Below are 1153433 nucleotides of genomic sequence, written 5' to 3'. Positions count from 1 at the left end.
CAATTCCAGATGGATCATAGATCTAAATGTGAAAATAAATCAATAAAGCTTCTGGAAGAAAATGTAGAGAATACCTTCATGACTCAACATTAGGCAAAAATTTCTAAAGTAGGACACAAAAAGCATCAATCATAAATAAGCTTATTCAGCTTAGTAAGTTGAACTACATTAAAATTAAGAAATGTTTGTTCACCAAAATATACTATTAGGGGATAAAAGGCAAGCCTCAGAATGATGTAAGATATTTGCAATATATAAATCTGACTAAGGGCTCATGAACAGAATATGCAAAGAACTCTTTACAAACCAATAAGAAGCAAAGAACTCTTTACAAACCAATAAGAAGCAAGACAACCCAACAGAAAAATTGGGAGAGAAATGTGAATAAAATATTTTACGAAAGAGGATACACGAATTACCAAAAAACATCGAAAAGGTGCTTGACCTCGGTGATCACCAGGAAAATGCATATCAAGCCATAAACACCTATCTAAAATGGTTAAACTTTAAAAGACTGACATTACCATGTGTTGGAGAGTATGAAAAGCAAATGAAAATTTTTATTCATTGTTGGTGGGAGTGTAAATTGGTACATCTATTTTGAAAACATATTTAGTTACTACATATAAATTTAAAAGTAACTCATACCCTCTGACCAGGCATATACTCAGAATAGTTATGTACATTTATTCAACAAAAGACATCATAGCAACACTATTTGCAACAGCCCCAAACTGGAAACAACCCAAATGTCCATTAACATAGATAATTAAATTGGGTCATAGTCATACTAGGGAACATTGTAATTGCAATTATACACAACAATATGGATGAAACTTCCAAACACAATTTTGGTTTTTAATTTTTATTTTCATTTTGATTTTGTTTTATTTTGCATTTTATATATTATCCAGTTTCACATTCTCACGGAATCAGCAATGACAATAGCCACCTAGTCTCCCAAGTCTGAAATGGCGAGACAGTCATAGCTGCGAGTGTTGGTAAAGCACTGATATGCTCACAAAACAAAAAACATTGCACCAATGCCAAACAATTTTGAGTGAAAGGATTCAGACACAAATAGGTACATACTGTTTAAGTCTACTTATATAAAGTTCAAAAAGAAACGAAACCTGGCTGGACACAGTGGCTCACACCTGTAATCCCTGCACTTTGGGAGGCCGAGGGGAGCGATCACCTGAGGTTGGGAGTTCAAGACCAGCCTGACCAACATGGAGAAACCCCGTCTCTACTAGAAACACAAACTTAGCTGGGCATGGTGGTGCATGCCTGTAATCCCAGCTACTCAGGAGGCTGAGGCAGGAGAATTGCTTGAACCTGGGAGGCAGAGGTTGCGGTGAGCTGAGATCGCACCATTGCACTCCAGCCTAGGCAACAAGAGCGAAACTCCATCCAAAAAAAAAAAAAAAAAAAAAAGGAAAAAACCCACTTATGGACTTATGGTGATAGAAATCAGAATAATGTTTATCCCTTTGGGTGTGGGTGACAGTCGGGGGAATAAGGAGGATGGGGAGAGTGTTCAGAGTGTTCTGTCTGTTGATCTGGTTGGTATGTTTGGTTGTTTGGTTTGTGAACATTGATTAAGTTGTGTATTTTGATATGTATGTTATTCCTCATTAATGAATGACTTCATGTATAATCATGGAAAGGGCATGTGTGATTTAGCATGAGGGGAGGGTGAGGGTGTGGGGAACACCATGGGTGGCACAGGATCTGAATATTTGCCCTACATCTTTGTCTGGCTGCAGGATTTTGGCCATTTGTGCTGGTCTTGGACTCTTGGACTGGATCATGGGTCTCAATACCATGGAGCTTCATAGGTCTGTGGACCTCCTGAAACTGTAGGGAAAAGCCTGTGTGCATGTGCATTTTTCTGGGGAGAGGGCCAGAGCTCTTCTTCTTTTTTTTTTTTAAAGTAGATTTTATTTTTTTAGAACAGTCTTAGGTTCACAGCAAAATTGGGCAGAAGGCACAGAGATCTTTCACGTAACCCCTGCTTCACACATGCATAGCCTCCCGCATGATCAGCATCCTCTCCCAGAGTGGAGCATTTGTTATGATGAAGTTACACTGACATCATTATCACCCAAAGGCCGTAGTGCATGTTAGGGCTCACTCTTGGTGTTGCCCATTCTATGGGTTTGGACATGTGTAATGACATGTATCCACCATTACAGTAGACAGAGTAGTTTTAGTGCTCCCTAAAATCCTCTGACCTCCACCTATTCATCCCTCCCTCCCTGTAACCCCTGGCAACCACTGATTTTTTTTCACTGCCTTCGTAGTTTTGCCTCTTCTGGGTTCATATTGTTGGAATCATATCATATGTAACCTTTTCAGATTGGCTTCTTGCACTAAGCAATTTGCCTTTGAGGAATCTCCATGTCTTTGGTGGCTTGATCGTTCATTTCTTTTTAGTGCTGAATAATATGCCATTGTCCGGATATACCCCAGTTTATTTTTCCATTTACCTACTGAAAGTCATCTTGATTGAGTCCAGGTTTTGGCGATGATGAAGAAAGTTGCTATAAACATCCATGTACAGGCTTTTGTGTGGACATAAGTTTTCAGCTCATTTGGGTAAATACCAAGGAGTGTGATTGCTGGATCCTATGGTAAGAGTATGTTTACTTTCGTGGGAAACGGAAAGGCTTCCAAAGTGGCTGCATTCTTTTGCATTCCAACCAGCGAAGAATGCGAGTTCTTGCTCCACATCCCTGCCAGCATTTGGTGTTGTCAGTGCAGAATTTTTTACTAAATTATTTAAGGTGTCTGGAACCGAAAGAGTTTAAGAGCTACTCAACAGGTGACCTCCAAAGTGCCTACAGCTCTGCCTGCCACAATTTTCCCGGCCATCTGGTGGAGGGCATATTTTACACTGGGTAGCACTGGGTTGAAGGTCAGCATGGAGTTAAAATAGTCTGTGGCAGACAGTGAGGGTGGTAAGTGGGGTGTTGGAAGGAAGGAAAAATGGGACCACTCCTGTGTCTGCAATTGCTAGGTTATGGCATCAGGGACACAAAGAGAGGCAAACTGTTCTGGCACAAAACTTTTACAACTAGGATTTCTTTTTCCTGACTCCATCTCCCCTTGCAAGAGGAATTTAGAATGAATTTCATTTAGAATGAAATGAGTGAGAGGAGCAGAGGCGTCATGCCCTGTCCTCAGAGAGGTGCCCTGGGCATCAACCTTTCCCATCCTGGGTATTGCTGGCTCGTTAGCAAGAGAGAACCATCCCGGTGAGTGAATGGAACATTTTGGATCTCACTTGAAAGGCCTGCCTAGCTCAACAAACAGACGCTCCCTCCTTGCAAGAGGAATTTCCAGTTTCTGTCATGTACAGCTTTGGGGGCACCATGAAGTTGTCACAATGGATCAATTCATCCATGAGCAATAGAGACAGCAAGGCTGCATCCTAAAAGGGCATCTTTTCTCTTAAGAAACAGGGCACACTAACCATTAATATCAGGAAGAATGAGAAGCAAGTTGCTGAGGCCAGGACTTAGCCTGAGGATTGGCAGAAACCTTTCCTTCTGCATGGGACATGAAGTGATGTGATTTTTTGGTGGTGAGAATCTTGTCATAGATGATGGATAAATACATTTTATTAATACAGATTCATGGCACCGTTTTAGAAGGTTTCATTTTTGCATGGTTAATGTGGTAATTTCTAAATGAAACAGGTTCACAGGGCTGTGTCAGGGAGGTGCAGCCCACTTTTTGCAGTGAGTGAGTTGGGGGAGGTGACCCACTCTGTCCACAGAGGCATCTGGCTGTGGCCACGGTGACCCCTCTCTGCTGGGTAATCCTTCAGACTCTTCTCCTTCTCAGTACTGCAAAGGGCTTTTTATTGAGTTTTATAAGGAGAAAAAAGGTTGTGGAGGGTTTGAGCCCACCCCTCCCTAAGCCCCCTTAATAACTGGGTGAACTTGAGCACATTGGTGAAGTCCTCTCCACCTCGACTTCCTCATCTGTAAAATGATCCAGGATGGGCCAGGCGCAGTGGCTCACGCCTGTAATCCCTGCACTTTGGGAGGCTGAGGTAGGTGGATCACCTGAGGTCAGGAGTTGGAGACCAGCCTGAGGAAGAAACACAGAGAAACACCGTCTCTACTAAAAATACAAAATTAGCTGGGCATGGTGGCTCATGCCTGTAATCCTGGCTACTTGGGAGGCTGAGGCAGGAGAATCGCTTTAACCCAGGAGGCAGAGATTGCGGTGAGCCGAGATTGCACCATTGCACTCAAGCCGCAACAAGAGCGAAACTCTGTCTCAAAAAAAAAAAAAAAAAAAAAAGGCGGAGCTTGCAGTGAGCCGAGATTGCGCCACTGCACTCCAGCCTGGGCAACAGAGCAAGACTCTGTCTCAAAAAAAAAAAAAAAAAAAAAGGATCCGGGATGATCCGGCAGCACAGAGCTGTGTGAGGCTTCACTGGGGCCCTGTGGTAAATGGCAGAATAGAACAAGAACCTTGATAGCAAGGGCTGTGTGAGCCCAGGAGGGAGTGCGCCCTTTCTATAGGGAAATCTGCAAAGACTTAAAGGACAAGACATTTGATATGAATTTTGAAGGATAAACAGATTTTGATGGAAGAAAACAGAGAGAAGGAACCCAGGCAGAAGGAAAAGTCTTGCTAAGAGATGTGGAAATGTGAGGACACATTGGCTATTTCGGAATTGGGGAACTGCCCGGTGCAGCCAGAGCTGAGGATGTGGAAGGATGCAGCGGGAGGTGGGAATGTCAAAGGCAGATCACAGGGAGCATCTGTTTGTTGAGCTAGGCAGGCATTTCAAGTGAGGTCCAAAATGTTCCATTCACTCACCGGGATGGTTCTCTCTTGCTAACGAGCCAGCAATACCCAGGATGGGACAGGTTGATGCCCAGGGCACCTCTCTGAGGACAGGGCATGACACCTCTGCTCCTCTCACTCATTTCATTCTAAAGCCAAAGCAAAGGCTAAATTAAACTGTGAAGGTAAATATACACAGAGAAAACCACCAAGTTAAAAACATAAGGGGGTGGGATTGAGTTGTTAATCATATCACAGCATTTAAAAAAGAATAGACTGAGTTTTCCAATGAAATGATGACTCCAGCATATAAATTAATCTTTTGTATAGGAAAGAATGAAAGTCATTAAATGTCATTGTCTTATTTTAAAAGCAGCAATATCCTGCCTGATTGCAAGTGCTTAGAGGAGGATGATTAAACAGAATCCTTATCTTCGCTGTTGCAAGGAGAAAATTGGAGAAAAGTTATCCAATTATGGATGATAAGCAGAGAAAAAAATCTGAGAAGAGGCAAACTTGGGGTGGCAGATTGTACAAGAACACGTTCCCCTTGGTTCTGTGATGTATGATGTATTCATGATGTATGCATCCGGAAACATACTCAGTCACAAAAGTTGCAGCAGCATTTCCACAAGCTGCTGAACGCCGAGTATTTGTGAGTTCTTTCTTTTTCTTTCATGTTTTTCCTCCCAAGTTCCTATTTTGGTAGATAACTGCTATTTTGTTATATATCCTTATAGAGTAAAGGAATGATTTTCAAGCTAGCCATGGGAATATGAGCACATTATCCACTGTGCCTGAAACAGTCTCCTTATCTGTAGGCTGGATCAGTCACCTCCTAACAGGCATTATTGGTGAGCTTGGGGCAGACAGGGCCAAATGACATCAGGTACACCAGGGCTTCCTGCCCTCACACTATTGATCTTCTGGGCTGTTCATAGTAGAATGTTTAAGCAGCATCCTTGGTCTACCCACACACCCCTGTTTCTCCTGCCCAGTTGTGACAACCCAAAATGTCTTCAGACATTGTCAAATATCCCCTTAGGACAAAAATCATCCCTGGTTGGGAATCACTGGAATAGTGAGAACATCTGGCTTTGCACTTAGCAGAGTCCACACTCAATCAATAGTAACTATGATTCTTACCCTTGTTAGTGTCATCAGAATCTTCTAACAGCTGCTTTTAATCCTAATGTTGTCGCTAAATGTACCCAATGCATAATGATTTAGGAATTACCCTCAGATTTCTTTCATTTTTTTTAAAAACCATGTCAAAGTATTAATTTCTAACTTGGATAATTATGATCCTGTCAAAATAAGATTTTTTTTTCCTCCAAAGGAATAAATGTTTTTCCTAAATTTTAAATTAAAATTTTGGATTGTATATTTTCCCAGTGAAGAAAATGACAGGGCAAGCGTCATCTCAGAAGTGAACATCACGCACCACACCTAGTACGATAAAGACTTACAGAGCAATTACCATATAAAAGGCATCATGTTGTGTGGCACCGTTCTATGAGGATATGTATTTTATTAGGTGCAATCATATGAACGCATGCTGCAAATAACTATAAGCTCTATTAGATGGACATGAAAATGTGATGAAGGCCATATAGGTACATCCAACAAAGATAGGGACAGAGCCACTTCTCCAAATATTACATTTATCTAACGAGTTGGGATTCTATATCCTGGAGGAAAAAGGAATTTAAAAACAATTACCATTCCACTTAGATAATTTCCATTTCCCTTAGGCAAGTGTTTTTTTTCTTTTTCCTTTTTTTTTTTTTTTTTTGTAGGATCTTGCTCTGTTGTCTAGGCTGGAGTGCAGTGGTGCAATCATAGATCATTGCAGCCTTGATCTCCTGGGCTCAAGTGATCTTCCCACTTCAGCCTCCCACGTAGCTGGGACAACAGGTGTGCACCACCACACCCAGCTAATTAGAACAAATTTTTTTTAGAGAGGGGGGTCTCACTATGTTGCCCAGGTCTCATCAAACTCCTGGACTCAAGTGATCCTCCCGCCTTGGTGTCTGGTCTCATCAAACTCCTGGACTCAAGTGATCCTCCCGGATTGGCCTCCCAAAGTGCTAGGTTTACAGGTGTGAGCCACTGTGCCCAGCCACTTAGACAAGACTTTTATATCACCAAAGGAGAGGTTAGGGGAGGAGGAAACAGAGTTTCATCACAGTCAGTCCATGCTGACCATGGCCCCGTTTGGGCCAACATAGAGAAAGCATCTGGATGAGTTTCCCAGGGATGCCCCAACCAATGACCAGAAACTTGCTGACTTAAAACAGCAGAAATGTATTTTCTCAGTCTAGTGGCCAGAAGTTTGAAATCAAGGTGTCAGCAGGGCTGCACTCCCTTCAAAGCCTCCAGGAGGGGATCCTTCCTTGCCTCTTCCAGCCTCTGGTGGCTCCAGGCATCCAGGCTCATGGCTGCATCTGTGCCTCCGTCTTCTCATGAGCTTCTCCCTGTGTCTCTGTGTCTTCTCCTTTTCCCGTCTCTTACATCGGATTTAGGGTCCACCCTCATCTTGGATGATCTCACCTCAAGTTCCTTACCTTAATTACATCTGTGAAGACCTTTATTCCAAATAAGGTCACATTCTGACATCCCAGGTGGACATATCTTCTGGGGGACACATTTCAATTTACAATTCACTACAGCAAACTTTTCCCAGGTGGAGCTTTTGAAGATGAAGCTGGGTGGCAGATCACCAATAATAACAAATCGTCAAACAGTAACTCTCAGCGAATGGAGGAGGTCTTTCTCCCCTCCCCAAGTCTTCAGATTTCCCCTGAGAACTGAGGGCCCACAGGTGAAACAAGTGAAGAATAGGCAAGCACTTCACACCCTTCCTTTGGTTTATCTCTTCATGAACCTTTAACCGTGAACAAGGAACCCTTTTTTTTGTATTATACTTTAAGTTCTGGGGTACATGTGCACAACGTGCAGGTTTGTTACATATGTCATGTTGGTGTGCTGCACCCATTAACTCGTCATTTATGTTAGGTATTTCTCCTAATGCTATCCCTCCCCTCTCCCCCCACCCCATGACAGGCCTTGGTGTGTGATGTTCCCCACCCTGTGTCCGAGTGTTCTCATTGTTCAATTCCCATCTATGAGTGAGAACATGCAGTGTTTGGTTTTTGGTCCTTGCAATAGTTTGCTCAGAATGATGGTTTCCAGCTTCATCCATGTCCCTGCAAAGGACATGAGCTCATCCTTTTTTATGGCTGCATAGTATTTTATGGTGTATATGTGCCACTTTTTCTTAATCCAGTCTATCATTGATGGACATTTGGGTTGGTTCCAAATCTTTGCTATTGTGAATAGTGCCTCAATAAACATATGTGTGCATGTGTCTTTATAGCAACATGATTTATAATCCTTTGGGTATATATCCAGTAATGGGATGGCTGGGTCAAATGGTATCTTCAGTTCTAGATCCTTGAGGAATCGCCACACTGTCTTCCACAGTGGTTGAACTAGTTTACAGTCCCAGCAAGTGTAAAAGTGTTCCTATTTCTCCACATCCTCTCCAGCACCTGTTGTTCCCTGACTTTTTAATGATTGCCATTCTAACTGGGGTGAGATGGTGTCTCATTGTGGTTTTCATTTGCATTTCTCTGATGGCCAGTGATGATGAGCCTTTTTCCATGTGTCTGTTGGCTGCATAAATGTCTTCTTTTGAGAAGTGTCTGTTCATATCCTTTGCCCACTTTTTGATGGGGTTGTTTGATTTTTTTCTTGTAAATTTGCTTATGTTCTTTATAGATTCTAGATATTAGCCCTTTGTCAGATGCGTAGATTGGAAAAATTTTCTCCCATTCTGTAGGTTGCCTGTTCACTCTGATGGTAGTTTCTTTTGCCAAACAGAAGCTCTTTAGTTTAATTAGATCCCATTTGTCTATTTTGGCTTTTGTTGCCATTGCTTTTGGTGTTTTAGTCATGAAGTCCTTGCCCATGCTTATGTCCTGAATGGTATTGCCTAGGTTTTCTTCTAGGGTTTTTATGGTTTTAGGTCTAACATTTAAGTCTCTAATCCATCTTGAATTAATTTTTGTATAAGGTGTAAGGAAGGGATCCAGATTTAGCTTTCTACATATGGCTAGCGAGTTTTCCCAGCACCATTATTAAATAGGGAATCCTTTCCCCATTTCTTGTTTTTATCAGGTTTGTCAAAGATCAGATGGTTGTAGATGTGTGGTGTTATTCCTGAGGCCTCTGTTCTGTTCCATTGGTCTATATCTCTATTTTGGTACCAGTACCATGCTGTTTTGGTTACTGTAGCTTTGTAGTATAGTTTGAAGTCAGCTAGTGTGATGCCTCCAGCTTTGTTCTTTTGGCTTAGGATTGTCTTGGCAATGCAGGCTCTTTTTTGGTTCCATATGAACTTTAAAGTAGTTTTTTCCAATTCTGTGAAGAAAGTCATTGGTAGCTTGATGGGGATGGCATTGAATCTATAAATTACCTTGGGCAGTATGGCCATTTTCACGATATTGATTCTTCCTATCCATGAGCATGGAATGTTCTTCCATTTGTTTGTATCCTCTTTTATTTTGTTGAGCAGTGGTTTGTAGTTCTCCTTGAAGAGGTCCTTCACATCCCTTGTAAGTTGGATTCCTAGGTATTTTATTCTCTTTGAAGCAATTGTGAATGGGAGTTCACTCATGATTTGGCTCTCTGTTTGTCAAGGAACCCTTACCTGTTGGTTCCAGCTCCATTAGAAATGTCAGCAGAGTGCCCTGCTGTTCCCAGGCCCTGCTGTGCCAAGGCAGGCTAGAGAGAAAACATTCTTCTTGAAATTCAAGCACTTCTAAATTTACTAATGGTGGCTAATGAACTAATCAAGATGGAAACTTTAAAAATAAACAGTTAACCTTGAAACTAGAAATATAAACAGAACTTGCGGTTTTGTTTTCCCCTGCTTTGAATGTTTAATGTTTGATCTGTGGCAGTGGAGGCCTCCTCCTAAGCACTTCTATCTTTGTGGGTGGCTCTTTATTGGAAATTCTCTGTTTTCTGCATGAGGTCCCCTTCCAAGTAAGATAATTTTTAGCACTGTATAAATTAAATTTAAATGGAACTCTTCCCTTTTAGCCAAAAGCTTTCAATTGCTCTTCAGTTATAAACTGGACATCACTGTTTCACCCATACCCCTTCTTCCTGCCTTCATCCATCCATCCATCTGTCCATCATCCATCCATCTATCCATCCAACCGTCCTCCCATCGTGTCTCCTCCCTTCCTTCAACTACTGTCCATCATATCTCCTCCCTTCTATCATCTATCCATCCCTCTGTCCATGTATCCAAGTTTGCTCCCTGCTATCCCTCCCTTCTCTTCTCTCTTCCCTTTCACCCTACTTTCCCTTTCCCCTCCCTTTATCCAACTCTCCATCTATCCATGTTTGCTCCCTTCCATCCATCCCTTTATCCATCCATTCCTTCCTCCCTCCCTTCATCCAATCACCTATTCATCCATGTTTCCTCTCTCCTTCACTCCTTTCTTCTGTCCAGCCATCCATTCATTCGTGTTTCTTTCCTTCCATCAATCTATCCATTCATCCATTCATATAATACAAAAATTTAAGAGTCCCCTACTGTATGTCAGGCATGGTTCTAGGAGGCTCTGAGGATACAGTGGCAAAAAAAGCAGACAAGCAGGGGCAGGCCCAGGTTTTTGTGACCCAAAGCTTATGCAGTTTGAGGGAACCCTCTTTAAAAGAATAAAATCACAAATACAAACTGCTGAGGCTTTCCTGCTGCCTTGGAGTGGGCCTATGTAAGTGAGGAGCCCTAAAACATACACTTCATTGACTTCTTGGCAAATCTTCCTTTCAGGTGTGGCCCCTTCTCTCTCGGAGCTCATGTTCTTGTGCCACTGATGAGGGCTGGGGCTCTCTGCCAGGCAGGAATTGGGGTAAAACTGGTTTGACTCCCTGATATGGTTTGGCTGTGTCCCCACCCAAATCTCACCTTGGATTGTAATAATCCCCACATGTCGGGGTGGGACCAGGTGGAGATAATCACGGGGGTGGTTCTCCCCATGCTGTTCTCATCATAGTGAGTGAGTTCTCACAAGATCTGATGGTTTTATAAGAGGCTTTTCCGCTTTGCTCGGCACTTCTCCTTCCTGCTGCCATGTGAAGACAGATGTGTTGGCTTCCCTTTCCACCATGATTGTAAGTTTCCTGAGGCCTTCCCAGCCACGCTGAACTGTGAGTCAATTAAACCTCAAAAGTAGGCAAGCTGACAGTGCAGCCTTCAGTCTGTGGCCAAAGGGCCAAGAGCCCCTGGCAAATCACTGGTGTAAGTCTAAGAGTCCAAAAGCTGAAGAACTTGGAGTCTGGTGTTCAAGGGCAGGAAGCAACCAGCATGGGAGAAAGGTGAAGGCCAGAAGACTCAGCAAGTCTCCTCATTCCACTTTCTTCTGCCTACCTTATTCTAGCCACTCTGGCAGCTGATTAGATGGTGCCCCCTCAAATTGAGGGTGGGTCTACCTCTCCCAGTCCACTGACTCAAATGTTAATCTCTTTCGGCAACACCCTCACAGATACACCCAGGAACAATACTTTGCATCCTTCAATCCAATCAAGTTGACACAATATTAATCATTATACTCCCAATGATCATAGCCTATGGGAATCTGGAGTCTCCCCTTCAAGCCCCCTTCTTCGTGCCACCATTCAAATCCGCATAAGATGTTTCAGTTTTTTCCCCATCACCTGTACACATAGTTTCACCCCCTTCATTGGTTTCCATCAAAGATCTATTTGCACCAGCACTTTATGAGTATGGTGACTTTACTGAAGCGTCTAAAACTTCTACATTGTGCTTTACGCAGCTTTTGGCCACTTCCCCACCTCTCCCAATTCCTCCTCTTGTTTTCCTGCTCCTTCAGCCCTCCCTCTAGAGGGCAGCTTCATGTCCCTCAGGCCTCTGGGATCTTTGTTTCTTTTCCAAGTGAATCTGTCAATTAATTTTTTCTCATCGAGATGGGAGTCCCTTTGAAATTCACACGCCAGCTGCAGAAGAATGTTTTGTCCATCTCTTTACACTGGGTTAATATTAAGATAATTCTGCTGGGGTGAGACTTGGCCAAGAAAGACGAGCTCTGTTTTGGGCACATCTTAGCTTTCCCATCCGTAAGAATGGGAGCAACACAGGTGAAAGTGTGGGATGAATACACTGTGGTATGTGAGGTCTCTTGGGGAGTCCACGGCGGGTTAGCCTCACAAGCAATAAAAGGCCACTCATTTCTGATGTTTCTCTTACCTCCGTGCCCAGCAAGCTGACGCTTCTTAGACTCACCTTCTGCCCTCCCTGAAACTAATTCTCCGATCGCCTGCTCTTTTTCCAGTCAGGATATTTAGAAGGGTCTGATTCAGGCCAGGAGCAGTGGCTCACACCTGTAATCCCAGCACTCTGGGAGGCCGAGGTGGGAGGATTACTTGAGGCTAGGAGTTCAAGACCAGCCTGGCCAACATGGCAAAAATCCCACCTCTACTAAAACTACAAAAATTAGCCAGGTGTGGTGGCACACATCTGTAATCCCAACTACTCGGGTGGCTGAGGCATGAGAGTCACTTGAACCTGGGAGGCAGAGATTGCAGAGCCTACATAGCACCACTGCACTCCAGCCTGGGTGATAGAGTGAGACTCTGTCTCAAAAAAAAAAAAAAAAAAAGTTAAATAGAATTTAAAAAAGAGGCTGGGCACAGTGGCTCATGCCTGTAATCCTAGCACTTCGGGAGGCCGAGGTGGGTGAATCACCTGAAGTCAGGAGTTTGAGACCAGCCTGGCCAACATGGTGAAACCCTGTCTCTACTAAACTAAAAATACAAAAATTAGCTGGTGTGAGCCTGTATTCTCTACTACTAAGGAGGCTGAGACAGGAGAATCGCTTGAACCTGGGAGGCACAGGTTGCAGTGAGCCGAGCCGAGATCGTGCCACTGCACTCCAGCCTGGGTGACAGAGCGAGACTCTGTCTCAAATAAATAAATAAATAAATAAACAAAAATTAAAAAAAAAGAAAGGGTCTGATTCATCTGTGCTCCATTTTGCTTGTGTTTATTTTGTTTTGTTTTTGCCATTGTGCTGGTATCTTCCAACTCTGCCGGGGCAGGACTGTTCTTTGTTTGAAACACGCCGTCATCCCAGGGCCATGTAGCAATGTCTGTGTGGCATTATATAAATAACAGCAGAAATAACCATCAAAACTTGGCTCCTAAATAGCACTTTTCATCATCAAAGTGCTTTGAAAATATGGACTAATTAATACACAAGACAGAAGGTCACAGTCAATAAGTCTATTTTGAGCAAAGCAGCCATGATGCTTCAGGGTGGGAACCCTTGGTGAGTGTGCAGATGCTGTTCAGTTGGCCTGGCCCAGTGGCTGCTTGATGGGCTCTGGGAGTTCATGGGAGTCTGTGGGAGCAAGCCCTGATGGCCACTGGGCAAATCCAGTGACTCTGTCCACCACATCCCAGATGGGAACCCTATAATTGTCTGCTTTGATTGCCAGGGCAGGATATTTTTTTCATCCCCTGCAGCAAAAATTTGGAGGTCCCAAATGGAACCCAAGGAATGGAGCAAATGTGAGTGGTTCCAGATTGCCACCAAACCATACAAGCCAGTCTGAAACTCACCCAAGAGGCAGCTCCCCTGACCACACTCCCCGGTGGGCCCAGCTGGAGGAGACCTATTTCTTTTTACCTTGATTTACCTGCCATGGTCATGATCTTGCTGACTTGCCATCTAGAATGAGCTCAGATATCTTCCAGTTGCCTTGAATGGCAATTACAGAATGGCAGGTGTGTGGCCTTGGAGCCTAAGACGGAAACTCACCATGAGCATCTCTTCTTTCCAGCCAGGGTGGGGATGGAGGGCTGATGGTCCCATGGCCAGATGTGAGGGGAGGGCCTTGAGCCTCACTGTGGCAACTGAGCTTCTCCTTCTGTAACTAATTCAGTATTCTTGTAATCTGGACTTTTTATTTTTCTTTTGAGACTAGGTCTCACTCTGTGGCCCAGGCTAGAGTGCAGTGGCATGATCATAGCTCACTGCAGCCTTGACCTCGCCAGGCTCAGATGGTCCTCCCAGCTTAGCCTCCTGAGTAGCTGGGACTACAGGCACACCACCACAACCGGCTGATTTTTCTGTTTTTAATAGAGATAGGGTTTTTTCATGTTGCCCAAGCTGGTCTGGAACTCCTGGGCTCAAGTGATCTGTTCACCTCAGCCTCCCAAAGTGCTGGGATTATAGGTGTGCACCACCATGCCCAGCCTGGACTTTTAAGTATAACTTTATTACAAAATTTTAAAAAAGTACCCAGAATGCAATGTTGTAAAAAGCCCCCGATCTCCTATTGATGCTAATTTCTAGGCATTTGCTGTGCTCCCATACACAAGTCAAGACCTGAAAAGAACCATTAAAATATTTAGAAAGATTCAATGTCATTCAACATCAGAGGCCTTCAAATCTAACTGTATGTGGTAGCCTCTCCAAGAGCTACAACCTGCATTTTAAAGAAAGTATTTCTCTGCAAAGACTTACGAGCTAGATAAAAATCTGTGCAGTTTTGATACTGAGGTTATCACCGATATTGCAAATCTGCCTTTCTCAGGTCTTGCTCTTGCACACACCACACTGCAGCGAAACACAGTTATGAACATGGCTCTGTCTGCCTGGACTGTTCTGTGGTCAAATCCCTCTCTCAGCACCCAGCCAAAGTCCACATCCGTGAGAAAGGCTTCCCCAATCTCTGCAGTCAGATGTCCCTGTGGCACCCTCTGACTCCCCAGATTTGCTCCCCACCAATCCCGGCACTTGCCTCTGCCCCCAAGAATGGGGTAATTTACACTCACTCGCTGGCTCTTTCTGGAGTGGAAGCTTCTTGAGGGCCGAGGCTGGTCTCCCTCATGCCACAGCCCCTCACATAGGAAGGCCCAGGACGGACACAGGCATTGTGGACCGCGCTGTCCTCTGCCCAGCTTCTGCCTCCGCTTGTGCTCACCCACCCAGCTGGTGGCTCAGATGCCTGGGGCCATTTTGTCTCACAGGTCCAGAGGGTGAGCTATTGTTTCCATGACAACCCCTTCCCACGTGGGTATTTGAGGTCACATCTGCACAAAGGCCCGAGCAAGCCTGCAACATTGACATATATGCTTTCTGCATCTGTGACATTGCCCAGTGTTATTGCTATAACATCCCAAAGTTTATCTGCTGGTGCCCCAGCTAAAGCCACTTCTGCTGTTTTCTGACCTCTAAATGCAATTTTAGAGGGTCTTTTTATAACAATTTATTGTGCCTCTCTTTCTAGAATATGAAAGTGTGGCCCTTTAAATATATCTTTTATTTTAAAAATGTTTTTAAGGGATCAGAAAAGTAAACATAGGTTGACACCTCCCTGTCTTATAAGGTGAGTAAATGGAATAGAATTCTACCTTCTAAATAATGGTTCTGGGTTTTTGCAGGGATCACCTACTAATATGTGGAGCTGTAATGGAACAGGGCTCTCTACTGTTGCTGAAGGAAGCCTCAGTTTCCCCTTTACATCACGTCAGTCCTGTCCCCACCTCTGCCAGCCTCTCACCTACTTACCAAGGGTGTGCTCTCATTCCTTTTCATCTTCGCCTATCTGAGTGTTGCAGTGAGTATCTGCATACCTTTGGAAGTGTATTTACATAAAACAAACACGTCCTTAAATTGAGGTTGCCGTGTTCAGCTTTAAACATTTCTTTTTAACGTCAATGCATGATGTTTTCTACTCCTTGACTGTAGGTTTGGGCTTACCAATTTCTGTGTATGGTTTTCTTCAAAAGGGGAAAATTCATGGCTGTGTTTATACATTTAGACGATGGCTTTCAAAAGGATATAAATTATGCAAATCTCTTAAAAGTCCTCTGATCTGAAAGTCAACTTGAGTTCCTACCCATTACTCATCTCCTATCTCCCCATGATCCCTGCTCCAGTGAGCAGCCCTGGCCCCCCTCTCTCTTTGAACATGTCAAGCTTGTTCCTCCCTCCGGGGCTCTTTTCCCCCACTTGGTTCTCAGAACACGGCTTGGCATCAAGTAGATATTCAGGAGCTATTTGCTAAGTGAAAAGTAAATTTCACAGATTTTGGAGAAGTGTCTTGGGGTACAGAAAAGCAAATGTGCTCAGAAGTCCAAGACCTGGGTTCAAGTCCTGGCCCCAGCTCTTCCTAGTAAAGTGCTCAGACAAATTGCTCCCTCTCAGAGAGTGCCAGCTTTCCCCCTCTGAAGAGCAAGAATGATGGTATCTAGTTCCCAGGCCTGACGTGAAGAGTGATGAAATCAGTGGGGCAGTATGAGTGTTGAGGAATTGGCAAAATGCTGTGCAGAGGGGAGGCATTGTCACTCTCCTATAATTGGGTCCTATGTCAAGAGCCATAGGAAGATCTTTGGAGAAAATTATAGGCCCTTGCCAAGCAGTTTATGTTTCATCTTAGCTTTTCTGTTTTTTTTTGTTTGTTTTTTGTTTTTTTGACGGAGTTTCACTCTTGTTGCCCAGGCTGGAGTGCAGTGGCATGATCTCAGCTCACCGCAACCTCTGCCTCCCAGGTTCAGGCGATTCTCCTGCCTCAGCCTCCCAAGTAGCTGAGATTACAGGCATGCGCCACCACGCCCGGCTAATTTTGTATTTTTAGTAGAGACGGAGTTTCTCCATGTTATTCAGGCTGTTCTTGAACTCCCAACCTCAGGTGATCTGCCTGCCTTGGCCTCCCAAAATGCAGGGATTACAGGTGTGAGCCACCACACCTGGCCTCATCTTAGTTTTTCTAAAAAAAAAAGGTGCCAGAATGAAAAATGCCACTCCTTGATCTTCACTGTATAGTCAAGTTGGATTGGTTGAGGACAGAAAGTGTTTATTGTATGGCTATAGGAAGTGGCCTTGGAGACTGCACCCATAGGAGGGGCAGGGGCAGCGGTAGGGACAGGGGTGAAGTCACTCAGCTTCTCTGTGTGGCCTGGCCAGCCTCGGGCAACTTGTCAGCTCCATCCAGCCTCCACCGAGTGACACTTACTTTGTGCCGGGCACTGTGCCGGGCACTGTGCTGGGCACAGAGAGGTCAGCCTAACCCTGGCCTCGGCAGGGTCTCAATGAGGGAGACACACAGAAGCAGGTACCCCACACCTGGTACCAAGTACTTAGTCTGTTTTGCACTGCCATAACAGAATGCCAGAGACTGGGTAATTTACACAGGGTTTTATTTACTCACAGTTCTGGAGGCTGAAAGTCCACTATCAAGGTACCAGATCTAGTCAGGAGAGGAGAGATGCTGTGTCCTCACCGCGGGAGGCTGTGTGAAGCCTCTTTTATAGGAGCCTCCATCCTATTGATGAGGGGAGGAGCTCTCAGTGACTTAATCAACTCTTAAAGGCCCCACCTCTTAATACGACCACATTGGCCGCACCTGAGGTTTGGAGGGGTCACATTCAAACCATGGTAGGTTGGAAAGGAGCCAGCATACCTCTCTTTGTCATATCTGCTGACATCTGTCCCATTGTCCATATCAGTGCCCTACAGGCTGTTAAAAATGTTGAATGTCACACTGCACACAGGTAATGGCACCAGCACATCATGCATTCCAGTAGTGGTAGGTCCTCAGTGGCATGAGGCAGGCATGCTAGGCACAGGGACCAAAATGTGTACATAGGATGGAGTGGGGCGGCCTCCTGAGGACAGCACAGCATAGCGGGGGATGAAAATATATATACCAATGACCGTCAGCCAGTGAGAAACATGGGAAGGGTCATAATAAAAATGTAAATTACTGGCCGGGCACAGTGGCTTATGCCTGTAATCCCAGCACTTTGGGAGGCTGAGGCGGGCAGATCACGAGGTCAGGAGATCGAGACCATCCTGGCTAACACGGTGAAACCCCATCTCTACAAAAAATACAAAAAATTAGCTGGGCATGGTGGCGGGCGCGTGTAGTCCCAGCTACTTGGGAGGCTGAGGCAGGAGAATTGCTTGAATCTGGGAGGCGGAGGTTGCGGCGAGCTGAGATCATGCCATTGCGCTCCAGCCTGGGCAACAGAGAGAGACTCCGTCTCAAAAAGAAAAAAAATAGTAAATTACTGCCCATTCATCTATCCACCCATCTGTCTGTTCATCCATTCATATGTCCGTCTGGCAAACATGAACTGAGTATCTACTGTGTGCCGGGCACCATGTCCAATGTTGACCCCAGAGAAACAAGACTCCATTCCCATCCCTGAGGCTCAATGGAGATAGTTGTTTGTGTGATCTTGATGAAATTCGACATCAGCTTCAAAGTCAGAGGAAACTGTGCCTGCTGGTAAGTGTGTTAAGTGGGGATCAAGGAAGGCTTTGGGGCATCAGTCTCTTTGAGAAGGGCCTCGAAAGACGAAGATGGGCAGGATCCAGGTGGTGGAAGATGGTGAGGGAGGAATGGCAAGCCAGGCTGGGAGGAGGGTGTGTGTGAACGAAGGCAGGAAGGTGGGACCCCATAGAGAGGTTTGGGATTGGAGGGGACTTAGGCTGGCCTGGAGAGCAGGGTCTTAGGGTCCCCATGGAGGAAGAGTGGGAATAATAGCTGACCCCCAAGTAGAGCTTGCCACGTGCCCAACCTTTTGTATCTACTACTACGCTTAACCCGCACTCCAGCCCTATGAGGAGCAGCCATTTACCCCTCCTTTGCCTTCACAGTGAGGACACTCAGGCATACCTACCCAAGGTCAAACAGCTGGTGCGATCCCAGTGGCTCTGGGATGGTAATATGGTTTGGCTCTGTGTCTCCATCCAAATCTCACCTTAAATTGTAATAATCCCCATGTGTTGCAGGAGGGATGAGTGGGAGATAAATGCATCATGGAGGTGGTTTCCCCCATACTGTTCTTGTGGTAGTCTCATGAGATCTGATGGTTTTCTAAGGGGTTTCCCCTTTCGCTTGGTCTCTCATTCTCTCTTTCCTGATGCCGTGTAAGACGTGAGGCCTCATGTAATCCTTCTGCCATGATTGTGAGGCCTCCCCAGCCACGTGGAACTGTGAGTTCATTAGATCTCTTTTTCTTTATAAATTATGCAGTCTCAGTTATGTCTTGATCAGCAGCATGACAGTGGACTAATACAGATGCAAACCCAGATTTGTCTGGGCCTGCTTGCTCCTCTCAACCAGTCTGGGACAGCCCCAGGTGTAGGCCCTCAACAGGTGTTTTCCAAGGCTCCTTCACTGATGACCACCATAGAAACAGTCGTTTGTCATCTCCCTTGGGATGCACTTGGCTTTGGGGTCCCTCTGAGCTCTTGGACCACCCCCAGACACAGCTGAGCATTTCTTCACTGCAGAGCGAGCACGCCAACCCTAGACTGCAAAGCTCAGCCCCTCTCTGAGCCATGTCTCCCCTCTCAGCCCCTCACTCCCCCCTCTCAGAGAACACACCACTCTTCAAAAGAATTCTTTCTCCTTGTTACCTTCACTCCAAGGTTATCTGCTCAAGTATGTACCGAGTAAATGAAGTTGTTTGGCTTATGGATACAAATAGATACTGCTTTTTTGACTTGCAAAATGAATTCCACCATGACTGGCTCAAACTTAAGTATGCTAATGCTCAATGAACCAGTTGTCTATTTATTTCTGTTTATGCCTGCAGACCCATTAGCAACTTTTTCTTGTTTTCTTTTAGAATATTAAACGGTTCCAACATATTCTAAAAATTAGTTGATTAGCTTGTTAGGGCACATTTTAACTGCTAGCTCCGCTGAACCAAAGGAGAAAATGAAGGTAATTTTGTTTGCAAGGAATGTATGATTCGGAGCTGACTGTTGAAAGATGTGCCACGTCAACGTAATGAGGGAGCGTAATATCTTAGTTTGCATCAATATGGAAATAACCGTGCGCTTTGACAGACCTGATGCTGAAGGCATTACCAGCCTGCTCATTATGCATTCCAGCTCTGATTATGAAAAATAGTGTGTTTTCCTTTAAAGAGGAATCTGCATTATCAATCAAACCAAACCAATTATTTCAGAAAGGGATCACAGTGAAATAGACATGGGGGCTTTTCAACTAGAACAGCGCCGGATAGGCAGGCAGATCTTAGGGGGTGTGATATTTTTATTTCGTGACAGTTGTTAGTATTAATTAGGAACACTAACGAAGTATTTTGTGCAGTGGCACCCAGACAACCTGCTTTCCCTGCTATCGTCTGGATCTTTATTATTTTGTTTTAATGAGCCCTGTCTTCAATAATATCAATGCACTTCTAATGATACCTCTCATGCAGCCTGATGATTCCAATGTTCTTCTCACAGGGTTGTCATATCAGGGAAACATGGAAAGGAAGGGAGGTGAGAAGAGACAATAGGAAAACCGTAGGCTGTGACAGGAAAAAATGAAACAGAGGTATGAAAACAAAACGATGCTCACTGCAACATAAAGTGTTTCTTTTCATTTTGTGTGTGTGTGTGTGTGTGTCAGCGGGGGTGAGTGGGTGTGCAGTGTATCTGCGTGTGGCATGTTGGATTGAAGATTACGCACTTCTTATTTTTATTCTGACCTTGCATATGGGTGAGGGAAAAGTCCAGGAGCCAGGATGGCGGCTCAGTGATGGCTCACTTTGCATTGCTGTTCCCCTCCGCTGTTCCACTGACTGTGAACTCTGTCAGAGGGGACAGGTCTTGTTTATCTTTAGAGGCATCCCTGGTGGGTTACCCTCAGGACCTGATGCACAGTTGGCATTCAGAAACTGTTTGCTGAATGACTGAAAGAAAGAGAGTTCTCCTCTTAGTTTGAAACCTATAGCTAGATGTACTTGGAGAGCATACAAAGACATGCATTTTCTTGAACAAAACACAATAAAAAACTAATAAGAGGTACGGGGGACATTGAACAAGTATGCAGGAATTGGACTGGCCTGGACACACTCACCTGGTGGCCTCAGCCACGTTGCATCATTTTTCCAAACTCCATTTCCTGTAGAATGAGCGGAGGTGTGAATTAGTGATGACATACCGAAGGTATCTGGCACGTGGATGGCATTCCTTCCTGGCAGGTCATCGCTCAGTAAATATTTGTTGAATGAGTGAATTGGGGAAAGAATGGAGAGAAGATCTTGGTGATCTTCCTCTTGAATTCCCATAATTGTTAGGGTCGTGTTGTTGCAGGAACTTCTGGGTGGTCTTGGTGGCAGGGCTGGGGAGGGGATACATCCCCCAAAACGCTCCAAGATGGATCCCAGAGAAAGCTCAGTCCGAGCACCCTCTCTGCATCCAAACCCTAGTGCCTCCCCCTCCTGGGGATTCCCTGCCTGTTGCTCCTCCTTCTAGCCACTCTGAGCCCCATCCTGGCATTGAGTGGGTTTCTAGCTGTGGGTCAGGTGGCAGTGCCCCTCAAACACAGCCTTGCTTCTACCCTGAGTAGGTCATGGTGGAGTTGGGATTCCCTACTCCCAGGGTGCAGCTGCTGGGACACAGGCCAGGGCAGCCCTGGAAGCTCTAGGGGGTGAACCAGGGGTCTGGATCCCAGCCACCCTGGGGAAAAAGGCAAGGGCTTGTTTGGGGAGAGCTGGTGCTGAGAGCTTGAACCCTGATGGCCTTACACAAGGCCTTCTGCAGGCCCCTGGGCCATAGCCCAATTTCCTATACTTGTTCATGCTTTCACAAACGCATTTGTTCATACAATCTGCACAGAATGCAGCAAGTAAGGCTTGAGTTCTGCCCTCCAAGGACTTGCAGTCTAGCGGGAGAAATAAGACAAACTCTATAATCTAAGTTAGAAATGATCGGGCCGGGTGCGGTGGCTTATACCTGTGATCCCAGCACTTTTGGGAGGCTGAGGTGGGCAGATCACCTGAGGTCAGGAGTTTGAGACCAGTGTGGCCAACATGGTGAAGCCCCGTCTCTACTAAAAATACAAAAATTAGCCGGGAGTGGTGGCAGGTGCCTGTAATTCCAGCTACTCGGGAGGCTGAGGCAGGAGAATCGCTTGAACCTAGGAGGCAGAGGTTGCAGTGAGCCAAGATCGTGCACCATTGCACTCCGGCCTAGGCGACAAGAGCAAAATTTTGTTTAGAAAAAAAAAAAAATTTAGAAATGATCAGTGCACTACACAGCACTGCTCCAGTGCCACATGGGTTCTGAACATGGAGGGATCACAGGCAGCTGGGGGGAAATCTGAGAGGGCTTCTTGGAAGAAGTGGCATTTTATTTATTTGACAACAGCATTTCTCGAGCACACCTCTTGCAGCTCCCTACTTCCTGCAAGCCTGGGGCTACCAGGTCTCTGCTCTTATGGAGCTTATGAAATAGCAGAGGTGAGGTGCAGAGGCAGACAATGAGCGAGGCAACAAGTACCTGGAAGTGACACTGTGCAGAGAGCAATAAGTGCAGGGAAGGCAAGTGTCCTGGGCTTTGACAAATGTGTAGGGCCCGGTCCCTGGAGAAGAGGAGGCCGGGGCACCCCCAGCAGAGTATAATGAGGGAAAAGGCAGGGAGGGGTGCAGGGGAGGGAAAGAGAGAGAATCCTGGGAGGGGGAGTACGTTTGGAGTGAGCTTGGATGCCAGGCTCAGGAATCACCCAGTGAGCAGGGGGGAGCCAGAGCAGGCTATGGAGCAAGGGAGTGGCATGATGAGAACCAGCTGTGCCTTAGGAAGCACAGCTGAGCAGCAGTTGTAGGGTGAGGCTGGAGGTGGAGAGACACAACAGGAGGGTCCTGTGATGAGGGGGTGACCACTGGGAGTGTGTGGGGTCATCTGAATGGGGAGGACAGGGATCTTACAGAGGGTTAAGGACCAGACAAATGACGCAGTGTCCAGGAGGTGAGAAGGGGGTCAGGGTACAGGTGCAGAAACAGAGTGTGGAGATGCAGACAGCTAAAGATGGAGCATTTTAGCAACAGGACTGTGGCTGCCCTTCGGCAGCATCTTTCCCATTCTGATCTTACCCAGGTTCAGGTACCCCAGGATGGACAGGCCAGGAATGGGAGGCAGGCACTTCTCAATGGGCCTCTGTAGGAGCCAGGCCCTGAGGCATGGTTTTTCAGCACCTGCCCCCTCCGTGGCCACATCTGCACTGTGCCTGGAATGAGTGGGTTTTTGGTAGGGTTGCCAGATTCAGCAAATAAAAATACAGAATGCCCAGTAAAATTTGAACTTCAGAAAAACAATAAAAGATTTTATAGTGTAAGTATGACCCATGCAATATTTAGGATATATTTAGACTAAAAAATTATTCATTGTTTATCTGAAATTAAAATTTAACTGGAGGTCCTGTATTTCATATTGTAACTCCACTTTTTTTTTTTTTTTTTGAGACAGGGTCTCACTCTCTTGCCCAGACAGGAGTGCAGTGGCATGATCTCAGCTCACTGCAACCTCTGCCTCCCAGGCCCAAGCGATTCTCCTGCCTCAGCCTCCCGAGTAGCTGGGATTACAGGCGTGCACCATTACCGCCTAGCTAATTTTTGTATTTTTGGTAGAGACAGGGTTTCACCATGTTGGCTGGGCTGGTCTTGAACTCCTGACCTCAAATGATCCACCTGCCTCGGCCTCCCAAAATGCTGGGATTACAGGTGTGAGCCACCGCGCCCAGCCTGCAACTCTACTCTTTGGTACAACCTATATGCCAGCCATGTCCTAAGAAATAATATTTCTGTCCATGTGTGCGTGTGTGTGTGTGTATAGGAGAGAGAACTAATCTGTACTAGTTTTTGGAATAGATACAACAAAAAAATCAGAATGAGTCAGCTTTGAAGCTGTCTTGTCAAATGGACACTGAGCTGCTTTCCTCATGTTAAGCCTGACTGGCCTGGGGAGCCCCACGCCTCGGACGGTGCATTCTGCTTAGAGGACCATACTGCTGTCGGATAACCAAATCGACCTTCACCTCCTACCCTGAACTCCGCCGCCATCTCGCTCCAAAACTTGCCTGGAGTCAGTTGTGGGGAGCACAAGGGTGGGATCGGACCAGACCAGCAAGTGCTGAGTTTTTACTGGGAACCCCACTAAGCTGTGATGTAAATTCCTCAATGGAGGGGGGAGATTTGTTTTTTCATTGATACATAATATTTGCACATATTTAGGGGTGCATGTGTTATTTTTACATGCATTGAATGTGGAATGATAAGTCAGGGTATTTAGGGTATCCATCACCTCAAGTATTTATCATTTCTATATGCTGGGAACATTTCAAGTTCTCTGTTCTGTCTGTTTTGAAATATATAATCCTGGTATGCTATTGAACATTAGAACTGATTCCTTCTATCTAACTGTATTTTTGTATCTATTACCCAACCTTTTTTCATCCTCTCCCCACTTCTTAGCCCTTGGCAACCACTATTCTACCGTCTACCTCCATACGATCCATGTGTTTTTTTTTTTTCTCTTTCTTTCTTTTTTCCTCCCACATATAAGTGAGAACGTGCAGTATTTGTCTTTCTGTGCCTGGCTTTTTTCACTTAGCATAATGGCCTCCAGCTCCATCCATAGTTGCTACAAATGACAAGATTTCATTATTTTCGTGGCTGAATACTATTCCTTTCTGTATCTAGACCACATTTTCTTTATCCATTCATCCCTTGATGGACACTTAGGTTGATTCCATATTTTTGCTATGGTGAATTGTGCTGTATGGGAGCACAGGTATCCTTTGATATACCGGCCTTTTTTCCCACTTGAATAAATACCCAGTAGTGGGATTGCTGGCTTACATGGTAGTCCTATTTTTAGTTTTTGAGACACCTCCATACAGTTTTCCATAGTGACTGTACTAATTGACATTCTCTCTAACAGTGTATTAAGAGTTCCCTTTTCTCTGCATCCTCACCAGCGTCCCTGTTAGTTTTGGTCTTTTTAAATAGCCATTCTGGCTGGGGTGAGATGATATCTCATTGTGGTATTGAGTTGCATTTCCCTGATGATTAGTGGTGATGAGCGTTTTTTCATACAGCTGTTGGCCATTTGTATGTCTTCTTTTGAGAAATGCCTATTCATGTCTTTTGCCCACTTTTTTTTTTTTTTTTTTTTGAGTCAGAATCTTGCTCTGTCACCCAGGCTGGAGTGCAGTGGTGTGATCTCGGCTCACTGCAAGCTCTGCCTCCCAGGTGCATGCCTTTCTCCTGCCTCATCCTCCCCAGCAGCTGGGACTACAGGCACACGCCGCCACACCCAGCTAATTTGTATTTTTAGTAGAGATGGGGTTTCACCATGTCAGCCAGGATGGTCTCAATCTCCTGACCTTGTGATCCGCCTGCCTTGGCTTCCCAAAGTGCTGGGCTTATAGGCATGAGCCACTGCACCCGGCCTTTTGCCCACTTTTTAATAGGGTCATTGGGTTTTTTACTGCTGAGTTGTTTGAGTTCCTTGTGTATTCTGGGAATTATTCCCTGTCAGATGCAGCCACTGCTTTCTCCCACTCACAGGTTGTCTCTTCACTCTGTTGATGGTTTCCTTTCCTGTGCAGAAGCCTCTTACCTTAGTATAGTCCATTTGTCTATTTTTTGTTTTCGTTGCCCGTGCGTTTGAGATATTAGCCATAAAATCTTTGTCTAGACTAAGGTCCTGAAGTGTTTTCCGTATGTTTTCTTCTAGTAGTTTTATAGTTTCAGGTCTTATGCTTAAGTGTTTGATCCATCTTGAGTTGATTTTTGTATATGGCGAGAGATAGTGGTCCAGTTTCATTCTTCTGCATACGGATATCCAGTTTTGGGGTGGGGGGGATTTCTCTTAAAAGAAAGGTGGGGCTGGGCATGGTAGCTCATGCCTGTAATCCTAGCACTTTGGGAGGCCAAGGTGGAAGGGTTACTTGAAGCCAGGGGTTTGAGAGCAGACTATGCACAGAGCGAGACTTTGTCTTTGTAAAAAAATTTAAAAAATTATAATAGCTGGTCATGATGACATGTGCCTGTAGTCCCAGCTACTAGGAAGGCTGAAGCAGGAAGATCACTTGAACCCAGGAGTTGGTGGCTGCAGTGAACTATGATCATGGCACTGCACTCCAGCCTGGGTGACAGAGAGCAAGACCCTTTCTTTAAAAAGAGAGAGGGAGGCTGGGCACAGTGGCTCACACCTGTATTCCCAGCACCTTGGGAGGCTGAGCCTGGCAGATCACCTGAGGTCAGGAGTTTGAGACCAACCTGGCCAACATGGCGAAACGTCATCTCTACTAAAAGTACAAAAATTAGCCGGGTGTGGTGGTACACGCCTGTAATCCCAGTTACTCGGGAGGCTGAGGCAGGAGAATCACTTGAGGTGGAGGTTGCCATGAGCCCAGATAGTGCCATTGCACTCCAGCCTGGGTGACAGAGTGAGACTCTGTCTCAAAAAATAAAAAAATAAAAAGAGAAGAGAGAGAGAAAGGTGGATTGGCATGGTGATTTCCTTCCTCAAAATTCAAAAGGGCAACATGCTCAGTCTGGCTCTGGATGAACCAGGAATGATCTTAGTCCAGGGAGTGAGGTGGGGCAGGAAGAAGGTAGATTTCAGAGCCAGCCAGACCTGGTGTGAGTCCCCTGATTCTACTTCATGACTTGACAACTTTGGGGCAAGTGCTTGACTTCTGTGGGTCTCAGTTTCCACATCTCTAACGGTAATAGCACATGGAGGTAGGCATATAGCTCATTGCAGCCACTCAATTGATGCAGAGCACCTGCTCTGTGCAAGTGCTGCTTTAAGTGCTTTGCACGTATTAACTCATCTAATTCTCACAATAATCCTATGGCTGTGATTATACCCATTTTGCAGATGAGGAAACTAAAGGAGAGGTGTTAGTTCTCTTTCCCCTTGTGAATTATGATCTGGTAGCAGGCACTGACACATATACTAATCCCTGTGGATGGGCAGGGGACGGCAGCTAGGGGATGGTCAGTGGCATCAAAAGTCTATGAAAGGCACTGGGAGAAAGAGAGGTGGGATTCACTTAGATTAGGGATGGGTGGGAAGGCTTCTTGGTGGTGGTGGGTCTTCACAGGGCCTTGAAGGTCCAAAAGACTGTTACTGGGTGGAGAGCTGAGGAGGGTGTTTCAGACAGAGCATAAGCAATGGCTGGGGGCAGGAGGACAAGGGCGTGTGGAAGGAGCAGCTGTCCTGCTGAGCTACAGCTGGGTGCAGGCTGTGTATGCGTGTTTGTGTGTGTGTGTTTGTGTGTGCATGTATATAATTTTTGTGTGTGTATGTATATATGTATGTATGTGCAAATGTTTGTGTATGCATGTGTGTTTATACGTGTGTGTATATATGTGTGTGTGTGTGTGTGTGTGTGTGTGTGTGTTGTTGTGGGGGATGGAAGAGGTTGAAAGCGGAGCCAAGTCCTTTGAGTTTTATTCTGTGGAAAGTGGTATATCTCCTGGGTGCAGGCTCTGAACCTAACCTGCTTTTTTAACTCTCCATTATTGGATCTGTCCATCTTGTTAATAAGATGTTTTAATGCCAGCAAAAGTGTGCCCTTTCCGATCACGATGGACCGCTGAACTTGACATTTAATGGAAAACAGAGCCCAGGCCTGAGAGACGGTGAGTGAGACGGGCACATGTTCTCACAGAGGCTGTTCTGTGGCTGTGTGGACAGGGCTGGCCTGTTTCAGGACGGTGTCAGGGCTCGACTGAGCCTGTCGGTGGAGACAGCCCCATTGCTGCACAGCAGCACGGGAGCGTGCTGAGGAGATTCTGGCATCTCCCATAGTTTGCTGATATGTCACCCCTGCTGGGAAGTTTAAGGGACGTGTCTAGAAGTGGCTGTAACAGAAGATGAAACATGCCTGGTGTCCTGAAGGGTGCCTGTGAAGTGCTGTGGGGGAGGGAAGTCATGTCCCTCTGGGGTCTGAGGGAAAGGCCGCATGGAGCAGGTGGCCCCAGAGCTGCCTCTTAGGGTGGGGCAACCATTCTAGAAGGTGGAAGCAGCTTGAGCAAGATTCATTGGCCAAATGGGGTGGCCGTCAGCCAGTGGAGAGCATGGCCCCCATGAGACAAGTGTCCAAAGGGGAGAAGGGAGAGGGTTGGTAAAGGGGGAGAGCTGGGAGGCTCCTGGGGAAGGGGGCTTGTCTAGGGGAGGGGAATGCAGGTGTGATCCAGGACAGAAGGCTTTTTATCACAGCCACTCCAAGGTCAGGATTTCTCAGCGGCCTCTGAGGACCCTGGGAAAAGGGAGGAGCAAGCAGGTGGGCCAGGGGGCTCAGGCTGCAAGCAACAGAAGCTCATTGTCGACCTAAGCACAAGGGGAGTGATTGGAAAAGCATCTGGGTGCAGTGGGAAGCCTGGAGACCTGGCTTGGCAATAGGCGGAAATCATGGAAGCTGGTTGAGGGGAAGGGGGGGCACTGCGATGGAAGCAGACCTGTGGGAGTAGCCTCGTGGCAGGAACGCTGGGATCTGGATCCATTCCTGGATGCCTGGCTCCCAGCTCAAGCTCTGCACTCAGTGAGGGCTCAGCCTAAGAGCCCTTGGCTTGGCGAAGGCAGGCTCCTGCCTACAATCCCACAGGTAAAGTAATTTCCCACAGGGAGACTGGAATGCTCTTTGGAAGGCAAATGGGGGCTGGTTGGCCTTAAAGCACCAGAGTTCATTATACATCTATCTGGAGGGAGAGCCTGAGGCCCACACCCAAAAAACTGGGCTGGCAGGTGATGCAATCTCAGTTGTTTTGGGAGTTCTGCCCCCTTCCTAGATTCCCCAAGGGAGATTTCTGTTTTTAAAACGTGGCTTTCTGTTTTTAAAACAGTCCTAATTACCCAAGAAAACTTTACAGTGAATGTGCTAGTTGTCCCAGTCAATGTCAGGATGATGGACACATGGATGCTGGACTTTCTGCTTCTCCATCTGACACCTGTTGCCTGTCAGGCTTCCTTTGTTCTGGTGCATCATAAACCACACTTCTTCATTAATCTCAATTCTACATGTGGCATGCAACAGCCTTTCTTTGCTGCAGATCTACAGAACTCAGAGTAAAGAGCCAAAAAATTATTCAGTTAATTTGATTGACATAGACATCTACTGTGAGCCACTAACACCAGAACCAGGGTGTGGCACAGATCTTAAGAGCTGGATCTTAAGTGTCTTACAGAAGGACCCCCTGAGCTCAGCAGATTTCCCAGAACATGGCCAAGTGTTTACTCCTGTGTAGACTGAATTTCTGCAAGGGAGATTCACTCTGGATATGGAGATAGAGATGGGATCCAGGGTTAGAGTCTGCAGGGAAATACTTCAACCTGCATTGAGTCTGTGATTTTGGCAATATCTGATGTGGTGAGAAGAGTCGTAGATGACTATTCTACGGCCTTAATTTCATTGCCAAGGGGGTGAGCATCTCTAAATGTGCCTTTTTTTCTTTTCTAAATGAATTCTTCACTTATGGTCATATGTGATAAGTGACAAAACAATACACCAATGTTTTATGCAGAAAGTTCCTTTTTTGTTTTTTGTTTTGGTAACATTCCAGTTACCAAGAATACAACCAGCAGGGACAGGTTTTCCTCCACCTTGAAGGGTGACCCTCAGAGTCCACATGCTCCCACTGGCTGTTGGTTTGGGGCTCTGGGCAGGGCTGCCAGGCACCCACTACACTACAGGAAGCTTACATCCTGGTAGCACCAGGCCCATAATGCTCAGGAGGGAACTGTTCCTAAGCCCTCTAAGGCAGGAGCAGATACAGGACAAAGTTTCAGCGGGTTTTAACAAGAATCTCCCAGCATCAGCCACGATTCCACCAGGAATACATGTGCTTCGTGAGAACTGCAATAAAAGCTGGGAAAATATGACAAGTTATGATAGACAGAGCCATACAAAAATGACAAGCCATGTGACAAGATGGTATTTTGGGGTTGGGGAGAGAGTTAGAAATAATTACAGCGTTCCCACCCCTCTCGCCGCGCCACTGGGGGCTTGTGTGTGTAGATCGAAGAGAAGGGGGAATCGTTTGACTCTAATTTCAAGCCTTGTTCCTGTAATGGTTCCTTGTGGAATGCTGTTAAATAATGATAATTATTACAGAGCCCTGTGCTTTGAGCCACTCTTGTCAACTGCAGCTGCGTCCTGCAGGGTTTGCTACTTCCCTCTGAGACTGGTTTGTGAGGCTGATCTAAGATGTTTGCAGATTATTTCTTCTTAAATTTTCTAATGATCATTTGGGTAGGAGTCATGAGATGAACACAGATATCTTGAGTTTGGCCTTGTAGGTCCAACATTTCATGGTCATGGAAAGGTAGGTGTGCATGGATTAATACACAACGCAGCCCTCAGTGGTGTGACCTGTGAAAATGTTATCCACTCCTTCAACCCGTCAACTTCACTCCATTCAAATGCTTATGATTTTACCATGAGTTAAACTCTGCTCTGTGCCAGGATGGAGTGGTGAATCTGACATACGTTCCCCCTCTGGAAGTTCATGTAAAAGAAAACTACTGGGTGTAATACTGTGGAAGGCATGATAATAAAGGCACGCACACTGGGCTTAGGCGCAGGAGGGTGGATTGCCAAGTCAACCTGGAGTGACAGGCGTTTGTTTAAAGGGAGAGGACGCTGGAGCTGGGACCTGAAGGCTATGTAGGAGTTAGACATGAAATCTGTTCCAGGCAGGAGGGTTTTATGAGTCACAACGTGGAGGCACATAAGCAAATTGCATGTTTAGTGAGGGATTAGGGGGACAAGATGGCTGAAAGAAGGCAAGACCCTATTTTAATTCTAAAACAATTGTTTTTCTGATTATAGCGATAATGTTTAAAGACAATTAGGGTAAAAATCTTAGTTGGCCTATATTTTCTCTTCATGCCTCTCCTCTCCCCTACCTCCTTCTTTGGATGTACTTCTTTCTATTTGTTTCTCTCTCCTTCCCTCTTTCTGCAGAAGCAGGATGAAGTTGAATGTATAGTTTATATCCTTGCATCACTAATTACATTATGAACATTTCCCATTTCCTATATATACTCTTTTTTCTCTCTCTCTCTCTTTTTTTTTTTTTTTTTTTGAGACAGAGTCTCACTCTGTCACCCAGGCTGGAGTGTAATGGCATGATCTTGGCTCACTGCAACCTCTACCTCCCAGGCCCAAGCAATCTTCCCGCCTCAGCCTCCTGAGTAGCTGGGACTACAGGCTTGTGCCACCATGCCCAGCTAATTTTTGTGTTTTTAGTAGAGACAGGGTTCCGCCATGCTGCCCAGGCTGGTCTTGAACTCCTGATCTCAAGTGATCCACCCTCCTTGGCCTCCCAAAGTGCTGGGATGAGAGGCATGAGCCACCCCACCAGGCCCATATGTATTATTTTAAATGACTTTTAAAATTTCACCTTATGGATATGCCAGAATTTTCTAAACTATTTCTATATTGTTGTGCATTTTGTTTGTTTTCAGTTTTTTGCCTCATAAATAACACTGTGGTGAACACTAAAATAAAAACTTCTGCCCCCATTTCTGATGATTTCCTTGAGATAAATCCCTAGAAATCTAGAAATGAAATTAAAGGGTATGAATATTCCTAAGTTTCTTGATACATGTTGTCAGTTGATTTATTTTAAAAAAACAGCTTATACTTAGAAAAAAGAAAAGCCCATCTCTTTAACTTCCAGGTAAAGATGGCAGATTGAACACACTAATTTTGTTCCTCTACCCCCTACTTCAGTAAGGAGATTTTTTTTTGAAAGGCATAAACTTTCAAGAACATGAGAGGAGAACAGCAGCACAGTCTGGGAGTCTGAGCAACAGATGGACGAGTGGTAACTGCTTTAGCAGATTTGGGAAGGCTGAATCCCCAGCTGGTGGTTGAGAAAATGGAAAATCAACTCCATGTACGCAGCTGAATCCTCAAAACACGCAGGAGTGGGTGGCACCAGGTGAGTCTCGGGGACACCGAGGGTTGTTTCAGAAACAGTGAAGTCCCTGGTTCTGCTTCCTTGCTCTGTTGGCTGGGCCAGAGGTGGTTCCCCTCACCCCGTGCCTTGCATAAGTTTGCACATTTTTCTCTGGAGAAGGTGAAGTTGGGCAACGCTGCAGTGGGACATCAGGTGCAGCAGAGGATCGGATAAGGACTTCGGACCCCCAATGGGCTAAGGGAGCCTACGTAGAGTGGCTGCTGGTACCCCCAGTTCTCTCCCCCTAGACCCTTGGAATGCTGATACCCAAGCTGGGCCTCCAGGCTGGGGACTTAAGAAATCTTCCTTATGGAGGTTGTCCTGCACAAGAGCAAAGACTGTGAAGAGATGAATGTGCAGGTTTTTAGACGAACGTGTATAGGGAAGTTCATAGTAGTCATCCCCTACTCACATACTTGGAGTTTCTAAACTGATTCCGAATTCTTCACATTTAAACATGAGAAAATGACCAAAGATTGCCAGACATCTAAAGAAAACATCTAACATGAAAGAAAGATACCAAAGCAAACTATGAGAGGACCTTGAGCACTACCCACCAGACACTACACATTAAAGTCAATTTGAGAGGACTTATAGGTATAAATGTGAAAGGTATAATAATAAAACTCCTAGCAGGAAACATAGGAGAATATTGTCATGACATTGAGGTAGGCAAATATTTCTTAAACTGGACAAAAAAAGCACTAATTATAAAATTAAAAATTAATTAAAATTCATTAAAATTTAGAATTTCTGTTCCTCAAAGGACACCATTTAGAGAATGAAAAAGTAAGCCACAGAGTGAAACTAGATATTTTCAATTTATACATTAGGCAAAGGGCTTCTATCCAGATTATACAAAGAACTCCTATAAATCAATACAAACCAGCCAATAAGAAAAGACTGCTTGAAGATGAAACATCTGCTAGAAATGACAGACCCAAAATAAGAATTGGAGGATAAAGTTGAAGAATCGCTTGAAAATTGAACAAAAAGACCAAGGGATGGAAAACAAAACGACTGGGAAATTAGTGGACCAGTTCAGAAAGTAGGAAGAGAGAAAATAGAAAGGAGAAAATAATAAGTGAAATAATTCAAGAAAAATTTACCAAACGAAAAGGTACAGTTTCAGGTTGAAGAGGTTCATGAATTCACAATGAATCAGAATAGAGCCATATAATGAAATTTCAAGGCCCTGAGGACAAACAGGCAATGTTATAAACTTCCAGAAAAGAAATAAAACACAACATAATACAAGAGAACTGTCATATCAAAGGATCAGGTGTCACACTGGCTTTGGAATTCTCAGCCTGGAGGCAACCCTGGAAGCTAAAAGACAATGAACAACGTTTTCAAAATATGGAAGGAAAATTATTTTCTTTTCTTTTTTTTTTTTTCAAGACAGAGTCTTGCTCTGCCACCAGGCTGGAGTGCAGTGGTGCAATCTCAGCTCACTGTAACCTCTGCCTCCTGGTTTCAAGCTATTCCCCTGCCTCAGCCTCCCACGTAGCTTGGACTACAGGTGCATATCACCACGCCTGGCTAATTTTTTGTATTTTAGTAGAGACAGGGTTTCACCATGTTGGCCAGGATGGTCTCGATCTCCTGACCTCGTGATCCAACTGCCTTGACCTCCCAAAGTGCTGGGATTACAGGCTTGAGCCACCACGCCTGGCCTGGAAGGAAATTGATTTTCAATCTTGAATTCTACCCAGTCTATCAATCAAATCTGAGGGTAGAATAAACATTTCCAGACTTCAAAAAGTCTCAAAAAGCCCAGGTGCAGTGGCTCACACCTGAAATCCCAGCACTTTGGGAGGCAGAGACAGGTGGATCACTTGAGGCCAGGAGTTTGAGGCCAGCCTGGGCAACATGGCAAAACCCCATCTCTACTAAAAATACAAAAATTAGCTGGGCATGGTGGTGCATGCCTGTAATTCCAGCTACTTCGGAGGCCGAGGCGTGAGAATCTCTTGAGCCAGGGAGGTGGAGGTTGCAGTGAGCTGAGATCACACCATTGCACTCCAGCCTGGGCGAAAGAGGGAAATTCTGTCTCAAAAGGAAAAAGAAAGTCTCAAAAAATTTATATCCCATGTACTCACTTCTCAGGAAGCTTCTGTAGTTTATATTTTACCAGAATAACAAAGTAAACACAGAGAAAGGCATAGGTAACAAGAAACTGGAGAAGCAACAGAGAGACACAAACTGATGACTGTGACCAAAAGTATAATGCTGGTAAAATCTGGAAAGTCAAAATTACCAAAGAAGCTAATAAGCAGGAATGAGGAATTGCTGCAAAACAAAAACAGACCATTTTCTTTTTCTTGTAATTGCATCCCTACAAGGCTCGCAAGCCAAGTTCCCACTGCTCTGGTGGCTGCACTCTGGGTATGGAGATAGAAATGGGATCCCAGGTTGGAGTCTGCAGGAAAATACTTCAACCTGCATTGGGTCTGTGATTTTGGCAATATCTGATGTGGTGAGAAGAGTGACAGATGACCATTCTATAGCCTTCATTTGATTGTCAAGGAGGTCAGCATCTCTAAATGTGCCTTTTTTTCCTCTTGTAAATGAATTCTTCACTTATGGTCCTATGTGATAAGTGACAACATAATACACCAATGTTTTATGTAGAAAGTTGCTTTTTTTTTTTTTTTTTTTGAGTGAGAATCTCACTCTGTTGCCCAGCCTGGAGTGCAGTGTCACAATCACCACTCACTGCAGTCTTGAGCTTCTGGGCTCAAGTGATCCTCCCACCTCAGCCTCCCAAAGTCCTGAAATTACAGGTGTGAGCCACCACTCCCAGCAACATTACGGGTCCAGTTGGGGAAATGGTTGTGCTATGTCCTATCCACGTGAAGGGATATTATGCACTTGTTAAAAATAGGTTTACTGCGAGTTTGTATCAAGATTTAAAAAATGCTTACAGTGTGTTGGTGAATAAAAAAATGACAGGGCACACTGCTGCATTACTGTGTGACAGCAATCACACGAAAGAAGTAATCTATGCAGAGGACGAGAAACTTCTTTGAAGAAGCAGTGAACATTCACCAGCTGTTTCGGGGTGGACTATAGACGAGCTCCCTACCCCCATTCTTTCTGCTTCCCCAATTTTTTAAAATGAGAAAGTGACTGCTTTTATGATGGAGATCAATATTAGCAGTAAGAAATGAGTGTATGTTAATTATCCCGTGTTCCGTAAAAATGCTTGGACTGCTGACAAGCTTCTCCAGAGCTGCCTCGATTCCCCGGCCCAGTTCTGCCTTCAGATACCAGTTGTGCAGACATATTTGGGAGCAGACGTTGGCTCCTTCTTTTGCTTCTCTTCTCTACTCAGACATCAAACAATCAGCATTGTGTGGAGCACATTATTGTTCTTAATGAGGCAACAGGCCCTATGTGATGGGACTCTGAGCACTGGGAGTGCTTTTTTTCTTTTTAGATCTAAAAAATACTCTTGAGAAGTGCAGCAAGTGAATTGGGTGGTGGGAACTGGGCAGCCTGAAGATTCTTGCATCCTGTAAAAAAGAACCAAACCTCAAATTGCAACTTGCTTATGTGTTTGTTTAAAAACCAGACCAGGTTAGTGTGCCAGGCGCACGGATTCTCTCTCTGCCGGTAGAAGTGTGAATTCGCACAGCCTTTCTAGAGGACAATCTGGCAACGCTCAAGAAAAGCCTTATGGTTCTGTACATCCTTTGAGGGAGCAATTCTACAAATAGGGATTTGTTCTAAGGATATAATTCTGTATGTTTGTAAAAATAGAGTTGTAAAGTCCATCATAGCAGAGCTTATAATAATGAACAGTCGGAAACAATAGTAAGAGGTTGGTTCCATAAATTATGATACATTTATGTAATGGCGTATTATATTTTGGAGAAGATGCAATAAAAAAGAAGCTAGTCAAAATATATTGTTGTATGAAAAAAGCTGGCTATCACGTGGAACATAATAGCATGAACCATTCTGTATTGAAAGTATATATTTGCTAATTAAAAATGATGGAAAATTATACACATTTATTCTCCAAACACTGACCGAGGATCTACAATTTGCCAGACCCCCTACGTGGCTAGTGCCAAGATAAAGAACACATCCCCCACCCTCGGGGGGTCAGGGTGGGTTGGTTTCATCACATAATCAAAGAAGTGTGGTTGGCAGCTTTGGTGTGGCCTGGCAAAGGGGCCCCCTATGTAGGCTTTTGTGGGGCAATGGGGGAGCCTCAGTTGGGAACAGAGGAAAGTTTTTTATTTCCATAGATTTTGGGGGAACAGGTGGTATTTGCTTACATGAGTAGGTTCTTTACTCATGGTGATTTTGGTACGCCCATCTCCCGAGCAGAATACACTGAACCCAACTTGTAGTCATTTATCCCTCACCCCATTCTCATCCATTCCCCCTGAGTCTCCAAAGTCCATTGTGTCATTCTTACGCCTTTGCATCCTCATAGCTTTGCTCCCACTTATGAGTGAGAACATATGATGTTTGGTTTTCAATTCCTAAGTTACTTCACTTAGAAAAATAGTCTAGAGAAAGCAAATTCTACGGAAGTGGAAGCAGTGAGGAGCTGTATCTAACACTGAGAAAGGGGAAAAGGCTTCGTGTTGGAATGTGAAACCCAGGTCCCCCAGACTTCCTGAGGGGTGACAGGCCCTCTGGGTAGTGGGGGACGTGGCGTACCTGAGGAGACCAGATTAAGCCCCAAGCACAGAAACAGAGGAGCTGCTCTCTTCCCTGGGCCCACAAGATGTACTATGGAGGCCGACTTGGTCTGGAGGCCAAATGCCCTTTCTAGGAATGTTCTAGATAACGCTAGGCCTCTAGGGCCCTTGGAGAATCTAGGAAGGGGGCAGAACTCCCCAAACAACTGAGATTGCATCACCTGCCAGCCCAGTGCATGAAGGTCTCTGACAAGGTTAAATTTCACACAGAGAGAAAAAACATTGTGACATTTCTCAAGATTTTGTTACTGTAGCTTAAAATTTACCACTTACACTTGGTTTTCAGATGTCTTTCTTGATCTAAGGAAGTAATTCAAATAGCGACCTGAGTCAAAATGCATTGGTGTTTAAATGTTAGTAGCTTTGCAAGATTCATTTCCAAAGAGGGAACAGTTCACACTTCCAGCAGTTTTCCTGTACCCCAACCAGCACTGTGTGTTATTAACCTTTTTTTTAAATTTTTTAATTTTTGAGACGGAGTCTCGCTCTGTCGCCCAGGCTGGAGTGCAGTGGCGCAATCTCGGCTCACTGCAAGCTCCGCCTCCCGGGTTCATGCCATTCTCCTGCCTCAGCCTCTCTGGTAGCTGGGACTACAGGTGCCCGCCACCACGCCCGGCTAATTTTTTGTATTTTTAGTAGAGACGGGGTTTCAGCGTGGTCTCGATCTCCTGACCTCGTGATCCGCCCGCCTCGGCCTCCCAAAGTGCTGGGATTACAAGCGTGAGCCACCGCGCCCGGCCAAACATTTTTGTTTTTTTGACTCTATGCTGGGTTAAACACTCATTATGTTAATGTGCATTTCCCTGGCTACTGACAAGCTTGAGTGTCTTCTCATGTATTTATTGTTCATGTGCACCTTTTTCCTGTGGCTTTTTTGCTTGTTATAATTGCAGGTGATTTGCCTTTGCGTTCCTGGGACGCCTTTCTCAATCATTCCATTTGGAAGTAGGTGTTTGGTACCTTTGTGCCTGTAATTAGCTAGGATCCCTCTTGCAAACTGATTTTGTTTGGCTTTGTATTATGGGACGTTCATGAGTATGTTCACTCCCTGCTTCCTTCCCCAAAGATGGGAAGGTGCTGCGTCATGAGGAGGTGCTTATCTGCATCTTCCACCAGACTGGACTTCATGATAGCTGGGATCAGGACCCCTTTGACTTTGTGCTTATCCTTCCACTATTTACCCAAGTACTTTGAATTGAGGTCTCAGAGTGTTCCCACACACATTATTTATTAATCCTAAGTTTTTTTTTTTGTACTTTACAGTGGAGAAATTTGGCAGATAGAACCTTAACCAAGTGGCTGGAGCTAAAGTCACCAATAGGCAGATGCACTAATGTAACTGAGGACCCGGTGTCACTTGGGTTGCTATGGTTCTGCCCAAAATGCATGGCCTCAATCCAATGACTAATCCAACAAACTCAATTGAGGAACATGCTACAAAGCAACTGGCCTATGCTCTTCAAAGCTGCCAGTGTCAGGAAAGGCAGAGAAGCTTCAGATCTGGTCCCCATAAAACAGAAACTAGAGCCATGACAGTTGATGCAATATGTGCTTGCCGGGTGGATCCAGAGTCAGAAAAACATTGCTTTACAGATGTTCCTGGGACAACTGGGAGTTTGTGTAATGACTGCATGATAATAGTATGGTGTCAAGGTTAAATTTCCTGAATTTGATCATTATACTGTGGCTACATAAGAGAATGTCTTTGTTCTCATGAAATTAATGCTGAAGTATTTAGGGGTGATAGGTCATGATTCTGCAACTTATTCTCAATTAGTTCAGCCAAAAAAAAAATCCATTGTACACACATGAGAAAGACAGAGAGAGGTGGTGAGAGGGGGAAGAGGAAGCAAATGTGGTTAAAGGTTAACAATTGATGAATGTAAGTGAAAGGTATATGAGTGGTTATCACACTTTTTAAAAAGTAAGTTTGGCATTTTCTAAAACAAAATGTAATTTCTTGTGTTGGGCAAGAGGATCGAGAGCTCTCAAGTCATATAAATTGAGTGCCTTTTCTGGAGTGGCCCAGGTTGGAGATTTAGCACCTGCCAGAGCATTGCATTCATGATATTAATGGTGGCTTATAGCAACTTCCCTTTGTGTCAACTTTCGTGAATTTTGTAGATAAAGACAGTTGAGAATGCGTTCTGGCACTTCTTTGTATCATCTCATACACTCTCAACCCAGTATCAACTTATCCCAAACCAAATTCAACCACAAGACTGTTGCTGCTGCTTAAAGAGAAGTAAACACTTGGCCATGCTCTGAGAAATCTCCTGAGCTCAGGGGGTCCTTCTGTAAGACACTTAAGATCCAGCTCTTAAGATCTGTGCCACACCCTGGTTCTGGTGTTAGTGGCTCACAGTATATGTCTATGTCAATCAAATTAACTGAATAATTTTTTGGCTCTTTACTCTGAGTTCTGTAGATCTGCAGCAAAGAAAGGCTTTTGCATGCCACATGTAGAATTGAGATTAATGAAAGAAGTGTGGTTTATGATGCATCAGAACAAAGGAAGCCTGACAGGCAACAGGTGTCAGATGGAGAAGCAGAAAGTCCAGCATCCATGTGTCCATCATCCTGACACTGACTGGGACAAATAGCACATTCACTGTAAAGTTTTCTTGAGTTATTAGGACTGTTTTAAAAACAGAAAGACTGTATCTACATTAGCACTTTAACGACACTGTAGCAGAAAACAGAATTAATTTAAGATGGTTTTGCCTTCTGGTCAGGATAGTTGCAGATACTGGGCTGGGGAAGAGGGCAGGCAGCAATGGAGCCAATCAGTGGCGACAGGACTGCTCACAGAGCATTGAGAAGGAAGCCTCTGGGAAGAGGATTCAGAAGCAGAGAAGGAGAGGACCTGAGGTAACAGTGAGAGCCATGGAAGGTTGTAGGGAGGGAGCATTCTCCTGGAGCTGGAAAACTGGCCAGCCTGGGTACCCAGGACTCCATTGCTGCAAGTCCCTGCACTGAGCTCAGCTCAGTGGGCGTTCTAGGTCCCACAGTGCTGAGGAAGAAACGTGGAGTATTTTTACAGGGAAAAAAAGGATGAGCAGGAAGGAAGCACTGGAAATAGGAGCCTGGATAAATGGTGCTGGTCATGGAATTCCTGTCTGGAGAAGAGCTGAGTGGGAGGTTTTGTAAATAAATTAAGCCTATGGCCAAGACTCTTTTAGATGTGGGAGAACAAAGGCAAACACTTCAGGGTCCCTGCCCCTAAGGGAAGAGAGACGGGGACATAAACGAAGTTCTCCTGCAGTCAAGGGCAGACCTGATTGGTGGCTCCAACTGTGGGTTTCACAGTCTAGTATGATCAGAACACACAATTTTGGGCACTGACATAGAGTTGCTAACTTTTTATTTATTCAAACTGAGAAGACATTTAAAAAGTCAAACTCACCTACTATCACCATTTTTTTAAGAAACCGGGGCTTTCCACCACCAGGAAAGCTGGAAGCCCTGATTTTCAGAACAGAGGACAGGGCTGAATATGTTTAGTTCAGTGGGAGTGCACTTCCTTATTTTCTTTTTTTGTTCAAACCAATGCAAACTTCCTCTGTTGTGGCAGACACTCCAGCAGCGTGGCCACCTCGGCTCAGAGCCCTGGAGCCCGCAGCTTCAATGGAACAATTAACCTGAGGGCTGCAGGACGCTCGCCTGTTAGCTGTGCTGTTGCCCTCTGGAGAGCCCTGGCCTTCTAATTAATGGAACAGGGATGGCTTTACTGTGCGCTAACAAAGGGACTTAGGTGATTGGAGGCAGGTGACTTCTGGACTTAATGCAGTGATTTGATTTGATTTGTGACCTTTACTCCCCATTTTAAGCAGAAGAATGAACGCCTATAATTGTGTACTGTGTTATTTCTTCTTCTGTATTTAACCTTCAATATTACCTCCAGGCGAATGCCTGCTCTTCCCTGGGCCCCAGGAGACGGCTACCTTGTTTACTCATTTCATCCTCAATCCTCCCCTCCCTTCCCAAGCTGACATTTTCAGCTAAACTGGAAAAAGGGAAAAAAGCGTAGATAAATTGTTAAGATTCTCTATTTCTTGATTCTGAGCTGAAGAACTTCCTTCTGGTTTCAGAAGAAGCAGAGCTACCTGACTGGAATTATTTCACAAATCTGGCCCCATTTAATTTAGGCAAATATTAGGGGCACATTGGTGTCAGGCCCCCATCCCCACTGCACCCTTCTCCAGCCAGGCTGTCGAGGAGCTGGCTCAGATCAAGGGCGGGCAACGCGGGGCTGAGATCAGTGTTCTGCTTGCCAATGGCGGGGCCCAATACTGGCTGCTGAGATTTGAGGTTTTCTCTGGCAGCTTCTGAGAATATTCACCGGACTCTTAAGAGAGCCAGGATTTCTTTCTCCCTCTGAATGTGCAAGAATGTGCAAGAAGCAGCCTGTTGCTCTGAATGCTGTAGTCAGTGGTCTTATAACCAGGAGTGAACCAGCTATAGGACGGAGCTAATGGTAAAGATGGTAGAAAGACAGACGGGCAGACTCTGGACTTGGAGACTTTGGTGACATCATTGGGCCGCCTGGTCAACCATCCCTGACACCCAATCCACCTGGAGTTTGGTGCCCTGTGAGTCAATGACTTCCTTCTGCTGAAGTCAGTTTATGCTGGGGTTTTGCTTCCTTAGCCACAGCCTCCTAACTGATACCACACCCACTTTTACTCTTTCCCCCTTGTTTAACTTGAATAGGCATGCTTTCTTCTGCTTCTCATGAATTCCTCCACCACCTCTACCCTGCTCCTCTGGGGACTTGTGAATGTGTATGTGTGTGTGCACGCACACACACAGAACTGTTGAAATAAGTTGGTTAATGAATTGTCCTTTTTCCTTCCTGAGTCTCCCAATTTCTTCCTGTGTCCTACTCAGGTTGTCTGAGCTCCACATCCTCCAAGACCGAGTTGAAATGTTACCTTCCTGAAGAGCCTTCCTGATTCCTAAGGGGATTGCTCACCTCTCGTTTATGCCTCCACTATGCATTGATTACGGATGGGGGAGCAGCCAGGAGGCTTCTAAGGGGTCAGTATTAGGATATGGTTTTAGCTGTGTATGAAAAAGACCTAATACCATGGCTTAACTGAGGTATCTATCACTTATGTGAAAGTCTGAGCAGGAATGTGGGTTGGCACCACAAAACCATCAGAGCACAAGCTCCTTCTCTCTTGTGGCTCCACAATCCCTAAGGTATTGCTCTTTCGTGCGTGGTGCAACATGGGTGGCCACCATGTAGGGGAGGGAGCATGGGGGGAAAGGGAGGACACACCCCTTCCCTTTAAAGACACAGCCTTACTTCTGCTCTCATCCCATTGGCTAGAAGTTAATAAAATAGCCTCAGCTAGCTGCAAAGGAGTCTGGGAAATGTAGTCTTGATATTCAGTAATTGTGTGTCCAGGAAGAGTTTGATTACAGTGGAAGGAGGAGGGATTAGATACAGGGGGACCAGTCTCTGTAAGCATCAATGGTATCAATCACAGATGCTTCTTTTTTATTTATTTATTTATTTATTTAATTTATTTTTATTTTTATTTTTTATTATTATACTTTAGGTTTTAGGGTACATGTGCACAATGTGCAGGTTTGTTACATATGTATCCATGTGCCATGTTGTTTTGCTGCATCCATTAACTCGTCATTTAGCATTAGGTATATCTCCTAATGCTGTTCCTCCCCCTTCCCCCCACCCCACAACAGTCCTCGGAGTGTGATGTTCCCCTTCCTGTGTCCATGAGTTCTCATTGTTCAATTCCCACCTATAAGTGAGAACATGCGGTGTTTGGTTTTTTGTCCTTGCGATAGTTTACTGAGAATGATGTTTTCCAGTTTCATCCATGTCCCTACAAAGGACATGAACTCATCATTTTTTATGGCTGCATAGTATTCCATGGTGTATATATGCCACATTTTCTTAATCCAGTCTATCGTTGTTGGACATTTGGGTTGGTTCCAACTCTTTGCTATTGAATCACAGATGCTTCTTAAGGTAGGCTTCCACATATGACTCCTTACCCAACAGGTAAAATGTAACTTAGTTCCATTCTCACCAAAGGAGAAAGCCAGTGGAGCAGAAAATTCCTTGCTGGTGCCAGCCCAGTGAGAGATGCTGCACCAGGCACAGGCAAGGTACAAAGCAACCTGAGGCCACACCCTCTAGCCTGGGACCCCTGGGCAACAGCTACCTGGAGTTGGCCTCTCAGGACACCAAATTCTGAAACTAAAATAGTGCATGGCACAGTGCTATTTACTGTGAATGAGGAATTTCTTTCATTATCTACATTTTATGTAATCTAATATGACTCCACTCCCCACACGACACTTGACTGGTTTGGTGAATCACAGAACAGAGCAGAAATGAAAATATGCACTACAGCAGCATGAGAAATGTCCTGTTGGCAGCAAAACCTGAACGAGAACTTTCAGCTGCATTTTGAATGGGTCTTTGTCACCATACCCACACAGAACACCACACTCCTTAGCGCTGATGCTCCCCAGTTTGGGGTGTCAAAAATTTGCTGAAGGAAAGACAGTGCCAAATAAGCTGTAATATTCTGCTCAGTACATGCAATAAGTTGCTTATTTCAACCAAAAAGAAAAGCTATGTTATTCTTATGAATTTAAAAAAAAGAATTTCTTCTACTCCTCTGACTGTTAAACAAATATTTGAAAGGTGTTGTTTTGAAGGGGAGTGGCCAATCACTAAGAGCCTGCTCCCAGGTCAACCACAGTCTTTACTGCGTCTCTTGCTAGACACAGGCATTGCATTGTTTGTGAATAATTCCCTCTCCCCTGAGTGAACTCCAAGACCCTTGAGGTCAAGAATGTGCCTTCGGTCTCAATGTCCCCAAATACTGGGAGCTATACGTGAAGCCCTAAGAGTGCTGCCTTTGTGGTGACCTCTCATCTGTGGCTTTTCTTTGCCAGCTTCATCCTGTAGGCGAGATGAATGAGGCGCCCACTGTTCTCATTGGCAGCACTGCAATTGTATTTCCCAGACCGCACTGGTAGAAGGTGAGTATTAGGATCTGGATGAAGATTCTGCAGTTAAGTCAGTGGGAGAATCTTTGCCTTCAACACTCATCTTTTGGAAATTCACATTTACAGCGCACATTTGAATCCCAGAGTCTCTGAAAAGGCCTGCTGTAAATAAATAATTTGATTTAACTTTGTTCAGTCCAGTGTGTCCCAAACTTACATAAGCACACTTTTTTGGAAGTATATTTTATTTTCTTTAAAAAGTTATTCTTGTGACATATTTCGAGCGCTCAGGAAAGGCTAGAGGATAGCATGGTAAGTATTCTGGGGTTTATCACCTGCTGTGTTCAGTCTTGACATCTGGTCATATTATAACAGATTAAAAAAAATCAACCTGCTTTTTTTAACTTAACTCTTAGTGAGGTTGTAAGGAGGCTACAGTGGGAAATGCTGGCCTGCTAAGCGTGCTCCCTCATCAGGCTTGATCCCATATGCAGGCTCCACACCACCGCTAATCAGCCCTCCTAAATTAGCATTCGCATGGCAATGCCCTCTTTCCTCACAACACTTTCCCTGGCTCCCCAGTGCTCCCCAAGGAAAGCCTCCACCTCTTTTCCAGAGGCCTCATTTTCGGACCTTGACATGCATCGTCTGAGCCTCAGGGTCTTTCTAGTGGGGAGCACATGCTGTTGCTCAGAAGCCCACGGTTCATAGCATTTGCTCTGCCTCACTTAGGCCTTCTCTCTTGCCTCTAGTTAGAGTTCGCCTTTTAAGGCCCTGCTCAAATGTCCCTTCCCTCATGATCCTTTACTGGTTCACCTCAGCCTCTGCCGTTCTAGAGGCTGACCTATATCGTGCCTCTGTAGACACCTGTCGCTTCTGGGAGTTTTTAGTCACTCTTGTATTCAAGCTCTTTGAGGACAGGGACTCTGTTTCCTACAACTTTGCATTCTGTAGCTCTTGGCACAGCGTGCGGCCTTCGTAGATGGTGGTTGAGCATGTGAATGAATGAATGAAGGATGAGGGAATGAATGGATACAACATGCAATGTCTTTGGATGATCTTGAGAGCTGGGATTGGAGAGTGTGGTGAAAGAAAAACCTGGAATGACCACAAAAGTCGTGTTTCATGAAGATTTGGCCCTGTCAGGGAGTTTAGTCTGGGAAACTGAAGGAATGCTGGCCCTTACAGCGAGACCACCAGCAGGCATGAGCAGGGGCACAAGGCCAATTCTGGACTTGTTGGCGTGAAGTGACTATGGACAACTCCCAGAAGTGAAGATGAGCACTGCCTCTACCAGTGAGGACCCAGGTGACCAGATTAGGGTTATAAAAGGAGATTTGGAGTTGCTCAAAAAGTTAAGCATAGGCCAGGCGCAGTGGCTCACGCCTGTAATCCCAGCACTTTGGGAGGCCGAGGCAGATGGATCACGAGGTCAGGAGATCGAGACCATCCTGGCTAACATGGTGAAACCCCTGTCTCTACTAAAAATACAAAAAATTAGCCGGGGGTGGTGGCGAGCTACTCGGGAGGCTGAGGCAGGAGAATGCAGGGAGGCGGAGTTTGCAGTGAGCCACGATCATAGTACTGTACTTCAGCCTGGGCAAAAGAGCAAGACTCTGTCTCAAAAAAAAAAAAAAAGTTAAGCATAGAATTGATTCTGCAATTCCACTCCTAGGTGTATACCCAAAGGACTGAAAACAGGTATTCAAACAAAAACTTGTACACTCATGTTCACAGCAACACTTCACAATCAGCAAAAGGAGGAAACAACCCAAATGTCCATTAGGTGACAAATGGATAAACAAATCATGATCTATCCATACAATGGAATATCATTCAGCCATGAAAGTTTGAAGTTCTGACACATGCTACAATGTGGATGAACCTTGAGGATATTATGATGAGTGAAAGAAGCCAGACACAAAGATCATACATTGTATGCTCCACTGATGTGAACTGTCCAGAATAGGTAAATCCATAGAGACAATAAGGAGATTAATGGTTACCAGGGGCTGGGGAGAAGGAGCGGGAAGAGTGACTGCCTGATGGTTATAGGGTCTCCTTTGGGGAAGAAGAAAATGTTCTAGAACTTGATAGAGGTGGTGGGCACACAAAATTGGGAATGAACTAAATGTCATTGAATTGTATACTTTAAAATTATTCCTTTTATATTATGTGAATTTCATCTTAATAAAGAAACTTAAAAAGGAGGGGGGATTTGGGAATCCCCAGCCTGGGGAAAATGATAGCCTCTATCAAGAAACCATTGGAAGAGAAGTGCCCAAGGATCTGGAAGCGGCAGGGGAGTTAGAATGAAAAGAACAGAAGCAATCTGAGAAGTAGAAGGAGGACCTGAGGCTCCAGCAGTGGGGGAGGGAGGTATAAGTGGGGAGCATGTGGCCAGCAGCGCTTGGTGTGGGAGAGCAGTTGGAGAATGAAGAGCTGTAGGAAATGTCACTGGGCTTAATTATTTAATGCTTCTTTACTGAGCACCTGCTATATGCCAGGCTGTCTACTGGTGACTGGGATTTCAGCAAAGTTCCAGGATACAAAATTAATATATAGGTTGGGTGTGGTGGCTCACACCTGTTAACCTAGCATCTTGGGAGGCTGAGGCAGGTGGATCACTTGAGGTCAGGAGTTTGAGACCAGCCTGGCCAATATAGTGAAACCCCTTCTCTACTAAAAATACAAAAATTAGTCAGGTGTGGTAGCACGTGCCTGTAATCCCAGCTACTAGGGAGGCTGAGGCAGGAGAATTGCTTGAACCTGGGAGGTGGAGGTTGTAGTAAGCGAAGATCACACCACTGTACTCCAGCCTGGGTGACAGAGCGAGACTCTGTCTCAAAAACAAACAAACAAAATAATAATGCACAAACATCAGTAGCATTTCTATACATCAACAACATCCAAGTTGAGAGCCAATCAAGAACACAATCCCATTCACAATACCACAAAAAGAATAAAATACCTAGGAATACAGCTAGCCAGGGAGGTGAAATATCTCTACAACGAGAATTTCAAAACACTTCTCAAAGAAATTGGAGATGGCAAACAAATGGAAAAGCCTTCCATGTCATGGATAGGAAGAATCAATATTGTTAGAATGGTCATACTGCCCAAAGCAATTTACAGATTCAGTGCTATTTGTATCAAACTATCAATGACATGCTTCACAGAATTAGAAAAAAAAACTATTCTAAAATTCATATGGAATCAAAAAAGAGCTTGAATAGCCAAGGCAATCCTAAGCAAAAGGAACAAAGCTGGAGGCATCACATTACTTGACTTCAAACTATACTACAAGTCTATAGTAACCAAAACAGCATGGTACTGGTACAAAAACAGATACATACATATATATAGACCAATGGAACAGAATAGAGAGCCTGAAATAATACTGTACACCTACAACCATCTGATCTTTGACAAAGTCTATAAAAACAAGCAATAGGGAAAGGACTCCCTATTCAATAAATGGTGCTGGGATAACTGGGTAGCCATACACAGAAGAGTGAAACTGGATGCCTTCCTTGTACCATATGTGAAAAGCAACTCAAGATGGATTAAAGACTTAAATGTAAAGCCTAAAACTATAAAAACCCCAGAAGATAACCTAGGAAGTACCATTCTGGACACAGGACTTGGCCAAGGTTTCATGACAAAGATGCCAAAACTAGTTGCAACCGAAACAAAAATTGACAAATGGGACCTAATTAAACTAAAGAGCTTCTGCACAGCAAAAAGAAACTATCAACAAAGTAAACATACAACCTACAGAATGGGAGAAAATATTTGTAACTATGCATCTGACAAAGGTCTAATATCTAGAACCTACAAGGAACTTAAACAAATTAACAAGCAGAAAACAACCCCATTAAAAAGTGGGCAAAGGACACAAACAGATACTTTTCAAAAGAAGACATACATGCAGCCAACAAGCATATGAAAAAAAAGCTCAATATCACTGATCATTAGAGAAATGCAGCTCAAAACCACAGTGAGATATCATCTCACATTAGTCAGAATGGCTATTATGAAAAAGTCAAAAAATAACAGATATTGCTGAGGTTGAAGAGAAAAGGGAACACTTATACACTGTTGGTGGAAGTGAAAATTAATTCAACCACTGTGGAAAGTAGAGCGGCGATTCCTCAAAGAGCTGAAAACAGAACTACCATTTGATTCAGCAATCCCATTATTGGGTATATATTCAAAGGACTATAAACCATTCTACCATAAAGACACATGCAAGTGTATGTTCATTTCAGCACTATTCACAACAGCAAAGACATGGAATCAACCTAAATGCCCATCAGTGGTGCACTGGATAAAGAAAATGTGGTACATATACACCTTGGAATATACACAGCCATAAAGGAGAACAAAACCATATCCTTTGCAGCCACATGAACGGAGGCCATTACACTAAGTGAACTAATACAAGAACAGAAAACCAAACACCTCATGTTCTCACTTACAAGTGGGAGCAAAATATTGAGTACATACACACGGACACAGAGAGGGGAACAACAGACACCAGGGAGGGTGGGAAGAGCGTGAGGATCAAAAAATGACCTATCAGGTACTATGTTTATTACCTGGGGGATGAAATAATCTGTACACTGACCCCTATGACACAATTTACCTATGTAACAAACCTGCACATGTATCCCTGAACCTAAAACACAAGTGAAAAATAAAAACGAAAAAAGAAAAAGTGGCTTCCTGAAAGCCAGGGTGCCAGGAGTGAAGCCAGGTCATAGGCACTTCAGATGGAGACTTACAGAGAGGAGATGGAAGTGCCAGATGCAGAGGGACAAGAGACGGGAGGTGGCATTGAGCAGGGCCACAGGATCCAGTGAGAATGTTCATGTTAAGATGGTGGGCTCAGGGCTGGGCATGGTGACCCACATCTGTAATCCCAGCACTTTGGGAGGCTGAGGTGGGAGGATTGCTGGAAGCCAAGAGTGCAAGACCGGCGTGTGCCACATAGTAAGACCTTATCCATCTCTACAAGATAAATATATAAAAAACTAGCCAGGTATGTTGGTGGACACCTGTAGTCCCAGATGCTCTGGAGGCTGAGGTGAGAGGATCGGTTTGAATCTGCAGTGAGCTGTGACTGTATCACTGTACTCCACCCTGGGCAAAATAGGGAGACCTCATCCCTTAAAAAAAAAAAAAAAGGGAAAAAAAAAGATGGTGGGTTCAGAGGACCATTTAACACAGAGGGGAAATATTTCCAGAGGGGGAGGAGTGTGAAGAAACTAGACGGGGAAGGGTTAATTCTGAGAAGTGTACCTTGAACAGCCACTGAACCCCAACGACGATGTGCCAGTGGGCTTCATGCATTTTGTGCTGCCACAACAGAATACCAGAGACACAGTGTTTTATGACAAAGAGAAATTTATTTGTCACAGTTGTAGAGGCTGGGAAATCCAATGCCAAGGTGCCAGCATTGCAAGGGAATTCTTGCTGCATCATCCCATGGCAGAAGGTGAGAGGGTAAGAGAGAGGGCAAGAGGGGCTTGAACTTGCTTTGATAATGAACCTACTCCCACTATAACGACATTATTCAATATGAACCAAACACCTCCCATTGGGCCCCACTTCCCAACACTATTGCATTGAGGATGAAGTTTTTAACACATAAACCTTGGGGAATACATGCAAACCACAGCAGGGGGTTACTATTTTGGGTGAGGTCCAAAGGTGGCCAATCACGGCTTTATTGGTTTCTGGTCCTTGTGGGAGGTGGCCCTGAAGGATGTTGAATATCAAATGCTTTAAACTGCTCAAACCCCCTTTTGGGTATCCCATTCCTGACTGCCAATCACGCCTTCTTTCCCTAAATTATCTAACCGAGGGGCAGCTGGCAATTCCTAACCATTCCTATCAGATCACTGAGGCCCAAATTAAGCCCAAAGGTTTGAAGAATGTCACGATAGTTTTGATGTCTCCCTGCTACCACTCTGCTGGCCAACAAGCGTTGGCATATGTGACTCCATTCTGTCCAAAACTAATTCAGTGCTTAAGAACGCGAGCACTTTCCAAAGACCATCTGTTTACTCTTCTGCTTAAGGAACTCCACTCTCCCCCAGCCTCCTAGGATTGAATTCAATAAATCCTGACATGGAGGGATGTTTTTTTGGCGGGTCTAGAAATTGAATGTTTTCCAAATGGTACATTATTGATATTAAAACCGATTTGTGCATCACCAGCCATCAAAGAAATGTACTAAATAATATCTCCAGGAATGAAAAGGAAATTGAAAAGCCTGTCCACGGGCATTTATCAGCAAAAACACCAGCCTCAACTGTAAAATTCAGCAAGTGAGAAATCTACAGACTCCTACAAACAAAGGAAAGCTACTCCGATATATTCAGACTTAAACCCACTTCCAACCTACTTAGAAACACCTGACATAAAATAAACTTTCTCGCGCAGCCCTGGCTCTTCTCCCTGCTCCAGACTGCAGCCACCATGAGGAAGACTTAGGAGTGAGAGATTTTGGGTTCGAATCCTGATTCCCACCTGCCTCCACACCCAGGGAAGCTATGTGTGATCTTGCACAAGTTATGCAAACTCTCCCAAACCTCAATTTCCTCATTAGTTACAATACCTTTCTTATGAGATTGGGTGACTAGTAAATGACACGGCACATAGTAGGTCTGTAGATCTTTCTTTCATTTCCTTTTCCAGCTATGGCTCTGTGCTCCACAGCATATGAGTGGGTGCTGAGCAGCATGTTAGAGCCAGTGCGGTATCAGTTCATCCTGCTTGACGGGTTGGCTTGCTTGCTGCCTGTTTGCTGACTCAAAGAATGTAATTTCCTAACGCAGAACACGAAAGAGAGTAGTGGATATTTAATCAACGTTTTGTTGAATGTGTAAGGATCACATACAATATAATTCCGTGAGTAACTTAAGTAAAGCAGTGACATAAATATTTAAAGACTTGTTGAGAATGCAGCTGTAAATCTGTATTGATTGCTACCGCATGTTTTACAGAACGTTTGAAATTTCTGTAGATTATCACAATGAAGGACAGCACTCCCCGTGATTTGAAGGCAGGTAGTTTCCACTGGTCACGGGAGTGGAGTCATTTGTCTTGCATCAGTGGAGTTTCCAGGCTGGTCTGGGGGCTTTTGGGGATCTTTCAGGGATGGATGACCACAGCGAATTTCTTCTCAATTTTCTACTATTATTTAAATCCCAAGACAGTGATATTCATGCCAGAGTCACCAATGTACCTCACATATTTGCCTTAAAATTTATCTTTAGAATATATTTGTGACAAGTGTTTTAGGACCCATAATTTTTTTTTTTTTTTTTAAATATCATGTTCATTCTAATGTGTGACAGTTCAGTTTTAACCAGCTGGAGCAACCAGCTCTGTCACCTGGCCTGACTATGAAATAGAGCTTCCAGGGTCTTCCCTGTGCATAGGTGTGAATTTCCAGTAAATGTGTCACTGTGAAAAAGACAGTGGCTCTACAATGGCCTTTTCCCCTGAATTTAGGTGTGTAAACCAAATCACACAACCCACACGCTGTGCCCAATTAAAGGCTAGGCAAGTTCAAGTGCATCTGCTTGGCACCCATTCCCATAATATATTATTAGTCCAATGATAATGCTGTCTTGTGATTTTTTTAGAGCTTGTGAATTTTAAGTGTATATTGTCTGACTTACATTTGATAAAACACAAAGGCAGTTGAAAAAATAAAACCATATGTCATCTAAAGAAAAACAGAGAAGTATATCTTCATAGTCATGGGTGAAGCCAAGCTATCTTAAAGGAGGTATGAGTGTGAGGATACAAACAGGTAAAGACTAATACACATGGATACACACTCATACATACTATTCACGAAGAAAAGGTTGCCGAATTTCACTTTGTTAAAATTAAGCACTTCTGCTCATCAAAATACACTGAGAGAGTGAAAAGGCAAACCAAAGACTGGAGAAGATATTTACAACACATGCGTCTGACAAAGGACTTGTATCCAGAACATATGAGGAGCTTGTACAAGCCAATAAGGAAGAGAAAACTCAACAAACACATAGGGAAAAGACTTGAGCAGGCACTTCACACACAAAAAAGATATTCGAGTGGCAAATAACTATGTGGAGATATGGTCAGCTTCATTACTATCAGGAAATGTAAATTATAATTATAATAAGACACCACTGCACAATGTCTAGGATGGCTAAAAAAAAGACTTAAAACTAAGTGGTGGGGAGGAAGTGGGGCAACAAGAACTCTCATGGATTGCCGGTGAGAGAGTCCATTGTATAACTTCTTTGGAAACCTGTTTGGCAGTATTGATTGAAGCTGAGCAAACATATCCCTTAGAACCCAGCAGTTAGATTACTTGGTATATGTCCAAGAGATAAAAGTACATATACCCCCAGGTGAATGTACAAAAATATTCATACTGGCCTTAATTAAAAACTAGAAACAATCCAAGTGTCATCAAGAGTAGAATGGAGAAATCCACTGTGGTGTATTCATGGAATGGAACCCCACAGGAAAAAAAAAGAATAAACTACTACTACACTCAACAACATGGATGACTCTCACAGACACAGGAAGAATGGAAAAAGCCAGACACAAAAGAGAATACACCGTGTGTTAATTTATAAGATGCTTAAGAATAGGCAAAACTCATCTATAAAAAAGAGGTTATAATAGTGATCATGCTTGTCTCTGTGTGTGTGTGTGAACTGTGACTAGTGAGGTGGCATGTGAGAATGTTCTCATTGCGAACATCCTATTTCCTGATCAGCGTGATGGTTATTTGCAAAGAGAGCATATATACGTAAAAATCTATTAAAAGAACACTTAAGATTTGTACACTTCATTATATGAATGTAAGAGTGTAATAAAAATGGAGAAAGAACGAGAGCCAGTAGTGTGTTGCTAAATAGTTAACAACCAACTCTCTAGGGAAAAACCTCCACCCTGTTTTCTACTATTTCTAATTTCTATGGCATACATACTCTCACCATGGCCAATTTCAAGTTATAGTTGATGAAGAAAAGGTGTGCAAAATTCCTGAAAATTTAACATTCAGCTTTCATGAAGTGTTTCACACTGGTTCACGGAACACCACTGGTGAAAACAATGATTATGCTTGTGATAGCTCAGATTAGATCTAAAACTGACCTACTTCTCTTTTAAGTTTTTGAAACCAGTTAGGTGAGAGGACATCTTAAGGTAGTCATGTAGGCTGCTTAAAAGTAAAACTACTTAACCTGTTTGAATCAAGATTCTCTTAATATTAAAGAATCAAAAATATAGAAATACATGGATTACTGATGCTGATATTGAATTTTCATCCATAACTCCTGGCTTTATTTTTTATGTGATTATTATAAAGCTTTGCCATTTTCATTTTATAAGGAAATGCTATAAACATTACATTTATAAAATATCTATTTCCTATATTGAGGTATGAAGTACTCAAGACTGTATGACATAAAACATAACTTTTACAAAAGGGAATATGTTTTGAGGTGTAATTTGGAATTTCTGAGAGGAGATCAGGAATGGCTGGATCCAGGGGTTCAACTAATGTCAGAGTTCTATCACTTTTTCAATCTCTCAGCCTGTTTGCCTCTAGCTGTTTGTATTCCAAGCAAGTTCTTTACATGTGGTGAGTGGCAAGTAGTAGCCATGTGTATTAGTCCTTTCTCACATTGCTATAAAGAAATACCTGAGACTGAGTAATTTATAAAGGAAAGAGCTTTAATTAGCTCAGTGTTCCACAGGCCATAGAGGAAGCATGATGCTACCATCTGCTCAGCTTCTGGGGAGGTCTCAAGAAACTTACAATCAGGCAGAAGGTGAAGGGGAAGCAAGCACGTCTTACATGGCAGGAGCAGGAGCAAGAGGAGGTGGGAGGAGCTGCACACTTACAAGCAACCAGATCTTATGAGAACTCACTATCACAACGACAGCACCAAGGGGGATGGTATTAAACCATGAGGAACCACCTTCATGATCCAATCACTTCCCACCAGGCCCCATCTCCAACACTGGGAATTACAACGCGACATGAGATTTGGGCGGGGACCCAGATCCAAACCATGTCATCATGCTTACGTTATCCTTACAGCTTCTAATCCCAAAGAGAGGGAGAAAGTTTGGGAAAGACCCTAATTGGCCTGACTTAGATCAAGCGTCCATCTTAGAACCAACCAGCATGGCTGGGGTACAGGGTTCTCTTACGTGGTTGGAGTGCACCCATTCAGGTCTGGGTACCAGCCTTGGAATCACATAGATTGTGCAGGCTAGCTATGGAATGACAGAAAGGTGGCCCTGCATGGCGAGTGGCGATGGGCAGACAAAGGCTTCACACTGCACAGTCTGTAAATTTCATTCAAATAAAAGACATTTGGAAGGGGGAACTCACAGGCAGAGAGGAAGAAAAATTCAAGGCACCGGGAAGAACCCATGTGAATAGAGACACAGAAGGGAAAGAAGTTGAAGGACAATGTGAGGGGCCTGCATTTCAGGGACGTGGAGGCAGAAGGTGGAACAGAAGCCGCATCAGACTGGGCAGGGCACTGCATCCGTCCCCAGTCCTGACAGATCAGTGCTGGGCAGGTCTTGGCTTGCCTGATCTTATCAATGCAGGCCCTGGGTGCAGGATGAGTCTGATGTGACTTCAGAAGCCATGTGGACAGAGGGAAAGGAAGTGCAGAACTCCAGCCGTGTGACCCGGCAACCTCTCTGCAGCTCTGATTCTTCACCTGTAGAATGAGAGCTAACATGTCTACCTTGCAGTGTTCTTGAAACGATTAGAGGTCATTTACACATTTTAGCCATATGACTGCACAAGTTACCCAAACTTCTCTGAGGCTCATCTTCTGAATCTACAGAACAGGACCCACCTGATACGATTGTTGTAAAGGTTAAGTGAGAAAAGCCATGTAAACCACAGGGAATGATGCTCGGGACACTGCGTGCACACAATACCTGGTGCTGGCAGTGATTATTATTATTTCCATCCAGAAGTGATCACGCCCGCTTGTGAGGCCGCCAGCACCTTCAGCCTCTCCTCTGGCAGTTACCTTTCCACCTTGTGGGAGAGGTCCGTGTCTGACCTTCTATGCCAGGCTCTCAGAGACCACAGCTTCCTACCCACATGGCGCTTTGCATGCGGCAAGTGCCCTGCAAATTTGAGCTGAAGAATGAACAAATGGAAACTCATTCTGGTGAAGAGTAAAGCATGCTGGATGTGGCGGCTCACACCTGTAATCCCAGCATTTTGAGAGTCCGAGGTGGGAGGATCACTTGAGCGCAAAAGTTCAAGACCAGCCTGGGTAACAAAGTGAGACTCTGTCTCTACATAAAAAAAAACAAAAAAACAAAACAAACAAAAAAACAAAAAGATGCAACTAGCTAGGTATAGTAGCGTATGCCTGTAGTCCCAACTACTCGAGAGGCTGAGGAGGGAGAATTGCTTTAGCCTGGGAGGTCGAGGCTGCAGTGAGCTGTGATTGCACCACTGCACTCCTACCTGGGCAACAGAGTGAGACCCTGTCTCAAAAAAGAAAAAAAAAACTAGTAAATCGTGAGCAAGATTTAAATGTATTAAATGGATAAACCTCAAAAAAAAATGTAATTGCAGTGAAAAAATAAAGTCAGAGAATGAGGAATATCCCATGATATCACTTATGTAAATTTTTAAAGGCACGAAATGCTTTCTGTAGATGAATAGGACTATAAAATTATTACCTGAGATGTGAAGATGAGCACAATCCATGAGAAAGCCTCCTTTGGGTAGGTGGGAGGGGCATGTGGAAGGCTTGAAGGTCAAGGGAGTTTACCTTTATCTGGATTGTTCTAATATTTTTTTAAAGGACAATTGGTTCATATGGGTTGTATCATCTTGAAAGACAATAAACATGGGTAAAAAACTGGGTGCAAATATAACAAAATGTTAGTAGTGGTTAATTCTGGGTGCTGGAAATATGGGTTGTAATTATTTTTCCTTTTTTAACATTTACATTCAGTTTTTCTATTATTAAATTTATTATAAATTTAATTAAAGTAAATTATATCTTATTAGCCAAATAAGTAGTAGGAGGCACATTATGCAAATTCAAGGTACAAATGATTAGACATGGGAGGATCTGATCCTTTTGCCATCCCACCCTGGCCACCCAGATCCTCTCCCTACGGTCAGCAACTGTTACAAGTGTCTGAAGAATTTTTTCAGAGATAGAGAGTAGGTTTATACATGTGTATTTTTTGTACAAATGGTAGCATTCTATAAACACTTTTCAGTAACTTATTCTTTTAAACTTGACAGAACTTCTTGAAGTCAGTTCTATCTCTCTCTCTCTCGACTCTTCACTTCAAAAAAAGGTTGGACAGTATTCCATTTTATGAATATAAATTCTTTATGATATAATTTTTTAGCTGGTTCTCTATAGATGGACATTGAGTTTGCTTCAAATTGTTGGCTATTACAGTGTTTCAACAAATACCATTGTTGATACGTCTTTTTGCATGTTTGTGAATAAATCTGTAGGATAAATTATCATGGACAAAACTGCTAAGTCAAGGGTTATGTACATTTACATTTTGGGTTGTATCACCAAATTATTTTCCATAGAGACTATTCCAATCTATACCCCACCCTCAATGTCAGAAAACTATGTTCATTATTAAAGAACACAGGTGCATTAGGTGCAAAAGAGCTTCCATTTAAAAAATTAAAACATAACAACAAAATTTTCTGTACGTTTATATATAATAAATCTTCAAGTCAACCATTAGTTTTGAGTCTCAGAAATTGCAGAGACCTGTAAGAATTTTGCATATCTGTTTTTAGAATTGGCAAGCATCAACAAGCAAAAGAGAAAACATCTTTTCAGTAAGTATTACAGCTGATAATAAATTTTGCTTTTGTTGGGCTTCAGAACACAATAAGTACCTGCACTGCTGAAATTTAAAATATTTTAAAATCACTTTATGCGGCATAACATAAAAATCCTATAGCCTACCCGATCTCTGTTTACTTTAAAAATCATTCCCCCTCTTATAATTGCCTTGCTTAATATACTGTATATTTTAACTATCCAATTTACAGCATTTGGGAAGACCTAAAATATCAGCATGCATCAGAACATTAACAACCTATTTAGCAGTATTTTTTTAACCAAAAGCCTAGAGGATACATTTATCAAATAGGTATTACACATGTGATTTCCTCAAAGTGTGTGTTTCTGCTCCATTTCAAACATTCCCATCGTCTAAACTGATGCATTTTAATTTTAATTAGTCTTAGATTCCAGGAGAGTCATCTTAATGTATAAGATGACCTTGGCAGTTGACCAGCAATAAACAATGAGCCCAGCTTTTCTCCGAGTGAGGCTGACAGCCACACAATGGCCTCTGGGGACTCAGCTCCAGAGAACTTTGATGTACCCAACCTAGGCAATAAAACTTCCTGCTGACATTTTCTTCAAAAGTACTTTTTTCCTTTTCTTTTTCCTTTACGATGGAAAAGGATGTAAGTAAAAGGAGAAAACAACTGTGGCAGAGAGAACTTTTCACTTGGAATGGATGTCAAAATCCCAGCCAGTTATTTTGTGGATATTGACAAACTGATTATGAAGTGTTTATGGAGAGGCAAAAAACTCAGAATAGCCACCACCAGGTTGAAGGAGAACAAAATGAGAGGACTGACACTACCCGACTTCAAGACTTATTCTAGAGCTACAAGTAATCAAGACAGTGTGGTATTGATGACAGAAGAGACAAATAGATCAACGGAACAGAATAGAGAGCCCAGAAATAGACCCACATGAATATAGCCAGCTGGTCTTTGACGAAGAAGCAAAGGCAATGCGATGGTTGAAAGAGAGTCTTTTCAACAAATGGTGCTGGAACAACTGGACATCCACATGCAAAAATAGAGAAAAAAGAATCTAGGCCGGATGCGGTGGCTCACACCTGTAATCCCAGCACTTTGGGCGGTCAAGGCGGGTGGATCACCTGAGGTCAGGAGTTTGAGACCAGCCTGGCCAATATGGTGAAACCCCATCTCTACTAAAAATACAAAAATTAGCCGGATGTGGTGGCACGCGCATGTAGTCCCACCTACTCGGGAGGCTGAGGCAGGAGAATCGCTTGAACCTGCCAGGCAGAGGTTGCAGTGAGCGGAGATTGCACCACTGCACTGCATCCTGGGCAACAGAGCAAGACTCCCTCTCAAAAGAAACAAACAAACAATCAAACAAAATCTAGACACTTGCAATGGATGCAACCAGCTATTAGATGTCAGGGGAGGAGACTTTGCAGGAGACGCCAGAGCAGGGCTACTGAGGGGAGTGAGGACTTCTTTCCTGAAATCCAAGAATAAGAAATCCTGCTAACTGGGAAGGTCAGCACTGCCTGCAAAGGTTCCTGAGACGCTGGAATTCTACAGTATTTTTTGCCCTCCGACTAGACTACCTCTGCTGCCTCCTCCTTACTGTGCCCTGGGGGGCTGCAAAACAATCAAAAGGTATCAATTACACCCAACCAGGGGCTTCTGCTCCAAGCAAATAAGAGGGCAAAGTAAATACTCATTGTCTTTGTCCAGGCTTATCTAAACAGGCTCGTTAATGGTTGCTTCCAAAAAATATATTTTGCCTCTTTGAGGAGAGGAAAATCAATAACAGTACTAGGTTTATGTGAAGGTCAGTGGGTTCGGCACTTAGCATCTCTTATCCTTAGGTTTTAAAGGAAGCTATGAAGGAGCATTATTTCTGACAATCCTGCATGGGAAATGTCTTGACTGAGATTCTTGGACTTAATAAAAGATTTATGGTGGAAATTCTGCAAGTAATATCTTGTTAGAATAAGTTCTGTGCTAACCTCAAGTGACAAGTGATTGCTCAAACTTGTTCCCTGGGCTCCTGGGCCTTCTCTTTAATCTTTTATTAGCTCTGTTCTCCAAACTTGAAATACAACGGATGGCAATTGTTTGGGTCCATTATCTTTGATATGAGTGTCTCTTCTGTATTCGAATATCTGTTTTCTTTTTCTGAATTACAAATGAAGTAAATGTCACCATTTGATGGTAATGGATGGCATTTAAATACACACTGAATGTCGCATTGCTTAAAAGTCAAGACCCTTGTAAGCAATATTAAGTGATAGGCAGAGAGTGTTTTCTGGGATAGAGAAGACAGGGGAAGAGTTCACAGCTCTGATGGGGAACACAGGGAAAATCCATTGTCCCAAGATCTTGATACTTAGAAACTGAAAATGAAGAAAACACAAGTGTGTGTGTATGGTGTGTGTATGTGCATATATATACACATAGATATGTGTGTGTGTGTGTATATATATATTTCTGTGTTATATTCATTTAACCTTAATTACCTCCTCACAGGCCCTACATAACTGTATTTGGAGAAGGGCCTGCAAGAGTGTGTGTGTGTGTGTGTGTATGTACACATATATGTACATATACAAGTATATACATATACACACATATACATATGTGTATATATATATACACACACATACACACTTCTGTGCTATAGCCATTATATTATTAATATAATTCAGAGAGAAATACTTGCCAAAATTATTTTACAATCTGGTGATTAGGGTGGGTGATCCTGGCTATCTACTGTTATGGACTAATTTGTCTCCTCCCAAACTTATAGGTTGAAGCCCTAACCCGCAACGTGACTGTATTTGGAGCTAGGGCCTGTAGGAGGGAATTAAGGTTAAAGGAGGCCGTAAGGGTCCTTATAAAAAGAAGCGACACCAGGAGTGCGCACACAGAGTAAAGGTCACGAAGGCGTAATGATAAGGCGCCATCTGCAAGCCAAGGAGAGAGGCCCCAGGTGAAACTAACCTGCCAGCACCTTGATCTTGGACTTCCAGCCTCTGAAACCATGGGAAATTACATTTCTGTTGTTTAAGCCCCTGAGTCTGGCATTTTCTGATGGCAGCCCTACCTGATGAATACATCTACTCGTTAGCCAGCCCTAGTTCCTTTCCTCTGCTGGCAGAATCTACATCCTATCCCAGATGGAAAACACTGGTGACTTGCTGTCCCAGCCTCCCTTGCCACTCAGGCTGGGCATGTGATCCAGTCCCAGCCAGTGAGACATAAATGGAAGTCTCCTGGGGCTTCCGGAAAAGATGAGAGAGAGAGGTGTCTGAGAAGAACCAGTCACCCTCTTGTTGCGTATGAATTTTATCACATGAGGAAGTGAAGCTGGAGCTGCCACAGTTGTCTTAAGACCCTTTGAGAGGCCAAGAGCAGCGCAAGGGAGGGGTCTTAGAGCCTCAAGGCAGTGCAGCTGCTGAACCAGCCCTGGAAACTGCTTACCCCTGCACTCCTTGGTATGTGAGAAAAATAAAACCCCATGTTTGAGCCACTTTTACTTGAATATGCATTGCTTGGGCTGAAAATGTATTAAATGATCCAATGTTTTGTTTTTGTTTTTTAAAGGAAGTCTATTGAAAATCTGTCATTCCACATGATACCATACCAGACAGACAAGTATCACATTCTAGAGAATTCTGGTTAACCCAGACCATTAGAAAGTTGAGAATAGAGGTTTTTCCATGTTGACACAATCTTTTGACTGTTAGCAATTATGACTGTGTGCAATTCTGATATAAGTGCATGGATTGATAAGACTGTCCAGTTTTTCCAATATTTCTTCTAAAAATCAGCAGAATTTCCCCCTCTTCTTCATTTCCACTATGAGCATCCCAATCCATCATCTTGCTTCTGGCCAGTCCCCCATTGCATTCCTCGCAGTCTAGGCATACTCACTTGTTTATCTTTTACTTTAAAAACTTTCTTTTCTTTTAAAAAACACTTTTTTAGTATTTTTTATTCAAAAATTTTTTATTTTAAATTTTCGTGGATATATAGTAGGTGTATCTATTTATGGGGTATATGAGATGTTTTGATACTACTTAAAAAAATTTCAAGTCTAAGTAACACATACGCATAACTTGACAAGAAAGTTGTGCAGAGGGGCTCACAATGGGTCCCTTGGCTCACCAGTCCCTCCTCACACAGGTAAGCATTTTAACCATTAAATATATATGCTCTCACCGTCCTCTCCCCATATATAATTACACCCCTAATCATTATCTTTAGATTTTTAAATAGTTTGTGCCAATACAAATATACTTAATTATCTATAGTTTGGCAGTTTCTTAAAAAGTTAAACAAATTTACCATGTGACCCAGTAATTCTACTACCACATATATCTACCCAAGACAAACAAAAATATACATTCGCACAAGGACTTGTATGGGAATGTTCACGGCAGCATTTATTCATGATAACTAAAACGTGGAAACAACCCAAGTGCCCATCAGCTGATGAATAGATAAAATGTGGCGTATCCGTACGAAGATATTATTCACCAGTTAAAAGGCATGAAGTACCAACACATGCTACAACATGGATGAGTGCTGGAAACATTATGCTCCATGAAAGAAGCCAGACACAAAAGACCACATATTGTATAATTCCATGTATGTGAAATGTCCAGAAAAGGCAACTCTGTAGAGACAGAAATCAAGGTTGCCAAAAACTGGGACTGGGAACAGGGAGTAACTGCAAACAGGCAGGAAGGATCTTTCTGAGGTGATGGAAAAGTTCTAAAACTGGATCGTAGTGATGATTGCACAGCCTTGTAAATTTACTCATAATCATTGAATTGAACATTTAAAGAGTGAATTTCATGGTGTGTAAATTATACCTTGATAAGGCTTTAAAATATTTTTTAAAAATCACATTGTTCTCTATCTTCTGTTCTATCAACTAGAGACAGTACTCTTTACTTCCTCCTTTCTGAGGTTAATGTGCCCAGCCTTCCTGGCCCCTATGTTATCTCTGTTCACTTTTCAATGGAGCCTTGCTCTGTCACCCAGTCTGGAGTGCAGTGGTGCGATCTGAGCTCACTGCAACCTCTGCCTCCTGGGTTCAAGCAATTCTTCTGTCTCAGGCTCCTGAGTAGCTGGGACAACAGGCGCACGCCACCACGCCCGGCTAATTTTTATATTTTTAGTAGAGACGGGGTTTCACCATATTGTTCAGGCTGACCTCGAACTCCTGACCTCAGGTGATCCACCCATGTCGGCCTCCCAAAGTGCTGCGATTACAGGCATGAGCCACCACGCCCGGCCCCTTTTCAATTTCTGTAAGTTGTATGCAGTCGGTCCTCAAGGTGGTTGATAAGTTCTTAGAAACTGTAACTGTGAGTGAAACAACATATAACAAACCAATTTTACCACAGGCTAATTGACATAAACAACAGTTAAGTTCCTATGGCATATTTCTGGTCACAAAAACATCATCAAACTTCTAAACAATGACCAAAACAATTCTAATAAACATTAAAATAAATGTCAGCTCTACATATAATTATTAACATACATTAATTAAGAAAGATTGATAAAAACAAGATAATTATGTACCCAATTTTTGGTGAATCAGGGAGTGACAGCTGTCATAGTGGTGGTGGGTTAAATCAAGGAATAAATGTTTACAAAGTGAAAATGGTAAGGAACACGATCTACCACCACGCAGTTCAAAAACAACCCCTACTAAATGTGGCAGGCTCGCCAAGGGCTTTCGTACCATCCTGCTGCATCATCTAAGGTTGGACATTTGTATGATCACCATCTGCTTGATGAATTTTTATTTTATAATCATTTGTATTTATACACTCATTCATTTCACAAGCTGCTTATTCCAGTTCAGGGTCGCAGGTATCAGAGCCTCTCCCAGCAGCTCAAGGCGCAAGGCAGGAACCTACCCTGGACAAGATGCCATCTAACACAAGACTCACTCACACACACCCACACTCACTCACACGGGGCAATGTAGACCCACTAATCCACCTAACTGCACAGCTTTGGGATGTGGGAAGAAACTGGAGTACCTCGAGGAAACCCAGGTGGACACAGGGAGAAGGTGCAAACTTCACCCAGATGGTGGCCGCTGCTGGGAATCAATTGTTTTCTTTTTGTCAACGTTATAGCAAAACATCATCAAATGAAATGACATTCAAGGACCTGCTATATTTACTTTTACTTTGCAAAGAATGCTAACATTTTATTCTGCTTTATCTACAAATAAATTCTATGGACCTAAAAGCAATAAGCAGCATTTACACAAACGTGATTTTGCAAGTATTTTTTCACGGAAGAACCAAGTCTTGTGCTGCGACTCTGTTTTCTTTCCGATGGTTCCAATGTCACTTTTCCTGGACCACTCAAAAGAGGACGTTCAAATGGATTATCCATTTTTGCATTCTGTCAATCACTTAAAATCATGTCACATTTTATTTTTATTCATATTTGAACAATGCCTTTCTTATGCAGTTGTACCCTTTCTCTGCTCCTGGATTAAAAAAAATAATAACCTTTCTATTTTAGAAGAGTTTTAGATTTACAGAAAAACCGTGAAGATAGTACAGAGAGTTCCCTTATGCCTCACACTCAGTTTCTACTATTATTAACATTTGACATGAGTATAGTACATTTGTCACCATTTATGAACTGATGTTGATAAATTATTAGCTAAACTCCCTACTTTATCGAGTTTTTTCTGTTTTAAGGTAGCATCCTTTTTCTGATTCCATTTTGGAAGCCACATTACACTGAAGCTGTCATGACTCCTTAGCCTCCTCTTGGCCGTGACAGTTTCTCAGGCTTTCTTTGTTTTGATTACCAGGACAGTTTTGAGGTGAGCTGGTCAGGTTTGTTGTGGGGCACTTCTCTATTGGAATTTGCCTGATGCTTTTTAATCTTTTTTGCTGTAAAATGAAACACATATACCAAAAAACAAACTAAATATATGACCTAATTAACTAATTATTATTTTCTTTTTTGAGAAGGAGTCTCACCCTGTCGCCCAGGCTGGAGTGCAGTGGTGCGATCTCGGCTCACTGCAACCTCCGCCTCCCAGGTTAAAGCTATTCTTCTGCCTCAGCCTCCCGAGTAGCTGGGATACAGGCACGTGTCTCTATGCCCAGCTAATTTTTGTATTTTTAGTAGAGATGGGGTTTCTCCAGGTTGGCCAGGCTGTTCTCAAACTCCTGATCTCGGATTATCCGGCCACCTTGGCCTCCCAAAGTGCTGGGATTACAGGCATGAGCCACTGCGCGTGGCCGACCTAATTAATTTTTATAACGTGAACACCCTTGTAACCACCTCCCAGGTCAAGAAATAGAACTTTGTCACACCACAGAAGCCTCTCCAATAGACCTTATTTCTTTTAGTCTAAAAGACCAGAGACTGGATAGTAGAGATGCCTATTGCTACTGGACGAGGGTGATGTTATGAGCTTAATTGTGTCCTCTAAAAATTTATATGTTGAAGTCATAACCCTCAGTACATCAGAATATGACTATAATTGGAGAGCGGGTCTTAAAAGAGGGAATTAAGTTAAAATGAGGTAATATCAATGAGCCCTCATCCAATATGACTGGTGTCTTTAGAAGAGGATGAAATGCAGATAGACACACAGAGTGAAACCCATATGAAGACATGGGGAGAGGACAGTCAGGTACAAGCCAAGGAGAGAGGCCTTAGAGGAAACCACCCCTGCTGACACCTGGATCTCAGACTTCCAGCCTCCAGAACTGTGAGTAAATAAATTTATTTTGTTTAAGCCACCTAGTCTATGGTGCTTTGTTATGACAGTCAGAGCAGGTAAATAGTTGGTCATTGTTTGTAGGTCTTTTCAGCAGACTGAGCTAGGAAATACATACGCAAACAAACACACACATTTATATGAAGATAAACGATCTCATGAACTCATGTTGCTATTTTGTTGTTCCTGATGTTAAAGAGGATACAATACTTTAAATAATATACAAAGTAAGACAGAAGAAATAAAATCAAGTATATCAGTCATTATATTAAATACGAGGGGACTAAACTTTACCATTAAAAACAGACTTTGTCAGCCAGGCACGGTGACTCATGCCTGTAATTCCAGCACTTTAGGAGGTCAAGGTGGGCGGATTTGAGGCCAGGAGTTCAAGGCCAGCCTGACCAACATGGTGAAACCCTGTCTCTACTAAAAATACAAAAATTAGCCAGGCATGGTGGTGGGTGCCTGTAATCCCAGTTACTCGGGAGGCTGAGGTAGGAGAATCACTTGAACCTGGGAGGAGGAGGTTGCAGTGAGCCAAGACTGCACCACTGCACTCCAGCCTGGGCGACAAAGCTAGACTCTGTCTCAAAAAGACAAAAAAACAAAAAACAACAGAGGTTATCATATTTGGCATTAAAAACCAAGTCGGTTAAATATAATTTATGCATATTTGAAGATAAGTGATAGAAAAAGCTTGAAAGTAATGGATTAGTAGTGATACTAAACAAAAGCAACCGAAGGAAAGCCGGAATGTCAAAATCAGACATAGTGAAATTTGAAGTAGAAACACTAAAAAAATTAATAGAGAAAGTATGCAATGAAAGATCATAATTTATGAGTAATTATAACCATCCTAAATCTATATGCACCAAGTAATATAGTAACATATCTAAAAAATATTTGAATTGCAAGTAGAGCCTAATAAAAATACAATTATAGTGAAAGATTTGGGTACGTTTCTCCTTTTCTCTCAGAATTGAACTGATCTAGTAGAAAAAAATAAGGATATAGAAGAATAAAACCATGATAAGAAACTTGATTTAATAAAAGTGTATAGAAACTTATGCAACTCAAAGAGATGATACACATTTCTTTCTATATCTATAGAATATTTGCAGAACTTGATTGAAGTTGGTCACAAAAAAACCACATTAGAAACAACAAAATAACAAAACAAATGAGCAATAAAAGAGTTTTAACTTATAAGAAATTAAGCAATACCACTCCCAATTAGCTGTTGGAGTAAAGAAATCAAAGAGAAATTATATGCCACTAAATAACCATGAAAAGGAGAATATTTATACCAAAACCTATGGGGCACAGAGAATTCTGTATTTAAAAAATATTTTAGAGCCTTAAATGCCTTCTATATTAAAAATAATAAAATGGTAAGAGTATTAAATATTCATCTTAAGAAACTAGAAGACAACAAAATAAACAAAAAGAAATGAAGAAAAAAAATTAATAAAGATAAAAAGTGAAAATAAAATAGCAAAAACTGGTAGAAAGACTGGATAAATCCAGCTATTTGCTGAAAATACCAATGAAATAAACAAATCTTATGTTACCCTACGATAAAATGAAGCAAAATATGTATCCATAGGAATGACAATGGAGCATAACTTCAGATAAATAAATTTTAAGTGTTACAAATATTATAACAGAACAGCACATGCAACTCTATGGCAACAGATACAAACACAAAAGGAAATGGGTTTCCGAGTAAAATACAACTTACTAAAACTTACTGAAGAAGAAATGAAAAATTGAAAGGACTATTTACCACAAAAGAGTTTGAAAAAATTTTAAAGATCTATCATTGAAAAAGTTTCCCCTAATATCTCAGAGGCAGAATTTCATCACATGCCTACCCCTGACTGATCCAGTAGCAAAGAGAATGGATGAATAGTTTAGACTAATTAATAGTTAATCTTCTGAACTGTCTGCCTGAAGTACATTGCCATCTTATTTTCAAGAAAATTGGGGTTTGTTAGCAAAGTGAGTGGGAAGTCATAGTTGTAGTGCAAGCAGCGAACCGTGTCTGCAATTCTAAACGTCTCCGTCACAGCAGTGCACTTAAGAAACATGCCCATACTGATTACCAGGGAATCAAGAATTAAGCTGTCTCAAGATCTTCATGTTACACCAGAGATGTGTTGATTCCTTACATTTCCAAAGGTATCTTTATTTGCCCTCACATTTCACTGACAGTTTGGCTATGCATGGACTTCTTGGCTCCAAAACAATTTCTAAGAAATTTAAGACCTTGTTCCACCATCATCCAGCATTTAGTGTGTCTGAGTTCAGTCTGACTCTCAAGGTTAACCAGGTAAAATGCTTTTTTCCTCTCTGGAACAGTGTGGAATTTCCTCTATACCTCTAGAGTTCTGAAATGTCACCAAAAATATCTAGGTGTGGACCTTCTTTCACTCGTCCCCTGAGCACTGTTTCACCTTTATTTACTCTCTTTCCTCTGCTTCTGGAATGCTAACTAAATGAATATTTTACCTTTTGGGTCTATCATACTTATTTCTTTTTTTCTGATTTTCTGTTTGTCTCAGCCATAAATTATGTAAGTTTTCCTTGGCTAGATCTTGCAGACCAAGGGTCTGTAAACTACAGCCCAATGGGGCACATCTGGCCCACTGCCTATTTTTGTATGACCCTTGAGTTAATAATGGATTTTAAATGGTTGACTCTCTCCTGCCATCCATGTTTCTCTCCTGGCCACGTGAAGATGTGCTTGCCTCCCCTTTGCCTTCTGCCATGATTGTAAGTTTCCTGAGGCCTCTCCAGCCATGCCTCCTGTACAGCCTGCAGAGCTGTGAGTCAATTAAACCTATTTTCTTTATAAACTTAAAAGAAAAGTTGAAAAAAATAAAAGAAATAATAATGCTTCATGGCAGGTGAAAATTAGAGGGAATTCAAATTTCATAATTCATATGTAAAGTTTTGTTGAAACACAAGCCATGCCCATTTATTTACATATTGTCTATGTTGGCTCCAAAGGCAAAGTTGAGTAGCTGTCCAGAGACTGTATGACCCACAAAGCCTAAAGTATTAACTATCTGGTCCTTTACAGAAAAAGTTTGCTGATCCCTATTCCAGCCTATCCGTCTGGGGTTTAGCCATGCTCATTGTATTATTCAGGTGGTCCACTGAATTTTTTTTGCATAATAATTTTTTTTTGAGACAGGGTCTCACTCTGATGCCCAGGCTGGAGTGCAGTGGCATGCTCATGTTGCACTGTAGACTTGACCTTCTGGGCTCAAGTGATCCTCCCACCCCAGTCTCCCTAGTAGCTGTGACTACAGGTGTGAACTGCTACGCCTGGCTAATTTTTGTATTTTTTGTAGAGATGGGGTTTTGCAATGTTGCCCAGGCTGGGCCTCAGCCTCCCAAAGTGCTGGGATTACAGGTGTAAGCCACCACACCTAGCCCATAATATTTTTAATTTCTGAAAGTTTCTGTATTTTGGCTATTATTTTATCAGATGGATCATTTTGTTATGAGTTTAATATTCATTTTTATTTAAAGTAAGCTTTCTGCACAAATACTAAAAACGACATAAATTATAATTATAAAACTCAATAAATTTTCAAAAAGTGAACATATCCATAGAGTGGTTTCTTTCACTCAACATTATGTTTGTGAATTTCACCCATGTTGTTGTATGTAGCAATCATTTTTTCATCTGCCATCCATTGGTTGATCAGGCCAAAAGTTATGTATTCCATAGGAATACATCGTAATTTATTTAATAGTTCTACTACCAAAGTTGTTTTCAGGTTTTGGCTTTTAAAAGTAGCATGGCTATAAACATTCTTGTACATATTTTAAGGAACATATTGCACACATTTCCATTAAGTAGTAGATTGTTGAGCTATAGAATGTGCATATATTCAGACAGAGTAGATACTGTCAAATTCCCACCAGCAATGTATGAGAGATTCAGTTGCTCCATATCTTCACTAGCACTTGGTAGTATCAGTCTTTTTAATTTGAGTCATTCTGGTGGCTATGTATTAGTATTTCATAGTGGTTTTAATTTGCATTCCCCTAATGCCCAAGGAGTTTAGAAATTTTCCATATATTTTTGGCCAGTTAGATAGCTTATTTTGTGAAGTGCCTGCTCAAGTCTCTTGCCAAGTTTTCTATTGGATTCTGTATCTTTCTCTTATTGGTATAGGAATTCTTTATATATTTTGGAAGTGAGTCCCTTGTCAATCCTCGTGGCTTGCCTTTTTTATACTTTTAATGATGTTTTGTGACGACTGGAAGTTATTAATTTTTAGTGGTTTAACTTACCAACTTTTTCCCATAATGGTTAGTGCTTTTTATCTTATGCATAAGATTATCTCTGCTGACTTCAAAGCCATGAAGATATTATCCTTTGTTTATTTTCTAAAAGCTTTATTGTTTGCCCTTTCACAAGTTGACCTTCAATTCACCTAAGATTGATTTTTGTTAATGGAGTGAGGTAGTGGTTATGATGCAGTTTTCCCACATGGATATTCAATTGACTCAGTTTTATTCCTTGAAAGGATCATCTTTTTCCATTGTACTGATGTGTCTCCTTGGTCATAAATTTAGTGATGGTATGTGTGTGGATCTGTTTCTGGATTCAGTGTTTTGTTGCATTGCTCTATCTGCCTATCATTGCACCGATACGACATGCCTTGATTGCTGTAGCTTTGTAATGAATGTTGATATCTGGTAATGTAAGTCCTCCAGTCTTATTCTTCTTTAAGATTGTCTTGGTGACTTTTGGCATTTATCATTTCCTTATACATTTTAGAATCAACTTGCCAGTTTGCACACACATTTAAAAAGACTTCTGAATTTTGATTGGAATTGCATTGAACTTAAAATTCAATTTTGGAACAATTTATATCTTCATAATATTGACTCTTCAAATTCATAAATTTGCTATATACCATCATTTGTTTAGGTCTTCCTCCTTTCCTCCCTCCCTTCTTTTGTTCCTTCCTTTCTTCTTTCCTTTGTTCCTTTAAGTCTTTAATTTCCATGAAAGTTTTGCCAGTTTTTGTGTGTATAGATTTTGCAACATCTCTTGTTAGCTTTATTCCTAGATAATTTGTTTATGGATGCCATCATAAATGATAGCATTTAAAAATTTAATTTCTATGTGTGTGTTGCTGGTGCAATCAATTTCTGCATATTAAGCATATATCCAATGACCTTAAATTCACTTCGCTGAATATTCTTTCCAATTTTCTAATATTTGAACACATGTTCAACTAATGGTAGTTTTGTTTTTTCTTCCTTTATCCTTAAACTTTTATTTTTTGCCTTATTATAGTGATTAAGACCTTCAGTACAATGTTGAATCAAAGTTATAGTAGGCAATCTTGTCTCATTCCCAGTGTCCTGGAAGAATGTTTCCAATAAATTATGATGTTCACTAAATTGTATTTTTCTGCTTTTTGTTTGATGCTCTTAGTTTAAAGTTCTCTACTATTTCTATTATGAATGGGCATTGAATTTTATTAAATGCTTTTTCTGCATCTATTGAGATGATTATATAATTTAATAATGTAGTGCATTATTTTGATTGAATTTAAAATGTTAAACCAACTTTGCATTCTTAGAATAAACCCTACTTAATAATGATGTCTTATCCTTGTTATCTATCACTGAATTTTATTTGCTTATATTTGTTTAGGCCTTTTGTGCCTATGTTCATGAAGGAGATTAAACTGTAATTTTCCTTTCTTACTAACTGCAGATTCTAACATAGCCTATTTTATGCCAATGTTTCTCACAGAGAGAAAACTGCTAGTTTATAAACCCCAAGTATTAGAATCTGGATATGCTTTTTGGGGAAAGCCCCCTACACAACTTTGGCAAACCGGCTTGCATGTGTGTTTGAGCCTACCCACATCTTTTGCATTTCAGTAAATGGTGTCACCATCCATTGGCTGATCAGGCCAAAAACTTAGTATTCACCATGAATTCCTCTCTTTCCCTCACACCTTGCATCCAATGTATTAGCAATTCCTTTTGGCAGTAGCTGCACACATATTCACAACTCAAACCATTTCATGCATCTTCACTGCTTTTCCTTTGCCCCACTATGGTCTTCATCTGCCTGGATTACTGTCATTGTCTCCTAAACCATCTCCCTACTTCTACTCTTGTCTTCTTCCCCTGTAATTCATCCTATGCTCAGAAACTGGAGAGATCTTTTAAAACTCTATGTCTAACCGTGTCACTTCTCTGCTTTTATCCATCCACTGGCTTCCTATTTCAACTTGCAGGGTTGCAAATATGATCTGGCCCTTGTCTACCTTATGAACGTCATTTCCTACTCCTTTCCCTATTATTACTAGGATTCAACCACTTAAGTACTCTGTCAGATTATCAGGTATTATTTTCTTTATAGGAGTTATGCACATAAAACGATATTTATTTTTTCCTTACTTATGTTTTCCCACATTCCCCATACTCTTTGAGAGTTGAACATTCACTGACAGCCATACCCCAGCACTTAGGACAGTATCTAATCATAGAAGATGCTGGATATGTGTTTGTTGACTACCTGCTTTGTTTAATCATCAATCCAGTCTCATCTGTAGCTGATCTTCTAGAGTTTCCTCTAATTATCTGCTCGGCTGCAGACTCTATTTCTTGTTTTCCAGGACTGGTTTTGTTTTTTGTTTCTTTGTTTTTCTTTAAAAATATCTCCTTTTTTGTCATTTCAATGGGAACTTGTAAGGGAGGAGAGACAGGAGCGTGTGCTTAGCATGACATTGATTTAGATGGCATCAGTCCTCACAATTGTATGATTTTTCTTTAGTAATATTTAATGTATTCATTAATTTCCCCAGTTATTGAGAGTCTGCTCTGAACCAGGCACTGGACTAGGCACTTGGGACAAATTAGTGAACAAAACAGACAATTCTTATCCTTGGAGCTTATAATCTAGCTGGGAAGACACAACATAACCACGAGCGAAATTACATCATATGTCAGAAGGGGATAGGTCATATGGAAAAAAGGAAAATTAGAGCAGCTGAAGAGGTTTGGAGGTGGCAGTGGTGGTGTGGAAGAAGGTTGTAGTGTTCATTGGGGGCTAGGGTCAGGGAAAGTGAAATTTGAGCAAAGACTTGGAGCAGGAGAGAGAGCTAACCAAGCTGGTGTCTGGGGGAAGAGTATCCAGGCAGAGGGAATACTAAAGTCTAAGGTGGGAGCACGGCTTGGGTGTTTGAGGAACAGCAAGAAGGCTGATGTGGCTGGCACAGAGGGAGTGAGGGAAAGAAACAGAAGAGAAGAGGTTAAAGAGGTAGAGGGGGATAGCTCACCTAGGGCTGTATTTGCCATTGTAAGGGCTTCAGCTGACAATGAGTGAAATGATAGCCATTAGAGAGTTTTGAGCAGAGGGCTGATATGATCTGACTTATTTTGTGAGAGTATTTCTCTGGGTGCTATGTTGGGAGTAGACTATGGGGGACAAAGGTGGAAACAGGGAGATCTGTTTGGAGGCTGTGTTCCTAGCAATAGATGATGGTGACTTTAAACAGGGCAATGACAGTGGTGGTCAGATGGCATTAGATTCTGGACATGTATATTTTTAATATCTTACAATATGTTTATGAACCTTTTGAAATACAGAGGAGGTAGTCTTTAAAAAATTGTCTTTTCTCTTGAAAATAGGTTGTATTTTTCTGACTGTTTTGTTTGTTGAGTAATCTTGGATCGTATCTTTTTTTTTTTTTTTTTTTGAGACAGAGTCTGGCTCTGTTGCCTAGGCTGGAGTGCAGTGGCACGATCTTGGCTCACTGCAACATCTGCCTCCCTGGTTCAAGCGATTCTCCTGCCTTAGCCTCCCAAGTAGCTGGGATTACAGGTGCACACCACCACACCTGGCTAATTTTTGTATTTTTAGTAGAGACAGCATTTCACCATGTTGGCCAGGCTGGTCTTGAACTCCTGACCTCAGGTGATCTACCCACCTCGGCCTCCCAAAGTGCCAGGATCACAGGTGTGAGCCACCACTCCCGGCTGGATTGTATTTTGACATTGAGAATGTTATCTTGTGAAGACACTGGGTTTTGTTATATCCCTTTGAAGGGTGATTTTCTTTCTTTCTTTTTTTGTTTAAACAGGCACTTAACTTGGCTGGAGACAAAGTACAAACTCTGTTTTCTCTGTGGTAGGGGCAACTCAAGTATCAGTTCAGCCTTTCAGCCTTAGCTGGACCTCTTGGAATCTGTCCTTCTCATACACGGTGTAGTGTCAGCCGGGGATTTGGGTTGTGTTTATACCCAGCATTTGGGGCTCCACTTTTGTAGTTCTCTCCTTTCCAACATTTCTCCCCTCATTTCTTATCAGATATGACTGCCTTGAATTCTCTCCTCTGATCCTTTAAATCAGAAAGGCCAAGCGTTTTCTATTGGACTTTTAACTGCTCAACATAGTTAAAATATTTGAGCCTTCACCTGGATAACATTCACAAAAGATGGAGAAACTCATCGACTATCATTCCCTTCTCCCAAGTGTTCACTCCTCTTCAGAATGGGCCTTCTCTGGGTTGCTTTCCAGTGCCTTTAGGTAGTCATATTTTTATATTTTGTTTCTGCATAAGAGTCTGTTTGAATGGAGTTACTCAGAAATGATCAGAATTTGATATATTTTGAAATTAGAATGTGGGGTTTGAGAGAAATATAATTTTACTCCAAGAAATTTGACCTGGAAATTTGTAAAGATAGAGTTAGTACCAATTGATTTGGAGAAGACCGGGAGTGGTACAAATGTATTTGGGGGAAAAAAATCAGAAGTTCAGTTGTGGACATGTTGAGTTTGAGAGGTTTGCTGAGTAGGATATTGGATATTTAAGTATTGAGTTTAGGGGATACATATAGGCTAGAGACATGCATATTTTTGGAATTGTCAGCATATACATTTTACTTAAGTTCATGAGGCTGGGTGAGATTATTGAGATAGTGAGCGTGGACACAGAGTTGAAGACCAATGACTGACCACTGGGGCACTTCAAAATTAAGTTGGGCGAAGAAGAAAAACCAGCAAAAGTCCAAGAAGCAGCAGTTAGCATGGAGGGAGAGGCTGGATGCAGTGGCTCACACCTGTAAGCACTTTGGGAGGCTAAGGTAGGAGGATCTCTTGAGGCCAGGAGTTTGAGACCAGCCTGGGCAACACAGTGAGACCCTGTCTCTACAAAATTTTTTCAAAAATTAAAAAGAAAGAAATCTTATAAAAAAAAATGAGAGAAACCCAGAGAGAATGTGAAGAAAATGTATCAAGGAGAAGGAAATGCTGCCAATAGGTCAATTATGATGTGATCCGGGAACTGATTTAGCAGCATGGAGGTCTTTGGTAATCTTGATGAGAGCAGTTTTTGTTTTGTTTTGTTTCGTTTTGGTTTTTGTTTTTAAGACAGATCTCATTCTGTTGCCCAGGCTGGAGTGCAGTGGCACAATCTCAGCTCACTGCAACCTCTGCCACCTGGATCCAAGAGATTCTTCTGCCTCAGCCTCCCGAGTAGCTGGGATTACAGGCACCAGGCATCACGCTCAGCTAATTTTTATATTTTTAGTAGAGACAGGGTCTTACCATGTTGGCCAGGCTGGTCTTGAACTCCTAACCTCAAGTTATCTGCCAGCCCTGGCCTCCCAAAGTTCTGCGATTACAGGCATGAGCCACCATGCCCAGCCGAGAGCAGTTTTAATGGAGCGATGGGGGTGAAAATCTGACTGGAGTGGGTTTGGGAGGGAATGGGGAGTTAGGATTGGTGTACTGCAGGATTTATTTAGAAGTGATTCATCAGCAAATGTGGTGTAAGGATAAGGACCAGGACATTATGAAGGCAGGGCTCGGAAGAACATGATGTTTAGAATCATGAAGGATGGAAGGGAAGCTAGAAAGACTCCCAGGGAAATCTCACTGGGCTGTAAGGATCTTGAAATGTGGCACAGCCTGTGTGGTGGGATGAGGAAGTGAGAAGGGCAGGAGGAGGTAAGGCGACTATCGCTGGAGAGTGGTGCCTTGATGTATTTCCACAGTGGAGCAGTTCTGTGTGATGATGAGGCCCAGGATGAGCCATGGGAGTGGGTGGCAGTGAAGGAGCTAGGAGGCTTGAGTTAGATGAGCATGCATGCTGATCTAACTGGGAAGGTCTGCAGTGGAGAGAAAGATGGGATCACAGGATCTAGCTGTCAGCTCTTGATGAATACGGGGAAGCAATTGGGAGATGGGAAGATGTCAGTGTGGAGATGAGATAGACATGATATGACTGGATGATAAAAGCCTCATGAGAAAGGGGGGTTCCATGGAGGTAAAGGAGTGATGGTTTTGAGGTGTTACCCTAACCATCCCCGTGCCTACAGTGCTGACATGGGGAACAAACATTCTCGAGAGATTAGGGCTTTGGGAGAAAGCAAGGCTGCAGCAGCTTTATTACTGTTAAAAACACCAGGGGGATGATTTCTGCTCTCATTCAAACCTTCAATAAAATTAGTCAATAGCAAATTGAGCTGTAGCAAATAGAGCTGTTGTTGCTTGGCATTCTGTGCTCATAATGTGTTTGCAAATTGCTTGTATAGAGTTTTCTTCTACTTAACTTTTCAGGGTTAGTGGTAAGCCAACGAGCAAACGTGTTCCCTCCACAAAGCCTTCTCTTCACTTCCCATTCAAAGAATTACGACATCCCGCCCGCCCCACTTTTGCCCTGTCTCCCCTAGCGCTCAGCTCCCTTCAGGATGAAGTCCTCCTTCGCAGTCAGGTCTTGGCTTAATGCCACCTTGGAGATAGACCTTTCCTGATCTATCCTGGTCCTGGAGGAGTCTGCTCCTCTCCTCCCAGACCTGGTCTTCTTTCTTTCAGCACACTCTTCTTTTCTTCGTGGAACTTACTGCAGCATATAATTTATTTATGTGGTTCCCTTTTAAACAATCTACTTCTCTCATTATAATATAATTTCCCTAGGAGCAGGGTCATGTTCATTACTGTATTTCTAGTACCTATCATAGTGCTTGGCATGTAGCAGACATTTAATAAATTAGTACCTCCAATTTACAAATGACAAAACTGAGACTCAGAGAAAGTAGTGAGCTTAGATCCCAGCCCAGTTCATCCAACCTTCCTATGTCAGTAATTCCTCTTTGGATTGGGAAATGGCTTATTCTCTGTCTTAATTTGTGATGGTGGATTAAAGATGGCTACACATTCTTTATCACGTCCTCTATTGAGAGGTGATGCTTATTTTCCTACTCATCAAATCTGGGCTGGTCCTAAGACTGAGTTGACCAAGAAGATGCTGCAGAAGCAAAGTTGTGCGAGTCCCAGGCTTGGCCTTGAAGAGGACTTTGGCTTCCCCCTCTTGGTACACTTATTGTTGGGATCCCTGAACTGCCTTTTGAGACTATCTTTCTGGAGAAACCACATGGCAATACCACATAGAGAGGCCCTGAGACCACATGGAGAGGGAGAGAGGCCCAGCTGTCCTGGCATTTCAGTAGAACCCCCAGATGACTCCAGACCTGGGTGCCAATCAACTGCAACTACAAGAGAGATTGCAAGTGAGACTAGCAGAAGAATCACCCAGGTGAGCCCTTTTATTTCACAGAACCATGAGTTACATGAAAATAATTGTTGTTTTAAGCATGGTGAAAACTCGGGTGAGGCAGGAAAGCCCCCTGGGGCAAAAAACGCAATGAGGTGCTCACTCTCAGGGCTGACCCTGGGAGTGAGTGCCCCCTTAAACTGCTCTAGGGCACCCACTTGCTTCACCCTAGTCCTGGGACCTGGTTTTCAGCTGCTATGTTTTGGGTTTTTTTGCTCAGCTATGATAGATAATGGAAAGACTCACGGTGCCTGGCACCGAGTAGATACTCAGTGACCCACACTGAGCAATTAAGATGAATGATCACAACTCCCAAGTGACGTTCTTTTCACCGGAATACCTGGCCCTGCAATATTTTGTATCCAAACTTTCTTCAATACATTATCCTATAGATTTCCCACATCTTTCCTTATAGTTCTGAACTCTTGTCATTTTCTCTACTTCAGCAAACATTTACTGAGCATTTACTTTGGGCTCAGTGCTCTGGGATGTATATGGGGTCAGGGGAGACACAAAATGAGTAGGATGTGGATCCTGCACCTCCAAGGAACTGACCACTGACAGACGCAGCCTGCTGTGCACAGATGAGACAGCAGAGGTGGGAGCCAAGCACCGTGGGAGATCTGGGTGGCAGAAAGGGCTGGAGGTTATTGTACTGGAACTGGGGGGACTGGAGGAATCTGTGGAGGAGCACACTTGTGCTGAGTGTAGAGATGAAGGGAGTTTTGACCAGCAACCGTGACAGGGCAAAGCTGGGTGCCATGGATCACACCTGTAATCCCAATACTTTGGGAGGCGGAGGCAGGAGGATGTTTGAGCCCAGGAGTTTGAGACCAGCCTGGGCAACACAGTGAGACCCTGTCTCTACAAAAAACAACAGCAAAAAAACCCCACAAAACACTATGAGAGGGCAGAACAGAGAGGACAACAGCTCAGGCGCAATTGCTCTGCTCACTTCGACCTTTTGGTTTTGTGTTCTCCCCCTTTTATCCTCTTCCCCCAATCTTCTGGAAGAATCAAGTGAAAAGGGTGTCTACGTAGATCTCTCCACCTCCTACCTAAACAGCCTTACTCCGTGGGCTCCTGCCTTTCTGAGCAGCGCAGTGATGTTTTCCTGGTTAACGGCTAGTCTCCTACCACCATCCAGCTTTATGGTCTTTTAACAAAATGATCTAAAAAGACTTGATCCATTGCTCCTGATCTGTAGATATTCTCTAAAGCCTGACTCATTCAAAGTAAATTTGGGGAAAGCTCACCTGAGTTGACGATATGGTTTGGCTGTGTCCCCACCCAAATCTCACCTTGCATTGTAATAATCTCCGCGTGTCAAGGGCAGGGTCAGGTGGAGAAAATTGAATCATGAGGGCAGTTTACCCCATACTGTTGTCATGGTAGTAAATAAGTCTCATGAGTTCTGATGGTTCTAAAAATGAGAGATCCCCTGCACAAGCCCTCTTGCCTGCCGCCATGTAAGATGTCTCTTTGCTCTTCCTTCGTCTTCTGCCATGATAGTGAGGCCTCCCCAGCCATGTGGAACTGTGAGTCCATTAAATCTCTTCCCTTTATAAATTACCAGTCTCGGGTATGTCTTTAGTAGCTGCGTAAGAACAGACTAACACAGTTGGTGAAATGCCTGTGTTGAGAACCATGTTCGAAGTTCCTTGCACAACCAGGTTTCCCCATTCTCAAGAAGGGAGGACCGGCAGACCTTCAGGCTGGACCTATTTTAACTTAATTCTCTATAATTGGTAGATGGGTTGTCTGCAGAAAAGGATGACTAGGCATTTTCAAATGGAATGATCTTCTCTGTAGGTTAAACATTTACCTTCTGCTTTGCAAACACAGTTAATTTGCTGGGTGAACTCCCTTCCCTCATGCGGAGTGTGGAGGTAGATTCCTCTCTGAATTTCTAGTGAGTGCAGTCCAAGTGCTGGAGGGTGAGGGTGAGAAGTTGGTTTAGAATCTGGTGGAGGGGACAACTGATCCCAGCCAGCAAAGGCGATGGGAAACGGGCAGAACCTGTAGCCCAGCTCATCTCTGTGGTCACCTGCATGGCACCAGGAAAACAGGTGAGTAAAGCCCTTTCAAACCTTTAGAGCCCATTGGGGATATCAAGGTGCCCTAGGAAAGAATCCCCACATTCTGGGGCACATGGTTTCAGGCTCACTGAAAATCCCATGGACAATAAATGTCAATATGAACATATAAATTATGCTTTTTAATTTTTAGGTTTACATGACTCTCCTTTTATACTTAAATGTCTAACTGAATTTCGCCATGAAGAATTCATCGAAGGCTCAGTGGACTCACCAGCCCTCCTCATTTGTGGAACTGGGAGAAGGTTCCATGGCATTCTCATCCTTCCAGCCTCTCTTCCCTTGATTAGGGATTGCAAACTGACTGCCTTCGGGACCCAGGCAGGTGTCCTAAATAAATGAGCTCAGTGGAGGGTGGGCTTGTGGCCAACTGAGGCCCTCAGCCCCCAGACAAGGGAAACGTGACTTGCAGATCCTTGCCCATGGGAAACAGGCCCAGTGTACTGGTGGCCAGATCTTGTGATTTTAGTAACACAAGATAGATTTTCCCTTGAAATCAGCAGAAAAACACTGACAGATGAAACAAATGTGTCTGTGGTTGCTGCTGGGCTGCCAGGTTGGGGGAGGGAGCTGGGGTCTGGATTCGAGTCCTCTCAAGCCTCTGGCTGTGGGATGTTGGCCAAGTCACATCCTTTCCTGGGCTTATTCTCTTCATCTGGAGAGTCGTGACTCTGGGAGATTCCATCTCTAAGAGGTTGTTTCATTTCAGGACTCTGAACCCCAGTATGCAGTGTGACATATACTCTACCAGGAGGTCAAAAATTGATGTTGAATTAATGAAAGAAGGAATTATTCATGTGGACTTTTTTGCAAAGACAATTAACCTGGGAAGAAAGTCTCAGACAAGCCCTTCCTTTTTCTGAGCAAATTCTTTATTGTTTTCTAAATTTTCCTTTGGTGCTCTTTGTCCCCTAGACTTTGGCTTCGTTATTTCCATTAAACCCCAGCTTTTGGAAAAGCAGACCCTCAGACTCCACAGCGGAGCTCCGGAATGCTGCCCCAGGTTGGGCTGGATGCACTTTCTTTGCCAAAGCTTCTGTGGTGGTCCTGATGCACTCCCATGGTCAAAGGTCACCCACCTGAAGACCTGCACCCTTCCACATCCGCTGAGCATGAATCTCTGTGAGAGCGGGACTCCACTGAAGCAGAAATCCAGAGCCAAGAAGGACACAGGGTTTCCAGGGATGGCATTAGCCCAGGGCCCTGTTCATTGTTTTGTGAATGTGGAAACCAAAGCCAGAAGGACAGGTGACTTGCTCAGGGGTATCCAGTCCAGGAGATCACATGGCACCTGTACCTTCTTACAGAATCCTCAACCTGTGCAAAGGAAGTCAGCCCTGGTCGGGTAGGATTCTAAAGATGTTATAGATTAAGCTTGGTTTTCCCTGGTATCCATGGAATTGCAGAATTTTTAGACTGAAGGGACCTCAGGAAGAAGGACAACTGAGAAAAAGGAGTCACCTATCCTGTACCACCTACCCACTGAGAGCTTTATTTCACTTAATCTTCAGATTAAAGGAAGCATTATTATTTCATGTTTTCAGTGAGAGAATGAAGGCTCAGGTGATGAAGGTAAATTCCCGAAGATCTTATAACGAGTAAGTTGGAGAGCTAGGACTCAAACTCACAATCTTCTGGCTTCAAGTCACCATTCCCTGAGAGGAATCTAGAGACAGTCTATCTACCAGGTTCATTTTCTTCATTTGCTGGGTGAACAAACGTGGCCTGCAGAGCTCAGTGGCTTCACCAAGGTCAAGAGTGAGTGAATGCCATGGCTGGGGCTGCACTGGTCCATGTGTTTTCCATGCCAGAGGGTGGCCTCCTGGAGTTCTTTGGTGATGCCTCTAGCTCTGGGTGACACCAGGCTGGCGGAGGCAGATCCGATGGACCAGGGATGGAGACCCTCATGCCACTGCTCCCTCTTCATGGCATCCAGAGCTCCAGGAGTCCCTTTGGGTCAGACTAAGCCACAGTCATCTTCCAGAAGGAGCCACTGGGGTGGCCATCAAAGGCTTGGGACACACAAACTTGGGGCAGTGGTCCAGGAGTAGAGGCCTCCAGTCTTAGGACCTTCCCCTCCTCATGGCCCCTGGGCCTCTCTTCTTACCTTGGGGTGCTGGCTTTTCCTTTGATGGTTAGACCTGTGGTCCAGGGACTTCACTCAGGGCCACCCCAAGGGAGGAGCGATGAGGGTGACCCAGTTCCTTATTGCCGGCCTCTCCACCCTCCACCGTCTGCCTTGCTCCGTAACATTTCTGTGAGCTTCCAGCACACACCAGCAGCCAGCCCATCTTCTGATTAGTTTCAGCCTGGTAAGTCCTTCCTGCCGCTGAACCACCTGTCTCCCGAGAGGACCTACAGCCAACGCCTCCCACACCAGATGGCCACCCCCTCCTGCCCCTCCGTAGTGTTCCAGCCAAGGCCAGGCCCGGCATGGACAGAAGAGGACCTGAGGGGCTGCGGCCAAGGTCAAAGTGGCCATCTGGACACAGGTATCAGCAGTGTGGAGGGGCTGCCCCAGAAATGGCTTTAGTGGGGGAGATGTTTCTCAGGCGTTCAGCTCGTGGTTTTCTATTGGTCTCCCTTCAAAATTTCCCCAGCAGGTAGGCAGAGCAACTGATGGATGCCTTCAGCAGCACCGCCTCGGTCAGGGTGGGTCTTCCCTCAGTAACCACTGCGGGCAAATAATCCCATTTCTTTTTCAGCGAGAAGCTTGAGCACCGGGGACCCCTGACTGCTTATTCAAGGCCTATGAGGCGTGATGCTGAAGTCCACAGTCAGCAAACTTCCTGTTCACCCCACAGCTCCTCTTCCCCAGATTCTACCCGCCCCCATCTTGAGTTCTGAATATTTTCCAGTGCCATCATACCTAAAGACTTCCTTTTAGCTATTCGATTTGCCCTCCCATGGTGAGTCAGTCAAATTCAAATGTGGGGCTACGTTATTGTACCGAAATGTTTACAAAATAGAAAACTGAAGAGGAAACTATACTTTGTTTTCTGAACAGTTTGAAACCTAAACAGACTTTTTTTCAATTCTCTTATTTTTCCGTGTGTACATAAGAAGGCCATAGAGATGGCCTTGCAGGAAGCTTTAGACCAGACCCTCTCCCTTCAGATCGTATTGATAGGTTATATATTCTGAATTTTTTTCTTAAAAAAACAAAAAGCCAGAAAACCCCACTGCATTCTGTGTTTCTAAGCCAGCACGACCCATTTCTTATTCTAAGCAAGTGAACAAACATTTGTCTTCAAGGCCAAGATGTCAGTGTTAAAAAAGTGTTTTAGAAAAGAAAACGCAAACCCGTAACTCCAAGCCTGGGCAAGGACAGCTACATGCATTAGCTAATGCACAATTGCAGACTATTTATTCCCTGCTTTGTTGTTATGCTTTTATTCCCCCCAAAAGGAGCTCCAAGTGAAATATTAATAATATTACTGGTGTAATATTATTACACATTATTACCCCCACAATGGTAGCTTCAGAAGGGCATCTTTGTTTTCATTCCAATGTGACCTACATTGGATTCATTTTTTCAAAATGGCACCAGAAATGTCTTATCCATTTCCTCAGTAACTGGTGAAATGGAGCAAATAAGACTGATTATTTTCTTCTATTGAGAGATACATTTGAGTAAAGCAATTTTGTGCCTATGGGGGGATGGTGGGGGTAATTGGCATAAGTGAATTAAATGTTGGACTTGCAGTTCTATTGGACTTCAGACAAACATCTATGCTGATTGAACACTGATTTGCTGGCATTCCTCAAATCACAGTTCTGCCATCTCAGCATCCCAACTCTTGCAATCTTTTCCATGTGCTTCTTTATGGATGGGCAAATCACCTGACCGTAGCTGCCTGGAACCAAGCTGGCATTGCAGTTTTGCCATTCTTATTCAGTGTCATCTGATGCCTGCCGTCACTTGCCAGCCTCATTTACACATTGCCAATTCTAGGGGGGAAAATCAAATCTAATTTGAGCACCATTTTATCTGCTTATTTTACCCACAGATGTGAGTCCATTTTTCTGTAGATTATATAAGTATTTAAGCTTTCATTCCAACTGTTTGTCAGCACTTACTACAACAGACAACCAACTAGACAACTCCCACAGTGCCAGAAATACCTTTGCGTGAACCTTATTATCAAAAATAGAATGCAATCAAGACCAGTGGAGGTTACAGTAAAGTCACCAAAAATGACTCAAATGTCCCTCTGAGCTAGCTCCTATGTTCTGAAAATATGTGGTGGGTGGAACGAGTCTTTTATGTTCCCAGATTTGGCTCCTCCAAGTGAAATATTAATATTATTACTACTGTTGCATTTGGCAATATGAAGAAGCTTCCAGTAATAAGCTGAACAGACAAAGACATCTGTATTCATTGCAGGTTTTCAGAACCACAATTTATGTGGTAATGTAGGTGTGAGTCCCTGGGCACATAAGTTGATCAGGGAGTTACTGAAACCCTTGAGGATAACTCATTGACGCATAGGAAGAATCACTGGGGAAAGTGAATAAAGTGCTATGTCAGCAAAACGTTGCTCCTATGAATCAGGACTCAGTTACTCTTTTTGGCTGGATGATCTCAGATGCAAATGACTTACTGTGGGTATCCACGAGGTCAATGGGTAGAAATATGGCATTTCGTAGGTGCAAAGAGTATGTCTCTGAGTGCATGCAATTTTAGTCTGATGAATGCCTATGGTTTTCTGGTGGGCTTTGTGAAGTGGGTTGCCTTGTGGTATCGGAGCTTACACTCCCCAAGGATTTCAATAACTTCCTGATCACTGGAAGCTTCTTCATGTTGTCAAATGCAACAGTAGTAGTATTATTAATATTTCATTTGGAAGAGCCAAAATTGGGAACAAAGAAGGCTCATTCCACCCACCACACACTTTCAAAACATGTGAGCTAGCTCAGAGGGACATTTGGGTAATTTTTGGTGACTTTACAGTAACCTCCACTGGTCTTGATTGCATTCTATTTTTGATAATGAGGTCCGTGCAAAGGTATTTCTGGCACTGTGGGGGTTGTCTAGTTGGTTGTCTGTTGCAGTAAGTGCTGACAGACAGAAAGATGGGAAAGTGATGATTGTAGTGGCCTTATTTGGAGGGAGACCAAGCGGAAGACTGATTAAAGACCGGCAGAGAGAGGAGCAGTGTGGGCGCAGCCCCTGCCCAATGGGCTTTGGTGGCGTAGAGCCATGAGAAGGTCCTCCCACCTCACCCTGCCACAATAGTGACCTTTAGGAAATTTAAGCTGGCCTGAACCCCATGCCCCCCGCTTGCCACATCCAAAAGGTAAGTACATAAGCTGAAGTTTGTGGTTCAGGTCTAAAACAGAGGCAGAAACAGTGGGGGTGGGTGGGGGAGAAGGTGAGGGATGAGTTTAAAACCTGAAGGGCTCTAGAAGGAGAGGGTTCTGGTGTGCAGAGGGCATGCAGGGGAACAGGACTGCCACCTCTCCACTCTTCATAACCCCAGGAAGCCTGGAAAATGGAGGCTCTTTGGGTAGAACCATCCTGGGTTGTCTTCATCCTCTTTACAATGTAAGTCACCAGGACGAATGAGGCAAAAAACCTCTGTGCTCCTCAGATGAAGCTTCTATCTTCTGATGGCATTGTTATTCTCATCTATGGATGAGGTGTCCGGGTGAGGGAATTTCTTCTGGATAAGAAGACATCTGTCTTTTAGGGTCATTCGGGGTTTGTGCAGAGGTAATCCACTAAACAGAACTCTGGGGTCAGGAATGGTTTCCCTCCCATGAAATGCTTAAATCTTGAGGTTCGCTAGCTCCTGATGGCTGGCTCCTTCCAACTCCCTGGCTCCCAGACCTGCTACTGGAGCTCTGGAGGACTGCACTGTCTCTCTACAGCAAGGGTTGGCAATCTTCTTCTGGAAAGGGCCAGATAGCAAATATTTTCAGCTTCGCGGGCCAATGTCGGTAGCATCTACTCAAATCTGCTGTTATTGTGTGAAAGTGGCCACAGACAATACATGAACGAGTGGACAGAGGGCAGTAGTTTGCTGACTTCTGGTCCAGGTGATGTTGGTTGGTCAATTGGGTCAGGCAATAAATCCTCCATTTGTTTAACAGATGTTTACTATTCATCTGCTAGGTACCAGACACACTTCTAGGTGTTTGGGATATATCAGAGAACAACACAGATGAAGGTCCCTACAGCTCTGCACTCTTGTAGCTTACATTTTAGTTGGGGGGATGGACAGGCTTATGTGGTGATTACCTGCTATGCATCTATTCTCCATCCTTCTCCACCCTGCTTCAGAGATGCTCATGCCCTTTGTGGCCCATATGGATAGCATCTTCCCATTGGGTCCATCCTTCAACATCATGCCCCCAGCGTTTTCCCATTGGGTCCAGCCAATGAGAGGCACAGACGGGCATTTTTATTTCTCCTTCTTATCGAATACTCAGTCCATTGTACCAATTTAAATGTATATCAGTATATTAATACTATAGCTACATACATACTGTGTTTCTAAGCAGCATAGTTGTTCTCAAGAGACTCTATTGGAGGCCTGAGGAGCTGAATGCTTGAGCATGGAGTTGTTCTGACTTGGGTGTTAAAGTTACTTTACTTCTTGGAGCTTCCATTTTCTCACCTGTGAAATGAAAATCATAGTAAAACCGCCAACCTCATAGGGTTGCCATGAGGATTAAGTGTAATAACACAGGGAATGTACAGGACACAGTACTTGTCCTGTAGCCTGACTCATAGAAGAGCCTCAATGAGTGGTAGTGATAATCAGTATGTGACACATGGTATAGTGTAGGTCATGTTGGTGAGTTACATTCATTATTGTGCCTACTGTTAACACATCCTTTTGCATTATGAGTACAGTAGGCCCAAGGGCAGCTGCAAGAAAAGAGATTCAGTTGGCTTTGGTGCAAATGTGTCTTGTATTGATCCCTAAAGGGGCCGTTAGAAAAATCTGACTCCCCTTCCTGAGAAAAATCCCAAGCAGATTCCCACAGCCCACCAATCCTGAGACAACTCCTCTCATCTTGAGTCCTCTTTTTAACTGCTGCGTGGGTGCCAGACCAAGGACCATTTTTGTGGTGGATAGTGTCATCTGCTCTATGTGGAAGGAGAAATGGCACAAGTGAGAATAGATACATGGATTTCTACACACTGGTCAATGACCTTGGCAACTGGTTGGGACTGGAAGAAAAAAGACAGAAAAATAAGAGACAAGAAAGGCTGGTGCGGACAAGTGTGAGCGGGCAGAGTGCTGAAGATTTTTGAATCACATATTAATGCCCACCAGAAAAATGTATTGTAGATAAAGAACTGGAAAACAAGGTAGACAAATGACTTGGCTAGTTGACATTAACCACACTTCATCATTGGCCACCCAGAAGCAACAGTATAGGTGCATAAATAGAGGGGCCATGGTGGCAGAAGTGGAGGCTATGCATGAGCTCAACAGCATGGACTCGACTTAACAAGATCATTCTAGCTATTGCTTCCCCTGAATGTCCAGCCTGCAGCCACAGAGACCCACATGGAACCTCTGGTATGGCACTACTTCTAGAAGAGACCAGACACTTGGAGGCAAGTCGGCTTCTTTGGGCCCTGGCATTCTGGAATGGCCAATGGTTCATCCTCAAAGGGAGACATTATTCCAGGTATGGGCTGCCTTTATTGTCCACAGAACCTCAGCCAGCACTGTTGTCTGATGGCTTATAGAAGGCCTGGTCCACAGGCCTGAAATCCCACCCACCATAGCATTCAACCAAGGGACCTGCCTCTTAGGGAGTGGGGTGTGGGAGTGAGCTTGTGGCTTATATTACATACTGCACCATCCGGGAGCAGCCAGGCTCAGTGAATGCTGGGACAGCCTTCTAGAGGCACAGCTGTAGTGCCAGCTCAAGGGAAACCCTCTGGAAGGATGGATGCCAGACTTCAGCACAGAGTATGCACATTCAGAGACCTGTAGGTGGCTGGTCCTGTCTCTCCAGTAGGAAGAATCCGTGGTTCCAGGAACTGATGAGTAGAAGCAGTCATGGCTCTATTTACTATCACGCCCAATGACTGACTGGGGGACTTTGTGTTTCCTGCCCCCACCCCTCTGGGTTCTCTTTAAAAAAAAGTTGCAACCTGACAAACACTACCCCAGTCAGGTGATCAAGGTTAACAGCAATAGTGAAAAGTGATACGGAGAGCATGCGCCCTTGAATGATGCGATGCGAGGGGCACTTTACCTCCCCAAAACACATAACCCCAGTCTAGTCAGGAGAAGAACACCAGGCAAATGTCAATACAGGGGCATCATACAACATCCCTGACAGTGCTCCTCAAAACCCTCAAGGTCATCAGAAACAAGGAAAGCGTAAGAAACTGTCACAACCAAGAGAGATGGTGACATCTCATCAAAGGAGATGTAACGACCAAATGTGGTGTCCTGGATGGGCTCCTAGGACCAAAAAAGGACATTAGGGGGAAACTGCAGAAATCTGAACAATTGTTTATCACTCTGCACTTACCTGTATTCTAATTTAGTTATCATGTAACAATGAATGAATTATTATTTAGTTAATTGTGTATCAACATTGGTGTATTCAGATGTTGATAATAGAGGACACTGGGTGTGGGGTGTATGGAAAATATGCATTTTCTTCACAATTGTTCTGTAAATCTAAAACTGTGCTACAATTAAAAGTTTATTTAAAAAAAAAAATTTCCTTGTCCCCAAAGGAACAATGGTCTTCTAAGGGTCTCATTGAAGTAGAAGCTTTAGTGCTATGCCCCGGGAGCAGTGTTCTTAGCTGGGGAATTGCCCTACGGGCAGGAGTCCCCCACTGCAAGGGATTTGCTTTCCTTTCCTTCTTTTTGAAGATGCTTGGGAAATGTGGTGCCATAGTGTAGGCATCCCGTGCTCTGGATCCTCTGCTGCCCTTACTTTCCCTTTCCAGCCAACAGAGGTCAGAGGACACGGGGCCTCCAGCCAGAGCTTGGGATCCAGCAGAACTGGTTTCATCAACATCTGTGCTGGTCACCTGTGCTATGGGAGCCACAAGGCTTTCTTTTCTTTTCTTCTTCTTCTTTTTTTTTTTTAAATTGAGGTGGAGTCTCACTCTATCATCCAGGCTGGAGTGCAGTGGCGAGATCTCGGCTCAACCTCTGCCTCCCAGGTTCTAGCGATTCTTCTGCCTCAGCCTTCCAAGTTGCTGGGATTACAGGTGCACGCCACAATGCCCGGCTCATTTTTTTGTATTTTTAGTAGAGACGGGGTTTCACCATGTTGGCCAGGATGGTCTTGAACTCCAGATCTCATGATCTGCCCACCTCGGCCTCCCAAAGTGCTGGGATTGAGCCACTGCGCCCGGCCGTGGACTGGCTGTTTTCTAATCTTGCTGTATAACATTGTTCTGGGATATCTTGATTAGTTCCATTATTGCCTGTTTCTCACTTTCCCACTCCTTTTTCCTTTTTGGTTTTAACACTTTTTGTGTGGCTGAAATTACATCCTTGATGCATTTGCTTTCGAGTTCTTGGTCATGAAGTCTTCGCCTAAGCCAATATCTAGTAGGGTTTTTCCAATGTTATCTTCTAGAATTTTTCTGGTTTCAAGCCTTAGATTTAAGTCTTTGATCCATCTTGAGTTGATTTTTGTATAAGGTGAGAGATGAGGATCCAGTTTCATTCTTCCGCATGTGACTAGCCATTTATCCCAGCACCATTTGTTGAATAGGGTGTCCTTTCCCCACTTTATGTTTTTGTTTGTCTTGTCGAAGATCAGTTAACTGTATTTGGCTTTATTTCTGGGTTATCTATTCTGTTCCATTGGTTTATATGCCCATTTTTATACCAGTACCATGATGTTTTGGTGACTAAGGCCTTATAGTATAGTTTGAAGTCGGATAGTATAATGCCTCCAGATTTGTTCTTTTTGCTTAGTCTTGCTTTGGCTATGTGGGCTCTTTTTTGGTTCTATATGAATTTTAGGATTGTTTTTTCTAGTTCTGTGAAGAATGCTGGTGGTATTTTGATGAGAACTGCATTGAATTTGTAGATTGCCTTTGACAGTATGGTCATTTTCACAGTAGATTGTCTTCGACAGTGTGGTCATTTTCACAGCATTGATTCTACCCGTTCATGAGCATGAGATGTGTTTCCATTTGTTTGTGTCGTCTATGATTTCTTACAACAGTATTTTGTAATTTTGCGTGTAGAGGCCTTTCACCTTCTTCCTTAAGTGTATTCCTAAGTATTTTATTTTATTTTTTTGCAGCTATTGTAAAAGGGGTTGAGTTCTTGTTTTGATTCTCAGCTTGGTCACTGTTGGTGTGTAGCAGAGCTACTGATTTGTGTACATTAATTCTGTATCCTGCAACTTTGCTGAAATCATTTACCAGTTCTAGGAGCTTTTTGGAACAAAGATAAATAGAAGAGACTTAATTAAACTAAAAAGCTTCTGCACAGCAAAAGAAATAATCATGAGGGTAAACAGACAACCCACAGAGTGGGAGAAAATCTTCACAATCTATACATGCAACAAAGAAGTAATTTGCAGAATCTACAAGGAACTCAAACAAATCAGTAAGAAAAAAAACCAAACAATCTCATCAAAAAGTGAGCTAAGGACATGAATACACAATTCTCAAAAGAAGATATATAAATGGCCAAAAAACATGTAAAAATGCTCAACATCACTCATGGTCAGGGAAATGCAAATCGAAACCACAGTGAGATACCACCTTACTCCTGCAAGAATGGCCATAATAATAAAAAAAAAAATAGATGTTGGCTTGGATGTAGTGAAAAAAGAACACTTCTACACTGCTGGTGGTAATGTAAACTTGTACAACCACTGTGGAGAACAGTGTGGAGATTCCTTAAAGAACTAAAAGTAGATCTACCATTTGATCCAGCAATCCCACTACTGGGTATCTACCCAGAGGAAAAGAAGTCATTATACGAAAAAGATACTTGCACACACATTTTTATAGCAGCACAATTTGCAATTGCAAAAATATAGAAACAGCCCAAATGCCCATCAATCAACAAGTGGATGAAAAAACAGTGAGATTATATATATATATAATATATATAATATATATAAATATAAAAAATATAAAATATATATATATATATATAAAATGGTATACTCAGCCATAAAAAGGAATGAATTAATGGTATTCGCAGCAACCTGAATGGAATTGGAGACTATCATTCTAAGTGAAGTAACTCAGGAATGAAAAACCAAACATCATATGTTCTCACTCATAAGTGGGAGCTAAGCTATGAGGATGCAAAGGCATAAGGATGATACAGTGGTCTCTGGGGACTTGGAGGGAAGGGTGGGAGGGAGTGAGAGATAAAAGACTACAAATTGGATTCAATGTATACTGCTTAGGTGATGGGTTGACCAAAATCTCAGCTATCACCACTAAAGAACTTACTTATATAACCGAATACAACCTGTTCCCCAAAAACCTATAGAAATAAAAATAATTTTTAAAAAGAACTTATTTATGTAACCAAACACCACCTGTTACCCCAAAACCTATTAAAAATTTTTAAAAATTACATCCTTGAGTAACTTTCTCAAAAAGATGTATTAGAAATACATTCTCTTTGTCTTGTATTTGTGAAAATGAGGAAGTTCATCAAACTCTCCAATTATCCCTTTGGAGTGTGCTGTTTCCAGCCGAGACCCTGATCAATGCACTGGGTTCAAAATGATAAACCTGCAAGATTCTGAAGATCTTGCTTTGCTGACCTCTAGTATCCATTTGGTTATTGATAAGTCTGATGCCGATTCAGTTTCCTTCTAGGTAATTTCTTTCTCTCTGGAAGCCATTAGGATTTTTTTAATGAATTCTTGCTGCTATGAAATTTTATAAATATATGTTATATCAGTTAGGAATACCTTTTTAGCGTTAAGTTAAAAAAAAAACCACCAAAAATACTCAATTAACAACGGCTTAAGCAATATTTGTAAGAAGTAGGTGGTCCCAGATTAGACGCATCACTTCAGTGGTATCATCAAAGGCTCAGGCCCTTTCTGTCTGTCCTGCCTTATGAAGGATGTGGAAGGAACAAAATCTTGTCATCCTTGGCTTGTTGCCTCGTGGTTGAAAGACAGCTCCCACATCATATCCTTGCCCCAGTGCAGAGAATGTCACTTCTCTTTATGAGGCTCAGAGTTCTGTTGTGAAAGAACAGCTCCTTATTACACATCTCTTGAACATTTCATTGGCCAGAACCTGGCTACATGTTGACTCCTAGACACTCATTGGTAGAAGAGAATGGAATTTATTAGTATTGGTTAAGATCAGTTATAGTTGATTCCCTGGGGCTGAGAGGGGTGTGCCATTCCTGATGTCATAAGATCTCTGCCTGCTACCTAAGCTCCAAATGTGGAGAACTGCTAGCAGGAAAAAAGAGAAATTCTTTTGGGGTAGTCTATGGAGAATATCCACTTGGTATGTCTAGCCGTGGTCTTTTTCACTATCATGCTTTTAATTTGAAGTCTCACTTCTTTTTGCTCTAGGAATTTTTTCCCTCATTATTTCTTTGGTAACTTCATCCTTTCTGCTTTTTCTAGTCTCTCTTTCTAGAATATTTTAAAAGGAATATTGGATCTCTGGGATCAACCCTTTTTATTTATTAACTTTTCTCTTGAATATTCTATTTCTCTGCCCTTTTTCCTCTTTATTTCACAAGATTTTCTTGGAGCCATCTTCTATCCCTTGTCTTTTTATTCTATTTTTATTTCATTTATTATTTTATTTCAGATCTATTTTGGTTATATATCTATAATTCTTGTTCTTTTTAAAAAATCTTATCTTTTTCTTATTCTAAAGAAACACTATAATCTCAAATCTCTTGGAGGATATTAGAGGGTGTTTTAAAAAACTCCTTGTCTATTTCTTCAGTTATCTCTGTTTCTTGCAGAGTCATTTTTGCTGATGTTGTTGTTTATTTATCTTTCTCTTTCGTAGTGCAGAGTCTCCTCTCACGTCTGGTATATTTAAAGATAAGAAAATGCAAATGCCTACTTGGGGGCCTGAGGCACATTTAGGGCTTGTTGACCTGAAGGTTCAGCATTCACTGGGGTGCAGGGGACCGAGCGCCAGCTTCCAGGATGGGTTGGTCCCATGCACCAAGTGAGGAGGCCTCTGTTCTGGGCCAAGAGTGCTGTCATTAGCTGCCTTGGTTCACCCTAGAGTTTTACATAGATTTATTTAGAGAAGAACTCTAGATTTTCCTCCTAGGTAATGATGCCTGGCTGACCACAGATCGGCCTGCACAGAAAGGGATGTGTGAGTGTGTATGGGCTGGACCATTCAGAATAGAGGCTTTCCAGAATAGAGGCTTTTAACAAATGCCCAACTTCTCACAACTGCCCACTGGAGATCTGCAGTTTTCAAGTCTGCAGACTCTGGGGACACTTCTGGGCAGACTGACCTCTTCTGTGCACACCTCCTGTCTAGGGTCCACCTGCCTTTGCTCTGTTTCAGCAGCCAGGACTCCCCCATCACCTTTACATCATCTGGAAATGGGTTTAAATCATGTATTCTCTGATGGTTTCCTTTGGTTTTTTCTTTGGTGTGGGCTCCTACATTTAAAAAATCCCTTTTCCTTCACTTTTATTTTAATGGAGTCTCAGGAGAAAGGAGACAAATGTTAGGAAGCAGTCTGCAATCTTGACCTGGAGGGCTAATGTCGAGGTTTTCTTTTAAATTGATTCATTACTCGTTTTTAATTAAAAAAAATTTTTTTTTTGAGATAAGGTTGTGCTCTGTCACCCAGGCTGGAGTGCAGTGGCATGATCACGGCTCATTGCAGCTTCAGTCTCTTTGGCTCAAGAGCTCCTCCCACTTCAGCCTCCTGAGTAGCTGGGACTACAGGTCCATGCCTTCATTTGGCTGATTTTAAAAAGTTTTTTTGTGGAGATGGGAGTCTTACCACGTTGCCCAGTCCAGTCTCAAACTCCGGGGTTGAGGTGATCCTCCTGCCCTGGCCTCCCAAAGTGTTGGGATTACAGTTGTGAGCCACCACATCCAGCAAACCTTAATTTTTTATTGTAAAATACACCATAAACTTGATCATGTTAATCATTTTAAGTGTATAGTTTAGTAGCATTAAGTGCATTCCCACTGTGTGCAACCAATCTCCAGAGCTCTTTTTATTTTACAAAACTTCAGCTCTATGCCTATTAATTAACAACTCCCTGCTCGCTGCCCCCCTCAGCCCCTGGCAACCATCATTCTACTTTCTATCTATAGGAATTTACAACTTTTAAGTACCTCATGTAAGTGAAACCATACGGCATTTGCCTTTTTGTGGCTGGCTTATTTGAGAGCATATGGTCCTAAGGTTCATATATGTCGCAGCATGGGTCAGAACGTCCTTCCTTTTAAAGGCTGAATAATATTCCATTGTGTGAATAAACCACATTTTGTTCATCCACTTATCCATGGAGGGAAGCTTGAGGTGCTTCCACCTTCTGGCTATCGTGGGTAATGCTGCTACGAATGTGGATGCCAGTATTTTTGAGTTTTAAAAGGCCTGTATCATAGGAGACCCCCAGCCACTAAACCCAAAGCAGATGTATTTGTACGTAAATTTCCCATCGCACTGGAATTAAGATGCTATAGTCACATTGTCATCCACAAAATACTCCCGTGTTTAGAGTTTTACTTGACACACTTCCTCTGGGTCCATTATCATAACCAATGAGGTAGTTAGAGTAGATAGCGTTATTTTTGCATCGCAGTGAAAAACTTCGAGCTACAAAGAGGTTAAGTGACTTGCCTAAGCTAATAAGTAGAACAACTAAAAGTACTGAATAATTTTATCTGCCTGAAAGACATTGCTGAACGCGTTTGTTTACATCAACTCTATTGTGGGCTGACTATGGAGACAGGGCCATAGAATGATGATCTCTAATCTAGTAAATTTAATGCAACTTCTCCTAACAGATAAGCCAGGTTGACATGGTAAATGTTATGTGAAAAAGAGAAATCTGTCTGAAGCTTTGCCAGCCAAGATAAGACAGAATAGCAGATAGGATTTAACTATTAAAATTACAGAGATTTGTTCCTCTTTATTTTTCATGGAGGGAATCGAGGTAAATGTTCTTGGGTTGTTGGCAGTATTTCTTCCATTCGTGTATTCCTTCTAAACATGAACATTATGTTGTTTATTCATCTGTTAATGACAGCTGATTATCAAACCATAAATATACATGTTGGGTCTAATGGTTTGTGAATGTTAAGCATCAGACAGTAATATCGTGGGTATTTAGAGAAGAACACTACAGCTACATCCCAATCACTATCTAGCTTGTCAGTTTCCTGTAGAATTATCTGATTCTTTGTGCTGTCAGCTGAATCATGTGTTAGGCAGAAAGCAGATTTTTTTCCCATTATTGCTATTTTTTCCTCCTCATCAGTAAACAGATTTTTTTAAAAAAAAAAAAAAAGAAAGAAAGAAACACAATTCTCTGGTGTAATCGAGGCTCCAGATATCACCTTTTCTCTATTACTTGTGGAAAACAGCAAATCTGATTACTTGAGGCTTTTCGTGTTCAGATCATTTCAGGAACATCAGCAAATACATATTCACTCAGTATTTCTGTACCATATATTGGAGAAAGTAACAGATATGAAGATACTAAAGTTCAAATTAAAGGGCTTTCATCCTGCTGCCCTAAAGTCCCTTGGTACTTATTTAAAATGTTTTAAAAAATCTGGCCACTAGTGGTTTACTCTCTGCACAGCAAGATGCATGTATTTATTTCCTAAGCAATGAGGCAGAGAAGCCTGGTGTTCAGGCTTTGACAGCATGCTAATGTGTGCTGGGGAAAGACACACTGGTCCCCAGGGTGCAACGAGGAGCCTCTGAGAACTTTTCTTAAAAGGTCTTCATTCTTCCACTCACCCAGCAAACAGTGGTTAAGCATTTACTAGTGCAGGTGTGCACTCAGCCTTGGGCAAATAGGAAGTTTCTGCTTCGTGGTTCTCAAAGCCAGAGGAATGGGGGCGACACGGCAGAGCAGAAAGGGCATGGTCAGAATCCCAGCCCACTTACCTGCAAAGGGCATGGCCTTAACCTCCCCAAGCCTTCCCCTGGGGCAGGGATCGTAATACCCACCCCAAAGAGTGGGGAGGATGAACTGATTGGCCTATAGCTGGTGCACGGCACAGAGCTGCAGCCTTCTGGGACACTCCTGGCTTATTTCCATTTCTTTCACTGCCCTTCACTTGTTCCAACCCGGTTTCCATTCCAGACACTCCACCAGCAGCGCTTTCTTATCCTCCTCCATTCTTGGCGCTGCGTTAGACCCTACCACCTTCAAACTCTTGCCTTCTCTCCGCACACTCACCGCCCTGCTCTCTCTCTCTCTCTCTGATCTCTTCTTCTCTGGAGACTTTGTTTTCTTTCCTTCTCTCTCTCTTCTCTCCTGAATAGTGGATTTTCACGAAGTCTCTGCTCATTCATCTCTTTGTAATATTGCTCCTTTAACACAAACCATATTTTCAAGTCCTTCTTATTCTTTAGACAGCACTAATGTCATATTTCTGGCTTCAGCTATCATCCTTACTCTGATGACTCCAAAATTTCTATCTCTGTATTTTCATAGCCAAACTTCTAGCTTCACTTTTCAACCAAATACCCAACCTGTGTGTTCACTTTCAACTCGAAATCTCTAAAGCTGTACATAACATCTTTGCCCCAAATGAACTCCCCTATTAGATTTTTCATTTTTTTACTCTCTGTCAGTAGCACTATTTTCTCAATTATCCACAAAGGAAATATTAGAGTCAAATTTATTTATTTTTCTTTTCTTTAGCTGCTTTATCATTTACTAAAACTATTTTTCTTTTTAGGAAATTAATTAATTAATTTTGTTTGTTTGTTTTTAGAGACAGAATCTTACTATATTGCCCAGGCTGTAGTGCAGTAGCTAGTCACAGGCCAGATCAGAGTGCATAGTGCACTGCGGCCTCCAACTCCTGGCCTCAAGTGATCCTCCCACCTCAGCCTCCCAAGTAGCTAGAACTACAGACGTGCACCACAGCACCCAGATAAAACCATGTTTCCTCTTTCAAAACATTTATGAGCAGAAAAGCATTAGATTAAGTCACAAAAGACAACAAAAAAATTTTTTAAGCTCCTTAAAGAAATAGAAGAGCTGGGCGCAGTGGCTCACACCTAGCACTTTGGGAGGCTGAGGTGGTTGGATCACCTGAGGTCAGGAGTTCGAGACCAGCCTGGCCAACATGGTGAAACCCTGTCTCTAGTGAAAACAAAAATTAGCCGGGTGTGGTGGTGGGCACCTGTAATCCCAGCTACTTGGGAGGCTCAGGCAGGAAGAATTGCTTGAACCCAGGAGGCGGAGGCTGCAGTGAGCCGAGATCATGCCACTGCACTCCAGCCTGGGTGATAGAGCGAGACTCTGTCTCAAAAAAAAAAAAAAAAAAAAGAAACCTATAAATATATAAAGTGGCATATACAGTATGGTCCCAACTTTGTTGTAGTTGTATTGTTTGTTTGTGTCTCTATTTCTCATCTACCAATATCGTCTATCTACATATGTGCATAAGATAGACTGAGTGTTCAGAAAATGTCTCTCACTAATGGAATTATAAATGAATTTTGCTTTCTTTTTTATGCTCCTTTTTCCTTTTTTTCTGGACTTTTGATACCCAGGATAGGGTTCATTTTAAGTCTTGGTTTATGACACACACTCAGCATTGGTTCCTTTATCCCCCCTTTTGTTTACTTATTTGTATGTTTATTGATGACTGCAGTGGGCATCATGCCCACCCTCCAACCCAAGCCCTGGAACAATGACACTGGCTTACATTTCCAGCACACTCGCCTTCATTTCCTAGGTCCTAGCAAGGTCTAAGGTATTACACTGGTCGACACCTCATGTCCATGAGTTAGTATGTCAGGCTCCTTATGCTGATTGATTGGACATAAAATAGTATTTCAGCGGGGCACAATGGCTTATGCCTGTAATCCCAGGACTTTGGGAGGCCGAGGTGGGTGGATCACTTGAGGTCAGGAGTTTGAGACCAGCCTGGCCAACATGGCGAAACCCCGTCTCTACAAAAAATACAAAAATTAGCTAGGTGTGGTGGTGGGCGCCTGGAATCCCAGCTACCTGGGAGGCTGAGGCAGGAGAATCGCTTGAGTCCAGAAGGCGGAGGTTGCAGTGAGCCGAGATTGCACCACTGCACTCCAGCCTGGGTGACAGAGTGAGACCCTGTCTCAAAAAAAAAAAAAAAAAAAAAAAAGGCATTTCATTGTGGTCTTGATTTGCATTTCTTTAGTACTAACAAAATTGAACATCTCTTTTTATATGTACAGGGTATGTCTTTTTCCTCATCTGTGAACTTATAGGCTTATGTCTTTTTCATCTTTCATCTAGGTTGTTTGCTTTTATCATATTGATTTGTAGAAATAAGACAAAAATGCCCACTAACACCACTGATATTCAACATTGTCCTGGAGGACCTAGTCAAAAAATAAAAAAGACATGAAAAATAAATAAAAGACATTGCAATCTGAAAGGAAGAAATATATGATTGTCATCATTTGCAGATAAAATTACTAAGTATAAAGGAAACCCCAAATAAGCTACAAATTGTTAGAATTAAAGGAGTCTTTAGCAAGGTGGCTGGATATGAAATCAATAGATGAATGCCAGTGGCATTTCTATACGCCAGCAATAAATAGTTACAAACTGTAATATTAGGAAGATCACTTATAATAGTAAAAAGATACTACACAATACCTATAATTAAACCTTAAAAAGATATGCAAGTCCAAAACTTAAAAGTATCAAATTCTTCGCAACACACTGAGGAGACCTAGATAAATAATTTTCATGCTCAAACTCATCATTACGGTAATATAAAATAAAACAACCATGTGATACCAATTTTAATTTATGCGATTAAAAAAGATTGATAGCACCATATTAGTCAGTGTTCTCCAGAAAAACAGAACCAATGGGATATATATATATATATATATATATAAATATAAATATATATAAATATATAGAAAGTGATTTATAATGAGGGATTGGTTCACAGACTGGCAAGTCCCATGGTTTGCTGTCTGCAAGCTGGAGGCCCAGGAAAGCTGGTGGTGTTGTATCAGCCCAAGCCTTAAAGGCTGAGAACTCGGGGAGCCAATGGTCTGAATCTGAAGGCCTGAGAACCAGGAACACGGATGTCTAAGGGCAGGAGAAGATGGATGTTCCAGCTGTAGTAGAGAGAGAAAATTTACCCTTTCTCTGCCTTTTCATTCTATTCAGGCCTTCAATGAGTTGGGTGATGCCCTCCCATTTGGTGAGAGGGGGTCTTCTTTATTCAGTCCACTGATTCACATGCTAATCTCATCTGGAAACACCCTCACAGATGCACCCAGAAATAGTGTTTTACCAGCTATCTGGGCATTCCTTAGCCCTGTTGAGTTGACACATAAAATTAGCCATCACAAACACTAAGTAGTGGGAAAGATATAGTGTAACAGGCAGTATCACACATTTTAGGTGTGAGTTCAAATTGGCACAGCTTTTTTGGAGAGAGATCTGGCAGCACTAATACAATTTTTAAATGTTTATACCCTTGGACACAGCAATTTTACTTTTGAAAATTTCCCTTTAGACACATATGCATAAGAGTACAAAGACTTTTGTACAACAATTTTCGTCACATTGTAATTTGAAACACTCCGTCTACCAGTAGATGACTAGCTAAATAAGTTGCTATAGATGTGATATACAATGAAATACAGTATCAATCACTCATATGAAATGAGATAAAGTACACATGCTGAGATGAAAATGTACCAAAGGCATTTGATTAAGGAAAGATGAGTGTCGGTATCCCTGGATGCAGAGCCTGAGGCAAGGATTTGGATGCAGGTAGTTTATTTGGGAAGAATCCCAGCAATCAGGTGTGAGGAAGTAACAAGAATGAGGGGAGGAGCAAAGGGAGTATGATCTTCACATAGTGTGGCAAGGGGCTTGCTTCAGTTGGGACCTCCTGAGAAGTGTAAGGAAGGGTTCCAGCATTGTCCCTTGTCCCCTGATTGAAGGACAGGAGACAGAAGGTGAAAAGATGGACAGCCTGTGCAATGGGAGTTGTAGCTCACACAGAACTACCCACTCCAGTTGTGGCTGAAATCAGAGGCAGTCCAGGGAATGTGACGTGGGGCATTAGAGGAGTTTGCTACAGACCGATTCAATTTAGGTAGAAGAGGATGTCTGCATACATCCCTAGAGGTATGTATGAAAAGTCATCTTCTTATTTTTTTCCTTTTTTTGAGATGGAGTTTCACTCTTGTTGCCCAGGTTAGAGTGCAGTGGCACGATCTTGGCTCAGTGCAACCTCCGTCTCCCGGTTTAAAGTGATTCTCCTGCCTCAGCCTCCCGAGTAGCTGGGATTACAGGCATCCGCCACCACAGCCACCAAGCCTGGCTAATTTTTGTATTTTTAGGAGAGACAGGGTTTCAACATGTTGGCCAGGCTGGTCTTGAACTCCTGACCTCGTGATCCACCTGCCTCGGCCTCCCAAAGTGCTGGGATTACAGGTGCGAGCCCAGCCGAGAAGCCCTCTTAAGCTGTGACCGGATGAACTGCTGCCCTCCATTCCCTCCATCAAGGAAACATAATGATGCCTGCATAGAAAGCTTGGGATAAGTAGGTTACTCTTTGTCTTCTCAAACATTAGGGAGCCTCAGAATCACCTGTAGGTCTTGTTAGAACATGAATTGCTGGTCTCTGCTTCCAGGTGTTCTGATTCAATTGGTCTGAAGCAGGCTGGAGAATTTGCATTTCTAATAAGTTGTCAGGTGATGCTAATGCTGCTGGTCTAGAGATCATGTACTGAGAACCACTTGTCTAGAACATCTGTGTATTTTTCCCAGCCATTGCCCAGAGCCTGCTGTGTTAGTTCCCAAACCTGTTCATGTCATCTTCACTTGTTATTATAGTCAGGTAATTTAATTAAATATTGCATGAGCTAATGAGATACAAATAGACAAAGAATTGTGTCTATACAATACGAGTTGAATGTTACTGAAAAGACTCAATATAGATGAGTCATTGAAAACTTGCAAAATGTCACAAAAATCAAAAATTGAAAATTTATAAGAATCTAGAAGATTATTCACAGATTACTCATAAATATCTTTAGTTCTTGCTCCATATGAAGTACCTACAATAAGGAATGAATGCCAATATATTATGGTGTGATCCATGTAAAAAATACACCTGAAATGCCCTCGAGTATCAAAGAAGAGACCTTATACCCATATTAGATTACTGTCAAATACATATACATTTATTTGTTTTAATTTAACAAGAAAGTTTAAGGTGTTTATGATTTTTTTCTGATTTCCTGCTTAGTTGACTATTTTGATCAACTGACCTGTCCTTATCTAATTGAATGAGAACTTCCATGGCCTCCAATTTTGAACCTTTCTGTTCTAAAGCAGGTTTCTCCCCAGGCACGAAGCTGAAAACTAGGAATTCCGATGAGGATCCTTCAATGTCCCAAATAGTTTCTTATTATTTTAAAAAATGTCAATTCTATGTTTTCTACATTTTTCAGAATTGCTGCCTATCTACCTGGGTCATTACTCTGCTCACAAGTACACATTGAATAAAATCGAAATCCTCGGCATTCAGGGCTGTCTCTGAAATGATTGACATCTGTCACTTGCTCCCCCTAATTTTTCACCTCTCTTCATTTACCCTGTACCACACATAAAATATCATTTCTTGACTATGCATTTGTGTTTTTTTTCATGAGTTCTTTCCTCTCCTCCTGTCTAGAGAACTCCTATTTATCCTTCAAAACCCAGCCCAAATGTCTCATCTCTGAGAAGCCTTCCCAACTCCCTCTTTTGTTCTAATAGCTCTTTGTTGTACATGGTTCTTGATACTACTTGTCAGAATGCTTTGGAGTTTTTTGCTTTGGTTTCAGTGGAAGCTGTAGCATCTTAGCTTTCAATATCTAGGACATTTGTAATATTTTCCCATCTTACTTTATCACTTTACCCGAACTGTGCTCCAGTCCTGACAGTCTAGTCCTGAGTAGAGGCTCAGGAATATTTGTTGAGAAATATTAATGAGTAAACGAATAAATAAATAGACTCTCATTACATCTGACGTATTTGATATTTCTTATTCAAGCATCTGTAGACATAAAAACCCACCGTAATTTAAATGACAACTTAAGTATAATATATGTTGACTTGAATCACTCATATCATTCACTCTTTTAGTGCTTAGCAATTTCTTCTTGTATCCATAAATAAAGTCCATTCCTGTTTTAAAGCCTGTTTGAAAAAAAACAGAGTGAAACTCAAATTGTTGAGAAGATAAGTAGCTTTATTAAATATGACAGCTTCAGCATTTTACAGATTCACCAGCGAAACTTCTCAACTGAGAGAGTGTGATGCTGCTCAGGTTCTTTGGCTATAAACTAGGGGCAATAACAGCTCTGACACCTCAGGGCCATGGTATTTAGTGAGATAGTTTATGTAAGGTGTCTGAATGCAGCATGGACCCAACAAATACCAGTGGATTTAACTGCCTAATTTTTGTTAAACTGAGCACAAAAACAGAGACCAAATAGCAGCAGAGGTTGGAGCTAACCATGTGCAATCCCCTAAGACCCAGCGATTCCACTTCTGACTGTACATCCAATAGAAAAGCTCACAAAGATGCATCTGAAGACCTGCCAAGGATGTTGACAGCTTCAGTACATGTAATAGTCCCAAACTAGAAACAATCCGAATAGCAGCATTAGAATGAAGAAACACATTGTGTTACATTCACACAACGGAACACCATACAGCAATAAAAACAAATGAAGGACTCAGTGTGGAACAACACGGATGAATCTCATAAGCACAACACAAAAGAAAGGAGTCATATGCAAAAGAGTACATATATCTTTAATTGATATAAATCTTAGCAACAAGTGAACTAATCTGCTGATAGAAATTGTGAGTGGGAACAGAGACTGGGAGAGAGTCTGAGAGGCCTTCTTGGATGCTGCAATATTCTAGATCTTGAGCTAGGGATGGTTATCTGGAGGTCCTCAGTTTTTAAAACTTCATAAGGCTATTTATGAACGGTGTGCCTTTCTTTACGGATGTCACATTTCAATAAACAGCTTAATTAAAATGAGAAAAGACAAGCAGGTTGGATGTTTGGGAAGAGGGACTAGCAAACGTAAAGGCAAGGAATTCCTGGTGTTTGAACATATGGCAGAGATGTAGAGGAGCAATAAGGAGGATGCTTCAAAAACAGATCCTTAAGTCAATGTGTATCTAAGGATAAAAAACAAAGCCTGTGATAGTAATGGCTTCTTTTCTTTTCTGGATTACATGACAAAAATGCTTGTCATCTGATGAGATAAAAGGATAGCCATCTGGAAAAGTAAATAGTCTATAAACTTTACACTGTACATTAGGACAAATTCTAAATGAATCAAAGATGTATATGTAAAATAGAAAACCATTAATGTATTAGAAGATAAATGGGAGAGTCCCTTTTTAATCTTGGAATAGAGAAGGCCTTTCTGACTATGACACAAAAGCAAGAACCCATAGAAAATGGATAATTTGACTACACAATTATAAAAGCCTTCCGTTTGGTGAAACAACCACAACCACATCACACAAAAAAAGCAAAAAAGAAAACATAAAAAGCAAAGCCAAAAGAAAAATGAAAACAGGACAGGTAAATTGTAATTTAATCATGGTAAGAGGACTAAACTTCTGTCTTAGTCCCTATAATGGAATACCAAAGACTGTGTACTTTATAATAGAAATTTATTTTGCTCACAGTTCTCAAGGTTGGGAAGTCCAGGATCAAGGAGCTGCATCTGATGAGGGCATTCTTGCTGTGTCATAATATGGCAGAAATCATCATGTAGTGAAAGAATGTGCAGGAGAGGGTAAGAGAAGGCTGAACTTGCTTTTATAACAAATTCACTCTTGAGATAATGAACTCACTCCCACGATAATGGCATTACTCCATTTATGAGGGCAGAGCCCCCTCATGACCTAATTACCTCATAAAAGTCACCCTCTCAACATTGTTACATTAGGGATTAGGTTTCTAACACATGAACTTGGGAGGACACATTCAAACCATAGCACCTTATGTTAAGAGCTTCTAGGAACAGATAAGAAAAAAAACAAAAAAAGATAGGAAAACAGATAAAGCTTATGAACAGATAGTTTACAGAAAAAGAAATACAAATTGCTCTTAAACATATGAAAAAATGCTTAACCTCATTCACAATATGAGAAATGCAAATAAAAACAGACTTTATTTTTCAACTAATCGATTGGAAGAGAAACATGCTTGATAACACTCTTTTGGTGGGCCTCTGGGAAACAGGCATGTTTATATATTGCTGTTGGGTGTGCACATTGGAGCAACCCTTCTGGAGGCTATTTGACAACACCTATTAAAATTAGAAAAGTATATCCCTTTGGCCTTGAATTCTAGTTCTGAGATTTGTCTTACAGATCTACTGGTCCACCTGCAATACCAGGTTATTCACTTCAGCATGGTAATCACAAGAGTAGAGACAATCCAAGACCATCAACAGATGGCTAGTTAAGCAGATGAGGCATCCATACAATGGGATACCATGTTAAAAGAAAGAAGCTCTCTATTAAGGACAATGGAATTCCATGTATAAAGGAGGAAGACCTCTAAATAAGAAAAGATCTGTAAGATACACAATCATGCAGAACAAGGCAAAGGAGAAGAGTGCATATAACATGTGAAGGTATGTGTGGGGATAACCAAATAATCTATATGAATAGTTGCTTGATCTGCATAAAGAAGCCTAGAAGAATACATTAAGAATATAAAAACAGAGTTACCTGTGCGTGGAAATGGAGGTGGGTGGAAATTGAGAGAGGAAGGGATGGCTGGGAAGAAGACTTTTTCCTGGTTACCTTTTCATGCTAAAAAATGTTGATCTTTGTGAATATATTAGCTATTCAAATAATTTAAAACACATCTTAGCTTGTGCTGGGTCTAGTTCTAATTAGAATGCCCTGGCTTCTTCTTAAGCTAGTGATTTGGCAAGGTAGAGTAGAGAGAATTTCTGTTTTGGGGGTTTTCAGTCTTTTCATTAGTAAAAGAGCAAATGGAAGTTATGTACGAATCCAAGATTTGTGCTTTCTTTCAATGGCTTTTAGTGAAATAAAAGGATTGAAATAGGTTGCCTAACATATTTAGAGGCTCATCTTAGAGGACAGGGTTTTGTAAGGCTAGAACTTGGCAAGTGGGCACAACCAATGGGAAGCAGTTCTGGGTTCCCCATTTGTAGCTTCACAGGCGGAGACAAGAGCTGACAAATCAGAGGGAGCTAGCTGAGGGTTTGGCAAAAAACAATTTAGCAAACTCCAATTTTACCCAACTACCTGGATATTTCAAATAAAAGTAGCTTTTAGGTAAAAATGATTCTGGACAATTAATGTGATTCCTTATTTTATGTTGTGTGACTCAACAGAGAAGGATGATTCATAATCCATGGCCCAGCCCGTGTCCAAATCCCATCGACCCTCTCATGGGGGCACGAGCTGTGTGGTGTTTATTCATTCAACATGCAGTTTCTGAGTGAAGAACTGAATAAAAGCAGCAGATCACCTCTATAATTCCAGCACTTTTGGGAGGCCGAAGCAGGAGGATCGCTCGAGCCCAGGAGTTCAAGACCAACCTGGGCAACACAGTGAGACCCCCTTCTCTACAAAAAATTTTTTTAAAAAAATTAGCTGGACGAAGCTGGGCGCAGTGGCTCACGCCTGTAATCCCAGCACTTTGAGAGGCTGAGGCAGGCGGATCACAAGGTTGGGAGATCAAGACCATCCTGGCTAACACGGTGAAACCCCGTCTCTACTAAAAATACAAAAAAAAAAAAAAAATTAGCCGGGTGTAGTGGTGGGCGCCTGTAGTCCCAGCTACTTGGGAGGCTGAGGCAGGAGAATGGCGTGAACCCGGGAGGTGGAGCTTAGGGTGAGCCGAGATCGCGCCACTGCACTCTAGCCTGGGCAACAGTGCGAGACTCCATCTTGAAAAATAAATAAATAATAAATAAATAAATAAATAAATAAAATTAGCTGGACATGGTGGTGTGTGCCTGTGGTCTCAGCTACACGGGAGGCTGAGATGGGAGGATCGCTTGAGACCAGGAGGTTGAGGCTGCAGCAAGCCAAGATTATGCCACTGCACTCTAGCCTGGGCGACAGAGTGAGAACCTGTCTCAAAAAAAAAAGGAAAGGAAGCAATTCTCTGTGTCTCTATCATTTGGCCAGACCTCGAAGCATACAGCCAGCAGGGTGAAAAGGAAATTAACATGCGAGGTGCACAGATGCGTGGCTGGTGGACCCAGGGTGGTGAGTGGCTCTCCATTAATTAAAGAGAACGTGAGGTGAAGTCGTTGTCTACAAGTTACAGACTTTGAGAAATTGTCTCAATAAAGGAGAACTTCATTTGGCCTTCGGTGAGAGCCAATCAATAAATTAGTTGGCTGAGGGTAGAGACATGCGGGGAGAAGCAGGATCTATGTAAAACCAGGGGGGCAGTGAAGAGTCAAAAGGGCAGGCAGCGAAGCAAAGGTAAAAAAAATTAATAAAATAAAAAGCTGCTCCAGCCCCAGCTTGCATTCCCTGTGATGCATAAACCAGGTGATCTTTGTTAGCCTTGGGCGAGGCAGAGAAGGTGAGAAGTGGGGGCCGATTGTCATAGGACTGTGGCCATCTATTTCCCCTGTGACCATCTCCATTAGGACAGGATAGAGGTGAGGTCAATCAGAAAGCCACCTTCACAGGGAAGACGTCCCCGCCCCGTGTAAATGCGCTGTGAGCTGCTGTTAGTGACTCTAATGTGGTTCTGAGAGGCGTCCTCGCCCAGCCCCAGAGCTGCAGACTCAGGCAGGGCCCGGGGTGCTGAGCTGAGGGGCGTTCCATCACCTGGACAGGGAAGGCAGACGGCCCTGGGCTCCCAGCTGGCCTTGTAAAACTTGAGTCATGGTGACAGAATTCCTTCCATCATCGTTTATGCTGCACCTTCCTGGCTGCGTTACTGTTATTTAGCATCCTGCTGTCATCCATAAAGCACCTCGCTGCCATTTGTTCTTTATTTCTTACTCTCCTGAGGTTTGCTGTTCGCATTCCCTGTCTGGAGCAGAGAGGTGGGGGGTGGGGGTAGAGAGAGAGAGGAGAGAGACAGAGAGAGAGAGAGAGAGAGATTAAAGAACTCTGTTCCAGGTTGCCACCTGCCTGCCCCTCGGCCCCCAGGGCCTGGCCTTCCCTCTGAAGGCCCTGCCCACCCTTGATGGTGGCACCTGCCAGGTGAGTGTGGCAGGGCTGGAAATATGAGGCCTGGCATCTGGCCCTCTGCCCTGCTGTTCTGCTTTATAACCATGGGCAAATCTTTCTGTCTTTTCTGTGTAGCCTGAGCTGTAAAATGGACAAATGATGGTGGTCCCCTTTTCTTCCTCGCAGTGATGCCATGCCGGATCTTAAGTTTTTCCCTAATGTAATAAATCTCAGAGACCAAATAGGATCATCAAAAAGAAAACCCACTGAGTTCCCAAGAAAGGCATGGCTCTTCACGCCCCTGTTCATGTGTGTTCTTGCCATGAAAGGCCGTCATCTGTGCAGGCATCCCCATGGCTCTCCCGTCCACCTCCTGAGTTCATCGCATATCAGGTCCTTCCTTTGCTAGAAACCCTCGATGGCCTATATCTCATGCAGAGTCAAAGCCAATCTTCCGAATGGCCTGGGCACTCCACGGTGGCCCCTGCCCTTAACTGACAGCCTGGCTCCTCTCCCCTCCTCCCTGCTCTGCCCAGCCATGCCAGCCACTTTGCTGCCCTCGTGCACACAGCTGGGCCACACCCACGATACCTGGCACTTTCTGTTTCCCAAAGCTATCCTTCCTGACTCTTTCCTTTAATGTCACCTTCTCAGGAAAGGCGTCCCTGACCAGGCTGGGAACCCCCCAGAGCGGGGACTTTGCTGCTTTGTTTCCTGCTGTATTTATAGTACCTTTCTCAGTGCCGAGACAATAAACATTTGCTGAATAAATAAGTTATATCTCCCTTTTAGCAAGCAATTAATAATAGTAATACACTTGGTATGACAGTTTCCAAAGCACTTCGAATGCAAATCCCACAACATTCATATATTGCAGGCACATTTGCCAGTCACAAACTTGGATATGTAAAGATGGTCACTTTATGTACCCTGGGAGTTAACTTGTTTCCAGACCCCCAATTCTACCCATCTTGCCAATACAAGGAAACTGAGTAAACCCAGGCTGATTCCAGGTATGATTCCCCAGCTGGTCTACCTCAGCTTGTGTTGGCTGGACTGGGCAGAGAATGAACCTTGCCCTATAGCAGCTTTTGGGGGTGTTTGGCCTGGGAAGGACGATGCCTGGCTCACAGCCCACCCACAGCCCTGCTGTGTGCACCAGCCAGTGACACCCAGCTGTATTAGTCCATTTTCATGCTGCTGATGAAGACATACCCAAGACTGGGCAATTTGCAAAAGAAAGAGGTTTAATTGGACTTACAGTTCCATATGGCTGGGGAAGCCTCGCAATCATGGTGGGAGGCAAGGAGGAGCAAGTCAATGTCTTAATTGGATGGCAGCAGGCAAAGAGTGAGTTTGTGTAGGGAAACTCCTGTTTTTAAAACCATCAGATTGCATGATGCCCATTCACTATCATGAAAACAGCACAGGAAGGGCCTGCTCCCATAATTCAATCACTTCCCACCAGGTCCCTTTCATAACACATGTGAATTCAAGATGAGATTTGGGTGGGGACACAGCCAAACCATATCATTTCACCCCTGGCCTCTTCCAAATCTCATGTCCTCACATTTCAAAACCAATCATGACATCCCAACAGTCCCCTAAAATCTTAACTCATTTCAACATTAACTCAAAAGTCCACAATCCAAAGCCTCATCTGAGACAAGGCAAGTCTCTTCTGCCTATGAGCCTGTAAAATCAAAAGCAACTTAGTTACTTCCTAGATACAATGGGGGTACAGGCATTGGGTAAATATAGCCATTCCAAATGTGAGAAATTGGCCAAAACGAAGGAGCTACAGGCCCCCACGCAAGTCCAAAATCCAGTAGGGCAGTCAAATCTTAAAGCTCCAAAATGATCTCCTTTGACTCCATGTCTCATATCCAGGTCACACTGATGCAAGAGGTGAGTTCCCATGGTCTTGGACAGCTCCACCACTGTGGCTTTGCAGGGTACAGCCTCCCTCCTGGCTGCCTTCACGGACTGGCATTGAGTGTCTGTGGCTTTTCCAGGAACACGGTGCAAGCTGTCAGTGGATCTGCCATTCTGGGGTCTGGAGGATGGTGGCCCTCTTCTCACAGCTACACCAGGCAGTTCCCCAGCAGGGACACTGTGTGGGGGATCTGACCCCACATTTTCCTTCCACACTGCCCTAGCAGAGGTTCTCCATGGGGGCCTCACCCCTGCAGCAAACTTCTGCCTGGGCATCCAGGCATTTTCATCCAGCCTCTGAAATCTAGGCGGAGGTTCCCAAACCCCGATTCTTGACTTCTGTGCACTTGCATGCTCAATACCATGTGGAAGCTGCCAAGGCTTGGGGCTTCCACCCTCTGAAGGAACAGCCTGAGCTGTACGTTGGCCCCTTTTAGTCATGGCTGGTGCAGCTGGGGCACAGGGCATCAAGTCCCTAGACTGCACACAGCAGAGGGACCCTGGGCCCAGCCCATGAAACCATTTCTTCCTCCTGGGCCTCTGGGCTTGTGATGGGAGAGGCTGCCACACGTCTCTGACATGCCCTGGAGACATTTTCCCCATTGTCTTGGGGATTAACATTTGGCTCCTTATTACTTACGCAGATTTTTGCAGTTGGCTTGAATTTCTCCTCAGAAAATGAAATGTTCTTTTCTATTGCATTGTCAGGTTGGAAATTTTCTGAACTTTTATTCGCTCCTTCCCTTATAAAAGTGAATACCTTTAACAGCACCCAAGTCACCTCTTGAATGCTTTGCTGCTTAGACATTTCTTCTGCCAGATACCCTAAATCATCTCTTTCAAGTTCGAAGCTCCACAAATCTCTAGGGCAAGGGCAAAATGCCATCATTCTCTTTGCTGAAACATAGTGAGTCACCCTTGCACCAGTTCCCAACAAGTTCCAAACCACATTTTCCTGTCTTCTTCTGAGCTCTCCAAACTGTTCCAACCTCTGCCCGTTACCCAGTTCCAAGTCACTTCCACATTTTCGGGTATGTTTTCAGCAGGGCGCCACTCTACTGGTACCAATTTACAGTATTAGTCCATTTTCACACTGCTGATAAAGACGTACCCAAGACTGGGCAATTTACAAAAGAAAGAGGTTTAATTGGACTTACAGTTCCACATGACTGGGAAGGCCTCACAATCATGGTGGAAGGCAAGGAGGAGCAAGCCAATATCTTACATGGATGACAGCAGGCAAAGAGAAACTTTGTGCAGGGTAACTCCCATTTTTAAAACCATAAGACCTCATGAGACTAATTCACTATCACGAACAGCGCAGGAAAGACCCACTCCCATAATTCAATCATCTCCCACTGGATCCCTCCCACAACACATGGGAATTCAAGATGAGATATGGGTGGGGACGCAGCCCAACCATATCATTATCCTGGCTCCTTGGCGACCTTTTGCTTTCCACACACACACAGGGGATTTCTTTAGGCCTGAGGAAGCAGCTTCTTCCCTTCTGCCCACAGCTGCACTCAGCATCACTCTTCCAATTCTCTTCAAGGCTCTTTCCTATCAGAGTTCCACTGGGGATCAGTTCTGGATTCACTAATTTTGGGTTTCCAAATCCATCAGGAGAATCTCAGATGCTACCCTGAGGGTTGGAGAGAGAAGAGGACCCCCACCAGCGGGTAAATCCCAGCTCCCCACTCCTCACTTTCTCTAGCCTGCCCTGCTCTGGCACGCATCCTCCCATACGCTGTGTTCCCGCCCCAGTCCACCAGGTTTTAGTTTTGAGAGCCAAGTTTTTAGAAATTTCAAAGCCCTTTCTTTCTCAAGCTCTTGCTGCTTACAAACCAAAGGCAAGGCTGGCTGTCAAACAATGGCCCAGGCATGGACTTTCAAAAGTCTATTTTTAAATTGTAAGGGGAAAAACAGGAACCAACCAGAAGGGAAAATGTGTTGAATAATATTTCAAAACATCATGTGCATACACATTCACTGCTGATTTACAGCTTATCAAAACATTTCTACCTACATAAGAGCATGAGATAGGCCGGGTGCGGTGGCTCATGCCTGTAATCCTAGCACTTTGGGAGGCTGAGGTGGGTGGATCACTTGAGGTCAGGAGTTCAAGCCCAGCCTGGCCAACATGGCAAAACTCTGCCTTTACTAAAAATACAAAAACTAGCCTGGCATGGTGGTGCGTGCCTGTAATCCCACCTACTTAGGGGACTGAGGCAGCAGAATTGCTTGAACCTGGGAGGCAGAAGTTTCAGTGAGCTGAAATCGTGCCATTGCACCCCAGCCTGGGCGACAAGAGCGAAATTTTGTCTCAAACAAACAAACAAAAAAGCATGAGATCTGTATGGTACTGGTGTAGAGACAAACGGGGCCTCCAAGGTCATACCAGGCAAAAAGGGCACTTCCATCCTAAAACTCCAGTCTTCTGGTTCCAAAATTTGTTGTTGTTTTTAAATGATCTGTCACGCTGATTAGCCTAGAGACTGTATTTGATTGAGTCCTTGTGTCTTATACTTAACAAATGTGGGAAGTGTGAGTTGAGTAGATGAATTCCTACCCCAGAATGCAGCTCATTTGAGGGATTTATTATTAGACTCACTTTAAAAAAAATCTCTTTGTCCATTGCTCTTTGTCTTTTTTCCCTTATCCTGATGCCTGTTCCTCTTTCCATCTGTTGGTAGTATATCTCAATGGATTTTTTTTTTGTACATTTCCTTGCCCAATACGAGACTAGTAGGCATTTTATAATACTTTGAAGTATAAAATTCTTATTAATTTATCTTTTTATTAAATACAAAACAGACAATAAATTGCTGTTTCAAACAAGGAAATATTTTACAAACAAATAAAAATCAGAAGATCTGTTGGTCCCCAAAGTGGATTTTCAAAGCTGCTAAAAATATACAATCATTTAATTCTTCTGTAGAGGGCTACCTCTTTTTAGGATAAATAAATGATATGTGTTTCTGTATACAGGGATTTTAAAGACATGTTTCCTTTTTTTTTTTTTTTTTTTTCTGAGATGGAGTCTCACTCTGTTGCCCGGGCTGGAGTGCAATGGTGTGATCTTGGCTCACTGCAACCTCTACCTTCCAGGTTCAAAAGATTCTCCTGCCTCAGTCTCCTGAGTAGCAGGGATTACAGGTGTCCACTACCACACCTGGCTAATTTTTGTATTTTTAGTAGAGACAGTGTTTCATCATGTTTGCCAGGCTGGCCTCGATCTCCTGACCTCAAGTGATCCTTCCACCTTGGCCTCCCAAATTGCTGGGATTACAGGTGTGAGCCACCACACATGGCCGATGTTTCTGTTTTCTTTTTTTTTTTTTTTTCCTCTTTTTGCTGAGCGAATTTTATTGACTACTGTCAACCCTTATTCTGCTCACCAGGCTGTCTTTTGGTGAGAGGTTGGGTTAGGGGTTCCTTTTAATTGCCTGAAAAGTCTTACTGTATTTCTCTGGTTATTAAATACACATTTTTATTCTGGTAGTTGCATGCTTAACACATTTGAAAGGTTTCAAAATTTGGTTTTCCAACAGATGCTGTAATCTGTATTTCTAATGTTAGGAATAGTGACAAATTATGGCCAACTTTAACAGTTGATTGTGCAGTAAAAGTACAAACACTGACAAATACGGCATCAAGAGTCTATGTTTGTTTTCTTAGTTTTCTTGCTACTTTCTCCATCCTTTTAATCCATTTAGTCATTGGTGAATTTATTCATCAAACAAACACTTATTGGGCAGCTACTATATCCCAGGGGATGCCTAGACACCTGGTGGGTGCTGGGATGCAGAGTCTTTAGCAGGTGGGGTGTCTGTCCTCAAGGAACTAGACACAGCGGATCAGAGAGTCAGGGAAGGCTTCCCCAAGAAGATGACCTTTGAGGTGGGCTTTAAAGGAGATGATCAAGTGAGCGAGGGCTAAGGGCGACAACCTTCTGCCAATTTCCAGAAATCATTCCCCAGTGTTACTGCATGATTCTGTGCGGTTTTGCTACTCCGTGCTCACACCTTATAGATCCTTTCTTTGTGAAACGCTCCTCAGATGACATAATTAAAATCTGTTCTCTGTCTCCTGCCACACCCCTGACTGATTTGAGGGAGGTGTTTGGTTGTTGTTCCAGGCTCCAAGGCAAGATCAGAAATTGTGTCTTTGTGTCTGTGGGAGACAGGGATTGTGGAGGGATCCTCTGGGTCTCCCTGGATGGAATGGGACAGAACCAAATGCTGGAGGTGGAGGAGAAGACCCCAGGGGTGAGAAGCAGAGGAAAGAGAATAAGGTCCTCCAGGGTCCTCCAGCGTGGGTCTCAACTGCAAGTGACTCTGAGGGAAGGCCACCTCATTCTCCTGAGCTCTCTGTGTATATTAACCAGCTAATAGTAAAGTTGTTTGACAACAGATTCTTCTACCCCATTGAGAACACAGCACTGCTTTTTTTTTCTCAAAACGACAAAAATAATTGAAAACAAACAAATGTTCAATCGGGGACACGTTTATATTTGTTCAGTGAAATATTATCTAGTTATTGAAAATGATAACTATAAAGATAATGGTGGACATGGAAAATATTTTAATCGATCTATATGTTAAAAAAATGAATACAAATGTTCTGTATGCTATAATAACAGCGATGCAAAAGTAAATGCACACTGATAAGAACTAGAAAGGAATATGTAAAAAAAAAAATTCAGGATTAACAATGTTTGTATTCGTTAAGATAATGCAGGTAGTTGTAAAAGAAAAACTCTGAAATCCCAGTAGCTTAACATACTAGAAGTGAAGTTTTGCTCATAACAAGTCCAGTACCAATATAAAGGACCTAGGCTCCTTCCAGCTCATGGCTACCCCTCCTCCAGGGCCTCACAATCGCGTTCATTCAGTGGGTGAATAAAGAGCTATGCCCTAGCCCTCTTGGGCCCGAAGGTGTCCATCTTTATTTTCACTCACATTTGATTGGTCTAATGAGTCACATGGTCCCATCTTGATGCAAAGAGAGCTGGGAAATGTAGTCCTGGCTGGGCCACAGCATCCTTATAACAATTCCATATACAGAAGGGAACACAGTAAGTTAGCATACTTGAGTGCTTTAATGCTTTAGTATTTAGTCATCTGTTTCTGCCCCAGTGATATTTTTTCTTTATTTTAAGTTTTTCTCCTTTAGATTTGTTAGATATATTTTTTTAATAGAGAAAATTAAAAGACTCGTGTATTATTTTATTTCAGGAAGTGAGATGGGGCGTACAAACTCAGGAAACTGAGATGACTGGGGAATAGAAATGCTGGTAGGCAAAGCAAAAGCAGAAATTAAAGTGCATATCTTACCCAGTGCACATCAGACTCAGTGTTTCCTCCCATTTCCAACCTTTTGCTGGACTATTAGTTATTATGGACTGAATTGTGCCACCCACCAAATTCATATGTTGAACCCCCCTTCTCCACAGTCTGGCTGTATTTGAAGATAGAGCCTTTAAGGAGTAATTAAAGTTAAATGAGGTCACAGGGCGAGGCCCTACTCCAATAGGACTGGTGTCCTTGCAAGAAGAGGAGGAAACACCAGGGATGAGTGTGCCCAGAGGAAAGACCACGTGGTGACACTCAGTAGGCAGCCAGACATCTGCAAGCCAAGGAGAGAGGCCTCAGCAGAAACCAAACCTGCCAACATCTTGATCTTGGACTTCCAGCCTCCAGAATTGTGAAAAAGTAAATTTCTGTTGTTTAAGACAGTCTGTGGCATTTTGTTATGGCAGCCCTAGAAAACTAACACATTACCCCTCCCTCTACCAACTTTTTATCAAGACTGCCCCTAAAGCTCAGATAGTGTGCCACCTCCTCTGGGAAGCCCTCCTCTTACTCTAGCTGCATTGAATGTCTCTCCCTTGGACTGTCTCAGTGTTCTGATGTTATTCCGTCCACAGTCCACACTGCTTGGGAAACTTGCCTGTAATCCCATCTCCTTATCTTGAACATGAGTTCCACAGCATGAGGGACCATATCTTGTACTTCATGCACCTAGAACAGTGTCTGGCACAGAATGAGTGCTCAATAAACAAATGGCTAGCAAAGGAATGAAGGAATGACTTTTGTTGTTGTTATTGTTTTTTTCTCCTTGTGACACAGCGAGACTCACTCTGTCACCCAGGCTGGAGTGCAATGGCACGATCTTGGCTCACTGCAACCTCAACTTCCTGGGTTCAAGTGATTCTCCTGCCTCAGCCTCCCGAATAGCTGGAATTACAAGTGTAAGCCATCATGCCTGCCTAATTTTTGTATTTTTATTAGAGATGGGTTTTTGCCATGTTGGCCAGGCAGGTCTTGAACTCCTGACCTCAGGTGATCTGCCCGCTGTGGCCTCCAAAAGTGCTGGGATTGTAGGCGTGAGCCACTGTGCCCGACCAGGAACAAATATTTCTAAACGAACTACCCTAGAACCAGTGGATAATATTTTGACTGACCAAAGCTGCCCCAAGGCAGTCTTTGAACCATGTAGCGAAGAGTCAGAGATGCTTCTCTCCAAGTGCTGTCTGGGGAGACATGATCTGTGTTTGACTATGCAGAGCATAACAATACAGAGTGGCAATTCTGAATAAGTCGAATGAGAAAGAGGATCTCCCTCCTTAGTACAGTGCATAATCTGAGACAGGATCAGAGGCTTGCAGGCATTGGAAATCTATTTTTTCTTCTGTACTTTTTGATATTGAGTCTATAGTGACCTTCTTGTCTGAACTAAAAACATTTACTACAATAATAAACACCCAAGTATTTCCTCTTTCTGGAAGGTGCTGTACCCTCCTCCCTACTCTATCAGGTAGGCTACTTAAAATTCTTTCTTTCAAGCTTCTCTTTAAGTTCCTTCTGCTCCATAAATCCCAACCTGCCCACTGCAGCCTCAAGAGCAGAGCTCTCACTGTTGATTTCTGGACCATGAATCATACTTTCCTCTTAAAGGCGCCATAGGATGGTTGAGGTGGAGGTGATATCAGCAAAAAAGGTGGAGCAAGGACCTCCAAAAATCATCTCTTCCATAGAAACGATGAGATCATCGGCAAAAATGGTCAGAATCAACGTGTGCTGAAGTTAACCAAACTTGCAGCAATCTGGAGAGCATTTATTCAAGAAAAACAGCCGTATCTTTGTATGAAATGCAAGCTTTATGGCAATCTAATTGGCCTTATTACCATTGCCCACTCTTGAGCTCTGTAGTAGTAACCTTGAAAACCCATAGTCTGCAATCATGGCGAAAACCAGTGGCCTGGCAGACACTGGAAAGGGAAGAACAGAGCTGAAGCTCCTTCAAAGCCTCATTTCCAGAGAATTGCCACTATCTGACTTGTTAGTGGTTTCTGGAAGACCCCACACACAAGGCTGTCTTTATTTGATCTGACTGGTAGCTCCTCCAGTGTGAACAGCTTTTTTCCCCCAGGGACAGTTGTCTAAAACAATTAGGCAATTGTTTAACATTGCAGCTTCCCAAGATGGTAGATAACAGTTTGGGGAAACTGTATACAAACCTAAAAGCTTAAAAGGAAAAGCTAGGAAATGAAATGTCCATAGGGGTCTTTGAAAGGCTTTGACATAGTCTTGGGAATCTAGAAGGCCAGGCACATGTTTAGGACTGTGCACATGCTCCTGTTCAGGAAGGACCTGAGAAGGCCCTATGCTCTCTGCTTTGGCTAATTTTGAGACTCTGCATAAGCAGGAAGTGAAGGCCAAGATTGATTTTTAAACTGCCTGGCTAAGTGTTGAAATAATACCCCCAACATGCACACAAAACTCCTCAGCAAAGACTAGGAAACCTATTGGTAATAGACATTTAAGGAAATTTCTGCCCAATCACTGGCTGACCACTGAGCAAACTAAACAAAGACTTCAATGGCCACACACAACAAAGAATAAGACTTTACAGAAGTAGTTCAGAAAAGTCACCAAGAAAACAACCACAGCAACAACAAACCCTGCAGAGAGAGAATAATTTGATTTCCAGAATTGCCACATTATATTATTTTAAATGTCCAGTTTTCAGCAGCAGCAACAACAACAAAAAACACAAGACTTGCAAATAAACAAGAAAGCATTGTTGATACACAGTGGGAAAGAAAACCCAGTCAATAGAAATTATCCCCAAGGGAGTCCAGACATTGGTTTACTTATTTAAAATATTCAAATAGCTAAAGGAAACCTTGTATAAAAAATTAAAGTATTAGAATGATGTTTCACCAAAAATAGAATATCAAAAGAGATAGAAATTATGAGAATGGACCAAATAGAAAATCCAAATTGAAAAGCACAATTACTGAAATAAAAAATTTATCAGAGAGGCTTAACAACAGATTTGAGCATGTCAATAAGAGAATTTTCCAGTCCAAGGACAAAGAGAGAGAGGAAACAACAACAACAACAACAAAGAAGTGAACAGCCTTGAGATCTGTGGGATTCCATGAAGCATACCAACATATGCATACTGTGAATGCCAGAAGGAGAGGAGAGAGAGGATGGGGCAAAAAAAATATTTAAAAAAGTAATCACCCCAAACTTCCCTAATTTGATGAAAAACATCACTCTATATATTCAAGAAGCTCAACAAACATCAAGTAAACTGAAAAGAGATTCACACCTAAATATATCATACTCAAACTGTTAAAAGCCAAAGACAAAGAGGAAATCTTAAAAGCATCCAGAAAGAGGCTACTCATCACATACACAGGATTCTCAACAAGATTGATCAGAAACCATGGGAGCTAGGAGTCAGTGAGTGACATATTCAAAATGCTAAAAGAAAAGACTGTCAAACAAGAATTATATCCAGCAAAATTATCCTTCAAAATGAAGAAGATGTAAAAATATTTCCAGATAAACAAAAATAAGGAGATTTTGTTGCTAGCAGATCTGGCTGAGAAAAAATACTAAAGGGAATCCTTAAGGTTGAAATGAAAGAATTTAGATAAGAATGAAGAAATAAAGAGCACCAGTAAAGGTAACTACATAGGTAAATATAAAAGGCAATATTAATGTATTTTTGTTTGTAATTCTTCCTTTCTTCATGCTTATAAATTTGTGTTAACTGACATATGGTGTATAAAAAATGTAATTTGTATGCCAATAACAGCACAAAGAATGGGAGGAGAAAATAATTCTATATAAGAGCATAGTTTTTAGATAATATTTAACTTAAGTTGGTTTAGGATGTTAATGGTAATCCTTAAGGCAAGTACTAAGAAAATAACTTTAAGAAGTGGGGGCAAGGCTGGGCATGGTGGCTCATGCCACTAATCCTAGCACTTTGGGAAGCTGAGGCAGGCAGATCACCTGAGGTCAGGAGTTTGAGACCAGCCTGGCCAACATGGTGAAACCCTATCTCTACTAAAAATAAAAATTAGCTGGGTGTGGTGGCACACGCCTGTAATCCCAGCTATTTGGGAGGCTGAGGCAGGAGAATCGCTTGAACCTGGGAGACGGAGGTTGCAGTGAGCCGAGATCACGCCATTGCACTCTAGCCTGGGTGACAGAGCAAGACTCTGTCTCAAAAAAACAACAACAAAAAAGGAGGGGCAAAAGAAATGATAATAAAATTAAAATAACATATGAGAAAATAATTACCACGAAAAAGCAGCAATGGAGGAATACAGAAATACAAAAAGACATAAGACGTATAAAGTAAATAGAAAAATGGCAGACAAAAATCTTATCAGTAATTATATCAAATGGAATGGATTAAACACTCCAACTAAAGGACAAATATTGGCAGATGGGTAAAAAATGATTCAACTATATGCTGTCTACAAGAGGTACATTTTAGATTCAAAGACACAAATAGGTTGAAAGTGAAGGGATAGGAAAAGATATAGCAGGCAAACAGTAATCAGAAAAGAGCTAGAGTGATTAAACTAATATCAGACAAAATAGACTTTAAGAAAAAAATCATTACTAGAGACAAAGGAAGACATTTTATAATGATTAAAGAGTCAACATATCAAGAAGATTTAACAATGATAAACACATGTGCACCTAACATAGAGTTTTAAAGTGCATGACACAAAAACTGACAGAAATGAAGGCAGAAATAGACAATTCAGCAATAATAGTTGTAGACTTCAATACCTTAATTTCAATAATAGATAGACAACCAGGAAGAAGATAAACAAGGAAATAGAAGATATGTGCAATGCTATTAACTAAGTAGGCCTAAAAGTAATCTATAGCACAATCTGCCTAACAGCAGAATACATATTCTTTTTAAGTGCAAATGGAACATTCTTCAGGATAGACCATATGTTAAGCCATAAAACAAATCCAAATTCACTTACAAGGGTTGATATCATACAAAGTATGTTCTCCAACCAAATAGAATGAAATTAGAAATCAATAACAGAAGGAAATTTGGGAAAATCACTGATTTGAGGAAATTAAACAACACACTCCTAAATAACCAATGAGTCAAAGCAGAAATCACAAGGGAAATTAGAACATCCTTTGAATCAATGAAAATGAAAACACAGCATACCAAAACACATGAGATGTAGCAAAAATAGTGATTGGAGGGAAATTTATAGTTCTAAATAGCCATATTTTAAAAAGCAAGATCTGAGTTGAAAAACTAAACTGCTGTCTTAAGAAACTAGAAAAGTAAAGCAACTAACTTCAAAGCTAGCAGAGGAGGAAATAAATAAAATAGAGAATAGAAAAACAACAGAGAAAATCAACAAAAACCAACAAGCTAAGAAAATTGACAAACCTTTAGACTGACCAGGAAAAAGAGAGAAGATTCATGTTACTAAAATCATTACTAAAATCAAATTTCTGAAATGAAAGAGGGAACATTACTACCAAGTAAAAAAGATGATGAAATAATACTAGGAACAACTGCATACCAACAAATTAGAAAACCTAGATGAGATGAACAAATTCCTCTAAAGATCAAAAGTACCAAAAGTACCTACACTGACTTAAGGAGAAATAGGAAATCTAAATAGGAGTAAAGAGATTAAATTAGTAATCAACAAACTTCCCACACAGAAATGCCCAGGACCAAATGACTTCACTGCTAAATTCTACCAAACCTTAAAGAAGAATGAACACCAGTCCTTCACTTAGTCTTCCAAGCATAGAAGAGGAGGGATCACTTTCCAACTCATTTAAGAGCCAGCGTTACTCAGATATCTGTAACCAGATAAAGATATTACAAGAAAAAACTACAGACCAACATTCCTTATGAATATAGACGCAAAAACCCTCAACAAAATACTAGTAAACCAAATCCAGCAACATATGAAAATGATTATATGCCATGACCTAGTGGGATTTATCCTAAGGACGCAAGGTTGGGTCAACATGGAAATCAATGTCATATACCATATGAATGGAATAAAGGAAAAAACCCACCTGATCATCTCAATAGACTCAGAAAGACCCTATGTCCAATTCCTCTCTGCCACTTGCTAGCTTTGTTGCGTTGAACAAATGCCTTGACGTCTTTGAGCCTTAGTTTCTTCAATGGTTAAGGATTAAATCAGTTAATATAACTAGCATCAATATATGCTAATGTTTCTTATTGGCAAACATGAGAGATTATGATGTAATAGGTCAGGAGTGGGCCCAGGTACATGCATGTACACTTAATTAACAGGTTTCAATTGAAAAGAAAATATATGTGTTAATCTTTCGAGTTTACAAAGACACATATGTTCAAAATTCTCTTCTGAGTGGTGCATGGTTTCAGACAGTTTCTGAGGCATGTGTTTTCTTTACGTGCCCACTGGTTTTGTGCTATAGGGTACCCCTGGGACATACATGCCTGGATTGAGACTCATCATATGTGAAACATCCTGGCCACAGTAGATGGTCAATAAATTGTAGTTCCCCCTTTCTTTTCTTGATACATTTTTTGTGGCTCTATGCATTTGACATGTTTATCTCATTATAAACTGGGTGCTTTGTCTACTGAGCTCACTTATATACCCCTTTGAAGGAGAGACCTATGTCTTCTGCTCCTTTTGTGCTTACCACAGAGTCATACGCATAGTAGTTGTGTAAATTTGCTTTTTAAAAATATGTTGTTGAGAATATAAGAGAATTGATAAGCTAAGTGAAACAATTCATTTTGATTTTAAGTTGTAAAGTCATTTGGAAGTGTTATTATCTAGCAGCAGTGTGCTGGATTCACTAGCTAGACTACACTAGTCTAGTCTTCCTAGTGGCACTTAATTTACACAATGGTAGCACCATGGAGTACAGAGTTACATTTAATATTATAGCACTGAGCACATAGTAGATGCTTAACAAACAACTGTTGGATTCACAGAGGAGTGGCAAAATATGGGCTCATTTTTATTGGTGAGAGAACAAAGAAAAGCACAGAAGCTGTTTAAGACATGAAAGATGTTAGTGTCAGGGTAAGCAATGTGTTCTTACCTGTACCAAATGTGCAAAGCAGATTTTTGGAGACAAAAACAAAAGGTTATGTTGAAGGCAATCAATTTTGCTTAATTTTAACATGGCCACATTTATGCCAAGTGATTAGTGTTTTCTCATTAGCTTAGCAACTGTAGTATGGCTAACATATTTGGCAAATGCTGATTTTAGAAGTCAGATGTTGTGCCAACCTTGCAAAATGATCTAGATATAGTTTTTAAACCACCCGACCACTTCACAATTGTTTAAATGGGTCATAATAGCTTTTCATCAAAAGAAATATATTTTCTTGATGGAAAGGAATTTATTTGAAGTATTGAAGATAATGCTGAATATTAGGAAAAAATGAACACATTTGAAAGGCAACGATATTGGATATTAAAGAAAAATCACTCCCTCAAGGAATCTGCCACCATGGTTTCCACAAGGCCAAAAATATACGAGGTCCTGAGTGCGCTGCCCTCTCAGGCAACACAGAAGATGCACCATGGGGTTGTGGGGGAAACGAAGATTTTGTACTTCTCACTCTGAAGTTCATTTTTATTTTGACTGCTTTTCATATCAATTAGAGGCTCTTTGTTAAAATGATTGCGTAATTTTCACAGAACTATGCTCTCCCCTCAAGGGAGGCTTCTGCATACCATCTTTTTAAAGTGTGGCAGAGAGAAATGTAAATGCCCAAGAGATACAAGCAAGGCTTCTGGCTGAGAGAAGGGGGATAAACTCCTTGTTCAAATACCCGACACAGAGATTGCGGGGAACTAAAGCTTCCTTTGCTTTGGAACTCATCTCTGTGCTCGGTTCCTGTCTTGTGATAAGGTTACAGTGAATGGGGCTGGCATCCTTCAAGGTTACTGTTCCAGAAAATATTTGCAAATAATTTGATGTGCTGTCAGTTAGTAGGCTGCAGTGAATTCTTATAATTCAACATACTAATGTGGTTTTTTAATGCCTTAAGCTATAAATAAGTTGGATATGCAAAAGTTTCTGTAATGTTTATTTAATAACAATATTTAAAAAATAAATCTTGATTATTCCATCGCGCTTCAATGGAAATCTTCCACTCCGACGGTTGGTTGTCTGTGACCTCAGGCGGTTCCTTCCTTCCTTTGTCTCATTTGATATCACTAAAGAAACACGCTTGTTTTTCTTTTCAGGCTTTGGGAAGCAGCACTCTGATGCCTCTGCTTACATGCTCCTCATCCAAGTCTTTGCTTGTTAAATGACTGAACTCAATTCAATTTGAATAATCCCAGTGGGATGGCGCCTCTTTGGGTGTGGGGCCCTGGGAAGATGAAGCGGGCACCCCTGGATTTAGGAAGCCTGTACGCCAGTTGGAGCCCCAGGCTCCATATCACAAAATCAGTGTGCCTCGACTGTATGAGAACACAGAAGGGAATATTGATCAGTGTGTGGAGGCCGTGGCCCTGAGTGGCGCCTGCAAAGACATATGTATATATATAGTTACCAGGTGGACCGCAGAAGCCAGGGTTGCAGTCAGAATGCACCAAGATGGGAGGTATCAAGGGTGAATCTCATAATGGCAAGACAAATTGTAGTGCCGATGTTTCTACTGATAATTTTCTGGAATGAGGTCATTTAAACTATGGATCAGCCGAGGGTATGCTTTGACCCCGGGTGTGCCTCACGGGAGACCTCCAGGAGCTTCTGGAAGTTGCGTTCAGCCAAGAGCCCTGGGGCTGGGGTCAGAAGGTAGCAGGATCCCAGGGAACTAAAGAGCAGCTGTCCGGGTGGGGGCGCCCTTCCGGGGGCCCGTGCTGCTGCTGATTGTAAAGAAGCGCCTGACAGTGCGAAGACACGGCAGAGTGCATCCTGTGTAACCGGCGCATGCGCGCCCAGAGGCGCCGCCCACGCTCCTCAAGGTTAGAGCGAGAATGCAGAGGGTGGGTAGGTAGGAGGTGGGGAACAATTTTGTGGCTTCATGATGCCCCCTGGGCTGTCCCCAGTGCCAGGGCAGGCCCAGCCTTTGGGGAATGTGTGCAGAGGAGGCCTGTAAGCGGGCGACAGCTGGAGACCAAGCTAGTGAGCATCTACCTCCCCGTCTGGAGGCAAGCTTCTCAAGGTGCTGTGTCAATTTTTATTAAAAAATGGCTTTATTGAGATACAGTTCACACACCATACAATTCGCCCATTTAAAGTGTTCGGTGACTTAAGTTTAATGATGTTAGTATATTCGCAGAGTTGTGCATGGACCGCCGTAATTAATTTTAGAACATTTTCCTTACCCCTGAAAGAACTTTATATCCTTTATCTATCCTCCTCCTCCCCTCCCATCCCCGCAATTCCCCCATCCCGCCATCCTCCCCAGCCCTAGGCAACCACTAATCTACTTCCTATCTCTATAGATTTGCCAGTTCTGGACACTTCATATAATGGAATCATACAATATGTGGTCTTTTGTGACTGGCTTATTTCACTCAGGATAATGTTTTCTAGGTTTTTTCATGTTGTCACTAGACTATATAGCTCCCTATCACCAGGAGCCATGGCTTTCTTGCTTACTCTATTTCTACAATACCTACTGTGTGTATTGTAGAAATAGAGTAAGCAAGAAAGCCATGTAGTACCTACACACAGTAGGTACTACAAAATATGTGTACAATGAAACAATCCATAAATTGTAGTAGCTGAGGGCAGCCATGGCCCTGGGTGTGCCCTGTGAAGACGTGAGTTCCTTCCCAGCCCCCTCAGCTGCCAGCTGCCAGATGACCTTGGCTTGCCAGATGACCTTGGGCTCAGATCGTTTCTCATTTTAGTTCTCATCTGTACCACCAGGCAAATGGTCTCTTGTTCATGGAGACTTGAATGACTCAGACATTGCAGATGAGTTTTGTAGGTCTTCATGTAGTACCTAAATTTGGGGAAATATTGTTAACAGAGCAGTTAAGAGAATACAGAATGCTTTCAGCTTCTGGGGCAGAGCAAGTTTAGCAATAGTCAATTGCTCAGCAAGACAGACAACAATTTTATGAAGACTTTTTTTGTCCTCCCCACCCTCAATTAAAATATGCAGGTAAAGTAAAGGTTAAATCAGGCTTGGAAATGTTTTTGTTGCCTTTTGAACATACACAATTGTTTGGGAAAATGTACTCATTATGGTTATACTCTACTTAGTAGAAATATATGATTTCTTTTTATATTTTAAATAAGTAGACTGACTTTTTTTTCTCAGGCGAAGTCATAATTGTATTTATTTTAAATTTATATCCTGTCTGCTTCAAAAAAGAATTTGAGGCAGCCAGGAAAATCATAAGCTATAAAATGAGCAAGCTCCATTTTCTACTAATAAAATAAAAGTTAGGATCTCATCAGTGAAACAACTTCTCTTTGTGCTGTACTGTGTGCAAATATTTGGATTACTAAAGTGAATTTATGAAGCAATTACTTTTAATGCTATAAGAGGAAATTAAGTACTCATTGATTCTTGATTTATAAGCTAGAGCTAAAGATCATGAAAAAGCAAATATAACTTAATTAAACGTCCCTCGGCTTTGCTACTATTGAGGTCTTCACTCATAAAGTTAGTAAAACAAACCATTCCTAGAACATAAATGTATATTGGTTCTTCCAGTTGGGAAGGCAAATAATTTACTGGTTAAATATATTCAGCAAAGTTAACCCAAGTGAGAGATTTTCCCAGTGTCCTCTGGGGCTTGAAGAGATAAAAGCTATTGTAGTTTTAAGGAAACCATTGTCCTGGGAATGATAGGTAGTAACTTGCTGTGAAAAAGAGTAAACAAAAGGGTGTCTCTTTTTTTTTATTAGAAAATATATTTTAATATGCCCACAGAATAGACTATAGATCTGTGAAAGAAATAGAGCTTTATAGTCTATTCATTGGCTATACACTTGTGGTTATTCATTGCTGACAGTGAACACATTAACCTGGGATAATTTAATTGAATCTTCTGGTAATGTTGCTATTTTTCTACCCTGAAGTGTAAATGATTTTTAAAAATTAGGTTCTAAAATGTAACACTTCAAGTGATGTATACAGCAAATCAAGGAGCCAGTGTGAGCTCCCCTTTGTGTTCCATGAGTTATTGATTAGAAAAGCAAGAATAAAGGAAAGAAAAAATAAAAGAATGAAAAAACACAGCAGCAAAAGATTGCCAAGTAGGGCCGGGAGTGGTGGCTTACGCCTGTAATACCAGCACTTTGGGAGGCCGAGGCAGGTGGATCATCTGAGGTCAGGAGTTCGAGACCAGCCTGGCCAACATGGCAAAACCCCATCTCTACTAAAAATGCGAAAGTTGGCTGGGCGTGGTGGCACGTGCCTGTAATCCCAGCTACTCAGGAGGCTGAGGCAGGAGAATCACTTGAACCCGGAAGGTGGAGGTTGCAGTGAGTGGACATTGTGCTATTGCACTCCAGCCTGGGTGACAAGAGCAAATCTCTGTCTCAAAGAAGAAAAAAAAGAGTGCCAAGTAGAAACAAGACCCATTGGACCAGGAGCACTCGCTGTAAGGAAACTCCACTTACATCACACTTTCCTGCCCTCGTTTGTTCTCCAGGCATCCACTGATTCAAAGTTTAGGTTTCCTGTCCAGTTGAGTAATAAGAGGATTTATTCAAATAAATTATAAATAAGCATGAATAGGAAGGGTTCAAAGTTTCTCATAGAAAATAAAGGTTTTGAGAAATTCTCTTCTTCGTCATTAGGATAGACTGGAATCTTGTCTTCAATGGCACATCAAGATGGTGTTAGGAGTGACATAGCAAGAGCAATGAGAGAGAGAACTGGAATTTTAGATTCCAGCCAGGAAATATTATGATAATGGTTATGAAAAATGTAACATGCTGACTTCAAGAAGATGACATCACCACCAGCAGGGCCTGAATATTAAGGGCATTTTTTTAGGAAGTACTGATGGGCGGTCAGGATTTCTCTTGGGTTGGCCTTAGGCAACCAGGTTCAATTAGGCAAACATCTTTGCCTATTTGCAAGTTGAGGTTAAAGGCATTCTGCAGTCGTGGAGATAATTTTTCTCCCTGTCCTTCCTGTGAATAAGTCCATGATTTTGGCCTCCTTGGTGCTATGTTCCAATCATAGGTACCCTTGGGCCCAGATCTGCATGCTGGGTGTGGCGGTGTACTAGGAATACAAAAAAATCAAGGTAAAAAGATGCATTCGTTTCAGAGAGCTGCCATAACAAAGTACCACAGACTGGGGGGCTTAAACAACAGAAATTTATTTCCTACAATTTTGAAGGCTAGACATCTAAGATCAAGGTGTTTGCAGGGTTGATTCCTTCTGAGACCTCTCTTCTTGGCTTGTAGATTGCCGTCTTCTCCCGGTGTCTGCACGTGACTCTCCCGCTGTGTGTGTCTGTGCCCTAATTTTCCCCTCTTATAAGGACAGCAGTCATACTGCATTAGGGTCCACCCTAATGACCTCATTTTAACTTAATTCCCTCTTTAAAGACCTGACATCCAAGTACAGCCATATTCTGAGGTACTGCGGTTAGGGCTTCAACATAGGAATTTGGTAGTGAGGAGGGGAACATAATTTAGCCCATTAATAGAAGAAAAAACCGAGGTGGACATACATATTTGAGTCAATTATCAAGAAACGAAATGAGCAAGTTGTCTTTCTTATAATATGTGTTTTGTCCATTTGTGACTGTGGTGTGCTGCTACATGCTGGCCAACCAGCTCTCTGAGAAACAAGAAACCTGATTTGTAGTGTTTGCTGACTTCCAGGGTGTAAATATTCCCAACACGGCCTATTTCAACCTCCAAGATGGCTTCATTGACTGTGGAGTTGGGGAGACATGTGCACAGTCAGCCCTCGTGAGCAGGTGTGAGCCGCCTCCAGAACTCCACTGATGTGAGTGATAAAGAACAGAAAAGTAAAGGGGAAGAAACTGAAACTCAATTTTGGTAATTTTAAAGCTATTCCTATAAAGCTTGATAATGGGAGGAGGTGCAGAAATGTTGATTAAAAGAAATTATCTGTAATTTTGTCATTTTGCTCCTATTTCACCATTCTTTTTTTTCAGGCAACCATTGATAGTAATTATTTGCCTGTTAAAAGTGAAAATTTTACAGAAGTGAGGACAATGGGGACTTGGTAAAAGGATATAATGATATAAAAAAAGTTAAAAGAGCCCCTGTTCCCAGTAATGTGGCGGACAAGTAACCCTGAAACACATACATGCACATGTGTGCACACACATGCACACACATGCACACACACACACACATCTCTTTTCAAAGTGTCAATGAGCTGGGAAATGAGTATAGAATGTTCAGAGGCCAACAAGAAATGATGCACTGAAGTAGGTCGGTTTTTCCAGCCTACTTTGCTGAACAGGGTAACCTTGAACTTTGATTTTCATAATTCCATGGGAACAGGAGACAAGGCTCAAGATCTACCCAAGGATGGAGTGTAAAAGGGGAACCCCTGCTGGTACTTGAAAGCAGTAGTTGTTTCTTCACTGGGGTGATTTTGCCTCCCGGGGACATTTGGCAATGCCTGGAGACATTTTTGATTGTCATGACTGGAAAGGTGCTGCTGGCATCTAGTGGGTAGACATCAAAGATGCTGCTAAACACCCTACACTGCATGAGACAACTTCCTACAATGAATTATCTGGCTCACAATGTCAGTCATAATGAGGTTGAGAAACTTCGCTCTAAAAGGTTACATTGCCAATGTAAGAGTGAACTAGAAATTAAACCACCTTTCTCTCATCTCCCAAAATGCAAGCAAATGTATTGTTGAACCAGCACCATGGTTCAACAATATATTTACTTGCATTTTGGGAGATTAGATGCTTGCATTTGGGGGTAGTGTGCCTCTGTGGGAACTCATAAGTGCAGGCTGCCCCCATGCAGATTTGCAGCCAAATTCATTCTAACTGAGGCAATAATTCATTCATCTCAGGTGAATTTAAAATGGTTCCAGGCTGGTTATCTTCCCAGGTGCTTGGCAGAAGCAAACCGCCTCTATCCTCCCTGTGAAAATCCACCTTCAACTTAGATCTCAAATAACCTACACTTACACAGTTCCAAAAAATATATACACATAATAAAAAACACAAGAAAACATCTTGTATAATCAAGAGTGAAGGCCAACAGAAAAAGAGAGAAGAATCAGTCCCCTAAAGACTTTTGTTGTTGAAATTACCAGATAAAGAATATAAGAATAGTTAATATGCTTAAAGGAATAAAATGAATAAGAATAAGAGGTTATAGATCATGACTGAGCAGATTTGAAAAATAAATAATACAATTAAAAAATCAAAAACAGTATGATTAATATTAAAAACTCAATGGAAAGCAATTAGACACAGCTGCTGAGAGTCAATAAACTCAAGGATAGGTCTAAACACTTTCCCACAGTGAAGCACAGATAAATTAAGATATGGAAAAGAAGAAAGAGTGATAAAGTGATGTGAAGAAAGGAATGAGAAGGTCCAACATATCTGTCCAAACAGAGTTTTGTAAAGAGAAGAGAGAAAATGGCACAGAGGTAATGTTTGAAGAAACAATGACCAGTCATTTCCCAGAACTCATGACAGATGCCAATCCACAGATTAAGTCCAGTGAATCCCAAACAAGATAGATAGATAAAAGGAAGCCCTAAACTTAGACCCACCACAGTGAAACTGAGCAACACCAGGAACAGAGACTATCTCAAAAACTATCCCAGAGGGAACTAAATTACCCTCTTGTCTTCAAAAGAATAATTAGGCTGAACACTGACTTCCCAACAGCAACAGCAAAAACCCAAACAGAGTGGAATGACATCCTCACTATACTAGGTGAAAATAACTATCAACCTAGAATAATTTACCAACTGAAGTATCTTTTGAGAAAACTGAGACACTTTGCTAGCAGTAGACCTCTAACTAAACGAAGTTCTAAAATATGGACTTTAGGCCAAAGGGATGTGGTCCAGATGGGTGGAATCCATGAGATCTTACCTTGAGATGCAGGAGGAAACAGAGGGAGGAGAATATGTGCAGCTAAACAGACATGACTTGTGTAAAACAATATTAAGAATTCCATTGGTTAAAGATAAATAAGAACATTTATAAAATAGCACCAATATCTGGAGGAAGTGATTAAAGTCTCCTAAGGTCTTATATAAAAAACAACAGATTTTCAAAAGAAAAGGTGCTTCTATCACCTTCCACACTAATAACACTCTCAGGAATCAGAGGGATTTATGTAAATGCCTTAACTCCTTCTCCTTCTAAGCCCTTTGTGGGTGGACCTGATGCTTGTTAATCCTCTGTCTCCATCATTGGCACCTAGCTCAGCACATTGCACATAGACGGTGGTCGACATATGCTATTGCGTTCAGTTGAGCTTACATCAAATAAGCTGTAATTATCAGTAGGGCTACTGTACTTAGAAGTTAAAGAGACATATTCATTTTTCACTGAATACTTTAACTCAGGTTTTTCATGGCAAAGCATAAAATAGTGTTGTTCTTATCTTTGGGGGCTGTCTTGGTTTGGGTTCCCCCAGAAGGAGACCCTGAGACAAAGATTCGAGGCCTATGTAGCTTTGTTTGGGAGGTGATTCCAGGATATGCTGGCAGTGGCATGGGGAAGTGAGATAGGACAGGACGAAAGCCAAAGAGGGATGAATTAATGAGGACAGTGACTGGTGAGCTGCATCCCCCTGGGACCTTTAGCAGAAAGTGAAGAAATGCCTGCGTTAACCCAGCCATGGGCTCCCGTATCACTGGATGAAGCTGCTTTCTGGGCATCCCTCTTTAAAATGTTTGGCTTTTCCTGTCCATAGCCCATCCCCTTCCTGGCCAGAGATGAAGCTTGCAGGGAGAACATTGCAGCATTTGCAGCAAGCCTCCTTTGGCTTCTAGAGGTGAAAGTTGGGGAATGGGGGACCATGGGCAGGACACAGCCTCTGCTATAGCACTAGAGGCTTGAAATCAACCTTTTGGAAAGAAAACATGAGTGCAGGCAGGAGTGGTGGAAATTAACTTTAAGGAAATAAGATAAAAAGGGCCCTTAGACAATAAAAGGGGTTGGAACTAAAGGGGCAACATCAAGAAGTATAATGGTCTCAGTGGCAGTAATTGGGCAGAGGTTCATGGACACATAGATAGGACAGTGATGGCTGTGACAGTAATTGGGGCTTTTCTGAACACAGGGGTGGGGAATTAGGAGACAGGGCATCACAAGCATGAGCACTCACACATGGCAAGGGTAAAAAGGTCAACAATGAGCCTGAGAGTTACCAGGAAAAAATGTTAGCTGCTCATGCAGGGCAGGAGTGAACAGAGATAGTTTAGACATATCATTCATGAGGGTGAATCAATGGATGTGGTTTCATTTCTAAATGACACAAATAGATAAATATATTGAAACACACTATATAGGCTGGGCAAAGATAAGACAAGCAGAATGAAAAAAAAGAGAAATGAAGCAAGCTGTAGCATGACTATCAAATAAAGGAGATTCCAAGGAAAAAGGCATCGAATGAAGCAACTACCTTATGAAGGTAGTGCACGGACATTTGTTGGTTGCTTTTCCAGAAGCGATTCCCTCAATAGTATCCTGATTCCCCTTTGAGAGGTTACCATTCTCCCATTATTAGCCATGTGTTTTGGGGTGGGAAGAAACTCTTTTTAGCTTTTGGATGGGGGCCCCAAAACAGTATATACAGACACCCAAAAAGACAGAGTAGAAAGAGAAAGAAAAATGAAGTTCTTGGTAGCATTATTTGGGGCTGCTGGATCAAGCCTAATCTAAAGCTTATTTTGTTAGTTACAAGAACTAGTAAATTCTATTATTGTTTCAACAAGTTCTCTTTTTTCATCTTTTATTTTAGGTTCAGGAGCTGCATGTACAGATTCATTACAGGGGAAAATTGTGTGTTTCTGGGGTTTGGTGTACAAACCCTGGTAGTGAGCGTACTACTGGATAGGTAGTTTTTTGACTTTCACCCCTTCCCACCCTCCACTCTCAAGAAGGCCGTGGTGTCTGTCGTTCCCATAATGTGTTCATGTGTACTCAGTATTTAGAACATGTTGTATTTGGTTTTCTGTTCCTACATTAATTTGCTTAGGATAGAGGCATCCAGCTGCATCCATGTTGCTGCAAAGGACATGATTTTGTTCTTTTCTATGGCTGCAAAGTATTCCATGGTGTAGATGTACCACATTTTCTTTATCCAATCCACTGTTGATAGGCATCTAGGTTGATTCCATGTCTTTCCTATGAAGAATAGTGCTGTGATGAACATATGCATGCATGTGTTTTTGGTAGGATGATTTATATTCCTTTGGGTACATACCCAGTAATGGGATTGCTGGGTCGAGTGGTAGATCTATTTTAAGTTCTTTGAGCAATCTCCAAACTGCTTTCCAAAGTGGCTGAACTAATTTATATCCCCACCAGCAGTGTATAAGCATTCGCTTTTCTTGTTTTTGTTTTTTGAGACTGGATCTCACTGTTGTCCAGCCTGGAGTGCGCTGGTGCAAACAGGGCTCACTGCAACGTTAACCTCCTGGGTTCAAGTAATCCTCCTGCCTTGGCCTCTTAAGTAGCTGGCACCATGGATGCATGCCATTATGCTGGCTAATTTTTAAATGTTTTGTAGGAACAGAGATTTGCCATGTTGACCAGGCTGGTCTTGAACTCCTGGGCTCAAGCGATCCTCATGCCTTGGCCTCCCAAAGTCCTAGGATTACAGGCATGAGCCACTATGCCCGGCCTGACTTTTTAATAATAGCTATTTTGACTGGTGCCCAGTGGTATCTCATTGTGGTTTTGATTTGTATTTCTCTAGTGATTTGTGATGTTGAGTATTTTTTCATATGCTTGTTTGCCATCTGTATGTCGTCTTTTGGGAAGTGTCTGTTCATGTCCTTTGCCCATTTTTTAATGGGGTTGTTTTTTGCTTGTTGATTTGTGTAAGTTCTTTATAGATTCTGAATATCTGACCTTTGTCAGACGCATAATTTGCAAATATTTTCTCCCATTCTGTAGTGCCTGTTTACTCTGTCACTAGTTTTCTTTTTCCTGTGCTGAAGCTCTCTAGCTTAATTAGGTCCCACTTGTCTATTTTTGTTTTTGTGGCATTTGCTTTTGGAGACTTCATTATGAAAACTTAGCCAAGGTCTATGTCCAGAATGGTATGTCCTAGGTTTTTCTCTAGGATTTTTATAGTTTTAGTTCTTAAATTTAAGTCTTTTATTCATCTGGAGTTGATTTTTGTATATGTTGAAATGAAGGGGTCCCATTTCAATCTTATGCATGTGACTAGCCAGTTATCCCAGCACCATTTATCGAAAAGGGAGTGCTTTCCCTATTGCTTATTATTGTTGACTTTGTCAAAGATCAGATGGTTGTAGGTGTATGGTATTATTTCGGGTTCTCTATTCTGTTCCATTGGTCTATGTGTCTGTTTTTGTACCAGTATCATGATGTTTTCGTTACTGTAGCCTTGTAATATAGTTTGAAGCCAGATTTGTTCTTTTTGCTTAGAATTTCCTTGGCTATTCAGGCTTTTTGGGTTTCATATAAAGTTTAGAATAGTTGTTTTTTGAATTCTGTGAAAATGACAATGGTAGTTTGATAGGCATAGCATTGAATCTATAAATTGCTATGGCCATTTTAATAATATTGATTCTTCCTATCCATGAGCATAGAATGTTTTCCCATTTGTTTGTGTCATCTCTGATTTCTTTCAGCAGTGTTTCAGAATTCTCACTGTAGGGATGTTTCACCTCCCTGGTTAGCCGTATTCCTAGGTATTTTATTCTTTTTTGTGGCTATTGTGAATGGGATTGCATTCTTGATTTGGCTCTCAGCTTGAAGGTTATTGGTGTATAGAAATGCTATTGATTTTGTACCTTGATTTTGTATCCTGAAACTTTACTGAAGTTTCTTATCAGTTCTAGGAGCCTTTGGGCAGAGACTATAGGGTTTTCTAGGTATAGAATCATATTGCCTGTGAAGAGAGAGTTTGACTGACTCTCTTCCTATGTGGATACCTTTTATTTCTTTTCTTTTTTTTTTTTTTTTTTTTTGACTGATTGTTGTGCCTGGGACTTCCAGTACAATGTTGAATAAGAGTGGTGAGAGTGAGCATGCTTATTTTGTTCCGTTTCTCAGGAGAATTGCTTCCATTCCAGGTTTTGCCCTTTCAGTATGATGTTGGCTGTGGGTTTGTCATAGATGGCTCTTATTATTTTGAGGTATGTTCCTTTGCTGCTTAGTCCATTGAGGGCTTTTTAATCATGAAGAGATGTTGAGTTTTATCAAAAACCTTTTCTGCATCTATTGAAATAATCATGTAGTTTTTGTTTTTGTTCTGTTTATGTGATGAATCCATGTATTCATTTGCATATGCTGAACCAATCTTGCATCCCAAGAATAAAGCCTACTGGATTGTGGTGGATTAGCCTTTTGATATGCTGCTGGATTTGATTTGCTAATATTTTGTTGATGATTTTTGCATCTATGTTCATCAGGGATACTGGCCTGAAGTTTTCTTTTTTCATTTTGTCTCTGCCAGGTTTTGATATCAGAATGATGCTGGCCTCATAGAATGAGTTAGGGAAGAATCCCTCCTCCTCAATTTTTTGTAATAATTTCAGTAGAATTGGTACTAGCTCTTTATACATCTGGTAGAATTTGGCTGTGAATACATCTGTTCCAGGGCTTTTTTTGGTTGGGAAGTTTTTTAAATTACCAATTCAATTTTGGAAATTGACATTGGTCTAGACATTCAGGACTTCAGTTTCTTCCTGGTTCAGTTTTGGGAGGTTGTGTGTTTCTAGGGATTTATCCATTTCTTCTAGGTTTTCTAGTTTATGTGCATAAGAGGTGTTCATAATAGTTTCTGAGGATTTTTCATATTTCTGTGGGATTGATGTCACCTTGTCATTTCTGATTGTGTTTATTAGGATCTTCTCTCTTTTTCTTTATTAATCTAGCTAGTGGTCTATCCATCTTATTATTCTTTCAAAAAACCAACTTTTGGGTTCTTTGAATTTTTGTGTAAATTTTCATGACTCAATTTTTTTCAGTTCAGCTCTTATTTGGGTTATTTTTTCTTCTGCTAGCTTTGGGGTTGGTTTGCTCTTGTTTTTCTAGTTCCTCTAGGTGTGATGTTAGGTCATTAATTTGAGATCTTTCTAACATCTTGATACATGCATTTAGCACTATAAGCTTTCCTCTTAACATTACTTTAGTGGTGTCTCAGAGATTCTGATACGTTGGGTCTTTGTTTTCATTAATTTCAAAGATTTTTTTTATTTCTGTCTTAATTTCATTCTTTACCCAGAAGTCATTCAGGAGTAGGCTGTTTAATTTCCATGTAATTGTATGGTTTTGAGAGATCTTCTTGGTATTGATTTCTATTTTTATTGTGCTGTGGTCTGACAGTGTAGTTGATATAACTTCATTTTTTAAAAATTTGTTTAGAATTGCTTTATGGCTGAGCATGTGGCTGATCTTAGAGTATGTTCCATGTGTAGTTGAGAAGAATGAATATTTTGTTGTTGCTGAGTGGAGTAGTCTATAGATGTTGGTTAGGTCTATTTGGTCAAGTGTCAAGTTTGGGTCTCAAATATCTTTGTTAATTTTCTGCCTCAACGATCTGTCTAACACTGTCAGTGGGGTGTTGAGGTCTCCTACTGTTATTGTGTGGTTATCTAAGTCTCTTCATAGGTCTCTAAGAACTTTTTTTTTTAGATGGAGTCTTGCTCTTGTTGCCCAGGCTGGAGTGCAATGGCGTGATCTCGGCTCACCGCAACCTCCACCTCTTGGGTTTAAGCGATTCTCCTGCCTCAGCCTCCCAAGTAGCTGAGATTATAGGTGTGTACCACTATGCATAGCTAATTTTTTTGTATTTTTAGTAGAGATGGGGCTTCACCATGTTGGCCAGGCTGGTCTCGAACTACTGACCTCAGGTGATCCACCTGCCTCAGCCTCCAAAGTGCTGGGATTATAGGTGTGAGCCACCATGCCTGGCCTAGAACTTTTTAAAATGAATCTGGGTCTTCCAGTGTTGGAGGCATATATATTTAGGATATTTAAGTCTTTTTGTTTAAGAAGACTTCTTGTTTGTCATTATGTAATACCCTTTTTTGTCCTTTTTGATCATTGTTGATTTGAAGTCTGTTTCATCTGAAATAAGAAAGTAACCCTTGCTCTGTTTTGTTTTCTGTTTGTTTGATAGATTTTTTTCATCCCTTTACTTTGAGACTATAGGTGTCATTGAATGTGAGATGGATCTCTTGAAGACAACATACAGTTAGGGCTTGCTTCTTTATCCAACTTGTCACTCCGTGTCTTTTAAGTGTGACATTTAGCTCATTTACATTCAAGGTTAATATTGATATGTGAGGATTTGATCCTGTCATCCTGTTGTTAGCTGGTTGTTATGTAGACTTGATTATATAGTGTTTTATAGTGTCAGTAGGCTATGGTACTTAAGTGTGTTTTTGTAATGGCAGGTACTGGTCATTCATTTCCATGTTTAACACTTCCTAAGTACCTCTTGTAAGGCAAGTCTGGTGGTAACAAATTCCCTTAGTGTTCGCTTGTCTAAAAAGGATTTTATTTCTCCTCCACTTATGAAGCTCAGTTTGACTGGACCTGACATGCTTGGTTGGAATTTCTTTGCTTTAAGGGTGCTGAATATAGGCCCTTAATCTCTTCTGACTTGCAAGGTTCCTGCTGAAAGGTTCACTGTTAGCCTGATGGGGTTCCCTCTGTATGTGACTTGCCCCTTCTCTCTAGCTGCCTTTAAGATGTCTTGGGGATGTTTGTCTGGTATAGTATTTCACAAGGGTTCTCTGAATTTCCTGAATTTACATGTCAACCTCTCTCATGAGGTTGGGGCAATTTTCATGGACAATATCCTCAAATATGTTTTCCAAGTTGCTTGTTCTCTCTGTATCTCTTTCAAGAATGCCAGTGATTCATAGGTTTAGTCTCTTTATATAATCTCATATTTCTTGGAGTTTCTGTTCATTTTTAAAAATTCTTTTTCTTTATTTTTGTCTGCCTGCATTGATTCTAAGGAGCAGATTTTGAGCTCTGAGATTCTTTCCTCAGCTTGGTCTATTCTGTTATTAATGCTTCCAACTGCATTCTGAAATTCCTGCAGTGAATTTTTCATTTTCGGAAGTTCAGTTTGGTTCTTTCTTAAAATGGCTATGTCATCTTTCAAATCTTGGACCGTTTTACTGTGTTCCTTGGATTGGGGTTCAACCTTCTTCTATATGTTGATGAGCTTCCTTACCATCTAGATTTTGAACTCTATGTCTGCCATTTCAGTCTGGTTAAAAACCATTGATGGGGAGCTAGTGCAGTCATTTGGAGGTAAGAAGACACTCTGGCTTTTAGAGTTGCCAGAGTTCTTGCACTGGCTCTTTCTCATCTGTGTAGGCTGATGTTCCTTTAATCTTTGAAGTTGCTATCTTTTGGTTGGGGCTTTTTGCTTTTATATCCTCTGATGCCCTTGAAGGTTTTGCTGTGGTATAAGTGGGGTTTAGTCAATTGGCTTTGTTTCTGGATGCTCTCAGAGGGCCAAGGCTCAACTCAGCACTCCTGGGCTATGTGTTCCAACCTTGGGGTGCTAGGCCTATGCCTATAGCTTTGTTCTCTGGCCCCTTTAGGTTAAGCACCTGCTGTACTGGAGGGACTCAGTTGTTCCCAGTCCACTAGCAACAACGCTCAGATAGGGGCTGTTGGAAAAAGCACTCCAGCAGGACATCAGCAGACCCCCATGGATGTGTGTGCTGGTTGGAATAGTGGTGGTGGTGGGGGTCCATGCACATGTGTGCCAATGAGGCAAGGGGCTGTAAGGGAAGGCTGCAAGTGAGTGCACACTGGTGGGGGAAGGCTGTGAGCAGGTGCACACTGGCAGGAGTCTGTCTGCAAAAGCATCTCAATGGTTAGGTGGAGTCCGCTGGTAAAAGAGCTGTGGCAGTGACTGCTGGCAAGCTGAGGCTGCACTGCAAGTAGGTGCAGCCAGGCAGGAACCCTCGAAGAGGCTGGCAGACAGAGGGATGCTCAGATCAGACTGTTTTTTTCCCCATGGGCAAGACAACCTTGCTCTGTCCAGGTGTGGCAGCCAACAAAGGCTAGAGCTGCTTAGAGGAGTATGGTGGACCTTGTGGGGGTGGGCTCCCATAGCTGTGCTCCACTGCAGTCATTCCTCCACCTCTGGGCTCTGTGCAGGCTGGAGTTCTCTCTCTGCCAACTCTCCAGAGTTCTGTCTCTGCCAACACTCCAAGCAAATGTCTGTGGTGGTTGTGGGGGTCTCCCACAGCTAGGATCCTGGAGGTCCATGGAAAGAGTTCGCCACTCCACGTGTATATCACTCATCCCTTCCTTAGCAGCTGCTCAGATCCAGGAATGAGTCTTGGTGCTTGGTCATCCTGTGTAGGGTTCCTAGCTTTCTCCGCTTTTAGCCCAGCATGTGTGTCCTCTCTCTGTCCATGCTCAATGCTTTCTTTCTGAAGATCTGTTCAGATTGTGCTGTTTTACTTGATGGTCTGGTCTCTTTCAGTGGGAGAGGCTCTTCCTGGCTGTGTCTAGTCAGCCATGCTGGCTCTCTCTCAAAAAGTGTGAGTTGAGTTTTTTGTCACTTGCAAGGTAAGGGTTTTTTCTGACACAAAGGGCTGCATAGCTAAGATAAAATTGTCATAATCTTTATTAACTAAATAATAAATTTCATTGAAATACATAAAGCAAATTCTCTAGAAATTCAGGACAAAACAAATAGAAATAAAGTTGTAATGAAAGACTTTAAATTCCTCTTTAGTGACCAAATAGGAAACAAACCAGTATGGGAAAATCTGAATAATATAATTAACAGGATAGATCTAATTGATATTATATATACAGCACACCTTTAACAGTGCCAGTGGTAATGGTACATGTACACAGTTTTACAATTAAACCATAATAAAAACTTACTGTGCTCTCTAAAGAAGAAAAAACTATGACAGTCTCTGACAAACACTCAGTCTTGGAGCTAATAACAAAAGTAGAAAAGTAATAAATCCTCGAAACCCTGCAAATCAAACCAAAACCTTCCTGTGTGATATATTTTTTGAATAAAAAAGTAAATAAAACTTGTAACTCTAGATAACATATCTAGAAATAGCTACAATAAAAATATGACTTCAAAACCTTTGAGATATAGCAAAAGTTGGACTTCAAGGACATTTTCCATTAAGCACTTTATTAAACAAAAAAGGGAGGAAAACATTATCCAAGCAAGCAATTCAAGTAATGAAAAGAAACTGTATTTTCTGCTCAGTTTTGCTGTGACACTAAAACTGTGCTCAAAAATGTATTTTTTAAAAAGTAATTCATAAATTTTAGGAATGAAGAAGTAAATGACAGATAAATTAGAAATTAATAAATTAGAAAATGATATAATTAATAAACACAAGATACAGTACTTTGTGGGAAAAATTAATGTCATGTATGAATCTACCAACTAGATTAGTCAAGAACTAAGAGAGAAAGCCCAAATATACAAAACTAGGATTCACACAGGGAAACTAAGCATAGATATTGATAAATGGGAAGGATTCTAAGGTAGTATTTTGTTTAATTTCCTGCTAATCAACTTGAATATAAAAATGAAATAAATGACTTTCAAGAAAAATACGTAAGACTATAACCAACTGAAAGATAATTAGAAAATCCAAATAGGCTCTTAGCCAAGGAAAGGGCTGAGGAAGTTGTTACAGAAATCTTAAACTGCAAAGTTCTAAAACCCAGAGAGCTTCAGGGACAAATCACCCAAACCTTCAAGGAACAGATAATTCCTGTGCTTCATTAGCTCTTCCAGAGCAGAGAAATAAGGAAATCTTCTAAAATCTTGTTAGAAAGCCAGAAATTGTAAAGAGAGCATGGAAAAAGCTAACCAGCCCACTGACAGACAATGAGTAGGCTGATGTCAATACTCATGTAAAAATCAGAATCTCCTATTAAAATGTAGAACATTCATACGGATATTTAGTATATTTGTATCTTACATATGTCTTATTTAATATGAAATATTAAAGAAATAATGGCCAAAAGAAGTTCTTAGTAAAGATGAGTAAAGATGGTTTAATATAGAGAACTCTGTTCATGTATTTTATCATATACTCTCACTAGATTCCAAACTCATTTAATAAATTTCAATATCTGTTCCTTATTTCTAAAAACCCCATAGCAAAATAGAAATAAATGGATACTTCTTAGATAAAATTTTATGTGTTTGTATGGTGTGTGTGTTCATTACATGACACGAAACAATACCAATATTCTGCTTCATGATAAAACACTAGAGGTAATGCCCATTAAAGTCAATAAAAAACAAGAGTAATCATTGCTATTCTTACACCTTGATAGTTATCACCAAATTCCTGTGCAACAAGGTTTTAGCAATTTATACTCCCATTAACTGAAGATGAAAGTGCCTGTTAATCCACACTCTTGCCTATGTTATGTTTTATCACCCTTTTAAGTCTTTGCCAATTTGATATAGGAAAATATTTACAGTAGTTTTAATTATCATTTCTTTAAGCATTTGTGAGCTGAATTTTTAGGTTTAAAAGCCATTTATACTTTTGTAACTAACCTATTTCAGTCTTTTGCCTATTTTTCTGTTTGATATTCCTTGTTTGAAATTGTCATATTTGTAAATTAATAATATTAACCCTTTGTCATATATCTTACAATTTTTTCCAGTTTATAGTTTGTCTTTAATCTTATTTATGGTGTCTTTTGTCATGAATAAACTTAAATGTTTTTATATAATAAAAATTTCAACCTTATCTCTTAATAGTTTTTTGGCCTTGGTATTTATATTGAGAAGGGCTCTATTCTAAGAACATGAAACTATTCCCCACTGCTTTATACTAACAGTTCTACGGTTATAGTTACAATTTAACATTGAACCGTTGGATACACCTGCAATTTATTAAGGTGTAAGGATTGAGGTAGAGTTACAAATGACTAGCAAAATTTCCCATGTCATCCATTGATGAGTGATTCATCTTCTCCCATTGATTTTAGGCATCATTCTTCAATACTATTTTCTTTTCTAACCTCAGGTTTGCATGTATACATTTTATTCCGTTTCACTCATCTGATTATCGCTCTTACCAGGACAGGCTGTTTGCCAGGGCAAGTGCTTCACCATTATTCTTCTATTTTGGAATTTTTCTTATTATTCTCTGAAGTTAGTTCTTCCCGATAAGCTCTAGAATTATTCTGTGAAGTTCCAAAAAATGTTCCGTTGACATCTGACTGAGACTATTGAATTCTAGTTTGATTTAGAATGAAATATTGAATATTTCCCCTAAGATAAAATATGTTTCTCTATTTAAAAAATAATTTCTATGCTCTTCAGTGGAGTTTTACAATTTTATTTATGTGCATCTTATGTGCTCTTCATCTACTTTATTCTTAGGTGTATTGTATTTTTGGTACTATAGTGGATTTCCCATTATATTTCTTTTCTTTTTTTTTTTTTTTTTTTGAGATGGAGTTTCGCTCTTGTTGCCCAGGCTGGAGTGCAATAGCATGATCTCAGCTCACTGCAGCCTCCACCTCCTGGGTTCCTGGGTTCAAGCAAATCTCCTGCCTCAGCCTCCCAAGTAGCTGGAATTACAGGTATGCGCCACCACACCTGGCTGATTTTGTATTTTTAGTAGAGATGGGGTTTCTCCATGTTGGTCAGGCTGGTCTCGAGCTCCCAACCTCAGGTGATCCACCCACCTCAGCTTCCCAAAGTGCTGGGATTACAGGCATGAGCACTGCACCTGGCCTTATATTTCTTTAAATCATATTTTTAAGAGGTTATTGACTATATAAGTTATATATATATTAATTTTAAATTAGAACCCTTAGTAAGCTGTATTATTCTTTCTATTAAGTTTTTAGTTGATGTGAGTCACAATCATATCTGAAAATAATTATTTTTGCCTCCCCCTTTCTAGCATTTGTAAATGTTATTTATTTCCCTTGTCTAATAGTAATGACCAACAATTACAAAAGAATGTTAAATGATAATAGATTACATTTGCTGAGCACTCGTTATATGCCAGATATTGTACTAAACTCTTTATACTAATTAACTCATTTGATTCTCAGAAAAACCTAAAAAAGTTAACATTATTATTCTCATTTCTTAGATAAGAAAATTAAAGTATAGAAATATAAGGCAATGTACCCATATTTTCACAGCTGATAAGTGGTAGAGCTAGAATTTGAACCAACACAATTCCATCCTTTGCAGAGTCATGCTTTAAGATCTACCAGTTTGTCTGTGTCTATCTGTATAATATCTGGCCTTTATAAGTTTGTCTATCATGTGCCCAGATGTGGATTTCTTTGTATTTTTTCTGCTTGCAATTCACTGAGTTTTTTATATTTTTTGAGTTGCTATTTTGTTCTGGTTTTTCTTGTCAAATTTTGAAAATTTTTAGTCAATATTTTTTCAAATGTATTTTGGATCACTTTATTCTTTTGCGGGACTCTAAATACATGTATGTTAGACTGCTTAATGCTGTCCCACAGGCCACTGGGACTCTGTTGATTTATTCCCAATCTTTTTTTCCCTCTGTGCTTTAGTTTAGATGATTTCTGTTGACCTGTCTTCAAATTCACTAATTCTTTCTTCTGTTATATCCAATCAATTGGTATCCCATTCCATGACTTTTGAATTACAGCTATTATAATTTCCCAGATCTAGAACTTTCATTTGATTCTTTTTTAATGGTTTCTATGTCTTTTCTGAAACTTTCTGTATCTTCACTCATTTTATTAATATTTTCCTGTAGACCATTTAATACATTTATCATAATTATTTTAAAATCCTCACCTGCTAATTCTAATATCTAAATTATTTGAGGTTCTGTTTCTATTGATTGCTCTCTTGATCATCTTATTTCTTTACTTGTCGAATTATTTTTGATTGTATACTAATACTGTAAATATGTTAATATGGTATATAGAATATGGATTCTTTCCTTTTTTTGGAAGAATGATGCTTTTTCTTGCAGCAGGCAGTTAAATTACTGACAGATCACCTTGAACTTATGGATATTTGGTTTTGCACTTTCTTATGGCAGTTCTATTTCAGCATTTTCTTAATCTTAGATTGAATCCCTCTTGAGACAGTTTTTACTCCTAAGGTGTGGCCCTTCAGAGGTTTCAATGGGTCGCCCAGGGTGTTTACCAAATCCATCTAACTTGGTAACATGTGAACTCTGAATTCTGTTTCCCCTATGGTGAAGAGTAGCCATGTTCAGAGTATGGCGAAACTCTGCTCGGCTCTTTCAGACTTCTGGATGATATTGTTTTCCTACTAGAATCTTTGGGGTCTCACTTGCACATGTACTGTTTTGGGGTTAGCCAAAGAGTTGGGGTAAATTTATATATAGATTTTGAGATTTCCTTCTCTGTGGCTCTCTCCTTTTAAGGATAAACTCCTCAATTTTTACACTCTCTGTTGTCCCAAACTCTGTTTTCTTGCTTCTCAGTCCAAGAACCCTGAAGCTTTCTCCTTGAGTCTAGTTGCCCTGAGCCAAGTAGACTAAGGAGAGCCTGCAAGGGAAAATCCATATAAATGTGGAATCTGCCTGTTCTTCTACTGTTCTCCAGGCCTTTAAACCTTTTAAAAATGACTTTATCCAAACTTTATCATTTCATTTTTTTTTCAATTGAGACAGAGTCTTCCTCTGTTGCCAAGGCTGGAGTGCATTGGCATGTTCATAGCTCACTGCAGCCTCCACCTCATGGGATCAAGTGATCCTCCCACCTCAGCCTCCCAAGTAGCTGGGACTACAGCTGCATGCCACCATGCCCAGCTAATTTTTGTGTTTTTTGTAGAGACAGGGTTTCACCATGTTGCCCAGGCTGGTCTCAAACTCCTGGGCTCAAACGATCTGCCCACCTCGGCCTCCTAAAGCTCTGGGATTACAAGTGTGAGCCACTGCTCCTGGCCTATATTTCTTTTTGAGGGAGAATTAGTCTGATATACATTACCTGATCAATGTAAGGCACTCCATCGTTGTAAGAACTGTACCCCTCACCTGTGCACAAAACTCTGAGGCCATGCTTTAAAAAGTTTAATTATGACCACTGTAATACTTTTTACATTAAACCAGTACACAAATACACACATCATACACTAAGACCACTCACTACTTGGTAGTATACCAATTTTATGAAAAATAACTCTATTTTCTCCTTCCTTCCTTCCTTCCTTCCTTCTTTCCTTCCTTCCTTCCTTCCTTCCTTCCTTCCTTCCTTCCTTCCTTCCTTTCCTTCCTTCCTTTCCTTCCTTCTTCCTTTCTTTCTTTCTTCCTTTCTTGGTCTCATTCTGTCTCCTAGGTTGGAGTGTAGGGGCGTGATCAAAGCTCACTGCAGCCTCAACCTCCCTGGCTCAGGTGGTCTTCCCACCTCAGCCTCTCAAGTAGCTGAGACTACAGGCATGTGCCACCACACCAGGCTAGTTTCTGTATTTTTTGTAGAAATGGGGTTTTGCCATGTTGTCCAGGCTGGAATAACTGTATTTTCTAAAAATATCATAGTAAATAGAGTAGCCTTGTTTTACATGTATGTAAATCTTCCTTAATGTTTCGCTTCTTCCAAGATAGCTTGATTCTCTTGTTTGCTTCTGCATTCAATCTATTGTAGTATCACATGTCATGTAGCCTTTGAAAATTCTGCTATACACTTGTAAAAGAATGACGTCGAAAAAGACAAATAACATCTTTGTATTGTTATAAAATTATCAGAACTTCCAGGGTTCCCTCAAAACATGCTTTGAGAATTACTGCTCAAAGCCATTATTATCAATATTGTTCACATAGGCTATAAAACATAGTTTAAAAAATTATAATATTTACTTATTAAATGCCAACTTTGTGCCTACTTGGTCTTAGAGTCTCTATTTAACTTTTCAGAGCAATCCTTCACGGTAGGTGTTATTGCCTCCTGCCCACCTCCACCCTCCCCGTGGCCCCTGCTCCCCCAACACTTTAGAGGAGGTGAGCAAACTGAGAAAGACAGACTCAGGTTTTTTCCCAAGGTCACACCCTAGTAGATAATGGTAGATAATTGGGTTGAATTCAAATCCAAGACTGTCTGACTTCAAAGCTCAAACTCTTTCCATCGTCCTTGTCTCTCAACAAAGTTCCCCTCATTAAAAACACTCTATGATGGAGAATAAAATGGCAGCCATTTCTTTGATCTCCTCACTGAGTGATCTGCTTAAATGCAACATGCCATTATGGTTCTTTGAGTGGCCAGGAGCTAAACTGACCTAAGCCCTTCCCTGTCCACTATCCCTACAGGACACTCAAAGCTCCTCCATGTGCCTCGCTGCCATTAATTCTGATAAATAGCTCAGAATATGCTTTCAGCATATTGTATCACACACTTTGGCATAAGGACAATTATTCTGTAATAAATGAAAGGATCACATCCTCTGGTGAAGAATAAGCAGCAATGTAGATCAATTCCTTAAAAAGATTTTCTCTTTATTACTGTCAAGGGGTTAGATCTAGGATAGTGTAGCATACAGATAATAAAGGTGAAATACAGGATACTTTACAGATAACTACTATCCACTTTCTTTTTTCTGACAGTTATGGAGGGAAAGGAAAACCATAGATGTCTGATAAGACCCAGAGACATCCTTTCATTATATGTCTTAAGAGAGAGGAACAAGTGAGAGTAGCATAGAAAGAGACATAGGGAAAAAAATTAGAAGGATAAGGAAAAAATCTGAGCACTTCTTTATTATATGGGTAGTTTCTGATTACTGCACATCTGTGGACAATATTTGAGATTTATTTCTTCTTCTGGGGATTCCTTGCTGGGCTAAAGTTGATGTCTGGAGCTATGTATAGCTTCTGTGAAAGGATCCCTTGGCAAATTAAATTCCACGGTTTTGTCTTCATTCATAATGCATACTTTATACATCTCCGCAAATAACCATTGGAATTTAAACTAGAGAGTGACAAAATAGACCTGGCTCTGGGTCTACACAAAATTGGAATATTTGACTATTCTGAAGTCATCCCTGATCACTTTCCCTTTAATATTAGACTAATCTTTTCCCATTGAAATGGTTCTTTTTCACATTTAGAATTATCAACAGTGAAGAATGAAAACAAAGATGCTGTAGCACAATTTCTCAAAATAAGTTTCTATGCTAACATCAGCCATATGAAAATACAGAGACAACCACCATAAAAAGTTAAAAGAGAAAGGAAAAAGGAATAAAACAAACTACTCCCCACTTCCTCCCCACACTGACCTAGCCTTGAGGATACAGTAAAAGTTCTATATGAGTGGCTGCAGTAACTGTGGGCACAGATTCAATTTTTCAATATAATTATTTCAAGTTCTAACCTTAAGGTTCCTATAAACACAATTCCAAATCTTAAAGTACTCCAAAGGTCTTCACCCGCATTAAGCAGGAGAACTAAGGCATCCTTCACTACGGAGATCCGTAATTCAGAATTATGTCACGCTACAAAATGGAAGCTAGGATTCAACCTGCTGATAACTGATGAATTTACCAACGTTGCAGTCTGTTTGGAGAGCTGTGAATTGTCTAGATTCACTTTAAGCTCAGGTTAAAAACTTGCTCTTTTTCTGTATTTGTTTGTAAATGATTAGTATACTGTTTAAAAAAAGAAAAGCAGGATATGGATGACAAAGAAATCATGAAACAGAGGGCATGGGTATCAACATTATAAAAACATAAACAGAATAAATAGAAAAAGGGGAACAATTATTCATAATCGCAATATTTTAATACTACCATTTGTAGCATTTTAATTTTCTCTTCTGATTTTTTTTTTTTTGAGACAGGGTCTCACCCTGTTGCCCAGGCTGGAGTGCGGTGGCATGATCACGGCTCACTGCTACCTCAACTCCCAGGCTCAGGTGATCCTCTCTTCTTAGCCTCCTGAGTAGCTGGGACTACAGGTGTGCACCACCATTCCTGGCTAATTTTTGTATTTTGTGTAGAGATGGGGTTTCATCATGTTGCCCAAGCTGGTCTTGAACTCCTGAGCTTAAGCAATCTTCCTGCCTCGACCTCTGAAAGTGCTGGGATTACAGGCATGAGCCACTGTGCCTGGACCAGATCATTTTTCTCATATATATGTGTGTGTTTGTGTGTGTGTGTGTGTGTGTGTATGTAGGCACTCTCTTTCCTTATAAAAGTCATATTCATAATTTGTCTCTTGTTTTTTGAAATCTAACATCATACATAACAAGTATTTACAAAGTTTCTGTGTAATCTTAACAATCTCTCTAATGGATATACCATGATCACTTTTGTATGACTATAAATGTGTGTTGTGCCTCAATTTTGTGTATATATTTGTGTATAGAATATCTTCATGCATACTGCTTTTTCCTTTTGCTTCCTCTCTCCTGTTTTCTTTTGTCCTAATCAACACCATTATTCCCCTCCCTGACACACGGAACAATTCTAAAAAGTTTTCCTTTGGGAGGCTGAGGGGGCGGATCATGAGGTCAAGAGATTGAGATCATCCTGGTCAACATGGTGAAACCCCATCTCTGCTAAAAATACAAAAATTAGCTGGGCTTGGTGGCATGCTCCTCTAGTCCCAGCCACTTGGCAGGCTGAGGCAGAAGAATTGCTTGAACCTGGGAGGTGGAGGTTGCAGTGAGCTGAGATTGTGCCACTGCACGCCAGCTTGGCGATGGAGTGAGACTCCGCCTCAAAAAATTTTTTTTAATGTATTTTTGTGTGTGTTCCTGCAAAATATGTATTCTTGTTTTGTATATATGCGTTTTTATCTTACATAAACATATCTCATTCTGTTTCTTACTTTCTTCACATAGCTAAAGGGATATCTATGTCATTGCTTCTAACTGCAGTAAACATTCCATGACCTGCCATGTAAACTATCCATTTTCCCAGTGCTGGGATTCCAGATTTCCTCCAGCTCCTCACCACAACAAATAACCATGTCTAAAATTCACCAGTAAAGGCATCTAGACCTAGAGGTGTGTTTTTTTTGTGGGAGAATTTTTAATTACAAATTCATTTTTAAAAATCGATAAAGAGCTGTGCAGATTTTCTAATTTTTTATGACAGTATTGTTAGTTTGTATCTTTCAAGGGTTTGTTGATTTTATCTGAATTTTCACAATTATTGACTGAAAGTTGTTCATAGTATTTCCCTATTACTCTTTTAGTATCTGTAGGATCCGTAGTGATGTTCTCTCTTTTGTTCCTTATATTGATCGTGTGTGCTTTATCTCTTTTTACTTGATCAATCTAGACAGAGTTTTATCATTTTATTGATATTTCCAAAGAACCAATTTTTGTTTTATTGATTTATTTCCACTGTTTGTTTTTCATTTCATTGATTTCCATTTATATCTTTATTATTTTCTTCTTTCTATTTATTTTAGGTTTAATTTGATATTCTTTTTACATACTCTTAAAGGGGAAGCTTAGATCTTAAAGATTAGACCATTATTCTTTTCTAAAACAAGCATTTAAAGCTATAACTTTTCCTCCAAACACTGCTTTAATGTCAACCCAGAACATTATGTTACATTTCCATTATCAGTCAGTTTGAAATATTTTCTCATTTCTTCTGTGATTATTTCTTTGTGCTATGGATTATTTTAAAGTGCATTGTTTAATTTCAGAATGTTTGAGTATTCTAAAGACACCATTTGTATTGATTTCTAATATAGTTCTGTAGTGGTCAGATAGCATACTATGTATAATTTCAAATTTAGCAAGATTTGCTTTCGTGAATGTCCTTTGTATAATTAAAAAAGTATTTTGCAGTTGTTGGGTGAGGTTTGTTTTAAATACCCATTAACTTATATTTGTTCATAGTGCTATTTTCTATTTGTCTGATTTTTGTCTCCTAGTCCATCAATTACTGAGGGTAGAGTATTGAAATAATTACCTGTACTTCTTTTTTTTCTTCTCCTTATAATGATTTTACTTTTCAATATGTTCTTGTGTTTGTGGTGATTGGGTGGAAATGCATTTAGGATTGTTATGTCTTCTTGATTAATGGACTCATTTATCACTTAAAATCTTCCTTTTTATTGTAATATTTCTTATCTTTATTTCTTTGATGTTAATAGAGCCACACCAGTTTTCCTGTAATTTATAATATATAGTTAGATTATGGGATAACTTTTTCTGTTTACTTAATTTTTAAAAAAATTTTTAAATTAAAATACTTAAATAAATACATAATAATTATACATTAATATCCCTACATACTCCATGAATATAATAATCATGCATAAATATGTATAATTAAGCATACATATTTATATATTTGTACACATATACATTTATATATACATATAATTATATGTATAATTAAGTATACATATTTATACATACATATTTATACACATACATATTTATATATACATATATTTATACATACATATGTATAATTCATTATACATATGTATCTATAATTATTACATTTTATTTATGGTGTACATAGGGATATTTTGATATATAAAATGTGTAGTGTTCATATTAGAGTAATTAGCATATCCGTGACCTCAAACATTTATCATTTCTTTGTGTTGGGAAACATTCAGATTCTTCTCTTTTATATATTTGAAATTATGTAATAAACTATCGTGAACTATGACCATCCCACAGTGCTATAGACACTAGAACTTATTCCTCCTATCTAGCTGTAGTTTTATAAAAATTATGGAATGTTTCACAGATGTGTTCTCTATCTGTTTACTTTTTACCTACCAATGCCTTTACAGCCTTTATATTTAAAGTGAAGCTCTTGTAAAGAACAAATAGCTCAGTCCTGCCGAGGTTTTTAGTCCAATGGAATTAGGCCAAGGTGAGTCAGCTCAGAATAGAGAATGCAGTACACCAAGATGGGTCTGGGAAACTACTGGGAAAGTGGAATTATTTTAGTAACCAAAAAGGTGTCATCTTAATTTGCAATGAAGAACATTTTAAATCCAACTATCCAGATGGCTTTAATTTACTAAACTATTTCTTAACCTCTAGTATCATGTTTACTTAACAGTGCTGATCCAAGGATATGTTACAGGCATTGGGTGAAGAAGTCACTTAATTTCAACCTCTTGGGGGGAAAACAAGCAAAAAATAAAATCGGAAATTTTTTATTGTTTCTTTTTAGAACTCCGCCTGTTATTAAAGATGTGCTCATTGGATAATTAAGTACTCTAGTGATAGTCAGGACTGTTAAGATGCTGAAACAGAAAGACAACATTTCATTATTTTCCAATAACCTGTAGTCTTTAGGCTGTGGAGCTCCTAAGATCAATATTTTTATCTCTGTAAGGGCAGTGTACATTCATTTTGTTACACATCTAGCATTTCCAAAGAGGTCACTGTTTCACACAAATAGAGTCGCCTAGTACTCTGTTATTATAATGAATCCCCTCCAAGAGACATAAAATACTTAGAAAATTGCAAACTCCTGTTTTAACCAGCATGATTTCCAGCAGTTCTAATAAATGTTTTTTTAAAGGAAAAAAAAATCACCCTGACAACAAACAGTTGCTTTTATCATCCCTGCCATCAAATAGTAAAGATCTGACAGCTCTTCAGGTAATCAGTTTTCATGAATTCCTAATAACAGTTAGAAAACCAAGTAGGTCTCCCAGCCTCAGCAACTCAACAGTTGTGTGTAGGCTATAATTTTAAAAAATAGTTAGTCATCTCATCAGACGAGTCCTGAGATCATACTGTTAACTTTTATACAAGAAATATGGCTTGTTATACAAGAAATATGGCTTGTTATACAAACAATGTGTACTATCCTGTGGCATACCTAATAGGACAATTAGGGTTTATCACAGAATTTGTGTATATCAGCATTTTCAATTTCACCTCAGGATTTAGTTTTCAAGTCCTCAACCTAATGTGGAAATATGATTTTAAAATTTGACATTGCAGCAGGGCAGACTGCCCTTTTTGAAAGAGTTTGCTAAATGATTAGAAGAATATGAATCTTAAATCTGGGCTTCAGGAAACATTGGATTATAAATTAAAGTGCTGTTTATAAAACCCTTCCCAAATTGTGCTAAAGTTTTTTAAGTGAAATAGGTTCTCTGACATGCTGTATTTGAAATCGGATGGAGGAAGATTTTGTCATTGTTGTTGTCTTCCAACTATATATCTGCATGCCACTGATTTTTATTCACTCTGCTCTCTGAATTTGAACAATGAAAAGGTCGTATTAATGCACCACTTGCTAGAACAATGGCCGAGGTCCCTCTTGGCAGCTGAAAATCTAGATCATGAATCTTGATGGAGAAAGATGTCAGTCCATAAATATGTAAGATGTCCTTAAGCCGAGAGATCTATCATTTTGGCCTTATTTGTCAGATACAGAGAAGCAGAGCCATTCTCCCGGGACCCTGGAGCTCCCAGCCAAAGCTCCCTTCTGCAAAGAAGACGTTCACATGAAGCCTGCCTGAGGACTGCTTACTTCCTGGTTATTTTGCTAAAAGAATGTCCGGCAAAAGTAAAAGACAAAGAGGAATTATTTAAACTGTTCAAGGGGAAAATCCCAGCAATCAATACCGCCTACAACCCTAATCTCTTCGAATGGGTTAGACTAAGAAATGTGGGAAGGAGATCGATTTTGATATGTTTTTAGTTTAGGAGCAAACCACACTTTAATTCTACTGTGTAGAATTTCACCTCTTGCTGTTAGTTATGAATACAAATTAGAGGTCAGAACTGAAAATTTGGTCTTGGAATAACTTCCTCATTTGTCCAGTGTAATGCCTGCCTCTCAAAAATTTAAGCATTATGAAATAACATGTATGAAATGTGTGGCATGAATTTTTAAAGCTCACCTTGTATGAAAATGATTATAGATAATACCAAATAACTACAATTTATGGTTCTTAGGGAAAACAGGAGGGATCAAATTATTCATGAAGTCAGATTTAACATGGTTATCAATGGGCTATAGGAGACTAACCGACAGGTAAAAACGCTACCTATCAACACCAAGTAGCTAATGTGAACTTAAGTTCCTTTATATGCTGTATACCTCCAGTAATTGGGCCTGTCTTCTAAACTCTAAAATGGCAAGGCTGTGAGAATATACGGTGCCCGTAACTTAGTTATATTTAGGAAAATGATACTCTTTTCCATCATTTGCATTTGTGAATGTGTAGAGGAAGAGTTACCAAGGAGGTGAAGTTAGATTGAAAGAAATCTCCTCAAAAATTAAATTGGAAAGAAAAAAATGCAAAAATTTTAAACAGATAAGTAAATCATCTATATTTGGAGGAATGATCGTATCTATTTGCCTTTCATTAATAAATGTTGGATATAACAATTGGAATTTAAACAAACTTTCAGCAATTTTTTTTTGTCTGTTGATTTCATAGTCTTCAGGTTTTATTGGATGGGCACTGAAGTTCTATAGTTCAGTGTTCTCCTGAGGCAGGGATTTTTTAAGAACATCCCTGACAAGTAGTTATCCAAATTCCACTGAACCTGAACCTTCCATGTGGCCAGCACTCCTATCTCTCACGAGGCAGGTTGTACAACTCTTACTGTTTAAAAGGTCTTCCTTGTTTTGCAGGGAATCCCCCTCTCCATAACATCATTCCTCAATGCTGACCACATTCTTTTTAATGACAGAGAACAGCTTTTCACAGGGTGACCCTTTAACCCCGGGAGAGGAGTTCCTGAGCCTTCAGAACCTGGCCTCTCCAGGCTAAATAGCTATTTCACACCCTTCCCCTTAGAAAGCAGAGTAAAGTGAGCAATGATGGCTCTTAACTTTGTTTGGGTCATTGTTCCCTTGGAATATCAGACCCCAGCTAGGAACCCTCTTCCCTTCCTAATGAAAGTGTGCATATGCACATGCCCTTAAAAATGTACAATAATTTCGGGGATTGCAGAGTAGTAGGTTGAGAGCCATAGGGGCTCCTGGGGAAACTCGGGTCATCTTGGGGCATCAAAGGCTGCTGATCAGCACGGGGCTCCTAGATATAAGAGAGGAGTGGTCGGCTGGGTAGCAAAGAATGGGATTTGTTTTTGTTTTGATCCTTTTGTTTTATTTATTTCCTTTTTTTTTTTGAGATAGAGTCTCACTCTGTCACCCAGACTAGAGAGCAGCGGCATGATCTTGGCTCACTGCAACCTCTACCTCCTGGATTCAAGCAATTCTCCTGACCCAGCCTCCTGAGTAGCTGGGATTACAGGCACATGTCACTACGCCCAGCTAGTTTTTATTTATTTATTTATTTATTTTTAGGAGAGATGGGGTTTCACCATGTTGGCCAGGGTGGTCTGAAACTCCTGACCTCAGGTGATCCACCAACCTTGGCCTCCCAAAGTGCTGGGATTACAGGTGTGGGTCACCCTACCCAGCCCGTTTTGATTCTTTTAAATCAAGCAATTGACACCATGGTGTTTTGTTTGAAAAACTGAAAGCGGACAAATTTTGGTTAACTAAGGACTGTGGATTTGCTGAGGATTTTATGAAGTCGTGTGCACTTTAGTGTCCCCTTTTCCTGGGAGGCACCAGCATGGCTGGCCTCACATACTAACCTGGCAGGAGACCCCAGTGACCAGCAGCTCTCTCCCTTCCTCTAACCACCCTGAGCTGTTACATGGTACTCATCACTGGACGAGCCATCAACCTCTCATCACTATAGCACGTTAGACTTTAGAATTAGCTGTAATAATACTGGAGCCTACAATAACCAGTGAAGAAGCAATAATTTTTAAAAATTTTTAATTTTGGGGAGTATATAGTAGGTGTATATATTTATGGGGTACATGAGATCTCTTGATACAGGCATACAATGCATACTAATCACATCACGGTAAATGAGGTATCCATCACCTCAAGCATTTATTTCTTTGTGTTACAAACATTTCAATTATATTCTTTTAGCTATTTTAAAATGTACAATAAATTTTGATTGACTGTAATCACCCTGTTGTGCTATCAAATACTAGATCTTATTTATCGTATCTAACTATATTTTTGTACCCATGATCCATCCCCCCACTCCCCCGCTTTCCCTTCCCAGCCTCTGATACCCATCATTCTTCTGTCATTTCCTTGAGCTTAATTGTTTTAATTTTTAGCTCCCATAAATAAGTGAGAATATGTGAAGTCTGTCTTTCTGTGCCTGGCTTATTTCACTTAATATATTGTCCTCCAGTTCCATCCATTGCTGTTGCAAATGATAGAATCTCATTCTTTTTTATGGCTGAATAGTACTCCATTGTGTATAGGTAGCACCTTTTCTTTATCCATTTGTTGATGGACACTTAGGTTGCTTCCAAATCTTGGCTATTATGGATAGTGCTGCAAAAAACATAGGAGTGCAGATATCACTTTAATATGCTGATTTCCTTTCTTTGAATATACATCTAGCAGAGAGATTGTTGGATCATATGGTAGCTCTATGTTTTGTTTTCTGAGGAACCTCCATTCTGTTCTCCATAGTGGTTACAGTAATTTACATTCCTGTGAACATTGAACAAGAGTTCCCTTTTCTCCGCATTCTCACCAGCATTCGTTATTGCTTGTCTTTTGAATAGAAGCTATTTTAACTGGAGTAAGATGATATCTCATTACAGTTTTGATTTTAATTTCGCCAATGATCAGTGATGTTCAGCACCTCTCCACACATCTATTTGCCATCGGTATGTCCTCTTTTGAGAAATATCTATTCAACTGTTTTGCCTAGTTTTGAATTCTATTATTGCATTTTTTCCTATTAAGTTGTTTGGGCTCCTTATATATTCTGATTATTAATCCCTTGTCAGCTAGTTTGCACATCTTTTCTCCTATTCAATTCTCTATTCACAGAATAGGAGAATGATGTGATACCATTTGTCCATTCTGCTTTGGTTGTCTGTGCTTTTGAGGTATTACTCCATAAGTTTTTGCCCAGACCAATGTCTTGGAGAGTTTCTCAAATGTTTTCTTGTAGTAGTTTCATAGTTTGAGGTCTTAGATTTAAGTCTTTAATCCATTTTGATTTGATTTTTATATTTGGTGAGAGATAGGGGTCTAGTTTCATTCTTCTGCATATGAATATCCAGTTTCCCCAGCACCATTTATTTAAGAGACTGTCATTTCCTTGGTGTATGTTCTTGGAAACTTCATTGAAAATGAGTTCACTGCGGATGTATGGATTTATTTCTGGGTTCTTTATTCTGTTCCATTGGTCTATGTGACTGCCTTTTTTGCCAGCACCATGATTTGGTCACTGTAACTCTGTGATATAGTTTGAAGTCAGGTAGTGTGATTCCTCCAGTTTTGTTCTTCTTGCTCAGAGTGGCTCTGGCTACTCTGGGTCTTTTGTGGTTTCATATAAATTTTAGGATTATTTTTTCTATATCTGTGAAGAATGCCATTGGTATTTTGATAGAGATTGCATTGAATCTGTAGATTGCTTTTACTAGTATAGACATTTTAACAATATTGATTCTTTCAATCCATGAACGTGAAATGTCTTTCATTTTTTGTGTCCCCTTCAATTTCTTGCATCAATGTTTTATAGTTTTCATTCTAGAGATCTTCCACTTCTTTGGTTAATTCCCAGGTATTTTATTATATTTGTAGCTATTGTAAATGGGATTACTTTCTTGATTTCTTTTTCAGATTGTTCACTGTTGGCATATAGAAATGCTACTGGTTTTTGTATGTTGATTTTGTATCCTGCAACTTTACTAAATTTGTTTATTAGTTCTAGTAGTGTTTTTTTTTTTTTTTTTGGTGGAGTCTTTAGGTTTTTCCAAATATAGGATTATATTATCTGCAAACAAAAGTAATTTGACTTCTTCCTTTCCAATTGGATGCCCTTTATTTCTTTCTCTTGTCTGATTGTTCTAGCTAGGACCTCCAGGACTATGTTGAATTACAATGGTGAAAGTGGGGATCCTTGGCTTATTCCAGATCTTAGAGGAAAGGCTTTCAGTTTTTCCTCATTCAGTATGATATTAGCAGTGGGTCTGTCATATGTGGCTCTTATTGTGTTTCAGCATGTTTCTTCTATACCCAGTTTGTTGAGGGTTTTATCATGAAGTGATGTTGAATTTTATCAAATGCTTTTTTAGGATCAACCAAAATGATCACATGGTTTTTGTCTTTCATTCTGTTGATATGATGTGTCACATTGATTAATTTGTGTATATTGAACCATCCTTACATCCCTTGGATAAATCTCACTCGATCATGATGAATGATCTTTTTAATGTATTGTTGAATTCAGTTTGTTGTTGAGGATTTTTGCATCAATATTCATCAGGTATAAATAGTCACACCTTTGTTGGTTTTGGTATCAGGGTAATACTGGCCTCATAGAATGACTTTGGACGTATTCTGTCCTCTATTTTTTTTGGAACAGTTAGAGTAAGATTGGTATTAGTTCTCCTTTAAATTTTTGGTAAAATTCAGCAGCCAAGCCTTCAGGTTCTGGGCTTTTCTTTTCTGAGGGGCATTTTATTATGTCTATCTCATTACTTGTTATTGTTCTTTTCAGGGTTTAGATTTCTTCATGGTTCAACCTTGGTAGGTTGTATACTTCTAGGAATTTCCATTTCTTCTAGGGTTTCCAATTTATTGGCATATAGTTGCTCATAGTAATCTCTAATGATCCTTTTTGAATTTCTGCAATATTAGTTATAATGTCTCCTTTTTTATCTCTGATTTTATTTATTTGAGTTCTCTTTCTTTTTCCTTAGCCTGGCTAAAGGTTGGTTGATACTATCTTTTCAAAAACCAACTTTTCATTTCATTGACCATTTGTATTTTTTTGTTTCAAGTTAATTTATTTCTTCTCTGATCTTTATTTTTGTTTTCTTCTACTAATTTTGAGTTTGGTTTGTTCTTGTTTTTCTAGTCCTTTAGGGTGCATCATTAGGTTGCTTATTTGAAGTTTCTCTTTTTTTTTTTTTTTTTTTTTTTTTTTGGTGTAGGCATTTATAGGTTAAAACTTCCCTGTTAGTATTGCTTTCACTGTATCCCATAGATTTTGGAATTTTGTGTTTTCATTATCATTTTTTTCAAGAAAATTTTAAATTTCCTTCTTAATTGCTTCATTGATTCACTGGTTATTCCAGAGCATGTTGTTTAATTTTCATGTTTCTGTGTAGTTTCCAAAGTTCCTCTTGTTATTGACTTAAAGTTTTATTCCATTGTGGTCAGGGCAGTTACTTGATATGATTTTAATTTTTCTGAATTTTTAAAGACTTGTTTTGTGACCTAACATGTGGTCTGTCCTTGATAATAATCCATGTGCTAAAGAGAAGAACGTATATTCTGTAGCCATTGGCTGACATAGTCTGTTCATATCTATTAGGTCCATTTGGTCTATAGCACAGATTAAGTCTGACGTTTCTTTGTTGATTTTCTGTCTGGATGACCTGTCCAATGATGAAAGTGGGGTACTAATAATATTCACTTTATGTATCAGGGTGTGCCTGTGTCAGATACATATGTATTTACAATTATTATATCCTCTTGCTTAATTGAATCCTTTATCATTATATAATGACCTTATTTGTCTCTTCTTATAGTTTTTGTCTTGAAACCTTTTTTGTCTGTTATATAGTTACTCCTGCTCTTTTTTCGGTTTCCATTGGCATGGAATATCTTTTACCATCTCCTTTTTTCCAGTCCATTTGTGTCTTTATAGGTGAAATGTGTTTCTTGTAGGCAACAGATTGTTGGGTTTTGTTTGTATAAATTCATTCAGCTACTCTATGTCTTTTGATTGGAGAGTTTAGTCCATTTACATTCATTATAATTATTGATAAGGAAGGACTCAATGCTGCCATTTTGTTATTTGTATTCTGGTTGTTTTGTAGTCTTCCCTCCCTTCCTTCCTGTCTTACTTTTCTTGAAGGTGATTTTTTTTTTCTGGTGGTATGTTTTAATTGCTTGCTTTTTATTTTTGTGCATCTGCTGCAGGCTTTTTGATTTGCGGTTACCAAGAGGCTTGCATATAACATTTGATAACATATTATTTTATTTTATTTCATTTATTATTATTATTATTTGAGACGGGGTCTTGCTCTGTCACCCAGGTGACATGATGCCACATCATGGTGACATGATGCCCTGTTGCCCAGGTGAGATGGTGAAGTGGCACCATCTTGACTCACTGCAACCTCTGCCTCCTGGGTTCAAGTGATTCTCATGCCTCAGTCTCCTGAGTAGCTGGGACTACAGATGTGTGCCCCCACAACTAGCTAATTTTTGTATTTTTAGTACAGATGGGGTTTCATTATGTTGGCCATGCTGGTCTCCAACTTCTGGCCTCAAGCAATCCACCTGCCTTGGCCTCCCAAAGTGCTGGGATTACAGGTATGAGCCATCACTCTTGGCATGATAACCTATTATTTTAAACTGATGACAACAGTGATTACAAATACAAACAAACAAACGAGCAAAGAGAAAACTAATATAACTTTGCAATTTAACTTCATCTCCTTGCTTTTTAACTTTTTGTTGTTTCTGGTTATATCTTATTATATGATATCTTCAGGAGTTGTTGCAGTTATCATTTTTTATAGTTTCATCTTTTAGTATTTCTACTCAAGATACGAGTATTTTACACACCATAATTACAATGTTATAATATTCTGTGTCTGTGTACTTACTATTACCAGTGAGTTTTGTACCTTTGGATGATTTCTTATTGCTTGTTGACATCCTTTTCTTTCAGAATGAAGAACTCCCTTTAGAATATCTTATAGGACAGTTCTGATGTTGATGAAATCCCTTAGCTTTCATTTATCTGGGAAAGTCTTCATTTCGCCTTCTTTTTGAAGGATATGTTTGCTGAATATACTATTCTAGAATAAAAATTTTTGTTTTTCCTTTAGTGCTTTAAATATGTTGTGTCACTCTTTCTTGGCTGGTAAGGCATCCAATGAGAAGTCTACTGCCAGACATATGGAGATCCTTTGTATGTTATTTGTTTCTTTTCTCTTGCTGCTTTTAGGAACCTTTCTTTATACTTGACCTTTGGTAGTTTGATTAGTAAATGCTTGATGTAGTCTTATTTAGGTTAAATCTGCTTGGTGTTCTATAACCTTCTTGTACTTGAGTATTGATATGTTTCTGTAGGTTTTGGAAGTTCTCTGTTATTATCTCTTTGAATAAATTTTCTACCCTGATCTTTTTCTCTCTCTGCTTCTTCTTTAAGGCCAATAACTTTTAGATTTGCCCTTTTGAGGCTATTTTCTAGATCTTGTAGGTGTGCTTCATTCTTTTTTATTCTTTTTTCTTTTATCTCCTCTGACTGTGTATTTTTAAATAGCTTGTCTTCAAGCTCACTAATTCTTTCTTCTGCTTGATGAATTCTACTATTAAGAGACTTTGATGTATTCTTCAGTATGTCAATTGCATTTTTCAGCTCCAGAATTTCTGCTTGATTCTTTTTAATTATTTCAATCTCTTTGTTAAACTTATCTGATAGAATGCTCAATTTCTTCTCTGCCTTATCTTGAATTTCGTTGAGCTCCCTCAGAACAGCTATTTTGAATTCTCTGTCTGAAAGGTCAATATCTCTGTCTCTTAGGATTGGTCCCTTATTTAGTTTGTTTGGTGTGGTCACGTTTTCCTGGATGGTCTTGATGTTTGTGGATGTTCATCAGTATCTGGGCATTGAAGAGTTAAGTATTTATTATCGTCTTCACAGTCTGGGTTTGTTTGTACCCATCTTTCTTGGGAAGGCTTTCCCAACCAGTAATGGTGTGGCTCTTGCAGACTTATAGAGGTACCACCTTGGTGGTCTTGGGTAAGATCTGGGAGAATTCCCTGGATTACTGGGCAGAGACTCTTGTTCTCTTCCCTTACTTCCCCTTATGTCTCTCAGCACAGAAAGGGAAAAGAAGTCTCTCTCTCTCTGTGCTGAGCTTCCTGGAGCTGGGGAAGGAGTGACACAAGCATCCCCGTGGCTAACACTGCTGGGAAGGCACTGGGTCAGACCTGAAGCCAGCACAGCACTGGGTCTTGCCCAAGGCCTTGGGTGACTACTGCCTGGCTATTGCATATGTTCACTTGAGGCCCAAGGGCTTTACAGTCAGCAGGTAGTGAACCCTGCCAGGCTTGTGTTCTTCACTTAATTGTGGCAAGTTCCCCCTACCCTGGGCAGATCCAGAGTTGCCATCCAGAAGCTATGGCCTGGAATTGAGGACCTTAGGAATCTACTTGGTGCTCTATTCTACTGTGGCTGAGCTGGCACCCAAGCTGCAAGACAGTGTACTTCCCACTCTTCCCTCTTTTTTCCTTAAGCAGGAGGAATCTCTCCCTGTGGCCACTGCAGCTTGGGATGTGCTGAATCACACCTGAAGTCAGCATGGCCCAATGCCTGTCCAACACTGCCTGGCAACCACTGATGTTTATTCAAGGCCCAAGGGCTTTTTAGTCATCAGATGATAACTCCTGCCAGGACTGAGTCCTTCTCTTCAAGGAAGCAAGTTCCCTTCTGGCCCAGGGTGTGTCTAGAAATGTCATTTGGGAGCTAGGACCTGGAATGGGGACCTCAGGACTTTGCCTGGTGCCCTATTCTACTGTGGTTAAACTGATATTCAAGTTGTAAGACAAACTCCTCCTTACTCTCCCCTCTTCTTTCCTGAAATGGAAGGTGGGAGTCTCTCCCAGAGCTGTGAGCTGCACTGCCTGAGGTTGGGGGAGGGATGACCCAAGGACTCCCCTGTCCACCCCAGCTGGTGTCTCACTAGGTTGTGTACACTCCAAGTCCACTGGCTCCAGCCCAGCACAGCACCAGAACTTGCCCAGAAATTGTAATCCCTGTGGCTTAGACTGCCTTTCAAATTTATTTAGAACCCCGTAATACTTTAGCCCACAGTGGTGGGGCTAGCCGGAACTCAGGTTCCTGACAACTTGGAGATGTGATTCTCTTCTGGATAGGGCTGGTCTTAATGCTCCCTCCAAGACTACAGCTGATTTCTTCTCTGTGTTGCTTTCTGCTGTTACAGGGCAGCACTAAGTTCCAACACAAAGTACCACAGTCACTGTGCTCTCCCTTCACCAAGCACATAGATTCTCTCTCCATGCCATGCGGCCACTGCTGCTGTAGAGGGATGGGAGAGGGGTGGTGCTGGCAATTCAAGACGGTCTTTTCCTCCCTCTTCAGTGCTACTTTCCTTAATATGATGTTAAACCCGGGTTCTATGATTCCTCATCTGAGTTTTTGTTCTTTTGAAGGTATTTTCTTGTGTAAATAGTTGTTCAATTTGGTGTTCCTGCTAGATGGGACAATTGCTGGAAGGTTCTATTCAGCCATCTTTCTCTGAGTCCTCAAAGGAGCAATTTTATTCTTGTTTTTCATAAATGAGTAAACCAAGACTCTGAGAAGACAAATGACTTGGCCAGGGCCACAGAGATGGGTGTGTCTAGGACCCAGCAGGCTGGACTCCCTGCTACCCTCCCCAGCACCCGTTCATCCACACAGAGCTATCAACTTAGTGAGCTGAATTATAATCTCATTAAAATAGAATGAGAAGTATCAGGACTCCTGGCCTTTCCAAATCTCACTTGTCTAAGGCAGTGACTTTGCCCTACAGAAGGGTTTGAAGACCTGGGAGCCAATTCTTTACTGATGGTTCCAGAGGAACCAGAGTTGACCAGAGGGGAGAAGCAGCCCTTGCCAGGGGGAAGTAATCGTGAAAGGAACTGATCCTGTCCACTGTGGGCAGAGGTAGTTTGCTGCATCCAGCTTTGGGGAGTAGATTTCCTTCTCTGAGACTTTGTTCAAGGTCTAAGCATCTAAAATCCTGCCTCTGGGTGATTTGAACCCTGAACCTTAGGGCCAGATAACATCTAACAAAAAACAGACTTCTTGAGAAATCATATCTTGCTCCTGGTCCCACCCCAAAACTGTGAGGACACCAGCCAGTTCCAGAGAGCTCTGCAGAGAAAAACCCGCTACAGGGGATGCGTGTGGCTGGTGCCCAGCTGTGTGTAGCTAATCTCTGCTTCCAGTTGCCTGATGCCAGTGTCTGCGCTACTCCAGCAATGCCTACTCTGTATTTATGTTCCTCACTTTCCTTTCCGACCTTGAAAATGCCTGGAAACGATTTCTTCTGTTGCTGCTGTTTGGAGCCTCAGCGGTGAAGTTTATTCACAGCAAGGCGGGAGCTGGCCACTCAGGGTTTGTGCTGCAGGGCTTTCTGGCAAAGAAATCACCCCACTACCTGAGACAGAAAAAGAGAGAGAGCCCTTTCAGGCTGGCCAGAGAATGACCAGGAACGGCCCCTGTGTGCTTTCTTCCAGGTCTCCACACAGCTGGAAGCCACACAACCTGGATGACTGAGCTGAGTGTGTGAGTTGGGGGGCAGGGGAGGGGGTGGTCAGAGAAACTGAGACAATTGGGACACATTGGGGAGGCTCTGAGGGGACACCCCATTTTGTCTGTTATGAGCTTGCCCTGGCCTTACCCCTCACACAATGCTGGGCATTTTGGACACTGAGGTGGGATGACCAACAAGAAAATGAGGCAAATTCTTCTCTCAAAATCTGTCAGTGAGATACTCAGAGCATTTGGGGAAAATTAATAAAAAAACTAGCACTTGAAGACAATGTAGCTATTTTGCTCTTTTTGAGCTTCCTGGAATTTTTACTTTACGTGTTTGGGGGAAGTTTCTTCAAGAAGAATCTGGAAGATAACAAATGTCCAGGCTTGAATAGGCCTGCGTTATTTTCATGAATCTTCAGAAAGGCACGGTTTGGAGGACCCAGCTGGGTTCAAGATGGGTACAGTGCAAGACCCTGCTCACTGCCGGCATGTGGCCTCAGCACATTGCACATGACACTATGTGCCACCCTCGGGGAAGCCACACATGGTACTCTCTCTTGTTCTTCTCTCGTACAGATGTCAGCTGAGGCCATGACTCAGGACTAGTTATAGACAGGGCTCAGATGCGAGACTGCACAAGACAAAGCCAACTTTCAACTGGCCGTACTGCCTAACCTGTGCATAGAGCAAGTAAGATGGGAATATTAATGACAGATGGTCTTCCCCTGCTCATGGGGTTCTGTGACAACTGGAGAAGTAGCTGAGTATAATGTGTGAAGCTACTAAGATGATTTTAGGTTGCACAGAGATGAGCCCTAGCTACTGATGGACTCATACAGCGGGGAAAGTTACTCCCTCTTCGATCCCCTTCAAATAATTCTGACTCCAGCCAGTACCAAAGTCCCAGTTGGGTGTTAGCCTTTGACACCCATCTAATGCCATCCTCTGGCTCAGAACCTTCTGCAAAGGACAGCATCAAGCTAGCTGTTTATAACATTGTCTTGTGCCCACTGTATTTGTTTTTATAGATTTTTTTTCTTATTTTGGTCAGGGAATACTTATTTTCCATTTACAGAGTGACATGAAACTTAAAAATCAATGTATTGTTTTATGAAGTATAATCAATTGAAAGAAAAAGATTAATTAATTAATTGGATAGGTGGTGCACAAAATTCACGAAGGTTTGGAAAACACCGACACAAGACTGACAGTGCAGACTTGGTGCCGAACCCTGGCTCTGCCATTTCCTAATGATATAGTCTTGTACAGGCCATTTAATAATTGGTAATTACATGAGGTAAGAGATATGGGAATTCTCCTTGATCTGTAAGATAATAGTCAATGATTCTTTATTGTTACTTAATGTTATCGAATCATTATATTAAATAGAAAGTACCAAGTCTCAGTCACACTTGAGTTTTCCTTGTTGCTATGACCACTATGCGTAGACAGGGCATATGCAGAGAACCACCAGCACCCAGACACTGAAGGATCAGGCTCAGGGAGGAGTTTTGGATGGAGACCAGAGCAGAGGGGGAAAGGCTGCCCTGGGGCAGGAATTTCAGAGCTATCATCACACCAATAGCTTCCTGATGGTGTCATAAAGACAACTGGTTGTCAGCAGGGCCGGGGCACAAGCTGCTGGTCTTCCACCACCAAGGAGGGGATGAAACCATCACCACAGTCAACACAGTGAACATAAACACTTCCTCCCGACCCTCACTGCCCTCCTCATCCCCAGACAGATCTGCTTTCTGTCATGATAGATGAATATACACTTCGTGAAATTTTGTATAAACAGATGCACCCAGTATGTACTTTTTGTCTTGCTGCTTTCACTCAAAATAGTTATTTTGAGATTCATCTATGTTGCTGTATCAGTAGATCATTCCATTGTAGCACTGATTCCATCACACAGATATACCACAATTTGTTTATACATCCACCTGTTGATGGATATTTGTATTTTTGTCTAGCTTTTGGTTATTACAAGCAAAGCTGCTATAAACATTCGTGTACAGTCTTTTTATGACCATAGGCTTTCATTTCTTATGAATCAATACTACAAATGTAATGGCTGGGTCATATGGTAGATCTGTGTTTCACTTTTTAAGGAACTGACAGGCCAGGTGCGGTGGCTCACGCCTGTAATCCTAGCACTTTGGGACGCCAAGGTGGGTGGATCACGAGGTCAGGAGTTGAAGACCAGCCTGGCCAAGATGGTGAAACTCTGTCTTTACTAAAAGTACGAAAATTAGCTGGGTGTGGTGGCAGGCACCTGTAAACCCAGCTACTCAGGAGGCTGAGGCAGGAGAATCACTTGAACCTGAGGGGCGGAGGTTGCAGTGAGCCAAGATCATGCCACTGCTCTCCAGTCTGGGAGACAGAGTGAGACTCCATCTCAAAAAAAAAAAAAAAGAAAAAGAAAAAGAAAAAAAACTGACAAAATGTTTTCAAAAGTAGTTGTATCATCTTACATCCCAACTAATGGCATGTGAGGATTCATTCCAGTGCCTCCAAATCCTCACCAGCCTTTGGTATGGTCAGTCTGTTTCACTTTAGCCATTCTAATGATGCATAGTGACATCACATTGTGGTTTTACTCTATCTTTCCCTAACTGAGTAACGTTAAGCACTTTTTCTGTGCTTCTTGTCATAGTATATCTTCTTTGGTAAAGTGTCTGTTTAAATATTTTTCCCATTTTTAAATTGGGTTGTGTTTCCTCTTATTATTCAGTTATAAAAGTTCTCTCTATATTCTAGGAACTAGTTCTTTGTCAGATAAATTTTTTACAAATATTTTCTTCCAGTCTGTGACTTGCCTTTTTAGTTTCAAAACAGTGTCTTTTGAGGAAGAAAAATGTTTTATTTTAATTTTATTTTACTGTTATTTTATCTTATTAAATAAATGAGATGGGGGTCTTGCTATGTTGGCCAGGTTGTTCTTGAATTTCTGGCCTCAAATCATCCACCCACATCGGCTTCTCGAAGTGCTAGGATTATAGGTGTGAGCCACCCCAGCTGGCCAAAAAATTTTAAATTTTAATGAAGTCAGTGTACTAATTTTTTTTATTTTATAGCTTGTGCTTTTCAAAATTTATTTTTGTTGTATTGAAGACATCTTTGCTATACATATGTCATTAGGATTTTCACCTATGTTTTCTGTGGAAGTTTTATAATTTTTTTACCTCTTACATCTAGGCAAATGATCCATTTCATGTTAATTCTTGTATATGCTGTGAGGTAAAGGTTGAGGTTTTTTTGTTTTTTTTTTTTTTGCATATGGAAATTCATTTATTCCAACACCTTTTACTGAAAAGACTGTCTCTTTCCCACTAAGCTGGCTTGGCACTCTGGGTGAAAACAAAATTGACCATCTGTGTATGGGTTGATTTCTGGACTCTATTCTGTTCCATTGATCTCTGTGTCTATCTTCACGGCAATATCACACTGTCTTGATTACTGTGGCTTTTTAATAAGTCTTGTAATCAGACAGTGTAGTGTAGACCCTCCAACTCTGTTCTTTTTCAAAGTCGCTTTGAGTATTCTGGGTTCCTTGCATTTTCATATAAATTTTGGAGTCAGCTTTCTGGTTCCACCTTGCCTTCCTGCATGATGAGAGGTCGAGGCATTTTCTGGTTGGGCATCTCAGGAAGGTGGTGAGTACAGCCCCTCTACTGTGTAAAACAACAGGCAGGGGAAGATCACTTGTGTCTGTTTCTCTCTCTCTTTCCCTATACCCTTTCCCCCTCACTTGTGTAATTACTCAAGGAATACTTCTGGCAATTAAAATTCTTGTTATATAATCATAGTCTATGTCAAGCATGTCTTCATGGTTGAATCTCTTTCTCTCATCTAGACGCCAGCAATCAGGATTTGCAGTACAGATGAAGACTGGAACACTTATTTTAATGGGCTAGAAGACTTCCTGGCATGTTTTGAGTAAATTGTGCTACTGTCATGCAGAACTGGATTAATGTCTATCTTATAAATAAGACCCACATGGTATCACTCTGTTTGCAAAGTGTAGTAGCCAGTGTCACTGGTTATATCTCCGTCTGCTGTGTTAGGAAGCATTCTTGTCCTGTTTTATTTTTCCCTCAGAAGTATAGAAAAAGGACCTCATGCCAGGTGTGGTGGCTCATGCCTGTAATCCCAGCACTTTGGGAGGCCGAGGCGGGTGGATCACGAGGTCAGGAGATCAAGACCATCCTGGCTAACACGGTGAAACCCTGTCTCTACTAAAAATACAAAAAAATTAGCTGAGCGTGGTGGTGGGCATCTGTAGTCCCAGCTACTTGGGAGGCTGAGGCAGGAAAATGGCGTGAACCCAGGAGGTGGAGCTTGCAGTGAGCCACTGCACTCCATCCAGCCTGGGTGACAGAGCGAGACTCCGTCTCAAAAAAAAAAAAAAAAAAAAAAGAAAAAGAAAAAGAAAAAGGACCTGGGTCCAAGAAAGATTTGCCTCATAGCCTGGAGCTGATGAACATAGAATCCAACCCCACCAGCCATTCCAGGACACAGAACGGGACAAGGACGAGAGGTATGAGGTGTGTAAAGGACAATAATAGCCAGTAAATGGCCCTAAGAGTGAGTGTCACATTAATCTTTTTTTTTTTTTTTTTTTTTTTTGTGAGACGCAGTCTTGCTCTGTCACCCAGGCTGGAGTGCAGTGGTGCCACCTCAGCTCACTGCAACCTCCGCCTCCCAGGTTCAAGCAATTCTACCGCCTCAGCCTCCTGAGTAGCTGGGATTACAAGTACCCGCTACCACGCCCAGCTAATTTTTGTATTTTTAGTAGAGACGGGGTTTTGCCATGTTGGCCAGGCTGGTCTCGAACTCCTGACCTCAAGTGATCCACCCACCTCGGTCTCCTACGGTACTGGGATTACAGGTGTGAGCCACCATGCTCAGCCTACATTAAATTTTGTATCCTAGGTGCCTTATGCTCTTCACCCTAATATAAGGTGGATAAGTACAGTTGGCAGCAGGATGTTGAAAAAACTGCATTGCATCTCAGTCCTTAAGAACTCTCATTTTCAACCTAGGGTCATGCATTCCCTACATTCTTAAGCATTGACTTAAAAAGTTATCTTGGCCTTCCTATGCTACTCTCATCCCCAAAGAAAACTAAAGAATAATAATAATTTTTAAAAACCTTCATTTCCTGAATTGAGGTCACGTAGTGGGTTTTAATAATTTATTTTTTCATAAATGAAACTTTTCTTTTGTGGGGTACCTACACTGTGCCAGGCACTGGACCATGATGGGGGGACGTGGCCTTACAAAGAGAGGGATAAGCTCATAAATCATTAAAGTCAAAAGGAAGCTGGAAGATGCTCTGTGAGAAGGGCAGGGAGAGACCACGTGGTGCTGCAGGGAGGGCATCATGGAAGAGGAGGCATTTGAGCTGGGTCAGAAGGTCATTAGCCATAAATCTTTAACAATCTGTTGTGGCAAACAATGACAATCCCACCACATCACTGGCAGGGAGCACTTTATAGGGGCCAGGCAGGCACCGAGTGCATATCCTCACAAGTGGTGTTTGTATATTGTGTCTGTATTGCCTACGTCTACTGCCCCCATTTCACAGGTAAGAAAGCCAAGAATTAGGGAGAGGCTCATAACTTGGCCGAGGTCATACAGCTAATAAGTTTAAGAGTCAAGATCTGAACCAAGGCAGTCTCGTTGCATAGCCCAAATATTAGCAGAGAAAAATCTCTTCTTTAAGTCAAATGGACTCATGTTAAACATCAAGTGGAAATATTTCAGAGACTTCAGGATAGGTTTTTTTTTTTTGTCTAGAATGTTCAATATTTAAGTTTAAGAGTGTTGAGAAGGCACAGCTCAGCATGTACTTCTTATCGAAAGTGTGTGCCTTGGCGATTATGAAGCCTCTGCCCGCACACAGGCGTGGCGAGGACAGCCGCGCGGCCCTTCTGCCCTCACAGGCATTCAGGAAGCTAAATAAGACTTCACTGGCTACAATAACACCCGTCAGTTATCTGTGCTGTAGTGTAAACAACGAAATTCTTATTATGTACTCAGAATCCACAAAGCCATTGCCATAGCAACTCTGTTTTCATGTCATATCTTTAATGAATAGGTAATGAAAGAAATTCTACATTTACAACTTCATTACCAGTTTTTTTTTTTAAGAAGACACACACACACACACAGACACACACACACACGCGCACACACACACACCCCTATCTGTAATTTTGCATTATGGGCGTTGTCATGTTTTAGCACATGGTGACCGTCACAGAAGAATTTTCAAGGCTGTCATTTTGGATCGAATGAATGGAACGAAGACAAAAAAAATATTGCCAAACCCGACCCACCATGCCAAAGACTCTGCTAGTTTCACTTTTTGTCTCTTTATGATTTTAATAATTTTGGCTCAAAATAACTCTCCATCCTTAGAAACAAGCAAGCATGTTTGCAGTGAGCCGAGATCGCGCCACTGCACTCCAGCCTGGGGGACAGAGCGAGACTCCATCTCAAAAAAAAAAAAAAAAAAAAAGAAAGAAACAAGCAAGCAGGTTTGGAAGTGGAGAAGGGAAGTTTAAAACCAACTGCTGGTCTCCTTCAGGCTTTCTGACCTGTCTTTTTTTTTTTTTAAGTTAAAAATGATTGTCTTCCTTAAGACTTTCTTATCACAAGGAGGTTGATGAGATAGGGATCTGATTTGCTGTTTAAGGATTGCTCTAATGTAACATAAAAGATCGTCTAATCATGGCATCTAATTGCTGAGAGGAATAAATTCTTGTAACATCAGTGCAAGTGTCTTAAAAAGAACTTTTATAAGAATTATTAACAAAGTACTATGTAGCCTCCATCCTGACAGTATGATCAAAATGTGTGCACAGGTCTAAGAGGACAGCAGGAGAGCCATAGGGCTACAGGGAAGAAGGAAGAGGCTTTGATGCTCTCCCAACACACCCCCATACACACGTGTGCACACACACATCCATGTACACACATGCACACACACAAGTGTATGGACATGTACACACACACACATGCACACGCATATGCAAACATGCATGTACACACACATGCACATATGCACATGTATGGACACATGCACATATGCACACATATGCATGTACACATGCACATTTTTGCGCACATGGACGTATGCACAGATATGCATGTACACACATGTACATACAGTACATGTGCACACCATCACCAGCTTCTGGAATATTCCCCTGTAGACTGTGTGTTGCTGCTGCCCACTCCCCTCTTCACCCCGTGCTGTTGATGGCACATTTGGGTGGGGTAAAAGCAATCAGCTGCAGTTTGATCTGCACAGGAGGAAAAAGTAAAACCTTACCCCTCTTCTGCCAATCAGTCCTGTCTCCCCATTTCTGCCCTGGTCAAGTTCTCGATTGCTTGGAAAATGCCGCACGTTTTCCTGCATAGTTATTTGTCATCATGCCACTAAGCAGTGAAATCCAGTAGCTTGTTGGGCAGCAGATCCTCAGTCATGAGATCCCATCATTTGGGGTTTGTGATATTCTCAACAGTGACCAGGTGGAAGCTCACCGTGGTCCATTCCTGGAGAGAGTGTGCTAAGAAAACTCAGAGGAAAAGGAAGATAGGAGAGAAGACATGTAAATTACTTTCAAGTGCCCTTGGAAGAAAAGGCTTATTTGTCTATACAACATGTCTATTCATTAAAGTCCTTTCTTTAAGAGCTTTGGACAGGGGATTTTTTTTCAATGTAACTCTAAGTGCTTGAAAATAATAAAGCTGCATTTCTCTAATAATCCTGTGTAGATGAGAGGCTGTATGCTACAATGGAGGAAAATATTGCTGGGGCTTCCTTACTAACTTGCTATGTGGTCTTGGGATATTCACTTCTCTGAACATGGTTTCATTTTCTATACCAGGAGTCCCAGATGACTGGGCCGTGGACCAGTACTGGTCTGTGGCCTGTTAGGAACTGTGCTGCACAGCAGGAGGTGAGCAGTGGGCAAGCGAGCATTACCGCCTGAGCTCCATCTCCTGTCAGCTCATCAGGCATTAGATTCTCATAAGAGTGTGAACCCTATCACGAACTGCACATGTGAGGGATCTAGGTTGCAAGCTTCTTATGAGAATCTAACGCCTGATGATCTGAGGTGGAAAAGATTCACCTGAAAACCAAAACCATCATATCCTGGCACCCCTTGCTGTGGAAAAATTGAATTCCATGAAACTGGTCCGTGTTGCCAAAAAGATTGGGGGCTGCAGTTCTCTGCATGGAAATGGGTAGGACGAGATGACCTCTGAGCTCCTTCCAGCTTTACTGTTTTATGAATGCACAGCTTTTCACTGAAACACAGCCTACGGCCCCACCTCATCAGGCAGAAGCACAGATGGCCTGAGAGGGAAGCATCTGGGCTCACGTGAATGCTGCCACTGGAAGTGTCTTCAAGACTTCTGACTTGACTTCAGCCCTGTTTGTCATCTCTGTCCATGGCATCCTTGGTGTACTCAAGGTTCATCTCTCCAGAGGGTGGTCTCTGGTCAGGTCCCAGCTTCAGCTTCCTGGAGGATGCTGGCCTATGTCTTTGAGGTGCCCTTGATATGAACTTGTGTGAGCTCCATTGCCAGGATTCTACATCAGCCTACCTCTAACACACCCTCTGACTCTGGAGCTCAGCCAGCCAGCCAGCCATTTTTGTGTGACATGGTAACAAACACAGGAATGCAGCTGAGCACCGACTGTGCAGGGTGGGGCTGGCACAGGGCCATGGCACTGGGTTTGGAGTCAGAGCTTCTGGATTTGGGGTCTGGCTGTGTGATCCTGGGCACATTGCTCCCAGCTTGAGTCTGCAAGTGAGAACACGAATGTCCCACCCCCCCAAAATCTCATGGGGGCCAGGGCCACATCTGAGAACTACCCAAGATAATATGGAGGAATTGATTTATAAACTGTAGCATGCAATAAAAAAGTGGAAGCTTATGCTTCCAGGAAAACCAGAGGAGACACGATGACCTCCCTGGAAGGCTACCCAGCCTCTAGAAGCCACTTCCAAGCCGACAGACCCTTCAGCACGTACAATAGTCGCATTAGGCAGTGGTTCTGTTCTGCCGTGCGTCTCTGCACTGTTTTTCCTACAGAGTAGCCTTTGCTGCCTCTGACGGCAGATGCCACTCTTCCTGTCCCTTCTAGCTGCCCACAGCACCTGGTGGGACAAAGGACTCTCTATCACTGTATATACACCAGCATCATTTAATAACGAACAATTACAGACAAAGTGGTTTTTCCCTAAAGAACAAAAAGCCCTTTTGACTAATACATTTATTTCTGGAACTCACTCCTAAGGACACAATCTGAAATAGATAAAAAGTGTTGCATGTAGAGATGTTCACTGCTAAGTTATTTTTCAGAGGAAAAGGTCTTAATTAAGTTAAATATCCACAATAGGAAAAGGGTTAAATAGATTTTAGTGTCTCAACTACGTAAACTGTCTTAGTCTGTTTGGACAGCTATAACAAAATACCGTATATTGGATGGCTGACAAACAACAGAAATTTATTTCTCATAGCTCTGGAGGCTGGAAGTCTGAGGTCAGGATGTCAGCATGGCCAGGTTCTGGTGAGGGTCTTCTTCTGGGTTGCAGAATGCTGACTTCTTGCTGTGTCCTTACATGGTAGAATGGGGGGCAAGAGAGCTCTCAGGAGTCCCATTTATAAGGGCACTATTCTCAATCATAAGGGCTTCACCCTCATGACCTGATCACCTCCCGAAGACCCCATCGCCTAATACCATCACTTTGGGGGTTAGGAGTTCAACATAAGAACTTTAGGGGATACCCACATCCAGACTTTAGCATAGACTACAATCCAGCCCTTGGAAAAGATATTTGAAAGAGTGGAAGTGGTTCAGCATCACATTTAGCGAGAAAAAAAAGAACAGAGTATAAAATCGTATATGCACCATTCATTCGTTTATTCAACAAATATTTCTTGAGTACCTACCACGTACCAGGCATTCTCACAGGCCCAGGAAATGGAGTTGTGCCCATGGCAGGTGTGCTCCAAGCTCGGGTGGGATGCAGCCATCAGTGGGAGAGTGGGAATTGGGGTAGACCGGCTATAAGCAAGCAAATGAGTCAGCAGGAGAAATGGCTGGTGGTGCAAAAGCTCCGCAGAGGTGATGGTGGAGAGCAGCCCCCGCTGTGGAGACAGCCTCCGTGGAGTGACCTTTACGCTGAGGTCGGATTTGCCAGATGGGAACACCTGTGGGAATGCCAGTGGGAGGAGCACTCCAGGCAGAGGGAGGAGCTGGAGCAGATGTCCTGGGGTGGGGACAAGGGGTGCTCGCTCCAGGAGGAGACAGGGGGCAGTGTGGCTCCTGTCCAGGGGGCGGCGGGACAGGAGTGAGGCGGGTGGGAAGGAGAGCAGGGGCCAGATTCTGAGGTCTGATGGAAGGGGAAGGACAGAGGGGGCTGAGACTTAGACGGAAATGAAGGAAGATGCAGCAGTGAGCTGGGTGCTGGGCAGCCAGGAGAGGAGGGAGGCACGAGGATAGGAGTACTGGCCTCCTCAACATGGGGACGAGGGACTGGTACCTCCTGACAGCAAATCAGGAGCCTGGCTGGAGCAGGCCAGGAAACAGAGGCAGTGGCTGGAGTCAGTTCCATCAAAGAGTCCTGTGGATGAGGGGAGTGGAGAAAAGGGGTGATGCCTAAAGAGGGCCGTGGGCTCTAGGGGGGCCTTTGCCCCCAAATGAAGATCTAGGGTGGCCTTTTTCTGCTGTTGGGAGTGAAAGGGAGACGTGGATTATTCAAGAGGCAGGAGGAGGAACAAGTTCCTGAGAAAGCAAGAGAGGACAGAATCCAGAGAGCAGTGGGGTGACGGTGCTCCTCTGGGAGAAAGGTGCTCCCTCCGCAGGCCACACAAGGACACAGAGGGTGTGGGGCTGGAGCCGCTGGGCTGGGGACATTGGTCATGGGAGACAAGAGTGTTTCTCAGATCACTTCTGTTGTCCCACTGAGGTATGAGTACAGGTGAGACGGGAGAGCTCATGCGGGCCTGTACGTGGGTGTGGGGACAGGGGCAGGAAGATGATTTCAGTAGGGAGGAGAGGTCATGGGCAGGAAAGTGCTGGGTGCCCACTAAGATTCATGGCTGGGAGTTTAAAGTTGCCCTTGCCCAGCATGAATGTGAATTTCTAGATAACTAGAATGTGATAACTACATAACCAGGACACAGGATGACCGCATACTGCATACCGTGTGTATACATAAAACCAAACTTGGGCCGGGCGCGGTGGCTCACGCTTGTAATCCCAGCACTCTGGGAGGCCGAGGCGGGCAGATCACGAGGTCAGGAGATCGAGACCACGGTGAAACCCCGTCTCTACTAAAAAATACAAAAAAATTTAGCCGGGCTTGGTGGTGGGCGCCTGTAGTCCCAGCTACTCGGAGAGGCTGAGGCAGGAGAATAGCGTGAACCCGGGAGGCAGAGCTTGCAGTGAGCCGAGATCGCGCCACTGCACTCCAGCCTGGGTGACAGAGCGAGACTCCGTCTCAGAAAACAAAAAAAACAAAAAAAAAAAAACAAAAAAAAAACAAAAAAAACACCAAACTTTAAGAAATGGAGGGGAGATATACCAAAATACTCCCGGAGGGGGGGTGGTTTTGAAGTGGCAGTACCATAGGTGATATATTTTTCTGTCCTTTCAATATTATATGTCTTCCAAATGTCCTGTATTGAGCTTTTATCATAGTGGAAAAATTAATTATAGCTTTTTAAAAGAAAAAATACGGAAGCAAAGGCGAGCGTAGACACAACTCCCTATATATCAGATATTTTTATCTGCCAGGATTTCTCAGTGATACTCCAGCAATGTATTCAAATCAGCTGGAAAGTATTTCCAATTAGCTTTTTTAAAGATAAACTTTTAATTTTGTATACTTTGCAAGGAAAAGAAAAGTTGCAAACATGGTGCAGAGAGTTTCTGTACACTGCTCACCCAGTTTCCCCTATTGTCAACATCTCACAGAAATGCGTTCCGTTAGTCAGAATTAAGAAATTATCCTTAGTCCATTACTATGAACCAAGTCACAGACTTTAATTGGATTTTGCCGGTTTTCCTACTAATAATCTTTTTTTCTTCCAGGATCCAATCTGATATACCACACTGCATTCAGCCGATTAGCTCTAAAAGATTCCTTGGCCCATATGCAAGAATTGTTTATTTTTTAATCTATCTCAGAGGGTTACTGTGAGAAGTAACTGAAATAATCCACAGGGAAAAGCTTTGTAAACCATAAAATGCTACATGACATTGGATGAGGTTGATGATGGGTTAGACTCGTGGGCTGAAATTGAAGGAAAAAGAGGCTAATATAAAAACTTTCATTTGTATATCATCATGTACTATCATCATGTACTTCTTAAAATGCTTGAGGCTCTCGTCTACTAATAAAAAGCTATCACTTATTAAGTGCTTGCTGTACACATCAGGCACCGTGTTAAATGGGCTTACCTCTATTAGTCTCCTAGGACTGCTACACCAAAGTGCCACAAACTGGGTGCCTTAAACCAACAGGCATGTATTATTTCACATTCTGGGGCCAGAAGTGCAAAACGGAGGTGTCAGCAGGGTTGGTTCGTTCTTGGAGGCCCTGAGGGAGACTGTATTCCGTGCCTCTTCCTAGCTTCTCGTGGTTGCCAGCAGTCCCTGGCATTCCGTGGACTGTGGAAGCTTCATCCAATCCTTCCTCTCTCATCACATGGTGTTGTCCCTGTGTGTGTTTGTGTGTTTCTGTATCTGTGTCAAAGTTTCCCACTTCTTATAAAGACACCAGTCCTTAGCATGCCCTAATCCAGTATGACCTCATCTTAACTTGATTATACCTATTAAGACCTTATTGCCAAAAAAGGTCACATTCACACGTTTTGAGTAGAATGGATTTTGGGGGGAACACTCTTCAACCCACTATGTGTTCCAGTTTATTAACTCATTTACTGTGGCTCATCAACCTTATGAGGTGATACTTTTATCATTCCCAATTTACAGACAGAAAAACTAAGGCCTAGGGCCGGGCATGGTGGGTCATGCCTGTAATCCCAGCACTTTGGGAGGCTGAGGTGGGTGGATCACTTGAGGTCAGGAGTTCAAGACCAGCCTGGCCAACATGGCAAAACCCCATCTCTACTAAAAATATAAAAATTAGCCAGATGTGGTGCTGGGTGCCTGTAATCCCAGCTACTTGGGAGGCTGAGGTAGGAGAATCGCTTGAACCCAGGAGGTGGAGGTTGCAGTGAGCCGAGATTGTGCCAATGCACTCCAGCCTGGGAGACAGATCAAGACCCTGTCTCCAAAAAAAAAAAAACAAAAAAAAAAACTCTGGCCTCTCAAGCTCCATCTTCTTCTTTTTTGTTCTTTTTTTTTTTTTTTTTTTTGAGATGGAGTCTCGCTCTGTTGCCCAGGCTGGAGTGCAGTGGCGCAATCTCGGCTCACTGCAAGCTCCGCCTCCCGGGTTCACGCCATTCTCCTGCCTCAGCCTCTCTGAGTAGCTGGGACTACAGGCGCCCGCCACCACGCCCGGCTAATATTTTTGTATTTTTAGTAGAGATGGGGTTTCACCGTGGTCTCGATCTCCTGACCTCGTGATCCGCCCACCTCGGCCTCCCAAAGTGCTGGGATTACAAGCGTGAGCCACCGCACCCAGCCTCTTTATTGTTCCTTTTTTGAGATGGACTCGTCAAGGCTGAAGTGCAGTGGTGTGATCACAGCTCACTGCAATCTCCTCCTCCTGGGTTCAAGTGATTCTCCTGCCTCAGCCTCCCTGGTAGCTGGGATTACCGGCACGCACCACCACGCCTGGCTAATTTTTTGTATTTTTAGTAGAGACAGGGTCAGGGCTGATGGGGACTATTCTGGGGCTTGACCAGGTAAAGAGCCATGTTAGCCAGGATGGTCTCAATCTCCTGACCTCGTGATCCGCCTGCCTCGGCCTCCCAAAGTGCTGGGATTACAGGCGTGAACCACCGCGCTCAGCCACGCTCCATCTTCTTCACCACTTTCCCAGTGTTTTCCAAACTGGGATTCAAGGATGTGTCTTGGAACTCCTCCACGTCTCAACAATAATTTTAAAATCTTGTTCTTTCATTCTGACAATACTCTTCTAAAAATCGTTGTCAGCATATTGTGGAACCTTTCCCTGTAACCAAATATTGCCGTGTGACATCCTTGTAACGTGGCTAGAATTGTGTTGATTTCTGGGTAAATCACAAGCAAAGAGTGGAGGACTGTCCATGTAAAGAATGCATTTCACAAGAAACCCCAAATGACGCCAAGGAATGCCGGACAAACACAGGATTCTGGGAGTTAAACTGGGAAAAGCTGCTGTGGTTGAGAAGGGTGAGGACCGGGTCTCACCATGAGACACGCAAGAGCACACACTCACGGAACTCCAGGGATGTGAACGGGACCAGCGGGCACGAGAGTCACATTGCGAGAGGATGTTTTAGTTCTGGCACAGCATTATCTGTTACATTAAATTCCTGCTTTTAATTGAGCTTTTATAGGTTTTATGGCTTTCTATTGAATCTTTACGTTTCTCTTGGTTTTTATAGATATATGAGAACTATCAGCATAAGGAAGTTATACCTAATTTATAGTTTGCACATATTTGAGTAATACTATTATAAGAAGAATTAAACTCAACACCTCATGAGGATTTGTTCTAATTGGAGAAAAACTACCTTCTGCTCTCTTGCCTTTGGATTTCACTCCTGCGAGCAGCCAGCAGAGTGGGGTGTGCTGTCACCCTGCATTGGAGTGGGGCAGAGTGGGGCACCTTGTCTCAGAGAAGGCAAGCCACTTCCCAGGTATTGTCACAGGGGTGGTTCATGGAAGAATGGAAGAGCTAAGAAGACCCACCAGCCGGTCAAGACTCCAAGCTGTAACGCACAGAGAATGCAACTCAAACTGCCGTCAAACTTAAAGGGAATCTATTGGTGCATGTTACTCAACAGGTCGGGGTGAAACTTATTTTAGGCTGCTTTTGATCTGGGGTCCAGGTCTGTGACCAGGACCTGGCTGATCTCTTCCTTTTCTCTTCTGCTCTGTCGCTCACAGGTGAGGACTCTGAGGTTAACTCCCCGAGGGTCCTCAGAGGCAGCTGGCAGCTCCCAGGACTTTGTGCTTCTCCTTTCAGGTCTAAGGGGACAGAACAGCCTAGAGGAAGCCCACGAGTGTCCTGTTGGCACCAATTGGGCCCCATTCTCAGAGGGATCCCTGGATCTAGGGAAGAGGTGAGGTAGTCAACTTAATTCTAGGTTATGTGCTCACCCTAGAGTTAGGGGCTGCAGCCAGAAGTTCATAGACTGGGCATGGCAGAGGTGGCATTCCCCAGAAGGGAGGAATCTTCCCCTAGAAGGGTGAAGTTCCTGGGCACAGAGTAAATAGGTGATGGACACGAAACAACAGATGGCTAGACTAAGCCCAGTGGCTTCGATGGCAAGCTCTCCCCTGAATTTTCATCCCAACTCACCACTTTCCTCACCAAGTGACCTTGAACAAGTTGCTTAACCTCTCAGTTTCTCAAATGGGGTCATGATAATAATATCTACATCATAAGGGTTTTTTTGGTAAACATTAAATGAGATAACACATTTAAAGTGATTAGCCCAGCATCTGGGACATAGAAGTCCTTGCCAAATGTTAGCTCTTATTAATAGTAGCTTTTAATTTGATCTCCAAACAGAAGCAAATAATGAAGAAAGTGATGTCCAGGGTCAGGGCTGATGGGGACTATTCTGGGGCTTGACCAGGTAAGGAGCCTGTACTTGTTTGGGATAAATATCCCTGGCCCATCCCTCAGTCACAAAACCTCTTAGAAATGGGATTAGTGGGCTGGATGTTGTGATGCACACCTGTAATTCCAGCACTTTGGGAGGCCGAGGTGGGAGGATCACTTGAGCTGAGGAGTTCGAGACCAGCCTGGGCAACACGACAAATTCTCATCTCTACCAAAAATTGAAAAAATAAACCAGGCGTGATGATGGCACACATCTGTGGTCCCAGCTACCTGGGAGGCTGAGGCAGGAGGATTGCTTGAGCCCAGGAGATTAAGGCTACAGTCAGTGAGCTGTGATCACGCCATGTGTATGTGTGCACACGTGTGTGTGTGTGTGCACTCACACGTGTATAGGAGATCTGGAAGATCCTCTGACCAAGCTCAGTTTTGGAGCCATGCAGGGAAGAGGAAACAAAAGGTCAGGGTGGCCCAGGAGGACGAGGGCCCATGAACCGTGACACCTGCCAGAGGCTGAGACACAGCTTAGGGTCCCCCAAGCCTCACCCTTCCCCTTCCCAATGAGGCTGTGCCCTTGCCACTGCTGACTTTGGTTTGAGAACCAGGAGGACCCCAGGTGTGTGACACTCCCTGAAATCGAACTGCATGGAAATAATGTGTAATTTCTCTCCATACATGGTAGAAACCTGTGTACAAGAAGGCAGAAGAATGGCAGGAATTCCTCTATTTTCCCTGCAACTCTGGCAGGACCCAGCTGTGCCATGCAGGAAATGAGGCAAAAAAGAAAAGCCAAAAACCGAAAACAAATACAAGCAAACAAACAAACAAATGAGGAAATAAAAGCTTTGCTGTGCCTGGTGCACCTGCTTCTGCTCCATGGAGCCATGCACCCTCATCGAGTTCTTGGCCAGTGCCTTGGAACTCATTTGAGGGGTGTACATGTGTGTATGTGTATGGGGTGTCTTCTTGCTGTTCTTTAATCTACCTGCCACACTGCCATGGAAGTGTAAGCATCGTGTGTGCATGTGTGTGTGTGTGTGTGTGTGTGTGTGTGTGCCCAGCTAGGATCTGTCCCCTCCTTCCCTGTCTGGTACCAAAACAATAAACAGCCTGCACATGAGCATCGGGCAGCAGTAGCGGTGGTGTCCTCAGGCCAGGGGCACAAAGAGGAACAGAGTCCATGGATGCTCGAACTCCCTCCAATTGATCAGAAATTTACAAAGGAGATTTAGATGCTCCAACGTTCTTTTTTTTTTCCCCGACAGGGTCTTGCTCTGTCTCCCAGGCTGGAGTGCAGTGGTATGATCTTGGCTCACTGCAACCTCCAACTACCAGGTTTAAGCTATTCTCGTGCCTCAGCCTCCCAAGTAGCTGGGATTACAGGTGCGTACCACCACATTTGGCTAATTTTTGGCATTTTTAGTAGAGACAGAGTTTCACCACCTTGGCCAGGTTGGTCTCAAACTTCTGGCCTCAAGTGATCCACTTGCCTCAGCCTCCCAAAGTGCTGGGATTACAAGCATGAGGTACCTCACCTGGCCAAGATGCCCCCACATTCTTTTCAAAGTTTTGGTTTTCTAGATAAGGTTCTAATTCAAGTCCCCCATGATGAAAATTTAATTAAAAACCATAAAAAAAATGCAAGGAGTTAATCAGTGAGGGTGCCATTGGTGTGAGCACATTGTCTCTCTTAGAATGGCAGAGTCTCTCTCTGACGTGCAGTCTGAGGATTTGTGGCATGAAGGACTGACAATCATTTTTGAAGATGAAACTGCAAAAAAAAATGTATAGTGATGCCTTCTCAGAACCATCTGATTCATAACCAGGATGAAAATGGAAGGATAGAATTAATGATACACGCCAAGATTTATGTACAGGGGTGTTTATCACTGTGTATTCACAGTGCCCCAAATTTGGAAACTGTCTAACTTCCTAAAATAGGGACATGATTAAATCATGTCACTTTCACATGCTGGACTTGCATGTAGTTATTAAAAATCAAAACTCTCAGATTGCCTAACAGAGAGAGGCTCTGCCATTTTCAAAGAAAAGGACGTACTCACATGCACCCACCCTCATTGATTTGCTCCCCACATTCGCTTTTTACAGTTTTTATTTAAATGTTCAAAAATATTTAACAACAAGAAATACCTATCATTCAATGCTCAGCTTAAGAAAGCAGAATTCAAAACTCTATATATTGCATGATCCCAATTTAGTGTTAAAAGTACAAAGAAAAAAAAGACTGGGAGAAAATCCTCCCATATGGTAACAATGAAAACGATGTCTTCACCACTGAGTCATGGGATTGGTGGTGTATTTTATTTTCTTCTCTACATTTTCTTTACCAACCTTTTGCAAATGAATATATATTCCATTTTTTCTTAGAAAGCAATTTTAAGGACTTTTAAAATCACAGGAAATAACATTGGGACACATCAAGGCCTCAGTACACATTGCCAGTAGATTAAAAGCCTGGACAGTTATCTTGAGAATCCTCACTGAGTTGCAAGAAAATAAAAAGACCAAACCTTCCCTATACTAAAAAAATCTTTCCTCCACTCTACTTCTCCCTGATGATTCCAAACTCTTGCCTTCCTCCTTCCTTTGCCATCCAGCCTGCTTGAGTTTTCTCTGCGCCATCTCACTGTGCACCTCCATTCGTCTCCTCAGCTCCATGGACACTGGCTATCTTTAGATTACTGGCCACCTCCTGATATTTAAATCCAGAAGCCCAGACTAATTGCTATCTGTCTTAATCACCTCAGGCTGCCATACAGGATAGCACGGACTGGCTTAAATGACAGACATTTATTTTCTCATCATTCTGAAGGCTGGAAGATGATCTTGAGTTTGGTTTCTGGTGAGGGCTCTCTTCCTGGCTTGCAGACAGCCACCTTCTTGCTGTGTCTTCACATGGCCCTTCCTCTGTGCATGAACACTCTTGGTGTCTGTTCTTCTTCCTATAAGGGCAGCAGTCCACTGGATTTGGGCCCCATCCCTAGGACCGCATTTGACCTTAAAGGCCCTATCTCCAAATACAGTCACATTGGCGGTGGGAGCTTCAGCATATGGGCTTGAAGGGACACAATTCAGTCCATAGCCCTGCTCCTGCCTTATTGACAACTCTATGTCCACCAGCTCCCATTCAGCTTCCAGGCACCATGCTCCTCTGGTTCTATGCCTGCCTCTCTGGTATTTCTTCTCTAGCCCACTGGTACACCTTTTTAACTTGTCTCTTAAATGTTCGGGCTCCCAGGACTCTCCTTTGCTTGCCTTACCCGAGTGATCTCATCCATCTCCAGCGACCTGTGTGCTGATGGTGCCCAAATCTCCACCTGTCACCCTCAACTCCCCACCTGGGACTTCTTTTTGCGGACACCATTCGTTCTTAACTGGGGGTGATTCTACCTCCCAAGGGACATTTGTCAATGTCTGGTTATTTCTGGTCATCACAAAAGGGATTGAGGAATGGTCCTGGCATTCATTGGTTGATGCTACACATCCCACAGTACCAAGACAGACCCACAGTGCACAATTACCCAGCTCCAAAAACCAGTAGTGCTGAGGCTGGGAATCCCTGGCTATGTCTTGACTAAAGGTGTCCCCATTTCCTCTGCCTCCCAAGCAAGCCCCATCCTCCTCTTTTGTCCCCCCACACCTGGATTATTCAAAGAGATCCCCAGCCCCCCACCCTTTACACCCATGGCTGTGGCTGAGGCCGTCTTCAGGTCTGCCTGCCACTTGCCTCTGCCACTCCTGACCGTTGGTCACTGCGTCAGAGCTTCCTTTCTACAATGTACATGTGACCATTTTGCTCCTCCCACTTTAGATGCCTGTTGGCTTCAGGACATCATTTCTGACCACATCCCAGCATGCAGCCTGGGCTCCTAGAAGGAGCCTCTCATCACACCCTGGACATGCCACATCACGTGTGACCTGCCCTAAAGATGCTATATCACGTGCCACCTCTGGCCCACCTGTTGCCTCTAGGCCTGGTGTGCCCTCCCCTTTTACTTCACTTGACGAGGTTCAACTGATCTCAAAGGCCCACTTAAAACATCGTGTCCTCAGTGGAGCTCCTCATCTGCCTGGACAGGTGGTCAGACCATCTTCCTGACACAGCCCTACTTCCCGTCTGTTACACATGTGAACGTGGATTGTCCACCTCCCTGGGAAGGCTGGTACTGGGAGCTCTGGAAGGCAGGGGCCAACTCTCCAAGACTCAGATGTCCCACAGTGGGGTTCTGCTCATAACAGACACTTAACGAAGGCCTGTTGAAGGACCGCCTGCTCAGGCAACCCCAGCAGACAGGTTCCAGCTCTCCATGTGTGTGTACCAACTTATGCAGAGTCAAATGCCCAGGGGAAAGCGGCAACCCAGAGACACATGCAAACATGTGGGAAGTCGGACATACCGTGATGTGCGGTCTCAGGAAAACGCAGGTGATGTCGGCAAATTCTTTGGGCTCAGGGATCTTTTCTTCCATTATTTTCTTCCTCCAGAAATTTTTTTTAAAAAAATACCTAAAAATAGGCCAGGCACGGTGGCTCACGCCTGTAATCCCAGAACTTTGGGAGGCCGAAGGTGGGTGGATCACAAGGTCAGGAGATCGAGACTATCCTGGTTAACACGGTGAAACCCCATCTCTACTAAAAATACAAAAAATTAGCCGGGCGTGGTGGCGGGCACCTGTAGTCCCAGCTACTCGGGAGGCTGAGGCGGAAGAATGGTGTGAACCCGGGAGGTGGAGCTTGCAGTGAACCGAGATCATGCCACTGCACTCCAGCCTGGGTGACAGAGTGAGACACCGTCTCAAAAAATTAAATAAATAAATAATAATAAAAATATACATCAGAAAGAAAAAAATTATCACAATCCTGCACTTGGAATATAAAGTAAAAAGCGGTATTCTTGCCTTTTCAATTTCTTTAATTTCACACCTGAGGGAGAACCACCACCAACAGTTTGAAGCATATCCTTCTTCTTCTGAAAGGATATGAAAAAATAGGCACATATACTTTAGTAAAAATATATAAATAAAATAGGGGTATGTTATGTGTATTGTTCTGCAAATAGCTTTTATCCCTTAAAAAGTTATCTTTTCCCCAGTATGTATAGCTTTTCTTCGTTGTTTTTGACAGTTGCATAATATTTCATTATGTGGATGTACTGTTATGCTTTTGTGATACTACGGACTTTTGCAATGTAAACTAATATGTTTACATCTAGCACTCATACATGATTTTGAAGGAACCATATTCCCAATAAAGAGCTATCGGCCTAGATTATTGGCTAAGTCAAGGAAAGTATTAAAATGCACTCACTTGCAAAAGATGCTTTATAATTGAAAATAAAACCTTCTCTCCCTCCCCTACCTTTTTAAAGCCCGTGTACTGCCTATTGGAGATTACTGTGATATTTTTACATTTATCATGAAGTTTCTTCTGCAGAGAACCTGTTGAAGAGGAGGCAAGTCTCATGCATTTCTGTCCTCCCTCTTCTCCTTCCCACCTTCCTTTCCACTCATTCTCGGCCAAGGAAACCTAAGCAGAAATCTGCCTTCAGTAGCCCACAGAACAGGTCATCTCAACACATTTGAGGAGACTTGGTGGCTGGCCTAGTGAATTGTTTGGGAATTTTTGATTTATGAGTTCCTGACATAGACATATATATCAATAAATTATCAAACAAGCAAGAAGTACTCAGGATTGTTTGCTTGCAGGTATATTTGTTTATAAACAATTAGATTCAACACAACTACGGAAGAATATTTTCATCCTATTCTAGCGAATGCAACAATGAAGTTTTGTGGATGGAGAAGTTCTTGCTCCATATAAAAATACAAAAGTTCAGGCCAGGCACAGTGGCCCATGCCTGTAATCCTAGCACTTTGGGAGGCCTAGGCAGGAGGATCACTTAAGGTCAGGAGTTCAAGACCAGCCTGGCCAGCATGGCAAAACCCCGTCTCTACTAAAAATGCAAAAATTAGCCGGGAATGGTGGTGTGCGCCTGTAATCTCAGAGACCAACCTACTCAGGAGGCTGAGGCAGGAGAATGATGTGAACCCATGAGGCTGAGGTTGCAGTGAGCTGAGACTGCACCACTGCACTCCACCCCGGCAACAGAGTGAGACTCTGTCTCAAAGACAAAACAGAACAAAACAGAAAAAAAGCTCAGTGCATCACAGCAATATGTTCTTCTGAACAGGATTCCTGGGTTTGTATTGTTTATGAAAATAATCTGCTGCTCTCAGTTCACTTGTAAAGTTGACTGACCAGTGGCCATGAGAAAAATATTTACATACAGAATTTCAAGACTTCCTTTTTTTTTTTTTTTTTTTTTTGAGACGGAGTCTTTCTCTGTCCCCCAGGCTGGAGTGCAGTGGCGCAATACAAAAATTTAGCCGGGCGTGTTGGCGGGCGCCTGTAGTCCCAGCTACTCGGGACTACAGGCGCCCGCCAACACGCCCGGCTAATTTTTTGTATTTTTAGTAGAGACGGGGTTTCACCGTGTTAGCCAGGATGGTCTCGATCTCCTGAACTCGTGATCCGCCCGCCTCGGCCTCCCAAAGTCCTGGGATTACAGGCTTGAGCCACCGCGCCCGGCCAAGACTGAGTTTCTTTTGTGGAAGATAAGTGGGTGTTGTTGAATATCAGAGACCAAAAACAACAGATGAATTACACGGCACATACAATCGAGATGGTAAATATCCAAGGAATTGGGATTATGTGGTGAAACCTAAAGGATCTTCTGGCCAATCTCTTCCTCTCACCTCCATGGTCTTCGTAATAGAACTTGGTAATTTAAACAACATGCATTTTGATTATGAGTAGTTTGAAAACTAAGTGACTACAAGTCAGAACCTTTCAATCAGAAGTGAGATCACGTAGGGTTAGGCTGTCTTTAAGACATCAGGGAATAGCATGAGATCTTTCCTGATTCCAAGGGCATACCTGTTATTTTAGAGTTTATTTAGGGATTTCTTAGAACTGGAAGGGCTCTTGGAGTCACCCGGTCTCAATGCCTCTGGCGTCAGAAGACCACAGCCTACCGGTAGGATATCTTCTCATTACTCATGGTGGCAGACATAGAGGCCAGAAGAGCAGAGCAGCTGGACATCTACGGGGGACACCTTAGAAATGAAAGACCCACAGAAAGGCTGAGATTTAAACTCTGCTGGAACCTCTGGATGATTGCTAATGTTTGCACGTGCATAGAGACCCCAAAAAGCCTAGCCAAAAAATAGGCAGAAACTAGCGGGCAGGGCCCACCTTGAAAGACAGACTGGTCCTGGTGAAATGTGCTGTGTCTTTGCATATGTGTGTTCCAGACCTACTCAGAGCTTGGGCAGCAGTAAGCAGAAGCCTAACTGGCTTGAGGCATCGGAGGGAAGAACTTGAACTTGGCAGGGCAACTGAAAGTTTAGAGGACCACAAAGAAGAGTCCCAGAATCTGAATGCAAACTGTGTCTAATTGCTGATTCCTGGGCTATGCAAGCATATTCTTCAAACACTTGGCAGGTGGGTGCAAGGGCACTAGGCACTGTTGTAGTTCATGTACTGCCATTAATTTACTGTCTCACCTTGTTGATGGGGCAGGCAGCAGCCAGGTCTGCAGCTCCTTCAGCTCCTGCCAGGTCCCCTTCAGCTTCTCTGATGTCTGAGCCAGTTTATGTCTAAATGCAGAAGCAACAAACAGACATAAACTGTTTAACCATCTCCCATAATTACATAAGGTCAAATCCCAATTAAATTGCATATTCTGTATCACCTAGTGGTTCTTGCTGTTGCTGTTGTTCTTAAATCACACTCTGACCAATATACCATTCAAACAGTTAGCATAAGAAAGCTGGAGTGACTATAGTAACGTCATATGAAATAAACATTAAGTCAAAGAGAATTGCTAGAGATCAAGATGGATAATTCATAATGGCAATGGGGTTATATGGTAGGAAGATAAATCAGTTATAAATGTAGGTCTGTGTAATAACAGGGTTGCAAAATACATGAACAAAATGGACAAAATTAAAAGGATAAATACAAAAAAATCTACAATTATAGTTGGAAATTTCAATACTCATTTCATTATTGATTTCAAAAAATCAGTAAATATATGGAAGACTTGATCAACATTATCAACCAATTGGACTTAGTTGAGATTTATTCCATCCAATAAGAGCAGAATACACATTATTTTCAATGACACATGGAACATTAAAATAAACCATATGCTGGGCCATTAAACAAGTCTCAGTACATTTTAAAAGATTGAAACAATACATGTGTTCTCTGACGACAACAGAATTAAACTAGCAATCAGCAACAGACTGTATCTCTGGAATGCCTCCAAGTATGTGGAAATTAAACAAACACTTCTAAATAACATATAGATAATGAAATTTCAGAAGAAAGTAGAACTTTTTTTTGAATTGAATAAAAATGAAAACACAATTTGTCACAATTTATGATAGGCAGCTAAAGAAGTGCTTAGAGGGAAATGAATAGCCATAAATGCTTGTATTAGAAAAGAAAAAAGTTCTCAAATCAATAATCTGAGTTTCCACCTTTAAAAGCTAGAAATAGAAGAGCAAATTAAACCCAAAGTAAATAGAAAGAAGGAAATAATAAAAAGCAAAATTCCGTGAAATAGAAAACAAAAATCAGAGAGAAAATAACTGAAACCAAAAGGCTTTTCTTTGAAAAGTCAATAAATTCAATAAAGTTCTACTTAGAAAGACAGAAAGCAGAATGTGCCAATATTATGAATGAGAGAAGAGACAGGAATACAACAATTCTACAGGCATTAGGGAAACAATTAGGAGTTATTATGAAAAACTCAGTGCAATGCATGTGATAACTTAGACAAAATATACAAATTTGTTTTTTGGAGTGCAGTGGTGTAATCTCAGCTCACTGCAACCTCCAACTCGTGGGCTCAAGCAATTCTCCCACCTCAGCCTCCCGAGTAGCTGGGATTACAAGCGTGCACCACCACATCTGTCTAATTTTGTTGTATTTTTAGTAGGGACGGAGTTTCACCATGTTGGCCAGGCTGGTCTCAAACTCCTGACCTCAAGTGATCTGCCCCCTTCAGCCTCCCAAATTGTGGGATTATGGGCATGAGCCACCACATCCAGCCTACAAGTTTCTTGAAAGACAATATTATCAAAATAAACTCATTAAGAAATAAAAATATCAATAGTCCTATATTAATATAAAGATGAATTCTCAATTAAATCACTACTGCAATGAAAATTCTAGATATTAATGACTTCAGTGGTGACTTGTATCAAATATTTAAGAAAGAAATAATACCAATTCTATAAAAAATTTTTCAGAAAATAGAGAAAGAGGAAACATTCCCAACTTATTTTATGAGTCCAGTATCACTCTAATATAAATAAAGACATCAGGAGAGAAAAAGGAATCTATGAACCAATATCATGCATGAACACAAGCAAAAATCCTTAACAAAATATAGATGACCGTTGAGCAACATGGGTTTGAACTGTACAGGTCCACTTACCTGTGATTTTCTTTTGCCTCTGCCACCCCTGGGTCAGCAAGGCCAACCCCTTCTCTATTTTCTCCTCCTCAGCCCACTCAACATAGAAATGATAAGGATGAAGACCTTTATGATGAGCTGCTTCCATTTAATGAATAGTAAATATATTTTCTTTGTTATGTTATCTTAATAACATTTTATTTTGTCTGGCTTACATATAACATACAAAATATGGGTTAATTGACTATGTTATAGTAAGGCTTCTGGTCAAGAGTAGGCTATTGAGTTTTGGAGGAATCAAAAGTTATATGAAGTTTTTAACTGCCTGGGGGTCAGCACCCCTAAGCTGTGCATTGTTTAGGGGTAAACACTATTATAAAATCAAATACAGTGTAAGAAAATGCATGTACCAGGAATGCAAGGTTGGTTTATTGTTAGAAAATTAATCACTAAAAATTACAATATTAATGGAATAAGGAGAAAACCAGATGGTTATCTCAACAGAAGCAGAAAAGGCAGATAAAACTTGTTCCTGAAAACTCTCTGCAAACCAGAGGTAAAATAGTGAACATTTTCCTCTCTAGGATTAGAAATAGGTCAAGGATGTCCACTCTCACCAATTCAGCTGTGTACTAGAAATACTAAAGTATGCAATAGGATAACAAAAAAGTCATACAGATTAGAAAGGAAGACATAAAACCGTCTTTATTCTCAGAAAGCATGGTTATATACACAAAAATCTTAAGGAATCTCCATAAAGCACTAGAACTAATCAATGAGTTTAGCAAGATCCCAAAATACAAGGTTAGTATACAAAAGTCAATGACATTTGTATGTACTGGCAATGAACAACTGAAAAATGTAATTTTAAAATACCATTTATAGAAACATCAAAAATATGAAGTATTAACAAAATATGTACAAGACCTGAACACTACAAAATATTGTTAAGTTTTAAAATATAATGAAAAGAAGAGCTGTAACATGCACAGGGACTGGAAGACTCAATATTGTGAAGATACTAAGTTTTCCTAAAATTGATCTCTAGATTCAAGGTAATTCTGATCAAACTCTCAATAGGCCTTTTTTATAGAAATTGACAAGCTGATTCTAAAATTTATATGAAAATTCAAAGGACCTAGATTGGCCAAAACAATTTTTTAAATAAGAACAAAATTGGAGGACTCAAACTACTGGATCCAAGGCTTACTATTATAGAGTCGCAGTAATAAAATAGTGTGATGTTGGCATAAGGATAGACATATAGACCAAGACTCATTTATGTAGTTAATTGTTTTCCATAAAGGGACCAAGGTAACTCAATGTGAAATTTTGTTTTTTTTTTTTTTGACAGAGTCTTACTCTGTTGCCCAGGCTGGAGTGCAGTGGCATGATCTCAGCTCACTGCAACCTCTGCCTCCTGGGTTCAAGCGATTCTGCTGCCTTGGACTCCTGAGTAGCTGGGATTACAGAAGTGTACCACCACAAATGGCTTTTTTTTTTTTTTTTTTAATTTTAAGTAGAGATGGGTTTTCAACATGTAGGCTAGACTGGTCTTGAACTCCTGATGTCAAATGATCCGCCTACTTCGGCCTCCCAAAGTCCTGGGATTACAGGCATGAGCCACAGCGCCCGGCCTGAAATTTTGGTCTTTTGAATAACTGGTACTGGAACAATTCACTAGCCATACAGAAAAAATAAACTCAAACTCTTACCTCCCACCATACATAAAAATTAATTTAAAATAGATTGTAGACCTAACTATATGAGCTTAAAACTAGAAAAGTTCTGTATGTCAGCATGAGAGGAAAACTTTGTGACCATCAGCTAAAAAAGATTTCTTAGAACACAAAAAAATTAAAAACTTCTGCTCTTCAACAGAGTTATGAAAATGAATAGGTGAGCCACAGTCTGAGAGAATACATCTATTTATAAAACACATATCTGACAAAGAGCTGGTGTCCAGGATATAGAAAGAACTCTTACAACTAAACAAGCCAAAATTAAGGCAACCCATTTTTTTAAAAAAGAGCAAAAGGTTTGAACAGACACTTCACAAAAGGAGGTCTACAAATGACCAAGAAGCAAATGAAAAAATGCTCACAGAAACAAATCAAAACCTTAGTGAGAGGCCATTAATCAACCATTTGAGCATCAAAACAACACACTGACGATATCCACTAGTATTGGTGAGGATAGAGCAAGTGGAACTCTAATATATTGCTGGTGAAAATACAAAATGGTACAGCCACTTTGTAAACCAGTTTGAGAGTTTTATTGAAGTTAAACATATACTTGCCATATGAGTCTTACAATACTCTTTCTAGATATCTACCTAAGAGAAATGAAATATGTCTACACAAAGACTTGTACATGAACATTCACAGCAGCATTCTTCATAATAGCCCAAAACTAGAAACAACCCAAGTGTCTACCATAGGGTTAAGGGATAAACACATTGTGGTTTATCCATTCAGTGTGGAATATTACTCAGTAATGAAAAGGAACAAACTATGGATACAGAAAACAACATGGATACATCTCAAAAACATCATGCTAAATGAAAGAAAACAGGCACAGAAGACTGCATGATGAGTATTCCATTTATAAGATTATACGAAAGGCAAACTATAATAGTGACAAAAGTAGGTGGCTAGGGGCCAGGGTTAGGGGAGAGGATTGGCTGCATCAGAGCATGAGAGGACTTTGGAGTGATGAAGTGTTCTACATCACAATTGGGTGGAGCTTATGCAACTGTGTACCTGTGCCCAAACTCACAGAACCTAAGATGGGTGAATTTTATTGCATACAAATTATACCTTTTTTGTGCCTCCCAAAGGCAAGAATAATTTCTGGACAAATAAGGACTTAGGCAGGATATTTACAAAAAAAATTATTCATTCTTCCTTGTTGTACATACACAGCCTATCACCTGGAAAGGGATAGGTAGATTTTTGCTTAAGATCAGAAGACATGGGTCAGATTCTGTTAATCCCACCATGACTTTGGGATGTCAGAGGGGCTTTTCCCCAGGATCTCCCATAATCATGTGTAGCATTGGTGACTGCTCTTTCCTTTCTCTTACCAACAGCTGTAACCCATATAAACCATGGCTTAGATTGGATTGTCTGTAACACAAAGGATCAATGCTAGGGGGGAAGGATACCCCATTCTCCATGATGTGATGATTTCTCATTGCATATCTGTATCGAAACATCTCATGTACCCCATAAATATACACACCTACTATGTACCCACAAATCTTAAAAATTAAAAAATAAATAAACCATAGGAGGCTTAGAATGAGTTGCATACCTGCATCTTTTCCTTTTTGTCTCGCATGACACCTTCAGGCAAGACCAATCCAATGAGACTATTTTATTTTAACAGTGTACAGCGAGACATTTGAACTTCCTGTGGTACCCAGTTCCCTTTCCATCCGTCATCATCATCTACAAGTTCCTCCTTATCTAATCCAAATTCCTAATGCTTCCATCTTCTCTCATTCTCTTCTCTTTTACTTCCTACAAGGTCAATGAAGCAAAGCTCATAACCATTTGTAAAACAACCTTTTCTACCCTTGAGGAGAATCATTAAATCATACTCCATTCTTGCACACTGAGATAAATACCCCTCATGTTTGTGAGTTTCCTACTTCCCTATATTTCTCCCCAGAGACAGGCTCCTGGGGCCTCTGGATGGGAGCACGCTGTAGGAAAAGGCATTGTTTGCCAGGAGCTTAGAATCTGGTGTTCTAGAAAGTGGAAAATAGATTCAACTTATGTTTCTACTACTTATTCATTGATAATCTTGGGGCAAGTGGCCTCCGAGTCTCAGTCTCTCTATCTGATTATTGGGTGTCCTATATTTACAAGAAGTGCTGACGATGAACAGATGCTCACTAATTCCCTCCCCAATCCCTGCTCTCCAATCCAGAAACCTGCTGACTCTCCCTATCCCTTGGAAAGTATCCCCTGGAGAATGCTATGATGGAATTCTACTTATCTGGATGATTAAGATATTGCTTAGACACTGTATTTTTGAAAATTAATGAAGCAAGGTAATAATACCTAGTACTGATATAGTTTTTGGTCTGTTATCTTAATTATGCTTTATGAAGCTACTATAAAACTGTTAAGTAAGATTACTGAAAATTAATTAATATTTATTATACTCTTGGAGGCAAAGTAGAGCCTTTATCAATCAGGTATGGTGAACTAAAGAAAATTCTTCCTGAATTTGCAGGATACAGTGGCACTGAGGCTGTTGACTTGCAGCTAAATTAACCCTCAGTTCTAGCCAATACTGCTGAAATCAGCAGGCATCCTCAAATGAGAAACCTGGCAAGAACTAAAGACTAAGAAGAAATAACTCAGAATTCACTCAGGACCCGTAATCCATTGGAAAGTACAGTACTTCAGAAAATGCCTGCAAAATGACAGTAACTGTCGTTTTCCCTTTTATTTCCCTTTCTTTTAGCTTTGTCACCGGCTTCCTAATTTGTTGGCTGCCCATTAGTACAAATCCATTCTTTCAGGGGAAAGGAGAGGAGGGGGTGGTCAGTGGCAAGGAGGGAATGACAGATGGGAAAAATGCTGGACTCAGAGTAGCTCTGACTTAGCAAACTTTTATGTTGTGCTGCAGCCATGCTCTGTTTGCCTGTCCCTGTTTTAAACTGGGTGGCTTGGCGGTATCTGTAATCTGGTGACTTAATAAATGAACAGAGACTTCTCAAAAGAAGACATACACATGGACAACAAGCCTATGAAAAAACGCTCAATATCACTAATTAATTAGAGAAATGCAAATCAAAACCACCATGAGATATCACCTCACACCCGTCAGAATGGCTATTACTAAAAAGTCAGAAAATAACAGACGTTGAAGAGGTTGCAGAGAAAAGGGAATGCTTATACGCTGCTGGTGGGAATGAAAATTAGTTCAGCCACTGTGGAAGTGATTTGGAGATTTCTCAAAGAACTTAAAATAGAACTATCAGTTGACCCAGCAATCCCATTCCTGGGTATATACCCAAAGGAATATAAATCATTCTACAAAAAAGACACATGCACTTATATATTCATCATAGCACTATTCACAATAGAAAAGACATGGAATCAGCCTAGATGTGCATCAACGGTTGACTGGATAAAGAAAATGTGGCACATATACGCCATGGAATACTATGCAGCCATAAAAAAGAATAAAATCCTGTCTGTCCTTTGCAGCAACGTGGATGCAGCTGGAGGCCATTATCCTAAACAAATTAACGCAAGAGTAGAAAACCAAATACTGCATGTTCTCACTTACAAGTGAGAGCTAACCACTAAGTACGCATGGACACAAAGCGGGGAACAATAGACATCAGGGACTACTTGAGGGTGGGGTGTGGGAGGAGAGTAAGGTCAAAAAACTCCCTATCGGGGCTGGATGTGGTGGCTCACACCTGTAATCCCAGCACTTTGGGCCGCCGAGGCTGGCAGATCCCCGAAAATCAGGAGTTCAAAACTAGCCTGGCCAACATGGTGAAACCCTGTCTCTACTAAAAATACAAAAATGAGCTGGGCGTGGTGGTGGGCGCCTGTAGTTTCAGCCACTCAGGAGGCAGAGGCATAAGAATCGCTTGCATCCAGGAAGCAGAGGTTGCAGTGAGCCGAGATTGCGCCACTGCACTCCAGCCTGGGAGACAGAGCAAGACTCCATCTCAAAAAAAAAAAAAAAGAAAAAAAAACTACCTATTGAGTACTATGCTCACTACCTCGGTGACAAAATCATTTGTACACAAAACACCTATGACATGAAATTTACTCGTGTAACAAACCTGCACACACACCCTCGAACCTAGAATAAAAGTTGAAAAAGGAAAGAAAAACTGTTTAGTGTGATAATTGTATTGGGCTACTTTTTTAAAAAGTCCTTATTTTTTAGAGATACATGTGGACATTCATGTAGGTGAAACCATATGATATCTGGAATTTTATTTAAAAGACTCCAGAAAAGATAAGCAGAACTAAAATTAACGAATGGAGACTAGAAGAAAGAAGAATGACAGAGTGCTAATAATGGCAGATGCTAGAAGATGCTAGAAGAAGGCTATGAGACGGTTTATGACACTGTTCTCTCTGCTTCTGTGTATGTTTGAAAATTTTCACCGTAAAAAGTAAAATAAAAAAATAAGTGAGTAATCATAGTTGGTGTCTGTACATGCTTTAATTTACACTATCTTATAGAGATGGCTTTGATGAAGCATAAATGTGCTTTACACATGGCCTCTCCCTTACGTATCATCGCAGATGTTCTATTTGAGTTTATTTCAGAACTGGCTTACATGTGATTCTCTAATGGAATATCTTGACCAATGCAGGGAGAGAGAGGTGGGTTACTACTTTATATCTAAAAGCCTACCCTAGGCCCTGAATAGGTGTGTGTGTGTGTGTGTGTGTGTGTACTCACATGCACACATAAGTCATATATAAATATTTACATAGTACCATATGTACAAAGCATATTTCTAGGGTTTGTTAGGAGGTTGGGACTTAACGACAGTGTGTTGTAGGGGAAGGAATCTGACAGTGAGTAGAACAGCCGTGAGGGTGAATCTTGGCTCTAATGCTTACTAGGTATATCATGTTGGGAAATTATTGTGAACTCTTAAAACCTCAGTTTCCTCGTCTTTAAAATGAAAACAATAACAATAACAATAATAGTCATTCCATCTATCTCTCCAGTCTCACACTTTACTGTGTCTTGCAAGTACACAAACCGTGTACTTGAAAGTACTTTGTAAACTGAAATCCTGCCCAAGGCTAGCTATTGCTTCTAGATTTTCTGGTAACGTGAATTATCCAAATTCTCAGACTGAAATTGAATGTAACACAGTCTAAATAAAAAAAAATTATTTAATGATTTTAAAAGACATAAATTCCATGCTTTCCCACAATGAGTTAGCACTTCACACCATTAGCATAGCTATTATCAAAACACCCAAGCCGGCATGGTGGTTCATGCCTGTAATCTCAACACTTTGGGAGGCTGCAGTGAAAGGATCACTTGAGCCCTGGACAACATGGCGAAATCCTGTCTCTACAAAAACTTAAAAAAAAACTTAGCCAAGCAGGGTGGTGCACACTTATAGTCCTACTACTCAGGAAACTGAGGCAGGACGATTGTTTGAACCCAGGAGGTTGAGGCTGCAGTGAGCCATGATCATGCTACTGCACTCCAGCCTGGACAACAGAATGAGACACTGTCTTAAAAACAAAACAAAACAAAACAGCAACAACAACAACAACAACAACAGAAACCAGGGCCAGGCACAGTGGCTCATGCCTGTAGTCCCAGCATTTTGGGAGGCCAAGGTAAGGGGATCACTTGAGCCCAGGAGTTCAAGACCAGCCTGGGTAACATGGTAAAATCTTGTTCCTACAAAAAATACAAAAATTAGCCGGGCATGGTGGTGTGCACCTGCAGTCCCAGCTACTCCAGAGGCTGAGGTGGGAGGATTGCTTGAGCTCAGGAGGCCGAGGCCGCAGTGACCCACGATCATGCCACTGCACTCCAGCTTGAGTGTGACACAGAGAAAGAGAGACCCTGTCTCAAAAAATAAAACAACAACAACAACAACACAATAACACCCCCAGGAAACAACAAGGGTTGGCAAGCACGTGGTGAACCGGGACCCTGCGCATTGCTGCTGGGAATGTCGAATGGGGCAGCTGCAAAGTGGAATAGAGGTTACCAGGGGCTGGGGTGGGGGAGGGACAGATGCTTTTTGATGTGTCAGAGTTTCTGTTCGGGATGATGACAGATTCTGGATATGGATACTGGTGCTGGCTGCATAACAATGTGAATGTACTTAATGCCACTGAACGGTGCACATAAAAACGCTTTAAATGGAATATGTTTCAAATGTTTTACCAGAATAAAAAAAAATTTCCAAGCTTTTCTTCCTGTCCTAGCTACTTTGAAATTACTGTCTTTTTGAATATCAAATTTCAAAGTCACCCAGCTCAAAAGGCACAGTAGAAAACTGGTTGACAAACTCACTTTGGAGGGGAGGAATCCAGGTTCTTGTCTTATGTTCCCCACTTACCGGCAGTGTGACCTTGGTCATGTCACCTCCTCCTTTCCCGAAAGAGGGTGTTAAATGGTTTTGTCCAGTGAGTTGCTCAGTTGTGGTTACTCTGACTTTAAAGCCTAACTATGAATTTGAGTTTTTTTATCTATGTCCCCTGCATAATATGACATACCCCCATTCCATACCTTTTTAGAAAGGGTTGTTTTTATGTTTGGTTTTGTGGGGGCGGTGGGAGTTCTGCATCGTGTTGTGTTGTGTTGTCCCTCACTTTGCATGGCATGGTCACACCCTGATTGTGACTAGGGTTCTTTTCACCCTTCACTTTTATTGACTATTGAAGTTTCTCAGTTAATTGCGTATTTTGCATGTGCGTCAATCAAAATACAACCCTTCACCTGTGCCATATTTTCAGACGATCCTCAGACCTGTCTGGTTTTCTTCTGAGAAATATGTAATTCACTGGCCACCCCATGCCATGGTTGTGTTACCCTCGTCTCCTCTCCTACCAGAATGTCCCATCTGCCTTAACCGGGACCTTCTCCACAACAGATCCCTATTCGCCCCTGGTAAAGGAACATTTTCTCATTTCTTGGTACCCTTTCCTGCATTTCTTCCACTGTCCTGGAACTAAACACCGTTCCAATGCTGTGACTGCGTGACGTGCACTCAGCCTTTCCTCCCTTTTGCTAGCTAGCCAAGCTGTTACTCTGCCTCCACCTGCCTCTGCTCAAGCACTTTCCCCTTGCGTATCTAAGTAAGAAGTTGGGAACTTAATGTTTCTGTTTTCTTCTTTTCCTAATGATACTGTAGCATGAAAATCATCTAATTCCAAAGAAAACTTCTGAATTTCATGATGGTTCTTCTCTACTGTTGGGCAAACCTCACAGTCTTGTCATCATCTTGGCATTTAATCATGTCGGCTTCACTGTCCCGCAAGGCGATTCCAGTCTCTGCCTTGCCTTTCATTGGCTGTGGTCTCTGGCAGCCTTCATGGTGCGGTGGGTTTGAACATGGTGGTCTGCCGCTGTCTAGACAGGGAGGCGGTTCAGCACAGTGGCTCGAAATGCGTCTCCAAGCCCTATGTTCATGTTGGACACTACATCGACCTCTTGCCAGAGGGTCATTAGCTCTGTGAACTTGGGCAGGTCACTCAACTTTCATGTTTCCTGGTCTGTAACATGAAAGGTCTTTACAGTGTCTAACTCACTGCAGGAACTGCCACGCTAATGCACCGTGGCACTTACCACATGTGGACATCATTCAGGGTCTGGACTATGGGGTTCACCTGGGCAGGACCTTGCCTTCCCTGCCTTGTCACCACCATGTCACTGGGCCCAGCACCCTGGCTGCTGGTTAAAGTCATGTATGAATGGAAGCAGGCCGGAGGATCAGGACAGAGGATGCTTTATGTTACCCCACGTGCCCTGGGAGATGCCAGCACAAACTCTCAGGTCTTCTCCATATGACCACTCTCCTGCCTGTGGCTGGCTGGGCTCCTCACCCTTGTGCCAACACTAGAACACAGGCACCCTCCCTTTCCAACCTCCTCCCTTTGGTCCAGGCACATTCTTCAGAGTCAGAGACTTCTCACATTTCTTCTCAACTTGGATGCCCTCATACTTTTCTCTTGCCTCATACGGAAAAAAAACGCGCCTTGTCCTGCCTAAACTCCACCCCCATCCCCTGTCCAGGCTCACAAAGTACTTAACTTTCCTTTCACCTTTCCTGTACCCCTCGGCCTCTCTCCAGGAAAGGCAATCTGTGATCTGCCTGCCTTTGCTTACATTTTTTGGGAACCACGTCAGCCCTTGTGATGAAAGCTCAGTGCATTGTTATAATCTGATATTAATAACACTGAGCTACCAGTCTTGGAGGGAAGCATTTTCCCATTTAAAAACATGTCTTAGCTGCTGCCTTTCCTGAGGTACTGGAGTGCAGGCTCTTGTCCCAGGCAGCCTGGGTTTGAATCCACCTCTCCTACTTCCTAGCTGGGTAACCATGGGTAAGTACTTAACCTCTCTGTGCCTCATCTGTGCAATGGGGATAATAAAAGCTTCAACATCTCACAGAGTTGTCCTGAGGATTAAATGACATAATGCTTGCAAAAAACTTAGCACTTTGAAAGTACTAATGTTTATGGTACATATGTTTGTTATCATCCCACTTACAAGTGGCCATCCTTTCCATGTTTTCTTGTTTCTGCCTTTTGCTTGGCCCAGTCGCCTGGAAATCCCAAGGAGAAGTTGTCTAGGGTAGAGCTCCTTTCCCGCTCCTGGCCTGGTCTTGTCCATATTCCTCCTCCCCGTCCCGCCATTGCTGCCCTGGTGTCTCTTAGGTGCTGGACACACTGGGTGACTGGGAGTTAGGAAACACCTGCTCCAGCATCAATGGGAGGCGAGGCAATTCCGTTAAGATGCACACTTTTTGTTTCTGTACCTCCAACAACTACTACCTTCAGTTTCTCCACAAACACTTACTGGTTGTTTCCCGTGGGTCTGGCACAGGGCAGGGGCTGGTGAGGCAGACCCTCTCCTGACCCTTGGCAGTGGGTGGTGGTGGCAGATACACAAACAGGGCCTCAGAGACCAATATGGGAGAGCAATGGCAGGGCCATGTGCAAGGGTCAGGCACGTGACCACCCTGGGCAGAGGAGGAGAAGCAGCAGCCACAGGGGACCCTGAAGGAAGCAGTGCCAAGGCAGATTCAGAGATGAGGAGGGTGGGCCAGACAGGGGAAGGGGGTGGCACATTCCAGGCAGAGGGGACAACTCGAGCTAAAGAATTCTCTGTATGAGGCAAGAGAAAAGTATGAGGGCATCCAAGTTGGGAAGAAATGTGAGAAGTCTCTGACTATGAAGAATGTGCCCAATCCGAAGGGAGGAGATTGGAAAGGGAGGGTCTCTATGTTCTAGTGTGGGCACAAGGGTGAGGAGGCCAGCCAGCCACAGGAAGGAGAGTGGTCACAGGGAGAAGTCCTGAGGGTTGCCGCTGGAATCTCCCAGGGCACATGGGGTAACGTAAAGCATCCTCAGGCTGGAAATGATCTGAGGTGAGCCAGAAGCAAAAGCAGCTGAGCATTATTAGAGAGTAATGGGACGAGTGCAGAATGGCATGAGGCAGGCAGAAGTTGATCGAATACCAGCTCTATTGTGGATGAAAACCTGCTGGAAAACATAGCTTGACCCTCAGCCAACAGCCCCAAAGAAAACTTACCTCCCCATGCTGCAGGCCTCTTCCTTGCGGGTGGCACCTTCCTTGGGAGAGGAACCTGCCTCAGTGGGTGCCCTTCCGTCCTTCCCTGTGTGTGGGTAGCACAGAGCTCAATCCTTCCCCCTGCCATCCAGCGTGTGGCTATTTAGACACTGGCAATTCTCGCCTGCTGTTTTCAACCCTGGCTACCAGAATCTTGGCTGCAGCAGCCCACTGCTGTGTATTAGGCAAATGTAGATAACGCTAGTTGGACTAATTTAAGATTCAGAATGGCATGAAGAAAACCAAAGGATGCATTTAGGTATCTTCAAGGCATCTCAGATTCATGACCCTTCCCTGTGACCAGGTCCCCTTTCCACATGGCTTGTGTCAGTAAATTGGTGCAACGGCCACCCATCTGCACAAGCAAAGAACTTCAGAGCCATCCTTGACATTTCCACTCCCATCCATCCACTACTAAGCTCTGCCTATCCAGCCCCTAAATGTCTCCCCAGTCCATCTACATCGTCTTGCCAACCCCAAATCCAAGCTGCCATCATCCACCATTTCATTCTTGGACTCCTAAGAAAACCTCCCAACTAGGCTGCCCACCTCCAATCTTGAACTCTGTCAACACATTCTCCAGCCAAAGCCTGGGGGATTGTTTTCAAAATGGAAATCCGATCATGTCTCCACCCACCACCCGTCCCTTCTCTGGCTTCCCATGGTGTTTAGGATAAAGATCTGAATGCTCACCGGGACTGGTGGGGCTTGTGTGATTCCCCGCCCCCCACCTCCCCACAGCCACTCGGTCCCACCCAGCCTTCCCTACCCCTCACGCTCCCCGGACTCCTCCTGGGTCTTTGCACATCTTCTACCTGGGATGTTCTGCGCTCACTTCAGGCCTCTGAAGCATCCTCCAGAACTCAGCTCACATGAAACCCCCTCAGGGCAGCCTTCCCTGCCCTCAAGCCTAGGTAGAGTTCTGGGTTAGAAGTTCTTAGAGCTCCCTATTCCTTTTGGGATAACGAGGGGTAAGAGCCCTTACCACGATTTGTTGCCCTTTAGTTTCTGCAATCATTCTCTCTTTCACAAGACCACGAGTTCCCTTAGGAGTGTTTTGGCTCAGTCTTATCTCTCCATGGCCTATGATAGTAGTAGAAATGCAATATAAATTAATGAATTCTTATATTATTAATTTAGAAGCCATCAGCAGAGTCCCACCAATGGGCTCTTGCGGTGTGGAATTGTATGCCAAATTCCTATAAAAATTTAAAGCTTTTTTTAACTAAAATTTGGGGAGAAATGTCATAATGAGAGGCACAGGGGGGCTACATTTTGCATATATTTGCAGAAGTGGAGATATATGTAAAATGACATTCTCTGGAAAAACTCCCAGACTATTAATATTAACCCAAGGTTAATACTAAAAGCCAGTTCCTCAGGGAGTTGTACTGAACTGTAAAGAAATGCACCAGGGTGTGACATTGCATCAGAGAGGCTGAGCTTTTCATGACTTTGGGAGAGGGAACAGCAACTTCCCAAGCAGGAAAGAGTAAGACAGACAATGTGTTTTCAGCAACTGCTCTAGCAAATTCATTTTCGCTTATAAGATGGTGCAATACCGACACGGAATTCATCATATCTGTCATTAGGGTGTTAATGAGAAAACATCACACACATATCACCTGAGAGCTGCAATTGAAAGAATCACTGTATCACTGGAAGAAGCTAGAAATGGAGTAATCAACATCAACAAAATCTATTGTTCCCAGGTTGCAAAATTGAGGGATTATTTCTACTGCAAGTCAGAATGAAACCTGTTTGCATTTGTCAGCAAAATGATCACATTTTACACCATTAACATTTGGCAAGACAGAGCACCATCCATTAGCTAATCTGCAGATGCCCCAACCCCAGATTCAGGAAAACAAAGAGCAGCACAGAGCTGTCTTCTCTGCACCAAGCCAAAGCGATGAGCTAAACCTGCATCTTGCTTACAACTCAGGTAAGGTGGGTGAAACGGAATGGTTCATTAAAACAATTCAGGAGCTGGTGGCTGCTGGAAAAGATGTCACTAGGATGCATTGAATGTCAGGAGGTACTCAGGCAGGGACCGCTGGCACATTAAGAGATGCATGGGGTTGCCAGGAAAGGCCTAAGACATAGCAGTAAATAAAATAAACACCCCTCATTAAATTATGGTCCTCAGGATGGCGAACTGGTGTTCACGTGTTTGGCTCTAACGTCCTCTCTTGAGCTTCCAGTGCTGACTGCCATGCTGGGACCCATGCCATGGAGAGTAAAGGGAGGAGTGGGACCCTGTCCATTCTTCTCTGTCTTGGCTTTCTCCTGGGGATGTGGCCTGAGTCCTCTAGTTTCAATCCTTGGCAGAATCCAGGAAATGGCTTTCCCAGCATAACCTGTTCTCAACTCCCAGCTCTCCTTCCTGGCTTAAAACTAGTTAGTCTGGGACCAAGAATTCACAGGTACCACCCAACCCCTGGCCACTGGACATTCTCCCCAGAGCAACCCGCCTTCACAAGATGCTGCAAAACAAAACTCGTCTGTATGGGAACAGACGTAGCTCAGCAATGAGCAGCGAAGCCCCGAGAGCCTAGAGGCTGCTCCTAACCACGCGCTGGACATGATCCGACATATCCACCTATGGTGGCAAGATTAAACACCAGCAATTGGCCCCCAAATTTGTCTTGAAAGATGGGTTTCTGGAGTTTTATAAATATGAATCCAATAAAATATTTCAAAGTATAAACACTATAAGATGTATTCAGAGAGAACCGTAATTCAGAATTTGTCCTGGCACATAATAGGTGCTCAAGCATTTATTGAATGAATGAATGAGTGAATCATGACCCCAAGAACAGACATGCCACCACGGAGTCAAGTGAGGTACCCCATCTTCATACTAAACGTGTCTTTCTTGGCAGAAATGTGGCAAAGACAAGTCTACACCAAGCAAATAAATATAGGGCTTTGGGGGCAGAGCTGCCACAAATATCTGTTTTATGCATAAGATTAGCGATCATGGAAACTGAGAACCAACAACATAAACTTCCCTTCGTCAGCCAATGGGACCTTTTAATACATATTAGTGGACAGCTTCCAACAGTGAGAGTGAGGCCAATGCCAAACCGGAACCTTCCACCCCAGAAGACCACACTAATGCGTTCTGTCAGTGCGACAGCGGAGCTACGATGAGCCGCCAGAGTGACCTGAGCTCTAGATGACAGCAATGCTATTTTGCATTTCTGTAATGCTTCGGAAATGTACTCCTCGCCACTATTTCACTTGCACACACAGTATCTCTGGGACGAGAGTGGGGCAGATACCGTCCTATGTTGTAAAGGTGGGAAACTGAAGCTCCAAGAAGCTATATGGTTTGCCTTCGGCAGGCTAGGGCACAGGGTGAGTGGGACAGGAGCCCCATACTTGCTGTCAGCTCCATCTAAACCCAGCCGGACATCCAGTTCCGCCACCACACCAAATTCTTCCCGCCTCTGGCCACTTGTTTGTGCCGTTCCTTCTGCTTAGAAAGGGACACTTCCCCACCTTCACCTTCATCCTCCTGTTCTCTAGGCAGAGCCCTTCACGCTGTACTTCACATCTCAGCTTAGACAGATGTTTCACAGAGCCCTCCCCAGGTCACCCCATCCAAATATGTCACACTATCCATGTCCTTCTCAGAGCTTTTCACAGTGTGCAATTACATATTTATCTCTCTGTGTATTTTTCTGTGTCTGTCCATCTCAGTAGCCTTAAACTGCATGAGGGCAGAGACCTTTTCTGGGGTGTTCCATGCTGTCACCTAGTTCATTGTCCCCACCCACCTGGGCCTGTGATGAAGCTCTGGCTCTAAGCCCCAAACCCAGCCTTCCGGCCTCTGCAAACTCCAGCTCGCCACCGCCAGCTGGTCCCCAGAGGGGGCGCTAGAGAGAGACCGGGCAGGCGGCAGGAGGAGCCAGGAGACATTTTTCCTTTCCTTTTGTTGGCTCTTCCTGCTGGAGTTTCCCCAGCAATGTTTTTGCTTTTTCCCTAATTGTTTCTAGGGTTTTTTTCTTTTCTTTTCGTTTCGTTTCTTCTCTTTTCTTTTCGTTTCTCTTCTCTTCTTTTCTTTTCACATTTCTAGAAGTTCTCATTGTGCTCCCTCAGGGCTCAGAGGTCTGAGTCTCGTCTCTGTGGGGTCTCTCCTCCAAGGGTCCAGGTTATGTAATAACAATATAGTATAGTAGAGAATAAAAATGGTATAGCACACAACACAACAATCAGGTGCTGTAGAATCATCTCAACGTTTCCCAACCCTGGCTGGATGGCGGCTGCTTCTTGACAGTTATGTTCCTTAACTTTTTCTGTTCCCCAATGTTTGTTTAAGCAGTTTCTGGCATTACATTCTTTCTATTAAAAAAAAATCGTTCTGTTTCCCCAACAGGACCCCTGCTGATACAATCACCGTATCCACTGTGGTCATGGTTAACACTGACTGTTTATTAAACTCCACTGCAAGTATTTCACACAAATTCATCCAACTCTCCCAACCCTGTGAGGCAGGTACAGCTATTACCCTCAAAAGAAATGAAGGAACAGAGAGATTCAGTAAGTTGCCTAAGACTTCACAGCTACTGAATAGCAAAGCCGGGACACTTCTGAATGAATCCATGTGTCACCCAACGGAGGAAGGAGCCCTTTTGCGTGGCGTAGAAGCTGCGTGGACAAGTGTGCGGCACAGTGGTGTGCAAGGGCCTTTCCCTGAGTCCTTTTCAAGGGCTTAGAAGCTCTTCAGTGTGCTTGGGTCTCCAATCTCGAGATTTCTCAGGGCACTCTTTGGCTGCTTCTCAGAGGTACGCTTTTCCCTGCATCTCAGCACAGCCTCTACCTTCAGCCCATGGGTTCATCACCCAGCACAAAAAGAGGATGAAGGTCTGGGAGGACCACAGGCCATGGCCTGGGAAGGCCTCAGGCTGACACCACGGTGATGTGGGTGTCCATCCCATAACCCCCCATGCTGTTATCTTTGGCTTCACAAGACCCCGAGGAGCCACCAGGAAAGATGCCTACTGGGGATGTGATTTAGAGAGACGAAGCTTCAACACGTTGGCGAATGCCTAACCCTCAAGTGGAGCTATGATTTTGGAGGAACGGTTATTAGAACTGACGTGAGGTGCTCTGTCTGAGGGTGCTCTGGAATCGAAGAGGCTTTGCTCTACTCTGCAAGATAATGACTTCAATTCACTCACATGGATGTTTAATTTTATAACATTGCTATTGGGCCCAGAAAAAAACTCCCTCCAGAGCCTGTTATTAACATCCCAAAAATGGAAAGCATAATCTCAGAACAAAGAGCTAGAATAATATTTTGCCAGGGTTTTATTTTTGCATCGTGAGGGAACTCTATGCCGTTATTCCCTTTTTTTCCTTTTCTGCCTTTTCATTTGGAGTTGAGTGCACTAGAACGAAAATGCCTCAGCCACAAAGGCAACTAGCCTGCACAAGGGGGAAGAGAGTGGGAGGCTTCATTCCGTCACAACCTTGAGTTCAGTGATTATGCCCTTGGTAAAGAGGGGATGTTGGACACCTGCAGAGGTTAGGCCTGTCTCCAAGGAGACCCCTGCCTCCTGCACCTTGCCTGGTTGCTCCTGTGTGGTTTGGACCCTGGATTGCCCCCCATCCATTTTACCTCTTGCATCTGCAGGCTCAGAATTTAGCATCTCTCGATTACTCCCTCAGATAATCAGCCCTCTTAACACACTGCATTCTAGGCCATCGCTGGGTGAGTGCTTTAACCAAACCTCCCCATTCTCCGGACCTTCAGGCTGGCAAATGGTTTTGGACTCGGTTCATCAGCCCTCAGCCTGAGAATTTGGATCAGGCCTATACCTGGGCCTGGATAGCCTGGCTCAAACATCATCCTGAAGATGGAGGAAATAACAGTGGCTTTCCTCTTACCGAATTCCCTCGTTATCTGCGTTGAATCAGTGCCAGCATAACCCAGGCACATTGATTTGCAGATCTTCATGGATTCGTGCTTGGGCTTCCTATGCCACGCCTTGCTCTGTGAGTGTGAGGGTCTGGTGTTCTCTCTAGAAGCCATGGCCCCTTGGAGCAAGGCAGGGGGACTTGATACATCACTCACCTGAAGCAACCCGGGCCAGGCAGTTGTTTAGAAGCGATTAAATAAAACATGATTTTACTCGTAAGTGATTATAATAAAGTGGTTTATAAAATACATGTATTTATTTACTGGTACAGAAAGTCTCATTTGGAGATTTATTCAGAAACATGTTTTAAAACTATAATCCAGAAATGCAATTTAAATTTTAAACAAATACACTAAACGGTGCAATTCGAACAATGCGATGATGTAGTAACCTGGATGTGGAAGACTTTCCTTGGATGCAGAGGCCAGGAGAAAGAACAGGGCTGACCCAGCCAGGAGCCAACGCACTAATGCAGATGCTTGTTTTAATTACCCCTTCTGCGTTCTATACGATATGTTAGGTGCTGAGTTAGACAGTCCCCTCCGGAGAACTCCCCTCCCTCCTCGTCAGCCTCCTCCCACCTCCCACTCTCCCCTCCCCACTGCCTCCTCCACACACACTTCAAGCTTTATTTCACCCACTTAATGCACTCTGCTCTGTGCTCAGGTACTTAAAATCTCCCATTACTATCACTGTGGCTCTTTTACGGCTTTTTTTATTTGCTCTATCATTTCACAGTCCAGTTGTTCTTTTTGGTCAGGTGGACTATAAAATACTCTGATAACAAGTTCACACTAGGAGCCGATGGCGGCCTCAATCTGTAATGACCACAGACCCTTCTGTCACTGGTGTGTCCCAAATCAACACATTCACCATGCTGCCCACCCTGTTCCTACCCCAAGAACAGATTGTCCTTACTCTTCTGATGGCTGCTCTGAGAAGATCTCCTTTCATGCTCACGATTTTTCTTTTAAATAATCAAGCCTTTTTCACCCTTGCTCCTTAATTACCTGTCTTCTCTGAGAGTATTTTAATCTATTGCTATGTATTTAATATTATTTCTCTCTACATTAGCGTCCTTAAATATGAAATAAAATCGGTCTCTGCGGAAAGTCTTCTTTGGTGTGCTACCTTCCTCTGTATCTTCAGGGTGCACCTTTACAGGCTCCGTACCCAGAGGGGAAGGACACTGGCTGAGGGTGTCATCTCTTCAGTCAAACTGCCTGTGGGCTCATCCCATGCTACCACTCAGCTCTTCTGTGACTTTGAGCCTGTCTGAGCCATTTCATCTGTGATATGGGAATAATAACAGTTCCTCCCCACTCCCTCAGGAGTTATCCTGAGGATAAAATGAGATATTGGCTCTTCTTATGTGGGTTAGAGTGGGGTGCTTCTCTCCCTGAGGAGAGGAGAAGATCTCGTACAAAAGCATGGTGACTTTCCCGTTCAGTTTGTCCCAATCTCAAGAAAGAATTGCCCAGCCAGAGTTCAAAGCCCACCATTGCTGCTGCCTGCTCTGAGACCAAACCTGCAGGAGCCAAAGCCAGCTGGCCCTGAGCAGTCAGCTTCTGCAGAAGGCAAGGTGGGCATTTGATGTGGCTTGGCTGTGTCCCCACCCAAATCTCATCTTGAATTGTAGCTCCCATGACTCCCACGTGTTGTGAGGGACCCAGTGGAAGGTAATTGAATCATGGGGCCGGTTTCCCCCATACTCTTCTTGTGGCAGTGAATAAGTCTCACAAGATCTAATGGTTTTATAAGGGGAAATCCCTTTGACTTGGCTCTCATTCTCTCTTGTTTGCCGCCATGTTAAGATGTGCCTATTGCTTTCTGCCATGATTGTGAGGCTTCCCCAGCCACATGTAACTGTGAGCCCATTAAACTGTTTTTATTTATAAATTACCCAGTCTTGGGTATGTCTTTATCAGCAGTGTGAGAACAGACTTTAGTCTGCTAAATTAGTAAGCATTGCTTACCAATTCAGATCCAAGACAACTTTTAGGCTTGCATCAACCCCATAACGATTCAATTTTTCCCTTCAGTCTATTGATCCAAATTCCTCAGAGTTTATTTTCCACAAACATATTCATGGCTTATAATATCATTGATTAGAACTTGGTATCAACTGGGCCAAATTCAAGAGTACTAGCTTTGCTATTTTGAAAAATAATAATTTACTACATATTAACTGTATGCCAGGCTAAGTGCAAGGTGCTCAACAAGTATTGTTAACCCGTAAAGCCCTTTGATGTGGGCATAATTTTCACTCACTGTATAGATAAGAAAACTGAGGCTGAGAGAGGCTAAAAGTCCTTAAGTTCATGCAGGTAGAAAGTAAGTGGCAAACGGGATGCAAGTCCAGGCTTGCTGGCTGCTACTCTGAGATACTAACCCCCAATCTGCTGTCTGGGAGAGGACTGCGTCTTGCAGGCTCCACCTGGTCCCACGTGGGCTCCAGTAGGCTGGCCTCTCACTTCCCACAGCCTCCTGGGGTCCTGGTGCCCGACCATCTCAGGTCAGAATGCACCATTAGATTAGGGCAAAGTGTTGACAGGTCCAGAACATCAGCTCCATGGGTGAAGAATGGAGAATTTATTCCCTGCAATCGTTCTTCACATTGAACTCCTGCCATGCTGATGACCAGCTGGCGTATAATAAGGCAGTATCTAATGACAGCAGTTCATTCATATCTCATAAATCTTCTTTCACATAAAACTTGAGAACTTTTTCCTCTCAATTTGTCCAGCTAAAAATAATAATCCAAAATTTAAATTCTTCTCTCTTCCATCTTTTTTCTCTCCAAGGTATTTTATCCTCTTCTGAATAGAAAGCACCTTGAAAATAAGATAAACGAATGAATTCGTCTGGAGAACATGAGATCCACTTATTATCCCAGATAACTATATTTATTTATAATGTTATAATGTACCCGCATCCATTTCTAAAGATTATTTCAGATGACTTATAGTAACAAATATACAGGAACCAAGATCATTAAGACACAAACAAAAACTTAAAGACCACAGATATGGAAGGGAAAGTATGATATTCAGCCAAGTGAGATCCTCAGGTAAACGCAATGTCCAGCGGAGATAAATTATCGTCGTAGTAATCATTGCGTCTGCCAGTTGTTACCACATACTCTGTTCCAGTTGCTTCATAGACACTATTTCATTAAAGCCTCCTGACCCACCTGCAGGTAGGTATTATTGTCCCTGGTTTCGAGATGGAGTAGCATTCCAGTGGTTATGATAGTTTGCCAAATGCCCCAGCTTCCGCAGGTCCCCAGCAATTCTGTCAGCCTGTGAGATCAGCTTATTCAAGCGACGCAAAACTCTATCCCCCAGCCTTCTTGCCCCACCTACATCTCAGGAAGCTTCTCTCTCCAGACTTTGCCTCTTAGACCATTGGCTCCTGTCCTGCCCCTGTTCTTTGAGGCTAACGCATCCCCTCAGATCCCTTGCTTGTCTTCTCCCCACCCCTCTGGCCTTGCTATTTTCCAGCCCATCACTCTTCCTGGACTAGCCTAATCCAAAGATCCTTTGGCCACAGGGCAGCTCTGCCTCCCACCTCCCTCTCTGAGCAGTGCTACCTCCCAGCACTCAGGCCACCCTCCTGTTGGCCCCCATTGGCTTCCACTCAGACCACCCTCCTGTTGGCTCCTGAGCAGGCCTTGATCTACTCCTTAACCCACTGTCTGGCCATCTCCTGCCAAACTATTCTCTTTTCTTCATGGGCACCTGCTCTGCACAGTTGCCCCTGAACGATTTGTTTATTGTAAGGGCCCAATAAATAGTGTATTGAATGGGTAAATCACTAGGTGATAGAAAGATAATGGACAACTGGCAGAAGCCACGGGCACATCAGACACCCAAGATCACAGCCCCGTAAGTGCAGAACCTGTCAGTCAGTCACCAAAGCTTGGGATCTTGGCACACCGTGACTCCTTGGGCTGTTCTGTGACCACAAACATGTCAGAACACTGAAAATATAGTACAGTTTCAGGTCACCATCCAGCTTAGATTCCATGAGGATGGCGCCTCCTGGAGTTGTGCAATGCTACAATCCTGTCCTTCCTCTACCATCTCCACATTTAGCAAAGGCTCCTTAGCAGCAGAAAAATCTAGTCACTGTGATTCCAGAAGGCTGGATACACCCTAGTGCCTACAACAAGGATGCACCTTGCTTAGGCACTGCCAGCCCATCCTTGATGGAAGGCCATAGTGCTTAGATCAGAACCAAACTTGACTCCCTTCACAAGCTGTGGCAGCTGTCTCTACCCTGGAGAGCAATGATGGACTATTCCATGGGAGTCACCCTTGGCTTCCTTATAATGCCCATTCAATAGATTGTTTTGATGGAAACATCACAAATTCATTTTGTGAAAAGCCAATGATATTTGCACCTAGGAATTCAATAATAGGACATGAAACTCTGGGAAAGAAATAATTAAATTGTCCATCCAGCGTGGAGTTAAAATTGTCATAAACATTGATCCTTCATTGCAGGGAATGGAAATAATAAACAGTTGCTGAAATTGCAGAGCTGCAGAGATTTCATTCTCTAATTGTCAGAAAGCATTAAACATCAACTATTTATTTTGCAGCAAAGGAAGCAAAAACAGACTTCAGTGCATCCCTTCACCAGAGGTTGTCCCTAATTGTCATGCATAGATTGCAACAGAGGTTACTGAGAAAAATTGTTTGCATTTATTAATCAAAAGGAGTCAAAGGCACACAAAGATATCATCAAGGCTCCCTTGTGCTAGGGGGAGGCTGACAACTAACATTCCTGATGAAGTGTTTGCAGAGTGTTTGCAATCTGTTCAAAGCCTTTTCCTTTGCAGGTGCAAACCTTTCTATCTGAAACATCAAAGAAACAATTGAAAATTAAACAGAGTAAACACCGCGATACAGGTTTCAATCTTCCATTTTTTAAGACAATGGGAGAGGTATAATTAATTTCAAAGCAATATTTGTGTTCTTTTCAAAACTCATTTGTGTACATTAGCATTTCATTAGTTGTGTATTAAGCACTGTTGCTCCTTTCCCCCTTTTTTTGCTCCTTTTGTTTTGTAAAAATTAGAAAGTTGAACTACTCCTGAGATGCCTTTTACTCCAAAGCATCCATGCATAGATAATTATCTTGCTCAGCCTGTTTGATCAGTAGAATAAGTCAGAACTGCTTGGGTAAAGTCAGGCAGCAGAAAATAGATTAAGTGAGAAAGAATTCCTTTCTGGTGATGGTTAAGACCTTCAGAAGCAAATGCTCCACTAAATTTTGCTAGTGAATAGTGTATTTTAATATACTCATTGTAGGCACTTTTTAATATGTTAATTTTCTTTAATTGCTTCTCTCCATCCCCACTCCATTTAGCTTTAAACCCATCTTTACTCAAGATAAATTAAATAAAAATACAGCCAGCATATGCTATTTTGTGTCACAACTGAATGTTAGAAGCATGATTTTTATATTTTGTTTATGAAATCGTATCTGGTTTTTGGACATTATATTCAACTGGCCAGATTTCCTGCATTATCTGAGTTAGACACTAATAACTTTCTCCCTTAAGATATATTAATTTTATGCATCCTGGACAGGAGATTGACTTTCTCAAGCAGTATACAAGGTCACTCATGTTCGTAAAAATATAACCCCTTTTGTATTACACAAAATGGCACAATTTAACATGAATTCTCTAGTCAGTAATAGTTTTTTAGCAAATAAGAGTAGTGCCGAATGTTCTCACTTGTAAGTGGCAGCTAAATGGTGAGAACTCATGGACACATAGAGGGAACAACACAGGCTTCGGCCTTGTGGAGGGTGGAGGGTGGGACGAGGGAGAGGATCAGGAAAAATAACTAATGAGTACTAGGCTTAATATCTGAGTGATGAAATAACCTGTACAACAAACCCCCATGACACAAGTTTACCTATGTAACAAACCTGCACTTGTACCCCTAAACTTAAAATAAAAATTAAAGAAGAATAGGCCAGGTGCAGTGGCTCACACCTGTAATCCCAGCACTTTGGGAGGCCGAGGTGGGTGGATCACTTGAGGTCAGGAATATGAGACCAGCCTGGCCAACATTAAATCCAATTTAGCCCCATCTCTACTAAAAATGCAAAAAATTAGGTGTGTGGTAGCACGCACCTGTAGTCCCAGCTGCTTGGGAAGCCAAGGCAGGAGAATCGCTTGAACCCAGAACGTAGAGGTTGCAGTGACCCAAGATCACGCCACTGCACTCCAGCCTGGGCAACAGAGTGAGACTCTGTCTCAAAAATAAATAAATAAATAAATAAATAAATAAATAATAATTAAAAAAAGGAGAATAATGCTGGAGATTTTGATTGAAAACATTTATTAAGAGATAAGTCATTCCCTTAATTTGTCCATTATTCAAGTATAATATACATAATTATTCTATTGGCATTTAAAATTCTTAATTTATGTAACTCCAATGGGTGGGGAATATTTGCTAGAGAAAACTCAGCATAGGAGACTGACTGAACCTTGCCTTGATGATGGGCTGCCTCTGCCCCTCCTCCTGGGAGAGCTGTATTGGATGCTCTCTCTGTGCACAGCAGATGCCACAGGGCAGATTGTGACCCACCATCTATCTGATCTGATCAATGCGAACTCCACAAGTATTTATTGAGTGCCCACTCTGTGTCCAGCATCAGCCTAGTAACAAGCTATGATACCGTGGGATTCCACAGCATTGAAATATGCCCTTGAAAGTCAACCCCCTTTCCTGGTGTAGCACTTCCTTCCAAAACTAAGACTGTTTGAACAATGATTTATTTTTAAATTGCCCTTGACCATTACAGAATGTTTTAGAAGCCCTGTAACAGGAAGGCCATAAATATTTTATTTAGGTGACTTTAAAGCAATGGTACAGGATTGCTATTGTGTCCCCTACTCGGCACTAAAAATGGTAGGAGGAATTAAGATTGCAAATCACTCTACCATGTGTTATGAAACTAAGAACCATCAAAATAGCCCATAGAGTGCCTGGTGTAGGTAGTCACAGCCTCGGAGAGACACAGCTGAGCACATGCACTCCTTGACATCCTCTCTTGCATTTGGAGATGCGTTGTTATCATCGTTCTGACTGTGCACCTCCTCTGCTGGGTCTCCAGTATGGGTGTCCCAAAAAAACAATAGCAGGATTAGCTGGCAACTGGGTAAATTTGTAGTTTAACCTTGTAACCAAGGGGAAAAGAAGACAGACTTAAGGAATGATGAGTCCACCTTGTCTTTCTTTTCAATCTGATCAGTTTCTTTTGGTTGAAAATGCTAATTAAACCCAAAAGGGAATAAGTCAAGGTGTTTCAGTCCTCAAGCCAAAGTGAGAAGTTTCTGGCTTCTCTACCTTCTGGGGATGATCAATGAGTATGAGGATTTTTCCTTTTATAACCAGAAGCAAGGTTTGAGTTTTCCCAAGCGTGGTATGAAAACACTGTCTATTTTTCCATTACCCCTGCTCTTCCTGTGTGATCTCAAATGTCAAGTCCCACATTGAGAAAATCAGCAAAGGCACCCAAGAGTCTTTAAAAAAAAAGAAAAAAAGCTCACTGTATCATCCTATTATAACTTCTGGCCATGGACAATGTTAACTTCTCAGATAAGGGAAAGCCAGAGTTCTACAAAATCTCAGAAAAACCTAAAAGGAAAATCTTCAGAAGAGTAATTTTCAGTGCCTGTGGGCTCTCTTCAGGTGTGTCAACTCCATGTCACTTGTGATTCCTATGCCGGCTCCAGGAATGCAGGGCTGCTTAGAGCGTCATCTACTATCATGGTGAAACATCTGACGAGGTCACCTGGAAGTGCACCAGTTTAAAACTGTCAGCCTCTCTCAAGCAAGTAGTCGTTAAAGAACACACTGAAGTTCCCAGTAATTTACTTGTTCAAGATGTCCTGGAGGTTGTATTTTGATGCTGGAGACAGTAGGCAGAGAAGACAATTCTGCAGCTGAAGGAGGCCTGCTCTCTGGAGGGCTCACAGCTGGAAGATATTTACATCCTGGGAGGCTTTCCAGATAATAGAGGGTACGTGCTTCATGTGCCCAGTCATGAAGGTTAAGCCTAGGGTAGCTTTGTTTATTTGCGAGGTCAATAATTTCAATGACTTCTTTTCAAAGACTTCCTTCAGAGAGGAGAGAAATAGTTCTGCTCAGATGTGGAATTACAGTGTCTCCAGTGAGAAATGCCACGTTCTTCTTTTGAGAGCCTAAGGCCACTTACTGATCAAGAAATACAAATTTCATTTTACATGGAGCACAGTGATTTGAACTGTGATGAAAACCCAAAGTGTGTAGCCTCCCCAAACTTCCTATGGTTAGGGAGACTTGAAAACTATTAAATTCTGGGGAGATTAAAATTTTCTATTCTGGTCAAACTGAAAGAACACAGGATTATTTTATTCCTTTTTCACAGTTCCATAGTGACTTGCTGTGTGACCAAAGGAGAAAGCATTCACTCATTCATTTATTTTATAGGAAATATTTTAGTAAATATGTACTGTGTGGCAAGTCCTGAGCTAATTTCTAGAAGTAAGGATGAAAATGCGTGGTTCTCCTTCCACGGGGCCTACACGTAGTGGGGAGATGAACTTGAAACAATCGAGAAGATCATTCTATGACAACAAGCATCAGCTGAGTTTCAGTCAAGGCCTGGGAGTGCCGAGCACTGGAGACACAAGGGGACAAGAGAGGCCATTTCTGGCTTCCTGGGTCACAGGCATCCATTGTGGGACAAGGACATGAAACAAAGGATTACATAGTTACTTAGTGATGATGTGGCCAGTGCCATGAGCCTATGGAATAGGGCAATGACCCACGTGCTGGGAGCCGAGGGAAGTGACATCCAGTGCCAGCAAAAACAAGGCCATCAGAAAAAGAAACAGGTTCAAGAATTATATCTGTGACACTTTTTAAAAAAGCATCAAACTGGTTATTGTGTGAGAAACCAGAACTTATTGAACGGCTGTACACAGATTGTGTAGTTGAATATTGCCTTTGTGTTTCATCACATTTCACAGAGAGGAGCGGTCACCGCTTCAGTGCTTTTGTTACGAAGTCTCACACTGGTTCTGGGCTGGTCCTAGGCAGGACTTGTTAATTGTTTATCTTGTCCACCCTGCACTAGACTATATACTCCAGAGAGTGAAGGTCTGCTTTGTTTTATTCACAACTAGGTCCCCAGCCCAGAACAGTGCCTGCATACAGTAGGCACCCAAAATGATTTGTTTAATAAAAAGCGAGTTCAACAGGAACCTAAATAACTACCACAACTATCACGGAAATCTCTGCCACCTGGGGAAGGTACAGCACATACACATACATGCCCTGAGACAGAAGAAAAGGTGCTCAGAGGTATTTTAGCTCTAAGTTTCAGCTTGGAGCCAGTTGTCTAATATAAGGCTTTCAATGACTCTGCAATGCAGATGTTGGTATTCCCATTTTGCAGAAGAGAAAACTGAGGCTCACAGGGACTGAGTGAGTTGCCTCGGGTCACACAGGGAACAGGAGAAACAGGCACTGGCCCAGGGGTACTGGTTGGTTACAGCCCAAGTCCAATTCTGACTTGGGACACAGTACCCAGGTATTTGATCGAACATGATTCTGACTTTTTCTGTATAGGTGTTTTTTGGGTGAGGTTAACATTTTAACTGGTGGACTTTGAGTAAAGCCGATTGCCCTCCATAATGTGGGTGGGCCTCGTCCAATCAGTTGAAGGCCCGAATAGCACGAAGACTGAACCCCTCTGAGCAAGAAGGAATTTTGCTGGCTAAATGGCCTCAGGACTCAACTGCAAGTCTTCCCTGCCTAACCTGTCAGATTTTGAACTCTCTTTTGGTTCTGTTTCTCTAGAAAACCCTGACTAATATAATTTCTGACAGAAAATACGATTTAAATACCAGCTGATAGGACTTCAAAGTCTATATTCTTACCACTGGGCCATGGTGCTTCCCAGATAAAAAAGCAAAAAACAGGCATGTTAGGAAAAGAGATATAAAGACGTGTAGAGGCTCAAATAAGGAGTGCATTGGTCAGTCTCTTGCTGTAGTGGCTCAGCCCTTTGATGGCCCCACTAAGCTGGGTCAAGTTCCAAACAACGGAATTTCTGGGCCAGCTGAGGCTGACAGTGACAAGAGAGGGACGATTTCTGGCAGAGGTGCAAGTGGATAAAAAGATCTTGCCCAAATCTTGTGTGTTGTAAAACTCCAAATTACAAATTGATGAGATCTGACATCAAGATATCCCATGATTTCCTACTCCATCTTAGGACCCTAATATTCAGATAAAGCCTGATCCCTAGACAGGCATAAAAGGGCTTTGATAAAATTGTTGTCACTCAATGAGCCTGTGACAATATGGGTAAAAATGTTGAGAAGTTTGGAAAATTTAACCCAATTAGTAGCTTAGGCTCTTAATGTGTTATTATGTCCAAAAATGCTTTCAAATTGCCACGTTTTTAGTAGAAAAATGAAAAACAGGGATATTTTATTAAATATTTATCTCATTAATAAACACAAAATAATCATTGCTTTTTATTTTGAATTAACTTTTCCATTTGGGTTCAATGCACATTTCAAAGAAAAGACATAATCTTTTCTCTTGATGTGAGGGGACTTAATTACAAAAGTACAATTGGACTTCTTCTCTGTATGAAAGTGAAGCAAATGAAATTGCTTCCCCCCCCGCCAATGGTTGTTGCTATGAAGACACACAATTGAATATGACAGTTTTCTGCTACCCAAGAATTGTTTTTGGATGAAGTTTGGGGATTATATGCAATTATAGAACAGTAAATTTCCTATGACCATTCATGTTCAAGGACTTATTTTAAAAATAAAATGAAAGCCTAACTACAGAATAAATGGAACCATGATAACAAATGTCCTTTACACCTCTGTTATATTGGTATAACAAAGATAAAGATAGAGTTGTAGCAGAAATCAGTACAGTATAAGCTAATTCCGTCCATGGGAAAACCATGTCCACACAGCATGACATCTTTTTATATCTCCTTTTCTATGCCCTAAATATTCACTGTTCTTCCTCTATATGTAGTTCTTTCTTCTTTACTATATGGCCAGATACCGTGATAGCTGAAGAATATGGCGTCGGGCCGATTGGAACCAGCAGCCCCCAGGGTTGAATGGATGCTGTTGCCTCCTCGCCCACTCCCCTGGTTCCTGGCAGTTAGATCTGCAGATGGTTTCCCCTAACAAGATCCAAGGCTCAGGAACGTTGCCTGAAGCCTTGCAGACTGCACTGTACAGTGGTTAGGGGGTGGGGTGGGAGGGAGAGGGGGACGAAATTCACCCAGCTTGCAGCGCCTCACTTTCCAAACTGCCCCGCTAGAGGTAGGGTATGTGCAGCCCCCATTTCCTGGCCTCTAGGACCCGCCTTGCAGCTCCTTGCCTCCACTGACCCCATGGTACTAAGGGTCCTTCCTGGTTCCCAGCCCTAGAGCCTTTTGCACCTGGGTTGAACTCTGGATTCCTGCAGCTCCTGAGCCACTGCACCCTTTCCCCCAGTCACTTTGGTTGGCCCAGGGTCTTTCATCTGGCTTCTCAGTTTTCCCTACGTTGTTGCAGTTTGTTCCTCCCACTAGGATGGAAGGAAGCCCCGCCCATTTGCCTCATCTAGCTCTTACTAAACTCCTTCCACAGGGTTTGCATCCTGTCCTAATCCTCCCTGGGGCTTATAGTCAGATATTCTGGGCAACAATGACTGCTGCCCACCAGACGTCTGATTTGTCTCTGCTGGTTCCCGTCACCCCGGCCAGATACTCAAAGCTCCCAGAATCTGAGCTGGGGTGGTTGCCCCCGAGCCATGTTGTTTGGGGTTGCCAGAAGGTTCTCTTTAAGAATCATCTCTCTCCCCCTGTGATGACTGGGCTCCTTGGACCGGGCTTCCAGCTCATTCAAGGAAGCCAGTGCGCCTCCAGCCGATCTGGTATGCTGTCCCATCTCTGACAAGTGTCCCTTGAGAAATATTTCAGGAAATAATTTTTTTGATCACTACAGGCAATGATCAAAGAAAAAACTAATTCCACGGTGTTTGTTACAGCATCAGTGAAGGAAGTCAAGAATATAGTCTCAGAAGGAGTATAAAGTATGCAATAAAGGCCGATGCATAATTAATGAAGAGCATGTCTCTAAGATAGTGCTCTTCAAAACCAAGCACACGACGTGTAATTATTCCTCACATCATCACAGGGAGTGGGCAGATGCTAGTTGCCTCTTATAAATAAGGAAATGGGAGAAAAGCCAGACTCTCTTTCCAAAGGAAACCACCACTAGAAAGTAGAATGAATAATTCTGAAACTCAGTTGTGATGCAGTTAAAATGTCAATATAAATTCCATTTCAAATTTTCACTAATCTGAAATAATCACTGGGCATGTCTGTTTTACAATTATGGTGCCAAGAATCCCAGTGCTGCCCCAAATTCGAACCAGTTTATGAGTTATGACTTGAGTTATGACGAGAAAACCACTCCAATTTCTTCCAAATGGCAACATGGCCCAGTAGGTAAGAAAGAGCGGAGAACCAGTGACCTGTTATTTCTGTTCCAATCCCACCTCTGCCACTACTTATCTCACACAGCTTCTTTGAAAGAGCTAAGTTAGCAGATAGATAGATTGATAATTGTCAATGTGTGGAGGTTGCAGTGAGCCGAGATCGCGCCATTTCATTCCAGCCTGGGTGACAGAGCGAGACTCTGTCTCAAATAATAATAATAATAATAATAATAATAATTGCCAGTGTGTTATATATATGCCTGGCATATGCTGAGCACTATATAAATCGTGCTTTTACTCTTACATTATATTCACATTTCATTTTCACCCTAAAGTGGAATGAGTTGCCCATGTTGATTACCCTTGTTATTGATTGCAATTGATTCAAAAGGTGTTTTTCTTTTTTTTTTTTTTTAAATCAAATGTATCCTCAAAGTTAGGTAAGTCGAATATACGTAACAGAGTGGTTAAACAAGTTCTAAAAGCAATGGGATATTCTGAAAGGGTCACAGACTCAAATGTCTCCACACAGGTAATAGGAATGTGGTAAGTGGCCTGGTATAAGACAACAGGAAAAAAAAATTTTTAAGAAATATTGGCTAAAAAAGCCACCTTTAGGTGACATGCAGTGGGTGTTAGTTCATGATGAGTTTGTTCTAATATATTTATTGAAACATTTTTAGTATCTTTATCAAGTCACTGCTTCTCTCTCACACTCACAAAAAATTTTAAATAATAAACACACTAAATTGCATTCTATGTGAAGGCTTTTTTTCATTTCGATATTTCAAAGGGGCCTAAAACTGATTCTAGGTTGCAGGTGAGTTTATGGAATCAATCCCCTTACGTTTCAATGATTCTAGTAATTCCAGTAACTCCTCAGCCTGCAATTGGTGAGATGTATTTGTGCCTATCTATGTAAATCTAATTTGTGTTCTTGGGAATTTTAGTTTTCATTTGTTCTCTTTTCTCAATTAGAGTGGAAATTTCTCAAGTCTAAGAACGATAGTTCTACACAGCTTAATAATCAAACATATCTATTAAGTGCCTAATTGTATCCAATGCTGCTCTAGGCAGATAGGAAGAGATTTCAAAGCTCAGCCTTGCCTCTCATGCTTGTAGTCTTGGGGAAGCTCACAATCCCTGAAATGCCCCATTGTGCGTCACCATGTCTATCGACCGGTGCTCTGTCGAACAGTGCTTTGCATCCATTGTTTCATTCAGTCCTACAAAAGCCCTATAAGGCCGTTCTATTGCTATCCCCATTTTACAGATGGAAAACAAAGCAGAGAAAGACTTAAACTGTGACAAAGCTGCTAAATGTAGACTTAGGATAGTAACCATGCTGTGTCCCCTGTGGTCTGCCCTCCACGATCACACTGTGTGCAGTAGACCTTCTGTGGCTGCAGCACTCCCAGAATTCTTGCCCAGACTTCCTCTCTCCTAACACAGATACTTTTTGCCATGCTAGTTTTTGAATACGTGTAGTAATAATAGAAGGGTAGGGCTAACTGGGCTTTGGAACCTAATTCTTCCTCCTGTCCTTAAACCCTAGATATAGTAGGATTTTTTTTTTTTAATCTCAACTCTATAGCATTGGGAAGAAAAAGAAATGTTAGTGGTTTCCTGAGTAAAGGAAAGCAGACAGGAGAGGTTTTATGAAAAAACAAGATTAGAGGATATCATGGCAGACGGAGACACTTCCGAGAAACCTACAGATTGAGTAGACACAAAAATAAGTAAGCCCATCAGACATTGGAATAGCACAGTTTATAAGTTTGACCTAATCATTCTAACATAGAATTTTCTAAACCAAAATAGGGAATAGATATTCTCTTCAAACATTCATAAAGTATTCACAAAAACAAAACGTGAATTATGCAGAAAATAAAAATCTCAATAAAGTCCCCAAACCAGAAATCTCAGTGGCCACCCTTGCTGTCTGTACTATGTTAAAATTTAAAATTAGCAGTAAGGGGTAGGAAAAGAAAATCTTTGGAAATGGGAGCAAAAATGCAGTCTTTTAATTTGTTCTATATTAGTTGTGATTGTTATTTAGAAATAAGTGAGAAGTGCCAAGTGTACAAATACGTGTATATGCATACATGTAGCAAAGATGTAAAGACATGCAATTTAACTAGAGAGTTGGTGGAGATGGAAATAACAGAATGGATGTTTAGAAGCAAAACCAACAGAATTAGGGAGTAGAGCTGACTGGCCCTCATCCACCGCCACTGCCTGGGCTCCAGTGTTGCCTTATCTGAGCCAGACAGACAAGGTCTTGCTCACCAGTGTGTCGGTGCCTAGCATAGACCCACACCCAAGCCAAGGGATGGATGTATTTTTGGTGAAAATCTGTATTTAGGCTTGTCCATTCAGCATGGGATCCTGCCCAATGAGGCCATTGAAATTTAGTTACAGTCCTTTCCCATCTCCAGCAAATACTATGCCTGGCCAAGCTTTGAGAGATAATGACCATCTTATATTAATGTATACTCTGCCGTTGGTGAAGCTCTTCAGTGTAAGTTACCGAGCTTTGATCCTGAAGACAAGATTATTATTCCCATTTTTCAGATGCCAAAACTGGGGCCCAGCTTATCAGAGCTAAGACTTGGATTCACTACTCGAAATGGAAATTAAAGAGTCTATGCAACTAAGTAAATAAGCTAACATTTACTGAGTGTCTACTATATGCTAAACACTATGCTAGGTGCTTTTAAAAAGTCACTATTATCTTATTTTATCCTCAGAAGAACTTTGCAAGGACATTTATAATCTATATCTATTTTCTTTTTTTTTTTTTTTGACAGTTTCGCTCTTGTTGCCCAGGCTAGAGTACAATGGCACGATCTCAGCTCACTGTAACCTCCGCCTCCCAGGTTCAAGCAATTCTCCTGCCTCAGCCTCCCAAGTAGCTGGGATTATAGGCATGTGCCACCACGCCCGGCTACTTTTGTATTTTTTGTAGAGACGGGGTTTCTCCATGTTGGTCAGGCTGGTCTCGAACTCCTGACCTCAGGTGGTCCGCCTGCCTCGGCCTCCCAAAGTGCTGGGATTACAGGCATGAGCCACCGCGCCCGGCCCTAATCTATATCTGTTTTCTATACCAGTTGGGAAACAGATGGGAATCTGCTCAAGGTCATATGGCCAAGAAGTTGAGGAGCCAGGATTTGAAGCCAGGTCATGGGTCAAGGCTCATCCTCTTTTCCCAAGGTGGACCACCCCTCATTTGACCCAGGGCTTCAACTTAACCATCATCGGAGTATTGACAAGTAAAACATTTCCATGCAATTTAATTCTGACCTAGATCTTTCCTAGAAGGAGGATGCTGCTTCTGTCATTTGAAAGTGATACTTTATGAAACTAACTAAGCTAAGGAACTGTTTGAAAAAGCAAAATGCTATTGATTGCTTAATAGCTGCTGCATAAATCACCCTGGGACACAAATCATCCACTGCTCTTCAAAGAACAGGAGCCCGATATCTGCAAGAAACTGAACAAATGACCACACAATGCATATTAGGATTCAGTAGGAAAGACCCACAATAAAGACGGTTTATAAATATTTCATAGGCTTGATAGTTATTTGTTCTAGAGTTCTAGTTTTTATAACCATCATAATCAGTTATTTTTAAGAGAATATCCAGAAGAGAATCTTAAATTCTGATAGGTAACTACAATAATATTATAAAAGCACAAATCATGTGGGTTCACTTTATGTGAAGTATAGTCTAAAATACATCAATTTATTGATTTAAGAAATAGGTCTGGAGACAGAAGCAATTCTTGGAAACCTCCAGACAGCAAAATAAATAGCTCTAATTATGCGTGTAACACCCACTCTGTGTTTGCCACAAATTTTACAGCTATAAATTTAAAAGCTACTTAGTGCTCCATAGTTTAAGTGTTCTGATATTGAGATCAATGTCTACCTATCCAAGAAAATTGCCCCGAAGGGGTAAACTCCACTCTCCCATTCTTCAGAGGGAAATGATAATATTGAGGAATTTATTTGAGGACATAGAATAGGTTGATAAGTGGGTGCATTTGTTCATTCTCTTACTCATTCACAAGTTCAAGGAGCATTTTTGGAATAGCTACTAGGTACCTGTAGGTTAACTGTTTTGAGGAAGGAGATGAGGTGTAGGCAAGCTAGAGGTAGTATAATCTATTGATTAGTATCCCTTTAAAAAACTTTATTTTGGTACAATCCATATACAATAAACTGCACATGGTTTAAAGTGTATAATTTGATCAATTTTGCTATATGTGTACACTGGTGAATTTATCATCACAATCAAGATAAGGAATACATCCCCATCCCCAAAGCTCTCCTCCTGCCACTTCATAATCCTTCTCTCCTGCCTCTCTTGGCACACCCTCCACCCCAGTTCCCCAGGCAACCCCTGATCTATTTCTGTCATTATAGATTAGTGTATATTTTGCAGTATTTCATATAATTCGAATCACACTATACATACTTTTGTCTGGCTTCTTTGACTCAGCATTATTATCTTAAGATTCATCCACATTGTTGCATGTATCAACAGTTTATCGCTTTTATTTCTGAGTAGTATTCCATCGTGAGACTATACCACACTGCCCTGAGCTGAAATTCCATAGTCTCCCACTGTTCCTTCCAAGCCCCAGTAGATTCAGAAAAAACCGAACACACATCTCAATTTGTTGTCTGCCTTTGGTCATTTTCTAGCATCATTCTGAAATGATTATTTTTGACCATTTTATCTAGTTTTATGTTGCTTTTTTGGAGAGAAGATTGCTGTCGTTTTTTTATCTATCCCATCAGTGCTCAAGTCTCCATGTATTCAGGATAAATTAGAAGCATGGTTCCCGGATGGAAGAATAACGGGCAGAGCCAGCCCAGCAGCGGCCATGTGGGTGATCGTGCTGGACCTCGCCTGGGGACGGGAAGGTGCAACACAGTTCAGAGGAAGAATCAGCAGCACGCAGGCACTTGGGTGAGATATCGAGCAGACATTCCTTAAAGACCCACCTGTAAAATATCCGACTGGTGATTTTAAACTAGGTTTTCGCTGTGCCTTTTCTTAACCCACTGATAGGAGGACAGCGATGCCAACCAGCACTTGTGATGCAACAGACTTTATTTTCAAGTGAACAGCTCAAATCCAGCATCGTTGAAAATCTGAAGTGTTCCGTGTTCCACGTTCCCTGCCAAGTAAAGGCATCGCATTAAAAAAAAATCAACATTTTCAGAAAGTCTTTTTAGTTTTCTCATTAGGACAAAGATTTCTGAAAAGACAGAGGCAAGCTTCTTTAGACATCACATAAAGCAAAGCACGCTCCAGGGATAACTGCAAAAACGAACTAGGGGAAACTGCAGCCAAATGAAATGCGACAAGCAACTGTCATATTCCAAATGGTCAATCAAAAGCTGGAACAATGTGAATGCAGCAGAAGTCTATTATGAGGAAAATAATCATCTCAGGACAAGGGACACTTAATGATTTGCAGATTTAAGTACAAAATAAATATCCAACCATGTCCAGCGGGTAACTTTTCAAGTTCTAACCATTTTGTGTGGCTGAGAGTATTACCTGCAATAGTGGGGGCCCTTTTAAAGTGAAAGGAGAAACAAATAATTCATCTTCATTTAAATTTCAGTACAATTGCAGAATACACTCATCTGCTAGAAATGTGAATGATACACTGAGGATATCTTTTTTACATTCCAGAGTATCTCACTGTTTGGGCAGAATGGTTCTCTTACTGGAATTGTTCACAAAGCAACCTATTATATGGTGAGAGGTACCCTCCGGGCACCATTGAAATTAATATGAAAGGAAAAATCAAGAATGCCAAGTGCAGTGCATAAAACGCAGGTAGGTGGTGGGAGACAGATAAGCAGCCTAGGAGGTGTAAGTTGCAGAATCTGAAGCTGCAGAAAGATGTGTTATACAATTTACATTACAGCCAGTCATGATTTTAGAATGGGTAATGAAAAGCTCATATAGTTAAGTATTGAGTCCATAAAAAAACACAAAAAGCTTTGCAGCACAAGGGAACTAAATGATGGGTAAATAGACAAAGAAGGTAATCAGGGAGCGGGAGGAGAAGGCCGGACTTGCTTTCGCAAAATTCATCTGGTTTTGGCAACTCCACCTGCACATGGCACATGGCAATGTCTCTACAGTTAAATTATTTGCCAAGAAGGATTTGTCAACCTTGGCACCACTGACATTTTGGGTCAGATAAGCCTTTGTGGTGCGCCTGTGCTGTGCGCTGTAGGATGTTCGGCAGCACTCCTGGCCTCCACCCTCTGGACGCCAGTAGCCCATCCTCCCTCCGTTGTGACAACCAGAAAGGTCTCTAGACATTGCCAAACGTCTCCTGGAAGCAAAATTGTAATTCAACAGTTTCTTCACTTGAAGACATGTACAAAGAAAGCCAGGTGTATTTTCTAAATGAGAGAGAGAGACAGAGAGAGAAAGAGAGAGAGAGAGAGGGAGGCACATTTATACTTCCTATGAACCATTGAAGCAGCAGGGATGGGCTCATGGTCACTAGTCATCAGAGGTATGGAGGAGCCATTTGATTCCTCCCCAGTAAGTTACTCTTTCCAATTACATGCCAGCTGTGTGGTTATTGCTGTAAGTTAAACTAGTTTCTGCTGTGTTTTTTCCCAACCTTGAAATAGAATTCTACTATCAACTCCATGAAGGCAGGGATAATGTCTTATCTGCCTGTTCACCTCTGTATCTGTAACACCTAGCCTGGTTCCTGGTCTACAGCAATCACTCAACACATACTTCTTGAATGAATGAATGAGGACAGAAACGCCCATTTACAAGCAAATAGGTTAGAATATCAGTTCCTTAACAACAGGTCCTTTTCTTATTTCTGTGCCACAAACAGCTCTGTGATTGGTGCATATTGGGGGTTAAATAGATGTTTGAGGAACTCACCTGGAAATGTGAGGTCTCCACCTATGTTGTCTGGACAACAAAGCCCATCTGGTTGAGTCCAGGGCAGATATGCTTCTGGGGTCTTTTGTTCTAACATGTAGAGCATGGGCTGGTGACCACACTCACTCTTAGGGCTGTGTCCTTGCATAACAGAGAGACAATAAATATTCCACCATGAAGACCCAAATTAAGACCACTTGTGCAGCAAGATGCCAATACATGCTTTGCAAAAAGACATTGTCACCTTATCTGACAGGTGAGGATGCAGATTTTGTCCCTCAGCATCGAGGTCCTGTTACTAGAGAATGACTGAAGTGCCACAACGGCCACCCATATGCAAGGCGTGGCATTATCGGCCATGTTGCAGTCTAGGCAAAGGCTGCAATGAAATCATCTGAGGCATCACGGAGTTATCCTCATCTTAAATGGCATTATCTCTCCAATTGAAACTCGAACAACTCATCTAAAATGAAAAATCAAAAATATGCCAAGAAGCAGAGCTGGAGGAATGATGATGTGGCTCTTTGGGGAAGCGCTGAGATTCTCTCTAAGAACAGAGGGCCCGGTGAGTGGCACGCTGGGATCTGCATTCAGCTGCCGGAATGACAGTGCCCAGAAGCTACTATGAATGGTAATGACAGGCAATAAAATACCCTTTTAAAAATCCAGCAGAAGATAAAGTCAGTAGATTGTAACAATGCTGCAAAAACCAACCGTTAGCAGATTAGCACAGGCACAGCAAGAAAAGAAAACTAAAAATTATTCAATCAGACCAAATGCTTGCAGGGAAACTAGGCCAAGAAAGCAATCAAAATCAAATAGAAGCAAGGTGTGTTTATATAATTCAGCAGTTCCAAAAATTGAGAAATGCATTGCAAAGATATTTCAAGGGTTTCCAGTCTTCGTTTAAGGGGAAAAAATTAATGAAACCTTCATTAACATGAAGAAAGAATAACACAATTCTCTATTCCCTCCCTCAATCCAACCAGTGTTACTAGGAGATGTCATATTTCCTGTGAGAATTCCAGGACGCAATCATAAAATACAACACACATTTATATAATTTATGCTAAGTTTGGTTATATGGCATATGTGGCAGACCTCTTGAATTAATTGCATTAAATGTTTTCAGTTATAGAAAGAAGATTCATGACTCACAGAGGCCATAAATGAAGCATGGCATACAGGTAGTAATTACCTTGAATTGCATTCTTGAGTCTTTGAAGATAAATTAACCAACAATGAGAATTTGATAGCTAATGCTGCAATTAGTTACAGGTATAGTGCAGTGACCTATATAACTTACTATTTTTAAAAATCTAAAATTTACACAGGTTAATAGCATAAAAGATTCTTCACTGTTACTCATGGCAGAAATGCAGTTCTATAAAGGCACTACAGTGGCCTTCTTATAATAATTGCTTAACTCTTCGTAAAGAGGTAGAATTACTCATGGTAATTCTTTGGCTATGAATAGGAAAGGCTGAGATTAAGCTAGCTTTCACTGAGCAGTGCTATGTCCCACGCACCTGGACAAATGACGCCTCATTCAGCAGTTCAAAAAATTGAGAAATGCGTTGCAAATCTCTTGGTTCCATGTGGTTAGATACCCTCCCATTCCACGAATAAGGGAATGGCAGGGTGGGGTGAGGGGGAAGCAATGGTGCTGTGGCTTTCTCAAGGCCACTTGTATCTACCCTTCAGCTCACTCTGATCACTGGGCAAAGGTTGGATTGTGTGTGAATGAGATGCCTGCCAAAGCATTCCTGGTGAGTTAAGAGGTAGGGCCAGTCTACTGGATATGTGCTTTTGCTGCCAAGCATCCCTTCTTCTGGGGAACGAGCTCTCCCTCAGTCCCTAATAGTCTTGCTGGGCCCATGAGGTTTGAGTGGAGCTGACCTCTGAGCCCAGGAAGAAACATATGACCTCGGCTGGCCACTCAGAACACAAGATGAGGCCAGGTCGATCTGAGAACGTATTCCCTGGGTTCTCAAGCTCAAAGGAGCACACAGACCCGAGCTACAGCAGTCACATTGTTCTATGTGGGGTACCTCTGCCTGAGAAAGACCAACACGGGAACATGGGAAATGGAGAGACACAATGATATCAACATCATTTTAATTGTACCCTGAAGCCAACTCCATCTGAAAAAAAATTTAATTAAACTCTATACACTATTCCTATTTTATAAGTTTTTCCCTAATGTCCCCTTTCTGCTCCAGGACCCCATCCAGAATACCACATTTAGTCATCAGGCATCCTTAGACCTCTCTGGGCTGTGACAGTTGTTCAGACTTTCCTTGCTTTCATTGACCTTGACAGTTTTGAAAGGTGATGGTCAGGTATTTCGTCGAATGTCCCTTGATTCTGGTTTGTCTGATCCTTTTCTCATGGTTAGACTGGGGTTATGGGTCTTGGAGAGGCAGAGCAACCACAGAGATTAAGTGCAATTCTCATCCCACATGATATCAAAGGTACAGGATTTATCATCGCTGCTGTGAATGCCCTTCGGTAACAGACCCCCAGGGACACACTATAGGTAGACAAGCTGGGTTTCTTTCTCCTCGCAGTGAGGGAGAACACACACCATGGGGAGCTGTAGGGTGTCTCAGTGGGAGGATGTTAGAAAGAATCTATTATAGGATTTTGGCTTTGGTTGGGTGATTTGGGGGTGGGTCTAAAGAAGCGGAGGTTTCTTCTAGGTTGTATGCTGTCAGAAAGCAGGGCAATTATATGATTGGGTATCTCAATAAATCTTGTCTATCAGGAGGCGAAACTGGGGCAAGCTCCCCCTCCCCCACAATCATCAAAATGTTATTGGAAAACCGATACCAAAATAGGAGATCACTGCTCTGTACCTTACAGAATCAAACATAATTACATCATCTTGTTAGATTCACTAAAATTACTGAACTGATAAGGTTTTCTGCAACAAACACAAAGTCAGGATGTTGTGTGGGTAATTAGCGTTGCCTTCTGGTAAATGAGCATCCTTCTTTTGGCCTGGCTTTTCCCCCTGCAGGCTGGCACAACCCTGTTGAGCAGCCTACACAAAGAACTACTGTCTAAGGATGGATGGAAATCCTGTTAATCTTAGTGCAACCTGGACATTTTATATCCATTAAATAGGAATTTGGAGTTTGAACTAGCTGCTTCTTTTTATGTTTTTTTTCTTATTTCTGTTCCAAGGATGGATATAGTAAATCCTCTAGCCAAAGGCATGCTGATCCTTATCTATATCAACCTACCTATATATAGATGGATATAGCTATCAAAATCTTATCTATAGGGAGGGGGAGACCAGCACAAGGAAAAAGCTAGAATTGGTAAAGAGGTAGCAGTCACTTATTTTGGCTGATAGACGGGGTGTTTGGTATTTTCTGGGTGGCATAATGACCTTGTTATTGTCTGCACTTAGACAAAATTATAGAGTAGCCTTGCTTTGTCTCATTTTATCAGTCTCAGAATAACTCTGAGTTTGGTATTATATGAGATCGTGTCTAATTGGAAAACTGTGTGATCTATCTGAGAGCCAGACCAGCTTTGGAATGTCAGTTTTTTCTGTCTCAATGCTAACGCTGATCACCTTTCTTTGCCAAATTCTTTCACATAGAGGTACTTTTCTGTCTCTTTCTATTCTCTAGTCTTTGGAAGAAAGTGATAAAGTGTAGCTGACGTTTAAGGGGTGGGGAGTTACGCTCCACCTCCTTGAGGGGTAAGCCCTGAAACTGCAAATCTCTTTTTTGCTTAGGCTGGTTTGAGTTGGGGTTTGGGGAACCCCAAACAGTTCTGATGCCTGTTCTCAGGCCTCAGTGTCCCCCTTGCTGGACGTCTGCCTTTGTCAGGGTCTGGCCTCCTATCTGGAATTCTGGTTCCTGCAGCCCATACCCTTCTCTCTGGATCTGTCTCTGCTGAGATATTGTGAGATCCAGCCTCATTATGAGGAGCGCCTGGACTGGCTTTTCCTCCTCCTTCTGGTCACCTGGCTCTGTCCTCTGTTACCTGGAGTGACTCCCTGCCCTGCACTGCTCCCCTGGCTCCAGGTGAGTGGGGCCCCAGAAGTAGGGTTTCCACTGGGAAGGGTCAGTCCCATGACTACGCTGTTGAATGAATGACCTCAGGATGCATCCTCTTGAAAGCACAGAGACCTGGGACAGAAATGAAAGCAGGGTGGACTCAGGGTCGGAGAGGTGGGAACACCTCAGTGGCCATTTCTGTGCCTGGCTTCCATGAAGATGCAGGTGGATTTCCAAACTCCAGAAAATGAGTGGTACCTTGTAAGCCATCACTCTCCTCCTTCATGAATCAAGTCAACTCCCACTTTTATCTCTCCAAGTGCTCTTGAGCCTCAGGGCACCAGGGGGAGGTTCAAATGACTGCTGCTCGGGTGGACTGCAAGGTGCCCCCTCTTGGCCTCAAGCCAGACAGATGTCAGCTGAAGTGGATGAAAGGTGGCTAGTGTCATGGTTAGGAATAGGTGTGAAGTCCCTCAGACCAAGGTCTGAGTCCTGCCTTTACCAATGGTGAGTGTGGACTGTGCACATTACTTAACCTTGCCAATATCTAAAGTCCTCATCTGTAAAATGGAGATAAAATTAGGATGAAACATCTAAAATTATTATTCTTCAACTATTTTAAATGACAAAAGCATCAATGTCATGTATCAGCCTAACTAGTAGCCTCCACCCCATGGACCTGCTGTTGGGAAGATGAGGAGAGAGGCTGGTGCTGGTATCCATTCGTCCATGCCAAGCCCTTAACATGCGTTAGCCACTGGGGCAGCTGTGCTTATTTTAGTTCTGCTTATTAATGAAAAATTTATTACAAAGTTACCAAGGAGATTTCTTTAAAAACAGATTAAGGAAGATGACACATCCAGACCAATGAATTGGATTCTCAGTTTTTTTCCAGGTATCATGTTGTAGGGGGGTGTCCTGTATCAATTAAGAACCTGGCCGGGCGCGGTGGCTCACGCCTGTAATCCCAGCACTTTGGGAGGCTGAGGCGGGTGGATCACAAAGTCAGGAGATCGAGACCATCCTGGCTAACACAGTGAAACCCCGTCTCTACTAAAAATACAAAAAATTAGCCAGGCGTGGTGGTGGGTGCCTGTAGTCCCAGCTACTCGGGAGGCTGAGGCAGGAGAATGGTGTGAACCCAGGAGGCAGAGCTTGCAGTGAGCCAAGATTGCACCACTGCACTCCAGCCTGGGCGACAGAGCGAGACTCCATCTCAAAAAAAAAAAAAAAAAAAAAAAAAGAACCTGTTGGGGGTCCATCCTATGTATCAACTAAGAACCAAATGTGCTTCTGGGATGCTGAGGTGTCCACCACACTCCAGGCAAGGACTAAGTCCGAAAATTTGGCCTGAACAGAAAATCAAGTACTACTCAATGTGTCTGACTAGAAACAATAAAATACCATACTAATGGGAGAAGAATATCTAGCAAATGAAGGAAGCAGCAGCATTCTGGCTCCGAGCTGGGATGATCTAAAGAAAATAGGTTGCTCTTTAAAAAAAAACCCCAAGGAAAAAAAATAGAAGCTTTTGTTCTGCACTAGAAAAGATAGAGTTCTTTCACTTCAGCAGTCAGTTGCTGTACACCACAAGCATCCTTCTGTGTAGGAAAATCAATAAAGACAATAAATAAATGGCAATCCCATTGAGGGCTGCTTACTAAGTGATTAAATGTTTCAAACCCCAAATACTTGCATGCTTCAGGGATACAAATCTGAATGAACATATGTAAATGGAATTAATGCTCAAATAATTTTCTAGTTACTTAGCACAAATGTGCAATTATTAATACTGCCATAATTTATGTTTGAATATTTATCCTCGTCTTCCTAAGCATAAAACCTTTAATCTACTTTTCTGATATAATTTGAAAATAGACGTGGGAATCTTTTTAATCACCGTAGGCTTTTTGTGGAGGGGGCAAAGGAGACCAAAGAAAGTCTTTCAGGGACACTTGTTCTAAGGTGAGGCTGGACAATGTCAGATGTCTCTACTTCCCCCTGAGAAAGGGGAGCATATAGTCTTTCAAAATCTATGATGAAGTTGGTGCTAGGATATCAGATTTAGATTCCACTTTTTGTTACAAGGACCCTGTATTAGGCTGTTCTTGTACTGCTCTGAAGAAATACCTGAAGCTGGTAATTTATAAGAGAAGAAGTTTCATTGGCTTATGGTTCTGCAGCCTGTATAGGAAGCATAGTGGCATCTCTTCTGAGGAGGCCTCAGGAGGCTTCCAATCATGGCAGAAGGCAAAGGGGAAGTAGATACATCACATAGCGAGAACAAGAGCAAGAGAGAAAGAGTGGGGGCAGAGGTGCCACACAGTTTTGAATGACCCGGTTTCATGAGAACTTACTCACTATGATGAGAACAGCACCAAAGGGAAGGTGCTAAACCATTCATGAGAAATCTGTCCCCATGATTTAGTCACCTCCCACCAGGCCTCATCTCCAACACTGGGGATTAGGATTTAACATGAGATTTGGGTGGGGACAGATATGCAAACTACATCAGACCCTGACTGTACAAATAAGCATTTTTACAGCTTTTTTTTTTTTAATATATAAGAAAAGTCCTTTGAGTTAGGCTGAGGGACCTGGGGGAGGACAGAGCACAGAAATGACCAGAATCTTTCCACACATTAGCACCGAGGAGCCCAGATGTTGTTTTCTGTTAGCTCTGGAGCTCCCTTGGTGCACACAGGGTGGGCGCTCAGGCCTACCTTCTCCCTGCACCCTGCCTGGCTCCAGCAGGGTTCATGTCCAGTTTGTCACTACAGGCTGTAACTGCATCACCTTGGCTTGAAATTATTGTCTTTTAGATGCTTCCCAACTGTTTTCTAAACTTTGATGCAGCACAGAAATGCCTTCATGTCCAATGTCTTCACCTCTGCTCCCTTCCCCTCCCTGCCACGCACATGGAAGGGAAGCAAAGCAGTTGCTCTGAAAGATCGTGAAGATGGGAAATAGCCTCTTCCACCTGCATCCGTCTAGCGAGAAAGGAGGCTTGGGTTTGAATTCCAGCTCTGTCCCTCATTCATTAGTGACCCTGGAGAAAGTTCTTCTCTTTGAATCTCAGTTTTATCATCTGTTAAAGAGGAGAGAGGAAAGGTGGGGGGAATGGAGGTACAGAATGGGGGAGGGAGAGGAGGAAAGAAGAAGGAAAGGTGGGAAAGTTGAAAGAAAGGAGAGGGGAGAAGTGGAGGGGGGATGGGAAGGAGGGAGGAGGAAGAGTCACCTGGGTAGTCTCCAAAGGTTCCTTCCAAACTTGAGATTCTATGTCTAGGAAATTCCCTGATCCTTCAATCCTCGTTTGCTAAGCCTTCTAACTTCTCAGAGGCCCTGCCAGCCTCCTCCCACCCACTCACTGGCTGCATCAGGATCACAGTCATTCTGTCCCAGAAAGCCTAACAAGTTAGAATTCGAATGCAGAATTTTCACTGTCTATGAGCCTCCAAAGTCCCTGGTACCTGGGAATTGGAGGAGGAGATCTGGGTTTGAGCACCAATGGCGTAAGTGTATTTCTGTGTCCAGTGAAAATTAAACAATATGGTATCAGGAAATGTAGATATTGATTTTAATAATGGATAATGGAGATCCAAGCAGGAATAGAAATACTATTCAAAGTTCATTCAGTTATAAAAAGTAAATAACACAGTCACCTATGTTAAACTCTTATTCATATGTCACTGCCATGCAGAATCATGATATCCTGAAATATATGCTCAATTGTTTAAAATTTTAAAAATGTGTTTATTATTTATATTGAATGAGGCATGTCATTCACTTCACTAAAAAAAAAAGCAAAGTGTAAAAGCATGTACAATGAAGTCTTCCTCTTACCCTATCCCTCAGCCATCCAGTCCTCTCCAGAGGTAAACAATGTCACCAGTTTCTTAAGTGTCCTTGTTTATAAAAGCAAACATATAGATTCTTCTTCTTACCTTTTACATACATAATGACCCACTATAAATTGTGTACATTTCATATCATTTACAAAAAAAAAAAATCAAGTGGTCACATGGGCTTAGCCCTCATAATTGTCTGCTTATTAACTTTAACAAACTTGGGCATGTTTAGATTACCACTGATGCATTATTTGCATAATAACCACATATACAGAGCTCACAACATGCTAAGCATTGTTCTAAAATATTTGTAAGTATTAATTTGCTTGATGCTCTTCTACCCCACAATCTGACCAATGGATCTATTAAAGGTATCTGAAAGGAAGACTCAGTTTATCTAAACTGGTAGTTCTCAAGGGGAGCTGTGCCACCCCGGGGGGCACCTTGTAAATTTGCAGTGGTATCTTCTGGTTGTTACAGTGATTGGTGGACACCGCTGTCAGTTAGTGAACAGGTCTGGGAATAGATGGGACAATCCCACATGGCAAAGCATTATCCTGTCTTCAGCACAGCTTTTAAATGTCCTATTGCACATTCAGGTAGGTAAAAAATCCACTTGTGATGATCCAATCCCAGTACCTAACGCTGGTCAATATCTAAGCACAAATATTCCTTGCGTGGTTTTCATATACACCACTGACATTTTCAGGAAGGCAACAATGATGTAAATTGAGGGCAGATATATTTTGTTTCACTGGGCACTTTCTCACAAGTTCTTCACCATTCCAGAATATCATGTTGCTAACAGCAATTCTTCCTGTGGGATGTGAATCATCAAGGCAACCAACACACCTGCATCAGAGCCAACCGTGTCCCTGCTGACTCATTGGTCTACATCAAGAAGTGTGGGTTCACTTTTTTTTCTCTACCCAGGATTTGAAAACAAGAGACTTAGAGGTGAGTGTCAGGATATGCTTTCAAACACCAGGAACACTCTTTCCATTCAACAGACCATGACCAAAATAAGAATCACCCAAGAACTGCGGGACGTGCGTGGCTGTCACCTGAGGATGCACAGTGTAGCTTGCATTTTTCCTGTGAATGCCTCACCTCCCCTTTCTGGGCAAGTGGGAGCCTGGGACTTGGTCTAGGTAGGACTTGTAGATGTGGGAGGGGCAGGTCTTCTAAAATCTATATCCTGGCAGAGGTTGGCCTAGGGAGAAAGAAACAGCCCAGATGTCCAGAGCAGGCCAATGGGAAGAATGGAAGAAGAAGGAACAAGACCGTAGACTCAGGAAGCAGAGCCAGGAAAGATTCCTAGAGAAAGTGAGGGCAGAGAGACCTCTGTGATAACCTGCAGGGATGCCAAGGAATAAGAAGAAGCTTAAAGGATCCTGCGTCTCCCTCCTGGAACCAGCCTACGGTAACAACCAACCGAAAGGGAGGCAGATGGCCATTTGCAATAACTCCCAAAGCCAGGGTTAAAGACTTCACAATCTGGTTTTGCAGACATGATGATGATTCAATTATCCTCCTCTACTTGGGCCACACTACTGCTTAAATTTGATAAGGCAATTAAGACCAAGGAAATGAACTTTTAACATAAAAAGACTTAGATGGAATGTTAATTAACTCTTTAGGGATTTAAGACTGATCAGTGTAACCTGAAAACAGTGGATTAGTTTCCTTTGGTGTAAGACTGAAGATGAAGTTAGCTTCCCCTTTTCCTGTTGGTGGGAAGGACAGGAGGTGGAGAGAACCTGTGGAATGGGGAAGGTTCGGGGGCCAGAGGCATTTAAGGCACAACCGCACCCCGGCTCTCCACCTGAAGGATGCCTTCTTACCCGGTGAGTCTCAGCTTAAATGACAGCATCATTGGAAATACTCACACTCTCAAGGAAATTTACTAAAACAGAATGCCCATGAAACTTAAGGTAGACAGTCAGATGATAAAACATAAGAATAACACAAAAAGGGGGATGGGAAATTAAGGAAAGAAATTGAGGGCAAAATAAACCCCAAGGCAGAAATAATGAATCCATTATTAACAATAAGAAAAACAATTGGCTTTGCAGAAAACTGAGTCAGAGACATAAGGAAGAGATTTGTGAAAGTTGAGAGAATGCAAAAAGAAACAAGAATAGTGACAGGTAAGGAGGGCATGCCACAGAGATTAATATACAAACACCAATGTCCTGGAACAGACAACACGCCGAAAGGTGCAGAAAGGCAGATTTAAAGGATAATGGGAAAAACTCTCCTGAGGCGAAAAAATGGAATCTTCCCATCAAACAGACTCACCAAATTCAATGAAATCATGATCAACAATAGGAAGACATATCTTGGGGAATCTACTGAACTTTAGAAATAAAGAAAGCTGCACTAATTGAAGACAGGACAAGTCTCTTCAAACGGTAAAAATTAAGCTCAGCTCAACCATATTTAATGTCAACAGATATTTATAGATTTTGGGAAACAGATAAGTGGCCCAAGACTTTTGCTATGCAGTTAAATTAGCGTTCATACATAACAACAACACAAAGACATTCACAAATGTGCAAGGACTAAAGAGAGATATTGTCCTTATATGTGAATCAGCACATCTGCTAAATAAACTCTGATGAACTCAGAGAAGATATAGACTAGGAACACCAATGTCTAAAAGGATTTGAGGTAAATATCAAATCCACATCGATAAAGCTAACTAACTGTGGTGATTATGTTATTAACAGAATGTAAGTTTATGCATGCAAAAAATAAAACATTTTACGGGAAACATTAAAAATATTTATAAAACTTGCTATTATAAAGTGAACATAAATGTTTTATATAAAAATTAAAATATAATAAGAAAAGACTGGGATAAAAGATAAATACTAAATAAAACTATCAGAAAATACCAATTAAACTTAGGAGGAAAGAGAGGGAACCAAGAAAAATAAATGCAGGAGTCCTAATTTCCTCACACTGTTCCATATCCTAAATTCATAAAAGGAGAGAGAGTTAAGCATATTGTTTAAAGTTGTAAAGGTAGCCATTAGTTAGAAATTAAAACAGATTAAATATATTCCATATGCCCCCAGGACAATAAACAATCAAAAACATATAGTGAAAGAAAGAACACAAAGGGAAAACCAAGGAAGCAAAAAACCCCGAAAACATTAAATAAGATTAAAACATTGAAATGAAACATAGCTATTATAAAAATAAATGCAAATGTGATAAAAGTTAAGTTCTATTTTTAAAAAAAGAATTTACATTTGGGATTGGTAACTAAATCCAGCTATATGCTGTAAAAGACAAACTTAGAAAGTAAAAGGATGGCCAAAGCTACACCAGGCAGCAAATGGAAAGTAGTAGGGTTTATAAAGCAGTGTTAATATTAAACAGAGTTGAATTTAAGGAGAAAAGTATGATAATGCTGAGGTACAAAACTCACTATGAAAATGCATGTTTGCTTGATCTTTATACGCCAAACAATATAACATCAAAATAGATAAAGTGAAAATTGCAGGAAATAAAAAGATAAACTGTTTGAAACAAGACAGTAATGGGAGAATTTAGCATATCTTTTTTAGTCACTACTGGCCTCTATAGACTAAAAATAAGTAAGTAAAAAACCTCACAGGAGTCAACTAACATAATTAACAACAATTTCTTTTCAAGTGTTCATGTGTTTTGTAGAAGTTGAGTAATAAACAAAACTAGTAAATTCTAAGAAAACATAAATGGTTCAGATTTTCTGACCACAGCACAATAAAATTAAAACTAATAACAAAGGAGGAAAAAACCCTCCCCTATTAATAAATGTGCAAGCATCTTCTAAACTACTCTCAGGCCAAAGAATTCAAAACCGCAAATAAAGATAATGACAACAAAAACAACGCGTATTAGATACTAAAGCTGTACTCAGAGGAAAACCCAGTTTTAAATTCTTTCACTACGAATCATTAGAGAGTGAAACTAAATGAATTAGGCACCCAAATCAAGTATTTAGAAAAATATCAAATAAACACAAACAGCAAAGGTAAGGAATGAATAAACATGAATGCAGATATAAATAAATTAGCAAACAAAAATGCCAGAATAAAACCAAGAGCAGTTCTTTAAGAGAAAAGAAAAAAAAACCCACAGTAAAATATACTACTTGCTAGACGAATCAAGAAAAACGCGAGAAAGCACAAAAATGCAACACTAAAAGTGAGAATAGAAAAATAACCATAGATACAATGGGAGCTAAAGGAACTCAAAACGATATTTTGTACAACTCTAGCTAATACATTTGAAAATGTAGATGAAAGGCAGGCTGTATAAGCCTGGTTTTCCAGCGTCCCTTGCTGAGGAGACATCTGCAGAGGTAAGGAGTTGGCTTTTGGGGAAATGCCCGCATTCCTGAAAAACAAACACCACCACACTCTCAGGGTGCTGCAGGCTTCTTGCAATCAAGAGGCAAAAGCCAGCCGACTCCGATAAATGACACGGCTGAGCCATGGACGGAACCATAACACACTTCTACCCGGTATTCTTGTGGTTGGAGAGAAGAAACTTTTCGTTTGAATCTCTATGACCCAAGTTTTCTGTTATTGCAACAGAGTATATTTCTAACTGGAGGTGTACCTTTTTACCACAATAAAGCCAGCACCTTGCATTCATTTCAAAAATGTCTCTCTGGCTAGTTTCGTCTCTCATTTGCTGGAAATGTTGGAAAATGCAAGCCAATGATAGAACCAAAGGAGAAACAGAAAAAGGAGAAGGCAGATTATTGTTATTTAACATAACTGATAATCAGAGCACCCAAATGAATTAACTGAAAACTCTTACTAAAAAATATAACTTCAAGTGACTGGCTACATAATTAATATTAAAAAATAAATAGATTTACTATATAAAATAATCACTAATTAGAATATATAGTAGGAGAAAAGATCCTGCTTATAACAGCCACAAATTGATAAAATAACTAAGAACATGTTTGGAAAAACAGGACTCAAACCTGTAAAAATTTACTTATTCTTAAAAGGCAATGCTTAATATTATGAGTTCTCACCATATGAATTATAAATTCAGTAAATCTTAACAAAAAGAAAGCTAGTGGAAATATTAAGTAAACCAAGATGAAAATAATGAAGAATAATGTTAAGTGGAGCAAAAATACTTGACTTTCTTTTTTTTTTTTTTTTTTGAGACAGAGTGTCACTTTGTCACCCAGGCTGGAGTGCAGTGGTGTAATCTCTACTCACTGTAACCTCTGCCCCCCGAGTTCAGGAAATTCTCCTGCCTCAGCCTCCTGAGTAGCTGGGCACACGCCACCACACCCAGCTAATTTTTGTATTTTTAGTAGAGACAAGGTTTCACCATGTTTTCCAGGCTGATCTTGAACTCCTGACCTCGAGATCTGCTCGCCTCGGCCTCCCAAAGTGCTGGGATTACAGGCATGAGACACCGCACACAGCCTTGATCTTCTTAGAGAAGCAATCTACTAAGAAGATAAAATAGTTGTGTTTTTATGTCTAAAATTGTGCAATACAAAAACTGTTAGAAAAGTCAAAGCAATACTAACAAAATAAATAGTGAGATAATTTAATACAACTCTCTCAGAAATTGACCCATAAATGAAGACACAAAGAATCTGAATAATATAATAAACAATTCTAACTTAATAGATATATGCAGAAGTGTATGGCCAAAAAACAGAAAACAGGCGTTCTATTCAAAACCACGAAACCTTTCAAAATGTTTATATATTATGTCACAAAGAAATCTCAGTTTCTAAAGGTAAAAACCATAAATGTCACTATCTCTGACTATAATTCAATTAAACTAGAAATTAATGACTCTAAAACCTTGAACATTAAAAAATTCTCCTCTAGATAACACTCAAGTTAAAAATAAAGTACAAATTAAATTATAGAACATTTAGAAACTGAAAAAATCAAAGTACAACAAATCAAAGTTCTTGAGTTACAGCCAAAATAGTATTTTAATAGAGGAAAATTTATTTCCTTAAGCTCATTTTTTAGAAAACAAAGAAGACTAAAATTAAATGACTAAGCATTTAACTCTAGAAGTTAGAAAAAGAAAGAACAATAACATCAAATAGAAGGCTAATTCATTTATAGCTCGTCTCAAGAATAAAACTAGAAATTACTGACATAGACAGCAAAAAGGCAAACTTGGTAGATAAAATCAATAGCTGGTTTTTCAAAATAGCTGATAAAACAGACCCAATCTCTTGGCAGTTCTAACCAAGGAGAAAATGGAGAAAACACACTTAATAGAAAATAAATATAAAATATAGGCAAAGTCATTAAAAAACCATACAAGGAGAATAATTACACACTTTCTTCTAAGAAGATGTTTTAAGTCTTATAAATTTTATAAGATTTTTAGTAAATCTTGTAAATTTTGTTAAAAGAAATTTAACGCACTATAAGAGGACTATATTGTGGCAGCGGTCCTTGCCTGCACATGAGTGAGCTTGACTTTGCTTAGAAGCTCTCTTCATTCCACTGTCACATCAACAAAGATTTTTATACCAGTAGCAAGACAAGCGGTTGAAATTTTTACTTAAATTTAGACCTGCTGCGCTCACATAAAATATCTTCAAAACTGAGCATAACATAAGGAAACATTGAAGGGAGTGGTGCCGTGTGTTCAGGGCTAGCTCAGAAGCCCAAGAAGCTGAGGTCCTCTGCCTCACTGCAGAGACTGGAAGAGACACCTCAGGGTGGAGAAAGGAACCCATCTTTGGTTGTCTCCTGGAAGAGTTCACTGAATTGCTGGAAAATTTTAGCCATGAAAATAACGTAGTTGACAAAGCCAAGGACAGTAAACTGTTTTAAAAGAGAACTGGAAAAGAACACCCCAGGAGCAACAAACGCACCAAGCACCCAGATCTTGTTTGCTAATCTCATCCTCCAGTGAAAGGAACCAACTCTTCTTGGAGAAATGACTGATTCTAGGACTGGGGCAAGAGACACACAAAATGAGCCTGGAGCTTCTTTTAGGGACAGAAAGTAAACAAGTGCTCAAAAACAAGCCCCCCACAATGACGGGGACTGTCAGAGGGTCCCAGGAATCAAGTGAAAGAGCTCCCAAGGGTGGAAAATGGAGCAATATAAGCAATAAAATAAAGTAGTATTGGAAATATAAAATAAATATCTATGAGTCCATGCTGATAATGAATAGATTAGAGTAGATTAATAAATGGAGGAGTATAGACAGATCTCCTTGCAGAATATTTCCAAATAATTTATGTGGATACTCTGTTCTCAAACAGGAGACACATAACTCCCCATTCCTTAGGTGCTGGCTAAAAATAGTGACTTCCTTCCAAAGTGTGGAGTACGGAAAAGGGGAAAAGAGTAGCTTTACAGCAGGGAAACCTCACAAGCACTATCCCAGCCGGGTCAACAGGGCCAACATGCACGACCATAAATCCTATGCACGACACACTTTTGAGATGATGCGATGAGACTGGCCCTCTACCTCTGTGGTCTCCCTCCCAAGAACTCATAACCCCAGTCTTATGAAAAAAACCTAAAGATAAGTTTCAATAGAGCAGCATCCTGCAAAATGCATGACCTCAAAACTGTCAACGTCATTCAACAAAAACAAGACCATCTGAGAAACTGCCACAGCCAAGAGGGGCCTAAGGACCCACGAAGACTAAATGTGATGTGGGATCTTGGATGGGATCCTGGAGCAGAAAAAGGACATTAAGTAAAAACTAAAAGAATTTGGCTGGATGCAGTGGCTCACGCCTGTAATCCTAGGACTTTGGGAGGCAGAGGCGAGTGGATCACAAAGTCAGGAGTTTGAGACCAGCCTGACAAACATGGTGAAACCCCGTCTCTATTAAAAATACAAAAATTAGCTGGGTGTGGTGGCACACGCTTGTAATCCCAGCTACTCAGGAGGCTGAGGCAGGAGAATCGCTTGAACCCGGGAGGCGGAGGTTACAGTGAGCTCGGATCACACCACTGCACTCCAGCCTGAGCGACAGAGAGAGACTCCATCTCAAAAAAAAAAAAAAAACAAAATCTAAATAAACTGTTGCTCTGGTTTGAATGTGTTCTCCAAAGTTCATGTGATGGAAGCAATCCCCAAGGCAACAGTGTTGAGAGGTGGGACCTTTAAGAGGTGATTAAGTCATGAGGGTTCTGCCATCAATGGATTAACGTCTTTATCATGGGTGTAGGTTCTTTATCACTCCTCATGCACTCTGAAGCCACACGATGCCTTCTGTCACCAGAAGGCCCTTGTCAGATGCAGCCCCTCAATCGTGGACTTCCCAGTCTTCAGAACCCTGAGCCAAATAAACTATTGAATATAAATTACCCAGTCTCAGATATTCTTTTATAGCAACACAAAACAAATGAAGACAACTCTGTTCTTTAGCTAATGATAATGTATCAATATCAGTTCATTAATTATAACAAATGTATTATACTAGTGTAACATGTTAATAAGAGAAGAAACTGGAAGCAGGGTATATGGGAACTCTCCATTTTTTGGTAAATCTAAACTGTACTAAAAAATAAAGTCTTGAGCTGGGCATGGTGGATCACGCTTGGTAATCCCAGCACTTTGGGAGGCTGAGGTGGGCGGGTCACTTGAGGTCAGGAGTTTGAGACCAGCCTGGCCAACATGGTGAAACCCCGTCTCTACTAAAAAAATACAAAAATTAGCCAGGGTGGTGGCTGGTGCCTGTAATCTCAGCTACTCAGGAGGCTGAGACAGGAGAATTGCTTGAACCCAGAAGGCAGAGGTTGCTGTGAGCCGGGATCACGCCACTGCACTCCAGCCTGGGCAACAGAGTGAGACTCTGTCTCAAAAAAAAAAAAACAAAAAAAAAAACTTAAAAAAATACAGTAAGTGGTGGTGGTAAGATGTGGACAATGTACCTTGACTCCTTAGCCTGCACTCTCAACAAGTAAATAATTTTCTAGGAAAATAAACATTATCACTGTTTTCTCAACTAAAGAAATAACCTAAATAGAGCAAGAAGCCTAGATCAATGTAACAGGTAGGTAGAATTGTGTACCCGCATTGCCCTCCCTCCCTGAAAGGTTAACAGTCCCAGATGGCTTCTGCCAGTAGGGAGAACTGCCAGTAGGTCAGAATACACTGTCCAGAAAAAGACTCAAGTATATATAGAAATTTATTGTATGATAACAATGGCATTTTAAATCAATGGGTAAAAGATGGATAACTAAGATGGTTAGCCGTTGGGAAAACATGAAGTTAGATCCCTATCACACTGTTTACACTGAAATAGATTGTAGATGCTTCAAAGATTTAAATGTAACAATCTAAAACTACGAAAGCACTAGAAGAAGACATGAGTGACTTATGCAACGTTGGCATAGGGAAGGCTTTTCTGATCTAGTGAGAAAGCTAAAAATCACACAAAACTAGATAATGAGGCTCCCTAGAAATTAAAGATGTTTGCACAATAAAAAATATGATAAAGTCACAAGATAAAGAATAAGCTGGGGAAAATATTTGTCACACATATAGGATAAAAATTCATGTCCTTCGTAAAAACGAAGACCATGTGAAAAATCTCAAGATAAACTTGAACAGAAAGTGATAGAAGGGGCAGTAGGTAAAGTCCTTCTAGATTGCCACTGGGCAATGCTTTTTCACATATCAAATGTGCACACTCCAGCCTAGACAGTCCAGTTCTAGAAACCTATTCTCCAGAAACATTCACAAAAAGTGTAATGTTGGTTATAATTTTTAAAATCTGAAAAAATCCAGATGTACATTAATAGGATATTGGTTAACTAAATTGTGGTATGTACATACAATGGAATACTCTGCAACTATTAAAAACAAAAAAAGTAAATCTATGTGTGTGGACATGGAATTGTTTAAGATAATTATTTAAGTGGAAAAACTTTACGAAGCAACGTGATCGCATTTTTGTCAAATAATTAGAATATGTATATTTGTAGAAATGCAGAAAAGGACCTTGAAAGATTATATATCAAATATATATCAATCTGTTATAAGGATGATTTCTGAGAAGAGGAAAAAGAAAGTGGAATTATGAGAGGTATCTCTATTTTATTTCTTACGTTCATATATAGTTCGAATGTTTTTACAGTTTGCATTACACCATCGAGAAAAATAACAATTCAAGTTCAGAAATAACAATTGTTAAGGTTATTTTCTCACTTCCATATTCATCATTATTAGCAAAATAAAATTTTCCAGAATAAAAAAAGGCAACCAACTTGACTGATGTGCCAGCTGAACGAGTTCAGGGTCACGGGCGGTCTCCATTTTCAGTCCAAGTGTGAGTTCATTCAGAAAGGACTTCCAAACACGGGATTTAGAGAAAAGCCCCAGGGAAAACCATCGCAAACTCCCCCACAACTTTCTTCCTAGCCCTTCACTCTTCTAACAGGCTGAGGGTGGCATTAGCCAGGAACAATGAGTGGTGAATAAATGGCTTTGGACAGGAAGTTGCCACTCCAATAGGAAACTTGGCAGCCAAACTGAAGCGATGGAAGCTTTGTGAAGTGAAGAAAGCCCACCAGCTGTGGAACAGTATGGGTCGCTGTGGTGTAGTGAAAAAGCACTGGATTTGGGATCATAAAATTGGGGTCGGGGATCCATCCTCCTTGATGATTGAATCTGACACTCAGATAAGGACTTTGAGCCTCACTTTCCTCATCTGAAAAGTGGATTCGTGGTATCTATCTCACATGGCTATGGTGAAGATTCAGTGTAAATATGTATATGGAATGCTTTGTAAATAGTAAGACAGTATACACACGCAAGTGGTCACTCTACCACTTGTGGCATGTGTTAGCTAGCAGAAGTCAGTGGTGGGACCATCAATTTCAGCTCATGATGACCATGCACATCCACAGGGCTAGGGTTGCCAGAGAGGATACAAGATCCCCAGAGAAACTTGAATTTTAAATAAGTAATGATTTTTTTTAGTATGTCCCATGCTAACTGAGCATAGCCAGCATTTAGTTTTAACTATTTCTTATTGCTCTCTCCTTGCTCTCTCCTCATTTCAAATAAATTAGATACATCTTCTCCACTACTTTGAAAGCCCCAGGGGAGTACAGATCATAGCATATATATCTTGGATGCTCCAGATGCCTGAACACTGTGATGCACAGAACAAGTACTAAATAAACAATAACGAGAGCAATGCGTTAGTCATTAGCACTAATACCTTCAGAGTTTGAATACACATCCTAGTATCCATGGGGCCCTGTCTCTCATCTGACTACTGCACAAATGTGACTCTGCTGGTGCTCAGGAGTTCAGGTACTGGCCTTAACTGGGGGAGTTAAGGAAAGAAGGTCTCCAAGACTTAGCATGATGCAGACCTGCTTGCTCCTACACCAACGCAGTAACTCTGGGATGTGACTGAATCTCCCAGAACTTGTCTTAAAATATTAAAATCCCTCCTATACTTTGAGTCCTGCTTTATGGTTGTGATTCACCATGAGATAAATAGAAATTTTTAGACTTCATTTATGTAAAAAGAAGAAAGAGAATTTATGCCTTTAAAACACAGAAAGGAACTCAAGTTTGGCTGGGTTTGGGGCTACCGGATTTTGAAAAGAAGGCAGCATTTCCTAAACACTGGTCCCTGTCATTCTTTCTTACTTGGCTCTTTCTTGCTAAACTTTTCAATGAGTACTTGGAGCTGCCGCGAATGTCCCTGGGTTAAAAGAACATATTAAATCAGTATTTGGTAAGAAGGAAGGTAAAATCCCCAAAATATAGGAGTCAGTCTACCCGTGGACAAGATGACAATCTAGCTGCACTGTACGTAATCAATGGTGTGTTTTTTTGGGGAAAGATACAAAGCTTTCTCTGGAATTCTTTGATAAAATATACACTTGAACCACAAAAAAGGAAATGTGACAAGGAAATACTTTGCATATTGAGTTGTGGCCATGGTTATGTAGGAGTGTACACCATTTCCAATTAAACAAAGAAATAGGCAGCAGAAAACACTTTAAAAAGGAAAACCACGGAGTCTCTTTCAAAGAAGAGTGGAATTTTCACTCTACCTTATTCATTAAAGTTAGAAACTGCCATCCCTTTAATGAGCAGCCTGAGGGTGGAGAAATTGTCTTGAATAGCTATATTCCAGGGAGCACTTGGCATCATCACTGAAACATAGTGTGGGATTGCAATTGTGTGGGGTTTTTTTCCCAGTGAATAGGAAGCGATCAAAGATAACATTGCCTGAGAAAGAATTAAAATAGTGTAACATTGCATCAAGTTATAGCCAATGCCAATCATTATATGGATGAATGAACAAGATCCTTTAAATAATGGTATAGACGTGCTGTGGCATTCAAAATATAATGACCAACTTAGGGGGGGGGGTTCAAAGAAAAACGCAAAAGCATGTGCCCACTCATCTGGCCAGAACAGTGAAGTATAAGCATGTCTCTTTAAATAGATCTGCAAGCCATATCCTTCATTTACATCATCTATAAAACACTGGACTATAGGAAGTAAATTAATTCACAAAGACTGCCACAGAAATTTTACATTAGCAAGGCGAAATGCTATCTATGACGAGACTAGGAAAATTAGAGGCACAATCAGAAAAAATAAAGTAAAAAGGACTTATATAATTACATGTGATCACCTTTCCCTCTGTGAAAGGACAGGAAAGGAAAGTGCAATGCAGGAATTGAATTCATCATTGTGTAGATGAGAGCTCCTGGCATATAATGCTAGACAGAGCTATTTACTGGAAAAAGTGTTGGTTTATTTACATGCTAAACAGCATCACCTTCTAGCTTCAGAGGACTGACAAATAACAGCATAGCAAGGAAGAGAAAGAAAAGGCAATCTTCCCTACTCCAGAGAGAATTGGAACAGGATGGACACATATTGTCACCAATCCAAACATCTTGACCCCATCACTAGAAAATGGAATCCCCAGCTTCTCCAAATATCTCCAAAGAGATCATCTTTGCTTTTTTGGTTACAAGAATGATAACAAGGAAACTCGACTCTGCATCCAATAGGAGGGATGAAAGCAGGGAAAAGAAAATCGGCACCCTACTTGGTCAAGGAAATCCCCATAGCACAACTCTTTCAAAAGATGGAAAAAATAAAATTTAATCTGTGACAGAGGATGCAGAAATGAGTCCAAATGCACCTCCTTGTGCACTTAACCAAAATAATAATAATAATTCGATCTAATGAACAAAGAAAGACTGGCTGATGAATGAACTGAATTGTTTTAATACAGTAAATAGGAGAACTGAATAAAGAGATCAAAGGAGGCCAGAGTGCAATGCACCCACAATTGCAATTGCTCCCCAGGGAGTGACAAGAAGAAAATTGGAAGATTTTGCTCCAAGAGATACAGCCACTGGTTCTAATCTAGTTGTCTATGCTAATCAAGGCACAGCCTTTGAGCTTCCTCCAAAAAGATTTCACTTTTTGATTTAGAAAATAATGCTTGAACTTGCAGTTGGTATTTATAAATTCTGACAGATACCAGGAGGGGACATGAAAGCACTGTGTGGGAAAACAAATAAAATACCCAGGATATCGTTCTAGCCTTTCCCATTCTTAGTTATGAAAGCTTTGGCAAATAATTTTATCTCTGGGCAACCACTTCTAAATTTTATGCATTTACCTTGTCCTAAATATTTGTATTTAACAATAATTACAACACCAACAAATATTTTTTTCTTAAACACAAACAAAAAAACTAGACAGAAGATTTACATAACAACCTGTATTGACAGAATATCCACAGTTTTCATTTCTTATTAGATGTTTATTGAGTGAGATGAAGTCTTTAAGATTATCTGGGTAACATTTACTTATATTACTTAAAATTTGTTAATGAGACTATAAATAGTTGCTTGGACAGAAATGAAAAATAAATGTTTGCATGATTCAGTTTGAATTTTGGTTGAGACGAATTTTGGTTGAGGGACAGGGATGGTGAAAAGCTCACAGGGGAGCACACTGGAAAGGGTGGTGATGCGAATGCCAGGTAAGGAAAGAGGGAGGTGGTTCACCGCCTAGAATTGGTCATGTTTCCTTTGCAGATTCCAGTATATTGAGGGCTCAGTCAGCAGCTCTGCAGAGGGTGGACATTTACCAAGGATGCGCCCCAGGAGGAAATAAGCCCCACCCATCCCACCTGGCAGCTGACCCGGGCTGCATGTAGGCCAGGGAGCAGAGTCATTACCCAGCAGCCATTATGCCATTATCCAGCTGCCATTGCCTCGTAGTAATTACCCAGCAGCCATTGCCCTGCAACCATTACCCAGCAATCATTGCCCTGCAGCCATTGCCCTGCAGCTATTACCCAGTGGCTATTACTCAGCCGCCATTCCCTGGCACCATTACCTGCTGTCATTATCCACCAGCCATTTTGTGTGGGTCTCCAGCGACCCAGTGTGGAGCTGCTGCCACTGTGCCCAAGTTGCTCTGTTGCAGGAGAAGCTGGCTGCAGTCTCCCTTCCTGACCCAGAAATCCTTTATAGCCATAAGGCCCAGCACAGGGGCCTGGGCCATGCTCCTGGAGGGAGCCAGGTCATTTGCAGGAGGGATCCTTGACTTGGGGGACGACAGGAGGCCAACAGAAAGTGTCCTTTCATGGTGGATGAAGGATGAGGCTGATAAAAGTCTGACCACCTGGGCAGTTATTCAAGGCCCAATCTGGAAGAAGCCTAAGGGAATTCTGGAATCCCTCTGGAGTTCTAAAGGGATTCAGAGACTGTTTTATTTACCACAATACATCTTACTTCTGGGGCCGGACGACTACTTTTCGACACTGAGTTGAGTGAGACAAACTGCCTAAGAGGATGGGTTAACTATAAGATTCTGCTTTGGCCAAATAGGTGTGCCCTGGGCTTTCCAACCCCCATCTCTCTGCTGGCCCACCTCTGCTCTTCCTCCCTCCTCAAACATCATCTCTCATCGCCCCCACCACCGCACCCCACCCCACAGTGCTGTCTTACCTATCATGCAAGCCAAAAGCTTTATGGGATTGTGCTCTGTGGTGGAGGAAGAGGACTTGGAAGAGTGTGTCACTCAATTGTACCCCAGCCCAGAGCTCTGTCACTCTCACTTGGGTAGGACCAGAACCAGGGATTGGTCACCCTGGTATCAAAGGTGTCCACTTCTGAGGCTTGGATTGAAGCAGGGTCCCAGAGCAGCAGGGGACCTCATCCACACAGCAGCTAGAAAGGAAGGAGAGGGGCATGGTACATATCACAGGGTTTTTCTGACTCCGTGGGGGGTAGAATTAGAGGAATCTGCTTTGTGACTGTCATTGTGGCTATTTTCTGCCCAGGCTGTGTGGCCTGGGAAACGTGGATAACTGAAGCTGCCCTGGCACGGCAGAGCTTGGACGTTTGACAGACAAGCACTGGCAAAGAGACCGCGGGCTTTGGGAGCACATTTTGTAAACAGACCTCTGTTTGTGAAAGTGCTTGTGGAAGGTCTTACATTCGGCTTCCTGCGTACAATGAGTGATTTAGGTTTCAGAACCCTGGACCAATCCAAGGCACCATACACTCCCAAAGGCTCAGTAGGTCTCTCCTTCTCACTGGATTCATCAGTGGCTTGTTGAGTTTTGTTCTGGCTAAAGTGTTCATATAAATGAAGTCACCAGGCATGTTCTGAAGTGGTAGAAAGATTCCTGTGAAGAAATCAACAGAAACTGGATTTGTTCCTGTTAATGAAATTTCAAAATCCACACCAGATCTACGTACAAATCGTGGACTTGAACTATGTCCTACAACGGCATAAAAAGAGGAAAGGTTTTAGGTAGAAATATGGCACTTCCGTGCTGGATATAGAATTTCATCTCGGAAGCCTTAAAGTTACAAGCTTATCACAATATTTTCAGTGTTGACTGATTATGCAAATAAAATGGTGAATTTATTGCTTCATTTCTGAAAGGAACTATTTTACGTCATTTATACAACCTTAGGTAAGGTCAATTTTGTGTGTGTGTTTTATGTCTTTGGGAGAAGGCATTTCTAATGAAAATGAAATTCACAAGGAGAACTCCATAAGCCCAGGTTCCAAGAAGCCCAGCGTATGGGCTATGGCTTTAAAATAGCGTGCTTGACAGTGTTTTTCAGGTTTGATTACATCCTGTGATCTGCATTGTTGATCTTCAAATAGACAGAAAAAGTGGAGAGGCATGTTGGAATTTCAGCATAAACTCCACAGTGTAGTGAAGAAAGACTGTTAATATACAGACTTATTATTTTCATAATGCAAATTATAGAAGTTAAAGTTTGAGAAAATCCTTTTGGCTAGTGGGGATATTTGCAAAGGTTTGAGAGGAGCAGTATGAGCTAATTAAAAGAAAAAAAATAAAGGTTGAGAAGCTCCCTAAATATTAGATATTTTATCTACTAAAAAAGGAACTTAGGTAAAGAAAATAATCATATAAAAGAACAAAATATGATACCAACTGATGGAAACTTAACTCATATCTGATATAAAAACTCCTTACCAACATTGTGTTAGAAAACTTCTGATAGACCGTGGTACCCAAGATTTCCAAACTAAGGAACTAAGTTAATGAAATTCACCTTTTCATCCCTATTTTTAGACCAAAATAAACTTAAATTTAAATTTGAAAGCAGACAGGTATTCAGAACCTTAAGACTGCGATTTTATTCTGAATAATTGCCTTTTATTTTCAATGCCTATTGTGTCTTTACTGCACCTCATGTCACAATTTAATCTCTCTTTAAACTTAATTTAATGCCCAATTTAATCTCAATATGACAGCTAATAATTAAGAGACCTCATGTTGTGTAGCTTAATGTTTGGTTATGTTGGTCATGTATACATGTCATGTGCGATATTGTTTCATACCATGCAATTTAATGAACAGCATCACTTGATATGTTTATTTCTGAAGAACAAGAAACCAAGCCACCATCTTTTGAGAATCAAAACATAGGTTTTCATGGTAATGTTACGAACAACAGATTTTACATGTAACAGAGGTCTACTTTTAGTATTTGTACAATACATGTACAACTGTACAAATCTCTACATTATGTGTACCTTACATGTACAAATCTGAATACTATATGCATAAATCCGAAATGGTCATTTTGTAATTACGAGTTACTTACTTGGATTAATAATTTTTGTCAGTAGTTTTCCGCCCTCTTCCCCTTTTTACTGTTGGCTAAATCTTTCAGAGTAATTCTTCCTTGGGAGCCCTAGTTGCAAAACAGATCAGGATGGCTCTGCTGTGAGCCAAGTGTTTGTGCGGCCAGAGATGGAGGTGCAGGCACTGCAGGTGGCCTTCTAGGTTCACTCTCAATGGCCTTTAAGCCCTTTCATGCAGCCCCTAGTATTTCTGGAGCACAGTGTGGAAACTGTTGGCCAATGTAATGTCCTATATGTGTAGAGGGCTTCCATATATATTACAGCACTTCATTCTCACAACATTGTCCAGTGTCGTTCGATTTTACAGATGAGAAGACAGGGACTCAGGTCCATTTTCCCACAGCCATGTGGGATCAGTGGTTAGATATAAGACTTAAACCCAGAGCTTCTGACTACTGTTTTTCCCTTTATTTCATAGTCTATGACAATAGAAAATATGCTCAGAGAGTCTCCGAAGGAGCTTGAGTAGAGAGATAGGATTTTGGCAAAGCATGAGTGTTTCTTAATGTTGTCCTACTTTAGCAGACATGACTGATGGTATCACATCATTTGGGTCATGTTCCTGTGCTTTGCCCAGATTACCAACTGCAGAGTGTTGTGAGATGTGTGTAAGCCCTGGCCTGCCAGCTGTAAGCCTAATCCTTTCTCTCCCACTTGAAAGCATGTTGCAGTACAGAGTATGAAGGTGATGTTATTATCTTAATCTATTTTTATTTATGAACAGTTTACAAATTTCAGGACTTTAATTATTAGTGGAAACAATTGGTTTTCATCATCCTAGTTGAGAGGCTTTCTGTATAAAGAAGTAGAATTGGTGATCAGCATTTTGTGAAATAATATTAGAATCAAAAATTACCTTGGCAGAAGAAGAGAAGACCCAACAGGAGCCAATGAAAAAAGGGAAGTTAAGAAAGAAAAACAGGCCAGGCATGGTGGCTCATGCCTGTAATCCCAGCACTTTGGGAGGCTGAAGAAGGTGGATCACTTGAGGTCAAGAGTTTCAGACCAGCCTGACCAACATGGGAAAACCCTCTCTCTACTAAAAATGCCAAAAATTAACCAGGTGTGGTGGTGCATGCCTGTAATCCCAGCTACTTGGGAGGCTGAGGCATGAGAATCGCTTAAACCTGGGAGTTGGAGGTTGCAGTAAGCTGAGATCTCGCCACTGTACTCAGCCTGGGCAACAGAGTGAGGCCCTATCTCAAGAAAAGGAAGGAAGGAAGGAAGAAAGGAAGAAAGGGAGGGAGGGAAGGAAGAGACAAAGAAGGAAAGAAGCGAGCAAGCAAGACTGCCTGGGTATAAGATGAGAAGCGTTTGAAAGAAAGAAAAGAAGAAAGATTGCCTGGATATAAGATGAGAAGTGTTTGACATAACTGGAATTAACACAGCAACCAGAATCATAGCGTTTAACACCAGTTAGTGATTTAGCACTTAATTTTGCACCTGGGAAATACGTTCAATTGAGCATTCATTCAATGTTCACCAAATGAGTGTTCCCAGTTCTACGCTCCCTTTTCTTCTGAGTATTTAGAAGGATCCTGGAGTGGACGAAAAAGGAGCCACAGCTTAAGACCTTTGAGAAGAAAGTAGAAAGGGAATGTTATGAGTCTGTGGAAAAGAAAACAGAGGTTTCAGTTGTACCATTTTGAGGAGAAAAATGACTAATGATGGGTTTGAAATCATCCTTTCTCAGTCTTTTAAAGGGTAAGACAAGGCATTTACATGAGATGCACAAGAGAATTTTCTGATGTTGAGAGTGGCAAACAAACTAAGATAAGAGAGCAAGTGAAGCTAAGAAGAGAAAATTTTCATGTATCTAAACAATTGAAGTGTGTTCTTGAAGGTAAGGGTATGGATCAATAATCCCCATTGGAACTCACAGAAGGTTTTGACTCCTATGACCATCACAATACAAGATAATTTTTTTTTCCTTTTTCTTTTCTTCCAACTTTTATTTTAGGTTCAGGGGATACCTGTACATGTTTGTTACATGGGTACATTGCATGTTGCAGGGGTTTGGTGTGTAGCTTATTTCATCACCCAGGGAATCAGCATAGTACCTGAGAGGTAGTTTTTCCTTCCTCACCCTCCTCCCACCCTCCATCCTCAAGTAGGCCCTGGTGTCTGTTGTTCCCTCTTTGTGTCCATGTGTATTCAGTGTTTAGCTCCCACTTGTAAGTGAGAACATGTGGTACTTGATTTTCTGTTCCTGTGCTAATTAATTCACTTAGGATAATGGCCTCCAGCTCCATCCGTGTTGCTGCAAAGGACATGATCTCGTTCTTTTTTTTATGGTTGCATGGTAGAATACAAGAGAATATTTAGCAAAGGAATTGTAGACATGCAGAAGTAATAATGCCCCATGAAATGTTAATAAACATTGTGGGAAACTCGAGTGTGTTCAAATTATTTGGGGGAAGTAGTAGGTTCATGAAAGGTATACAGATATCTTCAGGGCAGGACTTCTCAGAGCCCTGGATATTCTAAGATACCGTGTAAAGCTCCCAGCACAAAGAACCAGAAGTATTTTACAAACCTAGTTAAATAAAGAACTTTCCCCACCTCTTCATACCTCACAGAACACTAGAGCTCTGGGGAACACATTTTGGGAAATGCTGATATATAGGACTGTTCTTAAGCAGGGATGCATTGTAAGAAAGTTGGCAAATTTCTCCTAGTTAACAAGAAAATGTAGTATGCCTGAGCCGATCTTAGTAATTGCACTGTAGTCCTTCCCTCCCCGTCTCCAAATCACACAGAACAAGAGTTGTATGGTACATACTCAGTCCCACTGTTTTTGCTCACCCAGTGCCACCTAGGAATTCCCACTTCGTTTCATCTGTTTGGCTTCCTCACTTAGAATGTCCTTTGCCAAGCACCTGTTAGACACAATCAGAGCACAGAGCTGCAGCCAGGGAAGGAAGAAACTGAAGGATCCTGTATTAGCTTGCTTTCACGCTGCTGATAAAGACATATCGGAGACTGGTCAATTTACAAAAGAAAGAGGTTTATTGGACTTACAGTTCCGCATGGCTTGGGAGGCTTCACAATCGGGGTGGAAGGCAAGGAGAAGCAAGTCACATCTTATGTGGATGGCAGCAGGCAGAGAGAGAGGCTGTGCAGGGAAACTCCCCTTTTTAAAACCATCAGATCTCATAAGACTTATTTGCTGTCACGAGAACAGTATGGGAAAGACCTATCCTCACGATTCAATTACCTCCTACCGGGTCCCTCCCACAACACATGGGAATTCAAGATGATATTTGGGTGGGGACACAGCCAAACCATATCAGATCCCATGTTTAAGAAGTTCCCAGTTCAGCATACAGCCTTGACCTGAAGCCTTCTCGATGTTTCCCTGCACTGACTCTTCTGAACCTGTATATACTATGCCTACGTCTCTCATAACTCTTTCAGTATTCTGTTTTTGTTCAATAGCTATTTTATTTATTTATTTGAGGCACAGTCTCTCTCTGTGGCCCAGGCTGGAGTGCAGCGGCATGATCTGGGCTCACTACAACATCCCCCTCCCAGGCTCAAGTGATTCTCCAGCCTCAGCCTGTAGAGTGAGTAGCTGGGACTACAGGCACTCGCCACCACACCTGGCTAATGTTCGTATTTTCAGTGGAGACAGGTTTCACCATGTTGCCCAGGCTGGTCTCGAACTCCTGGTCTCAAGTGATCCACCAGCTTCAGCCTCCCAAAGTGCTGGGATTACAGGCATGAGCCACCACACATGGCCTCAACAGTTATTCTTAAATGGACATTTATTGAATGCGTGCTCCATGCCAGGCACTGTGCTGACTGCTATAGGGGCAAGGAAAGGAGTCTTTCCTTCAGAGCAGTTCGCGTTGAGGGTAAAAAAGGGTAACAAAGGTATTGTTGACTGTTAGCACAAGTCTAAAGTTCCTCTGATTTAGGAGGAAATGTAAAGGTTTTCCGCTCATTTTAGACATACGGGTGTACAGACACACGCCCCGCAATGCTATGGCTCCCTTTGTCTTGCCTCTCCAGCCTCCAGTCCGGCACAGGAAACGAAAGCCTCTTTCCTGATTAAGCTTCAAATTCATATTCTTTTGTACATAGAAATGGGACCATGCCTATGGTGCCCTGAACCTATTTTTAAAATAAGTGATTTGGAGAGGTAGGAAATTTAATAATAATATTGTCCAATATTACATTTTTTTCTTTATAATCTCTTGGGCTTACCCTTTATTTCTTAATTGTTTTTCTTCTTCCATATTTATTTTTTCCATTTGAAGCCAAATAACACAAAATGAAATGAAAGTGGAAATATTTGAAAGAAAACAATTCTTCAGTATTACCCCTTGGAATTTTGCCTTATGAAAATATTTTTAAAGCTATTACTCATGTTGAAGATTTAGCATTCATTAATATATGTATTTTGTGCAAAATCAGCAAACTCCACATTTGCAGTTTGGCTGTTATACACACAAATTAATGAATGTACTTAAATGAATTTGATTAATATGCAGCAGTTTAAAATCCACTTTGTATTATTAGCACAGAAATTTTCCTCATTGAATGCTGCTGAATCAGAATACTGTGTTTGCTTGGGAAGGCTGTCACACACACGCACACACCACAAATAATGTAAAGCTAAGATTTTCATAATTATCATAATTGCCTCATTAAGATTTTAGCAAACTGCCCCAACCACAAGAGATTCTCCATGCATGGAATTTTCCATCTTTTGCCTGCATCCAAGTTATACATGCAGTGCCAGTGCCATAGAGTGTTAAATGGAAACCCCACCTCTGCATTTTATTATCAAATTTTGCAAACTACAAACAGCTTGAGTGTTGTATAAATTTATAGTTGTACTTGCATATTTGTGACAGTGGTTTTCAGCATGCAACTTTTATCTAAGAGCTTTTACTTGGAACCGCACAGAGCAATTCCAAAACCTCAAAACTAAAGGAAAATAAAATTGAAGTGCCTTTACAACTGAGTGATTTATACATTAAAGTATTTATTTTAAAACAAGATTAAAAATACTGCACTCCTAGAAGCATTCTCTCCCGGTAGAAGCACTCAGATGGAAAATTTCATCTATTTCAAGCTGATTTTGTGCCTGAATGACTCTCACATATTTTCCTAAAATCTAGTCATGTCAAATGATTTATTCTACTTTGACAATTCTGTACAAGTAGCCAGGAAGATTCAAGTATTGAAGTGTTAGAAGGTAGTTGGCCAATTAGATGCTTGACTATGTTTTGATTTTTTATGCTTACACATACTTATTCTTTTCTTACCTTCCCATCTCCAACTCAGGAGTACCTTGTTCTAGATGAGGATTTTTGCATATTTCTGTCCTAGAAGTATTTAGTCAAATTTGAGCAACAGAATGTATTTTAGATCAAAATCCCAATAAAGATGAAGTGAGAAAATTCATTTCTCATAGTTTAAGAGGTAATAGAAGGAGCCCAGGTATGGCATATACAGAATGCACACATGCATTTTTTGTTTGTTTTTCTGAGATGAAGTCTCCTTCTGTCACCCTGGCTGGGGTGCACTGGCATGATCTCAGCTCACTGCAACCCCCACCTCCTGGGTTCAAGCAATTCTCCTGCCTCAGCCTCCCAAGTAGCTGGGATTACAGGCATGAAGCACCATGCCCAGCTAATTTTTTGTATTTTTAATAGAGACGGGGTTTCATCATGTTGGCCAGGCTGGTCTTGAACTCCTGACCTCAAATCCGCCTGCCTCAGCCTTCTAAAGTGCTGGGATTACAGGCGTGAGCCAATGTGCCCAGACTGCACACGTTTTTTTTTTTTTGGTTTTTTTTTTTTTTGAGACGGAGTTTAGCTCTGTGGCCCAGGCTGGAGTGCAGTGGCGCGGGCACACATATTTTTAATGTCCCTTCCTGATATCATTACTTACCACCCCCACACCCTTGCCACAGTCCAATGCCATCTGTGCCCCTGCTATGCTGCCTAGTAATGGGGATGCCCTGCATCTTATTAAAGGTGACTGACCCACCACTGAACTACGGGATTGCAACACAGAAATTCATTTTTTAATTAGATAATTGATGTTCTCCAGATTCTTCTCTTTCTTGCCATACAGTTTTTTTTAACTTCAATTATTTTTGTCACTTACTCACCATCTTCTGTGGCAAATACATTCGTTTTTAAAGACTAATTTTATTTAATTAATTAATTTATTCGTTTTTGAGATGGAGTTTCACTTTGTCACTCAGGCTGGAGTGCAGTGGTGCGATCTCAGCTCACTGCAAACTCCGCTTCCTGGGTTCAAGCGATTCTCCTGCCTCAGCCTCCCGAGTAGCTGGAATTACAAGCATGCACCAACACACCTGGCTAATTTTTGTATTTTTAGTAGAGATGGGGTTTCGCCATGTTGGCCAGGCTGGTCTTGAATTCCTGATCTCAGGTGATCCACCCACCTCGGCCTCTCAAAGTGCTGGGATTACAGGCATGAGCCACCACGCCTGGCCTGAAAAACTAAGTTTAAAGAAAACAAGCAGAGTGTAATGTTCTTGAGAAACAATTACAAGGCAGAAGAGTTAGTGGAAGTCTATTCCTTGGATAGGTTTATGTCATGATCAAGAAAAAAAGGATTAAGAATATGGTAAGGGTCTCAATTTATATCTCAAGTAGTATGTGAGAAACCTAAAAAGTAAATTCAAACTTTGAAATTTGCAATTTTCTTTGCTATAGGAAAAAGAATTTACTATAGGTAACAACAGTAATGGCTGGTGAATTTTTTCTAGGGGTAGACTCTCAACAATGTTGATGCCACTCAACAAATCCAAAGAACCATCGTTATTTGTCTCTAAACAGCAGGACCAAAACCAAAGAAACATTCTAGACTAGGTACTTACCTTGACCCATTCACACTGTGGAATAATTCCTTAAGTGAAGGAGTGTGAAGCTTCCTGTGGCAGCATCAGGCAATCCACAGAGAGAAAGAGTGATGGCCAGTTGAGCTCTGTCCAAAGAATCATGTAGCTCTGTGATGACAGAAAATTGACTAAGCATAAGTCTCAAGCTTATTCCCTTAGAATCCTCCACCTGGAATATAGGAGTCTTCAAGAAAACATTCTTTCTTGCTACCCTGAAGCATGACATCCAGGGGGTGGAAAGAAATAATTTGTCCATACCATTCATCAAATGCAGTTGTGGCCCCTATATCTTACCTAAAAACTATTTTTATTTTTCACAGTTTTAAGATAGAGGCATAGCTTGTCGTATTGTGCATCATTTGATTGTGCTTTGCAGGTGCTGCGTTCTCTACAGAAGGAAGTTCTGTGGCAATGTTGTGTCAAGCAAGTCCATTTTTTCCAACAGCATGTGCTCACTTTGTGTCTCTGTGTCACGTTTTGATCATTCTCACACTATTTCAGGCTTTTTCATTATCATTATATGTGTTACTGTGATCTGGGGTGAGTGATCTTTGATGTCGCAATTGTCATTGTATTGTTTTGGGGTGCCACAAATCGCAGCTATACAAGATGGGAAACTTAACGGATAAATATTGTGTGTCTTCTGACTGCTCCACTCACTGGCCATTCCCCTGTATCTCTTCTTCTCCTTGGGCCTTCCCTGGAGACACAGCAGTATTGAAATTAGGCCAATTAATAACCATAGAGTGGCCTCTAAGTATTCAAGGGAAAGGAAAAGTCACACATCTCTCACTTTAAATCAAAAGCTAGAAATGATTAAGCTTAGTCGGGAAATACATCTCAAAAGCCAAGATAGGCTGAAAGCTGGGCCTCTTGTGCCAAACAGGTAGCCAAGTTGTGAATGCAAAGAAAAAGGTCTTAAAGGAATTTGAAAGTGCTACTCCAGTGAACATATAAATGATAAGAAAGCAAAACAGCCTTATTGCTGATATAGAGAAGGTGTTAGTGGTCTGGGTAGAAGATCAAACCAGCTACAACATTCCCTCAAGCCAAAGCCTAATCCAGAGCAAGGCCCTAGCTCTCTTCCATTCTGTGAAGGCTGAGAGAGGTGAGGAGGCTGCAGAAGAAAAGTTTCAACCTAACAGAGGTTGGCTCATGAGGTTTGAGAAAAGAAGTCATCTCCATAACATAAAAGTGCAAGGTGAAGCAGAAAGTGCTGATGGAGAAGCTACAGCAAGTTATCCAGAAGATCTAGTTAAGACCGTTGATGAAGGTGGCTGTGCTAAACAATGGATTTTCAATGTAGATGAAACAGTCTTCTATTGGAAGAAGATGGCATCTAGGACTTTCATTGCCAGATAAGTCAATGCCTGGCTTCAAAGCTTCCAAGGACAGGCTGATTCTCTTGTTGGAGGCGAATTTTGTCAACTTTAAGTTGAGGCCAAGGCTCACTCACCATTCTGAAAATCCTAAGACTCATAAGAATTATGCTAAATCTACTCTGCCTGTGCTCTGTACATGGAACAACAAAGCCTGGATGACAGCACGTCTGTTTACAGCATGGTTTACTGAATATTTTAAACCCACTGTTGAGACCTACTTCTCAGAAAAAAGAGATTTCTTTCAAAATATTATCACTCATTTACAATGTACCTGCTCACTCAGCAGCCCTGAAGGAGATGTACAAGGAGATGAATGTTGTTTTCAAACCTGCTAACACGATATTCATTCTGCAGCCCATGGATCAAAATGTAATTTTGACTTTCAACTCTTATTATTTAAAAAATATATTTTGTAAGGCTATAGCTTCCACAGATAATGATTCCTCTGATGGATCTGGGCAAAGTAAATTGAAAGCCTTCTGGACAAAACTCACCATTCTAGAAGCCATTAAGAAAATTCATGATTAATGGGAGGTCAGAATATCAACATTAACAGGAGTTTGGAAGAAGTGGATTCCAATCCCCATGGTTGACTTTGAGGGGTTTAAGATTTCAGTGGAGGAAGTAACTGCAAATGTCCTGGAAACAGCAAGGGAACTAGAATTAGAAGTGGAGCCTGAAAGTGTGAGTGAATTGCTGCAATCTCATGATACAACTTGAATAGATGAGGAGTTGCTTCTTATGGATGAGCAAAGAAAGTGGTTTTTGAAAAGGAATCTATTCCTGGTGAAGATGCTGTGAACATTTTTGAAATGACAACAAAGGATTTAGAACAAACGTAGTTGATAAGTCAGTGGCAGGGTTTGAGAGGATTCACTCCACTTTTGAAAGGAGTTCTACTGTAGGATCCAGGACTCAGCCTGGTAGTTCAGTGTCTAGTCCCATAGTGCTATTGGTGCCATCCCAGAGCCAGTCACTGGGCTAGTGGGCAGCTTGGCCCAAGTGCTGCCATTGCTGTTCCCTCTGCTTCTTTCCACCACTGTCACATTCAGGTAACACTAATTAAGGCTTTTCCTGTCTCCTTTCACGTATTAGAAAGCTTGACCCAGCCCTCAGTTGTATGAAGAAAGCCAAACTCTGGTCCCCAGCTGCACATAGGATGCTCCTGTCTAGGTCACTCTACAGGAATAAAATCTTCACCACCCCTGCCTGCTGCAGTGCCCCACTCTTTCTGCTTTGTAGCTCTTTTTCTGATCCCTAGGGATGTTTAGCTCATTTTTTTTTTTAGCATAGCCATCCTTTTAAATTTACATATTTCACATGTAATTTAATTTGTAAAATACATATGAAGTATTTATTGACTGCTGTAACCATAAAAAGGAGTGAGATCATGTCCTTTGCAGGGACATGGATGAAACTGGAAGCCATCATCCTCAGCAAACTAACACAGGAACAGAAAACCAGACACCGCATGTTCTCACTCATAAGTGGGAGTTGAACAATGAGAACACATGGACACAGGGAAGGGAACATCACACACTAGGGCCTGTTGGGGGTTGGGGGGCGAGGGGAGAGAACTTAGAGGGTCAATAGGTGCAGCAAACCACCATGGCACATGTATACCTATGTAACAAACCTTCACATTCTGCACAGGTATATTGGAATTTAAAGTAAAATGAAAATATTTAAATAAATGAAAGAAAAAAATGAAACATTGACCATATTTTGTCATTGCTGTGTTTGGAGCAGAGGGTAGAAATTTCAAGCACCACCTTGACCACAAGACCGCCATACGTAGGATGTATGTTGAATATTTCGTATTTCACAAAACAGTGTGTCTCAGGTTTTCACCATGTTTTTGTTGAAGAGATAATGTAGTGAGCCGTTAGATATTTCCATTACTATCAGCGATTTGCTTTCTGCATCCCCAGGGATGTCATTTTCTCCAACAAATAATACCCTTTTGGCAAAGGCTTGGCTGGTTGAAAATTATAAGAGAACGTTTCATTGTATTGCACCTTAACGTGGTTGTTCTAAAAATTCATCTCAGAATTTGCTATTTCAGGAAGCTTGCTCAGCTCCTCTGTGTTTTTCTGTAGTCCATCAATTCCATAAATTGGCTAGGCGTTACTCAAAGATGATTGTTAAGGTCAGGAGCGGGGAGGAACAGAACACTAGGAGTTACATTTTAAAAGGTGGCATAAGCCCCTGGTTTAGTCATGTACTTCAAGAGTGTGGGAAATAGCTGTTCACAGTTAACACCAGAAGTGCTCATTAAACTGATTTTCTGTTGGGAATGATTCCTCCAAAATGTCTCAGGCTATCAAGTAGCTAAAATTCGATCAGGATTATGACACCCACTAAGTTACAACTTATAAGAAATGATACTTGAAATGAAGGCTTTGCAGGCAAATTAAAATAGTAATAATTTCAGTTAATGTAATGATATCTTTTTTAAAAAATCCCTTAATATCATTCAGCCAAAATTACATATTTGGAAAAAATGAGCTTCTAAAGAAGATTCTCTAATTGTATGTAATATGCCTGCAGGCATATTGCGGGTGTAATTCAGATGCCTAGACACAAGGAAGAGGGCTCTGATGAGAATATTGTGTCGTAGAACTACATTTTAGTCACAAACAGCCATAATGTACAACTATTTCCCAGAAAAAGGAAGCCGGGACTATGTGACAGCTTTCATGGTTAACTCTGGAATCCTGGGGTATAGCCTGGAGATCCTATTTCCACGTGTGCAGACTTTTAGGTAAGCCCCCAAACCTTTCAGATCAAACTTTGACATGTAACATCTCAGTATTTTGTAAGTGATAGCGCTTATTTTCCCGAACTTCAATTGCATCTTGAGTTTCCTTTATTTAGTTTACGCCAGTGTGGTCTTTTCTCAAACGGCTCATTTTGGCTCCTGTCTCATCCACAGACTAACAAAGCCCTACATTCATTTCTTGAGGTAAAAGAACAACTTAGACGAAGCATGAATTGTTTTTACTATTTACAAGTAGTAATAACTTCTTAAATGTCATTTTAAAAAATGTTACATTATTGAGCTACACCTTGTTTTATATCAGTCTATCCATTAATATTTTCTACATTTATCATACTCAAAAACCATAGGATCTTGCATAGAATTTCATAAAACGTGATCTTGACATATGACTAAAAATAAAAACTTCAGGACACTCTATTCTGAGTTGTGGTCTAACTCAGGTGAGTCCATTTGAAATGGAATTTTTTTGTTTCATGCTCAGGCCAGATTCACAGCCCAGGTTGGTGAAGGCTCCTATAAAAGTAGCCTTCATGGTGGCTCTCACTTCCCTGGGCCATCCAACACATCGAACCGTTAGCTGCTAACAACCCATGTTCCCCTCCTTTCCCCAAGTCCTGTGCTTTCTTTTCTTGCCTTTACTGACTTGGAGGTCAGAGGCCATCATCTCTAGCATGTTGGTTTTATTTCTTCTGTGAAGAAAAACTCCATCTGGCCACACTGTGGTGACCCTGGCTTTCTCAATTGCCTTTGGCCTCATGATGGTGTCCTTGTTCTTCAACAAGGCTGATTTCCTTTCTACCTTCCTGTGTTCCCTTTCTACTGGGCTCAATTCAGTCCACTGGGGCAACAGACAATGGATTCCTCTGTTACTCCTGGTGGCTTCTGGGGTAGTCATGGCCTCCAAATAGGCCTCCTGATGGGAGAGTATGAGCCCACCTTCCAGCCTCCCTACTCGGCCTGCAGTCTATTCATGCCTGTCTCCCAAACCCTTGGGGCTGCCCTTATAGACACTTTTCAGTTGCGTCTCCACCCCACAGAAGCACAGCTGTGGGTGTTGGCTGCCATTTGGCCAGGGTCAGCACTAGCTTAGACTCAATACATTCAAGCAAGAGCCCAGAGATGAGAGAGCAAAAGGGAATACAACAGTGGCTTCTCTGGCCGAGGTCAAAATTCCCTCCAACTGTTTCCAGATACTTGAAAAGAGACTGGAGTGTTCAGGACAAGCTCAAGGCTCACGTGTTTCCAGAAGATGAGAAGGAAGGCCCATTCTTAACTTCAGGGCAGATGTTGTAAGAAGGTCTCCTGGGCAAGGTGCCTCCAAAACAGAAAAGGCCCTCAGCTGTTGTTTGTTTCCTAGAAGAGTCCACTAACTACGGGACAGTCCCAGCTACTGGGAAGAGATACCCAACTCTTGCAGGCATGGCTAATGCCAGATGAGGCCTGAAGATCAAGCTGTGTTTTTGTGATGACAATGGAAGACTTAGGCTAAAGAGAAGCATGAGGTGAAGCTGGGAATGGGCACATACTATCTTGTGTGACCTCTTGGCATTTCCTGATACCAGAGATTTATTTTTCTGCTTGCCAAACTGGCATTATTTATGAAAGAGAGATGCACAGTGTAATCTTTTTCCCTTCCCAGGAGAAAGAATCTACGTAGGTATCTGTTTAATCTGTCTAACTTTTTGTTTATCAACCTGTGCATGCATCTTTCCATTCACAATGGGGAAGGGAAAAAAGACACATTTATTTGGTGTCACAGAAAGTCCCTCGGACCAGGCCTCTGAAGTTCTAGGATTTCGGGTTGACAGTCATGAGACAGTGCTCCTCAGTTCTCAAATGTTTTCCTCCTCAAAAAATTATTTCCTCCCAGCTTTGTCGGGAGGAGAAGATCAGAAAAGGGATGTGCAAGTTCTCAGAAAAGAAACCTACAGGCTGGGCAAGTTGGCTCATGCCTGTAATCCCAGCACTTTAGGAGGCCAAGGTGGGCAGATCACTTGAGGTGAGGAGTTTGAGATTAGCTTAGCCAACAGGGTGAAACCCTGTCTCTACTAAAAATACAAAAATTAGTGAGGCATAGTGGCATGCACCTGTAATCCCAGCTACTTGGGAGGCTGAGGCAGAAGAATCGCTTGAACCCAGAAGGCGGAGGTTGCAGTGAACCAAGATTGTGCCACTGCACTCCAGCCTGGGCTACAGAGTGAAACTCTGTCTCAAATCAAAGTCTACAGACATTTCAGAAAATTCTAGTGGGCTAGGAATCGGGGCTTAAAAATGAAGACACTGGTCATGCTGTCATGGACACCAACACTGTTAACCATTAAGAGGTCAAGACACAGTCCCCAAAGATATAATATTATTATGACCATCTTATTTTAATAACTTTAAGTCTATCTCTACGCTGCTGCAGGGTTGTTTATTTCCAGGCAATGGTCCACATGTTTCTTTCCCCTTTACCCCTGCCTAATTTCTTCTTACATCTTCCTCTTCCTGCGAAACAGTAGTGCTTGGGGAAAATAAGGGACTGTGAGTACTGGGTAGTACATCAGAGTTGATGAGCAAAGACAGAATCCACTCTTGTCCTCAACAACCCTTTGTCTTTCTAAAATTCACAGGTGAAGTCCTTAGGCTGTGACTTTCTGTTTCAAGAAAATGCTAGGACAGGGATGGAGCCAGCCTACTCAGTGTACACATCAAGAAGATAATGATATGAGCTCTTAGAGGATGATATAGTTTAGCCGTGTCCCCACCCAAATCTCATCTTGAATTTTAACTCCCACAATTCCCACGTGTTGTGGCAGGAACCTGGTGGGAGGTGATTAAATCATGGGGGCGAGTCTTTTCCATGCTATTCTTGTGATAGTGAAGAAGTCTTACGAAAGCTGATGGTTTTACAATGGGGAGTTTCCCTGCACAAGCTCTCTCTTCTCTTGTCTGCCGCCACGTGAGACGTGCCTTTCACCTTCCTCCTTGATTGAGAGGCCTCCCCAGCCACGTGGAACTATGACTCCATTAAGTGTCTTTCTTTTGTAAATTGCCCAGTCTCGGGTATGCCTTTATCAGCAGTGTGAAAACGAACTAATACAGAGGAACACTCACTGTAAATAAAAGGCAGCTTTTTAGAAAATAAATTTCTGAGCATTTTAGAAAATAAGTTGGGAAAGTTCACTAAGATTTCTCTGCCTCTAACTCATTGTATAATTTATTATTATTTATTTGGGTCCTCTTCACTGAATGGTGAGCAAAAGTGGTACTTTTTAATTCTTTTTGGCAATAAGTCCATACAGGAAAAAAAAAAGTTCCTATGCATTCTAACCTAGGTAGTCTCACACAGTGTCTTTTAATGTGAAAGAAAATGAAGAATTATTATAGAAGTGCACCCAAAAATGTTAATGCAAAATGAGCAGAGCCGTCTTGTTTCTGCTAGTGGTGCAATATTTTCTCACGGTTATGTTTTTGAAACATGAATCTGTGATAGTTTAAGAGCGAATACATAATTTAATACTGCCCAAGGCCAACATTAGTGAAAGCAGATGTTTGTGAAAGATGCGTGTCTTTATTAGAGGGCCGTGCTGCCCTAATTCGGTCCAATTCACTACGCCCCTCCCCATCCCCCTTGCGGTGCTCAGGTCATCCCACTCCTCTGCATGGATGGAGACTGAGAATGCCTCCCTTCAAGGCATACCAGGAGGGTGGCTCTGCAAGCTGCCCATTGCACACATGACAATCAAACTGCCCAACATGGAGAGGGCGGTCTTCTTTGAGGGCTGTCTTATATATCCCACCGTTGACAAGTCGTTGAATCCGCGAATCTCCTAAGTGGAGTCCCTCGGAAGTCTATGGATTCTCCTTAATATTTAAATCCTCTGCACCATCCCAGCCAAATGGTTAAACTCCTTCCATGATGGGAAATTTCTAGAGCCACATATTTACTCTGTGACCACATAATTCCCACGAGGAAGCAGCTTGAGGGTGGCGGCTGAGAGCATGATTGCAGCTTTTGAGTCATGGTGCTCTGGAACCCCAGCCCTGTCCATCCCAGTGGTATGACCTTAAGCTGGTTCATTTAACTTCTCTGCATCTGTTTTCTCACGACATTTATCTCATGGGCTTGTTTTGAGGATCCAGTGATATAATGGGTATAACCCTTTAACACAGTGTCTGGCATGTCTGAAGGGCTAAATCAGTGGAAGCCATTATTTTAACTGAATTTTTAGTCAATGTCCTCACTGGGATTTCTACCCTTTGATTCTGGTTCTGGGCCCCAGAACCAGCTGGCTGCACAGGCAAACCTAATCTCTCTTCTACATGACTGTCCCTCAGATGTTTGAAAATATGTATCATTTTAACCTCTTTTTCCTCCATCCTTTGGACTGTCTGTTGCAATCATCCCTCAGTACCTTCATTTCTCCAAGAGTCCAGGGTTTCCTTTCCTCCCTGGACTTTTGCACACACTGTTTTCTCTTGGCCTGGGCTTCTTCCTCATCATTTCCATCCCCACTTTTGCTGGGTTAAATCCAACTTACCCTTCAGGTCTCAACTAAGAGGCCCCTTCTGCCTGGAAGCCTTCCCTGATCCCCTAAACCTGGGTTAGACACCCTTGTTTGTGCTTCTGCCCCTGTAACTCTTCTCATCTCAATGTTATCATCACTTATTTATTCTCCACCAGATTATAAACTCCATAGGGACAGAAACTGGGTCAGCGTTGCTCATGGCTAAACCCCCAATGCCTACCATAGGGTTTCACCCACAATGGGTGCTCAATAAATATTTATTGAATTTTTAAAAAAGACATATTTATTCATCCTGCCCATTGATAAAAGCATGTGTCTATTGACCATAGTGGAGTTTCCATTTGATACTTTTTTTTTGTTTTTTTGAGAAAGGGTCTCACTCTGACACACAAGCTAGGGTGCAGTGGTGTGATCATGGCTCACTGCAGCCTTGACCTCTTGGGCTCAAGCAATCCTCCCACTTCAGCCTCCCAAGTAGCTGGGACTCCAGGCATGTGCCACCACACCTGGCTAATTTTTGTATTTTTTTTTTGTAGAGATGAGGCTTCCCTATGTTGCCCACGCTGGTCTCAAACTCCTGAGCTCAAGCATTCTGCCCACTTCAGCCTCCCAAAGTGCTGGGATTACAGGTGTGTACCACCACTCCTGGCTTCATTTGATACATTTAAATTCATAATTTTCGGTGGTTGGGAGTCAGAAAATAGTATTTGGATTTGACCAAAGCCTGTACCTCTCCAAAATTCCAATAAAATAAAACATGAAGAGTCATTCACAAAAGTGTCGTTTGAGTTGGCAGCTCACTTACTTATAAGCTGATGGAGGATATTTTCCATAGTGATGATAAACACAGCGACTTCCTTGAGCAAAACTCAAAAGAGTTGATTCTCTCCTTTTAGCTGCAATGAGATATTTTCATTCTCGGCCTCTTTCCTCTTCCTCCAAAAACATGATAGAGCTCATATCTCAAGTGCTTGCTCAGTTAATGCCTGGCATTCTGGATTCTTCTTTCTTTAATGAAGGCGGGGGAATCTCTGCTCTTATATATGTATCAGCAATATATGCAGAGTATATACCCTTAGTTGTGGCAAAATGAATTTTTGAAAATTGTATTCGAATTCATTACTTTTATAACAATAACTACCTACTTTGCTCTTTTCATGAATTGTAAAATAAATTTTTAGATCATTGTTTAAAGAAAGATGTGCCAATCACCTCACATAAAAGAATGTTTCTGGCAACTTGAAATGGTAGTTATTTACAACAAATAGACAGTAAAGACTTTATAATAAGGGCTCTGCGAGTAACAAAATGTTTCAGCTGGAATAATCATGTCAAGAAGAGGGCAGGTGGGCAGATGATTTTTCTTGAATCAAATTCCACCTACACCAGCCGGAGTCTGAATGCAGGAGTGGCTGAGATTCTCAGCCAGGAAGACAGAGTTGTCCAGAGACAATCGGAGCTGCGGACAACTGAAAACATCTCTGCTCATTTCCTTGATGGTCGAAAGCACACAGGGGAGGCGTTGATCTTTGCTAGCTGCACCCAAACACATTCTGTAAGAGGAAGATGAATTAAACTCAGCAGAAACTGACTTGCTCCCACAGCTGCAGAAAGAGCCGGGAGGATTTTGATGTGGGACTGACGGTGGCTGCTATGTGGGCAAGTGGAGATTTGCACCCAGAGGCCATCAGAGGCTGGACTTCAGGCCAGGCCTGACCCCCGCAAGCCCAGCAGCTGGTGACACCTTGATGACTCTGTACTAGGGACTAAGTGGCTAGAGAAGGAGATGTAGAAACCAATTCAAGACTCCTTTTTGACAATGACTTTGCACTTCAAGGTGTTAAGCCAGTCTGCATGATTCTCTCTGTCTTTGTACAGCATCAGTGAAGTCAAGCTGTCCAAACCCACATCAGTGTCTTGTCATGCATTTCATTCCTTGCAAGTCTGCACAAAATTTGAGATCTGCAGTATGTTCTGCCAATATTTTCTTTCCTTTTTTCCTCCAAAAGCCTTTTTTTTTTCAGGTTGTGTATGTGTATGTTTTAAAGCTAAAAGACATCTGTCAAAAACTGTTTCATTTAAAGTAGTTTTTGTGTTTGTCTTTTCATGGAGAGGAAGATGCTTTATTTTACTTGACCGTTTGTCTTTATTCATCTGGCAAAGACCAGGCTGTCCCCTCCACCCCCAGTGATTTAGAACAGAGGCAAAATTAATATCAGGGCCTTTGTTTAACAGCAACGACTACATCTGCCATTAGACAACTTTTACTTCCTCTCTGAGTAGCAGAGAAACTGTCTTTCCTCAAGCAAAATGTCAAATGAACACCTTCCTTAAATAAGAACATGAATTTGACCTTTACCGGATGTCTTTATTCTTTAACATTCTTTAAAGATACACACTTGAAAAAGTTAGTACTTGTGATACCCAGCACGGATGCCTATTGTCTGTTGTTTCCAAGCTGCCAGAGGCTTTCTGATGTGAATAAAATGACTATTTCCGTCATAATGGAACACAATTATTTATTCCACCTAGCAGAGTAGAGGAAATGATTGTAAAACTGAAAACACAGAATGGTTTGTTTCTACCACCAGCTTCCCACAAAAGCAGAAATCTTACTTCCTAAGTAGAACCAGACCCTCACTCCATTCTTTGCCCAGCAGAAAAATTACATGGCTTTTAGCTTTAATGGCCTTTTAGGCTTGTCGCCAGCAGAAGTTCCAAAAAAACTTTTCTGGTCCCAATTTGCCCTCTCAGCCCCGTTCTTTTGTAAGCAGGGAGGAGATGGCTGGAGAACGGCCAAAGCCTGGAGGCCAAAAAACCACGCCACAAAATTGGGAGGAGAGGAAGAGGAGCCCCAAGGCCACCGTGCCTCCGACTGCGGCTGGCGGGCACGGCCTCACTGCCATACCCTCAGTGCGCCTGTTATCAACGTCGCAGGGTTCACAGTCACCTTTGAGGTGGGGCTGGAAGGCGCCTGGGTGGAGTGTGTCCCTAGATGTGGTCCGGGCTCTCTGTCATCATCACGCTACCTTCTCATCTGTTTCTGTCTTCAGCAAACCAACAGGGCTTTTTTCTCTTTAAAGATTTGGGTTTTTATCTTCACATTTCACTTCCCAAGGCCTGAGCTGACTTTGAAGCAGAGAACACTTTTCTTATTCTTCGTAGGTATCTCCAAGCTATAAAGATTTCAGGAGGAGAATTTCAGAATATTTCAGCCAAGGGTGCGGAGAAATTGGAGAGCAGTGTCCACCCTTGCCTGGCAACATGTTTCCTCTCCTTTAGCTCAGTTGCTTCACACTTATGATAATGAGGAGACGGATCCGTCATCTCTGTGATAACGACATCGTGCTCTTTCCTCCAGATGCTGCCTTTCCCCTTGATTCTCTCCTTTCCTGCATTCATTCAACTGTTCATGGGCTGCTGAGGTTGAATGCAATTCAGTATTTGGCTTCAAGAACTGAAAGTCACCCAGAGAGATCTGAGGGTGGGACACCGGACAGGAATGGCCATCCTGCTTTGTCTCCAGTGGTGAGTGCCACCAGGAAGGCTCCAGAGGGACAACCTCCCTTCCAAGGATGGGAGGGTGGCTTCCGGCTGTGAGGAGCAGGCCTTGAAAGATCCCTGGTCTGAGATGTGCAGAGGCAGGGGGCAGACATTCCAATTTGAGTACAGGAAGCACAAAGAATCATTTTCTCTCTGCTTCCCCCAGTCAGATCAGTCCCTGGGGGAGCTGCAAAAAGTCTTAGCGACGACGGTGGCTGCGCTCCAGGCATTGGCTTCCCTGCAGCCATCCAGGTTAAAACATTTTTTTTTAAGCTGAAGCAAATAGATAAAAATAAAATAAAAGCTTAAAATGATCTGGATTTTAAAAAATATATATTTAAGGCTGGGCACGGTGTCTCATGCCTGGAATTCCAGCACTTTGGGAAGCAGGTGGATTATCTGAGGTTGGGAGTTCAAGACCAGCCTGGCCAACATGGTGAAATCCCTTCTGTACAAAAATACAAAAAATTAGCACAGCCTGGTGGCGGGCACCTGTAGTCCCAGCTACTCAGGAGGCTGAGGCAGAAGAACCACTTGAACCTGGGAGCTGGAGGTTGCAGTGAGCTGAGATCGCACCACTGCACTCCAGCCTGGGTGACAGAGCAAGACTCTGTCTCAAAAAAAATAAAAATAATAAATAAATATTTAAAACAAAGAGAGGACTGCTCTGTATTAACTTGCCTCACTAGGCGGGGTTCTAAACCATGCCTAGATGCTCTCTGGGCCCCATCTTGGAGTTGCTGGAATGTTCTTTTGTGTGTGGGGGAGATTCTCAGACACAACAGGCTGGCTAAATCACTGCTGGCCTCTGGAGATGGAGCTTGGGTGACTGTGATCAAAATAAAAGATGATTCCTGAGAAACAGAAACCTGCAAATGCCGTGACAAACTTATACCTCGGGTTTCTTATGAACACATCTGAACCTGTGACTGGAATGTTCTCACAGTTATTTAAGTTCCCCGAGTACGGTCAGTTTTCCTCCTCACCGTATCATTATTGTTGAAATGTAAGAAAAAGAAAACTGAGAAATGATATCCTTCCAAATAAGTGTCAGAGAGCCAAAAAATGTAATCATCCAAGTACAAACATTTCCAAACCTCTCAGATATAAGACAACACAGTTAAATCATTTTTATTATAGGCATAAAATAAAAATTATAAAATATTAAATGTTTATGAGTATGGACAATGCTTGTTAACAATTTCCAGTGTAGATGGAATGACTTAGCCATCAAAATTATCTCATAATGATTTCCATGATACATTAAGTTCACTCAGTTTCACCCTCAGGCATTGAGTGGCAAAAGACAATAGTATCTTTATCATATTTGAAATATCAGATCTACATTCAAAGAATGTTTCCACTGAGGCATTTCCCTTCTCTGTTTCCTAGTCTCTCAATGGTGCACAGCAAGACAGCAAGACAGTTCAATCCCTTGGGGAGGTGGGTGTGAGCAGAGGGCTCCGTTCCATCTCATGTCCCCTGGGGCAGCTACACCCCGCAAGTTCTGTCTCCAGCCAAACTTAAGAAGGGAGGGGTCAGGAAAAGGCATCATTTTCTGTGGAAAGTGTTGGAAGGTGGCAAAAGCCATTCTGCTGCAAGGGCCCTTCATCCAGGCTTTGTAGTGTGGGGGTCACAGCTGGACCCACACATTTGTGTTATATCTGAGCCCAATGACAACTTTCATTTGGGCAGGCCAGGTGGGGCAGAGGAAGTGACTACATCTCTCAGGCCCCATCGGAGGCTCCCTTAAACTACACCCCCAATTTTCTGAGACTATGCAGCCCCCAGAAAGTCCACTTAAGTTAAAATATCTTACTAAGCCAGTATAGACTGGCAAAGAGGTTGATAGAAATTCAATGCAAAAGCCCACAGGTAGGGTTGAATAAGGTAGACATCTGTGCGGGGGATGGAACTGGCAGAGCTACAAGGGCCCAGAGCAGGGATGTGGCACCCAACTGGAGTGAGGTGGGTGTTCACACTCAGGGAAAGGCGGCTGCCCAGTGCAGGATGTTGGAATGGGTAAAGAAGGATATCTTCATGGGGTGGGGGGTGCAGACAGGTTGATGAGGGCTGTCAGGGCCTGTGTGTATGAGGAGGGCATTCACACTGGGCTCTGATTAAATAAATACTTAAGGTTAAGGATAATGGGAGCCAGGTTTCTTGTTGCCAGAGAAAGGAGTTGCAATTATCAAAAAGAAGAAAGCTGAAATCTTGTGAGCACTGGTGTGAACACATGGTTTTCAATGTATTTAGAAAGAGAAATAAATGTCAATGTCAATGTGTGTATGTGTGTGTACATATATTTCCTAGTTCCATCCACCAAAAGAACCTGGAAGCAGGGACATTCCAATAGCATTGAGCACACCCAGCACCTAGATATTGGTTTCTAAATTCCATTCTTGCTGAAAGAAACCTGGGCTCCCTGAAGAGATGGCTGCTTTCATGGCTGGCACAGAGAAAGAACAAAATGAGCTTGGAATTTCTTGTTGTGCTCAAAACTAAGAAAGTACTTAAGAAATTATGGGATTATTCCAAAAAGACACAGGACCCAGGTTGAAGGGGCTCTCATTGCCAAATCTAGGACAATTTGAGGGTCAAACTAAATCATCATTTTAGTAATGGATTATAACCCATTGGATAAAATAGGAAACCATGAGTCCACATTGATATAAATAAATGAATAAATTGAAAGTATGATGAGGTAGGATGTTTACCTAGTCTCAAATTACCTCCCTACAAAATACTTATTAATTACAAAGAGGAAAAAAACAAAAACAAATAGAAAAATTAATTACAAATAGAAAAAAAGGTCTAGCAGATTTCACCTTAATTAAGTGATCAAAGTGAGCAAAATAAGTAAAGAGACAAATTGAGATTTTGTGCCTCCTGAGAGGAAGCAGCCTCATGTCTGTGGCATTCCTGCCACAGATACACACCATGAATCTAATCTTGAGGAGATATGAAACCCAAATTGAGGAAAATTCTGCAAAATAACTAGCCTGTAAACTTTAAAATGTGAAGGTCATCATAGGAAAGGAAAAACTGGGGAGATTAAAGAGAAATGGCAACTATTATATGTGACTCTGAACTGGGTCCTTTTACTATAAAGGTCATTATCAGGACAATTAGAAAAACTTGAGTGTCGTCTGGGTGTCAGAAAACAGTGTTATATCAGTGTTAATTTCCTGAGTGTATGGTTGAATTTTATTTACATAGAATACCCTTGTCTGTAGAAATACACAATACATACTAAATATTCATATTGGCAACTGTCTTTGGTTCCTAAAAATAGTTATTTGCACCATACTTGCAATTTTTTCATACATTTAAGATTTTTTAAAAAGTAGTTAATAATTACTTGTCTCTTCAATAGACATTGACTCTCCTTGTAAAATCGGCCATGGCCAGCCTCATTAGGTTTTGCACAATCTGACATTCTGAAATACACACATTGATGAGGAGATGGAGTTTGGGAACATTAAAAATAGCTGACTATACAGACAATTCCATTTTTGTTCTTATTACTACAAATAGATTCTTCATTTTCTTTGTTAATCACATTTTCTGTTTTTCAGGGACCTCTACATTGCAGTTTTCAGCTAATGGTTATGTCCAAATGAATGCATCTATCTTACTGAACATGATTCTTCAGTAGATGCAGCAACATGACTTCTTGAAAGATTATATCCTAACGATGCAAATTATTTAATTATATCATTTCAAAATGAGTCTTTCACTTTGATTTATATAAATTCCAGTATATGTTCTCCTAATTCATGAAACTTATATACTTGAGCCTTTGAGCCTGATACGCCCAGTAGGTAAAAACCTTTTGGCAAGCAAATTTGCCATATATTTACTTCCTTCTTGACCTAAATCTTCATTTCTCTTAAAACCATCTCTTATCTCTTCAAGGAAGCCTTTGAGTCAACCCTTCCTTGGAATTTTCCCACATTTCTATTCTGTTATGTAATCATTTTGTAACCCTATAAGAAAATAAACAGTGTTTTTGTATGAGTCATCAACAAAGTAACATCTTTTTTATATGGAACAATTGTTTTTAATTCCCTGGTATGTTTGCATTATTTCTCAGTACATTGTATGCACTCATTTTATGTTGTTGGCAAACAACAGCTTTTAATGCTAATAATTTTATTCTATTAAAGACTTTTAATACTTATACATATAAATGATCATATTATGCACATATTTCTGCATCTTGCTTTTAAAACTCAACCACATGGATATCCCTCCCAAACTAGTGTAACTTTAATTTATTTTAAAGTGCTGCTTAATATTTTATAATGTGGATGTACAAGTTTCTCAGTCATTCTGCTACTGACAGGGGATAATTTCCTTAAAATTTTTTTCCCTAAACACTGCACAAATAAACACCCTTTTGTATATGTCTTTATGTCCTGCTTTTATTTCAGTAGGTTAGATTCACAGCATTGGGTGATACATGCATGTTCACTTTTGATCAATGTTTCCAGGTAGAATTTTTAAAGGGCTGTAACAATTTACAATGTATATATATTCTTTTATGCTCCTCCCTAAAAATGCCAGGTATTAATATGGAGTTTTTTAAACTTGTTTCTAGTCAGCTGCCTGTAAAGTGATTCATTTGTTAAGTAAGAGAAGCTTACTGAAAATCTTCTGCCTACCAGGCACTGTTGCTGGCACTGAGGATGTGAGAGTGAGTCAAGCTGGTCAAGTCCCCACACTGGCAGAGCTCACATCCCAGGAGGGAGTCAGATGATAAACTCATAAATATTTGGTAAGTCAGAGAGAATATTAAGAAAAGGGAATAGGGAATGAGAGGTATGGAGCAGGCAGTGCTATTTAAGTTAGGGTGCTCAGGAAAGATGTCTCAGAGGTGACATCTGAGCAGAGACCTGGAGCACGTGTGGGAACGTGTCACGCGGAGGAGGCTATGAGGCTGGTACCGGTGTGGGGTGCAGGAGGAACAGGAAGAGAGCTAGTGCGGCTGGAGGGGAACTTCCGGCAGTGCAGAGGCAGAGGCAGTACCACTGCTGCCCAGTCGGTGGCGCACTGCCAGGGGTCCCACAGGCCCCACGAGCACCAGCTGAGAAGACGGAACTGGAGGGAAACTTCTGGCAGTGCCGAGTCAGAGGCAGTACCAAGACTGCCCACTGGGGGCGCACTGCCGCGGGGGTCGGGGGGAGGGGGTCCCACAGGCTCCACGTGTTCCAGCTGAGAAGACCTCTTCCTCCTGGGGCCAGGAAGAAGAATCCCTTTCTGCTCCAGTTTCTCTCCCGCGTCTCCACTGCAAAACTGGCACCGAACTCTACGTTGGCTGCATGACAAGTAATTGTTTCCAAAATTACCATTTGTCTGTTGACTCTGTATAGAGCCCAATTTGTCTTCTAAAAGTTTGAAAACTTTATCTAGCCATGTATCTCTCTATTATTTTAAAATCTATAACTTCTAGGTTTCTAGTGGTGAAGACCTCTTGAGCCCCTAGATGGTATGTGTAGACCCATGGGTTTTATGGAAATGTTTCCAGTTTTGGTTTTTTTGCATTCACGTCTTTAGTCTATGTAGATCATATTTTTTAATGCAATATGAGATAGAGATCCAATTCTCTTTTCTTTCAGGCAGCCATTGCGCTGCCACTGTTTATTAAATAATCCATCTTTTTTCCACTGAGATGAATCTTTGTCATATATTATATTTTTGTATTTGCCAAGATCTATTTTTGAGTTCTGTCTTCGGTTCCACTGATCTGTTTGTCTATTCCTAGCTGATACCACAGTGACTTGATGGCAGGGCTTTATGCACGATCTGTTCTTTTGTAAGGCAAGTGTACTCACTGTTCTTTTCCATAACTTTCTCAGCTGTTCTGGGGGCATTTATTCTTCCATATAAGCTTTAATGTCATTCCATTCAACTAAAAAAAAGCTAATTGAGATTTTAATCAAAATTAGATTCCTTTTCTATATTAATTTGGGAGAATTGACATTTTATGATATTGTCTTCTAATCCAAGAAGAATATTTGTTCAGACCTCCTTTTAGATCATTCAGTAAGTCTTTGGTTTTCTTCTTTTAGATACTGCACTTTTTTGTTTAATTCATTTTTAAGTATCTGTAGCTTTTGTTACTATTGCAAATCAAATCTATTTTCCAGTTTCTTCTTCCAGGTGCTGTGTCAGTGTCCTGGCAGGAAACACATGGTGCACTCGAGTCGGGTACTGAGGAGAGTTTAAATATCGAGTACTGATTAAGGTGCGGGCATGAATAAGGGAAGTCAACAAGGAGAAGAGAAGCATCCCAGGGCGCCAACACCGTGGGGCAAGGTTTTCCACGGTAGGACCTGGAAAAAACGCTGTCACTGAGGCTATCAATGTAGTAGAGGACGTCTGGCGAGGAGCTTAGCCTTTGATAGAGGAGCCAGCCTTTGCCAATTCTCGGTCCAGCAGAAAGGAAGACACCCCAATGTCATCCTCCTCCTGCCCACCACACTCCTGACAATGCTTCCCATAAGGTGAACCCAGCTGTGAGCCTTGTATTAAGCCACGTTAGGTGTTAAAGCATTAATTCTAGTAACAAAAAACCCAAATCCCTTGGGTCTTCTCAGTATCCAACTGTGTAATTTTTTAAAATAGGTAATTCTATCTCTTCTTTTCCAATGTTTGTATCTATTATTTCATTTTCGTGTTGTATTAGTTTGCTAGGGTTGCTATAACAAAATATCACAAACCAAGTGGCTTAAACAGCAGAAATTTATCATCTTACATTTCTGGGGCTAGAAGTCCAAGGTCAAGGTATCATCAGAGTTGGGTTCTTCTGAGGGCTCTGGGGGAACTTCTGTTCCACACCTCTCTCCTAGGTTCTGGTGGTTTGCTGGCCATCCATCACCCTGCAGAGAACAGGGTGATACCTGGCTTGTAAAAGCATCACCCCGCTCTGTCTTCATGGTGTTCTTCCTGTGTGTGTTTTGTGTCTATTGGAGTGGGCCATTTGCATGTTTTCTTCAGAGAAATGTCTACTTACATCTTTGCTCATTTTTAAATTGGGTTCTTCTTATTATTGTTACTGAATTGTATGAGTTCCTTATGTATTTTGAATATTAATCCCTTATCAGACAGATGGTTTGCAAATATTTTCTCCAAATCTTCGTTTTGCTGATTGTTACTATGCTGTGCCAAAACTTTTTAGTTAGATGTAGGTCCACTTGTTTATTCTTGCTTTTGTTGCCTGTGCTCTTGGTGTCATAGCCCAAAAATCATTGCCAAGATCCATGTCAAGGAGCTTTACCCTATGTTTTCTTCTAGGAGTTTTAGGGTTTCAGGTTTTACCTTTAAATCTTTAATCCATTTTGAGTTGATTTTTGGGTATTGTGCAATGCAAGGGTTGAATTTCACTATTTTGCATGTGGATCCTCAGTTTTCCCAGAACTGTTTATTGAAGAACCAGTCCTCTCCCCATGGTGTGTTCTTGGCACCCTTGTAGAAGATCCGGTGACTGTATATGCATGGGTTTATTTCTGAGCTCTCTATTCTGTGTCATAGGTTTATAGACTGAAGTGTTCTCTTCATTATTGTCTAAGTAGTTTGCTATTCCCATTATAATTTTCTGTTTGACCCAAAGATTAGGTGGAATTGTGGTTCTTAATTAAGATTTTTGGTTGAATTATTTAATTATAATTTAAAATTTGTTGACATAATAATGTGGCCTTCAAGTGTCAGCTTTTTTATTTCATTAAGATGTTTTAATGTGACCAGGTGGACCTGAGTGATTTTTGTCCATGATTCATGTACACAGGGGGGGAATGTGTACTCTCTATTTGAGATATGTAAAGCTCAATGTATGTCAGTGAAGTCAAGTTTATTGATGGTATTAGTGAATCCCTTTACATCCTTACCTTATATCTAGTAGATCTATCTCCTTTTGTGTTGATATTTTTAAAATTAAGTTTTACTTGCATTTTAACAGTTTCAGCTTAAGGTATTTAAACACAGATTTATGACTATTACCTCTTCTACATAAATTTTGTGTTTATAATTACACACTGTAACTCATTATTCTATTTAGCTCTATAAACCTAAAATTTCATTTTGTGACATTAATATTGCCGTGCCAACTTTCTTTTTATATGCTTTTATCTGTTAGCTCTTTGATTACTCGTATTTTCAACCTTTTCATAAAAGTTGTCTTTTATTTCTCATAAATGGCATGGAGCTGGGTTTTGATTTTTTTTTTTTTTTGCTCTGTCGCTTAGGCTGGAGTGCAGTGGCAGGATCTCATCTCACTGCAAGCTCCACCTCCCGGATTCACGCCATTTCCTGCCTCAGCCTCCCGAGCAGCTGGGACCACAGACGCCCGCCACCATGCCCGGCCAATATTTTGTATTTTTTTAGTAGAGACGGGGTTTCACCTTGTTAGCCAGATGGTCTCGATCTCCTGATCTTGTGATCCGCCCTCCTCAGCCTCCCAAAGTGCTGGGATTATAGGCGTGAGCCACCGTGCCTGGCCTGGGTTTTGATTTTTAACTTAATCTGATTCTCTGTCTTTTAATCGATCATTCAACATTTTATATTTAGTGTAAAAACTGATATTCTTGATTCTGATTCTTCTGTATCCATGTTTATTTTTCATTTTTGTTTCCTCTTTTTCCCTTTTTTAATTTTTTTATTTAGTGAAGTTGCTATTGCTTCATTTTCCTCTAGATAATGAAGAACTTCTACCAAACATTTCTATTCAATTAATAGTCATTGCCCTTTCCCCAGAACTCTTAATCATAAACATATTAATATTTCTGAGTTATTATTTGAAATCAAGATACCAAGACTATTTCCCTAACCAGGATACACTCTTTCCCCTCTTTTACTTTAGCTCAGTAAGGTGAAATCATTTTAAAAATGTTCTTGGTTATTCTTGAAATTTTGTTAAAATTTAGGGTTGATTTATTAAGGGAAAAAATCAACAAACACAAAAACTAAAAAGGAAATTGGGATTGTGGTGAAAATTTCATTAAATAGGTTTTGAGGAGTAGTTGCATTTTTACATTGACTTTCCTGATCTGAAAACATTATCTGTCTCTATCTATTCAGATATAATATAATAGCCTTCCGTAAAGCTTTGTCAGTACTTTTCATACCAAAGTTATGCATTTATCAGATTAATTCCCCAAATTTTGTACTTTTAATTGCTCTTGTGAATGGCATCTCTGTTTCCTTTATATTTTCTAGCTGGTTATTCATTTTATAAAGGGAAGCAGTTGAATTTTGTGTATTTATCTCATATCTATTTAGAAAATAGTCAGCATACTAAACTTTAAAATTGATTATAATATTCAGTTGATTCTTTTAGGTTTTCTGGATAGATGGTCATATAATCTGTTATTAATGATGATTTCCAGCATTTCTATCTTTAACTTTTTTTCTTGTCCTATTGCACTAGCTATACCTCCAGCATGGTGTACCATAATAGTATTTAGAGGAGGCATTCTTGTCTCATTCCTAACTTCATTCCAAATATCTCTAGTGCAATACTATTGTATATTAATTTGTTGTGTTCCAAGATATACTCTATATTATTTTAACAAAATTGTTGTTTTGTGGCTATTTTCTAAAAGCTCTTCCTTTTTTGAAAAGCCAGAATAACCCTGAAATTTCACGTCTTTTTTTTTTTTTTTTTTTTTTTGAGACAGAGTCTTGCTCTGTCCCCCAGGCTGGAGTGCAATAGTGTGATCTTGGCTCAGTGTAGCCTCCACCTCCTGGGCTCAAGTGATTCTCCTGCCTCAACCTCCCAAGTAGCTGGAATTACAGATGCCTGCCACCACACCCAGCTAAGTTTTGTATTTTTAGTAGAGACAGGGTTTCACCATGTTGGCCAGGCTGGTCTCAAACTCCTGACCTCAGGTGATCTGCCCGCCTCGGCCTCCCAAAGTGCTGGGATTCCAGGCGTGAGCCACCTCACCCAGCTGGAAATTTCATAGAAAGTCTTGATGTCCCTCGAGATGATCACATAAGATTTTCTTCCTTAATCTTTTGATTTAATAATTTGCATTAATGAGGTTCCTAAGCGTAAATGATCTTTGCATTCTTAACCTATCTTATATCCTGTTGTAACTGAATTGCTAGTATTTCATTTTGGATGTTTGCATTTTTGTTCATGAGTGACAGTGACCTACAGTTTCCCTATCTTAAGCTGTCTGGGCCAGGCGTGGTGGCTCATGCTTGTAATCTGAGCACTTTGGGAGTCTGAGGCGGGAGGGTCACTTGAGTCCAGGAGTTTGAACCAGCCTGCACAACATAGAGAGGCCCCATCTCTACAAAAAATATAAATAAATTAGCCAGGCATGGTGGAATATGCCTGTAGTTCCAGCTACTTGAGAGTTTGAAGTGGGAGGATCACTTGAGCCTGGGAGGTTGAGGCTGCAGTGAGCTATGATCACGTGCCAAAAAAAAACATAACATAAAATGTGTCTGAAAGAAACTTTGATTGTGTTTTTTGGAAAAAATAAATACATCTTCATTCTATTGAAAAGTGTCAGTCCTGCTAATAAGTTCTCCTTGAAAGGAAAGGATTTTGTGCCAACAGGTCTGGGAAACCTATTCCTCTGTTAGAGCTTCACAATACGGCATGTACAAAGGCTCTGAAAATTCCTGCAGGGAAGAGGCCCATTTTTTCAACCCAGCTTTGTTTAACTTAGCTTTTCCCAAACTAATTGGAGCATAGAACACTTCTTTTTTATTTTTTGTAGTTTATCTATTGAAACATCCTATGGGATATTTTTAAAAAGATATCAGTTTTGGAAACACTCTTTATTTTATTTTATTGAGATGGAGTCTTGCTCTGTCGCCCAAGCTGGAGTGCAATGGTGCAATCTCGGCTCACTGCAACTTCCACCTCCCAGGTTCAAGCAATTCTCCTGCCTCAGCCTCCCAAGTAGCTGGGATTGCAGGCGTGTGCCACCACATCCAGCCAATTTTCATATTTTTGGTAGAGACGGGGTTTTACCAGGTTGGCCAGGCTGGTCTTGAACTCTTGATCGCAGGTGATCCACCAGCCTTAGCCTCTCAAAGTGCTCGGATTACAGGTGTGAGCCACCACACCCGGCCGGAAATGCTCTTTAAATGCAAAATTGTTTCTTGCAAATTATTTACAATAGCAAAGAGTAGGAAATGACCTTAACAAAAAGGGAATGTTTAGTTAAATTATAGCAGAATGGACCATTATGCAGTCATAAGCTGATGTGTACAAATATTTCATAAAGGCATGAAAATGCACCTATTTTAATGTTAAGTGAAAAACTCAGATAAAAATATACTATGTGATCACACCCACATTAAAACCAAACAAACAACAGAGAAAAATAATTAGAAATAAATTCACCAAGGTATCAAAATTATTTTGGATTTTTTTTTCTTTAATTTTCTTCTTTCTACATTTTTTTTTCAGCATACATTGCTTTCATATTTTGGGGAGAATTGGTTTTGTTTGTTTTTTAGGGGGATGGAGTCTCACTCTGTCTCCCAGGCTGGAGTGCAGTGCTGCGATCTTGGCTCACTACAATTTCCGCCTCCCGGGTTCAAGCCATTCTCGTGCCTCAGCCTCCCAAGTAGCTGGAGTCACAGGTGTGTGCCACAACGCCAGGCAAATGTTTGTATTTTTAGTAGAGATGGGGTTTCACCATGTTGGCCTGGCTGGTCTTGACCTCCTGATCTCAAGTGCAGATGTGAGAATTGTAATGCCAAAATAATAGGAACCTCACATTTTCACCCAAAGGGACCATGGGGGTTGGTGTTTGTTGAAGAGGAAGGAATGGCAGAAGGCGGAGGTGCTGGGGCCTCTACCTAATATTCTTTCCTGCCTGGTCCTGCGGAAGGGCCCATGCTGTGGATTGCAGTATGAGGGGCCTCTCCTACAGCCCAGCACCAGGTTCTTAGCAGCACAGGCTGCTGCAACACATATGTTACCCCCTCCATCCTATTCCCTTCCTAGTCCACCCTCTCACTCTCTAGGCATGGCTCCTTCACATTTGACCATAGGCTTCTCCGAGGATGAGGATCGTGTCTGATGGACTTCCGAGTCCCTCTGGCCATTAGCACAGGACTTTACGCATGACACATATCAACATACCCTAAAATAACATAAGTCATGTCATTCTCTTTAGATCCTCCTGTATCAACCCTGCTCAGCATAGAGGAGCTGGGGAAGCAGCGAGATCCCATTGCTCCAGGAAGGACAACAAGCCCCAGAGGGACAGTCAGCGCTCTAGGTCACTGTGGCCACTCACGTTCTCCTCATCTAAATCCTGCTTCTCTATTCTTCAACCTTGATCCCCCTCACCCTCAAAGTAGGGATTTTCTATTCTTCATAATGGGATTTTAATTGGTTACATATGACTATTACCCAAATTCAGAGTAACAATGATATTTCGCATATTGGACAATCATCCAGGCACATCTTTTCTCATTACAGGGGCAGAGAATTGGTATTTGTAATGACAGCTCCAACTCTTGACATATTTATTAATGGTATCCTGGTTCTAACTAATTGCACAAAAGTTTACACAATTCTTGACCTCTTCAACACAGAGAACATTTTGTTATGCAATTTTTGAAGGCTAAAGGTTCAGAATCTCCTGTAAGGGTTGAATCCACATCAAACAAGGTCAAGAGCTCATTTATCAAGGAGTAATCTCTTTCCTACCTCCACATTTCACATGTGCAATGCGGAATCTTTCTGGCCACTTCATTACTTTCTATTATTTTTATATTATCTGTCAAATAAGACAAAGCCTAGCTTTCCTAGTATATTAACCTATTTTGATGAGCAATAACTTCTTAATACTGAGAATGGTGTGATCGTTATCACTTTTATGGATGGAACTCTTCCTGTGTGCCAGGCACCAGTTATGTGCTGCACGCACCTCACTGCAGTTTATCCTCATTACCCCCAGCCCCCAACCCCGGGTGGTGGGTTCTGCTATTACAGATGAGCAAACCAAGGCTCAGGGAGGTTACGTCACTGCACAAGGTGACACACCCAGTGCATCTGTGGCAGTCTAGGATTCGGACGCAGGTCTAACTTTTTCCAAAGTCAATTCATTTGTAACTGCTACATGGAAAAATTGGAATTGGCCTATGAAATTGACAATGCTCATTCAGTACAACGAATATAGAAAGAAAATTCCAATCCGTGAACCCCCAGGCAGCACTTAATAAGCACCAGGCACTGTTGTAAGCACTTGTCAAATAGGAACTCGTTACGATCTCAGAATGACCCTATGAGGTAGAAACTATGATGATTTCCAGTTTATAGGTGAAGCAGTTACAGCACCGATAGGTTAGATAAGTTGCCCAAGGCCATGGCCCTGTCAGCAGCAGGGCAGAGTTTGGAGCCCAGGAAGTCCAGCCATAGATCTAGGGAAGATGCCGACCCTCTATTCCCATCTGAGAACAGCAGAAGCTTGGGACTCTCTCCTGGCTGTCGGTCATCTCCATTAAAACCAACAAATCCGGCCAGGCGCGGTGGCTCACGCCTGTAATCCCAGCACTTTGGGAGGCCGAGGCGGGTGGATCACGAGGTCAGGAGATTGAGACCATGCTGGCTAACACGGTGAAACCCCGTCTCTACTAAAAATACAAAAAATTAGCTGGGCGTGGTGGCGGGCGCCTGTAGTCCCAGCTACTCGGAGAGGCTGAGGCAGGAGAATGGCGTGAACCCAGGAGGCGGAGCTTGCAGTGAGCTGGGATCGCGCCACTGCACTCCAGCCTGGGCGACAGAGCGAGACTCCGTCTCAAAAAAAAAAAAAAAAAAAAAACAACAAATCCAACGTTTCCTCCACCATTCGCAGCATGGAGAGGTTTGGGGGTTCTCTTCGGAAATCAGCAGGCAATGTTTGTTCTGGATCTTTCACTTGAATACGTATCTTCAACCCCCTTCGGGGGAAAAAAAACAGTGGAGAAAATCTGGTTCTTGAGTCAGTATTTGTGAAATCTGCATGTTCCCTTGGTATAAACTGGGCTTTGGATGGACTTTTTGGTTTAATCAAATGTCTACTTCCTGGGCTGAGTGTGTGTGCGTGCGCTTGCACGCATGTGCATGCGTGTGTGTGTGTGTGTGTGTGTGTTGCGTAAAAAGACCTTCCTTCAGATTTTCCTGAATCCAGCAAATAATACGATGGTGGAAATGAGAAAGTTTTGTATTTCACATCCTCACATTCTGGGCCACCAGCTGCCTTAGAACCGCATTGGCGACACTGGTGACGTACTGTTTTCCTTAGAGATTTTTAGCATCAGAAGAGTGCCTCAAGTTCACATTTTCCAAAAGCTTCCATCCTCCTCATAACCATTATTTGGCTTCAAATTACCTCAGTCAATAAAATTACTATCGTTGGTTCGCACCTTTCAGAAAATGTGTGTGCATTAAACACTTTGGCAATATTTATTTATTCTGCCATCTGTCCCACTATCTACACATTCTCAACAGTCTGGCCTAGAAAGCGCCCAAAATCACCTGAGCATCGTAAAATTAGTTCATGGCTGTCAGAGAAACGCGTGGAGAACACAGCTGCTGCCCTGCTGCCTGATTTAATGAGGTTCCGAAAGTATGTGGACAAGGATGCTTTCCCTTAGTTACCATGGAAACAGGACAGGGTGCTTAGAGCAGGTGTCAGCAGCATCGAAATCAAGATGAATCAGCTGATGGCTCGTCATCTGGGGGAGGCGCTGACCGAGCCCCGGTGGCTCCAGAACTCACACAATCGCACCTTCCTAATCCTTTCTTCCGAGGAACTGGAGAACAGAGATCCAAACTCCTTCCAGACTTTCTTCTGAACATATTGTGTTGCCATATAAACTCTGAGCCTAGAAGGACTTATACATTAAGGATTTCAAAATTAGAAATGCGGAGTACTTCTGTTCTTTCAGATCCTAATTAATTGGTGATCTGTTGTTTTACCAAAAAAGAAAGAAACAATACGGGATCCATCCCCGTACCACCATCCCCTCCTCCAACCTGGGTTTATCTGATTTTATTCAAAGCCAAACTTGCCTCCGGGAGAAACTTTCTGTTGTAATGAACAGAATGGGATAGCTGATGTTTCTGGTGAAACTTCCCATTTGGAGAGTCAGGGGCTTTTTACGCAAACCTGGTTTTCATCCTAAATTATGGTGTCAGAAGTGAAACAGCATAATTTATAAACTTGAATGTTAGACCTGTGAGTGACTTCTCAGACTCCACATCACTTGGAAAGAATAGAAAACTTAAAAAAAAATTTTTTGAAACAAGGTCTGGCTCTGTCACCCAGGCTGGAGTGCAGTGATGCGATCATAGCTCACTGCAGCCTTGACCTCCCAGGCTCCAGTGATCCTCCCATCTCAGCCTTCTGAGTAGCTGGGCTGGGACCACAGGTGCATGCCACAACAACTGGCTAATTTTTGTGTATTTGGTAGAGATGGGGTTTCGTCATGTTGCCCAGGCTGGTCTCGAACTCCTGAGCTCAAGCAATCCACCTACCTTGGCTTCCCAGTGTTGGGATTACAGGTGTGAGCCATCGTGCCTGGCCAGAAAACTTTGATATAAAAAATAAAAGCTCTCAACAGTTCATTTTACTAATGGTTCCATGATATGGAATCTTTTCAAGTGAAAAGTTAAGAATGGAGAGTGGGGCTAACTGAAATATTACTGGAGAAATAAGAAAAAGTTCTATTCTTCAGAAAGTTCCAATTTGACACCAGGAACTTAAAGCAAAATGACCTTTGGTAAATATAGATCTCTCCAACTTTTGCAAAGCAAAAGAATCTTTAACTTTCTGGCTTCATCGTCTTAAGCTTTTTCAGGGTCAAACAGAATTCATTAGCCAATTAGCTCAGAGAAAATAAGGTGGCATATATGCTATTTCATGTAGAAAAAGAGCAAAGTGCTCAATTTTTCTGCTTTTCAGCTGAACTGACAGATATTCTTTGTTCTCTGGGAATGTGATGATTTAGGCCAAAATTCTGCTTCCTGAGTAATTCAGATAATTGCCACAACTCCACACTTTGCTTGAGTCTAAGAGCTGTGACTTCAAAAGGCAGGTGATCAAATTAGAATCATGTTTTGATGACCTTTGTTTTAAGCTCTTTTTTGAAGGAAAGGGATAGATATTTACTGCTTAATTAAACATGTTGATGTATTTTGAAATCACAGATGAACCACACAGACACTGAGCATTATTAGTGTAATATTAAGTGTTGGGCAGTGGACCATGAGTTTGATATACCAGACTTTGTTCTGTAGGAATCATCCAATCAGACGTTTTTGTCAAGCAGATGTTACAGTTTAGATGTTCAAGGAGACAAAGCTTTCCTCCTGGCCCTCAGGAGCCATGTGCACAAGTGATGCTTGTTACGTGGCTCTGTAGTTGTCAGTCTGTGTCACGTCACTCAGTGCCACCGTCCCATGCTGTAAACAGAAGAGAGAAGTCTGAGAGCTAGAATTATATTAGGTGTATCTTGGGGTCTTATTGACATGGGAGCATCTAACAAGTGCACATGGAACTTTACTACTAAAAACAAATTTAATTAAAAGATTTGAAAGCAAAGCCACTGCTGCTAGACTTGGCCCCTGTAATAGAAAGTGGGCTTCACTTTGATATCACAATGTGATTGTTTACCCACTTTGTGGACATGTTATCAAGCCCTTGGGTAATGCTACCAACTTAGAGCAGCTTCTCCTGCCCACGTGGTTTGAGCTGTTTGCCTGGCAGGGTCCATAATTTAGCCTGAGCCACCTGCATGCCTCGTCCCAAGTGACCAAAATGCAGGTTTGCTGCCTGGGGTGGACGTATGCCCCTGTAGCTGCAGAGCAGTTGGGAGTCATGTGGTCCTGGCAGGTTGAGCCTTCAGAGCGGTGATAGGCCCATAGTCCGGGAAAGAGGTGATGCAGCTTGAATAAAGAGATATTTTGCAAGTAGAGTCAACAGCTGGTGGGTGACTGGGTGTGGGGATGAGGGAGAGGAAGCACACACAGCTCAAGGCATCTGGCTGGGGGCCCTGAAAATAGACAGATTTCTTTTCCTGGAAACAGCCTGAGAGCCCAGCTGGCCTGCAGACCCTTCTTTCACATGACGTTTATGCTTAAATCCAGGCTATAAACAGATCAAAGTGGAGCGACCCTGGTGGAAGCAGGGAGGGATGCCCAGGTCTTGCCCCCAGCTTCCTCCTCTCCTGCTGTGGGTACCCCTGAGCACCTCCAGAGAAGCTGCATGTAGGGCCCCGATCTTGAGGGCGGATGTCACAGGAGAACCTTGAAGAGCACCGGCTCAGAAACTTGGCTTCTCCTGCAGGGCACTGGGCAGGTGGCTTAGACTCTACCGGGGCTCTTTGGCCTCAGTCTGTAAGCTAGTGATGAGGATGGCTGGGCACCCTGGCTGCGAGCATGCCAAGAGATAAGGACAGTGTATTAGCCCCTTTTCACGCTGCTGATAACGACATACCCAAGACTGGGTAATTTATAAAGAAAAAGAGGTTGAATGGACTCACAGTTCCACAAGGCCTCACATTCATGGCAGAAGACAAAAGACACGTCTCACATGGCAGCAGGCAAGAGAGAATGAGAGACCAAGCGAAAGGGGTTTCCCCTTATGAAACCGTCAGATCTTGTGAGAATTACTCACTACCATGAGAACAGTATGGAGGAACCACCCCCATGATTCCATTAACTCCCACTGGGTCCCTCCCACAACACGTGGGAATTATGGGAGCTACAATTCAAGATGAGATTTGGGTGGAGATACAGCCAGACCATATCAGACAGAGTGCCCAGCTGAGTGAGGACACGGTGAGCACTGCCTACTTGCTGTTGGGAGGACTCCTGCTCTTGCATCTTACAGACCAGGAGCCTGCCCAGGGCACAGAGGCATCCATGTAGAGACAGCACTGGAATCAAGCTGCCCAGAGTCCTTGCATATTCTCACTCAGTGGTCGGCAAGCTTTTCTGCAACACGTATTTCTGTAGTACATATCTGAGGCTTTGGGGACCATATGGTCTCTATCCCCACAAGTCTATTGCAGCTTGGAGAGAAAGGAGCCACAGACAACATGGAGGTAAATGGGCATGGCTCAGCCAACACAGCTCTGCAGGAACAGGGGGTGGGTGGCCCTCTGTGGGCCCCTGTTCTGAATTGCCATGAATAAACCACAGCATCTTTGGTAACTGAGTTCTGAGATGCCCGACTGTCCACAGCTGGGGCTAATTCGGCTGTGTGCCACAACTCAGGCTTTCTTGGTCATGTGAGTGCCTCTCGCCTCTGGGATGTCCAGTCCATGCTGTGTCCTCCTGACACCTCCCCAGGGCTGCTTACATAGCATGTGGCAGAGCCAGGAGGTGATCACTCTTTAACCACTGTGCTAAGTCAGAGGTCAGCTCTTCATCGCCGGCCAGTCCCTCCCCAAGGCTCCAGACCCTGTCTCATCCCACCTTCTGGACTTGCTCCAGGGGCCATCTCTGCTTTCTCCTGGGCCATCAGCCTCACCCTTCCTACTGGCCCCTTCCCATCAACAGTTAACACAGGCAAGGCCACTGCCCAGTTAGCATCTTCAAAACATTCTGGATCCCTCTTCTGTCTCCCTTCCTCCCTTTTCTTCTTCCTCTCTCCTCTCTTCTCCCCTCTCCCTCTCTCTCTCCTCTCTCACCTCCTCTGTCTCACTCTTGTTCTCTCTCACACACTCTCCTCCCTTTGCAGCCGAGCTTCATGTAAGCATCACCAGCATCCAGGGGCTCTGTTTCCTCACCTCCCACTCACTCAGCCCACGGCAATCTGCCTTCTGCCCTCGTCGCCCCCCAGAAACCTCCCTTAGCTTGCCAGTGACCTCCAATGGGCTGTTTCGGTCTCTATCTCGCCACATTATTGACTTTAAATAAATGTTTGTATAAAATAAATGAATAAAGGGATAAACCAATAAATGAACATATGAAATCTTACAAGAAAAACTCCACTCATTTCCCACCACTCTAACCAGCTTAGCTCTGGAGAGCCCCAAATCAGCACACCCCAATATCACGGCTTCTCCAGCTGAGGTCCTGGGAATCTCATATCCCATCCTCACCCCATCCAGATCCACTGAGTAAGGGTCTCTGGGCATGGGTCTGGGACCTGCACTGTGAACAGATACTTGAGATGAAGCTTAGGCACATTACAGTTGGAGGGCCACTGCCTCACATCTGCTCTTCTGTGAATTTTTCTGATCCAGCAATCTCTTCATAATCAATTAGATTGAAAACAACGAGTAGGGATTCTGCCTTTAAAAACATCCACAGAAACAAAGGGAAAATAAGTGTTCTCTTTGGCATGTAATAGTGCTCGGGGTCTGATGGGTCCTCGGTTTGCTCATGACACTTACCTTTCCCACCAAGGCTGTTACTAAAGGTTGCTAGCACGGGACAACACATGGGGCACTCCAGCCCAGGGACGTATGCTCTGATCAGCTTCCGCTGAGATCTTGGAGACAGTGATCTGTTTTCTCTGCTTCCAATTTTTGGAACAAGAAAGTCTTATTTAGCAGGCAGAACTGCTTCTCAGAAAAATGCAAATGAGAGAACCCTTCCCCCCTTATGTGGAATGTTCAGTCGCTCTCAGTCCTTGTGATTAATAACTCGAGTCCTTTCTGTTTGTATGTTAGCTTCCATTTATACAACACTGCATGGACTTTAGTGCATTTGACTCGAACGACAATCACAGAGAGGTGGGTGGGGCATTCACCGCATCGTTATTTCCACAGATACCCAGTGGGTGCCTGTTATGTGCCCAGCACCAGCCCCGGGTGCCATGGGAACACTGAAGAGAGACTGACATGGATGCTGCCGCCCTCGGTTATCTCCCAGGCCGCTGGAGGAGACAAGCCATGGACACAGCCACTAGCCCCACCTACAAAGTGCCGAGTGCCTGCGGACTAGATCGTAAGTTCCTTGAAACCAAGAACAGAGATGACCACTCATATCCTCTGTGCCATGCACAGGGCCTGGTGGGAGTCAATTTTCACTAAACCTGGTCAAATGAAGGAGACCAGTCAAGTGCTTCAGAAATTCAGAGTTGGTTTGGGATGAATGGGGTCACTTCCTGATAGGGTGCACCCGTGGATTCGGGGCTTCCTGAAGGAGGGGACATTTGGACCCAGCAGCTCTCCCCAGCCTGTAGAGCTTCACATGATCTCTCAAGCTCAAACCTTTACAGATTAAATGTAAATTTGTGGTGTCCTTGGAAAGTCAAGTTTATTTCTTAGAACATCAACCTGCATGCCTTACACCTTGTACTTGAAGGAAACGTTTTCTCCACCCCAAAGGCCCATTTTCATTCAGTATTCTTAGTATGAATTAAAAGAGTTTTCTTTTTGTTTTTACTTTATTTTATGATTAAAAATGTAATACAGTATCATTACAAATAATTTGGAAAGTAGAAAAAGGTTTGAACAATTAGGAAAAAAAGTCAACTGTAATCCCATTACCCAGAGGTTGTTCTGATTATTATTTTTGGCATATATCCTTATAGTATGCTTATATGTTGTATTTTTAACATTGATAAGCCCATATTAAATACACAGTTTAGAGTTATTTTCCACTGTCATTAAAAACTCTTAAAAACTTAAAGAAAAAACACTACAGAATGTGACAGTGTTTTCACTAGAACTTAAATTTTCATTATGTTTGACATTTGGATGGTTCTAATTTAATGTTAATTAAATTAGTAGGAAATGTTGTCTATATTTTGGGTTATTTGCTTAGAATGGATTCCTCAAAAGAGAATTAGGGAACCAGTAGAAATGAACATTTAGGATCTTAGATCCATATTACCAAATTGCTTTCTAGAAAGTGTGCCCCAGTGTGCACTGCCCCACTGGGTTTGAGAGTGCTTGCAACACTTCAGCTTCCCAGCTCTTCCAGTTACACACCACTGCAGAACAAACTAGCACCAAACCAAAAAGACTTCGAGGAACAGTCATTTTATTCTCTTACAATGTTATGGGTCAGGGATTCAGGCAGGGCTCGGCCGGTCAGTTCTTCTGCCCTACATGGCATTGACTGAGGTTTCTTGGTGGTGTTGAGTCAGCCGCTGGTCAGAGGGTCCCAGCTGGCCTCCCCACATGCCTGCAGTCTGGCAGGGATGTCTGAAAGGCCAGGCTCATAACTCCCTTCCCCTGCTCATGTGCTCTCAGGGCCTCATCACAAGGTCTCTCCCACCGGGCAGTCAGACTCTGGGTGCCACCCAGTGAGCCAGGGCTCCCAGAGACGGGAAGTGGAACCTGCCAGTCTCTTAAGGCACAGCGTCACTTCCACTGTATTCTGTTGGTCGAAGCCCCACAGAGCTCACCAAGGTTCAAGGGAGGGGGCCGAGACCTTGTTTCTTAGGAGTGTCAAAGAATTTATGGTCACCTGTGATTCACCACATCAGCATTGAATATTATCATGAGAAACATTTATTTGTTTGCTAATTCGAAAGCTAAGACATGATAAACTAGTGTCGCTTTCATCTGAATTTATTCATTCCACTCTTCAACTTTTACATATATTTTCTTAGCCATTTAAATTTCCCCACTTGTGAGTTTTTTGGTCCTGCCCTTTGGGTCTTTTCCAGCTCTGCCACTTACAACTATGAGATGTCAGACAGGTTACCGGAACTTTCTGCATCCTCACTGCTTCCTCTATAGCATGAGGGTAATGATCTTACCCCTCTGCAAACCTTCAAGGGTTGCTGTGAAGCTCAAATGAGACAGAAAATGTAAAGGGCGTATTCAACACCATGCCTGACCCATGACAAATGCTCAGTACCCACTATTGTTAATAGTGTCATCTGTTCGGAGTCTTGTCATAGCACTCAGGTGCCAGGTTGGTGGAAGCACGTGTGGAGAGGACGCAGGGTTCCTGGGTGGCAGGAGAAGGAAAAGCAGAACATCCTCTGTGAGCCACTTGGTGCCAGTTTAAGCCACAATTCCCTGGCACCTCTGCCCAAGGGCAGGGAGCTGCTGGCTTGTGAGTGGGCACAATGCCATCCTATGAGATGGGAATGAGAACAGGCAGCCAGGGGATCATGTATGTCCTGCTGTATTTGTTAAACAAACCGCTCCCAGCCGGAGAGCACTAAAACAGCTGTCAATCCTGGTCTTACAAGCCCGTGGTAATAGGAGACGTGCAATCATTAATCTAGCTCTGGGAAGAATTACCTTTCCAACTTTTTTTTTAAAAAGAAACAGTACAGCACAGCCCACATATACAGACAGAGGTGGGCATCGAAGTTGATTTATGTCTCATCCATCAAACTGAAATAAATGTTATTGCATGGAAATGAAACCAACACTCAGACTAAGGTAGTAAATTCCCTTGCTGAACCCTGACTGAGGGGTGCTCCCATTTGTCACTTCCCCCTCTTGTCTGAAGGTGACACTACACCCTGCCACCAGCAGCGTCAGTGCCTTTAGTGGCTCTTCCTCCCAATGAGTGATAATGGGTTGTGTATGGCCAGCCACTTGCTTTCTTCCTGATTCCTCTCAACACCTGGTCACAGCTGGCAGCCTCTTCCAGTGACATCTTGGACCATAAGTGGATCAAGACGCAGCCTTGTCAGGCCCCACATCTCAGGATGCTCCAGGTGTGTGATGGGCCTGGACAAAGAACAAGCAGGTGCCAGATGTGGCAGGGAGGGAAGGCATGCACTCTCCCAGCACCTAAAAACCATGTGACTTGGGCTTCCTGGGCCTCAGTTTCTATATCTGCTAAATGGGGACACAAATGCCCACCTTGCCTACTTCACAAGAAGGTGAAACCACGCAAAACAGAGGCCTTAGGACTCCGTGAGATGCAATCATAACCCAGGCAAACGTTATGCATTCTTTCTGTAGTGTTCTTTTAAAGAGGTTTTCACGTCTAATACATATTTTAACAGGTTTGGAAGGGCTTAATAAATATTATTTTCCACTTCCCAGAGCAGAAAACTGAGGCGTGTTGAGAGTAACTGACTCTTGAAGGTCATGGAGTGGAATCCCGGTCTCCTGGTTCTCAGCAGTTCCCACTTGACCACACTGTCCACCAAGCGGAAGGAGAATACGGGGCCTGAATATCTCTCCAGGGCTTTGTTTTCACGTCAGTTTACATCGGTAGGTCAGTTCCAGCTGTGCCTCGGTGAGCTGGGACTCCATTTGTACTACTGTAGGCTTCTCACCTGAAGAAGCCCTTCAAAGTCCATGCTTCATCTTTTTCAGTCTGTAGAGCTCTGGATCGGGAGGCTGGGTCATTTGCAGAGGCTCAGACTGGGAGTATGGCGTGAGTCCTGGAATGGCAGAAGCCCTACAGCACAGACGCCAGATCTGTCCATCGGCAGAACTGGGTTTTACTGGCTGAGGAACTGAACCTCTCCAAATCTCAATTTCTTCACAAATGAAGGGGACTAAGTCATGCTGTGTGTGGCTTTGGGGCTCAAACCATTCTCTGTAAGTAAAGTATCGACCTAGTGCCTGGCTCCTACTTTTCTAAGATAACCATGTGTGACCTGGGCAGGTCCTCAGGCCCCGTAGGGTCCAGCCTCAGCAGAGTGTCACATCGGAAACTTTCAAGCAACAACAAATGACAGCAAGAATCTCTGTCTCTTTTGGAAGAATATCAGAGGCAATCCAGATTATAATACCTAGAAACATTTCTTTAAAAACCCCTATTCTTCCTTCTTTCCTTCATACCATCTCTTCCTTTCCTTTTTTTTTTTTTTTTTTTCTGTCACCCAGGCTGGAGTGCAGTGGCGTGATCTCGGCTCACTGCAACCTCCACCTCCCGGGTTCAAGCCATTCTTCTGCCTCAGCCTCTCGAGTAGCTGAGACTACAGGCACGTGCCACCATGCCCGTCTAATTGTTTTATTTTTAGTAGAGATGGGGTTTCACCATGTTAGCCAGGATGGTCTTGATCTCTTGACCTCATGATCCACCCGCCTCAGCCTCCCAAAGTGCTGGGATTACAGGCATGAGCCACCATGCCCAGTCTTCCTTTCCTTTCTTTCATTCCCTTTTTCTTTTTTCCCTAGGGATCTTGGAAATATCTCAAATATAAACCAGAATATCTTAAACTTGAGGATGTGTTGAGCAGATATGTGAATGCAATGCCAGTGATCCAGTAGATAAAATGAGAAAGCAGAGTCCATCCCTAGAACTTGGGAGAGGCCAGGCTGGCCTCTGAGGATGGTGAAAAGCAAGAGGGAGGTGACCGTTCACGTGGTCCAGTGCGCTCCACCCCAATATTCACTAACGGGAACACGGCTCCTCAGGTGCTGGGGAGGGAAATAATCTCAGAAGCACTGAACACTGCTCCTACTTTTCCAAGATAACCATGTGTGACCTGGGCAGGTCCTCAGGCCCCCTGGGGTCCAGCCTCAGCAGAGTGTCACATTGGAAATTTTCAAGCAACAACAAATGACACCAAGAATCTCAGTCTCCTTTGGAAGAATATCAGGGGCAATCCAGATTATAATACCTAGAAACATTTCTTTAAAAACCCCTTTTCCAAAAGAAAGAATTCCATCAAAAAGTGGACTAAGGACCTGAATAGAATAGCCAATAAACATACGAAAAAATGCTCAACATCATTAATGATCAGGGAAATGCAAATCAAAAACCACAATGTGATACCACCTTACTCCTGCAAGAATGGCCATCATTAAAAAAAAAAATAGATGTTGGCATGGATGTGGTGAACAGGAAACACTTCCACACTGCTGGTGGAAATGTAAACTAGTACAACCACTATGGAAAACAGTGTGGAGATTCCTTAAAGAACTAAGAGTAGATCTACCATTTCATCCAGCAATCCCACTACTGGGTGTCTACCCAGAGAAAAAGAAGTCACTATACGAAAAAGATACTTGCACACACATGTTTATAGCAGCATAATTTGCAATTACAAAAATATGGAACCAGCCCAAATGCCCATCAACCAACAAGTGGATAAAGAAAATGTGATAGATAGATAGATAGATGATAGATAGATAGATAGATAGATAGATACACACACACACACACACACACACATGCACATGGCATGGAATACTACTCAGCCATAAACAGGAATGAAATAATGGCATTTGCAGCAACCTGGATGGAGCTGGAGACCATTATTCTAAGTGAAGTAACTGGGGAATGAAAAACCAAACATCATATGTTCTCACTTACAAGTGAGGACATAAAGGCATAAGAATGATACTGGACTCTGGGGACTTGGAGAAAGGGTGGGAAGGAGGTGAGGGATAAAAGACTACACATTGGGTACCGTGTACACTGCTCAGGTGATGGCTGCACCAGAATCTCACAAATCACCACTAAAGAACTTGTCCATGTAATCAAACACCACCTAGTTCCCCAAAACTATTGAAATAATAAATCAATAAAACTATTTTGCCTTCCTTTTTTCTCTCCAGTTTTTACGCAATTGCTACAGGAGCCCTCAAACTCTAAATACTTCACTCTCAACAATCTGCCCCCAAGAGTCCCAGAAGCCCCAGCCCATGTGTCTTCTAAGTCTCTGCCCAGCTTCCCTCTTCTCCCTCACCTCTCCAACCCTGTGTCTCTCCACTGGGTCTTCCAGTGTTGGGCCTCAAAGTCTGGGAAGTATGTGGGGAAAGACAGAACTCTCCTCAGAGGACAGGAGAAGAGGAGATGGGCCAAGGAGAGATGGGGCCTGGGGGTGGCAGGTGACAGAGCAGGAATATCACACTTGAGTATCCCATTCCCATCCTCTGCTTGTGCATCAGCAAAGCTCCCTGAATGTGCTGGTCAGGAAAGCCAAGATGATGGAGCAGAAACAGGACTTGGTGTTCCCCTGGTACTCCTCTAATGTTCCCCTGGTATTTCCCTAGTATTTCTCTAGGGAACAGCAGGCAAGGGTCCTGTGTGCATAGCAGGGCTGCAGAGAGATCCCTGGGACTACATAGATAGACACAAATTCTTTTAAATCCCTTCCTTTTGGATAAAAGTACTAGGTGACTTTAAAATGATCTGTGTAACCAGGAATACATTTTGTAAATTTCCCTAAGACTTAGATACTAGGTTTCCATCCCAAAGACATTTTTATATCTCCCTGAATAGAGTTAAATCAAGTCTTATCATATTCCAGGCCATAAGGGAGCCTCTCATCTCCTGGACGACTCATCATCTCACCTGGTTCTATGCCATGTGCTTGACAACATCAGTGGCTTTCCAAACCATTGCCTTCGGCTTGGTTTTACTGCCTTGCATTGTTGCACTTCCTATCACTGAGCTTAGCTGCAAGAACAGAACAGTGGCTTGTAACGTCCCTGCACCTTCATTCGGTTTAATGGTCAATGAGCCTAGATACAAGGGATCCCTTCTGAAGGGCAGGAGGATATTATGGGCACTACTGAATATTTTTAGAGTGGGTGGGTTTTTTTGTTTTTTTGTTTTTTGGGTTTTCTTTGTTTGTTTTGTTTTGTTTTGTTTTTTTGGAATGCAGACTTTTTGATACAGGCTGAGCATCCCAAATCTGAAATCTGCAATGCTCCAAAATCTGAAACTTTTTGAGCACCGACATCACACTCAAAGGAAATGCTCACTGGAGCATTTTGGGTTTCAGATCTTAGGACTGGGGATGTTCAATCAATAAGTATAATGCAAATATTCCAAAATTGGAAAAAATTCAAATTCTAAAACTCTTCTGGTTCCAAGCATTTCAGAGAAGGAATATTCTGCTTGTACTAACTATGCCACATAAGTAACATTGTATATTAAGTGTGTGTGCACGTGTGTGTGTGAGAGTAGGTGCGCATGTGTGTATATGTGGGCGTGTTTCAATTGGCTGGAAGAACAAGGTTGGGAAGGTGGCCTTTTAAGCTCACCAAGTTGCTGTTTTTTCACCAACAGAGTTACTACTAGCAGTGACATCTGCCATTGCTGGGGCACTTTGTTTTAAACTACTCGATCTGCATTACCTTATTTGATTTCCACAAAAGCCCTGAGGTCTTTCTGCTGATGTTCTCTTTTGCAGGAAGTTGTTGTGTTTAACATGGTGGCCTACAGAGGAGGAGGCTGTACCACACAGTCCAGGCAGATGTTCTCTCGAAAGTTCCAGGCAAGCTACCAACTTTTCCTGCCAGAAGGCATGTGGTACACTGTGGCTCTGCCATATCCCAGTCAGGCAGCTGCTGTGACCCTGAACTGTCCCTGGTCCTTCTGCCCTGTTTCTTCCCTGAAAATTGTGGGTTTTAAACTAGTTGCTGGCCTGTTACAGCCAGAAGTGACTTTAAGGTTCACTCAGCCCAAAGCCCAAGAGATCACATGACTTGCCCAAGGTCACAGTGAGGGTCAGTGACGAGGCTGGGACTGGACCCCCAGCCTCCTGGTTCCCATTGCCCTGGGGGTCTTCATGTCCTCAACACAGAGGGCACCTTTTCAAAGGAACTCATACGCACACCTCTGGAAATGCAAGCATCACCCTTTCCTAAGGGTCCCCATCTCTGCACTGGAGACATCGTGCTTTCTAAGAATGAGGCAGTTTTGTTTCAAGTACTGACTCTGGAGAGTGTGGGGGGTTTTTGTCCCCTCTCTGTATCTGTTCCCCCCCAAATCAGCCTGGCCAAGCTAACAGGAAACCTCGGCTTATAACGCCCTGTGCCCCTCCTGCCCCATGGAGCTCCAGGACAGTTCACCCCAGAGAGATGCAGGCTGTCTTCAGCTCCCAGGGCCTAGCTGTACACCTCCTGCCGCAGACGGCCTCATCCCTAGCAGGGCTGCACCCAGGAGGAAGAGGGGCAGCTGGGCCCCAGGGTTCTCTCATCCTGAACAGCTCTGTTTGGATGGCAGAAGAGCCATCGTGAGAGTGCCACAATCTCTTCTGGCTGGTATTTCTTAAACATCCTCACGTCTGTCCAGTTCCCCCCTCCCCAGCCTGGAAACCTGGAATCCTGCTGAGTGGTGTCTGGTCCCCACTTCTCCCCACGCCAGTCCGGCAGCTACAGGGCTCTTGCTAGCCATGCTCCTCCCCCGCTAACGGCCCATCCATTGCATCAGCCGCAAACCTGAAGGCTCCCCACACTCGGTGGGGTCTTTGCTCCTCCTTCCGCCTTGCCCCCGGCTGCTCCCTCTCACAGGCATGAGGGTTTCCTTCTGAAAGGCAGTGGTAGGATATTATTAGTACGAATACAGGAGTACCATGCCACCCTCATTGCTCAAGCCAGACTGGGCCTTCCTGGGACAGGCCGTGACATACTGTTCCTTGTGACTAGGACACTGTTCCTTCACTCTTCTTCACCCAGCCACAGCCAACGCACCGTAGGCAACAGCTCCTCCAGGAAGCCTACCTGACCACTCTCCTCCCATCCCTGCCCCAAGTTGTCCACATAGGGAACCCCTCCTTTGTGCTTTCCTTCATTCGGCAAACACCTGTTGGCTGTCTCCGGTGTGCTGGGCACCGGGGATGCAAAGGCACACGAGACATGGTCCCTGCCTGCAGGGAGCACACAGTCTACTGCCCAGGAGCCAGATATGGGAGAAAACAGGACGGTCCTGCTTCCAGAGCTTTCTGTGCCTGTGCTGTCTCCCTGTGTTGTTTTTTGAATCTCTCCCACTGTGCACTCGTGGCACCCTGGGGAGGGTCTTAGCCCTGTTTGTATCCTTACACTGAGCACCGTTTCTAGTATAAATTACCCTATGCCCTCTGTGAACGCACAAGGGCTGAATCAACAAATGGGCTTAGCTGTGGGTTCCCTGCAGGTTAGTGCCACCACTGTCCTCTTTAAGAGGTTGCTGCTGTCCCTGGCATGCATATGCGTTGAAAGAAGAAATCCCTTATTTCGAGTTCCCTGAGCAAATGCTCTGGGGAGAAACCAAGGGGGTCTGTCTTCTGAATAGTTGCCTGTTGAAATACATGCCTTCTGCTAGTGAGCACTTTTCTTGCAAACTTGAGTGTTAAGTTAGGCTCCTTCAAGACAAGAATTCCTGTGCAAGAGATTTGCGAAGGAAATTCTCCTGGGACACATGTGGGAGTGGGGGCAGGGAAAGGGAAGAAGCCACACCAGGGTGCAATTTTAGGAGAGCTCTTGGCCTCAGCCTGCTCCTGTGGGGAGACTGAAGTGTGAGTTACACCTCAGTCTTGAGGGTAGCACTGGGTATCATTGTCCTGCACCCAGTTATTGGCTCTGAGCCCCAGGGAAACACAATCTATCAGGCCTTTTGGGGGTTGATAGATTTGCCCTGGACACGTGGGCAAAGTGATTTTAGTAGCCCTTGAACAGGCCTCCAAAGGGGCCACAGGTACAGGGATGGGCAGGAGAGACAACAGCTGGGGGCCTGAGAGGGGTACAACAGTGTCCTCTACAGCTTGTGGGGACAAGAACAAAGAGCCCTGGGGGTGAGAGAGCCCCTTTTCCTATTTTTACTTCAGGGTCTGTGTTTAACTGACAAATAATCACTCAGCAGGAGCCTGGTCTGCAGCTGTGTCCTCCTGCTTGGATGATGCAAAATAATGCCCGGGGCATAGCCTAAAACCCAAAGGCGGGGCTCTTTTGTCCAGTGCTAAGAGAGACTCGACTCAGCTTCAAGGTCTTTGCTGAGATGAATGTTATTTATCATGCCGTATTGGGCGGGAGCAGACAGTAACCCTGTACCTCATCTTGAAGGACAGAGAAAGATCTTTCTCAAGATCAAAGCATGTCCCTCAGATGTCTGGCAAATGAGTGGAGATTATAAATAAGAAGGTAGCCGGCCAGGCACGGTGGCTCACGCCTGTAATCCCAGCACTTTGAGAGGCCGAGGCAGGTGGATCACCCAAGGTCAGGAGTTCTAGACCAGCCTGGCAAACATGGCAAAACCCCATCTCTACTAAAAATACAAAAAATTAGCCAGGTATATTGGCGTGTGCCTGTAATCCCAGCTACTCAAGAGGCTGAGGGAGGAGAATCCCTTGAACCTAGGAGCTGGAGGTTGCAATAAGCCGAGATCGCGCCATTGCACTCCAGCCTGGGTGAAAGAACAAGACTTGTCTCAAAAAACAAAACAAAACAAAAAAAAAAAAAAAAAAGAAGGTAGCCAAGAATGCCTCAGGAGCTGAGCGTGGAGAGATCAGAACATGTGTTCCGTCTTTGTCATGAGTTTGTTTCTAGAAAAAGATTATTGTTTAAAACAATTATTAAAAGCTATCATAGATGTCATGGCCAAAATATTTTTGTAGGACATACTGCCTACTGCCTCCAATTCTTAGGCGTAAATTTTTTTTTTTCAGAGGAATGAAAACTAATGTTAGAAAGAAGCACTTGGGGAATGATACCACTAAACTGATTTTATAAGTGTTTACAGCAGACGCTGCCTTGGTGGAAAGTTTGGAGGGGAAAAGGGAGCCTCCCAAGGTCTTTATGAAAGGTAGCAGCGCCCCCTGACACAGGGCAGAAGGGGAACCACAATTGAGAGCATCAAACTCAAGAGGAAAAAAGGGTGGCTGGAGAGGGTGAGGGGAGGCAGAGAATGCATGAAAAGATATTATTCCCACTACTGCTGATTACAGAGATCAACCAAATCCTCCCACGCCGGAAAGAATAAAGTACTCATTTTTTAGCAACCCAAGAACAGAAGAAGGGGATATTGGCGGAACCTCTTCATATTAAAGACCAATTAAGTTATTAGGCAATTTCAGAGAAGTTCCAACAGAACAGAGCCTTTCTCTTACATTGCAAAATGCCTCTGAGCCCTATATGAAATCACAAGATACAACACGGTTGTGTTACTCGTTACTTCTTTGGCTGTTACATTCACTTATTCCTCCAAAAAATATTTATCAAGTAACCTCCATCTGCAAGTCATGGGGGATGTGATGGACACAAAATCCTGCAGAAGAAAGAATCTGAGATCTGGTGTTAGAAAACCTCGAATGGAGTCACCACTTTGCTGCACACGTGATTTTTAACACGTCACTTAAATGCCAGTTTCTGGGCCTTAGTTTTGTCATCTGTAAAATGATGATCTGACACTGCTTCACAGAGTATGGGGAGAGTCTCTGTAAGTGCTAAAGTCCTTTATAAAGGTCAGTTGCTGTTATTTTTGTAAGTCTCCTAGCAGGATGGGGTGACTGCACTCCTGGTTTACCTACAACAGTCTCAGTTGCACCTGTTCTCCCAGCCCCTTTTCATCATTAAAGGAGTCCAAGTTTGGCAAATAACTGATATGATCCCCTACTGATAGGGTCATCTGTGTAGGAGAAAACCATGCAACAAGGACCAGAGTTCCAATTTTATCGTTCAGTTGCAGTGAATTTCCATATCTTACTGTCTGTTCATGGAAGTTTCTCGCTGCCTAACAATACTTTGCTCTTTTTGAAGGTGCAGCCAACTCGGCTGTGAAAATTCAACGTGTGCACAGAAATGGGTACTCTGCTGTGCATTTGCACAGAGGTTTCTCAAGAAAAGAAACAATTTGTGGAGCACCCGTCATGCATACAGAATTTGGGCGTAAGAAATGTTCTGCATAATGGTATTCTTCAATTCACAAACAGAAATGTTGTATTTCAAGGCAACAGTGTTGTGGGCCTTTACAATATGCACAAAGCACTACCCCAGTCCGGCAATAGCTGAAAACCCGGGGGATTTTGGTCTTACCAAGTAGAACTGGGCTGCTACATTGTGGCTGAATGTGAGACACTGGCCGTGGGTTGGATCTTGCGCTTCAAGAGCCCTGTTCCCAGAGCCCTGGGCTGTGTTTCTCAGTCTCACTCAGCTTCTGTTTCCTGACTCAGGGAGCAGGTATGATTCTTGTACCTGCCTCTTGGTACTGCTTTGAGGGTTACAAAGGCTAATGCATAGAGTATTTAACACAGCACTAGAGACATGCCGATTGTCCGTAATTTGTAGAAAGGCTTATCATTCTCAACTGTGCCGCTCCCAACAGAGCACTCTGCAATGGTTAACTTGAGGGGACCAACCCTTGCTATACCCTCTCTCCTTTGGCCTTGTTTCCAAATATTTGTAGGAGTTGTCCAGACCAAAGACTTTCAAATGTGGGCAGTAAGTTGCAACCCTGTCTGTATCAGTTAGCCATTGCCACAATGATGCTGGGTAACAAACTCCCCCACAAAACTTGGTGGCTTAAAACAACAAGGAAGCATTCTCAGCAATGTGTGGGGCAGCTGGCATCAACCAATCTAGGCTGAGCTCTACTCCAAACTGCTCTGGTTGGGGAAACTTTGGCAGCAGCTCTACCAGTACGTGGCTCTCCTCCTGCTCCTGCAACCAGGGGCCTCTCCAGGGCATGTGCTTCTGATGACAATAGGAGGAAGCACTCGAGGGCTCATGGAAACCCTCCAGGTCGCCTAAGGTGTAGGCTCAAAACCAGTCGCTGCCACTTCTGCCCAGATATCATTAACAAGAGCAGGTCATGTGGCCAAGTCCAAGGCGAAAGGACAGGAGCACTCCCTTAAAAGGGTCGTAGCAAGGGTGTGCTGGTAGAGAGGTGGGAAGAACTGGGGCCAGTAATTCAACCAACTGCACACTCTGTCTCATCTTTTGCAGAAAAGGGATAGAACAAATTTGGAGCACCTACTGTGGGCCAGGACTCATTTAAGCTTCAAGAAACCTAGGAAGCAGGCAACTTCCCGCCATCTTATAGATGGAGAGACTGAGGGTGAATATTGAATTGATTCACTTTTGCCACATAACAAAGCACTCCCAGAGTGTCCTAAGGTCTCCATTTCTTTTCACTCCCAATGCTATAGGTAAGCAGTTTGGGCTAGACGCAGATGGATGCCCTTCTGATTATCTCAGCGAGACACTACCCACTCATGGTCAGCTAGGAATCAAGTGGAGGCTGACTGGTCTCACCCACCTGTCCGGTAGTTGATGGCTATGGGCAACACGAATGGCTGGGCCGTGTGCTCTCACGAACCCAGCTTCCCAGGGCAGCAAGAGAGCCAGCCCCAGTGTGTGAACACTTTTTAAAGCCTTTGGTGGCTTGTTTGCTAAAGTCCCAGGAGCCACGTAAGACATAAGGCCAGTGCAGAGCCAGTGTGGGAGGGGACTATCCAAGGGGCAGATAGAGGAAGTTAAACAAATTATGGCCGTTTTTGTAATCTGCGACGAACTCGGTTCAAGGAACACACTAAATGCATGGCAGAGCTTCCCCTTTGATCTTCTGAGCTGACAGGCATGTGGAGAGCACAGCCTCATGTGTCCCTAATGTGTTCCAGACACACTTAGCACTTCCCACACAGCCATGTAAACTGCCCGGTCCTCACCGAACTTTCCACTCCGACTGATCTTGAGAGGCATATGTCTCAGGAGTTAAATAAAAATGAGCAAATAAATGTATTTACACAGCCTTTGGAAAAACAATGTAAATGTCTTAGAAGCAAAATTTATTTTCAGAGGAAGAAATCTTGTTTATGTGATTCTAGATTAATTCTCAGAAAGCGTTTTTATAACGGAAGCAGTGAATTCTATAGGACTCTGGCCTCATGTCCGCAGCAGTGCATCAGCTTCTCAAGGCATCACTGCGCTTGGTTTCCAAAGAAGCGCCAAGGAGTCACTGAGGGTGCCCAGGTCTTCGTAAGTGAGCTTTGACTCTGACTCTGTAGCTGTGTTTAAACAAAATCACCCATTTTGTATCATATATCTGGAAAAGGGCAAAATCATTTTCCAAATTGGAGAGGATGGAGAAGAGGGGAAATGTGTTTGGTGTTATTGCAATTAGTCACGCTTTGGAACATCCTGGGGAAAGTCGACTCTCGAGTTATTATTGACATAGTGAAGTGGAGGAGGTTAAAAAGAAGTCTGCAGGCCCCATTAATTAACCTCTCCATTATTTTTATTTCCCTGTGCATTTTTCTGATGGACAGAAGATCAAGGGGTCAAACCCTGTTAGAGCTGCAGGCATCCCGGCATTCACAAAGCCCAAGCCTCTTGCTTTCCAGAGTCAAGAGGAATTGTTGTCAGTCTTCACAATCACAGCAGGCTTTCAGGTGGGCACAGATCCTGGGCCCACAGCGTTTGTGAGGCAGGTCCCCTTCTCCACCGCATACTGTTTCTCCAAATGCTGCTCATACATTGCTAATCCTCCTCCAGGAAGCCTTCCTGGATGTATTTCTACTTCCTCTGTAACCCTCAGCCTTTCTTGGTGCCTCCTTATAGTGGATTCTGGGGTACTGTGCCCAGATCCCCTCTTTAGGACCAAAGCATACATTCCCCCAGCTACAGCCCTCACTGGCAATTGCATTTAGCCACAGGGAATAGCCCAGCCCAAGGTCATGGCTCTTGCAGAGGCAGCCTACGGCCAGTGACTGGCTGAAGCAGGGAGACCAAGCCCAGCCTACTTCCCTCCATTTGGGGACAATGCTGAAGGGCCACCCTGGCTTCGGAGCTCCCATCAGAGCAGCTGGGCCTCTGTTGTATCTGTTGTAGATCCACTTCTCCTTATGCCCAATCCTTACTGCCTTATGGGTCCATCTCTCAAGAAACCTACATGCAGCTCTTCACCTCAGAGTCTGTTCCAGGGAACTCATCCTGGGACACTCCTTCATGGCATCCCATGTCTCATTTTATGTTTGCTAACTGGGTTCTCTGACACTGGGCTCACCCCGATATATATATTTAAAAACCAGAATGGCTAAAAAGGAGGGAAACCGCAATTGTAAAGTTGCCCACAATTTCCTCCTTCGCTTTAGGTGGAGGTCAACTTTGTCTCTGGGGAAAGACTGTGCACCCGTCTATTAGAGGGTAGAAAGGACACTTCAGTGCCCTTGTGATCATCAGAGAAGACTCCAAGCCCACACTGGCATGGAGAGGATGAGGCCACAGTGCAATCGATCAAGCACTGTGTATTGATGCTCAAGGCTGTCTGTACCAGGCAAGGAGTTCCTTCTCAAATGAGATCACCCTGAAACTGATGGGAAACTAGTCATGAGGGAAATGTGGGTTTCTTTCCTCCTCTGAGCTGAATCCACTGAGGGTTGGAAGAATATGGTGAAAGCTGTCCCCTCGCTCCTGTGGGAACCTGGCCAGCCCTGTTGAGAGTAGTGTCTGGGCTGGACACCTAAGGAGAGGCAAAAGGGGATCCCACGAAGGCCACAACCAATGCACTCTAGATGTTGGTTCAAGAGGTGATTTAAAAATTGTCCTCAACTGCACTGTAAACCCTGACACTACCGCCAGATCCCCATGGCCATCAGCATGGTTTGGTCTTTGCTAAACTTTGTGGAATTAAGTTTAAGTGCCCGTGTTCACACTTGGGATGTATCAGGAGAGCTCTGGCAGCCTAGATCATGACTGTGGCATGAGGGAGTGGACACACATAGCTGAAGTGCTAAGATTCAGTTCAGCTGGGCTCACCGAGCCAGTACATTTCTTGGAGACTTTTGGAAACTCTTGGAGTGGGAGTGAGGGTTCTGACAAAAACAGACGTCCTGAGTTGCAGGACGGCCTGGGACTTGTTGGCTGGGTACTGAAAGGAAGCTGCATCCTGGAAACCTTGGGTCTATTGGACTCTGGTCAGTTGGGCTATTTCCTTGATTGAGTGCATAAGCTCCCTGCAAGCAGGAACCATGCTTCATTCCTTTCTTGGGTTGTCCACAGTGCCTGGTACAGTGTTTGTCCATTGTGGGGCCTGATGCAGTCTTCAATTTTGGACCCCAAACCTGTTAACAGAGAGCACAGTGATGCCTCAGAGAGAATGTGGCCTGGCAGGGTCCCAGAGCAAGTGAGTGGCTGGATCTCTAGCTCCCAAGGAGCGTGCAGTTTCCAGCCACCTCTTACTGCTCAGTAACAACGGGTGCCCTGAGTAGAACTAGAGTCAGCTTCAACCTCCTGGGAGGAAGGGTTTGGTGTGTTCCCTTCAACCAAGGATGCCCTGCTGAGCACCTAAGAGCTGGCAATTCCCAGCCCATGATCTCTGTAGTGGGCAGAGTTCTAAGATGGCCCTCAGTCTTGTGTAATTCCCTCTCATGTGTATATGATAGTACTCCTCTGATTATGTTACATGACCTGGCAAAGGGATTTTGCAGCTGTGATTAAGGTTACTAATCAGTTGACCCTAAGATGGGGATATTATCTGGATGGGTCTAACACAACCAGAAAGTTTTCTCTGGTTGGTGGTAGAAAGGGACATCAGCAAGAGTTAAGCAAAAAAACAAAAACAAAACAAAACAAAACACACTATTGTTGACTTTGAAGATGCAGGGAGCCAAATGTAAAAGCTGGATAGCGTCCTGTAGGAGTTGAGAACAAACTTCATCCAACAGTCAGTAAGGTCAGGGGGACCTCAGTTCTACAACCACAAGGAATTGAATTCTGCAACAACCTAGATAAGCTCAGAAGCTGGTTCTCCCCCCAGGGCCTCCAGCTAAGAGCCCAGCAGCTGGTACTTTGATTTCTCTTGTGAGATCCTAAGCAGAGCCCAGGTGAGCCCATGATTTCTGACCTATAGAATTGTGAGATAATAAATGGGTGTTGTTTTAAACCACTACAATTGTGAAAATTTGTTGCCTAGCAATAGAAGGCTGACATCGTCTTTGAAAGCTCTTCATAGAATGGAGCATGGACAAGGTTTGAATTCCTATTATACTTCTCCTTAGTTGCACATCCCCTGAGTCTCAGTTTTCTCATCTACTGAGTGACAGATATAACACCCACATCTCAGAGTTGTCCCAGTGACTGCAGTCTGAGGAGTTGGAGTTCAAGAACTTCCTTCCTCTCAAGGTGGCTGCTCTTGGGAGAGTCATTTACCCGCTCTGCACCTTAGTTGTCTCCTCTGTGAAATGGGTCACATTAATCATTATCTTATTATTGTTCTAAAGATTGCATCAAATGAGATCATGGATGCATAAGGCATGACACCAATGTTTGTTATTTACACCACCAGTCTGAGCACAAACCACAGACATCATACACCCAAGAACAGGCCATAAACATACACTTTCTGCAAGCCTATCATCAAGCACCACCATTTTTGTATAGTTCAGAGCCCTCTAATTAAGAAATGTATTTGGCCGGGCACGGTGGCTCACGCCTGTAATCCCAGCACTTTGGGAGGCTGAGGCGGGTGGATCACGAGGTCAGGAGATTGAGACCATCCTGGCTAACACAGTGAAACCCCGTCTCCACTAAAAATACAAAAAATTATCCGGGCGTGGTGGCGGGCGCCTGTAGTCCCAGCTACTCTGGAGGCTGAGGCAGGAGAATGGCGTGAGCCCGGGAGGCAGAGCTTGTAGTGAGCCGAGATTACGCCACTGCACTTCAGCCTGGGCGACAGAGCGAGACTCTGTCTCAAAAAAAAAAAAAAGAAATGTATTTAATGTTCAAGGAAAATTGCCTAGATGCCATGATAACTCTTTGAATAGTGTTGTCCGTTATGCAATATTTTATTTGGTCAAAAAATAAGACATCATGGAAGCTCAGAGGAGGTCCTGAGCTTTGAGCTCACTCTCAGGACTGAGCATGACTGGCTTGGTTATTTTGACAGGAAAGAAACTTCTCCAAACAACTCCAAGCACCAAAAAAGTTTTTGCTGTAAGAAGTTGTCAAATCATAAACCATGTTGTCATTCATCCTTTCACACAGATCTCCTCCTGCATTGTCCCACAAGGAAAGCTCCTGATTAAGATGTAGGGGCTGTAAATCAGGAGAAGGCGCCAGCGCATTCTGTGTGAGGGAGCCATATGGCTGGCTGCATTGACTGCTGGGGATGTGACCATCGCCCACTCATTGCACCATATCTGAGTGCCAGCATCCTCTACGGTGATTCATGGGTGCCCTGATCACAGGCCCCATGTTATCTAATAGATTTCTGAAGTTTTCCACCAAGGATTTTATTTTAAATGACAGTTATTTCTATTAATGGGTGGGCCCTGTCAGTTTCCTGACCCCGGTTGGGAAGGATGTCTTTCTGTTCAAATGGCAGTCATCATTTCTGTGAAGCCATGCATGTAAAGAAGCCAGCCAGAGCAAGGCACCTCGCACAGGGCTGTCACTCAAGTTGACATCTCCATGTTGGAGCATTTTTGCAAAGTTTTCTCCATGTGACCTGCAAGTTAAAGATCAGGGGGCTCCCTTCATCCAAGCCATCCATGTGCCAATCATCCTTACCTAAAAATGAAAGTTACAAATAAGCCAGAGCTGCTATTTATACCCTCCTGCCTGGCCCATCTTCCTCCTGTCAATCTTGGTCTTTCATTATGGATACATACGCAGCATCTCTTCTCCATCAAGATCACAGATTAGCTGCTCCCACTTCTCCACTGTTTGTTTTCCCCTTAGCTTTTGTGATGTTTTATAAAATAACCATGTTCTTCTGGCCTGCAGGGTTTTTTCTATTAATAGAAGATAATTTTTTTCCCTCTCCTCTGTCCTTCCTTTCTTTCTTCTCTCCCTTCTTTCTTCCTTCCTTCCCTCTCTTTTCTTCCTCCTTTCAATATTTCCTACCTTCCATTTTCCTTTGTCCATTTTACCTCTCTGTCCCTCCCTTCCTTCCTTCCTCCCTTCCTTTCTTCCTCCCTTCCTCCCTTCCTCCCTTCCTCCCTTCCTCCCTTCCTTTCTTCCTCCCTTCCTTTCTTCCTCCCTTCCTCCCTTCCTCCCTTCCTCCCTTCCTCCCTTCCTCCCTTCCTTCCTCCCTCCCTTCCTCCCTTCCTCCCTTCCTCCCTCCCTTCCTTCCTTCCTCCCTTCCTCCCTCCCTTCCTCCCTTCCTTCCTCCCTCCCTTCCTCCCTTCCTCCCTTCCTCCCTCCATTCCTTCCTTCCTCCCTCCCTTCCTTCCTTCCTCCCTTCCTCCCTCCCTTCCTTCCTTCCTCCCTTCCTTCCTTCCTTCCTTCCTCCCTTCCTCCCTCCCTTCCTGTCTTCCTCCCTTCCTTCCTCCCTTCCTTCCTTCCTTCCTCCCTTCCTTCCTCCCTTCCTTCCTTCCTTCCTCCCTTCCTCCCTCCCTTCCTTCCTTCCTTCCTTCCTCCCTTCCGCCCTTCCTCCCTCCCTTCCTTCCTTCCTCCCTTCCTTCCTTCCTTCCTCCCTTCCTTCCTTCTTTCCTCCCTTCCTCCCTCCCTTCCTTCCTTCCTCCCTTCCTTCCTCCCTTCTTCCTTCCTCCCTTCCTTCCTTCCTCCCTTCCTTCCTTCCTCCTTCCTCCCTTCCTTCCTTCCTCCCTTCCTTCCTTCCTTCCCTCTTCTGTGTCTTCCTCGTCCTCTTTCCCTTCCACTTCTTCTCGGTCCTCTTCCTTTTTCTTTGTCCCTCCTTTATTCCTCCCTTTTCCAGATATTTTCAAGCAGGAAGTTAGGAGACGGCCTGCCCTTGCCCAGCCCCTTCCTGTAGACCTGCTTGCTACCAGCCCCACGCAGAAGGCCCTGCCTCCCCACACATGCCCTCCCCGGCCTCTCGCCCAGCTGCCAGTCTGAACCCTGAGCCCAGCTGACGCCTTTCCACTTGCCGTTGACTGAGCCGTCCACTTCTGATGGATTCATTTCCCTGATAGGACTTTCTTTGCCTCTCCCCTCAGGTGGCCTTCCCCTCTCCACCTGGGGGCCTTTGCTTCAGCACCGCAGGGGATCTTTCCTAGCTCATCCAATAAAAGCCACCCTGCATAAATACCTTGTTTATTCACTCAACCAGTATTCACTGAGCACCTTCTACATGCCAGGCTCTGCAGAGGCGCTGCGGAGAGTCAGGCAGTCACAGATCCTACTCACAAGAAGCGTGATGTTTCCTAGGGAAAACAGACAGTAAGCAAATATCTACCCAGACTTATTTAATCACAACTGTGATGCGTGTCACAGAGGAAGACTCTGTCATCAATCATACACGTCCTTGTGTGCCCAGCTCCCCACATGGTCCCCTGGGGTGCCGATGGTCATTAGAGGTGCCTGTCCTTGAATAACGTACTCTGTGGGGTACATGGCGGGGGGAGGTTTAAGACCTCCACACCCTGGAGGTGAGTCTGCTGGCCTGGTGATTTATGGGACCCCTCCACTGTGCCCAGACATCTTCTGAGTGCTGATGTGGATGCCAGGAAACAAAATGGGAAAAGGTCCACTGTGCCCATGTGGTCCTTCCCGGGGAGCTCAGGCCTGTTTACCGGCCACGTCTGAAGTGTTTTGTACGTCTCAAGTGTGTTCTCAAGTGTTTTGTTCTGAAGTGAAGCCTGAATGCATTTTCTCAGCCTCCTCTTCCACACGGGGACCGCTGCTTGCCATCACATGCTCACCAGCCATTTGCACTCACATGGGGCAAAGCTTAACTATAGATTTTGATACACGAGCATGAGTACTGAGCTGTGAGAGCTCAGAGGTGCCTGTACAACTACAGAAAGGAGAAAAAGAAACGAGAGTTTTAAAAAAGCACAAGAGCAGCGGGAAGAGGAAAGAATTCATTTATTAACTTCATCAGCCTCACTTTTCTCATGTGCAAAATGGGGGTGCTGATTGTACAAGAGATGCTTCTAAAGCATTGCACATATCGTGTGCCAAACTAAATGCCAGTCTTCTTTCCCTGATATTTGCAGTTAGAAGTCCCGATGGAGAATGTGGCTGTAACTGTGGAAACTGTACAGAAAGCCTCAGCATTGGTCGGGGTGGGCTCTGGAGGTCCCCACTGCCAGGGAAATCTGTAAAAAGATCCTCAACATTCAAACAGGATGGAGAGAAGGTTGGGGGAGCATGCATACATTCCTTTTTCTACTTCATCCTCTACTCGGTGGCTGTCACAGTAAAAGGAGGTGCATGGGGGTAAACTGAGGAAGCTGGGCTGAACTGGAGAGGCTGGCCGCTCTTCAGGGGGGCGGGTTTACACTTTGCAAGCCAGCCTTGATGACTTCCACACAGATAATGGCAAACCAAGATGCACGACAACCATCTGGACTTTTCTGTGAGGGCTTTCTCCTCGTAACTTCAGAAATTTACTATCTGTGCAAAACTGAGCAGAGGCAGACATTACTAACCTAATTGATGATACGTCATCAGGAAATCACAATACTTTACCTGGAAGACTGGCCCAAAAAACTGAAGAGTTAAAAAAAAAAAGAAAAAGAAAAAGGAAAAAGAAAGCTACGATTAACTTTTAAACTCAAACAGCAACCAAAAGACAGACAATTAAATGGGGAAGCCATGCACAAATGTCACACACAGAGGAGGAGATCAAAGAAAACGCAATCTCTGATAAAGATCAAGAGGGACAACTCGGGTTTTTATAGCATCTGCCGACAAATGGCTCAAGTGGAAAAAACACACGGTAGCTTGATTTCTCAATATGCTGCAGAACGGCCTGTGATGCTACAGAGATCAAAGGCTAGCCTTGGAAACAAAATGCCACAAGAAATGGCACACTCTTTGTTTTTTTGTTATTATTTTGGGGGGCAATTTGTATTTCAGACCCATGACTCAAGGAGTGGGAAATTTATGAGCCAGTGTGGAGAGAGGTCGGTTAGCTGGCTGAGCGGCAAGAAATAAAAATTATGCACTTAGAAATTCATTCCATTCCTTCTCGGCTTACCCCTATGGAATAAAGAAGGGATAAAAGACCTTTGTAAATTACATGGCATCTCCATTAAACCTTCACAGGTCTGAGGCAACACTGTGTTTTTGGAGCGTGATACTGTGTAACTATGTGTGAACATACCAGCTGCTCCGTCATTGTCATCCCTGGCATTTTTTCCTCTCCTAATGTATCCCTATCCCCTGGATTTTCTCCCTCCAAGTTTCTCTTCAACATCATCTTTTTCATCATCTAAGTCTGATCTTCTTTGAATTGCCCATAGTGACATCTGTGTCCACAGCATTGAAAACCATCCATCTCCCTGATCTGTCCAAATGTGTAGACATTTGGCAGCAGGTAAATAAAATACCCAGAGGTGCAACTTCCTTGGTTTTCATCTGGAACTCTGGCATAATGTAGAGATATCTTGAATGAAAGCTAGCCTATATTCTTTTGATTTTCCACATGTGATTATCATTATATTATTATTTATTGTGACCTTTGTATAATTTACCAATCATCTAGGTAGCCATCAACAGGCATAATAATATGGTTAGTATTTGTACAAACAATTATCCTTCAAATATAAGTTAGTAGATGGATTACAAATGAATCCAAGAATATTTTGGCAAATATCCCTGGGAAGCTGTGTTGGGACTAAAGCCATGTAAAGCACAGGATTCTGGCTGGGGGATTGATGATGTGTTTGAAAAGCTTAATAAAACATTAAGATGGCTGATACTGTGGATTCCAGGAAGGCAGGTAGAGAAGTTTGATCACATACCAGGTGACACAGAGAATATAAATGAAATCCACCAGAAATATATTTAGTACATTTGCATCTCAACAATGGAAAATTACAACACAGAATAATGCTCTGATTTTTGTAGCATGTTAGAGGAACCTGAGAAAAATAAATGTGCCGTCTACTGTTGCGGATAATGTTCCCGACAGATGTGGTCTGTCTGGCAGGCAGCACAGAGCTGTCCTCTCCCTCTGCAATGCCAGAAGTGACCCCCGTGCAAATGTGCATTTCAGTCCAAGCTCATACAGTCTCAATCCTGAGTCTTTGGCTGTTTCAGAAATCTAGATCATTGCTGAATCTTTCTCAATGTGGCTTTAGTTAAAAAGAATTGTGTTCTTTTCTTAGTTACTTTTTTTTTTTTTTTTTTTTGAGACAGAGCCTCACTTTGTTACCCAGTCTGGAGTGCAGTGGCATGATCTCAGCTCACCGCAACCTCCGCCTCTTTGGCTCAAGCAATCCTCCCACCTCAGCCTCCTGAGTAGCTGGGACTATTCCACCATCACGCCAGGCTAATTTTTGTATTCGTTGTAGAGACAGGGTTTCACCATGTTGCCCAGGCTGGTCTCGATGTTAGACTCAAGTAATCCACCTGCCTTGGCCTCCCAAAGTGCTGGGATTACAGGCATGAGCCACCATGCCTGGCTCTTAATTACTTTTTATTACAGAAATTTTCAAGCATAAATTTTACTGAGTTTTGCTGAATTCTAAATTTATTTATAAGCACACCTTATTTTGTTGCACTATGCTTTATCGCCCTTTGGAGATATTACATATTTTTACCAATCAAAGGTCTTATGGCAATCCTGTGTTAAGTGAATCTATCAGTGCCATTTTCCAACAGCTTGTGCTCACTTTGTCACATTTTGGTAATTCTTGAAACTTTTTCATTATGATTATACCTGTTATAGCAATCTATGATTAGTGATCTTTGCTGTTATTATTGCAATTTTTAGGGGGCACTGTAAACCACACCTATATAAGAGAGTAAACTTAACAGAAAAATGTTGTGTGTGTTCTGACTACTCCACCAACCAGCTGTTCCCTTGTCTCTCTCCCTCTCCTTTGGCCTCCCTATTGTCTGAGACACAACAGTATTGAAATTAGGCCAATTAATAACCATACAGTAGCCTCTATGTTCAAATGAAAGGAAGAGCCAAATGTCTCTCACTTCAAATCAAAAGCTAGAAATGATTAAGCTTGGTCAGGAAATGCATGACAAAAGCAGAGACAGGCTGAAAGCTAGGCCTCTTACACCAAACAGGTAGCCAAGTTGTGAATGCAAAGGGAAAGTCCTTGAGGGAAGTAAAGTGCTACTCCAGTGACTACATGAATGATATGAAAGCAAAACAGCTTTATTGCTGAGATGGAGATGTTAGTGGTCTGAATAGAAGATCAAACCAGCCACAACATTCCCTTAATCCAAAGCCTAATACAGAGCAAGGCCCTAACTCTCTTCCATTCCGTGAAGGCTGAGAGAGGTGAGAAAGCTGCAAAAGAAAAATTTCAAGCTAGCAGATGTTGGTTCATGAGGTCTAAGGAAAGTTGTCTTAATAACATAAAAGTGCAAGATGAAGCAGCAAGTGCTGATGAGGAAGTTGCAGTAAGTTATCCGGAAGATCTAGCTAAGACCATTGATGAAGGTGGCGACGCTAAACAATAGATTTTCAGTGTAGATGAATTAGCCGTCTAGTGGAAGAAGATACCATCTAAGATTCCCATAGCTAGACAGAAGAAGTCAATGTCTGGCTTCAAACCTTCAAAGAACAGGCTGCTTTTCTTCTTAGGGGCTAATGTAGCTGGTGACTTTAAGTTGAAGCCAGTGCTCATTCACCACTCTGAAAATCCTAGGGCTCTTAAGAATTATCGGAAATTTACTCTACCTGTGCCCTATAAATGGAACAACAAAGCCTGGATGACAGCACATCTGTTTACAGCATGGTTTACTGAATATTTTAAGCCCACTGTTGAGACCTACTTCTCAGAAAAAAATATTCCTTTCAAAATCTTACTGTTCATTGACAATGATTCTGGCCACCCTAAAGCTCTGATGGAGATGCACAAGGAGATGAATGTTGTTTTCATTCCTGCTAACGCAACATCCATTCTGCAGCCCATGGATCAAAGAGTAATTTTAACTGTAAAGTCTTATGATTTGAGAAATACATTTCATAAGGCTATAGCTGCCATAGGTAGTGATTCTTCTGATGGATCTGGGCAAAGTAAATTGAAAACCTTCTAGAAAGGATTTACTATTGTGGATGCCATTAAAAAAATTGCAATTCATTGGAGGAAATAAAAATATCATCATTAACAGGAGTTTGGAAGAAGTTGATTCCAATTCTCGTGGATGACTCTGAGGGGTTCAAGACTTCAGTGTTGGAGATAACTGCAGATGTAGAGGAAATAGCAATCAAACTAGAATTAGAAGTGGAGCCTAAATCTGTGACTGAATTGCTGCAATTTCACGATAAACCTTGAATGGCTGAGGAGTTGTTTCTTATGCGTGAACAAAGAAAGTGGTTTCTTGAAATGGAATCTACTCCTGATAAAGATGCTGTGAAAGTTGTTGAAATGACAACAAAGGACTTAGAACATCCCATAAACTTAGTTGATAATGCAGTGGCAGGGCTTGAGGGATTAACTTCAATGCTGAAAAGATTCTAATGTGGGTAAAATGCTACCAAACAGCATCACATGCTACAGAGAAAACTTTTGTGAAAAGAAGAGTCAGTGGGGTGGCAAGCTTCATTGTTGTCCTATTTTAAGAAATTGCCACAGCCACCCCAACCTTCAACAAGCACCACCCACACTGAGGCAAGACTCTCCACCTGCAAAAAGATTGTGACTCATTGAAGGCTCAGATGATTGTTAGCACTTTTTAGTATTTTAAGTTAACGTATGTACCTTTTTAGAGAAAATACTATTGCATGTTTAACAGGCTCCAGTATAGTGTAAATATAACTTTTATATGCACTGAGAAACCAAGAAATTTGTGTGACTCACTTTATTGTGATATTTGTTTTATTGCAGTCATCAAAAACCAAATCCACAATATCTCTGAGATATGCCTATACCAAATTTATTTTAAATAAATTTTAGAGAATTCTATGCTATAAAAATAGAGACAGCAGAATAATGAACATCAGTGTACCCATCACTCAGTTTCAATATTTCATATTATACCAATCATAGAGCTGATTTCTTCTTTCTGTGTGTGGGTTTAAAAAAAAACCTGTGACATAAAATTTACCATCTTCACCATTTTTAAGTGTTACACTTCGGTAATGTTAAGCATATTCACGTATTGTAAAAGAGATCTTCAGAAGTTTTTCATCTTGCAAATCTGAAACTCTATACCCATTAAACAGTAACTCCTTATTCCCTCCCCTTGCCTGCCCCTAGCAAACACCATTAGACTTTCTGTTATTATGAATTTGACTCCTTTAGATACCTCATGCAAGTAGAATCTTACATATTTGTCTCTCTGTGACTGGCTTGTTTCACTTAGCATAGTGTCTTCAAGGTCTATCCATGTTGTAGCATGAGGCAGGATTTCCTTCCTTTTCAAGGCTGAATAATATTCCATCGTATGGGTAGGCCACCTTTTGTTAATTTATTCATCCCTGTGTGGATAGGTCACTTCCACCTCTTGGCTATTGTGAATAGCCTAGAACATGGGTGTCCAAATATCTCTTTGAGACCCTGATTTCAATTCTTTTGCATACATACACAGAGGTGGGATGGCTGGATTATATGGGAGTGCTAATTTTAATTCTTTGAGGAATGTCTGTACTGTTTTCCATAGGGTTTACATTATTTTACACTGTTGCATCCTACCAACAGTGCAAAGGGGTTCTAATTCTCATTCTTTTCTGGGTTTTTTGATAGTAGCCATCCAACAGGTATGAGGTTTGGATTTTCATTTATCCACTGATTAGGGATTGAGCATCTTTTCCTATGCTTCTTGGCCATTTTGCATATCTTTGAAGAAATATCTATTTAAGTCCTTTGCTTGCTTTTTAATTGTTATTTGATTTTTTGTTATTAAGTTGTGATTTCTTCTTCCTTAGAGATGTAAAGATTTTCTGTCTTGTTTTGCTTTTAACCATAAAAATTGAAAAAGAAAAAAATGACTAGATTGCTGTAATGGAGATCCAGATACTTATACAGAGCTGGTTTCTAATGTAAGCTAGATAGAATTAATGGGTGAATTTGAACTATCCATATAGTCAATGTAAATCATCATTCAGACAACAAACATTTCCTGACAACCTTCTCAGCCAGTCCTCCTGAAGGCATTGGGATATGAGTGTGGAAAAGGCAAGGCCTCTGCCTTCAAGGATCTCACAACAATTCAGAAAAAGAGGCAGGGATTTTTGTCTGATTTTTAAAAACCACCTTTATTGAGATATACTTCACATACTATACAATCCATCCACTTAAAATATGCAATGCAATAGGTTTCGTATATTACATTATTAATTTTTAAATTTATGGTAAAATATTAATAGCATAACATTTACCATTTTAACTATTTTTAAAGTGTTGTCTGATCTTTTAATCAAAGGATTGTTTCTCTGTGTCAGGGTGCCTGCTGCCTACTAGGCCTATGGAGTCTTCTAAGAGAAGCTTCCCTCTGCTGATGGGATGATGGCTGGATGTAGTCAGATGGCCACATCCGGACCCCACGACCCAATCTTGTCCTGCCTGCTTCATACAAAGCCATACACAGGTGCCCCAGCTAGGGGGAGCTGTGGAGCACAAGACTTCTGGGCGTGCACTCCAATGGCTGCTGGCCAGCAGTCTTCAAGGTGGTTGAGTTCTTCCTGCCGCATAGGCTTGGCAGTCAAGTGCTCCTCTTGGGTGGCTTGTGAGAAAAGGTAAATGCATTAGCCGTTATTCCTGGCTCGCTCGTTCCCTTCAGTTGAAGGATAAATACCAAAGGGAAGCTGGTGAGATATCTGAACATGCCCCTCCATCATTTAGTCACTAATCATCAATTACTTGTTTAAATTTAATAATTATTTGGGTTTTTGGCCAAATTACTCATTAACATGAATGAGTTTATTTGTTCGAGCATCGAAAAATCCCAAAAGGCACCTGGTGGAAAGCCTTCTTCCCACTCCTAACTCTTATCTGCCAACTCCCCATCCCTTTCAGCCGGGAACCAGGGTTATTAGATTTGTCTTTTGCTTTTATTACTTTTTCCTTTCAGACATCTTAAAGCATTTACAAGCCAATACAAATGTGTATTCTTCTCCTCTCTTCTTTTATCATAAATAGTACCATATTATATACATTCTTCTGCATCTTGCATTTTTCACTTAATATATTTGGAGAGATTTCATGCTACTTTTTTATTATCACAAATAACAAGAAATCAAGACTCCTGATGGGAAGAATTTTTGCAAAGTATTTAGTTAGTACCTGATAACTAACATGTGAGTTAATTACAATCAGTGTCTACAGAGTACACCGAAATTTACACCTAGGTAATTTACAGCCTAAATTACCTAGTCACTTAAATGGAAAGAGACCTCATTTCTACCTGAATTATCTAGGCAATTGTGGTTGATTAAAGTGGAACTAAAAATACATGAATCTTCCCCATTTCCCATTAGGGAAAAACTCTGGATCTTGGTCCCAACTTCTCTTCAAAATCAGCATAACTGGATTGTGGCTTGAATTGATTTGCCAATGTTTCAAATGTAAGGCAATGCTCAGAAAGATGAGAAATGGCTCAGTGGGAACCATTTTGTATTCTAGACCACCAATAGAACAATGAAGAGTAAATAAAGAGCCCCTGAAATGTGAAAACCATTTACCGGAATGCAAGGTTGTGGCAGATTTTGAATTAGTAGATCAGCTCCCCAAGAAAAACCACATCATTAATCAAAAATGAAAAAAAATTCTCCTTTCAAGAGTGATATATATTGTGAGAAACTGGACTCAACTTGAAAATTCATCTAGTCACTGTAGCTGGGCTATTCCTGAGCAAAGCTCTTGATGACCAGCCAGCCAGTGCCCAGGACACACCGTGAAGGTGAATGGAATTAATTGCATCTGAGGAAACAATGGGAGTACAGAGATGGGTTACTAAGGATTAAAAGGGACTAAATTTAATATACCTCAACTGATAATACTTTCCTTTTGACCTTACGTGGGAAAATAAAACAAGGTGAGAAAATGGGAAAATTGCATTTTGGTGAAAATATTTCATGTATAGCAGCAGTCCCCAACCTTTCTGGCGCTAGAGACCAGTTTTGTGGAAGACAACTTTTGCACAGGCTGGGGAGGGGGATGGTTTTTGGATAATCATAAAACTCACCATAAGGTAGAATCAGTGGGAGCCCTGTTTGCCTGCAACTAGATAGTCCCACCGGGGGTTGATGGGAGGCAGTGACAGATCATCAGGCATTAGATTCTCATAAGATGCATGCAGTCTAGATCCCTCACGTGCAGAGTTCACAATAGGGTTCATGCTCCCATGAGAATCTTACGTCACACTGATCTGACAGGAAGCGGAGCTCAGTGGGTAATGTGAGCAATATAGAGTGGCTGCAAATACAGTGGCTGTAAATACAAATGAAGCTTCGCTGGTTCACCCGCCACTCACCTCCTGCTGTGTGGCCAGTTCCTAACAGGCCAAGAACCTGTACTGGTCCATGGCCTGGGGGTTGGGGACCCCTGATATACAGGTCTCTGTGGTGACATTCACCATCACCCTGTTAAATCTTCCTCTCCTTATTAAATTATCATCCAAGTCAGTCCACCAGCTATCTCATCCCTCCCTCCTTCACTCATCGCATCTCAGCCCTCAATCCTTTTAAATTGGATACCCACTTTAGTGCTAGTGAAACAAACAGGCTGCACATAGTCGAGTGCCTCCTAGTCCAGCACAGACTCCACTCCCGAAGATGATGAATGGAATCTGCTACCTTGGCCTTCAGGCTCTGTCATGCTCAAGAATTCACAGAACTTTAATATTTTTCCCAGATGTCTCATAATTGTGCCAATTTAATCTTTTAAAAATAATCTATATTTTATTTCCTTAATCCCATTAACGGATTTATGACTTAACATTTCGTCAATAGCACAGACTCGTGGGGTTTTTGCCAGAGAAAGCAAGTTTAGTCACTGGAAGTTGTCTGTTGCAACATTTATTCTTAAACCTCAAGTAAGCAGGACTGGTGGAGAGATTTTGTGTGTGCCTGGGGAGGAATTCATTTGTGCCACTTGCCCCAAAGCCATGTCACAGCTCCAGCAAGGAGAACACAGGGGTTTGTGAGCACATTGTTTTTGGAGAAGGATAACGTGGCAGGAGTTTGTTATTTAATAACCAGTTGCCTTCTGAGCTGGAGAGTTAATCACTACCATTAAGTACTGATCACTCCAGGTGAGAAGATGAGAACAGTTCCACATTTGCAAAAGTTTGGAAGTCAAAAAGCTAATAGGCTAATGCCATCGAAATTTGTCAAGAATGCTGTTTTCCCTTCTGATTGCATTTGAGCTTCATTACCTTGCTTTTCCGTGAAGTTCTTTTTTTCTAAATGGAAATTAAAATAAAACAACTAGATCCCGGGGAACTGCCCCTTTTCAGATTTTATCTGTCTATCATATTTGAAATTTTTTACAATAAGCCCATATGATTTTTGTAATTAGAAAAAGCAATTGACATTCCTTAAAACAAAGAAAACTTTTGTTTTTTCATTCTTGTTTTTGTCTGGCTCAGCCTTCTGTGGCTCACAGAAGTAGCTCGAGGTTTAAGGATGTTTATTCAATTGTGATAAACAACAGTAGATTTTTGTTTGTGCTTTCTGACTCTATGAAAGACGAGATACATGAAGGCCGTTTCCAAGTAAGACAGCAAAATTAGAAGCAACAAAGAAGGTGGAGATGAAACGGTCATCATTTCTATTCTACTAAGCATTTGTCTTCAGTTTGTCTTTCAGTTCCCCAAAGCCATTCTGCACACTTTGCCAGGAATCAGCTTTGGCTTTAAAAGCCAGAGACATTAATACACGGAGTGGGAGTGGTGTGGCTCTATGACACTGCCACTCAACCTTGCTGGCAGTTTTAGTCACCCGGGGAGCTTTACAAAACACTGATATCTGTGTCCACCCCCAGAGATTCGGACGCCATCACTCTGGATGTGGGCCAGGTGATTCTATTGTGTAGTCAAAGTCAAGAACCTTCACTGGTCTCCTCCCCTTTCTACCCTCTGCTGCTGCCAAAGCCCTCCTTTTTAAAGTGTGGTCCAGGGACTCACAGCACCAGCAACACCTGGGAGCTTGATAGAAACGCAGAATTTCAGACTCCGGCCCATAACTTCTAAATCAGAATCTATATTTTAATAAGGTCCCCAGGTGTACTGTGTGCACATTAAACTTTAACCTTCATAGCTCTTGCCCGGACTCATCCAGTCTCCAGAGGGATCTTCTGTTCTCTATTCTCTCCCATTTCAAAGCAATCTCCATATTGAAGTGATCCAGAATAAGCCACTGCGGCATAAAAGTTATTTTGAGCTGAAGGCATTTGAGTTTCCAAAATCCCTTATCTACCTAAAAGAAGAGCCTCCACAAAACCCAAAAAACTAAATTGTCATAAATTCCCTCCCCAGGAGCAACTCTAATCCCTACTCCCTGTGAACCAAAAAGCATCTGAGACACGTATAAATTTGGTAACTTTATTTTGCCAAGGGTAAGTTCCCCCCCCCTTGACACAGCCCCAGGAGGTCCTGCAGATACATGCTCAAGATGGTTGGGGTACAGTTTGCTTTTATGCATGTTAGGGAGACATGAGACATCAATCAATACATGTAAGGTTTACATTGGTTTGATCTGGAAGGGTGGGACAACTCAAAAGGAGCAGGGCACTTCCGGGTCATAGGTAGATTTAAATATATTCTGATTGGCAATTGGTTGAAAAAGCTATTGTCAGTAGAAAGGAATATATGGGTTAAGATAAAGGGTTGTGGAGATCAAGGTTTTATTGTGCAGCCTCCAGGTAGCAGGCTTCAGGGAGAATAGATTGTAAATGTTTCTTATTAGACTTACAGTCCATATTGATGGTAATGCTGGAGGGGTATAGTTAAGCATGTTTGACCCTCAGTTCCCGTCATGGCCTGAACTGGGGGGCTGGGAGGCCTTTGAATTTTATTTTTGGTTTACATCCCAAACAAACTTCACAAAACCATCATATCTCTCATCTTTTCTCCCAAGAGCATATTTATTTTTCCAAAAAGACAATTGTTTTTCCATAAGTGACCCTTCTCCCCTTCGTCTAAGAAGTCATTTCTCCCAGAGGTGCCCCTTCCCCTGTTAAGATGATACATAAGCCCCAAATTCTAACTGCTTCCTTGGGTCACATTTCTCTGTGAACTCCCACACATACGTATGTAATTAAATCTGAGGGTTCTTTTCTCTCGCTATGTTGTCTTTTTTTTTTTTTCAGTTTAATTTTCAGGCCCTCAATAGAAAACCTAAGAGAGTAGAGGAAAAGAGTTCCCTCCCTAAAACTGTGCACATGATCACATCACATGCATGCTGATACGGACAGGAAGCAGAAGGGTGTTTCCCCGGCAAAGGCCCTGCCCCCAAGTCTGGAAACCACGGCCCTAAATGGGAACAGGCTTTCCTGTTTTCACGCTCAAATGTTGCCTTCTCCAAGACCACTCTGGCTCACCACACCCCTATCGTGTGTCCATATAAACCCCAAGCTCCATGAGCAGAAAAAAAGAAGAGCAGAAGAGCTGCAGGGCAGTGAGGCAGAGAAGGAGAGAGGAGAACGGCTGGAGATGGACTGGAAGATTATCTTCCCCCTGGAGTCCATCTCCTTTCCAGCTCCCCATCCATCCCGCTGAGAGCCACCTCCATTGCTCAATAAAATCACCACATTCACCATCCTCCAAGTCCGAGTGATCTCATTCTTCCTGGATGCCGGGCAAAGACCTAGGTACTAAGAAGGTAGGGTATAAAAGGCTGTCACCCTGACTCTCCACTGAGCTGGTTTAACACTTAGCCATTTGTCAACAGCAACTGCTAAGAGCATTAACTGTAACACACTCTAGATGCTACCATGGGGCCAGAGCCCAAAAGCGCTCACCCTGGCTCCTGCACCTGCCTGTCTGCGTGCTCCCTCTCCAGAAAAGGGTTTGAGCACACCACGGGCCAAGCAAATGAGCCACACCCCTATTGCAAGTCCTGCAAAGGGGTCAAGGAACTCTCTCGTTTCAATGCCTATAGGATAAATTATATAAACTCCTTAACATGGCAACAAGACCACTCAAAACTAGGCTCCAGCACACCTCTCTAGACATATGATGTGTTCCGGGCTCATTGAAACTTGGCCCGTCAGACATGTTCAAACCTAGACATTAAAGCCCTTTCATGAATCTGTGCCTTTGCACAGACCGTTCCCTCTCGTCTGTTTTTCTCTCTCTTCTCCCTTGGTGATCACTGACTCTTCAAGACCAGCTTTAATGTTGTCCCATCCAGTATAGCTTTCTCTATTTTCTTCTACAAAAGGGTTCCCAATGCCCCCAGTCTGTGACCCTAGCACCTAGCATAGTACCTAGTACATAGGAGGTACTAAAAAAAAAATGTATTTGAATAAATGGATGGATGGGTAGATGCACTAAAACCCTTGTTTCCCAAATCTCTTCATTTACAATATTCAAAAATATTTAAACGTTGGTTCTACCCTTAGTTCCAAACAAGAAGAACCTCTGTCCTAGGTTCTGAAATTCTGAGGGTTCTGCATATCACAAATACACACAATGAATGTTTTAAAAAATACACAGGGGCCGGGTGCAGTGGCTCACGCCTGTAATCCCAGCACTTTGGGAGGCTGAGGAGGGCGGATCACAAGGTCAGGAGATCGAGACCATCTTGGCTAACACGGTGAAACCCTGTCTCTACTAAAAATACAAAAAATAGCCAGGTGTGGTGGCGTGCGCCTGTAGTCCCAGCTACTCGGGAGGCTGAGGCAGGAGAATGACATGAACCCAGGAGGCGCAGCTTGCAGTGAACTGAGATCACACCACTGCACTCCAGCCTGGGCGACAGAGTGAGACCCCATCTCAAAAAAAAAAAAAAAAACATACACAGGTGAGCCAGGCACGGTGGCTCACACCTGTAATCCCAGCACTTTGGGATGCCTTTGGGATGCCGAGGTGGGCGAATCACAAGGTCAGGAGTTCAAAACCAACCTGGCCAATATGGTGAAACCCCATCTCTACTAAAAATACAAAAAATAGCCAGGTGTGGTGTCGTGTGCCTGTAGTCCCAGCTACTCGGGAGGCTGAGGCAGAAGAATCGCTTGAACTCGGGAGGCAGAGGTTGCAGTGAGCTGAGATCATGCCACTGCACTCCAGCCTGAGTGACAGAGCAAGAATCCATCTCAAAAAATACACAGGTGACTCTGTCCCATGGGATCTGACAGGTAATGCTGGCATAGTGCCACCTGCCACCTTAAACATTTACTCAGGTGACTAACATAGCTGAGGTCCCAGGGAAACACTTTTCTACATCTCTTGCTCTATTCCTTGAAACAAAAAGTAACTGAGCCTGAATGCCACAAAGGTTTGTGAGTTGTACCTGCACGTGTCAAAAACAGACACTGCTTCAGAATCAGGGAGGACCTGAGCAGTAGAAGTGCTTAGGTAAGATAAATCACTAATTAATTACCTTATCAACTCCATCTTCTGAGATCAGGCAAACAAAATAGACTCTCACATAATGAAGCATTTTTTCTCTGTGGTGCTGAGAGTCTATTTTCTTCTGTCTCTTCATATTCTAATTTGTGGCCCAGAAGTCCTGAAGAATTAGTGCATAATTTGCAACAGTTGCATCTAATACCTGAAGAATATTTTTCAACAGTTAAATAATTCATATTACTCTTAAATTTGCATGTATGTGGATCTAGCTGTGACATGCATGAAGCCTGGTACCGACTCCTACATGCACAACTAGATGGCCATTGAACACCGGAACTGGAAATAATCCTGTCATCATAAACTATTCAATAAGATAGAGCTAAATTTTCAAAACTCAATTAAAAATTTTATTTCTTAAAAATGTCTCATTTTTTATATTTGTTGATGCTGTTTTTTCTTTAATTTTAAAATTTAACATCTCTTAAAAGTAATATTTAAAAATATAAAAATAACATTTCTTGTGACATTTGCTTTTTATTTTATTTTTTCACATTTGCTTTTTAATACAAATATATTTAAATTGTTTTTTCTTAAAAGACAATTGCATTCTATTTTTGGTGTTTAAATGACCGAGAATAAATATAAGGCAAGATCATGACAGGAATAAAAATAGTAGAACTCAAAAAGAAAAAAACTAAAAAGAAAAAAATCCTATAATACATTCAAAGAAATGGCTTGCTTAAATTTTGTAAAACTGATATAATAAAAGTGAGAAGTCTTATACAAAAGCATGAGGCACATAAAATTTGCTAGTAAGACATTACAACTGCTACATTTAATAAAGTTTTAATTATGAATCAAGGCAAGATAAATGAGCAAGAAAATGATTCTCATCAAATTCACAACTTCAAGAGGTCGATGAAATCCCTGGAACCTCACATTCTTCAGTACATGAAGATTTAATTAGTGCTCAGAGCAATGAGAATGAAAAAGAGGATTGTTCATAACCAATTCACAACTCAGGAGTGCAACTCCGGCCTGCCCTTTAGAAGGGGAAAAAGAACTTCTAGAGACAGGTTTTCATATTTCAAAGTGAAACTTGAACTTTTTGATTATACGGGTTGCGTGATTCACACCAATTTTCCAGATGAGTTTTGGCCAAATAAGTTATTTTTGACCAGAAACATTTGGATTTTTAATTAAAATAACACAAAATGTCATTCACACACATAAAAAAAATACACATGCAAATACTAGAAATTTAAAAATAGGCCAAACCCCCAATAATATTCAACAATGATAAGTGCACAGCAGTTTAGAACATTGTTGTGATGTTCTGAAAAAAAAATTAGGGGTCCAATATGTAACCAAGAGTAATGATGCTTTTCACAGTATTAACAAGCACCATATTCACAGAAGCAGTAAAAGAATTCTAGGTTTAATAGAAGTAACTCCAATTTTTATGCTAGAATGGCCAAAAATGTAACATGAATAAAAGTAATAAAACAATCACTATCTAGGATGAATAATTCAAAATGAGATTACTAATTTAGTAGGTAACAGAGTGAGAGAATAAATCATACATAACACACAAAAGTAAGTAAATATTACTCAATGCAATTAGATGGTAACAGGGACAAAGATCATGTTGAACAACTAACATTTATGATATGTATTGTTGAAGAATAAAACAAGAACATATTACATTGTCTCCACACCTAGAAGTACAGGTTTTGATTTAAATGAGGAACTGGAAAGATAACTTGCAATTTTAGGAATTAAGTTAAAAGATTGTGAAGCTAAGTCTATGAAAATGGCAGGAACATACTTGGTAAAGGAAAAGGTGTATAGGCCAGAATTTTGGCCGAAAATTCAGCAGCATCCACCGTAAAGCCCATAGTGTAAATCTGTTGCTAGGACACGTGGTCTCAATTTGACCTGTGGTGATGCAACTTTCTGAACAATTAAGCAAGTCTGAAGGGTAGTTTCTGGACCCACCCAAAGAGGGAACATCTTCATGAAATATATATCCAATCTGACCTTACAAGCTCTTTCAGCATATGATGGGAATGCCAACTAAATGCTGTTCAAGGAATTAGATTTCATTTAAACAAGACAGGAGAAGAGTTAGGCAAAGTAACAGAAGATCTACAAAAAAAGTGCATGAATAGAAAATTAAATTTACTTCGAATTTGCACTATCTATAATCTTTTTGTATACATTGTTGCTTGCTCTCAATTATATTATCAGAAGCTTTCAAAAGAAAAAATAATTTAAGTGTGGCTACCTCATTTTTTAAATATCAAAATGAATTTTTTGAAATTTTAAAGAAAGAGCTTTGTAAATCAAAAGAAAATACATGGAAAATGTGTGACATTCCAATAAAATGTAAAGAAATTAGAACAAGGAAACAAAAATAATTGAGTCACTGTGAAGAAGAACTACATAAAAATAATTCCCAAATGAATTTTCCTTAGATAATTTTGGGGGTACTGTGGATCAAGGAAGAGTCTTAGTTGAGGAGGGATATGAAAAAATTGAGCAATTTACTGACATTTTCAGCTTTCTTCATAATATCCCAGCATTGAAAAATTTGAAAGAAGAAATTGAGAAATATTAAATCAATGTAGACACTGCTTTAAGAGACGGCTAAAATTGCTAAATACGTGATTATTGTATACACGACAAAATTATAATAATTTATAACATTTTCTGCAATAATTTATCATATGTGATTCTATTATAATATGTGAACGTGATATGTAAAATTCATGGTCTATTTTGGCATCTAAGTATTACTGGAAGAAGTTTATTGATGACTCTAGCAGCTACTGCTTCAAATTTGAAGTTAATAAAAAACTAAGAACTATGATAACTCAAGAAATGTTGTCTAATTTGGCATTATTCCATGTGACATGTAAATTATATGGAGATCTTTATTATAACAAGATAATTAGTGATTTTACTGAAATAAAAATGAGAAATATAAATTTTATGGAATAAGTATATAATTTATGAGTTATGCATCTCAGTTTTATTACCAATCCATCACCGAGCCATCAGTAAAATGCTTAAACATACACAATAATAATTAAATTTAGATATCTTTGAAATTCTGCCAACTTTCTGTCATGTCCAAACTACAAACATATTTTTACCATATTTAACACATTTGTTTTTAGCATACACTCATGTGCTGGGCCCCACCAATGTCAGGAGTTGGCCTTCTTGTACCCAGCGACAGACATTTCAAGCCAGGCTCATCCACTGTCGCTCCTGGAACTTTTGCAACACTTTCATTTCTCTTCACCCTTTGGTTTTAACTCAGCAGCCGAGAGGAAGTGGGGGTTAGGGGGGCACCATGCATTGTACTTCCCTGCAGACCCCCAGGGGCTGGGGCTGCTGAGGGGCTGCTCAGCACCTGCCCCGACTCCTCTGCTGCCCTCCTGCCTGCTGATGGCTCCTGCCAGAAGCCCCGTGTAGCAGGATGTTGTTGGGAGTATGGCCACCACCACCACCTACCTCCCATGTGGACCGCTTGTGTCACCCAAGAGGGCTTCCCTCGCTCCCCAGCCTCGGTTCAGTAATCCCAGGGACCCCATGCGTACCTCCAGAAGTGTAGCTGTGTGCTCCAAGCCCAGTGACTGACAGCTCCCCCGAATGCCATGGCTGCCGTGAGGGAGGAGTGGCTTCCCCAAGCTTCCCCAAGGTGGGCCCTGCAGCCAGCGTTCAGCCTTGGTGTCTTGCCCTGGCTCCCCACATCTACGGGTTTGGGACCTTCCCTTCTTATTGATTTTCTGTCACTGCTGTAACAGATTCCCACAGACTTACTGGCTTAAAACAACACAAATGTATCATCTCACAGTTCCAGAGGGTGGAAGTCCAAACCGGGTCTCCCTGAGCGAGGGTCATGGTGTTGGCAGGACTGCTTCCTTCTGGGGCCTCGAGGGTGCATCTGTGCTCTTGGCTTTTCAGGCTTCTAGAAACTGCTTCATTCCTTGGCAGTGGCCCCTCCCTGGATCTTCAAAACCAGCACTGGCAGGTTGAGTCATTCCCATGTCACCTGACGGTGGCTCTTTCCTGCCTCCCTCTTCTACTGACGGGGACCCCTCTGATGACTTTGGGAGCACCTAGATGATCCAGGAAACTCTCCCCATAGAACTCTGAGGGAACGGTTGGCAACCGTAATTCCATCTGCAACCTTCATTGTCCTGTGTCATAGCATATTCACAGGCTCTAGGGACTGGGTTGTGACATCTTCAAGGGGCCATTATTCCACCTCCCACACCTTCCCAACCCTGGCTGTGCTGGCCCTGACTGAGAGGAGGGGGCTTCCACTTCTGTCACCTGGCAAAGGAACCTCCACAGCCCAAGAATATTAACACTTACCGGGCGCCGGGCATGGGCCTTACGTGTTTTATGTAATTCAATCCTCCCAACAAACGTGTGAGGTAAGTAAAATAATTCCCACCACTGTACAGGTGAGGAAACGGAGACATGGAAGGACTTGGTAGCGAGACTAAGGCCCCATAGCTAGGAATGGACGATGCTGAGATTTAAGGCAAAACACGGATTCCTACAGATTGATTGCGGTGGCCGTTCATCAGGGAACGGATGTTTATTGCCCACCTCCTAGTGCCAGGCGTAGTGCCCAGCTGGGGACACAGAACAGGGAACAGCACCGATATGACCTCTGCTTCTCTGTAGGGAGGATTTCTCCCACACCGAGAACTCGGCTCTAGAATTGGATAGGGGCGAAGGTGATGGTGGGCCGAAAGGGAGGAGTGGGGACAGGCAAGCTTCTCCCACCCTGCAGTCTCCCTTCCTCCATTTCGTCCTGTGTATAGCAGCCAGGGTTGTTCTTAAACCCAGACCTGACAATTCTCCGCTGAAAAACCTTTCATGTCGCTCCACTGCTCTCACCAGAAAGACCACACTCAGGCCGAGCACAGTGGCTCCCCCCTGAAATCCCAGCACTTTGGGAGGTGGAGGCAAGAGGATTGCTTGAGCTCAGAAGTTCAAGACCACCCTGAGCAACACAATGAGATCTCATCTCAAAACTTTTTAAAAAATTAGCCAGGCATGGTGGTGCATGCTAGTAGTCCTAACTATGTGAGAGGATTGGTTAAGCCCAGAAGTTCAAGGCTGCAGTAAGCTCTGATGGCGCCACTGCACTCCAGCCTGGGCAACTGAGTGAGATCTGGTGTAAAAAAAACAAAAACAAAACAAAACAAAAAAGCCCTCTTAAACCTAGCTTACAAATCTTTAAACATGAGGCCTGCCCACCTCCCCAACCCATTCTCTCATCTTTCGAGACTCCTCTGCCCACACTCTATGCCCCAGCCATCCTGAAGCCCCTTTCTTCCACGTCTGGCCTCTAGGCCTTTGAACATGCTGTTTCCTCAACCAAGGCTGCCTTTCGTGCTTCCCCTACCTCTCACTGCCTTTGCCATCTCCTCCCTTACCTCCTACTCCCCATCAGGACTTGGCTCAGAGCCATTCCCACCTAACTCCTTCAATGGGTGGCAACCCGCTAGAGACTCCATTTTCCTATCCCACACTTGCCACTTCCTCGTCTTTGTTTGTGACCGGACTGCAAGTTCCTTGAGGTCAGGGGCTACCCGTCTAATTTGGTGTTGTACTGCCAGTGCCTGACACGGTGCCTGGCTTATGATGCTCAGAATATTTTTGTGGGTGGCTAGATGGATAAATGGATGGGTGCACGAATGGACAGACTGGTGCCTCAATTTTCCTGCCTCAACCTCTTAATCCACTGCTACATCAGAGCCAGCCCTGCACCCCAGCCTTCAACGTGAGCAGTTCCTCCTCTCTGTAGCTCCAGCCCCAGCCTGGACCTATCTTTCAGAGCCACAATACTAAGAGACAGTTCCTGAGTCTTGGATGACCACGTGAGTACCTCCACTTGGTAACTGTGGAGGAGCCATGGCACACCCATCTTTCATGGAGCTGGGGCCTGCCCACCTCCTCCCTGGGCCAGCCACACCGTGCCCCCAGTTCTTGAGTCCCTCTGGGTCCTTCCTGCTCCCCTGACTCCTGGATCATTCTGCCTGAAGGACAGTCAGGACAATGCAAAGTTCAGACATGCTCTTGCTGCATGGGATGGGCCCTGCATGTGTAAAGAGCTGTGTGTTTTTCTGTAGAGGACTCACAGCGTCTACACCGGACAGTTTCTGTTTGCACGACATTGAGTAAACTTCACATCCATCGGGGCAGTTACCCTTTGGGATTACTGATGAGGGGACTCCTTTTGAGATGCTCTCAAACAACTCCAAAAGATGCTCTGTCAGGGGCAGAGTGGTCCTATCTGACTTTTAGGGTTTATACATTTACTCTGAGAGTGAAACAACAGGACAAACATCATCTCACTGGCTTAAGAGGGCAAACAAAAAAGACCATTAGACAGATCATTCTTCCTGCCAGGGAGACAGCCCTATTAATACCTGTGACCACACAGGCAAGCAGAATAAGAGGATTTCTCCATAGCTGGAAATTTATTTTTCCAAGAATACTGAATAAATCCTGGCGGTGACTAACCAGCTAGGCTAAGACAAAAGGTCCTTTTCTTCCCAACTAATACACATGCTATTAGTCAGGACTCTGGGGAATGGGTGACAGAAACTTGCTACCAAAGAGCTCACACTGTGAGGAGGGGTGCATTAGTTCTCAAGCCTGGATGAGGAATGGACTGGGTCCTCACCAGCTCATAGAACTCTTGTCTCCTGTCTGGTTCTTCTTGTGGGTCCGTTGCTGTCATTCTTTCCTGTGAGGAAGAGGAAGGACGTATAACCATGAGTAGCTGTGTGCTTAAATCCTTGTAGTTCAGCAATCAGAGAGGAAAGGGGGCCTTATTCTCCCCGCCCAAGCTTTAAAAACACCCCAGAGAAGAATTTAGTGAGACTTAGCCTGAGCCCTAGGCCCATCCATGAACTGGAGCAAGGGAATGGGATGTCGTTACTGGCTCAGTTGGGTCTATCTCTCCAACTGGAAGGATGGGGTACAATGAGGGGCAGCCCTCAGCAGAAGCACAGGGTTGAAACCAGGCAGGAGGTTTTCCAGGAGGTCTCAGGTGCTCTTCTGCATGGACAAAACAGTAAATATCAGGCTGGGTGCAGTGGCTCAAGCCTGTAATTCCAGCACTTTGGGCAGTGGAGGCAGGAGGATTGCTTGAGCCCAGGAGTTGGAGACCAGCCTGGGAAACATGGCGAAACCCTCTCTCTACTAAAAATACAAAAAATTAGCCAGGCATGGTGGCGCACGCTTGTAATCCCAGCTGCTCAGAAGGCTTGAGGTGAGAGCATCACTTTAGCCTGGGAGGCAGAGGTTGCATTGAGCTGAGATTGCACCAGTGCACACCAGCCTGGGGTACAGAGTGAGACTCTGTCTCAAAAAAAGAACACACACAAAAAAATTGAATATAAGTATTCATTATTTTAAATCATAAAAAATAATTTAAAATGTGGAGTGAAAACATCACCCATAATCCTGTCATCTCCAAACAACTGTAATTAACACGATAGAGTATTTCCTCCAAGTCTTTTTTCTCCAGGCACATGTACGTGTTTAATATAGTCCTGCCATATTGTATAGACAATTTTGCATCCTGCTCTTTTTACTTAAAATTATAACAGAAGGATTTTCTCATGTTATTTCCTTTGACTCTGTTCCCTGCACAATTCACTTCCTTTCCTACTCAGCTCTTTGGCAGAAAAAGTTTGTAGATTGCACAAATAACTGGAAGGAGTACTGACTTTTTTTGGTTTCCAGGGGAATGTGAGCAAAGAGAGGAGAAAGAAAGATTAAAAAGGGCAGGTCTTGGTGACCCTCACAGGGCTGCTGAAATAAACAAATGTCATATTCTATGAGAGCATGCCTTGAAATGGCTATATTTATCAGCATTATAGTCATTAATCATTAAATTTATTTTTCCCCATTTTTTAAATAACTGAGTCCACTGGACAGCCTTGAACACTAGTGGAGGGGGGTGCTCTCCTGCCACAGCCCACTGCAGGGAAAGAGTAATTTCCCAGAGAACCTATGGATTTACTGTGGGTTGTGGGCGATAACAGGTTTTCTAAAAGCACTTTCTGCTACAGGTGAGGAGAGGATGCTGTTCTGAGAGCTGCTGATAATACGTGGATCCAAACCCACAGGCTTGAGCTGCTTAATTGAAATTCACATCAAAATGGAATTCTGGTTTAGCTCAACTTGACTACTATCGATGATGAAAATAAATCCCTGGGTCACACAAGGATAGTGATTGAGTAGAGCTTGTTTGCTGGCACAGGAATGACATTTCCACTGGAATTAAATTGTCGTCAGTTAACAGAACTGAATTTTCTGTCATTCTTTGACTTGAATTTTCTTTTTTCCCAAGATAATGTGGACAGGACCCAGGTATTTTCAATGACTCAGAAAAGAGTTCATTTGACTATGGGCTTACCCAGCTTTAAGCAGGCTCTGCTGTCCCTGAAGAACAGAGCCAAGGGAAGGTGGGGTACCTTGTCATCCCTCCTCCTCTCATTTTCCATCCTGTCTGTCCAGTACATAAACATTCTGTGGCTCTACCTCTAGAATCTCCTCTGCTACGCCCATGGCCAGATCACCCCATCTCATGCCTAGACTACTGTGGTCCCTTCAGCCATTATCCCCACAGGAGTGAGAGCAACCTTTCAAAAACCAAACCCTCCTGTGCCAATCCCCTGCTCACAGCCCTCAGTGGCTTCTTGTTGCCCTGACACCAAAACCCTCATTTGCAGCCCTGCTGATGGACTCCCTTTCTGACCCACCTCTACCTTTCCCCACATGCTGTGCCCTGGTCGCCCATGCCTCCTTCCTAGTTCTTGAAGCCCCCAAACAGGTTTCTGCCTGAGGGCCTTGGCACATGCTCATGCCTCTGTTTCCTCCCCAACTCATTACACAAAGGACTCCTGATTTTTCAGATATTGACTCAAAAATGCCTTCCTTGGTGAGGCTTCCCTGAATAGCTTCTGCTTTACTTCATTTCTGGCACACTCATTCTTGGAAAGAAGCTTGCCGTATTAGTCCGTTCTCACGCTGCTATAAATAACTGCCTGAGACTGGGTACTTTATAAAGAAAAGAGGCTTGATTCACAGTTCCTTATGGCTGGGAAGGCCTCAGGAAACTTACAATCGTGGTGAAAGAGGAAGCAAACACGTCCTTCTTCACAAGGCAGCAGGAAGGAAAAATGCAGCGGGAAGGGGGGCAAAGCCCCTCATAAAACCACCAGGTCTCAGGAGAATTCACTGACTACCATGAGAACAGCATGGTGGAACTGCCCCCACGGTCTAATCACCTCCCATGAAGCCCCTCACCCAACACGTGGGGATTACAATTTGGATTACAATTCAAGATGAGATTTTGGGTGGGGACACAGCCAAATCATGTCACTTGCTTTCTCATTCCTGCATTCCCATCTTCTTGCTCTGATTTGGTTTGGATTGGTGTCCCTGCCCAAATTTCATGTCGAATTGTAATTCCCATTGTTCGAGGAGGGTCATGATGGGAGGTGATTGGATCATGGGGGTGGATTTCCTCCTTGCTGTTCTCATGATAGTGAGTGAATTCTCGTGAGACCTGGTTGTTTAAAAGTGTGTGGCACCTTCCCTTTTGTTCTTTTCCTCCTTCTCTGGCCATGTAAGACATGCCTGCTTCCCCTTCACCTTCCACCATGATTGTAAGTTTCCTGAGGCCTCCCCAGCCATGCTTCCTGTACAGCCTGTGGAACTGTGAGGAAATTAAACCTCCTTGCTTTATAAATTACCTAGTCTCAGGTAGTACTTCAGCACAATGTGAAAATGGACTAATACAGTCTCCCCAATTTGAAGTAAGCTTCTTGAAAACAAGAATGTTGTTAGATCTTGGTCAACATGATTTAGAAAGTACCTGTTGGGTACTTAATAAATATTAGTTGAATAAAGGATTGAATGAACATGCAATTCTGAAAAGGCATGGTCTGTATTATTAGACATGGAAGAGGATATTTTGGAGTATCAGCTTCTCTCCAACCAATGGTTGCTTGGTTTTTACCACTAGTTTCTTGCACATTGGACTTGTCTTTAAGCCATGAAAGGATCCCTTTAACATTCATTAAAGTCAGACAAGTGAAAGTCTTATTTCTAGTATAGGAAAGCAAAAGCACAACTCTAACTAAAATGTCAAGTGCCCTAAGGTGTGAAAAATATTTAAAAACTCTCCATTTGCTCTTTTGTGGTAGTACCCTTTGTCAAAAGCTTTTCTCCAGTTTTATTCATGCCTGATAAATGCAAGAGGAGAGTTTTCCCAGAATACCATAAAATACACCCAGCTAGACAGGCCTATGAGATTTAAGTGGCTTCCTGCCTGTGCCAGTGCCTGGAGGGGTAAAGGAGAGGAAAGAAATCTTTGAGCTTGAAGACTGCTGGAGGGAAGAAAAGAGAAAACATAAACTTAGGTCCCAGAAGCTTCTGAGAGGGAAGGGATCAGACCCCAGACCCTTGTCACCAAGGGCCCACATTACTGAAGCCCTCTAGGTGGGCTGGCTGGTCCTGGTCAAAGTCCAATGACCAGAAAGGGTGCAAGCTTCTACTGGCCTTAGCCTCCCACTTCCAGTTACAGGCCCCATCCCTCTGACCATGGGTAGGGAAATGACCCATCCTGGCCCAGTCATAATCTTCCATCACCCTGACTACCATGATTGGCATAGGGATGGTCACATGACCCAACCAGGCCCATTAGAGTCCTTCCCTGGGACTTTCCTGCCTGGAGCTGGAAGGGAAGAGTCCTCTATCATGTCTAAAGAACTCAGCCCAGAGTGGCCTGAGATGGAGCACCCTGAAGAAAGCCCACTTGCTATCAGAGAGAGTGAAAAAACCAGCAGACACAGACAAAGGAGTCCCAGGGACATTTGTATTCACAGCAGAAGGTGTTGGTGCCCACTCCATAGCCCTGGTCCACCTGAGTTCTCTAGCAGCAGCAGCCAAGGGACAGCTTCCCTCCCATCTCAAGTCCCCACAAGTTTCCCCTCTGCCTGAGGCCTTTCTCCACCTTGTTCTGGCTCTGATGCAACCAGGCACACCCCAAACAGGGAGATTTAGGTTCCCAGGAACAACCCTCAGTCGGGGAAGGGAGTTGATTGACAAACACTCCCAGCCTCTCGTTCTAGTACCGAGAAGATTCTGAGGCTGATGTGATGGCTTCTCAGAGGGTCCCTGCCGGAAAGGCCCTGTTGCCCCTAGCATAACTCACCACTCAGGCACATCTTCCTGGGTAACTCATCCTCCCAGGCACATCCTCCTGGGCAACTCGCCCCTCGGGCACATCCTCCTGGGCAACACGCCCCTCAGGCACATCCTCCTGGGTAACTCCCCACTCGGGCATATCCTCCTGGGTATTCTCAATTTCCTATCCCACTTTTCCCCCACGTCCTTACAAGGACTTTCTGGAAACACCTTTTAAGTAAACTACCTGCACTCACCTACTTGTCTTGGAGTCAGCTTTTAGGGAACCCAAACTAATCAGGAATGGCCTGTCTGTGGGTCTTCCCTAAAGCCAGTTCAGTCTCTGCCTTTTTCCCCCCTAAGGTCGTGTGATTGAATTAAATCCTATCATTCTCAAACAAAGAATCATGAAACAGAGAAGGTGTGTAAGTCACTCAACCCTGGGATTTTGAGAGAAGTGGTCACTGGGGGATGTAGGGTGGTAGTCTCTCAACCTTATCTGAGCTCACACCTCCCAACCCATGGAAATAATTGAGGCCCAGACGCCATGAACTGGGCATATCCCTGTAGAAGGTAGGTAACTGTCTGTCCTCCCACCCAAAGGAGCCTGCAGTTGAGCAGAGTTTGGCTTCAGCCGCAGAGGCAGCAGTGAGAGGAGAAGGCTGAGCTCCACTCATACAAGGCCACAGTGACGCATGGTCTTCAGGGGTAAGCAGGGGCTCTCACCAGACCTCGGGGACGGGGTGGTTTTCCCAACTCAGCCAGCTGGAGGAAGCGAACCTGAGCGCCTTCCCATGGCAAGGCCAAGGGAGTGAGAAAGCCAAGGAACATGCTCAGAGAAATGGCCAGCAGCATCCCGCAGGGGTGGGGTGGAGTGGTGCCCTCAGGGAGGGCTGGCAGCCTGTATCCTAACTGCTGCATCATCCCTAAGAAGAACCATGACTTTCACCTCAGTGATGTCTAGCTGTAAAGCACTTTCACTCCCATAATTTAACTGTATCTTCTTAACCTTAAATTCTAGACTGCAAATTTTCTGCACGTTTCACAAAGGAGGAAGTTCAGGCTCTGGAAGGTGAGGTGGCTGCCAGCTCCACAGGGCCAGGGTGCATCCCTAAAAAGAGACAATTTCCCCGGTCTCAAGAGCATGGTCATGTCTTTCAAATGCACATACCTAACTTTGAGTTTGGTTCCTCCATTCTGCTGCGTGCATGCCTACAGATCCAAAATGGTGGCCAAGTGCACTGGATTTTATCATTTATTTGAGTGAACTTGACGGCTTACTTAGCTGCTTAAAAGTTTAGAGAGTGATTCAGTGGCATACACCTAAAGGCACCAATTTGTCATTTGTTCATTCAGACAATCAATAAATAAACCTCAGGAATTTACATGGATTAAGGGCCCAAAGTCTTCTTGAAGTGGTATTTTTCAGTGCTTATTTCACTTTGGGTTGCTAGGAGATAAATTGGTTTTTTAAAAAAGGCAATTTGCATAAAGACCAGGAAAGCATTTTAATAATGTCAATATATAGCCAAATGGACTAAAGTGCTAAAGTGACAATTTTTCACTAGATAATTAAGCCTCCAAATTTAAATGTTATAAAAGAGATATAGTTGTATTCCATGGAGATCTATTCCACTTAGTAGCTAATTATTTCTCAAGAACAACACTGAGTCATGTTGGACATCTTCTTGCTAATCTAATAATATTAACAAACTGGGAGATGGTCCTATCCTACCACACAATCAGAAATGCAAAACTGCTAGGATTTTAATTGCAGAATTGTGGGAAATTTATTCTTCTAATCACTAGCACAAATCTGACAATCTGTCCAGCAGCCAGGAACTAAATTGAAGTTTACTTTCCCTGATACATACGTTGTAAATTTCACTAATTTGAATGGGTGGAGAGGAAGAGTGTCTCAGTTCAGTAGTTCTACTATAACAAAATCTCCGAGACTGGGTAACTTATAAACAACAGAAATTTATTTCTCACAGTTCTGGAGGCTGGAAGTCCAAAATTAAGGTGCCTGCAAGTTCAATGTCTGGTAAGGGCATGGTCTGTGTTTTCAAGATGGAGCCTCCTGCTGTGTCCTCCTCCAGAGGGAATGAATGCTGTGTTTTTGCATAGCAGAAAGAGTGGAAGAACCAAAGATTCTTTTTGTTTTGAATGCTGGATGGATCCTCTTTTGTAAGGTATTAATCTCATTCATGAGGGCAGAGTCTTCACGACTTAAGCACCTCCTAAAGGCAGAACTTCTCCATAGTATCATACCGGCAATTGAATTTCAGCATGTGAATTGTAGAGGACACACTCAGACTCTAGCAAAGAGCTCATCTATTTTGGTTAAAAATAACGGCTGTAGTACTTATGTAATACTTTTAAAATGTTTTCCTTCAAGTCCAAATAGAATCTTGAGTCTGGCACAAAATAATTATATAAACGTTAGCCATTATTATTGTCTCAATATAGATACATAGACTTTAAAACAGCATGGTAGATCATTTGCAAAGAGTCTGCTCATTCTTCCCAGCCATGTACTCCAGCCTTTTCATCCTGTGACTTTACCGCTTCTCCCATCCAGACAGGCAGAAAAGATATCTCTCCCCACCCAACCCCCAAATCTGTCAGGCCTGTGACTTGCTTTGAACAACAGGTTGTGGAGGGAGTGACACTGTGGGAGCTTAGAGCAGGCCTCAGAGACTTCAAAGCTTCCACTCCTGTCCTCTTCGAGCTGCTGCCACTATGCAAAAAAAGTCCCAGCTGGCACTGTGGACATGAAAGACCACCTCGAGAGAGAGGCATGCCTGCCATGTTATGAGTCTATCTTGGACCCAACAACCCCAGGAAATCTACTAGACTAGGGGCCACCTGAAAGACTCCAGGCAAGACCAGCAGAATCACTGCCCAGCAGAGCCCAGCCAAAGCTGCTGACACACAAAACTGTCCACAAATAAAATGGATGTTATTTGAACCCACTAAGTTTTGGGGTGGCCTGTAATGCAGCAACAGATCACTGATACAAATGGGTTTTTAATAAATGTAGATAATTCAGAAATAAGAGTATAAAAAATCCTCATAATGCTACCCCTGATTTTAACAGCCATTAATATGCTGGTATTTTTCTTCCAAAGTTTTTCTTTACGTGTTTTACAAGGATAAAAACATTGATCTGAAATGCTTCTCCTACCTCCAGTTCATCTGTTGAAGCCCTTACCCACAAGATGACTATATTTGGAGACAGAACCTTTAGGGGGCTAATTAAAGTTAAATGACATCATAAGTGTGGGGCTCTAATCCAATGGGAGTAGTGTACTTGTAAGAAGAGGCAGAGACACCAGAGATTTCTCTCTCTCTCTCTGTCTCTCTCTCCTTCTCCTTGAATATGCAGAGGAAAGCCTCTGTAAGAATGCGGCAAGAAGATAGCTGTCTACAAGCCAAGGTGAGAGACCTCACCAGAAACCAACTGTGACTTCCAATGGGCAGAAATGTGAGAAAAGACATTTCTGTCACATACTTCATCCATCCTGTAGTATTTTGTTACAGCAGCCTGAGAGGACTAATACACATATTAACATTTTGAACATCTGCTGTTTCATGGACCCAGTGCAAATGTTTCTTCATGTCATAGATAGTCTTCAACATCATTTTAAACAATAGCTCAGATGAATGTCTCAACATGGGTCCATTAGAAAATACAACCTTAGGCAAGGATTAACCTGCTGATACTTTATTTGGGAGGTGCAAGCTCTGGGAAGAGACCTTGAGAAGAAATGAAAGAAAAGTACGAGGAAAAACACAAATGCTGTGTGATGAGTCACTGTGTTGACTGAGATCTCATGACAAACTGCACAAAGACATAGCAGGTCAGTCATCCCCTGGCTTAAGGTGTGTCCCGAGGGGCTGCGAGGAGGAGCTATACCAGAGGGAGAAAGTGGAGAGGATGTACCTGCCCAATTCCCTCCTGCCTCCCACTTCCAGCAGGTCAAGAGTCACCTCCAGAGGGAGTGTCTTGGGCTTAGAAGACAATACCCCAAAGTATGGCACGTTGGTGTGTTGAGTCCTTTGAACTGAAGAAGCTTGGGGAGGCCTCAGAAGCAAGGTTTCTTCAACCTTCTCCCCTTTCTCCCCTAAGGCCTGTCATAGAAAACAAAAATCCTCTCCCCCAAGGTGGATCAAAGAAACTAGAACTCTACCCCAAAGCTAGCCATAAAATGTGGGAAGGTCACTCTGATCTCTCTTTCCCCCTGAAAGCCCTCATGGGACAGGTGTCCTGCCCTATGTGTAGAAGGGAAGGAAAGTCTTACAGAGACAGAGAAAAGAATCCGAACAAACAGGGCTTTCTGGGTTCCCCCACACAACTCACCCAGTTTGTTACCCCTTTTGTGTACAGTCATGTTTCTCCACAACTATCCACTTCTTTCATCAGACTTTGCATCAAAATCCATCGTTTTCCCCAGGCTTTTGGGACTTCATTTCCTTGGGAAGGCTCCCATGTCGCATAAAACTTTCATTTAATGATTTGGATTCATTTCTGCTGTTAAGCTGTCTTTGTCAGTTTTACTTTCAGACCTAGTACGGAACCCTAGGAGGGTTTGGAAACTTCCCTGCCCTGCAGGAGCTAACTGTCCCATAGGACTGAGTTGTGTGGTCCAGTCCTTCGGGTTTGCACAGAAGCCCTGACTTGTGGTATTTTATCTAAGTTCAGTAATAGAGGGCAACCGTGTGCAGGTGGGACACAGAGCTCAAATGACAGTGAGACAGAGGCCATCTGGGGCATCTGACAAAGCACACAAGTTTGTATCCTATACACATGTAGATAGCATAATTTAGTCAGTCAAATGTTTCAGTCCTATTATTGTATACTTAGTTGGTTTCCAATGTATTATCTTTATAAATAAGGTTGGGATAGACATTTTTATAAGTTAACCCTTACTCTCATCTATGCTATTTCTTTAGTGTAAGTGCCTAGAAGTAAAATCACTGGGCCAAAGGTAATGAACAACCCAGATAGACACTATTATATATCTTTATATATCTTGTAGTTTTCAGGTCTTGTACATTTCTTGTTATATTTATACCTTAGTATTTTATTTTATCTTTTTGACTCTTGTGAATAGGATCTTATTCCAATAATATATTCCTTAATGGGTTGCCAGGGTGGCTCAGGCCTGTAATTTCAGCAGTGTGAGAGGTCAAGGTGGGCAGATCGCTTGAGCCCGGGAGTTCGAGACCAGCCTGGACAACATTGTGAAACCCCATCTCTACTAAAAATACAAAAAAAAAAAAAAAAATTAGCCAGGCATGGTGTCACACACTTGTAGTCCCAGCTACTCAGGATGCTGAGGGGGGAGGATTGCTTGAATCCAGGAGGCAGAGGTTGCACCACTGCACTCCAGTCTGGGCACCAAAGTGAGACCCTGTTAAAAAAAAAAAAAAAAGAAAAAAGGTTTGCCAGGCTATATGGTTTGGATTTGTGTTGCCACACAAATCTCATGTTGAATTGTAATCCCCAGTGTTGGAGGTGGGGCCTGGTGGGAGGTGATTGGAAAGGTGGTTTCTAATGGGCTAGCACCATCCCCCTAGTGCTGTTTTGTGATAGAGTCCTCTTAAGATCCACTTGTTTAAAAGTGTGTAGTGTCTCCCTCCTTTCTCTATTCTCCTGCACCTGCCATGTAGATGTGCCTACTTCTTCTTTGCCTTCCACCACAATTGTAAGTTTCCTGAGGCCTCCCCAGAAGCACAAGCCTATACAGCTCACAGAACTGTGAGCCAATTAAACCTCTTTTCTTTATAAATTACCCAGTTTCAGGTATTTCTTTACAGCAGTACAAGAACAAATACACTGGGTGTGGTGGTGTGCTCCTGTAGTCCCAGCTACTCAGAGGCTCAGGCAGGTGAGTGGCTTAAGCTCAGGAGTCCGGGGCCAGCCTGGGCAGCTTACCGAGACCCCATCTGGGTATAAAGGGGTTTTATGTTTTGTATTATCATGTTTTTATTTAATTTTTAAAGGTTATTAAATTTACACAGTTGAAATTTTTAAAGTTTAAAAAAATTGTAGAGTAAAAAGCCTCCCACCAATATTCTCACTCCTGGAAACAATCAATGCTATCAGTTTCTTACCTTAGAGACACTTTATACAGGCCAGCTGAGCGGCTCACGCCTGTAATCCCAACACTTTGGAGGCCAAGGTAGGCAGAGCACCTGAAGTCAGGAGTTCGAGACCAGCCAAGCCAATGTGGTGAACCCACATCTCTACTAAAAATACAAAAATTAGCCAGGCATGGTGGCATGCACCTGTCATCCCAGCTACTCGGGAGGCTGAGGCAAGAGAATTGCTTGAACCGGGAGGTAGAGGTTGCAGTAAGCCAAGATCACAGCAGCCTGTGCTACAAGGGCGAAGCTCTGTCTCAAAAAAAAAGGAGACACTTTATACACATGAAGCAGACACACACATATACACACATGTATCCTTCTTGTTATAACTATAACAAATAATAGTTCTTCTGTGCCTTGCTTTTGTTCATTTTGCAATGTATCTTGGAGACCATCCCATATTAGCCGTTAAGGATTCCTTTTTTGTTGTTTTTTAGCTAGATTCTCCATCTTAGTATGGATACCATAATCTATTTAATCATTCCACTGGTGACTGGCATTTAGAATGTTTCTAATCTTTTGCTATTTCAAAAACACAGCAGAAACTTTGTAAATATATCACTTCATGCACATGTGAGTGTATCTCTAGGGTAAACTCTTAGATGATGGATTAATGAGTCAAAGGGTACAGATATTTGTAATTTGGATGGAGCTCTCCATAGAGGTTGTACCAATTTACATTCCAAAAGGATTATATCCGAAAGAGTCCCTCACCCTCATCTCGGAGTGGTATTGACTTTCTCTATCTTTGCAAGTGTGATTGGTTAAAAGTATTTCAGTGTAGTTGTCATTTGATTTCACTTACTGTGAATATGCCTTAGTCCATTTTTGCATTGCTTTAAAGAAATAGCCGAGGCTAGGTAATTTATAAAGTCAAGAGATTGAATTGGCTCACAGTTTTGCAGGCTCTACAGGAAGCAGAGTGCTGGTATCTGCTTCTAGTGAAGACCTCAGGAAGCTTCCACTCATGGTGAGAGGTGAAAGGGGAAGCAATGCAGCATGTGGTGCAAGTGGGAGAAAGAGGGAGAGAAGCGGAAGGCCCCAGGCTCTTGTTTTTTTTGTTTTGTTTTGTTTTGTTTTAAGATGGAATCTTGATCTGTCACCCATGCTGGAGTGCTGTGGCCCAATCTCGGCTCACTGAAAACTCTGCCTCCCAGGTTCAAGCGATTCTCCTGCCTCAGCCTCCCGAGTAGCTGGGACTACAGGCACGTGCCACCACGCCCGGCTAATTTTTTGTATTTTTAGTAGAGATGGGGTTTCACCATGTTGGCCAGGATGGTCTCAAACTCCTGACCTCAAGTGACCCACACGCCTCGGCCTCCCAAAGTGCTGGGATTACAGGCATGAGCCACGGCACCCAACAACCAAATCTCACGGGAACTCACCGAACAAGAGGTCCCTCATCACCAAGGGCTGGCACTAAGCCATTCATGAGGGGTCTGCCCCATGATTGAAACACCTCCCATTCGGCCCCACCTCCAACATTGAGGGGTACCTTTCAACATGAGATATGGAGAGGAAAACATCAAACAATATCAGAATGATTTTCAGCATCTTCCCATACGTTTAAAAACCATCTCTATTTCTTTTTTCTGAGAACTACCCATTTATGTTCTTTGCCTATTTTCATGAGATTGTTTATTGTATAGATTTGTTTAAAACAGCAAACTCACTGGCTTCTCCTTTTCATTCTAATAGTTTGTCTGTTGACCCTCTTGGATTTTTCAGATGAAGAGTTTAACACCTGCAAATAATTACCACCTGTATCTTCTTTCTAACATTCTTATCTTTTTTCTGTGTTTGTATTTTTACATCGAATTTCCAGAAAAGCATTGAAAAATAGGGGTGATAGTGGCCACCCTTGTCTTATACCTGACTTTAAGGGAAAGGCTCCTAGCGTTTCAGTAACAAGTGTGATATTGGTTGATACACTGAAATGGGTACTCTTTACTGTTTTAAAGGAGTGTCTTTCTATTCCCAGTTTACTGAGATACCATTAGTGTTTTGTAAATTTGATTAGTATTAGGTATTGAGTTTTATTAAAATATTTCCAGAATAGATTGAAAGAATCATATATTATTTCTTTGCCTTATAATATGATAAATTATGTTAATAGATTTCCTAATCCTAAACTATCTTTGCATTTCTGGGATAGTGCAAGACTCAATTATCTAGTATTGTATTTATGATTTCTGCATCTCTTATGTAGAGTCATACGAAAAGTTACTGTATAACTTTCATTTGGTAAGAATTCACTATGACATTGGGCTATTATCAGAATAATATTGTCTGATGAAGAAAAATGATTCACTGTACGCTCATCTTTTGAAGTGATGTGGTTTGTAAAGTCTCGGTATCACAATTGGTTAGATTGTTCTTGTGCAATCTTCATCTTTGAGCGTCATTTTGCTTTTCCAAATCTGCATAATTAAGTTGCAGGGTCTCCTTTTTCACAACTACAATCACCTGTCTGCAAGGTGGCTGCAGGAAATCCACTTATTAGCATTATACGGCCTTGGACAAGTCTGTTAATGTCTCTTAGCCTCATTCTCTCACTTTTTTTTGTTTTAATTTGAGACAGGATCTTGCTCTGTCGCACAGGCTGGAGTGCAGTGACACCATCTCGGATCACTGCAGTCTCCACCTCCTGGGCTCAAGCAATTCTCCCACTTTATCCTGTAGCTAGGACTACAGGTGCATGGCACCACACCTAGCTAATGTTTTTTAAAAATTTTTTTTGTAGAGACAAGGTTTCACTGTGTTGCCCAGGCTGATCTCAAATTCCTGGCCCAGGTGATCCTCCCACCTCGGCCTCCCAAAGTGCTGGGATTACAGATGTGAACCACCATGCCTGGCCCTCCTTCCCTTTTATTTTAAAAAAAGGTGGGGGGCAGCTAATAATGGTACTATCTTCATGGTGGCAATATTTTGTAAAGATTAATAAAATTTTACAAAAGCCTTTAGCACAACATTATAGGGTAACAGCTCAAACTGCAGCAGATATTATTATTACTATTATTACTAGGCTAAAAGTGTTTCCTGAAAACCAGTCCCATCCAATGGAAGTCCATGTCAATAATGTACTGACTTAGTGAGTGCTGCTCAGTGCTCAGGTAGGATGATGCTTATGAAAATGCATTGGAAAAAAGCACTATATTGAAGTTAGCTAATAATGAGAATAATATTGTCTGATGAAGAAACGTGATTTACTTTGTGTTGATCTTTTGGATGGGTGTGGTTTACACAAACATCATGACACAATAGAGAGATTCTATATATTGATATATATATACATATTATGCAATCAGGAGTTATAAAAGGGCTCCAAAAGTTGTTCTGCTGCACAGTTTAAATGTTCCTCTTCGGTTGTGTTCACATGAGTAAAGTTCATGGGATATATTTTTTTCTCCACATGTGGCCCAAAGGTGAATCGTCTCACAACAGGCCCGGCCTGCACTGTACTATACCTGGTAACAGCACAGCCCAGTGATGAGGGTGGATCTGAGCTCCCTCCCTTCTACCCAGCTGTGAGGCCATGCACAAGTGATTATCTTTCTCTGTGTCTTAGATGATAATGACAGAAATCCATTTCATTTGGAATTTGAGAATGAAAAAGTGAGTTGCTAAAGGTAAAACATTTAAAATAGTGCCTGGCCTATCTGGGAAGCACTCAGTGAGCGTTTGATGTCATCTATGTTATTTTAATTACTGGACTCTCTTCTCAACTATCAACAGGAGGGAAGATCAGTTGGTGGATGGTGGAAGTTTAAATTCGATGTAGTCCCCAAATCCCCCAAAACCCTTGCCATTTGGCTCTGCCTTTAGTAACTGGGAGCCACCAAGGCCCAGAAGTGAGGGCCCCCAGGCTGAGTGGATTTGTCTTAAAGATCTTCCCGCAGTAGGAAGTCAACAGCTGGCAGGATCCACACACTATCCTCCTGGAGTGTCCTGTAGTACTCTAGAACTGTCTCAGCTTCACTATCTGTGTGTACACACGCTGGGAAACCGCACTGATCAATATCCTCGTGTCTGCCATGGTTCTCTCTACACTGAATTTACTTGAATCAATAGGAAATTAGTGTTCCTGTATTTTAGCAAATCTTAGTCTTAGCCTTGAAAGTGTAGCTATAATACACATGCATGTTCATGAAGCTGCCACATTAAAGGGAAATATCCCTCAGACTCAGAGGATCAATTAGCAGATGCGTTCATGACGAACTTGTTTACTCTGCTCTTGTCAACTTTTCTTTGTTGAAACTGACCTTCCCTGCTTGTATGAGAATCATTAGTGTCCAACAGGAAAGACAGGGCTTTCCGTTTCACAAATCTGTGGGTGTTCATTTCTGAGTAGGGCCCAGGCTCAACAATATTTTCACAGAGTGACAGTCGTAATCAAGTCCTAACAAATGATTGTCCTGCACAATAGAACTGCAAATAAAACTCTACATGTTGAATGTGCTTATTGTTCCTGCTTGTTTGCAAACATGTACACAGTGAGATCTTGATTATTTCAGAGCTTGGAAAAACAAAATTGTCTTCCAGTCTGTTTGAGCACTGGTTTATTTTTCTGGCTCCTGGAGAAATGCCCAACTTTTTTGGAAGAGTGTATCTTGTGCATCCTAAACCCTCCCACTGGGAGAAAACCTTCGGTAAAGACAGCAGGCATGAGGAAAGCGAGGCTGGGGGTGGCAAGTGGAGACCATCCCCATGAAGCCAGACGTGCGTTAGGCCACCAGGGCCACCAACCACAGCCTCTCTTTGATGAGCTTCCCGTGGATTCTGACCTCCGTGTAACGACTCCTCTCTAACTACATGCTCACAAATACAACATATTTTTTTCTTTGCTTGTATAGAGTGTAGCTACTTGAATTTTATGTTTAGATTTCCGTAGAAGATAGAGGAGAAGGCAGTGTTTTTCCTACTTTCTTACACAGTCACTCAACACAATGCTTCTGACACCAGATATGCCGGGTTTCCTCCCTGCACATCCAGCAATTCTCTAGCAGACACCAACTGAATAAAAAATCCTATCATTTCATTCAGTTTTGACACTATCCATCTAGAGATGGCATCAGATCCCTCAGCGCGAGGGCTCAGTCCTACAGCACTCCCATACGAGAGGCCAGTCCCAAGCCCCAGGTTGTGACCTATACTTCCAACCACCTGGCTATAAGTCAGGAGTCCCATAACCCCCCTTCCTCACATTTGATTACTTTGTTAGAACAGCTCACAGAATTCAGGGAACCCTTAAGCTCACCCATTTCTTATAAAGGATGCTACAAAGGCTACAGAACAACAGCTAGATGGAAGAGATGCATAGGGTGAGGTATGGAGGAAGGGGCACAGAGTTTCCATGACCTCTCAGGGGCAACACCCTCCAGGAACCTCCATGGGTTCAGCAACCTGGAAGCTCTCCAAACCCTGCCCATTTGGGTTTTTATGAAGGTTTCATTATGTAGGCACAATGGATTACATCACTGGCCGCTGGTGATGAAATCAACCTTCATCCTCTCCCTGCTCCACTGAGGGTGGGAGGTGGGGCTAAAAGTTCCAATCTTCCAATCACGGAGTTGATTCTTCTGGCAACCATCCCCCATCCTGGGGCTGCCCAAGGGCCCCAGGCACCAGTCATCTCATTAGTATGATGCTTGCCACTGTGGGGATTCCAAGGGTTTTAGGAGCTGTGTGCCAGGAACCAGGGGCAAAAACCAAATGTATATTTCTAATTATATGATAACATCACAAGATTCAAGAGGAAAGAAATCATCCCCAACTCCTGAGAAGTTGCCATACTCTGGAAAGAATAATGGAATTTGTAGACCTGGGCTTCTCTTCCTGCTTCTGCCACTTGCTATGTGACTTTAGACAACATGAGTAGCTTCTCTAGACCTCAGAGTCCCGTTAGGGTAATAAGTCTTCGGTGCTTGCCTTAAAGGATTGTTATGAAATTCAAACAGGCTAATACATTAGAAAATTCGTGGAAGGTGCAAAGCATCACACAGTGTAAGGCATTATCCTTTACAGAGGCATGTGAGGTTAGCTCCTATTAAATGCTCGATGAGGAAACAAAATACAATTTTAAAAATGAACAAATATGCAAAAGGGCAACTCTTGTATGCTTCCACTACAAATAGGCAAATTCATAAAGACAGAAAGTAGAAGAGAGTTTACCTGGGGAGGAGGGGAAGAGAGAACAGGGAATTCGTGTTTGATAGGCACAGAGTTTCCGTTGAGGATGATAGAAAGTTTCTGGAGATGGATGGTGGTGACGATTGCACAATAATGTGAATGTACTTAAGGTCACTGGATTATACACTTAAAAATGGTTGATTTTATGTTATGTAAATTTCACCTGAATTTTAAAAGAGAAAAGAACAGACGTGAGTCTTCCTAGTGGAGGTGACACAAGGGATGTTTTGGCAGAGGAACACGGAGTAGCCCAGGAGACTGGCAAGCACACTGGTCTCTCTGGAGCTGTAAGGAGTTGTCTGAGGCTAGAGTCACAAGCAACCTCTCTCCCAAGAGGTAGAAGGACCCAGCTGCCATCTGGATTATATTTTGGGGAAGAGGGACCACACCTTACTTTAGCCCAGAAGAACTTAAATTTTAAACTTCTGGTTTCTACAGTATAGTAGCCAACTGTCTTCTCGAATAAGTAGAGCAATGGATGATTTGCTAGATATATATTTAAATAAGCAAAGGTTGAAAGTAAAAGTATTTTTTAAATGTCCCAGCTAAGTGAAAACAAAAACAGAGCAGACGTAGTAAAATTAATACCAGAAAAAAACTGAATTCATAGTGAAAATCATTAAAAGAGACAACTGGGATCTTTTATACTGATGAAAAGTGTATGCTTGAGCTCTCATATACTCAGCAACACAGCTTCAAGATAGGGGGAGCCGCTGAAAGATCAGATGGGATTGAGAAGCCCACAGTAGAGTTTAGCACATCTCTCTCAGAAATTAATCAGGTATATTCATAAATGTTTCCTTCAAAAGAGCTCTCAAACCTACATTTTTAGAAATTTAAACACACAATTCTACATAAATATGGATCAAAGAAGAAATTGTGCTGACATTTTTGAAATATTAAAGAGTGAATGACAAAGTTCAAAATATCAAAATCTATGTTTTTGCAAAGCTATTACTTAGAGGCAAAGTCACAACATATGTTTGGGGAAAAAAAGGTTAAAATTGATAAAAACTGTCTGCACAAGTTAGAAAAAGAATAGCAGCATAATTGCAAAGAAAGCTGAATGAAGAAAAGTATAAAACTAGCAAGAAATAAACAGAATAAAAGAATAGACAGAATCCACAGAACCAACATTTGTTTTGTAAACTTAAATAGACAAACATCTGGCAAGATTGATTGAAGAAGATCTAGAAGGAGAAAAAGAGAAGTCGCAATAAAAACTATTAGGTATATAAAGGGGTAATATAACTATAGTCACAAATAAGATTTTAAAAATTAGAAGAATGCTTTGATGTAAAACAGTATTCTTTATGTCACAGGGTTTGAAAATTTAAGTGAAAATGAATAATTTTATAGAAATACACATTACAAATGGTGAATTTAGGAAATCAGAATGGATCTCTTAAATAAATGGAATCCGAATCAAAAGGTTTTCTCACACTGAAGGCCCTGACCCAGTCATCTTGACAGGTGAGCTTTACCAGGCCTGCAAATAATAAATAGGTTGTCCCTCCCTCATAAAAATCACCCCCCCACACCAAACTAAATAAATATTAATAAATGAAAAGTTCCCAACTTGTCTGAAGCTAGCATCACATTGATATCAAAATCAGACAAGAACATTCAGAAAAAGGAAAATCCTTGGCCAATCTTCACAACATCTGCCTAGCTAATCTCTCTGTTGCCATTCTTGCCCACTTAGTTTTTCTCCTCTTTGGGGCCCAGGGGATCTATTTAAAGTATAAGTCAGATACATCACTGACCTGCTCAGCTGCCCCTCCTGCTCAATATGTCCTGCCTTCCCTCTGTGCTCCCCCCCAACCACCTCTACTGAGTTCTGCCCTCTACTGCTGACTGTATGCCCCCCTTCCAGCTCCCCAAGCAGGCTGCGTACTCCTGCCTCAGGGCCTTTGCACTGGCTGTTCTGCTGATACTCACATGGCTCACTCCCACCTTTCTTGAGCCTCTGCTCAAATGCCCCCTTCTCAGAGCATCCTGCCCTGACCACTTTGTCTAAGATGGCAGTCACTCTCCACCTCCTTCCCCTGTTTACTTCTCTGCCTAGTAAATGTTTTTTGTCTCCCTAGTTATTGTCTCCCTGTCTAGAATGTAAACCCTACAAGGCAGGGATTTTTTCTATTTTATTCCCTGATGAATCCCAAAGTCCTGGAACCATGCCTGACGCATTGCTCATACTCCAAAGTGTTTGTTAGACAAAGAAATAAATCTCACTTATAAAGTCAGGTGTCAGGAATCTGATGAAGATATTAGCAATCTGAACCCAGAAATCATTTTAAAATACTAATAAAGCAGCAACATGACTAGGTAAGTATTTAACCTCAGGAATGCAAGGATGGTTTAACATGAGAAATGTGCTGATGTAACTGTGGTGGGCTGAACAAAGGCCCCTCAACATGTCTGTGAATATATTGCCTTATACAGCAAAAGGGACTTTGCCAATGTGATTGTTAAATATGTTGACAACTGGATGTTATCCCGGATTATCAAGATGGGCCCATAAAATCACAAAGATCCTTATAAGAGGAGAGAAGAAGGTCAGAGTCGGAGAAGGAGATGTAAGGCTAGAAACAGAGGTGAGGGGGTTAGAAGGAAAGGGAAGAGGAGGAAGAAGGAGGGAGAGAAAGAGATTCAAAGATAAAGCAAAACTGTTGGCTTTGAAAATGGAGGAAGGGACCATGAATTAAGGAATACCAGTGGCACATAGAGGCTGGAAAAGATGAGAAAATGGATTCTCTCCTAGAGCCTCCAGAGGAAACACAGCCTGGTTGATACCTTGATTTTAAGACTTTTGACCTACAGAACTATAAGATAATAAATATGTGTTGTTTATTATCTTATTGTTGTTTTAAGCCATTACATTTGTGGCAATTTGTTACAGCTGCAATTGGAAATTAACACAGCAATTTACCACATTAACAGATAAAAGAAAAGGAAATCATCTCAGTAGATGCTGAGAGAGCATTCAGCCACCTGCATGAGAAATCAGCACATAGGCCCTACAGTCCCACTGGCAAGGATCAAGCCAGCCATTCTTTATGGAGTGCTGTTTCAAGCACAGCTCAATATAACAGATATGGGACTCTGGATCCAGAAATTCCTGGCTGGGAATCTGGACTTAAAAAGCAGTTGTGCAAATTTGTAATCTCTCCTGTTAACTTGCCTCATCTGTAAAATGGGTTAAAAATATTACCTACTTCAGAAAGCCATTATGGGATGACATGAGATGCCCTTTGCAACATTGCTAGAATAGCTGGCACCTATGAACTGCCTGCCCCAAGAAGAGTGACCCAAACTTGGCTGAGCCCTGCAGGTGAACACATGCAATTTTAGGGGAGTGAGTGTTGACTTCACCATTGCTTAGAACTGCAAAGTGCTTACACTACCCAATGTTGTAGTCCATCTGTCTTCTGTATCCACTTCAGGTGCATGTTTGCACCAGAGGCTTGGACTTCACATCGAACTCTACTTGTGTCCACCATGTGAAGTCCATTCTTTGTCCCATCCATTGAGGTTCCTCCAAAGCCAAACCACTGTTACGAAGCCATATTTGGGTCTGCTCACCCAGTGCATAGAAAAAAAACACTCACATGGGCATTTGCAGCAAGAGAAAGTGAGGCATTTATTACGGGGTGCTGAGCAAAGAGAACCTTGCAAATAATGCTTAATACCCAAACTGCCCAACAGCTTACAAGCAAGAGTTTCTAATGGTAGGGGTACATTTCAGGAAAGTGGAAGTTATGGGGAAAGCCGTAAATCAATACATGGAGGTTTTATGTTGGTTTGGCCCAAAAAGGCAGGATATCTTGAAGTGGGCACCTGAAGGTCATAGGTGGATTCAGAGGTTCTTTGATTTGCAGTAGGTCAAGAAAGCAAGGCTTTGCCTAAAAACTGAGGGTCAGAGTAAAGGAGCCTTCAGCTCTGGCCTGGAGGACTTGCTCCAGGCCCCGCAGGAAGAAATTTAGAAGAAAGAATGGCAGTCAGGGTTTAGTCCTTAGTTCCCCCTTATCTAGATCCACATGAAAACGGTTGGCATTTTCCATTTGGTGGGGGGCCTGGATTTCCAAAAAACAACTCACGGGCATATGATAAGATGTTATCTTTTAGTTTCTGTAGGGATCCCAAACACTTTGTGACTCTGGCTCACTTGGGTGGCTATTGTTGAAGTTATTATTTCCTTCTTGTTTAGCGGGTTATTTATTTACTTTCTTAATTGCTGATTATAGAGCTAGCTAGGTGCCTGGAATTACCCTTGAAGGGACTCAAAATTTGTCCTTTATCTCCATGCCAGGGTTGAGGAGGGTGGGAGTGGCAGGCCCCTAAGAGGTGTCCCTGCTAGGTCTCACCACCTCCTCAGTCTGTGGGCCACCTGCAAATATGATTCTAGCCTCATGTCAGCAGGACACACAGGTTTCCTAAGTCTCCAGTGTGTGGTCGTTTGCCATGTTCTCTGGCCTGTCTTTGAAGACACTGTGCTGATATAATGCACATTTGTTGAGGTCGTAGTCTAGGCTGGCCCCTGCCCAGCTGTTATATGTAAGCTCACAACAACACTTCAGGGTAGCAGCAGTGGAGGAAACAGGATTGCAAAAACTGGGTTAGTTTTTTGGCGAGTGATAGTAACCCTGTCTGGGTGACGCTGAGACCAGCACTCCTCTTGCCTTTGCCTCTGAGCTTGTCTAGGCCTACAGGCAGCTCAGCAGCCAGCTCACTCTAATCTCTAGGAAGAGGATCCTTGGAAAAATTGTCCTTTAGGACCTTGACAAGGCCACCTCTCCCCAAACCAACAGAGCCCAGTGCCAATCATCCATTGCCAAGCCGGCCTAATTTTCATGCGAAGAAAATGAATTCAGAAAGTCCATTCCTAGCATTCTCAACATCTCTTCTGACTCTATATTTTGCTAATCAGTAGATTTTACTGATTTTTGCTTGGAGGTTTTTAGAGACCCAGCAGATTCACTATAGGAAATCAAATTCATTCAGCAAACAGGCAAGTCCTGCTTAATCATTGGCTAGGCTCAAAAATCATCTCAACAATAACTCAGTTTACCTGAGCTAAATTGCACCTTTTCTGGAAAAGAAATTTCTAACATTGAGCCGTCTTGAAAATTCCATACCATTGTTGGAACCCCCAATCCAAAAATTTATAATTGGTCCTGCTGATTAACCACTAACACATCAGCTAAATGTTATCTGATTTCAGATATCATTTCAACACTATTGACCATATCAACACTATTTTTCCGTAAATTGGAAATTTCCTCTGGAATCTCATCTTTCTTAACCATGACCTTGCCTGCCCCCTTCCATGCCCCCTGCCTTCTGCTACCTGAAGAGTCACTCACTGAAAGATGAAAAGGTACTCATTTTGGAATTTTCTTCTTAAAATAATAGGACAAAAACTTTTTTATTATAAAATATAACCACATTAAAGAAGATTTGGAAAATGGAAGAAGAAAAATAAAAACAACTATAACCCTTGTAAACTGCAACCACTAATTGTTTGTGGCAGAAGTCCACATTGTGGCCCTTAAGATGTTAAAACTGAAATCTGTCTCAGTGTGTAACTATGGAGATGCATGTCCTGGGCTCTCGGAACCCGCTGAGGACCAGCTGACACGTGTCAGACCACCACGCCTGCCCTGGGGGCAGCGTCCTGTTCTGTGTGTGCATGTGTGTGTGTGTTTCCTCTTCACTTTACTCTCTTTATTGATGCTCATTCCTTTCATTTTCCACTTTTGGTTTTGTTTTTCTGCATTTCCTGCCTTTGTAACAGGTGTCTTTCAGCATCATGTTCTTAGATTCCATGCATGCTGGAGGACCTGGATAAACAGCAAATGGAAATTGCCCATCTGCTTAGGGAAAGATGGAGCATATGAGCACCAAGGTTTACCCAATGCCAGGACCACACACCTTGCTGGAATTAGTAACATTTTCACTGCCTCAAACAACTGGCGAAAAAATCTGTGATGATATCTCTCCCTTAATATAATACCCTTTGTATTATATTTGTGCAAATACTACTTTGTGGCCCAATATTTCTGAATGGGCAATGGTCAGAGGCTTCAAAAGTGTAAATCCCTTTCTGAGTCTCAGTTTACCCATCCATAAATGTGAGGCCCTTCAGGTGGACCTTCCCTGGCTTGCGTGCCACCCCAGCCCTCCTCAATGGAAACTGTGCCTGTGAGACCCCCAATCCCCGGCTCAGCCCTGCCCTAGACTCCAGGATCCATGCTGTCCTGAGACAGGTGGGAATTAGAAAGCTTCAGACCCTCGTTTCAGGATTGGTCGTCTGATTCAGCGCTAACGTCTCTAACCCAGTTCGGGAAACTGGGCCTGGATCCAATTTATTTAGGCAGCAAACACAAATGAGTCCCTGCCCAGAGCAGAGGAGCTAGTCTACAGGATGTCGGGTAACTTATGACCTGTGTCATCTTCTTAATAAGATGAGCTGGGCCAATCCAATTACTTTCTCAGGAAGTCTGCATGAGAAAACTAAAATTTTGCAAGAGTTGGCTGTGGGGATGAATCACAAGTTGATGTAGAGGGGCCCAGGGAGGTTGTGCTGGCTCACGTGTAGGCTGAGGAAAGAGTAGAGACTGAGGAGCTGGGGAGGGAAGAGATCTGGGTGGGCAGATGCAAAGATAGGTGGAAAGATATCACTGGGTGGGGGTGATCACGTGGGTCTCCAACCTTTACCACCATTCCTGTGAGATCCATGCTGCTGGAATCCTGGACTCCTGAGCGTATTGTACTTCTGGTGGACCTTCCTTTACTTCAGCTAATGTGGATGAGTTTCTGTTTCTATTTGAATTACTTAAAATCAGAAAAAAGAGAGCCCTTGGATCTAGCCCTACATGCTACATTTGTGGAAAGTGAGGACTACCGCAGTCAAGTCACTTGCTCAGGACCCCCAGTGATACCCCAGGGTCCCAATCACAACCCTCTATGCAATGGCCTTTGAGTTACAGAGCTCAGGAGGACAACTGTCCCATCTTTAAGCTAAACACAAATCATTCTGTTTCTAAATATAACCCCCACGGAATGATCTGAAAGTCTCTTGGCATCTCATTAGTGTTTCAAGGGTACATGGAGCCCTGTCTATGAGAGAGCGCAAAGATTTGATTTTGCAAATGTGAGACGCTGAATACCGCGGCCCGTTTCTATCTGGATCCTACCTAGAACTGCACTAATCCCAAGAGCCTCACTGATGACCTTAGCAAGCAAGAGCAATTGCTAAAGAATACAGTGTATTTGCTGAGTCCAAAAGCAATTTTGTTTTAGCTTTCTCATTTGGCCAGAGGAGTTGGCATACATAAGTGTTGATTCAATTTGGCTCTCTGGTTGAAAGAGAAGATTCAGGAAAATTAAACATGTTTGTGAAATCTAAGCATACTTTATCTATAAATGCCCACATCCCAATATTTTTGGTTTAATTTTCAGTTAATCATAACAGCTAATATTTATGGTATGTTTACAATGTTCAAGGAACTTTTAATTAATAATCACATTTAATCTTCACAATAACGCTACAAGACAAGTATAGTATTAAAGAAACTATAATAATTATTATTTGGATGGGGACCTCCCTGTAACTTGCCCAAGAGGCATAGCCAGGAAGTGGCAATGCCAGGTTCCCATCTCAGAGGCCCATTCTCTCCCAACCTTTTAGCCATATAGCCCCAAAGAGGGTTAGCTAAGGAAAGAGATGATTGCTTGTTTGTTTGAGTTACAGACAGTGAAGATAATTCAGGAATTTGTAATTGCTCATCCCTGCTGGGGGATATTAGCTAGACATTAGCTGTAGCATGTGAATCATGACACTTGTTTCTGGCTGAGTTATTACCTATGCACAATGGTGCTTACCAGCTTGCCAGCTTGGTTTAGAAAATTTGGGGAAAGGATGGTGCACACTGCTTCCAGTTGCTTCCCACTGCTGATGGCTCAACCGGAGATCCAGGGCCCCCACCCACCCTTGATTGTTAGCAGGCAGTCCCTGGCTTCAGTTTTACATCAGTTGTGACCCTGGGACGATTTGGGGGAGGTTGATGTATCACAGCCCATGAACTCTTCAGACACTCTCTGGAAACACTGACCTGCTAACCAGTTGGAGGGAGTGGTAGACGCCTGGCAAGCCTCCACGCATTGTGCACTGGGGTCCTCGCCCTGAACAAGGTCCGGAGGCAGCACCTGCATGCGGGGTGTCTTCCTTTTCCTTGCTCTTGCTGCTCTGCCCAAAGACGCAGGACACACATCCAAGGACCGTCCCCATACCCCCAGCAGGGAGGTGAACAGATTTATAGCAAGATCCAGGGAGGTGTTGCAGGGGGAAAGGGGAGGCCATCCTGGACTCTGCCTCTATCTGCTGAGCAAGCCACCGACCCTCTCTGTGCCTCAGCTTCCTTGCCTGTCAAAAAGAAGGGGCAAGAGTGTCCTGGGGAGAAGGAGGGGGCTCAAATGTGACTTAGTGAGGCAGAGACGCTGCCTGGTTTATGCAGGATATGAGGCTGGCCTAGCACCCATCTCCTGGCAGGTACATACACAAGGCCTTCATTTTTCACCATGAAATTTGAAGTGAATATTGTCATTCTTGTGCTTAAAGACATAGGTGGGAAAGTGCTTTTCATCTATTAAAAAATTCTCAGTTCTCATCGCATCCCTCCACCACTCTGTATTCAAACCAGGGAGGATTTCATCACTCCCAAAGCCCCACTGGGCGCCTTCCGCCCTGTCTCGTGCTGCTCCCCTCTATCCATTCTTCAGGGGTCGGGCAAGCCCCATCTGATTCCCTCCACTGGGATTCATCTCTCCTACTCATGCTTCCCAGCAGCTGTATTACTCTGACTTGTGCTTGATTCATTCATTCATTCATCATTCATTCATTCATTCAACAGACACGCTGTGAGTGCCTGTTCTGTGTCCTAAAGACACAAATCAAAGATGGGACAGAGAAGAAATGGATGAAGTGAAGAAGGCAAAGGTGAAGGTATAGAATAAGTCTAGACACATTTCCAAACTCTCTCCACCCAGATTTTTAAAAATTCTCAGTGTTTATATTTCTATGCCATATAGAATTCTGTTCTCTTTTTTAAGAATTAACGTTTGTATCCTTTCTATGGAATCCTTGTTAAGAATACATCAAACACATGCAGTACAAATGAATACTTCGAGGACAGCCTGATGCTTACATGACACCTGGAGATTTCCAAGGGGACCTGTGTGGCTTGTGGTTCCGGTTCTGTCCTCTCCAGGGCCCGGGAAGGTTCCACCCAGCTGGACCCCACCCACGGGCCCACCTGGTGCCATGCATGGAGAGGTGAACGCAGCTCCCAAGGCCAAGCATGACAGAACTTGGCAGGAAGAGACTCGTACCATTTTTCAGGAGCGATGACCATCTACGGACAATGCCAACCAGCCTTCCTGTCCTAAGACTCCCATTTGTCCAATAAAACTACTTAAATAAAAGCACCACCCCTCTCCATGGCCCCGCTCCAGAAACTACAGGAAGGGATGGTTCCCCTACCAGATGGCGTCCACTTTGATTTCTCCAACTTCCAAGGACCCGTGTCCCCATCCCTGCACCAGAAACCTGGCAGGTGTCCGGGGGTGGGGTGGGCAGGGCAGAGGCCACAGGAAAGCCCTTGAGCTTCCCTCTGCACCTCTTAGTGGTCTCCCATCTGCTCTGCCCCTTGCCTGAGCCCATTTCCCCCACTGGTCCTTGCCCCCACCACCCAGTGCTTCTCTTCTCTAACCCAGCCCCCAGGGGAACTTGTTGACAAACCTTATACTGCACAGCGGTCACGAATAAGGCTATGCCATCATTCTCACCTCTAAAATGCTGGCATGCAATTGATGGCAAAATCTGGGGACAGGCTAAGCTGTTGCTAAAGCATGGCAGCCCTGGAGGCTGGTTTCTGGGGCAGGGCATGCGGCCATCTGCACAAACCTCGTGTACACAGTGCCAGGTGTCAAAAGGACAGCATATCCACGGTTCCCTTATGCAGCCCTAATATTGAAAATCAGAGCCACAACCTCCCCTCCCCACCCAACTCCTGCAGTCCGAGATGATCCACCCCCCTCCACCTGAACACAAGACCCTCTAGAGTGCAAAGTGCCCCATGTCACCGAGCAAAGAGTGAAAGGAGGCACTGGCTGGGCTCAGCGGGCAGGTCAGGCAAACTCCAAATGTCTGGCTCTTGTACTGCACTGTAAGAACTTGGGCCCTAGGGGATGAGGGGCCCATTCCGGTTCAGTCCAGGCCTCCCCCAGGACCTGAGAAGCTCAGAAAGTGCCTGCTGGTGAGCAATGAGCCTAGGATGAGGGTCTGTATGTCAGAGTTGATAAGTCGGGGAGGGGTCCTCAGGAAAAGAGACATGTTTCCCATAAAATGTGACCAGAGCCAGGAGAAAGAACTCTTGATGGCAGGGTTCCCCGACCAGTACCAGTTGGTGGCCTATTAGGAACCAGGCCACACGGCAGGACACCAGATGAGCAAGTGAAGCTTCATCTGTATTGACAGCCCCTTCCCATCACTTGCATTACCGCCTGAGCTCCCTGCCCCCATCAGATCAGCAGTGGCATTAGATTCTCATAGGGGCCCAAACCCTATCGTGAACTGTGCCTGCAAGGGACTAAGTTGCACGCTCCTTATGAGAATCTAGCCTGGGCACGTTGGCTCATGCCTGTAATCCCAGCACTTTGGGAGGCCGAGGTGGGAGGATCACTTAAGTCTAGGAGTTCAAGACCAGCCTAGGCAACATCGTGAGACCCCTGTCTCTACACATAAGGAAAAAAGGAGAACCAGGGGCAGTGGCTCATGCCTGCAATCCCAGCACTTTTGGAGGCCGAGGCGGGCAGATCATGAGGTCAAGAGATTGAGACCATCCTGGTCAACAAGGTGAAACCCCATCTTTACTAAAAATACAAAAATTAGCCAGGTGTGGTGACGCATGCCTGTAGTCCCAGCTACTCAGGAGGCTGAGGCAGAAGAATCGCTTGAACTCATGAGGCAGAGGTTGCAGTGAGCCAAGATCGTGCCACTGCACTCCATCCTGGAGACAGAGTGAGACTCTGTCTCAAAAAAAGAAATAGAGAATCTAATGCCTGATGATCTGTCACTGTCTCCTATTATCCCCAGAAGGGACTACTTAGTTGCAGGAAAATAACCTCAGGGCTCCCACCAATTCTACATGATGGTGAGTTGTATAATTATATCATTATACATTACACTGTAATCATAACAGAAATAAAGTGCACAATAAATGGAACATGCTTGAATCATCCCGAAACCATCCCCCCAGCCTTAGTCTGTGGAAAAATTGTCTTCCACAAAACTGGTCCCTGGTGCCCAAAAGGTTGGGGATGGCTGCTCTCTGGGACAGGAGAGAAGGATGCTAGTGGGCCCACCTTATCCCTCTTCTTCTCCTGTTATGCCCTCGACTCATTTTATTTTCCTTCCTAGACAGCCCATAAAGTCTATGAGGTCAGGACCATGTCCTCCCCGTTAATCTCCATACGCAGCATAGTGCAGCAATGTGGTCAGTTAATCTCCATACGCAGCATAGTGCAGCAATGTGGTAAGTGCTTCAGAAGTCTTTTGTTAGTGAAAACAAAAAAGAGTGAAGGAATGAATGAAGGAAACTTTCTGGGTCCAAGATGTTTTTATTTATTTATTTATTTTTGAGATGGAGTCTTGCTCTGTCACCCAGGCCGGAGTGTAGTGGTGCCATCTCAGCTCACTGCAACCTCCACCTTCTGGGTTCAAGCAATTCTCCTGCCTCAGCCTACCGAGTAGCTGGGATTACAGGCGTCCGCCACCACACCTGGCTAATTTTTACATTTTTAGTAGAGATGGGGCTTCACCATGTTGGCCAGGCTGGTCTCGAACTCCTGACCTCAGGTGATCTGCCTTCCTCAGCCTCCCAAAGGGCTGGGATTACAGGCATGAGCCACCATGCCCAGACAGATTTATGTATTTTTTAGATTCTAGTTACAGGGAATCTATTCACCTTTCATCTTATTTATTGAAACCAACTTTGTGGACTAAAATCAGTGATTCATTTAAGTCATTCATCTACCGAGCTTTTATTTAGCACCCACTCTGTACTTTTTTTATGCAGGAGTTTACCAGCCCAGAGGGAACTTTGTATCTGGAGACACTCTTAGACTGTTGGGCCGTGTTCTAAAAAATCAATTCCTGGAATCCCAGCAGTCATATAAGTAGAAAAAGGGAAATTGACAGTCCTTCTAATTAAGCACCCTTGTAGGATTTATTTTTTTCCTATAGTGAAATGTATTCAAGAAAGACAAGACATCAATAGATTCCTACGTTTTCAAACATCTCACCGAAAATCCAAACCCTAGACCACATCTTCCTGTCTGTCCAAACAAATAATTATACTTTGCGTATTAAAGTCTTATATCTTTGACCTATCCAGTGCACAAAAAACAGTTTAACCTTTAAACCAAGTCATGTACACCATTTTACTCCTAGAAAGTTGAATTTATGTTATTCCGTCAAATCAGTATCAACCTGACCTTTAAACACATCAGTGTTTCTTGGAAAAATATTATGGCTGGGATGGCTACCACGGTAAACAATATTAGCTGCTCCTACCCAGTGCTGAGCCGTGCTGTGCTGTAGCTTATCAAATCAGGGGGTGGAAGTCGGCAGGGACCAGAGCTCTTCTGACAAACTCTACAGGATATGAAGAACAACGTAAATGCACCAGAGTTGGCAGATATATTTCTATATTACTGTTCCGGAGATAACAGCTAAGGTGAATCATTTCCTACCACCTACCATTCCAAATTATTTCAAATTCTGAAGGGACTCTATTTATCTCATTGGTAGCTAGCAATTTACTTAGCTGAAGATCATTATATTTATGTGTCTGTGAAATCCTCACAATAATTACACATTTGAGCCGTCTCAGATGTGCTATACGTATTCTCATTAGTCATATACTTGCAAGGATATTATCACATTTTTTTGTAGCAACCTTCACAACGTACACATAAAGCGCCCAACTGGATGTGAACTTTGATTCTCATGGTTTTCCTAGGTGTCATATTTATCTAACAGCAGGATGCCTTCATTCACATGCAAATGCATACAGAAAGCTGGAAAATTGTCTTAATTTCTCTTTTCTCTAGATCACTTCGGTGCTGCAGCCCTGGAAGATATTGTATTGGGCAGCAGGGAGAGCAAACCTAGCTGAGATCTAAAATTACTTTAGGAGCTTACCAAAAAATTCCATAATGGGAAATATTTATAAGACAGCACACTTCCTTCCAAAGCGTAAAGTCATTGCAGGATAAGTGCAAGGCATTTGTAATTTCCAGTGCTGTCAAGCAAGTGTCCTCAGGTTGAATCCTGGACAATATTTGTGAGGCTGATTGGTTTATCTGAAAGGTCTATTTTGTCATTTTAAAGTCAGAGATTATGAAAGAGAACAGACTGCCTGGTGGTTTTGCCCATTTCTGCCCTCCCTGCGTTTATTTCAGAAGCTGTTGTTAGTATAGACATGGTGATTCTCAGAACATCTCTAACCTTGACAGCAAATATGAACAATTCTCCCTCCTGAGCAATGATCCCAAGAGAACATGGGGATTCATTCAGGTGCCAAAGAATATTGTAGAACCACTGAGCTCAGGACAGAGACACATCCTCATTTGCCATAGCGTCTCAGAACACATGTGTGCTCACTGGGTTTACACGTGACTCCCTGACTAGCTGGTAGGCCCTGGAAGCATAAGAACTCTATCTGCTCATGTCCACCTTTGCATCCCTAGCATCTAGTACAGTGCCCAGCTCATAGTCAGTGCTCAATAAATATTTACTGGATAAGCAAATGACTGAGGCAATGAGCTGAACTGCCTCCAAGCCATAAGCCTTTTCAAGGGGAGCTATAACCCCATCTCGCATTTGAACTGTCTGAGGCTAAGTCACATGACTTTCCCATAGAAGATTGAAGCCAGAGTGAGAATTCAAGTCTCCAGAACCAGCAGGTGCCATCACCTTCTTCCATGCATGAAATGATGGTTTAATGAGTACCTACTATGAACCCAAAGCTGTGCCAGGCATAGGAGCAGCTACAGTAAACAAGTCACACAGATCTGGCTCTCACAGAGCTTGGAGACTGATGAGGAAACAGGTTTAGCAAGAGCTCACAGGAAAGGATATTCCAGAGTGGGGAAAACAGTCACTGAACAAGGACACTGTTCACAATAAAGAGAAAGGAGGATGTGGTTCCTGTGAGCGTTGCTGTATATGAAACCACCCCAAAGCTTGGGTCTTAGAGGGGAGTTTGTGGGTGGTGGAAATATTCTATAGATTGGTTGTGATGATGGTGTCATGACTATACATTTGTCATGAAAACTCATCGAATGCTGAAAAGGGATGCATTTTACTAAATATAAATTGTACCTTAATAAACTGACTTTTAAAATTAAACAAAAAACTTTAAAGAATGAAAACAACAGTTGTCACTGATTATGCTCACAGATACTATGGGTCGGGAATCTGAGATAGACACCATGGAAAAACTTGTCTGTCCTCCACAAAGCCTGGGACCTCAGCTGGGAAGACCCATAAGCTGGAAATGACCAAGTGACTGAGGGCTGGAGGGACCAGGAACTCCCTACATGTCTGGTGTCTGGGCTGTGGGCTGGTGTGACTGGAAGACTAGACTGCTACCTGGAGCACCCCTATTTCAGCCTCCCCACTCAGCACATCCTTGCTGAGGGCCTACTGTGTGCCAGCACTAGGGATGCAGAAGTTAGTGCCATAGACAAATAGCTCCTTCCCTGTTGGAGTTGACAGTCTAGAGAGGGAAGGCAGACAGGAAACAACATTATACACAAGGATATTAATGGTATGTCAGAGGTAATACATGCATGGAATAAAAATTTTAAACAGGGGGGCCGGGCGTGGTGGCTAGTGCCTGTAATCCCAGCACTTTGGGAGGCTTAGGAGGGTGGATCACTTGAGGTCAGGAGTTTGAGACCAGCCTGGCCAACATGGTGAAACCCCACCTCTACTAAAAAAAAAAAAAAAAAAAAAAAAATAATTAGCTGGATGTGGTGGTGTGCACCTGTAATCCCACCTACTCAGGAGGCTTGAACCTGGGAGGCAGAGGTTGCAGTGAGCCGAGACGGCACCACTGCACTCCAGCATGAGCAACAGAGTGAGACTCCATCTCAGGAAACAAAAAAAAGAAAAGCAAACTTTTAAACAGGGGAAGGGGTTGGAGAGGTGGGAGAGGGAACATTCTCTGTGTGGAGTTATGTGGTTGGTTGGTGGCCCTATGTTTTATTTTGCCAATTCAATGGTGTGAAACGGAATCACATTATGGTTTTAATTGCCTGAGTTCAGTGTCTTCAGATGTGTGGCTGACACTGCTAGCTGGTCATCCAGCACAGTTCCTCTTTTTCTAAACTATATTTCCCAATCTCAACTGCATTCAGCTGTTGGCCCTGAATGGAGATCTAACCAACAGAATGTGAGTAGCAACCCGCTACCATCTCCAGGTCCAGCCCAGGAAAACCTCCCATGCGGGATCCTTCTTCCTCTTTTCTTTATCCAGCTGCTTAATTCCTACGTCAACTTCGGAATTGCCATATTGAAGATGGCAGAACCTCCAACAGCCAGGAACCCTGTGAGCTGTGAAGAGAGAACTTTGCCCCTCCCTTCACCAGCCTAGAATATTTGCCCTGTTTACATGAGCAAGAAAGAAACTTCTGTTGTGGGGACGCATGTTGCAGCAGCAACCCCATCCTAACTCACACCACGTGTTCATTGGTCATTTGGTTTCTCTCTTCTGAGAATGACCTGCTCAGACTCTTCACCAAATTTAGTATGGGGTCATATTCTTTCATTTGTCTATAGTGAGATAGGAGTTTGGCAGGACTGGTTTCACAAGACACAGGTCACAAAGACCCTGCTGATAAAACAGGAAGCCGTCAAGAGGCTGGACAAAACCTGCCAAAGCCAAGATGGTGATGAAAGCAACCCCTGGTTGCCTTACTGCTCATTATGCATTTATTATAATACATGAGCATACTAAAGGACACTCCCACCAGTGCCAGGACAGCTTACAAATGCCATGGCAATAGCTGGAAGTTATCCTAAATAGTCTGAAAGATTGGGGACCCCTCAGAGAATTCCCTGCCCCTTCCCGGAAAACTCATGAATAATCCACCCCTCATTTAGCATACGATCAAGAAATAAGCATAAAAATAGCCAACCAGCAGCCCTTGGGGCTGCTCTGCCTATGGAGTAGCCACGCTTTCATTCCTTTACTTCCTTAATAAACTTGCTTTCACTTTACTCTGGTGGCTCACTCTTGAATTTCTTCCTGCACGAAGCCAAGAACCCAGATGGCCTCCCAGGCTGAACCCCAATTTGGGGGTTCACAGTAGGAGTCCTGTAATCCTGCTGTTTTCCAAGTGTGATCTTTGGAGCAGAGCATAAACTGCACCTGAAATCTCGTCAGAAATGCAGACTCTCAGGCCCCACCCAAACCTGCTGAATGGAACCTGCGTTTGGAAAGATCTCCTGGCGATGCCCATGCCTATTGAAGTTGAAGAAGCTCGGTTCAAATGTTCTGAAATAATTCTTCCTCTTTTCTATGCGTTAAATTCATTTTCTGCCAGTCTGTAGCAACTTTTGCATTTTGGGGATCTATCTTTTCATGTACAGATTTTTTTTAAATTTTAACCTTGTAGTATTTGCCAATATTTTATGTTATGGTTTGTTTGCCCTCTTTGTCACTTAAGAAATCCTTCTCTTCCTGAGATCATACAGATATGATGCTATATTTTCTTCTAAAAGTTTTTAGTTTTTCTTTTCACAGATTGTTCTTTCATCTGGAATTTACATTTGTCTCTAATGTGCTATAACGCTCTCATTTTATTTTCTCATATTGATAATCAATTATCCCAATGTGGTTCATTGAATTATCCACCCATTCCCTCCTGACTGGTAGTGTCACTCAAGTCATAGGTGCTGTCTTATGTTTCCATGGATGTGTGGTTCTGGCCTCCCTATTTGAATTTTTCAATTGTGTAACCTGCCTTTTTTTCATTTAACCATATATTGTGAACACTTTTTGGCAACATTAGCTGTTCCTGTACAATGCAAATTTTAATGGCTGCCTAGTATTCTGCCATACTTTATTTTGTTAGTTATGTTGTTTTCAGTTTTACTCTATTGTAAATAACACTGGGGTTAATATCCTTCATGCAATCTTTACACACGTGCATATTGATTTCCTTAAGATAAATTCTTTGAGTGAAATTACCAAATAGGCATATTTTTAAAGTACTTGATAGATACTGCCAAATTGCCCTCCAGAAAAATTGTACCAATTTATATTCCCACCTGTTCCCTGCCACTTTCCTCAACATTTTAATACCTCAGCATTCAAATCCCTGCCAATTTCATAAGCTGAATAAATAAAAAGACATGCTATTGTTGTAATCCGTGTGTCTTTGATGACAACAGAAAGCAAATATATTTTAGATGTGTATTGGCCTTCTGTATTTACTTGTTTTAATGTGTGTGTGAGACTGTCCAGTTCTAAGCCCGTTTTTTTTCCATAGGTGCATGTATCTTTTTCTTATTGATGGATAAAGCTCTTTATATATGAAAAATTTAACTCTTGCCTAGGCTTATTGCAAACTTTTTTTGCAATTTGCACTTTGCCTTTTACTTTTGCATATGGCGTTTTTTTTTTCAATGAGCAGAAGCTTTAAATGTTGACAGGGTCAAATTTTGCAATGTTTTTCCTTAGTATTATGCTAAAAGAAAAATATAAGCCCTACCTCCAAATTATCCCTCTATGTTTTCTTTCTGTTCTTTTAGATTTTGTTTTAAATGTTTTACTGTTAAAAGGAAATTGTCCCTCAGGTCTCTGCTTGTGTTTTTTCTGATTTCTCCAGTCAGGTAAAATGCCTCTTGAATGCCAGATACCTGCTCTCATAGCACTTTGCACAATGGCAGTATTTTCTGCTTGTGTGATTCTTTGATTAATGTTTGTGTCCTACTATAGCGTGCGAGCCTCATGAAGGGGGCAGCACTGTCTCTTTTCCACTCCCTTTTCTTTTCTTTTCTTTTTTTCTTTTTCTTTTATTTTTTTTTTTTTGAGACAGAGTCTTGCTCTGTCACCAAGGCTGGAGTGCAGTGGCAATCTCGGCTCACTGCAACCTCCACCTCCTAGGTCCAAGCAATTCCACTGCCTCAGCCTCCCGAGTAGCTGGGACTACAGGCGCGCGCCACCAGGCCCGGCTAATTTTTGTATTTTTAGTAGAGATGGGATTTCACTATATTGGTCAGGCTGGTCTTGAACTCCTGATCTCAGGTGATCCACCCACCTTGGCCTCCCAAAGTGCTGGGATTACAGGCATGAGCCATCACACCCCAGCACCCATCAAAGTGCCAAGCACCTGTATCTGCTCTTGTGTTACCACTCAGGGAACCTGAGGCTTTCTGTTTCTTTGTATCAGCCCCCACCTGTTCTATTTAGCTCAGCTAATATACATATATACATATTTACATATGTATATATACACACATTACTATGTATATAGCTTTATAGCTACGCATTTGTATCCTATCCAGCCTTTTTGTGAGTTTGCAGCCAGAAGTCTGCCTTGGCTCATTGCCCAACTGTCCTCTTCTTACCTGCAGTAGCTCCCTTAGTAATCCCCCAGGCTTTATAAGCAGGTAAACATCATACCTAAAAGTAATCGACTATATCTTACTTTTACTAGTTACAAAGTGCATCTTTGATTTGTTTATCACATCCGCTAAAACTTCCAGAACATGTGGGGTTTTTTACAAACAAGAAAAAAAAAAACTATAGAAAACCAAAATAGAAGAAAATGGCTAGATTTCATTTGGGTTGTAATTTTTTTTTTCAATTACAAATTTTGAAAGATATCTGGATGGTCTCCTGATGTGCACACAAAGATAATTTCCATCATTCTTATATCAGTACTAAAGGCAGCCACCAGCCACCCCCACCAAAAGCCTGCTCTGGTCTCTTTGCACCACTGCAGGAGTCCAGCCTTCCAGCTGGAAGAAAAGTCCTGCCCCCTCTAGCCGAGAGACTGAGGGCAGAATAGTAGCAGAGTGTCATGTTGAGGTGCCCCCCGCAGCTGTCAGGAAAGCTAGGGTCAGTCCCAGCTCTGTTGCTGGGCTGGCATCCTGTCTTGGACAAGACTGTCCTCTAGGTCTCATTTCCCCACTTCCTAATGGAGGTGCCTGCCTCCCAGCTCCACAGCATAGGCTCCTGATACCATGGCCTTCAGCTAGTGCAGGTCCTGCCCACCCTCCAGACCTTGATCTCCAGGAAAGGTTATCTTTGCCAGAATAGGTGCAAGCCAAGCGATACTTAAACACTGACTCCCAAGCCTGCTGCAGTGACGCTGTTAAAGAGATAAGCCTTGGCCGGGCGCGATGGCTCACGCCTGTAATCCTAGCACTTTGCAAGGCCGAGGTGGGCGGATCACTAGGTCAGGAGATCGAGACCATCCTGGCTAACACGGTGAAACCCCATCTCTACTAAAAAAAAAAAAAAAAAATACAAAAAATCAGCCGGGCATGGTGGCAGGCGCCTGTAGTCCCAGCTACTTGGGAGGCTGAGGCAGGAGAATGGTGTGAGCCCGGGAGGTGGAGCTTGCAGTGAGCCGAGATCGCGCCACTGCACTCCAGCCTGGGTGAAAGTGCGACACTCCATCTCAAAAAAAAAAAAAAAAAAAAAAAAAGATACGCCTTGGAGAATATCCGTTATTTGTTGAGTTGCACCAAGACAGATCATGGAGAAAATAAACCCTAAAGCACTGTAAATCTGTCACAGAAACAGAGCACTGAAGGCAAGCAATGGCGGGAAAGAACCAAATCAACAGGAGACACCACCACCAAGTTCAGGGGAAGCAGAAACAAGGGTGCAAATCCTCCAAAGCCACGCAGGCGCCACCTCTGTAGGGCTCCATCCCTGGTCCCTGCCCCAGCACCACCACCCACGTTCCCCTCTCCTCATAGTAGAGGTCTCCACCACCGTGCCGTCTGCTCCTTGAGGACACGGACTATGCCTCATCATTTTGTGTCTCCAAGCACTTTTTGGATGCTCAGATGGTGAAGTAATTTGTTTTTTGTTTGTTTGTTTGTTTATTTTTGAGACAGAGTCTCGCTCTGTAGCCCATGCTGGAGTGCAGTGGTGCGGTCTTGGCTCACTGCAACCTCCGCCTCCCGGGTCCAGGTTCAAGCAATTCTCCTGCCTCAGCCTCCCAAGTATCCGGGATTACAGGCACACACCACCATGCCCCGCTAATTTTTGTATTTTTAGTAGAGATGGGGTTTCACCATGTTGGCCAGGCTGGTCTTGAGCTCCTTACCTCATGATCCACCTGCCTCAGCCTCCCAAAGTGCTGGGATTACAGGCGTGAGCCACCTCGCCCGACCATTTTTTTACTATTTATTTATAAATACATATATGTGTGTGCATATATATATACATCTATATATCACCTAGGCGCATATATCATTGTAAAAATTTTTCACATCATTAAATATTCTTGTACAATATGATTTATTAGTAGCTACGTAACGTTGCATCTTGTACCTAAGCATTTTCTATTTTGCCAGGTATTTAGCTTTGTTCTTTGAGCTGTTATAAGTAACTCTGTAACATGCATCTTTGCCCCTAAATCTTCGTCTGAGTATCTTGTCCGTCCCCTAGGATTTGTCCTTCTTGGGTCAAAAGCTATGAACATTTATAGGGCTGCTGATATATACTACTACATTCCTTCCAGAAATGTACAAGCGCTGTCTGAAGTTACCCATCTCAACAAATCCTTGTGAGCACTAGGTTTTTAAATTATAATAATAAAAATCTTTGCTCATTTTGTCGAGAGAAATGGAAACTCACTGTTGCTTTAATGGCCTTTTCTTTGATTACTAGTGAAGCTGAACACTTCCTCATTTGGCTACTGTCCATTTGTAATTTATCTTTTGTGAGTTTTCTGTTCATTCCTTCTTCCCTTCCTCTCTGTCTCCCTCTTTTCCTCTGACATTCAGTGAAGATGTGCTGAGCATTGATTTGTCAAACCATGGCAGACAGGGATCAGGAAGAGACAGTCAAGGACTCACGACACACCCCAGGCCAGAACACTAGCTGGAGCCAGTGACAGTTGCTGCCAGGAGGCAATCACAAGTCAATTTTTTTTAATTGTGGTAAAATGCACATAAGATAAAATGTATCATCTTAACTATTTTTAAATATATACTTCAGCAGTGTTAAGCTTATTTACATTGCTATGCAACCCATCTCCAGAACATTTTCATCTTGCAAAATTGAAAATCTGTACCCATTAAACCATAACTCCTCAGACTTCCCTCCCCCAGAACCTGGCAACCACCATTCCAGTTTCCATCTCTGTGAATTTGACTACTCTGGGAACCTCAATTAAGTAGAATCATATAGCATGTGTCTTTTTGTGGCTGGCCTATTTTATTTAATATAATATTCTCAAGATCTATCCATGTTGTAGCATGTGTCAGAATTCCCTTCCTTTTTTAAAGCTAAATAATATTCCATTGTATGGATAGACCACATTTTGTGTATTCATTCATCCATCAATGGACACTTATTTCTATGTTTTGGCTATAGTGAATTGTGTTGCTATGAAAATGGGTATACAGATACAGTATCCCCAAATATCTGCAAATATCTTCTGGGTATATATTCAAAATATTCTTTGGGGATATATACACTCCTGAGTATATAGAATAGCTATCTAAGGAATATTTTGGATATATACCCAGGAGCAGAATTGCTGAGTCATGTGGTAATTTGATTTTTCATTCTTTGAGGAGCCATCATGTGTTAAGCAGTTGCACCATTTTACATTCCCAGCAGCAGAGCACAGGGGCTCCAATTTCTCCACATCCTCACCAACACTTGGCATTTTCTGTTTTTTTTTTTTTAATAGTAGTCATCCTGACAGATGAGAGGTGATATCTCATTGTGCTTTTGATGTGCATGTCCCTAATGATTAGTGACATGTTTTCATGTGCTAGTGTGGTGTATATCTTCCCAGTGTGTAATTTTTGACATTGCCTTTCCCACTTATATTAGTCAGGGCTCTCCAGAGGGACAGAACTAATATGTATATATAAAATGGAGTTTATTAGGGAGAATTGACTCACGTGATCACCAAGAGAAGTCCCACGATAGGCCATCTGCAAACTGGGAAAGAGAAAAGCCAGCAGTAGCTCAGTTCAAGTCTGAAAGCCTCAAACCCAGGGAAGCCAACAGTGTAGCCTTCCATCTGTGGCCAAAGGCCCAAGAGCCCCCAGAGGCCACTGGTTCAAGACCCAGAGTCCAAAGGCCGAAGAACATGGAGTATGACGTGCAAGGGCAGGAGGAGTGGGAGGAAGCACTCATCATGGAAAAAGAAGGAAGCCAGAAGACCCAGCAAGCCAGATCATCCCAGCTTCCTCCACCTGCTTTGTTCCAGCTGCGCTGGCAGCAGATGGGATGCTGCCACCCACCTTGAGGGTGGGTCCTCCTCTCCCAGTCCACCGACTCAAATGCCAATCTCCTCTGGTAACATCCTCACAAACACATCAAGAAACAATACTCTACCAGCCATGTAGCCATCCTTTAATCCAATCAAGTTGACACCTAATATTAACCATCACAAGTCCACCCATTGTCAACTGGGCACCCATACACATGTTCTGAAATCATACTTAATCTCCACATAAAGACAATAATAAGGTCATAATTATGCCTAACATAATACAGCTATCCTTCATACAACCAGAAGCACACTAATCCTTAACCTAAATGCTATTACGTAAAGCAAACAACGCTTAAATGCTGATATGAAGTCAATAAATTTTATGTTACATAATAAAGGAAAAAGAAAAGAAATAAAATGAAGATTTTCCTTAGTACAGGTGTATACATGCACAAACATATTTTTAACAAAATAAGGAGGAAATACTCATGACAATTGCAGTCCTCATTTCTACAACTGGTCACGTGGTCATAGCAGTTATTGATGACTACCTTCTCCTACACATTCTGTACTCCCTTTGCCTTCAGCAAGTACCTTGGCTGATCATGATTTTTCACCTGGTAGAGTGATCCTTCATTCCTGAAAGTCTGGGTCATTTGTTCCTGCCTGGATTAGGTTGTAGTTTCCCATTGGCCTTAGCTTCCACGATCAGATGAGACGGGGTGCATTCAGGGTGGTATGGCCATAGAGCCACTGACCTTAATCACAGGGCATGGTAATACTAAGAGACGCCCTGAGGGATCTCATGTGTTCCACACATACTCTACCTTACCTTCACTGAGGAGTTGTAGTCTGATTTCATCTGGATAGTTCAGGTCAATCACCCCAACCAACACCATAACTGCCTTCTTAACCTGTTGGCTTAGAGGCAGGAGGAGCCCAGAGTGGCCAGGTGGCAGTCTTAACTTCCAGTTCAATGGAATCATTGTTGCATCTCCTAGTGGCAGCATTCCTCCCTCTGGAGCTAAGATCTCTAGGCTTGCAGAACATAATGTCACAGTAACAGGAAGCAAAAATTCTGCTAGTGGATCACTAGAGGTGATGGTGAGTGGTGCCACTTCCACTTTCACCCCTTGATTCCTGGACCTGTGAATCTTGGCTATGGGAGAAACAGTACCATGTATTGGAGGCTGATTCAGAGTATACCTAGCCTTCTGGAGAACTTTGCCCCAACCCTGCAAAGTATCATCACCTAGTTGGTGTTGTAAGGCCATTCCACTGTTCTATCAATCCAGCTGCTTCAGGATGGTGGAGAATATGGTAAGACTAGTGAATTCCATGAGCATGAGCCCACTGCTGCTCTGGCAGCTGATGGGATACTGCCAACCCACATTGAGGGTGGGTCCTCCTCTCCTAGTCCACTGACTCAAATGTCAATCTCCTCTGGCAACACCCTCCAAGACACACCCAGAAACAATCGTTTACCCGCCATCTAGGCATCCTTCAATCCAATCAAATTGACACCTCATATTAACCATCACACAACCATCAGATTTAGCACAGCAATACTGGGAGAGATTTGTCTTTCTTCGTTAGCTCATGACTGTTTAGTAATATCTGTAACATGAAACTGACTCGGAAATATCCCCAGGATTGACTGGTTTCAAAATGAAAAAAAAAAAAAAAAAAAAAAGCCTCCTGTTAGTCCCTGATCAACCAAATCCTGCACAGCCCCAAGACAGGAAGGTGTGAGGCCCTGTATGGGACCGATGGGTAGGACTGAAGAGACTCTGTAAGTGTGAGAAAGGCACTTTAGGTTCATTCTGGCTCTTCGAAGTCTCACTGTGAGTGTTGTATCAGCAAATATGTATCCAGGGATTTAATAACACATTAAAGAAAGGATTGGATATAAATTATTTTGAATGGCTCTCTATGCAGTTTGAATCTATAAATAATCAGTCCCTCTTTGCTTTGGCTCTGGAAAGAGGGCATGGGACATATTAACAGGGATCATCTTATCCTCACCTCAGGGTGGACACACGTGTGAGAGTTGGTGGGATTAACCCGTGTGGACAGGTTGGGAGGTTTTCTAAGATGTTGATATTTTTTCCCTCTTGATATCATCAATTCTCTATGTCTCTGCTTTCAGATTTATCTGCAGTAACTTTTTGATTCTAAGCTGGACAAACTCTGTAGTCCTGAATCCCTTCTCCCAGTTGTGAATTGTTACAGGCTCAGAAAGGCAAGTTAATCTTAGTGTTTGTGGAAGTAAAACACATTCTGGTTGTTGAATCTCTTGATCTCCTCCCAAGACCTCCCTGCCATTCACTATCCCCCTAAGAACTTCCCAAATGACAGTGAGAGACACCGATGCTCATGTGAATTTTGGCAAGATTCTCCTTTCCCTGAGCTGGGGGCAGGTGCAGCTCCACACGGGTTGAGTGTTGGGGGTAGTCAGAGACCAGAGAACAAAGTGGGGAAACCCAGGGGCAGGCTTCCTCATGTCCTGCAGTCCTGAGCCTGTTTGGGCTCTGAACCAGACCAAAGGATTTGATTCTCAACCCTGTCCTGCAAAACAGATCAGAGGGGCCCGAGGAAGAGTTGCAATGGATCATGACTGGTGGGGCTGGTCGTAGCCAGTTAGAGGTGCCATGCAGCACCTGAGGTCTCCATACACTCCCCACCAAGCTTGTTCTGGTGAGCTCATCTTCATTGGCAGTGGGGAATGACCCTTCCTCAAGATGATCAGATACTCATGAGATGTATAATTCTGCAGAAAAAAAAAGGCCTGAAAGCAGCAGCAGGAACAGAAACCATATGAATTTTAAAGGAGTGTTGTCCAGAGCACTTGGAGAAATGGCACAGAGGGTTTTGTGAGAGGGGGCTCGGGGGCAGAACCCAGGGAAAGTGACTGTCCTTTCTGCAAGCAAGCACAGCCATCTAAGAACAAGCCACCTTTTTGCATAAAGAGATAAGGAAGGGCACAAAGGCAGGCACAGATGTACAAAGGCAAGAGCCGTCAACACAGGAGCCATAACTGCGGAGGAGGCCAGGGTGACCTTGGCCTCTGGAGAACAAACACAAGCAAAACAAAGTTTCCAGGAGACATGCCAGACAATTTAGATAGCAATCTCTCCAGATCTGGCAAGGGCAACACCTCTTCCAGAAAGTCTGTGCTGACCCCTGCACCTCCCCAGTACTCCAGGTGGCCCCTGGCTCAGCCATCACTCAGCTTTTCTCAGAACATGCAGGCGATATGTGTGCATCCTAATCTCCCACCAGACATGAGCCCCTCCCGGGCAGGACTGCCTTATTCAGCCCTGGGTCTAAGCCCAGAGCCCAATTCCGGGCCCAGCACAAAGTAAATGTTCAATTAAACTTTGGTGACAGGAACTGAAAATAGTTTAGTTCCCCCACCAAATCCAAATGTTTTACTTTGTGGGTGTGCAGTGTGACATGGAAGGCCATTACAGGGTTTGAGTAGAGGATGGAGAGTTGCCCAAATTGAAGGTAAAAGGCAGATTTGATCCAAAGGTTATTTTGATGTTCTGGATCAGTTCATAGTTTAGTTTAAAAATGTTTGTTTCCATCTGGGGGTTGGCAGAATTGTGTGTAGTAAAACCTCAGTGACATGTTCTCTTTCAAAAGGAGAAATAAGAGGCAGACTGGAAGGTGAAACATGACACAGTTGTTATAAATAAACTAATTTTAACAACTTTATTGAGATGTAATTTACATAACGTAGATATAGAACCATAAATATGTCATAAGTGTTCAACTAGATGCAGCCTCACACAGACAGCAAGGAACAGAACTTTGCCAACACCCCAGAGGCCCAGCCCTGGACTCTTTGGTCTTGGCACCTGACCCCGTGCAGAGCCACTTTCGTGGCGAAGACTTTCTATGTATCTACCAGCCTATGTTTCTCCAACCGATGCCACCGCTGCTACAGGTGAAGGATTTCCTCAACCCTGAGCACGTTCCCTCCAGTCATGGGTTCTGTCAGAGTTGGTATAGTGGACACCGAGGTGTGCCGCCCAGACCGCCCCCTGCCATGAAGGAGGCATTACCCATCACCTGCTCTCATAGACACCTTCAGAGACCACGGCTGCAGAGAGCCACCTCACACAAGGTGCCTGCTGTGGTGCTGTGCTGTTTATAGAGCACGTTCATGCACATTATCTCATTTCCTTTCTTTGTCTGTGCATTCATTCATTTACTCCTCATCCAACAGACGTAGTGAATGCTTGCTCCATGCAGAAGTGAAGATGTAATGAAGAAAAAGAACTTTCCTTCCCCTGGAAAGCTCACAGTCAAGTGCACAAGGCTGATGTCAAACCAGAGAATTCTCCCAGGCGTTAAAGCAGTGATGGAGCAGACACCGAGGCCATGAAGTGGGGAGAAGGAGGGCAATCAGGGAGGGCTTCCTGGGGAGACGGGAACTCGGAACCAGCAGCTGGAAGCAATGGGATCCAGGGGAGCACTAAATCCAACACCGAACACCACAGTCGTCCTGTCAGTGCAAGAAACCTGCACACAAACCAAGCTACTCAGAGATTTCTATTGGTCTAACCCGGGATGGCAGGAAGTCAGAGACGTCTAATGGCCTTGCACTTCCCTCCAGCATGACCTCCTGGAGGCTCCTTCCCACTGGGGCCTGGGAAATAGAAGAGAGGAGACTGAAAAGGGAAGGAGGGAGTTTCCGGAGCGGGCTGGTGGGATCCCAAATGAAAGAATAACAGGATCTTGGAAAGCTGCCCCAGGTCCCACCTCAAGCACTGGATTAATTTAAATCCTTCTTTGCCACTTTCCAGAGTCAACAGGATTTGCTAAATTTTGTGTCTCCAGTAGGAGAAGAACCTTGAGAGAAAAAGATTTTTTAAATACATGTAAGTGATATGTTTTCACTAATCTGATTTTGGGGCATATTGACACTTGTAAAATATTTAAATGCTTAATTGTGTGGTCAGACACACTACTTCAGAACATATCTGGATAGAAGAACAATCACCATTAGATTATGCTTTTAGATGTTACAGAGATGAAAATATATCTTGGCTATTTATCAAATTAATCACTCTATAATCTAAAGACAAATGGGATTCCTAGGGCAGTATTCAGCCAGTAATTTAATACCTAAGATTTTCTGATCAATAAACCATTGGCCTGTTAGAATATTTAAGTCATGCTTAAAGTCATTCAGAAAAAAAAAAATCTATTAACTTAAGTTCTTGAAAGCATGCCTTTAATTTAAAGCATCGTTTTCTATTTAAGCATTGCATTTTACATTATTCTAAAACAATCCTGATCTTTTTTATCTTAATTTTAATAAAAAGAGTGAAACAAATATTTTGAATCAGAACTACGGCATAATGTATTGTCTTTTGTTCAACGAATATTTTGTTCAACAAATATACAAATAAACAATGCCATGGCATTGTACAACTCCAGGGGACACCATTCCTGTTTTATCCTCAAGAAACGTCCAGGTCTGCATGAGTCCTTGGGACACCAAGGGATAAAACAGAGCTCTGGGAGCTGCAGACGCCAGCACAGGGCACTGCAGAGCCCAGAGGAGGGTGTCAGTCTCACTGGTGGATTTGAGAAGGTGCCAGGTGGTAACACCTAGAATGTCAAAGCCACAAGAGACTCTTCAAAGATTATCCAAATGAGAGATTAAGAGACTTGTCCAGGCTAACCCAAGTGACTGTAAGACTAGAGTCACAATTTACTGCCTGTCCAAATTTAGCATGCTTACACTCATGGGTTAAAAATTATGCCATTTATTGGTGCCTTAAAAAAAACTATTAATAAAATGTATTTGAGACCATGTAATGGTAAGAAGCATTTGGCACTTGAAGGAAAAAAATGCAAGTGTGCTGTTGTAGAATTGTCTCCTATAAAAACATCTGGCTTTGTGTGCTTGTCGTGGAAGGAAGCAAAGCTTTAAAGGATTCCATTTGGAGTCACTGCATTAGCTGTGCCTACTTAATGCTAACAGTCTGCAAAGCAGCGCATGTTCTGTTGAAAATGATTTCCACCTCAGCACCCTGGACATGGAAGCATAGTTAACGTCCCACTATATCTTATTTGTTATTGTGGCCTCTGGTGTGGGCTTGTGGCTGCTGTGCAAAGTCTTCCTGGAATCATATTGCAGCGAACCTTCAGATAGGAGAATGGAAAAAAAAAAGAAGCTGCTTTTTAGAAGTTGCTTTCTTTTGGAATAAATGAGCATATCAGTCTCTAATAACACTGACCAGGAAAGGCTTCATTTGTCTTGACTTTTTTCTCCCGATAATGATAATTAGATTTCCGGACACAGAAAGGAAGTGTGGAATGGAGCATCGTTTTGGAGGAATCTTTTAGAAGTGCTTTTCGAGTTCGTGCATGAGTATGCAGCTGGTAAAGAAGATGCAGCGTTTGTCCACCATCTCTGTTTTCAGAATCATTATTCTAAAGAATTTTATAGAGCGAAAAGCTGGGGGATAAAAAGTAAGAGTAGTTAACTGTCTAGGGAGTGCCTGCTGCATCCCAGACATTGTCACAGATATCCCAAGTGATGCATGATCACAGGGGGATTTGTGGCTGTGGTAGGGGGGACAGAAGAGTTACTGAGCACTGATGATGCATGTGCCAGGCATGGAGTTTCATGCTTTATATCCACTACCTTATCTATTCCTCACAACAACCTCTTGAGGAAAATAGAAGTGTGAGCTCCATTTGACAGGCGAGCAAACTGAGGTTAAGAAAAGCTATTTCATTGCCCAGTCACATGACTTACACCCAGCCTGGAAGCTCTGTGGCCTCTCTGTAGTTCGGAATTTGTGCAGGGCAAATCGCAAGTAAGCCATCAGTCAGAGTCTGATATTTCAGCCTGATCTACATCATAACTGCTGTTAAGCTGGGCTGCAGAGACCAGCACTGGTCACTCACAAAAAAAGCACTGACTGTGTGGTGTGCAAGGAGCACCCCGTGATGGAGACGATCTGAAGTTCATACGAGATATTTTGAAAAAACAATTTGTAATCAGAAAAAACCCAGGTTCTGAGAAACCTGTTTCCTCATCTTTCTTGAAGAAATTGAGGTGACTTCAAATTTACCCAACGAATTACTTCATTTTAATGTCAGAATGCACGGGGGGAGGGCCTGAGGTGAAAGAAAAATCAGTGTAATTTCTTCTTTTTTCAAAATCACATATTACTTTGTTCATTATGAAATAATGAAGCATTATTTAATCCTATTATGAAATAAATGAGATTGAGTAAGTAGCACATCTGCATCATTTGGTGATATAAAGTCAGGAAATGTTTATCCCACTGACATTTAAAAATAGCAGCTCGATTTTTCTTAGTAATGAAATTGTAGGTGTTTTCATTACAAAAATATATTTCATAATAAATACAAATATGGCATTGTTAAATTAACTGCTAGGGATGAAGGCCTTCCCAGCTGGCCGGGTTTTGCAATGTAGATTCACTTCTTCAAAACCAAAGTCTATCCATCACCGTGATCAATATGAAAGAAAATCATCCCTGAATTTTTTTTTAAGTCACTGTGAGATACCAGGGTTAGGGCTGTGAGGCCCTATTCCAGTATGTACACCTGCCCTTTGGATGAATTTTTTTTTTAAGTCACTGTGAGATACTAGGGTTAGGTCTGTGAGGCCCTATTCCAGTATGTACACCTGCCCTCTTGTGGTATGCATCTGTATGATCACGTACTATGCATTTTTAAAACCATAAGAAATACAATATTCCAAGTGGCTGTCTATAAGCCAAGCCATAGGGCCTAGTCCTCAATTAGTTCTGATCCTTTACAACAAGTGTTTTCTAGACGCCTCCTCTGCTGGGCATTAAAAATCTCAATGTGCTCATATTTAATGACAGCTATACTGGAATGAAATTATTTCATTGGCATTTTATTATGTATTTTGTTTCAGCTACTAGGGGTGCATAACAAATTACCCCAGAACTTCATGGTGTAAAATGTCCATTCTATGAGTCAGGAATTCAGACAGGGGATGGATTATCTGGGGTCTCAGGAAGAAGGCTCAAAGTCTGGGGGCTGGATACACTTGAAGGCTTGTTTACTCCAGTGGTAGATGAGACTGACTATAGGTGGGGAGCCTCGGTTTTTCTCAGTGCATGTGGGCTGTTCATGTGGACTAGTCTGGGCTTCTTTAGAGCGCAGTGGCTGTCTTGCGAGGATGAATGTCCTGAGAGAGAGAATACTAGGCAGAAGCTCTATTCATTTTTATGACGCAGCCTCAGGAATTAGACATGGTCACCTCTGCCATATTCTACTGGACACAAAGGGCCAGTTCTTATTTAGTATGGGAGGTGACTGCCTCGGGACATGAATACAGGGAAGTGTGGATTATTCGGGCATCTGGAAGGCTGACTGCCATGCATGTCAATGGGAAACTAGTGTCTGTTAGGGGGATGGCACCCGGTCCTAATGCACTCTCCATCCAACTGCGGGCCAGTGTGGAGGGTTGACGTCCCCTCCCCTTCCCACTTCCACTGGAATGTCTCCAGGAAGATGATCAAGGCGAGAAGTCCTGATAGAGGAAATTACCCAAGGGAAGAGACCCAGTCTTCCAGGATGTAGCTCTGGAGTTAAAAAGGGAGGCCAGAGGCGGGGCTGTAGCACAGACGGGCGGGAGGGGGTCAGGCTCCAGGGAAGGGTGGGAATGGGACTTCTCCCTGTGCTCCTGTCTCAGGTTCCCTTCCCCATCCCCACTTCTGCCTGCTTTTTAAAAAAGTCCCATCAAGGACTTCTGGGAGAAATACGAATGACTAATAAACATTTTTGAGAAATCTTCAATCTCACCAGTAACCCTGGAAACAGACACTGAAGCAACAAATCAGGCACGCTGAAAGGATTTTATTAGGCAGCAAAGGTATGGTCAGAGTGCTTTCTCCAATGACTGCAACTGCATTTGATCAGAACATTGACTGCTGCCTATAATTATCTGAGTACTTTTCAAGTCTTAATTCAGATTTTTTTAAATGAATATTTTGACTCCTAAAAAATAGCTGGTATTTAGGAACACCAGCTGCTGACATTGTGGTCACTACTCACAAGCTATTTCAGGAGCCCGCCGTGTAGCCCCACGCCCTCAGGGTGGGCCTCGGCTGTATGACAGAGGAGAGCTCTGTCCTGATCTTGAACATTCTGTGTCATCGCCGGAATGAGAGAAAAGCACATTTTCTGAATGTGTTCTCTTAGAGGCAGGAATGATCAACCATAGGAGCCAGAGAAGGATGCAACTCATTCTCCTCGGGTTTTGAGGGATTTAATAAAATGGAGTGACCAGGGGCAGTGTTGGGATGTGTGAGGATCCAGAGAAGATGGATTGCACCTGGGTCTTGAATGACAGGTAAATAGGATTTTTTTCTAGGACCTTCTTTCTGGTGGGTAGGGGGAGAAGCATTCTAGGTACAGAGAACAGCATGGCCAAGGCCCAGCGATGTCAATGAGTGCTATATGCGTGGGAAGTGGCAGGTGCCCGGAACCCTGGTTGGTGACACAGAAAGTGAGTGTTTGGAAGCAAGTGGGGCCGCATGTGGGGGCTGGTACAGAGTGATTAGGGGCCATGCAGGGAGGATGAACTTGATCCACTGCTGGGGAGCCTGGCATGGTCTTTTAAGCAGGAACACCACGCAATCAGGTGTGTATTTTAGGAGAAGCCCTCCACGTGGTGGCGTGTGGAGGAGCAAGAGGATAGGACGGAAGACGGCAGCAGAAAGCTGGAAGTGAGGGGGATCTGGGGCAGTGTGTGGGAGTGGAAAGAAGGAAATGACGAAAGAGACTGTCCTCAGGCTGAATGGTAGGATGTGGGCAAGGGGCATCTATGAGGACTCCCAGGCTTGGGGCTTTGGTGATTACATAGATGGCAGTGTCTTTAAGCAGACAGAATGTGGACTCTGATGAGGAGAAGAGTGGTCTGGGGGAGAGCTGGCACTCACATTTGGACTAGCTGAGTTGATGTGTTCAGGAGATGTCCAGGGAACAAGTCCAGCAGAAACCAACCCTGGTTCTGCCTTGGGATATTTATCTGGTGAAATCCTCTTGGCTTGTCTGTGTGTCTTCTATCCACTGAGATGCACAGTCCTAAGGGAAGAGACTCTCCTTTGTCCCGCATCTCCTGTGCCTAGTACAGGGCCTGGCACCTTGGAAGGTTCAGTAGACTTAGCTGGATAAACGGCTCTCTACCTAAGGGACTGGCCCACAAAATGCGTTCAGGAAGAGGAAGCGAAGGGAAGGAAGAGGGTCAAGAGCGTAACTCTGAGCACCACCTTTTGAGGAATGCTTAGAAGAGAAGCCGGTAAAAGTGATGGGAAATAAGAGAAAGGAAAGAGCGGGAGAATGAGCCCAGCTGGTGTATCTGTCACCAGCTGCACGAGCTGCTCAGCTACAGTCCCTGGTCCACCTGGCAGTATGGGCTGAGCTGGGCCAGAACTAGTTCCCGTCCGCTTTTGTGCAGGATCCCCTCCCAGTGGACAGCCAGGTGAATAAGCTAGCTCATGTCTCTTGAGCCATTTTCTTACCAAAGATCAGAATTACTTGCACACTGGCCAGGTGTGGTGGCTCACCCCTGTAATCCCAGCACTTTGGGAGGCCAAGGCAGGTGGATCCTTTGAGGTCAGGAATTCAAGACCAGCCTGGCCAATATATGAAACCCCGTCTCTACTGAAAATACAAAAATTAGCTGGGCAGTAGTGTCATATGCCTGTAATCCCAGCTACTCTGGAGGCTGAGGCAGGAGAGAATCTCTTTAGCCTGGGAGGTAGAGGTTATGGTGAGCCGAGATTGTGCCACTGCACTCCAATCTGGGTGACAGAATGAGACCCTGTCTCAAAAAAAAAAAAAAAAAAGAATTATATGCATAGTTCACTTCATTGCCTCATCTTTCCACTTTGTCTCTCCAGAGGGAAAATTCCCTAAAGACTGTTAATTACCTGAAAGAATTCAATAGGTGGAAAGACCTGATGAGGGATGATTTTTTGTTAATGGCGGCATCTTTGGAAATCCATAGGGGTCAACATCTCTCCAGATGAAAGCTAAGAAATCCAGTCTGCTGATATTTGGTTGAATTTCTTGGGCAACAGCTGATTCGCTTGACATTGGACACCTCCCGTAATGCTCTTCGTTCTGAGTAATGGCATCTGCTAAATAATTAGCTAATTGTTTCACCAATCAATTTTTTAAAAACATTCCATTGTAAAACCAATATAGCAGGAGAAAATGTACAAAACAGAGGGAAAGCGATTTCCCCAAATCCTGCCCCCAGCACAAAGTTTCCGATAGCGATTGTGCACTTCCAGTGCCTCCCCATAAGCAGACGGCTTTTTAGTTGTAAACACCATGTACCTTGTATCCTGCTTTTTTCCCACTGAACATTATCTGATTCTTTTTTATGAGCAATGAAATTTGACACGAGGTGCTGCTCACATGATGTTTGGAAAAGACCGTTGTTGGAAGGATTGGTGAGTACTTTCTAAGCCCCATCGACTTCAGGGAATCAGGAAATTAAACTTTTTATTTATTGGTCTTTGACTTTCCCATAAATGGACACAGTTCTACGTTGTTTGACTGCATTGTAAAAGCAGACGCCTGGTGAACAAAGGCATGCCGATGAGTAATTAGGCATTAAGTGGGAGGCAGGGAGCACTTTATGGGGCCCTTAGTACCCACCTCGCTGCCTCTAGGGTTCAAGTCTACTCCTCAGCATTGGATACCTTTACTTTCTTGGATTAAAACAAAAAAAAATTACATTACATTTCCGGCTTTGTTTTGTTTTTGCCCAAATGTTTAAAAACAATGAGCTGACCTTTGCATATTCATTTAAGGGAGGGGATAAAGGATGTTTGTTACATACATGATTTTTTTAAAATCCTGTTGTCTGAATCTTATTAATCTTGCATAGTGCTTGAGTGACTGGGGACTTAAAATATAGAGAGTGTGATTCCTTCTGCAGAGCCAGCGGAAGCCAGGTCCCAACTTTGCAACATCTCTCTTTGCTGCCAAGCAGAGGAGGTGACCTGACCTCATTTACTTCCACACATTTGATGTCATTCTGGAGAGGGTATGTTGTTATGACAAGTTCCTCTGTGAGCCCACTGGGGTTGTTAGTCTTGGTCCGAGTACTAACGGGGGAGGGGAGCAATTTTTGCTTTGGGCACTTTTCCTTGTGAAATGCATCTCTTCATCTGCTTAGTCCAGAGCAAACTTCTTATCTTCTCTCCCTGTGATCACGGCTATTAAATAAATAACGAAAGGGAATCTATCTTCTCAGAAGAAAAACTGAAGCGTTCTTTTCTGCCTTGGTAAAACGTTATCATTTCTGCAGACACATCTTAGCTTGTGTGCTGCAGCTTTGTAGAACAAGATGATAGTTACTGCCTGCTAGAATGGATAGAGCACATTTTGTTAAAAAGCAGAAGGTTAAAAAATGCCCAGATCTGCAAACAATGGTTTAGTGGTTGGCTGTGTTCAAAACATCCACCAGTTCATTAGTGCAATACATCCTCACTGAGGGTAGAGAGAGTGAAGTACTGTGACAAGCTAAAGGTGAAACGATGGATAGTGAGCCCCTCTCCCCAAGGCATGTAGCTTGGGAGGAAGATGAAGCTGTACAAAGACGCCTAACACACAAGTAGGCTGTGCTCGGGGCTGTGAGGGAGCTCAGAGAAGGAGGTAACATTTCCTCCAGCTGGGGCCAGAATGGAAAGATGAGGTCTTCCCTTAAGCAAGGGAGGGAAAGGGATTAAGGCCACACCAGACCCACTGCCAACCTAACATTCCTTGGTTTTCTGAGAACTAGCAGAATCTACCAATAGTGCATGAGAAGTGTAACTAGGGGCTTGATTTTGTGAAGATTTAACAGCAAAGAGTCTTGCCAAGAAGCGGGCACCACCACGTTGCTCCATGCATTTAGGAGAAGGGATCCAGAAAGGGATCCTGCAGGCCTCACTGACTAGCCATTGGAATCTTCTAGGTAGCCAGACTCTTACCCTGCATCTAGCACTTTGAAAAACATTGTGTGTTCATTTTCTCATGTGATCCTTAATTGTACAAGGTAGGTCCTATCATTAGCCCCCAATATAAGGATATGAAAACAAAGAAGTAACTTGCCCAAGGTCACGAAGATAGCAAGTAACTGAGCTGGGCACCAAAGCTCTGCTCTCAACCAGTAGGCCAAGACCAGCCTTGACAACTGTCCACGGCAAAGGCATTTCAGAATGCTCTTTGCTAGTTCCCCTGCAACAGCACTCTGCATACCAGGCAGGGCGTCACGTGCTGGGGTACGAAGGTACAGCAGATGGGGGAAGTTCACCCTCTTTCTCTTGTCACCCAGCACTGCCATGCTCCTGGCCTGAGAACCCAGGAACATCGCAGTGTCCTCTCATGTCCTTGGGGCTCTGCCTGCTTTTTCACAGTTTCTCCTGTTCTCCACTCATTCCAGCCAGTGCCCAGTTAATGGTATAAATGAGCTTCTGGGATGGTGGGTTCCACTTCCAGCCCAGACTGGAACCCAGCCATCCAGGGCTCTTTCAACCTCTCTGCTTGGTGATCGGGCAGCCTGAATTTCTAGGACACTTCATTTTTTGTTTTTTGAGATAAGGTCAAGCTCTGTCATCCAGCCTGGAGTGCAGTGGCACAATCGTGGCTCACTGCATCTTCAACTTCCTGGGCTCAAGCAATCCTCCCACCTCAGCCTCCTGAGTAGCTGGGACTACAGGTGCACACTACCGCGTCTGGCTAATTTTTAAAATTTATTGTAGAGATGAGATCTCGTCGTGTTGCTCAGGCAGGTCTGGAACTCCTGGACTCAAGTGATCCACCCGTCCCGGCCTCCCAAAGTGCTGGGATTATAGGCGTGAGTCACCACATGTGGCCTTCAAATGTTTACAACTGTGTTTGCTGAATTATTTTTATTTTATTTATTTATTTTTTGAGACGGAGTCTTGCTCTGTTGCCCAGGCTGGAATGCAATGGCATGGTCTCGGCTCACTGCAAGCTCCGCCTCCCGGGTTCACACCATTCTCCTGCCTCAGCCTCCCAAGTAGCTGGTACTGCGGGTGCCTGCTACCACGCCAGGCTAATTTTTTTTTTTTTGTATTTTTAGTAGAGGCGGGATTTCACCCTGTTAGCCAGGATGGTCTCGATCTCCTGACCTCTTGATCCACCCGCCTCGGCCTCCCAAAGTGCTAGCATTACAGGCGTGAGCCACCATGCCCAGCCTTGCTGAACTATTTTGTATGGATGACTCATTACATGAATAACCAAATGAGATTCAATTTTGATACCTTCATAAAAGTTCCAAATGAGTTCACAAATATGAACTTTCTAAATCCATGTTCCAGTTCTGTAAATCTGCCCCACGCATTGTGACCCACCATCGTATCAGTGGCAGTCCCCGAACCCACTCAGGCCAATTCTCACTTTCTCCAGTCACGTCTCTCTCACTCTCAGTTCCCTGCCTCTGTACTTGCGTGTGGGTGAGCTAAGAACACTCAGCGTGAGATGTGTCCTCTTCGATGTTAAATGTATAATACGTTAATGTTGACTGGGCGTGCAATGTGGTAGAGTAGATTTCTAGAGCTTATTCATTGTACTTAAATGAACCCTTATACACACTGATTAATAACTCCCAATTTTCCCCTCCCCCAGGCCCCAAGTCACCTCCATTCCAGTCTTTGATTTTATGAATTTGACTGTTTTAAACATCTCAGATAAGTAGAATTATAGGCCTGGTGCAGTGGCTCATGCTGGTAATCCCAACATTTTGGGAGGCAGAGGCAGGCAAATTGCTTGAGCCCAGAAATTTGAGAACAGCATAGGCAACAATGGCAAGACCCCGTCTCTACAAAAAAATTAAAAAATGAAAATTAGTCTGGTGTGGTGGTAGACACCTGTGGTCTCCACTACCTGGGTGGCTGAGGTGGGAGGATCACCTGAGCCTGAGAAGTCAAGGCTGCAACGAGCCGTGATATCACCACTGCACTCCAGCCTGAGTGACAGGGTGAGACCCTGTCTCAAAACAAAACAAAAAAAAGTATAATTATGCACTGTGTGTTCTTATGTATCTGACATTTCACTTAACATAAGATCTTCAAAGTCTGTTCATATCACAGATTGCAGTTTCCTTCCTTTTTAAGACTAGATGAGATCCCATTGTATGTATGTACCACATTTTCTTTATCCATTCACCTGTTGACCAGATGTCCAGGTCAGTTTCACATCTTAGCCATTGTGAACAGTGCTGCAGTGAACAGAGGAGTGCACACATCTCTTTGAGATCCTGATTTCACATCTTTTAGATACATTTCCTCCAGTCCTACCAGCAGTTGTCAGCCCTGGCTGACCCTAGAATCACTTAGGGAGCTTTTCAAAAATGCTGAGGCTGGCCCCACCCCCAGGGACCTGACTCAGCTGGTCCAGTGGGACCCCTGTGGTGAGCTCCCCAGGAGATTTGCCAGGCAGTGGCCTCAAGAACCTTGCCCCCGTCCATCTCATGGCGCAGTCTCCTTGCTTTTCCCCACAAGAACGATTTCCACTTTGCATTCTTCATTTTCTCCTGCCCCCACTCCTGAGCTGCTGAGTTCTGTTGGAAAAATCCCACAGCAGGACCACAAACCCTCTACAAATTTAGACCACCCCCCTGCTGCTGGGCCCCCTCCAGCTTCCTCTTGGTGATGGCGTTCCCTTAAAATGACAATGACACAGGCTGCCCATCTTCCTACGGGTTTCATCTCAGGTGCCTCATTCTCAGCTGAAGACCTCTCTCCACCTCCCTCAGTCATTCCAGAGAAATTCCCCAACTGCCTCCCTCCCCACTCTCAAGTTTTTTTCATCTCTTCCCATCCACTTAAAACATGTGACAACCCCCTCCCCCACCCCGGTCCCCTACTGCCAGAGGTGGGTCTCCCTTCCAGGTGCAGGCCCTTCCCCGTGCTGCCCCTGCTCCCCTTCTCTCCTTCCCCATGCTCAGGCACCCTCAGCCTGGGCATTCCCGTTTCCTTCTTTGCCTCAGTCTGTAAGCACCACTCAGTCCTATGTTTTAAAAAAAAAAAATCCTAAAAAAGAAAGAGACAGAGAGAGAAGAGGGAAGAATTCAGAAGACGAAGCAGAGAGATGGCAGTGAGAGAAGGTCTCAGCTCAACGCTGAAGCTGGAGAGGGAAAAGAAACGGATTCCCCCTGGACCTCCAGAAGGAAAACCAGCCCTACACCTTGATTTTTGTCTGGTGAGACCCACTGTGGATTTCTGACCCCCAGAATTATCAGATAATAAATTTATGTTGTTGTAAACAAACAAAAAAAATTTGCTGACTATTTCTCCATCAAGCTATCACCACATCTTCTCCCTACGTGTCTAGTCCTGAGCTAAGCCACTGTGCCCAGCTGTCAGCTGGAGATTTCCCTCTGCCTCCCCTAGCACCTTGAACTGAGCTGGCCTGCAGCCACATTCACCTGCTACCCCAACCTGCTCCCTGTCCTGGGCCCGTGTGCAGGTTACTGCACTCCAGCAGGCACTGCATGAAGCCGAACGTCACCCATCAGCATCACTGAGACTTCCTGTTCCCAAATCTAAGGTGGAAATGCACCACACTCCTTCCGTCTGCTGAATAAACCCATCATCCCTCTCTATTACACTATTAATTCTTCATTTTACCTATCATTAGGCTTTCAGTAAATAAATAAATGAAGCCAAAATAATTACCTTTATCCATAAGTAATCAGAATGTGTTTAGTGCTTTAGTAAATAGTTTGTTTTCTAATTTTCCTTTAATTAGCAGAGAAAGAATTCAAATGAATTCCTTAACTGGCAGATAAAAAATTAGATTCAGCTTTTGGTCTTATACATATATCCAAATTTTAATGTACACAAGAAACACAATTCATAATTGTTCTGTGAGATAATATGTATCCAATACTAAACACATTTCTATATTTATCTTCTTGCTCTCGTCACAGCTTAATAAAATTATAATGATGACCTTTCAAAGTATCATTGCCTGATCCATGTTGACACAGCATCCCTAGCTCCAAATCTCGGGTATTGCAAGGGGCCTGCTGCATCTCACTGCCTGACAGTCTATGCTGGATGCACTACAGGCAGCATTGGGGTATGTTACCACTCATGCTTGTACTCCAGAAGCCAGCACAGTACTTAACACAGAGTTAGGGCTGTGATAAAAAAAGTTGTCACCGAATGATGAGTAAATACGTAAGGTCTTTGGGCATGTCTTACATTGTGTTCATACCAATACACATGATACTGTGGCTACATCACCTGCCCAAAGGGAATGGGGCAATAGAGCGGGGGCGGAGGTGTGTCATGAGGCTGAGGGTGGGAGCGGCTGGGGCCATATTAAGGAATGAGCTGTAAAACAACCCAGATTCAGTTGGCAAACATGATTGCTTTAACCCAGACTATCCTGGTTGATTGAAGATATCCAGCAGAGTCAAATCCTTTCTCTAAACATCTAGAATGTTACAAATATGAGGCATTGCTTTCAATACAAAATATTCTTTGAAGGAACAATAAGATTTCTCCTGTGGGATTATGTTGACACTTCTCAATCCTCTTTGGGAACTATAACGGCAGATGTTGGAGAGGGATTGGATACGCCACTCATGGCTGATACCGGTCATGGAATCTCAGACAAAGGCTATAAACAGCAGAAGAATGTTCAAAATGGCTTCAGTGATTCTCCTTTAGGCCAAAGGAATTAACAACCATGTGTTCTCAGCAGAGAAGGTGTAGTATTCCGCTATGGTCACTTATTGTCTTGTCAGTAGCTGTATGGAACGTGGATAATGAGTAAAGTTGTTCTTTCCGTTCAGAACTGGGATGGTCCCCTGCAGATGTTGCAGCCAGATCATTGCCCAAGTGGAGTAGAAATCATTGTTCTTGGACTGAACATTCTGATGCTAGCTCCTATTTGGCAGGAGGAGAGGAAGAAGGGAAGAAAATAGGATTTGTGTTCTTGTGCCTGTATTACCCAATTTGGGAACTTACAGATCTGTTTAATTTCTATTGGGAGAGAGAATAAAGCATTTGAGGTTATTTTGGTTACTCTCTGCGGAAATCACACGCTACACCTAACAGATTCAACAATTTCAAAGAGCCGTAGTCAAGCGCGTGAGTTACAATTTTATTCATTCCATTTATTCAGTGAGTCAGGCTCTGACAGGGGGTTGATTTGTTGTTTAATATTTGGGGGGATTATTTTGGTATAGCCATAACATGTTTACTTAAATACCGTGTGTTAAATGAGATGTTTTGGTTTGTTTTGATGGGTACTTATAAAGGCAATATACAGCATTTCACACTTAGCATTTTCCCATCCTCAACATGGTACCAGGATTAGCGCAATGACTGCCCTGTGTGTTTGGGAAGTGTCAGGTTTGTTTCACCCAGAGAAAGGCAGGACTAGAAGACAGGGTTACTGTCAAGGCACAGCTGAGCTGAAGGGGATCTTCCCAAAACACTGGGTCCCAGTGCCATGCTAGGACCAAAGACTGTGGGTGGCAGCAAAGAGCCCGAAGGAGAAAATTGATTCTTCTTGCTTGTTTTGTGGGTCTTAGGGTGTTACCATAACAGCATGGATTCTTCCCTGTACTCAACAGAACATATGGGAAGCCTATAGTTAGCTCATCATTTCAACCCTTCCTCCCCCACACCCATCTCTCCCCCCTCCCCCGGGAATCTTCAATATGGGACCAATTTTTCTGTAGGTGAAAAAAAAAAATTTTAATTGGGATGAAATGTCCTCTTCTCCTGAACTGTAGACCAGCTGTGATATGTCCTGAACTTTGATTGGAGTTGTAATTGACCACTAAACTGCAAAGTAGAAATTGTTCCTAGAAAGGCTGTAGAATTGCCATGGCAGGAGAAATGCCCTCACAACATCTGATTCCCCTGCCTGGCCACCCAAACAGAAATGGCTTTGGCCAAAGGCAGCCACAAGATACTCTAACAAAAAGAAGGCACAAGGCAACCTTTAAGTCATGGTCCTAAATGCTAAAGCAGACCAAATGAGAATGTACTTCTCTAAAAAGAAGCAGGCATTTAAAAGTTGGTTTCATATAGGAAATGATCACTTTGCCCTTCTTACCATCATGCCTGAGGGTCTTTACATCTGATTTTTGCAAATATAAATTAGATACTCAGTAGTTATGCAGATGCCTGCTACATGCACGAAAAGTGACTGAAGATTCCTAGTATGGGTCTAGAATGGGTACTAGACAGCCTCACTATGAAATGTTATTACCCTAGGGTGTTATTTTAGTGTCTAAGTCATCTCTCAAATGGCACAAGTCCAACTCTAATGCATTAAAACAGAAGAAATCTATAAACACCTTCATGTATTTGATTAGTAAGTTGCAGTTTCTTTAACTGGCTGTTTATTCCTCTGTTCAGAACAACACATGAAAACAAGGAAACAACAACAGAAAGTCACTGACATTGTGCCAAGTTATTAAAGACTTTTATTTTTGTAAAGTGGGCTGTTGTATTGGGGACATCTACACTAGAGTCCCCAGGACCTACCGCTCCATTCCTGTTCAGTATCCTTTTGTTTTTGACTCACTGGATTGAGAATTGTGAGGTGGTTGGACAGTGTTATCTCTTTTGTAGAAAACTATTAAGAAAGACTGGTTTTAAGGGGAAGTTATCTAATTTGCATTTCCATAGGTGGTAAATATACCCTTCCCACTCATTTATCTCTGTGTCCCTCCACATAATTGCAGATTTGGTTCGTATGTCTTTTGGGTAATTTTTTGAATTTCACTTCCCATAAATGGAATTATGTGTCACTCCTGTTAAAGACTGTTGGTGTTCGGGCAGAGAAAGGAGAGAGAGGCAGAAGGCTCTACAAGCGAGGATTTTGTGAGGACTCCCTGGGAGAAGAAAAGAAAATGCACCTGGTGGAGAACAAAGCTCCTACATGTCGAAGGTAAAGACAGAGCCTTGCAGAGAACTTACCACAGGCAGAGTTACAGCCGTGTAACCTGTGCGTCAGATATAAGCTTGAGAGTTATGCACATTGCAAGCCTCTGATGTCACAAACCTGCCTGTTAAACGGCATTCTGTTAAAACAGACCACAACAAAAACAGTATCTCTTTGAAACAGAGGACAGGAGAGAAGCTACCAAGTTTCCCTCAGAAAAAGGAATGAAAAATGGAAACTACGATGCTTACCAATTTAAGATATGTGAAATGTCATTTGATATTCTCTTTATTTGTGTCATTTTTTAAGATTTCATTTTAGTGAACATAAAATCCCTTAGTCGTATGTATTTCCTAAAGTGTGGGAGGGAGTTTGAGTCCTTATTTAATGTTGCTGCCAGGTGCAACATTAAATAATATTGACTTACATGTTAAGAAAGGTTTTTTTTTTTTTTTTTTTTTTTTTTTCTATTTCAAACCTTCTGTTTAGGCTGAGGAGAAAAACTTGGGTTTGGTGGTCATATGTCCAACACCTCTCTAATACTTACTAATTCCCTATTTCAACAAACTGAGACCAGGCCTCAGACAAGAGGGCTTTAGAAGGCAACAATGTCCAGCTGGAATTTAATCGCATTGGTTGGTTGGTTGATTGGTTGGTTGATTGGTTGGTTGGTTGGTTGGTTGATTGGTTGGTTGGTTGGTTGGTTGGTTGGTTGGTTGGTTTTTCCATTGTATTTACTTTTAGATTGCCTTCTATCTATGACAAGTGATCCCAATTTTCTAAGTAATGGAAGATAGACAGGATCAAATTGGGCACAGGTCAGGTTGGCTACAAATGTATTCACTGTTCCAGGGGTGCTGGCATGGAGGCAGTGAATTTGAGAAGAGGCAGGGTCCAGGGCATTTGACGAGGTTATTCATAGAGGTTCTCTGCCAGGGCTGTCCTCAGCACATTCTCTGTGCAAAGTGATGAACTAGATCCGTGTCAGTGACAAAGTAGATGAATTGAGAGTTATCACTTGGGTCATGAGGGCAGGGCAGTGTCCCAGAAAGGTGGCAGTAAACAGGCTGGGAGCCCCTACCCAGAAGAGGAGCTAGTGGCCACACCTGGGGCAGTCTGTTCTGCCTCTCACCCACCCTCATGCAGACAGTGTGAGAAGAACATATATACTGCTCACAGGTGAGCTATCAAGGATCCTCAAAAAGCAACTGTAATCCCAGCACATTGGGAGGCTAAGGTGGGCAGATCATTTGAGGTCAGGAGTTTGAGACCAGCCTGGCCAACATGGCAAAACTCCATCTCTACTAAAAATACAAAAATTAGGCCAGGCACGGTGGCTCACGCCTGTAATCCCAGCACTTTGGGAGGCCGAGGAGGGCGGATCACGAGGTCAGGAGATAGAGACCATCCTGGCTAACATAGTGAAACCCTGTCTCTACAAAAAATACAAAAAATTAGCCAGGCTTGGTGGCGGGTGCCTGTAATCCCAGCTACTTGGGAGGCTGAAGCAGGAGAATGGCATGAACCCCAGAGGTGGAGCTTGCAGTGAGCAGAGATCGCACCATTGCACTCCAGCCTGGGCAACAGAGTGAGACTCTGTCTCAAAAAAAAAAAAAAAAAATACAAAAATTAGCTGGGCATAGTGGCACGCACCTGTAATCCCAGATACTCAGGAGGCTGAGGCAGGAGAATTGCCTGAAAAGGCAGAGATTGCAGTGAGCCCAGATTGTGCCACTGCACTCCAGCCTGGGTGACAGAGTGAGACTTCACCTAAAAAACAAAACAAAACAAAAAAACAAACAAAAAAAACCAACATGGCCATAAAACCAAGTCACAAAATGTTTGCACCATGCAAGAAAGGCAACTAGACACAACAATACCCAAGGAAGCCAAGTGGGTGGAGAAAAATAACAAGCTATAGAAATAAGTAAAATCGTTATCAGGCAGAATCAAATATTACACCCACAAACAAAAGCCAAATAGAGACTTATAAATTAAAATGTTGTTTGGTTACAAGAAAACCTCAACAGATTGGCTAAATAACAGAATGGATCATTGAAGAGCCACTTAGTAAGCTGGAAGATGAAGTTCGGGATTTCTCCCAGAAACCTGTGCAACTAGATAAGTAGACAAAAAATATAAAGGAATGCTTGAGAGCTGAGGAAGATAGAGCCAGGTATTTAAGTAGCCATCTAAGACACATTCTCAAAGAAAATAGAGGAGAGAAAATAATCAGAGATATAACTGAAAAAAAATTCTATCGCTAAAAGAAAACTGAAAAAAAAAATACTGAAAGTGAAATACCCCACCTAATTCCCAAGTGTGCATATTATGTAAATGTCAGACATGATTAGCTAATTAAGAAACTAGATATAATCTAATTTTATAGCCAGCAACACACACACACACACACACACACACACACGTAAAACTGTGAAATCTGAATAAGGCTTGTGGATTGTACCAATATGAATTTCCTGGTTATGATATTTGTGGCACACAGAATTCTAAGATGACCTTCAATGAACCTCACTCTTGTATAATCCCCTGCCCTTGAGTGTGGCAGCACCTGTGAATATGATGCTGTATCAATCCCATGATTATGTTATGTTACATGGCAAAAGGGATTTTTCAGATGAATTAAGGTCTCAACTCAACGTTAAAATATAAAGGTTATCCTGGTTGGGTCAAGCCCAATCAGGTGATCCCCTTAAAAAGGGCACCAAACTCTTTCTGGTGAAAGAGATTGCAAAACGTGAGAGGCATTCCACTCGAGGTTTTCCATTGCTGGGACTGGAGATGGAGGGGGCCATGTAGGAAGGAGCTGAGAAGGCCCCTGGCTAACAGCAAATGAGGAAGCAGGAAATCTCAATCCTCCAACCACAAGGACCTGAACTGTGCCACAACCACACAAACATGAAAGAGAACCCCTGGCCTCTGATGAGAGTGCACCTCGATTTTAGCCTGTAAGACCTTGAACAGAAGACCTCACCACATGCACCCAGACTTCTGGCCTGCAGAGCTGTGTGTTAAATGGTGTTGTTATAAGCCACTAAATTTGTAGTCACTTGTTACACAGTGCTATAGTTTTAATATTTTCCCTCCAAAATTCATGTTAACACTTAATCTCCAATGTGACAGCATTGAGAGGTGGGACCTTTTAGAGGTGATTGGGTTATAAGGGCTCTGTTCTTATGAATGGACTCATCCATTCGTGGATTCATGGTTAATAGGTTGTCACGGAAGGGGGACTGGTGCCTTGATAATAAGAGAAAGAAAGACCTGAGAGAGCACACTGGCATGCCCAACCCCCTCTCCATGGGCTATCCTATTCACCCTGGGGACTCTTCAGAGAGTCCTCACCAGCAAGAAGGCCTTCACCAGATGCAGCCCCTTGGCTCTGGACTTCTCAGCCTCCATAACTGTAAGAAATAAATTTCTTTTCCTTATAAATTACACTTGTAGTTTATAATTTTAAATTATCATTCCAGATATCCTATCCTAAGCAACAGAAAATGGACTAATATGCACAGCAATAGAAAATGAATATTCTATTTTACCAGAGTTATGCCAGATATTAGCATTGGAGAAAACTGGGTAAAAAATAGGCAGAATCTTTCTGTAGAATTTTTTTGCAACTTTCTATGGCCCTATAATTATTCCCTCTAAAAAAAAATTATGTAAAAGGGAGACTGTGTATTCTTGTCAAATACATGTAAAACAGTGACAGAAATTGACTATGTGTTAAGCCTCAAGAACATTTAAAAATTTTCAGTAAGCAGAAATCATACAAATCTTAATCACTGACCACAATGCAGAAATTAATTAATAACATACTGACAATGAAAAATAACAACAAAAGAAAAAATCAAATACACTTCTTAATAACTATTGAATTAAGAAAGAAAACAGACCAGGAGCAGAGGCTCACACCGATAATCCCAGTATTTGAGGAGGCCCAGGTGGGAAGATCACCTGAGCTCAGGAGTTTGAGACCATCTGGGCAACATGGTGAAACCCTGTCTCCACAAAAAATACAATATAGCCAGCCGTGGTGGTGTGCACCTATAGTTCCAGCTACTTGGGAGGCTGATGGGGGAGGATCACTTGAACCCTGGAGGTCAAAGTTGCAGTGAGACATGATTATGCCACTGCACACCAGCCTGGGCAACAGAGTGAGACCCTATCTCAAGACCAACAAAACAAAATAAAACAAAAAATAAAAAGAAAGAAAACAACTGCAAGCTATTTACAAATGGACAATAACAAGAGCACCATGATGTGTCTATGTATAGTAGCATTCTGAGGGAGTAGCCTTAACTACATTTACAAGAAAACAGGAAAGACTGGAAATAATTGAGTTATGTTTTCACCTGGAGAAGCCAGAAAAGGAAAATCAAAATAAGCTCAAGAAAGGAATTAGTAAACATGAAAGCATACATTAACGAGATCAAAAGCAAACAACAGCAACAAAAATGTAGAGTTGGTAAACAGAGCAAAGGCATGTAAACATTCAAAATGTCAAAGGACAGGATGTGACTTTAAGAGCCTCAAAAAAGAGAAGTGTATTAAAACACCAACATTTTACAAATCCATGTAAAACAAATGGTTTCCTCTAAAAATAAAAAAGATCAAAATTAGAAAAAGAAAAAAAATGGAAGTACCATACAGACCAATCTCCATAAAAATAAATGGAAAAGACATGCCAAGATTTGCACCCGAAAACAGCCCCAGGTCCAGGAGCTTTCCTGGCAAATTCTATAGGTATTTGCAATTTATATAAGCGGTGTCAGAAGACAGAAAAGGAGAGAAAGCTGCCTTCAACTGAAAGCTAAAATAATAATTGCAGAAGTTTAAAAACTAAACGACTGCAAGTTAGATAATTGCATATCGAATTCTGAATGTATCGAAAGCATAATACCTCATAACAACTAGAGTTTGTCCCAAGAATGCTAGAATGGCTGAAGTTTAGAAAATCCATTGATATACCTTATTATATTAACAGATTAATATAGAAAAACATAAGATTATCTCAATAAAGACCAGAACATTATTTGCTATAATGTCACTCCAGACGTACAACCATAGCACAAACTCAGAATTATTTAATAAGCTCAAGCAAAGGAAGTCCTCAGCAAGACGTGAAATCCTGAAGCCATTAAATAAAAACTTCATTCATTTTACTGTGTTAAAATATGCAGGGCTTTTATATGATGTGTACCACACCAAAGCAAGATGTTAACAGTAGGGGAAACTGTGGAGATAAGCAGTAGAGTGGGTATACAGGAACTCTGAACTTTCCACTCAATTTTTCTGTAAACCTAAAACTGCTCTAAGAAATAAAGTTTATAAGCAAAGAGGAACAAAAAACAACAAATTAGATAAAACACTTGAAATACATTTGACACAGAAGAGGTTCCAAGATGGCTGAATAGGAACAGCTCCAGTCTGCAGCTCCCAACGTGAGTGACGCAGAAGATGGGTGATTTCTACATTTCCAACTGAGTTACTGGGTTCATCTCACTGGGGCTTGTCAGACAGTGGGTGCAGCCCACAGAGCAGGGTGGGGCATCGCCTCACCCAGGAAGCACAAGGGGTCAGGGAATTCCCTTTCCTAGCAAAGGGAAGCCATGACAGATGGTACCTGGAAAATCAGGACACTCCCACCATAATACTGCACTTTTCCAATGGCCTTAGGAAACAGCACACCAGGAGATTATATCCTGCTCCTGGCTCAGAGGGTCCCACACCCACAGAGCCTCGGTCACTGCTAGCACAGCAGTCTGAGATCGAACTGTGAGGCGGCAGCGAGGCTGGGGGAGGGGCGTCTGCCATTGCTGAGGCTTGAGTAGGTAAACAAAGCATCGGGAAGCTCAAACTGAGTGGAGCCCACCACAGCTCAAGGAGGCCAGCCTGCCTCTGTAGACTTCACCTCTGGGGGCAGGGCAGGGCATAGGCAAACAAAAGGCAGCAGAAACTTCTGCAGACTTAAACATCCCTGTCTGACAGCTTTGAAGAGAGTAGTGGTTCTCCCAGCATGGAGTTTGAGATCTGAGAACAGACAGACTGCCTCCTCAAGTGGGTCCCTGACCTGTGAGTAGCCTCACTGGGAGACACCTACCAGTAGTGGCTGACCGACATCTCATACAGCCGGGTGCCCCTCTGAGACGAAGCTTCCAGAGGAAGGATCAGGCAACAACATTTGCCGTTCTGCAATATTTGCTGTTCTGCAGCCTCCGCTGGTGATACCCAGGCAAACAGGGTCTGGAGTGGACCTCCAGCAAACTCCAACAGACCTGCAGCTGAGGGTCCTGACTGTTAGAAGGAAAACTAACAAACAGAAAGGACATCCACGACAAAACCCTATCTGTATGTCACCATCATCAAAGACCAAAGGTAGATAAAACCACAAAGATGGGGAGAAACCAGAGCAGAAAAGCTGAAAATTCTAAAAATCAAAGTGCCTCTTCTCCTCCAAAGGAACGCAGTTCCTCGGCAGCAATGGAACAAAGCTGGACGGAGAATGACTTTGACAAGTTGAGAGAAGAAGGCTTCAGACGATCAGTAATAAACTTCTCCGAGCTAAAGGAGGATGTTTGAACCCATCGCAAAGAAGCTAAAAACCTTGAAAAAAGATTAGATGAATGGATAACTAGATTTAATAAACAGAGTAGAGAAGTCCTTAAATGACCTGATGGAGCTGAAAACCATGGCACGAGAACTACATGACGCATGCACAAGCTTCAGTAGCCAATTCGATCAACTGGAAGAAAGGGTATCAGTGGTTGAAGACCAAATGAATGAAATGAAGCAAGAATAGAAGTTTAGAGAAAAAAGAGTAAAAAGAAATGGAAAAAGCCTCCAAGAAATATGGGACTATGTGAAAAGAACAAATCTACGTCTGATTGGTGTACCTGAAAGAGATGGGGAGAATGGAACCAACTTGGAAAACACTCTTCAGGATACTATCCATGAGAACTTCCCCAACCTAGCGAGGCAGGCCAACATTCAAATTCAGGAAATGCAGAGAACGCCACAAAGATACTCCTTGAGAAGAGCAACTCCAAGACATATAATTGTCAGATTCACGGAAGTCAAAATAAAGGAAAAAATGTTAAGGGCAGCCAGAGAGAAATGTCGGATTACCCACAAAGGGAAGCCCATCAGACTAACAGCTGATCTCTCAGCAGAAACTCTACAAGCCAGAAGAGAGTGGGGGGCCAATATTCAACATTCTTAAAGAATTTTCAACACAGAATTTCACATCCAGCCAAACTAAGCTTCATAAGTGAAGGAGAAATAAAATCCTTTACAGACAAACAAATGCTGAGAGATTTTGTCACCACCAGGCCTGCCTTACAAGAGCTCCTGAAGGAAGCACTAAACATGGAAAGAACAACCGGTACCAGCCACTGCAAAAACATGTCAAATTGTAAAGACCGTCAATGCTAGGAAGAAACCGCATCAACTAATGAGCAAACTAACCAGCAAACATCATAGTGACAGGATCAAATTCACACATAACAATATTAACTTTAAATGTAAATGGGCTAGCTGCTCCAATTAAAAGACACAGACTGGCAAACTGGATAAAGAGTCAAGACCCATCAGTGTGCTGTATTCAGGAGACCCATCTCATGTGCAGAGACGCACATAGGCTCAAAATAAACGGATGAAGGAAGATCTACCAAGCAAATGGAAAACAAAAAAAAAGCAGGGGTTGCAATCCTAGTCTCTGATAAAACAGACTTTAAACCAACAAAGATCAAAAGAGACAAAGAAGGCCATTACATAATGGTAAAGGGATCAATTTATCAAGAAGAGCTAACTATCCTAAATATATATGCACCCAATACAGATTCATAAAGCAAGTCCTTAGAGACCTACAAAAGGACTAAGACTCCCACACAATAATAAGGGCGACTTTAACACCCCACTATCAACATTAGACAGATCAAAGAGACAGAAAGTTAACAAGGATACCCAGGAATTGAACTCAGCTCTGCACCAAGCAGACCTAATAGACATCTACAGAACTCTCCACCCCAAATCAACAGAATATACATTCTTCTCAGCACCACATCACACTTACTCCAAAATTGACCACATAGTTGGAAGTAAAGCTCTCCTCAGCAAATGTAAAAGAACAGAAATTATAACAAACTGTCTCTCAGACCACAGTGCAATCAAACTAGAACTGAGGATTAAGAAACTCACTCAAAACTGCTCAACTACATGGAAACTGAACAACCTGCTCCTGAATGACTACTGGGTACATAACGAAATGAAGGCTGAAATAAAGATGTTCTTTGAAACCAGTGAGAACAAAGTCACATCATACCAGAATCTCTGGGACACATTTAAAGCAGTGTGTAGAGGGAAATTTATAGCACTAAATGCCCACAAGAGAAAGCAGGAAAGATCTGAAATCGATATCCTAACATCACAATTAAAAGAACTGGAGAAGCAAGAGCAAACACATTAAAAAGCTAGTAGAAGGGGCAAGAAATAACTAAGATCAGAGCAGAACTGAAGGAGATAGAGACAAAAAACCCTTCAAAAAAATCAATGACTCAAGGAGCTGGCTTTTTGAAAAGATCAACAAAATTGATAGACCACTAGCAAGACTAATAAAGAAGAAAAGAGAGAAGAATCCAATAGATGCATAAAAAATGATCAAGGGGATATCACCACCGATCCCACAGAAATACAAACTGCCATCAGAGAATACTACAAACACCTCTACACAAATAAACTAGAAAATCTAGAAGAAATGGATAAGCTCCTGGACACATACACCCTCCCAAGACTAAGCCAAGAAGAAGTTGAATCCCTGAATAGACCAGTAACAGGTTCTGAAATTGAGGCAATAATTAATAGCCTACCACCAAAAAAAGTCCAGGACCAGATGGATTCACAGCCGAATTCTACCAGAGGTACAAAGAGGAGCTGGTATCATTCCTTCTGAAACAATTCCAATCAATAGAAAAAGAGGGAATCCTCCCTAACTCATTTTATGAGGCCAACATCATCATGATACCAAAGCCTGGCAGAGACACAACAAAAAAAGAGAATTTTAGACCAATATCCCTGATGAACGTTCATGCAAAAATCCTCAATAAAATGCTGGCAAACCTAATCCAGCAGCACATCAAAAAGCCTATCCACCATGACCAATTTGGCTTCATCCCTGGGATGCAAGGCTGGTTCAACATATGCAAATCAATAAACGTAATCCATCATATAAACAGAACCAAAGACAAAAACCACATGATTATCTCAATAGATGCAGAAAAGGCCTTCAACAAAATTCAACAGCCCTTCATGCTGAAAGCTCTCAATAAACGAGGTATTGATGGGACATATCTCAAAATAATAAGAGCTATTTATGACAAACCCACAGCCCATATTATACTGAAAGGGCAAAAACTGGAAGCATTCCCTTTGAAAACTGGCACAAGACAGGGATGCCCTCTCTCACCACTCCTATTCAACATAGTGTTGGAAGTTCTGACCAGGGCAATCAGGCAGGAGAAAGACATAAAGGGTATTCAGTTAGGAAAAGAGGAAGTCAAATTGTCCCTGTTTGCAGATGACATGATTTTATATTTAGAAAACCCCATCGTCTCAGCCCCAAATCTCCTTAGGCTGATAAGCAACTTCAGCAAAATCTCAGGATACAAAATCAATGTGCAAAACTCCCAAGCATTCCTTTACACCAATAACAGACAAACAGTGAGCCAAATCATGACTGACCTCCCATTCACAATTGCTTCAAAGAGAATAAAATACCTAGGAATCCAACTTACAAGGTATTTGTGAAGGAACTCTTCAAGGAGAACTACAAACCACTGCTTAACGAAATAGAAGAGGACACTAACAAATGGAAGAACATTCCATGCTCATGGATAGGAAGAATCAATATCGTGAAAATGGCCATACTGCCCAAGGTAATTTATAGATTCAATGCCATCCCCATCAAGCTACCAATGACTTTCTTCACAGAATTGGAAAAAAACTACTTTAAAGTTCATATGGAACCAAAAAAGAGCCCACATTGCCAAGACAATCCTAAGCCAAAAGAAGAAAGCTGGAGGCATCATGCTACCTGACTTCGAACTATACTACAAGTAAGCAAAACAGCATGGTACTGGTACCAAAACAGAGATATAGACCAATGGAACAGAATAGAGCCCTCGGAAATAATACCACACATCTACAACCATCTGATCTTTGACAAACCTGACAAAAACAAGAAATGGGGAAAGGATTCCCTATTTAATAAATGGTGATAGGAAAACTGCCTAGCCATATGTAGAAAGCTGAAATTGGATCCCTTCCTTACACCTGATACAAAAATTAATTCAAGATGGATTAAAGACTTAAATATTAGACCTAAAACCATAAAAACCCTAGAAGAAAACCTAGGCAATACCATTCAGGCCATAGGCATGGGCAAGGACTTCATGACTAAAACACCAAAAGCAATGGCAACAAAAGCCAAAATTGACAAATGGGATCTAATCAAACTAAAGAGCTTCTGCACAACAAAAGAAACTACCATCAGAGTGAACAGGCAACCTACAAAATGGGAGAAAATTTTTACAATCTACCCATCTGACAAAGGGCTAATATCCAGATTCTACAAAGAGCTTAAAGAAATTTACAAGAAAAAAATCAAACAACCCCATCAAAAAGTGGGCAAAGGATATGAACAGACACTTCTCAAAGGAAGACATTTATGCAGCCAAAAGACACATGAAAAAATGCTCATCGTCACTGGCCATCAGAGAAATGCAAATAAAAACCATGATGAGATATCATCTCACACCAGTTAGAATGGTGATCATTAAAAAGTCAGGAAACAACAGGTGCCGGACAGGATGTGGAGAAATAGGAACATTTTTACACTGTTGGTGAGACTGTAAACTAGTTCAACCATTGTGGAAGATAGTGTGGCGATTTTCCTCAAGGATGTAGAACTAGAAATACCATTTGACCCAGCCATCCCATTACTGGGCATATACCCAAAGGATTATAAATCATGCTGCTGTAAAGACATATGCACACATATGTTTATTGCAGCACTATTCACAATAGCGAAGACTTGGAACCAACCCAAATGTCCATCAATGACAGACTAGATTAAGAAAATGTGGCACATATACACCATGGAATACTATGCAGCCATAAAAAAGGATGAGCTCATGTCCTTTGTAGGAACATGGATGAAGCTGGAAACCATCCTTCTGAGCAAACTATCACAAGGACAGAAAACCAAACACTGCATGTTCTCACTCATAGGTGGGAATTGAACAATGAGAACACATGGACACAGGGTGGGGAACATCACATGCCGGGGCCTGTCATGGGGTGGGGGGAGGGGGGAGGGATAGCATTAGGAGATATACCTAATATAAATGATGAGTTAACGGGTGCAGCACACCAACATGGCACATACATACATATGTAACGAACCTGCACATTATGCACATGTACCCTAGAACTTAAAGTATAATAATAGTAATAATAAAAATTTTAAAAAAAGAAATATATTGACACAAAGGCTTAACACCTTAATATAAAAAGAAATCAGGACCAAGCATGGTGGCTTATGCCTCTAATCCCAGCACAGGAGGACCGCTTGAGGCCAGGAGTTCGAGACCAGCCTGGGCAACATGGCTAGATCCCATCTCTACAAAAAAAAAATTTAAAAATTAGTTGAGTGTGGTGGCATGCTCCTGTAGTTCTCACTACATAGGAGAATCACTTGAGACTAAGAGTTTGAGGCTGCAGTGAGCTATGATGGCACCACTGCACTCCAGCCTGGGCAATAGAGCTAGATCCTGTCTCTTAAAAAGAAAAGAAAAAGAAAATGAGGATATATACTCTCTGTAATAATATTCCAATTGTACCAGAGGTCCTATCCAGTGCAATAAGATGGGAAAAATATAAATGTTGGAAATGACATAAAAGAATTATCACTTTTATGAATGATATAATTTTCCATTTAGAAAAATCCAGAAGAGAATCAACTGAAACATTATTAGAACTTTCTTTTTATTTTATAGAATATTTATTTATTTATTATTAGAAGTTTAGCTGGGTCGCCAAGTAGTAGATTCATATATAGAAATCAATAGCTTTCTCATGCATCTGCCAAAACCAATCTAAAAGTGCAATTAAAACATTCAAAATAGCCATAGAATATCAAAATAGCCAATAGAATATCAAAATATACAGGAATAAACATGGAAAAGAAACACATCAGACCCATGTGAGGAAAATTATAAACTTTACTGAAGGACATAAAGTAAATTCAAACAAAGGGGAAGATACAGTATAAAGGTGTTGGTTTTCCCATAAATTAAAAGCTAAATTTGGGGAAATGCCTATCACATTGGCAATGTTATTTTTGTTGTTGTTTGTTTACTTTACAAGCTTATTCTAAAATTCATGTACAGAAAAAAATTCAAGATAAACAAGAAAACGGTGGTATGGAATGATGGGGACTTTGCTCAGTCTATAGAAAGGAAATAGAGGAGGCCACTGCATGGGAAAAGATACTCAACTTCACTAACGATTAGAGAAATGCAAAATAAGAAAATAACAAGGTACCTTTTTTCCCCTTAAATATCCTTAAATATTTAAATGATAATGTGAGAGGGGATAAAACAGAACTTCACAGATACTGTTGGTAGGAGTTCAATTGGTCTTTTTCAAAGCCAATGCATTATTTCTCAACACTTTGTGCATTACTGTCAACCAAGCACTAACAAAGCAACTTTTCAGAGTCTGCCTACTCCAGAGGTGCAGGGAAACATGTATCCAGAGAGGCTGATCAAGCATGTTCATGTACTACTGTGTCTAACAGCGAAAACACTAGAAATGATTCAAATGTGTATTAAAATAATTATTTAAAACAGAGTGAATTTGTATTTGGGAATATAGGCAGCGATTTTTTAAAAATTCAGTCTATTCTTATAACACTGCAAGAATTCCAAGACACATTATTAAGTATCAAAAGAAAGCTGTAGAAGGCCAGGCGTGGTGGCTCATACCTGTAATCCCAGCACTTTGGGAGGCCGAGGTGGGAGGATCACTTGGGGCCAGGAATTCAAGACCAGCCTGGCCAAGAAGGTGAGACCTCATCTCTACTAAAAATACAAAAATTAGCCCAGCGTGGTGGTGCACACCTGTAATCCCAGCTACTGGGAAGGCTGAGGCAGAAGAATCGCTTGAACCCAGGAGGCAGAGGTTACAATGAGTCAAGAATGTGCCACTGCACTCCAGCCTGGGAGACAGAGACTCTGTCTGAAAACAAAACAAAACAAAAGTTGTAGAACATTTTGCAATGTGTAAAATAGTGATGTTGAAAATGTTATGTGTTATGCACATGTATATCATTGTAAATGCAGATTAAAAACAAGTAGTTAACTTACTTCTGACGACATACAGGATTGGAGATGTGGTGAAATCAAGGAGGACTTTTGTTTCCTCTGTATGGTTTGAAATTTCAGAATGAAAATGTGACCGTATATTAAGGATGTACTTTTTAAAACTCCCCAAAAGTAAATGTGGCCATCTGAAAAGTTTATTTACACATGCGTATGCCATCACATATTTATTTCACAAGGATTTGAAAGTTTTTTGACCTTATAAAAATCATAAAAGTACTTTAAAAATTAAATAGTAGTGTTGGATCAAAAAACATATACTTTTAGGATGTCCGATGAAATACCAGTATTACAAAATCCATCAAAAATCTTCTGGGAGGATTAGGACTCCAGTGAAGAAAAAACCTTTTTGTCAACAGTGAACCTTACTTTGGGCTTCTTTTTCAAATCCTCTGTATAGCTTCGCTCAGGAAGAAATGTAAAAGTGTTCCATATCTCTTTATAGCATCGTGGAAAGCGTCTGAAGCGTGAGACCACCACGGCTTCTTTATACACATATGATATTTGGTTATTTGAAAAGCCATCAAGACAAGATGGAACATAGTCACATGCCCAGAGATTAAAATTTCTTGAAACCTGTTGCCTCTTATCTGGAGAGATCTTCTTACGTCCCAGGCCCTGGAGAGAATTACAAGATTAGAAGGAAAATATTCAAGGTCACATAGTTCTTTTTTTTTTGAGACAGAGTCTTGCTCTGTCGCCCAGGCCAGAGTTAAGTGGCTCGATCTCAGCTCACTGCAACCTCTGCCTCCCGGGTTCAAGCAATTCTCATGCCTTAGCCTCCTGAGTAGCTGGAACTACAGGTGGACGCCACCACGCCTGGCTAAGTTTTTGTATTTTTAGTAGAGACGGGGTTTTGCCATGTTGCCCAGGTTGGTCTTGAACTCCTAAGCTCAGGCAATCTGCCCGCCTCAGCCTCCCAAAGTGCTAGGATTACACGCATGAGCCACTGTGCCCAGCCTCAGTCACATAGTTCTGAGGTCTTTTCTTAAATCAGTTACTTGACATGTATACGTTTAAATGCACACTATGATGACTGTCTCAAGGTTTCCTTTAACAACCTGTTGAAGTTTATGAATTGACACTCACAAAACCCTGGCAGGGTTCTGTTATTGTCCTCACAGTCTTCTGGTGCCACCAAGGGGCCTGGGCTTTTAGAGACATGGAAGGCAGAACCAGAGAGAATCCAGCCAGAAACAGACTGTTAGCCAGCCTCAACCCTAGGGACCCAGGTAGGTTCCCTTCACCCAACACCCCTGACCCTCCCTGCTCCCCAGCACTGAGCTGCCCCCCAGCACTCAGTGGGACCAACGATGACTCTTTCTCTGAAACGTCTGAGGAGGCCGAATTCTTTCCCAACCCTAAGGGCTCCCCTGAAGGACCCAGCACCTTTGGGTCCTGGCCCACAGGCTTCCTCATTCACTCTCAGCACCTTACGTGTGAACCCGGTAATTACTGTGTACTCAAAATTGTGCATTCTGTTCGTTCACAACTAGATGAAAACTAAGAAAGAAAACACTATACTGACATGAGTGACTGAGAGGAAATGGACATTACATTACATTACATAGACTTCACATCAGTAAAGTGAGGTTTCTATCATGGTCAGTGTCAGATTCGCAGCAGCAGATGCAAGCCACATTCCAATTAGAGTAATTTGAGGACAGTCTATAAAGGGACTGTCTACATACATGTGGGTATGTGTAGGGACACCCCAAGGGGCTGTGCAATGGCTCCAGGACTGAGAGGACTGGGGAGGAATGTACTCCACATAGATCAGCCCCCGGAACCAGAGTAGGGAGAAGAGGAGAGTGGCACTGGAGGGACAAGTGTATGATGCAGGGCACAATGTCCAAGTCGGCTTCTAAAGAATGACTTGAGGATACTCCAGCAAATTGAAAAACAAGTAAAAGAAAGGCATGATGAGAATAGGGGAAACAGCTTCAAGGAAAGTAACAAGTAAAATTTATGATGAAATCTAAATGCTTGCTAATAATGTGACTATGAAATGTATTGAATTGTACAAATTCACAAAATGGAAAGGAGGGAGGGAAACAGAAAGAAAAGAATCTGCAACTGAAATTCCAGGATTTCAACTTGATTAGGGAAATCAGGGCCACATCTTTGAGCTCTCAGCTGAAGTCCAGGAATGGCACCTACAGGGCTTGGGGGAATACAACCTGGCCACCAACACAGCAGCCCTGGAACAGGAAGTGAGTGAGATAAAGCATGCTGGAAGACTTACCTTATTCTTGGGGAAAAGCTATAGTTATTAATTTTTATACATAGAGTAATATAGTGTTAATATAATTATTAAATATTTATACTTCAGGGAAAGTACTCGTAGAATATCAATAGAAGAGTGAGCAAATAAATTCAATCAATCTAACAAAGTCAGGAGAGGAAGAAAAAAGAAAAATATAAGCATAATAAATAGGAAACATAAACGTGAGATGGCAGAAATAAAACCAAAAGCATAAATTGTCATAATAATGTGAATGGGCTAAATTCTCACATAAAGAAATAGATTCTTGGATTTTTTTTAAACTCTGCTGCATTCTATTTATAATAGAAGACAAATGCAAACCAAAATGACTACAAATTATGGAGACAAAGGAATGGGCCATAACATAAAGAACAAACATTAGCAAAAAGAGAGTAATAGTGACAATGCTAGTATCATAATGTAGATAGAATTTATGGCTAAAGGCATTAAAGCATATAAAGAGAAACACTTCATATTGATAAATGGCAAAAGCCACCATGAAAATAAAACAACAAAAATTTTTGATGCAGAAAGATATGGTATTAAATTATATAAGGCAAAAAAACTTTAAAAACTCAAGAATAATCTTAGAAGCAGAAATTGACAAATCAATACAAAAATTAAGACAAGGATACGAAAGATTTAAATAATTCACAGTCCTAAATTAATAAATATAAAGAACTTTGTAACCAACAGGGGGGAATATATATTATTTGTAAACAGCCACGACACACTTGTTAAAGTTAATCACACACAAGACAACAAAGATAATCTCATAATTCAAAAAGTGAGACTCTTAGATTATACTCTTTGAAATTTGCCATAACCCATAAAACTAGATATTAGCAATGAATAGATTATTTCTAAAATTTTTAACCATATAGATAATTCAAAACGTTCTTCCAATTTTTTTAGGAAAAGGAAAAATTAAAAATTAAATCATAGGCTATTTGAAAGGAAATAATAATGAGACCTTAATTGGAAAAACCTTTGGGATGTAGTCAAACCAATAATCTAAAGACTACTTATAGTTTTAATAAATTATTAACAAAAACAATTGCAAGTATGTGAACTAAACATTCAACTGAAAAAAAACTTTTAAAGGAACAACAAAATAAGGCTATTTTGAGAGATGTTATACCATACATTTGAAATGAATTAGATAAATTTTAGACAAATACGTATCAGCAAAATCTACCCAAGAAGAGATAGAAAGTTTGAATAGATTAATAATCAAGAAAGAAAGAAAAAGTAATAAAAAACTTACTCTAAAAAATATATCAAACCCAAGTTATTTCATAGGCAAATTCTGTCTAACCTTCATTAAACTGAAAATCCAAATGTTATATAAGCTATTCCAGAACAAAGAGAAAGTTGGAAAGCTTCCAAGGCTTTCTAGAAGACTATCATAACCTTGGCAAAATACAAGTGGTACAATCCTGTTTATATCATTAACAAATATACATTCATATATGTACATTTGTGTGTGAATTGGAAAAATTCTCAAATTTTACCCACAAAACCATTACTAGCAGTGAATCATCAAGGTCAGATTGTGGGGAAGGAAAATAAGGGTGTGAATTTATTTTTAATTTTATACAATTCTGTATCATTTCAGTTTTTTAAAGGACATATGTTGCTTTGGTTATTTAAAAAACAATATTAAGCACTCCATTTACAGAGGCAGCCAAAGTGGGTATTCTGGTTCTGTTTTCAACATTCTGCCAGAAGAAAACCAGATTTTGGGGGTTAAGGCACTTCTATTTAGTTAAGACATTGTAGTCTAGAAGAAAGAGGGATTTGGGGCAAGTTGTTTAACTTTACTGGATCTCAATTTGCTCATCTCTAAATTGAGATGATAAGTGTAATTAGCCTGTAGGATTGTTGTGAAGATTGAATACAATAATACGAGATGTTGGTATATGGCAGATGCTTTATAAATGGTGGGCCATTAATAACATCTTCATCATCATGGACTTTCAGGTTCCATGAGGATTTGCAGATATCGCTTGATACAGCTTTCTACCTAATAGGTTTCCCTGTGCTGTGCAGTCTGGTAGCGCCTAGCCACATGTAGCCATTGGGCACTTGAAATGTGAGTTGTCTACGTTGAGATGTTACATAAGTGTAAAACACAAACTGTATTTTAAAGACTTGGTTTGGAAGGAAGAATGTAAAATATCTCATTAATTTTTTATACTGATTACATGTTGAATGGACAATTTGGAGAATTATTGGGCTAAATAAATTATTTTTGTTTGCTTGAGACAGGATCTCACTCTGACACCCAGGCTGGAGTGCAGTGTTCGTGATCATAGCTCACAGCAGCCTTGAACTCCTGGGCTCAAGTGAACCTCCTGCCTCAATCTTCTGAGTAGCTGGGACAACAGGCATGCACCACTACACCTGGTTAATTTTTTAATGTTTTGTAGACACGGGGTCTTACTATGTAGCCCAGGCTGGTCTCAAGCTCCTGACCTCAAGTGATCCTCCCACCTCAGCCTCCCAAAGTGCTGGGATTTCAGGGGTGAGCCACTGCTCCCAGCCAATAAAATATATTATTAAAGTAAATTTCACTTGTTTCTTTGTACGTAATGTAACCACTAAAACATTTAAAATTATGCATACAGTTTACACTACATTTCTATCACATAGTGCTGTGTGCACCATCATTGTATCAGACTTCATTTTCTCCAGTGAAGGGGAACTCACCACCTGTAGAGAAAAGGCAACTCCAGTTACGAGGAAATCCTTCTTTGTATTATGTAAGCTCCTCCTCCTTCTGACCTTTCCTCGTGGATCCTAGCTCTGCCATCCAGAGACATGCATAGCAGTCCCTCCTTCCCATGGCAGATCCTCACAAGAAAGCTCGCAAAAGAGACAATTTATGGGAAGGCACTTGGAGAAGGATGAAGCACACATACACCTAGGCAGAACACTGGTGTAGATCTTGAAAGCAGCGTGGAATTCTGAGAGCTTTGAACATTTTTTTTTAATCTGTTATGAGTCTTAAGACCTCGCTTTGTTTTGACCTTGTTCCAGTTTTGAGGCCAGTCCTCTATCTTCAACACACCCCAGGAAATCAAGATCCCTTGTGTTGTTCCCTGTTTTATTAATAATTTGGAAAGAAATACTCACGGAGTCAAGGTAGCATCCAGAGTTCTCCAAACTGTGCCGATTGTCATGCACGGAGAACGGGAACTGGTTATTCACTGCTTGCTGGAAAAGTGGGATGGAAGAGAAAGGGCACACATTAGAACCCTGCATGCTTTCAGAACTGGGATCGGTTGATGTGGAAGGAAGATGGATGAGGCAAAGCGACCTCTAAGAAAGACAATGAAACCTGGCCCTGGAGATGGAGCAGACACAGGACGGGGAGGGTATCCTCGTGCTCATCAGCGCCGGGCTTTGAAACCCCACCCTATTTCCAGCTTCCTGAAAGTCATAAAAAATTCTCTTTCAAAATACCTTATTTGGATGCAAGGACGGAAAAGTGTACAGGCTCATGGAGCCAAAAACTGGGAAGGACTTTTGAGGCCATGTAGACCAACTCTGTCATCTGGCCAGTAAGGGCCCCAGGAGATGACAGCCCTAGCCCAAGGCCTCGGGGGGACCCTGGCAGGTATGAAATGGACCCTAGCTTCTCCTTTGTGCCACTGCAGGGCGTTGGAGTTGCTCAGGAATTGGCCAGGGAGGCAGGAGGTACGTGTTCATGAGCTGTGGGCTGGAAGGGGATGTTGCTTCTTGTTCATGGAGGAGCCTAACTTGATTGTCCATAGCAGGAAGTAGTTGCTGCTGGACAGCACCAGGGTATGGGGTGGGGATACTACCAACGCTTAGGGGTCCAAGGATAGTAAATGCGCAGTTTCTTACAAGGAATAATTTTTTGGCCCAACGTGCCAGCTGTGCTGCCCCTGGGAGGTGCACAGGAGCACATGGCTGTGGCCAGTGTTCAGGACTCACCTTTTCCCGGACTTTGTATATGGGCGGCAGCTTCACCTCCGCTTGCTGAGGCAAGTGTGGGCTCTGGGGCTCTTTTGATGTAGCACTGGTGATGGATTCTGGTGTCTTTTGCGTTAGCCCGATGTGAGGGAACTGGAAGAACAGCACACGCCTTGATTAAAACCAGACACATTTGAATCTACAAGCCAAGTATCAGGGCTTCCTTTGTTCAGTGATTAAAATGCAATTTGGGTGCTTTTGGCATGCAATGGAAATGGCATAATTTTTGTAATTTTCAAGTATTCTTTCCAAGACAAAAAACACTGTAATGGCCCAGAGCCATCACTGCCGGTTGTTTCAAGTTACAGAGGCCACCCCTGCTGAGCTGGAGCCTGGAAATGTTTCCATAGCCTGGTAAGGAGGGTGTGGTCCTCAGTCAGTGAGCAGACACATTCTGAGAAGACAGAAATGTGTTATTTGAGATCCTTCCTGTGGTCAGGGAGCTCCCAGTACTGAGGACCTAGGAGCCAACCCACGTTTATGGAGATGAGCCAACCTCCAGCAATGTAGGGTATGAGGTGGCCCTAAGACCATGGGAAGGGGAGGAACAGAGAGTCCCAAGTGATTCTCCACTGGAAATGTGGGATGGTAGAGGGGAGGTAACGTCTAGTAGGGAAAAAGAGGGGGTAGAAGAGTGTGAAGCAAGAAAAATGAGGACAGTGAGGATTATCTAGAATGTGTCCTTGCAATCTCCCAACAAAAGCCTGGGAAGGAAACACGACTGGGCAGAAGGGGGTAGTCCCAACAAGGGCCTCTGTTGACCCGGCTGGGAGCTCTGGACATTGGGTGGCCAGAGTTGGGGAGACGGGACCCAGTCTCTGTGCACCAAGCAATGAGGCATTGGATTTATTCCTGGGCTACCCCCAGAAGACGGCGTGACCCTAGGGAGGCAGCTCTCTTCAGCCAACAGATCTGTAGGTGTGGGCAGTGAGGGCCATGCTCCCAGCAGCCGGAGTGATGAGTCTTTCATTCCTGAAAGGGGATGTGGCTGGCTCTTATGGTGAGAGAAACTCACCCCAATATTATTTGAATGGCACCTCCTAAAAGCCACTCCAACAAAGTGAGCTCTGAAGCGGGACTCTCTAGGAGGAAATGAATGGAAATTAAAAAGATAAGACCCAATTCAATGAAAATTCCCATAAAGGGAGAAGGAAGCATAATGTGGTTGGATCAGAGGCTGGACATTCAGAGGTCCTGAGTCCAGCCCCAGCTCTCTCTCCTATCTCCTAGGTGAGCCTGATGAGAGAGACTAAACTTTCTCAAGCCTCGGTTTCCCTATCTGTAAAATGGGAATAAAAATACCTACCTGATATGGTAGATTTGATACAAAGAGGAAATGTACACACTCCAATAGTGTGAATAGTTTGCAAATGTTTTGGGCTGAATAGCAATCACATTTTCATTATCCATTAATCAATTGATGAACACTTACGTTGATTCTATGTCTTTGCTATTGTGAATAGTGCTGCAATAAACATGCAAGTGCAGGTATCCCTCAGATATATTGACTTGTTTTTTAGTAGATACTCAGTAGTAGCATTGCTGGATCATATGGTAATTTCTCTTTTTAGTGTTTTGAGAAATCTCCATACTATTTTCCATAGTGGCTCTACTAGTTTACATTTCCACCAAAAGTGTGTAAGAGTTCCCTTTTCTCCCCATCCTCGCCAACATCTGTTATTTTTTGTCTTTTTAGTAATAGCTATTCTGACTGGGATAAGATGATATCTCATTGTGGTTTTTATTTGCATTCCCCTGATGATTAGTGATGTTCATCATGTTTTCATAGGCCTGTTTCCCATTTGTATGTCTTCTTTTTAAAATTTTTTAAATTTTTTGTGTGTACATAGTAGCTGTATATATTTATGGGGTACGTAAGATATTTTGATACAGGCATACAGTGTGTAATGATCACGTCAGGGTAAATGGAGGATCCATCACCTCCAGCATTTATCATTTCTTTGTGTTACAAACAATCCAATTACACTTTTAGTTTAAAATGTACAATAGATTATTATTGACTGTAGTCACCCTGTTGTGCTATCAGCTACTAGATCTTATTCATTCTAACCATATTTTTGTACCATTTTCCATCCCCACTTCCCTCATCGCTACCTTTCCTAGCCTCTGATAACCATCATTCTACTCTCTCTGAGTTCAACTGTTTTAATATTCAGCTTCCACAAAGGAGTGAGAACATGTGAAAAGTTTGTCTTTCTGTGCCTGGCTGATTTTACTTAGCAACATGTCCTCCAGCTCCATTTACATTGTTGCAAATGACAGAATCTCACTCATTTTTATGGCTGAATAGTACTTCATTTTGTATGTGTACCACATTTCTTTATCCATTCATCTATTGATAGACATTTAGGTTGCTTCCAAATCTTGGCTATTGCCAATAGTGCTGTAACAAACATGGGAGTGCAGATATCTCCTCAGTATACTGATTTCCTTTCTTTTGGGTATATACCTAGCAGTGGGATTGCTGAATCACATGGTAGTTCTACTTTTAGTTTTTTGAGAAACCTCTATAATATTTTCCATAGTGCCTAATGTGGTTTGTCTCTAATATGGTTGTCCCCATGCAAATAATCTTGAATTAGAATACCCAAATGTCAGAAGAGGCGCCTGGTGGGAGGTGATTGGATCATGGGGGTGGATATCTCCCTTGCTGTTTTCATGATAGTGAGTGAGTTCTCATGAGATCTGATGGTTTAAAAGTGTGGCACATCCCCCTTTGCTCACTGTCTCTCCTGCCACCACGTAAGATGTGCCTTGCTTCCCTTTTGCCTTCCGCCATGATTGTAAGTTTCCTGAGGCCTCCCCAGCCATGCAGAACTGTGAATCAATTAAACCTCTTTTCTTTATAAATTACCAGTCTCAGGTAGTTCTTTATAGCAGTGTGAAAACAGACTAATACAGTGGCTGTACTAATGTATATTTCCACCAGCAGTGTACAGGTGTTCTCTTTTCTTGATATCCTCACCAGCATTTGTGATTGCCTGTCTTTAGGATAAAAGTCATTTTAACTGGGGTGAGATGATATCTCATTGTATCTTGGATTTCCATTTATCTGATGATCAATGATGTTGAGCACCTTTTCATATACCTGTTTGCCATTTGTATGTCTTCTTTTGAGAAATGTCTGTTCATGTCCTTTGCCCACTTTTTAATGGAATTACTTGGTTTTTTGGTTGTTGTTGTTGTTTACTGTTGAGTTGTTTGAGTTCCCTGTATATTCTGGATATTAGTCCCTGTCAGATGAATGGTTTGCAAATATTTTCTCCCATTCAACAGATTGTCTATTTATTCTTTTGATTGTTTCCTTTGCTGTGTGGAAGCTTTTTGATTTAAAATAGTTCCATTTGTCTATTTTCATTTTTGTTGTTTATGCTTTGGAGATCTTAGTCATAAATTTTTTGTCTAAACCAAGGTTCAGAAGAGTTTTCTCTAGGTTTTCTTCTAGTGTTTTTTACAGTTTCAGATCTTATATTTAAGTCTTCAATTCATTTTGAGTTGATTTTTTTATGTGGTGAGATTTAGGGGTCCAGTTTCATTCTTCCGCATGTGGCTATCCAATTCTTTCAGTGCCATTTATTGAACAGGGTGCTGCTTCCCTAAGTTCATATTGGCTTTGGCAAAGATCAGTTTTCTGGGTTCTCTATTCTGTTGCATTGGTTTGTGTGTTTAATTTTATACAAATGCCATGCTGTTTTGGTCACCATAGTCTTGTAATAAGTGATGCCTCCAGCTTTGTTTGTTTTGCTCAGGATTTCTTTGGTTATTCTGGCTCTTTTTTATTCCATATGATTTTTAAGATTGTTTTTTCTAATTCTGTGAAGAATGACATTGGTATTTTGATGGAGGTTGCATTGAACCTGTAGATTGCTTTAAGCAATATGGTCATTTTAATGATATGTCTTCCAACCCAGGAGCATGGGATATTTTTCCATTTGTTTGTGTCATCTTTAATTTCTTTCATCAGTTCTTTATAGTTTTTCTTATAGAGATATTTTACCTCCTTGGTTAAATTTATTCTTATATATTTTTGTAGCTATTATAAATGAAATTGCCTTCTTGATTTCCTTCTTAGCTAGATCATTGCTGATATATATAAAAGCTACTGCTTTTTGTATGTTGATTTTGTATCCTGCAACTTTACTGATATTTATCAAACCTAAATGGGGTTTTTTTTGGTAGAGTCTTTAGGTTTTTCTAGATATAATATCATATCATCGGCAAAAAGAGACAGTTTCACTTCTTCTTTTCCAATTTGGATGCCTTTTATTTCTTTCTCTTGACTGATTGCTCTGGCTAGGACTTCTAGTACTATGTTGAATAGGAATGGTGAAAGTGAGAATCCTTGTCTTGTTCCGGTTCTTAGAGCAAAGGCATTCAACTTTACTCCATTCAGTATGATGTTAGCTGTGGGTTGGCTGTATATGGTCTTTATTATTTTGAGTTATGTTCCTTCTATGCCTAGTTTGTTGAGAGTGCTTATCATAAAGGGATGTTGAATTTTATCAAATGCTTTTTCTGTGTCTACTGAGATAATCATATGGTTTTTGTCCTTCATTTTGTTGGTGTGATGTGTCATGTTTATTGATTTCTGTGTGTTGAAGCATCCTTGCGTCCCTGATATAAATCCCACTTGATCATGGTATATTTTCTTTTTGATGTGCTGTTGCATTTAGTTTGCTGGTATTTTGTTGAGAAATTCTGTATTTGTGTTCATCGAGGATATTGGCTGTAGTTTTCTCCCCACACCCACCCCACACCCCCCAGCCTTAAGTAGCTGTTTATTGGCAGTGTGCTGGAAAGGGTGATGGAGTTAGCATTCACAGACGACATCACACACCACTGTCACAAGGGAGGCAAGAGCACGGGCAAGCCAACCTGGAGCCCTGAGGAGGAGGCCCTCTCTTCAAGAGAGTGTGGGAGGGTGTGGGGCCTGCAGTGTTGGGGACAGCCTGGGAACACCTCCGCTTAGTAGGCGTGGTTAGAGATGAAGAGGGACTTGCTGGCAGCAGCCCCGGCCTGACTGCTCGGGCTGTACTTTCCTTGACAGGCCAGGCTGTTGGCCAGGGCTCGCTTGATGTACTCCTCCTGCGCAGCCTTCAGGTTCTCCTTCTTCCTGCCCCAGGCCTTCTGGGTAGAGGCTTGCAGGGCTCCGCCATAGGAGAAGGTCACAGGGGGCACTTGTTAATGGCATTCAGGTTGATGGATGCCTCCTCCTCACTCTGGCCTCCAGACAGGAAGGTGATCCCAGGGAAAGCGGGGGGCACTGTGCGGCACAGCGTTGTGACAGTCGCCATGGCAATTTCCTCGTGAGAAAATTTCTGGGTGCAGGCATGGCCTGGGGTGACCATGTTGGGGTTCAGCAAGGTGCCTTCCAGGTAGATATGTTGATCACTCAGAGCCTTGTAGACAGCAGTCAGCACCTTCTCGGTCACATACTGGCAGCGCTTCAAGTCATGGTGCCCATCAGGGAGGATCTCAGGCACCGCAACAGGCACAGTGCTATTCTGCTAGCAGATGCTGGCATAACGGGCCAGGACGTTGGCATTTTCCATGATGGCAAAGGCTGAGGGAGTGTGTTCCCCAATCTTCAGAACACAATGCCACTCGGCGAAGTTAGCTCCATCCTTCTTGTACTGGGCACAGCCCTCAGACAGCCCATACAACCCTTGGGTGGCTGGTCTCGCCATTTGTCCCTGCGAGGGGGACCACGCCCTTGTCTACCTTGATGCCCACAACACCGCCCTTGGTTATGATAACTTGGGGGAAGGGATGCCCATCATCCTTCTTCTGGTAGAGTGTCTGGTGGAAGAGAATGACGTCCCCAGTGCAGGGGTTCACGCAGTCGTCAGCTGTCAGCAGCAGCTGGCGGTAGAAGCGCCGGTCCTCTTCGGTGTTCTCGGTGCCAAGGGACTGCAGCTGCTTGGCAGTGCTCCCGTGGACTCATCTGCAGCCAGGATGCCCTTGCCCGGTGCCACGATGCGGTGGAACGATGTCAGACAGCTCCTTCTTCTGCTCCAGGGTCAATGCTGGATATTGGTAGGGCATGGTGCTGGTGGTGGCAAGTTCCAGTGCTTCAGAGGAAATTTCTTCCTTGGAAATCCAGATGGAGGCCCTTGGTTGTCAAGAGAAATAAATCTTTGGCCAGGGATCTCCTAAAATAACTGAGAGTCTGTGGATGAAGTGTGGGTGGGGCACCCCTGCATACCCCGTAGTTGTCTTGTTTTGTTGTGTCTATCTCTGGTTTTGGTATCAGTGTGATGCTAGTTGGCCTCATAGAATGAATTAGGGAGAATTCCCTCCTCTTTAATATTTTGAAATAGTTTCAAGACGATTGGTATTTGGGTTTTGTTTGGTAAAATTCAGCTGCGAATCCAACCAGTTCTGGACTTTTCTTTGTTGGGAGATTTTTTTTTTAAATTACTAATTCAGTCTCACTATTCAGTATTCCTCTGTTCAGATTTTCATTCCTTCCTGATTCAATCTTGGTAGGTTGCATGTTTTCAGGAATTTATTTATTTCCTCTGGGTTTCCCAGTTTGTCAGCATATAGTTGTTCACAGTAGTCTCCAATGATCTTTTATATTTCTGTGGTCTTACTTGTAATGTCTCCTCTTTCATTTCTGATTTTGTTTATTTGGGTCTTCTCTTTTGTGGCTAGTCTAGCAAGGAGTTTATCAATTTTGTTTTTCTTTTTTAAAGAATCGACTTTTAATTTCATTGATCCTTTGTATTTTCTTTTAGTCTCTATTTCATTTAGTTCTGGCTCTGGTCTTTATTATTTCTTTTCTTCTGCTAATGTTGGGTTTGGTTTATTTTTGCTTTTCTAGTTCCTTGGGGTGCATTGTTGATAGTTAATTTATGTAATCTTTCTACCATTTTTGATATAGGTATTTATTGCTATAAATTTTCCTCTGCTTGGCCGGGCACGGTGGCTTACTCCTGTAATCCCAGCACTTTGGGAGGCTGAGGCAGGTGGATCACCTGAGGTCAGGAGTTCAAGACCAGCCTGGCCAACATGGTGAAACCCCATCTCAACTGAAAATACAAAAGTTGCCAGGTGCAGTGGCTCATGCCTGTAATCCCAACACTTTGGGAGGCCGAGGCAGGTGGATCACGAGGTCAAGAAATCGACACCATCTTGGCCAATATGGTGAAACCCCGTCTCTACTAAAAATACAAAAATTAGCTGGGTGTGGTGGAGCACGCCTATAGTCCCAGCTACTCAGGAGGCTGAGTCAGGAGAATTGCTTGAACCCGGGAGGCGGAGGTTGCAGTGAGCAGAGATTGCACCACTGCACTCCAGCCTGGCAACAGAGTGAGACTCCATCTCAAAAATAAATAAATAAATAAATAAAATAAATACTAAAACTTAGCTGGGCATGGTGGCAGGCACCTGTAATCCCAGCTACTTGGGAGGCTGAGGCAGGAGTATCACGTGAACCTGGGAGGCAGAGGTTGCAGTGAGCCAAGATCATGCCATTGCACTCCAGCCTGGGCAACAAGAGCGAACTCTGTCTCAAAAAAAAAAAAAAAATCCCTCGCTTTTGCTGTATCACAAAGGTTTGGGTATGTAGAGTTTCCATTTTCATTTGTTTTTAAGAATTTTTTAAATTTTTATCTTTTTAAAATTTATTTAATTTTATTTTAAGTTCCAGGATACAAGTGCAGGACAGGCAGGCTTGTTACATAGGTAAACGTGTGCCATGGTGGTTTGCTGCACCTATCAACCCATCACCTAGGTATTAAGCCCCGCATGCATTAGCTATTTTTCCTGATGCTCTCCCTCTCCCACCCCCCATAACAGGCCCCAGTGTGTGTTGTTTCCTTCCCTGTGTCCATGTGTTCTCATTGTTCAGCTCCGATTTATAAGTGAGAACATGTTAGTGTTCGGTTTTCTGTTCCTGTGTTAGTTTGCTGAAGATAATGGCCTCCAGCTCCATCCAGGTCCCTGCAAAGGACATGATCTCATTCCTTTTTATGGCTGCATAATATTCCACGGTGTACATGTACATTTTCTTTATCCAGTCTATCATTGATGGACGTGTGGGTTGACTCCATGTCTTTACTATTGTGAATAGTGCTGCAAGAACATACACATGCATGTATCTTTATAATAGAATGATTTCTATTCCTTTGGGTATATACCCAGTAACAGAATTGCTGGATCAAATGGTATTTCTGGTTCTAGGTCTTTGAGGAATCACCCACTGTCTTCCACAATGGTTGAACTAATTTACATTCCCACCAACAGTATAAAAGCTTTCCTATTTCTCCATAGCCTCACTGGCATCTGTTGTTTCTTGACTTTTTAGTAATTGCCATTCTGACTGGCATCAGATGGTATCTCATTGTGGTTTTGATTTGCATTTCTCTAATGATCAGTGATGCTGAGCTTTTTTTCATATGTTTCTTGGCCGTATAAATGTCTTCTTTTGAGAAGTATCTGTTATGTCCTTTGCCCACTTTTTAATGGTTTTTTTTCTTGTAAATTTGTTTAAGTTCCTTGCAGATTCTGGTTATTAGACCTTTATCAGATGGACAGATTGCAAAAAATTTCTCTCATTCTGTAGGTTGCCTGTTCATTCTGCTGATAGTTTATTTTGCTGTGCAGAAGCTCTTTAGTTTAATTGGATACCATTTGTCAATTTTTGCTTTTGTTGCAATTGCTTTTGACATTTTAATCATGTAATATTTGTTTGCCCTTTCCTATGTCCTGAATGGTATTGCCTAGATTTTCTTCTAGGGTTTTTACAGTTTTGGGGTTTACATTTCAGTCTTTAATCCATCTTGAGTTAATTGTTGCATAAGGAAGGGGTCCAGTTTCAGTTTTCTGCATATTACTAGCCAATTCTCCCAGCACCATTTATTAAATAGGGAATCCTTTTCCCATTGCTTGTTTTTTTTCAGGTTTGTTGAAGATCAGGTGGTTGTAGATGTGCAGTCTTATTTCTGAGTTATCTTTTTTGTTCCATTGGTCTATGTGTCTGTTTTTGTACTAGTATCATGCTGTTTTGGTTACTCTAGCCTTGTAGTATAGTTTGAAGTCAGGTAGCATGATGCCTCCAGTTTTGTTCTGAGATTAGAGGGTTTTCTAGATATGGGATCATGTCATCTGCAAACAGAGTTTGACTTCCTCTCTTCCTATTTGAATACACTTCATTTCTTTCTCTTGCCTGACTGCCCTGTACAGAACTTCCAAATACTATGTTGAATAGGAATGGAGAGAAGGGGCATCCTTGTCTTGTGCTGGTTTTCAAGGGGAATGCTTCCAGCTTTTGCCCATCCAGTATGACATTCACTGTGGGTTCGTCATAAGTGGCTCTTATAATTTTGAGGTATGTTCCATCAGTACCTAGTGTATTGAGTTTTTAACATGAAGGGATGTTGAATTTTATTAAAGGTCTTTTCTGTGTCTATTGAGATAATCATGTGGTTTTGTCTTTAGTTCTGTTCATGTGATGAATTACATTTATTGATTTGCATACATTGAACCAGCCTTGCATCCTGGGGATGAAGCTGACTTGATCATGGTGGATAAGCTTTTTGATGTGCTGCTGGATTCAGTTTGCCAGTATTTTATTGAGCATGTTTGCATCAATGTTCATCATGGATATTGGCTTTAAGTTTTCTTTTTTTTTATTGTATCTCTGCCAGGTTTCGGTATCACAATGATTCTGGCCTCATAAAATGAGTTAGGAGGAAGTACCTCCTTTTCAATTGTTTGGAATAATTTCAGGAGAACTGATACCAGCTCTTTTTTGTACCTCTGGTAGCATTCAGCTGTAAATCCATCTAGTCCTGAGCTTTGTTTGGTTGGTAGGCTATTAATTACTGCCTCAATTTCAGAACTGTTATTGGTCTATTCAGGGATTCAACTTCTTCCTGATTTAGTGTTGGGAGAGTGTATGTGTCCAGGAATTTATCCTTTTCTTCTAGATTTTCTAGTTTATTTGCATAGAGGTGTTTATAATATCCTCTGATGGTTGATTATATTTCTGTGGGGTCAGTGGTCATATCCCCTTTATCATTTTTCATTGTGTCTATTTGATTCTTCTCTGTTTTCTTCTTTATTAGTCTAGCTAGCTAGTGGTCTACTTTATTAATTTTTTTCAAAAAAACCACCTCCTGGATTCATTTATTTTTTTGAAACGTTTTTTGTATCTCTATCTCCTTCAGTTTTGCTCTGATCTTGTTTATTTCTTGTCTTCTGCTAGCTTTGGGGTTCATTTGCTCTTAGTTCTCTAGTTCTTTTAGTTGTGATGTTAGGGTGTCAATTTGAGATCTTTCTAGCTTTTTGATGTGGGCATTTGGTGCTATAAATTTCCTTCTTAACACTGCTTTAGCTATGTCCCAGAGATTCTGGTACATTGTCTCTTTGTTCTCATTGATGTGAAATAACTACTTGATTTCTGCCTTAATTTCATTATCTTTCCAGGAGTCATTCAAGAGCAGATTGTTCAAATTCCACGTAGTTGTGTGGTTTTGGGTGAGTTTCTTAATATTGAGTTATAATTTGACTGCACTGTGGTCTGAAAGACAGTTTCTTATTATTTCAATTCTTTTGCATTTGCTGAGGAGTGTTTTACTTCCCGTCATCTGATCAGTTTTAGAGTAAATGCCATGTGGCACCAAGAAGAATGTATATTCTGTTGTTTTGGGGTGGAGACTTCTGTAGGTATCTATTAGGTCCCCTTGATCCAGAGCTGAGTTTGAGTCTTCAATATTCTTGTTAATTTTCTGTCTCAATGATCTAATATTGACAGTGGGGTGTTAAAGTCTCCCACTATTATTGTGTGGGAGTCTAAGTCTCTTTGTAGGTCTCTAAGAACTTGTTTTATGAATCTTAGTGCTCCTGTATTGGGTGTGTATATATTTAGGATAGCTCTTCTTGTTGAATTGATCCCTTTACCATTATTTAATGCCCTTCTTTGTCTTTTCTGATCTTTGTTGGTTTAAAGTCTGTTTTGTCCAGAAACTTGGATCACACCCCCTGTTTTTTTCTGATTTCCATTTGTTTGGTAAATTTTCCTTCATCCCTTTATTTTGAGGCTCTGTGTGTCTTTGCACATGAGATGGGTCTCTTGAATACAGCACAGCAATGGGTCTTGACTCTTTATCCAGCTTTCCATTCTGTGTCTTTTAATTGAGGCATTTAGCCCATTTACACTTAAGGTTAATGTTATCTATGAATATGACCCTGTCATCATGATGCTAGCTGGTTGTTTTTGCAGACTTGTTGATGTAATTGCTTCATAGTGTCATTTGTCTTTGTACTTCAGTGGCTGGTAATGGTTTTTCCTTTCCATATTTAGTGCTTCCTTCAGGAGCTCTTGCAAGGTAGGCCTGGTGGTGGTGAATTCCCTCAGCATTTGCTTGTCTGAAAAGGATTTTATTTTTCCTTCACTTATGAAGTTTAGTTTAGCCAGATATGAAATTCTGAGTTGGAATTTTTTTGCTTTAAGAATGTTGAGGCTGGGCACAGTGGCTTATGCCTGTAATCCCAGCACTTTGGAAGGCCAAGGTGGGCTGATCACCTGAGGTCAGGAGTTCAAGACCAGCCTGGTCAACATGGTGAAACTCTGTCTCTACTATAAATACAAAATTAGCTGGACGTGGTGTCAGGTGCCTGTAATCCCAGCTACTCAGGACGCTGAGGCAGGGGAATCAACTGAACCCAGGAGGTGGAGGTGGCAGTGAGCCAAGATTACACTATTGCACTCCAGCCTGGGTGACAACAGAGAGACTCTGTCTCAAAAAAAAAAAAAAAAAAAAGTTGAATATTGACCCCCAGTCTCTTCTGGCTTGTAGGGTTTCTGCTGAAAGATGTGCTCTTAGTCTGATGGGCTTCCATTTGTAAGTGACCTGGACTTTCTTTCTGGCTGCCCTTAACATTTTTTCCTTCATTTCCACATTGGAGAATCTGATGATTATGTGTCTTGGGGTTGATCTTCTTGTGGAATATCTTACTGGGGCTCTCTGGGCTTCCTGAATTTGTATGTTGACCTGTCTTTTTAGGTTGGGGAAGTTCTGGATGATATCCTGAAGTATGTTTTCCAACTTGGTTCTGTTCTCTCTGTCTCTTTCAAGTACCCCAATCAGTCATAGGCTCAGTCTTTTTACATAATCCCATATTTCTCAGAGGTTTTGTTCATTCCTTTTCATTCTTTTTTCTCTATTCTTGTCTGCCTGTCTTATTTCAGCAAGACAGTCTTCAAGCTCTGAAATTCTTTCCTCTTCTTGGTCTATTTAGTAATTGATACTTGTGGTTGCATTGTGACGTTTTCATGTTGAGTTTTTCAGTTCCATCAGGTCATTTATGTTCCTCTCTAAACTGGTTATTCTGATTAACAGCTCCTGTAATGTTTTGTCATGGTTCTTAGCTTCTTTGCGTTCAGTGAGAACATGCTCCTTTAGCTCAGTGAAGTCTGTTATTACTCACCTTCTGATGCCTACTTCTATGAATTCATCCATCTCAGCTTCTGCCCAGTTCTGTGCCCTTGCTGGAGAAGTGTTGCGATCATTTAGAAGAGAAAAGGCACTCTGACTTTTTGAGTTTTCAGCATTTTTTCATTAATTCTTTCTCATTTTTGTGAGTTTTTCTAGCTTCAATCTTTGAGGCTGCTGACCTTTGGATGGAATTTTTAATGGGGACTTTTTCGTTGATGCTATTGTTGTTGTTGCATTCTGTTTGTCTTTCCTTTAACAATCAGGACCATCCTCCATAGGACTGCTGCAGTTTGCTGGGGGCCTGTTCCAGACCCTATTCACCTGGGTCCATATGCTATGAAAAGAATGTATATTCTCCAGTTGTTTGATAGAATGAACTGTAAATGTCTGTTGGGTTCATTTGGCTTAAAGTTCAGTTTAAATCCAGTGTTTCTTTGTTGACTTTCTGTGTAGATTACCTGTCTAATGCTGGGAGTAGGGAATTGAAGACCTCCACTATTATTGCATTGCAGTCCGTCTCTTTGGATCTAATCATATTTGCCTTATGAATCTGTGTGCTCCAGTGTTGGATAGTCATATATTTAGAAGTGTTATATCCTCTTGCTGGATTGATCCATTTATCATTATATAATGACCTTCTTTGTATTTTTTTTTTTTTTTACTGTTCTTGACTTACAGACTGTTTTATCTAAGTACAGCTATCCCTGTGCACTTTCGTTTTCCATTTGCATGGAATATCTTTTTTTATTATTATACGTTAAGTTTTAGGGTACATGTGCACAACGTGCAGGTCAGTTACATATGTATACATGTGCCATGTTGGTGTGCTGCACCCAGTAACTTGTCATTTAACATTAGATATATCTCCAAATGCTATCCCTCCCCCATCCCCCCACCCCACAACAGGCCCTGGTGTGTGATGTTCCCCTTCCTGTGTCCATGTGTCCCCATTGTTCAATTCCCACCTATGAGTGAGAACATGCAATGTTTGGTTTTTTGTCCTTGTGATAGTTTGCTGAGAATGATGGTTTCCAGCTTCATCCATGTCCCTACAAACGACATGAACTCATCATTTTTATGGCAGCATAGTATTCCATGGCTTATATGTGCCACATTTTTTTTTTATCATGACTTTATTTTCAGTCTATCTCTATGTCTTTACTGGTAAAGTGAGTTTCTTGTAAGTAACATATAGTTGTATCATGTTTTTTTTTTAATTCCATTCAGCCAGCCATTCTATATCTTTTAAGTGGATAATTTAATGTTTATGTTCAAAGTTATTATTGATATGTGAGGCTTTGTTCCTATCATATTATTTAATTGTTTTCTTGTTTATATCTTCTTTCTTCCTTTCTTTTTATCTTACTGATTGTCATTGTGATTCGGTGGATTTCTGTAGTGGTGCAGTTTGAATCCTTCCTCTTGCTCCTTTGTGTGATTGTTTTACGAGTGAGTTTTATACTTTTGTATGTTTTCATGATGGTAAATATTGTCCTTTCACTTCCAGGGATCCCTTGAGCATTTCTGAAAAGGTCAATCCAGTGGTAAAAAAAAGTCCTTCTCTCAGCATTTGCTTGTCTGGGAAAGACTGTATTTCTCCTTCAGTTGTAAAGGAGAATTTTGCTGGAAATAGCATTCTTGACTGGCAGTTTTTTTCTTTCAGCATTTCGAATATACCATCCCTTTGTCTTATGACCTGTAAGGTTTCTGCTGAGAAACCTAATGTTAGTCTGATGGAGTTTCCTTTATTGATGACTAATGCTTTTCCCTTGCTTTTTTAAAAATTTGCTCTTTATCTTTGACTTTAGATAGTCTGACTATAATGTTTCATGGAGAAGACCTTTTTGTGTCATATCTGCTGGGGGACTGTTGAATTTCTTGTGCCAGAATGTCTAAATCTCTTTCTGGACTTAGGAAGTTTTTATCTATTATTGTGTTAAATAGGTTTTCTAATCCTTTCTTTGTCTCTTTTCTCTGGAGGACCCTCATAACTTAAATGTTTGATCACTTTATGTTATCCAAAATGTAACAAAGAGTTTGCTCATACTTTTCAATTCTTTTTTATTTATTTTTGTCTGACTGGATTATTTCAAAAAACCTGAGATCAAGTTCTGAGATTCTTCTGCCCAATCAAGTCTATTGTTGAGACTTTCAAATGTATTTTGTATTTCCTTCCATGAGTTCTTCAATTTCAGAATTTCTATTTGGTTCTTTCTTTATCTAAATATCTATCTCCTTGGCAAATTTCTCATTCATATCCTGAACTATCTATCTGACTTATTTGTATTATTTTTCAGAATTCTCTTGTATCTCACTGGGCTTCTTTAAAATGAATTTTTTTTCCTTTTTTATTTTGAGACAGAGTCTCACTCTATTGCCTAGGCTGAAGCACAGTGGTGCAATCTTGGCTCACTGCAACCTCCACCACCTGGACTCCATTGATCCTCCTGCCTCGGCCTCCCAAGTATCTGGGATTACAGGTAAGCACCATCATGCCCAGCTAATTTTTGTATTGTTAGTAGAGATGGGGTTTCACCATATTGGCCAGGCTGGTCTTGAACTCCTGACCTCAAGTAATCTGCCCACCTTGGCCTCCCAAAGTGCTGGGATTGTAGGCATGAGCCACTGCACCCAGCCCCTAAAATGAATATTTTCAATTCTTTATCTGGGATTTGGGAAGTTTATTTTTGATTAAGATCTATTGCTGGTGAATTATTTTGTCTCTTGGAAGTGTATTTCCTTGTAGTTATGCAAGCTCTATATGATTTCTTTGTCTGTAACCACAATTAGTGGTACCTGTGATTTCCTCAGTGGGTTAGGGTGTGGTTAAGAGTAGAGGCTGTGATGAAGTTGTGCTGGGGACCGGGATGCCAGGTAGGTCAGTCTTCAGGCCCAAGTGGTGGCAGCAGCTGGCTGAGCATGTCTATCTTTGTGCCTCAGAGTAGTATAAGCTGGCATCTGTTTTGGCAGTTTCTGGTGAGCCAATTCTTGGGCCTCCAGGTGGCTTGCTTGGATACCAGTAGTGGCAGCAGTGAACTAGGCAGGTGGGTGGGTTCTCAGGCCCCTAGGCAGCTGGTGTGGCATGGGTGATGGCAGTGGCAGTGGCAGGATGATTTTTTGGGTCCTGAGTGGTGTGCATTGATGTTGGCAGTGGTTGCGACGGGCTGGGCAGGCCAGTCTCTAGGACAGCAGGTGAGTGCTTGCACATAGGGGCCAGCTGAGATGGTAGTGGCCAGGAGTTTAGGCCCAATCTGAGTTCCCTGGGAGGAGTGTACTCAAGGTGGTGGATGGGCTGGGCAAGCCCAAGGATGCAAGGCTACCTGTTCTGTCATGGAAGAGGAGCAGGCACCAGCCATCGTGAGCTGGAGCAGGCCCCAGGTGGAGTGCTCGGCTGAGAGGTGGTAGCAGCTGTGCTGAGGCCCTGTCACTGGAGGGAGGGGTTGTCTTTGGTGGCCACAGCCTGGGCTGGTGCACGGGGAACACACATCCCTCTCATGCTCCAGTCCTGCCAGGGTTTGCCCTCCAACCTTGGCAGCAGTAGCCCATGCCTAGCTCGCCCTCCTTGGCTCTGGCTACAGGAACACCCCCCCAACCAAGCTGACAACTTAGTTCCAGTGTCAATTTGTGCCTCACTCACAACCCAGTCTCCTGGCAGTGCTCACTTTCCAGCACCAGCAGCTGCAGCTGCAGCCTGTGCCTCACTTGCTTCTTAGCCTCAACTGTGGAGGTGCTCTCAGCTCACGCCTCAGTCCCAGTAGCAACAGCCCAAGTTTCCATAATGCCTCAGTCCAGATGCTGCTGGGCCCCAGGACAGCGTGCAGTCTGCCAAAAGCTAGGTTTGAAAATGGCACCTTGCTATAGCAGCTTGGGTCTCAGAAGGGAACCCAGCACGACCTTCCTCCCTAGAGGAGTTCCATCCCGCAGTCTCCAGGAGACTCTCTATGTTAGTTTCAGGGATGGAAGGGTCAAGAAGTTCTCCAAGGCCAGAGTTACACATTTCTACAGTGGGCATGTGGGCTGCCGGAAGTCTCTCACTTACCCACTTACCCTTTCCCCATGTTGGGAAGTCACTTCTGGCTCCCAGCCGATCCCGGCCCGGCAGGCTGCCTTTTTCCCTTCTCTTTCCCCACGTACGGTGTTTCCTGTCACTTCTCTGTTGAATTCCAGCTTTCTCTCTTGGATAACATATTCGAAGTGTGACTGCCTGTACACTATTTTGGTTCTTCTAAGTGGGGGAGGTGGGCACGCAATGCTTCTAGTCAGCCATCTTGACGCCCCTCCCCTACCTTATTATTTTATGGTAGATTTGGTTGCTTTCTCCTCTGCTTCCTGTCACACCCCCCAACCCCAGATAACAACATTAACAACCAAGCACTCATATGATCACATACAAACACCTATACCTGTGAGAACACTTACACTGCTTTACAAAAATCAGATTATATCATACATACTGCTTTGCACCTTGCTTTCCTCTCTTAACAAGATATTCTAGAAATGTGTTCAAAGTCAACCTATATCTTTCTTATTCATTCTATCTTCTATTTTTAAAATATTTCCAAAGAAATATTTTTAGAGGTAAATATAAATAATACAAATGGCCTTCGGACTCCAAATCTTTTCCTTCACCCTTCCTCCAGTTTGACTGAGTCAACACTTCTCTCAGGGAAGCTGTGGAAAATCAGGCTGGGGGTTGGGGGGAGGCTGTTCTAACATCAAGAATGATGTCTCTCACCAGTTAAATGACAACTGACTTGATTTCATTTGTATTCAGCAAGTCTGTAAACTAAATCACTGTAAAAAAAATGGCTCTGGCATTTTAATTTCACTCTTTTAAAATATATATTTAATGGCTATAACATGATAGCTGCAAAATAAACCCTTCTGTTAGATATTGTAACCGTGAAATATGGCTTTTTAACTAGTTGGCAGTGAAATTTTTGCTGCATTCAATCACTCAATGACTGAAATATTAAATAGGAAGGGGCAAGCGTGTGGAAAAAGTCTTTCCTACCTGGCAATAGCTAGATTACAACCAGCAAGGTCAACTGCAAAATGACTGTCACCTCTAATGTGGCAATTACCGTCCTCCCAAATGGGCTGCTGCTGACTCAAAGCCAACAATTTAATTTTTCCCTCCTCGTCTACAAGTTACCTTGGGAAACTTCATGATCAGCACTATTCTTTTTATGCTCTTAGGTGCTGACAGCAGAAAGGATTTTTGCCAAAGGCTCAAGCCAAGCTTTGGGGAACAGTGCCTTTCTCCCTAAAACCCAGGGACTGGGCTGTTTCTGGGCTCTTGATAGAAGGATGAAATAAGATTTCTACCTATGAAATGTTGATTCTCACTTTCCCCCTTACTACAGAACTCAAGTTCTTCATTCAGAGCAGCCATGTGGTTGGTTAAAAAAAAAAAACAAACACATCCTCAGACTCCCTTGCAGCTAAACTGGCCATGTGACACAGTGAGATGGAAGCAGAGGTCTAGGAAGCAGGCTCCAGGGAAGGCAGGAAAGTATCGTTTTCCTGATAAAAAGGGGCAGACTTAGGTGACAGATGCCTTCCATCTTTTCATCCTTTGACCTTCCTCTTATTTTCCTGCCTGAGTTGTGGACTCACCCTTTGGAGCTGGAGTCACCCCACACTAAGGATGGCAAAACAGAATGCTGAAAAGGGAGCTGCTGATGACTCCCTTGAGCAGCTGTACTAGCCTGGGATGGCCAACTTCTAGCTTTCATTGTTACTTAAGAAATATAAATCCCTATTTGGTTAAGACACTGTAGTCACTTTAGTCAGCCTTTTATAAAATTCAGGCTAACAATTCTAACTGATACATAAGTAACAGCTAGAGGGAAAGTTGCTTAGTCTGACCGACTTACATTTTTCTCTTCATGGGAACTTAGCTTTATGGAGTTGACATTAGTTCCCATTTTACTTTGGCTGCCAGGGAACTCAGAGTCAAATGTGGTGCCCAAATATCTACCATATAATCCTAGAAATATACCTAATATTATATCTATGTTATATGTGTTCTCAGACTCAGCCTCTTCTCCTTCTAAACTTCTCTTTATAAAATTGTTTATAACTTTCTATTTGATTTATACTGTATTATTTTACTGTATACATTTTCCATGCTTTACATTTTTGTGGAATGAAACAAGGTATATGTTTGTGTGTATACACATATATGTACACATATATACAAAGTGTATATATGTTAAGCGGTTTCTATGTGCTCACTCATTGTACTGAGCACTTGTTAATGAATCATGAATCCCCCACCATGGTCTTCTACCCTTGGTACATTATGCTCCCATTTTACAGACAAAGAAACTGAGACTTAGAAAGACTAAGCTGCTTAGCCAAGGTTGTATCCAAGTGGGTAGATCAGTTTTTTTAAAGCCTTCAGACCCAAATTTGCTGAAGTTTTTTCTGTTTTTCTTTGAAACAACTTAAAATTTTAACAATTTTTTACCTATTGCTACCGTAAAAGAAGTCGACATCAGGTTTTTCTCTGATTATGTCTCTCATTGCGAGTCTACTGCTGTGATTTCCCCTTAACATTCTTTCTGTGAATGAATTGAAGAAATTAGAAATGGGAAAGTCTTGTCAGCCATGAAATATACATGTTTAAGTGCAAAGGAGAGAAGTGCTTGGCCAACAAGGCTAAGACCTCACACTTAGGAGTGACCCAAATGTTTCTTGAAGATGGTAGAAGGATGACAAATCCCACAGGCTCTGTAAGTGACATCAGAGGAGCAAGGGTTGGGGGCGAGCGTGAAGCTGGAAAGGGAAAGTTTTCAAGTGATGAAGATGAGTAAATGATGCATTCCTGGACTCTTCTCATTTCATAGGCTGGAGGGGCTAAAGGAATTGGATTGGGAAGCAACAAACAAGAATTTGTTTAGAGGTTTCTAGCACAATATAATTACTTCAACAAATATGTATTGAGTGCCTCCTATGCTCCAGATCCTGTTCTAGGCACTGGGGATACACCAGTGAATAAAATAGACAAAAATCCCAGCTCCATGGAGCTTATATTCTAGCAAGGGGAGAAAAATAACATAGGTAAGAGAATAAGTTCTGTAGTATGTTAGAAAATAGATGTTAAGGAAAAAAGAAAAAGTCGAGCAGGAATGACTGCTTAGTAGACATTCACAAGGTTCCAGTGTGCTGAGCATTTTACATGTATTATTTCATTCAATCTTCGCAAGAGTGTTAGGGGATTCCCATTTCACAGATGAAGAAACTGAGGTTGAGTAAAGTGAAGTGATTTGTCAAAGGTCATGCTTCAGTAATAGCAGAAGCAGGATCGGAACTCCTCAGACCGTTGACCACACCCACGTAGCATGAAAAAGGCACCAGGGGCCACCATCTTCCTTACCCATCTCCCATCCTTGTCTGAAGGTGGGTTGAAGCGTTGCCCTTTGGTCATTCTCTCCAGGAAGCTGAATGTGGCTGAGGTTGGCTCCCTCACCTCTCCATAAGCTCTACACATCTGGGAAGCTGCTTCCTAAACTTCATAAGTCCTACACGTCTGGGAAGCTGCTCCTCCTCCTTGTTCCTGATCTTTACTTCTCAGCCTCTTCCAGGATGGGAAGGTGCGGGTGCCCACTGTTGTCATGGAATGGGAACTCACCCATCACAATGGGCGAAGGAGTCTTCTAAGCCCTCTGAGGATTCTTGCCACTGGTTCCTTGCAGCTGTGACTCCCCAGGGTAAGAGGCAAAGAGCCACCAGGTCCCAGCTGAGGAAGCCCTGTGGTCAGCTCAGACAGGTGAGGACAAGATGATCTGGGGGTAATGGCAAACATTTTGTACCCTGTCAATTTTTGAACCAATAATGTTTGAGTTGAAAGTCCCCATGGCAACCATATGTTCCAACCTGTTAGTTTTCAGAGAAGTAAGTTGAATCCCAGGCTGGGGGTGACCTTGTCTGCATCAGTGGCGCTGCTGCACCCAGGACCCACGCTGCCTACCATCTCCTTCTGTGGCAGCCTCTGTGTCTCAGCTCAGACCCAACCTCAGGACTCACTCACAGCCACTCTTACCTGCCTGGCACAGCATTGAGACCATGAGGAGGTAACACTCATGAATAATTATTATATGCCAAGTGCTGTGCTAAACTAAACATTCACCTGTTTTTATTTTTTCTCCATGACAACCTTCAACATTTACAAATAGGAAACAAGGGACATACAGCAATGGATGGGATGCCACAAGTCCCAGCAAGGTCATGGGCCAGCTCCAGAGCTCATGAGCCTTGCCAAGGGCCACCTGGCCTCCCCAGGGCTGCAAAGGCTGCTTGTGAAATCTGGCGTTTCTCTCAGGGCCTGGACATACACGTCCTGCCTCCCTTCTACTCAGTAAGGTGTTTTCTACTTTTCTTTCTCTTTTTTTTAATTGTTGTGTCTTGCCAATTCTCTTGGCTGTTCCGTGTGAATATGAGAGTAAACACGTACAGGACAACCTGTCCAGCTGCTCTCTCCCTCAGAAATTGTGTCCTCCACCCTTTCCTCCCCCAGTCACCCCCCTGGGTTTTCCAAGGAGAGTTGCTGTAGTAGTGATACAGGACCTTATCCACTGCCAGCACTGAAGGGCCAGAGGTGGCCCTTAGATGTGATGCCAGAGATGCATAGGTCCTCTTGCACTGTGATGCCGAAAGCCACATGGTAAGGAGAGGAGGAAAAGGTGGTGGGCCGCCTCTTTTGGTGTTGCAGAGCTGCTGCACCAGGCAATCCTGTTGTGTGTGTAGTAAACCCTTCCAGGATTTCTGCTACCTGCTGACAAACTCGGTGCAACAGACACTGTTTTTCACCTTTACCAGGCATTGCCCACTGCTCTCCAAAGCCCAGGTGTAAAGAAATACTCCCAGCAGCAGCAGTGCAAGGGAGTCCTGTCGTCTCACAGCCTTGCCAAGATGCACTATATTGATTACCATCAAATTTGACTGGGACAGGAAACCCGAACTAACGGGGGCTTAAACACGATAGACATTTATTCTCTCTGTGTAATGAAGTCCAGAGGGAAGTAGTCCAGGCTCGATATGGCGGCTCTGCCGTTCAGGATTCTCAGAGATGAGGCTCCCTCCCACCTACCAACACTCACCAGCTCCGGGGGGCAGCTGTCATCTCGTGTCCCCAGATGGCATCTGCGTTCCAGGCAGCAGAATGCAGAAAGGGAATTAGAGGGGAAAGGGCGTGTTCCCTGGATCATATTGGGCCAACCCCAATTGGCTCAGCTGCTTCTTCCTAAGGAAGGTTCCCGGCAGCTGCCATACAACACTTCCTCTCGTGGGCCAGGACTTCAACCACATGGTCAGGCCTCACTGTAAAGGGGGCTGCAAAGTAGGCGTTGTCCTGCTGGGATGATTGCCCAGCCGAAAGTTTAGTCACCGTGGAGGAGACAGAGAAGCAAAATCAAAGGACAGCCTGAAGGTTCTGCCACCCCAGCGGGTGTTCTCTTATCTTTAATTTGATCACTTAATTCCCCAAATTCTAACAAGAATAAGCCTAACTTCATTCCAATTAGCCTGGCCAGGGCAGGGGGAGGGGTGCAGAAGAGGATGCATAGTGCTGTCTACTTCTCAGCATTGTGCTCACATAGCACCTTATAAATACTCTGCAAACTAATGTACTTTGCAAAACTAAGGAAGAACACATGAAAGGCACCTCAATGTTTACTAAGTAGTTTTATATTCATTGTTTTATATAACTTTCATGACAACCCTAAGACATGTGCTGGTTATCTGTCTTTTGTGTGTACCCCTCTCCCATTCATTCTCCATCCATTCCCTGTTCTGCAGCCTGGAGTCTAAGCTGTAAAGGTTATATCCCCTATTCCCCTATGCTTTGGCTCTTTTTGCTTTTTAATTTGTTGTTATTATTTTTTGAGACAGAGTTTCACTCTTGATGCCCAGGCTGGAGTGCAATGACACGGTCTTGGCTTACTGCAACCTCCACCTTCTGGGTTCAAGCGATTCTCCTGCCTCAGCCTCCCAAGTGGCTGGGATTACAGGCATCAACCCATACCTGGCTAATTTTTGTATTTTTAGTAGAGACAGGGTTTCACCATGTTGGCCAGGCTGGTCTCAAACTCCTGACCTCAGATGATGCACCCCCACCTCGGCCTCCCAAAGTGCTGGGATTACAGGCTTGAGCCACCGTGCCCAGCCCGTGCTTTGGCTGTGGTTGGATTCACCCCATAGGAAATAGCAGTGCGAATCAGAAGGGCAGAATGAGATAGACAGTGGTGTGCTCATAAATGGTTCACAACCAGCTCTCCAGAGGAAAAGCAGCCTAATTTGTAGTGGCATCTGCCAATTTCCATGCATAAATACTTCCACCATGGTGGATTTCAAGCTACTGACATCACTGAAGGTGGAATTGGGAAGAGATGTACATAACACATTGTGATACATCAGAGGTTCAAAGTACTGGCCGCCCAGGCTCTATCCCTACCATGCCAGAATTTGGAAGGGGCTGTGTTTGTCTATTTATGTCCATAGCTCCTGCCGGGCAGCCCCTTCCCCACAGCCACAGTTCTCCCCGTTCACAGTGCCCTCTCCCTACTCCTTTGGCCCAGGGATAGATAGGCTTCCTGCTGTTGCTGGTCCCAGGAAGCTGCACCATTCCTTGTCAGTTCCTGTAACCCTGCCCACATCTCTGAGAGGAGACCCTTCATTACAGTCTCTTCTGTCCCTGGTTTCACTGCAGGGATGCGGACTGAAACTGAAGCAGATGTTAGTAACTGTCGCACCTACAGACAAGGAAACTGAGCCTCCATGAAGTGAAGTGACTCACCCACAGTCACACAGCTAATATATGGCAGAGCCCACAGCAGAACCCAGACGTACTGAGGCCAAGTTCAATGCCAGCATAAAACAGGTTTTGTTTTAATGCACTTGCTTGACGCTGTTAAATTATTGAGCAGTGATTTTATAAGAGGATTCCTTTTAATTCCCTTTCCTTAACCTGCACAAAACAGAGCCTGCTGAAATGCCTAGCGCTTCAACAAGGTGAACTCTTGTAGGCCAGGGGCCAAATGATGGACATCATGTGCCACCAACACCACACAGATGAAGGTGGTGGGCCAGGGCAGAGTTCTGGTTCTCCTGCACCCTAAGATGAAAGCTAAAGTCAGAAAGGAGGGAGGAGGACAATGACGACATTTAAAACCTAAAAACAGTGGCCATTTCCAACTCAGTATTTCACACACATTCACTTTGTCTCCACCAATGGAGCAGAAAATCTCTTAGAACTGAAACTTCATTTTCAAATATATTTCGCATTTCCTCTGTATTTAGTCTTATGCTCTGTTAGACCAGGTTTATGACCGCTGGTGAAGGTATGTTCCAATTTTCCCCTTTTGAATGATTGTTTAAAATTCTAACAAATTTGTCCAAGAAAATCAAAGCTGAACAAAGAAACCTGGCCAGAAAAAATGAAATTCTACTTCTCTTCAGCTAGGATTTCTCAGCCACAGGTTGGAGTAGGGATGCTCATGGTGGCTGTTATTTTCAGAGGTTTAAATTACTGGGCTGTACTTTGTGACCCATCATTCTGAAACAAGTCCTGTAGCACTAAGGGTACTCAGACCACCAGGGCTGAGAACGCCCAAGGGTCAAGTTCGGTCCTGCCTCAAGCCTTTGTGCATGCTCGAACGTAGTGGTCCAAAACCGCCAGCTAGGGACTGTCTGCAAAGACAACACTGAGCCAATCACTCCTTTAACAAATATCACTGCACATTTGCCATGTGTCATAGCACTAAGGCAATCACCAAAAATCAGTTCTTTATAAATAGCAAATCACGAATTTAGCAATACATTCAATGACCAGTACCTCAAAACTATTGATTAACCAAAAATTATTTTCATTGGACTACCTACAACATTTACAGCAAATTGTTTTGTCCAGTGTATTTTTTGACATGACAGTTTTTGTGTACTTTGAATTTTAAGTCTTTTTTCTTCAAGGTAGTGCAGGGTAAATGCGCCTGTGTCTTCCATGCATTTCCAGGGCAGCACGCCACTCCTTGTTTTAACGATTTGCTGTCTTTTGCAGGAGAGGAAGGGGTAGAATTAGGGAGACTTTGCAGGAATGTTCTCACGTGCGTGTCTGCACATGCCTACCCACAAGTCCACCCACAAACACTCAGCTGCCACCTATGCAGGCATGTTACAGTTTGTCGGTCTACCAAATGAAAGATTCATTTTCATGTTTACGTCTGCAAATCCTGGACAATTAAACATGCATATGAGGAAGGCCAATCCATTTATATGTAAAATGTTGACCATCTAAGAAATACTCAGGTATCTTAACTATAAAGCACATTTTGGGCTCACCTTGTAAGGGTGAGTCTGGATTCTTTCTACAAATAACAACCAAATTGAAGTGACTCAGCTGCATTTATTTATTATGATACATGATACATATGGTACTAGTAGAAATTGTCATGAATATACAGCACATTTGTATGCTGCCGTCTTGAAAAGTATTCAGGCATCTATAACATAAAGCACGTTTTTTGTTACCCTATGTTGCAAACTATATGGAAAATCAACAGTATCTCTCTCGCTCATACTCAAGGGAACAATTCCTGGATCAAGACAAGAAAGACAAAACCAATTGAAAGATAAGAAGGATAAGTTGGCCCACTAGAACTCTTTCTTTTCTTTTTTTTTTTGAGATGGAGTTTCACTCTTGTTGCCCAGGCTGGAGTGCAATGGCGTGATCTCAGCTCACTGCAACCTCTGCCTCCCAGGTGCAAGCGAGTCTCCTATCTCAGCCTCCCAAATAGCTCAGATTACAGGCATGCACCACCACCACGCCTGGCTATTTTTTTTTTTTTTTTTGTATTTAGTAGAGACGGGGTTTCACCATGTTAGTCAGGCTGGTTTTGAACCCCTGACCTCAGGTGATCCACCCGCCTCGGCCTCCCAAAGTGCTGGGATTGCAAGCATGTGCCAACAGGCCTGGTTAGAACATCTATTAAATTGAAAGGTAGAAAATAACCATAATATTTACAAAACTTCTTGACTCTGCTGATGCTCATGACACCCCAAATTCAAATTTCACAAGACATTGTCATTGCAATGACTGAATTGTTGACATCCTTGCCAAAACAGGAATTGCTGTAACCTGTCCAAATCATTTCTAGAAAAGCTTTTGGTTAATTGATAACTTGGAGAATTGGTCACCCAAAGAAGTGCTGTGACCTAGGAAATTGTACTGGATACAGTGACAGGCACAGTAAATACAGTCACTGACCTCATGAAGCTGAGGTAAGGGAGATAGACATTATTGCACAAATAATTGGTATGACTGTGAGAGGTCCAGGGTGCTCCAGGAGCCTGTGACAGTGAATGAATGTGAAAGATGATGAAGAAATGAAGAATGACGTCAGCAAACCAAGGAAGATGGAGAGTGTCCCAGGCAGATGGACTGACTGCTGCAGCCCTGATGTTGGGAGGAGCTTGGCTCACTCAAGAACCCAAGAGGAGGCTGGGCGCGGTGGCTCACACCCATAATCCCAGCACTTTGGGAGGCGAGGCGGGCAGATCACAAGGTCAGGAGATCAAGACCCTCCTGGCCAACATGGTGAAACCCTGTCTCTGCTAAAAATGCCAAAATCAGCTGGGCCTGGTGGCGGGCACCTGTAATCTCAGCTACTTGGGGGGGCTGAGGCAGGAGAATCGCTTGAACCCGGGAGGCGGAGGTTGCAGTGAGCTGAGATCACACCACTGCACTCCAGCCTGGCGACAGAGCTAGACTCCATCTCAAAAGAAAAAAACAAAAAAGCACCTAAGAGGAGGCTGGAGGGGGGCTTTGATGCCACCGAGAAGGGCATGGGTGAGAGTCAGGCTGGAGGAAGGACCAGGGAGGCAGATCATTCAGGCATCCTGAGAAATGTGGACAGGCACCTTGCCCTCTGTGACCTGGACCAACTGACAATGTCAGTAGGAGGCAGAGATGCAGGGGATGGGCGACAACAACAACAAAATCAGTTGGGAGCTTTGGCCTTTTGAAAAAAGCACCTTAGAAATAAGACTCACGCTAAAATATAGCAGGTGTGTTGAGCATATTTGTTCTTTCTCTAAATTCCAAGAAAGGTGGAAATATTTAGTTGGATTTCTGTTTCTCCACTTGTTGGGAGTTTTATTCCTATTTCCACTTCTGTGTTTCAATGTTTGTTGAGGTTTACATGAAGACTTTATGCTATTGTTTTCACCCCCTGGAAAGACAGCTGCTTTTGTCCTCTTGAAATTTGAACGGGCTAGTCCTCCGAAAACACAGACTAAAAGACAGCAGTAATTACATGTGTGGTTCAAAATGAAGAGCACTAAAATGGAAAATGCCAGCCTCTAGAATCGTCAAGCAAAATGGCAAAATAAATATCTATTTTTCAGCTGAAGAGAAAATGAACAGTGTCTTAGAACATGACAGGAAGTTGATCTCTACCCCACACAGGGACAGAATTAGGGCAGGCAGGGTTCCTAAACGAAGAAGAGATCCGCAGCCCTTTTAAAAACCTCTCTTATCCTCTTATTTTGTACTATAAAACATAATGGAGATTTCATCAACTTGGCAGGAAATCGCAAGCTCATAAAAGAGCCTTGTTACAAAGATAATAATAAGACAAAGTCATAAAAGGCAGACTTGGGCTGAGTGCTGGCTTTAGGCTTCACTTTCTCCAACTCTACAGGGATCTAGGGTTCATCAACTCAGTTAATCGTGTGGATGGCCACCAATACAATGTGTCCTTTCTTGATCTTGCTCTTTGTTCACATTCCAGGGCATTTTTGCCAATGGGGTGTGCCTTGGAAAGGCGAACGGGAAATGTACAACACATTGAGCCTTACCATGTTGCCTTCTGCACACTCAGCTGAGTCAACGATACCGTAATGGAGAGCCGATAGGGCTGCCATCAAAGCCCGTCTAGACACTTCCCTTCACTCCAGGGATGACTGGCTGGTTCTTTGTGGCCATCAGCCTCCCCTCTGGCTTCAGTGCATCTTGTCACCAAAACATCAGCTGTCTTTTTCTTTTCCTACCCCTCTCATGTTTGCTTTTGCTGTAAGGTAAGGGAACCCTCCTGCGAGGACCTCCCTGCTCCAGTTGTGGACCTGGGACTAGCAGCTTCAATATCACCTGGGAATCTATTAGAAATGCAGGATCTCAGGCCCCAACCAGACCTACTAAATCACAATCTGTGCCTCAACAAGATCATCCAGGTGATTCATGCGCTCATTAAAGATTGAGAAGCGTCTCCTTATAGAATCGGGAGACGCACCTGGGCTGTGTCTATGTCAATACCACCTCACTTCTTCTAAGGGAAGGACAACGGATTGCCAGTGCCCCTTGGGTACATTTGACCTTGCACCTGCAGATAAGCACTGCAGCCTTTTCTCAACCTGCTACCTTCTATTGGACAGCGGTTACTGTACTGCTCAACTTTTAAAGATTCAGAAGCCAAAGTCAGGGACCAAAAGAGTGAGTTTGCATTGTGTTTACCTACAAGGTTTTCCCTAAGGCGCTCAAAACCCTTCTAGACTGTACCATACCCACCTTCCTGTGTGCCTGATATGCAAGTAGGGAAGTGGATAATGTTTTCCCCTGGAGGATCCTGAGACATGCTGTTTCTTTGCAGAGTTACATAAACATGTTGCAGTGTGGCTGTCTTAATGTTTAATTTAGATTGCTGCCCAATTGATTCAACTGTGGCTCAGGCACATGAGAGTAAACCAAATTCATGGTTTTGCCATGCCACGGTCCAGTCGTTTTGACTGTACAAGAACGACCACATAAGGGCTGTGCGCCTAATTAAACACTTAGTCAATAACCCACTCCCTCTGGACTGAGTCATTTGCTTTATCCATTGCGGAAACGAGATCAAGCTGGGCAGTGAATGTGGGTAATTCATGCAGGAAGAACACATTTAAGGTGAGGGTGGATTGATTGGAATTAGTTATTTCAGACAGCAGAGCAAGAGAGACTGAGAGAGAGAGACTGTGTGTGCGTGTACGTGTGCATTCCCTCCCCAAGTGATTCCAATATTCCTTTACAAACAGCAAGGCAAGGTCAAGTCCAGCCTCCAGGCGTGCAAGTACATGTGGGGACTATTTAGTGCCAGCATCCCAATGTGGAGGTGTTGATGCTACCGTGCTGGGCCCAGAGATCTGGGGACAGAGTCTGTCATTGGTATGCACACAGCTCACTACTGTATGATTTTTTTAAGTAATTTGATGCGTCTAATTGTTCTGCGGTGAGATAAGAACACTCCATTTTATCTGAAGTCACAAGACAGCTTATTGACCACACTGTCTTACTGGTACAGCACATAATAGCATTGTTAGGGGAAATGTCAGCGAAGTCACTGAAGGGTGGAAAAACATGAAATCAAATTTCTCACATGACAATAGCCCAAATATTCACTGGGCTCTTGCTTCCACCGAATGTGGCTGAGGCTTCTTTTCAGGCTGATTTGTTTCGCCACGGTACAGTGTCCATTCAGCCAACCCAACCAGCAGCCACACATTTTAGCAAGTCCTCCACGCTTCCTCCTCCCAGGAAGAGGTCTGCACACTCTTCCCTATGCTTTACCAGTCTCTTTGCAGAGAATTCATTTTCATAACATCCCGAGCGTCCTAAGACTTCATGTGTATTCTTTCATCAGCCATCTGCTAGGGGAGATGCATCCATAAGACATCTTCCTTCACTGGCATAATTAAAAGAGATTCTCTCCCTTCGAATGTTGTGTTACATTTATATTCAAAGTTATTTTGCTCTCTCTCTGCCCTTGCCCTCAAGGAATTGTGGGAATTCAAGTTAATAGGCTTTTAATGGTTCTGTGATAACTGTGATTATAAACTGTGAATCAGATCAGGGGGAGCATCCAAGTTCAGCTGCATCTCACGCAAAAAGACACCACCATTGCTTTTGATCCTCAGTGGAGATTTGGTTTTCAATGTTCAGACACCACCAGCCTTGGGAAAAAAAAAAGAAGAAGAAAGGTACCTCATTTGCTTTGCAATTGCTTTGATAACAATTTTAAAGCTTTTAACTACACATTCTCCTTTTGATATGTTAGTGGTATTTAGAAACATATCCTGTTGCTAAAAATTAAATTTCAAAGTCTACGATTGTATTTCCTGCTTCCTTTTTGAGGGGAAGATGCTAGGTTTATTTAAAACACATGCAACATGTTGGACACACACACACACACACACACACACACACACTGCCTTCAACCTTTCACCACCAAATATTTAGAAATAAATTTTTACTGTGTTCTCTGAACATATAATTACTGCTTTGAGGCTAGTTAATGAAAATATACTTTTCTTTGAAACATGTTGGCTTTACTAAATGAGCCTGTCCTTGTGAGTCCATAGATGAATCGATTGTGAGCCTCCTTAAAAAAAGAGGCATTCTGATCATTGTTGCCAGATGTCTCAAGAAAGCCTGCCAGGCTGGGGCTAGAAACGCAGCCTTAAAATAGTAGGCACGTAATTGTACCATCAGCCAATTAGGGCCCTGAGAGCAAATTAGCACTCACTCCCATTGGCCAGAATAGCTATGACTTTTGCGTGGCCGGCCCAGGGACATTCCGGCAAGCATCTCCTACTTTGGCCAATTGTTGCTGGCATCTGAAAAGGCCACAATAAATGATTGGCCCTCAATTTTAAAAAGCTGCTTTGCTGAAACACCTCAGCTCACTTCCCAGGAAAATCCTTATGGCCATTTCTAGAGACCAAGCCAGAGACAAATCTAGAGACAAATTAACCTGTGCAGTTGGAATACATAGTTCTGAATGGCAGGGCCCTTGCTAACACTGGCCTTTGGAGAGAAGGTCTTGCTGTCATGTAGGGAAGTCCTTACCTACAGGCCCTCCTTCAGGGATTGTCCAGTAGAAAACCCACGAGATCGAAAGCTGAGTAATTGAGTGACAGACGCACTGCCTTCTTGAATAAGCACTGTCTCAAATTGGAGACTGCATTCACCCCAATGTAAAGAGACATTTGAATGAGAAGCAGTGGGAAGGAATAGACACTGAAAGACCAGTTCGTCTGTAAAGAACAAAGAGCCGCTGTAGCAGGAAGTCTCACCTACAGAGGTTGGCTCTCACTTTAGGCACTGTTCACTGGAGCTGCCAGGCCTGGCATTAGGACAAAGAATTAAGAAATTACTATTGGCAGCAAAAAGTAATTAGATAGCAATGGCTCCCAAAAAGCCTTACAAATATCCATATCTTATGATCCAGCAATTCTACTCCTGAGAATTTACCCCAAGAAAATACCCAAGTATTTGCACAAAGATTTATCCCTAAGTATGCTCATTACAGCATTTGTTAGGGAAAAAAACGGAAACAATTTATAGTAGTCCTCCCCTTATCCGAGGGAGAGATGCTCCAAGACCCCAGTGGATGCCTAAAACCGCGCATGGTACAGACCATCCCAACATAGAATGATTCCACTTGTGAGTTTTCAACTTTTCAGTGGTGCAAAAGTGATACCCAGACAGTAGGCTCCTGGACTTACACGATGGTGTTCAACCTAAGATATGTTAAATTTACAATAAGTTTATCTAGATGTAACCCCATTGTAAGTCGAGGAACATCTGTTTATACTACTTTCTTTTCTATACATACATACTATACATTCTATACATACATATGATAAAGTTTAACTTATAAATTAGACATGGTAAGATATTAAAAACAGCTAATAATAAAATGGAACAACTATAACAATATACTATAGTAAAAATTACATGAATGTGTTTTTTCTCTCTGTCAAAATACTGTAATATTTTTGGACCACAATTGACCTTGAGTAACTAAAACTGCAGAATTTAAAAGAAAAGTAAATACATAAATAGAATAATCCTTTTTGTAAATATACATCCACATATTATGGGAAAACTGCAGATTACACAAATATTTTAGAATTATTTGTTTCTTTTTTCTTCATTGAGTGTTTTCCAAATTTCCGTAAGGAACATATTTGTATTGTGGTCAGAAACAAAATTTGACGAATATTTTTAAAAGAAGGTATGGCAAACCAAGTAATGTATGATCAATGTCTTGCAGCAATTCAAGACCCAGACAATTGGAAGGATGTATAAATTAAGCTACAAAACACAGAGAACTAGTGATGGTCTGCAAAGAATAGAGACGACCAGACTGGCTTACAGTCAAATCATAAATTTGCATGTGTTCCAAAAAAGTGTTCTACCGACAATCCTCCAAATTGTATCAGGTGCTTAAAATACCACAGTGCATAATAGGTGATCTCTACTCAAGGGTTCAAATCCTGACCGAGGAATGCATCCACATTTCCACAGAAGCACTGTCATTCCACCCTGTGGCAGGCAGAGAAGCTCTCCTGTCAGCTCCTATGGAATCCACTTTAATAAGACTTGCATTATGGAATGTGAAATCATAGAAAGCTTAAAGAGTGCTGAGACATGATGCTTGGCCTCACCCCAGACTCTTAAGAGGGAAGCCTTACAGTCAAACAATGAGTAATAATAAAGCTCCAAGTTCCAGTAAAATTCCTGATAAGATCTTTAAGCAGGAAGGCCATGACCAGCTAAAGTGTCTTTATGGGTTCCTCTAAACACAGTCGTGAAATTTTCAAAGCTTCCACCCTCAGGAATCACACTCAAAAGAAATAAATTGTGTGTGTGTGTGTGTGTTACATAGAAATCTTCTCCATTATTGAAAGTTTTTGTCACGATTTCTTTAGTACCCAGTGTTAATTTTTACAGTAAATAGACAGCCTGACAGATTCTTACCTAAGGGGTTAAGGCAGGTCCCAAGGGCACTGGCCAAGTGATCCAGACCAGGGTTGGGTCACAGGGGCCAGATCTGAATTTACAGGGCAGTCATGGGAGACTTGGAGGCAGGAGGAACTGGGTGCATGGATGCCATTTGGGGCTTGCCTCTCCCGCATCTAGCATCCCTGTTTTTCCAACAATAACTGTCTCTCCATCTCCCCTCACTGTCATTCCATATGGCTTAGGTGGAGTTGATTCTGCCCTTGCTCCAATACCAGCCAATCAGAGCAGCCCATTTCCCTGGCAGTAATGTTTGCTTCTGCCGTGGGTACATGACCCAAATCAGAGCGAATTAAACTCTGTTCTAGACTCTTATTTGGGCAGAGAATCTCAATCTTTCCTGACAGATTTGAATCTAAAAGCACATGGGCTGGCATTTCTGCTGCCACCTTCCCACGCCCATGCCTCGAGAATGAGGCCAACTCTTGGAGAAGGCTGTGGGAGGAGCTGAGGGGTCTTGGGTCCTGGCAACTTGAGCTGAACCTGCACCTGAACCCGGCAGTACCTCTGAACCTTTCTGCACATGAACCAATAAAGTTTCCTTCTTGCTGTTAAGAGGGAATGAAGATCGAGGGAGAAGCTAGGAAAGAAAGAAGACTTGGCCTCCCAGGCTGAGTGTGAGAGGATGCTATGGAGATGTGCCATACTGGACAAGTTTCTTTCCAGTGGGAAAGAGAGAGATGGGGCCACTGGAGGGTAGAGGGAAAGAAAAAAAATAGGCTCTGCTCTCCCGGGATCAGAGACTCCTACCAGAGTCCAGGCTAAAGCCTCCAAAGCCCGGGACCACATGCCTCTCCCTGACCCATGTTCCTGACCCATCCCCTGCTGTCCACCAATGCTGGGCGTGTCTCAATCCTCTACCACACGAAGCCTCTGCAAGACCGGGTCTCCTGGTATCTGCTGTCTCCAGGAGAGCAGGTGGGAAGCTGAGCCCCAATGTGGGTGGGGAGAGGAGAGGGGGAATTCCAACTCCCTGGTCCCTGTGGACCCTCCAACCTCAGCCCACCCACTTTGGGTTTCATGTCACCTGCAAAGCACCATCGTTTCTCCTGGGAAAGGACTTCTTTTGGAAAATCCCGGGGCCTTCACGACAGCCCCACCGCTCATCCTATAATTTCAGCTTTCCCCCCACCTGGCATAGACAGACCAGATGCACACCTCAGGGACCAAGCGACCCCTTCTTGTCCTGAGTGTAGTTTCCTTTTTGTTGACAAGACCAGCTCCTCTGTTACCCACAGGGCCCAGTCTTTCCCTTTAAGGTCTGACAGGCATGGTAAGGAAGTTATGAAAACTTTGAAAAAGCAAAAGGCAAAGGCCCCACCAATTCAATTTCATAGAATAAAATCGATAAGTTCCATATTCAGTATATTCCCTTAATCATCCCCATATCAGTATCATTCATATGCAATTGTTTATTTTTCTGTTGAAAATCAGCATTCTCATCTGGCAACTTTGTTGACCACGTTTTCTGGATTTCAGTGCACTTGGACGCTTCAGTCTGAAAAAATTGCTAACCTCTGTTTTAACCCAATCTCCAGTGCAGTAAAACAATTTTTAAAAAGCACATTCAGAATAATTTGTTATTATTATATAAGTCATACTTGAAAACAAAACTCACCTGAATGCTAATGCCTCACTATTTCTTTAGACAGCAGGAAAGTTTTCCAACACTTAGAAAGTAAACAGCAGGCCAGGCGCAGTGGCTCACGCCTGTAATCTCAGCATTTTGGGAGGCCGAGGTGGGCGGATCACATGAGGCCAGGAGCTCAAGACCAGCCTGGCCAACATGGCAAAACCCTGTCTCTACTAAAAATACAAAAATTAGCCAGGTGTAGTGGTGCACATCTGTAATCCCAGCTACTCGGGAGGCTGAGGCACAAGAATCATTTGAACCTGGGAAGTGGAAGTTGCAGTGAGCCGAGATCACGCCACTGCACTCCAGCCTAGGCAACAGGAGACTCAGAAAAGAAAGGAGGAAGGGAGGGAGGGAGGGAGGGAGGGAGGAAGGGAGGAGGGGAAGGAAGGAAAAGAAGGGAAGCAAGGGAAGGAAGGGAAAGAAAGAAGGAAAGAAAAAGGAGGGAAGGGAGGAAGGAAGGAACGAAGGAAGGAGGGAAGGAGGGAAGGAGGGAGGGAGGGAGGGAAGGAAGAAAGGAAGGGAGGAAGGGGAAGGAAGGAAAAGAAGGGAAGGAAGGGAAAGAAAGAAGGAAAAAAGAAGGAGAGAAGGAAAGAAAAGAAGGAAGGAGGGAAGGAAGGAAGGCAGGAAGGAAAAAAGAAAGAAAAGAGAGACAAAGAGAAAGACAGAAAGAAAGAAAAGAGAAAGACAGAAAGAAAGAAAAGTGAAAGAAAGAAGAGAAAGAAAAAGAAAGAAAGAAAGAAAAGAAGGAAGGAAGGAAGGAAGGAAAGAAAGAAAGAAGAGAATAAAAAAGAAAGAAAAGGAAAAGAAAAGAAAAGAAAAAAGCAAGTAAGCAGCCGAAGCCCTGGGAACCCATCGAGGAATGGCCCTGGAGGCAGAGTTACCCTCAGGTAAGAGCACAAGCTTTGGAGGTAGCCAGCCTGGTTTTGCACCCTAGCACTGCCGCTTATTAGACGTGCCATACTGGGCAAGTTATTTAACCTTTTCATGCATCAGCTTCTCATCTATAAATGATAGTGCCTACGTGGGAATGCAGTGGTAGTTGAAGAAAGGAGAAAAGGGCCTAGGACATCAGAAATGGGTAGGATTAGAGCTGGGGGTGCGGTACAGCTCGGAGGCTCTGGAAGTGAGTCCTGGAGTCAGGGCTTTGAGACATGAGAGGAGGCTATGGCAGAGGCACACGTTCTCTGTGCAAATCCAAGGAGCCCACCAGGAAGGCCCCGAATTCCCATTACTGGCATATCCACCGACTCTTGCAGGTCCTGACCTTGGAGGCTGCCTCTTGCTCTCATTTTCTTTTCTGCTCAGACACCTACAGCTGTGTTGGTAGCTGTCCTTCTACCGGCTTGGGAGTAGGGGAGCACAGCCAGGGGGCACGTAGCTGGGAATGAGGGTGAAGAGGGGTGCTATGAAGAAGGGGTCTCAAGTACTAAATTGAAGCCGAGAAGGCTCAAAGGCAAAGATGGATTCTCTACAGCTCTGATGGAAAGCCTTGCTCCAATCTGAATTCTGGTCTTCCAAGAAAAATCACAAGCAATGACAGGCTCTTTAATATGGGTTCCAGCCACAGGCCAGAGATCAAACGTCGCTGAACCAGTGTGAGGAAAAGAATGGCAGGCAGATGTCTTCTTTTTCCGCACACAGTCTGTGATCACCTCTCCACAAGGTCATCCCAGAACACCAAGGACAGTCCAGATACCTCCTGGCTCTCCTCAGTAATGGACAGAAGCAGTGGTGCAGATAATCGGCCCAAATGGCGGGTAATCCAAAAGCCATTTCTATTTGGCCTTGGGAGAAGCTTCTGTGCTCGTTCTGAGTGTGGGTGTGTGAGAGCCTCCCTGCCAGGTCCATGTGCACAGTGAGGCTGCTCTCAGGGAAGGTGTCCTCCTGCTGGCAGCAGGGGCCGTGGGTACTGGCAGGGAGCCGGCGATGGAGAGGGCAGTTCAGGAAGAAAAGGGTGCAGGTGGGCTCCATTTGGCCTCCTTCCTTGGTCCATTCTCATCTTCCTGGGTCCTGCGGACGCATGGCCTGGGCTTCTTTGCCCTCTGGCTTTCAAGCTGGTTTGCGCTATAAGAGATGGAGCAGAGAAAGGAGAGGAAGGCCAGGATCTTTCTTCCTGCTTCCTTCTGGCTCTGGCATCCAGTGCAGTCTTGCTCGTCATCTCCGCTTCCCTCTGCTTCTTCCCAGGCTCCCGTTCTCCCTGGGTTCCAGGAACACCATCTCCTTCCTCGTCCCTCCCGTCCCAGGGAAGGTAAGAGAACTTTCATTCAATAGAGAAAACACTGTTTTTTTAACCAAAGGAATGTGGGAGTGGGGACTGGGAGTGTATGTAGAAAGGAGGGGAGTTGATTATAGCTAAGTCCTTGTCTATCTAATTTACCGTGCCCAGAAGTAAAAAGATAATGTAAGAACAGACACATCAAAAAATAGCTGCCCAGAACTGAACAGAAGGACTTGAATAGATGTTTATACACCTAGGTTCATAGCAGCATCATTCACAGTAGCTACAGGCAGAAGAAAACTAAATGTCCATCGACAGATGAAGAGAAACAAAATGTTACATATAAAAACAATAGAATATTATTCAACCTTAAAAAGGAATGAAATTCTGTACCATGTGGATGAAGCTCAAGGACACTAGGCTAAGTGAAGTAAGCCAGTCTCAAAAGGACAAATATCGTATGATTCCACTTACATGAGACACCTAAAACAGGCAAATTTATAGCGACAAAAAGTAGAGTAGTGGTTACCAGGCCCTGGGGACAAAGGGGAATGGGGAGTTATTGGTTAATGGGGACAGAGTTTCTGTTTATGAAGATGAAGGCATTCTGGAGATGGATAGTGGTGATGATTGCATGACATCGTAGATGTACTTAATGTTAGTGAATTGAACACTTGAAATAGTCAAAGTGGTTTAAAAAATAGCTGTGTAAGAATACTATTTAAAGTTATGGTGACTGTCAGGATCAGCCGTGGAGAGGGGTTGTGAGTGCTTACCACCAGTAAGTGATACTCGGGGGCTGGAGGAATACTGCAAGAGAATGCTGCCTTTCACTGCAATCCTTTCAGTGCTATTTTACTTTAGAGGTACAGTTAACACTGATACGGTGCTTATGACGTGCCAGGCATGCTTTGCACACTTACATATATGCTCATTTAATCCTCCTATCAATGCCATGATGCGGTAGCGGTACCCGTGAGGATCTGCATTTTGCAGAAAAGGAAACGGAGATACTCACGCTGGTAAGGCCTCCATCTCGGGCAGGCTGCCCAGAGGCCCTGCTCTTAATCATCCTACTTTGCTGCCTCTTGTGCACATATATGACTGGGATGAAAGAAAAAAAATTAATTTTAAAAATATGCTGCAGTGAATATCCTTGTATACATATTTTATGAGACTGTATGAGGATATCAGACTCCTAAAAGTGAAATAACCTCAATTTTTACAACAGACAAAACATGGCATTCAATTCATCATGTGGATATAAAAACTATTAGGACACTGATATTGACATTATACTCATTTTTTTATGGAATTGAAGCACAGAAGCAAAAAGACTTTTCTTTGTATTCATGATTTTTAACAGGTCTCCTGGTTCTTCTAGCCCCTCTAATTTCCTCTCATCTCTCCTGTAACAACAATGATCAGAATGATACCTGAGGAATAAACCATAAGAAAAATGAGCATTGAGAGGGTAAATCAAGCTTCCTTTAGAAAGAGAGGAAAATAATTTTGCAGTTGCGAAACATGTTGAAATATTATTTTTACAGTGAAAACAGTTACATCACAAGTTTAAATTACATTTCCATTTGAAATGGAGTCGATTTGCACCACCTACTGGAATATACAGCTCCATATAATCAGAGGTTTAAAATTACAAAACCACTTTTAAGAATTCAGAGTTACATTTCTAGTTATCTTTAAGAGACCAGCTCCTTTGACATGTTGGAAATGCCAAACACTAATTTACTTCAGGGACTATTTTCTAAAACAAACTCTCTTCAGAAGCCAAATTTAATCATCTAGCTAAATTAACAAACTGTACAACTGCTTATGAAAATAAAATGATTAAGCCAAATACATCAACCAAACAGATACAAATGTAAATTAGAAGCAAAACTGAAATCAATATACATTATCAGTTGCTAAATCACTATTGAAAAACAGAATTCAAGCAGACAACTGGAAAATGACAGGAAACGTAAGGCAAACAGGATAATAAATAGAACATAACTCAACATTAATTTAAAAAGAACTCACCCAATGAAAATTTGATAGTTTACATCCAAAGTAATAATCTTTGTCATGGCTTAATTACAGCCTGAACATCAATATACAAAGTATTCATATTTAGGCTCTTTGGCATTTTAAAGGAAACCCCAACAAAAATTTTCATTTCTTTATGACAAACAACTCCAAGCAATAAATTTCTCAATATATAATAGCAACATTTATTATTATATAATTGACAAGAATTCATAGAAAAAAAATTACATCTACAGTATCTGCTACTCTAGATGAAATTGCTTTAGAATAGAAGCCTAAATATATTACATTTTAATTTCTTGAAACCTATTATAGCATTTCACTTATTTTATGGGTATTTTGTCTGAAAATTGATTTTATTTTTATATGTCAACTAAATTAGATGTCAACTAAATTAACTGAAGCATAAAATATGCTGGCAAGATATATTTACAAATACACACCACAAAATGCTGTGCAAGTAACAAGAACCTTATTTAAAGTCACAGGCACACAAAGACGTGGGCAGAGTGACCAACTGATCCACAGTCCTCCTTGTGGTTGCAAGTGATTTGTGTATGACAAGCCTGTTTTCAGTGACAAATGTCAGATGCAAGGTTGCTAGAGGGTTTGCCTTTCTCATTTTAGTTCACTGCTTGTGTGATTTCATTTCTAAAGTTCTCATCTACATTGGAAAGCTTGGATTGTTTCATTTCTACCAAGTAAGCAGGCAGGTACCTTTCTCCAGGTATCACCTCCATGGCTTATCTCACCAATTCCATGGGGATGGCTCCTACATATTTTAACTGCAGCCCCAATCTCTCCCTCTCTCCCTTTTTTTTTTTTTTTTTTTTTTGAGAGTGAGTCTCACTCTGTCGCCCAGGCCAGAGTGCAGTTGCGTCAATCTCAGCTCACTGCAACCTCTACATCCTGGGTTCAAGCGATTCTTCTGCCTCAGCCTCCCGAGTAGCTGGGATTACAGGCACCCGCCACCATACCCAGCTAATTTTCGTATTTTAGTAGAGATGGGGTTTCACCATGTTGGCCAGGCTGGTCTCGAACTCCTGATCTCAAGTGATCCACCCACCTCGACCTCCCAAAGTGCTGGGATTACAGGCGTGAGCCGCCATGCCCGGCCCCAACCTCTTTTCATAGCTTGGCAGTACATGCTCGTTTCTACTTGCTGCCCTCTCAGATGTCCCAAAGGCATCTCAAAATGCACATGTCCCAAAGCCAGCTCATGACCTCCCCAGACTTCAGTCCTCATCCTCTCAGTGTCCCCAGCTCATCCATCCCATTTGATATGATTTGGCTCTGTGTCCCCACCCAAATCTCATCTGGAATTGTAATCCCTACCTATCGAGGGAGGGACCTGGCAGAAGGTGATTGGATCATGGGGGCAGTTTCCCTCATGCTATTCTCGTGATAGTGAGTTCTCATGAGATCTGATGGTTTTTAAAGTGTGGCAGCCCCCACCCCCTCTCTCCTGCTGCCATGTAAGACATGCCTTGCTTCCCCTTTGCCTTCTGCCATGACTGTAAGTTTCCTGAGGCCTCCCTCACCATACAGAACCGTGAGTCAATTAAAACTCTTTTCTTTATAAATGACCCAGTCTCAGATAGTTATTTATAGCAGTGTGAAAACGGACTAATACATGGTTCATCCAACTAGATATGCCTGGTACCTACTTTCCTCCTCATTCCTAACCCAATCCATACCCAAAGCCCTGGCCATCTGACTTTCTACATCCCCCTGAAGCCTGTCTGCCTCACTCCATCTCCTCCTCTCCCCCACTATTCCAAAGAATTATCAGGTCTAACGGAATCAACCTAAATGCCCACCAATGACAGATCAGATTTAAAAATCTGGTACATATTCACCACGGAATACTATGCAGCCATAAAAATGGAATTAGCTCATGGCTTTTGTGGGAACACAGATGGAGCTAAAGGCAAATTATTATTCTTAGCAAATTAATGGAGGAACAGAAAACCAAATATTGCATGTTCTCACTTATAAGTGGGAGCTAAATGGGCCAGGTGCGGTGGCTCATGCCTGTAATCTCAGCACTTTGGGAGGCCGAGGCGGGCGGATCATGAGGTCAGGAGATCGAGACCATCCTGGCTAACAAGGTGAAACCCCGTCTCTACCAAAAATACAAACAAATTAGCTGGGCGTGGTGGCAGGTGCCTGTAGTCCCAGCTACTCAGGAGGCTGAGGCAGGAGAATGGCGTGAACCTGGGAGGCGGAGCTTGCAGTGAGCCGAGATGGCAACACTGCCCTCCAGCCTGGGCAACGGAGCGAGACTCCCTCTCAAACAAACAAAAAAAAAAAGTAGGAGCTAAATGATAAGAACTTATGAATACAATGAAGGAAACAGCAGAAAAGGTAACTATTGGGTACTGGGCTTAATACCTGGATGATAAAATAATCTGTACAACAAACCCAGTGACATGCATTAACCTGTGTAACAAATCTTTACATGTACCCTCAAACCTAAAAGTTAAAAAAAAAACAATACTGTTATCAGAAAACATTAATTCTTTAATATTATCAAATGTCTACTTAATATTTACATATTTCACATTGCTTTGAGTGTCTAATATTTTGCTTTTCTAAAAAAAAACAAAAAACAAACAAACAAACAAAAGGGAAAAAGAACAGGTTTAGCCTGGACTGATTTAGTAGTCTGGTCTAGCCTCATTGCCCCGATCATGTGACCCCTGGCTAAAAGCCTTTTACTGTGCATAGACCTAGTTTCTTAGTAAGGCCACAGAGGGGCCGGGCGCGGTGGCTCACGCCAGTAATCCCAGCACTTTGGGAGGCCGAGGTGGGCAGATCACGAGGTCAGGAGATCGAGACCATCCTGGCTAACACAGTGAAACCCCGTCTCTACTAAAAATACAAAAAAATTAGCCGGGCGTGGTGGCGGGTGCCTGTAGTCCCAGCTCCTCGGGAGGCTGAGGCAGGAGAATGGCGTGAACCCAGGAGGCGGAGCTTGCAGTGAGCCGAGATCGCGCCACTGCACTCCAGCCTGGGTGACAGAGAGACATCTGTCTCAAAAAAAAAAAAAAAAAAAAAAGTAAGGCCACAGAGGCCCTTCCTGATCTGGTGCCCACTGCCTGTCCAGCCCAACTCACACCTGAGCCCCATGTCCTCTTAGCTTTTCACACCTCACTCTGGCTGTGCTCTCCACTGCTGCTAGGACTTTGCCCCCAGTTTTCTCTCTGCCTGCAATTCTCTTCCCTTTTCTTCTTTGCAAAGTTACCTCCTCCTAACTTTCCTAAGTCAACTCAGAGTTGCAAATTTACATTTTGGGGGACACTTATTTGAAAGTCTGTGTGCCCCCACTAAACGGTTTTTACTCACCTTTGTGTTCCCAGCACCCAGCACATGACCTGCACATAGGAAATATGGAATGATTCACTCAGACCAGAGCCAGAGAGGTGCCTGCCCTGGGCTCCATGAGGCTGCAGTTCCACTCTGGCCCTCCTCTGACCACCACTTCCCACATAGGGTGAGAAGACAGGTGCACCTGGAGCTCCAGGGAACTGGCCCAAATGGCTCCAAGCCTGCTTTTAGGGCCTGTCCCCAAGAGGACTTGGCATACACACCCCAACCCAGAGGGGTGGCCAAGGGACAGCTGTTATAAAGGCAAGAGCATATAACATATTTAATAGCTTCCAAGGGGCAGCTGTTATGAAGGTGTATTTATCAAGGAAGGAGGCTAGAACAGATTTTCTTTAATAATGAGTTAGCTTAATCTACAAAAACTTCAACTATTTGGACATATGCTATTGAGACCTCCATGTGCAGTTTTCCAAAAGCCCTGCAAATGTTAGCACAGAGTTTTTGGCTTCACAAGTATCTGAGAATAAACTTTATATCAACACTTATATCGAGATGATTCCCTGTGTCCCTTCTGAAATCTGAGTTCAAAAGAGAACTGACTCTTAAAAAAGTCAATACGATTCCCCGGCCAGGCGCCGTGGCTCACGCCTGTAATCCCAGCACTTTGGGAGGCCGAGGTGGGCAGATCACGAGGTCAGGAGATCGAGACCATCCTGGCTAACACGGTGAAATCCCATCTCTACTAAAAATGCAAAAAAATCAGCCAGCATAGTGGCAGGCGCCTGTAATCCCAGCTACTTGGGAGGCTGAGGCAGGAGAATGGTGTGAACCTGGGAGGTGGAGCTTGCAGTGAGCCGAGATTGTGCCACTGCACTCCAGCCTGGGCAACAGAGCAAGACTCTGTCTCAAAAAAAAAAAAAGTCAATACGCTTCCCCAAACTCACTGATAATCATAATCAATAGGGGGGCTGAAAGAGAGCAGGGATAAAATATTGAAGCCATTCAGTAAAAAAAGCATGTTCCAAGATAATTATATGACACCAAAATTCTGAAAAAAAAACGTTATTTGGGTAGTGGGACCATGAATTTCCTTGCCTTTTCACATTTTACTAATTTGAGTTTTCCTTAATAAATATGCTTAAATTTGTAATGAGAATCTTATCCTTTTGAAAAATCAAGCTGCCATTCCATTTCACGTATAGAATATGAACATTTTGCCCGAGTCTGTCACCTTTGTTACCCCTCGTGTGAAAGCAGTGCTAGGAATTTTCTGTCTCTATATTTGCTTTGCTAGAGGCAGAAAGAGTGTATTTTCAGAGCACAGTGGAAAAGGAATATGGCTTAACTTCCATTTTATGTAGTGAGAGTCATGGACATACTTCATTTATAGGTTTGAACAATGTGGTGCCTGGCTGGTGGACCTGGAGTCCACTGGATTTTAGACAGCTACCTGCATTTTCCTTTATTACCCCTACTACCTAATTTCCATTAGGCCCACTTTGATTTCCTTTCAGTTTCCTAATTGGGGTCTGGAGTTTTTTTTAATAGCCATACTTCTAGAAATCCAGTTTTCTTTTTCCTTAGAAATAATAATTGTTTAGTTATTAAGCTAGAAAAAGCCCAAGGGTTTCTTTGAGAGCCCAATTGCCTACCTCCCCCACCCCAGATCCCCCATGGGGCCCCTTGCACCATGTGTTCTCGCTGCTAGGCTTGCCTGTCCCCCACTGCCATTCCCACCTGCACACTTAAGTGTTTTGCAGTCACCGTCCCACTGTCTGCCCAGGTTTCCAAGTCCCTCTCCAATGCCTCAGGCTTCACGACCCTTCCTGATCCTCTTCCACTGTCACCATTCCCAGCCCAGTGTTTGTCATACCTTGTAACCTCCACCACACCTTGTACCTTTCCTTTCCCAGTGGCCACATTCTGCCTTTCCTGAGTGAATACTTGCCCTGGTCCGCGTCCCACACCCAGAACTAGAGCACTGAACCCTGTAGGCCAGAAACCATGTTTTACTGATATGTTGAATGCAGCACTGAGCCGAGGACTCAATAATTAACTGTTGAATTGAACTAAATTAAGCATACCTTGTTTGGTCAATCTGACCATTTCTCTCAAAATTACTTAAAACTCTTTCTTGAGAAATGTCTTTTCCTAGCCAACCCAGCAGTCTGACTTAAGACAATGATTGACAGACAGAAGAACGTGGCCAGAAAAAAATGCAACATAGAGGATTAAATGAAACATAACTAGGGATGAGCTACTTTTGATAATAATCTGGAGCGGGGATGAAAGTAGGGAAGATGGACTTAGACTGCCCATGTGTTGATCGCTGTTGATGGTGGGTGATGGTGATAGGTCATGGGGGTTCCTTTTACTGTTCTCTCTACTTAGGTTTACATTGAAAACTTTTTGTGATGAAAAGATTTGAAGACGACAGGAGACGGAGAAGCACCAGCTGGTCTGCAGACTCCGAGGAGGTCCCAGGAAGAGGTATAAAGGAAGGAGTCTGAGACATGGGTCTTCCTCCCTGTGGGTACCATCCCTTCCTGTGGCAGCTCTCCTGTTCTCTAAGCACCTCGATCCCCCCAACCCCGGTCATTTATATGGACCTGGCACTCAGATCTTTCACCCGTATAATGCCACCCCAGGCTCTCCCTCTTAGGTAGTGCCCTATGTCCTAGGATATTCCCAGATGAGAATGGGACCCCTTAGGTAGAGCTGTGTGCTCTGCCTCACCTAATCCAGCTGGCAACCCCCATAGGTGTCATCCACTAAGATCTTCCGGGACAGGAAAGCCCTGTGATACCTCTTACATCACACCAAACAGAGCCCCACACCAAGAAAAGGGCTGCCCACACCTCACAGAGCCATGTTAGTGGACATTTCTCCGCTCTGCAAGCCTTCCTGCGCAGTGGAGGCCAGTGCAGACCATCCTCTGCCCAGAACAGCTGCATCCTAAATGACCCCTCAGAGAGCCCTCCGGATGGCCGCCTCTCCCACAGGTCCCTGCAATCACATAAAAAACACTCACTGCAGCCAAGATGCACAAAGCGCGGTACCGATTTCATCCTCAGGTTTTTCCAAAACAAATCATAAACCCACACCAATTATGTCCAATCAGTTTTATGGATAAAGAAGCCTGAGACTCTCCAACAGGAGAGCTTGAGTTTCCCTTCTCACTCTTGTGCTGGGTGTCCTTTTCCTGCCTCCAGACCATCACAAGGATACCTGTAATGTAGATGAGGCCAGTCCTTTTGCCCAATGTTGACAGATAAGAGGAAGATTCCAGGGAGAAATGCCACCGCAGCAAATGAATATGAATGATGCTTTTCCACTTTGTGCTTATAAAATGGCTTTTGTACCAGAATCTCAAAGCTCTCCAGAAAGCAAGGCTTTGAATTGGACTTTCATGAGTGGTGGGAGCTTCCCAAGTCATTTGTGATAAGAAAGAACAAAAGTCCAGGCACTTTTAAAATGCAATATTCTTGCCTTCTGGGTAGTAAACAAAGTGTGCAGATGGATAATGACATCTGTGGATTCTGGCTCCACTTCCTAGAGAGAAAAAAAACATGTAAATAAATATGTAAAAAATTGTCATATGTGGATGACACCCTTGGTTCATCCAGTAGTTACCATTCTGCCCAACATTCACGAGCAATGGATTCTATTACTGGGTCCCTTGTGACTGCATTACACTGAGAAAGTAAAATATGTTTCTCTTCAATGCCTGGGGGAAGATAAATGTTATAGAAATGTTTAGTAAAAAGATCCAGTCAGTGGCTTTGACACTTGATGCTTTTGCACTAAGCAATGCTGTCCTTTTGTTCTCTCCACTGGAAGCCTCCTTGTAAATGTTTAATAGCTAAATGATTCACCAGGGTCTGCAAAGGTCAGGCCCTTAACTGGAAAGGCAGAGAACTCACAAGCAGTCTCTATCAGATTGATTGGAAGGTTCATTTGAGAATTCTTTCCTTCTCATCCTTAGCTTAAGGTGCACATGCAGCATGAATAACTGCCCGGGCTCCAGCCACTGACATGCCTGAAGAGCAGACATTAGTGACTTTGAAACTCTTCCTAGGGTTCATTTAGGGTATTAATCAGCTTCAGAGGAAAACTCACGAAGACTCTAAGAACAATTCTGTTGCAAAAGTGATACCTAGCAGAGACAGTCTACCCTTGCAGTCACTTGCGTTATATCTCAAAAGTCAATGCTAAGAGTTTGCAAAAGAATTTGAGTTCATCGGGTGTCTAGAAAATAATAAATTCCTTCAAATGCAATCGAAATAGTTTCAATAACTTCAAATACACTGCCTGTTATGAATCTACAGAGCAGCAATTAAATAATTCAGTTAATGATTAAATGTCAGATAGCTATAACCAAGGGTGTCTTGCTATTACACTGAAAAATTGCATATTAAGATTTTGTTGGGGTGCAGAAAATGATTCCCCAAAATATAGTGCTTTGGCATGAGGAGTACTTTGAAAATTGGAAGGTTTTAGAAATAAATCTTAGACCCAAGCTCTCTTTCTGACTTTCCTTACCTCCTTGTTTCTCTGATCCTCTTTCTAAAAGCACCTGGAGGGACTGGACTGACTCTCTGGAATTTTCTTATCTAACAGAGCTTCTTTTCAAAAAAAAAAAAAAAAGGGCAATTGTCTTAAGACCCCCCCATCTTTAGGAATCTCATCAAATGACCAGGAAAGAAAAGAGACGGAGTTGTCACTATACCCAGATAGACTACTCATCTATTCTCGAGGGCAGGTCTGACAACCTTTGTGCAAGGTAACGTTTCACTCCTCACCTTCCCAACACCTCCCCCAGAGCTCAGAGGAACTTTTGTCATTTACTCCTACACACCTCATCCCTGCCTTCCCTATGAAGAGAGGGTAAACAGGCATCTGGACCCTGCTGGGTTATTGGCCATTACTCTTCTGCAATTCCCCATGGTATGCATATTAAAATAAACGCATGCCTTTTCTCCTGTTGCTCTGCCTTTTTCAGTTCATTTTCAGCAAATCTTCAGAGGGTGAAAGGGGAAGCTTTTCTTCTTTGTCCCTACATTTTGCATTGTCTTATACCTTGACATTTTTCTACTCTTGTCAAGTTAAACTGTAAAGCAAAATATAGATCACTAGCTAATTATTTGTGAGTTAAAAAGTAGCTAGCATTTGGTTTGGGGTACCACAGTGTGTCTAATATAGTCTTTTTAGAAGCAATGATCTATAAACATTTTTTATCATTCACCATTTCCGGTTGAGTAAAGTGACTCACAGTTGTAGTCCTACCTATTCAGGAGGCTGAGGCAGGAGGATCACTTAAGCCCAGGAAGGAGTTCAAGTCCAGCCTGGGCACTCTCTAAAAATATTTAAAAAAAATTCTGAACATGCAACCCCAATATATATTTATTTGTAAATGATATACTGTCACTAATACATTGAAATTAAACAAGTAGAAAACAATGTAACATTTTAATTTGAGTGCAAATTAGTTCTATTTTCATTAATAGTTTTTAAAAGAGCAAAATGGCTGAATAGGCTTCTTTTATTTTTGAGCATCTTTGTTGAAAACTTTGTGGCATAACAGTTTGAGGTCTCCTTCCAAGTCAAGTTTATTTTAAAATGTGGTTTTAATGGCTGTCATCACTTAAAATATCTCAAAAGATAAGCAAGCCTACTTGAAAAAATTACACGGTCTCAGGGTTTACTAAATCAAACTGCTCATTTCAGTTGTATGCAAAAATCATGCACAGGTTTTAACTGAAATTTAATTAGTTAAATTTCCATCTTCTTTGAAGTCCATCAGTCTTTTTCTTAACAAACCAATTAAACACTATCAAGGAATAACTCAGAGATTTTTAGTTAGTTGTTTTATATGCAATTTGTTTACTTGTACAAGAAGAAAGGTCAATAGACTGTTGTCATGGAACAAAATTAAGAAAAGGATGTGTAACAGATAGGAGAGAGAAAAACCTGCTGGCAGCCTGGGAATCGTGAATCTTGCAGGCATATTTTTGGGGTAAACAAATCAGTTGGCGGCTGATAAAGAGATCAGTCTGGGCGTTCTGGGTAGGGCAACTAGTATCAAAGAAAACAATTAAGTGTGGACAGATTTTTCGAACCCCCTGACGGTGTGGCTGAGGAGCACATGAGGCTTGCTGCCTCTGGACGAGCTCTGCTGGCTCTCTTCCCTTCGCACGCCTTAAGTAAGCCAGAACTGCGCCACTGTCCTCCTTAGAATTCCTCAATATATTTAAAACTCAACCTCTCCATTTGGAAGATTTCTAAAAGAGGTTAGGAATTTCAGTTTCTAAGATAAGTGTGCAGATATGAGTTTTTATAAGCAATATACATCATTTTTAGAGACAAAAATCACATAATGTTGGAAAGATTTCCAAACATCTACTTTCAAAAATGCTCTCCATAAGATTCTTTTGAAAACCAAATACTGGCCGGGCATGGTGGCTCATGCCTGTAATCCCAGCACTTTGGGAGGCTGAGGTGGGTAGATCACCTGAGGTCAGGAGTTCGAGACCAGCCTGGCCAACACGGTGAAACCCCGTCTCTACTAAAAATATAAAAAATTAGCCAGGCGTGGTGGCAGGCACCTGCAATCCCAGCTACTCAGGAGGCTGAGGCAGGAGAATTGCTTGAACCCAGGATGTAGGGGTTGCAGTGAGCCGAGATAGCGCCACTGCACTCCAGCCTGGGCAACAAGAGCAAAACTCTGTCTCAAAAAAACAAAAAACAAAAGAAACAAATACTTTCCCACTCGTTAAAACATCACCTTTGTTTTGAAGAAACAGATTGAGTCTGTTTGTTTTTGTGAAACTTTCTCCTGGGTATCATCCTAATGACAGCTACATGTCATCACAGATGAGAAAATGTAGAATACTCCTTATAAAAGAAAATATAGAAACCCATTTTCAAGCTTGACAGTTCTTTTGAATGCTTTACCACTGATGATTTGTGATCTCTGTGTGGTACAAGATTTTCAAGGTCACTCCTTGCTGTGGTCTGGATATATATACATCCCCACCAAACTCATGTTGAAATGTGATCTCATTGTGGTAGTGTTGGGGGTTGGGGCCTAATGGGAGGAGTTCAGGTTATGAGGGCTCTGTCCTCTTGGGTGGCTTGGTGCTGTTCTCATGGCAGTGAGTTCTTGCTCTGGCAAGACTGGATTAGTTCTCTCAGGAATTGGTTAGTTCCTGCAAGAGTGGGTTATTATAAAGTCAGAACGCCCACCTGGTTTTGCCTCTCTTCACGTGTCCATTTACCCATTGATCTTCTCTGCCATATTATGATGCAGCCTGAAACCTCTCACCAGAAGCTAGAGCCATGTGCTTGAACTTCCCAGCCTGCAGAACCATGAACTAAATCAACCTTTTTTAAAAATAAATTACCCAGTCTTAGGTATTCTGTTATCATGATGCAAAACAGACGAAGACATCCCTCATCACAAAACTCTGAAAAGATTCTGCGAAAGGCCTTGTTTTTTCACCAAATTGAGCCTTGTGAAGGGCATCCAACAGCCTATCCAAGCCACCATATATGCCGGTGGCAGACTGCATAATGGTCACAGATAACCAACATCCCTCCTTAGGGTCCAGTCTCCCCTGCTGCATGTATGCTTAGTTTGGCTATGTGATTTATTTGGCCAAAAAACGGTGAATGGCAGTGATGTTTGCCACTTCTGGCCAAAAGCTTTTGGAGCTAGTCTGCAATGCACCAATCTCTTTTTGTCTCTCTGCTACTGCAACTGGCAATGCTCCAGATTGAGGCTGCTTCATCAGATGGGACATACTTACGCTAAATATTTGGGACATTCTCATCCTAAAAATTTTTTTACTGTTTATCTGAAATTCAAATTTAACTTTGCATCCTGTTCTCTGGCTAACCCAGTTGTGAGCCACTGACACTTCAGGATCATTTGTTTTGTCAGCAGAACCCAATCTTATCTGACTAGCTCACCATGGCCCAAGGAAGGGCACCTGTGTCAATCTGTATATTACATATTAGTAAAGCTTAATTTTGCCCTTTTCATATTAAAAAAGAAAGTCTTCCTGCACCTCAGGGGATTGTCTTTGGAGACCACTGTCCAAAGGTGTAGTCTACAGGGCAAGGTTGTCAGAAACTTAACAATTGCACTAAAAATGTAGACTAATCAGCACTACCCCAGAGATACTAGATTCTGGAGGTGGCTGGAGGATCTGTTTGCTTAACAAGTTCCTCGGGTGACTATGAGATAACTTCAAATTCCACTGGCCTATGTCTATTATTTGACTTTTTAGAAAGCTAAGTAAGTAGGAGAGCTGGGTACTAGTCCTAACTTTGTATGATGTTCAACAAGTCAATCCTATTCTCCTTTCTGGACTGCATTGCTCTCATCTAAAGAGGCAAGAGATTGGCTCAGACAACCTCAAATCTTTCTTTCAGCTCTAAAAGTCCAGGATCAGGAGCCAGAAATTCAGAACCTTCTAAGGTCCAGAAAGTAAACAAATGAGGCTGGTTAGGGGTAAGACATTAGGTTGTGGAAGGGCCCAGGGCAAACTGAAAAGCATATTCCCCAAATGGTCCCTGTGTTTAGAAGGTTTTCAAGTTTGTCATGCTCTGCCAGTGGGGCTAGATAAGAACCATGAGTACCCTGGGCACTTGTACTTTTGGCAGGAGCCCCAACCACATTTGCCTTACTTACAATTGTTTTGCTGTAAAAGTTTTGGAAACTATACAAGTAACTACATGAATTTACAAATGACTGAGATTTCTCAGAAATCACTGCATGCTGGGAGGATTTTTGCTAACTGAGAAAGTCTAATCTACAAATTGTTATAGAATGGAACAAACTGAATGTCAATACTAACTTTAATAATTAATGACATTGACATTGCAGTATTTTGGAGCTACTTCATTAAACATTTTTAGCTTTGATTTTGCAGATTAAAAAAATATTTTGGAGCCAACAACATTGTTTTTATGTCTCAAACATTTTGATGAGCATTTTTAAAGCCTGTCAACCCCAGTCATTTCCCCTCCGTTGCCTAAGGGCTGAAACAGTTCTGTTGCCCGTGCTGTGCCTGGTGTCAATGATCAGACGGGACACCAGCCTTTGAGGAGCTCACAGTCAGGGAGGGAGGCAGATACAAACAGGTAATTTTTCTATAATGTGACAAGTGCAGGATAAAGCAATACAAGCAACTGGAACAAAGGAAGGAACCCTGAGGGGTAAGGAGGCGGAGGTGTCAGGAGAGAAGTCAGGTGAGGAAGGAAAAGGTATTTTAGGCAGAGGAAAGTACCAAGAAACGTGGAGCTATGGAACAAGTAGCTGGAGCAGCAGACAAGCACGCTGCTCATTCATTCAAGAAACACTCTTAATAGCTAGAGCATCAGGCACTGAAGAGGCCAGTAAACACGTGAGAGCCATGGGTAGTTACAAGAGCCAGGATAACTACACAGACAAGGCAGAGCAGGCCACGGATGATGGGATACATCCCAAGTGGGGCCCTGGGGCAGGAGGACAGAGATGGAGGAAACAGGTAGACACTGGTACAATATAAAAATGAAAATCAATTCGTGTCGGAAAACTTGAAATTCTATGAGTAATGACTTATCCTCCATGTTTTCCCACAAAATATTTCAACCTCCTATATTAAAAACAGTGACAATAACTTTTTAAAAAACACTACACCATGTAAAAGTGGGGTTTTTTTTCCCACTTATTTTTAACATTTTTCCTGACCACTATGAGCTCCAGCAGCATGTAAAAGTGTTTGACTAGGGAAAAAGAAAAAATTAATAAGCCCTTAGAGCAAGAGGCATATACAAATTTTATGTAACCAGATGTGCCCAATTGCTCCAGCCCCCAGGGATCATGCTCCTTTACTAACTAAATTACAGTACTGTAATCCTGGTCCTGTGTGTGGCTGCTGGAGACCCAGCCCCGACTCAGGCTTTCCTCCACAGTCAGTCCCAAGGTCCCTGGTCACCCTCAGAGCTCCCATTATCCTCTGTGTGCTACCAACCTCTTTTTCTGTGCTGACTTCCTGGTTCTGTTTCATTCTTTGTCTTTTCACGAGCTATTTCCAGCACATTTTCCCACTAAGCATCATCAACATGTGTCTAGGCACTCACTTGTCAAGACACATGCCAAATATTTGAATCCTGAGAAAAGAATCACTGCTATTTCTTTCTTACAAAGATAGAATTACACAATAAAACAACTGAATTTAAAGATTATCACAAGCTGAATTATGTATGTGTGTAAAAGCTTAACAAAATTACATATTATAATAATCAGAAATAAAAATAGGAAAAGAAAATATTAAAAAATAAATTTTAAATCACTTTATTTTACGGCTCAGAGATCTGTTTTTGTGGACACAGAGACAGAAATGGAGACGTTTTTAAAACTAAGATCATATTGCACATTGGCTTTTTTTTTTCTTTTTTTTTGAGACGGAGTCTCGCTCTGTTGCCCAGGCTGGAGTGCAGTGGCTCGATGTCGGCTCACTGCCAGCTCCACCTCCTGGGTTCACGCCATTCTCTCGCCTCAGGCTCCCGAGTAGCTGGGACTACAGGTGCCCGCCACCACACCCGGCTAATTTTGTTTTTGTATTTTTAGTAGAGACGGGGTTTCACCGTGTTAGCCATCTCCTGCTCGTGATCTCCTGACCTCGTGATCCACCCGCCTCGGCCTCCCAAAGTGCTGGGATTACAGGCGTGAGCCACTGCACTAGGCCGCACATTGGCTTTTTAAAATTTCACTTATCACTTAACATTATATGATATGCAATTTAAATGGTCTTAAATATTCTTGAAAAACAAGCTTATGGTTGCACAGGGTTTATTATGTACCAAAACCAGATTTGACTATCCTCCTCCTAGTGTTAGATATTATGTTCAACTTTTCACCATAAAAAACAATGCATAACTTGCAAAAACCAAAAAAGAATTATTGGCTGCAACATTCAAACAAAATGATAAAAAACAAAATCAATACATGTTGAAGTACATGTCTACAAAATACACTATTATATCAAATTCACTGTTAAATTTAATTCATTATTATTTTTTTAAGACGGAGTCTCACTATCGCCCAGGCTGGAGTGCAGTGTTGCCATCACAGCTCACTGTAACCTCTGCCTCCCAGGTTCAAGCGATTCTCCTGCCTCAGCCTCTCTAGTAGCTGGGATTACAGGCGCCTACCACCACACCTGGATAATTTTTGTATTTTTAGTAGAGATGGGGTTTCACCCTGTTGGTCAGGCTGGTCTCGACCTCCTGACCTCGGGCGATCTGCCCACCTCGGCCTCCCAAAGTGCAGGGATTACAGGTGTGAGCCACCGCGCCCGGCCTGTTAAATTTAATTCATAAAATTGTTTTGTTACATTTGAAAGCAATTTGTGAGTTGAATGCTTGCTCATCAGGAGCATTCCTGAAAACGGACAGGACAGTGAGTTATCAGAGCCAAACGTGAACTACAAGTTGAGACAGCCAAACTGCAAGAGCCAAGTTAATTTTAAAAAACACTTTCTGTATCTTACGGCACAACTAAACACTTTTACTACAAAACATGTATTGTATAACGGATGTGGCTGCGTTTGACAGTTTGAGATGACATTGAGGAGTGGGAAAGAGAGCCTGGACCTTCAAAGCTCGCAAACGGCCCGGGCTATTTCTCCACCTCCTCGCTACTCAAAGCGCTGGCATCGTTTCCTGGGAGCCTGTGAGAAATGCCGAGTCTCAGGCCCGGCCAGAGCGCCCGAATGGAAACCTAGGCGTTACGAGGCCCCAGGTGCAGCGTCTCACGGGTCCTGCACCACCTGGGACGCCCCGCAAGCAGCGGGCATGCTGGGCCCCCAGGAGCCTCCGAAAGCCACCCATTCCCTAAACGGGGAGGGCCTCGTTCGCGCGTCCCAGCGCCCTCCCCGGAAGCCCCGCCGCTCCCACACCCAGGATGGGGCCACATGGGCACTAAGAGGCGGGCAGGAGCGCCCAGTCTTGAGATGGCTGGCTCGCCTTTTCAGTCCGGGCCCTCGGGGTGCCCGTGTGAAAAGAGGTGACACTGAAGCCTGGGGAAGAAATGCTAACCTCTCACTAATTCACGTAACGGGAGCCGCCGGTAGCGCTGACGGCTGCACCTCCCCTCCCACGCGGAGACTACCTGCAGGATCGGACGACCCCCAGAACTGTTTGCCTACAAAGACATGCAGGAGGCGGAGCCTGAACGTCAGATACTGTGAGCGGCGTGCAGAGGGCGGAGCCTAGGAGTCAGATACCGCGAGAAGTAGTCTCCCGAAGAGGTTCGGACGAGCGCAGGCGCACTACAATTCCCGCCCTGGCCGCGAAGGTGGCACTCGCAGCGGGAGGCGGGGCCGGGCCTATGGGACAAAGATCGCGAGATTTAATGGCGAGTCACAGCTACTTCTTCCTGGCAAAGACCGGAAGTGCGGTCCGCGGAGCGTCTCTGGCGCTTACCCTGCTTTGGGCCCGGGTTGCTGTTGCTGCTCCTCCGCTCCTCCTTCGTATCGCCTGCCCTGGATCGAAGTGATGGGGGATGCCAAGGAGGCCGGAGCCGAGGGTCCGCCGGCCGGGGCCGCCGCTCGAGGAGGGCTCAGCCTCCTGTCCCAGGGAGAATCCGAGGAATCTTCTGCCCAGGTGAGTCCTCCGCGGAGGGGGACCTGCCAGGGATGCGGGAGCCGAGGACCCGCTCCACCGGGGAGGGATGCCACGGTTCCCGGCAGATTCTGGAGGCTTCTCCATGTTTCCCTGACACCCCCAAAACAGCGAATGGAAGTCCATGTTCCATTCGGCAGGTATTCGTATTAAAAGCAGTTCTGGTAGCTGACAGGTGAGTTAGATACGATCTCTGCTGTCAAGGAGGGTACATGTAAATATGTCGTTCCAAAACGTGGCACAGTTGTGCAAAGCAGGAGTGAAGAAACGGTGCCAGGTAGTGACTCGCCGAGAATGAGACCGAACTAATTCACAAAAGGTGTAAAATGTTTGCCATGCAGAAAAGGGACTGCGTGAAAGGTTAGAATATTGAACCCAGACACCGAACTTGCTTTGGGAGTGTGCAAGTGCAGGCTGTGAGGAACGAACCCCCAGTGCCTTGCTATGAAGTTAGAGACTCAAGAGTATTTGAACCATGCATGCATGCATGAACCGATGCATCCATTACTAAATATTTGCATTAAAACAGAAAGCCCAAATGTTCTACCAGACTATTTTATGAATGATGTGTTATTAAAATTAAAATACATCTTTGGCCGGGCGCGGTGGCTCACGCCTGTAATCCTAGCACTTTGGGAGCCCGAGGTGGGTGGATCACCTGAGGTCGGGAAGTTCGAGACCAACCTGGCCAACATGGCAAAACCCCATCTCTACTACGAATACAAAAATTAGCCGGACGTGGTAGTGCACGCCTGTAATTCCAGCTACTAGGGAGGCTGAGGCAGGAGAATGGCTTGAACCCCAGAAGCCGAGGTTGCAGTGAGCCATGATTGCTCCACTGCACTCCAGCCTGGGCAACAAAGCGAGACTACATTTCAAAAAAAAAAAAAGAAGAATCAAAATACATGTTTAATACTGAAAATAGGCTTTACTAAAGTTTGCATTTAGTTAACATGATACCATTGAGTCTCCTTGGTTTCTGCTTCTCCACTTTATATGAATAAATTTTAAAAGGTAGAGTGGGTGGTCCATTTTCTAGCTGATAACCATAACCATCATACTCCTTGATTCATCTTTTTTCTTTGAAGTCGTGTAAAAGAACTAAGTAAATGTTACCATTTATGCTCAAATTTGTTAAGTGCTGTTAGTAACGTGGTGGCATACATTCCTTGTGAAGCCTGGTGTGACAGGTTCTTATTTTCTTTTTATAAAGGTGAGATTTTTCATTCCTAGTAATTTTCATTAAAGTTTCACCCAATATGTTAATTAGGGATCAGCTTTATTTCTTGGAGGCAATGAAGTGAAGAGCCGAGCTGTGGTGAAATACTCTTCTGCCCCTCCTCGAACAGCATTTGCACGCCTTGAAGAGAAAACAGACTTGAAACTCCCACCTGCCAACTGGTTACGAGAGAGTGCCAAACTAGGGCCAGCAGGAACTACCATTCTTGGCAACAGCAAGAAAAGCAAGCCATTTTCAAGGTAAATATTAATCAGTGGCATTTTTACCTGCTCCTCCACCCTCACTTAAATCTCTTATTTGCTTTTAAATTCAGTTTGTAATGCCCATTAACTTGTCGAGATTTCTCTTCAGAGAAAGATCATATTTGATTTTCAAAGGCTTTTTATTCTGATAATAGATGATGTTACAAGATGTACATACAATATCAGTTGCATATGCTTCTTTCAAGTCTACATCATGTTATTAGCAAAGATAAGTTTTGACTGCCAAAGTTCAATCAGCCCTTTTATTTTAGCCAATTTGCATACCTTTTGAATATGTGAATACAACGGATCAGCTTGGTGCATGAGGAGGAAAACCTTGAACATTGCTTCATCTTTCCTGTGGAGTTTTTCATTAAATGGTGGCAGGTTGATCTGGAAAAGCCAGATTTAAAAACCCACCATGTTGGGTGACCTACACCTTGACTTTGACACCAGAACTGATGGTATTCAAAGTTGAGAGAGTAGCCTGAGGTCCTATAGAGAAAAATGTATTCATGTCCATATTGTAGGCCATTTAATGGGTGGGGTTCTCTTTTCTTCTTCCCCCTTCTCAGCAACTCAATCTAAAATATTTCCATGTAACTTGTAGCAAGAGGCACAAATACACTAATACTTTATGAGCTGGTGGTTTGGAAATTATCCTAAAGCCTCAGAAAATAAAAGTTATATTTGCAAAAATGCTGTTTGTTTGTAGCATCATTTATAGGAGCAAAAAGTTGGGAATAACCCAAATATCATTTTTTCAAAGAATGGCTTAATCAGTTATGATTTATCAACATAATTAAATGTTGTGAGGAAATTTGAATAATTATATTGACTCTATACAAATGCTGTGGCAAGTATTTCATATGCTTATCTCATTTAATTCTCACAACAACTCTTTGAGATAGGCGCTGTTAATTATATTGCACCTGAGAAAACGGAAGCTGAGAAGGGCTAAATAATTTGGCTCAGGCATACAGTAAATCACAAAGCATGCTTTGCCGTTAGGCAGTCCTTGGTAAGTGTCCTGACTCTGCCATTTAGTAGTTGGCATATGGTGATGTCGGGTACCTTTCAGGCTTGTAGACTATAGATGTGCTTCAGGTGGTACGTGGCATCAGTTGGCTGCTCAATTAACATTTTTTTTAATTTCCTTTTGTGGCTGAATTGGTGTCAGGTGCATTTTTTTCACGTATATTTTTTAAGAGGTATTGTATATCACTAGAAACACAATCTCAGAAAGTAAAATCTTGATAAATGTTTCTGTTTCTGTTTTTTCTTATCTCTCCACCTAAAAAGAATAAAGTTTTGAACTGACTGTTTTCCCTTGGAGACTTTGGGTTTTGTGATTACAAAAATAAAAAATAATTGTTTTTATTCTAAATATTTCCTACTGGATGCTTCTAATAATTATTACCATGTTTTATCAAATCTAAGATGCCATTGACTCTAAGACACACCATTATTTTAATACCACTAAGAAGAAAAAACTTGCCAACTGTGATGGTGATACACATCCTGGTTTCAGAGTTGTTAAAATGTGGAAAATGTGTATCCTAGAAGCAATGAGCTACAGTATTGTTATTAAGCTCTACTTGCATGATAATGAGCATGACCTTATAACCTGTGTCCTTTTTTCTCTTTGGTAGCTTTGGCATGGCATATGACTTTATTGATTCAGTGGGAAATGATGTGGATGTTGTCTCTGACTCTGAAGTAAGTGTTATTTGTCGCTTAATGTAATTTTGGGGGTGTTTTGTGATAGGTGTTTTATATCGTCCTGTGTTTTGCATGATATAAATGTGCAAGTCTTGAGAAATTAGTGATGAAATAAGATAAAACTTATCTGATTATTGAATATATTTTTTGTTGTTAAAGTATCATTGTTTACCACATTTTTATTTAAAGAGGAAGGAATAATCAATCCCCAAACACTGGCAGTGGTAATAATATACTGATGGTTATATTTTAATGATAGTAATTGAAACTGATTATAGCGTTTGGGATTATTCTGTATATGTTACCAGTTGAGTTACAAATGATATTTCTAGTAAAATCTGTTGATCTTTAATGGCTTTGATCTGATATGCTAAAAGCTTGGGTCAGCGTAACAGTGTGACGTATACATCCTTAACTTTAAGAAATCCTATCATGTAAAAATAAATGTTTGACCGTCACTAACATAGTGTGACTGATAAAGTGTACGTGATTCTGGTTTGAAAGCTCCGTCCTCTGTGTGTTTACATGTAGCTGTTTGTTTAAAGTTCTGTTTGTATAACCTTAAGGAAATGCGGTTTATTATGCTTTAAAATGAATGAAGCTAAAATTTAAAAGATGCCAAATCACACTAAAACAGTCTTTCTAAACTATTTTTTCTCTCAATTTTTTAAGAACATAAAAAAACTCCTGAAAATTCCCTACAGCAAGTCGCACGTGAGCATGGCAGTGCACCGCATAGGAAGGACTCTCTTACTAGATGAGCTAGATATTCAAGAACTGTTTATGAGGTCGTCTCAGGTAATGCTTTTGTGAAAAAATCCAACAAAACATTAACAGCTTAAGAGCACTAGAAATAGGATTTTGTTTCAGAGAATGGCCAAAGTGGAAATGTAGTTGAGTACTTCAACAATCGAGAAATTGAAAGTTTCACTGAAGACAGAAAAGCTTGAATGAAGAAAAAAGAAGAGAATGAGAATGGTGAAGAAAATTATTTTATTGATTCCCACAGCCAGATTCTTTCTTACAAGAAAAAAGATGAAGCCAATGAAGAAAGTTGTGAAAAAATCTGTGAAATTTAAGGGACTAGTTTAATATTTTTAAAAATCCTTTAATGTCTCCCGTAAACAGATTCTCATGAAACATGGCTACTGGAAAATGTGAAAAATATTAGAAGCTGTTCCTATGAATAAATACAGTCATGTGCCCATAATGACGTTTCAGTCAGCGATGGACTGCATAAACCGGTGGTCCCATAAGATTGTAATATACTGTATTTTTACTGTATTTTCAATGTTTAGATACACAAATATTTCAGTCACATGTACAGATTTGTAGCCTGGGAGCAATAGGCTATACCATATGACCTAGGTACGGAGTACGCTGTACCATCCAGGTTTCTATAAGTAACACTGTGATGTTCACACCAGGACAAAACCACCTAATGACGTGCTTCTCAGAATATATCCCCATTGTTAAATGACACATGGCTGTAGTTATTTGAATTAATTGATTCTCTTTAGCCTAGATTCTCAAATTGTATGTTGGTAAGGACTTTTTTTCCCACATGTTGAGAATGGATACTTTTGAAAAACATAATAACATTGTTGCAGTTTCTCAAGGACTACCCTCTATATCTACTTTTCTTGGGCTGGCAAGAAATAGTTCATGGTCAGTCTTTAAAGAATATTACTACAGTGCTTTGATAAAGAAAATTAAGTTATGGCAATTTAAATGACATTTAAAATAAGTGTTTTTTTCCTTTGAAAAGACCACCATTTAGTTCATCATGTGAGTATGAGCCTAGGTACTGGGATGTGACAGTGAACAAATGACAGGCCTTGCTTAGCAGTTCATTGTCTGGGGTTATAAACACATACACGGATCATTTCAATATAGTGTGCAAAGTGGGACCTACTCCAGCTGCTAAGGAACATGTTATAGAGAAGACTCACTTCTCCAAGCCTGGCTTAGGAGTAGGAAGACGGGTTTCCTTTAGGAAACAAAAAGCAAAGGTGATATGAATTGACCCAGAAAGATACGTTTTTAATGAGTATGTGTTTATGAAACTGTATTCAAAAAACAGGAGCCTTTTCTGTAAGCTAGTACTAGGTAACATTGTTTCGACTATGTGTGTTGTATTAATAATATGTATCTCATGTTATCCAGACTGGTGACTGGACATGGTTGAAAGAGTTTTATCAAAGACTAATTGATCAGAAGTGGCAGAGAAAGAAAAAGAGCAAAGAGCACTGGTATCAAAAGGCAATTCTTTCCAAGTTTTTATATTACAGGTACTTGGCTACTTATTTATCTCTAAATAGAAAAAGGGAATTCTGATCTAAAATTTAGTGTGAAGCTTATACAAGTAATAATTTAAGTTTTGCCCCGTGATACTGTTAACATTTGTTTCATATTTCTTCTTTACAAGATGTATGCTTAATTACAGATTGTAGTTTTTATAAACGGGTAGACCGTTGCATAAAGTTAACTTCAGTAACAGCGATCCTTTTTGATTTCTGATTTGGCCAGTATCAATGGTGATGGAGCCGCTCAGCCTGTCTCATCCACCGCAGAACAGCAGGAATCGTCTAGTTCAGATCAGACAAATGATTCGGAAGGGGCTTCATGGCCCGCTCCCTTCGAAATGCCTTCTTCAGTTTCTGAAGATCCCAGTGCTTCCAGTCAGGTTAGTACTTAAATGCTAATTCTAGAAACTCCCATAGGAAGACAAAGCCTTTTTTAACATCTCGTTAAAAAAAAAAAAAAAAGATGAACAGGACTAAGAAATATTCTGTCAGCTTATGGAATGGGGGAAAAAAGGCTTCTATCAATTTATGGAATGGGAGAAATACTTTTTAGTTTTTCACAATATAATTTACAAGAGCTATTATAAGTGGGTAGATCAGGTTTTTTTATTAAATCGAAATATTTTATAATAGTTAATATGTTTATTAATACTGATTATCTCCTTAAAGTGATGAGTATTATATAGAGATATAGTACATTTTAACTATAAATACTATAGTTATTTTTAACTATAAATACTATTTTAACTATAAATATCTGTTAATATTTGATAGACATTTCCTATCAAATATTGAGACTCAGAGGCCCATTTGTAATTTAAGTTCTAACCTTTTTACCATAACTTTTAGTCAGATTGTTAGGCCTAAAATCTCCCTTTAAGATTTTCCGGATAAAATTCCTGAAACTTAGTCCACATTCATGTTATAAAACTTTTAGAAAAGAGAATGGACTAGGTTGTCCATTTTATCTCTTACATCCTTGTTTCTTCTTAATGCTTGTTTATTTTTGTACTTACTGTATCTATCAAAGAATAAAATAAAACTATAGATATAAATTGTGGCATGTCTATTTTCAGGAAAATAGATTGATAAATAGATAATAAGATCTGTGACTTGATAAATTACGTCTTCCCTCTTGCTCTGTGTTCCCACATATTGAGCACTATTCAACCACATTGTTTCAATCTTCACAAATTACAGGGAGCAGATACATTTAACTCAATTTCAGTAGGTTTAAAATAGAGAAAGCATCTCATAAAACCCCATAATGAATTTAAATTTTTTTCATAAGTGAGAAAAATGTAAGGAAAAGGAAGTAATTAATATGCAAGTCACATAGTGGTAACAACCAAGAAGTAGGGAAGTTGTATGATTCAGAAGGGAGAAAAGACTACATAATACAAATACTGCCCTCCTATTACCCATGTCACCCATCTCCCAGTGTTATCCTGTCTTCACCTTGTTTAGGAATTACCGTGAAAACTCTTGGAGAAGACTTGGGAATCTGTAGACTTGCGTGTGGAGGAAGCAAACCGGCATTTATTGAATAGCTCTTATGCCATGTACTTTGATGTGTATGTTTGTACAAGTTTTTATTTTCATTCTTGGAGCTGCATATTGTACAAATAAGTAAACTAAAGCTCATCAAAAGATGTTTCACATGGTCATACAGCTGGCAGAACTCTCAGGCTAGAGCCTAAACCCAGATCTTTCTGCCTGCGGAGGCCTGTTCCCCCAGCAGTACTCCACTGCGTCCATGTACTCCACACACAGCAAGGCCCTGCTAACAGTCAGATCGTCGTAGTAGTGGTGTACCCCTAGGCACAGCTAGCCTGCCTTAAGAGTCTCTTACAGAGTACTTTTCTTATATTGCCTAAATTTCAGCTTTAGAGATTTGTTTATATTTGCAAGCTATCTCTGCACAAATTCTTGTTCCAAAAACTAAAACTGCTGGCTTGAGGCCTTTGTTAAGCAGTTATAGAGGTTAAATAGGTGACTGTGGGATGGTTTTAGAGCCAGACATTATTGAGAACATTGTAACCTAGAGCTCATACTCTGACTAAAGCAACTGCCTGGCAAACTGTGTTTTGAGAGTCAGTTCGTGAGTTGATAACTTATCTGCGTAAACAAATAATAAAATAAAAAAGAGTTCAAAGTTCTCTTAGGACTCCCGAGGGAGAGGACAAGGCACAATAGAAGTGCTAGAGAGCCACCTGTGCTTGTAGTCACACACGCTTCCCAGGCAGGTGCCAAGCCTACTGGCACACACAGATGACAAGTAAGACAGATGTTTGTGGAATAAGCAACACACGCATGCCTGTCTTGGGTTCTGTTGAGGCAATGACATTAAAAGCTTAAAGTAGTATTTCTTAATGGCAGTACTACTTTCCTAATGATTGGAAAATTGAGTGGTAGGCTGAGTTTACCCAGTGTCAAAGGGTCCAAGTGTATTCCAAAATGTATTCCAGGCCGGGCGCAGTGGCTTACGCCTGTAATCCCAGCACTTTGGGAGGCCGAGGTGGGTGGATCACTTGAGGCCAGGAGTTAGAGACCAGCCTGGCCAACATGGCAAAACCCCATCTCTATTTAAAAAAAAAAAAAAAAAAAAATTAGCCGGACATGGTGGCACACGCCTGTAATCCCAGCTACTCGGGAGGCTGAGGTAGGAGAATTGCTTGAACCCGGGAGGCGGAGGTTGCAGTGAGCTGAGATCGCATCACTGCACTCTGGCCTGGGCAACTCTGTCTTAAAAAAAAAAAAAAGTATTCCAGAGAATATCTTAAGAACAAAAAGTGTTCTGAGATTAAATACATTTGGGAAACATTGGTTTTTACAGAGGTAAAGTAGATTTTTCTATTGCAGGATTGCTTATTATATATTTATTGTTTTAATATCAATAAATATTGTTACTCCACAGAAGTGAGTATATGGTAAACATCATCTTTCAAACCTGACTCTGGAAAATTTTCATTCAGTTTCCCAGGAACTAGTGTTCTGTGAAACACTCATCAGGAAATGCTAAACTGGAGACTGTTAAGATAATGAGTATCTCAAACTGTGGCTGAGTAAGATTTCTTAGGGTTTCTTTTTTTTTTAAGAGACAGAGTCTCACCATGTTGTCCAGGCTGAATTCGAACTCCTGGGCTCAAGCAATCCTCCCCTGTCGACCTCCCAGATAGCTTGGACTACAAGCACATGCCATCGTGCCTGGCCAGTTTCTCAGGAATTTTTAAATTCAATATAGATGGAGTAGGCTGAAAGAGCAGTGGTAATCAGATGCACCAAAAAAGAGAAAAATGAAAAGCTTTGAAAGTTTAGAATAATCTTTAATCTATCTCACTTGAGTAAGATCTAAATGTGATTCGCTTCTTATAGTAGCTATGATCGTTAGCCAAAGCAAGCCACCCAATGAGGAGTGTTATTATTTGTATTGGCCTAATTCACAATGGTAGATTTGAAGTGTGTGCTTTGAATGTTTAGGTGATACTCTCAAAAGTGGGTCAATTTTAAGAAATGTTGACAGCAGAATCACTCCTTATCCTTGCACTTTTCACAGGGAAGTGAGCCTCTTCAACCCTCATACATAGTGGGGCATGTGGCCTCAGCCCCCAAAGAACAAAACCTGATTACTTTATTCAATGACGGGGAGCACAGTCAGGTATGCTTTCCATGGTGTCCAAGGTGACAGCAAATCCCCAGTCTACTTCGTCATTTCAAAACTAGTCTAAGTCGAAATTGATAGGGAAAAAATCCACTTGATCCTGAAATTGCTTTCTAAGCATCTTTGTGATCTTAGCTCTGGGGCCTGACTTTGTCTTCTTTGTCTCTTCCTTTTTCTAGTCTTTTTATGGATCATGGGGGGAAATTACAGATTGACTGTTTATTATAATCCTCCCTGTTTTAAATCACAGGGTCTTAAAAATGATTTTGTTCGGAATATTCTATGGACATTTGAAGATATCCATATGTTGGTCGGCTCCAACATGCCCATATTTGGAGGAGGCAGATACCCAGCAGTCAGCTTACGTCTCAGGTAAACCAACATCGTACCCCTCCTCAAGCTTATGGTATTTAAATTCCTCCTTTAGAATCAGTGTTCCATCAGACTGAGGTTGCAGTGAGCCAAGATCGTGCTACTGCACTCCAGCCTAGGTGAAAGAGCAAGACTCGTCTCAAAAAAGAAAGAAACAGTGTTCCATCTATTTGGGCATCTTCCTCTTTCTCTACGTTTTTTCACCTCCCTCCTTCCCCTGCCAGTTGAAATGGCCACATTAAGGAAGGAGCTACTGTCAGCAGATGCTGAAAGGCAGGCCTATAGCTGAGTCTTCATTCTAGACCTCATTGAATAGAGCCAGAGGTTTGTTGGACTGGCCTAGTCTTAGGTCTGAATCTACAACTTGTGAGAATATTCAAGAGAGTTTATTTAATTAGTTAGAGAGCTTCCTACTAACTACTTGTGAGCATTTTTCTTAATGCTCCACGTGTATTTGTTGACATTAGCCAATGTGAATTCTAACTTAAGCATGGTCTTGTATGGTATTCAGTCTTTCTTCAAGTTGTGTGTGAGGAGCAGGCAGTAGGCTCACAGTCCTTTCCTATCATATCGTCTTCTATTCTTACTGAAAACTTACCAATGTCAGAAGTACAAGCAAGCTTTTGGAAAGATGTTAAATATAGCACAACCACTGAGCTGCATGTGCATATCTTATCAGAAAAGAAAGCATAGATGGCATTTTCTATCTAGAGAGGACAGCTTAAAATACTTAAATGGTGAAATAACTTTCAGATGATTCATTAAGGAACATCTTAATTAAACCAAATAACACTAGAAATGTATATTTTTAGGGATAACAACAAACCAATTAATGTGCTAACTGGAATTGACTATTGGTTGGACAACTTGATATGCAATGTACCAGAGCTTGTGATGTGTTTTCATGTAAATGGAATTGTACAGGTAAGATACAGCGTAATTTTTCTGATCTCTCGAATGCAAATTGGTACAGAGAGTTCCTCACCAAAGTCTTTAGGCCCTAAAGTACTAAGGTGCATTTTTGCCAGGGAAGATAGCTGTGAATAAACTGAATTTGAGTGTACATTTAAGTTGGTGATAACAGAATTCTAGATGTTATAGAAGTATAATTTTACAGGCAATTTGGAGGAGGTTCATAAATATATGAAAACCTGCATTTGTAGCCATAGAACTCTAATTTTAATGCCAAGCACTCATTAATAATTAACTGAAAGTGTCTGTACAATGGAGGCGTTTCTTCGTTATGCAAATATCTACTCAGTACATGCGAAGTTTTAGGGAAAGATGTTGTAAAAATTGCATATGGTAGATAGCTTATATAGCAAATTCTTATTGAGCATATTCTGTTTAGAAGACACGTATCCCCATTATAAGTGTTGGGGGAAGCCAGGCTTGTTGGCTTGTTCCTGTAATCCCAAGATACTCAGGAGACTGAGGCAGGAGGATCACTTGAAGCCGAGAGTTCAAGACCAACCTGGGCAACATAGTGAGACCCTAATTGTAGAAAAAAACGCACACACTTAGTTGGGCATGGTGGTACGTGTCTGTAGTCCCAGCTACCTGGGGGGCTGAAGCAGGAGGATCACTTGAGCCCAGGAGTTTGAGGCTGCAGTGAGCTATGATCGTGCCACTGCACTCCAGTATGAGTGACAGAGCAAGACCCTGTCTCAAAAAAGTAAAAAATTGAGAATTTAAACAATAAACAATTGTTGAAGGAAAACAAAGAATAAGCTTGGTTGTTACTCAGAAAGAAATAATCTAATGGGAAATAATATGCAGAGAGAACAGTAGGAGGCAGATAAGAATTAGAAGTGTAATACACAGAAGTCTAGATCATCAGAGAAGGGGGTGAGCACTTCCATTCAGGTCTGGAGGAAAGACTTTGTGGAAGAAGGGGCATCTTAACTGAATCCTGAATGATAGCTAGTATCTCAAAAAATAAGAGCTGGATTTTAAAAGTCTAGTGTAAATACATGAAAGGATTGACAATAAATCCAGCTAGGGAATACAGGATTTATGTAGCAGAATAGCTGCAAGAAAGGTTGGAAAAGTCATGGTCAAATGATGGAGATCTTAAATGTTGAGCTAAGGAGTATGGACTTGGTTCAGTTGGTAATCTGGAATCAGAGAAGGCTTTGCATCTAGGAGGGGAAATTTGTTGTGTTAGAATATTAATTTAGAGACAGCATATAGGACAGACAAGGAGGACTTAGAGACAAGAAAACCGGAGGCGTTGTATCATTTTGCAGATAGTATAATGTACTTTCCACTAGAGAGGAACTATTAAGAATCAACAATGCTAAGAATAGATAGCATTTATTGAGTGCTTATTTTATCCAAGCACTTTGCTGAATGCTTTTAAATGCTTTACCTTATTTGATCTTCTTAGCTACCTCACATGCTGTTGTTCCTATTTGATGGAAAGAGAGACTGAGGATCAAGGAGCTCAAGTGAGTTGCCCAGGGTCACCTTAGCAGTGAGTGGCTGTGCCAGTCTTTGTGCCTCTCTCTGGCTGAGGACATGCTTTGAACCATTATATTCCAACCCATTGATTCTTAACCTGATTGTGCATCAGAATCACTTGTGGTCTCTGAAAAAATGCACTTGCTTGGGCCCCCAGTGTTCTAGTATCAGTAGGATGTGTACTTCTGCCTTTTCTGAAAGTCTGCTATATAATTCTGGTTTGCAGTCTTGATTGAAAACCACTGTTAGACCATCTCCCTAAATGGCAACATTTAGTGAGAGGCTGGGGTGGGAGTGGTGAGCAAGAGAAAAGAGAGAGGCAGATAAAGCGTTACAAAGGCGGAGGGGAAGAGGAGTCAAAGGAGATTCCAGGGTTTAGGGACTAGCATAATGGTGGTGCCATTTAGTGAGATAAGGATGTTGAATTGGTTTAGACAGGGAAGGTAATATGTTTTTGTCACGTGTTCAGTTTGAGGAAAGTATAAAAATGTCTAGTGAGCATTTTGAAGTTGCAGCCATTAGAGAAATAAATTGAAGCATCATTTGCCTAGATACTGTCAGATTTTGTCACCAGAGGAATCTATTAAAATCAGACATTGGAGCCTCTCCCCATAGGGGTAAAAATGGAAGGGCATTTAGAGAGAGAGGAGAACAAGAACAGCACAGATTAAAATATGGGAAAGGAGCATTTTAAGGAAGGAAATAACATTGGGGACTTCAGATGAACAAAGTGGGGTGAAAATCAACCTCAGATGATTGTGTTTGGTCTTACATTCCAGTTGATTTGAAGTTTCTAGTTTTAGAGTACTTCAGAAAATGTGGTAGGAGATGTTTAGGAAAGTGTGCACAGAAGACAAGAAAAATGCAAAGGCACTTTTTAAATAGTGGTAGTAATGTCCATGAAGCCTTTACTCTTAGTACCACCTCCATTCCCCCCTGCTCCATCCCTGTGAAGTAATAAAGTCCATAGATGAAGGGAAGAGAAGTGTCTACTGGAAAAGTGTCCTTAATGATTCTCTCTCCTTGACTCACTGACTCTAGTTTCTAGCAAAATAAAGGCCAGAAATACATGTGTTTTAAAATCTTGCTGGGTAAAGCCTACCTTCATTTACCGTCTTCCCAGTTGAAAACTATTAAAGTGGAGTAAAAGTATTCGGTATGATTTGTTCCATGTCAGAACAGAAATAAGATTCTGCCTAAATCTGAGGTTCTAAATCTGGTAGTGATTCTCCATTGAAATTACTCCAACAGTGAACTGCCCTTGCTGATGGGGTGGATGAGATTCCTTTGGGAGGCTGGAGCAGAAAAAAGATTAAAAACCACTGGTTTAAACACTTTCATGCTACACAGGTTTCTGTTTGCAGGACTTCTGCATTTGGTTGCTTTTTAAAAAGAAAGGTGTTGTTTCCTTGGGTTTTCTCTTAAACTGCTTTCCATCTGTCTGTGTTTTACAGAAATATGAAATGATAAAGACAGAAGAAATTCCCAATTTGGAAAATTCTAATTTTTCTACTAAAGTCATAAAAGACATTGCACAGAATATTTTATCATTTTTGAAATCTAATTGTACCAAAGAAGGACATACCTATTGGCTCTTTAAAGGTAAGCTATTAATACTTCTTGAGTGAACAGTAATTGATTTGGGTAACTGCTGTAAAATGAGGCTTATTTATTTTTCTTTACAGCAAGCGGCAGTGATATAGTGAAGCTCTATGACCTCACTACTCTTTGTGAAGAAACTGAAGACAAATACCAAAATCCATTCACAATGCCGGTGGCCATTCTCTTGTACAAGTGAGTGCTTTCAGAATTTAAGATGAAGAAGTAGCCTATTATATAAAGTTTTAAAGCATACAGCCACAGTATCCAAACCAAGGCTTTTAAATGCTTTTAGGTTTTCATAGTAGGGGGAGAAATACATATACACATTGTACCAAATATTACTCAGCTTTCTTATGCCACCATAGTATAAATGTTTTGGGGGTGGTGGGTAAAGTGTAAAGTTTAGTATTTTGTTGTTTCTTACAGCTCTTTGTTGGAAAGAAGCAGGAGCACGCCTAGACTTGAGTCTTGCAAACAATGATGAATGGGCAGTAAAGTTGATATAAACTCTTTTTTTAGGGTCGCTTGCAACATGATGGTGAAGAAGAATCAAAATAAGAAACACTATGGAACTATTAGAACATTGCTTCTTAATTGTCTGAAATTATTGGACAAAAGCAGGCATCCTCAAGTAAGATGAACATTTATGTATTCTCTAAAACAATTCTAGCATTCTAATAGGGAATTGTTACCTAGACAGTAAAGCCTCCTGATTCATATTCCGTAACTGCCCTATTCAGTGTGGTAGCCATTAGCACATGTGGCTGTTGATCACTTAAAATGTGCTTTGTCTGAATTGACATGTGCTGTAAGTGTAAAATACACACTGAATTTTGTAGATAGGGTGTCTGTACATATTACATGTTGAAATGCAATATTATATATATTGGATTAAATATATTTAAGTTGATTTCACAGATTCTACTTTTTAAATGTAGCTACTAGAAAATTTTAAATTTCTGTATGTGATTCATGTTACATTTCTCTTAGACAGCACTGCTCGATAAATTTAGAACTCATGTTATTCTCACAGTAGTGCCCTTAGTTCTTTGTTTTGTCGCTATTAGACCTTGTTACCACTTTGTTAATATAAATAGGGTTCACATTCCACACTTCAGGATATTAAAGCATCTCTTAAATAAAGGCCAGTAAAATTTGTTTTAAAGAGAAGGGGAAAAAGTATCTTTTAAAATATTCCCTCAGTCATGCTCCCCACAGTTTTACACCGTCCTTACCTTCGGTTGTCTGATTGACAACTTTATTTTTCACTGTAAGGCTAATTGTTGTATCCTGTTCAAATCACTAAAGGTATGTAAGATATGCAATTTTTCTTTGAAGAGCCAAAGTAATTTTAATTGTAGCCACATTTGATTTAGAGATAAAGATTATCCTAGAGCCCGAACTCAGAAATGTTTTTGAAGAAAAGTAATAAAACATTTTGTTTCTGACTGAAATACCTAATTGCTGACTGAGGTGGCAGTGTTCAGTGGAACTTGAGTGGTTTATGTGGATGTTAGAAAATGGTGTTAAGACTATTGTCTGTGATGAAGAACTGATAAATAATAGAATGAGATAAATGGTCATATATAAATGCTAATTTTAAGAGATACCAGAAGGGACTTTTCCCTTTTTAATGTAATGGTTTTTTTTTCTAGAACCATAGATCGTATAATAAATATTAGTTGCCTATTATAGAGAAACTTGAACTAATTTATAGTTTGTAAAGAAAAATTCTGGTTTCTCACTTGGCATAGGGTGGTATTAAATTTTTGTTAATATTTTAGTTATGATACCCTATACTCAAAAGCTTTTGTTTGTCTCCGGTGAAATTCAAGTGACACCTTTTAAGAGGGAAGGCTCAGGGTGGAGTAATTTCAGGAAACAGGAAATGCATCAGCTTATAAAGATTTTGCGGAGCATACCCAGAGTATCGGTAGCTTTAAACTGGGAACATTTCTGTGTGTTACAGTCTATATGGTGGAAGCAGCCTGTGTGTAGACCTCCTCCTAAAATTTGTTAGTGTGGTAGTAAAATTCACGTAATTTTTGATGACAGTAATTTACACATATTTCTCTCTTTTTCATAAGATTATTGCTTCCGCCAATTACATGCTTTCAGAACTTTTTCAACTGGATGAACCTAAAAAGGAAGAAAATTCAGAATCTCCTTTAAATGAGAATTCTGATGAAAGTTATAGTGAAGAGGAGGAAGAGATGCCCGACAGTGATGAAAATGGATCCTATAGCACCAGCTCTGATCCATCAGATGACAGCAAAGCAGTAGCTATAATCAAGTCTGTTGGAGAACTGTCAGTACCAGAAAAATACAAATCTATTCATCAAATCAGAGTAAGCCTTTAGAATTTATATTAAATTTTTATCAAGGAAACATAATTGTTAATCGAATATAGTTAGCCTTTCAAAAGATACCATTACTTCAATAAACCTTTCATGGTCCAGCATCTAGTAATCATTAGTTTTCTGAATTCTAAAAGTTGGTTTTATAATTGTTCCAGGGTAACTGACCCACATTATGCAAGCCTATAGTGGACAGATGTGTAAACCAGGTGTCTGTCTATTCTTATGTGAAGGATTTTCCTTTCCAGTGACCAGTGTGTAGTCATAGTTATGTCTCCTTACTAGGACACTTCTGTCCAGTTTCGGGGTTGCTGGGAAATGGCATATATAGATTGCTTGGTGAACATAGAGTAGAGAAGGGGGTGGCTCTTGGAGCTGTATATGGTGAGCTCTGGTACATTATCCCTGTGCTATATAGGACAGTACTTTTTTTGTGACTCTGGTGGTCGTGTCTGCCGTATTGGACATGTCTCTGCCCTGGAGAGGGCCAGACAGATTTCTCCCTGTGTGGATTGCACTGACTGTCCTTCTACCACCAGTGTATCTCCCAGGCAGTATATACCTTTCAACATACCATCTCCCTGTGGTTAGATCCAGGCCAGCCTTAAGAGTTCAGGCTGTTCCTTGAACTGAAATACAGTCGTATTTACAGATAATCTCTTAATTTAAGCACTGAGTGTAACTTTCGGATGGAAACTTTAAGCAGGTTTTTGAGGGGCTATGTCTGTCACCCTAAAACGTTGCCCATCTTTCTGACCTTCACTTGCCCCATTGGTTTGCCATGGCCATGCTAGGTTTTTTTTCTCTCGAAAGCATCAAGATTATGCTCATTGGAGGGCCTTTGTATTTGCTGTTGCTTCTGCTTGGAATGTACCTACCATAGGTCTGTTCATGGCTGCCTTTTTTAAGGTTTAAGTCTTGACTAAAATGTTGCCTCTTCAGGGAGTTGTTCCCTGACCACTCTGGCCAAAGCGTGCTCTACTTTTTTGTCCTTCAAGGAGCCTATCTGTTCCTGAAGTTCTTATTTTTATGTTTGTCTCGCCTCACTAGAACGTAAGCTCCCTGCAGGTACAGACACTCTATCTCCCATGTCTAGAACACATTATGGGTGCTCAGTAAATATTTGACTAAGTGACTGCAGAAAAAAGTCATTAACTGTCCATCTAAATTTTAGTTCACTTTCAACTTGAACTTCCACAGTGGAGTGAAAAAATGTTCTGGTTATAATCATTGATTGCAAAAGTTACATGTATATGGAAAACTGCATTGTAACACTAGGCCATGGACTTACGGGGCAATTAGGTGATAATTAAAGATGTAATGAGTTAGTGTCACTATTTTTCACAGATAGCACTTTCTGTTCAGTATCTGAAGCACTCAAAAAATGCCGTCTTAGTATTCATATAAACATGTCTTTAGTTAGCCTTTCCTTATCCTTATTGAATGACTTTTTGGTATGGACAGTCAGCGTGAGCTCCGGGGTCCCAGCTCCCCACTCACTCACCGTGTCCCCAGGCAAATTGCTAAACTGTCTGTGCTTGCTTCTCTTCTGTGCAATGAGAACAGTAATTCCAACCCCACGGGATTCAGCGAAATGAAATGCTTCACAGAAGCCCCTACACATAATATCCTTCGTAGTTGGAGGTTGCTAGCTGGTTTTGCTCCTTAATTAAGCAAATAAATTAAACAACGAGAATATTGGTGATACTTGTTATTTCTAAATTGGTGCTAATTGTTAATTGTGTTTTGCCCAGTGTCGGTGCTAATTATGAGTGGAGCTTGACCTATTAGATGATGTCTATATTTGTCTAAAACATTACGACCCTAGTTCTTGCTTTTTTGTCATAATAGAATTGTATTTAAAATTGTAAGTACTTAAAGCAACATATATGTTGTAAGATCTTTTTAAGCAAGATTTTTGTTGATAATGCTTACAGTAATTTAATCTTTAACAAAAACAATATGTTGACCTTAATACATTGGCAGTGTATTAATAATTTTACGTTTGTTCCTCAAGCCCAGTTGTGCATTTCCAGTTTGCCATGACACAGAAGAGCGCTGTAGACTTGTGCTTAGCTATGTTCTAGAGGTGAGTTTAAGTTTAGTCTTCACTTTTTCAGTAAAGTTTGTACTTGATATGCAAACTACACTTGTTTGTTGGTATCTAAATGTTATTCTGAATCGTGTTCTGCCGTGATTTTTTTTTCCTTAAGCATAAAGTGAAAATCAGATTCGTTTTTCCCAAATCTTCCAGGTCAAACATAGTTTTTAAAAGTCTGTTTGTGAGATGGGAATTTTCCTAAACGTATTCAGTAGTCCAGATACTGTCTTATATTCAGTTTTCAGTTGACCTGAAGTTAGGTATATAGTGAATGCTTCTCCTTTTTTTGAAGGGTTTAAAATCTGTCGATAGCAGCATCAAAAAAGAAAGCGACCTTCCAGCAGCTGACCCCAGCACTCCAATCCCGTTAAAATATGAAGACGAATCCACCAGAGGGGGTCCCGAGGGGCTAGAGAAGCAGATGGCCTTGTTTCTGGACAAAAGTAAGTTGAATTGATGTGCAAATAAGGCCTTCAATAGAATAATACACTGGTTCTTTATCAACAGCAGACTTATGTCAATTAAGGCATTCATTGAAAGGCATTGAGAAAAAGATATCCTGTGAACTGGAAGTAGGGGTAGTATTCTTTCATTTGAAATATAAAAAGGATAATTTTGATGTTTCATGGACATTTCTAATAAGAACATAAGGAACCTGCATTTTCCCGTTACCCACAGTGAGGAACTAATGCTTCAGCCTAGTGGAGTTCTCAGAAATTGCTGCTTCAGTAAAAGCACTGGATTGTGTAGGAGCCACAGACTTAGGAGCCAAACTGTCTAACTTCATATCTTGGCTTTGCTAGGGCAAGTTGTTCCACTTCTTTGAGTCACTTTTTATCTCTTTCAAAATGGAGACGATAATAATGGCTTCTTTAAAGGGTTGTTACAATGATTAAATGGTTAATATATGTAAAGTGCTCAGAACAGTGCACATAATAAGCACTATAGAAGTGTAGGCTGTTGTTACTGCACAGAACTTGAATAAGCTACAAATGTCACTTTTAAATTATCTAGTTTGTTCTTTAGGAATATAACATCATGAAGAATATATGGACTTTGAAGCAGAAGTTGTGAATTTCTTATTTTAACCTAAGTTATATTTCTTTTTCCAACCTTATTTCTTTCCCCCTTTTAAATCAGTTTTGTTTTGTTTTGTTTTGTTTTTTAAAAAAAAAAGTGTAGAAAGCCTGTATGTTTGAAATACGTCTGAATCACAGTGGAAGTGCTTTCTGGACCCTTCTTCTTTTCCTGAACAAACATGGTGGAGGTAGGAGAGGAATAGATTTATTTCCCCAGCATTTATGTAGTGCTGCTTGTATGCCAGGCTTCAGCCTACAGGCAGTAAGGAGATCACACCAGGACTTTTGCCATTCTTTTTTTCTGAAATGCCTTTTCTGTCTCCTTCTCCATCTCCCTTTTGAAAATCCTGCTCAAGCTCAGAATCTCCATGTTTCCCTCTGTTATCCATCAGAATTACTTGATTCTCTTACCACTTTGTCCTGTGAGCCTGCCTTATGTCAGAGTTGCTGCGTTAAATGGTTTTACACACACATGCACACACACAGTTGTGAACAAGAACTTTATCTTAATTTTAGTTTCTCACAATGCCTCTTACTCACAGATGATGCTTATATCAGCAGAGGAAAAAAATCCATACACAAATTAAACCATAATGAAGACTAAGTACCTTCCATCGCCTTGAAAGACTTATGTTCTAGCTGATTAAAAAATGAGGAACCCTCAGGCTGGGGGAAGGGGTGGGTGTTTTTGTTATTTGCGGAGCAAAATGTTCCACAGTATTTTGTTCTTTCTCTGTTAATTACACTTAACATATTTTGTTGTGGTTTATGTTATCAAGGATAGAGGCCATATAACTTCATGTCACAGTTTCCAGTGCCTGGCACAGTACTTGGCACAAAAATGATCATTTGTTGAGTAAAGAAGTTAGCGATGGGCTGGACTTTAAATAAAGAGTATTCCTGGTAGAGGAAATAGTAAACTAAGATGGGAGATAGGAAAAACAGGCATGTTCATAGGTGACAAGTAGTAACTTAACATTGGCTGACGGGTAGTAGGATGGACAAGTAGGAAGTGAGACTGAGAAACATGCAACTAGCTTAGGCTAAGCTAAGTGGGGAGAAGCCATTTTCATGTTTGAGGACAGGCTTTCACATTGATCTAAGCTGTGCTTTAGGAAGGTAAACTTTGACAGGTTGACGCATAGACTGGAAAAAGGAGACAGGTGTCACTCGTGAGGTTAGCTATGTCAGTGGCACTGGAAGAGAATGACAGAGTTGCCGATGTCAGGGAAGCAGAAGGACTTGGAACTCCCAAGTGAGAGTCACAGCCATTTCACTCCAGTGTATTTAAGCAGTAAAGCATAGTATTTACCAGTCTTGTCACAATAGCACCTAAGTCTAGAGTGTTTCTATCAAGAAACAGAAAATATTTTTTGTGCATGAGACTCATAGTCAAATGAAATGGGCTGTCTTTTTTTTTCTCTCCATGTCACAGTGGGCTCCCTTCAGAAGGGCAATTATTCCAGTCAATCTGGAATGATCCCTGGCTCTTGGCAACATAAAATGAAACTTCAGCTGATTCTCAAGTCATCGAAGGCCTATTATGTTTTGTCCGATGCTGCCATGAGTCTTCAGAAATATGGAAGAGCATTACGATACATTAAATTAGCTTTGCAAAGCCATGGTAAGCCACTATAAATGAATATGTTTAATAGGCACTGGGAAGAGAGAACAGAGAAGGCATCTGAATCACAGTGGAAGTTTACTCCTATTTCTCTTGTAAATCTTTATTTTAAAATGACTGTTTCCAATCCTGTGTGTGTTACCTTCTATTTTAGTTTCTGCTCAGTGGTTTAACATCTCTTTGCTTTGAAATACATGAAGCCGTAATATGTATTGTTGGACATAAACAGAATAGAAACAGTGCTACAAAGTGTTCAACTGGTAACACAGTTTCTTCATATTTCCTGTGATCATTAATTTTTTCTGCATTTGTGTTTTTTCTTCTTCCCGCCCTTTCTAAACAGATACTTATTGCTGCCTCTGCACCAATATGCTTTCCGAAGTGCTGCTGTTTCTCTCTCAATATTTGACACTTTGTGGTGATATCCAACTAATGCTGGCCCAGAATGCAAATAATAGAGCAGCACACCTTGAAGAGTTTCATTACCAAACAAAAGAAGACCAGGAGATCCTGCATAGCCTTCACAGAGAGTCCAGTTGCCAAGGTGTGCCACAGGCTTCGACCACGTGGTTCACAGTGGGACTGTGCAGTCTAGCTCATGCTTATTTGAGTATTCAGAAAAGGGACAGAAATATTACAGTTTTGATATTTGCTCTGTATTTGTTTATTTATTTTTTGAGATGGAGTTTCGCTCTTGTTGCCCAGGCTGGAGTGTAATGGTGCAATCTTGGCTCACTGAAACCTCTGCCTCCCAGGTTCAAGCGATTCTCCTGCCTCAGCCTCCCAAGTAGCTGGAATTACAGGCATGCCCAGCTAATTTTTTATTTTTAGTAGAGACGGGGTTTCTCCATGTTGGTCAGGCTGGTCTTGTACTCCTGGCCTCAAGTGATCGCCCACCTTGGCCTCCCAAGGTGCTGGGATTACAGGTGTGAGCCACCATGCCTGGCCTACTGTTTTATTCATTTCTTAATTTTAAAATTAAGCATGATCTTGTGTATTTGTATAAAATGGTTTTTAAGTATTTTGTAATTACTGTTCGTATAACTAGAACTAAATATAAAGTAAGATATGAAGATAGTTGTGTCAACTTTTTATTTTATTTTTGAGACACAGTCTCGCTCTGCCATCCAGGCTGGAGTGCAGTGGGGTGATCTTGGCCCACTGCAACCTCCACCTCCTGGGGTCAAGTGATCCTCCCATCTCAGTCTCCCAAGTAGCTAGGACTAGTACATGTGCCACCACACCTAGCTAATTTTTGTATTTTTGTTAGAGACAGCGTTTCACCATGTTGTCCCAGACTGGTCTCAAACTCCACAACTCAAGCGATCCTCCCACCTTGGCCTCCCAAAGTGCTGGGATTACAGGCATGAGCCACTGCGCCCAGCCTTGTGTCAGCTTTTTACACTCTTCTTTTCATGAGGTTCTTGTAGGTAACACTTGTAGTCAGCTAACAAAGCTGTGGGTTTCCTTTTGAAATGTGTAACAGTTGGTGAAGGTGGTTAATTACCTTCTGAATGATTCCTCAGGGCTGAAATAAAGTGATCATTGTTTTTAAAGTTAGTTCATAGCCAGCCGTCTTACTGAATATGTCACTCTTTGCAATTATCAGGCTTTAAAACTGGGAAATAGAATAATCTCATCCGCAGCAGCGATATCCCTCCCTCTTAACTTCAGCACAGTGTGTAAGCACAGTGTGTAAGCACGCTGCCATTAAGACAGTGAATGAAGTAAAAGATGAGTCTTCTGAAAGTGCTTCTGTAATGTCTCATGGGGTTGTTTTATTATGCTCTTAAATTGTTATACTGAATATTACTTGATGTTTGCCTCCCAAAGTTTTAGGCAATTCACAGCTGGAGGAGTATACTGGGGGAGAGGGGAAAATGTGTTATTTTCTAATATTTTTGCCCTTTCTTCCCCTCTCTCCGTCTTTCTCAAATAATCATTGTTTTATAGACGTAGTAGGAAAGTCCTTAGTGTATTTTTACCACTCCCATCATAGCAATTTCAGTTAAATACTTTTTACTCCAGTCCCCACTAGATGGCATTTTTAATCTTCGAGGGCTTCTGTAGCAGCCTCTTCAGTGACTTAAAGTTAATATTGGCACATTATTTCAAGAACTATTTCCATTAATTAAAAGTAACAACTTTACTTTGTATTAGTGGACAACTTTAGGTCTATCCTAATAAACAAGTGTACCTGGGAAAACCTGGATCACAGGAATTGTTTGATATTCCTAGGCAGGAAAATATTTTTATCCAACATTAATATCCCAAGAAATATAATTTTATAAGTAAATAGATCTTTATTATGAAACTTAAATATTGTTGTATTGATTGAATCTTAGTATATTTATACTATGTTGCATTTTTTATTACTTAGAATTTAGAATCTCAGGTTCATTTAGATACTGAGGAAGAAGGAATCACATGACTCGCATTGATGTATCCCTTTTTTCTTTTCAGGATTTGCATGGGCAACTGATTTGTCTACAGACTTAGAAAGTCAACTTTCTGTTAGTTGTAAATGTTATGAGGCTGCTAATGAAATCTTGCAATTTAGTGACTTGAAAAGCCAAAATCCAGAACACTATGTACAAGTATTGAAGAGAATGGGTAACATTAGAAATGAAATTGGTGTGTTTTACATGAATCAGGCTGCTGCGTTACAAAGTGAGAGAGTAGGTGAGTATCTCTTTAGATTCCTCTCTTTATTGCCTGTTCTCTTAGAAAATTATGCTAATTTTGTTTGAACAAAGAACTGTGGCACTTGATTTTATATCATAAAGAAGTGATGTCTTAGAGAACCTCTTATTATTCTTAAGAAATAGAATTAGGAACACATGATTTTCCCTTGGAGTTAATTATTTCAATGTTCTTCATTCCGACTTTTGTACTCAGTCCATCTGATCAATTCAGAAGCAAATGGGACATCCAGCCATGTGCCAGGCTCTGTGTTGGATATGTAACTGGCTAAAATATGGTCCTCTCTTCATGCTGGGAAGCTAGATAGGAACACAAAGCCTCAAAATGCTGTGGATGAGTACCGGTGAAGTATAATGGGAGACTGGGGAAAGAAGACATTTATGGAGGTTATAAGTTAGAAGGCTTTTGGGAAAGTGTCATTGAGCAGGGTGGTGCAGATGTGAGGAAAGGAGGGCGCTCCAGACCGAGGAGGCGGTGTGAGGAAGAAGCCAGGGATCTCAGAGGGTGCAAGTGTATGTTTAGAGGGAGCAAGAGGCCTGTGTGAGGAAGATGTGGGATAGTGGGTAAGTACGATGTGGGATGGTGTAGTAAGATGTGGGATGGTGTAGTAAGATGTGGGATGGTGAATCATTTGGGCCCATGTTGAATTTGAGTTCACTATGGAACGTGTATGTGAAAGGTATAATTTAGTAGTTGATTTGAAGTGTGCTAAGAGCTGTAGGGCTAGTGAGAAAGACTGATGACCATTCACATAAAGGTAATAGTTGAAGCCGTGAGAATAGATGAGAATGTAAAGGCTGGACACAGGGTGAGAACAGAAAGGGGCTGAGGTAGAACTGAGGTTAGCAGGTAAGCTGAACATCTGTGGGCCTTTGGTTTTGGTTTTGTTTTTTGTTGTTGTTGTTTTGTTTTTTTAGAGACAGGGTCTTACTGTGTTGCCCAGGCTAGAATGCAATGGCATAATCATGGCTTGCTGCAGCCTCGAACTCCTGGGCTCAAGCAATCCTCCCACCTCAGCCTCCAAAGCAGGTTTTTAAAATTTTTTTAGAGATAAGTCGTGCTATGTTGCCCAGGCTGGTCTCAGACTCCTGGCCTCAGGCAGTCCTCACACTTTGGCTTCCCAAAGTTCTAGGATTACAGGCATGAGCCATTGCACCCAGCCTGTGTGCCTGTTGATCTGTGAATAATGCTTGGCACTTAGGGATACAAATGTTGCCCCAAAAGAGTTCATTGCTAGTGGGAGAACCTGTGCATTTAAGGTGCATCTAGAGGGGGCAGTCAGTGAGGAAGCCTGGGAAGTGGTAGTCAGGAAGCTAGGGAAATTGGATACAACACAGGTTGTAATCTCTTCAAACTCCATGGGGAACATGCTTTTGGATCTTCACAAAATGGCATTTTGCTCAGATGTTTTTCTTTGCTTATTTTAATGTCATTTGGTTAATAGTGAAGAGGGTTATACTTAAGTGTTGTACAGTAGTCCCCACTTATCCCTGGAGGGTGCGTTCCCAGATCCCCAGTGGATGCCTGAAACTGAAGAGTTTTTCTGTGCTTTTTCCTATACATACATACCTGTGATGAAGTTTAATTTACAAATTAGGCACAGTAAGAGATTAACAGCATTTACAACAGTATGGCAGCATCATTGTTCTTGTGCTTTGGGGCATTATTAAGTCAAAATAAGGGTTACTTGTACAAAAGCACAGCGATATTGTAACAGTCATCTCATAACCCAGACAGCTACTAAGTGACTAATGGGCAGGCCGTGCGTACAGCGTGAATGTGCCGGACAAAGGGATGGTTCCCATCCTGGGTAAGGCGGAGCAGGATGGTGAGAGACTTCATCAAGCTATATTAGTCAGCTGGGGCTGCTGTAATGAAATATCATAGACGAGGTGACATAAACGAGAAATTTATTGTCTCATAGATCTGGAGACTGGAAGTTCAAGATCAAGGTGGCAGCAGGGTTGGATTCCTCTCATGCTTCTCCCTTGGCTTGCAGATAATCGCCTTGTCGCTGTGTCCACACAGGGCCTTCTCTCTGTGCATACCCCTGGAGTCCCTCCCTCTTTTTAAAAGGACACAAGTCATACTGGATTAGGACCCCGCTCATACAATCTCATTTAATCTTAATTACGTCTTTAAAGGACCTGTCCTAAATACAGTCACATTCTAAGGAACTAGGGGTTAGGGCTTCAACATATGAACTCTGAGGGACACATTTACCTTCATGTAACAGGCATGGTGAGAGCAATGGGCCGTGGTTGACTGCAGGTGACTGGCTCGCCACCACACTCCTGTCACTGCCATTCTCCTCTTATCAAGAGACAGTGCTAGAGTTTACACTGATGTCTGCTTACACAGTTGTTTTCTTTCTTTCTCTGTAAAGTGAGCAAATCTGTGTCTGCTGCCGAGCAACAGTTGTGGAAAAAAAGCTTTTCTTGTTTTGAAAAGGGAATTCACAACTTTGAGTCAATTGAGGATGCCACAAATGCCGCCCTTTTATTATGTAACACGGGAAGACTCATGCGAATTTGTGCACAGGCGCACTGTGGTGCAGGTGATGAATTTAAACGTGAATTTTCACCAGAAGAAGGCTTATATTATAATAAGGTAACACATTCGCTTACATGTTGGGCCTCACCCATTCATACCTGTCATTTATTTACATTTTGCCATTGTTTCACTAAAATACTACAAAACTAAAAATAATTAAACTCTGCTAATGGCACAAGACTAGACAGATCATGAAAACCCTTGGAACCTGGCCTAAGACTAGTAAGAATTGAGTATTGAAGATGTCATGTAGAATTGGAAGGGAAAAGATGATTCTGCAAATTGTTTGTACAACGAGCATGAATGTCAAATAGATTAAAGATTGACATGGAGAAAGTGAAACTGTAAAAGTATTAGAAGAAAATATAGGTAGAGGCTTATATGATAGGTTATGGAAGGACTTTCCCAGCATGGCACAGTAAGCAGAAATCCTGGGTTAAAGTTGAATAAACTCAAATGTGTAAAAATAATGTTCTAAAAATGCACAAATGTGTAAAAAATAGAGATCTAAAAATGCGCAACAGAAAGTGAAATTGAAAGCAAATCATAATCTAGGGAAAATACTTACAACAGATGAGGGGTTAGTACACTCTTGCTATATAAATATAAGAATCATTGAAAATAAACCACCCAAAGAGAAAAAAAGAGCAAATAACCTTGAACAGAAAATGTACACATTTTTTTAAAAAGTAAATGGCTAGTATGCATAAAAGAAAATTTTCAAAATTTATTTTTATTTTATTTTTTTATTTTTTTTAATTTTTATTTTTATTATTATACTTTAGGTTTTAGGGTACATGTGCACAATGTGCAGGTTTGTTACATATGTATCCATGTGCCATTTTGATTTCCTGCACCCATTAACTCGTCATTTAGCATTAGGTATATCTCCTAATGCTGTCCCTCCCCCCTCCCCCAACCCCACAACAGTCCCTGGAGTGTGATGTTCCCCTTCCTGTGTCCATGAGTTCTCATTGTTCAATTCCCACCTATGAGTGAGAACACGCGGTGTTTGGTTTTTTGTCCTTGCGATAGTTTACTGAGAATGATGTTTTCCAGTTTCATCCATGTCCCTGCAAAGGACATGAACTCATCATTTTTTATGGCTGCATAGTATTCCATGGGGTATATGTGCCACATTTTCTTAATCCAGTCTATTGTTGTTGGACATTTGGGTTGGTTCCAACTCTTTGCTATTGTGAATAGTGCCGCAATAAACATACGTGTGCATGTGTCTTTATAGCAGCATGATTTATAGTCCTTTGGGTATATACCCAGTAATGGGATGGCTGGGTCAGATGGTATTTCTAGTTCTAGATCCCTGAGGAATCGCCACACTGACTTCCACAATGGTTGAACTAGTTTACAGTCCCACCAACAGTGTAAAAGTGTTCCTATTTCTCCACATCCTCTCCAGCACCTGTCGTTTCCTGATTTTTTAATGATGGCCGTTCTAACTGGTGTGAGATGGTATCTCACTGTGGTTTTGATTTGCATTTCTCTGATGGCCAGTGATGATGAGCATTTCTTCATGTGTTTTTTGGCTGCATAAATGTCTTCTTTTGAGAAGTGTCTGTTCATGTCCTTCACCCACTTTTTGATGGGGTTGTTTGTTTTTTTCTTGTAAATTTGTTTGAGTTCATTGTAGATTCTGGATATTAGCCGTTTGTCAGATGAGTAGGTTGCAAAAATTTTCTCCCATTCTGTAGGTTGCCTGTTGACTCTGATGGTAGTTTCTTTTGCTGTGCAGAAGCTCTTTAGTTTAATTAGATCCCATTTGTCAATTTTGGCTTTTGTTGCCATTGCTTTTGGTGTTTTAGACATGAAGTCCTTGCCTACGCCTATGTCCTGAATGGTATTGCCTAGGTTTTCTTGTAGGATTTTAATGGTTTTAGGTCTAACATTTAAGTCTCTAATCCATCTTGAATTAATTTTTGTATAAGGTGTAAGGAAGGGATCCAGTTTCAGCTTTCTACATATGGCTAGCCAGTTTTCCCAGCACCATTTATTAAATAGGGAATCCTTTCCCCATTTCTTGTTTTTGTCAGGTTTGTCAAAGATCAGATAGTTGTAGATATGCGGCATCATTTCTGAGGGCTCTGTTCTGTTCCATTGATCTATGTCTCTGTTGTGGCACCAGTACCATGCTGTTTTGGTTACTGTAGCCTTGTAGTATAGTTTGAAGTCAGGTAGCATGATGCCTCCAGCTTTGTTCTTTTGGCTAGGATTGACTTGGCGATGCGGGCTCTTTTTTGGTTCCATATGAACTTTAAAGTAGTTTTTTCCAATTCTGTGAAGAAAGTCATTGGTAGCTTGATGGGGATGGCATTGAATCTATAAATTACCTTGGGCAGTATGGCCATTTTCACGATATTGATTCTTCCAACCCATGAGCATGGAATGTTCTTCCATTTGTTTGTATTTATTTATTTATCTTTTTTGAGGCAGAGTCTCACTCCATTGCCCAGGCTGGAGTGCAGTGGCACAATCTCGGCTCACTGCAACCTCTGCCTCGTGGATTCAAGTGATCCTCATGCTTTAGCCTCCTGAGTAGCTGAGACTACAGGCGTGTGCCAACACGCCTATCTCATTTTGGCAATATAATATTTTTAGTGGAGGTGAGGTTTCACCATGTTGGCCAGGCTGGTCTCAAACTCCTGGCCTCAAAATTGAGTTTTATTTATTAGATTGCCAAATTTTATGACAAATGATCACACCCACTGTTGGAGAGGGTACAAGGATATGAGCACTCATATAATGGAGTAATTGAAGCCATTTAAATGACGTTAGTGAAGAACGTTGGTGGCATAATAAATTTTTAAATGAGTGACCTTTTTTGATTTTCTTTTTTAAATTTATATATACACAGAAAAGAGTGAATAAATAAATACCAGAAGTGTAGAAATTATTGCTGAGTGGTTAAGTGTGGTTTTGTTTTTGGTTTCAATATAATGGCCATGTATTTGAGGATTGGGGTAACAAGGTAGGAGGAGATACTTCTTTTTACAGTAAAATTTGGCAAGTTTTTAATCTAATTTACTAGTTGTATAAACTGTAATTTTCATTTAGAAAGAAAAAACAAAGGAAACAAGTGCCTCCTCATCCTCAGCCTAGTCAGCAGCATGGACTGGCTTCTTGTAGCCTTGAGATGGGAACACAGAGTGGCCTTCAGTCTACTCAGAATAACTTTCTTCACTGAAATATTTTCATTGACTTAGTTTTTTCGTTTCTTCATAATATTGTCCCTTTATAAATTATCCCAAAATTAAATAACATCTGGGTAGTTGTGAAGTGTGTTTTATTTTAATGCAGTATTGGTATATGTTTAAGCTGAGTCAGAAATGTACACTGTTTTCTCCTTTGCAGGCTATTGATTACTATTTGAAAGCACTAAGGTCATTGGGAACACGAGACATACACGCAGCTGTTTGGGATTCAGTGAACTGGGAATTGTCCACCACTTACTTTACTATGGCAACTCTACAGCAAGATTATGCTCCGTTATCTAGAAAAGCTCAGGAGCAGGTGATAATATTTGCTGGATTATAAAATAAGTTCTCAATCTCATTCCCTTGTTTAACAAATATTTAGCATGTGTTGTCTTTTCCTTAATAAGCAGTATTTAAACGTTTTAAAAACTCCTACAGTCAGATTACGAGCTTATTTTTCTCCCCCCTCAAAAAAATAAACAGATTGAAAAAGAAGTCAGTGAGGCCATGATGAAGTCCCTGAAATACTGCGATGTGGATTCAGTGTCTGCTCGACAGCCCCTTTGTCAGTATCGAGCTGCAACCATCCATCACAGGCTGGCCTCCATGTACCACAGCTGTCTGAGGAATCAGGTATTGTCAGTCCAAGTTAAGTACAGTGCCACATCAGTTTAAAAGTGTTCTGGGTGCTTTTGTTTTTGTTTTTGTTTTTTTAACGTGGTCATATATATTTTAAATGCAATCTATGTTAATTAGCTACTTTAGAAAAACTTGTAGTATAGCTGTTTTTCCCTCTCACCTATGCCATATATTTTTTTCTACTCTACTTGATTGGGTCTTAGTTTGTGAACTTACCTGTTTGCCTGGGTGTATTACTTAGGTTTTTTTAAATGTAGGTAGGCTTTATTAGTAATGGTTCAGTGCCAGTTTTACAGTACTAGTCTCCCATCTTTTATTGTAAAATAGAGCATATATATGAAAATACAGGCTGGGCACAGTGGCTCACGCCTATAATCCCAGCACTTTGGGAGGCTGAGGCAGGCGGATCACCTGAGATCGGGAGTTCGAGACCAGCCTGACCAACGTGGAGAAACCCCGTCGCTACTAAAAATACAAAATTAGCCAGGGGTGGTGGCGCATGCCTGTAATCCCAGCTACTCAGGAGGCTGAGACAGGAGAATCGCTTGAACCCAAGAGGCAGAGGTTGCGGTAAGCCAAGATCGCACCATTGCACTCCAGCTTGGGCAACAAGAGCGAAACTCCGTCTCAAAAAAGAAAAAATACATGTGGAACATACGTACAGTTTACAGAATAAAAGGAAACCCCTGTGTCCCTTGTCTGGAGGTTGAGGAATGGAAGAATCCTCCAGAGGGCCCACGTGTGCCCCTCCCTGGTGTGTCTTCCTTGACGTCCACTCAGGTGAACTGCTGTCCTAAATTTTCTGCTGTGTCTGTGCCTTTTTTGTGCTGTGCCATTTAAACAATATGTCTACATTGTGCTCCATGTTGAGCATGGGAAAACGAATCCGCTGTTGGTGTTCTGTGGCTTACTGCCTGTCACTCAACATCATGTTTTTGAGATACATCTGTGTTGGCACATATAGCTGTTCATTTTCTCAGCTCAGTAGTCCTTAAATGACTATATCGTAGTTTGTTTATCTAGTCTGTGATTATTGAATTTTTGGGTTATTCCAGTTTGATGCTATTAGAAATAATCTAGTACCAACAGTATTGTACATGAATCCTGGTGCCCAAATGCCTGTATTTCTGAGAATAATCTGAGGCTGAGGATAAAGACGCTTCCTTCCGAGAGATTGCTTGGCTTCTGCTGCGATTCTTGGGCCTGTACTTTCTCGGTGATGTTTTTTGTTTGTTTTGTTGATTCTTCCCCCCTGTAAGGTAAGACTACTTACCTTACAGTCCCTTTGGCATGAGTTTACTTCTGGGTTGCCCTTATCCTGAAAAGTATCATCTTTTGAGATACAGCTTAAACTGGAGAAGTGTTTTTTTTTTTTTTTTGGAGACAGGGTCTTGCTCTGTTGCCCAGACTGGAGTGCAGTGGCACCATCCGAGCCCACTGCAACCTCCTCCCAGGCCTCCCCATTCTTTTGCATATAGATACCTAGTTGTTCCAGCACCATTTGCTGAAAAGACTACTCCTCTGCTGAATTGTCTTGGCACCCTCAAGCTTGCTTTTGCCCTCAGGATATTAGGCCATCTGGGCAAACCTGAATTTTGGTTGAGGACTTCCTAAGGCGAAGTGGAAAGAAATCTTTTCCAGTTCATGCCCGTAATCCCAGCACTTTGGGAGGCCGAGGCGGGCGGATCATTTGAGGTCAGGAATTTGAGACCAGCCTGGCCAACATGGCAAAACCCCATCTCTACGAAAAAATACAAAAATTAGCCAAGCAGTAGTGGTGGGTGCCTGCAATCCGAGCAATTCGGGAGGCTGAGGCAGGAGAATTGCTTGAGTTCAGGAGGTGGAGGTTGCAGTGAGCCAAGATTGCACCACTGCATCTCCAGCCTGGGCGACAGAGCGAGACCCTGTCTCAAAAAAAAAAAAAAAAAAAAAGGAAATAGATTAAAGACCTAAATATAAAAGCTAAAACTAGTAAGACCTAGTAAGACCCACGGTGGGGGAAAAAATAACTAAGAAGCACTTAGTGAAGCCTGAAGTAGTTACCGTGAAGGATGTGTTGCTTGTTTTGGTTTGGTTCTAGGTTGGTGATGAACACCTTAGGAAACAACACCGAGTGCTGGCAGATCTTCATTACAGCAAGGCCGCAAAGCTGTTTCAGCTGCTGAAAGATGCTCCCTGCGAACTGCTTAGAGTACAGCTAGAGAGAGTAGCATTTGCTGAATTTCAGATGACCAGTAAGTCTTACTTTTCATTTCTCAGATATGTATGCATTGGCTTAGTGCTGGATTGTCTTAGAGTAAGGCAAGCCTGTGAATCTAAATAATACTGTTTTCTTTTTAATTTGCCCCATAGTTAATGACTTTGGGTAGGGAGGAGGAGAAATCTCTACACTTTTTGAAGTGCTTTTTAAAACTTAGAGAAATGTATTAGATTATGTTCAGTGACTAGAAATATTGAGATATGGCCCATGACCCCTAATTTGGAAAAAAAATTGACAAATAAATTTAGACAGTTAAAGATTTCAATCAGCCAGGCACGGTGGCTCATGCCTGTAATATCAGCAATTTTTGAGGCTGAGGCGGGCAGATCACCTGAGGTCAGGAGTTCAAGACCAACCTGGCCAACATAGTGAAACCCTGTCTCTACTAAAAATACAAAAATTGGCCGTTTGTGGTGGTGCAGGCCTGTAGTCCCAGCTACTGAGGAGGTTGAGGTGGGAGAATCACTTGAACCCAGGAGGCGGAGGTTGCAGTGAGCCAAGATCGTGCCACTGCACTTCAGCCTGGGCGACAGAGCTAGACTGTGTCTCAAAAAAAAAAAAAAACAAAGATTTAAATCGGCATGAAAAATTTGGGAATGAAGAGGCAACAGTAAAGGAGTCGTGGGCCTTATTGAACCCTTTAAACATAGAACTGACCCTTGGATTGTGGTTCCAGAACAGACACTTCTATAGAGCCTGACCGAGGTAAAGATAAGTCGGGAGATAGAGAAGGGTGAAAGTGAGAATGCTTTCTTATGTTATTGTCCATGGCATGGAGTAAGCAGATACTTCAACCACTTAATAATTTTTTCTAAGTTCTCCCCCTCTCCCTCTTGCTCACCTGTTCTCTCCTGCAGAGGAGTCTTTTAAGAAATATCTCCTGTGTGGTAAAGAAAGAAGAAACAATTATTTGAAGTGCAGCAGTTCATTTAGATTTGCAGTCTGCTGTAAAATAAAGTTAATACTTTAAATCTGTATGACTTAGTTTACATAGGTATACAGTAGCCCCGGAAGGATGCATAAGAAACTGGTAACATTGTTCCCTTTGGGGAGGAAACCTGGAAAGCCAGGAGGAGGGGTTTCGCCGCATACCCATTTGGACCTTGTAAATTTGGGGAATGTATTAGTATTACCTATCTAAAACAGTTTCTAAAAATGGTTTATACTGAAATTAATTTTTTGCTGGCATATAATGCATGGCTAGATGTGTGGGACAGTCAGCAGAATTAACAGTAGCTCTTTATGTGGGGAAGCTTTGGGGAGAGTGATCTTCAATTTTCACTTGCACCTTTGAATATTCTGTCAAGTTTGAATTCCTTAGAATGATCAAGCATCTTTTTTGTTGTTGTTGGGGTTTTGTTTTGTTTTGTTTTTTGAGACAGAGTCTTCCTCTGTCGCCCAGGCTGGGGTGCAGTGGCATGGTCATGGCTCACTGCAACCTTGACCATCTGGGCTCTAGTGATCCTCAGCCTCCTGAGTAGCTGAGACCACAGGCGCTGATTTTTGAAAAATTTTTTGTAGAGACAGGGTCTCATTATGTTATAAGCCCAGGCTGGTCTCAAACTCCTGAGCTCAAGTGATACTCCTGCCTGAGCCTCCCAAAGTGCTGGAAGATCCTGGAACAAATTTGCTAAGATGATAAGTGTGTTTAATTCCCTCCTTTAAATGTTTTACTACTATGAGTACTTTAGAAAATAATGTAAATATTTTAGAGAGTTTTGTTAGCCAGGTTTGTGGGTTTTGTAAGCCATGTTAATAAATGCTCTAGGTTGTGACACCTTTTATTCTATCTTATTTTATCCAGTTTTTTTTTTTTCCTGGTACATATGATTCAGATCTCCCTTCCTAATGTCTATATTGTCTGGTCCTTGTCCCAACAACACTTTCATACATAAGCAATAGCTTGTCTTCCAGATGCTAAATCTATGCTGAAATCACATTTATCCATTGATTTTAAAGATAATAGATTGTTTAAAAAGTGTGGAATTATGCTTTAAAGGAAGAAGGCAACAGTTATTCTCTCCCCACCTGCAGAGTTGGGGAGTCCCCAAGACCACTTTCACTTCTCACACTAACTGCAAGTTTGTCCGCAGTCTCCAAGACCACCCTCAGGTTTGAGAATTTGCTAAAGGACTCACAGAACTCACTGAAAGGTGTTCTGCTTACAGCTACAATTTCTCACATTGAAAGGATGTACATTAAAATTAGCCAAGGGAAGAGGCTCGGGAGGCAGAGTCCTAAAGAGTTCTAAGTGCGGAGCTCCCAGTTCCTCTGCCACTGGAGTTACAGATAGTGCTAACTCACCCCGGCAGTGATGCATGACAGTTCTCACCAAGTGTATAAATCAATACATGTACAACTGGGGAAGCTCACCCAAGCCTTGGTGTCCAGAGTTTCCACTGGAACTTGGTCACATAGACATGGTTGACTGCCATGTGGCTGATCTTTGTCTCCAGTGCCTCCAGAGGTCCAGCTGTTACCCGGGGGCCCAAAGTCCCCACAGGAAATCCCATTGTTAGGCTATCCATTGTGACCCAAGGCCCCCCAGGTAAACAAAGGCATTCTTACCAGGCAGAACATTTCAAGGACTTAGTGATTACCTTCTGGGAGCCAAGGACAAAGACTAAACCTCTGTTTGTACAAGATTAATCCTCTACTGCACACCACCGCCCACAATGGAGTTCTAGGAGAACAGGAGCAAAGGTGTATTGTAGTACCTGATAGCTGTAGAAAAATTCTATTTAGAAGGCTCTAGAATAAAACAAAACCTTGTTCATCTGGTCTGACTTCCTGCCTTTGAACAGAGATGTAATAAACTATTTTACAGATAGGACAACTGATACTAAGTGCTTATGTGACTTGACCACACAACCGGTAAATTGTGAGGTGGGCCTCGAGCCCGAGACTCTTTTGCGCTGGTCCCTTTTCCTAAGGCTCCTGTTCTAAAAAAGTAGCCTGTCTTGACAAAACCAAATGGTGAGGCAGGGAAACAATGATTATTTATTGCTTTGTCCAGACTTAGTATTTTTGTTAAGGTAATATTATTAGACAGAAGTTGGATTTAGAAGATTTAAGATTCTCATTAGCTTCCTTTATAGCATTTTGAAAGTCTGAATTTTCATTAATACATTAACATTAGATGGGTTTCTAGATTTATATTAAAGAAATGAACATTTTGTATTTAACACTTTAGGTCAGAATAGCAATGTTGGAAAGTTGAAAACACTATCTGGGGCTCTTGATATAATGGTGAGAACCGAGCACGCATTCCAGCTTATCCAGAAGGAGCTTGTAGAAGAATTTGGCCAGGTAAATGGAGAAAATGACTGTCTTTGGTTTTTGTGTGTCTTAAGCTACATGGTGAATGTATGTAGTGGGCATATTATATGTGTGTGTGTATGTGTATGTTTTGTGTGTGTGTATATATACACACATGTACCTATGCACTAAAACATTTTAACAGTAATTTGTTATATTTGCCTGGTAGAATTATTCATCTCCTTTCTTCAATTTGCAAGTATTTTAAAATATTTTTTAAGAATATATCTCAACAAGACCATAGTCAGCAAATTATAAAGTCTCTTAAGTTTTTTTGTTGCTGTTGGTGGGAATTTGTTTTGTTTTATGTCTTAAAAGAAAAGGCCTGTGCCCTCTTTTCTAATTTCCACTAGACTGCCTGGGAGCAGCTGAATGGTGAATGGGCCTAAGCAGGCTCCTCAGGAAGGAATTTCTCGTTTTCTGGGCATTCCGGCATTCATATTACCTTCTGCTGTTGCTAAAAGCTTCCTGAAGCCCCCATGGTGCACCCACCTATTGCTCTCCTAGCCCTGCTCGGTCAAATCCTGTGTGGTACTGTACATTTCCGCGTTGTGTCTAATGTTGGAAAGTCAGGATTAATTTCTTCTACAAAAGTGCCTATTTGGGCCGAGACATTTTAATTATGTGTTTTAGTCTATCAAAATGATCATAGGTGTGCTTTTTGTTTGTTTTGTTTAGGGTTAAAAATCTATTGGATGAATGAAACTGCACTTCCATCACTTGATATGGTATGAAACTACAGTTGTTGGGTAGCTCAAGTAAAGTAACTTTTTGTTGTCTTTAGCCTAAGAGTAGTGACGCCGCTGCAGCTGCTGATGCTTCTCCTAGTCTCAATCGAGAAGAAGTGATGAAACTCCTCAGTATATTTGAGTCTCGGTTGTCATTTCTTCTCCTTCAGTCCATTAAACTGCTATCTTCAACTAAAAGGAAAACAAGGTAAATTAAGTGGTTATTTGTAGGAATTTCTTTCCCAGCACCCTACCTATAAAAATTTTCTCTACTAACATTATAAAGAAAAACTAGGGGCCAGGTGCGTTGGCTAAAACCTGTAATCCCAGCACTGGGAGGCCGAGGCAGGCAGATCACTTGAGTTCAGGAGTTCGAGACCAGCCTGGCCAACATGGTGAAACCCCATCTCTACCAAAAATACAAAAACTAACCGGTATGGTGGCAGGCGCCTGTTAATCCTAGCTACAGGGAAGGCTGAGGCACGAGAATCGCTTGAACCTAGGAGGTGGAGGTTGCAGCGAGCTGAGATCACACCACTGCACTGCAGCCTAGGTAACAGAGTGAGACTCCGTCTCAAAAAAAAAAAAAAAAAAAAAGAAAGAAAAAATAGGTTGTGTTCTGTCTTGTCTTCTATGTGGATAGTTCAGAATTTTAAGTGGCATTCCTTCTTGACTTGTTAAACTAGGTAAGAACCCTCTCCACGAAGCCTTCTATGTGTTGAAATTACAGAAAGAAAGAAATCTTGCTGCCTAAGGTCAAATACTCTGTTGTTAATGTTTTCCTTGAGGGAGATGAATAACCCTGGAATGAAGATCTGTGTTTCTAGTGATGCTTCTGAATGTTGTCATTAATGGAGAATCTGGACTGGAGTTTGATGCCCAGGGCCAAGTGTGCTGCAGAGTAGAGGACGGAACACAGAAGCAGGAGAGAAGAGCGCACACCTCCGCAGAAATGTTCTAATGGCCCCGGGTCATCTTGTTACGCTTAACATTCTTTTGCCAGAGTTTGTTATTTTGGCATTATTGATTTAATTTGAAATTTCAGTAGTAAATACTAGATCAGGAAAGTAATATAAGTGATATGCCTTCCTTGTTTTTAAATATAAGTGCAATCTGGCCATATTACAAAATTTGGAAAACAGAAAAGGAAATGAAAACCATTTATCCTAATATATCCATTGTTACCAGTTATCTTATGTATATTTTACCAATTTATAATCTTAGGGTACAGGTCATTTTTGTCTGTTTATTTTTTTATGTTATATACAGTAAAATGGACTCTTTGTGGTGTATACTTCTTCAAAGCTTGACAAATGCATATAGATGTGTGCCTGCCACCACAGTTATGACAGAAAACAGTTCAGTCACTCCAGGAATTCCCTCCTGCTGTCCCCTTTGCAGTCAACCTGCCCCTGCCCCCAATTCCTCAGGATCTCAGGGAGAAAGTTTTCAGTCTTTTACCATTAAGCCTCATATCAGCTGTGGGGCTTTGTAGAGGCCTTTATCAAGTTGAGGATGTTTTCTTCTATTCTGAATTTGCTAAGAGTGCTTTTATCATGAATGGATAGTGAATTTGTGTCCAATGCTTTTATTACATTTATTGAGATGACCACATGGTTTCCCTTGTTTAGCCTTGTTTAGTGGACTACATTGATTCCTCAAATGTTAAACCAACTTTGCATTCCTGGGATAAATCCCAGTGTGTTGTGATGAAGTATTCTTTTTATGTATTACTGGATTCAGTTTGCTGATATTTTGTTGATAATTTTTATGTCTGTGCATAGGGGATAGTGGTCTACAGCTCACTTTTCTTATAATGGGTTTGTCTGGTTTGGGTATCAGAACAGTGCTGGCCTCATAAAGTCTGTGGGTTCATGTTCCCTCCTCTGTTTTCTGAAAGAGATTGTATAGAATTAGTACTGTGTCTTCATTAAACATGTAGTAGAATTTACCAGTAAAACCTTCTTAACGTGGAGTTTACTTTGTTGGAAGTTTTTCAGCAGTGAGTTCAGTTTCTTCTCATGGATACAGTGTCTTTTTCTTGAAGAAACGAAGGTCCATCATCTAAATTGTCAAGTGTGTAGGTTCACAGTGTCCCTTATTATCCTTTTCATGTCTCAGGGGGTTTGTGATGATAGCCCTTCTTTTAGTCCTGTTATTGGTAATCCTTCTGTTTTTCTTGGTCATTCTAGCTAGAAGTTTTCGATTTTTTTTTTTCCAGTCTTTTGAAAGAACCAACTTTTGGCTTGATCGAACTGTTTTTTCCCCTCATTATTTCTCTCTTTTAAATGTCATCAATTTCTGCCGTTCATTTCCTTCCTTCTACTTGTTTTGGACTTAATTTGCTCATTTTCTAGTTTCTTAAGGTGGAAGCCTAGATTACTAATTTGAGACATTTTTCCTTTTTAATATAAGATTTGCTGCCAAAAATTTTTTTCTAAAGTACTGCTTTTGCTACATCTCATATATTTTTGTATATTTTCGTTTTCATTTGTTTCAAAATAATATTTGATGTCCTGAGACTTCTCCTTTGACCCATTTGTTATTTGAAGTGTGCTGTTTAGTTTCTAAATATTGGGACTTGTTAGCTATCTTTCGATATTGCTTGCTAGTTGAATTCTGTTATGTACTGAGACCATAACTGTGTGTGTTCTCTTCTTTCACGTTTGCGTGGATTTGTTTTATGGCCTAGAATATGGTTTATCTTGGCACATGTTCCATGTGTACTTGAAAAATCTGCATGTCCTGCTGTTTGGGGTAAAGCATTGTGTAAATGTCAGTTAGGTTAAGCGTGTTCATAGTATTGTTCAGGTCTTCTATATTCTCACTGAATTTCTGTCTACTGCTATCAATTTACCGAGCGAGGAGTGTTGAAGTCTCCAGCTACGCTTGTGGATTTATCTGTTTCTCCTCTCAGCACTGTCAGTTTTGTTTCATGTGTTTTTGAAGCTCCGTTAGGTACACACACGTAGGATTGTGGTATCTGGGAGAACTGACCTCCTTATTACTACAGATGTCCCTCTTTGATAATATAGCCACTCAACGTTCTTTGGGTTAATGTCTTTTTCTGTGTATGTCTTTTATATTAAAATTGGGTTTCCTATAGGTGGCAATAGTTGGGTCTTGCTTTTTATTTTTTATTTACTTATTTTTATGTTTAGTTTTTTTGAGACAAGGTCTCACTCTGTCACTCAGGCTGGAGTGCAGTGGCATGATCATAGTTCACTGCAGCCTCAACCTCCTGGGCTCAAGCAATCTCCCACCTCAGCCTCTCAGAATAGCTGGGACCATGGGTGTGCCCCACCACACCCAGCTAATTTTTAAATTTTTTGTAGAGATGGGGTCTTGCCATGTTGCCCAGGCTGGTCTCAAACTCCTGGGTCAAGCAGTCCACCTTCCCCAGACTCCCAAAGTGCTGGGATTACAAGTATGAGCCACTGCACCTGGCCCAAGGGTCTTGCTTTTTAAATCCAGTCTTACAATTGGTATCTCTAGACCATTCACATTTAATATGATTCTTTCTCTGCCTTCTGTTAATTATTTTCTGTGATTCCATTTTATTTCACTATTGATTTATGATGTGCCACTTTGTAATTATTTTGGCAGTTGGCCTAGGATTTTGCAGTACACATCGTTAATCTTTCATGAGAGGCCACCTTCAAGTAATATGATACTGCGTTACACGTACTGTAAAGACTTTCTAACAGTAGACTCCCAATTCCTTCCTCCCGTCTTTTGTACTGTTATTATATGTTTTACTTGTACGTATGTTATAAACACATAACACACAGCTACTAGTTTTTACCTTACACAGTTATCTTTAAGAGCAATGAAAGGGAACAGGAAATTTTATTTACCTTCATTTATTCCATTTCAGTACTCTTAACCTTTTTGTATAGGTTTCTGTCTAGCATCATACTCCTTCTGCCTGAAAAACTTTTAGCATTTAGCATTCGTAGGTGTGCTAGCAATGAATTCTATCTTTTCAATTGAGAGAGTTTTTATTCCTTTTTCAGTCTTGGAAGATCTTTGAGCAGAGTATAGAATTCTGGGTTAACAGTCCTTTTCATTCAGTACTTTAAAGATGTCACTCCATTGTCTCTGGCCTGCGTGTTTTCTGACCAGAAGCCAGCTGTGTTTCCTGCTTTTGTTCATCTGTTAGAAATGCATCTTCCTTGCCTGTAGGCGTCCCACCCCCCAGCAGTTTGACTGTGATAGGCTTGGGTGTGTCGGGATGGCTTTTACCCCTGGCTTCAGCATTTTTCTTTCTTCTGTTCCATTCTCTTTCCTCCTCTGTAGCCCGTTATACCTATGTTAGACTGTTTGATGTTGTTCCACAGCTCTTGGATATTCTGTTCTGGTTTTTTTGACACCTTTTTTTCCTTTCTGTGATTTTGTTTGGATAATTTCTGTTGAACTGTCTTCAAGTTCATGGATTCCTCACTTGGTTTTGTGTCATCTACAGTTGAACTTTTTGAAGGCATTCTTTGTCTCTGTTACAATGTTCCTCATTTCTAGCAATTGCCCTGGGTTCATTCTTCCAGTTCCAGCTCTCTGCCGAAATCACCAATCCGACCTTGTGTGGCATCCACCTTGTCCATTAGTGTCTTGAACATACTAATTATAGTCCTTTTAAATTCCCTATGAGATAGTTCCAACATCTGTGTCATAATTAGCTGGTTCTGTTGATTCTTTGTCTCTTGGAAGTATGTTGTTTTTTCCTTGCCTTCCATGTATCTCTTGTTTGTTGAAAATTGGACACCTTATGTATGATGGTAGAGACCAAGGGAAATAATTTTTTTTTTGCCTGGAATTTTTTGTACTTTCCCCCTGCTACGGCTTTAGTGTGGGAAGTGGAATCCATTTTTCTAGCCTGGAGTTGACCTGTGGTTGAGATTTTTTTATTGCGATGGTTACCTTCCATGTACCACAGGCTTCAAGTTTTCCTAGCAGTCCTCATGTGTAGGGTGGAGCAGATCTGCAGAAGATGATTCTTAGTGTCTTCTCTACCTTCAACTCTAGGTCTTTCTTTTGTTTTGCACCTTAGAGAGGGTCTGTCTTTACACTCTCACAGTTCTTCCAGCCGTATTCCACTGTCACTGGTCCTTCAGTGCCTTTTCGCCTGTTTGGGAGGGAGCAGGGAGTCAGCAAGGACTCCATAGTTGTTTAAGCCTCAGTCTAGGCAGACATTTGTGTCCCTGAGTCTCAGGAGTGTGGCCTTCCCACTGCTCCTGCACCCCCACCTAACCCTTTAGAGTGTTTTTTCTGTTCCCTTCCCCTCTCTTCACTGACTTTAACCAATGCCCTAAGGTTGACAGGGTTCATTGTCTTCCCCCACTCCCATTGAGGCTTTTGTTTCATAGAGGAGAAGGGTCCAGGTGGGGTTGCCAGTCCCTCCCATAGCAGTTGCTGTTACCCTGTCATAGGTCTGCACCAGGAGGGTCACTCTGTCAGGATTCTCACTGGTCTTTTATGTGGGCATTTGGTGAGGTCCTTGGAGAAAAGCCAGTAAGAAGATGTGAACCCCCTGACTCCACAGAGGCCCTACACTTTCTCACCAGCCTCACTGGGCCCCCACCAACTCATTCGCTATTTTAGCTAAATGCTTACTGGCATCTGGCTGCATCTGCCCTGGGTAAGGAAGGACTGTCCTTTCTCTCCCTGCATCAGCCTGTCCCTCCTTAGATTGCAGGCTAGTTGGCTGCCCCACCTCTCTCATGGATTTAAGAAGAGCCATGACCTTGTAGTTTGCCCTGCTTGAGCCAGAGACTTTTTCCAGTTCTGCACCATGAATAGAAACTTCTTTCAATAATTGCCTTTGGACTAAGTGCCATGGCTCACACCTGTGATCCCAGCTATTTGGGAGACTGAGGCAGGAGAATTACATGAACCCATGAGTTCAAGGCCACAGCAAGCTATGATGGCACCACTGCACTCCAGCCTGGGAGACAGAGCAAAACCCATCTTTTTAAAAAAAAGAGAAAAATTGCTTTTGAATAATTCTCTATAGTCTAAGGAGAGCTTTTATTTGGTTGTGTGTGTGTGTGTTTTTTTTTTTTTTTTGAGACAGAATCTCGCTCTGTCGCCCAGGCTGGAGTGCAGTGGCGCAGTCTCGGCTCACTGCAAGCTCCACCTTCTGGGTTCACGCCATTCTCCTGCCTCAGCCTCCCGAGTAGCTGGGACTACAGGCGTCTGCCACCACACCTGGCTAATTTTTTGTATTTTTAGTAGAGACGGGGTTTCACTGTGTGAGCCAGGATGGTCTCGATCTTCTGACCTCATGATCCGCCCGCCTCAGCCTCCCAAAGTGCTGGGATTACAGGTGTGAGCCACCGCGCCCGGCCTAATTTGGTTGTTAATCCACAGTGTCTGCACCATATCCTGGTTGTGGTACACAGCAGCGAGTGTTGATACACTCACTGTAATTTAGCAGAGACATCCATCTTTCTGAAGAGCCGTAAGGCAGAGCAGATAGTGCATATAGTAACAAGGCTTGGAAAGAATTCCTGCCTTTTTCTAACAGCAGTGGGTAAAGTTTTTAAATTTGTACTGGTTTCCACAAGATGGCAATATAAATATATGATACGTGAGAAAAAGTGATTCATTGATTTTTTACAAGTCAGTCATTTGAGTAATTGGTAATAGGTAATAGTTTCAGTTTTATCTTTTATAATTGTAACAGTCATATGTATGACCTAAGTAATTTTTATTTTAATGGAAGGTTTTCTAAGCTTCTGTTTATTTAGGTTATTAATATTCTGCTGAAAACTATTTTAATCTAAAGTTTTCATGCATGATGCATACAATCTTATTTAGCTAATTTATATTGATTTAAAGGTTTATTAGACTGTTAAATGTGATACTGTGTTAATAAAATAAACACTTTGACAAGTTTCAAAACAAAAATATTAATTACTAAGTCAGTGACTATTTCATTTTTCACTGATGTGCAAATGAAAACATCTAATTTTATTGTTAAGAGGAAAATATCCTCTGCCATAGGCTTAGTTGTTTCACAGTGAATACATGAACATTCTCTTTTGCACTATAGAAGGAAATCAGAATGAGACCTAAAAGAAAGAAAATGCAATCAGCCCTCTGTATCCAAGGATTCTTCATCCACAGATTCAACCAACCACCGATTGAAAATATTAAATAAATAAAAAATAATACAAATTTAAAAAGCAGTATAACAACTATTTATAATGGCATTGACATTGTATTAGGTATTATAAGTCATCTAGAGTTGATTTAAAGTATATAGGAAGATGTGCACAGCCTAAATGCAAGTACTACACCATTTTATATCAGGGACTCCAGCCTCCTCAGATTTTAGTTTCCTGGAGGGTCCTGGAACCAGTCCTCCACAGATACTGAGAGGCCATGTTAAATAAGTTTTTGTTTTATTTTTTGACTACTGCTTTTTCCACTTCATGCCCTCTGGCAAAAAAATAGACAAGGCTTAATAATTAAAATCTTAAGTTTATTAGATTCCTGTAGAATTAGAGCGAAAGATGCATTTTATTTGTTTAAAAAAAATTTTTGTTTTCATTTTCAGGTGATGCAGGCATTTCATCATCATATGACAACTGCATTGGCTTTGACCTGCTAGAAATTCTAGCAGTAGCAGTTTGTTAGGCCACAGGTTTTTTCTTTTTTCGTTTTGAATTTAGAATTTACTTTTCTACTGTATTTTAATATTCATTGCTTTCACAGATCCAGGCCTCTTGACATTTTGGTGGCTCTGGTGTTTAATGTAATGAAATACCATAAAAAGTAGAAGTAATCTCTGAAGATTCAGGGAGCTCTCTGCTGCAGTGCTAAGAACAGATCCTTTAGATTCATGGGTTGTTCCCATTAGATGTGTACATTTAATATTTGGTTAAGATTAGTAAAAAGGGAGATGAAAGAATGTAAGAAAAAGCCTGTGAGATGATGGAGCCCTCGGAATAGGGGTCATAGGTCAGTGAAACTGCTGATAAGAATGCATGAAGGAAGGCATGATTTGTAGAAATTGGAAGATGAAGATTTAAAATTCAGAGTTATGGTTAGGACAGATCAAAAGATTTTAAGTTTATGATCCCTGCAGCCATCATCTTTAGGCACCCAACTATTAATAAAATGGCAGTGTGATGTCATTGTCCACAAAGAATAATTCATCTTTCAAATGCCTTTTCTAATTGTTAAGTGCTAATGCCTTGATTACTGTCAGTAATTTAAATTTTCTGTAAGGTTACCAAAGGTTTTGTGACTTAACTCCCGCAAAACTAAAATATAGCCAATCTTAGGCCCAGATTACAGACAGGGAATGCATTTGGAACAGTCACTTTTGCTGTACTGTGGTTGTTGGGGGAAGGCAGGAGGAGATTTGCCTGATAAAATAAGTGGGAATTGGAGGGGAGAAATGTCTAAAGGCAGCGATGGGGATCCTGTGGAGGAGGAATGGAGCCAGGAATAAAAGGGGAATTCCTGGGGAAGGGAGCTCTGCACTGCTGGCTGCTCTCTGGCAGGCCTGACTGGCAAGCCCTTGGGTGAAGGGAGAAAATTTGTACCCCAAAGAGGTGAAAGAGCATAGCATTTGAAATTGGAAAACATGACATTTTGACCTTAATCCAAACTGTTAACTCTTCTGGGCCTTAGGTTTTACATCTGTAAATTAAAAATGCTAGTCCTTGCCTATGTGAGGGGACGGGATTATTGTAAGGCTCAGATGTGGTCATGGACACTGTAAAGAGTTGTGGGATTGTCACCTGTTATCTGGTTATGTGAGCCAGGGGTCTCCACCTGGACTCATTAAAAAATAAATAAATAAAAGATGCTAGATATGAACTGCCACGTAATTACTAGTCTTTTGCAGTAGTAACAAAAATAGAATTCACTGATGCATCATAAGGGGTAAATGTTTTCAGGACAAACTGTAAACTGAAATAGTTTTAAGGTAGAGTACTGTCTAGTACTCTTCAGCCGAGGGGCAGGCTTCACACAGAATTGCACTGACATTTTTAGAGTAAATTGAGATGCAGCAGGTCTTGTAGTTCTGGAATCCATGTTTAAATCCTAGGTAGTTCTAGCTCTAGAGATGGCCCAACAGTGGCTTTAGATGTGTGTTTGTGACACAGGAGGGTGCTTAGGCCGAGCTTGAGGAACACAGGAAATACTGCATAGCTCCTTCTGTGCCCTCACCCGGCTCCACTGCGTTTTCTTCATGGCCGTCCGTCCATCACTCTCTTGTTTACTGTGGTTTCCCCCAGTGCCTCCCCTCCCCTCCCCCAAACTCCTACCTCAATAGAATGCAAATTCCATAAGGCAGGGGCTTCTTTTTGCCTGTTTTGTTCTCTGTCAAGAGCAATTCCTAGTACATAATAGGCATTCAAATATTTATCAAAGGAATGAGTACTGGATTTCATTGATGTATTGAAATAAATGTGTAGAGACAGGCCCGTGAGCAATAGGTAAAAGAAGGCAGGTCTGAACCCAGCAGAAGAGGAACACCTGCTGCTCTGTGAAGAGTGACTGTTGGGCTGTCACTGCCCGGTTTTCTGGACCTCTGATTTGTTGGTAGGCATTGCTGGTCCCTTACCTGTCTCTTTTTCTTTTTTAACCCTAGCAATAACATCGAAGATGACACAGTTCTCAAAACCAACAAGCACATTTACTCCCAGCTTTTGAGAGCAACTGCAAATAAAACTGCGACTCTTCTGGAAAGAATCAACGTTATCGTCCACCTGCTGGGCCAGCTTGCCGCCGGCAGTGCAGCGAGCAGCAATGCCATTCAGTGACTGCACAGAGCCGTGTCCCAGACACACTGTCAGTGCCTTCAATACGGAGCCGGTTTGTTCATTCGGTGCTTTGTTTCATTAAATAATAGGGAAATATCCATTTAAAACAGGTATATCAGTGGAAACACAGAGTTATTTTAAGTGACAGACAAATTACTGTTGAGTTCTGTGGCTTCTTCACTTGAAGTGCTAACATCAGAATCAAACTTAAAGCTTCCACTATTTATTTCTTTGAGAAGTACACAGTACCTCAATATTAACAGACTTGCTGTGATACAGTTACACTTTCACATATTTTTGAAGTATGTCAAGCTACATGGGTCTAAGATATGATTATTTTGGATAAAATGTTACTTTGGTCAAGAGAACTTTTATCCAAATGACATTACAGGTTCAAGTGGGTTAAGGAGACTTCCTGTACATCTTCAGTGTTTCCTTTTAAATTGCCCAGAAAAAAGGTGTGTTCTTCATAAGCTTCAGTGCAGGATTTTTCAAAGACTAGCTGTTGTGCAATTTGCTGTATTTAATGCATGTTCTGAAAGGATTCACTTTTGACTTTATATGACAGTTGATCAAGAACAGGTACCACCCCTTTTTTTCATTTTAAACTTGAAACTGTGAATAAGGTAAGAAAACTATTTTGAATAAATAAGCTATTTATTTAAAATGTCTTTGTATTTTTCCAATTTCCATTCTTCACATTGAGTTTTGATTTGAACTCAGTCTAAAATTAATAAACTTTACAAAGCAAAGCTCAAAACATTAAAAGTAAAATTCTGCTGTCCACTAAATTCTCCCTAGAATATTTTACTTATTGCTGCTGCTACATGGCTCTTGTCCAGTTACACACAAACATCCCCTGTTCTTTGTAATGGCTATCGTGCACAAGGCTGTTTTCGTTCATAATTCATATTTTCAATTTCAAGACAGTGTAACAGATAAAACAGGCTCTTTCGAGGTGAGGTGAAGGTCTGGACTTCTGTGCATGACACCATTATGGGTAGGTCTGCTGCGTAGGCCTGGGGGCAGGTGTGCTGGAGATTCGGCCAGCTCGGTGCAGGCCCTCCACGGTGGCCAGACCCCCCTCCCACACCAGCCAGACCTCTGAAGGAATTCCAACTATACTAGAAAACTGTCTAGAAGACCTAGTTTTAAGCCGAATTTTTACAGAGCTATGATGTAAAAGAGACTTCTTTCTCTTTTATAGAGATTTTCAGGTGGTTTTCATTGGCTGAGATTTTTTTGTTTTGAGACAGGGTCTCACTGTCACCCAGGCTGGAGTGCAGTGGCAGTCTCGGCTTACTGCAACCTCTGCCTCCCAGGCTTAAGGGATCCTCCCACCTCAGCCTCCCAAGTAGCTGTGACTACAGGTGTGCACCACCACGCCTGGCTAATTTTTTGTATTTTTAGTAGAGACAGGGTTTTGCCGTGTTGCCCAAGCTGGTCTCGAACTCCTGAGCTCAAGGGATCCAACTGCCTCGGCCTCCCAAAGTGCTGGGATTATAGGCGTGAGCCACCACACCCAGCCCACTGACAGTGAGTTAACATCCATCATAGCTTAGCAAAATTCTCTCTTGCCATTTGTCCACTTAGCTGTTGTTTACTTAGTTTGCATTTTCCTTGGAACAGATTTGTATCGGTTTGCAAAAACTAATCACTGGAACATTTAAAGTTTTGCCTAAATTGTAAAGCAGTTGTACGAATTCAGCAATGTTTCATTTCAGGACCACTGTCATTCGGTTTCCCCTTGTAGCAAGTGTACACACATCATAAAACTGTCTTTGCCCTGCTAGATAAACCTAGAGACTTCTGTTGATTATAATCAAAGATTATATACCATCTTTTGGGTTAATGAATTCAAAAGGATGTTCCTACTTAGGTAGCAATGAGCTGGGATTAGGGATAAGAGAGATGCTTATCTTTCCTCCCAGCCCCTCTCCTTGGCTGAAACAACCTTTCAGTCAAGAGGAAAATTTGTTCTTAAGCAAGTAAGAATAAATTCTAGTTATCTTCCTTTGTCAAAGCAATAACATGAAAGTTCCTACAGGGGGGAATAAAGATCCTTATAAAATACATTTGTAATTTGCTGTTTTTAACTTAAAATTTCCTGAAGTACCTGTGTTTTAGCTATTCCTTTAGAAGAAGAAATTTGGTATTTGTGGCCTGATCATTGAGGCTACTGAATCCATTTCAGTTAATTTCGGATTTTGTTCACATCATTACAAATGACATTGGGTTTTTGTTTGGGTTAAGAGTTAATAGCCATATTATGTAAGAGTTAAAGGGATATAATGCCTATCCTAGATATAACTGATATTGGAGAAATAAAATTATCCAACTAGCTTCAAGAGTCTCCTTTTGGTAGTCTGGTCTTTAGAACCTAAGTAAACTGTCATATAAAGTGGTAGGAGAGAACACTAAATGAATTACAGTGAACCAGCAAAGCTGTTCTGTTCAGGGCCATTTGGGTTGCAGGCCTGTGTGTTCAAACAAGAGGGTGCAACTCACTGCAGGGCCCGAGACCACCACAGTGACACAGAGGAAGTGCAGAGGGCCCTGGGCTGGGATTTGGAGATGAGGACCCAGAGCTACCACTGGGTTTGACTTTTGGCAGGATACAAACAGATGAATTTTGGCTAATATGACTGGAAATGTGTACAGTAGTATCCATCCTGCCACGCTGACAGAGTTGTGAAGATCAAGAGAGAAATACACATGAAAACCTTTTGTACACTGTCTTTAGAGAAATGTCATTCTGACAGGGACTGTGGAGGGCAATTTATTTGAATCCCGTGACTTTCCCATTAAATCCCTCAGTAAAATCATCTCTGTGGCATCTCCTTCCTTGATAGCTTGACCCAGGGCTCTGGCCGCCCTTCCAACTCCCATCAATTAGATGGGCACGCAGTTGGGATGGGCGGAGCCCCACAGAGTAGAAAGCAGGCAAAGATCATTGGATGCTTAGTTTTTGTTTTTTTGTTTTTTTAAACCTTTTAGGTTATGAATTATGTTTTCCCTGAGCAATTGTTTTTAAATCAAGTATTTTAAAAGTTCAACTAAGACTTTTCCCATTGGGTTTTAACTTACAGTGCCATATTTTCTTCAGCTACTGAAAATCTGGTTTTCTTTGTAAACAATATCAGAATTTTTCTCTTAGTGAAGTCCTATGACTCTCCATTTCCTACTTTTTCTTATTACATGTTCAGTGTGGAGATATGGACATCACAAACATCAAACCACTTCTCTGAAATAAACTTTTTTGGAAATAAGCCATTAGCAGGAAGCCAGGAATTCTGTTGTTTGTCCTTGTCATTAACTACCTTCCAGTATGCATTGCCTTTGAAAAAGAAAATGGAGTTGTATGCATAGGAGTAATAAGCGGAATCTATATTTCTAAAAGGATGGTTTTGTGGTATTATTGCTGGAAAAACTTCAGTAATCTTCTTTGGATAAGAATTAAGTACTCGATTTCTGTTGACATCAAATGCAAATACCTGCAAAGCAAATAAGATAGACTGGTTCTTCTGAAAACTATTAATATTTTTTGGTTAATTTATAACAATGAGATAAGTAACTCAAGACTTTGTACCAAATTCTTTAGACTTGAACTTCTTAATTTTCCATTGTGCTCTGCCATTGCTATTTAGATCTGAAGTGAGTACACGTTTTTTGGGTTTTTTTTGGGCCCGGTCTCACTCTTGCCCAGGCTGGACTGGAGTGCAGTGGTGCAATCACAGCTCACTGCAGCCTCGACCTCCCAGGCTCAAGTGATCCTCTTGCCTCAGCCTCTTAGGCAGCTGGGAGCACAGGCACGTGCCACCACACCTGGATAATTTCTGTATTTTTTTTTAAGACCGAAACATGGGTTTCACACTGTTGCCCAGACTGGTCTCAAACTCCTGAGCTTAAGCGATCTGCCCACCTTGGTCACCCAAAGTGTGGGATTGCAGACATGCGCCACTGTGGCAGGCCAAGCACAGCCTTTAAATACGAACTTGGTCATCTGACGAATCTCTATTAGGGATGACAGAAGCATTGCTAGGCTGAAGAGCCTTCTACTTACAAGGGACTCCTTGAAGAAGTAAATTAACTTCTGTCTTCGGTCATAAAATGCCGTGTCTAGGGGACTTGGGATGCCAGGAAATCCTTCTGAAATCAATTTGGGATAGCTTTTTCCTTGTTCATCCTCTGTGAGGGCCTGATCCTTGTCACTGTCATATCTCCAGTATTGATTTCCTGAGAGCCAAACAAAATACGTTCATGTGGTTTATTACTATTAAATCACGTGACAAAGAGGACAATTTTCAATCTAGGTCTCAGCCAATCCTGTACAATGTGTTGCCATGATTCTAGGAGAAAGCGGGGCTTTTGGCATCTGAGTGAAGCCTCCACTCCGCCATTTCCCCGGGTCTTGAATTACTCCTACATTTAACCCAGGAAGTGCGTTATTCTTGGCCATCACTGCTGCAGTTGGAATGCTGGTTGCCTTTCACAGCAAAAGCAAACCCTGCCCCATGAACATCATCCTCCTGGCTCTCATCAAAAGCAAAAACAAAACAGCAAAAATCATGTCTTTTAGTATCTTAATGTTTTTTTCTTCTTCCTTTATAGTCTAAAGATGTTCCTTTTAATGTTAGTGGCCCAAGGATTGGAATCACTTTCCTATCCTAATCAATCTAAGCCCTCTTTTTACTGAAGAAATCATGATCCTTATGATTGGATTATACCTTGAGTGTTTCAGAGTCCTCTAGTCCCACCACCACACCCATCTTACAAACAAGGACACTGGAGTAGAGAGCTGAAGTGACTCGTCCACAGTCGGACAGCCTAGGCTGAGCCAGGAATGCAAGCCAGGACTCTCAAATGCCACTCCAGAGAGGCTCCCCACTGTCCTGTGAAATGGAACTTTGCTCCATTCTGTTTCAGAGTTCACATTCACATGCTCATTTTGTGCTCTAAATCAGTAGGTGCTTATTTTAGCCTCTTCTTGTTAGTTCCTAATCCTGAATATTCGGCATCTTGCCAACAGAATAGACTAAATCCACTTAGATACTTTGGTGTTCACAGCTCACAGAACACCCCAAGCAGTACGTTCCTTAGCAACCAAATATTTAATATACTTGGAAAAGTTCACCGTTGAGAACAATGTGACATATGTCCAGTTAGAGATGCAGTTCACTCTTAACAGGAATTTCTTTTAATCCAAAATATTCATAGCAAATTAAGATGTTTTTAAAGCTCCAAGAATAAAATACAGCTGTATTGTGGCAGTTACCCTATGATGACCTAAATCTATAATTAAGATTCTTTGAGTGTTGCCAACATAAATTCTGTTTGGGACTTCTTAAAACCCTGAAAGATGTGCTTCCAACTCTGAAAGACCTGCACTGTAAACATCAGCTGTAAGGCAATTTCTCTATGTAACTGAACTAATTCTTCCTTTGTGTGATATGAAGGAAAACTGAGGCCAAATTTATATACAGGATCCTTATGGTAAAATTTGCATATAAAGTTCATTCGGTTTGGCTCTCGCCTTGTTAAGTCTTTTTGAGCAATTTAAAGCCCTATGGTTATATTACCAGGATTCAGGCAGAGGGGCTACACAGCTTGTCTCTGGATAGGAAAGGGGAAGGGAAAAAGCAGTGACCACAGAGTCATGTTTATGATCGGACTCTGTGCTGTCTGGTTTTGCAAAGGCAGCGCGCCTCGTGCACCGGGTCCAGGGTACTGGATGAGACCGGGTGTGAGTAAGGAGCAGCGGCAGGAAGAGTCCCAGACCTGCCTTTCTTTGTGTGTTCCCCATGACCCCCCAGGCTCCACCACATCAGTTTCTGTCTTCCAGCAAAACACTGACCTTCCGTGTTGAGCAATTGCCATTGATGGCTCATGGCCTGCTCAGTGAAGTCCAGCCCCGACCCTGGCATTTGAGGCCCTCCGTGGTTGGGCCAACCCGCCTTTCTAGCCTGATCTCATCCCGGGTAAGTCTGTCGCCAGCTTTGATGGACCCCAGTCTCACAGCTCTGTGGCTTTTTCACTCCCAGCCCCTCGGCTTCGCTCCTGCTGCTTGTCTCTGACCACTTCCACGCCCTCATCCACTCTCCATTCTGGGTGCCTCTTTCTGGGCATCCCAGATCCCACCCATCCTTGAGTCTAGGCCAAGACCTGATTCCTGGGGGCGCCAGCACCCAATTCCAGGTGGCAGTGATCACCTTTTCTGCTTGATCTGCCCCTTAAAAATCACTTCTGTTGCTAGATGTCCAAGGTACTTTATTTTCCCATCAGAACCAGATTAAAACTCCTGCAGGGCAGGGCCCTTTCTTACAGTTTTTTGGCAGCCACCTTAGTACCTAGGAGAGTTCACTCACTCATTCGGTGACTTACCGCCTTCTTAAAAAGATCAGGGCCTGGGTGCAGTGGTTCACACCTGTAATCCCAACACTTTGAGAGGCCAAGGTGGGAAAACGGCTTGAAGCCAGGAGTTCAAGACTAGCCTGGGCAACATAGTGAGACCCCATCTCTAAAAAAAAAGAAAAAATTGTTTTAATTAAGCCAGGTGTAGTGGTGTGTGCCTGTGGTCCCAGCTACTCGGGAGGCTGAGGTGGCAACAGCACTTGAACCCAGGAGGTCAAGGCTGTATAGTAAGCCGTGATTGTGCACTCCAGCCTGGGTAACAGTGAAACTGTGTCTCAGAAACAAACAAACAAAAAAACGGAATAGAACCCAATCCTTGTGCCCTCAGAGCTTCCAGTCTGATGGAGCAGACAGAAATTAAAGCAAGTAATGACGAGAGCATTACAACAGATTCCTTGATAGGGGCTCAAGACATTCCTTCTGAGTGCATTCATTTAATAAGAGAAATAGAACCATCCATGAAGAATCTGTACCTTGAAAAAAATAACGTTCATCTCTTTTCCATGTCCAGATGTGAACAAAGGCATCTATGTTGTGTGTTGGGATTCCAGGCCAGCCAGTGAGGATTTGGATAGGGTCCCCATAGCGTGTCCTATTGTTGCGATTTTCATAAAGCCAGTACCAGCTGTTGCGGAAGAAATACGTGCTAAATCTCACCATCACCTCTCCATATTGGTTTCTCTCTTTGCGAATCCAGTCAAATGCAGTATCAAATGATCCCTCACAGGAGCCTTAAAAAAAAAAAAAAAAAGCTACTTTTCACATACATGGTGTAAAACTTACATTTTCATATGTGACTTGAATGAAGACAGTTGCAAAGCTGGGGCTTTCTATAAAAACACCTTAAAGCAAGACACCATGTAAGGCTGAAGTGGGGCCAGGTGCAGTGGCGCATGCCTGTAATCCTAGCACCTTGGGAGACCGAGGCAGGAGGATTGCTTGAGTTCAAGACCAGCCTGGGCAAAGGTGAAACCCAGTGTCTAAAAAAAAAAAAAAAAAATACAAAAAGTAGCCGGGCATGGTGGCACGTGCCTGTGGTCCCTTGGCACAGGTTACTTGGGAAGCTGACGTGGGAGGATTGCTTGAGCCTGAGAAGTTGAGGCTGCAGTGAGCTGAGATCAGTCCACTACACTCCAGCTTGGGCGATAGAGTGAGACCCTATCTTGAAAAAAAAAAAAGATTGAGGTGGTGAGCAGAGGGAGCTGGAGGTGCCAGGCTGCCTGCTACAGTCCTGGTTCATAGGCATATCCTGCCTTCATTCTTCACAGTGCCCCAGGCCACTCTCAGAAGCATCTCAGTTTGGTTGTGAAGTTATGTACGGTTGACCACCCTAAATATAGCTAGTGAATACCTCCCTTGACACCTTGATGGCAGTTTGACTTCATTAGAGGGAAGAAGTTTGATTCTGGGCTCATGTAAGAGTAAGATCTCCACTGGGGCAATTCCGTGTGTCCTGGCTGTTGTCTCCAAAGACAGTGCTGAGAACGGGCGGATGTGAGAACAGAAATGGGGTGGTCTCTGTTAGGGACTTTTTTTTTTTTTTTTTTTTTGAGACAGAGTCTTGCCGTCACCCAGGCTGGAGTGCAGTGGTGCAATCTTGGCTCACTGCAACCTCCACCTCATGGGTTCAACAGTTCTCCTGCCCCAGCCTCCCAAGTAGCTGGGATTATAGGCGTGTGCCACCATGCCCAGCTAATTTTTGTATTTATAGTAGAGAAAAGATTTCAACATGTTGGCCAGGCTGGTCTCGAACTTCTGACATCAAGGATCCACCCACCTTGGCTTCCCAAAGTGCTGGGATTACAGGCATGAGCCACTGTGCCTGGCCTAGGGACCTTTGAATGGAAAAGAGGAGGACAGCTTTCTTCCCTTGGGCCTCAGTACTAAATTACTAACCACTTTAATTAAATAATCAACCACTAGAACGTTTGGCCTGAACGATTTTAAATAGAGATTGGAGCTTATCCTGGCCAGGCTAAGCTGTTTTTTGGGATTGCAGTAAACTCCCAGGGCTTCCAGTGTGTGCGTCTCTGGTGGGATGCCACAGCACGGGTTGGGGGCCCGCTTGTGTTGAGAAAACCACCGCATTCACTGTCCTCCCAGGAAATGCATGTGGTGAGAGAGGACACAGGAGGGACTGGCTGTCGACTGGGCAAAACCACTTTTTAACTGAGAGAATGGCATCAGGGAGCTATAGGGCGGCTGCCCTTGGGTGACATGAGTTAAACAACGTTGCGCTCTTAGGCCCAGGTTCCCAGTGAGGAGTGAGTGGGGTCCTGCTGTGCTCTGGAATACAGTGTCCTCCGCTAGCTCAGGATGCCCTCCCCAGCAGTCTTACCATACAGCTTTTGAATCGCTTTCCTGTCTGACCAGTCCAACTCAAAGGCAGGCTCCTGGGGAATGTAATTTGGTTGCATTATGGATCCCGTCCTGTAGGTGTGAGGTAAGCCCAGGACATGGCCAATTTCATGGACAGCCACCTAGAAGGGGACACACACCATGGGCGCTGGGTGAAGCCTGGGCGATGGATCCCTGCGTAACAGACGCAGGCCTGTGCTTCGAGAGGAGCGGTGCTTGTGAAGAGGGGAGCACCGGTGAAACTGGGGAGCCATTCCACAGATTCACCTCCTCAGAGGATGTGGACACTACATGGGAAAAGCTTGGACTTTTTGGACGTCAGCCCATGAGCACTGCTGGTGTCTTATCAACATGAGCGGCTCAGGACCACTGACCTTGAGAAGACTGATGCCCATGTCACTGGTGGGAGGCGTGAAGTGCTCATCGTCGTCAAAGTGAATGTCACCTAGGCGCCAGGCGTGTGCAAACTCCTGCCCGCTCCCATCGAAGGCCCGCGGACAGCCCAGGTGCCGGCCTGGCGAGGGGGAGAAGGAGGTGGTCCCGGTGAAGGATGAGTGCCCCACAGACAGACTCCTCACCTAGGGGGTCCCCAGCCTCCAGGAACCGGCAGCTCATTCTGTCGGCAGACAGAGCGGCAGCTCCTGGGTAAAGTCCTCAGTGTGCGGAAGATGGAGACGGTTTGTTTATAAACTGTGTTTACAGTCCACAGACTGTCAGAGACCAGCAGGCACCAACTGCCTGGGAGCAGAGGGGAGGGGGGCTGGGTGAGAGCCGGGCTGGGGGCCTGGGAAGATGGTAAAAAGGCCTCACCCGGACAAGACTGGGGCCAGATCCTTGACTCTGCGGAGGTCGTGAAATACTGGAAGCCAGGTCCCTTAAAATTTGTCTTTTTCAGCCAACCGTGTCCCTGTACTTCTCACCCTGGGACATTAACCCAGTGAGACCAGAAGACAGCCCTGAGCACCCCCAGGTCACAGATGGGGCTGCAAAGTGGCTTGTCTGCTTGCTGCTTGTCTCTGACCACTTCCACGCCCTTATCCACTCTCCATTCTGGGTGTCTTTTTGTGGGTATCCCAGATCCCACCCATCAGGCCAAGACCTGATTCCCGGGGACGCCAGCACCCAATTCCAGGTGGCAGTGATCACCTCTTCTGCTTGATCTGCCCGTTAAAAATACTTCTGTTGCTAGATGTCCAAGGCATTTTGTCCCGCTTTTGTCCAATTGTACGGGGGAGGTGGTGGCACCTGTTCCTGGCCCCACCCTGTCCTGAGGTCCTGGCTGCTGCTCCCTAGGGAAGCTGGAGGCACAGGCAGGGGGCCCGAGTGGGACTTCGAGGAGCAGCCCGGGCAGCAGCCTGCGCCTAGGGCCGGCCGTAGTGTCCCCGTAGGCCACACCAGGCTCTCTGCAGGGTGACCATGATTCTGACAAGACGACCCTGACCGGAGGCTTCTGCCTGCCCCGCTGACAGGTGCCCCTGGGACAGGCCGGGAGGCCTTAGTCCCCCATTCTGCAGGTGGCCGAGGCGGGGGTGTGTGCGCCGGGGTCCCCGAGGAACTGGGGCCGGCAGGTCGGGAGCCCGGGGCACTCTTACCTCTCCCAAAACCCAGCTTGATGTCGACCGCGGCCCCGGGGGCGGCCAGGTCCTCGCGGAAGTCCAGCGGCGTCACCTCGCTCCACATCCTGAAGGCCAGCGCCACGATGCGCCGCTGCTCGGCCGCGGACAGTTGGCTGCTCAGGGCCTCTCCCAGCAGCCGCCAGCTCAGCGTCCTCTTGGAGAAGGCCTGGGCGGCTCCGCCGTCAGGGGAGCCCCGGGGCTGCCAACCCCGCCGGGACAGGGACAGCGGCGCCCGCGGGGAGCGCCTGGAGCGGGCTCTGGGGGGCAGGCCCGGGAGCGAAGGCAGAGCGGCGGGGGGCGGTGGGCGCGAGTCGGGGACCCCGCAGCGCGGCTGGTTCATGGTCGCCAAGGTGGCCGCGTCCAGCTCCCCGCTGGCCGGCAGCGCGTTCGCCCGCTGGAACCTTCGCACCGCCTCGGCCAGGGCGGCGCCTTTGGGGGTCTCCGGCGGCCCCTCGGGACTGGGCCCCCAGGCCGCCCGCACCCCCGACCAGCCGTATCTGGACAGGAACCGCTGTGGGAGAGAAAGGCACCCTAATCTGGGCCGCCTTGCTCGGGGCCCTCCCGGGCTGCCCTGCCCCAAAGTCTAGAGAGACAGAGACATGGGGATAGAGACAGAGACAGACAGAGACAGAGACAGATAGAAGCAGAAAGACAGACAGGGAGAAACAGATGAAAAAAGCAATAGAAATAGGAAGACAGAGAGACAGAGAGAGAGAGATACAGAGAGAGCGGCAGTGAGACACAGAGACAGGAGAGAGGTAGACAGGAGAGAAGGAGCGAGTCCTGGGCGCCTTCCTGAGTGCGGGCCCTGCATGGGCACCAGGCCGAGTCAGAGGCGCCCAAGGGCCCGAGGAGCAGGAGACCTGGGCAGCGGGGTGGGCGAGTGCCGGGAGGAGGTGAGAGGTCGCGGGGGAGGAAGACGCTCCCCCAGGCCATGCGGGGCAGGTCGTGCGGGACAGGTGGGGGATGCCAAGGAAGTCCAGGCGTGGCCACACCGCAGAGAAGGCCATGGGGAGGGATGTCCTGAGAGCTGGGAATTCGAACTGAAGGGCTTGGCAGTGGTTGGGTCTGAGGACCTGGGAGGCTTCCTCATGGCCGCACAGAGGGAGGGAGGTCGGCGGCCTCCAGGCGGCTGAGGGCCTGGCTACAGGGCGGCTCTCCTGTTCCCTGCCCTGGCCTCTGGGGCACCGTGGGAGCTGGGGATTGGACTTGACCCTGAGCATCAGCTCCAGGCCTATGGTGACCACAGGATCACGTGCCAGGGCAGGTGAAGGGGCCTTATGGGTCCACTCCCTGCCCCCCACCACGACTCTCTGGAGGAGGCGATCGCCTGCATTGGACCTCCTGGGTGCTTCACCACAGACTCCAGTGAAGTCCACGGATGCCACCCCAGACAGCTGTTAGGATCCTTGCTATTGCGGTGTTGGGGAACCTTGCAGGGCTGTCCCCTTCTCTACATCTAGAGATTGGCATGGTGAGCAGCCACAGAATACCTTCGGACAGTGCCTTGGCCACTACAGTATCACATGCTTGCCTTTGGAAAGGCACTTGGCATTTGAGTCTATTGTCTGCGCACTGACATTTCTTTCTCACTAGGGCTGACCTGTGGGGTTGTCGAATCAGGTTAAGCATCGATTCATGGTTGTTCCAATAGGAGCCACAGGAGCCACTCCTCCCTCCTAGCCCAGCCTGCCTGGCCCTTCTCTGCCCCTGCACAGCCGGCATCCTGGCCTGTGCCTGTGCGTCCGTGTGCATGTGCCTGTGCGCGCGCGTGCACGTGCCTGGGGGTGTTGCTGTTCTTCCAGCTTCCTCCTACCTGCGCAGCGTGGAGGTCGGCAATGGGCTTGGCCTGGCGCAGTGGGGATGGCTCCAGGTCCGAGCGGTCCCGGCTGTGGAAGAGGCTCTCAGGCTGGGTGGGCCAGGGAGCAGCCAGCCAGCAGAGCAGCAGTGTCGGACGGAAGATGGAGGCGGCGAGCATTGGCCTGGTCTGAACCCTTGCCCTCCCTGCCTGGCTTCGTCCCCGTCCCCGTCACCTCTCCTTAAGCAGCAGCACCTAAGGTGGCTTTTATAAGCTACCCAGGAGGGAGCACCCAGGTTTCCAAGCATTTCTCACCCAGCCCTGAAGTGTGCCCACTAGGAGGCCACGTGGCAGGCCCTGGGCGTGCTGCCTTTGAAGACCCCAGGCTCACCTTTCTTGTTGGTGTGAGAACTCCTTTCAGCCTCCAGAGTTTGCCATGTCCTCGGATAATTACACCCTCCAGTTGCCAGTGCCTGTGGGTTCCATTTCTATGGAGATATACTGTGGGCAAGTTTGCCACTAAATGAGCTGTGGAATTAACAGAGGCACGAGACTGCGCTCCTAACAACGTGCCCCGCAGAGCCGAGCCTGAGTTTAAAAACCCGACCGTTAGTTTGCTAACAGTTTGGGTCACTTTTTTTCTTGGTGAGCTGGGGTTTGGAGATTTTTAGTTTGTTTCTCAGACATTTTTTGTGTGGCTTTTCTTCTTTTTGTTTATCTTTATATAAAGGAGATCTTCTGAGCAGATAGTATAAATTGTAAAAGTACTGAGAATGAAGAAGACATTCTGTGATTCCGGTGGTGACATTTCAGTGAACATTCTTGCAGATACATATGCTCAGGTGCCTAGAGAAGTATTTGTGTGTGTCTCTCATTTTACATGAACTCTATTCTGTATTCCTTACAAGCCAGCACAACGTTACAGGCACTTTTCTGTTTCTGAATGTAAGTATTTATCGTTCTAGTTAATGACTGCACAGTGTCCCATTCTGTGGGTAAAGATTTTTATATGAGGATAAACTAGAATCACCTCAGCCCACTTACTTTCCGCTCATGGAGAAGCCTCAAGTTTCTCTGGGATCCCGAAGACAGAGCCTTCCCTGAACTGGGCTTTTATTTGAGCAGACATCCTCCCAAGAGTACAGACTGACTGGGTCACAGCCATCCATGGGAATATGGAGAATCATAGAAATACGGAGAGGCCAGGTGCAGTGGCTCAGACCCATAATCCCAGCGTTATGGGAGGCTGAGGCAGGAGGACTGAGGCCAGGAGTTTGAGACCAGCAAGGGCAACAAAATGAGACCTCATTTCTATAAAAAAAGTGTTTAAAAATTAGCTCGGCATCGGCCGGGCGTGGTGGCTCACACCTATAAACCCAACACTTTAGGAAACCAAGGTGGGTGGATTGCTTGAATCTAGGAGTTCAAGACCAGCAAGAGTTCAAGACCAGCCTGGGTAACATGGTGAAATCCCATCTCTAATAAAAATACAAAAATTAGCCAGGTGTAGTGGCATGCGTGCGGATAGTTCCAGCTACTTGGGGGAGCTGAGGCTGGAGGATCACTTGAGCCCAGGAGGTTAAGGCTGAAATGAGCTGAGATCACATCACTGCACAACAACTTGGATGACAGAATGAGACCCTGTTTCAAAAGGAAAAAAAAAGCGGATAGAGTGATGTGTGCCACTTGCAGGCCTGAACTCTAAGACCACCCTCGTATTCTCTGTGATTTCTCTTCCCTCAACTCCTGACCAGATGCAAAGCATCCAGCAGAAGTGGTTTGGATCCCTGAATCCCCTATGGAAGGCCACCCTCAAACCCTTGACTGCTCTGTGACAGGAGCAAGAAACACAACTGTATTATGTGGAGCCTAAGATTTGGGGTTGGTGGGTGCAGCAGTTAGACAACCCTAATACAGGCCACTAAATGCTTAGTCTGTCCCCAGAAGGACCCGTAACATGCTCCTCATTCCCTAAGACCTGTCTCCAGTAGAGACTACAGCTTGCCCTTCCCTCCCTGGTGAAGGCTGCACAGGTCAAGGAGCAGGATGGGTTTTCCTGTCCCTGATGGCTGCCTCCACTCAGGGAAGTGCCCTGCTCCTGTGAGCCTCATGACAGTTTTCTGGGTCACCTCCAGCCTTCCTAGTAGCTGTCCTCTCCCCAAGATGCATTCGCCCCTTTTCTTGCAGAGTTCTCCTGTATTCCAGGTCCTTTCGTTGGTTGTCCTGGCTGACCCTGGCATCCCTGTGAATGACTGGTACATTGCTCTGACCTCCCCCTCCATGACTGTGATCTGAAGATTCTCACCTCCACTCCAATCGAGTCACCCATGGCCTGGCCTCGCCTGGCCCAGCCCTGGCACCCCCTGGACTGCTGCGCCTCTGATCCCACAGGCATAGGCAGCCCCTGATGCCCACCGCTGGCTCTCCTCGGAGCTTCTCACCCTCTTATCCCTATCGCATGGCCCTCTGACCCCCAACTGCACCGAGGGTCCTGAGGGTCCTTCTGCCTCACCCACGTAAGTTGTCTTGGATCCTTGGTTTTTACCCTGTCCAGCTCAGATCCCACAGATGCCGACCAAGTGCTTGCCTGAGAGCCTCCTAAAACCCCTGCACTGGGGGCCGCACCCTGGGCGGATCTGGCTTTCTGTCTCCTCCATCTTGCTGAGCACTCGTTTGCTCATCCATTTCCTTTAAACTCAGGACTCCAGCCCCTTCCCCGTGGGCTCCTGCGCTGCACAGCAACCCCCACATCTCCCACATTCCTGAGTGTTTCCTCCTCTCTTCCTGGTGGGTCACACATAGCCCTGAGAGGCTGACTCTCAGGGGCAGGGGAACGGCAGGATAAGGGCAGAGTATGAGAAGGCAAAAGTAAGTAGAGGTTCAGGTTTGCTGCAGGAATTTCTACCCCAGTATCCAGAGGGCTTGCAGGAAATGAATTAAAGTTCTTTGGGCACTGTGATTTTGCAGATGAGAACTGAGAATTTTATGTCAAGGGTCTCCAAGAAGAGCAGGTGTGCACAGGCCTGTGTGGGGCTATCTGTTAGTTATTCATTCAGTCATCATGCAGCAAATACTTATTACTGTCCTAGAGACAGGGAATACAGAAATGAACATGACGAATTCATTCCCTACTGTATTAGTCAGGGTACTCTAGAGGGACAGAACTAATAGGGTAGATATAGTAAGTAGTATTAACTCACATGATCAAAGTCCCACAATAGGCCTTCTGCAAGCTGAGGAGCAAGGAAGCCAGTCTGAGTCCCAAAGCTGAATAACTTGGAGTCCGATGTTCGAGGGCAGGAAGCATCCAGCATGGGAGAAAGATGCAGGCTGGGAGGCTAAGCCAGTCTAGTCTTTTCACGTTTTTCTGCCTGCTTTATATTCTGGGAGCTGATTAGATGGTGCCCACCCAGATTAAGGGTGGGTCTACCTGTCCCAGCCCACTGACCCAAATGCTAATCTCCTTTGGCAACATGCTCACAGACACACCCAGGATCAATACTTTGCAACCTTCAATCCAATGAAGTGGACACTCAGTATTAACCATCACACCTACCCTCATGGAATGTAGATCCTAAGTAGGGAAGACAGACAATAAAAAAAAAAGAAATGGAGAATTCCAATAGTGACAGGTGCTAGGAATAGAATTAGGGAAAGTGAGTGTCTATGGGGAAGAGGGAATATTCAGGTGAGCAGGAAAGACCTCTTGTGCAGATGAAATCTGGGCAATAGCAGAAAGATCAGAGGGACTCAGTCACATGGGACCGGGGGTTCGGGAGTGGTGTACATTTTAGGCCAGGAAAGGGCAAGTGCACAGGCCCTGAGGCTGGGACTGGCTGAGCAAACCTACAATAGTAGGGAAGAAAGAACAGCCTGGCTGGACATGAGTGGGAGGAGTGAGCTGGGAGGGGAGGATGAAGAGGAGCAGGTGAAGGTCAGATGGGGAAGGACCCATAGGGCAAATGAGGAGTCTGGGTTCACTGTAAGTTCAGGTGGAACATTTTGAGTGGACAATGCCAGGACTGGCTACTTTTTAAAGAACCTCTGTGCATTTCTGAGGTTGGTGTACACTGTGTCTCCTGGGGTGAAACCCTCTGGCTATCGTCAACTCCTCTCTGTTTTTCTGACTGTGCCGCACCCTAGAACACTTTCCTGGGCTCTAGGACACAGGGCTTTCTGGGGAAGGCACTGTCCTACACTGTGACCCAGGGGATCCATTCCTCACTGGGCCCACACCAAATGCTGTGGGGGGAAAGGCGGGACCTGGGATGCTGGGAAGGGGTGCTCAGGAGGAGCTTGGGCACCCACCACAATCCTTGTTCTGCTTGAAGCCTGGCAGTTCTGTCCATTCCACCAGCTCTGGTCAAAGACTATGCTTCTGAAAGTCAAATCTGAAAACTTGCATGACAGCTCTCCCCAGTGGGGTAAGATGATTCCCCTTAGGGATTACTGTGGCTTAAATGTTTGTGTTCCCTCCACAGTTCATGTTGAAACTTAATCCCCAGTGCAACCGTATTAAGAGATGGGGCCTTGAGGAGGTGATTGAATCATAAGGCTCTACCCTTCTGCCCTTAGAAGCCAGGGTTCAGAGAGCATTCAGCCCTTTGCCCTTCTGCCATATGAGGACACAGTGTTCAAGGCACCATCTGGTAACAGAAACTGGGCCCTCGTCAGACACCAAGTCTTGCTCTTGGACTTGCCAGCCTCCAGAGCTGTGAAAAAAAAAAATTTATTATTTATAAATGACCCAGTCTCAGGTATTTTGGTATAGCATCACAAATGGACTAAGACAGGGATCATAGGCTTGAGGGCTTCATTACTGAAGGGTCTTGTTCCCTAAAGTTATTATTCTTTAAGAAACTTTATGGGTACGGTGGCCTCGTGCAGCTTGGGTGCTTGACTTGGGGAAGTATGTTCACCATATGGATGTTTGCTCTTCTTTCAGAGGATTCTTCTCTCGAATTATTACTAAGCTTTGGAATGTACTGGCTGCTTAAGGCTGAGAATGTTTGATTAACCAATTGCTCATTGCAGGTTAATTGGATTTCAAGGAAACCAATTGGATTTAGGAGGGAAAATGTCAGAGGAAGACACGTGACCTACAATAAAGACAACATGAGGGACAGGGGTTCCTGCACAAACTGGTTCCTGGTCTGTGCAGGCCACCTCCTGTTTCTGAGACTGGGCAAGGGTTTGGCTTGGAGCTTCTAGAATCTCTGTAAGCCATGAGATGCATAACCTAATTGTCAGTGGGAGAATTGAAGTTTTTTTCCCCTGAAACATTCATCATTTACAAAATGGAATTGCTTTTTTTTTTTTTTGAGATAGGGTCTCACTTTGTTACCCAGGCTGAGGTGCAGTGGCACAGTCACAGCTCAACTGCAGCCGTGACCTCTCTGGCTCAAGTGATCTTCCCACCTCAGCCTCCCGCAAGTAGCTGGGACTACAGGTGTGAGCCACCATGCCCAGCTAATTTTTGTATGTCTTTATAGAGATATGGTTTTGCTATGTTGTCCAGGCTAGTCTTGAACTCCTGGGCTCAAGCAATCTGCCCACCTCGGCCTCCCAAAGTGTTGGGATTACAGGCATGAGCCACTGCACCCAGCCTGGATTTGCATATTCTTAGTATAGTTGGACAATAATATTTGGAAACAGTCATTCCCACAGGAGATCTTTGAGCCTTATATTCAGCGAGGGGTCAGTTCTGACTCTGAAAGTGAACAGAGCTCAGGGGGCCCAGGTGCTGGGGAGTGATGCCATCAGCATCAGGGCAGTTATTTCCAGCTGCAGAGCGTGCCTGTGAGAGGGAAAGACTCTTCCCAGTGTCTGTCCTGATTCCCTTCTGTCCAGACTGCATTTTGGTCCCTTTTCATCCATGAATAAACCCTTTTTCCCGTCTCTGGGCCGGCATAGGACCCTCGGCCTCCCGGGGGAGAGCTGCTTGTGTTTTACACACGTGAGAGTCTGCATTTGGGGCTTGTTCCTCTCCCCAAAGGATGCACATGGAGGCTGCTCAGAGGTTGCAGGAGGGAGGCCCTGCTCACTACCCGCCTGCACTTCTCTGCCGAGGGACACCCAGGCCTCCTGGCCTCCGGATGAGAATTATGCTCATTGTTGCTGGCGGTATCCCTCAGAACGCTCCCAACTGGTTCTGCTCTGAGAGTGGGGCCCTCTGATGAGATGCCCTCAGTGTGCTGGTCAAACCCAGCTCTTCTCAGGGCAGCTGCCAGGGCAACAGCAATGATACCAGCGGAGAAGCTGAGATTTCCCAAGCACGATGGTAAATTCTGTATGTCAGTGTGACGGGGCCAAGGGATGGCCACAGACCTGGTAAAACACTGTTCCTGGGTGTGTCTGTGAGGGTGTTCTGCGAGAGATGAGCATTTAAATTAGTAAAGAAGAGCCAGCCTCACCAGCAGGCAGGAATCATCCAGTCCACTGAGGGCTCGAGGAGAACGAAAAGGCCGAGGAAAGGCAAATCCTCCCACTTCTGAGCTGGGACATTCATCTTCTCTGCCCCTTGAATCCTGTCCATGCAGGTTCCTGGGCCCTCAGACCCCGGGACTTACAGAAGCACTGCCTTCTCCCCAGGCCTTCTTCAGATGCAGACTGGAAGTCACACCACCAGCTCCCCGGCTCTCAGCCTCCAGGCTCAGGCTGAACTGCAAGCACTGGCTTTCCTGGGTCTCCAGCTTGCAGCCCACAGATGCTGGCCTCCTCGGCCTCCAGAATTATGTGAGCCAGTTCCCCTAAGAGCCCCCTAGTCTGTCTGTCTGTCTGTCTCTCTCTGTCTGTCCATCTATCCTATTGGTTCTGTTTCTCTGGAGAACCCTAATACATTGAGAGAACCCCAGAAGCAGACCAGACTCAGAGGGAGGAGGAAGCGGTCTAGCCTGGCTCAGAGATGGGATCTGGCTGGTTACGTGGGACTCCTTTCCCTCCCTGGAAATGCAATTTTTACGGGACTTGGGGGTGTTTGGGTGAGAGATGAGGAAAAAGTTAAGAACTCCCCAGGTCCAGAAATTTAGTCACATGACGAACACTCAGTAAAGTAACTCAGTAAGTCAGCTTGGTGACAGGCCCCATGAGTATGAATCATGCAGAATTTTCCAGGCAGATTAAAGCCCCTGTCGCCGAGGTTACACGGCAAAGCTCAACTCACTGCTGATGGACCCATCTGCTGGCCTCTCTCCCATCTGTACCACGTGGTCCCTGGCTCCCGTCACCCCTGATACTCCTGAAAAGCTGCCACTCATGTGCCGCCCCTGAGGGACTCATCAGGCTGAAAACAAGAACCAGCTCCTTCCATAACCGCACCCTGCCTGGGTCTCTCTGCTGGCTTGGGGAGGGGACACAGGTTACATGTCAGAGGGTCCAGAGGCTTAGAGGTGGACACAGTACCCTGGAGAAGGGTGTAGGAAGGAACCATCTCAGGCCCAGGACCAGTTCCTGTCCTGCTGCCGAAAGCGGGTTGACGCTGAGGAGTCTCTATCTCTACCCTGTCGTCAGAGCATCAGTTTCCCATCCGTTAAGAGAGTTTGAGCTGCTGCCTCCAGATGTGTTCACCACTGAGGAAAGTGCTGCTACAGCCCACTGGAGGTAGGGTCAATAGCTTAATGCCGGTGATTAACAAACAACGTGTAAAATGTTCTGAGAAATAAATAATATTGTTCATGATTTGCTGCTGGGGCTGAGATGAGAAGTTTATCTGGGAAAAGCATCACTGATCATAAAGGTGGGATTCTGATCATTACCCCCCACACCTAGGAGTCCTAGGCCTCTGCTAGGGGCTCAGGGAGCAGAGACAAGCACAGGTCCAGCTCTCAGGGGCCCACAAACACCCCGAGAAGAACAAGGTCTCAGAATGTCAGAGAAGTGGAGTGGCCACAGTTTGGAGCTGCGCATACACATGGACTGTGGGCAGTCAAGTCAGGCTGAGAAGGGGGCTTGGAGACCATGCTGAGGAACATGACCCCCATCCTGCAGTCCTGGGGAGCCCCAAGGTGAGGTGGACTCCAGCGTTCCCATGGGAACACTCTCTCATCTAACTCTCCCTCAGCCCTTGGTCAGCAAAGTTCAAATCTGCCTTCATCTCACTTAACCTTGTGTATGGCATTAAATTCCTCCAAGTCCAGTTCTTCTTGTCTCTGGAATGGAGGTAATAGGACCCACCTGATAGGGCTATTTTGAGGATTAAATGAGATGTTGAAGAGAAATGTTTAAGTCTCTCTTAATTCAGAGTGTTAAGTTTAGCCTAAAGCTGCCTCCTTACATGTTTTAAGTTCAGCCTAAAGAATTCTCCGTATACAGTGAACTGTAACCTAAATAGTTACGGCTGGTCTCGAAGTGATCCACCCACTTTGGCCTCTCAAAGTGCTGGGATTACAGGCATGAGCCACTGCACCCGGCCAGGATTTTCTTAAAAGGGCATTTTATTCAAACTCGGAAATGGTTTATCTTGATGTTTACTCTACCAATTCACTTGATTATTTTATCATTTAGATTTGATTGTAAAAGAAAAAATCTTAGTAATAGTGGCTTAAACAAGACAGAAGTCTTTTCCACTCAAGAAATCAAGAGTTGGGATAGTTTTTGTGCTCACAGTGTCATCTTGTTCTAGAAAACTTCCTTTCCCCAATGTCATCTCAGGGCCCAAGATGGCTACTGGAGCTCCAGCTCTTCTATCTGTATTCCAAGAAAAAGGAAGAATGATGTCAGGGGTGTGCATCTCACTACATCCCCTTGGCTACAACTTAATCACACTCTCATGCCTGCCTGCGAAGGAAGCTGGGAAATGTTGTTCTTATTCCAAATGGCCATGTACTTTGCTGAACATCAAGGATTCTTTTTCCAGAGTAATGAATATTGAGACCACCTCACTGACTCTATCCCTGTCATCTACTTCCTTAGAATTTTTAGTAAAATGATTCTTGCTAGTTTATTTTCTGAACACTTGTATACAACACAATGTTTTCATTACCTTCTATTCACAGGGAGGTTGTATTAACGCTTAACTCATTAAGTGAGTGACCACATGTAACTCATGAGTTAAAGCACATAAAACTTACAACAGTGTCTGAGAACATGTCCCATCAATGAGCTGTGGCTGGAAGGTCCAGAGGGAACATCTTCAGTTCTTACTGCTAGCCCCTCTGGGCCTGGGGGCCAGTTGCACTGTACTTTGGCTCTCAAATTCCTGTGTGATCCTTTATTCCTTCCCTGCATGAACTTCTTCAGCAACTCTCCTCAGTCCAGGAGCTGGAGGGGAAGGCACGTGAGAGCAGATGCAAAAAGGGAATGTAGGTCACACACCTACATTCTGTGTAGCAAAATTACACATTACACACAAAACTCTGTGCAGCACATCTGTTGAGTGTCTTCTCCCACCCCACCCTTCTGTCCCTTCTGATCCCCAGGAAGGACACAAGGAGGCTGGCCACCCAGCCTGCTGGGGCGTTACTCTGTCTGGAGCTGGCAGGGCGGGGGGTGCGACTCACTCACCGTCCTGGCCTACTCCCGCTCAGGGTGTCGTGTGAGACTCTGGCTTCGACCCGGCTTCCCACATTGACTCTGGGGAGGCACCTAGAAACTCAAAGCTGAACTTCCCCCAGCACATCAGGAACAGCTGGATCTGTTAAAAAGTAGGAATGAAGTTTGGGAACAGATTTCCAAGGCCTTTCTATGGGGCTTCACATTTGCACAAGAACCTTTTTTTTTTTTTTAAGATGGAGTTTTGCTCTTGTTGCCCAGGCTGGAGGGCAGTGGCACAATCTTAGTTCACTGCAACTTCCGCCTCCTGGGTTCAAGCAATTCTCCTGCCTCAGCCTCCCAAGTAGCTGGGATTAGAGGCACCCTCTACCACATCTGGCTAATTCTATATTTTTAGTAGAGACGGGGTTTCACCATGTTGGTCGGGCTGGTCTTGAACTCCTGATCTGCCCACCTCGGCCTCCCACAGTGCTGGGATTACAGGCGTGAGCCAACGTGCCCAGCCACATGAACCTCTTCTAAGTAAATACTGACCTCCCAGCCCCTCAGATCCCTGGGAGATCAGATGGTCTGTTTAATGCTGCACTTGTATCTTTGAAGGAAAGCCTTATGCTAGCTTCTGTTCACTCCCATCTAGCCACTGAGCCATAGAATGATTAACATAATTATTGTCCTTAACAGAAACTGCAGTCCCGTGGGAGGGTGAGCAGAAGAAATGACGTGTGACATCCCTGGGCTTCGCTTTCTTGAGCTGGGTAATTACAGATCTTACCTTCTGTCCCACCAATACCTTCAGAACCAGGGTTTCTCCACAGTCCCTTTCCAACTGGCTTTTGCCTACTCAGCCCTCATGTTCTCAGGAATCTCCAGCCCAACTGCCAAAGCAAGCCCAGGCTCCCGACTCACGCAATGGTCGAGGACACTGCACCTGCTGCTTTGCTCATCTCCCACCCCTGCACGAGCTCCCTGCCTTCCTGATCCCAAACAGAACCATCTTTAACCATGCCCTGGCCCACTCCATCTGAAACAAGGCTACACCAGAACTGCTGATAGCCTCACATCTTCTTCAAAAGGTGGCTTCGGGGTGTGTGGGGATGAAAGGACACACGTGTGGTGTTTACTAGCATGTAGACATTTAGTGAAGCTTTGTCCCTGATTCTGTCCCCCACCCCCTAAGGCTCTGAAAAGGAACCTATCTTCCCTGCCCTGCAACACGGTGTTGTTCCTCCTTCAACGTGTGCTTCTGAAGCCCACAGATCCCGCCCATGCTTGTCTGCCTACAGCTTGGACTTCTCCTCCTCCTTCCTCACTTCTGGGCTTGTCTTGCTTCTCCAGCCTCTTCACCATGCATGAGGGCGTTCCTGATCGCACTCCAGCTATGGGGGACCCCATTCCTGCAATCCAGCAGTTTCCAAACATGGGTGCACACTGGAGGCACCTGGAGAGCGTCTAACACCTGCTGCTTGGGCTTTATTCTAGAAACCAATTCAGGGGAATCTCTAGGGGTGGGGCCTGAGCAATTTCATTTTAGAAGCACATCACGTGGTTCTAATGTACAGCCAGGTTCTTAGTTCATGGGCTAATCTATTTCACTTTGGTACTATGGTGAAAACGTGTATGAAACAGTGCTTGCCCAATTATTTTCCTTAATATTCTGAGACAAGTGGTCACTTCATGGAACCATCACCATAATCCAGTTTTAGAACAGTTCTCAAAGAATTTCTGTATAAAGATTTGGAGAACAATTATCACTGAATTCTAACCTCTCAACTAGTGTGAATCTCACATGAGGCGGCTGATGAATTTCATTAGTCTAGGTCTAAGTGCTTATGCTCATCCATCCCTTTTAATTTTGTTCTGGTTCTGCCACTCACTAGCTATGCGACCCTGAGAAATCATTTCACTTCGAGTCTGTTTCCTCACCAGAAAAATGGAACGATAGGAATGTCCACTCCTCAGGGTTGTCATGAGGAATGGAGATCAGAGACGTGGAACCCAAATGCCTTTCAGCCAGATCTTTCAAGGAGACAGAGGCATGTGGGCAGAGCCTTCCCACCACCAGCCCACATGCTACTAAGAGACAAGTCTGGGTTTCAGTCAACTTAGCCTAAATTTCAAGCTGAGTTGGGAATGAAGTTTGGGAACTTTGCCAATGAACTGGGAATGAAGTTTGGGAACAGATTTCCAAAGGCTTTCTACAGGGCACTGCATTTGCACATGAACCTCTTCTCAGTGAATACTGACCTCTCCAGCCCCTCAGATTCCTGGGAGATCAGATGGTTTGACTGTCTAACGCTGCAGTTGCATCTTTGAGGGAAAGCAAGTCTCTCTATATTTGAACTACAATTGTTCATAGCTCACAAGCAGGAACTTCACGGTCCTTTTTATAGAATGAATAAACCTACTTCATATAGAGAAAATTTTCTGATTCATAGCAGGTTTGTGGGTTATCACAGGTGGGCATACCTGTCTCCTCCCTGAACACAGCTTTGCACTTGAAATGACGCATAGTAACCATACACTCAGTAACCACAGGTAGCCAGTGTGGTTTATTTGATTTCCTTCCTGCTGGGCACAGGAAGCTCTCACAGGGCTAGGGTTTAAGCTGGCTTCCACAGAGGGCGGTCACGTGCACGTGGGCCTGAGGCCAGCCCCAGGTCAGGTCCTGATCCCCGGTCCTCAGGTGCTTCCATTCAGGCTTGAGGCAGGAGTCTGTTGGCAGCAGCTCCCGAGAGGCCTTGCCCATGCCCGGCTCCATCCAGAGCCAGCCCAGCCCAGGAAGGCTGCATGGGGCAAGCACTAGGTGGCTGACTCAGCAGCAGCCATGGGGCTGGAGAGCCTTCCTGATGCCAGTGGCCAGGGCTTGTGGTGTGGGGCTCTCTGCAGTGCAGCTTACAGGAAGGCCCTGGGCGGCCAGCGCGCGAGCTGTAGTGGGGCCGATGGCTGCAAACTATAAAGACAGAAGAGAAAACAGGGCTTCAGCACAGCAGCAGGGGCTGGGGCAGCAGGCGGCTGGATGTGTGCAGGGGCCATCAGCCAGCCTTGCGGTTGGACGTTACTGCTCATGTGACGTGTTTATAAAAATGACAACACTGCCCAATTCGAGCCCAGCTTCTGAGCGTGCAAAATACCTCTGCATCCACGCTCTCATCACAGTCTCTCTGCCACCCTGAGCAACAGCACGCTGTTCCCAGGCTCAGGTGAGGGCAGGGACATGAAGGCCCCAGGCTGGTGATCACCATCATGGCTGCGTCAGTGCAGTCCTTCCTCAGAGGCTCTAGCTGAAGACAGTTCTGCTTCGGGTGTCGGGGGCTCTGGGTCAGATCAAGGGGAGGACGGTGTGGCAGGGGCAGTGACTGAATCCCCAGGAAAGTAGAGCCATCAAGGTCAGGGCTCTGCGGCCACACGGTTGGGATTTAAATCCTAGCTCCACAGGACAATGACCTTGGCCCGTGGCCCATCCTCTCTGGCCTCCATCTCCTCATCCGTAAAACCGAAAAGATAACAGGACTCTTCACTGGGCTGCTGTGGGGATTAAATGAGGTGACAGGTGTGAACCACTTGGCCTGGCCCAGAGATAAGCTCGATGACCGTCATGGGCTGCTGCCTATGTTGTCGTGATCCTTCCAATCACCAATCCGGGGCACTGGCCTCATCCACAGGACACCTCTCTCTGAACAAGCACCACAGGCTTGATGGTTCTGTGCAGAGCCTCGCCTGGGATGGAGCACTGCTTCTGTCCCGGCTCTGCCCCCTGCTAGCTGTTATTAGTGCAAGTCCCTTAGCCTCTCTGATCCTCATCTATAAAAGGGGCACAGTTACCCTGGCCTCAGAGGGCTAGTGTGGGGGTTAAATGAGAGAAGGTCCTCATCCCCCACTCTCCTCTGCATTGAGACTGTGGACCCCAAACCTGTTTGGGAGCAAGTGAGCATCCAACACTGGCAGCCCCTGCCCAGCACTCTGCTTCATCCTACCTCCCAGCAAGTGAGCAGCAGGCCAGGTGGTAGTGGAGGTAACAAGCCACCTGTACCTCTGCATAACCTAGGATGCTGCGGGACTGAGGCTCCTTCCTCCGGCTGAGTCAGAACGAGGGGAGGGAGGCCACTGTCCTGCAGAGGCCCCGCTCCTGCCCCGCCCACAGTACTGCCTTGCTAAGCACCCATTGCTTAGGAAACTCCCTGAGGATAAAATAAAGTTGGATCCCTACCTCACACAACACTCAAAAATCAATTCAAAACAGATCAAATACCTAAGTTCAGAGCTAAAACTACACAACTCCTAGAAGGAAACATACGAGTAAATCTTCAAAACACTGAATTAAAGCAACAGTAAATTAATGGTTTCTTGGATACAACACCCAAAGCACAAGTAACAAAAGAAAAAACCAATAAATTGGACTTTATCGAAAAGTAAAAAGACAACTCGCAGAATGGGAGAAAATTTTTACAAATCATATGTCTGATAAAAAAATTTGTATTTAGAGGCCAGGCATGGTAGCTCATGCCTGTAATCCCAGCACTTTTGGGAGGCCGAGGTGGGCAGATTACCTGAGGTCAGGAGTTCGAGACCAGCCTCGCCAACATGGTGAAATCCCGTCTGTACTAAAAATACATATAGTAATCCCAGCTACTTGGGAGGCTGAGGCAGGAGAATTGCTTGAACCCGGGAGGCGGAGGTTGCAGTGAGCTGAGATCGTGCCACTGCACTCCAACCTGGGCAACGAGAGCAAAACTCCGTCTCAAAAAAAAAAAAAATTGTATTCAGAGGCCAGGTGCAGTGGCTCACGCCTGTAATACCAACACTTTGGCAGGCCGAGGTGGGCAGATCACCTGAGGTCAGGAATTCAAAACCAGCCTGGCCAACGTGGTGAAACCCCCATCTCTACTAAAAATACAAAAATTAGCCAGGCATGGTGGTGTGCACCTGTAATCCCAGCTACTCATGAGGCTGAGGTAGGAGAATACCTTGAACCCCGGAGGTGGAGGTTGCAGTGAGCTGAGATTGTGTCACTGCACTCCAGCCTGGGCAACAGAGCGAGACACTATCTCAAAAAAAAAAAAAAAATTGTATTCAGAATAAGGAATTCTGGCAATTCAACAATAAAAAGACAAATAACCTGGGTTAAATGTAGGCAAAGGATCTGAATAGATATTTATTTAAAGAAGATATAAAAATGACCAACAAACACATAAAAAGATGCTCAACACTGTTAGTCATTAGAGAAATCTAAATCAAATACATGCTGAGAAACCACTTCAAACCCACAAGGATGGCCATAATCAGAGACAGAAAAATAAGGACATCGAGGATATGGAGAAATTGGAACCCTTACACATTGCTAGTGACAATGTAAAATGGCACAACCACTTTGGAAGATAGCAGTAATTCGACCAAACGTTAAACAAAGTTACCATTGATCTAATAAATCTACTCCTAGATATATACCCAAGAGAAATGAAAACATATGTCCACACGGAAAGTTGTATTTGAATGTTCAGCATTATTTAATAGCCAGAAAGTGGAAAACAATCCAAATGTCCATTAACTAGTGAATGGGTAAATAAAATAGTCCTCAGCATGTACTATTATTTGGCAATAAAAAGGGATGAAGTACTGGTACCTGCTACAACATGGATGAACCTTGAAAACACTATGCTAGTGAAAAGAGTCAGTTACAAAAGACCACATACTGTATGATTCTATTAATATGAGATGTCCGGAATAGGTAAATCCATGGAGATGAAAAGCAGTTGAGTAGTTGCCAAGGAGTGGGAGGAATGAGGGAATGAGGGGTGGCTGCGAATGGGTACCGGGTTTCTCTTTGGGGTGATGATATGTCCTGGAACTAGACAGTGGTGATGGTTGCATAAATCTGTGACTATCATAAAAATCATGTTAAAGTTTACATATTGCATATTGGGCTGGGCGCGGTGGCTCACAACTGTAATCCCTACATTTTGGGAGGCCCAGGTGGGAAGATTACTTGAGGCCAGGAGTTTGAGATCAGCCTGGGCAACATAATGAGACCCCATCTCTAAAAAAAAAAAAAAAAAAAAAAATTTTAAGTTTACGTATTAAAATCATAAAAAGTAAATTTTATGGTTTGTGAATTACATCTCAATAAAGCTATTTAAAAATTTAAAAAAAAGAAACTCCCTGGGACTGGGAACCAGCAAATGGCAAACATGACTGTAGTCCCAGAGCAGGGTTATCAATAGTTTGGTGAAAACGGCAGCTTTTTCACAGGAGCCTTTCACTCCTCTGTGTCCATGAATGTTCACACGATAGTGCCCCACAGAGCAGTAGTCTTCCCCAGGCTAGGCGAGGGGGGCCCAGCATCAATGTTCTTTCTCCATCCCTGGCACAAACTGGACGTGAGTGCACCAGCCTGGCTGTGGGGGCAACAGCCACGTTCACAGCCTGGCTCTGCCACTGTGGCTAGTGACCACTAGGTGTGAAGATACCCACCTCACAGGCTGCAAGGGCATTTTCCTGTACACAGGAAATTCAGTTGCTGCCATTAGTGTGGTGGTGGTGATTATGAATCTGCTGACCTACTGCTATGGAGTGACATCTCTGTGGCATTTATAGACAAGTGCATGGTCTTCCCAAGTCAATGGTAAGTAGCAAGTTCAGGTCAGAAGTCACCCCCTTTGATCTTTTGTGGTGTGCCTGCATGTTGTGCAATGCTGTACAAACAGTGGGCCCTACAGGGACTCCCGGGGAGGGAGGACACTAGCAAATCTAAGGCCGAGCTGAGACAGAAAAGCCTACCAACTCACGGGCTAGGACTGTGTCCTCTATGAACCTTGAAAGCACCTCACTATCCAGCGCCAAGTCCCAGTGTCGAGGGACGACTCACACCCCGCACACAGTGCCTTCGTGGCCCCCAAGCAGTCCACAGTCACTGTGAGCAAGGCCAGCTCTGTCACTTTGTCCTCCCCAGCAATGGCAGAGGTGTTAACTACTGGCAGGCAGGGTAATCAATCACTGTAGTAAGAGGCGAGGGGGCTACTGAGAGCTCCTCAGAGTGGGGAGGGCTGCAGAAATGGGTGTGACAGATGCAGGATAGGCACATGCACTCAGTCCCCAGCTGCCACGGGTATGGACAGTGCAGGCAGCAGTCTATTCGGAAAGGCCTGAGTTCTTCGTTCAGATGCCGAGTATCCATTTGTGCTTTTAAACATGCTTGCTTTGAAAGAAGATACAGTATAAATCTTTTGTTCTTCCTCTAGGCAAACACTAAGAAGCCTGGGGAAAACTGTGTTAGGCTTATACCACCAGGCATCTCACAGCATTGCGTGACTCGGGGGTGGGTGAGGTGGGGTGGAGGTGGGGACTCCTCCTACAGGCCCAAGAGAGAGGCAGCATGACACAGAGGGACAAGAACCAGAGCAGGACCAGCACCGTGACCCATCCTGACCTGCAATATAACGTCAGCCCTCACTATGGACCAGTTGCCATGCTAACCACTTTATGGGTCCTATCTCTTTAATCTTTCTTTTTCTTTCTTTTTTTCTTTTATGGGGCGGGTACGGAGTTTCACTCTTGTCACCCAGGCTGGAGTGCAGGGGCGTGATCTCGGCTCACTGCAACCTCAGTCTCTGGGGTTCAAGCAATTCTCCTGTCTCAGCATCCCATGTAGCTGGGATTAAAGGCACATGCCACCATGCCCGGCTAATTTTTATATTTTTAGTAAAGACGGGGTTTTCATCATACTGGACAGGCTGGTCTGGAACTCCTGACCTCAGGTGATCCGCCTGCCTCAGCCTCCCAAAGTGCTGGGATTCCGGGTGGGAGCCACCGCGCCCGGCCTCTCTCTCTAATCTTTCTAACCACAAGATTCAGATATTGTTTTTCTTCCTCAGTGACCCGTGTGAGTCCTGGGCCTTCCAGTAACTCAAAACATGACTTTGGCAAGTTGTTTAACCTCTCTAGGCCTCAGTGTCCTCACCTGTAATGAGGACCACTGACCCCTTTTTCTGGATACCTACCACTGGACTGGTGTGAGAATTCTATCAGTTACTGCCCAGAAGTGCATCAACTGCTCAGCAGCTCCTGAGACCATGGCAAGGTATCACCATGGCTGACAATGTGGAGTCAGTCTTCCCAGGTTCAAATTGCAGCTTTTCCTTCTCAGCAGTGTGACCCACAGACAGGCCATATGACGTCTCTGAGCCCTGTGCTCCATCTTTAAAACTGGGAGAGCGGTGCATACTCCCCACATGAGATGCACCTGTGAGAAGGCAGGTGAAGCCTTTTGCTCTTCCTGACTGCAGTGAGTGACAGTTTCTGTCCTTGGGCTCTGGGTCACATCCTGCACCCTCTCCTCAGTCCCTCTGGAGCCAGTTCAAGGGTATTTCTATTACAGACACAAGAGTTGTGGTTATTTGTAGACTCATAATAAATACAGTCCCTAGTAAGTGTGAATGTAAACCCTTTAAAAGATATGAAAAAGGTGACTGCTTTTAGAATAGATAATAATGGCAAACATAGGATGGGGGAAAGGAAGGAAAGGATGTTAACACCTGTATCAAGCCCTGAGCTAATTCAGGACTTTACTCAAATTCCCTCATGTAATTCTGAGACTCATCCTAAGCAGGGAAGACTGTACACATGTCTAGAAAGCCACAGAGAGACAATTATCCCCATGCTGCAAGTGAGGAAACGGGCTGGGAGAAGGTGAGCAATCTGTGCGACAGCCCAGCAGGAAGTAGAGCTGCCCTTCCAATTCTAAGGCACCTGCTAGGCCAGGGGTGTCTCACTTGACATTGAAGCCCTAGGATAATTCGTAAAGATTAAAAAAAAAAAACTAATCTGAAAAAGACCAAAAGCCCGTGGAATAACTTACCTTAATTTGATCGATATTGTCACCAGATAACTCCTGAATGTGCTTGAGACTGTATGTGAGGCCAGAGGGACTAAAAAATGTGATGCTGGCTGGAACCCCCTGTGGGGAAGAGAAAACAAGATCAGTCCTTGCCATGAGACTGAGGAGAGAAAACATTCCTCCAGCTTCATCGGCATCAAGCCCGCAAGCCCCAGGCCACCCAGGCGGTTTTCGCGCAGGAGTGGTTCCTGGTTGATGCTGGCATCCTCTGCTCCAGTGAGGCAGGATTCTGGTAGGGAACTGTTGGAAAGAGCAGGCTGCCATCAGAAAGCTGGTGCTGCTCCTTGGTCGCTCTGCTGGCCCCCAGGTCTGTGTCTGCCTGGCCAGAGGACATGGGCATCACGGAGCTCATGTGCCCAGCAGTCTAGACAATGCCTCTAGCTCCTGCGGTCATATGGCACTGATCACATGAGGCAGTGGTGTGAGGCAGTGCTGGCTCCCTGTCAATGCTCCCTCCCTCTGGAAGTAGAGCAAGCAGACGAGCCTGCCTGGCCTTTCTGCATTTGGTTTGTCCTATCAGGCCCTCCCAATACCAGGCAATACATTCAGAAGCCTGTCTTGGGAGAGGAAAGGGAGGTGTTTTACTGCATATAAATGCTGAAGACATCAAGGAACTCAAGCAAGAGCTATCCATTCTCCTGCCTGAGTCCTCCAACAGTCCCCATGGACTCCCAAATTCAATCCAGACTCCTTGGTGGCCACTGTCAGCTCTTCCCACTATGGGCCCAGCCTCCCTTTTCAGTGTCTGCCCCTCCAGCTCCACCAGCACCCCCGTATGATGAATAGCAATGATAACATCAAGGCCACTATTTACCTCAGGGTTGTATGTATCTTCGATGCTGTACAAAAAGCTTTGCGTAAATTATCTCGTTTAACCCCTATAAAAACTTACCACTTCCTCAAAGTCACCACATTAATCTCTCCAAACAGGGAGGTTTCATAGATCACCTACCACAAGCACCTCTTACTGAAATCACTGATTTCAAACCAGCTTGCAATAGACATTTCATGAAACAACCACAAAATTGTTTCCATTCCTAATTCTAGAATCCCAGACCAACTACGTGACAGGAAAAGGCATGCAGGTGACAGTGAAACCACATATAGAACCAACATCTGTCAGCTTGTGCCCTTCACCCTGTGCTTCCCCACCTGGGCACCCACCCTACCAGAACTCTCCCCCGAAACGCCATGTACCTGCTGGGAATAGTAGCTGTTCAGGTTCCCTTGGATTCCCGGGTGTGGAATTGTCTGATACACAGTTATGCTTTCCATGGCAATCCCTGGGCACAATCAAAAGCAGGAAAGACTTTACCGCACTGGGCACACAATGGGGCCTCCACCACTTCACAGCACAGTTGGTGAAACCTCCCAATAGAGCACCACCCTCCTGGAACCAGCTGCCTGGAAGCTGAGAGGCCAGACTTAGCAGAGAGGCCTTGAATAGCCCTCTGCAGCCTGCTGAATGCTGTGGAGTGGTCCTGTGGAAGATGAGGCTGAGACGGCAGAAAAAGAACAAAGGCCCAGAAACCAAAGCCTTCATTTGTACCCAGAATGTCTTTTGTTCCCAGGCTTATGTAGGTTTGTCCACACAAGGCCGTCCCTAGTCACTCCATGGATCCCACACAGACAGGTTGCATGACACCAGCAAGTGTAGGAAGGGCAGCTCTTGGGAGAGGCCTGGAGTCCAGATCCCCGGCTGCACTCCAGCTGTGCCTCCACATGGCCACGCGTCCCCTCTCTGGGCCTCAGTGTGTCCACTTGTACATGAACTGATTAAGCCGTGGACTTTCCCACATTCCTCCCTGTGCCATTCAGCGACTCTGAACATTCCCAGGGGTTTTCAGGGCTGGTGATGAGGTGCCAGGCACTGAAGAGACTCGTGCAATTTCAATCAGATATTGACTTATGAGGGACAGCCAAATGGTAGGTGAAAAGTAGTGAAAACTCAGGCTTCTGAAAATAAAATGGGAAACTCTCTCAGAAGAAATGATAACTTCAGTATAAAACAGCAACCTATTGCCATTTCATATCCCCGAAAACTAAAGAAATAAACTGAAGTATCAAACCTCTGATTTATATATTATTTCTTTACGGGTAACTGAGACCAAGCTTTCTCTTATTTTATCCTGGTATTTTCTTGTTCCCGAAAAGCTAATGATTTTGCTGATCTTATTACCTAATGTCCTCTGCCTTTATTCCTGGTAGCTTCAGAAGACAGATGATATGGGTAGAAGGGATACGATCTAGCTCCATTTTAATATGGAGGGAAAGTTACAAGGTCTAAGGTCATCCTGGGTCACACTGCTCATGTGGACTATTAGAGCTTCGAAACCCTGGGAGAGACAGTAACAGTCATAGTTCCATGAAGAGCTTGCCTTTGGAGAACAAGGCGTCATGCTACATGATCTCTGAACACCTCTATGAGGCGGGTACCATGGTTATGCACAGATAACCATATTTCACAGATAAGGATACTGATGCCCAGAGAGATTACATCACTTACCTTCATTCACATAGCTAATAAACAGCAAGAGGGAGAATTCAAATCTGTTTTTATCTCATCCGAAAGCTGGTACTCCAAACCACTGATAGACTTTGCTCCCAGACTAACTATGTGACAGCAAAAGTTGCGCAGGTGACAGCCAAGACATCTGAGTCAAGGACAGCGACATGCTTCAGAGGCAAGAACTGGTTTCTAGACGCTGACAGTCTTGAGAGCCACGGCAGGTGGAGCTGGAGGGCAGGTGGGGCTTGTGCAGCTCGGCTGGAGGGCGCTGCATGCTATTATAAGATTGGCTACATTTGTAGACTTTCTTCTACATGTGGAAACAATTCTATGGTTTGTCATCTCAGTTATCTGCCCAGGGGCCACCTCCACATCTCGATCTCCTGTCCTCTCGGTGAAGGACTGGAGACACACTGTGTGCTCCTAGCTTGAGCCAAACAAGCTGAGAAGAGTGGATCCAAAGAAAGGAAACTGCAGACTGCACGTCCACTCTTCCCATGAGGATGGTTTCTGCCTCTCTTGGCCTGGCTTATCCAACCCAGCCCTGCTCTCCCTTGTGTGCTCTCTGCAGGGCCACCCACTTCTATCACTGCAAAGGCTCCTGGTGGATCCCAGAGTGGTAAGGGATGCAGTCAAAGCATTCTACTTGCCTTTGTCCTTGAGCGCTTTTGGCAGGATTTCTCTTTTGAGGTTTCCACAGGGAAACAGAAGAGGCCGTGCTGAGGACTCCCCTGTGAATAAATAACCAGGCTTTGTGAAAACTCAGGGCCAGGCCCTGTGCACAGGGGAATGGGGAGGGGCGGCTTTGGGAAGGGGGAAGCAGCCCTGGGCTCCAGGCCTGGCTCTGCTTCTAGGACTCAGTTTCAGCATCTGTAAACAGGAAGAGCACCTGCTACCTTGCTGAACTCGAAGGGTTGTTAGATGAAGATCATAAGAGGTAATGTGTGTGGAGGTGCTCAGAAAATGAACATCCACACAAACAAGTTAGCCACATGCTTTTAACTCCCTCTGATCCTGAAGTGACCGCCTAGCCTGCAGTCGCTATTTAAAGGCAGACTTTGCACCTTAACTAAGTCAGGAAGGTAAAGAACAGGCCTGGTGCCGACTGGCACTGGGGCAAACATTTTCTACCTTTAAAGAGGCTCCGGATGAGCCAGGGCTCACGCTCAGGAGGCAGCAGGTAACCGGCAGCCAGGAGTGGCTCTGCAGCCACCCCCAACAAAGACAAGCTGACTGCCCACTCCTCTTCTAGCTACACCAACAGCCACTAGGCCAAGTGCCAAAAGGCGACTGCACAGGCCTTAGAGCGAGAAGCCTGCTAAGAATGGCCTGCCTGTCCTTTCACCACTACCTCTGCTCCCAGCATCTCCACTCTGGGAAGACTTAAGGGCATTTTCAGCCCTTAACTCTTTGCAGAATAGTGAGGACAGCATAGGATTTGAACGCCAATTTGCAACGATACTGTCCAAAAAAGCTGATGCGTTGTCAAATGCCAGAATCTTCCCCAAATCTGAAAACACAGCATTTTAGTAGAACCAGCCATTTCCCCCCACATCCATCCGTAAGACATAAGAAATTTTAATGGGCGTTGTCCATACACGTTGTATATTTCCTCACATCCTTATGATCTCTCTGATCACATCTTCTCTGGTGACTACAATGAGAGGAAGGAAGGAGCAAAACAACCTCTTTCCATTCAGTGCCATCTCTAGCAAGCAGCAGCCAAACAACAGGAATAACTGCAGGCCACTTAATTTCAAGTGTATAAAGGCTACATACTGGTGAATGTTTTCTTTATTTAAACTTCTCCGTAAATATCAGTACCAACATAAAAGAAAATAATGAATTGGGAGATTGTTAAATTCGTTAATAGATGCCTGCTGATTTCTCTCTTCCACTGTGAGGAGATGTTTTCATGCTCTGCTGAGTCATCCCTAGAGACATATTTTCAAAGCCACGTTCAGGTGCAATTTTCTTCCCTGTTTCTGTGTGTCTATGTGTGTGCTAGGGAGTGCACGGTGGAAGATGTTAGGGGCTAAAGCTCTTCCTGGGGATCCAGTAAGAAAACTACGGTCCAGTTTTTCAGCAAGCCCAGCCCCACAGGTGTGCAAGGGGCCTTGGAAAGATTCAGGAATCTTCCCTTGGCAGCACCTCTTGTGAGGGTCCAGTGGAGTCCTGAGCTGCTCATTCTTATCTCTGACTCACAAGGCTGGGCTGAAGGGGTATGGGGCTCCCTGAGGGCAGCTGCTTGTCTCTGTCTCTCCACCACCTGTGCCTTGCAGAGAGCTTGGCTCTGCAGGCACACAGGGCCCACAAATGTCCAACCAGCTCAGCTGACTTCACTGAAAAGACACCACCCTGTCAGCAGAAAGGAGAAAAACTTGAGAATGTCCTGGCTGAGTCCTCCTCTGCTGGTGAGGGGAGATCTACAACTACATTCCTGAAAACTAACCCACTTCGAAAAGCCAAAGACAGAGGAGTCATTCCCTTTTGGAATATGCTTAATGCCTGGGGATTTATCTTCAGCCCCAGCAGGCCAATGGGATGGTTAAGGCTGACATAAAAATAGTGAATCATGGAGCTCAAAGGCTCTGCTCTCCATTCGTTTAACAGGAAGGAGGCCTGGAATTCTCGGCTGTCTGGGCTGATGATGAGTAACAACACTGAAAATCCTAACAGAGTATTATTATTACGCAGCTCAGGAGGGGGCTTGATAAAGTCACTGTAGGTAATTAAGAAAATGATGATACAAGCAGGAGGCAGACAAATGCCTAGGCAGATAGGGAAGGGTCCCCGGTGAGACCTCACCTTCAAGCCTAGAACAGCCTGAAGTCTGAAAGACCAGATTGCTGGTCCCGGATGAAACCAGCGACCCAGGGGCAGAACGTCTGCCCGTTTGTCTGCCCTTTCCCAATTGATTCTTTCTGAATAATGCCTTTTAACCAATCAAATGTTGCCTTTTCCGATACTACCTATGGCTTACTTGGGCATCCTCATGTGCGTGCTGGGGGAACAGGGCGGAGCCACTAGGATTCGCGCCTTATGCGGGGAGGAGCCTGGCCTCATCAGCTCATGTGTGGTACCCCTGGTATTCAATAATGAGGGAGAAACCTGCTTGGAGAATCCCTCTCTTTGTTGAGGGCTTTTCTTTCTTTCTTTCTTTTTTTTTTTTTTTTGCGACGGAGTCTCACTCTTTCACCCCGGCTGGAGTGCAGTGGCGCGATCTCGGCTCACTGCAACCTCTGCCTCCTGGGCTCATGCAATTCTCCTGCCTCAGCCTCCTGAGTAGCTGGGATTACAGACGTGGCCACCAAGCCCAGGTAATTTTTGTATTTTCAGTAGAGATGGGGTTTCACCATGTTGGCCAGAACTCCTGACCTGGTCTCAAACTCCTGACCTCAGGTGATCCACCTGCCTCGGCCTCCCAAAGTGCTGGGATCACAGGCGTGAGCCACTGCGCCCAGCCGAGAGCTTTCCTTTCACTTAATAAATTCTGCCCTTCTCACCCTTCAATGTGTCCACATGCCTAATTTTTCCTGGTCATGAGACAAGAACCCAGATTTAGCTGAATTAAGGAGCAAAAAGTCCTGCATCAATGAGACTGACTTTTTAAAATGTCATCTTACTGAAGGACATGCACACATCTGTAAAACAGTAACAACTTCCAGGTTTACAATGACTTCTCCCTCTTGGGCACTGCCATGAGAATCAGTTCGAGCAGACAGTGGGCGCCTGAGTGCAGATAATAAGGATGAGGAGGCTGATTGGAGGAATGGAAGAAAAGCCTGGCAAGTCTGCCGGGCTGCAGAAACTTTCCCAATCCAGGAGGACATTTCAAATAAACTGTAGTGCAATCTTTCTGCCCACACAGTTTCTCTCTTTTCAAAAGTTATACTGTGTTCTACCTTTTACCATTTAGTGTGTAATTACTTTCCCATTACAGGAGATATCTGGGAACAAAGGAGAATCTATCAGAACAATGAGTTATCAGATTAAATGGATTAATAGCTTTAAGCACTTACAATAGTGCCTGCCACAAAGTAGTAAGTGTTAACTAAAATAAATAGGCATAGCTATGAATCGGCCTGTTTACTACAAGCATTGGAGGTAGATTTTTAGCTTTTAAAATCAGGCATCAAAGTTTACTGAGAAAAAAAATCATTAATGCCTTGGTAAAGCCAAGGTGAAGGTCCTTATTAGCAGTCAACATGGATTTTTATTTGGATATTCTAATTGCAAATGGAAGATTTATTAGGACCCATAGATATGCTGGTAATAAATTAGAGGAAATAGCAGAAGCTTTGCAAAGAATGTAGACCAGTATTCTCCCAGATAAGGTCAGAATATGTTAATATCTATCCAACCAAGCCTTGAGTCAGTTAACTGAAACACCAATGTGATCACTCAAAAGTGACACTGATCTCTTCTGCCTTGTGTTTGCAAAGCAGGGACACCAGCCTGATGGTTCTGGTCTTCTAACGAACAACGACTCAGAGGTTCACTTCTGTCTCCTTACAAACAAACTGTGGGTACAGCTCAATCTCTTCACTGAAAACACGCAGGAGCCACCTATTCTATTAAAGAGCTAATAGTCAGCCACCCACAGAAATAATTATTATTCTTTGTAGATCTTAATCCCACAAGCAATGTCAAGATCTACCATTTACATTTATTTCTACATTTTTAAAAGAAGGGCTTTGATACCATTTAATGCTGTGATGGTGACTCCCTAGAAACATTAGAAACAAAAAGCCTGGAGGCAGACAAGACCCATCTGCATCCTGTACCAGGAGCCCCTGGAATGAACCCTCCACACTGGTGTGCGGCTCCATGACCTGAGAAGCAATCCCATGCGGCTGGGACCACACGGCACGGGGCCCAACCAGTGCTCTCTGATCCAGAAAGCTGGAACAACTGTCTTGTGGTTTCCCTGCAGCTATTTCAACACCTGGCTGCATAGAAGAGAGTCACTATGTGTCTAGGCTGCTGTTAAAGAAAATGACCCCCAGCAATGCAGTCTGGAACATTCCACAGAAAGCAACATGTTGGCCATCAGGTCTTTTCCTTTCGGCTGCTTAGCCTCAGATGCTCTTTGAATTGGCCTCCAGAGGGCTTCTCCACACTGGAGCATGGAGACGCCTCTCCCAAGAACACCATGTGGCACAAGTGGCCAGAGAAGGACAGGGTCAACCGTCTTCACTAGCAGTGAACGGTGAACACTTTCTACCACAGATTACACTCTCCTGAACTGTATGTTTTTAGCTTGAAAATGTCTCACAGTGCTGGCTCATGAAATGTTCTAGAGAAAGCCTAGCAGTATCTCTTTATGTACAGCCCAGGTAGGGAGGGTAGGTCTGAGATGGCACGAACTCCCAGCGGTGCAGACGGAGGCATCTGTGTGAGGCCCTGTGCGCTCCTGGAGATGAAGTGAGGTCAGGGGGTCCCAGCAGCCCCTTTCCCTTGGGGCTCGGGCTGGCCTCATCCTCAGGGGCTTTCCCCACCGCCTTGCCACCAAGGATGTGGCTAAACCCCAGATATTACTCCAATGATTCATCAGCATAAGGGCATGTCCAAACCCACAAACTAGTGGGATGAGCTCCTAGAACCCACTTTCTTCACTTCAAAAGATTCCTTTGACTTCTTCACCTGATGGAAGAGAATTGAGCATATTTTAGACTTGGACTAAGCACCTTTCAGAAGAACACAGAGCAAGGGAAACAGGCAGAGCTTTGGAGTCAGCCAGTCCTAGGCTTGAGCCCCAGCCTAGCACTATTGGCTCTGTTCCTATTGCCAAGTTTTCCCTCTCTCAGCTCAGTTTCTTCATGAGCAAAAGCAGGTCTAGTAATCATTCCCATGTCACAGCTCAGTACCACAATATGTCAGACAATTAGAGGCATGCACAAAATGCCAATGTCAGACTTGTAACAGGCCCTCGAACTCCCTTAAAGCATTTCTGTTATGCCCCCAGAGCCTCCAGGACCCCTGTGGAAGCTGCCTGCCAGCAAGCCCTGGAGCACGTTGAGCTGTGGGAAGACGGCTCCCTTCAAGGCAAGACCTGCCACAGCACCCCAGGCCCTGCTCTTAGACTGCAATGCCTCTGTAGGTTTTAAAATATGCTCTTTTTACTTAAGGGATAAATTTCAGAGACACTCCTAAAAAGTCCCAGGAACAAGAGAACTGGGTCCTAATCCAGTGACTGCCTTTTGGGCCCAATCCTGGCTGCACCTAGGGATGCCCTCCCACTAAGAGGGAGCAGGCAGTGTTGTGTTCCTGTCTAGGCCTGGGGAGGACCAATCCAGCCTGAATCTGACCCGCAGGGGCTGACGTAAGGCCCGGTGCCTCAGGGCTCCAGTCAACTCTCAGAGGCTACTCAGTGCTCCCCAGCTTGCCACCCATTGCCCCTGCCATGCCGTACTTTCCAGGAAAACCCTCTCCTTCCACGTCTCTGCTCAGTGGCTCCCTCTGCGTGGGAGGGCTTGGCCATGGCTACTGCCTGAGGGAGGGCCTGCCCTTCTCTGTGGAGAGGAGGCCATGCCTTTTGTACAGACTTTCCTGAAGACTTCTGCCTTCTTTTGGACACGCTGTCATGACACTGTGATACAAGAGGAAATATTTCGTTTTCCTCCCTGTTCCTGGCACAGAGCTTCTGAAACTCTTGGAATTTCCCGTTAGAGGTGAGAGGAGCATCTTTTGTTATCCATAATAAACCCCTTTTAACCATACTGGAGTTTATGCTAATGAGGTGACTGGTGGTGGCCCCTAGAAAGCTTCAGGATGGGGGCTGAAGACCAGAGGGGAACCATGTGATCAAAGCATTGGAGATGGAGCTAGTCACCAGGGGTCAATGATTTAATCGTGGTACCTACATAATGGAACCTCCATAAAATCCCTCAACTATGAGTTTAGAGAGCTTCTGGGTTGGTGAACACATCCGCGTGCCAGGAGGGTGGTGCCCCCCAACTCCATGGGGGCAGAAGCTCCTGTGTGCTCAGGACCCTTCCAGACCTCTTCATCTGGCTGTTTATCTGTGTCCTTGTTATCTCCTTTATAAAAATCAGTACACATAAGTGTTTCCCTGAGTTCTGTGAGCCATTCTAGCAAATTACTGAACCTGAGTAGGGAGTCGTGGGAACTCCTGACTTGTAGCCAACTTGGACAGAGGTCCCTCAGCATCCAATACTTGTATCTAAAGTGGGGGACAGTTTGCTAAGACTGAGCCCTTAAAGCTGTGGGGTCTGGGTTAATTCTGGGTAATGTCAAAATTAAGTTGTAGGACACCCAGCTGTTATCTGGAGCATTGGAGAACTGGTCATTGATATGAGGAAAAACCCCACCTATTTGGTATCCTGAGTGTTTTACAGGTAGAAACAGATATCTTAATAGCAGGCCCACCATACAAAAACTGTTCATACCTCTTCTGGTCACTTAATCCACCCTGCCTTATAATGGTTACTGATGTCTGTGCTCCCCACCCTATCCCCACCTCCAGCCCCAGCTAGGCTGGGAACTTCCAAAAGACAGGAATGGAGTCAAACTCCTCTTCAGTCCCAACGCCCTGCAAAGGGCCTGGTACACAAGTGCTCCTGGGTAAACATCTGCCAAACCATATTAAACTGACTTGTTTTCCTGTGATGTGGGAAGGAATATGGGGGGTGGGGCAAGAGGCATCAGTCAATGCATTAATGCCTGAAAGCCCTGTCCGAGCCGATGAATGCACATCCACTGAACTAAGGAGGGCACAGGCTCAGGATTGCCAAGTGGCTGAAACACTCTGGGACTACAGCTTATTAATCTGAGTGGCCAGAAAAGGCCCTTGTAGTTCCTCTAAACTGGAGGCTCCTTAAGCCTCTGCCCACCAGAGTCAAGCGCAGAGTCAAGCACACTTATGTCTTCACCCCTGCAGGAGTCCCAGTCACTCTAAATCAGATTGGATGGAGGTGCTCGGCCAGCATCTCCTTGAGGGCAGGTTGGCATGGGGCAGGTGCCAGTCAGGCCTCTGAATGTGACAGGCCATGGGATGAGCAGTGGCCTTGCCGTGCTGAGTGTGACTTCCAGCCTGCCACTTCATAGCTTGTGACCTTTGACAAGATCTGGGTCTTGGTCCCCCAAGAGTCTCTATAGCAGCACAGTCAGAAAGAACTTTTGGTGATGATGGGAATGTTCTGTGTGGTCCAATTTGGTGCCACTGGATACAGTGACAACTGAGCTTGTGAAACATGCCCAGTGTGACTGAAGAACTAAATTTTCAATTGTATTTAATTTCAATTAATTTACATTTACATTTAAATAGCCATATGTGGCTAGTGCCTACTGTACTGGACAGCACAGCTTGCAATGGACATGATTCTGACTCCATGGGGTGATGGTGAAGATTAAATGACATCATACAGGCCACATGTCTATGTACCTGAGACACGCTGGGCACTCAGTAAATGCTAGTCTTCAATGTTAACAAAGAGCATACAGTGACTCAGGAAAGGTGCAAAGAAGTTATTTTTAAAAGAAATTAGAAAAGAGAAAAAAGGAGAATTGGAGAACTTGGGAAGGATCCACTGAGCCCAGCAGTATTTCTGCTGTTCCCTGACTGCTCACTGCCACCCCCAACCCAGATGACTCTGTCGGGGGCCTAACTGAGCTCCAGGGATCCTCAGACCACAGTGTAGAAAAAGATGCAGGGCTTTCTCTAGAACAAGCTCACAGTAACACACAGAAAAATATAAGCTAGGGAACCTTCAGGCAACAGCAATGACTTATGGCAGGAAGACTTATAAGTAATGCCTTATAAGACATTAGTGTACAAGTTTGCAAGTCAAGAAAGGCCAACACATCACCTTTAGGAGTATTTTTTTTATAACACAAATACTTTGTTTTGCCAGAAACAAAACCATGTATCACTGTTTCAGAAGCCAAAAAAAGACCTATTTAAGGTGTACTCTCTCCCTATACCACTCATCCTGATCTCACCACCCAAGGGCCAAGGCATATACCCCTCTCCTGGGATCACCTTAGAGGAAACTCTCAGCTGTCAGCAGTTCATCTGACCCTGGCCTCCCAGCTCAGCAGACACTCAGGCAATTTTAGAAAGGGGTCAGAAAACTCTAGCCTGGGGTCAAAGCCAAGCCCATTGTTTGTGTATTTCCTATGGCTGCTCTCATGCTTCTGTTGCAGAGATTAGTAGTTCTGACAGACCATTTGCCTGTAAAGCCTAAAATATCCTTAACAGATGAAGTTTGCTAGCTCATGATCTCTAGGAAAGCCTGGATTTCCTCCTCTTCAGCAATCTAAGACAAGATGATTCTACTTCGTGCTCTCATGGGGGTGTATGATCTTATACCTACAGCAGGGAGGAGTCAAATGACAAGGGTGTAAGAGCTTGCGGTTGTACTGGACATGCAGGGAGGAGAGGGGAAGAGAGATGCATCTTAGAGGTGGGGCTGACCTACAAGTAGATGTTCAGCCTTCCCATCCCTCTTGCTCCAAGAATTTTTGCCTATCTATCTTCTGAAGCCTAAAATTCCATAATTAGTTTAAGACTAAGTCCCCATTTAAATGCTAACACCCCTAGAACAAGTGCCATTTTAAATCCAAGTCCACAGACAGCCCAATGATGAGTCAGCTCTTTACCTGGGAGCAAGCTGGGGGAGGGAATTCAGAGACGGAAGTTGCTCCTGAGAAGGGAAAGGACAGTCCTCGGGAAGGGGACAGCACCCACTCACACCTCCTGCCTCTGCTCTCTTTGGAATCCCTTAAGTGATCTCTCCTCTGGTTTTATCTCCCAAATGTTGTATTTTGTATTATGTTCTAGTCAAGTTCTTTGGTATAGGGGGTAGAAGGAAGTGGGCTAAATTTCACACAAGTATAGACATATACAAATACAAACAGGCTATGGTCCCAGAGTGGGTTACACGCTGCTCACCAATCAATCTCACCACCAAGAATGCACTGAGGAAATACTCTTTTCCCTAGGTAGTGGTTGTGAAGTCAACAAAAAATAAATGGGCTTCATTTGGAGTGATCTTTTTCTACTTACTGGAACAAATATATTCTGCAAGCTTTTCTGCATTTCCACAGGTTTCTCCTGCTGTATCCAGGCCAATTTTACTCACTGGAAAACAACAAAGAAATGTATTTCTTAACACAGTTATTGAAGTCCTTTTGTTCCACGTTATTTTTTAATGTGCAAATACACAGGTATGCAGTTTACAAATCACATAGAGGATGTCTTTTCTTGAAAGCCACTGAGGGAAGATCGCAAGTGTCTGCTCAGACGAGAAAGCATGAGGTCCTGGTACCTGCACCCCAGCTGTGTAGGCTGGGTAAGGCCTTAACTAGCTTCCCTGAGCCCCACATAGCTCATCTACAAGAGAGGGAAACACCAACCATGTGGAACTGTTTTAAGGATCGTGTCAGATAATAAAACCAAACTGCTTGCCATCTAGGAGGCGCTCAACAAAGGCTGTTTTCTCTTCAGTCAGGAAGGAGATGATGGGCATTTGATATCGGCATTACAGAGCCTTCATTTTGTTGGGAGGATGTGGCCAGACCACATCCAGAAAGGTGTCATGGCTTGACATGGCCAGACTAAAATGGAAGGAAGGGGAGGAAAGGTTTCATAATAATCTGCTAACAGAGACCCACAGCGCTACAAATACAAGTCATTTAGGATGAGGGGCTATACCAGCACTTTTGTGAGACCCCTATTCATGAACCAAGTAAGAAGCTACCAGACCCAGGCTCCCCCTGCACTTTTCCAGACAGCAAACACTTGGCCACTCCACAAAGCATGCTGATGAAGGGAGGCCCCAGGGGCTGGTTCAGTCAACACTGCTACCTGCTCACAGGAATGTGGAATGCCTCTGAGGAAGGAAGTGCCGTGGGCTTTCCACTTAGGTGTCACACAAGAGGCTGGTTAGTAACAAATGGCAGCTTTAATAAAAACACCAGCAGCTTTTAACTTATGGATCACTAAAAACATGCTGAATCAAAGAAAAATAAAGCTGTAACTCAGTTCAGGAACTAAGCCCTTGCTTATGGTACCGTGGCAACTCAGGCTGGACCTCCTCTCTGAGTTTAGAAGAGCTAAACGCATCAAAAACAAAAGCAAACAAAAAAACCTGTAAAAATCCCACAGGAACTGAATTGAGACATAAGAACTTAGCAGTGACGCTGGTAATCAATATTGACATAAATATGCATTTTTCCCAAGTAATGAAACAATAATAACCATAACCAGAACACTAACTCTCATATATAGCTTTGCTGATAACAAAGTAAAAACTTGCTCATTTGATCCTCACACCACAACCCTGTGAGCAAAACAATTACTACTGTACTTGAGAGAGAAGGAAGCTATTAAGCAGCGGTCAGCTCTATTCGTGAGGGCAGAGACTGGGGCTACCTGGTTCACCCTACAGTCCACACATGGCTCTCAAGAAATGTTTAGGGAATGCATATTTGGTCTAAGGTCTCAGTCCCTGCATGTGGCAAGACCAACTCTGCTTCAAGTCAGTACGACATTTCAACCAACACTCTGGCTGGGCAAGCCCATCTTAAGCGCCCTGCCCAAGTAAAAGCTGACAGTGAAACTTCAAATTATCTCCAACTGTGTTAAATAAACCTTCCAGAGAGTATGTTTTACATCTGAGAGGTTAAGACACTGACTGCCACAGTTAAAGGGACTATAAGAATGTACTACCAAGTTTGGCTAATTTTTGGTAGAGAAGAGATCTCACCATGTTGCCCAGGCTGGTACAAAGAGTCTTTCTGTGTTATGAATTCCAAGTTGTTAATTGCTAAGCTATCTTCTGTGACATCACTGGTCTGGGTTTACAAGGCCAAGCAACAGTGCCTACTAAATGGCGCGTGGATCCAACCTTGCAATCGATGGGAAAGTTGGGGCACCTGACCTTTGGGCAGCCAAATGGAAGGCTTCCCTAGGATATGGCTGGCTGAGTTGCAAGGTATCAAACCACAAGCCAACCATCTTTGCTTCTTCAATAAAAATTAAAATGTTATTAAAATATGCATATATTATTGAACCAAATAATGTTGTCAGGAGATTTTATGTAGACCAAGTACAGTAAGTCCTCACTTAATGTCAACAATAGATTCTTGGAAATTGCCACTGTAAGTGAAACGACATACAGCAGGTCCTTGAATAACATCGTTTCATTCAACATGTTTTCATTACAACATTGATAAGGAAAAAAAAATTTGTTTCATTATACATAATTTCACTTGAAGTGGCAGTTTCCAAGAACCTATGAACAATGTCAAGTGAGGACTTACTGTATAATGTTACATAGCATGTACTTTTGAAAAAAATTTATTTATTTATTTTAAATTTATTTTCAAATAAATAGAGAAAGGGTTTCGCCATGTTGCCCAGGCTGATCTTGAACTCCTGAGTTCAAGTGATCTGCCTGCTTCCGCCTCCCAAAGTGATAGGATTACAGGTGTGAGCCACTGCACCCAGCCAGCATGTACTTTTTGCCATCCATTATTAATCAATAATACCTGTAAAATTATGTCAGCTTGCAACACTTACAAAGAAATACTGGCATCTTCTCTCACGGGACTTCCACACCCAAATCCCTTGCTATTCACTGGACGCTTGTTTTCATTTCTACTTCAAGAAATATGTCTACCTTGTCTTCTCTTTGCTTCAAATGTCCAACGTTCCTAACCTGATTCCCAGGCTCTAGGGAGCCAGGGGCAGCTCTTGACTAGAGGGCTTGTGGGCAGTGGAAAGTGGCTCCTAATGATCCCTGTGATCCATGCCCGTGTCATCCCTCCGCTTGAGTGTGGGCTGGACTTACTTGATTCAAGCAAAAAGAAATGGCAGAAGAAATGGATGCCACTTCCAAAATTAGGTTATAAAAAGACTGTGGCTTCAGTGGTAGGCACTCTCTTTCGCTCTCTCTTGGATTGCCTTGTGAGAGGGGAAGCCAGCTGCCATGTCTTAGGTAGCCCTCTCGAGAGGCCCATGTGAGTGAGCTGGGAAGCAGATCTTCTGAGGCCCACTGACAGCTATGTGAGTGATTCTGGAAGCAGACCCTCCCTCAAGTCAAGCCTCAAGATGTCTGTAGCCCTGACCACCAGCTTGACTATGGCCTGGTTACAGAGAAGCCCACTAAATCATGCCCAGATTCTGGCCCACAGAAACATTGAGATGATAAATGCTTGTTTCTAGCTAGTAAGTTTTGGGGTAATATGGGGGTAATTTGCTACACAGCAAAGATAATACATTGGGCCCGGTCTCCTCCCAGCTGTTGGTGCTCAACTTCTGATAACTCTCCAGGCTCCTGCTGAGATTCTAGTTGAACAGAAACCTCAGAGAGTTCAAGCAATGCCTCCTCCCTGTACCTACTCAAAAGAGCTCCTTTGTGCATTATTATATCTGAAAAGGTGAGCTAAAATAGAATGTTCAAAGTTGGGTGATTGACTTTCATGTCAAGGAAAAATGTGGTTTCCTTTCAAAGACATTTTTAAAAGTTACAACATTTTTAATTTCCTCTCTCCTTTGATAATATGTTCCCTGCATTTAGAACATGTCCTTTTCCTTTGCAACTGAATAAACAGGGACCAGACTGCGTCCAGTGAGTGCCTAACTGAGACCAAGGCCCTGCTGCTTGTGCTGCACTTGATATGGTCCACTCTCAGCCACTCTAAGTCTCAATACATAGATGCTCATCATTGTATCACCATAGTCTTTTTTCTCGTTTTCTTCTCATATGACAGGACAGTGACAGCAAAATGCATAGTGATGCTACTGAAATCAAACTGAAGGGCATGTGATGCTCAAAATGTTTGCTTATCAGAGAATGTGTGAAAGTTTGGAAAATGTACAAATATACTGTATATTGGATAGTTGAGTTTTTGGTAGGAAATATAGAGAATGAAAGAAACTGTCTATTTTCTTTTCTCTTCTCATTCAGGAAAAAATGATAAAAGAAAGTAAGAAGCAAATTCTTCACTTATTTTTGGAGAGAGATGTGCGGGAGGGAAGATGGTTTCCTTGGCAACCAAGCCACTGATTCCCTTTCCCTGGCTGATCTGCTGAGCTTGTGGTAAAAGTCATGCTGCTCAGAAGATCTAGGAATCATCTTTTAATTAGCTTAGCAACTCCCAGCTGGTTTCTTCCCCATCTCATTTTGTTCTCTGGAAAATGTGCTTTTAATTCTTAAACTATTTTCACTCATACATTCCTCTAATATTTTCAAATTCACTGGACGAATTGAACTGTTCTGAAGCAAAGTTACAGGCTAACTTATGACAATTGCTAAGCATTGTTTTAAGTATTTAAAATGCTTAATGTTAATTTTTAATGATTACTATTTACATTTTATGCTTTAAGAAAAATAAATAGACTCGAGACTGGAAAAATGCACAAAATATTAAGAAAACTATAAAAACCAACTATAGTATCACTATTTGGAGATTTAGGCTTTTAAAAAAATTATAGTAAAAATATAACATAAAATTTGTCATTTTAATCACTAAGTGCATAACTCAGTGGCATTATGTACATTCACAATGGAATTAGTCAGCCAAAGGGTGCAAACATTTTAATCAAGCATTTGCATACATACTGACCAAGTGGTTCTCAAAAGATGTAAACCAGTTTTTAATGCCATTTGGAAACGTTTGATTATATTTGTTTCACTGCATTCTTATCAGTAGTATCGTATATTTAATTAATTTTTGCAAATTTAATAAGCAAAAACTAATATTTTTAAACTGAGTTAAAGTGTTTTTTAAAACTCAAAAGGCTAAGCCATTTTTTGTTGTTTTATTTTTACCTTGACTCCTTACCTAAAGAAGCAGTAGCATTTCCAACCACATACACGGACTTGGCATTCCATTTTTCTTTCAGAGACCTTTCCCAGACTGTAAAACATGAAATGATATGTGAATTGTAAATACCAAAGTGGTCATTTGGCCTGTTGCCCAAAGCTGCTTGTTCACCCTAAGAAACTGAGCAAAGCAAACTATTAGTAACCAAATGTAGAAAACAGCATCTCAAACTAAAATTCCATTTTCACTTTGTTCATGTTTTATAGGCAATTTTTTAAAAATTGCTTTCATAAATGTTTTAGTATTCCTTGCTTGAAATATTAGCCTATTTCCACAGTTGGTTCTAGAAGAATTTTAATGGGAACCAGGAAATCAACATAACTTGAAGAATTAATTTGCATAGTGAAATCAAAAATTTAAATCTAGACTTTTAAAGAAAAAGACACTGGTCATTTAAAAAAAGCAACTTAAATGTCTAACAAAGAAATCCAATTGGTTTATTTGGGACATAAATCTGAAAGCAGTCAACAAACTGTAATCTCAGAGGAGAGGGTTCATTTATCCATTACACCAAAGTAAAAATAATAAATTTCAAGTCAATTAACAAATACAATTTGATACAGATTATCATTTTATGATCAAACAAAATATTTAAATATAGATTAAAGAAACACAAAGAGAAAATGGATTGTATAAATATATCATAAAGCTACTGGGCATTCATTACATTTTTAGAAAACAGGGAAATAATAGTTCTTCCTTTCTAAAATCTGGTCATGAGCATAACTTTCCTTTAAATTCAAGAGCATTATTCCTCTACTCTTTACATTAAGGGAAATTCCCTTTGAAATGGTAACCAAAGATTGAGTTCCACTTTGCTGCCTACCCCATAAATATCAATAGTATTTATTCAAAACTTATCCATAGCATGTAAACAAACTGCTTTCCAAGCCTCACAGCAGAACTGGAGTGAGCACTGAGTGGAGTCAGAAAGCCTTCCACAGAGCCGGCTCTGCTCCTTAAGATGTGTGTCCCAGGTAAGTCAGTTAATGCACCTCGTCTGTTTCTTCATCAAGGTAACTGGGATTAACTATACTCCTACTGCTTATTCCCTATGGTTGTTGTGAGAATCAAAATAAGAAAATATATGGGAAAATGCATTTTAAACTTTATTATAAAGCATCAGAAAGAGTTATAGTGACCTTTCTAGGGTTTTCCTCTTTTTCATTATCTTCATCCTCAAAACACACACAAAAGGAAAAAATACAACTGCAAGAAAAAGCACCCAGAGCACCACTGGGAAAGAGTACACATGCTTCCCCATCTAGAGTATAACGGCACAATCACGGCTCATACAACCTCTGCTGCCTGAGTTCAAGTGGTTCTCGTGCCTCACCCTCCTGAGTAGCTGGGACTCCAGGCATGTGCCACCATGCCCAGCTAATTTTTGTATGTTTTGGTAGAGACAGGTTTTCGCCATGTTGGCCAGGCTGGTCTAGAACTCCTGACCTCAAGTGATCTGCCCACCTTGGCCTCCCAAAGTGCTGGGATTACAGGCATAAGCCACTGCACCTGGCTGGCTCTGAGTTTCTTAGGTTCTCAGACTTTCTTTTCAACAGGAGGTGAACGTGTGTATGAAATCACCAAGAAGGTGGGATGTTTAGGCTACAACGAAGCCTGGTTAAATGTGGAGACAGAATAACCAGAACTCACCACCATCACTTACTCCATACTGTCACTTACTCCATACTGTCACTTACTTCATGCCCACTCTGCTCCAGGTAATGTCCTGGATGCTTTCCTTCGGGACTCAGACTCTGCAGCTTGAATCCTGCACTTGTGCTTTACACATTGTTGGGGCCTGGAAAGTTCCATACCCTTTGTTCTTCAGGCTCCTCATCTGCCAAGTGAAAATACTAAGCGTATCTATCTCACAGGAAAAAGTATTCAGGACAGCGTCTCGCAGAGTGAGCATTCAGTAAGTTCTACCTAACTAATAGTCTACTAGTAGTAGATAATCCCATTACTATTAGTAGTAATCCCATGATGAGAGGTCAAGGAAGTCATTAAGGTCCAAATAGCTGCACAAACCCAGGCCTAACTCACTCCAAAGCCCTTGCATAACCACTCTGCCTGCTGCCTCTGATCATCAGTGTAACTGTGGAGGTGGGTGGCCCAAGTGTGAAGCCTGGCTCTACACTGACTTGTTCTGTGCTTACTATCCCAGCCTCAGTTTTCTCAATGGTAACATAAGACATAAGATCATAGCAATGTGTGCCTCTGGATTGTTATCTAGGGTTAAGTGGGGTAATGAATGTGAAGTATTCATTACACAGGGTCTGACATACAACAGGCACTCCATAAATGTTAGCTAGGAAGCTATTCAATTGCATTTATTAATAAGGTGTTTGCTCAGGCTGAAATCCAGGGTTCTGTTAACGGGCACTGCCATTTTCATACTGTTCTGATAGTGAGGGATGGAGGTGGGAAGACAAGTCAAAGAGATGACTGGGTCACTAAGTGCCTGACATGGTGGCACTGACCATTTTCTCATAGTTAGATTTTTTTCATCATCTCTATTTCAGGAAAGTAGTATTTATCCTATTTTCAGAGGAAGAAGCTGGTGCCTGATACCTTCTAAGGCGATATATCAGTCCCTAGGAGGTGAACAACGAATAGACAGGCGAAAGTCCCCCTCAGGGTCATCTGTCTGGGAGTTTAGGAGACAGCCCTGTCTCCTATTTCCCAAGGCAGAGTCTGTGACCTGATACCACTAAGCACTCACTTCTCTTAGAAGTGCAGCTGCTTCTGGAATTTAGTCTCCTAGCAGGAGAAATAAGAGTAAATAAGTGTCCAGGGGAATCCACAGCAGACCCACCCTCACCTTCAGTTTTATTGTTTTTCTCCAGACATAACTCTGCTGCTTCCACTGCTCTGGGGCTGGTAAAAATGAGTCCCCCGTAATCTTCAGGATGAGAAAGCTGCACACCAAAAAGCAATAAAGGCATTTTATACGATGGCTATGTTCAACATCTTCCAAGGAGCTGAGACTCAGAATTCCAAACGCTTCACAATAGTAGTAGGCAAACTAATTTCTTCCACCCATCCCCCCAAAACTTACTGAGTGCTTACTATGTGCCTGGAACTATTTACTCTAGGACTTTTAGGATACACAGGTGAATTCCTTATTCCCAGTATTTCCCCCAGGAAGCTCACAGTCTAGGGCAGAGACAAGTGAAACACAGGGTGATAAGTGCACTGCAGCACAGAGGGGAAGCCTGACGCAGCCTGGGATTAGAGTAGGGTGCAGGTAGTGGGGGAATACTTGATCCGAATCTGTAATAAAAATGGGAATATTCAGGGGGTGATATCAATGCTGAAGCCCTGATTTTCAAAGAGGATAATGGTGATATCATCTACTGAATATTTACTCTGAGCCAGGCACTAGGCTGCTGTATACATCTGACTTCACTGAAGCTGTGGGCACGGAATTTTCACTCTGAAGCATTTGGAAGGCTTTACTGGACTTGTCTCCTGCAATTTTTATCACTCCTCACTGGAAGAAGAACTGAAGTTGTGGGCAGAAGCCCTGGGTTTGAGTCCCAGCCCTGTCTCTTACTTGCTAGAGGTCTTAGCTGAGTTGCCTAATTTGAGACCCCAATCTCTAAAATGGGAAAATACCACCTCCCTGGCCTGCTTTGCAGAAGTTGGGGGTGAGGGGTAGATTAAATGAGAGGATGAGTGAAAGCATTCTAGGACTGCTGAGAGCAATGCAGGTTTGCTGCTCTCACCATGACCTGCTCTCCTGGGCCCCAATCTCTGAGTCTGGGTGGCTTTCTGGAGAGGCTGATAGAGGCTCAGTCAGAGCCTCCCAACAGCAGCAGCCTCCTGGAGCCAGGTGAGGTTATGTTGCCTTGTTTTAAAGTTTGGGAATAAAATAAGGAGACAGTAAAACAGTCCCACTCTGGCTTCAGCTGGCAAGGAAGAAATCAAACACTAACATGGTGCTCAGTCACAACAGGCCTTACCTTCTCAGAGAAACTGGGAAGAGACAAAAACTCAAATGATAAAACAGGGATCAAAGTGGCTTCAAGTCCATATAATCCTAATTCCTGCAAATGAAAGAATATAGTTCTGGATTGGCTGTTTTTAAAATAAGGAAACATTAACAATTTATTCTGCGTCAGTTCCTCTGAGGTTTTGCAGACCCCACCCCTGCCTGCTCCAGGCCCCTTGACTCCGTAGAAAGGACACTATGGGATAAGGAGTCTCAGGCCACTTACCCTGATGTACGGATCCTGGCCACAGTCGTCTTCCTTCCCATCCTTCAGTAAAAGAACCTTCATTATTGCCTGGCAGTCCTTACAGGGCGCTGTGACAGAGCAAGGAAACAGATCTTAATCAGATCTCAAAGACTCTTCCTAAGCAATTTCCGATGGGGACGGCACACAAGAAGAAGGCAATCAAATGCTTGTTGAAGAGACCTATCCCTCCTACACCATGACTTAGCGCTAATGGGCTTGTTCTTTCTGAAGACCCCTGTCACTGATAAGGCCAAGAAAGAGCATGTTAGCAGTTGATATCACTTGGAAAGACAGATGAAAGCCATTAGTGAAAGCCAAGTGTCCTATGCCAAACGTTTATAGTTCCGGAAAGAGAACTGATGCAAATTTAGGGTTGTATCAACAACAAACAGAGAAATGGATATCATATGTTTTAAGGAGATAAATAGCTTTTCCATTTCAAGATAAATATGCTAAGTAGCTCATAGGCACTTTAGGAAATAATTATATTGACGATTCTACTTATTAAATGATGTTTTCTAAATGTTGTCAAGTATCATAAGAGAGTCTAACAACCTGGAAAACGATTTGTTGACATCAAAAGCATTATATACTTCATTCTCTTTCTCCCTGTAATTGCACTTCTAAGAATACTAAAGCAACACTCATAAATGTGTCCAAAGATTAACATAAAGATGCTCACACTAGAATTCTTTAGAATTACAAATAACTGGAAAGAATGTAAAGATCCAACCATCAGAGAATGGTTAAGTAAATCATGTTACAGATCTATGAAATCATTAAAATATTCACAAATAATTACATGAATTATTTAATCACAAAATAATGTTAAGAAAAAAGCAAGATTCAGAATTACGTAAACAGTATGATTTTATAGATTTTCATATATAAATGAAAGGATATGCACCAAAATATTAATAGCAATTATTTCTGAGTGGTAGGTTACAATGATTACTTTCTTCTTTACCTCTTTCAGTATTACACAAATTTTTTTTTTTTACAATGAAAACTATATTCCTCTTGTATTGGGGTCGGGGGCGGGGGCACATTATAATCATCCCAAACGCTGGCCAGGCACAGTGGTTCATGCCTGTAATTCTAGCACTTCGGGAGGCTGAGGTGGGCAGATCGTTTGAGCCCAGCCTGGGCACTATGGTGAGACCCTATCTCTACAAAAAATTAAAAAATTAGCCAGGCCCTATCTCTACAAAAAATTAAAAAATTAGCCGGGCCCTATCTCTACAAAAAATTAAAAAATTAGCCGGGCCTGGTGGCATGTATCTATAGTTCCAGCTCCTTGGAAGGATCACTTGAGCCTGGGAGGAGGAAGTTGCAGTGAGCTGTGATCCTACCACTGTAGTCCAGCCTGGGTGACAGAGTGAGACCCTGTCTCTAAACCAACCAACCAACCAACCAACCAACCAACCAACCAATAAATGCTGTTGAGAAACTGCAGAATAAATCTGCTTGAGATGTAGATTATCATTCCATAAATAGCATTAGACCCGCCAGTTACTTAATAAATATTATGCAGTGGTTGCTAAGAGTCAACAGACTACATTGTTTGAAGCAGAAATGTGCCAATTCTGGGTGCCATTACTTATAAATTACTACTGAACATATTTCTGGAGTATTATATTATTTATGGAACATTTTAGGAAAATTGGCTCAAAATTAACTGCTTTGTATCTAAGCACCAAACCTGGTGAACAAATATAATGATTATGAAATCAAGTTTTAATATTGCTGTTATCAAGGTGTTAGCTAGAGAGACTGGGGGTTTGGGGGAATGGGCAGTATGGTTCCTATCACTTCCTAAAGTTACTTAAAATGTGTCTCACATAGAAATTAGGAGCCTACCCTTCTGCAGTGGTCACTTTTGTGTCACCTTGACTAGGCTCTAGTGCTCAGTTTTTCCAAACACTACTCTAGGTGTTGCTGTGAAGGTATTTTAGAGATAAGATACATCAACTGGCTTTAAGTAAGGGAGATTATCCTAGATAACCCAGGTAGGCCTGATTCAGTCAGTCCAAAGGCATTAATAAGAGCAGACCTGAGGAAGAAATTCCAGCCTGTGCGACTCCCCACCTGCCCTTCCTGCAGGCCTGCCCTCCTTGTTGGCTTGCACTGTGGATTCAGACTTGCCAGCACCCACAGTTGCACAGGCCAGTTCCTTGCAATCACAGAGATGGAGTCTCGCTCTGTCACCCAGGCTGGAGTGCAGTGGCGTGATCTTGGCTCACTGCAACCTCCGCCTCCCGGGTTCACGCCATTCTCCTGCCTCAGCCTCCCAAGTAGCTGGGACTATAGGCGCCCGCCACCACGTCCGGTTAATTTTTTGTATTTTTAGTAGAGATGAGGTTTCACCATGTTAGCCAGGATGGTCTCACTCTCCTGACCTTGTGATCCGCCCACCTTGGCATCCCAAAGTGCTGGGATTACAGGCGTGAGCCACGGCGCCCAGCCTTACTGGTTCTTGTTCTTTGATTGAACTCTAATTCACCTTATAATTTGGCAGCTCCAGGAATCCGTATGTCACTGAATGCCAGGGAGAACTTGGCATTTTCGTCTAAGGCATAAATCCTCTTGTGGCACACAAAGCAAGCAATTAGTGTGGGGATTAAAAAGCAAACACATGATGCTTGGAAGCAGGCAATCCTGTGGCCACAGGGCTCTCCTCGGCCCCATACCATGTTCCGCCATGGATCTAGCCTCTGAGATACAGATCCCCACATTATCCCCACATTTGCAAAGAATGTTTTTGTAATGCTTTGAAATACCAGGAGCCAGCCTCTCACAAATGTTTCTATATAGTTCTCAGGCAGTGACGCCAAATCCCAAGCCTGGAATCCCCCTCAGGTAAATTAGGTCTGCATTATTTACTGGGGCTGTGTGTAATAATTTCAGCACTAGTAAGTGCTATGAGGTGATCTGGTAGAGTGACTGGGGTGCTGATAACTAGTTACCTGTCCAGGGAGACCTCTGGGGAGCTGACATTTCGTCATTTTGGCATATATGATCTGAATGACAGCAGCAGTGAGGAGAAAATATTCAAGGGTCAGAAAGGGGCCTGGGTATCCCTAGGAGAGAAGGGTAGGTGTGGCTCAAGTGTGATGGACAAGGTAAGCTTCAGATTTCATGAGAAAAAGGACCCCACTACAAGGTTGAAGACAGGATTGCAGTGACGGGATCTACACTTCAGAAACACCACGACTTCTGAGGCAAGGAAGGACACGGACCCCATAGGGCATAGCAGATTAGCTGAAAGGCATCAGTGACTGAATCAGAGTTGTGGCGGGGGTGCTGGCTTGAGCAAAGGCAAGGTAAAAGTGACTGGATCAAGGCGTCATATTGCAGTTATCAGGATTTGCCGACATAATTCCAGGCAAAACCATTTGTCTACGGCCTAGTTTGAAATGGTTGGGACCAGGCTGAAAAGAAGTGTCTTTCTTCTTTGAATCCTACCTAAACTTTTTTTGGTTTGTCCAGTTTAATCCTATCAGTAAATCACATCTTTCTAGAACAGTAACTGTACTAGGCAGTAGGCATCTAATATGGTCCCTACATCATTATATTTACAGGAAGGTCAAATAGGTACTTTATAAATCGGCAAAAACATAGTCATAATGCAGTAAGACTTATGAAAGAATATTCAAGATTCATAACTGGTACATCTTATTGGGACTGGGAGGTGTGGTATAGATTGCCAGTTGCCCCTAAACATCTACGCTTCCCTTCTCCTCATAGAAATGGTATCGCTCATTAACCGGGCAATGGTTGCCAAAAATAACAATGTGTAGTTAGATGTCACGAGGTGACGATGTTCTGACAACAGGATGCAAGGTGAAGTGATGGGCAAAACTTGTGAGTCCCGCACTTAGAAGGAAATGCTGGTCCCTCCCCTCCCCTCCCTCTTTCTGGCTGGAATGTGGATGGGGTGGCCAGCCCCTTCATACTCGGAGGACAACCTAGGGATGATGGAACAAGACAGAAGGAGCACAGACCCCTTTGTATGACAGAGCTACTACTCCAGCCAGGACTTTTGCATCAGCGAAAAGTCAAGTCCTATCCTGTTTCAGCCATTGTTCATTTGGATCTCTGCTGGAGTGGCCGAATCTATATCCTACTTAACACAGAAGTAAGAGGCTTCCTCGTGGAAGTGCACCTGAAGCCTGAACGGGGGCTGGTGCACTGTAGATGCTGAGGTCGGTTCACCTGAGAAACGAGAAGTCCAAGCGGCTGGTGAGCACAGGGCAGAGTGGTGAGGGATGGCAGCAAGGCAGGCAGGGCCAAGTCTGCTGGGTTTTGTTGGGTCATATTAGGGAATGTGGCTCATCTTAATAGCAACGGGAAGCTTCTTGTTTACAGATGTATTTTTTTTTTTTTTTAGAGGCAGGGTTTCACCATGTTGCCCAAGCTAGTCTCGAACTCCTGAGCTCAGGCGATCTACCTGCCTCGGCCTCCCAAAATGCTGGGATTACAGGCGTGAGCCACCGCACCCAGCCTTATAAATGTATTTATCCTCTCTTTTCCTCATTTCTGCTTGCCCTTTTACCTTCTCCCTTCTCTAAGGTGATAATGTAAGGAAGGAAGTATGGTGTCACAGAATAAGCACAGGACTAAGGGCCAACGGACCTGGGCTCTGGTCTCAGCTTTATGACTTAACCATGGTGTGATCTTGTTTTTTCCCATGTTAAATGGGAACAACCTCTGCCCTACCAAGCCTTAGGGTTGCTGAGTGACTCAAAGAAGGTAAGAACAGCAAACAGATCCATTGAGCACTTACTGCCTCCCAGGCACTATTCTAAGAGCTTCACATGCATTAAGTCCACCTACAAGGCTTAGGAAGAAGCTGAGGTGTACAGAGGATGACACTCATCCAAAGTCTCAGAATTGCTAGGTGGCAGAGCTGGGATTCACACCCAGCCAGTCTGGCTCCAAAGTCTGTGCTCTTAACCCCCTACGCTATATTATGCCTCACATACACTTTCAATACAAAAATGTTTGAGAAAAATAGAGGTATAAAAATATAAAGTATCACTGTAGTACAAAGTGCTTAGTTTAGTTATGCAAACACCCCAAAGCAAAATCAATCTACCCATTGTAAACAGAAAAAATATTTATCCTGGGTTCTAATCTGTGGTTCTCTTAGGTAATAAAACTGATGCTGGCATGAAGTTTAGGCTTCTGGATAATAAAGAGGTTCCCTGAGATGTGTTGCAAATAAAAACCCAACTACTACCCTTATCCTTTGTCTGACATCACTGAAAGCATTTCTCTTCTTTTTTAATCCTATATACAATCATTCCCAAACACTGAAAGCATTTCTAATGTAAAACCAGGCCAGGACACTGGTTCGTGCCTGGTAATCTCAGCACTTTGGCAGGCTGAGGCAGGAGGATTGCTTGAGAGCAGGAGTCCGAGACCAGCCTGGACAACATAGCGAGACCCCATTTCTACAAAAAATTTTAAAAATTGTTAACAAGGAGCTGGGAATAGTGGCGCATCCCTGTAGTCCTAACTACTCAGGAGGCTGAGGCAGGAGAATCACTGGAGCCCAGGAGTTCAAGGTTGCCGTGAGCTATAATCGTGCCACTGCACTCCAGCCTGGGTGACAGAGAAAGATCCTGTCTCAATGATAATAATAATAATAATAATATAAAATTAAAAGGTTCTCTTGTTGATGATTCTTTGCTGTGCTAGAGTCACATATTATCAGGCTGATTGGGAAAGAAATCAATTGAGAAGCATGCACAGATAGGTTAACACATCGCCACCTTGGGCTTTAGGAAGAGGCTTGGTGGAGTAGAAGGTGTTTGCACAGGAGGGCCAGGGTCTGGGTTCCAGTCTAGGCCGCTTTTGCCTCAGTCTCAGTTTCAGATTCCTGTATGTTGGAAAGGGGCTGTGAACCTCTCCATTGTTGGCTTTTTTGAAGCACTTTCTTTCCTGTAGTAGATGCTCATTATTTGTTCACCTTGTGGGAAAACAACAATTTCAAATTTACCCAGCATCTTTGAAACAGAGAGAATGATTACTTTTCCTTAAAGAAAAACGCAGCACTTGTCCTTCAAGTTGCCTGCTTAGGTCTCTCCCAAGCATACTCTACTTTCTTTCCTGTTCTAAAGTTAGTTGTTGTTGTTGTTGTTTGAGATGGAGTCTTGCTCTGTCGCCCAGGCTGGAGTGCAGTGGTGTGATCTCAGCTCACTGCAACCTCCGCCTCCCGGGTTCAAGCGATTCTCCTGCCTCAGCCTCCCGAGTAGCTGGGACTACAGGCATGTGCCACCACGCCTAGCTAATTTTTGTATTTTACTAGAGATGGGGTTTCAGCATGTTGGCCAGGATGTTCTCCACCTCTTGACCTCGTGATCCGCCCGCCTTGGCTTCCCAAAGTGCTGAGATTACAGGTGTGAGCCACTGCACCCAGCCTAAAGTTTTTTAAAATGAACTTCCACTCCTGTTCTGAAGCTTGCCTCGGTCACTTTTTCTGCCTTATGCCCCCAGTTGAATTTTCTTCTGAAGAGACAAGAATTGAGATTGCTGCAGATGCCTACTGATTTGCCACTGGTAACGTATTTGGTGCCACGTGACTCAGATGGTAAGAGATCTCTATGCCTTGCTTTCTTCTGCTGGAGGCATCTGATCCCTGTGCAGTTTTTCTTCTCCTCCCTCTCTTCTTACTAATCAACCCCCAGAACAATTCCTCTTGGCCATACGTGACTCTGCTCTCTGCCAGTTGATTTCTTAGCTCACTCTGGTGGGTGGCTCATGGGAGTGGGAAGGACCCTAGGGTCTGCATCAAGCAGATCAGAGGCACTATATGGCCCTCCTTGATAGGAGGCTTGTGAGACTGGTGAGGCTAGGGCCTAAAAACCGTGCAGCGTCCGGGGTTTCCTCTGCCTTTTTTTCCAACGAAAATAATAAAACCTGTTATTTCCCATTGAGGGGGAAAAAGGCGGGAGAAGCCCCGGCAGGACTGAGGCTGCTCCTGAAGCTTCCAGCACGAAACTCACCTCGGTACTGGTAAAAAGAGGGCTCAACCTGTCTCTAGATTTACAGTCTAATGCTTGCTCTGCCATTTTACCCTCATACTTATGTTCATCAATCATTGATGAAAAAGAAAGAAAAAAAATGACTGGAATAAGGGCACTTTACTGGTAAGAAAGAATCAAACCTCAAACCCATACTTTCTATGTCATGGTGTTCTGAGTATCAGCAATAACAACAGCCACTCTTTTACTGAGCATTTACTCATGTTAATTACTGGGTGTATTAGTCAGAGTTCTTCAGGGAAACAGAACCAATGGCATATATTTACATCTAGAAAGGGATTTGTTATAAGGTATTAGCTCATGCAGTTATGGAGGCTGAGAAGTCCCATGATCTGCTGTCTGCAAGCTGGAGACTTGTAAGCAGGAAGGCTGGTGGTGTAGCCTGAAGGCCTGAGAGCCAAGGGTGCAGGTTCCAGCCTGAGTCTGAAGGCCTCAGCACCAGGAGCATCAAGGGCAGAAGATATCCCACATCAAGCTGTCAGGAGGAGACAGGACACATTCTTCCTTTCTTCGCTTTTTGCTCTATTTAGGCCCTCAACAGATTGGATGCTGCCCACCCACTCTGGGGAGGGCAATGCACTTTACTCAGTCTATCCATTCAAATGCTCATCTTTTCTGAAAACAACTTCACAGACACACCAAGAAATAATGTTTAACCAGATATCTGGGCATCCGTGATCCAGTCAAGATAACACATAAAAGTAACTATCACGCTGGGCTAAGCATTTTACATGCAAGATTGTAATCCTCACTTAAACCTGCAAGGTAGGTGGTATTAGCCTTATTTGCAGGAGGTGAAACCAAGTCCCTGAGAGGTTTGAGTAACTTGTCCCAGGTCACACAGCACAGTAAGTGGCAGGGATGGAATTTGGATCCTGGTCTGAAGCCCATGCTTATTCTCCTAACCACTTGCTACCATCCCTCTGCCTCATTAAGATAAATTCTGAGCTAAAGATGAACACTGAATGAGTGGTAAGCAATCTAGCTAGTACCTGCTGAGTTCAGTTCCCTGGGGTCAGCACTGTATTTACTTTCACATTCGCTATTCTAATTCACACTCTGACCGTGAGCTCAACATTGGGAACTAATCTGAGGCATAAAGTAAGGCTTTTGCCCCTACTTGTCTTACAAAAGTGATCCATGTTTACTGTGAAAGATTTGCAAACTACAAAAAAGTATAGTTCCTCAAAAAAATAAACATAGAATTACCATATGATCTAGCAATTCCATTCCTACATTTACACCCCAAAGAATTGAAAGCAGGGACTTGAAGAGATATTTGATACTCATGTTCATAGCAACATTATTTACAATAGCTAAAATGTAGAAGTAACCAAAGTGTTTACCAACAGATAAGTAGATAAACAGAATGTGGTCTATACATGCAATGGAATATTATTCAGCCTTAACAAGGAAGGAAATCCTAATGCATGCTACAGCATGGGATAAACTGTGAAGACATCATGCTAAATGAAATAGTCACAAAAGGAAGAATACTGTGTTACTCCACTTACGTGAGGTTTCTAGAATAGTCAAATTAATAAAGATGGAAAGTGGAAAGGTCATGGAGGGAGAATAAGGGAGCTGTTTAATTACGGAGTTTCAATTTTGCAAGATGAAAAGAGTTCTGCCAATGGATGGTGGTGGTGATGGTTGCACAATGTGAATGCACTTAATGCCACTTAACTGTATCTTTAAAAATAGTTAAGATGGTAAAATGTATGTTATGTATCTTTTACCACCATAAAAAAGTATAAAGAAACAGGAAAAAAAAAATTGGCCATATCTCAGTGCAACTCTATTGATATGTTCGCATGGTCTTTCTGAGTCTTTTTTCTAATCTTAGCCTTTTGATAGGTCTTTTTTGACAGCTTCCTCTCTTCTCCATTGCAGGAACATGTTTTTGCAGTTGTGCGACCCAAAGGAGCCATTTCAAGCTGCCCCATCAGATGTGGAGTGCTGATGTGTTAAGTATTACTTCAATATCCATGACATGGCCAGGTAGACAAGAGACTCCCAGGAAAGACGGAACTCATAGAACACGATTATGGGCAATCTGGGCTCCTGGGACCTTTAGGGCACGCCGTCTCCTACTGATGAAGGAGCACTGATTTATCAGATGTTACCCTGCTTAAACAGAAGCAGCCTGTTAGGGCAGCTCACTCCATTCCTAGAATCAAACATACCCAACCCACCCCCCTCATTTTACAAAGAAAAATCAATGGAGAACCGTAGATGTTATTCCTAGAAAGCTGATGAACCCCGCTTCTCTAGCAATAGGAAGACCTGGCCGGCCCGGGCCTCATCCCCACCTGCCACAGGGGCTGGCAGCACAGGCGCACGCACTCTGTAGTGGGCCGCAGTCCCCTCCACTCTTCTCTCAAAATAGGCTCGGGTCTTTAACCTAGACTACCCCACTGGTCCCGAAGCATTTTGTTTTTTTTTAGATGGAGTCTCCCTCTGTCGCCCAGGCTGGAGCGTAGAGTGCAGTGGCACGATCTCGGCTCACTGCAGTCTCCGTCTCCTGGGTTCACGCGATTCTCCTGCCTCAGCCTCTTGAGTAGCTGGGACTACAGGTGCGTGCCACCACACCTGGCTAGTTTTTGTATTTTTAGTAGAGACGGTGTTTCGTCATATTGGGCAGGCTGGTCGAACTCCTGACCTCAAGTGATCCACCCATCTCGGCCTCCCAAAGTGCTGGGATTACAGGTGTCCGCCACCACGCCTGGCTAATTTTTGTATTTTTAGTAGTGATGAGGTTTCGCCATGTTGGCCAGGCTGGTCTCGAACTCCCGACCTCTGGTGATCCACCTGCCTCGACCTCCCTAAGTGCTGGGATTACAGGCGTGAGCCACCTGGCAAGGCCCCCACGCGCCCCCCCCGGCCCCCCGCGCCGAAGCATTTTTAATTGCGGTGCCTGCTTTAAAAAAACTTTTAGGTCAAGAAATGCGCTCCAGAAGCTCGGCGAGGGTAGGCTGGGCAGGCGCCTTCCGTCACCGGCGCAGCCGTAGGGGCCGCGGACCTCCCCGCCTGGGCAGGACCAGGTCCGCAGCGGCCTGGGGGCCCTGGCCCCGCTGTGTCACACACCGCCCTGGGCCGGTCCCCTGCACGCCCGCGGGCCTCAGCGTCTGTACCGGTACCGCGGGCGGCGACACCTACCTCGCGGGGCTGGGGAGGCCCGACTGGGCTAAGAGACGGGACCGTGCCCAGCACCGGGCCTGGCACACAGCGGGCACCCAATCGGGGGGCGGTGTCGGGCAGTCCCAGCGAAGAGGCTGCTGAGGCTGCAGGAGCAATGACAACCGGGGGAGCGGCCCCCTTCCCACGCAGCCTGAGGGGCCGCGGCGGCCACCCGCGCCAGGCCCCAGGACCAAGCACCTCAGCCTGGGGTCGCGTGGGTGGCCGCGCGCACAGCTAGGCGCTCGCACAAGCGCACAGACATCCAGGCCACGGAGTGAGGACAGAGGTTAGATGGGTTGAACCACTACGGGAAGGGGAGGGGAAGCTTTGGGAGGAGTGAGGGAGGGTGGAGAGCGGAAGAAAAAAGCAAGATAGGACCGCAAGCTGGACGTGACTGTAAGGAGTCATGGCTGCGGAATCCGGCAGGGACATTGGAGTTGACGTGCACTCAGCGCCGAGCTTCTTCGTAGTCCCTCACCCACTTGGCTAATATGGGCTGGTCCGGAAGGTCAGGCAAGGGGAAGCTGCGCAAGCGCAGTGTGAGCGGCAACATGGCGTCCAGGTCCAAGCGGCGGGCCGTGGAAAGTGGGGTTCCGCAGCCGCGGGACCCCTCAGTCCAGCGCGACGACGAAGAGGAAGATGAAGTCGAGGATGAGGACGAAGACGATGACGACAGTGACGAGGAAGAGGATGAAGAGGACGAGGTCATTGACGAGGTGAGAAGGACACGCTTCCCTAGCTGGTTTATACTTGAGAAAAACTTTATGGCAAGCCCAGGCTGTGTAAAAATAGTGTAGGGTCTTCCCTGACCCTGAGGGTCTGTGAGGAGAAACTGGAGATAAGTTCTTTCTCAGGTTTCTCCTCGGTCTTTAACACACTGCAGCCATAGTAGTTATTTTTTAAAGGCCTACTCCGGTCCGGTTAACCTCCCAACCCACTTCCCCCCCGAAAACGCCTGCCACAACAGGTGTGTTCTTCTCGCCCTCTTTAGTTCTCAGGCTGAAGCTTCAGATCCTGAATCGGCCACCCCCGGGCTCGCAGAGGGGACCGTCTCCCCTCGGGGCAGCAGCTGTCCTCCTCTTCACTCTGCAGGCGGCACTCACAGGGGCCCTCAGTTTCTTGAAGGCTCCTGCCGGGTTCTACCGTAGAAGCCTTTTCAAATGCTCTTCTTCATCCTGCAGAGTTTCCTCTTCCTTCTTCAGATCTCAGCTAGGCTGTATTTTCTGGCTCCTGGGGCAGCAGACTCAAGACATGGGTAAATCTTTGGCTTCATAGGCTCATAGAACTGGGTTCCTTTCTTCAGAATAGGTTCTACCGTAGTGCCTGGCAATATAGGTACTTATTATTTGTTAATAAACAATTAGGACTGAATGATCCTTCAGACTACTGAATGTTTAAATAGATACCTCAGCCTTAACTTGTCCAAAGCAGAATTTGTATAATAACTCATGCGCCTCTCTTAACTGTCACCATTTCTATAAATGGCCCCTAAAGTCACCAGCTGCTGTAACCCAAAACCTGGGGCTTAACTTTAATTCCTCCCTTTCCTCATCCTATGTCCAGTCCATTAGTAAATCCTGTTATCCAGACATTTCTCAGCACCGATTCTGAGACCATCGTAGTCCACACCTCCATCATCTCTTGCCTGGACTACTATTTAATATAACAGCTTTTAACCGGCCTGCTTTTCTCCATTTTTGTTTCCCTACAATCAGTCTATGCTCCACTTACAGTCAGAGAGATCTTATAGGTCTGATCTCACACCTCTGCTCAGAATGCTGCATTGGCTTTCTAGTTCATTTACAAGAAAATCAAGAGTCCTCACAATTGAGGGACAGAAAGGCAGCCTGGATGGTTGGATCAGAATAAGGAAGAGAGAGTGATAGGAAATAAAATCAAAGAGGTAATCATGAGTCATGATGAGCATGGAGGGGAGCATGGAGAGAAGCATGGATGCAGGATTAGGGGTGACATGTGGGTATGTGATCAATATTCCCTTACAAATCTTTACCTTGGCTCTATGCCTTGAATGCCATCTCACTATTTTTCACTTAGAACTTTGACTGGCTGTTTTATTACTTTTGGATTATAGAAATCAATGCTTCTTGTGTTAACATGGGAAATCTATCACACCACCACAGTCTTAATTCTAAATCACCTGGGAATAAGGGACAGGGCTCTTTTCTACAAACATGACTGTTCCTGCTGTAGCCATGTGGAGATGAGCCCATACCCAGGAAAAGGGTGTTGGACAGATAATCCATTTGCTGCCCATTTCCCTGGTGGTGCCACAATAGTCTGGGACAGAGGTCCCAGACGTCTATCTAGACAAAGAAAAAAACACTAGTTGAGCATTATTTACAGAATGTATTTATATCTAAGGAATAAGTTTAAGTCCTGAATAATGAGTTTGTTATTTGGTTTAGTTTGATCCTGTTTGGAACACTCCCACCCGACCCCTTGTGTTTTGCTGCTCACATAATCTGGCTAAGTTAGCATTTGAAGTCTGCAAAGCTGGATTTAAAGAGTTCAAATTGGAGCTGGAATTGCTCTAAGCAATTCCAGGCCTTGCACGTTTACAATTAAGGAAGCCTTAAATATATACATAGTCAGGGTGGCAAGGTAAAAGGAGGTCTGATTTCCTCTGTGATGTCCCTCAGCTAAGACCTAAATTCCGAAACCGTTAAAACCTGAAGTGCCTCTAGATATATTATTTCATCAGAGCCCTAGGTTCATTGTGTCACTTATCAAGGTATGATTTAGGGTCCTCAAGGACTGATCTTGTTAGTGTTTAAAAGCAACTAGGTTTTGTTTTTGGCATTTTAGTGCCATCTTCTCCTAGATTCTGTTGTCTTGCAGACAGAGATCAGGGAGCCCAGCTACACATTCATTCTTCTAGTCCCTTGTACTCATCATATTTCCATCTGCCTTAGGGCCTTAGTTTCTGCTGTTTCCTGTACCAGGAACTCTCTTTGCTGTTTCTCGGTTCCTTGCTCAAGTGTCACTTCAAGGAAGGCTTTCCTGACTGACTTATTTTTTAAGTTGTTACAGCACTGAGTACCTTTGTTTTATAGCACTTACATTTATTTCCACGAATATTTCCTTAATGTCTATATTCCTTCCTAAATCGTAAGCTGCACGAGAGCAGGATCATTTGTATCTGCCTTACTAACCTTTTCATCTTGAGTGTCTGGCACAGTGCTTGGTACCTGGATTGGTACTTAATAAATATTTGCTAAGCAAATGAAGTGTAACCTCAAATTCATGGGCTAAGTCAAGCTGTAGGCAATTCCAGGGACTTTTGAAGTGATTTTGATTTTTGCCCACCCTTTTTGCAATCAGGAAAATAATTTCTCCTTTGTGGCTGCCATGTCTGGTTTATTTGAACCGGACTTTCTCAGCATTTAAACTAGGTTACTCTGAGTGTTTTGTTTTCTCAGGCTTTTGTGTCACCTGAAGAAATAGTGTGAAGGTGCTTTGTATTCTCTACAGATGGCAATCTTGGCAATGTTTGCCTATTTCAAAGTCTAGATGTTTGTAGTTTTTCTGGTAACAACTATTTTGTTTGTTATTTACAGGAAGTGAATATTGAATTTGAAGCTTATTCCCTATCAGATAATGATTATGACGGAATTAAGAAATTACTGCAGCAGGTATTGTCTTTTATTTATTATGCATAAATTTCCTCTTCTAAGAAAAATCAGGGGTCGGGTGCAATGGTTCATGCCTCATGCCTATAATCTCAGCATTTTGGAAGGCCGAGGTGAGAGGATCGCTTGAGCTCAGGAGTTTGAGACCAGCCTGGGCAACATAATGAGAACCTGTCTCTACAAAAAAATAAAAAATTAGCCAACTGTGGTAGCACACACCTTTAGTCCTAACTCCCCAGGAGGCTGAGGCTGGAGGATTACTTGAGTCTAGGAGCTCAAGGCTGCAGCTATGAATGTACCATTGAGCTCCAGTCTGGGCAACAGACTGAGCCTCTGTCTCTAAAAAAAAAGAAAAGAAAATTCAGGTCATTCAATACAGGCTCTCTCAAATTCATCTTTTTAGAATTTCCATTTCTATCCTCTCCACCTTGCCTGGAAGGAAGAATTATTTCCTTTCATCTGCTAATTAGTTGAGTTATTTTTTTATTTATTTATTTTTTTAATTCACAATTCTTATGTAACAGTCATATAACTATGCTGTTTGGTGCTATAAAATTGATGCTTGCTGCTGCTTCTTATTTTACTCATATAATATGACTTTGGTTCTTTAACCTTTATAGCTCTACCTTCCTTTTCACCAAATTCTTTGGCCTTATGTTTATCCTCTCTCGTTTCTCCCTTTTTTCTCCCCCATTACTTCTATATTACCACTGACTGCTATTACCACTGACTGCTTCTTTTCTGAAGTTTCCTAATCTTTAGCTTCTTTGACTCTCCTGGGCTTTTCTTTCCCTCTTGGGATTGCTTTTCTAGATCATCTTCTTAAGTCACAGAAATTTCATTGTTTGTATTTGAATATAGGATTTGAAGTTATTAGAAATCATGCTTTGATCTTAATTTAAAATAATTTTTTCCTCCTTTTAGCTTTTTCTAAAGGCTCCTGTGAACACTGCAGAACTAACAGATCTCTTAATTCAACAGAACCATATTGGGAGTGTGATTAAGGTAAGCAGGATAATTGTGTTTATTCTGATTAAATGAGTTCTTTATTCTGTTCATGCTGGGCATCACCATGCTTGTAATCCCAGCACTTTGGGAAGCAAAGGTGGGAGGATTGCTTGAGGCCAAGAGTTCAAGACCATCCTGGGCAATATAGCAATACTCTGTCTCTACAAAAAATAACAAAAAATTAGCCGGGCATAGTGGCACATGCCTGTAGTCTTTTTACCCAGGTGGCTGAGGTAGGAGGATCTCTTGAGCCAAGAAGTTGAAGGCCGTGGTGAGCTTTGTGCCGCTGCATTCTATCCTGGCAACACAGCAAGACCCTATATCTGGAGAAAAAAAAAAAAAAAAAAGAGTTCTTTATTCTGTGTAGCTCAAATTGGAAACAGTATTACTGGAGGAAGGGAGACTGATCAGAAGTCATTACAGAAATCCAAGCTTATTAAATGCAGTAGTCCAGGTGGTGGCAATGGAGAGGGAGAGAAGTGGGCTCATTTAGAAAATATTTGGGAGATGAAATATGATGAGGTTTAGTCCCTGATTGGGTCTGAAAGTGAGAGGAAAAGGAGTCAAGGATGACTTCCAGGTTTCTAGCTCGAGCAAACAGGGTAACAAGCATGGAGGAAGGTCAGGTTAGGAGGGGGAATGTAAGTTTGGATTTGTACATTTTGAGTTTGAGTTACCTGTGAGATACCGGGTAGCAGGTGGAGCCCTGACGACTTGGGAGTTGGTCGTAAATGTTACTGAAGTCCTAGAAGTGATTGAGATTGCACAGGGAGGGAAGGGACAGACACGTATTAGTAATACCAAGAATACTTGGATGAGTAATATAAGTGGCAGAGCCAGCAAAGGAGATTAAAAGGGATGACAGGAGAAGTAGAAGAAACAATAGTGCAGTGATGTCATACACGGCGAGAAAGAACATTTGAAGGAGGAGGGGATGGTCATCCTTATCAGATAGATGTTGTAGAAAGCTCAACAAAATAAGGACTGGTTTGGACCCTGGCTCTGCTGCTTATCATCTGGTGGTTCTTTGGGTTATCCGTTGTTTGTATAACAAACCACCCCATAGCTTAGTGTCGTAAAATAGCAATAGTCATTTATTTGGCTCGTGGATCTGCAGTTTGGACAGAGCTCAGTGGGCACAACTCATCTGTGCTCCTGCTCCATCATGTTAGCTGAGGAGGCTTGACTAGGGGCTGGAGGATTCCCTTTCAAGATGGCTTACTCACATGACTGGCAAGTTAGCCCTAATTGTCTGTCGGGAGCTTAGCTGGGACTCTGGACCAGGGGCCTTAGTTCTTCTCCACGTGGGCCTCGTCACACATTGGTTTGCTTCCAAGAGCAAGCTGCCCAAAAGCAGGCAGAAGTGATATAGTGCCATTTCCACCATTTGCTTAGTCATTACAGGTACCGATTTCTACCTAGGGGGAGGGCACATTGATCCCACCACTCCATGAGAAAAGTATCTAGGGCACTTTGTCAGAAGAGCATGTCCAAGAAGAGATCCATTGGGGCCATCTGTGAAAGATACAATCTGCCACAGTACCTTAATCTGTTTCCATTTCTGTCTCTGAAAATGAGGATGGTACTAGCACCGATCTTGTAGAGTGCATGGGTAAACAAAATGAATTGCTGACTGCTTAGTACAGTGTCTGGCAACTGACATGTGCTACATATGTGTAGCTGTCACTGTTGATGTCTTTTTCCTGTTCCTAGCACCTGTTCCCTAGCCTGTTGTGAAAAACACAACAAACAAAAGCTCCATTCAGTCTAATGTTCCACTCTAAGTACATCACCTTCAGAGCCAAAATTCTTGAAAAGTAATCTTAAGTCATGGTTTCTACTTCCTGTCCTCCTATTCATTCTTTAGACACTCTTATCTGACTTTTACACCACTAAAAGGTCGGACACTGAGTGATAGGGTCACCAACATACTTGTTACTAAATACAGTGTACACTTTTCAAGGCTTCTGACAATATTAGTAACTTTATGGCACTCAATATAAAGAAAATGAGAAATTAAACCTATGGGGCCTTCCTTTTATTAGGGCAATGGGAAAAAGCAGACCACCTGCTCTTTCATCAAATAAATATGATCTCTAGCTGATTCGTGTCTTAGAAGACCTAATGGATATGGAGGAGAGGCAGTTATTTTTATTCTCGAAAGAGGTTATTATCTAATGGCAGGATTCACCCTTTAAATGGATAATCACATCAATAGCTCTGCAGTTGTAACTGTGGCTTCTTGGGATTCTCCAGAGACACTTGAGGTGTCCTGAGGATAGAGACTTCTTGTTCTTAGTAAAGGGACTACCCAGAGTGTTCAGTGGAGCCAGTCCCTAGGATCATAGAACAAAGGGCAGGGGGGTTCTCTTTTTTCCCCTTCTTTCTTGCCAATGTGGTGGGTGTAAGTGGCCCTCAAGCATTGCCCAGCTTCACTAATGGTCAAGACTGACAAGTGTTCTGGAAACTCATGAGTTTTAGATGAAACAATGCTGTGGGCCAGCAGAGAAGCAAGGCTTGGCTCCAGCCAAATTGTGCAGAAAACAAATGAAAATGCTTTATTTCATGAGGTTTATCTCTTCTGGATTTGTATTATATTGAGAATCTGATAAAAGAAAATGACTTAAGAATCTACTACAAAGAAATTTCAATCTGTCCAGAATCTGACAAGAGGAACAGAGTCAAGGGAGGTAAAGTTAAATGAACAAGGTCACACAGTATTTAAGATACAATGCTTTCCAAGATGATGGTGGTAAAACTGTATTTAAAATATAATGCTTTCTAAGATGGCGGTGGTAAAACAAAGTTTTGCTTTTGAAAAGTGAAAAGATAAATGAGGCCTACATCCCAAGACTTGGTATTATACTCTTGGTATTATACTAAATATAACATTTAAATATTTTTTCTTTTAAAATAGCAAACGGATGTTTCAGAAGACAGCGATGATGATGTGGATGAAGATGAGATTTTTGGTTTCATAAGCCTTTTAAATTTAACTGAAAGAAAGGTTGGTTTCACTGGATGGCATCTGAATGGTTATTTCTTAGGCCAAAACCACTTTTATTTAATGCATGGTGAAAATGTCTTTTATGTTAAACAATGATATTAACTATAGGGATAACTGCTCTTGTGAAATCTTATTGTAATCCTTTTTCAGTATGAAGGTGGTGGTGTTGGGTCTGTACCCAGTTAAAGTTGTTCACTCCCTATGGTTTAGGGAATCATCTGGCTTTGCAGTCTTGATGTTGGTACTGATGCAGGAGCTGTTTGTGCTGTGTCTCTGCAGCTGTTATCTTTGCTACTTGTGTAGTGGGGATATTCTCAGGCTTTGCTGCCTCAATGTTGAGGGCACTTACTGACATTTTATTTTGTTTTGATTCATCTCTTTTTATTGATTCTCTGATGAGTTGTAATAAAAAGTAAACCAGCTGCTTACCCTCCTCAGAATAAGATGCAGGCTACACTTAGTCTTTCATTTTGAAATAAACTTTCCAGTTACTTCCATCTATCTTTATGAGATGGACTAGAGTTGCCATTCCAGTGTGTCTGAATGTTAATTACGACTCTCTTACCACTGATACATGGGATGGTAAATAACCAGTGTATTTACTTTTGAGAAATGCTTAAGCAGTCAACACTGAAGACATACAAGACATTAAGGCTATGGCAGGAAACTGCCCTTAGCTGTAAGATGAAAAGTGATAGCTTTTACTTTCAGGTTTTCTCCTCTATGTGATGGCTTGTAATAGGAAACAAGCTTTCTCTTTGCTTTCTAGGGTACCCAGTGTGCTGAACAAATTCAAGAGTTGATTCTAAGCTTCTGTGAGAAGAACTGTGAAAAGAGCATGGTTGAACAGCTGGACAAGTTTTTAAATGACACCACCAAGCCTGTGGGCCTTCTCCTAAGTGAAAGATTCATTAATATCCCTCCACAGATCGCTCTGCCCATGTACCAGCAGCTTCAGTAAGAGACTCTGGGAAAATATCTTTGAACAGTACTTTTTTTTGAAATAGATTCAGAAATGTCATTTAAGTAGAATATGTAGGTATAGAAAGAGTTCTGTCCTTGGTTTAAGTGGGTTGAGTGTGAGGGGAGTGGAAGAAACATCTTGTGAAGTGCATACATTATTAACAACTGGCTTTTTGAAGAGTTTGTGACAATAATCATGAAATTTAAACTGAGGATTTAAGTGATATATAAGTAGACAATTTCATATAGACTTTTCATCCCCATTTGATTGAAGTTTTTCACCTTCACAGATAGCTCTCTGCAACATGAATAAAATAATGAACAATTACAACAATAACAAAACTGGTAAAGTTCCCAAATTCTGTTGATATGTTTCATAACTAATGAAACCATAGTCCTGATACTGTGGCTAGCTTTTCAGGGTTTTTGTTATTCTATTTTTTAATCCAGGAGTTTTAAGTTTACAAAAATATTTCAAATGTAACTGTGAAATCTAGCAAACTGAGTGTACTAAGAATTGTATTGCCTGTGCTTTGCAGTAGAGGACAAAATATAGGCAGATTTTCTTATTTATTTCTATCTATTTAATTTTTTTTTTTTTTTTCGGTAGAGACAGGGTCTTGCTACATTGCCCAAGCTGGTCTTGAACTCCTAGGCTAAAGCAATCTTCCCGCCTCGGCCTCCCAGTGTTGAGATTACAGGTGTCAGTCACAGCACTTGGCCTAGACAGGTTCTTTATAGAATATTCTTTCTCAGAGGTCATAGCCCTTGCGTTGTGGTTTTCCTTTAAATAGCTGTAGGAATGCAACTCTACTCTGGAAACCTTTAGGTTTGCTGTTTTTTCCTAGGGATTCGGTGCTTATCTCCTGCTGCCTGCTCTCTCAGCTGTAGCTCAGATTGTGCTTCTGGTGCCTTAAGTGGTTTTTGGTTTTTTTGTTTTTTTTTTCTGATCAGCTGGAGCTCACATTTATTTGGTTTTATAGGAGGGTGATTTGCTTTCCCCTAGCCCTGTTAAAGCTGAAGTGAGCCAAGCGCAGTAGTGCATGCCTGTAGTCCCAGCTCTGAGGAGGCTGAGGCAGGGGGAATGCTTGAGGCCAGGAGTTCCAAGTTGCAGTATACTATGATTGTGCCTGTGAATAGCCACTGCACTCCAGCCTGGGCAAAATTGCACGACCCTTTTTTTTTTTTTTTAAAAAAAGGCCAGGTGTGGTGGCTCACATCTGTAATTCCAACACTTTGGGAGGCCAAAGCTGGCAGATCACTTGAGGCTAGGAGTTTGAGACCAGCCTGGCCAACATGGCGAAACCCCAATTCTACTAAAAATACACCCACAAAAAATTAGCTGGGTATGGTGGTGCAGATCTGTAATCCCAGCTACTGGGGAGGCTTAGGCACGAAAATCGTGTGAACCTGGCAGGCAGAGGTTGCAGTGAGCTGAGATTGTGCCATTGTACTCTACAGCCTGGGCAACAGAGTGAGATTTTGTCTCCAAATGAAAAAAAGAAAAAAGGAAAGCTGAAGAGGACGGTTCTGAGTTTCTTCTTTTGTTCAAGGGCATCCAGATGCACAAGGCTATGTTTAATTTTCAGAAAGAAGAAACATTAAGGCTTTGTTGCCATTCCATTGCTAGAATTTAGGGTATGTGTTTATGCAGTTCTGCAGTATGTCAGAAATTAGTTCCAGACTCTAGCAATTAGAGACTGTAGTAGTAGTCACAGGCTGTAGTGACATTGGTTGTGGCTATATACCTTTGTGTGTTTCAGTTAAATGTTCGCTGCTTTAAAAAATTCAAAAATTCAGATTCGTATATATTTTTAACTTCTGCACAGGCAGAGCAGTGATACACTGAGTGAATTTGAGACTCATGATCTGTTAGTTGCTATATATCCACAAATCAGCATAATCTGAGAGATGTATCATAGTATTATAAAAAGTAGTACATAATCTAAATTGCAACTGATTATGTAAATAAAAATCATTCCTGTAGACTAAGTGTTCAGATTGAATGCCTGCATCACAGCAGAACCCACTGAAGATGCCTCACCAGGTTTTCTATGCTCTGGTTTGTTGATGGATTTCACTTGACCCAGCAGGTAAACAAACGTTGTGTGTGTGCCTTGCAGGAAAGAACTGGCGGAGGCACACAGAACCAATAAGCCATGTGGGAAGTGCTACTTTTACCTTCTGATTAGTAAGACATTTATGGAAGCAGGAAAAAACAATTCCAAAAAGAAACCTAGCAACAAAAAGAAAGCTGCGTTAATGTTTGCAAATGCAGAGGAAGAATTTTTCTATGAGGTAAGACTATCCTGCTTATTTGTTTAGATGTAAATAAGGATTTTCTTGAAAATGATTTATCAAGATTTATTGTTCTCCCACTTTATGTCCAAGTCTTTCAAGCATGGCCACTCTGTTTTTCTGTTTCCCAACAGGACCTAGCAGCTAACATAGTGCCAGGCGCATAGTAGGTACTCAAGAGGCTAGGTACCAGCCTCCTTGCCTGCACTGTGGTTATGAGCGTGAGGAGGAGGAGGAGAAAAGCGATTAACCTGTTAAGAATGATTAGGCATTTATAATATGCTTCTTGTGAAATCTTTCCTTCTAAAACCATGCGGAGAGGTAGACATTAGCCTGGGGTTTACAGATGTGGACTTTAAGGCATAGGGAAATGAGGGAAATTACCTGCGATCACACAGCTGGTCAGTGTGGAAGCTCGGGCACCCCTGCTGCTCTGTGTCCTTAGTCGTGGATGTCATCCTGCTGGTGGGATTTCTCCAGCATTTTTTTCCTATAAAGGTAGCTTGTACTGTGATGGACAGCCATATACCAGAGAATATTCTTACTCACCCTCTCTTCCTCTGAAAAATCTTGAAGTGGGCCAGGTGCGGTGGCACACACCTGTAATCCCAGCACCTTGGGGAGCTGAGGCAGGCAGATCACCTGAGGCCAGGAATTCAAGACCAGCCTGGCCAACATGGAGAAACCCCATCTCTACTAAAAATACAAAAAAAAATTAGCTGGGCATGGTGGCAGACGCCTGTAATCCCAGCTACTCGGGAGGCTAAGGCAGGAGAATTGCTTGAACCTGGGAGGCAGAGGCTGCAGTGAGCCGAGATCATGCCACTGCACTCCAGCCTGAGCAACAAGAGCGAAACTCTGTCTCAAAAAAAAAAAAAAAAACAATCTTCAGCCGGGTGCAGTGGCTCACGCCTGTAATCCCAGCACTTTGGGAGGCTGAGGCGGGTGGATCATGAGGTCAGGAGATCAAGACCATCCTGGCTAACATGGTGAAACCCCGTCTCTACTAAAATACAAAAAATTAGCCGGGCATGGTGGCGGGCACCTGTAGTCCCAGCTACTTGGGAGGCTGAGGCAGGAGAATGGTGTGAACCCGGGAGGCGGAGCTTGCAGTGAGCCGAGATCGCGCCACTGCACTCCCGCCTGGGCGACAGAGCGAGACTCGGTCTCAAAAAACAAAACACATCTTGAAGTGTATCTCTGAGGGGAACATATTTTCCTGAATTGGATGATACTACTTACCACTTTTAAGACTCCTACAGAAGACTAAAGCACTACAAATTTAGCTGTGCCCTTCTTTTCCAGGAAGTAAATGGTAAACATAATTTTTTAAAAACATAGGCGGGGCGCGGTGGCTCACACCTGTAATCCCAGCACTTTGGGAGCCCGAGACGGGTGGATCACGAGGTCAGGAGATCAGACCATCCTGGCTAACACAGTGAAACCCTGTCTTTACTAAAAATACAAAAAATTAGCCAGGCACGATGGTGGGCACCTGTAGTCCCAGCTACTTGGGAGGCTGAGGCAGGACAATGGTGTAAACCTGGGAGGCAGAGCTTGCAGTGAGCTGAGATCACACCACTGCACTCCAGCCTGGATGACAGAGCGAGACTGTCTCAAAAACAAACAAACAAAAAAAACCATATGCTTCAGCACCTCAGGTTGACCATTTGGGGGGAGTATGTATGGGTGTTTTAAGATGGCGGGTTATGCAGATTTACTCTGTCTTCACGCAAAAGCCTGATGCTAAGGAAGCAGCTGAGAAAGTGAGAAAAGAGTGTTTGAAGACCAGTTCTTGTTAAATACCAAATTTTACGAGTCTTAATTTCATTATGTATCACAAGATTATTTTGACAATTAAATGAAAATATCACTTAGCTGCTTGTTCACCTCTTAGAAATTGCACGCCTCTATCCCTGTTCCTCATGTGGGTTTAAAATCTGCTTGGTTTGTGTTTTATAACTTCTGCCTGAATGTCCCATTTGAACTTTTTAAATTCTGAGTTTTGCTTCTTTTTAGCTCTCATTCTTATTTAAGCATATGCCAAACGTAATATTCTTTGCCATAGATTAAATGGGTTTTGTCTTTGGGTTGTCCCGATTTTTAATTCATGGTTACTTATTTGGTTTAGAAGGCAATTCTGAAGTTCAACTACTCAGTGCAGGAGGAGAGCGACACTTGTCTGGGAGGCAAATGGTCTTTTGATGACGTACCAATGACGCCCTTGCGAACTGTGATGTTAATTCCAGGCGACAAGATAAACGAAATCATGGATAAACTGAAAGAATATCTATCTATCTAACCCATTTCCAATGGACAGTGATGGGCTTGTTTTTGTAAAATTACCAGAAAACTCAGTGGAGATTTACTGAAAAACTCAGACTTTATTCAGATTAAGGTCCTCTACAAAAAGTGGGGTTCTGTCCCATGTGCAAAATACCAGTTTTTTAACATTTTGGTCAAATTATGAGTGGTTGATTTAAAAACTTTTCCAAGAAGAAGAAAAACGTGAAGTAGTAATTTAAAGAACTCAATAAAAACTTCTATTTTTTATTTTAAAATAATATACACAGTGTTATTTTCTTCAAGACTGTCCTGTGGGTGTGAAATCCGTCTTCATGTCACGTATCTCCCATCTCCAGCAGTTCAGCCATCCAGCTACCTTTGGGACCCTACTGCACCTTGTGTTTGCTGAGGAGTCACTGGAGAGTGCATCTCTGTTCAGCAGTTTCAGGGCACGTCTCACACATTTTCTGTTCCTTATTCATTGTTGACATAGGGGATAGGTGATCCATTACTTGCTGTAGAATATCTTTACTTTCACTAGGAGGCAGATTACTGAAATAGTATTGTGGTACCAGTTGCATAAATCTGTTTGTTTAAAACAAAAAGATTAGATTTTGAGTGGGGAAGGTGGTGAGAGACACCCAACATTATGTCTGGGCACTTCCCATCCCTGGATAATCTACCTGTAGAACCAGTATTTAATTTGAACTCCTCAGTATCTCAGTCCGACTTTGTAAAATAAATACTTTCTGGTTTTTATGCAGCCAATCCTGTTGCATTTCTAGAATAAGTTGGCCTCTCTAGTGTTATGCCACACAGTGGAAGTGCTGTCTACTACTGACCTTTAGTGGAAACTAGTATTTCCCCTAAGGCCCATCACCATATGAGAGGCACCGATCGTATGGTTAGGAGAGCTTTGGGTAGGGGATAGAGGGGGTATCTTTGCTTCTTTCTCATTTTAACTAGTACCACTCCGCATCCAGCTACGTAAGCCAGATGCCTGTGAGTCACTCTTGGTTGCTGCCTTGAACACTACTTGCTGGAAGAGTAGTGGAACCTTCAAAATGGATCCAGACTCTGTAGTGGCGTCTCAGAGACTAGCGGAGTAGTCTCACTCTCGCCATTGCCCCTCCTTTCCATTCATGTAACAGCCAGTTATTTTTCCTTTTTTCTTTTTAGACGGGGTCTTGGCCTGTCTCCCAGGCTGGTGGGCGGTGGTGTGACAATACCTCACTGCAGCCTTGACCTCCTGGGCTCAAGTGATCCTCTGCTGCAGGATCTCAAGTAGCTAGGACTATAGGCGCGTGCCACCATACCCGGCTAATTTTTTTATTTTGTAGAGACGGGGTCTTGCTATGTTGCCAGGGCTGGTCTTGAACTCTTGGGTTCAAGCCATCCTCCTGCCTTGGCCTGCCAAGGTGCCTGGCCAGCTACAGTCATCCTTAAAACTATATCGAGAAGATGCTACTCTTGCTTAAAATGCTGCAATTGCTGTGTACGGCACTTGGATAGAATGTAAACTATGTGGCCCATAAAGCTTTATACCTTCTGGTGCCTGCCTCTCTCTTCAACCTCCCCTCCTTCCTCTTCCCCAACAGCTCCAACTGCAGTGGCTCTTGAAAGATGGCTAAGCTCATTCCTCTCAAGGTCAATGCACCTGCATACAGTGCATTTCTCTAGCATTCTGTTCCTCTTAAAGACACATGGTCTTTGTTTTTATTTCTACACTGTCTTTTGTATGCTGTAATCTCCTAACAGGCAGGGACATTTCTTAGGTATCATCCACAGAGGCCTGCCCTTAGTAGGTACTCTCAACATAAATTAAGATTGCATCAGTATAAACTTTAGAACTAAGAATAAAAGCCAAATTTGTCATCTACTCCTATAGGTATGAATTAAAAAAAAAATACAACCCTTTCTTCTCCATTAAACTTACAGTTCAGGAGAGATTTCTGAGGTAATCCTGATGTAGTTGTTCTCAGAAATGCTGAATTTATGGAAGAGGACCCACTCTGGCATCTTCTTGGTGATTGAGTAACCAGACAGGGGATGCAGCTGAGCAACCTGCTTATGTGTCAGCATTAAGTAGTTACCTGATCCATCAACATCCCGAGCAATCTGAAAGGCAGAGTTTTAAAGAAAAAAGATTTTGTATTAATACGGAGATCATTATACAAAAATGTTTGTTGAAAAAAATACCAAAGTATGTTATACGGGATAGTTAAAACTAAAATTTGCCACTCATGTTTCCTATTTTCACATGTAGAAAATAAGCCATAAGCATGTTTTGCCTAAAACTTTGAGACAGTGATATTAATTAACTTCAGCAACAGCAGGGCACTGCTAAAACTGCAGCTGTGAGGTTAATGTTTTGGCCATGAGATGAAACAGCACGCTACCCACCATACTGTGGGCTCCAATGCCCATAGTGCCCATACACTCCAATGCCAAGTGCTTTACACTTGGTGTGTAGCACACAATGACCCTGTGATGTAGGAACCTTACTTTACAGATGAGGAAATCCATACTGAAATGTCATTTTTCTCCATTAAGACTACATATTCTGCCTTGGCCCTTTATTCCCTTGAGGGAAAGGATATTTAAGTACCAAATCTTTAATAACAACATGGATTTTTAGTTTTACTTAATGTCAAAATCATCATCCTAAGTGAGCCATTGTTGGCAGCATGTCCTGAATATGTGCAATTCAGGGAAGCCTATGCCGAGGTGACCCCACCCCTTCTCACCTGCATAAAGTAACCGGACAGAAGAGCTTTCTTTATGTTTAGAGTGTTTTCCTTGGAGCCAAAAGCAGGTTCTGCATAGGGAAGCTCGATTCGCTTGATAATTTCTAAGAGTTCAGCTCGAATAACATCTGCCATTCTGAGTGCTGAACAATTGAGGAAGTAATCATGACACCACTTTTCAACACAGTCTAGGAGGGAAAGAACACAAGGCTATTTAGAAATGATTTGTCAGAAGCTCTAAAGAGCCCAGGCCAGGCAGTTGCCATCTTTAAGCCCTGTGCTCTCCTCTGCTACAAAGGAGGCCACATAGGTGAGTGGCAGGAAGGCAGCAAGGACAAGGATTTCTGGTGGCTGCAAGGTCGGCTGTCAGGGCACTACCAGGAAGGGAGATGGTGCCACTGACAGCCCCATGCCACCTGCTGGGGTTCTGTGATCCCAGCCAACTGTGGAAACTGTTCCTAGTGGTGGCTGAAGATGTATTTAACTAACCCGTGGCTCATAAAGGCCAGAGAGGATTTTGTAAGATCTCTATTTTGTCTGTATGCATACAGCAAGGATGTATGTGGCCCCATTTAATCAAACTAGGCAGAAAAAAACCCACAGTATAAATTCCTCTGATCTATGAAAATATCTCCTATTTTATTTAATGATAAGAAAAGGATTACTACCAGGTTGATTTGGGACTTAATTATGTTACAGTTAAGCTCATCTATCTACCTTAGCTGTAACTTTTATATTAAAATTCAGGCATGTGGGTGAGTTTGAAGTTAGTCTTTCTGGCCACCTGTAATTACTTAAGATGGACCTGGGAATGTACATGGCCATGGCACCATGGACAGAAGACCCTCATTTACCCTGTCCTGTCCACTCATGCCGCTCAGAGCAACCAGAGCACGTACTTAGTGGGTGTCACCCATTCAGCATGCCCTCAAAAGAGGCCACCAAATTCCTGTGTACCTTCTGGCTCCACTGACAACTTTTTCTTCTCAGCTTTGAAACACTAACTCCCTGTTCTTTATACAGTTCTACTGTCTTTCAAATTGCTGTCATATTTTTCACACTACTTCACATATTTTCCCACCATCTTTCAGAGCAAAGGAGGTAAAAGATGCATCATGGAAAATTTCAGAGAGGGACCTCACTGGCTGCCCTTCATGGGTGGGTCTAGCCTCTGCCACGCTGCTTTGCCCTGTTTGCCCTCCTCTTGTTTCTGTCTGCATAGCTTCCAGTTGACTTCTGGTACCTTCCTGTGACAGGTAATCTACCCACTGCCCTTCAGGCATACAAAGGACTTTGTGGTTGTGCTTTGACATGCGCCATTCTCTTCTCTCGACACTCTCTGCTCTCCTCTACCAAGCTGCGTCGGCAACTCTGCAGCCTCCCCTCAGCACCCCAGCCTATTCTGCACCAGTATCTGGAGCTCTGCAGCCTCTCTGCATGCACGTGGTGAATGTGCCAGGATACGGAAGGTGCACAGCACAACTCTGACACAGTGGGCATGTCGAGGTGGCTGTTCCTTGTCTTCCTCCGAAGATCCATGTATGAGTCTGTGTCCCCCGTCACCATGCCCCAAGCAAGCTTGCTCTGAAGGCTGGCTGAGTGGAGTCCTGGAGCTCTGGAAGTACAGGCCCGCCATAGTGGCACACCAGAGCTCCGTGGGAGCAGGCAGACTGAGCATCTCCCGCTTTGCAGACGCCTGTGGGTGCGTTTAGGGCCTCAAGTGCCATTGCATTCAAGTGGCTAGTAGGGCTAGAGAAGAATGTTTGATGAATAACTAATAAGGACTCAGACTTATCTGGGGAAAGGAAGGTGGAATTAATAGGTAGTTTCTAAGCATTCACTTACACTCACTGCTAGAATTCAGAGTTGTGTCTTGGTAGGCCTTGTAAATGCTGATGAGGGTAAAGTGATCTCCTTCAGGATGTAAAAATGTCTTCCAACAAGTCAAGGCAACCTCTTCTGCTCCATGTGGCACATGTGAAAAGCAATTTGGAGCTTTAAAATGAAAAAGGTCACATGGTTAGCAATAATGAAGACATTTTATCTTAGCCTAACATGCAGAGGGGAGGGGTCACGACTGTTAGTGGCATGGCTCCTGTCTTGGTTCTCTGAATAAATATGTTATCCTTGTTTACTTAGAAATCTCAGAAATTTCGAGTGAGTCATCTTAATCCTCCCTCTCCTTTTGTGTGTGTGTGTTTGCTTTTCTAAGGTCAACTGAATGTGGTTAATACCCTGCTTCTGTTCCAGCAGGAGCAGGGAAGCCTGAGGTGCTCAGAGGGCCAGACACAGGAAGAGGACTGGAACCAGTTCCGATACAGCACAATGGCTGGCCTGTTCCCCAGTATTAGAATAAAGTAAAACATACAAGCCAGGATGGATGAAGCCAATAGGAAATAAAAAACAAGCACACAACATTATTTGGGGAAAAACACCTCTAGTGACACGTTTTCTTCATCTGCACTGATTATTTCAGCAAAGGAAATCCAGTATGTTTTCATACATCTGACGTATAAATTTGCTGAACTTTTAGTTTTCTTAATATTAAGATTTTTCATATTAAGAAAATTTTCCTTTTCTAACCTATTAAAATACCTCACTATCATTTCAAAGGGTTAAATGAATTGATCACCATCTCTGCTATGTGCTCCTCAAAATATAATTTCAAATGGATTCGATTTAAATCTATACCTAGTGCAGATTTGCAAAAAAAGAAAAGGAATAGTCATTAAGGATACCTGTTACCATGGCAGCGATTGTTAACACTTCATCTACACAGTCAAATTCACAGGACGCTAAGATAGACTTCGAGAGTTGTGGATCAAGAGGAAACTCTGACATGATGATTCCAAATTCAGAAAGATTGCCATCATTATCCAGTGCTGCCAGATAATCTAAGTCTTCCAATGCCTGCATCAAACTTTCTGGTGCTAGGAAAGGAAAAAATAATAACTTAAGAGTCTCATATGGCTAAGATGAAGAAACAGGTACTGGATTTTTCCCTCCTGCATGAAACAAGCAAACAATGGACAAAATATGTGAAACAACGGTTTGCAAGACACCAAATACCAGGGAGTGAAGGACAGCGATTCTTGAGAGGGCACACTCAGGAGGGGAGCCCTGTGATTGTCCAGCTCATGCTCCGAAGAGGGTCCCAGCTGCAGTGTGCATGCGGGGGGAACCCAAGTGGAGCCTGCCAGCCTCCCTGCAGTAGGAAAACAATGCCAGGGATCCAGGGAGACTAAAGTGGCCGGAACTCGCGGTCACAGTACTGGAGAGAGACACACAGATCTAAGTCAGGGGCCAGAGGGAGCTCCCTCAACTAGTCAGCAGAGCCCCACTGATCAGTGCATGTGTGTAAGGAACCACCTCAGGCCAGAGAAAGAGCCATGTGAGAGGATTAGAAGGAACAGTGGTGCTGACACAGGACCTAGGGTAGGGCCTGTTCCCACCACCCAAGCTGGAAAAACCTCATGATTTGTGGGGCACTGGGTAGAAAACACAAGTGAGAAACCCTAGATGGGCACTGCCACCTGACACATCTATACAGCAGGACCCGAAAGGATCACACTGCATCCTAGGACAAAGCTCAAAAATACCTCTGGGACTACAAAAATATTCAGTGCCCAACAAGGTAAAATGTACAATGTCTAGCATACAGTAGAGAGGCATGAAAAGCATGAAAATACATTGCATAATACAGAGAAAAATTAATCACAACTGACCTGGATCTCAGATGCTCAAAATAGTAGACAAACATGTTATTTCCCAGTGCAAATAAAGAAATAAAGATAGCAAGCTGATTCTCCCCATCTCTTTCTTTTAAGTTTATGTAACATCGATAATGATGTGGTATTATATATGCTCAATCTTTACCAAAGTTTTTAAAAATCCATTTATTTAAAGAAATATATTCTCTTTGTGGAATAAGGCTATATATAGGTTGGTGCAAAAGTAATTGCGGTTTTTGCCATTCCTTTCAATGGCAAAAACCACGATTATTTTTGCACCAACCTAATATTTATTAAATAAATACATGTGTTTTGTCCAATCTTCTGGTTCCTGGTATAGCAATAAAGGTCACACACTGAAGCAAATCCCATAATAGAAAGCTGCTGTATTGTTATACCCCCAAACTGCAGGATTTATGAGCCACTAGGTTGCTTTTGTCTCAGTTCCAGTAAGTGCAAGGTGGGCGGGAGCTGAAGACTCTGGGGACCTAAGAAGCGCTTGAACCTGTCTGCTCCTGGGAGTTCAAAGTAACATATAGTAAAAATTTACTTATGTGCCGTCTAAACTTTGATCATTAAGCTCTATGTCTAAATTTCAGGCAAACTGAGTAGCTCAAAAACCTCACTTTGGGAGGCCGAGGCGGGCGGATCACGAGGTCAGGAGATTGAGACCATCCTGGCTAACACGGTGAAACTCCATCTCAACAAAAAAAAAATACAAAAAATTAGCCGGGCGTGGTGGCGGGCGCCTGTGGTCCCAGCTACTCAGGAGGTTGAGGCAGGAGAATGGCGTGAACCCAGGAAGTGGAGCTTGCAGTGAGCCGAGATCGCACCACTGCACTCCAGCCTGGGCGACAGAGCAAGACTCCATCTCAAAAAAAAAAAAAAAACCTACTCACAAACTTCGATTTGATAAAATTCCTCCATTCCTGTCAGGACAACTGGAAGACATTAGAAGCCACTACTGTGGGCTGGGAAATGACTCAGGGAAGCTGCGATGCAGCCCACCACACCTCCAGTCCTGCTGGAGGACAGTGGAGCCAGCACCAGATATAACTTCAGCCTGACACGCCCACCACAGGCAAAAGATCTGCTACTGGGAGTGAGGGGGCAGTGCCAAACCACCCAAGGGAAATCTGCAGGGAACCCAGACATCCTCTGGAGGACTGAAGCAAGGCTTTCATCCTTACCTTGGGGCAAATATGTTGAATTTCCCTATTATTTCTGAATGTTTTCCCATCAAGATTTAAAACGGAGCAGAAGCTTATGGCTTCTCAGATATTCCTGTCCTGCCTGGGTCCTGACATACAGCATTACCGTCTTACTTGTTCATTCTTGGAGACCTTTGGACTAACCATGACCTTGAGAAGTCACAATCATGGGAAATAAACAGATGGGCTATTCAGAAAAAAAGTTCAAGACTTCTATCAGTGAGGCATGACATGAAAGGTAACAGCCGATCTGCTGGAGAAGGTACAAGAAGCAGCATCAGAAATAAGCATCTTAAACAGAGCAGGAAGGGGCTGGAGTACAAACTTAATTACTGAAAGCTTTTGAGAAACCAGTTTCTATAAATCAGCAAAGCTGCTGCATTATAAGTTAAAGGATCTTTGGCAATTGTCCCTTTAAGCATCTGGCTTGACAGCCAGGCTGTGTCCCCAAAGGGCACCTACTATTCATTTTTACACCCTGGAGTTGAGTTGGCCGCACAGAGTTAGTAACATAAATGACTTCATGATTCTGCTCCTGGTCCTACAACAGAAAAGGAGAGGATGTTCTTGGGGTTTTATTATATTAGAAAGAATGAGTTAATGAATGCAGATTACACAGGTGAAGGAACATTAATAAATAACTAAATAGGATTTGCTAATATTATATTCTGCATTTTATCTCCCCAGTGTGGCCCATAAACTTGTCTTAGCTAAAAAGCAGAAGAGTTTAGATGGGGGTTCTTTAGGGCAGTGCTGCTTAAGTATAATCCATAGTAAGTAACGCTAACAAATGGAATAGAAGTGTTTTAGTGTCAGGCCTCTTCGTTCTGGCAGTGCAAAATCAGACTGCTTTATTCTGAAGGCAATTTCGAGATGAACCAAACATCATTTTTATTAAGCTCGCTTGCCAACGGCAGCTGTACTCCCTGTAGAGTAGCTCACTGCAAGGTCACGCTCCTCCTCCACTACCATCACTCTAAGTAATGTGAAGGGCTGTCATTACAGTATTTCTTCACTGTTCTGTGTGTCTGTTTTCTGTGGAACCCCAAATGCCAAGCTCCAATATGTGCCTGCATTTTCATTCCTTGGCATCAGTAGAAAACCTAGTTACAAAGAGGTCATTAAACTGCAACCAGCAGAGGAGGAGCTGATGCAGTGCTAACTCCGAGCTGAGCACAGGCCAAGTGGAGTCCAAGGCCACGGCAGTTCCAGAGCTGACAGCGCCACGCAGCATGTTTCCCCTGTTCTTATAATGCATGCCAACTTCGTAGATGTCAGATGGTAGGAAGGCTCGGTTGGCTCCCAAACCCTCACAGGAAGTCTGTCTACTCAGGTGCTCAGGAGGCTTCCGTCCAGCCAGGTCTCCTTTGTTACAACAATCTTTGGCCTACTTTCTGCCTAATCTGGCAAACATGGCTCAGAAACACTGAATTTCCTCTCAAGGTAGCTGGCATTATGCAAATGTATGCCAACGTATTTATATGTACTTTCCTACAGGTAAAAGTTTTAGTCTGCAATTATTCCTGGGAATATGCATAGGAGAGAGAGCATCATGCCTTCTCCTGTCTAAAGTGGACATGTATTTCCATGAGAATAGGGCAGGGGGTTCTCCTGGTAACCAGTCCCCAAAGCCAGGGCCATTCCCTCTCCTTCCACCACACTCCTTAACCCCCTTTCTGCCCAATAAGAGCAGAGAAGTAAGGCTGGATTTGAGTCATTAGAGTTGGAAAGGATGTTAGAGATAGAGTGGCCTCCATGGTAAACTGAAGAAAAGCATTTTCAACTCCCTGCCCACTGGCGGGAGCCAAGATCCTTGTGCCCAGCCTTGCCCTGGGCAGGGCTCTCGGGTAATGGCAGTATCCCCACTGCCCTCCCAGTGCCACCCGCACCGTGAGGCAGGCGGAGGCCAGCTCCTCTGAGCTTAGCTGTGCCTGAAGACCTCTCACACGCCAGCTCTGCTCCTGCCTGTGACATGGAAGGAAACACACGCAGACCTTTGACAGCCACAGGCACCTCCCGATCCTCTCAACTCTCCCTGCATGTCACATCACTCCCATCGCCCAGGCCTCAGAAAGGACTAAGTGAGGAAGAAGGAAGCCGAGTTTGTCTCCCATGCGTGACTGCCTTTGCTCATGTTCTAGGGAAGACTGTCGGCCTTCTAGAAGGCACCCGTCTAGTCAGTGTTCCTCAAGCATAAGGGCATTGGGAAAGTTCTGCCACTTCACAAATTACCAACGGTCCCCACTCCCAGTAACTGTTCTTACAGCCAGGAAGCTGGCCCCAGGTTTTTGTAGTGGTGACTAGCTGAAGACTCTCCCCACCCTCATACCATTATAGAGAACTATCTTTAAACAAGAGTTGGCATTGTAGTTAGACAGTATGGAACTGGCAGCCCCAGAACAACCTAGAAAAATCAGGAAAAAAATGCATAGGTTTTAAAATGACCATACAATGGGTGTTTTCCATATGAGTAGTTAAAGGACTTTATGTTTGGTGTTGGTTCATGATTTCCTTATAAGGGTGAGGCTCAAATTATTATTTGCTCTCAGTCTATTTTGAGTATCTTGTGCTATTGGCACTGGCAAGGCTCTGGGCAGGCACACGTCTGGGACAGCCTCACTCCTGGCCCTTCTAGCATGGATGGTCTCATTTATATGTGGAGATGCACATGTAAATCAAGAATCCTGCTCTACTGGAAATGCACTTTTACCTCCAAATTGTCCCCTTTTATAGGAACTGTACCTTCACTTCCATACTTATAGGACAGGATTTTGTGCCACGTGACAACACCACATTATCACTACTAACCCCAGTCACAGGGGACTGGTTCAGGGTGGGCAGCTTCTCAAATGGAATCAATGGCTCCCTTTCTTGGGAGTTTTCAACTTTAGACCAAGGGAGTTTCCAGGAGCTGACATAGCAAATCATAAAGCTTAGGGCAGAGAGCAGCTAAGACTCTGCCCAGTTCCTAACAGGTCATGAACTAGTACCCATCGCGGCCTGGGGGTTGGGGAGCCCTGCATTAATGTATATACACATTTACATAAATGGACAGAGAGGAATGCAGTTATCACTTAGGAGGGCTGAAGGAGCAAATGAAGTTTCTGTTTCTGATTTATTTTAGGGTTGGGACTTGGGCATTGTGTAAAGGAGTCCACAGGGGGAGACTCTATACATTTGCATAATGCCAGCTAACTACTCATATAGAAAACACCCATTGTATGGTCATTTTAAAACCCATGCATTTTTTTTTTCCTGATTTTTCTAGGTTCTGGGACTGTCAGTTCCATACCATGGAAGGGAGGGAGGGAGGGGAACCTAGAGATACAGAGACGAGAAACTAAAAAACTTGTTTTGGATTTCTTAAGATATCCCAGTTCCTTTATCATAGTTCACTTTTTCCTTATGCTAGTTTGAGCTGGATTACTAGTGCTTGCATTCAGAAGAATTTAATATATCCACTACAACATAATACATTCTATAACAGAGTGCATCCAAAGTGCCACTGGAACTTCCAAATGGTAGGGACGAAGCCTAGGGAAGAACAAAAAGAGCTATACTCACATAGTACCTACTGTGTGCCAGGTACATGCATTAATGCAGAGGTCCCCAACCTTTTTGGCACCGGGGACCGACTTCATGGAAGACAATTTTTCCACAGACCAGAGGGTAGAGAGGATGGTTTTGAGATGATTCAAGCTCATTACATTTATTGTGTACTTTATTTTTATTATTATTACACTGTAACATATAATGAAATAATTATACGACTCATCATAGTGTAGAATCAGTGGGAGCCCTGAGCTGCTTTTCCTGTAACTAGATGGTCCCACCTGGGGGTGATGGGAGGCTGTGACAGATCATCAGGCATTAGATTCTCGTAATGAGCGGGCAGCCTAGATCCCTGGCATGTGCAGTTCACAATAGGGTTTGAGCTCCTACGAGAATCCAATGCTGCCACTGATCTGACAGGAGGCAGAGCTCAGGCAGTAATGCTCACTTGCCCCCACTCACCTCCTGCTGTCCGGCTCAGTTCTTAACAGGCCACGAACTGGTACCCATCGCAGCCTGGGGGTTGGGGAGCCCTGCTTTAATGTATATACACATTTACATAAATGGACAGAGAGAAATGCAGTTATCACTTAGGAGGGCTGAAGGAGCAAATGAAGCTTCTGTTTCTGATTTATTTTAGGGTTGGGACTTGGGCATTGTGGAAAAGAGTCCACAGGGGGAGAAACTGAAGAATGAAGAGATGGTGTATACCCTAAGACTCTACAATGTCTAGGGACTCTGGGGAATAGCATTAAGAGTTGGCTCTGAAGAGGACAGGGAGGAAAGCCTTCTGCTTCACTTAATTTCACAGGGACATGTTCCCAAAACCTGGCATTCACCTGACTCCCACTCCTTTACACTGTACATGGCAATTTTGCATACACATCTCATTTGTACCTCTAAATAACCCCAGGATACAAGAGGGCAGACACTCTACCCTAATTTTACAGATGAGAAAAAAACAAGTGACTTGCCAAAGCCACATGGCCACCCAGCTGTTTTGTCATATGTAAAGTGAGGTTTTGAACTTGGGCCTTCTACCGGCAGTGTTGAACCTGGCACCTGGCATGCTCTGCCAGCACAGCTGATGCTGGACTCCCAAATCCAGTGCTCTTGCTGTCATCTACCATGGCTCTTCTTGGCTCCGGCCCATCTTGGAGGCAATCTGGTGATGTCTTCTAATAACTGAGGTCATTATCTGCTTCTCACACCCACTAAAACTGCTCTTTGTAGGACCCTCTGCAGCTCAGGGCCCCTGTGGTGCAGAGCTCAGGCAGGAGTCACTCAGACGATGATGACTATGCTATAGCACTTACTATACACCAGTCACTTTTCTAAGGGGCATGCATATGTTAACTAATTTATCTTAATAACTCTATGAACCAATTGCTTTGATTATCCTCATATTCAGATAAATGAAGTGAAGCAATGAGAGTCCTAATTTGCTGAATAATACCCTACTAGTGACTGATGGAGCCAGGCTTGGAGCCCTGGCAGCCTGGCCCAAGAGCCTGCGCCTTTTGGCATAGTCCCCTCAATATCTACCCCAGTTTGCCCAGGGTGGTATCTGTTTCCACCTTTCATCCCAGCTTAATCATTAACAGCATTCATGCCCCTGTCCCATGAGGTTCACAGGGAGATGGTCAGTTTGTCTGAATTCATCACAAAATAAACAGGTTCCATTAAGTTAAATTGCTGTTTTGTTTTGTTTTGTTAGCAGGGAGGGGTCACTCCTGCTAAGCCACAGCCATCTTTCTGCCCGGACTGTTGCACTCAAAAACATCAGCTTAAATGATAAGCCATATAGTTACCAGGCCCACAAGAGCCTAAACGGCTTCAGGAGCCAAAAGTACTTCCATTCTGGGCCCTTAAAAACCTCTCCTGGATTTTGTTTTCACTTTCTGTAACATTATTTATTGCTTCCAAAATCCTCACACACTGGTCCTGGAAAGTTGTTTTGGCATGTTTGTGTCTCTTTTTCACACCCCCTCATCTGAGTATAGTAGTAACTTTTGTGTAGCCTTTAAACAGATAATAGCGTAACCTTCATTAACTTAAAAACCTAGGCTGTGGCCTCCTGGCAGTCATGCTAGAATATCTGCTCGACTCTCTGGGCTGTTTGGGCAGCGCCAGTCCTGCCTGTAGGTGTCAGGCGCTGCGGCAGAGCTATGGGGAGGGCCACGTGAGGGCCGTCGGCAGCCTGCTTCCTCCCATTCTCCTCTTAGTATGTGTAAATGTTGAGTACATGTAAATGTTATATATAGTATAGTAAATGTTACTTTAACATTTAAAGATCATTTTATAAATTCCAAAGCCAAATCTTGAGTTTCCAAGTGATTTACAAACAAGCGCATATACTTCTCTAGTATTCTTACAAACTGGGCTTTTAGTGTGGTAAATACTATTCCAGAAGGTCTTGATGAATTGGTTTAGGAATCCTCTGGTGAAAGATCTGCACCATCACAACAGATGACACCATTGTAGAATCTTTTCTCTTTTGAACCAGGGTCTTGCTCTGTCGCCCTGTCTGAAGTACAGCAGCACAATCATAGCTCACTGCAACTTTGAACCCTGGACTCAAGTGATCCTCCTGACTCAGCTTCCCAAATAGCTAGGACTACAGGCATATGACACCACACCTGGCTCATTAAAAACAAAACAAAACAAAACAATTGTAGAGATGGGGTCTTGTTATATTGCCCAGGCTGGTCTTGAATTCCTGGCCCTCAAGCAGTTGCTCCCACCTCAGCCTCCCAAGATGCCAGGATTACAGGTGTGAGCCACCATGCCCAGCCCTGCAGAATCTTTAATTCCTCTTTTCACCAGTGCCATCCCTGGCCTCTGCAGCCTTTGACTTTCTTTTCTTTCTTTCTTTCTTTTTTTTTTTTGAGACAGAGTTTTGCTCTTGCCCAGGCTGCAGTGCAATGGTGCAATCTCGGTTCACCGCAACCTCCACCTCCTGAGTTCAAGTGATTCTCCTGCCTCAGCCTCAAGTAGCTGGGATTACAGGCATGCACCACCATGCCCGGCTAATTTTGTTTTTAGTAGAGACGAGATTTCACCATGTTGGTCAGGCTGGTCTTGAACTCCTGACCTCAGGTGATCCACCCGCCTTGGCCTCCCAAAATGCTGGGATTAGAGGCATGAGCCACTGTGCCCAGCAGCTTTATTTTCTTCCTGCATTTTCCCGTTTTCATGAGGCGCTGCCTTATCTAACATGCCATGCCTGTTTGTGTTTGGGTTCACTTTTCTTTTCATAATCCAAAGAATCATAGACCATACCAAAGCCAGTCATCTGGCCACTACCAAAATGAGTTCTGCCTCTGAATACAAAGATGACCTCTGGTGTAGTCTGGTACCTTTTGGCTAGTTTTTCTCCAAATTTCTATCTAGGTACCACTGCCTTCCCAGGGTAACAGCAGTCTCAGGCCATCTGTTTCCACTGAAGTGGTCGGCTGGTCCTGAGGCCTCCTACCCCAATGGACAGTGATTGTGTCATTCAGGATGGAGGTCAATTGTCAGGCGGCCAAGGAAGAAAAAGAAAACTGATTTTTTAAAAAGAGGTCCAGATCAGGGGAATTCAATTAACAGCCTGTAGCCTAGTTATGCCAAATTCATTTTCACATGGTTCATGCATCCTGAAAAGGGTAACAAGTTTGCTGGATTTGCGTATTTCAATTATAAGTTGAATTAAATGCAGCAGCTGCAAGCATCTTTTTCTTTTTTTGCTTCCAAAACAATGAGTCAGAGTTAATCCATAGTTATATTTTCCCCAAGCACAGCAGAAAAGTTATGTGTGTATTGTCAGGAGACAAAAATAAATTGTTACCCTAACCCTTTTGTCCCCCAGTTATCAGCTTTAAGCCTCATGGAATGAGCAGCACAGAGGGTGACCATCGAGAGAACACAGTGAGATAGTTTGCTTTTAAAAATACTTGACATCATCAAGCCTGCCTTTTCTTCTCCCTGCATTTCTAGTCCACCAAACATCTACTACCCTGAGCAAGAAGATGCCTAGGAAATCAACAGGTGGTGATTCCTGGACTTATGAGATGAACAGTGGGACTGGAAGAGCAATTTTCAAAAATGAAACCTATCTTGTTGGGGCTCAGGACACACCACCCCAAAATATGACTGGAGGAGACTAGAATATGCCACCCCAAAATATACTTCTCTGGCATATTTTGAGCTGGTTATTCTGAGAAACTGCAGACATAGGAGTAGCTCTGAAAGGCTGTCACTTTGTAAAAGCAATCTACATCTACAGAGGAAATCTACGTTAATAAGTGTGGTGGCTTGCACCTGTGGTCCCAGCTATTTGGGAAGCTGTGGTGGGAGGATCACTTGAGCCTGGGAGGTGGAGGTTGCACTGAGCTATGATCACGCCACTGTACTCCAGTCTGAGCAACAGAGCAAGACCCTGTCCCCCCCACCCAAAAAAAAAAAGAAAAAAAGACAATTCAAGCTGCTGAGAATTCTTCTGCTGATTCACCCTTATGCTTCCATACTCCACATTACCCCACTCCTTGAGCCCAGTTCCCCTGTGCTCCAGTGTCCAACAGCAGACACATTGCTCGTGTCAGAACAGATATTTCCTAGAGGTTTGTGGGGTTTTAAAAATTACTTTCAGAGAATGTTTACCTCTAGCGGGAAAATGCTTCAGTCCAAACCAACACCCCCTCCATGCTTGTGTGCACTGCCAGCATCATGTGAACTCAGGACAGAATGGGCAGGAGGAGAGAAGGTGAATCTTAGCCCACATGCCTGGCTGACATGGGAGCATAAGGCTACCTGGTCTGTTCATGAAGTCACAGTGGCCTAGGCCTGCAATGTCTATCCTCTTCATAAAAAGCACCATGCTTGTTAGGTTGGCTTCCTGCATTTCTGCAGGCTTAAGTGGCGTCATGTCTTTGGAAGCAAATTCTTCAGTGTACAGGCAGAAAAATTTTCCTAAAAGACACCAAGAAAAATGTCTTTAATATTTCTGGGTTGCCTGCATACAAGAATTGACAACATTTAGTATTTGTGTCCACAGCACTACCTGAAGAAGATGAGCCAAGAATCTGCTTGCGTATCTCTGCCTGGCTCTGGCTGATGGGCTGCATGACGAGCGAGTTTGCTCTTATTCTCGGGTTGTACACCTTTAAGTGGAAAGACAGCATCCTTAGTGTCAGATACGTCATGATTTAGTAGGCTCATTGATCCTGAAGAGAATATGCTGTTTGCAGTAGTTTACTCCATGAAATGCACTGCCACGGACTCATTTTCTTTGTACAATATTTATTATTGTTTCACTTGCCTTGAGATGGAAACTGCAAGTGCTTTGATAAATGGATTTAAAGGTTGTCTGCTTTCACTGTGGCTTCAATAACTATGGGACCTCTGTGTCATCTGCTGAAATACTAGCACTGTCACTTCTCAAAGCACTGTACTGGTGAATGATAACATATCTTCATATGCCACACAGAGAAAGGGTTCTCACCTGATAGTGCCATGTTTCTTTATAGTTTTGTTCAAATCAACCAGGATCTCGGTGGTCTCACCTTTACAACACATACTGAGAATTCCAATCATAACAGCTAATACAGAAACTGTGTATGGCACTAACAATGATTTTCCTTACAGGTGGTTCACGGGGGCAAGTGACAGCCCTGGTTTCTCTGAAGGCTGGACTAATTCAATCAAGATCAACTCTAAGTGATTTCCAGGGAACCTTCATGACTGCTGGAATTGCTCTGTCATAATAAAGCAGGGGTATTTAGGAGGCTCATAGTCTCCTGGAGGGATAAAACATCTCAGCACCTAGTAATGGTAAATTAGTCAATATTTGTTAGTTTCGTTTGAGATCTCAAATGCTGTGATTTTCTGAAATCTCAGTGTCTTTCAGAGTTTGAGATACCTTGTTTTCATTTTTTCTAATTTTTAATTTAAAAGTAATAAAGAATATTTTGTAGTGATTAGGATGAAAATTTTATCATGTCAATTATAAGCCAAAATTTGCTAAAATTAAAGTCGGTATACTTGAAACAAGTTTCTAGTAAGTTCTCTGGGGTAAGATACTAATTACTCTGTTAAAGGGGCTATCAAAAAAATCCAGTAAATTGTTCATAAGAAGAGATCAGTTTAAGAGTCAATTTGCTTTGCTAGTACCTTAGCTAAAGAAAAAATACCATTAAAGATGACTATCACCTTTATGCTCTAGTAGTTGAGTCTTTCCTCAAAACTTTCTCCTTTGGCAGCTCAATCAATTTAATACATTTCCAAACTTCCGACATGCTAATGGAAGACAGTAATATGTGATCAAGACTTTTGTTACCGGCTGCAATAATTCTTCTTTGCACTCATGACCAAATTTAACGAATCCCCAGGTCACATAGTTCATCCTCACTTCCTGATCAGTAAAATGGTAGGAAACTGAGAAACTAGTGCTTGACAATTATCAGCAGTCTGTTTAACCTACTCAATAATAATTACCTTTCTTCTTTCCACACCCACATCGATAACAAATTTGACTGAGTTACTCCAGATCAAAAACTCTCCAGAGCTAGTAGTTAACACCACTCTTCTTTGATAAACTTGGCATCTTTTTTCTGTTTCATCGAGTGGCTTGAACAATGAACATTTCTCTTTTGGATACAAAGGAACAACAACCAGTTCTCCAAGATCTGGGTTTAGGTTAGATCCTTGATAGACAATTTCACAGACTTTCTCAATATCCTAAAGAAAAAAAATACCCATGAAAATAAAATACAATGCAAACAACTTTACTATTAAAAAAATGTCTGAATTACATAAAATTTTAGGCAATACTACATAACAAATACAGGGAAAGAAATCCCTGTGTTGCTACCTACATGTATCTTTAAATAAGGAAAGATGCACCTAAATGAGAAAACGTCTTTGGGGAAGTTAAATGTAATTTATATTGTTTTCCCATTTAATTTTGTTAGATTTCACTGAAAATCTAAGTAAAAAAGATGACTTCCCACAACTGCCATAGTTTTTACAGCTCAATTCCATTCTCTAGGTCTCGAGCTTATGTCTCTTTCCTTTCCATACCATTTGTAGAATGGGATTGAATTAACTCAAGGGTTTTGTAGGAAGACAGATCCATCTAGAAAAATAGCAAGGTATCACAGGTCACTGAGAACTAGGTGAGCTGTGCTTGTTTCCTGATCTGCTAAGTAGCTCCTAGGAAGCTGGGCAGAGGCCGCTCCATGGGGTCCCACATCAGCTAGTACACAGGTACGGTCCCTTTCTTGTGCTTCCTTTTTCCACATAAAACTGATTTACTTGGGGCAGATTTTTTACCGAGCAAACAGCATGGCTGTTGATCCTAACGAGTGAAAACTTGCCAATTGGAATAATGAGAACAAAACGTTTTCTCCATTCTTATAATTCTGATTACTTCACTTTACTCCACATATTAAGGAAGGATTGTTTAGAAATTAAAAGGAAGGCCTGGTGTGGTGGCTTACGCCTGTAATCCCAGCACTTTGGGAGGCTGAGGCGGGCGGATCACGAAGTCAAGAGATCGGGACCATCCTGGCCAACATGGTGAAACCCTGTCTCTACTAAAAATACAAAAATTAGCTGGGCATGGTGGCATGCGTCTGTAGTCCCAGCTACTCACAAGGCTGAGGCAGGAGAATCACTTGAACCCGGGAGACGGAGGTTGCAGCAAGCCGAGAGCATGCCACTGCACTCCAGCCTGGTGACAGAGCGAGACTCCATCTCCAAAAAAAAAAAAAAGAAAAAAAAAGAAATTAAAAGGAAAAGAATGAGTACTTGAGCTGAGCTGCATCCCCTGAACCTGGCTGCTGCTTGGCCTTAGGAGGACATGCATTCATCCCTTCCAGATGAGTCCATCAGGCAAGCTTCTCACTGGTGCAACTTAACAGCTAACCTGGATTTGGAAAGGGAGATTTGATTCCAGTGGCCCATTCATGAGTAATTTCCTATCAAGATAAACTTTTTTTATTTTTTATTTTTTTTTTGAGACGGAGTCTCGCTCTGTTGCCCAGGCTGGAGTGCAGTGGCCCGATCTCGGCTCACTGCAAGCTCCGCCTCTCAGGTTCACGCCATTCTCCTGCCTCAGCCTCCCGAGTAGCTGGGACTACAGGTGCCTACCACCACGCCCGGCTAATTTTGTTTGTATTTTTAGTAGAGAAGGGGTTTCACCATGTTAGCCAGGATGGTCTCGATCTCCTGACCTCATGATCTGCCTGCCTCAGCCTCCCAAAGTGCTGGGATTACAGGCATGAGCCACCGCACCTGGCCCAAGATAAACTTTTTATGCACTGAAATATTTACTTTTATTCTCTTAGAAGATGTGGGAAAAATAATTATGGCCACTAATTCTTTATTTGGTTCTAGTTGCTAAAACTTTTTAGTCATAGGTGAATTCTTCGGTCTAATGCTCTCTCACTGAGCTATTTCGGCTGCCTTGTAAGTTGGTGCTAATGTTGAATTTTGTTCCAAATGGCAATAAAAAAGAATTTTTAAAATCTTCAGAAGGGAAAAAGCAGAGCAAAACAGAAATAGATAAATAGTTTAGGCTCCTCAAGCACAGCTGATACAGGGCTTTAAGGCCATAATCTGCAGAATTTGGGGCAGAAAAGCTTTAAAAATTATGCATCTGGTACTTCAGACAGTTTGTTTATTCATTTCCTTGATTCTTATTCAATGTATGTGGTTTATTTACATATGCATAACTTTCCTATAACTACCTGCACAGTTACGGAACACAGCAACACCCACTGAAGGACGATATCTAGCAGACATCTAGCTCACCGAAAATGAAAGATCCACAACTGCATAGAACATTTCCCAGGAAAACCTCCAACCTAAAAACACCTTTATGATAGTTTATTACTGCACAATAATCTGGCTACATATTATCATAAATCTCAATGTATGTTTTCTGTTTATTTCATATTTTGTCTTCCGGTGAAAAGACAGCTAGGTGATAGGAAACAACATGCTAAACTTTCAGGGCTCTAAGTCTCAATTAAGTACCAAGACACACGGCCGCCTGTGAATTACAGAGATTAATTCACAGCAGGTGTGGTGCTAAGCAAGCGGTTGGAGAAAATGTGACACAACTAAGGTAAATGTACTGCTGTTTCACCAAAATGTTTGCGAGTATTTCTGTAATTTAAAATATACTTCTTAATATAAAAAAATGGCAGGGCTGGGTGCAGTGGTTCATGCCTATAATCCCAGCACTTTGGGAGGCCAAGACAGGAGAATTGCTTGAGGCCAGGAGTTCAAGACCAACCTGGGCAACATAGTGAGACCCCCCCCCCCACCCCGTCTCTTCTAAAAAAAAAAAACAAAAAAAAAAAAACAACAAACACTAGCTGGGCATACTGGCACACACCTATAATCCCAGCTACTTCGGAGGCTGAAGAGGTAGATGGCTTAAGCCCAGGAGTTCGAGGTTACACTGAGCCAAGATCACACCACTGCACTCCAGCCTAGGCAACATAGTAAGGTCCTGTCTCTAAGTAAATAAATACAAATTTTAAATGACAATTAATACATTTGTATTAGACTGGTTGAGTTTGTTTTCACATAATATTTTAGTGCTATGGTAGGGTTTAAAGCTTTATATAGAAATCAAGAAAGCATCAAATAGCATGGGGGGAGATGATCAATAGCTGTTAGCACTGATTTTGGAGCAGGACAAATCTTTCCAAGAGACAAATCCCAATCCATAAGAGATGAGTATCTTAATGAGGGATCCTGACAAAAATAGTAAAAAAGGAAAGTCCATCAGTATACTGAATGGTGTTCTGCTTGTTAGGCAGTAGATGGGGTGTGGAAAACCAGATAACACCTGTGGAATCCAAGGCTGAAGCAGGAGAAAGAAACCTGGTGCCCACGTAAAGTCTGCTGAAGCCAGCCCAATGTCAGTGGCTGGCTTGCTGCCCCACCCACAGGGCAGGTTGGCTGCTGAGCCTCTGGACAATGAGGAGCTCACCTTTAGAGGGTCCAGTGCTCCGCCTGGGTCACAGAGGCTCAGAATTACAAAATCCTCTGGTAGCTTTCATGGCACTCTCACTTTAAGACTGCAAGACAGATGGTTTCTTAATAGGAATGCCTTTCCAGCCTGCCTTCAGGTGAAATTACATCTTTCCAAGTCCTGTGGCATTTACAGTTTCTACTACCAGCCTGGATAATGATGCATCTTCTAAAGTTGACAGTTCAAAAATCACTCTACTATTAATTATAGTTTATATTAAACTTATAAGAATCATGTACTCTAAGACCATCTGCACCTCAGTTCTGTTATGAGCTTTATTTTCCAAGATCCAAAATCCATTTCCAAACCCATTTTGGAATTTTTGCTTATCCTGACTTGAAGGATTACACCCATCCTATCAGTCTTAATTGCATTTTTTTCTTGCAGAAATATATTTCCTGTTTTTTTTTTTAATTTTTCATTTTTTTTTCTAGAGACAGGGTCTTGCTCTGTCACCCAGGCTGGAGTGCAGTGGTGCAATCATAGCTCACTGCAGCCTCAAACTCCTTAGTTCAAGCAATCCTCCCACCTCAGCTTCCTGAGTAGCTGGGACTACAGCAGGCCTTAGCCACCATGCCTGGCTAATTTTTTAATTTTTTGTTGAGATAGGGTCCTGCTATGTTGTCAAGGCTGGTCTCAACCTCCTGGCCTCACGTGATCCTCCCGCCTCAGCCTCCCAAAGTGCTGTCATTACAGGTGTGAGCCACAGTACCCGGTCCACGTCCTGTTTTTCACCTGGCAATTCTGACTCTCAAACATATTAGATTTGCCATTCTTCCCTTCCTTAGGCTTCATCTGGTTATACTGAGAACCACCAACTGTTTTTATGAATCCTATGTCTCCGTAATTATTTTATTATTTTCCTCAGGACTTTCTTGAATATCTTGAATCATGCAGGATGAGATGATAACAGAATAAATCACTGTAACAGGCAGATTTGCTATTCAAGAGAATGTATATCATCTACATACAAAAAATGATAAATACGCAGTCATATTGAGGTTCTAGAAACAGATAAAATTTAAGAAAACTAAAGTTCCCAAAGCCAGAAGGAGCTGTCATCCTTTATGCTTTGAGTATAAAATAGAATAAATACTTCTGAAAGTGTTTCTGAAATATGTGGATTTTTAAGAAAAGGCTCTGACAGACAGCTGAGCCACTTATCTGTTCAGCTGTGGCTCAGCCTACATCAAATAATTTCCTTTTTGGTTTCTGTTTAATGAGTAGAACCACTACATATTTGGGTCATGGTCTAAAAACTCGTGCTTCTCCTCTCTGCGGGAGAAGACAAGGAAAAAAGGCCAGGCAATTAGTCTCCGTGAAGAGAGGTCTAATTCTGGAGATCCTGGAGGCTTTTAGATTCAGCCAACACAGTAGTGGGGAAATAGGGCCAGTGTAGCTGCAATTTTAAAAAAAATGCAACCCCAAATGGTACCTTGGCTGTCTAAAAGCAGTAACAGAATGGAAATGATGCTTGATTGCACATTTCCAGTCACTCTTTTAAAGAGATGTTTTAAAAAAAACTGAGTTAAAGTTTTTTTGTTTCTTTTTTTTATCTTTTCAGAATGGAGCCCCAGTCTAGGGAGATGACCTTCTCGGGTGAGCTATATTTTCTGCCCATACTCCACTGACTATCACAGGACTGCTTGTGGGGAATGTTGTGTTACTTAACTCTATGGTGAGTGCTTAGGTCCTATCTCCAAGAAACACACCTGCTCATAGGGAGGCAGCGGAGAATGTCAGGGGAGTCGGCATTCACCTACTGTACCAAGAGACGACAATTCACAGCAAGCATAAATAGAGCCAGCTTTGCCTTTGGGGCAGCCCACTCTCTGGCCTGAGCCTGCTGGAGGGAAGTTGGCTCTGGAGATCATATCTAGAGACTCCTCACCCATATTTTGTTTTCAGAACTGCATGTGATTTTAGAAACACTTCCTGTTCTCCTTTCAGCACAGGTTTTATTTAATGAGGTGTGATGAAACCAAATATTTAAACAGTTAATTAGCAAACTGAAACCTGTAAGTTATTAAAAGCTTCCCAAATGAAATACCTTATTACTCTGTAAGGTTAGAGTATCACTTACTTACTTGTTCACAGGCCAGAAAGACTACAATGTCACCTTTCTCACCCGAGTGGTGAATTTCAAAGATAAGGCGTAAAATAGACTCAAAAGAATCCTTTTGAGCCTCACTAAGGTACACAACCTCCACAGGGTGTTTATTTTTCACTTCTATGAGAGGCACGTTTCCATAATAAGAATTGAGTTTGCTGATGAGGTGAGGTGAGGAGTTAATTATGAGCTTCAGTTCTGGTCTTGCTAGTAAAACATCTTTAAGAAGTCCAAGTAACACATCAGTTGCAATGCTTCTTTCATGAATATCATCTAAGATGATGACCCCATAGCTACCCAAAAAAGGATTGGACATCATTTCTCTTTGCAACATATCATCAGTACAATACCTATAAAGAAGAAACATTAAGTTAGAATATTCTTATGCTAAGTCAAGCAAAAAACTTCTAACAAGAAAAATGCCTCTCCTATGTTCATTTCTCTAAATCAGTAATTCTAAATTTTTACTGGGGCCAAAATTCCTTTAAGTTGATACAATCTACAGAATTATAACAAAAAAATACAGATAAACAAGATTTATACCCCGTTTGTATATATTCATGGACTGCCCCCTACAAAGACCATTCTGAACCCTAGGTTAAAGACCTCTGCCTAAATGTTTATTACAAATATTAATAAAAGCCTGCATCTAACTTTTGTTCTGAGCTTTATACATAAAAAGTAGTATCATAAAACACCCTAGTCAGTTTTTCCTCTTGCATTCATCAATGAAAGAATTTTGAATAAAATTATACACTTTTCAAGGAAAGGATACAAGAATAACCATCCTGGCTCAGGCTCATGGTCCAGCTAGCCCACTGTTAGGACAGACACTATTATTGGTGATTCATTGTGAGAGACGATATCATTAAGATGTCATCCAAATAATAAGCAAACAGAAGGATTTGAAAAGTAACCACCTATTTAAGGGCAGCATGAAAACTGGCTAGAATTCCTGGAGTAGGTAGAGGTCATTAGTGATTTTAGTGGACTTTTCCCATACTTCTTGGGATGATTTTTTAAAATTAAAATAACCACCTATTAGTCACTAAGCTTAATGAAAATAACTTTTGGACACTATTTACATATTTACCTGTATTATTGCTTGAAGAAACCAATCCCATATTTTTTTTTTTTTTTTGAGACGGAGTCTTGCTCTGTCACCCAGGCTGGAGTGCAGTGGCGCAATCTCGGCTCACTGCAAGCTCTGCCTCCCGGGTTCATGCCATTCTCCTGCCTCAGCCTCCAGAGTAGCTGGGACTACAGGTGCCCGCCACCACTGCGCCACACCTGGCTAATTTTTTTTTTGTTTTTGTATTTTTAGTGGAGATGGGGTTTCACCGTTAGCCGGGATGGTCTCGATCTCCTGACCTTGTGATCTGCCCACCTCGGCCTCCCAAAGTGCTGGAATTACAGGCGTGAGCCACCTGCCCGGCCCCAGTCCCATATGTTTTTTACCCATTTAAGGTATTTACTTTTATTTATTCTCGTACATGGCAATTCTGAGATTGCTATCCTTCCACAGGCCTGCCTGCAAGTTTAGCCCTTGGCTAGCATTTGGGAACTTAGATTTGGAGAGGGTTCTTACCATTCCTAGAACTGATAAAGAGTAGTTTGCCCTGCCTGTAATCCCAGCACTTTGGGAGGCCGAGGCAGGCGGATCACAAGGTCAGGAGATCGAGACCATCCTGGCTGACGAGGTGAAACCCCGTCTCTACTAAAAATACAAAAAATTAGCCGAGCGTAGTGGCAGGTGCCTGTAGTCCCAGCTATGCGGGAGGCTGAGGCAGGAGAATGGCGTGAACCCGGGAGGCGGAGCTTGCAGTGAGCCGAGATTGCGCCACTGCACTCCAGCCTGGGTGACAGAGCGAGACTCCCCAAAAGAGTATTTTGCTGTGCCTGAACCATTTGTACAGGCAATATGGTTTATGCTGCACATGTGCTTTCCTTCTGGGAGTCTGGAATATTGAAACATACTAGGCAGAGGGTGCCTCTACGGCCAGCCCTCAATAAAAACCCTGGGCACTGAGCCTGAGTTTCTCTGGTAGGGCACCATTTCATGAGCTGTGAATGAAGTGCACTGTTTGTGACTTACTGGGCGAGAGCTCGGGAGCTTGCGCCTGGGTTCCTGCAAACTTCGTCCCATCCACTATTTCCCTTTGCTGATGTTGCTTTGTATCTTTTCTATGCAATAAACCTTAGTTATAAGTAAACGATATGCTGAATCCCATGAATCTTTCTAGCAAATCACTGAACCTGGGGGTAGTCTTGGGGATCTTGACACAGTCCTCAATTAACCTCTTTCAAGGAAAAAAAAAAAAAAAAAGAAGGAAACAAACATCTATTAAGCTCCTAGTGTGAGCCGGTCATTAAGCTGGTGCACACGTTTCTCATTTAATCTTCAGAATAAATCTTCAAAGTAGATATTGCTATCCCATTACTATGACTCATTTATAAATGAGAAAACTGAAGTTCAGAAAAATTCAGTACCCTGCCCAAGGTCACAAAGCCAGGGATAGAGTCAAGATTTAAACCCGGATAGTTGTTCTATCTGTTGTCACTGTCAAATTATAAAGATTGCTTCCTTGGCCTTGTAGCTTTGGTGATAAAAGTCCATGTTCTTCCTCTCTGTATCTTTATGAGATCAAAGTGTATGCCCTCTGCCTTTCTTTTCATACAGGTTGTCATCCTGTGTCTTATCAAATGAGCAGTGATAAATTGATGATTCCTTTCCTCAAACTTAGAAAAGAAAGCATCTTGAATACTACAGTATTATACTTTGTGCAAGATGCCAACAGATGCATTGAAATCTAGTTTTCAATTTTTTTTTTTTTTTGCTGAGGTTAGAGATTTAATTTCTAATGTTATCTCTGTTTCCTTTTCAGCAAAATTCACCTAAGCACTGATAGGAAGTAATGCTGCCCCATAAGATTGAGGAGGTATATGTGTTATGTAAATATATCTAGGCTTAATTAAAAAAAAGAGAAGATGGTAACTTATTAAAAACTCCAGTAGACTCATCCAGCAGGGCCTAGCCTTCCAGATGTTTATATAAGGGAACTGTGAAGGCTCAATCCTAAAACTTACTATACAAACCCACATTTTTCTGCAGTCCCACCTACTTGGGAGGCTGAGGTGGGAGTTCACTTGAGCCCAGAAGGAGTCCCACATTACAGTGAGCTATGATCCCACAACTGCACCCCAGTCTGTGCGACGTGAGCAAGGCTGAAACTCAAAACAAAGCAAAAAAAAAACCTACTTTTTTTCTATATAACACAAAGATATATTTCTGAACTTTATGGTAATGAGATATTGTGTGTATACTTTAAAAAGTGCTGTTAACTAATAAGTATGTAAAAAAAATAGATACACTACCAAGGTTTCAGGAAATGCAGTTTATATCTTTGAATTAAGACTAAATTTCTAAAAGCTAAGACTATAATAAAGTTTTATTAATATTTATATTTTATAAAATTATATAATTGAGTTTAACCTTAATGAAAATTTGAGAACTTTCCAGTTCCAAAAACAGAAAAGACCACCATTTGACACTGTGAGTCACTTCTATGAGATATCTTGATATGTAGCTCCTAAAGACTATTTTAGGTATATAATATTCAGGTATTCACTGTTTCAAAAAAGGCCAGAGAAAAGCTTAAAGAAGAACAAAGTTGTTACATAAAGCATCCAAAAAATAGTAGTAGGCTTAAAGAGAGTTTACTAATTGCCTATGATGTGTTTGATAGATACTAAAGGGTTACCAAAAAAAATGAAAAAGACAGTATCAAATATAGACTACTGCCTTCTATAATCAATGATCAATTTTTTTTTTTGAGATGGAGTCTCGCTCTATTGCCCAGTCTGGAGTGCAGTGGCGTGATCTCGGCTCACTGCAAGCTCTGCCTCCCAGGTTCATGCCATTCTCCTGCCTCAGCCTACCGAGCAGCTGGGACTATAGGCACCTGCCACCACTCCCGGCTAATTTTTTTTGTATTTTTAGTAGAGATGGGGTTTCACCATGTTAGCCAGGATGGTCTCGATCTCCTGACCTTGTGATCCACCCGCCTTGGCTTCCCAAAGTGCTGGGATTACAGGCGTGAGCCACTGCGCCCGGCCAATCAATTATCAATGTTAAATCCTCTGATTTAAACAGCTATTCAATCTGAGCTTATTCAAAATTATGGCTAGCATACCTCTTCAGGAAAATCAATCTTGTTCTAATCATAATTATAAAAATATAATTATAAACATAGCTACCACACACATACACCATGCATCAGTTACATAAATTGAATAGTCCTCACAACAACCCTCAGAGCAAGTGTATTAAGCATCCACATTTTTCAGATGAGGTGACTTAAAGCTCAAAGAGGTTAGGTGACTTCTATAAGGTTACAAGTGAGTAAGTGGTGGAGACACCATTTGACAGCCATGTTGCCTCCTCTCCAGAGCACAGAATACCAGGAAGAAAACAGGTGTTGCTTTATTTTATCATAGGGGTCTTTTCAATAGCTCTGGCCTCTTTCCTGTGACTCAAACCCTGTTTACCACAATGCATCAGAGTATCTTCTGACTCTGCGCTGGTTCTGGGGGCATGTCACAGTGGAAAAGAAAGTACAATGTTCAGAAACAAGAGTAACTGTAAAGTGAAGATATAAAAGCAATGAAGAATAAGGCAGCCCAGCAAGGGCAGAAAGAAACAGAACCTGCAAAACCTGTCAAAGCAGGAAGCTACTCTCTACCTGTCTCCATGGATGCCTTTGTACCTCAGCCCACCACACCTGAAGCAACTGTCCCTCTTAAGAAAGGAACGCTGTACACAGATTGAAACTAATACATACTTTAATATATAGTATTTCCTTGGGGTGTCAGAATTGAATGCTTGGGTTTTCACCATAAAACAATCCTAAGTCCAACACGTGACAGATGTTTAAAAGGTGAGGCGTGTCTAACAGCATTATTAGATTTCCCTACCATTATTTATCTTTGTGGCTTTCCATATTAAGAAGTATCTGAGGCCGGGCATGGTGGCTCATGCCTGTAATACCAGCACTTTCGAAGGCAGAGGCCGGCAAATTGCCTCAGCTCAGGAGTTCAAGACCAGCCCAGGCAACATGGCAAAACCCCATCTCTACTAAAAACACAAAAAGTTAGCCAAGCGTGGTGGTGCATGCCTGTAGTCCCAGCTACTTAGGAGGCAGAGGCACGATAATCGCTTGAACCCAGAAGATGGAGGCTGAAGTGAGCTGAGATCACGCCACTTCACTCCAGCCTGGGCGACAGAGTGGGACTCTGTCTCAAAAAAAAAAAAAAAAAAAGAAAAAGAAAAAGAAATATCTGATTCCATATTATGACAAAGCTCTTATAATATTTCATTTTAAAAATGACTACATTAAAGAGTCCTTTTAAAGGGTTTTCAAAGTCTAGATGGTATTAAAGATACAATATTAACTTTAGAACCTAGTCAGAGCCATCATTTAATTAAAAACATAATTCTAAGGGCTACTTTAAAATGTCAAACCAACCAACCACAAATCTGCTTAGGGATCCTTAACCCTTTCAGGGTCCTATGTCTTGTCCTGTCCAGCCTTTAACTAGTTTGTGAGCTCCTAAGAACGAGAGGTTTTTATGTTTCTTTTGTACCACTCACGTACAATTTACACAATAAGTAATTTATTAACGACTCAGAGACATAATTGTTATAATAGCAGAAGGTAATATATCTTCAAGAAGTTCAAGTCAGAGTGCTGATGGTCTAAAGACTTTCGCCTATGATTTGACACTAGCCTGAAGACTGGCTTCTATTTTTGAAGATAAACATTTGAGGGAAAGTAGCTTAGTACAAACCGAATGAGCCCCATGGGCTTTCTTTTCTTCTGGGACAGGGTCTCACTCTGTCACCCAGGCGAGAGTGCGGTGGCACCATCACAGCTCATGCAGACTTGATTTCCTGGACTGAAGTGATCTTTCCGCTTCAGCCTCCTGAGTAGCTGGGACTATAGGCATGCACCATCACACTCACTAATTTTTGTATTTTTTGTAGAGATGAGATCTCACTGTGTTGCCCAGTCTGGTCTCAAACTCCAGGGCTCAAGCAATCCTCCTGCCTCGGCCTCCCAAAGTGCTGGGATTACGGGCATTAGCCACTGTGCCCGGCCCCATGGGCTTTCTGAATGGAGATAAGAACCGCACCAGAGTGCAGTGCTAGCTGGGACAGGGCAAAATCCCTTCCACTATCCAATTTACCGAACATCCTCCTGGGGATAAGCACGTGAGACACTAGGGATATGAGTATGTGAAAAACCATCCCTGCCCTGTTACAGTAAAGCAGAGCTTCCCCAACGCTGTGCATGGCACATTGTATGCCACAGAAATGCGTTAGAGAGGTGCAGAAATACTGACCCCGAGATACTTAGCTACTTGGCTCTTGGAGTGCACAGGCAGTGCCTGGGGCAGCTGAAGCCCATGGGATGGTCAACTCTGGCTTCAGGCACCTGTGACCATTTCCTTGAGGTACTGTATGGATACTATCACTTTCTATGAGGGCTGTAATATAAAAGTGCTTGAGAAGCACTAGCCCAGAGCAGTGGTTTTTCCAGTCTCTTTTTCCTTTTTTTTTCTTCTTTCAAGCTCTTGGAAATCTTTCTTCAAAGGAAATCTCATAATGAAGCTAAGCACAGAAGAGATACCACAACTTGCGGTAGCCACAGAGAAAGCTCCTTGGAACCTAGAAGACTCTGCAAAGTACAGTTTGAGAAACACTGGTCGAAGCTGCTATGATGCAGGCTGACACCAAGTTTTCCAGAAGCCCCACAGAGGGTTTTCTAATGTATATTACTGGAGGGGCAGGGAAGCCTTCCTGGAGTAGGCGGCTGCTACACTGCATGCTGAGTAACTAGGAGGAACCAGCCAGGCCCGGACATGCTGAGCACAGGTAGGGGCAGGTGTACAGGCACAGGGTGTGGAAGCAAGGGGCACACAGCGTGCGCCAGGTGTCCATGTGGCTTGCACACAGGCAATGGTGTGGACCCTGCATAAGGCATAGCTCCAGAAGCACACACTTAAAGGTTCTGAGGGGCCAAGCAAGTTGTTAACTTTTTCCTGGGGATAATGGGAGTCATGGGATACATTCAGACAAGGAGTCCCTGATGTTGCCAGTGTGGGAAAGCAACTGTTGCTGGCTGGCTGATGACAGAGAGACCAGTTGCTACTGCACAGCATAGATGCTTAACAGGTAGAATGCCAGAATAATGCTCCTTCAGAATTGTAGAACCTAAGCCAAGAATCATCAGCAGGGAGGGGACCGAACCCCACAAACCAACCTCAGGATTGTTTCGTTGGTACAGCAGTTCTCGAAAGGGATCACGTAGCCAACCTCATGACCAATGTTAACATCCATTTCATCCGCCACCCGCAGGGCGAGCTGGACCACAGTCTGCTTGTGGACCTGTGTGCATATCACGCCCCCGTGCTGGTAGTGGATGGAAAGACAATATTCAGCACACCACTGAGGAACCTGTAACAGGAAAAAATGAGACAGGATCAGCTTCTGCTGAAAACAAAACAAGAGACAGCTCTGTCTTATAGCAGGGTTCATCTTATAAGTGATTTTCTTTCATCAGTAAATCAGCAGTGGGCTGTATTACATCTTACTTAGTGAAACTCTGAACAATATGGATTATTCACAGAGTTATTGCTAGGAAATAAAGGTAAGAATAAACAGGAGTTAACAGGGACTGTGAAAGTTTGACTCCCAGACAAAAAAAAAAGGCAGATAAAAATCAAGGACAAAATGAAAAAAAATACTTTCAACCTCACCTGTGTGAAAAGACTAATGTATTTAGAGATTATTATTTTCTTTTTGGTTAGAAGAAAGGCCCATCAAAAATATGGCTTCTGTTATCAGCTGTTGTGTTTTAAGCAATGTAAATTATAGACAGCATTTAGATAAAAAATAGTGACTCAAAATTAAAGCACTTACATTTAAATCCAAATGATCATAACAAATATCTAGATAAGTCTACTTAACATTTCTCTGATAATAAAAGCTAAAATATCCTGGTAATTTACCATCTAAATATAATTAAATAAATAAACCCATCTAAATAAACCCAGTGAGATAATCAACCAACCCATCTAGATTTGGAAAGAGTCAATTCCAAGCAAAGCTACTCTAAAGCCATTTTATTTTAAAAATCCTTTTTTTCTAAAATATATTATGGACCAACTGATGTTTATCACATTCATTTGTACAAGAATTATTATAGTAGAATGTACTGAATTCATTTGTATGCTACAATCTTAAGGCATTGTCAGTAAATTATGCATTGTCACATGCATTTTGAAAATAAATTATTCCAAGAGTGTTTGTAATTGATCTAAGGTATTTAAACGTTGTAAAATTTCTAATTATCTTGAGGTCTGCTATTTACGAGATTCATTATGAAATTCTTAGATCTGAATTCTCACTGTAATTTGAAAAATGAACATAACTCACCAGAAATACAAGTAACTCCAAAATGAATGACTGCTGTAGACTGCAAATTCCTAAGGACTGAAAGGCAAATGCACTTCCTGCATTTTCAGATAGGTGTCAGCCTTGTCAACAGGTTGAAAGTTATCAGTAATTATTTACTCAACGCTTACTTTGTTCTATGAAAGATGAAAGTTTAAGATACTGCGCTCAGGAAACGTGCAATCAAGGCAAGACCCAGGAATAACAAGCCACCTAAGGGATTGGCCACCTAAGGGATTGGCCACCTAAGGGACTGGCTTGCCATTAATTTGTTCCATGTAAACCACAAATTTTCTAAGCTTTAGTTTTCTTACCTGTCAGATGAATAGACTGAATGAATGAGAATTATCCTTCAAGTTTGAACGCAGATGTCGTTTTCTCCACAAGGCTTGCTGTGATCCCCTAGGTATCTAGATCCACGGTGTGCTTCCCACCGTGGCAGCCATCACCTTCCTGAGGTTGCCTGTTTGTTCCTAGTTCCCCACTACCTAACGGCCCCTCATATGAGCCCTAAAAGCAGAGACCTATCTGTGTTGGTACCCAAATTATCCTAGTACTCAGTAAATATTCGTTGAATGAATAATTTCTTATACTTTCTAGAAATAATTTGAAATTCTGTGATTCTACATAGTCTAAGATTCTACATAGTCTAAGAATTTACATAAAATTTTGCCTCCTTTATTCCTTAGCAAGTAATTTTTTATTCTTGCCAAATTCTTACCTTTAAACTGATTGCCTTCATGTCAGGGTCCACTATCTAGAGTCCCTAGCCAAGACCTCAAACATCATTCATGTGAAAAGCTGTATTAAAACCACTTCTTTTTAAAAATTTTTCTTTAGGCCAGGCGTGGTGGCTCATGCCTGTAATCCTTGCAATTTGGGAGGCCAAGGCAGGTGGATCACCTGAGGTCAGGAGTTCAAAACCAGCCTGGTCAACATGGGGAAACCCTGTCTCTACTAAAAATACAAAAATTAGCTGGGTGTGGTGGCGTACGCCTGTAGTCCCAGCTACTCGGGAGGCTGAGGCAGGAGAATCGCTTAAACCCGGGAGGCAGAGGTTGCAGTGAGCTGAACTGCCGCCACTGTACTCCAGCCTGGGCGACAGACTGAGACTCTGTCTCAAAAAATAATAATAATAATAATAATAATAATAATAATAATAATTTCTTTAATAGAGACAGGTTCTCGCTCTGTTGCCCAGGCTCATCTCAAACGCCTGGGCTCAAGTGATCCTTTTGCCTCAGCTTCCCAAAGTGTTGGGATTACAGATGTGAGCCACTGTGCCAGCCAAAACCACTTGTTTGAATTTGAATCTCTGTCTCCCCACTATGTGGGAAGATCCTTAAGCTACACATGTGTGGTTTATATTTGTTCCCAATACTAAACAGAGGATCTGACATATGGTAGGGATAATAGTTGAGTGGAAAGATGGGTAAGAACATCATAATAATTGAAAAGAAGAGAGAGAAAGGCTTGGGCTCAGTGCTAAGCATGGGAGAGAGGTAATAAAACCACGGGAAAATTACTGCAAAGGAAGAATAAGCAGTGCCCACTAACAGACTAGTTATGAATAGGAAGAAGACAAATATTCTGATTTCTAACTTAAAATACTAATTATATAATTTACAAGAACAGGAATTTGGAAAGTAAAATAAAATGAATGAAGCTAAAGAGCGGCATAAAGTTCTTTTGGGGAGAATCAGGAGTTAGGAGGGGAGGAAGATGACCTTCAGGAGAGTCAGGAAGATGGTCAGTGTTATCAGAAGAACATCCAGGCATAACCATCCTGGGATCAATGGAAAAGCAAGGCAGGAGCCTAAGGGAGAGGTCAGAGCTAGAGACAGGCATGGTAGTTGCAGAATTTCAGTACTGAAAGAAATCTCTGGAAGACATGAAGGCCAACACCCTCATTTTACACATGAGGAAAGAAACTTAGAGGCGTGACTTGTCCAAGGTCATACTGCCAGTAAACAGCATGACCAGAACCAATCTATATCTTCTAGTTTGTTGGCGAGTATAATTTCCACTACATCACAGTTGCTTCTAAGCATCTTTATAGAAAGGTGGCAACTGAAGCCATGAAATTCTCAAGCAATCAGCATTTTAAATTACTCTTTCGAGGCTGGGTGCGGTGGCTCACATTTGTAATCCCAGCACTTTGGGAGGCCAAGGCAGGTGGATCACTTGAGAGGTCAGGAGTTTGAGGCTAACCTGGCCAACGTGATGAAACCCCATCTCTATTAAAAATATAAAAATTAGCCAGGCATGGTGGTGGGTGCCTGTAATCCCAGCTACTAAGGAGGCTGAGGCAGGAAAATCACTTGAACCCGGGAGGCGGAGGTTGAAGTGAGCTGAGATCGCGCCACTGCACTCCAGCCTGGGCAACAGAGCAAGACTCCATCTCAAAAAAATAAAAAATAAAAATAAATAAATAAATTGCTCTTTCTAGCCTAATGGCAATATCAGGGGGACAGTACTATGATGACAGTGGGCACTGCTTTACATAGCTAGAATTGTTGCTGAAATAATACTATCCAGTTTTATTAAAACATTTGGACACGTTCAGCCTGGTTATTCATATAAGGTCCAGGACAGCTGCTTTCAAACTCTAAAATTCGATAGGATTACAGTGATCATGAACCATGTTCTCAAGCTTCTGATTTGGGCCTTTTTTAAAAACTGCATTTAATTTCTATCTCTTTACTCATTTAAACACATTCTGCAAGATTAGTTTATTATAGTATGTTGATAATGGCATAAACATTATACATTCCTGGAAGTACAAAAAATATACCAATCCAACAGTCTTCATTTTCCTTTTCTGCCTTCCTCTACATTAGAGCGAACTATTTCACCCATGAGGCAAAGACATTAATTCAGAAATGGGAAAAGACCATCAAATATCAGTTAAAATAACCAGTAGAAGGCTGACCATATCCACATTGTGCTTAATGTAGGAATGTTTGCTTCCGTGGCCAAGTTAACAGCTGAGCAGAAGTCACAACAAATTATAGTGCACGTACTTAACTGTGGCTCTGACCACATAGGATGCAGCTCCCCTTCCAGTAACAGCTACTCGGAGATAGTTAACAGTAAGCAATGCAAACGCAAACTGAAAAGGTTATCTCTAGCCAGAAAAGAGGGAAACATGAAACCATCTGCCTTGTTTGTTACAGTTCTCCAGTTTTACATGCCTTCTGAATCACTCTGGGCAAGCTAAGTAACATACTAGGGGTTGATTCCTTAGCAAACTTGAATTACTGGCTAAAAAAGTTGTGATTTGGCAAACGTCAATAATTTGAATATTTCACATTTCAAGGGATACTGAGATTGCAGCTTTACAAAGAACTCTTGCCTTGTCTGCATTTCTAGTAAATATTGTATCTCTTGTTGGGTATTGACCTTTCTTGCCCTAGTTCTGCTTCTTTTCTGGTACTACTTAGCGACTTTTTCATTGTCCCAGTTGCATCTTTGTCTTCTCACCAATGAATTACATGGCTGTTAGAGGTTTGGGTTCTACCCCATGGTTCCTCTTTGGAAGATATTCCCCCCTAGTATTAAAAAACATTATTCTGGATGGACTAGTTGCCAAGTTGGCACTATGGGAATTAGAAAAGCTTAAATAGTTGTACCTTTCTATGAATCATTTGGCTTTAACTTTTTTCAGAGAAACATGGAATTCTGGGTCACTTTGTGACTGAGTACTTAGCAAAAGTTGCACAATATGGTGAAGAAACAGAAAATTGCTCCTCTAACACATAAAAAAAGCCTATTTTCACAGTGATTTATCCTGGGAGTTTTGTGATGTGCAACCCTCGGATTTATACATTTGGTCTGGAAATGCTCCCTAACTAGAAATCAATACTTCACATCTTTTTATTCTGAACTCACCGAATACTTTTTTCATGTTTCTCAATCCATTTTCTAAATGCAGTTTTCTGTACTTCTGATGTGCCATTTGCATAAAGCCAGAGCAGTGGGGCCTGCCCTACGCTCTGCCCCAAAGCCCAGCTGGAACTGACTCTGGGGCATGCAAGGTAAGCAATCGAGGCATGAGAATGTGCATCCCTGGCCTCTTACCACCTGCCTGAAAGGAAATCACCAACACTCTGGCCAATCTGCTGCTATGAGAGTAGGTAAGACGAGTCTTCCAGGTAATCAAAATCTAATCTAAATCAAGGCTTTATCAACCTAAGTTAGCCACTACAGTTCTACAACTTGTACAAATTCAGATCGTGAAGCAAAGATGCTCCATTCCTGACTCCGGGCAGCACAGAGGTTGGGCTGCTGGGTTCTGGGAGAGCTGGGGCCTGGGGTCTTTAGGGTGGGCTGCAGGGAGATCTCCTATTAAGAATCTGCAACCAGATCCAGATCAGAATCAAGGGAGCAGCAGCAGCATCACGTATCCGTGTATGGTCTCATCACTGCCACTGTGGCAAGAGGACCTCCACATGAGCTACACTAGTGTAGAAATTTCTGTCCTTTCCATCTACTGCCAGTAATTGTTTTACCTCATCTAATGGATAATACAGTTAGTTAACTATAATTTAATATAGTTAAATGAGAATAAATGAAGTGAGAAAAAAAGGACTTCCATGAGACACAATGCTACTACTGTTTTCTTAGACACATACTAGTCCCAAAGGCCTTTAATCCCTCACTTTTGATCATCAGGATGTCCATCAGGACCTGAGTCCTCTTCTGCTTTCTTCTCTTCATGTCTCTAGGGCCATCAATCCTGCAGCTACTGCCAAGGTCCCAATCACTCCCTTTAATTTCAGTGCCAGAAAAACAGAATCCACAAGTTGAAAGGAATCTAAAGAACCACCAATTCACCCAAAGGTGAATTCAACACATTCAGTGTTGAATTCATCAGCACAAGCTCATGGTTTTTAAGTTTGTAAGTCTTAATGGTTTCAACAACATTCCTGCAAAATGCCTATGCCTGAGTATGCCCCTAAGGCAGCCATCCCACCCAAAGTGAGCCAATGTATCAGAATCCATTACTGAGAAGTAAGGCCCCTTCTGAATCAAATGTCACACATCCCTGGATAACACAATTCACATATATCTTGGTTTGGAGTGAATACAGGTAGAACCTACCAGTAGAAAATGGTGAACAAGTTTACTCAGTCAATAAGGGTACAGATGTTCTAAGTCATACAGCTTCTTAGAATCTAAGTTAATTCTTTTTCATATCATGCTTATTCACCTCACTGACCCATCCATTCATGGGAAATTTCAGGACAAAAGCTAGAGAAGGAGAAACAAGCAAAACAGACACTTCTAGAGATGTTTCTCTCTCTTTCAGGATCTTTCATAACCTGTCTGCAAAAAATGTAATAAGAAAAGATTCTATAAACATATGGGAAATTGTCCTTTGTTTCTCTGGGACAGTCATAAAATAGACTTCATAACTTCTGCACCAAAGACAGGTGAAATCTTTAGGACCTTTGTAAAGCTTGGCTCTGAAGAAAGACTTTTTTCTTGAAAGGTTTAAAACTCCGAGGAACAAGAAAATAGTCTCGCAAACTCTTAAAACAACAACAACAACAAAAACCAAGTTGTTTCCAGAAGAAAACGACCAATGCTCCCACTATCTAAATTAGTTTAGGATAGATCCATTTTCTTATTTGAGTACTATTTTGATTTTTCTCACCTTGAAGATACATGTCATCCCAATTAACAGAAAATAAGCATAATTCATTGAAATAATTGAGAAATTAAAAATGACAAGAGAAACCATTGCTAGGTATTAATATAACATATTATATAATATATAACAATTCTTGCTCTTAAAGATGATAAATTCTAAAAGAAAACTGAAGAAGTAGATTAAAAAAATTTTTTAAACTGCAGTGTGGATTAGCAATTCTGAAACTACAATATGAATTGTTCTTTCAAGTATCTTTACTTGTTCAATCTGAGAACAGGTAAAGATAGTGTGAATAACATGAAGTCCTGTTTCTCATAGAGAAGTTATAGATATGAAAACTGGGAAGGCTAGAAAAAACCCTGTAGTGCTAAATTGGAATCAGAGGCATCAGTACAAACTCATGGTTTTTAAGATATAGAAAGAGAGATAAAAATATGAGGGGTAAGAAAATAGAAATACATAAAAATAGAGAAAGAGAGAAACAGAGCTAGAGAGAGAAATAGAGCCACAGATAGATGGGTAGAATGAAATGTGTGTGTATTGCACTCACATGCATTTATTTCCTTGTTGTGTCCACTGAGATGGCCTAAAAGCAACGATAGGCCGGGTGAAGTGGCTCATGCCTATAATCCCAGCACTTTGGGAGGTCAAGGCAGGCAGATTGCTTGAGCCCAGGAGTCCGAGACCAACCTGGGCAACATGACAAAACCTCGTCTCTATAAAAAATACAAAAATTAGTTGAGTGTAGTGGCACACACCTGTAGTCCCAGCTACTCTAAAGGCTGAGGTGGGAGGATCACTTGAGCCCAGGATGTCGAGGTTGCAGTGAGCTGTGATCATGCCACTGCACTCCAGCCTGGGTGACAGAATGAAACACTGTCTCAAAAAAAAATAGCAATGATAAACCAATGGTAATGGGTACTTAGTGTCCAGATCTTGGTTTCAAAACACAGTTCCCCACTAAATGGAACCAGGACTCCTGGAGAAAAAAAGATGGTTTCCTATACTGACATGGGAAATGTACTAGATGAACCTGGAACATCTTACTGAGCCAGAAAGTAAAGAAGTGCTCAAAAATAATGGGGAAATGTCAAAAGGACAGAGAAGCCACATTGGGGGCAATTTGGACAACAAAGTAAGTAGGCTTAGTAATACATTATAACCCACAGAATAAAATAAGAATTTATGTGTCCACATTGACATAAATAAATGATGAAGGACAGAAAGCTCAGCCTTACAGGAAAATCCTAAATAATGTGTAGAAGGCATGTCAGAATTAGAACAATCATCTTTGGTTACTACTAATGTAATAATTCAAAGGTAAGAATCACCAAAAATGCTAACACTAGTGGATGAATGTGAAACTGCCTTTGCAGAAATTGTAACAGTGAGAAAACTATGATGGTGAAGGAGATCTGACCTGACCAACTCCATCTTGCCTTTCACCCCCAAACTGCCCTTAGCCATTCCTGCAGTGGGCCAAGCTAACTGTTGGAGACATTTAGTTTATAGTTTAAATGATGATAGCAAAATGAAACTGCCTTTGTAAAACTAATGAAAGGACACCAGGTTAGGAGGATGAGAGGGGCCTGAATTCTGCCAAGATGTAGGTATAGTTAAATGATTACCAGTCATTATTCCAGGGGTCACAAGATTTGTAACCTCCTTGTAAATAACATCACTATTATAGAACCTAAGATTGGCCTTCTGAGATGCCTTTTCAGGATTTGTATTTCTGACAACTGGATGGCCCTGTAACCGGATAGACCAGTAACTCCTCTGTTGTCCCTACCCAGAAGTGGACTCAGCACATGAGGACTGTTTTCCACACCTCTGTGATTGCATCCTCAGCCAATCAGCAGTACCCATTCCCTAGCCCCCTGCCCACCAAACTATCCTTGAAAAACTCTAGCCTCCAAATTGACAAAGAGGCTGATTGGAGTAATAGTAAAACTCCTGTCTTCTGTTTAGCCAGCTTTATGTGTATTAAATTCATTATCTACTTCAATTCCCTTGTCTTGATAAATTGGCTGTATCTGGACAACAAACAAGATGAACCCATTGGGTGGTTACAAATGTATAATGAGAAACATTTACATACTCTCAAAATATGTATCTATTAAATGATTGGAGGGAAATTATTAACTTTTCGATAAAGAACAAGGCAGATGCCACCTTACCAAGGGATCAGATTTAACATCACCAGCATGGGCAAAACTGACATCTTGTGCCTCCTGATATGAGGCACTGAGAAGGATACACAGCACTTGTGTGATCTTCTTGCCACACAATGCAGAGCCTGAACCTAGCCCTAAGGAAACATCAGACACGTTCAAACTGAGGGACGTTCTGCAGAATATATAACCTGGGCTCTTCAAAAATATCAAAGTCATAAAGGACAAGGAGAGATTGGGGAGTTGTTTCAGATTAAAAAATGACAATAAAATGCAATGTAATTTTAGATTGGATTTTGGACCAGAAAAACAATGTTTTTCAGTGATTATAAAGGCTATCAAGGGAAACTGATTAAATGTGAATGTCTAGAAATCAGATGATAATTAGATATCAACATTACATTCCAGATTTTGATAATTACGTTATGGCTACGCACTATTTTTCAGTAAATACTCTGTTAAGTATTTGGAGGCAAAGAGCATTATGTCCTCAACTTACTCCTAAGTGGTTCAGAATAAAAATGTGTATGAATGTATGGAGGGGGCAGGGAGGGAAAGAAAAAGTTTATACGGCAAAATCTTACATTTGGGGAATCTGGGTGAACAACATATGGAAAATCTTTGTATTATTTTTGCAACTTTTTGTAAGTTTGAAATTATTGTAAAATAAAAACATTTTTTCAATGTTATTTATCCACAGAAACTAGGAAAATTATACTCATTCAATTCTCATTGTTAGCTTCTTGTAATGAACTGAAATAGTTTGTTATAACAATAACAGCATAACAAAGAACAAATCATAATAAACCCTTGATACTGGCAGCTGTAAATCAGATAAAAAACATCTGTTGTCCAGCCCTCCTCTTTTCAAATTACCTTTAAAGTAAGTTAACTTTAGGCCAGGTACAGTGGCTCATGTTTGTAATCCCAGCAGTCTAGGAGGCCAAGGTGGGAGGACTGCTTGAGCCCAGGAGTTCGAGACCAGCCTGGCCAAAATGGTGAAACCCTGACTCTACTAAAAATACAAAAATTAGCCGAGCATGATGGCGCATGCCTGTAATCCCAGCTACTCAAGTGGCTGAGGCACAAGAATTGCTTGAACCGGGAGACGGAGGTTGTAGTGAGCCAAGACTGCCCCATTGCATTCCAGCCTGGGTGACAGAACGAGCCTCTTTGTCTCAAAAAATGATAGTGATAATAAAATAGGTAAACTCTAGAGATAATAAACAACTTGAAAGCAACAATTTATAGTAGAAAATATCCTTTTAACTCCAATTCAGAAAGCTACTGATGTTAGATAGACAAATTATCAAATCCTTCTGGGCCACAGTTTATTTATCTGAAAAGTGAAAGGGTTCCATCAGTTTCTAATTCTACTCTATTAGACCATGGTCTATTCTACTAGATCTATTAGTGACTTCTCTATGAGAAAAGGAGACTTCTTATTATGCACACTCTATGGTCTATTCTAATTCTTACATCATGAGAATCTAGAAATGAATTTCATGATAAAAATACTGGTTGCTTGCTTTAAAACTTAAGAGTAAAATATGGATCTCACTTGAACCAAAACTTGAAGTTCAAATACAACAACAAACTGAATAATAAGTATTTATTAACTATCTAATGTTGGGGCTCAGGACATACCTCCCCAGAGTATGACCGAAGGAGACCAGAATATGTGACCTCAAAATATGCCTCCTTTGCACATTTTGAGAAAGCATAGACATAGGAGTAGCTCTGAAAAGTTACCTTTTTTAAAGATGAATTTGTGCCTACACAAGAAATCTCTACTTATAAGGGCATCTCCCTCTCTGCACCAGGAGGAGATGACTAAGTAGAGAAGACATCGACTTACATCTTCATAACAAACTTCACCTTCATTTAAGGTGCTTTTCCTGGCCATCTCATCTTAACAGGGTTGTTCCCCGCAGCCTTTTTTACTTTGTTTCAGAGAATGATGGTATTTAAGCCCAAAATTTAAATGCTTTCTTTGAGATCTACTCTAGAGACTTGCTCATTTCTCTGGGGTTTTTCCCATGTATACATGAGGCATACATATTAATACACTTCTGTTTTTCTTCTGTTAATTTGTCTTTTGTTACAGGGAGCCTCAGATAAGAGTTATGAAGGACAGAGAAAATTATTATTTTTTCCTTGTCTACACTACCCTGTTTTTCTTGGTGGTGTTTTTGTTTTTGTTTTTTTGAGACGGAGTCTTAGTCTGTCACCCAAGCTGGAGTGCAGTGGCACAATCTCAGCTCACTGCAACCTCCACCTCCCAGGTTCAAGTGATTCTCCTGCCTCAGCCTCCCAAGTAGCTGGGACTACAGGTGTGCACCACCATGCCCAGCTAATTTTTGTATTTTTTTAGTAGAGTCAGGGTTTCACCATATTGGACAGGTTGGTCTTGAACTCCTGACTTTGTGATCTGCCCGTCTCGGCCTCCCAAAGTGCTGAGATTACAGGTGTGAGCCACTGTGCCTAGCCTTTTCTTTTTTTCTTTTTTTTTGAGACAGGGTCTTGCTCTGTTGCCCAGGCTGAAGTACAGTGGCATGAACATGGCTCACTGAAGCCTTGACCTCATGGGCTCAAGTGATCCTTCTGCCTCAGCCTCTTGGGTAGCTGGGACCACAGGCATGCACCACCATGCCCAGCTAATTTTTTTATTTTTTATAAAGATGGGATCTTGCCATGTTGCCAAGCTGGTCTCAAACTGCTGGACTCAAGCAATCCTCCTGCTTCAGCCTCCCAAAGTGATGGGATTATAGGTGTGAACCACTGCACCTGGCCCACTATCCCGTTAAACAAACAAACTTTAATTGAGAGGCCATTAGGCTGAGGCAATGCCAGAGCTCTAGAAGGTCCCACATAAGCAAACTAAAGTCCAATGTAAATAGTAAAACCATACTAGACTTTACCAATCAGAAACTGCCAACTATTCCCGAACTAGGAACTTTCCACTCTAACCAATTTAAATGTCTTTTGTCTTACTTTCATGTTCAGCCTATAAAAGCTCACTGCCCTTGCTGCTGGAATGGGGCTCACTAACCTCCAATCGTTCTGAGTGCTGCCTAATTCATGAGTCCTTCTTTGCTCAAATAAACTCTTTCTTTGTTTTTTTTTTTTTTTGAGACTAGGTCTCACTCACATCGCCCAGGCTGGAATGCAGTGGCATGATCACAGCTCGCTGCAGCCTCAACTTCCCAGCTTCAGGTGATTCTCTCACCTCAGCCTCCCAAGTAGCTGGGATGACAGGCATGCGGCACCATGCCCGGCTACTTCTTTGTGGAGACAGCATTTTGCCACATTGCCCAGGCTGGTCTTGAACTCCTGGGCTCAAATGATCTGCCCACCTTGGTCTCCCAAAATGCTGGGATAACAGATGTGAGCCACTGCGCCTGCTCCAACTCTTTCATATTTTAATATCCCTAGGTTTATCTCTTAATGATCCTAATTCTTTCCCCCATCTTAGACCCCAAAGTGTGTGGCCCCAAGCCTGGATCATATTTGGTTGCTCAGTTATTTCTTATAGTCAGGAAAATCAGAATTTCCTTGTGCTTTTGATTTCAGTAGCTCAGCCAGCTTCAACAGCAAGCACATCCATATATGTGGATTCTCAGACCACTGGGCACTGAAACAGAGCAGTTAATCCCCATACCCATGCTGAGGAAATAACACGCATCACATCTTTTAAAATATCATATACACAATGGATCATTTGAGTAATTTTACTATTACTCTATAGACAATTCAGTGGTACCCTAAACACAATTAATTTCTATATAGATATTAACTTTTCAGCTAGTATTAGTAACATTAATAAAATTAGGTAAGTGATTTAATGATTTTATCTGAATAATGTTTTTTTTTGTTTTAGACACTATTATTAGAACACCAGGCTGTGACATGTCATTAAATAATAACTGAAAAATCAACACATACAGCAAATTATTTTTTGTAGTGGTTACTCACCTGAGAGCTCTTACCACATTTAGCATCTCCTGAAACAATCACGATTTGATTTTGAAGCAGGTTCTCCATAAAAGAGTATTTTTCTTTCCATATAGGAAGATCTTCTCTTTCTTTCAGAAGTTTATAATAACGTGATGAATATGGCAATCCATCAAAGGGGTTAAGTTCCAAATCCTCACAGGCCAAAACCTCTTCCTCATCCCCATCGCTGGAATCCAGGGATTCAGGAAAATAGCGTTTTTCAGAGGAAGAGTTTGGACACTCCAGCCCTTCTTCTTCCATCTTGTCCGACAGTGAGCTCACACAGCTGACATTCCGCAAGCAAGTTTCTCCTGTCAGTAACCCATTGCAAACAGGGCTTAAAAGCCTATTTATACAAACCCATATGTCCCAATCTCTAAGACTTCAGTTCAAAGTTTTAGCAAGTTAAATTCCTCAAACCTGCATCTGTTCTCCGTTGCTGTGTTACCCACTGTGCTGGCTCACTGCAGCACTCTTCGGCATTGAAAATGATTGTCAATAAACCACACTAAGAAAAAAACAAACAAAAAGAGTAAGGAAAATTAGGAACACATACAAGTTAAAAAGAAAATGCACGGGCGTTCAAATGAAAAGCATTATTTTTTTTTTCTGTTAACGGGTTTCTGTCATTTCTGCTGCCTGCTTAAAACAGGAATAATTTAGGCTGGTGTTTAAAGTTTGGTCGGTTCCAGTATTTCCTGGCTGGTTCAGAAAATGATTCTGCACTGGGCCTCGTGCTCTCTGCCTGACCTCTATCTCAGGCTCTGCGTCTTGATCAACTGTGAATGGAAAGCAACAGGAGGGACAGGATTGTGATTGTGAGGCTAATCAATCACGTGGTCACCTAATCCCATGTCAAAAGAGGAGCTGGACCCTATAAAAGGAAAGAACTGATGGCCTGGTGAGTGTTTCTCTAACACAGGCTACAGGCAAGTCTATTATTAAGAAATCCTTTACTTTAATGAAAAACATTTTAAAAACTTTTCGTTTTCCTTTTGCTTATGTCAGTTTAGAAAGCCAAGTGAGGGGAATGAATTTATTATTTCCTTCCATATGTAGTTATGGTTGGCTTTTATTTTATATATATATAAAACAAAGACAGGGTCTCACTCTGTCACCCAGGCTGGATGCAGTGGTGTGATCATGGCTCACTGCAGCCTCAACCTCCCAGGCTGTTTTCCCTCTGCCTCAGCCTCCTGAGTAGCTGGGACTACAGGTGTACACCACTATGTCCAGCTAATTTCTGTATTTTTTGTAGAGACGGAGTTTTGCCTTGTTGCCCAGGCTAGTTTCGAACTCCTGGGCTCAAGTGGTCTGTCCTCCTTGGCCTCCCAAAGTGCTGGGATTTCAAATGTGAGCCACCGTGCCCAGCCGGCTGGCTTTTATTAATAAGGTCTTTTGTTTAATTAAACCAGAAATCTCTAGCATATTTCTTGAGATTCCTGGGTCTTGAGCCCAACATGTCAGTACCAAGAGGCCATTAAGGACAACTTTTAATTTAAATGAAGAAGAGAAATCACCCAAGAAAGAGCAAGATTTATACCAATAACTCAGTCCCCACATGTCAGGTGTGGGGTCTTTCCCCTTCCAATTACTAGTGATTAAAAAGAAAAATTCCATTAGTGTTGCTGGAAATAAGCCCCTTTTCACATTAACCAGATAAAAATGAAAAAGAAAAGTTAAAAAGAAAAATACAATACAGTTCATGATATTTTGTAAGTTATTGCTCTTTTCAGATCACCTGATTTACCTTAATTATTGCTTTAGATTGTTGGAGCCAGTGTGCGCAATGGTTAGTTCCTAATTAGTAAGTGATAAGAAAAGCTCTCTCTCCATTGGTCAAGACAGGCTCCAGGGCAACAGTCAATCACTCAAAAAACATTTGCTGAGTGTCTTCTAAGGGCTGATTAGATGAGTAAACTAGGCACTAGATATACACATAAAGGATATTTTGAAGATGGCAGCAAGAGCAGGATAGAAAGTTTTAAAATTCACAGACGAATAAGCTAGTTTAGAGATAAGTAACCAGAGGGGGAGAAGAACTTTTATAGCTCTTCCCAAGTAAAGTTCTTAAAAATTCATCTAAAAGCCAGTGTTTCAAAATTAAAATGGAATTACAAGGCATAAGAGAAATGTTGTAATATGATTCACTTCAGAACTCTTCACTGCCTCTGTAGGGTGAGAGTAGACCCACAGAATAGCTCCAGGGAGCATGGTAGCTTGAGATCATTGCACAAGCTAACTCTGGGAAGGTATCCAAGAATCAGAAAATTCCACTCTTAAGAGAAGTAAAAATTTAATTTTATATTCTATTTTTCTTTTGTTCCGATTAGAATCCCTTCCAAGGGTTCTCAGCCTACATGTAAATTAAATTCCTATTAAATATTATAACCAAGGATTGCCTTAGGTAGTATTTCTTAACTGTTTTACCTTAAAAAAAAGAACAGCTATTATTTTTACCAAATAGAAATGTTTCTCTTATTTATAATACTCCCTAAGAGTGTAATAATCTTATAATTACAGTAAATTCTTACTTAGAAAGCACTGACCACTTTGAACCCTGAGGAAATAATCAAGTTTTCTGAATAGTCTTCTTTCTAAAGACCTGAGACTTACCTGGCCCCTTCATCACACATTGTGCAATGTATCCACACACATTAGCCTTAACCACTCTCTGTTATGGTGGAATTAAAGATGGCCACAGATTATCTGCCACTGTTCCAAATGAAGAGGTAGAGTCTATTTCCTCTCCCCTTGAATCTGAGCTGGCCCTGTGACTCACTGTACCAAAAGAATGCAGTTAAGTGATACTGAATCACTTCCAAGATATTCCCATGCTTGAAACACTCCTCTTTGGAACCAGCTGTCATTCTGTGAGGTACCCAAGCCCAAGCCACCGGGAAGAGACCAAAGCTGAACTTCCAGTCCACAGCAGCACAAACCTCCAACCACGTGAACAAGCTGCCTAAGATGCCCCAGCCCAGTTGAGCCTCCAGATGACTGCAACCCCAGCCAACTGAGCAGAAGCAGCACCCACAGTAGCCCATACAACCCAAAGTATCATGAGACAACAAATGGTCACTGTTTTTGTAAGCTACTAAGTTCCAGGGTGGTTTGACTTGCAGAAACAGATAACCAAACTTCTGCCTTCTTAAATAAACTATACTCACAATTTAACTTTTTCATTGTGACTCAAGGTCACCTTTACATCAGTTACCAAAACAGAATGATGTCCTCAGATGTCTCTGAAATCTACAGAGGCCGAAGACCAGACTGCTCTCCTGGAGCCCTGCTCTTCTCTGGGAACTCAGAACCCATGCCACAGTGTGGTGTGGCCCCTTACCTTGTGAGGCTCTTCTCTGCCTTTCTAACCTGCCCTCCTAACCGGTGCATTAGAAGCCAGACAAGCTTGTTTGACAGACACATTTGTAAAGCTTGAGTCCATAAAGGACGCTACCATTGAATCCCATGAGTCTGAGGCGCAAAGCTATGACATTTATAGACTCTGGAACATCTATTTCGACTACTCAGAGGGACTTTTTGCTGCTATATGGTTTGGATTCCAAATTTGGAGGGTGGAGTAGCTGAGACCCAACTGGAGGCTGAGTTTTGGGCCCACTGACTGCAATAACATTCATATACCTCTCCTTATTCATCTTGCAACTGGTGTAAGCTATGTAAATGTTTTTTCCTAGAGGTAATTAAATATGTGCCAAAGATCTATGTCTTGGCCTTTGGCAAATTTAACAGTACCAGTCTAAAGAAACAGAAACAAATAATATGGTAGGTTAGATGTCACTCAAAATAAAGTTTAATAACGGTTCTAAGTATAAACTACATTCCACTACAAGAAATTTAAATCTGAAAGATTGACCATTTGCTTCTTTCAAAGCTATCATACATGTATATTGTAGATGGCATACTTTGTCAATGACAGCCATTTGAAATGAATCTATTACAGCTCTTAAACATGCATTCATGAAAATAATACATATCTAATTAACAGACAACCTTAACAAGGTAGAATTAGAAGTCGATGTAAGATGAAGCTATGTCTTAGTCATTTATGTGTTTGGCTCTGGTCCAGTAATTCTAGAAATACAGTTCACAGAAATGGAAAGACAAAGTTTGTAAGGCATTAAGTGAAGCAAAAGCATTAATTTGTCCTGAGTAACTTCTTACGTTTCACCATTAAGTGCTCTTTTTTTTTTTTTCTGTATTCAAGCCAATATTACTGCATACTTTTCACGTATCAAATTCCCAAATATACAATTTTAGCACTTGGTAGATATCTGGAAGTTCCCAATGCTTAGTTCCTGGACCTCTCTTCCCCTTTCTCTAATAGGGCCTGAGTGGTCTCATCTCATCTCATGGCTTTAGTGCCATCCATACGTGGATGCATGCGTGCATCTGTCCTTAGGATCCATTGATCTAAACTTTAGTGTCATGTATTCAACTACCTATGCATCATTTCCCACTTGGATATTTAATAGGAAACTCAGACTTTACACGTCTACAACTGAGCTCCCAACATGTACCCCAAAGCCACAAATCTGGTCCCCCCAATCTCAGTTAATTCCTTCCTTCCAATTGCTCAGATCAAAATATTTGAAGGTACCCTTGATTTTTCTCTATCTTAAATCTCACATCTGGTCCTTCGACTGATGTGGTATGTAGAACGGCCTCCAAAGATGTGCATGTAGGAATCCCTGGAACCTATGAATATGTACTTCGCATGGCAAAAGGGACTCTACAGATGTGATTAAATTAATAACCTTGAGATTGGAAGATTATCCTGGACTATCCTGGTGAGCCCAATCTAATTACATGAGTCTTCAGATCAGAGGACCCTCCTAGCCACAGTCAGAGGAAAATATGACTATGGAAGAAGGTCGGAGAGATGCAATGTTGCGGGCTTTGAAGGTGGAGGAAGGGGCCACGGCCGAAGAATGATGTGAGTGACCTCTAGGAGCTAGAAAAGGCAAGGAAACAGATTATCTCATAGAATTTCCAGAAAGGAACACAGTCCTGCTGGCACCTTGATTGTAGTCCAGTGAGACTGACAACCGACTTCTGATCTACAAAGCTGTAAGATAATAAATTACCACTCAATTTATGGTAATTTCTTATAGAAGCAATAGAAAACTAATATATTCAATCATGTCAGTTCTGTTTTCAAAAAATATCAAGTGCCCCATAACCTCTACTGTGAACACTTGGTCTGAGCCACTATCCCCTCTCACCTGGATTACTGCAATAGCCTCCTAACTGGCCTTCTTCCACCCTTAGCCCCTTACAGTGAGGTCTCAAGCCTGCAGTCAGAGTCATCCTATTAAAGTCAGCTCATGTCTCCTTTGCTCAATAGTCTCCAATACTTCCCATCTCATTTCACTCTGAGGAAAAACCAAAATCCTTAAGAGGACCAACAATCACTGTATGATCTGGACCCATCGCCTCTCCACCCTCATTTGCAACAGCTCCTACTTCAGTCTTCCCTGGCCAGACGGCTCCCCTGCTATTCCTTGAACACCATGGCACATGCCTGCCTCTGGGACTTGATGCTCACCCTTCTGTATGTCTGAAATGTTCCTCCCTCAGATATCCAAATGGCTAGCTTCCTTGCTGCATAAAGGTCGTTACCAAATGGCAGCTCAGTCAAGGCTTCCCTGGCCACCCTATCTAAACTTTTACCGCTCTCCTACACTCCCGAAAACCACTTCCTAACCTCTTAAACTGCTTCATTTTTTTCTCCTTAAGACCACCACCTAACATAATGTATATATTTTCCCTCCTTGTTTTCTGTTGGTGCCCTCCACTGGAATGTGAGCTCCATGAAGCAGGGGCTTAGTGTCTCCACTGCAGTCTATCTTGCATAGTTACAGCCTTCATTATTTCACTCTTAGCTAAGTTCAAGATAGTTGACTACTGCTGCATAGAGTTTAAATACTTCTATCAGGAATTCACTATGTTTCTGGATTTATGTGACTTTTTTGTTCCCTTCTGTTTATGACAAATGATAGATTCTTGCTATTCTTAGAATTCTTTAAGACTCACAAACCCACAAACTGGAATATTTGTAGAGGCTCCTGGTCATCCCTTGAATCATACATCCAAACCCCAAATTAACTCCTTTTCAACATTTATTAAAGCTGCTTTCTTCTTGATCAATTCAGAAGTTATCATGTTGAAAAGTACAAAGCTGCACTGAGATTCAGACAATGGCATGTATCACGCTTGCTCTAGCAGATCATTATCTTTGTGGGACCGCTTGTAAATTGCAGATGCTGTGGAGGCAACATCAAGTATGAGGGGACTCTTGAACCGTTTGTACCAGTGATTATCTTTTCCCCATGTCTTTCTGTCTCTTTACTTACACTGTTATTGGAGCTATACCTTCTTCACTGGTAATTTCCACTCCTAAATCCAAATATAGTGGGTGACTAATTAATAATTATGGGCTGAGTAAATAATGAATGAGTCATTTTCTATCCTTTAGGGATCATATGCTTCTAAGAGCAACATCTGATTGTATTTTGCCATCAATATCATTCATACTCTAATAGGTCTTCTGTGTCCTCAAGTTTTCTCATCCTCAATGCCTCCATTTGTGGGTTTTCTATTTACCTATTCAACCAATACTTGAGTGCCTACTATGTGTCTGCAATGTGAACATGGTAGGGACACAGTTTGAACAGGCAGGTCTGGTTAGGTAAGGCTGAGGGTGGGGTGTGGAAATAGAAATTATTTGTCTATGATATGTAGACTCAACCTTACAGACAATTACCTAAAAGAAAGAAAGACCTGGTACAAGATGAGTTCAAAGATGAGATAGGGGCCAGATCGCAAAATACCTGATCTGCTATGGTAAAAAGGTTGTGATTAAAGTGTCATGGATCTAACTTACCTAGTCATTTCTTGATCCAAATTTCATTTTTTACTCCTTCTGTTTTTCCTTATAATTCTCCTCTTAAATTTCAGGTTACTCTCTTTTCTTTATTTTACATTATATGTGTGTGTGTATTTTTTTAAATTTTAGAAATAGGGACAGAGTCTATGTTGCCCAGGCTGTATTCAACTCCTGGGCTCAAGTGATCCTCCTGCCTTAGCTTTCCGAGTAGCTGGAACTACAGGTGCACACCACCATGCCTGCCTTATATTCTTTAATATTACCTATAATTTTTCTAACACCCACCTTCAATTTTCTTAGTCATTAGTGAGATTAGGTAACAGTTTATGGCAAAAGGTACAACAAAAGTGATTATGAGCAGATGCACCAAGCATGGCAATAAGAGAAGCCAATACATCCACTTCCATGCAAAATATTCTAAGAAATATTAAAAATCAAATAACATTTCTTGACTTGAACATTTTGCATTATTTTCCTTTTTTCCCTAAGCCCACTCACCAGTAAATTAGTCTGCAAAAATAAATCTGTCTCATGATCTAACTCATAGTTTGTAACCCCTATACTATATAATATACATATTTATATGTAAAATACACATGCCTTGCGTTTTAAAAATTATTATGTTTATATTACTCCAAAATTTGTTTCAACATTATCTGTTTGAGCAATGCATTTTTTTTTTCTTTTTAGTCCGTCACCCAGGCTGGAGTGCGGTGGTACGATCTCAGCTCACTGCAGCCTCCAACTCCTGGGCTCAGTTGATCATCCTGCCTCAGTCTCTCGAGTAGTGGGACTATAGCAACACACCACCATGCCTGGCTAATTTTTATTTTTTTATTTTTGTAGAGACAGTGTCTCCCTATGTTGCCCAGGCTGGCAATGAACTTTTTTGAGAAGAATTTGTGCTCATTTTAATCAAAACTTCACAAACATTTTAATATTTATTTAATGTCTCTTCATATTCTATGGAACAATCAATCATTTATAATTCATATGTTTGCATGAAGGATGAAATAGTAAATTGGTAATTTAAAAAACACTTAAGGATGAATCTTCTATAATACTAATCTTTAAAAGTTATAATTTTGTTATTATATCTAAAACTCAGATTTCTCTAGTACTGCAGGTTTCTGAATCTCCTAGAAGATTCAAACACTATCTTAATAAAGCAAACTCTGAACTTTATTGCGATAGCATAATGCTGAAAAAGTAAAAGGTATTAATTCTGTCCTGGCCAGGTGTAGTGACTCACGCCTGTAATCCCAGATCTTTGGGAGGCCAAGGCGGGTGGATCACTTGAGGTCAGGAGTTCAAGATCTGCCTGGCCAACATAGTGAAACCCCATCTCTACTAAAAATACAAAAATTAGCTGGGCATGGTGGCGGGTGCCTGTAATCTCAGCTACTCAGGAGGCTGAGGTGGGAGAATTGCTTGAATCTGGGAGGCAGAGGTTGCAGTGAGCTGAAGTGCGCCACTGCACTCCAACCTGGGCATCAGAGTAAGACTCCGCTTCCAAAAAAATAATTAATTAATTCTGTCCCATTGTGGTAGCAGCTCAGCAAAAGGAAACATCTGTCTATATTGAAATCTTTGGAACCAAGCTATAACACTATTGCAAACACTCACTGCATATATTCAACACATTTATTTAGATTCTCACTTATTTCCTCTTGCAGGTTTATGGTAGACCTCCCAAAGGCAAGATTAATTTCTGAGCCAGCTTTACAACTCCCGCAAAATAAGATACAGGGCTGTGCACAAACTATGTGATCAAAAAATATCTGCTGAACTCATAAACAATATAGTCTATTATTACAATGTTTAGAAAAAAAGAAAGTTAATGAGGTATTATGAGTGTATAATAACGTCTTCAGAATAAAGGGCTATTATTTTTTGGAGAGCGGGATCATTGGTCCAATACTCCACGTCAACTCTGGTGCTGGTTTGTGGCACGGTAAAGAGCTTGCACCAGAATGTAAATCAACTCACTGCTTCCTACACTGAAGAGGTCTTGCTATTTTTAAAAAGTCAGCTGAACACTAATCAGTATGTTTAGTGACATCGCCTATTTACATTCCGGCACAAGCTCCGGATCTCACTGCAAACCAGTAAGTCTGCACTGGCCCTGATCTGCAGGCCACACTTTGAGAAGCCTGGTTCCATGCTACTACTGTAGTTGGACTAATAATAACAATGATGATAATTTTACAAATTAGCATTTATAGAGTGATTATTGCACACCAGATGCTATGTTCAGCACTTAAGCACTTTATATGGATTATATCATTTAAACTCTTAAGGACTCCATGAGGGTTTACTTTATTATTTCCATTTTTCAAATGAGGAAATGTAAACCTTCAGAGGTTTAATTTATACAGCTTCTAGAAGATCATCTGTGGTAGAGCAGGTGCTTAAAGTCAGGCAGTATGATCTCTGCTTAACCCCAGTTAAGTGTATAGTGTGTATGCTTGACCATATATCCATACTGCTTCCTGACTATGTTACATATTGCTTCCAGACTACATTTTTAAAATAGGCTCACGTTGCATCACTGGGGGTTGAAGAAATACTTGACACTAATGGAGATGTCAGGAAGAGAGGTCTGGAAGAAATACCATAAAACTGAAAAACATGGTATAGATAGATTTGTAAATCTTTTTTATAGATTTAAAAAACATATTTCTAACGCAAAGTTACAGTCAAATATTTAATACACTTTATCTTTCAAGCATGGTATGCTTTAATTGAAACAACGGACCTAATCATTACTAGGACTTTTAGAAGGTCATTTCTTTGCCTTTGTTTTAATAGCCTCAAATCTCCCAAAAATATATCCTACTTGGTTTCCAGTATCAATTTAAAGTCTTTCTGGGAAAAAATAAGGTCAAAATTTATTTTAAAATCCTTATTTCTAGACTTGTAACGAGCTGATTGCTTTGATTTTAAGTAAGCAAATCTAGTTAATTAGCTTTTTAAAAATAAAAAAGGTCCATTTTTAACTCAATGTTGGTTCATATCAGATACAACCAACTTTGTACTGACAATTGGTTGAATATACAATATTATATTAATAACAACAGATACTACAGTTGATCTTAGCCAAAAGGCTGAGAAGTGATGAATATATAGTATTGAATATTGTATTGCATATTGGTTGAATAACCAACCCTGCAGAATCAAATTTTTTAAAAAGAATCCTTACATTCTAATGGCACTTAAAAAAATTTTAGGCTTGGGGCAGTGGCTCATGCTTGTAATCCCATCCTTTTGGGAGGCCAAGTGGGGAGGGTAATTCGAGCCCAGGAGTTTGAGACTAGCCTGGGCAATACAGTGAGACCTTGTCTCTATTTAAAAAGCATACTTTTTAACGTATATACAGAAAGTCCCCCTGAGCTCAATCAATGTTTATGTATAGTATTAATATACCACTCCCCACAAATAAGTTTCTAAGTCAAAGGTATTGTCAGAAGTTCAAATGACTGGACCACTCAGTGCTTTGTGATATTATTTTGATGATTTTTTGACTGCATTCCATTCCAAAAACTAATTTACTCTGAGTAGAAGCAGAGTTAATAAAGTAGGCAAAAATACTAATCTGGCTTATTTAAGTAGTCTAGTGACATATCTGAGAAAAATTTTGTGTGAGATTCAATAAAAGCTGAGATTTGAAGAACAGGATACTGCTGGTCTCCCCAAGTTAACATATTTTACCTGAGACATACACAAAACGAACTTTTATCCATCTCGCTCTCTCTCTCTCTTTTTTTTTTTAAGTATTTGCTTGAGGCATAAACATAATCAACTTCTGAAGTTACATTTTACTTGATTCGTTGTCCCAAATGTAGACAAAAAACCCATAAATAGCCACAGGCACGGTGTCTCATGCCTGGAATCCCAGCACTTTGGAAGGCTGAGGCGGGAGGAGCCCAGGAGTTCCAGACCAGCCTAGGCAACATAGCAAGACTCTGTATCTAAAAAATTTGTTTAAAAATGTTTTAAAAAAATATTTTTAAACATAAATATCAAGATTTCTGTTGTTAACAAAGTAATGGGTAGTCATTTTACATTAACTTTAATAAAACAATAATAGATGAACTGTGTTGTGCGTTCTGCGGTGGCTAGAGGAAAATATAATCATTTCGGGGAATGCCAGTGCATGAACTCCTCAGGAGTAGGGACTCTTCCAATCATCCTCCCAGATTCGCAGCTCCCTTTTCTGACCACTGGTCTTTAGTCTCCGTGGGTTCTTCCACCATCAGCCCCTTCCCACAACGTAAAATGTGCATACTTCAGGGCTCTATCCTTTACCCTCTTATTCCATACACTATCCCTGGAGAAAATCATCACATTTTAACTTCAATCACTAAATGCTTAATCCAAATTTCTATCTTCATCTCAGACTTTTTCCTTTAGTTCCAGACCCACATGTCCAACTACTACTACTTATGGGACCTTCCAACGTATATGACAGGCATCTCAAACTGAACACATCTAGCCCACTTCTTAAACTCCTCAAAAAAATTTTTTTTTCTTCTTTAGAGTTCAATGAATAGAACAATCCACTCTCACCCCACTGTCATCCCTGGCTTCTCCTTCTTCATCTCCTATATCACCAAGATCTGCCAATTCAACCTTTTTTAGTGGCCCCTCCTTCTTATTCCCACCATCGCTCTCCTAGTTATCTCTTCATTTCTTCATTGAGCTTCAGCAACATCTCTAATTTTTTTGTCTCTCATTTAGGCTCTCTACCAATCTGTCATTTGAGTGTTACCAGTGATCCTTTTCAAATGCAAACTGATCCAGTCACTGACCCAAATCCTCCTTATTACCTTTAAGGAAAATAAACTCATGGTCCTTAGGTTCCTTCTGATTTAGCCCACATTTGCCTTTCTGGCCTTACTTCCTCCCATTTTCTGCTAATACACATGAAGAAGTATTCTCCAGTTCAGCCACAATAAACCACGGCTTAGTTGTTCTCCCGGACTTCGTGCCTCAGCCCAGGCTGTTCTTCTGCTTCGGAAGCACCTGGTCATTTCCTGTTCACCCTTTATGACATGCAATTCCAGAGCCCAGGAAGTACCTAACACATTGTGAATGCAGAATCAATGTCTGCTCTATGCCTAAGTCAATAACAGCCCTTTATATTAAAAAAGTTCATTACGACATACAAGATATTTTCATTCATATCTATAATCACATTTATCTTGATTCTCACAACTAGACTATCAGACAACCATTGCAGGTTTTATTATCCCAAGTTATCAAGGACAAAATAATAGCTTCTGGTTTTCCAAAGGGGCAAAGCTAGAAATTAATGCAATGACCCCTAACTAAAGGTTTGACCTCTCTATTATTATCCTACTTAAATTATCAGGTACACAATGAAGCCCACCGTGTGCTAAAAGCAACACAGAAGAAGCGTAAGTCATGCACTTAGCTCCAAAAATATTTAATCTAGTCAGAGGTACAAGATCCATACATATGAGATAAAATTCTGTAAGAAAGCATACTACAGAGTTAAATGCTAAACTGTGTAGCACCCCCAGTGGGAGAGAGAAGTGCATTTAGCGGGCATTAGCCTAATCTTGAAAGACTTTCCAGAAACTGGGGCAGCATGGTCCTGCAGTCCCCTTTATTTATTTATTTATTTATTTAACTTTTTTTTTTTTTTTTGAGACGGAGTCTTTGCTCTGTCACGCAGGCTGGAGTACAGTGGCCCAATCTCGGCTCACTGCAACCTCCAACTCCCAGGTTCACGCCATTCTCCTGCCTCAGCCTCCCGAGTAGCTGGGACTACAGGCGCCCGCCACCACGCCCAGCCAATTTTTTGTATTTTTAGTAGAGACGGGGTTTCACCATGTTAGTCAGGATGGTCTCGATCTCCTGACCTCGTGATCCGCCCGCCTCCGCCTCCCAAAGTGCTGGGATTACAGGCATGAGCCACCGCGCCCGGCCAGTCTCCTTTAGACTACGGAGGAGTAAAGGGCTGAGAGAGAGACATTCCATGTGAGTGCAACAAATTGAATGTAGACCACAACAAGTTTGGAGAACAAAGAGGAAAACACCAAAAATAGAAATGTGATTGTTTTCCACCTTTGACTGAACTCCTTAAGAGTTTCAGAAAGTATCAGATAGAGAAAAAAGTACCCTCACCCTGGTAAAGAAAACAAAAACCAACAAAAACCCTAAAACCAACAAAAACAAAAATGAAAACTTCCTTCAACTTACCACAGTAAGGCTAGAAGACAGAACTATTAATAACATGCTCATTTGCTACATTTTTTTATCAACCTATTTGCATTAAATAATGTTAACCTCCCACTAAAGTTATTTTTACTTTGAATTCTGAGGTAGTCAAGAGATTTAAATAAGAAAAAGACTACATCTGTCTCTTCATTGTTATTTTGTTATTCCCTGTCCATAATGCTTCGGTTTGCTACATTTAGTTAAACATCAGCAAAGTAAACAATAATGTAATTATTCTATCTAGTAATGAGCTTGGAGACTTAAAAAAATACATATAGAACTTTATTCCTTTTCATTTGACCACTAATAACATACTGAACATGCCGGTGAAAAGAAATAAAACACAATGGTAGAAAACTCCAAAAAAGTACAATGTCTTTACCATTCATCCCCCACCCCTATCTCATTAGCATCTTTCTGACCTCGGGTGTCTTCTCCAATAGTAAAGTATATCCCTATATCCAAAGCAATTTCTCTAAAGCCCTTCTCACTCATTCAACAAACATTTAACAAGTACATTGCACTAGGTGCTAGAGGAAGAGAAACTGAATATTGTCCCTGCCTCAGGCATTTCCGTTCCTTTACGCCTCTCTTCCACCCCCTAACCAGTCTTCCTCCACAGGTACCCTGTCCCCTAAAATCAAATGTTGCTTTTCACAGTTGCTTTTACCTGTCACCTAAACTATTTCAATTCTAAATTTCCTCAAAGTCAACTTCACAGCTGCTGATAAAATAATCATTCTATATGATTACAAAGTATTTCACCAATACATATCCCCATTTTTTCCAACCTTAAAACTTCTTCAGTCCTTATTACTTTAGCATAGAGACCTGCACTGTTGTTTCTTCTTTTTTAAAAAAAATACTAATGCTAATCCTTTACTGTTTGAGCAGACTTAATCCTACCTTTTCTTTTGTCAATAAATGCCAGGTGTTTTTTAAATCACTACCTTGTCACTTTTATGATATACTGATCACTCTATTTGTATCTTGAATGGAAAGACCGCTTTGTGATTTTGCTAATGATATGTAAACTAGAACTTGAGAACCACTGGATACAGAAGTACTGCTGATCTTCAGATACTTTGTCTAAAAATGAAGCCCGTCTCTAAATTTCAGGAACAGGGAGTTAAGATTCCATGAAATGTTTACTTTCCACCCTTAATTTATTACCTTAATACTTCAGTTTTAAGAATTATGTGTTCTGTATATATCACGCTGCTTGTCAATATCCACACATAAACCTTCTTGTTTTGACAATTAATCTGAAAAAGTCCCCATATAGTCTGAGAGGGGGAAAACCTAATTTGGAAGAATATAATAAATGTCAGTTTCCATCACAGAATATACGCTTCTCAAGTTCAATTAACCTCTGAATGATTCCCTTTCTAAGAGGAAAGTAATTCTCCTTAGTGTCCTTGTCATCCATGGAGTGGAAATCTTTCTACTGGCAAGATTAGTAATCACTTGCATGACCCCCAAAACGGCTCTTCCTTCCATTTCCCTCAAGTACTGTCTGGAGCAGCGGTTGGAATTAATAGAGGGGCCATAATCTCCAGACCTGAGTACCAAATCAAGCCTGCAGCCCCCCACACCCTTAAGGCCCCTGCACTTTCTTGCTTATCCTTTTTCTCTCTTCTCCATTTTTCTTTCCTCCTTCGGGCGTTCCGGAACTTCTGATACTCTCCCGGTTGTTTGAATTTTTACAACCTACCAGATAATAATCCCTTGTGATCCTCAAAGCTTCCTTAAAGCAAACCCTGAATCACTGTGTTTTAAAACCAGTATGAAAGACTATTGTGTGGGATAATGTTACATTGTTTCACAGCCCTACAAAGTTTGGCCACAAAACGGGTGGGCAGATTCCGTAACTCAACCGGAAACGCGAAGGACTGAAACAAATCAACACACAAAAAACGAAGCCAGCGGAAAGATCCAACGCGGGCCCCCTGCCTGAAATGGGACACGGGGATGACGGGGCAAAGCCGTGCTCCTGGCTCTCGCGATTCAGGAGACGCGCCCGGCTCACTGGGGACGACAGCGACGACGGCGGCGGCTCGCATTGCTCCACGCTTCCCGTCAGGGGGGCTCGAGGGACCGCCCCAGGCCCGGCCCACGCCCGGGCTCGGAGGGAGCCCCTGGTGCGAGGGCTGCCCGCAGGGCTCCGTCCTCCCGGTGAGGCGCGGCTCCTGGAGCAGGAGGCGCGGAGGCCGCCCTCGGCGTTTCGGAGTCGGGGCGGGGAACGTCCACGGCCAACTGCGGGTAGAGGACCCCCAGGCGGCTACAACAGGTGCGCCAGGGCCGCCCACCCAGTTCGGGGCGCGCCCGCCCCTGCGTCGACCCCCGACCTCTTCCGCCGCCGGGGCCCCGCTGTTACCTGCAGCGGCGGCTCCCGAGTCCCGGGAGGGAGGCCCAGGGCCGGCGCCTTACCCGCGGGCGGGCCCACTCGCCCGACGGACGCCGCGAGTCGGCGACGGCGGGGGCCGCGGGTCGGCGACGTCGGGGCACACGTCCTGCGGGGCCGCGGGGGACGCCAGGGAGGGCGCGACCGCCTGACCGGGCTTCAGGGGCAGTGTCCTCAGCCGGTGACCTGGCCGCTACCCTCGCTCAGTGTCCCCGGCGACGCGCGGGTCCTCACGCGCTCCCTCACTTCCTGCGGCTTTTGGTCCCTCCCGCTCGCCGTCCCTCTGGTTCTGCCCACTCCGCCTCCGGGTTGTCAGGGCAACCGTAGGGACGCCGGCCCTGGCTGAGAGGCGTTAGGAGCCCCGGGGTTCGCCCGCGGAGGCCGGGGAGCAGCCGATCATGGAGCCCCAGAGTAAGGGAGGCCCGGGCTGGAGCTGGGACCGGGGCGGGCGACCGGGCTGGGGCTCGCCGGGAACGAATGTGGGCGCCCCGCGCGCGACTCCGCAGGTCTCAACGCTTGGACACGGAAATACGGTTTGCGTCTCCTCGTGCTTTTCTCTCTTGGAGAGGGGAGAAGGGGGCTACATCTGCCAAGTCTGTAAGGTTGGGCCGCCGGCGCCCGAGAGTGCGCGCTGGGGGCCGGGAGCGACGGGAAAGCCCCGAGGTATGGGTAGGGGAGGGCGCAGCGACCCCAGCGTGCGCCTTCCTGAAACTTCGCCCAGACAGTTCCATTTACTCCTTCCTCCTCCTACTGTCATGATTTTACTTTGGTAGTTTGGTTCATTAATTGCAAATAGCCCACTTTTCTTCTAAAATGTCAGCAATTAAACACGCCACGAGGCTGGGTCTTGTATTTATTAGAGACCCCGTCGTACTTCCCGCCCTCCACCCCTAGTCTGCGACTTGAAGGAGAGAGAGAGAAAAGAGCTTTGTCCAAGTGTATTTGATTCATTCTTAGGGGTTCTACAACTTAGGACACTCAAAAAATGTTTGTGATTTCTTTTTCTGTTTTCCCATGTTGCTTTCGATGTGTGGCAAAAGTTGTGCAGTTTTGAGTTATCAGATCTAACACGAGTTCTAACTTACTATTTTTGTTGTTGTTTTTACCTTTCCAGGGACTTTGTTTCAAGGCCTTTCTTTCTCTACCCCGTCTAAGCTGTCTTATTGTTCCTTTTATTCTCAAAATAAGGGGAGTATTTTGTATGGATACTTGAAGTGTCTAAAACCTTTATAGAAGGATGCAGTTTGACTCTCAAACCAAGTCGTCTTATCTTGTACAATTTCAGAAATGAAGAACTCAGACCAAATCTATTCTCTGGGGAAAATGTTGGCATTTTTAAAGGTCATTCGTTTTCCACTAAGAAAGTTTCAAATACTTTTGCTTTTCTTTTAACTCATTTGCTGAGGAAAAGTTTCAAATACATTTCCTTTTCTTTTAACTCATTTGCAAGTTGTGACTTATAGTTGCTTGATAGATTTTGTACAGTATTTGCCATTTGCATTTATAGCTCTTTGGATTCTACATTTTTTTAATCCAGTAAAAGAAATTTAGCATACAACAATGCTAAAATTTTTGTTGTATGTCAAACTGATGCCGGGCTGTGTATATTCCCGCCTTAGAGAAGAAGTGAGTTGAAATACATCTTTTAAAAACAACAACTTGGCCAGTCCCGGTGGTTCACGCCTGTAATCCCAGCGCTTTGGGAGGCTGAGGCAGGCGGATCACGAGGTCAGGAGATTGAGACCATCTTGGCCAACGTAGTGAAACCCATCTTTACTAAATTAAAAAAAAAAAAAAAACTAGGCGTGGTGGCGCGTGCCTGGAGTCCAAGCTGCTTGGGACGCTGAGGCTGAGGCAGGGGAGTCGCTTGAACCCGGGAGGCGGAGGTTGCAGTGAGGCCAGATTGCACCACTGCACTCCAGCCTGGTGACAGAGCAAGACTCCGTCTCGAAAAAACAAACAAACAAACCAAAACTTTATTTCTTCAGATTTATGTTACTGTTTACATGTGTAAACTATAATTTCAAGTTCTTCAGTGCTGTCTTTATCCTTTCATTCGTTTATAGTGCCTGTTATGTTGCAGCTCTGTTCTAGGGATTGGGGATTGAACAATGGAACTGTTAGTTTTGGTCATCCCAGGAAAACTAAGCAGAGGCTTGCTCAAGAACTACCGAGAGGCCGGGCGCGGTGGCTCATGCTTGTAATCCCAGCACTTTGGGAGGCCGAGGCGGGCGGATCACGAGGTCAGGAGACGAGACCACGGTGAAACCCCGCCTCTACTAAAAATACAAAAAATTAGCCGGGCGTGGTGGCGGGCGCCTGTAGTCCCAGCTACTCGGAGAGGCCGAGGCAGGAGAATGGCGTGAACCTGGGAGGCGGAGCTTGCCAGTGAGCCAAGATCGCGCCACTGCACTCCAGCCTGGGTGACAGAGCCAGACTCCGTCTCAAAAAAAAAAGAACTACTGAGGTCTTGGTGGGGTTCGGAGATTGGGGGAAGAGGAGATGGACAGAAGGCTCCCAAGAGGAAGTAGTGCTGGGTCTGCAGAATGACCCAGCAAAGAATGAGGGCAAGGGATTCCAGGCAGTGGGAATTACTTGTACATAGGCCCTGAGACCGCAGCGTGGGTTTGAGGCTCACAGTAGGAAGATTAGATTAGTAAAGCTGTAGCTAAGGAGAGGAGGAGGAAAAAACAGGGTTGGAAGGAGGGAGGAGAAATGAGATAAGGCTGGAAAAGTCAACCGGAGCCAGATCAGAAAGGTTCTGTAACCATGTGAGAAATACATTATATATGTGAACTATACATTTATATCTCATGTCATTGGATTTTGAGGTGGAAAATATTTAATTTATACCTGAGGAATGACTGTAAATTTCTTTCTTTCCACATATTCTTAAATGATTTCAATTTAATTTTAAATAATTCAATTACCATTTAGCTCGTTTGTTTGTCTTTTTTTTTTTTTCTTTTTTTTTGAGACAGGGTCTTGCTCTGTCACCCAGGCTGGAGTATAGTGGTGCAATCATAGCTCACTACACCCTCGAACTCCTGGGCTCAAGCAATCCTCTCACCTGAGCCTCCTGAGTAGATGTGACTACAGGTGTGTGCCACCATACCCAGCTAATTTATTTATTTATTTAGAGACAGAGTTTCGCTCTTGTTGCCCAAGCTGGAGTGCAATGGTGTGATCTTGGCTCACCACAACCTCTGCCTCCTGGGTTCAAGCAATTCTCCTGCCTCAACTTCCCAAGTAGCTGGGATTACAGGCATGCGCCACCATGCCTGGCTAATTTTGTATTTTTAGTAGAGACGGGGTTTCTCCATGTTGGTCCGGCTGGTCTTGAACTCCTGACTTCAGGTGATCCTCCCGCCCCGGCCTCCCAAAGTGCTGGGATTACAGGCGTGAGCCACCGTGCCTGGCCCCTAATTTTTTTTTTAATTTTATTTACTTTGAATAGAGATAAAGTCTGGTTTTGTTGCCCAATTTGTTCTCGAACCCCTGGCCTCAAGTGATCCTCCTGCCTTGTCCTCCCAAAGTGCTAAGATTACAGGCGTGAGCCAGCACATCCAGCCCGGAAATTCTTTTACAGTCTAAGAAACATCATTTGGATAAATATTTACTACTATTCACAGTTACTAAATATTTAAAAGGACAAGATTAAATGATCTTTGAGGTTTCTTTTAACTTGGAGATTTGTATCCAACCAGATTTCACCTGAGACTGAAGTTATTTCCTACTGTCAGCGATAATGGAAGCACTACAGATGCGACATCAAGTATTACCGTTAATTACAATTAGACTGTCAGCAATATTATGTTAACAATACATTGTTATGCCGATATTATCTAACGTATTTTAAGCCCTGTTCCTTTGTTACTGAGAGGTCTAAAATAACATTTTACAAGTATAGTTGAATATAGCATCAGTAAATTGATTATGAGGAAGAATCCTTCATAATTGCTTTTAAGGATTAAACATGTATCTAAGGACAACACCAAGGAACTACTAGAAATAACCCTCGAGTCGGTCTTTTCTGTTCTGTTTCCACACCCTTAGTTTTCTATTACTTTTAGGAATGACCTTTGTTAACTAAGTCATTAAAATCCAATAAACATAAACTCTTCAGAACCCACAGCTGGATCATACTCTGGCAGCAAGCAGAGGAAGGCAGGGGCTACCACTGTTTTACAGAATAATAATAAGTCAATGATCCAAGAAATGACTCCCCAGGGAAGGGGCAAATTAAATACGTTCACAACCTTGGGCTGTTGAGAGTGGTTTTGGCTCTTGGCTTGCACATTGACGTCTTTAATTATTTTCTTGCTAAACCACTTCAGTGTTGGAAAGATAGCTCATGTATAAAACAACATGGAAATCGTACATCACATCCCATTTGTTTTGGGTTTTTGTCCTTTTTTTTTCTTTTTTTGGAAAATAGTTCAATAGCACTATCTCTTCCCTAATTTCTTAATGAATGTCAATAGCAAGGGGCGGCTTTGGGGATCTTTAGCCCAAATCTAAGCAAACATATAATCTGAGTAAAAACTGTGTATATTTATCAAATGCAGCATCGAGAGAAGCCCCCCAGCTCCCACTTGGTGCTGCCTGTTCTGTAAGCTCTTGCTATCTATATATATTTTAAAAATCTGGGGTTAGTTTAGGCCCAGCAGGCAGCAGTTGTCTGCTACATATGTTTCTTTCTGGTTTTTTGTTTGTTTGTTTTTTGTTTTTTGAGACAGTCTCGCTCTGTTACCCAGGCTGCAGTGTAGTGGCACTAGCTTGGCTCACTGCAACCTCCGCCTCCCAGGTTCCAGCGATTCTCCTGTCTCAGCCTCCCAAGTAGCTGGGATTACAGGTGTGTGCCATTATGCCTGGCTAATTTTGTATTTTTAGTAGAGACAGGGTTTCACCATGTTGGTTAGGCTGGTCTCGAACTCCTGATCTCATGTGATCCACCCGCCTCGGCCTCCCAAAGTGCTGGGATTATAGGCGTGTGCCACTATGCCCAGCCTTTTTCTGCCCTTTTTTTTTTGTAGTTGTTTTTAGAGAGACAGGGTCTTGCTGTGTTGCCCAGGTATGCCTCAAACTCCTGGGTTCCAGGGATCCTCTCCCATCGGCCTCCTGAGTAGCCAGGACTGCCTACTGGGCTCACGCATGTTTTTAAAGAAACGGTAGATAGAGATCTAAGGTATTCCAATGACTAAGAAACTGAGGTGAATGACTAAGGGACTGAGGCTTCTTTCTCCAAACCTGTTTCTCCACTAGTCTTCCCAGCCTTCCCAGTTACTCCAACCTGAAAATGAGTCATCCTTGGCTCCTCATTACCAACTCTCACCCCACCCTTCCCCATCCACCAGCAGGTCTGTTTATTCCACTTCCAAAATTACCCCAAATGTGCTTCCTCTTCCTCCCTACTGTAATCATTGGTACTCCAAGCTACCATGCCGTGTAAGTTATGATTGTGATTTTTGCATGTCTTCTTCCACTGCTATCTGGAAGCTGGAGTGACCTTTCAAAATATACATCAGATCAGATCATGTCACTCTCCTGCCAAAAGCCCTCCAAAGTTCTTACGGTGATCTAGCTGCCTCTTCAAACTCATCACACATCTGATCTTAGACATATTATGCTTCAAGCACATTGGTCTTCTTTCAGGGCTGTGACTCTGAACAAGCTTTTCTCTCTGCCAGGGATGCTATTCCATCCTGCTATGGCAGGTCTGACTCCTAATGTCCTTCAATCTTTGCCTAAATTTCACCTCCTCCAGCCCTTCCCTGGCTTCCTAAAGTGGTGGTGCCCCTTCTCTGATGTTATTCTATCTCTGCGCTTTTCTCTTAATAGTAATAATCAGAACTTGTTATTATTTTGTTAATATTTAAAATCTAGCTGGATGTGGTGGCTCGCGCCTGTAATCCCAGCATTTTGGGAAGCCAAGGCAGGCGGATCACCTGAGGTCAGGAGTTCGAGACCAGTCTGGCCAACTGGTGAAACCCGGTCTCTACTAAAAATACAAAATTAGCCAGGTGTGGTGTTGCACGCCTGTAATCCTAGCTGCTCACGTGGCTGAGGCAGGAGAATTGCTTGAACCTGGGAGGTGGAGGTTGCAGTGAGGGAGATAGCGCCACTGTACTCCAGCCTGGGAGACAAGAGCAAAACTCTGTCTCAAAAAAAAAAAAAAAAAATCGACTTTCTTCACTCGACTGTAGGGCGGTGGAAGAGGTCAGGGGAGCTGTCTGCCCTATTTGCCCTGTCCCTAGTGCCTAACACGGACTAGACCCTAAACATTCATGGAATGGACAGCACTGCTGTTCACACATAGATGCCTTACCTACTTTCATTTCCTTAAGAGTGTTGTGGTGTACTTAAAAAAAGAAAGCCATTTTATTCTACATTATTCTACAACACAAAGGGCTGTGCTCCAGTGAAATTTGAAATACCTCTTGTGGAGTGTGCTTTGGGTAAAGTTCATTTAAATCAGGTACTTATGTTAGGTCGATTACAAATATGGTGTCCCATTTTCTTTTCTAACCTAAACGAGATGTTTTAAATGAGTCTCATTCTATCCGGTAAGAATAAGGAAAGAGGCAAGTAATCTTATTTTTTGGACCAAGTGGCCACGAGGTCATGAGACCTAAAAATCTTTACACTCCCAGGCAGCACCTGCTCATTAATTATCTGGGAGACTGGTAAGGATTTAAAAGTAATTTCTTCCTTAAGCCCAGGAATCATTTAAAAAATCTGTATAACATTTTTTTCTCATGTAGTCTTAGCCCCGGAGAATATTAAGTCTATCAATTAGGTTATAATTCAAATCTTACCAAGAAATAAATGCATATATAAATCAAGATTAAAAAAAATTTCAAAGCAGCGCCTTTTAAACAGTCATGTTTTAAAATCCCCATCAAAATGGTAAAATTCATTGTGATCCTGACCTCTGATGCTGTCAGCCACAGGAAGGGGCAAAACGACTTGAGGCTTGAAGCTGTGTCTTTCCCGAAGCTCAGGTTCACCAAACATGGTCTCCAGATGGAGTCTGTTCCTCAGAACCTGGGCTTTACTTCTTGACAGGAGAAGGAAGCAGTGTTAAAACTTGTCTATTCTGAACTAGCCAACCAGATTAAAGGAGGGGTTTGTGCATACCAACATCATCCCAGAATGACCTGAATGACTCACTACATGCAGACAGTGGTGCAAACTCATTAACAAGTAAACAACTCACACCAGTGCTCTGTGCTCACAGGGCCGGGGGCGTTCTTGGGTATTTTTCTTAAGGGAGGCTGGAAGAAGGGAGGAGGCATTCCTTTCTCCTAGAAGCAGAGGCCAGTTCCTTTTACTGTGCCCCAGGCCTTTCCTGGTTGTTAGAAACTCTTCCAGGCCTTTTCCTGGGAAGGTGCTCTCATCCCCACACTCTTGCCTCCTCCCTCCACCTGTTGTGCACTCCCTGAGAGAAACAAAACAAGTTAATTAGCTTATTCAGCTACTTGGGAAGCTGAGGCTGGAGGACTGCTTGAGCCTAGGAGTTTGGATTCAGCCCGGGCAACGTGTTGAGACCCCATCTCTAATTTTTTTTAAGTTTTAATTTTTTTAATTTAAATTAACGTATTCAGGCTAGTACAAGTACTTCAGTTCTCTACTGAAGTAATTCACCCTAAATTGAAACTAGCATTGCTAGTTTAGTGTATTACTCCTCTCTAGGCAGCCTCTCTCTCTCTCTATATATATATATATTTTTTGTTGTTGTTTGTTTGTTTTGTTTTGTTTTGTTGAGACAGAGTTTCATTCTTATCGCCTAGGCTGAGTGCAATGGCGCAATCTAGGCTCACTGCAACCTCCACCTCCTGGGTTCAAGCTATTCTTCTGCCTCAGCCTCCCGAGTAGCTGGGACCACAGAATGTGTGTGACCACACCTGGCTAATTTTTTATTTTTTTCAACTGGAGTCTCACTTTGTTCCCCAGGCTAGTCTTGCCACTATCCTAGTTTTTCTTCTGTACTATTAGACAGGGCCTCGGTGTCCTTGAACTGCAAGGAATTAACATTGAGTGTAGTATTAGTAAAACCTATGTTCTACTCATGAAAAGTCAGTCATTTTTAAAAAAAAAAGATTCCACAATTATTATAAGCAGAAACAAATTAAGAGGTTGTATACCTACTGTTTGAAAAACTCAACTTACCAAAACCAAACATAAGTATGTATACCCCTATATTTATGAAATAAATAGAATCCATAATTTAAAACTTTCTCATAAAAACAATCCCCAGTTCCTGATGGCATCACTGGTGAATTCTTCAATGAAAGGGAAAAAATAACACCAACATTACAGATTTGTTTTTTTTTAATCTTAGGGACATAGTCTCACTATGTTGCCCAGGCTGGAGTGCAGTGGCTATTCACAGTCACGTTCCAGTGATCCTCCCACCTCAGCCTCTTGAGTAGCTGGGACTACAGGCTGCAGAAACTTTTAAGAGAACAAAAATAAAGGGAACTCCTGAGCTCAAGCACTTCTCCCACCTCGGCCTCCCAAAGTGCTGGGATTACAGGCATGAACCACTGCACCCTGCTTAGTGTGCTGTTTTTAAAAATGACTTTTGGGCTTGTGTTCATGTGACTGATTAGCCTGTAGTTTTACTTTTTGTAATTTTTTAGACTACTTTTGGTATCAAGTTTATTGTAATCTCAAAAAATGAGCATGGCTCTGTTCCCTTTATTTTTGTTCTCTTGAAGGTTTCTGGCCAGTCGTGGTGGCTCACGCCTGTAATCCCAGCACTTTGGGAGGCCGAGGCGGGCGGATCACCAGGTCAGGAGATCGAGACCATCCTGGCTAACACGGTGAAACCCTGTCTCTACTAAAAATACAAAAAAAAAAAAAAAAAAAAAAAAAAAAAAAGAAATTAGCCAGGCATGGTGGCAGGTGCCTATAGTCCCAGCTACCAGGGAGGCTGAGACAGGAGAATGGCGTGAACCCGGGAGGCGAAGCTTGCAGTGAGCCGAGATTGAGCCACTGCACTCCAGCCTGGGTGACAGAGCGAGACTCTGTCTCAAAAAAAAAAAAAAAGAGTTTCTGTAGTCTGTAGTCCCAGCTGCTCAGGAGGCTGAGGTGGGAGGATCACTGGAATGTGACTGTGACTCTGTCCCTAAAATTAAAAAAGAAATTCTGTAGTGTTGGTGTTACTTTTCCCTTGAAGACTTCACCAGTGAAGCCATCAGGAACTGGGAATTGTTTTTGTGGGAAAGTTTTAAATTCCAGATTCTACCTATTACTAGACATAGGAGTTTACATACTTCTTCTGTTTGGCTTTGGTAAGTTGTGTTTTTCAAACAGCAGGTGTAGGTGTACAACCTTTCAATTTGTTTCTGCCTCTAATAATTCTGGAATCTTTAAAAAATGACTTTTCATGATGAATAGAACATAGGTTTTACTAATGCTATAATCAGTGTAAATTCCTTGCAGATACAGGACAGTGAGGCCGTGTCTAATACTCCAGAGGCAGAACTTGGATTTGGGAGATAACTCCCGCCTCTCGCACTCTGTGACAAGTCTAGTTTCGATATCAAGTTTATCTTAATCTCAAAAAATGAGCTTGGCTCTGTTCCCTCTATTTTCTCTTAAAAGTTTCTGCAGCCTGTAGTCCCAGCTACCCAGGAGGGTGAGGTGGGAGGATCACTTGAGGCCAGGAGTTCAAGGCTGTTTACTGAAACAATCAGGAATGAGCATTCCCAAGATAAATAATACAATTACAAAAGTAAAACCACTTTCTGGGCTCAGAAAGAAGTGCCAAATAATCAACTTCAGTGGAAAAACTCAACTTGAGGGTATCATGGTCAGCTGGGTTTCCATCCCTTTGATGTACTTCAAATCCTGTGTATCCCACAAAGACTTGCTCCTTTCTAAAGGCTATGGTTCACGTTCAACAGAATCGCAGCAACCACCATAAGCCTGAGGGCTGGCTAGTCTTTAATATTCTGCCCTATTCAAAGAAATGAATCTTTCCCTCATAAAGATCTCCCAGGTCCATTACAAAGAAAGAAGGAGCAGCTAGGCGCAGTGGCTCACGCCTGTAATCCCAGCTCTTTGAGAGGCCAAGGCGGGCGGATCACCTGAGGTCAGGAGCTTGAGACCAGCCTGGCCAACATGGTGAAACCCCTATCTCTATTAAAACTACAAAAATCAGCTGGGCGTCATGGTGTGTGCCTGTAATCCCAGCTACTAGGGAGGCTGAGGCAGGAGAATTGCTTGAACCTGGGAAGTGGAGGTTGCAGTGAGCCAAGATCATGCCACTGCACTCCAGCCTGGGGGATAGAGCAAGACTCTGTCTCCAAAAAAAAAAAAATTCTTACCTCCAGAAAGTGTTTTACTAGTGTTGGTTTCTATTTGACATTAAACACTTCCCCAGGCCAGTGCATTAGCAGTTAGCTCCTTACTGAATATTATCTGTAGCAAACAGTAGCTGATTCCTAGCTCTCTTCAGTGAACTTGAATTTAAATTTATAGAATTCTCATGACTTCTATTTCATCTTGAAACCTAGAGATTTCTTCCTTTTCCTACTGATTTACCTTTCAATTATATGTGGACTGAACCAGTCCCAGCCGTCTTTACTTGGTCTCTATTCAAACACTGTACTTTTGTTTCTTGATTACATCTTCCTTAGTTATTTCTGAGATTCTCCCCTGTAATTTTCCAGTTATCTAAAGAAGAGTGTGGCAAGGTACAAAGAGTGCCTTTGTACCTTCAAATAAATGAGTAGCCTCTCTGAGCCTCAGTTTTCTCCTCTGTAAACCAGGAATAATTTTTACTGAACCAAGGTTTTTCTAAGGATGAGTGAAACGGATGTAAAGCCTTTAGCATTTAATAGGTGATCAAATGCTAAGTGATGCTTATAAAATGTTTTTATCATGGTAAAATATACAAAGCATAAAACTTACCAGCCTTTTAATCTAAATTGTCTTATTGTGATGGGCTTGCTTATAATAAAACAAACTCTTATCTTTTTAGTATCTGTAGGATCTATAGTGATAACTCTTCAATCCTTATATTCTAACTTGTACCTAATTAGTTAGGCACAACTCTTACTAATTAGTTATGTATTGCTGCAACCTTATTATAATAGGTTATAATTACCTGAAACTTAATGTTTTCAAACAACAACAAATATTTATTATCTGTGATAGGCAGACTTCTACGATGTTTCCCATGATCTCTATGTCCTGGTGTTGTACTCTGTATAATCTCTTCCTTTTTAGTGTGGATAGGATCACTTCTCAACCTTTTGGATGAAATCGAGTGAGTGTGAGTAGGATCTGTGACTTGTTTCTAACTGACATAATATTGCAAATCTGATGGGTTGTTACTCCTGGGATGTGTGTGTGTGTGTGTGTGCGCGCGCGCGCACAGAAGAAAGGAGAGGGAAGAGGAGAGGAGGAGGAGGAGAGAGACATACATTAGGATATGAGATAGACATATTGCTAGCATGTACCCAAGATTCTCCTTGCTGATTTGAGGAAGTGTGTGACCATGTTGAGGAAGCCCAACAGTAGGTGGTGTCTAGGACCTGAGGGTGGGCTCCAGCCAATACCCAATAAAAAACATACAGAATTTTGTCAACAACCTGAATGAGCTTGAACCTAGCTCAGCTGACGCCTTGCCTGCAACCTTGTGAGACCCTATGCACGACCCAGTTGAGTCGTGCCCAAATTCCTGACCCACAGAAAATATGAGAGAATAAAGAACGTTTTTTCTCACTTTTTTTTTTTTTTTTTCTGGAGACAGAGTTTCACTCTCGTTGCCCAGGCTGGAGTGCAGTGATGCGCTCTCGGCTCACCACAACCTCTGCCTCCTGGATTCAAGCGATTCTCCTGCCTCAGCCTCCTGGGTAGCTGGGATTACAGGCATGCGCCACCACACCCAGCTAATTTTGTACTTTTAGTAGAGATAAGGTTTCTGCATGTTGGTCAGGCTGGTCTCGAACTCCTGACCTCAGGTGATCTGTCCACCTCGGCCTCCCAAAGGGCTGGGATTACAGGCATGAGCCCCTGTGCCTGGCCTTTTCTCATATATGTTTATAGCAGCACAGGCTGCAACTGAAAAAATATGGGATCAGTCCAAATGCCCATCAGTCAATGAATGGATAAAGAAAAAGTGGTATATATGTACCATGGAATACTACTCAGCCATAAAAAGGAACAAAATAATGGCATTTGCAGCAATCTGGATGGAATTGGAGACTTGTTCTATGTGAAGTAACTGAGGAATGGAAAACCAAACATCATATGTTCTCACTCATAGGTGGCAGCAAAGCTATGAGGATGCAAAGGCATAAGAATGATACAATTGACTCTGGGGACCCAGGGGAAAGGGTGGGGTGGGGATGAGGGAGAAAAGACTACACATTGGGTACAGTGTACCCTACTCGAATGATGGGTGCACTAAAATCTCAGAAATCACCACCAAAGAACTTATTCATGTAACCAAACACCATCTGTTCCCCAAAATCCTATTGAAATAAAAAATAAATTTAAAAAAAGGAAGTTAAAAAAAAACACTTAAAAAAGAATAAACATATGTTTTCTTAAATGAAATCCTGACCCACAGAAACTGTATAAGAGAAAATATACTAGACAATATATGTATATTTCCTGAGATGTTCATTTGTTACACAACAATAGCAAACTAATACAGAGCTTCTGTGGGTCCTGATTTGAGAAATGCTGTAGCTGAGTGGTTCTGTCTTGGTCAGTATATTGATTAGGCCTGCAGTCATCTGAAGGCTTGACTGAGGCTAGGGCATCCAATTTCAAGACGGCTCACTCAACATGGCTAGCAAGTCAATGCTGTCTGTTAGCAGGAGACCTCTGTAATGTAATGCATTAACCTCTGTAGGGTTGCTTGAATGTCCTTGCAATATGGTAGCTACTTTCACCCAGGGTGAGCAAGGTGGAAGCTGCCATGTATTTTATAATCCAGCCTAGGAAATTTGAACTATCTTTTTGATAACACAGGTCAGCTGTATTTAATATGAGCGAGAACTGCACAAGGCATGGATAGCGGAGGTGAGAATCACTGGGGGCCATCTTGGAGGTTGGCTACCACAGAGATTAGTAACTGGAATACTGTTTTTAAAGAAAGAGCTTTGGCTTTTTATATTTTCTCTATTATGTCTTTGGTTTTTTTTTCATTAATTTCGGCTTTTATCCTTATTATTTCCATCATTTTAATTTCATTCGGCTTAATTTGCTGGGATTTTTGAGATGGATGCTTAGATCATTGGGTTTTTTTTCTTTTTCTTTTTTTTTTTTTTTTTTGAGACACGGTCTCACTGTGTCACTCAGGCTATAGTGCAGTGATGGATCATAGCTCATAGCAGCCTTAAATTACTGAGCTCAAGTGATCCAATCCTCTCTCCTCAGCCTTCCAAGTAGCTGGGACTACAGGTGTGCGTCACCATGCCCAATTAATTATTATTATTATTATTATTTTTGCTGTGACAGGTCTCACCATGTTGCCTGGGCTGGTATTGAAGTTCTGGTCTCAAGCAAACCTCCTGCCTTGGCCTTCCAAAATGTTGGGATTATACATGAGATCCACCACACCTATCATATCATTGTTTTTCAGTACTTTTTTTGTTTTGTTTTCAAATACATGCGTTTATGATTATAGATTTCCCCCCATCCCAGATTTAGTCACATCCCACAAGTTTTCTACTTTTGTAAAATTGTATTGAAGCATAATATACCTGAGAGAAAGTGTGCCATCTTAAATGTACAGGTGGATGAATTATCGCAACGTAAATAAACCTCTGTAACTAGCACCAAGATAAAAAATACTAGTTATTTAAACCTAGGTTTGATAATATTACCAATTACTTTAAAGTTCACGTCTGATAATTCTAATAAGCTGAAGCACTTGTGGGTTTGTTTCTCTTTTCTGTTCTTTTTTTGCTCATAGTTTTCAGTCACTTGATCATATATCCTGGCATTCCTGGTAACATATACATACATGTGTACATATATGTACTTTTCATTTTTAAAAATTGTACAGCTGTATCATAAAGAGTCCTACAATGGGTACTTATTCCCCCATCTATAGCTTTTTTTACACTTTGTTTTCTTTTTACTCTTTCTAGACTTTATTATTTTACTTTTTGGGTAAATAATATAGTTACAAGTTTCAAAGATAAAAAATTATGAAAGAGTGTTAGTGAAAAGTCTCATTCTTGCAATGCCACCACCCTCTTCCTGTCCTACAGGTAACCACCATGATTAGTTCCTGGTATATCATTCCAGAGATAGTTTAAACATTATATATACAAGCAAATTATGTATACTGCATTCCTGTGTCTGTTCTGTACTTTGCTTTTTTCACCTAACATTATATTTTGGTGAGTTTTCTGTTTAGTACATAATACATTTTCTCGTATTTTAAACAACTGTATTCTGTTGTATGAATTTATCATAATTTATTTAATCAGTCCACTGCTGACGGACATCCAGTTTGTTTCCAGACGGTTGCTATTGTGATTGGCTGAATAAAAGATGTCCACAGTCCGGGCGCAGTGGCTCACGCCTGTAATCCCAGCACTTTGGCAGGCCGAGGCGGGCGGACCATGAGGTTAGAAGATTGAGACCATCCTGGCTAACACAGTGAAACCCCATCTCTACTAAAAATACAAAAAATTAGCCGGGCGTGGTGGCATGCGCCTGTAGTCCCAGCTACTTGGGAGGCTGAGGCAGGAGAATTGCTTGAACCTGGGAGGCAGAGGTTGTAGTGAACCGAGGTTGCACCACTGCACTCCAGCCTGGGTGACAGAGCGAGACTCCGTCTTTCCAAAAAAAAGAGATGTCCACATTCAAATCCCTGATCTAGGAATCTATTACTTTACATAGCCAAAGGGGCCTTGGGAGTAAGGATTGTGAGATGGGCAGAGGAGCGTGTATCCTCCAGGTGGGCACAATGGAATCAATCACAAGCGTCCTTATAAGCGGGAAGAAGAAGCCTCAGAATCAGGCGATACGAAGATGGGAGTGGTGGTTGCAGTGATACACGATGAAGAGCCAAGGTGTGTGGAAAGCCGTCAGCAGTAGGAAAAGGCATGGAAACGGACTCTCCCCTAGAGCCTCCAGAAGGAACCAGCCTTTGATTTTAGCTTCGAAAGACGCGTTTCGGACTTCTGACCTCCGGGCTCATAATAAGATAAGTTTCTGTTGTTTTAAGCTGCTACATTTGTGGTAACTGATTATAGCAGCAATAGGAAACTTAAAAGAGCTATTTTTACAATGATAAGCAAAGCTGCAAGAAACAATGTGTATCTGACATTTTGCATTTGGGCAAGTATATCTGCAGAATAAATGTCTAAATGTGGACTAGGTAGTTTTGGTAATTGTTAAATCACTGTCCTCTAGATGGGTTATACCAGTTGATACTTGTAGTAGCAATATGAGTGAATACCTCTTTCCCACAGCCTCCTCAACTCAGTGTGTTACCAAACTTAGAATTTTTACTGTTCTGCTAGTAAAAAGCCCTAATTTCTTTGGATAACTTACTAATTATTGAGTCTTCCTCATCTGCACAACATAGTTAGAAGCTCCTTCAGAGTTATGCCTGGGTCCTCATTTCTATTTTTTTCTACACTGCATACCTTTGTGTCCTTCCTGTTAACCTTACATAGGGCGGGCTCCCTGCACAGAAGGAGATGATATACTTGACGGTATCTGTGCGTGATAGTTAGAGGGGAAAAAAATGCGATGTAGAATCCATTCTGTTCATCTATCAAGTTCCATTTAGGAAAACAAAATGTTAGAACTAAAATATCCTAATCACAATAATTGACTAGTGAAGACCGAAGAAGTGGTTGCCTAGCAACCACTGATCGTTTTTGATGTTGACTGGTTGACATAAGGTGGGGTCAACAAACACACAGCACATGTGTGGCCCTGGCAGCTGATTCAGATCCTTCCCACTAAGGTCACCGTTACCCAGGCTCTTGGAGGCAGCCACTCCTCATTGATTATTTGCGCATGAGATAAACCTGTTTGTTTTACCATATTGAAGGGCTAACAGAATCACAAACTAACTCAAGTGCTTTTCCAGTGAAGAGTGAAACAAATAGGAAAGAACGAAAATAACATATATCTACCCCCCTCCTCCTCTTCCTTTAGCTTGGGGATCATCATTACCTCCATTTCTCCATTTTATTTTTGTTTCCTTTTTATTGGCACCACCAAAGTGTGTGTGTGTGTGTGTGTGTGTGTGTGTGTGTGTGTGTGAAAACTTTAGGGAAAGAAACAGCTCTCAAAAATGTCAGCAACTTCAATTCATTGCTTTTTAAGTATCCTGGTTAATAATTTACACCTTGGTTAAAATAGTCAATCATCTACTTAATATATAGTGCTTCGCTTTGTTTTTATTTTTTGAGACACAGTCTTGCTCGCTCTGTTGTCCAGGCTGGAGTGCAGTGGCCCAGTCTTGGCTCACTGCAACCTCCACCTCCCAGGTTCAAGCAATTCTCATGCCTCAGCCTCCCGAGTAGCTGGGATTACAGGTGCCCACCACCATGCCCAGCTAATTGTGTTTTTAGTGGAGATGGGCTTTCACCATGTTGGCCAGGCGGGTCTCGAACTCCTGACCTCAAGTGATCTGCCCGTCTCCCAAAGTGCTGGGATTACAGGCGTAAGCCATCGCGTCCAGCCTAGTGCATAGCTTTAACGTGAATCAGTGTTAGCATACACATTCAGAATTCTTTAAACTTCAAAGAAACCACAAAACTTAATTATGTATCGTGGAAATACAAATCAGAACAAAAATCTAGTGAGCCCACATGACATAATTTTTGTTTCCTGAAAGCAAAGGTATGCAAATGGATGAGGCCTTTTAAGGGAATCTTGTGGCTTCTCAGTTCTTGCTGTCCTGAATTGGTGATTATCAACAGAAACGCCCAACAGGTGATTCTAAAGATACTGGTAATTCTCCAACTGCACCTACATTTTGCTTGTTGCTCATTCTGCATGACACCTAAGTGCTGCATGACACCCAAACTCAGGTGACACCTAAATGCTGCATGACATCCAAACTCATTCTGCATGACACCTAAACTCAGGTGACACCTAAACGCTGCATGACATCCAAACTCATTCTGCATGACACCTAAACCCTTTAGTAGTCGGCCAAAAGGAGGAAGGAGGGCGTGTTTATGAAACAGACAGCTGTTGTGAGTCCTGGCGCTCAGCTTCATTCACTAATCAGTTGTCAGTTGGTAACTTGATTACAGATAACTTCAGTGTGAGTCAGGCTCGTTTGCCACAGCTGTTTCTCTTAAGTTCTCTGATAAGTCATTGCCACCACTACTTCCAAATAGCATATGTTAACTTTGAGTTAATTTTAGATAAACCTGGGTTAATTTACAAAGTTTTGGCACCAACAACATGGTTAGGCAAGGCAGCATCGATGAGTATTGGAATCCATCAATCTGCGTTGCTGTGTACCAGCTCTGGGACTGGGGGCAAGTTGTAGCAGCACTGAGCCTCCTGCTTCACCTATATCAGGGGAGGGTGAGACCTACCTTACAGGGGTCTTGTGAAGATTAAATGCAATGCTGTGCGAATGGTGCCTACCTTTGTGCCTGGCCTGTCAAGACCAGGCAGTTTACACAACAACACTTGATATTGACTATGAAACAAGATCCGGAAGATAACAAATATAAATACGGATGGATCAGCTAAATGAAGGACTGTCAAGTAAAAACACAAACAGGATGTTTGTGAGTGGAGGGGGATGGATCTCCTTCTCCACCCAGCAGTGAATATCATGGGAATCTCTCTCTCTACCTGAATCTACCTCTTATAATTCTTAAATTAAGAACCATTAGAACTCTTCTAAACTTTCTAAATAGTCATTACGTATGAAACCCTGCCCGCTTCCCAGACAATTTCCTACAGATATTAGATTTTTTAAACATAGGATATGTTAAGTGATGGTCTTCATTCCTCAATGTCTCATTCTAAATCTGTATTACTTTTTCTTCATTTTCCAAAGCTCCAGCTCAGCATCTTTGTATGCCTTATATATATTTTTTAAAAGTCTCGGTGGTCTTTTTATGTGTCGACTTCTACACCCCAGCCTCAGGTAGCGTAAGCTTCATGAGGACAGGAACCAGCCCCGCCTGCTCACACTGTCACCAGCATGTTCGCAGGGCGGCCACATGACAGGCACTCAGGTATTGGTTGAATAGTTAAATGGAAGACTGGAAAACGTAGGCTGGACTGAGAACTTGTGGATAGACAAACCTCAGTGATTTGTGAAAAGGAAGATTGGTCCAGGGTACTGTTTCCTAACCATATTTTCATTATCAAAGAGGAAAAACTAAACATTCCCTAACAGAAATGAAAAAGGAATAAAATTTTGTTAGATGATGTTGAGCTTTGAAAGGCCACCAAGGACACTTTTAATATCAAATCTTCCTCATCCTCCCAACTCCAGAAAACTAGTTTTTGCTCAGATATTGGCTCAGTGGAAAATGTGTGGTCTGAAGCTGTAGTTTCCTAGTTTGTGAGCTTATTTTCACTGCCTGAAGGTTTGAGTCACCGTAGAAGGGGAGGAGGGGCGGTGGAGATCAGAAGTGAGGTCTGTGAACTCCGGAGTTGACTTAGGTGTGGAGGGGATGAGGTAGAACTGCTGGCAGGGAGCCCACATCTGATCAGAGAGTGAGCGAGGCAGGCAGAAGGCACTTGACAAAGCCCAGGGCATGGTTGGGAGAGACTGGTAGATCCAGCACTCCTATTCCTTGAGGCCGGTCAGTGGTGTGTATTAACCTAGGGTGGCTCTAACTTTAATGTGTCAGTGAAAGGGATCCTACTACAACTCCACACTCCTGAGGTGGGGCCCAGTGTTCTGCATTTCTGACAAAAATACTGCGAGGGACCGCCAGGCTGCTGTTTCCACAGGCCACACTTTGAGAAGCATGGTGTTAACTCACCTGTGCATATTATATTTGTTAAAGGGTAACTTATCAAAAACAGGAAAAACTATCACTCATATAGATATAAATGTTAAATATTTTATATCAAGTGAGCAGTGAGATGTTACAACCAGTTCAAAAGGGAACCCAAAGGACAGACACATCTATTACTCAGAATATTAAAATAAACTGGAAATTGATGCATAAGTGGCTTTGCCACATGGAGAAGGATTGGCTTTCCAAGGCAGGTTGATTTGCATGTTTATAAACAAGAATCATTTGCATTATCCGTTCTTTTCAACTTCACATACCATAAAACAGGTGAAAGGCTAGACTAGAAAACCTTAAAGGGGCTGGGTGCGGTGGCTCACGCCTGTTATCCCAGCACTTTGGGAGGTTGAGGTAGACAGATCACTTGACCCCAGGAGTTTGAGACCAGCCTGAGCAACATAGACCCTGTTTCTACAAAAAAAGTTACAAAAATTAGCTGGACATGATGGCATGAGCCTGTAGTCCCAGCTACTCAGGAGGCTGAGGTGGGAGAATCCCTTGAGCCAGGGAAGTGGAGGTTGCTATGAGCCAGGATCATACCCTTGCATTCCAGTCTGGGGGACAGAAGGAGTGTGATCTAAACAATGTGTAGTGTTTCCACTGAAGCACAGATGTTTTCCCTGTGATTTGTAGTGATTGGCATTTTCAAACTGCAGATTGCTGTCTATATTAACTTGACAGTTTGTAATAACTGCTTGAGATTAGCAGTTTGTCTCTTTCTTCAGTTTAGTTAATTGTCATATTTAGCTCCTCTGTGTAATATGAGAAAGTAATGATAATTTTTTTTTTTTTTTAGATGGGGTCTTGCTCTGTCACCAGGCTGGAGTGCAACAGTGATGCAATCTCAGCTCACTGCAACCTCCGCCTCCTGGTTCAAGCGATTCTCCTGCCTCAGCCTCCCAAGTAGTTGGGACTACAGGTACATGCCACCACGCCCAGCTAATTTTTGTATTTTTAGTAGAGATGGGTTTTACCATGTTGGCCAGGATGGTCTTGATCTCTTGACCTCGTGATCCGCCTGCTTTGGCCTCCCAAAGTGCTGAGATTACAGGGGTGAGCCACCCCTGAGAGAGCTCTTAAATAGAATTTCCATCTATAAAAAGTAGGTACTGTCAGTATTCCCCTCACATAGGTTTATGAAGAAGGCATTTTAAAAAGAGAACCCCTGTAATCGGTCAGGGACCCAATCTGCCTTCTCTGTGGGCCTAGGATAAATTCTTTTGATTGTTTATGTCTATTTGGTATAAAAAAATCTGTAGTTAAAATATACCATTTGCATTATCCATAATAGCCAAAAGGTGGAAGCAAGCCAAGTGTCTATCTGCAAATGAATAAACAAAATATGGTATATATACACTATATGCAGTAGAATACTATTCAGCCTTACAAAGAAAGGCAATTCTGACACATGCTACACCATGAATGAACCTGGAAGACATTATGTCAAGTGAAATAAACCAGTCACCAAAGAACAAGTATTTCATGTGATCAGCTTCTTGATAATCTCCAAAATAGCCACCTTAGCATATTGAATGTTTGAAGCTGAAGGAATCTCAGAAATGACAGGAAGGACACTCTGACCTTCCCACCCTCTTCTCTGACGCAGGTCACGAGGCCCTTGGGTGAGAGGTGCCCTCCCTGTCCCTGGAGGAAGGAGCATCCTTCTCTCTGAAGATAATGCTGAGAGGAATCTGATAGGTCCTGCTGTTCCTCCCAGTTTACTACACTTAGCTCCTACCCCTTTTTGTCCTCTCGCAATTTTCTGCTTATCTCCACTTTTCATCTAACTGTTAAAAATTATGGGAGGCCATTCTTTTGGGCTGAGCTCCTGCACTAGCCCTCAACAGATCAGACCAAACCAAAATGGAGTTATGCTAAATGCTGTGTCATCAAAGTGAAACTTTAAGGAAGCAGATAGATCCCCGAACAGACCAGTTTTTCCTGAAAACAGGAGATTCCAGTTTACTTGAATCAGTGGAAGAAGGAAGTCCCCTCTGCTTTAACCATTACAAAAAAGTAACCGAAGTAGCTTGATGTTAACCCATCAGGTTTTTCTGTTGTTTCCTTGTTCCTACCTCATAAAACCTGTGGTTCTGCTATTGCCCAGTGGGAGCTCTCATTGTGTTTTGTAGAGTGGAAGGTGCCCAGATTCATGAATCATGAATAAAAGCCAATTAAATTCTATAAATTTGTTATAGTCCTCTGATAAACTTAATATAAAACCTAATTTGTTGTAATTTAGTCTCTTGACAAACCTAATATACAAAGACATAGGTTTAACTGTTTCTTCAGGTCTTTATTTCCTTACAAAGGTTCCTAGTTATATCAAGTTACTTCCAGAAAAATCAATTTTTTCTGTGTCATATAAAACTTAAGTAAATGTGTATGCTTTTCTCTTGTTAATCTTCTTTTGGTATAAGAGCCCCAGCCAAGAAATTAGAAGGGTGGAGGAAAATTATTTTTCCTCCCTTGCATATGATTCCACTTACATGTGTTACCTAGATCAGTAAAATTCATAGAAACAAAGTAGAATGGTAGTCAGGCTCAGTGGCTCATTCCTGTAATCCCAAAATCTTGGAAGGGTAAGGCAGGAGGATCATTTCCGCCCGAGTTCAAGACCAGGCTAGACAACATAGTGAGACCTCATCTCTACTTTAAAAAGAAAAGTCAGGTGCAGTGGGACATACCTTTAGTCCCAACTACTGGGGAGGCTGAGGTGGGTTGGATCACTCGATTCTGGGAGTTCCAGCTTAAAGTGAACTATGATCATGCCACTGTACTCCAACCTGGGCGACAGAGTGAGATCCTGTCAGAAAAAAAAAAGGTAGTTTGGTGGTTGCCAGAGGCTGGGGTAGAGAGGAATGAGGGCTTATTGCTTACTGGGTACAGAGTTTCACTTCGGGATGATGAAAATGTTCTGGAGATGGATGGTGGTGATGGTTGTACAACAGTGTGAATGCACTTAATGCCAATAACTGTACACTTAAGACTGGTTAAAATCGGGCTGGGCACGGTGGCCCACGCCTGTAATCCCAGCACTTTGAGAGGCTGAGGCAGACAGATCACGAGGTCAAGAGATCAAGACCATCCTGGCCAACATGGTGAAACCCCGTCTCTACTAAAAATACAAAAATTAGCTGGGTGCGGTGGTGGGGGCCTGTAATTCCAGCTACTTGGGAGGCTGAGGCAGGAGAATCCTTGAACCCGGGAGGCGGAGTTTGCAGTGAGCCGAGATCGCGCCACTACTGCACTCCAGTCTGGTGACAGAGCAAGCCTCCGTCTCAAAAAAATATGTATATATTGTTATATATACTTTACCATGATAAAGACATTTTATAAGCACCATTTTCCATTTGATCACCTATTAAATGCTAAGTGCTTTACATACATTTCACTAATCCTTAGAACAACTTTGTTCAGTAAGTGTTATTCCTGGCTCACAGATGAGGAAACTGAGGCTCGGAAAGACTATTTGACGTCTTACAGCCTTTATAATGTTACTCATGCACTCTTAATGCCCTAGATAGTTGGAGAAATTGCAGGGGAGAATCTCAGAAATAACTAAAATAATTGAAGATGTAATCAAGAAACAAGTACAACGTTTGAATAGAGACCAGCTAAAGATGGCTGGGACTGGTTCAGTCTACATATAATTGAAAGGTAAATCACTAGGAAAGGGAAGGAGTCTCTGGGTTTCAAGATGAAATAGAAGTCATGAGAATTCTATAAATTTAAATTCAAGTTCACTGAAGAGAGCTAGGAGTCAGCTACTGTTTGCTACAGATAATACTCAGCAAGGAGCGCTAACTGCTAATGCATTGGCTTGCGGAAGTGTTTAATGTCAAATAGAAACCAACACTAGTAAAATAACTTCCAGGAGGTAAGAATTTTTTTTTTTTTTTTTTTTTTTTTTTTTTTTTTTTTTTTTTTTTTTTTTGAGTCAGGATTTTGCTCTGTCCCACAGGCTGGAGTGCAGTGGCATGATCTTGGCTCACTGCAACCTCCACTTCCCGGGTTCAAGCAGTTCTCCTGCCTCAGCCTCCCTAGTAGCTGGGATTACAGGCACACACCACCACACCCGGCTGATTTTTGTATTTTTAGTAGAGTCGGGGCTTCACCATGTTGGCCAGGCTGGTCTTGAACTCTCAACCTCAGGTGATCCTCCCCCCTTGGCCTCTCAAAGAGCTGGGATTACAGGCGTGAGCCACTGCGCCTAGCTGCTGCTCCTTTTTTTGTAATGGATCTGGGAGATCTTTAGGAATGAGGGAAAGGATCGTTTCTTTGAATAGGGCAGAATACTAAAGACTAGCCAGCCCTCAGGCTCATGGTGGTTGCTGCGATTCTGTTGAACGTGAACCATAGCCTTCAGAAAGGAGCAAGTCTTTGTGGGATACACAGGATTTGAAGTACATCAAAGGGATGGAAACCCAGCTGACCATGATACCTTCAAGTGAGTTTTTCCACTGAGTTTGATTATTTTCTCATTTGGCACTTCCTTCTGGGCTTTTTAAGCAGCCCAAAAACTCCAGGTGATTTTACTTTTGTAATTGTCTTCTCTTGGGAATGCGCATTCCTGATTCCTCGTTTCACCAAACTGGGTGTGTAACGTTCTTACTTGTTTCTGCCTATAATAATTCCGAAGTCTTTAAACAAAATGACTGTGACTTTTCATGATGAGTAGAAGACAGGTTTTACTAATGCTACAATCAATATTAATTCCTTGCAGTTCAAAGACACTGAGGCCCTGTCTAGTAATACAGAGGTTCAACTTGGACTTGGGAGGTGACTCCTGCCTCTCGTACTCTCTGTGGCTCTGCTTTCTATTATTTTACTCATAAGCTTGTTTTGTCTCCTTGCTGAGAATTGTCAAACATGAAATGTAATTTCAGGCTATAGTGAAGAAAGATGATACAGGCAGAAGAAATTGGCAATCATTTGGCCTGTACATGTTGCTTTTTGTTTTTTTTCTGGACTTAGGATATAGACCAAACCTTGACATTTTTGGTCTTTGAGTCTTTCACAACTGTGATTATAATACATTAGCTCTTCTAGAAGTTAGAAGTGACTTTGGATTAAGTCTTTCCTAAGGTGGCTAAATGAATTTATATGGCTTATCACAATTCACTAGATTGGTTAAGCAGGAAATTTACAGAGATTTTTTTCTTTGCTGTAAATGTTTTCCTAAATTGAATAACTTCTAATACTGTCTTCTGGAGTAGTCCTAGAAATAAGTTCAAGTGATTGTTTTTGGCAGGAGGCCACATAAACATTTCTGCTTCTCTGTGACTTATGGGTAGCATTGATATAAATTGTTAAAAACAATGATCATAGATAGATAATGTATCAGAGTTTGGGCCCAGCTGCTGTAGCTGCTGTTGACCCAGAGGGACCACTGGGATCCTCACATCTCAGGGCAGCACATCGTTTGCAGCAATGGTTGGTTCTTCACAATCTTTTATGAAATTAGGTGAGGCCCTTGATTAGAATTTGTTTTTTAAAAGGTTTAATATGAGTTTATATCTCTTTAAATATCAGTTTCTAATATTTTTTTAAAGGCCTATGTTTACAACAAATTCGGGAGATACTTATATGCACTACCAACTAGTGTTCTTTTGTGGTGCTTTAGAAATTCTGGCTCACTTGTATTTTTGCTGGCGTTCTAATGATTTCACTCATCAATCAGAAAATATTTGTGTCCACCTCCCTGCTTCCTCTGCCGTGATCTTGTCTATTCTTGGCCATTTTAGAGTTGACTTAGCAGCCTTCACAAAACTGGTTGGAATTTCCACTGGGATTAAATTGATAGGTCATTTTTGGGAGACCTTTACAATATTGAACTTTCCAATCCGTGAACTTTACTTATCTGCCCATTTATTATGTTTGTTTTTGGTAGATTACAAAATTATATGATCACTCCAAAAATTACCTTGCCCTTTATAGTAAAACCTTCCATTGTAAACTTCTGGCAATCACTGATCTGTGTTCCTCTAGCATTGCTTTTTTTTCAGAATTTTATACAAATGGAATCGTTCAGGATGTAGCCTTTTGAGTCTGGCTACTTTTGTGTACTGTATCAGCAGTTATTCCTTTTTATTGCCAAATAGTAATCCATTGTAGAAATACTACATGGTTTGCTTATTGGTTTGTAATTGGGGGAACATGGACTATTTTCACTTTTTAGTAAATTATAAGTGGGTTGGAATTCACAAAGTGCTTTTTGTCTGAGCACAGGTTTTCATTTCACTTGTGCAAATGCCTAAGGGTAGGATTGCCGAGTCACATGGTCCGTGTACGTTTGACTTCATCAGAACCTGCCAAATTGTCTTCCAAAGTGCTGTGCCACTTCTGTTTCTTTAATAAATACAGAGGTAGTCAAGCTGTCTGTTTCTTCTTGAGTTTTGGTAGTTTGTCTTTCAAGGAATCGATCTATTTCACCTAATTTGTAGAATTTAGAAGCATATAGATGTGTCTATGTTTTGTTTTTGTAGTATCCATTATAGCCTTCTAGTGGCTACAGGATTTGTAATAATATTCCTTTCATTTCTGGTACTGGTAATTTGTGTTTTCTCTTCTTCCTTTGTCAGTCTGCTAGAGGCTTCCTTATTTGATTGATTTCCACCTCCCACCACCCCTGCAAAGAACCAACTTTGGATTTCATTGAATTTTTTTCCTTTACTGTTTTTGTTTAAATATTACTGATTTAGTCTGTTTTTCTTATGCCTGATTTGAGTTTATTTGGTTCTTTTTTTTACTTAAATGCTTACATTATTGATTTGATGCTTCCTTTCTCAATTTAGTGCTATAAATTGCCGTGTAAGCACATATTTTGATAAGATGATGTCATATTTATTAAGTTCAAACTGTTTTCCAATTTTTAAGATCTTCTCTTTGACCTATGGGCCATTTAGAAGTATGCCATTTAACTTCTTATATTTGGGGATGTTCTAGAAATGTTCTAGATTCCTAGTTTAATTCTGTTATCAGAGAAAATAATTCACTGAATTTTAATTGTTTAACTTTAGGGTTTGTTTTATGACCCAGAATATGATCTCTCACCACCGCCATCCCAATAATTCTTCAGATTCTGAAGTTTCCCAACCTGTCTGCTGGTTACTTTTCAGAGTACTTGGGTCATTGCTATTTATATATATATATTTTTATTATTATTATACTTTAGGTTTTAGGATACATGTGCACAATGTGCAGGTTTGTTACATATGTATACATGTGCCATGTTGATTTCCTGCACTGCTATTTATATTTTGTCCAGAGTTTCAAATTGTGATCAGTGGAAATGACAGGCCATAGCATGCATATGCCATCCTGGCCAGCATCACAGGTGGTCAATACATCTTTCTGTTGTTTTGAGACAGGGTCTCACTCTGTTGCCCAGGCTGGAGCACAGTGGCATGATCAGGGATCACTGCAGTCTCAACCTGCTAGGCTCAAGTGATCCTCCCACCTCAGCCTCCTGAATAGCTGGGTCTATAGGTGTGCTGCCATGCCCAGCTAATTTTTGTATTTTTTATAAAGACGGGGTTTTGTCTTGTTGCCCAGGCTGGTCTCAAACTCCTGAGGTCAGGCCATCCTCTCACTCGGGCCTCCCAAAGTACTGAGATTATAGGCATGACCACCACACCTGGCCAGTACATCTTAATAATTTCTGATCCACGTTGAATAATGATGGCCTGTAAATATTTTTTCTTGCACTTGCCTTGTTGGGTTTTGATATCGAGGTTGTTTTTATTTTAACCTTATAAAATGAACTGGGGAGCCTTCTTTTTTTATTCTCTCAGTTTGTGTTAGTGGCAGAGTTTTTTTGTTTGGTTGGTTGATTTGTTTCTCTTTTTCTTGTGTGTTTCGTGGAACTTTTTGGTGAAGGCACTTGGGCCTGGAAATTTCTTTATGGGAAGTTTTTTCATTACTGATTCAATATATTTAATCTATGTAAGATTTTTTTCTACTTTTTGAGTCAATTTTGATTTTTTTTCCCCTAGAAATTCATATCTCACCAGGTATGGTGGCTTATGCCTGTAATCCCAGCACTTTGGGAGGCTCAGGTGGGAGGACCACATGACTACAGTAGTTCAAGACCAGCCTGGGCAGTATAGTGAGACTCCATCTCTACAAAACAAATAAAAATTAGCTTGGTGTGGTGGTGGGTGCCTGTAGTGTGAGCTACTTGGGAGGCTCAGGTGGGAGGATCATTTGAGCCTGTAAGGTCGAGACTGCAGTGAGCTGTGATTGTGCCACTGCACTCCAGCCTGGGTGACAGAATGAGACCTTGTCTCAAAAAAAGATTTTTCATCTATGCTTTAAAGTCTGTTGGCATAAAGGTATTCATAAGTTTACATTATGAATTTGTTTATTTGAGACAGGGTCTCACTCTGTTGCCCAGGCTGGAGTGCAGTGGTGCAATCATGGCTCACTGCAGCCTCCGCCTCCCAGGCTCAAGCCACCCTCTCGCTTCAGCCTCCCAAGTAGCTGGGACCACAGGCCCGTGCCACCATGCCCAGCTAATTTTTGTATATTTCGTAGAGACGGGGCTTTGCCATGTTGCCCAGGCTGGTCTCAAACTCCTGAACTTGAGCATTCCTCCCACTTCGGTCTCCCAAGGTGCTGGGATTACAGGTGCCAGCCATCGTTCTTGGCCTGCAAGTTATGGCTTCCTTTCAAAGTCTTTCTATCTGTAGTACTGTCCTCCTGTGCAAGATTGTTTTTTGACTGCTTTTTCTTGACAAATCTTGCTAAAGGTCTGTGAATTTTATAACGTATTTTTAAAGAACCAGGTTTTAGCAGGGCATGGTGGCTCATACCTGTAATCCCAGCACTTTGGGAGGTGAAGGCGGGGAGGATCGCTTGAGCGTGGAAGCGGGAGGCTGTAGTGAGCTGTGATTGAGCCACTACACTCCAGCCTGGGCAACAGAATGAGACCCTATCTGAAAACCAAAAAACCCCCAAGTTTTAGCTTGGCTGATTCTATTGTGTGTTTCTTTTGTATTTCATTTGTTTCTGTTATGTTTTTCCTTTTTCTTTCTTTGAATTTAACTTGTTCTTTGATTTATTGACTGATGCTTAGTGGGTTTTTTGTTGTTGTTGTTGTTGTTGTTTTTTTTTTTTTTTGAGACGTAGTCTTGCTCTTTCACCAGGCTGGAGTGCAGTGGCACAATCTCGGCCCACTACAACCTCCAGCTCCCGGGTTCAAGCGATTCTCCTGCCTCAGCTTCCCGAGTAGCTGGGACTACAGGTGTGTGCCACCATGCCAAGCTAATTTTTGTATTTTTAGTAGAGATGGGGTTTTACCATGTTGGACAGGATGATCTCGATCTCTTGACCTCACGATCCACCCGCCTCAGCCTCCCAAAGTGCTGGGATTACAGGCGTGAGCCACTGTGCCCGGTCTGTTGATGTTTTTTCCAAGTTCCTTTTCTAATGTTCTCATTTAAGACTGTAAATTTCCCCAGCCTGGACAACGTGGTGAAACTTTATCTCTACCAAACAAACACCCACAAAATTACCCAGGTGTGGTGGTGCGAGCCTGTGGTCGCAGCTCCTCGGGAGGCTGAGGTGGGAGGCTCACTTGAGCCCAGGAGGTGGAGGGGTAGTAAGCCAAGATGGTGCCACTGCACCCCAGCCTGGGTGACAGAGTGAGACCCCATCTCAAAAAAAAAAAAAAAAAAAAGACTGAATTTCCCCTTATGAATGGATTTAACTATATCCTACAGTTTTTAATATGTAGAACTGATCATGAATTTGCCTTATTTTATCTTTGAGCTATGGGCTATTTAAAAGTATACTTTTAGAAAGTTTCTAAAATTATTGTTACCAGAAATTGTGATCTGTATTATTCCACTTTCTTTGAAATTTTACTTGTTTTAACACTCGACTATATGGTTAATTTTTGAACTTGTCCACATTTTCTTGAAGGAAAGTCTATTTCTGCAGTTAAATCTCATGTTCTATATATGTGCACTGAGTCTATTTTTTCATAATTTTAAATCTTCATCCTCCCTAATTATTTTTATAGTTTATTTACTGAGAGATATATTAAATATCCCACTAGAAGCATGCATTTGTCTGTCTCCTCATCTGTCAACTTTTGCTTTTTGAGGCTGTACTTGGGTACATATGATTCAAAAAATATACATCTTTTTTTTTAAATTTGAACTTTTATCAAAATGAAATGTTTTCCTTCATTTATGTATGCTTTCAACATTATGTATGATACAGCTATAGTAACTTTGGTTAGACTTTGCACTGTGTATCTTTCACGTATGTGTGTGTGTGTGTGTGTGTGTTTTTTTCTACTATGCTGCCTGGGCCATAGTGCAGGGGCTGTTCACAGGTGTGGCTGTGGCTCCCTGCTGCCTTGAACTCCTGGGCTCAAATGATCCTCCTACCTCAATCTTTAGAGTGATATATGCCACCACAGCCAAATAATTGTTTTTATTTCTTTAGAGATATACAGTTTGGCTATATTGCCGAGGCTGGTCTTGAGCTCTTGGTCTCAAGTGATCCTCCCACCTCTGCTTCCTGAGTCACTGAGGTTACAGGCATGTGCTGCCAAGCCCGGCTCCTCTGAGATATATTTTAATACCTTTTAAAATCATTCTGTATCTTCGTATTTTAAATATGACTTATAAATAGCATGGAATGAGATTTTAACAATTTATCCATCTTTAACTGGATTACTTAGTCCATTTGCATGTATTTGTATTCTGACATACTTGGATTCTGTATAGATGGTGAGTGGTGTATGTACATGCATATGTGTTTGTGTCATTTTGTCACTTTCTATTTATCCTACTTATGTTTCTTTTTTTCCTTTCTTGCCTTCTTTTCAATTGGTGGATATTTTTTCTTCTCTAGTCATTTTAAGTTAGTCTTTGTTTATATTATTTTAGTAACTGTCATGCTAATTTAAATGTGCATATTTAAGTTATGAAAGTCTAAATTTTATCCTCCTCCTGGGTGATAGGATAACTTAAGAATACTTTCATTGCATTAAACTCCTCTTGAGTTATGCTACCACAGTATGTTTTCAACTTTTTATTTTGACATAATTGTAGATTCACAGGCGGTTTTAAGAAATAATATAAAGAAATCCCATCTAGTCTTCACTCAGTTTCTCTCAATGGTAACATCTTGCATAACTACCTTGTTCAGATTTCACCAGTTTTATGTGCACTTTTAGTTTTTTGTGTGTATTTAGTTCTATGAAATTTTATCGTGTACATAGATTAGATACCTAACCACCATCACCATCGTCAAGATACAGAACACTTCCATCAGAAGGATGGATCCCTTGTGCCACCCATTTTATAGTCACAAACACGTTCCTCGCTCCCTAACCCCTGGCAACCACTAATCTGTTCTTTTTTTTTTTTTTCTGAGATGGAGTCTCGCTCTGTCGCCCAGGCTGGAGTGCAGTGGTGCGATCTCAGCTCACTGCAAGCTCTGCCTCCTGGGTTCATGGCATTCTCCTGCCTCAGCCTCCGGAGTAGCTGGGACTACAGGCGCCTGACACCACGCCTGGCTAATGTTTTGTATTTTTTAGTAGAGACGGGGTTTCACCATGTTAGCCAGGGTGGTCTCGATCTCCTGACCTCGTGATCTGCCCGCCTCGGTCTCTCAAAGTGCTGGGATTACAGGCGTGAGCCACCATGCCCGGCCCACTAATCTGTTCTTCATCTCTATAACTTTATTTCAAGAACACATATAAATGAAACCATACACTAATATTTTGAGATTGAGTTTTTTTTATTCAGCATAATTATCTTGTGATCCATCAAAGTTGTTTTGATATATTTTATCATTTTTCTTTTTTATATTTCATGGGACATTACTTCTATTGTTTTATACGTTTCGTATTTGTTTAGTTTTATCCATATATTCACCTGTTTTTTTTCCCTGCTCTTCATTTCTTCTTGTATCCCAGATCTTCCACTTAGGATCATTTTCTTCCTGCCTGAAATCTTCTGGTATCTGTTTAGTAATGGTTTCCTTGGGCGAACTCCCTCAATTTCTGCACATTTTAAGCTCTATTATGTTAGTCTCATAATTAAAATTTTTTTTTATTGTGGTATAAGAGGCATACAGGTAAGGAGATCATGAACGTACAACTCAATGAATTTTCACATAGTTAACGCCTAAGAAATGGATATGACCAGCAACCCAGAAGCCTCTTTTCTGTTTCCTTCTAGTTGCTGCTCTTACCTCCTCTTGAGGCAGGGTGATCTGCCTGTGTCGGCCTCCCAAAGTGCTGGGATTACAGGCATGAGCCACCATGCCTGGCCTAAAATGACCATCTTGTCTTTTGAGACAGAGTCTTGCTCTGTCACCCCAGCTGGAGTGCAGTGGCATGATCATGGCTCACTGCAGTCTCAACCTCCCTGGCTCAAGCGATCCTCCCACCTCAGCCTCCTGAGTAGCTGGGACAGGAGGCACACATGCCACACCCAGCTCAATCTACTGGGCTCAAGCAGTCCTGTTTTGACCTACTTGAGATATCAAAAGGTGTCTCCTATTCTGACTTTTTACACTATAGATATAGTTTTCCTATTATTCACTTTATAAATGGGATCTTTTCTTTTGGCTTCTTTTCTCAGCTTTAGACTTGCGAGCTCTATCCATGGTGTTGCACATGGCCATGGTTTGTTTATTGTTGTGTGCATTCCATTTTACTAATATTGCACAATATGTTTATCTGTTCTGCTGGTGGCTGACATTCAGGTTCTTCCAAGCTTGGGTCCATTATGAGTAATGCCATTATAAACTTTTTTCTTTTTTTGAGGTGGAGTCTCGCTCTTTTCGCCCAGGCTGGAGTGCAATGGCGCAGTCTCGGCTCACTGCAACCTCCACCTCCTGGGTTCAAGCAATTCTCCCTGCCTCGGCCTCCCAAGAAGCTGGGATTACAGGTGCCCACCACCACACCTGGCTAATTTTTTTAGTAGAGACAGGGTTTTGCCATGTTGGCCAGGCTGGTCTCAAACTCCTGACCTCAGGTGATCCGCCTGCCTCAGCCTCCCAAGATGCTGGAATTACAGGCGTGAGTCACTGTGCCCGGCCCTAAACGTTCTTGTACTTACCTTTTGGTGCACATGTGTGTACTTTAATTTGATGTGTATCTGGGAGTGCAAGTGCTTTATAGAGTGTACGTACAGTTTTAGGAGATATTGCCAAAAATTTTGCAGTGGCTGTATCAGCTTACATTCTGCCAGCTGTGGATGAATGTTCCAGTTGTTTCCCATCCTTCTGTTACAGGAAAGGGGTCCTGATCTAGACTCCAAGAGAGGGTTATTGGATCTGGTGCAAGAAAGAATTCAGGGCGAGTCCATAGAGTAAAGTGATAGCAAGTTTATTACGAAAGTAGAAGATAAAAGAATGGCTACTGTATAGACAGAGCAGCCCGAGGGCTGCTGGTTACCCATTCTTATGGTTATTTCTAGGTGATATGCTAAACAAGGGGTGGATTATTCATGCCTCCCCCCCCCCTTTTTTTTAAGACCATGTAGGGTAAATTTCTGACATTGCCATGGCATTTGTAAACTGTCGTGGCGCTAGTGGGAGTGTAGCAGTGGGAGGATGACCAGAGGTCACTCTTGTCACCATCTTGGTTTTAGTAGGTTTTAGGCAGCTTCCTTGCTGCAGACTGTTTTATCAGCAAGGTCTTTATGACCTGTACCTTGTGCTGACCTCCTATTTCATCCTATAACTAAGGGAATGCCTAACTCTCTGGGAATGCAGCCCAGTAGGGCTCAGCCTCATTTTTCCTCAGCTCCTATTCAAGATGGAGTTGCTCTTTTTCAGACCCTTCTGACGCTTCCATGTACTTACTATCGTGTCAGCTTTTAAAAACTTTTAGTCTTTCTGATAGATGTGTAGTAGTATCTCATGGTGTTTGTAATGTGAATTTCCGTAATGCCTAAGTAGGGAAGGGCATCTTCTCATGTTTTAATATTGGTCATCTAGTTGTTCTCTTTGGGAAAGGGCCTGCTCAGGTCTCTTGCCTAGCTTTCTATTGGGTTACCTGTCTTCTTTTTTAAAATTACTGATTTCTAGGAATTCTTAAATATATTCTGGATCAAAGTTATTTGGTCATATTCTACCCAGTATTCTCTGAATGATTATTTGAATAGAAATGATTAATTTTGCTATAGTCCAGTTTATCAATATTTTCCTTTATGGATAATGTTTTTGGTTGCAGGGGAGTTTTAAACTTTCTCTCTTTTCCCTGAAGGTTCGATAATTTGAGTCTCTGTAATAAACTTGACAGTAGCCAGATTAGCAGGAGCAATGGCATACAGATTGATGATATGCATATACACAGGAGTCCACAACATGTGAGACTCACAGAAGAGCCAGGTGGTTGAAGCTTAGCTAGCAATTTGAGCTACAGAAAGAAACAGGAGCTTAAACCCCCTGGATGGTAGTGGCAACAAGCTGTGGGAGGGCGAGGGGAGGAACTGCACTGGGAATGAGGGCTCTTATGCAGAAAAAAGTCCCTCAGGTAGCAGCCTTCAGAATAGGTGAAAAGTCAGTCTGGTGTGGTATCCTGAGTGTGGAGACCTTTTAGTTTCCTCTCTTTCCGTAGGAGTCTGGTTAATACAGATCCCAGGAAGGAGGGCAGGGTTTATGACAGACAACAGCATTCCTCCTGGGGCAACTTCTCTTAATCAAATAAGTGAAAGTTTGGAGAAAGCACTTCCTGTATTTGCCGCTTCCCAGGTGCTCTGAAGTCCACAGCTGCATATTTTGGGGTATTTTTTTGAGCCCCAACATGATCTTTATGAAAAATTTTACTTGTATGTTATCTTTTCACTAGAAGATAGCCTTTTTTATAGAGTGTTATCTTTTCACTAGCCTTTTCACTAGAAGCCTTTTCACATGTAGCCTATCTATCTGGAAGGGATTTTTATGTATGGTATTGTTAACAGTGGAGGGTGTGCAGGTTCTTGGTGTCTTGAACAGAGAGTTGGACAAAACGCACAAAGCAAGGAAGGAATGAAGGGATTTATAGAAAATGAAACTACACTCCACAGTGTGGGAGCAGCCCTGAGCATAGGGGCTCAAAGTTCCTGTCACAGAGTTTTTATGAGTTTACCCTCTACTCGGGGTACACCCCAGGTAAATGAAGAGATGAAGTAAAGTTACAAAGCAATTTACGGCATACGCCCTATGGAGAGGATATTTCCTGTTATAGCTGAAGTGTGAATTGGCCTGATGTTGCCTGCCTCCAGACCCTATTTTCCTGCCTCAGTATCAAGTAGGAAACTTTTTCACATGGCTGTCCAGTTGACTTTGGCACTGTTTATTAAAATGACCATCTTTTCTTCTTTTTTTTGAGATGAGGTCTTGCCGTGTCACCCAGGCTGGAGTGCAGTGGCACGATCTTGGCTCACTGCAACCTCCGTCTCCTGGGTTCAGCGATTCTCCTGCCTCAGCCTCCCGAATAGCTGGGATTACATGTGCCCGGCTAATTTTTGTATTTTTAGTAGAGACGGGGTTTTACCATGTTGGCCTTGAACTCTTGACCTCAGGTGATCCGCCCGCCTAAGCCTCTCAGTGCTGAGATTACAGGTGTGAGCCACCACGCCTGGCCTAAAATGACCATCTTTTCTTTTGAGCAGAGTCTTGCTCTGTCACCCCAGCTGGAGTGCAGTGGCATGATCATGGCTCACTGCAGCCTCAACCTCCCTGGCTCAAGCGATCCTCCCACCTCAGCCTCCTGAGCAGCTGGGACAGCAGGCACAACATGCCACACTCAACCTTTTTTTTTTTTTTTTTTTTTAGTAGACATGAAGTCTTGCTATGTTTCCCAGGCTGGTCTTGATCTACTGGGCTCAAGCAATCCTCCTGCTTTGACCTCCAGAAGTTCTGGGATTACAAGTAGGAGCCACCACGCCTGGCCCATCTTCATTGTTCTTCAGTGTCACCTTTATTATAAATCAAGTACTATATACATGGGCATGCTTTTGGCCTCTGTAAGTTCCTTTTTTAAATTTTTCCACAAGTTATTGGGGTACAGGTGGTGTTTGGTTACATAAGTTCTTTAGTGGTGATTTGTGAGATTTTGGTGCACCCATCACCTGAGCAGTATACCCTGCACCCTATTTGTAGTCTTTCATTCCTTGCCCTGTCCACACCCTTGCCCCCAAGTCCCCAAAGTCGATTGTATCATTCTCATCCCTTTGCGTCTTCATAGCTTAGCTCCACGTATCAGTGAGAACGTACAATGTTTGGTTTTCCATTCCTGAGTTACTTCACGTAGAATAATAGTCTCCAATCTCCAGGTCACTGCAAATGCTGTTAATTCATTCCTTTTTATGACTGAGTAATATTCCATGGTATAAATATACCACAGTTTATTTGTCTACTTGTTGATTGATGGGCATTTGAGTTGGTTCCACGATTTTGGAATTGTGAATTGTGCCACTATAAACATGCGTGTGCAAGTATCTTTTTTGAATAATGACTTCTTTTCCTCTGGGTACATACCCAGTAGTGGAATTGCTGGATCAAATGGTCGTTCTACTTTTAGTTCTTTAAGGAATCTCCACACTGTTTTCCATAGTGAATGTACTAGTTTACATTTCCACCAGCAGTGTAGAAGCGTTTCCTGTTCACTGCATTCACACCAGCATCTACTGTTTTTTGATTTTTTGATTATGGCCATTCTTGCAGGAGTAAGGTGGTATCACATTGTGGTTTTGATCTGCATTTCCCTGATCGTTAGTGATGTTGGGCATTTTTTCATATATTTGTTGGCCATTTGTGTATCTTCTTTCGAGAATTGTCTATTCATGTCCTTAGCCCACTTTTTGATGGGATTGTTTTTTTCTTACTGATTTGAGTTTGTTGCAGATTCTGGATATTTGTCCTTTGTCAGATGTATAGATTGTGAAGATTTTCTCCCACTCTGTGGGTTGTCTGTTTACTCTGCTGGCTGTTCCTTTTGCCATGCAAAAGCTCATTAGTTTAATTAAGTCCCAACTATTTATCTTTGTTTTTATTGCATTTGCTTTTGGGTTCTTGGTCATGAAATCCTTGCTAAGCCAATGTCTAGAAGGGTTTTCCAATGTTATCTTCAGAATTTTTACAGTTTCAGATCTTAGGTTTAAGTCCTTAATCCATCTTGAGTTGATTTTTGTATAAGGTAAGAGATAAGGATCCAGCTTCATACTCCTACATGTGGATAACCAATTGTCCCAGCACCATTTGTTGAAAAGGGTGTCCTTTCCCCACTTTGTTTTTGTTTGGTTTGTCAAAGATCAGTTTGCTATAAGTATTCGGGCTTATTTTTGGGTTCTCTATTCTGTTTCATTGTGTCTCTCTACCTATTTTTATACCAGTACCATGCTGTTTTGGTGACTATGGCCTTATAGTATAGTTTGAAATCAGGTAGTGCGATGCCTCCAGATTTGTTCTTTTTGCTTAATCTTGTTTTGGCTATGTGGGCTCTTTTTTGGTTCCATATGAAGTTTAGAATTTGTTTTTTCTAATTCTGTGAAGAATAATGGTGGTGTTTTGATGGGGATTGTGTTGAATTTGTAGATTGCTTTTGGCAGTTCATCATTTTCACAATATTGATTGTACCCATCCATGAGCATGGGATGTGTTTCCATTTGTTTGTGTCATCTGTGATTTATTTCAGCAGTGTTTTGTAGTTTTCCTTATAGAGGTATTTTGCCCCCTTGGTTAGGTATATTCCTAAGTATTTTTGTTTTTTTGCAGCTATTGTAAAAGGGGTTGAGTTCTTGATTTGATTCTCCCCTTGGTCGCTGTTGGTGTATAGAAGAGCTACTGATTTGTGTACATTAATCTTGTATCCGAAAAACTTGCTGAATTCTTTTATCAGTTCTAGGAGCTTTCTGGAGGAGCCTTTAGGGTTTTCAAGGTAAACAGTCATATCGTTAGCAAACAATGACAGTTTGACTTCCTCTTTAGGGATTTGGATGCCCTTTCTTTCTTTTGTCTGATTGCTCTGGCTAGGACTTCCAGTACTATGTTGAGGAGTGGTGAGAGTGGGCATCTTTGTCTTGTTCCAGTTCTCAGAGGGAGTGCTTTCAACTTTTCCCCATTCAGTATTATGTTGGCTGTGGGTTTGTCATTGATGGCTTTTATTACATGAGGTATGTCCGTTGTGTACCATTTTTGCTGAGAGTTTTAATCATAAAGTGATGCTGAATTTTGTCGAATGCCTTTTCTGCATTTATTGCGATCATGTCATTTTTGTTTTTAATTTTGTTCATGTGGTGTATCACATTTATTGACTTGCATATGTTAAACCGTCCCTGCATCCCTGGTATGAAATCCACTTGATCATATCTTTTTGATATGTTGTTGGATTTGGTTAGCTAGTATTTTGTTAAGGATTTTAGCATCTATGTTCATCAAGGATATTGGTCTGTAGTTTTCTTTTCCGGTTATGTCCTTTCCTGGTTTTGGTATTAGGGTGACGTTGGTACCAATTCTTCTTTGAATGTCTGGTAGAATTCTGCTGCGAATCTGTCTGGTCCTAGACTTTTTTTTTGTTGGTAATTTTTAAATTACCATTTCAATCTTGCTGCTCGTTATTGATCTGTTCAGGGTATCTAATTCTTCCTGATCTAAGCTAGGAGGGTTGTATTTTTCCAGGAATTTATTTGTCGTTTCTAGGTTTTCTACTTATGTGTGTAAAGGTGTTCACAGTAGCCTTGAATGAGCTTTTGTATTTCAGGGTTGCCAGTTGTAATATCTCCTGTTTCATTTCTTAATGAGGTTATCTGGATTTTCTCTCTTCTTTTCTTGGTTAATCTTGATAATGGTCTGTCAGTTTTATTTATCTTTTCAAAGAACCAGCTTTTTGTTTCATTTTATGTTTCGTCTTTTTTGTTTGTTTCAATTTCATTTAGTTCTGCTCTGATCTTGATAATTTCCTTTCTTCTGCTGGGTTTGGGTTTGGTTTGTTCTTGGTTCTCTAGTTCCTTGAGGTGTGGCCTTAGAATGTCAGTTTGCACTTCTTCAGTCTTTTTGATGTAGGTGTTCAGGGCTATGAACTTTCCTCTTGGTACCACCTTTGCTGTATCCAAGAGGTTTTGATAGGTTGTGTTATTATTGTCATTCAGTTTGAAAAATTTTACAAATTTCCGTCTTGTTTTCGTTTTTGACCTAACGCTCATTCAGGAACAGGTTACTTAACTTCCATGTATTTGCATTGTTTCGAAGGTTCGTTTTGGAGTTGATTTTCAATTTTATTCCACTGTCATCTGAGAGAGTGCTTGATATGATTTCAATTTTCTTAAATTTATGTAGGCTTGTTTTATTGGCATCTGCAAGTTTCATTGGTTGATCTGTCTATATTTTGTTTGGTTTTGGAAATAAGTTTAATAAAACACAGTCTTGCTCTTAAAGTGCATACAATCAGTTAAATAGCTAATTTCAGTATAATGTGGTGTGGAAGAAAAACATTAAAATTGTGCTGTATTTAAAGATTCATAATTGAAATGTTAATTTCTTTACTAAAGTGACCCTTCTAATGCAGCAGGAAGACTGTTTTTATAATTGAAAGATAGTTTGCATTTTATTACTTGGCTTTTGTTTATAGTTTACTGTACATGAATACATCCCTAAACATGTATTATTATAATTCTGCCTGTTTTGGGGTAGCATCTACCTTACAGCGCTGGCTGAGGGCTGAGCTGAGCGTGGCTCCGAGGGAATCCAGCCTTGGGCAGTAGGTGGCAATGTTGGGCAGGCAGATGAAGGCTCTGGGATGTCTGGCTAGTCATGGGGACTGAGCTGTGGGCAGAATTCCAGTCCTGCATGAATTAAGGCTGGTCCTCAAACCAAGTCGAAGAGACAGAACAGACTGGAGGAGGAGGGGGGAGAGGTCCATGATGAGAGCTGCTGCCATTTATTGAGCATTGTGTACTGAGCTCTGTGCAGGGCACCTAACAGCCTAGCATGCAGCAACTCAGTTCCCACCACCTGTACCCCACCCTTTTTTTTTTTTTTTTTTTGCAAATCATGAAGAGATAGACAGTTGGAATGTGGCAGAACCAGGATTCTCTCCCAGTCTGGCTGTCCTCACAACTCTGAATCATCAGGTGACAACAGTGTCTTGCTGGAATTGCCAGTTGCTGCTGCTCAGGTGCAGCTGGTGCCTGCCCTGCAGGATGGCGCCATGGGCCTGGCTGAGCTGTGGCTCCCAGCACGATGCTGTTTCTTCCCCAGGTCTGCTCAGTGCCGCAGTTCAGCAGGGTGGAGGCTATGCTGTCCATGCCCCAATCTCTTCTGCCTGGGGGTGTGGGCAGAGCTGCTGGCCTTCATCCCTCTGCTTGTTTCTCCAGACATCTCCTCCTACTCTGATAGAGACACCCTGTCTTGGGACATCCCCCCATTCATTCCTTCACGGAAAGTCAGCCTATTTTTGTATTTTACTTTGTGGTCATCTTCATAATATTTCTTCGTGGCATCGACAGCAGTTTGTAACTGGGGATTGTCTGATTGTTATCTCTCTGCGCTGTGGAACTATAAACTTCCTGAAGGTAGGGGCCACGTCTGAGCTCACTGTTGTACCCTCATAGCTTTACATGGCGCTTGGCATCCAGAAGCCTTACATATTTACTTGATGAATGAATACATGAATGACTTCCTTAAACTAATTTTGTCTCTTACTTCCTAGTTGCCAGGTGGTATAAGACAGCGGGATTATGATCTAATATATATTTGATGTGATAAGAAACTAAAGTCTTGTTGGGAACTTCAGTCTCAATTGGGCAAATCAAGATTTTGTGATTCTGAAGCAGTTTGGGGAGTTGTCTTTAAGAAAAAGAATGCTGATTATAAACACAAAAAAGATGATAAATCTTTTAGAATGCCAAAAAGTATAATTAAAAATATAAAAAGCTGACCAATGTCACAAATGTCATAACATTTGGAAAATAACATTTATTAACTAATTGTCCAATATATTTCTATAATATCTTCTCCTATATATTTTGGCTACATGTTATTATATTACCTTTGTATAACAATTCTGTCATAATAACTTCAGTAGCTAGAATAGATAATTTAGTCTTTCTATTAATATAGTAATTAAACTTTTTTCATTAGTCTAAAAATGTTAGACTTGCATAAATTTCTTGCTATATTATATGAAGACTACATTTTTAAGCTAATAAGGGCCACCAGTGAGGGAAAGGTTTACATACTTTCTTTACCTTCTCTGAATTTGTCATTATGTAGGTAGTAGCACGTTTGATGGTAGATTTTCAACTACAGGAAAAGCATGGTACATATTCCTGGAGCATCAGTTTTGCTTGTTAGTATATGCGTAGGAACATTTTTATATTAAGACAAACGGAAACATCAGAGAATACTGTGCAAAACGTTTAATTTAAAGCTCAAACACCAGACTTCATAAAGCTATAATTTTGACCTAATAGCTTGACACTTTTGAATCTAAGACAATAATCCTGATTTCCATCATAGTCTTTCCATTTGTTTGTAGATATTTAGTTGAATTTAGTGATTTATTTTTTGTCCTTTTTTCATTCTTTAACTGAAATTTAAACATAACTTTTTATAGAAATAAAAAGGACATACAGAAAAAATGCACATATTGTAAGTGTATGGCTTGCTGAATTTCACAAAGTGAACCCACTGGAGTGAGACTCCGTCTCAAAAAAAAAAAAAAAAGAAAATTGCCACAACCCCAGAACTACCTCTTCTTCTTCCTTTCCAGATTCAATCTCCATGCTTGCCAAGGAAACCACCACAGCCCTGACTTCTAACACCATGGGTTAGTTTTGCCAGCTTTTGAACTCTGTGTAAATAGAAGTATACAGTATGTACTTATTTGGATCTGACTTATTTTCCCCAACATTGTGTTTGTAAGATTCATCCATATTGTTGTAGATAGTTGAAGATCCTTGTTTCTCATTGCTATTCCATTAATATAGCACCATTTATTTATTCTAGTATTGGTAAACATTTGTATAGTTTCTTGTTTTTGGCTATTATGAATAGTACCTCTAGGCCAGGCGCAGTGGCTCGTGTCTGTAATCCCGGCACTTAGGGAGGCTGAGGTGGGCGGATCACCCGAGACTGGGAGTTGGAGACCAGCCTGACAAACATGGAGAAACCCCATCTCCACTAAAAATACAAAATTAGCCAGGCGTGGTGGTGCATGCCTGTAATCCCAGCTACTCCGGAGGCTGAGGCGGGGAGAATCGCTTGAACCCGGGAGGCGGAGGTTGCAGTGAGCAGAGGTCGCACCATTGCACTCCAGCCTGGGCAACAACAAAAGCAAAACTCCATCTCAAAAAAAAAAAAAAAAACTCTATGAGCATTCTAGTACATGTCTGTTGGTAAACATATGTATGTATTTCTGTTGACTATATCCCTAAAAGTGGAATTGTTAGGTTATATGGTATGTACGTGACTGACTTTGGCTAGACATTGCCAAACAGTTGTTCAAGGTCATGACTTACAATCTCACCCACAGTGTAAGGAAGTTCTTTTAGTACATTGCATGATTGTATGAGAGATCTCACTGTTCCACCTCTTTACTAACACTTGGTATTTTCTGTCCTTTTAATTTTAGACTTTGTAGTACCTGTGAAAGCAGTTTCTCATTGTGGTTTTAATTTGGATCATAGTTTAGTACAGACATTTTTGAAAAGATTCTGCTTCACAGCTTGTTTTTGGTATTGAGTAAATGTTTAGAATGTCATATTTGGAAAGACCTCTATCAACTTTTTTCATGTGTAAGCTTAAAGATTTCAGGGTATTTCCCATATGAAGGAGTCTGATTGAATAAACTATGCTATGGACAATGGAGTACCATGCAACTATATTAAAAAAAATATGAGGACGATCTCAGTGAACTGACAGGGAGTGATTTTCTATGATATATAAAATGAAAACTGCAAAAAGTATAGCTAGAATGATGTATATACCTTTTGTGCATATGTATATTTATAGTGTATAGGTTTTGCAAAAAATAAGCAAAAGAATAAACATGAATGAAATACAACAGGAGGTAAGTGGGAATAAGGTTGAAGGGTTAGGTAAGGGAATGAGGCTTAAAGCTACTTATATAAAGGTAACTTTAACATAGTTTAACAGGTAGCTGTTAAACCATGTTAATGTTTTACAGATTCAAAACTTAAAATTTACAAAGATGGAAAAAACTGAAATATAATACAAACAGAAGCAAGTAGACCTAGTTTATTAACAAACCACACAGATATTCACTGAACTTATAAACACATTTTTCAGACTCCATACGTTTATTGGTATTTATATTCTAAAGACACAGACCGTAAAGGCCTACTGAACATTACTCAGTCTCTTGGTAGTTTTGATTCTATTTTGTGTGTGTTCTGGGATTGAACAATTGAGAAACTATATTGATGCTTTTGGAAAACAGGATTCTCACTATGGAAGAAAGAATATGTAAATATGGAAGGAAGGAAACAATATAGTCATGTTGGATTTGAACTGGAGTGAATAGTGTGAATTCATGATTAAAAAAAAAATCCTGACTGTCCACTGAAAAGTCTAGAAACAATGACTGCCCAGTAGGAATGAGCACACCCAGTGCGAGACCTCAGTTGCTAAATATATTTCCCATTAACGGAAGTAGGGAAAATGGCTTAGCAAATTGAATGATCCTGGTATTGGGGCATGAAAACTACAAGGTGAGCCTAGAATATCCAATGTGCCACAAAAGCAAAGAGGTGCTTTAAACATCTCTGGGGAGTGGCTGGACACGGTGGTTTACACCTGTAATCCCAGCACTTTGGGAGGCTGAGGTGGGTGGATCACTTGAGGTCAGGAGTTCGAGACCAGCCTGGCCAACATGGGGAAACCTTGTCCCTACTAAAAATACAAAAATTAGCCAGACATGGTGGCAGGTGCCTGTAGTCCTGGCTACTTGGGAGGCTGAGGCAGGAGAATTGCTTGAACCTGGGAGGAGGAGGTTGCAGTGAGCTGAGATTGCACCACTGCACTCCAGTCTGGGAGACAGAGTGACACTCTGTCTCAAAAAACAAACACCCCCCACCCCGCCAAAACTCTAGCGAGTGGTAAAAGTATACAGAACCAGCTTGAAGGGTCTCCCACTAGACAAATTTGGAAGCATTTGAGCATCAAAAAGAATAATGTTAATACCTTCGCAATGGAGAGATCTGGCAAACTCCACTGTAACCAAGTCATCAAGCGTAGAATCACTAATAATGAAACACACCAACATCACATGCCACCTGATATGGTGTAGTGGAAAATATACAGTATCATCTATGTATTCTTTTTGCTAAAAGTGTTTAATCTGAATATAATTATGCACATACAATCAGACAAATTGTAGCACATTCCAGAAAACAACTGGCCTGGACTCTTAAATGTGAATGTGAAAGACAACGAAAGATGGGCATCTGTTCTAGAATAAAGGAGACAGACACACCACCTAAATGCAGTTTATGATTATTCATTGAATTTGATGAATTACAGAGAAAAAAACCTAGCTAAAAAGAAAAAGGACAATTGGGAGAAATTTGAATATGGACTACATATTTGATAATATTAAGTCAAGCTTTTCAGTGTAATGGTATTGGGTTATATAGGAGACTTTCTTAGGATATACATGCTAAAGTATTTAGAGAAGCATTATGATATTTGTAACTTAAATGGTTCAGTGAAAAATAAAAATGTACACATATCAGAATAAAGCAAATGTGGCAACATTTTAAGAATTCATTGCACTATTCTTTTATCTTTCTGTAGGTATAGAATTTTTGAAATAAGTTAGAACAGTGATTTCAGGGCATTTTACACATTTTTGTGCAGTGACTAATCTCCATATCTCTTTAAATTAAGGATACTAATTTACTGTTTTGTCATCTATGGTTCCCTAATAGGAAACCTGTTAAAATATAACTCGTGGTATTAATAAATCCAAAGAACGATGAAAAGGCATTGATAAGTCTAAATGCTTTCTAGTTTAAAAATACTTTTAAAGTAGGAAAATACAGATGATTGCCTTACATAATAAAATTATATATATTTCATTCTAAATACTAACATCATGCTTTAAGGGAGCAATACCTAGAAGCATTCTTATTAAAGACAGGGCCAATAAAATAATTAAATAATTTCTACTGTCATTATTCTGTTTTTTTTTTTTTTTTTTTTTTTTGAGACAGAGTCTCGCTCTGTTGCCCAGGCTGGAGTGAAGTGTCACGATCTCGGCTCACTGCAACCTCCACCTCTTAATCTTAATCCATTTAAATGTGAAAGGCAAAACAAAAACTTTTGGAAGATATGTCAGTGAAGGGGTGGCCTGTCCCTCCACACCTGTGGGTATTTCTTGTCAGGTGGGACAAGAGACTGAGAAAAATAAGACACAGAGACAAGGTATAGAGAAAGAACAGTGGGCCCAGGGGACGGGTGCTCAGCATACGGAGGACCTGCGCCAGCACCGGTCTCTTGAGTTTCCTCAGTATTTATTGATTACTGTTTTCACTATCTCAGCAAGGGGAATGCGGCAGGAGAACAGGGTGATGGTGGGGAGAAAGTCAGCAAGAAAACATGTGAGCACAGAAACTCTGTGTCACAAATAAGTTCAAGGGAAGGTACTATGCCTGGATGTGCACGTAGGCCAGATTTATGCTTTTCTTCATCCAAACATCTCAGTGTAGTAAAGAGTAACCGAGCAGCATTGCCGCCAGCGTATCTCGCCTCCAGCCACAGGGCGGTTTTCTCCTATCTCAGAATAGAACGAATGTACGATCGGGTTTTATACTGAGACATTCTGTTCCCAGGGGCATGCAGGAGACGGAGGCCTCCCTCTTATCTCAACCTCAAGAGGCATTCCTCTTTTACTAATCCTCCTCAGCACAGATCCTTTACAGGTGTCGGGCTGGGGGACGGTCAGGTCTTTCCCTTCCCATGAGGCCATATCTCAGGCTGTCTCAGTGGGGAGAAACCTTGGACAATACCCAGGCTTTCTTGGGCAGAGGTCCCTGTGGCTTTCCGCAGTGCATTGTGTCCCTGGTTAATCAAGAATGGAGAATGGTGATGACTTTTACCAAGCATACTGCCTGTAAACGTATTGTTAACAAGGCACATCTGCACAGCCCTAGATCCCTTAAACCTTGATTCCATACAACACATGTTTCTGTGAGCACAAGGTTGGGGCTACAGTTACAGATTAATAGCATCTCAAGGCAAAACGGTTGTTCAGGGTACAGATCAAAATGCAGTTTCTTATGTCTTCCTCTTCTACATAGACACAGTAACAGTCTGATCTCTCTTTTCCCTACAGTCAGAAAATGTATTTCTAAACTTCGGATAGGAAATAACATTTTCACGAAGGTAAACTGTAAAGAAAGTGAAATAATAAGACACAATCTTGCAGAAATTCTATATTTGCAACATATCTGACAGGATTAGATTTCAGACTACATAAAGAATTTCTACAAGTCAATTAAATCCAGTGAAAAAATAAGCAACATATGGACAATAGACATTTTGCAGAAGAAGCAATTTGGCAAATAAAATCACGGGAAGGCATTAAAGCTGTTTGGGAAAACAGGGAAATAAAAATGAAGACCATCGTAAGATACGATTTTGCATTTACAGGACTGGCAATAATTAAGTCTGATAATGGATTATGGGTCAGTGGAAACTCATACTTCTGGGGAAAGTGGAAATTAGTATAATCACTTTGAGAAACAATTTGACATTATCACATAAGTTTGAATATTTGTGTAGCTATTGACTAATAGATTTCACTGCTAGATCTAGGCCCCAAAGAAACTTGCATGTGGATACCGAGAAACCAAGAATGATCATAGCTGCACTGTCTGCAGTGGCAAAAACCTAGAAATGACCACATGCCCATTGTGAGGAGCCTGAGTACACTTGGTATATTCACATGATGAAATGTAACACAGCAGTGGAAAAGTGTGAACCACAGCTACTCACAACTTGATATATCCCAGTAACATGAAATTTAATAAAACAAGTCTCAGAAAATCATACCATTTTATACCATTGTTATAATGGCATTAGCATTGTAGCAGCAAACCAAACAATATGGAAGAATTCATATGTACAATGTTATTTCACCTTTATAAGTCATAGGGATAATGTACGCAAAAGTGGTGGTGGTATCTTTGGGGGTTATTCAGGGTAACAGGATGGGGCCAGCACACAAGTGGAGCCACTGGTATTAGTAATGTTCTGGCCTTCAGATGGGGGCTGGTTCCCAGCATATGCCTTTTACATTTTATTAGGTATGGGGTCCACACACCCTTCTGATGTGAAATGTCATGATAATGATGAAGGAAAAATAAATAAGAAATATCCTCTGTATATAAAGAGTAATCAGAGTTAATGTAGGAAGGGAACTTCCTAGATAAAATGCTAGGAGTAAATTTCATGGGCAGTGTGCAAGAGCATTGTGAAGACATCGAGAGTCTGCTGAGACCCACAAAAGAAACTTGAACAAAAAGTCACAATTTGTTCTTAGAAAAATTTATTCTCGATGGATTGATAGGTGCAGCAAACCACATGGCACATGTTTACTTATGTAACAAACCTGCAGAGTCCTGCACATATATCCCAGAATTTAAAAGAACGATTTATTCTTATAAAGATGTCAATTCTCCCTGACTTCATAGGCTTAACATTTTATAAAAATTTTAGAGTTTTTTCCCCAATCTGGACAAGCTGAGAACTCTCAGCAAATCTTAAACAATTTGAGGAGGAGGACACTTTTTAAGGAAAAGAATACAAAATTAAGAAAAAATTAGGTAGAAAAAAGCTAACATTAAAAACAAGAAAATAAATTACAAATATTTAAAAGCCGACAAATATAAAACATTACCAACTTAAATTCAGAAAAATATTTTTATTAATCGACTGCTTGATACACCTGTTATATTTTTCACTTCCTTTTTTTAACTGAATTATCGAATAATCTAAGAGCTTATTTACTACTTCTGTTTGAAGTTTGTGTCTTTCATTTAATTACTGCTTTTCATTAGATCTGAAATTTTTTTATAATTTGCTTTTTTTTTTTTTTTTGAGATGGAGTCTTGTTCTGTCACCCAGGCTGGAGTGCAATGGCATGATCTCAGCTCACTGCAACCTCCGCCTCCCGGGTTCCAGCAATTCTCCTGCCTCAGCCTCCTGAGTAGCTGGGATTACAGGTGTGTGCCACCACGCCGGGCTAATTTTTTTATTTTTAATAGAGACGGGGTTCCACCATGTTGGCCAGGCTGGTCTCGAACTTCTGACCTTGTGATCTGCCCACTGCGGCCTCCCAAAGTGCTGGGATTACAGGTGTGAGCCACTGTGCCCAGACTATAATTTGCTGCTTGATGTCAGAATAATTTCTATTAATTTCATTGTTCATCTTTAATCACCCTTGTTTCATAGTCCAGTAATTTTCTGTATTTTCTATTAAACTCTTCATATGTCTAAATCAGGAATTAGACATTTTTCATTTTTTTCTAAGCTAGCCTAAAATTTTTTCTAAATTGCAGTTAAAGTGGCATATTTGACCTTTGTTAACTTTTAAAATATTGACATATAATTAATATACCACAAAACTCACCCTTTAAAAATATATACGATTCAGTGGCTTTTTATTATATTCACAAAGTTATACAGTAATCACCATTATCTGTCTTCACAACATTTTCATCACCCCCAGGAGAAATCTCATAACCATTAGAAGCCATTCTCCCTTTTCCTCTTCTTCCAGCCCTTTGCAACCACTAATCTACTTTGTCTGATTTGCCTATTCTGGACATTTCGTATACATAGAATTATACAATATGTGACCATTTGTGCAACCTTTATTAAATTTTGAATGAACTCTCTATTCATGCTCAGGTTTTCCTTCTGAGTCAGAAAATATATTTTAGAGTCTTTAAGATGTTGTGTACTTTGTGCTACAAGATCTCAGTGCTTTATAATGGGCAAACCATCTCACTATCCTTAGACCCTTGAATACTAAGTTGGCATGGGTGATTAAAATACTACATGTAATGTAAAAGATAAATTCAAGAAGAATGTGTAACTTGCAAAATCTGAAGTAGTCAGCAACTTTAGGGACTGGGAAGGCAACTTTCCCAGGGATAACTAAGTGATAAAGTGAACTGTGTCCAGAATATGTTTTAAGTACTTACTAATGTTAAAGTGTTGTGGAACCTTCATGTCTTCTAAAAGTCACGTTTTTACGTGACTGATTGCAAATGCAACATAAGGTTAAAGTTGCGCAGAACTTATTTCATTCTGTTGAAAAGACAAAACTGCATTTGAATTATTCTTGTGTATACTTTAATTGCAGATGAATCTTGACAGTTAAAAGTTGGTTTGCTGTAGAACATGATTTTTCTGTTTTAGAGTAACACACGATAATGACATACACAAAGCAATTTGCTACTGGAGAATTTGTAGCAATATTATTATTTGATGTTTGGTTTATTTACTTATTTGAGTTCCCACTTTATTTTGTACATATCTTCCCTTATTTTGATTAATTCTTCATGCGCTATTTTGGATAAATAAAAGTCATATTTGTCCTTCTACCTTTACAGTTTTCCAGGCACTCATGAAAAAATCGATCAAATGTAGAAATTAATTGGATGATTCCTAGAAATTTCTGTTACTTGAAGAGCATAACTTTTTCATTGTGATCTCTGATGAATAAACCTGTTTCACTTAACAATTCAATACCTTCCTGTTGGGAGCAGGTGCTCCAAAATCTGGCCGTAAACTGGCCCCAAAACTGGCCATAAACAATCTCTGCAGCACTGTAACTTGTTCATAATGGCCCTAACGCCCAAACTGGAAGGTTGTGGGTTTACAGGAATGAGGGCAAGGAACACCTGGCCTGCCCAGGGCGGAAAACCGCTTAAAGGCATTCTTAAGCCACAAACAATAGCATGACCGATCTGTGCCTTAGGGACATGCTCCTGCTGCAGTTAACTAGCCCAACCTATTCCTTTAATTCGGCCCGTCCCTTCGTTTCCCATAAGGGATACTTTTAGTTAATTTAACATCTATAGAAACAATGCTAATGACTGGTTTGCTGTTAATAAATACGTGGGTAAATCTCTGTTGGGGGCTGTCAGCTCTGAAGGCTGTGAGACCCCGATTTCCCACTTCACACCTCTATATTTCTGTGCGTGTGTCTTTAATTCCTCTAGTGCCACTAGGTTAGGGTCTCCCCGACCGAGCTGGTCTCTGCAGCTTCCACTATTCTTCTTAGTACTTCAGCATAACACTGTATGTTCCTTCTTTGTCCTGCAAGATGATTGTAAAGTGCATTATAATTCATTTATGTGTAATCCAAGTAAACAAGCCTCATTGTGTTGTATGTGTCTTCTGATTAAGAGCTCAATACATTTAATCTAGTCTGACAATTTGCCTGGTGTAAGTCATGTGTGTCCTGTTAAAAAAATTTAATAAGAACAAAACAACCAATATGTATATATTTTGGAATAGACTGGCCAAGATCTTATAACTATTTGCCCATATTTTTTATAATACCTGTTTAGGAAACATTTAAACAAATCCTTTATGTTCTGCTTGATTCTCTGTAAATAGGAATCATGATTTTGGAGGCAGAAAATTTGCAACTTCACAGTGTTGCTGTGAATTGCTCATTGTGACAGGCAGGGATGAAGTTGAAGGTACTTAAGGAAGTCAACACATTCATTAAAACGAGGCTGTGCTGACTGTAGAAATTGTTTTCTGTTTGGTAGGTTTTGTTTTCTGTTGGGAGTATTCTGATTCTCAGTCTTATTTCTCTTCTGTTATTACCAACATTTTCTTGGTGATCATGATTCTTAATGAAACAGTTCTGCATACCATTTCAACCATCAGAGTTTTTAGTCTCCATTGTTTTATAGGAGAGTTCTTGACATTTTGAGGCTCCTGCCAATCTTCATTCTTTCAATTTCCTTTTTTGGCTTCCACTAAGATACTTTCCATTGAGTTTAAATTTTGGAATGATCAATAATTGTAGAAAAAAGAATTCATCTGAAATTGAGACATACACAAAAGCAATTCAAATGCATTTAAAAACTGCCACTGTGTTCACTTGAGCCCTGAAATTGTGTAACCAAATTATTCTCATAAATATTGAATTATCGATGGGATACATGTGGGAGTTTTTTCACTGGAACATTTGTTTCTTCAGGCCACTTTGCTATATTGGTGGCAATTTTGCATGCTGCTTTATCTGGAACTGTCAGACTGAGGACAAGATGTGTCAGATAAGTTCAGGTGTGCATAATCAGGCAGCCTCATCCCAAGTTATACTTACTATTTGTTGTAATATTTGGTGTTTGCGTCCTACAAACCCAGGAATTTTGACAAATTTTATTTCATGTGATTTGCTTTTAAAAAAAGTGTGGCATGTTTATAATTATGTACACTATTTTTTGACTATCTTTCTTGACAGGTGAAAACTTTTATTTTAACTAAGTATCAACAAGAACCAAATTCTCTGCTTAAAATTGTAAAACTTTGGTGTTTGGGTGTTTGCCCGGAATGTCAGGTCAGGGTTTAGGTGCCAATCCTGCCAGTTTCTTGCCCTGAAAACCACTGAGCTGTATGATTTAAGTCAGTGAATTTATAGTGTGTGGATTTCATCTCAATAAAGCTGTTTAAAAAAAAGTTCAGAGAAGATGTTTTTTACTGAGCTCTGACCCAAACCAGGATCACCCGTGTGTGTATCAGGTGCTGGGGCTGGGGAGATCTGGACACCAAAGCACTTCTCTGTCCCCAGAAAATTCCTATTTGCATTTTCCAGCAGCTCAGGTGTCATCTTGATGAAAATGTTCCTCGATGTCTGAGACAGAGTGGCCCACCCTCCTGGTTTGTATACCTCTGCTTGCCTGTCTCCTGCGGAATGGCACCTTGTTGTTCTGTGAGTTATCTCCCTCTATCTCCCTTAAGACCTTTGCTGCTATGGTGCCCAGCAGGAAATACACGCACACACACACCCACACACTGTTCTTACATGCCTGATACAGTGGACTCATTAAAGGCTGGGGTGGCAGCTCTGGGGGAGTTAATGGACAGCTTTATCTCCATAGAGAGAAAGCTCAGTGTAGAAAATGATGTGTTCTCTTCCTCACAGCTGCTGACTTCAGGGCACTGGTCAGCCTCTATTTCTTCATAGTGGTTTTTAGACTTGAGTATGCATTGGAATGACCTGAAAGTCTGTTAACACATGAAATGTTTGGCCCCAGCCTCAGAGTTGGGGTCAGTAGGACTGGTGTCAGAACTGATAATTTCCATTTCTAGCCAGTTCCCAGTGATAAGCTAGGAACCCTGCTTCGAAAACCACTTGGCCCCCCTGCCAGGGCTCACTTATCTTGGGAGAGGGCTTGTGAAGGCCCCTCTGTTTGTGCAGTTTGGTGGTTTGCATCGGGCTTTATGGCTGAAGTTGGAATCTTCAAGAGGCCCCCCAGACCCATGGCACTAGTCTAGTCTGAATGACTGTCTAGGGATTTTCAGACTTTGCTCTCCAGACCTCCTAAATAGAATGGAGTCACCTCAGGGTGACTGATCAGGGAGGTGGTGTGGGTGATGCTTCAGACCTCACCTTCTCACCAGATCAGCTCTGTTTTTATGTCTTAGGCGCTAGGATCCTATAGGTGAACTTGTTTTGAGAATGAGTTCCTATGCAGGGGAAAAACCCCACATTTTTATGGTAACAACCTGGATTCTGGGCCCTGCAAAGTAAGCAGCTTGTGAAAGCCCTGATGTTTCCTCTGAGCTGCAGATCCCAGAAAGCCAGAGGGCCAGAATGCCTCTTGGTTGCTAAGTTGTATTTTTTTCATTTCATAGAGAGCTACAACTCCAAATTCAGCATAGCTTTGTGGTTCAGACTCAGAAGTCAGACAGAGTTGGGTTCAGGTCCTGGCCCTGCCCCTCCTAGCTGGGCACCCTGCTGCTTCTGGGAGGCCTTTGTGTCTGTGTCTGTAACATGGGCCATGATTCTCTGCCTTCCCCATGGGCTGCTGTGAGTCTTGGATGAGATCTGTTGGAAGTAAAGCTCAGAGTTGCAAAGAAAATGAGCACTTAAACAAAGGATTTCTCAGCAAGGCAAAATTTACTTCTGCAGAAGGGTGCTGCTCGCAAGTTTGGTCACCATGAGAGCACACCAAACAAAGGAGGAAAGGGGTTTTTATCCCTAACGCAGTGTGTCCCTGCTGCTGTGTCCTATCTCCACTGTGGAGTTGGACCGTACAATCTAAGCGGAACCCGATTGGCTAGCTTGAATGGTGCAGGAATGTGGTTACACTGGCGGAAGGGGCAGTTTTGGTGGGAAGAGCCATTGCGACGGGAGGGATAATTTACAGAGTGGGTAGCAGATGTGGGCTCTGTAGATAAGGACCAGTGGGAAAGTTGTTTACTGAAACCAAGACAGGGAGGCATAAAGGATAAGGAAGTTAATTTGGCCTTGGAAGTAGGGAACAAAGAGCAAGGATGCTGAACAAGCTAAACCTTTGAAGAGGAACTTCTTTTGTATCTAACAGATTGTAGATCCCAAACACTTGGCACAGTATCTGACCCATCTTCAGTGCTCAGTTAAATATTAGTATTGTCATGATGGTTTTGTTATTGTAGTGAAAATTAGAACATTATTCTTAAAGGATCAATAATTTTTAAATGAAATAAATATGAAGACCTACTTGAAATCTCAGAAACATTTCAATAGTTAATGCATTTTTTTTCCCTATACTGGGCAAAATTGATTTTTCATTTTAAAAAATAGAGAAAGGGGTCAGGTGCAGTGGCTCATGCCTGTGATCCCAGCACTTTGGGAGGCCAAGGTGGGCAGATGACTTGAGGTCAGGAGTTTGAGACCAGCCTGGCCAACGTAGTGAAACCCTGCCTCTACTAAAAATATAAAAATTAGCTGGGCCTAGTGGTGCATGCCTGTAGTCTCAGCTACTTGGGAGGCTGAGGTGGGAGAATCACTTGAGCCCAGGAGGCAGAGGTTGCAGTGAGCCCAGATTGTGCCACTGCAATCCAGCCTGGGCAACAGAGTGAGATGCTGTCTCAAAAAAATAAAGATAAAAAAAAAAAAGGGAAGAAAAATGAATTAAAGGAGGATTTACTTAACTAAAAGACAGTTTTAAAAGAACAACTGCCGACAATCATAACATTAGCAGAAATCACTTTAGCATTTTGTGTTGATCGCTTTGCTCCACAAAGAATATCTGTGAAACACCCGTAATGCTCAAAGTTTTGTTTTTTTTAATCTTCAACTTTTAAGTTCATGGGTACATGTGCAGGATGTGTAGGTATGTTACATAGGTGTCATGGTGATTTGCTGCACAGATCAACCCATCACCTAGGCATTAAGTCTAGCATCCATTAGCTATTCTTCCTGATGCTCTCCCTCTCCACCCACCTCCCCGATGGACCCCAGTGTGTGTTGGTCCCCACCATGTGACCATGTGTTCTCATCATTCAGCTCCCACTTATAAGTGAGAACATGTGGTGTTTGGTTTTCTGTTCCTGCATTAGTTTGCTGAGGATAATGGCTTCCAGCTCCATCTATGTCCCTGCAAATGATATGATCTTGTTCCTTTTTATGGCTGCATAGTTGTAACATCAAATTTGATGCATCTTATTATTGTGATCTTTTCAGACAGGGTCTTGCTGTGTCACCCAGGCTGGAGTGCAGTGGTGCGATCATGACTCACTGCAGCCTCGACCTCCCAGGCTCAAGAGATCCTCCCACCTCAACCTCCCAAGTAGCTGGGACTACAGGTGTGTGCCACCACACCCAGCTAATTTTTGTAGAAGCAGATTTTCGCCATGTTTCTCAGTCTGTTCTCAAACTCCGAGGCTCAAGCAATTCTCATGCCTCGCCCTCTCCAAGTGCTGGGATTACAGGTGTGAGCCACTGTGCCTGGCCCCATCTTATTTTTAAATGTAATAAGATCTCAGTTGTATGCTTCATCTCAAGTGATTATTCAGCTCCAAAACAAATCAAGTTCCTTCCAAGTACAAAAGAATCTATGTTCTAAGGCAGTGGAAGGAAGCAGGGTTGGGGAGAATATATCATGTTCAAGGAAAATGAAAAGAACTTAACGTTTTGAAAGACTTCTAGTCAAAGGAACTCTGACTCATTATCCTAGATGTGATGGGAGGTGGGGGGCATTTAAGCCTACATTCCCACTTCCATTTTAAAGTTAGAATCAGGAGGAAAATGGGGATTGAGATAAAGAATTTTGCTGTGTCACAGTTTGGCTGAAAGGCGTTCTGCCTAGCAAGGATGCAGGTGATTTGCACACGATCCACTCTTGAAGCTTAAACCAGTACTTCTATGATGTATTTTTTTTGGGGGGTGGGGTGGGTGGGGGTAAAGGGAGGAAACAGCCAGGATGAGGATTGAATATATTTGAAAGGAGATTCAAAGTGATGTTTATTGAGCACTTCACTTTGGAAAAGCAAAAAATCAAAGGCTGTCTTAAAGATTATACAGAAAATATGATTTATTGGAGATATCCCTTGCCTCCAAGCTCTAATATTAAGCCTCCAAATATAATGCAAGTTATATTGGTATAGAAAATGGGAAGGAGCAGGCAGATTTATTATGTATGAGCATGAATAATTTTTATCTTTATTGCTTTCCCACTTCAGATCAAGTTGGAATTTTTAACTTTTCACCAAAGATTCTTTGGTTTTACAGAAAATATACCACAGGTACATGAAATGTAATATGTTGTATACGTTTTTAATAGTAGAAAGTAATCTTAAAGTTAGTTTAAAATTAAAATTATAGTTTAGTGGTCATAAGAGTTAGATAATCGTGTGGTAACCTGTGAGTGTGTTTATTTAGCAATGATGGTGACCATGAAGGGACTCGCTCAGGCCATTTAGGAGAATATCTGACAAGCCAGAAGGAAGATGGTTTTAATAACCAGGAGAAACGTAAACTCATTATAGATTTGTATAATAAGGGTGAGTTCGGGGTAGTATAGGCTTCTAATGTACAGTGACAGTCTCACTCTGTCATCCAGGCAGGAGTGCAGTGGTGCGATCTCAGCTCACTGCAACTCTCCATCACCCTCCCGGGTTCAAGCGATTCTCCTGCCTCAGCCTCCCGAGTAGCTGGGACTACAGGTGTGTGCCACCACGCCTGGCTAATTTTTTCTATTTTTAGTAGAGATGGGGTTTCACCGTGTTAGTCAGGATGGTCGCGATCTCCTGACCTCGTGATCCACCTGCTTTAGCCTCCCAAAGTGCTGGGATTACAGGTGTGAGCCACCGCACCCAGCTTACCATAGACATCTTTAACATATCACAGTCTTCCTTCAAGTAATACCCTACTGCTTGACGTTATGCACAAGAACCTTACGACAGTATTCTTCCAGACCCCAGACTCTGTGCTGTTGTTATCCTCTATGTTGCTTTTGCATATCCTATTAACCTCACAAAACATTGTTATTTTTGTTGTAGGCAGACAACATATTTTATATTTACCCACATACTTGCCTTTGTTAGGGCTCTTTGTTACTTTGTGTAGATCCAGATTTGTATCTTGTATGGTTTCTCTTCTGCCTGAGGAACTTCCTTTAACATTTTGTATGGTTCAGGTGTATTAGCGATGAGCTCTCTCAGCTTGGTTTATGTTAAGCTTTTATTTTGCCTTTATTTATTTTTTTGAGACGAAGTCTTGCTCTGGTGCCCAGGCTGGAGTGCACTGGTGTGATCTCCACTCACTGCAACCTCCACCTCCCAAATTCAAGCAATTCTCCTGCCTCAGCCTCCCGAGAAGCTGGGACTACAGGCACCCACCACCACACACGGCTAATTTTTGTACTTTTAGTAGAGATGGGATTTCACCATGTTGTCCAGGCTGGTCACAAACTCCTGACCTCAGGTAATCCATTTGCCTTGGCCTCCCAAAGTGCTGAGATTATAGGCGTGAGCCACCATGCCTGGCCTTGCCTTTATTTTTTAAAGATAATGTCACTAGGTAAAGAGTTCTAGTTTGACACACTTTCCTTTTAAGTACTTTTTTTTTATATTTAAAAAATTGGTTTCTTTTAAATTTTTAATTGACTTTTTTGGCCCATATTTACGGGGTATATAGTGATGTTTTGGTGCATAACGTCTAAAGTGATCAGATCAGGATAATTAGCATATCGTCTAGAACGTTATTTTGGGAGGGTGAACATTAAATATCCTCTTTCTAGCTATTGAAACTGTGTATTACTGTTAACGATAGTCATTCTACAGTACTGTAGAACTCTAGAACTAATTCCTCCTATCTAGCTGTAATCTTGTGTCCTTTAACAAACCTCTTCGTATCTCTCTGCTCCCTTTTCCCTTCCCAGCCTCTAGTATCCTCTGTTCTCCTTTTTACTTCTGTGTGGTCAACATCTTTTTTAGCTTCTGTGTATTAGTCTGTTTTCACATTGCTATAAAGAACTGCCCGAGACTGGGGAATTTAAAAAGAGGCTTAATTGACTCACAGTTCTGCATGGCTGAGGAGGCCTCAGGAAACTTACAATCAGAATGAAAGAGGAAGCAGGCATGTCTTAGGGGGTTTCACCCATGTTGGCCAGACTAGGTCTCAAACTCCTGGTCTCAAGTGATCGGCCAGCCTTGGTCTCCCAAGGTGCTGGGATTACAGGTATGAGCCACCATGCCAAGCCTGTTTGTAGTTTTTTGAGGAACCTCCATACTGTTTTTCATAGTGGCTGTACTACTTTACATTCCCACCAAGACTGTTTGAGTTCCCTTTTCTCTACATCCTCACTAGCATTTGTTATTTTGTCTTTTGATAATAGCCATCCTGCAGTGAGATGATAACCTCACTGTGATTTAGAGTTGCATTTCCTTTATAATTAGTAATGTTGAGCATTTAAAAAATATATTTCTTGGCCATTTGTTTGTCTTCTTTTGAGAAGTGTCTGTGTAGATCATTTGCCTATATTTAAATTGCATAGTTTGAGAATACAAACAAATGGAAAGACATCCCATGCTCATGGATCAGAAGAATTAATTTTTTTTAATTAAGCAGAAATTTTATTTCCAAGCTCTTCAGAGATTATTGCAAACACAAAGTTGTCTTCTAAAAGTATCTCAAATCAAATCAAAGGCACAGCATCAAAATAAATAAAACACTTGTGACATTAAGAATTATTTTAGGTTGCAGTATTTTACATTACTTTGTTTTTAACTGTTTACAATGTTCTTCGAGTCCATATTTAAACATTTCTTAAGACATGAAATAGGCCGAGCATGGTGGCTCATGCCTGTAATCCCAGCACTTTGGGAGGCCAAGTGTGTGGATTGCTTGAGGTCAGGAGTTCGAGACCAGCCTGGCCATCATGGTAAAACCCTGCCTCTACAATAAATCCATACACACACACACACACACACCACACACACACACACACACAAATTAGCTGGATGTTGTGGCATGCACCTGCAATCACATATCACAGTTACTTCGGGAGGCTGAGGCAGGGGAATTGTTTGAACCTGGGAGGCTGAGGTAACAATGAACTGAGATCATGCCACTGCGCTCCAGCCTGGGTGACAGAGTGAGACTCTGTCTCAAAAAAAGAAAAAAAAGATATGAAATAATGTATTTAGGTACAACCACAACTACAAAGCAGAGAAACTTAAGAATATAAAGACTGAATCTGCTTCATCTATATATACGATGAGGCAACCTAATGCCCAACATAAAATTAATCTTTCCAGACAAGTTTGCTAAGAAACAGCTCCCATGTTAAGTGTTAAAAAATGAAACAACCTTCTCATTTGGAAAAATCAAGACATCAGTCAATTAGTAAAGCCTACTCTTTTCCCCAGCAATTTGTACTTTCTTGCCTTCATTTAGAAATTGTAAATTCATGAGCAGAACACATTTTGTAGACTTTGGTATAAAAAGATTTGTCAGGAACAACAGATAACAAATACTCAATTTTTTAAATAAACAAAATGTTTTCCTTCCTAAATGTAAACATCCAGTAAATAAAACATACATGATATTCCAGGTATAGAAACATCAGTAATTCACTTATGAAAGAGGTACATTTTGGCATATCTGGTGGTAAGGTTTTTGTCTTACATATAAAGCACTTCACCAAAAAAAAAAAAAAAAAGCAAAAAAACCCAGACTGTTATTATTTAGAGCTATATTCCTTCTCCCAGTTTTGTTAGTTGAGTAGAAACTCACCAATTTCTGTAGAATTTTGGTTATAGGACCAGGCCACAGGAAAGGTCTGAAATAACTAAATGTCACTTGACTAGGGAAAAGCCTTCTCTTGAGACTTGGAGGCAGTCACTTACCACTTTGTGCTTGAAGGCATTCCTCTGCAGACTTCTTTCCTAGAGTCTTCAGGGTAAAGCACAGGATCTGGACTCCAGGAGGGGGTTACTTCCTGTTGCTTCACTGACCAGCACGTCATCCTTTCAGGCATTCTGCATGCAGTACTGTTGCAGCTCTGCAGCTGCCTGGGAGACCTTGATTCTCTCCACGCCGACCTGCAGCTTGAGCTGCTCCACCAGGCACTGCAGGGCACTCTTGCTGGCCCTGGAAGACATGGTAGCAGCAGTGTTCTCCAAGGGCGGTTGAGCCATGCCAGGCGGGTCAGCCCTGCCAGGCCCTGGGCGTGGGCACTGCCAATATTGTTGAAAGGACCATACTATCCAAAGCAATCTACAGATTCAACGCAATCTTTTTTTTGAGATGGAGTCGCGCTCTGTTGCTCAGGCTGGAGTGCAGTGGTGCGATATCGGCTCACTGCACGCTCCACCTCCCAGGTTCACGTCATTTTCCTGCCTCAGCCTCCCAAGTAGCTGGGACTACAGGCGTCCACCACCATGCCTGGCTAACTTTTTTTGTATTTTTAGTAGAGACAGGGTTTTTCACTGTGTTAGCCAGCATGATCTCGATCTCCTGACCTCATGATCCGCCTGCCTTGGCCTCCCAAAGTGCTGGGATTACAGGCGTGAGCCACTGCGCCCCAGCCTCAATGCAGTCTTTATCAAAATACCAATGACATTCTTCATAGAAATAAAAAAAATCTTAAAATTTATATTGAACCACAAAAGATTCCTAATAGCCAAAGCAATTCTGGGCAAAAAGAAAGCTGGAGGTATACACTGTCAGACTTCAAAATATACGACAAAGCTATAGTAACAGCATGGTACTTGTCATAGAAACAGACACATACACTAATAGAACAGAATAGACCACCCGGAAAGTAATCTATTCATCTACAGCCAACTGCTTTTTAAAATTTTTTTATTTTTTGAAACAGTGTCTCACTCCATCTCCCAGGCTGGAGTGCAATGGCATGATCATGGCTCACTGTAGCCTTTACCTCCTGGGCTTAAGAAATCCTCGTACTTCAGCCTCCTGAGTAGCAGGGACTACAGGTAAGTGCAACCATGCCCAGCTAACTTTTAAAAATTTTCTGTGGAGACAGAGTATCGCTATATTGCGTAGGCGGGTCTTGAAACCCCTGGGCTCAAATGATTCTCCTGCCTTAGCCTAAGTGCTGGGATTACAGGCATGAACCACCACGTCCGGCTACCAACTGATTTTTGACAAATGCAACAAGAATACTCACTGGGGAAAGGATAATCTCTTCAATAAGTGATGCTGGGAAAACTAGATATCCATATGCAGAAGAATGCAAATCGACCCTCACCTCTCACCCTATATGAAAATAAACTCAAAATGGATCAAAGACCTAAATGTAAGATCTGAAACCATAAAACTACTACAAGAAAACATAGGGGAAACCCTTCAGGACATTGGTCTGGGAAAATATTTTATGAATAAGACCTCAAAAGCAGTCAACAAATCACTTGAGCCTAGGAGTTTGAGACCAGCCTAGGCAACATAGTGAGACTCTGTCTCTTCATAAAATAAAAGTTAGCCAGATGTGATGGTATGTACCTGTAGTCCTAGCTACTCGGGAAGCTCAGGCAGGTGGATCACTTGAGTCCAGCAATCCAAGGCTGCAGTGAGCTACTGTCAAACTACTGCCCTCTAGCCTGGGTGACAGAGCAAAAGCTTGTCTCTAAAAAACAAAAGCACAGGCAACAAAATCAAAAATAAAAGTACATCAAACAAAAAAGCTTCTGCACAGCAAAGGAAACAATAAACAGACTGAAAAGGCAACCTACAGAATGGGAGAAAATATTTGCAAGCTATTCATCTGATGGGATTAATATCCAGAATATACAAGGAGCTCGAACACCTCAACAGCAAAACACAATCTGAATACTTTAAAGGCATCTCTACTCTGCTATCAGCTTACGTGCTTCTGAAGAGAGGTCTGCTGTCTTTGTTTTTCTGTAGACCTTCTTGCACCCACCATAGCTGCTTCTAAGATTTTCCACTGAATCCTAGCAATTAGATTAGAATGCTACTTGGCATGGTTTTCTGAAGTTTATTCTGCTTGGGATTGTTGAGGTTCTTGGATTTGTGGGTTTATGCTTTTCATCAAATTTAGGAAATTTTGACCATTATTTCAAATCATTTTGTTTCTTGTTTCTCTTCTCTTCCTTGGACTACAATTACGCATATGTTAGACTGCTTGATATTGTCCTTTAGGTCACTGCTGCTCTTAATTTATTCTCAATCATTTTTTCTGTCACCTTTATTTTGTCAGTTTTTAAAATTGCTATTTCTTTTCATTGATTGATACAGTTTTCTGCCAAGTATAACCTGCTGTTAATTCCATTTTTCAATTTTTTATTGTATTTTTTATTTCTAACAGTTCTAAGTATTTTAAAAATATTTTCTTATAATGCTCATGTTTTTATCTTCTTGAAGACAGTATACTGACAGGATAATGTATTTGTTTACTAATTCTATCATAGATGTCATTTCTGGGTTTATTTCTCTTGATTTTTTTTCTTTTTGTTACTGTTATTTTGTTTCCTTGCATATTGGTGATTTTTTTAAAAAGTTTATTTTTATAAAAAATTCTAGATTTATAAAGTACAAATATATTTCTTAGAATTCTTACATAACCTGTGCCCATTTTCCCCTATTATTAACATTTACATGAATATGGTGCATTTGTTGCAAATAATGAACCAATGTTGATACATTATTATTATTACTGTGTTTTTGTTTTTGTTTTTGTTTTTCTCCAGATGGAGTCTCGCTCTGTCGCCCAGGCTGGAGTGCAGTGGTGCGATCTCCACTCACTGCAACCTCCGTCTCCTGGGTTCAAGCGATTCTCCTGCCTCAGCCTCCTGAGTAGCTGGGATTACAGGTGCTCACCACCATGCCCGGCTAATTTTTGTATTTTTAGTAGAGACGAGGTTTCACCATGTTGGCCAGGCTGGTCTTGAACTCCTGACCTCAGGTGATCCACCCGCCTCAGTCTCCCAAAGTGTTGGGATTACAGGTGTCAGCCACCATGCCCAGCTGATACATTATTATTGACCAAAGTCCATACTTTATTCAGATTTCCTTAGTTTTTACCCAATGTCTCTTTCCTCTTTTATCCCACCCAGAATACCACATTATATTTAGTTGTCATGTCTCCTGAAGTTCCACTTGGCTGTAAGTTTCTCAGACTCTTCTTGTTTTTGATAACGTTTACAGTTTTGAGAAATGCTGCTCAGGTATTTTGCAAATGTCTCTCAATTGGAATTTTTCTGTTTTTTTTTCTCATAGATGGATTTTATAGATTTTTTTGGAGGAAAATCAGAGGTAAAAATGTGATTTTCGTTACCTCAAATTAAGAATATATACGATCCACATGACTTAACTTCTGTTGATTTTTTTTTTTTTTTTTTTTTTTTTTTTTGAGACGGAGTCTCGCTCTGTCACCTAGGCTGTAAGGCAGTGGCGCAATCTTGGCTCACTGCAACTTCCACCTCCCAGGTTCAAACAATTCTTCCTCAGCCTCCCAAGTAGCTGGGACTATAGGCGCCTGCCACCATGCCCAGCTAATTTTTGTATTTTTAGTAGAGATGGGGTTTCACTATATTGGCCAGGCTGGTCTCGAACTCCTCTCCTTGTGATCCAACCGCCTCGGCTTCCCAAAGTGCTGGGATTACAGGCATGAGCCACGGTGCCCGGCCGTACTGTTGATTAATCATCTGGCTGAGGTGGTGTTCGTCAGCCTTCTCCATCGCAAAGTGACATTTTCCCTCTTCCTTTCCATATGCTTTTTGGAAGTCTCTATACGCAACCACACTTCAGAAGTGAGGAGTTCGCTGCACCTCCCCGAGGGGAGATTATCTACATGAGTTGTTTGCATAGGAGTTTTGCCTCTTCTCCTGTGTTTGTTTATTCACTCATTTATTTATATCAGTATGGACTGAGGAATATTTTTTATACTTTCAGTTATAATCCAGTGCTGTTTAATTTGTTATCCAAATGTTCCAGTTTTGGTCATTGGCAGTTTTTTCAGTTTCTTGTTTCTCCTGTATCCCTTTGGCATACCTCTTCTATAGTGGGATAGGCTTTTTTAAAAAAAAAAACAAAAAACAGAACAAAACATTAACTTACATTTTGGCACAATAAGATGCTCTAGACTCATTTTGTATAATTTCCTGCCCCCACTCTGGAATCAGCTATTTCTCAAAGGAGTTCTGGGAAATGCATTAGTGTCTACTTACCTGTTTGTACAAATAGACCTGCAAATATTTGTTTATGTGAGTTAAACTAAGAGTCTAATTGATGTCCCCAACTGTAATTCATTACCACATGGATCATTCTAGCCTCATTCCTTTGCTTATATGTAAACTCCTACTCCAACAGAGAAATCTGGCTTTCATCATCTGCCATTAATTTCCTTAGTTGTTCATTTCCCGTATACATGCATAGCAATTTCAGAATTGTTAAGCTGTATCTCTGTGGGAAATCTGTTACCAACCAGAGTACAGTGCTTATGTCCAGTTTCCTTTCCTTTTAGTCTCAGAAACTGCACTCATTGCCAGAGTTATTTAGGGCAAAACCCTTTCCCCTCACCCCTTCAATAAAGTTGTTTCATCCATTTGTAATACAGCTAAACTGTATACAATTTTGTTAGTCATCTGTATCTTGATATTTCTTGTATCATCAACATGTTGTCATAGTCTGCATTCTAACTTGGGATTCCCCAGCTTCCTAAATGCTTCCCTAAACTTTGCAACACTAAACTTCATTATTTGTACTGTGAAGTTCTACAGACTTTCACAAATGCAGTGTCATATAGCCACCATTCTAGTATCATAAAGAATAGCGTCTGGGCGCAGTGGCTCACGCCTGTAATCCCAGCACTTTGGGAGGCTGAGGCAGGTAGATCACGAGGTCAGGAGTTTGAGACCAGCCTAGCCAAGATGGTGAAATCCTGACTCTACTAAAAATACAAAAATTAGCTGGGCGTGGTGGCAGGCATCTGTAATACCAGCTACTCGGGAGGCTCAAGCAGGAGAATCGCTTGAACCCAGGAGGTAGAGGTTGCAGTGAGCCGAGATCGCATCACTGCACTATAGCCTGGGTGACACAGCAAGGCTCTGTCTCCAAAAAAAAAAAAAAAAAAAAAAAAAAAGTTTTACTGCCTGAATAAAATCTTCCATCTGTCACCTATTCAGCCCTTCTTCCCCCTTCTTAAGCTCCTGATAACCACTGTTCTTTTTACTGTCTCCATAGTTTTACCTATTCCAGAGTGGATAGGTTGGGATAATACAGATGTACCTTTACAGACTAGCTTCTTTCACTTAGAAATATGTATTTAAGTTTCCTACATGAGTTTTCATGGCTTGACAGCTCACTTTTTGTCACTGAATAACAAATATTCAATTGTAAAAATACCAGTTTCTCCATTCGCTTATCAAAGGACCTATTGCTTCTAGTGTTTGGCCTTATAAATAAAGATGTTGTAAATATTCATGTACAAGTTTTAAAATAAACTGGGCAGTTACCTAGGTACATGATTGCAGAATCCCATGATAAGACTGTGTTGAACTTTGTAAGAAACTTCCGAGGTGGCTCTACCATTTTGCAGTCCCAACAGCAATGAATGGGAGTTCCTGTTGCTCTGCATCTTTGCCTGACTTTGGTATTGTTAGGCTTTTGAATTATAGCCACTCTAATATGTGTATACTGGCATCATGTTTTAATTTGCAATTCCCTAATGACATTTGATGATGAGAATCTTGCAGTATGCTTATTTGCCCTCTGTACATCTTTGGTAAGGTGTTTATTCTGATCTTAATTTCTTAATGGGGCTTTTTTTCTTATTGTTGGGTTTCAAGAATTCTTTGTATATTTTGGATACTAGTCTTTTATCAGGTATGTTTTGCAAATACTTGCAAAATGCCTTCATTTTTAAAGTTGGTAAATGCATTTATTTCATTCTTGTTCCCGAAGGGAATTTTGGCTGAGTATATAGTTCTCTGAACAGCTCCTTTTCTCTTCTGTGTGCAGATTGTACTGTATTACTGTCTAGTCTGCATTGTCATCGTTGAGAATTCTGTCAGTCTGACATTTTTTTGTAGATGATGTGTGTGCTGTCTAGTGTTTGGGATCATATTATTGCCTTTGATGTTCTGCTGTTTCATTTTTGTGTGTCTAGGCATGTTTTTCTTTTTATCTTAATTGGGATATGTTTTGCCTCCTGGAATTTTGAATTCATATTCATATTTTTAATTAGTTATGACAATTAATCAATTAGTAATTTAATTAGTTATGACACATTTTCCTTTAAATAGTTCCTCTCTTATTATTCCTTTCTGGCTCTCTGATTAAATATATGCAAGATCTTCTCATTTTGTTTTTTAACCTCTATGGTGTTTTCCATCTTTGTTTTATTTTGGGTAAATTGGGTCAGTTCTTCAGATATGTAATTATCTTTTTATTTTTGCCTTATTCACATTTGACTCACCTACTTTATTTCAACAATTTTTTATTTTAGGAATTTCCATTTGCTTTTTTCCTCAAATATTTCTGCTAATTCCTAGCTCTTTAATATTCAGTTTGTAATAGAATCTTCTGTTTCTTTAAAGTTTTGTACATAGCTCTTGGATATTCTGAATCTGACACTCCAGCCTCTTTGGTTCTTGGAGGGTGTACATCTCTGACTGCAGTTTGCTTGCCTCCCTTTGTGTTTAATCTTTGATCTTAAACTGGGTGGCTAACTTGGTGAGTCCTTCCTTTAGAGAGCATTTGCATCTGCGTCTGGCGGTAGTCAAGGGACTTATCCAAACCATGATCATATTGGATCCACTGGAGACTTTTGTTCAGAGTAGGAGTCTCAGGTTCAGCTTCTATTTCTTGCTGCTTTCCAAGTTCAGTATCCCCACATCATGGCTGCTATATTAACCTGGCCTCATGGTAATCTTATTCCTCCATCTGTGTGCAGATCAGGCCAGCTCTGCTTCTCCACTGCTCTCACTGCCTGCTTCTCTGGTCTGAGTCCTCTCCCTCTCTATATTCCTTGACTTCTGTCTTCTGGGTGCTGTTGCAGTGGCTTTGGAACATGGAGACACTGGTTTCTGTTCTTTCTGGTTTCTGACTGATCTGAGGTCTGCTCATATTTAAACTTTTTAATTTGGTGGCAAGAGGGTATGGGGAGAAAGGGTGGGATGTCCCTGGATGGTTCTTCTACATTTTATGAGAAATCCTTCAGAGGATGTGTCCCAGCCCAAGTCTAATTGTTGTAGAGTGGAGAGTCCTTCAGAGTGTGACAGTTTTTGATGACTGAATCTGATCACTTCTCATGACCTGTCATGCTACTCCCTGGTCCTACCTTCATCATATTTGCACGTGGATTACTAAGTTGCCTCCTGTCTGATCTCCCTGCTCCTGCCTTCACCTCACTTTGGTCTATTTTCAATATGGTAGCCAGAGGGATCCCGTTAAAACCTAAATCTGATCAAGTCGCTCCTTGGCTCAGAATCCTTCACTTGCTTTCCATAATTTCTTTTTGAGATTTATCTATGCAATTGCATGTACCAATAGTTCATTTTTATTGCAGATTAGTATTTCGTTGTATGGGTATAACACTATCCATTTATCTGCTGATTGGCATTTGGTATGTTTTTAGGTTTTGGTGATTATGAATAAAGCTACTGTGAATATTTATATACAAGCCTTTGTGTGGACATGCTTCATTCATTTTGGGTAAATACCTAGGAATGGGATTGCTGGTTCATTGGGAAGGTCTGTATTTAGCTTTGTTAGAAACTGCCAACTATCTAAAGTGGTTATACAATTTCAGGTTTCCACCCACAGCGTATGAGAGTTCCAGTTGTTCCCCATCTTCACCAACATTTGGTATTTCCAGTCTTTTTACACTTTAGGCATTCTCAGCGTTTCACTGTCATTTTTAACTAGCATTTCCACAATGAATCTTACTATATCCTTATTGGCCATTTGTCAGTTTTTTTGTAAAAGATGATTTCAAATTTTCGGCTCATTTAAAAATTGGGTTGTGGCCGGGTGCGGTGGCTCACGCCTGTAATCCCAGCACTTTGGGAGGCCCAAGCCGGCGGATCACCTAAGGTCAGGAGGTCGAGACCAGCTTGACCAACATGGAGAAACCCTGTCTCTACTAAAAATACAAAACTAGCCGGGCATGGTGGCACATGCCTGTAATCCTAGCTACTTGGGAGGCTGAGGCAGGAGAATTGCTTGAACCCGGGAGGCGGAGGTTGCAGTGAGCTGAGATGGTGCCACTGCACTCCAGCCTGGGCAACAAGAGTGAAACTCCGTCCCCCCCACCCCCCCAAAAAAAAATTGGGTTGTATATCTTCCTATTAGTTGTAAGCATTTTTAATATATTCTGGATGTAAGCCTTTTGTTAGACATATGTATCATCAATATTTTTTCCCCACTCTGTGAATTGCCTTTTAATTTTCTTTATGGTGATTTTCAAAGAGTAGAGGTTTTTAATTTATTGAAACTCAATTTATCAAATTATTTTCTTTTGTAGTTAATGTTTTTTGTGTCCTATGTAAGATATCTTTAACTTACCCATGATTGTAAACAATTTTTTCTAACATTCTATATATTTTGCTTTCAGTAAATATTTGCTGAATGAATACATTTGTTTTTATACTTATCCTACATATGTATATATTTATAAACAACAGATTATTTTACATATTTTATAAACTAACATATAGAATATGAGCTGAAGTAAAGCATAGTGGTTCCAGGTAGACTCTAAATAACAGATACTATAACTTATCTAACAGATGATAAGAAAATGGATAGTATCTTGTGACGTAAACATACCTCAATTCATTTATCTAGTCTTCTGCTGCAAAGGTTAGTTCCAATTTTTTATCACTACGGTTCTGATGCTACCATGATCTTTCTTGGCTAGGTCTTCTTTTATAGATGTGTTAATGTGTCTTTAGACCTTATATCTGGTAGCAGGAGGTGGATAATCTTCAGGGGACTTCCACTTGAAATTACATACAGTTGGTACATTGACTTATACTCCTTTTAAAGGGCATTTTGGCAATATGTATCAAAATTAAACCTATATACATCCAAAAAGTCAACAATTATAGGAGTTTGCCATAACTATCTAAAAATATTTTCATCACTGTGTAAAGTTAAATGCACAAGTTTTATTGTTGTGTGTAAAAATTATTTTATATAGAGAGTACCCTTGTTTTTAAAAATTGAGTTAAAATCCCATGTACTAACATGCAAAAATATCTACCAGTAGCTTGTTAATTTAAAAAGGCAAGCTTGGGCTGGATTTAGTGGCTCATGTCTGTAATCCCAGCACTTTGGGAGGCCAAGGTGGGCGGAATAGATCTCTTGAGGTCAGAAGTTTGAGACCAGCCTAGCCAACATGGTGAAACCCTGTTTCTACTAAAAATACAAAAATTAGTCTGGTGCCATGTGCCTGTAATTGCAGCTACTCTGGAGGCTGAGGCATGAGAATTGCTTGAACCTGGGAGGCGGAGGTTGCAGTGAGCCATGAGCCATGATCGTGCCACTGCACTCCAGTCTGGGAGACAGAGTCTCGCTATGTGTCATACACACACACACGTAAGCTGCAAAACAGTACCTTGAATATGATGGCTTTTTGTAAAATTTTTATGTATCCATGCTAAATAAATCTTTGAATTTTTACCAAGCTATTGCTGGTGGTCATCTCTGAGTCATGGGGGTGTGGGAACTTTTATTTTCTGCTTCAATATTTCTGTATTGCTTGATACACATATATATATATATAGTATACATTTAAAAGTATATATATATATTTAAAAGTATATATATATTTTAAAGTATATAATATATATATATATATATATATTTTTTTTAAGTATATATTTTTTAAAGTTTCCAGGCTGGGTACAGTGGCTCACACCTGTAATCCCAGCACTTTGAGAGGCTGAGGCAGGTGGATCACTTGAGGTCAAGAGTTCGAGACCAGCCTGGCTAACATGGTGAAACCCCGTCTCTACTAGAAATACAAAAATTAGCTTGACGTGGTGGTGAGCGCCTGTAATCCCAGCTACTCTGGAGGCTGAGGCATGAGAATCGCTTGAACCTGGGAGGCAGAGGTTGCAGTGAGCCAAGATCATGCCACTGCACTCCAGTCTGGGCAACACAGCGAGATGTGTCAAAAAAAAAAAAAAAAAAAAAAGAAATGTCCAATATCTGAATATATATTTTGGCTTCTGTTTTGAGACAACAGAGCATGCATTCTTGAACCCATTTGACTGCATGGCATTTTTTACATTCCTTGTTCATCAAGGTTAAGCCTAAATGCCTCACACGAGCCAGTTTTTATTTGTAGGGTTATTTTGTAATTTGAGTTTTGAGAGGGATACATATTTAGATACTGTAGTAGGACAGGGTGAATCCGAACAAAAGTTGGTGGTTTAAAGATAATTTCAAGTGCAAGTCCCTTAAACAGTTTTAGGAAATTTAATGAAAGAGTTGAAGGGGCTGTTAAGTGTGAAGAAAGTGGGAGCTTGAGGAAGGAGGTTAGAAAGAGAAGAAGAAGGAAACAATACGTGATTGGAAGATTGAAGAGATTTTTTTGTATTCAAGCTGAGATTAGAAGTGTACATTTGTAGCTAGTGCAGAGAAAGGGAAGCAAATATATTTTCAAACTCTTGTTTTTCTATAGGAGGAGAATTTTTGGAAGGACAACTATGATATAGTAGCTGCCTTTGCATTATATTTGCAGAATAGGTTTAGTTACTGTTTGCAGTAAGGGTCTGTACATGAATCTTGTCCATTAACACATGCTTCGAGCCAAGAAACAGATGAATGTGGAAATAGTCCCATAGTAGAAACAGGGGATTTGTTATGTAGGATGTTATTCTGATAAAGGCAAAGAAGAATGACCATTATTTATAGTTAATATCTGATTTATGATCCTGGTTATTTTCATACTGGCTGCAAAAACACAATTTATTTTTCTGTGTATACCCTGGTAACTTATTTAGAATGAGTATGTTTGGGGAGATTTAGGGCACAAAATTTGTCTTTATAAGGTAAATTCATCCAACCCTTCTATTTATTATTTTTATTGTAAACTATTGTAGAAAGCTGTTAGAGAAACAGGGACATAGTTGTTGATATGGTTTGGCTCTGTGTCCCCACCCAAATCTCATCTTGAATTGTAATCCCATAATCCCCATGTGTCATGGGAAGGACCCAGTGGGAGGTAATTGAATCATGGGGACAGTTCTCCCATGCCGTTCTTGTAATAGTGAATTCTCATGTGATCTCATGGTTTTATAAGGAGCTTTTTCCCACTTCACTCGGCGCTTCTCCTTCCTGCCTCTATGTGAGGAAGGACTTGTTTGCCTCCCCTCTGTCATGATTGTAAGTTTCCTGAGGCCTCCCCAGCCATGTGGAACTGTGAGTCAATTCAACCTCTTACCTTTATAAATTACCCAGTCTTGGGTTTGTCCTTATAGCAGCATGAGAATGGGCTAATACAGTTGTAGATTATAAAGAAACTCCATTTTGAAGAGCAACAATGTGTGGCAGATACTGTGAATTGATATATAAACAGAAAATTACATTTTCTTTAAAAATTACAACCCTTAAGGGATTGTCTATCTTATCTGTCAGATATGTCAATCATGAGGATTAGATTTTTCTCCAGAGGCCTTAATATTAGTTGGACTACTATATTGATATTAAGATGATTGGATTCATTTTCAGGTTTGGATTTGCATGGGGCAAGTTTGCAGAGCATGTCACTGGTGACTTAAGTGGAAGACGGAATCTTTTTTTCTTTCTATTATGTTCTTCATTGCCCTCTCTGGGCTGTTTCCTTGAGGCATGAGCTTGGATGTCCCTAAGCACCTCAGTTATTTTCCTTTAGAGCAATCATCACAATTATGATAACTTTTTTTAGGGGCAGCAGGTAGTATCTTTGTTTAATGTCTGTTTCTCCTGCAAGACTGCAGACTCAATGAGGGCAGAAAGTGTCTTGTGCTCCCTGTTCTTAATAGGTCTACCACATGGTAACATTCAAAAAAATACTGTGAACAAAGGAACAGATAATGAATATAAAAAAGGATATTGGCAGACGAGGGGATGGAGAAGGAAAACAGCAGTAGAGGGCAATTTGGGAATGATCCCTGATTATAGTCATATTCACCCTTTAATACTGCATTATGTGCTAAAAAACAGTAGGTTTCAAAGATTTTTGTGTCAGTATGTGTCATTCCATTTTAGTTGTGTGAATAAGAGAGGCTCATGAGGATATATTTGATTTCTGTAACTAGCTGGATTGAGAGCTTCTATCAGACTCAACAGACAGCAGCCTGACAAACCTGAGTTGAAAGACAGCATCACATCCTATGGGTGACACATGTGAACTAGGAGATGGGTTCATGTGATAATGGGAACTCATGTGACAAGTGTTGGAAACCTCTTTGCATATTTGAAGTTAGTCGCTATCTAATTTTTACAACTGGTGGTAAATGTGGATAAGCAGTGTAGATGTGGATAAGCACCAAAGGCCATAGAATAAAATGTGCTACATATTGTGTGTTAAGACGCTGCTTATCTGTCATGGTTAAATTAATTGCAACATATTTTAAGGAGTGATAAAACAATCTTATGGATATTTGAATAATGTCGGATCAGCTCAGATCAAATAATTATTGATAGCACTAGGGTGGAGAGTGAATGAACCTCAGCTCACTCTCCTTCAAGAGCTTTGTCTCTGTAATTGGCCTCTGTACCTGTGGGTTCTGCTCTGCACATTTAACCAAGGGTTAAAAATATTTGCGGGAAAAAACCCTCAAAAATAACAATACAACAACAAAGAAAACACAAATAAAAATACAGTATAACAACTACTTGAACTACTTACGTAGCATTTACATTGTATTGTGTATTATAAAGGTAATCTAGAGATGATATAAGGTATATGGGAAGATGTGTATAGGTTATATGCAAATACTATGTCAATTTATATAAGGAACCTGAGCATCCTTGAATTTTAGTCTCCTTGGGAGTCCTGGAACCAATCCCGAGGGGCAACTAATAGTTGCACTGAAACTATATTGGAATATAGAAAATACTAAAGAAGCATAACTCTCAGGATTACTGATTTTGAAGCTGAACCACCTTTATATAACATTTTAAAGGGGGCAGTTCCAAGATGGCTGAATAGGAACAGCTCCAGTCTACAGCTCCCAGCGTGAGTGACACAGAAGATGGGTGATTTCTGCATTTCTAACTAAGGTACAGGGTTCATCTCCCTGGGGCTTGTCAAACAGTGGGTGCAGGACAGTGGGTGCAGCCCACCGAGCGTGAGCCAAAGCAGGGCAAGGCATCGCTTCACCTGGGAAGCGCAAGGGGTCACGGAATTCCCTTTCCTAGCCAGGGGAAGCTGTGACAGATGGCACCTGGAAAATTGGGTCACTCCTACCCTAATATTGTGCTTTTCCAATGGTCTTAGCAAACGGCACACCAGGAGATTATATCCCTTGCCTGACTCGGAGGGTCCCACACACACGGAGCCTTGCTCATTGCTAGCGCAGCAGTCTGAGATGGAACTGCAAAGTGGCAGTGAGGCTGGGGGAGGGGTGCCTGCCATTGCTGAGGCCTGAGTAGATAAACAAAGCAGCCCAGAAGCTTGAACTAGGTAGAGCCTACTGCAGCTCAAGGAGGCCTGCTTGCCTCTGTAGACTCCACCTCTGGGGGCAGGGCATAGCCGAACAAAAGGCAGCAGAAACCTCTGCAGACTTACTCAATGTCCCTGTCTGACGGCTTTGAAGAGAGTAGTGGTTCTCCAAGCATGGAGTTTGAGATCTGAGAATGGACAGATTGCCTCCTCAAGCAGGTCCCTGACCCCTGAGTAGCCTAACTGGGAGGCACCTCCCAGTAGGGGCAGACTGACACCTCACACGGCTGGGTACCCCTCTGAGACAAAGCTTCCAGAGGAAGGATCAGGCAGCAACATTTGCTGTTCAGCAATATTCGCTGTTCTGCAGCCTCTGCTGCTGATACCCAGGCAAGCAAGGTCTGGAGTGGACCTCCAGCAAACTCCAACCGACCTGCAGCTGAGGGTCCTGACTGTCAGAAGGAAAACTAACAAACAGAAAGGACATCCACACCAAAACCCCATCTGTATGTCACCATCATCAAAGACCAAAGGTAGATAAAACCACAAAGATGGGGAAAAAACAGAACTGAAAAGCTGAAAATTCTAAAAATCAGAGCACCTCTCCCCCTCCAAAGGAAGACAGCTCCTCAGCAGCAATGGAACAAAGCTGGATGGAGAATGACTTTCACGAGTTGAGAGAAGAAAGCTTCAGAAGATCAAACTACTCCGAGCTAAAGGAGGAAGTTTGGACCAATGGCAAAGAAGTTAAAAACCTTGAAAAAAATTAGATGAAAGGCTAACTACAATAACCAATGCAGAGAAGTCCTTAAAGGACCTAATGGAGCTGAAAACCATGGCATGAGAACTACGTGATGAATGTACAAGCCTCAGTAGCCGATGCGATCAACTGGAAGAAAGGGTATCAGTGATGGAAGATGAAATGAATGAAATGAAGTGAGAAGTTTAGAGAAAAAAGAATAAAAAGAAATGAACAAAGCCTCCAAGAAATATGGACCAAATCTACGTCTGACCAAATCTACATAGACCAAATCTACAGCTGATTGGTGTAACTGAAAGTGACAGGGAGAATGGAACCAAGCTGGAAAACACTCTGCAGGATATTATCCAGGAGAACTTCCCCAATCTAGCAAGGCAGGTCAACATTCAGATTCAGGAAATACGGAGGATGCCACAAAGATACTCCTTGAGAAGAGCAACTCCAAGACACATAATTGTCAGATTCACCAAAGTTGAAATGAAGGAAAAAATGTTAAGGGCAGCCAGAGAGAAATACTGGCTTACCCACAAAGGGAAGCCCATCAGACTAACAGCTGATCTCTCAGCAGAAACTCTACAAGCCAGAAGAGAGTGGGGGCCAATATTCAACATTATTAAAGAAAAGAATTTTCAACCCAGAATTTCATATCCAGCCAAACTAAGCTTCATAAGTGAAGGAGAAATAAAATACTTTACAGACAAGCAAATGCTGAGAGATTTTGTCACCACCAGGCCTGCCCTAAAAGAGCTCCTGAAGGAAGCACTAAACATGGAAAGGAACAACCGATACCAGCCACTGCAAAAACATGCCAAATTGTAAAGACCATCAAGGCTAGGAAGAAACTGCATCAACTAACGAGCAAAATAACCAGCTAACATCATAATGACAGGATCAAATTCACACATAACAATATTAACCTTAAATGTAAATGGGCTAAATGCTCTAATTAAAAGATACAGACTGGCAAATTGGATAAACAGTCAAGACCCATCAGTGTGCTGTATTCAGGAAACCCATCTCATGTGCAGAGACACACATAGGCTCAAAATGGATGGAGGAAGATCTACCAAGCAAATGGAAAAAGGGCAGGGGTTGCAATCCTAGTCTCTGATAAAACAGACTTTAAACCAACAAAGATTAAAAGAGACAAAGAAGGCCATTACATAATGGTAAAGGGATCAATTCACCAAGAAGAGCTAACCTAAATATATATGCACCCAATACAGGAACACCCAGATTCATAAAGCAAGTCCTTAGTGACCTACAAAGAGACTCAGACTCCTACACAATAATAATGGGAGATTTTGACACCCCACTGTCAATATTAGACAGATCAGTAAGACAGAAAGTTAACAAGGATATCCAGGAATTAAACTCAGCTCTGCACCAAGCAGACCTAATAGACATCTACAGAACTCTTAACCCCTAATCAACAGAATATACATTCTTTTCAGCACCACACCACACCTATTCCAAAATTTGACCACATAGTTGCAGGTAAAGCACTCCTCAGCAAATGTAAAAGACCAGAAATTATAACAAACTGTCTCTCAGACCACAGTGCAATCAAACTAGAACTCAGGATTAAGAAACTCACTCAAAACCGCTCAACTACATGGAAACTGAACAACCTGCTCCTGAATGACTACTGGTTACATAAGGAAATGAAGGCAGAAATAAAGATGTTATTTGGAAGCAACGAGAACAAAGACACAACATACCAGAATCTCTGGGACACATTCAAAGCAGTGTGTAGAGGGAAATTTATAGCACTAAATGCCCACAAGAGAAAGCAGGAAAGATCTAAAATTGACACCTTAACATCACAATTAAAAGAGCTAGAGAAGCAAGAGCAAACACATTCAAAAGCTAGCAGAAGGCAAGAAATCACTAAGATTAGAGCAGAACTGAAGGAAATAGAGACACAAAAAACCCTTCAAAAAATTAATGAATCCAGGAGCTGGTTTTTTGAAAAGATCAACAAAATTGATAGACCACTAGCAAGACTAATAAGAAAAGAGAGAAGAATCAAATAGACGCCGCAATAAAAAATGACAAAGGGGATATCACCACCGATCCCACAGAAATACAAACTACCGTCAGAGAATACTATAAACACCTCTATGCAAATAAACTAGAAAATCTAGAAGAAATGGATAAATTCCTCGACACATACACCCTCCCAAGACTAAACCAGGAAGAAGTTGAATCTCTGAATAGACCCATAACAGGCTCTGAAATTGAGGCAATAATTAATAGCTTACCAACCAAAAAAAGTCCAGGACCAGATGGATTCACAGCCGAATTCTACCAGAGGTACAAGGAGGAGCTGGTACCATTCCTTCTGAAACAATTCCAATCAATAGAAAAAGAGGGAATCCTCTCTAACTCATTTTAGGAGGCCAGCATCATCCTGATACCAACTGGCAGAGACACAACCAAAAAAGAATTTTAGACCAATATCCTTGATGCAAAAATCCTCAATAAAATACTGGCAAACTGCATCCAGCAGCACATCAAAAAGCTTATCCATCATGATCAAGTGGGCTTCATCCCTGGGATGCAAGGCTGGTTCAACATATGCAAATCAATAAATGTAATCCAGCATATAAACAGAACCAAAGACAAAAACCACATGATTATCTCAATAGATGCAGAAAAGGCCTTTGACAAAATTCAACAACCCTTCATGCTAAAAACTCTCAATAAATTAGGTATTGATGGGACGTATCTCAAAATAATAAGAGCTATCTATGACATACCCACAGCCAATATCATACTGAATGGACAAAAACTGGAAGCATTCCCTTTGAAAACTGGCACAACACAGGGATGCCCCTCTCTCACCAGTCCTATTCAACATAGTGTTGGAAGTTCTGGCCAGGGCAATCAGCCAGGAGAAGGAAATAAAGGGCATTCAATTAGGAAAACAGGAAGTCAAATTGTCCCTGTTTGCAGATGACATGATTGTATATCTAGAAAACCTCATCATCTCGCCCAAAGTCTCCTTAAGCTGATAAGCAACTTCAGCAAAGTCTCAGGATACAAAATCAGTGTGCAAAAATGACAAGCATTCTTATACACCAATAACAGAGAGCCAAATCATGAGTGAACTTCCATTCACAATTGCTTCAAAGAGAATAAAACACCTAGGAATCCAACTTATAAGGGATGTGAAAGAGCTCTTCAAGGAGAACTACAAACTACTGCTCAACGAAATAAAAGAAGATACAAACAGGCCGGGCGCGGTGGCTCACCCTTGTAACCCCAGCAGTTTGGGAGGCCGAGGCGGGCGGATCACAAGGTCAGGAGATCGAGACCACGGTGAAACCCTGTCTCTACTAAAAATACAAAAAAAATTAGCCGGGTGTGGTGGCGGGCGCCTGTAGTCAGGCTGAGGCAGGAGAATGGCATGAACCCGGGAAGGGGAGCTTGCAGTGAGCTGAGATTGCGCCACTGCACTCCAGCCTGGGTGACAGAGCGAGACTCCGTCTCAAAAAAAAAAAAAAAAAAAAAAAAAGGATACAAACAAATGGAAGAACATTCCATGCTCATGGGTAGGAAGAATCAATATCGTGAAAATGGCCATACTGCCCAAGGTAATTTATAGATTCAAGCTACCAAGGACTTTCTTCACAGAATTGGAAAAAACTACTTTAAAGTTCATATGGAACGAAAAAAGAGCCCACATTGCCAAGTCAGTCCTAAGCCAAAAGAACAAAACTGGAGGCATCACACTACCTGACTTCAAACTATACTACAAGGCTACAGTAACCAAAACAGCATGGTACTGGTACCACAACAGAGACATAGATCAATGGAACAGAACAGAGCCCTCAGAAATAATGTCGCGTATCTACAACTATCTGATCTTTGACAAACCTGACAAAAACAAGCAATGGGGAAAGGATTCCCTATTTAATAAATGGTGCTGGGAAAACTGGCTAGCCATATGTAGAAAGCTGAAACTGGCTCCCTTCCTTACACCTTATACAAAAATTAATTCAAGATGGATTAAAGACTTAAATGTTAGACCTAAAACCATAAAAACCCTAGAAGAAAACCTAGGCAGTACCATTCAGGACATAGGCATGGGCAAGGACTTCATGTCTAAAACACCAAAGGCAATGGCAGCAAAAGCCAAAATTGACAAATGGGATCTAATTAAACTAAAGAGCTTCTGCACAGCAAAAGAAACTACCATCAGAGTGAAGAGGCAACCTACAGAATGGGAGAAAATGTTTGCAACCTACTTATCTGACAAGGGGCTTATACCCAGAATCTACAATGAACTCAAACAAATTTACAAGAAAAAAAAAAACCCCATCAAAAAGTGGGTGAAGGATATGAAGAGACACTTCTGAAAAGAAGACATTTATGCAGCCAAAAAACACATGAAAAAATGCTTATCATCACTGGCCATCAGAGAAATGCAAATAAAAATCACAATGAGATACCATCTCACACCAGTTAGAATGGCCATCATTAAAAAGTCAGGAAACAACAGGTGCTGGAGAGGGTGTGGAGAAATAGGAACATTTTTACACTGTTGGTGGGACTGTAAACTAGTTCAACCATTGTGGAAGTCAGTGTGGTGATTCCTCAGGGATCTGGAACTAGAAATACCATTTGACCCAGCCATCCCATTACTGGGTATATACCCAAAGGATTATAAATTATGCTGCTATAAAGACATATGCACACGTATGTTTATTGCGGCACTATCCACAATAGCAAAGACTTGGAACCAACCCAAATGTCCATCAATGATAGACTGGATTAAGAAAATGTGGCACATATACACCATGGAATACTATGCAGCCATAAAAAATGATGAGTTCATGTCCTTTGTAGGGACATGGATGAAGCTGGAAACCATCATTCTCAGCAAACTATTGCAAGGTCAGAAAACCAAACACCGCATGTTCTCACTCAGAGGTGGGAATTGAAGAATGAGGACACATGGACACAGGAAGGGGTACATCACACACTGGGGCCTGTTGTGGGGTGGGGGGAAGGGGGAGGGATAGCATTGGGAGACATACCTAATGCTAAATGACGAGTTAATGGGTGCAGCACACCAACATGGCACTTGCATACATATGTAACAAACCTGCACTTTGTGCACATGTACCCTAAAACTTGAAGTATAATAATAAAATTAAAAAAAGAAATATATCCATGTATGCAGTACTTTGTTCTTTTATTGAGTCGTTCAGACATAAAATATGTAAAATAATACATGCCACCACCTAGCTTAAGAAACAAATCATTGCTGACAAAATTAGTTTTCTTTCATCCTATTTTTCTCTTCCTCTGTCTGTGATATAGTTTTAATCAAATATTATGTAGATTATATTATCTGTCTCTCTTTTTTTGTGATGGAGTCTTTCTTCGTAACCCAGGCTGGAGTTCAGTGGCGCAATCTCTGCTCACTGCAACCTCCACTTCCTGGGCTCAAGTGGTTCTCCTGCCTCAGCCTCCTGAGTAGCTCAGACCACAGGTGTGTGCCACCACACCTGGCTAATTTTTGTATTTTTAGTGCAGATGGGGTTTCACTATGTTGGACAGGCTGGTCTCGAACTCCTGACCTCAAGTGATCCACCTGTCTAGGCCTCCCAAAGTGCTGGAATCGCAGGTGTGAGCCACTGCACCTGACCTATATTGTATCATTCTGTACATAATGTTTTACAACTTTCTTTTGTGATTTGACCTTCCCCTTGATTTATTCACATGGATATATTTAGCCCCAACTAATTTTAACTTTAGCCTTAACTTCTATATAGTATGCTAATGTTTGATTATTCATAATTTGTCCAATCTTCTCATGCTGGCCATTTCAGTAGTTTTCCATTTCTCTTAAATGTAAAGTTGCCATGAACATTCTTAGACATGTAAGGGACCATACCTAGGAGTGGAATTGCTGGATGATAGAGAATGCACGACCTCAACTTAGCCTTGCCAACTTGTTTTCCAAAGAGATTTCCCAATTTATTCTTTTTTGGCAGTTTCAGAGTGTTCCACTCTTCCTCTCCACTGCTATTGGCAGATTTTAGATTTAATAAATGATGACCAGCACTTTGGGAGGCCGAGGCGGCAGATCACCTGAGGTTGGGAGTTCGAGACCAGCCTGACCAACATGCAGAAACCCCATCTCTAGTAAAAATACAAAATTAGCCGTGTGTGGTGGCGCATGCCTATAATCCCAGCTACTTGGGAGGCTGAGGCAGGAGAATCACTTGAACCTGGGAGGCAGAGGTTGTGAGCCGAGCCGAGCTGAGATTATGCCATTGCACGCTAGCCTGGGCAACAAAGAGCAAAACTCTGTCTCTAAATAAATAAATAATAAATAAATAAGTAAACAAACAAACTTGATGAATGCAAAATGTTATCATTGTAATTGCATTGTTTTGATTATCAGTGAGGTTGAGTAGGTTTCACTGGCACTCCTCTTCTCCTGAATTGCTTGGTCATACTGTTAAGTAGCACATTTTTATTAAGAGTGAATATAAGCTGATCATATGCATTTGAACACTTTGCTATTGTGAAAGTATTCTACCATTTCTCACTATGAATGTATTTTAGACTTTAGTGACATATTGTATCTAAAGAATGTATATAACAATTTGGCTTTTCTTATCTGATTGTGAAAGACTGTCATTTTACACACTCATTGTGCATTTCCATAGAAAATCTCAGGAGCTCCATACCAGGCACAGCCTGTGGGGGAAAGAGCACAGAGTTTGGAGTTAGAGATCTGGATTGAAATCCTTGCCTTCCACTTATCAGTTCTGTAGCTTTGAACAGGCTGCTGTACCTCTTTGAGGTTTGGTCTCCTCCTCTGTGTCCTCATCTGTAAATTGAGAACACCCCATCATCGTGAGGTTGAATCCATTGTTGATCAAGTGTCCTGTATGATTTTTTGCTTAGAGCAAGCCTGCAGTAAATTGAAGTTGTGGTAATTAAGTAAAGGAAATATCTTGGAAGTACATTTCCTTCTTTGCCTACTACCTGTTACCCACATAGAACTCCAAGCAGGGTTTCCATGTATTTAAAAGTGAAATAGGTGAGCATTGTGACTTTCAAAGGCATTACCGCTACCTTCTGTTCGTGAAGTCCTTTATACATTTCAAATCACTTCAGTATTTTGTCACATTATTTTTTTCTTTGCAGTAAATCTGAGAGGGAGGCAGGACAGGTATCCTTATTTATCCCCCACTTTTCCTGATGAGGAATATCCATGGTAGAGCCAGAAGAGGAAACAGTGTTTCCCCATTACTACTCTAGGGAGTTTTGTCTTTTGTTGTTTTTGCTGTTTGGTTTTTGATGTTTGAACTGATTTTTGCCCTTGAAGAACTTACTAGCAAAGTAGAGGAAGGCAACTTTTGGGCAGTTTGCACTTACATTACTTACTTTTAAAGGATAAGGAATGTTGGGGGATAAAAATATAAGAAAATTTAAGTATATTGAAATGTTTTCATTAGATGATGTATTCTTTGCCTGCAGGCTCTGCCAGACTTGCCTCTTTATCCTGAGACCTCACTTAAGGCACCTCATTCCCAGATTAGAATGTGTGTAAACTATATGCATTTTGAACACATCTTCCTGTAGGCTCCCTCCACACCTGCCTCCCCCATGCACCTGGTTTGTATTTGGTGTCGAATGTTCCCTGCTCCTCACTTTGCCCTTCCCTCTTGGTCATCTTGGTTACACCTGTGCCCTCAGGACACAGGGGAGGTGTCCCAAAAGTGTGCTGAATGAATGGGTGTAAGTAAATTTTTTCCTTGGAAATAAATGTCAAGCAGAATATCTGCTTGACGCCAAGATGGTCAATAAATTGAGCCAGAGTGTAATTGAAATGCCTCATGCTTTGAAGCATCCACATTGACTTATTCTTGGTTTATTTTTATCAGACTTGTTGCTATCATATATGTATAAGCTCAGCAAGGAAGAGTCTAGGCTAGTAGTTTGTCTTAGCTGAATCTTTTTTCCATTAAGAATAAGTAAAAATGCTCAGTTATTTTGTTTTTCCCCCTTTATTCAGTACTATACCAGCTTAAAATAATACCAAAAAATCAGCCATAGTGCTACTATTTCATCTTTCGTTTTTCTAAATTCTTTCAGTTCTTCTGTCTGCGTGCATCTGTACATTTTATGCCATTATAATCATAGCATCTGTGTAAGTTCATATCCTTTCCTTAGTGTATAATCTTCCACACTTTTAATGACTAAATATTCTTGTATATAAATAATGTACCAAAGTGTATCTAACAAATTCCATGTTCTTGGACATTTAGATTAGTTTTTATTGCTGTCAATGGTATTAAAGTGTTTCTCTCTGGTTTTTATTTTAGGTTGTGATTTATGCATGTGTGTATGTAGTTAAACATAGGGCAGTAGTAGATAGCATATAGAAAGTTAAGGGCATGCCGCTGGAGTTGGGCTCCCTGGGTTCGAATCCTGGCTCTGCTGCTTATTTTGTGGCCTCCCTGGCAAATTATGGGACCTCTGTGTGTCTCCAGTCTTACGGGTAAAAGGTAGGAGGAAAGTTCTAGCACTTTATAAGGTTGTTGTGAAGATTAATATATGTAAAGAGTTTAGAACACTCATACAAAGTCTTGTCAAAACTTAGCTATTAAATAACCCAGGTTTGGGCAGGGATGTTGGATGGACTCCTAGGTAAAATAGGGTTGGCCATAATTGTGCTGATAATTGAAGTTGGGTAACAGATACAAGAGGATTTGCTATACTATTCGTTCTACTTTTTATGTTCAAATTTTTATTTTTTATTTTATTTTTTTGAGACAGGGTCTCATTCTGTAGCCCAGGCTGGGATGCAGTGGTACAATCACGGCTCACTGCAGCCTCGACCTCCTGGGCTCAACTGATCCTCCTGCTTCAGCTTCCCAAGTAGCTGGGACTACAGGCATGTGCCAGCACGCCCAGACAGAAACTTTCTTCATAATAAAAATAAAAGCACATACGATACACAAACACTTTAGCTTTTATATTTATTTTTTGATTTCTGAATTTATTTCTTGGATGTGTTTCTAGAAGTGAGACCACAAAGTAGGAGATCTTATAACCATTTTTGAATACAGCCAAATTGTTTTTTTAAAGAATTGTGTAATATACAGTGCAATCCTCAATCTAAAACAGTTTTATCACAGTCTTAAACAACACTGAATATTATTACCATTACATGTTTTTCATCTAATTTTATAGGTAAAATGGTACCTTACAGTTATTTTAATTTCTCCTTTTTTTTTTTCTTTCTGAGACAGGGTCTTGCTCTTTCGCTCAGGCTGGAGTGCAGTGTTATGATTATGGGGTCTCTCTAGGTTGCCTAGGCTGGTCTCTTCCTGGTCTCAAGTGATCCTCTCACCTTGGCCTCCAAAAGTGTTGGGATTATAGGTGTTGGTCGGCCACTGCACCCGACCTAGAACGTATTTTTGATTAATGGTTGCTGTAAATAGCTGATCAAGCCATGATAAACTGATTTGAGGTGACAGCCACCGCTGTTCTCATATAGCATCCCCCTCAGTTTGCAGTCATCTTCATTGTGGACCATATGCCACCAGAGGCTAGACTGCAGATGCCCCTTGCCAGTGAAATTTGACTTCAGTAAATTTTCAGATGAGTTTTGGAAGAGCAGGGAAACTACAATTCTGCTTTAAGGTGTTCTATTTTTATATAGCAAATATATTTATATTTGCTTTTTTTCTTTATCATTTCCCACTTTTCATGATACTGAGCACAACTGCAAATTCCAATACAGTGTATGATCACCACTTCTCTCTGTAGCTTTTGAGATGTGGTCAACTATTTATCATAAGGATGCTGAATAATCTGATTTTGTTTTGTTTTGCTAATTTGTTTTTTGAGTCTCCTCTTGGTGCATTTCTTTTACAATCCTTTTAAAAAATGTAGGATGCTAAGCCTAATATTGTGTAGTAGTTTACATAAACTTTATAGTTTTCTACGTTCAAACCTATAATTTGTGAGTGATACCTTTTTACTATGATTTCTGATGTACTTGAGCCATGTTTTATGCCATCTTCTGAGTAACCGTAGGGACTGAGGGGCGACAGTGTTTGAAGCCCTTTATTATTCTATATTCCCATTTATTACTTGACAAATGGCACCAGAGGCATAAAATTGTTTTATTTGTCAGATTTGCATAAGAACTTTCTTGCAAAAAGCTTTTATGGTACGTAACACCTCCATAAATTCTCATAATCGTCCTTTTGAGGTACTTCTTACAGTTTTACTGTTGTTCTTCTTCCTTTTTCATTATTTGGGAAACTTTTAAAATAAGAAATATTTGTCATGATGAAGAGATCCTACTAATTTGAAAGAACCATTGAAAATTGAACATAAGGTCTCCTTTTTCTTTTTGCTTTTTTAGAAAACAATCTTTAGAAAATTTTTTAGAAAACACAATCTTTAGAAATCTTTAGAAAAGTTAAAATAAAATTAAAGCCTGACTTTGCGATGAAATTATGTACTTGGTTAAATTTGGATGCTGGTTATCAGACTTAAAAAAAAAAAAGTACGTTTTCAAAGATCTGAGATTATGACCAAGAAAAAATAGAGTTCTAAAACTTCTGTATAAAAAGTAGCATGTAAGTTGTGTCTATGAATGTGTATCTGTGGGTGTGTTGTATCAGTTTTATAAAACTTGAATAGAGAGTCTATAAAAACAGTTCTCAAGAGTGTTTCTACTGATAACAGATAAATACAGATAGGGATATAAACATCATGGTTAAATAAATAAATAGCAAAAAAGATTAGCTTTTGAATTTTTCAAAATGTTGATTTTCATCACCTTAGGAAAGATGTGTTACTTGTTTATACATCTAGCACAGTTAAGTCCTAGTGTCAAGTGAGCCAGACTATCGTCATAGATATACTTATCTCTCCTTGCAACTTTAGCTGTTTTATAAAACTTGGGGATGATAACATTTACAAATAGAGAGACTTGTTCATGTATTAGTAGTAAATTCAGAGTACTTTCTCACTGTGATGTGTGCTTTCTGCCCTAAGTATATACAGTCTTTTCAGATTTATCTATGAGCTATCTTGCTAATTGTTTTGCCCACATTCTATAGCCTTCCCCTCCTGCTGATGCGACTCTTCCTCTTCCAGACTTCATGCTGAAACTAATGCAGCATTGGACTGGCTTCCTACCCATGCCCATAGCGTCTGCAAGTAAACATCAGCCAAACTCTCTGCCTTCTTAGTCTCCACTACTGGTTGCTGTGGGCTTTCTATACCATCTTTCCTTTCATGGACTGGGCTCCTGAAGGTCAGCAGCCTCCCTGACCTCGGTGCTATAATAAGCTGCCTTCTCTTCTTCCGCTTGCACACAGCATCTCTATACTTTATTCAAACAATTACCTGGTTTGCATTGTCTCACTTTTTCTGACCAAGTTTTCTTGATCATTTAAAAATTTCCTCGGGGTTCAAGCCAGTTCACAAGCTAGACCTGATTTAAAATGAATAATTTAAGGAAATCTGGAGAACGAACTAATAGTAGATTTTTCACCCCCGGTCTACATTTTTTTGAGACGGAGTCTCGCTCTGTCACCCAGGCTGGAGTGCAGTGGCGTGATCTCAGCTAACTGCAAGTTCTGCCTCCCGGGTTCACGCCATTCTCCTGCCTCAGCCTCCCGAGTAGCTGGGACTACAGGTGCCACCACCACGCCCAGCTAATTTTTTTGTATTTTTAGTAGAGATGGGGTTTCACCATGTTAGCCAGGATGGTCTCGATCTCGTGACTTCATGATCCGCCCACCTCGGCCTCCGAAAGTGCTGGGATTACAGGCGCGAGCCACCGCGCCCGGCCGCCCCGGTCTACATTTTATATCTCTACTCTTAAGAGGCAGTATGGTACAAGGTTAAAAGTAAGGGACTTCTGAGCCAGATTATCTTCATTTTAATCCTGGTTCTACCAGTTATTTCTGTGTGACCTTGGGTAAGTTATGTAACTTCTCTGTGCCTCAGATTGTTTATAAGGGAGATAATAAAAATCCTTACAGCATATAGAGTTGGTGAAGTTAAATGTGGTGAAAGTTAAATGAATAAATAAAGCATCCACACTAGTACATGACCCAAATTAAGTGTCATGTAAGTGTTGCTGCACTGCAGTTCTCCTCAGTAACGGCCTGTGACCTGCCATTTCTGTCAGCTCTTACCAAGGCTCAGTGCTGCCCCGGACCTCTGCTCCATTGTCATAGTACTGTTTGCACTCTGCTAGTCACCTGTAAATATACATATTTTAGGATCCTAAAACCAATATCCTAAAATATGTATATTAGCAGATGATGACAAAAACACTAGAATTTTTATCAAAGAGAAATTAGAAAGTATACGGGTATAATATTGTAAGGATTAGGATACACCTGTCACATTACTCTAGGTTGTCTAAGAAACAAAGCAAAACAAATTGGGTGTCATCCACTATTTTTTTGGCCTCCTAAAAATAACTAGCTCTTACTTGATGAGGTCATTCATTCATGACCTGACCATCCAGGGTCCTATATGGCAATAATAGCTTTTTGCAAAAAGCAACTCTTGCCTAAGTGGAGATTCGCATCTTGATGAGTTTTGTATGAAAGTAAAGAAGATGCAGGAACATTATCAATGGGCCGTACACTAACCATTGGCATTTCTGTGTGAGCAACGTGTTGCATAGTTGTGTGATTTGGCAGCAGCTGGTCCATTGCTGACACGTGTGTGTGTTCACTGAGGCTTCAGTCACACCTAAGGCTTCCTTGGAGAGACCATGCTGCCATTACATTTGGATCACTATCTGCCCCCATCACACACACACACACACACACACACACACACACACACAAACATGAACCAACTTTCCAAGCACCACACCCACCTTTTCCGGGCTCTGTAGCAGATCTGGAGGGGTGATGGCTAGCAGTGAGGGTTTTGGCTCCATCATGGCCAGCTCTGGTGGCAGTGGGCCACCTGTGGCTGGTGCCAAGCTCACTGATGGAGATCTCTCATTATATACCTACATCAATGATCAGTAAAGAACAAGCCATAAGAAACTCTTGAGTATCTGGGAATGTTATCTTTTTACTCCTCATATAACTTCATGGTGAACTGTTTTGAAATTTGACATTAATTTAGAATTTCTTGCCTGTTCTGATCTCTAGTAGGATTCTAGGCTGGATGTCTTTGGAATTGAAATACTTGTTGGCTTCTGGTTATTCTGGGGGTAATCCATAACAGTCTGCCATTCCTGGTGTTTGGTTTTAGTGGGCTGTGAAAAAAATCATTTGTTCAACACTGATGTCATGATACAAGGATGTGAAGATGTGAGTCATCGTGACATCACCAGCCAGAATTGCTGGGATTCAGTGAGATGACTCACAGTAAGAGGTCAGTGTCTGGCTCAATAGTTCCTTCTTCCACATGTATCCCTCAGTGTCTAGAACCCTGAAATTGGTTTCTCTAAGAAAACCAAGAGGCCCGTAAGGGTAATGTATATTGTTGATTTTTATGGTTATTTTTCAAAAACTAGTATTTTAAACATATCAAAATTATTTCAAATGGTAATGTACTCAATGTACCATTTGGTTTAAGATGTTAACATTTTGCCATATATGTCCTAAAGTCTTTTCATGAAGAAATAAAACCTTGCAAATACACTGGTAAGACCCCCCTCCTGCCCATCATGCCCCCATCCCTTCTGTTATGTTGTTGAGGTGATGTATGTTCTTCCCATCAGCTTTTTAACTTTTACTACATATCTGTGCATTCATAAATAACATGTAGTGTTTTTTGTGTGTTATGTAGTGTGTCCTTTTGCAACCCATGTTTTCCACCCATTCATTTTGAATTGATCTATGTTGATGCAGGTGTATACAAAACTCATACAGCTAATTTCTTTTAGTTGTTGTATAGGATTTTACTGTAGGAAATATGCCATCATTTATTTAGATACTTTTTAACTTAATTATCACAAAACACTTTGTGGTATTTTTAACTCAGTTTCAGAGAACATATTCAAACCTACGTTTATCCAATTCCATCATGCTTTCTATAAACATTTGGAAAATAAAGTTGGGAAAATGAGCTTGCAGCCTGCCTAGCATATCTCTGGGGTCTTCGTGTAAGGGAAATTGTTGGCTGTGTGCCCCACTGGCCTGGGGTGGGCAAGACCAGGGCAGCCCTGTCTTCCTCAGTGGGTCTGCACTGCAGGAGGACCCCTGGGTCTTCAGAGGGTGGCCAGTCAGCTACTTGGGACATTGGCTCAAGGGAAATACAAGATTCTTTTTTTTAAAAAAATGAGCAATGCAGTAAATCTGTGATATATTTGAAGCTCAAGAAGGATTGAGTTACAGGGAGAAGTTTCAAAGGAAGTGTAAGACATGGACCCAGCCCGTAAGAAACTTAAAGTATAGCAGGGGAGACAAAACTAACATAGAACAATTGCATGCTAAACAGCTTGGTATACACTCTACCCCTTGTTACCTTTGGCAAAAATGAGATATTCTGTGTTTTTCTTTGCACCTTGATTTCTCACCCAACAATACTTAGTGGAGGTCCTTTCAAAGCACCTAGTATAGAACAAATTGATTTTTCAAAGGGTGTATAATGTTCCACTTTATGGACATAGAATAACTTATTTGTCCATTCTCTTATAAATGGGTCGTCTTTTTTTTTTTTGTTTTGCTGTAAACTGCTGAAAACTATAGTAATGTCCTGTGTGTCTTTGTATGTATTTTTTTTTTAATTTTTATTTTAGGTTTGGGGGTACGTGTGAAGGTTTGTCACACAGATAAACATGAGTCACAGGAGTTTGTTGTACATAATATTACATCACCCAGGTATTAAGCTCAATACCCAATAGTTACCTTTTCTGCTCCTCTCACCCTCCCCCTTCAAGTAGACCCCAGGGTCTGTTGTTTCCTTCTTTGTGTTCATAAGTTCTTCTCATTTAGCATCCTCTTATAAAAGAGAACATGCGGTATTTGATTTTGTGTTCCTGCATTAGATGATAGCCTCCAGTTCCATCCACGTTCCCGCACAAGACCTGATCTCTTTCTTTTTTATGGCTGCATAATATTTCATGGTGTACCATATATTTCATATGTACCACATTTTCTTTATCCAGTCTGTCATTGATGGGCATTTAGGTTGATTCCATGTCTTTGCTATTATGAACAGTCGGTGCAATGAACATTCACATGCATGTGTGTTTGTGGTAGAATGGTTTATATTCCTCTGGGTATATACCCAGTAATGGGATTGCTGGGTCAGATAGTAGTTCTGGTTTTAGCCCTTTGTGGAATTGCCATACTGCTTTCCACAATTGTTGAACAAATTTATCCCACCAACAGTGTATAAAGTTTCCCTTTATGACCTCGCCAGCATCTGTTATTTTTTTGGCTTTTTAATAATAGCCATTCTGACTGGTGTGAGATGGCATCTCTTTGTGGTTTCGATTTGCATTTCTCTAATGATTAGTGATATTGATCTTTTTTTCATATGCTTGTTGGCCACATGTATGTCTTCTTTTGAGAAGTGTCTGTTTATGTCTTTTGCTCAATTTTTAATGGGGTTGTTTATTTTTCTCTTGTAAATGTGTTTAAGTTCTTTATAGATGCTGGATATTAGACCTTTGTCAGATACATACTTTGCAAACATTTTCTCCCATTCTGTGCCTTTTAAGTGGGGGCATTTAGCCTGTTTACATTCAAGGTTAGTATTGACGTGTGGATTTGATCCTGCCATTGTGCTGTTTGATCGTATCATTGATCCTGTCATTAGCTGGTGCTGTCACTGATCCTGTCATTAGCTGGTTCTTATGTTGGCTTGTTTGTGTGGTTGCTTTACAGTGACACTAGTCTGTGTGTTTAAGTGTATTTTTGTATCAGCTGGTAGCAGTCTTTCCTTTCTGTATTTACTGTTCCTTCCAAGATCTCTTACAAGGCAGGCCTGGTAATGAAGTTCCTCAACATTTGCTTACCTGAAAAGGATCTTGTTTCTCCTTCACTTAGGAAGCTTAGTTTGGCAGGATATGAAATTATTGAAGATTTTTCTTTAAAGAATGTTGAATATAGGCCTCTAATCTCTTCTGGCTTGTAGGGTTTCAGCTGAGAGGTCCACTGTTAGCCTAAGGGGATCCCTTTGTAGGTGACCTGCCCTTTCTCTCTAGCTGCCTTTAACATTCTTTCATTTCAGCCTTGGAAAACCTGACAATTATGTGTCTTGGAGATGATCTTCTTGTGTAGAATCTTGCAGAAGTTCCCTGTATTTCCTGAATTTGACTGTAGGTCCCTCTAGTAAGGTTAGGGAAGTTTTCATGGATGATACCTAGGAATATATTTTCCAAGTTGTTTGCTTTCTCTCCCTCCCTTTCAGGGATGCCAGTGATTTGTAGATTTGGCCTCTACATAATCCCATTCTTCTCGGAGGTTTTATTCATTCCTTTTTATTTATGTTTTCATTTTTGTCTGACCCATTTCAGAGAACCAGTCTTCAAGTTCTGAGATTCTTTCCTCAGTTAGGTTAATTCAGCTGTTAATACTTGTGATTGCATTGTAAATTTTTTTTTTTTTTTTTTGAGACGGAATCTCGCTGTGTCACCCAGACTGGAGTGCAGTGGAACAATCTCTGCTCACCGCAATCTCTGCGTCCTAGGTTCAAGTGATTCTCCTACCTCAGCCTCCCGAGCAGCTGGGACTACAGGTGCCTGCCACTACGCCTGGCTAATTTTTGTATTTTTAGTAGAGATGGGGTTTCACCATGTTGGCCAGGCTGTCCTCAAACTCCTGACCTCAGGCAATCCACATGCCTCAGCCTCCCAAAGTGCTGGGATTATAGGAGTGAGCTACTGTGCCCGGTTGTAAAATTATTGTATTGTATTATTTAGCTCTGTCAGACCCATTAGGTTCTTTTTTATGCTGGCTGTTCTATCCTTCAGCTCCTGTATCATTTTACTGTGATTCTTCTTTTCCTTAGATTGGGTTTCACCATCCTCCTGAATCTCAGTGATCTTTGTTCCTATCCATATTCCGAATTCTACTTCCTATATTCCAGCCAGTTCTGCCCAGTTACGAGCTCTTATTGGAGAACTGGTGTGGCCATTTGGAGGACATATGACACTCTGGCCATCTGAGTGTTATCAGAGTTCTTGCTGGTTCTTTCTCATCTCTGAGTATGGGTGTTCCTTTAATGTAGATTGAGTACGGTCAACAGACTTCTGGATGTTTTCACTGGGCTGATGCTTTGTGTAGGGTCTTTGAAGCTTACTTGTTGTCTCTGGTTTCAGAGCGGGGTATGTTAATGAGGTATTTTTGGTGTTGAAGCTTTGGGGTGTGATCCAGTAGGTGGCGCTTAGGTGTATTGGTCAGTTGCTAGACTCTTGTTTGGTTGTGTGGCTCCCGTTTCCTCACAGTTTCCGCCATGTTCCCTTTCAGTGCTCTGAAACTGCGTTCCTCTCCCACTTGAGTGCTGGCTCTCCTTGGCACTCCTGGGATGCCCACTGCAGCTCTGGGGTGATCTCGGTGTTTGTTCCTTTCCCAGCTTAGAGGCAGCAGAGGAAGAGATCTTAGCAGGGGTTGTGGCCAAGGGTCATTTGCTTGACTCCTGGGGGCTCCACCTCAGAGAGATGTGGGTCAGCAATCACTCGGTGCAGTCAGCCCAAGATGGAGGGTTTGTGCTCTGTGCCTAAGCCAGGGGTTCCCTGTCTGGTGATGAGCCATGCTGGGGAGAGGGGGAGTGGGACCTGTGGGAGACAGACTGGCTGCCTCTCCTTGAGTGGACTGTAGCTTATTGGATGTGTAGATAAGGCACTCTTAGAGTCTTTGCTCCTTTGTTAGAGGGTGGCAAGGGCAGTTCCACTGCTGAGGTAGTGGCAGAGAGGCTTTCAGTTGCCCCTGGAGGCTCTGTTCAGGGAGTTGCTGAGTTGGTACTGGCTCCATAGCTCTGGCGGGGGTAGCTGGAGGCCCAGGCCTGGAGGACCTGTCCAGTGAGGAGATATGGGAACAGGCACCCATGTAACAGTCTGGCCACTTTTCCATAGGGCTGCTGTGGTATGCTTGGGGCCTGCTCCAGTCCCTAGTCACCTCAGATTTTCCAGAACCTGGAGGTGTCACCAGTGAAGGCTGAGAAACAGCAAAGATGGCAGCCTGTCCCTCCCTCTGGGAGCTTCGTCCCAGGGAGGTATGGACCTGGTGTCGGCCCAAAGGCACCTGTAGGAAGTGGCTGGAGACCCTGGTTGGGAGGTCCCGGCCAGTGAGGAGGAAAGGGATTGGGACCCACTTAAAAATGCAGTCTGGCCACGTTTCGGGAGAGCAGTTGTGCTGTGCTAGGGGTCCGCTTCAGCCCCCGATCGCCTCGGATACTATGAGGCTCAAAGGCCGGAACGGCTAAGGCACCTGAACAGCAAAGATGGTGGCCCACCTCTCCCTCTGGGAGTGCCATCCCAGGAGAAATTCAATGTCCATCTGTCAGATGGACAGCTCGGGCAAGGGTGGCCGGAGGCCCCATTTGGAAGGTCCTGTCCAGTGAGGGAACAGGATAGGTACCTGCTTAAAGCAGCTGTCTGGCCACATTTTGGTAGAGCAGCTATGCTGTACTGGGGGATCCCTTCTGCTCTGTGTTGGCTCAGACTCTCCAAAGCCTGAAATCTAGAATGGCTAAGGTGCCCAAACAGCAAAGCTGGTGGCCTGCCCCTCCCCCTGGGAGGTGCTTCTTAGGGAGGTGCAATGCTGCTACTGGTAGCTGGCTGGAATTCCAAGCCAGTGGGTCTTATCTCATGAGGTGCAGTGGAAGTGGGGGCTGTTGCTGCTCAGCCGCCTGGATTCATCCTCTCTGCTAAGGGGTATGTACAGGAGTCTAACCTCTCACTTTGCCAGAGCTACGGCTACTTTTGCTGGAAAGCCTGAGTAGCTAAGGCTCCAGGGTCTCTACGCGTGCCTGAGCGGCTGCTCTGCCAAGACTCCACGCAGCTCTGTCAGACTGAAGACTGAAGGCGCTGATAGAGAGGGGTTTACATGGAGAGCTCCTGACCTGAGGTTTGCAAAGATCTGTGGGAGAAGCATGGTTTCTGGGTGGCTCATTCAGTCATTGCTTCTCTGGGCAGGGGAGGATCCCCTGGCTCCGTGTTGACCCCCAGTGGGCCATTGTCCTGTCTTGCTTTTCTTTGTTCTCTGTGGGTTAGGTTGTTTCCTTGATTAGTCCCAGTGCGAGTACCTGGCTGTTTCAGTTGAAGGTGTTGTATTCGCTCGTCCCTTCTGTTCCTCTCTGTGAGAGTCAGGTACACCAGCTGCTTCTAGTCAGCCATCTTGGCCACTCACTCTTATGTGTATTTATGCTCTGATTTCTGCAGAAGTTTCCAGGGGTGGGATGGTGAGACAGGGATATGTGTATTTTTAATTTTAATAGATGCTTCCATATTGCCCTCTAAAAAGGCGATAATTCATGTTTCCTACAACCAGCACGAGAATATCCTCTCCCTATCTTGTGAATTCCAATAGTTATGAAATTTCTTTTTCAGTTTCTGACTGGATATAAAGTTATACCCCATTGTTACCGATTTCTGTGAGCACTAGGGGATGATATGAGCATCTTTCCAGATATTACCTTGGCAATTTGTTTTCTTGTGTGCTGCTCATCTTTTGCTAGGTTTGTTAATAACCTTGGGCCTTTATTCTTGGTTAGTTTCTGAGGGCTGTTTATACAGCATAGATGTCAACCCTTTGTCATCTATGTTCCAGATATTTGGATCAGATAGAGCATTTGTCTCTTGGCTTTGTTAGTCACTGAAGGATTATAGAAGCAAACAGTTCTAGCAGGTCAAGTACAACCTTATTAGTTTGATATGTTAAGCAGCCCTTTGGAAGGGTCAGTGGGGGTGGCGTGATATTGATGGGCATGGTACAATATATGCTTGTTGAAGACTGTGGTAGCTCACACATCAGCTGAATTTTGTATCTCTTTAGCTTTTCAGGGTTCTTTAAGCAACAGGGAGGTATGCTCATATGTGTGCCTTACGCTCAGAAAAATATCTCGATCACCAAGCAGCTGTAATCCACTCGACTGGTCTCTCTTCCTTATGGAAACTGGGTCCTGAAATTCGGTATCATTCTTTTTTTTAGAAATCACGCCACCCTCAAAGCCTCATCCACCTGTTGTGGGCAAAGTGACTCATCACAGCATTGAATTATACTGGGATGTGGAAAAGAAAGCCAAACGCCAAGGACCTCAGGAGCAGTGGTTCAGGTTCTCCATTGAAGAAAAAGACCCCAACATGCACACTTATGGTATCATTTATACGTAGGTGCAGTGTTGAATTGCTTGCCACTTTGCCTTGACTTCCTGATTAGCTGGAATGATTTCTATTGTCTCTAAAAAGCCACTGCTTGTTTCAAATTAAAGAATGAGTCAGCATCATTTGTATTCATGCTCTTTTATGAATTACAATTTTTGGAAAATAGGCATTAGCAGTAACTTTGAAATTAAACCTCTGTACCTTTGAGAGCTTTGACTCCTGAAATATTTTAATGATACGTATTTAAAATCCAGAATGTAGAGACAGACTCAAACAATAGCTTGATGCAACTAGGTGAGCTTCCCATCAGGCTGCTGTGTTCACTGACGTGGAATGGCCCTGCATGGTCTACCCTGGCCAGCTTCTCTGATCTCATGTCATACCATTGTCCCCTTGTCAACTGTCTTATACCACGCTGGCTGCCTCTCAGCCTTGGCAGGCCAAGCTGGTTCCCATCGCAGGGTCTTGCTTGTTGCTGTTGCCTTGAATACATTTCCTTCTGTTTTTATACAGCTGGTTCCTTCACACCATGCCAATCTCAGATGAAACATCCCCCCCGCCCCAGAAGGCCATCTGAAGTAGCCATCCTTCCACGCAGGCCTCCTGTAGCTCAGAACCTCGTTTTGTATGCCACGTAGCATTTAGCTCTGTTGGGCTTATTTTACTTGTTTACTTGTTTGCTTAGTTTGTTTACCTTGTTGTTTACTTGTTTATTTCTTTTACTTGTTCCTTTCCTGCCTCCCCACCCAGTATTAAACTTGGTGAGAGACAAGTAAGACTCCTGCCTGCTTAACACTCTAGCCGGTTCCTTGACAGTGCTGGCTGTTATATAGCAGGCCTTCCAAATGCTTCTTGTATGAACAAATACCACCAGGAGTAATCAAGAAGTCATTTTTGGCCAGGCATGGTGGCTTATGCCTGTAATCTCAGCACTGTGGGAGGCTGAAGTGGGTGGATCCCTTGAACCTGGATGTTCAAGACCAGCCTAGGCAACATAGCGAAATCCCATCTCTACCAAAAATCCAAAAGTTAGCCAGGTGTGGTGGCTTATGCCTGTAGTCCCAACTACTTGAGAGGCTGAGGTGGGAGGATCACTTGAGCCTGGGAGGTTGAGGCTGCAGTGAGCCACGATTGTGCCACTGCACTCCAGCCTGGGTGACAGAGTGTGAGACCCTGTCTCAAAAAAAAAGTTATGTTTTTCTTCTTAGTCTTCATATCATCTCTGACTTATTTCTTCCCCTTGATAGATTTACCACTTGAAAAATGCAAAATGACTATTTTGTGATTCAGGAATACCAAAAAATGAGATACAAATATGGTTTTTAGTGAAACTTTTAATTTTGAAATAATTATAGATTCATATCCAGTTGTAAGAAATAATACAGAGTGATTGTACCTTTTCCCATTTCTCCCCTATGGTAACATCTTTGAAAATAATAGTTCAGTGTCACAGTCAGGATATTGGCATTGATGCAGTCAAGATGCAGAACAGGTTCATCACTTTCCTGGCCTTTTCTCAAGTTTGCATTGTGATAAAAGTGCTGACATGAGGAGATAGGTATGTTTGTGTGTATAAAATATCTATAAATATGTATATAATCTGTATATGAAGGCTCAACTGCAACTGTTACTTGAGTGATAATATATCTGATATTTGAGAAATTTCTCTGTACCTTAAAAAGAATCTGAAATGTAGTTACAATGTAAAAATAGTTCTTGTTCTAACTACTCAAATGTTATTTTAATCATGTCATTTTACTCGTTGAAGGTATGCTTTTTCTATCTAAAAGCATGAATTATGAGAAGCATTTCTCTGGAGAAAGAAAAAGACATCTTTCTTTCCCCCATCACCTTAGCACCACAAGCTGTGTTGGGCAGGTGAGTGGGGCCATCCTGCATCGTTCTTTCTTCCTTGGCTATTCCTTTGCTGGGTGGCCAGGTAGGCAGCCTCAGCTAGAGAAACCACAGCTGCGTGTGCTGGCTTCCAGCCTGAGGTGTGTGTCTGTGTGTCTCCCCAGAGACCTGGTTGCTGTCAGGCTGGAGAACGCACTCGCACTCTGACGACAGCCTGGCATTGTGGGGCTGGCAGTGACATCTGTGGTCCCCGCTGTAAGGACAGTGGGGAAATGCCTGCATTTCTCGCAGAATTATACAGTACAAATCTTGACGCTAGGTGGCAGAATTAGGCTGCATTAATCTTGACCTCTTTTGCTTCCTTATTTCTTTCTCTACATAGCATTAAAACTAGCAAATGCTTTTCTTGTAAAAAGTGATTATCTAGAATACCTGATGTTTGGATTGTGGATTTAAGAACTTCTTCCTGATTTGTGAGTTTCTGTTCCCATCAGACATCAGTCTATCTGGAATCAATGATATTGTCTTTGACTTGGGCTTTCCTCCATGGCTTCACATAGCCAGTCAGTTACTGAGTTCTTCATTTGTAGAATTGCTTTTGTGCTTTCCCTCATTAGCTGGGTTTTCCCCTGCAGGATGTAAGCTCCATTTCTGTCTAGCTCATTTGTGGATCCCCAGCTCCTACACCTGCCCAGTGTATTTTCTGATGGAAGGAGTTGACTTTATTCCTTTTTTTTTTTTCCCTCATCATTCTATCTTGCTGGGCTAATTTCCATTTTAATCTTTCTTTTGTCAAATTGTCTTTGGTGGGTCTCCATTGCTTGAAGGATAAAGGCAAAATTCTTTGGACTAACATTTAATGCCTTTCACAGTTTCCCCACACCTGCCTTTCTTGTTGCCTCTTATTTCTCAGCACAAACCCTCCAGTCAGATTTCCTACTGTCCTTTGAATATGCCTTGACGTTTTCTGCATGTGTGTTCAGTTGTTTTCCGTGTTTGGACAGATCGTCCCCTCTCACCCTATTCTTTCTTCTGCCCTGGTCAGATTTTACCTCTACCGAGAAGCTCTCCTTACTACCCTATTGTCTGTGCCCTAAATTCCTGTGATCATTGCTGCCCATGCCACGCATTCCATTTATTCCATCAGCGTGTATTATTGAGTGTCTGCCATGTGTCAGACACTGCTCCGGATGCTGGGGATATGGCACTGGGAAAAAATTCCTCCCTCGTGATGAGGAAGGCAAACAATAAATAAGATACATAAGTAAAAATAGGTAGTCAGCAGGCAATACATACTGAGGGGCAGCAGCATAGGAAAAATTGAGGGCCTGGGGTAGAGGTGGGGAAGTCTTCACCAAGAAGGTAACTTCTGAGTAGATCCGAAGCAAGGATATCTGGAGCCTTGCAACTATCTGGGGGAAGAACCTTCCAGACATAGCAAAGGGCAGGTGAGAAAGCCTGGCGGTACAAATGTACCTGGCTGGTCCCAGGAGCATTGAGGAGCAGAGGGAACAAGGAGGAAAGTAATGGGGGCAAGGGCAGCTGGGTCATGAGAGGTCACTGCCTGGGCCTTGAGGGTTATTGGGAGAACTCTGGCTTACTCTGAGAGAGGCGGGGAAAGCCACTGGAGATTGTGAAGCTGAGAAGAGGCGTGATCCGGCTTATGTTTTACGAGGATCCCTCTGGCTGCTGAGTTGGGAACAGGCTGTAGGGAGGCCAGGCAGCAAGCAGCAGGGAGGACTGACGAGGAAGCTTTTGAAACAGTTTAGGTGGGTGACAACACAACAGTGTGGAAAGTGGGAGGATGCAGGATATGCTTTAAAGGTGGATTTAAGAACTTGCTGGTGGACCGGATATGGGATGTGAGAGAGAGAGAGGATGCTCAAGGGATATGTGGCAGCCAGCACAGGCCCAGTGATGCTGCCTGAAGCACCAGCGTCACAGTCTCAGTGGCTTATGGCAGCAGTGATTCCCTCCCACACACTATGCCCGCCGTGGGTCGGCCAGGGCTCCATCCTGCATCGTCCTCCTACCGCAGCCCAGGCCAATGCGGCAGCCTCTGCCTGAACATTGTCCGTCACTGTAGCAGGGGAGAGAGCACGGCACGCTGTTTCTCGAAGCTTCCACCCAGAATGACATACTTCACTTCTGTGTATACTTCATTGTTTAAAGCAAGACATGCAGCCATGTCTGAGTTCAACAGGGCGGGGAGGTAGGATCCTTGTGGGAGGGCACCTCGTGTCTCTGAACAACAATCCAGTCTTCCACAGGAGGCACCCAGGGTTTGGCCTGAGCAACTGTAATAACAGAGATGGGGAAGACTGTGGGTGGAGTAGATGCTCAGTTTGAAACTGTCCGACATCCAAGCTGAGATGTCAAGGAGGCTGTTGGGGATGTCAAGGGCCAGGGAAAGGGTCTGGGTTGGAGAGACAGACTCCAGAGTCATCAGCGTGAGGCTGGATTGGAATTCTGGGGGAGGGAGTTTAGAGAAGAAAGGGAAGTCTGGTAACTGAGTCTTGGGGCTTTTCAATATTTAGCTTCTTGTGTTTCATATTTGCTCAGCTCTTGCATCAAACATTTGCTTATTGACTGATAACAAAAACAAGGCTATGCTTTAAATTTTTGTAGACTTTCCTCTCCTGTGGAAGTCACTCTAAGATTCATTTATTTTTTCAGCTGTCATGTCTAGGTAAAGTTGCGCTTCTCCATGGGTTCAATGAACTGCTCTCATGAGTCCTCCCTGTGCCTGCATTGTAATCACTGTAGAGTACCCTGGTGGGCAGTTGTGTCCTGGGTCTCTGCTGTGTCTTTTGTCCTCTTTGGAGCCATCTCTAGTGATGCAAGAATCTTCAGCCTTTCACAAGTGTGCTCGGTAACATCTGGTTTCTAACACAGTTGCGTTATTTCCCTTTCCAGGGGTTATGGAGGTGCTATTGCTTCAGGGTGACCTTCTGATACTTAGCAATACTGAATTTTATTGGGAGCACTTCTGGTTTTATTTTGGTCTAATACTATGCTAAGTCTTTGACACCTTGCACTGAATTCCGGTGAGGCTTGACTATTATATTCTCACCGAACTTCTAAAGATCTTTTCAGATGCCACACATTGTTGAGGGCTCAGTTTCTATGACTCAAATATCTAAGATTCATGGACCTATTTTCATTTAACATCAAAATCTATCTACTCATAAGACTACTTTGTGCCAGGCTGATACATTTTAGTTTGAAAAAAATTATTACTTTTTAGCCCCAGTGGTTTTTCTGAATATTTATCTTGGTTTTAGAGCTTTTACTTTTATGGTAAATGTATTTATATCAATTTTTAACACTTACCTACTTCTCGGTTTCTTGATCGAAAAGTTTCTGTAATGCCATTGGGGTTATTTCTTCATTGTCTTTCCTACAGTTTCTTTTTTCTTGATACATACTATCTCAGTTATCTGCTGCATGGCAGCCAGCCCCAGACTTTAGTGGTTGACAGCAGAAACAGTCATGTGTTTGCTCATGATCTGTAATTTGGCTAGGGTGTTGATGGCTTGTTTCTGCCCCATGTGGTCTTGGCTGTTGCAGCTCTCTTGGGCCTGGAAGAACCAAATGGCTTCACCCATGTGTGATGCATCAGCTGGGATGGCCAGGACAACAGGAGACTGGCTGGGCTTTTTCATCTCCTTTGTGGTCTGGATCTTCCACTGACTCTGTCTTACTAGGTGGCCTCTTTCTCCAACAGGGAAGTTGAACTTCTTTACATGGTGGCCAGCTTCCAAGGGAGGAGAAGCAGAAACATCTTAAGGCCCAGACCCAGAGCTGTACAGATTCACTTCCACCACTTTCCATCCTGTTCAAGGGGAGAGGAACGAGACTCTAACTCTGTGGGGGGAGGAACATGTTCCTGCAGGGGTGGCAGAGACTGTGGAGAACAGCTTGACTTCCAGCTCATTTGGCTTCTTTTAGGTGAAGAGAAATGTGTTTCTAGCAAAAGTGATGTCAGTGAGGAGGCTGAATCCACCAGCACAGAGCAGGGAGGCAGAGACATGTACGTGGTCAGAGATGCCTCAATGTGCTTAGTCTTTTTCTTGGCTCTGCTGGCGCTACACCCAAGAAGTCATTTAGATTTGGTGTCTGAAGTAACTTTGTGATGCAAAAACAGGATCAATGAATGTTCAGTATTTGATTTTACCTTGAAATTTCACATTTTAACAAAGGACAGAAACATCAAGTGAAGAAGGTCTTTGTAAATGTTTTTCAGTTTTCAAAAAAAAAAGGTTCTGTTAGATGTTAGAGTTAAAATTATGATGTTAGAGTTGTCTCCAGATTTCATGGAGGCACCTCTTTCCTGGACGTGCCAGACTCTTCTGCACCCTGACTCTCGCCGCAGTGAGGACACCTAGACCATGACTTTCCCAGGAGTTGTGTGTTCTTTCATCCCTACTGGGAAGTCCCTTTCTCAGACTGCCTGGGAGACATCTGCCTGTCTGTCGTGGAAGTCCTTTATGCCATTTCTCACTTGACATCAGAGATGCCTCTACCAGAGGACACTGTCCTGGCACCTCACTGTCTCTGCTCTATACCTGTTCCTCAGGTGCCTGTTCCTCAGTGGGGGAATTACTTGTTTGATGGATGAATTTGGCGGAAGGAACTTAGACCTTCTGGCTTCTCCTTTGGGAATACTCCTCCCTCTAGGACAAGTGTTGGGTCTGTTCCTTAGCCACACACTTAGTGCCATGCCTCATCCTTCAGGGGAAAGAATCCAGTGGGGGCTGGGAGTGAGTGGGCAAGGCTGTTTGATGATTAGGTGACGTGTTAGCTCACCCACCTAGTCCAGATCTGAAGTCAGGTTTTCAGATGTTTATCAATGATGCTAACTCCAGCTCTGTCATTTCACCCTTGCTCAGCTGTCCCTTCTTCACTGTCCTTGACTGCCCCTTTTCTTGCCACCCCATCAGTAGGAAGTTGCGGTCAACTCAGTGTTGACAGGTTCATTTTGGCCCTGAGCTGGTTCAGGACTACATCCCAGCCTGCCCCAGCACCTTGCAAATAATGGGCACTGGATACACTTGTTGAGTTGCATGGAATGGAATCGATGTATAAATATTTAGTTGCACATAAACATCCTGGAAAAATTAGTTGTGAATCCCAAAGAATGGTTCTGGTATCTTTGGAGGATCTGTTGAGAATAAAAGTAAAAACTAGAGACAGGAAAAAAAAATTGGAGGAAACAATGGTAACCTTGGCATTGAAGGAGTTATGGAGAATGGTCCAAGGGAGGAGAGCAAGAACTGGATTAAGTGTTGAAGTAGGAAAGAAGAAAGAGCTGGAAATGACACACACACACACACACACACACACACCCTCTCAAAAACCAAGCCTTTGAGTAGAAGAAAAGAAAGATTTAGAGATAAGATTTGAAAAGGGATACATGGAGTTTAGTCAGATAAGAAGAAAGAATGTTGGCAGAAAAGAGAAATGGGTAATATAGAGGTTTTGGGTAATATTGGGAAATATATACAGCTCTGTCAACTTTTGGAAACCTGATATTGTAGAATGCATGCCAAGTCAAAGCCAGGCTCCTGGAACCTGCCTCACAAGCAGAAGGTGGGGTCTTATCTTAGCACTTGCGCTAGGTCCCAGCATCTTCTGAGCAGGCAGGCAAACTACCTTACTGCATTTCTTGGTGCTAATTTTGCAGACTGCAAATGATGAGACTCAGTACTGCTTCCCTCTGGAGGTGTGTGGATTTCCATCATGAGTCTCTAATCAGATTTCTATCCCAGAAGTGCTCAGCATCCATTTCCCACAAACATTCCTAAAATGAACTTGACCATGGGGCATGATGTTAGCATTGTCTTGTATGTGCTGCCTGAGCTCCCAGCTCTACTGGAAGTTGCTCATGGGCTACGAGCAGTCTTGCATGTGACTTCTTCAGGTCCTTTCCCTGCAGTGGTATTTTGCCTGCAATAGTTATGCAGCCGTGTATTAGCCTCACAGCCCCCATCACTAGATGGGCCCCACTTGAAAACTACATATATACGATTTGACTGCCTGTCTTATCTTTCAAATATAAAACTTTGTCACTTGAGGACAAATGTCGTGGTTAACGTGATTATTTCCCCAAAGTACAAAATGGCATGCTGGCTATGTGTCAGGCCCTGGACTAGGCCCTATGGGACAGAGTGCACCTGCTGGATAGGGACAGGGGTGCCATGTGGGACTTGTCCTTCATTCTCTCGGAGTTCAGCAAAGCAGGATCCATCAGTTTTGTCCTGGAAATAGAAGGAAAATCACTTCCACCTGCTCTTCTCCTGTCTTATCAGAGAGTGCAGATTAAGCTACCTGGTGTTGTCAGCATGTTTGTCTCCTCCTGTCTAGGGGATATGCAACGAAGCATGTTGTTGAAGGTCTGGAACCAAGGACGCAGTACAGATTTCGCCTGAAGGTCACCAGCCCCTCTGGGGAGTGTGAGTACAGCCCACTCGTCTCAGTGTCTACGACCAGTGAGTATTCAGACCCTCTGCACTCACCTGTCTCTAGATCAATGGAGATGACAAGCAATTTAGAGATAAAAATATTCTGCCTCTTGTTTGGCCTTACCAGAAGCAGAAATAATACCATTTTTAAACACTGCAATAATATTTACTAGTTGGGCCTTGCCATAACTTGTAATGTCAGGGAAGTCTAATTATGCTTTCACAAACTGGGAGAGCTATTTTTGTGCCAGAACTGTCCTGTTAGTAGCCATTCAGCACAAAAGGGTGGATTCACCTTTCTTAGGAAATGGGCCACAGAGGTGTGGGCTGGGTAAGCCTAATTGTCCCCACACAGCCAAGCAGGCCGCCTGCCTGAGCGTCCTCGGTCGAGCAGCTCCATTCAGCGTCTTGTCCATTTTAGACAACCCCAGGGTGTACGTCTTAACTTGCCACACAAACCCGATTCCTGGGGTCACGGTGAGTGAGGGTGAACGAACAGTGCTGCTGCATCCACGGAGAATCCCGTGAGGGGAGAGCCCCACATGGAGAGCTCTGAGCCCTTCAGCTGGCTGAGTTTTAAGGTTGTTTCTGAGATTGGTATTTTAAAGCATTTTAAAGATGCTATCTATGTCCAGGGCCATCTCTGAGCAAGAACATTGTAAAAATTAGGGTGGTCACAAGTGTTCTCCATGGCCCACCCACTGAAAACACAGGCAAATAATTTTTCGGTTGCACAAAGGAAACCTTCCTTTTGTTGAGTAAAGCTGCTTTTCTGTTTTATTCCAGGTAGCATTTGGCTCAGAGGTATGTGCTTTCCATGGCTTTCAACTGTGTCCTTTAGGCATTTCTTCATGACAATTTTTGTGTAGACTAAAGTTAACTCAGCCTTTGAGCTGTGGTACCTTCAGTTGCAGACCTGGCATGAGGGGACAGGATCTGAGTTTAGCAAACTGGGAGTTTAGCTGTGAAAAACACAATTTCAGAGGAGACTTGTGATGTGAAATGGTCAACTCTGGGGATTCAGGTAAAAAAAGAGGGCTCGTTCCTTCATCCAGCAGTGTTGAGAACATTTGCTGTTATATGGAAGGTACTTACCTCTGGGGTTCTTAAGAGAAAGCAAAGATGGCAGAACGTGAGCTCTGTGTGCTGAAGGAAGGCAGAGGGAATTGCAGGAGAAGAGGCAGGAGGAAGAGGCAAAGGGAGCCAGGCTTATGAACAGAGACTCTCCAGGCAACCCTGGCCAGCGTGCCGTCCCAGGCTACCTTATTGCTCCCTCCCATCATCTTCCTGTCCCCACCGCCCGCAGGTCTCCTGCCACTCCACACTCCCCTACCTCTGCCCCTCCTCCCTGGAGCACTCACTTCATTGCTGTGCTCACTGAGCCTGCTCCATGGGCAAGCATGGCAGGGCGATTCCTTATGTGGCTTTCCCCTCCTCCGTCACATGCTTTCCCTCCTCCCCAGGTACAGAGCAGTATTCCCCCACCTCTATGAACACTTCTTGCATCTTCTCTTATGTATTTGTCTACCTTTTGGTCTCTCGCCTACATTGCAGGCTCCGAAAGGGTGGACGATGGGTTGGCCATCTTTAGCTTGTGGGAGTTCCTTAATAAATAAGTCAGAGTGTGTGCCTGTGGCCCGAGCAGGAGTATCGCTTGAGCCCAGGAGTTCAAGGCTACAGTGAGCTATGGTGGCACCACTGCACTCTCCAGCCTGGGCAACAGAGCAGGATCCTTTCTCTAAAAAAAGATCCTTGGATGGATGGATGGGTGGATGGGTGATAAATTAAGGACCAGTGGCAGAATTAAGAGTATGAAAAGAAACACTGATTTTCTCAGGTTGCATTTATGTTTGTTGGGAGATGTATTAGTTTTCCACTGGCCACTGAGAGTCCACCTGAACCTTCCAGGTGAGGGTGAATATGGTTGGTTCTGCAGCCTTCCATGGTGGGCTTCAGGTGGCCTCTAGCATCCTCTTAATAGCACATCAAAGCCAGGGCAGGGGCTTCTGGCCCTCCTCGCCTGAGTTTACATGGGGTTGGCGTACCATTTGGAGCAATTTTAGGAAGGGCTGTTTGTTCGTGTGTTCTCACGCTGCTAATAAAGACATACCCGAGGCTGGGTAATTTATAAAGGAAAGAAGTTTAATGGACTCACAGTTCCACATGGCTGGGGAGGCCTCACAACTATGGTGGAAGGCAAAGAAGGAGTAAAGGCATGTCTTCCATGGCGGCAGGCAAGAGAGAGCATGTGCAGGGGAATTTCCCTTTATAATACCATCAGCTCTTATGAGACTTATTCACTATCATGAGAACAGCATGGGAAAGCCCCGCCCCCATGATTCAATTACCTCCCACCAGGTCCCTCCCATGACACATGGGAATTATGGGAGCTGCAATTCAAGATGAGATTTGGGTGGGGACACAGCCAAACCATATCAGGCTGTGCCTGTGGGCCAGATGTGCCTTCTCCCCACTGAGCTGGCTCCAGAGGCAGCCATGGAGAGTTGGTGCAGGGCGTTTGTCCTTACAGCCCCGTGGCTTCCATGAGTAATTAGATGAGGCCTCCTGCAGGGATGAGTGTGTGGTGGTGACCGGGTGTGTGTGTGTGTGTGTGTGTGTGTGTGTTGGGGGAGTGATCCTGGCCATTTCACTGCCAGATAATAGATAGCATCACTGCCTGCAGCCAGGAAGCCTTCTCAACCTTGGGGGGCTGTACTGGGTGGTGAGGATCAGGTGTCCTCCTCCTCCTAGCTGGGGCAAGCTCTTGGCTCTGCAGCCTGGCTGCAGCTCCCTTATGCTATTGTTATATATTTATAATATCCAAAGCAGATTCTCCTAAGGAGGCAGATCATGCTAAACAAAGAACTAAAATTGTGCACATGATACAAAATGCTTCTGTGTGGTGATAATTTGCATTCAGTTTGAGAGTGTTTTAATGAATCACAGAGACATGCACTTTGTTTAAGAATGAACAACCTTTTTTTTTCCCCCAGGTAAAGTACACGAGATTCTTGCTTAAATGAGGCATACAATTTTAATCAGTTGGGCCCTTATAAAGAAAGAAAAACAGCTGCTACTTGTTAATTGGCAAATATCTTCTCCAATAAGCTCGTGATTTATTCACTGCTTTTAATAAAGACTTAAAATTCCACCAAGAAAGGTGTTATCACCATATTATAATATCTGCGGGTACATCTGCAGCTAAACGACCCTCTTAGAGAACGTGAGCAATGGCTCCCTCAAGACCACTCTGCCCTGCTCCTCCCTTCTCCTCCTCAGCGTCCCTGTTCACCTGGCCCTGACTGGTGAGCTCCATCCGGCTCAGTTGAGCCTGGGCTAACGTCCTCACCATGGGCAGAATCACTTTGATAATTGTAATTGCAACACTCAGGGTAAAACACTAGAAAAACAAACCCGCAGAGCAATGGCCGGCCTTTTAAAAATATTCAATTGCACTTATTGATGGCATTCCCTTGGGCCAGGCCCACAAAGTCTTGAAGGATTCAGGGGTGGGAGGAATGGAACATTCTGCTCACCCTGGAATTTCCTCTCTGTTCCTCAGGACTCCTGCCTATAGTGGGAGTAGAAAGAAATGCTGTGCACTGCAAACAAGGGCCTTTTCATTTCTTTGTTCTTTCTTTGTCAAATTCAGGTAAATGGAGATATTTTCATACCTCTGTTGCATCACACAGGTTTCAGTGTAGTCCTCAGTCCCTCCTTTCCCTCTTGATGGTAGTGTGAGGATGGTTAAGGAGTTAACACTGAGAAAGAGCTCTCACACCCTGGAACGGTGGTGACTGCCCAGCAAGCAAGGACTGAGGAACAATTATGTCATTCCCCTCTCTTCTGTGAGGTGTCCCTTTGTTCTCAGAGTAAGCTGTGAAGTGCTCTTTACCTCCCATGGAAGCTGGAATTGGCATTACATTTATTATATCCTAATACTAAAAGCCCTGGTCGTTGCTACAAACAGTCCTCAAGCTTATAAGCATGCAGTGAACTTGTTTCATTTTCCAACCTTTGCATGCTGCAGAGCTTCCTGGTTAGGATGCACTAGGAAGTGTCCCCACCGAGAGAGCCTTTCTGTTCAGGTAAGATGGAGGCTGTGGAGTAGAGAGGGTCGGTGTAGAGAGGTGGTTGGGGGTGTGCCCTTAGAACTTTTCTTAACATCTTAAGCAGTTAGCACTTTTTGGAAGATTTTTAGGCATCCCCTTTCTTTTAACACTTTGGGGGAGGATCACATTTACTTATGATCGTCTGTGTTCAAAATCTAGTAAGAATGGAAGCATATAGTGAACTGGTCGATACTGCAGCGTTTACTAAATACTAAAGGGAAGGAGTGGGCCTCATGGAAGACTTGGCCTTGGCTCTGATGCTGCCCTCTCCTAACTGGGCGACCTTGGATAACTTAGCCTTTCTGACTCCCAGTCTTGTGGTTTGGAGGAGAATTTTAAAAGCACTGTGTGAAAAGCCTACATACAGCTTAATTCATAGGATTTGATTTAGGATACTACACATTGTACAACTTAGTAGAAATAGAATGAGCTTTATATGTTGTTATAGGTGATTTATCCAAATGACTTGTTTTTATGTTTTAGTGGCAGCTGAAGTTTCAGATTAGGAAAAAATGGGGCCTGATAACAGAGACGTTTATAAACGTACCACTTCTCCTGGTTAGCAACAGAAAGGGAAACAGTCTCTGGGTTTAAGTTTAAAGTGTAGATGAGACGCATGATGGTTTTAAGTCCTTATTAATCTAGCCCAGGGTTCTCAACTTTGGTCCTACTGATATTTGGGGCCTGGATGATTCCTTATGGTGTCCTGTGCACTTATGGATTCTTGGCAGCTTCCTTGGCCTCTATCCTCTAGATGCCAGTGCTCCATCCCCTTCGTTGTGGCAACCAAAAATGTCACCAGACATTGCCAGATGGTCCTCTGGAGTATAAAACCCTGCCTCCTTCTTAAGCCCTTCTAGTGAAACCACTGAGCATGGCATGACCTCCCTTGGAAGGCCAGGGACAGCTGTGAGCCTTGGCCTTTGACAGGTTATCATGTGACTTTTATTTGACACTTTTGATCTAAAAAATGTGTAGAATGATGAAAAGGAAGTATAATGTAGCTAAAAAAAATCTGTAAGAGATTGGCAAGCTCTAGCAGACAAAATTGTTATTTCAAAATAATTTAAACTTGGCATAAATTTATTTTTATGAAAGGAAAAGGTATCGGCTAATTCTGGTAGAAATCCTTTTATTCTCCTGTCTCACTGTTTTCCCAGTTTGTACATTGCCCAATTCACTTTGCACCACTGAAACCCTCTGAGGAAACCCAGAGAAAAAGTGTCTCCTATGCCCAGGAACTGGCATCCCAGAGAGATTTTCTACCATAAGGAACAGGAAGAGGGAGGCCAGCTGATCTCTCTGGGCCGGACTATAAGAGGGAGGGTGGGTGAGCCCCAGGAGGCAGTGTAGGGTGCAGTGGAGGAGGATGGGGTGGGAGTGGGTATTTTCTTTCAGGGTTTAGAATAATAGGCTGAAAGCGGGCACTACAGTGAAAGTGAGCATGGGAGCTAATGGTTAGCTCTTTTCATGCTAACCCCCCAGAGCCTAGCACAGGACTTGGCATGTACATTACTTAGGTTTGTTGAATGAATGAATGAGACCTTTGAGGTTATTTAGACCAGGGATTATAAACTCAAACTCTTGCTGCGTGCGGGTGAGGGGCTGGGCGTACAGTTGGAGTACGTAAGAAGTGGTGGGGCTGTATCCACTGACGATGGCAGCTGCTGCTACTGTCACCCCAACAACAGGTGTGTGCTGGGTACTTACAATGTGTCAGGTGCTATTCCAAGTGCTTCACTGGTATTATTTCATTTAAGCTTAATCGTGATACTATTTAAAATCAGAAGGTGTAGAATAAAGAACAAATGAAACCAGAAATGCCTAGAAAGATGGGCGGCTTCTACGTAGCCCTTTATTCTCCCTCTGCTTGTGCTGCCCGCCTGCCTGTTGGCTTCGCTGTGGAGCTGATGTCCCCTGTACAAAGGATGCCCTCCTCCCCGGCTGTGGCCCATTGTTCTTTTAGGCTTCTGGACTCCTCCTGGGTCTTCGCTGCTTGGCAAGCTCTCTCCCCTAATCGGCTTTTCTCCTGGTGCTCCCCACCTCCCTGTGGGTCGAAGCCCTTCTGCCCCAACAAGCTCAGAGAAGACAAGGCCAATATGTATGTCACATTCCTGGGAAGAACTGAAAATTTTAATTTCAAATGTTAAAGCACTTTGTCCTTTTTTTTTTTTTCCAAGTAGTTTAACATCTCTTTGGCAAATAAAACTAGCATGTTGTGACAGTTGCTGAGGTTTTCCTTGCTTGTAGGAGACATTTATTAAGTCTTATGAAATCTGAAAGGATTATTTCTAAATATCAAAATAACATTCACAAAGCAATACTTTATAACTTGGAAATGTCCCAAGCCTTTAGGTCAGTCAAAATGTTCTCTTAATATGTGAAAACAAGGTCTTTTTTGGTAAAAGAGGCAGGTGAGTAGGAAATGTAAGATATACTTACAGGAATAGCCAAGCGCCTTCCTGAAGACGATCCCCTGAAGGCCACAGGAGGAAGATGGCGGGAAGCAGTCTCCTTTTCTGATGTTCTGGATGACTGCCTTCCATCTCATTTCTCCAGGAGAGCCCATAAGTAGTGAGCACTTGCATCGGGCTGTCAGTGTGAATGATGAAGATTTGCTGGTCCAAATACTTCAAGGAGGGTGAGAGAACTCTGTCAGTTGTTTTTTTTCCCCATGCCTATAAAGTGCATAGAAATACATGCAGTAGTTTCATTTTGTTTTCCTAAAAATTCTCATGCCTTTGAAAGTGCCTCCAAAATGGATCTTAGGTGACTGGTGTGAGTTAATAAACCACAGTTAATAAAGATGCTCATGAAGCCCCATGTTATTGTTATATTTTGTGATTGTATAATAGAAATTGTAAAAGGAAATTACAAGGCTGGGTGTCATATTTTCTTCCCAGAAATAATTTCTGTCTCTTGCTTATAAGCCATAGCATTTAGGCAAATTTCACCCCCAAATGCCCACATCTAATTTCTGATGAAATGAGGGACTCGCCAAATCAACTGCTTTCTAATTTAAAAGGCTGACGTAACACTAGAGGGGAAATGATGAATATAGGTGCTGCAGATGAGATGTTTGAAGCTGCCTCCTACATGAAAAGTAGATGTTACCTAGGTTCTTTTCGAATCAATAGTTTTGAGTGCCCTAGAAGACAAGTCATTTGTGAATTTGGCTCTGTAATTTGGAGCTCTTAAGAGAAGGTTCCCACAAAAAGCCAAAGCTGCTACGCTGGAGTATGTGCGTGAAGACCTCCGAAAGGACTGCTCTCTACCCGGTAGGTGAGATGGGAGGCGAGGATCAAGCTTGGGTCTCCACCAATACAGACGCGTGTTCGGTGGAGCTGAGAGTCAGCAGGGAAGACACTGTCCTCAGATACCTTAAAGAGCTGTGTTCATTGGAGGGTGCTTTATCTGATGGCCTCATGGCTTTGAGCCGAAGCTTGCATATTTTGAGTGAAATTACAGCAATTTTCTCTCTCATGATACATTCGAATCTCATAGAATATTAGGCATATAGTTTAGAAGATTCTTAGCAGTCTAAGACAAGAAAAGATTTAATGGCCCTAAAGAAATTGGAATTTTCAGTAAAATGAGTCATTTTAGCCACCTAAGCCCCACGAGAACCACCGGCTTTGACTCTGCAGTAGCTGTACTGAGCGTGCTTATCTCTCTTCTCTGCTTTTCCCAAGCCGTGTTAAGGTTGATGTTCCCAATAAGTTTGGCTTTACCGCTCTGATGGTTGCTGCCCAGAAAGGATACACCAGGTATGGCTCTTTTTTTTTTTTTTTTTTTTTTTTAATCTCTGTTGGGGATTTAACTTTTTATTTTATTCAAACGTTCTGGTCAGGATAAGGATGGGAGGAAAATGGGCCATGGAGGAACCGTTTCTTTTCTATCTCCCAAACTATACCATATGATGGCTTAGAAATCCAGCTATTGTAATCATAAAGTTACACAACATGCAGGAGAGAATGTAAATCATATGTTGAGGAAGAGAGGTAGCCATTTAATTACATGCAATATATTTTTTATGTTCTTGGAAAACTGGTTATTGGAATTTGAATTTTTCTTTTTAAAAAATATAGAGAGAGGGATATTCTGGAAAACTTTCTGCTAGGTTGCTAAGATATAATTTTCACAGATACACTCTCATTATCTATTCCACACAGAGATAAGTATTAATACGAATACCTTATTTTCATTTATATCTTAATTAAATGCCATTTGAAAAAAACAGAAATGCATCTTCATTACATGCTACCATTTAAGAATATATTAAAAATGGCCATTCAAAGGACAGTGAATTATTTTGATAGCCCAATTTGTTTCATGTGCTTTCATTTGATTTTAATGAATACTCATGTCAAAGGTAAAAGCCCACGTTTCTGGAATAAAGAGGTAGTTTTCTGGTTTAATGGTACCTGGTTTTAAAACCAGCTGGCTTCTGAAGGTGCAGAAGAAACTGTTGCAAAGATGCATCTTGGATGCTGTGTTACTCATTTTTACTAGACTGTTGTGGGTTCTGAGTGATCAAGGTGACTCATCTAGCTACAGTTAAGTTTGTTTCCTTTAGGCTTGTGAAAATCCTAGTTTCTAATGGCACAGACGTGAATCTGAAGAATGGAAGTGGCAAGGACAGGTAGGAGGTGGGATATGACTGAAATTGTGCTGATGTTCTCATAATTGTGGTGCTAGGCTTGTGCCCAGAGGGGTTGTCATTTCATCCAAACATTTTCTTGGGTTGCTTTTGACAGTCTTGAGAGGTGAGTGGGTCACTGAGGAAAGATGGTGATCACAAAAGCTGGCTTGCTCACAGGGTCTTGTGCTTTCGCTCACCAGGGTGCTTAGTGGGGGCATCTGTTGTAATGTATGGTGACTTCTCTGGCGTGGTCCCTGTGCCCAGTGGACACGCAGTGCATGGGAAATGGCAGCTACAGAGCAGCTCTCACCATCCGTGCTGGGCATGGGTGCAAGTGCCTGCCCCCGGCACCGCGTGTCTCTCTCAGGCCTCCGCTGCATTTCAGCCTCACTCGTTGCTAAGAAATCTTTGTTGTTTCTAAAGAAGCAGACAGAAATTACCACCAGAGAGACACCCAGAGCACTTTCCTGAGGTGAGAGGCACATGTGCCCTTCGAGGGCTGAGAACGCTACAGGAAAAGCTCAGGGGAAGAATGTGACACACATAAAGGACAGATGAGAGTGTTCCTGAAAGACCTAAAAACACTTGCTCATCTAGTCATTAATCAATAAATTCCAACTAACCCATATTTATTGACGGATTACTACTTCCCAGGCGCGGTGCTTGGCACGTGGGTTGAAACACTGAGCAAAATGCCAGGCCCTGGCTTCAGGGGCGGTGGTCATGACACACATGGCACCAGGGCTTGGGCGCTGCAGAGGGCACCAACGGACAGCTGCCAAACACTGACCTTCTGGGGGAGGCCGTAAAGAAAACCCCAACTAACTTCTCAAATCAGAAGGCCTGTCTTCTACATTTACATTCTCTGAACATAAAGCAGCAATAGATTTTAAATAACAGTATCTTAAATATCACTTATAAATTTAAAAAGTATTTTTCCAAATAACTCATAGGTTAAGTTGAGACTAAGCTATCAACTCCAAGTTTGAAAAGAATCATAGCAATCTGAAAAGTGAAAAGAAAAAAAGTGTAAAGAGAGTAGGAAAAATGACAGAATTAAAAGTAGACATTGATTAAAAAATAGAAAGGTTATTGAGAAATGTAAGAGTTGCCTCTTAAAAACCTATCTAATAAAATACACCAATCTTTTGTAAATCTAAGAAAGAAGAAAAAAATTAGAAGTTTGAAAGAGAACAATAACCATTGTTATAGAGAAAATGTAAACATGAAGTTTGTGTCTATAATAGTAGATAATTTCATTGAAATTAATACTTTTTTTCTGAGAAAATTTAAACTGCCAAGTCAACCCAAAAAGCAGAAAATTCGAAATAATCAATACCCATGCAAGAAACTAGAAAATTCATTTAAAAATTACCTCCAATGTAGGCTCCGTGGCTTGACTATTCTACCAGTGAACCTGTTCCGATTTTCTAGGCACTGATAATAACCTTGGGCTTTTCCAGAGCAGAGAGGAAGCTGGAAAGCTCCAGAGGATAACCTTATTGCTAAAATCTGATAGAGAAAAAAAGCTGTTTGTATGTTTGTTTGTGTGTAGGTATTTATAAATCTCTTCCATCCCACCTATGAGGTCCATACCGGAGGGTAAGGTATTAGGAAATTTTTTAACATAACGCTTCCCATCAGTAGATTCAAGGTGGAAACCTTTATTTGTGTAGATGCAAAACAAAAATTGGGTGTAACTTGGCATGTATATTAAAAAGTATCTTTTTTTTTTTTTTTTGAGACAGAGTCTCACTCTGTCTCCCACGTTGGAGTGCAGTGGCATGTTCTCAGCCCACTGCAAGCTCCGCCTCCTGGGTTCACGCCATTCTCCTGCCTCAGCCTTCCAGGTAGCTGAGACTACAGGTGCCCACCACCACACCCCACTAATTTTTTTGTATTTTTAGTAGAGATGGGCTTTCACCGTGTTAGCCAGGATGGTCTTGATAAAAGTATCTTACTTTTTAAAGTGAAGGATACTTTCAGCCTTTGAACAGTGTCTGGCACATGGGAGGCAGGAAGTGTCTGTTGAATGAAGGATTCCTTTGATTGCAGCATACAAAGGTTTCTTTCCTTTTCTTTTTTAAATCATCTCAATCAGCCAGTGTCATTCTTAGTACTGGCAAATTCCTTTCCAAAATTAGTGGTGAAGCCCAGGAGAGTGGTGGAGAGCTTGATGTGAAATCTGCATCCCTCTGAGGATGTGGTGTGACCTTGGGCAGGCTACCTAATCTCTCTGTATCTCAGTTTCATGTCTATAAAATTAGAATAACAGAAGTACTTATAGGTCGTAGGCATTTAATGAGTTAATATGAAAAATGCGTAAAACAGTTCCTGGCATATGGTAAATAAAGATATATTTTGTTATTTCATGATTAGACAGTATTTTGAAGGTTGATCCACTTAAGATGTGAACTCAGATAAGGGGTATGATTTATTTCCTGTAGAACCCAACAGAATCAGCTTGAAAAACTTGGACTTAATAAGGAGGCTCAGTAATGTGGACAGCTACAAGGCAAAGAAAAGACTTTCTTAAATCCCTGCAATTACTGGTTAATAAATATAATGGGGAAATAAAATGGAATGGAAACAAGAAATATAGGAAATCTGAATAAAAAAATAAACCTAAAAACCTTACTGAGAGATGTAAAAATTTAAGAAATAAAGCCATGTCATCTGCCAGAATGGCAAGATTGACTATTATACAATTTTTAGTTCTTCTCAAATACTGTATTGAGGTTAAATGCAGCCTCAGATGGAATTATTCTTGGGAACCTGTCAAAATGATTGTAATTTATCTAGAAGAACAAATAGATAATATCTACTACAACTTTGTCAAGTCAGAATGTGGAAGGACTTGCCTTGACAGTTATTAAAATGCCTCATAACGTTATAGTAATTAAAGTAGTATGATACTGGAACAAATAATCGGAAAAAAAGTAGAATGGAATAGAAATCCTCAAATAGATCCGTATCTACATAAGAACCTGGTATATGATGATGGAAGTAACATAAACCATCGAGGGAAGGTATTGGAAAAATAGGATGTTTGAAGGAAAAAGTCAAGTTAGATCCTGGTCTTATAGCATGTACCAAAATAAATTGCAGATGAATTAAGAATTAAATGTAAAAAACAAAACCATAAAAAATGACCAGAAAACACAGGGGCATAATTATTTTATCTTGTAATGTGAAAGGAATAAATGCATGGAAAGGAATAATAAAAAGATTGAGTGTATTATATATTTTTAAAAACTTGATTACAGTGTTAAGGACATTCCAGGGAAATATTCACACATGTATTATAGACAAATTACCAGCATCTTTAATGTATAGAACACACACGCCCATACATATACTCCAAAAAAGCCTCCACGCACAGTAGAAAAAAGCAGTTTACACAAGAAGACAATTTATAGCAGAATCAATGTAAGCAAGTCATATAAAGGTGTTTAGCATTACTAGTAATAACAATTTTTCTACCTATCAAATTGGTGATTAAAAAATAATCATGTTGGTAAAGCTGCAGTGAAATAGCCTGTACTTTCAAATATAGTTGATAGAAATGTAAATTGGTATCATCTTTCTGGAAAGCAATTTGGAAATGTGCATCCAAATTAAGCCACATCCATGGACACAGTGATCCCATCTTAGGAAACAATCAGAAACGCAAATATGATTAGTAAGGGTGTTTGTTGTTGCCTTATTTAAAATTGCGGAAAATGTGAAACAACTTAAATGTCTGACAATAGTGGACTGATTGAAGTTATGATATATTCATATGATGGAATATTTAGTATGTGAATGCTGTTTTCAGTGCTTAAGTAAACAGGGAAGTATATGAAATAATAAGAAACAGAAATAATACTTTTAAAAGGCAGGGAGAAGAGAAAATCATACAGACAGAACAAGAGAGAAAAGATGGGCTTTTGCGTAGAGCTAGGAATGTGACTCTGAGCAGGGGACTCAGCAGCAGGCAAGCGGAGCGAGTCCTCCATTTCTGGTGGGCTTGTCCTGGGGCACAGTGGGAAGCCCTGCAGGGCTGTGCTCAGGAGCGTGCTATGTCCTGGCCGCTCTCCCTTTCTCCCACCCCGTGAACCAGAGAGGGGCATTCTTATAAAGCAGCAGATAACAGACCCTGCGGGTGCCAGGCAGTTTGAGTTCAGATGGCAGTTGGGGTGGTGGCTGACTCCAGCTGCTTGGTACTTGGAGGACCTTGGTGGCTTTCTGCCAGTGGGAGGTGGTAAGTTCAGGGCTGTGCCTATCCCTGGGAAGGAAGAGCACCTGGTCTCAATGAGCTCATTGCTGGGCAATCCAGAGCCTCCGGGGCTGGTTATTAAACAATCCTCCTCACCACCTAGAGCAAATTCAACAGAATCTTAAGAGTTTGTTCTCTGTGAGGTGAGGTTATGGGTGACTCTGATATGGGATTTTTTTTCTAGGTACCATGCCTTACTTTATAATCAGAAAAGAAGCATTATTTAAAAATCATGCAGATAGGCTGGGTGTGGTGGCTCACGCCTGTAATCCCAGCACTTTGGGAGGCTGAGGCGGGCCGATCACGAGGTCAGGAGTTTGAGACCAGCCTGGCCAGGCTGGTGAAACCCTGTCTCTACTAAAAATACAAAAAATTAGCCGAGCATGGTGTTGCATGTCTGTAATCCCAGCTACTTGAGGGGCTGAGTCAGGAGAATCACTAGAACCCAGGAGGCAGAGGTTGCAGTGAGCCAAGATCGTGCCAGTGCAATCCAGCCTAGGTTGATAGAGTGAGACTCTGTCTCAAAAAACAAACAAACAAACAAAAAAAAACAAAAAAACTCATGCAGATAATTAGAGTTCTATTTGTATATAATTTAAAAAATGAAGTTTTCTTCCCTTAGCAAAGGTAATTCTAAAGACCTTCGGGTGCTTGGGAAAGGAGTATGAACACCCTAAACCCGGCAGGCAGGTGCTACACCACGCTGACTGTCTTCTGGGGGTCTCCAAGAAATGAGGGGACTGTGTGAGGACATGCGGCTGCAGAGGTCTGGCCCCATCTCAGCTCAGCTGTGCCTTGCCTTGGGGGCTGGATATTCCAGTTATCACTCAGGGTTTGCACATTTCCCTATTGAGAAGATCTTCTGTTTTATTTTCCAACTCTTTATTTTGAAATATTTACACATTAAGAAAAAATGAAAGAATAGTACAACAAACACCTGTATACCCCCCACCTAGGATTGGCAGCTGACATTTGGCCATATTTGCCTCTCCTTTTTTTTTTTTTTTCTTTTCATTCTTGCTGAACTATTTTGAAATTAGTAGATAGCATAACCCTTCACCCCTCAATACGTCAGAAAATGTTTCCTAAAAACACGGTCATTAACCTGCATAGTAATCGTATCATATCACTTCTAAGACACTTCAACTAATTCCTTAATATCATTGATACACAACCACCCATGCAGGTCTCCCAACCTGTTCGCCAAAGGTCTTCCACAGCTCTGTTGGGGAGGGCGAGACCATGATCCCTTCAGGGTTCCCACATTTCATCTGGCTGTTTTCTCTCTTTATAGTCTCTTATTCTAGACCAGTTCTCTCTTTAAAATTTTTTTTTTCCTCATAGCAGTGACTCTCTGAGGAGAGCAGACCAGTTATCTTATAGAATGTCCTATGTTCTGGATTTGCTTGTCTCCTGGTTGTGGGGCAGGCATTTCACTTGTTCATCTATCCCTTTATTAACAATAAAGTTAAAGACAGGCTTAAGGGCTCGATTAGGTTGGGTGCTGTGGCTCCTGCCTGTAATCTCAGCACTTTGGGAGGCCGAGGCAGGAAGATCACTTGAGGCCATGAGTTTGAAACCAGCATGGGCAACAAGGTGAAATTTTTTAAGAATTAAAAAAAAAAATTAAAGGCTTAATTAGACTCAGGTTAACACTTCAGCAAGAATGCTTCAGAGCTAGTGTTGTGACTTCATGTTACATCCATCAGGAGGCCTGTGATGCAGGTTGTCTCACAGGTAGTGATTCTAGGTTTCATTATTTTTTTTAGAATGATGACAGCAAATTTTCTTCTTTGTAAAGATACAGTTTTCCCATTGCACTTAGAAAATAATTTCTGGGATAATTCATTGCCGTGTGAATATTCCATTCCCCATTAACTTTTATTTTTTATTTCTTTTTTATTTTTTGAGACAGAGTCTTGCTTTCTTTCCCAGGCTGGAGTGCAGTGGTGCGATCTCGGCTCACTGCAACCTCCACCTCCCGGGTTCAAGCAATTCTCCTGCCTCAGCCTCCTGAGTAGCTGGGATTATAGGCGCCTGCCACCACGCCCAGCTAATTTTTGTATTTTTAGTAGAGATGAGGTTTCGCTATGTTGCTCAGGCTGGTCTCGAACTCCTGAGCTCAGGCAATCCACCCACCTCGGCCTCCAAAAGTACTAGGATTGCAGGGGTGAACCACTGTGCCTGGTCTCCCCATTAACTTTTACCCAAGAATTTCAGTGCCAATAATTTTATTGCCTGAATCAATTATTTAACTGGGAATTGCAAATAAGGGTTTTTCTAACTCTATGGTTCCTTTTATATTTATTAGTTGGCAGTCTTCTGTGAAAAACAGCTTCCCCCCACCAGCTGGGGATGGACTACATTTTGTCCTAAAAAAAATATTTAATTTTTTTCTTAAACACCAATTTTTAGAGTAAGAAGAAATTGGTTTGATAGTTATCTCTAATAGTGTCAAATGAGTATTTTTTTCCCTTTTCTCTTTTTTGAATATCATGGACTTTGGATGTTTTAAAATCCAATATTTTACCCTCAGTTACAGTCACTAGTCATTTTTTATTGAGATATAATTCACATACCATAAAATTCACCCTTTAAAACATACAATTCAACATTTAAAAATGTATTCACAAAGTTGTGGAACCACCACTACTATCTGCTTCCAGAATATTCATCCCCTGCCCCCCCGAAAGAAGCCCTGCCCTCTTTAGCAATCACTCCCCATTACTCCTTCCCTTCAGCCTCAGGCAACCACTCACCTGCTAGTTCTGTCTTGTAGATTTGCCTGTTCTGGACATTTCGTATAAATGGAGTCAGACAGTATGTGGCCTTTCATGTCTGGCATCTTTCAGCACAGTGTTTCGAGGTTCATTCATGTTTGTAGCACTTCATTTCTAATATTCCATTGTATGGATATACCATGTTTTGTGCATCAGTTGATGGATACGTGTACGTTTTATATGAACAGTTCCCATGGCTTTTCCACTCAAGTTAGGATTTCTTGGTTTAAGCCAGGTAGGGTAAAAGGTGGAGCTGAGTTTGGTAACTGTGCTTATCGTCAAATGCTGCTTCTTCCGTATGTTGCAGTCTAATGCTGGCATGCTATGCGGGACACCTAGATATTGTGAAATATCTCCGAAGACACGGCGCTTCTTGGCAAGCTAGAGACCTGGGAGGCTGTACAGCTCTGCACTGGGCTGCAGATGGAGGCCACTGCAGTGTGATTGAGTGGATGATAAACGATGGCTGTGAGGTACGGGACCTGCCTTGTTAACCACGCACATATCATTAAGAATCTAAAATGCTGCTCCACGGGGTCTGGCAGAAGCAGGGCCTTTGATTAGTCAACCTTAGAAATGCTGGAGAAAGTTTTCTGACTTAGCAAGAAAGCCCCTGAAACCTTAGAATGGACATGAGAGTGAGCTTTCAGATTGTCATGGGGGTTTATCTTGTGTAGGGAAAAGAAACAGGTCTGAATCCAGAGCTGGACCTGATGCTTCCTTTTTTTTTTTTTTTTTTTTTTTTTTTTTTGAGATGGAGTCTTGCTCTGTCGCCCACACTGGAGTGCAGTGGCGTGATCTTGGTTCATTGAGACCTCCGCCTCCCAGGTTCAAGCGATTCTCCTGCCTCAGCCTCCCTGGTAGCTGGGATTACAGGCACATGCCACCACGCCCAACTAATTTTTGTATTTTTAGTACAGACGGGGTTTCACCATGTTGGCCAAGCTGGTCTTGAACTCCTGAACTCAAGTGATCCACCTGCCTCGGCCTCCCAAAGTGCTGGGATTACAAGTGTGAGCCACTGTGCCCAGCCTGATGTTTCTACTTTCTTTTGTTCATTTGCTTATTTCTCTCTCCATTCAGTCTTGTCACCAAAGCCTTACTAAGCATGTACCAGATATTATCTCAAATGGTGGAGATACAAAGATGTTAAGAGAGCTCTTATAGCCATTGTGCTTCTTGTTACTTCTAAAATTAGGTAATTTTTATTCTTGGTTTGTTTTAAAGATTAGCCGTGACAAAAAATTTCCAAAGAGCAAACTGACCATATCAAGAATAGAACATTTCAGTTCTTTGCGTCTTTACCTGGAAACAGGCAAGTTGGTCTACTTTTGGTTTCATGTTATCAGAAACTGCAAATTTGATTTAGCAAATAGAAGCAGTGTTGTTTGGATGTCTATGGATATTTGAAGATGGGTAATTAGAATTAGATCAATTATGGAAATTGCTGATAACTTTGAAAACTTATGTTCAAGACTTTGAAGAAATTAGCTAAAAATTTCAAAGCATGGAACTAAAGAATGATGGACAAAGTTCTGTGCTGTGACTGCCAGATGGTGTGTAGAGTGCTGAGAAATTAAGTCGATGACCTGGAAAATCAACTCAAATTGAGAAAAGAGATGTCAATAGATTTGTTCTAGTTTGTTTCTGAAGGGTAATTGAGAGAAAGTGAGACTGCAGTTACAGGATCTACCTGGTTCCTGCTGCTGCTTTTAGAGAATTAAGAAAAGTGCCCCCTTATGGGAAAAATCTCAGTCATTAAAAATTTATTACATTTCTTATTATCCTTATGTTTTAGAGACAGGCACAGAGGCAGAAGGCTGAGCCTATGTACTTCCCTAGTAGAGCCGGGCCCACGTGCCCTGTGTGGTAGTGACAGCCACACACTCCTTGATTGGTTTATGATGAATTCTGGGCACGTTTTGCACTTAGTGAAAGTCTGTGGTTGAAAAAGAAGGTTGTATTTTGCTGAAAGAAGTCAAGCATCTGGGCTGGGTGCAGTGGCTTATGCCTGTAATCCCAGCATTTTGGGAGGCCAAGGCGGGTGGATCATTTGAGGTCAGGAGTTCGAGACCAACCTGGCCAACACGGTGAAACCCTGTCTCTACTAAAAATACAAAAATTAGCCAGGCGTGGTGGCGGGCGCCTGTAATCCCAGCTATTAGGGAGGCTGAGGCAGGAGAATTGCTTGAACCCAGGAGGTGGAGGTTGCAGTGATCCAAGATCGTGCCACTGCACTCCAGCCTGGGTGACAGAGTGAGACTCCATCTCAAATAAATAAATAAATCATTCACAATAGGGCAAATATCTGCTATCAACATTTAAATACTGGAGTTTTGGAAATGTAGGCTCTCTGGCCTTCAGATATGAATAAACTTATTTGGGATAAATTCCATCTTTGAAGCACTGGAACTACTTTGCAGAGGACAGAACAATAAGCATGGATGTGTTTACTATAGATTTCCACATGACTGGCCTGGTGGCGGATGGATGATGTCAACATGAGTCTTTCCATGTTCTGGCAGATGGCTCACCTGATGCTTCTCAAGCCCATGGGAAGGACTTGAGAGGCTTCCTCCACCTTCTTCCCAAATGTAATGATCATATACTAAGAGTGACTTATTTACTTGGCAACTTACTTATTCATTTCTGCATTTAATGATCCATGTGATCTCAGGAAAGGCACTTCTCTGAGATTTATTTTGATTGTTTGTAAACCAAGCATAAAAATACCTACCTCTGATTAACGTTTAGGACCAAAAGAGAAAGAAGTGTGTGTAAAGAGGGTTGAAAGCTGTGTAAAGCATCACGTAATATGAGGTGCTTATTTTATTACTCTTTAAATATAATGGAGTCTGTTGCCCACAGGTTAGTTCTTTGCATGAAGGAGAGCTGCAAATCCAAATCATGTTACAGTGGATAATCTTATACATAGAAATACCCTGAAGTGCCCCTAAGATCTCCTGGAAATTCCTTGTTTGTTGTTCCATTCTGATGTTTTATTAAAGCTATGCATCATCTTTGAGTAATTCTTCTGTAACAGATTGTGTGTGTGTGTGCACGTGCTCATGTGTGCTTACATGCACGTGTGCACATGGTATGCATGTGTGCATACACACGTGTGTGTGCGTGTCTGAGCACACACATGTATCTGTCTTTACTTCAGCATCACTCTTCGTGGATTGGCGAGGTCTTCATTGGAATTGGAAGAGACAACATTTACATTTTCTTAACCTAAAATATTTATTTTAAAACACTAACTTGAGAGATTTCAGTGTAGAGAAGATGATCAGGAAACAGCCATCTGATTACTGGGCACACTGTTTTGGAGAAGCCATTAGTCAGACTTTTCAGACAGAGTTTGTGTAATGAATCTGGTTGGTCTGTATTTTACCTGTAGGTCTCCTGCCTAAAATTGATAAGTATTAGTAAGTATAAGGGTGTGTGTATATATTATTACTGTCTCATTCCAGAAAGGATGTAAAGCTGCTTACAATGTACATAAAAGTAAGAAAAATGAATGCTAGGTGAGGAAAGTTAGGCAAGAGAAAATAAGAACTCACCAGGGGCCAAGTGGAAAGTAGTTCAGTTAATTTTTCTAGCCCATCTTTTTTCCACTTTAAAGGATGTAGATGAAGAAGCCAATGGGGAGACCCTGGGGCCTCTCAGCACCCTCTAATGCGATTCTAACACATGTCCTCACAGCACAGAAATGTGACTTAAATTAGCACAGTGCAATGAACCAAATATAGAAAGACTGCTATCTAAGTCCGGGTGTTGGGGCAAGCAAATATTCCTTTTATAAGTTTGAATCATTTTAAGAAACAGAAATTGGGCTCAACACAGCTGTTTCTCTGGCCCAACAGGTAGACATCACAGACACTGGTTCAGGATGGACCCCACTCATGAGAGTCTCTGCGGTGTCGGGAAATCAGAGAGTGGCCTCTCTTCTAATTGATGCTGGGGCCAATGTGAATGTGAAGGACAGAAATGGAAAGACGCCTCTTATGGTAGGTCCTCTTCCCGAAAATAGGCAGTTTTCTGTGTGGAATTAAGGTCAGAGCTTTTTCTGTAATTAGACAATTCTTGTGACTTCAGCCCTGCACCAGCCCTTGGGTTCGACTGTGTGTGTGTTCCCTGTCAACTTGTTCATAAGGACGAGGCTGTCACTAGAATACTTTTGTTGTCTTTTTACAACTATTTAAGGAGTAAAGAACCCCTGTCCCAAGGACGACTGTGGGATCAAAACAGAACTGGTGAAACAGAGAACAAGCTGCTTTCTGTCCTGGTTTCAGTGTGGAGAGAGGGAGAGTCTATTTTCCATTTTCCCTGGAGTTGCTGCCGCTGCAGCTGCAGAGGAAGCGCTGTGCCTGCAGGCCACGCAAAGCCACAGTGGCCCTTTGGGGTTGCAGGGGGGCTGCTGGGACCCTGCACATGCCAGGCTCACACCCCCTGCTGTGTGTGCCCTGGAGGGGGAAGCTCATGCACAACACCCTGGGTTTTGTTTTCCAGGTGGCTGTGTTAAACAATCATGAAGAGTTAGTTCAGTTACTTCTTGACAAAGGGGCAGATGCAAGTGTAAAAAATGAGGTAAATGAGTCCATCTTTATGTAAAGATTTTCCTCGGAGGGGGAGAAAGAACATTTATAAGCATGTAAAATTTTTGTTGTTTCCTGTTTCAGTTCGGCAAAGGTGTCCTAGAAATGGCCAGAGTTTTTGACAGACAGGTTGGGATGCTCTTTCTGCCTATCAAGGCTAATTCTGCAGTCCTTCTAGACTCAGAAAAACCACCAAAACCCTGGATTACATTCACCTGTCTGTTTTGTTTATCTAGAGTGTAGTCTCCTTATTAGAAGAAAGGAAAAAAAAAGCAGAGGCCAAAGAAGTCCTGTGTCTGCTGATGAGAGCACCACTCATCTGCGAAACCCACGTAAAATAAAGTGAACCATGACTGTTAAACTAGGGATGGGAAATTCTGCATCTTGGGAGGCCGTACATTTATTTATTTAGTTGAAGATTCACTGATCCCACTTTGAAATACATCTTTTTACCTAAGCGCGCGCGTATGTGGTGCCATCATTGGGTGTCTGTAGAATGGGGATGTTTTCTTGCACTTGTGCCTTTTGGAGTTAGACATGAAACAAAATATTTATGCACCGGAGCTACACAAACACACATGGGTCTCCCACTCCCGGCTCCTGCCCTGCAAGCTGTCCTTCGACCATGCTAGGCCTTGTTGGAATTCTTTCCCTCATGTGTTTTCAATTAAATCCTCCCCTCCCAACTTAGGGCTTCCAGGCTGGTTGTCAGGCCGCTGCTCCCTCCTGGAGTGGCACTCCTCTGAAAAGCCCAGGGGTTTTCTCTTCAGCTGTTGGCCTCACATCAAAGCTCAAAATACATATTTCAAGACTCCGATTCTGTTCTATTAGAGGTGTCTGGTTGAGGGTCAGCCTTTTTGGCTACAGACAGGTCTAATGTGTTTGCACATACTCACGCCCTGACAATGGAAGACTCAGCCTGCTGATGGGTGGATGACGTAGCCAAAGGGTAGTATGTTAAATTTTGTTTTCAGAGCAGGTTTTCTGATGCTGATCATGCAGTTCCTAGACAAGTAGGAATTAACCTCAACCATGTCTGCTGGTTGGGAGTTTAAAGACACAAATGTGGTAGAGCTTCAACTCAGCAAACACACTTCAATATCAGCAAAATGTGAGCACCCAGACCACATGAATTTTATGTCTCCAGAGAGACACTGGTTAACTTGACCCCATGGGAAAACCAGCTACAAAGGTCTGTAGAGGAGTGGATTTTTTTATTTTTTTTCTGTAGGGAAAGACTAATAAAAGGTAATTAAAGCTCCAAAGCTTTTGCTGAGGGGCATAGAGAAAAAGCACACAATTTTATTGACGTTAGCAATCAGCTTTATTCCAAAGAGCCCACAGAATATTTGTTTTAGGAATTGGATTTGTGGACCATATATAGTCCAGTCCTTAGATATTTCATGAGTGTTTTACCTTTTGTACAAATGCATATTCCTTTAGATTTGCCAGATTAGATTTTTAAAACCTTTCTAAAAATTGGAGCACATTTACAACTGTCCAGAGGTCTCTCCTTTGGTTGTTGGTCCATGTTGACGTTCACCTTAGTTTCATTTTTTGGTTTGTTGTAGACTGTATTCATTAGCCTGCTCTATGGAAGGAGTGTGCAATCCTTCTGGTTGACATCAAGCTTGGCAAAACTGCCCACCCTCCTGATCAATATCGAACCATCCTTATATTCTTGAGATCATCTCCCTGGGTTATGGTGGACTGCAGGATTCTTCATGCTCATATGCTCTGTATGTTTGCTCTTTTTCTTCTTTTTGCTTAATGAGATTAGAAAGTGGCCTATGCACTGTTTGAATTTTCCCAAAGTGCAACTCATAGTTTTATTAGCTCTACTTTCTTCTAATGAACTTATCCTTAGGTCTACAAATTCATTTCTTCTATTTTTTCCCCTGAGTTTATTTTATTGTTCCTTTTATAACTTATAGTAGATATTAAATTCCCTTTTTCATCCTTTACATATTAATATATAGATTTAGGGCTATGAATTTTCCCCCAGCAGTGCTTTAGTTACATTATCATAGAAGTTTTCTAAACTTTTCTGATGAAAAGTTCAACTGGGGAGAACTTGCTAAGTACACATTTCATAGCCCCATCTCTGCTCTCTGAATTGGAATCTCCAGGGAAAGGGCATGAGCAATGGATTTTAATGGGTTTGAACAAGCATCCCAAGTGAGCTCTTCTAATTCCAAGAGTTTGAGAATCCCTACCATGACGTGTGCTATTACAAATGTTTTCACTTGCTGTTTTCTAATCTGCAATTCATCTTTGAAAACTAATGAATCATTACATTTCTAGGGTATGGAATTATTTTTTGAGAATTTTTTTTTCCTCCAAGGCACTTGGAAAGATGGTGTGTTCTGTATGTTTGGAGTATCCTGTTTGATATATATCAATTGTATTTGAAGTTTTGTATGTACTAATTTTTGCCGGCTCGTGTGATCATAGGTGGAGAGTGGTAAGAATAAAGACTCCTTCGGCTGGGTGCGGTGGCTCACACCTGTAATCCCAGCATTTTGGGGGGCCAAGGTGGGCAGATCATGAGGTCAGGAGTTCGAGACCAGCCTGGCTAACATGATGAAACCTTGTCTCTACTATAAATACAAAAATTAGCCAGGCGTGGTGGCATGTGCCTGTAATCCCGGCTACTCAGGAGGCTGAGGCAGGAGAATCGCTTCAACCCAGGAGGCGGAGGTTGCAGTGAGCTGTGATGGCACCATTGCACTCCATCCTGGGTGACAGAGTGAGACTCCATTTAAAAAAAAAAAAAAAAAAAAAAAGACTCCTTTATTCTTGTTAGCATTTTGTATATGTATTTTTCTTTGTATTTTCTGTAGTTTTATTAAGTTGGATGCTGTGTTTCTTAAACTTGTAAATAGGTATCTATTTACACTTAGATTTTTCATACCAAATAACTCTGATATAAATGTCTCTACCACTGCTTGCTTGCTTTTTGGATTTCTTATGTAAATAGATCAGTTTTAAAAAATCAGGTTATACATTCACATTGTTCAAAAACCCTATCACGCCCCACCCCCCATGTTGTGTGTAAGCATCTTCCTTCCTGTGCCATGGTCTCACGCGCTCATGAGGTTGGTAGCACACACCCCTTACGCACCCCCACCCTGCCAGCCATTCTTCCTAGTTTCTTATGTACTGTTCCAAAATCTTCTCAAGCGTCTATAAATGAATGAGAATATATTTTTGTACATGAAGGCCTTCCCCCAATTTTTGTAACATTCTCAGTAACAAATGAGAGACACATTGATATTTACCTTTATACTATTTATTGGGTTTAATATTCGTAACAATAACTTTTTCTACTGAAATAGCAGGTTGTGTTTACCTGTCAAACCCCAGTATGAGAAATGTGTACAAAAGCAACAGACTGTGATATAAAAAGGTATGTGAAAAAATTAGCAAACCAAAGCATGATAAATGGACAAAGCACTCTAAAATTATTGTGCTGGTTTACGTAACTGTATCTTTAATCTGTACTGTGCTAAATAGCCTATAGCCAAGTTTTAAAGAGTTACAGGAACAATTGCCACACATTTAAAGAACAGGCATTCACTACAGCCTTCCGATATGACCTGATGGGAGGGACAGGAGAATAAGTCACTCTGCCACCACTTTTCCTGCCTTGGATTTGTAGAGGATTTTTTTGGTCTAATTTGTTTTTCCTATCACTGCCCTACTAAGGTCCCTGCTTATAGGCCATGAAAATAAAACACCATTCAACTTTTTTTGTAAAATGAAAATAATCACGATACTTATTCTTTGGAGGATTTAAAATGTGCTAAATGGAGGACTAAAGAGTTATAGGAGAATCACGGGGAACAGAGAAACTGCTTTTTGAAGATGATGTGGAAGGTCAGGGTGGGTTACAGGGCATTCAACCTGGAAGAGCTGAATAGCTTTACATTAAGAATTACTTTGTATGTTAAATCTTCTGGCCATCATTATCCATTATTGGATATTGTAACAATTTTATAGTTATTCTTTTCTTAGTTTTTCTCATATGAAACTGTAATGGCTGTACTAGAAGCTGCCATTACTGTTCCAAAAAGTAAAGGGGATTTTCTCTACAAAAGGAAAGCAAATGGCACATTCACATGTAGGTAAGTAGCTTCTGGAAACATCCTCACTGCACAGAAATGGTTCTCAGCATGGGGCTCCCAAACTTTCTTAGAGTGTCATTTGTTTTAGTATCAGAGTTTTCAAATAGGTTTAAAAGCAATAGATGTGAATTGGAACTTTAAGGTGAGTCAAGAAAATTTTGTAATTATAGATAAGTTGATTTTCTATGGCTAACTAACTTCCCCTTCTAATTAGAACAAGACATTGGGTGCGAGGTTCCCTGCTGGACTCAGGCTGGTGGGGTTGCTCTAGGCTGCAGCCCTGGAGAAGGTTGGGCTTTGGGCATCCCTTGGGTGGGCCTTGTAGGGACAGCCACACACCGCAGCAGTCACCACCTTGGCTGATCTAAAGTAGCAGTGGAAATAGCGATTTGACTGTCAGAAACTGGAGATGCATCAGCCTGGGGTTTGACCTGGGAAAGGGGCTTGTGTCTGGGTGATAGAGAAAGGTAAACAGATGTATTAGCCACTGGCTTCCTGTGGGCAGCTGTGTTGAATCAGCCTGCTGCTGAGTCACAGGGAGTAACTGCAGCTGCCTAGGGCTGGCTTCTAGCATGGGAGAGGAGAAGAAAAGGGGTCCTGCAATGTCCCCCAGCAGCCTGTCATAGTGTGTGAAACTCCTAGCCTGAGAGCCCCACCTCTGGTCAGTACTAGTGTTGGGAGACTTCTGGGAGGGTTTGTGACTTTCAGCTGGGTAACTGGTGTCTGGCTGGGGCCATCTTGAGCGCAGTGAGGAAGGATCTCCAGCCTGAGTGTGCCGTGGGCCCCCAGAATATGTAGGGAAGCCCTGCATATTTGAAATGAGGAAAGTCTGCAAGAGGTCAGGGTGCATGAGAAAGATCTGGCCCTGCTGCCCTGGCACTGCCTTGTGCCCTTTCTGCTGCTGGGGGTCTCATTGGCTCAGAGTGCTTAGTAAACATCAGTGGCGAGGGGGGCAGGAGGATGCTCAGCCCTGCCAGTCTGCCCAGCACCAGGCTCTTTTTAGCACCGTGGAGACCATAGGCTCCTAAGAACATTCTGACACAGTTGTAGCAGTTTTTTTTTTTTTTTTTATTTAAGGATGCATTGATGTATTGATTTGCCAGGGAACAATGGCCTATAATTCAGCCTGAGAATTCTCATAAAGTTAAGAAGGCATAAAAATGTCCCCCCGTGAGAGTCATCAGGAGTATTGACTCTCCTACAGTTTAATTTGCTGCTTTTGTGGTTTCTGTGATGTCATCCCACATGTGTAAGCTGGAAAAATCCACGCTGGGAAGTGTAACCTCCTGTGTGTATTTCCACAATGGAGAATGTTAGGCTTCGTTTCCCTTGGTTGCTACACATCTGATTACATGTGTCAGGAAAACAAACTTAAAAAATTTCAGGAGACAAACCTTTCAGTGGAATTGCCTGGAACCCATGAAGTGAGGTCATAGAACCTACAACTATAATAAGCTGTAGGAAGAAAAGTAGCCTCTGGGCTACTTTGTGTCTAGTCGCATTGACTTTCCAGGTGATGGCCTTACAAAACTCAAACCACCTCTATTATTCATGCCTATACAATCTTTAAAAAAAAATACTAGATTGTCATTGAAATATAAGTATTGATTTTTTTTTGTTTTGAGGATATAAAAAAGAATACTCCACCCCCTGCTTCCCCCAACCACAAAACACCCTGGTTATTGGTTCCTAAGTTATGTTAAAATGGAATTTGCTGCTAAATATGCTTCACTTGATAAATGCTGCATCTTGGTCTTGGAAGGATTAATACTGTCCATATTGTAAGGGAATATTAGGTTAAATATGTTCTTATTCAGAAATAAAATGCATGGCTCTATGAAAACACATTAGTACTGTAGAGATAAGAATGTATCATCAGCCATGGCCCCTAAGTGGCCATTGATGACATGGCATAAGATCACAGTTTTAACCTCCTTTAATATCAAACTCTTCCTGGCTCTCTGAAATAGAAGCATAGGAATTAAAACTAAGAACAAACAACAGAAGAAAAACTCAGTTCATATCCTCTTATAATAGGAGGAAGGGCTAACATGCCAGATCTAAGGATTTGGGCATCTAAAAAGACAATGCCCACATAATGCACCATAAAATTCTGTAAACCTTTTTAATAGTATATATATGTTTGGCTTTAGTACAATTACCAAGTGTAATATCAGTTACAGTAATTCTGTATGTATCTCAGCAGTATTATTTTCCAGCATGGCTTTACATTTTTAAGAACTTAATAACTATAGAATAAACAGATGCATGCTATAAGAGTTGGAATGTATTAGAGCTGGGTTCCCTTTTGTGTGTGTTTGTGTCACGTATTTAGTTTATCCATAGTCATGAATACTATGTTGCCTAGATACAGTGGGGGAACACCAGGAAAGTGAAATGTAGTTTTGTTTTCTGGAAGGCAAACCAAGATTCTTGGTACATATTTTTCTTTCTGTTGCAAGGCATAGGAAAACTGTTGGCCCCCAAAAGAAGGCTTTCTCATAAAACACTCGGTGAATTATGTAACTGTTGTCAATTGTCTTCTAATGTGAAAACCAGTCATTCATGACCCCTCCAGAAGACAGAGGCATCATGGAATTTTACCTTATTTGAGTATTTTTGTATTTCTCATGCCATTAGTCACCTTAAAGACCTTGTGAAACATGGCTCCCTAGTCAGGCATTTGAAGAGTGAAAAGTTCAAGGGGATGCTGCCCAAGCCAGCATCTCATAATATTTAGGAAGTTGATAAGCAAGTTGATTTCCTTATCACATTCTGTGATGCTCAACAGGTAGGTTGCAAGTGTTTAAGAAATAGGTTCAGACTCTGTTAAAAGCATCTTTTAAAGATTCCTGCAGCCAAGACGGAAAAAGAGGATGCCCCATAGAGAAGGTTCTTTGTCCAATATGTACGAATAATGATAGCAGAAATGGGGTATACTCAGGAACATCACATTCTATTTGGTTGTAGTTTTTGCAAGCATAAAGAGTCTGCCTAATTTTTAATAAGTTGAACCTTGCAGTAAACAGACTTGCTTGACTAGATCTGGTTAATGGTTCACATCTGAAAATAGTTGTGGTCCCATGGCAAGCCTCATCTGTCTGAATACAGGATCATTGTGTTACAGTTTGTGGTGATTTGCTCGGCTCCAAGCAGTACAGGGAGGTGGCGGTTTGCAGTGCCTGGGCAGTAGGTTTCTTCCAGAAACACAACCTTTCCCAATCTAAATAACCTACTGGTGGCAGTGCTCTAGAAAGGACAGCGAGAAAAAGAAGTGCTTGGCATTTCTATCAAGCACAGCCTTGAGTGACAGTACGGATCCCTTCCAAACATGCTCACGGCTGGTCAGCTCAGGGTCAAGTTCCGGCTTGTCTAGTGTTCCAGTCTCTATCCTGGTGTGGCTACACCTTAAGATTCCTGTCTGCAACCCAGGTTCTCTCCAAAGCTTCCTGGCCAGAAGCCAGATTTCTCCCTGCCGTCCCAGAGCTGTCCCTGGGAGCCTGCCTGCCAGTTGTCAAGAGGCACAGGGCCTCCCTGAAAGCCAAACACAGCCTGGACCTGAAGCCCCTTGGCTCTGGCCTGAGATGGGGAATCCATAAAGTCAACTGAGGTTCCACTTGGGGTCTCTTGAGCTGCATCTGGTACCATAAGCACAGCTGGGGGTAGTTGGGGGACTGCTTTCCAATAAGGCCTTGATCAGAAAGTGAACACATCCTGTCCAGAATCCCATCAAGCAGGATATTTCAAGTTCACTAAAATACTAAAAGCACAACAAGCCTTCCTGCCATGGAAAACTCAGTGATGGTAAAAATGCCTACTACAGCGCACTGCACTGTAGTCAACATTCTGCATAAATTAATAATTTACAAGTACCTGAGCAAGTAGACAGAGCACCATAGCACAGCACAGCACTGACGGCAGCAGCTCAAAGTTCTTATAGTAATGATGTTTTAAACATTAAAAAAAATCCTAAAAGTTGGTACAAAAAACTCCAACTGGAGCTGAAAGATAGTGCAAACTTCTGTCTTCACTGTTGAAAAAAGGTGTCGGCTTCTCACTTAATATAGGCGGTGTGGGTGGATCTGGGCACTTGGTGTGGATATTGCGGAGCAGGTCTGAATGAAGAGGGGAGAAAAAAAATTGATCAGAGCCCTTGAGAAGTGATTCTGAGGATAGGAGAGGTCTGGGGTTGGAGATGTATTCTGAGTCTGAAGGGTTTTCTGTGTCAGATACCACTGCCCCTCGTAATGGGGGCGGGAGACCTGTCTCCAAAGCCACACTTCCCACCCATAAGTCAACTCTAGACCAGCACTGTCCCACAGAAAAAATGTGAGCTACACAAGAAATTTTCTGGTAGCCACATGAAAAAAGTAAAGAGAAAGAGGTGAAATTAATTTTAGTAATACATTTAACTCAGTATAGCTAGAGGATTATTTCAACGGGTCATCATCAATAGAAAAAAATTGATAGTTGACATTTTAGGGTACTAAGTCTTTAAAATACAGTAAGACTTTTACCAGGCATAACATGCCTAGCAGCCCCTGTATCCCACAGCACAGCTCCAGAGAACAGGGAGCAAAGGTGGGCACCCTGTATCCCTAAAAAATGAAATGTGCAGGACAGGACCATAATCAGCAACTGACAGAGGTAAGACAGGCCACAGCTTGAGGGCATTTAAGAAAAAGGGCTTCCCCTCATTGTGTTCATGTAAAGTAGTGTTTCTTCCTCACATAGAACAAGAAAAATAACTTGAAGATCAACATGCAAACCACAATGAAATAATTAGGATGCTATGCAATTTTTCTCTATTTATGTAGTCGGGAATTAAACAATTGTCCTGACCCTTTGACCGCCTTTATCTCTGAGATTTATTAGGCAGCTCTTTCTTTCACGGGCCAAACATTCTTCCCAAGAACTGTAATGAAATCACTGCAGTGTGTCTTCTCCTTCAGAGGTACAGGATTACTGAACCCAGGACCTGGCCAACACAGTACCTTTGGTTCTTTTGAGCTCACAAAGCAGGCTTCCTGCCAAGAGGGCATGTGTGTCAGAAGAGTACTTTGGCTGTGGGTTTAACTCATCTGTGTGCTGGTAAATGTTTAACAGCCCATGGGGTTGGGGACAGGAAAGCCTCATTTGCAGTGTTTGCCAATTTCCATGGTGTAAATACTCCCCCTGTGGCTGGTTTCAGGCTACCACCTGACATCGCTAAACATGGAAGAGATGCAGGCAGCTACCATGACCTAGGTTTTCTGCCATACAGAAATAATGGATGAGTGCAATCTCAAGAGCACAGATAATTATAGCAAAATGGAGAAAAATGTGAAGTGAGTTTTGAGCGCTTATTACCTTTGTTTCTAATATAAAATATCATAAATTTGTATAATTTAATCCTTAATATTGGCTAGGTTTAACACCTAGCTTGCAAAATTCCTGTAAATTTATCTCTTACCAGCCAGGGTGAGCTGGCTCCCCTACACCATGGGGTTAGCCTCCCAGCATAAGTTGGGATTGAGGTCTCTGCCTTCTTAGTGGACCAAGCAGGATAAGTTGTGAAAGGTGATTCCTTTTGCCCATTGTCCCTGTTTTCCCAGTGTCCTGCTGCCAGGCAGGCTGCTTTGCCTTACTCCCCGTACGTCCCTTGCTGTATGCCTCCAACCTGACGAACGTCTCAGGACCTCAGGGACTGGGCAGAGTCTGCTGAGAGTTGTGGGAGGTGGGTGTTGAGATGGTCTGAATCTGTGCTCCTGCACCAGTCTCATATCAAATTGTAATCCCCAAAGTTGAAGGTGGGGCCTTGTGGGAGGTGACTAGATCATGGAGGTAGATCCTTCATGAATGGTTGAGCACCATGTCCTTGGTTCTAAGTGATAGGAGTTCTCATTAAATCTGGTTGTTTAAAAGTGTGAGGCACCTCCCCTTTTTCTCTTCTGCTCCAGCCATGTGAAGTGCTGGCTCCCCCTTCTGCCATGATTGTAAGTTTCCTGAGGCCTCCCCAGAAACATGCTGCCATACTTCCTGTACAACCTACAGAACTGTGTGCCAATTGAACCTCTTTTCTTTATGAATTACCCAGTCTTTGGTATTTCTTTATAGCGATGTGAGAATGGACTAACACAGGTGTCCAGTCTTCATACTGTTATGCTACTTGGTAGCTCCTCTGTGTCTTACAGGCCTGGCTTTCTGAGGTACTGTAGTTTTATGACATTTTGATTTGCTCTCTTAGGTCCACTTTGGCTGTTGATAGGCACTGTGTGGCAATGCCTGGGATTATAATATAAGCTCACGTGGACGGCTTCCTTCCCGGTAATTGTCATGTCTATTTTATGGTATTCACAGTTGTAGGGAGAGCAGGAAGCATGGCCTAGACTACTGCACCCCTGTCCTGGCTTGGATTAGTCGTGGTTGGTCCCACAAGAGTTAGAGAGATGGGCATGGCATGTCACACAAACCTGAGGGGTGCCAGGCAGAGCCCAGTCTCCCGTTGTCCTGGGGTCCTGGCCAAGGCATGAGTGAGCCGAGTTGTTCTGGCCAGAGGATCTGCAGGCAGAGGCTTCTGAGGTGGGTTTGGCTTACAGGTCCCCTGCAATAAACATAGGGTTAGGCAGGGTCACTTTCCAGGAGCCAGCAGAGGTCCCTGAGAAGCAGGGCCTGCCACTTGGCACAAGCCTTGATACCTGAATATCATCCTCTCACCATACAAGGTGGATGGAGGCTGACCTCTGTTAATCTTCTTGCCAAAATTTTCTCTAACATTTAAGACTTACCATGGATTATAGTTATAAACACTCAACTGTGGGGCTTCTGGGCTGCCCCTGGGCCCCGGGGTAGCGTTGATGTTGGGGTTTGTCTGCTGGTGTCACCCTGAGGACACACACTTTCCTGTGCTTTTAGTTAGGCGGCTTCTCTATTCACCCTAAAATGAGAAGTTGGTGAAAATCTTTTCAAACATCACATTCATTTCTTCAGTTTTGCCAACATCACACATAGCAGGACTCGTTCATCTGTGGGTAGATTAGACGGTGAGGATGGTCGTGCTTAGTCTGCCATGTGCAGGCGCTGTTCCACATGTTGCTCCGGATGGCTCCGTGAAATGCACTGAAGTTCTTCCACTAGATACTTTCTCATAAGCTCAAAGAATTGATGCAGTGGTCTGAGGGGCAAGTCAAGCTTTGTAAATACACTAAGGGGCAGGGCTGTGTTGACCAGAAGCCAGTGTGAGGGAGTTGGCCAGGGAAGGTGGGGTTATTCCATGCTAGGTTTTAGCCAAAAATGATGCTTTGGGTCTTGTGCAAGTCACTTGACCTCTTTCTCTGGAAAATGTGGGGGAAAAGACCTATCTCAGCATTGTTATGAGGATTAAAGAAAATAATGCATAGGAAGTTCCCAGCACACAGATAATAGTTATTAATATCAGCATTCCTTCATGCTGCAATTTAAAAATGTTTAATAGAAATAGAAGAAAAATGGTGGGGCATGGTGGCTCATGCCTGTAATTCCAGCACTTTGGGAGGCCGAGTCGGGCGGATCACCTGAGGTCAGGAGTTTGAGACCAGCCTGGCCAACATGGTGAAACCCCGTCTCTACTAAAAATACCAAAAATTAGCCTAGCATGGTGGCACGTGCCTGTAATCCCAGGCTACGCAGGAGGCTGAGGCAGGAGAATTGCTTGAACCTGGGAGGCAAAGGTTGCAGTGAGCTGAGGTTGTGCCACTGCACTCCAGCCTGGGTGACAGAGTGAGACTCTGTCTCCAAAAAAAAAAAAAAAATGTAAGAACACATTCCCCTTTTTTTCGTGGGGCCCCTCCTGTGGATACCCATGAGAGAGGGGTTCATTGGAGCTGTGTCCAGAAGTCAGTAAGTGTTGGACACATCTCTGCTCTTGGCCCCAGGTGAATGTGGGTGCCATGTCTTGTCTTTGAAGCCTGGAAACACTCATGAATGCACAGAACGTCTGTTGGAAATGGTGCTAGAACCTCCAGGGAGACAGAACACCCCTAATAATCAAATGCTCCAATTCACCACCGTAGGACCCAGTATATATCTAGCAACATTCAACAATGATTTCAAACATTTGAGTTGAATTTCTCTCTCACAGTGCCTATCATATGAAAATTACATTTATTTAGCAGTTGGGGCTCAGCTGAAAGAATGCAACAATATAATCACCATTTAACATATATTTGTAAAGCAAAGGAAGCTACCACAGAAGTTTGTAAACCACAAGTGTTCACAAGTGGGAGATAAGCTGAGTTGGAACAATGGACACACTGGGCTAGGAAAAAGTCCCTGAACAAGGGACAGACTTAGAAGTGACATTTCTACGTTAGTTTTCATTAGAGGAAACATTAAATAGAAAAAATTCCCTAGCTAGGAATAAAGGCCATATAATTTGCCCAAGAGCATGGGTTGTTTATATATTCAACCAGCTCCACATACACACACAGTGTCCTCAGTGATAGAGCAAGGATGATTGTAGTCCCTTCCTTCTGGGTGGATGTGAGGGTTAAATGAGATATTGAGGCTTCTAGCACAGGGCCTGGCATGCAATAACCCATGAGTGTTAGCTGCTGCTGGATTACAACTATTATTAATGGAGTGAATTTACCACCAAAAAGCACCATAACCCTACCAACAAACTTTGGATAATTAAGGTAACAAATCAAGCTCCCTTTCCTATAGATAACAGAAAACTGAGCAAGATATTAGTGTGTCATGTAAAAATGGATGTATGCACTCTGAAATAATTAGCAATACTAGTTTTGCTGCTAAGTATGACTAAGCTGTCTTGGCAATAAAGATAACGTCAGGTTTTTATTGCAATGCTGGAGAAAAAGTGAGGTATGTATCACAATATATTTGGATTTATCATGGAAACATAGGAGATAATTAGGTTAGCCATTCATTCTAGTTTGCCTGGGACATTCCCAATTTATGTTTATTTTCCTGTTTAATTATTAATCACACTCTCTGAGGCATGTCTCCTACTTTAGAAGATAAATTACATGGTCACCATAGTGATGAAAACCCAAATGACTGAGATGCTGATTGAAGGGTCTGACCTCCAACCTGGGGATCAGCGCAGGTACCATCTGCTTCCTCCAGCTATGGCCAGGACATGGTTTGGATGGAAGCATGAGACAGGCTGCAAGCAAAGATGTTGCCTAGGTAAGATGCTGGCTTCCTGCCAGGGCTTAACTGGGACAGAATGGCCATGGAATGGTGGGGTTAGTCCAAGAAGATGTGCCTTCACTCCTTAGACATTAGGCATGGATGTGTGGAACCTATGATGCAAGAAGCACCAGCTGCACATTTTGACCTTGGAGGAAGGGGTGAAATTGCCATGCTGTCTTCTAGGTGTTGCTTTTCATTCTGCCTTTGCAAAACCTGAACCTCTCCCAGAGAACTCCAGTGTGATCACCAAGCATCATCCGAAGGGAGCTGAGAAATGACTCTAGGCAGATCGCTCACACACGATAAACATTTCTTTAAATCTATTTTCATTTTAAACAAGGAAATGAAGAATTCAAACCTCATTCTTATGCCCTCTTAACTTCTTCCAGATACTGAAGAAAAATCCAGGTATGCTATTAAATAGGGCTGTTCCATTCTTCTATTTTCTGCTCATGTTCTGGCAATAGCCACATATTTCAAATTTTTTAGAGGTTTCAAAACAATTTTAAATCCAAATATAACCACTTTGCCTTGACCAGCGTCATGAAGAAGTCTCAGCTGTTATCAACTTCACATGGTAAATGAGAGTAAACAATGCCCTGCTTATCCAGAGAAATCTCTGCAGGAAGACTGGAATTCATCACAGGAAAATGACAGAGATGCCCCAGAGATCCCTGATGAGCTCATGCAGGGCTGGGGCGGCATCAACATGTTTCACTGTGCAAATTCGGTCTCCCTCTAGCTAAAAACAATTGTGGGAATTATGGCCATAGATCAGAATATAAATGTCGTAAACCCTAATGTAGGTATCATGGAACTCGGCCAAAGTTGACAGGCGGGTCTTCCATTTCCAGTAACATGGCAGGCTCTGTTGTTGTGCCCTACCCCTTCTCTGATAACCACTAAGAGTTACAAGACAGTAAATGTTTTAAATCTTAAATCTAAGTGAAAGCAGCAGCTTGGAGAGGGAGTAGTAACTGAAGATGGAGGCATCTGCCAAGTTAGGGAAACCTAAATGTGGGTTTTGATACTCTTTCACAGTGAGGAATACAGAAATCCAACCAAGGTCAAGACGTGGGCAGAAACCAAATGTCCAAGTTTAATAAGAGACAATTCTCCTCTTGACTCCTCTCCATTCAAGTTGGGCCCTGCAGACGAGACCTCAGGTTAAGAATATTCTAGAAGTAAATGCATACTATAGCCCCAGGATACTATAAAGGAGCATTCTTCTGGTGCTGGACAGACCAAGGGAGAAAAATAAACCTGTCACCACAAATTGTCCTTGACTTGAAGCTGAAATCACATCACCTGGGTATTTCAATAAGCTCCAAGCCATTTAAAGTGGTCTCAAACTGGCACTGCCTCCAGGCACCTGGCAGAGGCAAAATAACCCTTTATGGAAGAACACACCTGCATCCTAGGCCTTGAAGAACTATAATTAAAAAAGGTGAACTCATGGAAAAAAAAAAAGCTTACAAGGAAACAAGGAACCAGGAGTGAGAAGTGATAGAAACTTCAGCAGTAACATATCCAAAGACTTCAGATTTGGGGATTATTGGAAAAAGTTTTCTTACTATGTTTAAAGAAGTACAAGAGAAGCTAGCATAGTTGAATCAGAACCAAAGAACTTCTAGAAGCAAAAAAAGTACAACATAGATGAATACAAATTGCATGAAGGTAAGTACAGTTTGATGCCACTTATGTAACATTTAAAACACTATATTCATGGATACACATTTATACAAAAATATTCAAAATCTATTAAATAAGCAAACTTAACGACAGTGCTTGTATTTGGAGGGAGGCTAATGTAGTTGTAGTGACTTTGTTTTACTTTTTTTTAAAAAGGATAGAGTATGCATATTATATTTCTGAAATTTAAATAGGCATATACATCTGGAAAGATGTAAAACTGGTTATTTCTATGTAGAATAAATGAGTAAATTTTAGTTTGTTTTTACTTTTGTAGATTTTAAATATTTTAAAAACAAAAAATAACTTCAATCTTTGGGCCAAGGAGGAAAACAGAAGAGAACATATAGACTATTTAAAAAATATACACTACAAATTGGAACCAGTGAGCAAGGTAAAGCAATGTTTCGAGGAAAGTTCTTAATATTTTCAAGTACTATTATTTCACATTTGTACAGGGGAGACTAAAGTCATGTTTCCAAGATCTAATGGTAGCAAGAGGAAGATCACGTAAGACCTTGAGCTGGTTGAAGGTAGGGGAGAATGAGAAACCAGACAAATCTAATAAAACATAGGCCAATCAAGGACAAATAAATGGTATTAAGGATTACTAGGTGGTCATCTAGAAAAAAAATAAAATTTAATTATTTATACACTAAATGGGATTGATTAGGGAAACAAACAGACCCATGGAGAACAAAAAAAAAAAAAAGCAGGGTGAGGCGATGGCCTACCTAGGAGTGACACAGAGCCAAGGGAACCCCCACCGTGGGAAGTGGTACAAGAAAAACTGAGGCAGCAAATTGCAGCAGCCTTACAGAAGAGCAGCCAGACTGTTAAACAGAAAACCACAACCCCATCCAGAGGTCAGCAACCTCAAAGATCAAAGGTAGATAAGCCCACAAAGATGAGAAAGAATAAACACAAAAACACTGAAAACTCAAAAAGCCAGAGTGCCACTTTTTCTCCAAATCATGGCAACACCTCTGCAGCAAGTGCTCAGAATGGGGCTGGGGCTGAGATGGCTGACATGACAGAAGTAGGCTTGAGAAGGTGGGTAATAACTTTGCTGAGCTGAAGGAGCATGTGGTAACCCAATTCAAAGAAGCTAGGAATCATGATAAAACAATACAGGAGCTGACAGCCAAAATAGTTTAGAGAGGAACATAACTGGCCTGTTAGAGCTAAAAAACACACTACATGAACTTCAGAATCACAAGTATTAACAGCAGAATAGATGAAGTAGAGGAAAATATCTCAGAGCTTGAAGACTCTCCTTCTGAAATAAGATGGGCAGATAAGAATAGAGAAAAAAGAATGAAAAGGAATGAACAGAAGGTCTTGAGAAATACAGGATTATGTAAAGAGACCAAATCTACAAGTGATTGGGGTACCCAAAAGGGGCAGAACAGAGCCCCCCCATCAAATTGCAGCAGGCTTACAGAAGAGTGGCCAGACTGTTAAACAGAAAATGACCCACAAAAATCTCATCCAAAGGTCAGCAACCTCAAAGATCAAAGGTAGATAAGCCCACAAAGATGGAAAACATACTTGAGGATATAATCCAGGATAACTTCCCCTACCTGGCAAGTCAGGCCAACATTCAAATTCAGGAAATCTAGAGAAGATAAGATACTCCATGAGAAGATCAACCCCAAGACACATAGTCATCAGATTTTCCAAGGTCAAAATGAAAGAAAAAATGTTAAGGGCAGCCAGAGAGAAAAACCAGGTCCCCTACAAAGGAAAGCCTATCAGACTAACAGCAGACCTCCCAGTGGAAACCCAATAAGCTAGAAGAGATTGGGGACCAATATTCAACATTCTTAAAGATTTTCTAACCCAGAATTTCATATCTGGCCCAATATCATCTGGATAATGAAGAAAGACCCATTGGTGTGCTGTCTTCAAGAAACCCATCTCATGTGCAAAGACACACATAGGCTCAAAATAAAGGGATGGAAAAAAATTTACCAGGCAAGTGGAAAACAAAAAAGTAGGGGGTTGCAATCCTAGTTTCTGACAAAACAGACTCTGAACCAACAAAGATCAAAAGAAAAGGGCGTTGCATAATGGTAAAGAGTTCAATAAGAAGAGCTAACTATCCTAAATATATGTGCATCTTATACCACCCAGATTCAGAGAGCAAATTCTTAGAGACCTGCAAAGAGACTTAGACTCTCACACGATAATAGTAGGAGACTTTAACACCCACCTGACAATATTAGAAAATCAACAAAGACGTTCAGGACTTGAACTCAGCTCTGGAGCAAGTGGATCTGATATATATCTACAGAACTGTCCACCCAAAACCAACAATCTATATTCTTATTACTATACAGCACTTACTCTAAAATTGATCACATAATCAGAAGTAAAACACTCCTCAGCTAATGCAAAAGAACTGAAATCATAACAGTCTGTCAAACCACAGTGTAATCAAAGCTTAAGATTAAGAAATTCACTCAAAACCACACAACTCCATGGAACCTGAACAACCTGCTCCTGAATGACTCTTGGGTAAATAATGAAATTAAGGAAGAAATCAAAAAATTCTTTGAAACTAATGAGAACAAAGAGCCAACATACCAGAATCTCTGAGATGCAGCTAAAGCAGACGAGGGAAATCTATAGCACTAAATGCCCACATCAAAAAGCTAGAAAGGTCAAGGTAACAACCTAACATCACAGCTAAAAGAACTAGAGAAACAAGAGCAAACAAACCCCAAAGCTAGCAGAAGACAAGAAATAACCAAGATCAGAGTGGAACTGAAGGAGATAGAGACATGAAAAACCCTTCAAAAAAAACAATCCAGGAGCTAGTTTTTTGAAAAAATTACTAAAATAGACCACTAGCTAAACTAATAAAGAGAAGGATCAAATAGACACAATCAGAGATGATAAGGGGGATATCACCATTGATCCCACAGAAATACAACTATCAGAGAATACTATAACACCTCTATGCACATAAACTAGAAAATCTAGAGCACATACAGCCTCTGAGACTGAACGAGGAAGAAATTGGATCCTGAATAGGCCAATAATGAGTTCTGAAATTGAGGCAGTAGTAAATACCCTACCAACCAAACAAAACCCAGGACCAGGCAGATTCACAGCTGAACTCTACAAGAGGTACAGAATAGAACTGGTACCATTTCTACTGAAACTATTCCAAAAATATTGGAAAGAAGGGACTCCTCTCTAACTCATTCTATGAGGCCAACAGCATCCTGGTACCAACACCTGGCAGAGATAAAAGAAAACTTCAGGCCAATATCCTTGATGAACATTGATGCAAAAATCCTCAACAAAATACTGGCAAACAGAATCTGGCAGCACATCAAAAAGCTTATCCACCACAATCAAGTAGGCTTCATCCCAAGATGCAAGGTTTGTTTGAGATATGCAAATCAATACATGTGATTCATCACATAAACAGAACTAGAGATGAAAATGATTATCTCAATAGATGCAGAAAAGGTCTTCAATAAAATTCACCCTATAATATAAAAAAAACTCCAATAAACTAGGTATTGAAGGAACATACCTCAAAATAATAAGAGCCATCTATGACAAACCCACAGCTAATATCCTGAATGAGTAAAAGCTGGAAGCTTTCCCCTTGAAAACCGGCACAAGACAAGATGCCCTCTCTCACCACTCCTAGTCAACGTAGTATCGGAAGTTCTGGGAAGGGCAATCAGGCAAGAGAAAGGAAGCGTATTCAAATAGGAAGAGAGGAAGTCAAACTATCTTTGTTTGCAGATGACATGATCCTGTATCTTGAAAACCCCATTGTCTTAGCCCAAAAGCTTCTTAAGCAACTTCAACAAAGTCTCAGTATATAAAATCAATGTGCAAAAATTGCTAGCATTCCTATACACCAACAGGCAAGCCAACAGCCAAATCATGAATGAACTCCTATTCAGAATTGCAACAAAAAGAATAAAATACCTAGGAATGCAGCTAACAAGGGACATGAAGGACCTCTTCAAGGAGAACTACACCACTGTTCAAAGAAATCAGAGGACATAAACAAATGGAAAAGCATTCCATGTTTATGGATAGAAAGAAGCAATATGAAAATGGCCATACTGCCCAAATAGAATCAGTGCTATTTCCATCAAACTACTATTGACATTCTTCACCAAATTAGAAAAAAATCAATTCATATGGAACCCCAAAAGAGCCCAAATAGCCAAGACAATCCTAAGCAAAAAAGAACAAAGCTGGAGGCATCATGCTACCCGACTTCAAACTATACTACAAAGCTATGGTAACCAAAATGGCATGGTACTGATACAGACAGCTAGACCAATGGAACAAATTAGAGAACCCAGAAATAAGACTGCACACCTACAACCATCTGATCTTCAACAAACCTGACAAAAAGCAACGGGGAAAGGATTCCCTATTTAATAAATAGTCTGGAAGAACTGGATAGCTATATGCAGAAAATTGAAGCTGGACTACTTCCTTACACCATATACAAAAATCAACTCAAGATTGAGTAAAGACTTACATATAAAACCCAAAACTATAAAAACCTTAGGAGAAAATCTAGGCAATACAATTGAGGACGTAGGCATGTGAAAAGATTTCATGACGATGTCAAGAGCAAAAATTGACAAACGGGATCTAATTAAAGAGCGTCTGCAGGAAAAGAAACACAGAATGAACAACCTACATAATGGGAGAAAGTTTTTCAATCTATCCATCTGACAAAGGTCTAATAGCTAACATCTATAAGGAACTTAAAATTACAAGAAAACAAGCCCAGTAAAAAGTGGGCAAAAGACATGAACAGACACTTCTCAAAAGAAGACATTCATGGAGCCAACAAACATGAAAAAAAGCTCAATGTCACTGATCATTAGAGAAATGCAAATCAAAACCACAATGAGCTACCATCTCATGCCAGTTAGAATGGCAATTATTAAAAAGGTAACAACAGATGCTGGAAAGGTTGCAGAGCAAAAGGAATGCTTTTACACTGTTGGTGGGAGTGTAAATTAGTTCAACCATTGTGGAAGACAGTGTGATGACTCCTCAAAGACCTAGCAGCAGAGATGCCATTTGACCCAGGAATCCCATTATTGGGTATATACCCAAAGGAATAGAAATCATTCTATTATACATGCATGCATATGTTCACTGCAGCACTATTCACAATAGCAAAGACATGGAATCAACCTAACTGCCCATCAGTGATACACTGGGTAACAAAATGTGGTAAATATACACCATGTAATACTATGCAGCCATAAAAAGGAATGAGATCATGTCCTTTGCAAGGACATGGATGGAGCTGGAGGCCATTAATCCTCAGCAAACTAATGCAGGAACAGAAAACCAAATACCCCATGTTGTCACTTATAAGTGGGAGCTGAATGATGAGAACACATAGACACAATGGGGCAGGGGGAGGAGGAGAGCATCAGGAATGGATGCCCGGCTTAATACCTAGGTGATGAGATGATACATCCTGCACATGTACCCCGATCTTAAATTTTAAAAATGGCAAAGATGAAAAAGCAGTTCATGAAAAAGAAAATCTTAAACCTGTGAAAAGGTATTTCATCTCACTATGAAGTATTTCCTATGAAGAAAAACATGGAGACCATTGTTTTTAACCTATCGATTGTCAAAGAGATGAAAAACCTCTGAACACACTGTGTTGGTGAGGAGCTGGATAATAGAATAGCTGGAACAACTCCTTTAGAGGCAGCTTCACCCAATCTATCAAATTTCTAAATGCATATGGCCTTTACACAGCAATTGTGCTTTCAGGAATTTATCCATCTTGGGCAAGATTATGCCTGTGTGACATAGCAAATGACTGAAAACAACCCATCTGGGAATCTGTAAGGGACAGGTTAAAGAAGTCATGGTATAGCTTCACAAATACGATGTAGCCAGTGAAAAGAATGAGGCAGATGTATAAAACTAATAAGGAATAACCAAAGTAGAAGAAAGTACATAATGTGTTGCCATTTGAATTCAAAACAAGGATGTAAGATGAGTGACAGCAAGTTGACGGTTGCTGAAGTTGAGTGATGGGTAGATCGGGTTTCACTGTACTCTTCAATTTTGAGTGTTTGAAAATTTCCATAATCTCTCCTTGCAGAGAGGTGGGTCGGGGGGTGGTGGGTAGAGCTGAGACTTTTCATTGTATCCCAAATTACGTTTTATAAAAGCCTAGTAACAGTGATGATTGCTTCTGGGAAGGGAGACTGGTGACAGCTGTGAAGGAGACTGTTTTCTGAATGACCTTTTATACTGCTGAGATTTTTAATTATAGGCCTATATTACCTATTAACAAATGTAAAGGCTAAAATATCAGGCATCTGCTTTTTATGTAATTTGCATGTTTATAGTAACAGAAATAAGTGGGAAACAAATACCCCTTTGAATACTGTAATCACGTGAACAACTTCCCTTGAAAACGTGTTCTGAGAAGTTCTTTCTCTTCAGAGAGAGATCGTGCTTCCATGGATAACTGATACCCTTAAAGACATTTGATGGTTGTGTCTGATGAATAATTAGTATATTATATGATGCCAAAGAAAGTTCAGTTAAAGTTTCTGGAAGTATTGGGTAGGTGGCAGGGAGAGTCCAAGACTTTGATAGCTGTGTTTTAGATTTACAGGGGGAATGGACTCATTTTCATTAATCCATAACTGAGTGTGATGGTGCCATAGAGAATGACACTGTGACAACTGATTTTTTACTATTTCAAGCCACGTCAATTCAGCATATTTCCTACACATCTATTATGTTCGAGGGGCTGGACTTAGGTGTGCCTGGGATCAGTCTGTGCCTTCAGAAGTAGGGCAGAGCTGGCATACTGGTAACTCCAGGCTACGGCAGCAGGTGATCGGGGGTCCTGGAGGGGGGACTGTGGAGAGGTCTTAGGGGAGGGTGAGATCTGGAATGCAGGGAAAGGGCACGGAAGGACACTCACCAGCACCTTTCTCAGTTATTAGCCTGTGCTTTGTGTGTAGCAACAGAAGCTCTCATAAAACTCAGTTTTCTTGTATTTCATCATCTTTAGGAGAACATACTGACGAATGGGTCTTCTTTTCTCATTACAAATTGGCCTTTCTGATGAGCAAGGACCAGATTTTTAGACTCTGCGAGTGCAGGTTTCAATATCAGACACCCACACAGGTCCAGAAGGGCACATGCCCTTACCCATTCAGAGCCAAATTCATTTTGTTGTACAGTTTCAAAGTTTGGACTTAACCTCTGAACTGGCCAGCACCTGACTGATCTACAATCATGGCTTAAATTAATTGGCTTTGCTCACATCTGCATCTTGACCAGGCATTTGAAGGAGTAGCTGCTGTTTACCAGTAACAGCCCCAGCTCATCATTCATCACCTTTTATAAGGGTTTGAGGAGGAAGAGGAATTTGGACCTCCTTGTAATAGCTGCCACCGTCTTCCCATGGGAACTTAAACAAAGTAGCCTTTTCTTAGATGAGACTGTGCCAGACTGGTGAGTCTTGTGTTATAAAATATATCTTGCATGTAATACAGACAAGTTGTTGATTAGGAGAAATGTTATGTTTTGACAGCATCACCGAAGATCTCCACCTGTGCAGAAAATGCATAGAGCCTTCTCTAAGATGCAGTGAACAGCTAGATGAATACACTGAATTATTTTTCCTCTAATATAGCTGATGGGATGAAAAGAAAAGTTTGTTTCCTTGATCAAGACTGGGGAGTTAGGATGAGAAGCTTGAATTCCAAGGGTCCTTTTACCGTGAAGGAAGTGGTACACTGCAAAGGTATGTTTGTGGACAAGAGGGTACATTCATTCAGCTCTCCTTCATTTAAAGTCAAACAGAACATTTACAGAAAATGAAATGGTTTCTATAAAGACCTAGCTTACAGTTTAAATGTGAGGTGGACCAAGATGGTGTTTGTGATAGTGTTTTCTTCTGGAATGCTTAGTACATTGGGAGAAATGAAGCAGGATTAGTTGTGTAGCTGTGTGTCACGTTGTCCTGGGCAGGGCATGAGGAACCCCAAAGTACAAAATGTCAGTGGATTCAATTTGTGCTGCCAAACAAGAGTCACCTCCAAATGTTCTCCACACCTGCATGGAATTAATCCCCATTCCCTATGTGTGATGGGAGAGAAATCACACACTTAATCTGTATCATATGTCTCGGAAAAGTTCCAGACAGACACCAGCCTGGAGTGAGAAATGTGGAGTTTTCAGTGACTGATGTTTAAAGGGTAACATTTCCTTAGTTTCATAAAACAGAATGAAGGACTTTTTCAGGCCTGCTTTAAAGGAAATCTTGGAAGAGTCCCTGCTGATGGAGAAAAAAACACCAGCAGTAGGAATACCTTCCTCTGATAACATGGTCTGTTAGCCCCAGTTTGACATGGTACACAGGTGAGTTGCTTAAAAGAAATAAAAAGGTTCAGGATGAGGGGTACATGGGAAAGGAGCTTCCCTGCTTTTTGGCTACCTGGAATGCGCACACAAAATACTGATAGTGGTGCATTTTATGAGTTCATAGCTTTTGTCAGATTCTCAAGTTAAGTCTGTGGACCAGAAAAGTTCAGGGCGTGCTCACCACCTTCCGTGACTGCAAATCTAAAACAAATTAGAAAAACAAATGTAAAAGAACTGTCAATATATTAACAGAAGAAATTATATATGGACTTTCACTAATAATGAAATGGGAGTGGACTTTGCAAGCATGAAAGGAATGGGAAAATTCACAAAAGAAAAATTCAATATTCAAAACCAGAATTATTCTTATGCCAAAAAATCATAACTAAAATTACATTACTAAAATATTTTTAAAAGAAACTCTTATAAACCAAGAAAAAAAAAACTCTGCCTCTCAAATAGAAATAAATAGGCGAAGGATAGGAAAAGACAAGTCACAGAACAAATACAGTGAACAGCAGTGGTATGCTTGAGCTGGCTGGTACTGGCTCATAACTGCCAATTCCCTTCTCCTCATTCAGTAACGTCACATTAGTAGCTTGAAACTGGCCACAGTGGGAAGTTTTATACCACAGAAATCAGCTATAAATCAGAATTTTTTTTTAAAAGGGCCAGTTTGCCAGCATACCATTGGCTAATGGATACATAAAAAGTAGTTCAAGTGTAACAGTAATCAAAAAAATACAAGAAGAAATGAGGTCTGGGCAAGGTGGAATAAGTACATTTCACCCTACTTCTCCTGCTAAGTGCAACAAAAATGTCTGGACATAAAGTATGCTGGCTAGGGATCTCAGAACTCAAGGAACTACCCAATGGTGTGTTTGTGTGTATGTGTTCTTTTATATATCTTGGCCTGGGCTCTGGATAGGCCCACAACTGGAAAAGCCTGCTATCTTGAGCCAAAAGACTGGAGAAAGAACAGTCCAGAAATACAGAAGTGTTTTGACCATACCTGACCTTACTCCAGCTCAACACTTGAAAAAAGCCATGCCTCCCTCCCGCTCCTCACCAGGCATCATGGCCTAGAGACTGGCAGATCTCTACTTTCTATCACTTCTTGCAATAACATGCCACATCCCTTCCCTGGAACAGAGACTATGGGTAGAACTTTTAGTGGATTTCTCATCACCATGGAGTCCAGAAGGAAGGGGAACAACATTTTTTAAGTACTGAATGGAGAAAGCAGTCAACACAGAATTCTATATGCAGCAAAACTATCCTCTAGGAATAAATACATTTTCAGATAAAGGAAAATGAAGAGAATTTGTCACCTACAGATTTGCTTTAAAAAATGGCTAAAGAAAGTTTTTCAGATAGAAAATAATAAGCAAAGTTGAAACATTAGGAGTTAAGAACAGAAAAAGTAAATATATGAGTAAATATAGTAGACTCTTAAGTTTTAAAGATTATGTTTGGCTGAAAGCAAAATTACAACATCTGAAGTGACTCCCAGTACACATAAAGGTAATATTTAAGATATCTGTGTTATAAAACGAAGAGGAAAAGCGACCTAAAAGGTGATAGTTTCTGTATTCTACTTAAAGTGATGAAATATTGACTAGTAGACTGTGATAAAGTAAGTACATATATACTGTAATCTTTGGAGCAGTGGTTTTCAATCAAGGGACGTTTTGCCTTTCAGAGGACATTTTGGCAATGTTTGGAGACATAATTACACATGTTACTTCCATCTAGTTAATGGAGGCCATGGATGCTGCTAAACATTCTACAATGCACAGGAAAACCCTACATAAGAGTATTCAGTACAATATGTCAAAATGCTGAGGTTGAGAAACTGCCCTAGTGTAATCATACAAAAAAAATACAAAGATATATACTCAAAAACATAAATGCAGATAAATCAATGTGGAATACTAATAAGTGTTGAACTAAACTACAGGAACACAGAAAAAGAGAGCACAATGAAACAAAAACCAGAGAGAACAAACAGAATATTAACATGGTAGACTTAAATCCAAACATATCAACAATTGCATTAAATATGAATGTTCTAAACACACCTATTAAAAGATAGTGACTGGCTAAATGGATGAAAAAATATAATCTATACACTGTCTACAAGAAATGCTTTTTAAATGTAATTCCATACATATGTTAAAAGGATGGAAAAATTCATACTTTGCTTTTCAAGCTGTTTTTAGAAGTAACCATTTCTGTTTGCTGCAATCATGAATGATGTTTCCTATTGTCAAATATCATTCATGATTGCAAAAAGACAACACTAATACTAATCAAAACTGGAGTGGATATAATAATATCAGATAAAGTCGATTTTAGAACAGAGATTACCAGAGCTAAACAGAGAGAGACATGACATAATGATAAAAAGGTCACTTTACCAAGATGACACAACAATCCTAATTGTGTGTATCACAAACAACAGAGCTTTAAAATACATGAAGCCAAAACTGATGAACTCAAAGGAGACACAATTATAGTTGAAAAGTCCAACATCTCCTCTTGGTAACTGACAGAACTACTAGACAGCAACAAATTGAGATATTTTGTTTTATTTATCAAACTGGTAAAAGTTCAAATTTAGTGTTAGCAAAGTCATGGTAAGAAAGACAAATGTATGTGAGTTCTGAAAAAATATTTTTATATTATGAGGCTTAAAATGGTCATACAATCTTTCAACCCAGTATTTTACTTTTAAGCATCTCTCCTAGGGGAATAAAGAGGTCCCAAGATTTACCTGTCTAGAACTTTCTAACAGCAAAAATTAGAGACATCAAAACATGCCCAATAATTTGCAAGTACTTAAACATTTATATTCAAGTATAGTGTTATTATTAAATAACATTTTTAAGGATTTTTAATGCCATCGTAAAGGGACTGATTTTTAAGGTAAAACAAAGCAGTATATAAAACTGTGTACAAATAATGTTAAAATACACAATTATAAACAAAAATTAATAGCAGTGAAAAATTACCAGTGATTATCTCCTATTTGCTTGTTTTCTCCTCCAAGTTTTCTATTGTGAAATATCATTCGTTATTGCAGCAAACAGAAATGGTTACTTCCAAAAACAGCATAAAAATGAGATGATATACATAAACAATACAGTGCTAAGTTTGGTACGGAGACACTCCGTATATAGGTGGTATAATTCTTGTAAATAATTTTGAAATAAAATGGTGATGAGAAAGTGTAACTGATGCTTCTTAGGGTAACCATCTGTCTTAGATTGCCTGTCTCTATTTTACTGTCCAGGCCTAATTATTACTAGTCCCCCTGCTATTCTCAATAGTGTCATAGTTTAGTTGCATGAATGGTCTAACTATTCACATACTTAAAAAATTACAACTAGTAAATTAAAATATATGACACCCTTATTATACTCCAGGCACCAAACTAACTGCTTTATGTGGATTATCTCATTTAACCATCTGAGTAGCTGAATTATCTCCATTTTATAGAGGCACCGAGAAGTTAAGCAACTTGTTTAAGCTCACACATTAACAAGTAACAGAATCTGGATTTGAACTACATCCTATCATAGTAGTACTGAAAGCATACCTGGGCCTGCCTAAGTGCAGGGTTGGCTGGCAGGGGTCTGGCAGGGACGCTAGGTGCACGCGGAGCCCGGTGGAGGGGAGGAAGCACTCGCTGAGTTGACTGGGGCTGAGGGACATTCAGGCCATTGAGGGGTCTGCTGATGTCAACATTCTGACACTGCGGCAATCTCCTGGGATTGTCCTGCACAGTCAAAGTAAAAAGCCATGCTATAGCGGGTTTCAAAAATATCAGTAATTCCTTAAGGAAAAAGCAGTGCCAACTCATCTGTTATAGCTGAAGACCAAGGTGGGGTAAAGGAAAGAAATCAAGGATATACACAAGAAGGGAACTATTTTTGTATTTATTTAAACTTCAGAATTCAAACAGAAGCATCACCTGCCTCTACCCCGCCAAATCTGGAATAGAAGGATCGATTTTTGTTTAGATTTTAAAAAACTGTTTAGTTAACAAATAGGTGCAAAGCACTTGAAAAAGTACCAAGTATAAAGACACGGACCAAGATCTTAGGGAAGTTACAAAAGAGATGTGAAAATAAGACACAGCTTAATGTGTACAAGGCTCAATGAGAACTGAGAAAACCACCGGGGAAAGGAGAGTTGCGGCTTCAGGAAGCCAGGGCTGAGGTTGGGGCTTGGAGTTGGAGACGTTCTCCCACATGGTAACCCTTGTTCTTAGAACAGGTGCTGCAGGGGCCCGTATACCTCGGGCTTCCACCCCTTCCTTCCTCTCTTTCTAAAAACACCTTAATTGAGGTGTAATTGACATAAAGTTTACAACTTGGTCATTTTTGACATGTTTACACCCATGGAACCCTCACAACAAACAAGTGGACAAATGAATGCATCCATCACCCCAAAGAGTTTTGTCATCCTTCTCCCTTCCCTCTCCCTCCAATCATCAGTCTGCATTTGTCAGAATTGTATATAAGTGGGATCACAGAGTATGTACTCTGGCTTTTCTTCTTTTACTCAGAATAATTATCTAGAGATTCATCCACAATGTTGTATACATCAATGGTTCATTCCATTGTGCAAATATACCATTGTTTATCCTTTTACTGGTTCATGGATATTTGGATCGTTTCTAGTTTGGGGCTCTCAAATATAAGGCTGTACTTTAAAAAAAAAATAGAGCTGTGTTTTTCTACCACACAAAACTGTTCTCGCTTATGGTTCCACCTTTGGGGACGAGCAGGGGTAAAGCTTATTGGGAATGGCAGCCTCTTCCTTGGAGCCCCACCCTTTACGTTTTTTGGATCAAGGGAGTTAAAACAGTTTATTGCCTACTGCATATGCAGCAATGATTTTTCAATCACTTCTCATTTTTTTGACACCAATCTTGTTCACTGTTATAATTTGGACTCTTGTTGACTAAGTTCAATATTCAAGAATTCTTGTGGGTACATCAGAAAAACTTGGTGGGGAAAAACTATTAGAATGAACTCTAGCTGTAATTCGCCAGGGTAGCAAGAGGGTTAAGAGACAGCAGGGAGCTGTGAGGTACTCTGGGTTAAGGATCCAGTTCTCTGAAACCACAGGGTGGACAGGGCTTCCTCAGCTCAGGGCTGGAGCAAAATGGTCAATTCTGAGAGCTCCATGTAACTTTGAAAAATATTTTAAGAGTAACAGTGGGCTAAAGCAGCTCACCTAAAGCCAGGTGGTGGCATTTGGAAGCCATAGTGGGGCTGGCATTGGGGGCCGGTGTCAGGAGCCAGCTTAGGCTGCAGACCCATTGGAGCCCCAGAAATGTGGCTGGTCTGGGTGACTGGAGGGATCACAGCTCACAATATGCTGCACCATATCACGCAGGAGACACTGACTGCGCCAACAGGATCTAGGTGGGCTTCCATGGGGCCACCTCGGGGCCTCCCTCTGGCCCCAGATCATCACAGAGAGAGACTCTCCCTCAGAGCCTGTTGACCTGGTGATGCTGACTCAGCATTTCACAGGCAGCACTTCTAGGATCCCATTCTTATTCAATCTTGTATTGAAAACCTCATGTCTGCATGTGTGCCCTGAGCACTCACATGTACTCAAGACTCACCTTCGGTGGGTAGGAATCTGGCGGCTTCCTAATCAGGCCTTTTCCAAGGTGGCCGAGGTGAGCCTGACAGGGTTGGGAGCCACGGGGTGGCCGGGAAGGGCGCACACACCTGCAACAGAATCCCACACCTGCTGACCAAGCATGCCTCCTCTTCTCACTGACTTGACTTTCTACACTTTGCTCATAGTGGCACTCCAAAGATAGTTTACTTAACTCAGTGTGCTAACCATGCAAAGGAAAAATTACCTAACACTCTTAGGAGATTAAAAAATACATACTGATTTTTCCCTCAAAACCTCTATTTTGTCAAATTAGTTCTCACGATCCATAGAAATGCAGTGTAGCGACACCTGGAAGATGATTTGTATGAAGCTGGCATTTCAACGATAATGTCTTTGAATATATTTGGATCAAAAGCTACTCCATCTGATGAAAATATTTCAATGTCTCCATGTTGTATAAAAATTACTAATATAAGGGTGGGAGAAAACACATCAGTGGAATTCCCTGACACCCTGCTAGCTTATGTAATAAGCAGCACATTGTTGTTTGAAGGGAAGTAAAGGAGGCAGCTGATCAGGCAGAAATTTAAAACAAGAAACCCCCCAAAAAAGCCAAGTCCCAGGCTTATGATCCAGAAAATCTGACCTTTGCTAAAAAAAATGAGAAGCAGTTTGCTGTACATTTTCTGAGCTACTATTTCTTGAACAGATGACAAGCTAAACCCGGGGTACCTTAGTTTTTCAATGGTGGTCTTCTTATTTGTAAACAGCAGTCGTATCAGGGTCTTCCTTTTGAGATAAACCACAAATCCGGCAGCAAGAAGACACAGGATGGTCACCAGAATTCCTACAGTTAAACCTCGGTTATCTGAAACAAAACACATGGGGCTCACAGAAGGAGACAGTTACAATGAAATATGGGAGGTATCAAGTTGTGACATTTGTGGCAAAGTGAACTCTGAAGCAACAGAAATGAAGAGGGTACACCCTTGAGTGATGTACTAATAAACTGTCTTACTTCAAATGTCATGTTTGAGGTTCAATCTATGTTACCATCATTCATTTCTGACAACTCTAGAACTTGCTAAACAGGAATATGTAGTCGGGTAGGTGGGGTGATGGCCTGGACCATGCAGGTTCCCTGAGGAGTGACAACGGCACAGTGGACCATGGTAGCCACAGAAGGTAGCAGGGAGCCATCACTGAAACCTCACCGGAATCACAGCCAGGCTCAAATGTTTCCCAGGCTCAGATGTTTCCAGCCCCCAGCACAGATTCGCCACCTCAAAGTGCATTTCTTTACTCATTCTGTAGTTTGGGGTTCTGCTTTATCTTTTTCCGTATTTTTAAAAAATGAGATGCTTTCTTGCTGGATGTCTCAAAGTAGATAGTGAAAAAAGAGAAATAAAACATCATTTAAATGAAACACCCATGGGTTTTGCTTTGTTACGTTGGGGACGTAAAAACACAGCCTTTGTCGGGGAAACCCTTTTCCTGGGAGGAAACTATTTTCTCTATGAAAACATCATCTTTTCTATGACCTGCTGCCATTTTGTTTAGTACAGTTAAGAGCCTCCTCAAGGGTAGGGAAAGGAAGGGAAAATCAAACCATCAGATTCGTTTCTTACAGCAGCTATGGTCAGAGGCTGTCTGGGAAGGACTCTAAATGCTCAGTTAGGGGAGGTCTACATGTGATTTCAACGGCACAGTGAATTTTCAGAGGACAGGGATCTTGATTCATTCGTCTTCCCACCAGCAAGGATCAGGGTGTACTTCACATCCGGGAAGTGCGCAACAGTCCTTTCAGGCTGCTGGGGATCGCCTTGAAGGTGACTGCAGTTACCTGGGCTCTCCTCGGTCCTGCCTCCCACCTGGACCCTCAGCTGGCTGTGGACCATTGCAGCAGCAGCTCCTACTCCAGAGAAAGAATGTCTTTCACGCCCTCTCGGTTTCTGGACCTCATCCCCCACTAACAAGGCCTATCAGGGATGTGTCTTAGCCTAAGCAAGACAGCAAACAGATGAGTCTTGACTCACTTGTTGGTGTTACTGGAAAAGCATTGCTTCTGGTTTCCTGACCAAAATGTCACTCTTTTCAGACCCTTAGCAGTGATCACAGGGGGCTCTAGCTAGAGTTCTGGTGTCTCATAACAAAGTTAATTTACAAAGTGAACAGCAAAAATCTTGAACTATAATTTCTAGTTCCATAAAGTGAATCCATAAATCTTCAATACATCAATCTATGAAACTGAACATTTACAGGGCCCCCACACTGAACCTGCTGCACTCCCCAGGGTTGCTTAAGCCAGAGGCCCGGGCAGTGAGTGACTCCATCTCCCTCTTCCCCAGGACCAGCACGAGCACCGTGTCCTGTGTCCCGTCCTGTTGGCCCAGTCCACACTCTAGAATCTGAGCCCAGGCCAGTCCACACTCTAGATCTTTGCACAGCCAGCTATTTCGGCTTCAGAATGCACATTTCCCTTGCCCCCTTCAGACCTCAACAGATGCAGGGTCCCCAGGAGCCTTCCTGACAACCCCCTACTGCTCCATGGGGGTTGCTCCCCTCCCATGATGTTCTCTCTCCCTGCAGTCATACCCCTCACTTATGCCATGTCATTCTTGCTTAATGTCTCTCCAGGACCCAGGAGAGTGGCTGGTGTGTGGCAGACACACAAGTACTTGCTTAATGAGCCTCTGAGCCATGGCCAGGCCAGGGAGCAGTGGGCCATGCTTGCTCATGGCCTGCCTTGATTTTATATATGTCTGCACAGGGTGGAGGCAGTGGTATTTCAAATGCACTCTCTTTTATTATGCAATAATGGCCACGGGGGATGGAGTTAGGCTCTTCCGTTGTTTTCACTTTTTAACATTCTTACTCGTTAAATGAAGGGTTGGTGACTCTGTGGGTTGCCTGGCTTTCTGCAAACCCTCAAACCTGAGTACTGCTGGTCACACATGTCCACACCAAAGAGCCACAGAGTTCACCACCCTTTTTCCTACCTTCTTCTCCAGTTCGTTTCAATGCCATTCAGTTTGCTTGGATGGAGATGGGATGGGTGGCAGGGTCTCTGATAAATTAAAGACTAAAACCCTGCTATTTTCATATAATAAATGCTAAAAGCCGTATCAGAGCATTAAGTTTCAGCCAGAGACCAGTCATCAGGGCTATCAAGGCTGAGAAGTCATTGGGGAAAGGGGACACTGGGCCCAACCCTTGCTTCTCCCCCCACTGCCGTGGAGGCTCAGTGAAAGGCCAGACTTTTGAGTCCTCTTCCTCCTTGCTGCAGGGCTGAGGCCTGCTAGAGTGGTAACCTGCTGCTCTCTCAGGAGTAGCACTGAAGCACGTCCACGTTTTAGCAGAAGCTCAACCAGGAACTTGCTGCCCTTCCTTGCACTGTTTCTGCAGACGTGCCTGGTAGGCTGGACTTCCCCTCCTGAGCCCTGAGAACTGTGTTGTGTCTGTTGTCATGGAAACGATGGCAAAACCACAGAGTCAATGCTGCCAGTCACAGGAGGCCTTGGGGACGCGTGACCTCCTCTGCAGCAGCACTGGTCACGGTCTCCATGTCATGGGAGGGCTCGGATGAGTGTCAGTGAGGCAGTAGACGCATGCTCCTGCGATCCCACGGGCTCCTGGCCCTGGCCGCGCTCCCTGTTGGAGCTCTGCAGCTTCCTGCCTTGCTTCTTTCCCTCGAAAAGAGACATCATTCAGAGTTGCCCCTGAATTGCCCAATAAGAACTCAGAGAAAAGAGCACCGCACCAGGAAACCATTTCTAAAGGTCATTTGAGGAGAAATGGCCACGAGTTCAAGCACAGCTGCTACTAAGAGCTTCTTGGGGGACAGGCAGACCTGTGTCTAAATCTTAGCGAGATCACATTAGGCAAAATACTTAACTTCCCTGAGCCTCAGGTCCTATGTATGTGAGAAAAGAATCATACCACCTTCTTCAGAGTTGTATAAGGAGTGGATGACATCGTGGGCATAAAATGCACCACATAGCACCTGCACACATCATTCCATATGCAGAAGCTGTTGCAATGACTCCTACTGCTGCCGTGACTGTCACCTTTCCTAAGAGGTGGGTGTCTTTCCAGTAAGATTTTTAAAGGGCATTAAACTTCACACTTTGTCACCCTACCACACAGATGTCGGCCTTTACAAAGTCCTTTGATAGTGATGAAATTCATACCCATTCAGCAGTTCGCTATAGAAATGACCTTAGTTAAGAAAAGTGTCTCAGGCCAAGGAACTGGCAAACTCAGCCACTCAGTCAAAGCAGAGAGCAAGGGGCCTCAGAGAAGATCGGGCAGGGATGAGAGGGGCATCTGGAAACTGTGGGAAACCCTAGGCTGTGTAGACCCATGTGGGGTCCCCACTGGGTTTCTTGTTGGCTCTACCTGCACCCACGCTGACAGCTGGCGAGCCCACCTGCCCCCAGGTGCTCAGCCCCCTCCCACCGGGATGCAGGGGCCTCACTGACCTGCTTGCCGGATGGGGCCGCTGTCTGTGCTTCCTCCAAAGCCAAACTTGTCACAGAAGGGAGGTGCCCAGTGGGCCTCGCAGTGGCAGTTCTTCCTGTTGTTGCACACCTTTCAGGGCAGAGGGGAGGGACGTGGGGTTAGGGCATATGCTCTGTGCATCACCACAGCAGAAGCAAGGGGGCCATGGTCAGAGCCCCCCCAACACTGACACAGCCAGACTCAGCACATGCCATGGTGCGAACGAGCCCAAAACCGGCACTACACACCACACAGGTGCGACCAGACCTGAGGCTGCGAAGACGCATCATCTGCCTATTAGTGGCTGTAAAGAGAGTGATGAAGATTATTTGGGTTCATCAGCTTGCCTCCCCCACCCACCTCACTTCGTTCACCATCTCCCCATCTTCCTTTTCCAATCCAGAAAACTGACCATGAGGAGAAGCCCCCTCAGCAGTGAGGAGGGACCGTGCTTTGGGGCTACAGACGCAGAGCCCTGGGGCACCGCGGGACCTGACAGATGCTTGGTGCATCCCTGTCTCCTTCAGACAGAAGGCTCAGAGAGGCTGGTGACTGCCGGGGCCCGCGCCAGGCTGCGGTCCGAGGCAGGCCCCCTGTTTCCTGAGCCTAGCAGGGTGCATGGAATTTCCACTAATACTTCCTGAAGCCTGTCCCTGTGTGTCCTTCCTGCAATGCCTGCCTCCTTCTTGCAGAGTTTCCCAGTGGCTGTTCCCTGGCTCCCAGTCATGCACCAGGGTGCGAATCCAACAGTGGATTCTTTTCATTGTGAAATAAGAGAATGGTTCTGGCATGGCGGGAAAGGGAGACCAAGAAAGCCCGAGGAGGCTGTGTTTCACCCTTGTTGGGCCCAGCTCATAGACCAGAGCATTCCATGCAGGGGCCAGCGGCCCCTGCCCACCTGGTTACCAAGGGCTACTGATGGCGGCCACTCCACTCCCAAGCCTGTCCATGCTGGTCGGACTCGCTATTGTGCCAGATGTAACTAACTGAAAGTATATGATCCAATGGAAGATGACCATGAAGATGATATATATTTAATATATATTTTTCTATGAAAATTAGGTTGTCAAGTCCAGGCACGGTGGCTCATGCCTGTAATCCCAGCAAGTGGGAGGCCAAGGTGGGCAGATCACTTGAGGCCAGGAGTTCAAGACCAGCCTAGCCAAAATGGTGCTTTATAAAGATTAAAAAAAAAAAAAGTTAAAAAAAATTAGGTTGAATCCTTTGGGAACACTGGATTAAAAAAGAGAAATCACTAAAAGAATTTCTGAAAAATTAGGAATGAGTGGGACTACTGCACAATGATTGGGAAGAGCTGCAGAGGACAAGGAGGAGGCTGTTCTTGGATGCTGTTGAGTGTCTAAGGTTCCCCTCCACAAAAATAAACGAACTAGAAGTTGTTGATGATGCATTTTTGGGTGGTTTATATCAGGAAGTGGACGCACAATGACATTCAGTAAATCAATCCTAAAGGCCTCAGCCCTCCGTCAAAATATGGCTGCCAGATATACACTTTCATATTTTAAGGCAAAATAAAATGTGTAGTGTATACGTCTCCCATGTAATGCTTTCCTGCTTCAACCGACTTGTTTTGATGAATCAACCACCTACCCTCATTGCTTCAGATAAGAAGGCCGACTGTCAAGATAGCCTTTAATAAGTTAGAAAGTAGACTGCTATAAAGCAGAAATTGAGTAGAATTAGTCAGCATGTGGCAGAGCCTATGTCGAATATAAGTGTCTTGCCTGTCCCCTCAAAGATGCTGCTGTGGACGTACTAGCCCCAGATTCATGCCTGCCCCTCATGGCTGCTCTCTGCAACTTGTGGTCATGCGCCTTGTTTTAAAACCCACAGGAAGGTGCTGCCGGGAGCCTGCCCTTGTTAGGGTGGGACTGTGGCCAAGCTACCCTTCAGCAAGGCTGCTCAGGCTCCACCTATCCAGCAAATGTGGGCCTCTCCTCTCCCATGTGTGGATGAGGCCCAGGGGTATTGGAAAGGGAGTGGTCCAGGGTCCTCAACCAGCTTGCAGCTTGCCCGCCATATTACCTTGGGCACACCACCCCCCAGCTCAGGGCCTGGCTTCTTCAGTAAAATAATAGGACTGGACTTGATCATCTCTTAACAGCCATCAGAAAATAATCTATGATCCAATGAAGACACAAGAAGATTCCATTCTATATTGGGAATTAGCTAACCTTACCGTCAACACACCCATCTGAGGTGACACTGTGATCCTTTATGGTTCCAGCATGGTGGTAATTTACAACCCCCTCCCCGCCACACCCCGTAATTCTGTGTAAGAATCATTGGCAAGTGTCTACAAGTTTTAAAATAAAGAATTTGGAGTGTGATTTCTGTAGAAAAGGTTTCGGGAAAACAAATGAACCCCTGGTGTGGTTAATCAAGACTAATATGATTCCATTGGAAATAATTAAGCCCATCAAGAAAAATAAAGTATGTTTTAAGCAATTAGAGTCCTCTTCTACCCTAAAGGTTCTCTGAACTAAAACAACAGCCTTCTTTAGTTGAAACCCATTGTGTGTGATTTCAAGAACATGTGTTTAATATGATCTGTTGTCCTTGTTTTAATTCCTTTTGGAAATATTTCAGTTCAGACCCTGGTTCTGAACGTTGGTAGAAAGAGGAACAGCACAGTTTGAAATGTTAATGTGAAACTCTTCATGAAGGAAGGTTGCTTTTCAAATTACTTTGAACAACAAAAATCTTTTTTTAAATCATAGAATGTTAATTTAAAAGGTAATTACAGCTCAATCTGATTTTCTTTGTTAAATAAGAGTCACATGAAAAGGTCAAAAGAAATGATGTCTTTAGAAGAAAATATTGCAAACACACTAACTGCTCTATTTAAAAAATGCTATGGATTGCAAAACCTTTTACAAATGAATGAATTATTACTTAACTTGTTATGGGCTGGCTGTAAAAGGGCAGCTCAGCCTACTCACCCCTCTGCCGTGGCACTGCACTGCACACTCATGAACCCCAAAGACACTGATATTTTGACATCGACGATTCAGGCAGATCTGTAGGAGGAGGAAAACACAGCAAATCTCTTAGTATTTCTCCAACCCCTGCAGCATGCATACATACCTGTATTCAAACAAAAAGCAAGCAAAAAAAGCTTGGAGAAGACCCAACCTTCTCTCAGTTAATACGGATGCAGCATAACAATACATTTTATACTGGACTCAGCCACGGATCTTATTGCCTGACTCCTCCAAATTCAGCACATTTTGAGACTAAGTTCAATGTGAACACTATTAAATTATTTTGTATTTTATGGCTTTTAATATAACTTTCAGTTGATCCTAAAATTATAACTGATTTTCTTATGAGTTTTGTTTGGAGCTTGTAAAGAAATCCATGTATTGCAGTATTTTTTTCTTCCATTAAAAGATATAGGAGAGGGTGAGGTTGGGTGCGGTGGCTCACTCCTGTAATAACAGCACTTTGGGAGGCTGAGGCAGACAGAACACAAGGTCAGGAGATCGAGACTCTCCTGGAAAACGTGGTGAAACCCTGTCTCTACTGAAAATTCAAAAATTAGCTGGGCGTGGTGGCACGTGCCTGTAATTCCAGCTTCTCGGGAGGCTGAGGCAGGAGAATCACTTGAACCAGGGAGTTGGAGGTTGCAGTGAGCCGAGATCATGCTACTGCACTCCAGTCTGGCGACAGAGAGAGATTCCGTCTCAAAAAAAAAAAAAAAAAAGATACAGGAGAGGGCGAGACAGATTACTCCTTATCCCAGGGCCTGGATAGACATAGACGGAGACTCCAAGAATCCAGGGCTGAAGAGTCTTTTAAGGGAGAGATTGAAATATGGGAACTTTCTCCAGATACTGACTGACAAGTAATATCATCAATGACATAAACCATCAGCAACGAGGCTCAGCAAAGGAAAACAGACGGCTCCTTGAATTTATCAAGCTGTTGTAGTGGCAGGCATTTGCTAAATGATACTGGGCTGGCTGAAAGAATTCAGCCTCATTTCAAAGGTGCATAATATACTCCAGACTCAAGGGATGCAGCCCTTTGTCTCCTAGAAGATTTTACAAATCAGTGGAGTCAAAGGAAAAAGAGTCTAATGTTCAAATGGCAGAAGAATTTTTAATCAAGTAGAACCTTCCTATTGAGGAGGTCACCATCCGACCCCAACGGCTCATCTAAGGCAAGAGGCATACCCTTTAGGAGAAGCACTGGCCCAAGCGGCACTGAGGGGATTCCCACTCTGTGGGTGCGAATCCTGGCCAAGGGGATGGTCACATTCCAGCTGATAAAAGAACCTGCCCCAGATGACAGTGAACACAGCAGGACCCTCATGGGAATCACTGCTGATCCCTGAGCCCTCAGAGAACCAAGGTTCTGAGATCAAAGCACATTTTATCTTGAACATGGAAAACAAATTTGATGATAAATTGAGCCCTTGGAATTGGAATGTCCAGATGCACCTGGCCCTGGCTGTTCAGGCTACAGTTAAAAAAAAAAAAGGTGTCAGTCAGAATGGCTGTTGCTAAAAAGTCAAAAAACAACAGATGCTGGCAAGGTTGTGGAGACAAAGGAACACTTATATACTGCTGGCGGAGTGTAAATTAGTTCAACCATTGTGGAAAACAGTGTAGTGATTCCTCAAAGGCCTAAAACAGAAATTACCATTTGGCCCAGCCAACCCATTACTGGGTAATACCCAAAAAAATATAAATCATTCTATCATAAAGACACATGCAGTCATATGTTCATTGCAGCACTACTCACAATAGCAAAGACATGGACTCAACCTAAATGTCCATCAATGATAGACTGGATAAAGAAAATGTGGTACATATACACCATGGAATACCATGCAGCCATAAAAAAGAATGAGATCATGTCCTTTGCAGGAACATGGATGGAGCCGGAGGCTGTTTTCCTAAGCAAATTAATTCAGGAACAGAAAACCAACTACCACATGTTCTCACTTATAAGTAGGAGCTAAATGATGAGAACTCATAGACACATAGAGGGGAACAACACACACTGGGCCTATCAGAGAGTAGAGGGTGAATGAGGGAGAGGATCAGGAAGAATAACTAATGGGTACTAGGCTTAGTATCTGGGTGACAAAATAATCTGTACCACAAGCCCCCATGACACAAGTTTACCTATATAACAAACCTGCACATGTACCCCTGAACCTAAAAGTTAAAAGACAAATTATGATTTGAGCCTAAAAATATCAGATGTCATTGTAATGTCAAGGCCTGAATATGAGCAAATGTGGGTAAGGAGACATTCAGAATGTATAAGAAGATTCACGTACTATCCTATTTCTCAAGGAAAAAGGATTTGTGGCTCAGGGTGTGTGGGGGCAAAGACAGGAGAGTGGAGGCAACACCTGTCCTCAGGATTCCGTCTCTGCCTCTGTCTTTTCTCGCCTGTGTGACCTCATGTTAGTGAGTGATTTCAAGATGATGTTGAAAATGGAGTCCTAAAAAGCATTGGGGGGTTGTTTCATCCTTTTCTTAAAATATTGTATTAGCTTGCTGTCATTTAGTCTGATGAGAAAGTTTGGTGGAAAAAAAAATCAATATGGCAGAGCATGAAAATCTCAAATTCTTTTTTTCTTTCAAAAAAAAAAAAAAGCTTGACTTTATTTCTAAACCTCAAAATATCTCCCTGTATCTTTCTCCCTGTTCTCTGAAAGGACTCCCTTCTGGTTTTGAGTTTCTTCCACTCCTTTCCCTCTCCTATTCTTCTCTCTACAGGGTTCTAAAAATACATCTGATTTCCCATTCTGTCCAGGTGAGGACAAGCCCCCAAGAACTCTGTGCTAAAAACCAAGCCACATATCCAAAACCAATAGAATATGCGATTATATTTCTTTCCAAAGTAATTTCCTGGCTGGAAGTCCTCATGCCACCTGGAGTGTAGAAATGACTTACTAACACTCAAGGCCTAAGAAGACAGGCTTGATTTTTCCCCAATCTGCATTTTAATAGTCAGACCAGGATCTAGGATTTATTGACTTTTTCTTCTAGGTGCATCTGAGAAGAAGTAGATTTAGGAAAACAAACAAACCTTGTAACCTAGTTCTTGCCGTTTTTCAATGGGCCTGTTCCAGACTTACATTTATGATCCAAGCAAACATTTGGGTCTTACTTTTCCATCTGCACACTTTGTGCCTGCAAGCACGAGCCCTGGGTCCGGCATGTCATCGCCCAAGTACACGTGGGTCCCCCGGCACAGCATCCGGCCTCCTTCCTGCAGGGGGATGTTTGTTTCTATGGAAACGGCATTGGTACCAATGATTGGCCGGTTGGCACCTCCTTGACACTGGATTTTTCCACATTTAGCATCTCTGGAAGGGTAAGAACAAACAATTCCCAAGGAGAAACCATTTGGAACCAACCCTATGCAATGTGGGAAGGTCAGAGCAAAGACTTTGCCAGGATGTCTGGATTCCATACCTCATCTCGCATTTGGCAAAGGAATTCTTCGAGATTTTGCCACAGTTGCCATAAGGATCACCTGCAGAATTGACTGTCTCAAAGCAGATCCCAGGGGCAGGTTTAGCACCTGAAACAGAAGCAGAACTGCATTTTCATCTCCTGCAGGTATTTTTAATGTTTTTTTTTTTTTTTTTCATGGCTCTAGGCCTCTCAAATGGTTACGGGGAGACGTATTCAAAGCAATCACACCCAGTGTCTGCCCTGACTCATGGTGGGAGCTGGCCAGGGGAAGCCTAGAGTGTCAGCAGCTCGCATCCTCTCTTGACTTGGCCTCCAGCAGAGCACATGTTCCAATGCTTACTCTTCCTTAGGTCTGCTCTCTGGGCTCATGGCATGTGTGGCCTCTCAGGAAATGAGGCCTGGCTGTGGAATGAGATCCAATCCAGGGCAGAAAGGAGGTGGCTGGCTGGCTGGCTGGCTGCAGAGAAGGGGAAGTTTGCTCTCTTTAACAACATCCCACACAATTCCGGTGAGAAAATGCAAGCCAGGGCAGGCTCCAAAGGAGCAATGAAGAGATCTTCTACAATATTTTTAGTCCCATAAAGCTCCCTATAAGAGCAAGTACTACCTTCTTTTAATACCTTCTATTTTATTTGCAAGGCAGAGATTTCTCTCAGAGGCCATAGAGTCATAAGCCCTGGTAATCCCTGTGTACAACATGACGGGTCCCAGCAGAGAGGGTCATGGCAGCCTGAGAGCTCAGAAATGGCCATTTTTAGCACATCTTCCGGCCATGGAAAGAGAACACATATAATCAGCGTTTGCAGCCAAAGTTCTGGAGGACTCCTGAATCCTGGGCATAGTGATGTCTGTTGAAGACTATTGAGCAAGTCAAGAAAACACGCCACATTCTTCAGAACACACCATGCCCTGTGGCGTGGTCCTTTTTCTCTCCCTGATTGGTGTCCTGTTTGGCACTTTATCTCACATCGCTTCTGATGGCCAGGATGCCGACACTCCAGAGCCCCACTCTGACACCTGCCCTTCTCTGCTCCCTACCCTGGGGAGGCTTTGCCTTCCAAGGTGACAACGGATTTATTTAAGATACCTCGTCCCAGGGAACAGAAGGTGTTCTTATTACTAAATCATCCCCCTTCGTTAGCCTGCACCCGATCCCTCCTCATCAGCTACTAGCAGACATGATCATCTCATTAAACACACATGCCACACCACCTTGGCACCATTTGAAGTGAGCAGTGTGCTCAGCGCTCCAACCTCTGCAATGAGCCAGCCTTGCACCTCTCCTTTTCTTATTCTTTTCTAAGCCATGTTAGAGAAGCCTCTGCAACCTCCTTTTTCAGGGGCGTTAGCCCAGACTTTCTCTGTCATGGAGAAAGATGAGGTCCCTAGCTCCTCACATCACATTCCCTTTCCTTCCATCTGATCCACATCTGCCTTGCTCACAGTAGGATGACACCACTGACACACTCAGCTCCTGTCTATTAGGGACCTGATTTGTCCGCATTCTGCCTTCTTTTTCTCTTTCATCTATCTGTCGGAGCAGGGAAGGATGGGGAGGGAGAGCCTCAGTGTGGAACCTGCACTTTGTGCTTAATTTAATCCTGTTTGGTGGCACTTTTGATCAAAGTACTGGGATCTTGATTGATCAAGGCAGTTTGGAAAAACTGGCATCTAGAATAGTAACAATGCAACAATCGTTTGTGTTTTTGCACACACCCTATGTATTTGTTGCTTGCCTAACTCTATCTCCTTCCCAACCATCCTTCTTTCCCTCTTTTCTTTCCTCCCTCCTTCCCTTCCTACTTCCTTCCATCATCCATTTATCTACCCATCTATCCATTCATCCATCCATCCACCGGTCCATCCAGCCAGCCAGCCACCATGTTGCAGGCTTCAATCAGACACACATATTTATTCAGCACCTACTATCTTCCAGACATTGGGAGTATAAGAGGGACCAAACTGGACAAACCTCCTGCTTACTTGAAAATTGCAAGGAGAAACAGAAAAAAAAAACCAAAATGAGTATGTTCCTCTAAAGTCCAGTGTTAGGGAATGCTATGAAGGTAGAAACGGAGTAGGAGGGTTCAGGGGACTGTTGCTTTTAAAGGCAGGCTGGTCAGGGAAGACCTCTTAGAGAAGACATCCTGAACTGAATCCTACCATTTAATCCTACAAGGTAGGTCTCATTATTCCATTTTATGGACAAGAAAATTAGCACATCAGAGGTTAAATATTTGCTTAGATTCACATAGGTAATGAAGGCAGGATCATCTAAGTGTGAAGCCAGGCTTCTGGGCTGCTCCCTCCTGTGCTCCAGCCTCACAGGTGCTGGACCCTGCACTGGGTCTCAGGCGTAGAGAGCAGATTAAGACCTGGCCCTGCAGCCCAAGCAACAACAGGTTCAGTGGATGTGGGGTGTGCTGCTGCAGCTGCCCATGGAAGGGCTAAGAAAATGGGGCAGGAAATGGCTTTGTTGCTTCTTTCCCTGCTTCGTAAGGCTAGGACTCGGAAATACAAGCAGCTCCTAGTGACTGCTTAGCTCCTAGGAAATGGGTGGGTGGAGTTGACATCATTGTGCCATTGCACAGGATGCTGTTCTGATGTCCGAGATTCTGCTACCTTTATTATAAAGTAATTTCTTTCCTGGGAATTGTGACCACTTAAAAAATACATATACCATGACGGACGGAATTCAAATGTGTCAGTTGGTAAATCTGTTTTCCTTATAGGGAGCTCTAAAGAGACTTTGGGCAGTTTCAGACACGTGAGCTCACAAACAGCTCAGCGGCAGCCTGGGAGGAGAGTTGGACGAGGTTGGACTGGGGAGTACAGAAGGATAAAAACAAAGAGAGGAAGGGGGAGAGAGAAAGGATGAGAAAGAGACCAACCTCAACAGGGATCGAAGACGCTGCAAATGTACCGGCGAAGCAAAGGGGAAGCTTGATACATGAATACCGGATAAAGGGCTATCATTATGACAGGAAGTCAAGCAAAGGCATGGAAACAGTGTGTAATCAAGTATAAAAGCATCCTGGAAGTGAAAACACTGGCTCTCTACTTGGGAATCCAAAGCCAAAACACACTGAGCCTTCTGGGTCAGAGTGTGACGTGGTTTGGATCTGTGTCCCCACCAAGTCTCATGTAGAATTATACTTCCCAGTGTTGGAGGTAGGACCTGGTAGGAGGCGACTGGATCATGGGAGCAGTTTCTCTTGAATGGTTTAGCACCATCCCCTTGGTGCTATTCTTGCGATAGTGAGTTATTGAGATCTGGTCATTTAAAAGTGTGTGGCACCTCCCTTTTCCTTCTCTCTCTCTCGCTCCTGCTCTGGCCATGTGATGTGCCTGCTTCCCCTTCCCCTTCCGCCATGATTGGAAGCTTTCTGAGGCCTCCCCAGAAGCAGAAGCTACTCTGCTCCCTGTAAAGCCTGCAGAACCAAGAACCAATTAAACCTCTTTTCTTTATAAATTACCCAGTCTCAGGTTTTTATTTATTTATAGCAGTGTGAGAACAGACTAATACAGGGTGTGCTTATGATTTTAATGCCCCAAATGCTGGTGGAGCAGCACGGCTCAGAAAACCAGGTGTGTGTAAGATGCAATGCCTTGTTTACCAATAATGCAGAAGCATGGTACACGCCCCAGCAGAAGGCCACCTGGCATTTCAGGAGCGCTGCCATTCTCCCAAAAGACAAACCCTCAGAAAGGCTTATGGCCAATTCGAATATGTGAATTTTTGCCAACACAGATGACACAGTCAAGCATCATCTTAAAATATGCTGTCAATTAACTTAATGAGAAACAGTTAAAAGAATCACATTTTAATTTAGATTGTCTTAAAAAAAAAAAAACTCTCCCACACCGTGGAACAATTTTACCGAGATGACGTTTCCTTTGGTCTCAGTCTTTTTATTTTTATTTTTTTTTTTTGAGATAGAGTTTCGCTCTTGTTGCCCAGGCTCAAGTGCAATGGTGCGATCTTGGCTCACTGCAACCTCTGCCTCCCGGGTTCAAGCTATTCTCCTGCCTCAGCCTCTCATTTAGCTGAAATTACAGGTGCCCACCATGACGACTGGCTAATATTTTGTATTTTTAGTAGAGATGGGGTTTCACCATGTTGGCCAGGGTAGTCTTGAACTCCTGACCTCAGGTGATGCACTCACCTCAGCCTCCCAAAGTGCTGGGATTACAGGCGTGAGCCACTGCACCCAGCCTGGTCTCAGTCTTCTTGTTTTCCGTAGCACATTCCCTGCACTTCCAGCTTTCTCAGGATGCTGACATTTTTTCTTCTGTTATCACTGGAAATCTTGTTTCTAGGTTCAAGTACCCACTCTTCCAACACTTTTTAATACAGAAAGTGAGCACTTTCTCTATTAGCCCAGTGGGTGTATATTCATAACCTCCACAACTGAACCACCCACTCTATTGCTTATCAAAGTGAACCCTTAAAAGCTTTTACCAGAATAACCAAAATGGGATGAAGTCACAGCCGAAAAATAATATTTACGCATGTGATAGATGCACCTGCCCTTTTTTAAACCTGATTTTGTCAGGCAGCCTCGATGAACCTGCGTGGATGCAGGATGATGAGTGCCAAAGCACCTTCCCACCTGCTCTGTGATAGCCAAAAGGTGTGGCTGAGAGAGTGACAGGTCAGTGGTCAGTGATTCTTTTTGCTGGGTACTTTCAGGGGGAAGCCTTGTTTTATAGCTGGGCATGTATGGGGTCTAAGAAAAATATCTAATGCCTATCAGTCTTCAGCCTTTTTAGAACACCCCCTCCTGTCTGATTGATATAGTCAGTAACCATGCTTCAGAGTTGGAAGAACAAAGGCTTGGAACTCGGGCTGATCTGGCATTCAGTGTCCAAAAGGCCTTGTTGTACAAGCTCTCAAGGCTCTGTCCCCTCATCTGTAAAATGGGGACAAGGACCTGACTCAAAGGTGCTGTGGAGCTGAGTCAGTGTATAGAGCTCCTGGCATGTGGCAGGCCCCTAGGAAACCCAAGTGATAATGAGGACCACCTTGGGCTGTGGGGAAGGTGTGGCTTCTGGACTTTAGGGCTGGGGGTGTGTGTGGGGAGAAGAGAGTTCCTTGTACCAGCCCCTGCTCGCATCACTTACCACACCTGTAATGATTCACGATCACGTCAGTAGGGGCTTTACATCCATCTCCCTCACACTTCATGGTCTCCAGGGCCTTACACTTTAAGGGTAGCTAGTGGAGATTGTGGGCTAACCAGATGCCTCAGGAAATGAGAAGAAGAGAATTTCATCTGAAACCCTAATAGTTTTTGTACATCCTTTGCATATAAATCAGAACTATCATCCAGCACAAGGATTTCAACTTCCCTGCACCCATCCCCTTACTCCTTTACATGAGTGTGGTTCCCCACAGCCCCCAAATCCCAGCTGGTTCTGGGAACCCTCCTGGCCTGGCCTGGGCTGGGCCTCCAGACTCCCCGAGTCAGCAGCCAGTGCCATGTTGAAAGAGGCAGCAGGCAACCCTGGGCAAAGACCCTTGAGTCTGACTTCTCTTTATGCCACTCAACCCTAGAACAAAGATCATTTTTCTGTCATTACTCTCCTTACTCTTAACAAACACACACGCTTTAAATGAACGACACATTTTAGATCAGCAGCAGGCCATTTGTAATTAAAGTATGGTGCTGGATACAGCATGCAGTATCGTCTTTGATCCTTATAGCCACCCTGTAAGGTCTACATTCTCCCCATTTCAGAGATTTTCACTTAGACTCAGCGTTTTAGCAACTTGCCGAAGATCACAATGTAAATGGCAAAGTTGAGTTTGTCTCATGGGTTTAAAGCCAAAACCCATGATCCAGCCATGATCCTGTGCTGCCTTCCTCTTGGAAACCCCCTACTTGGCTACAGACTCCTGTCCCTGCCATCCTTTCCTCTTCGGAACCACCAACATATTCTCCTGTAATCCAGCTGCTCGTGGAGTCAACTTCATCTTCACCAAATCTTTTTCCAAAAAGTCTCCTGACAGATGAGGACGCCAGCTGCCTCATGCTCATGTCTCAGGTGCTGAACTGACCTGGGTCACAGCCTACCCCCTGCACCTGAGCATGCGCAGTGAGATTTCCCTTTAAAACTGGGACAGTGGAGGCAGGCAGCGGGTATTTGTATGCTTTTTGTTGCATCTATACTGATTCAGGGAAAGAAATGAAAAATTCGGAGTAGAATGACTTGGAAACCTCTGAGGGAGCAGTTCCTCAAGAAATAAATCTCAGTGAAGTTTGGCCAGTAAAACCGACTCCACTCTGCTATTAATTCATCCAGTGGCTTGAACGATGCGAGGTTCTAAAGGTTAACTTTCTGTCTACCTCCAGGAAGGCAATAACGGTCACCTTCTAAGAGTTTCATTCATTTGAGCTTTCACCCAAAACATGAGGGAGTGAGAGATGCCATGTCATGCTTTCCTGCTGAAATATGGCCAGGACGTGATGTCCCTGAGCACAGCAACCATACGGCTCACTGCCACATGGCAAAGAAAAGGAGCATTTGCGGGAGGGGCAGGCCATTATTTCATCAGCCATGTAAACATGGGGATAGGACAGATGCATTTCTCCATGGAATCAAAGGCCCAAATGCATACACCAGCCCCTGTCATCTACTTTGTTCATTCTCTTCTCTGGAGAATGAGGAAAAGTGGCTATGATAACTCACAGGTAGCCCCAATAGATATGATCTTTTGCGTCCTTTTATCAGCCCTCTGAAACTGCTGCTGCTTTAATTTGGTAGTGGTGGTGAGGGTTGCAGGAAGGTGGGAGGAAGATGGAGCAGAGCCCTGTTTACAATGCTTACTCTTATCCAGTTGGCTAGGGTGCCTTACCCTGGAGTCTCCAGGCTGTAATGAGAAATCTCCCATGAGGAACACGGATGTTTAAAGGCTAAGGGGTTTCAAATGAACCAAACTTCTAAGGACGCAGTGGCCGAAACTTGGTCCTGTTTGCAACATGCCCCTGCTGTCCCGAACTCCAATGTTAGCTTGTAGGATGGTACCATGGCGGGCTCTGGGCCACTTCCTGGGGCCAGGGAGCTGCCAGCTAGTGGTCACAAGAGTGATTCAGCACAACTCCTCCCAGAACCACACACTGGCCACACCCCTCCAGGGTAGAATCTACCTGTGTGGTAGGAGGTTGTTCTGGGAGCTTGGAGCAGCAACAGCACTTTATGAAAACGGATTGTGGGGTAGGAGACACAGCGTCATTGTTTTGTTGAACACCTCTCCCATATCCCTTCTTCTAGGAACAAGAACATTTTCCCTGTAGGAAATCCATTTTATATGGTTAATTGGAGCTAACTTTCCTATCTAATGGCAGAAATATGCACATAAGATTGAATCAGAGAGGTCCATCCCACAGGTTATATGAGCGGGTCAATGCTGGGCACACGACCAAAGCCAGGGGAGTCAGTGTCTTCCTTGGAACTTGATGCCTGAGCCAGCTGGATCAGGGTCCAGGGCTCCTGTGTCCTTCTGGGCTCTCCTCTACCCTCAGCTTTGTCATGGAGGCTGGGATTGGCCCTCCTTTCCCTCCTCCCAAGGTTGTCTTCCTCTTGTATTTACCACACTTGCTTTTGCCTCCTGGGAGGCCCCAGGGCTCCTGCCTGTGGGCAGGGATGGTGCCTCAGGCCAGTGCATAGCAGATGTGTTCCAAGAACGAATGAGTGAAAAGCCGTTTGGGGAAAGCACATCTTGTCTCCAATGCCCTTCCCGGAGGAAGTCAACTGTGGTTCTGCAAACACAGCAGCCTGGGTAAATGAACACTGTCTGCTGGTTTATCTCTTCTATGACTCTGGATTTCCACTTATTCATTGACATCAAATGAAGTATTACTGTGGGATCTTATGTAAGGTCATAAAAAGACAGACGTTTTACTTCCTGGAAAGGTAAATTGTTATTCCCTCAAAGTTAAGGAAGAAAACTTATAAGCAGGGAAACTGAAGGGGGCTGAGTGCTGACCTTGGGAGCAGATGCGGCTCCAGCATTAAAAGAAAACATCATTAAAGGAAAGAAGCTCAAAGGCTCGGAGCCCGCAGACAACTTTCTGCGCGCCCTGCCTGTCCAGAACCTGCTAATCCCGGTCAGGATAGCGGAGGAGGGGCCAACAGAGTGCTTCCCGTGGCTTTTGTGTGTTAGCTGCCATCTGGCATTTATCTTAGAGACAGAGTGGTCAATAATTTAAAAAGTGCAAGTGACTTCTATCCACTTGTAAGATGTTACAAAGGCACAGATTTGGTTCAAAGTTGCTGCATTAAAAAATGTCTGTCTTCATAAGACAAGAGATTTCACATCTCTTAGAAAGAATGACAACGGTTTTCTCATCACAACCATATTACATCAATTTAGAGCCTTTGAGTCCTTAGTAATGGAACACTTAGCTATTTTGCCATTATCAAAAGATAAAATTTAGCCTTTCAGAGGGAATTTTGACACCATACTATATTTTATAATGATGTAGAAAGTGATGGATTTTAATTACCAGTTTTATCTTCAGAGTGCTATAACTTATATTTGTAATTGTAGTTTGGAAGTTCCCAAAGTCATTATGTTTTTTTTTGAAAGAGAAATGATGGCATCTTGAATTAAGCCCACAATTTACTCAATCTAATCTTACTTAAAATGACTCCATGATGCAAATGTACTTCTCCAGTTCAGTCAAATCAGCTCCTCCTTCCCTCTGTCACTGATTTCCCTAACCCCTGCCACTAACATCCACAGACAAAGGCATTTTTACAAACAACTGGAGACTGTATTGTTCTTCCCACCTCTCTTCTTCAGACAGACCTTTGTATTCATCAGAAAATGAAGTCCAAATGAACAAATTTTATCATTTCTTTCTCACTTGATGGGACAAAAGGGAAACTTTCCTGACTTCTAAACAATACGACTTCTGGCAAAAAATCTCTTTTTTTCCTATCTGTGGCCACAGGAGATGTAGGTGATTCATAAATGTACTGCCCCAAGTGGGTCACAATAAACCAAGCTCATGTAAACCAGATTTGCAAATAAACACTGAGTATTCACCAGCCCATTAAAAATGGTCTGGTCAGCTCACACTGCAGAAATCAAACAACATTAGATTCTGGTGAGTGATAAAATAGAAAAAACTAACACATTTCGGGAATTCTCTGATGCCAATTGTTTGTGACTATAGATGTGTAGTTATCTGTAAGATTAATTGCCAAGGAATATTTTCAGTAACCATGCTGGTGGTTCTCACAAGAAACATCGGTAAAAGTAAATTTGCTACCTAAATAAAAATATCCAGCTATATTTCAGAAGGCATAAAGGCCATGTCATACTGACAGAAAATCTTTGTAGATATTAAGACTAAACTGGGCAAAGACAGCTAAATGCCAACCACACAGTTTGAACTGTGAATAACATTTGTGTGTTTGAAATCAACATAGGAAGTCTTGAGATACCAGATTTGTAGGACAAAAATCAGTGAGAAAAAAATTATACTCTTAGCCAACGAGAACGTACGTTATCAACAACAAAAACAATTAGAACAACAAATAAATGAACAAAAAACCCAAAAGGCATTCTCAAAGTATATTGCTTTGCCAGTTAGAAGTTGCAGGCATGTGTTTTGAATTTTCGATTGTTTTATTTGTAGAAAGATTTGGAAGCAGGATTGTTTTATTGAAATACAATGCCAGATTGAGAAAAGCCCATTTCAAAAGGGAATCATTAGTTGGAAGGAAGGGCTTCATCCAGTCAGTGTTTGGGTCGCCAGATCTGGAAGGTGAGTAACGGACATCCTGAATGTAACTGGAGAATTCTGGACAACTCAGCAACTCGGGCAAGGTCACTGGGGTGCAAATGTCAAGGGCCGGTAGGGCAAGGATTCAAGGACTCCTAGAGTTCTGAGTTTCTGAGTTTCCTAGGAGGCCTACGATGACCCCAGTGCATATGTGACCCAGATCCTGAAGCATTTGCTCCTGGGTGGGGAAATATTGCAAATGCAAGCTTGACAATAAGTTTTCCTTTCTGAATCATGAAAAGCTAATTCAAACCAACCGCTATTAACAAAGCACTGAAAGGTTCTCAATGGTATATCTGGCTGGCCAGGGGCCTGGCCGAGGAAGCCACCTCCGCTCCCAGGACTGCATTCGTCCTGGATCCATGCCTCCCGGGAGGATATTGTGATGGATTCACATCTGCACTCCCCTCCAGATCCAGGCAGGAGTGCACAGGGACTATGGGAAGTGTGTCACTCTGGCAGAGTCGGGGCTCTTGAGTCAGCATCTTACATACAGCAGGACGTCAACAAATACTTGACAAATGACAGAATGGTGTGGCAGTTGAGGATCTCTGCTCTCCAAGGCACAGCCCAAGCTCTACACACACAGAACTACCTGCACTTGCCCTGGTTGGCCCCACTGTCCCTGTGTGCCCTGAGCTGTGCTATTCTCTATACCGGAAATATCCCTCCTCTTCCACCCCTGGCAAACCACTATTCCACAGCAACCTTGTCTTCAAAGCCTCCTAGTTGGCTGCTTTCCTCCACCCCAACATATCTGGCCCATGACCCTCTCACAGCCCGTTTTACAGACCCCAAGGATTTGAATATCTTGCTCACTAGTCTAAGCTTCCTGGGAGTGCAGCTGCATCTTATTTATAGAGTTTAGATTTACTAGAAGCTCTGCATCTAGCATAGAACCACATATATTACATGGAATAGATTATAGGCTATGTTGGAGGATAACAGACCCTTGGGGTAGGTAGATCACTATCCTCATTTTACAGGATGAGGCATAACAAGGTTGAGCAATTTGCAGAAGGTTCCATGCTAGTAAGTGGTCTGTTCGATGCCTGTGGCTCCCCCAAAAGGCCCACATCCTTATCTAACATCTACACACATGTTATCTGACATGGCAAAAGGGACTTTGAAGATGTGATTACTTTTAGGATCTTGAGGTGGGGAGATCACGCTGGACAATCTGGGTGAGCCTGAGAGAATCACAAGGGTCCTTATAAGAGGAAGGTAGGAGAGTCAGTGTCAGAGAAAGGGATGTGACTACAGAAGCAGAAGTCGGAGAGGGACAGAGACTTGCAGATGCTGTGCTGTTGGCCTTGAAGACGGAGGAAGGAGCCATGAGCCAAGGAATGCAAGTGGCACAAACCACTGCTCAATGAAATAAAAGAGGATACAAACAAATGGAAGAACATTCCATGCTCATGGGTTGGAAGAATCAATACCATGAAAATGGCCATACTGCCCAAGGTAATTTATAGATTCAATGCCATCCCCATCAAGCTACCAATGACTTTCTTCACAGAATTGGAAAAAACTACTTTAAAGTTCATATGGAACCAAAAAAGAGCCCGCATCGCCAAGTCAATCTTAAGCCAAAAGAACAAAGCTGGAGGCATCATGCTACCTGACTTCAAACTATACTACAAGGCTACAGTAACCAAAACAGCATGGTACTGGTACCACAACAGAGACATAGATCAATGGATCAGAACAGAGCCCTCAGAAATAATGCCGCATATCTACAACTATCTGATCTTTGACAAACCTGACAAAAACAAGCAATGGGAAAAGGATTCCCTATTTAATAAATGGTGCTGGGAAAACTGGCTAGCCATATGTAGAAAGCTGAAACTGGATCCCTTCCTTACACCTTATACAAAAATTAATTCAAGATGGATTAAAGACTTACATGTTAGACCTAAAACCAGAAAAACCCTAGAAGAAAACCTAGGCAATACCATTCAGGACATAGGCATGGGCAAGGACGTCATGTCTAAAACACCAAAAGCAATGGCAACAAAAGCAAAAATTCCCCGTCTCTACTAAAAATACAAAAAATTAGCCGGGCGAGGTGGCGGGCGCCTGTAGTCCCAGCTACGCAGGAGGCTGAGGCAGGAGAATGGCGTGAACCCCAGGGGGCGGAGCTTGCAGTGAGCCGAGATCGCGCCACTGCACTCCAGCCTGGGCGACAGAGCGAGACTCCTTCTCAAAACAAAACAAAACAAAAAAAAAAAGCAAAAATTGACAAATGGGATCTAATTAAACTAAAGAGCTTCTGCACAGCAAAAGAAACTACCATCAGAGTGAACAGGCAACCTACAAAATGGGAGAAAATTTTTGCAACCTACTTATCTGACAAAGGGCTAATATCCAGAATCTACAATGAACTCAAACAAATTTACAAGAAAAAAACAAACAACCCCATCAAAAAGTGGGCGAAGGACATGAACAGACAATTCTCAAAAGAAGACATTTATGCAGCCAAAAAACACATGAAAAAATGCTCATTATCACTGGCCATCAGAGAAATGCAAATCAAAACCACAATGAGATACCATCTCACACCAGTTAGAATGGCGATCATTAAAAAGTCAGGAAACAACAGGTGCTGGAGAGGATGTGGAGAAATAAGAACACTTTTACACTGTTGGTGGGACTGTAAACTAGTTCAACCATTGTGGAAGTCGGTGTGGCAATTCCTCAGGGATCTAGAACTAGAAATACCATTTGACCCAGCAATCCCATTACTGGGTATATACCCAAAGGACTATAAATCATGCTGCTATAAAGACACATGCACACGTATGTTTATTGTGGCACTATTCACAATAGCAAAGACTTGGAACCAACCCAAATGTCCAACAACGATAGACTGGATTAAGAAAATGCGGCACATATACACCATGGAATACTATGCAGCCATAAAAAATGATGAGTTCATGTCCTTTGTAGGGACATGGATGAAACTGGAAACCATCATTCTCAGTAAACTATCGCAAGGACAAAAAACCAAACACCGCATGTTCTCACTCATAGGTGGGAATTGAACAATGAGAACACATGGACACAGGAAGGGGAACATCACACTCCAGGGACTGTTTTGGGGTGGGGGGAGGGGGTAGGGACAGCATTAGGAGATACACCTAATGCTAAATGACGAGTTAATGGGTGCAGCACACCAACATGGCACATGGATACATATGTAACAAACCTGCACATTGTGCACATGTACCCTAAAACTTAAAGTATAATAATAATTAAAAAAAAAAAAGTTGGGAAAGGCAAGGAAACAGATGCTCCCCAGAGCCTCCCAAAGCGATGCTGCCTTGCCAGTATCTTGATTTCAGGATTTCTGACCTCCAGAACTGTAAGATGAAGCATTTGTAAGCCATTAAGTTTGTGCTAATTTGTTACAGCAGCCATGGGAAACTCACAGCGCCTGTAAACTGGAAACCAGATGGAAACACCGACAAGGGGAGGAAGGAGCACACTGCACTCCTGAAGGAGGTGGTCAAAGGCCCATTCCAAGAGCTCCCTGGCATCAAGGGCAACAGTGGGTTGTGGTCTTCCCTGCTCTCTGCTCTCCTGAGGAAGTCTGTATAATGATCTGAAGAACTGAGGAGGGGCAGGCAGGACAGACCAAAACCCAGGAAGTCACAAGCCCGAGGTGGCTCCCCAAGCCTGGTCTCTGTGCTGTGGCTTTCAGGAACCCTGAGTCATCTCCTGAAAGATAAAGCCTCTTCACCAAAACTTTACATTTGTTACCAACAGTCCTGATGTCATGGATGTTCCATGCTGTGTGCAGTGGCCACACACACCACCACCCACCACCACCCCAGCAAAGGCCTCCTGGTTACCAGGGAGAGAGTGGGTGGGAGAGAGTAGAGCTAAGCCAGGAGCTCTCAGGGAAGTCCTCTCCTTAGGAAGAGGATGTGGCTACCCGGGTACTGAGACCTCCAGCCTCCCCCTCCATCGTGGGGATGACGAGAGCCCAAGCAGGTGACTTCCTATTGCTCTTGCTTTTGAAAAGCTCAGTCTGTGGGTCAGGTTGTCAGTCTGTCTGCCTGTCTGGTTCTCTCTCTGGTCAGGCAGCTGCAGAAGGACTAGTTTGATGAGATAATAAATACCAGCCTTGGTCACCATGAATCAGAGGCACACAGCCAGCTGAGTCACACACTGGGGGTGGCTCAGACAGCACTGTCGAGTTCCATCTGACCTCACTCTGGAAACGGGGCCAGCTGTTCGAATACGGCAGGGCATTAAGGAACACGTTTCACTCCCAAAGCTCCAAGTGCTGTGTGTGCTCTGGCCACAAAGTGCATTTTGGAATGGAGCTTCATCACAGCCCTTGTAACTCAAGAAAAGGAGACTGCTGATGCTGGAGAAAGGCTGGGACGGGGACAGCACTAGGGATGCCTGAAGCCACGAAGATCTGGCCTGCAGCAGTAGCCGCAGTCCCAAAGCGACCTCACTTGGCTAAAAGGTGCCTGAAGTCACTAAACCATGTCAAGCCCAAACTTCAATGTGTATAGCGAGTGCTGGCTTAGTCCTTGTCATTGCAACAGGGTGTCCCCCACTGCTCCTGCCCCCTGCTTTGCCTAGGGGGCCCCAAGGCCCAGCAGGTGATGATGCCAGGACTGAGGGCTGCTCAGGGTCCAAGGATGAAGCACTAAGGGCCCAGGAACTGCAGGCCTCCCCATCCCACCTGCCCACACACATCCCTGGGTGCTGAGGAGCATCAGAACACCTCCTCAGAGGCCGAGCTAAGGAGGCCTGCGCTCGCCCCTCCTTGCTACCAGGCTGCCCTTTCTTCTTCCCCAGAAAGCTCCAAGTACAGAGGACATCACTGGCTGGCAGGGGACATGGGCCTGCCAGCAGGACCCAGCTCCAAGAGACATCCATCTTGTTTTCCATGCCTGGTCGTGGCTCTTATATTCCATTGAAAACCCACGCTTCGAGGTTTAGTCATCAATTTATGTTCCACTTTACTTCCCTCATCACTCCTAAAACCAAAGCCTCACAACAAAAGTCTGACAAAGGTCCTCTCAGGTTTCTCTCCTGCTAGAGATCCTGCCTGATTCTGCTTGGCTTTCAGCCTGGGCCTGGCCAACCACAGCAGCCTTGCCAGAGCTGGGGTCTCTGGCCAGCGCTGAGGTCATTTCTGCAGCTAGCAGGAGGAGGGAGTGACAAAGGACTCAAGCACATTACAATAAGGGAAAGAACTGCAGGACACGGTACGGTCTGCATTTATGGATTTCATGGTTGGACTCCTGGGAGCTGCACACAGGCATTGAATCTCAAATGGTTCTGAGGTGTTGGGGCCTTGGAGTCCAGGGCTGCCCAGTGAGGCCTTGGATTTCTGGCCCCAGAAGGTGGGGCATGGAGGAGAGACACGCAGGGAATGGATTCTTCCCTTTTGCATCTGAGCTTCTGCTTCATTCTGGAGCTTTGGTGGAGATTTAGAGCAAGACCTCCCTCTTCGGGGTGACTGTGCATTGTGGGAGTAACACATGGGCATTGGGTCACAGTGACCCAGGTTCAAATCCCAGCCCGGAGACCTGGGGAAAATGACATTTGGTCTCAGAGTTTGAGCATCATCTTCTGTAAAACTTCACAGTCCCCACTTCAGGGGCTTGTTGGAGGGTCAGAAGAGACAAACTGTGCCAACTGCCCCGCCTGAACTGGTGAAATGGTGAACTGATGGCCTCTTGTTTGACTCGACCACCCCACTTTCCCATTTGAGAGCCACTCACTGCTGCTCCCAGGCCTTAACCGGTTACAGACACGCTCATGCTTCAAGTCTGATCAGGGCCTTCCCCATGGAGCCCTGAACCCCTCACTTGGTTGGGGTGCTCTTTTGAGTACAAAGGGGCATTACTAAAATCTCAGTGGTGGTGGGAAAGTTCTGTCTGTCCAACTACATGCTATGCTATCTGAGGGCAGGAGTCATGGCGGATTCATCCCTGCCATCCCTCAGGGCACACAGTAGGTGCTCCTGCATCTCCTGCATCCCCCGGGGCACACAGTAGGTGCTCCTGCTTCTCCTGCATCCCCTGGGGCACACAGTAGGTGCTCCTGCATCTCCTGTATCTCCCGGGGCACACAGGTGCTCCTGCATCTCCTGTATCCCCCGGGGCACACAGTAGGTGCTCCTGCATCTCCTGTATCTCCTGGGGCACACAGTAGGTGCTCCTGCATCTCCTGTATCCCCTGGGGCACACAGTAGGTGCTCCTGCATCTCCTGTTGGACTGCACTGAGCTTCCTAAGGCCAGGCTCCAGGCAGCGTCCATTTCTGTGCACCCCATGCCCAGTGTGGCCTCAGCCCCTCCCTGGGAGTCAATCACTCCCGACTGAACACACTGGATGCTGTGTGGACAGCGCCCGCCAGGAGTGGGGGCTCACCAAAACAGAGCACATGCCCCCAGTCCCACGCCCAGGTCTGCCAGTGCCTCTCGTGATGCTGAGCTTGTGGCGGCCACGTACCTGATCCCCAGAGTGCGACACACTGCTGCTCGTGAGTCTGGCAGATGCCATTGTAGCAGTAGCCATCCACACCCTGACATGAGTGCCCGTCGTGCAGGTACACATTGGCTGGGCAGTGAGGGCTGGCCCCTGTGCAGAACTCCGGGAGGTCACAGGAGTTGCTGGAGTTCCTGCATGCTGTTCCAGCAGGCTTCAGCTGGAAGGAGAAGGCCATTTAGGACACATGCACCCGGGGAAAGGGAGAGGCAGCTGTCAACATTACTCCTGGGCTGGGGTGGACAAGGCCATAAGTCCCACATAAAGGGGTGCGGATTTCAAAGGAAGTCACTTCTAATGTAGAGAGAGCTCATTAAATCATCAGATTCTTGCTCTGGGGTTCACTGTTCCACTATAAAGTGGGTGGGACAACCAAGAGCAGCCTCTGTTTAATGTCATGCAACATTAGGGTTCTCCAAGGAACACACAAGCTGGCTGCTGGCACTTGGCACCTCAGAGGAAAAAAGAAGGAGGGGAGCGTTGGCTGCTGGGCTGGTTGATTCTTAAGAAAAAGGTCTCTGGGTGTCAACACCATCACACGTTTCAAGGGGACATTTGCATTTATGGTGTTAGCATGTGTGGGCAAGTTAATAAAAATAACTTTAAGGGCACAATCACAATAGCAATTTTACTTTGTCATCAAATCACAGGACTGGAACTCTCTCTTTTCCGCTTTATGGGAAGAACAGGAGAAGAACAAGGGAGAGGTAAAGGATGTTAGAAGCCATCTGACCAATGGCTCAGCTTTTTGTGGTTGAAGAAATTAAGGCTCAGAGTAGCCTGTCTGAGGCTACACAGCTAGGGACCCCTGAGAGTCCTGGGCTTAGTTCTCTGCATACTCCTCAAACACAAAAAGGGAAGACCCCTGCTAACTTCTAGAAGACCTGGAAGTTGAAAGCAATTGTTAAAAGTCATAACCTAAAAGTGAACCACAATCAGGCATTGCCCTGTGGTTCTCACTCCCCTTACTTGGGCATCCCCTGGGCACAGGCTCAGACTTGCTTCCCCCTTCCCCCAACTCCCTTCCAGGCACCTTCCTCCACCAGTTACTGGAGGCCAGGGAGAGCCAGCTGCTTATAACATTCCGCAGAAGTTAATCAGCATTAGGAAGAGGATGAAGGCTATTTTAAAGCTGAACATTAAAATGTTCTAAATCACCGTGCTCACGTGGGGCAGCTAAGAGGTAGTTTCCTGTAAGCAGAATGTCAGGATCAATTGCTTAATTAAAACGAAATACAACTCTACCCTTGGAACGGTTGAATCAAAAGCTCAGGCTTCTACTCTGTCAGATATCAGCTCTGAATAATGAGACAATGGAACTGCCAAAAGAAACGCAGTCCTAGCCAGCAGCAATGGCGAGAGTATAAAACTGCCATTCTTGGCGGGCAGGGTTGGTGGCACCTTCTTTTGGGAGGACATTAAGATTGAGTTGTTTATACAAAACTTCTGGGACAAGCCAGCAGGCAGACGTCTGCGGGATCAAGAAGGTGAACCTGGGGGAACCTGAGTGACAGTGGATGGGGACTTGTTCTCGCCTTGCTCTTCTTGTCAGCATAGTAGGACCCCATGTGCCTCTGACGGCACAAATGGAGCATTTAAAGTTGAACTAGGGTTTATCAGTCTGATCAGTTGTCAGCCCCTAAATAAATAAACACAAGTGACTGGCAATCAAAGTGTGTATTTCACCCCAAGACTGGAAGCTAAACAATAAGAGGGGGGTAACACCAACTGGTGTGAGAAGGAGGGATGGTGTGTGCTGTGGTGACTGCTGGGAAACCTTCCAGCCACACTGCTTGCCCTGCATCAGATCTGAACCACCTGATCCTGTTGGTGACCTGGGGGTCAAGTTGCAGCTCCGGTGACTCACCTGGCAGTCTGCACAGCACAGCCCATGTGCACACACAGCGTCCGGCTTCAGGGTACAGGTGGTGGCATTGCAGCAGTGATTCTTACATTCCTGGAGAGGGGAATGGGATTTGTTTGACAGGGTCTTATGGAGTATGCACTCACTGAATGCAAACATTACACCTTAAATGGCTGCAAAAAGCAAGAAAGACCAAGAGGGCCCAGCTCCTGAACTGCACACCTGCCTGTTTCCGTCTGTTAGGAAAGCAAAGCTTCTGCTGTTTATGAACCAACTGGGTCTATGAGTCCCTGGAAAAAGCCAGTAGCACACAAGTGCCCTCATGAAAGGTAAAGCAGTTGTGACATAGGCTGGCCGGCTGGGGACCTCACTCTAGTCAGCAGTACACTGGGGCTCTGTAGAGGGGTGTCCAGGCAGATTTCATTGCAATGGTCTGCATCAAGATCCCTGGAGGACTTTGAAATTACCTAATCAAAAATATACATAGATGCATACAATCTGTACTCTTTAAAAATGAACCTTTTTTGATCTAGAGAGTACTGGCAGGAAATGAAGTCAAACCAGTGGTTTCAACCACAATTCCCTGCAATCCCACCAGGGTCGTGGATGAGACCCTTGAGCAGCCCAGGTAAGTTGTCTGGCCTGACAATTCCATCACTCAGAAAGTCAGAAATGGACATTATAACAACCAAGTGGCCGGAAGGAGGCCTATGGGCTGTGCCCATTGATTTGCAAGGGATTTAAATGGATAGATCAAGCATTAGATGTATTGTCCTCTCTGAAACAAAAGTGAGAAAAGAAACTAACTCCTTTATAGTGCTGTGCTCCACACGTACCCACTGTTTCCATTTTTTCCTAACAAAAACAAGGGATTGACATTTTTTGCTTAGTTCTAAACAAAAGGCCTGCACGCATTTATCAAGTGAGGTCCTTGTACTTGAGAACATTCGAGTAACTGGAGTTTACACAGTTTAGAAGAAATGTAATTATCATAAGATGGAACAGTTCATAGATCTTTAATACTGAGTAACTTATCAATGTTCTTTTATTTTACCCAGTATATGATATGCTCTGAAAAATTTATATACTATTGGCTGGGGCGAAGCTAATCACATACTAGTTTAATAATATAATACTTTACTCCGGAAAACCATCTTTCTTGAATGGATTTATCATGAGTTTTATAAATGCAATTAATAAAATTTTGTCAATAATCCAGATTTATGGCAAACCTAGATACTGAAACTATATCTCATGTAAAACTCTAATTATGCTCTCATTTGATGTTCCATTTGCTTCTATTATACAGACTTCCAAAGTTATTAAATTTTAAATTTGCTTGACGACTTTATAAACATCCAGAATGTGTAATATATACAATAAGATAAAACTGTCAACCAGAAGTCATAGCTAAATGACAGTAAGGGTTTCTAACCTGTGGACTTACAATTCTAAAAGAGTTTAAGAACTTTTTTTCAAAAGAGTAGTCTATTAATTGCATTTTTAAATCAGTGTCATCAAATGCACACCAATGCTATCCTGGTCCTTATGGTCTAAATGGCTCTACGGATGACACGTTTACCAAATTACAAGTTTTCTTGAAATTCCATGTTAAATCAGCCATCCTAAATCTGGGTCCTAAAATTCTTTAAGAAATATCTTCCCCCCTCTCTCAAATCACCCAGTAATATAAGCAGCAGCTCAAATGGAAATGCAGCCATGCCAAATGGCTCTGACTTCAAAGGGGATGATAATGTGAGAAAGATAACTAACTTTAAAAGATATTCGCAAGCTACTGGCATCCTATTGACTTTAAACAAGGAGATAAGGCTGCTTTCCCAATCCTGTTAGCTGGAAGAATGAGTGAGTTGTCAGGATTTCCTTATGTTGATATAAATCCAGTGCCCTGTCCAGGAAGGCTTCAGCAATCAACCTGCCTTTAAACCACCCAGGATCTATTTCTTCTGCAGTACCATATTTCTCAGAAGAGACACATTCTTCATCTGCTGCTACATTTATTATTTTAGTCCTCAGTAGAGAAGTCCAACAGAGCCAATGAATACCAAGTCTCCAAAGAAGAAAGAATAATGAAAGCATTAGAGAATTCTCTGCAAAGCCCTAACTGTCATTCTCAGGTTGTAGGTAGCAGACACAGATTCTTAATCACAATGAACTTGGAGAAGACTAGAAGCCATCTTCTTGAATATAATGGAGATTATTTTTGGGAGCAAGGGAGAAGCTCGTTTCCGTGGGGTGCTGGCAGTTGTTTTTCGGATCCCATTCACTCCTTCCCTGATGTGGTAACACACTGGGTCCCTCTATGGGCCAGGGAATGGCCAGGTCAATCTGATGCAAGGGCATGCAGAATAACCAGGGCCTGAGCACCGGGTAGGGGGATAAAGAACCTAGGTTAACAAGTCTTTTTGTCTACAATTCTTAGGCAAAGCAGTTTGGAAACTGTAAACAGGTTGTCACACTGCCAAACACAGTTTGAGTTTGAACCTTGAAACTATTATTTTCAAATAATAACTACTTGAAACTATTTTTTTGAAAAGCAAAAAATAAAGCAAATCTAAAAAGTGAGGCAAAAGGCTCACCTGTAACTTGCAAAGAAAGAACTTTGGATGAGGGGAATGAGAGCTATCTTCAAATATCAAGAAGTTATCCTATAAAATAAGGACCTTAACCACAGAAATACGAAGTTGGTAACTGCATGCAAGCAGAGTTTGGCTCTGTGCAAGGAGGGAGTTTGTAATAATCAAAGCTACCCTATAATGTAACATGCCACCTGAAGAGACAGCACCCTGTCAAGCCACATGACTCCTTCATGGAGAAAAGACAGAGGATCAGAATATGAATGGCTGGCACATTTTAGGCACTCAAGCATTTGCTGATATGATGGTGGTGGGGGGTATAATGATAGGGGTGGGGATGGTAGCAGTGATGCTGGTGGTGATGTGGATACTGGTGTGGCCGTGGTGATGGCAGTAGCTGTGGAGATGGCAGTGGTTATAATAGTGGGGTGATGGTGAGGGCGGTAGTGATGATGGTGGCGGTAGTGGCAGTGATATGGTGATGATGGTCATGAGAGAAATGGTGATGATGTTGGGTGGAGGAGGTGGTGGTGGCGATTGTGGAGATGGTAATATTAGCAATGGTGGTCGTGATTGTGGCAGTGATGTGGCTGCTGCTGGTGGCATATGGAGTAAATGACTGCTAACAAAATCATTCCAAACCTGAGAGTTCATGAAGGCTTCATGAAGAACTGTCAAATTTATTTAGATTAACGAACAATCATAAGAAGTTCAAATAAAAGACAAACCATTTTAAGCCAACATGGCCTCTCCTGAGAAATATGAGTAATTTAAACTAATTCATTTTTTCCTTTAAGAAATTAACGAGGCCTACAAGGAATTTCCCCTTTGCATACCCCAACCCTTGATGGTTTTAAGTTTTCCTCTGTTAATCTTGAGAAGAGTTTCTGTAACACTATAATTAGGACTTGCTCCTACACAGCAACCATTCCCTGCTCATTGTGAGCAAAATTAAACCCCCCTCCAGATAATGTCATTATCATGGTTAAGTTCTGAGTTTGGCAAAGGCATAAAAACATTTGAAGAAACCACTTCTGCATCACATCCCCCTTTACTCCCACCTAATACTTACAAACTTCCAGCATTCTTGCAGAAACTGTCAGACCAAGCGCATTCCTCCTGGTATGGAAAACCTCAGAGACTTGAAGATAGGGATATGATGAACATTCTGTTTGCCAGTCGTTTATGTGATGAACACAGGAATATACCAGATGCGCCAGAGTCTCAGCGCGATTTCTCCTTCACCCTCAACTCCGTCTTTCAGAGCAGCCCTTGGAGATGCTCTTCCTAAGCCCTCATTAAGTCCATCTGTGGATTTAGCTAAGCCTGCCTTGAACTTGTCTACTGTTTCAGCTTGCATAAACTCTCGGGGAGGGAATCCCACATGGAGACTGCCTGCTGTACAACTGCTTGCTTTGATTTATTCTAAACACAACCTCCTCCAGACTTTGAGGGGGCACCTGTTTTACTAGGAGGTCTCATGCTGTCTTCTCTCTTTCCTTCTTGAGATTATTCAGAGATTAAAAAGTGGCTTTTATAATTTTTATATTGATTATCCTGGGCCCTATTAAAACAAGGACATTTCCTGATATTGGCTGGAAAACAGGATTAAGCTCTGTGCTAGATAAAAACGTTCCCTGCCTTCACTTATTGCTTCTGAAAGCTACAAGCATGAGAGGCAGAAGCCTCGAGCTGTGCATACAGAGGCATCGGCAGCAGCAAGGCAGAATTTCAACCGGAGAGGAAGCCCCTGGTTAAAAATGAATGCTGCTTATTCAGATTCCCCTCTGGTAGCACACCTTATGAAGAAAAAGAAATGGTGCTTATTAGCTATTTGAAGCTAGAATTCCAGGGCTTTCTTCTCTGTCAAACTCAAAGCTAAACGCTTTTTTATTGTTTTTGTCCTCATCTTGCTGTGAATGCTGTACCCTTCGATAGGATTATTTATCTTTTTAAATCAAGTGATCACTTATTCCATGCAATAGTTAAAATTCAAGAAAGCCACCCTAGCTCATGGGGCTTGTTCAGGGTGGCCAGATAGGACTCTTCCTTCCTGAGTTCTAGTACTTTCATCTGGCTGTACAGTTCCTCCAAGTTCTCTTTTCTTTGCCTAGCCGAGGATACAAGGTTTCTTGTATCTTTGTTCTGGGGATGGTTCTTACCTCCGGCTCCCCACAGTCACACTCCTCTCCTTCTTCCACAAAGCCGTTCCCACACTTCTGGCCCCCGAAAGACTCCCTGACTTCCGGCACGTTAAAGAGGCACATCCCCATTCCTTTCTCCAGGCTGGTCTCCAAGTCCCTCCTGCTGCAACTGCTGAACACCATGGGAAATGGGAACCTGAAAAAGGAGAGCCCAGAACAGTAAGTCACAGGGCATGAAATGACTTTGCCTGCCCTTCTTGTGCCCACAAGAAGGCACCCACTGGCCACATCTGCCCAGGTGTTCACTGGTGGTCTCAATGAACAATGCATATCGAAAAACTCAGATATGCAGTGTAAAGCGAGGCACATTCAGTTCCATCCCGACATCCATTCCGTACAGTGCCAACGCGGCTGATGAAGTGCTTTATCAAAAAAGAAATGATCTTTCGATAGTTTTCAAATCAACAAGTTCAGGCAGAGTCTCATTAAAGACATTATTAATAGTTCTGGGTGAAATGATGCTATGAAAAGTGAATTCGTAGGGATTGTAGCTTGTAATACAAACACATAACAATGTCCTTACTGGAAAGTGCAAAGAAGAAAAGAGTACGAATAATGCTGCTTATTAATTCCATGGTTCCAAGGACACATGGTTCCACTGTAGGGCAGGGCCTGCTGATATGGGCATTCGGGTCTGTAAAGGTCAAATCACTGTCTTCCCCCAGCACAGCTATAAGAGAATGGAGGTGATCCAGAAATGCAGGTCTTACCCTTGCCTCTAAATTCCAGGGCTACAACCGTGTGTGGCAGGGTCAGCCAACTCCCCAGCAAAGTTATGCTCTCGTTCTGTGCTCTAGAAGGGCTGCCCAGCCCCCATATACCTGGGTGGGCTGCATGATTAACTCTTGGCACTAGAACACGAGCAAAAGTGATATAGGTCACTTTTGGCTGATGGTATTTAAACGAGTATTCCTTCTTCATTTCCCTTCTTTCCCCATCTGCCAGCTGAGATTAGGGTATCCCATGGTTTTAGGAGGAGTCAGGCATAGCATCTGGTCCTCACTCACCGTATGGAGGGAGGCCACCTGCAGCCTAGAGCCTCAGAGCATCATACAGAAGGAGAACACGCTTCTCATATGGTAACCCACTGAGCATCTGGGGTTTGATTCCAAAGCAGCCAGTGTTATCCAACATACACAGAGTGTCTCACTTTTTACAATGCATTTTCCCATGTCTTGAGGCAGCAAGGATTATTAAGGTATAAGCATGCCAGAAACCCAGAAAGTTTTATTACTTAGAGAGGGAGCAGGGGCTGCTGTCCAGCAAACCCAAGCACCCTCTCCCGACGGAGACATTTATAAGGATGACATTAGAACTGGATCTCAGTCAATTGGCCAAACCAACGCAAGCTGCTACGCTTCCCTGATGATGGTAGACCAGCGGCCACTTAATGATTGAGCTTGGCGAATTTTGAGATCATGCTGATTTCCAGGACCAAACTGATAACACTGCACCATCCTCTCCGAGTGATTTCCCTTTTCTTCCCCAAGTATATAAGGCATACTATTAGCCACAGATTTTTAATGACCAGGTATTTATTTATTCTTAACTTTATTTTCTGAAACTGAGTCTCACTCTGTCGCCCATGCTGGAATGCAGTGGCTTCACCGCAACCTCCGCCTCCCGGGTTTAAGTAATTCTCCTGCCTCAGCCTCTCGAGTAGCTGGGATTACAGGCGCCCGCCACCACACCTGGCTCATTTTTTGTATTTTTAGTAGAGATGCAGTTTCACCATATTGGCCAGGCTGGCCTCAAACTCCTGAGCTCAGGTGATCTACCCACCTCGGCCTCCCAAAGTGCTGGGATTATAGGCATGAGGCACTAAGCCTGGCCCTTAACTTTTTTTTTTTTTAATTGTAGGTTCAGGGGTACATGGGCAGGTTTGCTGTGTAGGTAGACCGCATGTTAATGGGGTTTGGTGTACAGATTATTTCATCACCCAGGCAACAAGCCTAGATCTCCACAGGGAGCTTTTTGATCCTCTCCTTCCTCAGTGTCTGTTGTTCCCTTCCTTGTGTCCATATGTACTCGATGTTTAGCGCCCACTTATAAATGAGAACATGCAGTATTTGGTTTTCTGTTTCTGCATTAGGTTTCCCTCCAAGTGGTTTCTATCAACCTCGGGCTATTAACTCTGGAGTATATTAATAATTCTAATTTACAAATAAATTAATAAATGAAAGTGCTCCTCTGTGGATGCAAAGGCAACATACCAGGACTTACTCATAGTGCTGTAACAATCTTGAAATCTTTGTAACTTCCCCTGGCAGACAGACTGGTTATTCCTGGTATCCAAATACACTAACTAGGTTCAAACAATGATCCACAAGAAAAATGATAATGTTTTTGCAATTTAGAAGGGTATTATATTGAAGTAATTGGTATATTACACAGGGACTTAAAAGCAGTTCTTCTCTTTGCAAAAATAAATAAATAAATTTCATGGAGGTACAGCTGGAAACTTCTTCTGTATCTGAGAGTTTTCCTAGGACATATATGTCTCCAGGCCTGATCTAGGAGATGAAACATCATTCTCACTCAATGATATGCAACTTAGTTCTGCGACAAACCATTATCAGTTCATTCTAGAAGGGAAGTGATTTCTAGAAAATATTAATTAGGAAGGACCCTAGGATAAATGGTAAGTTTCAGGAAGGGTTTATAGCCAGAATCACAGCAATTAAGAGAAGCTTGGAAAAGAGTGATCCGAATTGTCCTGTTTCCCAAAGGAGCAGAGAATGTCCACAGACCCCAGGGATTGGAGAGCTGAGACCAGCTCCGTTCACCAAGCTCAGACATGCCTTCCCCATCTCATTCCTTTCAAGGTAAGAAACACACAAACGTTGGGTGTTTTGGGGGTTTGCCATCCAAATAGGATGAAGGAGAACAGTTTAAGTCCAGGATTTAAACTTCAGAATGTGTAGGAGAGGAGAACAGAACAGATCATCACTGGCAAAGATCATCATTGTATTTTTGTGTCTGCACTGGGTGTTGTCAGATGGTATAGTGATCTGTGTAATAACGTATTTCTACTTCCCTTAGCTTTTCCTCATTCTGCTGAAGGACAACTCCCAAATGTTAACAAAATTATTTCTCATTTAGAATCATGCATACATAAATAGTCCTCATCCAATTCACGGGTTTTCAGCCTTGCTCTGAGGAACAGCATCCTGGCATTAACTCCTCAGGGATGCCTCTGTTTTAACAGGAAAGTAGCGATGTCCTCCTCAGATGCGAAATGAGGTCTTGATGAATTCACCAACACTGAACAGATCCTTTCTCAGGGCCCCTTTCCACATGGCCTGAGCTCACCAGCATGCCGCCTGCCTTCCAGGTCAGGGCAATTCAAACTTCCAGCAACTCCTGACCATAGGTGACAGCTCCAGCCATGAGCAGGTTGAGAGGCTTCTCTTCCTACCAACCCGGGGTTTTTCTGACTTGCTCAGGGGACCCAGCAAGGTCAATGGGGAGTCCAGCAGCCCTTCCACAAACATTCCTGCCATTTCCTCGGACTGAGTCAGCCAATATCGCTACCATTTCCTCTATGTAATGAAGAAAAAAATGCCTTGTTTATTGTTCAAGAACTTACTTTTGATGACGAATGGTGATGAGGCTGAGAAGTATTTTCTACCTGTAGGATGTCGTCATTCATCCCATCCTTTCATGATTTCTCAGCAAGGAGGCAGGTGACTATTCACTCTGATAGGATATTTATGAACCCTATTTGGGCATTTAGAGGAAGTCAGGCTTTAGAGGAAGAAAATCAGAACAGCTTTCACACATCATTCCATTATTCCCCAAGTATTTATTCAACACCGACTAGATGCCAGGCATTGTTCTAGGCTTTGGGGATATGGGAATGAAGAGAACAAAAAAATCTCAGCCCTCACTGAATGCTCCTCACGGGGCATTCAGTGGGGCCAACAGATAATAGGCAAGCTAAGGGAACGGAATGAGTTATAAAGAGCAGACGTAAGGAGAAAAAAAATAAAAGAGCAAGGGAAGAGGGTGTGTATTGAACTTTTAGGGACAGTGGACCTCACCAGGAAACCTCACCAGGAAGAGGGTCATTTGAGCCCCTCACCCAAAGGGAAGAAGGTGTGAGTGCACCTCGGGAAAGATCTGGTACAAGTGTGCACAGACAGGACTGGCCTGGAGGAACTTACTCAACAGTGGGAAACAGTCTGCTCTTCTTGCAGACACACACCCAGAGAGGCAACCCCTTTTCTACTTGGCATCATTCTTAGATAGGTCAAGGTCATGCTGATGGTGAGAAGATCCCATGAAGTGTCAATACACCGGGAGCTATGCCTCTGTATGGGCCAGGCACTGGGAATGACTGAAGGTATTTTTATTTATTTTAAATAATTTCAACTTTTATTAGCGATGAAGGGGTACATGTGCAAATTTGTTACATGGGTATATTGCATGATGCTGGGGTCTGGGGTCCTGTCACCCAGGTAGTGAGCATAGTACCCAATAGGTGGTTTTTCAGCTCTTGCTCCCCTCCCATCCTCTCCCATCTAATAGTCCCCAGTGTCTGTTGTTCTCATCTTTACATCTATGTGTATTCAATGTTTAGTGCCCACTTATAAGTGAGAGCACATGGTATTTGATTTGCTATTCTTGCACAAATTTGCTTAGGATAATGGCCTCTGGCTCCATCCATGTTGCTGCAAAGGACATAATTTCATTCTTTGGATGGCTGTGTAGTATTCCATACCACGTTTTCTTTATCCAATCCACTGTTGAAGGGCACCTAGATTGATTCCATGTCTTCACTATTGTGAATAGCGCTATAATGAAAGTATGAGGGCATTTGTCTTTTTGATAGAATGAGTTATTTTCTTTTGGATATATACACAGTAGTGGGGTTGCTGGGTCAAATGGGAGTTCTGTTTTAAGTTCTTCGAGAAATTGCCAAACTGCTTTCCACAGTGGCTGAACTAGTTTGCATTCCCACCAACAGTGTATAAGCATTCCCTCTTCTCCATAGCCTTGCCAGCATCTGTTATTTTTGACTTTTTAATAATCGCCATTCTGACTGGTGTGAGATGGTATCTCACTGTGGTTTTGATTTGCATTTCTCTGATGATTAGTGATGTTGGACATTTTTTCATATGGTCACTTGTATGTCTCCTTTTGAGAGGTGTCTGTTTATGTCCTTTGCCCATTTTTAAATTGAACTATTTGTTTTTTACTTGTTGATTTAAGTTCCTTGTAGGTTCTGGATATTAGACCTTTGTCAGATGCATAGTTTGTGAATATTTTCTCCCATTCTGTAGGCTTTCTGTTGATAATTTCTTTGGCTGTGCAGAAGCTCTTTAATTAGGTCCCACTTGTCAATTTTTGTTTATGTTGCAATTGCTTTTGGGGACTCAGCCATAAATTATTTGCCAAAGCCAAAATAAAAGGCATCCAAATAGGAAAAGAAGAAGTCAAACTTTCTCTCTTTGCTGACAATATAATTCTATACATAGAAAATGCTAAAAATTCTGCCAAAAGGCTCCTGGAGCTGATAAATGAATTCAGTAAAGTTTCAGGATACAAAATCAATGTACAAAAATCAGTAGCACTTCTCTACATCAATAATGTTCTAGCTGAGAACAAAATCAAGAACACAATCCCATTTACAATAGTCACACAAAAAAGGAAATACCTAGCAATCTATCTAGCCAAGGAGGGGAAAGTTCTCTGCAAGGAGAACTACAAAACACTGCTGAAAGAAATCAGAGATGACCCAAATAAATGAAAAAATATTCCATGCTCATGGATTGGAAGAATCAATATTGTTAAGATGTCCATACTACCCCAAGGCAATTTACAGATTCAGTGCTATCCTCATCAAAATAACGATGTAATTTTTCACAGAATTAGAAAAAACCATCCTAAAATTCATATGGAATCAAAAAGAAGCCTGAATAACCAAAGCTATCTTAGGCAAAAAGAACAAAGCCAGAGGTATCATATTATCTGACTTTAAACTATATTACAAGGCTACAGTAACCAAAACAGCATGATAGTGGTACAAAAACAGACACATAGACCAATGGAACAGAATAGAGACCCCAGAAATAAACCCAGACACCTATAACCATCTAATCTTTGACAAAAATGACAAAAATAAACAATGGGGAAAGGACTCCCTATTCAATAATAAATGCTGCTGGGATAACTGGCTAACCATATGCAGAAGACTGAAACTGAACCCCTACCTCTCACCATTTACAAAAATTAACTCAAGATGGATTAAAGATTTAAAGGCGTTTTTCATAAGAACTCCAAACCCTTATTCCCGCACCTTTTTTTTTTTTTTAAGCAAACTGCTTTTTAAGCAGGCAAAGGTCTGCTCCTCATCTCCCTTTTTCTGCTCTAAGATAGTCTCATTCGATCAAAACACAGAACTAAGTATGGAAAACTTACAGCAAACCCAATGACCGCCCCCCAATACAAAAAAATTTAATAAATGAAAATTACTTCAAATCTTAAGAGATAAGGGAAATTTGCCAGTAGCAAATATTAGATTCCTCTAATGGTAACACCATCTTAATCCACACATATTAGAATATTTTCTACATCCTAAGTAGCCACTAGTTACCTAGTGCCTAGAGCAGAGCAGGTGCCAATGCTCGGCAAGGCCAGGTGCATCACCTGCTCCCCAGGTGCCGACTCTGCCTACACACTTCTGATGATGGCAGAATACAACTTGCAGTGGCAAATTCACAACTCTCTCATTTATTCACTCACTTATGGAGCAATAGTTTTCAAGTGTCTATTATACTCAAAGCACTGAAGAGGATCCCAATTCCAACTATGACCTGAACCTGGCCCCGTGCCCCCCTTGCCATGCTCCTTCCTTAAGGGATGTGCCCACCCTCCCATCTCATTTCCTCTCCAGCCATTCTCCAAGGCCCATATAATTCCACTCCTCCAGAAATGGTCTTTGAAGTCCCAAACCCCCAGAAACATATCTTTTATGCCACATAAATGGAGTCTGAGTGGAACTGCAGTCCAAGGCTGTGTTGTAAGTTCTCGTTGCCTTCATGTGTCACCATATTCTGGCCACAACATTATAAATTCCCAAGACTAGTAATTGGGTTAAAATATATACTTTATTGGCATAACTATTTATAGAGTACCTGCTTTTAGCTAGGCGATATGGTGGTGCTTTCTCATGGCAATATTTTTCTTCTTTTATACTTTTTTTTGAATTTAAAATTTTGGAACAATCCAATGAAACAGTTATTATTGTCTCCATCTGCAAATGAGGTGAAGGGATTTGACAGTTCCCAGGGGATGGCAGTACTAGATTTGATCAATTCTTATGATTCCATGTTCGGGTACTAAAAACCATTTTATTACCAGTGCCAGTTCAGCACTGGATGACCAGCACTGAATGCTGAAACACAGAAGGTGATTGATTAACCCTCAGTGTACGATTTAAACACAGTAGACAAATCCTGCTGTGATCCCACATATGCCTGGACCAGTGATTCTCAAAGCATGCTCCCAGGACAAGCAGCACCAGGAACTTTCTAGAAATGCACATTCTTAGGCCCCGCTCAGATCTACTAAGTCAGAATAACTCAGGGTAGGGGCCTAGCAACCTGTATTTTAATAAGCTCTGCAGACGATTTGCTAAATTGATGTCGAATTTACACAACATAAAATTCATCCTTTAAGTCACTTCAAAGCATATAATCCAATGTTTTTTTCCAGCACATTCACAATGTTGTGTAACCATCACTACTAACTGCGGAACTTTCCCCCACCCCTCAAACAAACCCCACATCCATGAAGCCGTCACTCCTCATTCTCCCTTCCCCACCCAGCCCCTGCCAACCACGAATCTGCTTTCTGTCTCTACAGATCGCCTGTTCTGTTCATTTCATGTAAGCAGAATCCTATACCATGTGGCCTTTTGTATTTGGCTTCTTTCCCTTAGAATAGTGTTCTCAAGGTTCATCCACATGGTAGCATGCCTCGGAACCTCATTCCTTCTTATGGCTGGATGATACTCCATTGTAAGTGAGACCATACCACAATTTGCTATCTGCTCATCTGTTAATGATCCAGGTGATTCTGATGTCCATTAGAGTCTGGAAACAACCTACCTAGATTTCAAATTCAAATGTTGTTGTACCTATTTGTGTTGTAACAATAAAAAGTGCAATCTAGACTTACCATGAGCCACTTGTCACATCCTAAAAAATAATTCCGTTTTGCTCTCTCATCCCATCTTTTTTTTTTTTTTTTTGATGATTCGCTCTGTCCCCAGCTGAGTGCAGTGCGCAATCTCAGCTCACTGCAAGCTCCCCTCCCGTTCACCCATTCTCCTGCCTCACCTCTCCGAGTACTACACGCCCCCCTACCTGGCTAATTTTTTGTATTTTAGTAAGTTCACCGTGTCTCGATCTCCTGACCTCGTATCCCCGCTCGGCCTCCCAAAGTGCTGGGATTACAAGCGTGAGCCACCGCGCCCGGCTCTCATCCCATCTTCTAAGAAAAGCCCAATGTATAGCATTTTGAAAACCTGATCTGATTTTATGATCACACGAAAGATGTGCCAATGGACAACAAGCAAGGCAAGGAATCATAGGCAGGATCTGTCAGTGCGATCATTCTGCTATTGCTCACTTAGCCATGCCAGAGAGAGGATGCTGGCAAGATGCTACTGATCTGATTTTAGGCATGTGCGAAAAATCCCAAGAGTATCTGTCTTATAAACAAACTTCATACCAGAAATGAATTTTCGAGTATCTGGAAGTGTTATGTTAAATTGATCAATCCTCATACTGCACAGTAATTAAGGTGTAGGAAAGGTTCATGGTTGTGAACAGAGTGATGTTTCCCTTCCACTTGCTTCCAAATCCAAAGTATGGGAATTGTGCCTCCTTTGTGCTTGTATTTTTCTTATTTAATAGCTTTATTCCCTGCAGCATCCATGAAAAGAACATTGACTTGGGCCAGGTAGTTGCTCATGACATCAAAGATCTCATACAGCCCCTCATCTGTGGTTAAAAAGACAAGCCTCAGTTTCTTCCGTAGCTTTTGGCAAGCTCATCACAATGTACTTTTTAACATGTCTAATAAATTATCCCAAATGTGCCAGGACAGCAGCTAATTGAAGTGACATATAGCAGTGATAGACTGGTGAAAAGCAATAAAACTGGAGAAGTACTCAGGAAAGAAGCCCTTTAGCACGATCCTTTCCCTTGGCGTGAGAATGCTTTAAAACGGTTATACCTGCGGCCCAGGAAAAAAAAAGTGCTGCTTTCAGCTCAGAGGCAGAGAATTTATCTCCAAAGCCATGGCAGGGTGACTGTGGCCCCCACTACGATGTGACCTCTTTTGTTAGCCTTGCTTTCCTTTTTCTTTAATATTTAACTACCAGGGACACTTGGGGCAAGTTTACCGTGTTGAATGCAAGGTTAAAAATAAAAAGAGGATGAAACAGAGAACAGCTGGGCGATTTTGGGAAAAAAACACCACTTTTAAAAAGAGGAATGCCACTTACAGCTCCCCACCATAAAGGCAGTCGCAGCTTCATATTTTAGCCATCACAAAGCTGCCAAGTAAAACATTATTAGGGGTTACTTTTACTTTGAAAAATCTGCAGTCAGAGGGTTCTTTTCTTGTAGGAGCCTATTGTGCGTCTCACTGCTATATTCTTGGGGGTGAATCACACTAGGCCAATTTATCGACCTTGACAGTAGAAGTCGGGAGTTACCTGACTTGCAGAAGCTCTCTGGGTATGATTCGGAGACAACTGCTTTTCTTGCTGGAAATTAGGCATCTAGAGAAACCAGCTATAATCAGGCTGGATTCAGGGGGGCTGCAGGTCAGGGTCCCGCTGCTTCCGGTGACTCTGCGGCCTCATTAATAAACACGCACTGAGTCTAGGTTCCCCAGCTCCAAGCTCAGGGGCTGACATCTGTCTGAGTGCTGACGGCAGGAAAGGAGTGGAAGTGACCGAGGAAGAAGGATGGAACAGCCGGGCAGCGGCTGAGAACAGCTTGGAGCTGACACAACTGTGTGACAGGAAAAGCCAAAGTTGCAGGGAACCAGGGATGGGAATCCATCCAGATTTTTCAGTTTAAACTGATTAGGGGGAAAAAACAAAACAAAACAATAACACCAAAAACAACCTCGCATCGTCCGCAGCTGATAAACGATTAGATGGTAAAGGGCTAACTGGTTTTGGAAAATATGTTGCTGACATTCTGCTTCCCACTGGTTTCTTTTTGCAGACCGAAATGGAGTTTTGTTTTTTTCCTGACAGCAGACGCCACAGATTGGGCAGACCCAGGAGGCTTTTCTTTGCCTGGGTGTGTAGTGAGAAGTAAGGTCGGAAGCCTATGTCTGAGCAGCCCGTCTATCTGTACTTCATTGAGCCTCTGTTTTCACATCTATAAAATGGGGATAACAGCTACCTCATTGCACTGAAGTGGAGGATAAACGAGCTTCAAACGAAAAGATGAAAGTCTGGTTAACTTCCAAGCACTGTGAAATGCTAGCTCGCAGTACTGACAGGCAAAAGATGTGTCTTTCTTTCTCCCATTGAGAGCTGCCCTGACGGCGAATCCCCCATATATGATAGTGCCTACGAACATTTCCAGTATGGCATAGGATATATTACTTGTAGCCAAAATATAGCAAGCTTTACACCGTAAAACCACAAATACAAGTAAATTTGAGAGCAAGATCATTCAGGAGGCGAAGGGATGAGCAAACAGTTAAAGATCATTCCCTCCGTTTAATACATAGATGGTGTCAAAGAAGCGGAAGAGCCTGTTCTGTTGGAAGGGCCAGTTTTTCTTTAGCTCAACAAGAGCATGTAGGTAGGAGCACAACCGACCAATGAAGCAATCCACAAACAAAACAAAAACGCCATTTAGATGGCTGTTACCTGCTACGTGGCTGTGGTTGTCTTCCGTTCCTGAAAGCTTTTTCTGGCCCTTTTCCTAAAGCTCATGTCACACGAGCTCACCCCACACTTTCCGTCCATTTCCTGGCCACAGCCAAGTCCAGGCACTGAGCTCAGAGTGAGACGTGGCCACAAATTGTGGGATCCATTCTCCGGAGAAGACAATCTAATGATTCTTCTTCTTTTTTTTTTTTTTTTTTGATGTGGAGTTTCGCTCTGTAGCCCAGGTTGGAGTTCAGTGGCGCGATCTCGGCTCACTGTAACTTCCGCCTTCCAGGTTCAAGTGATTCTCCTGCCTCAGCTTCCTGAGTAGCTGGGATTACAGGTGCATGCCACCATGCCTGGCTAATTTTTTTGTATTTTTATTAGAGATGGGGTTTCGCCATGTTGGCCAGGCTGGTCTCAAACTCCTGACCTCAGGTGATCCACCCGCCTCGGCCTCCCAAAGTGCTGGGATTATAGGCGTGAGCCACCGTGCCGGCCACATCTTTTATCATTCATTCCATGACTAGCTTGCTGAGCTTTTCCAAAATCCACTTAGCAATTCTTAGTTCACAGCCAGTTCTACTTATTCCTAGTCCCTTGAGGAGCATAAGCCCAACATGCATTCCCTCTTCTCTTCCCAGGTGAAAGTGAGTTCCTCTTACAGTATGAGGGGGCAGGGGACCGCAGTGTGGGGAATGGACGTTGCTTGGACAAGCTGCTAACCAAAAATTCTAGGGCCATCTTCAGGAAAATCTTCAGGTCTTTCCCCAGTTATGCCCAGGATTAAAAACTTTTAATTACCATGCACAGAATTTATGTGCAACCAAGTAGCACGCCTGGTAGGCCAGGGCGGTGGCATTTGTACTCGCAGGTGACCGGCCTCATGTTCAGTGCCGTGGCAGGCCTGCCGTGGATACAAGGAGGTCATCTCATTTTAGGGGCTTTTTACTCCATCCTGCCTGGAGCAGGGCTGGCTAGGAGCCACCATTTGTTTAGTGAACCCCTGCTGGGGACCAGGAGCCTGGCAGACATTCTCTCAGTGACACCTCTGGGAGCCAATTATGACTCCTATTTTAGAGATGAGGAAGCTGAGTGCAGGCAGTTTGGGTTCCTTGCCAGGACCCCGCAGTTCCTGCGTGGAGACTGAAAGCACAGATCTGACTGGAAGGCCTGTGTTCTTCCCACTCAACCACACCGTCTTGAGGGCTATCAGGAGCTGCCCCAGGGCAGGGCCTCTGGGCAGCCTCAGGCATGACCCAGCACAAATGGCTATGCCAGCAGCAGTAGTATCCATGGGCTGGGAGAGGCAGCTGCTCCGATGCCTCGGGACTCCCTGGAGCCAGATGTAAACAGAAGGAACACCCAAGGTCCTACACTTCCTTCCAGGTGCACCTTAGAGGACTTCCCTAAAGGTCTTTGGTGTAACAGAAGACAAAGGCCAGGTCTTGGGATTTATCCAGCTCGCCTGAGGTGATACCTGGGCCAGATCCTGCACACCTGAGGAGGGCTGCGAGCCCCTTCAGACCCTAATGAGCTGCAGGCAGGGGAAATAGGCGCCCTGCCTCAAAAACCTCGTGACTCCTTGCAGTGTGATGGGAGAGGGAACTGGGCCTGAGTCCGCCCACTCTGCCTGCCCAGCGGTGCACAGGGACACAGCACTGAGCACACAGGCTCAAATGATAGAACAGAACTGAGGTTGAAGCTAATGGGGCAATCCATCCTCACGTCCACTCCAGAAACAGAAAGTGACTGCCTTATAACTGGAAGCTGACACAGTGGGCCAACCAGATGGACCACAGAAAGCTAAGAAAACCACCAGGCCAGGAGCAAATGATCAGAAAGATCCTTAGTAGGCCATTTCCATTGTTAATAGCAAACACCTGGGCCCCAGAATACAGCCATCTGCAGCACATTATAATTAATGGTCTTGTGAACTTTGACCTCTGCTCCTCCTCCCTGAAACCAATTAAAGTGCAAATATAATTTCCCAGAATTTTTAATAAAGACACCAGCTGAGCTCTGGTCAGTTGAGACATGTACAGGAAGCTTCTGGATGTTACCAGAAAGTGGACTTTTCACTTCTGAGCTATGATGGCTATTTCTTCCTGAACCAAGTCCTGAAAGGCCAAGAACCCAGGGGCGGGGGACACAGTGTCCATATTAAAAGGACATGAGGCCATGTATCAGATGAGCTACTCAGCTTCATTGCAAGAAATGACTGCTGACTTTGTGTGGGGGTTGTTGGGGGACCAGACTCTCGTAGACATGGACAGACGCAGTGGTTAATAAGGGACAGTGGGCATGTCTGAAATGGCACCACCCTTTCTTCCTATCCCAGTAGACAGACCTGCACTGAATACACTAGTTCTTTCTGCTGACTTAGGAAGTCTATAACAGGGTAGAGGCTTCTAATCAAATGATAGAAAAAGCAGTCACTGTAGATATCTGCAAGGCTGCCACCAGGGCTGAAGTCTACATGTGCCCAGTTCTTGCCCCACTGAGCAACTGACACTAAAGTTATCACCAGGGCAATGTGGAACTCAAAAATGGGAAAGAGCTGTCCCTCTCAACCCTCCCCATCCCCAAGCCTGCGAGCCAAAGGCTCACAGGTACCTGGTGAAAGGCCAAAGAATGGATCAGGAGCCTGAGGCTATAGGCTGAGATCCAGAATGACCCTGACCATCTGTGGGCCCTCTGGCCTTCCTGAGCCTCAGTTTGCTCACCTGTAAAATGGAGACGATTGTACCTGTTCTTTATTTTTAGGGCTGTGACAATGAAAGGAGATGCCGAAGATCTTTGTAAATTGGAGAGTGGTCCTACTAAGTCTTATGCTCACAACTGCTTTTAGATTTGATATTTTTGATCTCTCCCCTCCCACTTTAGCTAAATTAAGCAAAGGCTTTCAGGGGAAGGCCCTGCTGGAAAGAGTCGACTGTTTGAAAGCAAATTGTTTCCCTCACCCAGGTCTCCACGGATTATGTACAGAAAAGCAGTGGACTCCACCGCCTATTTATCTCGGTCTTCTCTGCTCTATTTTGTTTTTATTTTCTTCTATTTATTGTATTGTGTGTATTATTGCAAACTATTGTAAATCCATTGTAGAATGATGTAGAATAAACAAAAAATAAAAACGCTGCTGCTGCAATTGCTAGACTTAGTACAAAAGACAGTGGCCTCAGAGCATTCTCCCCAGAGATTTTGCCATTACACAGACGGGGAAGAGAAAACCTCACTCTGCACTTATCTAATTGTGCTGTACTCACCATCCCTCTCTCCATCCACCCACCTAGCCAACGTCTATCCATCTCTCTATGTACCATCTATCTATCCATTATCCATGCATTTCCACCTACCCATTATCTGTTCATCCACCTATCCACTTACCTATCATTGATTTATCCATTTACCCATCCTTCCTTCTTTCCATCCATCCTTCATCTGTCCATCTGTCCGTCCGTCCATCCATCCCTCCATCATTCCACCCACCCATTATCCATTCATCCACTGACCCATCTACCTATCATCTATTTATCTATCTATCCTTCCTTCCTTCCTTCCTCCCATCCATGCATCCATCATCCACCCACCCATTATCCATTCATCCACTGACCCATCTACCTATCATCTATTTATCTATCTATCCTTCCTTCCTTCCTTCCTTCCTCCCATCCATGCATCCATCATCCACCCACCCGCTCACGGATCCTTTCAGTCAGGAAGTACTTATTGAGCTCTATTATGTGTCAGGCACTGTTCTAGGTGCTGGGGATTCAGCAATAAACAAAACACAAATTCCTGACTTCGTGGAGCTGAAAATGAGTCCTTTTGGATATTGTCTGTGGTAGAGAAGTCTGGAAATAACCCTTTACCCCATACTGTGGCCTCTGTGCCTGGGGAGAGGAGGAAGCCATGGGGGTAAGTGCGTGGGAGGGGGATTGCAGGATTGGCAGGAGGATTTCAGCTGAAATGTTTTCACACATGCTCTATAGCAAATAACGAGCCAGTGACAGGAAAGCATTCTCTGCTGTTGGAACATAAACTGAAGGAGGTTTGCAGAATTAAATGGCTTAAAAATGGGGCTACCTCCCACCTCCCAGAGGTTGCACAGGGACATTGCTCTGTCCTGAGGCAGCTTTCATTCTCACATAAAGCCCAGATGTGTTCACGGCCACTTCTGTGTGTCAAACACACTGGGAAAAAGCCGCTTGACTTGATGTCCTGGGGCTGCTACTTAGGTCGGTCTGGAAAAATGCAAGCAGTTCATTTAACACTCTGAGCTCCAGTAATATGGGTATAGTTGGCCAGGTGTGGTGGCTCACGCCTGTAATCCCAGCACTTTAGGAGGCCAAGGCAGGTGGATCACTCGAGGCCAGGAGTTTGAGACCAGCCTGGCCAACATGGTAAAACCCCATCTCCACTAAAAATACAAAGAATCAGCCAGGCGTGGTGGTGCACGCCTGTAATCCCAGCTACTTGGGAGGCTGAGGAACAAGAATCATTCGAACCTGGGAGGCAGAGGTTGCAGTGAGCAGAGATGGCCCCAGTGCACTCCAGCCAGGGTGAGACTCTGTCTCCAAAAAAAAAAAAAAAAAAAAAAAAAAAAAAAAAAAAATATATATATATATATATATAATATATATATACATACACACATATATAATAAAATAGGTATAGTCATGTCCATCTCACTAAGTTCATCCATGGGCCAGGCGCGTGGCTCACGCCTGTATCCCAGCACTTTGGGAGGCCGAGGCTCACAGATCACTTGAGGTCAGGAGTTCCAGACCAGCCTGGCCAACATGGTGAAACCCTGTCTCTACTAAAATACAAAAATTAGCTGGGTTTGATAGCGTGCACCTGTAATCCCAGCTACTCAGGAGGCTGAGGCAGGACAATTGCTTGAACTGGAGAGGTGGAGGTTGCAGTGAGCCAAGATCGTGCCACTGTATTCCAGCCTAGGTGACAGAGCGAGACTCAGTCTCAAAAAAATAAAATAAAATTTAAAAAGTTAATCGATGAAACAGGACACCATGAATGCAATCCTCCAGAGTCAATGTCAGTTTGTCTGCATTCATTCCCCTAAATTGGATATTCAAGGATCAGTGTCCACGCAGAATCAGCCTCCCGAGCTTGACCTCGGTTTTGTGTACAGCTTAACGGGGAGGACGATTCTACGTTGGGCAGCAGCTTTTCATATTCTAATGGAATTGCACACAAATTCCTTCATTTTCCAGTGAGCAATATCTAATTACATGGAGAAGAAACAAGAACAGGCTCTATATTGATGTGCCCTTCTTGAACTGTTCTCAAGAATCCCTCCTGCCAGTTCATTTTTCCCTGTGATAATGTTGGGGTACAGCTGGCTCCATTACTCTGGCTGAGTAATTAAATTGATTCTAACTAGTAGTGTTTTCATCTTACCAGAGTTCCTCATTCTGTAGCTGTTCCTCCTTTTTTCTCTCTCTCTGGATAAAGATTTCCATTTTTTCACCTAACACTTTGAGGAAGGAAATGAAGATTTTCTTAAACTTTTCATTGAGAAAAAAATTATCACTCTCAAATGAAGAGTTGAGATGGAAAAATAATTCCCTTCAATTCCATCTTGGTAAAATTCCAGCATGACAAATGTATTTCATAATCTCCAACAGCACCCCAAAGTTTGAGGGAGAATTCCAATGATATGTATCTGTCCACTGATTTTCAGGAAAGCAAGTTCTACAGAGGGTGGACTTTCCCGCTACATTGAATTTCTATTAATTCCTGCCACTTCCAAAGCCCTTGGGGGATTTTTTTCACTGAAAATTGCAGTTCATTTTACCCTCTTAAAACACCTTTTCAGGCAGAAATCTCTTCCAAGAGAAATCCAGTTTTCCCACAGTATGAGGCAGGAATTTCAGGGAGTGGTCTGCCCAGCCTGTATTTAATTCTTCTGAGATCGGTTTAGACTGGACTCTATCCCAGGATATCTTTTCTGCCCGCTGCCTCTTCCAACCTTTGCTCCCTGTTTGCGATAAATTATTGGTCGCTTTTTAAAAGATGTGAAATGATATGACAGTTATAGATGTTTCTCTTTGTCTTTCAGAGGCCCACACTGAAATAACTTCTAGATGATGCTTGGTACCCAGATTGTGTAAGCAGATTTGATGAGGTGCCCTGCAGTGAGGTCCCTGATGTCAAGGATCCTGCCTCATGTTTCTGTGCCCCCTCCTAATCTGCTCCCCAGGATCTGGCTTCTAGAGGGTACACAGTAAATACTAGTGGATTTGCTCTGCCTGGTGGCCAGCTGCTCGTCTGTTGACCTCATTTCCCGCAGCGAGCTTGTCCTGAGTCAGGGGCAGCGCTGCTGTCTTCTCTGCTGTCATTAGAGAAGGCTGGGGCTGGGCACGGTTGCTTACACCTGCATTCCTAGCACTATGGGAGGCCGAGGCAGGCGGATCACTTGAGGTCAGGAGTTCAAGACCAGCTCGGCCAACATGATGAAACCCCATCTCTATTAAAAATACAAAAAAAAAAAAATTAGCTGGGCATGGTGGTGTGTGCCTATAATCCCAGCTACTAGGGAGGCTGAGGTGGGAGGATTGCTTGAACCTGGGAGGCAGAGGTTGCAGTAAGCCGAGATTGTGTCACTGCACACTCCAGTCTGGGTGACAGGGAGAGACTCCATCTCGAAAAAAAAAAAAAAAAAGAGAGAAGGCTGACCTGGGTGGAGGCCACCTAGACCTGGGGACACATCTGTTTGTGTTCCATGTCCAGGCAGGTGTGCCACGAATGTGTCCTGAATGGAATTAAATGGAATCGAATGGGCCAATTATACATGCTTGTGGGGAAGTAGGATGGCAACACATTCTTAAATGTGGTTATTTGATCTGGGTGTAGATTGCAGAAGGTCTGACCTCAGCTTAATGTGAATGATTTGCACCCCAGGAGAGCAGGGGGTAACCCTCATTTGCTTATTTTCTCATCCTACATTACCCTCAGTGCACAACACGAACGCGCTGCCCCCTCCCCCACTCCCAGTTGGCAGCTGGGGACACACTTGTCAGTTGAAGCCATTTGCCAGTATAGACCCAGCAAAACCCAGACAGGCCCAAACTCCTGATTTCAGCATCCGCGTGACAACTGTGGCAGCAATTCTTTTCAGATACACATGAAGAAAATGTGAATGTGCTCCTTGGTGGCTCTCTGACGGAATCCTTAAAGGATGCTCACTATAGGAAAATGAAAAAGAAATCTCAAACCAAAAGAAGTATTTTACATCAAGTGTACAAGGCTGGAGAGGTGAGCGTGGAGCGTGGCGTGATGAGCACCTAGTGTGCTGGTGAAGGATCCTTCCTCTTCACAGTTTCCAAATGCCTATGAATTACACCAAAACTAAACCAGAATTCGCATACTATTATTACTTGTTTTTCTAAAGGAAGCCTCTCTCTTCTTTTTTGTACAGACAGAAAGCCCCTTAACTTGGCAAACTACAATATCTCAGAGGCTGCACGGTCTCCTTAAAAATGAAGAAACCTTAAAAGATAAATCAGATCATATTCCTATCTTGCCTGAAAAGCTTCAATGATGTCCCGCTGCTCTGCAGATAAGAATCCACGTTCCTGCTCTGGCCAACTGGGCTTTGCTGGCTCTGGTTCCTCCATTTCTACCCAGCATCGCTTCCCTCCAGCCCCCCACAGCCCCAAGGCTCCTGGCAGCAAGGTGTCCCCACAGCGCCCACGGGCCCATGGTCCCCTGCACCTGAACTCCCTTCCTTCCATGCTTTACAGGCTCTCCATTCCCGTCCTCCTTTTGGCCTCCCCCAAACCCCCACTTAAAGTGGGCTCCCTCACCCCATGTTTCCTCTTTGTCCTCTTCCTTTGCTTCCTTCACAGCACTCCTTCCAACCTGCAATTTATTACTTTTATTTTTTTATTTAAAAAATAAAGACAGGGTCTTGCTATGTTGCCCATGCTGGTCTTGAACTCCTGGCCTCAAGCAATCCTCCTGCCTTGGCCTCCCAAAGTGCTGAGATTACAGGCGTGAACCACCACATCTGGCCCAAACTACAAGTTTTAAATTTTCCATTTTTCGACTGTTTTCACCACTAGAACACCAGTTCCATGAGGGCAAGAAACATGCTTGTCCTGTTCACAGCTGTGTCCCTAACACCTATCAGTGTGTAACAGTGGCAGGTGCTCAGTGAATATGACTTGCAGATTTACCTACCCCACCTGAGGAGATGGCCCTATTCCTCCAGCTCTCATTTAGCAGAAAACTTTCTGCAAAAAAAAAAGGAATCTGTAAGAATAATTTTTTGAATGTTAATATTGCCTTTTTTTCTACTCTAGGAAGTGACATTTACTATTATGCTAAATATTCTTTGCTATGAGTGTTCAAGTCATTCACAATTTTCTTACTCCCATAAATGCAGCATACATAGCCCTCACCTCCCTAAGACCAAGGGCTCCAAGCTCATTAATGGATAAACTCAACTGAGTTAAACTCCCACATGAATCCCCAGATACTGCTTTTGCCAAAGAGTCATTTCCAAGACAGGTCTTCAATGTTCAGAGACATAAAACACACACTGTTACACACACTTAAAGCCTTGCAGTAATTAATGATACAATCCATAAGGAACCCCCTCCAACCATCCCTGCAATGTGCAACTGAAGTCACACAAGACTCAGGTTGAAATAGGACTCTATCCTTATATTTACAGGCCTCAGGTCCCATTTGTCAGTGACAGCAGTTGGTTAATGTTTTCAGAGTTAGGATTCTGGAATGTTTTGATAAAGAATAAACAAGGTATATGAGGGGATATACTTTTCTCCTTTAAGCCATCTACAGTACTTGGTTCTTTTTGATTTTGAGATGTTAATATCATTAAAGCAGTTACCGATTCATCTCTGAATCACCTTTGGAGCTGAGACTGAATTTAACTGACATCCTCAAGCCTCTATCAGTGGTGGGAGGAGGGACAGAGGCTGGCTGGTGTTTGGATGTGGGCCAGTTTAAAGTGAGCCATCACACAGAAACTGTGGACATGCTGCTGAGTGACTGCTAAGGGCACTGGGAGTCTTTCCAGCAATGATGAGTAGGAATTCTGAAAAAAGCCTTTAACTTTTTGATAGTTCCAACATCCCTGTAAGCTCAGTAATAATATACCACTTTGTGGAATGATTTACAATTTACAGACATGTGATCTCATTGAGTCCATTCTCCCACTCTCTTGGAGACACTGTGAGGTAAGAACCACCACTTTGAGATAATTCCGGAGCAGCCGGGAAAACTCCACCCTGGGTGATGGATGACTGAGGGTTGACTGGGCTGCTCGACCTCCCCCTCACTGTGGGCTTTTGTGATTAATTCACCTACTTGCTTAGGAAGTTGCTTTCAATCTGAGAAAATTAAAAACACCACTCTCTGGACAGGAATGTGGGATCATAAATGAGAAGCAAATAGAAAAGATTTACACAAAAGCACAAGCTCAGCAAAAGAGAAAACTCAGAAATTGCTAATATGGTATAAATCAAATAAAGGCTATTAGCAAACCCCCATAAGGGGAAGAAAAAGCCTTTTAAATGATTTGTTGAGCTCTTAACAATACCATTACTACCTATGGTGTTCGAATACCTCCGGGGCAATCTGGCTTGCATTCTTCAGCACTGCCATGAAGACTTTCCAATTGGAAAAGATTTAGATAAAACCATATAGAGTGCCAGAAAATATGCCTTGCTATTGTGCCTTCAGAATTATATAATTTTTAGAGCTGTAGAGTCTTCATCATCTATGTATTCCTCCCCACAAGCATAGGAGTCAAAAATGTTTGTTTAATATGTGAATAAGTGGGTGGAGAGACAGATGGAAAGAAAGGAGGAAGGAAGGGTGGATGGGTGGATGGATAGATGGTTGGAAGGGTGGATGGGTGGATGGATAGATGGTTGGATGGGTGGATGAAGACTGACTGACTCATCTTATTGATGAAGAATGTAAGAGCCAGGGGGTTACTAATCCGCCTCTATTATTTTAAAAAATGGTGTGAGAATTGGGACAACCAGATCTCTTCAAGTCCAGTGTTCTTGATCTAGGTTTTCCTCTCTTCTGTTGGTTTATCAATAATTAAAAAACATTGACAATATTAACAATATGATCTTCTTAGTCATGGGAAGCCATTTCTGGAGGACCATAGGCTAATGTATTTGTGCCCATCTAATGGTCAGGGAAATTAGACACAGAGTGCATTTTTTATGGCTATGAGTTCACTGAGAGTGAGAAAACACAAATGCCACTCAGTTGCACATCAGTCTCCTGCCAAACTCACTGTCTGAAGGTCACCCAGCGTGTGGCCCAGCATCACGATCGGGGCTTGTGAAATGTTGGAAACAGAAGGCATCTATAGGCCCTTGGCCCAACCTTATACCCTATGAAGGAAATCCTTGCCCCAAATGTCCAGCAAACAATTATTGTGCCTCTGCTCAGACACCTTTAGTGACTAGGAACATATTACTTTTTAGGGTGGCCTCCCTTTTGGAGAGACACACGTGTTAGTATCTTGAGTTTTGCAATATTTCCTATTGGTTGGTACTTTGACTTTGTGTACAGATCCTTGGTTTATGTCATTACACACTCACAGAGCAACTTCCTCAACAAAGTCTTGGTGACTCCCTTGAATTATGCTTAAGAGGGAACCACAAGCAGAAAGATGTCCCTGAAGACTGTGCGAATGGGGGCGATGAACACGAAGAATCAGTCACTTGCTGTAAGAAGATGCAGAAATGACAATCCCCTGATGAGCTATGTGGTTCTGTTCAGTCCTTGTTTCAAGGGCAACTCAGTGCCCTACAGACTATTTCCCAGGAGGCCCACAAGGCTATTGCTTGAAAAAGCACAGACACATTCTTTAACAATTCCTCCCTCTACTGGGTCTTTTAAACCGCAGTAGCAGGTATCCCCTCACACCACGCTTGTCCCCTGGCCAGCAAGTCTTCACAGAGATGAGTCACTGGGCTGCTCAGAGCACTTGCCTCTTGCCCCAGTGTCTCGTTTTGGGAAACCCAGAGAGCAGGCTTGGGCTGGAACGTTCCATGAAAGTCAGTGTTTATAAGGTTTCAAGGTATAATAAAGAAGATAGCATTGTATCCAGCGCATGCTTCCCGTTACTAATGAGAATCTTCTTAAACTAGCACAAAGTTCTAGTTTGGGATAGGCCCTTTAGAGATATAAAAACACATCTGAATCTCTAATCCCTCCAAGGTACATCTGTTTCCACTTCATTTGAACACTCCAAATAATGGAACTGTCTTGCTCTTTTCTGGTTGAACCAAGTCTGGAGTGTCAGGAAAGCATTAAATAAGGAAGAGCATCATAATTTATCAAAGCAGAGAAATCATTTCATTTAAACCTCTAAGATCTGGTGAGGTGATGTGATGTCAGAGGCACAGACACTACAAACCCCCAAGCTACCGACTTCAGAGACACCCTAGGGCCAACCCCGGGGAAAGAAATACCTTCTACCCAGCACCCTCTGAAGACATGTGGCCCATCTCCACTCTGCCCAGTGAGTTTACACGTGGCCCATCTCCACTCTGCCCAGTGAGTTTACACGTGGCCCATCTCCACTCTGCCCAGGCTTTCAGACGGCTGGCTCCTGGGACTGCCTGGCAGCTGGAGCCGTAGGCTCAAATAAAAAACACTTGCTGGGACAGGAAGATAATTAGTGATTTCTAAACACAGACAGCATCCATCCCCACCATTCCTCAAGGAGAGGTCAGCCCTCTTCCTTGAACACACCATGTAGCATTGCCATCTGGCTACTCATGGCTCTCCCTGAGTAGCACAGGCCACTCTTGCTACTTGGGAAGGAATTACTTTTTGGAAGCTTCCCTGGGTGCTCTGACCAGAAAACCAGGGACACTTTGACTCATCTGGTTCCCAACACACACTTCAAGCTATGCACACTGTCAAAGCAGATGGAAGCGATGGTACTTGCCCGGTGGAAGGGGTCATGATGCAGCCGCCTTTCTCAGCCGCCATTTGACAGCTACAGCCCCTCTCCAGTGTGTCATGATTCATCCCGAAATTGTGGCCCAGCTCGTGTGCCACGGTCACGGCTGCACCAAGGGGACTGTCTGAATGGTCCTCAAAGAAAACACAAAAGCACAGGTGTATAATTCATATCTCCTTGGCCTTATTTCCCAGGCCTTCCTCCCCACAGAAATATACCTTTCATTAACATTTGACTTAATGTAATTCCTTATAAGGGACCAAGGTAAAACGCTATCATTTAGTTTAAACTTAAAAAAGATATAATTTGACATTTCATTAAGCCAGCTTGGGGTCCTTTCTGCTGAGGAATGTCTGTATGCCGCACGTGTACGTATGTGATTCTTTATGTTTTTATATGACATCTACAATTTGCTTCCTACAAATTGCCCCTCAAAACTCTTCCATTGAATGAAGCAAAAAGTCATCCTGCATTATAAGAAAAGCTCATTCCTTCATGGGCAATAGAAGTATCATTTTACCCTTGATTGAGATGATGCTGGTATAAAGCTGACAGGTGCAAGCATGCTTAATGACATTCTAAATGAGCCCTGAGAGGTTGTCATTGAGCCTGCCTCTTCCTGTGTGCTTGGTCAGGGAGGACGGTTGGAAAATTCACAATACTTCATAATAAATCTGACCACATTGAGTCATCTGCTTGAAGAGCCATTCATTTAAGATTATAATCTAGTTATATCTTATTCTTGCTGGCTTTGTGTTGCCAGGCAGACTTGGGAAATGGGAGGTGTCCCGATTCTCTGACTCTTGCGGCTGGGGGTTCATTAACCTTTTGCTTGGATGTGGAAGGCAGCTTCTCCATTCAACAAGCACTACTTGGCCACCCCTAACTTAGTGGAGCGCCTGGATGGCTGGGCTCAAACAGATACTAGAAATTAACTAAAAAAATATAGTTACTTAACTTTTACAAACTGAAATTAGTTAATTAGCGTATATGATCTACAGAAACAGTGCCTATATACAACATTTCTGAAAAGGCCTGTATACCATGGAGTAAGGAAAATACCTTGTTTGAATCTTGCTTTGTGCTACTTAGGAAAGAGATAAGATGTTTTCCAAGAGGCTTCCAAGAAACAGTGCTGCTATGCTTTGAATGTTTGTTCCCTCCAAAATGCATGCTCAAGCTTAATCCCAACATGGCAGTACTGGACGTGGGGCCTTTAAGAAGTGATTGGGTCAGGCCAGGTGCGATGGCTCAAGCCTGTAATCCCAGCACTTTGGGAGGCTGAGGCAGGGGGATCATGAGGTCAGGAGATCAAGACCATCCTGGCTAACACAGTTAAACCCCGTCTCTGCTAAAAATACAAAAAATTAGCCGGGCGTGGTGGCGGGCACCTGTAGTCCCAGCTACTCGGGAGGCTGAGGCAGGAGAATGGCGTGAACCCGGGAGGCGGAGCTTGCAGTGAGCCGAGATCGCGCCACTGCACTCCAGCCTGGGTGACAGAGTGAGACTCTGTCTTAAAAAATAATATAATAAAAAATAAAAAATAATAATAAAATAAAAAAAAGAAGTGACTGGGTCATGACGACTCTGTCCTCATAATGTATTAATCCATTTAGGGACTAATGGGTTAATGCATTCATGGGTTATCATGAGAGTGGGACCAGTGGCTTTATAAGAAGAAGAGGGACCTGAGCTAGTTCGTTCAGCCCCCTTGCCATGTGATGCCCTGCACTGCCTTGGGACTCTTCAGAGAGTCCTCACCCTCAAGAGGCCCTATCAGGTGTGCCCCCTTACCTTGAACTTCTCAGTCTCTGTAACTGTAAGAAACAAATTCCGTTTCTTTATAAATTACCCAGTTTCAAGTATTCTGTTAGAATCAACAGAAAATGGGCTAAAACAAACATGGTACTGCATTTCAGGGAGCACACTGATACAGACAGTCTGTGTGAGGCTCCTGGATAAAAGTGTGCTCATGCAAGATCTTACAGGTTTGTTGACAGTGTTTACAATGAGGCTTCTGTCTAAGAAAACAGTGGTATATCAAGGAACCAAGATAATCTTAGAGTAGATGAAATTCCTAATAAATTACTTTGTTTAGATTTTAGAGTTTCCTGTTGTAGGAAGCTTTACAAATATGTTTCAGGAAATCGGTTCTCGAAAATAACACAATGGTGAAGAGAATGTAGTCAGTCTAAGAACATGGGGGCTGAAGTTACCATGCTCTGGCACAAAATTCAAGGGATTCATCCTTAAAAAATATTCTTCTGATTCTTTTGTGTCATTGAATATCTTGGTTTTTAGTTGACAGATTGTTTTACATTCTTTCATGCATCAATGATTATAAACAGAATGTCTCTTAAAAGACCTTGATAAACAGTTTACATTTGTAGTAAGAAAAGAAGTCTCTTTATTCATGCTATTAATATTATTTCCAAATCAAGGCAGTTTTAGGCCAGTTAGATATAAAGGAATGACTTTCAGTTACTAAAATTAATGATTTGCTCTATATTGAAAAATACAGAAATGGTACTACAATCCTATTTTCAATTTTATGAGGATCTCTGCTTCCTTGCTACATTGCTTCCTTCCTCTTAGATTTGCGAGTGCTCTAATGGAGCATAGTCACACGGGATGCCCGTGAATGTAACTTTAGACACACAGGAGAAGAAAGTGAGTCTAGAAGTTTTCAGTCTGGTCAAGATGTTGATCTTGCCGATTTCATGACTTTTGTAGAAATCAAAGGTGCTGAGGCATTTTTATCCTATTTGATGTTTCTGTTATATGTGGAACGTGTAAGCAGTGTGTCTAAGGATGATGTTAACTGCTGTCAAATTGCTAAAACATATCTTCTGATAATTAACTTTGATCTTCAATTGATTCTTGTTGCGTGACACATAATTTGCTTATATTTCCCACATTAATTTTCATATATCTTTTTGGAAAATAGCCTTCCCTGTATCCTTTTAAAGAAGGAATTTTCATCAAATGCTTGTATGGAAATGGAATAAGGGACACGAGCTGAAGAAAGCTGCTCACTCTGGTGAGATGGGTTACAGGCCCATTTCAGCACCACACAGCAGCAGAACTTACCGTGCTTATGAAGAATTGAGTTCCAGCTCTAAAAAATATATGATGCCAACTTTAAGTGGCAAAGTCAGTAACAACTGACCATAGAACCATGAAACAGAAAATTATTCCCTCTTAAAAATGTACAGTCTGCTCTGTAAAAATAGAGTTGGGATCTGACTTGAAATGAACCTGGCATCAACAAAACCCAAACTTGCCAAGGACCTGCCAGGGTGGAGATCACATGCAGGCCCTCCGTGTCCACAGAAAACAAGGCAGTCACCGCTCAAGCCGGAAATCCAGTAAGTGGGGGCAATCCCTCCATGCAGCTTTGACCCTTAGTGCAGGCTTACATTAATGACCAATCTCTGAACCCAGAGAAGAGGGAAATGTTCGTTCCGCATATTCATGAAGAAGATCTGATTAGGCAGTATGTGGAGAGAAAGTAATCATCAGCAGAACATAACTCCTTCCACTATGTAATACAACTGAACAGTCACACATGTTCTGTTTAAAAAACATGGAGGGACTCACAGTTTCTTGGGAGGGCAGAGTTCTGTTTGTTTAATGGAGATGGAAGAATGGTCTCTGAGGATACTCCCTGTCTGAGGTCTGGTGCAGAGGAGACACTAAATTTTCAGAGCGGGGACAGCGTAGGGTGAAAACCTCTCCTTTAACTATGTGATGAAGTGGAGCACAAGCCCCCTGCTGGCCAGCCCATCAAAGCTACCTCCCTCCTACATTCATAATGAGCCCCAGATAGTCTTCTCATTGTATTTCCTTTCACAAACATATATAGCTTATATATGACAAAATGATCCTCATAAAGCAATAAACCTGGGTTTCTGACTTCCAAGAATAAGGTTATTTTAAAGACAAATTGTATACTGGCCAGAAGGTATGTAAAGCATTTGCAGTGGTAAAAAGCTAAAAACCTCAGACTTTGGGCCACTGGGCTTGGAGACAGAACCATCAGAAAACCATCCAAACGGGAACGTCTGGTGAGACCACAGGGCGTCCCAACAGCTGCATGGCGAGGGCAACCCCAATGCCCTGGCTCACCCCAGTGCTGCGAGGAATTCCTGGTTTGGAAAGTCCCAGTTGAAAATGTTTCTCCATAAAAGAGGTAGGCTTGCCTCTGCTGAGCTATTTTACACACCCACCTTTCCTGTGTGCAATTTGCTTTTAAACGGTTCCTAAAACACTGTGGGATATATAAAATTCTAAATACAGCTACAGTAAAAATAGAGTTAAATCTAAAAAGCATTAAAGGAAAGGATCTATCTTCACAAAGTCTGATAAAAGTAGTGACTTCCTGGGGAATCATTAACAAGGGGAACCAGCTCCCGATGCCCTTGGCTTACCATTACAATTCCCCCAGACTGTTCCGCCGTGCACATGCTCATGATTGGGGCCATGCCGATGGTGGTCCCTTGGAAATAAACCCCACTAGGAAATAAAAGAGAGGACTTTCTTTAATCACATTAGAATGAGGGCGTTCTCTAATATTTAAAAATTCTGTTGGATATTCCTGCAATAAAATATGCAAAAATAAAAATAGCTGTATGAGGGTATATTCACATGCGATTTTACGTTTTTTCCCTGAAAATTTTATTTCTGCAGTTGCATCATGGTTCTGTCATTTTTTAGAGTTTTGTTTTCAGGACTCAGATGACAGCTAGTTATTACTTTTGTACTTATGAGTTGTAATCTGCCTATTTCCTAATGGACTGTAGGAAGCTGCTCCATTTAAACAATGTCTGCTGATGGAAAGGCTGAAAATAGTCACAGAAAATCACTGTTAACTAAAAGAAATGCATTAGATGGTTTACTAGATTTTCACCGTAGCTTAACTGCTTTCCTGGGTAACTTACTACAGTTCTGCCAGACACCCAAACTCTTTCAAAATGTCCTGCTAAGATAGCTTTTTACAAAATTGAAATGGGCAGAAAAATTATCAACCCTGGAGCCGGTGTAGAACAAGTGAGCACCCACAAAGCCTTGGCACCTAGGGAGGAAGCTTCTGGAAGGGGACTTCATGGCTTCAATGCAGTCGTCCTTCTATCTGGAATCTTAACCTGATCATGAATCTAATGACACCAAGGGCCTGTTGAACATAAGTGCTGTTCATTCCAACCTCATGCATGAAAAACAAAACATTGTATTTGTTGAATTTCCTTTAAAGGAGTCAAATGACTTACCAATACTATCTTGGCCATGTATGTATACAGATATATTGTTTGAAAAGTTAGATATTTTAGCTATGGTCAATTGAACAGAAAGTGGTAAGCGTACATAAAACCTTCTCCCTCCCTCCCTCTCCCCCTCCTTCCCTCCCTCCCTCCCTCCTTCCCTCCCTCCCTCTCTATCCACCTATCCCACTATACTTATATTTACAGTAGTAGAAATTTTGACCTTTATTTACATCTATATAGACTATATGAACAGATATAATTATACATGTATATAAATAATAAGGTTATATAGATGATAATTTATTTCCAGATGTTCAAGTTGGACAGACTCCATTTGGGAAAAATATCAAAACACTCTGACTCAAAATACATAAAATGTACTTTTAATAGTTCAGGACTAATCAATGCATAAAATGTGAGGCAACCACAAATATCCAAGGGTGGGGGCAGGGGGTAACCCTGTGAAAATGGCCGAAGTAAATTATCAAAGAATGCCAACAGCCTCCGTTCAGACGTAGGCATTTTCTGAAGTGACAGTGGGGTAGGACTGGTTTTTTAACTTTCCACAAATGTTCAATAGCTACATTGGGTTTGTTGAAGAAAAGCGTCTCTGTCCCAGAAGGTTTCCTTTCTGTGCTATAAGCCACATGACAACAAAAGAATAATAGCACAAAGTATTTAAAGATTTAAGTGAAAATTTGTCACTTCTAGAAACATCTACTTCGTACTAATTTAGATTGTTGTAAGATTGTTCCTTTTTTTTAAGTATAAAAGCACTGGCAACATCTCAACAATTTTTGTGTTTAATAGAGCTATGCTTTCCCTTAGTTTATCATCTTCCAGTTGATCATGCTGAAATTGTCCTCTTTATTGTTGCCTCTCAGTAGAACGGAGACTTCTGAGAGTAGGGAGATTTACAGTGTTGGTCACCACTGTGTTCAAAGCCCCGCAAACACTCTTTGGTTCCTAACAGGTACTCGATGCATATTGATTTAAAGAGGGAGCACGAGGTTAATGTGCGAAACTTCCTGGTATTCTCTGATCTAGAAAACCAAAGAGTCACAGCCACAACAGGAGGAGGAGTGAAGTTTTTTTTCCCTCCAGGAATCTGACAATATTCACTCAAAGTACTGTCCTTGGATCTTGTATAAACATACATTTTCCACTAATAATGATGAATCTTTAAAAACAGGCTACTCGGCCGGGCGTGTTGGCTCACGCCTATAATCCCAGCACTTTGGGAGGCCGAGGTGGGCGGATCATGAGGTCAGGCAATCGAGACCATCTTGGCCAACATGGTGAAACCCTGTCTCTACTAAAAAAAAATAAAAATACAAAAATTAGCTGGGCGTGGTGGCATGTGCCTGTAATCCCAGCTACTTGGGAGGTTGAGGCAGGAGAATCACTTAAACCAGCGAGTTGGAGGTTGCAGTGAGCCGAGATCATGCCACTGCACTCCAGCCTGGTGACAGAGAGAGACTCTGTCTCAAAAACAAACAAATAAACAAAAAACAAAACAAAAAAATAGGCTACTCAGAACAACTTTACATCACAGCTAAAATCAGAAAAATTGGTACAGAAGAAAAAGTCCAGGTTCTGGAAGAAGGAGATGAGAATTCTGTAGAGGGACAGGTTCTCCAGGGTGTTCAGAGGGAGACTTTCCTAACAGACCTTCAGTTCCAGGTGAGGGTGGCATCTGCACCCCCTGGTGTGAGCTGAGAAGCCCCCTTGTACAAGGCAGTGTGCTCTGCAGAAAGGTGGCAGCTCCTGGGGCTGTGCAGGTGAAGCGAAGGGCTTCGCCGAGGGCACTCTTTTTTTTTTTAAGCAGACAGAAGACGGAACTCCCTACCTGACAAGCTGTGCGTTGTCATGGGATTTGCGAGGTAGAAGCTTCATCTTCCTCCAGTCCAGAAATTCATGGAGGCTGGTGAATGGGTTCTGACTTATAGAGCATTTGTCGATGTCATTCCACACTTCCACGCCTACCAACACGATCCGAATGTTCAGTGGTCTGTAAAACTGGGCAAAACAGGCAAAACTGGCATTGGAGTTGCGATCACATTAATAAAAACTCAAAATGAAAATTAGAACAGATTTGCATTATTTAAGGGTCACTGACACAGGTGAGAAAAATATCTCTGTGCTCTTTGGTTCCGGTGCTGTTGGAATTTAAGAAATATTTGCAGTGCCTAATGCAAAGTGATGTGTTAACTAGGTTCTCGAAGGTTGACCAATTAGATGCTGAACTTATTAGCTTTTTTACTGTCTACTTGCATTTATGTGGAAGCAGACATTTCAAATGACTCATTGGTGATTTTAAATGTACATACAGATGTGTATTATAGCTAAAGACGGCCAGTTAATACCCACTGCAAGTGCAACAATAAGTGAATTAGGATCTTTCAGACATTTCTGCCAAGGACAATAACTTGTTCATTTTGAGCAAAATGTTCTCCTTATGAGTTACTGAAAATGAATCTGTATTAATTTTTCAGCAAAGTCTCAGCCTTGGCCAACACTATCATATTCTGTCACCTATAATCAACGTAGGTTTTAATGAAATAAAGAAGTCAATATCTTTCAGAATAACAAAGGCATAAACAGAGCCCTTCTTCGGGAACATTAACGACTATCCTCTCCACAGCCAGAAGTTAGCTCACCAACACTGTCACGGAAGGATCTGTTAAATGAAGTTCCTCTTTTATGGGCCTGTGAAACAAAGCATCTGGCACACCACTGAAAGCAAGACTTCTCACTCCCCTGCCTGCCCCCACCATCTTTGGGTGTTCCTGACTTCAGCCTACAGCCCATACCTGACCACACCTACAGGCAGATCGTTCTGGGTCACAGCAGGGAAAAGCAACTCCTCCAGGGACTAAGGGATGGCTTTGTCTCATAGGAGTTCAGAGGGCCAGGATGAGTGGTCAGGGTAGAGGTATGACCTACCCATCGTCCTCATAGGCATCACATAGACAAGGAGATGGCTTTGTACTCATGGTCGAGGGGGCAAGGACATGGTGTCACCTGGTTGGCTGTCAAATCTTTCAATGCCCCTAGTGTATGAGGCAGCACACAGGGAGAAAGCCCTCATCTTCTGAGATCCCAGGTAGCCAAGGAGAAAAGGGTGGCTAGTGATAGCAGCCAAAGCCAAGCACCAGATGAAAGCAGGTCCTATTCTCAGTTGCTAGAAGCATCTGGCCAACAACAAAACTTAGAGAAGTTCTGCATTTGCTAGTTAGGCACCATTCCAACATGGTGAACTAAAGTACAAGAAACTCCTCAAAGTTGAACATCTGACCCTAGATTCTCACCCATATAAGGTGAGCTCATCTTTTCCCTTGCTGGTCCCCACAGTCATCTGGTGAGCATTGGGTTAGGAGAATATGACCGGGGTACAAACTGCATCGCAGAATATATGCTGATTGCATTGGTCCAACTTGGTTTCAAACAGATCACAATTGCAGACATTACATTAATGAGTTAACGAGACGATTACATGACTACAACACAGCCCAACAGTTTGTTTTCAATCAAGAATTGCATGGCCCACGCTATCTACTTAAAAACTCCCAGCCCAGGCTTCCGGGTCAAAAATAAGTTCCTGGCCAGCTCTGGAACTCTGAATGCACATGTTTGGCTGCTGTCCACTGAGAAACTACATTTTCAGCTCGATTATATACAAAGGTAACAGTGATCAGAAAGCAGAAGCGGAGGCGATCCAATGCTGATGCTCACACCAGCTTGCTAAGAGATGTCCTTGGGGTCAGACACCTCGCGTGGGCTCAGGGTTGGCATCTGGGAAGGAGACACTAGGTTTGCCTTCCAGGAGTGTTGCATGGAGCCAGTAATGAAGGTCTGCAAAGAACTAATTGTCATCATTCCTCAGTGCTAGGTTTGCTGCTTCCTAATCAAGGAGCTTTTCATGATAATGATGGGTTTTGCATTTCCACCTACTAGGCTTTTCAAACCACCTCCTTAGAACAGATTTCATACGTAGTAGTAATATAACAGACAACCTCCCCTCTCCAAAATTAGTGCCATTGTTTGACTGTCATTTATGCTAAACTCACATCAAGTCATCATACATGATGCCTTTGCTGCCTGCTCTGACAGTTCTTTCCAGGGCTGCTGATGGGTTCCTTTTGATTCTTCCTAATAAACACCACCACAGCTGATGTTTAGTGAGCATTACTACATCACAGGCATGATGCCACGGTGGCTTCTGTGCTGTGGCTTAATCCTGAAAACAACTCTATGAGTTCAGAATTATTACTATTTCTATTTTATAGTCAAAGACACGGAGGCTTGGAGAAGTCAGGTGACTTAAGATTGCGACTCCATGGCTGGGTTTGGAATACAGGCCAGCTAACCCTGACGCTCATGTTTGAAACCACTAGGTAACACTGCCATCTTCTGTGAGTGCTAAGACTCCCTTCCAAGATGGCCCACTGTGACCCCAGGCCCGGAGAGAAGCTCACGGGCCTCTGCTGTACAAATGGAGCTTGGCAGCTGCCTGCCTGACTTACAAAGCCCAGAACATATGTGGACACAGTCAGAGATCCAGCTGAAGCGATTCACCTGTTTACACAACAGCAACAAATATTTGCTTGCCTCTTGCTGTGGGCTGGGCCGGCAGTGGCAAAGAGAGTAAAGATTAGGATGCCCTTGCCCCTGCCACCCAAATGCTCAGAGGTCACCAGGGGCTTAAGGCACGGCACACTGAGCCGTCAGTTCAGTTAACTCCAATACAGTGAACTGCCAAGCAGTGGTGCACACAGGAAGTCCAGGGATGCTGCACTGGAGGCTTTCGGGAAGAAACAGTGAGGAGGAATCCCCTGGGGTCTAATGAGGGAAACTGCATGCTTCAGGCAACTGGTTTGGGACAGGAGGGGAAGAAAACTGCCACATGAGTGAAAATACCCTAAGAAATTCAATACACAGAGGCTGGACATGGTGGCTCATGTTCCAGCACTTTGGGAGGCTGAGGCAGGCAGATCACTTGAGGTCAGGAGTTTGAGGCCAGCCTGTCCAACACGGCGAAACTCCATCTCTACTAAAAATACAAAAATTAGTCAGGACTGATGGTGGGTGCCTGTAATCCTAGCTACTCGGGAAGCTGAGGCAGGAGAATCGTTTGAATCTGGGAGGTGGAGGTTGCAGTGAGCCAAGATGGCGTCACTGCACTCCAGCCTTGGGGATAGAGCAAGACTCTGTCTAAAAAAAAAAAAAAAAAAGAAAGAAAGAAAAAAAAGAAATTAAATACATAGGCGATGAGTCCTTTCAGAAGCAGGTCTCTGAATTTACAGCTGACACTAACTTCCTAATGAATAAGGAGGACAGTCTGGAGGCGAAGGGTGGAAGATGCAAACTCCACGACAGCTCCATTGGCAGGTGTGCTCCCCGGGCTGCTGTGGGAATGTAATGAGGACCCGGGGAAAATTCTCGGCATCTGGCCTAGAAGCATGAGTGTCAGACATGCCTTCTGTGTTTTGCTTATGGGGGGATTTCCTGAACATTCCAGAATGTCACCTTCATCACTAAACCACTCGTCTGTTTTCTAGGCTGGGATGTCATCTGTTTCTCCACGCAGCAAGCAGTTATTAAGTTCGAATGTTCCAGGAGAGCCAAGACTTCAGCAAATGAGGAAGTTGCCACTGGCACAGTCATTGTTTTCTGGACTGAGACACTTTGATTTGTAGAGTTGAAAAACTGAAATTTAGAATTGTGTAACAGAGCTGGGAGTCATCTGTTAACAGACTTGGAAGCACCAAGTCTCCCAGGGAGCCTGGGTATCTCCTCCAAGGTCTTTGGCGTCTGCTGGGGATGGACAGGGATGCCAGGGCCAGGGGTAGCTGTGTGCTCAGCAAATCAGCTCTCTCCCTGCCAGAAACACAAGGACAGCCAGGCTGGCAAACTCCATGGAGTCCATCAGGACTTTTCCGAGGCACAGTGTGTTTTAATTACCAGTGCAAGTTATTAACAACCCCCAATTGCTCATTTCTGGTTTTGCAAACTGAAGCAAGATATAACCTAGAATAAATGCGAAGAAACACAAACACAGAGGACCCAAACACATCCCTTTTTTAAAACGGGGCTTCAGCAATTTCCAGTTTGGGTTTAATATAGTTTATCACTTCCTTTTGCTCCTGAGATCTAAGAAGAACTGGTGTTCTCTCCTCGTTGGACAGTCTGAGGATAGCCTGAGGCCTTTGGGGCAACGGTCCAACTTGCTCGCCTTGGAGTGGCACCTGTGCTCCCAGCTCAGGCACCTAAGCCTTCCACCCTCTAGGCCAGTGCATCTCAGTTCCACTTCATGTTAGGAGAACTGGAGGACCCTGGAGAATATCTGTGCCTAGGCCCTGTGCCAGGTCAATCAAATCAGAATCCCTGGGCCAAGGTGTGGGAATCAATATTTCCAAAGTAAACATATAAACAAATAGACAAACAAACTCCCCTCCAGGGGTTCTAATGTCCAGTCTAGACCGAGGTCCAGTTCTAACTGCCGTACTATCTTTGATGTCTCCTCTAAGACCCACCCTTCATCCCCCCTGCCAGGATTCACCTTTCACCAGGATTCTCCTGCACCTGGACTTCGGGATAAAGTTGAATCGCAAAGAGTAACTACTGAAAACACATCAACAGGCAGGGGTTGCCAGGGAGTTTGACCTGCTTCAAAGGTGGACAAGGGCAATATCATCCCAGGATATCAATGGCCATGTGGGTTTTTCTGACTTCCAGAAAGTTCCATGTAGCCATAGCCTCTCTCTGAGTGGCAAACCCAGATCTCTGACTGCTCAGAGTGCCCTTCAAACTCCTATTCCTGTTCCTGCTTTCCTCGGGTATGAAGCATCGTCTACCTGCCTCTCCACTCCAACGAAACTGGCGGTCATGTGGTCTCCCACTCGCCCTCAGCCTCTGCTTGGTCATCATGAGGTCCTGGGACTCACAGCAGGGGGAGTAGAGTCAAAGCCAAGAGCCCCTGCCACTGGGAGTTGGCAAGACTAGCACTCATCCCTCGTCCTGCAAATGACTAACCTCTGCCCATCTCAGCTTCCTCTGCTTTAAAAATAAGAACAATAGTATGTACCTGAGAGCATGTGCAAAGCACTTAGAGCCCGGCACACAGTAACTGGTAAAAATAGTAATCAGGAAACACATCCCTTCAAGCCTCTCTCAATCCTCGTCCTTCTCACATCCCCACTTCCCCTGCCCTGGGTGAGGTCAGGCCTTTATCACTTCTTTTTCTTCTCCTTTTTTTTTTTTTTTGAGATAGAGTCTCGCTCTGTCACCAGGCTGGAGTGCAATGGCGTGATCTCGGCTCACTGCAACCTCCGCTTCCCGGGTTCAAGCAATTCTCCTGCCTCAGCCTCCCAAGTAGCTGGGACTACAGGCGCATGCCACCACGTCCAGCTAATTTTTGTATTTTTAGTAGAGATGGGGTTTCACTATGTTGGCCAGGATGGTCTCGATCTCTTGACCTCATGATCCACCCACCTTGGCCTCCCAAAGTGCTGTGATTACAGGCGTGAGCCACCGCGCCCTGTCAGGCCTTTATCATTTCTATGCAATAGGCTCCTCTCAGCCCTATTTGTCTTTGGTTATTCCACCCTCCACACTAAAGATAGATAAGGGATATCTTTCTACCATCCTGTGCATCTCTCCTCTGCTTAAAAACATTCACCTAGCTCTCTATTCACTGCAGAATAACATCAAGATGGCTTCATAGAACAGCCAGGGCCTTGAGCACTGTGAATCTTTGCAGCTTCATCTCCTTCTGCCCTAGCTCTGCATGCATGCATGCATTTGCATACAATATGAGCATGCATGTACACAAACACATACACGCATGCAGGGCACACACAAGAATGAACACACACATGAACACATATAGGAACACACATGCATGTACATGCACATGAAGCACATACATGTCCACATCACACATACTCCCTCTTCTGCTATGCTCATGGTGAAACTGAACTTACCTTTTAGGATCCTCTCCCTGCAAAGACTCCCTGGCCCTGGGAAGAAGTAAGTGATTCTCTTCTGCATCCCCATAAACCTCCATTCATAGCATGGATCTAGTTCTTAATGCCTTGGACCATGCTAGGTGGGTTGCATGTCTGCTTCCCTCCGCGGCCTTGACATTCTCAAGTGGAGGGACCACATCTGATTCATTCTGAATTATTGATGCAGAGTGCATAAGGCCTTGCAATATGGAGCCGAATTTCTAGAAGGGCCTTTGCCTTTGTTTTTCTGAAAACTTAGAAAATGCAATTCAAATCGAATAAGATTGCTTGGAAACAAGGCTAGAGTGAGGCACCCTCACAAACCACTATGTGTAGAATCTGCTGTTTCAGAGGACCATGGCTGTGAAAGGCTCAGCCATGACCAGATCCCTTCTCACACTGTCCCCGCAGGCAAGAGACTCAGTATTGCTGAGAGACTATGGTTGCTTTAGGACAGCGGTCACCATCCACATTGCACATGAGAATTGCTGGGGAGCTTCTGGAAATTCGAGGTCTAACCTCCCCCCCTGCCCTGTCCCTTGAGGGCAGCCATGCTTTCAGAAGCTCACAGGGCAACTCCAATGTGCGGGGCTTGTGAGAAGCCTATTTTAGGCTGAGGGTCATCAGCATCAAATAGCCAACATCCTCTCCAGCAGGGTGCATTGAGGCAGGACAAGTGGTTTAGACAGAGAGCGCTGCCATTTTCTTTGCTTGCCGGCAGTGTGAGGAGCGGTTAGTGAACAAGTACCCCAGGAGTAGGACCTGGTTTGCAGGGGCTCCTCCAGCAAGGAAATCATCTTTGTGAAAGGTGAGTTTCCGACCTACTTGTTCTTGGCGAGGGATTTTCCAATAGCTGATTTAGCTGAAAGTCAACTTCTGTGTTCCAGGACAGTGAAGCCTATGGATCCTTTATAAATGCAAGCCCACCCTCATGGTTACATTGGTACAGGCCTGCAATGATGGGGACAGATTGAAGGGGCCTATGGGATCCGTCTTCGGGAGACCTGGGAGAGGCCCAGCTCAGGAGTAATCAAAGGATCAGATGAACTCTGTAGGGGATCTGGAGCTAATCGGGAAGTCCAAAACACCCTCAGACTGGTATTCCACCTGACCAGAAGAGAGCCTGGAGGAAGACATGTCACCAAGGCCACCATAGTCCAGACAGCTGTGGTTTGGCCTCTCCTGAAGCTGCCCCAGGACCCAGGAATTACACACTCAGAGGACAGGAAACAGTTCCAACCCGAGGCCCAGAGGCAGAACCTCATCTCCTTGCTAAGTCAGATGAGGTCCCCCAACCTCATTTCCAAACATTTACATGATCTGAATGATTTAACTACTGAAAAAGAACTTACCTTGTCAACGTGATTAGCAATCTCTATTAATCGCTGCTTAACTTTTTCCAGATCTTTTCCTTGCCTCTGAAACTTAACAATTTTAAATGTCAGCATTAATACCAGCAAGAATATCAATCATGTTTCATCTTCCTGGCTTCTGGAAATGTGAAGTCTTGGGATTTTACAAACCACTGGGGACCCTCCACAGTTCATGGTAAAATGAGCTTGCATCCTGACGAATAACTTCCCCGGCTGGGGACTCCCTGAAATTCCCTGAAATTTGCCTAAGCCAAGTGCTCTCAAGACAGCAACTTCTGCAATTTTCCAGCCTCATAAATGATGGAGGCAGTGACATGTTTTGGCAAAGAGAAAACAGACAACTAGAAGTCAGTCCAAAGCCATTTTTCATATCATCAACTTGATTTTAACTTCTTGAGAAATTTTCTTTATATTTGTTTTTAAAAATTAAAAAGTAAAAGTAATAGAAGCTCATGGCAACTTGTCAAACAATACAGAGGAGAATAGACAAAAAAATCAACAAATTTCCCATTCCCCTCTCTAATCTGACCTTCCAGAATGGGAATCATTTTCTGAAAAATAGTCAAGCCTGTTTCATTCATAGGTGTTGAAAGAGTCTATGAGAAAATATCACCCAATCACCCAATTCATATATGCCAATGAGGCAGTAAATAAATACAGAGAAGATAATCTTTAGAAAAACTAATTCAAAATTAATTAAAATAAAAAACGAAAGTAGTATCAAGCTATAGCTCAGAGGGGAGGATTTTTCTGCTGTGTCTCTATAGCCTTCATTCATTCATTCATTTATTCATTTTGATTAATGACATATGGGATATTTTTTAAATGTCTCATTTTAAAGACTAAACTTTTCCCCAAAATGTTTTAGAATATAATCTAAAGCCTTCTGTCATTCCCCTCAGTTAATTCTCCTTGTTTGGAGAGCTTAGCTATGGAGCAACTCTGTTTTCTCCTGCAGGCTTTGACATTACTTTATATATCAAATAATTTTTTAATATTATATGCTTTATAAAATCAGAAAACCATTGTTTCAATGGGTTGTTTCCATTGCTTTTAGGAGCACGAAGGAAATGAGGTTCATTAAAGCAAGTAATAACTTGCAAAATGTGTCCTTTTTTCTTTTTTCTCTAACCGACTGTACTGAGAAATTTTAAAAAGTTCTTACCTCTCGGTTGTCTGCCACGATCACCAGCTCCACATACTTAGTTGCCCTGAGGGTCTCTCTTTTATGCTGCCAAGAGTAAACATGCACTTAATCTCTCTTAATGCCTCTCTGCGCCTTCCAGAACACTGTCAACGTCTCTTAATCCAAACACTTTAGGTTGAGAATGTACACCCCCCATCCCTGCCAGGCCCCCACACCTCCATTCCATCTAGAAGTTTATCCCAACTCCAACCATCTCTTTGTAAAACCTTCTGGACGTGAGTAACCAGCTTCCATTTCCACTTGGAAAACCCTTAAAAAGGAGTTTAAGCCTTCTGCTGAATCATGGATTATTGGAGCAGAAAATCAAGATTATTAAACAAAACGAGCACATAAACAAACAAAACCAAAGCATTCTCTAGAACAGGAGCCAGTCAAAGGTCGTTTATTTCAGACCACATGTAGCACATTTGAAGGTCATCAGAGAAGATGACAGAGTTCAATGCACTGTGGCTGTTCCCTTTGTCTTTATGGTCCAAGTGTACCTGTTTCGAGACTTGAGAAAAGTGGAGGAGAATACATTTTGAATGGGAACTGTATAATCATTTTTAAAATGATCATATAAAAATCTAGTTAGAAGAAATGGAAGACTGGGGTGGTCTGGAGAAAAGGAAACTGTCAGACTAATGAACAGAGAAGTGAGAAAGGTATGAGGAGAAAAAAAAAAGAGCAAAAAGAAAGAGAACAGAAAGAAACAGAGTTAGGAAAAAATAAGACTGTAATATGCCCCTGGAGAACAGGGATTTCGTGAGTGAGACAGTTGAGAGAACGTGGAAAGTGGATATGGAAGTGGATGAATGGAGATGATTCAGGCAGCAGAAATAGGAACCCCGTCCCCCACAAAGGCAGCTCCTGAAGTGGGTCACATTTTAATCAAACTTCCTCAAAAAGCATTCACACTCTTCTGCGAATTACTGGAAGAATTCCAAACGCATTTTTAGAGAAATAAAGCAGTTCATGGAGGGTGGTCTCAAAAAGCAAACATTAAAAACAAAAAACAAAGCCTTCTGTTTCTGCCATAAAATGCAGTTGGAGGAAGTGGGGGTTGAGTTGGTCTTTGGTCCTGATGACTGATATTGCTGGTTTATGAGTTAACGACACACACTGCTTCAAGTTTAAAACTTGCATGTTATAACCACTCTTTCAGACAAAAGCAAAAGAAAATCATGAAAGTATGCTTTGACTCAGGTTTCCCGTCACATAATCCTGAGGGAAACATCTTTTATAAAACAAATCCCCATCAGCCCGGGATCTTCCAAACAGATTTTTACAAGAAAAATGTTTGTATTATAGCAGTGTTCCTTCTTGCTGCCCAGCTGTGCTAATTCATGAATTTAGGTGTTCCTAAGATATCTGGAAACCTTATGCAAAAGGAAAAATAAAGCACCAGGAAAGGTACAATTGCTCATATTTTTACAATGTTACAAGAAGAAACTGTCATGCTTTGTGACTATATGTTGTAGGCATGCTTTATGGTGATAACTATGCGCTACTTATAAAAGAAAAGACATTTGCCCCCATGGTGCCCACAGGTGCACACAAAATGAGACACCTTCTGAAAGTGTGAAGATCTTGCCCTTTTTCCTCACTGAGGCATGAAAGAGGCAGAACCCTCTCTGTTGTCCACAATTCCCAGATTAACCATTAATAAATTTGGCTAATTATGCAGAAGAAAATATAGCTGTAGAAATGAAAAACTAATCTCTCGTTGAAAAACTCATGGAAAGGAATCTGGTTGTTTAGACGTTTACACTTTTCAGCCTGCAGAGGGGTGAAATAAACGACCATGGGATATTTCCAACTGGCTTAGGATCGCCATTTAGAAAATACACAATTCCAGATAATAAAAACAAACATGTGAACACAATTTTCCTGTCTCTGCAATTTTCACAGAAGTCTACATTTTCTCATGAATTCAGAGAACTGCAAGCTCAGAGGGAAGCTTAACCACATAATAAAGAGAAGCACTGGAGGAATCGCCAGCTCAGGGAGGAGGTTTATTCTCCTGTTAGCTGCACACACAGAGAGAGGTTTACATTATCCCCACGTGATTTCCACCTATCTGGCTGTCCAGTTAAAAAAAAAAACAACAACAAAGAATGATGTTTTTAAATTTGTGATATGGAGAGCAACATTTGAAACTGGTTGCTGAAGACATGGAACCAACCCAAATGCCCATCACTGATAGACTGGATAAAGAAACTGTGGTATACATACACCATGGAATACTATGCTGCCATAAAAAGGAATGAGATCATGTCCTTTGCAGGGACATGGATGAAGCTGGAGGCCATCTTACTCAGCAAACTAATAGAGGAACAGAGAGCCAAGTGGGAGGTGAACAATAAGAACACATGGACACAGGGAGGGGAACAGCACACACCAGGGCCTGTTGAGGGGTGGGGGATGAGGGGAGGGAACTTAGAGGATGGGTCAGTAGGTGCAGCAAACCACCATGGCACACGAATACCTATGTAACAAACCTGCACTTCCTGCACATGTATCCTGTTTTTTTAAAGAAGAAATTAAAATAATAATTTTAAAAAATTTAAAAAAAGAAACTAGTTGCTCGATTGAATTTTCATTTTGGGGAGTTATGAACAAAAGCCCTTCCTCAAATGGGAACATCAGCCTCTGAGATTAGCCCAAAAGTCTCCGTTCCCAGGTGGAGGCAGAGGCCTTCTTTGAATCTTGCTCAAGAGAGAACCAGTTCCTGGGCCTCTCAAAGTCATCACAGCCAAGTTCCCCAGGATAAATAACCCCTGAGCAGCCTGCAATGAGGATTCTGGCAATGGGAACTTAACTCAAGTTAGAAAAGCAAGTTGAGATTGGGGCTATAATAAATCCTCATTGCAATTCTTTCTTCATATGGGTCAGACCATTTGTATAACATTTATTCATCCCATGATATCTACCAGGGATGCTGTTTGCGCTAGGCCCTGTGTAGGGTGCTGGGGATACAGTGTGGACAGGAAACTCATTTTCAGGAAACCCAGTGTCCTACTGAAACTCATTTTCAGGAAACCCATATTCAGGAAATCCAGTATCTTCCTGAAACTCATATTCTGGTGGCGCCTGGGAGAAGGTGAGCCCATGCAGAATTAACAAAAGAAAGAGAGAGTCTGTGAAAAGTACAACAAAGGAAATAAACAGAGTTCTGCAGGTAGGATGAAGCTGGGCAGTGCGCAGGTATAAGGTAGCTGAGGCCTGAAGGATGAGAATGAGACATGTGTGGAAAGATTGTGGGAGCAGTGTTTCAGGTAGATGGAATGGCAACAGCAGATGTCCTGAGGCTGGGGAGAGCTTGTGGGTATTGGCAACAGGCCGTATGGCTGGAGTCTGGCGAATGAGGGATAAGAGTGGATGAGAGGAGGTGGAAGATGGGGATGGGACACTGGGGCCATGGCAAGGAGGTTGAGTGATAGCCTAATAATCTAAGAGCATGGGGGCCTTGAATGTGAGATTTTAAAAATATTGCGACTGGGTGTGGTGGCTTACACCTGTAAGCACTTTGGGAGGCTGAGGTGGGCGAATCCCTTGAGGTCAGGAGTCCGAGACCAGCCTGATCAACGTGGTAAAACCCTGTCCCTACTAAAAGCGGATAAATTAGCCGGGCGTGGTGGTACACGCCTGTAGTCCCAGCTACTCGGGAGGCTGAGGCACAAGAATTACTTGAACCCAAGAGGTGGAGGTTGCAGTGAGCCGAGATGGCACCACTGACTCCAGCCTGGGCAACAGAGCCAGACTCCATCTCAAAAAAAAAAAAAAAAAATATATATATATATATATATATATATATATATATATATATAAAATATATATATTGCTCTGGCTACTGGAAGGAGAATGGATTCTAGGGGGATGAAATTGGATAATATTGGAAGCTGAGAGTGCAGCAAGGAGGCCATGCAGTCATCCAGGTGAGAGGTGGCAGTCATGATGGACATGGGCAGCCACATGCAAGCTGTAGTATCACCCGGCAGCCAGAAAACAACAATCACAATGAGACCAGAGCCAATGTTTCCATCGCCAGCAAGATCAGCAACTGAAATGAATCGAAAGTTTGGTTTCTCTTCCTCTAGGCAAGAAAAAAATCAGTATTAGCTCAAGCAAGGCTCCATGCCTTGACTCTAAGATCACTTTCCGCATGTTTGTAAGTTGAGCTCCAATTTTGGTTAGGAAAGACTGTCTCTACCATCCTTGACCGTGACTGGCCGGGGGACAGCACACACTGATCATATCCACACAGGATACAGCCTCTGACACCTGGCTGACATGTAGGCGGGCAGAAGTGAACAAATGAGACAATCTGCCAGGAGAATAGGCTGAATCCGGCAAACTGAATGTTAATAGGGAGAAGTGTGAAGTATTGAAATTAAGCCTTAAAAATGAATGACACAAGTGAGATCTATTATTTATTTATCCAGAGCTTCAGTGGATTTGAAACTCACTAGGAATCCACACCTGGAAAACTGGAGCCTCCACTCACAGAAATAAAACTGGAGCCTCCGCTCACATAGATATTCAAAGCCCAGGGCCAAGGAAGTGGTACTGCCCTGTTCCCCACCAAGTGTTTTGTTTTTTTTTTTTTATTTTTGAGACGAGTTTCACTCTTGTCGCCCAGGCTAGAGTGCAATGGCATGATCTCAGCTCACTATAACCTCTGCCTCCCGGTTTCAAGTGATTCTCCTGCCTCAGCCTCCCAAGTAGCTGGGATTACAGGTGCCTGCCACCACGCCCTGCTAATTTTTGTATTTTTCGTAGAGATGGGGTTTCACCACGTTGGCCAGGTTGGTCTTGAACTCCTGACCTCAGGTGATCTGCCTGCTTCAGCCTCCCAAAGTGCTGGGATTACAGGAATGAGCCTTGCGCCCGGCCCCCACCACCAAGCTTTAAGAACAACTAAGGTAGTAAAAGAACATGATAGTCTCTTAGAAGAGGCATGGAAGCAAGGATGGTTGTTAGAGAGGAATTCAGTATGCCTGTCATAATTAAGGAGTTTTCAAACAGTTCTGGCCAGTTCCTGATATTCAACTCTCATTAGGCTCTACATATAATGTGTTATATACTACTATGGCTACAAATACCCCACCACTACTGTGCCTTCTATTAAACAAATACGATAGGCTGTCTAGAAACACAAAAGCAATAGCACCAGTTCATTTCAGAATGGCCACCTTCCAGGAAGCAAAACAGCACCTCCCCAACTCACTGTACTATATGTACACAGTACCCAAGCAAACACTTCTTTTCAGAGAAGGCAGCAACTTTTCTATTTGACTCATATATCTATACTAATGGAGAGGAACAATGGCACAGATAATCCCTAAAGAAAAGGCAATTCAAAAATAATTGGCATTTGCCTTTGGGATGTCTTATGTGATTTTCTCCAGTAGATTTACCATCTTTGCCTTGCTCAGAGCTTGCTTAGGATGATGTTAAAATTGGTTTGCATTCTTGAATGAGTAGCCGATGGAGAGGGAAGGAGTCTGCTATGGGAGAGCTGAACAGTAAGGAAGCTTCAGGATGGACTCAAAAATCCACAGAGAGAACGAGCTGACTGTGACACTCCCTGTTTCTCTGTGCCCTTCGAGGGGCAACTTGGGTTCTCACTAAAATCTAATGTAGAGCCTTGTAAAAATGACAAACAATAGCTCAGGTTCATATCACAGCCAGTGTATACCCTGAGTGCAGATTTATTCCTGATGCTCTGTGAAGAAAAACGCAAACATCTGCAGAAAAATCAGAGTCTGCAAACCAGTCTTTGCAATAGTTAACATTTAGTGGGGGCAGAAAAATGCAGGGAAAAAGCAAATGCAGTTGCTGCATTGCATAAACAAGATTAGTTAGCAGCCTTTCCATTGATTTTTTTTTAAGAGTGAGATAAAGGCAGCATAAGTGGGGCAGGAAATGTCCCTTTCATATTTACCGTAGGTGCTAAGCAAAACAATCTACTATATAATTCCAATTCACAAGGATTCCACATATTTGAAATTATTTTTCACACCATTTTCATTATATACATGCATTTTAAGTCCAGGATGCTTTCTCTTCCATAAAAACCATCACAGTGCTTTCTAGAGAGAAATATTGAGAACTGAGTTGACCGGCATTGATGCCTTCCCTTTTCAATTTAAAGGTTCATTTGCACTTCAATATGCATTATTAACAAAGCACCGTCGTTATTCCCATTCTCCCCATTTCTCCACAAGTCAAAATGACTGGAAATTACAATCACGCTTCTAGAGAGCTGTAAGCTAAAAGAATTAAAATATGGCTGGCAAGTACAGACCAAGTTTGTACTTCTATATGAAACAACAAACATATTTGAGTGTCATTTAAGCCATCAAGTTATAAATCTCGTAACGTGGGCAACGTGCATTCACCAAGGTACTCAAAGCAAAGAGCCTGGAAAACAAAATGCAAATGTTCTACTTGTTTATGACCGGGAAAGCTACAGCTTAATCACATCTTCTCCAAGGTTTGGAATCAAAGGCAAAAGCATTTGAAGAGTAAAATAAACCTGCCGTGGGACCCCAGAGGCTGGTCTTTAAATCTACCACTAAGACAGGTAGCGGGGAGAAGCACAGGTTGAAAAGTCTCTTGAGCTTGTGGGGGTAGAGGTCGCGGGGGTAATTTTCAAGCTCTGTTCCTTGGGATTAGGATACAGTGTTCTGCCGCCAAGCAGCAATGTCAAGGTGAGCCACGGTGTCAGATGGGAGAGTTCCTCCCCTTCTGTGATGAGGCAGGAAATGAAAAAGAGGTTGTGAGCACCTGCCATAGAAACTCCCAGAAACATACTAGCAAACAGAAGACGTGAGGGTTCCACAAGCAGAATACGTGGGCTGAAAGAATGAATGTAAAATTAGAGTTAAAAGTCCTGAACTGGTTCAGATAAGAGCAGTTTTAGGGGAACAGACATCTATCCACAGGTATGAGGTGAATTCTAAGAATGAGAAGGTATCGTTTGGGATAACCCCTACTGTTTCCAAGTAGAAAAATGATTTAGAATGAACCAAGAATAATATTCATTAAATGTTGAGTGCTAAGCAGTGGTCTACTGAAATTCAAGTTAGGAGACAACAATGGGTTAGGAGAAACCTAGAAGAAATTTTCTCGGACAGTCAAATATAAGCACAAGCGACATCCTATCTATAAATTTTCTTGATTTCTTGTCAACAGAGGAACAGGAAATCCAGAAATGAAAAATCAGGAAATTGTGGATAATTTCCTATCTGTTTCTGCTCATTTAAATTCAGGGCCTCCAGCCAAATGTTAGGAACGATCGCCTTTAATCCTTATTAAAAGAGCTCTACTGTAGCCTCTGTTGCCCTCATAATGCCAGACAGAAAAGGGGCAGGCCGCCCTTACGGGTGGAGGTTTCATGGCGTGACACTACACGTGTCAGGAAGGGAAGTCTGTCTGCAGCACAGAGTCCCTTAGGCAACTACTCTTTCCAGCGCTGCTGCAAAAAGGAAGACATTTTACGAGCAGATCCAGGGGCTGGTGGCCAGAAAACACAGACTGCTTGGACGGTCCCAGGAGGGAACCAGGACAAGCATTTGCAGCTTGGACTGTGGATAAGCAAGATGTGGATAAGCAAGATTCCCGAGCCACATCATGTGGAGGAAGGCCCAGTTCACCTCTGCATAAGTGTGTGGGCAAAGAGTGAGAATTCTCTGCAAATTATAATAAGAACCCAAACTTGCTAATAAAGAAGGCTCTATGTGGTCTTTTGCCTCCAGTAGATGGAGAGCTGCTGAGAGTAGGTCAGGGTCCAGTCTTGTCTTGCTTGCCATGGTGGGGCCCAACCCTGGGCCTAGGACCATAGTAGGGTCTCTTGGGAGATTCCATGAATCTTGAGCTTGTGGGGATAGAGGTTGGGGGGGTAATTTTGTCATCCTCTGATCCCAACTATGTGACTTTCCCCAGCACATTTTAATGGGTCTGAGACTGACATCTGCAGTACAGTGATGGGGATTTGGGTTATGGCTGTGTCCCACTGTATAATGTCTACCACCTCCAGATAAACTGGGCACTTCCATCCCCCAGATGCCACAGCATCTAGATGGCAACATTTCTCCAGATATCCTAGCGTGGGGTATCCGTAGCTTGAGCTCCTAGCTTCCCAGAAACACAAAATCGGGTATCCCCCTTACCCTTCTTGCCCATGTCTGAGAGGACAGTGGGAACACATTATTTGCAGCGATGCTTGATGTGTTGTGCTGTGATCCACACGATCCCTTGAGGCTTTTCAGCTTCTTTGCTGGGAAGAGTTTGTATCTGTTGATTGCATTTTTCATTGGTTCTAAGACATAGGTTTCATTTTCAAACATAATAAGTCCCCTGTTGAAAAAGAAATAAGAAAAAATATATAATTTTAAAGATAGCTTCTTGTTTATGGCCAAGACATAGCTCTTAACAACAGAGAGAATGACAAAAGAAACACCAATTTATTTATATTCTCAGATGTTGATCGGAAAGGACATTTCTGTGACATATGTTTGCATTGATTCATTTTGCAAATCTTTTGGAAAGTTAGCCTAGGAATTTTCTTTTGTTTGAAATATTTTATGGTAAAGAATACAGTGCATTTTGCTTTTGTATGTTTTTATCTCTTTTTATGTCTCAAAGATATATTGCTGGGAAGAAGAATGAGGAAAAAGATGTTTCAACTGCTTAGAAGATAACTGTATCTGAATTAGCAGACACATTTCAAAAGGGAAATGTTTACTTTTAAAATATTTCAATAGCCTCAGGGGTACAGTAGCTTTTGGTTACGTGGATAAACTGTGTAATGGTGAAGTCTAGGATTTTAGTGCACCTGTCATCTGAGTAGTGTACACTGTACCCCATAGGTAGTCTTTCATCCCTCCCCCACCTCTTGGCCTCCCCCTTCTGAGTCTCCAATGTCCATTATATTACTCTGGATGCCTTTGTGTATCCATAGCTTACTTCCCACTTAGAAGTCAGAAAATGCCATATTTGGTTTTCAATTCCTGAGTTACTTTACTTACAGTAACGGCCCTAGTTCCATCCAAGCTGCTCCAAAAGCCATTAGGAAATCTTTTTATAAAAGAACAATTCCTACATCTAATTATTTATCCTGATCAACCCTATTCCCTAAATATTTGATGGAATTATAAGCATCATGAGTACAAATTTATATTTTTTTATTTACTGATTTAATTTGTGGGAGATGTGTGAATAAAAGAACCCACTTAAGTACACAGAGCATTAGCATTGCTTCTTGGAGGCTGAGGTCTGGCCTCTGGATCCTGTGTTCAGCTCTTTCTGGAATCGAGGAACACTACAGGGAGAAGTGCCAGTCTCAATGCTGCGAGGGTGGCCTCTGGAGTCTGGAAGCTCTGGGTTTGAGTTCCAGTTTGTTACTTACCAGTTATGTGACCTTAACTTGGCTTCTTCACCTGTAAAATAGGGATAATGGTACCTACTTCTCAGGGTTGCTATGTCATCGAGTCAAAACGCTTAGCCCAGGGGAGGCCCCAGGTCAGTGCTTGAGAGGTGGTAGCTCTCTTTACTATTAATAAGGGCACATCCATGGATTAGGCATCTGTTAATATGTTAATTGAAAGATTGACAATTTCAGGAAAGTTCTGTATTTTGTTAACCCATCTGCTCATAGGAATACTGGTCACTCATGGCTCCGTGATATAAAATATAGCATTAATAATATAAATACATTTCTGGGAATGACAATAACTAAGAAAGAACCTTTTGAGCCAACCTTTAGGTTTGGGAATAAAAGCATAGATTCTTTTTAAAAATAGACAAATTTGCTGAAGACTCTAACTTGCAGAAACAGAAGGTGACATTTAGCCATGGACCACGACACATGTCTAACCTTCTGGAGCTCACAGCTAAGGCCACATCCCACTCCCTGGAAATGAGTAATGCTAGCCTTGAGCTATCGGGTTCCTTCAAACGATGAGAACCTTGGCCTGCAGCTTGGTTTTCATTTCTCTCTTTGCTAAGGTGGGGCAGTGAAGTGCTTTAGTTTAAAAGGTGCTTCCTGACGTTGAGAGAAAGGTTTTCTTTGGAGAGATGACAATTTGGGTAACAGCAAACTGGCAGCTCTGAATTCCCATGTGTCTAGTACCTTATGTTATTTAGCGAGGTGACCACTATCTCTCCACTTTAGAAAGACACAAAATTTTCATGCAAAATTCATCTGACTGGAAATGGACCCTTCTAATACAGTGACTACTAACCTTTTGTGAGACATCAACCTCCTCAGACTCTCCCTAGAATAATTCACATACATACCTGTAGGGGCTAAAAGAAAATGTCCCCCTTTGCCGTCTGAAAGTTCACTACAAATCAACTGACAAAAGGCAGAAATATTACGGGAAAAAAGGCATACAATTTTATTTTAACAGGCATAGCACAGGTGAATTGTAGAAGAATGATTACTCAATGGGGGCACAGATGGTTATACACCCTTCTTCTTAGGAGAAAGGGAGATAGGGAAGTATGGATAATTTTAGGGGGTGAGTAAATGATTTTTAGGGGAATTCATTGGGCTTGAAAAACATACAATGGCCTGGGACAAAGTCTGTTGGGCCTGCAGAACAGATGACGGTTTATAACAAAAGTCTGTCCGGATGTGTTGACAGGCTTCAGTCTTTCTTCCTGTGACATTAGTTAATGAAAACTCAGAGAGGGACCTAGGTAATTGATTTCTTTTTTGGAGGGTCTATAGTTTAGGCAGATAAGGGAATGTCCGAGAACAACTTCATCCTGTGCTTTGGGAGAGACAGATGGGGTGAAGGTGGATGCCAGGGGCCAGAGAGATCTTGAGGGTTTTCTTTCAGTTCAGCATGTCAAAGAGCCATATTTTGGTGTATCATTTTCTGAGCCCCAACACACATAACCACAAAATTTTGCAGATTATGTTAGCAAATTCAGGGCTGAGGATGAGGTCTATGGAAATGGAATGAGGTTTAGGGCATTAGTTCTAATATATAATAATATACAATATATAATAATATATATTATATATTATATATGCAATATAATTATATATTATATATGCAACATAATTACATATATTACATATTATATATTACTATATATGTATTTTATATATAATATATGACATATATAAATTATATATAACATAACATATAATATATAGTATATTACACATGTAATATATAATATCATATATTATACATGTAATATGATATATAATGTATAACATACACAGCATATAATATATATTACATGTAAAATACAATATGTTATATATTACATATGCAATATTATATATTATATGCAATATATAATATTACGTATTAAATAATATGCAATGTCACATATATCACAAATTATATAATATGTAATTATATATAATATAATAGGTAATAATATATAATATATAATTATATATTAAATAATTATATAATAATATATAATCATATAATAATTAGTTCTAATCTATAATTTATATTGCAGCAACCCAAGAATCTAGGTATACATCAATCCTCGAGGAATAGCTAGTCAAGTTGCAAACTCCATCAGTTTTCCTCAATCTAAGCTTCTTTCCAAAGAAAGGACTGTGGAAGGTGTTCCTATGTCATTCATTACTGCTCACCTATTTGTTCAGTCATTCATCATCCTATGCTCATTGATGGCCCATTCGTAGGTAGTATTTAACAACTCTTAAATTTTAATAGATTGACAGTATCTCAACGCTCAAATGATACAGAAGGAAGAGGCTTGAGTTAGTCAAGTATCTATTCTGAACACAACTGGTAAGCAAATACAGACTAATCAACTCATTAGTATTTAACTGGCTCACTCCACCAATCCTGTTTTATGAATTGTCATGGGCAATGGGAGAAACAGATCTATCACACTCAGGATGCGTCTATCCTAATAGACAAGGCAGCATCGAGATACCCAGGACAATTAGAAATCATGTGAGAGCTAAGATGTGCATTCAAAGAACCGTAACACTTAATGCTTCAGAGAAGAGGGTGTCCAATGCGGTTTGGAGCAACTAAAACATTTTTTAATATTTTTAAATTCCAAAATTGTAGAAATTGTTACTTAGTCATGAAAATGTTCTCGTGTCTCCTTTTAAGTCATCCAAAGACCAGATTGACTAAAAGTCATTCTATGAAGTGTTGCCTTCCCCCACACTGGTGTCCATGTATATCACCAAACGGATCATTCAGGGATTACTTTGGTCATCAACTCTGTGGGGTGGCTTGTGTCTCCTTCTCTGAGATGTTCTTTATGAAATAAACGTAGACTTCTAACTTTGGAATAGGTAGGAGAGGATTTTTGTTTATTAAAGTTGATTTTTAAAAGCCTAAATTAAGGACGCGAACTTTAAAAAATAGGAAAAGGGAGGCCGGGTACGGTGGTTCACACCTGTAATTCCAGCACTTTGGGAAGCCGAGGTGGGTGGATCACCTGTGGTTCAAGGAGTTCAAGACCGGCCCGGACAACATGGTGAAACTCCATCTCTATTAAAAATACAAAAAGTAGCTGGGTGTGGTGGCACGCACCTGTAGTCCCAGCTACTCGGGAGGCTGAGGTGGGAGAATCGCTTGAACCCAGGAGGTGGAGGTTGCAGTGAGCTGAGATGTGCCACTGTACTCCAGCCTGGGTGACAGAACGAGAGTCTCTCTCTCAAAAACAAAAAAACAAAAACAGGCAAGGGGAAAGTTGAAATGAATATCATCGATTCTGCCCTAAAAAGAAAATGGCAGTAACATTTCATTTTGTGTTGCAGCATTTTCTATTTTACACTGGATCTAAATAAGCTGAATGCTTACTGTAAAACATGTCACCACGTTCTAATCATGAAAAGCAAATTACTGAAAAAGTTTTTCTACTTAGTGGAATATTTCTAGCAATTGTTACTTAGTCGTAAAAATATTCTCTTATCTTCTTTTATCTTTTAAGTCATCCAAAGGCCAGATGTTGAGAAATCAGGATGAAGGCCTTCCCTTTACTGCAAACAATTGGCAGCCTATAATAAGCTTAATTAAATAATTGCTTTGGACTGTCTTGGGTATAATTAATCATTTAGCTCTAAAGAATTGCTGGAAACAACAGTGGACACAAAATTCAAGCATTCAGGGTTTCTGAGATACATTTTGATGTTCTCACAGTCCTTACTGGCCCTGAGTTAGATAAGTGAATGTAATTTGTTTTTAAGTTGAATGTCATAGATGCTTAGTTTAAACCTGAAGTTGGAAGACTCTCAGAGCATGGAATTTAAATCCAGTGGACTTTGTGTGTGGGGTTCTTTCTTCCTAGGTAGAGTAGGGGGAAAAGATGAGAAGAAAGTCTGCAATGTTTGGGAAAGATGAAGACCGTGGGTCCCTTCTCTAGAGCGACAGGAGGAGGCCGGGCCAGCCATCACCCCAGGCTCAGGCCAAGTTCTGGGGCAGAGAGAAAGGGGTTCTCAGGGTGGTCAGGGTCACCCCCCTGTGGCACTCTTCTAGGATCCAGGTTATGGGCTGCGCTCCGTACATTGATCACTCTGCTGATCATGGCTGCAGCTTCCGCCATGACCCCACTGTCCAAGGTGCGCAGGTGGCAGAGCTGGGGACCCAGTCGGGACCTGTGTGTCCCAGGCTTGGGCCTCTCAACCCCACACTAGCCTGCTTCCCTTTGTGCAGTTTTGAGAAAGGGGCCCAGAACCAGCAGGAGCATGAAAAAAGCAGAATTAAAAAAGAAAAGGACTAGAATTAGAATTAGAAAGAGAAAATGGAGCCGCTGCTTTGAAAACCAGGGGCCTTCCTTTAAAATGTAAAATCCTGTTGTTTTCCCTGACTGGAAACAAAGAGGAATCTATTAAAATTTTATTAGTTGATTATTTTAGCTTTCAAAGTGAACACTCAGGAGACCTATATTTCCTCAAGATAAGTTTTTGTCCTTCTGAAAATTAGTTTTTAATCTCGAAAGCCATGATGCAGCAGGCACTGGGGCCGCTTAATGTCTGATCCTGATTTTTCTGACTGCACCCGGCAAGCAGGACAGTGGCACATGGATTTTGACTGCCTGTAATAAGATGATGATTAGAAAACACGAATTATCCTGGCTAGCTCAGTGTCCAACTGCTAACGGAATTTCCTAGAAAAAGACTTTTGGTCTCAGTGTGGTGCTGTCAATCATATGGTGGAAAAGCAGTTGGCTTGAAATTTAATTTTGGCTTTTTTTTTGGAGGAGCTCGTGGGTAAAAGTAATATCTCACCCCATACATGTTTGATAAACAGTCATGGCAGCAGTATTACTTAACACATAAGCACCACAGGGCTTCAGTAATTTCCATGTGAACTAATCAGGTACAATCAAAACAAATATCCTTTATCTCTTTATTATGTGCAATGCACTAGGCTAGACATGCAAAGACCCCTTGCCTGTGGTTCCCATTTCAACTATGACTCATGACCAGGGTGTGGCTGCATGACAGATGAGGTAAGAGTTTAAACTGTGATAAAACACATTAAGAATAGTTATTACCAAGGGCTGGGCATGGTGGCTCTTGCCTGTAATCCCGGCACTTTGGGAGGCTGAGACTGGCAGATCACTTGAGGTCAGGAGTTCCAGTCCAGCCTGGGCAACATTGTGAAACCCCATTTCTACTAAAAATACAAAAATTAGCTGTGCCTGATAGTGCGTGCCTGTAATCCCAGCTACTCGGGAGGCCGAGGCAGGAAAATCACTTGAACCTGGGAGGCGGAGGTTGCAGTGAGCCAAGATCGCACCACTGCACTTCAGCCTGGGTGACAGAGTGAGTGAGACACCGTTTAAAAAAAAAAAAAAAAAAGTGTTATCACCAGCATTACCAGCACATCAGTAATAATAATAGCAACTATGATGTATGTAAAGATTCCCTGAGTCAGGCTCCTTTTTAAAATTACAGTGTTATGGAAAAATAATTCACATAGCATTAAGTTCACTCCTTGAAAGCATGCAATCCAATGGTTTTTAGCATATTCACTGAGTCATGCAAACATCACCACTATCTAATTGCAGAACACTTTCATAATTTCCCCCAAAACTCTGGACCTATCAGTGGTCACTCTTGATCCTTCATGGCCCCCATGAGCCAGGCTCTCGAATGTATTATTTCCTTTTTTTTTTCTTTTTTTTTCGAAACGGAGTCTCGCTCTGTCACCAGGCTGCAGTGCAGTGGCGCGATCTCGGCTCACTGCAACATCTGACTCCCTGGTTCAAGGGACTCTCCTGCCTCAGCCTCCTGAGTAGCTGGGATTACAGGCATGAGCCACCACACCCAGCTAGTTTTTGGATTTTTAGTAGAGACGGGGTTTCACCATGTTAGCCAGGGTGGTCTCGATTTCCTGACCTCATGATCCACCAGCCTCGGCCTCCCAAAATGCTGGGATTACAGGCATGAGCCACCGCGCCTGGCCAGGAATATATTATTTTCTTTAATATTTACAGCAATCCTGTAAAGCAGATAACATGAGCCCATTTTGCTAAAGAGGAAAATAAAGATGAGAGCTCCCAGGTCACTGTAGGGGATTGAATAGTGTCCCCTCCAGCCCCCAGAAAAGATATGTTTAAGTCCTAATCTCTGGACCTGTGAATGTGACCTTATTGGGAAAAGGGACTTTGCAAATGTAATTAAATTAAGGATCTCAAGATGAGATTGTCCGGGACTAGGGTGGGCCATAAATCTAATGACACATGTCCGTAGAAGAGACCGAAGAGGAGACACACAGACGCAGGGAAGACGGCCAAGCGAAGATGCAAGCAGAAACGGGAGTGACATCTACAAGTCGAGGCATACCAGGGATAGCCAGAAGCCACCCAAAGCAAGGAGGGAGATGTGGGAGGGATTCTTCCGTAGACCCTGCAAAAGAGACCAACCCGGCTGACCCCTTGATTTCAGACTTCTGGCCTGAAGAGCAGTGAGAGACTAAATTTCTGTTGTTTGAAGCCACCTAGTTTGTGGTAGTTTGCGAAGGTAGCCCTATGAAACAGACACAGCCATACAGCCGATCAGCAGCAGAGCCAAGATGTCCCAGCTGGGACCTGGCTCCTGGGCCTGGTCACTTGCCCTCATCACACTGGATGGTCGGCCTCCTCTTCAGGGTCATGCACAGCACTAATGCTGGGGATGACCTTCAGACTGATGAGTGACCTTTCAGGTCCAGGTTAGCCAACCCTTCCTTCAGGATCCCCAGCATCTAGGGTCCTTCTGCAGAATTCCTCATGTGGTTTTGTGCAACCTGCTTCCCATCACTAACAACATTTTATTAAATTGATACCTGGCTCCCTTTACACACCCAGGGGATAGTTTCCTTATTTCTGTTGTTTTTCTTAGAACCAGCATTGCAACTTGCACATGACCAGTAAGTTAGTGGTCACTAAATATTTGCAGGACTATTGAACAAGCATAAGACTGAAGTAGAGTCTTTGACATCTAAGCCATGGAGAGCCAAGGCGGGCTGCAGTGCAATGGGTTGGCAGGATTTATGATATGATCTAGTAGTGTTTTTAAAACATGACCTTCTAGAATGTGCAACATGGCAATGAAAGGAGGGGTGGAGACAGAAGCACAGTGGGGGAGGCAATTTTCAAATCTAAGAGGGGGGTTGAACAAGGATGGTGATAGAAGAGAGGGATGAAGGAGACGCTCTAGGGGAGAGTGTGCAGGGCCTGGGTGGATACGGTAGGTTATAGAAATCTCCCTGGGTCAGGCTTATAGACTTGAGATGGTGTGGACCTTCTGGACAAGGGGTCAGGTGGAGAGCCAGTCTGGAGACCTACCCAGAGGAGTTTAGATTGAGACTTCCTGAGTTTTGAGTGACAGTGGGGCCTGGGGAGAGCTGACAGACTTGACCTTGGGTGTCCTTCAGAGTAGATGCCACCTGGCAAAACCACTGTGGCTCCCTGTGGCCTGTGCGTCAATGCCTCTCGCTGACTTGTGCACATGTTCATCAATATCTGCAAACAGCTGAGGAGGGCTCCCAGGGATGGCTCTCACAGGAGTTTACTCGGATGTCCAAAGATCTCCATGGGAGGAAGCAGAAGGGAGAAAGGAAGCAGTGTGGAAACCTGGCTAGAGACACCTGGCCAGAGGCTGGAGGAGAGCCAGGTGGGCTAGTCAGACAGATGCTGATGGAGCGAGCGTCACAAGTGCAAAGGTGAAGGTCAAAGTGGCTTTACCGCCATTCCATGCCAATTTCCTCCTTCATATGATCTACTGCACTTTAAATAGTTTTTAAAAAGTGGATTGGCCAAAGTTAAGGTTTATGAGCCACCTGACCTTTGGGAGGGCACATCTATTCCTGCACTACTTACTGAGGACTTGTAACATGCCAGGGTCTAGGACACAGCCGTGTTGGGGCACCCAGTCCCTGCCTTCCTGGAACTCCCAGTCTAGCAGACAGGAAGGGGAAGGCAAGGCCACCTCCATGCACTGACCTTCTGGGTGTTAGACCTATACATTGCAGGCACCTCGTAGAATGAGGTACGGCAGTTACCAAGGCGTGGGCAAGGAAGGATAGGGGCCTTAAGACAGGGACATAAACACATATTTACAAAACACCTGCTATGCTACCGGAACTGCAATGTGTGAGAAAATGCATGATAGCACATGGCTGAGCCAGATGGTGAGGAGGTGGGGACACCAGGGGAGGCTTCTTGGAGGAGGAAGCAGTGTTTGACTTGGGCCTTGAGGGAAGAGTAGATCTTCCAAAGCCAAAAGGGAGAGCGGGGAGTAGTGTGTCCCAGGCAGAGGGGCAGCACCGTGCACGTGGGGGCATGCTCTGGAAACAGCCAAAAAAACAGCATGGCGGGAATAGGGTGGTTTCCTCAGGAGGGGGATGGTGGGATTGAAAAAGAAGGTTGGATCCAAATTATGCAAGAGGTTTGGCAGAACAAATATGGAACGGGGGTCAGCCAGGCTTGGGTTTAAGATCTAGTTTTGCCCACTATCACTGAGAGGCCATGAGGAAGTCACTTTTTTGGTCTCTGCTTTTTACCTGTAAACCTAGGAGCATGAGACCCGCTCGTGGCTTGTGTGAGCTTCCCATGAGGACAAGGAAAGGCGCGGTGCCAGTTGAGGTTAGGCCCCCGTCTGCAGCTGGGATGAGGAAGGGGAGTGAGCTGGGTCAGTACCTGGTGATATGGGGATGGGGCAAAGGGCTTTGCGAGGGTGGCGATTTCAAGGTGCAAACTGCATGACAGCAATGCTGGGGGTTGGGGAACGAACTCCAGGCCCCTGAGGATGCCATGCCTTAGTTGGCTGCTCAGGTGACAATAACATCTGCCCTATCCTCATGAAAACAGGAATCGTAACATGAAGAAAAATAAAGTATGACCTACTGCAACTATCATCACCACCCCACGGAGTGGGTACGCATGTGAGTGTGTAGTGCGCGTGTGGGAATGCGTGCGACTGGGCGCCCGCACATGTGAGTGTGTGGACACCTTGTGCTCAGGTGTCACCAACCCCACTTAAAAAGGAAATAACTGTGATTACAACCAGTCTCTAGTGTACGATCTGATCCAGATACCACTTCCTCATCTAGCAAGTGAGCTTGGCTCGGGTCTTTAAAAGCACAGGTGGGCCCTTAAGAAATTCAGCTTCAGTCGAACCTCTGTGCCTGCAAGTGATGAAGACTTGGGGCTCATTCCAACAGCAAGAGCCCACGAGACTCCTCCTGCCAGATACCCGAGTCGGAGCTGAGAGGGCGGGGCAAGAGAACCCAAAAAATAAGGGAAAGACAACCTTTTCCCTCCAGGAGCTCACGCTCCAGCCAGGAGCTGAAGCAGTGGGAACGTGGCATTTAGGAACAAACTCAGAAGGTGGGTGCATGGCTGTTTTGATGCCCCAGCAGGAGCATGACAGGGCTGGACGTCTGTGCCATTACAAAGTACAGTAGGTCAGTTCCTCTGGGCCAAGAGCTGGATTCTCTTCCCATCTCAGTGACAGTTTGATGTCTGTGCCCTGCAGAGTTGTGGATTATCTGAAGCTCATGGCAGTGCCTCCAGGCTCCCTGCCTGGCAGGAATGAGAGCGCCAAGCCGCCAGAGCAAATGGGGAACCAGAATGTAAAAAGGGGGAGGAGAATCACAAGCACTTCACCGAAACTGTATTAACTGGGAGTTGCGCATCAATGGGAGACATACGATACGGGACAAAATTAACATATGGCCTCAACTTCACATTCGACTTGGAGTCATTTCAAAGTAAGAATAAACTCCTTGGCTGAACTCCTCTTTATGACCCATTTTCCATGTCGCACTTCATTCCCTCCATTCAAGAGCTGTCTTCTCTTTAATGTCCCTTTCTATTGAGATCTTTGTGCTGTTTTTCTCTCCGTGTGCTTTCAGCTTCAAGCTTCAAATGATGAAGAACAACTTGTTAATTCCCTCCTTCTTCTGTGTTCTAGAACAGAGTTGTTTTCTTCCTGCTGATTTGTGATTCTGTGTTTTTGAAGCAATGTGGGGTGTTCTTTTGTTGCAAAACTGGAATCTGTTGGGCTGTAATTAATGTGTCTTCTAGGACACCCCAGCTTCTCTCCACGTTCCTAGATCTTAATGTGTTTTTGGAGCACACCACATTTAACACAATTTTTAATCCCCATTTTCTTTCTTAACAGCTAGCAGGCTGGTGCTACTCTAGTTGCATTTTTTTTTCCCCTTTATTTCCAGTCTCAATTGATTCTTCTGTCAGTGAGCAGTTGATCGGATACAGCTTCTCCTCGCCCTGGTCTGATTCTTGACTTGAAAGATCATAAAGTTGACTGTACAGCTGCGGAATTTCTCTGTTGATGCACGGTCTGCCGCTTTTGTAACAACAGCACAAAGATCTGGGAAGTCAAAATTTTCAGGAGCGCCCACAGCGAGGAGTTCATTAGGCCCACACAGCGTTCCTCATCACCATTCCCGTTCCCTCTTGGTGGTTGACACCAGACAATGCAGCACTTACTCTTCTGACTTTTCCTGAAATCCCAGCTGCAAGGATTTCACAATATTCTTTTCTGCCAAACTATGGGTCTGTGCCTGCTCCTGGGGATGGGGGGTGGATGTGGAGACTCAGACACTGCAAAGTCTGGCCAGCGAGGTCGTCACCACCATGCGGAAGGAACTGGCAACCCTGACAGTTGCCCTGCACCTTTGTGGGAGGCTGAAAGAGCTAAGGCAGTGTGCCTGGCACACAGTGACTACAGGGCCGGCCTGGGAAGAGGGATGGAGAGTCCTGACTGAGTGGCAAGGCCAAGCCCTATGGGAGGATTTGTCTTGCTTGGATATTACTCTAGCAATACCTTCCCCAGTTGTCACTCTAATGAGTTAATGTCACTGGTTTATAAGTTGTTTTATTAAGGTAAATAGGAGCTATTAGGAACTCCTTGTAGATAATCCTTTTCTCTTTGCCCATCAAGAATCTGATAGCCCCATAAAGATAACCTGAAAAGTATCCGGCCAATCCTGGATGTTTCCATTGATGGCTGATCTCAGTTTTGATGATTGAGAATTTCTTCATAATTGTTGCTGGAAGAGGCCTATTTGTTTCTGAGTGTCCCTGGCTTTCCGCTGTCTTTTTTTTTTTTTTTGGCAAAAGCGCATTGCATTTCTTTGGTACATTCACCCCTTCCCTGCTCCCTGCCTTGGGGACCCTGGGTGCAGTTTTCCCTCAACCTGGTCCAGGATATAGGCCCATAACCTGTTTGATCAGACCACTAAGCTCCCCACTGACCACTCTGATTGTTTCACAGATGAGCCAGTGGCCTGGTCAGAGCCACTGGGATGTGTTCAGATGACCTCCACTGAGCTTGGGAGAGAGGCCCTTATTTTTCTTGCTTTTTGAGCATGGAAGCCTCATGCTGCCAACAAAACAAAACAACAACTGCCTATTATGGACTGAGTGTTTATATACCCTGCAAATTCATATGTTAGAGCCATGACCCCCATGTGATGGTATCAGGAGATGGGGCCTTTGGGAACTGATTAGGCTTAGATGAGATCATGAGGGAAGCCCCATGATGGGATTCGTGCCCTTATAAGGGACACCAGAGCTTCCTCCCTCTGTACACGCACAAAGAGAGGTCATGTGAGCACACAGCAAGCTAATGACTGCCTGGAAGCCAAGAGAAGAGGCCTCAGGAGGAAAAATCAATCTTGTCAGCTCATTGATCTTGGACTTTCCAGGCTCAAGAACTGTGAGAAATAAATTTCTATGGTTTAAGCCAACCAGTCTATGGTATTTTGCTATGGCAGCCCATGCTAAGATAGTGCCTGAGAATGAAAGTTACACAGAAGAAGGTAGAGGCTTGAGATAGAAAATAGACCCTGATAATATTAGCTGGGACCCTGTATCCAGCCATTCCTGGATTTTTCAGTAGCATAAGCCTATCTCCACATTATTTTGTTTTTCTTTAAGTCAGTTTGAATTCGTTTTTTGTTTGTTTGTTTGTCTGTTTGTTTGTTTTTAGACGGAGTCTCGCTCTGTTGCCAGGCTGGAGTGCAGTGGCACAATCTTGGCTCGCTGCAAACCCCGCCTCCCGAGTCCAAGCAATTCTCTGCCTCAGCCTCCCAAGTAGCTGGGACTACAGGAGCGTGCCACCACGCCTACCTAATTTTTGTATTTTTAGTAGAGATGGGGTTTCACCATGTTGGCCAGGCTGGTCTCAATCTCTTGACCTCATGATCCGCCCACCTCGGCCTCCCAAAGTGCTAGGATTACAGGTGTGAGCCACTGCACCCCCGGGCAGCTTTTCTCTTCTTTACACACATTGACCTTAATGCCAAATTGAAGGCTGAAAATATCCAGCCTTCAACACATGACCTTTGAAGAAAGAGGTCCACCTTTCAGGCCCCAGAGAGGCACAATAGTGAAGTATGGATTTCCCTTTCCAAGTGTGTGTGGTCCTTACTACCATGGCCTTGTGTGTCTCTGCCCTGGTCTCTACAGGAGCAGCAAAGCTTTGCAAGGAATTATCCCAGGAGTGCTGCGTGAACATACCTCCCCAACTAGTCCAGTCCCAGAATCAAAGAACAAAGACTGTCTCATGTTGCTCACTAGAGGTGGGCACGGGGCTTGGCTTTCCTAGAGATCGCTGCATTTGTTTACTGTTTCTCCCCTGGCACCCATCACAGGGGAGAAACAAACTCGAACTTTGTTTGAACATGCAAACTTCCCACCATGCAAACTGGGGCTCAGAGAGGCCCAGTGACCTGTCCATTGTCACACAGCTAGTTCACCACCCTGACTATCATGTTCTAGGGTGAGAACATCTACCTGGAGTCCCAGAGTACCCATTTTGAATTGGTCACTCACCTTCACCTCAGATGCCACCAGGTCTGACCCCATTTCACCCCCAACCCTGCTTTGTCTCCTCCAGGAATTCAAGCACTGGTTTTCCATGAAAACTGGCCCCTTATCCCCCACAAATCTTTAATCCTCTACTGACCCTATCCCCACTTCCTTTTCCCTAACCCTTCCCACTGTGCTCTTGGGGCTCATGGTCCATCCTCAGATCTTCTCCTAATCCAAATCTCTTCCAGAATATTCCTCTTACCTCCTTCCCCTAGCTGAATCCTGGCTGATTCCACTGATACCATCTCCCCAGCAGCCTCTCAGGATGATACTTCATTACTTACAATGTCTCCCTCATGTACCTCAGCTCCTTGGTGGTGAACAGTTGTCATCTTTGCTCTAAATTGTCACTTCCAAACTCTCCTCCTTCACCTTCTCCTGAGTTCCCACCCCGCATGCTGGGTGTGTATGTGTATTGGAGTCCCTGCCTGGTAGTGGATTCTGCTGCATCTTCAGTAGGTCCTTTCATGTACTCACACTCCATGCTTCCTCAGGAAAGTGAGTTTAAGACACAGATCACTAACAAAATTTAGAGTTGCCAGCCTCTCTAATACCCTTGGAAAAGTCTCTCGACTCTCACAAAAGTTGCCACCTTTGATCAGGCCCGCCCCACCACCTCTTACCAGAGTTACTCGGAAGACACCTACCCAAACCTCCGCTTCTGTGCACATTGCCTACAGTCTATTTCCAGCCTGGCAGCTGGAGTGCCCCTGTAAAAATGTGAAGTCAGACCACATCACTTCAGCTCCAAGCTCCCTGGCACCCATCACTGGGGGGAGGCCAAAGGACATCTGATCACCTTCGTGACCCCCAGTGATCCTACCTTTCCACTTCCCTTCTGACCTCATTTCTTTCTACTGCCTCCCTGTCCCTGTCCACTCCAGTTATGCTGGCCACCTCGCTGCTCTGGGAATATCCCAGGCACCTTTCTGCTTCAGGAGCTTTGCACATGCTCTTCTCTCTGATATGCTACCTACATCATCTAAAGGGCTCACTTCACCTTCTTCTGAACCTCCCTGACTCCCTGTTGCCTTTCCTGTCCTCCATCTCAGCTTTGTCTTTCTCCATGATCCTTGACATCATGTATCTTACTCTACGTCCCTTGTCTGTTCCTTCCACTAGGAAGTGCTCCAGGAAGAACACATTTTGTTCAGTGTCGTGTCCCCAGAACCTAGAACAGAACTGGCAATGAGGAAGCACTCAAGGAATGTTTTATGATGGAATGAGTAACTGGAGAGAAGCAAATTCAAACCACAAGGCACCTCCTTCACTTTTCAGAGTAGCAAACATCTTAAAGTTCAATTGTGTTGCATAAATAGGACATAGAAGTGCTTTTAAAAAATGCAGGTATGCAGAAATGTGTGTGTGCATGCAAGTGTGTGTGTTCGCTCAATGATTTGGGTCTATATCTGCTGACTTGGAGAGACAGACAGGGTTCGGTGACAAAAGAAAGCTGTAGAATGATGTATATGATGTGATTCTATGTTTGTAAAAATAAACAAATACACACCCCAATCTCTGACTATGTGTTTACATGCACAAGGGATGAGAAAGCTGGGAGGGGAATTCCCAGTTTGCATTTTTATCTGAGTGGGACTGGAACGGGATGAATGAGGAAGAGGAATAGCTTTGTGTACATATTTTTAGGTACACGAAAGGACCAATCCTGGTAAATACTTAGAGATAAATCAGATGTATTGAGCAATGGGGAAGATGTGAGCAAATAGAACTCTCATTCTCTGCTGGCTGGAGTAAAAGTGAGGGCAGCAAAGAACAAACTGGTAGGTATGTTGTTGTTGTGTGTGTCACATGCATATTCTCATCCTCCATGATCCCACACAGAACCTGCAAAGACGTCACAGGAACTGCTGATGCACAGAATGTGATTCTGCTTTTTAACTCAAGCAGGTATATCCTTCCAGGGCCTTCTCTCTCTTCCCTCCCACGGAATCATGCTTTGGTGCCTTGGGCCAGAGTTACCCAGGACTCTGAGGATACAAACATTTAGTTCACAAACTCAATAAGCAAATCCAGTAAAAAGGCTGAAACAGCTGGAAATTTATCAAACAAAATGATTTTCCTGGGGAGCACATAAGGGCCACCTGATGGCTAATAACTGTGATGTGGAAGGAAGCGGGCTGTAACACCTGGGGTTGACTTGTCTAGCATGGGAAGGTAATTGTTTCGTGCATCATGCCTGTAGCATAGTAGCAACCCCCCTACCAATCCATGCCTCTATTCAACTCACCTTGGTCATTGCTAAATTAGTTTCCTTACTTTGTTTCGTAATGAGAGGAGGCCCTTTAAGATTTACATTAAGCCAGCAGCTTCGACATTAGTACGTAATGTTCTGTCTTTTAGCACTGGGAATTCTAAAGCATCAGAGCCACATAAGTGGAAAGTAATTCACAAAATGCTTGGATGTTGAAACTCAACCAGTTCAGTCGCTCTCACCCCACCAGGCCTGAGGACGGCACTGAAAGAGGGGGCATGAACATGAGGCTAAGATCCTGGGTGGCCATGCGCTTGTAAGCAGTGGAGCGAGGGCCTCCGTGTTCTCTTGCCTAGGTGGAGGTGCAGCTGAACTGGAAGCCCCCATCACTCACTCTCAGTGCTTTAGCACGAGCAGGAAAAGACAGAGGTTGCCTGCAGTAGATGGCTGAAGACTAGAGCCGCCATAGTCATGGCCACTTACCTGAGACCAGAACAGGTGCTGAGACTGACTGCTGAATCAGAATATCCCTGTACACGTCCATGGTAGTAACAGTGACCCTAAAGGGGAGGAGGGGAGAATCCCATTTCAGTTATAATGTATTTTTGCCCACTTGTAATAGATCAACTGCCTCCAATCCTCTCCACTTGTTTTTAGCTATAGAATTTTCTTTTGCATCAAATATTGTTCTGCAGCCTTAATATTTAATGCAAAGCCCAACATGACCCAGCCGGGGTCTATGTTGGGAATATCTGATTTACTTGGAGATTACCAATAGTGGTTTTTAAATGAACCCTAGTTTCACTCTTGTCTCTCTGACACCCTACAGGAAAGCCCTGATACAGAATGTTTTACAAAATCCAGCAGCAAAAATCACATTGACGTAGCCATTTTACCCTCAGGTAAATTGTCTTTTGTAATGAGATGAAGGACTGTAGGGGGTATTTAAGCACACTGTGAAATGTAATAAAACAAGGCCTAAATCTGTGGCTTATGAAAACAGGAAAGCAGATGAGAGGAAGTGGGGGTGAAGAAGGAAGGAGGGGACCTCACTAAATTACCCAATTGAGAGCTGAAAGTCTATCTCAGCAGGAAAGAAAAATAGGAAGGTCTTCTAAGACAAAAGTTCCCGTGTGTCATGCCTGCAATATTCTATTCTTTGATAATGCCACAGCTTACAAAACGAAACCACAGCACAGAAACTTCCTTAGTGAAGACAGATACCAGTCTGGAGTCAAGGTTAATTTTTTCACGGAGCAAAGGTTATGCTGCAGCCCCAATTAAGTGGTAGACTGGCAAGAAGTGGCTGAGTATACTCAGTACTCCTCACTCAGGTCCTCTGGATGCCAGCTGGGTGCAGGTCTCTGCAGAGAAAGGTATATGCATCTTCTCAGGCTTTCCCCTGAGAAGCTCCTCTTTCGAGCAGCTCAGGTGTTAGTCTGTCTCCACTGCACCCTCCTTAGCGCACAGCTCCTTCACACATGACAACAGTCATGCACTTTGTCCAGGGCAGAGCTTGGCGTCCAGTTGTTCTGCCCAACAAAACCCACCTTGACTTTGCTAAGAAAAAGCACCAATTGCAATTGAGTCATGAAGAAAACCAGACACCACCACGGGAAAGGGGCTAAGATGATCTCTTGGTCTCAACGTAGATGACAAAATTCTCAGATCATCTAAAAGGTGATGAAAGGAGGGTGATGGGGTTAAGGGGTTGCAGGGACATTTATTATTCTGTTGAGCTTTTTCATATTAATTTTAGAAGTTCTTTATATACTCAGGATATTAATACTCTGCCTGTTATTACAAGGGAAATGTCTTTTAACTTTGCTTATGATACTTTTTTGTTCAGAGTTTCCAGTGTATATCAATCTAAATGCATTTGTCTCTCTCTTCATGCATTTTTTGTATAGCTCAAGGTGGCTGTTTTCAGGGTCACAAATATGTCCTTTATTTTCTTCTATCTTTATAGTCTTACAATTAGCTCTTTAATCCATCTGGAATTAATTTTTGTGAGAGTGTGAGAGGTTCAATGCTAACTTTCCCCTACAAATGAGAGCCAGCTGTGCTTTGCTGGCATTTTTTCCTTTTCTCACTGATGTGACATGCTACCTTGGCATATATCAAAGGCCCACAATATGTTTGTGGGACCACTTTTGTACTCTCTGTGCTAGCCCACTGAGACAGACATCCATTTGTTTGTTTCTGTGCCAATTCCACACTGTTCCAATGACCATTGCTCTATACTCTATTTTGATATCAGGTAGAGTTAAGTTGTCCTTTAAAATTAAGATTAAATTCACTTGCCATAACACTCATGTTTTAAAAGCATATATAATCAGTGAGTTTTGTTGTATATTTACAATATTATATACTCATCACCACTAATTGATTCTAAAACATTTCTGTCACCTCAGAAAGAAACCTCATATTCATTAGCAGTCACTTCCCATTCCCTGCTCCTCCACCTATGGCAGCCATTAACCTGCTTTCTACCTCCATGGATTTGCCTGTTCTGTTATTTTATAGAAATGGAATCATATAATATGTGCCTTCTGTGACTGGCTTCTTTCACTTAAGCATGGTGTTTTCAAGTTCATTCATACTGAGGCATGCATTAGAATGTCATTCCTTTTCTATGGCTGAATCACCTTCTGCCATGTGGGTGAAAACATATTTTGCTTATCCAAGTGTTGAACACATGAGTTGTTTCTACTTTTTGACTATTATGAGTAATGTTACTATGAACACATGTGTACACATTTTTGTTAAGGATGTGTTTTCAGTTCTCTTGGATATGCACTGTGAGTAGACACATGGGTCTAAAAGTAAAGTTGCTGGTTATATGGAAACTCAATGTTTAACTTTTTAAAGTACTGCCAAACTGTTTTGCCAAGCAGCTGAACTATTTTACATTTCTGTGAGCATTACATGAGGGCTCTAATTTCCCCACGTATTCACCAACACTTGTTGTTGTTTATCTTTTCAATTATAGCCATCCTAGTGGATATAAAGTTGTATGTCAATGTGGTTTTGGTTTTAATTTTCTTAATCACTAACGATGTTGGGCATCTTTTCATGTGCTTATTGTCCATTTTTATATCTTCTTTGAATAAATGTCTACTCAAATCCTTGCTTATTTGTAAATTGGATTTTGGTGTTTTTATTGTTGAGTTAGAGGAGTTCTTCATATATTTTCAGCACTAGACCCTTATTAGATATATGATTTACAGATTGTTTTCCCATTTTATGGGTTGTCCTTTTACTTTCTTTTTTTAATTTTTATTTTATTTATTTATTTTTTTGAGACAGAGCCTCGCTCTGTCACCTAGGCTGGAGTGCAGTGGCACGATCTCGGCTCATTGCAACCTCTGCTTCCCGGGTTCAAGGGATTCTTCTGCCTCAGCCACTGGAGTCGCTGGGATTACAGGCACATGCCATCACGCCCAGGTAATTTTTGTATTTTTTTGTAGTGATGGAGTTTCACCATATTGGCCAGGCTGGTCTTGAACTACTGACCTCAAGCAATCTGCCTGCCTTGGCCTCCCAAAGTGCTGGGATTACAGGCGTGAGCCATCAGGACTGGCCCCTTTTACTTTCTTGATTGTATCTTTCGAAGCTCAAAGTTTTTGATTTTGATGAGGTCTTATCTATTTTTTTCTTTGGCTACTTATGCTTCTGGTACCATATCTAAGAAACCATTACCTAACCTAAGGTCATAAAGATCTACATGTATCTTTTTTGTTTTTTTAAGAGTTGTATGGATTTAGCTATTATATTTAGATCTTTAACCATCTTGAATTAATTTTTGTATGTAGCTTGAAGTACAAGTCCAACTTCATTCTTCGGCATGTGGACAGCTAGTTGTTCCAGAACCATTTGTTCAAACACCTACTCTTTTTTCTATTGAATTGTCTTGGTGACTTTCTCCAAATCGTTTTCTTTTGGTACCATTCTTTTCTCAAAAGTTTCTAGGTTATCATTCCCTATTTTCTCTTCAGATGAATTATAGAATCCAATTTTAAGCTACACAATAATCCATTGAGATCTCAGTTTGTATTACACTGAAGTACAGGTCAGTTTGGGAAGAACTTATATTTTCACAATAAACAGTTTGCCTATTCACGTACATGGCAGGTCTCTTCTTTTAATAAGGTCATTTTTATGTCCTTTAGTCTAGTTTTAGATTTTGTTTTCCACGTGGCTGTTGGAAAATTTTTGTTAAGCTTATGTATAGGTATTGCGTAGATTTGTTGATATCATAAGTAAGATCTTTTTTTTTCCTATTTTGTCTTACATATATTTATTTTTAATGTAAAGGAAAGCTTTTGATTTTGTAAGTTGGTCTTATATTGGGCACTTTTGCCACACCATCTTATCAGTTTATCAGTTCGTAGCATATCTTTTTTCTACGTTGCTGATTATATCAATTGCAAACAATGAAAGTACCGTGGGCTCCTTTTTGGATCCTTCATACAACACTGAAGAGTGAAATGGCTAGGTATGCAGGGGCCGTGGCAGGAGAGGACTTGCCTACAGAGGGAAAGCACGTGCATGGGAGCTGGGGGTAGGGAGTGGCATTCAGGGGTGGGGTTAGTTCTGCTGGGCCGGAAGATTCAGATGCAGGAGTGTAGCTCTCACAGTGCCCTGTTCCTCCCCAGAGAAGCTGCCATCTTCAATAAGCATGTGGCTTAGGAAAGGATGCATCAGGCTTCCACCCAGGCCACTGGGGAGGGCAAACCTCGCTGCCAGGCACCTCCTTAGCTTTTGTATGACATGTATTTTGAATGGCTCCAGGGTCCTCTCACTCTAGATAACTCTTAGTTGGGTAGGTAGGGGAAGCATGATAATTCTCTGACTATGAGGGGGTTATATAGTTGGATCATAATGCTCTGGGGCATCAGGGGGATCCTAGTACCTTCCCAGGCCGGGCTTCACTGGTAGGGATTTTAGCCCTGGGCACACGGCAGGCATCAAAGTGGAAGATGATGCAGAGAGTGAAAGGTTGGCAGCTGCTGTTAGGATTTCAGCTGCTTAAGGTAACCAGAATCACTGGGTTTTGACTGTCACAGATCTTTGGGGTCACATATGATTATAGAATTTCCCCCATTTTAGAGGAATGTGAAATGCTGCTCTAAGTAGCTAAATACTGTTTAAACAATTGAAAACCAAATGGTGACAATAATTTTAATTACTGACCTCTGAAATTTCAAGCTCATTTATACTCAATCTCAATTTATTTTTAATAGATTATTTATTAAATGTACTTTCAAATTAAATACACAGAAATATAAGCTCGTTAGAGCATGAGCTTAGAACAAATTAGTATCAAATTAATTTCCAGTTCAACAACTCAGTTGAAGTATTGCTTATGAGGGAGGAGAGGGGTGGATTTTAGCTCTCATAAACTGTTGCTAAAAGTAAGCAATCTCACTTCTCTCAGTTATTAGTAGAGTTAACAACTGATTTCCAGCTTTAACACCACTTTTGTATTACCTTCAGACAGTTGACTAACAAGTCCATTGTTCATTCCTGACAGTGATTAACTTCTTAGATTACTGACCATAATTATGAGAACTCCAAATTCTAGATTTTCCAAGGCAATGACAATTTCATGAAATTTAATTTTTTTCAATATGTCTCATTAAATGTTTAAACAAATGTGATTTAGTTTTTATAACATAAGTCAATACATAGATAATTTTGCAACTCAGCAAGACATGGTTGTTACACCATGCATCACGTGGTTGGTTGGGAAATTTGATTATGGGGAGTGGAGGAGATGCAGTCTTCAACCCCTGGGGGTGGGGGGTGACCCTCTTAGCCAGTGACAAAGGCAGAGAGAGAGGAGCACAGGCTACATTACCACTAGTGGCCAGCAGTGGCCGCTCAAGACAATCTCCAGGTGAGCGTGTGCCCTGCCCAAGGGTGCATCTCTGCGTGCACTGATGCTGAGAGGTGGGCACCAACTAGGCCTTGTGGATTCACAAACACTTGGTTTTTGGGTCTGAATATGCACACCAGAAAGAGACCCAGCAGGCAGCCATCATGCCTAAGAGGGTCTTGCACCCCCGGGCCCCCTGACCTGTTGATCACCAGATGGCCCTTACCAGCCAGCTGTGGCCACAGCCCTCTGCAGACCTTCCAACGCTGCATCCCTGTTCCTCTCTCTGATTGTGCCAAACTGTATAGCCTCTTTCTTTTCCTCACCCTTATGTCTCTAAAGACATTGCCGAACAAGACATGGTCCCACTAGGCCAGGCCGTCTTTGCCTAGTTCTGCTGATCCAAGACATTCTATTTCTACCAACAAAACACAACACAGAAAAAGGGCCCCAAACATGCATAACCACAAAATTACATCTTTTCCTTTTCAAAAACCTCTAACCATGTATTTTATATACTTATTACTTAACCTAATGCATTTTCCCACCACAGTAGAACAACTTTTCCTTCTGTTTAATACTATCAATCAAATTTAATGGTGGGTAAGAGGAAGATGGAATAAGAACTCTTGAACTTGAAAATTGGTAGCCCTCAACTCTACACCATGTGGGAAGTAAAATCCAACGTCTGTTACCCAACTCTCAGTGGACTAGAAGGAAAGGCATTTCATATGCTTAAGTGGTAACAAAGATGACTTGACCTTGTGATTAGAAAGGAATGCTACCAGACAAAGTCTGTTAGGGAGTATACCAAATGAAAATTATTCTGAATGCCTTCTTTAGGGGAAATTTGTAGGGTCTTCCCAGACTCCTTGCCATATGCAATGTGCCAAACTATCTTGATTTAGTGCTTGATCATACAATGTTCTAGCCAGAAGGAAGTTTTGGGCCATCTAAGGCCAACCTTTCTCTTTTAGCCAGCCCCTTCCCTGAATACATGGGGAAATCAAGACCTAAATAATCATCAAAAGGTCACAGAGCTGGTTAATGGTAGGGCCAGACACTTCTCTCCATAGCTGGCTGTCAGAAACATGCATTTCTGTCAGAAACATGAGTTTCTCTCTCTTTTAGAAAAGAAAAGCTGCTGAGACCAGCTTGGTCGGGGAGACCCTAACCCAGCAGCACTAGAGGAATTAAAGACACACACACAGAAATACAGAGGAGTGGAGTGGGAAATCAGGGGTCTCACAGCCTTCAGAGCTGTGAGCCCTGAACAGAGATTTACCCATGTATTTACTGACAGCAAGCCAGTGATAAGCATTGTTTCTATAGATTATAGATTAACTAAAAGTATTCCTTATGGGAAACGAAGGGATGGGTTGAAATAAAGGGAACGGTTGGGCTAGTTATCTGCAGCAGGAGCATGTCCTTAAGGCACAGATCACGCATGCTGTTGTTTGTGGTTTAAGAACGCCTTTAAGCAGTTTTCTGTCCTGGGTGGGCCAGGTGTTCCTTGCCCTCATTCTGGTAAACCCACAACCTTCCAGCGTGGGTGTCATGGCCATCACGAACATGTCACAGTGCTGCAGAGATTTTGTTTATGGCCAGTTTTGGGGCCAGTTTATGGCCAGATTTGCGGGGGGCCTGTTCCCAACAAAAAGCTATCACCTAAAATCCATACATGGGCAGAATGATTTTCCTGAGTACTGCAGAGCCTCATTACAGTGTCACTCACGGCATCATAAGAAGGTGAAGTCATTTCCAAACTCAGAGAAAAGCCCATAAAAAGCAGGGGTCCAAGGGTGGGTAAGCATACATGTGTATGGGTGTGTGTCTATGGGTGTGTATGTGTGTGTATGTGGGCACGTGTGTATATTTGTGTGTGTGCATGTGCATGGGTGTGTATGTATATGGGGTGCGTGGGTGTGCATGTGTATATACGCATGTGTGTATATTGGTGCACATGTGTATATATGCATGTGTGTATATCAGTGTGCATGTGTATATATGCATGTGTATATATATGTATGTGTGTATATGGTGTGCATGTGTATATGTACGTGTGTATACAGTGTGCATGTGTGTATCTGTGTGGATGTGGGTGTGCATGTGTGTATATGTATGCGTGTATATGGGTATGCATGTGTGTATATGGTGTGCACATGTGTATATGTGTGCATGTGTATATGTACGTGTGTATATGGCATGCATGTGTGTATATGTATGTTTGTATATGGTGTGCATGTGTGCATGTGTGTATATGTATGTGTGTATATGGTGTGCATGTGTGTATATGTGTGTATATGGTGTGCATATGTGCATATGTGTGGATGTGGGTGTGCATGTGTGTATATGTATGTGTGTATATGGGTATGCATGTGTGTATATGTGGGCACATGTGTATATTTCTGTGTGTGTATGTGCATGTATCTGTATGTATATGAGGGTGCGTGGGTGTGTGTATACATGTATGTGTGTATATGGTGTGCATATGTCTATATGTATTGCATATATGGGTATGCATGTGTGTATATGTGCGCGTGTGGGTATGCATGTGTATATGCATTGTGTGTATATGGGTGTGTATGTGTGTGTGTTTCTGGGTGTGTGTATGTACATGCATGTCTGTTGCCAGCCTGCATTTCAGCATGACTGCAGTCAGGTCCTTGTTCCCTTGCATGCAAGCCCCAACATACTATATGTCTGCTTGAGACTAAAACAAGGTGACAATGCATCTGAGCAAAGAAAAAGTGACTTTGCAGCTCTGTGTGTTTCTATAACTGGGCTATATTACACTACATCCTGAGAGTGTGCAGGGCAGGATTGTGAAGAAATAAGTCACCACACCCATCCTCCGAGGATCTCTGCTCCCATGTCCATAACAAGAACCATGTCTGGTTAAAAGACTATAAAGAACTAACCTCAGGGGCCACTGAAATCATTTTACTGTGCTAGAATTCTGCAGAGAACAAACGCTTACAAAATCACGTTCATAGTCTTTGAGACCTGCAGGCAAACTGGGCCTGGGAACAGCATGTCTGCAATAGTGAGATCACTAGATCCATCCAGAATTGGAAATCTTGGGGTTGAGTCTTGGAGTCTCAGTTTTTAATCTGCATAATGGGACGGGCACTTAGTTGTCCAGAGTTTTGTGGATCAAATAAACATGACATGGGGATGCAATTCATAAAATGTAAGGCACTGTTACAAATCTGGAATATGAACATAAATATTTTAAACCCACTCTGCTGTAAGCTCTATTTTCCACCTGCTATTTTCTTCCACACTGACCCATTGTTTCAGTGTATTTTTGTTGAATGAATGAATGAATGGATGTGCATGAGAGAAATTGACCCATTAGAGAGAAGGGAGGGTTATTTGCTTATACCCTGTCACTTGGCTCTAACTCCCAGCTGCAAATCTTCTTGGATATTGTGTGAAAATGCACACGAGGGGGTTAGCAGGGGCAGGGGTCAGAAGACCTATGGGGCCATTTGCAATTTGATGGAGACACACAGGCCTGAACAACTCAGTTATCAGCCACATCCCAGCTTCTCATCTGTTCTCAGAATCTACAAGGGATTTCAGAAGGAACATATGGTACAGCGTGGGGAAGAACTGCTGTGAAATGATCACTGGCACAGCAGTGGCCATGGCTGGCTCACTTCTCCAAAGCCCTGACTGCGTGCCAGGCTCAGTGTCTGTTTCATCGTCACATCCCACAGCTGGTTAAGTGCTCGAGCTGGGATTTGAACCTGGGTAGTTGGACTCTGGCTTGTGATCCTAACCTTGGTGTATCCTGTCGCCAGACAGAAGGTCTGTCTTACAGCCTGCCCTTTCCTGACAATTTTATGGAAGAAAAGTCACCAAAACAGTGAGTTCCTCTGGGAACATGGGTTTGCCCCTTGCATTGTTTGGCTCCCAAAGCATCTCTGTTATGGGCACATCATGTCATATGTTGTTAGAATGTACGTTCCCTGAGGACAGGGGCTGCATCCTCCCTTCTGCAGACTTGCCACAGAGTATGGGATGTTTACTGGTCTGAGTTCAGTTGGGCCTTGGAGTGATGCACTTAGTGAATCCCCAGAGACCTGTTCTGGCCTCTCCTCTCCTCATATTCCAGGACTTTGGTTCAGCTGCTCTCCCCCAAGAGCATTCTCTAGGTGTCTCCCATTGTAAATGAATGCTACCCGCTTTCCCAATCCACCCCATTGCAGTTTTATAGACTAATTCCATTACAACAAACACCATAGCCAGAAATGTATAACCGAGACTCAGTGTTTTGTTCCAAGTGAACTGGAGGCAGTGTAGCACAGCATATAGGAGCTGAGACTCTCCCATCCAAGAGCTACCCAGGCCTGATCCTGCTTAGCTTCCAAGATCAGATGAGATCAGGCTCATTCTGGGTAGGGTGGCCTTAGACTAGGAGCTCAGATTCTAGAGTCAGACTATCTGGGTTTGAATCCTTATTAACTGTGCGTGTGGCCTAGTTATTTAACCCCTCGATGTCTCAGTATTCTCATATGGGTATAAAGATAGCAAGAATTGATTTTTGGTGAAGATCAAACAACAGAATATATGAAAAGTTCTGTGCACAGTGTCTTGCCTATTGTTGATATTTACTCAATGTTAGCTACCGCACTGGACACTATCAGTAAACATTTGTTGAACGAGTGCATGAATGAATGATTGAATAAACACACACATGCGTGAAAAGGTAGGGCTGTCACCACTGTGGAAGGTGATACTGGTCTAAGAAATTTGAATTTGACTGAGGAGGCATTGGGGGAAGCTGCTGATGATTTGGGAGGATCAAAATGTAAATGCAATCTTGTGATATAAACAGAAAGATGTTTTAGAAGAATCATTCAGGCAGTTGCGGGGTCTGGATTAAAGCTAGGTTATATTGGTAGTAGGGAGAGAGTCAGGTGGCTAAAACATCTTCCAGCTGTGACGAAGGGAGGGCCTGAGCTGGTGCAGCCATGTGATGATGGACAGGAAAGGGTGTAGAATGTGCTGTGGAGGTAGGAGTCACCACGGGACTTGGGTGAAGACCCAAGGGAAAGAAGGCACTGGTGTTGAGTGCCTCGGCCAGTGGGACAGCAAAGCAGCCTGTGAGGGAGAGGCAGGCAGGGAGAGCCGGTGAGTTAGGTATGTGTGGAGTACAGCAACAGCAGGGAAATTCAATCCATTTTCAATGATGTTTTAAGAAGAATATGATGATGAGCCTGGTTTGTGGAGTCCTAGTTAGGGAGGGGGAGTCAGGCTAGCAGGATTGGGGGAAAGCAAAATGAAGCAGATAAGCTATAAGTCTGCCTTTCTTCACGGTCCAGGACACATAGCCCTCCTGTGCACATGCCTCACAATCTTCCTGTGCCCAGCTATCACCAGACCCCCAGCTGACAGAAAATTGTGATTTAGTTCACTGCAACCTTGGCGTTATCAATATTGCACAAAGCTTTCTTCAGCACACTGGTGGCACAAGCACCATCCTATAAAATCTCCAGCAAGCCTTTGTCTCCTTGCAGTCAGCTCCTCTCTTGCTGGCCTGCCCATTGCTCCTTTGTAATGTATTTTCCTACGATCTCTAATAAATCTCCCTTTCTTTACCTACAACTGTCTTGTAAATTCTTCTTACCCCCATGCCTCTGGCCCACATTGTCGCTGCCTACCTGCAACACTGCTTACATTTGATACACTTATGAGATGTGCATGATCTCTGACTTTCCCCTTCTCTCCAGAATTATCTTTTCATTTCGATTAGATACTTTCTAACTGTAATGAACTGTGGTTAACTCCTGATATTCATCCGCCCTGACGTGTTTAGTCCAAGCCAATTGTAGAAGACACTATCCCTTTCTGACAATCAGTAGTTGCCATAGAAATGAATGGGATGTCACCCAAACACTTTTGGCCAAAATATTAGATTCTATCCTTACCTGATGGTCCAGCCTCAGTTCATCTCAGCTGGTCTCCTTTGACACTATCAAAGCAAATGCTCTCTATTTTTTCCAGTGAGAAACATATACCACGAATGAAACATTTTGGGGTTCTGATTATGTCTAAGGTTGAGACATGTTTCCTTCCTTTCATTCCATGCACCTGGCCTCTGCTGCTATCTCCTCTCACCTGGGCTTCAGGCTCTTCCACAAGAGGCCCCTGCCTGACACTGACAGAGCAGGGGACCCTCCCTCTCCCTTCCTGTTCCCTCTGACTATGACTTCATGCTGCAGCCAGCGGGTGCTTTTCAAAGCCCAAACATAGTCATGACATGCCTTGGGGAAGGCCTTCATTGGCCTCCTAATGTTCCCCTATCACAACCAAGGCTATCACCATGGTCTTCAGGTCTTGAACGCTCTTTCATCAGCTTCTAAACACTTCCTTCCCCTCCCCCGCCACCCCAGGTAAAACTCAGCATCAGCCTGGAATGTTTCTCCTCTTGTCCCCTGGTTCATGCCTCCTCAGCCTCCAGCTGTTGGTTCAAATGTTCCTTTCCCCATAAAGCCTTCCATGATCCCTCAGACCAGATTAGGGCCCCGTGGCCTTTCCTTTGCTGCACTGAGCCCAGATGTTAATTATGTTTGTGATTACCAGGATAAGGGCAGTTTTCTTCCTCTAGCCTCCCCCAACCCATGGGCTCCCTTGTCTGTTTTTAAATCCCTGCTGTATTCTCAGTGTAAGGGGGCATGTGAACAGGTCATGGTGCCTGCATAGTGCAGGTTCTTGGTTGACAACATGCATGTAACAGACGAATGTATTCCCTCCAAAGCACTGACAGCATCTAGACTTTTTGGGGACCTCTGCCAGCCTTTCCCAGAGCTGTCTTTTGGCATGTAAACAGCAGAAATGTCACGAGGATAGTCTCCCGCAGGCCTTATTAAAAGTAACAATATAAAACATAATCTCCCCTTAGATGTGGTCAGCAAAGGATAAAGCCACAAATATTTCATCCTGTCAGGACAGTCGAGAGAAAAGATGTGATTAACTCCAAAATTAAAATCAGCCACTCTTCTGAGTCGACCAGCTTATACCAATCATTGAGATATTTAAAGAAAAAAATAGCACTATACACTATAGCCAACAAAAAGTGGTTCTTATTTTATACATAATTTTAAATTTAGGAAAATTCACTGTGTGCTGACTTTAGCAGAAGAGGAGATGAGTCAGCAAATTTCCTTTTGTTTTCCAGCCTGATTCAATAAAAACAAAACCCTAAGAGCTGCATCTGGGTCCTCACCACGAAAAACAATACAAGGCCTCGGACTCTCCTTAAGGGGCTCCTGCTGGAAGGACCAGCTGTTCTGGGCTGTGGGTTTTACTTAGTGAACAACGTTGTTCACTCCCTGTCTTTACCGTAACAAGGCTGACTGCTTGGAATGGCATTCAGAGGAATGGGGGAAGGGAACTGCTGGGTTAAAAGAAAAGTCACCATTTTTCTAATTATAAAAGCAACATGTGCTTGATGCTTCTGGAGATTTGGGGGTGCCAATTAATCTATCTTTCAGTTGCTTCCCCCAGTGCAGATGATCCACAGAGTCAGATGAAGATCAAAATAGAGCATCAGCTTAATGACTGCCAAAAAAGAGGCTTCTGGTATATTCTGGAGAGGATACTAGTTTAGGCCTAGACAGTAGAGAGGCTTCCTGCAATTTCTAACTTCCATCCTCCCCATGCCCCGACCTCTTTCCCCTTCTTCCCAGCCAAAGCCTCAGGACCAATCGTGGGGAAGGTGGAGATGAGGAACACTGCTGCCTAGAGGACTCCATGGAGGGAGGGAGGGGCAAGTCTCACCCACTACTGACCTCAAGGGCTGCCCAACACAGGGGCTGCAGCCACTCCCCAATTAGCAGGGACCATGGATTTTCAGGACCTGTCTCCTCCCACCCTCATCCCTGTAAAGAGACAGTTCCATGGGGAGGATTGGGGGAAGAGGAGGGGAATGGAGCAGACATTCACCCTTTCACACAGTTACCACATGGAAAAGGAGGAGAGGAAAAGTGTGAGCTCCTGCTCCTGTGCACACGTGAATCAGAGAACCCAGAAAAGCACAGAGTCCTGCACCACATAGAGACAACCACTATCAAAGTCCTAGAGCCCTTCCACCCGGGCTGTTTACTAAGATGCCTGGATATGTAGACTTCAGCTTTTGCAATCCAAGTCCCAAACAGACCTGGCAGTTGTTGAACCCGTTTCTCTAGTCCTCTATTTCTTCGTCTTCTTGCTTATTGCATTTTTCCTCCCAAGTGAGAAAAAAGGGGAAAAAGTACTGTGACAGTGAATATTGAGTGTCAACTTGATTGGATTGAAGGATGCAAAGTATTATTCCTGGGTGTGTCTGTGAGGGTGTTGCCAAAGGAGATTAACATTTGAGTCAGCGGACTGGGAGAGGCCCACCCATCCTCAATCTGGGTGGGCACCATCTAATCAGCTGCCAGCATGGCTAGAATAAAGCAGGCAGAGGAATGTCGAAAGACTAGACTGGCTGAGTCTTCTGGCCTTTACCTTTCTCCTGTGCTGAACGTTTCCTGCCCTTGAACATTGGACTTCAAGTTCTTCAGCTTTTGGACTCTTGGACCTACACCAATGGTTTGCCAGGGGCTCTCAGGCCTTCAGCCACAGACTGAAGGTTGCACCGTTGGCTTCCCTACTTTTGAGGTTTTGGGACTTGGACTGGCTTCCCTGCTCCTCAACTTGCAGATGGCCTATTGTGAGGTCTTACCCTGTGATCGTTTGAGTCTGCACTCCTTAATAAACTCCCCTTCATATATACATCTATCCTATTAGTTCTGTCTCTCAAGAGAACCCTGACTAACACTAATACAGATGCCTAAGAAAAAGAAAACTAGTAAGGGAGATTGTAACAGAATGCACAAAACTATTCAAATAACTTTGAAAGCGTATTTTACACATTCTAGAGATGTCTGTATTAGACAAGCACTGTTCACCATCATAGATCGTGGACATTTGGAAGACTGGAGCCTATTGTTGTGGTATTTCTAAGATCTCTCCTTTCAGTTTCTTTCCGAAATAACTATTTACACTGTGGAGATAGCCTTAGTGCTGAGTCTGAAAACATATTTTAAATGAGATCTTAGGGGGGTAAAAGAGGACATAAACGTCAAATGTGAACTCATGGCCCCGCCCATCACTTATTTATGAGGTTGATCCACAGATCTTTACTTTAGGACACCATCTTTCTCTGTACTCTAGGTTCTTATATATCCATCTGCCTACAGAACACCTGTACTTGGCTGTCCTATGACAAACTCAACACAGACAAACCAAGACTCATCTCTTCTGCCTTCCAACCAACAACTGCTCCTTAATGGTACCAGTGAGAAACAAATTGCCCATCCAATGGCCTAAGCGGAAGGGAAAGTCCCACTGATGACACCTCCCCCACCCTCTATCCCCTGATCCTGTCTCCTTCGACTTCCCAAGCACTCTTGACTCTGGCCAATTGCTGACCATTCCAAGGCCCACATCTGTAGGCAAAATTTTCACTAACTACAATGGGCCCATAAGAAATCTTCCTGTCTTCTGTCTACCAATATTCCTACCAATCTTTCTTCCATTCTGTCAACAGAGACCCTTTCTAAATCACAGAACTGAACAGGCCATTCTGCTGCATGAGAACTTCCTATGGCTCCCAATTTTCAATAGGTAAAGTTGAAACTCTTTAGTATGGAAAGGTTTCATCCCCATCTTGCTCTTCTTCTTTGCCCACTTTTAAAGACCCAGATTAATGTTACTTCCTTAGTGAAATGGCCTCCAAAGAATTAAAATCAGCCACAATTAAAATACCACAATGGTATTTTGTACACATCTCCTATTATAGTAATTATATTAAAACATGTTTTTTAAATGTCTTTAAAATGCTCTGTGCCTCTCCAGTAGAATTTATATGCTGAGGAATATATTTTAGTCAGCCTATCTCCCCATAGCCTAACAGTGTCTGCAAACAGGAGGTGCTGAATAAATGTTTGCTGAGTGAATAGATGAAGAAATGAATTTTACATGGCATCACTTAAGACAATGCAATGCTAGATGGATAATTTTATTAAAAATCTAGTATATGCGAGATGCTATGTGAGGCTCTATGGGGGTAGGAAAGGGAGAGATAGCATTCCCCACTCACATCGCTATAAGAAACAGTATAGGTTATCATAGAAGAAATACTATCAGTTATAATACTTTTAATCTGAAGATGTTAATGGATTGAATTACCTTAGTAGATACACTAATGTCGAACTATCCTTGCATTCCTCAGTTAAGTATAATTTGGTCAGAAGTATTTTTTAAATATGTACTGGATAGGGTTTGTAAAGTTTACTTAGGATTTTTGCAACTACGTCCATAATTGAAACTAGTCTGTAGGATTCATTTTGTGCATGCTCTTTTTCTTGTTTTAGAAGCTCCTTCCACACCCTCCTTTAAAAAAATTATTCTTTTTTTCTCAGGAACTATTTGTTTCTTATATGTTAGTTAAAACTCACCAGCTAAATCATTTGAGTCTGATCTTATTTTTGTGAGTAAATATTAAAAATACTATTAAAAATTTCTTTATATAGTTATATTTAAATTTTCCTCTTTCACCTTGAACCAGTGTTAATAATTTTACATTTCTAAGAAAATGATTAGTATTGTTCACAACATTCTTGTGATTTAAAAAATCTCTGAATAAAAATATTTATATCCCTCTTTGCATTCTTAATATTATTTACTTGGGAATTCTTTCTTTCTTAATTTTATAAATGTTTTGTCCATTTTATGAATATTTTCAAAGCACCAGCTTTTGGTTTAATTCATCTTCTCTCTCTCTCTTTTTTTTTTTTGGTCTTCCTTTTCATTAATTTCTGCTCATTTAAAAAATCTTCATTTCTGAGAGAGGTATATTTAAATCTCCCACTCTGTGAATGTGTCCAGACATTTTCAGTGACTTGCTTTATGAATTAAGCTTATCAATTTTACATCTAGAGACTTTTCTTTTGAGGAAAAATTGTAAAATGCTGTCAGTATTGAAAGCTTTTTTGGTAACCTTCTAGGAACCAAACAAGCTTTAGCCCATAATGTCTAATCTCTAATGGTTTTTTGTTTTGTTTCGGATTTTAAGAACTCCTTTAATTAGGAGCTGGGCTAAAGCTTAGTTCTAGATGAATCTATAATTAGATTTAAAAGTTATATCTGGATTCTGTCATTTATTGCTTTATATATTTTGAGACAATTTTGTTAGCATATACAGTGTCAAAATTCTTTTACTACCTTTCTAAGTTGCTCCTTTTATCATTACAGAATTACCCCCTTTATCCCTATTAATGTCATTTTTGCCTTAAGATCTCGCTTCTCTGATGTTACCACTATAGCAGCTTTTTTTTTTTTTTTTTGGATTAAGATTTGTCTACAATATCTTTTCCCATTCCTTTTCTTTGTTCTCACAACCATTTTATATTTTGGGTGTGAATCTTGTAAAAATGATGTAGCTGGATTTTATTTTAAATTCTAAGCAGATTATCTGTTTTCATTTTCACAAAGAGATTCTGTCTATTTACATATAATGAGATTAATATGTTGACCCATTTTTATCTTACTATTTTATGTTTTTCTATTCTTTAAATCGTTATATTTAAAAATTGCAGGACACACTCTTATCAAAATCTAAAGTTAATCAGCATGTCTATTATTCTCTAGTACAATACAAATTCTTAAACTGTTTTAAATCTATTAGCTCATCTGGTTTTAAACCACCCAAATTGGGTCACTGTTGTAACAGCCATTTTAAGAAGCTTATTTAAATTTATTCACATGCATTATTTTGCTTAGTAGTGCCTCTGACTTCCTGTCCTTGCTGCTGGTGATCAATTTCCTTCCTACTGAGCTATTCTTTGTTAGTTACCCTTTGGTAGATACCTTCGTTGGAATCTGAGGGTAGTAAATTCTCTCATCTTTGTATGAAAATGTCTATTTCATTTTTATTCTTATAAAATAATGAATATAGGATTGAGACTGACAATAATTTTTCCTTAGCTCTCAAGTTTTAATTGCATAGTTACTAATGAAAAGTTTGTTGTTGGTTTAGTTGTCATTATTTTGTACAAATCTCTCTTTTGCCTCAAGTGGTTTTAAGAGTTCATCTTTGGTGTTCTGCATTTTCATCATAAGCTGTCCTGGAGTATATTTAGTTTAGTTATTCCAAGTTATTCCAAGTTATTCACCTCCTTGGTGGATTTTCCTCAAGACTCATGTCTTTCTTCAATTCAGGGACAGACTCGTCACACTCTGATTAAACATGGCTTGTTTCCTGTGTGTGTTTTTAAATTTTATGTATTTTCATTGTGGAATTTCTATTAGACCCATTCTGTTCTCTTTAATTTTTTTCTCTGATTTTTCCATTATCTCTTATGTTCTCAGAGGTCCTAATTCTTGTTTCTCTTGTCTGCTGATGCTTGTGTACAATGGCTTTTTGCATTGTGTGGCTTGTAATTTGGATTTGGGGCTCATCTTTAATATTTTTATTACTTTTTCTTCCATGAGGGCATCTCATGTTATCTGGGTTATAGAAATATTCCTACAGAACTATTTTGGGTTGGCTTATGCCTGGGCCCATGGGAGTTTCACTGATGTGGGACCAGTTTTGAGGTCAATATCTTGACTGGGAATTCCATTCCTATGCTGGTATTAAAAATGTGGACATAGGCCCAGACTATTCCCAACATCCACACATGAGACTAACTGGGGTTTCAATGTCTTCATTTTTTATGAAATCTTTTTTCAATCCAAGACACCTGGCAAACAATTCTTCCTCCCAGCCCCCATCCCTGGATTGGAAGAATTCTTTTTGTCTCTTTTTCACAGAAGAAAGCAGCTCTCCTGGGGATCTGGCTTTTGTGGGATTCTCAGTTGCAGGCGGTTACTTCTCTTTTCCCAAACCCAAGCACCAGGCCCTCTTTCTGGGTCTTGAACAGCCCTTTGGGTCTTTGAATAGCCCTTTGGTGAGCCCCAACTCACCAGCCCGTGTTCAGGAATAACATCCCCTCTTTGTTTCTGCCTCTTGGGGATTTTGCTGACTCTCTCTTGAGCTTGACCAGGCATTAGCAAAAATTCTTAAATGTTTATATTTTATCCAGGATGTCCATGTGTTTTCTTTGGGCTGGGAGAGCTACAGCAGCTCATTCCACCAAGTTCCTGGAAGGCTGCAGGTATCAGCTTTTAAGTGCCAAGTGTCAAACAAGTGATAAAGAAAAGTGTTGGCGTCATGCAGAGAAGGGAGGAATCACTGCAGACAATAATGGCTACTTGACAAGCTTCAGTGATAAGGGAGAAGCATAAAGCCTGCCTCTAGCTCATCCTTTTTAAAATAAATACCCACAGCTCTTTAAAACAAGTAACCTTCCTCCTTCCCAGAGGGCAGCGACTCTGTCCTATTCTCTCTGAATCCCCATATTCACATGTGGGACAGATCACGGAGAGTACACAGTAAACATTTGTTAAAGCAACAAATGAAGTGGGCATTTTGTCCAGGACACAGCTAAAAGTTCAAATACCAGAAACACTGCCTGAGAGGGGATAAATGTCATGTTACAGTAACACCCACGATATAGAATCGTATCCACATTGCGGATACATTCAGAATAGGTTAAGCAGAATCCGTTTTCTTTTAAAGTTCTTTAAGGCACCTCAGAGTTTAATGTAGCCAAGTTCAGTCCAGGCATGGCTGCCTTCCAAGCCATCTCTAACTGGCTAGGTTTTCTAAAAAGGATTTGCCGAAATGAGCATCCATAGTCCTTGGAAGGTGGTTTCAAGGTTCAGCTCTGCCATAAAGCCATTCCCTCAAGGGCTGTCCGTGCACATACCTGGCCAAGGCTGGTGTTTTGGAGTTACAATGGAATGCCTACCACTAAGGGACACAACAGCGCTTCTTGTGGGGGTGGGGGGCGGCTAAGAATCTGGACATGTGATTTTGCTCCAAATAAAATGACTACAAAGTTTAAGCACAGATCCAATGGTGTAAGATTATGGTGATCCCAACGTGCCAGAATTACCGTGTAATTTCGAGCGAGGGAGACATCAGTACCGTCTTGCAGATAGTGGGTTTCTGTGAAACTTCTGGCAATGAGACCTCTGTGGAAAAATAAAAACACCATAAAAAGATGAGTGCAGAATTGCATTGATACATTGTTGTAAATGTCTAGGCTATAGGGTAGCAAGATTGTGACCTCCTTTTTTTTTTTTTTAACAGATAATCCAAGGAGGCTCCCATTAAGCACTTCCTGGTTTATGTTCTCCAGGGAGAATTCAGAGGAGACTCAGACAACAGAGTCAGATATGCGTCCTTGGAACAATAGCCACACACTCAGTGTGGAACCCTCCCCCTCTCCCTTCCTCCCACCTCATTCCTTCATGCGCACACTGGGTGCACACACTTGCAAACACACACGTGTGCACACACATATACTCTTCAATGAATAGTACAGGCAGATTTCTAATTTGGGAAAATCTCCCGCCTGGAAGTCACAATCTCAGCCAATTGGAATCAATGGTTGAACCACCCGCTGGGAAAGTCATTCTGATTCACAGCAGTGCCTCTGCTGGCTCCCCCGCAGGTGAGAGAACCGGCTGACAATATTGAAATGTCACAGAAGAGAATAGAACAGCAGTGAAATGTTAAAAGCAGCGATGTATGTATGAGGTGAGGAAAAATGATTTTGCACACCCTGAAATATTGAATTTCTAAGATAAATTGAGAGGGGGAGGAAACCCCCTGTTTATTCTAACTATTAATAAAACTGTATGCAGTCTACCAGAACTTCATTAAAGACTGCAAAGCATGGGTTACTTAGGTTTTAAATTATTTTCCAATGTCTTACATAACATGCACTATTTTATCCTGTTCAACACAACCACAGGATGTATTTCCTGTGTAACTACCGCTGCCAGGTGCTAGCTGCTGGGATACAAAGACAAGTAGGAACAGCCCCCATCTTGATGACACCACGAGCTGGTAGGGTGATGGGTGACACAGAATCCAGTGTGAAGGGAGCGATCAAAGTGTAGAAACCGAGGCCTTCTGGGGCAGGAGAGTAGGGTCTGGAGGCAGGGAACATAAGGTCGATTCATGCTGACTCTCTAGAACTAAGTCAAATGGAAACACTTCAGCTATGACAGGAAATATCCTTTCCATTTACATAGGGTGTACAGCGATTAAATGACTTTGTAACTTTACCTCATCCCCTTCATTTACATAGGGCATACACCAAGTAACCAATGGAAACCTCCAGAGGGTATTTAAATCCCAGAAAATTCTGTAACGGGGATCTTGAGTACCTATGCTTGGGCCCCCTCACACCCTGTGGAGCGTAATTTCATTTTCAATAAATCTCTGCTTCTGTTGCTTCATTCTTTCCTTGTTTTGTTTGTGCATTTTGTCCAATTCTTTGTTCAAAACACCAAGAACCTGGACATCCTCCAGCAGTAACACTTCTGGGTGCATGGATGCCCTTCAGGTGGAGCCTCCCACAAGGGAAAGGCTTTGCAGAGGGAGCCGACAACTACTGGGCCCAAACGATGGAGGAGGAGTCGGCCGGGCCCAGGAGGGGGTGGAAGGAGAGGGGAAATCCAGGCAGATAATGTCAAAGTCAGGGCCTGAAAGGCCTGGAGTCTGGGGAGCTGGGCTGGTGGAAGACACAGAAAGGCTCTAAACACAACGTGCGTTTTCTGTATCTAGACAACAGGGAGTCAAGAGTTGCTTTAAATACTGAACTTTGTGGATGGTGAAGGTGCTGCCTGCCCTTTCCTGTCTTCAGAGGAAGACACTCTCCACTCTTCACACCGTTTGGTTCTGTTGGGGAGGGGAGGGGCTCCTCCACTCCTGATCCGGAGATGAACACGTGACCCAAGCTAAGCCCATCACAAATCTTCCCTACAGCATGTTGAGCTGGGATGTCTGGGGATGAGGTCTTTCTGCTTTGTTCTCAAGGCTCTGAGAATGTGGCCACCACCTCCATCCCGGTCCCTTACTTCAGGAGAAAGCTGGTCAGAGAGAACAAAGCTGTCACCCTCAGGCAGGGACAAAAGGCAGGGAGAGGGAGATGGACCTGCTGCCCCTGGGGCCTGCTCCCCCTCTCCTCCTCCTCATAAGTCCTTCTCTTCTGCCTATGCTGGCTGGAGCTGGGTTTTGCAACCAGAGTCCTGATCAGTATGGCAGGGAAGGAAAAGAAGCGGGAATATGCAAATGTCAGAGATGAGAAGCACTTTCCTTACACAGTCAGAGTTCCTTAGACCCCCTCCCAGCCAAGTTCAGAACTGAGAGTCAGCTCCTTGTTTTACATGGATTGCAATACGTTGAGGATATGCCTGGCTTAAATCAGTTAGACCCTGATGGCAGGTCTCCGCTGCAGTCTACTTTACAGCGAGTGTTTGAGACAGTGTGCGGAAAACATAAAACACAGACGGGCCCTCGCACTCACTGGCAAAGGCACGTGGGCCTCCCAAGTGCTGCCCCTCACTCTCCTCAGCAGTGCACACGTCGTGCCAGAGAAAGTTGCCCTCCTTGGAAGTGCTGGGCTCTCAAACCCCTGTCTTCTAAACTCACCTCCTCTGAGCTGCCAGAGGGGCTGCCTGGGCAGGCTCATTCACAGGGCACCCCGGCCCTGTCACGCGGTCAGGAGCAAAGGAGAGGAAGAGGGGAGGAAGAGGGGAGGGAGAGCAGGTAAGGCAGTGGGAAGGTGACAGTGCCCTGAAGAGAGGAGTATGAAGAAGGGGTAGTCCTTGGTCACAGGCAGAGAGCTCCAGGAGGGTGGAGGGGTCTGGCGACCCTGACAATGGAGCTGCAGCAGGTGAGCCCAGGTCAAGGCGACAGGCGAGGTGAACGAATGCTCCACAGCACAGTTCCAAAGGGAAGCAGAGAGGCAGGATGTGAAAACCAGAGATTGGGACTTGAGGGGAATAACTGGAGGGATGGGGCTGAGAGGGGACATGGGCGAAGCTGCAGAGGAACAGGCAGAAGGATGCAGAGCACAGAGGGACACACACAACACAGGACAATGTGCAGAGCACGAGGTAATGCACACAGCACGGGAGGATGCACAGAGCACAGGGAGAGGATGCACAGAGCACGGGGAGAGGATGCACAGAACACCGGGAGAGGAGGCACAGAGCACAGTGGGAGGCACAGAGCATGGAGGGGAGGATGCACAGAGCACAGGGGAGCACAGAGCACCGTGGGAGGCACAGAGCATGGAGGGGAGGATGCACAGAGCACAGGGGGAGGCACAGAGCATGGAGGGGAGGATGCACAGAGCACGAGGAATGCACAGAGCATGGGAAGATGCACAGAGCATGGGGAGAGGATGCACAGAGCATGGGGAGAGGATGCACAGAGCATGAGGAGAGGGTGCACAAAGCACAGGGGGAGGATGCACAGAGCATGGGGAGAGGATACACAGAGCATGGGGAGAGGATGTACAGAGCACGGGGAGAGGATGCACAGAGCATGAGGAGAGGGTGCACAAAGCACGGGGGGAGGATGCACAGAGCACAGGGAGAGGAGGCACAGAGCACAGTGGGAGGCACAGAGCATGGAGGGGAGGATGCACAGAGCACAGGGGGAGGCACAGAGCACCGTGGGAGGCACAGAGCATGGAGGGGAGGATGCACAGAGCACGAGGAATGCACAGAGCATGGGAAGATGCACAGAGCATGGGGAGAGGATGTACAGAGCACGGGGAGAGGATGCACAGAGCATGAGGAGAGGGTGCACAAAGCACGGGGGGAGGATGCACAGAGCACAGGGGGATGCACAGAACATGGAGGGGAGGATGCACAGAGCATGGGGAGGATGCACAGAGCACGAAGAGAGGATGCACAGATCATGGGGAGAGGGTGCACAGAGCACAGGGCAGGGATGCACAGAGCATGGGGCAGGGATGCACAGAGCCTGGGGCGGGGATGCACAGAGCAGAGGTGGGGGGTGGATGCACAGAGCACGGCGGGGAGGATGCAGAGAGCACGGGACAGGGATGCACAGAGCACGGAGGGGAGGATGTGCAGAGCATGGGGGTGGGAATACACAGAGCACCGCGGGGGAGGATGAGCAGAGCATGGAGGGGGGATGCACAGAGCACGGCGGGGAGGATGCATAGAGCACGGGGAATGGTTGCACAGAGCACGGGGAGAGAGGATGCACAGAGCACGAAGGGGAGGATGCACAGAGCATGGAGGGGGGATGCACAGAGCATGGAGCATGCAGCTAAGGATGCACACAGCCTATTCTCTACTGAGCCAGAACCCACAGTGGCCTCAATAGTCTTAAAAAAGAGCACACTGCCAGGCACGGTGGCTCACGCCTGTAATCCCAATACTTTGGGAGGTTGAGGCGGGCGCATCACGAGGTCAGGAGATTGAGACCATCCTGGCTAACACTGTGAAACCCTGTATCTACTAAAAATACAAAAAATTAGCCGGGCGTGGTGGCGGGCGCCTGTAGTCCCAACTACTCAGGGGGCTGAGGCAGGAGAATGGCATGAACCTGGGAGGCAGAGCTTGCAGTGAGCCGAGATCGCGCCACTGCACTCCAGCCTGGGCGACAGAGCCAGACTCCATCAAAAAAACAAAAAAAAAAAACAAAAAAACAAAAAAAAACAAAACAAAACAAAAAAAAGGAGCATACTTGACCAGCTTCAACATTACAGAGAAAGGAAAGGAAGAATTTAATGTAGATTAAGTTATATTATTACTTATATTATTTACTATGTATTTGTACTTCTATCACATATTTTATTAATATTTTAGCAATTCAGGTCTTAACAATGTTGAAATCTTATTTGAATGAACAAGGTATATAAATACCTAATATTAAGGGGAGTGATGGGTGCAGACATTTGTAGAACAAAGGTACATCATTCGAAGGCTTCTGACCAGGCTTAACTGAAAGCTGGTTTGGACAGATGGCCAAGGAGAAAAGTCATTTTACGTATGAGGGAGATGAAAAATCCATCAGGAAAGCTGGGGATTAGAGAAAACGAGCTTTTGATAGACAACTGTCAGCAAACTGGAGGACAGAGTAATTTTAGGGTTAAAAAGCAGTAAAATTAATTAGAAGGTTTTGAAATGTGACTCAGAACAGCAATACAAAGTCCTAAAACTACCCACTCCTCATCGTCATCCAAGTGTCATCGGAGCTAAGCAGAAATACAACCACAGTCATGCTTGGAGCTCTGGAGAGTTCTTAAGCACTGTGTTCTGTTTCCTCTTATCTAAAGAGAGTGGAACAGGGGCTTGTGCTTACAGCCCTGACCATGCCCCACTGCTGCCGAGGCACTAAATGATATGTTCCTTTTCGAGTTTTTCTTATACAGTCTGGAAAAGAAATCTTGATTTACAGATAAGATGCAGTCATACCACTTGTGCATATTGTATCTTCTCAAGACATTTTGAAGGCAAGCCAGGGGAGGGGGAAGGGAAAGAGAGGAACAGGAGGAGAGCCAGCAAAAATTCATGCTCAGCGTACAACGGAGTCTTGCAAAATGCAGGCAGTGAATGTTAACGTGCGCTCACCACAAAAATGGTAACTGGGAGGTAACACATTTGTTTATTAGCTAGATTCAACTATCTCCTTCAAAACAACATGGTGTGCCCAACAAAAACATGCAATGATCTGTCCATTTAAATAGCTAAATACCTAAATAAATGCCAACTCCCCCCACCTCCAAAAAAAAGCCCCAAACTGATGTTGGGCTTCCCAGTGCTATGAGCTGGGAAGAACAGGCAGCTTCCTTGGTTTCCTCTGAGGGGTTTGAATGAGAGATGGAGGGAAGCAATGTGATCTGATATCTGAACTCCTTCCCAGCTCTCCCTTCCAGGAATCTGTGCTTCTGCAGCCAAGACTCCAGGTGTCACGTGCTCCACACCCTTGGGAATGAACCCACCATGCAGGGCTTTGTGTGCCCCTGCTCCCTGCTCTGACTTTCTCAGGTCCTGCTTGGAGATCACGCTGCCGTCCCTGCTAAAACTCTTTAGTGTCTTCCTGTTGGCCCTGGGATGAAATCCCAATGCCTCCCCATGGCCTCCGAGGTGCTTGAAACCTCATGCTGCCCACCCTCCCACCACACTGTGCTCATTTTTCCCTCTAGCTCATGCTACTCTAGCCAACACTGGCCTCTGGTTGGTTCTAGAACATTCCAGACCCTCTCCCTCTGAGGGCCATTGCACCTGCTGTGCCCTGTGTCTGGAACATTCTTTACATGGCTTTTCATGTAGCCAGCTCCTTTTAATCCTTTTGCTCTTGGTTTCAGTGTTGTCTCCCCAGAGGGTCCTTTCCTGATCTCTTATCTAAAGCAGCCCCATCACCACTCTTAGCCCCCATTGCAGTCCTCCTTTGGTTTTCTGCCTGGTATTCCTATTTTGTTTATGCATCTCCTTACTTATTTATCTCTACCTTCAAGAATGTGAGCCACAGGAGGGCTCCTGGGTCATCGCTGTGTCCCTCACTTCCACCTCCTCCTGGCTGTAAGCATTAATAGCTGCTAAACACTCACCCTGGGCCAGGCACTGTGCTGAGCTCCTGATATCTCATTTAATCCATATATTATCTGGCCCATGGATACTATTTTTTTAATCCCTATTTAAAAGAGGAAACCAAGACACAGCAGGGTCAAATGACCTGCCCAAGGTCATGCCAACCATGACAGTGTCCGGGTGGTTTTGCTTTAGAATTTGTGCTCTTAACCACTGTGTGGCGCTACCAGACCTTACAGGATGGTCAAGCAATATTGACGGAGTGTTTGCTGCAGGTGCTGTGCTAAGTGCTGAATACATATGTGTTGAGCAGATGAATACATGAATGAATAAGTGAATCTGAGGAGCACGCGGCAGGCAATGCCCCTTTTGCTTCGGGCTTTCTGTTCCTTCCTGGGTGATACATGTCCCACATCTTTCTCCAGCACCATGACTTGCCAGGGAGCATGGATGAAACTGAGAAGGCGCTGGATGGAGGTTTTCTAAGATGTGTGCCTAATTTAAAAGGGGCCGGGAGTCAAAGCCCCCTGGAGAGAACTAAGGGGGGTGGATTGACAATGGCAGTATTGGAAATGTGACAGCAATGGCCTTGGAGCCTGCAGATTTCCCCAAAGAGAAAATCCAATTAGATGGACTCTCTTATGTCAGCAAATGAAAACAGAAGGTGAATGCATAATTTCATGAGAACATTCTTTTTCTCTGCTTATTAGATTAGCTGATCTAACAAGGCACTCTGTTTCTCTCAATACCAGGAAGTAAAATGCATTTTAACTGTGCCAGGAGTTGATTTTGCTATTTGCCATTTGTTGTGGGATGACACGTGACACCTAAATATTCTCTCATTTAGACTATATCTAGCATGCTGCACAATGGGAATAAGGTGCTCCAGGAGGCCCCACTGGTGAAGGACACAGACCCACAGTGGTCAGGGCTCCATGACAGGGACATGCCCAAAGCACCACTGGAGCCCCAGGAAAGGCTTCCAACCCAGAAGTCAGCCTGGGGAGGGTGTATCCAAGGGAGCCGGGAAAGATGGGGAAGAACGAGCTGGGCTGGTGGGGGAAAGGTGAGGAGAGGAATGGGAAATGGGGAGGAGAGCATTCCACGAGAGGGGACTGCATTCTCCAAGGCATGGGGGCACAGAGACAGCACGCTAGTGGGCAACGCACAGAGGGGAGGCGAAATGACGTGGATGCCACATGGTCAGGGTGCAGGGCCTGAGGCAGGGAGACCCGCTGCTGCTGAGACAGGCAGGCTGGGGACAGAACCTACATGCTGCCCAACACTGCTGACTTTATCCTGTGCCATGCGGAGCCGCCGAACACGGAAGGGACCTGAACAGACATGAGCTTCAGAGCCACAGGCGGTTCTGACAGCCACATGGATGAGACTTGGAGGGGAAAGAGAAAAAAACAGGCTGCAGGAAGGTTAGCAAGGAGGCTGGTGCGAGCGTCCACACAGAGCACCAGGCCAGGAGACAACGGGATGGGAAATTCAGGCGGCCCCAGAATCAGGAACTGCATGACAGACTGAGGACTCTTGCGTGATGTCAACAGAGATGGGTGACTCATAAAGGAGAGAAGAGACATGAGTTCAGTCTTAGCCATGGATGTAGTTTAGATACTTGTCCCTACTCAAATCTCACATTGAATTGTAATCCCCAAAGCTGGAGGTCAGGTCTGGTAGGAGGTGTTTGGATTGTGGGGGTGGATCCTTGATGGCTTGGTGCTGTCTTCATGAGAATGAGTTTTTGCAAGATCTGGTCATTTAAAAGCATGTGGCACCTCCTCCTCCCACCCCTTCCTCTCACTTTCTCCCGTTTTCATCATACGAGGTACATGCTTCCACTGCACCTTCCAAAGCTGAGCAGATGCCGATGCTATGCTTCCTGTAAAGCCTGCAGAACTGTGAGCCAATGAAACCTTTTTGCTTTATAAATTACCAAGTCTCAGGTATTTCTTCATAGTAATGCAAGAATGTCCTAATCCAGCCATGCTCAGTACTGAGAGCTGTTCTCTTTCTTGGACACGTCATGGGAGCAGGTGACTCCTACAGTTTGGAGACACATGGTGTCCACCCTCATTTAGAGAGGATAAGTAGACTCCCATCCTTTTTCGCCGAGTACTGTATTTTCTGATTTCAAAATCTTTGGATATACTGGCTGAAAATGATTATTTAGAATTTGCATGAAAATATTACTATGTAGGTAAAGTTCTTCCTGATAAAATTTCTTGCATTTCTGAAATGATTTGAGTATTGACTCAAAACATGAATGACCTCCAAATTGCTTTCAGATCAATATTGAAATTATCCGACTTTAACTTTACCCTTACATAATTTAGTTACACAGCTTGAATGAGATGGATTTCATTAAGATGACATATGTTACACTCCAAAGCATGGGAGAGCTGAAAGAAACCCCATGGCCCCAGGAGTGAATCAGCCTTTCTCTTGTGTTCTGCCAGGATTCTGTAACAAGACTTTCCCTATTCGGCCTTATTTCTTGTTTACTTGTCTTCCTCCCACACTGGGTTGAGCTAAAAAGCAGAAACAACACCTCTAAACCCAACACAATGCCTAGCATAGAAGAAGTGCTTCGTAAATAAACGAATGAGAAACTGAATCGTCATCACAGAAAAGCAACCCAATCTGGACAGAATGTGTCGGAACTAATTGGATCAATTAAAAATAAAAGAAATATGCTTCAAATTGCTTACACTGATCATACAGGGGGTATGGGGTGGGGACAATCTCATTCATTCCTTCATTATTTCAAGAATTCTGAATGTTCTCCGGTCATCCAGATCAATGCTGACAACATGTTATCAATTTCAAAACTGCTTAAATGAGGGAAACGGGGAAAGAAAAGTAAGAGAGTGGCATCAATTACTTAGAATATGAAAAAACTCATTGATGACATGTCAACTTTTTCCTATTATTTCTTTGAAGACCACACATATTGTTTGAGGGTTTAATTATTCTGTACAGCATATTCATGCCATGCCAAAGTGTCACAAGACAGTTCTTGTTTGTCAATTAACACCAGCAGGCAGTATAGATACTCTTTGCAATTAAATCATGCCAGGCAATGCAGGCTTCAGTGATTTCTTCCTGGTAGATCCATTTGGTATTCGAACAAAGTATCCAACCGAGTTTTTTGCTGAAGATTTAGTTTATCATGTCATCATTCCACAAATTACAAAATCATTCATATATAAATTTGGGTAATGGATTTCTTTTATTAGAATGTGGAAATACAGCTACAAATACTTTCATATGTGGGACTAAGGGCCAGGAGCTTTAACAAAACATAGCATCCAATAAAGATCATAATTAAAAATCATGATCAGGATTTTCCAAGTTACTAAAATGATATCCTTTAATGAAAACTGTCTATTCCTCAATCACAGCTAAATAAATATAGAGAAAACATCCGGAAGGCAAACGGTACGCACCCTGCATCCTCTGAAAACACTCACTCTGGTTTTCAGCAGAAACTCTAGACTAGCTGCAATCATGAAGATCTTCGTGCTGCTATCATTGGCTTTTCTGGACTATTTTATGAAAAGATTAGACAGTTGAAAGATTCTCTGTAAAACCAGTGTACTGAGGTATAAAATAAGAGGAGAAAAATGAAAAAGAAGAATGGAAGACATCTGGTATTTCTCACATCTCAACTTTGCTCAAACTTCTTTCAGAACTTTGTCTTTGCAAATATTTATGCTTCTTTTTTATGGCAAAAGTTATCATAGCCTGGTAAATAACTCGTGGTCTGGGTTCTCGTCTTGGAGAATGAAAGCAGAGCATCGCCGCCACCACCCTCAAGGCCTTGCCCTCATCATCTCGCCACCTTCCTCCTGCCCCTGTTCACTGTTTGCTCACAGGGTGTCAGGCCTTGGGGCATTCACTTTATTTTATTTTTTTTTGAGACTGAATCTCTCTCTGTCACCCAGGCTGGAGTGCAGTGGTGCGATCCTGGCTCACTGCGACATCTGTCTACCAAGCTCAAGCAATTCTCCTGCCTCAGCCTCCCGAGTAGCTGGGATTACAGGCACACACCATACGCCTGGCTAATTTTCTGTAGTTTTAGTACAGATGGGGTTTCGCCATGTTGGCCAGGCTGGTCTTGAACTCCTGACACCTATCTCAGCCTCCCAAAGTGCTGGGATTACAGGCGTGAGCCACCGTGCCCAGCCGGGGGCATTCACTTTTGATATGCACTTCTTTACTTTATCTTGAAAGAGACTCTGCAGGGTAAGGACTGTAATTGCCTGCTTGATAAGGAAGAGGAAGCACTCAGAGAGGTTAAGTGACTTGTCCAAAGCCACCCAGCTGAGCCCTGGAGACTAAAACTGACTCTATTTAGCTCCAAAGACCACCTGTTCCTAACCGCTGGTCGACACTGCCTTCCCAGGAAGCAGCATTAGCATGTGGTTCTGACGGTCTGAAAAATAAGCAGCAACAAATCAAATTCCGTGTTTTTCTGAAATAATTTTTCCTCCATGTTGGAAGAGACACTTGAAAATGGTGCTATGCTATTTCTCTTCACATGCAATTCAATTTTGTTACAAAATCCAAATTATTTTTGGATATAATTTCAGTATTTTGGGATCCTAACTATTTAAACTGTACATCTGTAAGAACAATGGAGCACGTACATTCCATTTTTCTTCTGTTATTCTCCATTTACTAAAATATTCAAAATGATCAAAACAACTTTTGTTTTCCCCTGGAATAAAAAAAGCTTCCTTTGCCCAGCTCTTTCTCATTTAGTTTCACAAACTATATTAAATAAAACTGTGGATACAGCATTTTGGAAGCTGTAGGGGACAATAAAGTTTCCTGCAAAATAACTTCTTAATATACTGCTTCCATTATAAGTCACAAATACACAGAATTTTGGGTCAAATCATGTGACACTGAGATATGCTGTTATGATTGTCTTTTGAGACTGTTCAGATGAGCCTATCTGTTCATGAACGGAGAGTTCATAGCCACCCCTTTGGACTGCTGCAGACTCAGTGGAGGCCTCTGTAAGAACAGGAGGGCTGGCTTGTCAACTGGCTGAAATGTACGAGCAGGTAGAAACTGATGGGCTTCCACCTTTGCAGCTCTCCAGCTGGCATGAGACTCAGTCTTAAGGCTTTGGGCTGTTTTCACCCCTTTTAAATGACTAGATACAGTTTGCAAGTCTTGGATGAGGACTTACATACCATTTCAGGCAGTTTTTTTTTTTGAGACGGAGTCTCGTTTTATCACCAGGCTGCAGTGCAGTGGCATGAGATCTTGGCTCACTGCAACCTCCACCTCCCGGTTCAAGTGATTCTCCTGCCCCAGCCTCCCGAGGAGCTGAGACTACAGGCATGTGCCACCACACCCACGTAATTTTTGTATTTTTAGTAGAGTTGGGGTTTCACCATATCGGCCAGGATAGTCTCCATCTCTTGACCTTGTGATCCATCCGCCTTTGCCTCTCAAAGTGCTGGGATTACAGGCATGAGCCACTGTGCCCGGCCTCAGGTTGTTTTTAATGTGTCATGATTGCCTTCCTAGTTTGAGATCTATCAAGTTTCAGTAACACAATTTTAAGAAAAAAAAACATCAGATACAGGGGAAAAGTTGTAAACCTGATAAATGATTACTTCCACTGACAGTAAAGCCCCACGCCCACTTCTCTCAGAATGAATCGCAAAGGTAGATTTAGTAGGTCAGCTTACGTTGCATTCTTCAAATGTTTCTACCAACACAGGTAAAACAGTCATTTCTCTTAAACTTCAAAATTTTCCTTCTTCCTTTAAGAAAACAAGAGTTGGCCGGGCGCGGTGGCTCAGCCTGTAATCCCAGCACTTTGGGAGGCAGAGGCGTGTGGATCACGAGGTCAGGAGATCGAGACCATCCTGGCTAACACAGTGAAACCCCGTCTCTACTAAAAATAGAAAAAATTAGCTGGGCGTGGTGGCGGGCACCTGTAGTCCCAGTTACTCGGGAGGCTGAGGCAGGAGAATGGCATGAACCCGGGAGGCAGAGCTTGCAGTGAGCCGAGATTGCGCCACTGCACACCAGCCTGGGCGACAGAGTGAGACTCCGTCTCCAAAAAAAAAAAGAAAGAAAACAAGAGCTGGCTGTAACAGTAGCAACAGATCAGTCACTAAGCAGCATCAGTCACTAACGTTCATTTGAGCTCTTCCTAAGCAAAGGCACTTTACATGTATTTTAAAATTAACTTTTACAACAATCTTGGCAGGCAGGTACTTATTTGTATATGAGACACTGGAGGCAAAGAGAGGTTAGGCAACTTTGCCGGGGTCACACAGCTGGCACTGTGTAGGCATTTCGACTTCAGAGCTCTTATTGCTGTGCTTATATGAATTCTATTTCTCCTTAGTCTGACTTTTGCCTTTTCTGCCCATATTCCTTTGAAGGGACAACTATACTTAACATAGCAATCTCTCTTTGAAAGCAATTATAAAGAATTTGGAGTGAGTTGGGTGAATCTATTTCCCACTTATTGCCAGGGGTCAAAACTGAAAGGAACAACGAGGAACTGTATAAATCAGGGTTCTGTTTGCCTCTAGTGTGGAGAATAATCACCTTAGTCATTTTATGTGTATCACTTGATACTATTCCATGCATAAAGGTGATGAAATATTCAATAATGCAAGTGAACGATCAAACCCATTTATATTTATTCATTAGTGCCACATACCACCCACCAATAATCTATAGGCCAGAAGCAAAGTGAGCCTCGAATTCATTTTCTAATTGCCCTTCTTGCCCTGGACTGCAAGTGGTATTTATTAGCCACTGCTCATTAAGCAACCACATGGTCTATGATGTGGGAGGACATGTGACAACTGGTGATTCTTTAAATCTTTATGACACTATCAGTTGGTATATGGCCATTTTATAGATACAGGAATTGAGGCTCAGAAGTGTTAAGAGATGTGTTCAAGGCCACAGACTCTTACAGCAGCAATGGACTTGGGTTGTCACATGCTAACATATCTTACACCCAGCCCTTGGCCATATGCATGTTGGATAGAAAAGCATACCTTTCTCCCTTCCTGTCCCAGAAAATTCTTGGTTGATTATTTTAAGCAATGCATTTACCTAACTGATTAACTGAACCTCATGTACAAAAAGATTCAAGTGGAGAGAGGTGCCTTTTCAGCTGGGCCAACTGGTGGGGTCTTCCTTACTCACTTCTGAGGCCCGTTCCTGGCCCCGAAAGGCTTTCAGTCAGTATCTGCAGAATGTCTGGGCTGATACATTTCCCAGTAATAAAGTGTGGACGAGAAGGACCAATCTACCTTCAAAATACATCTCTAGCAGTAGCATAGCAACAGTGGCTAAGAACAAATCTCATTCTGCCATTTTCTTCTTTTATGACTTTGAACATGAAATCTGACCTCATGCTGGAGTTTCCTCATCTAAAATGAGAATGATAGTGCCTGCCTCACAGGGACACTATATGGGAAGTTAATATATGTTATAGATGATAAACATGCCTAACCCATATTATGTACTCAGTAAATGGAAGCAATTATTATTATTAATAAGCCCGCTGGCTTCCACTCATCTCACCTACCATTTCTCTGGTCCCAGCCACCATTTCCCCTCACCTAACCTTCCATAATAGATTAGCCAAACTCCTGTTTTCACTCTTGAAACATTTAGGTCTGTTTTTCATACAACAGCCAGTGTGAAGTTTTTAAAACGAAAATGGATCTTGTCACTTCTCCGCTTAAAACACTGCACTGCTTCTTACAGAACCCAGAGTAGAATTCTAATTGCTTAGTGCAGGGCCGGGCGCGGTGGCTCATGCCTGTAATCCCAGCACTTTGGGAGGCTGAGGCGGGTGGATCACTTGAGGTCAGGAGTTTGAGACCAGCCTGGCCAACATGGTGAAACCCCATCTCTACTAAAAATACAAAAATTAGCCGGGTGTGGTGGCACGTGCCTGTAATCCCAGCTACTCAGGAAGCTGAGGCAGGAGATTTGCTTGAACCCGAGAGGCAGAGATTGTAGTGAGCCGAGATCGCGCCACGGCACTCCCGCCTGGGCCACAGAGTGGGACTCCGTCTCGAAAAAAAACCCAAAAAGCAAAAAACAAGTTCCTTAATGTGGACCAGGCCCACCCCCTCTACCTGCCCAATTCATCCCACTTAGGCTCTGTGGCCTCGCTTTGGTTTCCCAAGTCCACCACCCTTCTTATCTTGGTCTGGAACATTCTTCCCACTTTCTCTGCCTGGCCAACTCTCAGTAACCCTCATCCAAAATGACAGTATCTGCAGCAATCTTCCCTGCCTGCCCCTTCCTAAATGCGGTTCTCCTTGTTCGCTGCTCTTGCAAGGTTCTGCCCTGTTCCTCGAGCACGTAGTGCCCTTTCTCATTTATTTGCTCTGTCATTTGAGGTATGTTTCCCCCATTAGGGCAGAGGCTGTCTGGGTCCCTCCCCAGCCCTTACACTAATGTCTGGAACTTAGTAGATGCTCAATAAACACTTGTAGAATGAATGGAATAACTGAGAATGAGAAAAATATGGCAAAAGCACTCATACATAATAGAATCATTATTGACTTGCTGCTATTTTAGGATATGAGGAGTTCTTTCTACTCTAAAAAAAGTAAAATAAAATAAAACCACCACCACCACCCAAACCCACAAAACCCTGACTAGTAAAAGACACGCTGATCCTTAGAAGTTCTACCACCTAAAATATATCTGGTTTTTAGTTCATAAGGTAGAATAGAAAATATACTTTACAAGATACATCTTCAAATGGCATTCCCTTAACTTCCAGAATTAAAAAAATGTTTAGCCGACTTATTTGGAACCATTGAACCAAACACCTTTGACTCCTTGGACACACAGCTTTACACTTTAACAATAAAATGACCTGGTGTGCATGTCCCCTCCTCACACCAGCTGGTATCTCGGAGTCTTCTGGTGTAGACGGGCATCTTCCGCCTGGCCCAAAGCAGGGGGTCCTGCAAGATTTCAGGCCTGATGACCTCGTAAGTGGTTTCAGAGAAAGCTGGATGCATTTCAGCCCTGTTTCCTTCACCTACCCAGCTCAGTGAAGAACTTGTATTAATTGGTGCTTTGAGGCAGAAGGGGATTTTCTTGGCCGTGGCGGAAGCCAGCCAGCCAGCCAGCTCCCTGGCAGACTTGCAGACTGGCCAGCTGGGCTCTCTTAAAAATTGACCTACATTGAACCAAACTCGTAGAATTTGTGTTAGATCAATTTGCTCCTCTCTGCTTGCTCAAAGAGGGTCATGCTCTGCAAATTTCCACACCATCGCGGCCAGGAGATAGATACCAGGAGGGATCCGGGGCGGGGAAAAGGACCTTCACTTTCTGAAGTGTTCTAAATTGGCCCACGGAGTGGTTCAGGTCCTCTTGCTGAGGCTACCATGAAATGTGCCTGGATTTTGAAACGGATGTGTTTCTCCTTAAAAAAAAAAGGGGGGGGGCCTGCGGGGTTGGGGGGGGGTCCCTGTGTGTGAACCCAGGTGTACAGAGGCATAATCAGTTAAAGCACACCCTCTTTCCTGCGAAGGCCCACTGAGTTTGCCTCCTCCGATCCCCTGGGCTGAGTCAGGACTATCCAAAAAAAAAAAGCCACGGGTTGTGCCAGCCCCATGCAGGCACCACTGCCTGCAACAGAGCTATTAGAAAAGTACCGTGTCTGGGACAAGGAAGGATTGTAAAATATAAAATTGTAAAATAAAACCATTAATCCCATCTGAATTCTAGCTGTTGGGTTCTTTATATGAAGTAGTCCTCTGTTTTCTTTGTTTCAAAGAAACTACAACGAGAAGTACTTGTAATACCCATGCTGAATATTTCTGTTTCCCAGTAACGATTCTCCAAGTGCTTAGTTGATTTACTATCTGATCAGCAACTGGGCTTGAAAAAACAAAACAAAACAAAACAATACAAAACTGGGAGAGTTTTGCATTAAGATCTAATGCTGTCGAGAACCCTAGAGAAGAACCAAAGGACAGATGACAGTGACAGTGGGCCATTCATTGATGGATTTCTCTCCAGGATCAAGGCCACACCAATCAATATTCTTACAGCTGGGCCTTTGAACTATTTGCTTCCTCCATATGGACTCTCCAGGGGTAAATGGACATTTTCCCCAGTGCCTTAATTTCTTATTCAATTCCAGCCTCCTAGGTTACAAAAGAGTTTGGCTAATTCTAACAGCTAATTTTCCATAAGCACTTAAATAGTTTAGTCAGAATGATGGTTGGGAATATTTTATGCTGCTTTCATTATGCTTCGGCTAGGCAGGGTAATTCTTATGAATTACCTTGTTGATTTAGTTAAGTAATGCAATACATGACAAAATATTACCCTGAGTCATGAAAAATAGAGATCTTTAATAACATCACGGTCTCAAATTGTAAAATTAGTTAAAAACTGTGGCAGGGGTGGTTAGTTGGTTCATATTTGATTTGAAGCAGTAATTCATTACATTTATGAAATCTTTAGAGTTCATTTGCTGTCCAGGCATTCTAATGTATTACTTACTTGGACTGCATTTTTAAAAAGCTGCTGGCATTAGGCAACAAGCAATCTTACAGTACTAGGCTAAGAGTTAGCATCTTTTCCTTGTGGCTGGTTCACCGCTAAGTCTCCAAGGTGTCTTGTGTATGGGACAAAACCAGATACCTACTCAATGCACCCATCCCAAAACATGACTTCACTTCTCTGGATGGACTTTGGCCAGAAAAAGACAAACATGCTTCCAGTATTTCTGGCTTCCCAGTCGTGGATCTGTTACTCAGATGACACTGTTGTGGTTTCTTTAGAAAAGGAAAACAGAAGAATACTTCCTATAAAGGACCCAGCAAGTAGAATTCAGATGGGATTTATGGTTTCATTTTCACACAACAATCTTGCACGCAAAGCTGGGAATTAGGATGACATCATGCGTGCTGCTAAACTCATATTCTAGAAACATGCTCCAGAAAGGAGTTCTTCATTAGAAGCTGAAAGCTTTCCATGTGTCTGGGGAAAAAAATAGCTAATACGTTGAGGAGGAGGGAGGCCCAATTTAATGACTAAAAAATGTAATTAATAATGATCAGCCTCAGTAATCCCTCCTAATAGTTTCATTAAAAAAAATACTATTACGATCTCTAAACTGACTGAATTAATCAACACTTCTTGGGGTCAGAAAACAATTATGTATTAAGTGCACTCCTGTACACTCAAAGACTGAGGCAATGGATCCAACCAGAAAGTAGATAAAATGTGGAGTTACTGCTCTTTATCTTTCCCATAAAGGCAGAGATTTCCAAAATTAAACAATCACATTTCAGTTCTCGATGGGTCAGAGCATTGTTTGACCTGGAACTTCAGACTCTGGTTATTAGAGGGTCCTGGGGAATCATTACTAATTTTGTTGGGTGTAACAATGGCACCGTGTGTTATTTTAAAATTTACAAGAAAAAAACAACCCCATCAAAAAGTGGGCAAACGATATGAACAGACATTTCTCAAAAGAAGACATTTATGTTGCCAACAAACATACACAAAAAAGCTCATCATCACTGGTCATTAGAGAAATGCAAATCAAAACCACAATGAGATACCATCTCATGCCAGTTAGAATGGCAATCATTAAAAAGTCAGGAAACAACAGATGCTGCAGAGGATGTGGAGAAATAGGAATGCTTTTACACTGTTGGTGGGAGTGTAAATTAGTTCAACCATTGTGGAAGAAAAGTGTGGTGATTCCTCAAGGATCTAGAACCAGAAATGCCACTTGACCCAGCGATCCCATTACTGAGTAACCCAAAAGATTATAAATCATTCTACTATAAAGACACATGGACACGTATGTTTACTGCGGCATTGTCCACAATAGCAAAGACTTGGAACCAACCCAAATGCCCATCAATGATAGACTGGATAAAGAAAATGTGGCACATATACACCATAGAATACTATGCAGCCATGAAAAAGGATGAGTTCATGTTCTTTGCAGGGACATGGATGAAGCTGGAAACCATCATTCTTAGCAAACTATCACAAGAACAGAAAACCCACACCACATGTTCTCACTTATAAGTGGGAGTTGAACAATGAGAACACATGGACATAGGGAGGCGAACATCACACACTGGGGCCTGTCATGGGGTGGGAGGCTAGGGGAGGGATAGAATTAGGAGAAATACCTAATGTAGATGACAGGTTGATGGGTGCAGCAAACCACCATGGCACGTGTATACCTATATAACGAACCTGCATGTTCTGCACATGTACCCCAGAACTTAAAGTATAATAATAATAAAAACACAAATTGAAGTGTTCATTGGAGCAAGGGCATGGAGTCTGTTTGAGGTGACCTCAGAAAGGGGAGAACCACAGAAACAGCAAACGCGGTGAATCTTAACAGCGGCTGAAACTGGGCTTCTCAACCTCAGCTCAGCTGACATTCGGTGCAGATGATTCTGTGCTGGGGGGCTGTCCTGTGTAACAGAGCGTGTTTAACAGCATCCCTGACCTCCACCCCCAAGATGTCAGTAACTCTCTCCCAACCAAAACTGTCCCCAGACACGGCCAACTGTCCTCTGTGGGGCAAAATCACCCTCACTTGAGAACAGCTGGTATGTAGGAGGGATTAATATACGATTTCCTCTTCTTTTGAATATAGATTTTTTTTTTTTTTAAGTTTCAGAGTACAAGTTTTAAAGTCAATGGAGGAACAAAAGTGTGAAAAATCACAATGCTAATTCAGTCTCTTTTGTGGTTTGGAAAATCTCCCTGGGGAGTGTAGCAGAGTCTGCCTGGGGCCCCGAGACCAGAGGCCCCAACTCCAGAGAATTTCTCAGGCTGGTCTGGGACCTTGGTGTCAGAAACCACCTCAGGCCCGGGGAGTCAGCATCGCAGGGGCCTGGGGGCTAGGAATGTGCATTTTTTTAAAAAAGAGCATTAATATTTGAAAATAATTTCAAACTTACAGAAAAATTACAAAAATAAAAATCATACAAACAACATATATACACACCTATACACCTTTTATGCAGATTCATCTGTTGTTGATTTTTTTTTCTTTTGTGACGGAGTCTTGCTCTGTCACCAGGCTGGAGTATAGTGGCGCGATCTTGGCTCACTGCAACCTCTGCCTCCCAGGTTCAAGTGACTCTCCTGCCTCAGCCTCCTGAGTAGCTGGGCCGATATTTTATTCCATTTGCTTTCTACGTTGCTCCCCTCCTCCCCCTTCTCCCCACTGCCCGCCCCCCAATCTTTACAAACACACACAGTGTTTTTCCTAAACCATCTGAGGGTAAGTGATATACATCATGCCCTTTCCCACCAAATACTTCACTGCATATTTCCTATAAGCAGATATTCTCCTACGCATCATGGCCCGGCTATCCAAGTTGGCAAATGTCACATCCAGGCAGTCCCTCGCTTCTCAGCCACACTCAAGGCTGTCCCCGACCCAGTTGTGAGCTTTGCGGCATGTCTTTCCTCCTCCCAGGCCGAGTTCAGTCCAGGGCCGGGGCTTGCATTAGGGTGTCGTGTCCGTTTTCCCCTATCTTTTTATTAACAACTTTAAGACACTGTTCCCATACCATACAACTTGCCCACTGAAGATGTACAATTGCATGTTTTTTACCCTATTCAGGGTGGTGCCACCATCTACCACAAGATGGTTTTAAGTATTCCATCTCCCCGTGCCCTTTACCCTATACTCACTACCCTTAGTCTGTTGGAATGAGACATTTCCACTGCTTTTATCTCCTATGATAATGACATATTTGAAGACCACAGTCCTCACCCCTTTTTATTAAAACAATTGTGAGTTTGTCTGCTATTTCCTTGGGACCACCTTCAGAGCCAGAATCCTGCGAGAATAGCCAGAAACAATGGCTTCACAAGGACCCGCAGCCAAGCTGAACAGCACAGCACACACGAGGAGGTGGTGTATTTACAAATAAGCGAAGAACGCCGCCGAGAGAAACACACAGCACCAGAAGACCAGTGTACGCGGAGGCCACTGGGCCACACAGCCAGGTGCCAGGAGTTGCAACTCACCTCCACAATGGCCTGCCTCCTGGTGGGGCAACCTTACAAAATATTATTATTATTTACTCATAACAATAACAATTGCTCAGAAAATAAAAAATCAAAACAGGCAAAACCATTGGAACACCAAGACGAGAATTCTACAGGTTTTATTTTTAACATATGTTTCTAAAACACTCAGTGGTGAGTGCCAAAAAAACCCAGCATCAAGTCTATTTTCCTTTTTCTGTGTACGTGACTTGCTTTGGAAACTGCCTATACATGCCCTACATTTTTTTCTCCCATCAAAAACAATCGAGGAACAGTACAAGGAATTCTGAAGCATAACCTAGTCGTTTCATTTGAGTGGCGAGAGAGGGACGTGATGTGATGTGGGTGCCACGTAAGTGTCGTGCTGGGGGCAGTTGGGAAAGAGTTTGCTCGTTCCATCGGATTGCCCAGAAGAGCAGAGGCTTCCACTGCAGTTTGCAAAACAAGCCCAGCCGGTGGCCACCCTGCAAGCTGCTCTTGGAAGGAGGGGAAAGGCTCTCCCTTACCACTCTGGACTTTCCTGGGGGTTCAAGCCTCATGCAAGAGAGCCCAGTCAGCATTTAAGCCCCAGAGGCAGGTGGGATCTGCTGTTCCCCTCTTTTGGAAATATGGGTCTCGTAAGGTCTCTCCCTGAAGCTGTGTGATGGAAATCAACATTCTGTGTGTGCTAGCTCAGCATAAAGAAAGGCTGCCTCACCCTCACCCTGCAAAGATCTGTTCCACACAGACAAAGATCTGTTCCAAGAGAGTCAGGTCACTGCGGTCCTCAGGGGGTCAGAGAACCAGGAGGCTAATAAAACAAAACAGATCAGGCACTGAGTTCCGGGAAGTTACCGAGCACACATAACAACTGCAGAACGATCCCAAGTAAAGCATATTCTCAGGGACTCTGATGGAAAACATACCGTGAATTAACATGCATTCAAGGCCTTCTCTGGCCCTGCAGCCTTTCGTTCAAAGAGCTCACAACTCACCAAGAGGGTAAACATTGCTCTCGGCCAAGGCCATGATTCAAAATCCTGGCTTTGGGATCCTTCAGGGTGAGATTCGTTATCATGAGGCCTCCTAGGGTATTCATTTATAGGTGATATGAAATAGAGTTTACTGTCATTTTAAATAAAGACACTAGGTGAAATTTAAGACACATGATGAGGAGAGGGAATACAAAACCAAAAACGGCAAGATGTTGCCATTGCAAGAACTCTGAATCACTCATGTAGGGCATAGTCTATCTTGGGCTCAGAATACGTAAATAGTTAAATCAAGTACATCCCATATTACTTATATCTCACAGAGTAATACAATTCTTTTGTTTCAATGGCATAGGAAGCAATAGTGTAACTAAAATATGATAATCTTTTAGCCTAAAAATAATGACCTTAAAAAATAAATTCAAATAAAAACTTAATTCCTAACGGCTCTGAACGAAATCTCTCACTGTCTCCTAAAGCGTGGAGACGTGTGTGGTTAAATGTCAGCTGACTCTTCCACGTGATGTCTGGGGACTGCAGGAGCTTCCCTCTAAGGGTTTACTGCTGAAGCCTGAGAGAGAAACAAAGCATAGAGAGAAATTGGCAACTGTGACTCCTGAACTTTCAGAAAAGGGCTCCCTTCATTTGAAAAAAGAGCTGCCCTGTTTGTATACAGCCATAGTGAATCTGTCATTGTGTCACTTTTTTAAGCAGGAGTGTGCCAAAGTGTATGTGTGTGTGCGCATGTGCACGCACATGCGCACACACACAACACACACACACACACACACGGTTTCCTGGTCATAATGTCACTTGGTATTATTCACTTATGGCTGTACATGGCTGCAGGTGTGCTATGGGAAATGTTTATTAGAGCCTTTTGTGAAAGGAGAGGCCAGGTTGTCAAGAAAAGACTAAGAAAAATGGAGAATTACTTTACCAGGAGGAAAATAAAAGATAACATTAGATTGTAAATGGAAAAAAAAAAAAAGTAATGAGATGAGAAACAGGAGATTTGATGCCCGTGAGATGTGGAACGCTGATAATTACAGACTAATGATCATGGCCACCATTTATTGAACCACTGCTATGTGTCATGCTAATATTTAATAAGCACTCTCTCATTTAGTACTTAAAAAGACTTAGAAGGTCTCACGAATCTGACCATTTTGTGGAACAGACAACTGAGACACAAAGAGATTACCTAGCTTAAGACCACACAGCTAATAAATCAGAGATACCGGACTGGGACCTATATCAGTCTGACTCCAGAATCTGTTTCAAGCTTTCCTACTGAAGATTTGTGATGATGATAGGAATAGATTTTGTTTTGCTGGTTTGGGTTATTTAAAAGACAAAAGTAAACAACATTTTGGTTTAAGAATGTGGGAAGAAAGCCCAGGGAAGAATGCAGATACAAATCAGCAAATGAACAACAGCAACGACAAAATGAATCCAATGCAGTGAATTCAAGATAAAGTTAAATAATACAATCAAGAGTTGCCCCTGCTTTCTTACACTGCAACAAAGAATGGGAATTAACTGTGGCTGAAGTCATTCTTCATTATCAGGCTTTTGGCCAAAAAGAAAGGAAGGCTTTGCATTTGAATGGAGGTAGCTGGAGCGAGCAATGTGTCACTCAAGCCTCTGGCATCTTTGTTCAGCTTCATTAGGGAAGAATCTCCATGCGCTCATTTAACTTAGTTTATTAACCTCAATTCTGAATAAAATGTTAGTCTCTAACTTAATTTTGGAATTTTTTAAAACAATAACCGGGAAAGTTTTTGTGTTTTATTTATGCGATCATTGATGTGAAAATGGCTGTGTCAATATCTTAGCATCTACATTAGACAAAGTCAATCATCACAGTCATTTAAAAACTCCTTTCTATACAAATGGGAACTATTCTGTTATGTAGAGTATAAACATGGTCTCAAACAGTCAAAAAAAAAAATCCCACATTGTAGTTACAAAGCTTCTTACCAGAGGAATTTGGTTTGTGATACATGTGTTCCGCTATCAAGTCACATTTTTTATAAAGAGAATTTTGCACCTTAAACTCAACTCAATAAAACATGTAGGAAAATTGAGAAATACTTTTATTTCCTTTTTGGCTTACCTTAGTCCTCACTGGAGGACACCTTTTATTTTTTTGGATAAACATCTTTCAGTTTTATAAGTAGCAATTGAAACGTTACACAAATTGTCAAACTTTCTTTCATATAAAAGAGCAATATATTTCTTTGTATGCTTGTAAAAATAATTGTTTATTTCTTACTCTTTCTTTTATGAGATTGAAAGTACTAGAACACAAAAGAAACAGGCTTCAGAGAGAAACAAAATCAAAGGAGACAAAGAGATGAAACCGAAACGCTTCACAAAATGCTCTTGGAGGTACATTGTAGAAAAGTAAACGAGCAAATGTCTCTATTGCATGTGAATTGGAAAACATGACACACAGCTGTCAAAATCCACTCTAGCAGGCCGGGCACAGTGGCTCACACCAGTAATCCCAGCACTCTGGGAGCCCAAGGTGGGTGGTTCACCTGAGTTCAGGAGTTCAAGACCAGCCCGGCCAACATGGTTAAACCCCATCTCTATTAAAAACACAAAAATTAGCCAAGTGTGGCGGTGCACACCTGTAATCCCAGCTACTCGGGAGGCTGAGGCAGGAGAATTCCTTGAACCCAGGAGGCGGAGATTGCAGTGAGCCAAGATTGTGCCACTGTACTCCAGCTTGGGCGACAGAGCGAGACTCTTATCTTAAAAAAAAAAAAAAAGAAGAAAAAGAAAAAATCCACTCAAGCAGTCCCTATCAACGTGACTGTGTAGTTTATTTTATGAACAAAAGTGGAGTGTGTGGGAATCTCCCATCAGCTGTGCCCAGAGTTTTCGTAAATATTGGTTAAGTGAAGCGGGTTAGCTGCTCCTCTTCCCCCTCTGCTGTTTGCTCTGGCACCTCTGTAGTTAGCATTAGAGCCACTGCAGGTAACTGTGCTTTCGGTCTGTTTCAATTCTGGCTTCTTGTGTTTGCAATCAAGTCATCCCACAGGATACAATCAATCGGCACCACTTTCTTTACACATTGGGCTCGAAATGAGCTGGTCTGATTGGTCAGAACCAAATTTCTATTTCTTCCACCAAGAGTGGTAACGGCCACTCTGATAAAACAAAGTCAATTCTAGAGAGAAAGTCCATGCAATTTAGAACTGTTTTGCCCTTGTGAAGAAAAATGGGTCATACCTTTTGGATGCTAAAAGATGTTACTGAGCCACAGGTACTACCTGCCTGTCTTTTGACTATGTTCAACATTATGTAGGTGATCTTGGATTAATTTGTTAATTAATTCAATAAACACTGAGTGTCTATAAATGCCAGGCTGGGTCCTGGGGAAACCAACGTGGGTTAGACCATGATTCACATACTCAAGGGTACTTCTGGTCTCGTGGGGGTGACCAAGAGGTAAACAAGTATAAATAAATAGTTATCGATGCTGGGGTAGCAGTTCATGCATAGCACGCAAGGTTGAAAGAGGAAGTAGTCGGCTGTCACTAGGTAGGCAGAATAGAGACGGGAGTGAGAGCTAAGGAAGCCTTCCTGGATGTGATGACCGCAACCGATGCTTCTCCTAAGTCTTCTTGTTTGCCTTCAAAGAAGGTCTTTCTCAAGTTTTACAATAAACCAATGCAAAACGCCCAACTTATTCTTCAAAGAAAACTATTATTCAGGCTACAAGGTCCATACAATACCCATCCGTATAATACTGATACAATACAGACAATATCATCAGAAATAACAGTAATTATCTGGGATGATGGCCATGTCCCCGGCACTGTATTAAGCAGTTTTTAATCTTCCAACAACCCCAGGTACTATTAGTATCCAAATTTACACATGAAGATGAACGCAGATCAAGAATGTCCAGAAGGTCATCCACTTAGTAACCAGCCGAATTCAGGTGTGAATCCGAGCGCTCTGACTACAGAGGTCAAGGTCCGAGCAACAGCAAGGAAAGCCTTTCCGAGTATTCTGAATTCAAGAGCTCGAGAGCTAGGGTCTGTGATTCTGGGGGGGCCCCCCAGCAACCGACCTCAGGAACCATGAGGTTGGTTTGGTGCTCACGTGTGTTCGTGTGATCTCTGTAAATGGGTGCCACGTAACGTTTATTGCTATGCTCATGAAAAAGCATTGAAATATTAAACGAAGACAGTACGAGAAACCTGAACGTAAAAGGTAAGCTTGATAATTCCAACAGTATGCATCTTTTATTTTTTCTAAAATAAAGATAAGCCCCAGTGTCTGTCTGTCTAGCACCTGTTCCAAAAAGATTTCAAACCACGCAGCAAAAGTGCCCCATTTTCCTCATATAAATATTTATGAAGTTTTAATGTGCTTTTGCATTGGAAGTTATCGATCCTTTTCCCTCTTCAATTACAAAACCTTATCACGTACAAAGAAGCTTCTTAGAAAGGAAGTTAATGAACAGCAAATTTGTTATGTTGTTGATTTTCACTTCCCACCATGGCACTGTGTTTCTGGACACAGGGCCATCATTACCGCAATTATACTAATACACTTCCATTATTTAACAATCAGCCACACACATTCTAGAAGAGGAAGCAGTACAAGTCTGAAGGAGGAAAGTTCAGATACTGCTTTTAGCCTGATAATTTCAACAGTCAATGCTATTTCATGGACAATGTTATACTAGCTGATTAACATAAACACATAAAGAATCTAGCAGATATAAAAGCAGCTTGTGCTACATAGGGTTTTTTGTTTTTTTTTTTTTTTTTTTTTTTGAGACAGTCTCCCTCTGTTGCCCAGGCTGGAGTGCAGTGGCATGATCTTGGCTCACTGCAACCTCCGCCTCCTGGGTTCAAGCGATTCTCTTGCCTCAGCCTCCTGAATAGCTGGGACTACAGGCACGTACCACCATGCTCAGCTAATTTTTGTATTTTTAGTAAAGATGGGGTTTCACCATGTTGGCCAGGCTGATCTCGAACTCCTGTCCTCAAGTTATCCACCCCCCCTCAGCTTCCCAAAGTGCTGGGATTATAGGCGTGAACCACCACGCCAAGCCTACGCAGGGAGTTTGGTCATAGCTTTATGAATGCCTCAAAATAATTACAATAATTATATTGATAGTTTTATAGTTATACTAATATATATTACATGATACCATGTCCTACTCAATTCGTGATTACTACTATTTCATAAGTATAGTATCTGTGTACATATCTGTCCACCCACCCAGCCATCCACACATCCAGCCATCCAGCCACTCAAGAAGCATTAATTACGAGCCGGCTAAGTGTCAGGTGCCGCGTTGGGCGGTGAAAGACGAATGGGACAAGTGAATGAAAGAACAACCTTCAGAGGAAGGAGAGAGGCAGAAGAGAGGCATACTGTGGGATTCCACCTCCATTTCTCAGCTGGTTAAAACTGCAGCTTTGTGTCTGCCTTCACTGGCATTACACCACTTCTTCTGGAAGCAAGCCAGCTGTTGACAGACAGAAGATCAGGCCTTCGGCGGCAGTCCTTCTGGACTGATGAATAGCTGCAGGAGCCCCTCCCGGTGTGGAAGGAGCTGAGATCCACCGGGAGATTACATGATTTCTGGGGTCTTTAATTGCATGGCCGGGTCAGCGACCATCAGTCCGCTGCCTACACAATGCCTTTGTTTCTCAGATGGTAGCAGAGGACATCCTTCAGGAGACATGTAAAGCACATGATTAGGGAAACAAATAAAAGATGGAAGTTCACCCTCACACAGCACTGGCAACGCAGTGCATCCCAGGAAGTAACCACTGATGGATGGCACGCCAGGAAACAGCGGCCCTGCTGCCAGGTGCCCCTCTGCCTGGTGGCTGGCGAGTTTCCTTTGACATGCCTGGTCAGAATTATATTTCAGAAACACAAACATGTAGAGGGAGTATGTGGTACAATCAGAAGTCTGATATTGAGGGCCAGATTTCTATCACAGCACAGCATACTTATTTGCAGCATCTAAGACATAAAGACGCCTAATAAAAAACATTAAGGGACTAAAAACACATTTATAGTCTCATACAAATGGAATTTCCTTAACCAGGGACCAAGATTTGTCCAGCAAAACAACAACAAAAAAAACACTCACTATAAATTTTTCTTCTGGATGTGTTCACTTATTTAATGAAAGTTTATTAAATTCTTGATCTTTTCAAAGTATCCTTTGTAGACAAAAGACGTAAAAGCATGAAAATATCAGATTCTGCCTTGGGGAAGTTTAAAACATCACTGGGGGTATAGGACTTATCAGGCACATGAGAGAGAGACAGAGAGCCTGCGCCAGGATGTGAAGAGCCCAGATTTCATGTAAGTTGCTGAGGGGATTCAAAGCAAATATTGATCGTGGTGGGGCAGAAATAAACATCCGTGAGGTCAGTGGACGTGGGCTTGAGGACTGTAGCAGAGGGTTTTGCGTCCCAGCGTCTCTTCTATCTGGATGACCCCCGGTCTAATTCTCGGGACAACGGGGATTTACATAAACATAAGAAGAGTTAATCTTCCCGCCTCCTGGCACGCAAGTGTGCAATCCAGTAGAACAGGGGTCCCAAACTCCTGGGCCACAGACCGATACCTGTCCGTGGCCTGATAGGAATTGGGCCACACCGCAGGAGGCGAGTGAAGCTTCATCTGTATTTACAGCCACTCCTCATTGCTTACATTACTGCCAGAGCTCCACCTCCTGTCAGATCAGCAGAAGCACTAGATTCTCACAGGAGCTCGAACCCTAATGTGAACTGCACATGCAAGGGATCTAGGTTGCATGTTCCTTACGAGAATCTAAGGCCTGGTGACCTGTCACTGTCTCCCATCACCCCTAGATGGGACTGTCTAGTCGCAGGAAAACAAGCTCAGGACTCCCACTGATTCTACGTATTATGAGTTGTATAATTATTTCATTATATATTACAATGTAATAATAATAGAAATAAAGTACATAATAAATGTAATGAGCTTGAATCATCCCCAAACCACCCCCTCAACCCCATTCCATGGAAAAAATGCTTCACAAAACTGGTCCCTGGTGCCGGAAGGGTTGGGGACCGCTGCACTAGAACACCACCAGTGTGTGAGCAGGGCATCACATCGTAAAACACCTCGCCCCAGTCCCAGGATGGCTACTGCAGACAGGTGAGCTTCACCTCCTGCCATGCCATTTACACACCATCCTGGAAACGCAGAACAGGTGAAACAGTCATTTGGGGCAAGTGGTGAAGTGCAGGCTTTTTGAAGGCATAGCTGATAAGTAAACATGTCGTCCGTACTTCTAAAAAAAAATTCTTAATTCATATAAATGTTTTTTGGATGTCTCCTCTGTTCCCACACATTATCCTAAGTGCTTTGAGTATGACAGTGATAAAGACAGAGTCATGGCTTCATCTTTCCCCAAAGTACAACCACAGGAGCCCATGACATCTTTTCTCCTAGAGCCACACAGTGGGCACCCACTGATATGTCATGAATGGATGGAAAAGTGAGTAAATTATAGAAGGTTTTGAAATCCAAACACGGAGATGTCAATGGCGATTTCCATGTAACTGCAGAAGAATCTATTACTGAATTCTGTGACGAACACTAAAAACTAAATCCACACTTAATAAATGCTTATGTAACACAATGAAATATCTAATAATCTTTTCTTACATTATTATGATCCTTATATTTTACTTGATTTTCTTCAAAAAAGCATGAAATATCTATTAACATCATAACTCTAAGCCAAGGAATCTGGACCTAGTCCTACCAAATGTGTACCAGAACCAAGACTGTGTCCCATTGAAAGCAGAAATATTTCAGCCCCTTCCAAGAAGCACTCAGCACCTTCTTCTCCCCCAGTACCTGTGTCTTCCCAGTGTCAATCCAGAGCATATCAGAATTGAACTACCAGATAAAAGTGAAATGCGAAGCGATATTTCGGTGCCGTTACGTTTGGTTTTGTGGTATCAGCAACTTTTAGATAATATTAATATGAACAAATTAACCTCTCATAGGTTTTGTTATTTTTCATAAGTAATAAAAGAATGCTCAACAGAAAGCCCCCAGCTCTTGAGTGTTACATAAAAGTGATCTCAAATTTTTAATATGGCGCAAAGCTTGTTAATCCTGCTTGGATTTCACGCTTAAACCTTCATTAGTACATTAGTCTTCCAAATATAATTTATTTAGACTTAAGTACTCCAACTTTTATGATGAAGTGGCAAAAGCTGTGCCGTATTTCGCAAATTGCAGATGACACTTTCTAGACTAGAAGTAAGGGATTCAGTGCCAAAGTTCAATTTTTTATGGTTTTGTCAAAAGTTTAGTATTTGGGCACCTTCACAACCTGATGACCTTTCCGTCGGCTGCCACGCTTCAGTTCTGTCTCTTGTGTTTGTGCTTGGTCTGTTGACAACCATGTTGCAGGAAAAATGAACCCCAGCACACAGCAGCAGGACATACACAAGATCTACCTGAGAGGAGCAGAGTTCAAATCCTGCCTTTCCTCTGCAAGTGTACAACAAGGGTATGAGGACACCACGAGCCCTGACTTATTTCTTTGGGGCTCCATGAGGACTGGAATTAAAACTTCAGTGACCGTCACTATCCTGTGTGGGGAAAACTGGGGTGGAAAGGGCACATCCTGATGGATTTAGAGACCAAGATAACATGGCACCCTGACTGTGATCTCTTATTGGATTAAATCTACCCATTTAATGAAAGCACGGGTAGGAGTTTCATTTTTTCTCTCTTTAGGGGCCATATATCCTTTCAGGACCGTCTTGCACACGGTCTGGATTTTGTAGTACAAAGCTGGGTCCTGGCTCACCTCCATAGGTAACAAATGCTGTGGGGTTGTTGCTTCATCTAAGTCACAAAATTCTTTCATTTTGATGTCCATGAAGAAAGAAAGACGTTGCTATTGCATTGCATTTTTCAAACATATCTTCATTTTTAAACAACGGTGTAAAATAAAAAGGGTCTGAGCTTACTCTTCAGCTTTCTTTTGTGGAATTTCTCTTTGCCAGGCAGGGTATGCCCTATAGCCTTAGTGAAATGACTCTGATCTTCTTAGAGGGGCAAATGATAGCATCCTTTTCTGAACACAATGCTCCCACTTTGCAAGAGTCAAGGGTTGCTGGAATATCTTGGTTTCTGTTAACATCTGTTTTTTTTGGATAGAAGGAAAGTAATTTTTAGAAAGTACATAATGGGGCCAATTGTGGTCTATTATATGCTTAATGTGTGAGATTACAAGGGGAAACTATAGCAAAAAAGCTCCCCCAAAGATGGAGTTTGACAAGCAACAGTGCATTTGGAGGACAACATCTAGGATGGCAAGAGAGTAAGACACACCATCCCATGGGGAACAATTAGAGAAACAGAGATGATTTGAGTGAGAAAGAGCAGACCAACGTACAGTGGCTGGAGCTACACCGGCCTGGGCAGCCCAATGCAAGCAATAATTTTACCATCATCATGACTGTCTCAGGAAACAGACCATCTCAAACGAGAGCACATTCTCCTGGCCCCAGTTATGAATCAACTCCTGAGGGAATGTTTTCAAAAATATTTGAAGATTAGCCAGGGAAATGAACTAGATGACCAAAAACGTCACTTGTAATTCCAAAGTTTGATGATATTTTGTTTAAATGTTCTGTCTAGACTTGTGCTGTTGCTAGAAGTCACTGACCTCTATCCGGAATGACAACCACTCAGGCCAATGAGAGCTAAAGCACTAAGAGAGGGGACTGTGCCTGTCCTGTGTCCCCAAGGGTTGTGGCAAGGGTGCCCGTTAGCAGAAGCCAGTGGGGATGCCTCAGGAAACCCATCTCTGTGTCCTCTTTGACTGCTACCTTCTAACTGGACAGTGGGCAGTGTTCAGTCACTAGGCTCGCCATGTTGTAATCCCCGTGGGGCAGAAAAACCCTATCGATCAATATACTTAGCAACCGTGACCTCTGAGGGGACCATTTAGCCAATAAGGAAGAAAAAGTGAGAGTCTATTGCTGGAGAACAGCAATGTGGAGCAACATGGTGCTTGGTTGAAGGAAAATTTCTGTCTGGGTCTGTCTGGCTGGAAAGTAATCTGAATGGAAGAGCTTTGACGTCCCTTGGAGGTATCACTCCAACTCCTCAAACAAGGTAGCAGCATCTGAGTCCCAGAGAAAAGTTCAGCCCAACACACTGTATTCACTTGGACAAAGGTCATTTGTTTCTGCACTCAATTTTGTAGTTCTAGGGACATGGGAATGAATGGGAAGATGGAAAAGGCCATTCTGTGTGGCATTTGGCTGAGTGTGGGGGCAGTGGGTCGTAGAGGGGAGCAGGAATCACAGTGTCCAGACCAGCAGACAACAGGAAGGGGCTGGAGCCTTAGGGAGGGGGCAAGAAGCAGGTCATCAAGAGCAGAGAAGACCAACGACAGAAGTGGTCGGGGCCAGAAGGAGCAGAATGCATTGCGGATGGACAGAAGATGACTTTTAAATTTCTTGTGAAATTGACATTTCTGCAGGATGGACAGCAAACACTTTCATCCATATTATTTTTCTTTGATCTCTCAAACAGCTCTGGGAAGCAGGCACTACCATCTTTGTTTTATAGATGGGGAAACTGAGTCATCATGCGCAAATATGCTTTCCTGAGGACACACAGTCACTAGCTAGATCAATCTCCAACTTTGGATTCCAAATTGCATAGTGTTCCCCTGTGCCTTTCACTGTCTTGCAGCTCCTCTCTGCCCCAGTTTTAAGCTAATTACATGAATGACAGAGTAATTTCTTCTTTCATTCCAATGTTTAGGTGCTGTTTATATATAAAAATCTCTGCATTGTGGGAATTACTGCATCAGTAAAACTTTCACACTTCTTAAAATACAGATACAATACAGGACAGGCATCCTCTGAGGACTTGTCCACTCTGGTCGTCTCTGCATGATTTTTATTGTTCTTATTACCTCTGTTTTTTAAGTTCTCCCCAACTGTGAAGGAAATGAAATAAAAAAAACAAATTTAATGTTGCAAATAAAATACCAAGTGGCTTTTTGCTGCTGGGGGCATTTCAGTAAATGATTTCAACTTTCCTTCTAGCTTCTTCTTAAAGCCAAGGAAATCAAAATGCTGACACACAGGCACCAGGGTGCTCAGCAAGTGGCTGTATTTGATGTCTGTAGGCAGAAGGCTCAGGTCCGGAGTCATCATGAGGCAGGAGCCCAGGTCGGTGTTGTGGGATGCCCTGGCTGGAAGCTCCACCCCTGGGGCTACATTGCTTCTGCCCCTAGAGGGTGGTGTTAAGGCCATCCAACCCTAGGCTACTTCAAAGTGACTTCACAGAGGCTGTCTAAAGGAAGAGGCGGAGCTGCAGGGCAAGCACAGACAGGGCACCAGGTGGGAATATGCAAGGCACAGCACACTGGCCACAGTGCAGAGGTTTTAACATCTTGCTGGAGTTATTTGGTGAGATAAAGTAAAAGGAGTTTTGAAGACCTCTGCTAGGTCCAGGGTAAATGTGCACGTGGCATCACATCCTACTCTGAGTACCAGATGACGCTGTCCTCTGAGCCTGACATTCCTGCAGATGACTGGGAGTGTGAGATGAGCATCCAAGGAAGAAGTACATGTCTGATTTAGGTCAGAGAGTGCTGGCTAATCAGACACCTAAGGGATCTGCAAAGAGGAAGTGCAGGTTCCCAGGAGAGGCCACTGGAAAGCCAGGCTGTGAAGAGGCAATGACAGCCCTATGTGGCAAAGAGCTTCTGGACACTGTAGCTTGTTCTCACCATTTGCTGTCCTCTTCCTGCCAAGTCAGGTTCCCATGTCAGTTTCTTTCCTCTGACAAGTCTGGCTCATAAGGGCACAAATATGTTGAGAGCAGAGTCCAAAGCCTCAAAGTGGAATCTAAGCTTACAACTCAAAGCAAAGCCCCTGAGTTTCTGTGGACCTTTGCTAGACTCCATGTGTACCACTGGGTGTGCCCTAATTCTCTCGGCCACATCACTGTTGAAAAAGCCTTCAAGATTCAGTGTGGTCTCATTCTGTTGCCCACACATAAAATGTGCATCGGAATTCCTTCTCTCCCAAACTCACTGAGTGGGGCACCTGCAGAATGGTCCATCTGTTTTTCTCCTTCAGGGTTACTTTAAACCTATTATGCCTCATGCATTTGGTGGGCACAATAAAATGAACAAAGGCCTTGACTGTGTGTGAACTTACAGCTCAGTGTTAGGTAACATTCTTATTTCCTAATTTCAGGGACCTTAATCAGTCACAGGCGTCTTCTGTGAGTGTAATCATTTTTCTTTTATTTGATCCCATGACTTATCTTTGTACGCCCTTTAATCCTCTCATCTTACCTTTGGGAACCTTTTTTTCAATTGCATTTTAACTAATACAATTAATCCTCCATTATTCATCCATTTATCCATCCATCTATCCATCATCCTTTAATCCATCCATCTCCCATCAACCCATTCATCATCCATCCATCAATCATCCATCCATTCATCCATCCATAATCCATTCATCCATTTGTTGCCCATCCATCATCCTTTCATTCATCTATCTGTCCATCACTCATCCATCCATCATCTATTCATTATCCATCTATCCATTCATCATCCATCTATTCACCATCCATCTATCCATTCACCATCCATCCATCCATCCATGAACATGTTCTAAGCATCAGGTGCAGTGTGAGCCCTGCTGTACAAAGGACCCTTTTCTCAAGAAGCCCACATGCTAGAGTAGGGAGACAAATGCAGATACAATGAGAGCTTTAGGAGCACTGAGGAAGGAGCCCTGGACTTAAGGAATGAAGGAAGGTCCCACAGACCAAGTGGCATAGAGAAGGATCACGATGAAGGAGAAGGGCTCACTAGGCATAGAAAACTGAGCAAGGTGTTTAGACAGTGGGAACAGCACGTGGCAAGAAACCAAAGCAGGAAAGAGCATGGAGCATTCCAGGAATGGGGAGAAGTTCAGTGGGGATGAAGCATGGGGTATATGGTGGGGAGTGTAGGAAGGACTGAGGCAGAAGGACCAGCTGGGGCCAGAATGTGAAGGGCTTCAAACGCCAGAGTCAGCTTCCAACTCCTCGTCTTCCTTGTCCTTTGTTCTATCCTCATTTATCATCATGACAACAGCAGCCACAAGTACGGCTGCTCGACTCCACGGATACCATCAACTCTTAGGACTGTTTTTTGAATGCTGACTACATGCCAGTCATGTGCTAAACATGCATTGCCTTGTTTATGCCTCAAAATAAGCTATGGGTAGATACTGTTGTGATTCCCACTTTATAGATGACAAAGTGAGGACAGACTGGGCTCCCCGTCCTGGGCTACAGAGCTGGCACTCAGAGGCACTGGAATCTACCTGCAGGCAGGCTTGCTGTGGAGCCCATGCTTTAAGCCCTGCAAGCTGTCCCTCACCTCAGTGGCTCCCTTCTCTCTGCTTGACCTTTCACATGTCCAGCCTCTGCTCTGCAAGGCTGAGCCTCCTGCAGAACCTTCCTGAAGATGGCATTGAGGTAATCCCCAACCCTCGGACTCCCTAGGCCGTGTGTGCAGCAGCTCATTTCACTCTGTATCTCAGGCGCACATCACCACTCAGTTCTTAATCCTGTAGGCGTTTGTCTCTTTTCAGGAGATGGTCACTGAAGACCCAGCATTGTGAATGGGATCCTGAGCTCACTCTTCCAAATGGTTGTGCTGAGTGCAGCCTCGATGCCAGGCAGTCACTAAGGACTGGGGCCAGGCTTCCCCACCTGCTGAGACATCCCATCCATGTATCCAGCCTCCTCAGGTTGGGGCAGAGGGGACTGGCGTGTGGCGTGCCTGCTTCTGCATCTCCCCAATTCACTCTTTTCTTTTTTAGATGGAGTCTCACTCTGTCACCCAGCCTGGAGTGCAGTGGTGCGATCTCAGCTCACCGCAACCTCCACTTCTGGGTTCAAGCAATTCTCCTGCCTCTGTCTCCTGAGTAGTTGGGATTACAGGCATGCGCTAACACACCCGGCTAACTTTTGTATTTTTAGTAGAGACAGGGTTTCACCATGTTGGCCAGGCTGGTCTCAAACTCCTGACCTCAAGTGGTCCACCTGCCGCTGCTTCCCAAAGTGCTGGGATTACAGGCATGAGACACCACACCCGGCCCCAATTCATTCATTTAGCAAGAGCCGGCCAACCCTCCAGCCAGCTGTGCTGGAGGCTGGGGATTTCACCAAAATTCACGTGTATGCTTCTGCCCTTTGGGAGTTCAAAGTCTGGTGGGAAGCAGACAAAATGTGAAGAGTGTATATTACAGCCTGTGCTGTTTTTTCTATGAAAGCGACAAACACACTAATGGGAGATTGAAAATGAGAAGGTGGTGAGGAACAGACCTCTTTGAAGCGATGCTATGGAGGCTGAGGGCAAAGCTGGAAGGTGCCGGCCTTGTGGACAGGTTTGGGGAGGAATGTTCCACACAGGGCAGAGGCAGGAAAGAGCAGAGCAGCTCAGGAATAGAAATAAGATAGTGGGGTTAGAGCACGCAGCACGTGGGAGGCACAAGATAATGCTGGCGAGGTTGGCAGGCCAGGCAAATACCAGGGTGAAGAGTCTGGGAGGGTTTGGGTTTTGTTTGAGCTGCCATAAGGAGTTTTGCCTTTTTTTTTTTTTTTTTTTCAGGCAGAGTCTTGCTCTGTCACCCAGGCTGGAGAGCAGTAGCACAATCTCTGCTCACTGCAACCTCCGCCTCCCGGATTCAAGTGATTCTCATGCCTCAGCCTTCTGAGTAGCCGGGATTACAGGCGCCTGCCACCACAGCTGGCTAATTTTTGTATTTTTAGTAGAGATGGAGTTTTGCCATGTTAGTCAGGCTGGTATTGAACTCCTGCCCTAAAGTGATATGCCTGCCTCAGCCTTTCAAAGTGCTGGGATTACAGGCATGAGTCACCGGGCCCAGCCTATGAGGAGCCTTTATGGGGTCATAAACCGGGATTACCATTGTTTAGTTTATGCGTTAATCCTTCCAGCTGCTGAGTGGAGGATAGATGGGGGTGAGCAGCAGGAGGGGAAGCCTGGAGGAAGTTAGCAGGTGACCGCATGAGTCCAGATGAAAGGTGATGATGGTTTGGATTGGTTCAGTGCAGGGTCACTGGGAAGGAGGAGCTGGATGGATTCAAGATTGATGTGTATAGAAGGAGATGGATCAGGGGGGTGGGTGAGGAAAGAGGATTCCTAATGTTCTGGTTTGAGTGATGGAGAAGACTAAGGTGGGGGGAATAGGGGACAGGACTAGGCCAAAATTTAAGACTTCCAAGATTAGTTGACAAAGATAATTCAACAATGTTGAATGCTGTGAACAATAGCTTAACATAGGGATTGAGAAGGTGGAACTCTGGAGCCAGCAAGCTCGAATTTAAATCTTGGCTCTACTAATAACTAGCTCTATTAGTCCATTCTCACACTGCTATAAAGAAATGCCTGAGACTGGATAATTTATAAAGAAAATAGGTTTAATTGGCTCATGGTTCTCATGGCTGTACAGGAAGCATGGCTGGGAGGCCTCAGAAAACTTACAACCCTGGCAGAAGGTGAGGGGGAAGCAGGCAAGTCTTACATGGCTGGAGGAGGAAGAGAGAGAAGGGGGAGGGCTACACACTTTTAAACCAGATCTCGTGAGCACTTATTCACTATCACAAGAGCAGCACCAAGGGGGAAGTCTGCCCCCCCATCCAATCACCTCCCACTAGGCTCCACCTCCAAGTTGGGGATTACAATTTGACATAAGATTTGGGTGGGGACACAGATCCAAACCATATCACTAGCTGTGTGCCTTTGGGAAAGTTGCTTAACTTCTCTGTGACTTGCTTTTTTCATTTTAAAAATGAGGACAATCTTTTGTGGTCCTTATGAGAACTGCATGAGTTAATATACATACATAAAATGTGTAGAATAGTGCCTGGTACATAGTAAACAACAGCCACCACGCAATAAGTTATAGTCAGTACTAACAACAAACATACATCGAGCACCCTGTCTGCTGGAGGCACCCCTGTGGGTGCAAAGGGACATAGGGACATCAGCTTTACCTTCCAGAGGCTTATGTTCAATGGGAGTAATAAACACAGACTTGTTCATAAAATATACCTTTAGTTACTCCTTGTGTCAGCCAATGGCCACATTATTACAGAGAAAGAATAATAACAGGATTCCAAGAGAAATGTGACATGGGAATCAACCACAAAGATGTCTATATTCATCCATCGCACATACTTAACTTAGAATTCTAAATCTCTGTTTGTACTTCAGTAGATGGGATCCCCTTTGGGAACATTTTGAAAATGTCCTTCACTACCAGTTGATTACAAAACTTCTGAAGTGGTTAAAGAATACTTGAAAAGATCAAATTAAAGCATGGAGACCAGTGAAATTTTGAAAGATATGCCAAAGACCCATTTCAGCATGTGACCATCTGGTCCTCCTCAAATGGCCTTAACTTGACTGGTCTAGAGCTGCGGGTTTCTACCATGTAATTCTGCAGAAGGCAGAAACATTCAGCTTACTCCAATGGGAGAGAGTTGCCAGCCTTTGCCAAAGGGGCATTGTAATGGATTTTTAATTTTTTTATCTTTTTGAAAAAGACAGACCTCTGGGCGCAGTGGCTCATGCCTGTAATCCCAGCACTTTGGGAGGCCAAGGTGGGTGGGTCACGAGGTCAGGAGATCAAGACCATCCTGGCTAACATGGTGAAATCCCATCTCTACTAAAAATATAAAAAATTAGCCAGGTGTGATGGCCCGTGCCTGTGGTCCCAGCTATTCAGGAGGCTGAGGCAAGAGAATCACTTGAACCTGGGAGGCAGAGGTTGCAGTGAGCCGAGATTGTGCCACTGCACTCCAGCCTAGGCGACAGAGCGAGACTTCATCTCAAAAAAAAAAAAAAAAAAAAAAAGACAAACCATATGCAATAGGCAAGACTAAATAAACATTTCCAGAAGACAATGAACTCAGGTAACCAGTATGACGGTTAAGGTTTTGCTTAATTTGCAAAGTCACTGTAATCTGATGGCAATGACGGACAAAATCTATTTGATTCCTGCCACTGGTCAAACACATTAGAGAAATGTGCTTACTGGATTAATTTATGGTGTGGTTTAAACTGGGCACTTTAAAGAAAACTCAGCTGTGAAACCCAGAGAAGGGGTAGATTCTTTCTTTCAAAAGATAAAGAAACAACAATGGCATTATCATACCTTTTAAACACATGAGAGAGGGCCAGGTGCGGTGGCTCACGCCTGTAATCCCAGAACTTTGGGAAGCCGAAGCGAGTGGATCACATGAGGTCAGGAGTTCAAGACCAGCCTGGCCAACATGGCAAAATCCCACCTCCACTAAAAATACGAAAATTAGCTGCATGTGGTGGCATGCGCCTGTAGTTCCAGCTACTTGGTAGGCTGAGGCAGAAGAATCTCTTGAATCTGGGAGGCGGAGGTTGTAGTGAGCTTGCGTCATTGCACTCCAGCCTGGGCAACCAAGTGAGACTCTGTCTCACGAAATAAAATGAAATGAAATAAAATAAAATAAAATAAAATAAAATAAAATAAAATAAAACATGTGAGAGAGGCCTGACATGAGAAACCAAAGTTGAGGGGTTGATTTGGAAACAGAGGGACTGCTGTTGTACAGCCTGAAATGCGCTGGAAGCAGTGATGTTCTTTCTGGAAAAGTTACACTTGTGAAATGAAGAGAACCCCATTCAAGAAACACTCTAGGTGCTTATTAGGAGAAGATAATGAAAAATATACATAAGACTTTAAATACAGCATGTTATGTAAGTAAATGTTAAATCAAACTTTGGAGTGGCTCAGTTTCAAACAACTAAATATCCTTGGTGCTTCTGTCCCTTGCCAGCAGTCACAGGCACCAAATAAGTTCATATACTCCAAAAAAAAAAAAAAAAAAAAAACCTTTCTGGACACTGTCTGTCAGCCCACCTGTGTGCAGACTAGAGCGGAATCCTTTCAGCTTTCTGAGACAAATAAAAGGCAAGGAATCAAAGGGAAGTGTACACCTCACCATTTATCAGGAAGCAGACTTGGGTAACCTGGCTGAGCCAGTGACAGATAAAATGTGATTTAATGTAGCATTTCTCACATGTAGAGAAAGTCTCCAATTCTCAGAGACCCCCGGTGTTGACTTACAATATTTTTATCCCAATAGTATTTAAATGTATGCAAGAATAAAATGAAATACAAATGTATGTGTATAACACACCAATCAAAACAAATTCACAAATGAAATACAGAGTCAATTACCAACCCAAGACCACTCAGTTGAAGGATATTAATGCAGCCTAATGGGTAATGTGGTCTTGTCGAAGCAAAATTGCTCACTCAGAGCTTCAGAGTAGAAAGTTGCAACCCTAGTTCTAGGTCTGCAGTGAATGTTTCTGTATTTGCCTGCAATCGTACCCTTGTGTATAATGTCTGTTGACATACATACGTAACACAGAATACTAGGAACATCCTCAAAACTTTGTCTCAACAGGATAATCAGACCTCACGTGGCCGCCAAAATTCTGCTGGCAGGCAATGCTTGAATGCCTATGGCAGTGAGGTAGAATTTGATAGCCTTGTTACTTTAAGCTAAGGTCGCATGATTGTAGTATTAAAAAATCTGCACTAATTATGTATCAGCCTTAAATATTGTTCTCCTTTATATGTAGATCTTAAAAAGTTAACTCTTTAAAAGCAGAGCTTACCATGGGTGGGCGGCTCAGGGGTGGAGAGATGTGGGTCAACGGACACAAAATTTCGGTTAAGAGGAATAAGTTCAAGATCTACTGGGCAATATAGTAACTACAGTTAATACCAGTGTATCATATTCTGGAAATTTGCTAAAAGAATAGATTTTAAGTGTTCTTACCACACACAAAAAAATGTGTGAAATAATACATATGTTGGTCAGGTACAGTGGCTCATGCGCATAATTCCAGCACTTTGGGAGGCTCAGGTGGGTGGATCACCTAAGATGAGGGGTTCGAGATTAGCTTGGCCAACATGGCGAAACCCCATCTCTACTAAAAATACAAACATTAGCCAGGTGTGGTGGTGTGTGCTTGTAATCCCAGCTACTCAGGAGGTTGAGACAGGAGAAACGCTTGAACCCGGGAGGCAGAGGTTGCAGTGAGCCGAGATCGTACCATTGCACTCCAGCCTGGGCAACAAGAGCAAAACTCCATCCCCCACCCAAAAAACAAGAACAAAAACCAAAACCAACATATGTTAATTAGCCCAGTTTAGCCCTTCAACAATATATACATATTTCAAAACAACATGTATATGATAAATATATACAATTCTTAAATTTTTCAATAAAGATAAATATAATTTTAAAAATCTGCATTATGTATCGATCTTAAATATTGTTGAATTCTTAGACACCAATTTTAAATGTGACTACTCTATTTATATGATACAATTTATATGATAAACTTGGGAACTGATATCTAAAAGACAGGGGTCCATGAAACAGTTAAGTTACCTAAAAGTTGGAAATAAGGTGAAAAGCTCACTATGTCTGCTTTGAAAGTAAAACCCGATCACCGTCTCACAAGCTGGCCTAGAATGTATCTAAGTGGGGCAGAGGTTAGCAGACCGCCTCCAGGGGCCTGTTTCTCATAAAGTTTTATAGGAATGCAGCTACTTAATGTGCTGCTTATGGCAGCTTTTGTGTTGTGGCAACAGAGTGGGGTAACTGCGACAGAGACTGCATGGTCTGCAAAGCCTGAGATGTTTAATAACTGGCCCTTCACAGAAAACGTTTGTAGACCCTCATTCTAGGGGATGCTATTTGGGTTGATTTACCATTTGCTATTGACTAGGGACCTGATTCTGTAAAGTTAGATGTTAACTTGTAGAAGACTGAGAAATGGCAAGTGATACCTGTCAGGTAGAAAAGATAAACCGCTCAAGTGACGGTTTCATTGCCTGGAAGAACAAGAGCCGGTTCTGGATGTGAGCTAGCAGGCTTCTCTAAACCTTCCTTGTTCTCCCCGAGCCTGCTTCGGCATCCTGCTGGTTCCCTCATCAATCAGCTGCATAAATCTTTGACAGACGCTCACTATAGGTTTATGTGAGAGCCATGGTTTTAACTTTCTGAAGTGTGTGCTTTGACATAACTTATTTGTCTACATTTGATTGAAGACATATTTACTGAGCAACTCTGATTGGCTCAATGACCTACTGGGCTCCTTCTATGTCGCTGAATCATGTTGGATGCTAGGTGGGATACAAGAGTGGGTAAGAACTGGAGTTGATAGAAAATAACTCATCCACTCATATAACTACAATACATCAATACATGTGCTCAGAAATAAATTTGTGTAGTAAAAGTCATAGTTAATGGTAACTGCCTGATTAGTTATAGTTAGTTGCTGGTGGGTGAGATTATGAATACTTAAAGATTTCCTCCTTTCCTTTCTGTAATCTTCTGTAAGGAGCATCTGTTGCTGCTTATAAAATAAAAGAAGCGGGGAATTTGATTTTAACTTTTCAAAAATGCCAATCAGGGAAAATCAGGGAGTGTCATTTGGCTTCAGTGGGAGACTAGGGGACAAAGGAAAAATTCAGATAGGGCAGGGGAGCTAGGCTACAGAGGCCTTGGAAGCTGGGCTGACAAATTTGACCCATCATTTTCGGTAAGAGGGAGCTGTTGTGGCTTTAAGATGGGAAGAAGAGAAAGAGGTAGAAATCTGCCGTGCAATCCAGACCTGAGATAAAGAAGACATGGACCCAGGTGGAGGCAGGGGTGGTGAGGAAGACACGGCTAGGTGAGGAGCTATTTGTAAAGACAGACTTAGAGATGACGAAGCAAAGATGAGCTGGTTGGAAAGGGCACTGATTAGGGGCCCCACAGGGAGTGACAAGGCATCTTTTGGACAAAGTCCAGTGGTGAACTCTGGAAGAAGCCAGCTGCATCTGATCTGTCCTTGAATCCCTGAGGCCGAGCCTAGTGCCCAGAACATAGAACATGCTCAGGATACATGTCCCAGGCTTGAGCAGAAGGGAGGCAAGTTGAGGGTTTTGTCGGTGCAGCCTGGAGGCTGTGCACCACAGGAGGTCCACAGCAAGACTGTGAGTGACCCTGTGGGAGAGGACAGTCGTGTGCTTCCCTACTGGGGTTGCAGAGGAAGCACGACCAAGCCAGGAGTCTGAAGAGGAGCAGCACAAAGATGGAATGGGAGTCAGGGAAATTCTCATTGCTGGGAACTAAATGACTGATTTAAGGAAGGCTGGGTGGTTGGGCATCCAAGGACACAGAGGTAAGCCTGAGAAACAGCCCTGGGTTTGGCATGCAGGAGCCTGCCTGGCTGCATTTGGTATTTATATATCACTGGTGCCCAACAAATAGTCAATGAATTTGGAGGCTAAAGTGAAGACACTTAGGTGGCCGTGTATCAGAGGGAAGCGATGCTGGTAGGTACATCTTTGGGAAGGGAGGGAGGTTATGAGTGGAGAAGAAGCAAGAACATGCTTCACGGGCCTGAAAGCCCCAGATAGCGGGTGGCACGTGGAAGGCCTAAGTCTCCACCACGCATGGGGTGACATCACCTCCGTGAACTGCAGGAATGGGAGAAAGAAGGGACTGGGGCTTCAAAGTGCAGTTATGGTTCTTCATTTCACACAAAGGCACGTGTTCCAAATTAACATCACTGTTTCCTAAGAAGCGTGAAGATGCAAACCAGGTATCTCATCATGGGTTGGGGCTGGCGTTCAGTCAAGACGGACAGCCACAGTGGGCCTTGCTCTCCTCCCTCGAGTCCACGGCCCTCCCTGCCAAGCCCCCTGTGGGAGATGCAGATGCAGGACAGGAGAGGGGCGAGTCACCGGTGCAGACGCCCATGCTCTCCAGCGTCAGCAGACACATTTCAAAGACTGGATCTCGACCCTGCCATGGCAGAGGGGAGGTCACGCTATCAGGAAGGTCTGCACCTTTTTATGGTCTAATGAAGTGTAAGATGACAGAATTTACACAACCAGGAGAAAGACCAGAAGGGCCCGGCAAGTCTCATCACCCACATTCTGGGTTTGTCTCCAGCTCCTGGAGCCACTGGGAGGGGCCATATGTTCTGCACTTCACCGGCTCTTGCAGTGAAATATTTGCTATCTGGTTTGTGGACGCAAAATGTGCAACCAGGACCAGTGTAGCCTCTAGCTCGTGTGAATCCTGCAGCTTCTGTTTCTGGGCCTGAAGACAGAGATCCAGCACCTCCCCTGCTGCCCCTACCCGGCTGTGGGTGCCGGGGATCTCTGCCTGCACCTCCGTACGAGGCTGAGTGCCTGGCACGCATCCTTGCAAAGCAAATGAACAACCCATTACAAACAGACTCAGTTTTCATCTCAAGGTAGGTCTGTGCTTAAACCTGACAATATGGTCTTTCCATTTTATTTTTCTTTAAACCCCACCAAATTTCATGTGTATTTATGAATATACTGTTACTGCCAAATTCCTGGCACTTTATTCATATTAAAAACTCCCAGCTGTGGTGAGAAAAGAGAACATTTTTCAAGAGGGGAAGAAATGACTTTTCCCAATGTATCAAAAATATGTCCCATTTTATTACCACTATCTGATATCAAAGAGTAAGGAAGGTAGGCTTGAGTAGAAGGTCTGTAGATTCCAGAGATTTCTTTCAGGGAGTCTGTATCTTTTTATGGTGAGCTTTGTGCTTTTGGGGCCCTAGGAATAAGGAATTTAAGTTATGTAGTCAAGTCCTCAGTCTCACTTTAAAACTACCTCCTTACCAGGTTGAAGACCGCAATAAGTTTAGACTAACCACCTGAAGGTTTTTTTTGGGGGCAATTATCTAGATGATTCAGTAAAGTATAAGAAAAAGTAATTTCAAAGCCTTGGACAATGACAGGAGGATGAGGCAACCCAGCCCTGCTGAAAACTTATCCACCTAATCACCATCGAGATAAGCGGGCCTGACCATCCCGCTGAAATGGCTGGTGTTCATGTCAAGTCACACCAACACTCATATCTGCTTGCAGTGCATGAGTCATTTTAGGCATAACAGCCACCGGCCCATTTCAATGACTACCCATGACTCAGCCGTATTGTCAAGTTCGCAGCCCCTTCTGGCCTCCAGCTAATGCGTTGGGATTCTACCGCAGAAACGCTCCCATAAACCTCTGCTCATCAAGCGTCATCAGCCCCATGCATCATGTGACCCTGTGTGTAGGAAGCTGCTGCTGCTTCCCACAGTGTGTCTCGGACCGTCTTACACATCTAAACAAAACCAAGTTTTCATTTTTAGACTTCAGTGAGTTTTTTTTTTTTTTTTTTACTAAATCAGAGAAAAATAAACATTTAGAATTACAAATGAAATACATATGAAGTTTCTCTACATGTAATATTCCCTGATAATGAAACAATAAGGATGCATTCTTTTAAAATAAGTCTTTCTATCCCTCTCTCTCTAGCTAATTGAGATTGTGCATGACCTCGAGAAAGGCATTAAGGTTTGTTCTATTAACAAACATAGGCAGTGTGCATCTGATCAAAGCAATGCTTTTTGGACGAATGACTGACTAAGAAAAACAAAATGCCCACTGGCACAAAATACAGGCACTCGATGGGGTCTTCCACACACACCGTGATCTATGTATATAGTCCATCAACAGAAGGAAGGCCAGTGACTTAGACACTAGTTACCAGACCATTACCACCTACGAGATGCTCTTTAATATTCACTGTTCTATTAATTAGAATATTCTATGAATTGGTATTTCCATGCAGGGTCTGACCTGGGCCACATACCGAGGTGGAACAGGTGCAAGCTGTTAAGGTTGGCAAGAAGTGCAGCTCACACAGGGACCGGATGGTCTGAGGGCACTAGGAGGGAGCAGGAAGGACTCCAGACTTCCTAGGTCTTCAGTTAACTCAACGGTTTTTGTCTTTGAAAATGGAGTATCAGATTAATAACCATGACATTGATCCCCAAACACGATCAGATGCCTTCAAGTACGGTCTCAAGGCTCAGGAAATTTATGCTGTAATTATGAAAATGAAATTGAACAGTAACCAACACCAATAAAAGCAGGAGCATTTGGAGGTTAAGAACCAGAATTTTGGAGTCAGAAAAATCAGCACGACTCCTGGCTCCATCTCCCACTACTTGGTGAGATTTTGGGCAAGGGATTTGCCTCCCTCAGCCTCAGCATCTTAATGGACAACATCACGATATAATGGTTCCTACACCGTGGAGCTGCCGTGGGATGCCAATAAGATAATGTGTGCAAAGAGCTCAGTTATGGTGCCCAGTGAACTCTCCAGGAACGTTAGCTATTTATGGCAAGAGCAATATCAGCAGCAATAAAGCTCCAGATGAGAAGCTCTAAATGGTTCAGAACGTTCAAAGGAGAGAGGATTCTCAATAGGTTGGAGTCTCCAAGACTCTAGAGAAAGAGCCCAGGATGTGGTTTGAGATGGACGTTGGAGAGTTGTTAGGACTTATATTTTGTGTATGTGATGGGGGCAGGGTGGTGGTGGTTAAATCAAAGCAACAGAGATGCTGTAAGCAAAGACACAGATATTGTAAATGCACATGGAATGTTCTAGAAACAGTAGACCAGTCTGGGCAGGGCATAAATTTCTCATATGGGAGATAATAGGAAGGCAGGGTTGTCCAGGCTGGAAAAGAGTATGAGCATCAGGCTAAAGTAGTCAGAATTTCTTCCACAGGCCAAATGGTTATTGAACAATGGAGTGAGAAAAAGGGATCATTTGAGAAAGGATAACACGATGTGTGCCGTGGGTTGAAACGTTCTTCCAAAAAGATATGTTTAACTTCTACTTCCCGGCACCTGTGATGGTGACTTTATTTAAAAATAGGTTCTTTGCAGACGTAACCAAGCTAAGTTGAGGTCATACTGGAGTAGTGTGGGCCTTACAAGCAGAGGGAAATTTGAACAGACATGCAGAGAGGAGGCTGCCATGAAACGAAACAGAGATACAGAAGAGAAACAGGGGAAAAGGCCAAGTGACAAGGGAGGCAGAGACTGGAGTGTTGTTGCCACGAGCCAAAAACGCCAGGGAACTCCAGGCAAGCACCAGAAGCTGGAAGAAGCGAGGAAGGATCCCTCCCAGAGCCTTGGGAGGCAACGTGGCCCTGCCAGAAGTCACAAGTCCTGGACTTAGGATTTTGGCCTTCCAGAGCTGTGAGAGACCAAGTTTCTGTTGTTTGAAGCCACTCAGTTTGTGGTGCTTCACTACAGCAGCCCTGGGAGATGGGGAACTGGCGAAGTACAGGGAAGACATGATGTAGTCACCAGATGAGAGAGTGGTGGTGATAAGGAACAGAGCTGAGAAGCCATTCTTAGAGTGGATCAAAGACCTGGAGATACAATGGTGAAATGAAGAAAGAAAAAGGGAAGTGGTAAGAACCCAGAGAGCCAAGGTGTTCCCATTGATAGAAACAAAGACCAGGCAGAAACAAAAAGAGAGGTGTTGGCTCTGAGCAAGACCTTCTACCTTGAGCAGAGAGGCCTGCCCCAGAGGGAGGCAGCAGGCTAGTTCAGCCATGCTGTCATTCACATAAAGAACGTCCAGGGAAAGAATGGGCGGGACTTCTTTTTGCAAGGTCAGAGCTCGTCCAGTGGAAAGGCTCTGGGGCTGCAATGCACAGGATGTACAGCGCCAGTGCCGGTCCTCCTTATCCACTTCCATCCACTCTTGTCTTAATGCCTTGGCAATTAAAACTTCCAAACGTCTCAGTCGGTTCTTCTTCCACTGTGGCTGGAGATCCACCCCATGTGGGGAAATTCTACTCCGAAACTTATTCCCATGGGTTTATAGCTATTAGTACCTGTGGAAAACTTTTGCTTTATTTCAAGATCTTCAGAAAAATAAACAGGGCATACCATAATTGTTGGTTAATTTGTTTTCAGTTAATTGATTCCAGATTTCAGCCTTTCTGATTATTACCACTTTCACCTTTTTCAGCCTATCCTTAAGTTCACTGAACTGTAATTTTGTATAAATTTAATGACTATTCAATGACATTATGAAGTCTGAAAATCTTGCTTGTTTATCTTGAGGTGTCCTACCCTGTAATCCGAGGGTTTGAAAAACCCCAAAATGCTCTACTACTTCTCTCTCTCTCTTTAACCAGAAGAAGATAAAGGTCACTCTGCAGTCAGAGTAATTGCTGCAGTGGATTGAAGATATTTTTAAAAACTTTCTCTCAAAATTACAGATTTAAGATGACAACGAAAGTAAAATTGCAGTTGAACTCCAAAGCAAAACCTTCAACTAAGAATACAAACTACTCACAACGTGCAATTTTGCCGGGGCCAAGAGGCAAAAAAGCTTCGTGTCAACAGAATTCTCATAATCTCTGAGTGTCTACAGAACTCAAGTGGCTTCAAGTTGTATAAAGTCCCCAAATCACTGCAGGTTCGCAGACGTAACATGTCTCTGAAATTCTCTAACATTTTTCCAAAGGTCAAAGTGAGACTCGATCTTTAAACCACTGAAAGAAAAAATGTCTCCTTTCAATTGAAATTAAAAATTAAAATTAAAAATTTTCATATTGTTGCAGATGGTAGAATACAGGCGAAATTGTGTACAAACTTCCATACTGGTTCCTTTCAACTGGACATCTTTTGTGAAAGTTCAGGTGCCCAACTAGTCATCAGGGAAGGAATAAGGAAGGAAGAATGAATTATGGAGACAGCGATGGTCAGGTTTTTAATTCGGTAAAAACCACAAAAAACCTTTATTTCTAAACTGAAAGTTTCTTACCTTAATAACTAATCAGAGTATAAATTTTATTTAATCTAAACTAGAAAGTATTCTTTATTTGACATGCATATTAATATGTCATATGCCTTCCTACCAACACCTATTGGAAAGAACTACAGTCTGAGGGAGAAGAAATAGCTTGGTTCAGTTGTTACTAAAATCATATTTAAGGTAAATATTGCAACAGACGTTTTATTTTATAAAAAGCAAGTATAGTGAAATTCCTGTGTGGAATGGAGGTGCTTCAGCCAAGAAAAATTATGTTTTACACATTTCAGACGTTCTTTTTGAATAAATATAGAAGCATAAACATGCAGAAATACAGAAGTCAGGAAGAAAAATGATTTGGGCATAAACTCTATCAAAGCATCAAATACCATTTTACTGAAGAGCTGTTCAATTTTTAGATAAGAAATCATGTTTCACAAACATACCCTAAATACCCTTTGCTTATCTGACAGGATCTGATCAAATATCTTTTGAGGTACAGTTTTCCTTCCTACTCCCACAAATTCTTCAGAAACTGCTTAGCAGAACTATTAAAAAAAATAAGTTTCATAACTTTGGGCAACGTGAAAGTGTGACCCACAGAGACTGTGCTATGGCCCAGTTCTGTGTTGGGAGTGTGGCTGTCTGTGATGGACTTCACTCTCTGTGGTAGATGTATTCTTGCAGAAATCAAGCAAATCAGTGTGTGTGTGTGTGTGTGTGTGTGTGTGTGTGTGTGTGTGTGTGTGTATGAACCAAACTAAGTCATCTTTTCAGTGTCCCCAGGAGTTCACCCAGGGGTTGAAGGAATTCTGCAACAAATTATTCACAGTAGGAGCTGCCAATGCAAGGCTGCCAGTGGTGAATGCTTTGGCTGCTGAACCCCCAGCTCCTATCTCCAGCCCCTGGTTCCTCATGGAGAAGCCACCTCCTACTTCAGAGGCTAGAAATGGAAATCTCCCCACCCCTGGGTGCCAGCTCCAGTCAATGGATCCGCTGGGAAACTTTCTGGAAACATTTTCTTTCCTAACAAAACGAGTAATGCAAGGGAGGAAACATGGCTTCCCTTTCCCTGCCATTAGACATTGTTGGGTGAAGATGTGATGCTTGGAACTGGAGCTTTCCATCACCTGTGACTAGCAGAAAGCCCAGAGAATTGCAGAAAGGCTGGCCCAGGATGCAGGTGCTGTCAGCTGCTAAATTAGCCTCGCCTACCAGTGCCACCTCTGGGTGACCGTGTCTATGAGACAATAAGCTCCTCATTGCTGAGGTCACTCTGGGTCAGGTATTCTGTTACTCACATCGAACAGAAAGCAGATTCCCGCTTCATGCCCTGTCTCCAAGGCATTTTCCTCTGGGAAATCCCTCTCATCCCTCAAGGCTTAGTCTATGAGCAACTCAAGGGACTGCAAATGAAAATGTGGCACCCTTTATTGATAAATTATTAAGAATTTAAAGACAGTGATAGCAGAGCATTAAACCAACCATGGGGCCCTTGTAGGTGTGGGGCCTTGTGTGACCACTCGGATTGCACACTCATGAAGTTGGCCCTATTTACAGGCTTATCTTACCTACCAAATGGGTAGCACATTTTTTTTGTAATATTATAGGCTTTCCAGGCCACACAGTCTTTGTCACAACTACCCAACTCTGCGCTATTCTAAGTAGATTAGGTAGGTTGGAACCCACCCACAATCACAAGAATGGGCATGAGAACCACGTTTGCCAAGAGTAACCCCAGGTTCTTGGCCAGGGTGGATTGGCTCGGGAATAGGCACCTGACGGAAGCCAGGCCATCTGGACACCACCAAGTCTTTCTGGAAGGTACTTGGGAAAGATGGTACCTTTCCCCTGGAGTTCCACAGCTAATACTGGGTGATCAGTGGATGCCAATGGCTTTTGTCATACAGCATAGCAGGAGATCCTGACCAAGAGACAACCAGAAAGCCAGAGCCATGATGACACTCTGAGCCCCTGGATCAGGCCACACCTGAAGCAGGTTGTACCTTGCTTCCCAGTTATGTGGCACAAAACCTCTTTACCTTTTCTTTTAGCAGTTTCAGTTGGTTTTCTATCACTTAAAACCCAAAGAATTCGGAAAGCATGTTAAAAAGAAAAAAAAACAACCCTGTGTACTTTAGGCCAACTTCACTCCTCTTAAGTTAGAATAGCTGAATCACTGGAATACACTTTATATAAGATGGCAAAAGTCTTAATTTAATGTCAACAAGAGTTGTAAAACCTAAAATGAAAAATCTCCCAAATCCATTGGCTTGTTACCATTTCTTGAAGCTCAACTCAGCCCATGCCAGCTCAGGATCTGTATATTTCTTAAACCTGATCTGTCTGTCACATAGAACATCCTTCTGAAAGGGATAGGCTTCCACAGGACAAGTGAATGCTTAGCATCAGGTAGCCGAAATGTACACTCATTGCAGTTTCCAAAAGTAAAGACAAAACCCAGGCTAAGATATAGAATCTTATCTCAAATTTTGCAGACTTCTTGTATCTCTGCCCTTCCATTACTTCATGACTCTTTAGTTCCAGACGATGTATAACATGTTACTACTGTCTGTGAAAGACTGATCAGTATATCCTGGAGATTTTTCTTTTTATTGTTTTTCAGTTGATATCTTTTTAAATTTGAGATAGTCTGGTCACATGATTTATTTTACAGACAAAACATCACTGGTATCTGAATAAATTCTAATAATGCACACTAGTACATACACTCAACCACATAAAAAATAACACATCATAGTCTAAAAATCTTGGTGGGAAGGCAATTGTCTGGCCTTCTTAGCTAGACTTCATGTGTCTGGAAAAATGTCTAATTTTTTTTTCTAGCACCTAAACAAATTATCTTGTGTATAGCAAAGCTGGGTCTAACCTGAACTCAAATAACTAGACCACAAAACCCTCGGATGTTGTTTTGTTGTTAAGCCTTCTTTATTCAGGGGAAACACATTGTAAGAAAACAACTGCAAGGCAAAGCAACTAGTCTACAGAACTACCACATGGACATGAATCTTTCTGACCGTTTCTAAAAGTACTTGCCCTACACACCAGAAATTCTGACTGTAAGAGGCTTCAAGATCCTAAATCCCAAAACAATAGACGATTAAAGTATACTCAGGTGGGACACTATCCTGCTTAGTCTAGGGAGATACATGAATCAATTTTGAAAATATTTTCAAACACAAGCATCAAAGTAAAAGAGGTGACTCCTCAGCACTCAAGCAGGGAATTAAGTTAATCATAATATCCCACGAGTAAAGAGAAACCCCCAGTCTGCTGCCTCTAGAATGTCTGTATTCATATCAAACATTGACAAACGCACCACATCTCACTCAAAAAGTACATCGTTTTCTATTACAGGATGTTTATCTGTATCTGCTAAGACCAAACACTAGGCAATTATAAGATTACGTGGCTGGCAAGTACCAACATTTCAAGAAAGAAACATGCAAGAATCATGCTCTGAGTTCTAAGTATGTTGCAGTAGGAGGGTCTTCTTTCTCCTGAAGGCTTTGCAATTCTCTGCAGGCAGGGAGGAAGGAAAGTGATATTGTTTGGCTGTGTCCCCATCCAAATGTCATCTTGAGTTGTAGCTCCCTGAATTCCCATGCGTTGTGGGAGGGAGCCAGTGGGAGGTAATTGAATCATGGGGGGCAGATCTTTCCCTTGCTGTTCTCCTGATAGTGAATAAGTCTCACAAGACCTGATGGTTTTATAAATGGGAGTTTCCCTGCACAAGCTCTCTCTTCTCTCATCTGCTGCCATGTGAGACGTGCCTTTTACCTTCTGCCGTGATTGCGTGGCCTCCCCAGCCATGTGGAACTGTGAGTCTATTAAACCTCTTTCTTTTGTAAATTGTGCAGTCTTGGGTATGTCTTTATCAGCAGCGTGAAAATGGACTAACACAGAAAGCAAGGATAAAGAACATAAACTAGAAGTCACCTCAGATGAACCTCTTGAGATCGTAGATGAGAATGCTTGGGGGAAACAATGGAATGGGGAGACAGGACACAGAAAAGGGAAAGGGGTTTACTGTGTCTCATTGGCAGAATGCAATGGCTCCCAACATATTAGTAGAGTTGCCACACTTCTGATTTCATCGCTAAGAAATGATCATGCATTGGGATCTTTTCTTATAATCTTAGCTAAGTTATAGTGCAAATTACACAAGCTATTATAATTAAGGTCGGATATTTTATGTGAAACCACATTAAAATGATCATTTAAGAGAACATTCTCAAAGAGTGCTCAGGATACATCTGTGCAATTCCAATGTTATTTTCTCAGTTTTGAAATGCTATTGATATTGAAGACTCTGCCCAGGACCTTGTCTGTTACTAATAAGCTCAATATAAAACACGATTGCTTCTGCTCCAATTATACTGACTCATATAGCAATTGGTTACTAAGATATAATTGCTTTTGTGGCTAACATTTTTGTAAAACTTTCAAAGTTTATACTATTTGAGATTATTTACTGATACTAAGAAGATTACAGCTGCTGTTATTTATTTAAATGGTTACTCAAACACCAGTATTCTTCCAGATTCTTGTTCCACTCATCTCCTTATCATCATCTCTCAGGAATTAGAGATTAAATTCCAGAATATATTGTTGATAAGATTACAAAAATACACAGAAACCCTTACATGTTTCAATATGAAAAACACTAGAAGGAAAAATAGTAGACAGCCAGCCTTGCAAGGAACAACATATTTCAACGATTTCTGTAATTCTTTTTCTGATAATGTACATTTTAAGTAAAGAAAGTTATTATTCACAGAATTAGATTTTATGTAGGGGATTATATCGGTTTTCAAACTCTGTGTTTCTTTATGTGGGATTTATGCTGCTCTGATAAAGGAAATACTTCTGTCAGCTGACTAAGGGAAAGAATTCCCTGGGAGGTTTAAAGAAGCCACCATAAAAGGTTCTTATTTTAAATCAGTGGTTCTTAATGGGGCGTGGGGTGATTTTGTGCCCCACCCCAGGGGACACTGGCAATATCTGCAGATACTTTTGGTTGTCACAATCAGGGAAGCGGACTGTGGGCAGAGGACAGGGATGCTCCTAAACATCCTACGATGCCCAGTGCAACCCCCAACAACAAAGAATTATCCCCTCCTCTGCAAGAGTCAATAGGGCTGAGGGTAAGAAACCTGTTCAAGCTTCATCAGACACTTGGTTGGTCAGATGGCTTTCAGAGCTCTTGAAAATTCAAATGCAATTGTGCACAAGCACAAATAAATGTGGGAGGCACAGGATAGGCACACCACACATAGATTTCTTAATGAAGTAAAGAAAAATAAATAAAAGTAGGATTTATCTTTACTTTTCAATGGCAGCTGACTGGCCATCAGGAAATCTATTACATGTTCATTGGGGGATAAAACCTACACTCCAAAATTCAGGTAGAAGAGAACGGAAACTCACAACATAGGTAGACTGAGCAGAAACAGAACCATCTTGTAACCTGATTAAAATGATCATTTGACACTTGCAAGAAAATGCTATGAAGCCCAATGGAGTGAGTACACTTCTTTAAATCATATCCATCAGAAACTCTTACACTGCAGGATAGAAAGGAGAAAATAGAAAGTATTTTTTTTTTTCCTGTTACCGCCCACATCTTTCTGGTGATCACGTCCCCTAGCCTATACAAATTGAGCTTTTTCCTCAGCTATGTGCCAACTTCTTATCGTAAGAATGTTCGGTGAGAATTGTCAAATGACAGGACATTTCTTTTCAGAATTCATGAAACTTTTCTATTACTCATTATTCTGCTGTCAAAATTGAGACCAGTAAGAGAGCAATGAAAATCAGAATTCTAAAGGAAAGAAGAACGTTGTCAATTCACTGTTGGGAATGTTGGCAGCAAGCCCAAATCCTATCAACGTAGGAGGGATATTTTCATCTTCTAATTGCTTCTTATGGCTACTTCCAGAAAATGTAGACTGTTCACACCTTGATGAAAAGGGGTAAAAAGCTAATGCTGCTTCTGAAAACTTTATTATTGTAGCATCCCTGAGTATAAATTTTTTAGGCACCTCTATAAAATTCTGTTAGATATGTAAATTGTTTCAAACTGATAAAAATGCCTAACAACTACCTGATCCATAGTGCTGTTCCTTTCTTGTCTTGGTAGGAAAGACAAAACTGTCTTAAGCAGAGATTATTCTTTAGAATTTATAAGGATAATTGATGGTGAGAAAAATAAATCACTAGGGTGTTCTATTGTCACAGAGAATTTATTAGAATTTGTCCTAATAACCATAATATGATGATTTGTCACAGCTTTGATGGTGACAAACACAGGAGTCAGATTTTACAAACTCTGTTGACTTTAAGGCAATGATCACATGATGATCAAAATAATCCAAATATTTTAGGTGCATTCTGTCAACAGCTATTTTTAGATAAAAAAGTTTTCAGAAAGAGGGTGACAAAACAAGGCCTATATTGTTACATTGAATGCAGGTTTTAAGCCACAGAGGATCCAAGAAAAAGATTTTGTAAAACACGAAGTTCTTTACTTTTCCTTTTTACCATAACTCCCAACCCTATGAGCACCAAGTTCAACAGCAGAACACGACTCTATAGAGTTAGAGGTCTGGACCCATGACAAGCTCAAAATACAGCTGATTATCTTAGCTAGCACACAACTTCACTGGGAATAGTCTACTACTGATCACTCCTCACGTGTAACTTATTCTCCTTAATCATTGTATTAATGCAGTCTCACATAACTACATCTTGGGATCCTCCGGGTACTACGTTAACTCTCAGGCTTGGTTTTTGGACTTTCCGGATGCAACACTCAACTTGATGACTGAATCTCCCATCTTTCCCCATCTGCCAGGTACATTCATGCCTGCTCCCTCCCTCCTGGGCTGACCCCTCTATGGGGAAGGTCCTTCCCTTCATGTCTGCCTGGTGAACTCCATTTCATTCTTCCAGAAATAGCACGTGACAAAGCTGGACTAGCAGCAGCTCCTGTTGACCAATGCTTCCCTCTGTGCCAGGCGCTGTGCTGGTCATTTTATAAATGTTATAAATGTTATTGCATTTACTCCTCCCCAAGTCCTCAGCCTGAGAGAGAGACAGCCCCTATAGCAATTTCTTCCTCACTGCTCTGGACATCAGGCCCGTGTGAATCACTTAGCACCTGGCCCTGGCAGGTCCCAGTCCAGGAGGAGGCAATGACCACACAGCATGTCAGATGCTAGGTGGGAAAGAGCAAGGTGGAACAAGTGAGGTGGGGGCAGGGGCACAGAGAGAATGTCGTGGATGGTTTCCTGGCTGACAGGATGTGAGTCCTCCTGACTGTTGAATGAAAGAAGTCCAATGAAGAAGGTGGTGGAAGAGATGAACATGGATGTGGACGATGATGACTGGGCCACGAGGAAGGTCACCAGAGAGCCCAGGATGAGATTCAGCCATATGCCCAGGGAAAGGTTCCTTCCACCAGTGAAACCTGCACTGGAGGAGACAGAGCAGGAGAGCAGAGGGCTGGGTTGACCCAGAAGTGGGGCTTTTCTGGACATTAAGGGAGGCTGATAGGGCAGGGGCATGGCTGTGAGAAGTCTAGCAGACTAGGAAATCATGGAAAGGTTACGAGGGGCATTTATGGGTGGCTTCCAGGTAGGTGGCACTTTGGCCCCTGTTTTCTGCCAATATCCTCCATATTTTCCTTTGAGTAATTGCCTTTTTCCTATTTTCAATCTTTGTCCTTTGGTGGAGTTGACTCCACCAAGGGTGGGCTCTTGGTGCCACTCAGGCCACTGTGGTGTAAGGAGCTGTCTCTCTCTTCCTCTGTTTAGGGCTGTGGCATTACAATGTGAGGTATGGCAGCTGCTCTCACCATTTGCAACCACAGGGTGTGCACAGGGGTGGCTGGAGGTGATGCCATAGAATGAAGGTGGAGCTTCCCTTCAGGGCACTCCCTGTCCAGGTGTTCAGAACCCATCATCGAGATATCAAATAGCTGCATCAAAACTTGCCTGAAGTGTGTTTGTTCCCCTATTCCTTTGCCAAATGGAGCTAGCCAGGCAGCATACCCCACCCTCCCGGGCTCAGCAATTGGTCCTCAAAAGCTAGGTGCTTCACTTAAGTTCTTCTTTCAGTGGTTGCCAAGGACATTGGAGAAGAGAGTTCTCATATTCTCAAAGGAGACAGAACTTAAGAACCACGTGATCCTGGACCTGCCAGTAGCCATCTCTGCCTCCTGGACCACGTGATCCTGGACCCCCCCAGTAGCCATCTCTGGGTCCTGGACCATGTGATCCTGGACCCGCTAGTGTCATCTCTGCCTTCCGGATCATGTGATCCTGGACCCCCCAGTAGTCATCTCTGCTTCCTGAACCATGTGATTCTGAACCCATTAATAGCCATCTCTGCCTTGTGAACCATGTGATCCTGGACCTGCCAATAGTCATCTCTGCCTCCTGAACCATGTGATCCTGGACCTGCCAATAGTCATCTCTGCCTCCTGAACCATGTGATCCTGGACCCGCCAATAGTCATCTCTGCCTCCTGAACCATGTGATGCTGGACCCGCCAATAGTCATCTCTGCTTCCTGTGGACAGATCCAGATGGATAATGAAAACTATGCAGAGGAAAGTGCAGTAGAATGAGGGAGACCACGTGAGTCAATAAACACCCTCTGTGCTTCAGTTATTTTGAGTTGGGTTTTCTGTTACTTGAAACAAATCTGTCCAAATAATATGCTTAGACTGGAGCAGTTGTGAAGTCCAGAGTGGGAGGCAGAATGTGGGTGATGGGGAGGGAATAAGGACTTACCTGGGGTTTCATCATTGCCTGGAAAAGTTGTGAATTTGGGTCTTGTTCACTCCCAGGCATGACTGCTGTGCAGCTCACCAGCCTGGCTGTACATTGCCATGCCAGGTACTGCGCTGGTGATTAAGATTCAGGGGCAGACTCCCCCTTTCCAAATGAGGATTTTCTCTTCTTTTATGCATACTCATCCACAAACTCCAAAAAAGTTTCATATACAGATGTGAAAATTCAATCTGAGTATGGTGCCCATATTCAATCAACACAGCTGGGGTTAATTAGAATTTTGAAACAAGAATGATTTGTTCTAATAATGATCATGATGCTGTCATTTTCCAAGTGACTAAATTCTACTGATTTTATCTTGAACCAAGGAATAAAAGGCATATTCTAAATGTATCCTGCCCCTCAGCTTTGTGAAAAAATTAAGATGTGCTTATCTTGATTAAACATTGGTTCATCTTTTGGTAACTATCTTGAAAAGCAAATAAAACTTGATAGAGAGTTAAGCAGCAGCTCTTCATTCCTCTTTATTTTATTTTATTTGGGTCAATCCATTCTATTCCTACACATATGAAGAAAACTGGGCTATCTTGGTTTCTCAGTCTTGCCTTGCTAATCTAATTTTATCATCTTTAGCCACTGATACAGGTATCTCTTAAGCATGAGCATTTGAATTCTTCTGAATTTAATTAAAAGAGCAGCTTTGATTATGGAGAGATGGATTCTCTTCAATTTTGCTATCATAGTAAGCAAAGCCTTTTTCTTCCTTGTTATGATTAAATGCTTAAGAATGTGTCTGGACTCCTGAGCTGGTTCCTACCACCTGCCTTTTGTGCATTCTCTCTCATGCAGTCAGAGTAACTTTTTTTTTTTAATAACAGCATTATTGAGATATGCTTCACATACCATAAAACACAGCTTTTGAGCGCACATAATTTGGTGGTTTTTACTACATTCATAGAATTGTGGGAGGGATCTTTAGTAAGTGCACCCCCACCCTTCAAAGCCTTTCAAGAGCTCTACAAGATTCACATTTGGTTCACAATTTTTTTTCCTGTTGTATCTAGCACAGTGTTGAGAGCAGATAATAAGTGCTCAATAAGTACTTGTAGAAGGAATGTACCCATTCTTTTAGGAGAGGGCTTAGCTCCAAGATCTACTAAATATAGTAACCTCATTTGTGTTCTGGCAAAAGCATCATAAACCAGAATTTTATAAACAATAAACTGCTATAGGTTATCTGTTTTCACTTGACAACATAAATTTAGATAATCCGTGAGGTGATGTGCATATGCTTCGTTCTTTAGATAGAACACACTTGTTTTATCTAATTTCAGCCTAAGACATTTCAGAGATGATCCCCAGATTACATGCCAGAAGGAATCTGTTGAACAATTTTTAATTGAGTGTTTTAGCAAGAGAAGCAGGAAAACAAGAAGCTAATAATTGATCAAACATTTGTTTCAAATGGAACTCTGTGAAATTATATGCTAGAATTTGCCAACTTGTTGAAATAAATAAGCCACCCAGTGAATATACCCAAACCACTTTCTCTGAGGGTTGCAGAACAATTTTGGGGTATAAAAATATGCACAGGCTAAATTACCCACCAACACAAAACTGAATATTCTTATCCTTAAATCTCCATGTGACTAAAACTAATTACTGTTATGAGTGAAAATACATATTTCAAAAAGCTCCCAGGGATCCCAAAAGCATTCAGACTGAAGCACCAAGCAGGTGTTTTAACAATGTTCTTGAAGATTTCCCTGCCAAAATGCTAGAATGAACTCTTGCTTGGTCTACCCCTTAAAGCAGGGACCATCTGCGGCCTTGACCTTCCATAGATATAGCAAAAGCAAATTAAAGCAAGTTCCTTCTATTAGAAATAAGCTTTCCAAACTGAGGTGAATTCCAGGCTTAGCAAAGGTTTTGCTACCGCTCTGTAGAAAATAACATACCGATTACAAAAGTACAATTTTATAACATGACCCAATAAATCACTTCAAAAATATGGCTAAAATCAGGACACTGGGAACCACTAAAATGCAGTAAGAAGCATCAATAAGAAGCTGGTTAGATGAATGAGGGTTCATTGAACATGTGGCATTCTGTGTGAGCATTAACACAAGAAGGAAGAAGCATACAGCTACTGAGGAATGCTTGTTGGCCGCGGTCATATGTGCAGAACACCAGACGAAGAATGACAAGGATTATGTGGTCACATCCCGGCTTGACCCTTCATTAGCCATGTGAGTTAGTCAAGCCCCTCCCCTCCCTCTGTTTCTCTATCTGTAATGTGGGGGAGGTTAAGAGTTTCTACCTTGTAGGGTTGCTACAAGGTGCTCCTCTGAGATAACATTTATAAAGCAGTTAGAATGGTGCCTGACATATAGTACCTATTATATAAATAGTTGCTACTATTCTCATCACCATCATTATTAGCAATAGCAGAACACAGCCATGTTAATATATGCATGGGCTGCCTCTGGAAATGTATATGAGAGACTGGAAGCAGTGGCTGCCTCTAAAAGAAGATTCTGGAGGCTGAGGGAGTAGATGGTCAGAGGAAGATTCACTGATTGACAGTACCCTTTTGCTGAGATTGAGTTTCTGTGTGCATTTGTTTCATGGGAAAAAGCACCAAATTTTTAGAAAATGAAGAAATTGGGCCACTAATGAGAGCAAATGTTTTTGAGAAGAGTAACTATGGTGTTCATTATGACTCAGCTTGGAGTCCTAGTTAATCACAGGTGGCCATGCACAGACCATTTTTGACTCTAGAATAGCAGCTTTCTGGAATGGGACCTTCCGCCCTGCCCACCTCTCACACCCGCTGGCTGGATCAGGATGCCACTCGGCTGCTCGCCTCCCAGGCCTCCACGCCTCGTCCCTTACCCTCACCTTGGTGACGCTCATCCACCTGGGAGAGTCAGCCCCTCGCTGGGCCATTTTCCTGTCCCAAAGCCTTCTCTGACACCCATTTTCCCATGGCACCTGGTCCAAGCCCCTGGGGCTGGCTTTGGAGGTCCTCTAGCTTGTCTGACCACACCCGTCTGTCCAGGCCAGCCTCCCCATACCCACGCTTCCTGCTCACATCTGTGACTTCTGTGAGGGGTACTTAGCTGTGGTTCTGGGCTACCTGGGTCCAAACCAGCTCTGCTCCTGAAGGTATTGGCTGTACGGCCTGGTTGGCCTTTCCCTTTCTGGCATGCAGGGGTAACACTCCCCACCAGCCCTACTGACAGAGATGGTGGGGGAAGGAGGTACGTCCTCGGCGCAGGGACAATCCCATGGTGCGTTCCTCTTTCCTCTGGCCTCTCCCTGACTCTGGCTACTCTTCCATAACTCAGGGTGTCAATCCATGTTAAATATCTGAGGGAGGCCACAGGACAGGGCCTTCCCCTTGAGGAATTTGTAGTTCAGCTCAGGGCACCCCCTGAAATCACAGCCCATAATAGAGTAATCAAGGGCTTAGGTTCTGTGTGAGAATCTGTGAGGGCAGTGTGCTAACCAAGGACTAGTCCATTAGGAAAACCTTTATATAAAAAGTGACACATGATAGGCAAACTGAGGCCAGGAGGAAACTGGAAAGGTGCAAGAGAAGACAGCAGGCACATCCATTGGAAGGTGGAGGGCAGAACTCAATGAGGAAGACAAAGACTCAGTTCAAATGCAAAACTCAAGCCTGCAATGAAAAATAAGCCATTTTTCAAAAGCAGAATGTGTACCAGTGACAGTAAATTGTGTATTTGTCACCCCCGGCACCACAACAGCTTTAAGGACTTGTGTAAACAGCACAAAAAATCAGGGGTGTTAGCCAACGGTCATGGTATTCCCGAATGCATCAATATTTTGACTAGTGAGAGCTCACGAGTTGCCCTTGTTTTCTGGCTAAAGGCTTTATGCTTGCATTCCTTGAAGACATCTGTATTATTGTCATAGCCATGAACCCCCCCCCAGGGAGGCAGCAATATCCCCTTTCCCCAAGTCATATGACTGTGGCCTTTTGTTTTCCCCTTTCCAGGGTTTGCTTTGCCATTTGGTGTCAAAAACCTTTTGCTCACAGCTTGCTTCTTTTAAAACAGTCTGAGAGATTACAGAGAAGACAAACTCCCTAAATCACACACTGATGTGCCTTCTGTAGACATGTCTTAATGGTTCCTGCTAAGGGTCCCAATCCTCACTCCATCCCAGCAGTATTTAAGCGACTACTTTGTGCAAAACACTGTAATGAAATTGGGAAGACAAAACTTGGCCCTAGCCAATGAGGATGAGCTACAGCCTTTCCTACAACAGCAAAGCCCACTTCGAACTTCAAAGAATTCCCATAAAGATTAAAAAGCAAACTCCAGGCAGGCACAAGTCAGCCTGCTGAGGCTTAGCCATTTGTTTCCCAACTGTTACAGAGCTCGAAAGCTCTCAATTTCGCCCCTGCCAAGATGTATTCCATCAGAGCCTTCTACATAAATCACAGCTTGTGATAGATCTGTTGTTTCAGCCTCAAGAAACTGTTAGGTCTGAGTAACTCCAGGAAAAGGGCTTATCCTCCAGGATCATAAATCTTCTCTCCTGACCGTCATGTGAAATGCATCACACTGCTTCAAATGTTCCTTCCGACGCATCCTTTATTAATGATGCCTTTGGTTTTGACCATTTGGAATGTTGAATGTATATCAAAAGCCCAGGGGGCTTCGTAGGTCAAGGAGGTGGCCTCCCTCCCTGCCTGGAACTTAGCCAGGCCACCAGGGTGACCCCGGCAGAAGGCCAGAGGACATTGCCTTGGGGCCAAACAGAAAATTCCAGATTTTGAAAGATGATCCATGAGGTACCCCCAAAGGGCTTCTCATCCACACGCACACCCTGAATCTTCAGTTCTTGAGGCCTTTTCCCTATAACTTCCCATGCACTGTAGTTTTGCCTGAAATCCCACGTGACAATTAAGGAGAATATTTTTCTGTTTCTCCTGTTTTCTTGGTGCTCATCTTTCCAACTCTGAGCTCAAGAATCAGGGATGTCAGCAAACAAATCCTGGTACATTAATAAAACAATGTTTAATTAATGTTTAATTAGTAAAACCATGAGAGTAAGAATATTTTTTACAATGAAGAAAACTGATTAAGATGAATGCACTTTTATAATAATCACTATAAAAGGCTAACCATTAGTTACCTAATGAATGTCCTAAATACACTGTGATCTTTGAAAAGATGAACTAAAGTTTACCCAGAAGAGAGCAAAGGTTACTGAGAAAAAATAATCAGTCCCATAGCTTTCTACAAGGAAGAAAAATAAATACTTCAAATTTATGAAGTTATCATAGGAAAACAGAAAAGCCTGTGCATTTGGAACTTTTTTTTTTTGAGGCGGAGTTTCACTCTTGTTGACCAGGCTGGAGTGCAATGGCGTGATCTTGGCTCACCACAACTTCTGCCTCCAGGGTTGAAGTGATCCTCCTGCCTCAGCCTCCTTAGTAGCTGGGATTACAGGAATGCACCACCATGCCCAGCTAATTTTGTATTTTTAGTAGAGACAGGGTTTCTCCATGTTGGTCAGTCAGGCTGGTCTCGAACTCCTGACCTCAGGTAATCTGCCTGCCTTGGCATCCCAAATTGCTGGGATTACAGGCGTGAGCCACTGCACATTTTTGCTCCATGTAAATTACAATATTTTGGCCCGGCATGGTGGCTCACGCCTGTAATCCCAGCACTTTGGGAGGCCAAGGCAGGTGGATCACCTGAGGTCAGGAGTTCGAGACCAGCCGGCCAACATATAGTGAAACCTTGTCTCTACTAAAAAATATGAAAATTAGCTGAGCGTGGTGGCACAGGCCTGTAGTCCCAGCTACTTGGGAAGATGAGCCAGGAGAATTGTTTGAACCTGGGAGGTGGAGGTTGTAGTGAGCCAAGATCGCGTCACTGCACTCCAGCCTGGGTAACAGAGCAAGACTCTTGTCTCTCAAAAAAAAAAAAAAAGATTACACTATTTTCTAATTGGAAATACAAGAAGCTTTTAATTACATGGAAGTATAATATAAATAAGGATTTTTTGGTACTAGGTACTTCAGTCACACTGAGCTGCTAGGAATAACAGTGACATGATTATGATTATAATCATTAACCATTATCAGCAACAAAAGCAAAATACAGTTGTTGAGTGTGTGTGTGGGGGGGTGGGGGGGTGGTAACCATCATCCACACTGAGATACATTTGGAGTGAGAAGGGACACTATGAATACACGTGCCCCAACAACAGGCATAACTTGGGCCATCACAGGTAAACATGGACATGTATTCCTTCTAACTGTGTTGTCCACCTAACTCCACATCAACTCACCAAGCTAGGTATTCTTATGCCCATTTTACAGAGGGGGAAACCAAGGCTTGTTCAAGGTCACACAGCTGGTGAATAGAAGAGCTGGGCTTGGAACTGACTGCAATGCACTGACTTTTCTGGGCAGACTCTCAGCCAACAAGAGACATACTGAGGGCATCTTGGTACTTCCTCCCTGCAGGTGCTTGGGTCTGTGAGGTACCCGAGGCAGAACAGATGGCAAAACCTTCATTCTCTGTGAAAGGGCCTGAGAACAGGTGCTGTGGGAAGGGGAGCACAAAGGTGCCGGGCAATGGGTCTGCCTGGCCAGGGCCTCACACACTCATCCCACAACACTGGCTTCATATTTGCCTTATCCATGTTCAAAGGATATCCAATGTTTGGACACAAATGTGAACCCCAGAAACAAACCCTCCAGAGGCAGAAGGTAATGTTCTACCCCAGTTCTCATGTGGCATTAGGATAAGAATGGCAGCTGCCAAATTAGGATCTGTAGAGATGTCCGGGGTTATGATAAAAGTGAGACATTTAGATATTTGTGATAAATATTGATGCCAATGCCTCCCTCCCATCAACTGCACAGATGCACCATGCCTGGCCTCGTGCCTGATGCTTTACGGACATCGCGTTGAAGCCTCCTAGGCCTGCAAGGTAATGTTACCCTGAATTTACAGGTGAAGCAAATGAGACAGAGATTGCAGGCAGTAAGCAACAGGGCCAGAATGTGGTGCCAGGCGTGGAGAACTTCATAGGTCCCATGCTTTGCTCTGTAGTTGTACAACTCGTATGGCTCAGGCTATTTGGGGTTTGCTCTTGGATGAAAAATAACAAAAGCAAAAATCCATTGCTACAACTTCCAAAGGATTTATTACCGCAGATGTCATGCCTGACGACGTGTGACCTCTGAGATGAGGGCCTGTTGCAGATGTCCTTAACGCCTCGAACAGAGGTCCTGGTGACCTGCTTCGGGAGGCTCTGCTCAGACTGAACCATTGGTGTGACAGCCACATCACCTCAGGCCCCCGTGCCTTTTCTCCCTGTGGGCCAGTGGGGAACCTTTGCTAATCAGGACATACATTAATCTCTTTAGCTATGTGCAACACAGACATCAGTGGCCTTTTTCTTTTCTTTAAGATTGGCAGAGCTATAAAATGTCCACATTTTATAGAGAAAAGGAATGTCCATAAATCCAATTTTAAGTGTTACTACGCTATTATATTTTAACAACTCAGAGGTTTCTGGTGAAAATCCTTATAGTTGAACAACCTTAGTTGAATAGCTTATAATTGACATAGATATGTTGCAATTGTCTAGAAGTCAACTTTTCTCACAGAGTTTAGGTTCTGTGAGACAATGAGTAAATTTAGATGCTGTTACTTAAACCATCCATTTAACGGGTACATTAATTAATGCCACCTATTTAAAGAAACATTTGTTTTTGGATAGACTTTCCTCTTATTATCAGACAATTCCGGGCAAGTAAAAAAAAATTGTCAGTTTGTAGGCAAAATAGGAAATGGGTATTTTTCATTGAACTAGACAATCAATGGGAATCTACCTGAATCATATTTGTCCAAACAAGGCCACTGGGAATTGGAAATGAGATGGAACCAATGGGGAGACAGGAGCTGGAAAATTCTGGATTTTGCAGTGGTCATAAAGCAGCTCCTCGCTGTACCAAGTGGGATGTCTCTGAATCTCAGCAGAGACTCAGCCCGTGTAGGAGGAGGCCGAGAGGTCTCCTTCAGGGATGACACATGCCCACAGGGCCAGCCAGCCATTCGGGAGCCTCCACTCTTCAGAGACACGTGCGTCTGTGCGTGGCGATGTGAAATGTGACTAGGGCTTTGTTAACTCTCTGTCTTAAGAGCTGAGTTCTCGACTCACGATAACAATAGTGACAGTAAATATTTGTTGAGCACTTAGGAGGTGCCGAGCACCACACAGCACTTTCTGAAGTAGGTGCAAATACTGAGGTCAGGGAATGCAAGGAACTGGCTCAGGGCTTATCAGCCCTCACCCTTAATGAGGATGCTGTGTCATGTTTGTTGTGCCTGGAGAGGACGGCTGGATAAAACACAGGATGCCTAGTTAAATTTGAATTTCAAATGAAGAAATACAAATCAAAATTCACCCCAAAATCAGTTCATTCAAAAATGATTTTTGTTGTTGTTGTTGTTATGTCTTGTGTACCATTTGGGACATACTTATAAAAATGATTTTTTTAATCTGAAATTCAGATTTCAATAGGCATCCCATATTTGCATTTGCTAGACATCGCAATCCTTAGTGTCCTCCCCTTCTCTGTGATGCTAATGATGGATTCCAAAGTTACGAATGCCTTGCTCATAAAATAATTGGCTTTGAAAGTCTTACCCAGTGTGAGCAGTTGGAAATTCTAGGAATAATTGTCACATGTTAGGAGCCACTCCTCCCAGACGCAAATCTGGCAGCATCCGCGTCTGTCTTAGCGACTTCAGGCCCTTTCTCTGGGGCACCTGTGGGTTCCTGGGATCAGTGCCTTGGGGCAGGGAATCACGCATCTCCAGCAGGCCACATGGAGGCCCAGAGGCTTCCAGAACACATTCTGATCCCACCCCGTTACGGGATGAAACAAAGCCTCTCCACATCACTGGGGCGCTTGATGGGCGGTTCTCAGGCATGGAAGACTCCAGTTTTGAAGATGATGGAACAACACAGGAAACGTATGAGGTAGATTTAGAAGAGAAGGAGGCTGGGTGCGGTGGCTCACACTTGTAATCCCAGCACTTTGGGAAGCTGAGGCAGGCAGGTCACTTGAGGTCAGGAGTTCGAGACCAGCCTGGCCAATATGGTGCAACCCGTCTCTACTAAAAATACAAAAATTAGTTGGGTGTGGTGGCACATGCCTGTAATCCCAGCCACTCGGCAGGCTGAGGCGGCAGAATCACTTGAACCTGAGAGGTGGAGGTGGAGGTTGCAGTGAGCTGAGATTGCGCCACTGCACTCCAGCCTGGGTAACAGAGCAAGACTCTGTCTCAAAAAAAAAAAAAAAAAAAAAAAGAAAGAAAGAAAAGAAAAAGAAAAAGAGGCAAAGTCCTGTTGACATTTGGATGTAACATGCATACAAAAGATAAAATAACAATTATTATTCTCAGGTTATTGACTTGTGGGTGATTTTAATATAACCAGTTTCTACTTTTTTTATAATGTTATAACATGTGGACAAGGTTCAAATGCTTAAAAATCTCTTCACCATCTGTATTCTCTCTCACTTAAGGAAAAGGAATTTGGCCAGCAAGTTGCTACTCATTCATTGTTTGCATCCAACACTGAGGAGACAGAGGTGCTGAAATCTGTCACAGGGGGCAAGAAGCAGGTCTGAAATTCAAAGGAGCTGGAATCCTCCTTCTCCCAGGAGATTAGATCCTTCTCATTCTCCCCAAAGAACGACAGGGCTGAACCAGGTGCTACGAAACTCTACTATGTTAAAAGAGTAACCAAAGCTGTCACTCATTAAACGTGCCCAATGGTGGCATCTTGAGGCCAATGCTTCCCTCTAAACCACTGAACTGTCATAGACCCTCAGAACCAGAGTGCCAGGTTAGGTCACATGAGGTCATCTCATTCTAGGCCACCCACTGGCTGTCCATCAGAAGTCCCCCTCTCCAGATGGCTGTCTCCTGAGGTCCTCAGCAGCTGAATTTGGCCCACTTTGAACTATGATGCTGCCTACACATCACATGCGAACATTGGCATTACACGGAACCATGGGCACCGTTCCTCTCTGGAAAGTGCTCAGTTACAGGGACTGCTCATGGATGCCTAGCCTCTAGGATTACTGATGGCATATTCTGGGTTTCTGCATAAAGCTTTTGTTTGTAGAGAGGATGCCAGGTTAGATAGAACATTTGCACCTCATTCAGGGCAATTCGCCTTTGAGGTCTCACGTGAAATTGAATTGGCAGGTTCATAAAGCATGGCCCCATTCCTCACTGTGTATTTTTGGGAAAATCTGTTAGCCTCTCTGTGAGTCAGTTTCCTCATCTGAAAAACAGGGACAAGGCTCTTGCTTATCTCACGGGGTGGATGGAGGAAGTGCCTGGCACAGTCTCTGACTCCCAGTGAGTGCTAGGCATACCAGATTTCATCTCTTCTTGCAAAGTGGCATCCCTGGCTTCCTGGTGGCCCCAGAACCGAGCATGACAGCTGGTATACAACAGACTCACTGGGGGTCCTTTGGTGGCTCTGATCAGCATGGTGATCCAGAGTTGCCTAAAGCTTTCATTTGGGGCTCTCATCCTGCGTTTCCGGGTTGTTTTCTAACCATAAAGAAGACAGGCATCATGGTAGTGACTTCAATTTTCAGGAATAGTTGGTGATAGCAGAGGCTGCTGAGAATCTGCAATTTCACACTTTTATAGATCCAGTCAGTAGATAAAAAGCATGTAGTCTTCCTGTCTCCATATACTCTCTCATCCCAAGCTGCTTTCTGACTCTCCTTAGAGACCTCAGCGTTTATCCAATGCATACTCCAATTTCTTAGGAAATTAGACTCGCAATAGAAAATTTTCCATCGTTTCACACAGGGCCAAGGGAAAAAAGCTTATGTCAGCTGATTCATCATACTTACTAATTGTTCCTGCATTCCTTGGAGATTTAGAAAGCACAGCTCTGCCAAATCTACTGAAAATGCTTTATTCAAACATAAAAAATAGTCTTCATTTTTCCTGTCGTTTTTCCTATCAATTTATAGGCTGTAAGTTTTCACAAATCCTTCTACTTAGGATACAATTTGGGGGAAGACTTTTGCTTATAATAAGCACAATTCTAAATAAACTTGTGTTATTCAATCTAGCTGTTTTTGCTTCCTTAATAAGTCTAAAGTATAATGCTCTGACGTAGATTCAAAGTTTATTTCAAAGAAGTATTTCTCATATTTCAGCTTCTGCCTGTCACATTCTTCTGCTCTCTCAAATCAGCTGGGGTTCTAAGCACCAAGAAGATGAACACTATTTGTGGATGGGTGCCATTTCTCTAAGGAGATGATTCTGTTGTCTGCCTTTGCCACACATAACACACACAATAAAATGAAGAACAACCTTCTATTTTAAATGCCCTTGAATGCTTGAGCTGAGAGCCTAATAGGCATCTAGATAAAATTTTTAAAAGGCCACAACTCAAAATTGAGAAGGAATTACAAGCAAGCAATGTTAGGAGAACACCGTCAGCAATACCTCCCAGCACATGCTTCTATAGTACGAGAAAAGCAGCCCGCGTGGCCCTTCCTCACGACTTCATGGTGTAGGAGGCGGGCTGATGCCAGGCCTAGAGACAGACACATGCGTGGCAGAAGCACAGTGGCATGAAAGAAAATTCTCCATGGTCTTTGGTCACAATTACTGAGCCTCAGCAGCAACACTCCAGCTGCCGGAGAGAGGGGAAAGCTGTGTATTGGGCATGACTGCGTTGATGCCTGGACCTGTGCTTTATGTGAGGCCAATGCTGATATTCTTACCCTGATACTACACCAGCTAGAACCATCCCAGCATCCCTGGGGGTTGGTGCCCAGACTCATAGATGAGGAAACTGCTACCTAAGAGATGCTGGATGACTGACCAGGATAGTACGGCCCATAAAATGAGGGTCTTGGATTTGAACCCAGCACTGTCCTCTCAGAGTGGAACTCGACCCCCACCAGCTAAGGCCGTGGGGCTCCAGATATCTGGACTCCTGATGACCCCCACCAGCTAAGGTTGTGGGGCTCCAGATATCTGGACTCCTGGGGAGGGGGCCTGGGGAGAGATGCGGGAAATGCAGCTTCCAGCTGGGTCTCTGGTGTGATATGGAGCTGACTGCCCTCAGGGGAGCCCAGAGAGGGCCTGACTTGGGCCCCCTCCTCCTGTCCTTCCCTGTCTCTGGGGTTAGGACCAGCCCCATGTTCAGCTCCTCCATTCTTAGGTCCTGCAGGCTCCAAGCCGGGGCCATGCTGGCGAGGGGAGCCCCAGGAGAAAGAAGAGCTCCAGCTGGACACACCTCCAGCTCTGGGCATCTCCTTCCACCAGGGCCCTGTCTTGCCTTCCTGGAGCTGGGAGCTTGCAGCTGCTGGACTCTTCCCCAGGGCCTGTCTGGAGAAGAGGTCCTCCAGGCAGGAGAGGGAGGAACAAGCACAGGAAGGATGGACGGTGGCTCTTCTGGCTCTTAGAAGGCTCTAGGGGATGGACTCTGGGGAGGGGGCTGGGGAGGTGCCTGGGTGGTGGTGGGGGCATTGCATGGCCCTTGTCACGAAGGGAGGTTCCATGGGCATCTTCCCATAATACTGCAGTCTTTAGCCTGTGGCTTCACCTGGATCACAACATACTAGCTCCAGAGCCCCTCTGCTTCCTGCCTTCCCTGGCTCACCTTGGCCCTGGATTGCCACAGAGCCATTGTCACGATGTCAGGTCAAACGTCTGTTGCCACCCAGAAGTGAGCAGGAAGGGACACAGGAGAGGGGCGTGTCTGGAGGCACTCTGCAGCCCCAGCCAGCTGTTTCATGGAGTATCCCAGGCATGTGCAGCAGCAGGAGATGAGGGAGCAATTACTCAGGAAAAGTGGACATCAGGGAAGCATCAGAGCCAAGCCAGTCCCGCCACCCTCCTCCTCTACATGAATGGCTTTTGTTGTCAGTCACAGATACTGCTCCTGCCACCTCTGAGTCAGGTTTGGGAGTGAGAAGCAGCTCTTTAGAAAGGGGGCACCCCCGAAGAGGGCGGGATACTCTGAGCCCACTGTTTCGACTGCTTTCAGAGGAGGCTGTCCTGGTGGCAGAGGGGCAAGAAGGCTTTTTCAGGGATGAAAAACATTCCTGACCATTTGTACCACATACACCTCTGCCTGACCCCTGGAAAGGGTGGCCAGGAGCCGGCTGCCTTTGCTAAAGCTCCATGTATATGTTTTCTGTTGTGTCTCAAGATTCAAAGCAAGGAGGTAAAAGGGAAATAATGAGAAAGGAGTTATTTAAAAATATGTCACACACGCGGGGAGTCAGAGTTTGAAAGCTGAATGCTCTCTGCAGTTTCCTCATTAAGTGTTCCCATTTTGCAGGTGAGGAAACACGCCCAGAGAAGTAAAGAAACCTGCGCGGGATCGCACAGCAATTAGTGTGGGGGCAGAGCCAGAACTTCCATCATCCATGCGTGATCCTGCCCGATCATTTGGAAAATCGGTTTTTAGCCATGAGCCCGACTGCATAACTGCGCGGAGGTGTGCCTGTGTTCATGCTTCACACGTGGGAGCGGAAAGCGAGCATGTGTTCAGGCTGCAAAATGAGGGCAAGAGGGGCCTGGATTCCCCTTCACAAAGCAGACTGACCTGGTCAGCCACTCCGATAACCAGCTGGAACTTCAGCACAAACCATGTTCAGCTTTTATCACCAAAATAAGCAAAAGACTTCAGTCTGAACCATACCTCACAGATCTGTGGCTGGGAACATTGCTCCTCTCTGACCTTCCTGGAACTGCAACTGGGAATTCCTGGAGTCACAACGCAACCCTTACAACGATGTTATGACAGGATGTAAGAGCCCAGAGCATGGTAACTCCAGCCTCCCTTCCAAATGGAACAAAGTCGAAGCCTTTCGTAGCTTTAACAGAGACGGGAGCGCGGAGCAAAGTTTATCAAACATGAAATGGGCATCTGGGGTTCAACTTGAGTACCCTCAAAGGGCAGCAGGAACAGGCATCTTATGGGAGAACAGCTGCAGACCTAAGATGCCTGGCACAGACCGCCCATGCAAGCCAGGATGGTGCTCTAGACACATGGTACAGACGGGTTAAAGGTGACGGCTCAGCAATAAAACTGGGCGCTCTGCATCATCCCTGGGGAAGGGGGGTGGCGGGGGGAGGTCGGGGGGGAGGCGGGGTGGGAGTGCTGTTCTTTCAGCCACTGGATGTCAGCCTGAGCAAATCTCTCCAGGAGAGAATCAGAACCATGTGGAAAGAAAGCATGAGTTCAGGAGCAGGAGTAAGAGGAGAAGCTGGGTGGGCATGGGCGTGGCTGGTAGGCACATGCCTCGCCTGGTGAGGAGCTTCTGTGTGGAGGGGATGCATGGCAGCCCTGCATTGGCAAGCTGTGTGAAGGCAACATGGGCATGGCTGACAGGCATGCAATGATGGCGCCACTCTAGAATCACGTCATCACAAGAGGACTCGGATTGGGGTGTCGACTCTGATGGGCCTGAGTCTGAATTCTGGCTCTGCCTCTGGCCAGCTGAGGGACCTTGGGCAAGACTTAGTTTTTCATACCTGCAAGTTAAGGTTAATAATTATACCTCCCATTCAAGTTTGTTGTGAAGGCTAAATGAGAAAAATGCATGTAGAGAGCCTGGCTTGTAGTAAGTGTTCAGTAATTGAGGAAATAGTAAATGTTCAGTAATTGAGGACAGGAGCCAACATTTATTGAGCGATTACTATGTGCCAGGCACTTTACCGGGTGCCAGGACACAGGATAATGATGACTGGCTCAGTTACAGCCTCAGAGCTTATGGCCTGAAGGACTAAGGCTGGTTTGCAAACTGCACTAAATTTCTGAGTGGAAATATGAACATATCATATACTGGCCAAGTGAACCAATTCCTGTTTTGCTCTCTGTTCTCCTTGATGCTTGTTCTCTGAAAATAACTGCTTATCGTACAGCAGATTCAGCAATAACATTTCTATGAAGGTAAGTGTTTCCTGCTACCACCAGCATTACCACCATCACTACCATCAACACTTGCCCTGTCACCACCACCATCCCCACCACCACCATCACTATCATTATCGCCATCATCACCACCACCATTACCACCATCACCATCATTATCACCATTGTCACTACCATCACCATTATCATAATCACCATATCACCATTATCACCATCATCACTAACACCACCACCATCACCATCATGCCTACCGCTATTACCATGATTACCACACCATCACCATCACCATCATTACCATCATCATCATCACCATCATCACTATTATCATCATCATTGCCATTACCACTGTCATCATAACCACATCACGGCTGTTATCATCATCATCTTCACTATTGCCGCCATCACCATCACCATTTTCTCTTCATCATCATCTTCACGCACACTATGAGGCACTTACTATCTGCCAGGCCCTTTGTTAAGTCCCCTACATAGACTGTCTCATTGATGTTCAAGTAGCACCCTTTTCATGACAGCATGGGCCAGCAGCAGGTACGTCACACAGGAGCTTGTTAGAAACACAAATTCTCAGGCCCCACCAGATCCACTGATTCAGAATCTGCATGTCAGCATTATCCCCAGTGCTTTGCAGCCATGCTCACGTTTGAGAAGCCCTGGCTCAGATAAGAAGATGGCGTTCAGGAAGGCACCGTGTCTCAGCAGAAAGCGACTGCTTTGGAGAGAGTACCCCATCACCTTTCTCTTTCCCCTCCTTCTCCTTCCCAGGGACCCCACTGAGCAATCCTTCTGACAACCTCACTAGGCCAAGAAAACAAAGAGGCAGAAAAAAATGGCAATATTTTTGTGAGGCAGAGAGAGAGCTTGGAGTGGAGAGGACAGTGAGGAGGGAGCTGAGTAATGACAGGTGGTGGGCTGGCAGCCACCCCCTCAGAGTCATGCCCTTCATACCATTCATCTCCTGGAGTCCCAAGGGAGGAGACAGCGGGTACCTTCCTGTGATGATTCCCCTGAATCAGGGTATGTCTGGGTGGAGACAAGCTTCCAGAAGCCAGGGGAGGGAGAAGGGGTCAAGGACGGCCCCAGACACTGCCAGTCCTCACTTGAAAGCAGAGAGGACATTGACGGGGAAGCCAGCACCCCTAACACTGCTTGGGTTCTGGAATGAAAATCAAGTCCCATTGACAAAAGCAAATCAACATTTTCTGAATGTTCGCAAAGTCCTAAGCGTGCCCCCCAATATGCCAACAAATAATTGGTATTAACAAAGGCTTAACACTTGGAATGTAAGAGTTTTTGATCCATAAAGTGCATCCTAAGATATTTTTTCCCCATTCAACTTCTATTAAATGCATGATTCCAAGAGATCATTTCATATAAGACCAAGAACTGGGTGCTGAAAGAACAGAAGTGAAACAGATTTTCAAAAAGTAACTTCAAATGGACAATGTTGGGCTCAGATACAAGGATTTAATTTTTATAAAACCCTAAGAAGGTTTAGTTGTATTTTTAAACATATGTTTTTTTTGAAATACTTAAATAGAAAACATCCTACTCGTAAGTCTATTTCATACCAGAATGAAACCAGATCATTAGAAATCTCATTTCTAGTAGGGTATTTTTACACTCTGGAAATATAAGACAATTTCCTACTAAATGAAACACTTTGTTGCACGTATTTCTCCTTCCTCCTGGAGCTTTTAAGTTCTGATTATCAGGAGGAAAGGGTGGACTTTAAATTCATCTTTCTGCCCCCAAACCATGATCTGCAGTAGACAAGGGCCAGGCCTCCCACCCATGTAGCTGAAGCTTCTGCTATGTTTAAGCCTCCTCTTTTCTTTAAATAAAAGTGGCTGTTTTCTTTGCAAGTATAAAACAAACCAAATGTAAATCCAGTGATTACATGGAGTAAGATTTTATAGATTACTTTTAAGGTAAAAAAAATCTTATTGGCAGTGCGTACAGAGGGTTGTCAGACAATATAAAATCAATTGGTATGGAAAGAAAGAAAATCCAGTACCTTTCTGTGGTTCCCCTGTTTACCAGGAAAACAAAACAAAACAGAAAAACCTGAGATGACCACGCTAATGGAAACACTTCTGCAGGGAGCCTGGAGATTTCCTTAACCAAGTGGTCACATGTGCAGATGCCCTCAGAGCCTCCCCTTTCCAGGAGACGGGCAGGAGCTTCTGGTGGAGGGAGAGGAATCCAGGAGGCCGGCAGGGGCTTCCGGTGGAGGGAGAGGAATCCAGGAGGCGGGCAGGGGCTTCCGGTGGAGGGAGAGGAATACAGGAGGGGAAATATTATTAATTGGCCTGAAGGCTCTTAATTTGCCTTTTGAGAAAAAGCCTGAAGGAACCAAATTCCAATCCTGTTTGATTCCTGTGACTTCTCAGCCTCAATTCTGGGTTAGTCTGGGCATGGCAGTTCTGAGGATAAATTATGTTTGATACATTTGAAAACTTTCATTCATTTTAATGGCTGCATAATTGTAAGAGTCTTTTAAAATTGTTTTTACAATTAAAAAAAGTTATATATATTAACTTGAGAAAATTATAAAGAAGAAATTTCAAGTCTCCGATAAAACACACTAGAAAATATTAATTAGCATTGAATGTATCTATTTCCTTCCATTCTTTCCCTATACATGTGCATTCTCTCCTTCTCCCTCCCCCCTCCCTCTCTCCCTCTCTCCCTCCCCATCCTATTCTCTTTATCTCTCTCACCTCCTTCCCTACCTTCCACTCACCCTTTCTCCTTCCTCCAGTTGCAAACCTCACTTTTCCTTTGGGAACCCCCTCTTGCTCTGTTCATGCCTGGGGTTCAGGTGGAGCTCTGCCCCGTATTCCAGTAAATGCTCGAAGGCATGATTGTTAATCTCTTACTGATGTCATGCTTCTGCACTTTCTGTTGAAGACTCTCAAGGCCCTTGTGACCTGGCTGCTGCCGCACTCTAGTATCCCACATGCAGGTGCCCGAGTTGTGCTTCTCCAGCACTGTTTGGCCCTTAATGTGTCAGTCCACATCCTTGGGTTGGCCAATTCCTGCCTGCCCTTTATATGTGGCTAATTCTTACTGATCCTTCCATTTTGGCTGAGCTGCAACTTCCTCCAGGAAGCCTTCTCGTGGTACTCTCCTTTCCTGTCTTCCAAGCCCAGGGAAGGTTCCTTTTCTGTGTGATCTTCCAGCCCCCAAAGCACTCATGGCATTGGTCTCTTATGGCCAAATTATTTATCTGTACCTCAGATGCAGGGTACACTCGTAGAGGGGTCAGGGACTGGATCTGTTTCTACCCGCCCCTCACACCTTATATTCCCTGCACCTAACACTGCTCCTGGCACTTAGCTGATGTTCAATACAACATCTTCAATGCCTATCATGACCACACTGCAATGAATATACTTTTGCGTATGCCTTGGGATACACTATACTTTCCTGAGGATAAATCCCTGATGTGAAACTGCTGAGTCGAATGATGTATGTTTAATATTCTTAATATGTATTTCCAAATTGTTCTACCGAAGGGTGTATCCATTTCCACTCTTCTAAACTGTGTAAGAATCCACCCACTTTCCTGAAACCCCATCAACACCGAACTGTAGTTTTTAAAAGCTTTGCCAATCTGATAGACGAAAAATATGACCTCATTTGAATTTTCATTTAAGTATAAATCAATTGGAATGTTTTCCCACATATTCTTTAGTCATTTTTACTTTCTTTGTGATTGTCTTAAGCCCTTTTTAAATTCAGCGTGAACGTCTTTTGCTTCCTGACTTGTAAAAGCTCATATATTCACTATATTTATGCTGCCAATATTTTTTCCATTGTATCACATGCTCTTTGTCCTTGATTTGGATATTTTAATAAAAACGAACATTTTTAACTTACAGATTAACTATTAACTATTGCAGTCTTATCCCTTAGAGTTTTCTCCCTTTGCCTTTACGTTAAGCAAGGACATGCATTAAATCTAAGGGAATTGTGTCCTATGTAAATTATAAAACCTTGTGCTTTAGAAGGTTATAAGTTCAATTTTAGCAACCAAAAACATTTTATGAAGAATGTAAGACATCAACTTAAAGGGACTTCTTCATTGCATTGTCCTGGAAATGGAAGCATCTTCTGAGTCCCCTGTTGACTTTTGCCTGCCATATACTGTAAATCTATATATTCTTGTACTTTAATAGCTTTAGTTTAAAGAATGATTTTTTCAATCTACTAGAGGCCGAGGTTTGCCAGAATAGTACAGTCCACTAAGATTATTTAAAGTTTGCGAGAGACTTATTCACTATATTTTTTTCTTCTCTGTGTTGGAACATTTGGCTTCCTTTTTCCAGGGTTTTTATAACAACGATGTCTTCTTAGGAACTTTGAAATCTTAGGAGGGAGGAAATAAGGCAACAGAAATAGAAGATTAGTAGGAAAAAAAAAGAAAAACCCAAGCTACTGGGTCCTTTACACCATACAAATGTCTTAATAATATCTATCTTTGAAACAAAACTGCCACCCTCCCTAATTCTAGCTACTGCGCCATCTATAGCAACTCCCTCCCATGAGAGGTCATGATGTGCTGAGTTTCTTACCTTCCATCCTCTCCTTGCCCTGGCGCAGGACTCCTGTCTCTAAAAGGGATGTCACCAAGGTCACCCATTACCTGCTCTGGTCACATGGAAAGACCAGTTTTTTTCCTTATCTTTTTCTCCCCACATTAGCACAAGGCCAGCCCACCACTCTTTCCTCCTGGCAATGCCTTAGGTCCTGAACTCCCTCCTGCCTCAGGGCGGCTGCTCTCTCTTGGTGCCTCCTCCTCTTCCCAACCTCAGTGTGTTGGCTGTGGAGGAGATACAAAGGGATGAACGAGATTGGTCCTTGACCCACTTGTCTTCCATGTCTTCTCTCTTTAGGTGACTCAGTCTAGCCTCAATGTAGATTCTTTTGATTCCCAACTGTTCTTTCTCAGCCTGAATTCTAGACATAACCAATTGCCTTTCTGACATTTCTACTTGAATGTCCAGCAGACACTGCAAACTTTGTATGACTGAAAGGAACTCTCGACATGAGTGTCCCTCACCCCATTGTTTCCTGTAATGGGCTGAATATTGGCCTCCCCAAAGATGTACACATCCTAATTCCTGGAACCTGTGAATCTGTCACTTCATTTAGCAAAAGGACTTTGCTGATGTGATTACATGAAGGAGCTGGAGATGAAGGAGATGAACTGGGGGGGCCCAACGTAACCACAAAGGTCCTTATAAGAGACACGCAGGAGGGTCAGTCAGAGAGAGAAATTAGAAGATGCCACACTGCTGACTTTGAAAACGGAGGATGAGGTCAAGAACCAGGGTATGCAGGCAGCTTCTAGAAGCTAAAAAAGTCAAAGAAATAGGATTTTTCCCCACAGGCTCCAGAAGGAACACACCTTGGTTGTATCCTAGTGAGACTGATTTTGGACTTCTGACCTCCAGAATGGTATGACAGTAAGTTGATGTTGTTTGAAGCCATGAAGTTTGTAGTGACTTTTTTAGAGCAGCAAAATAGGAAAATGGCACGTTCACCAGCACCAAACCCCACATGGAGCCAAGCAATCTTCTCTCTCTTTGTTCTCCTCCTTCTCAACTGGCACCTGCACTGTCCCCTCATCTTCTCAGGCCAGCATCTTAGATATCAACCTTTCATCAATCTTTTTCTCTTAGACATCCAATAAATACATGCTCAGCTGGCACATGTGCAGCAAAACGAGTGACTTGTGAAGATGACCTATTATATAGTTAGGCATCTGTGACTGGAGCCCAGGTGAAAATGATGAGGGTTGGAACTAGACAAATAGTGGTAGGACTAGGGAGGAAGATAAGGAATATTAAAAATATTTAGAACAGAAATTCCACAGGATGGGGACAAAGAGGAGTGAGTAGGTAGGTGGGGGTCACTGATGGAGGCAGAGAAAGGAAGGACGGGGGCAGCAGGGAGAGTCGGTGGGGAAAGATGTGGCATCTCGATATGTTTCTGCTGCATTTGGGGTGCACATGGAAGACGTCCAGGCAGAAGAGCATCCCCTACCACAGTCAATTCAAGGGGCCTGGGGCTGGGCTTTGGGGACAGATGTATGAGGGAGATGTACACTTGGGCTTCATCAGTGAAGAGGTGGGAGTTCAAGGATGGGTCCCCATGATGCAGGGTGTGCAGGAGAAGAACAGCCAAGGGCAGAACCCAGAGGGCACCAGCATTTCAGACCTGAGTGGAGGAGGCGCAGTCCGGAAGAGGCGGGAGAGGACCCCTGAGGAGTGACAGAGAGGATGCTAGCAGAGCCTCGTCACAGAACCAGGTGAGGAGAGTGTTAAAGAAGGAGAACCTGAGGGACTGTGCCAGATACAGTGGAGTCCACATCAAGTCAGCTCCAGACAAGGTCCCGCTGTTGGAGGAGGGTGTGAAAGTAGCAGTGATGGGGATAAGAACCAGTGGGGACCAGGAGTGGAGGAAGAGAGAGAAAGGTAGAGAGGCACCGCAGGGCCCACGTGGTTTGGGTGGGCGGTTGGGGAAAGGAGGCATAGTTTTAAGGCTGGTATATGTTGTGGGCTGCATGGGAGCTAGGAAGGAGGGAGAGGCTGGAGACAGACATGTTCTGCGGGAGATAGAAGGATCGAGCCTGGCTCTCCACAAGCCTCAACCATCTCATGGGAGCTTTCTGCACTCATGGGAGTGCTCTGCAATTATCGGACACTTGTGAGCCAAGTGTTTCTAACAAGGGGACTCCCTCCACTTGCATATTTTAAGGTGAGTCCCACCTGAATTGGAAATGCGCTTCTGTTACTGTAGAAGCAGTCTTTGATTTACGATAGCAGATAAAGAAGTAAGTGGCAACTGTGTTTACACTGCACTTGGTATTTTACGATCCTTCCTATACATAATTTTGTATCCCCTAAGGTTCTATAAAGGAAAAGAGAAGAGATTAAGGAAGGGACAATATATCATTGTTATCTTTGCGTGTGTATGATGGGAAAATAAACAGGCACCTATTTTACAGTAAAGATAGCATAAGCTGGCTGTAGCTGTGCCTCCCAAGGAAAGTAATGAAGAGGCTGAAAATACACAGTAGACAGAGTACAGAAATTCCCAAGCTCATGGGCAGGCACACTCCTCCTATACAAAGAAAACCACCAGGCAGGAGTTCGAGCATGTCAAAGAAAAAAGATGGGAAGGAAGGGTACCAAAATGGAATGAGATTCTGTATCATTTCTTCTTTTTTGTCTCTTGGCTGGCTTACTTGTGCTTATTTTTTATGTAATTATGACGGGCTGCATTTATAATAAGAAAAGCAATAATAGTTACAATTAAAATTGCATATGTTAATAAAAACTCGTAAGCTTTAAGAAGCCATAAAGCAGTTCAGTACTGTTTGTTTGTTTGAAAGCCAGTTAGATTCCTGTTGCCAAATCTCAAATATACAAATGCAGATTAACACTGCATCTAATATCCAAACACAGGCTTAGAAAACAGATCAGTTACGACATTTATAGTTCAACAAGATGAATCCTTTATTACTTCCCATGTGCCTACTCTGCCCAGTAATGAGCTGGGTATGGAGGAGAATATGGAGAGAGATGCGGTGTAGTATCAAACTCAGAACTTGCCTGGCGAGAAACAGAAACACACACACATCCCGACGGTGTCCGCCTATGTGGATGCCCGGCCTTGAAAGTGCAGATCTGTACTTGCTTCTATCTGTGTGAGGAGGCAGAGGCAAGAATGGTGCTGGGCCAGTGATCCGGAAAACAGGAATAACTCCAAATGGAGGGAGGATGGATAAGGCCAACGCACACACCAGGCAATAACCAAGGAAAGCCCAACTGCTACCAGTGATGGCTGAGGTGCCAAGCAGTTCCCCAGGGTCAAAGGGGCACGTGGAGAGACCTACAAATCGTGAGGTGGCATGAACGAGGCATCACACTGCAGGCAGAAACCGAGGCAGGCCTCCCGGGTGTGACGCTGCAGGAGGAGAGTTGAGACAGGCCTCCTGGGACTAGGACTGGATGGACACGGGAGGAGATGGAAGAGTCGGGGAAGCTGGCAGAGGGGTGGAAAGGGTCGTCTCCACGTTGCACACAAGGCCAGGCTCCTCACAGGTCACTGAGTCCAGGCCAGGCCACCGCAGGCTGGGGCCACCCTGGGAGCCCAGGCACCTGCTGCTCTGTGGCATCTGCCTCAGGTCACCCAGCAGGAAGCCACCCCCCAGGGAGGGACATGGCCTGACTGACTGGTGACCATGGCCTTGAGGGAGTGGGCTGAGTCACAGGATGAACCTCAGGCCTGGGTGTGTCACAGGAGGCTCCGTTGCCTCGAGGCAGCAACACAACAAAAGCACAAATGTGGCCACTCCAGAGGAAGAGAGGACACATCTGGAGGACGACAGGAAGAGGGTCTCGCAGCGATGAGAGCCAGGGAGTGCGGACCACTGGGCTCCAAGTCGGGCCCCTGGGTGTGAGTCCTGGCTCTGCCCTCACTGGCCTTCTGGCCTTCCTCGAGGGACTTGAACTTGCTGCAGGAGCGTGCCTGCACCTGTGAGGCGGGCTCAAGCTATCTCACGGGGCTGTTGGAAAGGCAGCAGCGGCACACCGTCCAGCCCAGCCACACTCAGCAGATGCCGCCAGGATGCGTGTCTCCTTCTCCAGCCTCCTCGTCCCTTTCTGCTGTCCTCCCACTTTCTGCTCCAGATTTCAAGGGAAGAAAGGGCTCCATTGTTTACAAATCTGCTTACAAACCGTTGGTTTCCAAGAAAAATAATGGTCGTGTTTGAGGAGAGTGGCAGCGTTAGGAACAAAAGGGTCAAATCGCAGGACCTGGCAACTGGCTGGGTAAGCAAGAAGCAGGGAGCGGGGGACACAGGGATCTGGGTCAAGGGGAACACACGGAGGAGGGGATGGCTGTACCATGGGCTGTGCAGGACCTGGTCAGACCAAGGGGCTGGGGGAGCAGAGGCGAGGGCAGCCGAGGGCCTGGCAGACAGGGAGACAGAGCTGGGCTGGAGAGGGCATCTTGGGCAGGCGCTGAGGCTCTGCCAGGGCTTTGGGTTCCAACCTGAAAAGGACAGGCCACCAGCACAGAAGGAGGAAGAACACATTTGCAAGTTAGAAGGGAATGCCCTCACTTGGGAGCAAAGAAGCCAGGGGATGCTGGAGCTCAGCCCAGCGAGTGCCCGTGGAGACACGAAAAGGTTATCCAAGGTTATCCAGAGCTATGCCGAGGTGGCATCAACAGGCCTGGTGCCCTGGGGGAAGGCTGGGGCAGACCCTGCAACTCTTGGGTGTCTGGCTGGGGCCACTGGTCAGATGGAGATGCCAGGGCCTGCGATGGGGAAGCCCCCGGGATAAGTGGGGAGCAGGAGAGCAAACCTGTGAGCTCAGGCTGGGATTTGCTGAGTCTCAGATGCCTATAGGACAGCTAAATATGGACAGCCTGGTTTCTGGAAATTGTCAGGCTGATCTGGAACTCCAGATAAATCACAGCCTGGGCTACAGATGTGGATACTGCGTGGGAGAGTGTGGAAAGGAAAGAGAGCATGGCCCCGTCGGGGGAGCTGAAGGAGCACTCACAGGAAGGAGCACCTGCAGGAAGGAGCACTCACAGGAAGGAACACCCATAGGAAGGAGCACTCACAGGAAGGAACACCCATAGGAAGGAGCACTCACAGGAAGGAACACCCATAGGAAGGAGCACTCACAGGAAGGAGCACTCACAGGAAGGAACACCCATAGGAAGGAGCATCACAGGAAGGAGCACTCCCAGGAAGGAGCACCTACAGGAAGGAGCCCATGAAGGAACCAACAGATCTCTGAGGATGGAGAAACCCCTGGGGGCAGCACCCCCAAAGCCAAGGGGCAGGGCTGCCTCCGGGAGGAAGGGGTGACAGGAGCCGTCCACCCTGGGCATGGGCAGGCAGCATGGCACTGCCTGCAGAGAATCTAAAACAATACAGAGCTGACCAGAAGCCTCCTGCTTTTTATTATCACCGTGCATTGCCCACTGTAAACAACATCAGCGATAAAGCACTCCTCCCTTCCTGGGCCAGCCTTGCCCACAACCCCTCGCCCCATTTCCACAGACGCTTCTGTGTTAATTAACATGTTTTCTAGCACTCTTCAAATAAATACCCTCATGACACATCTAATTCAGATATTTTCCTTAAAACTGCTGTGTTCCCTTTTCTGGACTATGAGATACGTAACCCCTTATTTTATTCTTTGCCTTGGCTGTTAGAACCCTATGGGAATCTTTTGTGTGTTTGTTGGCCTGGCAATTTAAAATTAATTTGAAAATTTTCAAATAATAGGGAAATAGAGAGGACTTCTATTATTCTATTTTATTCTATTATTCTCAGAAAAATAGAGGGGACTCTCCTATATCCATCACCCCAATTCAACTATCATTAACTCGGGGCTGACCTCATTTCATCTATGGCAGCACCCACTCCCCCTTCCTCTCTCACTGAGTTATTTTGAAGCAAATCCCAGATATCTTCACTGGAAACATTTCAGCAAAAGTTTTGCTTTCAAAACATTTCTTATCTACAATATCTTCATATATTTTTGTCCTCCTCCTTCCCTTTTTCTTTCTACTTGGTTTTCATCTTTATACTGGGCTGTGATCCTTATTATTTTGGCTGTGCCACTTCAAATAATATTTGGTTATAGGTAGAGCCTAAATGAAAATCATACGTATGTAGCAAAACGTTCCTAATCACATGCTGACAATCAGCCCATCGCATATGATGGCCCAGGTTAAGCACTGCACAGCTTCAGAGGCCCCCATTGGAAAGAACTCTAACGTAAATCCTCTCTCCAGCCCTAGAGTGATGGGGTATAAAGAACTTGGGACAAGCTAGGATGACATAAAGATCCAGGTGTGTCATTCTGTGCTCTCAGCAGTGCCCAGCACAGTGCACTGAACTCAGGAGTGACTTGTTGAACTTAGGGATGAATGATAAAAGAATGGGTGAAAGTGTTGGCCCTGCGATGGTACGGAAGAAAACAAAGCAAGGACAATTGTTAGCTACGCAAAATAATTATCCAAAGCATTTCTTTAAAAAAAGATCATTAAAATGGTTTTATTTGTAAAAGTGCAACTTTCATTCCGTTTTAGGAACACATACATTGCGTAAAATAAGGTCCTTCAAAACTCTTCCTACAACTGTATTTTAAATTAAATCCTGGCCGGGCAGGGTGGCTCATGCCTGTAATCCCATCACGTTGTGAGGCCAAGGCGGGTGGATCACCTGAGGTGAGGAGTTCAAGAGCAGCCTGGCCAACATGGTGAAACCCCGTCTCTACTAAAAATACAAAAATTAGCCGGGCGTGGTGATGCACACCTGTTATCCTAGCTACTGACAGGCTGAGGCAGGAGAATCGCTTGAACCCAGGAGACAGAGAATGCAGTGAGCCGAGATCGTGCCATTGCACTCAGCCTGGGAGATAAGAGCAAAACTCCATCTCAAACAAACAAACAAAATTTAATTCATTAATTAATTAAATCCTGAGAATTCAAGTTCTAAACCTATGTGGTAACCATTTTACTACCTATATGCATCCCAAAACTGCATGTTGCATACTTTAAGTTACAAAATAAAACTTATTTTTAAAGTTATATGTCAAAAAACATATAGACTATTCTAGAAATTAACACAAGAACATGGAATGTAATGCCCAGACCAAGAACATGTACAGTATTATGCTTAAATATCGATGTCATTACTTCTCCCAGGCAACAGCTCATAAAATAAATCCATAGTTCTCTTCCAGCTAAGAAGTCACAGGAAACAGAAACTCCCTGAAACTCTTAGCCTGTTTCTGAAGACAAACCTGAGATTTCATGGGCACTCATGCTGCTCTGCTACATTTTTCCCTGTCTTTCTTTTTTATAAAGAAGATTTGCTTCAGACGCTATGCAGACAAGTGACTTATTCATAAAGAGATAAAAGAGAGAAGGTTTCAGGGACTAAAATAGTTTGGCCTCAGGTTCTATGAGTTTGATCACATTGACTAAGTAGGCATCTTGGGAGCTGAAATAAACCAAAATTAAGAAGTAAAAATGATGTCAACAAGTTTTTTTAGCAGGCAGTAAGGGAGAACCACTTCCAGCAATAATGTCAGTGTTAGCTTTTGATGCTGAACTAATTCAAGTAATACTACGTGTACATATAACTGAACAATGTTTTCTAGATAACAGGTGGGATATGTAACCTACAGAAATAAAAATTATATAGGAAAAAGAACCTCATTGTTTCCATGTCTCTATAAGAACCAGTGTACTACTGGATGAAACCATAGCACAGAATATCAAGAAGGCATGTGTGGATAAAGCTTTTCCTATAGGATATGACATAACAGTGAATTTTTTGTTGAAAATTTCATCAGTCCTACATTTATAAAACCTGTTCTTAGATTTTTTAACCCTCAACTTTCTGGAGTACTTGGGGATGTCTAGACCAACATGCAGCTCAAAGCTTTTGTTGACAGGGGAACCAATCCGACCTTTCTAAAATAAATGAGTATGGGGTAACACTTTCCTTTCAGAAATTAAAGCACATGATATTTATTTAGGTCATTATTTCCTCCAAGAGAAAAAAAATCATCTTAAGATGGAGAATTACAACCGAATCCTTCATTGTCGGATCTAAGGAATTATGACATAGTGCACATTTGCAACTTTTTGATCACAAATCCTAATATTAGACTCTCAAAACCTTGCGAGGTTGAAAGAGAACCATTCACTTCATTCAGAACTATCTGATTATGTATTCTTGATTTTCTGATGGGAATCAAAATTCGGCCCCTTTCTAAAGGAAGGCCAGCATCTCGCCCCAGGATGGGCAGGTGGAATCCATATAGCAGGTCCTAGGTGAGCTTTGGTTGGTGTGGCTTCCAAACTGGGGTCTTACACCCAATCACTGGGTGTCCACTGCTGTGCCCCCTGCCATCCTCCTCCATCCTTCTGTGCCAAGCTCAGGCAGCACATCTGCCCCGCTCTGCCCCAAGTCGACTCAGCTCCCTCCTGGCTTGCTGTAGCATGCATCTACGCTGCCCATTGGTGCACGCAGCGCTCAGCAGTGAAGTGCTGTATACATTGTGTGATGACCAGCCCGAGGACAGAGACCTGGCTGAGCACTGTCCTTGCCTCCCACTCAGTGTGTGCATAGCTGAGGACTCTTCACCAGCTGAAGGGGAGCTATACAACCAAGACAGGCACACCCTTTAAAGTATTCATTCCACAGCACTCATTAAGCTCTGGGCATTGTGGCACAGGCGATGCTCTTAGGGGCATCAACCCCTAAGAGCATGACAGAAGTTGCACCTGTGCCAATCTGTGCTTCAGTTGGGCCTTGGAGACAAAGTAACAGGAGCAGAATCGGTCCCTGTCAATGGCATTAAGCATAGTGGAGGAGACCTACATAAAACGAGTAAACACACAACAAGTGCAGAACCATAAATGAAGAGATGCAGTTTAAAGGCAAAGAAAGAAAATGCTAGGAAAGACTGAGGGTTAGGCAGGCCTGTTTCACCCAGGCAGTCAGCTGTGCTCTCAGTATCTGGGCTGAGACCTGAAGGCTGAGAAGGAGCTACCAGGCAGGCCGGAGCTGGAGGCAGAGACTTCCAGGCAGAGAACAGAACACAAGTGATCCTGCGGTGAAAGAGACGACGTGCTTGAGAATTGAACAAACAGCAGCTGGAACTCAGTGAAAGAGTGATCTGACCGAGGTCAGAGATGCAGGCCGACAGCAGGGCACACCGGCCTGGAAGGTCACGGTCAGGAGACACCAGGTCCTTCTGAGAACAACACAGAGCCCCCAGGGAGCTCCACTTTTTGCTGTATCACCATCAGGTATCTATCCTGCAGTGAAAGACCTGCCTTCTGCAGCTTGCTAGGTGTAAGCCAAGCTCCTTGAAATAAAATTTAGAGTGTCATTGAAATGTCATTCAGTAACAGATGAACGGGGCATGTCCATAATATCTTAATGGAATGTGTTCCAGCCATAAAAAGCAATGAAGTTCTGGTACATGCTACAAACAACAGGGATGAACCTGAAAACCTCATGCTAAGTGAAAGGAGCTGACACAAGAGGACATGTGTTATATAACTGCACTGACACGAGATGTCTAAAATAGGCCAATCCATAGAGACATGAAGGTGAGCATTTGCCAGAAGCTTCAGAGAGATGGGCAAACAGAGAATAGGAAGTGACTTTAACAGGTTTGGGGGTTTTTTCTGGAGAGGACGGAAACGTTCTGGAATTAGACAGTGGTGACAGCTGTACAACATTGTGAATATAGCAGAACCCACTGAAACTGTAGCCTTTAAAATGGTGAATTTTATGTTACATGAATTAAATCTCAATTAGAAGAATCGTAACCAGAAAAATAAAACTGACTTCTAAAAAAATATGTCATTCAGTAAATTGTTTCCTTCAGTCTCAGAAATCATGACTGATGCTCAAATTGGCAGAATCTCTCTCTGGACGAGGTCTCTTCCTTCCAACAAGCATTATGCCTCTATTAGGCCAATGTTCAATTTTCTGTTTATAAGACATGTTGAGGCCGTGACAAAGCAGGTGTGTTTAAGGCCAGGGAAAACTGAGCCTGAACCCTGATTTGCCAGTTAATAGCTTTGTGGCCTGCGGCAAACTGTGTGAATGCTCTGCACAGTGTCCTCATTTATAAAATGGGGACAAGAATGTTTGCAAGCACATCACTGTAAGTATTAGAAATGACATGTGTGTGGGATAAATATAAGCAGCGGATACTTAATAAGTGGTGTTATTAATAGTGCTATCAATACTTCACAGGGTCTTGACAGTATATTTTATAAATTAGTACATTTGTAGTTAGTTGACTTTATAAATGCTATTTGGAATTCTCCATGGCAAAGAAAGAGCTAGTGGGGTACACTTTGTGAAACAGAGCTTTTTTTTGTTTTTTAAAACACATCAAATAATCATCTCCTGACATACACGTTTGGAATCTTAGACTGATTTTCCCCCCGTTATATGAGTCAGTCTGCTTGTTTCAATTTATGCTTGCAAAGCTATGTTTCCGAAAAGTTGCATGCAAATCAAATTTTTACAATTCTGATAATATTTTCCCATTGTTGCATATTATATGCTCAGGGGTGATTTATCTTCATTTGTGATTGATTTTCAGTTGGCAGCAGATCCTAACACTTTAGTTTTAAGCCTTTTTTCTCCCCAGACTCTGTCAAGTTGTAAAAACATACTTTAAAATCCCCTTGACATTTTAAGGAACTCCTAATTTACTATTTTGTAAAATCAGACATTTATTCCTAAGGCTTTTCTACCAGCAGGGAATAGAGTTGTATTTATGGTTCAGCAGTAAACACTAAACAGGTTTGCTCATTTTCCATTGAAATTCCCCAAAGACTCTCAAAATCAAGGCAAAATGATGGAAAATTAAGAACATGTAAGCAATTCTGGCCCAAGACAGGAGCAGGGAGGTGGTGTCTGAGGGTTACTTCCCTTCCATGAGATTGTGCAAAGGCAGCACTTCGCAGAGCGTGGGCGCCTCCTGGCCCATCCACAGTGGGTCCTCCACAACGCCCCTGACACAGGCTGAGCAAACCCTTTTAATGAAGACCAATTGTGCTTTATTTGAGTTGGAATAGGTACGGAAGTGCTCTCTCTGAGTTTCTGACACAAATAACAAACAAAACCATGGCCAGGGTCCCAGGCTCCTCAGGATTTCAAGATGTCCACATTTGGGGAGAAAGAAGTGGACACAGGTCTGCCTCCCAGCTCTGGGTTCACATGGTGAGAAAGAGCTCTTGCTGGCTCTTTCCAGTGTCTGGTTTTGACATCACAAAGGGCTGTGGACTTTCATGATCTCGTATAAGAGATTCTTCCATTCTCCACATTAAAGCTGTCCCCTGAAAGGGATATGATCTAGCCAAGGCTATGACACAAGAGACATGTGAATACAAGCCCAAGGGGTGGCCACCCATCCACCCATACGGAACTAGCAATGACTTCATCCTTTTTCTTTTTCCCTCTAGACACATTCACCCTGCCGGCGTGCGCAGAGCAGCTGTGATGGCTGCATCGTGTTGCTGGGAGCAGGCCAGCGTTACCATGTTCCTGGGCGTGCAGCTGCTGAGCAGGCAGCATGGAGGCCGCCCCGGCTGCAGGGGACCCTTAGCCTGAGGTTCCTGCCCCAAGTTGCTGATGCCAACAGCCAGCCCTTGCCAGATGTCTTGTGTCTGACTCTTGGATGTTTAGGCAGCATAACAGTGAAATTGATAATAACTATGGATATCAATTTTGAGTGTGTAATTATAACCAGAGCAAACCTTTATTGATCTCTTATTCTGTTCTCAGGCCTTCTCATGCATCTTACTTAATTCTCTCAGTTGCCCAGGAGGCAGGGACTAACATTATCTTCCATGTAGACCAGTGGGGAGCAACTCTGTGTGTGTGTGTGTGTGTGTGTGTGTGTGTGTGTGTGTGTGTGTAGGTCATTCAGGACAAGTTAAAACACTTATGGGATGTGTTTTTCACTTTCAGGGTGAATACATTTTTATTGACTTCTTTTGGGGGGATAAAAGTGGTATTCTTGCAGATAGCTGCTTTCTGAGTAGAATACTGAGACAGCATACCCTTCTTTGTAGGTGTTTATATGCAACTATCTAGTCATTTTAGAGAACCAGCCAAATGGAAGCAGCTTCTGATGTCTTTCACGATGGAACTAGACCACGGCTATTTTTCAGAGGTAGGAGGGCTTCTGATTGTCGTGGGATGGCACAGACATTGACAACAGGGAATGTGAGGCTTAACCTCAGTGACTGTCCTCTATACGCTTTTAACAATTCTAGAGTAAACCAGTTAGGAAAAGATTTGCATCTCTATCGAAATCTGGGGGATGACATCGCACCAGCTGGATCAGACTGGGGGCAAAAGGTTTCTGTTTCTCAAATTCTAGTCATTTCCAGACTGCCTACTCGTGTTTTGGCAACTCTGTGATTACAGCACATGGATTTAGCCATAAAACTGTGGGTTTGATGGTCTTGAATACTTGGCAATGAAATCTAAGATATCTAAACAACTCATCAAGTTTCTGATGTACAACTATGGGCAAAGTATGAATCCAACATGAGTTGTATTCAAAGGAAGCTAACGGCCAGCCTCTGTCTTCATCTGGCTCATACAGAATTCTGAGAGATCAGACAATCAGGGAAAACCAGCCAAGGGTTCACGCTTGGGTCTGTGACCATGCAGTGCACTGCCGGTATTTGAAGGCAACCACAGCCTCCATGGAAGAGAGGAGAAGGTACAGATGGTGAGAAAGGGGAGACAGACTCCGGAGCAGCAGAGAAGGGAGGGCTCTGGAATGAGAAATGTGAGAATGGGCTTAGGCATTTCCAGAAAACTCTCATAGTAGACATGGTGGGAAGTTTAGACTAGAGATGCCAATTAACAAGATCGTATCCTCTTCCTTTGGCAAGAAAGTGTCACTTAAAGTTTAATTCAATCAGTATATACTGACAGCTATTAATTCACAGGTGTGGTGCTGGGGACACAGAGAGAGGACACTAAATGTCATATCTCAGGGAGCTCATGCTCCATTAGTATAAGCAGACCTATTAATAGATCTAATAAAGTGCACATGCTATGATAAAGAGAGATGTAAAGTTGTATGGAATGAAAGAGGAAGGAAAATCCTACTTGAGTGGGGACAGGAATGGGGGGACTAGAAATTGAATAGCAAAAGCTTTAAGAGAAGATGATATTGGAGTTGTACATTAGCAAATGAGTAGACATTCACCAAGCGAAGGAGACAATGGCATTCCAGACAAGAGAACAGGATGAGCTGAGACATGGAGAGGTCAACATCCAGCCATGTTTGAAGATGGGGAGTAGGGTACGTGATCAGGGGAGGGGCTTGCACCAAGGAGAAGGAAGATGGTAAGCAGGAGAAATGCAAACAGCAAGGCTGGGGCATGACACAGAGATGTAGGCGTCACCTGAAGGCACCAGGACATCCCCTCGCCAGCCTCAGGGAACCCTCAAGGGAGAGTGAGCATCACATTGGCATGCTCCAGTCTGTGCTTTGGAAAGGGCACTTGTATCTGTAAGACAAACTGGTGGCAGGGTGTTTCCGAAAGGTCATTGAGGAGACAAATAATCCAGGTGGGACCTGACGTGAACCTGCAGCCAGGCAAGGAAGAGGAAGGACACATCCCCCAGAGACGCTGAAGAAAATGGAACTTAGACTAAACCTAGATCGTGAGAGGAGAGAGTCCTGCCAGCTCAAGAAGGGAATGTGTACAATTGGGAACTGCAGCCCACTACGGAGGCGTGGGGGACACCAGGAGCTCCCAGTTGGAGAGGATGGCTTTAGAAGATAGGGAGACCATCCTGAAGGACTGGGCAGTCGGCAGGAAGTCAGGGCTAGAGGCACTGCCTTTGGAATCAATGGGAGTGGGAGATAGGTCCCAGAGGAAGCCTAAGGAATCCAGATCCCAGGGCCAAGGACCAGGCACCCTGGCATCCACCCACACTTAGAAGGAGGAAGGAAAGGCAGTGAAGGGGATTTGCCATTGGAGAGGTTGGGAGCACCAGGAAAAAGTTATCATGGGAGTCAGGGCAGGGGGCTCCTCAAGGGGAGCATGAACAGCAGCGTCAGACGACAAAGAGGAAGTAGACTGGAAGAAAGCACTGGATTTGGCAAGAAAGTGGCCCTTTCTTTGGGTTGTCTGAAAGAAAAGGTCACAGAGAGGAGGGGTGACAGGAGAGAGGAATGGGTGAAGAAGTGAGAGGGTAGCAGAGCCTACAGATGTGTACAGTTTGGCTACAAGATAAAGGAGAAAATTTGACTGGGAATGGATGGACAAACAGATAGCTAGACAGACAGAAAAAATAGTTGGATTGACTTTTTAAAATGGTGAAGACATCAGAGCATACTGAGAGGTGGAAAGGAAGGAGTACACAGGGAAGGGCCTAGGAAAAATGGTAAAGACAAAGAAAATAATGAGGGACACAAAACCCTTGCATTCTGGAGGAGAAAGTCAGGAATAAATAGGGCCTAACATACAGGTGAACAAATGGCTTTGGGGACAAAAAGATAACCCTCTTTCTCAGAAACTGGGAGAAGGATGAAAAGACTGAGATATTGATCTACGGATGTAAAGTTATGAGTAATTACTTGACTCTCCAATTTATTTTGAACCTGTTGTAAAATGCCCCAGATTTTATAGCTTTATCCTCAGGAAAATAGCCATAGACAACCCAAGGTAAACTGTGACTATCCAGCCATCCACGAGGTACATACCAAAACCCGGCAGAGACACAACAAAAAAAAAAATTCAGGCCAATATCCTTGATGAACATCAATGGAAAAATCGTCAATAAAATACTGGCAAACAGAATCCAGCAGCACATCAAAAAGCTTATCCACCACAATCAAGTAGGCTTCATCCCTGGGATGCAAGGTTGGTTCAACACATGCAAAACAATAAATGTGATTCATCACATAAACAGAACCAAGGACAAAAACCACATGATCATTTCAAAAGATGCAGAAAAGCCTTTTGATAAAATTCAACACCCCCTCATGTTAAAAACTCTCAATAAACTAGGTATTGAAGGAACATAACCTCAAAATAATAAGAGCCATCTATGACAAACCCACAGCCAACATAATGAATGGGCAAAAGCTGGAAGCGTTCCCTTTGAAAACTAGCACAAGACAAGGATGCCCTCTCTCACCACTCCTATTCAGCATAGTATTGGAAGTTCTGGGCAGGGCAATCAGGCAAGAGAAAGTATTAAAGGGCATCCAAATACGAAGAGCAGAAGTCAAACTATCCCTGTTAGCAGGCAACATGATTCTATATCTATTTCTAGCAAACCCCATAGTTTCAGCCCAAAAGTTGCTTAAACTTTTACTTCTCTAAAAGAAGAAATGTAACTTGTTATTTAAATACAAATGGTTTCAAAATTGTATAAAATTACTTCTTGTTGGAAAATAATTCCAATTATCCTGTAAAGTATCTGAGAGTGGTTTCTAAGAAAATCCTTTCCATGTCAACCTTAGTGTATCTATCTCAAATCAACTTTGCTAAAACATGAAGGCCATTGCTAGAAAATTGAAGGAGAACCAAATGCATCCTTTACTTAAACATTACTGCCTTTAGAGAGAGTTTGAAAATATCACTGCATAAAATGTTTGTGTATAATATTAACTCTTCTCACCCTTTTCCTAGACAAAATAGTTTTGATTCCACTCAAGTGCAATGTCAACAAAAACAGCAACGAGGAAAACTTCCCAGCAACAGAGCCGCTAACCAAATTTTACTCATGTATCACAGTAGTAGCAGGAACTTGGAAACCTTTGTCCACTCAACAATTATTGTTGGATATTTAGGAGAGAGTCTGCCATCTGTGACGTATGGGCAATCCCAGCGCCCGGCTCAGTCCTGAGAAACTCGTGCTTTCTGGCCCTGAGTCATAAGGACCCGATGGCATTCCACAGCCAAAGAAAAGAGTGAATCATTTAAAACAGGGCTTGGCGTCAATCTTGAGACTAAGTCACCAACCAGGAATTCTTCGCTGTTATCTAGTTTTTGGTAATAGTAAAAATGTCAGCCATGAATAATGAACGCGTGACTCTAAAAATACCTCTCAAATCAGCATGGTGGCAACAAATAGATAATACAGTCAGCACACAGTGGCCATAACTTCACCTCCTCCTCTGTCAATCCACTCATGAAAACTCCAAGAAATAAAAACAAAGCCTGCCTCCTGGGATCCTGTGGCTCCACGAGCCAATGACCGAGTGAGATGCTCTTTGAATTTTGTAATTTCTTCAAACCAAAGACCAGAGAATCAGACTAGTGTCTGTGGGCCGTGAAGGCAGCACTGCTGTTGGAAGATTGCTGGAGAAGGTATCAGATGTGGGTTCAAGTCTCTGGCTCTGCACCTGCTGGTGGCAGTGCTCATTGCTGAAATTACTCGGGTGACATAACTTCCTTCTCTAGGCTTCAGTGTCCTCATCTGCAGATTAAGTGTGGTAGTCATGCCCCCTATGCATCACTGGGTAGTGGGAAGAATTAAAGGCCATAATTCACGTATTCTTTCCAGAGTGATGCCAACTTCACGTGTCAGGAATTTGTCTAGGTACTCGGAAGGAACAAATGAACTCAGAAATGAACAAAACTTGCAAGGCCCCCACCCCTGATATGAGAGCACTTGGCACAGAGCTTGGCACATAACAAACAACCATTTTTACCTCTCCTTAGGCTTCTGACTCTCGACCAGGACACAAAACTGCCACTAAGTCACGGCTGGGCCCTCCCAAATACAGGCCTTGCCACCCCTCGAGGCAACGTGACTTTTCAGAGCTGATTGTGCTGCTTTGGCTTCTCACTCATCTGTTCTCATCCTTGGTGGCCAAACAGATGTCTCTGCCATGTGACAGGTTCAACAACAAGCAAACACATTTTAGTATTCTTGACAATTATCGAATGCATACCATGAGCTAGGTATTGTTTAGGAGCCTCACAGGTATTTATTTATTTATTTTTGAGACAGAGAGTCTCTGTCGCCCAGGCTGGAGTGCAGTGGTACGACCTTGGCTCACTGCAACCTCCACCTCCCGGGTTCGGGCGATTCTCCTGCCTCAGCCTCCTGAGTAGCTGGGACTACAGACAGGCGCCATCATACCTGGCTAATTTTTGTATTTTTAGTAGAGACGGGGTTTCGTGATGTTGGTCAGGCTGGTCTTGAACTCCTGACCTCAAGAGATCTGCCCAGCTCGGCCTCCTGAAGTGCTGGGATTACAGGCGTGAGCCACCATGTCTGGCCTTCGCAAGTATTTACCTTTTTCATTTCCAGAACCAACTATAGAGTAAAATTATTATCCTTACTTTACAGTTGGAGGAAACTGAGGCACAGAGAAATTAAGTACTCTACCTGAGGCCACACAGCTTATGTTTCTCCTAAGTCTTGCCTCCTCTAGGCTAAAATGTTCTCATCCTCTCTTTCTAATTAACTCTGGAAGATATTTTTTATTCTGTAATCAATTTCCCCTCTTAAAATGTAGCCACACAGCTAATGGCCAATAGAATCCAATGCAAACACTCTACTCTCCACTACCTCTAGACCACAAAGAGGGCAGTCTAGGTGGGGATTGGTGGTGATGGGGAGTGCATTCATGTCTGTGAGGGGAAGCAGAGGCCTTACAAGTTAGCCAAAGTGCCTTAGAAAACCGACACCAGGCCAGGCGTGGTGGCTCATACCTGTAATCCCAGCACTTCGGGAGGCCGAGGTGGGCGGATCACGAGGTCAGGAGATCAAGACCATCCTGGCTAACACGGTGAAACCCATCTCTACTAAAAATACAAAAAATTAGCCGCGGGTGGTGGTGGGCGCCTGTGCCTGTAGTCCCAGCTACTTGGGAGGCTGAGGCAGGAGAATGGCGTCAACCCGGAAGGTGGAGCTTGCAGCGAGCCGAGATCACGCCACTGCACTCCAGCCTGCGAGACTCCGTCTCAAAAAAAAAGAAAAACAAAAAGAAAACCGACACCAGCATGCAGCCCTTGCCTGAAGTGTAATTTAAATTGCAGGAACTCTGATTTAGAATTCATGGCTGAATTTGCTTTTCTTCTTTTCTTGAGTTCATCTAGCACTTTGTTACATGCATAAGACATACAGACCCACTTCCCCGACTGCTCATTATTGGAGCACACACCATGGTCGTCTATCAAACTGCAAATTTCTTAAAGGGAGAACTGGGTCTTAGTATCCTCACTACTTAGCACAGGGACTCATACACAGTAAGTAGGCCACTGATAAACACTGGCTGGAAGAAAAAGAAAGGGGAAAAAAAAGGAGTAAGCAAAAATCCGGTGCATGGCTAGATTCCCCTTCCACCAAAGCAAGACTCCAACCCATCCGGGACTACCAGAGAAAGCTGCAAGCCAGGGCAAACCGACCACAAGGCCCTTCAAAGTCCTCGCATGAGGTTTCTTCCCCCAGCATAATCCCAGAATATATAAACAGGGACTCAAGGACTCGATAAACCCAACAAATATCCCTCCAGAGCTGACACTCACTGGGGCCCACCTTTACTTAAATAAACTAACATTTAAAGATAAGATTTGAGAACAAACAGTGCTTTCTAAGATAAACCACTGGGGACAAAGCAGGCTGACATTTTGTTCACATGTTTATTGGGAGGGCAGGAGTGTGTGAGAGTGTGAGTGTGTGTGTGTGTGTGTGTGTGTGTGTGTGTGTAGTCAAGTTTACCATATGCCTAATAATGAACATTTTTAGGAAGGGAATATTCTGACCTGGCCCTGCTCTTTTATTGTATCTTAAGTTTCTCTCAAGCATTTAAAAATAATTTTTAATCCATCAAGACTCTTACATGTAAACAACATTTTTCTGATTATTTTATTGTGGCTTGGGGAATTAAAACAATGAACCGCAATGGCGACAAAACACTTCTTGGGATTCTGAAGCCATCATTAGCTTTACATTGCTAACTGAAATTTTTGTTGAGACCATTGTAGATTCACATGTGTTTATTAAGAAATAATACAGCGAAAATCTCTGTCCACCTTGCCCAGTTTCCTCCAGTGGAAAGATTTTGCAAGCCTCTAGTGTAATTTCACAACCAGGATATTGACACTGATACAGTCCAACAATCTTATTCATATTTCTAATTTTAATTGCACTCATTTATGTGTATGCATCATTAGCTTTTTATTTGGAATAGTTTACATTATTGATCTGCTATCAGCCATTCCAATTTATAATTGTTAATGTACAACTGCTGATTTTTCAGCTCTTATGATGTACTAGGCATGGTGCTAAGAACTTGACACATGATGTTAATCAATCCCCATAACATTCTTGCTTCCTTCTTCTGGGAATAGAAACTCTGCCTCTCTCACTGGCTAACATCAAAGTGGCTTGTTCTCCTCTGGCCAAGGGGTAGGGACAGGACCAGATGACACAAGGACAGTCCTTGGCAGACCCTGCTGAGCATGTCCATCGGTTCTTTTTCCAAGATCCCCAAGTGGCCTGGTCCCTGACCTTTCTGAGACCTGGTTCATTGTGCTTTCCTCCAGTTCCTTCCTAAACATTTCCTTTCTGCTTAAGTCAGCAGTGTGCATTTGTCTTGCCTCCAATCAAAGAAACCTGTCCAGAGAGTGGGTAGTGTGATTATTATTCTTTATTTAGATGAGGAAGCAGGCTTAAAGAAGTTAAAGAACTTGCCCAAGGTCACTGTCTTGGTCAAAATTCTCCAGAGAAACAGAACCAATAGGATAGATGGATGGATGGATGGATGGATGGGATGGATGCTATGGATGGGATGGACAGATGGGATGGATGGGATGAATGGATGGGATAGACAGGATGGGTGGATGGATAGGATAGATGGGTAGGATGGATGGGATGGATGGATGGATAGATGAATGGATGGGATGACGGATGAATGGATGGGATAGACAGGATGGATGGATGGATAGGATAGATGGGTAGGATGGATGGATGGATGGATGAATGGACGGGATGGATAGGATGGATGGATGGATAGATAGATGAATGGATGGGATGATGGGATGGACGGGATGGATAGGAAGGATAGGAAGGATGGGATGGATAGGATGGATGGGATGGATGGATAGGATGGGATGGATGGATAGGATGGATGGATACATTGGATAGATGGATGGATGGGATGATGGGATGATGGGATGGATGGGATGGATGGGATGAATGGATTGGATGAATGGGATGGATTGAGAGATGAATTGATGGGATGGATAGGATAGATGGATGAATGGATGGGATGGATAGGATGGATGGATGGGATGGATGCAATGGATGGATGGGATGGATAGGATGGATGGATGGGATGGATAGGATGGATGGGATGGATGGATAGGATGGGTGGATGGGATGACGGGATGGATAGAATGGATGGATGGATGAACAAGATGGATGGTTGGATGGATGGATGGGATGGATGGACAGGATGGATAAATGCATGGATGGATTGGGTGGGATGGATTGGATGGATGGATGGGATGGATGGGATGGATGATGGATGGGATGAATGGATTAGATGGATGGGATGAATGGATTGGATGGATGGATGGGATGGATGGATGGACAGGATGGATGGGTGGATGGATGGGTTGGATGGATGTCAGATGGACTGGATGGATGGGATGGATGAGATGGATGGATTAGATGGATGGGTGGATGAGATGGATGGATTAGATGGATGGATTGGATTGATGGATAGGATGGATGGATTGGATGAATGGATTAGACAGATGGATGGAATGGATGGGATGGATGGATAGGAATTGGCTCATGCAGTTATGAAGAATAAGAAGGCCCATGATATGCTGTCTGCAAGCTGGAAAACTGGGGAAGTTGGTGGCGTAGCTCAGTCCAAGTTCAAAGGCCTGAACACCAAGGGAGCTGATGATGTAACTCTGTCTAAGGCCAAAAGTCTGAGGACCTGGGAGGCCAGAGTCTAAAGGCTGGAGACCTGGAGTTCTGATGTCCAACCAAGGGCAGGAGAAGATGAGTGTCCCAGCTCCAGAAGAGAAAGTGAGCGAATTCGCTTTTCGTGTATTTCTGTTCTATCCAGGCCCTCAACTGACTGGATGGTGCCCACCCACAGTGGGTGAGGGGTGATCTTTCTTACTCAGTTCACCAATTCAAATGCTGATCTCTTCCAGAAACACCCTCCTCATGGATACATGCATACATAATGCTTTACCCGCTTTCTCGGTGTCCATTAACCCAGTCAAGTTGACACCTAAATTAACCACCACAGCCACACAGCTATGAAGTGGTAGAACAGGGACACTGAGCAGGTTGCCTGGGTGCAGAGCTGATGCCTTAGCCCTGGCATACTGCCTCAGCCCTGGCATACTGCCTCCTGCTGCTTGTAGAAAGGGACAAAGGTGGCACTTGCAACTTCACGGTCTTCTTTGGATGATTTTTCATCCATGCTCTGATATGTGCTCTCAAAACCCTGAAGTGACGTTCTATTATAGCTACTGTCACATAACAGGACATACCTGTTTAGGACTGTGGTTCACATTCCTGATGCCATTCCAGAAGGATTGTGCCAAACTACGCTTAGCACTCACTGATTTGAAGTATCCTTCCAAATGCACCCTTCCCTGAACCTCTCCCTGCAGAGTCCAGCACAGGAAATGGTTTTTGACCACTCTTGACATTTACTGCAACTTTTTTTTTAAGCCCGAAAGCGTGAGCATGCATACATTACACTTTCAAGTCACCAAGATGCATTTCTCCAGCATTAGCTTGTGCTTTTACAACTGGTCTTCATCAAAGGTTTTTCATCTGCTCGCCAATGTGGCATGTGTCCTAATGACTCATGATGAGGAGTCATTCCTTTTAGCATGATTTATGCTCGCTTATCATTTTCTTGTTCTCCAGAGGGGAAAGCTGCTCTACTGAATGAGCTCAGCCCACATAGAAATAGCCACTAAGCAGCCGTCTCTTCATGTTAAGAAAACTAGCTAATGCAGTGTCCACGAATCATCCCACTTGAAGATTAGAACAAGACATCTGCTTCTTGTATGGCAGAGCTTGGGCTGAGAGGGGGAACACCCACCCCCCAGAGAAAACCCTGCTCCTCTGACAGCTCCTGGACTCACTTTGCATGAGCAGATCTTTGTGGGTGGGGGGGTGGGGGAGGGCTTCTGCTCTTCTCCTCATACCGTCCCAGTCTTCCTCCTGGAGGGCTTGTAGGGACCAGGGCAGAGCCTGGGATAAGCAGGGAACGAGATGCGGTTCTTGCCTGGCCTGAGCCGGCACAGGCTCTGCGAGAGAAGCCTCAAGGATGAGTGAGGTGAGCCCTAAGCCCTCCCGGTTTCTCTTCACTGGCAGGCCTACCGTGCCCCATCCTGTACCTGGAATTGAGCAATTACAGCACAGGACGCTGAGGGCCAGACTTCCAGGGCACTATGTCTCTGCCGGCTCACCCAGCCCAGTGCTGTGTTCAGTCAGAGCCATTCAGTGGCCATCCTCCAAGGCCCTATGGCCCCTCTGCTACCCTTCCCCAGGCCCCTCCTGGGCAGCACTGTTCATCTTCCCAGCTCATCCCTTCCCTTCCCTTGGGAGGCGCCAGAGGTGTGTTCAGCTTTCAGCCATCAGAACAGGTATGCAGCTCGGGGTCTGCAGGCAGCCTGCCTGGGTCCACAGCCAGCTCTGTCACCTATCAGCTGTGTGACCTGGTGGGAGTCACTTGATAGGGCTGTGCCTCAGTTTCCTTGGCTGGAAGACAAGGACAGTAATGGCACATACCTCATAGGGTTGGTGTTAGGAATAAACAAGATAACGCAGATGAAAATGCCAAGCACGAGTCATGTGCTCCCTCCATGTCAACTGTCAGCATTGTCACTGGTGCCCGGGAGAACCTGCAGTCTGGTCAGCTTCACCCCAGCAAAAGCAACTGACAAAACTTCCTTCTCAGGATGCAGTCTTGGCCTCTTCCCCTGGGGATGCTCTCCTCATCCCCCACCCTCTCCTCCTCGCCTTGCTCACAGAGTCCACTTGCACAGGTGTGTTACTCAGCATCAATTCCACACCCGGCCCAGGTGGGAGGCCCTTCCCTTGGCCCTCCTGAATTGCTGTTCTTCCTTCCTTCCTTCCCTAGGATGCCACAGAGCATCCATGGAGCCACCAGCGCAGTGGGGACAAAGGCCACTGACCACTCTGCTCACATGCTCCCAGGCCTCCTCTGAACTGTGCAACAGTCGCCATCGCTGGGGAGGCCCCTCTGTTTTGCAGGGGTTTCTTCACCTGTTCAGAAATTGCTTCAAGACAATAGGACTTAAGAGTGTACTGACAGCCTGAAACTCATTAGAACCATTAAAACGCCATCTCTCTTGATGTAAACCATAATTAAAACCATTAAGGCACCATCTCTCTTCCCTGACATCAGTTCCCCTTTATAAACCACAGAAGTCTCATGTTCTGGCCATAGTTTGCCCCGGTCACCAGCCCCCAGTGGCATTTGGACAGGGGCCACCCTTGGAGCACGGCTTTCCTGCACCAGAAGTGGGGTCAGCTCAGACAGCTTTGGGGCGTTCCTGTCGTGAGCCCATCTGCTGGCTTGTCCCTGCAATGCCACCCTCTGTGGGTTCCACACTAGCAGTTCCAGCTCCCACTGGTGTCGCCGGCCGGCTGGCACTCAGGCTGATGTCAGGTGGTGATAAGTACAGGTTTCTTCCTGTCTTCCTTTTGCTACACTCAGTGAAAGTTTGTGAGGCCTGAAAACTGAACAGACTCGGGTTTTGACTTACTTTGGGAAGTAAGAAACTGCTCCTTTTTTACCTCAAAAAGAAGCCTCAGGTGTGTGGCAATCTCCGATGGTGTCCCAAGTTCAGGTCTCATTCACATTCAGTCCCAGCTTCCTCCACGCAGCTCCACCTCACATGCTCACCCTTAGAACGCAGCCCCTTCATGGCAGGGGGACTAGGAGGGTCCAGTAAGGCACTTTAAACACTGATGATGTCATCATGGCCATACTATTAAATTTCGTAAAAAGCAAACAGCAAAGGTTTCCAGGAAAGCTGATTTTTAAATCCCAGCATTAAACAAAATAGTCAGTACAACCTCGCTTAATACTAATATCAAAACATACTTCCTCCTGCGCATGGAGGGTCCCTCCTGATGGGGACTTCGTCTTACTTTTCTTTGAATCCCCAACAAAGCACCTGGCTCCATGAGGGCTGTCTCCAGGACAACTGAATGACACTCTGAAGGGGGGATGGCAAAGCTAACTGGCCCCATTGCAACTAGTCTCAGGGATGTCTGCACAGGGGCAACGGACAGCTGAGGCACACACCTGATCATTAGGGTGTTACCCTTCCCTCACCTCTACCGGAGCCAGATCCAGCTAGTGCAGGCTGTCCAAGGGCCTTCTGCATCAGGAACGGTGCAGGGGAGGAGGTGGGTGTCCATGGGCATCTCGTCAGGGCACTTACCACCCAGCCAAGGGAATATCTTCACTCGACCACCACGGCTGGTACTTAGGACCAGCCAAGTCTGCCACGGTGGTGCTCAACCCTGTTGCTTCTGCAGATCACCTGGGACACTTAAGAAAAATACTGATGTCCAGGTAAAAGTAAATCAAATCACCCCCCTACCTGGCAACTTTGGTTTTTGCTCCAGGTGATTCTAATGTCCAAGCAGAACGAAAGCCATTGGTCTAAGGTCTACCAATCACATTGTATGAATGAATGCTTAGTTTGTGAATGAATGGGTAAACACGAATGCAGAGTCCTATGGCTCTGTAACAGTAGAAGACTAATGTGTCAGGAAACAACAACTCTGGGTTTATGACCTGGACCCTTTGGTTTAGTTTCCAACTCTACCAGCAACTACGGGATCTTGGGCAAGTGTCTAAACCTCCCTGCTCTTCCAGTCTCCATCTGTAAAATGGGTGATGTGGACACAGTGATCTCTGAGGTCCCTTCATTCCCTCTGCATTGGTAGAGGTTCTACCACCTTAAGCCCTCACTTTGTGCCAGGCTCCGGTCTGGGTGCTGGGGATTCAGCCCCAGGGCCTTCAGAAGCTTACATTCCAGCAGACATCCTCACTTCCATCTACTTCCATTTAGAAAGTCTACAAATCCAGGAGTCTACTTCATTTATCTGGACAATAGCCCAGTGCAGAGAAGCAGAGACTATACCAACTAAAAAGCAGAGGAACTGGAGAAAATTTTCCCTGAATCACTCTGGAGGGCTTCAAAACAATGGAGACAGATGAGATAGGAGCCCTAGAGGATGGGGAGATAGTAGGTTTATCCAGAAATCTCTTTTATATTAACACCAACATTGCAAAGCCTGGTTCTTTAAGTACTATTTTGCATATTTATTCCTAAGAAATACTGTTCCTGCAGCTTTGGGGTGGGAATAATTATGATGATGATGATGATGATGATGATGATGGAGGGACTTCTAAGGTTTTGCAACTTTTCATATTTTGCAGAGCATTTGCCCATCCACTCTTAGCAGCGGCCCACCCACTGGCCACCTGGGGGCCCCCAGCCCACTTCTGCATCCTGCACAAGGCCTGCGGTGCCCACTCTCAGCCCCTTCCTCCCTGAACATTGACACCACCTGTATGTGTACTGCCAGCCTGGATTCTCTTTCACTTGAGAGCAACCACCTAACTCTAAATGTGCTCTGCAAAACACGACACACATAGTTACCCTCCAAAGACAGTACCACGAAGGAATGATGTCAGGCAATGACATCCTAAAGCCCATACACCAGGTGTGCCCAATCCTCACCAAAACACCTAAGTAAGTAGCCCTGGAATGTGCATATTGTCTTCTGTTCTGCGATCAGAATGTTCCATTTGTATTGAAATGGCCTCTTCACTGCTGAGAGAATGCAGGAGCTGCACTGAGTTTAGCAAAGTAACTCTTTCTGACTCAATGCAACTTAGAACAAAGAGGAACTTCTCAAGCATCTGATCTATTCTTTTCACCAACTTACTCAGGTGCACAAAAGTGGTCATGCATTTCTATGCTGTATTTAAAAGAAAAACATTTTATTGACTCTTTAAATAAAACTCTATCCACAACAATAAAGGAAAATGGGGAAATATGACCTGCCACACAATCGCATAAAAATTTACATCGCAGACAAAATACTACAATCACTTCATGAAATAACTTTCATCCATCAACCGTGGAGATGGGCAAGGAAACATAACCATCCTCCTTTTATAGAGGTAAGAACAAAGATAAAGATAAGAATATATAAATGCAGAGGTTAGAATTAGAGAAAGAGTCAGCCTTACCAAGGGCTCAGGAAAGGCTCAGCAGCGCAAATGACTCCAGGCACTTAGAAGCAGGTGAGTTCCTAACCAGAGGTCATGGATTTCTGGACAACGGTGGTGTCCCTACAGGCACCATGCCTGGAAATAGCTAGTAAGATAGTTGCCTACTCTATTTGGCAACCTCAAATAGAATTGGCCTCTCAATTTTCACAATGAGAAGATACCAAAAGGATTTTTGGCCATCTTATATCTATGTCCTTATATTTATATTCAATTTTCACCTCCTGCTATGTATCAAGCACAGAACAATATGCTGGGGACACAGTGGGGAACAATCCACTGTCTACTGACAGTGTCTACTGTCAATCCACTGTCTACTGACAATATTTAATTGGCTAATTCACACATTTAAAATAATGTAAGCATAAGTTTATTCATATTGCTTTCTGCACTCTCATATCTTACAAAAACACTTTTATTTGCAATCTGTCTTTGTCCTCATTGGAGTCTGAGTCATCTCACAGTTTTCTAGGCTATCACTTTCACCTGCATCTGAATGTCTCTGGATTCAGGATTTTTCCCTAATTATTTCTTAAATTCCTCCACCTCACTCACCCCCACTGCCTCCGTGCCCCATATGCCCCACCAGTATAATGGTCTCCCAGTAGCCTCCGACATCTGCTCTTGATACTTTTTGTTTCACTCAGGAAGCCATTCTTAAAACACCCATTTCATTCCATCCATACCCTACTTACCGACCTTCAGTGGCTTTCCCTGGTGCAGGGTGGCGTCTGAAACCTGGCTAGATCTGGTCTGGTCTTTGGTAGCCCCTTGGTCTCCCTTTTGGATTACTCTCTCAGCCCATGCCCTGGCATTCGGCCAGAGCCTCCATGCCACAAGCCCCTCACCCACCTGGGCCTTCACATGCACTGCTTGCTTGGCCTGAAACTCTTCCTCCTCTCTGCACCTGGCTGACTCCCACAGGTGACGGTACTTCTAGCCTGTGGGCCTTCCCTGGCTGCCACACCAAGACACCTTTCTTCCCCTCATTGCCCACGCCTGTAAGCACTTCCAGTGCGCGTAACAGCATAATCCATTATTTGTAAAATCATCTCTTTGGCATCTCACAGCCCCACTAGTCTGCAAGCTCTTTGAGGTCAAGGGCTGTTTTCCCCTGTTCCCTACTGTGTCCCCAGTGTGTTGTTCAATGCTTGTTATATACCAGGAGGTCAAAAATAATGATTGAATTTGTAACAGCAGCACCAGCTAACCTTTGTGAGATATTTGCTATGCCTTAGACTCTGTAGTAAATGGTTTTATGGATTACTGTATTTAATTCCTAAAACAACAGTAGGATCTTGGTGGTCTGCATCTAACAGATGTCAAACTGAGGCTTACACAGCTCAGTTCCTAAATTCACATGGCAGAGTGCAGCTTTCACCTGGGATTATCAGATTCCCAGCTCAGTGCTCTCAATTTATCTAGTGAAATAAATAACCTTCTTAGATATCCAAGCAAATGTGATACAGAAGAAAAACCCTTCTTAAAAAAGCTTCAAGGAGCTTTGAGAGGAAAGTCAAGCTCTGCAAAGTTATAATAAGTTTACAATATGAGCTATAGCCCTTGTGGCTTAAAAAAATCTCTTTTCAAGATTTTTGCAAAGTTTGTTTACTGAAAAGAATGATCACATGCTTTCTTACTAACAAAAATAAAGGCCACTCATTTCTTTGTTCACTGAAAAGGTCTCAGGCACCTGATCTGGTCTGAGATAGCAAAATATTTTACTATGGGAAAATGCAATTCTAATATTTGATACTTAGGTGGGAATTTGATGTCCTGATTTCCTTTGTTCTCTATTACAAAGGCTTTGGGCTATCATTCATCATCCATGCATGCGTTAGAGAGAGAAAGTACCTCTTCTCCACCCGTGAGGGAATAAAGTCACCCTCTGAGAACTAAACCGGGGCAATCAACCCAACTGATGATCACTCCTAAAAAAGATTCCAAAGCGCTCAGTATGGTTTGGTGGGCCAAACATCTAACATTGAAATTCTTTCTTTAAAGGAAACTGAGGGAAATCGAGTCAGCTCATGGATGGTGATAGGGAAATGAAGCATATATGACAGTGATGAGTCTGGTTTAGGTGTCTGTCACATGTGAGTTTGGTCATTGTGAGTCAGACCTCTTGAGTTCCGTCAAGAATGATTTGTGGATGTGCAGAGCTGGTATGATCTCCCAGAGGTGACAGTACTGCCTGCAAGGTTAGCTACCACCTCAAGTGACACCTGGGTCCCACATGCCTACAAGGGCCCCAGCATTTCTTCCATACACGTTACCTACCTACCCATGGCTGGTGCCAAGTAGTCTTCACTTGGTTCTTCAGATCTTCAGATCTTCAGATCTGTCCTGGGACAACAGGACAAATGACCAGGAGCCAGCGCTCCAAGCTGCCTGCTAGACTATCCATACTCACAGGCAAACATGGATACAAATTAGCAATTTAAAAGCTGCCCTCTGTTCCTGGCTGAGATTCTCATAAATCAAAAGTGGTCGGTGTTTACAACAGGGTCCAAATTGAAAGTCGTTGAGTCAGCCCCAAACGCTTAAAATTTCTATATGGGAACCCAGAAACCTTTATCTGAGGACAGGAGATTAGAAGAACCAATGGGCTGCTCTTCATCTGCTTCTTACTTAGAAAAATTGGACTACTGGGGAAAAGAGTAAAAACAAAAATAGGAAGCAAAATAAATGTTTACAGGCAAGCAGTTTCCTCATTCTGAACATACAGAGGTCGAAACTCTCCTTAAGGCCAGTTAATTGTTCAGATAACTTGTCAGGCTGTGAAGAAGGTAACATGAAAAGTGGACAGAGGGTGAGTGATGACAGCCATGGCACTTAAGAGAAACGTTGCCAATGAAAATCAGAGACCATCAATCTTAAGACAGAAGGGGTGTGCCGTGGCAGTGCCACCATAATGACATGTGTGTCTATCATGTCCACCCCAAAGCACTGTGACAGAAACAGACCACCCATAGATTACACCAAAAAATATACTTGTATGACGTGACATATATATAGAGCTTTATATTTATGTGCATACAGTTGGCCCTCTGCATCCTGGGGTTCCCTACTCTCAGTTTCAACCAATTGCAGATTGAAAATAATTGGGGGAGAAAATAAAAAATAATAATGCAGCAATAAAAATGATACAAATTTAAAAATATACACGATAACAACTATTTACATAGCATTTACATTGTATTAGGTATTATAAGTAATCTAGAGATGATTTAAAGTATACAGTAGGTTATATGCAAATACTATGCCATTTTATATTAGGCACATGAGCGTATGTGAATTTTGGTACCCGTGAGGGGTTCTGGAGCTAATCTCCTTCAGATACCAAGGGATGACTGTGCACACACACACACGCTGGTATGTTTAAAAATTCTATATGGGAACCAAGAAAGCTTCATCTGAGGACAGGAGATTGAAACAACAAACGGGCTGCATTTCATCTGGTTCTCATTTTGAAAAATTGAGAAAACACTTAGCAATTAAGAGTATACTTAGAAGAAAGCAAAGATTATTGAGTTTTTTGGGAGTAAAGACATGGCAAAGATTGGGATAGGAAGAGCAGTGTATTATCTAATTTTCCTATTAATTGGCAATCTAGTTCAGTGATACCCTATGGTGAGAATTTGTTACAAATCAATTCAGACAAGCCTATCCTTTGCGACTGTATAAAACGGTGGTGGATTTAGGCCTTGGGAAGGGCAGGAACCGTGTGTTATTCGTCTCTGTGTCTCAAACCCCAATACAATATCTGGAACACCGTTTGTTAAATGAATAAGCAAATGAACAAACATGAATAGATGAACAGAATATGCAGTATGGCATCAAGCACTTCAACGTCCAAATGTAAAAAATGAAAATGGCAAAAACACTCCACAGATTAAAAGGCCTTTTCTCTCTTAATAAGGATGGATGGATAGTATTTTTTTTTTTCTTTTTGAGATGGAGTCTCGCTGTGTCGCCCAAGCTGGAGTGCAGTGGCGCGATCTCCGCTCACTGCAAGCTCCGCCTCCCGGGTTCACGTCATTCTCCTGCCTCAGCCTCCCAGGATAGTATTTTTAATACCCAACATTTAAATGTTGGAAGGAATTCTATTTCTAAATCAAAACCTATAGATTATTTTTAGAGCATAAGCCATTTTTGTACTGCAGTAGAATTTTTGAAAAGTCATCAATAGTATAGGTTGAAATAACATATTTTTCTAAACATATTATATTTGTTATTGGTTCGACCTAATAAAATGAATCATGGCATTCTAAGCATAATGACCTGTATTTCGTAATAGCATATAATATATAGTATATGTAGAGTATGTACATATATTTATGTATATTCATATCAGTATTGAAATTTAATTACAAATACATTCTGAGAAATCCTACTCTTTATATAGTATTTGTGTTGGTTTTCACTGTTTCCACTTATAGGAATTCTATGCCAATGATTATAGGAAAAAAAGATGCCGATTCATCAAAATATTTAGCCAAGTTTTCTCTTTGGCAACAAACAGTGGCCACTTTCCTTAAACTCATTCCAATGACAATGTCCTCTGCAAATCTGCAAATCAGTCAGGATTCCTAGCCAAGGAGGTCAGAGGGGAAGAAGAAAACAAATGTGTTCAAAAAGAGCAGTACAATTACCCTTTCTGGACAAAAATATTTGTCAGGTTTTGCTACCAAAAAATAATGTTTTATTTTTGTGAGCTACAGTGAACACATAAAAGAATGTGGAAAAATGAACACTAAAATAAACACCCATGTCCTCATCACTTGGCTTAAAAAATAGGACATAACTAGAGTCCCAGAGGCTTCCCAGTGCCTTTCTTCTATCATAACTGCTTTAAAAACTGTTTTAAAAGCCTTTAAGGAAGTCAAGGTTGCCATTATATATAAGTGTATCATGAAGGCCATCTAGCTTTTATCAAATGCCACCTACTCCTCAGGCCAAGGGCACTTCCCACCCTGCCTCCATCCCACAGGTGGGGTACTCCATGCTGGCTTCATCACGTTGGCCAGGAGTGTCCCTAGAGCACACACTTCCCCCAGATGAGGAATCTCAGACATTTAAATCTCCCAACAAAATAGACTGCTCTGGGCACTGAGATGCATCCTGGGATTCTCAGGTTTCCAAGGAAGAGCACTCAGCATCACGGGGAAGGAGCCACTTGCTCAGGGTTTCCTGGTTCACTGAAATACAATGAGATACGAAACCTTGGCTCTCATAGGAATTGTTTAATTTGTTTTGATGCTTGAACGCCACATGCCCTACCTGATTCCTCATCTAGTGTTGTAAGTATGATTTCTGCCAGTAGGATCAGTTAAAGCATTCCTCTGGTTAAAGCGAGAACATACTTGAATGCAGAAAATTACTGAGGCCGAAGATCTTAGAGTGGAAATGGAGCCCCTGAAAACCATCTGATCCAGTCGCCAAGCTGAGGAGGCTTAACTTCAGATTATAGATGAGAGAACTCAGGACCAGAGAGGTTAATTAATTTGCCTAAAGTCACAGAGCTTACAAATACCACAGATTTCACATTTCCTTTCCCTTGGCTCAATGCTTCTCCCCTATATCACACTAGATCCTCTTTGCTGTTTTTTTGTTTAAGTAAAGCAGTAACAGGCATGCATCATACTTCCTCAAATGATTTTCATCACTTCTATTCAATATGAACTAGAACTGCTGCTCTGAAAACAGTAAAATGCAGACATGTTAGTTTGTTGGTAGGTGGGGGGGCGTATTTTACACATCTGGAAAAAGTTTACTAATTAATTTATGTGTCCTTCAGTAACCTTGAATCTTTTCTATAATATGATAGGGTAAAAACCAATTAATTAACTGATTGAATAACATATTTCCATCTACATCAGTGATTTTAGTTCCTACATGTAAAATTACTTTGGAAAAAGCAGCTGTCTTAAATAATTTTCTAGATAAAAAGAGATTTATGTAATATCTATACAGGTAATTTATGGTCCAATATAAAAATACAAGGTTTTTGGATCAGGAAGTACTTACAGAATATACGAAGTGATGTTATCAAGTCATAATCGTTACCCTATTTGGTAAGATAATGAATTTGCTCCAAAATTTAAATGAATTTTAAACATATTTATTAAATTGTAGGGCTAGTATTTTTAGTAAGTTTTTAGTGTCATTTTATATTTTTTCATTTAACCGACCTAACATTCTATATATTTTGTTGATATGAATGTACAATACCATCAAAACTTTAGTGAAAATATTAATGAATAATTGTTTTCATTTTATGAAAACCACATGTAAAAACCATTTCCCACAACTCCCAAGGAACTTCTGTGACGCTGATATTTGCTTAATGGGTGCTGGCCGGCTGTGGACGCAGCATGAGGGGCTTCTCCACTGGAGCCTGTCAGATTTTCAAAGAAAACCATGAAACTGACCAACGAAATCCTCTAGGCCAGTTGAAACTGAAGAAGTGGCCTTAGAAGGGCTGTGAAAATAACTCTCTCTAAATAAATCATCTCCCCAGATAACCCTCCTGCTGGGGGCTTGGTTTTGTATCATCTTCTATCTGACCACATGTTTTTCATAAGGAAGAAAATCATAAAAGAAAATAAAGAAAGCCTTGTTCTCCACTTATGTTGAATCTACCTCATCCCACAGTGAAATCCACCAGCATACTGAGAAGAAAAAAGTGAGTATTTCATAACATTTTTAGACCAACATCCTCATTTTGTTTTTCTCACGGGTCCCTGAAGAAGTAGGGTTAGCCTCTGTGTCTTCTCTGGCTTTGGTCTTTGCCAATTACAGCGATTTTGCCTCAGTGGGACTAAGCCTGCTTGTGAATGAAATGTTTTGTTTTTTTTTTTTAAGTTGCCATTGCCATTGGAATGGAAACAGTCCTCCAGGGGACAGGCTATGTCTAGATGCAATCCAGACCCCTGCTTTTCCTACTAGCAACACTGGAACCAGTTCCTGCTTCCCTGCTCTCACCCCAGCATCTGCCTCCATGCCAGATGTGAGGATACCTTTTGTCTTTAAAAACAACAAGAAAATTAGGTCTCTGTAGAGCAGTTTCAAAGTCAGCCTTTTATCCAGCACTCTAAATAAAAAGATTTGCATAATATCTATATGGGTAATTCATGGTTCAATGTGAAAATACAAGGCTTTTGGAACAAGAAGTGTTTACAGAATATAAGAAGCTACTCCAGGACAGGCTGTGTTGTACCTTGTTATCCCCACAGAACCTGTTACAAATGTGGACCCTCAACAGGGTCACATATCACACATATCACACACATTTGGTGATATATGTGCACATATCACACATATGTGCAGCATATCACCAAATGTGAGATGCTAAATTTGGGGAACACAGTGGCTACCCATTGGCAAAGGCAGAGTGATAAGTTGAGGTGGTCTCTAAAAAAATTTTATCTTGCCTTTTATCTCATATCTCGGGGAAACCAATAATTGATGAGGGAAAGTTCTTCTCTATAGGAGCATTTCAGCTAATAAAAGAAGAAAGAATGATAGAATACTGCCATTTGGCAGGACCCAAGGAAAGAACAGATCCAGGCACTGATCGTTAATGGCCACTGAACCTGGTGGGTGAAGGCTCAGGCAGACCTTTCTAATGGAAGCATCAGAGTGACCCCAAACTCAGTGATCAACCTGTCATCACAAAACAAGACAATCAGAGGTCACAGAACTACTGACATGGCACAAGAGAAGAACGAGGACCACCTGCAATGTCATCCTGCCTAAAACCAGTACCTCAATCTGCACAAGCCCGTACACTGAATTACCAGTAAACAGAAAACACAGGGCCCAGAGGAACAGGCTAGACCACACCCAGAGGATGAAATCAGCAAATTGAGAGTGTGGAAAATTCTACTGAGTATAAAAATCTGGTTTCATTTGTAAGGACTGCAAGATTTTAATTGCAAGAATTAAAAGGAAGGATAGGGAACCTATATATTAAAAGACACATTAAAAATGTAGCAGACAAATACAATGTGGGGACTGTGTTTATATCCAAGTTCAAGTAATCCAACTGCCACAAGCAATCCAACTGCCAAGAAAAAAATGGAGAAATCTGGGAAATGTGAATACTGGCTGGACATTTGATAGTATTATAAAATTTTTATCTTTTAGGTGTGATAAAAATAATCCATTTGATAGTATTATAAAATTTTTATCTTTTAGGTGTGATAAAAATAATCCTTTTTTCAGCAATACATATGTCAGAATTTGCAAGTGAAATGACGTGATATCTGGGGGTGGGGGAGTCCGACAATTGCATGGTAATTGTTGCACACAGGCGATGGGTACATAGCAATTAACTGTTGCATGCACTTCACCTAATCTGTAGCCAGGCCCGCCAAACAGGTAGTCCCTGGGCTCCACAGGCCTACAGAATTGCACTGCACCTCCTGGCCCACCTCCATCCACAGCACACAGGTGACTTGGGGGCCCTCCCATTGCTGATGCCGGGGAGAATGGAAATGGGGGTATCCAAACCCTCAGGTGACAAGAGCAGCAGGTGCAGGGTGGGACGAGGCAGGGTACTGGGATTGACCTGGTCTGACCATCAAAATGAAGGAGGAAGAGAAAGATGGGTGAGGAAAGCGGGAATAGGGGCAGTCACAGGAAGCTGGTTGCAGGAGGGAAGATGATGAGACCTGAGCGTGTGATTCCTGTCCCTACAGACAGAAGCAGCCAGGATGAGGAGGGAGATAATGGGACAGCAATGGCAGCAGAGCAGCACACATGCTGTGAATGGCAGTGCAGTGTCAAGCACACTGAATACCACATCCCTTACGTATTAGTCTGTTCTCGCACTGTTACAAAGAAATGCCTGAGCCTGGGTAATTTAAGAAGAAAAGAGGTTTAATTGGCCCATGGTTCTGCAAGCAGTACAAGAAGGATGACAGCTTCTGCTCAGCTTCTGAGGAGGCATCAGGGAGCTTTCAATCATGGTGGATGGCAAAGTAGGAGCAAGCATCTCATATGGTCAGGGCAGGAGGAAGAGAGAGAGGTGGGAGGTGCCACACGCTTCTAAACAACCAGATTTCATGAGAGGTCTACCACGAGAACAGCGCTAGGGGGATGGTGCTAAACCACGCATAAGAAACTGCTTCCATGATCCAATCACCTCCCACCAGGCTCCACCTCCAACACTGGGGATTACAACTGAACAGGAGATTTGATGGGACACAGATCCAAACCATATCACTGTGTTCTCCTAACAACCTGGGAGGAAGGTCTTACTCTCCATTTTAGAATGGAAGAGCTGAGGTTGCTTGTCTCCAAGCAGCCTGATACCCAAATCCAAATCCTAACACTGTCGATCATCTCCTCTGATAGGGATACAGAGGCAGCTCTGGAAAGAGTCCAGGAAAGTCAGATTGGGTTTTGTGAGTTGAATCACAGTTACACCCTTATGCATTAGCTCAAAACAGTCACCTCAATCCGTGGTCCCCAAACTTTTTGGCACCTGAGACCAGTTTCATGGAAGACAATTTTTCCATGAACCAGGGGTAGGGGCGGGGATGGTTTCAGGAGGATTCAAGCACATTGCATTTATTGTGCACTTTATTTCTATTATGATTACATTGTAATATATAATGAAATAATTATACAACTCACCATCATGTAGAGTCAGTGGGAGCCCTGAGTTGCTTTTTCTGCAACTAGACGGTCCCATCTGGGGGCGATGAGAGACAGTGACAGATCATCAGGCATTAGATTCTCATAAGGAGCGGGCAGCCTAGCTCCCTCGCATGCACAGTTCACAAGAGGGTTCGCTTCTATGAGAATCTAATGCTGCCGCTGATCTGACAGGAGACGGAGCTCAGGCAGTAATTTGAGTGATGGGGAGTGGCCGTAAATACAGATGGAGCTTCACTCACTCATCAGATGCTTATCCCCTACTGTGTGGCCCAGTTCCTAAGGGTTGGGGAGAGCACGTCGGGGAGGGTGTTGGGGACCCCTAGCCTAAATGGAGCTGGAGGATTGTGATTTTCCTAGAGTTACAAAAAAGAGAGGGGGCAGGGAGGGATTTAGAAGAAACTATCACCGTCTTCCTCTACACTATGTACCTTCATGGAGGAGGACAGGGAGGGAGACCTTTTGTTAGATAATAAAAACATACCAGGAGCCCAGCTTTGTTTTTTAACTGGGGCAAAATATACATAACATAACATTTGTAATTTTAACCATATGCAATTGTATAATTCAGTGGCGTTAAGCACATTCACAATTTTGTACAACCATCAGTGCCATCTGTCTCCATAATTCTATCATCATCCCAAACAGAAACTTTGCCCACCAAACTCCTCACTCCCTAACCCTCCAGTCCCTGGTAACCACCATTGTACTTTCTGTTTCTATGATTTTGCCCATTCGAATTTTGCCTATTCAAAGTACACCTCATGTAAATAGAATCGTATAATATTTGTCCTTTAGTGTCTGACTTATTTCACTTAGCATAATGTCTTCAAAGTTCATGTGATGGCATGTGTCAGAATGTCATTCCTTTTTAAGGCTGAATAAAATTTCATTTTACGTATGCCACATTTTGTGTACTGATTCATCTGTCGACGAACACTTGAGTTGTTCCCACCTTTTGGCCATTGTGAATGCTGCTGCTATGAATGTGGGTGTACAATTCTCTCTGTAAGTCCCCTATGAAGCCCAGCTTTTTAATGATGACGTTACCTATGATGAGGAATAAAGGCATGCCACATGCTGTCAGCATGCAACAAATGAGCTAACGGTAAATACAGTTACATTGCAGCTCTTTATCATTACTAATGAACTGTGAAAACAATATAAGTAAGAAAGCAGTAAGAAGTCCTCAAGAAAACAGAGCTGTGACTGTCAGTTGAAGTTTTCCCATGCATGTTATGAAACATGGCCAATCACCGACAGGGCTCAACTCCACTCAAGATAACGAGTTTGAAGTAAACACTTCTGAAAACAGTAATCTAGGATTTTGGCTTCCTGGGGCATGATACTCTAAGAATGTAGCAGAATCTGTGTTTCTGAACTCAGCAAAATTATGTCAAAGAGTTACAGGAAAGGTTCCCGATTCAGACCCCAAGAGGGGGTTCTTGGATCTTGCCCAAGAAAGAATTCAGAGTGAGTCCACAGTTCAAAGCAAAAGCAAGTTTATTAAGAAAGTAAAGAAATAAGAGAATGGCTACTCCGTAGACACAGCAGCCCCGAGAACTGCTGGTTGTCTATTTTTACTGTTACTTCTTGATGATATGCTAAACAAGGGGTGGATTACTCATGCCTCCCCTTTTTAGACCCTATAGGGTAACTTCCTGACGTTGCCACGGCATTTGTAAACTGTCATGGTGCTGGTGGGAGGGTAGCAGTGAGGATGACTAGGGGTCACTCTCGTGACCATTTTAGTTTTGGTGGGTTTTAGCCAGCTTCTTTACTGCAAGCTGTTTTATCAGCAAGGTCTTTATGACCTGTATTTTGTGCCAACATCCTATCTCATCCTGTGACTTAGAATGCCTTAACTGTCTAGGAAGGTAGCCCAGTAGGTTTCAGCCTCATTATACCCAGCTCCTATTCAGGATAGAGTTGCTCTGGTTCAAATGCCTCTAACACAACTTTCAAGCTTTCCAGAGAGTTAGTTTTATTGTCATAAGCAATCAATGAAAGCATTGTGGTCTTTCTTTTGAGGACACAACAACTAGAAAAAATCCAGAAGAGACAGGCCATAACGACCCCAGCCTGCACAGTATCTGCACGTAACCATCCTGGCCGCACCAGGAGAGGGAAGGTGCAATGACAGCCACTAAGATGGCATCGGCCTCTCCACTGCCAGAGACCTCCTGGGAAGAGCCAGGACAGCCATTACTGTCCTTTTAGGATACAGAGCTGGGGAAAGGAGCTTAAGGCCACAGGAGGATTTGCATCAGAAAACCCTGAGTCTGCAGCATCAGAAGGGAAGGAGCGCAAGGGATGTAATGAAATGTGGAACTCCACCTCCATCTCAAATGGCCTTTCTTAATTTACCAGCTTCAAAGAGTTCACTCAAGGACGCCACACTCTCAAATCACAACCCAGAGGGGCCTGTTTTAAAAACGTTGATCTTAACCAGTTTAGGCACTTTCAAGCTAACTTGGGTTGAGGAGCAAAAAGCTCCAAAAATGGTGTTCTGACCTTTTTCAATGTCTGTACAACTTCAAAGAACGAAAAGGGGGGAGAAGCTCAAGGGAATTTAGCTCTTATTCAGGAAACAAAATTTAGCTCAATTTAAAAGATCTTAAATGTTGAGGCTGAGAGATTTTAACTTAAATCTGAAGGAGTTTGGTCTAGTTAGATTGCTGAAGTGCATGTAGCTTGAGTCAATTCCCTGAGTCTATAGTCATGCTTAGAGAATTTTCGACTGCACCATCACCCTTTCATCAAAGTGGGCAGAGATGACCCCTCTGGTAGCACCTTATTCTCCAAGGCGGGGATGGGGCTTTTTACGCTGCAGGCATTAGGCAAGCTGAAGAGGTGTGGTCGCTCCCTGTAGCAAAGAACATTCCTGTGGGTGATGCATCAGCTAAGACAGATACCCTAAATTCTCATAGAAGGATCCAATGGGCTGGAATTTCCCTGCTGGCCCCAGTGCTGTCCAACAGAACTTTCTGTGATGATGGAAATGTCCGTCTAGCCACACGTGGCTATTGAATACTTGAATTGTGGCTAGTTTGAGCAAGGAACTAAAATTTTAATTTTATTTAAATTAAACTTAATTTAAATAGCCACATGTGGCTAGTGGCTCTCTAAGTAAAGTGTGAATATAACTCCTAGCAGAATGTGTTAAAAATACAGACCCTCAGGCCCTATAGCTGGGGATTCTGGTTCAATAGCAGTGGGGCCAGGCATTGCCCTTTTCAACAAGCACTCCAGGTGGTCCTGATGCTGGTGGTCTTGAAGCAATGCTCTAGACTTCAAGGAGGGCAGGAGCCAATGTGTGACCTCCTGGTAGTGGGGAACACCCACTCCATGGAGACAGACTATAGGAAGGATATGGAATAGGGCCTGGGAGTGATCCTAGAGGCCAGAGGCTCACCCACTAGGCTCCAGCTTAGAATTCAGTGGAGCACTGACATTGCCTTGCGTTGTGACAGCTATTTAGATACCGTCAGGGCCACAGCTGATGCCTCTCCATGTTCTACCCACTGCCGGCTTCTGATCTCCAGCTCATAGCTGCCAGCCACTGGTCAGCTGCAAACATCCATGAACACCATTCTTCAAAAATTCCATGCCCGGTTCTATAAGGGCCCTCCACAGGTCACCTCCAGACTGAATTCTGTGAAACCCAATATTCAGCCCCTCCCAGACTCTCAGGACCATGCCTACTATGACCCACATCTTTGTGTCTCTGGCCACTGCTCAAAGGGCAAGTTCTTGGTCCTTTTCCAGGGTTCTCTATTCTGATGAAATGCATCGCTGTTCTCCCAGCATCTCAGGTAAGAATTGTATGCCTTCCTTTCCATGATGCCACACATTCCATCATTCATCATGTTCTGTCCATTCTGCCTACTTAACATTTCTTAACTACTTACGCCTTCCCACCAATGCTCTCTTGGCTCAAGCCATCATCAGCTCTCCCTGGACAGCAGCAATATGCAGTCTCTTGACCACACCCACTTTACCCTCCCAGCTAGTCTTCACAGGCAGCCAGATGGACTTTAAAAGACTGAATTTTGGTGGAGAGCAGTAGCTCATGCCTTTGGGAGGCCGAGGTGGGCATACTGCTTGAGGCCAGGAGCTCAAGACTGGTCTGGGCAACATGGTGAAACCCGGTCTCTACAAAAAAAATAGGAAAATTAGCTGGATATTGCAGCGCATGCCTGTAGTCCCAGCTACTAGGGAGGCTGAGGTGGGAGGATCACCTGAGCCCAGAGCAGTCGAGGCTGCAGTGAGCTGTGATTGCACAAATGCACTCCAGCCTAGGCAACAGAGTGAGACCCTGTCTCAAACAAATGAAAAGTAGAATCTTATCATGTCATTGTTCTGCCTACAGGCCTTTTCTTCTATGGTGTGCCACTGTATTTAGGAATGAAGTGAAGATCCTTATCAGGACACAAAACCCCTGTATGGCCTGGCTTCCTCTGTCTCTCTCCTTCTTGGTCATCAGTACAAAGACCTTCTAGAATCTGAGAAGCTGGACATTTACTTCTGCTTTTCTTTCTCTCTCTCTACCTCCTGCCCTCCTTGACTGGGCTCTTCCCTCTGTGTGCACAGCTTAAGAGCTGCTTCATTCTACGTCTTCCCTCCCCAGACCAGGCGTTGGCCCCATACCTTCCCCTCTTGACCACTGAGCAATGCAGTCATCCAGTTACTGTTTTTCTAATGATCTGCTTAGTGTTGGGCTCCTTGACTAAATTCGAAGAGGACAAGAACTTTATCTTATTCACTACTCTCCCTCCAGGGTCAATTACACTGTCTGGTATTAAACACATATTTGTGAATAAATAACCAGGTGAAGAAGTGAATGAGCAAGAGATTTAACATATCAATAAAGATTAATTAATAAAGATAATTAATAAGGCAGATGATAATCACTAAAGATGGCAGATTAGGCCAACGCTTTCCAACATGGCCTCTGACATCAGAAGAGCTGACAATTGTTGACATGACTTTTATAACTTTTGATCTTGGGGGGGCATAAGCAAGCACAGTGTCTTAATTAGCTTTATTAATTATTAATGTTTAGTAAAGATAATTATTAATAAGATATTAATAAAGATTCTGATAAAGATCAGTGAATAGTATAAGGGAAGCTAAGAGCTGGAAACATGAAACTATAATTTCTGAGATATGGTTCCATCGACATTTGTTTAATCACTAATTAGAATCACCAGGCAGTTTAGAACTCCCCATTCCTAAGGGCAGGCTTCAGGGAGGGGGTGTGATGTCCACCTGGTGAGTCACTGCTGGTCCGGGTGCTGCTGGTCTGTGTGCTCTGAGGGACGGTCCAGGCCATGCGCTGCCTCCAGAGGAGCCCCTCAGGCTATGGTCAGCATTAATAATGTCTTTCATCTGTGAGTGGATCTACAATGGCTTCTACAGTGTGCTCCAGTTCCTAGGACTCTACCAGAAATCTAGAAAACTTGTTTTCTTGGGTTGGGACAATGTGGATGAAACCATTCTTCCTCATATGCTCAAAGATGGCGGATTGGGCCAACAGGTTCCAACACGACCTCTGACATCAGCAGAGGTGACAACTGCTAGCCTGGCTTTTACAACTTTTGATCTTCTGGGGCATGAGCAAACACGTTGGATTTGGAACAGTGATCTCCCAGCAATAAATGGGATTGCCTTTCTGGGGTTCTGTGCAGATTGTCCTCAGATCCTGGAATCCAAAGTGGAGCTCAATGCTTTAATGACTGATGAAAGAATATCCCATATGCCAGCCCTTATCTTGATTAGCAAAAATTGGACAGAACAGGCACAATCAGTGAAGAAAAACTCTGTCTGCCATTTGGTCTTTATGGACAGACCACAGGAAAGGGAACTTGTGACCCTGAAGGAGCCAAATGCCTTTTCCAAGGAATCGTTCATGTTCAGCGTGTACAACAACAGGGCTATGGCAAGGGCTTCCGCTGGTTTGCCCAGTATATTGACTGATGTTTGGGCAGTGAAAATAAAAGTTTAACGTCTTAAAAAAAAAAAAAGATGGTGGGCAGGGAGGGGGTAAACGGTCTAGGCTTCTTCTGCAAGAGAAGAAGAAAAAAGGAATAGCACTCTACACTCAAAGATTTTTAAAGTCCAATCCCTGGGCATGTCAAGATTGTAAAGGTAAGAACCCTACGGCAGCTGGATCCCAAAGGACCAGCCCGGAGTGTCTGTTCCAGGTCTTGTGAGCATTGAGATGTTTGGCCATCACCAAGAATTAGAGGTAAAGAGTAGGCATAACCTGATTTCCATTAATTTAGAAACTCTGAAACAGAACATAATATAATTAGGTAAAATAATTAAGATTGCTGGATCCACAGAGAAATGTTATTGAGTCATTCAAACCTGATCATCAAAATTAACATGAGCTATAATCTTCCTGCATTGACTGGACACAGATGCTTATTCCATTTTGCAGACAAGGAGGCCAAGGTGGGCAGATTGCTTGAGGCCACGAAGGAAGTGGAGAGAATATCAGCAGCTTGCTGTTGGGAGCAATGCTGCTTTCAAAGCCCGGGCTCCTAACTCCAAATCCTGTGTTCCTTTCTGGAAGCTTTTCTCCTTGAATTGTTTCTCACCCCACCCAGGTGCCCTTCGACCTCCTGGGAACTCACTTCCGGCTTGGTCCAGGTTGTCCGGGCTCCATCATCCACTCATTTGAGGTGTGCTTATCGAGTGCCTGTGATGAGCCACACTGTCCTACCCCTGACCGTAAGGATGTCACGGTTGGTGGAGGAGAAAAGGAAACAAGCATCCAATGGTGGAAATGAACAAAGTGGCAGGTGGCTGTCTGATGTCAGGCTTGGAAGAGCGAAGGATGCAGGGTTTTGGCTGTGCCCCACCCTGTGTAGCAGAGGGATGACCTCCCCTGTCTAGGACCCACCACGTATACCCCCACACGCTCAGGTGGCAGTCACATTTTTAGCAGCCACATTGCCTCAGGGTCTTCTTTTGAGTATGCAGGTCTCATTCACAAGAACTACTAACAAATTTCCTTCTGAACCTGCAACGTTTATTTTTTTGTTAACCCAAGCATAGGATTTTACATTTATCCCCATCAAATCTCATCTTGTTAGTTTTGGCCCATTGATCCAAACTGCTGAAATCTTCATAATCCAGATTTTGCCGTGCCAAGCACAGTTATCCCCCCTAGCTCTGCACTGCCAGGAAATGTGATGAGAGCACCTTTTACGTCTTCATCGAGATGGTCCACGAAACTGTGGACGAGGACAAGGCCATGCACACAGCCCTAAGGCCACCGGCAGCAACCTCAGTCCCCCTCTTCAACATGGGTTGGGTCAATGGGAACAATGGCTTAATATCCTCTGGATGGTGATTCAGCCAACTAAACCATCTAATGCCATCCCCACACTGGTTACATTTCTCCATTCTGTGCCATGATATTCTGAGAGATGATCTAAGATAAATGCCTTTCCAAATATTTATACCTATGTTTAGCCATTTTAAAATGCCCTTTCTGTTATTGTTCTAGAGTGAATACTAGTTAAAGTTGCCCTGTAAGAGATGTCTGGAATCGTTCTAGGCAAAATAAGTCAGTGCTGAAGTTATTCTATCCCAGAGATACCCCAAACGTAAATTCAATGGGCGATGGACTTCCCATGGCAAGTGCCTTCAATCAGTGATGGGAACAGAACTTGAAGGCATGCTGGGATTGAGAGATGTAGGGAACGTGATCTACCGCCATCACTCTTCATTATCCTAAACTGGAAAAACTGATGTCGAAGCTGGCCAGCCTGTCCAATAAAACATTTTGATCAAAGATACAATTTCACAGAATACCTGCGTAAGGGATGGCCTGAGAGTCCACGGGGATCTAGTAGAGGTATGAAAGTTACCAACCTGTTTTCTGCAGGTCCATAGGCAGACAGCAATATTGTGAAACATGCTTCTCAGGGGAAGCTTTGCGTTTCTTTAAACATTCAATTATGGCTATACAAATACAGATTTTAAATGAACAGCATCCAATCTTTTCATAAATTAGGGATGTTAGAAGGCAAATAAAAGATTCCCTGAAAAACTATTTAATGAAAATTCAGCCCTGTGCCATGAAGAATCGGTTCACCACAGAAGCATTTTGAGTAGGGTTAATTAGATGACTCTCAGCATTAGCTATAGATTTAAGGTACTAGGACCGCTTTAATTTAGGTTGTGGTTTCTAAGCAGGTTTTTCAGTTACAGCAAACTTCTGGATATTTAAAGACCCAATATTCAATGAGTAGATATTTTTTGCTCTTTAAAAGTCACCAGAGGTCTTCCAGAGGCCTTTCAAAATAACCTTTATCATTTTCTTTTTAGGAATAATAAATATGTTAGCATTCTTCTTTTCAACCATTATCAAGTTTTTACGATAGTTTTTTTTCCCTCAAAAGGAAATGTTTTTTCCTAATTTTAAAAGTCATATTTTATTTTTGTGAAACATTAATACAATAAAGAAAGTAAATATCTTCTATAATCTTCCTACTCAGAGATACATGTCATGTGTATAATTTTAAAATAAAAATTGAATACTATGGAAACTATTTTCATTTTTTAAAAAATAAACACTAGCAGGAAACCACTATTTTCTAACATGCTAGTTACATTGATTATACCATGAATTTTTTTATAATAAAAGTCTCATCATTTTAAATCGTTATATGGTATCCTGTTTCATAGCTGATTATTGAATCAGTCTCCTATTGACGTACTTTTAGGTAAAACATCTTTAAGCACAGGGCTGACTCTGGGGCTGAAGGTGTCAGAGCGATACACTAACCAGCTTGCCTTCTGATTGGTCAGCTGTTCATCCTGATAGGTCAGGCCCTTTATTGTACTCATTGTTAAACAGGTAAATGGCCTCTGCTTGTATTTTTATCTCTGGGTTCTTATAGCTTCATTTGTAAAAACTCTCTGACTTGAATCTATTGGGCCAATGGCTATATGCGAATTAAAAATTGTATTATATACTAAATGATTGATTGCCTTTTGTGTCTAACAGCACTACATGCTAGTAGCATTTCACTCTACTTGAATTTTTTCAAGCATTTTCTACAAGCATTTCACTCTACTTGATTTTTTTTTGTTTTTAGTATTCATTGCGTCAAAGGTATAGTTAATTTGGAATAGATATGTAACCTTTTGCAAAAAAATTGTTATACTTAAGTATTTTTGGTAACACATCATTAAAATAGTAATATTGGCATCCTCTTATTATGAAAATGTTACTTTTAATATAATGGAATTTCTAAAATTGGTACAAGTAATACAATTAAAATGATAGAATATCATAGGAACATATGAAACATTTTCTATATATTTTTGAAAATGCAGTCTGACAGGTTGCAAAGAGAGAAATAAATTAAAAAGAGATAGTCTTATGTTTTCAACTTTTATAATTTTGAGATTATCTCATGAAAGACTCAGAATTGAAAGGGAGCAAATTAAGTCACCTTTTAAAATGATATTTATACAAATTAGCTACTCTCTAGCAGTCAACATGTATTATAGTATCTGCAGTAATGGAAGGTAAATCATTTTCAGAGGGAACCATGGGCAAGGCTATTAAGTCACATTACAAACTCAGAGAACCAGATGGGCTCTAAGAAATTATCTCTCTATGAAAATGTATGTCCATCATGAAGCTAAATGAAGTAGTAGGATATAAAATTGCATACAGACTATGATATCAACTAAGAAGACAAAAGAAACAAAGGCTTATTTATAAGAAAAAAAAATCCATCTATATAATTCACCAGAATCTTAAACAGGATTGTGTTTGGTGGTAAAAGTACTTTTTAAAAAATTTTAGGGTTATTTGTTCCTTTCCCCGCTATAATGTTCAGTTTTCTTCACTGGGTATGTATATTATTTTCATAGTAAGAACAACTTAAGGTTTTTATGAGGTCGATTTTTGCTTCTCTACCTACAGTCGTAATGCTCCATAAAACATTCAGGATTAGCCTCCCCTCATGCTGTGCACCACACTTCTTCCAACAGTCTAACAACGGGAGCAGGTGCAATAAAGAACATTCCTAAATCCAGCTGCCCACCACAACAACCCCATCGAGGAAATGCATCACCACCAGCAGCCTTATATTCTTTTGATCTTTCAGGGAATGCCTAGCTTCCTCCACTGAGATATTTTCAAAACCATACATAAAAATGCACAAAAATGTGTGCCCCTCGATATTCTTATGTAAAGAAATAGAATATGAAAATATGTACTTTGCTAAGGGAGATGGATCAAAAGCAATATACAGTTTTCTCTTCGGATTCCTGATTATATAGTACATGTGTCTGAACCTCTATTTTAAGATCAAGTCACAAGAAAAGCTAAAAACACCTCATTTCTTGTTTCCAAAGCTTCTGATCCATTTAATGGTGAGCAGTAAGCACGTAAGAAAAAAACACAGAGGCACGTTGCAGATCCCAGGGAGCAGGTAGAGTATGATTTTGTATACATTTTTATATATTGCAGCATTAGATACCGAACTTTCGGGCTGGCTGTTGATTGACTGTGTCTTTCGTCTGACTTGCTTAAAACGCTCAAATCAAAGCACCAACACAAGTAAATGATCTGACTTGTTTACAGGGAGATGTTGAGTCAGGTTCTGGGACTCCACGTCCCTGCCAGAACTCATCCCAGTGAGGGCCTGCGACCTCTACTCTTGTTTCAGAAAAAATCAGCATCCTGATGATGGGTGAGGAACAGGGACCAGTACTTTTGGAAGAGAGAAACTGCTATTTTGACCAAGCAGGACTTGGAAAATTGACTTCTATCTTTACATACAGATTGCTTATTAGAAGAACTAATAAGCTCTTCTTTTATGGTACTAATGAAATAGAATATTAAGGAGTCCTTTAGATGTGAGGAATCTGTGGGGATAGCCAGGGTGTAAAGAATAAGAAAACAAGTTGTTTTTCTTATGGTTGGAGGCAGACAAAGCTTTCTGCTAGTAAGGCATACAAAATTTATAATAGTATCCAAGTGGCCCAGAAAAAGCCATAATGCCATTTTCTGGAAATTTATATAATTTTTCCATAAAAGGACCAATTTTTAAAAATAAGAAGATGAAAGAAATAGTCCAAACCACTGGAGATAAGCTTTGAAAGATAAAATAAACTCTTGGTATTTCTCAGGGAGAAGATAATTTCTATCAGTTTGAAGCTGTTTCCCCCTAATATAATCCAGGAGTTGTCAAAAGTCAACTAATTATGAAACTCTGTTATTTGAACAGTACAGGGATGCTTAAATTACATCTTTGAACAACCAGGATCTGAAAAAATAAAACATCAGAACTATGAAAAAATAGTGTTGAGTTATAAAGTTCCTTTATAGAGTGATAAAATTCTTTATTTTTCTGTTAGATAATTTTTTAAAGTTAATTCTCGCCTCAAATCCAAATTTGGATTACAAATCCACACATTTCATTCCTTTTTTCTAAACCCCAATATAAATCACAGAGCACTTTTCTGTCCATGGTGTCTTAACTTTCTCCTATCATGCAATAAACAAGAATTAACTTACGCGTTTCTTTTCAGATTTATGATCAGTTCTTTGCTTTTCAGTTGTATTCGAATATTCAGCACTTCTGGATGATTCTGAAAGATAACCAACAAAAGTCAGTTGAAAAACGCTTTGCTTTGATTTGCAAATAGCTGAATAAGACCCACAGGTGTAGTCAATTGAGGGAATAAATGATACTGTCAACCTAAGAAAGAGCCAAATGTCATCACAACACAGTGTATAAATTAAGGTTTCTTAGCAGCTTAAAAAGAGCAGTGAAAGCCAGGCACCAGAGGATTGCTTGAGTCCAGGAGTTTGAGACCAGCCTAGGTGGGCAACATAGTGAGCTCTCTACAAAAAAATAAAAATAAAAATAATCAGAATATTAGCCAGGTGTGGTAGTTTGTGCCTGTGGTCCTAGCTACTTGGGTGGCTGAGGCGAGAGATCACTTGAGCCCAGGAGTTCCAGGCTGCAGTGAGCTATGGTCACGCCACTGCACTCCACGTTGGGTGACAGAGTGAGACCCTGTCTCAAAAAAAAGAAAACAAGCCTGTAATCCCAGCAATTTGGGAGGCCAAGGTGAGGGGTGGATCACCTGAGGTCAGAAGTTCGAGACCAGCCTGGCCAATATGGTGAAACCCCATCGCTATTAAAAATATAAACAGTTAGCCTGGTGTGGTGGCACACCCCTGTAATCCCAGCTACTTAGGAGGCTGAAGCAGGAGAATCACTTGAACCCGGGAGGCCGAGGTTGTAGTGAGCCAAGATTGCACCATTGCACTCCAGCCTGGGCAACAAGAGCGAAACTTCGTCTCAAAAAACAAAAAAAAAAAGAAGACAAGAGTGGAGGGAGAGTTGGGTCATCCCACAGAACAGGCACCACAGACTCAAGGAGACCTCATTCTTCCTGGTCAGCACTGCATGAGTGCAGAAAGTGGAGACTCAGTCTTGCTGAAACATGATCACCACCACATTCAATTAGTGCTTCCTTCAGTTATGTTGACTTTGTCTGCCTTTGCTTTGTCAGTTATTTCGGTACTAGGCTTGTATAAAAGCTACGAGAATGAGAAGTTTATACATACTTTTCTAATACTTCATATTTGAAAGTCAGTCTTATAACTCCAGAGCTCAAAAGATCTTTTCACAATATATATAATGTTTCAGCTATACCATGACTTAACGAACCACATACCGCTGCACTTTAAGATGAAATAGATTGTGAGTTCCAAATATCCAACATGAAAATAATTAGTTAAAATAAACCAGAATTTAAAGAAAACCCACAACAACTGAAGGTCACGTGAGTTTTGGGAAAAAAAGGCAAAACATGCCTTAACTAAGACCATATAACTGGGGTAGAATCAGAAAGACTGAAACATTATTTGCTTTATTTTTAGGGCAGCCCTTTGCACATCTTCTTGTAGTCTTTCTTTGTCTCTCATGGCAACCATTAGCTGCGTATGGCTATTTAATTAAAATAAAATGAAGTTTAAAAATTAGTTTACCAGTCATACTGGACACATTTCCAGACTCAAAAACTCAGTGTGGCAGATGGCTACCACTGTGGGATAGCACAGATATAGAGCATTTCTATCATCGTGGAATGTTCTATTGGACAGCTCTGAGTCAGTGATAAAGACCTAAAACTCACATCATCCAATTGCCACCTGAGAATTAGATTATTTTAAATATCAGGGCCTTCAGGAGATAAAATTAGGTACAAACCCGAGAGTTTTTTTCTTATGAGCTCCAAGGAGGTTCTTTCTCAGTTTTCATTGATGGATGATATTATTTTAAATAGTTATTTAAACTTGAGGGTTAAATTGGTGAATTTCCAGATACATTAAATTCTTATGTATCCTTTCTGGGTTTACACAGGCCTTGTTTTTGATGGATTTACTCTAGCAAAAGAGTACAAAAACACACCGAATTTATATATTTTGATACTGTCTGGTGTTTATAAGAACTGTATGCATTTCTGAGTGTTTACTCGACTTTGAAAATTAATCTTACTATTTGATCCTACATGCCAAGAAACATGCACCATTTCTTTGCAGTGTAGTGTGTCAAAGAGTTCTTATGCCCTTACAGGTATTTGCTTTCGAGTCCATCACAGGGACTCTTGCATATTTGCCTATATTTGCTGACACCCGGGTTGAACTACAAACACTTCCATAATGTTCTCTCCAGGGTTTGCAATATGTACCCATTAATTATATGTGTGAAGAACAAGATTATTAATTATATTTACAATATTAGAACAAAATGTCTCAATATTCTGTCAAAATGTGCCCAAACACACCATATGTATGTATACGTGTGTGTATAACTACAGGTTTCATATGTATGTATATATAAATAACTTAGTTACTTTAGTTACAAATAGTGTTTGCCTAAGAGATCAATGCACAGATCACATACCTTAAATGGAAATCCTGACAATTTTCTATGTGAATAAAAATATATTATTTGCAACATCCGTTTTCCCCCAAAGAATTGAGGTAGTTCAAGCATTAACATTTGTAGTAATTCCACGTCATAAAGTACTAGAAGCGTTGGGAGAGTCCAATGTCAACATCTTGCAGAAGGACATATTTTCCTTCAGGGGAGATCTTTATGTACATTAGTTGAGGTATGACTAGTAAAGGAGAAATCAGTGGAGAGGGAGAACAGACAGCTACTTTAATTTAAGACCACTAATTGCCTTAGACTTCTTAAAAGCACGTATTCATTCCATTTTCTTTTGATTGTTACCTATTGGAGATGATGAAGTACTACCGGTAAAATACGGCATTCCTTTTCTTAAAAATGATATATTGATTACCCTAATGGAACGGTGTCTTTTACTGAATGCTTAAAGAACTGCACTTAGTGAATAAATCAATTAAATGCTAATCAATGGGCCAGAAATGTTTTGGCAGTAATTGTTGTTCTATTATTTTAATTGGGAAAGTATATCCAAGAGTATATAAAATATATAAGTACAATATGAAAAACAAGAATAAAATAAACACCAGGGCACCTACTGCCCAGCTGAAAAAGCAGACTATTTCTATAATCTTAGAAGCCCCCTGTATTAGTTTGGTGGGGCTGTCATAACACACACCAGAGACCGTGTGGCTTAAACAACAGAAATTTATCTTCTTATAGCTTTGGAGCTAGACATCGTCCAAGATGAAGGCACTGGCAGGTTTGGTTTCTTCTGAGGCCACTTTCCTTGGCTTTGAGACAGTTGCTTTCTTACTGTGTCCACGGATGGCCTTTCGTATGTCTGTGTTCTGATCTCTTCTTCTAAGGACACCAGCCATATCAGATTAGGGGCCACACATATGACCTCATTTACCTTAATTGCCTTTTTAAAGGGCCTTTCTCCAAATACAGTCACATTCTAAGGTACCGGGGTTAGGATGTCAATATAGGAATTTGCTGGGGGGGGAAGGGAGAGGCAATTCATCTCATATACCTCCTCATGCTAAATTCATTATTACATTTCCCTTATTCCCAACCAGTGGTAACCATTATGCTGAAGTGTCTATTAATCATTATCTTGATTTCCTCTACAGTTTTATTTCTAGTGTACCTATTCCTAAGCAATACACTGTTTAGTTCTACCCAGTTTTGAACCTTATAAAAATGGTCTCATACTTTGTCCATTCTTCTATGACTGGACTGGTTTCTTTTACTTAATTTTATATTTGTTAGATTTATACATATGGTTGTATACAGCTGTAGTCCATCTATTTTCATTGCTATGTAGTATTCTGTTGTACAAACAATATGTAAGTCCTTTCTCCTACAGGTAGACTTTGGCGTTCTTTCTCTCCACCCTTTTTGCTCTTAAAACACTGTTATGCATGTTCTTGTGTGGCAGTCCCCAACATTTTTGGCACCAGGGGCTGGTTTTGTGGAAGACAATTTTTCCATGGAACCAGGGCTGGGGGTGGGGGATGGTTTTGGGATGATTCAAGCACATTATTACTTACTGTGTACTTTATTTCTATTGTCATTACGTTGTAATACATAATGAAATACAACTCACCATAATGTAGCATCAGTGGGAGCCCTGAGATTATTTTTCTGCCACTAGATGGTCCCATCTGGGGGTGATGGAAGACAGTGACAGATCATCAGGTATTAGATTCTCATAAGGAGCCCACAGCCTAGATCCCTCACATGCACAGTTCACAGTAGGGTTTGTGCTCCTATGAGAACCCAGTGTCTCCGCTGATCTGACAGGAGGTGGAGCTCAGGCAGTGATGCGAGCAGTGGGGAGCTGCTCTAAATACAGATGTAGCTTCTCAGCCTGCAGCTCACCTCGCCTCCTGCCGTGTGGCCTGGTTCCTAGGCTACAGGGGTTGGGGACCCCTGCCTTGCTGGACAGATATTAGTTTCCCTGGCTAATCTGGGATGGAAACTCTGGGTGGTGTAGTTTGCACAAGTTTGACTTTACCAGGGATCTTTAAATTGTTTTCCAAAGTACAAATGGGTTATAAATGTTTCTCTCATTCCATAGCCTCATGAATATCTGGCAAAAATTTAAAAAGGCAGGCAGCCCCAATCTGCTGACTGTGCAACTGTGGCTCACTGGGGTTTTCCTTTACGCCTCCCTCCTCAGTAGCAGGACAGAGCACCTTTGCTTATGTTTATGGAACATTTGATTTTCTTCTCCTGTGAAATACTTGCTCATGTTTTCTGACCATTTTCTTTCCTGCTTTCTTCCTCCTTCCTTTCTCTTGTCATTGTGAATTTGTAGTTATTTCTACATTCTGGAAGCTATGCTTTTCTCTGTTTAATGCGTGACAAATATCTTTCCCAGTTTGGGCTTTGTCTTTTCATCCTCTTAAGTGTGTTCTCATGAACAGAATGCCTTAATTTTAATAAAATCCTTCATCATTTGAAGTCTTTGTGCCTTATTTGAGAAATCCTTCCCTACTCCAAGATCAAAAAGCAGACTGTGTTATCTTCTAAATGTTTCATAATTATGCCTTTCACATTTAAGTCCCATCCAGACTTGATTTTTGTGTCCAGTACAAAGTAGGAGTCCAACTCTACTGTAGAGAAAATGTGATTAACCAATTGTTCCAGCACCATTTGTTAAAAGTCTATCCTTCCTGGCTGGGCACAGTGGCTCATTCCTCTAATCCCAGAACTTTGGGAGGCCGATGTGGGTGGATCATCTGAGGTCAGGCCTTTGAGACCAGCCTGGCCAATATGGTGAAACCCCGTCTCTACTAAAAATATAAAAATTAGCTGGGTATGGTGGTGTGCTCCTGTAATCCTAGCAACTCAGGAGGCTGAGGCAGAAGAATCACTTGAACCCGGGAGGCAGAGGTTGCAGTGAGCTGAGATCGTGTCACTGCACTCCAGCCTGGATGACAGAGCAAGACTCCATCTCAAAAAAAAAAAAAAAAAAAAAAAAAAAAAAAAAAAAAAGACCTATCCTTCCACCGTATCTGTAGCAGCCATGTGGAGATCTGTTTCTGAGCTAATACCATGTGTCTCATTGTCTGTCCATACACCAGTGCCACCCTGTGCTAATTACTACAGCTTTACTCTGAGTCCTGATGTGTGGTAAGGTGAGTCTTCTCACCTCCACTATCTCAGCACCCTGGGATTGCTCCACTGTCTTCTGTTTCTATTTCTTTTTTGTAAAAATGGGGGGTCTCACTATGTTACCCAGGCTGGTCTCAAACTTCTATCTTCAAGCAATCTTCCTGCCTCAGCCTCTCAAGTAGCTGAGACTACAGGCTCGAGCAATCATGGATGACTTGGTTTCCATTCCTGTTGCTGAGAAGTCAGTCCTCAGCCTCCTTGGACAGGTGACCCATCTCTTCTCTCCAGCTGCTTTTGTGATCTTTTTTCGTCCATGTTTGGCAGTGTGGCCATTGTATGTCTGGGTGTGAATTTTGTTTTACTTGTTCACTTTGATTTGTCCTCCTTGGAGAAAGGATGCTCCCTTACTCTCTTCATTGGGGTTGTTTTATTTCTTATTCACCCATACACACTTGTCTGTCTTCTGCAGCATTTGGGGCTCAACGGCAGGTTGGAAAAAGTAGGTAGGGTTAAGGGTGTGACCCAAGATTGGAGACTGTGCAGGCCAAGAGTGGCCGAAGGCCAGGGGAGAATACAGGCTGGAGGTGAGGGAGCCAGTAGGTAAGAGGAGCCAGTAGGTGCTGGCCAAAAAAGGCTACAGACTGAGAGACTGGACAGAGGTCTGTGGAATGGACATTCTAGAGAGGAAAGGACCACTTCCTATGGGATGCTGGGCAGGAGAGAAGGAAAGGGTTCTGCTGCAAGAGAAGCATTACAATTTGGAGGCAAGTTCTCCTCAACGAAGGTGACAAAAAAAGTCATGGCAATGTTCAACAGCTTCCTGTTTCCTCCAAAGTCATAAGAAAATATCTTGTTAAGTTTGAAAGTTCAAGTGAATTGATATATTCTTATCTACTACACTGCCTCTTAGGCCATAAGGCACTGACATTTATTGATATCCCTATTTACCTGTATGCGTGCATGCATGTGCATGACCACTTGCTTTTGTGTGTAACTGTATTATGGGACCCGGGCTGATGTCCCAGTTTATTATAGAATTTTTCATGAAATAGCTCTTGCTATTTGTACTTACACTTCACTCTCAGTTCCATCTAGGAGTCAGATCTAAGTTCCCTCATTAGGGCACGTAGGCTGGGAGATAAACCCCAAGACTGATACTGCATTTACTCCAAATCCCTCTTTCCTCCTAGGAGAGAAGCTTTGTCGTTGGGCAAAACTCATCAGACACTCTACCCTCAGTGCACATGTGCTCCCAGGAGGCAAGTGCCTTCCTCACAGAAAGGCTTTTTCGGCAGACTCCCCTTGAGATGGCAAGCCCAGGCAAATCTGCAAAGGCGGGTGCGGCCAGGACCCAGCTGCCCACCTCTAGGGCCCCCAGGTGCCTGTGTTCTCTCAGAGGTTCCCCACAATGCACTTGGCCAGGGCACCCCAGTGAACTGGCTGTACAAACAGATGTGTAAAAAAGTGATGATTGATGGATTGGCTGATTAGATTGATTTCCCTTTTTTTTTTTAATCCATGTCGTGCTACCCTTCTTTAATGCGTGCGATTGGAGGCTGATCCAAACTTGACTTTAAATCATTTCACCCATAATGAACACAAAATACCTGGAGTCCGTAAATGTAGCTTTGCATGGTTGTAGGGTGCTCATTATTTTCCCTGAAGGACGGGATGACACACAGCATAGCTCCTTGGTGTTTTTCTCTCTTTACAGAATAAGAAATTTTCAACAGCTTAGAAAAATCTGCCCTGATTCTGAGGGTGAATTAATGTGGCAGTGGAACGGCAGCAGGTCTGGCAGGCAGGAGGGAATTACCATCCAAAAAGTAAGATTTGGCGTCAGTGGCCAAGTCCACTCCCATCACAACTCTGAGGTTATCCTTCCAAAGACCATGGCCAGCCAGAGCCAAAGTCATTCATCTCAACCATCAATACTGGAAGCTCAGAGGGATCTAATTTTTCAAGCAGAACAACAAAATTAAAATATTGCATTCAAGGGAACTCTAAAATAACTAGATCCCTCTCCGGCACTAAATAAATGCTTCAGGCTGCAGCCTTGGCATTCCTGGGGCACGAGGGAGGCATTTATTGCTATGAATATTTAGAGGCAATCTTGATTACCACTTTAATATTAGTGTGTTAGTTCCACAGCCTGGAAGATATGTGCACTGTGGAATTTAGAGAGGACAAAATTGAATTAACTGCAGTATAACACAGTCAGGAATTAAGGCACGGCAGCATTATAATGGGGTGTCCCTGGATGGGGGCCTGTTTCTTATCACATAAACAATGATAATGTTTATTCTTGAGTTATTGACAATTTTTCTGATGGATAATTAACTTTAGCCAACAACCTGTTAAAATGCTATGTACAGGATGGCACGTATTATCCTTAGGTTTATAATGCAGTTGGAAGTTGTCTGTGTGTTAAAATGTTGGATTATTTTTAGCACAGGATCTTCTCACTGTGTTTCTGTAGCATGATAGAGTCTTGGTTTTTCAGCTTGCTTCTCCCTCCCTGCAGGAAAAGGCACAATCACATCACCTTTGGTCCTCATGATGCTCTTAGCTCAAGTTCTTTGTCCCATCGCTACTGGTATGATTGTTAATCCTCACGTTTGTAGCAAACATTTTAGATTTTCATTTTAGATTACTTTGGCTATAGCCAGAGCATCTTAAAGCCTTATTTATTCATTGAAATACTTCTGGTCTGCTTCTGTGCATCTGAATGCTATAGAATGACAGTCCACCAGGCGTGTGCATCTGTCTGAGGACAGTGGCCAATTCCAAAGCAAAGGACATTACTCTGTTCCTTTCTTGAGCTTACTATTGGGTTGGAAGAGGGAAATGAAAACATGACTTATCAGAAAGCAACCGGGAAAACACTATGACATGGATTTCTCAAACTTAACACAGCTAAAAGTCAGCTTTTATTTGACCATCTCCCTCCGTCACCCTTGATCCATGACAGAGGGGAGGTTGGAGAAAATCCACCCTGGCTTTCCTCCAGAATTCCTGAGCTTAGTGATGCCCTTCCTTAAAACCCTTCAACGGCAACCTGATGTGCTTAGAACAAAACCACGGCTTTCACGCCGTGAAGGCTCTGGCGTCTGCTCACCTGGCACCTCACTTGGAGGTCATCACTTGCTTGCTCCCGAAGCTTCTGGGTCCCTGTGGCTGCTGACTCTCTGCCAAAACATTTTCCTTGGGCCCTTTGTGTGGCTTAACCTCCAGGCACTGGCCTGGACGTCACCACCTCAGAGAAGCCCCAGCCTCCTAAGGGGGCTATTGGTTCTCACACACCCTGTTCTGTCTCTTCCTAGCAAAGTTCCTCATTTGTGATGATTTGTTGTTTTTCTTTTACTTGTTTACAGTCTATCTCCCTCGGTAAAATAGAAACTTCCCAAGGACAAAGAATTTGTCAGCGTGCTCCACATTACAGTCCCCACACCTGGAGCAGGGCCACCGAGATGCCTCTGTAGGATGAAGGGTACAGGCAGGAGGAGCCGGGGATGCAGGAGGAACACTAACTGGGGGGCGGGGCAGAGAGGAGACCCCAAAGCTGTCAAGGTCCCCTGAGGAGGTATAACATTGGCCTCCAGACCCTCCTCGCCTGTCACACACTGTCATAAGCAGAGGCCCTCTGACCTGCGGGCTGCCTGCTTGCCTTACCCTAGGAAGCCAGTGTCTCCTGTGGGACACAAGTGGCTGAACAAGGACCCCTGTACAAGGAGCAGGGAAACGCTGCCCTTTGAAAATGGACTTGCATTCTGTCCTTCTGAGGAGAGTAAGCAGGGCTTGCCCTGCGAGCTGAATTTCTTACATTTGTACTTGGGACTATACAAACGACCAATGAATGCATGTTCCCAGGCTGGGTCCCAGCACCCTCCGCTCTCCAGAGAGGATTCCACATCCTCCTGCTTAGTTTCTTTGAATCTTTATGATAAAAAAAATCCAAAATAGGGCAGACAGGGTGGGGTGGCAGCAGCAGGAGGAGCAGCAGCAGCAGGACTTTTGATAAAATCTGAATCAATGCAAAATACAAGGTAAAGAGTGCAGGTGGGTGTGGTGACATGATGGCCTAGGGATAGGACCGTGTGGTGACATGGTGGCCTCAGGAACAGAACAGTGTGGTGACATAGTGGCCCAAAGGACGGGACCATGTGGTGACATGGTGGCCCCAAGGACAGGATCATGCGGTGACATGGTGACCCAGGGACAGGACCGTGTGGTGACATAGTGGCCCTAGGGACAGGACGGTGTGGTGACAGAGTGGCCCAGGGACAGGACTATGTGGTGATACAGTGACTCTAAGGACCTGACCACATGGTGACATGGTGGCCCAGGGACAGGAAAGTGGTGACATAGTGGCCCAGGGGAAAGGATCATGTGGTAATATAGTTACCCCTAAGGACATGATCACAGGGTGGCATGATGGCCTGGGGACAGGACCGCATGATGACATGGTAGCCCTGAGGATAGGACCACATAGTCATATGATGGCTTGGGGACAGGGCCATATAGTGACATGGTGACCCAGGAATAAGATTGTGTGGTGAGATGATGGCCAGAGAAAAGGACCATGTGGTGACATGGTGGCCCAGGGACAGGACCGTGTGTTGACACAATGGCTTGGGGACAGGACCATGTGGGGACTTAGTGCCCGGGGGCTGGACTGTGTGTTGACATCATGTTGCTGAAGTCAGCCTCTGACCAGGCCCCAGCTGACACCAAACCCCTCCAGGCTGTGGGACCACCTCCTCAGAACTCTGCTGCCCTGTGCCCTCTCCCAATTCCAGGCATCTCTGCCAGCACCTGGCTGCCCGCTGAGGACCATCAGATGCCAAGGCGGGGAGGCAGAAGGCCAAGGCCGGGATGAGTCTTTCCTGTCAGCCATGCACCTCCTGGGCTCATAAGGACCACTGGCAGCCCCAGTGCCATGTGCCTGGCATCCACATCCACGGGTACTAGCCCCTTGCAATGATCAGTGTCAAAGCCGGCTGCACTGGAGAGCAGGGCTGATGAGGAGGTGTGCTTGTCATGGGAAGAAGGCCTAGGCCGGGTTCCAAGACCCAGTTCATTTCAGCATCCTCGGACCACCCCAGGTCTTGGAGCACCTTGATCAATTTCTAGGAGCATCCTAGGTTGAAAGTTTATGGAGATGCAGCAATTCCTCCTCTTTTGACTGCAAAGGAACAATAATTTTAAGCAAAAAGAACTATTTCATTTTGGAAATGTAGCATTTTTCCATATAAGAGGCTATAGTAGGAGGGGCCTCAGGCTAGAAGGCGGCTGTGGGCCATGGACCGTGGGCCAGTCTTTTAACTCTGCTGGGCCTCCGTTTTCTTACTAGGAAAATGGGATAACAACGCTTTTCCTGACTATCATTGTGGTCATTGAAATGACAGCCCCTGAAGATGTGCTAACCCTTGGAAAGTGTGCCTATGTTACCTTACTTGGCAAAAGGGACTGTGAAGACGCAATTAAGGTTAAGGACAGGGACCTCACCCTGGATTATTCAGATGGGCCCAATGTAATCACAGGCGTTCCTGAAGGCAGAGAATCTTTCATGACTGGGGTCAGAAAGATGCGATAAGAGGGCTTGACCCACCGTGCTTACTCTGAAGGTGCCGTAAGGGAGCCATGAGCCAAGGAACCTGGTGTCTCCAGAAGCTGGGAACCACCCTCAACCGCCAGCAATATAATAGGAATCATGTTCCTACAACCACATAGAACTGAATTCCACCCGTGCGTCAAGGAGCTGGAAACGGGTTCTCCCCCAGAGCTTCCACCAAGAAGGAAGTCCTGTGGACACTTTGTTTTTAACCTGGTGAGATTTGAGGCAGAGAATCCAACCATGCCCACTGGGCTTCTGACCTTGAGACTGTGACTGTGAGATAATAAATGGGTGTCATTTTAAGCCACTTAAACTGGTGATTTGTTATAGCAGCACTAGACAACTGACATAATTAGGATGATCGCTATGAGATTCAATGGTAAAAAGGCTGTTTGGAAACCATCATGCATGACAAAATGAAAATGCATGCTTATTACAGAAATCCAATCACAAATCAAACTGCAACTGCACAGCATGACAGTGACAAGATACAGTTTCACTTATTATTGATTGCTATTTTCCCAAATTGCACCCTTTTTATGCTTTTTATAGTTAGATCAAAATGGGCATAATAAATGATGTTTTAAAATTTTTTCAAAAAGGAATATTATACATTTATTAACTGAGGGCCTGTTTATGAGCCAGGCACTGGGTCCAGTCCTGGGTTGATAGCTGAAAGCAGCTTAGCTTTCCCCCTTCTTCTATATGGGAAGAGGCTCTTACGTACTATTGTATGACCAATCATGGAAGGGGATAGAAGGTACTAGAAGACCTGTAAGATGCAGCACAAAATATGTGAATGTACTTCATTTTGGTGTAGAATGTTTTAAGCTAATACTTTCTAAGATACGCTTACTGATATAACCAGGGACATTAAACTATTATAAAAGCACAGAGTGTTGTTTTTGGAGTGGCCTATGCGGCCTTCTAAGACACAGCCAGTGGTAGAATAGCATGGACTGTGTTTATTAACCAGAAAGCTTGCTTCCCATTCAAAGTTCATTTATCTAACTAATTTGATGTCTGGAAACATTCATGTACCATTTTTTTTTCCCTACAACACCATTTCAAAACTGTCAGTCAGGGGAAGTTAGCTTAAGTTGCTAGTTTGTTTGCATGCAAGCTGTCTTCTAGAAAAATACTCCATTCGTATGTTGACTAAAAGCCATTTATAAAGCATCACTGTAATGTCTTTCAAATAAACATTAGCAGAATATACTAAGCCCTTTAAAGAGTAATCCTGCTATCGATCACAGAGGCACCGAGAGTCACTATGTACTAAGTGAGGCCGAATGCAAACAAGTTTTTCTGTTACAAACAGAATTACAGCTAATTGCTAATTTTTTAGAAAACACATTCAAATTGCACCATGAAAACACACGCTATAAGCCTCACAAAGATCCTGCAAAGAGAATTCTCATTTCATGGCTGCAGACAAAAACTGAAGTTAGACTGTCACCTGCTCTTCCCTTTGCTCGCCTGCCTGGCTGTATCTTGGGGCATTCATGAGAGCCTGAGCATCAGGAGGGAGATGGCACGGGAGGAATGGGACAGAGGTGCATGCTGAGGCTGGAGGAGAAGCTCCACTGGAGTTGGGAGATGGAGCCAGAAAGCCCAGGGCTCAGGGGGTGATAGATGCAGCTCTGGGACTGAGGACTCAAGGCAAAAGCAGATGAAAGACTTGAGAAGGACTGTGGGTCATCTGGCTGTGTGGCCCCTTGGAGCCACCACGTGAACCAGACTATCACTTCACCAGGCTTGCAGGACTTTGCAACCTTTATGGGTATAACTTTCCATCTCAACCCAGTCTGGTTCTGGGACAGAGAGATCCTCAATCTGTATAATTTGCTAATGAAAATTGGGATTCAGCATTTTTTTTTTTCCTGTTAAAACACTAGAAAAATCAGCCAGTCATGAAGCCCAGGCATACTTATGAAAAACTTGGTCCTCTATGTAGAAGATGCACGATTCCAAATCTCCAGCTCTGACCACTCTCTTGAGCCCAGCACATGCGTTGCAAATGTCCCACAAGCCACAATCAGCAGATCTCTCCCCGGCAACTCAAAGGCTACAGTGTTGAAAACTTACCAGCTCATTTCATATTTCTCCTGACTGCCCCAAGTGCATTCCTCATTTTGTGACCCCTTTTTTTCCTATTGTCATCATCATCCTTTTGGCCCCCATTGGTACCCTCTTCTGACTCTCTTTTTCCTCTTGGTTCCAATGTTGAATTAGTGGCTGAGTTTTGCAATTCCTTCTCTGGAGTATCTCCACAATTCCTTCTATTCCTGCAACATGGCCCTCATTCCAGCTCTCCCCTGGCTACTCTTTCATTGGCCAGTCCTGTACACTGTTCCCTGAGCTGTTTTATTAATGTTAGGCTCAAATAATTCTTCTGCCCTTCATATATAAAGCCAAGGTTCCTGGGCATCCCAGACTCCTCCACCTGCCTCCTCTTCCTCCATCCCATTCAGTGCTCTAGAGTAGGGTTGATGTACAGTTTCTGTAATGCAATAGATAATAAATACATTGAGCTTTGTTAGCCATACAGTCCCTGTCGTGACCGCTCACCTCTGCTACTGCAGTGCAAAAGCAGTCATAGACCATAGGAATGAATGTGGCTGTGTTCCAGTCAAACTTTATTGATGTACATCAAAATTTGAATTCACATCATTTTATGTGTTATGAAATATTCTTCTTTTGAATTTTTTTCTCCAGTCATTTAAAAAGGTAAAAAATAAAAAGAAAAAATCTCAAACACGGGCAAGCATCAAAATCGCCTGGAGTGCTTACGACAACAGAGTTCATCGCACCCACCTCAAGTTTCCGATTCAGACGATCTGGGTGGGGCCCAAGCATTTGCATTTCTAGCAAGTTCCCAGGTGATGCTGATGCTGCTGGTCTGGGGACCACATAGCAGAATCATTGTGCTCAACCAAGTTTCACAGGCCAGCAACCCACAAGCCTCCTTCAGCCTGTAGCTGTCACTGGCATGGCCCCAAAGTGGGTGCCATCCAGTGCCGTCAATTTGATTAAGTTGCTAACATCTAAGAGTCAGGAGAATTCTCAGACAAATCTGGATGTGCAGCTTCCGGGAGGGGAGAAATATCAGGGAAAATGGCAACCCTGGGTTTCTACTTCAATGGTAACAGTTGGCTAAAACTAACTAGAGGCCACCAATTCTCGCAGCCCCACCTGCCCTATAGGATCCACACATGGAGCCCAAGGGGCAAAGCTTACCTGTCATCTTATGTCTAGCTAGCTTCACTAGTTTGTAACCCTGGCCTGGCCCCTACAAGTATTGAGTTCACAATCCCTGGCCTCAAATCAAACAGGATGATGGTGTGGGATACACATGAAACAAGTGAATGAGCACCCCATTTATTTTTATTTATTTATTTTGTTTTTTGAGATGGAGTCTCGCTCTTTACCCAGACTGGAGTGCAGTGGTGTGATCTTGGCTCACTGCAACCTCCGTCTCCCAAGTTCAAGCGATTCTCCTGCCTCAGCCTCCCGAGTAGCTGCGATTACAGGTGCATGTCACCACACCTGGCCAATTTTTGTTGTTTTTTAGTAGATACAGGGTTGCACCATTTTGGCCAGGCTGGTCTTGAACTCCTGACCTCAGGTGACCCACCCGCCTCGGCCTCCCATTTCTTCTTTTGCCTTTCCTTCTAGTTCCTAAAATACTCCCCATCTTCCGTAAGGCCCCTTCAGATGCCCTGGCCTTTAAAGCTCTCCACGAAGGCCCAGGTAGAGCTCTTCTCTCCAATCTCTGCTCTTCCAACTATACTGCCACATTTTACCTGAAATGTAGTTATTTCTGTTTACTCACAAACACTGTCCACTCACTAGGCTTCAAGCTTCTTGAGGCCTCAGCCAACTGTGAAAACCCATCAATGTGCCTCAAGCATTGCTTCTTTGTATATAGAAAGCATGAAATCAGTGCGTTTTTGGATTAACTGTATTAATGCCTCATAAAATGTGCTCATCCATCCCTTCATCAGATGCTTACAGGGCAGAACCTGACACTGTGCTAAGTACAGGCTGTCCACCCTGATAGTCAATCTTGAGTTTTGCTACAAAGTCAAAGTTATCATTACATGGAATAAATGAATATACTAGAATTTTGGCTGCTGATTTATTGATAAAGTATTTAAAATCACCCTTAACACAGACGAATTTCAGACCAAAGTAGAAAATACAGTCCTTGCTGAGGATGAGGCTGGAATGATCAGAAGTGTGTGATCACCAAAACCTTAGCGTATTTTCAGCCTTCCTGGATTGTCCCATCCGAAACTAAACCACAGGAGTGAAAATGTCACAGCATTGAAGAGTTCACTGTGGAAACTGCAGGATTTCTCTTGCGACAGTCTCGGCTGTTCAGGTTTCCTCCCTGTTCTGCTAGGAAGAGGAAAGGGTTGCTCCATTCCTAAGAATGACCTGACTTAAATGATGAAAAACTGGGTAAATAATCAATTTACTTGCACCATAAAACTAACGTGGACTTGAAAAAAAGGCAAACAGAGGAAGAGTCAAGACAGCTAACAGACGTAGCACGTGGGTGTGAATAACTTACAACTGACCAACATGATTTACAACCAGTAAGAACCAAAATTCTGTTATTTTCTAGAGACATCATATCATACAGAGATTCCTGAACGCCTACAGAAAAAATCTTTTGTTTGTAATGATTTCGGAGAAAATAGTTCAGAAAAGATTTCTGATGCATTAATAGCTAGAAGATATTTTGTATAAACAAAATTGTGTGTAGATGTGTGTGTGTGCACGCGTGTGTGTGCCTGTGTGTATTCTCCCTAAGTATACAGCAGGGTCTTACCTAAAATTGCACTGGAATAAGGAAATCCAAAAACTGTTACATGATCATCAAGCTTAAATGAAAGGTTTCCTTGCTAATTCTTTACAAATAGAAAATCCAGGCTCAGTGGAAAATAAAAGGAAGTGGTCAGTTAAACCCATCAGAGCTTCACAGGAAACTATAACTCATTTTTTTAAATATTATAGCCTCCTCTCCCTCTCCCCCCAAAAAATAGAATCACACAGATCTGGGGTCAAATCTAAGCTCCACCACTTACTAGCTGTGTGATGCTTTGGTCATTGTTAGCCTCTCTGAGCCCAGTGTCCCTCACAGGTAAGTCATACTATGCCAGTTGGGAGGACTAAATGACATAGTTTCTATCATGACTTGGACAGGGATGGCACATAAGAAGCACTTCATGTGACTGACAATAAGGATTACACCACACTGCCACTTGTATTGGTCATACCTCTGCTCCTTTTGTCTAAGAACATATTTTTGCCCTGCAATCCAGGAAAAAACTACTGTTCTTACAATTGAATTTTCATTTTGTTGCAAACCATAACATCTTACCACAAACACACACACACACACACACACACACACACTTATCTCTGTTCTCCTATTGGAAGTGAGAAAAAGAATCACTCATAAGAATTTCATCCAAACTGACAATCATAGTTACCTGAATAAGAAAAGTTAATAAATGTCTTCTCAATAACTCTGGGGGACTCTATCCTTCACCACGAAAACCAAGCACACTCTTTTGTCCCCAATATGCCTGGACTTTTTGGGGGCCTATTGCTTGCTGTTAATAAAAACAAAATAAAACAAAATTATGGAATGTAAAGTAGACAGAAGGCAAGCCCATCTTTCTTCCTCTGATGATCAAAGCTAAAAATGAGCCACTGTCATGAAGTATTGAACAACAGAAACACACACACACACACACCATGGGTAAATCAGGCAATCAGGCATCTACCCTATGCTACAGCCAATTCCAAGATCTGGCAGGAACAGTCCATGAAGGGCAGTAACTGGAGAGAAGAGCAGGCTCATGTCCATCCCCGTGCATGGGGACCATCAGGAAATGTGCACCAAAACACTTTTTAAAATTAAATATTTGGTAGGTAACTGCCTGTTCCTTATTTTTATTTTGAGATGTTCTGTTGTCCAGGCCTGAAGTGTAGTGGTACACTCATGGCTCACTGCCACCTTGAATTTCTGGGCTCAAGCAATCCTCCCACCTCAGTTTCCTGAGTAGCTGGCACTACAGGCACATGCCACCATGCCTGACTAATTTTTTAGCAGAGACAGGGTGTTGCTATGTTGTCCAGGCTGGTCTTGAACTTCTGGCTTCAAGCGATCCTCCCCGTTCAGCCTCCCAAAGCACTAGGATTACAGGTGTGAGCCACTGTGCCCAGCCTTTTAAATATTTTTAAATGTAGTCGAGAAGAATTATCTTTTCAAAGTCATGCAAATTCATTTCTTCCCCCAAACACATCTTTTGTGAGGGACACATACCCCTGTTCCCTCAGCTGTTCTCCCTGCCGCATGGTTACAGACCAGCCACTTTCTATATTCTGCTCTGGAAGCATGTCACAGACTTCTTAAAATGTAACCATGGTTGGAGTATTTCAGATATGAGCCACCTAATTTAGAGTTCACTGAGACCCCATGTTTCCATTTCTGTACCTTCAAGGTCTACAAATCCAGTCCAGGAGTGCATTCACTTGTCATCTAAAATGACCCCTCACTTTTTTAATATGAACTGCTATTATACCAGGTTTCCCTATCCTGGATCTGCTTAGCCAGTTTTTTGTTTGTTTGTTTGAACTGCAGGCCTTTTCACTTTACCTAACAACTTATTTTATGAATTTTGACACACCGTTCCAACCTATTGAGGACTTTTAAAGCTGGGATTCCTTCAGCCAAGCTGGTAGCCGCCCGGGGTTGTGCTAGGCTTATTAAAGCATGAGATGCTGGTGTTGCTGAGATGTCAAGAAATGGGCACTTCCATGCACAGCTGGTAAAAGTGCAAATTGGTACAGCTTTCCATAAGGCAGTCTGGAAACAGTTTTCCTACTCCTTAAAAATGTGCATAGTTCTGATTCAACAGTTCCACTTCCAAGAAATCATCTAAAGGAAATAACTAGAAAAGTAGGCACAAATATAAGCAGAAAGACATTCAGCATAATTCACAGTGAAGTCAGAAAACACCTCTTCTACGTCCACCTCAGGGCAACGGTTAAAAATAAAAAAAAACATAAGAACCTGTAATCCCAGTGCTTTGGGAGGCCAAGGCAGGAGGATCACTTGAGGACAGCAGTTCGAGACCAGCCTGGGCAACATAGTGAAAACCCATCTCTACAAAAAATTTTAAAAAATATATTAGCCAGGCTTGGTGGCATGTGTCTGTAGTCTCGGCTACTCAGGAGGCTGAAGCCAGGAGGATCACCTGAGCTCAAGAGTTTAAGGCTGCAGTGAGCTAGAATTGTGCCACTGCACTCCAGGCTGGGTGAAGGAGCAAGGCCCTGTCTCAGGAATAAAAAACAACAGAACAACATGGGAACCACATGATGTGATATTCCACAGTCGTTAAGCTGATGGTACACAAATGGAGGGGTTTTGCTTCTGGTAATGACAGTTTGAGTCATTTAGACCTAACTTCCCACCAAAAACAACTAGAAAAGCTGGGGAAAATATACAAAAATGGTATTTGAAAGCAATGTAGCATTTCCAAAGTAAGAAAGTATTATGGGACCATGACCTAGATGAAGAAGAAAACAGGAGGTATGATCCCCAAATGGGGAGGTAACTGTCCCACTCAAGGAATCTGCAGCTATTAGGAGAGGCAGTTGAGAGGCCAAAAAACCTCACCAGAACTTCCCACAGACTCACAAGGCAAAGAAGACAAAACCCAGAAGCGAGGGCCCGCGAAGAGGCAGTATTGATAACTCCCCACTCCAGGGTTTGGGTTGGGATCTCAAAATGCTATTCCCAAGGAGAGAGGGTGAATGAGAAGTAGATCAGCCTTCACAAAGCCTGAGACCTGTTCAGTCGCTGATCACAAGTGCCCCTAGCTTAGGCACCAACCATATGACATCATCTAGTGGCTCGATTTGTCTTTAAGCTGCCCATATACAATGTCTGACACTCCAAAAATAACCAGGCATAAGTGAACACCGAGAAGATGAGACTGAAATACCAGAAAAAAACCACAGGCAATAGAAACTGACCTACAGGAGATGCAGTTAAAGGATCTCAGAAGCAGAATTTAAAATTTAAAATGCCACGCTTCATATGTTCAAGAAATTGAAAAACAGAAATTTCAGCAGAGAACTAGAGCCACATGGAAATTCTAAAAACTGGAAAATACAAGTCAATGAATAGGTTCAATGGCATTTTAAACACAGCTGAAGGAAGAAATTGTACAGTGAAAAATCAGTCTGAAGAAAATATGCAGGACAAAAGCATAAAGAGATAAAAGGCTGGAAAATTCATAAAAAAGCTTCAGAGATATATGGGACATAGTGAAAGGTATATGTAACTAGAGACCCAGCAAAGGAGGTAAGAGAAAACCTCAGAAGCAATATTTGAAGAGAAAATAAGAATTTTTCAAAATTGGGAAGAGATATCAAGTCACATACTTTTATAAAATAATCATGAATCCAAAGTATTATAAATGAAAAAGAAAAGCCACACCTAGATGAATCATAGTAACGTTGCTGAAAAACAGAGACAAAGAAAAGAAAGATGCAGTATATTAAAAAGAGCAATAATAATTGACAAATGACATCACAGAAGACAAAAGAATATACTATATGGTTCAAAGAAAACAATTGTCACCTACAGTTCCTTATCATTAAAATTGAAAATGAAATATCCTTTAAAAAATGAAATATCCTTCACATTAAAAGTGAAAGAAAGATATTTTGAGACAAGCAAAAATTGAGAGAATTCAGCAGCCGCAGATTGCATTAAAGAAATACTAAGGACTTTTCTTCAGGCGAGAGGAATATTACTTTTGACAGCTGCTTGGAGATTGTAGGAAGGAATGAAGCGGTAAGGTTAACATGTGGGAACCTCTAAATGAATATTAAAGGCATGGTACAACGAGAAAGAGAGGAGGTAAACAGAACCCAGTGAATAAGTTTACAACAGTTTAAACATAGCACATATCCACTTTCAATGCCTTCATTTCCAGGAACATATTTTTTAACTGGAAGAAGATTCCATGACCCCAGGCCTCGGCATGCCTGCCTGAAACTTCAGTCACTAGGGATTTAGCCCAGATTTCTTCTGGCTACGTCCATTTTATTCTTTTCTCTCATTTTTTTCAACAAATCTGTTGAGCACCTATTATGGGCAAGGCACTATACAGAGTTCTGGGACCACAGAGATGAAGACACTCATTTTATAGGCGAAGAAGGAAAATTCAGAGAAGTTCAGCAACTTGCCAAAGGTTACCTGGCTCCTACATGGCAGAACCAAACCCTGGATCTATTTCTTCCTTGCCATGAATTTTTTACTAAGCAAACTTGACTCCCCCCCTAAAAAATCACATACACGAGTGCTCATGTTGAATTTGCCCATATTACTCTAATATTTTATTGCTATTACCATTCAGCTGTTTTGTGTGTCTGTGTGTGTGTGTGTGTGTGTGTGTGTGTGTGTGTGTGTGTGTGTTTAACAGTCTCACTCCATTGCCCCAGCTGGAGTGCAGTGGCACAATGTCGGCTCACTGCAACCTCCGCCTCCTGGGTTCAAACAATTCTCCTGCCTCAGTCTTCCAAGTAGCTGGGATTATAGTGCCCACCACCATGCCTGGCTAATTTTTGTATTTTTAGTGGAGACGGGGTTTCGCCACATTGGTCAGGCTGGTCTCGAACTCCTGACCTCAGTTGATCTGCCTGCCTCAGCCTCCCAAAGTGCTGGGATTACAGGGGTGAGCCACCTGGCCCAGCCCCACTCAGCTTTTCTTCCCTGACATCCTCATACCACTGTCAATCTCTTCACCATCTTCGAAGTATTCCTTTTTCACTTTCTTTCCTATTATTTTTACCTTTGTAGAATAAAAATATCTTGAATTCATAAATGGATCGTGTGACCTTCTATTTCTTAAGATGCAAGCATGCAACGTTCTGCAGTTAGAAGAATCCCACTGGAATTTTCAACCATTTAATGATGCTACCCAAATCATACACAGCTACTGTCCTCTTGCCCTGGCCAAGAACTGGGGTCAGGGTCAAAACTAAAGCTCTGATGTGGCCCAGGAAAGAAGGAAGGAGGCTACTGGTTTGCTCCACCTGCCTGACCCCATCCCACCTGACAGGACCTGGGCACTGGTCCCCCACTGATAAACAGGGGGGAAGAGGCCAATTTTGATAACATCCATGGGGCTCTGCAGCCAGACCACTCTCCTTCCTTCTTTCCCTTACCAAATTCAATACTTCCAAGCTAAGAGTTATCCTCCTAAACCCTGGCAATAACTTCTGCATATATCTGCATTACTGTTTAACAACTTGCAGGAAAAATTATATCTATACAGCAATAATCAATCATGGGTGTAGAGATAATTTATGGCCAAGACACATTTTTAAAAAGAGTTTTTTTAAATGAAAGTACTGTTTCATTATCTCTGCTATTAACATAATAGCCCAATTTTATTTACCACAGAACTTATTACCATAGGACCTCACTCTTATTTTTTTAATTAATAGGAAACACAAAAACCTGACCCTACTGGAGAATAAAATTCTGCACAGAAAAATTAATGTAACCTTTAAAACCCTGACATAAAAGTCTACATAGGTTGAGTGCGTTAACTCTTCCCATGTCCACAGATTAACATTGCTAGAGTATTCCACAAGATTCTACTAGTATATTATGATGAAAAAGACCAACTTCTAAGGCAGCTCCAAGCTTTCTGTCCTCAGGTCTTTTCAGTTTGATTTGCTTAATGTGAAACAAGTATTCAAAATAAGCAACTACTTAAATAGGTTGGTCGAAATCAGTGGTTCCAACTTGGGGCAATTTTGCCCCCCAGGGAACATGTGGCAATGTCTAGGGACATTTGTGGTTGTCTCAACGGGGTGAAAGATGCTACTGGCATCCAGTGGGTAGAGTCCAGGGATGCTGCTAAACATCGTACAATGCACAAGACAGTACCCTCCCTCTCCCCAGCAAAGTATAACCCAGTCCAAATATTAACAGTGTCATCGTTAAGGAACCCTGGTTTAAATTTTTCTTCTTGAATAGCTGTATTTAACCAGATGGTCTATAACCTTGTAAGTGCTAACAACACACTGGCTTACATAGCTCCCACCCTTGTTATTTTATTTATGTATGCAAACAGATGTGTTATGTTCTTTTTAAGACCACCTTTGAATGGAAGAAAACTTGCCAAAATGTAATCACATTCAATCTATGTCAGGGTGAGTATAGTTTCATTCAGTCCCCAAATGAAGACACATTGGAAATTAGGTGGCAGTGCATTTAATACGGGGAGGTTTCCTGAGGGTTAGGTCTTCAGTTCTTGTTTAAAGGAAGAATAAGGAAAGAAGAACCTCCACATTTCTAGGCTAAATGAGGAACATGGGTGTAAGGGGTGGGGTGGCTGACATAGCTGAATCAGTGGATTTTTGGAGAAGGAGGTTGTATTTATAGGAGGTCAAGACTTGTAGGATGTGACCAGCTGGTAAGAAGCTTTGAGGATGATCATCAAAGGTTATATTTAATCCCAAGCAATAAAAAGGCAGTGACCATTATGAGTCCACTGAGAAATACTCAGAAGACAAAAACACATTGGTCTACTCTCTTCCCATCCGGATTGCAGACATCGCCCTTTATACATACTCTTACATCCTCCCTAACTTCCAGGCGTAGTTAATACTCTGCCTCCTTAAATAATAATTTATACTCTGAGCCTGGGGCCTAATTACTTAATCTTTTCAAATTCATGGAACATATATGGGTAGCATGTATCATGACCGTGGGACAGCTTGAGCCACTTAATAAAACTTTCAAGTCCAAATCGTATACAAAAACATCCTGGTCTTATCTAAAATTTCGACATTCTCTGGAGAAACAATTTTTAGTGTGTTCTCCAGCGGGATTCTCAGGGTCATCCAATTCTGATGCTTAAATCAAATAATCGTTTGGCTTTCTCTCTTTGTTCCTCAAACCCCACCAACCCCACCCCCAGGGTTTTGTCCGTCCAAACTGTTCATTCTGCTTCACCAAGTCTGTTTCTGTGCCAAATTCTGCAAGTTAAGCCTTCAGCCTTTGGACTATCCTTCTACAAGATGGGGGCTCAGATTAAATCCTCACTAACTTGTTCCTGTTGTGATCCCAGATGTGCTTCTAATCTGTGTTCCTTTTGTGTATGATCTCAAGGCATTTGGACTAAAAATGGAAAGTCAGCATTTTTTAGAAAGTAATTGGTCTTTTATTATACAATACTTTGAATGGGATCAATGTGTTTCGGCAAAAACAGAAATGATGACGAGAAGAAAGAAAGAAGAACACAGATAGATGGGAAGATTTCACCCCTTTCGTGAGGACACTTAGGATAATGAGCAGGGGTCTAAGCTACAGGAGGGTGGAAGGGGAGGACGTCTGAAGAGCTTGAAGTGATCTTTACAAGTTTAAAACAAAAGCACAGTTGTCTCCTGTCTAGGGTCAGTTCGTATTCAATTGTTTTTTAAAAGGAAACCACCAATGGTGAGGATGTTTCATTATGCTAAATTATAAATCACTCCCAAAGAATAACATTTAGAAAGAAAGGAAAAGGTTTTGGAAATAGGCTACACGTACCATTACCAAAATTGTGTCATTTCAGAATGATAAATGCCTTAACTGTGTGTATTTTTGAGGCATAATGCAGTAAAGACTTTAGTACTTCCGGTTTCCACTAGTTGAGCACAATGGCGGCGATGCCAGAAAAGAAGTGACTTTTATAAGAAGGGAACAAAGGAAGAGGGGGCATGGTTTTGGAACAGGCTGGGCATTAAGGATACAAAAGAACTCAAGAATGGAGCAAAGTGGGGAGCTGGGTGCCTGGGAGGACACTGACACCCAGAGGAAAATAAGGGAGAGAGGGCTGATTTTATCATTTTTAATATTTGATGTGTTAAACATTTTTACCTACTTGAAAGTAGTGTTTAAGTACAATGTGATCCATTGCTGTTTTGGGAAGCATCGATATTCCTTTTTACATGCGTAAAATCCCCATTCATCACTGGGAGCTTTCAATCCTTTTGGTATTTCCAGTTGCTCATACTATCCTATGTATATCACCAATGTAACAACAGCTGTTTTTATTGCTGCTGTCATTGTGCTGGAAAAGCGCAAACATGTTTGTACAGCTTTCTAAGCAAAACTGTCATTTTCCCTTTTATTAAATTGGTTGTTTGTGATTAGTGGGAAGAGTTAAATCGCTGTAGAAATCCTATTAGAAAGAGTAATGTAATAGCCTGTATACGGATCCCAGTCCATTTCCCAAGACAGGTCATTAAATTACTTTCCAAGAGGAGAAGATTCACACAGAGCATTCGGGGCAATTAAGAAAATCACCCTATTCCTGGCTCTTGGGCATTTTTGAAGTGAGATATGCTTTGAGCAAAACCAGGGAATGTGGTAAAGGAAAATAATTTTTGCACAGCCTTTAGAAGGTCACAGGACAGGGAAACAAGCAATATGTTTGAATCCTGGCCTAACCACAGAGCAGCTTTGAGACAGATTAACCCTGCATAGCAAAGCCTTTCTTTACCTGTGGTGGGTTTGGCTTCCTTAATGCATTGTAAGGTGATGCCTCACCTTGTTTGTCCTAATTGTGAGAACACCATCATATTATACACCGAATTGGCTGGTTCACAGAAGGGCAAAGATCCTAGACTGAAGATATTTTTAAATTCTCCCACTGTGGTATACAATTATTTGACAGTAGACTATGAATACATTATAGAACCATACTATAAATTTCACAGCCTTTCTTGATTAGACCTCCTCCAGAGATTAAGCTGTAATACCTTAACACATCCATCATATATGATGAATTAATGTCTCTCCTATGCATTTAGAATGGTGTTACTTATGTATCATCCTTGGGAGAATTGAGAAAGACACTCAATCATTTCTCTGTCTTCTGTGATTAGGATGAAACACTCTTAAGAAAGGCCGTGCTTCATACGAACACCCAAAAGTAATAAATTAATTAACAAATAATTAATACAATAGAGACAAAGAGCTAAGAAACCAACATATACAAAACTAGAATACTGATTTTTTAAAAATCCAAAACCAGGTAACAAAAAGGAACTGAAGGAAGGAAGGAAGGAAGGAAGGAAGGAAGGAAGCAAGGGAGGGAGGGAAGGGGAAAAACAAACAAAAAACCCAAACAGATGGAAAAGTAGAAAATAAAGAACAACAACTTCAAAAAAGCCAACCATATTAATAATTACATTAAAGATAAATGATCTAAATACTCCAAAATAAAAGGCAGAGATTGTCACAGGCAGTGAAAAAGGAAGACTTAACTACATGCTGTCAGCAAGAAACCCACTATAAGTATAACAATGCATACAGATTAAAACAAAGAGCAAAGAGCAGTAAATGATATATTATAGAAGATGAAATACTATTTGATAAGTTGGACTTCAAAATTTTAAAATTCTGCTGATCAAAATACACCATTAAGAAAATATAAAGTTAAGCCACAGTGTTGAAGAAAATATTTGCTACACAATTGACTTGTATCCAGAATATATAAAGAACTGTTAACCATCCAAAAATTTAAATAACCCACTTAAAAATGGGTAAAAAAATCTGAATATTTGCAAAAACAAAAAATATAATGGCAAATAAGTTCCATGTAAACATGGTCAACTTCATGAAATATCAGGGAAATATGAACTAAAACCACAATGAGATACCAATACCCATCCATTACAATGGTTGAGATTAAGAAGACTGAATATACCAAGTGTAAATTATAAATCACCACTGATGTATAATGTATACGTACCTTGGTGAGGATAGAAACAATAGAACACATATATATTTCTGGTGGGAAAGTAAAATGGTAGACTTTGGGAGACAATCTGACAATTTCTTAGAAAGCTAAACACTTGAAACAGGAATTCCACTCCTGGGTATATTCCCAAATGAAATAAAAATATATTTCTACACAGTGAGTTACACAGAGTTAATTATAACAGCTTTATTCTTCAAAGCTCAAAACTTGAATCAACCCAAATATCCATCAACAGGGGAATGTATGAGCAAACTGTGGAATACCCAACAATGAGTTACTACTCAAGCAATAACAAGAAATAGACTACTGATACCAACAACACAGATGAATTTCAAAAGCGTTATGTTAATCAAAAGGAGGAAGACACAAAAGAGTACAATCATATGATTTCATACATACGAGTTTCTAGAAGAGAGAAATCTAATCTTTAGTGATATAAAACAGATGGGTGGTTACTTGAAGCCAGAGTTGATAAGAGAGACTGATTGAAAAGGAACACTACAAAGGAACTGACTATGAAGAAATATTTTTGGGACGAGGGAAATATTTAATGTCTTGATTCGGGTGATGGTTACATGGGTGTATATACTTGTCAAAATTCATTAAACTGTCCACTTATGTGTATTTTATCTTTTTATTGTTTTACTTCAAAGTTTATTTTTACAAAAATCTCCACTGTGATATGGTTTTCTCTCTTTTTAGTTCTACAAATTTTTATGGTACATATTTTGAAAAAATTCTAAAGGAAGTGTTTCAGATTGAAGGAAAATGATACTGAGTAGAATTATGACCAGGCTAGTAGACTCATTTCTTTATTATGAGATATGACTATCTATTTCTCATCAAACTTCCTGTCTTAAATCGACTATATTTAATATTGTTACAGCTGGTCAGCTTTATTTTGATGTGTTTGCATGACATATATATTTTTCTGACCTTTTACTTGATTCCTGTAGGAAGTTCTAAATTTATATATACTTCATTTCTGTATGTATTGACATTTAAAGTGTATCTCTTGTAAATCATATACAGGGAGTTTGGTTTCTTAATCCCATTTGATAATCCCTGTTTTTTAATTTTTCCATTTAATTTTACTATAATTCCTGCAGAGCTGGGTTTAAGTCTGGCATCCTTCTACTTATTTTCTTGTGTATTAGTATTTTATTTTTCCTGTTTTTTTAAAATAAATTTTATATTTTTATTATTCCATCTTTCTCCTATAACAGCTTCTTATATCTTATTGTTATCCTTTCAGTGCCTACTTTGGAGATCAAAATGAGGATCCTAGACTTATTATTAACTTAGTATCTTTACTGTTTTCAGAATAAGCAAAAATATTATAATAGTTGAGCTCTATTTGTTCCTCCCTTCGTGCTACTCATATTTTACTTCTCCATATGTTGTAAAGCCCTAAATATCTTGCATTATTGTTTTAAAGAGTTAATACTATTATATTTACCAACATGTTTACATTCTCATGCTTTTTCTGCAGTTCTATGCTTCTATCTGGCATCATTTTCCTTCAACCTGAAGGACATCCTTTCATAGTTCTTACAGTTTGATTCTGTTAGAGATGAATTTTATCACCTACTTTTTGTTTTTAAATATCTTTATTTTCCCCCCATTTTTAAGAGTATTTTTTCTGAGTTTGAATTCTGCATTGGCAGTTTTTCCTACATCTTGCCCTTCCAAGATATCTCTCCATTTTCTTCTGGCTGTTTCTATTGAAATGTCAACCACCAGTCTTAACTTTGCTCCTTTGAAAGTCTTTCTTCCTCTGAATGTTTAATAGATTTTCCCTTGGACTTTGACTTTCAACAGTTTGATTATCACGGGCTCAGATGAAGTTTTCTTTGCATTTATTCTAATTGGGGCTAAATGAGTTTGAAATTATGAATTAACTATTAGTCATAACTTTTAAAAAATTCTCAGCCATTATCTCCTTAGACATTGCTTCTTTCCTAGTCTCTCTCACTCCTTTCCTTATAGGATTCCGGTTATATGTAGTTACACTTTTCACTGTTCCATATGGCTTCTGTGCTCCGTTCTCTTCCTTCCACTCATGTCTACTGTGTTTCATGTCTATTGATCTGTCTTCAAGTTCACTATTCCCAACAACTTCTGTTTCCATTCCAATGAGTACTTAATTTTAGACATTGATTGCATTATTCAGTTATAGAATCATATTTGTAGAATCCAGGTCACTATTGAAATTCTGCATCTTTTTCTCCATTTCAGAGATTTTGTTTTTTGTTTTTGCTTTTTTACCACACCAATCCTAATTAGCTTCAAGTCCTTCTCAGCTAATTTCAATATTTATATCATTGGTGGCTCCGTTTTTTTCTCTTGATTGTCAGTCACAGTTTCCTGCCTGCCTTTTTTTGAGATGGAGTCTTGCTCTGTCACCCAGGCTGGAGTGCAATGGCACAATCTCCGCTCATTGCAACCTCTGCCTCTGGGGTTCAAGCGATTCTCATGCCTCAGCCTCCCAAGTAGCTGAGGTTCCAGGCATACACAACCACGCCTGACAATTTTTGTATTTTTTTCTTTTCTTTTCTTTTCTTTTTTTTTCCAAACAGAGTCTCACTCTGTTCTGTTGCCCAGGCTGGAGTGCAGTGGTGCGATCTCGGCTCACCACAACCTCTGCCTCCCAGGTTCAAGCAATTCTCCTACCTTAGCCTCCTGAGTAGCTGGGACTTCAGGTGCACACCACCATGCCAAGCTAATTTTTGTATTTTAGTAGAGACAGGGTTTCACTATGTTGGCCAGGCTGGGGAATTTTTGTATTTTTTTGTAGATACAGGGTTTTGCCATGTTAGGCTGGTCTCAAACTTCTGACCTCAAGTGATCTGCCTGCCTCGGCCTCCTAAAGTGCTGGAATTACTTGCATGAGCCAGCGTGCCTGGCCCTCACGCCTGCTTTTGAAGACATGTCTAGCTACTTTTTATTTTATGCTAGACACTGTGCATGGCAGTGTCATACAGGATCCAGATGATTTTCCCACCAGAGAGAGTACAGCCTTTCATCTGTAGGAAAATTAGACTGATGTGATCAGTCTCTCACTTGCCAGGAATTCAGCTGGGTCAGGGCTGGGTTGCACTTTTAGTAAGGCTCAGTCCAAGCCTTAGTAAGGTTCATCCTCAAGGATGGTTCCTTGACGGTGACCATCCTAGGCTTTTAATTTAGGGTCTGGAGTATCTGTCTTTTTGGCCACCAAACACTACAAAAGACTACAGATGAAGTTCAGTTCTATCTTTTGGAAACTAGAAGCATATTCTTTAGCTTTCTTGCCCATGCAACTTGGGCAGGAAACATGACATGGGAGACTAGTTATGTGTTTGTTGCAAGCCCCATTCCTCTTGCTGGACTTTGTCTCCCAAGTTACCAGCAGATTGTGGAAGATTTCACCCTGCCTTTCTCACCCAGTACCTCAGCCTCCTAAATGATGCCAGAAATTATATGTACATTTATACTATTTTGTCAAGCAAACTTTCAACACAAGTCTTTTCTTTTTTCACTATTAACACTTTAAACATCATCATAGACATATTGCTTTTACTATTGACTTACTTAATATTGTTTAATAGTATAAAAGCAAACTTTTACACAGCCACTATTTAAAATTAACTCAAATCTTGAGTAAGTGATGTTTTGACTATTTTTTCAAATGTTGATTTTCTATTTGAGGAAATGCCCTCAAACTATATGTTAGAAGTTTAAAAATATTCATTGTAAGTTGGCCGATGCCTGGTGTGCTTTGCGGTAGAAGACAACTGAACATCTCATCTCAGATAAGAGGCATTATCATCTCACAGTTAGCAACTGCAAGTAACAGCTGTGATGTGTTGGAGACCCTTTAATATCATCTCCATTGTTGAAGGTCAGATCTTATCCCTTACCAATCCAAGAATGATGTATGTGTCAGCTGTCATGAAGCCCCTTCTGGGACAAGTGGAGAGATGCATTTATAAACTGAGTAGATATCTGCCATTTTTGCCTGCTTGCCTTCTATTCTCCTCTTATACCATTCCAGAACCCAGAGTTATTTTGGGGAACCATGGTTCTCCCACCCAGTCCTTGTGATTTTGGTGGACTATCTCCTTCCCCCAGTGCCAAGAGTGGACACATGGCCCAGGCTTGGCCAATCACTGTATTCTACACCTTTTGACTACATTGATCATTTTGAATGAGGACACATGACCTAAAGGAGATCTCAGAGACTCTATTTGAGGACTTCTATTTACATCATTGAGGAAGACAATGTTTGCAGCTGGGGTTGCTGAGAAGGGGAGACAAGACTGTAGCTTTTGGCAGCCATCTTGCCATGATGAAGGTTGGCTCTCTCTGAGAGCAGAGACAACAGAAAGAATAAATTCCAGTTTTGGGAACACTGGTTGAGTCCTTGGAGTCTGTCATATCTAAAGCCAGAAAATGCCCCTGGACTTTTGGGTATTGTAAACAGAAAACAAATTCCAATTTAACATAAGCCAGCTTTAGTTTTCTGCCACTCATAACCAAGAGTTGATTTATTAGGTAATTCTTACTAATGGATCATCATTCTCAGCCAGACTTCATTCCAAGAAAAAAAGGGCTTAGAATGATGCATCAGGTCCAGAAAATGGAGATAAAATTAAAGTGCTCCTTTTACATTACACTGAGTGGGAATCCATTCTTGGGAGTTGCCTCTGTCACAATGCAAATACGGACATCAATAAGCCACTAAGCTTTGGAGGAGAAGCAGAGAAATGCAGTTTTAGGGGCTGGACTAGCAGCTAGAGAGAACAGTTTAATAATCAGATTGAGATGATCTAAGACAGTTGTAAATATGGACTTGAGCCTTGCAAAATATTAGAACTGGAGGTGAAGATTTTGTGTCATGTTAATAGAAGCGATAGATGAAATGGGCCGGGTGCAGTGGCTCACGCAGGTAATCCCAGCACTTTGGGAAGCTGAGGTGGGCAGATCGCTTGAGGTCAGAAGTTCAAGACCAGCCGGGTCAACATGTTGAAACCCCATCTCTACTAAAAATACAAAAATTAGCCAGGCATAGTGGCATGCACCTGTAATCCCACCTGCTCAGGAGGCTGAGGCAGGAGAATCGCTTGAACCCAGGAGGCGGAGAATGTGCTGAGACAAGATTGAGCCACTGCACTCCAGCCTGGGTGACAGAGCCAGACTCTGTCACAAAAAAAAAAAAAAAAGTGATAGATGATATTTTGGAGTATTCTGAAAGGGTCCAGAGAGGCAATGCAGTAAAAAAACAAGCAGACAGAAGACAGAACCTTGGGAGTTGCATACATTTAGAAGGCTGGTGGAGAACAGGAATGGGAAAAGAAGCTAGTAGAGTGGTCAAAGGGGTCAGAGGAGAACAAGGCAAAACCTGGGACCAAGAAATCCAGGGGCAGCAGTTGCAAGTAAGAGAAAGAAATCACCAGTGACAAATACCAATAATTAAAGACCCTAGAGAATGTAAGAGAAGCAAGGTATTTACCAAGGTATTATTGACCTTGCCAAAAGATGTTCCAAGCAAGTGGTAGGGTAGCACCAGGCTGCAATAGTTACACGGCAAAACCCATGGTACATAGCAGCCACTAAAAGCAATCAGCTGCCTCTGAGATGCCTAGTGGCTGAGGTAGTGGCAGAAAGGCAGGTGGGTGCAGAGGTAACAGTATGGAAACTGGAGTGCTAACTCTCAAAATTATGTAAATACCATTATATTGTTTTTAATTATAGATCACTGTGTGGGATGTGTCTCATTATCAGTGGGAAGGTACAAAAGAACTTTCTCAGTAAATAAAAGAAGGTTGTAATGCAGAGTAGCACAGGCACAGGGAAATTATTAACATAGTCTCATAGCTGTTTGGTGAGAATGGGACCAAAATATGAAATCGTGCACGATGAAAGGGATGATACATTTCTGTCAAGCATTTATTGTGCAAGGGGACATGGTGGACCCTAAGGAGTAGGAAAGAAGTTCCTGCCTTTAGGGAATACCAGTCTTCATTAAGGGTCATTGCAGGGAAAATCTCTAGGATGCCTCCTCTGAGCTGAGCTAATGCTAAATCTCCCACCCACCTTCTCAGTGGGTTATGGGTCTTCCTCATTATACATACACACAAATACACACACACACACAGACCTGCATGCACACAAGCTGCATGAGATATACTCAAGGATTCCTCATTGTTTTTCTGAAATTTAAATTTAACTGGGCCTCCTATATTTTATTTGGCAATGCCACATTCCATGCATGTTTGCTGAATAAATACAGAAGCATAACTGGGGCTGGAGTGGGAGAAGAAACCTGGGAGAGGAAAATAATTCTTTTTAAACCTAATCTCCAAAAAACAGTTATAAAAAAGTAGCACAGTGCTTAGGGCACAGCACTGGCAGAGCGGATGAGACCTTTGTGGCATAAGGAACATGTATCTGGTCTCTGCCCCCTGTTCCTGGAACAGAACTTCTAAAACCCCTGTAATTTCCTGGGTGACAGGAATGTCTTTTGTTCTAATAAGGTGACTCTTGGTGGGCTCCTGGATGGGGGCTGGTCACCAGAAAGACTGAGCCATGATTAGAAGCTGGGAACTTCCAGCCCACCCCCATCCTCTGGGGAGGGGAGAGGAGCTGGAGCTGGAGTTAAAAATCGATAATGCCAAAGTGATGACGCCTCCATCAACATCCTGAAAAGAGGAGATTCAGTTTTCGGAGTGGTGGACACATCCACGTGCCAGGAGGGTGGCGCACTGCAACTCCACGGGGACAGGAGCTCCCGCACTCAGGACATTCCAGACCCTGCTCTATCAGCACCTCTTCATCTGGCTGCTCATCGGTGTCCTTTACCATGTATTTTATAATAAAGTAGCAAGACTAAGTAAATAAGTGAGTCCTGAGTCATTATAGCAAATTATTAAGCCTGACAAGGAGGTCATGGGACCCCTTCACTTATAGCCAAGTCAGAGAGAAGTGTGGGTCACCTGGGGACCCTCTATTTGCAATTGGCATCTGAAGTGGGGCATCTTGTGGGATGGAACCCTTTGCCTGTGGGGTCTGTGCTAACTCCAGGTAGTCAGCATCATAATTAAACTATAGGACACCCAACTGGTGTCCAAAGTTGGAGAATTGGTTGGTGTGGAAAAAAAAAAAACAAAACCCACGTTTGGTGACCAGAAGCGAAGTGTAAGCATCAAGGCCATGGTTTGCATTTTCTGTACAGCCGCAATGAGACGATGTGAGAGAGGCTGTGAGAAACCCATGGCAGAGCACCAGCAGGGGCCACAAGACGGGTACAGAGGGAACCCAACAGTGGGGCCTTCCAGGCACACCTGCTCCTCCCCTCTCCAACACCTGGGTTCTGTCTTCCACAAGCTCCAGAACGGCAAGTCCTGATCACTGAACCTGGCCGTGCTTCTGGATGAATGTGACTTAATTTAGGTAGTTGTCTCCCTTCAACAAACCAAACACAAGAGGAGAAATGCTGTGTGTGGCTGGATGGTCCTGACTACGTGGTTAATGGGATATGGACGCCGTGTGGTCAGTGGAGTCTGGGTGGTCAGGGAAAGCTTCAGGGAGGAGGCAGGCCTGTGGGGAGCCTTCAAGGAGGAGGAGAACATAAATAGGCAGAAGTCTCTTCTTAGGTTCTAAATCTGAATTCGTTGTAATTAAACCTAAACGCTAAGCCAAACACGATATCAAGATTGTGGCTGGCTTTATTAAATACTGTTTATGTTGTAGACTTTGCCCTTCTTCAGCAACAGGCAACTGCCTTCTCTTCTCTTGTTAGACAATGGTGCCATCAAACCCGTGGACATCAGCACATCTTAGGCGCTGACAAACCAGGAATGATGCCCTCTCATTGCAGCCACATATGCACATGAACATATGAGAGCCACATCGCCAAAGCTAACAGGTAGTCATGGTCAAGTCTTCAGATTTTGCAGTTTCTTCTTTTACTTTTCAGTAAGACATTATTACTTACTTGCATAAATTAGCCATGTTGGTTCTCATGAAGAGACAACATCACACGTTGCTACTTTGCTTACAGTTTTTTTGGAGCAGAAATGCAGAGCAGCTTGGCTGAAAGGTCCCAGCCTGAGGGTCTCTCATGAGGGTGCAGTCATCACCTGAGCCTGCAGCTTGGCTGGGATGAAAGGACCCACTGCAAGATGGCACCCTAGTATGCCTGGCAAGTCAGCGCTGGCTGTCGGCTTTCCACATGGCATCTCCACAGGGCTGTTTAAGTATCTTCATGGCTTAGCAGCTGGTTTCCCCCACCAGTTGAGAGGGCCAAGAAACCAAGGTGAAAAGTACAATGTCTCTTATGACTTAACCTCAAGGTCACACAGTTCTGCCTTCTTCTATTGGTGACCCAGACCAACCCTGCCTCACAAAGGAGAGGGCCTTGGAAGGGCAAGGATCACCTTGGAAGCTGGCTAATCACAAAGCCCTTGAATTCAACTTTGAAAATGCAAAGTATGGGGTCAAAGTCTCCCACCTGGGAAACAGAACATTTTAAGATCTCATAAGGAATAGCCAGACATATAAGATGACCACATAAAAGGGTGGAAGAGAATACATACACCTCCTCAACACCACCTACTTCAAGGTGTGAGCCCCATCCATCCATCCATCTATCCATCCATCCATCTATCCATCTGTCCATCCATTGATCTGTCCGTCTGTCTTCCCACCCGCCCATCTATCCACCTACACACATATCACTGGTATTTATCACAGAAGCTTCTGTGGTGAACTCTAGGAAAAAGTGGTGAATAAAAAAGATAAGTCTCTCTCCTCATGGGATGGACAGTTAAGGCTGAAAGGCAGACATTAAACCAGGACATAAACAGATAAAGAAAATGGTGAGGCAGAGCGTGGAAGAAACAAAGAATAATTACAGCAACCAACCAAGTGGGCATCTGCTTAAATGAGATAATGAGGGAAGGAAGGCTTCCCTAAGGAAGGGGTTTTAAGGCAGAGACGAGGAAGGGACTCATTCACCATGCAACTAGATGGGGTGCTGTAGGCACTCACAGAGGGAGGTCAGGAATAGGCATTCCCAAGGACGTTCCCAGGGCTCTCCTGGACAAAAGCCAGAGGAGGAGCCAAGCCAGGAATAAGATGAGAAGCCAGGTGTGGAAGATGAGGCATCGCCGTCAACCTGAGCAGGTTGGCAGGAGTAGTGTGGTCTGAGGACTGCTGGAGGAGCCGAGGGTGGGGCAGGAAGCAAGCCTGGAGAGAGGGACATGGACGCAAGTCCCACAACCATGGGAAAAGTAGCCAGCTCGATTGCTAGAGAGGAGACCAGATGTCCCTGGTGGGGTAGAGCAGAAACCAGCTGGGGATGCTGTGGGATGAGGATATGGTGTGAGGGGGGTGCCCCAAAGGGAGTTTCAGTGTAGACAGAGTAGGGCACAGGGAGCGTTAGGGCTGCAGGCCAAAGTCTGGCTGCCCTTTGGAACATCACCTCAATGGGGCCACACATTAGGAAGTTCTGCTTTGAATTTGGGACAAATTTTGGGAGCACCCTCCACTCATAAATGAAACACACTCAAATCAATCAAGAGATACGATATGGATATTTTCAGGAAAAAAAGATTTGCCTGAGAGCCCATTGTTTATATAAAATTTTCAACACTCTATTTTCAAATCTTGTCTAAAATTACACCCCCAAAATGTCACTTGACTACTCAGAAACCTTCAGTGACTCCCCATTGCCTTCAGAATTAAAGTCAAGCCCCTAGCATGATATTCAGGGCCTTGTTTAATCTGAAAACTCCTCACCCCAATCCCAAATCTAGCTGGAATAGGTACTTAATAGTCACTTGCAAACGTAAACAGAGGACTGGAACTTGCCTCTGAGAGCACAGTCAATGCAGAGCCTCATTCAAAACCCCTGCTATGAGGCTTTCTATGGAAGGAAAGGGAGAAGTGGGGGTTTCAGCAGACTGCCCCAGTTTGTACAGAAGCTAGGACTGGTAAGGTAATTAACGTTCCTTCTCATTTGAGCCTGAGATGCAGGGCAAGGAAACAGTAAGCACGCCGCTCCAAGTCACTGCATTTAAAACGAAACAGTTAAACTCATTTGCCGTCATGATTGCAGGAGCTTCTTGAAAGGAGTTGCTCTGAGGTTAATGAGCATGATAGGCCAATTCTATGTGTGCTGAAATTCTTGGAATCTGAAAACATGGCAGTTGTAGCTGGTCAGCTTTCACTGAAAAATGTACATGTGTTGTCTTTGAGGGTATTTACTTAACTAAAGACGTACGTTTCCACAGCTTCTGGACATTTATTTTATAGGAAAAGATCTTTAAAGTTTCTCCAACTCATTTCCCCACCTGCCAACTCTGCTCGCCAGCTCTTTCCTCGTAATGCCTGCTGGAGCCAAAAGAACGTCTCCGTGTTCCTGTCTGTTATAACCAACAAAAATGCATCCAATCTTTTGTATTTGACTTAAGGACGCTGTTTCTGTCCTTTCCAACTGATAGCTCCTTATAACCCTGTCTGGGCAACTGAAGTATATGGCATAAAAATCAGAATATTAGTTTAATCCTTGGAGCTGGGAGGATGACCAATTTGTGTTTTGCCCATCACAGGCGTTTCCCATGGCAGCTGCATTCCCAGAAACACTTCCAGACTGAACCAGACGAGGCTCAGCACCTGCCAACGAAACAGCAGGCTGGAAAACTCAGTCTCTGGAGCTCCACCGAGACCGTTCTGGAGATCAACCTCATAAAGCTCCTTTCTCTTTTTACTTAAAACTGCAAGGCAAGGGTGTCTGTAGATCTGTCATTCTTCACTTTTTCACAGCAGATCCAGACATGAAAATCGCAGGACAGCAAATGCCCACTCTCAATGCTCCTTAGAAGCAAAGACGCAGACACGGGCAGCCAGTGTCTGGCTGACCGACAGCTCCCAGAGATCCGATACATTCCCACGAAGTCCACTTATGAGATTTGCCTGTGTCAAGGAACACTAAAACCAGCAATAACTTTTGGCAATGCAAACACATTCCTATTAGCTGAATAGGCATGATCAGAGATTATATGCCCCCGTGGTCTTGTTTTGAACTATAAAAGAAGGACCTGGATTTCAAAGGAGATAGGATAGAATTTTTTACCCCTGGTGGGCTCTTAACTCTTCCTTATATTTGTAGTGCAGGAGGAGTTAACATTTCTAAGAGTTCTGTTTGAGCAAGTTGCAAAGTAGCTCTGAAATGAAATGGCCAGTTTTAATGCAATGTTTAAAAGGGCAAAATATCTCTATCACTTAGCACAGGGCCTGGCACATAAAGGATTCTCAATAAATATTTGTTGATTAAATGAATATACAGAAAGGACTCAACAGAAAAGCAGGGTAATCTCTAATCAGTAATTTCTTCCCCCTCAAAAGTGTTAAGTCAAAACTCATGGAGATAATTCCACCCAATAGTATCCCAGGCAGGGCCTCCGCCCTCAGCAGCTGAGCAGGTTTAGAGCCACTCAACTCTAAGCCCCAAGTTGTGCAGGGCTCAATTTACATGGCTATACATGTAAATTGATGAAAACATACACCTGATGAGGTATTCAAGGTGGAAAATTTAAAGAAATTGGTTGGGCACAGTGGTTCATGACTGTTTTCTCAGCACTTCGGGAGGCTGAGGCAGGTGGATCGCTTGAGCTCAGGAGATTGAGACCAGCCTCAGCAACATGGCGAAAACCTATCTCCACAAAAAATAATTTTTTAAATTAGCCAGGGGTGATGGTGCAGTGATTGTGCCACTGCACTCCAGCCTTGGTGACAGAGTGAGACCCTATCTCAAAAAAAAAAAAAAAAAAAATTGTTAAAAGTCTACGATAGCTAAAATAACATTTTCCAAGTGGTATAATGTATTCCCCCATGATAGACAAATACATTTTAAGAGGTATACAGCACACTTCATTTTAATCAGTTTTATGTGTTTGAGAAAAAAAATCAATAAGTACCTCAAGCATGTATAAGATATTAATATGATAAGCTATAATATTAATGATGTGATTGCTTTTATAATTATGTTAAATTCATGCTGGTGGGTCCTGGGTGACTGAAGTTTGAGAAACACGGATGCAAACTATGTTGCTTACATATACAGAAACATCACTGCGAGTCCGTCAATGATGGGAAGTGCTGTACCTGTGATGCTTCTGCAATTGAGCGAATCCACCCACAGCCCTTCTGAGGAGTCCTTCCTGAGACACCTCTGGGGTGGGACCTGCCAGGTGAGGCTGAGGAACACAGCCAAGCTAATGGCTCCCATGGAAACAGGAAATCTTAACAGAGACCCAGTCCACAACCCTGGATCTCAGTAGCTCTGTGCTCTCACCAACTCTGTTTTGGGTTTTTGACCAAATCTTTAAACAATATGCTTGGAAAATTAGTAGGTTCAAGCAAAAAAAAGACCCTTAGTGCCTTTGCTGAGTAAAAAGTGCATATGACAATCATTATGCCAGCTGAATGAAACCTTTTTGTGTGCCAACTTTAGAAAAAGGTCGATTTAATTTCAAGTAATTAGCAGAAAGGCAGCCTTGAGGCATGGATCAATGCAAGGAATGTGAAATGCCAGAGCTAGGTCAAATACTGAAGAGTTGGGAATTAATTTTTTTAAGAAATTTTTTTTTCCCAGGGAAAAGAGCCTAATGATTAGGTTTCTAAGTAATTGATTTAACTTACTGAACATAGCTATTTTATTTATGTCTACAGGTACATCCATAAAGAGCCAAATTCCTGGCATATTTTCTTTTATACCATTTTATTTTATTATTTTTCGAGATGGAGTTTTGCTCTGTCACCCATACTGGAGTGCAGTGGTGCGATGTTGGCTCACTGCAACCTCCGCCTCCCGAGTTCAAGCAATTCTCCTGCTTCAGCCTCCCAATTTTGTGCCATTTTAAATTAATTATGTGAAAAGATAGGGTGTGTCTCAGCCATAAGCCAGCACTTGAGATCTGTTTCTTTATAATCTACCCACAGCAAACATACACATATATTTCCCACGCTCTGTCAGCTGAGAGGGCCTAGAAGCAATGACTGCCCAGTAGTAGTGAGCCTATCTAGTACCTAGAGTGTCTAATATCATTCTCCAAGGAATCGGGCTCATGGAGAAATGGCTGACTTTAGGACAGGAACAGGAAATATACTAGATGAACCCAGTGCAGCTTGCACTGCCAGAAACGAAGGAAGTACTAAAACACACACACACGCTGTCATACCGTCTCTCTCGCACACACTCTCACACATTCTTATACATTCACATACATTTTCACACACTCAAACTCACACACTAATGTACATCCACACACTCACATATACTTTCACACACAAACTCACACACATTCACACTCTCACTCGCATACATCCACAAGCTCTCAGAGTCACTCTGTCATACACAAACACACACACATTCTAACACACAGATACACTTTCACATACATTCAAACTCATGCAGTGACATTCACACTCACACATTCACACATTCTCAGAGTCACACTCTCACATACACTCATTCTAACACACACACTTTCACACACATTCAAACTCACTAACATTCACACTCACTCTCACATTCACATACACCCACACACTCACACACCTTCACACATGCACCCATGGGTGTATGTCAAAGAGACACAGAAGCCAATGAAAAGAACTCTCAATAGCCAAAGTAGGAACAATTTGAACAATAAAATAAATAAGAATATTGGATTATATTCTAAAGTGTAAAATAAATACCTGTATTAGTCTACTCTCACACTGCTAATAAAGACGACCCAAGACTGGGTAATTTTTAAAGGAAAGAGGTTTAATTGGCTCACAGTTCCACATGGCTGGGGAGGCCTCACAATCATGGCAGAAGGCAAACAGGAAGCAAGACACATCTTACATGGTGGCAGGCAAGAGAGCGTGTTTAGGGGAACTGCCCTTTAAAAAACCATTGGATCTCATGAGACTTACTCACTATCATGAGAACAGCATGGGAAAGACCTGCCTCTGTAATTAAATTACCTCCCACCGGGTCCCTCCCACAACATGTGGGGGATTGTGGGAATTACAACTCAAAATGAGATTTGGGTGGGGACACTGCCAAACCATATCAATAACCATGAGACCACATTAATGTCATTAAATAATTAAGAACATAAGTAGGGAGCACAGACAAATCTCACATGCATGAGAATTCCAAATAATGGATGCAGTTACCTCCCCATCCAGGGGTGCAGCATAACTCCCCACTCCTCAAGTATGGGATACGCACAGTGACCTCCTTCCAGGCAACACAGCATGGGAAGGGGAAAAAGGAGCTTTGCAAGTGGAGAAACCCAACAAACACAACCTCAGCCAGGTGCTGAAGCATCTACAGATAAGACATATGCACAGTATGTCCCCTTGATATGGTGTAACAGGATGGGGAATTTGCCTCTGTGATCTGCTGCCCAAAACAGACAAGCCCAGTCCCATCATGAGAAAAACGCTGGAAAATCCCAGCTGAGGGCCAGTCTATGCCACACCTGATCACTACTCTCCAAAACTGTCTAGGTCATCAAGAACAAGGAAGGCCCAAGAAACCGCCACAACCAAGAGGAGCCTTCAGAGACACGACACTGAACATGATATAATGTGAGGTCCCAGATGAACCATCAGAAAAAGAACATTGAGTCAAAGCTAAGAAAATCAGAATAAGGTATGGGCATTAGCTCATAATAATCCACTGATAAGGGCTTGTTAATTGTGACAAGTGTAATAACAGGCGAGACTTGGTGTGAGGTACATGAGAACCATACTATCTTTGCAATTTTTTATAAATCAGAAATTGTTCTTATATAAAAAGCTTATTTTTAAAGATCTAGCAAGAGCAGTCTTAGGAGGATGGAAGGGTGGGAATTGACTTTTATTCTTCCTTGCCCTGAATCTCCAATGGGCAGATTTCTCTAAATACATGCAGTCTTGGGAGACACGTGTTTCCTTTTGACCATTTACGTGTGTTGCCCACCATGCATTCTCAATGGGGATGAGCAAAATTGGTACTAGGAAGGGGATGAAAACCTTTGATATTACAAAGGTTGTTACCCTCCAAAGTTTAGCTTAGCACAACCCAATAAAATCTTATTCCTTAGTGTTCAAGTTCTCTTGTTAGGGAGAAATTAAATTTAAATTCATTTAATTTTTCTCTTTAGGCAGGTGGTAATAAAAAATGCTGGTAAAACACTAGTGTGCACCACCAACAATGCATGTCTTCCTCACATTCTCAGGGACACGTGCAAGACACAAGAGCATGAAGAGTGTGTTAAATACATCCAAAAGGAAATTGTTCCCACAGTGGCTCTCTATGCAGGCATATGTTACATTCTACAAGGGTGCTGTAGTCAAGTGTTGTTTTAATATGATTTTATATACGTGGCTACAGGCACTGTCAGGATAGGTATAAAAATGTTTCTCACTTTTTAAGGAAAGAATAGGAGGATTTAAAAAAATCTGAACTTTACATTTTGGTTGAGCAAAAACATCTTCATCACTATCACAACTACTTATTGAGTAATTATTAAGGAACGGTCCTCACTGGTTATATGTTGCAACTTCAGAAAAATTCCACAGTAAACACATAGACGAAGGCTTCCTCAGCTTTCCTCTGACATAAAATTATAAAATGCAACATTAATACACATTAAATCTCTTGGGAAGATAAGCTCTTCAGTTTAAAGTAAGATTTTAGAATCTTCATCCTTTCTGAAAGTTATATGTTCTTCCAAATGACCTCAATCCCCAGAATGTTCTCTCTCTTATTAAAAAATGTCAGGCTTAAAAGGAAAAAAATATTAATTGTCACAAATGAACTACACAAAGATAACTGTGAAAAATGGGGAACCAAGGTACGCAGTATATAAAAATTCTCTGTAATGTCTTTGCAATTTTTCAATAAATCCAAAACTTTTTAAAAATAAGTTATTTTTTAAAATGCCATATGTCTAAGTACTTATTCAAATTTATTAGTCTGTGAGCTTCTCAAGGGCAGGATTGGGTCCCATTCATCCTTGCTTCCTGGGAACCTGACCTCGGGTCTCAGAGACAGCAGGCATTCGTATGTCCTTGGGTAAATGTACAACTGAAAACAGAATTCATCAAACTCCTTCTCTCCTAATATCAAGCAACTATAAGCCCTACGTGTGGGTCAAACGTAAAAAGCATTACTCAGGATTATAAAAATATATTTTACAATTTCCGTCTCAAGAAGGTAAACCATGATATCTCCTGCATTATCCAAATTTGTTCAGTTATTTTAAAATATGATTTTTTTTTCAAAAGGACCAAGTTTAATGATGGCGACAGAGGCTTGTAGGGGAAGGAAAAGGTACAGAATCTAAGACAACCCGATTCAATAAAAACAATTTAAAAGTATGATATTAAGGCCTTGCTAAGAGGTCACAAGAAACAAGTGAGTGGGTGGTGAGTGTTGTTGGAAATGCAGAGCCCCTCCTTGGTTGAATGAGAGCTCCCTAAGCCAGGGACACAGTTGAAACAAGTACAATACCTTGGCCTGCTTTCTCCTCTTTGTGTGTTGGCCAAAAAGGAGGAGTGAACAGGAAAGACCCTGGCAGGGAGTTGGGATGCAACAATCACATCTTGTTGAAGAAAGCCAGATCTCCCTCGGAGGCAAGATGGACAGGAAGGGAGAGAGCGCTGGCGAGTGCTCACCACGTCTGCCCTCTGAACCATGACCTCAGCTGTCTGGAGTCAAGATTTATGAAGCAGTCCTGATATGATGCCCAGGGGAAAGAAAGTTAAAGATTTTCCTGAAAGGTAGCAGAGCACTATGCAAAGAATACTGGATTTCAAATCTGACAGGCCTTGGCCCAGATGCTAGTCTTCTCGCTTAACTTTCTACCTCGGGGTGGGGGTGGGGGTGGGGGTGGGGGGGGCTTCAGCGTCCTCATGTGCACAACAGCATCCACCCTGCAGGGCTGCTGGGGGCATCCAGCAAGCTGATATCTATGGAACATCTAGCCCAGGGGTTGTAAACTATGGCCCTCGGGCAAAGCCAATGCACTGCCTGTTTTGGTTCAGCCTGCAAGCTAAGACTGGTTTCATGTTCTAAAATTGTTTAAAAAGATTTTTCATGACACATGAAAATGATACTAAATTCAAATTTCAATGTCCAGTAAGTTTTATTGGAACATAGCCATACTCATTCATTTACCTATTATCTATGGCTGCTTTTACACAACAGCCCAGTTGAGTTGCTGCAGCAGGTACCATTGTGACATGTGCTGCTGAACATATTTAGTGTTCAGCTCTTCCCAGAAAAATCTGAAGAACGCCAGTATGGCTCCATCCAAGGCCAAGAGGGGTATCCCAGTAACTGCCAGTTTCCTTTCCTTCCTCATCTTTTCTCACCGTGCAGTGGTTCTCAACCAGGGGCAATTTTACACCTCAGAGGCCACGTGGCAATGCCTGGAGACATCTGTGACTGGAAGAGGGTGGCACTGGCATCAGTCAGGTGTATCAGGGATGCTGCTACACATCCTGGAATTCCCAGGCCACGTGCCCTCCCCCTACACACAGCAAAGGCTTATCCAGCCCTGGGGCAGTGATAGGAGGACCCAGTGAGGGACAGGAGAGAGGCTGGCATTTGCTGAGTAGCCAGCATGTATAGGGCATGGCATCAGGTCACAAGGCCACCATCATCATCTCCTTTACAGCTAAGGAAACAAAGCCTGAGCAAGGGCTAATGACAGGCCCAATGCCACACAGCAAGGCAGAGGGAGTCCGAATCCATTTCTGCAGGTTCCAACATCCACTGTTCTTCTCCTCCCACTATGCATGGAAATTATTCTTGAAACAGCTGAGCTCCCAGCCAAGATACAAGGGTGCCAGCTTTTACCTCTCCAAATCCTCTCCCCATAATGATGGGTTATATGAGGCCTGATGCAAGAGTTGGGGCCTCCAGCAGCCTCCTGTGTGGCAGACACAGCTTCATGAGGATTGTCAGGCCAAGGGTGGGGTTGGGGTTCCCACAGAAGGTAAGAAGCTGAGTGGGACAGACCATACCCAGGAACCCAGAGAGTCTGGGAACAGTGTTCCAACCATGAGCCACTGTGCACGTCCTATGAGGATATCTATTCCACAGTAGGTATTTTAGTCATTACATTCTTAAGAGGAAACACCATTGGCTGGCTTGGAAGCTAATGTAAAATGGATGCTTCCTAAGTCTGAAAGGCTAACTATTGAGCCTGTTCAGCCAAGCTGGAGGTGCTACCGTCTAGCCTGAGCAACTCCTGCAATTACCTGAATAATCCCTTAGATAAAAAATATAGGTCTGGCTATGTCAACCTATCCATGTAGAGTAACAGCACTGCTCTTGGCGCAGAGCCACACTTGGGGCGGTGTTCCAGGTAAGACACCGCATAGCACTAAAGTGAAGAAGGTAGCATTCTAACAGCTAGACGTGGCCTCCAAATGATTTTAAAGGACCCAGAGTTGCCAAAAGGAGGTAGGAAACATCTAAAAAGTTGTGGCAGTCAGAGTGGTTTGTAAACTCTTCACAGAAATGGACAAGGCTCAGGATCCAGGCAGAGATAAAGTCTCAGAGTCAGTCAACAAGCATCCTGCAATCACTCCACTCTGTGCCAAGCACTGCACCAAGGTGGAAGGGCACAGAGCTGTGGCTGCTGCCCTGAGGGAGGGCACAGGCTGGTTGGGAGAAGCAGGGATAAAAACTAATAATGATGGTACTGTGTGATCGTGCCAGAGAGCTGAATCCCAAAGTCATGCATGGTTGGGGTCTAAGCCAGTATAGAAGGTAGAGGTGGCACCTGAGGCACAGTCCAAATTAATCTTTGAAAGCCTCGCAGCTTTCATGCTTTTATACAGGTTCAGCATTTCTTCTCCACAGAGCATTGAGGCATTGCTTACCGGGTTGAGCATAGTTGAGTTGGCTTATTTTAGGGGTTGCGCTATTCCATGATATCCAACAGAAAGAACTAGAACTGCTCTTAGGAAGTAAGAAGCTTGCCTCATGAGAGGCAGAAGGAACCAAGAAAACTGCGGATGCCCACATGCTCCTTGGGGATCCAAGGGGATGTGATCGCCTATGTCACTTAAGTTGCGTCTCTGCAGCATCTGTTTCTGCCATGTGCAAGGCTGAATTTGCATGAATTAAATGTGTGCATGATATGATTGCACATCACAGAGATGTGTACAACTTATAAAGACAAAGGTATGGGAAGGAAGAATTTGGCCAGGAGGCCAGGGGTTCAGGATGGGTTTCACAAGAGAAGGTGCCATTTAAGAATGAGTGCCTAAGTGGTGCTTCAAGAATGAGTAGGACTGAGGGAGTCAGGGTACATGGGGACAGAACATAGTGCAAGCATGGTGGTAAAGAACGTGGCCTATTTAGGCAACTGGCTGCCCTGACAAGCTTCATGGCTAAGATGTAGGAATGGGGGCTCTAGAGTCCAGATGGCCCAGGCTACCCAGTCCCATGAGCATCATCCTAAGAAGCCTGGCTTTGAATTCAGGTGTCATCTGGGACTTCCGAAGGACTGGAAAGCAGGAAGGGAACAGGTTCTATCTGTGCTTTAGACAGAGCACCCTGCCTCCTTTTATAGAATGGAGGAAGACTAATGAAGGCAGTGGTAGAGAGCAGAAAGAAGCAGCGCATGGGATACTGGGCCAGTAGAGTTAAGAAGTGTTTCAAACCTTACTATTTCAGGGGAGAAGGAAGATGACAACCTTATCTTCTAGGGACAATTAAATTAAGTGGGAGGCAGAGTCTACCTTGGGAGACAATACATTTGCATAATTGGGAACTTTCAGCTGGAGGTACCTGTAACTGATTGGAAGTAGATGATCAAATCTCAGGGGTCAAAGCAGAATGAGAGGTGTGGATTTTAAGTCAATGCATGCTAGATGACAAAAGCCGAAGTTATCGTTCGTAACACCTGATACAGCGGTTCACACAGTAGGAACTCCATGTGTGGTAGCTCTCACTGCTACTTTCACTCATGCAAGCCCCTAGGTGCAAGTAGACCACGAGGTCGCTGTTGAGAGGGACATCACCAGCGGGACCCTTCATCAGAAGTGGGGCCACAAACAAATCAGAGGAGACCAAGAATGAGGGACAGAGCCAGGAAAAGGAATGAAAAGCAAAAACAAAAACATATGAGAAGAACGGGGTCTCAGGAGCCCAAAGAAGAGGATTTCAGAGGAGGAGAGGGAATGGGTATCAAGATAAGTAAGATAAAGAGTGAAAGGTGTGTGCTGGCTTTGGAAATTAGGAAGCCATCTCTGACCTTGGCAAAGGCCATTCCAATGACATGTTGGGAATGGGAGCTGCTACCAAGGGCTGGGAGGGAACTGGGGGGAGGTAAGCCAGTGAATGTGGACCACCTTTCTGGGAAGTCTGGTTGTGAAGGAAAAAATGGGGATGGTTATTGGAGGGGAGAGCAGGGCTCCGTTTTCTCAGCTGTAAAAAAAAGGCAAATGGAAATGTATGGAGTAAAATGTGCCTCTGTCATTTTAATTAGCTGCTATTTGATATTTGAGACCTGCCATATGCTAGGGGAAGCTTTGGTTTCATGTTCTAATGGGTTTGCCTTCCATTTTCCATTTCTCACTCTTTCTATAACTTCATTCTCACTCAAGGAAGCTGGAAATTGGACATTTCCTGGAGTATTCAAAGGCTGAGCTCAAGTGAGGTCATCTCACGATCAATCACATTTTGACATGTCTTCGCTGGTTCCGCGGTTAATTTTTTCAAGACATGAAATTGGAGTTTGGTTCCTAAAGACACTTTAAACTTTTAGTGTCACCTTACATTTCTGTAGCAGTGTTAAGTTTCTAGCATATTTTACAGCCATTGTTTCATGTCATTCTCACAATGACCCTTAGAGGGAGGGAATGCAGATAAGTTTATCCCTACATTATAGACAACAACCAACGAAGAAAAACGTGCAAGCTCTCCAACACACACAAGGTCGCATCCTTTCCTGTCCCTCTACTCTTTCCACTAAATTATCAGTGGCAGTGATGGCTTCATTCTTGATTTGGAAAGGACATTCTAACATCCCATTCAGAGAGAAAGAGAGGGAGAACTTGACGTAATTTTACCTAAATCAGCCGAATCGACTTGACCAGCAATCTGGCACTGGATGCAGCATCGATTTCCCCAAGTGGATCTAAGCCTTGGGTGCTCACTAAAATCACTGGGGAGTATTTTTTTTTTTTTTAAGAAATCTGCGTGGGCCTGCCCCGAACCATTTAAATTAACTCTCAACAACTGGGGGTTGAACACCGTTATTTGTAAAAGTTTCCGGGTGATTCTAAAATGCAGCTAGGCTGAGAACCAGTATATATAGTAAGTCAATGATGTGGTGAACACCAAATTAGACAGGGGGTCCTTTCTCTTTGGGGGTGTATATGATGGAAGCTCCTGCCACCTATGTAGCCAGGGCCAAAACACAGGGGTTGTCCTTAACATCTTGAATCCATGGGCAAGTCCAACAAACTTTCCCTTCAAAATACGTCTCCAGTCCAATCGTTTCTCGTGCTGTCCATGGTCAGAGTGTGGATGCCTCTCTCTCCTTCCTGGACAGTTGGACTGGATTCCCCATGGCTCTCCTCATTTCCATTCAGGGCCCTACACTGCAGTCTGCGCACAGCTGTCAGAGGTCACTGTTAAAACTCACTTGCACGCCCTGCTCCAAGCCCCCAGGAACCTTCTCGTGGCTGTTCTACCTTGTCAGGGCCCTGCTCACTTCTCTACATGCTCCCTCTTTCGCTCCCTCTGTCGCTGTTTCCTCAGTCTGGATGCTCTTCCCCAGAACTCCACATGGCAGGCTCACCCTTCATGTCATTTAGGTCACCTTCAGATGTCACCTCCACAGACAGGCCTTTCCTGACCACCCTCAGGGCAGAGATGCAGCTGCAGCACCAGGTGCATGGCAGGCACATAATCCAGATTTGGGCATGAGTGACTGAACCCCCAGGAACTTGTTACTGCTTTTTAGCCCAAAGTGCTTTAGGACAAAGCACAGCGGGGCAGGTGACCAGGCTGCCTGAGGTCACAGGGGTGGCCCCATGCTATGGCACCATAGGATGAAGAAGAATGCACAAGAGGAGAGTGGAGGGACAGTCAGAGCCCCGGAGCCATGGGGTGGGGCTGTGGTTAGTGCCTCTGGGTCACGGAGCGACGTGATTTTCATGCCAAGCCTAGAGTTTGTCTTCACACTCTAGGATGTGGATGTGAGGAATGCCTCTGAGGCTTTCAAGGAAAATCATGATGAGTTAGATCTTCATTTTAGGAAAACAGTTGTGGAAATCTGTCTGGAAGAAAGCCAGAAAGGATGTGACTTGGAATTTGAGGCCCCCTTTCTTTAGGTTCCCATGGCATTCCCAGCCAGAAATTGCTGGCCAAACTTTCAGTTCTGGCTTACTGGACTTGTCATGGCCACCAGATACAACGTTTAAGACTTAGGGATTTCTGCCAGGGTACAGTGGTTCACGCCTATAATCCCAGCACTTTGGGGGATTGAGACAGGAGGATTGCTTGAGTCCAGGAGTTTGAGACCAGCTTAGGCGACAAAGGAGGCCTGTCGCCTACGCCCTCCCCACCCCGTCATCTCCACCAAAATAAATAAATAAAAAATAATAAGAAGAAATAAAAAGCTAGGCATTTCTGTATAAATAAGGAATGTGCTTCATGGTTGTGAACACTGCATGTCACCTCTGGGGAAAAAGAGTCACAAAAAAATTAATGTTATGATTTGGTAAGTCATATAAAATCAGAATATTTACCAGAGAAAGAAGGCCACAGTTCATGTCGCCATCTCAGGATGAATGTCTGTTTCCTACAGGTTACTACTTCCACAGTGAGGTCACATGTGGGAGGAGCCCTGTGGGGAATCTTGGCCCCTGCTGCTCCTGCATCACTCCAAGTCTGTCTTATTTTCCATGCTCTAGACACACCTGCCTCCTCCCTGCTCCTCCAGCCTCTTACACTCTGGCTCTTCTCATGGCTGGCTCTTTAGAACTTATTGAAAAAACCATCTTTCCTTCTTAGAAAGGACTTTCCTGGCCAATCTATCAAAATCCATCTTCCCTGCTGGCCCCTAGAATACTTTGTTGTTTTTTTCTTAACACTTATCACAATGTGAATTTATTTATGTTTCCCTTACTGCAATGTAAGTTGCAGGTGGCAGAAAGCGTGTCTGCCTTCTGCATTGGCTGCATGCCTAGCACCTGGCACATAATAGGTGCTCAGTTAAAAACTGGCCAAACAGAAAGAGGCAAGGAGTGAGAGGCAAATCTAAAAGTCTATATTCTGAGGCACAGCAGGCACCGTTGTTCTGCAAAAATATTCTTAACGTGAGCATGCTTTGTATACTGAAGATACACTGCACGACTCAGTTCAAAATGAAAATCTTGACTTACTGATAGTAAGGACAGATACGCACCTACACACCTTTGGCTAGAATGCCTATTCCCACAGCATGTATACACGTCTTCCCCATGGGGAACTCCTGCAAACGGGTACACACACGTAACAGACATTGACAGGCACCACTTCTCACACAAGCTTTCGGGGTTACCCACCAAACATGAGTACATATTGTAATTTAATGGCCATACACTGATGCCATAAACCATATGTTGAGATGAGCCCATCGGCATTACAACAAAATGCTGTTCCCAACTTACCTAGGTCGTCACGACCCTACATAATGTCACTAACCTAGAATTCTTTAGTGCAGTAGGTGTATGCCTGTCACCCACAGGGCTCTCATTCTGGAGGCAGAAACCCAGAAGAGTTGGGACAGCTACCTAATAATCATGGTTCTTCCTAGTTTTCTAAAAGATGATGCTCGTGACCCACAATCATCAGGTGGTAAGCTTGGCCAGCAGTAGATGTGCCAGTTCCTCCTCCAACATGCCTTGTGATGTCTGCCAGGTGGCTGGAGGGTAGGAAGGAGGAAGCTGGGAGTCACAAACCAGAGAAGGCCTGAACTGGTCCACCCCAGGGGCAGGCCCATAGCCCTCAGCAGCCTGTCCCTCTGATTCCCTCCAGGGAAGGTTGTCAGACACAAGACAGGACACATTCAGTTAAATGTGCATTTCAGATAAGCGACAAATACTTAAAAAGAAAAACAGTATGTCCCAAATATTGCATGAGACATATTTACACTAAAATTAAATACATTGTTTATTTGAAATCCAAATTTAACCAGGCATTCTGTACTTCTAACTTGCTAAATCTGGCAACTCTACCTCCAGGGGAAGTCTACGTAATGGCTCCCACCATCCAAGAAACTTTAGATTATTCCATATTTTTCTATTATTCATGTATATAAATATTTTAAATCAACTTTCTTTACAACAAAAGCCCACTCTTCTTTTATTGTATCTATTATGTTGTTTTTAATTTTGCTGACCAATAGCATGATGGAATTTTCTTTAATATCTTAAGTTTTTCTTCCAGAAAATATCAACACCACTATACTTGACTTGTACCTTGTATATTCAATTTGCAACAATGTCTGTGAAACAACAAAGTTAGAAAAATGTGCACATTTGGCATTTGGGCGTTTTAATCAAACCACCAACCTTTCTAAAGCTCAGTTTCCAAGGTAAGCTCCCTAGATGGAAATCACCTTATCATTACTCACATAAAGGTTGCCCACTGCAACCATTCCAGAAGTGACAGAGGATGTTCACAATCTCAACTGCTCTTCAAAAAATCTGCTTTCTATTATGAAAAATGATCTAAAAATAGTTCTATATAATACAAGGACCAAGCCATCTGTATGGTCTCTTCAAAGAGCTCATATTTCCATAGATTTTTATCACTTTCCAACTGTTCCTACAAGCACTGAAAGTTAAGAAAGTTATGTCAGTTTAGCAGATAAAACGCACCAAGATATTAAATTTAATCACTATTATTTCAATCATTTTGTATTATTCTTTTACATCACAAAAGGCTCAAATCCAACATGTCAAAGTAAAGTTTAGACTGCATTAAAACTCATGACAAATGGGTTTTTAAGTTGCATAAATATATTTCTAGCAATAATCAACTCAAGGAAATAAATGTTAATTAAATAGACATAAATATAGAAAAATGCCCATCATTCATTCAGTTAAACTGAACATGGAAGTTGTATATCTGGGATTGCAGCCCCTGGTTTTTGTTCAAAAACTAGTTTTCAGTAGATGCAAATAATGTTGGATCCCTCATCAGCACTGTCACATCAAAATTGATTTGCATTTTATCGTCTTAAGAATAAAGCTTCCATTCTATAAGGGTAGAGTTAGCATTAAAGTGAGTAGCGACAACCCTTGAATGAAAGAATACCAAAGCAGCTAATGTGATGTAAAAGCTTCGGCAGTCTCAAAGCTGAGAAAAGGAAAGGAACTCACCTTGGAGTCGAAGCTCTTCACTGGGATCCAGAGGTCTCCACTCCAAACAGAGGCACTGACAACTTCATCAGCTCCTCCTTGGTCCCGTAAGCTCACCCCTGAATCAAAAGGAAAACAGCCCCATATTTCACTCTAGTCAGGAAGAGTTTGGCATCAGAAGCTTATTACATAAATGACACAGTGAAAATATTTGGAAGTTAAATAAGCCCAGGGAAACACTAGAACCCATTAAGTCATGAAAACTGTTAAAACTGCTGAATTCTCTGTCAATCTAACCATGAAAATTTTGTAACTTAAAGAAAAAAAAAGTTAATTAATTTGTTCCTTCAAGACCTGTAACATGTGCTGGGGTGTTATCATAGACAAGATATATAATTCGGTCCTTCAACAAGCAACAAAAATGCAAAAGTGACTTTTTTGAAATGATAAATTGATACTTTATTTAAGATCTGCTCTGTATTAAAAGTCACAAGGCTATGATGCCGCATAGCTACAACTATCTGATCTTTGACAAACCTGACAAAAACAAGAAATGGGGAAAGGATTCCCTATTTAATAAATGGTGCTGGGAAAACTGGCTAGCCATATGTAGAAAGCTGAAACTGGATCCCTTCCTTACACCTTATACAAAAATTAATTCAAGATGGATTAAAGACTTATATGTTAGACCTAAAACCATTAAAATCCTACAAGAAAACCTAGGCAATACCATTCAGGACATAGGCGTGGGCAAGGACTTCATGTCTAAAACACCAAAAGCAATGGCAACAAAAGCCAAAATCGACAAATGGGACCTCATTAAACTAAAGAGCTTCTGCACAGCAAAAGAAACTATCATCAGAATGAACAGGCAACCTACAGAATGGGAGAAAATTGTTGCAACCTACTCATCTGACAAAGGGCTAATATCCAGAATCTACAATGAACTCAAACAAATTTACAAGAAAAAAACAAACAACCCCATCAAAAAGTGGGCAGAGGACATGAACAAACACTTCTCAAAAGAAGACATTTATGCAGCCAGAAAACACATGAAGAAATGCTCATCATCACTGGCCATCAGAGAAATGCAAATCAAAACCACAGTGAGATACCATCTCACACCAGTTAGAATGGCCATCATTAAAAAATCAGGAAACAACAGGTGCTGGAGAGGATGTGGAGAAATAGGAACACTTTTACACTGTTGGTGGGACTGTAAACTAGTTCAACCATTGTGGAAGTCAGTGTGGCGATTCCTCAGGGATCTCGAACTAGAAATACCATTTGACCCAGCCATCCCATTACTGGGTATATACCCAAAGGACTATAAATCATGCTGCTATAAAGACACATGCACACGTATGTTTATTGCGGCACTATTCACAATAGCAAAGAGTTGGAACCAACCCAAATGTCCAACAACGATAGACTGGATTAAGAAAATGTGGCACATATACACCATGGAATACTATGCAGCCATAAAAAATGATGAGTTCGTGTCCTTTGTAGGGACATGGATGAAACTGGAAAACATCATTCTCAGTAAACTATCGCAAGGACAAAAAACCAAACACCGCATGTTCTCTCTCATAGGTGGGAATTGAACAATGAGAACTCATGGACACAGGAAGGGGAACATCACACTCCGGGGACTGTTGTGGGGTGGGGGGAGGGGGGAGGGACAGCATTAGGAGATACACCTAATGCTAAATGACGAGTTAATGGGTGCAGGAAATCAACATGGCACATGGATACATATGTAACAAACCTGCACATTGTGCACATGTACCCTAAAACCCTAAAGTACAATTAAAAAAAAATAATAATAATAAAAAAAAAAAAAAAAAAAAAGTCACAAGGCTTTAGCTGTATTAAGACTAAATCCATTTATTTAAGTCCCAGCGAATCTGTTAAACATAGTGCCAATTCCCCTCTCTGCACTTACGGAGTCTAATTTTATATGCTTTAGTAAGTGATTCTATAGACAAAATTAATTTTCCAGTTCAGACTGACTAGACTGGTTTATGTTTTAAAAAAATCAAGGCATTCAATAAACTATTATATGATCTTGTTTCTTGGGGTCCTGTCTGTTGAACCAGTTAATATACCGACACAGGTTCAATTTAGACCCATTTCCATAAACAATCCTCATGGAAAGTATAACATTTGTCTCTTCTGGAGGGTGTATCACTTTCTCAACAAATATGCTAATTTCTCTGGACTTGCTCTCCTATGAGGTCATGCTCCTGCTATTTGGTTCGAACACAGTATATCCCTCAAGGTGAAGGATGGGACCAGATTCCCTCACATGTTATTCCCATTTCTTCAAGCAAGACTCATAATTTTCAGACCTGAGTCATAATAGCACAGTTTTAAGTTACTAAAGAGTTCACATTTATTGGGCACAAATGGTATTGAAATTTTAATCCTAGACATTTTACAGTTCCCCAAATACTTTTAAATCCACACCATTTTATCATGCTCAATGTGGAAGTCTGCAGTTATATTCCGGTTACTAAAGGATTACTACTTCCGTAGTCACTGTCTGAAACAGCCTCTGAGAAATTCTCAAGCTGGTCACAGAGTGTTTAAAACTCTCAGGTGTCGAGGACCAAGGGGACAAGGAACAGGAATGAACTGAAAGTCTGAAATACAGCCAATGGGAGAGGGCTGAGCTGCATCCCTCGACCGTATGGGGAAGGAAGGAGGGACGGGACTGTGGGCCCAGGATGTGTGGTCTTCAGGGTGTGGATGGGCTGAGGCTTCAGGGATGAACCTGCATTCAAGCGAGAAGGGTTCTGGCGGAGCAAGCGGAGGTGCTGGCTCTGATGGTGATATCTGTGACACCCATGAATGGCTGCCTGGAGGCGAAAAGAGTCGACTCTCTGAATGGGAAGCATCAGAAGTCCTTCTCCTGGCTGCAAGGGTGCAACCACTGGCAGCGTGGAGATCTTGAGTAAGTGTGTCTCCCTCCTCCTGTCGCTTGAGCCCATGCCTTCCATGTGCTCAAAGGCAGAATAGCGCAGGCTTTGGAGGAAGACGCACCTCGCAGCAGCACTAGCTCTACCACACGTCAGCTGCGGGGCCACGGGCCAGTTGTGTCCCACGTATTTACTCACCACTCACCAAGTATTCAACTGTCTACCTGGTGACAGGTACTCTTGTCAGTGACTCTAGATCTGATGCCTTCTATTCAAAAAGCCCATTCTTTCTTCTTCACGCCAGCAGCCCCAAAAGTGAGCCAGCTCCCTCTGTCTATACTGCTGAGACCCTCGTCTCTTGAACACAGCTTCACCCCAGAAGGCTTGCCTCTTTCTCCGTCCTGTGCATTTCAGAGAGGGATGTAGAGAAAGCTGCCCTCAGGACTTGCATTCTTGTACCAGGAGAGAAAAATGATGAAAACAAGACCATTTCAGAGAGCAAGAAGTGCTGTGAAACAGCAGGACCACAGCAACTCTGTTAAAACTGCAACCTTTTTGTAAATCAAACCTTATTTCAAAATAAAAAAAATTAAGAAGAAAAACAGGGTGACAGCAGAATGACTGGGGATGGTACTTCTGAAGAACAGGCCAGGAAAGCCCCCCTTTTTTGTTGGGGATGGAGAGCTTATAAGCTGAGAGCTGATGATGAGAAGCCTCCAGCTCCACATACAGCCACAAGGACAGACAGCAGTAGAGGGAGCGCAAGACTTTCCTTTTCCATAAAATGAGGCAGAGCATGGTGAGCCCGAGGGAAATCACATGATGTGTGAGGGGCGCATCGGCCAGTTTCAACGGCACCATTCTCAAAGCTTTGCCAAGACCTGGGTCTCTTGCTCAAGACCCCACAGGATTCACATGTTGGAATGCAGAGAAACAAAGTGAGTTCTGATCCAGCTATACAGCTCCTGCAGAGGCCGACTACAGAGTGCAATCAACTGACCTTATAAGAGAGCTGTCATGTTATTGGAATTGGATTAAGGCAGCTTTAAAATACTAGCGATTATGGGGTGAAAACTGGAGATCCATCTGAACTTTCCCTTCACCTGCTGAAAACCACACTATGCCGAGAGTTACCATGGGCATTGGTGTAGTCTTTGGAAAGTCAGCTAAAACTGTCAAAATGATCGTGAGCATTTTAAAATATCCTCCACATAAACAAACCAGTTTAATTATAAGGTACTCCTGGCAGTGCTGAGTTTCCAACACAAGTGAATTGTTCAATTGAATAACCACCAATCAATCCTATTGCCAAGGGTCTGTTAAATTGGGCAGAGAAAGAGTTTCTAAAACTAGACTCCTGTATCACTCCCAACCCAACCTCAGCAATGGGGAGGATGCGATGGTTTCCATGGGTATTCCAGCCACGCTACCAAAAGGCCTGGAAGGTTTTCACCCAGGCCTCAGATGCCTGGAGGAAAAGTCTTTGCACTTAATAGACTTCCCTTGAGAAGCTGTATGTGTGAGGAGGAAGGAGATGATGCATGAAATCCGGGTCTTCTAGTCAAAACGTTTGCAGGTGCTCCTGCAGGGAGGGGTGTAGGGGAGGCAGCAACTCCACACCTTGACTTTGGGGGAGTTCAGGAGGTGTTGGTGGGGCCTCCTGTTAGATAATCAGGGTGAGGCTACAGAAACCAAGTGTAAAGAACATCCTCCATCCTCCGGACTGTTTCTTCCAAGGCTCTTGGTGGCTGAGAAAGACACAGTTATTTAGTTTCCTGAAGGCAAAATATTCCAACCACTGAAACATTTCCTGTTTCACCTACATATTCCAGTATCTCAATCCAAAAGGAGCCCTTTTTGGCAAATATGTTTTCCTTGAAGAGGCTTTATTTCCAAATATTCGAAGGAGAATTTAGAAGCAGGCTGTTGCAGCCCTTGTAGATTGTGGTGCAACCTTTTTGAGAAACTGAGTAACTGCACTATTTGCTGAGTACAGTATTTATTATCTATGTACGTGGATAATGAAGCCACCTCTCAGCTTTTTAATTGGCTGTACAACATCCCCTCAGCAGTATCTGTAGTCAGAAGACCGTTTCTTATGAGCTTTTCTTATGTATTTATACACTGGTATTTCTTTTAGATGATGCAGATAAAAATTTTATTTCTACTGCACGGATAGACAGAATAAATTACACACAGCTGTGAGGTATCAGAATATATTTTATAGAGCGATCTTATTGATAAATTATAAACGCGGGACCTGAATGATGGATACATTCAAGCCTGAGAAACCTGGGGAAAATATATGACCTTATAAAATACACAGTTTGCATACATTTTATTTTTCATAATATATATTTGGGAATCAACGGAACTCACAGTTACTCAAATAAGAAATGTGGGTAGATTATACTGGGCAGGAAGCTTTTTTGCCACTGCGTAACCTGACACACTGCTTGCAGTTTTGATAAAATGGCCAGTTTGCTTCCGCCTCAGAGTGGAAAAACACATATTAGATTGTTCGTCTCTGACAGTTATCTGCTGTGATCATCAGCTGTGCTTTCCCATGGGAAGTGTGTGCCTGCTTTGCTTGTCTCCTTGTCTGAGTTTGTCATTTTCAGATCTGATTCAGGCTGGTCAAGATTGCAATGAAAGTTTTTAAGGTTATGGGAAAGCAGGCAAAGAAGAAACCTCTCAAAGTGACTCCAGATCCTCCCCTCATGTCACCCAGAGCCTGGCTGCCTGCGTGAGTCCTGTCCCATTCTTGCTCTAGCCAACCTTCCTTTGGTAGCTTATGAAGGGAAACAGGAAAGGCTAACCAAGTCCACACCACCCTGATGCCCACACCCGCAAGCTTCATTTCACAAGAGGTGGAGACTGATGCAGCAGCTCTAAGACATATACAGTGAAGAGGGGACATCTTGGAGCCACAAGACCCGACCCTGGTCCTGACTCCTCCTTGATTTATTTTCCTTTGTCAAAGCCTGACATCTGAGGCTCTACTGTCTATAAAATGAAAACTCCACCCTCTCCTCTAAGATTCTCATTAGGTTAAGGAAGCTCAAATAAGTCAACACAGTAAAGGGCTTTCGAAAAGCTCAATGCATGAAATCAGTCTTAGATATCAGAATCCAAGTTTCTAGACTTTGAGGCAGTGTCTGTTTAACCAAACCACACTATTGGTGTGAAAATCACAACTCCATATTGATCATTTGAAAATGCCAGTGGGTAAGTGGATGCCAGTGGGTATCCTCCTAAGCCACCCAGTGGGCCATTGAGAAAATAAACTCGGATGAGATCATTAGTCAAGAGAAACTTAAATATCACACCTGGAGTTCTGGCTTGAAAGAGAAATCATTATCAACATTACATGAACTTTAAAATGGAGAATCAATCTGAGATGCAAAAAGTAGAATTAAGATAAACGTTCTTTTGAAAAATCTAAGTGAAAGCAAAAAGTTAAGGTGGCCATTTGCAAAGAAGCCAGGGACAAGGCTTCGGAAACTGATTGAGCAATTTTTTTAGCCCCTAAATATCCGAGACCTAAAGAAAATCTTACAGAACTAAGCAGCTCCTTGTCTCAGGGAAATATGGTGGTGATGTTCCTATAAATGACAGCAAGATTTCCTTGGTTCAGATTCACATTTTCAATCTTAACCAAATAATGATGTAGTTCCTTCATTTTAGCTGCAGGCTCCCTACATGTAAATTAGTAATACAATTTTAAAATAACATAAGTGAAGGATCTGCAAAAGAACCAATGCAAAAGTTAAGCTGAAGAGAGTAGCTTTATAATGAAGAAACCTGACAAACCCTGCTTTAGCCAGATGGTCAAGGTCAACATCAACAGAGATAAGTCCTGTGGATGGTACCACCCTTGACGTGATGTGATGAGTCACACTTCCATCTGTGATCTTCCACTTCAAAACCCACAGCCCCCGTCTAATCATGAGATAAATTCCCAAAGAGGTGCACTCTAAAATATACCAACCAGTAATCCTCAAAACTGTCAACATCATCAAAAACAAGGACAGTCTGAGGTACCGTCACAGACAAGATGAACCTAAGGAGACACGACAACTAAATGTAATGTGGTATCCTGGATGGGACTGAGCAACAGAAAAAATGCACTCAGTAAGAACCAATGAATAAAGTAGAAACCTAATTTAAAATACTATGTAAATATTGGTTTACTAACTGTAACAAATATACAATACTAAGGTAAGGTGTTAAGAATAGGGGAAATGGGATGTGGAGTGTCTGGAAACCATCTGTTCTAGCTTTGCAATTTTTCTGTCACTCTAAAATCATTCTAAAAATGAAGTCTACTAAGAATAACTTTTAAAATTTAATCTGAATTTTGCAAGAATAATCATGTCATTCTGCAGCAGTTCGGTACATATCAAAAGGCTCAGGGATGACTGGTTATCACTGGGGGCTCCGAATACCAGAAAGTTGGCATGTTTGCCATTCACTGCTCTTCTGACATTGCTATTTGCTCAGACGGAAGATGCAGTACCTGCAGGCAAGCTAAAACCTTGTCACTGACAAGGTTTTCTGGAGTAGAAAAAGGCAGAGGCATGTGAAAATAATTGATTCTCAAGTAGCTTAAAGGGCCTTCTGAGTACTCCAGCATACTCTAGAAAACACAGAAACAGCAAGTTGAAATAAAAACTTGAAATTTTTTGCATCATTGGCTACAAGGGTCTGGGATGGCAGAAAAAGTGAAAGGGAGAAACTGCCACTTGGTTTGGGAAGGTGACACCAAGTGACACACACATAAGCACATTGATGAAACCATGTCAAGATAGAACATAGCTTCTCTCAGAGCCTAAGATTGTAGCTACCATGCTGGCACGCTGAATTATGAAGATGTAGGCAGGTGTAGGAGAAGCAGCATAGTATTTTGAGTCAGAAGACGCATCCTGCATCCACCACAGGCTCTCAATGATCCTGGGCAAGTTACTTGCATTCCTTGCTATTCAGATCCTTGGTGAGTGGAGCTGGGCTATGGAACACCATCCACCACAGAGGGCCGGCAAGAGGATCAAATGAGATCATGGATGCAAACATGTACATGGTATATTACTCAGGTTTTCCAGAACCAATAGAATATGTGTATATAAAACAGGGAGTTTATTAGGAAGAACTGGCTCACACAATTACAAGGCGAAGTCCCAGGATAGGCCATCTGCAAGCTGGGAAAGACAGAAGCTGGTAGTGGCTCTGTCAAAGTCCAAAAGCCTCAAAACCAGGGAAGCCAACAGTGCAGCCTTCAGTCTGCGGCCAAAGGTTGGGCAGCCACTGGTATAAGTCCCAGAGTCTGAAGTCTTCAGTCCCTGAAGTCTGATGTCCCAGGGCAGGAGGAATGGGAAGAAGAAAGAGAGCCAGAAGACCCAGCAAGCAAGCTTATCCCACCTTCCTCTGCCTGCTTTGAAGTCACTGGTGCAAGTCCCAGAGTCCAAAGGTCAAAGAACCTGGAGTCTGATGTCCAAGGGCAGGAGGAGTGAGAGGAAGCATTCAGCACAGAAAAAGAAGGAAATCAGAAGCCTCAGCAGGCCCAATCATCCCACCTTCCTCCACCTGCTTTGTTCCAGCTGTGCTGGCAGCAGATGGGATGCTGCCCATCCATCCCGGGAAATGGAGGGTCTTCCTCTCCCAGTCCACTGACTCAAATGCCAATCTCCTCTGGCAACACCCTCACAGACACACCCAGAAACAATACTTTATCAGCCATGTAGGCAACCCTCCATCCAGTCAAGCTGACACCTAATATTAACCATCACACATGGATATCATTTAGCTTAGGTTGTTATTTTTGTTTTTTCCTAATCAGTCATTGGAAAGAAATACACCAAAATGCTCTTGCTGACTTTCTTTGAGTGCTGGGGCTATGAATTCATTATGTTTTTCTTCTTTATGTTTGTATGTATTTCTGGCTTTTCTGTAATTGGCACCTATTACTTTTATGATGAAAAAATAAACTTAAAAAATCATTTGGACTCATGATGACAAAACAACAGTTCTTCTGGCACCACAGATACACAGCCTTGGGTGTGTTAGAGGACAGAGCCATTTGGAAATAAAAGCAATCAAGTGCTATGGAACAATTACAATTTGGAAAAGATGTTTTATGTGTCATTTTGAAATTCAAAGAAAACTAGTTATAGCTTCTCATAAATGTCTAAATAGATTCATACCCCAAGCACGAGCTGTCTCTACTACACATAAACATAACCGTCCATGCCTATGGTGCTTCCCACCTGTGGGGAGCAAAGTCGCTTACAACAGTAACTTACATTTTTATACCCGTTACTGGTCAGTGAGATACTAATTCCATTTTACACACTGCGAGACTAAACTATAGAGTTGTATAGGTTTTTCTCAAAGTTGCCTAATAATATAAATGGTGGAATTAATGGCAAAACCCAAGCCCTTTGCATGTCAAATACATACATTCACTTTGTAACGCTTTTGCGAAGGGTCAGAATTCTTCTATGCTTACCTTGCAAGAAATGATGTAAGGGGAAAATGAAACTAATTGTTAGAATGTACACCTAGGAATAATTTTTGGATCTTAACAGCAAAAGAACAAGAATGGAACCTTGTATATGTCATTAAGTCCTGTAAACTTATTAAATGGAATTAAAATCAAGCAACAGTGAAAAACAAGTCATTCTGCATCTACACTAAAGCCCCAGCTCCATGTAACGGCGTTCTCTCACATCCCTGCTGCTTCACTGGGTATCTGTGACCACCTTCTGCCAAAATACACACCAACTTGGGCAGCACTCTGTGATTCTGGATTTCTTCCCCTCCTCAGTCCAGGTCTTGCCTCCTCCACTTGAACATTCCCCAAGTCTCAGCTCTTGGCCATCTTCCCTTTCTACCCTTACTGTTCCCCAGAGAACTCATTAATTTTTAAGCTGATGTTGCCCAAATCAATATTTTCTTCCCATCTGGCCACTTCACCCAAGCACAGTCTATATTTTATCTACAGGACATGTTAATTTCAATGTCTTGTCACCATCACCACCTCAAATTCAACGTGTTTAAAAATCAAAGGTTTTTAATCTTCATCCCCCAGCGAAAAACCAACACATTTTCAATCATACATGTCTTGTCAATACCATCCACATTCATCACCCTTTCTTAAGCCACGTGTCTGGATGACTGACTTCTTTGGCAGAGTCCTCTTGTTATAAAACTCCAGTTGGTGTTTTGTGCTTTGCTTTTGTTCTTTTGTCTTCCTAAAGATGCTCCTAGTACTTAACTGAATACTTCTAGATAGCCTCATCATCTGCAGGTTCTCCCTCTTCCAATCTTAAAGGAGAGGGACCTTTAACAAGAGCAAACATCTATAACAGGTTTCTCATCAAGAGAACATGAATGTGAAAACCCCAAGGCAGTAGAGTGCTTCGTGGGTTCCAGGAACAGCCAGGCAGTCAGAATGGCTAAGATGGAATGAGAGATGGGATGCAGAGATGGAGGAGCAGAAGTCCAGGTGGTAGACAAGGCCCAGACTGTGGCAGGCCTTTCAAGGCAGGAAAATTAGATTTTATTTGAGTGAAGTGGGAAGCCATTCTAGGGCTTTTTACTTTCTTTTCTTTTCTTTTTCAGACAGAGTCTTGCTCTGTCACCCAGGCTGGAGTGCAGTGGTGCAATCTCAGCTCACTGCAACCTCTGCCTTCCAGGTTCAAGCGATTCTCCTGCTTCAGCCTCCCGAGTAGCTGGGACTACAGGTGCGTGCCACCACACCCAGTGAATTTTTGTATTTTTAGTAGAGATGGGGTTTCACCACGTTGGCCAGGATGGTCTCGATCTCTTGACCTCATGATCCACCCATCTCAGCCTCCAAAAGTGCTGAGATTACAGGTGTGAGCCACAGCGCCCAGCCCCATGCTAGGGCTTTTAAGCAGGCTAACTCTGACCCATAATGGACACATTCTCTGCCTAAGAATGGATTGTACAAAGCCTGAAGAATGGATAAATGAGAACTATTCATAAGGCAAACATGGACTGTTGAGCATAGATGACATAATCAAGAAATAGTTATTGATTATAACGAATGCTAATTAAGCAATTGCTATGCAAGGAAGCCCCATTCTAATCTTTATAAGCTTGTTTAAACCCGACAACAACCCTATGATATTTATCCCCATCTCATATAGAGGATGAAACCGAGGCACAGGAGTTAAGTAACTTGCCCATCACACAAATCATGAAGCCAGGGGGCTGACCTATACAGCCAAATTACAGAATGCTGTGCTCATAATACTACTGTGTGATAAATAAACAATCGTGCTGATTAGGAAAACTTGGAGTATAATTCACATTTCTCCTAAGTTCTGGAACCTCATGTCCTGATAGCACCATCTTCCTCTCTCTACTGCCACCATACTGACCACCGTCCTGACCCCTTAATAGTGCCCAGCTATGTCCTACCTCGTGGCCTTTTTTTTTTTTTTTTTTTGAGATGGAGTCTCACTCTGTTGCCGAGGCTGGAGTGCAGTGGTGCGATCTCAGCTCACTGCAACCTCCACCTCCTGGGTTCAAGAAATTCTCTGGCTCAGCCTCCTGAGTAGCTGGGTTTATAGGTGCCCCACCACGCCTGGGTAATTTTTTGTATTTTTAGTAGAGATGGTGTTTCACCATCTTGGCCAGGCTGGTCTTGAACTCCTGACCTCGTGGTCCACCTGCCTTGGCCTCCCAGAGTGCTGGGATTACAGGTGTGAGCCATCGTGCCTGGCCATGGCCTTTGCATTTGCTGTGCCCTCTGCATAGAATGCTCTACTCTCAAACCTTCGCATGCCCCCAAACCTTTTTATTCAAGTCTCTGCTCAAATGTTACCCCTCAGAGAGTCTTCCCTATTTAAATACTTTTCCTCCCAACCCAAGTTGCTTCCCGGCCCATCATCCTTTATCCCACCTACAGCAACTATCAGTATCAAATCTTGTTTTATTTATTTACCTCTTTGCCTGTCTCTACCACCCCTCAATCAAAAATAGGAATAACAAGAGGTAGGGGCCTCATCTATCAAATTTACTGCTGTAGCTTCATGTGCAGACAAGTATTTGTGCAATGAATTATTATCAAATTAAAAATTTCCATGGCCTCATTGTGATCATGATGAGACAGGGATGGGGTCCAGGGCTTCGTTCTCATGGACACTCTGATTGGTGATTGACGTTTAGCTCACCCAGCAATGTCTGGTCCCTCACAGGTGGATGCACACAACCAAATCCACATGAGCCTTACTTATAAGCCAGAATTCCAATTTGCTTATTTTTAATGAGAAAGAACTGCCAAGTCAACCAGAGTCCTCATCTATAACATTTTGTTCATTATCTACCCAGCAGGAAAGCTTCCTTGAGAAGCCAAATTAAGAGGAGAACAGAGAACTAAGGGACCATAATAGCAATTGTCATCATGGTAGCCTGATATTTCCCTCTCTGTTTAAGGATCCATGCCTGCTACATTAGCCGAGGGGAAGCTAAGCCCCAGCACGTACGTGGCTACACACCAGAAGGCAGTGGGCACAGGGTGATGATTTGAATTTGAAATGTATTTTCTATAGACTTGGTTAGTTTTTGAAGGCTAGCTCTTAAATGCCTTTTAACTCATATAGTTGACTTTCATATCACCATTTAGAACATTTCATTTTCTTTATGAGAAAAATGCACTTTGACTTCTAATGTGGGTAATAGTTTCTACATCTGAAACCTCATGTGTTTTCATGGGAAAATAGAATCTGAATTCCAAAAGACAACAAGAAGCGGCACATCCTATGCCCCATGCCCGACAGCAGAAATGTTCATTTCCCTTTTTCCCCACCTGCCAGACACCCAATTGCAGGGACGCCTGTGGCTTGGGCAGGATGCAGGTGGGGAACAGGGTGAGATGGGGAATAAGGTGGGACTTCAAGCGCTATGATGATCAGAATCACAAAGTTAGGGGACACCTGCCTGAGTTCCAGTCACCAAGGGGAATGTGTGTCTATCTAGAGGTAGGTGCTGACATGATTTTTACAAGCTTTGATTTTCTAGCCATTTACTATACCATTGAATTTGGAGGACCCAAATGGTCAATCCTAATTTAAATAGTCAAACAGGACAAACAAAACTATTACACTTAGAATTAGCATCCTGAAGAACTTTTAATTCTATTCAACTTGACAGATATTTATTAGACATATAGATTGACCCAGGAACATTTTAAATAATTCTAATTAGAATTTTTTTTGTTCTCAGCGTTTGAAACTAAACACTGGGCTTCACTGTTTAAATCCTTGCTTCGTCTTACACAAAGAAGCCAAAAGAGTAAAGAAAACTGTTCATTTTAGGAACTTCTAAATAATTTCCTCTCAACAATACCCATCTTGACGCTGATCTATTCCCACAGACAAGAGAACTGGCCCAATCCAGTATTGGCTGGCAGGTCTTTTATCAGAGCAAGAACATTTGTAGGCTGAGAACATTGCCTTGGTTTAAAATCCACGCTAATGATGCATTAATTGTTCTAAATGGATTTTCATTTCTCTGCAAGATGAGCACTTAATATGTCATCCAAGTGTGCAGTTTTTCTCCTTTCAGCGTCTGATCACACAGTGTAGCACCATAAATCAACAAGGTGAATCCGCTGATGAGGGCTGGAGGGAGGGTGGAGGGGTGGGGCGTGGGCAGGGCTCCTTCCTCCTCTCTGCTGGACCTGAAATGTGACTGGTTTCCCTTCATTCAGCAACGACCAGGCACTGGCAAGTTGACAACTCAATAGCCAATCATTTTTTTCTTTTTTTTTTATTATTATACTTTAAGTTCTAGGGTTTGTTACATATGTATACATGTGTCATGTTGGTGTGCTGCACCCATTAACTCATCATTTACATTGGGCATATCTCCCAATGCTATCCTCCCCACCTCCCCCCATCCCACGACAGGCCCCGGTGTGTGATGTTCCCCTTCCTGTGTCCAAGTGTTCTCATTGTTCAATTTCCACCTATGAGTGAGAACATGTGGTGTTTGGTTTTTTTGTCCTTGCGATAGTTTGCTGAGAATGATGGTTTCCAGCTTCATACATGTCCCTACAAAGGACATGAACTCATCCTTTTTTATGGCGGCATAGTATTCCATGGTGTATATGTGCCACATTTTCTTAAGCCAGTCTATCATTGATGGACATTTGGGTTGGTTCCATGTCTTTGCTATTGTGAATAGTGCTGCAATAAACATATGTATGCATGTGTCTTTATAGCAGCATGATTTATAATCTTTTGGGTATATACCCAGTAATGGGATGACTAGGTCAAATGGTATTTCTAGTTCTAGATCTTTGAGGAATCGCCACAGTCTTCCACAATGGTTGAACTAGTTTACAGTCCCACCAACAGTGTAAAAGTGTTCCTATTTCTCCACATCCTCTCCAGCACCTGTTGTTTCCTGACTTTTTAATGATGGTCATTCTAACTGGTGTGAGATGGTATCTCATTGTGGTTTTGATTTGCATTTCTCTGATGGCCAGTGATGATGAGCATTCTTTCATGTGTCTGTTGGCTGCATACATGTCTTCTTTTGAGAAGTGTCTGTTCATATCCTTCGCCCACTTTTTGATGCTTTTTCTTGTAAATTTGTTTGAGTTCTTTGTAGATTCTGGATATTAGCCCTTTGTCAGATGAGTAGATTGCAAAAATTTTCTCCCATTGTGTAGGTTGCCAGTTCACTCTGATGGTAGTTTCTTTTGCTGTGCAGAAGCTCTTTAATTAGATCTCATTTGTCAATTTTGGCTTTTGTTGCCATTGCTTTTGGCGTTTTAGACATGAAGTCCTTGCCCATGCCTATGTCCTGAATGGTATTGCCTAGGTTTTCTTCTAGGGTTTTTATGGTTTTAGGTCTGACATTTAAGTCTTTAATCCTTCTTGAATTAATTTTTGTATAAGGTGTAAGGAAGGGATCCAGTTTCAGCTTTCTATATATGGCTAGCCAGTTTTCCCAGCACCATTTATTAAATAGGGACTCCTTTCCCCATTTCTTGTTTTTGTCAGGTTTGTCAAAGATTGGATGGTTGTAGATGTGTGGTATTATTTCTGAGGGCTCTGTTCTGTTCCATTGGTGTATATCTCTGTTTTGGTACCAGTACCATGCTGTTCTGGTTACTATAGCCTTGTAGTATAGTTTGAAGTCAGGTAGCGTGATGCCTCCAGCTTTGTTCTTTTGGCTTAGGATTGACTTGGCAATGCGGGCTCTTTTTTGGTTCCATATGAACTTTAAAGTAGTTTTTTCCAATTCCGTGAAGAAAGTCTTTGGTAGCTTGATGGGGATGGCATTGAATCTATAAATTACCTTGGGCAATATGGCCATTTTCATGATATTGATTCTTCCTATCCATGAGCATGGAATGTTCTTCCATTTGTTTGTGTCCTCCTTTATTTCATTGAGCAGTGGTCTGTAGTTCTCCTTGAAGAGGTTCTTCACATCCCTTGTGAGTTGGATTCCTGGGTGTTTTATTCTCTTTGAAGCAATTGCAAATGGGAGTTCACTCATGATTTGGCTCTCCGTTTGTCTGTTATTGGTGTATAAGAATGCCTGTCATTTTTGCACATTGATTTTGTATCCTGAGACTTTGCTGAAGTTGCTTATGAGCTTAAGGAGATTTGGGGCTGAGACGATGGGCTTTTCTAAATATACAATCATGTCATCTGCAAACAGGGACAATTTGACTTCCTCTTTTCCTAATTGAATACCCTTTATTTGTTTCTCCTGCCTGATTGCCCTGGCCAAAACTTCCAACACTATGTTGAATAGGACTGGTGAGAGAGGGCATCCCTGTCTTGTGCCAGTTTTCAGAGGGAATGCTTCCAGTTTTTGTCCATTCAGTATGATATTGGCTATGGGTTTGTCATACATAGCTCTTATTATTTTGAGATACATCCCATCGATACCTAATTTATTGAGAGATTTTACCATGAAGGGCTGTTGAATTTTGTCAAAGGCCTTTTCTGCATCTATTGAGATAATCATGTGGTTTTTGTCTTTGGTTTGGTTTATATGCTGGATTACGTTTATTTGCGTATGTTGAAGCAGCCTTGCATCCCAGGGATGAAGCCCACTTGATCATGGTGGATAAAGTTTTTGATGTGCTGCTGGATTCGGTTTGCCAGTATTTTATTGAGGATTTTTGCATCGATGTTCATCAAGCATATTGGTCTAAAATTCTTTTTTTGTTGTGTCTCTGCCAGGCTTTGGTATCAGGATGATGCTGGCCTCATAAAATGAGTTAGGGAGGATTCCCTCTTTTTCTGTTGATTGGAATAGTTTCAGAAGGAATGGTACCAGCTCCTCCTTGTACCTCTGGTAGAATTCGGCTGTGAATCCGTCTGGTCCTGGACTTTTTTTGGCTGGTAGACTATTAATTATTGTCTCAATTTCAGAGCCTGTTATTGGTCTATTCAGGGATTCAACTGCTTCCTGGTTTAGTCTTGGGAGGGTGTATGTGTCGAGGAATTTATCCATTTCTTCTAGATTTTCTAGTTTATTTGCATAGAGGTGTTTATAGTATTGCCTGATGGTAGTTTGTATCTCTGTGGGATTGGTGGTGATATCCCCTTTATCATTTTTTATTGCATCTATTTGATTCTTCTCTTTTTTCTTCTTTATTAGTCTTGCTAGCGATCTATCAATTTTGTTGATCTTTTCAAAAAACCAGCTCCTAGATTCATTGATTTTTTGAAGGTTTTTTTGTGTGTCTCTATCTCCTTCAGTTCTGCTCTGATCTTAGTTATTTCTTGCTTCCTGCTAGCTTTTTAATGTGTTTGCTCTTGCTTCTCTAGTTCTTTTAATTGTGATGTTAGGGTGTCAATTTTAGATATTTCCTGCTTTCTCTTGTGGGCATTTGGTGCTAAAAATTTCCCTTTACACACTGCTTTGAATGTGTCCCAGAGATTCTGGTATGTTGTGTTTTTGTTCTCATTGCTTTCAAAGAACATCTTTATTTCTGCCTTCATTTCATTACGTACCCAGTAGTCATTCAGGAGCAGGTTGTTGGGTTTCCATGTAGTTGAGCGGTTTTGAGTGAGTTTCTTAAACCTGAGTTCTAGTTTGATTGCACTGTGGTCTGAGAGACAGTTTGTTACAATTTCTGTTCTTTTACATTTGCTGAGGAGAGCTTTACTTCCAACTATGTGGTCAATTTTGGAATAAGTGTGATGTGGTGCTGAGAAGAATGTATATTCTGTTGATTTGGGGTGGAGCGTTCTGTAGATGTCTATTAGGTCTGCTTGGTGCAGAGCTGAGTTCAATGCCTGGATATCCTTTTTAACTTCTGTCTTGTTGATCTGTCTAATGTTGACAGTGGGGTGTTAAAGTCTCCCATTATTATTGTGTGGGAGTCTAAGTCTCTTTGTAGGTCTCTAAGGACTTGCTTTATGAATCTGGGTGCTCCTGTATTGGGTGCATATATATTTAGGATAGTTAGCTCTTCTTGTTGAATTGATCCCTTTACCATTATGTAATGGCCTTGTCTCTTTTGATCTTTGCTGGTTTAAAGTCTGTTTTATCAGAGACTAGGATTGCAACCCCTGCCTTTTTTTTGTTTTCCATTTGCTTGGTAGATCTTCCTCCATCCCTTTATTTTGAGCCTATGTGTGTCTCTGCACGTGAGATGGGTCTCCTGAATACAGCATGCTGATGGGTCTTGACTCTTTATCCAATTTGCCAGTCTGTGTCTTTTAATTGGAGCATTTAGCCCATTTATATTTAAGGTTAATATTGTTATGTGTGAATTTGATCCTGTCATTATGATATTAGCTGGTTATTTTGCTCCTTAGTTGATGCAGTTTCTTCCTAGCATCGATGGGCTTTACAATTTGGCATGTTTTTGTAGTGGCTGGTACTGGTTCTTCCTTTCCATGTTTGGTGCTTCCTTCAGGAACTCTTGCAGGGCAGGACTGGTGGTGACAAAGTCTCTCAGCATTTGCTTGTCTGTGAAGGATTTTATTTCTCCTTCACTTATGAAGCTTAGTTTGGCCGGATATGAAATTCTGGGTTGAAAATTCTTTTCTTTAAGAATGTTGAATATCGGCCCCCACTCTCTTCTAGCTTGTAGAGTTTCTGCCGAGAGATTCGCTGTTACTCTGATGGGCTTCCCTTTGTGGGTAACCTGACCTTTCTCTCTGGCTGCCCTTAACATTTTTTCCTTCATTTCAACTTTGGTGAATCTGACAATTATGTGTCTTGGAGTTGCTCTTCTTGAGGAATATCTTTGTGGCGTTCTCTGTATTTCCTGAATTTGAATATTGTCCTGGCTTGTCAATAGTCAATCATTATAAAGAGAAAGCCCTACAAATAATGTTTGGCCACTTATAAAGAAAACAAATTTCTTTGTTGTTTTAATGTGCATTTATTTATCCCTGAAATTGAGGCTTTTCATATTTTCATCAGTTATTTTTATTTCTTAATTTGGGGATTATTTGCTCATATTTATTGCCAATTTTTAATTAGTCTATTTTTCTCTTATTTGAAACCTTATGTGTTAAGAATATTAAACAGGTTTATTTCTAAAACAAACTTCTGAGTCACCCTGAATCCTGCCCTGAGAGTGGAGGCTGGGAGTCACACATCCAGTGACAAATTCCCTGCTGCTGCTCAGAAATGGGGTACAGATGGTACAGGCTGAAAGTCAACAGCATTTCAGGTTTCCATGGGGGTCTACAACAACAACTTCCAGTGAGCTCTGCCCTTCACCAAAGGTGGGACCTTTGGAGTACAGGGTGCTTAACCCCAGGGCAATTGAGAAAGGAGAGGATTTGCGGAAAGCCTTTGTCTTAGCACCTGTACACTTAGTGCTCAATTAGAAGTTAGGAACAGAGAGAAGAGAGAAAAAGAAACCTTTTCTGAATGTCAGTAGGCTGGAGGCTCCTCCCTGTGTGTTTTCTTAAATTAGACTGGATCCTGCCTATGGGGAGCACAGAGTCTGGTAAAGAAGAATGAAAGGGATAGCGCCTTTAAGATCAATCTGAGTTGGGCTAGAAACCTGATTCAGTTGAGGTGGTCCAGGATGTCTTCACAACAGGGATGCCAATGATATCGGGCTTTGAATGGGTAGGATCTGGGCATTCACATGGGAGGATAGGGGAGGGAAAGGAAGCTACTTATATGGAAAGAGAATGGGACCAAGCATGCCCTTCCAAGTTATCCCCTCACTTCTGTGTTCTGCCTATACAACGTGGGAACAAATGCAAGAGGGGGAGATGAGAGAGAACAGATGCATATGGGAAGAAAAAAGTATTCAACCGAGCCCAATCAGAAGTGCAGTAGATGTGATCTACGTCCACTTTGTTCTAACAGAACACTCTTTTTATTCTGCAGGATGACTAGACTGAGATTTCCTCTGTCTCTGTGCCACGTGGACTTGCAAACTCACAGAGCCTTCATCACTGAGGAATGTTCTTTGACAGTCACTGTTTATGAGAGTGAACCATAAATTGAGATCCAAGTAGAATGATCAAATTTAGCAAATCAAAATATAGAACTTCTAGTTGAATCTAATTTCAGATAGACAATGAATAATTCTTTAGGATAAATATGTCCCATGCAATACTGAGGATATAATTATGCTAAGAAAAAATTCGTTGTCTATCTGAAATTCAGATTCAACTGGGAGTCCTGTTTTATCTGGCAATCCTAGGTCCAGGCTTCCTTGAATGGTTTACAGGCCCACAAAGCCAATACGTTTCAACAAATTCTTACGAAAAATGCTCTAGTTTCAAAATTTGGAGTTAACATGAGAGTGCTTTACATTTAATTATTCTAGATAAATTCAGAGTGTACAGCACTATTTTCTATGGCATAGAATTTTGAGACCAAATAACCTAGTGACATATTTGAGGGGGAAAAGGATCCTATGCTCACTGGAGAACACACCTCATAGCAATTGGATCCTCTTTATCTCCCAGCTTCTCGAGCCCAACTGCTGGAAGACAAAGTCTATACACAATAAAGTGTTTCATTCAGGGGCCCACATGACTCCATCTGTCACCAAAGCACATGTTTGGCACCGACTGAAAGCCAAAAGCAGTCTAACAAATATTTCAAAACTGAATTTATATCTTTCTAACACATGGTTTATATAGGGAGGTAATACCTAGAGAGCTTTGCAGTTCTCAAATAATATCCTGGCTCAACTACAAATGATGTCTGTAGCAGACCACAATACCAAAATTATTTGCTTTTAAAACATGTTCAAGAAAGCTAAGTTTATGAGGGGGCTGGTGCCGGAGATGCCTGTTTTAGTATGCAGTTGTTATAAAATAAGAGACAGGAATCCAAATATATCCACCATAAACCAAACATTTGCATAATTCTTTATACAAAGAGGAAACTTCCTTCTAAAGGTCCAGTTGAGAATGAAATTATCAAGGGAAGTAACTCCTATTTTGATGAACTTTCAACGTCCCTTACAGCCTCAACAATCTGCGTATCTCTTCCATCTAGGCAAACTGTTTCGACACCAGATCTATCAGATCTATAACAATGCAAATACTATCACATTTATCTCTCGTAAGCAGAAAAAGATCACGTAATGGAATTCTCCGTGGGCAGAAACACACAGGTATGCTGGCTTGCTCTTCAGGCATGGGTTTTCTCCATAAGACAGGTTTCTAGATGGAAAATGAATATGATTGAAATCTAGATATTAGTCTTTAGAGCCAAGAAGCCACATAGTAGCCTTTGTTTCATCTTTCCTCCAACTCTGTGATTGCACGTGGACACTGCTTCCATCTAAGAGAGAGCTGAGGGTACTTGTCACTGGCCGGCCAATGATATTCTTATAAATATTTCAATGCTCTCCCTGTCCCCAGGAAGAAACTAGAAAAAATTGAAACAACTAAAACAAAGCAGCGTCCACACACTGGCACACATTGTAATTCCTAACTTTTCCAGTGTGTCCTAAAGATTACTTTTCATGTCAAGGGCTGGGTGGGGAGCAAAGAAATTGTCAAATTGATTCTCTGTGGAATCAAGCAATTTGTATTTTTCAACTTGACAGTATCAGCATAAATCAGAGCCACATGGAGAGAAACTCTCCTCTTGAAAATACACACCCACACAGAGTCGGCCAAGCCTGAGTGAAGCAAGTTCTCTACAAGGCTGACTTTTAGAAAGGGAGGAAGAGGGGAGAGGAATTCAGCCCCTGGGACAGAGACAGCTGCCTGGGCATGGCCACCACAGCTAGACTCACCTGGCCCTGTCAACGCCATCATTCTAGGAAGTTCCTGCTCCAGAGCCTGACTCTGTCCGTCTCTTGGAGCATTTTCTGCAGTGACCTGCATGTGTGAGCAGTTGTGTCTGTTGTCAATGGCAGTCTTGTGTTGGTTGTCTCCCAGTTGCCAGGCACTTGACAGTTTACAAAGTGCTTCCCACATGTGTTACCTCACATCGGTGCACAAGAATGCCACAATAGGTTTGATTCATCCCATTCTACTAAGCAGGGGATAGGGTGGGTGGGAAGTGAGCCTTGGAGGCTGGGCACCTGGCCAGAATTCATGCCTCTGGCAGTGGGCAGAGCTCAGGCTCACGTCCAGGGCTCTGCCTTGCCATGGGCACCTCAGATCCAGAGTATCCTGTGACCTGAACTGCCGCCGACCCCCAGAGCCCTGCCCCTTCCCCTGTCCAGGCTCTCCTGCACGGCACCTTTGCTCACACTGGTCTTCCATCAGTCTGGGCCATGTTCCCCCACCATCACATAGTGAAATGAAGCAGAGTGTGGAAAGCAGGCCATGGCCAGGATTTCAAGCAAAGCTAGGCTGTGGCAGAGGTGCCCATGGGCAGTGCCCTCAGCCCAGAGGCCCAGACCCCACCTGTTCAGCCCAAAGCTGGCACCAGACAACCTGTGCCCCGCTCCCCCCGACCCCGCCCTTCCCTGCTGTCCTGACTTCCCCCTTCAGTCTCGGCTTTCCTGCAGCTGTCCAGACCTCACCAGAGGTGGCCCGGTTGTGACTGGCTTCTGGCAGCTCTGTCCTCTGCCAGCCCCATCCAAATCAAGAGGGTTCCCACTGGATAGGCCGGTTCTTGGCCTCGCTGGTGATCACCACCCTGCATGCTTGAGCTATAATGGATCCCTGTCTGAAGCCTCCTGCAAGAAACGGTCCCTCCTGCTCTGGCCCTCTGGTGTTGGATTTCCCTGCCTGACACAGAGCCCATGCATGGCATGTGCTTACTACCTGGCCACACTGGAGGGGAGCTGACTCCTTGTGAGAGAGACTGCAGCTTCCCCTCCTCGGATCCCCCAGCACCGCACCTTGGACCTCCCACATGCTAAATCAGCATGCTGAATAGATGTGATAGAGAGCGGGGAGGTCCGGAAGCCCTCCAGTGACCTGCATGAAAATGCCCCCAAATGCCCCTGATGGGTTTGGATCCAGGATCCAGGAACAAATCTCAAACCTCCTCATCAACAAGACGAGGCCTTCAACTGTGCATTGCTCTCCCTGCACCCCCACCCCCAGCGAGAAGTGCTGAGCCCCCAAAGACTCTAGTCGGCTTCAGGGGTTATTTATAATCCCCCGACTCCAGCACTCAGCTCTCACCCGGCCTTTGGACACACACAGGAGGAGTGGACTGAGAAAGTATTCTTGGGTCACTATAGGACTCTGGCCTCGTCCCCTCTGATTTAGACAAAGACTCACTGAGTTGTTCAGGGCCTTCACTGAAGACCTCTGGCCTCGAGCCTCAGAACCCAGCACTCAACAGCACCCCTCAAAGGGCCAGACACACCAAACTGGCTTGATGGAGGTGTCCTCGGCGGTGCTGACAGTCAACATAAGGTCAAGGGGGGAACAAATTATTCCCTTTTCAGTTTCCTGTCAAGCCCTCTAATTAGGAAAAAGTCCATTTGGTATACCATGCCTAAAACCTCCCAGCCACTGGCTCTCTGCCCTTTTTCACAAAGAAAACAGGTCTTGGGCTCAGGGACACCAACAGACACTATTGTCTGGCTGCATTTTAATAACATTGTTTTGTTTTCCTTCAATTTATCTTTATAGTATTTAGTCAAGGGATACTGGCCTATTTATAATATTGAAGTACAACTTCCTTCTTAAACAAATTTAAGCAAAATGTGTATACTGACTTAAAGTTTAAGATAAATTAAGAAAAATTAAGATAAACTAAGAAAAGCAAACCTGTGTATGGCACAAGTGATATACATTTATTAAAATGTCATGAAAGTAAGTTCTCAAATGACACCAGGTTAGGAAACTTGGTACTATATGAACTGCTTGGACCACAGCTGGTCAGCATTGCTATGCATGTAATTACTTAATGGCCGTCTTGTGTTGGATGTCTTTCAGTTGCCAGGCACTTGACAGTTCACAAAGTGCTTCCTGCATCTGTCACCTCATGCCAGTGCACAAAGATGTCACAGTAGGTTTTATTCACCCCATTCTGCTGAGCAGGGGAAAGGGGTGGGTGGGAAGTGAGCCTTGGAGGCTGGGGACCTTGCCATAAACAACAGGAATAAACCATAGGGTGTCACCACCATGGCAGTGATGTGATCCAGATTCAAGGTGGGATATAAGATTGTACCTTCAAAACAAGCTCCCAGGGAATGGTTTCAATGCAGACCATTTGGTAGACCAGCAGTCTCAGAGACCCTAGCCTTTGAACCAACCATCCCTGACCACCAGCTAAAGTCAAAGCATAAAGGCTGCTCTTGCTGTGGGTGCATCCTCACTGTGATCAAAGCAGGCTTCTCTCCACTGCTCCAGAACATCCTTCCTCCCATTCATGGAACACCAGAGCATCTCCTGCATACCAAATGCAGCCCACAGATTCAAAGGGAATTGCCACTCACTCCCTATACTTAAATGGCTGTAACACCCTATGAGTGGAGAATTGAACTCTGATATCAATGAGCTCACAATTTCATGAGATCATTAAGTAACCAGGAGCTTTTATGTAGCACCAGCTATGTGCTAGGCCAAGTCCTTGAGGTTAGAATCAAAGGTCACATGCCTAGATCTGAAAGATGTTACGGTGTAAGTGGGGAAAGCAACAGTGTCATACCAAGATGGTGGAGCTCCCAGGGAGAATGTCTTCCAGAATCTGGAGAAAGGAACCAGGGCTGAAGTGAGAGGACAGTGGTGAAGGTGGTTTCCCAACGGACACGGGCTACTAGGCACAAAGGGAGGGTCTGCAGTAACAGCATTCAAGGTTCAGAAAGCAACAAGCACAGATAGGCACTCAATGATAAACAAGGCAAATGCTGTGTTTACATTAGTTTATCCTTTTTTCCATTTAGTTTTCTGAGTATCTCAACCTGTTTATTAAAGAGCTGAGTTATATGAAGGTCTCTGATAGCAAAATAAATAAGAGATTTATGACTCTTCTAATACTAACCACTATCTGTGAATAGACAAAGCTAATGGAATCCAGGTCTAGCCTGGTCCTGCTCATATATCTTTCAAAAGATTTCATAATGAACTCTCCAGAGTCCTTAAAAAGAAGGGAAAGCTCCCTGCTGTAATCAATTGACTGCTCTGGCACAAACAGTCAACTGTAGGCTTCCAGCTGCCCTTATTTTGAAAAGCATATTTTCCAGGGATAATACCCTTTTACAAGTCTACAAGACCATGTCTTAATCCTGGCCAGGGGAATCAGGTTGACAGAAAATTCCATATCCCTAAAGGAAGTTAACCAATTCAAACTTGAGATGCCGTATTTGAAATGTTTTTTATAATGTTAACAAGCTTTTTTTTTCCCTAAAGAAAAAGATATTTGCATTTTTTTACTCAGACTTATTTTTTCATTGATACTGCATCCTCCCTTCATCAAATCCTGCTCCTTTACTGGTTTGGTGTCTATCTTTGGACAAGTCATTTGGCCTTCCAGATTTGCCTTCCTCATCTGAAAAATGATGGTAAATTTATGGGTTGTCACCTGGTTTCTTGGGGTTCCAAGAATATAGTACTGCAGTTCCAGGAGTCATTTTTATTGGAGTAAAAGCCCTAGAATATACTTTGCAATAATGTTAGTTTAATGCAATTGGCTCCAGCCCTCTACCAAGCCTCAGCTTTCAAGTAACTCATAGTCCTGAGTTCTGGAAGTAGGGGGTTGAGAGGATTCAGAAGTTACTGCACATGGTATCTGGCATGCAGCAGGCGCTCAATGAACATCTGCAGGAGATGTAGAAAGGTTGGCAACCACAGGACTGGGTGAGTTTCTAGGATCTGCTGCATCTCAAAAATTACGTAATTGCTTGTTTCATCGTCCTTACTGACAATTGTACATGCAAATTACATTTAAATTATAACTAAAATTTTCATCATTAGCTTTTTTTAAAAAAAAAATTAGAGCTTTAATGGAAAAAAGATAATGTTTAATGCCAAGAACAAACTGGTTGGTGATTCAAAAAGAAAGCTCTACCACATAGACTTTAAGGGGAAAGAAATTTTGATAAAAATCTAATTCATCTAGTGAATAATGCAGAATTGACTACAGCAAGGTTCTGAATAACCACTGCTAAAGTTTTTTTTTTTTTTTTGAAAAATGAACACTCAGAAGATAGATTTAACCAATGAAATTCTAAATCTGTACTCATTTTATGTTGGAGGGGAAGCGAAATAGGGAGATGGGAGCTTTTCACATATTTATATTAAAACTTGCATTGATCTTGGAATTCATAGTAGTTCACAGAAAACCTGACCCACAAGAGTTCTTATGTCAATTGTCAAATAGCAATTCCCCACAGAAAAAAAAATGTTAAAAGGTAAAAAATTTTTATAATTGTGTTCAGTGAATTTATACATCAAAATATATGGAATGAAACCAAAACTCGACTAACAAAAAATGTATAGTTTTAACTGCTTTTATTATCAAGAAATATGAACATAGATGAACTAAACATTCTGCCAAAAAAATCAAAACAATAAAAATTAAGACAAAGGAGTTAAGAAATAAAACCAGAAATGACTAAATTAAAAGCTATGAATGAAAGGAAGAGTGTTGATTAATAAATCCAAGACTGAATTCTTCTGACAGGCCAAAAACATATCTAAATCTCTGACAAGTCTAAACAAGGGAAAAGATAAATTATAAATAAAGAGAAGTGGGCAAAAATAGTGGAACAAGTGGCCCCAGGCTTTGCTATCACCCACAGAAATTTCAACTAGCAATTGTCTACAGACAAGAACATGTGGGTCAAAACCCCAAAACTTGGGAATAAGCCTGAGAGACCTGCCTAGACTACAGAAATGAAGGAAGTCTGCACTGGAAGGGTAGGAGAAATGGTCTCACTTTGACCACACTGCTTCTCCCCTCATCCTTTCATTCAGCATGGTGCCACACAGAAAGGATGCTTCAGGGCACATGGTTTCTGCAGTGGGCAGGGAGAACCAGAAGCAGATATCTAGCTTCTCTAGCATTCTGAGATGCTTCCCAGGAAGCCCATCCCAGTCTCACTTCATGAGGAATGCTCAGGGTAGTGGTATGGCAAGACCAGCTGGAGTCAGTTAGAAACAAAGCAAGGAGGCAGGGTCCACAGCAGATACTGGTGATATCTCTGTGTATCTGCCAATGGCAGCCCCCAGTGAGAGGTACCAGCAAACAGCATAGCACACCTGCAAAGCCAAGATGGTCACTCCCAAGTGGTGAAAAGTTCTGCCTGGCTTGAATCCCAACAGCCATCTTCCAGGCCTAGCCTTAGGCTCTACTTGAAGGCTCCACCTGGGGAGAGAGCTCCCCATGACTACACATTCTGGTAAAGAGCAAGAGCTAGTTCTGCAACACCCAAAACTTCAAACAGCACTCAGCTTAACCTCAAAGCCTACCCTAAGGCCCTGGTTAGGTAAAGAAGCAAACCTCAAACATACATTTCTACTGAAGCACCAGCTAATCCCATCCTTCCTGAGCAATTACTCTGCCTAACCCCACTGAACCTCCTGCAACTCTGTACAACTGAAGAATTCAAATAACAGTACCACCTGGCCAAGGAATACACCCTGTAGCCCAGCCCAATCAGAGGAAATTGCAATGACCAGCCAGTAGTTCTGCCTAATTACAGAGTTCAGCTAGTGCTCTCACCTGACACCTGAGCCCAGCTAGCTTAGCTCTATCTGAACTCAAAGCAAAGGCAGCATCCCAGCCATCTAGAGAACGGAAAGCAAGCTCTGCCTGCCTGGGGTCATTACCAATTGGCCCATCCAGAATCACAGGATAGACTAAATAGTAAAGGTGTATTTCTGCCAAAGAACACCTGTAACATCCAGAAGAGGCGACTGTCTCCCCAAATGCACAAAAACCAGTGCAGGAACATAGCATTACAAAGATTCAGAAATCATGACAACACAAAAAGAAACTAGCAAAACTGCAAAAATGAACCCTACAGAAATGGGTATCTATAAAGTGATAAAGAATTCAGAATAATACTCTTAAAGAAATTCTGTAAACTATACGATATTACAGATTAAAAATTAAATAAAATTTGGAAAACAATACATGAATAAAAGTTTGAGGAAGAAACAATCAAAAAACAGAAACACTAGAGATAAAGAATACAATGGGTAAACTTTAAAAATGCAATAGAAAGCTTCAACAGTAGGCTTGAGCAAGATGCAAAAGAATTGGTGAATTTGAAGCAGATAATTTAAAATTATCCAATCAGAGGAGCAAACAGAAAAAAAAAATGAAGGAAGCCAATGGGAGTTATGGAATACCATCAAATGACCTAACTTTTGCAGGATAGAAATTTCAGAAGAAGAAAGAGAAAAGGGGCCATATAATATATTTAAAGAAATAACAGCTGAAAACTTCCCTAACCTGGGGAAAGATGGCAACATCCAGGTCTTGAAATCATAGAAGTTTCCAATCAAATTCAACCCAAGGAGGAGTCTACCATAACACATATTAATCAAACCATCAAAACTTAAAGACAAAAAGTTCTGAGAGCAGCAAAAGATAAAAAATACATTATATACAAAGAAGTCTCAATATGACTATCAGTGCATTACTTAGCAGAAAACCTGCAGGCCAGGAGAGAGTGGGATGATAGATTCAAAGTGCTGAGGGATGGGGGAAAAAAACCCTGTCTACCAAGAATACCTTACCCAGTAAGGCTGTATTTCAGAAATAAGGGAGAAATGAAAACTTTTCTAGACAAACAAAAGCTAAGCAGAGATTGAATGTATAATAAAAAGTCTCCCATCAAAGAAAAGCCCAGAACCTGATGGCTTCTGTATTAGTCCATTCTCATGCTGCTAATAAAGACATACCCAAGACTGGGTAACTTATAAAGCAAAGAGGTTGAATTGACTCACAGTTCAGCATGGCAGGGGAGGCCTCAGGAAACTTATGATCATAGCAGAATGGGAAGCAAACAAATCATTCTTTACATGGCAGCAGCAAGGAGAAGTGCCGATCAAAATGGGGAAAAGCCCCTTATAAAAAGACCCATCAGATCTTGTGAGAATTCACTCACTATCACAAGAACAGCAGCATGGGAGTAACTGCCCCCATGATTCAATTACCTCCCACCACATCCCTCCCATGACACATGGAGATTATGGGAACTACATTTCAAGATGAGATTTGGGTAGGGACACAGCCAAGCTATATTAGCTTCACTGCTGCTGAATTCTACAAACATTTACAGAAAAACGAGTATGAATCCAAATTTTTCCAAAAAATTGAAGAGGAAAGAATACTTCCAAATGCCAGCGTTACCCTGATGCCAAAGGCAGACAAACACATCAAAAGTAAAGAAAATTACAGGCCAATATCCTTGTTAAACATACATGCAAAAATCCTTATCAAAAACCTAGCACACCAAATTCAAAAACACATTAAAAGGATCATTCATCGTGATCAAGTGGGGTTTATCCCTGAGATGCAAGGATGTTTCAACACAGACAAATCAATAAATGTGATACATCACATTAAGAGAACATAGTACAAAAACCATGTGATCATCTCATTAGATGAAGAGAAAGCATTTGACAGAATTCAATATCCTTTTATGATAAACTCTCAACAAATTAGGCATAGAAGAAATGTACCTCAACACAATAAAGCCATATATAATAAGCCCACAGCTAACATCATACTCAATGGTAAAATATTGAAAGCCCTTCCTCTAAGATCTGGAACAAGACAAGAATGCCTACACTCACCACTTCTATTCAACATAGTGTTGGAAGTCCTCGCCAGAGCAATTTTGCAAGAGAGAGATAAAAGACACCCAAATAGGAAAGGAAGAAGTAAAATTGTTGCTGTTTGTTGATGACATGTTTCTTTATGTAAAAAAATTCTAAAGATTCTCTAAGAAAACTGTTAGAATTTAGAATAAACAATTTCAGTAAAATTGCAGGATACAAAATAAACACAAAAAAATCAGTAGCATTTCTATACACTAAAAAGAGACTCTTCAAAAAAGAAATCAAGAGAAGAATCCTGTATTAGTCCATTTTCACACTGCTGATAAAGACACCCAAGACCAGGCAATTTACAAAAGAAAGTGATTTAATTGTACTTATAGTTCCACATGGCTGGGGAAGCCTCACAATTATGGTGGAAGGCAGGAGGAGCAAGTCATGTTTTAAATGGATGGCAGCAAGCAAAGAGAGAGTCTGTGCAGGGAAACTCCTGTTTTTAAAACCATCATATCTCATGAGACTTATTCACTATCACCAGAACAGCAAGGGAATGACCTGCACCCATGATTCAATTACCTCCCACCAGGTTCCTTCCACAACATGTGGGAATTCAAGATGAGATTTGGTGGGGACACAGCCAAACCCTATCATTCTGCCCCTGGCTCATCCGAAATCTCATGTCTTCACATTTCAAAACCAATCATGCCTTCCCAACAGTCCCCCAAAGTCTTAACTCATTACAGCATTAACTCAAAAGGCAACAGTCCAAAGTTTCATCCGAGACAAGGCAAGTCCCTTCCGCCTATGAGCCTGTAAAATCAAAAGCAAGTTAGTTACTTCCTAGATACAATGGGGGTACAGGCATTGGGTAAATACAGCCATTCCAAATGGGAGAAATTGGCCAAAACAAAGGGGCTACAGGACCCATGCAAGTTCAAAATCCAGTGGGCAGTCAAATCTTAAAGCTCCAAAATGATCTCCTCTGACTCCATGTCTCACACCCAGATCACTCTGATGCAAAAGGTGGGTTCCCACAGTCTTGAGCAGCTCCACCCCTGTGACTTTGCAGGGTACAGCCTCCCTCCTGGCTACTTTCACAGGCTGGTGTTGAGTGCTTGCAGCTTTTTCAGGCACACAGTTCAAGGTGTCAGTGGATCTACCATTCTGGGGTCTGGAGGATGGGGTGGCCCTCTTCTCACTAGGTGGTGCCCCAGTAGGGACTCTGTGCAGGCGCTGCAACCCCACATTTCCCTTTCACACTGCCCTAGCACGGATTCTCCATGAAGGCCTCACCCCTGTAGCAAACTTCTGCCTGGGCATCCAGGCATTTCTGTACATCCTCTGAAATCTAGCTGGAGGCTCCCAAACCCCAATTCTTGACTTCTGTGTACCCACAGGCTCAACACCACGTGGAAGCTGCCAAGGTTTGGGGCTTCACCCTCTGAAACAACAGCCCAAGCTGCACCTTGGCACCTTTTAGCCATGGCTAGAGCAGCTGAATGCAGAGTACCAAGTCCCTAGGCTGCACACAGCACAGGGACCCTGGGCCTGACCCACAAAACCATTTTTTCCCCCTAGGTCTCCAGGCCTGTGATGGGAGGGGCTGCCATGTAGACCTCTGACATGCCCTGGAGACATTTTCCCCATTGTCTTGTGATTAACATTTGGCTCCTCATTACTTATGCAAATTTCTGCAGCTTGTTTGAATTTCTCCTCAGAAAATGGGATTTTCTTATCTATTGCATTGTCAGTCTGCAAATTTTCCAAACTTTTATGCTTTTTTTATCCTTTTAAAACTGAATGCTTTTAACAGCACCCAAGTCACCTCTTGAATGCTATGCTGCTTAGAAATTTCTTCCTCCAGATACTCTAAATCATCTCTCTCAAGTTCAAAGTTCCACAAATCTTTAGGGCAGGGGCAAAATGCTACCAGTTTCTTTGCTAAAACGTAACAAAAGTCACCTTTACTCCAGTTCCCAAAAATTCCTCATCTCCATCTGAAACCACCTCAGTCTGGATTTCACCGTCCATATCACTATCAGCATTTTGGTTGAAGCAATTCAACAAGTCTCTAGGGAGTTCCAAACTTTCCCACATTTTCCTGTCTTCTTCTGAGCCCTCCAAACTGTTTCAACCTTTGCGTGTTGCCCAGTTGCAAAGTGGCTTCCACATTTTCAGGTATCTTTTCAGCAATGCCCTGCTCTACTGGTACCAATTTACTGTATTAGTTTGTTTTCATGCTGCTGATAAAGACATACCCAAGACTAGACAATTTATAAAAGAAAGAGGTTTAATTCGGACTTACAGTTCCACATGGCGAGGGAAGCCTCACAATCATGGCAGAAGGCAAGGAGGAGCAAGTCATGTCTTGCACGGATGGCAGCAAGCAGAGAGAGAGGTTGTGCAGGGAAACTCCCATTTTCAAAAGCATCAGATCTTGTGAGGCTTACTCACTATCACCAAAACAGCATGGGAAAGATCTGCCCCCATGATTCAATTACTTCCCACCAGGTTCCTCCCATAACATGTGGGAATTCAAGATGAGATTTTGGTGGGGACACAGCCAAACCTTATCAAATCCCATTTAAAATAGATATAAAAATTAAATATTAGAAATAAATTTAAGCAACGAGTTAAAGAACTTGTATATTGAAAATTATAAAATGTTAAATAAACTGAAAAAAACATAAATAAATGGAAAGATAGTCCATGTTCATGGATTGAAAGAATTAGTATTGTTAACATGGCCATACTACCCAAAGCAATCTACAGATTCAATGCAATCTCTATCAAAAGTCCAATGTGATTTTTTATAGAAACAGAAAAAACAATCCTAAAATTTATATGGAATTACAAAAAACCCTGACTAGCCAACGCAGTACTGAGCAAAACGAACAAAGCTGAAGGCATCACAGTACCTAATTTCAAACTATACTACAAAGTGATAGTAACTAAAATAGCATGGTACTAAGCATAAAAATAGACACATCAACCAATGGAATAGAATAGAGAGCCCAGAAATGAACCCAAACATATATGATCAACTGATTTTTGACAAAGGTGCCAAGGATACACAATAGAAAAGGTGTGGTCTCTTCAATAAATGGTGTTGGAAAAATTGGATAATCATAGGCAGAAGAATGAAATTGGACACTTATCTCACACTATATACAAAAAAAGCCAACTAAAACTGGATTAAAGATTTAAATATAAAATCTGAAACTAGATTGCTAGAAGGAAACAAAGAAAATCTACATGATGTTGGTCTATAGGCAATTTTTTTTAGATTTGTCCCAAAAGTACAGGCAATAAAAGCAAAAATAAGCAAATGGAATTACATCAAACTAAAAAGCTTTCACACAATGAAGAAAAAAATTAACAGAATGAAGAGACAATGTATGCATTGAGAGAAAATATTTGCAAGCCATTCATCTAATAGGGGTTAATATCCAAAATATATAAGGAATTCAAACAATTCTGTAGAAAGAAAACTATTAGCCTGATTTTAAAATGGGCAAGGGACCAGACAAGACATTTCTCAAAATAAGACATACTCCAAATGACCGATATATGAAAAAAAGTCCAACATAAATAATCATTAGGGAAATGCCAATAAAACCACAATGAGATATTATCTCACACCTGTCAGAATGGCCATTATCAAAAAGAAAAAAGATCACGAATGTTAGTAAGGATGTGAAGAAAAGGAAACCCTTGTACACTATTGGTGGAAATGTAAATTAGTATGATGATTATGAAAAACTCTATGGACATTCCTCAAAATAATATTACCATATGACCCTGCAATATTACCATATGACCCAGCAATCCCACTCCTCGGTATTTACCCAAAAGATCTGCAATCAGTATGTCAAAGAGATGTCTGAACTCCCATGTTCATTGCAGCAATATTCACGATAGTCAAGTTATAGAATTAACCCAAGTGTCTGTCAACAGATGAATAAAGAAAATGTAGTATATATACAAATGGAATACTATTCAGTCTTTAAAAAGAAAAAAACTCTGTAATTTGCAACATGTTTGGAATTGGAGATCATACTAAGTCAAATAAGCCAGGCATAGACAAATACTGTGCGTTCTCCTTTATATGTGGAATCTAAAACAATCGAACTCATACAGAGAGTAGAATGGTGGTTACCAAAAGTTTGGGGATGGGGGAAATGAGGAGATGACGGTTAAAGGGTACAAAGTTTCTGTTAGACAGGAGGAATAAGGTTTTCTGTTTTTTGAGATCTATTGCACAGTGACATGAATATAGCTAATAACAGTGTGTTGTACATTTCAAATTCGTGAAGGAAATAAACTGCAAATGCTCCCATCACAAAAAAGCTACATATTTGAGGTGATGGATATGTTAAGTCACTTGATTTAATTATTCCATGTTATATTTATAAATCATAACATCACTTTGGGCCCCATATAATTTGTCAACTCATAATAAAAAGTTTTAAAAAAAGAAATGAGTATAATTATCACTACAAAAATTAAATTGTAATCAAGTATTACATGTTCTTTATACTAATGAATCTGAAAACATGGGGACAATAAATGATTTTCTAGGAAAAGATAAGTTATCTCAACTGGTTCAATAAGAAACAGCAAAACCAAAAAGCCTGTAAGAAGTTCAAAAATCTGTACGAGATTGATGTTCCATAAAGATATTGGGGCCAGATAATTCTAAGAGAGAGTTTTTTAAAGCCCCAATATGACAGATTATTTTCATATAATTTTTACTGTCCCAAAAAACACACAGTAAAAGACTGGACAAAAGAAACTTTAGGATTATGGCTGATTGCTAAAATTGCCCTAATACTTTACCATCCCTCTATCTGAGCCCCAAGGAGTCCCTTGTCAGGGGGTGGGATATGGCTTTTCCACTCCTCCTCTGAAGAGGTAGAACCTACCTCCCCAGTTTGCTTCCCTGACACGTCAATGGAATGTTAGCAGGTGGGTCCCAAGCAGATGCTTGAAACGGGCTTGTGTCTAAGGACATATCTGTTCTTATGCCTCTGCCTTTCCTATGAGAACATGCTGGGCTAGCCTGCTAGGGAGATGGGAGAGACATGGAGAAAAGCCTGGTCACTCTATTATACTCAGCAGGCCCATAAACATGGCAGCAAGCCTAACGGAGACCACAACTGCCCAGCCTAAATCCCTGACTCACAGACACATGAGCTAAAGATGTGTTTTATTATTTTAAGCCACTGAGTTTGTATAAACAGAAAACTGAGACCACTTTCCTTCTTAATATAGATGCAAAAAATCTTAGAACACTAGGGAATTAAATTCAGCAGCTATTAAAAATATGATACACCTTGACAGAGCAGGATGTATCCCAAAAATATAAGAATATTTTCATACGGGGAAATCCATGAATGACTATTTATAAGTCAATTAATATTTTTATCAGGTCACAGGATTTAAAAAGAGAGAAACAAGATATGGTACCTCTGTAAATGTCTAAAAAAAGTTAATAAAAGTCAATATCCAATACTGTTTATTTTTTAAAAAAAAAACCTATTTGAAAACTGGAAATAGCTTCTTAAAATCATAAACTCACATCTTAAATCAACAGTCAATACTAAAATCAATGGTGAAATATCAGGAGCCTTCCATTAAAAACCAAAACAAAAGAGGAATTATTGCTATTTGTACACATTTTTATAGCAATTCTTTATGTTTGAGACACTGCAATAAAGCAATAACAATTCAGGGAAATAAATGTTAGAAAAGAAAAGTTATTTATAAGTGATATGATTAGTTACCTAGGAAACCCAAGAAAGTCAACTGAACATCTACTAAAACCAGCAAGATATTTTAATAAACAGGCTAGTCCCAGAATGTGTGTATAGAAGCCAATACAAGAAATATCATTGCTAAAATAAAATTGGAAATTGGATCCCATTTATAATGACAAGAAAAGAAAAATAACACCTAAAAAATGCTTTGTAAGAAATGAATGGTATGCTGTTCATTCCAAATTATGGCTCACAAAAGGGCAGTGCTGCCATATATAAACAGCTCTTAACAAATCAATCAAAAGAAGACAAATCCTCAATAACAAAGTGACCAAAGGATATGAACTAACAATTTAAAAAAATCACAAATTATTGATAAAAATAAGGGGGGAAATTAAACTGCATTATTAAGAATTTAAAGAGAATCTCCTTCCCTCAACTCCTCCATCACCATCCCACCTTTGTCCTTGTTTTAGTGTACATGAATTTCCATTAGATTAATATTCCTGGCCTCCCTCCCTTCCCCTAACTCCCCCAGGTAAAGAATAGTGATGTATATAACAGTTTGAAAGGAGGAACTTAATTTTGTGGCTCATTTCTTCTGGGATCTCCCTGTCATCTCAGATGTGTCTACAGCATGCTCATTCTGGTCTGCCCTTTGCCATATGTTAAGGGATATGACCCTGTTGGGCAAGATGCTACATTGTTAATATTATCCAGTATGATTGGTGGCTCTCAAATTTGGAAGTAAAACAGTAGTAAGCCTACTCAGCCACAGACCTAAAGCCAAATTCTACGATCAGCTTTGTATTAATAACCGATAGTTTGTTCTCTAACATTCTGCTTCCTGTGCCATCGTTTACTTCTGAACCTAAGAGGGGAAGGAAGGTGTTGTTTAATAGACTCCTAAGACCCCAACAATAAATTTAAAATGCAAATTACAATATTTTAACCTAGAAAATTGGCAAAGAAAATATGATAATAATTGGTAACAATAATGCCACTAACTAGGAATGAAGAAGCTTCAGAGAAACAGGCCAGGAAGAACATAAAGGGGTGTATCAGTCTGTTCTCAGGCTGCTATGAAGAAATGCCTGAGACTGGGTAATTTATAAAGAAAAGAGGTTTGACTCACAGTTCTGTGTGGCTGGGAAGGCCTCAGGAAACTTGCAATCATAGCAAAAGGCACAGGTGACGAAAGGCACCTTCTTTACAGGGAGGCAGGAAGGAGAAGTGCTGAGCAAAGGGGGAAAAGCCCCTTATAAAACCATCAAATCTCTTGAGAATTCACTCACTATCACAAGAATAAAATCAGGGCAACTGCCCCCATGATTCAATTACCTCCCACCAGGTCCCTCCCACAACACATGGGGATTATGGGAACTACAATTCAAGATGAGATTTGGGTGGGGACACAGCCAAACGATATCAAGGAGCACAGCGATTGGAAAGCCAATTACACCACATAGCACAAATTTTAAAGGTGCTTACTCCTGTCTTAAATCACTTGCTTTTTAAATGCAATCCTGCTCACATTTATTGTGATTTCTTTTAGATTCTAATTTATATGGAAAGTAATCAAGAAGGTACAGAACAATTCTGAAAGAATAGTATAAGAGGTTTAGATCTACCAGGTGTTAGAATTATCAAATAGCAATAATTAAGCATACAGTCTAAGTACAAGAATAGACAGATCAATATAAGTGAATAAAAGTGAGAAAAATCGACACAAATATGTATAAAAAATCTAATAAACAAGGTAGTATTTCAAATCAACGGAAATAAAACAGTCAGTGGTCATAAATGGGTAGTCATCTGAAAAGAGAATGGATTCCTATCCTCACCTTTTATGTAAAAATGATAGATGAATGAATAATTTAAATACAAAAACTATAAAACTACTGTATGAAAACATTGCTTCCATATTAATTTCATGCAGCCTTTTTGGATGTGGCAGCAGGATGCATGATCCTTTCTATAACTCTCTTAAGTTAAAGATACATATTCTAATCCCTATGGCAAACACTAAAATATAATAATAAAATGAACTACAGCTAAAAAAGGGAAATATTAAAACTACTCAGTACAAAAGAAAATGGGAAAAGAAGGGAAAAAAAAACAAAAACATACTGGGCAAATAGTAAAAGACAGCAAGATAATGAATGTAATTCTCCATAAGAATAATTAAATGTAATTGGATTAAATATTTCAATGAAAAGGTAGTGATCCTCAGAAAAGATTAAAATGCAAAGCTAATATACACTGTTTAAGAGAATGCACTTTGAGCATAAATATAGATATACTGAAAATTTTAAGAAATGAAAAAAGATGCTCTGTGCGTACATAGGCACACACTAAGCATAGGAAAGCTGAGGTGGCCATATCAATGTGGCCACAGGCAAAGTGGACTGTGGGACAGAAATTACTACCAGAGATAAAGAGGAAATTTCATCATGATAAACAGGTAAATTTGTCAAGAAGACATAGCAATCCTAGATGTGTATAAACCTAAAAAGAGTTTCAAAATACATCAAGAAAACTGATAGAACTGAAAGTACAAATAGATAAATTGGCAACTTCAGTTAAAGGTTTTACTCCTCTCCCAGTAATTGATAGAAATAACAAACAAAAAATATTAGTAAGCTTAATATGAGATTTGATAACACCATCAACTAACTATGCTATTTACAGGATATTACCCTATCCAACAACAGCAGAATTTACATTCCTTTCAACCATTCATGGAATATTCATCAATTAAGACTATAAGCTGGAATATAAAACAAGTCTCTAACAAATGTAAAGGTAAAAGTAATAAAGAAGACATAATCTGATTATAAGAAAATAAAATTAGAAGTTAATAACAAAAATCTTAACATCTCAAATATTCAGAAATTTAAAAACATATTTCTAAATAAGCCACAAGTCACAGAAAAAAATGATGAAAGAAATTTTTAAAATATTTTAAACTAATGATAATGAAAAAATAACCTATACAAATTTGTAATATTCAGCTAAAGGAGTACTGTACCAGGGATATTTACATTTCCAATGGCTGTACTAGAAATTGAGAATGTTATGTTAATATTCTAAGTAAGGATCAACCAAAAGCAGCTAAAGAGCAAATCAAAGACAAACTAGAAGAAAAGCAGCAATAAGTAGCAAAAATCAATAAAATAAATAACAAAAGAGAAAATCTTTGAAACCAAAGTTGGTTGTTTGCAAATATTGATAAAATTGTTAAATTCCCAGCAGGATGAAAAAAATGAGAAAAAAATCATAATTTACCAATTTTAGGAATTAAAGAGGGGTACACATCATTACAGATAATACAGGCATCAAGTGATAAGAAAATATTATGAAACATGTTATGCCAATAGGTTTGTTAACTCAGATGACATGGACATATTTTTTGAATCTCCAGGCCCAGATGGCTACACTGAATAATTCTATTAGACGTTTAAGAGAGAAATAATAACAATCTTATATGAACTCTTTCATAAAATACAGAAAGTGAGAAAACCTTAACTTATGAGGCCAGTATAACCCTGATATCAAAACCAGACAATAATATAACAAGAAAAATAGCACTTTCTCTTATAAAAACAGACATAAAATCCTTAAAATATTAGGTAATAAACCCAGATCCGTCTCTATATGTACATAAATGTATATGTGTGCATGTGTATGTGTGTATATATATAAATGTGTGCATATATGTTTATGTATGCATGTGTGTATATATATATATATGTGTGTATGTGTATATATAATACAGGATAAACAACAAATGAATGGGCATGCTAATTTGTGAAACCTAGGTAGGTCTTGTAGTCCATATTCCCAGGACTACAACTAATCAGGCTACCCAGTTGTTATTTACATTAAAATTCTTCAGAAACATAAATTACATTATTCCTTTGATAACTTAATTCACTGTTTTATGATCCCAGCTTAGATTTTGTGATTTTTTTTTTGTATAAAAGACTGAAGGCAAACCACCAAAAGAAAAATGTATTGTAACAATAAATAGGGTACAACTTTAAGGAATGTACTTTTAAAATTACTTTGAGTTTATCAATAATAACCTTTCATGTTAAGTCTTCCAATTTTTGTACATAAAAATGATTTTCATCAAACCACTGAAACTATCCACTGCGGATGTAAATAACCAAGTTCAATGTAAGAAAGCAGCATAAAACAAAGTAAAACTTGTGATTTGCAAATTAGCCTGATGCAAGCTTTTTGTTGTTTTTTTTTTTGCCTTTGTAGTTGCAGAAGGTGAGCTCTGTTTTAGAAGGAGTCATTTCATTCCCCAATTGAATTTTTACTCATTTAGGCTAAAATCACTTCAAAAGTTTAAAATGAGGGTAGAGGAAATAAAAAGGAAAAAATTAAATATATAGTTAAGTTTATCATCACCAGATCACTAAATGCTAGCTATAGAATATCCAAACCCAAGCAAATGCATAGAGTTCTTCATGCCCATCCTCGCATCTGTATATTTCTCAGGGAGATAAGAAAAAGCTAAAATTAATAGAGACCTCTTGCGATTTTTATTAAACTATCAGTTCATATTTTCTACCCGATATAAAAATTAGCATCCATAACAGCATCATAGTATTTCCAAAAGATGTTCCTTCAAGATGTTCCTTTTGTATCACTAATATATGCTAACTACCTTTTCCATATCAAATATTTGGACACATGGTCTTTTTTTCAAAAATGTGAAAATTCATTTACATGAAAGGTTGTACAAACACAAAAAATGTAAGAGTAGGGCTTTAGTGAATCACATTTGTTGAAATGAAAAAGCAGCACACCAAGTAGGACTATTTACTCATCATGCCAATATTTATTGAGCAGCTGTGATGTGCTAGGCACGGGGGACCCAACAGAGAATAAGATGGATGTGGTCTCTGTCACCACAGAGCTTAAATTCTAACCAAGAAGACGAACAGTTGATTAGAATGTGATAAGTGCTCTGATGGAGACATAGCATTTTGAGAGCATTTAGCAGGGGGACCTTTCCTTGACTGGGGTTGGGTGGGAAGGACCAAGAACCGGCTGCCTGTGAGGAAGTGAAGTCTAAGCCAAGGAGGAGTTCAGCCAAGTGTTGGAGTGAGAGTGGGAAAAGAACTGTCAGGCAAAGGCAATGAAGACACTGCAGTAAAAGGACATGAAACAGCTAAGCAACAAAAATGCAGAAACAGAGCCACCTTACCAAAATCAGATGCTGCTGCCAGCTCTAAGACCTGCACATAGTGAGTAGACACCTCTGAAAACAGAAGCTTCTACCTGTTAAAGCCATTCTTGATATTTACAATGCTGATTATCTAATTAACTCACTGTGGTAGACTGTTGAGATGGTTCCCAGTACCCCTGCCTCCTAGTATTCACTCCCATGTGTAACCCCGGTAGGGTTAGAATTAAGCAACTCACTAGGTCTCTTAACCTAGGTTAAGCGACTTGCTTTTAACCAGTAGACTATAGTAATATTCACAGACCATGATTAGATTATACAACTTGTGATTTTGTCTTGTTTGCAGATTATATTGCCTTCTCAGTCCGCAGCCCTTGGTGAAGGAAGCTTCTATATTGGAGAGAATACTGATTAGGAAAATGAGAGCCAGCTAGGAACTGAGACCTTCAGTTCAACAACTCAAGGGACTGAATTCTGCCATGGTTCTGTGAGTCGAAAGCAGATCCTTCCCAGTTGAGCCTTTGAATGAGACCCAGTCCTGGCTAATACCTTGTCTGAAACCAGTGAAAGAAGCTGAATTAGAGGACCCAGATAAGTCGTGCCTAGATTCATAACCCAAAAAAGCTGTGAGATTGTACACAGGTGTGATTGTAAGCCACTAAGTTGTGGCAATTTGTCATACAGCAATAAATAACAAATGCACTCATGCATGTGCGTTTATCATGTTTACAAGTATTTTCTACAGCCATCATAGGTAGCAGTTATTAGGTTGAGTCCTGCATTTTATTTGTGAGAGAAAACAGAAGATAGTACGCTTAATTATTGAACAGTAAGTTTCTCCCTCAGAAAGAATAAATTTTAGCTGGTAAGTCCACATGTTCCTTTGATGCGAAAATGAAAGGTCAGAGTTACCAGGCCCTGCAAATGGGTCTCCAGTCCTGTTTTTCCTGCCAGTCCTTGCAGGTCAGAGGCCACAGGACAAGTTCCTGGGATTGGCACAGCTAAAGACTCAAGTATTGTTCTATCTCAGTGTCTTCCTAGGTTCTCTCCTCAAATCCCAATATCCCAAGATAAACACAAGCTGAGACAGCTGCAAAGGGTTTGGAGTACGAAGAGTTCCTGGGCATCATAGGTTCTCCCTTGGCAGACCAGTGGTTTAGCATGTGGGCCCTGAAATCAACTGCCTAGTTCGATCCTGGCTCAGCCTCTTCTTATAAGATGCAGGGGCCAAGGCAAACCACGAGTTCTCTATGCCTTAGTTTCTTCATCTGTCAAATGGAAATAATAATGGCCCATACCTCTAAGGGCTATAGGGATATTTTAACCATGTAATTCATGTAAAGGGATTAGTCGAGAGTCTGCTGAATGTTTCGTTAATTGCTGGTGTCATCACTATTACTGTTATTCGTGTAAGTCCCATTTCTAGTATATTCCCTATTTGTGCAGTAATTCATGTGCATAATCTCAGCTGTGCCACCTTGTAGCTGTACAACTGCAGAAGCTGAATGTCCTAGCCTTGGCTTTCCTATTTGGAAGAAAGAGTGGTCATAGTGCCTGCCTCCCAGGGCATGGTGAGAATGTACGAGAAGCTCCTGAACCACTGCTAGCACAGAAACCACACAGGCAAAATCCCTTTATGGAATTCCTCAATTCTATCCTATGAAGAAAGAGCAATTACCACTCAGAAATGTGATTGTTCTCCAGGTACACAGATAAACCTGTAACCAGGAGCCATTGGGTGTTGTCTGATCATGCACTGCACTAAGAGTGAGTAAACATTTCAGAAAATTCATTTGCTGCTGTGCAAGTCAGAAGATATTGCAGCTGCAACTTAGTTTCAGAAAGATTCAGACGAACAATCTTAGTAGTGTGGGAGAGATCTTTCCATTCACTTATGTTTTGCTGTAAAATGGGAAAACACCACCAATATTTGGTCTTATAGTGGAACATTTCTGTCAGATTCTGGATGTTCTAAATGTGTACTGTTTGGAGCCACAGGGACGTAGAGTGCTTAACAGGCTTTACTGCTGCAATCACATGCTCTAACTGGTAATTAACATATAAGTCAGGAGCTTATGTGTCTGCTTCATCCACAAAGGTGAGGTTCCTATTTCTACAGCAATTCTTATTCATGCCAACCCAGTACCGTGAGAGGCATGTTAAATTTTATTTGCCTTGCCATTCTATGCTTACCCTCCCTCCCACACCTCTTTCTCAAAAAGCCAGTGGAAGCTGAAGGCTAGGAAAACTCATGCCCCTGGCCTGGGCATCTGCTACCATTCATTCTCTGCAGCTCTTATGCCCAGCCCACAGTGTGTCCCATACAGCAGAGAAGAAGGAAACTAGTGACAATTTTGTGTGCTATAAGTAAATGATATTTGAAAGAGTTCACATTATTAATACAATCTCAAATAGTCCTGGTTAACAGAGATGCCCCTAATGGTAGACTGATAAATAACAAAGATGCAAACATGAGATTTAAGGTAGGAGAAAACGGAATAGAAACTGCCCTCCTCTCCCAAATCTCTGCCACCCCCTCTGTCAAGCTTTGGGATTAACTTGGACACCCATCTACCATGAGCAGGAGGGGACAGTGGCTCATGGATGCTGAGAACTTGTGCCGTCCAAGGCATGAGGACAAACCTCAGCCACTGAATGAACACATGAACAGTGGTACCATGTGCCCCCCTGTACCATCGAAAGAGAAGACCTTAAATTACAAAACACATTCCCCAACCTCTCCTCATTTGGAATTTACCACAACCCAAGGAGGTAGGCTGCATCCTTGCTCATTGTTGACAAAGAAACTAAGTTCAGAAAGATTTAGTGGGTTCCTAAAGGTCACACAGCTATAAAGAGGCCAAGCTAGAACTCAGAGCCACTTCTCACTCCAAGTCCAGAATTCTGGCCATGATCCAAGCCACCTGTCAATTTTATAACTACAACGCCAGAACACACAGCACTCTTGACCCACTACATCCGTAAGGAAGTAACATCAGGGGAGATAAGCTGAAGAAATCTCTTTATTTTATGTCACTGAAGTCCATAAGAGAAGCAGATGCTTCCACTAGGAGCTTTTGTGCTTGAAAACAGTTGTCTTGATTTAGCTTTTCAAACCATATCCTATCCCAGCCCTTTCTGCCTCCCTCTTTTGAAATTGCTTTCTTGCTGAGCCTCTGTAACCAATGGCTTAGTCTTCAGCAGTGCTGAGGGAGAAAGAAGGATGAAAAGCACCTTTTTAAAGGAAAGCAGAGACAAGAAACAGAACAGAGACTAAAATATGTGAGAAAAAATTTCAAGAGGACCATCTATTGCGGCTGAATAAATTATGCTCCAAGGAGCAGACTCTCTCTACTAAGAAACTGGAAGTAAAGCTTAGTGAATTGAATAGACTAAATCTGACATGTCCAAATTTTAATGGCAAATCAGGGATCTGATTTTCTTCTAGACAAATTAGTGGAGAAATCAATCTATATGGAATCATAGCATTCATTCTGAAGGTTACAAAAATATACAAATGAGTGTTTCCATTGTCGGCTTACTCCATTGTACAATCTCCTCTGTATACTAGAATGTTTAAGTATGGAATGAATTCACTATACACTCCTGGAAGGCTCACATGACTGGAATTCTGTTGACACCTCCGCTGGCAGAGGAGCAGCTTCTGGGAGTGGATGTTGGCCTTGCTTCCCAGCTGTTCTCATTTTGCCTTCGCCAGAGGGAGATGGGAACAGCTGATGGCTTCACCCCCAAAGCTCAGCTTGGCCCCATCATTAGCACATCTCACCCCTGCAGCTGCCAAGGCCAAGACTAACATGCCAGCAGGAAAGCAGCTGACTGACTTTTCTGACTGAGTGTTTGGAGTATTGGAAGTTGAGAATCAAGCTGCCAAGCAGGTTCAACTCATTTTCTGTACGTTTTTATGATCCGCTCGCTCTAGAGGCCATGAAATGAGGGTGTCTGTTCTTCTCAACACTGTATCCCCAGTTCCTGGCACAAATCTGGGATTACAATAGGCAGCCAACAAATGTGTTGACTAAAAGACCCAAAGAATCATTATCAGAGATGTCCAGTTCTGAAAACACAGTGGACTGAGCTGACACAGCTAGAAAGCCTTTCTACTACAAACACAGAAAAATGTTAAATAAAATGTGACAACCTATATAACTGAACTAGAAAGAAGGGAAAGGAAATTATCAGGGAATTAAGGAATTCCTAGCCAGAGCATCCACCCACTGCCAAAGTCATGGAATCCCAGAGGCCTGGCAGATACGGGCCTTCAGCCTGGAAACCGTGAGTTCAGTAACAGGAGGTATGATCTTGAACATACAAGTCAGAGAACTCTAGCTAAGATCCTTGAATAAAACCAAGCCCAGACAGGCCGCCCTTCCCAAGTCACCAGGGCTAGAAAACCTCTAGCAAATGCCACAGGGAAACTTCAAAGTGACATGTCTCCCCAGAGATCTGGTGAGGGTTAGGGAGTTTCACAAGAGAAATAGAAACTTCGAGCCTTTACCACATGGGTATGGAGACCAAAATTAGAATAGCCATGTGGTGTAAAATTCCCACAATAACTGGGCTTAGACAAGGGAAATCCCTGAGGCATCTGTCATGAGTAAGCAGACTCTGCTCCACAGAAACTCTTCTAATCCAGGGTACATAGGACTCCCATGGAGAGAGCAGCAGTGGAGGGAAGAAAGCTGAAAATGAACTCACAATTTAAAATTGCAAGGCATTGGAAGAGATAATCCATGGTAATACAGAATCAGCATCCTAAGAACTTGAAATAATAACCTGAAATGGATAACAATATATAAATCCCAAATTATTAAAGACAGGTAAGAATACAAAGAAAAGAAGATAATTTTAAAATATTACATTTCAAAAAGATCAGGCAAGTTTGAAACAGAGCAAAACAAAGCTTCCATATGTGAAAAATTAAAGATATTGAAAAATGTTAAGTCAATAGACAGTTTAAACAGCATTTAGACACAGCTCAAGAGAGAATTGGTAAACTGAAATTTAGACTTGTAGACATCACCCAGAATTTAAAGCAAAGAGTGATAAAGAGATGAAGAGAAGCTAAAAACAGGATGACTGAATTATAAGGCCCAACTACATATAACAAAAGTTCTAAAGCAAGTGATGAAGCAAAAAGGGCAATGCAGTAATTAAAGAGATGCTTGCTAAATTTTTTAAAAATAATTGATTGGATTCAAGAAGCACCGCAAGGCCAGAAATACACAAATTTAATATAAAACCATATAAAAACACACGAATAAAATACAGAACTACACATACACAAACACGCACGCTCCACCACCACCACCAAAGAACTACCTTAAAAGTAACCAGAGGAAAAGGCAGGTTTAGTGCAAAGGCACAGTCATTAAATGAAAGACTCCTTAACAACAACAGGAGAGGCCAGGATACAACAGGTAATATCTGCTAAAAGAAAACAATCGCCAGCCTCTGGTTTGGCTATCTATACATAGCTAAACTAACATTCATGAAAAAGAAAAACATTTTCCAGGCAAACAAATATAGGGAATTTGCTACTCAGAGACGTTCAATGAAGACTACTTCAATAAGAAGTGACTGGATCCAGAAGTGGAAGTGGTCTGCAGGAAGCCATGGTTAAAATAAAAAAAAAAAAGAAAAAGAAAAGAAACTGGTTGCATTGGATAAATCAGCATAAGCCTGGACTGCTCAGCACAGAACAAAGCCTAGTATTTCCCCACTACATTTTTTGATGAGAGATGTGTTTCACAACGGCAGAACTAAAATTCTAGACAATAATAAAAAACAGGAGGCACAATGAAGGGCACTAAAGCATGGTTAGCCTGTAATTGTTTGGGAGGAGGCCGAAGTTATTGACTACCTTTAGACTCCATTGCTGAAGTGCAAATGTTAAAAATTTAATGGTACTACTAAAACTGTGGAAACAGAATATGTAACCTCTAAATTAACAGAACTGGGAAAAAGTAGGTATAAATAATCCTACAACAATAGAAGAAAGAAAAGAAAGGTGTGTAAAGATAGCAAAAGTTAGTTATTTTCACTAAAGTTGAGAAAAAAAAAACAAGGAGACTAGCAATCATTTCTTCTTCTTTCTTTTTTTTTTCTTTCTTTTTTTTGAGACAGGATCTCACTGTGTCTCCCAAGCTGGAGTGCAGTGCAAGATCACAGCTCACTGCAGCCTCGACCTCCCGGGCTCAAGCAATCCTCCCACCTCAGCCTCCCTGTGTAGCTGGGACTACAGGTACATGCCACACATATGACCTTTTTTTTTTTTTTTTTGTAGAAATGGAGTGTCCTTATGTTGCTCAGGCTGGTCTCAAATTTCTGGGCTCAAGTAATCCCCCCTCCCCACCCTCCCACCGTCCCAAAGTGCTGAGATTACAGGTATGAGTCACTGGGCCTGGCTAATCCTTTTGTTTATCATTGTAATGGAGGTGCTACCCAATGAAAGAAGAAAAATAAAAGAAGTAGAATGCATAAGGAATGTAAAGGAAAAAACAAAACTTACCCTTTCAGGTGATTATTTTCTTAGAATTTTCTATGACGTCAATCTACAGACAAACTATTAGAATAAAAATTGAGCAATCACCTACCTATGATTTGAATCATCAGGATTACAAAAATAATTGAGCAAGATTTCTGAATTCAAAGTCAACCTACAAAAATAAGTAACATTCCTATATACTGAAAAGAAAACATCAATTAGAACTTTCAATAAGGAAATGACTCCACAGATAAAACAAGAATAGCCATGAACTGACACTTGTTGAAACTGAGTGATAGAAACACAGGTATTGATTGCACTCTGTCTACTTATGTGTATGTTTAAAACTTTTCATATTAAAAAGTTAAAATCTTTTAAAAAATAGTGATACCATCTAAAGTGACAATAAATCTATTAGGTACTTAGGATATCTAGAAATATATCTTACAAAGATGCACAAGAACGTTGAAGAGAATATTGTTGAAAACTTATTGAATGACATTAAAGGGAACAAATAGAGAAATCACCACATTCATGACAGGAAACCTTGATGTCATGAGGATGTCAATTCTCCCCTAAATTAGCCTACAAGTCCCCATACAGTATTTTGCGGAACTTAGCAAGAAGATTCTAAAGTTCATATGAAACACTAAAGTTTCAGGGATAGTCAAGATAACTTTAAAGGAGAGGAGGGGAGAAGGAAAGCAGACATTAAACTTTATACTTTATTGAATAGTTAGCATGGTCTGAGCACTGTTCAAAGCACTGTATATGTATTCTTTCTTTTCACCCATACTACGGCCCTGTGGAGATAGATACGATTATTATCACCATTTCATCCAGGGAAAATAGGGAAAGAAAAAGATTACATAGTTTGTTCAAGGTTTGGGGTGAGCAATGATCCCAATTGCCTGGCACTGAGAGGTTTCCTGTGATGTGTCATCTTCAGTGCTAAACCTAGGAAAGTCTGGGCACACAGGATGGTTAGTTACTTTCTCAAGATCACATGTCAGGCGCCAGGTGGCAGAGCTGATCTGTAAACTCCAGCAAGCTGGCTTCAGTGTCTGCCCTCTGCACCACTACATACCAACTCTATTAGTCAGGGTTCTCTAGAGGGACAGAACTAATAGAGATGTATATAAAGGGGAGTTTATTAAGGAGTATTAACTCACATGATCACGGGAGAAAAATGTAGGCTGAGAGGCTAAGTCAGTCTAGTCTTTTCACATTTTTTTCTGCCTGCTTTATATTCTGGCCATGCTGGTAGCTGATTAGATGCAGACCATCCAGATTAAGGGTGGGTCTGCCTTTCCCAGCCCACTGACTCAAATATTAATCTCCTTTGGCAACACCCTCACAGATACACCCAGGATCAATACTTTGCATCCTTCAATCCAATCAAGCTTAACCATCATGCCAACCAATCTAAACACTGAAGGCTTACTGTGAAGTATGGGATACTGAGAACAATATGATGCTGGAACTGAGGTAAATAGAACAGTAAGACAAAGAACCCAGAAGCATATCTGTATGTGCTTGCTGGTTATCAGAAGTAGAAAAGGATTCAACAAATGTTACTAGAGAAATTGGTTTTCCAGATGGGGGGAAACAGACATGGATCTCATACAATAAATAAGAATTAAATTCCAGTTATTCTAAAAGGGAAAAGCAAAAATTTTAAATTTAGAAGAAATTATCAAAATTTATTTTGGAGCTCAGGAAAGAGAGGAGGATTGCTTAAACTAAACTTAAAAAGAAACATGAGTAAATAAAGATAAATAATTCAAAGAAGAAATACAAAGAGCATATAAACACATAAGAAACTTAGAGTCTTTAGTAATGAGAAAAATGCCAATTAAAACAATGAAATTTTTAACATCCAGCTTGGCAACACTTAAAAAGCCTGAAAATACCAAGTATTGACAACCACATAGGTAACCAGAGCTCTCCAATAAGTAGGCACATAAATTGGTACAACCAATTTGGAAAGCAACTTAACAAAATATGTTACAGTAAAAAATCTGTGTACTCTACAGCTCAGTAATTCACTGGTAATAGGTTCCCTAGAGCTTACACCCATACCTAAGATAGCAAGGATCCTCGCACCATTGCAATATCAAAAAGTTGGGGAAAACATATTTATTATCAACAGAGGAGTAAACAAATTATGATTTAGTCATTCAATTAAAAGGAATGAACCAAGCACATATATGAATGTCTGAAATATATATTGATTTTTCAAAAAGTTGCAGAAGGTTATCATATATAGTAGGGTACCATTTACTTAACAGTTAAATACATAAAGAATATCAGATATTGATTAGGGGTATGTGTGTGTACACACACGCACACACACAAACACACATGAACCAACCAACTTCAAGTAGCATAGCCTCTGCAAAAGGAAGACTGAGATAAAATAGTCTGAATGGTGGGGAGAAAAGGGATAGCTATAAATATATCTTTAACATTTTACATATTTAAATGTTGAAAGTTCTGAAGCATATATAGTAGAATCTGGCTGGCAAAAATATGGGTGTATAACTTATTCTGTGTCCATTTTTCAACTTTAAAATTGTCATATTTTAGAAATAAATGAATGATGGCGCCAGATTTCTTTTTCAATCCTCTTTTATATGATCTTCTTAAATTATACTGAAATTGGCTGAAATAATGATTTTGGTTTAAAAGTTTTACTTAGTATGCTTAATTTCAGGAATGTATATTTTCATAGGCAGACAACAGCTGCATTTTAAGGTATAATGCAGACCCTAAATCCTAATGCAGGCTCTGAGGAACACTACCAACAACAACAAAAAACCCAGGATGAAGACAAAACCAAAATAGGAAGGCTTTTACACTGTTGGTGGGAGTGTTAATTAGTTCAACCATTGTGGAAGACAGTGTGGCGATTTCTCAAGGATCTAGAACTAGAAATACCATTTGACCCAGCCATCCCATTACTGGGTATATACCCAAAGGATTATAAATCATTCTACTATAAAGACACATGCACACATGTTTATTGCAGCACTATTCACAATAGCAAATACTTGGAACCAACCCAAATGTCCATCAATAACAGACTGGATAAAGAAAATGTGGCACTTAAATACCACGGAATACTATGCAGCCATAAAAAAGGATGCGTTCATGTCCTTTGCAGGGACATGGGTGAAGCTGGAAACCATCATTTTCAGCAAACTATCAACGAGAACAGAAAACCAAACACTGCATGTTCTCACCCATAAGTGGGAGTTGAACAATGAGAACACATGGACATAGGGAGGGGAACATCACACACTGGGGTCTGTCAGGTGGATGGGGGGCTAGGGGAGGGATAACATTAGGAGAAATACCTAATGTAGATGATGGGTTGATGGGTGCAGCAAACCACCATGGCACCTGTATACCTATGTAACAAAACTGCACGTTCTGCCATGTACCCCAAAAGTTAAAGTATATATATAAAAAAAGTTGCTCATATATCTAAGCAATCCTTCATGTACTCCCAAGGTTTCAAATTTTTTTTTTTTTTTAAAGCAAGACTAGGTTCTCAGATCACATTCAGATTCAAGTGAGCATATCTCTCACAAGAAATGCTTCCATCGTATCCTGGCTTTAATTACAAACATAGCAACACATAATACAAGGAATCTTTTGGCCAAATTGCAGACCAGTGCTCACCATGCCTGCTAGGGGAAGACATGTCAAAGTGTTTCAACATTTCTAAGAATGGATCATCTAAACTGATTAAGCAGTTCAAGGCTTCCAGGAGTAGGTAAACAGACAGAAATCGTTATCCAATGAAGCTGTCCAATTTTTTAAACAGTTGCCAAGAAACTGAGCTCTTAATGTAGCCTTGGAATGACATAAAAGCTTAAAGGATAAAAAAATATCAATATGATGCTGAATTATTCGGCTTTTCCATCCCATCTATCAACTGGAGGCAAGGTATATTGGGCATTAGATAAAGAACAAAAGAAACAGGGTGAAAAATGGGCTGGAGAAAGTATGAAGATTGAAATGGCAGCCTGTGAGAAAGTGTAATATTTAATGTGCACATTTCAATTGGCAAATAACGTTCACTTGAACTGCAGTACCGTTCTGCTGAGATCCAAGCTAATTACAATCTCACTGCTATAGTTACGGCAAAGATAGGTTATGAAATGTTTGCCACAGCTAGGTTAAGATCCAGTCTCCAGCATGAGGTAGACTAGATTGCCTTGCCCCTGACACTGCTGATCTCACTATCTGAGGCTATCATTTCCTCTTCCGTGGAATGAGGGTACCAACAGGACCAACAAGATTCTTTCAGCAGAATTGCAAGAGATAGTGCACGCAAAGACCTGCGCACCGCTCCTGGCACTGACGCACTCAACAAACTCCTTTTTAAGTAACAATGTGCTGGTATGACGATTTTAGGTTTAAAAAAATACTAACCAAACATATGAAGAAACAACTCTGACAAATGCACAGCAACTACCTTCAAAAACATTCTGTCTAGATTATACCAATTGCACTTCTCCAGCCCAGAGACCTGACAATTAAAGAGCATGGACATATTCCAGAGCTGCTTCATATAGCTCCCTGTGGGCACACAGCCAAAGGGTTGTAGGGCTTAGCCATTTGGTACAGAAGAAACATCTGAAAATTCTACACCTGTCTTTGTAAATCATGGACGCTGCAGAAACAATTTAGCTTAAGGAGGCCTCTGAAACACACTCTGATACAAAATTTTTTTTCTGCAACTCTAATGAGTTCATTACAGCATCATCTACACCAGGAAGGAATGTGCTTAGCTTCTTTAAATGATGTAGCTGCATTCCTTAAGAAAAATTTTGTTACAGTTTCCACAGCTGCAACATTTATCTAATTAGGTATATGTTGGCTTTGAGTTTTTATGGATTTTGAAAAGAAAGTTTTGAAACATTTAAAAATGAGTTTAATTTTTGTTTCCACAAGGAAGGAGTTAGAAAGTGCCAAATGACAAGTGAGAGAAAGAAAATACACTATATGTCGAGCATGGTAATCAAAGCCTTGGCTAAATTCTAAATGTACATGGCAGAGTCACAGGTGTTTATCTGTATGCCCTCCTGAAACCCTGCAATAAGGGAATAATTGTAATAACAATAATAGGCTGCGTACCATGGTTCAATGCCTGTAATTCCAACACTTTTGGGGGGCTGCGGCAGGAGGATGCTTGAGCCCAGGAGTTCAAGACCAGCCTGGGGCAATAGAGTGAGATTCTATCTGTATAAAAATTTAAAAATTATATATTTTTTTAAAAAAACTTTTGAGACAGACTCTCACTCTGTCACCCAGGCTGGAGTACAGTGGCACGATCTCGGCTCACTGTAGGCTCTGCCTCCCAGGTTCAAGCGATTCTCCTGCCTCAGCCTCTGGAGTAGCTGGGATTGCAGGTGCCTGCCACCATCCCTGGCTAATTTTTGTATCTTTTTTTTAGTAGAGATAAGATTTCAACATGTTGACCAGGCTGGACTCAAACTCCTGACCTCAAGTGATCCATCTGCCTCGGCCTCCCAACGTGCTGAGATTACAGGTGTGAGCCACCACACTTGACCAAAAATTTAAAAATTAAGAACAAATTAGTTGTGCATGGTAGTGTGTGCCTGGAGTCCCAGCTACTAGGGAGGCTGAGGTAGGAGGATCACTTGAGCCCAGAAGGTCGAGGCTGCAGTGAGCTATGATTACACCACTGTACATCAGCCTGGGTGACAATGCAAGACCCTGTCTCAAAAAAAAATAACAATAATAATAATTTAAAAACTAAGCAGCAAAGCTTTGGAAGATGGAAAGGGGATGGACAAGTTGTTACCTATTTAGCAGGGAAGAGAGAATGGGAACTTACGACCTGGAAAGGAGGGCAGCCATCAGAAGGTGGGATGGATAAGCAGAACCCTGGAAAGGTGGGAACAGGGGACACTGTATGGGTCAAGGCCAATACAGGCTGAGGCTGAAAACCTGTATAACGAGAAGCTAGAGCCCTAGATCCCTTGCAAAGCCAACATAGCTAGGTGTTGCCTGTCCTCCTCTGACCAACACGGGAGGTGTATTTCCTGAAGACACTGAAGTAGAGAAGTTCTGTACATAAGGACTCCCAGGAATCGTGAAGGGGGGGTAGCAAAGTGCTGAACTGAAAACAAAAGGATTAAGTTTAAACAATAGAAGCATACTTAATGGCAACACTATCCTCTTTTCCCCTGCTCAGCTCACAGGCCCTACAGCCAGGCTTAAATTGCCAGACTGAAATCGCCTTGGCAGGAAGCTGAAGGATTCTTCCTTGGAGAAATTGACCAGCCTAAGAAAAACAGAGTCTGTGATATGTGGATGTCTCTCAGCAAGATGAATGTTCATCAGTCAATAAATCCATCTGTGGAAGTACACAGAGCTTCTAATCAGCTCTTTAATGCCCCATTACTAAATATCAGCAGAGAGCCAAAAATCAGACATTTGAAGAAAGTCAGACAGAGATTAAACAAATAGGGGGGAAAGAGAATCTCAAAGCTAACAATGAGAATGAGGTGAACAAAAAATGTTTAACAAGTAATGACTAACACATTCAGAGTTAACAGCAATCTTATATCCATTACAAAAAAGAGGAGGACACTGTAATAAGGATAAGAATAAAAGAACATTCATAGCATAAGAAACCTCTTGGAAATTAAATGTGGTAGGATAAAATTTAAAATTATTTATTTATTTTGATACAGGGTCTCATTCTGTCACCGAGGCTGAAGTAACACAGCATGATCATGGTTCACTGCAGCCTTGACCTCCTGGACTCAAGTGATCCTCCCAACTCAGTATCCTGAGTAGCTGGAACTAAAGGTGTGTGACACCATGCCCAGTTAATTTTTTAAAATTTTTTTGTTGAGATGTGGGGAGGCGGCGGGGGGTGGAGGGTGGTCTCACTATGTTACCCAGGCTGGTCTTGAACTCCTGGGCTCAAGCAATCCTCCTGCCTCAGCCTCTCAAAGTGCTGGGATTACAGACATGAGCTACCATGCCCGGCCAAAAAAATTTAAATAGAAGGGTTGGAAAATGAAATTAAACAACTGTCCCAGAAAGTAGAACAAAAATGCAAAGGGATGAAAAATAGATAAGAAAATTAAAGGATGTTTTCAGGAGGCTGGGACATTCAGCTAATAGCAGTTTCAGAAAAGCTGTGGTAAAAACAGTGAGGAAGAAATAAATGAAGAATGAATGTAAGAAAGTATACTAAGACTTGACAATATGAATATTCAAACTGAAGGGGCCCACTGAGTTCCTAACAATTACTGATAAGAGCATTGCTAAAACACATAATGCAAAAATACTAGTGACAAAGAAAAAAGATAATCACTTCCAAAAAGAAAAAAAGACTACATTTAAAGGTTTGACAAGCAGAATACCGTCAACTTCTCAAGCAGTAATGGCCACAGAGACAATGAAGAAATGCCTTATAAAATACTGAGGAAATATTATTTCTTTCTTGGAATTTTATACCTAAACAAACTAGCAATCAAGGGTGGAATGAATGAATGTGTGTTTATCTATATATTTTATACAAGGTATGCCAGAGACACATTCCAACCTTTGTTTTTACTCACAGAACTATTTTGTTTGAAGCAGCAATGCATATAGTTAAAAATATTTACTTTTCTAGTATTCTGTACAAGCTAGCAGTGGCCCTGTGTCACAGTCTAGCCAATGATATCTAAGACAAAATCTACTACAAGGGCTTATGGAAATATTATTTTCCTGATGCAAATAGATTTGACTGGTTCTGCCTTTTGTCCTTTCTGCTGTATTACTGCCTGGAATGCAGATACGATGGCAAGAGGTACAGCAGCTATCATGAGACCACGAGGAAGTAAGCATAAAAGCAAAAGTCAACATCTAAGTACTGCAGATAGAAATAAAAGAAAGTGCTTGGTCCCTGATCACATCACTGACCTGACACACCAGTTACACCAGCAACCAAAATACTTACTTTGCAACTGCTTGTAAAGAATACAGGCTTGAAAAAATTGCTGCTGTCATGTTTTTTTGTTATTTGCAGCTGAAAGCATCCCTGACATATTCACGAGTTATCAGAAAAAGTTGTATCTCCCCAACACCCTTCCTCAGGAAGTTACTGGAAAATGTGCTCCACAGAAATGAGGAATGAACTAAGAAACATTTATATTGCTCAGAATATAGATGATTCAACACAGGAAGGATGCAAGAGGAATTCTTAGTGTCTTGGTAATAAGGGTAGTCCCGAGATAACAGCTGTAATGTATGCCTAAAAAGTAACCCGTGAGTCACATTGGAACAGGAGGATGAAGGGATCTAGGAAAGATGACATCAAGAAAAAAAAAAAACCACGGCTAGACTACTTGATGTGTTGGATCCTATTGAAAGGAGGTTGATAGTTTTCCCAGAAAGTGTGGAGGTAAAAACAGAGGTTGTGTAAGGGATGAGAAAAACCAAAAACCAAGTATTCTCCCTACTCTCGCTCTCAGTGCCGAATGTTTCACCTCTGGTCACCCAAATGTGTGGGAGTTTCTCCTCACCAACCACCAGTTCTTCAGTAGAGATCAACTCGGAGTCCTACAGTTTAACTCTATTCTGACTCTATCTACCTGGAGAAAGCATCAGATCACACAGGTTAAGTAAGGGCTCAGTCCCACAAGACTTCCCCCCAATGTCAGATGCCAATCACAAGTAGTAAGTTGTCACACCTATACTTCTGACCAACTAGCTATAAATTGGGGGTCCACAACCCCCTTCTCAGGTTCAGTTAATTTGCAGATGAGCTCACAGAACCCCAGAAAACACTTGCTTATATTTACTAGTTTATTATATTAATGAAGGATGTAATTAAGGACACAGATGAACAGCAGTTGGAAGAGATGCAAAGGGCAGAGAACGTGGAAAGGGATGCAGAGCTTCTATGTCCTCTCTAGATGAACCACCCTCCAGGAACTTTGATTTGCTCAGCAATCTGGAAATTCTACAAACCTTGTCCTTTTGGGGGTTTATGGAGGCCTAATTACACAGGCATGATTAATTACACCACTGGCGATCAAGTCAACCTTCAATCTCTCTCCCCTCCCTGAAGGTTGCAAGGGGGGTGGCACTGAAAGTCCCAACTCCAATCATGCCTTAATAAGCTGATTAGCATACAAAAGACACTCTTAATACCCCAGAGATTCCAAGGATTTTAGGAGTTCTTTGCCAGGAACCAGGGGCAGAGACCAGATATACATTTCTTATTATATCACAATATCACAGCTTGGTGCACAGAAAATAAAGCAAACAAAAACCAAAACAAGGCAATCATTAACTCTAGGAAAAGCAAAAAGTTACAAGAAGGGTGAAATGCCATAAAACACTGCACAGCAAAACAGTGAAAAGTATTTGCAAACTCTTCTTAGTGCAAACATTGAATTTTTTTTATTGATGGCACTAGTATATTGGGTAGTTGAATAGAAGAGAAGGCAGTGTGTCTGGAGTAGGGTGAGCAAAGGGAGAATGGTAAGAAAGGAGATCAGAAAGGAAAATAGGAATTAGGTCATGCTGAGGTTTGGATTTTCTTTCCTAAGGGTGCTAGAGAGCCACCGGGGAGTTTTAGACAGGAAACTTGAATGCTCTAACTCATGTTTGAAAATAATAACTTTGGCTCTATTGTGGAGGAAAATATACCATGCAGGGATAAGGTGAAAAGCCAGTAGGCCCATTGGATAAGAGGGATAAGAGGCTTCTGCAGAAGAGATTTTTCCTATAAGGTGGCCTGGACTGGGAAAGACACACTGCAGGATGTAAGGAAGTGGGTAGATGGGAATATACTTAGGAGGTTGGTGGCTTATGGAGTAAAAAGGGAGACACAGGGATGACTGCCTACATGTCAGCACAGGGCATGTGGAGAAGGCAGAAGAGGTTGTTACTGGGTTCAGGAAGACCGGGGAAGGAATGATTTGCAACTAGAGAGTCTGGGATCTAGGGTTCTGTTTTGGACTTGTTAGGCTGAGTTGCCCCAGAAAGTACCAAGTAGGCAACTGTGCCAGGGCTCAGAGTACAGACAAGGCTAGGGAGAAACTCAGAATATGCTTAGACTCAACAGGTAGTAATTCCTCCTTTTCTCTTGCCAATGCAAAGAAATGTTTCATTATATGTTTGGAGTTTTATACAGCCTCAATGGTATGATTTGGGGCACTGACTGATTGAAGACTTGATACTGAGAATCCAAGGGTAAACAAGCAGTGAATCCTGGAATATATCACAATAGGTAACCCATTCAAAGTGCTTAGGCCTCCCTGGTTTTCTATTTTGGGTCATATCTGTCTTAAGGAAACACTCTCTCTACCAAAGCTGAACTCATAAAATAGTAAAAGTCCTCCCACACGCATACACCCAAGAAATAACTTCCCATTATTAGCTGGATTTAATAAACATTTTCTTCCAAAAAAAAATTTGTCCCTGCTCAGTAGACTTCTCTTTATGTGTACAAAGCATGTGCCAAGTTAAAGACCATGTTAGGCACACTTTGAGACACTTTCCGTTTTTAAAAAAGTTCTTTCTCAATAAACATTCAAAAGGACCACTTTGTTTAAAAGTCTTTCAAAGCACTATTCACTACAGGTCGTAGAGTTCTTTAAACCCTCAGCAGTATTCTTTCTTGACTTTCTCATTGCTTTGTGCAATCTTTGTATTTAATCATTTATCCCCAAATTGGTCTTCGCAGTGTGGATTTTAACAAGAACTGGGTTTTAGCCACATTACAGTAGACGCGGTGGGGGCGGAGAGCAGCAGTGGCAATCGCAAAATAAAACGTATCATAAAGTGGTAACGGTTCGTGATTGAGGCCAGTTGTTGAAAAATAAATGCCTGTTATATAGAATCATAGAAATTTAGAGCTTGCGGCCAAGGCAAGTCGTTCATCGGTGGACCGACAGCGCCCCAGGCGGCAGAAAGAAGGCGGCGGCGGCGGAGACCCGGGGAAGTTGCCGGATTTTTAAAAAGGCACCTGCTGGGTGAGTCCTCACTGTGCAAACGGGAGCCACAGGTGCTCGATTTTAAGGGGCTACAACTCGAAAAAACCTAAGTCTGTAAAACAACCATAAGATCCGCACGTTAAACTAAGTAAGTTCTCGCTGTACACCAAGTTGATGTGGGCGATTATTTACGGTGGAGAAACTGAGTGGAGGGAGGAGGGAGAATTCCGCTAAAGTTTGCCCGGGACTGACAGCTAGGGAGTGACCTGGAAGCCAGGAAGAGGGGCAGGGAGGAAACTAAAGAAGTAGGTAAGAGAGTCAGTTTATGAAAATAGAGCCTGCTGTGGAGCGCAGCAGGCACACCTGCGGAGGAGGGGGCTGCCTCACCTGCGGGGCCGCTGAGCGCCCCCCTAAGTGTGTTAGCGGGGGAGGCGGGGGCTGGAAAGGAAACCTGGTGAAGGGCTGGCCCAGAGCCTGGGGTGGGGGTATTCACTGCGGGATAGGGCCAGCAAGAGGACCCGACACTCATCGTCCCGAGCGACACGTGTAAATGTCAAGATACAGAGACATCTGCAAATGTCACCCAAGAGGGTGAGGACGGGGGAGCGGTCCCGAAGCTATGCCCTCCGGAGCAGGCACTGGCTCCTGCGGGGCTGCGGGCCAAGTGTCCCCCTTCCCCAGGGAATTGGCACCTGGGCGGGGATCGGTCTTGCCGCGCTGGAAGCGCGAGCCCCAGGGCTCAGGAGATGCGCCGGGGCGCGTCACCCCTCGGGGCAGTCCTGGACCTCGGCGCGCCCGGGCGCAGCGTGAGGTGCCCCCGGCGGGGCGGGCAGCGCGCCGCCCGGGTTCGGCGACTTACCTCGGGCCTCGCGGGGCGCGAGCAGAGCACCGACCAGGGCGAGCAGGAGGGCGCGGGCGGGGGGCATGGGCGGCGGGCGCGCTGCCATCGTCGCCGGCCTTACGTGCAGCAGCTCTCGGGCCCGGCGGCGAGCGCTGCACTATACCACGCGGGTGCGGAGCCGGGGCCGGGCGTCGCGACCGGAGGGGTTTCCTGCCGCGGCGAGTCAGCTTCGGAGCCCTCGCGCAGCGCCCGCGCCGCCGCGGAGCTCGTCTAGCCTTTCATTTTTAAAAAAGTTTCCCCCCGTGTGTGTGCGTGCGTGCGCGCGCGCGCGCCGTTCTGGCACAAGCCAGCCTTGACCGTTGCAATAAATGAGCAAACTGTCCGAGTTGGCCCGGGGACGAGGAAGAGCGTTAGTGAGAAAAGGCAGGTCTGTGAAATGGATCCACGGCCAGCAGTCACCGTTCTTATTACCGCGGAACAAATTATTTTCTCCCCCGCACCCCCGCCCGTCGGCGGCGTCCCGCGGGTCCTAGAGACCGCTCGGGTCCCCCCCCCGCCAGGGTCCCGCCCGGAGCCGCGGCTCGCTCACCCCCGGGGGTGGGCGGCTCGGGGCAGGGCGCCTCCCTGGCCGCGAGCGCCGGCGGCATAGACGTGGCTCGGTGGCGGCCGGGCGCCCGGAGCGCACACGTCCCCGCCCCAGGATGATGTGGCCGCAGGGCCTGGGGCGCCCGGCTGCCAAGCGCACACGCGGCGGCATGGTCCAGCTTTCCAGGCTGAAGCTGGAAATGATGACTCTGCTGCTCGCTCCCCGGCTCTCTGGAAACCCTCGGAGTGCGGGTCAGGTCTCCACCGCGGCCCACAGCCCGGCGCGCGACCCCGCCCGGCCCTAAGCGCCCAAAGGGGCATCTCTTGCCGGAGAAACAAGCTTGGACTCGCAGGCACAAGACACCTGGGCGTTACTTTTGATCAACAGTGTTAGGTTTTACGTTGATAGATTGGCTCACGTTTCCATTCCATGACCTGGACCCAGAAAAGGGTGTACAGTGACGTTCACCAAACTTTCCTGATTGTAAGAAGCACCTGGGTTGGCTTGTTAAAAAGATTCCCGGGCGCCCTCCTACGCTTTCAGAATGAGACTCTCCAGGCTGTGGGGCCAGGGGAGCCCAGGGTGTTTGGAGAAACACCAATGAAAGAATGGTGCGCCTTGCCTTCTCATCCTTGTTCCGGGCTGACCCCACCTCTTCAGCCTCGCTCGGCCCTCAGGGAGACCATCAAAAGCAGCAGCGAGGGGGCCCGCACAGACAGAAATGGCTGGAGCTATGGAGGATGGCTGATGCCCACCCTGCGTGTTACCATGATTCCCAACCTTGGGGACTTATTAGACTAGGAAGAGTTAAAGACATTGCCAGCCCCAGAGACCAGTTAACTCAGAGTTTCCCACGATGCGTGGAGCTCAATAGTTTTCAAAGCCTCAGGTGATTCTACTGGGCTGCTCAGACCTAGGACCACCTGCAGAAATTCCATCCTGGTCCTGCGACCTCGCACCGATTCCTACCTGAGCACCCACTCCTAGGAGGCGCTTATCCAGCATTTGAGGAAGCTGCCTTCCATACCATGTCTTCCCACTGCAGAGGAGTTTTCTCAGGAGTTCTCTCCCACAGCAGGTTGTGCAGTGTTCCCAAAACCAAGGTCGATCCTCCTAACAAGGTGCAGGACTTTCTTTTTTAAAAACCTTAGTGGGAGGCACAGGCTGTCCAGCCCCCTTCCCAATGCTGCCATATCTCAGCACCAGATCGGGAAACCAGGCCTGGTTCAAGCCCTGTGTCATATCTAACCGTACTACCAACCAGCGTTGCAGTGTACTTCTTTTGTTCATTCATTCAGTCAATCTACACGAGCAACCCTATGTTAGGGACTTGGGAAACTAAACTAATGAGAAAGCCTTTTGCCTTCAAAGACTTTTCTTTCTGATCAAACTGATACATCATCATTATTGGACAGTGTGAGCTAGTTACTTAACCTATTTAATAATGATTAGGCTTGTTTACTGATATGGTTTGGCTGTGTCCCCACCCAAATCTCATCTTGAATTCCCATATGTTGTGAGAGGGACCTGGTGGGAGGTAATTGAATCATGGGGGCAGGTCTTTCCTGTGCTGTTCTCATGGTAGTGAATAAGACTCACGAGATCTGATGGTTTTAAAAAGAGGAGTTCCCCTCCACAAGCTCTCACTTTCTGCCTGCTGCCATCCATATTAAGACATGACTTGCTCCTCCATGTCTTCTGCCCTAGCCATGAGGAAATGTAAGTCCATTAAACGTTTTTCCTGTATAATTACCCAGTCTTGTGTATGTCTTTATCAGCAGCGCGAAAACAGACTATTTACTACTTCGTAATTCTTTACATACCTCGTGTAATTGGAGTATTGTGCTAACATCTTTCACCTGCATTATTTGATTTTTAAAATCCTGAATATAGAGATGAGGAAACTGCAGCGTAGAGATGTAGCTTTCCCACCACCACACAGTGAAGTAGGTCAGAGCCCAACCTCAGATCTGTTAAAGATAAAGCCTGTTTCTTTAAGCCTGAGTTCCAACCTTCAGTTTTAGCAGCTGTTAAGTGAAGGTAAAATACAAACCTCCCAGGTGGTTGTGAGCACCAGGTGAACTAATGCAATGTCTCCCAACCTATCTGATCCCTGGAATGTCTGTTAAGAATTCAGTTCCTCTGGCATTTGCTCTGGAGATTCTCATTAGAAAGGTCTGGGAAGGATAGTTTTAGCAAGTACTTAGGTGATCCTGATACTTGTGGCCCATAGAACTTCAGACACATCGACGCAGGAGAATTAAAAATTGTTTTCTTCCAGCTCAAAGGGCCAGATTTGCTTGCAGATGAGCCCAGCCACTGGCCTCTTGGATCCTTCTGACTGGTTAAATGGTTTATTCACAATGGACCTAATATGTGCTGTGCACTGGGCTGGGGGCCTTGTATACATTTTCTCTTAATGATCAATTTATTTTCGCTCTTTAATATTCAATTGTTAATGTTGACTGTAAAAGTCCAATTTCTTTTAAACCTGGATGTTGCAAAGCTTCCTCCAAAGAACTAAATGTGCCCCAAGACTGTCCTTGATTTGTTTTTGACTGAATGAAACAAAACAGCCATTGCAGAGGAAAAATAAAGAAAAATAAAATCCTAGCTGCAAGCCCTGGATTTCAACCCTGTAATTCACCATCTCTGTGAAGCAAGCGGCCTGGGCTGACACTGTCTCCATAAAGCCTTCATAGACATCAATAACAGCCAGCTAAGGCAAAGAGCAAATCCCGCGTCCGGCAGATGGTCTGCCTTTGGATGGAAATTCTGCCTCCTCATTCACAGGAAATGGAAGCCGACATCACATTCAATACTGGATTGTTAGGTAATGGTGTGGGGTCAGAGGCCAGGATCTGCACATGAAAATTTCAGATAGATGGCTTGTTGTCCCTTCCTTTCTAGAAGAATTGACCTTTGCAATACTGTTTCCTGTGTGCTATTTTTGTGTAACAGCCTGGGCATTCACAACGAACAGGGCACTTATTTCTTACCCAAACTCATGTAAGCTCAATCTGCTCTGAGTACAAGCAGATGAAAAATGGAGGCAAACTTTCCTAAGCCAGGAATTTACAGGCAGCCACTCCTAATTTCTGCAGTAAGTGAAGAGCCGGCCTCCTTGCAGAGTGACCTATTGACAGAACTTCAGACACAGGCTTGCAGAACAGCTTTTCTCTCTCCAAGCACAGCTCCCAAGGCTTACTCCAAACTTAAACAAATGCGATTGCCCCAAGATTAAGATTCTTGGAAATCATTTTAATTCTATCTCTTGGAGAGATGAAAACTCTTGCTCCTCTCGGCCTATTATAATAACATGTAGTCCATTTTTCTTTTCCTAGATCTCTCACTTCAAGAATCCATGCCTTCACCTCCTCAGAAACCTGCCCCCGGTGAACCTCTTCTGGGCAGATTAAACCCTCTTGTCTCCGATACTTTCATTATAGCAGAGAATCAGCACTTAAGTAGCCAGTCTAAATGCCAAAGAAAGAATGCTCCTGGGGCTGGGGACAAGGAACTCGGGGACACGCTGTGTCACAAGAGACAGGAAAGGTCACCCCATCTATATTCATCTATGTCACCTGCCCATTGACCAGTCAACTTCTCCAACCAAGTGACAGTCATACTTCACTTAACAAAGATACATTCTAAGAAATGCATCGTTAGGCAGTTTTGTCACTGTGTGAACATCACAGAGTATACTCACACATCTAGATGGTACCGCCTACTACACATCTAGGTTTTGTGGTATAACCTGTCACTCCTAGGCTACGAACCTGTATGGCACATGACTCCACTGAATACTGTAGGGAATGGTACAGTAAAAAGGCAGAAAGGTACGGTAAAAATACAGTGGAAAAGATTTGTTAAAATGGTACACCCAGATAGGGAAGCTCCATTATAATTTTATGGGAGCATCCTTACAAGTGCTCAAGTGCGTACTATGTGATTGATCAAAATGTCATTTGGTGACTCATGACTGTACTGTGATGGGGAACTTATTATGCCCCTCCCTACACACCCCCAGATTCCATTTTACATACCCCAAGTGACTGACAGTACTAAGAAACGGACACCTCCTGGGGCAGCAGCTGCTGAGACAGCCTCCTGGCCTGGGTGCTTATCTCTCCCACCATCAGTGGGGGCAGGCTAAGTGCAAAGGCAGCACCCAGAGAAAGGCAAACGGGAATCTCAAAAACAAACATGAACTATGACAAGAATGACCAAACATTCGAGGATACTTCATTTAAGAAATAGGGCTGGCTGGGCATGGTGGCTCACGCCTGTAATCCCAGTGCTTTGGGAGGCCGAGGTGGGTGGATCATGAGGTCAGGAGATCGAGACCATCCTGGCTAACACGGTGAAACCCTGTCTCTACTAAAAATACAAAAAATTAGCCGGGTGTGGTGGCGGGCGCCTGTAGTCCCAGCTACTCGGGAGGCTGAGGCAGGAGAATGGCGTGAACCCGGGAGGCGGAGCGTGCAGTGAGCCGAGATCACACCACTGCACTCCAGCCTGGGCGACAGAGCGAGACTCCGTCTCAAAAAAAATAAATAAAAGAAATGGGGCTTAATCTTCTTTCCTTTTCATGTGGGCTGGGCTTAGTGACTCATTTTTTTTTATTTCAATAACTTTTGGGGTACAAGTGGTTTTTGGTTACATGGATGAATTATATGGTGGTGAATTCTGAGATTTTAGTGCACCTGGGACCCGAGTAGTATATGTTATCCCTGATGCCCCTCCCACCCTTCCCTTTCTGAGTCTCCATAGTCCATTATACCACTCTGTGTGCCTTTGCACACTCATAGCTTAGCTCCTACTTATAAGTAAGAACATATGGCATATGGTTTTCCATTCTTGAGTTACTTGGAATAATGGCCTCCAGCTGCATCCAAGTTGCTGCAAAATACATGATTTTATTCTTTTTTATGGCTAAGTAGTATTCCATAGTGCATATATACCACAGTTTCTTTATGCACTCATTGGTTAATGGGCACTTAGATTGGTTCCATATCTTTGCAGTTGTGAATTAATGACTCATTCTAACAAAACGCAGCCTAAGTGAGCAGTATGTAAGTTCTGAGGCTAAATCATGAAAGGCATTTCAGCTTCCTCCTTGACTCAGGTTGCTCGCTCTGGAGGCAACCAGCTGCCATGTCGTGAGGAGCCTCAAGCAGCCCAGTGGAGTAGAGCTGAGGTGGGGAATGAGGTTTCCTGCCAATAGCCATGTGAGTTAGCTATGTTGGAAGTGGATCATTCAGCCCGTCATTTTCAGATGACAGCAGTCTTATGAGAAGACCCCAGGGCAGAACCATTCAGCTAAGCTGCTCCCAAATTCCTGACACACAGAAACCCCCTGAGATAATTAATATTTGTTGTTTTGACCCATTACTTTGGGGAATAATTTTTTACACAGCAATAATTGTTATGCACTTAATAAAGCAAATGTTCCATTTCTATATCTTTTTCTAGCTTTTGGAATGTCTTGGTAATTTCAATATGAAGGGCACCCTTCTTGTTTATCAGCTTTAAAAACAGGGTGTAGATAGGGTGGCCATGGGTCCCAGTCTTGTCCTATTGTACTTATCAACAGCAGTCCCTTTCTCTCTCACTAGAGTCCTGATTTGTAGACAAAGTGCACAGTTATCCTGTCTGTAGATAAATGTTTCTTTTGTGCCATGTCTTCAGGGCAGGAGGGATGGGCAGGCACACATGCTTGGTTGTACATCTTGACTTGATTCCTTCCATGAAGGATGGTTGACCGAGTCAGCTCGCTCACGATGATAGATACCAAGCCACAGCACCCAAAGCAAAATTGGCTGAGGCCATGAAGATTCACAAGGTTGTCTGAGTATCCCCACTGCACGGTTAGGCAGTCACAGAGTGATCTGATCTGGAGTGCCATTTCCGGAAGTTGTAAGACATTTTTCACCTCCTGCCAAAGTACCTGGGGCTCTGCTGGTGGCTGTATCTTGAATGCATCAAAGAGAAGATGTGATGAAAGGTCATGCTTGCTCTTGCTCTTAGAGAGAATCACCAGAGGAAGCATAGCTGCCCCACCACCCAGGCTGGCCACTCAAGTGTCAGGTTTCTGTTCCTGCAAGGATGCATGGACTCCCAGAAACCAGGAGGGCTGGGGTTGATGGAGGCTGGGGGAGGACTCCAAGGTGCTCTGGGGACAAGTCTTGGCCTCCCTATCCAATCTCCAGCAGGTTTCTTCCTAGAGAGAGAGGCCAGACCTACTTTACGATAACGCAGGAAAAGACCTACATGCCTTATTGAAACTCCGTCTTTACCTGATCTTTCTTGTGGCAAATTAGGCCCTTTGCCTCTTATTCTGTGCCCTTAAAATTGGCAAATAACTAGACACTGGTCCCACTTCATGCACTTGAATATGGTTCCCATTTTGTCTTTACTGTTTCAGGCAAATCAACCCCAATTTCTTTAATGTACCCCTTGGGTCCTATTCTCACTCTTTCTAATTATGTTTGTTGTTGTCCTTTGGCACCGCTCCAGTTTCTTGATTTCTCTTAAACTGTGGAGGCCAAATGTGGCTACAGAGTTCCAAGAAGGGTCTGCATGAAGCCAAGGGAAGCAGAACACTGGCTGATTGTGCCTAGTGGGGTCTCTCTGCAGCTGAGACTTTTAACTCGTTTTTGGAGGCCTGACCTAGTTTCTACTCTGAGGATGAAGAAGCGATTCTGGGTCTGGGGAGGCCAGCTGCTCTGAGAGCAGGGTGGCTGACCCTGCACCCATCTGCTCCCAAGCCCTGCATGTGGTACGTGCAGTCCCCCTCCTTTACCATGGTTATTTCAGTCTGCTTCTCAGATCTCAGTTTTTTCTCTGCTGCTTCAGTTTCTCTCAGTTCTGCATCCTGGTGAGCACTTTTATCCAAGGCTCCATTCTCCCTAGAATTAACTACTCAATGAGCTCAGGCAGAAGAGACAACTCAGAAGTAGCAGGGTCTGGGGTCAATTGTTGTTTCTCCTACACTAAGCTCTGGTCTGGACTCTAATGCAGCTTTAATTGTTTAGCAGTTAACAAGCATTTAAAATTTTCATCTCCATCAGATCCTGAGCCAGCAGCACCCCACTGCTGCAAGTCCCCCAGCACTCCTGAGTGAAGGAATTATCCCACTGCCTTCCTGGATGCAAACTCCAGCATTCCTTTCCCCTAATATCCCTAAGCCATACTCACAATGTTCCAGCTTTCTTTGTCCGAGCCTGAGCTGAAAAATAAAGAACCAATAGTTGAGGAAGCGTCCCCACAGATTAAGGACACAGACACAGATCCTGCCTTCAAAGACCTCCTGGTCTTGTGATACAGAGAACGGCTTTGAGCCTACCTAAAATAATAACAACAGGGCCTGTCCTGCAGCCACTCTGTCCAAGGCCTCCAAGATCTCATCAACCCTCATTGAGACAGTTAACTACTCCTCCTTTGAGAGGAAATGGTGCCTTTGAGACGTGGCTTGCCCATGAACCCAAAACTCAAAAGTGGTCCAAATGGGATTGGAGGCTGTGTCTATCTGACTCCAAAGATCTTCCATTGTATCTTCTCCCTGCCAGTGCTGGCCCAAAACTCAAATCATCTTTGGCCCCTTCCTTTCTCTCTCCCTGAACCACACCCTTCAGACTGGGCATCAAGTCCTGTGCATGACACCTCGGAAATATCCCCCTGACTCTGCCCTCTCCATACAATCCCCCAGGGTAGCTAACCATGGTGCCTCCCCTCAAAGACAGGGGTAGGGTCCTGAGCCTTGTTTTGTTGTCATTCTAGCCACTGCTCCTGCAAAGGCACTTTTAAAATGGAAATCTGACAAAACTTTCATGGGTCCTCATTGTCTTCAGAAATATATTGAATCTACTTCATGAGATATACAAGGCAATTTGGGGTTGGTCCTGATATGGTTTGGCTGTGTCCCTACCCAAATCTCATCTTGAATTGTAGCTCCCATAATCCCCACATGTCATGGGAGGGACCCAGTGGGAGGTCATTGAATCATGGGGGTGGGTTTTTCCTATGCTGTTCTCATGATAGTGAATAAGTCACATGAGATCTGATGGTTTTATAAAAGGCAGTTCCCCTGCACACACTCTCTTGCCTGCCACCATGTAAGACATGCCTTTGTTCCTCATTCACCTTCCACCATGAGTGTGAGGCCTCCCCAGCCATGTGGAACTGTGAGTCCATTAAACCTCTTTCCTTTATAAATTACCCAATCTTGGGTATGTCTTTATTAGCAGCGTGAGCACGGACTAATACAGACCACAATCAGTACTCCCAGCCTCCTCTCTTTCCTACCACCTGACACAGCACCATCCTCCAGTCACATGGCACCACTTGACTTTTGCAAAATGTTGACCAGGTCATGGTTTTCCATGTGCTTCTCCCACTGTCTGAATGCCCTCCTCTTCCACTCCATAGCGGATCTATCCTTCAAGGTCCAGAATGGTACCATTTCCTCTGTGATGCCTTCTCTACCTCTTCAGGCAAAGTGAACATTTCATTTTGTGATCCCACAGTTCTGTGTATCTGCTGATAGCATGAGGCTTAATGCTTGGTGGTATAATTATTGCTGTGCACACATGTCTGCCTTGAGAGACAGGGATCGCCTTGGAGGTAACCCCGTCTTGCTCACTGTCATTGCCCATGCCTAGCTCAGTGCCTGGGAAAGAGAAGGCACAGGAATTTCTGGTTAAGTGGATAAATGAACCAGTGTGTGACCATGTTCCCATCTGGGTCTTTAGGAATTTTTCTCTATATCTAGTTTCCCAATCCAGGCTTAAGAACAGGGATTCCACGTAAGTGTATTTATTGCTGAGGTTCAAGACAGTAAGTGGACAATATTTCATTTCTCTCACAAACTATTTTTCCAATAACCTCCCTAATTATTCCAGTTAAGGCTCATTACCATTGCAAATCAAGTTTGAACTGATTTTCACAGAGCTAGCAATCTGTAGTGGGACATGTTTTATTTTTGAAAATCTTTGATTTTTAATTAAGTCTGTTACTTCTGGTACTATTTTAAAATTTAATAGAAACAAAATAAAACTCTTTTAAGGCTCTAAACAACCTCAAACTGTGTTTTGTTCTGGTAATCAGACAATACATAAGGATTATGGTTAGTTGGAGATAGTGCCAACAATGGAAAAAATAAATATGAGCATGAGTCAGAATAATTTGAAACCAGAAATGTGTGTTGGTAATAACTCAGAAAGTCACATGGAAGAGCCTTGGTCGAAACACCAGACTTGATGGTTTTTCAAAAATTACAATCTCATATATTAGAAAGCCCCATCCACCTGGTAGAGTGCCAAGAATTCTTACAAAATCGAGTCTTGGGAATTCAAAATCCTGCACCATCAGGAAAATGCTGTCTCTGTTGGGGGTAAGATATAGACAGTCTCGTGTGCATGGAAAAGTGGCCCCCAGTGATGAGGACACAACGTTGTCATTAAAGGGGAGACTGTTAAATCAGGTAAAAGCCATTCCTGCAGCCTGAGCCTTTTAGGCACTTTTCCAGCAGCAGAGCAGGAACTGCAGCATCACTCTGGGTGGGGGGTTACAGAATAGGATTCCATGTCCAATTCCACTGCACTGAAATACCAGAAGCATGACCCAATAATGTGGTTTTGCTATTCAACACCAGTGCTTATTCACCTACCCAGGGAGGGGAGAAAGTATCCTGCTTATTCATCCCCAAGCAGAATGTTGCCCTCAACCCCATGCTGGGCTTCCTAATGACATCATGCTTAAATCTGCCCCTTGGTCCTAATGACCAGCAGCCATGATCTCTGCCCTGGAAAAAGAAAATGCAGGCAGCAATGGTACCGTAGAGTGTCTGGTGTCACCCTTGTACCCCAAATGGTCCTCTAGGCCTTAGCAGAACCAGCATCAGAGGTCTAAACATGAAATCTTTCTAGAGCTGAATGCTATTTCCTTCTTCTGCCTAGATTTATGGCAATTGACCTATTTTACAGCTCTCTTACTGACCTACTTTCAAGTTCTATTTCGAAAAGTGACACAAAAGTCTTTTGTATCCCTGCAAAAGAGGAAGAGGCTAAAACACATACATAGGCACCCATGAAC

The 1153433-nt window shown here is 42.6% G+C and overlaps 8 protein-coding genes, 3 long non-coding RNA genes and 4 pseudogenes across 25 annotated transcripts; 5 read left to right on the top strand and 10 right to left on the bottom strand.

Moving 5' to 3' along the window:
* Window positions 1–326212: 326212 nt before the first annotated feature.
* Window positions 326213–425681, bottom strand: TEX36 (testis expressed 36). Of its 2 annotated transcripts, none has more exons than XM_030805688.1 (4): window positions 425457–425681; window positions 405567–405698; window positions 404742–404822; window positions 326213–326565 (listed from the first exon to the last, which is right to left on the bottom strand). In XM_030805688.1, the coding sequence occupies exons 1-4, from the start codon at window positions 425568–425570 to the stop codon at window positions 326440–326442; spliced, it is 453 nt and encodes a 150-aa protein (XP_030661548.1). In that variant the 5' UTR covers window positions 425571–425681; the 3' UTR covers window positions 326213–326439. The 2 variants fall into 2 exon arrangements, with proteins under 2 accessions (XP_030661548.1, XP_003282402.1); XM_003282354.3 differs by lacking the exon at window positions 326213–326565 and adding an exon at window positions 399459–399955.
* Window positions 410578–411777, bottom strand: LOC101178060 (annotated as a pseudogene). The gene has a single exon (XR_004028460.1). The product of XR_004028460.1 is annotated as a fructose-bisphosphate aldolase A pseudogene (transcript).
* A 79-nt stretch (window positions 425682–425760) lies between the features above and the next one.
* Window positions 425761–452599, top strand: LOC105739538. Its single transcript, XR_004028459.1, has 5 exons — window positions 425761–425849; window positions 428787–428957; window positions 441730–441793; window positions 449531–449629; window positions 449901–452599. It is a non-coding gene; the product is annotated as an uncharacterized LOC105739538 (long non-coding RNA).
* A 6793-nt stretch (window positions 452600–459392) lies between these two features.
* Window positions 459393–506440, top strand: EDRF1 (erythroid differentiation regulatory factor 1). 2 transcript variants are annotated; one of them, XM_030805640.1, is made up of 25 exons: window positions 459431–459793; window positions 461082–461290; window positions 462946–463012; window positions 463688–463813; window positions 465182–465306; window positions 465545–465701; window positions 468878–468979; window positions 469233–469354; window positions 470167–470278; window positions 473272–473419; window positions 473503–473611; window positions 473939–474050; window positions 475507–475767; window positions 477794–477865; window positions 478170–478320; window positions 480392–480580; window positions 480924–481124; window positions 483044–483262; window positions 485670–485893; window positions 489203–489361; window positions 489529–489678; window positions 491765–491918; window positions 495138–495253; window positions 496047–496198; window positions 505598–506440. In XM_030805640.1, exons 1-25 carry the CDS (start codon window positions 459686–459688, stop codon window positions 505767–505769), a joined length of 3717 nt encoding a protein of 1238 aa, XP_030661500.1. In that variant the 5' UTR covers window positions 459431–459685; the 3' UTR covers window positions 505770–506440. The 2 variants fall into 2 exon arrangements, with proteins under 2 accessions (XP_030661493.1, XP_030661500.1); XM_030805633.1 differs by lacking the exon at window positions 468878–468979 and having other exon boundaries at window positions 459393–459793.
* LOC115833029 lies at window positions 484689–494641 on the bottom strand. Its single transcript, XR_004028457.1, has 5 exons — window positions 494318–494641; window positions 492786–492824; window positions 491728–491881; window positions 485507–485661; window positions 484689–484813 (listed from the first exon to the last, which is right to left on the bottom strand). It is a non-coding gene; the product is annotated as an uncharacterized LOC115833029 (long non-coding RNA).
* An 802-nt stretch (window positions 506441–507242) lies between the features above and the next one.
* On the bottom strand, window positions 507243–519181 carry MMP21 (matrix metallopeptidase 21). The gene is made up of 7 exons (XM_030805653.1): window positions 517971–519181; window positions 516131–516665; window positions 514913–515052; window positions 514519–514660; window positions 512654–512911; window positions 509833–510005; window positions 507243–509263 (listed from the first exon to the last, which is right to left on the bottom strand). Exons 1-7 carry the CDS (start codon window positions 518130–518132, stop codon window positions 508964–508966), a joined length of 1710 nt encoding a protein of 569 aa, XP_030661513.1. The 5' UTR covers window positions 518133–519181; the 3' UTR covers window positions 507243–508963.
* Window positions 519182–521327: 2146 nt separating this feature from the next.
* On the bottom strand, window positions 521328–527579 carry LOC115833024. The gene is made up of 4 exons (XR_004028454.1): window positions 527454–527579; window positions 527021–527210; window positions 526555–526637; window positions 521328–522664 (listed from the first exon to the last, which is right to left on the bottom strand). It is a non-coding gene; the product is annotated as an uncharacterized LOC115833024 (long non-coding RNA).
* Window positions 527580–529963: 2384 nt separating this feature from the next.
* UROS (uroporphyrinogen III synthase) lies at window positions 529964–568627 on the bottom strand. Of its 4 annotated transcripts, XM_030805613.1 has the most exons (12): window positions 568149–568627; window positions 557920–558008; window positions 557665–557748; window positions 556521–556617; window positions 553655–553729; window positions 548871–548945; window positions 539491–539571; window positions 537529–537614; window positions 536293–536391; window positions 535038–535043; window positions 530681–530755; window positions 529964–530391 (listed from the first exon to the last, which is right to left on the bottom strand). In XM_030805613.1, exons 2-12 carry the CDS (start codon window positions 557980–557982, stop codon window positions 530254–530256), a joined length of 879 nt encoding a protein of 292 aa, XP_030661473.1. In that variant the 5' UTR covers window positions 557983–558008; window positions 568149–568627; the 3' UTR covers window positions 529964–530253. The 4 variants fall into 4 exon arrangements, with proteins under 4 accessions (XP_030661473.1, XP_030661458.1, XP_030661448.1 ...); XM_030805598.1 differs by lacking the exons at window positions 530681–530755; window positions 535038–535043 and adding an exon at window positions 567026–567116 and having other exon boundaries at window positions 568149–568470; XM_030805588.1 differs by lacking the exons at window positions 530681–530755; window positions 535038–535043 and having other exon boundaries at window positions 568149–568470.
* A 58-nt stretch (window positions 568628–568685) lies between these two features.
* On the top strand, window positions 568686–598649 carry BCCIP (BRCA2 and CDKN1A interacting protein). Of its 5 annotated transcripts, XM_003277778.3 has the most exons (9): window positions 568686–568885; window positions 571748–571822; window positions 572744–572824; window positions 575745–575834; window positions 576604–576791; window positions 578921–579095; window positions 580174–580180; window positions 586388–586456; window positions 598248–598366. In XM_003277778.3, exons 1-9 carry the CDS (start codon window positions 568721–568723, stop codon window positions 598364–598366), a joined length of 969 nt encoding a protein of 322 aa, XP_003277826.1. In that variant the 5' UTR covers window positions 568686–568720. The 5 variants fall into 5 exon arrangements, with proteins under 5 accessions (XP_003277826.1, XP_030661433.1, XP_030661424.1 ...); XM_030805573.1 differs by lacking the exons at window positions 580174–580180; window positions 586388–586456 and having other exon boundaries at window positions 598248–598649; XM_030805564.1 differs by lacking the exons at window positions 580174–580180; window positions 598248–598366 and having other exon boundaries at window positions 586382–587931.
* DHX32 (DEAH-box helicase 32 (putative)) lies at window positions 581460–640897 on the bottom strand. The gene is made up of 13 exons (XM_030805538.1): window positions 640631–640897; window positions 625521–625608; window positions 625080–625411; window positions 612082–612275; window positions 604737–605109; window positions 599097–599339; window positions 597664–597763; window positions 597414–597572; window positions 586867–587058; window positions 585974–586123; window positions 584129–584316; window positions 583318–583499; window positions 581460–581966 (listed from the first exon to the last, which is right to left on the bottom strand). The coding sequence occupies exons 3-13, from the start codon at window positions 625359–625361 to the stop codon at window positions 581795–581797; spliced, it is 2235 nt and encodes a 744-aa protein (XP_030661398.1). The 5' UTR covers window positions 625362–625411; window positions 625521–625608; window positions 640631–640897; the 3' UTR covers window positions 581460–581794.
* LOC115834611 lies at window positions 634990–635126 on the bottom strand (annotated as a pseudogene).
* A 50-nt stretch (window positions 640898–640947) lies between the features above and the next one.
* FANK1 (fibronectin type III and ankyrin repeat domains 1) lies at window positions 640948–762963 on the top strand. The gene is made up of 12 exons (XM_030805526.1): window positions 640948–641068; window positions 733626–733803; window positions 742019–742143; window positions 742752–742829; window positions 748788–748869; window positions 749921–749995; window positions 750805–750870; window positions 758216–758381; window positions 761775–761918; window positions 762421–762498; window positions 762591–762635; window positions 762743–762963. Exons 1-12 carry the CDS (start codon window positions 641056–641058, stop codon window positions 762845–762847), a joined length of 1155 nt encoding a protein of 384 aa, XP_030661386.1. The 5' UTR covers window positions 640948–641055; the 3' UTR covers window positions 762848–762963.
* LOC115832131 lies at window positions 699046–699252 on the bottom strand (annotated as a pseudogene).
* A 2819-nt stretch (window positions 762964–765782) lies between the features above and the next one.
* On the bottom strand, window positions 765783–1143271 carry ADAM12 (ADAM metallopeptidase domain 12). 5 transcript variants are annotated; one of them, XM_030805503.1, is made up of 23 exons: window positions 1142771–1143271; window positions 1084422–1084519; window positions 1032998–1033071; window positions 908716–908794; window positions 889279–889355; window positions 872405–872591; window positions 864207–864272; window positions 863021–863092; window positions 855509–855678; window positions 852829–852913; window positions 848384–848532; window positions 825459–825636; window positions 820706–820795; window positions 818803–818998; window positions 802522–802630; window positions 802214–802412; window positions 799024–799101; window positions 796042–796150; window positions 792293–792428; window positions 791559–791667; window positions 789516–789695; window positions 773086–773216; window positions 765783–770748 (listed from the first exon to the last, which is right to left on the bottom strand). In XM_030805503.1, the coding sequence occupies exons 1-23, from the start codon at window positions 1142856–1142858 to the stop codon at window positions 770688–770690; spliced, it is 2721 nt and encodes a 906-aa protein (XP_030661363.1). In that variant the 5' UTR covers window positions 1142859–1143271; the 3' UTR covers window positions 765783–770687. The 5 variants fall into 5 exon arrangements, with proteins under 5 accessions (XP_030661363.1, XP_003277830.1, XP_030661371.1 ...); XM_003277782.4 differs by having other exon boundaries at window positions 908707–908794; window positions 1142771–1143190; XM_030805511.1 differs by lacking the exons at window positions 765783–770748; window positions 773086–773216; window positions 789516–789695; window positions 791559–791667; window positions 792293–792428 and adding an exon at window positions 794345–795249 and having other exon boundaries at window positions 1142771–1143209.
* LOC115833017 lies at window positions 1026824–1027422 on the top strand (annotated as a pseudogene).
* Window positions 1143272–1153433: the final 10162 nt, after the last annotated feature.

Source organism: Nomascus leucogenys, chromosome 3 (genome assembly GCF_006542625.1).
Source record: "Nomascus leucogenys isolate Asia chromosome 3, Asia_NLE_v1, whole genome shotgun sequence".
NCBI lineage: Eukaryota > Metazoa > Chordata > Mammalia > Primates > Hylobatidae > Nomascus > Nomascus leucogenys.
The sequence above is the reverse complement of the archived record's forward strand: the minus strand, read 5'-3'. Positions and strand labels throughout refer to the sequence as shown.

What these genes read in the sequence shown, in the direction of transcription:
- MMP21 (XM_030805653.1), bottom strand. Translation starts at nt 518,132, where the DNA reads ATGCTCGCCGCCTCCATCTTCCGTCCGACACTGCTGCTCTGCTGGCTG. An exon ending in TGGGCATCAGTCTTCTCAAG is followed by an intron (nt 514,661 to 514,912) that starts GTCAGTGGTCCT and finishes GTCCCCTTCTAG; the next exon opens with GTGGCTGTCCATGAAATTGG. An exon ending in AGCGATTCAAAAGCTGTATG is followed by an intron (nt 512,912 to 514,518) that starts GTAAGACTGCTG and finishes TTTTTTTTTAAG; the next exon opens with GCTCCTGTGAGGGATCATTT.
- UROS (XM_030805613.1), bottom strand. Translation starts at nt 557,982, where the DNA reads ATGAAGGTTCTTTTACTGAAGGATGGGAAGGAAGACGACTGTGGCCAG. An exon ending in GAAAAACAATAAAACTGAAG is followed by an intron (nt 553,730 to 556,520) that starts GTGAGGGTGGGT and finishes CATGTTTTACAG; the next exon opens with TCTGGGAAAGGTCTCTGAAA. An exon ending in GCACTGACGCAGCCATGATG is followed by an intron (nt 530,392 to 530,680) that starts GTGATCACCAGC and finishes CTGTCTTTATAG; the next exon opens with TTTGCAGCCATCGGCCCCAC.
- BCCIP (XM_003277778.3), top strand. Translation starts at nt 568,721, where the DNA reads ATGGCGTCCAGGTCCAAGCGGCGGGCCGTGGAAAGTGGGGTTCCGCAG. An exon ending in AGGACGAGGTCATTGACGAG is followed by an intron (nt 568,886 to 571,747) that starts GTGAGAAGGACA and finishes TGTTATTTACAG; the next exon opens with GAAGTGAATATTGAATTTGA. An exon ending in ATATTGGGAGTGTGATTAAG is followed by an intron (nt 572,825 to 575,744) that starts GTAAGCAGGATA and finishes CTTTTAAAATAG; the next exon opens with CAAACGGATGTTTCAGAAGA.
- FANK1 (XM_030805526.1), top strand. An exon ending in ACTTATGGTATCATTTATAC is followed by an intron (nt 733,804 to 742,018) that starts GTAGGTGCAGTG and finishes CCTCCTGTCTAG; the next exon opens with GGGATATGCAACGAAGCATG. An exon ending in AATGGAAGTGGCAAGGACAG is followed by an intron (nt 750,871 to 758,215) that starts GTAGGAGGTGGG and finishes CGTATGTTGCAG; the next exon opens with TCTAATGCTGGCATGCTATG.
- ADAM12 (XM_003277782.4), bottom strand. Translation starts at nt 1,142,858, where the DNA reads ATGGCAGCGCGCCCGCCGCCCATGCCCCCCGCCCGCGCCCTCCTGCTC. An exon ending in TTTGCCAAATGCGAGATGAG is followed by an intron (nt 802,413 to 802,521) that starts GTATGGAATCCA and finishes TTACCCTTCCAG; the next exon opens with AGATGCTAAATGTGGAAAAA. An exon ending in CAGATTCCTACCCACCGAAG is followed by an intron (nt 789,696 to 791,558) that starts GTGAGTCTTGAG and finishes TTGACTGTGCAG; the next exon opens with GACAATCCCAGGAGATTGCC.
- EDRF1 (XM_030805640.1), top strand. Translation starts at nt 459,686, where the DNA reads ATGGGGGATGCCAAGGAGGCCGGAGCCGAGGGTCCGCCGGCCGGGGCC. An exon ending in ATGTTGTCTCTGACTCTGAA is followed by an intron (nt 463,013 to 463,687) that starts GTAAGTGTTATT and finishes CAATTTTTTAAG; the next exon opens with AACATAAAAAAACTCCTGAA. An exon ending in TGTTTATGAGGTCGTCTCAG is followed by an intron (nt 463,814 to 465,181) that starts GTAATGCTTTTG and finishes CATGTTATCCAG; the next exon opens with ACTGGTGACTGGACATGGTT.
- DHX32 (XM_030805538.1), bottom strand. Translation starts at nt 625,361, where the DNA reads ATGGAAGAAGAAGGGCTGGAGTGTCCAAACTCTTCCTCTGAAAAACGC. An exon ending in TCTTGGCTCATCTTCTTCAG is followed by an intron (nt 597,573 to 597,663) that starts GTAGTGCTGTGG and finishes GGTGTCTTTTAG; the next exon opens with GAAAATTTTTCTGCCTGTAC. An exon ending in TCTGAATTCTAGCAGTGAGT is followed by an intron (nt 584,317 to 585,973) that starts GTAAGTGAATGC and finishes TTTCCCTCCTAG; the next exon opens with ACTGTGTTGAAAAGTGGTGT.
- TEX36 (XM_003282354.3), bottom strand. Translation starts at nt 425,570, where the DNA reads ATGTGTAGAGCTTATGGAGAGGTGAGGGAGCCAACCTCAGCCACATTC. An exon ending in CAGACAAGGATGGGAGATGG is followed by an intron (nt 405,699 to 425,456) that starts GTAAGGAAGATG and finishes CTGTTCTTCCAG; the next exon opens with TTCCCTCACATCGGGCTAAC. An exon ending in TATACAAAGTCCGGGAAAAG is followed by an intron (nt 404,823 to 405,566) that starts GTGAGTCCTGAA and finishes CCACTTTTCCAG; the next exon opens with CAAGCAGTGAATAACCAGTT.